The sequence below is a fragment of the Leiobunum rupestre genome, chromosome 2, assembly GCF_980474605.1.
Source record: "Leiobunum rupestre chromosome 2, qqLeiRupe1.1.hap1, whole genome shotgun sequence".
Lineage (NCBI taxonomy): Eukaryota > Metazoa > Arthropoda > Arachnida > Opiliones > Sclerosomatidae > Leiobunum > Leiobunum rupestre.
The window spans coordinates 61538464-62543889 of NC_143385.1; the positions used below are offsets into that span (position 1 = coordinate 61538464).

The window sequence follows — 1005426 nt, forward strand, 5'->3', positions numbered from 1 at the left end:
CAGTTTCAAAATTTGCTTTTGAACTTGTGCATGGTTTAGAAATCATGAGGAGCTGATTGAATGCTACTAATCCATTCCTCTTTCAAAGTCTTGTCCCTTGGAAACAAATGAAAGCTAGCTTTACTCTTGTAGCTGTTTTTCCCACAACCGATAACACAACATCTTGTTCGTCCCCTTTTGGGAGTTTCTTAAGAACTGTAAATAATATACTATCATTAAAAATTGAACATTCAATAAAATAGGCGAAATTATTTATTATAAATTACCTGTTTGTCTCTCGATCTCGTTTGAAAATCGTATTTTACACCTAAACTTATTAAGCCTTACCGATAACTTAAGTAGCAGACGATTTATACAGTCCTAGCTAAGCAGACAGAAATCGCGAAAATGTTGATACCCATAATACCTAGCGAATCCCCAGTAGATGGCACATTTCAAACGATAAAGAAATAAGGTTTACATTCGTTCGAATGACCTTGACGGCCCTGCAAATCGAGTACGGCCGACTATTTCAGCTAATACGAAGTAGGCCGCAAACGGACAGTGAGGGGGTACCTCTTTTAGGCTGCTTTTCCCGTCCGGTTAGAGATACAGTGTCCATGGTATAACATTAAAAATAACTCACGATACTTCATGACTAAATTTTTTTCCATTTTTTTAAAAGAAATTTAAAATTATTTTGGCGAGCTGTAGCCCCTTTTTCAATAAATAAATAAATTATTTGAAAATATTCCTTGACTTAATTATTAGGTGAAAATATTATATATATCTCATATTATGTTAGAAATCAACAGGGAAATTTTGAGGGAATTTCTAACATCAAAAAGGGAAAAAAGGGAATTTTATTGGTTACCTAATATAGAAAAAGGGAATTTCAAATTTCCCAGAGTGGAAGCACTGAGCTGGAGTAGTAGTATAACTGAAATCGTTAGGCCTACTAATCATGAGAAATATCGTTAATGGAGATAATAAAACTAATAAATAATAAATCTAATTAATAGCTGAACTAACGGTCATGGTATGTTCAAAATGTACAAATTGGCAGCGAAACAAAGTCTATTCTTCTGGTATTGATTGATATGATTAACTAACGATTTAAATTTCATTTTAGTGAGGAAAGCGATTCAATACGGGGCCGAAATAGTGGCCGATTTCACGTGCGAGGGCCTGCCCTCCTTGAGGTCACTGGCCCAACACGGCCAAATCCCGTACGTCCGCGTCAAGCCAGTTCTGGGCAGCTACGTCCAAGCGGCTGCCGACTTCTTGCGCGAGCTGAAAGCCACCAATGCCGTTTTCTTGTTTCACGATAAGTCCGGTAATTATTTGCCTGATTGACGCTTCGTATTTCAAAGCAAAGCCTTAGAAATAAGTTGTTTAAGTTGCAATCGCTTACGTTGCTAAGTGGCTACTTGTATAAATGTCTTCTTAATTTAAATTACATTAAGGTTTCTACGATTTTTAGCGTTGCTAACGGTAAACGTTGGTGTAGGGAGCTATTAGCTCGCGTGGCGTGAAGGGTTTGTCACCACATTCCTACGCATTGTAACCCGGTCACCTGTTTAAAGGCAATATAAGTCGCTAGATGACTTGGGTCTAAGGCGGTGCCAAAGGTATTATCATAATCATTATCCTTTAACTATACATAAATTCATATTAGATTTCACAATATGTATTATATGTGAAATATATTATACAGGGTGTTTTGAATTGCTCCGACTGGCATTATTTTCAGAAACTGCAAGATATAGAGTTGCGAAATTTTCAGGGTATTATTTATAGTGTGGGATCGCTTTAAGTACTTTTAAGGAATTTAATTTATTAACGTGATTTCTTTCATTTACGTACAAAAATGCGAAGGCTACAGGCCCCTATGGACAGCTTGTTTTTTTTTCATAAGCTCATATCTTCGTGAAAAAGTGTTCTTTTCCAATGAAACCAATTTCTTTGAACATTTTCGACAGCACTCTAAAACTTTCTCATTGAAACGTTTTTTCTAGCACCGACCGGTGAAAAAATATTTTTTTACAAAAACCCGAAATTACTTCCGATGTTTCTGAAATTTAGGATTTAAAGCGATCCCACGCTAGAAATAATACCCTAGGCCCCTATGGACAGCTTGTTTTTTTCATCAGCTCATATCTTCGTGAAAAAGTGTTCTTTTCCAATGAGACCAATTTCTTTGAACATTTTCGACAGCACTCTACAACTTTCTCATTGAAACGTTTTTTCTAGCACCTACCGGTGAAAAAATATTTTTTACAAAAACCCGAAATTACTTCCGCTTTTTCTGAAATTTAGGATTTAAAGCGATCCCACGCTAGAAATAATACCCTGAAAATTTCGCAACTCTATCTCTTGCAGTTTCTGAAAACAAATGCCCAGTCAGAGCAATTCAAAGCACCCTGTAGATTAAAGTCCATTATAGCATGCGTAAATATCATACTCAACTACTGTTATTGTACGTTGCCTAAGTTTTTTTTCGTTGATAGTCTGTATATTTTAGTGAGCATCGCCACCAACAGATGGCAGACGTCGTCCATACGAGCCCCTTTTCGCTTAGAGTTGATGGCAGATGCTTCCACCTAGAAGCACTTTCCGGAAACGATTCGTCACTTTTTGTTGCGCAGCAGACACAACCAAAAAAGGAAAAACCTCTTTGAGTTGCTCTAAGCGAAAGGCCATTCGTCTGGACGACGTGTGTCGTCTTCTTTGTGGTAATGCGTACTCAAATACAGAATTGCCAAATAACTAAAGCTCCAGATAATATTTTATTGAAATAAGAAATGTTGAGGTTAACGTTCACTGATGATCAATTTTAATTTTATAGTCATTTGTTTTAGTGTAGTCTACAATTATATTTCTTACATCGCGAGTTCTTCTGTAGCTAAAAGGTATTTATTTATAAACAATATCGTGACACTGGATTGTTTCAGATTCCAAATTTGGACCACCGTTTAACCTAATTAATCACCAATGTTATAGACACTTTGTATAATTTAGTTAAACTCGTGGTGGAGTCTTGTGGAACTTGTGGTTAACGATAATAGCTAGTGTAAGGAGCTGTTGGCTCGCGTGGCTTGAAGGGCTTGCCACCACCCTCCTACGCAATTTAACCCGGCCACCTGAAATAATGGCGTTAAAAGTCGCTTGATGACTTAGGCCTAAGCATTATAGCGCATCTGTATTCACCTTGAGGCCTAAGGTGGTGCCAAGGCTATTAGCCTAGCTGATTATTAATATTATTATTATGTTATTAGCCTAGTTGATTATTATTATTATTATTATGTTATTAGCCTAGTTGATTATTATTATTATTATGATGTTATTAGCCTAGTTGATTATTATTATTATTATGATGTTATTAGCCTAGTTGATTATTATTATTATTATTATTATTTTGATATTCTTATTTAATATTATGTTCTTCTTTAAATAATTTCTTAATTTTCAACCCACATTTCACTCCCCGACTGGTTAATGACTCGCGAAAAATAGACATGAGCGGGGGAACAGAGTTCTGAAACACCCCCTATTTGAAAGTCTGATCAAATTTTACCGATGGTCACTTTACACGTATGGCCGTTTACCAATATGGTCAAACGTTACTGTAATTTATGTGAACATGACAAAACTGTAACTTTACAATAAGCCAAACAGCAACAAGAGTACCCGATTTCACGAGCCACTATTGCTTGAGCCAGTGGGGACCAACACTTGGTGGATCTTAAAATTAATTTTGCGCGTGAAAATCGAGGGGCTGATTACTATCCGTAATCGATGTACAAGCCTGGAGCTTTGACTGTACTAAAGTGATTACGTAATCGATTATAAATTTAGTACTACCAAAGGCTGTAATCACTATAATCGGTGTACATAATAAAAAAAAGTGGTTATAAAAGCAAGTAAATACAGGAAACTATTCCATTGGGTATCTATAATGAAGATTTTACCCTAATTCGACGAAAACGCGTCATTAAGCCTAGTCATGGTTATTATATTATTAGCTTACCTGATTATCTCTTTTATAACCATACAAATACCCGAAATTAGGTATCACTACACTTCTCTCGCGAAGAACATTATAATTACTTCAAAATATTAAGTACGATAGCAAATTGAGGTTTTTAAATCCATTGTTTTATAAGCCTTTTTTCCCGGGAAGATCGCCTATTTGTTACCATGACGACGCATTCTTTTCGCGTCAAACCTCGAGCCAATGAATTAGAAATGTCGTGTTACGTCTTACACTTGACGTAGTTAAGCCCCGCCTTTTTCTCGACGCACTTTTGTATCACCGTCCCAATGGAACCTTAGACATTCCAAGTGTATACCTCTATAGTTTCCTGTTAAATATGCCTGCTATACCTCACAACGTAATTTTGAAATCGGTCAATAGGCACCTAAATAAATCATCCTCCCAGGAAATCGTCAAGAAATAATATTTCCGAGAGCCGCAGGACCCGCAAGGTATTGTTTATACACTGCTTGTGGAAATAATGGAAACTTTTCATCTGTAAACAGAACGTCGAGTTTTTGTCAAGCCTTATTATGTCAAAAAAGCTACCTGGTTGCTGCCGTAAAGGTGAAAAATTTCCATTATTTTAACAAGCACTATGTAAACAGTGACTTGCAGGTCCTGGCTCTCAGAAATATTACTTCTTGGCGATGTCCTTGAAGGATGATTTATGAAGCGTCTATAGCATGGTAACTCGTCTATGCTATAGTATATTTAGCTTTCCGTTGCAACGCGTTTTGAAATATTTAATGTTTAGGGTTAGCTTGTCTTTTCGGTTTAAAAAGTCGCAAGCCAGATCCCCTGCGCGGTACTGATGAGCTCCAACTAGGGCGAAACCGGTCTACCGCTGGTAATTCTGGCTATTTTAATTCATTTTTAATTGGTTTTTGACTCGAAGATCTATTTGGTTCGAGTTTCGCGTTTTAATTTAACCCTTGAAGACCTATTTGTTCTGAGTATTGTGTAAGTTTTATCATTACTTTAAATTTGTTAGGGTTTAGCTTTTTGGCCCCCTTTTAATTCTGGACTTTTCCACTTTTCCGCGTAAATCGTCTATGTTATAGTATTACCGTGGCAATTACAAAGACGAAATAGTAAGCCTTAATCGTAGTCTAGCTTTAGCGTCGTCCAAACAGAGTTTGGTTTCGTCGCGTACTCTACTTTACTCATATGTTTAACCAGTCAACTAAACTTCCACCAATAGTTCTGCTATAAGCAGACAACAAGAGAAGATAGTAAAGAACGTCATGTTATTCAAATCTAATAATTAGGGAGATTGGTTTGCTCATGGGGAACTAATTTTGAGGATGTTCTTTGTAATATTATTGTATCTAGTAGGATACAAGACGTCCAACATTTTGTCTAGATAATACTACATTCCAATTTTAAGCTGATTTTGATAAGAGTAATTTATTTTCCGTATCGGGGTTCGGGGGCACTCAAGCTAATCAAGGTTGAAATTGTGATTTGGTGCATAATAATTAGCGAAATGGTAAACATTCTAAATTACATTCTGATTTATTATATTCTCTTACATTTCAATGTAATATTATCCAGACCAAATTTGCGAAGTCGTGTTCCGAACTTCAGACTACTTCCAATAATATCTTGGACAGAAGTAAATCACAATCAATTTGGAATTTATAGGACTCTTATTATAACCTTTGGGGGTTGTTACTTTATATCGGTGATTCTCAAATGGGGCCCCATGGAACCCCGAAGCTCCATTTTAAATTCTATGGGCTCCTCGAGATTTTGAGCTGTGATAGAATTAGTTTCGGCAGAAATGTTTTTAATACCGAACGTTTTTCCAAGATAAATTTGAAACTGAAACGAGTTCTAACTCAAGTAGGCCGAAGCCTAGCTGGCATCGCTACTGGCTCGTGAAACTTGTTTCCAAAACTATTACAGTGCCTTGGATAGAACCAAAAATTGTTGTTATGAAAATAGAGCCACCTAACGGCCAGCTTGAGAAGTTCATAAAGTGATGGATTTTCGTATGCTAAGTAGGCGATAAATTAAGAAGAGTCTGCTTAACAGAAGATAAATCATAAATAGTCTGCTTAACGGAAGATGAATCAAAAAGATTCTGCTTAACAGAAGATAAATCATAAAGAGTCTGCTTAACAGAAGATCATTCAAAAAGAGTCTGCTTAACAGAAGATAAATCAAAAAGACTCTCCTTAACAGAAAATAAATCATAAAGAGTCTGCTTAACAGACGAAAACCCAGAAGATTATGAGCTTCTCGTTTTGGTCTCTACGTGGCTGTACGTAAACTGAAAGGATAATTCCTTGATTGTTTCCATCTGACTGCAGGATTTGAGCACGCGTTTTGTTACGTGATGGACAACATCGAAATAGAAATCCTTCTAGTGGAAGGGTTCACAATCAACAATTTGATGAAATTGAAACAATTGGAGCGACGCCATTCGCACTATGTCATTTTCGGGAACAAATTCCAAAGCGATCAAATACTGAAAAAAGTACGAATTACAATTTAAATACATTTCCGATGTAATAAAGTTCCTTTCGACAGGCCTTCGAACAAAAGATGATGCTCGGTGATACTCACTGGTTAGTTGCCTCTCAAGTAAGTCACAGTAATATACATATCCAGGTATCCATACTTCTACTTGGAATGCTTAACGCGGCAGATTTCCGTCTCGATGTGGCTGACGGTTTTGTTGACGTCACTATGTTAATTTAACAAACAACAACGTGAGAGGGGAGCGCGCGCAGAGGGGATTTTTTCTCTCGTAGGCGGGGCCAAAGCCGTCAGAGTGATCTTACCATACGCGATACGTCGGGATAAGCATTCCTAGTAGAGATATGGATTCCTGACTTATTATATTTATGTATTCACGTATATATTGTAATACATGTATATTATCAAGAATGTATTTATTTATAATTAGAGATAATGACTATGTTGGAGAAGATTTTGAGCGTTGCTCTGCAATCCCTCTCATTCTCTAACAGCAAGCTCCTCCCCCACCTAAAACAAATCTAATCAGCCCTGTATCTCATTGGTTCTCTAAAACTGACGTCCTCTGACGCGATTGAAGAGCACCCCGGTGACGTTTCCCCACCCCCTCTCTCGTGCCAGACGAAAATTCGACCATAATTCCAGCGTATCGTCTCACATAATCATTCTTCCTTAGTATAAATACATTCTTGATATACAAATGCATAACATAATTTAACGTTACGTTATATAACGTAACATAACGTAACTTAGCATAACATAACATAACAGAACGTAATACAACGTAACATAACAGAACGTAATATAACGTAACATAGCAGAACGTAATGTAACGTAACATAACAGAACGTAATGTAACGTAACATAACAGAACGTAATATAACGTAACATAACAGAACGTAATATAACGTAACATAACAGAACGTAATATAACGTAACATAACAGAACGTAATGTAACGTAACATAACAGAACGTAATATAACGTAACATATAGCATAACGTAACGTAATATAACGAAACTTAACAGAATGTAATGTAACGTAACATAACTGAACGTAATGTAACTTAACAGAATGTAATGTAACGTAACATAACTGAACGTAATGTAACGTAACATATAGCATAACGTAACGAAACATAACATAACGTAACGTAACATAATCTAACGTATAACTAACCATTACAAAATGACATTATTAACCGATAGGACGATCAAATAGTAGATTTTTCTGAAAATACGAACAAAATAACAGTGATGAAAGCATCGAAGCACCTAAGACGGAAACTGACGTACCTGAGGAACGACACTTGCCTGGCCTGCATCGAAAGCGACCGCTATCAGCTAATCAGCGTAAGACTGGCTCGCTTAAAGGGACACGGAATCATTTGAATTTCACCACTTTCCCGCTCAAGTTTTTGAAAATAGGCAGAGTTAATTTTTCAAATGATTCTGTGGCATTTCAACCATGGCCGATCAATGGCCTCAAATCTTTAATGATATTTTCCAACGTTCTTTCCGCAGTTGCGAGACAGCTACTACCAAATGGTGATTGGTTTCTTGGGTAAAGTCGCGGCGAAAACGTCGCTAGGAAGCCTCGACATCCGGATTCTCGAGAGGGTAAGGTGGAAATACGTTTCGTGGTAGACGGGCGTACGAAGCGCCATCTGTTGATATTATTGTTATAGTCATTGAAGATAGAGAGCACGCGCTCGAGTCGATAAAGTCCACGTGCGAAACGCGCGAGCCAATGAAGTACTCAAAAGCTTAAGCTCGTGACGTGGAAAAAACATTTTAGACTTTTAATTTTGTTTTGGTTTTATGGAAACACCTATTTATGCAATGTAACCGTTAATGTTCTTCAAATCAATTTCTTTTAAAATCTCATAGATCTGAAAAGAAACTGATTTGAAAAACTTCAACATATTTAATTATTTAAGATCTCGTAGAAAAACTTCATAATATCTATAGCTTCTATATAACTATAAGTCTTAAAGTTTGTCCTTTTATTTATTTATTTATTTATTTGTATTGCATGTTCCTAAAAACTCGAGAACGGTTAGCTCTAGAGCTTTGAAATTTTAACTCAATGTTCAGGGCCTGATTTCCAACTAAAAGCGCCTAATTCCAAATACCGGACATGTTTATTAATCTAATTCAATTTTACTCGACTTTGGACTTTCGCCTCTTTGCTTCCCTTATGTATTTTACTTATCTGGTTTCGGCTTTCAATTTTTAGTCTTACACGAGCCGGATATGCTCTTAGTAAGACTCCTGGTCTCGCTCCGTTGTCCGGCGTCCGCCGCCGCCGCCGTAGGCATGACACGGCACGGTAGAAATCATACTAAACTTAGAAGAATCCTCGCACGCGATTGCGAATAACAGCCACGCGAGGAAATCAGCCTCTAGAAGTAACAATCAAAAGCTAGAAGAATCTTCCTACAACTCTTAGAGAAAGAGACACGGGAGAGTCACGTGACACACAAGAGAGGACGCGGGAATCGTCACTACGTCTAGACTGGCGCTGGGGTAGAGTTGTACCGCGAAATGGCTGGGGAGAGGACGCGGGAATCGTCACTACGTTTAGACTGGCGCTGGGGAATAGTAGTTTAATAAATATATGTACACTCAAATAAATCGTCGTGCTTATTTATTTTTGGCTTAGTTTAACTCACAAACTCGATACAGTAAGCTCGTGTAAGACTATTATTTGGGTCACGTGACCCACTTGTTTTTCTCAACTTCCACCCCTTTGCTTCCGTTATCTCCTCTCTTGAGTTCCTTACGCCCGTCCCGACCTTTAAACTTTTTAACGGGTTAGTGTGAAATTCGTAGAAGGGGAGGTTTAGTTGGGATTTTTAAGTATTTCAGGACTTTTTGCTACGCGTGTTGCGTTTTTGCTACGCGTGTTACGTTTTTTCTACGCGTGTTACGTTTTTTCTACGCGTGTTGCGTTTTTGCTACGCGTGTTACGTTTTTGCTACTCGTATTGCGTTTTTGCTACAGCGTGTTGCGTTTTTGCTACGCGTGTTACGTTTTTGCTACGCGTGTTGCGTTTTTGCTACAGCGTTTACCTTTCTTACGTACAAATCAGATCTAATTCATTGAAACTAATACCCCGGGTGAAGCCAGGTATTCAAGCTAGTTTAATTATAAATAAAAACATTCTTGATACTTTGATTTAAATTTGATTTAATTTTAAAATCCAGGAACTCCGAGAATCCTACCTCCCGATGAGATTTGTGGACAATGATTTGATCGCGGATTTGGAAATCGACTACTTTGTCCAATACGGTTATAAAGTAATTATGAACGGGACGAGCACGTTTCCCTTAGAAATAACAATGACGTCAACTTTGTCCCGACTCTGCAGATTGGCCAATGGAACGAAAATGGGATCACATTCCTGCAAAGCAACTGGAAAGACAAAGTGCGTCGAAAGTTGAAAGTGGCCACGGTGCTTGTAAGTACCATCAAAAATACGCTTTGTTTCTCATAGATACGGGGCATGGCCAGGGCCGCAATCGCAGAAAGTGGGGCCCTAGGCACTAACAAGTAAGTTGGTGGGGGCCTATGTAAGGAAAGTGTTAAAACGCAAAACTCGCGTGTCCCGAAGCTGAGCTTATGTCACGAGAATAATGTTTTTTCAAATAATAAAGCAACAAGCCTGATTTGTTTTTCTCTTATACCGAATCAGTGAAAAATCCATTGATTTCATCAGTCAGTGAAATTTAACTGTAAATCCAGTAAACAGTAACGGGAAAACGACTGTACACACGGACAAAATTTACCGGATTTTACCGCCGAGAACGCTGCCGGTAAACAAGTGAATAGGTTAACGGGTGGCCCACACGCGTACCCATCTACACGCAATTTATTCGTCAGTCGAGTAGTTGTACTTGCATAGGTTTGAATAAAGTTTTCTTAAGCTTTGCATGTGACTTGATGATTTGTTACTACACCCATAGCTCAAATTGTCTTTTAGTGTGTCCCCCATTGAGTTTTTTCTGTATCCGCCACTGGGACAGGCGAAAAGAAACCATCTATTATCAATAACAGAAACACGCGAAGAATTCAAATATCCGTTTACTAACTTCCATTTAAATTCAAAATATTGATGACGGGTTTTTCGTCACGGAGTTGGAAGTAACGTAATTTTCGTCATATGCCATGAGCAAGGTCTCATTAACGAAAATATCTTCACGGCATACTTATGAGTGATTAGGCTACATATACCGTGAGAGATAAGTAGATTAAGTACTTGTAAAACCCGCTAATTACTTGCAGGAAAAACCATTCTTGTACGAAACGAGGAATGGTCCAGTGTGGGAGAAGACGTACGAGGGTTTCAACATGGACTTTCTCAAAGAGCTCCAGAAGGAAGTGAACTTCGACTACGAACTGGTCTTTCCAGAAGATGGCGCTTTTGGAGTTTACAACAACACGACAATTCCATATCCTCACTGGAACGGACTCATGGGGCTCGCTGTCAATAAGGTGAGGGGCTGATCATAGGGACAGGGGGTAAAGAATGAATCCAGGTACCTAAGAACATGCGTCTATTGTGGGCTGATGGAGTGGTTAGTACTTTCGCTTCACAGAAAGAGAAGTAAAGTTCGATCCCAGTTTGTGTCATCTAGGAGCAAGAAACACAAGGAGAACGCAGCTAGCCTTTAAACACGCTAACGAAGGGTTGTATACGAATTTCATTTGACGAGCGTCACGAGCCTTTACGCTGAACGTTTTACGGGCGGGGGGAAGACAATTTCCGAATTTTCCCCTCCCAAAGGCAGCAGGCGCTAAAGCGTCTAGCCAATGAAAAACGTACGCAAAAAAAATCCACGACTTTTGACGGGTTGCGTTCTCCTTGTGTGGGGTGTTGTGTTTGTTGCTCCGAGGTGGCAGAGGGGGAAAACTTGGAACAACTCCTTCTGTGTTGAGGTTAACGGTAATAGTAGGTGTAGGGAGCTGTTGGCTCGCGTGGCATGAAGGATTTTCCACTACCCTCCTAAGCAGTATAACCCGGCCACCTGAATTAATGTCATTAAAAGTCGCTCGATGACTTACGCCTAAGGTGGTGCCAAGGATATTAGCCTAGCTGGTTATTATCATTATTGTTATCTGGGGCGCGTCAAAATTCTAAGAATTCTTCCCTTGATGGTGAAAATTCTCACTTCTCAAAATTTTGACAGTCCTAACAGGAAGTGACGTAATCTCTTCTCACCAATTCTCCTGAGAAGAGTGAGAATGCTCGGAGGAATTTTCACTTGGTAAGATTTAAGATTTATTGGTAAACCCATACAAAGTACAACCCCTTGAAACCGGGGCGGCGTCACCAAATTAAAGGGAGCACGGTTTAAAAACAATACACAACATTAAACCAATGTCAATAAGGAGGGGGGGTTGCATTATAAATAACAATGGCAGCTAATATTCTAATCAGTTTACTTGATGCTGAAGAAAATAAACAGTATGACATTTTTGTGGACGAAAATGAATTTCACATAAAACCGAATGTTAAGTTAATTTTCGATGATATATTGCCTTTGAAATTATAAATAAAAGATTTTCTTCCTTCCGGCTTAAGAAGTCTGGGTCCCCGGGGCGGCGGCAGTGTTTTGTGACACCCCCAGGACCATGCAGAAGTTTTCACGTCCGTCTTCTTCAAGTTTAATCGTTCTGATTTGCACCACCCCCTCGAGCTTCTCCGATGGCACCCCTGGCTACCCTGGTACCCGGGGCGTACCGCCCCCCTCGCCCCCCTTACGCCGCCACTGCTTCCTTCATAAATTGTCGTGAAATCGTGTTAAAATAGCATTTATTGTCAAAGGCTTAGTTTACAACGTTCGTGGCCTTCTCGTAAGCCGCCATCCTTCGAAGAATCTTTTAAGCGAGTTCTCACGGGGAGAAAAATTATCACAAAGAACTCTTCTCAAGAGAAGAATTCCTTCTTAGAATTTTGACGCGCCTCTGGTATCACTATCGCATTCATCGCGGGTAACATTCGTCTGCTCTTCTAATCACGCAACGTAAACACGGCGATTGTCTTTGTGAAGAGTGTCACAAAAACTAGAAAGCAGACGAACTTCCGCAGTCCCATATTCTTAAGTACCTGTATGCGTTCATGATGGAATCTAATTGCAATTGACGACAGAGCGTGGACTTGATCTTGGCGCCTTTGTCCATGACGGCGGAGAGGGCGGAGGAATTGGATTTCGTGACGCCGTACTTCGGTCAAACCGGGATCGGCATCCTGGGACGGAAAATCAAAACCGAAGAATCCTTATTTAAATTCATGTCCGTACTAACACCGAAGGTAATTTTCATTTTAAGTCATAGCAAAGAACAATTACCAGTTCTAAAGACAACATTTTAGCGCAACTTTGTTGATCAACATTGTTGGCGATTCGAATAGGCCTTTCTATAAAGTAACATTGGCTTTCTTGTTTTGATGTTGCTGCTGCGTCACGGGTGACGTATCGATGACGTTTTACTACGAAAAGCCCTGGACATAAGAATAAATAGGCCTTCTATAAAGTAACATTGTTTTTTTTTTATGTTGCTGCTGCGTCACGGGTGACGTATCGATGACGTTTTACTACGAAAAGCCCTGGACATAAGAATAAATAGGTTTTCTATAAAGTAACATTGGTTTTTTTTATATGGTGCTGCTGCGTCACGGGTGACGTATCGAAGACGTTTTACTACGAAAAGCCCTGGACATAAGAATAAATAGGCCTTCTATAAAGTAACATTGGTTTTTTTTTATATGGTGCTGCTGCGTCACGGGTGACGTATCGATGACGTTTTACTACGAAAAGCCCTGGACATAAGAATAAATAGGAACCCTGTTTTTAACCTAAACTGAATTTGTCGGAATTTCTACGTGTTTCGTGACGAATGAGCTACATAAAAACCAGTTCAGCAAGCGTAGCTTATTTTGTATTGCGGGCAGTGCTGTTTTAAGACCTTAGGCCCTGGGCACTAAGACCTTTGTAGGCCCTATTTCTAAGAAGAAATTTATTAAATTGAATGTATTCATACTCAAAGACTTTCGTTGGCCCATTCGAACCTTCGTGGGCCCATTGTGCCCATTGAATAAAACAGCCTTGATTGCGGGTTGTGTAATGACACAAGTAGAAGGAAAATACATTTTCGTGGCATGAATAGAATTGTGGTTCCGGCTTAATTTAATTTAATGCTTTAGTAATTGAAATTAGCCAGAAATAATTTGAAATGCCACGAATCGGTCGGTGGTTTTATAATTTATCTACGATGAGTAGATCACTCGGAATGATGTAGTGTAAAATATGCTGTAGCTTCCTAATTTCCGATCTAAAACTCGGGTTAAAGGGAGTAGAACCCTCCTTGTTTGGTAGGGTGCGCCAAAGCTTCTCTCTTTTCTCGCTCATGGCGCTAGTCTAGAACGATAGTTGAAACCATTGAGTTGGGAATATTAATCTAGAGATCCAATCAAATCTGCTCCCCGCGAAACAGGTTTTTGAAAATTACGAATGTGTCGTCTCCTCTAAAATGACGAGAAAACGTTATCATATGACCCGTGGCGCCATCCATTATTTTTGAAAAACAAAATCTTTTTGCCGGAAAACGCGTCTTATTTGAACGAACCATCGAGAGATAGACGGCGCCACGGGTAGAATGATAACGTTTTCTCGTCATTTGGAAGCAGACGACGGTATTCTTATTTTTAAAAACTTGTTTCGCGAAATACTGAAATCCGACGTTTCGATTGGACCTCTAGATTAATATTCCCAACTCAATGGTTGAAACACCCAATTCTTTTATTAGAGTACCCGCCCTGAAGAAGTTTTCTCACTTGAAACCTTTATTGTTTTATATTTAGCGTTGTTTTAAATGCACCCTTAATTAACGTATGAACAACAATATTCGAAGCTATCAATTAATTATTTTCATTATAGCTTGGATATTTATTGAAATATTATTTCTTAATAATGAGGTACGTGGTTTTAGATTCACGAAAGGCGTTCTAGTAGATATGAGAAATTAAAGCACTACCAAAGCGGGGATACGTTTAGTAGGATAATTCCTCTAAAAACCACTGTAATTCACACTACGTATAACACGTGGTTAGAAAAATGAGGGGATGGAATTATGAAGTGCCCAAATTCCTGCAAAGGTTATACTCCCTTTAAGGTTCTCTTACTCTGATAAAGGAACAGGATAAAACCGAACACTCAAACCAGTACATGACCTGCTTATAAAGTAGGGTCAAAACCCAAAACCTACGTTGATCAGCAAAGTTGGTCAAAAATGTTGGCTAAAGTGCGATTAGATCTGAACAATTGCGTACCATCCACGCGAACCAGGTTTGGTGGTGCATACTGGCCTCCATCATCGCCGTCAGTCTGACCATGTGCATCGTGGACCGCTACAGCCCTTACAGTGGCTGCAACAGCGGTAACACCCACTGCAGACGCTTCACCTTCAAAGAAAGCCTCTGGTTCGCCCTGACCAGCTTCACACCGCAGGGTAAGTACTAGGGGCTGATCACTTACAGTTGGCCTGTACACCGATTACGTCATCAGGAAATACTCCAAGAATACCTGGAGTACTCTAAGATTTCTAGGGGTACGCCAAGATTACGATGAGAACGTCGAGACTATGAGGTGTACGCGTATTACGCAAAGTACACCTAGATTATTTAGTCCGCTGATAACGCAGAGTATGTCCAAATTACACGAAACCGGAGTACGTTAATTTGCGTGAAGAATACGTGTAGTACGAAATGTTACATGTAGTACTTAGTTATTACGTGCAGTACGCTAAAATTACGTGAAGAGTAATTACATGGAATAGGTTAGATTAGGCGTAATACGACCGTATTACGCGAAAATTACTCGTAGTTTCTTAAAATTACGCGGAGTACTCAAGATTATAAGGAGCACATACGATTACACAGATTACGTAGATTATGGCGAGATTTGGCAGTTTACGTAGATTATGGCGAGATTACGCAGAATATGGAAAAATGACGCAGATAACGTAGATTATGGCGAGATTACGCAGGTTACGTAGATTATGGCGAGATTTGGCAGTTTACGTAGATTATGGCGAGATTACGCAGAATATGGCAAAATGACGCAGATAACGTAGATTATGGCGATATTACTCAGGTTACGTAGATTGTGGTGAGATTACGCAGATTACGTAGATTATGGCGAGATTACGCAGGTTACGTAGATTATGGAGAGATTACGCATATATCGTATATTATGGCGAGATTACGCAGATAACGTAGATTATGGCGAGATTTCGCCGAGATGATGTTCTCAAGATTATAAGGAGCACATAAGATTACACAGATTACGTAGATTGTAGCGAGATTAAGCAGATTACGTAGATTATGGCGAGATTTCGCAGATTACGCCGAGATGACGTTCTCATAACGAACTGTGTGTTCACCGCCTAAGCGTAGTGATCAGCCCCTCGGGTAACTACAAGGACAAGTAGATAGGAATCAAGCTAATGGGTGGTTAACGCAGTTCTGTCCTCAGGCGGAGGAGAGATCCCGATGTCCTTGTCGGGACGGGTCCTGGTGGCTGTCTACTGGCTGTTCGTCGTACTGATCCTGGCCACCTTCTCGGCCAACCTGTCCGCCTTGTTGACGGTTGAAAGGATGGAATCGCAGATCAGCTCTTTGGACCAAATGGCCCGGGACACCAACTTCAACTACACGACGTTGGACAGTAGCAGTATGTTGCTGTACTTCAAAAATATGGCTGATGCCGAGGACGAAATTTACGAGTTGGTTAACTTTATGGGAGATAAAATAGACCTCGTACTCTAGATTCGAAATCACAGCGTGGTCAATAGCGACGGAACTCAGAAAACATTACCATGGCAACGAACTATAGATAGCGCCATACAGCAACCGATCACGTGGGTTATCGCTTCGTTACAAAATGCGTCGCTCGGAAAGCTCTCTGAATAGGGCACTCTGAATGTTTATAGGCTCTCTGAATTCGAATCTAGGTTAGGGAGTTCTAAAATATTATCTTTGATTTTTACTAGGCACTAATTTCGGTATAAATTCCAAAAAGTAAAATTTTACGAAATTTCTACTTATTTTCTGATAATTCAGGGTTGCCACAGTTTCGACCGATTCAAATTTACCTTATCGTCCCTGGCCTTTCCAGAGATGGGCATGTCTCTAGCATGATTATTAGGCCACCCTCCAAAGGTTAAATTTAGATTTGAATGATTATATTAAGAATAAAACGATTAAATCGTGATTGAAATGATGAAATCGTGATTGAAATGGTTAAATCAAGAATGAAATGATTAAATCAAGAATGAAATGATTAAATTAAGTTAAGTATGAAATGATTAAATCATGATTGAAATGATTAAATCATGATTAAAATGATTAAAATGATTAAATCGTGATTAAAATGATTAAATCATGATTAAATCAAGATTAAATTATTAAATCAAAATTCAAATGATTAAATCAAGATTAAATTATTAAATCAAAATTCAAATGATTAAATCAAGATTAAATTATTAAATCAAAATTCAAATGATTAAATCAAGATTTGAATGGCTAAATCAATATATGGATCATTAAATTAAGATTTGGATGATTAAATCATGACTGAAATGATGGAATGGTGATTTAAATGATTAAGTCGTGATTCCCGAAAGTTAGTTGCGCCAAAATGTTCCAAATGTTTCACCTACATTTTAGTAAACATTTTCAATTGGCACCCAAAATCAAAAATTCCCCTTATCTTCTCCCTGACCAAGAATGTATTTATTTATACATTCTTGCCCTGACTTTTAGAGAAATTCTCAAAAATAGGAAAAAGCTCTTGGAACCTGGTCCAATTTGTTTTTCACTTTTGTTCGATAATTTAAATATACCTAGAAGATGAAATTTTGCAACTTTACTTAGCTGATGGTGAGTTATCGAATGTCATCAAAAGTGACTTGTTACTCGCGCAAGAACTTTATAAAAAATCGTTTACGGGCTAGCGAAAGGCAGCCGATACAGCTTAAATGGGCCCGCGCAGCGTGATGGCCCAGGTTTTTACCCTTCTCATAAGTTTATACAAAAAAGTCTATTTATCTTTAATAATAAAGGCTCACTTATGGCATGGAAGTATTGAGTTTTTAGGGCCCTGGGCCCGAGGAGGGAAGCTGAGACGTATTAAAGGGGCCCGTGTACACCGGGGCCCGAGGAGGGAAGCCGACGCGGGTTAAAGGGGTCGTGCACCCCGGGGCCCGAGGAGGAAATCCGACGCGGGTTAAAGGGGCCCGTGTACCCCGGGGCCCGAGGAGGGAAGCCGATGCGGGTTAAAGGGGCCGTGCACCCCGGTGCCCATGTTTCTACAATTATCATAAGTATCACCAATATAAAGAATCTTTTTTGTGACCCAAAATTTTTTATTTAAATTATTGTATTTAAATTGTGTTAAAATTTCATCATGTTTTCCTCGTGGAATTTACGCCTACATTTCGTGCTAGTGTCTTAGCAAATCCCCAATGAATTGCCTCGAAATTAATTGATAAAACATTTGTATAAATGATAGAAAATGGAAATTAGCCACGCTAAAAGCCAACAACGACTACCGGAAGTACCGAGTGTGGGACTACCCGGTGAAAGAACGCTACCGGCTCATCTACAGCAAGATCATGGAGGTAGGACCCGTCAAGACGGTGTCCGAAGGCATCGACAGAGTGCTCGCCGACGAAAACGGCAAGTTCGCTTTCATCGCGGACATCAACACCGTCAAGTACACCGTCAACCAGAACTGCGCCTTCGTCCAGATCGGGGAGGTCTTCGGAGAACACCCGTACGCCATCGCCCTCACCAAGGGCTCTTCTCTACTGGAGGCTTTTAGCGACACGTAAGGAATCTTACTTTTAAAGACGGCTAGTAAAAATAATCAGCTAGGCTAATACCCAAGGCAGCACTTTGAGCCATAGCAACTTTTAAAGCAATTAATTCAGGTGGCCGGGCTAGCACTTTATCCTCGCAGAAAAAGGAGCCGGGTTCGATTCCAACTAGTGGCATTGGGTGAAAACTTGGAACCACTCCTTCCGCGTAGATTTCTCTCCTCACTGGTTGTTCGGTTTCCTCTTTCCATGAAAACTTGTAGAGGTTAACGGTAAAAGGTCAAAACGGAAGAACTCGGTGGCGGGGGACCCTTTTGACCTGTACGGAGATAACTCGCAAAGCACCACTGGTTCAGCACTTCGTAAAGTAATCCACAGTTAACTCTTTATAACTAAAATGAATTTATTGATACATAGATATGGACATCTAATACATTTTGTTTTGCACAATATTATTGAAATTTAGTGTTAATAATATTCGTTGCGCCTAGTTGAGATCACGAACATTAACATTGGATGGCTCACACAATTTTTGATAGAAAAAATAGAAAATATTTAGACATTTTAAAGTAAATTATTGGAGTAATTTTATGTAAATATCGGAAATTATAGGAACATTCAGGTGAATATATTGGAAGTTATAGGAATAATTTTAATAAAACAAATGCTTTTAAAGGAGCTTTGGTTGAATATAAATATTACATTTAAAGCTACTGTCGGCTTTATCATTGTCACCAGCTGTATTATACTAAGGCCCTGGTTATTAGAGATGGTAATGAATCTATCCGATTCTTCGAAAAAATGGCTTTACTGGAGAGCGTGGTGCCATCTATTAATGAAAAAGGAAACAAAAATTCCAAATAGTGAAACGATAACGTCGCCAGAGAACAATTTATAATTATCATAATTAGACAACTTATACTCTACTTAATGGACCTTAACCTAAATTATATATCCCATATAAAATATATTGGGACAAATTACTATAATTTACGTTATTGACAAATATACAAACGAACCAATCAACGCGAGGGGTACTTTAATGCCCCGCCTTTTGGGTCAAAATATAGCTTAAGCAACTTGTTTTGATTTCGACGCTAGCGACATCTGTTGAAAAAAGAGCTACTTCACGTCGAGCCGGCACTTGCTTTAATATGAAAATATCACAGACCTCATGACTAAGATAAATGTATTAAATTAATATTACATTTTCATTTTAAAACCCCAGCCAGCCGTAAAAGTCAATGAAAGGACATCGCACTTCTTCTATGGAATTTGGCTTTCGACAGATTTTTTTCAAATTGAAACATGTTGTTAAGCTTGATCAAAGGAGCAAAATTGTCCATTGCCATTTTTCCCTAGCTCCTATACGGGATTTACGAGAGCATTTCTGTGGGCTCCGTCATAAGATATCGGCACGCCTTTTTCATTGGCTGACATTCCTTGTCGGTGCATCGAAGCCGGTAGCTTCCACAGCACTAGCCTCCAAAAAGGGGGCGGTTACCTCGTAAATCGCGTATAGTTTGTCCTCTATCAGCGGTCAAAAGTGGACAAAACTTAGCATAGTCTATTTGTTAAAAGAAGTCACGGCCCATAGGTTAGCCCTCTACGTTCGCCCGTCGCTAGTCCGGGCTCACTATCAAAAGAGTTTTCTTGCCAAGATTTTTACACCTCTACTTCATTATTATTTCTTTTCTCGCAACTTATTATTCGATGAATTTTCGTACGTGGAATTATTTGATATTCAATATTTTATGAGCAATAATAAAATAAAATAAAACATAACATAAAAGAAATACTTAGGAAATCAGAAAATATATGATTAACCGTTTCCTTGAATCCCACATTCAACACTCGCTGATAGGATAGAAACAGTCACTCCACAACAGATCAAACACTTATTTATCGATACAGTCACATAGTCAGTCATAGTCACGGTCACACGACAGTTAAAACTCAATATTTAACTATTTATTTACTGTGTTCGTTTATCTTGCGATTAGAACGAAACCAAATCCGACGCTCTGTTTTGGTAGCACCCCGAATCTTGGTAAGAACACTCTTTTGATAGTGAGCCCGGACTAGCGACGGGCGAACGTAGAGGGCTAACCTATGGGCCGTGACTTCTTTTAACAAATAGACTATGCTAAGTTTTGTCCACTTTTGACCGCTGATACAGGACAAACTATAGGAGCTAGGGAAAAATGGCAATGGACAATTTTGCTCCTTTGATCAAGCTTAACAACATGTTTCAATTTGAAAAAAATCTGTCGAAAGCCAAATCCCATAGAAGAAGTGCGATGTCCTTAGTGCTTTAGTAAAAAGCTGGCTATTTTTGAGCCCCTTCTATCTAGAGCATAGCGCCGAACCAATTTTCAACGGCGGCGGCGGGAACGATAATTAGTTCGGCGGCGGCGTGGCGCGCCGATTTTCAGAAAATAATCGGCGGCGTTGAAAAAAATCGGCGGCGGCGGCGCCTAAGGGGAAAAACTGCCCCCCCCCTCAGAAATAGCGCCAGCCTTTTAAAGACCGCTAGAACTTAAATTGTTAAACACATTTAAAAAAATACATGTTTAATAGAATGTATTTTATTAAAATAGGAACCACTTGTTTCCAAAACAAAGAAGAGGTAACTTTGGTTACATACTATCAGATGTAACTTATTTAATCATAAGTGTGCCTGAAAGAATTTTTTCATAATGATACCTTGTTGCAAGGATATGACGTTATTGACGTCACTTCCCAGTCGATGACGGTTTTATCGTCATCAAAACTAGTTCTCGCGTAGGGGGGGAAGGAAGTTAAAACCAGTTTTACGCGACGTTAGTGCTGTATTTTCTTTGGTGGCTGTCAAAGACTATATAAAGTTACGCGTAGCTTTATAGTCTTTGATGGCTGTGAAACAAGGTCTCATTTAAATTTTTAATACAGATATGTTAAACAGAGGCACACTTATGAGTAACTATGTCACATCTGATACTATTAAACTAAAACATTTACGCTAGTAATAACAATACTGTACTAATTTACTACCATTTCACTAGTATTATTATCTATACACTCTTTTTAGAAACTTTTGCTGGGCGCCGCCATTATCGTACAGACAACCAACGAGCCAGCCCTCTACCGCATAAATTTCATCCCCCCAAATCCAGTTTTTCCCCGCGCATTTAAGTCTATTATCACAAATTATTTCATAAACCACTACTTCTACAAACCAAAACCACTATTTCTGCAAATAGAAGAACACCATTACTAGAAATCAAAAATCAAAGGAATTTTTAAAATGTAATAGAATAGTTATTGCTGAATGCAGCCAATGCAGCTGATACGTTTCTGTACTTATTACAAAATACGAGACGAGGCAACTCCAAAGCCGTTTTCGTTTCTCTCTCTCCTATCCCAGCTATTTGCTGCAGAAAATCTTGTTGCGCGCTGTGCAGTGGTGCCAGATCTTTTGGAAATTATTAATTATTTTTAATTTTATAACGCTAGTACGATGCACCCAACAGCCTAGCACTACCAAAAGAAAAATCTATCTAGTTTAGATCTCAAAACGTAATTATTATACTTTAATAATGAAAATTAATTCGGCGGCGAAATGAAAATGTTTCGGCGGCGGCGGCGGCGGCGGCGCCGCCGAAATTAAATTTATCGGCGGCGGCGTTTCGGCATTATCTAAATAATCGGCGGCGGCGGCGTTTGATCGGCGGCGCTATCCTCTACTTCTATCGAACTTTAAAACTAAATTGAAATCAAAGCGCAAAAAATACATCTAAAAATAGGAAAAATGATTAATTATAGGAAATTATAGGAAAAAAATCGAAATATAGGAAAAATGACAAATTATAGGAAATTATAGAAAAAAAATCGAAATATGGGAAAATGAAAAATTATAGGAAATTATAGGGAAAAAATCGAAATATAGGGGAAAATGACAAATTATAGGAAATTATAGGAAAAAATCGAAATATAGGAAAAATGACAAATTATAGGAAAAAATCTAAATATATGAAAAATGAGAAATTATAGGAAATTATTTAAAAAAATCGAAATATAGGAAAAATGACAAATTAGAGGAAATTATAGGGAAAATCGAAATATAGGAAAAATGACAAGTTAAAGGAAATTATAGGGAAAAATCGAAATATAGGAAAAATGACAAATTAAAGGAAATTATAGGAAAAAATCGAAATATAGGAAAAATGACAAATTAAAGGAAATTATAAGGAAAAATCGAAATATAGGAAAAATGACAAATTAAAGGAAATTATAGGGAAAAATCGAAATATAGTAAAAATGACAAATTAAAGGAAATTATAGGGAAAAAATCGAAATATAGGAAAAATGACAAATTAAAGGAAATTATAGGGAAAAATCGAAATATAGTAAAAATGACAAATTAAAGGAAATTATAGGGAAAAATCGAAATATAGGAAAAATGACAAATTAAAGGAAATTATAGGGAAAAAATCGATATGTAGGAAAAATGACAAATTATAGGAAATTATAGGAAAAAATCGAAATATAGGAAAAATGACAAATTAAAGGAAATTATAAGGAAAAATCGAAATATAGTAAAAATGACAAATTAAAGGAAATTATAGGGAAAAAATCGAAATATAGGAAAAATGACAAATTAAAGGAAATTATAGGGAAAAAATCGAAATATAGGACAAATGACAAATTAAAGGAAATTATAGGGAAAAAATCGAAATATAAGAAAAATGACAAATTAAAGGAAATTATAGGGAAAAAAATCGATATGTAGGAAAAATGACAAATTAAAGGAAATTATAGGGAAAAAATCGAAATATAGGAAAAATGACAAATTAAAGGAAATTATAGGGAAAAAATCGAAATATAGGAAAAATGACAAATTAAAGGAAATTATAGGGAAAAAATCGAAATATAAGAAAAATGACAAATTAAAGGAAATTATAGGGAAAAAAATCGATATGTAGGAAAAATGACAAATTAAAGGAAATTATAGGGAAAAAATCGAAATATAGGAAAAATGACAAATTAAAGGAAATTATAGGGAAAAAATCGAAATATAGGAAAAATGACAAATTAAAGGAAATTATAGGGAAAAAATCGATATGTAGGAAAAATGACAAAATATAGGAAATTATAATGAATGAAAATTGAACTTACAGAGTGATGAGTTTGCAACGGCAAAGATTCTTCGAAGACAAGATGGCTCATTACTGGAATTCCAGCAGACGCCACGAATGCAACGCCGACGCTGATAACTTGGGAATCTACGACCTCGGTGGCGTCTTCATCGCGATGGCGGTCGGGATGACCTTAGCATTGGCCGCTTTGTTCGTGGAGGTCAAACTGCTGGCGCCCAAAAAGGTTGTGGTACATCCTCTGAGACCGATCTCCTCACCGGCAACGAGAGTTGGCAACTTAATAGTCGATGGAAAGCCAATCGAAAACGACGTGCACGTTTGCAGACCCGAACCAGGTTGTCTCGGATTCCGAAACAACGCGAAAATTAGTATTATTAATTGGTGATGATTTGAGCTAAAGTAGAACACGCGAAACACGATAAAAAATCTACTACTGTTTAAATTTATTTCGACAAAAGCTTATATAAACCATAACTAAGTTCTCACACTGGACGTTGTGTGCAACTGTAAGATAACGTCTACGATGAATGTATTTGTCAGCTTATTTTAACTTAAGACCAAGGCTTATTGAGAATTCAAAAGCTTTCAAAAATAAAATAAGGCTTACTTATTGGACAATAATACAGAACATATAGAACTATAGTCCATTCTTACTATTTCTTCGTCGTGTACTCTGCTGTACCAAAAGATAGTTCACCTTTAAGAATATCAGTTGTTTCCTAATGGTCGCGTGACGTACTGTCAATAAACTAACGTTTAAATCGTTGTCAACAGTTAGGTTTAAACACGATAAACTTTGTAGCTGTCCGTGTGACCAGGGTTTTTCAACTTCAGGAGGTGAGATTAAATAAGCTTTTGTAGAACGCCTAAAAGTCGGACTAACGTTTCCAAAATGTATACTTTTTAAAGATATTGATAGAGAGCGCCATCTATGTAACATATTTTTTAGCTGTGTTTACTATATTGAATAAAGATAGCCATAATTTTAAATAAATTATTACGGAAAATATGTATTTATATTCTAAGTCATAAAAGTAAATAAAGTGTATTATATTTTATATTTTTGCGAGCTTCTATTTATCTGCAATAGAGGGTGCTGTTGTCAAATCAACATAAAATACACCAACTTCACCCAGATGGAGGGGGGGGGGGGTTAAGAAACTTATTGTGTGACACACGCTTCTATTACCAGTGTAGCTTCATAGTCCAACCTCCTAAAAGTTGAATAGCCCTGGCGTTAGTATAGAGTTATGGCACTCCGTAGCTTTGTCCATGGACGCCATTTTGGTCGCGATTTTTTATCTATAGGAGAAAGCATGGGTGACGTGCCGTGACGTCACACTGCCATTACTCAATAATAAATCACGTTTCCTTCGCGTTTTTTAGCTCTGTCTTAATCTATCTAGAAGCAATAACGCTAATCTTCTTACCACATTACTAAGTAAACGTACAATAAAATAAAGTTTTTTTCTACTTCTTTACTAAATCGTTACTTAACTTCGCTTTTAAATTAAAAATAAAAATATTATCGTAAAACTGTGCGTTTCTTTACTTAACTCATACCTCATAGCGTTGTTGCTATTGGATAGAACAGGATACGCGACTGCTTAATATTGCAGAATATTTCAGACCATACTAAATTTTAAATTTAAAATTTTTATTTATTTATCTTACATTAAAAGGGAAAATAACAACGGCATACTGGGTTTATAAATACATGTATGTTTTTATTACTTAAAAACCAACATTTCCAATAAATATCGCCAAAAATTTTACAATTTGTTTTCTCATAAGTTTACAACGCAAATTAAAAATCACTCATAACTATCTAGTCATCTTCATTAGACACCCGAAAAATTCATTTACAGTTATACATTATTAAAAACCTTGAAAAATCAAAAATCTGCATTGATTTATGTAGTTTTTATATATTTTTTTATTTTCACAAAAGGAGAAACGATTTTGAATAGTTAAGGGAATGTATATTACAATGAAAAGTAAATACAATTTTACGTAAAACGAAATGAAATAGTAAAAAGTATAGAAGCGTTTTCCCCCTGTAAATTTCATCTAAGTCTAAATATACATATTGTTTGATATGAGAAAAATTGTGTTTTTTAGTGAATTATGATTTCTTTAGTTGATTAAACTAAATCTATATTTTTTTACATAATTTCAAATTTTCTTAAATAGCTAAAATATGAAGTTACGTAGAACCAACGACGAATGAAGCGATATATTAAGACTAAAGATTTTAGCAACTAGATGGCGGGATTCAGACTGCACAGGGGAGGTCTACGTCACTTTTACGTCATTTCTACGTCACTTTCTATTAAATGTACCCCGTCCAACCCGCCTAAAACTAAATACGATTAGAATTAACTACGGCTTCGAATCGTCATCAGATGAGGGTAACTTCATTTATAAAAATGTTTTTCTTCAGCGACGTGGGATTTCGATTTTTTTTACATGTTTATTTAATTTCTTTTAATATATATTAAAAACCAACATTTTAATTAATTTGCCTACCCCTTTGGTACATAGCTAAACACAAATTTTACGATACAATTGCATCATACATACATTTCGCATTAATTTAAGATTAATTTTTAAAATTAATTCGCCAACTAACATTAAACCTACCGATAGATGGCCTTCACCATCTACGGTTTTATTTTCTATTTTTTATATATATTCTTGAGATCATCGTAAGCTGGAATGTATTGTGTACGGAGATGGTGATTTGAAATATTTTTGAAAAACTTTGATTTTAATTTATAATTTTCTCTCAAAAACTACGCTAACATTTTTTTAAGACATACATGTGTTTTGGAACTAAAATATTTTTATTTTGTAAAGCTTTAATTTGAACTGGGATTTTTTTTTCTCGATTATTTTTTTTTGTTGAAATTTTCTACATTTTTTTATTTTTCGTGTTTGAATCCTTGTTTTATCCATTACCTGGTACTGAGTTCCATGATTGGTGTGTACGTGTTAATATTTAACCGGTACAGATAGTTAATTTCGGGGTCTGACCTTGACCTTCTAACTTTAGCGACGTTGAAGGAATTGAAATTGGTGAGAATTCCTGCTCACAATATTGGCTTTGTTAGCACATTTTACAGATAGTAAAACTTCATTAATTTGAATTTCCAGTTCTTGGATTCATAATGAAAACCGTCAATTTCAAACCTTATGCCTTCCTTTTCAAAGCTTACGCCACTTCAAACCTCAGACAACGTTTGTCAAATCTCAGACCACTTTTTTCAGATCTCAGACCTTAATTATTTTAACTCTTACACGATTTGAAACCTTCTTTTATTTTTTTACCTACCTCATGTTAAAACAGTCAATCTAAATCACATACATATTTTCCTGATCACAGCCAATTATATTCGAAGAAGGGTTCCAAACGAAAGTTTAGTCTGGTCCAGATGAATTTACCTCACTAGTTCAAGTTCACTTCTCAACTCTGCTGGTCTATCAAATAAGAAGATGTTTTCTTTCTAGCTATATCCAATCAGGAATCGCTTCATTCTAATTCTATCCAATCAGGAATCGCTTCATTCTAGTTCTATCCAATCCGGAATCGCTTCATTCCCGTTTTATCCAATCACGAATCGCTTCATTCTAGCTCTATCCAATCAGGAATGATTTCGTTCTAGCTCTATCCAATCAGGAATGATTTCGTTCTAGCTCTATCCAATCAGGAATGATTTCGTTCTAGCTCTATCCAATCAGGAATGATTTCGTTCTAGCTCTATCCAATCAGGAATGATTTCGTTCTAGCTCTATCCAATCAGGAATGATTTCGTTCTAGCTCTATCCAATCAGGAATGATTTCATTCTAGCTCTATCCAATCAGGAATGATTTCATTCTAGCTCTATCCAATCAGGAATGATTTCGTTCTAGCTCTATCCAATCAGGAATGATTTCGTTCTAGCTCTATCCAAACAGGAATGATTTCGTTATAGCTCTATCCAATCAGGAATGATTTCATTCTAGCTCTATCCAATCAGGAATGATTTCATTCTAGCTCTATCCAATCAAGAATGATTTCGTTCTAGCTCTATCCATACAGGAATTATTTAGTTCTAGTTCTATCCAATCAGTAACCGTTGCTTTCTAATTCTATCCAATCAATAGTTCGTTATTTTCTAGGCCTATCCAATCAGGAATCGTTTTTTCTAGGTCTATCCAATCAGTAGTCGTTTATCTTTCTTGCCAATTAATTGGAATTTCTTTCTATGACTTTAACCAAACAGAATTTAATCACCCTAACTCTATCAAATAATTTTTCCCTTATCCAATCACTAGTCGTTCTTCGCTAGCTATAACGAATCCTTAGATTTATCCAATAAGGTGTAATTTCTCTTTAGTTCTATCCAATTAGAAGCAGTTTACCGCTGGCACATTTCAAGGTCATTCCGACAAGGTCAACGCCGTATTTATCCGATATATCCAATTTCGATTTCGATCAAGGTCAGCCTGACACACCAATCATTTCAAAGATCACGCGCGCTCGCCTTCAGAAATATCTAGTCCTCCTTTAAATTGAAGGTCAACTCTTCCTAGTTCAAGGTCAACAACGGTTATTTCCAACGTTCATTCTCTCTGAATGTTTCAACCATTTTAAATATCCCTCCCAGAAAGGTGAGAGTAACGCGTTATTTGTTTTTCACCAAAATCGTCTTTCATCCCAGATTGTTCCCGTAAAACAACTAGAAACCCTACCTGGCCACGAGTATATAAATTCAAGAAGTTATATTGAGATATTAGATCAAGAAATGGTATACCTTCTCCTTCCATCAGCAGTAGGTCAGGTGAAGAAACTAACTAAGATACTGACCACAACTTAATAAAGACTGGCCTCTCCCGCGCCCTTCTTCAGAGGTCAAGCTAGAATTTCCTTGTCACAAACAGGCCCGTACCAGGGTGAAATGTCCGCGGTAGGCGTGAGGTTCCGCGCGTCACAATTACCCAATCAACGGAACCTTCTTTCAGAGCCCAGCGGCCATCGTCGGTCGGCACCAAAACCACACAATCCCCGAGCGTTTATCGAGCATGACGAACAGGGATTCAGGGGGACCACTACCGGCGACGTCCGCGGCCATGAGCAGGCCCTCACGATCTTCGTTCGAACCGAGGCGGCTCCGGACACGCCTCCTTCTTTCTCCTACGCCACGCCCACTCTCCACGACGCCCGCCTCGATTCGTGAGGTCACGCGGGAACCCTACCGCGGTAGCATTTCCGAACTTATCAGCTTCGTCTTTTCCTCAACCTATGGACAAATTAAATTCTTTCTCCACCAATTAAAATTCATCGCCATGAGCGATTGGAAGCCTTTTAGAGAATGACGTAATAGCGTCGGTCTCGTTGCTGTAACACACTTTTACACTCATTATTTTCTTACAGAATTTTCCACCAATCGTATTGCACTCCCGGCTTAGAATTTAGTAGCCACACTTTCCGTCATTATCCAATCACGTACCCTTTCGCGTTCCAATTTATTTTCTTAACCAATCACGTTAACCATACATACTCCACCCACTCTTTATTAGCCAATCGTTTAAACCATTTTCCTTTTCATTATTTATATATCTTAATATTTTCTCAATCAACCCAATTCTTCCCCTTCATTCCCTTAATCAATCATATTTGATTTACTTTGATCTAAGCAATCAGTTTCTTTCTTAACACATAAGCGCGCGTTTAATTTTTTAATACATTAGTGTGCTAATCACGTCTCAATCGTATCATTTTTATCCTGTATGATCACGCATATTTTTTCTCAAAATCATTCTCTTTCTCATTGAAATACATACTACCAGATGATAGGATCTTACTAAACAAACTTGTATGTTACTTCCCCATCTCCATCCCTTTAAATCGCGAGACACACCTCCAATTTAATCCAACCAACCACATTTCTAGATGACATACACCCTTATTAACTCGACCAATCACATTACGAGCTAAAACCTTAAGCAAACAATCACAGTACTCCGTTAGGCAACCTTTATTCAAACGTACCAATCACAATCCTCGTTGACAAAAGGTCATCCATAACTATTCCAATCACTCTCCGAACTGAAAAACATTCCACCCCTAAACAACCAATCATAGTACTCCACCAGGTAACTCCCACTCAAACGCGCCAATCACGATACTCCACCAGGTAACGCCCTTTCAAACGCGCCAATCACGATACTCTCCCAGGCAACTCCCACTCAAACGCGCCAATCACGATACTCCACCAGGCAACTCCCTTTCAAAAGCGCCAATCATAGTACTCCACCAAGTAACTTCCACTCAAACGCGCCAATCATAGTACTCCACCAGATAACTCCCACCCAAACGCGCCAAACACAATATTCCACCAAGTAACTCCCACTCAAACGAACCAATGGCGTACATACACACCCACCAAAACGGGCCAATCGAAAGTACAGCAACGAAATCAACACCATTACGTAATCTTAATTGCCTCCCTGATTGGACCAGTTAAATAATCTAACTCTAATTCATAGTGTGGGTGTGTTTTGTTACGAAACTACGTTTTGTACATACTCTAAAAACTACATTAATTTTTTTCTGTGTTGGTGTGTATGTGTGTGTCTTAAGGGGGGCGTGGTTATAGTTATGCCAAAATCGCAATTAATGTTTTTCTTTTTGGTAATCGCGTGTTATTTTTTTTCCAAAAAGCTCAAACATCTCTTTCGTAAATTAACAAACATTAGGATAGTTACTTTAAATTCATCAAAATTAATTAACAGTACTTAAGCGATTATTGTGATTTTTTTACAATAAAATTCCAAACACTTGATACCCGTGCGTAGTACGTCTAAAGATTCACAGTGCTATAAATGGCACGTATGAAGAATTAACTCACGGTATTTCAGGATTTTTAATTTAAGATTTTAAATTTCCAATCCTGCATTTGTTATATTCTTCGGGGGGAGGTTTCATTTTGTTTCATTTTGTTTTTTTTTTGCAAAAATGCTACGAGTACTTTTTCTTATATATAAGTCCACGATTAAACTACTGCGTTATTTACACGTTCGTGCAAAATTTTCTATATTCCCAAACGAGGTGCTGCCACCTACTAACAACGCAAAAAATCACTATAGATGGCAGCACCGCGTTATACATATAACGGATATTTATTTCTTTATATTTATCATTCGTACGTAATCTCCGTGCAACATTTATACTACGATACACAAATATATATTTTTATATTGTTTTTTTTTAGGGTAGGTAATTTTTTTTCCAAATTTTTACCACGTTGAAATTACGTTAACTATTTTTTTCGGTATCTGGCATTTTATACTGCACCGCGATTATACATTGAACTACGTCGCATGCTTTGAATTTTAGGGGTTGTTTATATTTACTGTGATTCTTGTAAATAGAACGATATAGTATGGATTTTTCTGGTACCCAAATACTACAAGGTCCTACATACAATGTAATATTTTTACATTTTTTTTATAATTATATATATAATATTTCATTAAATTATAATTATATCGATCGTTTATAAACAATAAAAGTTATATGATGACAGGAAAATTTGCTGTAAAAATTAAAATGAGTAATTTTTCGGGGTGGAGTTTTGGTAACATTTTAACACTCGAAAGCCTTTCATGCTTACGTTAACATCAACGTGCATTTTATATATTTTTTTATTCCATCAGATGGCTCCACACAACGGTTTCGAGGGGTTCAAACGTATACGTAAACGAAAAAAGTATATATATATATATATAACATTTATGACAATTTTTTTAATAAGACGATTTTTTTTAAACACACTATATTATCGAGATGTTACGTATCGCAACATAAAAGCCATTTTTTTCACACGATTTCAGTCACATTTCTACGAAAAACGTTGTATACGAAAATTTCGCCGATGTACATATTCAAAGGGGGCGTGGCTTTTGTTGGGTTCACGTTATGACGTCACGTCTACGCGTCATAGGACGTATCCTCCCCTGCGCTAAGCCTTTTACGCACGCCCCTTTTTTGATTTTTCGCGAATTTTATAGCGATTTTTCAACCAAAAATTTTATTTTAAGATATAAAAAATTTGTGACTATTTTTTTGATTTCTACTCGTACGATTTATTTACTAATTTTTGATTCTAGTTATTTTTAGGCTTAATGTTGCGATAGTAAGCTCAAATGCAGAAAATGGTAAGATGGGGGTAATATTTTCTTTTTAAATATTTAACAGTTCAGATTTTTTGCACTGGGTGGGGGGTTAACACTTCGGGGACAACTAAGTTAAGCCTTGGGCATTATTTTCACCACATCTGTAATGGGGAACTTTCCGCCTATAAAGACACATTCGTGGGAAGGGGAGGAGTCAATGACGTCATTCAATTTTCCAACCAATAGCAAATCGTGCGACAAACACACAATGTGCACTGACATTTACGTGCTTAAAGGGAGCCTGTTTTTTTCCTAAATTTAAAATTTAATTCCAAAAGATTTCGTAAGAAACCTACATAAATTCTATGAAGTAGAATTGAAATCAAGTACATATGTGAACTTTTTTTAAATCTTTGAAAGTACACGATAAAACAATGTCTACAATCCTCCGAGTATCACCTACTCGTTTTTAAGAGGGTGTCTTAAACACAGGGTTGTCATTTTTTTTAAATAAAAATCAATTTATTTTTTTCAGTAAAATCTTTTTTTAATTTAAATCGGTTTTTTTTAATTTAAATCCATTTTTTTAAATTTAAATCCGATTTTTTAAATTTAAATCCGATATTTTAATTTAAATCGGATTTTTTAAATTAAATCAGATTTTTTTTATTTGAATCGATTTTTTTAATTAAATCGGATTTTTTTATTTAAATCGAATTTTTTTATTTTATTAATTTCTATACAATTAATGGCTATTTTCCTGTTTAATTAACGGATATTTTACCTTTATCAGTTAGCTAGTCTTGAATTATGTGAAATCTTAATTAAATTTAATTGCCATTTAAGAACGTATTTTTTGGCATTTTTATTCCTCTATTGAACTAATTTGTGATTTAAATCAAAAAATTTTAAATCAAAATTTATTTAAATCAGCCAACCCTGCTTAACCAGTCAAAAATCGCGTTACTGAATTTTGCAAAATAGTAATTTAATTTTTGGAAATTAGAATTTTGTTTTAAGCAAAGGCCCAAAATGAAGAAAGAGGGAGTGAGAGTCCCTTTAAGCACGAGGAAGGAGGAATAAGGACCCGACGATATTGTAGAGAAATGTGGTTGCCGATGGCGACTTACCTCAAGGACTCGTCTTTAGCTAAGTGTTTGACCGCGCCCGTGGCTACTGCTGTTGTCGCTGTTAGTTCTCCTGTCCGTCCTGGGGGTCTTTCAACGAATGCCACTGCGCAATCGGCCTCCGAGGGGAGGCCAGCATGTCCATCCAGTGGCGCAGTTCCGTTCCCGTCGCGTTGCAGCCCAAGAGAACCTTTCCGATTGGTTCGGACGTTCCAATTCTATCGTAGTCGACTACTGTTACCACCAAGTTTACTTTCTATAGCGTACCAAAGATAAAATGATGATAAAATATACTATCGGATACTTCTGCGATGACTCGGACGGACGGACGGACGGAATGCCTTCATCGAAATTATAAAAGAGGAATAGAAACTAAGTCGAATTATTTTCTGGGGTGTTTTAGGCCTTCAACTTCCGTTATGTATTGTTAATAGAAAAAATAGATTTAGTTTTTTCATTAATCATAGACGATGAGTTATCTCTATAAAAAAGTATTCCCGAGATAACGATTGTATATATATTTTGACGCATTTTATTGTACCATAGCAGTATGAGTTCCATGATCACGTAATAAACTTAGTTATGATTTTAACGAGTGTTTTCCATCAACCAACTAATAAGTAGGTAGAGTAGGGTTCGGATATGTTAACGTCATATGCTAAGCTTTGTTTTTTCAACATACATTAACCGGAAGTATCCCAAACGTTAGTCCCTTGAGATAAATTCTATATTAACTGGAATTACCCCAAACGCTAGCTCCTAGAGATACATTCTATATTAACCGGAAATACCCCAAACGTTAGAATCTAGATATATACCATATGTTGACTGGAAATACCCCAACCGTTAGAATCTAGATATATACCATATGTTGACTGGAAATACCCCAACCGTTAGAATCTAGATATATACCATACGTTGACTGGAAATACCTTAACCGTTAGAATCTAGATATATACCATATATATGTTGACTGGAAATACCTTAACCGTTAGAATCTAGATATATACCATATGTTGACTGGAAATACCCCAACCGTTAGAATCTAGATATATACCGTATGTTGACTGGAAATACCCCAACCGTTAGAATCTAGATATATACCATACGTTGACTGGAAATACCTTAACCGTTAGAATCTAGATATATACCATATGTTGACTGGAAATACCTTAACCGTTAAAATCTAGATATATACCATATGTTGACTGGAAATACCCCAAAAAATCTAGATATATACCATATGTTGACCGGAAATACCCCAACCGTTAGAATCTAGATATATACCATATGTTGACTGGAAATACCCCAACCGTTAGAATCCAGATATATACCATATATATGTTGACTGGAAATACCTTAACCGTTAGAATCTAGATATATATCATATATATGTTGACTGGAAATACCTTAACCGTTAGAATCTAGATATATACCATATGTTGACTGGAAATACCCCAACCGTTAGAATCTAGATATATACCATACGTTGACTGGAAATACCTTAACCGTTAGAATCTAGATATATACCATATATATGTTGACTGGAAATACCTTAACCGTTAGAATCTAGATATATACCATATATATGTTGACTGGAAATACCCCAACCGTTAGAATCTAGATATATACCATACGTTGACTGGAAATACCTTAACCGTTAGAATCTAGATATATACCATATATATGTTGACTGGAAATACCTTAACCGTTAGAATCTAGATATATACCATATGTTGACTGGAAATACCCCAACCGTTAGAATCTAGATATATACCATACGTTGACTGGAAATACCTTAACCGTTAGAATCTAGATATATACCATATTTATGTTGACTGGAAATACCCCAATCGTTAGAATCTAGATATATACCATATATATGTTGACTGGAAATACCTTAACCGTTAGAATCTAGATATATACCATATGTTGACTGGAAATACCTTAACCGTTAAAATCTAGATATATACCATATGTTGACTGGAAATACCCCAAAAAATCTAGATATATACCATATGTTGACTGGAAATACCTTAACCGTTAGAATCTAGATATATACCATATGTTGACTGGAAATACCTTAACCGTTAAAATCTAGATATATACCATATGTTGACTGGAAATACCCCAAAAAATCTAGATATATACCATATGTTGACCGGAAATACCCCAACCGTTAGAATCTAGATATATACCATATGTTGACTGGAAATACCCCAACCGTTAGAATCCAGATATATACCATATATATGTTGACTGGAAATACCCCAACCGTTAGAATCTAGATATATACCATATGTTGACTGGAAATACCTTAACCGTTAGAATCTAGATATATACCATATGTTGACTGGAAATACCCCAAACGTTAGAATCTAGATATATAACATATGTTGACTGGAAATACCCCAACCGTTAGAATCTAGATATATACCGTATGTTGACTGGAAATACCCCAACCGTTAGAATCTAGATATATACCATACGTTGACTGGAAATACCTTAACCGTTAGAATCTAGATATATACCATATGTTGACTGGAAATACCTTAACCGTTAAAATCTAGATATATACCATATGTTGACTGGAAATACCCCAAAAAATCTAGATATATACCATATGTTGACCGGAAATACCCCAACCGTTAGAATCTAGATATATACCATATGTTGACTGGAAATACCCCAACCGTTAGAATCCAGATATATACCATATATATGTTGACTGGAAATACCCCAACCGTTAGAATCTAGATATATACCATATGTTGACTGGAAATACCTTAACCGTTAGAATCTAGATATATACCATATGTTGACTGGAAATACCCCAAACGTTAGAATCTAGATATATAACATATGTTGACTGGAAATACCCCAACCGTTAGAATCTAGATATATACCGTATGTTGACTGGAAATACCCCAACCGTTAGAATCTAGATATATACCATACGTTGACTGGAAATACCTTAACCGTTAGAATCTAGATATATACCATATATATGTTGACTGGAAATACCTTAACCGTTAGAATCTAGATATATACCATATGTTGACTGGAAATACCTTAACCGTTAAAATCTAGATATATACCATATGTTGACTGGAAATACCCCAACCGATAGAATCTAGATATATACCATATGTTGACTGGAAATACCCCAACCGTTAGAATCTAGATATATACCATATATATGTTGACTGGAAATACCCCAACCGTTAGAATCTAGATATATACCATATGTTGACTGGAAATACCTTAACCGTTAGAATCTAGATATATACCATATGTTGACTGGAAATACCCCAAACGTTAGAATCTAGATATATAACATATGTTGACTGGAAATACCCCAACCGTTAGAATCTAGATATATACCGTATGTTGACTGGAAATACCCCAACCGTTAGAATCTAGATATATACCATATGTTGACTGGAAATACCTTAACCGTTAGAATCTAGATATATACCATATGTTGACTGGAAATACCCCAAACGTTAGAATCTAGATATATAACATATGTTGACTGGAAATACCCCAACCGTTAGAATCTAGATATATACTATACAATAACCAGAAATACCCCAAACTTTATAATCTAGAGATATATCCTATATTAACCGGAAAAACCCACAACGTTTGCTCCTTGAGATACATTCTATATTAACCGGAAATACCCCAAACGTTAGAATCTAGATATATACCATATGTTGACTGGAAATACCCCAACCGTTAGAATCTAGATATATACCATATATATGTTGACTGGAAATACCTTAACCGTTAGAATCTAGATATATACCATATGTTGACTGGAAATACCTTAACCGTTAAAATCTAGATATATACCATATGTTGACTGGAAATACCCCAAAAAATCTAGATATATACCATATGTTGACTGGAAATACCCCAACCGTTAGAATCTAGATATATACCATATGTTGACTGGAAATACCCCAACCGTTAGAATCTAGATATATACCATATGTTGACTGGAAATACCTTAACCGTTAGAATCTAGATATATACCATATGTTGACTGGAAATACCCCAAAAAATCTAGATGTATACCATATGTTGACCGGAAATACCCCAAACGTTAGAATCTAGATATATAACATATGTTGACTGGAAATACCCCAACCGTTAGAATCTAGATATATACTATACAATAACCAGAAATACCCCAAACTTTATAATCTAGAGATATATCCTATATTAACCAGAAATACCCCAAACTTTATCATCTAGAGATATATCCTATATTAACCGGAAAAACCCACAACGTTTGATCCTTGAGATACATTATATATTAACCGGAAATACCCCAAACGATAGAATCTAGATATATACCATATTTTAACCGGGAATATCCCAAACGTTAGCTCCTAGAGATACATTCTATAGTAACCGGAATAACTGCAAAAAGTATCATCTAGAGTTACATTCTAAAGCATTGTCAAAGTGAGAGTTGCTATTCCTCTTGTACAATTTATCTGGCGTCAACCCAGCGTTTCCCTCCTTACCTGTATTTGCTCGAAAGGTACTTCGAAAGTAAAAGATTCATTATAATATGGATTCAAGGTGCATTTTTTAATAGAAGTCTTCTTCTTTTTTATTCTCTTGCCGTTCATCATGAGCGCAATTTTGACGTATGGATCTGCAAGCAACGTATAGTCACATATCAATATATCGGACAATGTATGTTTTACTAACATTATTGTCGAAACTAAGACCTAAAAATGGTTTAACTAGTTGCCTCCAATTAAAAATTATAGAAAATTTTCTCGCAGGCTTTAATTTGATATACGACCAGCCAATACTTAAAAACGAAATATAAAACTTGACTAGTGGTCAATTCGAACATAATTGACCAAAAGGACGCCCAAAATTAATTATGTCATATTTTAAGTCAACGGCAACGTATTCCTAAAGTTTTAGTGGTGCTTGACCAGTGGTCAATACAAACATAATTGATCAAGAGGGCGCCCAACCTTAATTATTTCACATTTAATGCAACGGCAACGTATTATTAACCGTTTAATGATGCTTGACCGGTGGTCAATACAAACATAATTGACCAAAAGGACGCAAAAAGTTAATGATGTCATATTTTAAGACAACGGCAACGTATTCCTAACGTTTTAATGGCGCTTGACCAGTGGTCAATACAAACATAATTGCCAAAAAGACGCCCAAAGTTAATTATGTCTTATTTTAAGACAACGGTCACGTATTAGTAATGGTTTAACGGCGCTTGACCAGTGATCAAGCGAAAACCTTTAGGAGTAACATAAAAACTGATTAACTCACCCGAAAGACCCCCGACATCCATTTTTTTAAGGTTTTTAGCCTCCAGAATGACCACGGTCAGTTTCCCAGCGGTAGGGACGTATCGCAAAGAAAAGCAAATGTCACCCAGCTTGTTTTCCTACAAGATCGTGAAGAACACACCGAGAAGAGAAAAGGGGTTAATGGTTATCTCAGCAACCCTGGCGCCATCTAGCGCAAAAGCTGTTCGTTTCCACTCGACATAAATATACAACGTCAAAGCAGCGACGACGACGTACGGTGGCGGCGGAAGATAAGAGTAAAGCAAGAAACGAAAAGCTTCATCGGTCAGTTTTGAAGTTAGGGTGCATCTCAAAACGCGATGATATATAGCTCACCCTTCGTTAAGTAATATTAACAAGCTAGCCAACGCGTAAGGATAGATTCACACTACTTCAGAAACTGACTATTTCATTATTTGTGTTTGTTCATTGTAGTTCATTATTATATATTCATTGTATAATATTAATATTAAATATCTTAAATAAGGGGTGGAAATTTGAAAAGGGGGTGTTACATTTTGGCCTCTTTATTGTAAATAATATCGTACTCAAATGTAAAAATAAATTAACTTCATACGACTAAATATTGGTACAGATAAATGTCAATATTTGCACCATCTAGCGACGTATTTGGAAACCAATTTGGTCCTAAAAAGATTACTAGCGTTACAATGGTCAAACATAAATAATAAAATGGATCAACAAATATACCTGGATACACTGAATAATGAATCCTACGGTAGATTCTTTCGTTTTTTGAACACTAGATTAGAAAACACTTAAACAATGTCTAAATGGAGCTGTCGTGCAAATACTGAAAGTGCCGTTGCCTAATGCACCGATATAATATAGTCACAATATTTAATGTCTACGATACAAATTCAACTATGGAAATAACACGGATAATAATAGATTAAATCAACAAGATGCCATGGTGTGCAAAAAGAGAATTACTCTACACAATTTCCCTACCCCTCCAATAAGCGCGCGGAATTTGGTCGTGTGGGCGTGGCTACCTGAAATACTGGAGCGTGATTGGTTTGGCGTTGGGGGTTATGACGTAACAAAATTTCTTAGCGTATGGGTTATAGAGAGATGTACGGATAAAAAAAAAGATTGGGATGAATATATGATACTCTACGTCTAGGCAAAACGAAAATGTGATTTGTCGGAGCGGGTGACGTCAAAAATGAGGGCGGGGACACTTAGCCCTGATTGGTGGAAATTAAGCATAGCGACACCAATTAAAAATAAAATAAAATAAAAACGCAAAAAAGCAATTTTTGTTTTGTTTTAGCAAACAACTGCACGCAGATATTTCGTGTTGACGTGGCCGGTCTTAGGCTTACCGGTTCGAATGTCGAATCTTTAAATTTACTAAATAGACTATCCCAAGTCTAATAACCGGTTCCTCTAACCGGTTCGAAAGTTAAATTTTACAAATAAACCGGTAAGTTCCAAAACCGGTTACACCGCACACATCGAAAAAAATATATATATACCGACTACTAAAAAAAACACAAACACAAATATAATAACACACAATCTAAATACATCGATTTCAAATCGTTATGGATATAAACAAATATCCAAAAATAAAAAGGAAATAATCTTGCTCAGACATTTAATGATAGCACGCCAATTAAAATTTTGGTCTATCGATATCGAGAGGGCGGGTCTGTGAAGGCGTAGTTGCGTCTGAAGACGTTCATACTTACAAAGTGGCCGCGTCATGAGCCCGGCGGCAGGTTTAGATAGAGGCCAAAGGTAGCAGATGCCGACGATTCAACGCCGAGCAGATAAATCAGAGTATGGTGATTTTTCAAACCAAAGTCAGAAGATCATAAAAATGACATTTTTCGGGCATAATTTTAAATCAATCAAAAAAATGAAAAGAAAGAAATATTTTTCATCAGCAATAAACTTTTTGCCAGGCCAAAATGTAAACAAACAAAAAATTATAAGTCGATTTTTGGAATTAATTAAAATATATTTTTAATAGATCAAACTGGTTTTCTTTGTCACTAGGGAATTTCACGAATCCACATATAATGCGTGTTTGTAATACTTTTAAAATATAATTTACTTTTATTAATAATTAATCGTGGATTAACTAAATTAATCGCAGTTTTTTTATTAAGATGAAAGAATGTATTTCGACAATTGGTATTTTCTATTAAATTCAATTAATTGGGTGTAACTTTTATTTAAATTAATTTTCCTATAGAATAATATATATATATATATTTACATCCATTTCATCAAAATGAATAGAAGAGTTACCTTCGAGTAAAGGGTCATAAAAAGGTCATTTAAGAGTATTCAGTTATTCTCTATAGCGTTGTCATGGCTAGGCTTAAAACAAAAACCTTATAAAACAACTTAAATTATTTAAATAACTAATAAATTTTTAGGGTTATTATGGTACAAATGTTGTCCAACTCCGTTGTTTACCAATAGTTCTTTTTTACATTAGGGTTATTAGCTGCTACTAGACGGCGTTGGCGTGCCCAACGAATACAATATTTGGTTCGATTCCTCGCTTCGGCAGTCAAAAGTTTTATTAGTTTAAACCCGTTAAAAAAATTGATAAATAATATTTTGTCACTTTTAAAAAAGCGTTAAATTATTTATGTATAATTTTTAATATATATATTTAAATTTATAAAAAAATAAAAAATTTATGTTCAAAAGATGATTCTACATATTTTAACCATTTTTAAAAAATATTATTTAGAAAATATTGACTGCCAGCACCGACAATCAAACCCGAGTTAACAATAGTAATTTTAGTTAAAATTTCGACCACACGGTGGCCATAATTTTGGTAGGGAGTTGACTAAAACAATTGTACCCTAATACCACTGACCGAAATCAATTCGTTCAAATTTCAATACCTTAATTACGCATTTAAAGTCGTTTTATATTCTAAATCAAAATAGTGTTTTTAAACTTTTAAATAGAGCTAAACTTAAAATTTACATTAATCAGCCTTCTTACAAAAATGTATTATGACACGAAAATAAAAATCAGCCAACCTTCCAGCCGAAATATCACACCAATACGTTTTGGCCAAAAATTTCACAAAAGTAAAAAAGACACGGATTCAGTTTTAAAAAAAAATACCGTTTCTTAACGACAAATAAAATATTTTACGATTTCGTAAGAAAAATAAATGTACAGGTTTTCAAAAATATAACAACATCAATTAGACTTGGCTAAATGATAGAGAATAATTAAATACCCTTAATAAAGTTGATTGGTATTCGTGTATTTTTTTGGGAAAATATTTTAATTTTACTATATAAGCTAAATTTAAAATAGAAAAGAGTGACGTGCAATTTGGCATGCCATCTATGAGAAGCATTTGTAAATGTTTTATTTTTTGTAAATTACCATGCATCGTTCAAAGCGTTTAAAATAAATAAAATACTTCAGAAGCGGAAATTAAAAATAAGGCAAGAATCTAAAGAGATGACCTAAAGAATTTCGCGAAGAAATATTTCTTCATAAAGAGTGAACTACGAATCTACTTTCCGTACGGTGAACAAACATGAATAGCCTAGTTTGCTGTTAAAATATAAATATTTAAATGCCATTTTTTTCACAATGTAAAAAAATGATTCGTCATATGATACCAGAAGCGTATAATCCTTCTAGGTCGTTAAAATGAAACTCGTTCCTTCGCAAGCTCGTCGCAGAGTACGTTGGCAGCTAATTTCCAGAAGGGTTGTTCGAAATTGGGATATGGCACTCCCAATGTATATCATCATAAGACTATCAAGTTTGAAACGAATGGGATTGTAATGTTAGGCTAATGACTGTCAAACTAGCTACATGAATCCATCTGGTGGTTAAAAACTGAAACTTATGCACAAATCCCCCAATTCATGCTACCAAATGGCAAGAGGTAATAGGTGGTTTCTTTTCATCTGTTCTCGGACTAAATGTGTACTCTTTTTACCCCAAAACGTTTTATTCACCTGTTCTCGGACTAAAAGTGTACTCTTTTTACCCCAAAACGTTTTATTCGCCTGTTCTCGGACTAAATGTGTACTCTTTTCACCCCAAAACGTTTTATTCGCCTGTTCTCGGACTAAAAGTGTACTCTTTTTACCCCAAAACGTTTTATTCGCCTGTTCTCGGACTAAATGTGTACTCTTTTTACCCCAAAACGTTTTATTCACCTGTTCTCGGACTAAAAGTGTACTCTTTTTACCCCAAAACGTTTTATTCACCTGTTATCGGACTAAAAGTGTACTCTTTTTACCCCAAAACGTTTTATTCGCCTGTTCTCGGACTAAAAGTGTACTCTTTTCACCCCAAAACGTTTTATTCGCCTGTTCTCGGACTAAAAGTGTACTCTTTTTACCCCAAAACGTTTTATTCGCCTGTTCTCGGACTAAAAGTGTACTCTTTTCACCCCAAAACGTTTTATTCACCTGTTCTCGGACTAAATGTGTACTCTTTTTACCCCAAAACGTTTTATTCACCTGTTCTCGGACTAAAAGTGTACTCTTTTCACCCCAAAACGTTTTATTCGCCTGTTCTCGGACTAAAAGTGTACTCTTTTTACCCCAAAACGTTTTATTCGCCTGTTCTCGGACTAAATGTGTACTCTTTTTACCCCAAAACGTTTTATTCGCCTGTTCTCGGACTAAAAGTGTACTCTTTTCACCCCAAAACGTTTTATTCGCCTGTTCTCGGACTAAAAGTGTACTCTTTTTACCCCAAAACGTTTTATTCGCCTGTTCTCGGACTAAAAGTGTACTCTTTTCACCCCAAAACGTTTTATTCACCTGTTCTCGGACTAAAAGTGTACTCTTTTTAACCCAAAACGTTTTATTCGCCTGTTCTCGGACTAAAAGTGTACTCTTTTTACCCCAAAACGTTTTATTCGCCTGTTCTCGGACTAAAAGTGTACTCTTTTTACCCCAAAACGTTTTATTCACCTGTTCTCGGACTAAAAGTGTACTCTTTTCACCCCAAAACGTTTTATTCACCTGTTCTCGGACTAAATGTGTACTCTTTTCACCCCAAAACGTTTTATTCGCCTGTTCTCGGACTAATAGTGTACTCTTTTTACCCCAAAACGTTTTATTCGCCTGTTCTCGGACTAAAAGTGTACTCTTTTTACCCCAAAACGTTTTATTCGCCTGTTCTCGGACTAAATGTGTACTCTTTTCACCCCAAAACGTTTTATTCGCCTGTTCTCGGACTAAAAGTGTACTCTTTTCACCCCAAAACGTTTTATTCGCCTGTTCTCGGACTAAAAGTGTACTCTTTTCACCCCAAAACGTTTTATTCGCCTGTTCTCGGACTAAAAGTGTACTCTTTTTACCCCAAAACGTTTTCTTCGCCTGTTCTCGGACTAAATGTGTACTCTTTTCACCCCAAAACGTTTTATTCCCCTGTTCCGGGGATGAGAATTACTCCGGCCAATAAACTATTCGCTTGTTCCGGAGTATTAGGGCTACTCTAGTTACTCCTTATGGAAAGGAGGTGTAAAGGAGTAAATCGGATTTTGTCGTCTGCTAGCCAGAGTTTATCTGCTAAAAAGGCCAAAGGCAGACATTACCTTACTCATCTTACCCTACTCCGAAATCCTGGAACAAGCGAAAAGCTATGAGCAACAAACACAGCATCCCACACAAGGAGAACGCAACCCGTCAAAAGTCGTATATTATCTTGCGTACAGTTTTCATTGGTTAGACGTTTTAGCGCCTGCTGCCGTCGGAAGGGGAAAACTCGGAAATTGTCTTCCCCCTTTCCGTAAAATGTTCACCGTAAAGGTTCGTCCAATCAAATTTGTGCGCAACACTGCGTTAACGTGTTTAAAGGCTAGCTGCGTTCTCCTTGTGTTTGTTGCTCCTAGTGCTCGGAATTGTTTATTCATTATCCACAAAGTTTCCGATTTATTTAAAAAACGTTGGTAAAAAGAATATCATTTTAACTTATTTAATTATGTTTTTTACGCAACCAAGAATTTATTTGAATAAAAGTGGTATTTATTTAAATAATTGTTTGTTTTATTTAAATAATAGGCTTATTCACTTTCGATTATTTAAACATTTTACAATTTTTATTAAACTATTGGTTATTTAAATAAATATTATTTAAATATCGCCGAGCTTATTTTATTCATGGATAAAAATTAATCGAATGCCGAGCACTAGTTGCTCCTAGGCGAAAAGTTTGTAGGGCTGAGGAGGGTTGAGTGGTTTGGCGTAGATTCTAATATTAGTTTATCCCACGTCCGTCTAGTACTGAATACATGCGCCTTTATGCCCAATTGAAACTGAGGGGGCCGTTGATAGTCTTATGATATCATTAATCAAATAAATTAGGAATAAATTTTCATGCATTACGACGAAATCCAGACGAGTTCGTCCTAATCAGTGTTCTGTCATTAACAACGTTTAAAACTAAATTCTACGCGCGCAATAATTCGAAACGTCAAACGCATCTAAAGAATCTTTAGGAACATTTGAATATAAGTCACGTATGTAGTTGGAATAATTTTGAGCCTTATAATAATAATAAAAATAATCAGCTAGGCTAATACCCAAGACACCACCTTTAGCCCAAGTCATCTTGCGACTTTTGAAGCCATTAATTCAGGTGGCCGGGTTACTACGCGTAGTCGGGTAGCGGCAATCCGTTCATGCCATGCGAGCCAACAGCTCCCTACACTCACTATTACCGTTAACCTCTACAAGTTTTTGTGGAAAGGGGGAAACCGAAGAACTCGAGGGAGAGTGGTTCCGAGTTTTCGCCCAGTGTCACAATCTGCGATCGAACCCGGCTACTCTTGTTGCGAGGCGAAAGTGTTAACATGCCCCCCTCCAAGCCCTACCGGTACGCCTCTGAGGGATAATTACCTATTGATAAAGCATATTTTCACCATGAAATAATATTATAAAATCAATATAGTTTCTTCCTAAACTTTTTTTTGAAAAATCAACGGGAGCCTGCGTAGGTCGACGAATACTTCTTTCTTAAGAAAATATTATATACTTCTGAATATACATATCCTTTGGGAAAATCGCCAGTTTCAATAATGTAAAGGAAATTTCAAATACCACAAGTACAGCCAACTTCAATAGTTTCGACACGCGCTTTCATTTTATTGAAATTGTCCAAGATGGTATACTTTAGCGCGAGACTAATTTTAAGAACGAGCTGCCGTATTCAGTGCTAAGTTTTTTAAACCGATAGATGGCGGTTATGTTATTGAAACTAGTAAATTATCCCTTTAACTGAAACAGTTGACACCTTAAAGGGAGTACGAACTAGGGGTGATCGGCGCTTGCTACGTTAAACCCAACCCGAGGCGCGTGTTAACAGACAATTGTTCCTTTGAGACAATTAATTTTAATTAATTAAATTTAAATTTAATTGTCATTAAATTATATTTAAATACGTTCATTGTTTAACAGCAAAAACGTCGCAAGAAGGGAATTAAAAATTCATGATGAATTAAATATTTTCGCCTAAGAAATAAAATTTAAAAAAAGTTATATTTGGCGCAAAAACTCCGTATGTCTAACACAATGTAATCAATATACAGGGTGTTTTAAAACGATAGGCAAAAATTTGAAGGAGTTGAGAAGTATGCCTGTTTTTTCCCCATTTTCCTACGATGAGTTAAAAGAGCGCCAGAGAGCTTCAAAGTGTAGCCTACTAGCTTCTGGAAGTAGGCTGCAACGAGCGCAAAACCAAGCAGCAGGGAAACGCGAACATTAAGGTTTGGGTTCGTGTGATAGGGGAAAAAGGACTTTGTAAACAAATCGAGGTAACTAGCATAAAAAAGTAAACTTTAACAGTATTTAAAGTCCCTGCTGCTTGGTTTTGCGCTCGTTGCAGCCTACTTCCAGGGGCTAGTAGGCCACAGCGTGTTGTAGGGGCTAGTAGGCCACACTTTGAAGCTCTCTGGCGCTCTTTTAACTCATCGTAGGAAAATGGGGAAAAACAGGCGTACTTCTCAACTCACCCCCTACAACTCCTTCAAATTTTGGCATAACCTTTTGAAACACCCTGTATAAACGTTGCAAAATATTTGGATATTTTAGTTCGATAAATAAAACATAAATAAACCTTCTTGCAAACGTTAAGGCAGACATGTTGTTGCATTTCCTATGAAATCTACCTATTAAGTCGACTATTAACATGAAGAGAGCTAAGACTATTTTTTTTTCTATAGAAAATCTTGCGTTTGCTAGGTCTATATTTGTCTAATAGAAAGGAATACATGGAGAAATAGGACTGAGTGAGTTGGTCGAACAGGTCATTATGAAACAATGAGCCTCAAATCGCTTTCTCTAGGAGCAATAAATGCTATTATTTATAGACACGGTTATTCTTTCGTCAACAGATCATCGTATCTTAGAGAGAACACTCGTATTTGAAAAATGAATTCCATAGTTCATATTTTAGCCGATAGATGGGGCTGATGTATGTGGGCGTGTCTACGGACGATCAAAATGTACCATTTTTTATTTTAAAAACCTTTTTATATTGCATTTAGCTTGGGTTTTAGCTAAATAAATGTACTTTGATTTTTCTATTAGCGAGATTATGACTATGCAATGTAGCTAATAATAATTTATTATTTAATAATAATATTTTTTATTTGATATTAATAATTTGTTATTAATAATTTATTATTTAGTATTAATAATTTATTATTTAAGATTAAAAATTTATTATTTAATATTTAATATTTCAATAATGAATATTAATATTTCAATAACGAATTTTAATATTTCAATAACAAATATTAATATTTCAATAACGAATTTTAATATTTCAATAAAAAATATTAATATTTCAATAAAAAATATTAATATTTCAATAACAAATATTAATGTTTCAATAACAAATATTAATATTTCAATAACAAATCTTAATATTTCAATAACAAATCTTAATACTTCAATAACAAATCTTAATACTTCCATAACAAATCTTAATATTTCAATAACCAATCTTAATATTTCAATAACAAATATTAATATTTCAATGACAAATATTAATATTTCAATAACAAATATTAATATTTCAATAACAAATATTAATATTTCAATAATAAATATTAATATCTCAATAATTAATATAAAATATTAATATCTCAAAAATTAATATAAAATATTAATATCTCAATAATTAATATAAAATATTAATATCTCAAAAATTAATATAAAATATTAATATCTCAATAATTAATATAAAATATTAATATCTCAAAAATTAATATAAAATATTAATATCTCAATAATTAATATAAAATTTTAATCAATAATAAGATTTTAATTATAAATAAAAATAAGTTATATAAATATTTCAATTTAATTAATTGGGCATAAAAATTTCAAATTTGAAATAGCATTAATACAAATATCGAAATATTTAGTTTTGTTGGGTTGATAATTTTCAAAGAAGAAGTGTTCTCCCAAGATATGATGATAAATTTCTACTAAAATTGTGATTTTGTTTTGGCCATAGTACTACGTTAAGTAATGACGGGCTCTACAGTGCTTTTAGGTGATGGTAAAAAATACACTGTAAGTGTGAATTGAGTCTAAACACTAATCCTATTTCCGAGAAATTGAGTTATCAAAAAAATAGGTTCAGTAATAAAACTCGAAAACATGATTCTGTAATAACAGTAGATTATAAATGGTCAAAATGAACGTAAAACGTCACATAATCGGTTATGCCATTTCTAAGATCGTTGGTTACACCATGAAGGGAATACAACCTTTTGAACCAAACCGGGGAAATTACAATTACGTTTGCCCTTCCCTCTTCATAGTCAATCCCCTGATAATAATAAAAATTTGGTTCTTTTATTGATTTTAAATCAATTAAATTAATCGGTTAGAATAGTTGATTTTATAATTTAAAAGTGGTCTTGCTCAGCTTGTTAAAATGTTGCTCTTACGTCACAAGACAGGGTTGGACAAAAGGATATTTGTTTTAGTAGTCAGCCTGACTAGTGAGCCTCCTATCTTAATTTATTTTAGAAGTCCCTGACTAGTGGGGGTAAAAAGGGGGTATAAAAACAAGAAGGACAGCCAACATTTTGCTTTACCCGTCAGAATTAAGATAGGAGTTTATTATCACTTGTTTATATAATGTGATTTTTTAAAAATAAAATGGGATTAATTAATGATGAATTTTCGATACGCTCGCCATTATTTATTAACATTTAGCTGAATTTTTCACTAGTCAAATAAACCCCAGATTTCGATTAATATTAGTTATCAAATGCCGTGACTAGTGCCTTATGTCCAACCCTGTATATTAGTGTATTCTTCGCACGAGTGATTTGCACGCGCGCTAGAAAAACCTATATTCCTCTGACGACTGTAGCGCGCGCTCGTAGACTTGTCAAAGTAAGAGACTGACGTAAGCGCAACATTAAAACAAGAAGGCCGCGTTACTTTATAAATAAACTATAGAAGTTTGAAAATTGTTTAGCTGATTTACAAAAATATTACCGCTTACTTACAACACTTTAAAATGAACCTTACAGTCAAGTCTAAAGCTAGTTTGACCTCGTGAGGAGTCCCGCTTTATCAAAAAATGTAGCTTTTCCGTATTTGTATAATCAGGTAGCCTTATACGCGTCAGCGCCACGAGTGGGTGAAAAAGAAAGTGTTTTTATTTCACACGCAATACATGAGGTTATATTCCCTTTAATTAGGCAGACATACATTTCAAATATGTTATCGACCAACAACTGTCACGATGTAAACAATAGTTTCAAGAGATGGCGCTAATATCGAGTTAAGATATTCCAGACACTATAACAGTATACGGCATCGGGTTATTATGTGACGTAATACTTGATTTGAAGACGAACGATTTTGGAAGTATGGAATTGCTGATTAAACGTAACAACGGGGCCCCAAGTTATTTTTCGTGCGAAATTAGTAGTATTCATATAGTAACCTAATCTCATCTCCCCTAAATTCAACTACCCTAATCGTCATCTAACCTAATCGTAACCTACCGAAATTAACCTACCTAACCTTAATCTAATCGTAACCTTACCTAAATTAACCTACCCTAATCAGAAACTTACCCACATTAACCTTCCCTAATCGTAATCTTACCTAAATTAACCTACCCTAGTCGTAAACTTACCCACATTAACCTTCCCTAATCGTAACCTTACCTAAATTAACCTAACCTAATTTAATCTAACGTAATCGTAACCTAAGCTAATCTTAATCTATCTTATCACAACCCAATCTTAAACTTACTTATCCCTACCCGACCTTAACTTTACCTAAACTAGACTAACTCTAAATTAACCTAGCCTAATCGTAATATTATATAACTTAACTTAACCTAACCGAACGTTACCTTAACCTTACTATAACCCAAACACCGCGCAAAACAGGCCTCTTGAATTTTAGATACAACCGGAAAAGAAACAAGATGGCGTAATCCCGCAGCCAGTGAAATTTGGAACCGTTGCTGCGTTTAATCGCTTCTAGTAAGGTGGTATTGTAGGGAGTGGTAACTAAGATGGGAATGAAGGATCTGGGAGAGATGTCGGGGTTGAGGAGGTCGGCGCGTACGTACCTGTCCCTGTTCCCCTTCAACCGAGGTCAGATCTCGCCACTCTTCTATGGTCTGTGCCAAGTCCACTGTATTCAAGGGCACCTTTACCTCGCCAATTTGGTCGTGTTTGGAGAATCGATCGAAATCGTATATGGCAAAGACAAGGGTCTTGGAAGCAATGTCCGCGTAGGGCACCTGCCAAATAAAAACCACCGGATCTAATCAAATCGAACCAGACAAACGCGAATTAAGCAAATGGGAACTAATAGCGGAATTAGTCAAATGAGGTTGTAACTGAATGACCGATTTTCAGATCGACGAGAGAGAAGAGCTTTTACAGGCAAAACGCCATTAGAGGTCGATTTCTACAAATCACAAATCTTACCAGATGGCGCCAACAGTCTGACACGAAAAATATTAATTTTTCCACGAATTGTTTTATATCGAATATTTATGTTTCATTCAGGCCTAATTTTTCTTGTTCTTTTCATGACTAATTTTTATGTGTTTCTTTTCATGACTAATTTTTATGTGTTTCTTTTCATGACTAATTTTTATGTGTTTCTTTTCATGACTAATTTTTATGTGTTTCTTTTCATGACTAATTTTTATGTGTTTCTTTTCATGACTAATTTTTATGTGTTTCTTTTCATGACTAATTTTTATGTGTTTCTTTTCATGTCTAATTTTTAAGTTTCTTCTTTTCATTTCTATTTTTAAGTTTCTTCTTTTCATTTCTATTTTTTATGTGTTTCTTTTCATGTCTAATTTTTAAGTTTCTTCTTTTCATTTCTATTTTTATGTGTTTCTTTTCATTTCTATTTTTTATGTGTTTCTTTTCATTTCTATTTTTTATGTGTTTCTTTTCATTTCTATTTTTTATGTGTTTCTTTTCATTTCTATTTTTTGTGTGGTTCTGTTCCTGTGTAAATTTTGTTTCTTTTAATTTCTATTTTTGTGTGGTTCTGTTCCTGTGTAAATTTTGTGTTTCTTTTCATTTTTATTTTTTGTGTGGTTCTATTCCTGTGTAAATTTTATGTGTTTCTTTTCATTTCTATTTTTTGTGTGGTTCTGTTCCTGTGTAAATTTTATGTGTTTCTTAATTTCATTTCTATTTTTTGTGTGTTCCTGTCTAATGTGTTTTTCTTTTCATGCCGAATGTTTGTGTTTCTGGTCACTCCTTATAAATATTTATCGACTAATGATATAACTATGTTAGTTTTTTGTAAATCACGGCTGCATTTTTCAAACACGCCATTAGCAAAAGCACTTCTCAATTGCCTCTGCAGAGTCTGCAATATTTTCTTAAGCCCTATTAAGAATTTCGTCTAGTCAGCGCCGAACTTCAAATAAGAAAACGCAGGCTTCATACAACTTTTGAAAACTGATTTCCCTGATTTTTCCAGTTTATTCACAAATAGTTCCCTGACATTTACAGGTTCAAATATTTAAAGAATTTTGTTATTGAACCAACCCTTTTAGGGCAAACTTACTCAATCCCCACAAAGTTCCCTGAAATCCCAGAATTTTGCTAATTTTTTTTAAATATCACAGACTTTTTCCTTAGTTTTTAACCAACAATTTGTTTCCCTAATATTTCCAGGTTTTCCAGATTTGTAAGAACCTTGGAATATCAATTGAACTCCCCGAAGCCGGCGCAGATATTACTAACATAAGTACGTAAGTGTGTTAGTTTAAAATCCACCGCAGCCGGTTCAGATCACAATAACATAAGTATATAATTATCTTTTATGTAAGTGAGATAGTTTCCTATATTCCCCACAGATAATAGTAACATAAGTATATAATTATCTTTCATGTAAGTGAGGTAGTTTCCTATATTCCCCACAGATAATAGTAACATAAGTATATAATTATCTTTCATGTGTGTTAGATAGTTTCCTATATTCCACATTTTCAATTTTAACTACGAGCCACATGTAGAATGACCAGACATTTTTAGGTCATCAATACTAATATTTGTTCTTTGCTTTTTCGTCATAGTGAGAACAGGAATTATGTCTCACTAGAGGGGCTTTTATCGTTATTGGTATGACGTCAATTCTACGTCACACTTATATCTATCAATAATTACAGACTTAGGATGGCGGAATTTGAGGCTCACCTTGAAGTTGAAGGTCTCGTTGAAGACGGGGTTTAACGTTTTACGGTGAACTTTCGTCTCGTACTTCTTTTTCTTATCCGGAAGGAGGTAGACCTTCACGTAGGGATCTGACGTCCCGGACATATCCATGCCGGGCAACTCTTCCGCTTGAATTACCGTGACTGCTAGCTGAAAGGTCATTATGGATGATTAGTCAAGGTCATTATGGATGATTAGTCAAGGTCATGATGGATGATTAGTCAAGGTCATGATGGATGATTAGTCTAGGTCATGATGGATGATTAGTCAAGGTCATGATGGATGATTAGTCAAGGTCATGATGGATGATTAGTCAAGGTCATGAAGGAGGAGATTCAAGCTCATGATGGGTGAGAGTCAAGGTCATAATGGATGAGAGTCAAGGTCATGATGGGTGAGAGTCAAGGTCATAATGGATGAGAGTCAAGGTCATGATGGGTGAGAGTCAAGGTCATGATGGGTGAGAGTCAAGGTCATGATGGGTGAGAGTCAAGGTCATATGATGGATTTGAGTCAAGGTCATGATGAATTAGAGTCAAGGTCATGATGGATTAGAGTCAAGGCCATTATGGATTAGAGTCAAGGTCATGCTGGATGAGAGTCAAGGTCAAGGTACAAATGTACTCACGTTGTTGCTGTTGAAGTCGTAATCAAGCTTATACTGCAGCCTGCCTAGTTTCACTTCTGATTTAGCACTTTCTTGGTCACCTTCCCCACCCTCCATATTGTCTTGTAGTTCCTCCATATCCGGCTGCACCTATCATGATCATTACCATGTAACAAAATAAGCTCTAGGTTAGGGTTTCACGGGAAGACTAACGTATGAGTGCTTAGGGTCTCTAAAGATCTTATTTTGACCCTGACCATAAATAGAGGATTTCCACTTCAGAATAGTTTACATGGTAAGAGTTTCACGATATTTTGTGGTCTTAATCTCACTTATAAGAACTTAAGATAAGTTGGCAAAATATGAACTTTCAAGGTAAAGAGATACCAGGATTATCTAATTTAACTCAATTTTATTTTATTCTTTTTGCTTTAAATCACCATTTAAACTAAAATGTATTTTTTAAATCATAATTTAAAATCTCTTCTGATACCTCGACGTATTTATGAAATTGTAGAAAAATGTTTGTGTATAAAAAAGGTTTTCTGCCGCAAAATCAATTAAGAGAAAAATAAATTAAATTTCATGAAGATTAACTTAAATTTTATTTATTTTACAAGCAAATTACTAACTAATTTTCCGAGAAAAAGAGGAATAAAATGTTTCAAAATCAATAAAATCAAATCTAGAAGAATCAAAAATCTTTTAAGTTCCTAACATAAAAAAATTGTGTTAAAAAATAAAAATCTATTAAAATTAAAAAATCAGATTAAATGTATTAAATGAAAAAAATGTCTTAAATCAAAAAATGTCTTAAATCAAAAATGTCTTAAATCAAAAAATGTATTAAATCAAAAAATGTATTAAATCAAAAAATGTATTAAATCAAAAAATGTCTCAAATCAAAAAATGTCTTAAATCAAATATGTCTTAAATCAAAAATGTATTAAATCAAAAAATGTATTAAATCAAAAAATGTATTAAATCAAAAAATGTATTAAATCAAAAAATGTATTAAATCCAAAAATGTATTAAATCCAAAAATGTATTAAATCAAAAAATGTATTAAACCAAAAAATGCATTAAATCCAAAAATGTATTAAATCCAAAAATGTATTAAATCCAAAAATGTTTTAAACCAAAAATGTATTAAATCAAAAATGTATCAAATCCAAAAATTTCTTAAATCAAAAAATGTATTAAATCAAAAAATGTATTAATTCAAAAAATGTATTAAATCAAAAAAAGTATTACACCAAAAAATGCATTACATCAAAAAATGTCTTAAATCAAAAAATGTATTAAATCAAAAAATGTATTAAATCAAAAAATGTATTAAATCAAAAAATGTATTAAACCGAAAAATGGATTAAATCGAAAAATGTATTAAATCAAAAATGTATTAAATCAAAAATGTATTAAATCAAAAAATGTATTAAACCAAAAAATGTTTTAAACCAAAAATGTATTAAATCCAAAAATGTATTAAATCAAAAATGTATTAAATCCAAAAATGTATTAAATCCAAAAATGTATTAAATCCAAAAATGTATTAAATCAAAAAATTAATTTAAATTACCAAAATCCAATTTAAATTAATCAAAAAATCAAAGCAAAATAAACATCTCAGGAAACCTAAAATATCAGACTAAAATCTAGAAAAAAGTGTTTGTTCCGAGGGGTAGGTCACTTCCATTTTGGGTGCGTCTTATTAAAATGATTAAATCAGGGTAATCGTGATTAAATCAGGGTAATCAAGATTAAAAAATCTAATAAAGATTAGAAAATCTAATAACGATTTAAACGAGATTTAATCATTCTAATCATGATCTAATCTTTTTAATACGATTTAATCATTTAAATTAGATTTAATCATTTTAATCACGATTTAATCAATATAATCGGTCGAATCGAGAATTTATCATTAAAATCAAAACTAAAGTACGATTTAATCATACTAATCACGACATAATTTTTTTAATCAGAATTTAATCATTTTAAACAGATTTAATCATTTTAAACAGATTTAATCATTTTAAACAGATTTAATCATTTTAAACAGATTTAATCATTTTAAACAGATTTAATCATTTAATCATGATTAAATCATACTTAAACATTCTAATCATGATTAAACGTGATTTAATCAACTTCATCGTGATTAAATTGAATTTAATCAAAATAATCACGATTAAATCGGATTTAATCTTTTGAGGGGTGCGTCGTTAATCAAGGAAGTGACCTGCCCCTCGGTTTGTTCATCGATTTGCAAATCGTTTTAACGATTTCATTTACAGGTTGTTGTTTAAATGACGTTAAATATTTGATAAGCGTGTTTGACTGCCAAAAAAAGTGGGCTAGAATTTTATTACCAGAAAGGAAAAATTAAATTTAAATGAGGCTTTAAACTGTTGCAAATACGGGCACGCCATGTTATGTTAATGCATTCTGGAATCCAGATAAGCGGCGTACGCCAACCTTTGAAGATTAAAGACTGCTTTCTGAAGCGAAGGATTATAATTAACGCACTAGCCAATCACGAATAACATTTCACGCCTCTTGGAGATATTCCCAATTCCGAAGCCAACAGGAGTACAGGACCCCATCTTCTGCCGCCTGTATAATTGCACCCTTTATTAACCGGATTGCCACAGTTTTTTCAGATTCAAATTCCCGGACTTTTCCAGGTTTTTCTCCTCGGGAGATTTTCCCTAACTTATATTGTGATATTTTTTTATTTTTTTATATGTCTTTAGTAAAAGTTTCCTATTTGCCACCGAAATTGAATTCCCTGACATTTCCCTGATTTTTAGACTATTTTTTCAAATTTCCGGACTTTCCCTGAGATTTAGACTAATTTTTCAAATTCCCGGACTTTTCCCTGATTTTTAGATTAATTTTTCAAATTCCCGGACTTTCCCTGACATTTAGAGTAATTTTTCAAATTCCCGGACTTTCCCTGACATTTAGAGTAATTTTTAAAAGCCCAGTCTTTTCCCTGAGATTTAGACTAATTTTTTTAATTCCTGGACTTTCCCTGGGATTGAGACTAATTTTTCAAATTCCCTGAGATTTAGACCCATATTAAAATTCCAGGACTTATCCCTGAGATTTAGACCCTTATTAAAATTACAGGACTTATCCCTGAAATTTAGACCCTTATTAAAATTCCCTGACTTTTCCATGAATTCCAGTAGTGTGGCAACCCTTTTGTAACATTGCTCGTATTAGCTTTCCGGTCGCGAATAAGGTGTTCAAATTGTTTCAATGAGGTTCTTGAAATTATTTTAGATAAAAGGGGCCCTGCGCAACATTAGGGGACTAAATAAGTCCTTGGTTTTGTATGCCACTCACGCGCACAAGACAGCGCGTGTAGTAAAAAAAATCGGCGCGCGAAGTCTCGTGCGGCTTATACAAACTCGAAGGCAGATTCTGACAACTAATGTTGCGCAGCACCCCCTTTTATCGATAAATATATCAGGAACTTCATGATCAGGCTTTTGAAAATATTGAGGATCTAATTTAGGGCGTTTGAATATTAGCATAAGTAACATATTTGTGCACAAGTATATCGTTGCTGTTAATTGAGTTACACGACATTAAAATACCTATATGGTAGACTATATCAACTAATATTGAATCTACCTACTATCATAAGTAACCTAATAAATAGAAGTTTGACAGATAGTGATTGTCTGTCATTTTCAATAGGCCTTACACGTTTGCAGTTCTTAGCCACTTAAGGATTTATGTTGTCATTAGCGAAACAGATTATTATTAACGTTGATATAATACAACTGAGTTATTCTAAGCGTTAATATGTTACTGATGGTACTACCCAACAACTTCTAACTGCCATTTGTATATTGTAAACATTTTCAAATTCCCCGACTTCTCCAGGTTTTTCAGGTCGTGTACGAACCCTAACAACAGCGGTATTTTTTTTATAAATACAGGCCTTTAGCCGTCATACGTTTCAATGCGTTACTTATGGTATCACTTTCTAAACCTTAGCCTATTGTAAATTAAATTTATAATTATTTGAACGTATAATTATGTAAATATACACCAATAAAATGTTAATAGATAAATTATCAATTCCGTTAAGTATAAATTGGTTAATTTGAAACCGTTACAATAGATGGCATTGAAAAGAAAATTATCTATTTTTGCAGAGTCAAAGCTATAGAGAAAGACCTATTAAGGTCTAGCTAGCGGGCCTTTTGTCCCTAGGGACCAGAGGGTCGGTCGGTCGCTGAGACAATTGATTTAGAAGGAGGAATTCCGAGAGTTGCTAAGATACACTAGGGACCCGTAAGAGGGTCAATATTGTGTGTATTAGAATCTGGGCTGAGGATTCTAAGTAATTGGATGGCACCTAGGAGGAGCAAACACAAGGAGCTTTAAACACGCAGTGTTAAATTTTATTGGACGAGCCTTTACGCTGAACGTTTTACGGGCGGGGGGGGGGGGATTTCTGAATTTTCCCCTTCCAACGGCAGCAGACGCTAAACCGTATAGCCAATGAAAACTGTACACAAGAAAATGCACGACTTTTGACGGGTTGCGTTCTCCTTGTGTGGGCTGCTGTGTTTGTTGCTCCTAGATGGCACGGACAAGAGTTTATTCGGGTAAATAGAGAATATGTGGACGATATTTAGGCATTCCTCAAAATTAAAAATCAACTCAATATAATAAATGTATATATATTTTAAATTGTTGTTTTAAGTTGTATCCGAAAATATAAATTATATTTCGCTACCTGCCACCAGAGGACCAAACGTTCCCTACATGGAATTCTATAGAATTTCTTTTTGCAAAGCGTATATAGAATTATGTTATACATAAATTTAAAATTTGGTAAAATTCGGTTGAACAGATCTTCTGTAAAATGCAATCAAAGGGCCAATTTGGACCAAAATACGGCTTTTTCAAAAGGCTTTTTAACCAAAAGTTGCAGGTTGTTGCAAAATATTTCATCACAGTCTGGTAGAACCGTTCCCGTAGGATAACTTACAAAAAACCCGAGCACCAATCCCCTCCAAGTTTTATCACGTTTAAAAATATTTCTTGGTGTCTCTGAACCTCTTGTTTGCCTTTTCGTTACTATAAAACCTACTACGAAGGAGACATCCCTAGTTAGTTCGAACCTATTTGAAGCCAGGCACGACAAAATCCTACTAATATAAGAATAAGCTAGGGATGTCTAATTCGTAGTAGGTTTTATAGTAACGAAAAAGCAAACAAGATGTTCAGAGACACCATGAATTAGCTATTTCAAGAAATATTTTTAAACGTGATAAAACATGATATATCTTAAACACTTGGAGGGGATTGGTGCTCGGGTTTTTTGTAAGTTATCCTACGGGAACGGTTCTACCAGACTGTGATGAAATATTTTGCAACAACTTGCAACTTTTGGATAAAAAGCCTTTAGAAAAAGCAGTATTTTGGTCCAAATTGGCCCTTTGATTGCATTTTACAGAAGATCTGTTCAACCGAATTTTACCAAATTTTAAATTTATGTATAACATAATTCTATACACGCTTTGCAAAAAGAAATTCTATAGAATTATATGTAGGGAACGTTTGGCCCTCTGGTGGCAGGTAGCGAAATATAATTTATATTTTCGGATACAACTTAAAACAACAATTTAAAATATTTATACATTTATTATATTGAGTTGATTTTTAATTTTGTCACTAAAAAGTCGATTTCGAAACACTGTGCGTACAATCGTCTTCCCCTCTTACCACTAGAAAGAGGGCAAGATTACGAGGGTAAAGGTAGAGGGGCGTGGTTTTTCTGTCGGGAATCACGAGACGAATAGGGTATTCTCCGTTCAGCCGCGTGTATTCTTGGTATATACGGAATAGGAGTTTACCTTTTCTTTGTAAGCATTTCCCAATAGCTGGGCACCTTTGAGGTCAACGACACCCTTGAGGCCTTTCTTTCCATCCTTCTTCCTCCTTCTGCACCAGCGCTTGATGCAGCAGAAGCAAATGCACAGGAAGAGCAGACCAACGCCTACCAATATGGCGATGATACCGTATTTCGGTACTGTGAACGGGCAACAGAAATAAATACACATCATTAGAAAATTATTATTTTCAAGTTGTTGGCCTAACTTTATTACTGTTATCCAGGGGCGAATTAATCCCTTTTTCTGCCCTAAGCACTTTAAACATTTTGATTCCCCCTGGGCCCTTATGAAATAATGAAAACAATAATAAGCAGTAAAATTAAATTATAGTTTGGGAAATTACTAACGCAGGGCCCCCACTCAAATCTTCAATTTTTTTATAAGAAAAATAGGATTATTTTTCTAAAAATATAGGACTTTATAGGACTATTTTTACAAAATTATAGGATTTTATGGGACTATAAATGCTATTTAATTTACTAACTTTATGCATTTAAAAACAAAATCTATATTTATAGAAATAAATCTTCGATTTTCACTTAAAAATAGGAACTATTTAACCATTTTATCACAAAAATATACTAGTAGCTAACCATGTTAACAATAACAAAAGTATAGACTAGAATGACTTGGTATAGGAATTTACCCTAAAGTTAAATCTAGCAATTTAACTGACTTGTGAGTGGCTGGATTTGAAATTGGAAAAATATCAAAATTATAGGATTTTATAGGACTTTTGGGGGATTTTGCTAAAAATATAGGATGTTATATAGGACATTTTTGAAAATATAGGATTTTAAAGGAATTATAGGACCTCTGGGGGCTTTGCTAACCCTGTATTGGATTTTTGTCAGTCACTCGCAAAAGTTGATATTTAAATCGAACTTCAACCTCGAAGACTGAATGTTGCCAATGTTTGAGAATAGAAATTTCCTCTATTTTCTTAAAATTTGACTATTTAAGTTGGGAATTGTGTTTAATAGAAACTTATTTGTTGCCCCCAATTCTCTTGTTGCCCTAAGCAATTACTTATCTCGTTTAATGGTTAATCCAGCCCTGCTGTTATCATAAGTGATATAGCAAACATAAGTATGGCACAGAACGAATTTGGTTTAAGGCTTAGGTTTTCTTCGGCATGTCACCCTTTAATTTTGCTTTCCTTCCAAACAAATACCCTGGTGGTAGGTCAAGGAGTTCTGCTGTTGGCCTACCACCAGGGGATTTGTTTGGAAGGAAAGTAAACTTAAAGGGTGACAGGCAGAAGAAAACCTAGGCCTTTAATGATAGCAGAAGAAAATAGGGGAAGTACGTATCTGTAGCTTTGAGCCGTAGAAGTCGTCGTGTGACCCACGAAAACGCCTTTTAACGCAAAATAAACCAAACTGAAAAAGTAGTTCCACTTTGGTTTTATTTCAACACGGCGATAAACGTCGAAAGCAAAGACACCTTAGCTCATTTAGCAGAAAATGAAAAGGAAAATATGTTACAATTGTTCGATTTAAGAAAAATTGTTTTTTTAAACGATGTATTCATCCGCGATTTCCCGGCAAACCGTTATGGCGCGAAAATTCGTGAAAAGTGACGCCTTGCTAAAGCTGACTAGAAGCGTACTTCCCCCTATTTTCTTCTGATGATAGTCTGTCGTGGAGTGAAATAGGAAGTTCCTCAACACGTCCCTTCCTACTCTTTCCGTTGGCAATATAGTTGGTTAGTTTGATGGTGAGAAATACGCTCGTTTAGGTTTGAAATTCGAAAAAAAACGAACTTCTGAAATGGAGCCATTGTTTAAAATAGTTATTTTTATCTTCCGATTCAATAGTTCATCATTATTTTTAAAAAGTAAGCGTTATATACACTTATGAAAGCATTTTAATTTCCAATAGGCCTTGGCTGGTCCGACGAAAAGGCTGCCGGCGGACCGTCACCGATTTTCCGGGAATCCTCCAAATACTAAGAGCAGTTCATTAAAAAAAAATGTATTTGGTGTATTGGAAGTGCCATACTTATTTTTATTATGTTACTTTTGCTTTTATGCATTTTTTGGTTCACTATACCTTTATGCATTTTTAGGTTCACTATACCTTTATGCATTTTTAGGTTCACTATACCTTTAGGCATTTTTAGGTTCACTATACCTTTAGGAATTTTAATATTTCCAAAACGCGAATATAATTCACCGGTCTTGTATTTTTGTACCCATTAAACGCTCAATACGCTTTAAGAATTTTAACTTTAAAAAACCTTTTTTATTCAGTATTCCTGTAAGAATTCTAATATAATAGTATTCATTATTTTTAACAACATTTTTGCCCATTCTTGTAGAAAGAATATAGTTTTTTTTAAGTGTAGGCTAATGCCCAAGTCGCCTAGCGATTTCTACTGCCTTTAATTCAGGTAACCAGGTTACAATGCGTAGGAGGGTGGTAGCAAGCCCTTCATGCCAACAGCTCCATACATTAACTATTACCGTTAACCTCCTAAGCTTTCATGGAATAGGGAAACCGAAGAACTTGGGGGAAAACTAATTTGAACAGTGAGGAGAGAACTTCGAAACTCAACGCCGAAGAAGTTATCGGTCCCAAATTAAAAGCCAACCAGGATATGAAAAATACTCTAAAGGTTATGATTCTGAGTTGCGTCCATGGTGCTATGGTAATACTAGAGCTCGGCGAAACAGATAAATTAACCGCTTAAGTTTTGATTAACCATAAAAATTATGATTAACTGTTTATCCATGGATATTATCCACGGCTATATAGCAATTTAACATGTAAAATAATCGTTTTTTCCCGGATATTTTTCGTTTGTGGATAAAAATAAATAAAGTTATTATTTCTTATCCAAACGTCGAGCTCTAGGTAATACAGATTACCATTAAATGGTCTAATTTGTTATCAAAGCTAGCTAACTCTTATACATATTTTAGGAATTTTTATTAGAAACAGGGACCAAATTAGAAATAATGATGAGCCAAAAATGTTATAGACTTTGTTTCGGGATAAAATGTTGGCGCCCCCATTTCGAACAAACCATGATGGTTATAAATTTTTAAATTTTGTTCCATGGTTATTTTGAAATTATTAAGGGGGAAGACTACAGTGGCCGTTGTCTACTTTCGCGCTATTTCAAGCTGAACTCTTTTAATTTTGTATTTTAAATAATAAAGTTAATATTTCAGTGTAGAACAACCTCTTGTTTAGTGCCTAAAATAATTTTTACAATTTTAAATTTAAAAGTAATTAAGTTATTACGTTTTAATTCGGACCCCCGGATCTAAACAAGTTGGGCAAGCACACCAACTACCCTTTAGTTAGGACCTTATATCTCGTTAACTATTAATATTATAATTATCAAAATTATTTTAAGCACTAGAGGAAGGTTCAGCCTAATAAGAAAAATATAATTCAATTATGTAATTGTTAAAACAGAAACGTTCAGCTTGAACGAAAAAGAGGCTTTTACGGTATTGTTCCCCCTTAAACGTTTTATAAAAGACTGATACTTCATGGAGTTAAGAACACATTATTTACTTCCTCAGCTAGTCAATATTACCATGTGAAATTTTATTACATTTTTTACAATGCTACCGTTGTGTCCAACGTATATTATATTTTTTATTTAAAACCTCCTCACCGACCCCTTATCTAAATTGAAACCCCCTCTAATTTTAATATAGACCGTCTCCTTAAAACATCTGTTATGTCAACCCCCCTCTTGACACAAAACCCTTGTTGAATCCCAATCTATTTCATGGTTTGTTTCGTTATTTAAATGTGCTAGCCTAGCTGATTATTATTATTATTAGCACTAGTGACGGTTATAATATTGTGGCCATATTTGCCACACGTACCATGCGTCTTAGCAGCGATGGTCTCTAGGACAACTTCCGCGATGTTTTCGACGGGCGGGCCCTCGGTGCCTTCTGGGCCGGCGGCCTCCGTGGCCCCCGCGATGGCTGTGACGGCCGCATTGCCCACCTCGGCGATCGCGGCGCCTCCCGCAGTGGGCGACAGCGGGACGGCCACCGAGGGTTTGAGCGGGGCGTCGCTGGCCCCTCCTCCGGCCGCCGTCTCCACGTCCGCCGCGTTCTTGCGCAGGCGCTGGATGACGTCATCGAGGGTGATGTGAGGTGGCATGCTGAGTTCTTATTGGCGGGAGCCGGCTGGGCGACGACGGGGCGCGTCGGCTGCTACTGCTGCGAAGGCGCGAGAAATTTTCTCACTGGCGCTGATCTTGCTTGCTACAGAAACGAAAAGAAATAAAGAAATACCATCAGAATATATATCTCTTAGTTTGAGCGCGTGATCGAGTCGCGAGGAATTTTCTAAAATTCTACCAATAGGTGGTTTATTTTCGCTTGTTTCGGGATTTCGGAGAAGGGTAAGAAGATTTCTGAGGATAGCCAGAGTTCCTACACAGTGTGTCAGAATTTAGAGCCCGGTGTACCTAGTAACAAAGACCATACCACCGGAGGCCTATCATCATAGTGCCCTACGCCAGCGTCCACCTAGCCCGGACAGGTGACAAATCCAGCATGGGTAGAAGAACCCTACTACTGATGGTCTCACCTTTGACGCAAGCCACTCTACCCAGCAGAAGCTGCAGCAATGGGTTGACCAATCCCCACTTCGCACACAGCAGTGGGATTTAGAATGGATGCTCTTGCAACTCCAGCCGACACCCTACCTACGTAGGTAAGGAGCCAAGCCCTTTGGAGAGAGCTCCTAAAGGGGAACGACGAGCACACAGCAGCCCAAGTAACCCGGCACAGCTGGCACCGGAGATCCCGGTGGGCCCCAAAAAGCCGGGAAACAGGACCGCCGTGCCCGCATATGGAAGCCCGCCGCCCCACAGCAGGCTACCCAATCCACCGAGGCGGCCCGCTTGCCTGGACCCTCTCCGTTAGCCTGAACCGAAGTTCAGTATCCAGCCCAAACCTGACCGAAGTCGGAGGTGGAGATAGGACCATTTGATCAGAGCTAACATCTCCCAGTGCGCCACCGCCCTTATGGGTTACAAGAGCCGGACCCCGACTCCCCGGTAAAGCCACCAGTTATTGCACACTAACCCATTTAGGGCCAGAGTTCCTACGCAGTACTGATGAGCCCCAAAAGGTCGAAACCGGTCTACTGTTGGAATCTCTGGCTTAAATTTTGACTTTTGAACACTTCCAGTATTGGCCACTCATTATATGAGGTGGTTTCTTTTCGCTTGTTCCGGGATTTCGGAGAAGGGTAAGAAGAGTAACACTATGACGTCATTTTACTCCGATTCTGTCCTGGCGAATAGTTTGAGTCGGAGGAAAAACGTTTTTCTAAAATGGCTGCCTGTGGCCTTTTAGCTGATAAATTCTGGGTAGAAGACGACAAAATCAGATTAAGGGCCCGGTGCAGAGACATTGTTAAGAATCGCCAAATTGCGATTCATCGCCAAATTGCGATTCATCGCCAAATTAACAGAAAACGCGCGTGCTATCGAACTTCGCGCCGAATCGGTGTGCAGAGACATCTCGCTCGCAAAAATAACAGGAAGTCGCTCTGTTTATTTTGCGAGTGGTCTTGGGCAGTCGCTAGCCGCCGAAAAGCTCGCAAAAATAATGGCAGATTGTGTTACATAAAGAGCTCGGGAAATAAATTGAGAAGTAAACGCTTTTTACCTACTTTAATAAGATAAATTTTACAACACGATAGGTCAGAATCTTTTAAATTATTAAAATTTGAGTTTCTAGCTCATTATCGCTTCCCGAAAAATGTTTTTGTCGAATTATTGTCAGAGCCAAGGCCTAACCACAATCACGATTTACGAAACACTAAAATAAGCCAGCCACTCTTACAAATTTTACAGGTAAGAATAAATTATAATAGGGAATCTTATACACTACTACTTTGGGTGTATTCAAAGCCTTGGTTTATTTATAGATCCTTATTTGCTGGTACTGTATGCAGTGGGTTTTAACTAATGAGTCGGTAATGACATGGTGAATTGGTTCAGTGTATCAAGGATCTTAAGCTATCAACCAGCGTTTATACCAATTCATATACCGAGAAGAAACCTTTCCTCAGGTAGACTAGGGAGTTGCGATAAAAGATGTATTGGAATATTCAAGTTTATTTGGCATGCATCAAGAGCTTACCGAGCCAATAATTTGATGTATTACCTTAAAAGTGTTCGTCAGTTAATTCTACACGCTTATATCATTTGTTACAATTTATACCTGGATTAGGCTATGTAAATGCCAGATAATTAGGTAGAACAACAACTTTTATCAAATACTAGGACCATTGTTTTACGTGTGATCAATATAGGATATTTCGCTAGAAATTGCTTTAGACAATTACCATTTTTTGTAACCTCGTGAAATTGCCGTTTTTTTATTTATTGATTTATGTTATAACTAGTTTTATTTTAATTGCTATCAGCTAAGTTTTTAAATAAATATTTTCCTAAAAACCAAATGATACGGCTCATTTTCTAACAGAGAATCATTTTCGGAAAATGTTGGCTTATAATAGTAATGAATCTTTTTTTTTAATTCGTTATTTTATTGATGTACCAACCATATTATAAAAATATATCTTTAAAATAACAAAACCATTAAACTGTGTAATAAATGCAACCAATCTAATAAATAATAAGAGTAAGAAAATGATATAATCAGAAGAAACTAATTTTCATGCACTATTTAAGGCTTTAAAAAAGATTTTGGATAACCTCTCATTCTTCAGAAACTGTTTTGCTTTCCCTTCGTGGCTATATTATATAAATTTATTTTAATAAAATAACGGATTTAACTATAAAAATTATAAAACCTAATAATATAATTAGAGTTAGGAAATTATTAATTAGAAGAGCCAGGATTTCATCGTCAAAATACAAACCAAACATAACCACGTGATAGCTTTTTGCGTCAGAAATGGAGCTCTCCCATTGGTCCGTTACTTGGTTAAAAAAATTTGGAAAAATAACAGCGTCGCCGATTAACAGGAATCGCTAAAACGTCTCTGCACCGCGATTTCGATTGCGAGGATCGCCAAATAAACAGCTCGCCAAATCTGAATCGCTAAATTGCGATCCTGTTAAAATTAACAGGAATCGCTAAAACGTCTCTGCACCGCGATTTCGATTGCGAGGATCGCCAAATAAACAGCTCGCCAAATCTGAATCGCTAAATTGCGATCCTGTTAAAATTAACAGGAATCGCTAAAACGTCTCTGCACCGCGATTTCGATTGCGAGGATCGCCAAATAAACAGCTCGCCAAATCTGAATCGCTAAATTGCGATCGTGTTAAAATTAACAGGAATCGCAAAACGTCTCTGCACCAGGCCCTTACTCCTTTCTAGAAGGAGTAAAAATAGTAGCCCTGATACTCCGAAACAAGCGAATAGTTTATGGGCCGAAGTAATTCTCATCCCCGGAACAGGCGAATAAAACGTTTTGGGGTAAAAAGAGTACACTTTTAGTCCGAGAACAGGCTAAAAGAAACCACCCAATAAAGCGTAACAGCAACATGTTTTATTTCTTTGTTTTGGTTTTTTTTTTTGCATTTTATTTTATAGAAGGATTAGATTAATTAAATTGATGAGCAATATTGATTATATTTAAGCGATTACAGATGGTGCCAGCATCTCTACTCTGAGAAATTATCTTGATTTAACTTTAGTAACCCGTAACGGTGCTGGTTTTGCGGTAACAGCTTTTCCCTTTATCAATATGAGCGTGTAAAGGTTAGCCAAATTAAATGTTAATACCCTTTCTCAATATGGGCATATGTAACATAATCACTCATAAGTATGCCATAAAAGCATTTTCGTTAATGAAACCTTGTTCACGGGATATGATGTAAATTACGTCACTTACAACTCCGTGACGAAATATGCGTCTTCAACTTTACTGATGGGAAACGAAGTTAGTGAGAATTCCTCGCGCGTTTCTGGCTTTGCCCATGTCAAGTTTAGCTCGTGCCTCACGTCACTATCACATGATTTCATTTCCACGGTAACCTTTTCAATAGCGCAAGGATTATAAGCATTTTTGCATTTTTGGGTCCGCTCAATGTATGTTCCGCGTGAAACAAGGTCTCATTGAATTTTTTTCAATGGAAATATTATACAGAGGCATACTTATGAGTAATTATGTTACATATGATATTATTTAATAGAAAGAGCTATTGTAGGTTATCTTAATTAAATGTTAATCTGTTAAATAGAAGACCCTTTTATTAGTTAAGTTTAGTTACGCTTGGTCACTAGAAATAAACTTCTTACGGTATAATCAAGTATATTAGTTTAGAACAGAGATTTTTCTCGGCAATATAACGTGTTTTAGAAATAATAATGAATTTTCTCTTGAAAGATATATGGGATTACATGTTTGACAATATCAACTCTATATTATTGATTAAAAAGTAGCTGGAATATTTCACCCCCCCCCCCTCCCCGGTATTCTGGTTATCTTGGAAATTATCTAATAATTTGTGATTACGGAGGTTGCGTGGTATGTTGCAATTAGCATCAATTGCGATAACCTAGCATTGATGTTGCACAAAGTGCTGGTTGTTTTTCCCGCGTGATAGTTTCAAAATGTCCGACGAGGAAGTAAGCAAGTTTCTTAAAAGTAGACTTAAAAATATTGACGATTCAACTATTAAAAAGTTAAAGTCAATTTTGAATCAAAATGGTTGCTGGGAAAGAGTAGTGTTTTCTATTCCACGTTCATTTAGCAATAAAATATCTGGAGCAATGATTAACGAAAAGGTTCGGTTGCATAATGAAACTCCAGCAGATGTGTTGTTTAATGAATTGAAAAAAAGAAACACCCGTGTGATGGATGTTATTCCCTGGCTTGAAAGCGCTTTTTTGGATCAAGCTCTTATGCTACTGAAACCAGATGAGCCTTTAGAAATAATCCAACAACCTCCTAAAGCATGCCATATCCTGAATGAGCTTAACTTGACTTGTCAAGCAAAAGGTTTTCCAACTCCTAAATATCAATGGTACAAAGATGATATTGAGCCGGCGACAGGACCAACTACCTGGTTATCACCATTGGTCATTGTGCCGAAACCAAACAAACCAGAAGAAATACGTATGTGTGTCGACATGCGTGAACCTAATCGCGCAATACTTCGTGAGCTACACACCTCGCCTAAAATCGAAGACATCATCTATACCATGAACGGGATGAAAGTTTTCAGCCGACTGGATTTGAATAAAGGATATCACCAGCTGGAACTAGATGAAGCTTCAAGAAAGATTACAACTTTTTCGTCACACATGGGGTTATTCCGTTACAGAAGACTTAATTTTGGTGTGAAAAGCGCAGCCGAAATTTTCCAAAAGGCGATCGAGAATGTAATCAGTGGAATACCTAATACCATGAACACCAGCGATGACATACTAACAGGCGGAGTGGATGTTAATGACCACAACATGAAACTTAGAATGATCTTACACCGACTTTATGAGAGTGGTTTGACGTTGAACAGTGACAAATGCGAGTTTCAGAAACAATCCCTTACGTTTTTTGGCCATATATTTTCGGATGAGGGGATTCGCCCTGATAAAAAAAAAATTGAAGCGTTGCAATCTCTACCAGCACCAAAGAATATACAAGAAGTTCGTAGCTTTCTAGGGTTAGCGAATTATTGTGCACGGTTTATACCGGGTTTTGCTACTCACACTGCACCGCTTAGGGCTTTACTACACAAGAATACTGAGTGGGTGTGGACTGAACAACAGGAACGAGCTTTGCAGACCATAAAAGATCATATGGCAACGGCAGCGACGTTACATTATTTTAACCCAGACAAGTTGACTGTTATACATGTCGATGCAAGTCCATTTGGATTGGCAGCTATGCTTACTCAGGTTGATTCGAAGGGACAGGAAACAGTCGTGGCGTTTTCTAGCAGAGCACTTAATCCCCCGGAGAACAGATATTCGCAAATTGAACGGGAAGCTTTGGCCATCGTGTTCGGATGTGAACACTTTCATTTGTACGTTTCTGGTTCTAGATTTATTGTCCTCACAGACCACAAGCCCTTAGTTACGATTTTTAACAACCCGCGATCGTTAACCTCCGTACGCATACAACGATGGATCCTACGGCTTCAACAATATGATTTTGAAGTCAAATATCAACCCGGGAAAGCCAACCCTGTTGATTATCTATCCCGACACCCACAGTTGAGTTGGGAAGATGAACAACAGGACGATATACAGTTAGTAGCCCTGTTGGAACCATTCCTGGAGGCTATAACATTGCAGGAAGTCAAAGAAGAGCTTGCAAAAGACAGCTTTCTAACTATCATTCAGGAAGCCGTACGAGACAATTCAAAATGGGATACATACAAACCAAATGATGAGGATTTACAACGCTGGCAAATAATTAAAAAAATACGACATGAACTGTCCCAAGTGGATGGCTTACTTTTGAGAGGTACTCAAATACTGCTACCCAGATCTCTAGAATCCAGAGCCGTTGCTATCGCTCACGACGGACACCCAGGGATAGTTCGGACAAAGCAGACTTTAAGGGATAAATTGTGGTTTCCACACATCAATGAAAAAGTGAAGCAGTTAGTTGACGCGTGTATTTCGTGTCAAGCAACCACGCCTAACCATCAGTTTCAGCCAATTAAAATGACAACACTGCCGAATTACCCGTGGCACTCAGTTGCGATGGATTATTTTGGACCAACCCCTTCCAATGACTATATTTTAATCATGGCAGATGAATATAGCAGGTATCCTATTACAACGATCATGGCATCCACGAACGCTTCAGTAGCCATCCATGCTATCAAGAACATATTTTCACTCTTTGGGATACCGTTGAAAGTCAAAACGGATAACGGGCCTCCATTCCATGCCCATGAATTTTCAAATTTTTCCAAAGAATATGGATTTCTTCATCATCGCGTAACACCTAGGTGGCCTCAAGCCAACGGGCTGATAGAGCGACAAATGCCAATTCTGGCGAAAACTATACGAACAGCGTTGTTAGATGGAACATCTTGGAAAACCATCCTACCAAAGTACCTTCTTAATTTTCGCGCAACAACACATCCAACCACTGGAAGAACACCGGCGTTCCTTTTTTTCAATAGGAACATAAACACGCGCCTACCGACAATTTCCACTCCGCCTCCGTGTGATACCGAGGTTAGAACACAAGACGGCGTCAAGAAAGCTGCAATGAAAGAATATGCGGACGCAAGACACAATGCCCAAACTCATGACATTAAAATTGGGGATCGAGTCCTACCCAAAGTGATCCAGAAAAACAAGTTTGACCCTACTTTTGATCCAAACCCGTGGGAGGTCATTGCTGTTAAAGGGGCACATATCACAATCCGTAATTCAGATGGGAAGGTTCTCCATCGGAATTCGTCTAATGTAAGAGCCGGTTCTCTCAAGGCCTTCCGCCGTAATGCGGCAGAGATGCACGTTTTGATTAGGTGGCCCAAGATTTCCTTGTTCAAATCATGAAAGTCACAGGAGACAGCGAGTGTTTTTAGGCGAATGGTATACTCATCAATTGTCTCATAATGAAACTGTGTAGCTTGTCGGAATTTAAACTCTTCGACCACAGTATTTCGGCGAGGTAAGAAATAAGTGTTAAGTGACCTTGTAGCGATGGCATATTCGTCAAGTTGGGGTGCTCCTTGAGCTGCTGGTAGAAGGGCTGGTAACTGGATCGTGTCAAAAAGGTCCTGGACTTCAGGTCCCGCGTAGTATAGGAGCATCGACTTCTTCCTATGGGGATCGGCGATATCAAAAGCATCCAAGAAAATATCAAACCGCTTAAGCCACTTTTCCCAGCGAAGACCGACGTCATCTCGGGATTCTTGTATGGAAAACGGTGGAATATTTGGTGTTGGGAAAGCCATAATTTGTGGAAGAGTTCCCCAATCTCCGTCGCCAATTTCGTATTTTCTAAAGGCTCCATTAAGTTGGCCCCCCCTCTCTACAATTTTAAAAACTTTCATTTGCGATCCAATGCGACCTCGATGCGACGTTATGCGAAACTAAAAAAAAAGATGCGACATAATTGTTAAGTTGGAATAATTAAAACAAAAGGGGGGGCTAACTTAATGACAGCCCCCCCACTTTCAACTATCAACCCGGAAACACAACCAATAGAATGCGACCTCAATGCGACGTTATGCGACACCCTTACTTTCGAATGCGACATCTTAGTTAACGAGATAATCGCTTTCGTAAGTGGGGGGGCTAACTTAACGCGAGCCCCCCCTATAACAGTTGAGGCCTCCAAACACCTTTATTCGATTGCGACCTCAATGCGACGTTATGCGACACCCTTACTTTCGAATGCGACATCTTAGTTAACGAGATAATCGCTTTCGTAAGTGGGGGGGCTAACTTAACGTGAGCCCCCCCCTATAACAGTTGAGGCCTCCAAACACCTTTATTCGATTGCGACCTCAATGCGACGTTATGCGACACCCTTACTTTCGAATGCGACATCTTAGTTAACGAGATAATCGCTTTCGTAAGTGGGGGGGCTAACTTAACGTGAGCCCCCCCTATAACAGTTGAGGCCTCCAAACACCTTTATTCGATTGCGACCTCAATGCGACGTTATGCGACACCCTTACTTTCGAATGCGACATCCTTACTTTCGAATGCGACATCTTAGTTAACGAGATAATCGCTTTCGTAAGTGGGGGGGCTAACTTAACGCGAGCCCCCCCCCTATAACAGTTGAGGCCTCCAAACACCTTTATTCGATTGCGACCTCAATGCGACGTTATGCGACACCCTTACTTTCGAATGCGACATCCTTACTTTCGAATGCGACATCTTAGTTAACGAGATAATCACTATCGTAAGTGGGCAGGGCTAACTTAACGCAAATGAATGGGCCGCCATGTTAAATGAATGCAAATGAATGCGACCTCATTTTAAATGAATGCAAATGAATGCGACGCCATTTTAAATGAATGCGACGCCATTTTAAATGAATGCAAATGAATGCGACGTCAATGCGAAGCAATGCGACACCATAATTATCGAAATAATCACCGCTATTCGAATGCGACAGCCGTGTTAACGAGATAAACGATTGAACCAGATCGAGAATCATCAAATATAAATACGGAAACACAGGTCGATTAAGTTGGCCCCCCCTTTTTTGATTTCCCAGAAAATTTCTCTATCAATTTTATGCACCCACAATGCGACAGCAAGTGAAAGAGAGGTGACTTAACCATTATCGAGATATAATTAAAATTAAAAGGGGGCTAAATTAACGTCAGCCCCCATAATTTCGTTATTCAACCAGAACAGAATATCATAGCCACTACATGGCAATGCGAAGAAATGCGACAGATATAATTTTGATTGCGAAAAATAGTTTATGAGAAAATTAATAGAGAAAGTGGGGGGGGGGCTAACTTAACAGTAACCCCCCATATTAATTCATAATTTTAATTAACCTTAATATAAAGAGACGTCAATGCGAATTAATGCGACACTATTTTTAACGAATGCGACAAATTAGGTTATGAGATAATAGACAAATGAAAAAAGGGGGCTAATTTAATGGCAGCCCCCCCCCCGAAATATAAAAAATAAGTTCTATAAAAAAAATGAAGTCGTCAACGCGGACCAAAGCGACAACCATTTATCCAAATGCGACATCAATAAAAATAGTTCTTCCTAACCAGATTGGAATATGACCAATAATAGATAAAAAAAGGGGGCTAGTTAAACGGCAGCCCCCAAAATATAATGAAAAATTAAAAAAAAAATAATTTGCGAGTGTAACGCTAATTAACACGACAATCGTTTTTTCAAATGCGACATCCATAGAAAGAGTATTTCCTAACCAGATTTTTTTTATCAGATTTAGAAGAAAAAAAACAATCTAAGGAGACGGCGATCAATTTAATGCAACACTGTTTTACACGAATTCAACAAATTAGGTAAAGTAAAAAGCTAATTTATTGGTAGCCTCAAAATATTAAAAATTTAAAAAAAAAATAATTATGTTTTTAACGTGGACTAATGCGACAACACCTTTATTAATTGTGACAATATTTCATACCTGCGAAACTGACTACTAAATGCACTCCATTTATGTTTTAAAAGCGATAGTTTTATTCAAGAAAACTGATAGTAGCGACTGCGTATGATTACGAATCATCTCTTTTTGATAGCGACATCTGGGTGACTGCTTGAGACATAATTTTAATGAATGGGACATCATTTTAAGTGAATGCGACATCAATATAAATGAATGCGACATCAATATAAATGAATGCGACATCAATATAAATGAATGCGACATCAATATTAATGAATGTGACATCAATATTAATGAATGCGACATCAATATATATGAATGCGACCTCATTTTAAATGAATGCGACCTCATTTTAAATGAATGTGACCCTATTTTAAATGAATGCGACCTCATTTTAAATGAATGTGAATGAGTTTTTCATTTAAGCCTGGTTCATTTTTTAAATAGCGATTTAATTAAAGGCATTGTAAAGTTACAACATTATTGTGGCTAACGGAATAAATTTGTTTGTCACAAAAAACGGGCAACCAGAGGTGGTGCTAGTATTTTAAAATGTTTCAAGTATTTTTATATACAAATTTGGCCCAACTTCCAGGGGGGTTGGGGCTTCACCATATCAACTTTCTGGGCCTTCTAACAGTTAATAACTGGGCCCCAATTTAAATTTAAAGTAATATCCACTATTTTATTTTAGATCGTTCTTTATAATCTCGTAATATTGCAGGGGAATCGTCAAGCGAAAACCACGCTAAAAACATAAAGCGGTCGTTTTTTAATTATTTTTTATAGTTTTCTTATTTTCACTTCTGAGCGACTGCAGCGTCTTAGTTTGATTTTGTGATGAACAACCATTTGATCTTTGAGAGGGTCTCTGCAAGGAGTAGAGGTCGGCGTTTGAATAAGAAATTATACGATTGTTAATATTTATCCATAACCGAGAATTATTCAGAAATATTCGAAAAAAATTATAAATTGTGCATGTTAAATCGTTGTTTATTCGTATAAAACAGATAATACTAATTTTAATGATTAATTGAAATTGTTGCGGTTAATTTATTTGTTCCGCCGACCTCTAGCAAGGAGGCGGTACAAAATGACTTGAGGGATTACAAAATGGCGGTGATTTTATAGCCATTCAAATTGACATCGAAACGGAAATAACTATTTTGGAGCGTTTAATTTTAAAAAACATGAATCCCTCTTCAGAATTACATTACTTCTAAAGGTACAATAATGATTTTTTGCCACATATTAAAGTATTTCATTTCACTGATAAAAAATATCTAATCACTTTATGAAATCAAAATTGGTTTAAGGAAGAATACCGATTATCAGTATTAAGGCTGTGTTGGGTTTTCCAAGTAATTTTTTAGGAAGCCAAATCTCTGAAACAAAGCACTTTACAACTCATGTTCATTAGACAAGTTCAACTCATTAGGATCCATAGAAAACAGCTCCTTATCTGTGACGTAGCCGGAAATACGTCAAAGGTGTCGACGAGTGTCAATGTTAAGAAGGAGTTGATATATAAAACAGAAAAAGGTTGGCTGAAAAGGGGTGGGGCGTTGGACACAGAAACCCCTTGTCTACGCCACTCCTCTTAATATTTGACAAACTTATCTTTAACACCCTCAATAGAATTTATTTACGTCGTACAATTGCGGTTTGATGACATAAATATGGTCCCGCGTTCAATTAAATTAAAGTCACATTATTTAAAAATTATATCGCATTCAATTCAAATTATATCGCATTCAATGCTAATTATATTGCAATTATTTCAATAATGTCGCATTCATTTGAAATGAGGTCGCATTCATTTAAAATGAGGTCGCATTCATTTAAAATGAGGTCACATTAATTTAAAATGAGGTCTAATTCATTTATATTGATGTCGGAATCATTTATATTGATGTCGCATTAATTTTAAGGTTTCACATTAAAATTGTCGCATTAATTTAAAATAAGGTCGCAGTCCATTTAAATGAGGTCGCATTCATATATATTGATGTCGCATTCATTTATATTGATGTCGCATTCATTTATATTGATGTCGCATTCATTTATATTGATGTCGCATTCACTTAAAATGATGTCCCATTCATTAAAATTATGTCTCAAGCAGTCACCCAGATGTCGCTATCAAAAAGAGATGATTCGTAATCATACGCAGTCGCTACTATCAGTTTTCTTGAATAAAACTATCGCTTTGAAAACATAAATGGAGTGCATTTAGTAGTCAGTTTCGCAGGTATGAAATATTGTCACAATTAATAAAGGTGTTGTCGCATTAGTCCACGTTAAAAACATAATTAATTTTTTTTTAATTTTTAATATTCTGAGGCTACCAATAAATTAGCTTTTTACTTTACCTAATTTGTTGAATTCGTGTAAAACAGTGTTGCATTAAATTGATCGCCGTCTCCTTAGATTGTTTTTTTTTCTAAATCTGATAAAAAAAATTCTGGATAGGAAATACTCTTTCTATGGATGTCGCATTTGAAAAAACGATTGTCGTGTTAATTAGCGTTACACTCGCAAATTATTTTTTTTTTAATTTTTCATTATATTTTGGGGGCTGCCGTTTAACTAGCCCCCTTTTTTATCTATTATTGGTCATATTCCAATCTGGTTAGGAAGAACTATTTCTATTGATGTCGCATTTGGAAAAATGATTGTCGCATTGGTTGGCGTTAACGACGTAATTTATTTTTAATTACAAATTATAAATATAAAATTTGGGGGCTGCCATTAAATTAGCCCCCTTTTTTATCTATTATTGGTCACATAACAATCTGGTTAGGAAGAACTATTTTTATTGATGTCGCATTTGGATAAATGGTTGTCGCTTTGGTCCGCGTTGACGACTTCATTTTTTTATAGAACTTATTTTTTATATTTCGGGGGGGGGGGGCTGCCATTAAATTAGCCCCCTTTTTTCATTTGTCTATTATCTCATAACCTAATTTGTCGCATTCGTTAAAAATAGTGTCGCATTAATTCGCATTGACGTCTCTTTATATTAAGGTTAATTAAAATTATGAATTAATATGGGGGGTTACTGTTAAGTTAGCCCCCCCCCACTTTCTCTATTAATTTTCTCATAAACTATTTTTCGCAATCAAAATTATATCGGTCGCATTTCTTCGCATTGCCATGTAGTGGCTATGATATTCTGTTCTGGTTGAATAACGAAATTATGGGGGCTGACGTTAATTTAGCCCCCTTTTAATTTTAATTATATCTCGATAATGGTTAAGTCACATCTCTTTCACTTGCTGTCGCATTGTGGGTGCATAAAATTCATAGATAAATTTTCTGGGAAATCAAAAAAGGGGGGGCCAACTTAATCGACCTGTGTTTCCGTATTTATATTTGATGATTCTCGATCTGGTTCAATCGATTATCTCGTTAACACGGCTGTCGCATTCGAATAGCGGTGATTATTTCGATAATTATGGTGTCGCATTGCTTCGCATTGACGTCGCATTCATTTGCATTCATTTAAAATGGCGTCGCATTCATTTGCATTCATTTAAAATGGCGTCGCATTCATTTGCATTCATTTAAAATGGCGTCGCATTCATTTGCATTCATTTAAAATGAGGTCGCATTCATTTGCATTCATTTAAAATGAGGTCGCATTCATTTGCATTCATTTAACATGAGGTCGCATTCATTTAAAATGAGGTCGCATTCATTTGCATTCATTTAACATGGCGGCCCATTCATTTGCGTTAAGTTAGCCCTGCCCACTTACGATAGTGATTATCTCGTTAACTAAGATGTCGCATTCGAAAGTAAGGATGTCGCATTCGAAAGTAAGGATGTCGCATAACGTCGCATTGAGGTCGCAATCGAATAAAGGTGTTTGGAGGCCTCAACTGTTATAGGGGGGGCTCACGTTAAGTTAGCCCCCCACTTACGAAAGCGATTATCTCGTTAACTAAGATGTCGCATTCGAAAGTAAGGGTGTCGCATAACGTCGCATTGAGGTCGCAATCGAATAAAGGTGTTTGGAGGCCTCAACTGTTATAGGGGGGGCTCGCGTTAAGTTAGCCCCCCCACTTACGAAAGCGATTATCTCGTTAACTAAGATGTCGCATTCGAAAGTAAGGGTGTCGCATAACGTCGCATTGAGGTCGCAATCGAATAAAGGTGTTTGGAGGCCTCAACTGTTATAGGGGGGGCTCACGTTAAGTTAGCCCCCCCACTTACGAAAGCGATTATCTCGTTAACTAAGATGTCGCATTCGAAAGTAAGGGTGTCGCATAACGTCGCATTGAGGTCGCAATCGAATAAAGGTGTTTGGAGGCCTCAACTGTTATAGGGGGGGCTCGCGTTAAGTTAGCCCCCCCACTTACGAAAGCGATTATCTCGTTAACTAAGATGTCGCATTCGAAAGTAAGGGTGTCGCATAACGTCGCATTGAGGTCGCAATCGAATAAAGGTGTTTGGAGGCCTCAACTGTTATAGGGGGGGCTCACGTTAAGTTAGCCCCCCCACTTACGAAAGCGATTATCTCGTTAACTAAGATGTCGCATTCGAAAGTAAGGGTGTCGCATAACGTCGCATTGAGGTCGCAATCGAATAAAGGTGTTTGGAGGCCTCAACTGTTATAGGGGGGGCTCGCGTTAAGTTAGCCCCCCACTTACGATAGTGATTATCTCGTTAAATAAGCTGTCGCATTCGAAAGTAAGGGTGTCGCATAACGTCGCATTGAGGTCGCAATCGAATAAAGGTGTTTGGAGGCCTCAACTGTTATAGGGGGGGCTCGCGTTAAGTTAGCCCCCCCACTTACGAAAGCGATTATCTCGTTAACTAAGATGTCGCATTCGAAAGTAAGGGTGTCGCATAACGTCGCATTGAGGTCGCATTCTATTGGTTGTGTTTCCGGGTTGATAGTTGAAAGTGGGGGGGCTGTCATTAAGTTAGCCCCCCCTTTTGTTTTAATTATTCCAACTTAACAATTATGTCGCATCTTTTTTTTTTAGTTTCGCATAACGTCGCATCGAGGTCGCATTCGATCGCAAATGAAAGTTTTTAAAATTGTAGAGAGGGGGGGCCAACTTAATGGAGCTTTTTCGGCTGTAGGGTTAGCTAGGTTTTATTTACTATTTCAAATAAAATGCATCCGTTCGGTTTAATTCTTTAATAACGACTAAATCTTTTAATTTTCCCAACGCGCGCTCGTGATCTTTCACGTTTTTTTAAGCGCGCGCGTAATTCGAATCTTTACAAGGTTTTGAACACTGAATATTAAAGATAGTATGTGTATGCATGTATATGTATATATATAGGACACTACAGTTATCTTAATTAAATGTTAATCTGTTAAATAGAAGACCCTTTTATTAGTTAAGTTTAGTTACGCTTGGTCACTAGAAATAAACTTCTTACGGTATAATCAAGTATATTAGTTTAGAACAGAGATTTTTCATATTCTATATTAACCTAAGTATATTCTTGATAAGGTCTTTTACATAAATCTAATGAAATTAATAAAAAAGCCATCTCCCACGAAATAAAGTGACGTCATAGCTGCCGCCATTACTGTGATCCTCCATCGAACCCTCCGCTAAAGCCACATGCATATTATCGCTTGAAACCTGGTTTCATGGTTAATTTATCTCAATTTTATTGTTCAAAAGGGGTTTTGAGCTCTAGGATGACCGTGGCTTGACAAGGGTCCATCGTAAGTCGCCGTACAAACTTGTACAAATACAGAGAGTCAAAAGGTTTATTCCTCTCAAAGGCAGTGTTACCAGACGAAAGCATTTACTTTATCATCAAAATTATCCCTTCCCAATAAGTTCAAATAAAGGTGTATTATACAAAAACCAGTTCTACGAACTGAAAAAACAATGTTTATTCTTGTAAGTGTTACGGCTAAGAAGGGACAGACATTAAAATAAATTTAGAATTCATGTTTTTACGAAACATCATAACAAAAAAATGTACGCAAAGTTTATCCAGAATAAACTCTATAAACGTTACTGAGATTATATACAAAATTAAAGAGTGGAAAAATAATTATGATGTGCGATTCGAAAATCGCTCTTGTCTGCGTCACTTCGTAGTCGAAGTCGACCAAAAAGAATGGTCTAAAACTAGAAAGGTTTATTTTTCGGTGTTGATCCATTTGATCGAAAAATATGTGATCGACAGTCGATCATTATACGTTGCAATTGATCGAAATTCCATTTGATCGAATCCCATTTGTCATTTGTTTCATAAGATCGAACCTTCAAATGATCAAATACTATTTGATCGAATTCAAAAGTATTTATAGTACCAGTTGGTATGTTTTTATTTTACCGAATGTCAATATGAAGTGCAGAAGGAATAATGATGGAATAATTCATTGCTTAAGTGCAGAAGGAATAATGATGTAATAATTCATTGCTTTAACTGTATTAAGCCACAAAGATGAAGAGATTTTTACTTTATACACTATATGATGGAATTTTTTATGACATCGACGATAACGGCCCGTTGTTTTTGATATATATAAATAGGGTCAGGTTAGGTTAGGTTAGGTTGATGTACGGGCGCCGTAGGCGCGTATGCACCGTTGTATACGAGGGGTCTGACCATGTTCACGGCCCTTCTATTGCTAAAAATTAGGTACAGAGTTCGTTTTTTTAATAGGTCTTTCTATTAATTATGTCCGAGATAATATTTTGTTTTCTACGTCACTGCGCTCAGGTTTAAATTAAATTTGAATATGCATATTTCTGTTGTTTGTTTTAGTTTCTTATTATGGAGAAGTACTATGGTTATTTTTCTTTAGTACAGTTTAAAGAAATAATTATTATTCATAAGTCTACTGTATCTCATTCTGACTAGATGTTGCCTTTTCGATTTACTCCCAAAAACTAGTAGTTTTACCCTACAGTAGCTTTCGATCAAATTTCGTTCGATCAAATGGGACCCGTTCGATCATTTGGGAATCGATCAAATAGACTCAAACCTATTTTTCATAATTTTCGAAGAGTTTCCGTGACAATTTTCTGAATTTCTCACAATGTAAGAATGAAAATAGGCTTTCTAGGCCCCGTCAAAAATAACACGCTTCATTGGGGCCCGATTAGAAAACTTTGACGAGGGCCCGGAAAAATAATAACTTGGCCCAGGGGCCCGCACTTTCGAAGGGCCCGGATTCAAACAATAGCTTTCCTTACAGTTAAATCAGGAAAAAATATTTAATGTTGCATTTGGGGCCCGTTTAGAAAACTTTGACAAGGGCCCGCACTTTCGAAGGGCCCGGATTCAAACGATAGCTTTCCTTACAGTTATTTTATAAAAAAAAATACTTAATTGGGGCCAGTTAGAAGATTTTGACAAAGGGTCCGGAAAACTGATAACGCGGTCCTAGGGCCCGGATTCAAAAGGTAGCTATCCTTACAGTTATTTTAGTAAAAAAATAAAATAGTACCCTTTTCGACATATTACGAGGAAGAAGGAACAAGATGTCACGGACATATAAGTATACTCATATCCCCCCCCCCCCGATGTATTAAATATATTTTGAATATTAAATTAAATTTGAATACATTTTCAATCATCTTGTACATTAGCTTAATAAAAATTAAACCCAAGACAGGAATCCATACTTCTACTTGGAATGCTTATCCTGCCGTATCGCGTATGGTAAGATCACTCTGCCGGCCTTAGCACCGCCTACGAGATAAAAAATCCCCCCTGCGCGCGCTCCCCTCTCACGTTGTTGTTTGTTAAGTTAAAATAGTGACGTCAAAAAAACCGCCAGCCACATCGAGACGAAAATCTGCCGCGAATTTATTAATTTCTCGAGTTTCCTGGTTTTGGACGTAAGGTAGCGAAACCCGAACACGTGAATTTAAACTAATTTTTAGGCAAACCGAATTTTTCGAGCTACCTGGTTTTTGGATATAAGGTAGCGAAACCCGAACGCGTGAATTTAAATTAATTTTTAGACAAACCGAATTTTTCGAGCTACCTGGTTTTTGGATATTAGGTAGCGAAACCCGAACGCGTGAATTTAAATTAATTTTTAGACAAACCGAATTTTTCGAGCTACCTGGTTTTTGGATATTAGGTAGCGAAACCCGAACGCGTGAATTTAAATTAATTTTTAGACAAACCGAATTTTTCGAGCTACCTGGTTTTTGGATATTAGGTAGCGAAACCCGAACGCGTGAATTTAAATTAATTTTTAGACAAACCGAATTTTTCGAGCTACCTGGTTTTTGGATATTAGGTAGCGAAACCCGAACGCGTGAATTTAAATTAATTTTTAGACAAACCGAATTTTTCGAGCTACCTGGTTTTTGGATATTAGGTAGCGAAACCCGAACGCGTGAATTTAAATTAATTTTTAGACAAACCGAATTTTTCGAGCTACCTGGTTTTTGGATATTAGGTAGCGAAACCCGAACGCGTGAATTTAAATTAATTTTTAGACAAACCGAATTTTTCGAGCTACCTGGTTTTTGGATATAAGGTAGCGAAACCCGAACGCGTGAATTTAAATTAATTTTTAGACAAACCGAATTTTTCGAGCTACCTGGTTTTTGGATATTAGGTAGCGAAACCCGAACGCGTGAATTTAAATTAATTTTTAGACAAACCGAATTTTTCGAGCTACCTGGTTTTTGGATATTAGGTAGCGAAACCCGAACGCGTGAATTTAAATTAATTTTTAGACAAACCGAATTTTTCGAGCTACCTGGTTTTTGGATATTAGGTAGCGAAACCCGAACGCGTGAATTTAAATTAATTTTTAGACAAACCGAATTTTTCGAGCTACCTGGTTTTTGGATATTAGGTAGCGAAACCCGAACGCGTGAATTTAAATTAATTTTTAGACAAACCGAATTTTTCGAGCTACCTGGTTTTTGGATATTAGGTAGCGAAACCCGAACGCGTGAATTTAAATTAATTTTTAGACAAACCGAATTTTTCGAGCTACCTGGTTTTTGGATATAAGGTAGCGAAACCCGAACGCGTGAATTTAAATTAATTTTTAGACAAACCGAATTTTTCGAGCTACCTGGTTTTTGGATATTAGGTAGCGAAACCCGAACGCGTGAATTTAAATTAATTTTTAGACAAACCGAATTTTTCGAGCTACCTGGTTTTTGGATATTAGGTAGCGAAACCCGAACGCGTGAATTTAAATTAATTTTTAGACAAACCGAATTTTTCGAGCTACCTGGTTTTTGGATATTAGGTAGCGAAACCCGAACGCGTGAATTTAAATTAATTTTTAGACAAACCGAATTTTTCGAGCTACCTGGTTTTTGGATATTAGGTAGCGAAACCCGAACGCGTGAATTTAAATTAATTTTTAGACAAACCGAATTTTTCGAGCTACCTGGTTTTTGGATATTAGGTAGCGAAACCCGAACGCGTGAATTTAAATTAATTTTTAGACAAACCGAATTTTTCGAGCTACCTGGTTTTTGGATATTAGGTAGCGAAACCCGAACGCGTGAATTTAAATTAATTTTTAGACAAACCGAATTTTTCGAGCTACCTGCTTTTTGGATATTAGGTAGCGAAACCCGAACGCGTGAATTTAAATTAATTTTTAGACAAACCGAATTTTTCGAGCTACCTGCTTTTTGGATATTAGGTAGCGAAACCCGAACGCGTGAATTTAAATTAATTTTTAGACAAACCGAATTTTTCGAGCTACCTGCTTTTTGGATATTAGGTAGCGAAACCCGAACGCGTGAATTTAAATTAATTTTTAGACAAACCGAATTTTTCGAGCTACCTGGTTTTTGGATATTAGGTAGCGAAACCCGAACGCGTGAATTTAAATTAATTTTTAGACAAACCGAATTTTTCGAGCTACCTGGTTTTTGGATATTAGGTAGCGAAACCCGAACGCGTGAATTTAAATTAATTTTTAGACAAACCGAATTTTTCGAGCTACCTGCTTTTTGGAAATTAGGTAGCGAAACCCGGAAACGTGAATTTAAACTAATTTTTAGACGAACCGAATTTTTCGAGCTACCTGGTTTTTGGATATTAGGTAGCGAAACCCGAACGCGTGAATTTAAATTAATTTTTAGACAAACCGAATTTTTCGAGCTAACTGCTTTGTGGAAATTAGGTAGCGAAACCCGAACGCGTGAATTTAAATTAATTTTTAGACAAACCGAATTTTTCGAGCTAACTGCTTTTTGGAAATTAGGTAGCGAAACCCGGAAACGTGAATTTAAACTAATTTTTAGACAAACCGAATTTTTCGAGCTACCTGGTTTTTGGATATTAGGTAGCGAAACCCGAACACGTGAATTTAAATTAATTTTTAGACAAACCGAATTTTTCGAGCTACCTGCTTTGTGGAAATTAGGTAGCGAAACACAAACGAGTTAGATGGCGCCTGTTACAATTGGCACGAAATTGAAATATGACCATAGTGCGTATACGCGGGTTGTGGGCTCCCGCGAATTGGCCAGAAATCTCACTTAAAATTAAAATTTCTTTATGAAACCGAGAGCGTAGTTCGAAAATGATCAGTACAAACTAAAAATATAATTTTCAACCAAGTTGATCCTAATTTAAAAAAAGTATGTAGATTTAAAGTCGGATATCGCCAAAAAAAACACTAAAAGATCAAATTATCAACTTGTGGGCCCCCGATTCATAGCGGGCTACCGAGGGCATGCTATTTCCTTTCGATTAAGATATTCCAGGTCCTTCTAATCCTAATAGTTAGTTTTATAAAATTAAAAGTGGTCTTGCCCAACTTGTTAAAATGTTGCTCTTACGTCACAAGACACAGCTTTATTAGTATGTTCTTCCCACAAGTGATTGGCACGCGCGCTAGAAAAAGCTATATTCCTCTGGCGACCGTAGCTCGCGCTCGTAGACTTGTAAAAGCAAGAGACTGTGACGTAAGAGCAACATTAAAACAAGAAGGCCACGTTACTTTATAAAAAAAATTACTATTCTCGGAGAGTTATGTGGAATACGGCGGCATCGGCGGCATCGGCTACACTATACGTGGATCTAGTACACGCCAATCCTTTAGGGGCTATGGGTAAAAACCGACAGCAACTGGCGAAAACTTGATAAAACTATTCGCGCAATTTGCATGGCAGCTTCCACCAGACTAAATCAATTAGAGGCACGATAACAGGGAGCGCTCGCGGCGGCTAATAGCGTTACGCTACAACGACTCCGAGAAGCGCCCCCTATAATGTGTTTTTGAAAGCGAGGGGGTAATTAAGTTAAGGCACCCCGTGTTCCTCTTCCTAATTCTTTCGGTCCTGATTTCATTCCCTTTTTTTGTTCGAGTTTCTTAGTGGGTTTGAAGATTCAGTTGGTAGCGTTAGCCTGTACTGCGAAGTTAGGTTGGTTTTAGGGCAGATGGATTGCTCCTAATTTGATGGTCTTTTTTGGACTACGGATAATAGGCTGGGATATGGTATTTGCTAAATGTCGGGACATTATATTATCGTCTTTTAAATTTCTTAATGGTTTAGCCATTTTAAGCATTATGTTTTCTTCGTGAAACTTTGAAAAATGGGTCCTTAAATTTGAAGCGGAATGATACGTTTTTAAAAAAAATTATTCTAATTTTACTCTTTGCGATTTTTTCGATTGTTTTTCACGATTATTCTTGATAACATTTCACGATTATTATTCCCGATATTTCTTAATTATTCTTCACGATATTTCATTTTTAGTCTTCACGATACTTACGGTGTACTCTTCGCGATATTTCCAGTTTATTCTTTACTATATTTCTCGATTATTCTTTATGATATTTCCTTTTCAGCCTTCTAGATATTTAATTTTTAGTAATATTTATTTTTTAGCCCTGGTTTAAGGGGTTTTCCCCGAGCTCTTCGGTTTCCCCTTCCATAAAAACTTGTTCAGGTTAACGGTAATAGTTAGTCTAGGGAGCTCTTGGCTCGATCGCGTGGCATGCAGGGCTTGCCACCACCCTCCTACGCATTGTAACCCGGCCACCTGAATTAAAGGCTTCAAAAGTCGCTTGATGACTTAGGCCTAAGGTGGTGCCTTGGGTATTAGCCTAGCTGATTATTATTATTATTATTATTATTATTATTATTATTATTATTATTATTATTATTATTATTATTATTATTATTTTATATTTTTATATTTTTATAATTTTATATTTTTATAATTTTATATTTTTATAATTTTATATTTTTATAATTTTATATTTTTATATTTTTATATTATTATTATTTTTATATTTTTATATTTTTATAATTTTATATTTTATATTTTTAAAATTTTATATTTTTATAATTTTATATTTTTATTATTTTATATTTTTATTATTTTATATTTTTATAATTTTATATTATTATAATTTTATATTATTATTTTATATTATTTTTTATATTATTATTATTTTATATTATTTTTTTATATTATTATTATTTTATATTATTTTTTTATATTATTATTATTTTATATTATTAACATTCCAAATACACACTCGACCATCAATCAAAAAAAAACTGCTCAATCAGACCTACTATAATGAAAATGCCATCTGTAATCCTACATTTCAAAGACGTTTAAATTGCGAGTAAAAAACACCTTATTTATCTTCAAAATCCCACGTAATCCGCCCATGACGTCATATCCGACGTAATAAATTTAATCCCGTCATCGCCGACAGCGTGGGCATCACGAACTTTGACCTCCGGGCGAAGAACGTTTCCCATAATCTTAATGGATTGTTGATACTTTGCGGGACACCGGTGTCATCTAACCTAACCTGACTGAACGGTGTCAGCCGACATTTTCCACTCGTACGAGACGGTTCAAACTATACCCATCCCTCGCCTCTCGAAAGCGCTAGAAGCTAAACTCGGCAACCGGGACAGTAAACAATTTGCAAGAAGAGAGGGCTTTTACGCGCGTAACTGCGGAGTAGCCGCGTAGACGGAAAGATGGTTGCTATGGAAACCACTTTCTCCGGAGAGGGTCGGCTGGAAAGTCGGGTTTGCCTTGGACGTCTTCCATTCTCTTCTTGCTGGTAGAGGTTTCCAAGACTGGCCAACTACATTCAAGAACCCAAAAGAATCCCCCATTTGAAGTAGGCAACAGGCTCCTTTGGGAAATTTCGGCCAATTTAAATTACAAGTTTATTTTTTAACATTTTAGCAAAAGCACGGTTCAATTACTCTCTAAGCCTAGTTTGGTTTTGATTATTTCGCCACCAGGGAATTATATTCGTTGCGTTAACAGAGTGTGTATGTATTTAGCTGTAGCTCGGAGTTTTAATTCAAGTTTAAAGGTGGTAATCTAAGCTTGTATATAACGAAATGAGTAGTCTTATAGGGGCTTAAGACAAAATCAAATAAATTTATGTCTTAGTTGCTCATAAGCTGTAGTTCAAAAACTAAATCAAAGAAATATTTGGTTTCAGTGGCTCAAAAGCTATTTTTCGAAAAACTAAATCAAGAAATATTCGGTTTTAGTTGCTCATAGGCTTTAGTTCAAAAACTTAATCAAAGAAATATTTGGTTTTAGTGGCTCAAATGCTATTTTTTGAAAACTAAATCAAGAAATATTTGGTTTTAGTTGCTCATAGGCTGTAGTTCAAAAACTAAATCAAAGAAATATTTGGTTTTAGTAACTCATAGGCTGTAGTTCAAAAACTAAATCAAAGAAATATTTGGTTTTAGTGGCTCAAAAGCAATTTTTTGAAAACTAAATCAAGAAATATTCGGTTTTAGGTGCTCATAGGTTGTAGTTCTAAAACTAAATCATATTTGTTTCTTAGTTGCTCATAGGCTGTATAGTTCAAAAACTAAATCAAAGAAATATTTGGTTTTAGTAACTCATAGGCTGTAGTTCAAAAACTAAATCAAAGAAATATTTGGTTTTAGTGGCTCAAAAGCTATTTTTCGAAAAACTAAATCAAGAAATATTCGGTTTTAGTTGCTCATAGGCTATAGTTCAAAAACTAAATCAAAGAAACATTTGGTTTTAGTGGCTCAAAAGCTATTTTTCGAAAAACTAAATCAAGAAATATTCGGTTTTAGTTGCTCATAGGCTTTAGTTCAAAAACTTAATCCAAGAAATATTTGGTTTTAGTGGCTCAAATGCTATTTTTTTAAAACTAAATCAAAGAAATATTTGGTTTTAGTGGCTCAAAAGCTATTCTTTGAAAACTAAATCAAGAAATATTGGGTTATATAGGAGTTTATAAGAAATTTGGAATAAGCAAGTTTTCAAATAGAGGGAATTCTAAATTGATCACGCGTTACGCCTTGTCATTAACGTCAGTTACCCGTAGCTTCTATTAGGCTAGCAGACGACAAAATCCGATTTACTCTCTTTACACCTCCTTTCTAGAAGGAGTAAAAAGAGTAGCCCTGATACTCCGGAACAAGCGAATAGTTTCTGGGCCGGAGTAATTCTCATCCCCGGAACAGGCGAATAAAACGTTTTGGGGTAAAGGAAATAAACTTTTAGTCAGAGAACAGGCGAAAAACAAGACGTACGACGGTCGGAATACACACAATCCTTCTAATGTGTTAAGTTTGTTTGAGCTATTCACAGCAACCTGCAACGCTGGTATCGCAACCAAAATATATCTTCGGTCACACATATAAACATATTTACACTTATTTGTTACTTTGAAAGCATCGAAAATTTCTTCGATCAGTGTCACTTTTATTTTTTACTTCTGATCACACTTATTTGTTACTACTAGTCAGCCGTTGAGTGTCACACTTATTTCTTCTAGTAACTTATTAGTTACTTCTGATCACACTTATTTTTTCTAGTAACTTATTAGTTACTTCTGATCACATTTATTAGTTACTTTTGATCACACTTATTTGTTACTTCTGGTCATACGCCGAAGACTAGGCCGATCAGTGTCATACTTAATTGTTACTTCTGCTCATACGTTGAAAGCGCGGCCCACTTTGAACGGCCTTGAAAAACGCCAGAGGGAAACGGGCGCGTAGACCTCTATAACAATGTTGGAAATTGCGGGGGTCCGTATACGCTGCCCAAAAAACCTTACTTAGAATTAAATTTAAGGAACGTATTTGCAATTCTAGGTTAAGTGTAAACCACAGCTATTCAAAAATAGAACTTTCATGAAAATCGGACTTAAATTAAGGAACGTTATGTCGACTTTCAGGCGGAAATATAAAACCACGAACATTGGGGTCCGGTAAATAACCCCGAAAACTATACTTAAATTTAATATTTACTGATATAACCGAAGTTGTATTTCAAGTGAATCCTAACCTATCCAATAATATTTTTTTTAACGTTATCGGACTTAATTTTAAAGAAAATATCTACCACATAAAGGAAATCACCGAAAATAGTAAATTGGGCAAATGACCAACTTCTTGGGCTCCGATTTGAAAACTTTATGAAAGGCTATCAATGGCGATGTTTGTACATTCGAACGAGATATCATTGACTCTTCTAGCCCTAACCGTTGAAGAGGTATGAGCGACACGGCGCCATCGGCATAGGCAACGGCTACACTGTACGCGAGACTAATACACACAAATCCTTTGTGTGTAAAAACCATCTAGTATTAAAAATATCTTCAGACGTCACATTAATTCCATAATATTTAAATGCGATCAGCATATAATGTATCTCCTACGAAATCTTAACAAGCTCGATTCAGTTTTCAAATCGCGGATGTGAAGTTTAAAAATTACCCTTGATATGGACATTTACATATTTATAAAACCATTTTTCTCGATGAAAACTAAGTGTTGGTTGTACGAAAAATCGATAGTAATACAAACGACTGAATGCGGGCTTGTTTTGAAGCCCAGGACGTTCTCTTTCCAAAAATGTCATTGTCGAAACCAATTTCCAAGCCTAAGTGTATTAACTTTGAGTCCGAAACTGACCTTTTTCGCTCCTCAAAATCCTGACATTTTCGGCGAATTTCTCTCCTCCGTAGCACGAGCAATTTGGGGCAAATCAAAGCTGTAGTTTTATTTCTAAAATAGAAGGAACTGAAGTGGAGGGATTCTGTTTACTTGTAGAAGTTTTCAAACCAGAGGTTTATAATCATAATATTAGGCTTTTTATCGAAATAAAAAATATTTTTTTTACGCGCGCGCTACGCGGCGTTTTAAGAAGAATTTAGAAGGAGCCTTCGGTTTCATATCGTTTTCTACTACGTAGCCTTGTGTATGACTATTTCAATTACTACTGCGTAGGACTTTTTCCTGGGTGTTAAATCAACCCGCTTTTAATCCCAGATGTAAAGAAATGTATTACAGACAATTAGCCAATGATACGCTTCGCATTTCCTGACGTCATGGCTGCCGAGAAGAATTTTAGAAGTCTGGAAATTCGCCGAAAAACTCGATTTCCACCATTTAGACTTCTTTTTATAATAATTCAAAGACCACTTAACCGATTTTGATGAAATTTTCTGTACTTGCTATAAAATGTTTGCTCTTTCTAATGAATCATTAATTAGCCATAGCTAAAATTCCATGCAACCAACACTTTAAATTCATAATAATAATAATTATTATATTAAATTCATAATAATAATAATTATATTAAATTCATAATAATAATAATTATTATATTAAATTCATAATAATAATAATAATTATATTAAATTCATAATAATAATAATAATAATTATTATATTAAATTCATAATAATAATAATAATTATATTAAATTCATAATAATAATAATTATATTAAATTCATAATAACAATAATAATTATATTAAATTCATAATAATAATAATCATTATATTAAATTCATTATGATTTTAATATAATAATAATAATTATATTAAAATCATAATAATAATTATATTAAATTCATAATAATAATTATATTAAATTCATAATAATTATATTAAATTCATAATTATATTAAATTCATAATTATATTAAATTCATAATAATTATATTAAATTCATAATAATTATATTAAATTCATAATAATTATATTAAATTCATAATAATTATATTAAATTCATAATAATTATATTAAATTCATAATAATTATATTAAATTCATAATAATTATATTAAATTCATAATAATTATATTAAATTCATAATAATAATTATATGAAATTCATAATAATAATTATATGAAATTCATAATAATAATTATATTAAATTCATAATAATTATATTAAATTCATAATAATAATTATATGAAATTCATAATAATAATTATATGAAATTCATAATAATAATTATATTAAATTCATAATAATAATAATTATATTAAATTCATAATAATAATAATTATATTAAATTCATAATAATAATAATTATATTAAATTCATAATAATAATAATTATATTAAATTCATAATAATAATAATTATATTAAATTCATAATAATAATAATTATATTAAATTCATAATAATAAACGCATAATAATAAATTAATAATAATAAACGCATAATAATAAATTAATAATAATAAACGCATAATAATAAATTAATAATAATAAACGCATAATAATAAATTAATAATAATAAACGCATAATAATAAATTAATAATAATAAACGCATAATAATAAATTAATAATAATAAACGCATAATAATAAATTAATAATAATAAACGCATAATAATAAATTAATAATAATAAACGCATAATAATAAATTAATAATAATAAACGCATAATAATAAATTAATAATAATAAACGCATAATAATAAATTAATAATAATAATAATAAATTAATAATAATAATAAACGCATAATAATAATAATATTAAAATATATTATATAGTAACATACTTTTGCAAGAACAGATATCTCTGTGTTAATTAAAATACGTAAAGTTCTTAAGGGAAGTCCTTTATTAGCAAATACAATCGCGAAATTTCATTACGTAAATGGCAAAAAGGCAAAATAAAAATGACCACAGCTACTACTTTAGGAATGATCCATCTGGGATCCCAGCGTCGCAATCGCGTAAAAGAATTTCGTGGAGCGTCCGGTTAATCTTGTAAACACCAGGGGGCTAGAAGACACTAGGGCCAATGAGCTCCCAATTTAAAAAAGCCGAGGCTTAGGATCCCCCCAGATTAATGAAAACGACCGGATTAGCAATCAGGAAAATCGGCACGCAGGCAGCCGAATTGAAAGTGCCAAATTGACGCGCGCCTTTAGAAGTGTTCTACCGGCACTACACCGGTGATCGCGGTCAAGTTAATAATCAGGGGTTGAGACTACTATCGCCATCTGTACGGAGATAGTCGCACTAAGCTGGGCGAAAACGTAAAAAAATACTAGGCACTTAAGGAGGATGAAAACGAAACTTTATTAGACGTAAGGCGGTGTTTCCGCCGATAAAAAGGCAATTTAAGACTTAAAAGTGGTAAATCTAATAAAGTTTAGTTGGTTTTTTTTAACATTTTCAGTTGGCTTAAAGCAAGTGGCGGCTCTATCATTGCCACCCTTATTTTGAAAAGGCCCCTGTTATTAGAGATGGCCATGAATCTATCCCATTCTTCGAAAATTGCGACTTTACTGGAGAGCGTGGTGCCATCTATTTATGGCACAGGAAGGTAAAATTAGCCAAATGATAACGTCGTCAAAGAGCCATTGTAGAGTTGTATAGTTAAACAACTTATACTCTATTTGGTGGACTTTAAACTTAATTTTATATCCCGTGTAAAAATATTGTTTATAATGGCTGTAATTTATGTTATTGACCAAGTTAAAAAACGATCCAATCAACGCGAGGGGTACCTATAAGTACCGTCTTTTTGATTTCGACGCCAGCGACATCTATTGAAAAAAGAGCTACTTCACGTTGAACCGCCACTTGTTTTGATGCTTTAATATTGAACCCCAACCGATTTAAATTTTACGAAACGGTAGTTTTAAATTTAATGATTTTAAAATTAAATTTGGTAACGCAAAAATCAAATATGAATTTTTCAAAAGACTCAAAAGTATACAAAATGTTGTGGTACCAGAAGTAAGTAAAATATCTTTTAGTGCAATATGGCTCAAACGTTTTGCGTATATTACCATACCTAACGATGGAAAAAGGAAAAATTACAATTCATCAGGATATTTAGTGATTTATAAACCATATTTTGAGTATCTAGTATTTCTTTTAGTGACTAAAAGTGGAAAATTGGCAAAAAGTGGATAATAGTTGCTAATATTTGTTTTTCTTCTTTTATGTTTAAATATTACTTCTCTGTAAAAATTCGACCTGCTAGTTGTATATTTGCTTATTTAAATCTTTTTAACTTTTTTTTTGTAAAACAGATCTATGCAATTTGCGATAACATTTTTAAACCCCATCGGCGTGGCGTAAAAGTATTATTGTTAAAATTGCATTAAAAAGATAGAACTAATTATATCGAAGTTCCTAATAAATTGTATTTTGAATATTACTTAGTTAACACTGAACAATTTTAGTATGAATATAATAATAATATTAATAATAATAATAATCAGCTAGGTTAATACCCAAAGGCACCACCTTAGGCCTAAGTCATCGAGTGACTTTTAAAGCCTTTAATTCAGGTGGCCGGGTTACAATGCGTAGGAGGGTGGTGGCAAGTCCTTCACGGCACGCGAGCCAACAGCTCCCTACACTAACTATTACCGTTAGCCTCAACAAGTTTTTATGGAAGGGGAAACCGAAGAGCAAAGAACAAATCTAAATCTGACCATCCCTGCAGGAAAAACCAATTTTGGTCTCTTTGACCAAATTTGCCACTAAATACACTTTTGCCCGGGTCGAAATTTTCCACTATTTTACCAATTTCAATTCGAAACACTGAGTTTTAGAAAAATCAAAGCAAGCCTGTGTTTCAACTGAGGGAATACTTCTATCTAAGAAAAATATTATATACTTCTGGGGGTACTAAATTATGCTAATTTCAGAGTATTTAACAAAAAACGGTTTTTCCTGCCTTGATCAAACTTTTTTTTTATAAAAGTGTTTAAAGTGACGAATTTTTCTGAATAAAAATTTTAAAATTACAATTTGGATAAAATTTCTGCAGTGCTTAAGTTTCCAAATTTCCCGATTTTTCCAATAAACCTTTTAATTTGCGAATGGGAATAAAATATAAACTAGCACACACGTTTTTAAGAAATAACTATCAAATTGTAAACTTATAACAGCTGTTACGAATTTAGGGCCAAAAATAGATTTAATTTTAGACAAAATAGTGGATTTATTAAATGGTGAAAAATACTATAAAAACCATTAGATAAAAATATATAACCCAAAATTGATTAAATGAGAGGGATTAAGCTCTAGAACTCTTAGTAAATTTTCAATAGAAGGATGATTTGACCAAGGATGATTCGAACCTCACCAATTAAAGATCTTAGAAATAATCAAAATATAACCAATATGTTCATAAATAAGACCAAATCTACACGTTCTCCGTACACGTTTAACTGTAAGAGCCTCATCTCAATAACGTCGCACTTATATATCCTTTCACAATTCAATAAAATAAACCATCGCTACCATCAAATGGGGCTAATTACAAAAATCGAAAAATTGTCTCCGCGTACAACGTACTTTCAAACCATCACAATCTATCCGCACACGTACAAGTTTCACTTAAAGAGACCTCAACTCACGAACGTCGTACTTCTAAAAATTCTTGTGTAAATTAATAAAATAATGAAACCATAGTAACCATCTTAACCTGTCTTTAGACGTAAACGTTTCACTAACGTCGCACTGATAAAAATTATTTTGTAAATAAATAAAATAACAATAAAGTAACCAACAAGCTAATAATAAACATCAAATCATCAAAATAGATCCGTTAAATCCAAAAGCATCACAACGACAACACCAGACATTAAAACTTAGAACAGTGAAAAAGCAATATACCTCCAGTATGGTCAATTCGTAGAAACCACCATTTATCAAAATATGGTAGAAAAGCCGGCTCCAAAAGGAAAGCTCAGTAACGGCGAACTCTCAATGGAGGCCCTACGTCAACACATCCCGTACCAAATTTCAGTCGCGCAGCACTAGCGCCCCTAGCGACGAACGGCGAAAGCTTTCGCATTATCGATTTTCTAGACTGCTAGAGTACCGTATATTGAAGCAAAGGCTTAAAGGAAGTAGACGGTATTACCCGACACCCTTGAAGGGAAAATACTTCCATAGCGAAACAGGGCGACGTACGCCTTCGATCGCGGTGCCAGATAAACCAGGAAATAGGTCGACCGAAATGGGCCTTAGCTTGGAAGAAATTCCTAGGCTGTTCTCGGCCATTTTTGGCGGAGGGTGGGTGATGCCCGGTACTATTTGCATACGATCAATTTGGTGGGTTTTTTGGGTTCAATTTTCCTTTTTGGTTAGGAACTGGTACCATTTTTTTATTTTAATTAAATGGTGGATTTTTCCCGTTCTTATATTTATGGTCTCGAAATGTAGATGAACGTTTGAATATTATTTGAATGAAATTTCCTCAGTCCCGTTACCGGATAAGGGTCAAAGGTTAAAAGACGGGGGAATTGATAAAAGAGAGCTGGCGTTCACACTTTACAACTTTGGTTTTGGTCAACTTGTCAGTGCTGTAAAGGTCGCACGAGTCAATATTTTTAAACGCGAATCTTTCGATTTGGATATGTTGAGATTTAAGGAGTTAATAGACGAAAAAATTACTCGTAATTTTAATTCTGAACTGGAGTACGAATTTAAATCTAAAAATCATCATTTAGTGTTCGCTAACGTAACTAGCCCCAACTACCCCTAATTTATTTTAAAGCAACTACCGGCTCCATCATTGCCACCTGTATTGTGATAAGACCCTAGTTATTAGAGTGGTAATGAATCTAACGGATTCTTAAAAAAAAACGGCTTTAATGGAGAGCGAGGTGCCATCTATTAATGGAAAAGAAAGATAAAATTCAGAAGCGAAACGATAACGTCGTCAGAGAACCATTTATAATTATTATTATTAGACAACTTATACTCTACTTAATGTATTTTTACCTCGAGGGGCTGATCACTCCGCGTAATCGGTGTACAGAGCCGTACCTTTGACTGTACTAATGGGATTACGCGTAATCTTTGAAGTCCCTGCCTTCGCAGTGCTAATCTAAGCGTAATCCGGTGTACCGATTTTCTAAGAGTGGTTAGCCCCTCGTTTTACCTATATTATATATCCCATATAAAATATATTGTAAAAAATTATTATAATTTAAGTTATTGCCAAATTTACAAACGAACCAATCCAACGCGAGATGTATTTTTATGTCCCGCCTTTTGGGTCAAAATGTAGCTTAAGCAACTTGTTGTGATTAAAACGCTAGCGACATCTGTTGAAAAAAGAGCTACTTAACGTAGAGCGCACACTTGCTTTAAACCTGATGGCAATAATAAGAAATTCGTTGATCGAACCAAAGATAATATACTCTAGATTCAAATTGTGAGAGCTTTCCGATTGACGGTTGTAATAATTTATTTTTAGGACTACAAGTGAGGCATACCTAAAACAAAATTCCGTTTGGCGAGTCCAGGGTATGCATAGAACGGGTAATGCCGAGATTACCACGTTGACGTAAATAGGCCTTTATTAAAAGGTGGGTAAAAATGACGACCCTCCTAGCAAAATTTGAATTTATGTGAAAGACCAATAAGAAACTGCTATTTCGTTACAAGACGTCTGAAACGCAAACGATTTTAAACCGAAAACACGAAACTACGCGAGACAGGAATTTCGTTTTCATATAATTTCAAATATTGCTGCGAGGGTCGACATTTTTAACCACCTTTTAATAAAGGCCTAAACGTGCGATTTGATGATTGTTTAGGAGCATAGTACTAAAAGAAAGTACGCTAAAATGAAGCTTTAAAATAACTATCTACATTAAATATGTATTGATCAATTTGAAATTTACGCAAAAGGTATTTCTAAAATGGACTAATATAACACGCGCAGGAACCTTTTGGGAATTCAACAGAAAATAGGCGAAATCTTTCCGCCAAATGTCCTAGAAATTTTGCCTATTTTAACCTGCAACTAAGTATAAGCGCGAGGCAGTTATTTCGAATCTAGGGTACGATATTTATATTATCTTTGATTGAACTACAAATCCCTGTACTACAAGAAAAAGGAGAGGTTAAGCTACCCCTCGAAAACGTTAACGGCGGAACTTGTAGGAATGTAGGTTTGTACAGAAAAAGGCTACGTCCACACTCAAATACAAGTTTCCCCGTTCACGTATTAAACAAGGGGGCTTAACCTGATTAATTATTGCTCTATCCGAATTTTTCCTGAGTTGAACTCATAAAACATCACTTAAAATAGCCTTAGAATCAATTGTTTATTCCGTGTTCAATAAAAAATGCTTAAATTGGCGCCATCTAGTATAGTAAAAAGCATTAAAAACCTCTGTGGTCTTCGCTCTAAATCCATGGTTCTTAACCTTTGTCACCTTGTGGAACCCCATTTCAGAATTTAATTTATCGTGGAACCCTCGCTTGAAAAAAAGTTCGGTATTTAGATTTTTTCCAACGAAACTAATTCGATCATAGCATTGCTCAAACTGTTGTGGAGCCCCTAGAATTTTAAATGGAGCCCTGAGGTTCCATGGAGCCACATTTGACAATCACGGCTCTAAATGTTTCCTACACATTTAGTATTATTATTATTATTATTATTATGTCAATTTACATAAAGAAATATAATATTAATACATTCATTTGGTTTTCCATAATCCAAAGGATGCGATCATGCGTTCTAAAATTATTTGATTGAAATATTTGAAGATAAGACTCAATCACAAAACTCGGCTAAAATATTTTTTTTAAATAATAGGTGAATTATGGGACAAAATTACAAAGGCGTTTTATAGAGATAAAATATGGAAATGCGTAAGTTTAATAGCGAGTATATAAATTCCAAATCATTTCAAGATTTCGATTTTCGCGAGGATCATTGCTTGGTATGTTAATCTTTTAAAATTTGATCAGCTACGTTCTAACCGAATATGCTACAAATATAGGAAATATAGGTACCAAAATGGAATTATAGGATTTTAAAGGACCATTTCACAAATATTGGAATTTTAGGATTGTAGAGGACCATTTCAGAAATATTGGAATTTTAGGATTGTAGAGGACCATTTCAGAAATATTGGAATTTTGGCCTTGTAGAGGACCATTTCAGAAATATTGGAATTTTAGCATTGTAGAGGACCATTTCAGAAATATTGGAATTTTAGGATTTTATAGGATCATTTCAGAAATATAGGAATTATAGGATTTTATAGGATAATTTCATAAATATTGGAATTTTAGGATTTTATAGGATCATTTCATAAATATTGGAATTATAGGATTTTATAGGATCATTTCATAAATATTGGAATTTTAGGAGTGTAGGAGACCATTTCAGAAATATTGGAATTTTAGGATTGTAGAGGGCCATTTCAGAAGTATTGGAATTTTAGGATTTTATAGGATCATTTCAGAAATATTGGAATTTTAGGATTTTATAGGATCATTTCAGAAATATTGGAATTTTAGGATTTTATAGGATCATTTCAGAAATATAGGAATTATAGGATTTTATAGGATAATTTCAGAAATATTGGAATTTTAGGATTGTAGAGGACCATTTAAGGAATATATAAATTATAGGATTGTATAGGACCGTTTAAGGAATATAGGAATTATATCATTGTTTAGTATCATTTCAGAAATATTGGAATTATAGGATTTTATAGGACCATTTAAGAAATATAGTAATTATAGGATTGTGTAGGACCATTTCAGAAATATTAAAGTTATAGGATTGTAGAGGAGCAGTTAAAGATTATAGGAATTATAGGATTGTGTAGGACCATTTCAGAAATATTAAAGTTATAGGATTGTAGAGGAGCATTTAAAGATTATAGGAATTATAGGATTGTATAGGACCATTTCAGAAATATAGTAACTATAGGATTGTGTAGGACCATTTCAGAAATATTAAAGTTATAGGATTGTAAAGGAGCAGTTAAAGATTATAGGAATTATAGGATTGTATAGGACCATTTAAGAAATATAGTAACTATAGGATTGTGTAGGACCATTTCAGAAATATTAAAGTTATAGGATTGTAGAGGAGCATTTAAAGGTTATAGGAATTATAGGATTGTGTAGGACCATTTCAGAAATATTAAAGTTATAGTATTGTAGAGGAGCATTTAAAGATTATAGTAATTATAGGATTGTGTAGGACCATTTCAGAAATATTAAAGTTATAGGATTGTAGAGGAGCATTTAAAGATTATAGGAATTATAGGATTGTATAGGACCATTTCAGAAATATTAAAGTTATAGGATTGTAGAGGAGCATTTAAAGATTATAGGAATTATAGGATTGTATAGGACCATTTCAGAAATATAAAAATTATAGGATTGTATATTCGCACGGAGCAACGATTCTTTTTTACTTACCAACGAAAGTTGGCCGAATAAAATGAACTTGGGCAGCACAAGTGCGAACGAAGCTTCAGGGGCGGTTTCCTTTGATTGGTGATGAGGGATTTTCTGGACTGACTAATGGCTAGTTACTGGTCCTCTATTCCAAGTAGGTTTCTTTAAAAGGTTTTGGGGTTATTTTTAAAATGACTTTTAGGTTACGCTCTTTTACATTGTTATGGGATTTTGGGTTACTTAAGAGGTTGGGGCTAATGTCATTTTGTTAAATTGTAGTGAAATTTCACTTAAATTCCCAAAATGTTTAAGATATTATATTTTGGTGCAAGGGATTTTAAACCTCAGGCAGAAAAATCTAAGGCAAGCCTTATTTCCAAAATTTGAAACGAATTTTAACTTTTACAATACGATTTAGCTTCTGATGTCAGATAATAAAAACCGTTTTCAATATTTTCATATTTCATTTCGATATTTTGAATTAAAATTTTGATGTTTTCATATTTGATTTCGATATTTTGAATTAAAATTTTGATGTTTTCATATTTGATTTCGATATTTTGAATTAAAATTTTGATGTTTTCATATTTGATTTCGATATTTTTAATTTTCATTTCGATGTTTTCATATTTGATTTCGATGTTTTCATAATTTATTTCGATGTTTTCATATTTGATTTTGTGTTTTCATATTTGATTTCAAGATGGTCATACTTAAGTTTGAGGTTTTTATAGTTAATTTCGATAATTTTATACTAGATTTAGAGGTTTTTATAGTTGATTTCGATAATTTTATATTAGATTTCGAGGTTTTTATATTAGATTTCGAGGTTTTTATATTTGATTCCGATAATTTTATACTAGATTTCGAGGTTTTTATAGTTGATTCCGATAATTTTATACTAGATTTCGAGGTTTTTATAGTTGATTTCGATAATTTTTAACTTGATTTCGAGGTTTTTATAGTTGATTTCGAGGTTTTTATAGTTGATTTCGATAATTTTATACTAGATTTCGAGGTTTTTATAGTTGATTTCGATAATTTTTAACTTGATTTCGAAGTTTTTATAGTTGATATAATTTTTTTTTAATTTGATTTTGAGATTTCTTGGCACATTTTTCGTTGATTTCCAAAATGTTTATATTTGCTTGCGAAGAGGGTCAGCTCAATAAGAGAGGGGAAGTCGATATATACTTGGCGGGCCCGTTTCTTATGGTTCGGAATAATTGTTGTACCGGTGGCCGGACAAGGCATGGTCTCCGTTACGAAGCAAAGGCTTGTGGAAGCTAGGACGGAGACGTTACGAAGAGCAGTGAGCGCTTGGCTTAAGACATTTACGTTAAACCTCTTGGCTTGGAAGGAGGATGAAGTTCCATATTTCTGGTAGATGACCTAATTTGCCATTTCTGCCACCAGGTGCGAACAGAAGCTAGGGGTGATTGGCGCTAGTTACGTTAACAACAAGAAATATCTCGTGTTAGCAGACTATTAATCGATACTCCCTTTCAGAGCTATAGGCTTGGAGCGTAGAAAATACAGCGCCATCTGTTGCAATATTTTTAATTTAAATTTGAAGGGAAAAAATATCAGATGACTTTTGGATTTTAAATTAAAAATTTAAAGAAAGACATAGCATATGAACTTCGGACTTTAAACTAATAGTTTAAACTACGCACGAAGCCTGCTCATAAAAATAAAACGAACTCAACTTTAATTTTTGTTGACAGTCTGAATGTACAAAAGCAATAACTTCCATTAGTTAAAACCAAACTAATTTTAGCGGTTCTTGACGAGGCTTAAGTGTTCAAAACAAATGGGCATTTTTTATTTACGCTCGTAGTTTTATTTTTAATTTAACATCAAAATGGTAAAAACTAACTTCAATAATACTGTTCATGGTGAACCACGTCTTAACAATGGCCGCGGTTTGTTTACATCTAACTCCCCGTGAATATGAAGACGTTTAAAATCAAATTCCCCCCCCCTGCTTTCTCGTCCCTGTATCTACTGTCCTTGTAAAGACGTGGGACTCTTATTTTTAAGCATAAACCGAACAGAACTTCTACGTATTTCGTGACGAATGAGCTACATAAAAACAAGCCTATTAAACCTACAAAAATCACCGTTTGGGTTAAATAAATAAAACTATAAAGACAAACGATGTTTCTTTTGCCTTTGCGAGTGGTAGCGGGTAAGGTTGATTTTCATTTACACACGTACTAGGAATTTATACTACGTTTAGTTGTTAAAGGTTAATTATCTTGATAAGAATCGCGATAGCGCTTAGAAAAAGAACCATTATCGGTGTTTCAAAACGATCCAAGCTTTAGGCTATTGGAATTGGGATGATTGGAATCGAAGATTTATTGAGCGGGTTTCGAAATGTAGGGGGCGCTGTGGCCGATATCGATTTCGCGTAGAAATGGAATCAATTGCGCTCTGATAATCTCATTCTGTCACCCGCACAACTCAACGGAGCATTGTGAAGCTACCTTCATTATTACAATTAGCAGCTTTGACCCACTTAAATCGTTAAAACTTACATGGAACCCAATAAATATTTTAAATTCCTTTGGGGAAAATAAAATTATATTATTAAATATATAGGATTATACAGGACAGAACATTTTATTATATAGAATAACACGGGATTAAAATTTATCATAACCTTAATAATATATTGGCTTCTAGCGTATAAAACTAATTATTAATATTATTATTAATTATATTTTCCAATATATAGGATAATCTTAATAATCTTAATAATCAGCTAGGCTAATACCCAAGGCACCACCTTAGGCCTAAGTCATCATGTGACTTTTGAAGCCCTTAATTCAGGTGGCCTGGTTACAATGCGTAGGAGGGTGGTGGCAAGCCCTGCATGCCACGAGATCGAGCCAACATAACCTTTTTATTATTAAGATATGGGATTAAAATTTATCATAAACTTCATATTACATTGCTTTCAGTTTATAAAACTAATTATTATTATTAATATTAATTTTTGATTTTATTTTCCAATATGTAGGATAATAAGGGACATAACCTTTTTATTATAAAGATATGGGATTAAAATTTATCATAAACTTAATATTATATGGCTTCTAGCGTATAAAACTAATTATTATTATTAATATTAATATTAATTTTTGATTATATTTTCCAATATGTAGGATAATAAGTGACATAACCTTTTTATTATAAAGATATGGGATTAAAATTTGTCATATACTAAATATTATATTGCTTTCATCATATGAAACTAAATATTACTATTATTAATATTAATTATATTTTTCAATACATAGGGTTATACAGGACACAACATTTTATTATACAGGTAAATATGGCATTAAAATTCCTCATATATTTAATATTATATTACTTTTAGCGTATGAAACTAATTATTATTATTAATATTAATTATGGGACTTTATATTACAGGATAATAAACTAAAATAATGCCGCGAGTCAAAAACATTTAAAATATTTTCAGATTCTGATACGAACTTTCTGATATTGTCAAAGTTTAATACGCTTCATAATCAACGAGTACATAGATATTTTTCTTTTCATATGTAAAAAGCTAAATTTAAAAAAAAACAAGACTAAATATCAAACGCGAAATTAGAAATAACACAAAACTAAATATCAAACGCGAAATTAGAAATAACACAAAACTAAATATCAAACGCGAAATTAACCAATTAAAAGTTCAAGATATTAAATATTAGACCCGAGTGATCAATATTAGACCGAAATATCAAAAACCAGTTATTAAATATGAAATATTAGGCCCGAAATATCAAAAACCAGTTATTAAATATGAAATATAAGACCCGAAATATCAAATATCAGGTTTTAAATATCAAATATCAGACCTAAGGTATCAAAATATGAGACCTAAAATATCAAATATCACTTCTTAAATATCAAATATCACTTTTTAAATATCAAATACCACTTTTTAAATATCAAATATCACTTTTTAAATCTCAAATATCACTTTTTAAATCTCAAATATCACTTTTTAAATATCAAATATCACTTTTTAAATATCAAATATCACTTTTTAAATATCAAATATCACTTTTTAAATATCAAATATCACTTTTTAAATATCAAATATCACTTTTTAAATATCAAATATCACTTTTTAAATATCAAATATCACTTTTTAAATATCAATTATCAAACATGAAATATCAATTATCAATTAACAAATATCAAATATCACATATCGGCAGATTTCCGAGTAAAGCCAGAGTTCCTATACAGTACTGATGAGCCACAAAATGTCGAAACCGGTCTACGGTTGGAATCTCTGGCTGAAATTTTGACTTTTGATATAATTATCTTAACGTTGGATTTCATAAAATATCAAATATCAGATCATAAATATCAAATACTAAATACAAACTATTGAATATCAAATAGCAGACAGAAAATTTCAAATATGAAAGGCAAAATATTTCAGTTAATTTCTTTATTATCCCGTACCCCAAAAAACCCCTAAATCCGACCACTGTTTGAAAGTCCCCAAAAACGGACCCACATTTAATGAAATTAATCATTAAGAAAAAACATTTTTAACATTTATCTCTCCGGATAATATTTATAGTTATTTTGTTTGATTGTATATCATTGGACCGAATCCCATTGGTCCGAATGTACCATTGAACCGAATTCCAATCGACCGAAAACCGCGCAAAACGCAGTTTTCATTTAATATAATGTTAGGGAAACATTTTTATATAAATATATAAAAGATACAAAACATACAACTACTATAAATTCGGTCAAATGGGAATTCGGTCGTATGTTAAAACTCATACAAGTTAATTCCCATTCGGCCGAATCATACGATTTTGAGGGATTTTAACCTATCCTAACCTAACCTTACCTAAGCTCAACCAGAACTATAGCCTATACGTGCAATCAGGAATCCATAACGCTACTTGGAATGAATAACGGCTTCGATTCCCCGCCGTTGAGGCGGAACATAGTAGGCGGAGCTTATAAGCCTTTGTTTGTCACGGAATTTGACGTCATTTAAGGCGGTATAAGCGTTTTAGCCATTCCCACAATGTTCCGCCACAAAATACCACAGGGGATATGGGGATATACTCATTCCAAGTAGCGTTATGGATTCCTGGTGCAATGTATTCTAGGTATTAGCGTCTGACGGCGCGGCGCCACCCCAACCCCATTCTTGCTATTCCGATGGGCCGTCTATAACGCAACCTAGAGGACAGTACCTAGCCAACGCACCTAGTATAGTCAAATCCGATATTAATCCAACTTAACCTATCCTAACCTACCAAATCAGATATGACTTAATTCGGTTGAATGGGACACCGCCAACTTCGTGCTATTTTTATAAATATATTGGCTATATATTGATTCGGTCGAATAGGAATTCGGTTGTAAGGGATATCACAATTTTGTTTTCACCAATAAATGGATGTAGGGGTAACGGTTAATACAGGGTTGCCACAGTTTTTTCTCATTCAAATTGCCTGACTTTTCCAGGTTTTCCCTGACTTATTTTGTGGCTAAATTTTGTATTTGTTTACCCAAAATTTTAGTAAAGGTTTCCTATTATCAACCAAATTAAATTCCCTGACATTTCCCTGATTTTTAGACTAATTTTGGAAATTCCCCGACTTTTCCAGGAATTCCAGGTTTTCCAGGTACCGTGGCAACCCTGTAATAAGCAAAAATATCCTTTCATTAAAATTCCCGTCGCGTCCCTAATACCCCACGCTCCAATAAAATAAAAAAGTCGAGAGTAATTGCTGTAGAGAGTGAGTGTAAACAGCTAAGCCCAATGGCCAATATAAATGCGACGACAAATCAAAAAGCCTATTTTTAGAAAATGTCTCAACCTTATTCTTAACGGATTTTCCAGCCTATGACTCGTTGTAGCCCCGTAATGTATTCCGCTCTGTATGGTACGGACAGCCTTCGAACTAGCCATTAAAAGCGTCAACAAATCAATATTTACACGATTTAGGTCCGGTTCGTAGTTGGCGACGAAATATTGGCGTGTAGAAATCGTAATTTCAATCTAAATTGAAAGATTTAAAAATAACGTTTTTACCTGTAACGAAATCTCTACCTTATGATATCTAAGTTCCGGCATTAATTGGGTAAACGCTAACTAATAATATCAGTTAATAATAATAATAATCAGCTAGGCTAATACCTTTGGCACCACCTTTGGCCCAAGTCAGCTAGCGACTTTTAATGACTTCAATTCAGGTGGCCGGGTTACAATTCGTAGGAGGGTGGTGGCAAGCCCGTCATGCCACGCAGGCCAACAGCTCCCTACACTCACTATTACCGTTAACCTCTACAAGCGAATAATTTTGGGCCTTAATAATAATAATAATCAGCTAGGCTAATACCCAAGGCACCATCTTAGGCCTAAGTCATCTAGCGATTTATAATGCCTTAAATAGGTGGCCGGGTTACAATGCGTAGGAGGGTGGTGACAAGTCCTGCATGCCACGCGATCGAGCCAATAGCTCCCTACACTCACTATTACCGTTAACCTCTACAAGGGAATAATTTTGGGCCTTAATAATAATAATAATCAGCTAGGCTAATACCCAAGGCACCATCTTAGGCCTAAGTCATCTAGCGATTTATAATGCCTTAAATAGGTGGCCGGGTTACAATGCGTAGGAGGGTGGTGGAAAGCCCACATGCCACGCGAGCCAACAGCTCCCTACTCTCACTATTATCGTTAACCACAAGTTCCACAATACTCCACAACGCGTTTAACTAATTTATACATAGTGTCTATAACATTGGTGATTAATTAAGTTAAACGGTGGTCCAAATTTGGAATCTAAAACAATCCAGTGTCACGATATTGTTTATAAATAAATACCTTTTAGCTACAGAAGAACTCGCGATGTAAGAAATATAATTGTAGACTATACTAAAACAAATGACTATACAATTAAAATTGAAAATCAGTGGACGTCCCGATAATTGCGTAGTTATGAAGCGGGATGATTTAGTTTCGATTTACACCGCCAGATGACAGCCTTATAACGTGTGATGAGGTAAGATTTCTAAATAAATGTTCGGTTGGTCAAAAACCCAAATCTGGTATAACAAATTCCTAAACGTCTTTTTCAAACAGAAATAATTTAGCTCGACGTTTTGGTGTATCACCTCATTAGGCTTAATATCTAAAGTTATTTTAAACCTCATTTTTCTTACGAACACCATTTCATATTTGTAAGAAAATAACCCCATCTAGGTCCATAAAAATGCAAATTAAATATCATTTTTATACATCCTACGATTAATAAATCTTAGATTTAAATTTAATCCGCAGTTTTCCGAGTTATAACATTTAAATATGGCAAATATATATATTTTATTTTATCTAATTGATATTAGTTTTATCAGAAATGTATATTATAATAATATTTCGCTGGAATTTGGCTCGCTATGCAAGCAGACCAGCTTCCAGTGAAAAACAGAGTAAACCGAATAACTATGTAGTTGGCCTTTAGGAAGATTACTTATGTGACTACATACTCTAAAATAATTAAATGTCCCTGCCTTAAGCCTGCGAAGGTGCATTCATCTTTGTAACCAAAATGGAAACTTATCTCTCTAAGAAATATATTATCTACTTCTGGTTTTAGATATTTACTTTACTTAGACTAATAAGCCACACATGGTGATTATTATTGTACTAAAATAAGATAATTAACTTCTCCTAGAACAGCGGTGTATTGCAAACGGAACACTACTACAGGGGTAAATAGTTCAAAATTAGATCAAATATGTTGGATTTCACTAAATGTTTTATTACCATTTTAAACTTAAATGAAATTAACAGGGTTCGTACGAAATTCCCGGAATTAATTTCCCTGACATTTCCAGGTTTTTCCCAACCAATTTGTAAAATTTTTATTTTTATAGAATAAGAGAATGGTTTGAGATACATACATCGTACAAAACTTTCCCCGATTTTTTGGGGGCATTTTCAGATTCCCCGACTTTTTCCTGAATTTTTGGGGGCATTTTCAGATTCCCCGACTTTTTCCTGAATTTTTGGGGTCATTTTCAGATTCCCTGACTTTTTGGGGTCATTTTCAGATTCCTCGACTTTTCCCCGACTTTTTGGGGTCATTTTCAAATTCCTCGACTTTTCCCCGACTTTTTGGGGTCATTTTCAAATTCCTCGACTTTTCCCCGACTTTTTGGGGTCATTTTTAGATTCCTCGACTTTTCCCTGACTTTTTGGGGTCATTTTCAAATTCCTCGACTTTTCCCTGACTTTGTGGGGTCATTTTTAGATTACTCGACTTTTCCCTGACTTTTTGGGGTCATTTTCAGATTCCTCGACTTTTCCCTGACTTTTTGGGGTCATTTTCAAATTCCTCGACTTTTCCCTGACTTTTTGGGGTCATTTTCAAATTCCTCGACTTTTCCCCGACTTTTTGGGGTCATTTTCAAATTCCTCGACTTTTCCCTGACTTTTTGGGGTCATTTTTAGATTTCTCGACTTTTCCCTGACTTTTTGGGGTAATTTTCAGATTCCTCGACTTTTCCCTGACCTTTTGGGGTCATTTTCAGATTCCTCGACTTTTCCCCGACTTTTTGGGGTCATTTTCAAATCCCTCGACTTTTCCCTGACCTTTTGGGGTCATTTTCAGATTCGTCGAATCTTCCCTGACTTTTTGGGTCATTTTCAAATTCCTCGACTTTTTCCTGACTTTTCGGGGTCATTTTCAGATTCCTCGAATCTTCCCTGACTTTTTAGGTCATTTTCAAATTCCTCGACTTTTTCCTGACTTTTTGGGGTCATTTTCAGATTCCTCGACTTTTTCCTGACTTTTTGGGGTCATTTTCAGATTCCTCGAATCTTCCCTGACTTTTTAGGTCATTTTCAAATTCCTCGACTTTTCCCCGACTTTTTGGGGTCATTTTCAGATTCCTCGACTTTTCCCTGACTTTTTGGGGTCATTTTCAGATTCCTCGACTTTTCCCCGACTTTTTGGGGTCATTTTCAAATTCCTCGACTTTTCCCTGACCTTTTGGGGTCATTTTCAGATTCCTCGAATCTTCCCTGACTTTTTGGGTCATTTTCAAATTCCTCGACTTTTTCCTGACTTTTCGGGGTCATTTTCAGATTCCTCGAATCTTCCCTGACTTTTTAGGTCATTTTCAAATTCCTCGACTTTTTCCTGACTTTTTGGGGTCATTTTCAGATTCCTCGAATCTTCCCTGACTTTTTGGGGTCATTTTCAGATTCATCGAATCTTCCCTAACTTTTGGGAACCATTTTAAAATTCCCTGACTTTTGCAAGTCGTGTACGACCTATGATTAATAAAGACAACTTATAAAATTACACGTAATAAAAGCAGTTTAAGGTTATTGATTCTTGAGTTGACATATTTGAATGGGACCATTCTGAATGCATTTAGAACGACCTGAACGTTGTATTATCGTTCCTATTGTTAACACGATCGCTATATATAAAACGATATTTTTTCTATTAAAACAACAGATCGATGCCGGTTCATTGCTTTTAATAGTATGTAAATATATTCCATAGCTATAAGTTGTTCCTCTAAAAGCTTTTTTAGGCCTCATAAACTTAACGATGTATACTTAATGTTTTACTTTAGAGTTGAAGAATTGTACGTCATAACATATGAAAAAATAGGAATTTATACGTACAATTATGAAAAAATAGGAAATTATAGTAGTATATTGAAATTATAAGAATTTATAGGAACTCTGGGAGCCCAACCGTAGATGTTTTCGGGAACACCGGACCTACGCCAGAGCTTTTCTAATACATTATTTTTAAAATTATAGGAATTTCTGGATATAGCTATAGAAAAACTAGAAAATTTCTAAAAAATAGGAATTTATAGGAACAATTTTGAGAAAATAGGAAATTATAGTAGTATATTGAAATTATAGGAATTTATAGGAATTATAGGAACTTTGGGAGCCCTGTAATAGTGTATATTCTAAAATTATTAAATCCGCAAACATGGTTAATAAATAATTGAATAACCATATAAAATTTTGATATTGTACATCGTCAAGAAGAGAAATACATGCTTTAATGTGCTCACGGTTTATCGGAAATGTACAATAATGCATTTATTTGTACTTAGGGATAATGACTATGTTGAAACGATCCTGGGGCATCATGGCCTTATTTTAATTTATTCTGAGGGGGAAGTAGCTTACGGCTAGAGCGTGAGGGGAATAGGTAGCCACGCTAACAAGATGTCACGGACATATAAGTACACACAATTCCCCGGATGTATTAACTATATTTCAAATATTACATTTAAATTTAAACCAATTTACAATCATTTTGTACATAAATTTAATAAACCCAACACGAATTTTATCGAAAAAGAAATTTTTAGAGTTAGAGGGTTTTGAAAATAAAGTAGCTAAACGCGAACACGTTTGTTGAAATTAATTTTTAGACAAAACTAATTTTCCAAGTTATCACAACTTTTGTTGGTGATTTAGTCGTTCAAATTTATGTTAACTTTACTTGCGAATTTCATTTATTCGAATAATCGTTTGTCCATTTTTTCGAACATTAGGAATTTGTTTTTTTTTAAATATTGTTAATATATGAAAATAGTAACATTAACATGAACCTAACCTAACCCAACCTAAAATATCCACAACATTCAACGCAATTCCCACTTACAATATCGGCCAAAGGAAAAATGGACATAATAGGATAAAATATATAACATTATAAAAAAACAGCAATAAGAAATACTAATTTAGCGACAAAATTCGGACAAGTGATGCTACCGATTCGGACGAATGAAACACACAAGTTACCCAATTCGAACAATTGAAACATTTGTTATTTCGGCGGTTCGGACGAATGAAATTCGAACATTTGTTCCACCGTTAGGACGATTGAAATTTCTGCCTCAACGTATTCTTTTATGGAAGAACCCTAACAATTTGAGCCAAAATTCACTTACTAGTGCCAGAAATATCTAAAGCCATAGATGGTTCCTTTTCGCCGGTTCTCGGACTAAAAGTGTACTCTTTTTAACCTAAAACCTTTTATTCGACTATTCCGGGGATAAGAACTACTCCGTCCCATCAACAAACACAGCACCCCACACCAAGAGCACGGAACCAGTCGAAAGTCGTGGATTTTCTCGCGTACATTTTTCATTGGTTAGACGCTTTAGCGCCTGCTGCCGTCGGAAGGGGAAAAATTCGGAAATTGTCTTCCCCCTTTCCGTAAAACGTTCAGCGTAAAGGCTCGTCCAATCAAATTTGTACGCAACACTGCGTTAGCGTGTTTAAAGGTTAGCTGCGTTCTCCTTGTGTTTGTTGCTCCTAGGTCCCATAAACTATTTGCTCGTCTGCTAGCCAGAATGTATCTGCTAAATTGGCAGGGCCGTCACCAGCCCAAAAAATTAGGTAGGGCCATGGTAGGGCACATTTTGAGGTCTATAGTAACCGAGCTCGCTTCGCTCGCTCCGCCGCTACACAGAGTAAAGACGACTTTTATTAGTATTCACAATAACTTAATTCATATGTCGTGTATTTCCTCTATAAAAAAACGCAAATTAGCAATGACACTTTAAATTACAATATTTTAATTTTCCTATATGTAGAATAATTATACAATTAGTTTTCGAGATAGATAGATCAATCGTTTCATTAGTTTAATTATAAACCAACGACTACCGAGCTACCTTTCACGAGCTGTACTTACTTACTCCGATCCCTGGAACTAATCTATGCCTGAATTTCTCTAATTCTCCGGTAGAAGTCGGAGCTCTGCTGATATATTACTAAATATGCCTAGGCGGATATACGGGCCTGGTTCTCGGATCGTACTTTCGATCGTATATCGTACTGACCGCCTAAATATCGTACTGACCACCTAAATATCGTACCAATACGATCCAGATCGTACATCTGGCAACTCTGGAAGAGGGAATGGGGGTTATATGCGTCTGTGTTCAGCGATATCTAGATACACGATATCTAGATACGGATCTAGCTACGGTTTTAGGTACTTTTTTTAGGTACAAGATACTATTGTGGGTAAAAGATACTAACTTTTTTCACGCGAACACAGATATATAAAAATCTCTTACACATACCTTTTTTTTCGTATCTGTTTGCAAAGAATGTATCTAAATTATTGCCCTTTGGTATCTATCTTTTTTTGAGGGGGCTATATCCGCGACGTTCCTTATCTGTATCTTTCTTGTTTTGGTAGTTCTATTTTAATACATCGATAAAAAAATATACCAGGTACAAAGAGTGAAAACGAACGTAATTATGTTTTTAGTTTGAATAAGCATTATCTGGGTTTCTATCAGGTATCTCTTCGGGGGGAATGTCTACCTCCCGGGCGTTAAGAGCTGGCCAATGGACATCACACACACGTTTGTCTGGTAAACACCACCCTGAGCCTAGTTACCTTCCCCCGAGGAAACGTTTCTGAGAGAAACACTGAGCATTATTCACGTTTTTAGCGCGAGAGTCAGACTCAGGGGTGGACAGGCGCCTTTTTCGTGAAGTGGGTACTGTAGGCTTGCGCCCCCCAAAAATCACTTTTCAAGCGGTCCCCAGTCGAACTCAAGGGTAATTTTGGTCGCGGCCCGGTGAGATAACGCTCACCAGTCCACCTGCCCAACCCACCCCTGGTCAGACTTTAAAAGAAACACCTACTCTTAACATGACGGACATCGTCGTTTGCCGTCATGAATGTAATTTAATTAGTATTTCGCATAAATGTGTCGGTACTTTACTATACGGAAAGTATGGTGACTACCGCTGAGTTCAGTGTTTCTCCATCTTTCCGCTACTATCCTATCATAAAGGAAGACGACGAAGCAGTCGACGATATGATGTAGGTCAAGTAAGGTCAGCGCTAGGGCATGGCGACAAAGGCGACCGCCTAGAGCACCGCACTCAGTGGAACTTATTGGGGGCCTGCATAAATCCGTCAAGGGGGGGGGTGGCCGATGTCTGGACCCGGAACCCCCCCTGGTCTACGCCACTTGCCCGCACTTAGCGACATGTTTTGAGATCCCGCAGTTAGCTACACTTACTGGTATCCCGCACTTAGCGAGGGTTTTTGGTTCCCCCCGTACTTAGCGGCACTTATTGGTGCGCCCCCTCTTTTTTCCTTCAATTGCGTTGAGAGAAGGGGCCCCTTCTCACTACTTAGGGCCCGCACTCTCTAATCCCGAGCCTGAGGGGGGAAGTTGGACTTCACTTCACGCAAATTCTCACCCATTGGCTTTCTGAACCTACCTATCGGCCGATTTAACGTCTTGAGTTAGCTTCGTTGATATTCGGTCTATGTCTGCTCTTCTTTGAAATGTTCTGTTAAATTTCGTGTAGCTACTCACAGGCCCGGACTGGCACGGGCGGCTAACCGGCGATCGCCGGTCAGATCGGCGCCTACTCAAATTGGGGGCCAAATAGGAAAAACTTGGAATTAATGGGAAATGGGGCCAACACGACTGCGTAGCCGGTGGGGCCAACTACTAGCCGGATAAGATTCGTTATAAACTTATAATACCTATAGGTATTATTTTCGAAAATTTTAGGTAGGGCCAAGGGCTTTAATTTTTTTTCTCGCGAATTTCTAGGTAGGGCCAAACCAATTCTAGGCAGGGCCGGGCCCTACCACCCCCTCCCCTGGTGACGGCCCTGTAAATAGGCCACGGGCAGCCATTTTGGAACAACGTTTTTTTCTCCGACTCAAACTATTCGCCAGCACAGAATCGGAGTGAAATGACGTCATAGCCTTACTCTTCATACCCTACTCCGAAATCCCGGAACAAGCCAAAAGAAACCACCTCATATAATGGTGTGGCCGATATTGGAAGTTTTGGTGTGACACGCCAAATACCCAAGATTCTATTCCCTTTAAGATGACTGATTATCCCATTGTTATAATTATAGTGATGGCAATGGAAAACCTTTTAACGAAATCTGTTTTAAAGGATCATAAAACCATATCGTCAGCACAAATGAAACGCCGCCGCTGGTAGAAGTTTCAAATCTTATCTCAATTACAACCCTACGCGGATGTGATTTAACGTTCTCATAACCGACGTTATAAAAACATTCATTTCCGGTACATAGTTGTACGTTTCCTTAATTCGCTTTGATTGTTCGGTTCTCAAACAAGAGAAGTAAAACTGCTGCTTTAAAACATAATTCAATATAATGATAATAATAATAATAATAATTAGCTAGGCTAATACCCAAGGCACCACCTTAGGCCCAAGTCATCTATACAGGGGGTTTCAAAATGTTATGCAAAAATTTGAAGGAGTTGTAGGGGGTGAGTTAAGAAGTATGCCTGTTTTTCCCCCATTTTCCTACGTTGAGTTAAAAGAGCGCCATAGAGCTTCAAAGTGTGGCCTATTATCCCCTGGAAGTAGGCTGCAAGAAGCGCAAAACCAAGCAGCAGGGACTTTAAATACTGTTTAAGTTTACTTTTTTACGCTGGTTACCTCGATTTGTTTACAAAGTCATTTTTCACGTATCACACGAACCCAAACCTTTATGTTCGCATTTCCCTGCTGCTTGGTTTGACGTCTAATGCCTTTAATTCAAGTGGCCGGGTTACAATGGTGGCAAGTCCTTCATGCCACCCTGACAACAGCTCCCTACACTCACTATCAGGGCTTTCACCAAAAATGTGACGAACGATTAGAGGATAACCATACGAAAATGATTGATCGACTTTCATTTGAAAATCATATCCAAATTGGGTAATATTTCATTTAATTACAATTTATATTAAATTTAACGAAATCTGCTAAATGATACAATAAATTTTGAAATACCAAATCAAGGTAATTAAAATAAAAATAATATTTAACTATAATGTACGAAATTAAACTTTTATTCCGATTTTATAAAAATTAGTTGATAAAAACATAATTGTATTTATCTTGATTACAGCTGGATCGAAATTTATACATAAGATCAAGTCATTTTTATAAAGATATTTGAAGCAGATGTTTCTATTTCTCAGGGTGAAAATTTAAATGGGAACCTAAAAATACTTGAATAAAATGTTACCATAGAACGTAGACGTTAGGGTTAAAATGTACGCAGCTTCATCTCCCTATCAACTTTTGTCAGCATGAATTTAAGCGCAGTCAAATAAACGCGAAGAAATAGCTAGCATATTTATAATTCGTGAAAGATGAAATTTAATGTTTCCGTTCTGGCTTAAGCAGAAAGGTATCTTTACGAAAACCCATAAAAATGAGCATCAATATTTCATATCGAGAGATACAAGTTCATCGTCCTACCACCTGATTAATTCACGAGTGGCAATTTATATTTATGAAGATTTAGTGTGCCGGTTTGATTCGTGTCAAAATAAACGATTGTCACACGCGACCACGGATTAAACCAAACAATGCGGCTTGCATTACATCACTAAATGTGAGATCACACACGCCCTAATATTTAAACTGATTAAATTTAACTTTGAAAAATTTATACTAAAGTTCTAAAACCAATTTCAATGTCTGTTGCTTTTAATGCGTTAATATTTATATAAAGCCTAGACACATTTGGTCTATTTAAAATAAATGTAAAATAAAATAAAATAAAATAAAGTAATTAAAATTATTAAATAATTAAATAAATATAAAAATATTGCATATTCAGTTATATTTTAGTATTATACTATAAGTTAAATATAAGTTAAAAATATTATGCTAAAAATATAGGGTCAATGGAGGTAAGTGTGACCAAAATTTATTTTGGGATCATTTTGGGAATTTACTTGAAATTACTCCTAAACTAAAAATAGCACCCTCTTAAGAATTGGTACCATTAATATGGCCACTTTATCCTACACAACTACGCAATCCAATTTAACATCAAATAAATAGTTATTTAAATATTAATTACTTAACTTAACTCTGTTACTGATCACACTTACCCCCAAAATACGGGGCAATGAAATTACACATAGAGGGTAAATATAGTGTCCCAATAAAGTTATTTTTTTGTACTAGGTCATAATAATGAAACATGTAACTTCGCCTACATTTAGGCTGTAACTTTTACCGTAATTATAGTAAACGAAATATTACTTAATAAATTGATTTATGAATAAACACCTTTAGGTTTTTAAATTAAATAAACTTCCTATTCTGGTGAATTCCTATTTGCATATGGAAGAAATTAGAAGTTATTGTGAGTTAAGTAAAATTTGGGAGGAATACCTACTTGGAAAGCCTTACAATTAGTTGCTTGAATGACAATTAAATAAAATAGAACACAAAATTTCATCCTAATTGGAAGACTTAAACTGCTTTTCCTTAATGTATTTGACCGAAAATATTAGGGTGAATTTCGGAAGTATTAACATTCTTAATTGGCAATAAGCTGTCATTTTCAGTAAATTGTTTTTAAGGGTTTTGCATTCTAGATTTGAAGAAATAATTAAGTTTGAGTTGGTTTCTAAAGGTTTAATTTGTATAGCGTTGTAGACTTATCTAGAGTTGTAGACTTGTTTAGGCTTGTAGGGTTGTAGACTTGTTTAGGCTTGTAGGGTTGTAGACTTGTTTAGGCTTGTAGGGTTGTAGACTTGTTTAGGCTTGTAGGGTTGTAGACTTGTTTAGGCTTGTAGGGTTGTAGACTTGTTTAGGCTTGTAGGGTTGTAGACTTATTTAGCCTTGTAGACATATTAAGACTTGTAGGGTTGTAGATTTCTTTAGGTTTGTAGGGTTGTAGACTTATTTAGGGTTGTAGACATATTAAGACTTGTAGGGTTGTAGATTTGTTTAGGCTTGTAGGGTTGTAGACTTATTTAGGCTTGTAGGGTTGTAGACTTATTTAGGCTTGTAGGGTTGTAGACTTATTTAGGCTTGTAAACATATTAAGACTTGTAGGGTTGTAGATTTGCTTAGGCTTGTTGGGTTGTAGACTTATTTAGGCTTGTAGGGTTGTAGACTTATTTAGGCTTGTAGGGTTGTAGACTTATTTAGGCTTGTAGACATATTAAGACTTGTAGGGTTTTAGATTTGTTTAGGTTTGTAGGGTTGTAGACTTATTTAGACTTGTAGGGCTTTAGATTTATTTAGGCTTGCAGATTTTTTTAGTTTTGTTTAGGTTTCTAGGTGATATTTGCAGATTAAGTGGAGTTTGGGTTTGATAGGTTATATTACTTTAGGTAAGGTAAGGATTAGTTTAGGTTTGGTGAAAATGAGATAGGTTACACACTTTCAGACGAAACCTATAAAATCAAGTTTAAACTAAGTTTAGTGAATGATTTTTACTGAATTATAAATTAAAATAAACTTTGGTTTGAACCCGGTTTTGTATTCCTCGTGTTAGCTTGAATTAAATTAGGTAATGGTTAAGTTCAGCTATTTATATTTAGGTGAATTCGATTTCTCGGTTAGGTTACGTTTGCCGGTTTGATCCGGATAGTTTTAATTGCTTTTATTTAGGTTTGCAGGTTTAGTCGGGTCCTTGCACGATAAGTTGGTGGGTTTTATCAGATCCTTGCAGGATAGCTTTGTGAGTTTGATCAGGTCCTTGCAGGATTGGTTTGTGGGATTAATTATGTCCTTCCGGATAGGTTTGTGGGTTTAATTAGGTTCTTCCAGGATAGGTTTGGGGGTTTAATTAGGTTCTTCCAGGATAGGTTTGTGGGTTTAATTAGGTTCTTCCAGGATAGGTTTGTGGGTTTAATTAGGTCCTTGCAGGATAGATTTGTGGGTTTAATTAGGTCCTTGCAGGATAGGTTTGTGGGTTTAATTAGGTCCTTGCAGGATAGGTTTGTGGGTTTAATAAATTATTCCAAGATTGGTTTGTGGCTTTAATAAATTCCTTTTAGGATAGGTTTGCGGGTTTAATGAAGTCCTTTCAGAATAGGTTTGTGGCTTTAATACACTCCTTCCACAATAGGTTTGTGCGTTTCATATGGTCCTTGCAAGATAGGTTTGTGGAATAAAACAGGTTTTCAAGATAGTTTTTGGCGTTAAAATTTCGTTTGTAGGTTTAACCTGCTTTTCAGCCTTGAATTGTATTTTAAATTTGGTTTACAAGTTTGTAAATTCCACAAGTAATATACTATTAACTAGGTTGCGTTCAATGAGGTTAAAAATGCTGTGAATTTAAGAAACTAACTACAAAACCAAGCTAATTTATTACCTTAAAGGTTCAAGCTGAAAAGAATGAATTTGTAACACAAAACAAACAACAATAAACATTGAACTAGATTACGTAAAAAACAGCAATTGTTGAGTTAAATAAATCTTCGCCAGTCAACGAGCGCATATGGTCTTGTCAAATAGGCTGATAAATTAGCCCTACACGTTTCGATAAAACCTACGCAAAGAAAACGCGTCATTCGATTTAAATATATATATATATATATACATATTACTATATGTAAAATTTACGCACCTAGTATTAAACGAAAAGACCAAAGCTATAAACATTAAAATATTCCTAAAGCAATCAATAATTTGCAGTGAGTGCAAGGTCTAGGATAAAACGCTAAAAAAGACAGCGGAGGTACGGTATGGTAAATATGAACGAAAATAAGGCTTAGCGCTGTAACCGGCGCGGACGCAAAAATTTGACCGGATGGGGCAAAAAAAATACCAAAAATAGGCCTAACATCATTATAATAACAAACGAACGTACCTTTTTGAGTTTCTCGAAGCAATTGCTCGCAAACCACCTCCGTCTTAGTTTCAACCCACCATTTTTGGGACAATTTTAAACTCCGTACGAGCTTAATTTTGTAAGAACTAATAAAACGCGTTAGACGTAACTAAAAGGTAAAAATGGCGTCCCTTCTCGAATCGCTCTGAAGACGATCGATCGCGCTATTGAAGAACGCGCTACAACCACCGAAGCGCTACCTGGCGGACGACGGACGAACGAGTCGCGAAAGACGGGGCGGGTTGTGAGGGGGTTGAGTTCATTTCTACGTAAGCGGGTGTCGTCATGACGACGGCGGCGCAAGCGCGCGGAGAGTTTATCGAATTTAATAGCGGCGGCGTAAAATCCTCCCCCTCCGCTCTCCCACGCACGCCCCCACAAGAGATAGCGACCAAGGCTTAAGTAAAGTGACAAAAAAGCAGGTCTAAGTTGTAGAACGGAAGGAAATGGAGCTAAAATATGGGATTTTCACGAAGGGCCCTTTCGGAAATAGCGACTTTAACTTAAGCTCGGGTTCTTTATGCCATTTTTATAAGAATTATTTTATAACGGCAGTTTTTAGACTATCGATGGGCTGATCTTTTTGAAGCTACTTTGGGAAAGGAAAATTGTTTTAAAATTGATATTTTTATATGCAGCGATCCTAGTGGCGGATATCGGCAGTTTATGCCGATATTGTGTAGAGATTAGATTTTTCCAATAATACGACACTGCGATATCACAAAATCCAAATAGTATTAAAATTTATTACAAAGAATGTTAGAAACGTGCACATTAGTGCAACACCAGAATTGCATTTTTGTACCAAAATGATGCTTCGGTATCACAAATAGTGTAAATATAAATTTTTTAGATTTTAAAGGTAGAAACCTGCGAAAATTTGTCGTTCCAGATTTGCACCAGAGCCAAAGTATGGCACTGAGTGTGCAACAGAACTGTTCTAAAGCATTATCTACTGTAGTTAATGCACACAAAATATATACCTGTCAGTCCCAGCGTAGTTATCAGTATTCCCATTTCACTTCAAACCGATTCTAAAATGTAATCAAGTGCTAAAACTGCACATGCTGAACAATTACTTACACTAACATCCACTAGGGTACACTAAATAGTCCCAGTGTAGCATTTATAATTCCCAGTTAACTTCAAAGTTAGTTTAAAATTTAATATGTTATTAAATGATTAAACTGGATATGCTTAATAATTACTTACACTAACATACACTAGGGTACACTAAATAGTCCCAGTGTAGTATTCATAATTCCAACTTAACTTCAAAGTTTAAAGTTTATATGCTTTAAATGATTTAACTGCATATATTCTCAAAAAAAATTACGTAATCTACGCTAGGGTACAACAATATACACTACACAGTCCCGGTGCAGCACTTACACTCCTACAAGCTAGTCGTAGACCTAAATACAATTAATTTTCTTCCAATAATCGTACATTTCGGTACCAGCCAGCCGTTTTTCAATTAGTTCGTCCATTTCGGCGTTCATTTCAGAAGTCAGAGTGACTTTTCCGTCACCAACCACTCCTTTTCGAACCAGTCCAACTTTTCCGCCGTCAGTCATGGGCCTTCCCTTAAGCTTTTGCAAAGAGTACTTGAGTCCGCATGGTAAGTCCATCGAGTCCAAATTGGCCCCGGAAAACCCTAATTCTCGATAAACAGAGTCCATTTTGTCGCTAAAATGATCCTTCATGTATTCTACGCTGCTGTAATGGACGATGTCTTCGAGTATTTTGTCATCTCGCACCAATTCGACGGATTCCTCACCCAGAAAGCGGGCTATTTTCCGGATATTTCCTCTGATGTCTTCTTTCATGTTCTCGTAATAGAGAAATAACACGTTGTCATCGTTGCGGTGGTCGTACCATGAGAGGACAAAGTCAAAATAGCAACCATAGGAAATATTACCGTTGATGTAGGATTCGAAGAACGACTCCAACTTACCGCTTTGGTAAGCGTGGACGTCGTTGTTAAGAAAGTAGTACATTGAGATTAGACAGTCTTTGGGGTTACGCACCACTGCTATGTACTTGGCTTTCGGGTTGTGGTCCACGGTGTGGTAGTCGAAGTGGACTTTGTAAAATCTCGGAGGTTTCTGCTTGGATTTTTCTAGGGCGTCGGCACCAATCATTTCGAGAAAGGGACAGGCGTAAATGAGGTTGAGGCCACCCGTTATAGGCTGACCTTGGTTGCGAAGCAAGCTCACAATTTGTTGCGTCCAGTTGGTTCCCGCTTTGGGGAAGGTACAGAGCACGATGTCGTCGTCTTGAACTTTGTGATCCAAGGCGGATTTGATGGCCTCCGCAGAGAAGGAGGCTGGCATTTTGTGTCCGTTGATGACTTGGTAGTACAGTCTCGGTTGTCCATTCTGTTGCGAGGTCATCGTATACGGTTATGGTTCTGGAAAAATAAAAATTATATTTCACCTGAACATTGCGATTTCTTTGGTTCGGTAGTTCTCGGAATTACTCGCGTAACAGCTAACAGGGCAAAGACAATTTGGGTCTAATTAAAGTCTCCAAAGAAGAGATATTCTTTAAGGGCCAGGCGCTGGGCCCCCATCCAGTGTCGGGTTAAGGACTAGGCCTAGTAGGCACTGGCCTATGGGGCCCCACCAACTGACGAAATCAATGGATTTTTCTTCGGGACACGCGAGTTTTGCGTTTTTATGCTTTTCTTACATAAGCCCCCATCAAAATCTGCCTAGGGCCCCACCTTCAGTAAATCCGGTACTGCTCCCATCGTACCGGCCCATAAAATGCATTCCTATGGGCTGTTTTCCATGGAGCAGCGGGGATTCCTGACAGCCACTAACTATAACTGCAACATAAGGATCTTGTCATTGATATTTCAGAGCACTCGCAGTATCTTTGTGCGACTCGTTCGTCAGTTTCTCGTGAAGATAAAATATCACTGTGCTGCTTAGCCCCATCTATACTGGTACCCAAACTAAATAGGGTGTTTTAAAGAGATCGATAAAGTACCATAAACTAATTACTTATACATAGATTGGTGTGTCTGTATAGATGGCACCAAATAATGCAATGAGATTTTTTAAGTTTGGTTTTAATAGTAAGGTATTATTAGAAATAATTAAGACAAAACTATGATTTTGTTGCCATAATTTCTGTTTAATAATTTTTTTTATATACAGGATGTTTGAAATTGATCGATACTTGCGTTTTACGCAAAAACTATGTATTGCAGTATTACGAAATTTTCAGGGGGTATTCGATGACTAGCAATCGTTTTAAATTTTTATTTTCACGAAAATCGGAGAATTTTTCATGGTTTTCGAATAAATTATTTTTCACCGGTAGGTTGCAGACAAAGTTTAATGGGAAATAGAAAGAGCACGCTGAAAGGTTGGAATAAACTTGTTGTGGTAAAAATCCGCCTATTTCTCACTGAAATATCAGGTCATGAAAAAAACAATTTGGTCGTAAGAGGTAAAATCTTTTTATTCCATTTAATTTAATCTAAAATTGACAAAAATGTTGGAATTAACCACTTGGAATTTCCAAAAACAAAATTAGTTTAGAAATGTGCTTCAATGATACCACCGTCAGCTGAGATTTCGAACAGTCTTTTTCTGGAGTGACTCTTGAACGGTGGCCACAGGCGGTACTCTTCAATATCACGGTGCTGGGGAGCTGGCGCTCCGTCATGCTGAAACCAAAGCCATCATAACCATGATGTTAACCCAGTTGCAGAAAACGTATCGCCGCTGCATGTCTCCATCGGTAAGGATGATCAAGGTGACTGTTTAGAAACTCCAGCAATTCTGACGCTCGATCGAGGATATGCAATGTCTCCATCGGTAAGGATGATCAAGGTGACTGTTTAGAAACTCCAGCAATTCTGACGCTCGATCGAGGATATGCAATGTCTCCATCGGTAAGGATGATCAAGGTGACTGTTTAGAAACTCCAGCAATTCTGACGCTCGATCGAGGATATGCAATGTCTCCATCGGTAAGGATGATCAAGGTGACTGTTTAGAAACTCCAGACGTAGCTATTAGCAATTCTGAGGATATGCAACGAATTACGCAAGGACCACGTCTTCTAAGTCAAAGTTGTTTTTGTCTTATCCGCGGAACCTCGGATTGATTTTGCCAAAATTGTTTAAGTCTCTTTTGACTCTGAGAACAGTTGTGTTACTAGAGCTAGAGTTGGGAAAACGATGTCTAAATAACTGGCTTACTGTACGGGTGTACCGATCACCTACAAGCACTAGAAATAGTTCAAACATATGGGTGCGCTGCTCCTAATTATAACGAGGCATACTTAACTTGAATTGATAATTTCGAATCATGATTTGCTTTCGTAGTGGTGCAGCTTTAAATACTAAATGGCAGTTTTTTTAAGACTAAACGTAAGTAAAAAAAACCGATGCCTTTAGGTCTACGCTTAATTATTCTTCATTTCATTTAAAAATGTCAAATGTAATTTTTTTTCGCCAATTTTTGATTAAAATAAATGAAATGGAATAAAAAGCTATTGCCTCCAACGACCAACTTAATTTTTTTCATTGCCTCATTTCAGTTAAAAACCGGCGGATTTTTACCACACCAAATTTATTTTAACCTTTCAGAGCCTACTCTTTCACTTTCAAAATTTTGTCTGCAACCTACTGGTGAAAAATAATGTTGGGCAAAACCATGAAAAATTCCCCGATTTACGTGAAAATTAAAATTTAAAACGATTACTAGTCATTAAATACGCCCTTGAAATTTCGTACTTCTACAATACACAGTTTTTGCGTAAAACGCTTGTATCGATCAATTTCAAACACTTTGTATATAAGATATTATATTAACCAGAAACTATGGCAACAAAATCATTATTTTGTCTTCTAAATTATTTCTAATAATACCTTACTATTAAAATCGAATTTAAAAATCTCGTGGCATTAATTGGCACCATCTATACAGGTACACGAAACTATGTATAAGAAATTGTATAATTTTTTTCATTTATGAGAAACATTTTATTCATAATAATATTCTTGTATTAAAAACCAAATTAAATTATATCATTGCGATGTTCGACGCCATCTATGAGAGTACACCAAAATATGCAAAAGAAATTGAATAAAATAAATAAACTTAAGGTAAATATTTCATTATTTTGTCTGGTAAATTATTTCTAATAACTTATTATTATAAATAACGCTATAGATATCAATTTTTTATTTCCACTAGCGGTAAATAGATGGCGCGATGAGACATGGGATATTTTCCTCTATTTGTACTTGCTTTGCCCCAGCAAGAACAGACTACACTTATGACGAACTGGTTGCGCTAGCCTCTCCTTAAAAAGATTCTGGCAACACTATTCCATAAGTATGACTTCCTGGCAGTGGCGGCGCTAGGGGGTAGGCCACTGCCTACCTTAAAATTTTGAGGAGCCCCAAAATCAGCCTATAAGGGGCCCCAAATTGATTTAGAAAGGGTCTCAAAATTGTCCCAAGAAATAAAATTATTTATAAATAACAATGATCTCCTAGTAAATAAAACCGGTTCTGTTATATTTGGACTTGTTTTACTGTTGTTAGAACTTTTTTGTTCGTCATGTACATCACTACTTTATTTTATTGAAGTATTTCGTTGAGAAAAGGGGGGTCCCGGGTCGGGGGCCCATTTATTTGGTTTGCCTACCGTCGCGAAAATTCCTGGCACCGCCACTGCTTCCTGGTTCCTACACCTTAGATGCAATTTTTTATCTGGTAGGCACTTACATGTAGCTATGCGGAGCTTTTTTCGTCTAATGGCGTCACTTCCTGAATAGCTATCAGTAGAATGATTCCCTAAGAGACATACATACTTGAACCCTCCTTGTGAGTTGCAGATTTCGAATGCAATTAATTTCGAATATAAAGTTACGTTGTTACTAGAACTAAAATCCCGTGAAGACTGTTTCAGCCGGGCCCCAGCTAGAACTAAAATCCCGTGAAGACTGTTTCGGCCGCGGGACCCAGCTAGAACTAAAATCCCGTGAAGACTGTTTCGGCCGCGGGACCCAGCTAGAACTAAAATCCCGTGAAGACTGTTTCGGCCGCGGGACCCAGCTAGAACTAAAATCCCGTGAAGACTGTTTCGGCCGCGGGACCCAGCTAGAACTAAAATCCCGTGAAGACTGTTACGGCCGCGGGCCCCAGCTAGAACTAAAATCCCGTGAAGACTGTTTCAGCCGGGCCCCAGCTAGAACTAAAATCCCGTGAAGACTGTTTCGGCCGGGCCCCAGCTAGAACTAAAATCCCGTGAAGACTGTTTCGACCGAACCCCAGCTAGAACTAAAATCCCGTGAAGACTGTTTCGGCCGCGGGACCCAGCTAGAACTAAAATCCCGTGAAGACTGTTTCGGCGGGGCCCCAGCTAGAACTAAAATCCCGTGAAGACTGTTACGGCTGCGGGACCCAGCTAGAACTAAAATCCCGTGAAGACTGTTTCGGCCGCGGGACCCAGCTAGAACTAAAATCCCGTGAAGACTGTTACGGCCGCGGGACCCAGCTAGAACTAAAATCCCGTGAAGACTGTTACGGCCGCGGGCCCCAGCTAGAACTAAAATCCCGTGAAGACTGTTTCGGCCGGGCCCCAGCTAGAACTAAAATCCCGTGAAGACTGTTTCGGCCGCGGGCCCCAGCTAGAACTAAAATCCCGTGAAGACTGTTTCGGCCGCGGGCCCCAGCTAGAACTAAAATCCCGTGAAGACTGTTTCGGCCGGGCCCCAGCTAGAACTAAAATCCCGTGAAGACTGTTTCGGCCGCGGGACCCAGCTAGAACTAAAATCCCGTGAAGACTGTTTCGGCCGCGGGACCCAGCTAGAACTAAAATCCCGTGAAGACTGTTACGGCCGCGGGACCCAGCTAGAACTAAAATCCCGTGAAGACTGTTTCGGCCGCGGGCCCCAGCTAGAACTAAAATCCCGTGAAGACTGAGTCATAAATAAAACCCTATTTCCAATACTCTTACTGAAAGAGGGCGATAATGTTCCATAAATAAAATTTTGGTAAATATTAAATAATTATTATAAATTATCTATGGGAACCTATTGCCATCTGTTGGTACATATCAGAACTATTAATAATAAATATAATAATCTAGAATTACACTTTGGAACATAGAAATATCTATTACCAGGTGCCATGACAGTAATTAATTGAAAACCTAACCAACGAGCAGCCAAAATCGTTTTACCTCATTTGAGTTGTAACTGAGTTTACCGCTAGGTGCCGCGTCAGTCTTTGGCGAACGCGAAAAGAAGCGTGCCCGCTCTGAAGAGGATTCTTCACTTGAAACCTTTATTGTTTCATATTTAGTGTTTATTTTTTAAATACACCCTTAACGAACATATAAACAACAATATTCGAGTTATCAATTAATAATTTTCATTATAGTTTGGATATTTATTCAAATATAATTTATTAATAATGAGGTACGTGGTTTGAGATTCACGAAAGGCTTTCTAGTAGATATGATAAATTAACGCACTACCAAAGCTTGGATACTATTAGTGGGATAATACCAAAAAAACACTAATTCACACTACGTAAAACAGGTGGTTAGAAAAACGTGGGGAGGGAATTATGTATCGCCCCAAATTCCTGAAAAGATTATACTCCCTTTAAGAAACAATATTGTAGACTTTCAATAATTGTTTTGAAGGACTGGCTTAGAGCCGAAATCTATTCGCGACCAAAACGAGTCTAGGTGGCGTAACGGCGCTAGTTTATTAGAGGTAGCGCCTATGATCTAACGTCTGCTACAGTTAAATTAAAAAGGCATAAGAACGTTTTTTCTTAAATAAACAAAATATAAGCAAACGATGCAAAATTCCAGTCTCATTATTTATAAAGTCAAATTTACCGATAACGATGAGGGGAAACCAATACCGTTTGCCTTAGCCGTTACCAGGGGTACCATATTAGGCTGGAAAGCAGCCAATTGGGTTTATTTTCTAGAAAATTGGCTGGATATAAAAGAGTTGGCTGTTGGCGGGAAATTGGGCTTTTCCTGCTTGTGTTTTTTTTTTGGGCTTTTTGGATTGAAAATACCGCCATTAAAAATTGAAATAAAGAAATAAAATAATCCGCTCGTCTTCGTCAAGCAAGGCTCCTGCCATTTTCGAATAATCATTCAATAAATAAAATAATAAACAATCTAAGCCAGCGCAAGAAAACGTGTTAAGGGTGCAGGCTGTACACAAAAAGCTACGTCGACACTTCTACACGTTTTCGGGCGATGGCTTAACCTCTTAATTCAATATATCGAATGAAAGGGCTGCTACAATCGACAGGTTAAGCTAGCGATAAAAACTTGTAGACGTAGCTTTGTTGCGTACAATCTACGCTCCTACAAGTATTCCCGTTCGCATTTTTAAGGGGAAGCTTCAACTGTCTGTCTACTACCTTTCAAGATTGAAAAAATTATGAAATTTTAATACAGCCTAAAAGCTCAGTAAAAAGTCAGAAACTTTAGAGAAACCTTAAAAAAGGTTAAAATTTCAGGAAAGGATATAAGAAAAATCAGAAAAAATATTTCATCAGAATAATAAATCTCAATTAAAATTAAAAATACGATGTTATAATAAATGAAATAGGTCACTATTTTCAATTAAACTTTAAATTTAAAGCAATTGCCGGCTCTATCATTGCCACGTGCATTATGATAAGTCCCTCGTTATTAGAAACTGATAACTGGGAACAAAAGACTTTACAGGAGAGCCCACTAATAATGGCAAAGGAATCTAAAATTCAAAATAGATAAAAAATAAGGTCGTCAGGTAACCATTGTTGAGTATGATAATTAGACAACTTATACTCTACATAGTGGACTTTAAACCTAAATTATATATCCCATATAAAATATTTTGTAAAAAATTACTGTATTTAAAGTTATTTGCAAACAAATGTAGATGTCTCTGGTTTTGATTTCGACGTTATCAGCATATGTCGAAAAGCCAACACTTGCTTTAAATAAAAATGACCACTTTGAATAATTGTAGAATTCATAATTTTGCTATCGATAATTTTAATAAAAATTAATAAAATGGGAAGATATTTAAATATGAAAATGTAAAGATATTTAAATATGAAAATGTAAAGATATTTAAATATGAAAATGTAAAGATATTTAAATATGAAAATGTAAAGATATTTAAATATGAAAATGTAAAGATATTTAAATATGAAAATGTAAAGATATTTAAATATCAAAATGTAAAGATATTTAAATATCAAAATGTAAAGATATTTAAATATCCAAATGGGAAGGTATTTAAATATCCAAATGGGAAGGTATTTAAATATTAAAATGGGAAGGTATTTAAATATTAAAATGGGAAGATATTTAAATATTAAAATGGGAAGATATTTAAATATTAAAATGGGAAGATATTTAAATATGAAAATGTAAAGATATTTAAATATCAAAATGTAAATATATTTAAATATCAAAATGTAAAGATATCTAAATATCAAAATGTAAAGATATCTAAATATCAAAATGGAAAGGTATTTAAATATGAAAATGGAAAGGTATTTAAATATGAAAATGGAAAGGTATTTAAATATGAAAATGGAAAGGTATTTAAATATGAAAATGGAAAGGTATTTAAATATGAAAATGGGAAAGTATTTAAATATTTAAATGAGACGATATTTAAATATTAAAATGGGACGATATTTAAATATTAAAATGGGAAGATATTTAAATATTTAAATGGGAAGATATTTTAATACTTAAATGGGAAGATATTTAAATACTTAAATGGGAAGATATTTAAATATTAAAAACGTCCATTTAATAAAAAAAATATTAATAATAATAATAATAAGAATAATAATAATAAGAATAATAATAATAGTAATAATCAGCTGAGCTAAAACTTTAGGCACCAGGGTAATAATTCATACCTTAAAAATATATCTATATAATTTCGCATTAACATAATAAAAATGAAACTTTATCAATTTGTAGTTACTGTATTTAGACTCTTAACGATATAAAGACTTACTTTAAAAGGCGAAGCTAAGCTTATTTTGGAGGCCTCTCGAAAACGACAACTATATCCAGCGGCAGTTTACCAGGGAATGCTGTTATCAAGGCCCCCGTCTTTAAAAAATGTTGAATATCCAATAAACAGCCGGACTGTTCTAGGGTTTCCCGATTACGAAAAACCACTACCTCTTTTCACGTATCAAGTATGGAAAGTAACTCAACGGGAACGTTGCCAAGATTAGTACACAAATCGTGTAAATATTTAAATATTTCGACGCGGCCAAAGATCGCTGAATCGATTTCATTGGCACGATCAGTGGCGCCGCTAAGATTTATTCCCACATAGGCTTGGAAATGGGAGGCCCCCCATGTCTTATTGAAGCCTCTTTTTTGGGGGTTTTACGGGTAGTTTGAGGCCTCATTTTTGGGTACATTGAGGCATTTTTTGGGTGTTTAGAGGCCTTTAAGTATTTTCAGGAATTCTTTTTTTGGGTATTTTCATGCTTTCTTTTTTTTGGTATTTTCATGCTTTCTTTTTTTTGGTATTTCGATGCCTTATTTTTAGGTGGTTTTGGACCTTTTTTGGGTATTTCGAATTGGATATTTTTAGGCCTCCTTTTTCGGAATTTTGAGACCTTTTTTGTGTATTTTGAGGCCCCTCGAATTCTCAACATAGGCTACAGCCTATGCCAGCCTACCTGTAGCAAAGACTATAAAAACTACGTAACCTAGAGATATAATGACGGCCGAAAGCAGTAAAGGAAGTTGTAGCAACCGGGGGGAAGGCACTCAGTGAATTTGCACTTCAAATTTCGGTACCGCAGCGCCACTACGGCAGTTTTAAGTGGCAATCATTTTGATTTAGTTCAACATTCTTGAAAATTCCTTAAGGACTTGGCTACCTTTAGAACTTGGCTACCTTTAGGACTTGGCAAGGTTAGAAAACAAACGCCTTATTCTTCAATTTTTGAAAATAAACACCGAAACAACGAATCCACAAATTCTAACTAAAAAAATCACGAAACAGTAACCAATTACTGTCACTTTTTTGAATTGACAGATATTAGACAATTAAATATCCAAAATGCCAAATTTTGCACCTCCGCAACACCGTAACTGCCATTTTTCTCCGGTATTATTATTTATTGTACTAAAAACTGCCGTAGTGGCGCTGCGGTACCGAAATTTGAAGTGCAAATTCACTGAGTGCCTTCCCCCCCGGTTGCTACAACTTCCTTTACTGCTTTCGACCGTCATTATATCTCTAGGTTACGTATTTTTTATACTCTTTGCCTGTAGCGGCGCCACTGGGCACGATCCACTGAAGATGGCGTTTCTTAATATTGGGAGGGGGATTTTCGCTACCTGATAACCAAAGTCAACTAAGTCGAGAGATACGTAAGAATCCTAAGTGTAGATTTTTCTTATGTTACAAAAAGCAAAAAAAAAGTAAAAAAAGGTTTACAAAAATGCTTATAAAAGCGCTTCTAGGTGGCAGCACCTTCCGGGGACTTAAAAGAAAGGTGGGTTGTTTGATATCTTTTGGCTTCCCGAAACCACGTGTTTAATAAATTAATAACCACGTGATTCCGAAACCCAATCAACGCGAGAAGCACCCAATTTGCCACACCTTATAAGCTAGATTTTGATGCTTACTCACAAGGGGTGCTCACGTTTGATTTGAAAGTCGCCTTAATTAAGGGGCCTCTAAAAGTCGCCTTAATTAAGGGGCCTCTAAAAGTCGCCTTAATTAAGGGGCCTCCAAAATTTAATATATGGGCCTCCAAATTATTTAATATAAAAAAATTCTGTAATTTATTTATTTATTAATTTTCCAATATTCAACGCGGGTGATTGGCTTAACGACACTGCGGTTTTTATTCCTTTCAAAGGTACGAGTCACTTTTCTTTGACAGTTGTTTATTTTTTAGTTTTAATTTTTCACGAGCGCTACTATATCCAAATTGTATCTTTAATTTTATCTTTACAAATTAATGGTTCTTAAACTTACTTAACGTACATTCATTTTCGTAAAATTGTAAGTTCTGGTGTAAGGGATGTACAGGCGAAGTACCGAAGGAATGAATGTATTTTGATAGACTGGAATTCAGTGGTAGAAATAAGTAAATAACCACTCATCTGTTAAGTGTTATCGGTACACAAAAAAAGGATAAACACACACTCAGTTTTTAGTAATGTTTAAATTCATAATTAACTCTAATTTTTCGTGGCGTACCCAATTAAACCCAAACATTTCACCACTTGCTTCAAAAAAATTAAATAATCCACGTGGACGGATTTGAAAAAATTGTTGGGGGGGGGTCCATAATTTTGGTGGGGCCTTCAAATGGTTGGCCTACCTCCCCAAAAATCCTGGTGCCGCTACTGATTGAATCGATTGACAGGTATTAAAGAATGATTATAACACTAATAATAATTTAAACCAAAGAAATATCAAAACTTACTTACCTAATATAAAAATTGATGTTGTGATATACTGAATTCTCGGTCTCCATTCGCCAAAGGGTACAAAGCTCCAATAAGAGAGGCCTCTTTCCAACGTATTCAAGGCTATTTACTAGAAACCCAGAGCCTGCTTCTGCAATTGAAGGATAGCGAAGGAACGCGACTAGTAAGAGGAAATCGAAAAACTGGCCCTTTAGGGTTGGCAACATCGATTTCAAGTATTCTTGAAATTACCAAGAAATACCTTCTCGTGCCAAATCGTCCTATGAAGTAAGTTCCAAATGAAAATTTAAATTAAAACCAATTAACATTAATTTCTCAATTTCAAAGGTACTTACTGACATATAAATTTTCCCAAGACCATGAGGAGTTGTATTTCAACACTATCCGGAGGAAAGGCGGTTGGAATAACAACCCCACAACTAGGCAATTTACAACTGCGTATCGTAAATCATTGGTGGCTCGTCTCACTCCTTCATCAACTGGCAATGTAACATCTCAAGACGAGACAGTCATTCCTAATATTTGTAGCAGCAGTCGATACTCTGTCAACCAAGATGTATCAGAATATGAAGCTCCTAATGAAATTATATCCATTGAAGAAATTTCGGAATTTTCAATAACTCAAGAACAATCCTCAATATCTAATGAAAATGCAGTTTACTATATTTCAGGCTTTGTAATTTCAAAGCTGTATGGTAAATTAAATTGTGATATTTGTGAAGCTTCCTTTGGAGCACGGCCAAATGATCGCGATGATGCATTCAGGAGGAATTCCAGATTTACCCAGCTGAAATATAATGGTGGGTTACGCCATCCATCCCAAAGTGTTTTGCAAGTTTGCAATTTGACAGAATCTTGCATTCGGCAAAATGTATCAGTAGACATGAAATGTCAAAACATTAATTTGGCTATCGAAACAGCCGTCATGCGAAAATTAGTCGATACTAACATTTTCAGTGAACTTCAAGACCATATGTTTGACTTTGAGTTGGGAATGGGCCATCACCGCAACAGTCTAATTAGAAAACTAATAATGTTATATGCCAGTGACAAAAACCTGGAAATGAAAAGCACAGTAATAAGGCACAAGCTTTCTAAGCTTATTTTATTTCAAGGGCAGTAAATGTTCTAAAAAGTGGCTTACCTGTAGTTTACGTGTATATAGTAGATTCTTGAAATTTTGATGATTTTCCTAAAGCTGTTTAAATAACTTAATATAATGTCAGTTGCCTACGATCTGTTTTATGTTATTCCACGGGACCATATTTACTTATTTAGTTTAAATTGTTTCTATGAGATGGCGCTACTATTGCAATTCCACTCTGATGGCAGCCTTCTAGCTGGTACGTCCCCGCCCAATCCAATCGTGCTTCTAGTCTGATTTCTATTTCTATGGGTATGCTCTCTTCATTTCGTGGATGGGAGACCAACGAAGACTCATCCGTATCCTAGCATTAACCTAGGTCACAATTTCAAATGTGCTCCGGGTAGACGGTTACTCAAAAGAAAAGCAGCTGTCTTATCCTTAAGCATGTCCGAATGTACTAGCAAATCAACTTCAGATGTGGTTTTGAATTATACTTTCAAAGAGAATGAAAGTGGCCAACTTAATTTAAGTTGTCAGGGGGAACTCAGTTTTAATTCAAGTCAGTCAGAAGAAACTAGTTTCAATACCAGTCCTGAAGTGCAAATTTAAGTAGTATGGATGTATCTGAAGAAATATTAACGAACGTGTTTTGCTCACAAAGCGCTGAAAGTGTTACGAAGAAGAGCAATACTAATGAATTAAAACCATGTAGCTGTAAGGATAGAGTAGAGACTTCTAGTATTGGAACACAATGGGAAGACTTGACTTTGTTAGATCATAGCTACCCCTGTAGCAAATTTGAGTCGGGCCGACGTCGGCAAATGGTACTAAACACTAAAGTCGGCCGACCTTTGGATTAAGGGTCGAAATGTGATAGGGGTAAAAGGGTCGGCCGACAACAGAACGTCGACTCTTTATCGCCTTTTAATAGACCTAAGAACCGACTCCAAAACGACGTCGGGCCGACTTTATATCAATGCTTATTTCCGACCCAAATCTGATCTAATTATTAGTGGCCACGTTTTTCGAATACAAATAAGTTTGAAGAAAAAATAAAATTCAATAAACAATTTTCTCAGAAAATCATCAAATAGTCAGAAAATAATTAAAATATCCCCTTTTCCTATATAAATACATATGGTCTGTTTCATAAAGTTAATGCCGAATCCAATAATTAAATGTAAGGTATATTTTAAGTCGGTAACCATAAATAGACCCAAAAAAGGATTTACGGCTTTTAGTGTCGAAAACGTTCGGACGTGTTTAGGTCGGCATTTGGTTTTGGTCGTCGACTATAAAGCGACTTTTCGACCGTACCCCGACCCTAAAATTACTTCATGTGCTGCAGGGGTATATGAAGCAAAAAGACCCAAGTTTTTTCACTTCGAAACACAGCTTTGGAACACAGCTGGATATGCACGACTGCGAAGAAAGGTTAACTAATAAGGATTGTAAATTCTTTACGGGTTTAGATATTCTGAAGTTCAACTATTTAGTAGCTATGATAACGAATTTTAATTTAGAATTAACGTGTGGTTTAAAAATAGCGGATCAGTTACTTCTCGTTTTAATGAAGTTAAGGCTTAATTTGCTCTTCCAAGCTTTAGGGCGATGGTTCCATATTTCGGGATCACTCGCTGGACGTATTTTTAAATTTTGGCTTGATGTCCTATATGAACATATTACTTATGTGGTATGTTGGCTCCCTAGGGAAACTATTAGAGGTACACTTCCACACGCATTTAAAGTCAACTATCCTAACACTACTTGCATTATCGACTGCACTGAAATATTTACCCAAAGACTGAGAAAGTTAAGACCAATGGCAATTACCTACAGTAACTATAAGAGCCAGCATACTGCAAATAAACTTATTACAATAGCTCCATCAGGTTACATATTGCATGTATCACGATGCTACGGTGGGCGAGCTAGTGATAATTTCATTACCCTGGACAGTGGATTATATAGCTTTCTCCGGCCAGGGGATGAGGTCAAGGCGGACTGAGGTTTTACTATTCAAGATAATCTAGATTTCTTGCAAGTTGTAACAGAAGAAACTTTTTACCCTTAGTTAGCAACAGAGCTAGGCCTGAGGTAAGTGTGATAACAAGCTTTATCCACTTGACAACCTGACACATCTTACTTTTCCTACTTATATTATATTTTTGTATAACTGTTAAGACTACTGTTATATTACTTTTTATTGTTTAACTTACGTCGTTATGTTCCTAGTGTTAATTCACGATACTAGTGCAGGCGCCTGAAGGGCAGGACATAAGGCAAGGGTACTATTTTAAAGAATATTAAAGACGAGCGAGGCTTACGGAAATCTTTTTAAACGGTGTGCTCCCTGACGGTGGCAAGTTTAAAAATGGTTTTTCATAGAAAATGCTGTTTTAACGAATGTGAAAGTAATTCTAGATACGACAGTGAACGTTTCATGAGTGGTATTAAATTTGTGCCTTTTCCTAAACCGAAGAGATATCTAGAAACGTGTCAAAAATGGATTACCCCTTTACCCTTTTAACGGAACTACAATGATGACGTTACAAGCATGCGCATTTATGATTTCCGTCCCTATACCAGAAAAACGGGGGAAGAGAATTTGGGGATGCAAGAGGTAACTTCCTATCGCCGGTTTCACAGCAATTCTACCCCACAGGACCTCTCCAGGGTTTAGTGCTCCCTGCTATTACCTAGACGTACAGAGGTTAGTTTTAGGGCCTGTTTTTCCGGTCGGTCGCCATGGCTCTAAACGCATTGGTAAGTGTACTTTGCCATTATGGTTTCTCGTCGCTATTTAATTATTAATTAACTAAATACTACGTTAAATTTATATGTAATTGCTTAAACTTGTATTATTTAAATAGGTTTAAGCCTTAGCGCGTTGTAAATTAATCGACGTTGAACGATAAACAGTAAACCACCATTTCTAGTCGTTCTTATTGTCTTTTTGTCATTACTTAGTACGTAGTTAATACTTTTTGGCTCGATCCCAGGTCTACTGGAATCCATATCGGTTTTACAAAGTGAAATTAAATTTTCCAGCTTTCACCCGCAATGAACAACAATTACATAACACGAACAAGAAGAATAGCCACCGTTAGAATAGAAGCAGAAAGGGTCATAAACAAACTAAAATGTTACAGAATACTGCAAGGTGTTTTACCTTTGCATTTTTCAAAAAAAATAGACCAAATTGTATTAGTTTGCGCTGCACTCTGTAATTTACAACCATCGATAAGTGGTAAATAAACCGAATATTTAAATAAAAGCAAAGCATAACTGTACCTTCAATCAGATTTATTACGATTAATTAAAAGAAAATTTAAACTATGTAATGTTAATTTCCCTTTAGCAAATGTATCTACCAAGTAAGGTAACATATCATTAAAATAAATCCTACGCATTCTCATTAATAATTCTATAATAAATGTTTCGTTGTAATTAACGAGCACCCGAACAGATTCATTAGTAGTGTAAACAAAGAAATGACACACTTTTCGTTTTGTACAAAATAATTGAGTTTGTACTTGAATGTAGTATCAATTTTTTCCCGTAGGATGCAAATACAGATCTCCCTTGGGTTTTTTCCTAACATCATAGTTATTGCTATCAAAGAGGTTGTTTAATTCGTGCGTGGTAGGGCATTTGGTTTCGAAGATTTCATTTTCGCCAATTAAACCATCAGGACTAGCCGACAACCATGGATCTTCTCCGGATATCACCGTTCCAACTAGATCAATTTTAAGACCATAAACGTCCTGATAAATGTTTCTCGCTATCGGTTCCAAGGCACTGCCATTCCTGGTAGCCTTGTTTCCATGAAAGTTTGAAAAAACCTGGTTTTATAGAAGGTTTTCGGTAGATGTAGTACTGCGCTTGGGAATGTTTTTTGCAGTTGAAGCGGTAATCCTAATTTTTCTGCATTATTTCCATAGAAAGCTTGAGCTTTGGTAAACTGTTTCATTTTCTAACATCATAGCTTGTGCATCATCTAGCTCAACATATTTTTTATAAAATTCTCTGCAAGGCTCACAACTGATTGCGGATAAAATAATTGGTTTATCACAGTTAACTTTATGACATCCGTGTTTAATATTTTGACTAGAACAATTTAAGCAATTTCGGTTTTCCCTCAAGCCAGAAACAGTGGGTGAAGAAATAGTGACATTGAACGTATCACAAATAATACAGCCAGGAGAGTAAAACAAATCTCTTAATGGGGAAGCTAGAAATTTGGCTTTAAATCTTTCGTGACTTTCAAAATATGTGGGTTTTTTAAATATCTGTTTTAGTTGTGAGTTTGAATTTTCATTTTTAAAAGCTATCTCCGAAAACCTTTCATGCTCAATTTTTCTTTTAGTAGTGTTGTTCCATGAATTCGGTAAACTCGTGCATGAAGGTCCTTTCAGTCGTTCACTGTTCCAAAATTCTACCTTAAACATAAGGGCAGCAACATGACTCCAGACTCGGGCTAAGCCTGCCATGCAGGGACATTTTCCAGTTATAATTTCACCAGCGCTGGTACTAACAAACCAAGCCTTATGGTCACTTTTTGAACGACTTTGGGAGCGATCAACTTCTCCACGACAAACAACGAAATCATTGCTTAGCTTCACAGAAAATATTATTCCAACAAGCTCACTCTCAAAATTGTTTTAGCATCCACACTTTTTCTGGCATTAGCTGGTTGATTATCACAGGCTACGCTTTCTAATAGATATTTTCTAATGCCAGGAATTGAAACATTTGGCCAGTGATCAGTTGATTCCACCCAGTCTTTATCCAATATCCTTTCTGGATTCTTAAAAGTCACAAATCCTGTTAAAAATAATTATTAAATGTCTAGTTTAAGAGTGACAAAAAATGTGGTCTTATCATCCTATCTGGGATTAATAACATATTAATCCATCATCCTATGGACAGTTAGATATAAGCCTCGGACAAGGCTTAGAGAATAAACTATTTTTAAAAAAGTATTTACAAAGTTATAAAGATAATTCATTAATGTTAAAAAGAATAGGAACGTATTTTATGAACGACTAAAATTGCCCGGCTATATTAAAAATGCATGATGAGAGAGAACCCCCCCTCCCCCTGTGGGCAGCCACGACTGGAGACCATAAGGGAGTCACCCAGCATGGAGGATGTCACTTTCCGGTCCGTCAGCATAGATTTGATCCAAAGGCACAATATGTGTCATTGATACCAAATCTTTTAGCAGCCTTCAGTATGACCGCACTGGAGACCTTATCAAAGGCTCCCTCTATATCAAGAAAAACCGCTAGCGCAATTTCCTTGAACTCAATTGCCTTTTCCAGGCAGCCCATGTAGGGCGGTCTCAGTAGACCTGCCTTTCTGATAGGCATGTTGAGCAGCCGACAGGGGAGAGTTACGAATAACCTCCTCTCTAATTTAATTGTCCACCATTTTCTCCAGAATTTTTAGGAGAAAAGAAGTAAGACTAATTGGCCTAAATGCCTTAGCTTCCAGGTAATCAGACTTACCAGGCTTAGGTATGAAAATTGCCTGAGACAGCTTCCAGGTACTAGGTATATGCCCAAGAGCAATACAAGTCCTGTAGATTCTCAGCAGCAGAGGGCAGAGAATATCACTGCCCTCCTGTAAAAGGATAGGAAAAATCCCGCCCGGTCCCGGTTTAAATGACTTTATCGCCCATATAAGCCTAGAATGCGTGACGACCTTATTCGCCACAGCCCAATCTTCCCTTTTGGTTCGTTTGATCATCAAAGGGAGAGTGTCAGTGCCACCATTGTTGGTGACCTTAAAGTCTGGAAAGTGTACATCTAACATATGTGTCAGAGTGTCCTTACCAGACGTGGCAAAACTACCATCTTTCAACCTAATTGTGTCAAGATGCTTAGTATTATCGTATGCCAAAATTTTCATTATTTTGGTCGTACTGGGAAAATCTGCTATGTTCCCAAAGAAATTCCTCCACGAAGCCTTCTTAGCATCGCGGATAGCCTTGTGATAGGTGGTGAGGGTGCATTTATGGGCATCCCAATCACCACCCTTTTTTGCCCTATTAAAGAGCCTACGAGTTTCTTTGCGCAGCCTGCCAATCTCGTTGCTCCACCAAGGAACTAACCTTGGCCGGTTGGCAGGCTTTGCCAGACAATTGCGGTGATAAGAGTCGATAATGGACTGTTGCACGCGATCAACAGCCAAATCGAAATCCAACACCGATGACAGCCGTGGCTTATCACCCTTAAGGAAGAAGCTCAAGTCTTCCCTGTAACCGGACCAATCTGTGCCCCTAGGGTTACGAATAGCGGTACAAGCCCATACAGATACCGGTTTGACCAGTATATTAAAGCTAATTTGTCTATGATCCGACAAAGACGGTTCGTTGGACACATGCCAGTTCTTAATTTTGTCTGCGACATTCGCTGTACACAATATAAGATCAATGACCTCACTTCTGTTAGAAGTAACAAAAGTTGGTACATTGTTCCTTTTCAGAATGTGAAGTCTGGTACTAAACAGATACTCCGTTAAGTCATTACCACGCTGGTTGCAGTCTGAGCTGCCTTAGATTTCCCTAGCTCTCACAGTAGTTGACCAAACTCACCAACCCCTGCGAGGGGGGGGAGCATCGTCGTACGGTAGGTATGCAGATGCCATAGTAACCTCCCCACCACCATCCGTGGGTGAAATAATGAGTTTTACCCTTGCGTATCAGTGCACAAGCCCTGGGTATAGTAGAGTTATAATCAAAGAATATATTACCTGCATTTTGGAGGCCAAGTATCTTGCCATTGACAGTCCATGGCTCCTGTATGAGAGCGACATCAAAGCCCTCTTTTGCAAACCTTCTGCAGAGTACAGCAGAGGCTGCCTTGCAGTGATACAGGTTAATCTGCAGCACCTTCAAACTCATATTTAGGTAGGGCAAACTTGGTTGCTGGCCAGTTGTGCCAAGCCGTACCCAGTAGTGGATGTGGAGGCCACATCGCTCTCACCGGCCCGACTAGTGTCCCCAGCCTGCCCCCCTGTTGCTCCCTCCTTATGAGCAACCTCCTTGATCTCGTCGATATCCGATAAGTCAATAGCCTTAAGGTCCTCTAAGAGGGTTTCCTCCCCAGAGTGCCCAGTGGCTAGAGTCTCGTCTTCCATCCCCGAGATCTCAGATTGTTCCATATCCGGAATATTGTTGGATGTCGATGGGCCATCCAGGTTGGTCGGGTCCTTCGAGTTGTCCGTGCTAGGATCAAAGAGTATCTTAAAGAAACCCCTGTCCAAGCCGGTTTCAGCTCTACGACCCACCTCTTTGATGGCCTTGACCGACTCTCCATCCATTTGAAAAATCCAGCGGATGGCAGTCGGAACCTCAGACTTGTTGACGATCTTCCAGCATTGCGTATTAAGCGCGCTGTTGAAGGTCTTGAGTCTGCGTAGAAGGACGTTAGCGTCCCTCGTGTACACATCTTTGGTGCGGAAAGCAACCTCGAATGGTTTTGGCAGGTCTGTTACCTACATTACTGAAAGTAATGACGCCCCTGGAACCAACTCCTTCTGGTCGAACTCCTTCCCCAAACAGTCGTACTCATCCTTACACAGGTATTGAACTGCGCCTCCTTCCAACTTGAAATTCCAGAATCGAGGTAAAGGGTCACCCGAGAGTATCTCATCTATCCTCTCCAGAATCCCTCGCTGGATGGTGCCCATCTCTTCTTCAGAGACGGTCTTCATTGCATAGCCATCAATAGTGATGGCCATCTTTGTGGAACTTAAAGTCTCACTATACTTCTGTTCATGGACCTTAGTCCTCTTGGAGACCTGAGACTGGGAGTCCGAGGTTTCGTTCCCCCTTAGTCTCTTACCTTGCAGAGGAGGGGGTCTTCCTTATTGGAGATCACCTCCAACCTTTGCTTTTCTCGGCGGCGTCGATTCCGCCTTTGGTTTTTATTTAGTGACGTTTCCCCATCGATCCCTTGCTTGGCGAACTGGGTCTTGCCAGAGGCAGACCCTTGTTTGGGGTCAGTCCCCCTTGATTAAGGGTGGGTCCTTTCGAACCCTTCCCTTGCTTTGGGCCGGGTCCTTTCGAACCCTTGCCCGGTTTGTTTGGATTTTTTTTTCATTTTGGTCCCACGAGAAAAGATGAAAGTAAAAGGTCACCGCCCTTAATCCTCTATCCAGGTGGAAGGCTAGTTACAACGGGATTTCGCCTGGATCCCCGAGGGGATCGTTCATGATACCGTATTTTCGCTTCCCCGGTACCATTCAGCCCTCAGCATGATACCTTACACCTTGGCTTAAGGAATAAGCAGAGCCTTAGTTGGCCAGCATGAAGGGTTGCCCCCCCCCCCCACCTGTTACTCCCTTCCACCACGAAGAGGTACATGGTTGCAGTTTATGGAAGGGCTCCCTACTCTTACTATTACCATTAACCTAGATGTTTTTATGGCAGACCACTTCACACTGTTAATACTTCTTATCATAAATTCCTCGCCGACTGTCTTGCCCCCTTGCTGAACGTTGCAGCCAGACCTTTGACAATAGCTTTGGCAGTACAATGAAAATATGGTTTTCAGTACTGTAGCGGTACCACAAACTCTATATTTGACTTTGATGGTGAGTTTATGGAAACATCTAAACAGGGTGTTTCAAAAGGTTATGCAAAAATTTGAAGGAGTTGTAGGGGGTGAGTTGAGAAAGGGGGTGAGTTGAGAAAGGGGGTGAGTTGAGAAAGGGGGTGAGTTGAGAAAGGGGGTGAGTTGAGAAAAGGGGTGAGTTGAGAAAGAAGTATACCTGTTTTTCCCTCATTATCCTACGATGAGTTTTCTTCTGCCTGTTTTCCTTTAAGTTTACTTCCCGCCGCGCAAATATCCTGGTGGTAGGACAACCGCAGAACACGTTAGCCTACCACCAGGATATTTGCGCGGCAGGGAGTAAACTTAAATGAAAACAGGCAGAAGAAAACCTAGGCCTTTAAAAGAGCGACAGAGAGCTTCAAAGTGTGGTCTACTGGCCCCTGGAAGTAGGCTGCAACGAGTGCAAAGCCAAAAACTCATCGTAGGAAAATGGCGGGAATAACTCACCCCCATCAACTCCTTAAAATTTTTGCATAACCTTTTGAAACACGCCGGCCATTCTTATTTAAGGGGTCAGCGCGATTTGCTATGGCTAAAATTAATACAGCCAAGCGCAGGAGAATCAATAGTCGGGTCGCTAAAAATTTTAAGACTTTATTTTAAGCGATTTTCATGCCCAAGATTCAGTATTGTGGATGCCTAGCGGCATTATTCTTACTGTCAACAATTATTGTCTGCCAGTACTACAATTAATATTAATGTATCAGCGTTGGTGTACAGTGCAGAGATAGCCATACGGATTTGTTGCTACTGGCAACTTCAGCGAGAATCGTATTAGAATCCCATCATTTAACGAAAGTTAGTCGACTGTAGATAAGAAGCTTCGTACTGTTATGAGTAAGTGTACCATTTTTGACATGGAAGGCCAACTGATCAGCTCGTAGCCAGTTTCCCGGAAAAATCCAAAAATTAAATTTTGTCCGTCTTCGAGTCAACGTTGATTTTCGCACTTTACTCAAGAAATAATAAACCATTTCTTATGGGAACTTTATTTAAATCTCATTATTTATGCGTAATTAAGTATTTTTTAAATAAAAATAATCATTATCGTAATTAATTTAATTGCAGTTTAATAGTACTTAATATTTAACCGTTAAGCCTTTGCTTCGTAGGGAAAATTAGCCTGTAGAACCCGATCATATATTCTAGGTTAAAACTAACGTATTTAGTAGTACCAGAAAGAATTTTGTGGAAAGTGAAATTTAGTTTGAAGTTAATTTTGTTTTATCTCTTCCATAAGTTTTTTTTACCCAGCTGATTTTATACAGAGTTAAAAAAAAATGAATAATTGAATTTTGATTTAGGTGTATCCATTTAGCATTGTGAAAATAATTTTGAGAATTTTAATTACAGTAATGAAGTATGGTAAATATTTGAATAATTTTTCATAACAATAATCGTTTTGGGATTCAAACTTAATCCTCTATGTAAAGGCGTCTTAATTATTTAAAAGCTTAAAGAGTGAGTAGACTGAAATTATTGTTATTTGAGGATCAGTAGTGTACGAGCCATACCGTTGTAAGGTATTAGTAGTTAGTACAGCCCGAATAGGGCTGGAGACCCACCATTCAAGTACTGTTGATAAATGTGCTTACTTACACTAAGCGCGTTAGAATTTTTTTAGTTTTTTAATATAACATATATTCATATTAATTGCCTTTGTATCGTTTCTGTAGTATGTTTTGACGTTGAGTCGAATGAGACACGCCGCGGATCGCTGGGACTAATAGTTTCGGAGGTATGACCAAAAGTACACTAAACAAAGGTTGTTTTTCGGAATTTAACTAAATGTGGAAAAGGTATATCAACCATTTGGCCAGGACCAACCATACTTTCGGATCGTACGTATTATTTTGTGCCGAATCGAATGAGACCAACGCAATTGCGTAGGATGAATAGTTTCCGAGCTATAACGAAATATGTGCGAACCATAAATGGTGTTTTTTTCAAAAAGTTCGAAAATATTCATTTAAATCCCACCCGTGTCTACAAATTTCTCTCCGGACGATCATCTTACATACTACTAACAGAGAGTGTAAAGATTATGAGAGTCGTCTCTTCCTATTCCCGTAACGTTAAAATTTCGTACAAGATTTTGAGAGCGCGCGCCCATAGGAGAGGTTACGATACTATCCGACACACGATGTCGCTACTGGAATTTTTTTAAATTTTGTAAACATCCGGAAAGTATTTTTCATCAGTCATGACTGTTAAACATAGTTGAATTATGCTAATTTTAATTTAAAATTAATAAAATTCAATTCCATTAAAAATAAAGAAACGTAAGTACAAGAAAGCGGACTATTTATAATATTTTGATACTAAAAGAATTAATTTGTTTGATTAACCAAGGAAATTCATTGGAAATTTTATGAAATGGCCGAGGCTTAACGAGAACAGAGCGGTATAAATTAAAATAATACGAGGAAACATTGAAGTTGGTAAAATGAGATTAATGTTGTATTTTTAACAGTTTCCTATCTATCTTTTCTGGGTTTTCATGTATTCATGGTTGATATCTTGTTTTTTAAGGGAACTATGTATGCAGAATTCTATGAAAAAAGATATCATGTAATTGGATTGTCTTTTTTGAGTTGACTTATGCAAGAAGAGCATTGAAGGTTTGAGTAGCAGCGGTGAATTAGATATCCTGAAATGTAACTAAGAACATTTTGTTTTAGCAGGTTTGGACTTTCAATAGAATTACAAAATTCTAAGTCTTCATCGGAACATTGCCCCTGGCTTTGCGAGACTACAAGATTTTCAAAATTGGAGAAATCTTCATCCGGTTCTGGAGCTGCAGTTTTAAAAGTGTCAATGTTTAAAATCATCAATGCAATTAGAATCCGGTGGTTTCAAGAGATTATTCACAGAGGTAGCCTGGTATGCAGCTCGAAATTGTTGTGGATTCGGATGATCACGGTTGCCTCCTTTCTGTCTTATAGATCCAAGAAAATTATCTATAAAAGCTTGGCTAATCCTGTCCGTTAATAAAAACTTAAAACCAAAATTATCCTTTAGATCTTCCCAGAGGAGTAGCAAGGCTTGAATTGAAATTACCATTTTCTGAAATTTCCAATGGTGTAGAGTCTTTAAAACTGAAAATTGTTGGCACAGCGGATGGTGTGAGCCTATTTTTAGTTCTAATATTCATGAAACTGTCATCAATGAAATGATTCGCGCAAATTCTATGGTTAACGTGTAAATATTCCGTAGTTTTATTTGTAAGCCTTTCATTATTTACATTTTTCAGCCACAAAATAGAACTAAAATTTATATTAAGTTAATATGCAAATAAGCCTATCTAATGAAAATGCGAATTTACCAGTCTTTTTCCTTTGGAAACTTAAAAAAATATAAACAAGGATTTCTTGTTTTCGATATTTTACAATTTAAAACGGAACAATATACCCCAGACATACTAAATTATTTAAAAACCTTGTAAAACTAGCATTAAAAATCTGGAAAGTTTTTGCGTCTCTTTTAAACCTAACATCGAAACGCACGCGCTGTGAGAACGGCGCCACTGGTGGCGCCATCGCTCTTACGGTAGTAGTGGACATTATTGGGAAAAAAAAGTTAGTACGCTTTTTTGAAAGAGAGACGCCTCTCATAATCTTTACACTCTCTGCTACTAAGTGCTGAATCGAATGAGACCAACCGCAGCGCCGTGGAATGAATAGATAACGAGTGATGACGGAATTTACATTAGATAATTGACATTTAATCCTCAAACAGGTTCTGAAAATGTTTTTCTCTTTTTTTTTATTTATTTATAATTTATTTTTAAACATGATGGTATTCGATTTATGATTACTACCAAAAGCATGTGTGACGTTGCAAGACGTCATATTGATATTCTTTAGTCGCGCCATCTTCGTTTTAAACGTTTCTACTTGAATTTTTTATTGCCCCAAAAAATGCCATAGAAATTTCAGACACACAACAATGATGTTAAAATTTAACTTAAAAAAAAGAAAAAAAAAACATTTTCAGAACCTGTTTGAGGATTTAATGTCAACTATCTAATGTAAATTCCGTCATCACTCGTTATCTATTCATTCCACGGCGTTGTTGTTGGTCTCATTCGATTCAGCACTTAGTAGTATGTAAGATGAATACATTGTGGTCGTCCGGGGAGAAATTTGTAGACACGGGTGGTGGTTTAAATGAATATTTTCGAACTTTTTAAAAAAACACCATTTATGGTTCGCACATATTTCGTTATAGCTCGGAAACTATTCATCCTACGGAATAGCTGTTGGTCTCATTCGATTCGGCACAAAATAATACGTACGATCCGAAAGTATGGTTGGTCCTGGCCAAATGGTTGATATACCTTTTCAACATTTAGTGAGATTCCGAAAAACAACCTTTGTTTAGTGTACTTTTGGTCATACCTCCGAAACTATTAGTCCCAGCGATCCGCGGCGTGTCTCATTCGACTCAACGTTAAAACATACTACAGAAACGAAACCCAACTTGACCGGATTGCTAAATGTAACATTTGGGGCTTTTTTTTTCATATTAGAGAAAAAACCACGCGATTCAGTACAAATTCGGCCATAACTCGGAAACGGTTCATCTTACGGTTGGTCGCATTCGACTCAGGGTGAAATGTACCATCGGGAACAACACCAAACACGGCTCAATTCGGGGAAACCAAATTTAGGAGGCAACTGCCCCCTCCTGCCCCCCCCAATAACTGTTTTGTCCACCCCGCATCGCTGCGGACTCATCGGATCCTCAAAGTAGACACAAAATAGAATTTTTCGGCCACATTGCAAGTTAGGACGAATTTTGCCGGTGAGCCACCCTCTTTTACCCGTACTATTACCAAAATTAGCATATTTCACTTGCTCACTAGAACCAGTTATACACTTATTATCTTGTTATCTAAGTCTTAATGGCAAATTAAAACTCAATTTGACATAACCAATTATCATCTTTATTTCCCAATGTTAAGACAAATATTTAAAATAATATTCAATATGTTAAATTACATTCAATAATATTAAAATGTCTGTACAAAATATTTTTAAAAATAAAACCTATTTAATTTCTAACTTATGGGTTTTATTTTCAATAATAAATTTTAGCCAAAATATGCCCTGTGAGGCAGGGACAGCTATTAAATAAAAAATGCTTTTATCAAAGCAGTTGGAAGGTTGATTTAAAGGTTAGTTCGGATCTATAAAGGCACAGATATTGGAAATGTTTTAGAATTAAAGAGTTATTTTTTGGAATTATTTTAAAAAGCAAAATATATTTCTAAAATAATTTCAATCAATTTTCCCTCACCTTTTATATATTTTAAAACCCTTTCCTTAAATTTGTGCCTTGAAACTGTAACAGTAAACTGAGAAAATTTTAAATTGTAAAGGACTACGTGTAAAATTACATCATTTAAATTGCTGAAACTCATTATAGAAAATAGACTAGTAAAAAAGTCATCAATAAAAGAGATTTGCAATCAATTTAATCAAACAAGTTATTAAAGTTAACAGAATAGGTGCAGTTATAGCCTCTATTTTCACAATAATAGCCGCCTAGAGTTAAATCTAGGCGGCTATGTCACAATCAACAGATGATATTATCTACCTATAGAGAGAGCCGGCAAGTGCAGGGAGAACAATGTGTCTTGTCGTTTAGCTTAGAAAAGATAAGTCATGAATTTTCTTTTATTAAAGAGACTTTCAAGAGACCTAGCCCTAGTTAATTTAAAATACGTAATTCAGTTGCCGTAAATTGTGAACCTAAAGTTACGACTGAATGACTTATTTCAATTCGACTAGGTCTTTCTTGAAAGTCCCTTTAACAATTCAAACAGGCTACTGCAGTGTAACTGCACACATTTCATCAGGCCTTTCTAGAAAGAAATGTGGTCATTTTAATGCAACTCTAATGTCACTCTTTTTTACTACCAGCGAGTAATTGACTTGTGAGGAGCTTCAGTTTTTCATGATGCATGCCAAATTTAAATGCTGATGTATAATTCTACTTTAAACCAGAAAATTAAAATAATAAGTGCAGACTTGAATAGATAGAATTTAGTACATGTCTGTTTTATAAATTCATTAAGATAATTAGCTTACATAGTAAGTTGCAAATTCCTTTGACCGTTTAATTTCATATGTATTTATACAAAATTTTAATTCAACATATAAAACAGCATATTTATTAAAGTTATAATATTTTGCGAGTAGTAGTTTGAAACACAAAACTGCAGATGTTTCAAACTACAGAATCCAGTTACGACAGCATAACAGACGTCTAAACAGGGCTTCCACATTTGATATCTAAAATTTTCCTCTTGCGATAATTTCATTAAATGAAAAATCCCGTTTTTCGCGTTTTTGACCTAGAAATTTCCATTTTGTATCCCTCACTCTTAATACTAATTTATATAGATATTCAGATTAAATCTGATAATGAATCCAAATTTAAGGTTTTATTTAGGCCGTGTCTATTTTGGCCCGTTTTTCGGGCTAAATTAGCTTGAAGTCCAATGCTTAGCTATTTTAGCCTGAAAAACGGGCCAAAATAGTCTTCACCGCGCGGCCAACACTATTTCGGGTCCGGTCGGGTCGGGTCGGGTAAAAAATGAGATTTTTACGGGTCGGGTCGGGTAGGGTAGGGTAAAACTCATTTTCTATAATTTTACGAATTGACATTTGAATGAACTAATTAATAAAAAAATAAAAACAAAAAAGATACAATCGAGATTTAACAAAGCGCTATAAAACGAGCCCCAACTCAATAGATCGAACGATATGATTCTTGAAGTGTGAAAGGGCACTTTTGAAAAGGGGGGTGACGCGAAAATTATATAAAGCAACACTCCGACTCCTGGGCTTACCCGCGCAACTGATTATCTTACGGACATAACCAATATAGAAAATTAGGGTGTTCTAACTGGAAAGGGCCCAGTGAAAACAATAAAATTCAATTAACACAATACCCCTGTAAGCAACTTAACTAAAATTAAAGTAATTTCACGGCGACGGAATAATTCGTGGATAAAATTTGGTTTAGTAAATGAATGTTTGGAGAAGTGACTGAATACACGAGGGCATGGGAAAATGAGCCCAGCTAATCTGTGTATAGGCAAGTCTTAAAGGGATAAGATAAGCCAGGTACATGTAGTTCAATCATTTCAAAAATCGTCCACTTTGGCACTTAATCTATTCAGCGCCAAATTTAGGGAGCGGGAAAACTGTGAAATAAAGCAGAGACTGCATGCAACGTTTTTGAAAAAATCCCTTTCCAGGAAAAGTTGCTTATGAGTATTTGAGCAGATAAAAATGCCCAAAGAAATTGACCCAATAAAGTTACGAAGAGTGAACGGAATTTTCGTCTAAAAATTTTAAATGAATTAATAATTTAATGTTTAAACACATCACACTAAAAATTTATTGCTTTCTTTGCTCGCTCGATAACAACTATATACTTATGAAGTAAACAACTGAATATCGTTAAAACATAAATTATAAATGTTGTGGTTCTAACTAAAATATGGCTATAACAATTCTGCAAATGATTTTGAAATTGGCAAAGCTTTGCCTAAGACCCGAAATTTAACTAACGAGGTCCTGAGTATAAACAACTTAAATTTGTAAAACAGCTTTGTGTTAATTGTTTCCTTAAATCCCTGTATTTCGAGTATTTTATCACAAAAATATTCACCAAATTCATTCATCGCAAGCGGACTTTGCAAGGGGCGTCGCAAACTCTAAGGTCGGCACTCGTCGCCCTTTACGTTTACTTCCCGCCGAACGAGTACCCTGGTGGCTGGCCAACCGCAGAACACGTTGGCCTACCACCAGGATATTCGCAGGAAAGTAAATTTAAAGGGTGACAGGTGGAAAGAAATCTAGGCCTTTGAAATGAATTTGATGTCTAACCCCACCTACTTTTATGAGATATATTGGAAATTGTGGACGACGACGACAACGACAACACCACTTTACGGCCTTTAAACCATAAAAAAGGTCTCACTTCATATCTTTTACCTTCATTAGCAACTCTAGTGGTGTTCAATGAACACAATTCCCCCGCCCCCGCCACCGAGTGTGCCACTGGAGAAATTAAAGTACTCGTTGAACTAATTAACGACATTCCGTCCATAGCAATAGTCCCACTTTTATATATATCGATGTGGAACTAAAAATGAGATAAATTACCTAAGAAAAAAGATAAACGACTTCACCACATAAGCGGTTCGAACCTGTCGGAAAATTAGCAGCTCGTGTTAGGTCCACCCACGCTCTATAGGTTAGGTTGTTTAACAAGATGTTTGACGTTATTTGTAGAAAACCCGCAACAAAAGAACAGCTATGAATAAAAAAGTAGCAGGGGGGGGGGGATAGTCACGGCCGCGCGGCAAGCACTATTTTAGCCTGTTTTGGTTTTCGCCGTTTTTGCAGGGCAAAATAGTGAATCCACTCTATAAGAACTAAATAAGCCATGAAATTCATTGCCGCGAAAAACAGGCTAAAATAGGGTTCGCCGCGCTGTCAGGACTGAAAAAAATCGAAGCCCGAAAAACAGGCCAAAATAGTGGTAACTCAGTCACACACTATTTTCACCCGATTTGAGAAACAGGCCAAAATAGTGTTGGCCGCGCAGTGAAGACTATTTTGGCCCGTTTTTCGGGCTAAAATAGCTAAGAATTGGACGGCAAGCTAATTTAGCCCGAAAAACGGGCCAAAATAGTTCCCGGCTAATTTGGCCCGAAAAACGGGCCAAAATAGTTCCCGGCTAATTTGGCCCGAAAAACCGGCCAAAATAGACGCTCCATTTTAGGCCTTACAAAATTACTTACCTTTGAATAATTTTGCATAAACATATCCTCAAAAGCTGCTTTAGATATTTAGATCGTGACTTTCATTACTTTTATTATGAGCTTTTATTTAATTTCAATCGTTTTTCCCATTTTCCCACTTAAATTACATTATTCCCTTTTAGCGTTTTTAAAGGTTGAAAATTCCGGAAAAAGGAAAAATTCCCCGCATATGGAAGCACTGCGTCTATAGCATTGAAAATCAATGCCAGAAATAAGCGTTTCAAAAATATGGTGCCTTATCAACATAATTCAGCTCGTGGTATATGTCTTTTTCTTTCGAATTTTTTTATCCCACAGCCCTATTTTATATCCATGGCGGCCGATTTTAAAATTCATTTTAAATATTTCCATTAGAATATACATAATTCTTAACTAAACACGCGTACTCCTTTACAATTTAAAATTTTCTCAGTTTGCTGTTACAGTTTCAAGGCTCAAATTTAAGGAATGGGTTTTAAAATATATAAAAGGTGAGGAAAAATTTATTGAAATTAATTTAGAAATATATTTTGCTTTTTAAAATAATTCCAAAAAATAACTCTTTAATTCTAAAACATTTCCAATATCTGTGCCTTTATAGCTCCGAACTACCCTTTAAATCAACTTTCCAACTGCTTTGATAAAAGCATTTTTTATTTAATTTGTGACAGACCTGAAATGACGTAAACACTTTGCTATTTCATTGACACGCTCCACCAAAAGTTGTCGAATTTCTACTACAAAATATACAATCGTATATTTTTATAATAAATTTTTACACCGTGATGTAAATATTGTGGCGTTATCGTGTACATCCTTGTACAGGGGCGGATCCATAGGGGGGCGATGGGGGCGATCGCCCCCCCCTTAGAATACTTGAAAAACCATAAAAAAATTTGAAGTTATTGAAATATATTTATTTGGTGAAAGACAATTTATAACACAAATTCTAGTTGTAGAAAGTACTTCGTTTAAGCTAGGAGCAACAAACACAAGGAGAACGCAGCTAGCCTTTAAACACGCTAACGAAGGGTTGTGTACGAATTTCATTGGACGAGCGTCACGAGCCTTTACGCTGAACGTTTCACGGGCGGGGGAAAGACAATTTCCGAATTTTCCCCTTCCGACGGCAGCAGGCGCTAAAGCGTCTAGCCAATGAAAAACGTACGCAAGAAAATCCACGACTTTTGACGGGTTGCGTTCTCCTTGTGTGGGGTGTTCTGTTTGTTGCTCCTAGGTTTAAGCAAACGAAAATGAGAGCTCCACGTTACATTTTCACGCTCCATATAGGCTTCGAGCTTAGAAACGATAGCGCCATCTACTTTAATACCTGCCAAATAAATTTGTGAAGAAATAGCTGATAACTTTTGAATGCCCATGATCGCCCCTCCTTACTAGATGGCCTGGATCCGCTCCTGTCCTTGTAGGTATTTATTAACTGTTCACGTTTAATAAAGCATTTCATTTCATTTCAAGTTTAGTTTAAGAAAAAACGATGTGTACCAAAATCGGTTTATTTAAATATGTATACCCAAGCCTGGTTGTATACTATTGAACCGAATCCCGTTTGACCGAATCCCATTGAACCGAAAAGTATTTTCGTTTATAGCCCAACATGGCGGGATTCAGTTGAATGGGAAATTTAAATCTGGTTCGTTTTCACTTCGGGTAGGTTAGTTCAGGTTGGGTTAGGTTAGGTTAGGTTAGTTCAGGTTGGGTTAGGTTAGGTTAGGTTGGGTTGGGTTAGGTTAGGTTAGGTTAGTTCGGGTTGGGTTGGGTAAGGTTAGGTTAGGTTAGGTTAGGTTAGGTTAGGTTAGGTTGGGTTAGGTTAGATATGGTAGGCAACTATTTCACGTCGGGTCTTATCAAGGTTATTTTCCAAAATTAAACCCGGAAAATATCAAATTTCAAGGGAAAAAGGTCTAAAAATACACGTCGGTACGAAATAATAAATATTTAAGACAAAGTTTAGTCCAAATAGATATACTATCGTCACGTAACCTACGATATATAAATATGTATCACTAACGGTATATTGAATGAAAACCGAGCAAAACGCGGTTTTCGGTCGATTGGAATTCGGTTGAATGGAACATTCGGACAAATGGGATTTCGTTCCAATGGTCTACAATCCCCAAGCCTTGGCCAGAAAAATCGTCTGTTTTTCAAAACTTGTTCAACAAAATGGTTTGTGTGGCCAACACTTTTTGTGGAAATATTTTAAAGTTTCTGAGCTTTCAAGAGCACGAAAATAAGAAAGTTGAAAGCTGAAATGGAAAATTATCTTTCGCTTCAATTGTGTTTTCTCCGCTAGAAATCGACCATGAAAAATAGGATTTAGGCTCTAGACCGTGACCTTGACCAATGACCTTTCAATTGAACCCGCAAACTAACGGGAGAGAACCGAAACAAGTTGGTCGCAACTACAAGTTTGACTAGCTTTAGTTAACTTTTATTTTTAACGATAACGTCTTGCGTAGGCTGCTTTAAAGTTTAATACCAATTTAATCAATTGACTCTCAAATTTCATTAAAATGTTGTATATCACATCTATTAATTATTCGCACCCGAAAACTATCGCTACGCCCCCCTTGGTTCGTTATTAAAACGCAATTAGGTAGCAGCTAAAGCAGACGCTATTAGTATTTCTTCATCGTTATTCGTAAATTTTACTTTATAAATAATGATATTTTAATTTTAATATAACCTTTTGCATCGTTTGCTTATATTTTGATAAAAACGTTCTTATGACTTTTAAATTTGTCTGTAGCAGATGCTACATTATAGGTGCTACCTTGGAGAAGCTAGCGCAGATACGCCATCTAGACTCGTTTCGGTTGCGAATAGTATATTTATATATAACTTTAATAAATTTATAATTAATATTTTATTATTTTCAAAAGATACTGTATAAAATTTAAAGTTTACTTTATTAATTTAGGTTGTATTGTGTGAAATTAGCGGTATTAATATTTGTCACTGTTACAAAAGCTAGATAATATTTATTTTACTAATAAAAGTTTTGGAATGATTGTTTGAACACGATAACGAATAGTAAAGATACCACAATATATATATTTCGGTAAAACATTAATATCGAAATTGTAAAATATAAGCATTCATATTACATAGGTAGTTTTTAATGACTTTATTTTTTGAAGCAGTAGCAACACGAATTGACCATCACCTGTTTTAAATTTCAATTTTATTTTCCACAAAACAAAAATAACAACCAATCGACCAGCATGCACGGATCAAACCGTAACTTTGCGTTTCGAAAATCGGTTCCTAAAGTAACAATTTTTATAAATCGATTTCAAAAGTGAAAACGATTATAAATAACCGCCTTCTTTCCAAAACGCGTACATATCAGTGCCTTTTAATTTGGCTTCAATTTTTTCATTCATCCTTTTGTTCTGCTCTTCGGAGAAAGTGTTCCTCCAGTCACCGACGATACCCTTCCGGATGAACTGCCGGTTTTCGTTTGTTTTTTCTTCCTCAGGCAACTCGTAAGGATTATCGCGCAGATATTCCAAGAAGTGAATCCGGCCCTTAGGAAAGGGTAATTTGGACAAATCTGTGTCTTTGCCTCTGAACTGTTCCCAAGGATCACTCATGCCCTCGTTAAATCGCTTCATGTTCGATACGCTGGAGTTCTCAACAATGCGTTCCATGATGTCCGGATTCTCTTCGATTTTCTGACCCATGTGTGGGTCGATGAAGTTGGCCAGTCGTAGGATCTCTTTACGGATGTCCTTCTTCATGTCCTCGAAGTACACGAAGAGGACATTGGCGTCGTGGCGGTGTTCGTACCAGGACAGGACGAAATCGAAATACTCGCCGAAATCGTTCTTGCCATTCATAAAGATGTCGAAATAAGTGTCAAAGTCTCCGTTTTCGAAGCAGTAGCCGTGCTGACGAGTGAAGTGGAAAAAAGACACCAACGCGTCCTTCGGGTTGCGCACCACGAAGATGTATTTGGCCTTGTCCGATCTCGGCGTTAAGTGGTACGGAAGGTGAACTGGAACGAATATGACATGTTATATTTATACGACTTTTATTTCCTTAGATAAAGTTCCTTTTTGAAGAGGGCAGGCCCCCCATTGTAAATAATCTGAAAGTGCCCCATCATAAAAATCATTGTGCCCCTAGAAAAATATCAAAGTAAACAAAATCAATAAAAAATATCCTTTTCACATATTATATTAAGTTAAGTCCAACTGTCCAAACTATTTAAAATCAAATAAATTTAATAACGTTTTTCAATGCACTATAAAATGTAAATAAACTTTAAGTGCACTCAAAAAAGCTGTAAATTTAGTTGTTTATAAATGTGATCTTGCACTAGTAAATGGTTTTTTGTAATGTCCAAACTATATTATTTACCACCATTTAAATTTGAAAGTGTTAGCAGAAACAATAATGTGGCACGTAATGAAATACAAATATTGATTGGACTACTCTAACTAAGATTCATTTTCCTTAGTTTAGTCTATATGCTATTTTCCGGTGTCGTCGTTTTTTCACCTTTACCCAAGTATACTAACTGAGGCTTAATTCACTTTTTTCCCTTCTTGTAGTGACGTTCTATGTTTCAGAATAATAGAACGTTCTCAATATGTTCTCAATTTATCGGCTTCTGATTGGTCAAATTTGATCAAATCAAAGTTATTTGAACTAGTAATATAGCAACTAGTAATAGCAACATCTTTCTAATTGGAACCAAATCCGTAAACCCAACGGTCCTCGAGATAGTTTTTGGAATGACCTTGAAGACATGGTTCAAAATCATTCAATTTTACACCAGTACATGTCCCCCGGCACGAGGAATGTCCCATAGAAATTTGAAATTTAAAAAAAAACCCGTTTTCCAGTTATTCATCATTTTTCGTTTTTAGTGGACATCCTGTATATCTATTAAAAGCACGTCAGTGCACGTGTTCCAATTTCAAACGCCAGTGTGGACCATGTGGACCTTTAAACTCATTTTAAAATAATCATAGGCTCATAGGTCTTTAGAGATAAATAGACTTTTAAGGGGGCTCCCTTAGGATTTTGTTCGGCCCCCTCAACTGAAAAATCCTGGCTACGGGCCTGCAAGAGGGAGCTACTGCCTTGGAAGCTTAACTTAATGGAGTATAAAGAAAAATCTGGTACAAATAAATTAGTGGATGCCAATTTCAAACATATCTCATTAACTGTTACTTGGGATAGTCCAACCCTTTAATTTTACCCTTCAAACTGATTTGTGAAGAATCATGTTTTAATAATAAACTAATGCACCCGAATCTTAAACAAAAATGCCATTCACAAAAATCCAGCGCTCCTACCGAGAGAATTGCGAAAAGTTTCCACCCAAATAGAAACCACGTGCGCAAAAACGTTCAATAATGAACTAAAGATATTAGTCCTAACATCAATTAAATTAAATTTGAGTGTAAATATTACCAATATCGGACACTGCAGCGCTACAAGCGGCTCTGCACAAGCACACTATCTAGATTCGGGTCCACTAGTTTATTGGTCCAATATAGGATTTGGGGAACAACTTCTAACGTTCTTCACCGGAGTTAAGATTTGGTTGAGTGTGAAAAGGGGATTTTAAATTCAGTCATAATTTCTTAACCCTAAATTTTCAAAACAACAGGTATTATAATATTAAAGTGTTCGTCTCCAACAGTAAACTAATCTGTTCCTCAAACCGTACAAGCGCAAATTATAAGCCACGATAAGCCGTAACGTATTTTGAACCTTTATCGGAATAACGTTTTTGGAGCATAAAGATAACTTTCATACCCCCATTATCCATTACGTTAATTAAAAATAAAGATTAAATTTGTCAGAATGGAGTGATAACCTTGGTGCATCACCTGACACGATAATGTAAGCCAATAAGTGTTAAAACGCCTTCAACATTGACATGAAAACCATGTGACAAAGAATGAGGTAAAGCGAAAAATAAGAAATGAGGTAAAGCGTAATCTAAGCATTATCAAATGATGTAAAGCGTAATCTAAGCATTATCAAATGATGTAAAGCGTCATTGAAGCATTAGCCAATAATGTAAAGCGTCATCGAAGCATTAGCCAATAATGTTAAGAGTCATCGAAGCATTAGCCAATGATGTTAAGCGTCATCGAAGCATTAGCCAATGATGTTAAGCGTCATCGAAGCATTAGCCAATGATGTTAAGCGTCATCGACGCATTAGCCAATGATGTAAAGCGTCATCGAAGCATTAGCCAATGATGTAAAGCGTCATCGAAGCATTAGCCAATGATGTAAAGCGTCATCGAAGTATTAGCCAATGATGTAAAGCGTCATCGAAGCATTAGCCAATGATGTAAAGCGTCATCGAAGCATTAGCCAATAATGTAAAGCGTCATCGAAGCATTAGCCAATGATGTCAAGCGTCATCGAAGCATTATCCAATGATGTAAAGCGTCATCGAAGCATAAGCCAATGATTTTAAGCGTCATGGAAGCATTAGCCAATGATGTAAAGCGTCATCGAAGCATTATCCAATGATGTAAAGCGTCATCGAAGCATAAGCCAATGATTTTAAGCGTCATGGAAGCATTAGCCAATGAGGTAAAGCGTCATCTAAGCATTAACAAATAAGGTAAAGCGTCATCTAAGCATTAACAAACAAGGTAAAAGGTCAACTACGAATTGGCAATAGCAGAAGGCGTTAAAAAAGCCATATTACTATTATTTACCAATAGGATAAAACGTCATTATGCGTAACCAATAAGAGATGAAGGCATTATCTATTGATGAGGTAAAGTGTCATATAAGCATTAGCCAATGAGGTAAAGCGCAATCTAAGCATCATACAATGAGGTAAAGCGTCATCTAAGCATTATACAATGAGATAAAGCGTCATCTAAGCATCATACAATGAGGTAAAGCGTCATCTAAGCATTATACAATGAGATAAAGCGTCCTCTAAGCATTGGCCAATGACGTAAAGCGTCATCTAAGCATTATACAATGAGGTAAAGCGTCATCTACGCATTAAAATTTAAGGTAAATATCAACTACGCATTGGCAATAGCAGAAGGCGATAAAAAGCCATATTACTATTATTTACCAATAGTGCCTTGGTTATTAGCCTAGCTGATTATTATTATTATGTCATTATGCGTAACCAATAAGAGATGAAGGCATTATCTACGGATGACCCAATAGGAGAACGCGTCACCTCTATATACTAACCAATGAGTGATGACCTCAAATTAACGGTATACCTTTGATGGTGCCGGGTTTGACCCTCGTTTCGACGCTTTCTCTGCCGTACATCTCCAAGAAGGGACTGGTGGCGAAGACTTCGTTCATTTGTCCAGGTGGCTGTCCATCTCGGTAAATCAGGTAGATCAGCATTTGCGTCCACGTTGTCCCGTTTTTAGGGAATGTGGCGATGAAGACGTCATCATCCTTCGGTTCGTACTTCAATGCGTCTCTGTAAATCTCCCCGGAAAACGATTCCGGTATAGTTAACCCATCCACAACCTGGTATCTCGGGTACTTCCGGTCTTCCGTCATCTTGAAATAACACGGTTTTTGATACGAAAACTTTAAGGTTATTTTCCAAATAAAACTATGAAACCCAAAGTTTAAAGGAATCTATAACTATAAGTCTTAAAGTTTGTCCTTTTATTTATTTATTTATTTGTTTGTTATGTTCCTAAAGCTTTGAAATTTTAACTCAATGTTCAGGGCCTGATTTCCAACTAAACGCGCCAAATACCTCACATGGTTATTAATCTAATTAAATTTTACTCATAATTCAATTTTATTTTACTCGACTTTGGACTTTCGGCACTTTGTTTCCCTTATCTATTTCACGGCTGGTCTCGGCCCGGGGGGAGGGGGTGTTAGAGGTGGAGAAGGAGGCGATTGTGGCTCCCCCTGTCTCCGGGACCAACCCTTGCGCCAGTCCCGACCTTTAAACTTTTTAACGGGTTAGTGTGAAATTCGTAGAAGGGGAGTTAGTGTGAAAGAAAGGGACTTCCTAGAAGGGGAGGTAACCCGGCCACCTGAATTAAGGGCTTCAAAAGTCGCATGATGACTTAGGCCTAAGGTGGTGCCTTGGGTATTAGCCTAGCTGATTATTATTATTATTATTTGGGGGTTTTAAGTAAATCAGGACTATTTCTATGGACGGAGTGTCGTTAAGTGTTGTTTGTTTGTTTGTCGTGGAAAGCGACGACACGGTAGATGGAGCTGCGAAAAATAAATTATATAATAATTTATATTAATGGCGACGCCTGGATTTGAACCCAGATTTCTGGCCGCGTAGTTTCCAAAATGACGCCTTTACCAAGTGAGTCACGCCGTCCGCTGCAAATTACTTGCTTGAACTTTTAGCCTTGAACACTTTTATAGCTTGTATTTAGCTAGTTACTTTGTCGCAATTGTCGTTCCTTTTTCCGCGTTATTTTACGTATATTTTCGGCGTTAAAGGTCAAGTGAACCTCAAACTTCGCCTCCCCCCCAGTGGATTTTTCACGAAGGGTGACACGGGCGTGGCGGGAAGGTTGAATTACAGTGTGGGGCTACACAACTTTTAACGATGGCTAGTTTCAGGTCTGTCAGGTAAACAGGGGGCACAATTTCGACCCCCTTTTACAAACCATACGTTAAAGTCCCTCAGGAGGGGTTATACAATCACCGTGTCTGTGTGTCTGTCTGTCTGTCCTACGAACGCGTTCGCATTTTCCGTGCAAAGCTTAATCATTGCGTACGCAGTTTTTAGAAATCTCGGCGTTCGCAGTCGCTATGAATTAGAGAACGAAGTCGAAGGGTTTGCAAAACCACCGTGCGATGGTGAGCGTTAACGGATTAATTTGCGGATGGTTTGTTTTTCGTTTTCGATTGGATATTTCGTTATCGTAATGTTTATGTGTAGGGTGTGAATGTTGAGTTTGTGTTATGACGGTTAATTTTTTAATTTTTTTTTAATAATCAGCTAGGCTAATACCCAAGGCACCACCCTAGGTCTAAGTCATCGAGCGACGTTGAGTTTGTTGTGTTAGTATTATGACGGTTGTGGGTGTTGAGTCCGTTGTGTTTGTTGTGTTTGTACGGGCGCACAGTGGGGCAAACTGAGCCCAAACCTGGTCAAAATTAATTAATTAACGGCACCGCGTACGCGTCAAAGAGTTACTATACAAACAATAAAAGTGTTCAAGGCTAAAAGTTTAAGCGAGGTTACCGAAGGTGGCGGCGTTGCTCAATTGGTTAAGGCGTCGGTTTTGGAGACTACGCGTCCAGAAATCTCGGTTCGATTCCCGGTATCGTCTAATTTAAAAGTTTTTTTCGCAGCTCCATCTACCGTCAAGTCGCTTTCCACGACCAACAAACAACAAACATACATCACTTAATTCAGTCCATAGCAATAGTATCACTATACTAGGCTCGTGTAAAACTAACAAGTTGGCAAGCCAAAATATACCTCTCCTCGGAAGAATTGTCCCTAGTTGTATTAATTTATCGAGATGACCCTTAATGATATATCTCCGCAATTCAGAGTTATTTACTGAAAACGTAATCCTGGTTCGATCCCAGCCGGTATAAAATTTTAATTATAATAAAAATAATTGAGACGAAACAACCGAAATTAATTTATTCAGAATATTATGAATTAAATAGTTACAACAGTGAGTTAGACGTACTAAAACAATGTACAATTGAGTTTAACCCTCTTATCAGTACATGTTTATCAATTAATACGAAGCCAATTTCAATGAAAGAAATATCTACAGAGGGTACTTGTTATTGGTTTTCTCACTTACGCAATACTTGACGCATCTTTAACGCTCATTTTTTTATGTCAACACTCGCCCATGATAAAGATAACCTGGGTAAAACCGATACTCTTTCTTAGTTCTTCTTTAGATAAACCCTCGTCTCCTGCCATCTAATATTCAAAATTTACTAACTCTTATTTAAAAAGCACTACACCAAATTCAATAAAACAAACCTCGTGGCATAAAACAATTCCTTAATAACAAAAAAACCTACTTTAAACCATTTCACACAAAGATCAATAGTGTAATGCTAACAATACCACCCAAAAGCTCAACACAATCAACAAATTAAAATACAAAAGCCCAATCGACCAAATTCCGGAGCCAAAATTACCAATAGAAAAATATATGATAACAACCCAATCAATCAGACTTCAGAGCCAGGGGCGTATTAACCATTAGGCAAAGTAGGCACGTGCCTAGGGCGCCATTTTTCTAGGGGTGCCAAAACTCTGATAAAGCCCCACGGTCCATGTACCTGGCTTGCCCCGACTCAAAATAACGCCGAAAAGGTTTGGGGAAACTAAAATATATTTATTTATTTATTATAAACCGATACGCCCCTTCTTAGCTGACCAATTCCAAGGGGCGCCAAATTTTTCTGTGCCTAAAGGCGCCGAAAGGGTTAATCCGCCCCTGTTCAGAGCAAAAATAACCAATAGAAAAATATAAAATAACTCAATCGATCAGGCTTCAGAGCAAAAATACTTAATAGAAAATATATAATATTAAATCATGCATCGAACAGGCTTCAAAGAAAAAATAACCGGAAGAAAAATATAACGCAATCAAGCAACAAATTCTTTCAAAAATTTAGAAACCAAACAATAGAAAATTTAATTATAGCAAGAAGTGCGACACCTTACCATTAACAAACAGGAATTTTCGACGTTATTATTATGAAACCGGATAAGCTAAATAACACGACGTACACACTGTAAAGGTTCCTCCAAAACTGGACGTTTTCGTGGGAAAAAAAAACCTCAAACAAGATTTGACCTTTAAATTTTCATACGTAAAATATAAAGACTTTAACAAGTTCACAAAAATTAAAAAACAAAGTTCAATAAGAAATATCCACAGATATTGTATTCATCCGTTTGGTAAAAACGCCGCCTTGTCATAATGGTTCATTTACTTTAAAATTTTCCCTAAGGAAGTCAATGGCTCGGCGGTGAACTATCCTCATGGTAACAATGCGACCCGAGTTCAATTCCTGATCACGATCAAATTTTACGTTAAAATACTAAAATATTTAATTAAATATAAGATTAATATAATTTATAAATATTTAATTAAATATAAGATTAATATAATTTATAAATATTTAATTAAATATAAGATTAATATAATTTATAAATATTTAATTAAATATAAGATTAATATAATTTATAAATATTTAATTAAATATAAGATTAATATAATTTATAAATATTTAATTAAATATAAGATTAATATAATTTATAAATATTTAATTAAATATAAGATTAATATAATTTATATTTAATTAAATATAAGATTAATATAATTTATAAATATTTAATTAAATATAAGATTAATATAATTTATAAATATTTAACTAAATATAAGATTAATATAATTTATAAATATTTAATTAAATATAAGATTAATATAATTTATAAATATTTAATTAAATATAAGATTAATATAATTTATAAATATTTAATTAAATATAAGATAAATATAATTTATATTTAATTAAATATAAGATTAATATAATTTATAAATATTTAATTAAATATAAGATTAATATAATTTATAAATATTTAATTAAATATAAGATTAATATAATTTATAAATATTTAATTAAATATAAGATTAATATAATTTATAAATATTTAATTAAATATAAGATTAATATAATTTATAAATATTTAATTAAATATAAGATTAATATAATTTATAAATATTTAATTAAATATAAGATTAATATAATTTATAAATATTTAATTAAATATAAGATTAATATAATTTATAAATATTTAATTAAATATAAGATTAATATAATTTATAAATATTTAATTAAATATAATATTAATATAATTTATAAATATTTAATTAAATATAATATTAATATAATTTATAAATATTTAATTAAATATAATATTAATATAATTTATAAATATTTAATTAAATATAAGATTAATATAATTTATATTTAATTAAATATAAGATTAATATAATTTATATTTAATTAAATATAAGATTAATATAATTTATAAATATTTAATTAAATATAAGATTAATATAATTTATAAATATTTAATTAAATATAAGATTAATATAATTTATAAATATTTAATTAAATATAAGATTAATATAATTTATAAATATTTAATTAAATATAAGATTAATATAATTTATAAATATTTAATTAAATATAAGATAAATATAATTTATAAATATTTAATTAAATATAAGATTAATATAATTTATAAATATTTAATTAAATATAAGATTAATATAATTTATATTTAATTAAATATAAGATTAATATAATTTATATTTAATTAAATATAAGATTAATATAATTTATAAATATTTAATTAAATATAAGATTAATATAATTTATAAATATTTAATTAAATATAAGATTAATATAATTTATAAATATTTAATTAAATATAAGATTAATATAATTTATAAATATTTAATTAAATATAAGATTAATATAATTTATAAATATTTAATTAAATATAAGATTAATATAATTTATAAATATTTAATTAAATATAATATTAATATAATTTATAAATATTTAATTAAATATAATATTAATATAATTTATAAATATTTAATTAAATATAAGACTAATATAATTTATAAATATTTAATTAAATATAAGATTAATATAATTTATAAATATTTAATTAAATATAAGATTAATATAATTTATAAATATTTAATTAAATATAAGATTAATATAATTTATAAATATTTAATTAAATATAAGATTTATAATTTATAATTATTTAATTAAATATAAGATTAATATAATTTATAAATATTTAATTAAATATAAGATTAATATAATTTATAAATATTTAATTAAATATAAGATTAATATAATTTATAAATATTTAATTAAATATAAGATTAATATAATTTATAAATATTTAATTAAATATAAGATTAATATAATTTATAAATATTTAATTAAATATAAGATTAATATAATTTATAAATATTTAATTAAATATAAGATTAATATAATTTATAAATATTTAATTAAATATAAGATTAATATAATTTATAAATATTTAATTAAATATAAGATTAATATAATTTATAAATATATAATTAAATATAAGATTAATATAATTTATAAATATTTAATTAAATATAAGATTAATATAATTTATAAATATTTAATTAAATATAAGATTAATATAATTTATAAATATTTAATTAAATATAAGATTAATATAATTTATAAATATTTAATTAAATATAAGATTAATATAATTTATAAATATTTAATTAAATATAAGATTAATATAATTTATAAATATTTAATTAAATATAAGATTAATATAATTTATAAATATTTAATTAAATATAAGACTAATATAATTTATAAATATTTAATTAAATATAATATTAATATAATTTATAAATATTTAATTAAATATAAGATTAATATAATTTATAAATATTTAATTAAATATAAGATTAATATAATTTATAAATATTTAATTAAATATAAGATTAATATAATTTATAAATATTTAATTAAATATAAGACTAATATAATTTATAAATATTTAATTAAATATAAGATTAATATAATTTATAAATATTTAATTAAATATAAGATTAATATAATTTATAAATATTTAATTAAATATAAGATTAATATAATTTATAAATATTTAATTAAATATAAGATTAATATAATTTATAAATATTTAATTAAATATAAGATTAATATAATTTATAAATATTTAATTAAATATAAGATTAATATAATTTATAAATATTTAATTAAATATAAGACTAATATAATTTATAAATATTTAATTAAATATAATATTAATATAATTTATAAATATTTAATTAAATATAAGATTAATATAATTTATAAATATTTAATTAAATATAAGATTAATATAATTTATAAATATTTAATTAAATATAAGATTAATATAATTTATAAATATTTAATTAAATATAAGACTAATATAATTTATAAATATTTAATTAAATATAATATTAATATAATTTATAAATATTTAATTAAATATAAGATTAATATAATTTATAAATATTTAATTAAATATAAGATTAATATAATTTATAAATATTTAATTAAATATAAGATTAATATAATTTATAAATATTTAATTAAATATAAGATTAATATAATTTATAAATATTTAATTAAATATAAGACTAATATAATTTATAAATATTTAATTAAATATAATATTAATATAATTTATAAATATTTAATTAAATATAAGATTAATATAATTTATAAATATTTAATTAAATATAAGATTAATATAATTTATAAATATTTAATTAAATATAAGATTAATATAATTTATAAATATTTAATTAAATATAAGATTAATATAATTTATAAATATTTAATTAAATATAAGATTAATATAATTTATAAATATTTAATTAAATATAAGATTAATATAATTTATAAATATTTAATTAAATATAAGACTAATATAATTTATAAATATTTAATTAAATATAATATTAATATAATTTATAAATATTTAATTAAATATAAGATTAATATAATTTATAAATATTTAATTAAATATAAGATTAATATAATTTATAAATATTTAATTAAATATAAGATTAATATAATTTATAAATATTTAATTAAATATAAGATTAATATAATTTATAAATATTTAATTAAATATAAGACTAATATAATTTATAAATATTTAATTAAATATAATATTAATATAATTTATAAATATTTAATTAAATATAAGATTAATATAATTTATAAATATTTAATTAAATATAAGATTAATATAATTTATAAATATTTAATTAAATATAAGATTAATATAATTTATAAATATTTAATTAAATATAAGATTAATATAATTTATAAATATTTAATTAAATATAATATTAATATAATTTATAAATATTTAATTAAATATAAGATTAATATAATTTATAAATATTTAATTAAATATAAGATTAATATAATTTATAAATATTTAATTAAATATAAGATTAATATAATTTATAAATATTTAATTAAATATAAGACTAATATAATTTATAAATATTTAATTAAATATAATATTAATATAATTTATAAATATTTAATTAAATATAAGATTAATATAATTTATAAATATTTAATTAAATATAAGATTAATATAATTTATAAATATTTAATTAAATATAAGATTAATATAATTTATAAATATTTAATTAAATATAAGATTAATATAATTTATAAATATTTAATTAAATATAAGACTAATATAATTTATAAATATTTAATTAAATATAATATTAATATAATTTATAAATATTTAATTAAATATAAGATTAATATAATTTATAAATATTTAATTAAATATAAGATTAATATAATTTATAAATATTTAATTAAATATAAGATTAATATAATTTATAAATATTTAATTAAATATAAGATTAATATAATTTATAAATATTTAATTAAATATAAGATTAATATAATTTATAAATATTTAATTAAATATAAGATTAATATAATTTATAAATATTTAATTAAATATAAGACTAATATAATTTATAAATATTTAATTAAATATAATATTAATATAATTTATAAATATTTAATTAAATATAAGATTAATATAATTTATAAATATTTAATTAAATATAAGATTAATATAATTTATAAATATTTAATTAAATATAAGATTAATATAATTTATAAATATTTAATTAAATATAAGATTAATATAATTTATAAATATTTAATTAAATATAAGACTAATATAATTTATAAATATTTAATTAAATATAATATTAATATAATTTATAAATATTTAATTAAATATAAGATTAATATAATTTATAAATATTTAATTAAATATAAGATTAATATAATTTATAAATATTTAATTAAATATAAGATTAATATAATTTATAAATATTTAATTAAATATAAGATTAATATAATTTATAAATATTTAATTAAATATAAGATTAATATAATTTATAAATATTTAAGCAAAGGTCTAGGCCAAATAATCGACGATCACATACCCGTTATTAAGAGGAAGGTATTCAAAATCTGCACCCCCTAGTGGCTACGTCCTCAACTATGCATTTCTGAAATAAATTTAGCGAAATGGATTATGAATGCGCGCAAGCCGTGCGCGAACGTTTTAAACTTAGAACCACGTGGGAGAAATCTCCGCCGCGAACCCTTAGCACCGTAGCCAAGGCTTATTCGCAATTTTATCGCTTAAAAACTTAAAATTAACGCTTATCTTTTGCCAAATGATTCATTAGAACCTAAAAATGGCTATTAGAAATAGGATAACTTGTTTCTGAAGGTATTTATTTTTCAAATTTGAGATTTAGACGCGTTTTGTGCGGCATATATCAACCCGAGCGTGGCTGCTCTACCAAGTAAGATAATAATTTAGGCGTAGAAATTTTGAAAAGAAGATGTCGCTACTGCCCTATCGTCGTACGTTCATTTTCTTCTCACTTGGACAATGCCGTAAACATGGGGCTCTACGCTAGACCTTTACTTTTGGGGACCTTATGATAGGCTTATGGTCTTACGTAAAAAACGCTTTACTGCAACCTTGGATAAATAATAGTAGTGCCTACCTGGATATAACACTCTATCGTTCCGCGTGCATTTGCTAAGTGTTTGTTACGAATTCTGCCTTGTAGAAGGCGACGTGTTACGGGAGTTTCGGAGATTCTCCGTTAAGGGGGAAGACTACTTTGGCCATTGTCTACTTTCGCGCTATTTCAAGCTGAGCTCTTTTAATTTTGTATTTTTACTTAAAAAGGCTGTTTGAAAAAAGTAAAAATAGCCTTAAAAGGCTGTTTGAAAAAAGTAAAAATAGCCTTAAAAAGGCTGTTTGAAAAAAAGTAAAAATAGCCTTAAAAAGGCTGTTTGAAAAAAAGTAAAAATAGCCTTAAAAAGTCTGTTTGAAAAAAGTAAAAATAGTCTTAAAAAGCCTGTTTGAAAAAAGTAAAAATAGTCTTAAAAAGCCTGTTTGAAAATGTAGCTAGTCTCTACTAATGGCCTTGAAAAGGGCCGTTTCAAAAGGTAGCTATTAATAGTCTTCAAAAAGACTGTTTAAAATAATAACTAATTAGCCTTCAAAAAGGCTTTTGGTTTGAGGTAAATTATCCAAGTGTTTAAATTTGAGCCAAGCGCATTAAGGCTTCTTTAAACCTCGAGGAGATAGAAGACCGCTCTTGCCAAAATTTTAAACAGACTAGTAGAAAATAACTCGACTGGAGAGACACTAACTATAACAATTATCCAGAAGTATGTCAGTTGGTCCACATAATTACTGATAACATAAGTAACATAATATAATTAAATATGACACTTATTATTATTATTTAATGCTAATTTTTGACACTGACACTCTAGATTTGGTCAGAAAACTATCGCAACGCCACCTTTGGTTCGCCATTGAAACCTAGATAGGTAGCGGCTAAGCCAGACGCTATTAGTTTTTCCTCATCATAATTCGTAAATTTGACTTTATAAATTATGATACTTCCATTTTAATATAATTTTTGCATTGTTTGCTTATATTTTGATCAGTTTATTGCATACGCTAGATCATAGGCGCAACCTCGGAGAAGCAAGCGTCATCTAGATTCATTTCGGTCAAGAATTAAACGGCGTATTATACCATCGTGCTTGCTAGTAGTACATATTTTCGACTTTGAATTTAAAGCAACTGTCGGCTCTATCATTGCCACCTGCATTATGATAAGGCCCTTGTTATTAGAAATTGATGTAAAAACTATAATGAATAATAAAATGGAAGGCGACAAAATGGAAAAGCGGCGAAACGGGACCAAACCTGTTTTCTAATTATTATACTCAACAATGGGTTCCTGATGACGTTATTGTTTAGCTATTTTGAATTTTAGCTTTTTTTGCCATTAGAGTATTCTTTTTCAAAGAATCGATTAAATTAATTGGTTTTTGCTATTAATTCTACATAGTGGACTTTAACCCTTAATTATATATCTCATATAAAATATATTGATAAAATGTATGTATTGGGTCATTCCATGTCAATTCGACTAGCGGAAAATTTGCCTAATTTATAATTTCAATAGTATTTTTCTACGAGTATAGTAGCTTAAGAAAACTCGTTTCACAAAGTTTTAGACTTGTAATTAAATTATTTGCAAATTTATAAATAAAATTTTAATTTTGGGTTATTTTCGATTTTAAATCTTTAAAATGTGTTTTTCTCGAATATTTTGGTATCTAATAGACATATACCAAAGATAATATGCAAATTAAGTATAAATTTAGTGCTGAATCCGAATATGGGAGTCAAATTTCGCTAAAAATTACGAAACGAAATAATTGACTACTTGAGGGGTCCAATAGACTCCCAGATTTAGACTTGTACTCCACCTTGAAAAAAATTCAAAATTTTAAATTTTGGGCCCAACAGGCTAGTTACTTTAAATTATGAATGGCATCAATGAGAAATTATTTTAAAGCAGAAAAAAATAATTATTATATTGTTAAAAAAACACGAAATGAAATACTTTTCATTTTTTACTAAATATTTCCAGACTTTCCGGAGATATAGAAAATTTCAAATTGTCCGTGGGAAGTAATGTAAAGAAATGGGAACATCCGCACTCACAGAATGAACACCAGGGAAATTTGTTGCCTGCGTTTACGATGGAAAGATATACTTCGGTGTTTTGGTTGAAATTTCAGATGAAAATGACGAAACTTTCGTAAAATTTTTGCACCCTCCTGGTTTAGTAACATCATACCACTGGCCAAGAAGAGAACTTAGAGAATACTTGTGTTGGATTCCTGAATCCAATGTTCTTTGTGAAGTGCAAAGTCCATCAACTTCAAATGGGCTTCAATCAAAAAGAAAGTTGAAATAATTTGGTTTCCTACTTTCCTTTTAAATATTTGATTCTTTTTTGGAATAATAAAATAAACATTCCGGTTTAAAATAATTTCTCATTGATGCCATTCATAATTTAAAGTATCTAGCCTGTTGGGCCCAAAATATAAAATTTTGAAAAAAAATTGAGATGGAGTACAAGTCGAAATTTGGGAGTCTATTGAACCCCGCAAATAGTAAAGTATTTCGTTTCGTGTTTTTTTTTAACATTATAATAATTTTTTTCTGCTTTAAAATAATTTATCATTGATGCCATTCATAATTTAAAGTAACTAGCCTGTTGGGCCCAAAATAAAATAAAAAAAATTGAAGTTGGAGTACAAGTCGAAATCTGGGAGTCTATTGGTCCCCTCAAGTAGTCAATTATTTCGTTTCGTAATTTTTTTAGCGAAATTTGACTCCCATATTCGGATACAGCACTAAATTTTACTTAAATTGCATATTATCTTTGGTATATGTCTATTAGGTACCAAAATATTCGAGAAAAACTCATTTTAAAATATTTTAAATCGAAAATAACCCAAAATTTAAAAAAAATTATAACTTTGCAAATAATTTAATTACAAGTCTAAAACTTTGGGAAACGAGTTTTCTTAAGCTACTATACTCGTAGAATAAATATGATTAAAATTAGAAATTAGGCAAATTTTCCGCTAGTCGAATTGACATGGAATGACCCTATTGTAATTTATTTTAAGTTATTTGCAAATTTACAAACGAGTAAAAAAATTGGGAAGATATTTATATATTAAAATGGGGAAGATATTTAAATATTAAAATGGGAAGATGTTTAAATAATAAAATAGGAAAAGGTTTAAATATTAAAATGGGAAGATGGTTAAATATTAAAATGGGGAAGATATTTAAATATTAAAATGGGAAGATGTTTAAATAATAAAATAGGAAAAGGTTTAAATATTAAAATGGGAAGATGTTTAAATATTAAAATGGGAAGATGTTTAAATATTAAAATGGGGAGATCTTAAAATGGGGAGATATTAAAATATTAAAATGGGGAGATATTAAAATATTAAAATGGGGAGATATTAAAATATTAAAATGGTAAAATATTAAAATATTAAAATGGGAAGATATTAAAATATTAAAATGGGAAGGTACTAAAATATTAAAATGGGAGGATACTAAAATATTAAAATGGGAAGATGTTTAAATATTAAAATGGGAAAATATTTAAATATTAAAATTTGAAAATATTAAAATGGGAAGATGTTAAAATATTAAAATGGGAAAAGGTTTAAATATTAAAATGGGAAGATGTTTAAATATTAAAATGAGAAGATGTTTAAATATTAAAATGGGAAGATGTTTAAATATTAAAATGGAAAGATACTAAAATATTAAAATGGGAAGATATTTAAATATTAAAATGGGAAGATGTTTAAATATTAAAATGGGAAAAGGTTTAAATATTAAAATGGGAAGATGTTTAAATATTAAAATGGGAAGATGTTTAAATATTAAAATGGGGAAGATATTTAAATATTAAAATGGGAAGATGTTTAAATAATAAAATAGGAAAAGGTTTAAATATTAAAATGGGAAGATGTTTAAATATTAAAATGGGAAGATGTTTAAATATTAAAATGGGGAGATATTAAAATATTAAAATGGGGAGATATTAAAATATTAAAATGGGGAGATATTAAAATATTAAAATGGTAAAATATTAAAATATTAAAATGGGAAGATATTAAAATATTAAAATGGGAAGGTACTAAAATATTAAAATGGGAGGATACTAAAATATTAAAATGGGAAGATGTTTAAATATTAAAATGGGAAAATATTTAAATATTAAAATTTGAAAATATTAAAATGGGAAGATGTTTAAATATTAAAATATTAAAATGGGGAGATATTAAAATATTAAAATGGTAAAATATTAAAATATTAAAATGGGAAGATATTAAAATATTAAAATGGGAAGGTACTAAAATATTAAAATGGGAGGATACTAAAATATTAAAATGGGAAGATGTTTAAATATTAAAATGGGAAAATATTTAAATATTAAAATTTGAAAATATTAAAATGGGAAGATGTTTAAATATTAAAATTGGAAAAGGTTTAAATATTAAAATGGGAAGATGTTTAAATATTAAAATGAGAAGATGTTTAAATATTAAAATGGGAAGATGTTTAAATATTAAAATGGAAAGATACTAAAATATTAAAATGGGAAGATATTTAAATATTAAAATGGGAAGATGTTTAAATATTAAAATGGGAAGATGTTTAAATATTAAAATGGGAAGATGTTTAAATATTAAAATGGGAAGATATTTAAATATTAAAATGGGATGATGTTTAAATATTAAAATGGGGAGATATTAAAATATTAAAATGGGAAGAGGTTTAAATATTAAAATGGGAAGATATTAAAATATTAAAATGGGAAGATATTAAAATATTAAAATGGGAAGATATTAAAATATTAAAATGGGAGGATACTAAAATATTAAAATGGGAAGATGTTTAAATATTAAAATGGGAAGATTTTTAAATATTAAAATGGGAAGATTTTTAAATATTAAAATGGGAAGAGGTTTAAATATTAAAATGGGAAGATATTTAAACAATAAAAATGTGCATTTATTAAAAAGTTAATAATAATAATCAGCTGAGCTAAAACTTTAGGCACCAGGGTAATAATTCATACCTTCAAAATATATCTATATAACTTCGCATTAAAACAATAAAAATTAAACTTTATTAATTTGTAGTTATTAATATTTAGACTCTTAACGCTATAAACTCCTACAACATAAAGTAACTCTAAAAATAGTGTTATCGACGAAGTCCAAATTTCAGACTTACTTATTTTGGAGGCCTCTCGAAAACGACAACTATATCCAGCGGCAGTTTACCAGATAATGCTGTTATCAAGGCCCCCGTCTTTAAAAACTCTTGACTATCCAATAAACAGCCGGACTGTTCTAGCAGGGAGGAAGCACGTGACTGATACTGTCTTCAGTCAATAGGAGCGTCGCCTACGTTATTATAATAATTATTGGTGGCAAATACAAGTGTGACTAGCTTTTGATATGCAACTGTCTTATTTAGTTAATTTTAATTTTTAATAACGTCTTGCATAGGCTGCTTTAAAGTTTATTACCAATTTAAAAGTTGACTCTCAAATTTCATTAAAATGTCACATCTATTAATTATTTGCGACCGAAAACTATCGCTACGCCCCCCCCCCCTTGGTTCGTTATTAAAATGTAATTAGGTAGCAGCTAAAGCAGACGCTATTATAGTTAGAGGTCGGCGGAACAAATAAATTAACCGCAAAAATTTCAATTAATCATTAAAATTAGTATTATTTGTTTTATACGAATAAATTATACGATTAAACAACGATTTAACATGCAAAATTAATCATTCTCGGTTATGGATAAATATAAACAATCGTATAATTTCTTATTCAAACGCCGACCTCTAATTATAGTATTTCTTCATCGTTATTGGTAAATTTTACTTTGTAAATAATGATATTTGAATTTTAATATAATATTTTGCATCGTGTGCTTATATTTTGATAAGTTTATTTCAGAAAAAACGTTCTTATGACTTTTTAATTTGTTTGTAGCAGACGCTAGATCATAGGTGCTACCTGGAAGAAGCTAGCATCGTTACGCCACCTAGACTCGTTTCGGTCGCGAATAGTTTATATATTTATATATATATAAAGATTTTTCAACTTTAGTAAATTTATAAATAATATTTTATAATTTTCTAAAGACACTATATAAAGATTAAAGTTTACTTCATTGATTTAAGTTTTATTGTGTGAAATTAGTTGTAATAATAGTAGTCACTCTTTTACAAAAGCTAGAAAATATTTATTTTAATAATAAAAGTTTTGGAATGATTGTTTGAACACGATAACGAATATACCACAATATATATATTTGGGCAAAACCGTAATATCAAAATTGTAAAATCTAAGCAATAATATTACATAAGTAGTTTTTAATTACTTGATTTTTTACCATCGCCAGTTTTAAATTTAAATTTTATTTTACTCGTCGTAAATCACAAAAACAAAAGAACAACCAACCGACCAGCAAGCACGGATCAAACCGTAACTTTGTGTTTCAAAAATCGATTCCTAAAGTAACAATTATTATGAATCGATTTCAAAAGTAAAAACGATTATAAATAACCGCCTTCTTTCCAAAACGTGTACATATCAGTGCCTTTTAATTTGGCTTCAATTTTTTCATTCATCCTTTTGTTCTGCTCTTCGGAGAAAGTGTTCCTCCAGTCACCGACGATACCCTTCCGGATGAACTGCCGGTTTTCGTTTGTTTTTTCTTCCTCAGGCAACTCGTAAGGATTATCGCGCAGATATTCCAAGAAGTGAATCAGACCCTTGGGAATGGGTAATTTGGACAAATCGGTGTCTTTGCCTCCGAACTGTTCCCAAGGGTCACTCATGCCCTCGTTCAATCGCTTCATGTTCGATACGCTGGAGTTCTCAACAATGCGTTCCATGATGTCCGGATTCTCTTCGATTTTCTGAGCAATCTGTGGGTCGATGAAGTTGGCCAGTCGTAGGATCTCTTTGCGGATGTCCTTCTTCATGTCCTCGTAGTACACGAAGAGGACATTGGCGTCGTGGCGGTGTTCGTACCAGGACAGGACGAAATCGAAGTACTCGCCGAAATCGTTCTTGCCATTCATAAAGATGTCGAAATAAGTGTCAAAGTCTCCGTTTTCGAAGCAGTAGCCGAGAAGACGAGTGTGGTGGAAGAAAGACACCAACGCGTCCTTCGGGTTGCGCACCACGAAGATGTATTTGGCCTTGTCCGATCTCGGCGTTAAGTGGTACGGAAGGTGAACTGGAACGGATATGACATGTTATATTTAAATGACTTTATTTAAGTTAAATTTCCTGAAAGTGCCCCATCGTTCCCTCTCAAAAATATCGTTGTGCCCCTAGAAAAATATCAAAGTAAACAAAATCAATAAAAAATATCCTATTCACATATTATATTAAGTTAAGTTTAACTGTCCAAACTATTTAAAAACAAATAAATTTAATAACGTTTTTGAGTGCACTATAAAGTTTATTTAAAATGTAAATAAAACTTTATAGTGCGCCCAAAAACGTTAGAAAATTTATTTTGTTTTTAAATGTGACCTTGCACTAGTGAATGGTTTTTTGTAATGTCCAAACTTTGTTATTTACTGTCGTGTACCTTGCTTTACTATATTCGTACCACTTCCACCATTTCAAGTTGAAGGTTTTAGCTGTAGCAGAAACAATAATGTAATCAAGTACTACACTAACTAGGATTTCATTTTTCTTGTTAGTGTCGTCATTTATTCAGCTTTATCCAAGTATACTAACTGAGGCTTAATTATTTTATTCCCTCCGTGTAGTGACGTTCTATGTTTCAGAATAATAGAACGTTCTCTATTTGTTCTCAGTTTACACCATTTTAGATTCGCTATCGGCTCGCGTGAGATTAATCAAGTCATTATAAGTCCAAGTATGGATAAATTTGTGGTAAAAACTGTTTTGTATATTTCGTATAAAAAACCAACTTCTTATCATGCTTATCGTATCACGTGACAATCTAGCTGTATATAAACACCGGCAACCTATTGACAGGCACGCAGTGTGTAACCTTTCTCAATATGATATTTTATCAATAAATATGTTTTAGTTACAATGTGTACTTCTTATGAGATCGTACACAACAAATTGGCGACGGAGATCGGATCGGAGTTCCAATAACTTTCCAGCGGCAAACCGGACCGGGAGCGACAAGCATTGGTGAAAGCCATGTCGACCACGAGTCATTTCAGTCAGTTCGATGAGCAAACGGAGGCGTGGACATTCTATGCTGAAAGGATGAAGCAGTACTTCGTGGCGAACGACATCACGGATGAGCCCAAGAAGAAGGCGGTGTTGTTAACAGTCATTGGACCCACCACATACGCCACGTTACGGAATATTGTTGGACCCGATAAACCCACCGATAGAACTTTTGACGAACTGGTTGCAGCACTGGCTGGATACTTCAATCCAGTACCCTCCGAGCGTTTTAAGTTCAATTCGAGAAGCCGAAAAACCGGGGAAACCATCGCTAAGTACCTATCTGAGCTACGTCGCATGTCAGAATTCTGCAACTACGGAACGACATTAGACAACATGTTGAGGGACCGTATAGTTTGCGGATGCATGGACGACTCGCTACAGAAACGATTACTGGCTGAGGACAGGGACGTACCTTTGGGGGGGACAGGGGGGAGGCTCCCCCCCCAAAGTTTTGTAGAGTTGGTAAATCGAAGTGGACTTGGCAAAATGAAAATTATGAAACATGTTAGTTAATTTAAAAAAATTCCTAAATCGATAGTAAACGATATGGCAACAAATCATTTAGAATTTCCCAGCATGTTTGAGATTGCTATGTAGTTGCTTCTCCTTATGTATAACTTACAAGACCTGATTTCTACGATAGGCAGCTAGTGTGTCGGAACTTTAGTTCAGCCTTGTGGTAAAAGCTTTTTAAATAGTCATTTTTCCTACAGCACCTTATAAAATTGAAAGGCAGATAGACGCGTGATAGAGAATATCGGTTGTTCGTTATTATTTCAGTGTTCATTTTCTACGTTAAATTTGGCAATCTGTATAAAATTTACAAAAATAGTTTTAATTTCTATAGGCGATGTTACAGTTTTTTTTACTTAGGGAAAATTAGGTAAGTAGTGAATATTATAGTGATATTCTTTAGGAAAGTGAAAATTTCACAAGCCAATATTCCTAAAGTAGCGTTGGGTAAAGATAACGTGTGATCATATGGTGTGATACAGTGTCGGTTGTTCTTACGTTAATATTTCAGTAATAAGTGTTTGAATTGTTTATGTTATATTTGGGTATGAATAATTCCAGTTATTCAAAGCAGTTCAGTTAAACAAAATCTAGTATTCGTCAGGATGAAATGTATCTATTTTTTACTACAGCAGGATACACGACGAGAAAATAGTAGGCGCGTTTGATGGGATTTTTAAATTGCTGTACATCGTTCAATCTCTGTTTTCTTCTTCGTGTATCTCACTTTATATATAAAGAGAGTACGCAAATGCTTCACTCAATATAACCATTGAATTGGGAATAATACTGCTAGAATTAAAATTACGATTTCGGTTGCCATGGTTACGCAGGACCTGTTCTGATAAGACTGTACGATATCATCTTTATAATTAGGCGGTAGCGCCATCTATATTTTGTAAAGTTACATGGCTGAAAATAAATAATTATTAGCTAACTCACCGTAACTTGAGTTAAAAAGGATCGTGTTGACAGAATAAAATTATTTTTAAACAACTTCAAAGGTTTGTTTGTTACGAGTAATCATTCATTTCAATTTCACATCAGATTCGCGAAAAAATTCAAATGCAATATAGTTTCCACCACTAGATACAGATGCCGCCACGGTAGAACGATAAAGTTGAATAAGTTTCCTTATTGAACGAAATTGGTCCCGCGCCAGCCAGATTTAGTTGTACCTCTATTTATTCCCAACTCAATGAATATAACTAGACGCCGAGCCGTTTTCGCCATTGAATTGGGAATAGTACTGCTAGAATGACATAGGCGCGTTCTTTAGTCGTGGTTTCGCAAAACAAATTCTGAAATTTCCAGTCGGCGCACTCAGGCTGAGTGACTCAGCCGTCAACTCTATCATTATACGGGTGGCGCCATCTATAACTTCCAAAGTACATTAGTACCATTAATTCAATTGTATAGTATATAGTTCCCACCGCTAACAGCGGATGGCGCCACCGATTATAATTTTAATGTAACATTTAAATTGAAATCTACCGTAACAATCCAAACTTAGACGACTTGACAAACTTAGGTTTTTACTTGGCAAATTTCACTTACCTCCCCCCCCCCCCCAAACGTACTCTCTTCGGTACGCCCCTGGCTGAGGACAACCTAACATTGCAGAAGGCTATGAGCATAGCGCAGGCCATGGAACAGGCATCCACGAACGTCGGCATTATGAAGAGCCAGTCGAATACCAACCCCTCGGAGCAAGTTCAGCTACTCTCGGAGTTATCAAAGAAAAAGCACCCAAAACAAGCGAGACACCGACGATCTAGACCATCTCAACCGTCTCATCAGGATCGCGAAAGAAAATGCACAAGGTACAATGATTCTGACCATACCCAGGACTCGTGTAGATTTAAAAATTCAACTTGTCACCTATGTAAAAAGAAGGGACACATTGCGAGAGCATGTCGCAGTGCAACGGCTAGGAAGGAGCCTCGAACGAATCATATAGCGGATAGAACGAGCGTGGAGAATGAATACGACGTTTTCGACTTAACCACGATCCGGAACCCACAAGAGAACAATCTCAATCACTTACCACATCAACCCAAGGGAGTGGTTCCTGGCCCGTATAAATTAACATGCAAGATTAACGGTACTGATGTCACCATGGAGATCGACACGGCATCAGCTTTCTCACTAATTTCCAGTGGAAATGCAGAAGGAATCATCTCACCAAATATGTTAAAAGAAACTGATATCTCACTAAAATCTTTTTCCGGTCATCAGGTCAACGTTCTCGGCATTTGTGCTGTAAAGGTCGAATATCGTGCCCGAGAAGAGACTCTTCCGATAATAATCTACAAGGGTAAGGGACCCACTCTATGCGGAAGATCATGGTTGTCCACCACGCTTCAAATCCTGGAAAAGAATGTCCGGTCGCAGACCAGTACGGTACAGTGGCTCCCCGATTCAGACGAAGCGTTAAAGAAAGTACTTAAAAAGGACGAAAAGGTGTTCGATCTTAAGACGAGGGGCGATCTTGTCGGCGTCCAAGTACATCTCCATCGAAAATCAGACACGGCTCCGAAGTTCTGCAAGGCACGGACAGTACCTTAAGCCTACAAAGAGAAAGTAGACGCCGAACTCCAAAGATTAGAAAGAGATGGCATAATATCACCGATACCTTTCGCACAGTCAGCAGCACCCATCGTACCAATATTAAAGTCGAGCGGAGGTATCAGAATATGAGGCGATTTCAAGCTGACGGCTAACCAACAAATCGAAACTGAAAACTATCCACTTCCTAAGGCAGAAGATATATTTGCCAAGCTGGGTCGTTGCAAGGTGTTCTCTCGCCTTGGCATGCGCGAAGCATGTAGTCAACTGGCGTTGGATGAGGAACCCAAGGATCTGGTCGTAATCAACACGCAGAAGGGCTTATATCAATACAAGTACATGCCGTACGGGATATCATCGGCGTCTGCTGTCTTTCAGAAGCATATGGAGGCGTTGCTAAGAAACGAGCCTGGTGTAATACCGTTTCAGGATGACATCTTGCTCGGAGCACTCGATGATCACGACCATATCAGAAGACTGGATTCGCTTTAGCAAAAATTCAACGATGCTAACTTGAGACTCAGGCGAGAGAAATGCCAGTTTGCCAAAACTTCACTGGATTTCCTGGGATATCACCTGGACGGTGAAGGACTTCACCCGCAAGCTGCCAAGACGTCAGCCATAGCAGACGCCCCTGAGCCAAAATCCGTTGAAGAATTGAGGTCATTCTTGGGACTTATCAATTATTAGGCCAAGCTCATTCCAAATTACGCTACAGAATTGAAGCCGCTATATCGACTCCTAGAGAAAGCGTCATTGTGGAATTGGACGAAGGAGCACTCCAGTACTTTCGTGAAGGCAAAACAGCTGCTATTAGACTCTTCGATCCTGGTTCACTTCAACCCGAATGCAGATATCATGCTGGCCTGCGACGCATCACCTGTGGGCATTGGAGTCGTCATCTCACACTACATCAACGGGGAGGAACGGCCAATATCATTCGCATCACGGACGCTTACACCGGCCGAGAAAAACTATTCCCAACTTGAAAAGGAGGCCTTATCTCTGGTATACGGAGTGGTAAAATTTCGCGATTACTTGCTCGGAAGACGACTTAAACTATTGACGGATCACCAGCGACTGGTCAGTCTGCTTTCGGAAAAGAAACCTGTGCCACAAACAGCGGCCGCACGAATACAGAGATGGGCATTTCTGCTGGCGGCGTATGATAATCAAATCGTATACAAACGATGAATGAATGGCGTTTTCATGTCTGGTCAGAGAGTCGTTGTACCCGAAACGTTAAGACAGGATATACTTCACCAGCTACATGATCCGCATCAAGGTATCGTGAGAATGAAGTCTTTAGGAAGATCCACGTTCTGGTGGCCAGGAATGGACAATGACATCTCCCATTTTTGCGCACAATGCAACTCTTGTCAGTCCACAGCAGCCGAACCAGCCAAGAAATTATCACCATGGCCCGCAGCCACGAAACCATGGACTAGAGTGCATTGCGATTTCGCCTGTTGAAGGAAAGCTGATATTCATCGTCGTAGACGCGTACTCAAAATGGATGGAGGTGGATATCGTTTCCACCACGTCAACCGAGTGTGCCATTCTTTCACTTAGACCCATGATGGCTCGATTCGGAATACCAAGAACTCTCGTATCTGACAACGCAACTTGCTTCACCAGCGAAAAGTTCGGGGAGTTCGTTCGGAGAAATGGAATACGCCACATCACGATAGCGCCGTATCACCCTCAATCAAACGGCCAAGCAGAGCGGACAGTGAGGACGGTAAAACAGCAAATAAGAAAACTGTCGGGCGGAAGTGGTGAAGAAACCGACATCCTGAACGTGGGAATTGCTTTTTAAATGTGACCTTGCACTATGAATGGTTTTTTGTAATGTCCAAACTTTGTTATTTACTGTCATGTACCTTGCTTTACTATATTCGTACCACTTCCACCATTTGAAGTTGAAGGTTTTAGCTGTAGCAGAAACAATAATGTAATCAAGTACTACACTAACTAGGATTTCATTTTTCTTGTTAGTGTCGTCGTTTATTCAGCTTTATCCAAGTATACTAACTGAGGCTTAATTATTTTTATTCCCTCCGTGTAGTGACGTTCTATGTTTCAGAATAATAGAACGTTCTCGATTTGTTCTCAGTTTACACCGTTTTAGATTCGCTATCGGCTCGCATGAGATTTATCAAGTCATCGTAAGTCCAGGTATGGATAAATTTGTGCTAAAAACACAAAGAAATTAAGACCCAACTAATCTGATTGGTAATTCAACTTCAATTTATGTGTTAAAAAATTTAATACGTGTCTATTTAAAACACGTGTTCCAATTTCAAACGCCAGTGTGGTGTGGACCATGTGATCCTTTAAACTCATTTTAAAGTAATCATAGCCTCAGTTCTTTAGAAAGAAATAGATTTTTAAGGGGACCCTCTTAGGAATTTGTTGGGCCCCCTCAACTCAAAAATACTGCCTACGGGCCTGCAAGAGGGAGCCACTGTCTTGGAAGCTTAACTTAATGGAGTATAAAGAAAAATCTGGGTCCCAATTTCAAACATATCTCATTATCTGTTACTTGGGAGAGTCGAACCCTTTAATGTTACCCTTCAAACTGATTTGTGAAGAAACATGTATTATTCATAAACTAATGCACGATATCCTTAAACAAAAACGTCATTCATAAAATTCCAGCGCTCCTACCGAGAGAATTGCGAAACGTTTCCACCCAAATAGAAACCACGTGCGCAAAAACGTTCGATAATGAACTAAAGATATTAGACCTAACATCAATTCAATTAAATTTGAGTGGAAATATTTCCAATATCGGACACTGCAGCGCTACAATTCGAAGCGGCTCTGCACAAGCACACTATCTAGATTCGGATCCACTAGTTTATTGGTCCAATATAGGATTTGGGAAACACCTTCTATCGTACTTCACCGGAGTGTGAAGAGGGGATTTTAAATTCAGTCATAATTTCAAAACCCTAAATTTTCAAAACAAGAGGTATTATAATATTAAAATGTTCGTCTCCAACAGTAATCTAATCTGTTCCTCAAAGCATTATCCAATGAGGTAAAGCGTCAACGAAGCATTAGCCAATGATGTAAAGCGTCATCTAAGCATTATCCAATGAGGTAAAGCGTCATCGAAGCATTAGCCAATGATGTAAAGCGTCATCTAAGCATTAGCCAATGATGTAAAGCGTCATCTAAGCATTAGCCAATGATGTAAAGCGCCATCAAAGCACTAGCCAATGACGTAAAGCGTCATCTAAGCATTATCCAATGAGGTAAAGCGTCATCTAAGCATTAACAAATAAGGTAAAAAGTCAACTACGCATTGGCAATAGCAGAAGGCGTTAAAAAAGCCATATTACTATTATTTACCAATAGGATAAAACGTCATTATGCGTAACCAATAAGAGATGAAGGCATTATCTACGGTGAATTAAGATTACTTTCATACCCCCATTATCCATTAAGTTAATTAAAAATAAAGATTAAAATTTGTCAGAATGGAGTGATAACCTGACACGATAATGTAAGACAATAAGTGTTAAAACGCCTTCAACCTTGACATAAAAACCATGTGACAAAGAATGAGGTGAAGCGTCAACTAAGCATTAAACAATGAGGTAAAGCGTCAACTAAGCATTAAACAATGAGGTAAAGCGTCATCTAAGCATTATACCATGAGGTAAGGCGTCATCTAAGCATTATACCATGAGGTAAGGCGCCATCTAAGCATTATACAATGAGGTAAAGCGTCATCTAAGCATTAGCCAATGTGGTAAAGCGTCATCTAAGCATTATCCAATGAGGTGAAGCGTCATCTAAGCATTATACAATTAGATAAAGCGTCATCTAAGCATTATACAATTAGATAAAGCGTCATCTTAGCATTATCCAATGAGGTAAAGCGTCATCTTAGCATTATCCAATGAGGTAAAGCGTCATCTAAGAATTATCCAATGTGGTAAAGCGTCATCTAAGCATTAGCCAAGGAGTTAAAACGTCATCTAAGCTTTAGCCAAGGAGGTAAAGCGTCATCTAAGCTTTAGCCAATGAGGTAAAGCGTCATCTAAGCATTATCCAATGTGGTAAAGCCCCATCTAAGCATTATTCAATGAGGTAAAGTGTCATCTAAGCATTATACAATGAGGTAAGGCGTCATCTAAGCATTACACAATGAAGTAAGGCGTCATCTAAGCAGTATACATTGAGGTAAAGCGCAATCTACGCATTATACAATTAGATAAAGTGTCATCTAAGCATTATACAATGAGGTATTTTGTCATCTAAGCATTATCCAATGAGGTAAAGCGTCATCTAAGCATTATACAATGAGGTATTTTGTCATCTAAGCATTATCCAATGAGGTAAATTGTCATCTAAGCAATATACAATGAGGTAAAGCGTCATCTAAGCATTGGCCAATGAGGGTGTTGAAACTTATATTGGAATGTATTAACCCTTTAAAATTATGAAGTATTATGTGTATAAAATATTAGAATTTAAGCGCGATTGTACGTGAATAATATATAAAACGCGATCTGCCTGAAAAATATCGCGCGCCGTGTAAGCCGTTTTTATGTTTTGAGAAATTTAAAAACAAAAAGTCAGTTAGATTTGTATTGTGAAGGAGAACAAGACGTATAGCGATTTTGTGCCTGTCTCCGCCCGTTATAACCAAAGTTTATAACCAGAAATAAACCTTAGCAGTTTAATTTTAATCGCCATTGTCCACTCGTCGATTCTTTCCGCGATTTTTTCCAGTCATTTAGAGTCTCGCCCACGCCGAAATCGAACCATTTAATTCTAAGTGTTTCAGTCCGCTTGGAATCTTCAAAAATAGCTCTCCCAATCTTCAAGGGTTATTCCCAGCTCTACATAGGTAAAGCGCAATCTAAGCATTATACAATGAGGTAAAGCGTCATCTAAGCATTAGCCAAGGAGTTAAAGCGTCATCTAAGCATTATCCAATGTGGTAAAGCGCAATCTAAGCATTATACCATGAGGTAAAGCGTCAACTAAGCATTAAACAATGAGGTAAAGCGTCAACTAAGCATTAAACAATGAGGTAAAGCGTCAACTAAGCATTAAACAATGAGGTAAAGCGTCATCTAAGCATTATACTTAGAGGTAAGGCGTCATCTAAGCATTATACAATGAGGTAAGGCGCCATCTAAGCATTATACAATGATCTAAAGCGTCATCTAAGCATTATTCAATGAGGTAAAGCGCAATCTAAGCATTATACAATGAGGTAAAGCGTCATCTAAGCATTATCCAATGAGGTGAAGTGTCATCTAAGCATTATCCAATGAGGTGAAGGGTCATCTAAGCATTATACCAAGAGGTAAGGCGTCATCTAAGCATTATACAATGAGGTAAGGCGCTATCTAAGCATTATACTATGAGGTAAGGCGTCATCTAAGCATTATACAATGAGGTAAGGCGCCATCTAAGCATTATACAATGATGTAAAGCGTCATCTAAGCATTATTCAATGAGGTAAAGTGTCATCTAAGCATTATCCAATGAGGTGAAGTGTCATCTAAGCATTATCCAATGAGGTAAAGCGTCAATTAAGTATAGCCAATGAGTTAAAGCGTCAACTAAGCATTATCCAATGAGGTAAAGCGCAATCTAAGCATTATACAATGAGGTAAACTACGCATTGGCAATACCAGAGGTCGTTTAAACAGCAATATTACTATTATTTACCAATAGGATAAAACGTCATTATGCGTAACCAATAACAGATGAAGGCATTATCTACGGATGACCCAATAGGAGAACGCGTCACCTCTATATACTAACCAATGAGTGATGACCTCAAATTAACGGTATACCTTTGATGGTGCCGGGTTTGACCCTCGTTACGGCGCTTTCTCTGCCGAACATCTCCAAGAAGGGACTGGTGGCGAAGACTTCGTTCATTTGTCCAGGCGGCTGTCCATCTCGGTAAATCAGGTAGATCAGCATTTGTGTCCACGTTGTCCCGTTTTTAGGGAATGTGGCGATGAAGATGTCATCATCCTTCGGTTCGTACTTCAACGCGTCTCTGAAAATCTCCCCGGAGAACGATTCCGGTATAGTGAACCCATCCACAACCTGGTAGCTCGGGTACTTCCGGTCTTCTGTCATCTTGAAATAACACTGTATTTGACACGAAATTTTTTATGTTATAAACCATAGAAAATATTAGTGTTGTTAATTTTCCGGAAAAATAAAACATTTAAACATAAATTACTTTTTAGGGGTTTTTAATGTTTTAACTATTTATCGATATAAAATGTCTAGTATCAGTAAACATACTACAAAACATTAATAGTGTTACATTGTTAATCAGTTTAAACTAGTCTAGAAGTTTAGGTTTACTTTTAGATTCGAAAAAGTAAGGCGAAAATGCCGCTTTATTTCAATTTGCAAACAGTATTTTAGACAAATCATGGAATGATTTTATTTACGGAAAAATACGGAACATTTCCGGAAAAAAAGCCTCGGTCATTTTCCGGAAAATTTTCCGCTACAACACTAGAAACTATAGAAAACAAATTGCAACTCTAGCTTTGACCAGTTTCTAAAACTAAAGATTTGCGCGGGATACTTCCAGGTGCTATACCTCTTCCATGTATGTACAAACCGGATGTTCCGCCATATTGAATATAAAATTTCCGGTATAAACATACTAGAAAAGCACCTGATGACGCGGTTGGATTTCAAAGTTTAAGGGAATTTTGCACAAAATAGTACCATCGAATACAAAATAACTGAATAAATTTTGTGCTAAATTAAAGTAATTATTTAAATTAAACATTAAATTTCAACAGCAAAGACAGTTTGTTTGCAATTCTATATGATGTTAATCATTATTACCATCGAATACAAAATAATTGAATAAATTTTAGGCTAAGTTAAAATAATTAATTAAATTAACTATTAAATTTCATTCTCAAAAAAAAGTGAAGTTGCAATAAGCTCTTCAATAAAGGTCGCTCTCCTTTTCTTCCCTTCCCTTCACGCATGCGCGTGTGTCCCTGAATGGTCACGTGTTTATATTAGTTTTATTTGTAAGGCTAAAGTTGATAGCCGCGCGCATTTTTTTCTTTTCAAAGAAGCGCGTGCGAAATTGAACGAGCACTTCAATATCGTAATATTTAGCAGCGCGCGATTTCAAATATCACGCATTTACGAGTATGCCCTGGCTCTCTGTATTACTACTTCTAGGCGAATCGCTGAACCGGTTTTGTTATAGCATCTATTAAGAATTTAAGGGGTCAGCGCGATTTCCTATGGCTAAAATTAATACAGCCAAGCGCAGGAGAATCAATAGTCGGGTCGCTAAAAAATTTTAAGACTTTATTTTAAGCGATTTTCATGCCCAAGATTCAGTATTGTAGATGCCTAGCGGCATTATTCTTACTGTCAACAATTATTGTCTGCCAGTACTACAATTAATATTAATGTAACAGCATTGGTGTACAGTACAGAGATACTCATACGGATTTGTTGCTACTGTCAACTTCAGCGAGAAACGTATTAGAATCCCGTTATTTAACGAAAGTTAGTCGACTGTAGATAAGAAGCTTCGTACTGTTATGAGTAAGTGTACCATTTTTGACATGGAAGGCCAACTGATCAGCTCGTAGCCAGTTTCCCGGAAAAATGGAAAAATAAAATTTTGTCCGTCTTCGAGTTAACGTTGATTTTCGCACTTTACTCAAGAAATAATAAACCATTTCGTATGGGAACTTTATTTAAATCTCATTATTTATACGTAATTAAGTATTTTTTAAGTAACAATTATCATTTTCGTAATTCATTTAATTGCAATTTAATAGTAGTTACATGGAGGAAGCTCGTGACTGATACTGCGTTCAGTCAATAGGAGCGGACATCTCCATAGAAGAGGGGTTCAAAAATCAAGTGGCTCTGCCGAACGGCGGAGACACGAACTGAGTCTAAGCGGACGATTTTCGTGAAAATTGTTTTTTCTCCCTAATGCTTTTCCTACGGCAATTTGTTTTCCTAACTGTGTTGCAATTCGGAGACTTTTTAATAATATTATTTCGCTCGTAATCTACTTTTAAAATCGACGAAAATTTTAAGGCGAGGAAATGAATTCCCCGCCTTTGGGACCTATATTTGTGCTAGGCCTCGGTTTTAATGTTTGGAATTTAAAAATCATTGCGCAATACCGAGGCCTAGCACAAATATAGGTCCCAAAGGCGGGGAATTCATTTCCTCGCCTTAAAATTTTCGTCGATTTTAAAAGTAGATTACGAGCGAAATAATTAAGGGAAAATTATGAAAGTAGTTTTAAATAAAACCTGGAAACTTACTAAAAATCATATTAAAAATTCAAAGTTGAGTACAAACACTAATATTATTAAAAAGTCTCCGAATTGCAACACAGTTAGGAAAACAAATTGCCGTAGGAAAAGCATTAGGAAGAAAAACCAATTTTCACGAAAATCGTCCGCTTAGACTCAGTTCGTGTCTCCGCCGTTCGGCAGAGCCACTTGATTTTTGAACCCCTCCTCTTCTATGGAGATGTCCGCTCCTATTGACTGAACGCAGTATCAGTCACGTGCTTCCTCCATGGTAGTTATAAGTTAACATTTAACCGTTAAGCCTTTGCTTCGTAGGGAAAATTATCCTGTAGAACCCGATCATATCTTGGATTAAAAACGTTTTTAATCCAAGATCATATATTCTAGGTTAAAACTAACGTATTTAGTAGTACCAGAAATAATTTTGTGGAAAGTGAAATTTAGTTTGAAGTTAAATTTGTTTTAACTCTTACAATTTTTTCAGAGTTAAAAAAAATAATAATTGAATTTTGATTTAGGTGTATCCATTTAGCATTGTGAAAATAATTTTGAGAATTTTAATTACAGTAATGAAGTATGGTAAATATTTGAATAATTTTTCATAACAATAAACGTTTTGTAAAGGCGTCTTAATTATTCAAAAACTTAAAAAGAAATTATTGTTATTTGAGGATCAGTAGTGTACGAGCCATACCGTTGTAAGGTAGTACAGCCAGAACAGGACTGGAGCCCCCCATTCAATTACTGTTGATAAATGTGCTTACTTACACCAAACGCCTTAGAATTTTTTTTAGATTTTTAATATAATATATATTCATATTAATTGCCTTTGTGGCTATTTTCATTTACAATGTCTGTGCACCCCATTCTATTATAATATAAATTACACATGGTTGGTTTTTTATTTGAAAGCTCGGCAGAGTTGGAAAACTCTTGATACATGATTGAGATAAAAGTAAACGATTAGAAGCTCTTCACAAATCACGCTATGCTACCCATAAACACTATCTCATCAAAGGTCTGTTTTTGATTGAAAGTTTTACTAAAATTAGCATATTTCACTTGCTTACTAGAACCAGTTATACACCTATTATCTTGTTATCTAAGTCTTAATGGCAAATTGAACCTCAATTTGACATAACCAATTATCATCTTTATTTCCCAATTTTAAGTAAAATATTTAAAATAATATTCAATATATTAAATTACATTCAATAATATTAAAATGTCTGTACAAAATATTTTGAAAAATAAAACCTATTTATTTTCTAACTTATGGATTTTATTTTCAATTATAAATTTGTCAAAATTTGCCCTGTGATGCAGAGCAAAGGGACAGCTATTAAATAAAAAATGCTTTTATCAAAGCAGTTGGAAGGTTGATTTAAGGGGTAGTTCGGATCTATGAAGGCACAGATATTTGAAATGTTTTAGATTAAAGAGTTATTTTTGGAATTATTTTAAAAAGCAAAATATATTTCTAAAATAATTTTCATAAATTTTCCCTCACCTTTTATATATTTTAAAACCATTTCCTTAAATTTGAGCCTTGAAACTGTAACAGTAAACTGAGAAAATTTTAAATTGTAAAGGATTACGTGTAAAATTACAGCATTTAAATTGCTGAAACTCATTATAGAAACTAAACTAGTAAAGAAGTCATCAATAAAAGAGATTTGTAATCAATTTAATCAAGAAAGTTATTAAAGTTAACATGCCGTACATTGTAAACCCAAAGTTACGACTGAATGACTTATTTAAATTTGACTTAAGTCTTTCTTGAAAGTCCCTTTAACAATTCAAACAAGCTACTGCAGTGTAACTGCACACATTTCATCAGGCCTTTCTAGAAAGAAATGTGGTCATTTTAATGTAACTCTATTGTCAATTTTTTTACTACTACTTGACTTGGATCTTCAGTTTTTCATGATGTATGCCAAATTTAAATACTGTTGCATAGTTCTACTTTAAACCAGCAGTTTAAAATAATAAGTGCAGACTTGGATAGATATAATTTAGTACATGTCTGTTTTATAAATTCATTATGAGAATTAGCTTACATAGAAAGTTGCAAACTCCCTTAACCGTTTAATTTCTTATGTATTTAAACAAAATTTTTATTTAACATATAAAACAGCATATTAATTAAGGTTATAATATTTTGCGAGTAGTCGTTTAGTTGGAAACACAAAACTGCAGAATCTAATTACGACAGCATAGCAGACGTCTATAAAGGGCTTCCACATTTGATATCTAAAATTTTCCTCTTGCGATAATTTCATTTTCGCGTTTTCGACCTAGTAATTCCCATTTTTTATCCCTCGCTCTTCATACTAATTTATATAGATATTAAGATTAATTCTTAAAATTATTGAAAATTTAAGGTTTTATTTATTACAAAATTACTTACATTTTAATAATTTTGCAAAAACATATCCTCAAAAGTTGCTTTGAATATTTAGATTGTGACTTTCATTACTTTTATAATGACCCTTTATTAAATTTCCATCGCTTTTCCCGTTTTCCCTTTTAAATTGCATTATTCCCCTTCAGCGTTTTTAAACGTTGAAAAATTCTGGAAAAAGGAAAAATTCCCCGAATATGGAAGCACTGCGTCTATAGCATTGAAAATCAATGCCAGAAATAAGCGTTTCAAAAATATGGTGCCTTATCAAGCAAAATAACTCAGCTCGTAGTATGTCTTCTCTTTCGAATTTTTTATCCCACAGCCTTATTTTATATCCATGGCGGCCGATTTTAAAATTCATTTTAAATATTTCCATTAGAATATACATAATTCTGAACTAAACACGCGAACTCCTTTACAATTTAAAATTTTCTCAGTTTACTGTTAGAGTTTCAAGGCTCAAATTTAAGGAAATGGTTTTAAAATATATAAAAGGTGAGGGAAAATTTATGGAAATTATTTTAGAAATATATTTTGCTTTTTAAAGTAATTCCAAAAAATAACTCTTTAATCTAAAACATTTCAAATATCTGTGCCTTCGTAGATCCGAACTACCCCTTAAATCAACCTTCCAACTGCTTTGATAAAAGCATTTTTTATTTAATTCTATATGCCGTTAGTCATTAAAAGAATAAAATTACTGAGTGAAATTGGCGTATATATGTTTTATTTGAAGTGTATTTAAATTTAATCATAGGTAACAATTAACATAAGTATGACACTTCCTAAGATGTAACAATTTCCCGGCTTCGAAAATGATTACGCAATCACTCCGTGACCAACAATCTTGTCACACTTAAAGGGAATATAACCTCAGGTACTTGGTGTGGAACACCAACGTTTGCAGCTCTGGCCACTCTTAAAAAATATTTGGCGGCATTCATTGTACAGGGAAATTTTAAAAATAGGCGAAACTATAAAGTAAATTTGGTCTTAACCAACTTGTTAAAATGCGAAAACAAAATCACGTGACTACCATTTTACAGCCAACTTCGATATGGTAACTTGTGTTCATAGATGGCCGTGCGACGGTAAAGAAAAAAATATTCCTTCCAGATACGGTAGACTTACACCCTTCTATTACAAAATGTTTTAAATAATAATAATAATTATATAATTTAGATGAATCGATCCAAATTTAAGCCATTGTTAGCAAAAAAAATGAATAATAGTTCTTATTTCTTAGGATAGATGGCGCTGCAGTTCTCCACAAAAACACGTGACTATCATATTTTTAGCCCCCCTGGACTTTATAGTTTCGCCTATTGAAGAGGTCTTCCATAAAAATTGCTTTGCAGGTTATATTCCATATAACCATACTTATTTGTTTTATGTTACTTATGATTAAAATAACATTTTAATTTCAATTAAGAGAAACTGAGTCGAAGAATATCCAATGTTTTAAGCAGCAACCGAGATAATAATAGTTGATTTTATAAAATAAAAAGTGGTCTTGCCCAACTTGTTAAAATGTTGCTATTACGTCACGAGATACACAAATTATTAGTATCGTCTTCGCACGAGCGATTTGCACGAGCGATTTGCACGAGCGGGAGAAAAAGCTATATTCCCCTGGCCACTGTAAGCTCGCGCTCGTACTCCTCGTAGACTTGTAAAAGTAAGAGATCGTGACGTAAGAGCCACATTTAAACAAGAAGGCCACGTTACTCTATCAAAAGAACTATTAAATCAGATTCAAAACCCAAAATTACCATCTTTATCAATAAATATTAAATATAACGATTTTTTTTTAAATAAGCAGCAAGTAGCTCTTAAACTAAAAAAATAAAAATCAGCCTTACCCCTGTAGAGTTAACACAAGACAAAAACGTCGGTCTTATCAAGACAGCTTTAGCGCTTTGAATGCCGTTGAAGTTATTGTAGGATAAATTTTCGAAAGTCTTTCACAATGCTTCGAAGTAGGATGGGGAAAACACGCCGCACAAAGTGTTCGTCTCCTGAACCAAAATGTGGCGTCTTATCAAATCGTTTCTGTCGTCTAGCCTTCTAATAATGCCAAGAATGTGTTTATTTCGCCTAGCGCCGCTGATCCAACGCCGCCGTCGCCGATATTGTCTCTGGCACCGAGCCACCGCCACCGATAAATTTTGTTCCCGCCGCCGAAATTGTTTGAGTTTTCCTACGTATTCGGTTTTTTTTTCCAAAAATATTTTGGAATTTTTTTTTGGAAGTTTCCAAAAGGAGGAGACATTTTTCCCCTTCACTCCACCGCCACCGAAAAAATCAACGTCGCCGGGTGTTTTCCGCCAAACGCCGCTGTATATAATAATAATGATATTAATATAATGATATCATTTTATCAGAAATACATGAACCGAAATTATCAGCGTCCTATTCCTCTAACACGGGAGGCAAGTTCCCCGTTTTACTCCACCTTAGTGGCCGCGTGCTACCTTCCCCTCCTCGGAAAGAGAATCTCCCCACCTCCGCGGCGAAGGTTTGAATACGCTACCTGGCGACGGCCGAGCGAAACTTTCTCGAAAAACAAATAAATGAAATATGCTGCTGGGGAAAAATTACAAGTGCATCATGTGTCAGTGGAAGAAAGGCTGTCACTATTAGAAGCAACGTCCGAGGAAAGAATAGCTCAAACAAATATCATCGTAATCAGTTGTTATTAATTAATGAAGCCCAGTTAACGACTAATAAAAACTAGACTAACTTGACTACGTTAAGAATTATAAACAATAAATATTTGTATTATTTTGTTAAAATAATTGTACTTGTTTTATTTGAAATATAAAACTGAATAGCAACGTAAATGTAGCCTTACTCGTAAACGAAATCATCATTTTTATTTCTTATTTCTACTAGCTCTTTTCTCGTGGTTTATTTCAGTTTCTTCTTCTTCCGTAGCCTTCTGTTTCTTTGGTCTTCCCATATTCTTTACTACTGCAGGCCTAAATATTTTTATCTGGGTTTCATATATCATAAGTAGCTCCATTAAGTAATTTGTATATTTTCTAATTCTAATAAAACTTAAGTATTTCTCTGTTCTTTCATACATAAATGGTCTGGTAAGAATAGTTAAAAAGGTTTTAATTTATTTACTTTTAGCTGCAGCTACCGCGTTCCACAGTTCCACTGACCTCTATCAAAAACAAAACACGGCTAAGCCTAGGTTTGCAGACCACGTTGCTCACGATTTTCTTCGATGAAATAATTTATCTTAGCCTCACTAGATGGCGGTCTAGTTACCCGTGGTGCATTCGAAATTTTCTCTGTAGTCGCGGGAGGCGGAAAATTAACAAGGCCTCAATATTTAACCCTCCCCTGTCACACGAGGAAATTGCCGCCCGAGAAAAATTTGTTCGCTGATAATTTCGGTTCATGTATTTCTGATTTTATATTATAAATAAATATAATATAATATAATATATTAATAACGATAAAAATATAATTATATCATTTTATATTATAATGAAATATAATATAATATAATATAATATAATATAATATAATAATAACGATAAAAATATAATGATATCATTTTATATTATAAATAAATATAATAATAACGATATAAATATAACGATATCATTTTATATTATAAATAAATATAATAATAACGATATAAAATATAACGATATCATTTTATATTATAAATAAATATAATAATAACGATATAAATATAATGATATCATTTTATATTATAAATAAATATAATAATAACGATATAAATATAATGATATCATTGTGAGAGATAATTACTATGTTGAGACGATCGATGGGCAATAGGGCCGAATTCCCCCCCCCCCTGGCACGAGAGGGCGTCACCAGCGTGCGCTTCAATCGCGTCGGAAGAAGTTTTCAAGAAACACATAAATAATGATATTATCAATTATTTAAGGGTGGTTATTTTGAAGACAATCTACGCGACCACTTGTTCTCTAGAGTGACGAATGGAATCAACCTTGAGTTAATAAGGGCACTTGTATTCCACAGAATTGGTTTTATCATAAGTATATAACAATTAACCAGAAGTATGTCAGATAGTCCACATTATTAGTAATAGCATAAGTAACATAATATCATTAAGTATGACACTTATTATTATTATTTTCATGCTAATTTTTTACACTGACACTCTAGATTTGGTCCGAAAACTATCGCTACGCCCTCTTTTCTTCGCCATTGAAAGCTAGATAGGTAGCGGCTAAAGCAGACGCTATTAGTTTTTCCTCATCGTTATTCGTAAATTTTACTTTATAAATAATGATATTTCAATTTTACGATAATTTTTGCATCGTTGACTTATATTTTGATAACTTTTTTAAATTGTCTGTAGTACATAATTTAGACACTAGGGGGCTCAATAACTATTCTTGTTGTCATTCTTTATGTCTGATATGTAAAGTGTCGTGCATCTGACGTTATAAATGAAAAGATAAGAGCCTCTAGTGATAAAAATTGGTAACTCATTTTCTTAATTCACACAATAATGTAACTGTGACATTTTTTACACCATATTTATTACTAAAATCAAGTAATCAACTTGTACCATTTTTATTCGCTAAATTTTGAATAAATTTGAAAAGACGTTGCTTACATTTTTATCTCTAAAATCAGGAAATCCATGGCATGTTCACTTGTGCCATTTTTATTCGCTAAATTTTGAATAAAGAGCTTCAAAAAAATTTCACAAGAGACACACTTATGGAAATGATTATATACTTATGGTATGGTCCTACGTTAAAACTGGTTTGTTCAATAGTTGACGTACTGTAATGAAATAACTCGTTCAAAATTATTATTTTTTCTTCCTCGAAATAATTTATTTGATATTAATTATTTTATAGAAAAATATTGGTTTGGAGTGTACGCGGCTTATTTTTCCCGCCTTTCCCAGCGCAGATTTTACCCGTTTATTATTTTGAGAGATACTCGCGATAAAATTGAGAAAATGCTCGCTCGTGGAGACTCTATCGCCATCTAGTAGCCATAAACACAACTATATATTTTTTGTATTTAAAACAATTTTACTCAACCTAGGCCAGAAATTCACCATTTTCATAATAGGTTCTCGGAAAAAGGCAGCTAATGTACTACCACCCTTTTAAATACAATCTCAGCAAAAGTGTAGCTTGAAATTGGCTATAATCCGCTCGGAGGGGCTGGATAACATAATTATCCTAGTAATATGTTTTCTTTTTTTTTTAAATAAAAACTTTGTTATTGGTCCGTAATTGGAGCGTATGACAAACCGGGTCTACACACCATACACTCCAACATTATTACAATCAAAGTAAAAACATATAAGAGCCATTAACAGCAACCTCAGTTCCTGTAAACAGCAATTAGACACATTTCTCGAATCTACGCAACGTCCTTCGTAGATGGCGATAGTCGCCTGCTGGAAATTTAGTGACGCTTTTTACACATAATCCCATGGCGTTTTGCGTGCACTATTTTCACGTGGTACGTAGCCGCCGCCGCCGCTGCCATTAAGTTAAATGACACGTATGGACAGTGTTGATTTACGTTTTCACACCATTGCTTTTTGATTTCACATCGATGTCCACATCTCTTCAAACAATATGGGTCGTACATACATCAATCGATAGGGAATTACATGATTCATAAAGGGTTGTTATGGATTTTCCTTTGTTGTAAAATTACTCTTAAGTTGTTAATGATTATGTGGTAATTATGTAAACGACAAGGTTCTTAATATACATGGTAGTTAAGAAAGCGCTAATTTTTTACAAAAATTATCTTGGGTTAAAATAGTGCGCTAATTAAGTTAATGTACAGGTGGATGTACAAGTACTGTATGTACTCAAATGTCCGTGAGATCTTGTTTTATCTTGCAGCTTTCACTCAAGCTCACCGAGACAAATTATCGCTTTTATCTCCATAGAAAAATCAAGTGTTTTCTGCCCAATCGTTAGGCTTTGGTTACATAATATTTTCAATCAGAGTTTTAATTGGAGAAACGATATTTCGTTTGAAATGTATCAGAAAAATATACTTCGTTTGAAATGTTCCAGAAAATGATACTTCGTTTAAAATGTTTCAGAAAATTATATTTCGTTTAACATGTTTCAGAAAATGATATTTCGTTTAAAATGTTTCAGAAAATGATATTTCCAGTGGCGGCGCCAGGATATTACTATGGGTAGGCTACTTAATTCTTTAATTTGGGGGCCCCCCTTTCCATACACTAACTAAACAAAACTGTGACAAAACCGGTTTATTTTTAATAATTTACAAAAGAAATGTACATGACTGTTTAAATGTACTCGGAAGTTATTTTTTTTAGTCGATGAGCGTAACAATGCACATATGGGCAACATCCTCCAACAGAATTCTCCATTTTCACTTACAATTGTTGCAAAAACACTTGCCAGTTGCCACGCTTTATTTTATCTTTATTTTGGAAATTGGGACTCGGAGAGTCGGAAAACCGCGCAATTTATCATCTGTCTAACGATGCCTTTAAATTGCTACCGAAAAAAACCTTGTAAATATTTAAATACTTGTTTCTTTTTTTATTGTTCTTTTTATTATTACTTCATGATTGTTGACCTAGACTCAAGTGACCTTTTCCCTCAAATTTCGGATATAACAACTTGTGTCAACATAATTAATGCAAATGAAGGCTATAAAATATTTCACCTTCATGTTAGAAGTTTTGTTAAAAATTTTGTCGAGCTCTCTTTACTATACTTGAAAATCTATCGATTAATTTTGATGTGATAATACTTACCGAATGTTTTTTAATGGATATAGACACTAATTTAATAAATTTAAATTATTAAAATGGTTATTACACAACAAATTATTTAAATCGTAACGACGGTGTGGTGGCCTTTGTAAAGGAAATTTTTCATGTTGAATATAAGCAGATTCATATTGGTGACGCTAACTGTCTTCTACTTGACGTCATGATTGATAATTCTATTGAATTTTGCATATTGGCAATATATCGCTCACCGAATACATCTAAAGTACGATTTCTATATGACCTTGAAGAACTTTTTAATTCGCTAAGCAGAAGGAACTTGTTAAACTACATTGTCATTGGCGATATAAATATAAATATAATTGAATCTATTCCGCAAAAAATGCAATTTGTTACCGAATATTTAGATATAATGGCGATGTATGGATTTAAAACTTATATAAATAATTGTACAAGAGTAACAAGTGGCACCTGTGTCGATCATATTTTTATAAAAACCAGATCCTCAAATAGAACAATAACTTGGTGCATTTTGGACAGTGATTTAACTGACCATTATCCAATAATGGTCAATATTGAGCATCTTTCTAATTCGGAGCACATCAATGAGTCTCTGAACAAAGTAAACAACATTACTCCATCTGATAGTTTTGTTAATATTGAAAAATTGAAAATGTTACTTAGTTTTGAAAATTGGATAAGTATTACCAAAGAAAATGATGTTGATAAAGCTTTTACCTCCTTTGCTGCCACCTTAAAATTTTATATAGATTTAGCAACTGAAAATGTTAACAACAAACCTGTTAAAAAGTCTAGATACAAGATTAAAAAACCATAGATGTCTAATTCCATTTTGATATCCATAAATAATCGAAATAATATGAGAAAACTTCTATTAAAAGAACCATTTAACCAACAATTAAAAAGTTGTTACTTAAAGTATCGAAATAATCTAACAATGATTGTTAAAAATGCAAAAACGCAATATTTTAAAAAACGTTTAGACAAATGTGATAATAATATTTAAAAAATATGGCAGGTTATTAATGACGTAAGGTCTAAAAAATGCTCAAGATACGATATAAAAAACGTGTTTGATGAATCAAAAAATATAATGATAGATGCGAATACACAACCAAAGGAATGTGCCCATATTTTTAATGAAAATTTCTCGAGGGTAGGCTAGGATATGGCCAAGGAAATATTGAACAGTAATAGCGCAGTCACCCTAAACTCAATTGATACTCAAGATTACACAAATAGGAAATTTGTGAAATCGTTTTTTCTTACTCCCACTGATGAAACTGAGATTAAATTAATTATTAAATCATTAAATATTAAATCAGCGGCAGGGCATGATGGCTTAAGTGCATCTCTGTTATTCTCGATAAGCGATTTTATAAGTTACCCCCTACAATATTTGGTGAACCTTAGCTTTATGAAGGGAATATTTCCTGATTATTGTAAAGTGGCTATAATTGTTCCTATATTTAAATCTGGAAATAAGTCTATCCCGGGAAATTATCGACCAATATCAATGTTATGCCACCTCTCAAAAATATTTGAAAAATGTATTAAAACCAGAATGCTATCGTATCTTACTAAAAATTCTATTATATCCAAAAATCAATATGGGTTCCAGCAGGGATTAAGCACTGATGATGCACTCTACGAGTTTTCTCGTAATATTACCACGAACATTGATAATGGAAATAAGGTTATTGCGATCTTCATGGATCTAGCTAAGGCTTTTGACTCAATAAGTCATCAGAAACTATTATTGAAACTTGAAAAATTGGGTTTTAGAGGTGTTACTTTGTCATGGTTTCGTAGCTACTTAAACATGAGAAAATCTCGAGTGATAATTAATGAAATGTTGAGTGATGACGTCATAATAAGTTACGGAGTTCCACAAGGAACAATACTAGGCCCAATTTTATTTTTGTTGTCTATTAATCCATTGTGTGAACAAAATTGGTCCTGCTTTATCACGTCTTTTGCTGACGATATTAGTGTTTTCTGACCCAGATTGGAATTCTGTTTTTTATAAAGCTGAAAATTGTATTAATAAGGTTAAATCCTGGTTAGATAGTAATTTGTTGAGTCTGAATGTGAAAAAGACTAATTACATAACCTTTTCTATTCGCTCGAGTAATATACCATTAGACAAAACTATAATAATTCTCTCGCCTAGTTGCGTGTTGAGAAATTCTTGCGATTGCCCTAAATTAACCAATGTTAAATTCCAAAAGTATTTGGGTATTTACATTGATGATAAATTACGATGGAATATACATATTGGTCATATTGTTAAAAAAACTTAGATACATGTGCTATAGTTTATATTTTTTTAGGAATATTCTATCATACGCAACACTAAGGAATGTTTATTTTGGATTGGTATACTCTTATATAAAATATGGCATTACCTGTTGGGGTAGTGCTTTTAAAACAAATTTACAGCAAAATCGTATTATCAGAATTTGTTTTAAAAAAACCCTTTGAATACCCCATTTTCTTACTGTATAAAGATTTTAAAACTTTGTCTGTTGACCAGGTATATAAACTTGTAAGTTTAATTTATGTATTTAAAAACCTGAATAAGTATAAAAAAAAGTAGCCATGATTATCTAACAAGATTTATATATGAAAGAGAAAATTGTTCCACCAAAAACTTCAAGTTGTATCGCTCATAATCACGCGTTCACGTATGGTGTATATTTATATAACAATCTTCCAGGAAATATAAGAAATGAAACTTCGATCATTATATACAAAAAACTTATTCGTAAATGGGTAACGGATGCTGATTTGAAGTGTGTCCGTGAGGCTATCATACTTTGTTAAAAAAAAATTATTGTTATTGTTTTTTTTTTTGACTTGATGAATTATTTAAATTCAAATTACTAGAAGTAGGAGTAATAACACCCCACAAACAAGTAATCTTATGTAAATCAATCAATGTATTATAGTGTGACAAAAAAAAACAAAAAAAACACACACACACTTTTTGAAGTAGCTAGTTTAGCAACTACAACGAATCAAGGCTGCGTTCGAAACAATATTAGAAATCACTGTTCAGTGTTCGCAACTTAAAAACAGCAGGCTTTTAATTCGGATTTTGATATTTCTAGTTTCGAAAATCATTTTACGGGGCTGTTCGGGGCCCCTTCATCTAGATTTGGGGCCCCTACAAGCGAAATAAATGTAGGCTGTAGCCTGCGTAGCCTACCTCTGGCGCCGCCACTGGATATTTCGTTTGAAATGTTTCAGAAAATGATATTTCATTCGATAAGATTAAGAAAAATATATTTCATTCGATAAGATTAAGAAAAATATATTTCGTTTGAAATATTTCGGAAAAATATATTTCGTTTAAAATGTTTCGGAAAAATATATTTCGTTTAAAATGTTTCAGAAAATGATATTTCATTCGATAAGATTAAGAAAAATATATTTCGTTTGAAATGTTTCGGAAAAATATATTTCGTTTGAAATGTTTCGGAAAAATATATTTCGTTTGAAATGTTTCAGAAGATATATTTGCTTTGAAATGTTTCGGGAAAATATATTTCGTTTGAAATGTTTCGGAAAAATATATTTCGTTTGAAATGTTTCGGAAAAATATATTTCGTTTGAAATGTTTCAGAAGATATATTTGCTTTGAAATGTTTCGGGAAAATATATTTCGTTTGAAATGTTTCGGAAAAATATATTTCGTTTGAAATGTTTCAGAAGATATATTTGCTTTGAAATGTTTCGGGAAAATATATTTCGTTTGAAATGTTTCGGAAAAATATATTTCGTTTGAAATGTTTCAGAAGATATATTTGCTTTGAAATGTTTCGGGAAAATATATTTCGTTTGAAATGTTTCGGAAAAATATATTTCGTTTGAAATGTTTCAGAAGATATATTTGCTTTGAAATGTTTCGGGAAAATATATTTCGTTTGAAATGTTTCGGAAAAATATATTTCGTTTGAAATGTTTCAGAAGATATATTTGCTTTGAAATGTTTCGGGAAAATATATTTCGTTTGAAATGTTTCAGAAGATATATTTGCTTTGAAATGTTTCGGGAAAATATATTTCGTTTGAAATGTTTCGGAAAAATATATTTCGTTTGAAATGTTTCGGAAAAATATACTTCGTTTGAAATGTACTAAACACCCTTCTTAGTTTGTAATAAATAAAAATAAAGATACGATATTCGCCCTTGAATCTAAATCGTATCGTAAAAAAGCTAGTTTATGGAGTTGGATAACAGTTAGCCTACTTTCATCAATAACAAGCTGACCACTCCGTAATATTAGTTCCACATCTGCATATAAATATCTTTAACGACAAAATACCTTTGGGTCCTATTGGCCTAAATGGAAATTGTAACCGCGAATGCTTTTCATTTCCTATCCACTGATGTAACATTTAATTTTATCACCTTAACCGTTTCAGAGATATGTAATGCAGGGGCGGATCCATAGGGGGGGGGGCGATGGGGGCGATGTAATGCCTAAATTTATGGGCCCCCGAGTGCCAAAAATTTTGGGTATCGCGATTGGTAGAGATTTTTATACCCAATGTATCGTTTACATTTTCCACCTTAACCGTTTCGGAGATACGCAATGCCCAAATTTATGGACCCTCGAGTGCCCGTCATAGATTTTCATACCCAATGTATCCACGTATCATTTACATTTGCCATTTCAGTGGTTGCTGAGACACCAAGGACATGAAACGAAAAATATAGTGATGCCACTGTTATGGGCTGTATAAAAATGCAACTCTAATATTAATCCTTTGTTACGGCAATTTCGCGGAGACTCTTACGCAAAATAGGACAAACACTTAACAGCAACTACTACAACACATTGAGTAAAGCAATAGTCCCACATAAAAATATATTTCGATATGGAACTAAAAATTAGTCAAAAAAGTAAAACGTCCTTGAAACTTTTACCGCGGATTTCTCTAGTATATATATAAAAAATTGGCATTATAGCTTTTTAGTCATATACAGGCGTTTTAGTGAACTTGCCCAAAAGATTAAACTGTTTTCTGATACCGCAGATACTGTTCAATGGATTTTATTTATAAATGCGTTGAGTAACTAATACTAGTTATCCGGTTACGACAGTGACTTTCCCTTGGAAGTAATCAAGTGTAAAGGTATTTATAGTATTACTGCACTACCACGATCAAACGGCAATTAAAACCCTATCATTAACTAGTTATATTCCGTATTTTAGTCACCGTGTTATCAAAACCCCGGTTCGGCAACGTGAAGAGAGTTTGGCGGTCAGTAATAACAAAATATTTTCTAGCTATTTTAGCGGTAAACCAGAGTTCACGAAGAAGTTAGTGATCAGACGATATTACAGTAGTGGGTAAAATACAAACATAATGCCAGTTTAAAGTTGTTTTCTAAGATATGTGTGACATAATTTTAATAAATTAACATTAAAACTAACTATTGAAAACGGTTTCAAACACGGTATTAAACGGATTTAGCCTGTCGTGTGACCGTGGTTCTTGATAGATTCTTGCATTTCGTTGCGTTATTTAAACGCAGGTTATGTGTTTTGTTGTGTATTCGCTGTAAGTTGCAAGTGGCAGGAATTCATACCTTTACTTGGAACGTGAGAGGGGAGCGCGCGCAGACGGGATTTTTTCTCTCGTAGGCGGGGCCAAAGCCGTCAGAGTTATCTTAACATACGCTATACGCCAGGATAGGCATTCCAAGTAGAGGTATGAATAGTCTTAGTCGATAGCTACGCCGCAAAATTTTCGTTTTGAAAACGAAAACATTTGAGAGTTGGCCGTTTTCGGTCTATCGAAATCTGGCAGCCTTGCCTGCCTTCCGGCATGTATCTCCATACCGAAAATGGCCGACGATTACGCCGCCGAAAATATTTTTCTAAACTGATCGGTGGCGTTTTTTACCGTTATTTTGAACGGTGGGGATACTGACAAGGCCTAATATTTGGTCGACCGTTTGTCGTTTATAAAATAAAACAGGTGCTCCTATGAAAGCGTAGAAGTATTAGCGGGGAAAAACTGTACTTTGTGGAAGTACTTTTACCAGCTCAAATTTGTATTGCGCGTGTTATCATCAGGTATCGCGTAGCTTTTTTATTGTGGTTATTAGTCGATTTTGCAAATATGTTAAACAAGTCTTAAAATTGGCGTTTTAACGATGTTTATTCTGAGATATTATCGTTGAAAGTTACTTTTAGTGTCAAAAGCTGCGGTCACACGACAAATAAAACCCACTAACCAACTAGTTAAATACCTAATTGAGTCGTCATCTGATCAAAACAAGTAGCAACGATACCTGTTGTGAACTCACGAGGAGACTACCCGAGGTGATAATCACCGATTTTGTTGAAACTACGTGGGTACGTAGACCTTATGGTAACAAGGAATTTCACCAAGGGAAAAGTTGCAATGGGCATTAGTTTTGCCATGGCAAACGAAAATGTTTTTGACAACACAGTATGTATATTTTCCCATTGAAAATGACATGGGAATCTGAGCACTTCAAAAAAATAATAATAATAATTCTAATTAAAATTATTAATTTTGATCAAATTCAAACAACTAAATTCTATTTTATTAATTTTGATCAAATTCATTTATTACCGTCGATTTGGCGATTAGCTGGTAAATACAACTTTTTATATTTCGCTTTTCTCCATTTTTACTGATTCTGATCAAATTGACCAAAATTCATCAAAATATCATAAAATTAATTTAATTTGTCAATTTTGTTAATTTTTTGGTTTTGAAAATTTTTACAGGGGGGGACCGGGCACCCTTAGAAGCGCTCAGATTCCCATGCTATTTTCAATGAGATAATATACGTACTGTGTTGTCAAAAACATTTTCGGTTGCCATGGCAAAACTAATGCCCATTGCAAATTTTCCCTTGGCGGTATAGCTATGATATGAAGGATAAAGCATTTTGTGGCTATATTTTTGCGATAAACCAGGGTACATGAAGTGATTGGACGATACTAAAACCATGGTAAAAGGCGCATTGTACTGCAGTCTAAGCTTTAATACTTCGTCGTCGTGTATCCTGCTTTTTTTTTAAAATAAAGCACGCAATAAAGATAAATACTAGTTGCTACGTAAGTGCCGAGTAAACTTCTTCGAATAAAGTCGCATCATAATCCTAATATAAGGTCCCCATAAGCAAAGGTCTACCATAGGGGCCCCTCTTAACGGCATTGTCTCGGAGAGAAAAAAATTAACGTACGACGATAGGGCAGTAAAGCCATCTAAGTTAGTTTTTAAAATTTCTACATCTAAGTTTGTAAACGTTCGCGCACGCCTTCTGCGCATTCATCACGAAACGCGCGAAATTCATTTGGGAAAATGCCTAGTTGATAATATAACCACTAGGAGGTGCAGATTTTGAATACCTACCTCTTAATAACGGGTATGTGATCGTCGAAAATTTGGCCTAGACCTTTGCTTATGGGGACCTTATTTAGCCTATTTAGTCCGTGTGACCGTGGCTAAAGAGTCATTTTCACTAGTCATTGTTAATGGGCGACAGAATTGTTTGAATTAAGCAACTTAAAACTTTCTTCAAGGAAGACCCCAAACTTTTTATGGATTACCAAAAATGCAGAGGCGTAGTGAGGGGCAGGGGGGGGGGCATACGCCCCGGGCGCCGACGGTCACGGGGGCGCCAAAGAGGCGCCTAAAGTATTAAAGCGGATATTGGAAACTTGAAATTTTTTTAATATATCAATTAACTTGTAAAATATTAATATTTATTTTGTTATTGATAATGATTAGGTTTCGTTTAAAAACAAGGAATTTTATGGCGAAAATTGGGCCGGCGTAGGTGGGGGGGGGGGGGGGGCAAACTTTGGAGTTGGGCCCTGGGCGCCAAATAACTCACTAGGCCACTGCAAAAATGCCAACCGCCATAGGAGGAAGCGGTCAATATTGGAACCCTTTTGGCAGGGCTATGGAAATACTAAAGGTTATTATTCCCTTTAACAAACGTGTAACTTGATATTTAAACAGCATGGTGCTATTTCCGACCTACGTCGAAGTTGATGGCATGCATTTCCCTGGATCCTTCCAGGCCGCAAACGTCAGAGCAGCCATGAAGTACAAGGCCGCCAAAGATGACCTCTTCCTGGTCACGTACCCTAAGTGCGGTACCACATGGTTCGTTGTAAATAATAAAAATAACAAGATTTGATTGACATTTTCAGCGTGTACAAGAGCAACAGCTGGGTTTTACAGTGGCGGCGTCACGTGGTATGCAAATGAGAACAGCAATCCGATCAAACGGGCGCTAAAAATGTAAAATAAACGAAAGAATCTGGGGGTTAACTTCTAAATTCCTTAATATTTCACCCAAAAAATATGATTGTGGACCATTGGACCGAAATCCCATTCGTCCGAATGTACCATTCAACCGAATTCCAATCGACCGAAAACCGCGACCATAAATTTAAACTAATTTTAATTTTCATTGTTTGAGCAACAATTTTTGTACATTTTCGTAAATATATGCAAGTTGATTTGAGGATTTTTAAAATCATTTTTTCTAGAGCGTACGGGATTTCTTTATATGTCAAACCACTCGAAAATCGATGAATCAGTTACAAACACATTTCCTTAGACATTCCAAGCAAGAATCCTATTTTGGTATTTAAGGAAAATTACTAGTCAATTTTAAGAAACGAGTAAGATAACAGGCTGATTTAGAAAAAAGATTCTTACTTAGTCCATGTTAAAAAGATTGTAGACCATTGGACCGAAATCCCATTCGTCCGAATTCCAATCGACCGAAAACCGCGTTTTGCGCCGTTTTCATTCAATATACCGTTAGTGATACATATTTCTATATCGTAGGTTACGTGACGATAGTATATCTAATTTGGACTAAACTATGTCTTAAATATTTATTATTTCGTACCGACGTGTTTTTTTAGACTTTTTTCCCTAACCTAACCTAACCTAACCCAACCTGAACTAACCTACCCGAAGTGAAAACGAACCAGATTTAAATTTCCCATTCAACTGAATCCCGCCATGTTGGGCTATAAACGAAAATACTTTTCGGTTCAATGGGATTCGGTCGAACGGGATTCGGTTCAATGGTATACAACCAAAAAATATTACAATGAGTATAAAATGTAAAAGTACGAATCACCATATTTTGCTTGCTTTAGGCACGGCCAACTTTGACACTCTCGCGATAGCGGCCAACCCATTGGCCATTCGTTGAAGTTTATATGTTAACCTACGAACAAAAATATCTCTTGGCGTTGAGTGCCCCTAGCGGAAAATTATTTTTATAATAGTTTTTGCATTGAAGCCAATATAAGAACGAGCGTGGCGCTGAACGCCGATAGTTTATAGCATGGTTTATAGCGGAAAAATCCTTGTTTATGGAATTTCGGCAAATGGGCTGGCCGCTATTGCGCGAGTGTCAAAGTTGGGCGTGCTTTAGGAAACTAAAAGGGGCCCTTAATTCTTTCCAAGGGGCTCCTAAAAATAAATATGGGGCTCTTCCTATATTTGGCCAACCTACCCCGAAAAACCTGGCGCCGTCACTGGGATTTTCGTCTGCTAAGCAAACGCATTGTGATTTATCGCTTGCTTAGCAGTTTATGAACTTCTTGAACTGAAAAGGCTAATTCCGGTACCTAGTAACATACTGTATAGTATTAGCAGCACCCGGCAGCTCGTCTGCCTTTTATTCAAAAAACGTAAACATAGATGGCGATACCTACGATAAAATCTATTTTAATCATCCCTTTCTTTTCTAAAGGTAATTGTTTTTTAATCGGAGACCTAAACTCGGTATTTCACAGCATGCCAGCAAAAGCGACATAATTTTCAAAAGTGTGCCACTTTCCAATGTTGAAGATCTACCAACATTCTGGTTTTCTCTTACGGGTTTTGTATTAAAACGTAGATAGATGGCGGTAGCGTTTCCGTCAAGCTGCAAGAAATCAATAAGCCCGCTAGTGTTTCCTTATTTTTCGACGCTCTCACCTGGCGACGCTATTTAATACGTTTGAACTTCATTCCCTTACTCCTCTCCTCTCAAATTTAATTGTCAAGTTAAATTCATTTCAAAAACATACTTTTGATAATAGACCCTTCAATAAAACATCCTTCAAGGAAATTTCCAAGAAGTAATATTCCCGAGAGGTACGACCTGCAAGTCACTGTTTATATAGTGCTTGTTGAAATAATGGAAACTTTTCATCTTTACGGTACGCAACAAGTGTTTCCTTTTAACCAGGTAGCTTTTTTTTTTTACTTATTAAGGCTTAGCAAAAACACGGCGTTCTATTTACAGGTGAAAAGTTTCTATTATTTCAACAAGCACTGTATAAACAGTAACTTGCAGGTCCTAGCTCTCGGAAATATTACTTCTTGGCAATTTTCATGAAGATGTTTTATGTAAGCGCCTATTGTCACTTTTGGCGACCGAACTCTTTAAGTACCATACTTTTATTTAATATTTTACTTATATTAATAATAATGCTATTTTGGAGATTTGACACATTTTTTTCTACAGGTTGCACCAAATCGTGTATTTGGCACTGAAAAGGGGGCAGCCCCCCGAGAACCCTAAGGATTATCACCACCGAGTGCCTTTCATGGAGATGATGGGACAGGAAAGTTTCGATAACTTCGTACGACCCGGAGCTTTCAAGACGCATCTGACAGTGGACACCATACCCCTTTCGACGGAGGCTAAGTAAGTAGTCCCAATGGATATTTTATCCTTTAATGGGTGGTTTCTTTACGGTTGACCTGGGAATAGGCACTTAAATAAATCCCTCTCTGACTGTCTTGCGCCCCCTGTTGAAAAATGCTGCCAGATCTATGCATAGAAATTTCTCAGCTTTGGCAGTATAAAGAGAAACTATAGAAAAACCCGTTATATGTCCAGTCCAGGCAGCACAAACTCTATATTCGGCTATGAATGATTTTTTTATTTAAAGGACTATTCGGAGTAGAGTAATAAGTTCTGGATAGAAGCAGGGTTGGACATAATGATATTGTTTAGTAGTCAGCCTGACTAGTGAGCCTCCTATCTTAGTATTTTAGTAGTCACTGACTAGGGGGGATATAAAAACAATAAGGACAGGCAACATTTTGCTTTACCCACCAGAATTAAAATGGGAATTTATTATCACTCGAGTTACATGACTATAACTTAGGCCGATCACAATTTTGTTTTCAAATAAAATGGGATTTGATGAATGATGAATTTATGATAACGCCATATTCGCCATCATTTATGAATATTTAGAAAAAATTTATCACTAGTGAGCCCCCAGATTTATTTTAGTAGTCAGATCATTAATTTAGTACTTAAATGCCGTGACTAGTGCCTTATGTCCAACCCTGGATAGAAGACGATTATATCAGTTTATTCTCTTTACTTCCACTTTTGGGGAAGAGTAAAAAGTGTAGCCCCAATTTTCAGAACTTGGCGAATAGTTCACGGTGCAACCGTGCAGAACAAGCGAATATTTTAATTGATCTTAAAGACAGATGGTTTTATTGAAACGTCTATTTACAAGTACTTAAGATACTGAAGAAATCATTTGTTACAGATATGTATACTTATCACGAAACCCGAAGGACGCCGTAATTTCTTTCTTCGAGCACACCAAAGCGGTGCCTGCCTACAAATTCAAAGACGGCCAATTCGACGACTATTTTGAAATCTTCATGAAAGGTCAAGTTAATTACCACGATTACTTCGAACATGTCCGGGCGTGGTACGACCTGAGTCTTCGCCAACCCAATGTCCTCTTCCTCAGCTTCGAGGAACTGAAGGCGAAACCCAAAGAAAACATTCGAAAAATAGTCGAGTTCATGGGTCCCCAGTACAAGGCCATGATACAAAAAGAGCCGCGAATCCTAGAAGATATCGTGCATTTCAGTAGCTTCGACGTCATGAAAGAAACTACCAATGAACTCATGAGGTACATGGTTCCCAAAGGATCCTCGCCCAGAATCGCCGTCGATTTTGTACGAAAGGGGGTCACTGGTACCTGGAGGGAAAACATGACCCCTGAACAGAGTCGGAGGATGGATATGAAAGTTGACCAGGAATTGGGGGATACCATGTTGCCAGAATTGTGGCGACGGTTGAATTGTATATGAAATACGTTTGTTATAGTTTATTTAGTTTACCTTGGAACTTAAGTATTAATAAACCTTGTTAAAACATACCTAAAATCATTTTTAGCCTGTTCCATCGTCTTCCTAGTAGTAATTAACATCTTTATTTAAACTCTAAATAAAAACCCGTTTGACGTCATGGATTTAAATACCCCTTGGGCAGTAACGGCCATCTTAACATCTTAATCTTCAAAAAAGCGTCTTTTGCTGACTTAAATAAACTTATAAAACATCAATAAATTTTAACACTTGCCCGTAATCGATCTGTAACTTTGACTGTACTAAAGTGATAAGCAATTTAGAATTACCGAAGGCTGTACTCGGGGCCATTTTATCCAATGGGCATTGTGCCCAGGGTTTACGAAAGTTTGATGGGACCATCTGAGGTTCGAAAGGACCTACTAAGATTTGAAGGGACGTGCTAAGGTTCGAAATGGCCTACTAAGATTTGAAGGGACCTTCTAAAGTTCGAAAGGGCCTACTAAGATTTGAAGGGACCTTCTAAAGTTCGAAAGGGCCTACGATGGTTTGAAGGGACCTTTCAACGTTTGAAAGGGCCTACGAACTATTGAAGCCACCTTCCAAGGTTGGAAAGGGCCTAAGAAGGTTCGAAAGGCACTACGAAGGTTTGAAGGGGCCTGCGAATGTTTGAAGGGACTTTCCTAGGTTCGAAAGATCTTACGAATTGAGGTTTGAAGGGGCCGGCGAATGTTTTAAGGGACTTTCCTAGGTTCGAAAGATCTTACGAAGTTTTGAAGGGGCCGGCGAATGTTTTAAGGGACTTTCCTAGGTTCGAAAGATCCAACGAAGGTTTGAAGGGGCCGGCGAATGTTTGAAGGGACTTTCCTAGGTTCGAAAGATCCTACGACGGTTTGAAGGGGCCTGCGAACGTTTGATGGGACTTTCCTAGGTTCGAAAGATCCTACGAAAGTTTGAAGCAAAGACTATATATACGCTTTGCTTAATAGACGGGTGTGTCCAATTACGCAACTTGCATACAATAGCAGACGCTGGCCCAAATTCCCCCCCCCCCGCTTCAGCAGTGCTACTAATGGCGCCTCTAACGGCTGGTCAAAAGCCTTCTTGCGTGTTTTGCAAGTGTTAACAAGTTCTTTGAATGGACACGCCTGTCTTGTAAACGAAGCGAATATATAGTCCTCGGTTTGAAGGGACCTTCCTAGGTTCGAAGGAGCCTACGAAAGTTTATGAATATTAAAAAATTCAATTGAAACGGCACTGGATGTACTCAGTTCCATATTCCTAATCCGTAACCAGTGGCGCACCCAGGGTTGTTTATGGAGGGGACCCGGATTGATCTAATGAACTAAGTTGAGAACATTTTAAGACTTTTAATGAAACATAAATCCTAAACGTTCATTTCGTTTTGGGGGTGACCCAGTCCCCGAGCCCCCCCCCCCCTCTTAGGTGCGCCAATGTCAGTAACCAACATCTTACTAAACGGAATGGGCTTCCAGTGACGTCAACATTTATTTACATGAACTTTGGCCATCCTAACAAACAACCTACGGATTTTGGTTATATTACGACAAGGTAAACATTAGTTTAAATCGCCAAATGTCAACGGCCGATTGGTTTCAAATTACCGAGAAACATATTTCCACTTTATAAGAACTTCAGAATGTTTTAATTCCGTATAACGCCCGATTTCGAGCTTCATAAGCTGAGTACACAATAATATCGCAATGGGGCGTACAAGTACCCGAGTATTTGTTCAGCCGTATTTTAGGCAGATTCGCGCAACCCCGCGCCGAAAACCTCGTCCATTTTGAACTTCTCGAATCGCGCGATCTTGCCAGCAACCGGCCACCATGGGCGTGGGAGATTTGAAAGTGAAACATTCGCCTACTTATAGGACTTCGGACGTCGAGAAGGTGTTTGACCAGCCAGATTCCGGACCCAATATATGGAACATCACGCAAACCCCAGACCCACTGGGGATGGACGCCGGGTTACCCGAGATACTGGTCAACAAAACCCTGACTGCCGCCGCCAACCCGTCCCACGTGACCAGGGACGTCCTGTTGGTTTCCTTCTTCGTCCTCGCTGTAGTTGCTGGCTTAGTCATCTTTAAATTTAGAGCCGTACGTATACTTGTACCAAAAGTGCTTGTATTTATACAAGGTGTTATCTTCAATATCTATTTCCAGTGTTTTTTGGGGTGTCCAAAACTGTCATCCAAAAGGTTAATAAACTTACAAAAGCTTGGTAGCTAAATTATATCTATATGACCTTAAAATAAATGTTTGTTAAACTAAGAATTTTCAAGTTCTGGGATTGTCTGTACTGTTGTTACATTTCAAAAGCATTCTATGAAAACGTAGTTAAGTTAACAAGAAACCCTGTTGAGTTTACACATTTCCTCATGCAATTTCAATTTTTTATTAATATTTTTTAGGTTTTTTTAACATGGTTTTTCGGGTTAAGTCAATATTGACTTGTAAAAGGGCATTAAAAATGTACTCAATTTTAACTCATTTTTAATTTTTCAGCAAATAAAGAACATGATCCCAGCCAACTGGACATTGTTGCGATACAGATTACGGACTTAGAAACTTCCAATTTCTTTATTATTAACAGTTTATTACTTTTCAAATATACATAAAATGAAATTAAAATTTACATACCCAATTGAGCATTGATTATTTAACTTTACAAAATAAATACAATAGCATTAACAAGCATAGCATCTTTTAAATTGCAACCAACACATCATTGGCTCTTTCGATCTTGTATTTTGGCAACAAGATCCGTCTTCCACCTGTCTTCTGGAATAGAACTAGCCCAGCCTGGAATGGCAGAGGTTGGTAAGCTAATGTTAGCCATGGCTTCTTTTATCTTCGCGATATGTTCGTCGTCCATGGTGATTGATTCCATAGGTGGTTGTTCTTCTGTTTCCAAAACTGGTTCCTCTGACATGGGATTGTTCAATACCTCGTGGAACATTGCGGTAACATAACCCAAACCTGGGTAGATTGGTTGATTGTCATTGTCTTCTTGATGATGGTCTGCTAAGACTTGGCCATTGTCGTTGACTGGTAGAGCACCATCGGGGTCTTGGGGTAATAATTGATAACCCCCACCTGGACCCTCCTCATCTTCACTGTTATTGGAACTATCAGACTCTACTTCGGCCTCATGATAGACGAAATCAGGAATATCTTCATCTGATGGATGGAAATCGTTGTCATCTTCATTAGGATGATCGCCAGAGATGGGAACTATGGGTGCCATTTTAGATTCGATTTATCTAGTTCCGCTACTTGAGCGCGATCTGTGGTTTATTTTATTCACTTTAATATATAAATAAATAAAAATTTTATGAAATCAAATGATAAATAACTTAATATTATAATGTATTTTATATTACATTTAAATTATAAATTAAATGGAAATCAACGTAAAATTAAAATAAATTCCTCGCTAGGGATGCAATAATTACGTAACAGGAGGACGTGAAAATTTGAAGTTTCCACATGGCCTCGATAGAGGTATTTCGCGCATTCTGGTTTTAACATTATCCGCTCAATTATAGTTAGAACTTAGAAATAATTACTTAAATTAATTTATACTTAATGTCTTCGTTATTATTTAAAAAATTGTTAAAATCAACATTTAAGGCTGCTGGATACGGACTTAAATGCGCCTGTGTGCTATACTGCACCATGGAATACATTGGAGACGTTGTTATTGTGAGAATTGACATAATTTAATCATTAAATTAATTAATATTAACTTAATTTTTTTATAGTGTACTGGACCTTCCATGGAACCCACCATACAGTCAAAAGATCTAATAATAACAGAACACATAACAATATTTAAGAATAACTTTAAACGGTAATAATTATTATGTTACAAAATAATTTCATGATGGGTTATAATAATTGTGTTAAAATTATTAGCGGTGACGTAGTAATTTCAAGATCTCCTTCGGACCCGAAGCAATTTATTTGCAAGAGAGTCATCGGGCTTCCGGGTGATAAGCTGAAATGGGGCTTTTCAAGTAAAATTGTAAGTAATTCAGCTAAATAGATTTTAATTATAAGTATTCATGATTAATTTAATTTAGGTTCCTGTGGGGCACGTATGGCTTGAAGGAGATAATAAAGAAAATTCTTCAGATTCAAGATCTTATGGTGCAGTTCCTATTGGATTGCTAAGAAGTCGCGTTGTATGCAAGGTAAATAAACATCAATGAAATAATTAGCAATTAATAATGTATAATATATTTTGCAGGTATGGCCCAACGTACAGTCTCTCTGTGTAGAAGAAACGTAACTTAAGTTCCCTATTAGGTGCACTAACAAATTTAAACTATTACCGAATAGTTTTATTAATTTTAAATTAAAGTACAAATTTAATTTTTACTGCTACAAAACTTTTATTAACATTTTTAATTGTTTTGTTCAAAAATAAAACATGGACTGATTAAATATTCTTTTATAATTTTTTTAATTACATTTAAAACAAATTTTATGTACAAATAAAACGCCCACTAAACAAAGTTTTGGATGGATTTTTAGGCCTATTTTAAAGATAATTAATTAATTATTGTATTATAAGCCTATCAGCGTGAGGTTCTTCTTCAGATTGTGTTTGGGACATTCCAGTGTTAAAATGTTGTAGGTTACGAAACTCTGAATATAAAGTAAACAACACATGCAAGGACTGCACTTTTGATTTGTAAATTGGAATATCCAACAAGGAACAAACTAATTGTACATATTCGTCCAAGGTACAATCCATATGCCCAGACGGTAGCCCATTCTGCTTTAACATTTCTTCAAACTCTGGGTCCCACTCTTGCATTAATGACTCAATATCGGGCATATTTCTTGTGTAATGAACTGTTGGTGGTGGTTTTGAACGGTGCAGATTGCCCATATTCTTTACCCAAGCTTCAATCTCTTTGGGGCGTTTGTCAGCATTGTCTAGACTCTTTACGACTGTCGTTTTAGTAGTTGATTCTTTCAAAATGGCCCTCAATTGCAAATCAAGGACAGTTGGATCGGACTGTTTCGCCGTTGGTTCGTCTAAGACTTGCAATCCTAGCTTATCAGTTTCTCCCTTTGGAGGAGGAACTTTAATAAATGCATCAATGTCACCAACAGCGGGGATGAAATCGGGTATAAAGGGTCGTAGTTTGTGTTCCAGGTCAATGTTTTGCGGAGTATAATGCATAATGAATTGAAAAAGCTCTTTAATTTCAGCTGTTGTGTTCAAGTGTTCGTAGTCTGAGGGATTGTACGATCCTTCAATGTGCTGGATAGTTTCATCCTCATCATCATCTTCTTCATCTTGGCTATTTTCATCCGAATCTGGTTTAATGGGCTTAATGGGGATTTGAAGTGGCAGCAGTTCAGTTGGTGGATTTTCACTCTCAAGTTTGGGTAGTTCTTCCATTTCAATTTATTTAAATTAGTTAAATTAAATGTAATCTTTACAAAATTATGGGAAATACTCGCCCTCGCACGTTCTCCTGGTAACGTTGTTTGTTTGTGAAGGGTTGCTATGGAAACACAGCTGATTTTTGGTTCAGGAGTAGCAGTCGAAATGGCGCCTCTAGTTCAGAGATAAACAGTTTTTGACGACTTTCATTCAAAGAAAATGTAAAAGAGGAATAGCAGCTCGGACGATTTATTGTCGCGGAATAGGCGAAACTATAAAGTCTAGGGGGGCTGAAAAGATGGTAGTCACGTGACTTTTTGTGGAGAACTGAAGCGCCATCTATCCTACGAAATACGAACCACTATTCATTTTATTTTGCTAATGGCGGTTTAAATTTTGAGTAATAAAATCTAAATTATCTAATTTAAAGTATTATTACTATTATTTAAACCATCTTAATAGAAAGGTTAAAATTAATTTGCTGTCTGCAGTATCTGAAAGGAATATTTTTTTATTTTCCGTCGCACGGCCAACTATGAACAGGAGTTACCAAATGCATGTTGGCTGTGAGATGGTTGTCACGTGATTTCGTTTTCCCATTTTAACAAGTTGGTTATGACCAAATTTACTTTATAGTTTCGCCTATTTCTAATGGACGCTTCAATAAAAGATACTCGGTTTCTACTCCCGTCTCCAAATTCTACTGGGAAGGAACTATTTCCGGTCGGTCGGTTAACGGTTAGAATGGCTAGCCAAAAGTCATATTTAAGCCAATTGGAGACGCGTTTTTGCCCTCATAGAATTTTGCGTCAGATAAGAAACGCGTCGGCTCACGTGTATAAGGAACATACTAATGTTAATTTTCGATAATATATTTTAAGGTAAAATATATAACGTTACTAAAACTAAGTATAAGAAGATAATAATATTATTATTATCATCCTCTTATGGTATAAATAATTAAAATTATACGGAATATTTTTATATTACCGGGCAATTTTAAGGCTTCTCATGGAGGCAGAGTTAATTCATTTCGTATAAAAGTATCTTTCGGGAAACGATGAAAACTAATTCCTTAGAACTAAACGTATTACTTTTGCAGTACGGTATGAAACAAGTGTTTCCTTTTAACCGGGTAACTTTTTTTGACATGTTAAGGCTTAGCAAAAAACCAATGTTATGTTCGAGAAAAGTTTCCAGCTTCTAATATTTCAACAAGCACTATATAAATAGTAACTTATGAGTCCTGGCTGTCGGAAATATTACTTCTTGGAAATTTCTGGGAAGATGTTTTATTTAAGCGCCTATTAGCCAGTTTCAATAAATAAATGTAAAGGTATTTTCAAACACCGCTAATACCATTAACTTCAATAGTTTCGACACGCGCTATTATTTTATCGAAATTGGCCACGATTATTCTTATTATCTTTTTTTTGTTCGTCATCATGCAATTAATTGAATTGACCAAGAAAATGGCTTTGCGCCTGGAAATTGTTTTCCTGGACCGCAGGAAAGCTTACGACAGCGTCGATAGGTCCAAGCTGTGGGAATATACTTTCCTCCAAGGCTGTACCTATAGCTCTGATATCAGAAATTGATAGTCTGTACAAGGAATGTAACTACACATTCTATCTGGAGGGGATTGCGACGAATGATTTAGCATCGAGTAGGGTTTTATTTACGCCAAGGCAGCCCGTTATACCCCACTCAATCGTCACTCCAAGTTCCTATACTTCAAAGAATTAGGACCTGTGTGTCTGGCCTTTTTCATGCGGACGACATTGTACTCTTGGCAAATCAACCTGACGACTTACAGATTACAGAAGCTACTTGACATTTGTTCGGCCTTTGCCAATCGTAGGAACTTACTATTTAGCATGGATAAGTGAAATACAATGTAATTTTCTACACAGCCTGGTGATGAGCGGTCGTAGCTTCTCGGCGGGAAGCAAATCGAGAAGGTTGACCAGTACAAGTACCTGGGAATTACTATTAATATATTTTGAGTACCATGGAAAAGATAGTAGCTGGGAAAGGAAACACGATGCGGTGGGTAGTTCGTAACCTAGCTTAGGAGTCCTACAATAAATACTCGGTCAGCGTACACTTTGGAAGAGCACAGCCGTACCAACCGTAACGTATGCAAACGAGGTAGTTTGTTACTCAGCCATGACAAGGGAAAGATGTCAAGAGCTGTGGGCAGAATGGCGTTCCCGGAACCTAGGAGCAACAAACACAACACCCCACACAAGGAGAACGCAACCCGTCAAAAGCCGTGGATTTTATTGCGTACATTTTTATTGGTTAGACGCTTTAGCGCCTGCTGCCGTCGGAAGGGGAAAATTCGGAAATTGTCTTCCCCCCCGCCCGTAAAACGTTCATCATAAAGGCTCGTGACGCTCGTCCAATGAAATTCGTACATAACCCTTCGTTAGCGTGTTTAAAGGCTAGCTGCGTTCTCCTTGTGTTTGTTGCTCCTAGCCGGAACAGTCAGACCTTGGACGAATATTACTGGACTCGAAACCAAATAGCGCGCGCGGTTCTTTTATGGCAGTGGCTCCTCCAGCGTAATAGTGGCATTTATCGGAAAAATTTCCAACCAAATAATAAAAACGTGCGCGAAATCAAGCAGACGACGTTAGACATTTGTCCATGTCACTCGTAGCGGGATAGAAAACACATTTAAAAGTAAGTTAATTTCATTTTTAATAATAACTTTTAGATTTATCTATCAGTAAAAATAACTTAGAACGGTAATAATTTATAAATATTATAAAACAGGTAATTCAGTATAAAGAAACTGTATTAAAACGTCAAAAAAGAACGACTGCAAAGGCAACTAACTTTAAAAGCTTAAATCGACACCTAGAAGCAACAAACAGATGGATAATGCAGCTAGCCTTTAAACATGCTAATGCCGTGTTGTGTACAAATTTCATTGGACGAACCTTTACAATTTCCGAATTTTACCCTTCCGACGGCAGCAGGCGCTAAAGCGTCTAACCAAGGATCCTATATGTTAGAAGGATGGGTAGCCCTCCGGCCAGCCCGTGTTTTCAAAACGCCGGCAGCGCCGTCGATATTAAGAGAGCCTCTAAACGTGGGACGCCTTGTTTCTATTTCCTCAAGGACAAATTTTGGCGGTGCTTCCTCCATGTTTTGTCCTTGACGGAATCTAAAGACGGATTCTCTAACGCGCATGACCCACCGACGGCGCTGCCATTTTTCATTCCTCGCCTCATATCCTTCTAACGTATAGGATCCTTGGTCCAACCAATGAAAAATGTACGCAAGAAAATTGTGTTCTCCTCGTGAAAGGTGCTGTGTTTGTTGCCGCCAAAACTCAGAGGCGCTCAAATGTTTTAGGGGGGTGCCAATGCCTTGATACTAAAAATCGTAAATTTGAACTCCCACTCCTGAAATAAGTAAATATAACGAAATTGGCTTTATTTTGATATTTTTTAAATTATGAATTTCGATGTTTTATAATATTAGTTGGTATTACTTTTTAAAATAATTAAAGGATTCGTTTTTTCATTGAATTTAAAACAATTAATCTTTAAGACGATTAGCTAATAGTTTTCTATAATATAGTAGGATACACGTCTATGAAATAGTAAGCATGAGCTGCAGTCCTATGAACATTTTACCGTTGTTGTAGTATAGTATTGTCCAATCACTTTTCTCTATTTCGTGTATCCTGTTGTAGCCCAAAAATACCAAGGCAATGTTATATAAGTCGAAACCAGGGTTGGAAATAAAGTTTATTTCTAAACTGGTCTATTTGGCCATTGACTCCCAACTCTTGAATTATTTAAGTGGTCACGTAGACCAGTTGGTTATTAATACGGTAGATAATTTTAAATAAATAAACTGGACACTGGACCAGTGAACCCCTAGCTTTTGAATAAAAAAACTGGTCCGAGCAATTAATAAACTGGTCTTTGACCCAGTGACCACCACTTATTTCCAAGCCTGGTCGAAACTCTTTTGATTGGCTAGTTCCGTATTTTTTCAACTGAAATATTTCATCTTTTGGTGTAGTGAAACGCGCGAAAACCAATTTTTAAAACTATAGTAAAAAAACCCTTTTCAATAATTACTGAAATTAAATTGTGATGTAGCTCTCCTTTTTGATTAATATACAAATATTTTAGATCATATCTTTTGGTAGTTGACCAATCAATTTTTTTTGGTCGGTCGGGTAGGGATGCTCAAGTATACATTTGGGGGCGCTGAGCATCCCCTGGCGCCCCCCCCCCCCCCATGCATGGGCCCCTTAGCGTATTAATATTGACAAGCATTCATTTCTACTGTGGGATAATGACTATTTTTTCCTTGGTAGGACTGACGCTGTGTGCTCATATACCACCGAATGAGCCCAAAACAAGTCTGCCTTATGGGCCCTATCATAATACAAACTCCTAAAGCTGAATGATACAACTATAAGTTTATAACTATTTTTAATGATATCTTGTGAAATTATTAGGGCATAGTTCAATCTAGGAGCAACAACCACAACACCCCACACAAGGAGAACGCAACCCGTCAAAAGTCGTGCATTTCCTTGTGTACAGTTTTCATTGGACGCTTTAGCTGGGGAAAAGGTTCAGCGTAATGGTTCGTCCAATGAAATTTTTACACAACACTGCGTTAGCGTGTTTAAAATACTAGCATGGCATACCTCTCAGTAAAATACTAGCATGGCATAACTCTCAGTAAAATACTAGCATGGCATAACTCTCAGTAAAATACTAGCATGGCATAACTCTCAGTAAAATACTAGCATGGCATACCTCTCAGTAAAATACTAGCATGGCATAACTCTCAGTAAAATACTAGCATGGCATAACTCTCAGTAAAATACTAGCATGGCATAACTCTCAGTAAAATACTAGCATGGCATACCTCTCAGTAAAATACTAGCATGGCATACCTCTCAGTAAAATACTAGCATGGCATACCTCTCAGTAAAATACTAGCATGGCATACCTCTCAGTAAAATACTAGCATGGCATACCACTCAGTAAAATACTAGCATGGCATAACTCTCAGTAAAATACTAGCATGGCATAACTCTCAGTAAAATACTAGCATGGCATACCTCTCAGTAAAATACTAGCATGCCATACCTCTCAGTAAAATACTAGCATGGCATACCTCTCAGTAAAATACTAGCATGGCATACCTCTCAGTAAAATACTAGCATGGCATACCACTCAGTAAAATACTAGCATGGCATAACTCTCAGTAAAATACTAGCATGGCATAACTCTCAGTAAAATACTAGCATGGCATACCTCTCAGTAAAATACTAGCATGCCATACCTCTCAGTAAAATACTAGCATGGCATAACTCAGTAAAATACTAGCATGGCATAACTCAGTAAAATACTAGCATGGCATACCTCTCATTATGTCATACTTATATCAAAAATTTTAGTCAGAGATTCCAACTGTAGACCGGTTTCACCCTTTGGAGCTCAACTTAGTCAATTGTATTATGTAGGAACTCAGGCTTTTTTCGGAAATCTGCGATATCAGTAAAACTAATTTGCATGCCACAATGATCATTAAAATATTAGCATGCCCTTCTTATCATTAATATATTAGCATGTCATTCTTATCATTAATATATTTGCATGTCATACCCATCATGAAAATATACTTATTTTTAAAATATTAGCATGTCATACTTATTATTATGTACTCGAGATTATTATGTTACTTATGGTAAAACCCTTTCTACGTTGGCCCCATTTGTTTGTATGGGCCTATTGACCCCCTGAATTAATCGACGCTCTTCCGAAAACCAATAAACTTTAATTTCCGCATTTTACAAGTTTTTATCTACCCTAGAAGTTATATTTAACGATAATCTTGATCTTTGAGGTGTATATTACTTTAATCCCTTATAATCCGACAGATTATAGCTAAACAGAGTCACGTAATCTCTTACGTAATTGAGCGCAGCTCTCACTTGCTAAAAACATAGAAAATACAGAATAGGAATAGCAACTCGAGCTTTACGAGGCTTAAAGAAGTTTAAAGCCACTTACCAAAGATAATTTAAACTCGTACCCTAGATTCGAATACTGAGAGCTTTCCCATTGACGGTTGTGTTACGAAGTGTTTACCCTTTTCCGGCACGTGACCTCAGAATAATCGGGCTCCATCGGTTGTGGTAAGGCGCAAACCATGGAGCGAATTTATTCTGAGTTCCAGCGGGAAGTGGGTAAACGCTATCGGCAACGCGCGAGAGAGTGATTTCGAATCTAGGGTACGAGTTTAAATTATCTTTGCACTTACTAAAGTTTGCGTTGGGTACTTCCGTTTATTATATATTGCAACAGACAAGGGCATAAGTGGATCATTCTCTCTAAGTATACAAATTCCGGGTCTCGGTTGGGTATCTTATTCTGGGTTTCGTGATGTCAGAGCTTGTATAGAGAGCAAACGCCAGAGATAAATATTTTGAAAATATTTCGGCAGAGGTGCCACCGAGTGGTCAAGACGGCACCTAAAGGGGCGTTTATTGAACAAAACTCTACCCACGGAATTTGAAACTGACCTTGAACAAATATGGTATAGGTTTTGGGGGGGGGAATTCGAGGAGCCAACCCCCAAAATTTCTCTCTCTCGGGCTCTCGAAACACGTTTCAGACGTGAAACGTACCATAAGAGATGTAAGAAACATTAGATTCGGCAGTATAAATTCAGAGTGAAGTTGAGGTGATACACAGTATAGGGCAGTTGTAAAGGGCTGCCAGACCGACCCCGACAAAGACTCTAGTCATAGGTAGCATAGCGTTTTGTCTACTTAGAGAGAATGATCCACTTATGACAACGCTAAGTCATAGCATTGCTGAAAGTCAATAAGCCTATATAACCTGAAACTGCTATTCCTCTTATATATTTTCTAACGCTTCAATAAAAGGTACTCGGTTTCTACTCCCCTCTCCAAATTCTACTGGGAAGGAACTATTTCCGGTCGTTCGGTTAAAGGTTAGAATGGCTAGCCAAAAGTCATATTTAAGCCAATTGGAGACGCGTTTTTGCCCTCATAGAATTTTGCGTCAGATAAGGAACATACTAATGTTAATTTTCGATAATATATTTTAAGGTAAAATATATAATGTTACTAAAACTAAGTATAAGAAGATAATATTATTATTATTATCATCCTCTTATGGTATAAATAATTAAAATTATACGGAATATTTTTATATTACCGGGCAATTTTAAGGCTTCTCGTGGAGGCAGAGTTAATTCATTTCGTATAAAATTATCTTTCGGGAAAAGATGAAAACTAATTCCTTAGAACTAAACGTATTACTTTTGCAGTACGGTATGAAACAAGTGTTTCCTTTTAACCAGGTAACTTTTTTTGACATGTTAAGGCTTAGCAAAAAACCAATGTTATGTTCGAAAAAAGTTTCCAGCTTCTAAAGTTCTAATATTTCAACAAGCACTATATCAATAGTAACTTATGAGTCTTGGCTGTCGGAAATATTACTTCTTGCCAATTTCTGGGAAGATGTTTTATTTAAGCGCCTAATAACCGTCCTAAAAATAGTGTTCAAATAACACTTAAGCTCATGATACCGAGTTTATAGTTATAAAATTTTATTATTTTATTTGAAGGAATAGACGCTTAAATTAAACCTGTCCAGCGATTGCCTAGAAGTAGTAATACAGAGAGCCAGGACATAGTCTTGTAAAAGCGTTATATTTTAAAGCACGCGTGGTTAATATTATTTCGATATTCGCGACCGAAACGAGTCTAGGTGGCGTAACGGCGCTAGCTTCTCCGAGGTTTCGCCCAGGCTTGGAAATAAGGTTTTTTTTAAATGGCCCTTGTGACTTTCGGACCCTTTTATCAAAGAGTATAAAAACTACGTAACCTAGAGATATAATGACGGTCGAAAGCAGTAAAGGAAGTTGTAGCAACCGGGGGGGAAGGCACTCAGTGAATTTGCACTTCAAATTTCGGTACCGCAGCGCCACTACGGCAGTTTTAAGTGGCAATCATTTTGATTTAGTTCAACATTCTTGAAAATTCCTTAAGGACTTGGCTACCTTTAGGACTTGGCAAGGTTAGAAAACAAACGCCTTATTCTTCAATTTTTGAAAATAAACACCGAAACAACGAATCCACAAATTCTAACTAAAAAAATCACGAAACAGTAACCAATTACTGTCACTTTTTTGAATTGACAGATATTAGACAATTAAATATCCAAAATGCCAAATTTAGCACCTCCGCAACACCGTAACTGCCATTTTTCTCCGGTATTATTATTTATTGTACTAAAAACTGCCGTAGTGGCGCTGCGGTACCGAAATTTGAAGTGCAAATTCACTGAGTGCCTTCCCCCCGGTTGCTACAGCTTCCTTTACTGCTTTCGACCGTCATTATATCTCTAGGTTACGTAGTTTTTATACTCTTTGCTTTTATTTACCATTATTTAAATGGTCCTTGGGCCAGTGATCCCTTGCTCCTATTTTTTTACTAGTCCAATGTGTTTGTCCCAATATTAGAAGAAATTGTTTACACAGTAACACAAGGCCCTCTCAGGCTTAATCTAACATCGTAAGTATTAGTAAATATTTTTTTCTAAATTGTTAAAAATAGTTAACTTTAATTTAACATCACAAAAATATCACAGTTCAATCAGATTTGATTTGAACTTTCAGGTCGATAAGTTGCTGAACTTCCAGTCTCCGATTGACTAGCAATTATCCAAGTTGAATTTTCATAATTAGGTGAAATTAATAAATTGGTCCTAAGGACCAGTGAACCCCTAGTTTTGAATAAAAAGAGTGGTCCGAGCAATTAATAAACTGGTCTTTGACCCAGTGACCACCACTTATTTCCAAGCCTGGTTTCGCCTATGATCTAGCCAGTGTTTCCACTTTGCGGCGAAAAAGGGCGTTTTCGGCGAAAACTGTCTCGGTGGGCACCATAAATTTTAAAACCGGCGAAAAGGCGAAAAAGCGGCGAAAACCATTTAAACGGCGCAAATTGCGGCGAAAATATTTTTCGATATTTTCAGTCAGAAAAACTAAAAAATCGTCGTCTCTGTAGTCCCTCTATTTTGCCCCCTATGTCCACCCATTCAATTTTTATATATACCAATAAAAAATTTATAACATTTGAAGAAATAAAATGTATTTTTTTATATAAAAAAATATTGCACAAATCTAAGATTGGAAATAAAGATAAGTAAAATATGCAGTGACACTCACTAAAAAAATAAGGAAAATGTATGGGGGGAAATTGCGGCGAAAATCGACTATAGAACCGGCGAAAACTGGTAAAATTGCCCCTAAAATAGGCGAAAATCTCTACCGCAGAGTGGAAACACTGGATCTAGCGTCTGCTACAGACAAATTAAAAAGTCATAAGAACGTTTTTTTCTTAAATAAACTTATCAAAATATAAGCAAACGATGCAAAGATTACATCGGTATTTATAAAGTCCAATTTACGAATAACGATCAGGAAAAACTATAGCGTCTGCATAAGCCGCTACCTATCTAGGTTTTAATAACGAACCAAAGTAGGCGTAGATATAGTTTTCGGTCGCGAATATAGTGCTTGTTGAAATAATGGAAACTTTTTACCTGTACGATATTCAACAATTAAGTGTTTCGTTTTAACCAGGTAGCTTTTTTGGCATATTAAGGCTTAACAAAAACACGACGTTCTGTTTACAGGTGAAAAGTTTCCATTATTTCAAAAAGCACCAAACTAATTTACGAATAACGATGAGGAAAACCTAAAAAACCCTTAAAATCCTTCAGATTCCCATGTTATTTTCAATGGAAAAATCCCAAATCCTGTTGTCAAAAACGTTTTCGGTTCCCATGGCAAAACGAAAGCCCGTCGCAACTTTTCCCTTGCAGGTTTTTTAAGGTACATGGAGGTGTACACTATACCCGAGTTTGAACCAAATCGGTGATTATCACCTCGGGTCGTCTCCTTGTTAGTCTTGAAGTTTCAATATATTACACTCTAAAGGATAAGTGTAACAAAGACTGTTTAGAGCATGCTCAGTGGCACGTTCCATATTAACACGTGACACCGAGCGTGCGTCGCGCGCCCTTATTAAATGTGTAGCGCCATCTTTAGCCATGGACCAATAACCTAAGGGGACTCGCTATTCAGGCTTTAAAAAGCACCCGTTGATAGTGGGAATAGAAAAATCACGGACCTTGCATTTCTAAGCGTTTAGCAGGAGTTTCCACCGAGAGCTCAGCTAACAATTTGTGTTAGGTCCAACTGAAGGGCGGTGTGGTCCGGGTAGAGCAACATCATCAGCATAGATCAAAAGTCGTAAGACAACGCCGTGACGACATCGTTGACGTCGACCATTGAATTGGGAATAATACTGCTAGAATTACAATTACCATTTCGGTTGCCATGGTTACGCGGGACCTGTTCTGAGAAGACTGTACGATATTCATCTTTATAATTGGGCGGTAGCGCCATCTATATTTTGTAAAGTTATATGATTCGCGCAAAAATTCAATTGCAATATAGTTGCCACCACTAGAGACAGATGCCGCCACGGTTGAACGATATAGTTTAAAAAGTCTCCATATTGAACGAAATTGGTCCCGCGCTAGCCAGATTTATTTGTACCTCTATTTATTCCCAACTCAATGACGTCGACCGTGGATAGCTAGGAGCAAGAAACACAGTACCCCACACAAGGAGAACGCAACCCGTCAAAAGTCGTGCATTTTCTTGCGTACATTTTTCATTGGTTAGACGCTTTAGTGCCTGCTGCCGTCGGAAGGGGAAAATTCGGAAATTGTCTGCCCCCCCCCCCCCGCCCGTAAAACGTGCAGCATAAAGGTTCGTCCAATGAAATTTGTACAGTGGTGTAGTCCTAAAATAAAAAGAACCGGGGCGCTACCTGGGTACAGCCAACTTCGATTTCGCGCATAATCGAAGTTGGCTGTACCAGCCGCTATAAATGTGCATCCAACTTCGATTTTTAGCATGATCGAAGCTGGCCGTACCTAAGTATCGATTTGAAATTGTTATGGTATTTTTCTACGGGCAAAATTTATCATAAATTCACACACCCTTTATTCCAGAAAAATGATATACGAAATAGAAGCAAGGCGCGCCCTGGCAAGTTGAAAAAAAGAGGCAGGGCCCGCCCTGGCAAAATGGAAAAACCAAGGCGGGGCGGCGCCCTGCCTTTGAAAAAAGCACCTTGGCGACGCCCTGCCCCGCCCTGGCCCGACTACACCACTGAATTTGTACACAACAGTGACAACACTACGTTAGTGTATTTAAAGGCTAGCTGCGTTCTCCTGTGTTTATTGCTCCTAGGTGAACAGTAGTGGACCAAGGACCGAGCCCTGAGGAACGCCAGAGGTGACAGGATACCATTCGGACTCGGCGCCAGGCAACACCAAGCGAAATTCACGGTCCTCCAAGTAGACAGCGAGCTAAGACCAAGTAGCACCACGGACACCGTAGCTGCGGAGTTTAGGTGAGTTACGGTGTCGGAAGCTTTCCGGAAGTCCACGAATATTACGTCCACTTGGGGTGCAATGTTCAAGCCGAAGGAACAGGAACCAACACTCGCAAGGAGTTGAGTTTTGGTGCTATAGCCGCAACGGAATCTCAAGGTGCGTGGTGATATTGGGGGCAACCAGGTGGCTTAGCCAACAATTTATCAATGGGCGTTGGACACTTAAGCTCCCCGGGTCTACGCCACTGTCTTCTACTATAACAAATACAGTTTTCTGTTTAAAGGGAATATAGCCTGCAAACAATCTTTAAAGTGTTGGTTGCACGAAAAATCGATAGTAATAAAAACGAATGAATGCGGGCTTGTTTTGAAGCCCAGGACGTTCTCTTTCCAAAAATGTCATTGTCGAAACCAATTTCCAAGCCTAAGTGTATTAACTTTGAGTCCGAAACTGACCTTTTTCGCTCCTCAAAATCCTGACATTTTCGTCGAATTTCTCTCCTCCGTAGCACGAGCAATTTGGGGCAAATCAAAGCTGTAGTTTTATTCCTAAAATAGAAGGAACTGAAGTGGAGGGAGTCTGTTTACTTGTAGAAGTTTTCAAACCAGAGGTTTTTAATCATAATATTAGGCTTATTATCGAAATAAAAAATATTTTTTTACGCGCGCGCTAAGCCCGACGTTTAACAAAAAATTTACAAGGAGCCTTCGGTTTCATATCGTTTTCCCACTACGTAGGCTTGTGTATGCCTATTTCAATTACTACTGCGTAAGACTTTTTCCTGGGTGTTAAATCAACCTGCTTTAAATCCCAGATGTAAAGAAATGTATTACAGACAATTAGCCAAAGATACGCTTCGCATTTTCTGACGTCATGGGTGCCGAGAAGAATTTTAGAAGTCTGGAAATTCGCCGAAAAACTCGATTTCCGCCATTTCGACTTCTTTTTATAATAATTCAAAGACCACTTAACCGATTTTAATGAAATTTTCTGTACTTGCTATAAAATGTTTGCTCTTTCTAATGAATCATTAATTAGCCATAGCTAAAATTTCGTGCAACCAACACTTTAAGGAAGACCCCTTCAATTTTTCAAATTACCCTGTACAGTGGCGGCGAACATTTCTAAAGCCAAAGGCAAGAGCGGACAGAGCTACAAACGTTGGTGTTCCACACCAAATACCTGAGGTTATATTCCCTTTAATAAGGTTTTTGACACTGTTATTTCACCTTGAACTTTGCGTTATTATTGTTACCAAGAATGTATTGAAGTTACTAAGAATATTTCAGCATAGCATTAACCCCTGGTACCATCCTCACAGCTTTTGTGGATAAAGTTCGTCTGCATTTAAGGGGCATTCAAGGTCATACCATATAGCAAACTTGAATGGGAAAGCAGACGAATTTAAGCTACAAAGGCTGCGAGGATGGGAATCAGAATCCTGTTGTCCAATATTCTTAGTAACTTCAATACATTCTGGTTGTTACTGAGTATAAATTAAGTGATAAAAACTACTTTACGTCAAACGTGGAAAAAAGTGAGGTTAAGCGAACATATTGTGGACGTTTCAACGGAATATTAGCTTATGGATACTTAAGCAAAAGCCCAGCTCAAACCTAGCCGTTCGCGTTCGTAACGTCGAAAGGTTAGCCTCCGTATTAAATTGACCCCCAACTGTATGTAGCACTTCAATTCAAATCTGTTTACTATAGAGCGCTAAATGAGACAAGGTAAGCTTCTCTAATCCTTAAGTACAACGCGTCGCAGACTTAACCGGGCCAGCGCCTTCTATCGCGGTAGTTCATTTAATTGAAGTATCTGAGTACATTCCAGAAGCCATCATAAAGGGGCCTTATCATTTTCACGTGTTTCAGTCGCAGCCCCGAAAACCAATCGAGCTTATCGCCTGTCTCATAAAACTACAATATAAAGTAATTTATTAAAGGATTTTGACACGGCCTCGGAGCTCTTTTCCGGGGATATTTAGTACGCAGCGCCTCTGGTGGGATTACCATTCGGAAATAAATATTTCGAAATTGTTTATAAAAGCTTTTGTATTTTTCTTACGATATTTGTTGTTTTGAAGAAATGTGATGATTTAAAGTTTATAAGAATACGATTTTGTTTAGAATTTAAAACCTTTTTTCGATAATTTTATATTGGTTTTAAAACTGATTTATCTATTGCTAGCCCTGATTTCTAGTTTTTAGTCATATTTTACAGTTTCCAAACGGATTTATCTATTGCTAGCCCTGATTTCTAGTTTTTCGCTATATTTTGCAGTTTCAAAACTGACTTATTTATTGGTAGCCCTGATTGCTAGTTTTTGGCAATATTTTACAGGTTCAAAACGAATTTATCTATTGCTAGCCCTGATTTCTAGTTTTCCGCCATATTTTACAGTTTCAAAACTGATTTATCTATTGCTAGCCCTGATTTCTAGTTTTTGGCAATATTTTACAGTTTTAAAACGAATTTATCTATTGCTAGCCCTGATTTCTAATTTTACGCCATATTTTGCAGTTTCAAAACGGACTTATTTATTGGTAGCTCTGATTGCTAGTTTTTTTTTGGTCTTTTTGCTGTTTTAAAACTGTTTTATCTATTGCTAGCTCTGATTTCTATTTTTTTTGTCATATTTTACAGTTTCAAAACTGATTTATCTATTGCTAGCCCTGATTTCTAGTTTTTGGCAATATTTTACAGTTTTAAAACGAATTTATCTATTGCTAGCCCTGATTTCTAATTTTACGCCATATTTTGCAGTTTCAAAACGGACTTATTTATTGGTAGCTCTGATTGCTAGTTTTTTTTGGTCTTTTTTACAGTTTCAAAACTGATTTATCTATTGCTAGCAAAGATTTATAGTATTTGGTAATTTTACGTCGAATTTCAAGATTTCCAATTTAATTTTAAGATTTCTGAAATTTGTTTTCAAAGTGATCTAGGTTTTAAATTCCAAAGTGAGAAAATCTTAGGCTGATTTCAAGATTTTAAGAACTATTTTGATCCGGATTTGATATATTCAAACCAGATATTTTTATGTGTTATTTATTTCACGATTTTAGGAACAAATTTGCTTTGCATTTTCTTAGATATTTTAATACGGGTTTCAAAAGTTTAAGAAGAATTTAAAAAATAAACGATTTCATACATTGTTTCAAATCTGATTTCAACATTTAGAAAATGTAATAGGTTTTTTATTTGAATTTTCCAATTGTTTTCTAGGAAGCGAATGGAATATACCCATAGTTTATAAGTCATTCCCGCTCGGTCATTCGTGATTGCGTTTAATCCCGCGGGGTGTCACTACAATCTTCCACCCCCCCCCCCCTACCTCAATAGCGCCCACCAACTCCCTCTCTCTAACCTTGCAACTTTGACAGACATACGATAATATTCGTACACGTCGATAATTGTCCCGTATGAAACTAGTACACTTTTTTTGTTAATTCTGTCGCCGCTTACGATAATGTACGATAATTTTCAATTTTAGCGTTAAACCGATAAAAAGTGTGAAATTTAATGTTTGTTTTTGTTTTAGTCGAGAGTTTTTAAACGGGCCCAACTTGATTAAATGGTTTTATCTTCAATACAATTTCGACTAAGATTAAAGCGAATATTACGATAAAATTACAAATTTGCCGCGAATTTTTAAACGCACGATCGTGTTTTTCTACCTACTTCGATAATTTTTAGACCTTGGTACGGTAATTTTCTTTTCCACAATCCGGCAACGCTGTTGATCCTTTACGCACCTTCTCAATCTCCCCCCTCCAATCCCTCGTAAAACACAATGACGCTCATCGCGTCGAGATAATACGAGTGGGATTCAGATTAGGATTAAGGTTTAGACCGAATTGTATAATCCTTTTTTCTCTAAAACGAATCATGGATATCACCGCTCAAGCAGTAGCGTATACGTATTTATTCCCGGTAATTTGCACGGCGGGAATTACCGGTAACTTAATGCTATTAATTACCTTAAAATTAGGCTCTTTACGCGAGTCTCCGTATATTTATTTGGCAACGCTGGCCGCGGCCGACTTGGTAGCCCTGATTTCCGTTAGCGGTATCTGCTTCGTACGGTGTGAGTCCTGCTCGACCGCGGTATGGAGTCAGTACGGCGGCAAGATATACGAAGCTTACTTCTACTGGCCGCTCAGTAACATGGCCGCTTGTTTGGTGTCCTTCACGACATTAATGATGACCATAGAACGATTCATCTACGTCCGTCATCCCATGATGTCGCACAACATCATCACCACGGGCAAAACTAAATTAATCGTGACGTTCTTAGTGTTCACGGCAGTGACGATCAACGTACCGAGATTTTTCCTTTACGATATTCAGTTCAAATACGGACCTCTGCAAACTGAACAGTCCAGAAACTTCACCACGCCGGATTACCTGACTTTGAATTGCGTTCCACCGACTAGCTATCTAATGGATCGACAAATGGACTGCAATATATCCGTACCCGAATACGTCTCCAACGCCACCACCTACAAAAACGATAATTTATCAACTTTAAACGGAGAGAAATGCGTCATTAACGTTGTGGAAATCATAAACGACAAAGACGTCTCCAAAATGGACAGTATTTTTCATTACGAAAGTCAGAACGAAGACAAAGTCAGCTATAACATGACCGACGTCAAAGAAATAGAAAAATTGTTATTCAACTTCCCGTGCAAAATTAACGCGGAGTCCCCGTATTGGAATATGCATATTTTTAAGCCTCGGCAAGCTCTGAACGTCGTTATGAATCAGACGCGTTTTTACGACGCGGTCGGTGATAAGTATTTCATCTGTTTATCAGCCTTGTACATGCTGCCTTATTTGGCAGTAGCCGTATTTAATTGTTACATTATAACGATAGTACGTAAGTCCGCCACCCGAAGGCGTTCTAAACTGATGGAGCGTAACTATTCCTTCAAAACTACGGCCAAATTAGCCGAACAAGATCACCTAACCATTACCCTGTTGTGTTTAACGGGTATACAAATATTGGCCAATTTAGTTTACCTTAGCAGCATCGGCCCTCTAGCCAAGTTGATATATGAGGGTGACTTACGTGACAATTGCTCGTACAAGATTCACATTGTGGCCTCGAATATGTGCATTTTAATACAATATTCCAGTAACTTTCTGTTTTTCGCGTTTTTCAACGGTCGCTTTCGGCGGGAATTTAAGAAAGTTCTAGTTTTGAGAATTTCTAATAAATTTAAAAACGTCACCAGTACGTTAAGACGCAAAAATACGGATGATACCCTCCCAAATAGCCAAAAGCAATCACGAATGTCTACCTCAACCGTAGTTAGCTTATGTACCGACTAGTCAAGGAATTTCTTGAACTTATTCAGCTGTTTGATTAATTTTAAATGTCGCAAAATACGCAAACTAAATTGAATTTAAAACCGGAAGTTAATTCAATTTCTTTGTTAAAATGGTACGTAATGTACGATGACGTCAACGTAGAAGGTCGACCATGATTGGTTCAGAGTAAACGTCGGGGAGTTAAAAATGTAACGCTTAAATTGAAATTTACGAAAAGAAGAACATTATAAAATGTAATTTATGTAAATATTTATTAATATATAATGTTCTTAATTAAAAGTCTGTTTTTTATAAATTACTTATACCATGAATTCATTATTATTTCACGTAAGTGTGTCAATAACTTTTATCATTTTTCCTGAGGTAAATTTTCAGAATGACCATGTGATTTTAAAGGTATTATTTTGTAAAGAATTGTCAATATAATGCAAATAAATTGTAATGTACGCCACATTACGAAGACTTAAAAAATTCTGTTGATTTCATTTTAGTGGTTAAAATCTAAATTTCCTTATAAATTTTTGGAATTTTAAATATAAATTTAAGAAATTAAAAAAATTAAGGACTTTAAAAATGAAATTTAAGGACTTTGAAAATGAAATTTAATTAATTTAAAAATGAAAATTAAGGACTTTAAAAATGAAATTTAAGGAATTTAAAAATTGTAATTTCAATAAAATTTTATTTTAAAAAGTTCGTTTTACAAAAATGTTTTCCGTTGTGTTTTCGTTGGGGGCGGGGCTAAATAGGAGTGGGAATTCATGGGAAATTTTTCCACGAATTTGGAATTTCGACTTTCGACCATTGGCAACACTGTTTCGCAGTGGTGGCGATCCCGTTAGGTCTCCAGGGCACAAGTCCCCATAGGGAAAAACATGCGGGGACAGAGCCCCCCCCCTAATTAAAATTGAGGGTAAATAGCAATCAGTCTTTTTACAGAATTTATTTTGATATTCAATAAGTAGAAATAAGCATAACATGGATTTCAATAGATTCGTCCAAACATAAAATCGCGTCGTCGTGTACCCTGTTTCGCCGAATTATCTCGATAGCCTAAAATAGTAAAATACCTTCGTAGTCTAGATTATCTTTGGTAAACCGTAATGCATCATATGCATGTGGCCAAGAAAGGCTTTATAATCTAGCCTTGATCCATGAACGCAGATATTTTTCTGAAATGTTGTTATCTATGAATTCATAGATGTATGAGGTATTAGAAAGAACAACTAAATATAGTATTAAATATTTAGACCAGAACATTTTCGGCTCTATCATGGGCACCTGCATTATGAAAAGGCCCCTGCTATTACAGATGGCCATGACTCTCTCCGATTCTTCGAAAAAAAGCGACTTTACTGGGGAGCGTGGTGCCATCTGTTTATGGCAAAGGAAGCTAAAATCTAAAATAGCCAAATGATATATATAGAGTAATGGCACTCCGTAGCCTTGGACGAATAAATACGGGACGGCTCACCGGTAGCTTTGTTCAAGCTTTTCTCTGTAGTATCAACTTTGAGGCGACTGGACGGTTTTAGGGGGGGCCAAAAAAAGGGGGTTTACTGGGGCGTACAGGTAGCGCCATCTACCAAAACTTTTGGATGTTTTATTTTGACTATTGCGGGGAAAGGAGCGTTTGTATTTACGTCTAAACTGCGCAGTTAAGGCCTCGGTTATTTGTCAGTCTTCCTTTTAATACTCAGATCAAGTGGATCAGTGTCACCAATGTTTGTTGTTTTATTTTTCTACGAAAGTTAAATTTATTCTATTTATTATGTTACGAAAATATATTTGTAAAAGTAATATTTACCACAGGCTTACGTTTAGGAGGCATCTAAAACTATAACCTGAACTTTAAGCAGACTACGGAAAGGCTTCACTCTAGCATGTGACCGAAACAGCCTATCACGAACTTGCCCCGTTTTTCCCGCGCGCCACCAATTGAGAGAAAGAGTAACCAAGCGGTCACATCAAACTTCGTAGCGTAAAATCGTACACTTGAGCCGTCCCGTATTTATTCGTCCAAGCCGTAGCTTTGTCCATGATCGCCATTTTGGTCGCGATTTTTTATCTATAGGAGAAAGCATGGGTGACGTGCCGTGACGTCACACTGCCATTACTCTATAGTATTATAGTCAGACAACTTATACTTTAGTTAGTGGGCTTTAACCTAAATTATATATCCGATGTAAAAATATTGTTTATAATTTTTATAATTTATTTTATTGACCAATTTACAAACGATCCAATCAACGCGAAGGGTACCTATAAGTATCGCCTTTTTGATTTCGACGCTAGCGACATCTATTCAAATAAAAGTTACTACACGTCGAGCTGACACTTGCTTTAAGTTTTAAGTAAATACATATTTGAATTAAAAATAATGGCCTAGGCTCCACAGGAATTGTTTCCGATAGCCGCCGCTGAACGACAGCCTAGAGCCTCAAGTGATATTATTTTAGCATTTTAAGGGCATAGTTAAATATTTTAAACTTTGAAGACAGAGACCTGGATTTTCAGGTGCGTATTATTTCTAATATTTAAAAAAAGGATGTTAAAGAATAACTTAACTACATTGGTTAAATTTCAAATAGTTGAATATCTCAAAGAAATTTTTCACCCAAAAATCGGTCCACCAAAAAGTGGCCAAACTAATAGGCGCTTCAATAAAACATCTTCAAGGAAATTGCCAAGAAGTAATATTTCCGAGAGCCATATTTCGTTGCATACCGTACAAGTGAAAAGTTTCCATTATTTCAACAAGCACTATATAAACATTGACTTGCAGGTCGTGCCTCTCGGAAATATTACTTCTTGGCAATTTCCTTGAAGATGTTTTATTTGAGCGTTTATTAATTGGCCTTTAACAGTTTTATAGTCTGAACGCCCCTTAAGATTTAAATGGAAAATTCGTCTGCTAAATCGCGCTACGACTTCTTTTTAACTCAACTAGCACCATAAGTGTATAATATTTTGACACTGCCTATTCTTCACATGCAAATGTTTTACTGAGAGCCATTCACAAGACAGACTGCATTACGGGCTTCGTCACTGTTTTGCGTCCGCTTTCTAACGCGTCACACGTAGCTTTTGACAGCGTCTCGCTAGGCGGAGACTTTCTTCTTGTGATGACGTTACTAGCTCTCAGTAAAATATTCCCCAAAGTGACCAACATATGGAACAATATTATAGACTTATGCTAGCACCAATAACCTCTACTTCCTGTTAAATTTAGTGTCATAAATGTTAAAGTCGTTGAAGTTCATACTCCCTTTAAGGTTCTTAGGGATCTGAACACGTACTTGACGCAACTGTAATTTTTCTGAAAAAATAGTTGCATATGTTATTATAAAGGCCCGTGCATGCCTCTCGACTAGGCGAGTTGCTTACAACGCGCTTCTTTCGCTAATAAGGGGTTTTCTAAATATTGTTGTTAACCTTTTCCATTGAGACAAAAAATATTTATACAAAAACTATTTATATTACTGAAATATTTGTAAGTTTGGGTGTAAAACTTCTTTAAAGAAGCTCAAAATTGTAATTAACCACCCAAAATAGTTAAAATGCAAAATTTTGCACTTTGCAACGCCATATTTTTTGTGGATTTTGACTCACTTTGCTGATTTTGCGTGAGGCGGACCTTCCACCAAAATCCTTACTTGATTGCTTCTACAGTATGCTTTATTCCGCCAAGGTTAAAACTAATGATACGATGAGTTTAATATTCTGGCCACCAGGTGTAACAGGTGCTAGGAGTGTACGGCTCTATATTACTGTAACAGTTAAAACCCACATGTAGCGCGTGTTAGCAGACGAGCTTTAAAAATAGCCAAACACATTCGGTGTTAATCCTTGGGGGAATTCAGCCTGTAGGAGTAGAGAACGGCGAGGAGTTCGGTTTCATAAGTAGCTGAAGTCCCGCCCCACCCTCGCAACGCCCCCTTTGGTTCGCCATTGAAACCTAGATAGGTAGCGGCTAAAGCAGACGCTATTAGTATAAGTAATGATATTTAAATTTTAATATAATCTTTGCATCGTTTGCTTATATTTTGATAATTTTATTTAAGAAAAAACATTCTTTTGACTTTATAATTTGTCTGTAGCAGATGCGAGATCATAGGCGCTATCTCGGAGAAGCTACGCCACCTAGATTCGTTTCGGTCGCGAATAGATGGCGCACCACGACAACCGATGAAGCAAATCATGAAAATTAAGTTTACCCGAACGTCTACGAATCTCAAATACGTTGTTAGACGTTCGCCTAAACCAAGGTTCGTAAATGTGCCATCCAAAACCTCTGCCTCCCAGACGCTTGGGATTACAGGAGTACGCCACTACTCCCGGCCTAACTTGTTTTTCTTCCTATTGATAGAAAAAAATGTTCGAGCATGGCCCTCTGACGCCATCTAGAGAGGAGTTTAGGGAACCAAACCTAGGGATAAGAAACCCTGGTGTGAAGCTGCTAGCTATGTACACCAACCCCTCCCCCACTTATGTTTAATGTTGTTCCCTCCTTGATTCTGTACGTGAATGCTTTGTAGCCCTCTTTACTGATAATACCAAAATGTATCGTTCTATACTTTCGGTGCTTGACTGTCAAAAGCTACAGTCTGACCTAAATGCTGTTGTTGCATGGGCAACTTCAAAGGGTCTCACTTTCAATGCTCGCCAACGTTCAGTTTTACATTTAGTCAAAAATAACATAAATTGTGATTATGCTCTATCTGGTTCAAAACCACTCTCTCTAAGCGAGATTTGGGGGTCATGGGTGTCTAAATTCTAAGAATTCTTCCCTTGATAGTGGAATTCTCACTTCTCAAAATTTTGACGGTCCTCCTCGAAAAACTCTTCTCAAGAGTAGAATTCCTTCTTAGAATTTTGACACGCCCCTGGTCGATCCCGGGGTAACGTTTTCCAGTCATGCTCATAAAGTCACTAAGAAAATTCGCTCCACCACTGGTATTATTCGTCGTAATCTCCTCTTTCGTAACTTCTCCTTAATTAATTCAAACCCTATATAATTACCTTATTATCCCGTACATAGATTTCAATTTTTTTCTGATTTGCTGTATTTGTTTCTGATAACTCATGCCAATCCGTTGCAATTCCCTTAAATTAAATAAACCGCGTGCACTCACCCCCCACGTCTCAAATATTTTGCATATAGGCTCCGAGCTTAGGAAATATAGCATCATCTGGCTTAATCATTGAATTGAGAATAGTACCGCTAGAATGACAAAGGCGCGTTCGGGAGCCGTGGTTTCGCCAAACAAATTCTGAAATTTCGAGTCGGCACATTCAGCCGTCAACTCTATCATTATACGGGTGGCGCCATCTATCACTTTCAAAGTACACTAGTACTATTAATTCAATTGTATGAGATATAGTTCCCAAAGCTAACAGCGGATGGCGCCACCAACAAATGATAGAGTTCTCAATTTGGCCAAAATTGTTTTCCGGAAGGCAGATTGAAATTGCCATTCTAGCGGTACTATTCCCAATTCAATGGGCTTAATATCACTCAACTAATTATGTAAAGAAACAGCAGACGCCTTTTCAATTACTTAGTTTTTTGGTTGATACTTTCAGCTGTTGTGCAGAGGTAATTTTGAACGAGCAGACAGCTTTCATATATTCAATTTAAAATTGGGTCTGTAGGCGGCGATACTTATGACCAAAATTTAAACTACGCACGTAGCCTATGAAGTTATCACTGACTGGAATTAGTAGTCACAGTGTCTAATAGAAATGCTTTTTGGGAATAAAGCTTCCAGTTATTTACGTGGCAAACACTTGGGGCCCTCTAATCTCTAATTTCAATTCCGTTTTAATTTTAATTTCACATTAAAATTTTTTGCTCTTGTTTTTAAGTATTCAAATGTAATTACTCCACATTTGTTCACTCATTGCTTTTATTTCTGTATTTTGTACCTGTTCATACCATTCTGTAATGATGTTCAAACATTAACCATACCATGTCTTTTTGAGCAGCTACATCGGAGACAATGTAGTCTCCACTCTCTACATCTTCGCCGATGATGTAGCCCTCTCCCGGGCGATTATTTCATACCAGGACAGCGTGCTTCTACAGGGGGACCTTGACAACATCCAGGCGTGGAGTCTGCAATGGAAGCTACCCCTAAACACTGCCAAATGTGCTGCGCTGTCCCTCCGCCGCTCCGGTCAACCACCGGTCGCGACAGCTTATCGCATTGATGGCGTCGCCCTAAAAGTCGTCACCTCCCACCAAAGATAATTTAAACTCGTACCCTAGATTCGAAATCACTCTCTTACCCACTTCCCGTCAGAACTCAGAAAAAATTCGCTCCATGGTTTGCGCCTTACCGCAACCACGGCCAACTTCGATCACGACCTGCCGCGCTATATAGCGCGGCAGCGCGTGATCACAGTTGGCCGTGCCACAACCGATGGAGCCCGATTTTTCTGAGGTCACGTGCCGGAAAAGGTTAAACGCTTCGTAACAAAACCGTCAATGGGAAAGATCTCAGTATTCGAATCTAGGGTACGAGTTTAAATTATCTTTGCTCCCACAAATATCTAGGAGTTACCATCACCGACACGCTTGAGTGGTCTACACACATTGCCTAGAGGACAGCACCAAGCCTTACGCACCAAGTAAAGTCGGGCGTGGAATGTATTCTATCCCTATGAATCTCGAAAAAAAGATACAAAACAACAATGCCTTATAAATAGTGATTCCACTCCTTGGTTTACTTGCTATAGTAGCAATGTTTACGGTAGGAAATCGACCTATGCCGGAACTATGCCACCTATGCATTTTAGGGAGTATCCAAAAGGACAAAAAGTACGTTTCCGTATTCTATAAAGGTACATTCAGAAAATACCTAGCGGCAACACTGGTGGGATTCATTCGATTGAAACTGTGCACCGGCGTGGTCTCCGGTTCGCGGCAAGCATCGGTTTCTCCTGGAGCACCTGTATGACCAATGTCCTCACCCACTTCAAGTGGAACACGCTTGCCTCTCGGCGCCGGTTCAAGCGCCTCGTTATCGTGAACCAAGGTTGGTAAAAATACTGTAAACACCGTCGCTCACCGCCACGGGGGAGCTCTTGCTCCGCGAACAGCGACAGCCTCCCATTAGTTCCGCCAAGGATCCTATATGTTAGAAGGATATGAGGCGAGGGACAAAAAATGGCAGCGCCGTCGGTGGGTCATGCGCGATAGAGAATCCGTCTTTAGATTCCGTCAAGGACCAAACATGGAGGAAGCACCGACAAAATTGGTCCTTGAGGGAATAGAAACAAGACGTCCCACGTTTAGAGGCTCTCTTAATATCGACGGCACTGCCGGCGTTTTGAAAACACGAGCTGGCCGGAGGGCTACCTATCCTGCTAACATATAGGATCCTTGGTTCCGCCGACCACGTGGAAATCACAATTCACACAGCCTCAGTGGTGTTTCCGGGTTTCCGTCTCGCATGCCGAAAGCACTCTTTCCTCCGTTCGTCCATACGCGACTGGAACTCCCTGCCGGACCACCTAAAGGGACTCCCCAACCAAGCTCAGTTTCGGAAGGAGCTGTCAAACTATCTCGAATTATATGATTTATTTTCTGCCTTTCTGCCTCCCGTTAGTCGAATATGGACCATTTACTTTTGCATATAGTGCACTAAACTCTCTAATTCCTGTATATAATTTATCTCCATTTGTCTTGACGTGATGGGTCCTAGATCTTTTGTTGAGTTAATAAAGAACTATCTTGCAAATAAATAAATAAATAAATATTATGACCGCCCCCATTGATGAGGCAAAGTCTACATAGTAGGTTTCAGCTTAGCCCAGGCCCAAGGTTCCCATAAGTAAAAACGCTTAGCCCTGCCCCTACCTACGTAGGTTGTATTAAGTTACCATGAATGGACTTGACAGTGATCTTGCATTAACACGCAGTGTGCAACTGTGCATGCTAGATGCTAGTTCTTGGATATAATATTATTATTGGGTTGACGTTTTGAGATGGAAAAAAATATTATAGATAGACGTATTATAACTCAACTTTATTTCTAATATGAAATTATTAATAGTTAATAAGAAAAGCTAAGGCATCATTAATTTGATAAAATCGGCACTCAATTGTTTATTACGAAATAAATCTATTGCAGCACATATATTTCAAAATACAATTTTTCAAAAAAAAACTGATACATTAACATAGTAAATATATATGAAAGTTTTAAAATAAACTGACCAAAAGTTAAAAATCTTCCAAAACTTGCACAACAATTTTCCTCCTGCCACCATTCCCGCAAGAATTTGAACTTCTGCAGTTGTCTTCATTACCAGCAATTGGCAAATTGCGTTCCAATTGAAAGTTAGCGTCAGTCATGTTCAAAGCATCACCGATATTTAGAATCTCCGCATTCTCCTTCAAAGGGTTGTTCTTTGGTGTAAATTGATCAACTGGATCACTCGTGTGAAGCAGATTTCTGCCCATTTGTGGGGCAATTTTTGCAACTCCTCCGTCTTGTGACATTCCCCATGATGAGGGTTTGATATTTGGCATTATAAGCAATGCAAATGATAACAACAATACCATAACGCAAGTACTGGTTTTCGCTGGTTTCGCAGTGACTGTGATTAATGCTTGGAATTGTTTCAGTTGCGCCAGTAACGACACATTCTGCTTCTCCAAAATTTGCACCCTCTTTCGTAGTGCAGCATTCTGCACTGTGCAATGTCGAACCCTGGATTCAAGCCCATCAACGTACTGCTTTTTACGTTTCCGGCTGTCTTGGGCAGATTGTTTGTTGCGGAGTTTGCGACGTATCATCTTCAAATCTTTTTCTTCTTGCTTGGTCAATGGTAAATGACGCGGTAGGCTCAAGCCTTCCTTTTGAAACATGCGTGTCTCTTCCTCCGTCAGACATATTACATCATTGTCCATAGCCTCATCGTCTGATATTTCTGCAAAATTCTCCCCTTCACTTGTAAATACAATTTCTTGCGCAGCAATTTGTAATGGATCTTCTTCATAGGCATCAGATGAACTTGTGTTGACTGGTTGAACGAAGGAATCGTTCGTACTAGGGCATCGTTCGGATGAATTGCTGCTCTGCGGACTCAGTTGTTCCAGGCTTTCAGGACTACTGGCATTGAAGGAGTTTTCAATATTTGTTTCGGATAGATTTAGGAAAGACTTCCAAAAATCATCATTGTATTGAACGATGTTGTTTTCTTCTATGACCTGAATTGCTGGCTCCTTTAGATTTAAACTATCTTCCATGAAGCCAAAACCCAAATCATTCTTCAGGAACTCATCATCTTCAGCAGAAAGTATTGAATCAAGGAAATCAGTCTGACCAAATAACGTATTTGCCATGTTTAAAGCTTTTGTAAAACATTTAGCGATAAAGATACTTAACTAATCATTAGCTAATTTTATAATTTTAAGATATTTACTCCCTAAAATAAATTATTTTTTTTTATCATACTCTTGCTTCCTTATCTCTATATATGATATAATATTTCATATAGTTACTTCAATTTACTTGAACTTTGATCTAGAAAAGTATAAAAACAGTACTTTTCATTGGTTGTTAAGCCGGAATTTCGTTCGTTATGGAAACGCCGCGTTGCATGACGTCACTTAATTCCGAACGGCCAATCAGAAAGATTGTCCACATCACTCTAAAATATAAACATTGAGTGCTTGGCTCCATCTATGATAGTCTAATGTATTTGTTGAATGTGTGTAGATGGCGTAAGTAGGTCAATTTTGAATTTCACGAAGAAAATAAGTAGAAATTGTATAGATATGGTTGCGATGCCATGAGCCTCCGTGGCGCAAATGGTTAGCGCGTTCGGCTGTTAACCGAAAGGTTGGTGGTTCGAGCCCACCCGGGGGCGTAATTAGTTTTTGTTATGTTATCATTGGTTTTTTACAGATTCAAGTTATTTTCCAACCGTTTGGAGGACACCACTGTGTAACGATAAGCTGTGTTCTATTTTAGTACTCTTTTTGTATAAATTGTTTTTTGTAGTTCCATTTGAATTTGACAGTACAAGGCTTAGTTCAAAAATCCACGTGCAGCTTATATGAACAAGCTAAACAGGGAAGCTCCTTCCAAAATATTAGAAAACAAATCAAAAAGAAATGGACTTAGAAGTGCTATTTATGACCTGAATGGTGATTACTATGTGGGGGAGTGGAAAAATGATCAAAAGCATGGTATTAACATATCTTGATACCTTATTCGTATGATATTCAACTGTATTTGAAATTTAACATAATTACAGGTAAAGGTGTGCATTATTGGATTAGGTCTGGCTACATGTACAGTGGAGATTGGAGAAATGGTTCTAGAAATGGACACGGCATTCTGAGCTGTCAAAATGAGAGCAAAGTGACAAGAGTTTATGTTGGGTATTGGGAAAATGATCGCAGAAACGTAAGTACGAAGTTATAAGAAATTAATGTAAGTTATACCCCGCACCTGAGGAAAATTACTATTTCTAATTTCATTTCATTAGGGGTTCGGTGTTAATTTCTACCAAAATGGTGGAGTTTACGAGGGCCATTGGGTCAAAGGTCGAAGAGATGGTGAAGGAAAGATGTTGTACAGTGATGGCAGTGTTTATCATGGGCAATGGAAAGCCGATCTGAGATGTGGATTTGGAAGAATTAATTATGGTAACGTAGGCTTTTATTTTGTGAAACTGCCCAATAAATCATAATTTTCCCATTTTTGGGTAGTATTAGATGTAAGTACCCAGAATTTGAGATCGGTGTTAACCGTGAGTAACTTAAGGATGATACTTCGATCTGTTTTAGTATTAATTTTCTTACCAAATCTTTTTTTATTTCAACACTGACAGTGCTCTCACTTGAATTTGAAAACGAATGAGTAGTATATTATCGTCATTGATAGTACAACCAATTTAGACACTAGAGGGCGCTGTGCTGAATTAAGTCTTGACTGTTTGCTGATTCTCGTTAGGTTACTTATTCGCAACATTCAATTTGGAAATTAAGGGGACAATAGATTTTAGAAACTATGATAAACCATTTTTTTAATTTAGTAAATAGTGTGATATAAATTCAATTTTAAATAGGAAATGGCTTAACGTACGAAGGCAACTGGTACAATAACCAGCGAAATGGCCCAGGAAAATTAGAAAACGCCGAAGGTGGGACAGTAACGGAGGGAATATGGCATGATGACGCTATAAATAATAGTTGTTGAGAACATTGTGAGTATATTTTATTTTTCGTAATATATTACACATACAGAGATCAGATAGGTTAATGGCCCGTGACAATACGACCCAGTTAAGAGAGCCTGAAAAACCTTTTTGGCATGAAAAATATAAAATGAATTATTGCTCGGTACAATATGAGAACAGGGGAATATGATAATTGTAACATTAACGCGAGAAAACCTATCTAGGAAGACCTAAGAAATAGTCGGTGGTAAATGAGAAAGCTCTACTAGGATAAAGTCAATATGATTTGTTTTAAGTCGCTTTTACAATTCAACATGATTTTTAAATGCATTTTTTTCATTCTTGTTTTTTCTCCTTCAAGCTTATAACACGAAATTGTAAAATACACTAAACACTATGTGGATAAAAATACTATTTACATCATTCTTTTATCATTTTTGAGAAAATATATTAAACTTTGCCATTTTTTTTTTACAATGTTTAAATTAAGTTTGTACATTTCTCTCTCTTCTTCGCTTTGGCAGTTTTTTTACATAATTTAGGCGTAATTTCGTTTCTTTTTGAGAATAAACTTTGGTGTCTAAGGCCTTTGGCTAACACTATAACGTTTTAAATATTTAAAAATAATTAAATTAATTAGAAATTAAGATTGCTTTGCTACCTTGGCTTGTTGTATATTAAAATTATATATTGTTTAAATCCAGTAAAGAATTTCAAGTTAATTTATGAAATTCATGTTGCTTTGCGAGAAATAAAACACAGTTGAATTTAATAACATTTCACTTTACGAACTAGAACAGGCAACACCAGCCTAGGAAAAGTTAGAGTGAAAGTTGATTAGCTTCAATACCTTGATATAAACAACCCAATTAATCGTATTCTAGGATTTGTTCAACCCTATTACCCTGGTAAAGTAGTAAAATTCAGATGCCAATATGGCCCTTTAATTGGATAATTTTTCTAAATTGATAACATTATATTAAAGAGGAAATAATAGGTAACAATAGAAATATTTACTTCTGAGAACACCATTTTAACATTGCAGTAAAAAGTAAAAAATTTAATGGAAATTCAAGGAACTTCATTATGGCGAGACAACTTTCCGTCATTTACGTTCAGTTTCGTAACTACGATCCAAAGCCCTAGCAGAGTTATTCATCAAACAATTCTTTTTTAAATAGTTTTAACGAAAGAAATTTAGCCTAAATACTGTGCAAATTAAAAATTCTTTAACTTTCTCAACCCTAGTCTTTTAGTAAACGAAACGAATTGAACATTTTTTTAAATAAACAAAATTGGTATATTTTACAACTTAAAACTACGTATTTGGTAAGGAAATGTTTAAGGCATCCGAACATTTGCCTTTAATTAAATCTGTCAACCTCAATGTGAGGTTTTATCAAAAAAAAATGAAAGTATATAACAATAAGAAGTTAATCTCGGTGAAATAATCACACTTCTTGAATTCCAGGAAGCCCGTTTGAATTCTGAGCCATTCTTAATTCCCCATCTACGTTATGAATATGATTGACCATGCTCTCTAACTCTTGAATGCGTTTCTCAGAACTTTGGTATTGGTGGGCAACTAGTTTGCGATAAAAATGAATTGCGAATCCAATAAACACAAACAGCAATGGAACTAATATGGCCGTAGATGCTATGGCGGCTTCCTGACTATATTCGTAGAATTTAACCCAAGAAAGAATGGCAATTTCGGATAAAAATAGCAATATTCCAAAAACAGTTGAGCAAGCCCAGGCTGTCTCTATGTAGATGTGCATTTTTTCGTGCGGAGATTCCAATATGGCGGAACTGGGGTGCACGCTTGCAACAGATTCAATGTTGGGCAGAATACACGTTGATATCATTAGGGCTAACATGTGAATCGCAACTAGCAGGGTGGTACATATGCTGAAGGCTATCAGTAAACCTTTTGGTACTGCAGATGTCAGTTGAACTTCCACCATAGCCACCTGATAATGGTATAAGAAAATTTCAACATCTCGAAAATATGTAAAAAGTCAACCTAGTTAGCAATCCTTTAATTTTAAATGGACAATGAAATACTAAATGTAATATTTTTACTATTTCAGAGTAGTCTTAATTTAATATTTTCCAAAAATAATAAATTTTAAATTTATACTACAAAAACTTAAATTTTAATTTTTAACCAAAAATTACATTCAAATATTGAATATTTGTGTATAAAATTACAAAACTTGGTGGAATATACAATAAAAATACTTTTTATAAATGTAAGAATTAGCTGTATAGTTAAACAGCTGTAGCAAACGCTCAAACAGCTTTAACAAGAGTAAGTCTAAGAGATATTTTAACCACACTAATCAGAAGTATCGTAAATCAAAATTTAACATAAACATACCATTGCAAATCCAGATAGCAGTGCTGAAGTCCGACTAGATGCCTTAAGTTTAGCCCTACTTAGGTGCAATTTCCGCCAAAATAGATTTTTGGCTGTATTTTCTGGTTTATCCATTTCCTTAACAAGTGACTGTATCAATAGATCCGATATCACATGTGAATCTCCGTTAAGGGAGTCAGATTCGTATTCAGGTTGATTATACGAGTACATGTGTATGTTTGGAAAACCCTACAAGATAAGACAATGGATACATATTACCGTTTCTTAAGATAGGAAGAACTTAAATCAACTGAAAATAAAAAACTTATAATAACACTTAGCCAAGGCTTAACAATTAATCATAAATTCGTAATTGTTAAACAAAACGCTTAATAATAACAATTAAATGACGCAATTAATTTATGATATAAAAATGTAAGAACAAGATCCAAACCTTCAAAAAGACGAAAACAGAGAATATAAAATTACGTATAATTATAATATCATCCCTACCTTTGGATAAAATCTTTCTAATGAGAGCAATTTTTAAATAGAAAAGTTGATAAATTAGCGAAATAATTTAAGTAAGAACCGGTTAATTAAGATTAATAAGCGTTAATAACTTAAAAAAACCTATGTCTATGTTAAATGAGCCTTAATTAATATTCTGGCCCATTAAGCGTTTGCTCGCGCCGCTTTATTACATAATCATACAAAAAATAAACCACAAATTTTATTGGTCGCTCCATACCTCGGCCCGCAGCTGATGAACCAGCGGAAGTCCCCGTGTTTGACATATCTTTATAATTCAAAAGAAATGTTAGCTGATCGTATGGCGTATCGAACATCGGTGAATACTTTGGGATTTTAAACAATTTTAACCGATTTTTGGATTGTAGTGAAAGGTCGACCGTTCTTGGCGAAAGCCCAGTATTCAATGGGGAAAGTTTGGGGTCCCCTGGTGAAGCGCTCAAAGAAGCCGAATTCACGATCGAAATCTCGGCGCAGGTATTGGACTCTCCTAGTCACGTGATCGCCCCAATTGTGCCCATTTAAATCTATCGGGGGAAAAATTGAAATACTCATTCCGACATTCTACCCGTCGTTTTCCGAGTTTTCGATAGATGTTTTTCGTTCATTGTTTCATACTTTCTTGCTCGAAAATTGAAGGACGCTGTGTCACTACGTAGCTAAACATTTTTGTGCCTCTACTTGAATTTTTCACGCCTTCTGAGCTACGGTTTTAAGTAGTTTGATTTTGGCACCGATATAAAAAATAAAATTTCCATTTTAAGTTGAACATTATATTGAAATTTCCCAAAATATTTTATTGAGGTAAAATTTGTTTTATGTAATTATAATGGTACCCCAATCATCATGTAGGGAATTTGTTGCCCATCTGGACTACCCCACACGAACAAAATCTGTCTAAGTTGCCCATCTGGACCCCTGAATTTAGTGACTGACCAATTAACAGTTAAAAAAGACCAAAACTTACGTCCAAATTTGCAAAACTTCCAGCACCATTTTGGCTAACATCTCTCAAAAGACGCAATACCTATTTCTTGTACCGTTGTACGTCATAATTAAAGTACACTGTAAATAGTTTGGGTCCTGTACCTCTGGACTTCCAACATTTAGAGACTGACCAATTAGTAGTCCAAAAATTCCAAAAACAAATTTATAAAACTTGCATCCAAATTTGCAAAACTTCCAGCATTTAATCTTTAAAGAATATATCCTGTGTTTAGCGCACGCGTAATTTCATGATTAATTCTCGATAAATGCGATGTGTTGTCCAGTGGTCATTCCCTTCAATACTTCCACCAGACTCAACTCTATTCCTGAAAGTATTTTGCTTTTATTGATTCTATTTTGATGTTGAGTTTGTATGCTTGTACCTGTTTAGATATACATGTATGGGCACCATCCAGTAAAGGAAATTTTTACAACCTGTGTTTAATATAGTAAAATATATATACCCATACAATTTCTGTTTACATGTACCACAAAACGTGTACGATTGTAGATGTACACTCTGTTTGAAAAGTCTTCGACAGCTGAAATTTTTGCCCTCTTTTTAATTCTGCTAGAAAACTATAATAGATAGTTTAATGAAACCAATTGCAACTTTTATTTATTTTCCAATATCTTTCGTTATTTATTGGTTTCGTCCACCAAAAATTAATAGTTTGGCGGGAACCGTCAAAACTCATTTTTTACAACTTTTTAAATATTGGTTCTACGGCACTGACTCTCCCGTTTTTGAATTCACAATGGTCGGTTCATATTTAGAAAGTGGAAAAATTATCCCTCTACAACCAACGGTTGAGAAGTTATAGCGTTTCCAAACTTTCCTCGAAACTAGGAAACACCTAAAATTCATCAAGCGATTATAAATAACGCAACTTCGACGACAATTTGGAAACGCGATAACTTCTCAACCGTTGGTTGTAGAGGGATAATTTTTCCACTTTCTAAATATGAACCGACCATTGTGAATTCAAAAACGCGCGAGTCAGTGCCGTAGAACCAATATTTAAACAGTTGCCAAAAATGAGTTTTGACGGTTCCTGCCAAACTATTAATTTTTGGCGGACGAAACCGATAAATAACGAAAGATATTGGAAAATAAATAAAAATTGCAATTGGTTTCATCGAGCTATCTATTATAGTTTTCTAGCAGAATTAAAAAGAAGGCAAAAATTTCAGCTGTCGAAGACTTTTCAAACAGAGTGTACTAGTTCTCCATACATGTGTTCTGTTATGGGCTTAACCTATCTAGTTTTTCACATTTTCCCAGGACGAAGTCAAGGATGACAAGTCATCCCTACCACCTTTTTTCGTGAATTAACGAAATGAGATCAAGTTGGAATTTTTATGACTTTTTATAGGCACTGATTATGCTTTAAGTATTTATACTCGCAAGGCTCCCAACAAGTCCTCAGAGTCCCAACATTTCGCTAAAATCAAAATCTGCTAAAATTGAACGATTTCCAAATTAAGTTTTTGCTCGTGACAGTACCTTTACGTTGGGAGGTACATCAGGGTTATTTACCTGCTTTTATACCCCAACATAGCTGCTTATTTTCACTTTAAAAATTAATTTTAAGATCCACACAGGCGTTTGAAAGAATTCGGCAAGGATTTACCAAATGGTAGCAGATCTGATACGACCAATCATCTTCTTGAAACAAGCTCGTGAAACTGGTTAAATTCAAACGCCGGTGTGTCACTTTAAACACAATTATAATATATATAATATAGGACAAAAAAAATTAAAAATTTCCCACCAAACCGCGGATGTACACACCGCATCACGGCCCTATTACTTAACCCCACGTATTACTTTCCCTAACCACGTAAAATGTTAAAATTACACTGCGTAGGAATATGTACTAATTAGTCAATCATTTTCCGCCATGTAATAGTTTTAGAAACTAGATATATGATGAACTTTGCCCCGCACTAGGATTTCTCCTAAAAAGCGTTTAGAAAAATCATCAGCGTTAGCCTGCGTATGTTTCAAACAATTAAATACTATAGGACTGTTATTGGGATAATTAAATACTATACGGCTGTTATTGTGACAATTAAATACTATAGGAATGTTATTGTGACAATTAAATACTATAGGACTGTTATTGTGACAATTAAATACTATAGGACTGTTATTGTGACAATTAAATACTATAGGACTGTTATTGTGACAATTAAATACTATAGGACTTTTATTGTGATAATTAAATACTATAGGACTGTTATTGTGATAATTAAATACTGATACAATTTTTGTGACAATTAAATACTATAGGACTGTTATTGTGATAATTAAATACTGATACAATTTTTGTGACAATTAAATACTATAGGACTGTTATTGTGACAATTAAATACTATAGGACTGTTATTGTGACAATTAAATACTATAGGACTGTTATTGTCATAATTTAATACTGAGACAGTTTTGCGCTGTATTGAATACTGAGACAATGTTTGTAATAATTACATACTGAGGCAGTGTTTGTGATAATTACATACTGAGGCAGTGTTTGTGATAATTAAATACTGAGGCAGTGTTTGTGATAATTAAATACTGAGACAATTGTGATAATTAAATTCTGATACAGTTTTGTGATAATTGAATACGGAGACACTCATTGAAACTTTTAAGATTGTCCTTTTCACTCAACGTATTATTAACCACTGGAATGAGCTCCCCTCTGCCGTCAAAACTAAATCCTCGGTTGGTTCTTTTAAATCACGTTTGTAAATATCAGAATTAGTTTTATATTATTGTATAGTGTGTAGTACTATTTACCGCTTAATCTCTTTAGCTTCCCCAATTCACCTGTTCTTGTCTGTACATAATTTTTATACTGTTCCGCTTAGTTTTCTTATTATCCGTATTATTTCCAGTCTCATCAACCCCTTACCCACTTTGTTTCTTTTTACACACAATCCTAAGGATTTGTGTGTATTAGTCTCACGTACAGTGTAGCCGTTGCCGCCGATGGCGCCGTGTCACGCATACCTCTTCAACGGTTATAACTAGAAGAGTCAATGATATCTCGTTCAAAAGTACATATATTACCATTGATAGCCTTTCATAAAGGTTTCAAATCGGAGCCCAAGAAGTTGGGAATTTGCCCAATTTACTATTTTCGGTGATTTCCTTTATGTGGTAGATATTTTGTTTAAAATTAAGTCCGATAACGTTAAAAAAAATATCATTGGATAGGTTAGGATTCAGCGGACCTACAACTTCGGTCATATCAGTAAATATTAAATTTAAGAATAATTTTCAGGGTAATTTACGGGACCCCAATTTTCGTGGTTTTATATTTCCGCCTAAAAATCTACATATTTAAGTCCGATTTTCATGAAAGTTATATTTTTGAATAGCTGTGGTTTACATATAACCTAGAATTGTAAAAACATTCCTTAAATTTAATTCTAAGTAAGGTTTTTTGGGCAGCGTATACGAACCCCCGCAATTTCCAACATTGTAAAACCGCGTGTTTATAAAGGTCTACGCGCCCGTTTCCCTCTGGCGTTTTTCAAGGCCGTTCAGAGTGGGCCGCGCTTTCAACGTATGACCAGAAGTAACAATTAAGTATGACACTGATCTACCTAGTCTTCGGCGTATGACCAGAAGTAATAAGTGTGACACTCAACGTAACAAATAAGTGTGATCAGAAGTAAGAAATAAGTGTGATCCGAAGTAACAAATAAGTGTGATAAGAAGTAACAAATAAGTATGAAACTAATCGAACTAGTCTTTGTCGTATAACCAGAAGAAATAAGTGTGACACTCAACGGCTGACTAGTAGTAACAAATAAGTGTTATCAGAAGTAAAAAATAAGAGTTACACTGATCGAAGGAATCTTCGATGCTTTCAAAGTATGACTAGAAGTAACAAATAAGTGTAAATTTGTATATATGTGTGACCGTGGATATATTTTGGTTGTGATAACGGCGCTGCAGGTTGCTGTGAATAGCTCAAACAAACTTAACACATTAGGAGGATTGTGTGTATTCTGACCGTCGTACGTCTTGTTTATCTCTGTCTTGTGTTGGTAATCTTGTTTTGTATTATTTGTTTTATCTTAATATTGTTTTTGAATGCTTGGTGTACGTAATATAAGTGCGTACTCAGGAGCCCCATAAGTGTATTTCACTTTCTCTATCCTGACAATAAAGTATTATCAATTAAATTCTGATACAGTTTTGTGATAATTGAATACGGAGACAGTTTTGAGATAATTTAATACGGAGACTGTTTTGTGATAATTAAATACTGAGACAGTTTTGTGATAATTAAATACTGAGTCACTTGTGATAATTAAATACTGAGACACTTGTTATAATTAAATACTGAGACACTTGTGATAATTAAATACTGAGACAATTGTCACAATTGTGATAATTAAATACTGAGACAATTGTCACAATTGTGATAATTAAATACTGAGACAATTGTCACAATTGTGATAATTAAATACTGAGACAATTGTCACAATTGTGATAATTAAATACTGAGACAATTGTCACAATTGTGATAATTAAATACTGAGACAATTGTCACAATTGTGATAATTAAATACTGAGACACTTGTGATAAATAAATACTGAGACAATTGTCACAATTGTGATAATTAAATACTGAGACACTTGTGATAAATAAATACTGAGACACTTGTGATAAATAAATACTGAGACACTTGTGATAAATAAATACTGAGACACTTGTGATAATTGTTTTGTGGTAATTAAATACTGATACAGTTTTGCGCTGTATTAAATACTAAGACAGTTTTGTGGTACTTAAATACTGATACAGTTGTGATAATTAAATCTTGAGATAGTGTTTGTGATAATTAAATATTGAGATAGTGTTTGTGATAATTAAATATTGAGATAGTGTTTGTGATAATTAAATATTGAGATAGTGTTTGTGATAATTAAATATTGAGATAGTGTTTGTGATAATTAAATATTGAGATAGTGTTTGTGATAATTAAATATTGAGATATTGTTTGTGATAATTAAATATTGAGATAGTGTTTGTGATAATTAAATATTGAGATAGTGTTTGTGATAATTAAATATTGAGATAGTGTTTGTGATAATTAAATATTGAGATAGTGTTTTTGATAATTAAATATTGAGATAGTGTCTGTGATAATTATATATTTAGATAGTGTATGTGATAATTAAATACTGAGACACTTGTGATAATTGTTTTGTGGTAATTAAATACTGATACAGTTTTGCGCTGTATTAAATACTAAGACAGGTCTGTGATAATTAAATACTGAGACAATTGTGATAATTAAATACTGAGACACTTGTGATAATTAAATACTGAGACAATTGTGATAATTAAATACTGAGACACTTGTGATAATTGTTTTGTGGTAATTAAATACTGATACAGTTTGGCGCTGTATTAAATACTAAGACAGGTCTGTGATAATTAAATACTGAGACATTGTGATAAATAAATACTGAGACAGCTAGTTGTGATAAATAAATACTGAGACTCTTGTGATAATTAAATACTGAGACAGTTGTGATAATTAAATACTGAGACAATTGTGATAATTAAATACTGAGACACTTGTGATAATTAAATACTGAGACACTTGTGATAATTAAATACTGAGACACTTGTGATAATTAAATACTGAGACAATTGTGATAATTAAATACTGAGACAATTGTGATAATTAAATACTGAGACACTTGTGATAATTAAATACTGAGACAATTGTGATAATTAAATACTGAGACACTTGTGATAATTGTTTTGTGGTAATTAAATACTGATACAGTTTGGCGCTGTATTAAATACTAAGACAGGTCTGTGATAATTAAATACTGAGACATTGTGATAAATAAATACTGAGACAGCTATAGTTGTGATAAATAAATACTGAGACAGCTAGTTGTGATAAATAAATACTGAGACTCTTGTGGTAATTAAATACTGAGACAGTTGTGATAAATAAATACTGATACACTTGTGATAATTAAATACTGAGACACTTGTGATAATTAAATACTGAGACACTTGTGATAATTAAATACTGAGACACTTGTGATAAATAAATACTGAGACAGCTAGTTGTGATAAATAAATACTGAGACTCTTGTGATAATTAAATACTGAGACAGTTGTGATAAATAAATACGGAGACACTTGTGATAATTAAATACTGAGACAATTGTTATAATTAAATACTGAGACACTTGTGATAATTAAATACTGAGACACTTGTGATAATTAAATACTGAGACAATTGTGATAATTAAATACTGAGACAATTGTGATAATTAAATACTGAGACACTTGTGATAATTGTTTTGTGGTAATTAAATACTGATACAGTTTGGCGCTGTATTAAATACTAAGACAGGTCTGTGATAATTAAATACTGAGACATTGTGATAAATAAATACTGAGACACTTGGGATAATTAAATACTGAGACACTTGTGATAATTAAATACTGAGACAATTGTGATAATTAAATACTGAGACACTCGTGATAAATAAATACTGAGACACTTGTGGTAATTAAATACTGATACACTTGTGATAATTAAATATTGAGATAGTATTTGTGAAAATTAAATATTGATATAGTGTTTGTGATAATTAAATGCTGAGACAGTGTTTGTGTTAATTAAATACTGAGACAATTGTGATAATTAAATGCTGAGACAGTGTTTGTGATAATTAAATACTGAGACAATTGTGATAATTAAATACTGATACACTTGTGATAATTAAATACTGAGACACTTGTGATAATTAAATACTGAGACACTTGTGATAATTAAATACTGATACAATTGTGATAATTAAATACTGAGACACCTGTGATAATTGTTTTGTGGTAATTAAATACTGATACAGTTTGTCGCTGTATTAAATACTAAGACAGGTCTGTGATAATTAAATATTGAGACATTGTGATAATTAAATATTGATACATTGTGATAATTAAATATTGAGACATTGTGATAATTAAATACTGAGACAGCTAGTTGTGATAAATAAATACTGAGACAGCTAGTTGTGATAAATAAATACTGAGACAATTGTGATAATTAAATACTGAGACAATTGTGATAATTAAATACTGAGACACTTGTGATAATTAAATACTGAGACACTTGTGATAATTAAATACTGATACAATTGTGATAATTAAATACTGAAACACCTGTGATAATTGTTTTGTGGTAATTAAATACTGATACAGTTTGGCGCTGTATTAAATACTAAGACAGGTCTGTGATAATTAAATACTGAGACATTGTGATAAATAAATACTGAGACACTTGTGATAATTAAATACTGAGACAATTGTGATAATTAAATACTGAGACACTTGTGATAATTAAATACTGAGACACTTGTGATAATTAAATACTGAGACACTTGTGATAATTAAATACTGATACAATTGTGATAATTAAATACTGATACAATTGTGATAATTAAATACTGAGACACCTGTGATAATTGTTTTGTGGTAATTAAATACTGATACAGTTTGTCGCTGTATTAAATACTAAGACAGGTCTGTGATAATTAAATATTGAGACATTGTGATAATTAAATATTGAGACATTGTGATAATTAAATACTGAGACAGCTAGTTGTGATAATTAAATACTGAGACAATTGTGATAATTAAATACTGAGACACTTGTGATAATTAAATACTGAGACACTTGTGATAATTAAATACTGATACAATTGTGATAATTAAATACTGAGACACCTGTGATAATTGTTTTGTGGTAATTAAATACTGATATAGTTTGGCGCTGTATTAAATACTAAGACAGGTCTGTGATAATTAAATATTGAGACATTGTGATAATTAAATACTGAGACAGCTAGTTGTGATAAATAAATACTGAGACAGCTAGTTGTGATAAATAAATACTGAGACAGCTAGTTGTGATAAATAAATACTGAGACAGCTAGTTGTGATAAATAAATACTGAGACAGCTAGTTGTGATAAATAAATACTGAGACAGCTAGTTGTGATAAATAAATACTGAGACAGCTAGTTGTGATAAATAAATACTGAGACAGCTAGTTGTGATAAATAAATACTGAGACAGCTAGTTGTGATAAATAAATACTGAGACAGCTAGTTGTGATAAATAAATACTGAGACAGCTAGTTGTGATAAATAAATACTGAGACAGCTAGTTGTGATAAATAAATACTGAGACAGCTAGTTGTGATAAATAAATACTGAGACAGCTAGTTGTGATAAATAAATACTGAGACAGCTAGTTGTGATAAATAAATACTGAGACAGCTAGTTGTGATAAATAAATACTGAGACAGCTAGTTGTGATAAATAAATACAGAGACTCTTGTGATAATTAAATACTGAGACAGTTGTGATAAATAAATACTGAGACACTTGTGATAATTAAATACTGAGACACTTGTGATAATTAAATACTGAGACACTTGTGATAATTAAATACTGAGACATTTGTGATAATTAAATGCTGAGACATTTGTGATAATTAAATAGTGAGACATTTGTGATAATTAAATAGTGAGACAGTTTGTGGCGATTAAATACTATAGGACAGTTATTGTGACAATTAAATACTATAGGACAGTTAATGTGACAATTAAATACTAGAGGACAGTTATTTTGATAATTAAATATTAAGACAGTGTTTGTGATAATTAAATGCTGATTCAGTGTTGTGATAAATAAATACTGAGACAGTGTTTGTGATAATTAAATACTGAGACAGTTTTGTGGTAATTAAATACTAAGACAGTTTTGTGGTAATTAAATACTAAGATTGTTTTGTGGTAATTAAATACTGATACATTGTGATAATTAAATACTGATACATTGTGATAATTAAATACTGATACATTGTGATAATTAAATACTGATACATTGTGATAATTAAATACTGAGACACCTGTGATAATTAAATACTGAGACATTTTTGATAATTAAATACTGAGACATTTGTGATAATTAAATAGTGAGACAGCTTTTGTGACGATTAAATACTATTGGACAGTTATTGTGACAATTAAACACTATAGGACAGTTAATGTGACAATTAAATACTATAGGACAGTTATTTTGATAATTAAATATTAAGACAGTGTTTGTGATAATTAAATGCTGATTCAGTGTTTGTGATAATTAAATGCTGAGACAGTGTTGTGATAATGAAATACTGAGACAGTGTTGTGATAATTAAATACGAAGACAGTTTGTGATAGTTAAATACTGAGACAGTCTTGTGATAATTAAATACTGACAGTTTTATGATAATTAAAAACTGAGACACTTGTGATAATTAAATACTGAGACAATTTTTGTGATAATTAAATACTGAAACAGTGTTTGTGATAATTAAATACTGAAACAGTGTTTGTGATAATTAAATCTGAAACATTCTGATAATTAAATACTGAGGCATTGTTATATTTAAATACTGAGACAGTTTTTCACTGTATTAAATACTGATACAATGTTTTATGATAATTAAATACTGATATAGTTCTTCTCTGTATTAAATACCGAGACACTTGTGATATTTAAATATTGAAACAGTTTTGTGATAATTAAATACTGAAACAGTTTTGTAATAATTAAATATTGAGACAGTTTTTGTGATTATTAAATACCAAGGTAGTTTTGGGATATATTAAAGACAGTTTTTGTGATAAATATAAACTAAGCCAGTTTTTGCATAATTTTGTTTAAATTATTTATTTATTAGGTTTCCATAATTTAATATGGTTCCTATTTTAACTTTTTTGTATCGTGAAAATCCTAAATGTGTTTCGGTTTTGACCAGATCCTTTTAATCTCTTCTCCATTGCCTAAATTAGGTTTGACAATTTTAAATTAAATAGTTGATTAATTTTAAAGTATTATAATTAAAAAAAAGCTGGATTCCCAATAAAACGGAGTATAAAGTTCCATAATATTTATGATGGATCATCTAATTTCCGCTTTTATTTATCATATTTAAATTTATTCCCTCATATAATAAAACTCACCTAAACTATTTTAAGCACTAGAGTACACAAATACTATTTCTGTAGTTTTAAATGTACTTTATCAACATTTACGAAAATGTACAAGTCAACTGATTGAGATACCTGATTTTACAAGTAAGGATATACCTGATTTTACAACTAAGGATATACCTGATTTTACAAGTAAGGATATACCTGATTTTACAACTAAGGATATACCTGATTTTACAACTAAGGATATACATGATTTTACAACTCAGGATATACCTAATTTTACAACTAAGGATATACCTAATTTTACAACTAAGGATATACCTGATTTTACAACTAAGGATATACCTGATTTTACAACTAAGGATATACCTGATTTTACAACTAAGGATATACCTGATTTTACAACTAAGGATATACCTGATTTTACAACTAAGGATATACCTGATTTTACAACTAAGTATTTTATTTTAAATAATTTGTCCGTGATGAATATAGGATATTTAGTATTTTAAATACTTTGCCCATGAAGAATATAGTGTATTTAGTATTTTAAATACTTTTATGAAGTTTTTATTATTTTATTTAAAAAACTCTTTTCCGTGAAGTATTTAGTATTTTATTTTAAAATACTTCTTCCATGAAGTATTTAGTATTTTATTCTAAAGTTCCTTTTTTTCATGAAGTACTTATTATTTGAAGTACTTATTATTTTATTTTAATTAAGTTACTTTTAGCCAACACCCAAGTTATTTTATATTCTACTGCATTACAGGAAAAATATCGCGAACTGTTCAGTTGGCGAAAAACTATAGTTTATTAATCCATGTAAAAAGTCTTCTTTACATTCAAACATGTTTATATATTTAAAAATTATATATAATCGGTAATTATAATATTAATTTAATTACTTACGTTCGTATAAATATCAAAAACATTTCGTAGTTCCTTAACAAATATTTCGATGGATTAAAATGTTTGATTTTAGTCGTTTTATTACCCATTTACCCTTTTATTTAACATATAGCCATTTATTTCCCATTACCCCTTTACTTACCCTGTAGCCCTTTATTTCAGTGGCGTAGCTAGCATGGGTGACACCCGGGGCGGATATCATGGTGTACTACTTATTAGTCTCTAGTTTGTGTAAATTTTTATTTTTTTCACGGTCGGATGTGACCCCCAAATCACGCCCAAACGGGTAGTACCCGGGGCGTCCACCCCCGCCGCCCCTAGCTTCGCCACTGCTTTATTTTTTTTACATTTATCCTATTATTTCGAATTTAGCCCTTATTCCACATTCAGCCCTATATTTCACATTTAGCCTTTTATTTTAAAATGGGTTCACATTTAGACACGCATACCGTTAAAAATTGGTCTATTTTTTCCAAAATGGCTTTTTAAGCTTCTTAGTTTAAAAACGTTCTCAAAATATAAAATAGATGACCTTTCAATTTACCATTGAAACTAGACTTAATAAATGATAGGATTTTCTTTTGGGCAATAATTCAGACGAAACCCTAAAGGTCCCCCCCCCCCGAAGGCTGACTTGTCAAGTTGTATGGCATCTATAATTTCCGAATGACGCCAGAGATTTTGGTATTTTTTCTTACTATGTACATTTCTTTTGCCTCACGTAATATTTAAAATTCTATAAATACGCTTAAACAAACGTTTATTTAGATTATGTCTAAACATATTGATCTGAGGTATATTACTATATTTTAAAATTAGAAGCTAATGCAAATTAACTAACTAATTTTCAACGTTTTTTCACAATGTGGGAGAAGTTTCTAAAATCATGTGAAAACCCGAAATTATTTTATGCATTTTATTATTGTATAGTTATTAAAAGACATGTATACCATTATTGAAATACGTTATTGATCAACGTATGGTATTATGCAAATGAAACAATTTTTATATTTCAGAGTGTAAGAATTTTTTTTAAATAATAATGTATTTTATTATTATTATTATTTTGTATATCTTAATAACTGAATAATTTATATTAACTTAAACCATGCAATAATTGGTTTACTGTATTATTTCATTTTCAGTACCGCCAAGGCCAAATCCAAATAGACTGGAGATCTTTATCATCTTTGAACTTTTCACACCATATATTTTAACACCACTCAACTAATTTAGGGTGGTTTTTGGCATATAAGCTTATAAACGAGCGATAATAAGTAAAAGATGATTTGAAATTGTTCTATACAGATACTATACCCCCTGTTACCACTAAATATATCACATTCAACGTTAAATCAAAAAATAGACAACGTTTGATATCCACTTTTGGTGAAAATCGTTCCAAAATGGCCTGTAAATATCGTTGTAAATGTGTTAAATTTGGATAAGAATGTTTTGAAAAAGATGTTTGCACCTGTCTTAATAAAGACAATTTGTGGGAACACTTTTGGTAGGAAGCGTTTTTACACTATTTATAATATTAATTCATGATTAAAAGTTCAATAAGTGTATCAAATATGTTATTTCATTGAATAAATGTAATGTTATTTTGTTGCCACCATAAATAGTCAGCCTTTATAAAATTAGAAGTGTAAAATAATTTAATGACATTTTTAATGAAAACATTAAAATAACGCCAAGGTCATTAAAATACACCATGAAACACAGACTAGTAACACGGCCGTTATTCGGTATCTCACGTAATCCACATCTTGATCTACCAATCAAGTGGCTTCAAACCCAGTTTCCTTGTTACTGATTGGTTCCGCCTCGACGGGTAATTTGCATATCGGGAAAATGGCTGACGAGAGTCCGAAAGATGTAGGAATTTGCCAAACAACAACATCTAAAGTAAGCCCAGACATTTTTTATAAATTCACGCAAAAAACGCTTTACTTTGCAGCTTTAATATACGGGTCAAGTTTTGGCGGTCTTTGCATGGTTTACGCGGTGTTAATTTAGTATTAAATTGGCCGTCTGCGTGTTCCTAATGTCTAGCTAAGCCATGGCCATTTATTTTCTTCCTTGAAGTGATAGACCATGGCATAAGTACCACTAATTTTCACATATTAAATGTTTTTCATATCAATTTAACGAGTGTAAACGGCGCCAAACATAATTACTGGCCGATTTAACCTAACATTTATTTCTCTTACTCATGTAAGAGAAGACAAACATGGTTTTTAGTTTAGTATGTCAGTGTTTTCTATTAGTGCTAATCCTTTGTTTTCTGAGGCCATTTTTAAAAGGCGCAGAAACGTGGCGCCATCTAAGCTATGTTTATGTGATGTTTTCCAGCGTGTCAAGGAAAGAAGGCAGTACACAGAAGACTGCCTTCAAGATGACGAGATTGAAGGACGGCGCATGTTTTCTGTCGACGACAAACTTGCGTCTGACAAATTTCAACTATTTTTTGTCAAAGAAATGAAAGGAACAGGTAAGGTTGTCCCATGATTATTTTACTCACAGTGTGCAATGTTTAATTTCTCTTTTAGAGTTTACATTGCGCTACATTCAAGAACAGGGCTTTGACACTCCAGTTATTGTTAAAGAGAAAACAGGTCTGGGAATGCGTATGCCAAGCGCAAATTTCACTGTCAACGATGTTAGGCAGTGTGTCGGGAGTCGTCGACTATTGGATGTGATGGACGTGACAACCCAAAAGGATATTGAAATGACAATGAAGGATTGGTGCCGATATTTTGAGAACACAAATCGTGACAAACTGCTTAATGTGATAAGTTTGGAGTTCAGCCATACAAAACTGGAAAACTACGTGGAATCACCCACTTTGGTACATTTGATCTATTAGTTTATGATGATACGATTTTACCTATGGATTCATTTAGGTCCGGCAAGTGGATTGGGTTGATTTGGTTTGGCCACGTCATTTGAAAGAAAGCCAAACTGAAGGAACTAATGTTATTGAAGAGATGAAATACCCTAAAGTACAAAAGTAAGTTCAATAAATTATTAGTTGTTGAGATTGGGTGTATTTTATATTTTCCGGTATATACCAGTCCAAACATACCTTGGTTCAGCTACATACATTTTAATGATTTAACCATAATTTATTGGTTAGATACTGCCTCATGAGTGTCAAAGGATGCTACACGGATTTTCACATTGATTTTGGTGGGACTTCTGTTTGGTATCACATAATGAGAGGGCAAAAAGTAAGAAAACTTTTTTATTCAATTATATATACAGGATTGCCACACGTCAGGTAATTTATAAATAGGCCTGAAAAGTCTGGGAATTTTAAGAATTTGTAAAAAGTCAGGGGATTCGATTTAATATAGACACTTTTTGAAGGTAATTTTACTCCAGATCCACGGCAAATTCTGCTATTATTATTTAGATCCTTGAAGGGTTTTTTTTAACTTTTGTACTGAAATATAAGTTGATTATTTTATTAACTTCTGATAAATGTTAAGTTAAAATCTGTCTAATTGGGCCTTAAAAAGTCAGGAAAAATAACTTAAAATGGTCCGGGAAAACATAGAATTTGACCCTGATAAAATTTTTAACTTTTTATAAAATTTACTTTTAAGGTTTTCTGGTTGATACCTCCCACTGAACGAAACCTGCAACTTTACGAACAGTGGGTTTTATCAGGAAAACAAGGGGACGTTTTCTTTGGCGACACTGTTGAAAAGTGTGCTAAAGTGCATCTGTATGCTGGAAATACATTTTTCATCCCAACTGGTATGATTTCAAAGAATTAAATATCGACTAGACAGAATTTACATTATGTTGTTATATTTTAGGATGGATTCACGCCGTCTTCACCCCTGAAGATTCCCTTGTTTTTGGTGGAAATTTTCTGCATAGTTTTGGAATGGAAAAACAAATTAGGATTTTTGGTGTTGAAGATATAACACATGTAAGAAATCGACTTCATATTTGAACACCTGTATCTCTATAAGCTTTAACGAATTAAGTTCCTACTAGGCATGTGCGAGTAGTACTCTATTTCATTCGAGTACTCAAGTACTCAGCTTGAAAAGCACAAAAATGGTTAGAGCCTCAAATCGCACTATTCGCAAGCTTTTAAAAATGGTGGGAAAACCTACTAAAAAATTCCCTTCGGTCCCGCCTTAAGATATCTTATACATAATGTATACATAATGTAGGGTGCCCTAGCTGTTTATTGTTAGTTGTTTGACGTTTCATCAGTCCTCTTTTTTATTGTTGTAATCCCTTGTATGGCCAGTTATTAATTTTGACCACAAATATGGCTTCAAATAAACGTAAAAGTTCTGGCAGTAAATATTCTCTTAATGAAGAAATAGTAGAACCTAGTGATAGAGCTAACCCTAATTATTCGAGTACTAGAAACTCTTTTTAAGCTAAGCGTAATTATTCGAGTACTAGAAACCCTCTTTTTAGCTAAGCCTAATAATCGTGTACACGAAACCACTTTTTAAGCTCTATTAAATTTTAAAGCTTAGCTCTATGCTCAAAAAGTGAAATTTTTCATACTCGAAGCTCGGCTCAAAACCCAAAAATCAAGGCTCGCACATGCCTAGTTTCAACCTAATTTGATATCTGTTAATTACTGCACACCAATTACTTCAATTGTACTCTGTGCTGACCTATTTTGGGCATTGTTCTATTTTCAGGTACCACCTAAATTTCGATACCCATTTTATGTGGAAATGATCTGGTATGTCCTCCAGCGATATATCTTTTGCTTACTGGGTAAAAATCATTTAATCTGCAATGAAAATGGAGACCCAATCAGTCCAAATGAAGCTGCTGCTGGGAAAGGAAACATGGTTCCGCCACCAATGCGAGATCCTAACCAAAGCATAGCTGCTAGTGTTTTAGCCAATGGCTTCATGATCAAAGACCCTCTTGATATTTCTATGTCCAATGACATATCATTGCCCAACAACGGAATTGATGGAGTAGACTGTGGAAAGACCTCTTTCCCAGGAGGAATTCGTCCGTACACTCATCTAACTAAAATGGAGTATAATGGTCTCAAAGCTCTGTACAAATGGCTACAGTCATTGCCAAACAATAAGAAAGGAGTACCTGAACTTTTAAGAAGCCACGAAGCACTACTTGCCGATGTTAAAGTAAGATTCTTAGATTTGGTTTTTATTCAGTTCAACGATTTCGGGTATTTTCAATATTTTAACTTTCATCTCAACTTCAGGTTATGCTACATGAGCACAAAAGCGACGACTTACAACTCGCCTTAACAGGGCAGCCCTCTTTATTCTGGTCAATTCCACCCAAGGTTAATTGATTCAAATAAGCTGATTAATGTGATAAGTTGTTAATTTCATTTTTTGATTCAGAAGCGTTCGAAACAACCAAGACCCAGTGGAGGAGGACCATCCTCAGGATCATCAAAGTCCAAATCTGGCAGTGGCAAAGGCTCAAACAATAATGCTCGCAGGCGACGAACTAGGTGTAAGAAATGTGAAGCTTGTCTTAGAGCCGATTGTGGTGAATGCCATTTTTGCAAAGATATGAAGAAGTTTGGTGGTCCTGGTCGTATGAAGCAATCATGTATTAGTCGACAGTGTATGGCGGTGAGTTGTTTTCAGTATTGTGGGTCAAACACTGGATGAACAAGGTTATTTTATAACCTATTCCACCAAGGCTAGGCAGAAATTAACAATAATTATTTCCCTCAATGATGTTTTTAAAAATATTACAGCCAGTTTTACCTCATACCGCTTGTTGTATGCTCTGTGGTCGTGATGGTTGGGAAAAAGTGAACAACCCACAAGAAAATGAAATTTCCAGTCTCATGGAGTGTTCTCAGTGTTGGGAAATAGTCCACCCCGCCTGTCTTCACGACAAAAATCCTGATTTACCCATGGAGGGATTGGCCAGTGACGATCTGCCAAATAGTTGGGAATGCCCCAAATGTTGCCGAGATGGCAAACCTGATCAAATTAAAGTAACCCTTTTCTTTCTCTTTGGTTTGGGAGCAGTCTTTTCTTTTAACCCTTGTTTTCATAGCCTCGAAATGCTAAACAGGGTAAAACAGCTGCCCAATTGACAACGCCGATTCAAGCTCCTGTCGCTGTGGGTGTTGATTTAACAACTAATCCCCTCAACTTGCAAATTGAACCTCCAGTTGTGGCACTACCACTACCTGGGGAAGATAAATTTTTACCTCTCAACTTAAAAGGCGAAATACATTACTTAGAGGGCCAAGATGTCATCGAGCCATTGAGAAAAAAGGTATACTTTCCTTTTTATTAGCTGAGGCTAGAGAACTTAAAAATTATGAAACAAAATTATTTCAGCATAATTTTAACTTCATAATTTTAATCTATTTAATCTATTTTAATTGATTAATATTTTGAAGTTTTAAATTTGGTTGAGAGCCAAATCAAATATTTTCGAATTAGTAAAACAAACCCCAATTTCAGGTGAAGTTGGAAGACGCAGCAAAAATCAAACAAGAATATTCTGAAAGTCAGCCCTCATCTGGAGACGAAAATAATCCCTCAGATCTGTCTGCTCTTCAGCGAATTTCCAATAGATCTCCGTCACTCTCTTCATTGGCCGATGCCGAAGTGAGTACTAACAATATACTTAAGTACTTCTTCCCAGAACTGGGTATATCGGAGGGTGACTTAGAAGAAGTAGCAAATTCTTTATTACGTTAGTTCAAAGTTGAAGTTCCTGGTAAAAAATTTACCTCAAATTATTTTTTTTGCAATAAGTCCTTGCATTGTATTCTACCTCAGTGAAGTTTTAACATAACATTTATACTATAGAATAAAATGTTTTTTTTCTTCTGCTTTTGATATTTCTTGGTTTTGCCATTTGCACTTTATTTGGTATTTTGCATGATATTTAGTTTGATTATTTGTTGTTTATTTGTATGTGCAAGTTTTTTTTGTTTTTCCAAATTTTGCTATTATATAGCTTTAGTAGTGCTACTTGGTGGTGGTAGCTAATATTAAAATATCACGCTTTCAAAGCAGTTTGTGGAACTGGGTTTGGCACTGGTTTTCTATTCAACTTTTGGCTTATTGCTTTCCAAATCGACTACGTAATAAATGGTGGAACGTGAAGTAAAATAGTTTACAATGGCTTGTTTATTAAAATTATTTCAACACGGCTTTCATAAATTCCGTTAAGTTTTATAAGTGAATTTATATTCTATGAATCTAGGATAAATTATCAGGGCTTTCGTAACAACTTCCTATTATAGTTTAGTTTTTTTTATGTGGAATAGGTTATTGTGATATTCAAGCCTTTTTTAAACTGAGGAAGAAACTCATAACATTTTTAACATTTTAAAATCTAGGATGAGCTGAATGAAACTACAGAGGACAAGGTGCTCTTACAGGAAATAGCCAAGAAATCCAATTCAACGGCCCACGTCAGATCTTGCGCGCGTTTCACGCTAAACCCCAATAAAACCATGGTTAAGGAGGAGAAGGATAGAATTTCTCCCATTCCTGCTAAGAGCGCATCCCCAACAAAACTTACCCTGAAATATTCAAAACAAGTCATGGGTCTTGATCTTTGCAAACGACCAAACGCATCACGCCCACTGTTGGGTGTTAATGGCCGTAAACATGGTGAGACAGCCCGTGAAAGACTTTTTCGTAACCTTAAGGGTTTGAAAAAGAATTCTGAACTACTGCGACACAATGTCCTTCGTGTCAAAACCAAAAATCTAGTTAGTGAGACCGTTACTGGCTTGCAAAAGGAACCATCAGACATTAAGGTTGTTAAGTTGGAAAAGGAAGAAAATGTTGAAACTCGCACATGTGTGGAAAATAGTGGGGATGAAGAAAACAGTGACACTAACAAATCTAACGGGGTTACCGAGAGCTCAACTGAACGTAAGGACCGTAAAAATGGTGATAAAACTCCCACTAACCCTGCTAAGCGTTTTAGCATGACCCTGCGTGAAAAGGCAAACTTACGCAAACCCAAGTATGTAGTTCGTCCTGCCCCCATCTTGGAGGACAGCATCAAAGAGAAACAATCGAAAAACAACAAAGTCAATGATGAAAATAACTTGGCTTTGGAAAAGGAGGTTATGCTACCTGTGTTTCAATACCTCCCATTTAGTGACTTGATCAACTGTCAGCTCGTTTGCAAAGCCTGGAATCGTTGGTGTATCGATCCGAGGCTCTGGACTTACATGGATGTCAGTCGCAAGAAAATTAGTCCTAGTTTGTTGATGGGCATCATAAGACGGCAACCTGTATCACTCAACCTTAGCTGGACCAATATTAACCGCAGACAATTGTCGTGGTTAATTTCCCGGCTGCCACAGATGAAGGACTTGGTTCTTAGCGGTTGCGCTGCTGTTTCCATTCTTGCTTTATGCACAAGCAGTTGCCCCTTACTTCGTTCCTTGGACCTGTGCTGGGCTGAAGGTCTTACTGACTCTGTAATCCGAGACCTCTTGTCTGCACCAACTGATTCACGTCCAGGTTTCATAGAAGCAAAAACACGCTTGCGTCAGTTGATGGAAGTTCGTGTCGCTGGGGCTGATATATCTGACGTAGCTGTACGTCTTCTAGCCCATCACCTACCATTACTTTCTAGAATGGACCTGAGTCACTGTCATAAAGTTACTGATATGGGTATTGCTGTTTTGGGAGCGGCGAAATCAGTTCGTTTGACCCATTTGGACGTGTCGTCTTGCTCAAATATTTCAGATACCAGCTTGGAGGCCCTAAAACGGTGCAACAATTTAATGTTACTGGACATGCGCGAATGCCCTCAGGTTACTGAACCTGCTTGCCAGAAGTTTGTGTCTCATGGACGTCATGTTCTTACATTGAAAGAAGGTAGACTTATGGAGCGCATTTACAGTTAACCTGAATTAAAAACACACCGTAGTAGTGTATTTTGCGATCTGAACATCTGGAATACTCGTTTTTAAAATTTTGACGCGGTATAGGTTATTTTTTAAGATTTGTCCAATTATGTGTATAATTAGTTAAAGAATGTTGTGGATGTTTCAAATCCTTTTTTAAAAAAGAGGTCCATGTTCCATTATCCCTTTTGTAATATGGGACTGAAGTTATCCGTATAGTTAGTTCTCCATAGGCTGAAATAAGTTGTTAAGATTATCCAGTCATTTGACTATGGAAAAAGTGGGTTGGCGGTTCATCCTTCCGCCCCACGCCCTAGTAACAAGAGTCCTAGCAACTGTATTTAAAATTTATGAGCAGATAGGAAAGGAACAATTCTAAGCAAAAATTGTGATCTAAAAGCGTAAGTTTATAATTATAATTGTCAGTTAGTCAGTTCCGTGTCTTCTGTAAGTTAAATGTTTACTGAGAGCCATTTGTAGAATGATGGGACATTTTTGTGGACTTCAGATTAAGTCAATCATTCTAATACATGATCATTAATTCATTGTCATAGCAAGAATGTTCAGGGAACTGTGCTAGAGAGAAAAACCAGCTTGTGATAGTTTGTTTTTGCTAGAAGTGTTAATTTTTTAATCTATAATGTTAATTTAACATCATTCCACACATAGCTATTATTTGGACTAACTGACACACTTCATGATGATAATCATAGACTTATGGTAAAAGCCATTGATAGAATGAACTTATCTCACCCTAGGAGAACCCCTAAATGGAACATCCTTACTCTTAAGTTTTATGATTTTTCAACCTCATTACTTTTTGTTAAAAAATTATCAAGTATTTTAAATATTAAATTAAATTCTTCTGAACATAAAATTTTAGCCGTGCTTTGAAACACTCCACAACATCAAATTTGTCAAAGAATATGATATACAAAATTAGAAGTTAACTGCCTTTCATTATTACTAATGACTCATGAAATGTAAGATTATTTGATTTTAAGTAGTTAATTTGATTTTAAGTAGTTAATTAACATTTTAATCATTAATATTTTTGGTAAGCTGTGTTTTAGGTACATTACTTAAATTTTTTAATACTTGAACATTCGGAATTTATTAGGCCACTCAATCCACTGAAAACTTTGATCAGTGTAATTGAATGGAACATTTTTGTATATTTGTGCAGTATATTGTGTATATTATTATGTTTTGTATTTTAGTTATCAAATGCGTAAAGTATAATCGTATAAATTTTCAATTCCATTCATACAAACAATAATTGAAAGCTGAATACGAGATCTCTGTATTCTTAAAATGAAGAACTAGTCACTATATTTCAGTTTAATCTTTGTAAAAAAACGCGATCTTAGCCAGCAACTGCAACAGAACTTTGAATCATTTAAACACATACGTGTAAATAAGTCATAAATTTTTTACTGAAACTTCAGTATATTTGGTGAAGGGTGTAATTATTTTATCATAGATATTATCAGGCCTTATTTAAATATATTCCTTTCCATGTACTAAATTGGGTTAACGGATTGTTATCTTACTAACTTGTTTGTGAAGTTAACGAACTCCTTCGTCTTTAGTGTATTTGTTAATTTTATCTTGAATTTTATTTAAATTCAAGTTAATAACTTTATTATGCACCGATATTAATACATTTTGAAACATTTTGTGCTCATGAAAGTTTAGAAAAAGTAATAAAAACCATGTATCAGGATGAAAATTAAGCTTTTGATTAATTTCAACCAATCAAATGGTTTTAAAAGCAGACTACAAACGTTGAACCAATCGGGTCACGCGTCTACTACGGTTTCAAAAAAGGCGCCGGTGGAGATTACCCTTAAGTTTCGGTTCGTGTTGTGTTTATAACTACATAGTTAATAAACAATAGTTGCTTCATAAACAATCGAAACAGTTTTTATGGGATACTCAATGGCGGTATTGTTTTCGTGTTTTATTTCATAAAAAAATTGAGGCATTTAGTTAAAAAGTTGCAAGTGACTTTTGAGACAAGGCCTACTGAACTGCGTCATCTTACGTTTTGGGATTAAAATCACCGAATAGCCGGCCGGCTCTACTTCGTAATAATGTAAGTGTATAAACTTATTAACACATTTCATCTTAGAGACCTTATTTTTAGTTTTTTTTGCATGCTTTAAATGTTTTTCAATACACCGGGGTGGCGGGGGGGGGGGAGGTAAGGGGGGTTGAAAATTGCACCCGGTCTTTAAAACATTTTCAAAGATCAAAAACCCAATAAAATTTTCTACCTCCCGTTTTTTTACAAGACTCCATAGAGTAAAACAAAGCCGAAACTCATTTTACAACTTAATTATATTGGAAAGGTTTTATTGAATATTTATTTGGCAAATTAGGAAGATAAACTTTAACCAAAAGTGAACCGCAAGGCCTTCTGGGTAACGTATTGCGTCAAAAATTGTACACCCGCATTTTACCTTCATCCAACTGCTCTATTTCAAGCTTTTTCTGTAAAGTACTATAATAAAGTTCCAGCTGTCGAAAAGCACTACTCCTAATGTTTACTTGATAGTTTAATCTAGGAGCAACAAACACAGCACCCCACACAAGGAGAAGGCAACCCGTCAAAAGTCGTGCATTTTCTTCTGTACAATTTTCATTGGTTAAGACGCTTTAGCGCCTGCTGCCGTCGGAAGGAAAAAATTATGGAATTGTCTTCCTCAAGCCCGCAAAACGTTGAGCTCGTCCAATGAAATTTGTACACAACACTGCGTTTGCGTGTTTAAAGGCTAGCTGCGTCTCTCCTTGTGTTTGTTGCTCCTAGGTTTAATTAAATTGCCTTGTCTATAATGGGAGTGGAGGATCTTAGTTCACTACGCCTTATACTAAACGCATTAGTTATAAATACTTTTTCATAAAGTTCAAAGACTGAAAGCGGTCAGAAGCGTGCTAATTTTCATGCTTTACCTAAGTTAGATCGACCATGAAAGATAATCTAACCAGTAACCATAGACGCTGGATTTTAGATTACTACACCCTTTTCGTTGGGTTAAAAATTGAACCTCTGGAGTTTACCGCTTATTCGGTAGATGGCAGTAGCGTTACCACTTATTCAAAAAATAGTAATTTGCGGCTAGTACCATTTTAAAATTGTAGGTGGCGACAGCATTCATAATCTATGGTATAAAATGTTTTTCTTTAGTTCTTTAGTTCTTTTATTGCTCAACAAGAGGTCTAAGACCCATCACGTTAAGACAGTGGACAATACAATTTATACATATACAGAGGAGATATGCGGGTTCTACGTGTCTATTAAGATTTTCTAGTGGTTTTAGACACCTTTTTTAAAAATAAAGGTGAATTGTGCTGCATCTAGACATATGGTTTTGGCTAAAAGCTCATGGTTAGGCTACACCATAAGTGTATAATATTATTACATAAGTGTGGCACTTCCTATTCTTAACATGCAAAAGTTGTACTGAGAGCTATTCACAAGACAGACTACATTACGGGCTTCGTCGCCGTTTTGCGTCCGCTGGCTAACGCGCCGCGCGTAGCCTTTGTCAGCGCCTCGCTTGGGGTATTTTTTCTTTTGATGACGTCACTTCGTTACTAGCTCTCAGTAAAATATTCCCCAAAGTGACAAACTTATGGTTACACTAAATAATTCGATCGATTACCAAATCGTTGAAAATGTTCACTAATATTCGATTTTCCTTATCAAATAGTCGAATATTTGTAAAGGGAGGTTTTTTCTTGATCATAAGAATATTCGATCAAGTTATCATGGATAAATCAGACCATGATGGCTATTTCCTATTCTTCGTAGCGCAAAGAGGGCAAAGATATTTTCCAGAGATAACGTCAGAGTGCAATCTAAGTGTTGTATTTTGTTGAATTGTCCAACGAAATTCGAAACAGGAGCCGAATTTATGAAGCAGACTACAATTATTTTTTTCGCAAAGGAGAACTTTAATATAATAATATTTGTGCATATGACAGCGTGGTCTTTTCACCATACACGCAGAAAATACAGAATACATTTTTCACAATAACACAATTAAAAATGAAATCAAATATAATTAAGAACTAAAAATTGTAAATTAAAATGAGGAAAATTCTAAGAGATGTTTCCATAAAATCCCCATCAAAGTCAAATATAGTGTGTGTGTGCTACCACAAATGGACATACAACCGTTTTGTCTTTATACTGCCAAAGCTATTGTCAAAGTTCTGGCAGCAATGTTCGGCAGTGGGGCAAGACAATTGGCGGGGAATTTATGGAAAGAAGTATTACCACAATGCTGAAGTTGGCGCTACACAACAAAAGGGGGGCTTCCTCATTACTATTTTATAACTGCGCGCGACGCCTGTGTTAATTGGAACGGGCTTTGAGCCGTTATATTATAAATATGGGAAATACTCCCCTATTATCGAGCAGGAGTAAAAAGTAAAGGTCAAAAATAAACAGAAGCTCTGCCAACTGTTTATTGTGTTGTGTGGTTAGTTTAAAATTAGCCAGTGAATCATTTAGAATTCTGTAAAATGTGTAAGCGAATGATTATCGCCTATAAACTGTTGAATAAAACCTGTTCAATAATACTCGGAACAACTCCTTCCGCGTTGGGTTTGCTAGTTATCCCAACACTGGTTAACAGGGAATTTTCCCCGAGCACTTCGGTTTCCCCTTCCATAAAACGTTGGCTCGCGTGGCATGAAGGGCTTGCCACCAACCTCCTACGCATTGTAACCGGGCCACATGTTTAATAGGCATTATAAGACGCTAGATGACTTGGGACTAGGGTGGTGCCTTGGGTATTAGCCTATCTGATTATTTGAAAACAGACGTTTCGAAACAGAAACGAAAAAAAAAGTTAACTTTTCGGTTCCGATTCCTGAATGTCGTTTCCGTGACATTGTTTCCGCGTGTAGTATAGTCTAAAATTATATTTCGTTACTCGCCAAGTCTGCAGTCCTACTTTAGGTCAAATGTATTATTGGACCGACAGATTCAGATTTTGACCCACCATTCTAATTTCTAACCATTGGTTTAAGCACAGACCATCTACCCCAAGAGGGACATGTATCGGTGGTAGTAATTTCAATTTTTTTGTCTCCAATATGATGCGTCTTTTTTAAAGTAGAGGCAGTTTTGTACACAGACGAACACGAGACGTTTATGTTTGTAAATTTCCCGCGAGATTCTAATGATCAAATTGTCTAATATTTGTCGGAAATATTAAAATAAATAATAAAAGGTCAAATAAACAGCTATATAAACTAGACAACAAAAAATAACAATAATTTTGTAAAAAATAAAATAATTCTGTAAAAATCTTAATAATTCTGTAAAAATATAATAATTCTGTAAAAATCTTAATTATTCTGTAAAAATATGAATAATTCTGTAAAAATATTAATAATTCTGTAAAAATATGAATAATAATTCTTTAAATATATTAATAAATCTGTAAAAAATATAATCATTCCGTTAAAATATTACTAAAATATCAACAAATCCATACAGAACCCATATATATATTTTTTCATTGCAGTACGTAATAGCAGAGTTTTGGTTAAATTACCCACTTCTGCCGCTTAGTGGTGCTGCGGAAAGGCCTGCATTGAAAATGTCGACTATTTTTAGCAACTTGAGCGCGACTCCGGGATTCGCGACAAAGAAGTCTCCAAACCCCTAAAATTTTAAACGGAGTACTTTTGCCGTTTTAAAGTGATGACGTATAGATTATATACAATCAAATAAAAAGCGTAGAGAGAGATATATTTTTTAACATATGGGGTTACGGCGAGAGAGGGTGCTTTTTTTGGGTTGACGTGAGTCGCGCGCCAACCCTAAAAAGCCCCATCTGTGGGGATTTTTTTGAGCCCGCTCTACCTCTTTAGGATATTATGGGGAAAAAATGAAAGGATGTGACCAAGTCTTTCATAGAAGCTTTTTATTAAATCTTTAGCTTACACAGGTGATAAAATAGGGAAATTTTTAAACTTTTTTTTTGACAAACCTTATTTTTTCCTTCAACTTTCGTAAAAATAAAATATGCAGGGAAAAAAATCTCATAACGATTTTTAGATGCTAAAAATAGATGTTTTGTGTAACCGTAAACAGGCAGTAGGCTTTTAGGCTGAACAAATTTGATTTTTTTTTACCTTATTATTACTTTTTATTCGAAATATATAACCCATATGCCTACTTTCTCCAAGGTGTGGTTTTTATAATATAATAATAATATTTATATTTAATAAAAAAATATATATTTTTGTAATTAACTGATTGACTTTTTTGGGTTTATGATTCCTCTGTTAGTTAAGAAATTTCATTTCAACAAATTACTTATTTTAGAGTACATTTCACAGTTCGAGAAATATTTGTATGGATGTTTTTAGAAGTGAAGAGAAGCACATTGTGAAAAACTAAATGAAAAGAGACTTAAAACGGTTTTAAAATTCACAATTTATTTATTTAAAAATAAAATAAAATCCCTGAAGAAGGAGGAACAGTTCCTCCGAAACGTTGGATTTTTTAAATAAATAAATTGTGAATTTTAAAACCGTTTTAAGTCTCTTTTCATTTGGATGTTTTTAAATATTTTACCCAGTTGGCAACAATTACGAAACTTTATAAATGAAAATAAATACAAGCAAATTAGTAATTAATTCAGTTTTTTGTCAAAATTAACTCATTTTAAAAAAATAACTTTAGGGGCAGTTTATATAAGTTTTATAACTTAGTTTTATAAATCATTTTGAAATAGCTTTAATTATATTTAAAAGTACTTTAGAATTATATTTCAATTTATAATTTTTTTCAAGTTAATTCTTGTTTTTAAAAATTTAAACCAACTTAACTCACAGTTTTATAAAATATTAGCAACTTAACTCACAGTTTCAAAAGATATTACCAACTTAACTCACAGTTTCAAAAAATATTACCAACTCAACTCACAGTTTAAAAATATTTTATCACCAAATTAACTCACAGTTTAAAAATTTTATCACCAAATTAACTCAGTTTTAAAAAATATTACTAACCTAACTCACAGTTTAAAAAAATATTACCAACTTAACTCAGTTTTATAAAATATTACCAACTTAACTCACAGTTTAAAAAAATATTACCAACTTAACTCACAGTTTAAAAACATATTACCAACTTAACTCAGTTTTAAAAAATATTACCAACTTAACTCACAGTTTCAAAAAATATTACCAACTCAACTCACAGTTTAAAAATATTTTATCACCAAATTAACTCACAGTTTCAAAAAATATTACCAACTCAACTCACAGTTTAAAAATATTTTATCACCAAATTAACTCACAGTTTAAAAATTTTATCACCAAATTAACTCAGTCATAAAAAATATTACTAACCTAACTCACAGTTTAAAAAAATATTACCAACTTAACTAACAGTTGTATAAAATATTACCAACTTAACTAACAGTTGTATAAAATATTACCAACTTAACTAACAGTTTTATAAAATATTACCAACTTAACTCACAGTTTTAAAAAATATTACCAACTTAACTCACAGTTTAAAAACATATTACCAACTTAACTCAGTTTTAAAAAATATTACCAACTTAACTCACAGTTTAAAAAAATATTACCAACTTAACTCAGTTTTAAAAAATATTACCAACTTAACTAACAGTTGTATAAAATATTACCAACTTAACTTACAGTTTTAAAAAATATTACCAACTTAACTAACAGTTGTATAAAATATTACCAACTTAACTCACAGTTTTAAAAAATATTACCAACTTAACTAACAGTTGTATAAAATATTACCAACTTAACTCACAGTTTTAAAAACCACCAAATTAACTCCCAGGTTTAAAAAAATTGACCAACTTTAGAATTTGAATAAAAAATTCCATAAATGTTTAGTTTAATACATGTAAAAAAAAGAATTTGAAAATCTCGAACTGTACAAAAATTATTGACCTCTAACAAAAGCGAATTTTTAACGAATATTTCGTACGCCAGGAGGGGGAAAAAATCGGAAGTAAAGAATTTGGTTCCCATAGTTACAACGGGGAAAAGTAGTAAAAACTTCCTATAAAGTAGTAAAAAAGTTGGGGTGTCTCTTTCGGTTCGCGACAGCCAGGAGCAGTTGTCTTTTGACCACTGACATTTACGACTCTTAAATTTTGAGTCCGAATTCACTTTTTCTACGGATATTTTTTTATATTTATATTAAAATAGACGAAAAAAAGTAAGAGTTCTACGACGTAGCCATTACATTTTCCCCCAAATCGTGGGAAGTGCGCGATATTACGAAGATCTTTTTCAAGCTTTTCCGTGGGAATTTTTGACACTTTATTATTTTTATCTTTTACGAAAATTCCAGAGAATTACTCTCTCGATACTCTGATTGGTTTCACCAAGAAGGTATTCAACTTAACAGAGAATATGTAAGTGTTTCCCCCCTCGCCTTTACCGTGATAAAGGAGGAAATATTACATGATGAAAGGCGGAGGGGCGTGGTTTTGCTTCCGGGAATCATGGTTGGTACTTTTTTTTTAATGAAAATCACATGAATCGATTTTTTTATTTAAATCAATTTTTTATTTTAATCAGATTTGGTTTATTTTAACTAGATTTTGTTTATTTTAATCAGATTTTGTTTATTTTAACTAGATTTTGTTTATTTTAATCAGATTTTGTTTATTTTAACTAGATTTTGTTTATTTTAATCAGATTTTGTTTATTTTAATCAGATTTTGTTTATTTTAATCAGATTTTGTTTATTTTAATTATATTTTGTTTATTTTAATTAGATTTTGTTTATTTTAATTAGATTTCTTATTTTAATCACATTTTTTATTTTAATTAGATTTTTTATTTTAATCCGATTTTTATTTTAATCCGATTTTTATTTTAATCCGATTTTTATTTTAATCAGATTTTTTAATTTAATCAGAATTTTATTTTAATGAGATTTTTTATTTTAATCAGAATTTTATTTTAATGAGATTTTTCATTTTAATCAGAATTTTATTTTAATAAGATTTTTTTATGTTAATCAGAATTTTATTTTAATGAGATTTTTTATTTTAATCAGAATTTTATTTTAATGAGATTTTTTATTTTAATCAGAATTTTATTTTAATAATTTTTTTTATTTTAATCAGAATTTTATTTTAATAAGATTTTTTATTTTAATCAGAATTTTATTTTAATAAGATTTTTTATTTTAATCAGAATTTTATTTTAATAAGATTTTTTATTTTAATCAGAATTTTATTTTAATAAGATTTTTTATTTTAATCAGAATTTTATTTTAATAAGATTTTTTATTTTAATCAGAATTTTATTTTAATAAGATTTTTTATTTTAATCAGAATTTTATTTTAATTAATTTTTTGGTTTTTATCGGATTTTTTATCAGATTTTTGGAATATTTATTGATTTTTATACCATTAATTCCTGTTTTCTGTATAATAAACTTATATTTTTTTTATCAGTTAGCTAATCTTGAATTAAATAAGATATTAATTATATTTAAGGGAGAAAAGTCAGGGATTTAAATAATATCGTAAGAAGTCAGGGATTTTCTTAGTCAAACTTGGCATCGTAGAGAAAAATGAAGTAGTTTCTCTCGCGCGCTCATGTCTGGCACCTATATCCCGAGAGACGCTCTGAGTATGCTGTTATTAAATATAATTCAGTTTGTGATATTTAAAACTAAACTGTTTCACTTTGAATTTTTACCTATGAAAAATTAGCAGGAATAATACCAAAAAGGTCAGAGATATTGCCAAAAAATGGTAAGGGATAACCTGGATAAGTCAGGGATTTTAAATCCGAAAATTTCGTACGAACCCTGAAATTGGGATCGAATCCTATTTTACCATATAAGTAATAGATAATTTCATCTACCTATTTCTAGGCGTAAACGCGAACGTCTACGCCAGATCCGAGAAATTTTACTGACTTTGGGAACGTTGGCAAATAGCAGACGATGAGATCAAATAACAATAAAAATAAGGTCCATTTATTTTAACTAGCTAGGTCGTACAACAAACAAAATATTGTGTCACTTTTTGTTTCTTAATGAAGCAAGGTTGGCATAGAACCAGCCATACCGGTTATAGCCTCCTGGTTAAATCCGGATATAGCCACTTGAAAAAATCCAGATTTTTGTGGCTTTTTTAAAAAAAAATGAATATTTTAGTAAATTAATAGTTTTTATTTAGAAATTTAGTTTATTTTGTTTCATATTTAGAAGCCGGTTTACTTTTACTAGTTTTTCGGTAGGTTTAAAGCTCCAAAGTTCGCTGCCTCGCTTCTGTCGGTGCGTCATACACAAAAACTAGGGGGAATTTCCCGAGGAAATCAAAAGAATTCAGTTATTTTATAAAGTTATTTCGCTTTCTTTGTTTAGTTTCTTATTTACGACAATAACTGCAGACAATTTCTACTTACATAAGTAAAAGGTACTGTTTATATTTTAGCCGGTTATAACCGAAAAAAACGGTTATAGCCAATTAAAACCACTGGTCTGGATTTTTTCAAAAATAGCCGGCTTTTTTCCAACCCTGAAATGAAGTTTTATTGTGTGCATGTGGAAACGTGGCCTCCTCAGTTTCCTATTTGAATCTTAGATGGCGCTGTATTTCACTTCGCTAGACCAGTGGCGGCGCTAGGGGGTAGGCCAGGTAGGCCACTGCCTACCTTAAAATTTTGAGGGGCCCAAAAATCATCCTATAAGGGGCCCCAAATTGTCCCAAGAGATAAAATTATCTATAAATAACAATGAAACAATTGTCGATAATGTATTTAGAAATTTTTGAGTTATCTCCTAGTAAATAAAACCAGTTCTGTTATATTTGAACTCGTTTTACTGTTGTTAGAACTTTTTTGTTCGTCATGTACATCACTACTTTATTTTATTGAAGCATTTCGTTGAGAAAAGGGGGGTCCCGGGTCGGGGGCCCATTTATTTGGTTTGCCTACCCTCGCGAAAATTCCTGGGGCCGCCACTGCGCTAGACGTAAAACATTTGAAACAATTTTTGCAGAACGAAATTTTTACACGTTGGGAAGAGACGTAGACGTTCGCGTTTACATCTAGAAATGGGTTGCTGAAACTCTCTAATAGTCAGCTAGGCTATAATACTCAAGGCTCCGCCCTAAGCTCAAGTCATCCAGCGACTTTTAATGCGTTTTAAATCAGGTGGTTGAGTTACAATGCGTAACACTACGAGTATTTAAACTCAACGTATCTTATTTTAATTTCTGCGTAACAGATGGCGCCAATAGTCACTCACAAGGAGACGACCCGAAGTGTAACGCACGGATTTGGTTCAAACTCGGGGGTTTGGTAGACCTTCATGTAACTTGAAAAACCCTAAAGGGAAATGTCTCCATAGGCAAGCAAAAATGTTTTTGACAACACAAAAATGGAAATTTTCCCATTGAAAATAACATGGGAATCTCACCAATTTTAAGGGTACCCCTGTAAAAATTTAAATTTTTGAACATGCTAAAAATAGAAAATATAAATAAATAAATAATGAAAAAGTTCGAAATTAATTAAACTTTTTACAGGGTAAAAATTTCCATTTTGTGTTGTCATAAACATTTTTAGTTACAATGGCCAAACGGTTGCATATATGGAGACATTTCCCTTTAGGGTTTTTCAAGTTACATGAAGGTCTACCAAACCCCCGAGTTGGAATAAATTCGAGTCGTCTCTTTGTAAGTCCCGTTAGTCGCAACGTCCACTACCCTCCCACTCCGCTACCGCCATCCTTCGGGACCAACGACAAACTTGGCCGACTAGAATAATCCACTTAACAACGGAAAGACAAATTGTCCACTTGCAAGAAGCCGAAAACTGACGTCTTCTACGTCAAAGGAGCGACCCCCACTGCCCCCCCCCCCGGACTGTTTGGTTGTCGGAATCTTGTAAGAAAATGTAGCCCCCCCCAAACCATCTTCGGCTCTCCAAGAGTCGCTCTCAAAGAACTCCGGTTTTGATATAAAGTAGTAGAGAACGAAGCTAAGAAGGTCTGGTTGGGGGCAAGTCTCGGATTGGGGTGCATTATAGCATTGTGGTCGGGGTCCACGGAAGGTCAAGGTCATCGGCGCCGTTGACAATGGCCGGGGTGCAGCGGGGTAGGGGGCTTTCTCGCTTTGATTTATTTCTTAAATATCATTTGACGGACAAAAAATTGGAAGATTTTTAGACCATTGATCATATCTACGTTGGTTTACTGTCGCCCCGTTGCTATGGGCTCCGTGTTTAATCGCTTGATAGGTCTTTGTAGTTTTATTTAAACGCCGGATGAACCACGTTGGCTGATTTAAATCAAGTTGATTTAAATCCTGATTTCATTTTCATGTGTTTAGGTTTTAGAATCGTTGATTTAAATAACGTATTGTATAGATTCTGATTTGATTTTCAAGTGCCTGTGTTTTAGTATCGTTGATTTAAATAACGTATTGCATAGATCGTCATTCAATTAAATCAATTTGATTTAAATCATGATTCAATTCAAAGAAATACAAAGAATAAGCTCAAAACCAATTTAATTAAATAAATATGATTGAATTATAATTTAATTTAACAATTTTTTAAAGTTCATTTATTTATATAACGTAATGTATTTCAATTCAATATTTAAAAATGTTAGAAATGTCGATTTTAAATCAATTCAATTACAAATCAAATCTGAACAAACTAGTTCATTACATTGCCGATAGAAGAATACAATAATTTGACTTCAAAATAACCATTAATTTGAATTTAAATTCAATAAAATAAAAAACAATTGATTTGATATTGATAAATATTAAGGGGAAGAGCTCTTTAAAAGAGTGTCAAGATAGTTTCCTTATTGTAGAAATATCCAGGGCCCCCAGAGGTCCTATAATTCCTATAAAATCCTATATTTCCAAAAATGTCCTATAACATCCTATATTTTTAGCAAAATCCCTCAAAAGTCCTATAAAATCTTATAATTTTGATATTTTGCCAATTTCAAATCCAGCCACTCTGTTAAATTGCTAGATTTAGCTATAGGATAAATTCCTATACCAAGTCATTCTAGTCTATACTATTGTTATTGTTAACATGGTTAGCCCACTAGTAAATTTTTGTGATAAAATGGTTAAATAGTTTCAATTTTTTAAGTGAAAATCAAAGACTTATTTCTCTAAATAAAGATTTTGTTTTTAAATGCATTAAGTTAGTTAATTAAATAACATATATAGTCCTATAAAATCCTATAATTTTGTAAAAATAGTCCTATAAAGTCCTATATTTTTAGAAAAATAATCCTATTTTTCGTATAAAAAAATTAAAGATTTGAATGGGAGCCCTGAATGCAGCTAATTTTATCTAGGATGTAGTTGAATCTGCGATGCGTTGTTTATGGCTAGATGGCGTTTAGGGGAAAGAACTTGCTCGAAGTCAACATTATCCTTAAATATAAATAAAAATTAAATACAATAAATACGTGACTCCGTGAGATATCAAATGAAAAACTAAGCCAGTTATTAGACCAAAATTTCACCGGAAATGCACTGATGTTCACCAAATTTCAGGCGTCTCGTCTCCATCTCGCTCAGAAACTACGTTGAAAATTTCACAACAGTTATTGCGGACCCTGATTTTGAGACCAAAATATTTTCGACGCGCTTTATAAGCCCATAACTAATTAAGTTAATTCATATAAACATTCCCTTTTTAATATAAATTATCTTCATTTTACCCAGAAAGGTGATTTTTATTACTTGTGTAAATCGTATAATGCAATCTTACATTTTTTGCAAGAAATCTTGTCAACTTGACGTACTACAGGTTTCTTAATCTAGGACCATGTGATCACATTTACTCGCGATTTTAAAACTTGTCCCTGACTACAAATTTCATCGTAGAATTTCATAACGGTTCCTGATATCAAATTTCACCTTAAAATTAAGTTTTTTTTTAAAATATTAACACTGGTTTACAAATTTCATAATTTAAAAATTGTTCCTGATTTTCATTTTCATATTTTTCAAATTGTCACTGATTTTAAATTTCAAATTTCAAAAATTGTCCCTGATTTTCATTTTCATATTTTTCAAATTGTCCCTGAATTTAAGTTTCATATTTTGAAAATTGTCCCTGGTTTCAAATTTCATATTTTAAAAATTTTCCCTCGTTTCATATTTCATATTTTAAAATTTAAAATTTTAAAATTTCACCTTTTAAAATTTTTTCTCGTTTCATATTTCATATTTTAAAATTTCGCATTTTAAAATTTCACCCTTTAAAATTTCACCTTTTAAAATTTCACCTTTTAAAATTTCATATTTTAAATATTTCGAATTTCATATTTTTTAAATATTCCAAATTTCATATTTTTAAATATTTCGAATTTCATATTTTTTAAATATTTCGAATTTCATATTTTTTAAATATTTCAAATTTCATATTTTTGAAATATTTCAAATTTCATATTTTTTAAATATTTCAAATTTCATATTTTTTAAATATTTCAAATTTCATATTTTTTAAATATTTCAAATTTCATATTTTTTTAATATTTAAAATTACATATTTTCGAAATATTTCAAATTTTATATTTTCGAAATATTTCAAATTTCATATTTTTTAAATATTTAAAATTTCATATTTTTTAAATATTTAAAATTTCATATTTTTTTAATATTTAAAATTTCATATTTTTTTAATATTTAAAATTACATATTTTCTAAATATTTCAAATTTCATATTTTTGAAATATTTCAAATTTCATATTTTCTAAATATTTCAAATTGCATATTTTTAAATATTTAAAATTTCATATTTTTTAAATATTTAAAATTTAATATTTTTTAAATATTTAAAATTTCATATTTTTAAATATTTAAAATTTCATATTTTTTTAATATTTAAAATTACATATTTTCTAAATATTTCAAATTTCATATTTTTGAAATATTTCAAATTTCATATTTTCTAAATATTTCAAATTTCATATTTTTTAAATATTTCAAATTTCATATTTTTTAAATATTTCAAATTGCATATTTTTAAATATTTCAAATTTCATATTTTTTAAATATTTCAAATTTTATATTTTAAATTTTTTTCAAATATAACTAAATATTTTCGATAACAGTTAACGATTTGTGCTCTACACGGTCTTCCAGGCACAAGCGGACAAAGCCATTCTTACCCATTGACCGTGTCCGTCCAAAGTGGCTCAGACTTGCCCAATGGCAACGCTAACACCCAACAACAACATTGGGTAAATTAAAAAAAACCAAAACCAAACCGATTAAAAGTCGCAGTTTAAGCCGATTATCAGCTAAATTCAGTAGCGAACAACACCCCCTTGGGTCTACCTTTGACTGTCTGAAATTTCCACCCCATTCTCGACCCCCTTGAAGAATTTCTGGCTACCCCAGAATTAATTAAATTAAAATAATTAATTAAAATAATAATAGTACATAATCGTACGAAAAATGCGTACAATATCAAGTATGCCATTGAAATTATCGTACGATGCAGAAATGATCCCAAATTTATCGACGTGTACGTCTGTAAACGCTGACTGGTTATAACATCGTCCCGGGCATCGCTGTAGTCCACAGCAAAGCCTCGTGTCCACCATATGGAGGCTCTCCTAGCTCAGGTGGCATTAAAAAAACCTGACTATTCAGGGTTACGGTCACTCTTTTATCGCGAGAAAGGAAGTCTTGGAGATTCGGATGGGTGTTCCTACCTCCAGGGGGGTCCTGGGGGCCCCTCCACCCTCCCCATATCGTAAGGGGTTAAGTGGGTCAAAGGGAATCCAGATCCATTGTGAATGCTTTCAATTGACCTCATTTTCCGAGCGAATACGCTCCCAACTTAACTGGTCCCGACGACAGTGTCTCGAAGCGCCCCGAGATCCGTTTTAACTTGCCAATGGATAGCCTACTTTCCTTCCGTTATTATGGAGAGGTATGGAATTCATCTTTGTCTCGGCGAAGTTTATGCTTTGGCTCAGGATGTCTGTCTGTGTTCTGTGCCCGATTTTTATTTTTATTTCCAATTTTCAACGTTTGGTCGTGAGGGTTGCCACATTACCTGGGAAAACTGCAATTCAAGGAAAAGTTGGGGAATTTGAATATGGGTCTAAAACTAAGGGAATTTGAATATGGGTCTAAAACTAAGGGAATTTGAATATGGGTCTAAAACTAAGGGAATTTGAATATGGGTTTAAAACTAAGGGAATTTGAATATGCATATGTCTAAAACTCATGGAAAAGTCAGGGAATTTGAATATGCATATGTCTAAAACTCATGGAAAAGTCAGGGAATTTGAATATGCATATGTCTAAAACTCATGGAAAAGTCAGGGAATCTGAATATGGGTCTAAAACTCAGGGAAGAGCCAGGGAATTTGAATATGGGTCTAAAATTTAATGAAAAGTCAGGGAATTAAAATATGGGTCTAAAATTTAATGAAAAGTCAGGGAATTTAAATATGGGTCTAAAACTCAGGGAAAAGTCAGGGAATTTGAATATGGGTCTAAAATTTAATGAAAAGTCAGGGAATTTGAATATGGGTCTAAAACTCACGGAAAAGTCTGGGAATTTTATAAATTAGTCTAAAAATCAGGGAATTATTAGGGAAATTAATTTCTGTTGCAAATAGGAAAAACTAAAATATAAGCTAAAAAAAACAAAATTTTGTCACAAAATAAGTTACGGAAAATCTCCGTAGATAGTCAGGGAAAACCTGGAAAAATCAGGAAATTTGAATCTGAACAAACTGTGGCAACCCTGGAGCTTTACCGAGTTGGTTTTCCTTAATCACAGGGTTTCCACGGTAACTGGAAAACAACACGGAGAACCTTGAAAAGTCAGGGAATTTTAATATGGGTCTAAAACTCAGGGAAAAGTCATGGAATTTAAAAATAGGTCTAAAATTCCCGGAAAAGTCAGGGAATTTTAAAATAGGTCTAAAATTCAGGGAAAAGTCAGGGAATTTTAATATGGATCTAAAACTCAGGGAAAAGTCATGGAATTTAAAAATAGGTCTAAAATTCCGGGAAAAGTCAGGGAATTTTAAAATAGGTCTAAAATTCAGGGAAAAGTCATGGAATTTTAATATGGGTCTAAAACTCATGGACAAGTCATGGAATTTAAAAATAGGTCTAAAATTCCGGGAAAAGTCAGGGAATTTTAAAATAGGTCTAAAATTCAGGGAAAAGTCAGGGAATTTTAATATGGGTCTAAAACTCAGGGAAAAGTCATGGAATTTAAAAATAGGTCTAAAATTCCGGGAAAAGTCAGGAATTTTAAAATAGGTCTAAAATTCAGGGAAAAGTCATGGAATTTTAAAATAGGTCTAAAATTCAGGGAAAAGTCAAGGAATTTTAAAAACTAGTTAAAAGGTCATTTAATTTTTGTTGCAAATGGAATACGTTTACTAAAATGTATATGTTAAAAGTTGCAAATTTTGGCTGAAAATAAGTCAGGGAACATTTCTGGATAAGGTCAGGGAATAGCTGAGAAAATCAGGGAATTTTAATTTTTAAAAATCTGGGGCAGTCCTGAATTATGTTCGATTTTTGGTGCTGGATGAAACGTTGCTGTTGGTTATAATTCTTGCGACGTCATTGGCGTGTAAAGCTAATAAGAATTCTTTCAATTTAACAGTTCGCTCTGTATTTTCGCTTTTCCATCGCAAAGGAAGTTCTTCCAAGATTTGTGGGTTTTTTCGCATGATTTATAAAAGTGTTCTTGGACGATTTGTAAAATATCATTGCAAGATTTATAAAATATCTTTGCAAGATTTGTAACATATTCTCGCAAGAGTGGTAAAATGCTAATCCAAGCTTCTTAAAAACGTTCCTGCAAGATTTATCTAATATTCTTGCAAGATATATAACATATTCTTGTAAAATGTGTAACATTTTATTGTAAGATTTGTAACTTATTGCAGTAAGATTTATAGTATTCTTGCTAGATTTATAAAATGTTATCTCAAGATATGTAAAATGTTCTTGCAAGATTTGTATAATTGTTTTGCTAGATTTGTAACATATTCTTGTAATATTTGCAAAATTTTCTTGAAAGATTTTTAACATTTTATTGCAAGACTTGTCCCATATTGGAGTAAGATTTATATATTTCTTGCAAGATTCATAAAATGTTATCTCATGATATGAAAAAATGTGCTTGCATGATTTGTAAAAATGTGTTTGCATTATTTGTAAAAATGTTCTTGTATTATTTGTAAAAATGTGCTTGCATGATTTGTAAAAATGTGCTATTGGGATTTTGTAAAAAAGTGCTATTAGGATTTGTAAAAATGTGCTTGCAAGATTTGTAAAAATGTACTTGCATTATTTGGAGAAAAAATGTGCTTGCATTATTTGTAAAAATGTGCTTGTAAGATTTACAAAATTTGTAAAAATGTGCTATCAGGATTTGTAAAATGTGCTAGTATTATTTATAAAAATGTGCTATCAGGATTTGTAAAAATGTGCTAGCATTATTTGTAAAAATGTGAGGATTTGTAAAAATGTGCTTGTAAGATTTGCAAAATTTGTAAAAATGTGCTATCAGGATTTGTAAAATGTGCTAGTATTATTTGTAAAAATGTGCTATCATGATTTGTAAAAATATGCTATCAGGATTTGTAAAAATGTGCTATCAGGGTTTGTAAAAATGTGCTTGTGTTATTTGTAAAAATGTGCTATCAGGATTTGTAAAAATGCGCTTGTATTATTTGTAAAAATGTGCTATCAGGATTTGTAAAAATGTGCTTGTATTATTTGTAAAAATGTGAGGATTTGTAAAAATGTGCTTGTATAATTTGTAAAAATGTGCTTGTATAATTTGTAAAAATGTGCTTGTATAATTTGTAAAAATGTGCTTGTATAATTTGTAAAAATGTGCTTGTAAGATTTGCAAAATTTGTAAAAATGTGCTATCAGGATTTGTAAAATGTGCTAGTATTATTTGTAAAAATGTGCTATCATGATTTGTAAAAATATGCTATCAGGATTTGTAAAAATGTGCTATCAGGATTTGTAAAAATGTGCTTGCATTATTTGTAAAAATGTGCTATCAGGATTTGTAAAAATGTGCTTGTATTATTTGCAAAAATGTGCTATCAGGATTTGTAAAAATGTGCTTGTATTATTTGTAAAAATGTGCTTGTATTATTTGTAAAAATGTGCTTGTATTATTTGTAAAAATGTGCTATCAGGATTTGTAAAAATGTGCTTGTATTATTTGTAAAAATGTGCTTGTATTATTTGTAAAAATGTGCTATCAGGATTTGTAAAAATGTGCTTGTATTATTTGTAAAAATGTGCTATCAGGATTTGTAAAAATGTGCTTGTATTATTTGTAAAAATGTGCTATCAGGATTTGTAAAAATGTGCTTGTATTATTTGTAAAAATGTGCTTGCATTATTTGTAAAAATGTGCTTGTGAGATTAAAAAAAAATGTTCTTTTTATTCCACAATTAATCACGAAGTAGTGTTTTTTTTGTTAAGTACCCATAGTTCCCCTCACATCCTTCGAGATATTCTTCCTTGAAGTGTCCCAAATGACATTGCAGTCTCGTCCCACTTGTTTCGCTTTTTTCGGCGTGGACCTATATTTGGTATAAACCGAAACGTAGATTTAGGACATTTTGTTAGCTGTCCCGTCCCGCCCCCCGTTGGCGCGCCCCCCTCCTTTACGTAAAAGATCCATCATTGTGGAAACTCGTCCGATTAGCCTTCGGGAAGGTGCTGCTCCGCCTTTGGCCTTTTCATCTCTAAATTTAGAGTTTTTCGCACTCTCTCTCTCTTTGGTCGCTTTTAATGTGAAGAGGGTCACGCTTAGTGCCATTCAAGACAGTTTTCGTATAAAATATACAAGGTGTGGCTCACATCAGTGACTTATATTCCCCTCAGCTATCCCCAACTCCTTAGCGACATTTTATACAAATTTCCAATTGTTAGACTGAAATTTTTTTACGTCTTTTCTTATTGAAAAAATTCGATATTTTCTATTCGTAAAATATATAAAAATTATATATTTTCTATTTATAAAATATATAAAATGATATCTTTTCTATTTATTAATTTTATATATATATTAAAATACATAAAAATTATATTTTTTATAGTAAAAAATACGTAAAAATTATATATTTTCTATTTATAAATTTTTATTTTAAAGTATATAAAAATTATACATTATCTTTTTATAAAGTTTATACATATTAAAATACATAAAAAATTTTTCTTTTATAGTTATAAAAATATGTAAAAATTCAATATTTATTTTCTATTTGTAAAATATATAAAAATTCAATATTTATTTTCTATTTGTAAAATATGTAAAAATTATATCTTTTCTATTTATAAATTTTATATATATTAAAATACCTAAAAATGCTATCTTTTATAGTCATAAAAAATAGGTAAAAATTCAATATTTATTTTCTATTTGAAATATATGTAAATATTATATCTTTTCTATTTATAAATTTATATCTTAAAATATATAAAAATTATATCTTTTCTATTTATAAATTTTATATATATTAAAATACCTAAAAATTCTATCTTTTATAGTCATAAAAAATAGGTAAAAATTCAATATTTATTTTCTATTTGAAATATATGTAAATATTATATCTTTTCTATTTATAAATTTATATCTTAAAATATATAAAAATTATATCTTTTATAGTTACAAAACAATATTTAAAAATTCAATATTTTCCATTTGAAAATATATAAAAATTAAATCTTTTGTAGTTATAAAAATATGTGAAAATTCAATATTTTCTATTTGTAAAATATATAAAAATTATATATTTTCTATTTATAAATTTTATATATATTAAAATACATAAAAATTATCTTTTATAGTTATAAAAAATATGTAAAAATTCAATATTTATTTTCTATTCGTAAAATATGTAAAAATTATATATTTTCTATTTATAAATTTTATATTTTCAAATATATAAAAATTATATATTTTCTATTTATAAATTTTATATTTTCAAATATATAAAAATTATATCTTTTATAGTTACAAAACAATATTTAAAAATTCAATATTTTCTATTTGTAAAATATATAAAAATTATATATTTTCTATTTATAAATTTTATATTTAAAAATAGATTAAAATTATATCTTTTCTATTTATAAATTTTATATTTTAAAATATATAAAAAATTATATCTTTTATAGTTATAAAAAATATGTAAAAATTCAATATTTTCTATTTGTAAAATATATAAAAATTGTATCTTTTCTATTTATAAATTTTATATTTTGAAATATATAAAAATTATGATGTATAATTCTTATTAAAATAAATTTATAATTGTTTTTATAATTTATATTTAAAAAAATACAAATAAAAATTCTATATTTTATATTTAAAATAAATATTAAAAATTAATATTTAGGCTTATTTTTTGTGGTAAGTCCAATATGCTAATGATAATTATTAAAAAATGTTAAATTCGTTATATTTGCAAATCGGTTAGACAAATCATTGTAAATATCATTGATTTTAATTAAAAATGCAAATAGTTTACCTTTTTTTAATAATCAGTGTTAATATTTATAAAAATATATAAAAATTCTATATTTCATATTTTTAAAAATAATATATTTTATATTTTTAAAAATAATATATTTTATATTTTTTAAAATAATATATTTTATATTTTTAAAAATAATATGTAAAAATTTCGATAATTTATCTTTTAAAAAAATAATATTAAAAATTCAGTATAATTTTTTATAATATATAAATTCAATATTTTACATTTAAAAAATGTACAGAGGTCAATATTTTATATTTTTAAAAGTGTATATTTTATACATATAAAAAAAATTGGAAAAAATTAAATATTTAATATTTGAAAATGTACATGGTTTTTCAAGTTCTTAAACGAACTTAAGTATAAAAACATTGTTGATCAAACTTTCTACAAAGCTTAAAATTGTTTAAAACTCCGTTTTTATACTGTTTTTAAATCGCACAGTAAATACGGAATTTTAATTACAATATTCTTACAATAAAAACATGTTTAAAGTTTCTTAATACTGTGTAAAACGTTTTTAAAAAATTGATGTTTTTTAAATGGTAGTTTCAAACATGTTTTTTATAACTCTTGAATTTTAAATGACCTAAACTCTTTTAAGTACTAAAAATGTGGCATTGAAACTGGTATTTTCTCTTTCGTATAACCATAAATCTATAATTATGTTCCATAAGTGTAGCAGTTAGTCGAAATAGTTACTGATAGCTTTGTGGGCGGTGAAGAATCGAGAAATTAAGGCAAGGAATTTTAACACTTTGTAAAATAATAATAATAAACATTCAGAGTTCCGAGGGTAGCCAGAGTTCCTACACAGTACTATGATGAGCCCCAAAAGGGCGAAACCGGTCTACTGTTGGAATCTCTGGCCTATATTTTGACTTTTGATAATTATATTTTATATTGAAAATACTTTGAAAGGAATATTCCTTATGTTCTGTGTAAAATTATGTGATTGTAATACAAAAGTTCTGGTTATTTTTTCAAAGGTTGCACTAATTAGGGTTTTTTATATTGAGAATTTAATTAGAAAGATTGAACATTTTAAATACTATTTATTTCAAATAAAAAATGCGGAATATCATAATCCGAATTTTTTATTCCAAAACGAAGCTAAAACTTAACCTTCACTTTTTGTCCTCTTACGAAGTAATGAGGGCTAGATATAAGCAATTGGGGGATCTTAGAATTCATTTTGCGCGTGAAAATACGCCGCCATGTTAGGGTATAAAAGCGGGTAAATAAGCCTGCTATACCTCACAATGTAAAGGTACTGTCACTCGCAAAAACTTAATTTTGAAATCGGGCAATTTGAGCTTTTTAGAAGTAATGAAAGCTAGAACTTAGACCAAGAAACACAGGGACGTCTCGCTCATAGAATAACCAACGCTTTATTTTTCGGTGGGGCTTTGTTGCGGCTGCGGTAGGGAGAGGGGGGTTAGGTGATACAGATAGTCAATAGGCGCCATCCATGAGAGATAAAAATAACGTTTTTGAAAGAACACGAAAAAAAATAATCAGCTAAGAGTTACGTATTTTTAAATTATTTTATATTTTTTTAACATGTTAGGGACACAAATATTAAAAAACATACAAGAAATTTCGTTTTTGGGAGCCACGCTGTTGCAGGCCACGTGCTGACAGATTGTAGGGCTGTGCACGTGACCCAAATAGCCAATAAAAATTGACTCACCTTCGCTACTAGCGACACAGCGCGAGATAAATACTAAATAGGCAGCCGCAACGAAGCTTCGGGCGCGAAATATCTACCGTGCGACGTTCCTGTGTTTCGTGGTCTAAGGCTAGATATAAGCAATTTGAAAAAAATTGTATTAGTCGTTTTAACCGGTTTAAACCACCGGTTACAACGGTTTTTAATCATACTGGATTTTTTAATTTTTAAAAAAGTCGGTTTTTTTAAAACCCTGCGGGCTGATTTGATTTGTGTACAGGGGGGCGGAGCTTACTGTTAGAGCGTGAGGAACATTGCAGGAGCCACGCTCCAAATCCTTTCAACAGTTTCCAGAAGTATATTCATACGCTTTTGTGATGCAACAACGGTAAACGTCTATTTTGTTTGAGAGATGAAAGCTGTCCTAATCGCCCTAAAAAATCTCCGACAATAAAGAAAAAAGTCAAGGTTGCATTTCGCAATGAAGATTCCTATTTAATGAGACAATCCCAGGGGTCGTATTTATTAGTTTCACGCGCAGTGTCGCCGATGCCGCCGTACTCTACTTCATTACTCTGCAACCGATATGGTTAGAAGGGTAATAAAGAGTGCGTTTATGAATGTAATACTGATTACGTTTATTATTTTGTTTCTTTTCGCTTGTTCCGGGTAAGAAGAGTAAGGCTATGACGTCATTTTACTCCGATTCTGCGCAGTGGCGAATGGTTTGAGTCGGAGTAAAAATGTTTTTCCAAAATGGATTCATGTGGCCTTTTAGCAGATAAATTCGGGCTAGCAGACGACAAAATCCGATTAACTTCTTTACACCTCTTTTTCAGAGTAGCCCTGATACTCCGGAACAAGCTAGTAGTTTATGGGGCGGAGTAATTCTCATCCCCGGAACAGGTGAATAAAACGTTTTAGAATAAAAAGAGTACACTTTTAGTCCGAGAACTGGTGAAAAGAAAACAACTATTAATAATAATCAGCTAAACACAAGCTTAGGCCTAAGTCATCGAGCGACTTTTAAAGCCTTTAATTCACGTGGCGGGGTACAATGCGCAGGAGGGTGGCGGCAAGTCCTTCACGTCACGCGAGACAACAACTCCCTACACTGACTATTACCGTTAAACTCAACAAGTTTTTATGGAAGGGGAAACCGAAGAACTCGGCGGAAAAACCCTTTAACCAGGGGGCAACGAAACTCAAAGCAGTAGCAGTTGTTCCGAGTTTTCACCTACCCACGAGAAAAAGGTTTAATCAGACATCAATAGACAAAAAATTGATATGAAAATCGTTGAACCTATTATATTGTTTTTCTCTATTTCCGAATTAAAATCTACATTTTAGATTCAAATAGTTTGCAAGTTCTCTCTCCCACTGGTTAAAGGGGTTTTCCACCGAGTTCTTCGGTTTCCCCTTTCCATAAAAACTTGTAGAATTTTACGGTAATAGTGAGTGTAGGGAGCTGTTGGCTCGCGTAGCATGAAGGGCTTGCCACCACCCTCCTTCGCATTGTAACCCGGCCACCTGGATTAAAAAAGGCTTCAAAAGTCGCTTGATGACTTAGGCCTAAGGTGGTGCCAAGGGTATTAGCCTAGCTGATTATTATTATTATTATTATTATTATTATAATTCTCAGCATTGTAATGGATTGTTTCTTTGTGGCAAAATAATTCTTATTGAGCCAATTATGTTAAAATTTATAAATTTTGACCTTTAAAACGCAAGGCGTACTTAACACTGAAGATTGTGCGCACTCAAAGGTCTGTGACATCTTGTTTTACTCAGATGCCTTTCTGTCCACAAGCGTTACCCGACAGTGTATCCAATTATGGGTAGAGCTTCGTGTTCTTTGCAAATGAGTGTCAAGTAACTCGATTAAATATATCTTAATTTTGTTTTATCAGCTCAAAATTCTTTTGGTTTTTTCCTCGCAAGGCTAGTTTCTCAATTTGCATAGCGTATTTCACTTCCTGATTGATACTGGCTACACCCTCAAGAGTCTTACGGCAAAACACAAAAAATGCTCAATTTTAAACGTTGATTTCGTAACTTATGAATTTCGAATAAGATGAGCGAAATCGCTGTATTTTACCAAGAATTTAAATAGTTCTTAATCGTTTCTAATAATTGACAAGGTTAGTTCGTGAAATTATCTCCTGGAAATTCTCAACTGAAATTTAGCTTCATGTCGTCGATAGTTCTACTGCACCGTTAATTTTCTTTAAAAATAAAATAAGCCCATGTTATCGCTATGGTTCGACTCTTTCGAGTTCTTAACACCGCGTTGGTAATGAATAAATTTTATTGTAGAAAAATATAATACATATATTATATAGTAAAATATAGTATAATATAATACGAATATAATATAATATAATACCAATATAATATAATACGAATATAATATAATACGAATATAATGTAATATAATATAATATAATAAGAATATAATATAATATAATATAATATAATATAATACGAATATAATATAATATAATATAATATAAAACGAAAATAAAATAATGATAATATAATATAATACGAATATAATATAATATAATGAAATGAAATGAAATGTTTATTTAACGTGTTCAACCACAGTTACAAATTGAACGGTTTGAACCTGCAAGGTTGGACACGGGAAGCGTGTTTATTGGAAACACATTTTGATAAAATCAGGAATATATTTTTATAAGTTTATAATTTTTGGAATACTGTTTTATAAGTTTTTGGTAAATTGGTTTAACAGGTTTGATACTGAAAACGTGTATAGTAGGGATATGTATTTCAAGTTTTTAATATAATATAATATAATATAATATAATATAATATAATATAATATAATATAATATAATATAATATAATACGAATATAATATAATATAATATAATATAATAATAATAAATACGAATATAATATAATATAATATAATATAATATAATGTAATACGAATATAATATAATATAATACGAATGTAATATAATATAATATGAATATAATATAATATAATATAATATAATACGAATATTCGGATATGCACTTGCAAGCTTCTTTTCATGAAAAATGAGAATAAAATGGATTGACAGTGCACTGAACCGTCTTTTATCATATACACTACTGTTATGGTAGATAACTTTGTTAATATCGGCCATTAAATCGTCCGATATTACCGCCGATATATCGGCTGTACCCAGATAGATGCATCCCTACTAAAAAGTCAGGGAAATTTTAAGGAATTTTAAAAATTTGTAAAAGTAAGGGAATTCCATTTTATCAGGACACTTTTTGAAGGTAATTTTACTCTTGTTATCTGACAAATTCTATGATTATTATTTAGTTCCTTTAAAGTTTCGCTAATTGTTTTTTAACTTCGCAATAATACCTTTGTACTAAAATATAGGTTGATATCAATTTATAAACTTCGGATAAAAGTAAAATTTAAAGCTAAAAATTGTCTAATTTTGGCTTTAAAAAGTCAGGGAAAAACTCTTAGAAAGGTCCGGGAAACAGGGAATTTGAATCTGAAAATATTGTGGCAACCCGGCATGAAATGGCGACAAGAAGTTGATAATTATCGCAGCCTCGCCTTGTGTCTTTGGTCGGGGACGGTTAATCATTATCCATGATTAAATTGATTTTTTTCGGGGAAAAAATGTAAACAAAGAAATTTACCAGTTAATATTTCGGAAAATGATTAAATAACATGTATAATTCGTAAAATTTGAGCTTTTTATCGAAAAAAACGTCGTTTTTCCGTTTAATTTTTCAAATTTATCAAAAAATTAATCGGATAATACAGAAATATAAATTACTTGATCAAAAAGTTTTACGAATAATTTTCAGAGATTTATCTATTGAATAAAAGTTAACCATCCCCGACCTCGCCTTATATCTTTGGAGATATTCCGGAATGTACCATTTGCGGCGCGTCGCCAGAAGATATCGATTATATATGTTCTCGTCGTTCGCGAATGTGAGAAAAGATTATATTATAAATATTAAATACTTTAAATATTTTGTAATTCAATAGTAAATTTATCTTTATCTGTATATACTATATGTTTATTTCGATATCTGAGAAGGTGTAGTATTTTTATTTTTTATTTATCCAGTAATAGGTGTTTCCATAAAATAGAACAATAAAAAATTAAAATTATAAAAGGTTTTTTCCGCGTCACGAGCGTAAGCTTTATAGTACTTTATTGGCGTTTCGCACGTGGACTTCGAATTCCAAAATCTAGCTAGTGACGTAGAAAAAAACATTTACACGTGATCTCCTTGAATTAAAAGGGATTTGTATAAAAAAACATAGACCAAATAAATATTAATTCATTCAGAGCGTGTGCAACATTTATACAGGCGCTGGTAGGCAAAAAATAGATCGTATTTCATTACAGATTAAAATTTAATTTTAATTAAGTAATCGTTATCTTGTACAGAATAGTTTCTTTTGATAATTCAAAGCCAATTATTTTTTAGTATTAACTTATAGTTAACGTTATATATACAAGCAAAATAGCAATTTGTTCTTCAGAAACAAAAATAAAATGTTAAATGCAATAAATTAACTAATTTTTTTCATGTAATTAAAAGAAACTGAGTTTAATACATAACCAAATTAAATTTTAATTTTAACATCTTAATTTTCGTCATGCTGTGCGAAGGTCACAAGGCCATATACTAAAAAAACTGTCTTTGGTTTCAATTGAACGTCCTTAATGCTGCGTAGCGACATCTTTAGCGTAGTCGGAGTAATTAATGAATTAATTCGACGTAAAAAAATTAATTAAATGTTAAAAATCAATAAAATAAAATCAATTAAAATCGGCAATCAAATAAATTACTTTTTATACTTTAAACCAAGGGATTTTTATATAAGTTGGTTTTTATAAACCTTTGATTTTTTTTTAATTTCGCTACGATTTCCTCAAACTTTTTCTCGGTTATTTGTATATTTTCTGACAAAAACACTCCTAAACTAAAACAAAATCGTCTTTGTGGCCAAAATATTTGTACTGAATTGAAACTAAAAAACTAAAACTTCGTTTCTAGCAAGACCTTTGTAATATTGAAAACCGAAAATAAAACTACAAAAACCCATTTTAAAGAGATACTGCTGTTTATAGTTAATTATTGGCTAATAATAATCTACTACGCACAGATAAAGCATTGAAACTTGTGTTTTTGTTTAAAGTCTTTAACAAAGATGTTAAAGAGAGTCAAAGAAGCAGTGTTGGCAAAAAACCGGCTATTATAAAAATTAGAGGTCGGGGATGGTTAACTTTTATTCAATAGATAAAGCTCTCAAAATTATTCGTAAAACGTTTTGATCAAGTAATTTATATTTCTGTATTATCCGAATAATTTTTTGATAAATTTGTAAAATTAATCGGAAAAACGACGTTTTTTCGATAGAAAGCTAAAATGTTCCGAATAATACATGTTTTTTAATCATTTTCCGAAATATTAACCGGTAAATTTCTTTGTTTACATTTATTCCCGAAAAAAATCAATTTAAACATGGATAATGATTAACCGTCCCCGACCTCTAATAAAAATTAAAAATTTTTAAAATCCAGTATGTTTAAAACCGGATGTAACCGGTGGCTTAAACCGGTTAAAACATTTCATAAAAAATGCTCAAATTGCTTATATCTAGCCCTCATTGCACAAATTTGCCCGATTTCAAAATTACGTTTTTGTGAGTGACAGTACCTTTACATTGTGAGGTATAGCAGACTTATTTACCCGCTTTTATACCCTAACACGGCGGCGTATTTTCACGCGCAAAATGAATTTTAAGATCCCCTAATTGCTTATATCTAGCTCTCATTACTTGCGACAAATATTTTTAATATTCAATATTTCTAATTAATTTCTAAATTTAAAAAAAGTGGATTTAATCATGATTCTGTGGTTTAAACCAGTCTGGCTGGCTCTTGCCAACCTTGCAAAGAAGTGTAAACTCTTTAAGTGTAGTCCCAGAAAATTAAAGTTTAATTTGGGTACTTAATTTTTTTAATTCAAATTAAATTTTAGTTAATAAATAATAGTATGTACAATTAATAAGAATTAAAACCAGGGGAAAAATAGCTTTAAAGTAATATAAACCAGTGTTTAAAAAAACGAGGTTTAAACAAAAAATAAAATAACGCAACTAAATTAAAAGTTATTTATCATGGTAAGGTTTTTGGGAGGTCGATGACTTGGACCTAAGGTGGTGCCTTGGGTGACATCGATGTTACAAGCGGAAAACGATAAACCTCCTTATAAGAATAACCCTTCGAGTCGAAGTCTCTCGGCCGAAACCACTTGAAACAGATATATTTTTTAGAAAGAATGCTTGCTACGCTATCGGTTATGTATTTAGACCGGTTCGCACCAACAGGATTTCTACGATCTGCGTATATTTTTTAAATTTGCGAGTGCTATTTTCTTAAATTTTCGAATCTGATAATTTTATAAATTTTCAAGTGATAATTTTTAAGATTTTCAAGTGATAAATTTTTTAAGTTTCAAGTGATAATTTTTAAGATTTTCAAGTGATAAATTTTTTAATTTTCAAGTGATAATTTTTTTAATTTTCAAGTTATAATTTTTTTAATTTTCAAGTTATAAATTTTTAAATTTTCAAGTTATAAATTTTTAAATTTTAAAGTGATAGTTTTGCAAAATATCAAATGATAATTTTTCGAATTTTCAAGTATTAATTTTTCGAATTTTCAAGCAATAATTTTTAAAATTTTCAACTGATAGTTTTTCAAATTTTCAACTGATAGTTTGTCAAATTTTCAACTGATATTTTAAAAAAATTTAAAAATATATTTAAAAAAATTTCAAGTTATATTTAAAAAAAATAAAGTTATATTGCTTAAGTTAATTTTTTAAATTTACGAACCTGATATTTTTTAATTTCCCATATAAATAAATTTAGCAAAAGTTTCGAGTAGTGATAAATTTTACAAATTATCGCGGTTGTGATAACGTTTAAAATTTTGGGTAAAGACCGATAAATGTGGTCAAGACCGCCCAGCCCCTGAATATTCCAACATGGAGACGATGACGACTATATCTTTTATAGTTACAAAACAATATGTAAAAATTCAATATTTTCTATTTGTAAAATATATAAAAATTATATTATTTTATGCTGTATTCCCGGGAACGCATTGAAGTAACTAAAAACAATGTACGATAACCGAATCTTTCACTGCCATCATCTTTTATTTATCAGAATGGAAACGCCATAGAAATCTGTCTGCAGCTCCATCTGGGAAATATAGAAGTGGGATATATTTGGAGATTCAAAAAATGGGAAGATGATTTTTTAATTTGTATTTGCTGACTGAAGTATTCTAATTTATAATTTATAATAATAAATAATAACAATAATAATTAATAACAAATAATAATTTTCCTTTTCCCCCCTCTTAAACGTTTAAAATTTTCAAATTAGTTCTTTCTTGAATCTTAACATAATAGGCTTCAAAATCTGCTATAATTCAATGCAGGGTGGCCACAGTACCGGGAAAACCTGGAAACGTCAAGGAATTGGAATATGGATCTAAAAGTCAGGGGAATTTTGAAATAAGTCTAATAGTCAGGGGAGTTTTAAATTAAGTCTAAACATCAGGGACAAGTCAGGGAATTTTTAAAATAAGTCTAAAAATCAGGGAAAAGTCAGGGAATTTTTTTTAAAGTAAACAAAAAAAAGGGAAAAGTCAGAGAATTTTTTTAAAAGTCAAAAAATCAGGGAAAAGTCAGGGGATTTTAAAAATAAGTCGAAAAATCAGGGAAAAGTAAGGGAATTTTTAAAATAAGTTTAAAAATCAGGGAAAAGTCAGGGAATATTTAAAATAAGTCTAAAAATCAGGGAAATGTCAGGGAATTTTTTAAATAAGTCTAAAAATCAGGCAAAAGTCAGGGAATCTTTAGAATAAGTCTAAAAATCAGGGAGAAAGTCAGCAATTTTTAAAATAAGTCTAAAAATCAGGGAAAAGTCAGATAATTTTTAAAATAAGTCTAAAATCAGGGAAAAGTTAGGGAGTATAATTTCGTTTGCAAATAGGAATATTTTACTAAAATATAAATAAAAAATACAAAATGTTGTCACAAAATGAAGCAGGGGAAACTAGGAAATGTCAGGGAATATAAATTGAAATCGCTGTCAATGTGATGGACGTTATATTCAGATATAGGGCAATTACCACTTCGCTTATAATGCAGTTGTAATCCGTCTCTATAACAAATAAAAACTAGAATATTTATTTGTCAATGAAAAACATGTTGATTTCATTGAAATGCAGATCTCTGTCGAAAATAGTTTTAATTTACATTTTGTTTTTTAAAATACGAAAATACCATATTTTTCCACATTTCGCTATTCTAATTTTGAAAGGCGAAAATTGCCTACACGTGGAAACGCTGTAATCTTGATTTCGGTGACATTGAAAATGGCCATTCTCTAATAACACTAAAAGAAAGCAGCTCGATGGAAACCGGAAAAAAAATAGGCCAAATTAAAAAGGCGAAAAAAAAAGATGTAATGGTGATTCTTTTCCCTTGTGTCGCGAGGGAGCTGACCTTGAAAAGTCCGAAATTTTTCGTGTCCCTCACTGCGTAGGCTCTGTCAACTTGCCGGCCTACTGCAATCGTTTGGTATGCGCGCCTTGTTATGGATCTGCCTTTTTTATAATCTCCGCATCATGGACGAACAATATTTGGGAGGGACTACCTCAGAGCGTCGACTCCCCCGGAAATACACCTTTTTTTTACGCGTAACATCTGTGTCATCTAGGAGCAACAAACGCGAGGAGAACGCGGCTAACCCTTAAACACGCTAACGCAGTGTTGCGTACAAATTTCATTGGACGAGCCTTTACGGGCGGGGGGGGGGGGAGACAATAGGCGCTTAAATAAAACATCTTCCCAGAAATTGCCAAGAAGTAATATTTCCGACAGCCAGGACTCATAAGTTTCTATTTATATAGTGCTTGTTGAAATATTAGAAAGCTGGAAACTTTCTCGAACGTAACATCGGTTTTTTGCTAAGCCTTAACACGTCAAAAAAAGTTACCTGGTTAAAAGGAAACACTTTTTGCATACCGCACTGCAAAAGTAATACGTTTAGTTCTAAAGGAATGAGTTTTCATCTTTTTCCAAAAGATAATTTTATACGAAATGAATTAACTCTGCCTCCACGAGAAGCACGAGAAGCCTTAAAATTGCCCGGTAATATAAAAATATTCCGTATAATTTTAATTATTTATACCATAAGAGGATGATAATAATAATAATATTATCTTCTTATACTTAGTTTTAGTAACATTACATATTTTACCTTAAAATATATGATCGAAAATTAACATTAGTATGTTCCTTATACACGTGAGCCGACGCGTTTCTTATCTGACGCAAAATTCTATGAGGGCAAAAACGCGTCTCCAATTGGCTTAAAGATGACTTTTTGGCTAGCCATTGTAACCGTTTAACCGACCGACCGGAAATAGCTCCTTCCCAGATGAATTTGGAGAGGGGAGTAGAAACCGAGTATCTTTTATTGAAGCGTCCATTTCCGAATTTTCCCCTCCCAACGGCAGCAGGCGCTAAAGCGTCTAACCAATGAAAAATGTACGCGAGAAAATGCACGACTTTTGACGGGTTGCGTTCTCCTTGTATGTTTGTCGCTCCTAGGTGACATCAACTCCGGTAGCGCTACGCAATAGAGTTTTCAAGTTCTCTCCACACTGGTCAAAGGGGGCTTTTCCCGAGTTCTTCGGTTTCCCCTCTCCATTAAAACTTGTTGAGATTTCCGAGAATAGTGAGTGTAGGGAGCTGTGGCAAGAAGGTCATACGCGCTATAATCCGGCCATCTGAATTAATGGCATTAAAAGTCAGTCGATGGCTTGGGCCTAAGGTTGTGTCCTGGGTATTAGCATAGCTTATTATTAAAAAAAATTATTAAAAAAAAACCATTAAGGGTGGCCACAAGTCAGGGAAACAATAAAGATATTTAAAAAATGCGTGACATTTTTTTTTGAAAGATTAGAGATTATTATTGAAGTGGCAGATAATATTTGGAAAAATTCATAAAACTTTAACTTGAAAAATATTATGGCCATCTGGTGGCGAAATACAGCACCTATATTCCATTTAACCGCGATGGAGAGCACCGTTGCTATGTCTCCTCTATTGCCGCGCACCTCCATATTTATCCCGGGGGGGAGGCAATAAAGGGGGCATGTAATCGAGGGAATCACGGCCGCCATAGACGTCTGCCGAAATCAGAAACGAATCTCGAGACGTCCCTCGCGCGTATCGTTGGTCCGCGCGCGCAGTCAAAGAGTGCGTGCGTGAGTAGTTGAAAGGGGCCTCCGCCGTACGAGTCATCGAGGGCCCGCTTTCATGAACCCGTTCGCTCGGGATGCCTCCCATGCCGGGGCCCCCGACCACGTAGGAGTGGACGTCAAGAGAATGAGGTACCCGGTCGGGGACGAGACCTTATCGATGTTTGCGAATCAACATCTTTATTGCCATTGTCAACAGACGCTTCGCTTTCGTATAACTGGTTCCTCCTTTGACCCCCAAAATGCGCTGTCCGCGGGGGTATTTAGGTCACCTTTCGCGGTCGTACCATAATCCCAGGTTTTAAAAGTGACCTGTAAAGGGATTACGCTCGGGGATTGTCACTTCGGTTATCAGAACTAAAAATCGTCGGTACTTACGAAAAATCGCTTAAAGGGAACGGAAACTGTATCGAGAAATCGTCTGATTACATGTTCGTAAATTTATATTACCTTTAAATATTTAAAATATTTCTAAATTGTAGGGATGCACCGATATGGGTACAGCCGATATATTGGCTATTCGTGGCTGATATATCGGCGGTAATATTGGCCGATATTAACGAAGTAATATATCAAAACCTTAGTGTATATGATAAAATCATTGTAAAAGACGGTTCAGTACACTGTCATACCATTTTATTATCTTTTTTTATGAAAAAAGTTTGCAAGAGTATATCCGAATTCATTTTACATGATACATATTTTCTATCACAAATCGAATATCGTTGTTTTTTATTTGTTTACACTCGTAACCCCCTGTCCGAAAAAGAAATGATCTAGCTTCTGAAGTCTGGTGTACGTGGCGCGGCCAATCAAATAAAAATCAATAGTTTGTTCATCGAGAATTTTCTTATTTTTAAATGTTTTTCTGAAAATATTTTCAAATACAGGTATCGGCCAATATCGGCCGATACCGGTATTAGAAATATAGGCCGATGTATCGGTGCATCCCTACTAAATTGTAACATAACTAACGCCAATTACCACTAGCTTCTGGTGGCAGAAATGTTATATTAGGTGATCCACCATAAATATGGAGATGCATAGTCCCTTTAAATATTTAAAACTTTTTTCTAAATATAACAAATCAATTTGGGTGAATGGGGACCCATAAAATTGGGCACTTCATTCCTATGAAATCGTTTGGTCAAAATTTGTAAATGCTACATTAATCTCTAGGATATGTCGAGCAATTACGATAATTTGGGTAATCAGGGCCCCGTAAAAATTGGGAATTTTCTTGCTCTCAAACAATTTAGGCCAAATTTGTAAATGCTACATTAATCTCTAGGATATATCGAGCAATTACGATAATTTGGGTAATCAGGGCCCCGTAAAAATTGGGAATTTTCTTGCTCTCAAACAATTTAGGCCAAATTTGTAAATGCTACATTAATCTCTAGGATATATCGAGCAATTACGATAATTTGGGTAATCAGGGCCCCGTAAAAATTGGGAATTTTCTTGCTCTCAAACAATTTAGGCCAAATTTGTAAATGCTACATTAATCTCTAGGATATATCGAGCAATTACGATAATTTGGGTAATCAGGGCCCCGTAAAAATTGGGAATTTTCTTGCTCTCAAACAATTTAGGCCAAATTTGTAAATGCTACATTAATCTCTAGGATATATCGAGCAATTACGATAATTTGGGTAATCAGGGCCCCGTAAAAATTGGGAATTTTCTTGCTCTCAAACAATTTAGGCCAAAATTGTAAATGATACATGAATCGATATGAAATAATAAAATAAAGGTACAATATCAATTTGATAATTTCATTTATTTGAATTCCTTTGTTGAAGCAGGGTTAAAATCGCGATTTAAATTAAGTTATTTTTTTAAATTATTGATTTAAATCGAGTTAGTTTTTAAAAAAAATATTGATTTAAATAACGTGTTTATGAAAATATACGAAAGTAGGTCATCTAAAAATTTCAATTCACAAAACTGTAATTAAATTTTATTATTAATTCATAATTAAATTCAATAAAGATTAATTTAAATTATAGTTTACGTTATCGTCACACTCAAATTATTTTCAATTTGTCAAGAAAAACAGTCATAAATCCTTAAAAAATCAATAAAAATCCGATTTAAATCAAATAAATCGATTTAAGAGAAAAAATCAACAACCTGGGTGGCGCATTTGTTTTTAATCAATAGAGAAACGCTAAATTAGAATTTCTTCGATGCAATAATTTCAATTTCAATTCTATTTCAATTAAACCAAAATTTCGTACTCTATTAAATACGCTTCCGATAAAGCTGAAGGTCTAATTTTCAATAAGGCGTAACAAGTGTCGGTGGTTCTGTGGTAGAACGTCCGCCTGTCAATCAGGAGGTCTCGGGTTCAAATCCCGCCCGATGCGATCGCAAATTGATACTAAGACGAATACCGTGTACAACTGGTGGAAACCCTGCCATTGGACGTTGAGAGGTAGCATTACACTCAGCACTCGGTCCGTCCCAAAGTCATTAAGAAGAAGTTGGAGAGAAAACGCCCATATAAACACAACAGACTCAACATGCACATCCATCAGAACACAAACACAACAAATTCAACACTCACAACCTACGCATAAACATTACAAAAACCGTAATACACCAAACCGTCACGACGGTGAGCGAAAAAACACCATCCAAACCAAACCGCAAATGCATCCGTTAACGCTCACCGTCACACGGTGGTTTTGCCAACCGTTTGAGAAACTGCGTACGCAGTGATTACACTTTGCACCGAAAATGCGAACGCGTTCGCAGTCCTGACAGACAGACACACCCACAGACCCACCCACAGACAGACAGACACGGTCGTTGTATAACCTCTCCGAGGGGACAAAGTCCCCTCGGAGGGGTAAAAATCAACAACCCTGTGTTCAAGTAGTGTAAGTGATCCTAACTTGTTGCTCTTGGCGGGCAACGGGACCTTAGGCTGGCCCATCCAGTGCGATCATGGGCCAAATAATGATAAATCATTATTGATTATTAATGATTTATCATTATTTGGCCCATGGTGCGATGAAGCTCTCTTGTTCCAGATTTTAAAATATCATTTATCGGTTAATATTTCTAAAACAATTTTTGTTCGCTGTGAAATAACGATACCTCAATATTGTGTTAATATTCTGTTAATAGCGCTAAAAGTCTTAGAAGTATAAATAAAGAAATTTCTGGTTTAAATAATTGATTAAAAAGACGATTTTTTTCTCAAACGTAAATTGATTTATTTTAACATGCCAACAATTGAAAACAATTCTACAGGTTAACATTGTACAATTTAGTTCATTTATTGTACTACTCATCACCACTTCGAAGTTTTGTAAAATCCAACGAAGTTTTAATTTTTGTTATAAATATATAATATTATATAAAAATATTTTAAAAATAGTTCATCACAGATTCGTTTTTTAGGGTGCTAATAGAATATTTATATTATAATTATTAAAAAAATAAAATCACAAAGTTTGGTGTTTTGAAATAACGAATTTTTTTTGCAGTGCGAAAATATTATTGGTGGGTTGCAATATACGGCGCTCATATTTTCCACACTTTTTTCAGATTAAATTTCGGTTAAATTTCTAATTTTATTTTGTACTTTAGCTATCAAAGTTAAAAATCAAATTTGATGCTCAAAAATCACGATCTGTGACTTAAATTTTTTAAACAATCTAATTTTAAGTCATTGTGTGTTCAGCGTTTGGTGCGAACACTTCAACGCAATAACGGTATATTTAAGGCATTTCTCGCGAGTGTTTGGTGCTGGAATTTTTTATATTCAGTGCCAATTTAGTGCCAATGCGACAAACATTTGGTTAATAATTTAACACGACTCTTTCTTTTTTGGCGGTGCAAATGTTTAAGTAATTTAGTACCAATATTCGTGTTAAAATTTTCAATATATTAGTGTCACTTAATTTAATCGTGCCTTCAAACCGGGGTCGACCCTAAATTCGTAAAAAAAAATTTGAACCATGCCAAAATAATTTTAACCACGGTGCAATTAAAATCGCACTTATTATTAATATCCAATATATTAAGATTAAATTTAATATTAATAGACCTTCTCTAGTTTTTAATTTATATAAAATCCGGTAACGAAATATCTTCCATAAATAGTAGAAAATTGGGGATTTATTTTAATAATTAATTAATCTATTACTCAGTCCAAAAATTTTATATTTTGAACATTTGCAGGCATGTGTTATCTTTTTCCAACATATATATATTTTGGGAAATCTTCATTTGTACAATAAATAAGTGTTAAATTCATTCAAATATTTACAAGATATAATAAATCAATCAATGTGCGCTAGTTAATTTTCATTTTCGGTGCTAGGTGGCACTAGTAGTATTTATAAGCTCGTATTATTAGTTAGTCCAAATTATGGCATCGTCATTAGGAACTAGTATTGCGGTTAGCCAATTAAAAGGCTTATGTTTTTTTAACTTAAAACGACCAATCAGAGTTCGTGCTTTCGCGCGACATCACCTTCTCCGTCATGGGAGAGCTCTCTCATTGGATAGATCATCTCGTGTTTCGACCAATCAAGGCCCGAATCTCTCTTCAATCACGTGCGAGGCGTCATGCGCAGAGAGATTGGCTCGCTGGGTGTCGTGATCATTCGCAACGCGATGTCGACGTCCTTGGTAGCTTCAAAGTCAAATTTCTGGACGATCTGTCGAGTAAAAAGTGCATTGGTTAGATCAGTGGATACATTCTATTAACGATTATTTATTTCTTATAGAGGTAACATTTAGAACCAATCGTTTTAAAAAAATAACGTTTTATATCATTTAAGTTTATTTTAAAGTAATTTCATATAGTATAGTCTAACATGATTTTTGTAATTCGCGAGTCCTACTTTAACTACAAAATATTTGTTTATATAAATCGATAGTATTGTCTCAGGCATTCAAACTAATTGTCCATTACTATTCTATAACGAATAATTTCGATAGAGAAGTCGAATATTTTGGAAGGGAAATCGTTGATTACTCTAACAAGGAGACATCCCGAAATGTAACCCACCGATTTTGTTCAAACTCGGGGGATTGGTAGACCTTCGTGTAACTTGAAAAATCCTAAAGGGAATTTATTCAATGGGCAACCGTTTTGCCATGGCAACGAAAAATGTTTTTGACAACAACAAATTGAAATTTTCCCATTGAAAATAACATAGGATTCTGACCGATTCCTAGGACCCCCCTGTGAAAAATTTTAACAAATTTAAAAATTTCGAAAATGCCAAAAATTTTAAAAATAGATAAAAATTAATAAAAAAAACATCAAAATTGATCAACTTTTGATCAATTTGAGGTCAAAATCCCATGTTATTTTCAATGGGAAAATTTAATATTTTGTGTTGTGAAAAACATTTTTCGTTGCCATGGCAAAACGGTTGCCCATTGAATAAATTCCCTTTAGGATTTTTCATGATACACGAAGGTACCAATCACCCGAGTTTGAACAAAATCGGTGGGTTACACTTCGGGATGTCTCCTTTTAACTAGGAAACGTGAATTGAACTGGGACACTTACTCTGGCAATCAAGAATTGCATCTGCACTTCGGCGACCCTTCTGCCAACGCATGACCTGGCTCCCAGGCCGAAGGGCAGACAGGCGTGCGTGTTGATGACTGTCTTCGAGTCTTTGTTGCGAATCCACCTTTCTGGTTTGAATTCGTTGGGTTTTTCGAAGTACTCGGGGTTGCGGCCAGTCGTGTACAGAGACATCAACACCAATTTCTATTAAAGGATAAAATATTGATCAGCAATTGAATATAATATAAATTTAATCTTTAATTTTGTATTTTATTTTTTTATTTTATTGTTTATTTAATTATTAATATATTTTTATTTAATTTAATTTTTATTTTTTTATTTAATTTTGTATTTAATTATTAATATATTTTTAATTAATTTAATTTTTAATTTAATTTAATTTTTATTTTTAATTTAATTTTTTATTTATTTTTTTTATTTAATTTAATTTTTAATTTAATTTTATTTTATTTTATTTTATTTTATTTTTAATTTAATTTTTAATTTAATTTTTAATTTATTTTTATTAATTTTTATATTTTTGTTAATTTATTTTTTATTAATTTTTATATTTTTGTTAATTTATTTTTTATTAATTTTCATATTTTTGTTATTTTATTTTTTATTAATTTTTATATTTTGTTATTTTATTTTTTATTAAATTTTATATTTTTGTTATTTTATTTTTTATTAATTTTTATATTTTTGTTAATTTATTTTTTATTAATTTTCATATTTTTGTTATTTTATTTTTTATTAATTTCTATATTTTGTTATTCTATTTTTTATTAATTTTTATATTTTTGTTATTTTATTTTTTATTAATTTTTATATTTTTGTTAATTTATTTTTTATTAATTTTTATATTTTTGTTAATTTATTTTTTGTTAATTTATATTTTTGTTAATTTATTTTTTGTTAATTTATATTTTTGTTAATTTACTTTGATATTAGTTGAATAGTATCTAATTGAATGGAAACGTAGCTTACATTTTTTGGTATGTTGAATTCTCCAAGGGTAATATCTTTATTGAGTATCCTGGTGAGGAACGGCGCAACCGGGTAGAGCCTCAGGGCCTCCTTGATGACTGCTTTGACGTAGGGCAGGCTGGCGAGGTGCTCCTCTTGGATGAGTTCCCCCTCAGGGACGACACTCTTCACTTCTGACAGCAATTTCTCTTGACACTTCTTGTTCTTCGCCAACATGTACAGGGTCCATTGCGTGGCGTGCGACGTCTGCGGGGAAACAAAAACATGCTTTTCTTAAGTACTTGTTTCACGAATTTCTCTGCTTTGGGAAGTATCATTAAGTCGTCAAAAGTATCGTTCAAATGCGTAAAGTATCATTGTGAGGAGTAAATATAATGCGACATAACTGAAATAATTAAAGTGTTGTAAACGTAACTAATTTAGGGGTAAAAGTAAAATTAAGCGTAATTAAGGCGCTAATCATAACGATAACAGTATAATTGAGGCGCTAAATCTCACGAAAAAAAGAAAAATTAAGGTATCAAATCTCACGAAAAGAGTATAATTAATACGCTAAATCTTACGAGGGAAGTATAATTAAGGCGCTAAATCTCACGTTAAAAGTATAATTAAGGTGCTAAATCTCACGTAAAACGTATAATTAAGGTGCTAAATCTCACGTAAAAAGTATAATTAAGGTGCTAAATCTCACGTAAAACGTATAATTAAGGTGCTAAATCTCAAATTAATGTGATAAATGTATAATTAAGGGGCTAAATCTCAAATTAATGTGAGAAATGTATAATTAAGGTGCTAAGTCTCACGTAAAAAGTATAATTAAGGTGCTAAATCTCACGTAAAACGTATAATTAAGGTGCTAAATCTCACGTAAAACGTATAATTAAGGTGCTAAATCTCACGTAAAACGTATAATTAAGGTGCTAAATCTCAAATTAAAGTGAGAAATGTATAATTAAGGGGCTAAATCTTAAATGAATGCGAGAAAAGGTGAATGTAATATGGAGCGTTCGTCTTACCGTGTCGGCGGCGGCCACGAAAAGATCGGTGATGATGGTGACAATCTCTTCCGTCGAAATATCTTCCTTCATCAGCTGCTGTAAAATGCCGTCGGAATCCTTCGAGTTGGGTACGTTCTCTTCCACGTAACCCTTGGCTGCAAATCACGGAAATATTCGTTAGAACCGTTATAAGGGAAACAAACATTTAGAGCGAAGTCATTTAAGGTTCGATTTTCACCTTTTTAGCTATACTAGATGGCGTTAGCTTAAACGTTTTGGCCGTAAAGTTAATAAATTATTTTTATTTATAAAAAAAAAATAATTCTAACACTATTTTATTTGAGGGATCCGACATTTGCGAATTTTGCGAACGGGATTTTGAATCTCAAAGTGATTTCAGAAATCAGAAACTGATTTTGAGATTTCAGAGCACGATTTTCGTGTGGATTTCTGGTTTTTAAGGCTGATATTGAGATTTCAGAGCACGATTTTCGTGTGGATTTCTGGTTTTTAAGGCTGATATTGAGATTTCAGAGCACGATTTTCGTGTGGATTTCTGGTTTTTAAGGCTGATATTGAGATTTCAGAGCACGATTTTCGTGTGGATTTCTGGTTTTTAAGGCTGATTTTGATGATTTTCGTGTTGATTTCTGGTTTTTAAGGCTGATATTGAAATTTTGGAACTGATTTTCGTCCAGATTTCTAAAATCATTTATCTCAAGAGGGTACGGGATTTGTACGAATGTCGGATTCCTCGATTTTATTGTAATTACGATTTATTACGTAAAACAAATTAAATTTGAAAATGTGTACGTTTCTACGCCCTCTGGTTAGAATTCGGGTTTTTAATGTCGGCCTAATAATGGCGTGTTACCCCTGTGAAAAGATCTCTCCCCTACGACAGCTCGTAAAACAATGCCTACCTAGTCTGATGGCTTCGGCGGCTGCCTTGGCGAACCGTCTCCAGACGGGCAAGTTAAGTTTGTAGGCTAACCTCGGAGGGATCATGGTCATCTTGGCCGATTCGGCGAAGATCTGTTGAACGCATTGGACGAATTCGTGCATGCCGACGTCCAGCGCTTCGTTAGATTTGATGCAACCCAATCGGCGGCCGAATATCATGGCTCCCAACGCTACACGCAACGACAGAAAAGGGAAATTTCATTTGATGCCCTTTTTTAATTTACGTATAATAAAAACGTTTATTTTTTTTTAAATTATCAAATTCCCACCAAAAATCTCGACATGAATAAGAGTAAATTTTCGTCGTAAATAAACTAACTATATAAAATGACTAACATTTTCGTTATAAATAGACTAACTACTTTATAAAAGGACTAACATTTTCGTTATAAATAGACTAACTACTTTATAAAAGGACTAACATTTTCGTTATAAATAGACTAACTACTTTATAAAAGGACTAACATTTTCGTTATAAATAGACTAACTACTTTATAAAAGGACTAACATTTTCGTTATAAATAGACTAACTGCTTTATAAAAGGACTAACATTTTCGTTATAAATAGACTAACTACTTTATAAAAGGACTAACATTTTCGTTATAAATAGACTAACTACTTTATAAAAGGACTAACATTTTCGTTATAAATAGACTAACTACTTTATAAAAGGACTAACATTTTCTTTATAAATAGAATTACTTCTTTATAAAAGGACTAAAATTTTCGTTATAAATAGACTAACTACTTTATAAAAGGACTAACATTTTCTTTATAAATAGAATTACTTCTTTATAAAAGGACTAAAATTTTAGTTATAAATAGACTAACTAATTTATAAAAGGACTAACATTTTCGTTATAAATAGAATTACTTCTTTATAAAAGGACTAAATTTTCGTTAAAAATAAGCTAACTACTTTATAAAAGGATTAAAATTTTCGTTATAAATAAGCTAACTTCTTTATAAAAGGACTAAAATTTTCGTTATAAATAAGCTAACTACTTTATAAAAGGATTAAAATGTTCGTTATAAATAAACTAACTATATAAATGGACTAAAATTTTCGTTTTAAATAGACTAACTACTTTATAAAAGGACTAAATTTTTTGTTATAAATAGACTAATTACTTTATAAAAGGACTAACAGTTTCGTTATAAATAGCTGTAATTAATCCGTTTATAACGAAAATTTATTTATAAGAGGACTTAATTTTTCGTTATAAATACTCTCAATTTTCGTTATAAACGGACTAATTACTGTATAAAAGGACTAAAGTTTCGTGTTTTACGGCAATTTCGGTGGCACTTACATTCGATAGACCAGTTGTAAAGTTCTTTCTCTAGATTTGGCAGAGTGTTCTGTTGGTCCAGTGTGATCTCCCATCTGGCCAATACATCGGTGATGACGTCGTTGAACATCCCCGTGTGCGCCGAGATGGTTTGTGGTCGAAGGAACACTTTGTTTAAACTTTTGCGCATTTTCCCCCAACCCTCTCCGTCTCTGCAGGATTCAAAGATAATAGGACATTAGGATAATGAACATTAGGATCGCGTTCATTGAATTTCATCATTTATAAGGATTGTCAAATTTATAAAAAATATTGTTACATTTTATTCAATTATTTTAACTGTTTGAAATATCTTTAAAGTTACGAATTTTAATCCGAGAACACTAATATCAATGAAGTTACTTTTAATAATTAATTTTTTTAATTAAATTTTACTTAAAATCCCCCAAAAGTTAAACTAAATCAATAAATTCTGTACGCAAAAAATCGGTGGTTCTTGTAAAGAAAATATGTCTAGGATATTTTTAAAAATTGAAGAGCTCAGTTTTATCAATCATACAACGAAAATAAGAATATTTAAAATATAGCACTGTCACGAACTTAATTTAAAAAAAAGGGTTTAATTTAGGGAAATATCTCAAATGGTTTAAAAAAAATCCCGCAGAAAGAGATTGGAAATAATTTTCATTAATCCTATAATTCCTATAAAATCCTATATTTAAAAAAATGTCCTATAACATCCTATATTTTTAGCAAAATCCCCAAAAAGTCCTATAAAATCCTATAATTTGGATATTTTGCCAATTTCAAATCCAGCCACTCAGTGAAATTGCTAGATTTAGCTATAGGATAAATTCCTATACCAAGTCATTCTAGTCTATACTTTTGTTATTGTTAACATGGTTAGCTACTAGTAAATTTTTGTGATAAAATGGTTAAATAGTTTCAATTTTTTAAGTGAAAATCAAAGACTTATTTCTCTAAATATAGATTTGGTTTTTAAATGCATTAAGTTAGTTAATTAAATAGCATATATAGTCCTATAAAATCCTATAATTTTGTAAAAATAGTCCTATATGTTTAGAAAAATAATCCTATTTTTCCTATAAAAAATGAAAGATTTGAGTGGGGGCCCTGTTAACGTTAGTTTGTTTGAAGGATCGAAAGCGCACGATCCCGGAAGAGCCTCGAAACAAAAAAGGAGTACTTACAGGAAGAAGAGTCCTCTTTTGATGCCGTTAATTTCGTTGTAAATGGTCCACGGCTCGGGTACCATGTGCTTGGGATGTTTGCCGTCGTTTTGGTACACTTTCTGGATCATCTTGCTATCGGCGACAAAGACCGCTTCGACCGTGCCCAACTTCTCCTTGTAAATGGGTCCCAATTGGCCGTGTCGTTGGTCGCAATACTCGTGGATCTTGGGCGCTCCGCCGGCCTTAATGACGTCCAAGGTCGTGCCGATCAGCGGCAACCCTTTGGGCGTCGGAATGGCCTCGTAGGGTTTGACCGCCGACGTCCTCGTCGCCGCCGAGGACACTGGCTCGTTCTTCTTAGTGGCGAAAGGACAAAGGGACGTCGTCGGCAACTCTACGACGGTGGAGCGGCGCCTGGTCACTATATTGGACAAATTGACCAAGGCCACCAAGTCGCGGCGCGAACACACGAATCGGTTTAATCGGGACATGGCGAATTGAAGAAGCTAGAGGATCGTGATAGTGCGCGTGTATTGGAGATTCGAAGAGGCGCTAATGCCTTCGCAACTCCAATTGAACCGCTGCGCGATCTGAAGGCATCTAGTCTTCAGGTCCGTCTTTTATACCCTCCTCGGTCAGGTAGGGCGCCCCTCCGCCGAGTTGCCGTCCCCACCTGGCTCGCCGACGACGCCCGTAACTCCTCCTCTTCGTCATCGTCGGCCAAGATGAACCAATAAGTGGTTAGGGGCGCTGTTCCGGGACACCCGAGGCGACGTTTCTTCGCGCGCTCGCAGCTCGCACCTCTCCCGCGGGCTTCACCTCCGCCGTCTCCTCATCCCGGGCATCTTCGTCTATAGACGTCGCATGGGTGATGGCGAAATAGCGGCTCTCTCTGTGGCGCTCTTTCCCTGGCAGCCGCGAAGTGTGCCGCTTAAACGATTCTCCGCGAACACGCGCCCCTCGCTTTTTTACGTGTTGCTCGGGGTAATTTGCGTCTGTGTTGAGCGATTTCGGACGCTGATGGCTCCTACGAGAGCTTCTTTAATGAGGGTGTGATCTTTGATTAATAGCGACCATTTTGACAACGGGGGGAAACTAGCGTGCTTTATGCCGATATTCATTTAGTTCAATCTGAAGTAAAATACTGCACTTTTTTTGGATATCTTAATTCAGGAAATTATTGCACTTTTTTAAGATATTTAAATGAAGGAAACTACTGCACTTTTTGGATATTTAAATTAAGGATACTAATGCACTTTTTTGGATATTGAAATTAAGGAACTAATGCACTTTTTTGGATATTGAAATTAAGGAAACTAATGCACTTTTTTGGATATTTAAATGAAGGAAACTACTGCAATTGTTTTCGATATTTAAATTAAAGAAACTACTGCACTTTTTTGGATATTCAAATTAAGGAAACTACTGCACTTTTTGGGATTTTTAAATTCAGGAAACTATTGCACTTTTTTGGATATTTAAATTCAGGAAACTACTGCACTTTTTTGGATATTTAAATTCAGGAAACTACTGCACTTTTTGGATATTTAAATTAAGGAAACTAATGCACTTTTTTGGATATTTAAATTAAGGAAACTACTGCACTTTTTTTGGATATTTAAATGAAGGAAACTACTGCAATTGTTTTCGATATTTAAATTAAAGAAACTACTGCACTTTTTTGGATATTCAAATTAAGGAAACTACTACAAACGTTTTTGATATTTAAATTAAAGAAACTACTGCGATTGTTTTCGATATTTAAATTTAAGAAACTACTGCACTTTTTGGGATTTTTAAATTCAGGAAACTATTGCACTTTTTTGGATATTTAAATTCAGGAAACTACTGTACTTTTTTGGTTATTTAAATTCAGGAAACTATTGCACTTTTTTGGATATTTAAATTCAGGAAACTATTGCACTTTTTTGGATATTTAAATTCAGGAAACTACTGCTTTTTTGGATATTAAAATTAAGGAAACTACTGCACTTTTTTGGATATTTAAATGAAGGAAACTACTGCACTTTTTTGGATATTTAAATGAAGGAAACTACTGCAATTGTTTTCTATATTTAAATTAAAGAAACTACTGCACTTTTTTGGATATTTAAATGAAGGAAACTACTGCACTTTTTTCGATATTTAAATTAAGGAAACTACTGCACTTTTTTTGGATATTTAAATGAAGGAAACTACTGCAAATGTTTTTGATATTTAAATTAAAGAAACTACTGCGATTGTTTTCGATATTTAAATTAAAGAAACTACTGTACTTTTTGGATATTTAAATTAAAGAAACTACTGCACTTTTTTGGATTTTTAAATTAATGAAACTACTGCTTTTTTGGGATATTTAAATTAAGGAAACTACTTCACATTTTCTCGATATTTAAATTAAGGAAACTACTGCACCTTTTGGAAATTTAAATTAAAGAAACTACTACACTTTTTTGGATAATTAATTAAGGAAACTACTGCACTTTTTTGGATATTTAAGTTAAGGAAAATACTTCACTTTTATGGATTTTTAAATTAAGAAAACTACTGCACCTTTTAGGATATTTAAATTAAAGAAACTTCTGCACTTTTTGGTACATTTAAATGATTAAAATCTGAAGGAAACGTCTGCCCTTTTTTTGTTTCATTTATTGAAATCTGAAATAAACTTTATATCGATATTAATTTAGAAAATATCGAAAATAAACTACTGCACTTTTTTAGGTATTTATTTATTGAAATCTGAAGTAGCCTCCCTCCTGTTTTTGAATATTTAATTTATTAATATCTGAAATAACCTCCTGCACATTTTTGGATATTTAATTTCTTAAAATCTGAAGTATGTATTATAATAATTAATTGCGATATTTATTTAATAATATATAATATATATATAATATAATATAACTACAAAAACTCAGGAAAACGTTTTTATTCATTACGAGCAATAATACGAAGTTGAATTTTATTTGAAACATTCAAATATTGGTGGACGAACATTCGTGTAGAGAACCAATGCATAGAAAAATTCAATTATTCTCCCTTTAAACTAGAATTTTTGAACATAAATTGAGATTAACTATTGTTTGATAAAAATAAAGCCAATAGTCATAAGTAATTATCTAATAAATTAATTAATTAATTATTAATAATTTATAAAATAACTACAAAATTATTGAAATAACCTAAAAATATTTTCATTAAATAAATTTTAATTAAACTTAATTTAAAGTTTAATGAATTTTTTTACATACCCTAATAACGCTAGTAATCTAAAATAAATATTTAATATTATTAATTATTGCAATCCCGTATAGTCGCTAAATCAACTTGTATTAAATTTAATGAAACGTTTATCCATGATCTCCACATAGCCAAATAACGCTAATAATCAAAAGTAATAATTTAATATTGTTAGTTATTTCTAAATCAAATTTTATTAAATTTAACACAAAATTTATCCAGTACGTCTGCATAGAGGTCGGCGTTTGAATAAGAAATTATACGATTGTTTATATTTATCCATAACCGAGAATTATTCAGAAATATTCGAAAAAAATGATTAATTTTGCATGTTAAATCGTTGTTTATTCGTATAATTTATTCGTATAAAACAAATAATACTAATTTTAATGATTAATTGAAATTTTTGCGGTTAATTTATTTGCTCCGCCGACCTCTACTTCTGCATATGAATATAATGTAAAAAAAACTCCCAAAATATATCAGAAGCCATACAGATCCAGTGGAAGTGGAAAAAAAACCCAAAAAATTTGCACATCTAAAAAAATGAAGGTTCTGTACTGTTTCTATGGGCTTTCCTGACGAGATGACAAGACGCGCGTTCTTGCCGGGCGAAGGCTGTTGCCTTATGACGGACTGGGAAGCCAGCTTGGATTGGCGTGATTGAAAACTCCGAATCAAAATTGGCGACTCGCTCCGATCCGAGCATTTTTCGTGGCGCTCGCTGCATCCCGATATCAGCCGTGATTAATTGACGAAAAGGGGGCCATTTTTCTTAAAAAGGTCAAGGTCAAGGTCAAGATCTTCGCGATTTCAAGGGCAACGTGTACTTGGAAATAATGTCCATGTTATAACGTATATCTTCGACGACCAGCGCACTTGAGAGCGACTCCTTGATACGCGACTAACGCCATAAGTAACCTAACAACCGGGGGAAGTATAACCCCTCTTTTTCCAACCGATTTTATTTGATTCGCGCGCAAATTATTCCTAAGGCAATGAAAAATTTTATTTTTTAACTGAAATATATATCAAAAATAAACTTCATTTTATTAAGCCCGGTTTTATTTAACCTTACCTAGTGCTCGGCATTCGATTAATTTTTATCCATGAATAAAATAAGCTCGGCGATATTTAAATAATATTTATTTAAATAACTAATAGTTGAATAAAAATTGTAAAATGTTTAAATAATCGAAAGTGAATAAGCCTATTATTTAAATAAAACAAACAATTATTTAAATAAATACCACTTTTATTCAAATAAATGCTTGGTTTCGTAAAAAAACATAATTAAATAAGTTAAAATGATATTCTTTTTACCAACGTTTTTTAAATAAATCGGAAAATTTGTGGATAATGAATAAACAATTCCGAACACTAACCTTACCTGTTGCTATCATCAAAGGCTAGAGACCTCAAATCTTTAAAAATCTCACGTAACATTGACTCCTAATTTATTTAACTCTAGAGCAAATATCAAGTGACTTTAAAAATCCTTATTTGAAATTAAAGAGTATCTAGCCTTTTTTGAATTTTGCTCTGATATAGTATTTTTGGTAATATTGCAGGGCTATTCCTATATTTTCCTATCATAACGAAATGGTCCTGTGAAATCCTACAATTGCATTTTTTATCCATTTGATAAAATTTTATAAAGATTTACACATCAAGAAGAAATATATTTAATTGTTAATTTTTATCGTTAAGCAATTGAAATCACGAATGAGCAGATTTATAAAGATTTTGAATGTTCGTTTCTGATCTGTTTTACATTTTTAAGACTCCTTTTAAATGCAAGCGTATTTTTTACCTTATAAAACTGTTTTAAATTGTTAATTTAGTTAAATAATTATACTAGGGCTCGGCATTCGGATAAGAAATTTTCCGTTCAGTTCGTTTATATCCATATCCAAAAATTATCCGAATAAAAACTGATTTGTTGCGTATTAATTAATAGTCGTGAATAATATCCATAAATAAACAGTTAATCGAATTTTTTATTGTTAATTGAAATTTTGGCGGTTAATTGTACTAAAATTTTGTAATTTTTATCCTATAATTCCTATATTTTTTAACACTATATTTTCCTTAATTTTTCAAAAATCATTTCTTCAAATCATTCACAAATTGATTACAAAATACCCTTTAATTTCAATTGTTCTATATTTTATTTTTATTTTTTAAAAACCAATATCTTTTTAAAACCTTATAAATTGACTACAAATTGTTCTATATTTTCCTTTAATTCCCAAAAAATATTTTTTCAAAATCTTATAAATTGACTACAAATTGTTCTATATTTTCCTTTAATTCCCAAAAAATATTTTTTCAAAATCTTATAAATTGACTACAAATTGTTCTATATTTTCCTTTAATTCCCAAAAAATATTTTTTCAAAATCTTATAAATTGACTACAAATTGTTCTATATTTTATTATTATTTTTTAAAAACCAATATCTTTTTAAAATCTTAAAAATTTACTACAAATTGTTCTATATTTTCCTTTAATTTTTAAAAACAAATATCTTTTAAAATCTTTAAATCGATTGCCAATTATCTAATATTTTCCTTTACTTTCCAAAAAATATCTTTTAAAAATCGTGTAGATCGACTACAAATTATGATACATTTTCATTTATTTTCCAATCAAATATCTTTTAAACATACTACCAATCATCATAAACATACTACAAATTATCCTAAACATACTACCAATTATCCTAAACATACTTCCAATTATCCTAAACATACTACCAATTATCCTAAACATACTTCCAATTATCCTTAACATACTACCAATTATCCTAAACATACTACCAATTATCCTAAACATACTACCAGTTATCCTAAACATATTACCAATTATCCTAAACATACTACCAATTATCCTAAACATACTTCCTATTATCCTAAACATATTACCAATTATCCTAAACATACTTCCAATTATCCTAAACATATTACCAATTATCCTAAACATACTACCAATTATCCTAAACATATTACCAATTATCCTAAACATACTACCAATTATCCTAAACATACTACCAATTATCCTAAACATACTACCAATTATCCTAAACATACTACCAGTTATCCTAAACATACTACCAATTATCCTAACATACCTTGAATTATCCTAAACATACTACCAGTTATCCTAAACATATTACCAATTATCCTAAACATACTTCCAATTATCCTAAACATATTACAAATTATCCTAAACATACTACCAATTATCCTAAACATATTACCAATTATCCTAAACATACTACCAATTATCCTAACATACTTTGAATTATCCTAAACATACTACCAATTATCCTAAACATATTACCAATTATCCTAAACATACTACCAATTATCCTAACATACTTTGAATTATCCTAAACATACTACCAGTTATCCTTAAAGGCCGACTACATGAATATTCGGTTTACTCTGTCTTTGACTGGAAGTAGGCTGACTGCAAAACACGTGTGCTAAAAATTCATGTAGTTGGCCTTTAACATACTACCAGTTAACCTAAACATACTACCAGTTAACCTAAACATACTACCAATTACCCTATATTTCCCTTAATGTTTAGAAAATTATCTTTACAAAATCCTACATATCGACTACAAATTTGGAATTTTTGTGATAAACGTGTTTGAGCTTTTCCAAGGTTAGTAGTTTCTAAAATGACACACTTCTGGCGGTAGTAGTTTACTTTGGCGATCGTTCCGGCACGCAGCCCGCGCTTTCGCTGTCACCTCCCATTTTATCCGGGGTGTAGATCTGTTCTAAGTTGAGATGCCGTTTGGTCAGCGTGAAAGGCGAGGACTGTCGCCGCTTAAGTCGCCAGTGGACGCGAAGGCTGAAAGTGGGTGAAAGTTGGCAGCGCTCAAACCCGGTAATTTAGCGCGTCTAATCGCGAAAGCATCGCTAATACGCGCCCCATCCGAGCAAGTGTCTTTCACCAAAATCCCTTTTTCCCGCTTTTTTTTACTTTCGATATTATTGATGTGTCGACTTGGACATGGTAATTATTTTTTTCACTCATTTTACCATAATGTTCCACTAGATGGAGTCAGAGGAGCGTCGACAGATTTGTGCCGCGTTTATTTATAGCGCTTCGAATTTCCATTTATACGAAGACGCTACTGAAATTCGTCTTGTTGTAAATGTCGTCTGGGAGAGGTTTGCGCGATTCCAATAGTTCATTGAAAATATAGAAAAGGAATATAAACTTTTCGGAGTACTTTAGACCTATTGACTTCCGGTAACGTATCTTTTTAAATGTATTATAACCGGATACGGATGCACCGATATATCAATCTATTTTTCTAATATCGGTATCGGCCAATATCGGCTTAATAATAATAATAATCAGCTAGGCTAATACCCAAGGCACCGCCTTAGGCCTAAGTCATCGAGCGACTTTTAAAGCCTTTAATTTAGGTGGCCGAGTTACAATGCGTAGGAGGGTGGTGGCAAGCCACGCGAGCCAACAGCTCCCTACACTCACTATTACCGTTAAGCGAAGCTGATATTGGCCGACACCTGAATTAAATTAAATATTTAATTAATATATTCAGAAAAACATTTAAAAATAGGAAAATTCTCGATTAACTAACTATTGATAATTATTAATATATTATTGGATTGGCCGCGCCACGTACACCAGACTTCAGAAGCTAGATCATACCTTTTATAAACAGGGGTTTACGAGTGTAAACAAATAAAAAACAACGATATTCGATTTGTGATAGGAAATATGTATCACGTAAAATGAATTCGGATATGCTCTTACAAATTTTTATCATGAAAAATTAGAATAAAATGGTACGACGTTGCACTGAAACGTTTTTTACAATGATTTTTATCATATACACTACTATTGTGATAGATAACTTTGTTACTATCGGCTGTACCCATATCGGTGCATTCCTATAACCGGAAGTAACTTTAGGACCTCGAGATAAATTTACATACCTTGCGAAAGTAGTAATAATCAACCCATCTTAGGGCCCAAGTCAGCTAGCGACTTTTAATGGCTTTTAAATCAGGTGGCAGGCTTATACCGCGTAGGAGGGTATTGGATAGCCCTTCGTGCTACTCGAATCAACCCCAACTAATCCCGTCACCCTCAACAAGTTTTTATTGGAGAGGAAAACCCGAAGTGGGGTGGAGGAGTGGTTAGCACTTTCGCCTCGCAGCAAGAGGAGCCCGGTTCGGTCCCAGCTTGTGGCACGAGGTGAAAATTCGGAAATACTCCTTCCGCGTTGAGTTTGCAAGTTCTCTCCCCACTGGTTAAAGGGGTTTCCCCCGAGCTCTTCGGTTTCCCCTTCCATAAAAACTTGTTGAGGTTAACGGTAATAGTTAGTGTTGGTTCGCGTGACAGGAAGTCACCAACCTCCTATGCAATGTAACCGACCACGTGTTTAAAAGACATTAGCTGAAAACTATTCGTGAGTTCTGAACCGTTAAGAGAACGGCCTAGGACTGAGCTGTAACGTTGTGATTCGTACGATTTGACGTACGCAGCCCGATGTGCAGACGAATTTTAGAGATTTCAACCTTGAGTTCCGGCCAGTACTTGCTCTTGAGCAGGTACCATTTAGAACGGTTCCGAACGGTTCAACAAGAGGTTCTTGTCTGCGAATAGTTTGCATTTGGGTAGTTCTAGAATTTTTTTGCCGAATAGTTGGCATGGGGACTGGTTGAACGGTTCAGAACTCACGAATAGTTTTCAGCTATTATAAATCTAAATGGGTATGTAGTTAGTGTGAAATAAGCCAGCGAATCATTTAGAATTCTGTAAAATGTGTAAGCGAATGATTATCGCCTATAAACTTTTAAATAAAACCTGTCCAACGATTGGCCTAGAAGCAAGTTCTCTCCCCACTGGTTTAAGGGGTTTTCCCCCGGGCACTTCGGCATGAAGGGCTTGCCACCACCCTCCTAGGCATTCTAAACCGGCCACCTGAATTAAAGGCATTAAAAGTCGCTCGATGACTTGGGTGTTAGCCTAGCTGATTATTTGAAAACATTGACGTTTCAAAACATGAAACGAAAAATAAAGTTAACTTTTCGGTTCGGATTTCTGAATGTCGTTTCCGTGACAAATTGTTTCCGCGCGTAGTATAGTCTAAACTTATATTTCGTTACTCGGCAGTCCTACTTTAGTTCAAATGTATTATTGGACCGACAGATTCAGATTTTGACCCACCATTCTAATTGCACAGACCATCTACTAATTTCAATTTTTTTTTGCCTCAAATATAATGCGGTCTTTTTTAAAAGCCCGCCATCTCCCGGCCAGTAGAGACAGTTTTGACGGTACAAAGACGAACACGCGCGATAATAAAAAATGTATTCTAGAAGCTGGCTCGCGCACGACTTTTTAATTTTAGGTCTAAGGTGCTGCCTTGGGTATTAGCCTAGCTGATTATTATTATTAATTCGGTGGAAAATCCCTTTAACGAGTGTGGAGATATCTCGCAAACTCAACGCGGAAGGAGTGGTTCCGGGTTTTGAGCCAGTGCCACAAGCGGGGAGCAGCTCACCACTAAAAGTAGAGTTGCCATTCCTCATCTATATTTTCTATGAATCAAACCTAAGAATTTTCGTGACGTCACTTAATGTCTGCCTTTGAGAAAAATATACCTATTAAATTGTTAATTTACGGATAAAAAATTCATAATGTTCCTTCCAATTTTATAAATCGTAAAATTGAGTAATACCAGAAGTAAATAAAGTATATAATATGAGATAAGTACTTGTTTGACTCTTCTGCTAAAGTTATTTGCTTAAAATTTTTACTTTTGCAGGATACCTCTGATGGCATATACTCATTTTCTAAAACTATTTCATTTGGAAAACATTTTTTATAAATCAGTAAATAGGTGGCTTGTGGAGTGGATAAAAAAAACTAATTTCTTATACATATATATATTGTCCAACCATTATTATTGTATCCCATGTTAACCGAAAAATAACTAGAATATTGTTCAAACAATAGTGTCTATATTGGGTACAATCAATGTATTTGTGCCCCCCAGATTGCCCTTCCAAACATTTCATAACGAACATTTTGGTCGGTATTTTCCAAAATCTCCAGAAATAATAATTATATTATACATAATATAAATTAAGAAAATGATTTATTTAAATACTGAATTAGACTTTCTATTTGCTAAACACTGTTCCATTGTGTTGAAAATCACTAGCAAATATGGATAAATTTAGAAAAACAAACCAATAACCAAACTCATCAGCGTTTTTGGATTAACAAAAAAAAATTAACTTTATCGAAGTGCTGTGGGGTTGTGGGCTGCCTCTCATTTTTTATTTTGTACCCCAAAAAATATTTTCCTTTCACCGCCACTGATTTTGAAAACTGACGCGTTGTATAGTTTCGCGGTTTGGCAGAAAATTCGCTCTCCTAAATATGAATACGAATCAGAGCCATCTGCTGCCCAAAACTCTTTCCCTTGATTTATCTTTCGAATAGTAAAACCACTTTGTCCATCTCACGACCATCTTGTTTGATGAATATTTAATATATTTTCACTCTTTAACCCCCAATTTAATTATAATTTAGCAATGGTGGCGGCGCGGTTAGAGTACTTAGCACGAGATTGAAAGGCAGACACGAGTTCAAACCCTTCATTTAGTGCATAGCCACTAAATATTTATACATTTTTTGGAAAATTCTTGACTACTTTTAAATCGTTATTTTCAACGCAAATGTTTTAGTGAATGTTAATTTTTGAATTCTTGTTTCAAACCAAGAACGTATTTATGTTGTACATAGGTAGATACGATTTTTTGAGTGTTTCCCGCAATACTCAACTTATTATCAACGTATTATCTAAATATAAATTAGGGATGCACCGTTATCGGTACAGCCGATATATCGGATATTCGTTGCCGATATTAACAAAGTTATCTATCATAACAGTATAAAATCATTGTAAAAGACGGTTCAGTGCACTGATTTAAAATTCATTAAAAGTCGCTAGCTGACTTGGGCCCTAAGATGGGTTGATTATTATTACTTTCGCAAGGTATGCAAATTTATCTCCAGGTTCTAAAGTTACTTCCGGTTATAGCGATGCACCGATATGGGTACAGCCGATATATCAACCGATATTAACAATGTTATCTATCATAACAGTAGTGTATATGATAAAAATCATTGTAAAAGACGGTTCACTACACTGTCATACCATTTTATTCTAATGTTTCATGAAAAAAGTTTGCAAGAGCATATCCGAATTCATTTTACGTGATACATATTTCCTATCACAAATCGAATATCGTTGTTTTTTATTTGTTTACACTCGTAAACCCCTGTTTATAAAAGGTATGATCTACCTTCTGAAGTCTGGTGTACGTGGCGCGGCCAATCCAATAATATATTAATAATTATCAATAGTTAGTTAATCGAGAATTTTCTTATTTTTAAATGTTTTTGTGAAAATATTTTTCAAATATCCGTATCGGCCAAAATCGGCTAGAAAAATAGGTATCGGTGCATCCCTAACATAAATACATACTGAAGCATTTTTTTGAAAATCTCACCAACAAAGTCGTTCTTATTTCCGGTCGCAAAATGCGTCAAGTTGGATAGAAGAAAAATCTCGGCAGAATAATTAGAAAATGTCAATGTCGTGAATTACGTAAAATAGTACGCCGTGTTGTTCTCGAGAAAGAAATTGAAACATTATGTAAAGACAATCAGGTCAATTTTTACCAAAACTTCGATTTCGAAATGACGTAATTATATTCCCGGGCTATTGTTAACATTTTAAATTGAAAATAGCGTCATTCGTAATAATGTATTTAATGCAAGGACATCTTTTTGGGTTTGTTTAACCTTGTTTTGTCATCTGTTTTATCCCAGAATTTCGTACCTCAATCTGTTCTCTGCTATGTATTATGTAATTTCGGATCGCTTAAATGCTTGTGATTAAAGGGGAATTGTTATATCCCCCCCCCCCGACCCGAGAATCTCAGAACCGCTCGGTTGAACCTACCTGCAGCGCCATCTCGTGAGCGAAATATAATTTTTTCCGGTTTTATCATTATTCGGTCGGAACTGTCGTCTGTTACGACATTCTCCTTGGATTTTTACCCGATTAATATTCGTAGATTGTAGTTTATCGTGTTTTAAAAATGCCTTACAATAAAAAATGTTCGCGAATTTTTGCCGTTTCACTCTTATGGCGCTGCACGTAGGTTCAAACGCGATTTTGGAAATTTTTGGAGCCGCTTGATGTAGGTTGCGGCAAAAGTAGCGTAACTTTTTAAATACTTTTTCAATAACTCTAAAATTTCAGGGACATAATCATTGATATATTTTCTATCATTCTTTTAAAAAAACCTCGTAAATTTTGGTTTTGGTGACAATGTTAGTAATAATTATAGCGTTGCTCCAGCAATCCCTCTCACGCTCTAACAGTGAGCTCCGCCCCCCAAAATATCAATCAAATCAGCTCGGCATCTCATTGGTTGAGATCGCCTCAATACAGATTGTAATCATTTCAATGTCAATTTCCTATATGACCTTTGGGAAAAAAATCACCCTTTCATAAAACAATCAAAACCAAGCAATAGATTGCGTTCCGTTTTTCATAAAGGTACAAATCCGTTTAACTCACTATAAATAGACCACATAAAAACTCAAGCAAGCCTTAAAGGGAAATTGTCACCAAAACCAAAATTGGCGAGGTTTTTTTAAAAGAATGATATAAAGTATATTAATGATTATGTCCCTGAAGTTATTGGAAAAGTATTTAAAAAGTTACGCAACCTACATCAAACGGCTCCAAAAATTACAGTATCCTTATTTTGTGTTAAATAGTCTTAAGACTTAGCCCTGCACCACAATTATGTGTAGGTTAAGGGTAATAGTGTGTAGGGTAAGGGTACTAGTCTGTAGGTTAAGGGTAATTTTGTGTAGGGTACGGGTACTAGTCTGTAGGTTAAGGGTAATAGTGTGTAGCGTACGGGTACTAGTCTGTAGGTTAAGGGTAATAGTGTGTAGGGTACGGGTACTAGTCTGTAGGTTAAGGGTAATAGTGTGTAGGTTAAGGGTATTAGTGTGAAGGTTAAGGGTACTAGTGTATAGGTTAAGGTTAATAGTATGTAGGTTAAGGGTAATAGTGTGTAAGTTAAGGGTACTAGTGTTTAGGTCAATTGTACTAGTGTGTAGGTTAAGGGTACTAGTGTGTAGGTTAAGGGTACTAGTATGTAGGTTAAGGGTACTAGTGTGTAGGTTAAGGGTACTAGTGTGTAGGTTAAGGGTACTAGTGTGTAGGTTAAGGGTACTAGTGTGTAGGTTAAGGGTACTAGTGTGTAGGTTAAGGGTACTAGTGTGTAGGTTAAGGGTACTAGTGTGTAGGTTAAGGGTACTAGTGTGTAGGTTAAGGGTACTAGTGTGTAGGTTAAGGGTACTATTGTGTAGGTTAAGGGTAATAGTGTGTAGGTTAAGGGTAATAGTGTGTAGGTTAAGGGTAATAGTGTGTAGGTTAGGGGTAATAGTGTGTAGGTTAAGGGTATTAATGAGTAAATCACAAAGATTTAAAGAGCACACTGGAAATCACAAAGATATAAAGAACTCACTGGAGATCACAAAGATATAAAGAACACACTGGAAATCACAAAGATATAAAGAACACACTGGAAATCACAAAGATATAAAGAACACACTGGAAATCACAAAGATATAAAGAACTCACTGGAAATCACAAAGATATAAAGAACACACTGGAAATCACAAAGATATAAAGAACACACTGGAAATCACAAAGATATAAAGAACACACTGGAAATCACAAAGATATAAAGAACACACTGGAAATCACAAAGATATAAAGAACACACTGGAAATCACAAAGATATAAAGAACACACTGGAAATCACAAAGATATAAAGAACTCACTGGAAATCACAAAGATATAAAGAACACACTGGAAATCACAAAGATATAAAGAACACACTGGAAATCACAAAGATATAAAGAACACACTGGAAATCACAAAGATATAAAGAACACACTGGAAATCACAAAGATATAAAGAACACACTGGAAATCACAAAGATATAAAGAACACACTGGAAATCACAATGATTTAAAGAACACACTGGAAATTGTGAAAAATAACTTAAATGACAGGAAATTGTGAAAAATAACTTAAATGACAGGAAATTGTGAAAAATAACTTAAATGACAGGAAATTGTGAAAAATAACTTAAATGACAGGAAATTGTGAAAAATAACTTAAATGACAGGAAATTGTGAAAAATAACTTAAATGGCAGGTAAATGTGAGAAACTGCAACTAGTAACTCACAAATTGTGGAAAATCACAATGATTTAAAGAACACACTGGAAATCACAATGATTTAAAGAACACACTGGAAATTGTGAAAAATAACTTAAATGACAGGAAATTGTGAAAAATAACTTAAATGACAGGAAATTGTGAAAAATAACTTAAATGACAGGAAATTGTGAAAAATAACTTAAATGACAGGAAATTGTGAAAAATAACTTAAATGACAGGAAATTGTGAAAAATAACTTAAATGGCAGGTAAATGTGAGAAACTGCAACTAGTAACTCACAAATTGTGGAAAATCACAATGATTTAAAGAACACACTGGAAATCACAATGATTTAAAGAACACACTGGAAATCACAATGATTTAAAGAACACACTGGAAATTGTGAAAACTAACTTAAATGACAGGAAAATGTGAGAAACTGCAACTAATAACTCACAAATTGTGGAAAATCACTAGAAATCACCGAAACAATTAGAAAACACAGAAAAAAATTAGAAATCACAGAAGAGTTGTAATAAATTCCTTAAAAATAACTGTAAACCACAAAGATTGTAAAGAAGCACGGATCCAGTTGATAGAAATTCTCGAATGTAATCAGCAATCGCCTGTTTAAAATATCCCTTGTTAGTGGATTGTCCCATTTCTGCCTGGCTTGACTTACTGGGATTCAAAACGAGCTGCTATCAAGCGAGGTTCTTGGTAAATAAAACATCTTCAAGGAAATCGCCAAGAAGTAATATTTCCGAGAGCCAGGACCTGGAAGTTACTTTATACAGTGCTTGTGGAAATACTGGAAACATTTCCCCTGTAAGCAGAACGTCGTGTTTTTCCTAAGAATTAAAAATTAAAAAAAAAAAATGCTACCTGGTTAAAAGGGAAAACTTGTGGTATACCGCACAGTTGAAAAGTTTCCATAATTTCAACAAGCACTATATAAACAGTAACTTGCAGGTGTTGTTTCTTGGAAATATTACTTATTTACGATTTCCTTGAAGATGTTTTATTGAAACGTCTATTAAAATATAATGTTACTAAATTTCAATCCAACTAGATGTTTTTATCTTTTTACGAACAATATTCTTTAATAGCCCATTCCATAAAATTGAATCTAAACTGGCCAAACATTTCACAAACACTATTCGACCAAGTTTGTGGGACTAGGAACTCTCGCTATTCTTTGGTTTCAAAACTTGAGCTTATTTTCGGTCTTTGTGTGGGCCAGACATATTATATTTTTGGAGGTATTTCTAGAAATAATTTTTCAAAACCGAGCACAAGTTTTCCAGATAAATAATTTTATCTCCTTCGAAAATATGTCCAAACTTTGAAACCCTTCATACTATGAAAGCACTCGTAGCTGATTTTATTGAACCGTTTATTATCCATTATTAGCCATTTTACTCTTTAACTCTGACCTCATCCGCGAAATATTTACCGCGAAGCGATTGTGTTGTTTTAGGTTAGTAGTGTTTCTCCCCATTTCGGTGCCTCTTTTGCGCGGGTTAAAGTGATACGTTTCGCTGACCCCGCTGAGCTCCCCGCGTCTATTAAGATCGAGAAAATAAACTGCTGACGTTGGTTGGATCTTATTTATCCTTTTTTTTATGGCGAAATTGCGCCTCGTGCAGTTCAAACCCGAACGCCGCACACGCGGAAACAATGTCACGGAAACGACATTCAGAAATCCGAAACGATAAGTTCACTTTATTTTTTGTTTCATGTTTTGAAACGTTAATGTTTTCAAATAATCAGCTAAGCTAATACCCAAGGCACCAGCCCCGATCCAAGTCATCGAGCGACTTTTAATTCCTTTAAATGAGGTGGACGTGTTACAACGCGTAGGAGGCTGGTGGCAAGCCTTTCATGCCACGCGAGCCAACAGCTCCCCACACTCACTATTAACGTTAAACTCTGTCATTTGAAATTCTACCGCAACGCCATCTCGAAGAATATTAATGGAAAAAAAAATGTGGCGTCAAACTGCCTATCGGCTGACGGTCCTTTTTGCATCACTTCCAGTCTTTATTGTAGAAATTCCTATTTCATAAATTCTAAATTTCATCTAGAATTCCCACCTCGACACCCACTCCAAATTCCCAAAATAAAAATTTTGATTTCGTATTCTCGATTGAAAATTATTCTCATTTAATTTTTAACGTTTTTAATTTTAATTTACTTTCCTCACAACGAATTTTCTCCTTCCTAAAAAGCACTAATCCTAACCTTCTGCTAAAAATTAATTTTACACTCTTAAAATTGAGGTTTTTCACACTGCTAAAAATATAGTGTTTCACACTTTAAACATTTAGTGTTTCACACTCCAAAAATTCATTTTTCACATTCTTAAAATTTACTTTTCACATTCTTAAAATTTACTTTTCACACTGCTAAAATTTGGTTTTTCACCCTTTTAAAACTTACTTTTGACACTGCTAAAATTTGGTTTTAACACTATTAAAATGTATTTTTCACACCGCTAAAATGTAGTTTTCCACACTGCTAAAATGTAGTTTTTCACACTGATAAAATGTAGTTTTTAACACTGATAAAATGTAGTTTTCCACATTGCTAAAATGTAGTTTTTCACACTGATAAAATGTAGTTTTTCACACTTATAAAATTTAGTTTTTCACACTGATAAAATGTAGTTTTTCACACTGATAAAATTTAGTTTTTCACACAGCTAAAATGAAGTTTTTCACACGGATAAAATGTAGTTTTTCACACAGCTAAAATGAAGTTTTTCACACAAAGAAAACACAAAATTACCTTTCCGTACCCCAGAAATAAACGCACACCGATTGACTTGTGTCATGAAAAACGATTTTATAAAAACTAAAAAAATGAAGAAATTATTTTTTTATGGTTTAATAAATATTCATTTTCCACGTAAAGATATATTTATATATGCCTTTTTTTTTAAGCTCTTTTCAAACTAGACCATGTTCCGAGGCAACAAGATGAATCGCCCTGGACTGCTTCGTACCCCAGTAGGGGCTTCGGCTCGTCCCAAGTACCCGGGGACTCTCAACTCGGCTCCGTACCCGATGCAAAGCCCTCGTGCGATTGGTGCCGGTGCCCTTAACCGTGGCGCGGGTGCAAGTGCACTTAACCGTGGCGCGGGTGCAGGCGCACTTAATCGCGGTTCTTCTTCCTCGTACTTCGGCCGCGCCGCACGTGGTGCCAGTCAATTTAATTACCAAATGAACGCTGGTCAAGGTGATGTCCAGAAATCTAGCTTCGCTTCCTCCTATGGTATGTGACACACTTTATATTTTTAGACGGCTTAGAGCAACTCAAATTAAAAATGACACTCTTGGCCAGACATTCTACTAGTGATTAAAATAGTTTTTAGCAAAAGTTCATAATTGAGAGGTTAAGCGATGGCCCGAAATCTTGTAGGAAGAACTACTAGGAGTGTTAACGTACCTTTGTTTGTACAACTTGCACTTTACCTGGTCTGGTTTAACCTGTCTATTCTACAGGGTGACCACACTTCCTATATTTTATAATCAATATAATTATAAATTCATATAATTGGTCAATTTTCCTTTATTTTCCTATTTTTCGGTAAATTTTTCGGACTTCGCGCTTTGATTTCAATATAGTTTTAAAGTTTGATAGAAGGCGCTCAAAACAGCCAGCCTTTTACGAAATCACTTATACAGGGTGTTTCAAAAGATGATGCAAAAATTTGAAGGAGTTGTAGGGGGTGAGTTGAGAAGTATGCCTGTTTTTCCCCCATTTTCCTACGATGAGTGAAAAGAGCGCCAGAGAGCTTCAAAGTGTGGCCTACTAGCCCCTGGAAGTAGGCTGCAACGAGCGCAAAACTTAGCAGCAGGGACTTTAAATACTGTTTAAGTTTACTTTTTTTACGCTGGTTACCTCGATTTGTTTTCAAAGTCCTTTTTTACCTATCACGCGAACCCAAACCTTAATGTTCGCATTTCCCTGCTGTTTGGTTTAGCGCTTGTTGCAGCCTACTACCAGGGGCTAGTAGGCTACACTTTGAAGCTCTCTGGCACTCTTTCAACTCATCATAGGAAAATGGGCATACTTCGCAACTCACCCCCTACACCTTTTGAAACACCCTGTATTTCCTTGACTTTTACGGCTGGCTGGTATTTTAAAATGTAATATTACATTAATACAATTATCTAGTCACGAGGTCTGTGATGTTTTCATATTAAGGGGGAAGAATACAGTAAAAACCTCTTTTTCGTTCAAGCTGAACGTTTCTGTTTTAACAATTACATAATTGAATTATATTTTTCATATTAGGCTGTACCTTCCTCTAGTGCTTAAAATAATTTTTATAATTCTAATATTAATAGTTAACGAGATATAAGGTCCTAACTAAAGGGTAGTTTGGGCGCTTGCCCAACTTGTTTAGCTTCGGGGGTCCGAATTAAAACGTAATAACTTAATTATTTTTAAATTTAAAATTGTCAAAATTATTTTAAGAACTAAACAAGAGGCGGTTCTACACTTAAATATTAATTTTATAAGTTAAAATACAAAATTACAAGAGTTCAGCTTGAAATAGAGCGAAAGTAGACAATGGCCCCCTTAAATGTAAAATTTGAATTCAACCAAAGATCCTTTAAAAGCATTCGTTTTCTCTTAGTTACTCCTATAATTTAATTATATATTGACTGACAATTTCCTATTTTCCCCGTAAAACATTTGAGGGTTTCTATTTGTTACCTGAGAAGTATCCATTATGGCAGCCTTTCACGAGGGCAAACAACGCCACGCAAAAAATCCCTGTTAGGCATAGTACAATTTGTTTTGGGTCGACGCTCACAAGCGATTTAAAATCTTGGATTTAGTTGAATCTACGATACAGATATTGGGCTGAGTGATTACGTATAGTACCGAGAAAGTATTTATGTATTCTTATTGAGAATGACTAACTCGGGGGATTGGTAGACGTTCATGTATGATGAAAAATCGTAAAGGGAATTTATTCAATGGGCAACCGTTTTGCCATGGCAACGAAAAATGTTTTTGACAACAAAAAATGGAAATTTTCCCATTGAAAATAACATGGGATTCTGATCGATTCCTAGCCCCCCCCCCCCCCCCTGTGAAAAATTTAAACAAATTTAAAAATTTCGAAAATGCCAAAAAAGTAAAAAATAAATAAAACTTGACAATAAAAACATCAAAATTTATCAACTTTTGATCAATTTGAGGTCAAAATTCCATGTTATTTTCAATGGGAAAATTTAATATTTTGTATTGTCAAAACGGTTGCCCATTGAATAAATACCCTTAAGGATTTTTCATGATTCATGAACGTCTACCAATCCCCCGAGTTTTAACAAAATCGATGGGTTTCACTTCGGGATGCCTCCTTGTAAGTTGAGAGGGGGGAAGGCGAAACGTCACCGACGAGCGCTTCAATCGCGTCGGAAGACGTCAGTTGTAGTTTCTCAAAGTATTCATTCTCCTTTAATATAAATAAATTAGTTCTTGATCGTGTTAATATATTAGTTTAATAAAATTAACAATATTCGAAAATGTATAAATTTATTAGTGTTAAAAATTTCGCAATTTTCGAAAAAATGTTCATTTATTAGACTCAAACATTTCGAAAATGATTTATTAAGCGGGAATATTTCACAATATTCGAAAATGAGTTAATTTATAATTTAAAAAAATTTACAATATCTCAAAATGTGTTAATTTATTAAATTGAAATATTTCACAATATTCGAAAATGTGTTAATTTATTAGTGTAAAAAATTATCAATGTTCGAAAATTTGTAAATTTATTAGTGTACAAATTAACAATATTCGAAAATGTGTTAATTTATCAGGCTCAAAAGGTTATTTCCCATCTCAATAGACGGGTGCTTAACCCGTCACTCACTCTCTTACTCCGAAGCCTATTTTCCAAGTGTCTTTAAACTTTCAACGTACTTCGCTTAACCTCCCGTTCTATCAGTAACACGAATATTTTACTATTTAAGCCTATTACCGAATTTACCAATATTTCCTAAACTTCGCCCATTTGCCAAAAAATGGAATTTCCATAAATGTGTAAGCGGAAGTCTAAATTTAAATCTCAACCCTTTTCATACGTAAAAAAGTTGTTAAAGTTACAATATTTTCATGTAATTCTTCGGTTCGAATACGTTGAATGCACGTCAAAACTGAGGCACGGAGACCACAACGTGCGAGGATCTGATTTGAACTCGCAAATCTTCGTTTTACGAGGGCTGATGGTAAAGTCAAAGAACCAGCCATTGTCCCATATTCCGCCCGACTCCGAACGGTAAATAGCCGCGGGACCATTTAGGTCGCCGAACACGCGCACGTTGCGATTGCAAATTTAGGGAAGGAAATATTAGAAATCGACCGTCTCCCCCCCTTCCCCTCCCCCGCATCGCGGGATATCGCTCGTTCTAATGGGCTGATTTAAACATTTGTCGACTGTTTGTTTAAAACAACACAACAGATGTTGAGTCGCCTGGGACGTTCACTTTCTTCATATTAAACCTTTATCAGATTTCATTTCATTTAAAATCTATTTATTTTTATAATTTCAATTATTAATTGAAATTCAAAGAACGTAATTTGTAGTTAAATTTATGTTTTAATGTTAATTATAATTTTGGGAACTTAATTTCGTAATTAATTTTAATTATTTGGATATTAATTATAATTTAGAACATTTTAAAGGTAATTTTTATTTTGGATTATTAATTATAATTTTGGGAACTTAAATTCGTACTCAATTTAAAGTATTTGATTACTAATTATAATTTTGGGAACTTAAATTCGTACTCAATTTAAAGTATTTGATTACTAATTATAATTTAGGGAACGTAATTTCGTAATCAATTTAAAGTATTTGATTATTAATTATAATTTAGGGAACTTAATTTCGTAATCAATTTTAATTATTTTGATATTAATTATAATTTAGAACATTTTAAAGGTAATTTTATGTTATGGATTATTAATTATAATTTTGGGAACTTAAATTCGTAATCAATTTTAATTATTTTGATATTAATTATAATTTAGAACATTTTAAAGGTAATTTTATGTTATGGATTATTAATTATAATTTTGGGAACTTAAATTCGTACTCAATTTAAAGTATTTGATTATTAATTATATTATAGGAAAATTTCTAGTTGATTTTAAATATTTGAAAATTAATTAGAATTTAGAAAATTTCCATTATGTATTTAAATATTATTTGTTATTTTGGGTTATTAATTTAGTGATTAATTTTGGGCATTTAAATATTATTTTTAAATTAGGAAATTTAATTTTGTAATAAACTTCATACATTTTAACATTTATTACAATTTAGGGAACGTAACTTTGAAATTAATTTCATATATTAGAATATTAATCGAAATTTAGGCATAAAGCGGACATAATTTTGAAAATAAATTAAATATTACTATTAATTATATTTTGGTTTAAATAACTTTAAATAAATTTCGCTTTTATTAATAAATTAAGGAACGATTTTGGTATAAATTAAAAAAATTCGTTACCAATTATTATTTAAAAAACATAATAAAACGTTTAACTCTGAACAAAACTGACAGAATTGAACTCTGTGATCTTTTCTGGATTCAATTTGCGTACAGAATTAAGCCTGGTTTTCACTTGGCGGTTTTTGGGCGAAAAAGCCCGGCGTCGACGGAAAATGGGCGAAAATTTCCGTCGACGCCGGGCGGAAATTCCGTCGGTTTTCGGTTTTGTGTGGCGATTTTCATTTCTATTTTTTTCGCTCAGTTGGGCGATTTCGCTCTTTTTCAACCAATCAAAAACCATTTTCGAAAGGTGACTGTGACGTCAGGGGGGATGGTTAATGCTTTTCTGTGAATTTTTTTAACGTGTTTTTTTTTCATGATACCCTTGTTGCCTTCTTTTCCAGTATGTTTCTTTCACACAAACCGATCTTTCATAACTCATATTTCTTTGAACACGATAGATCATGTAAAATAACATTAAATTTAAAATGCTTACATGAGCTTTAATCAATAGTTCACTATTATGATCAGATAAATCATCCATTTTTAGGCCTAGGCTTAAATCTCCACAATCAGACGAAAACCGACGAACTCGCTGGAACAAAATCGCTTTATTTCCGCCCAAAAAAAACGCCAAGTGAAAATGCTTAAACGCCGACAGTGAGCGAAACGTCGAAAACCATATCGCCGACGTCGAACTTTCTGTCGGTGATTTTCCGCCAAGTGAAAACCAGGCTTAACCCCAAAAAACGAATAATTCTCGGAATGGTTCGAAAGAAACTTCTGCGAATTTCGACTGAACTTTTCAATGTACGCGGTCTAAAATATGCCTGTATCCTAATGGTACAAGTTAAGCTTAAACTTTCAATTTTTGAAGCAAATCCTCGCTCAAAAACATGTAGCCGCGGTGACATTGTATAAATCATATTCTAAAGTATGAAAAACTACTTTCGTTTTAAACTCAACTCTTTGCTTAGAAATTCTCGGTTTTAAGTTTGTCCATAATTATGGATCGATAGACAAAAAATTAAACATTCCTAATGCTATATTTGTTTCGCCTAAAACAAATTTTAAACATGGATTACACTTTTATTATTGAAATTTAAAAAAAAACAATACATTTTAGTCTAAAATAACTAGATTTCGTATTGCAAGTGGTAGAATTTCATTATTAACTATCAAATTCAAAAAATAGCAAATGAAATTACAAAAAATAACTAAATGAAATTACAAAAATAACTAAATGAAGTTTCATAAAAATCAAATGCCTAAATTACAAAAATCAGCAAATTAAAATTTAAAAAAAATGAAGTTATAAATTTTTAAAAAAAAAGGTAATCAAATTTCAAAAAAATAAGGTAATCTAATTTAAAAAAAGTAAGGTAATCTAATTTCAAAAAAATCCAAACTAAGGTGATCAAATTTAATATAAATCAAAAACAATTAATCAAATAAAAAAGGTAATCTTATTTCAGAAATAAAGTAATATAATTTCAAAAAATAAGGTAATCTAATTTTAAAAAATAAGGTAATCTAATTTCAAAAAATAAGGTAATCTAATTTCAAAAAATCAAAGCTAAGATGAACAAATTTTAAATAAATCAAACATAAGTTAATCAAATAAAAAAGGTAATTAAATTGAACCTAATTGAATTTAAAAAATGTAATTAAGAGATAGTGACAAAATTTTCTTGGTGTATTAGATTAAATAGATTATTATAATAATAGTAGTTATGACGATTTTACTAGTTTTTAAATTGAAGGGTAGGCTTCTCTGCATTTCTTGTGTACTTATTGCTGACGTCATTAAATCAATGTTTAGAGGGAAACCAGGTAAAATAGTAGGACAAAAATGTATCAAGCCCTAACTTTGATATTTTTAAAAATCATTTTAGCACTGATGGAGAACATTAATACGACATCGGAATAGAAATTCTACCTTGAATTAAATCATATAATTGTTCTACGTATCAGGAATTTAATTCTCAATAGACAGAAATCAATACCTTTGTTTTGCAAAACAAACGATATATAAGCTTTCGAAAAATATCGGTGGTTTTCGCTATTTCCTGATGCACGGTTAAAGTTATTGAGTGCACGCGTTTTCATTTTTCCTTTTTGAAGGGAGCGCACAAAATCACGCGAGCCACACCTCTCTGAAATTTTTAAATTGAAGCCAATTAAATTTTAAAAAATGAAGCCAATTAAATTTTAAAAAATGAAGCCAATTAAATTTTAAAAAATTAAGCCAATTAAATTTTAAAAAATGAAGCCAATTAAATTTTAAAAAATTAAGCCAATTAAATTTTAAAAAATTAAGCCAATTCAAATTCAAAAATTAAGACAATGAAATTAAAAAAATTAAGCCAATGAAAATTTAAAAAATTAAGCCAATTAAATTTTAAAAAATGAAGCCAATTAAATTTACAAAATTAAGCCAATTAAATTTTAAAAAATTAAGCCAATTAAATTTTAAAAAATGAAGCCAATTAAATTTTAAAAAATTAAGCCAATTAAATTTTAAAAAATTAAGCCAATTCAAATTCAAAAATTAAGACAATGAAATTTAAAAAATTAAGCCAATGAAAATTTAAAAAATTAAGCCAATTAAATTTTAAAAAATGAAGCCAATTAAATTTTAAAAAGTGAAGCCAATGAAATTTACAAAATTAAGCCAATTAAATTTACAAAATTAAGCCAATTAAATTTACAAAATTAAGCCAATTAAATTTACAAAATGAAGCCAATGAAATTTCAAAACATAAAGCTATCAAATTTACCGCATCAGTTTAGGGCGAAATAAAAAAGTTCCTCCCCTGACGTATTTACCCATTGTATATTTGATAAAGGACTGTAAGTAATCCAAGAGTGCTTTAATTTCCGATTTACTTCGATGCTTTTTTTCTGTTGCTACATTGGAGATTGCAGGCTATCTCAATCACTCTTTCGATGTGTGCAATTCGGATTGGACTCAATCCTGTTTTTTTACTGCCTTCTTTTTGAGTTTATTATGAAAAAAAATAAAACGTTACTTTCGTGTCAATAACTCCGGCGATTCGTTTACGAAAACGTGCCTTAAAGGTTGATGTATTTTAACGTGAGCTGTAACTCCAAAAATTAAATTTTAACGTGTTTAATTTTTTCGAACCTCTTTATTAATTAATTACTTATTTAAAATAAGTGTTATATTTTTATATACTTAGGATATGGTTCATCAACGATTTCTCAAGGTGGAGGTGACAGAATTAATCAAACTTATAACATGACAGAGCAATTTTTGAGAACTAGGTTAGTAAATTATTTTAAATATTAAAATTATTTTTCAGTGGATCTCTTTTGGTAATGTAAATGAAAATTTTGGCGTGCGTTTTTTCATTTGACTCTTTGGAATTAGGTTTTTGTTGATTTAAATCAATTTGATTTCAGCAAGGAAATATTCATTTCTTTTTAGGGATAATAATGTTAATAATAATCACGATTAAAATGTAAAAATTGAACTTCGTAAAAAAATGTTTCTTTAGGAGTTCTAATACAAAGCAAGTCTGATAGTTAAAAATACCATCGTGCAGTTTCGTAGCTAGCTTGGGTGACACCAGGGGCGGATATCATGGTGTGCTACTTACTATAGTCTCTAGTTTGTGGAAGTTTTATTTTTTTCACGGTCAGGTGTCACCCCCAAATCACGCCCAAACGGGTGGCACCCGGGGTGACCCCCCCTTAGCTACGCCACTGCCATGGTGCCCGTAGATTGTCTCTACATAGCCATTAAAAGTCGCTAGATGAATTGTGCCTAAGGTGGCGCCGTGGGTATTAGCCTTGCTGATTATTATTAATATTATTATGGCTAAGTAGACATTAATATTTTCTTGCTTAAATCAAATTGATTTAAATCAGCAAAAATTTAATTTCAAAGAGTCAAATGAAAAAACGCACGCCAAAATTTTCATTTAATTATAATATTAATTTGCTTATATCTCTTATATATATTGTATATGTTTCGACCCACTTGGCAAGCCATCACTATAGAATTTTTTTTATTTTTAATGATAACTAGCACATAGAACTGTATCAACGTCTTTTAAATTAATTGTTTAAAAATCAATAACATCAGCGATTTAAAAAATTATCGTTTTTGAAATGAAACGATTTAAATAAAAATAATCGATTTTAAAATTAAAACGATTTAAATAAAGCTAATAGATTTTAAAATAAAACGATTTAAATAAAATTAGTCGATGTATTTCTTTTCTTAACTTTAAAAACGAAATAAAACCGATTTAAAAGAACATAATCGATTTAATTTCGATTTTAAAAAAAATAAAATTAAATTAAATAAAAACGATTTAAATATAAATTATCGATAAATTTAGTTAAAAAAATAAATAAAACCGATTTAAATGAATAGAATCGATTAATTTCGTACGATTTAAATGAACCAAATTGATTAATTTCGTTTAAAAAAATAAGAATTAAACAAAAACGATTTAAATGAACCAAATCGATTAATTTCGTTTAAAAAAATAAGAATTAAACAAAAACGATTTAAATGAACCAAATCGATTAATTTCGTTTAAAAAAATAAGAATTAAACAAAAACGATTTAAATAAATATTATCGATTAATTTCGTTTTAAAAAAACTGTCAACCTTGATTTTTGTTCTGTGGCAGGAACCCGGCACCGGGACCCAGTCAGGGACTGACTCTGCGCAGTCAGTACTTTGACTCGCACCCTAGAGCTGTTCCCGATGGCAGAAACCACTCTTTCGACGGTGTAGAAGGGGATGACTGGTCCAACGGCGAATTTGACCCGAAAGAAAGGTCACCGCGGTCAAATCAAACCATTCCCGGACTACCCAAACCCGCCACCAAAGATACAATTGAGGTAGGCTCCATTACGTCGTTTATTCCCATTCGACCGAAAGAAAGGTCACCGCGGTCAAATCAAACCATTCCCGGACTACCCAAACCCGCCACCAAAGATACAATTGAGGTAGGCTCCATTACGTCGTTTATTCCCATTCGACCGAAAGAAAGGTCACCGCGGTCAAATCAAACCATTCCCGGACTACCCAAACCCGCCACCAAAGATACAATTGAGGTAGGCTCCATTACGTCGTTTATTCCCATTCGACCGAAAGAAAGGTCACCGCGGTCAAATCAAACCATTCCCGGACTACCCAAACCCGCCACCAAAGATACAATTGAGGTAGGCTCCATTACGTCGTTTATTCCCATTCGACCGAAAGAAAGGTCACCGCGGTCAAATCAAACCATTCCCGGACTACCCAAACCCGCCACCAAAGATACAATTGAGGTAGGCTCCATTACGTCGTTTATTCCCATTCGACCGAAAGAATTTTAAAATGTAGCCCAATTGGCGGGGTGATTTGGTATTTTATTTATAAGGTATGTACTATCGAAGATCCATGTTTAGGTTAGGTTAGGTTAGGTTAGAGTTGGTTAAGTTTACTATTTCAGTTTTGGTTCAGTTACTTTTCTTGACTAGGTGAAGATAAAAATATAATTCATGCTCATTCCAAAAGCCAATTTATATAGCAGCGTTCGGTCGAATGGGACACATAAAAGCGTTCGGTCGAATGGGACACATAAAAACCGCACGTTTCGGCGGAATTCGGTCGAATGGGACACCTCAAAAACCACCTTCGGTCGAATGGGATTTCGGTCGAATGGGACTAAAGCCCATTACGTAGGTAGTGGTAGGCTAATATTCTTTATTACTGTTTAATATCTCTTACTAATATGGAGTTCTGAAGTGGTCCGGAAGGTGTCAAATATTGTGACAAATAGTGATAAGTACCGACATAAGCAATAAAAACTTGTAGAGGTTAACGGTATTAGTGAGTGTACGGAGCTGTTGGCTCGCGTGGCATGCAGGGCTTGCCACCAGCCTCCTACGCATTGTAACCCGGCCACCTGAATTAATGGCCTTAAAAGTCGCTTGATGACTTGGTCCTAAGGGTATTAACATAGCTGATTATTAATATTACTTTAATAGGCGAAACTATAAAATGAATTTGGTCTTAACCAACTTTTTAAAATGGGAAAACAAAATCACGTGACTACCATTTCACAGCCAACTTCGATTCGGTAACTCGTGTAAATAGTTGGCCGTGCGACGGTAAAGAAAAAAAATATTCCTTCCAGATACTGCAGACAGCTAACTAACTTCCACTTTTCTATTACAGTGTTTTAAATAATAATAATAAATAGATAATCGATCAAAATTTAAACCACCCTTAGCAAAATAAAATGAATAATAGTTCTTAGGATAGATGGCGCTGCAGTTCTCTACAAAGTCACGTGACTACCATCTTTTCAGCCCCTCTGGACTTTATAGTTTCGCCTATTTTTCCGCTAAAAAGGCCTCAGGCAGCCATTTTGGAAAAACAGTTTTTACTGCGAGGTAGACTATTCGCCAGCACAGAATCGGAGTAAAATGGCGTCGTAGCCGTACCCTTCTTACCCTACTGCGAAATCCCGGAACAAGCGAAAAGAAACCACCTAGTGATCGAGTGGAGGGAGCTGTTGGCTCGCGGGGCATGAAGGACTTGCCACCACCCTCCTACGCATTGTAACCCGGCCACTTGAATTTAGGGCTTTTAAAGTCGCTTGATGACTTGGGCCTAAGGTGGTGCTTTGGATAAATAATAGTAGTTCCTACCTGGATATATCACTCTATCGTTCCGCGTGCATTTGCTAAGTGTTTGTTACGGGTTCTGCCTTGTAGAAGGCTACGTGTTACGGGAGTTTCGGAGATTATCCGTTAACTTCGACGAAGCGGCGCTACGGTCGCAAAATCCATTTGCTTGTCAGATTTTTTCCAAGTGATATATCCAGGTAGGCACTATTATTATTAATCCAAGGTGGTGCCAAGGGAATAGTTGATTTTATAAAATAAAAAGTGGTCTTGCCCAACTTGTTAAAATGTTGCTCTTACGTCAAAAGACCCAGCTTTATTTGTGTATTCTTCGCACGAGCGATTTGCACGCGCTCTAGAAAAAGCTATATTCCTCGCGACTGTAGCGCGCGCTCGTAGGCTTGTCAAAGTAAGAGACTGTGACGTAAGAGCAACATTTCAACAAGAAGGCCACGTTACTTTATAAAAAGAACTATCAGCTGATTATTAAGTGGCCGCTAATGGCTCTACTTAAACTGAACTGTCTAATAATTGTACTACTATATTTGAATTAACAGGGGAACGACGAACCGTCGCTGCGAGTGGTTGCGGTGACGCCAAACACTTTGAAGTCGATGAATTACAAGCAACACTGCGCCAAGACTCTCTTCGAACTATTCGGTACGTATTCGTCTTTGAGTGTATATTTATTGCTGGGGAAGAACTAATTTCAGATTTTTGCCACCAAGAAGTGATTGGCGCTAGTTCCGTTAAAAAACTACTCAACCGTGTATTAGCAGACGATTTTTATTTATTTCAAACTTCCTTTAAGTGAAACCGCTGTGTGTTGCTCTGCCGAGGGGTCGGAAGAAATCCGAAATCAAGCCTAGATTTCTTCAAAATACGGGGATTTTGAAAAAATCTCGAAATACGACCAGAAATCGAGAAGTCGCAAAATCCCCAAATCCCGAAATCCGAGAAGAAATCGCGAAATCCCGAAATCTGACGAGAAATCGAGAAATCTAGCCAGAAGCCGAGAAAACCCGAAAGGCGAAAAGAAATCTCGAAATCTGACGATAAATCCGAAATCCGGGACAAAAGTTAAGAAATCCGAAATCCGGGACAAAAGTTAAGAAATCCGAAATCCAATACGAAATCTTGAAATATTGTACACATTGTTTGGTGAATGTCCGACCCCTCACCGGCGGCGAAAAGTAAATGACTCAGTGGCGGCGAAAAGCAAATGACTCGGTGGCGGCGAAAAAGTAAATGACTCGGTGGCGGCGAAAAGTAAATGACTCGGTGGCGGCGAAAAGCAAATGACTCGGTGGCGGCGAAAAGTAAATGACTCGTTGGCGGTGAAATGTAAATGACTCGGTGGCGGCGAAAAGTAAATGACTCGGTGGCGGCGAAAAAGTAAATGACTCGGTGGCGGCGAAAAGTAAATGACTCGGTGGCGGCGAAAAAGTAAATGACTCGGTGGCGGCGAAAAAGTAAATGACTCGGTGGCGGCGAAAAAGTAAATGACTCGGGGGCGGCGAAAAGTAAATGACTCGGTGGCGGCGAAAAAGTAAATGACTCGGTGGCGGCGAAAAAGTAAATGACTCGGTGGCGGCGAAAAGCAAATGACTCGGTGGCGGCGAAAAGCAAATGACTCGGTGGCGGTGAAAAGTAAATGACTCGGTGGCGGCGAAAAAGTAAATGACTCGATGGCGGCGAAAAGTAAATGACTCGGTGGCGGCGAAAAGTAAATGACTCGGTGGCGGCGAAAAAGTAAATGACTCGGGGGCGGCGAAAAGTAAATGACTCGGTGGCGGCGAAAAGCAAATGACTCGGTGGCGGTGAAAAGTAAATGACTCGGTGGCGGCGAAAAAGCAAATGACTCGGTGGCGGCGAAAAGTAAATGACTCGGTGGCGGCGAAAAGTAAATGACTCGGTGGCGGCGAAAAGTAAATGACTCGGTGGCGGCGAAAAAGTAAATGACTCGGTGGCGGCGAAAAAGTAAATGACTCGGTGGCGGCGAAAAAGTAAATGACTCGGTGGCAGCGAAAAAGTAAATGACTCGGTGGCGGCGAAAAGTAAATGACTCGGTGGCGGCGGAAAAGTAAATGACTCGGTGGCGGCGAAAAGCAAATGACTCGGTGGCGGCGAAAAGCAAATGACTCGGTGGCGGTGAAAAGTAAATGACTCGGTGGCGGCGAAAAAGTAAATGACTCGGTGGCGGCGAAAAGTAAATGACTCGGTGGCGGCGAAAAAGTAAATGACTCGGTGGCGGCGAAAAGCAAATGACTCGGTGGCGGCGAAAAAGTAAATGACTCGTTGGCGGCGAAAAGTAAATGACTCGTTGGCGGTAAAATGTAAATGACTCGGTGGCGGCGAAAAATCAAATGACTCGTTGGCGGTGAAATGTAAATGACTCGGTGGCGGCGAAAAGTAAATGACTCGTTGGTGGCGAAAATTAAATGACTCGGTGGCGGCGAAAAGTAAATGACTCGTTGGTGGCGAAAAGTAAATGACTCGTTGGCGGTGAAATGTAAATGACTCGGTGGCGGCGAAAAAGTAAATGACTCGTTGGCGGTGAAATGTAAATGACTCGGTGGCGGCGAAAAGTAAATGACTCGTTGGCGGTGAAAAGTAAATGACTCGGTGGCGGCGAAAAGTAAATGACTCGGTGGCGGCGAAAAGTAAATGACTCGTTGGCGGTGAAATGTAAATGACTCGGTGGCGGCGAAAAAGTAAATGACTCGTTGGCGGTGAAATGTAAATGACTCGGTGGCGGCGAAAAGTAAATGACTCGTTGGCGGTGAAAAGTAAATGACTCGGTGGCGGCGAAAAGTAAATGACTCGGTGGCGGCGAAAAGTAAATGACTCGTTGGCGGTGAAATGTAAATGACTCGGTGGCGGCGAAAAAGTAAATGACTCGGTGGCGGCGAAAAGTAAATGACTCGGTGGCGGCGAAAAAGCAAATGACTCGGTGGCGGCGAAAAGTAAATGACTCGGTGGAGGCGAAAAAGTAAATGACTCGGTGGCGGCGAAAAAGTAAATGACTCGGTGGCGGCGAAAAAGTAAATGACTCGGTGGCAGCGAAAAAGTAAATGACTCGGTGGCGGCGAAAAGTAAATGACTCGGTGGCGGCGGAAAAGTAAATGACTCGGTGGCGGCGAAAAGCAAATGACTCGGTGGCGGCGAAAAGCAAATGACTCGGTGGCGGTGAAAAGTAAATGACTCGGTGGCGGCGAAAAAGTAAATGACTCGGTGGCGGCGAAAAGTAAATGACTCGGTGGCGGCGAAAAAGTAAATGACTCGGTGGCGGCGAAAAGCAAATGACTCGGTGGCGGCGAAAAAGTAAATGACTCGTTGGCGGCGAAAAGTAAATGACTCGTTGGCGGTAAAATGTAAATGACTCGGTGGCGGCGAAAAATCAAATGACTCGTTGGCGGTGAAATGTAAATGACTCGGTGGCGGCGAAAAGTAAATGACTCGTTGGTGGCGAAAATTAAATGACTCGGTGGCGGCGAAAAGTAAATGACTCGTTGGTGGCGAAAAGTAAATGACTCGTTGGCGGTGAAATGTAAATGACTCGGTGGCGGCGAAAAAGTAAATGACTCGTTGGCGGTGAAATGTAAATGACTCGGTGGCGGCGAAAAGTAAATGACTCGTTGACGGTGAAAAGTAAATGACTCGGTGGCGGCGAAAAGTAAATGACTCGGTGGCGGCGAAAAGTAAATGACTCGTTGGCGGTGAAATGTAAATGACTCGGTGGCGGCGAAAAAGTAAATGACTCGGTGGCGGCGAAAAGTAAATGACTCGGTGGAGGCGAAAAAGTAAATGACTCGGTGGCGGCGAAAAGTAAATGACTCGGTGGCGGCGAAAAAGCAAATGACTCGGTGGCGGCGAAAAGTAAATGACTCGTTGGAGGCGAAAAAGTAAATGACTCGGTGGCGGCGAAAAGTAAATGACTCGGTGGCGGCGAAAAGTAAATGACTCGTTGGCGGTGAAATGTAAATGACTCGGTGGCGGCGAAAAGTAAATGACTCGTTGGCGGTGAAATGTAAATGACTCGGTGGCGGCGAAAAAGTAAATGACTCGGTGGCGGCGAAAAGTAAATGACTCGTTGGCGGCGAAATGTAAATGAATCGGTGGCGGCGAAAAGTAAATGACTCGGTGGCGGCGAAAAAGTAAATGACTCGGGGGCGGCGAAAAGTAAATGACTCGGTGGCGGCGAAAAAGTAAATGACTCGGTGGCGGCGAAAAAGTAAATGACTCGGTGGCGGCGAAAAGCAAATGACTCGGTGGCGGCGAAAAGTAAATGACTCGGTGGCGGCGAAAAGTAAATGACTCGGTGGCGGCGAAAAGTAAATGACTCGGTGGCGGCGAAAAAGTAAATGACTCGGTGGCGGCGAAAAAGTAAATGACTCGGTGGCGGCGAAAAAGTAAATGACTCGGTGGCAGCGAAAAAGTAAATGACTCGGTGGCGGCGAAAAGTAAATGACTCGGTGGCGGCGGAAAAGTAAATGACTCGGTGGCGGCGAAAAGCAAATGACTCGGTGGCGGCGAAAAGCAAATGACTCGGTGGCGGTGAAAAGTAAATGACTCGGTGGCGGCGAAAAAGTAAATGACTCGGTGGCGGCGAAAAGTAAATGACTCGGTGGCGGCGAAAAAGTAAATGACTCGGTGGCGGCGAAAAGCAAATGACTCGGTGGCGGCGAAAAAGTAAATGACTCGTTGGCGGCGAAAAGTAAATGACTCGTTGGCGGTAAAATGTAAATGACTCGGTGGCGGCGAAAAATCAAATGACTCGTTGGCGGTGAAATGTAAATGACTCGGTGGCGGCGAAAAGTAAATGACTCGTTGGTGGCGAAAATTAAATGACTCGGTGGCGGCGAAAAGTAAATGACTCGTTGGTGGCGAAAAGTAAATGACTCGTTGGCGGTGAAATGTAAATGACTCGGTGGCGGCGAAAAAGTAAATGACTCGTTGGCGGTGAAATGTAAATGACTCGGTGGCGGCGAAAAGTAAATGACTCGTTGGCGGTGAAAAGTAAATGACTCGGTGGCGGCGAAAAGTAAATGACTCGGTGGCGGCGAAAAGTAAATGACTCGTTGGCGGTGAAATGTAAATGACTCGGTGGCGGCGAAAAAGTAAATGACTCGTTGGCGGTGAAATGTAAATGACTCGGTGGCGGCGAAAAGTAAATGACTCGTTGGCGGTGAAAAGTAAATGACTCGGTGGCGGCGAAAAGTAAATGACTCGGTGGCGGCGAAAAGTAAATGACTCGTTGGCGGTGAAATGTAAATGACTCGGTGGCGGCGAAAAAGTAAATGACTCGGTGGCGGCGAAAAGTAAATGACTCGGTGGCGGCGAAAAAGCAAATGACTCGGTGGCGGCGAAAAGTAAATGACTCGGTGGAGGCGAAAAAGTAAATGACTCGGTGGCGGCGAAAAAGTAAATGACTCGGTGGCGGCGAAAAAGTAAATGACTCGGTGGCAGCGAAAAAGTAAATGACTCGGTGGCGGCGAAAAGTAAATGACTCGGTGGCGGCGGAAAAGTAAATGACTCGGTGGCGGCGAAAAGCAAATGACTCGGTGGTGGCGAAAAGCAAATGACTCGGTGGCGGTGAAAAGTAAATGACTCGGTGGCGGCGAAAAAGTAAATGACTCGGTGGCGGCGAAAAGTAAATGACTCGGTGGCGGCGAAAAAGTAAATGACTCGGTGGCGGCGAAAAGCAAATGACTCGGTGGCGGCGAAAAAGTAAATGACTCGTTGGCGGCGAAAAGTAAATGACTCGTTGGCGGTAAAATGTAAATGACTCGGTGGCGGCGAAAAATCAAATGACTCGTTGGCGGTGAAATGTAAATGACTCGGTGGCGGCGAAAAGTAAATGACTCGTTGGTGGCGAAAATTAAATGACTCGGTGGCGGCGAAAAGTAAATGACTCGTTGGTGGCGAAAAGTAAATGACTCGTTGGCGGTGAAATGTAAATGACTCGGTGGCGGCGAAAAAGTAAATGACTCGTTGGCGGTGAAATGTAAATGACTCGGTGGCGGCGAAAAGTAAATGACTCGTTGGCGGTGAAAAGTAAATGACTCGGTGGCGGCGAAAAGTAAATGACTCGGTGGCGGCGAAAAGTAAATGACTCGTTGGCGGTGAAATGTAAATGACTCGGTGGCGGCGAAAAAGTAAATGACTCGGTGGCGGCGAAAAGTAAATGACTCGGTGGAGGCGAAAAAGTAAATGACTCGGTGGCGGCGAAAAGTAAATGACTCGGTGGCGGCGAAAAAGCAAATGACTCGGTGGCGGCGAAAAGTAAATGACTCGTTGGAGGCGAAAAAGTAAATGACTCGGTGGCGGCGAAAAGTAAATGACTCGGTGGCGGCGAAAAGTAAATGACTCGTTGGCGGTGAAATGTAAATGACTCGGTGGCGGCGAAAAGTAAATGACTCGTTGGCGGTGAAATGTAAATGACTCGGTGGCGGCGAAAAAGTAAATGACTCGGTGGCGGCGAAAAGTAAATGACTCGTTGGCGGCGAAATGTAAATGAATCGGTGGCGGCGAAAAGTAAATGACTCGGTGGCGGCGAAAAAGTAAATGACTCGGTGCCGGCGAAAAATAAATGACTCGGCGGCGGCGAAAAGTAAATGACTCGGTGGCGGCGAAAAGTAACACTAAAAATTAGGCCTTTTTTCCGGAAAATATTCCGTATTTTTTCGCAAAAAATAAAAAAGATTTAATTCCATGATTTGTCTAATATATTGTTTGCAAATTGAAATAAAGCGGTATTTTCTCCTCATTTTTTCGAATCTGAAAGTAAAACTAAACCTCTAGACTAGCTTTAAACTGATTAACAATGTAACACTATTAATTTTTTTGTAGTATGTTTACTGATATTAGACATTTTATAACGATAAACCCTTAAAAAGTAATTTATGTTTAAATTTTTTATTTTTCCGATTTGCGGAAAATTTTCCGCATTTTATTTTTCCGTAAAATTAACAACACTATTAAAAATCGTACCTGGTCCATTTAAAGAGGCTTCAGTGACGTAGCTAGGGGGTGGACCGCCACGGGTTCCACCCGTTTGGGCGTGATTTGGGGTTGACACCCGACCGTGAAAAAAATTAAAACTTACACAAACTAGAGACTAGTAAGTAGCACGCCATGATATCCGCCCAGGGTGTCACCCATGCTAGCTACGCCACTGGCCAGGCTTGCTAGAATATATCTATCGGCACCTGCATCCAGTGTTGATAGTGAAATGCTGAGATACTTAGAATAGTATTTATTTTGAACCTTCTTTTACTTAGGAACTCTGTCTTCAGCCGTGAGCAAGGGAGCCCAATCAGCCGTGCATTTCTGCCTCAACAGCAAAACTGACATAGTTCCGTGCGTCTTTTACGAAATTGATCGTCCTTTGGGGTACATGATACGCAATCAACTCTATCGGTGAGTTTTTCAACCTTTTTTATATGGATATACCCAGGAATCTATATACGTATACACTAGGAATGGCTAAAGAATACTATGGTGGCTCAGAAGGCTCTCTTACAAATGGGCGTAGTTTAAAGCAGGGGAGTTTTGTAATTTGGCTATAGTTCTGTGATCAATTATGTGATTATATATATATATATATATATTATTTTATGGAAACTTGCGCAGGAGTATTCCTTTGTTAAAGAAACTTCTATAATAGTTTCTTTACGTTCTGGTATTTTTTAATAGTTGCAATTAAAGCTTTGGTCCCATTCGACCGAAATCCCATTCGTTCGAAAACGATTTAACATTGAGTCCCAATTGATCGAAAATACCCCAATTGTGCGGTTTACAGCCCAATTTTGCACGTTTATATTATTTTTTATAGTACATCAAATTTCGTTTTTATGAGACGTTTTTTTAAATAGGTTTACTTCTTATATAAATAAGTGTTGATAGTCTTATTGGAGCCAGTTAGCTAAAATGGAGAAAATAGCTCACAAAGGAGGGTTTTTGTACATTAAGAATGATTATTTGTTTCGCTTAAACAAAACGGTAAATAAGAAGTGAGAGACTAACCTAACCTAACCGTACCGTACCTGTAGCAATTTTGTTTAGGTATAACGTTTTTTCCGTACCCTGCTATATCTCGGGGCAGAAGTAAAAAACAAAACAAAAGGTCCCAATGAACCGAATCCGCCTTTTGGGCTATATTTCGGAAACATATTGAATTCGGTCGAATGGGAATATACCCAGTTGAACATTTTCAGTTAAAATATAACCTTTGTACTAACCTATAAGTAAGTTCATTAAATTTTGATAAAAGTAGAAATATAAAATTTTGACCCCTAGAACCTAGAAGGTCAGAGAAAATCTCTAGAAATGTCACCACCCAAATCATATAGCGACTTTTAATGCCTTTAATTCAGGTGGCCGGGATAAATCGCGTCAGAGATTGTCTCGCCACGCGAGCCAACAGCTCCCTACACTTGCTATATATTACCATTTACCTCCACAAGTGTTTATGGAACCAGAGGGGGAGATACCTCGTAAATTCTACGCGAAAGGAGTAGTTCCGAGTTTTCACCCAGTGCTACAATTTAGGATCGAACCCGGCTCCTCTTGCTCAAAAGTAAATATTGAGGAGAAAGTCTTGCACTGCCCACTTCTTGTAGCTTCCACTGTGGTTGCTATGCTTTTAAACGCACTGGAGAACATTTGAATCAGAGAGCCAATAGGATTGCTAGAAATTCGCGCCTTTTTCTCAAAAATAATAGTAAAAAAAAAGCCCAGAAAGAACGGAACTATTTTTTCGGAGGCGGAGTACAAAGTTTCAATCAAAATCCCTGTAAACACGACTGGGGAAGGAAGCAAATTCTTGAAAATATTTTTGCCCCTCAAATAAGTCGTCGCGCTAAACGACCCAAGTCCAAGACTTTCTCCCCTATATTTACTTTTGTCTTGCTGCCAAGCGAAAGTGCTAACCACTCCGCCACCCCAACTACAGTGGCGGCGCCAGGAATTTTCGCGAGGGTAGGCACACCAAATAAATGGGCCCCCGACCCGGGACCCCCCTTTTCTCAACGAAATGCTTCAATAAAATAAAGTAGTGATGTACATGACGAACAAAAAGTTCTAACAACAGTAAAACGAGTTCCAATATAACAGAACTGGTTTTATTTACTCAAAAATTTCTAAATACATTATCGACAATTGTTTCATTGTTATTTATAAATAATTTTATCTCTTGGGACAATTTGGGGCCCCTTATAGGATGATATTTGGGCCCCTCAAAATTTTAAGGTAGGCAGTGGCCTACCTGGCCTACCCCCTAGCGCCGCCACTGCCCAACTACAAATTCGAGTCTAAAAATATTGTGGCAATGAATCGTTACACATTCCAAGTTTATACCTAATCTAACTAGCATGGTCTATTATTAAATAGTTCGGTTTTAAAGGCCAACTGGTCAGGAGGGCAAAACTCCAAGGCACTCTGGTATTTCTGTCGCCCTCGAAGGGTTCCAATATTGTCCGCTGCCTCCCATGGCTTTTCACACCTGCGGCGCTGATAATCGCTGATTGTGAAGGGAATAAAGGAAATTGATGGGGTCTTCCATAAAGAACGCGTTGGAGGTTCTATTCCCTTTAAGGGGCCATTAGTTTGAATATTTATTTCGGTGGTGTGTCTAGACTACAATGACTATGTTTTCATGGAGGTAGGAAATGCGGATTTGATTAAATCCCGATTTTGTTCTCAGCGGGGAGCTTTTTAAGAAACTCGTATTTGGACGTTTTCATGGAAGTCCACTCTCGACTTTCAATCGGGTTTAAACCCCCCAGAAACCTCTACACTTGGAATGTTCTGACTACTCTCTCGACTTCCTTCGGTTAAGGGCAGCTGGCCGGTCGTTTCATTTTGCAGTAACGCGTGATTAGTGTAAACTCCAAGCAAATGGATGCCAGTTTAATGCTAAAAACCGCTTTAGCTTTAATTTCCCAATTTATTAGCTTAGGAAAATTAATATGTCAACGAGCAACAAATTCAATCCTAAGAAGGAGAAGAATTGTTTCGTTGGCCATTACTAAAATTAAGCTATATTCAGAATTCGGTTCCACTAACTTCTTCAAATGAGCCCAATCCTACTTTAGAGTTCTTATCTGTAGTTTACGTCACTGGGAATTTACCAGGTTACCACCCCCTCTTCCGCGGCTTCTTCGGTTATTTTATATAAAAATTAAAAATGTAAAAATTGAATTGTTCGCGTACGATTACAAAAAACCTATTTGCAAAATTTACTAATTTAATCACGTCAACAATTAAATGTATTGTTTATATCTTTATATTTACGCTTACATTTATTTTTTATTTTAAAAAAGTGTCGTTAAAACCTAGGTTAAAACATGTGAAACCACAACTTTTTAGTAGTGCTCGGAATTATTTATTCATTTTCATAAATTGCGATATTTTTTTTCGTCATTTTTGTGAAGAAATAAACTTCTTATGTAACCAACGATTTCGTTAATCTACTACTCATTCAACTTATTCAAATAAATAATTGTTTTTATTAAGTTTTAGGTGTATCCACTTTCGTTTATTCAGCTATTTCATCTTAAAATATTACTATATAAATTAAGGCTAAAAGTATTTATTCGCGAATAAAAAAAAACAAAGTCCGAGCACTACTTATTAGTTACTACATTTCCAACTAAATAAACCCCCAGTGTGTCAAACACGTGTTCGTGCGTTTTCATTCGTAGAAAATCCGAATTTACCAAGGAAATACGGGTGCGTTTCCCGTATTTCAGAAAATACGTATTTTCTCAAATACGAGCGTTTTCATTCAGTGTAGCACGGATTTAGAAATACGGATTGAGGAAATCCGTATTTCCTACCTCCATGAAAACATAGTGATTAATGTCCGTTTTAGTGGCTGGGACAGCATCGCTATTGTTTTTATTCATTATAATATAATATTATATAATATAATAATAATCTTACATTCTATTTGTTATATTATGACTTCTTATAAAATAATTTTTGTTGGAAAATTTATAATAAGCTTATTTAGCGTTTGACTTAGATGAAAGTGTTGTATCTTTTGGCACCGACAAAAAGTTGACGTCGTATATAATAATATTTTTGAAATTGAATAAAAAGCTTCTGCTTTGTTTGACTAAGACCAAAGATCTTTTCGCTGATCTCGCTACGTGCACCATTAAAATTGCACCCATTTATGATTTACATAATCTCTTAGTTAATTCGTAGATTCAACTCACTCTTACCAAGTTAACAAATGGCCACTCTGTCAGTTGCAAAACAGTGGAAAATGTAGAAAAAAGTGGCTAATAAAGGAATATTATACCTATCTCCGAGGGTTGTATACTATTGGACCGAATCTAATTGAACCGAAAAGTATTTTCGTTTATAGCCCAACATGGCGGGATTCAGTTGAATGGGAAATTTAAATCTGGTTCGTTTTCACTTCGGTAGGTTAGTTCAGGTTGGGTTAGGTTAGGTTAGGTTAGTTCAGGTTGGGTTGGGTTGGGTTAGGTTAGGTTAGGTTAGGTTGGGTTAGGTTAGATATGGTAGGCAACTATTTCACGTCGGGTCTTATCAAGGTTATTTTCCGGAAAATATCAAATTTCAAGGGAAAAAGGTCTAAAAATACACGTCGGTACGAAATAATAAATATTTAAGACATAGTTTAGTCCAAATTAGATATACTATCGTCACGTAACCTACGATATATAAATATGTAACACTAACGGTATATTGAATGAAAACTGCGCAAAACGCGGTTTTCGGTCGATTGGAATTCGGTTGAATGGTACATTCGGACGAATGGGATTTCGGTCCAATGGTCTACAATCATATCCGAGGGGCAGATCACTTGGTTAAAAATGTAATCATGATTTAATCATTTTCAATCTTTGTACAGTCAGAGCTAGAGATTTAATTCTCATCTAATCATGATTTATACAAACGAGGGTGTCCTAATAATCATGGGAGTAAGTTACACCTCGCCTACAACAACCTAAAACCAACTAGTTTGATGAAAGGTCCTGAACTATTTATATCAGTGGCGTAACTAAGGACCGCGGACGACCCACGTCCGCGGGAAGGCCCATGACATTTTCACCAAATAGGGGGCACTTTCGTTTTAAGTATTGATTTTTAAATATATTTAAATTTTTAAATAATTTAAAAAATTACGCTTTAGCTATTGGTAAAAATGTAGAAATCTGGCAAATATCCCCAATATTTTCAGAGAACTTGAAAAATGGGGGAAATAAAAAAAATTGTTTTTTTATAAAGGGCACTTTTGATACCCTGCGGGGGAGCCCAAATTTTGTCGTTACGCCACTGATTTATATTAAAGAAGTAACTATTACATTAAATAATATTAAAAATATTAAAAATGCAGAGGCTGCGATACAATTACTGTACTCTAAATCATTGTAATTTATAATATTGTTCGCTATTTTCCACATTGTTCAGCAAACTCGTAATTATCCAGGCCAAATAAAATCCATGACTATTTTCCAAACTATTTGCTACCTGTATTTCTGCACTGATTCAACTAAATCGCGGTTTAAATTTCGTACACTTCCTTAGTGATGTTTACATTTTATTTGGTTCTCGGAATTATTTCTTGAATGAGTGCAAAAAGGAAACCTGAATGTTGTTTCTGGCGAAAAATCAATATGAGCCCAGTAGCATAGTTCGACGGAACACGTTTTGCGGGGACCAACAGACCAAGTTGTCGCTCTAACATATATAAAAGACGGCCTAATCGAAACCAGCCCGGATACTAAAAATAGATTTTTACTTTTGCGAAAAAAATACAGTCGTGCGAGAGAAGAGCGGTTTGATAGATGGAACTTACGTCCTGCTCATTTATCAGCCGCGTTTCGGGGCTTTCCAAAACCTCCGTTGGAATGTCTCTTTCAATCGAAAAATTCATGATAAGATTAATTTTACGCAGTTGAAGTTGATTTTAAAAGAAACGTGACTTTAGTAAATTAATTTTGAGTCTTTGAACGTGTTTAATTAATTTTTGACTTTAATTTGGGTTTATTTGGGTTTAAAGTTTTATTCTGTGTTTATTTTGTCAATAAATTGAACGCACCATTTCATTATGTCTTTCCATTTAAAATTGATGATAAGATTAATTTTATGCAGTTGAAGTTGATTTTAAAAGAAACGTGACTTTAGTAAATTAATTTTGAGTCTTTGAACGTGTTTAATTAATTTTTGACTTTAATTTGGGTTTATTTGGGTTTAAAGTTTTATTCTGTCTTTATTTTGTCAATAAATTGAACGCACCATTTCATTATGTCTTTCCATTTAAAATTTATGATAAGATTAATTTTACGCAGTTGAAGTTGATTTTAAAAGAAACGTGACTTTAGTAAATTAATTTTGAGTCTTTGAGCGTGTTTAATTAATTTTTGACTTTATTTTGGGTTTATTTGGGTTTAAAGTTTTATTCTGTGTTTATTTTGTCAATAAATTGAACGCACCATTTCATTATGTCTTTCCATTTAAAATTTATGATAAGATTAATTTTACGCAGTGTAGTGGTTTTTAAAAAGAATTCTAAGACGTGGTTTTGGTAATTTAATTTGAGTCTTTGTTTAATTAATTTTTGACTTTAAAATTGGTTTATTTGGGTTTCAAATTTTACACCCAATGTTTTATTCTGTAGTTTAGGTTGTCAATAAATTAGACGTAAAAAGCGGTTTGGATCAAACACTCGGAGTTCTGTCCGTATATTACGTGTTCTGTCCGTATATTACGTGTTCTGTCCTTATATTACGTGTTCTGTACTTATATTAAGTGTTCTGTATGTAGTTTGAGAAATTATCCGTCTAAAAGTATTCAAAAATTGCCAGACTTGAAAATTTTAAAAAGTTAGTCGAAAATAAAATGAAAATTATCACGGTTGAAAAGATCCAAAGTTATCAGACACAAATACCTGTCAAAATTATCAGCGTGTAAAAGTTGAAAAATTATCAGGGTGTAAAAGTTTAAAAATTATCAGCGTGTAAAAGTTTAAAAATGATCAGGGTGTAAAAGTTTAAAAATTATCAGCGTGTAACAGTTTGATAATTATCAGATGTTAATATTTTCAAATTATCTTACGAGAAAACTTGTAAAAATTATTTAAACAAATTTACGAATAATCAGGTGCTAATACTTGTCAAAATTATCAAACGTGCAGATTTTCGAAATTATCAGACGCGAATTCTTGTCAAAATTATCAAATGTGACACTTGATGGGAAAAGTATATTTTCCAGTGAAATAATGTATTAAGTATTTTAATCTTAATAAAATGTGTACATCCCCTTTAAGCGTTGGAGCAAACCCGGACGTAGCAGGGCGCTGAAAGAGGAAATATAATCTCGTCGTTAATCCCTTCGAAAATTAAATACGCCTTTTTTCCTGACCGTGACAGATCTTGCGAAATTTTCTTCCTCTTGACAAAATTCGACCACAAAAAATCTGTTTACAGGCTAGTTGAGAATTTAAAAAAAAACTTGTGGAATCCAAAATTGATCATTTCGGGTTTTTTGGAATAATTATTTAAAAAAAAAATGTGTTTACCCCTTTAAATTTAATCGCTACTTCCGCGCAAAAATTAAGTAACTCAAAAATTATACTTTTGGAAAAATTTTGTTTCTTATTGCATTGGGATAAATTTAGTTAGCATTTTTTACTTTAAAGTGTTTTTTTTTTTAAACGAAGATGTCTTAGTTTTCTTGTACGCGTGCGTTGAAAACTCTAAATTATTTTACTTCAATAATACTTTGAAGTTACAAGAATCTTACACGGAGATTATTTTTTTAATTTAAAATTTAGACTATAGTTTTCAAAAATATTTTCCGAAGTATTTTGTGATAATATTTGTAGTTTTATTAAACTTTTCCTAGAACACGTTGGCCTTCCACCAGGATATTTGTTTGGGAGGAAAGTAAATTTAAAGGGTGACAGGCAGAAGAAAACCTAGGCCTTTAAGGTAGCCTACGTGAAGATAGTATATTTTCAAATATAGCAGTATTACACAATCAATGAGATTTAACATATTGCAAATATCCGGTTTTTAACATTTTTCAATTATCCAGTTTTCAACATTTTTCAATTATCCAATTTTTACCTTTTTCAATTACCCGGTTTTTAACATTTTTCAATTATCCAGTTTTCAACATTTTTCAATTATCCAATTTTTACCTTTTTCCATTACCCGGTTTTTAACATTTTTCAATTATCCAGTTTTTAAAGTATTTCAATTATACAGTTTTTAAAGTATTTCAATTATCAAGTTTTTAATGTATTTGAATTATCCGGTTTTCATATTTGAGTTATCCAAATTTAACATAACTATTTAGTTTTTAACGAATTTTAACTATCAAGTTTTAATATTACAACTATCACGTTTATAACATATTTCAATTATCCAACTTTTTACATATTTAAATTATCCGGTATTTAACATATATCAATTATCCGGTATGTAACATATTTAAATTATCCGGTATTTAACATATATCAATTATCCGGTATTTTACATATTTCAATTATCCAGTTTTAAACAATGGCACAATATCCAGTTTTAAACATTGGTATACTATCCAGTTTTAAACAATGGCACAATATCCAGTTTTAAACATTGGTACAATATCCAGTTTTAAACATTGCTATTATATCCAGTTTTAAACATGGTTTAATATTCAGTTTTCAAAATTTTTGAATTATCCCATTTTAAACATGGTTCAATATTCAGTTTTCAAAATTTTTGAATTATCCAGTTAGTGTTATCTTTCAATTATCCAGTCAGTACTATCTTTCGATTATCCAGTTTCTAACATTTAATTTATCCAGTTTCTAACATTTAATTTATCCAGTTTCTAACATTTAATTTATCCAGTTTCTAACATTTAATTTATCCAGTTTCTAACATTTAATTTATCCAGTTTCTATCATTTAATTTATCCAGTTTCTAACATTTAATTTATCCAGTTTCTAACATTTAATTTATCCAGTTTCTAACATTTAATTTATCCAGTTTCTAACATTTAATTTATCCAGTTTCTAACATTTAATTTATCCAGTTTCTAACATTTAATTTATCCAGTTTCTAACATTTAATTTATCCAGTTTCTAACATTTAATTTATCCAGTTTCTAACATTTAATTTATCCAGTTTCTAACATTTAATTTATCCAGTTTCTAACATTTAATTTATCCAGTTTGTACCTTATTTCAATTAGCCAATTTGCTTCTAATTTTGTATATTAAGCAAACGAGCATTAATTTCTGAATTATAAAACCGTGTGGCTAAATTCCTGTCGATTTTTAACTGTCTTCAATTTCCCCCGAAATCAGAGATAGTGCATTTTGCGAGTGGAATGGAGGCGAACGAGGTCGTAAACGAAAGTTAGCGGCAGAGATTCTCGCTTTTTCTGTTGATTTCTGGATCAAGGGCGGGAAGACACCAGTCACCTTCTCTCTCAGCTCGAGCCGGTCTGCCACTTTCTCATCCGCGACTTCCTTGTTTTGGGAGGCGCGGCAGACGGAGCCTGTTGCATAATTAACGACCTTCGACGCGAAACGTGTGAGCGTCGACGCGGTCCAAGTCGTAGTTGACAACCACCCCTCGCAGACGCGACTTTGCCTGCGCTGCAAACGTTTTTAAACGGACTCACAAGGAGACGACCCGAGGTGATAATCACCGATTTGGTTCAAACTCGGGTATAGTGTACACCTCCATGTACCTTAAAAAACCTGCATGGGAAAAGTTGCGACGGTCTTTCGTTTTGTCATGGCAACCGAAAACGTTTTTGACAACATGATTTGGGATTTTTTCCATTGAAAATAACATGGAAATCTGAAGGATTTTAAGGATCCCCCCTGTGAAACCTTTTAAAAAATGAAAAATTTTGAAAATTTCAAAAACGTTAAAAAAAATTAAATTGATTTTAAAAATAAATTTAATCAAGTTTAAATGCAATTTGGTCAATTGGGGGACCCTTAAAATCCTGGTGTATAGCTAAGGTTATGTGTTGGTAATATTTCTGTAAATATATCAATACTATAATTGTAATATTTACAGCATCTAAAGACATAACGTTGTTTCAATGTATGCAATCGTTTGTTTAACAATAAATAAGTAATGTTTAAAATATTTATTTTAAATCTTTAAAATCTGTCTAAAAGGAAAAACGCCCTAGCAGAAGTATGTAGGAAGACTGTAATAGGAATTCCATATTAACCACCTACAATCGGACATTTTAATATAGCTAATAATTGAAAATAATAATCACTTTAGGCCTAAGTCATCAAGCGACTTTTAAAGCCATTAATTCAGGTGGCCGGGTTACAATGCGTAGGAGGGTGGTGGCCAGCCATTCGTGCTACGCGAGCCAACAACACTAACTAGTTGGTTTCTTTTCTCTTGATCCGGAATTTCGGAGTAGGTTAAGAGGGGTAAGGCTAGGACTAGAGCATAGCGCCGAACCAATTTTCAACGGCGGCGGCGGGAACGATAATTAGTTCGGCGGCGGCGTGGCGCGCCGATTTTCAGAAAATAAACGGCGGCGTTGAAAAAAATCGGCGGCGGCGGCGCCTAAGGGGAAAAACTGCCCCCCCTCAGAAATAGCGCCAGCCTTTTAATAGACCGCTAAAACTTAAATTGTTAAACACATTTAAAAAAATACATGTTTAATAGAATGTTTTTTATTAAAATAGGAACCACTTGTTTCCAAAACAAAGAAGAGGTAACTTTGGTTACATACTATCAGATGTAACTTATTTAATCATAAGTGTGCCTGAAAGAATTTTTTCATAATGATACCTGGTTGCAAGGATATGACGTTATTGAAGTCACTTCCCAGTCGATGACGGTTTTATCGTCATCAAAACTAGTTCTCGCGTAGGGGGGAAGGAAGTTAAAACCAGTTTTACGCGACGTTAGTGCTGTATTTTCTTTGGTGGCTGTCAAAGACTATATAAAGTTACGCGTAGCTTTATATAGTCTTTGGTGGCTGTGAAACAAGGTCTCATTTAAATTTTTAATACAGATATGTTAAACAGAGGCACACTTATGAGTAACTATGTCACATATGATACTATTAAACTAAAACATTTACGCTAGTAATAACAATACTGTACTAATTTACTACCATTTCACTAGTATTATTATCTATACACTCTTTTTAGAAACTTTTGCTGGGCGCCGCCATTATCGTACAGACAACCAACGAGCCAGCCCTCTACCGCATAAATTTCATCCCCCCAAATCCGGTTTTCCCCCGCGCATTTAAGTCTATTATCACAAATTATTTTATCTTTGTATCAAAGGAATTTTTAAAATGTAATAGAATAGTTATTGCTGAATGCAGCCAATGCAGCTGATACGTTTCTGTACTTATTACAAAATACGAGGCGAGGCAACTCCAAAGCCGTTTTCATTTCTCTCTCTCCTATCCCAGCTATCTGCTGCAGAAAATCTTGGTGCGCGCGGTGCAGTGGTGCCAGATCTTTTGGAAATTATTAATTATTTTTAATTTTATAACGCTAGTACGGTGCACCCAACAGCCTAGGAATCGTAGCACTACCGAAAGAAAAATCTACGTAGTTTAGATCTCAAAACGTAATTATTATACTTTAATAATGGAAATTAATTCGGCGGCGAAATGAAAATGTTTCGGCGGCGGCGGCGTTTCGGCGTTATCTAAATAATCGGCGGCGGCGGGGTTTGATCGGCGGCGCTATCCTCTAGCTAGGACGTCATTTTACTCCGATTCTGTGCTGGCGAATAGTTTGAGTTGGAGTAAAATCGTTTTTCCAAAATGGCTGCCTACTAATTACTTCTAACATAAGTAACATAATAACAATAAGTATGACAATTAACGAGATTTACAACCAAACTGATTTTCATAGTTATTGCGTAATCAAGAAGTTTTCTCAGCACAGAGTGTCTAAAATACGCGAGACTTCCGCTAAGCCGAAATATCTGGTTTCCGGTAGATAGGCGGAATATTAGGCTTCGAAACAAAGCCAAAGCCCCTCGCGACTCCAGAACGTGCTCTCGGATATTAGGCTTAAATTTTTCTCAAAAAGTAGTCATCCAAAACGGTATGTCACAGCTACAAGAGAGTATCAGTGCCGAAAAAAGGTTCGGCTAGAAAATTAGCATTAAAGCAATAGGAAGTGTCATACTTATTGTTATTATGTTACTTATGCTTCTAATTAACTACGAAACGGAAAGCAACGAAACTTTATATTTGGGTAATTTAAACGTACGCGCTTCGTTTAATAACCAAATTGAGGCGGTAACGAATAATTTGCAACTTACTCTTTAAGAACTTTAAAAATTATATTCTACGCGCGCATAAATTCGAAACGTCAAACGAAATTAACTATTACCGTTAACCTCTACAAGTTTTATTGGAAGAGGGGAAACTCGGGGAAACCCCTTGAAACAGCGGGGAGAGAACTAGAATTGTTTTGTCGGCCCATAAAAACAAGTTCGGCAAACTAAGCGGACTTTCAACTTTCGCCTGTATTGAAAATCAAAATATTTTTAAAAATATGTTTTCGATTAGGGGTTTTAACCTCAATCGCGTCGGGGGGGAGGGGAGCTTACTGACGAGGACAATAAAACCAATTAAGCACTGAAGAAGCTGTAGGGGGTTACTATTCGATTAACTTTAAGTTAACGTTTGGGACGGACCGAGTGCTGAGGGTTACGGTAAACGTCTCAACATCCAAATGGCAGGGTTTCCACCAATTGTTCACGGTATTCGTCTTAGTATCAATTTGCGATTGCATCGGGCGGGATTCGAACCCGAGTCCTCCTGTATGACAGACGGACGTTCTACCAGAACCACCGATACATGTTACAATTCATTGAAGCGTAAGCGTATGAAATTATAAAGGTCAACTCTTGTTTTAGCATGGTCAGCAGAGATAAGGGGGTTAAAGGGTAGGACCCGTGGGTGGTCCACTTTGTTAGTTTTTTGTCTATCGGTACTTTTGAACCGTTAAGGGTCATTTATGAATTCAATTTCAAGTGGTATACAACGCGCTTTTTCCGGTTTGCTTACTTTACTCGTATCTTCGTAATTTATTTTACGTGTTTTCTTATCGGCTTTAAATGTGCGATACATTTTCATTAATGTGGTTACGTTGGTTTTATTTATTTTGAGGCAAATTCTTCCGAGGAGAGGTATATTTTGGCCAACTTGTTAAATTTTGTATTTTCTATTTCTCATTTTGTTGCTTTGGTAATTTAATAACGTTTTGGGTCTAAAGTTGGTTTTTTGTTCTCTTGATATTGGAAATTTGTTCAACATTTGTAATATTTATTATAATTAAAAGTATTCTACTGGTTGGGATAACGTTTTTTTGGAGGACGCTTTGACCATGGTGAAATATCGTTGATGGCCGTGTCCAGTAGTTAATACGCCCAAGGGCAAATTCTTCCGAGGAGAGGTATATTTTGGCAAGTTTGCCAACTTGTTAATTTAAAAAGCCGAACAAATTTAATGTGATCTGGATATTCCTTCACAGTAAACTGCGCTGTGTTATAATTTTGAAAAATGCAAGACCTGAAAAATTAGAATCTGTTCCATTGCGCCGAATCCCATTCGACCGAACCCAATCCCATTTGACCGAAAAACCCGCACTTTGGCGGACTTAGGATTCGGTCTAGTGGGACTGTCCCATTAGACCGAAAAACCCGCACTTCTCCGGGTTTAGGATTCGGTTTTATCCGTTTCAGCATCTGTCAGAATAGCATGCAGTGTTACCTAACCTAACCTCAAATCACCTCACCTAACCTAACCTATTCTAACCTAACAGACTTAAAAATATATTAAAACGCTTCCATAAAAAATCAAAAGGAGTAGAAAGAAATTTTTTTTTTTTTTTGCGGTCGCTCAATTGTGAATAAACCCGCCTTTGGGCTAATTTCATCAAAAACATTGGCGGAATTCGGTCGAATGGGAATTCGGTCTAATGGGAATCCGGTCGAATGGGATTCGGCGCAATGGGAAGATATCAAAAATAATACTAGTCTTAAATTCTGACCTTAATTATAATTTGGGATGCACCGATATTGGCCTATTTTTCTAACATCAATATCGGCTTAAGTGAAGCCGATATTGGCCGATATCGATATTAAAATAAAAACATTTTCAGAAAAACATTTAAAATAAGAAAATTCTCGATTAACAAATGATAATATATTATTGGATTGGCCGCGCCACGTACGCCAGACTTCAGAAGCTAGATCATACCTTTTTTTGGACAGGGGGTTACGAGTGTAAACAAATAAAAAAACAACGATATTAGATTTGTGATAGAAAATATGTATCTCGTAAAATGGAAAGAAATGTATTCGGATATGCTCTGGCAAACTTTTATCGTGAAAAATTAGAATAAAATGGTATGGCAGTGTACTGAACTGTCTTTTACAATGATTTTATGATATACACTACTGTTATGATAGAAAACTTTCTTAATATCGGCCGATATTATCGGCCATGAATAGCCGATATATTGGCTGTACCCATATCGGTGCATCCCTAATTCTAATTCTCTAAATCGTTTATAATTATAAGAAAAAATGAACCGCAAGTATTTAATATTTTTTTAATTTTAATTTTATTTTGTGAAGTTTGTAAATGAATTTTAATTAAATTATTTATACTTTGAAAATGTCTAAATCCCATCTTTTACGCATTAAAAAAATAATCATCCTTTAAATAAGTTTTCCAAAAAAAGTAATTTTAGTTTTATTTTGTTACGAACTTAACTATAATGCAATAATTTGAACAAACCATTTCCGGCAACACTGCTGTAATAGTTGTTTAAAAATTGAGCAATATACATAGTACAACATTAACAGAATCATCATAAGTTTATAATATACTATCTCCCTATAAGTTAGAATCGTACATACGTAGCTACGCGTTAACAGTGATTTCTCAAATGATGGCGAATATGAGCTTCCCTGTGAAATCCGAATTCGTTTCAACGATGGGATTTTTTCAACATTGCAACAACCTTTTTACTGAAATATAAGTCTATTTAAATTTATTAACTTCTAATCAAAGTAAAATATAATATAATATAAAATAAAAATTTGGCCTTAAAAAAGTCAGGGAAAATCTCTTAAAATAGTCAGGGAAAACAGGGAAAAGTCAGGGAATTCAATTTTCTATGACACTTTTTGAAGGTAATTTTAGTCTAGATCTATGACAAATTCTATGATTATCATTTATTTCCTTGAAACTTTGGCTAATTTTTTCAACATTTTTATTAAATTTATTAACTTCTAGTAAAATATAATATAATATAATATAAAATAAAAAATTTTGGCCTTAAAAAGTCAGGGAAAAATCTCTTAAAATGGTCAGGGAAAACAGGGAATTTGAATCTGAAAATGATGTCGCAACCCTGTTCGCAAAATTAACCGATAAATGACTGAGCTTTCGCAATTATATCTACATGGAAGTAATTTAACCAACAATGTCTATTTATAGAAAATGTTTAAATCCTATATTTTTATAAATTTTGAGGAACAAACAGTATAAAGTCTATTTTTATCCCTCCTTTGATGGATCAACTCAGAGCGTATATAAATTACAGTTGATCTCCTTAACCCATTGGTCCTATTTCAAAATTCAAATAAACATGAAAAGAGAAAAGATTCCCAAATCGGTCGATAAACCCGATATTTTTGAATTTCCATTAAGTAGTTTCCTGAACAGAACTTAAGGATATCGGAATCGATGCTCCCTTTTTCATTTTGTTTATCCCAAAAAATGGAGCATTGTGAAATCCGTTATACACTCGTTTTAATATAGTAATCGATTAATTTATTTTTCTAAAATGAAGTTGAGGCGCTTGAACTAAACAATAACGAAACAGAGTTCACGTTTTCTCCAACGGGATTCTCTCCTCATAAATATAGGAGATTTCCAGCTCCGCAGTTTACTGAACTTTATATTTCGGTTAATAACTTGCTGCCAGCTAGGAGCAACCAACACAACACCCCACACAAGGAGAACGCAACCCGTCAAAAGTCGTGCATTTTCTCGCGTACAGTTTTCATTGGTTAGACGCTTTAGCGCCTGCTGACGTCGGAAGGGGAAAATTCGGAAATTGTCTTCCCCCTTTCCGTAAAACGTTCAGCGTAAAGGCTCGTCCAATGAAATTTGTACGCAGCACTGCGTTAGCGTGTTTAAAGGCTAGCTGCGTTCTCCTTGTGTTTGTTACTCCTAGCTGCCAGCATAAACGATCAAACGTTGAAAGTGTTATCGTTGCATTTCGATTTCATTTTCTTTCTTACGTCTATTGTTTAGAACTCTTATGATTGCTCAAAACTGTCTACTGTTAATTTATTCCCCTAATTGTTGAAAATGGCTTTTTAAACGAAGTTTAATCAGTTTTCACTCATATTCAACAAATTTCCCCGATTAATAAATTAATGATCATATTTCACCTTTAATTTTCCATATTCAATAAATTTCCCCGATTATAAATTAATGATCATATTTTCCCAATTAACAAATTAAGGACCATATTTTTGTATAATTCCCGATATTACTACATTTCCCCGATTAACAAATTAATGATCATATTTCATTGGTTTCACCTTTAATTTCCAATAAATTAATCACGATATTTAACTTTAATTACCCATATTCAATACATTTCCCCGATTAACAAATTAATCACCATATTTATCTTTAATTCCCCATATTCAATACATTTCCCCGATTAACAAATTAATTACGATATTTCTCTTTAATTGCCCATATTAAATAAATTTATCTTATTAACAAATTAATTTCATGTTTCACTTTAATTCCCCATATTCAATACATTTCCCCGATTAACAAATTAATTACCATATTTCTCTTTAATTGCCCATATTATATAAATTTATTCTAGTAAAAAAATAATTTCCATGTTTCACTTCAATATCCCCAATTTTACTTATTTCCCCTATTTCATTGATTAATTCCATTAATTTATATGTTTGTTGTACAGTTGTTTCCATAAAAATAGTAATCTATTCTTTAATATAAATCGTTCATTTCCAAAGCACGACTTTGTAAATTAAAAAAATTATATAAACCATAAACTGCCTACCTTTTCCTGGTTTATATCTGAAAATTAATTCCTATATTACAAAATAATGCTCATTTCTTCTATCTCAAGTTCTATAGCTCTAATACGTTACAAAAACTAGAAGTTAGAAAGTTTCACTATTTCACAAATTATTTTCAGTGATAACAGGAATTTCATTTTCTGATATTGAAAATTAATTTTCCATATATTATAAATTAATTATCCTGATATTATGAATAAATTATCCTGATATTATGAATAAATTATCCTGATATTATGAATAAATTATCCTGATATTATGAATAAATTATCCTGATATTATGAATAAATTATCCTGATATTATGAATAAATTATCCTGATATTATGAATAAATTATCCTGATATTATGAATCAATTATCCTGTTATTATGAATCAATTATCCTGATATTATGAATAAATTATCCTGATATTATGAATCAATTATCCTGATATTATGAATCAATTATCCTGATATTATGAATCAATTATCCTGATATTATGAATCAATTATCCTGATATTGTGAATCAATTATTCTGATATTATGAATCAATTATCCTGATATTAATAATAATAATAAATAATAATAATAATCAGCTAGGCTAATACCCTTATATTACGAATTAATTATCCTGGTATTAGTAATTGATTATCCTTATATTATGAATAATTTAACCTTATATTATGAATTATTTATCCTTATATAAAGAAATAATTATCCTGATATTCGGAATTAATTATCCTTATATTTGGAATTATTTATCAGGAATTAATTATCTTGACATACATTTGAAATTAATTTTATATTATTTTTCCTGATATTAGGAATTATTTATCAGGAATTACCTATCTTGATATTAGAAATTAATATTCCTTACATTAGGAATTAATTATCCTGATATTAAAATAATTATATTTAATTAATTTTTAAAACCTGTAAATTGCCTTTATTTCCGTCACAAATTTCTTGAGAAAAGCATCAAATTTCCAAATCTATATAGCAAAATATTTTCTCTTATCTGTGACGCGAATATTCCAGCCAAATGTAGTTAAAGAGAGCGAGTCAAAATACTGAGTAAGCAAAAACAAGCTGGGCACGACCACAACATCGCATCACCAAAAATATAAGAAGGTTTATTAATGAGAATCCTCGCGGGGATCACTCGTAGGGCCAATGATCCACTTCCAATGTTTCCTGTTATTGCACCAAAATGGCGGGTTTTTTCCTAGAAATTCCCGTGACTAATGTTCGGCACCAATACGTCACGACCGGGAAAGGGTGACATTGAATATTTGTCGACCCATTTAATTAAACGCAGTGACCAGCGCGCTCTAGACTACATAAGCGAATGATTTGTTTTCCCGCCGTTTGGTTCGGTTTCATTACCTGGTTTCAATTGCCGAGATGAAAAAAGGGGGAGAATTTCAGGTATTGGTCATGCGGAGTCATTTTGACCCAGTATGCGGATTGACCCTTCTGCCAGATGACACTCCTTTCGCAAGTATCCCTTTTTTGTCCTTTTCTGTCTCGTTTTTCGTTTCCCCGATTGTCAACATGGGATTGAGGTCGTGGGAACGGTTCGCGCACCGCCGCTTACTCGCCGATATGGCTAAATTGGAATTAGTCGAATGTTATGTTTTACCCGGATTAAATCATATTTAGGAATTTGTGTACGGTAGTCGAATTCTCTAACCGATTTTCCCGATAATGTCAATTTTACCGATAGTAAACCGGTACCGATAGTGGCGAATTCATCGATATTAAACTGGAACCGATAATAGTGATTTCACCGATATTAACCCGGTACCGATAATGGCGATTGTACCTATATTTAACCGATATCCATATCATGGTTTTACCGATATTTAATCGATATTTATTTCATGATTTTACCCATATTGAACCGGTACCGATAATGGCGATTTCACCGATATTAAACCGGAACCGATAATGGCGATTTCACCGATATTAAACCGATATCGATATCCCAATTTTACCGATATTAAACCGGTACCGATAATGGCGATTTCACCGATATTAAACCGGTACCTATAATGGCGATTTCACCGATATTAAACTAGAATCGATAATGGAGATTTTATCGATATTTAACCGATATATATATATCACGATTTTACCGATGTTAAACCGGTACTGATAATGGATATTTCACCGATATTAAACCGGTACCGATAATGGCGATTTCACCGATATTAAACTGGAATCGATAATGGAGATTTTATCGATATTTAACCGATATATATATATATATCACGATTTTACCGATGTTAAACCGGTACTGATAATGGATATTTCACCGATATTAAGCTGGTACCTATAATGGATATTTCATCTATATTAATCTGAAACTGATAATAGTTATTTCACCGATACCGATAATGGCGATTTCACCGATATTAAACTGGAATCGATAATGGAGATTTTATCGATATTCAACCGATATATATATATATCACGATTTTACCGATGTTAAACCGGTACTGATAATGGATATTTCACCGATATTAAGCCGGTACCTATAATGGATATTTCATCTATATTAATCTGAAACTGATAATAGTTATTTCACCGATACCGATAATGGCGATTTCACCGATATTAAACTGGAATCGATAATGGAGATTTTATCGATATTTAACCGATATATATATATATCACGATTTTACCGATGTTAAACCGGTACTGATAATGGATATTTCACCGATATTAAGCCGGTACCTATAATGGATATTTCATCTATATTAATCTGAAACTGATAATAGTTATTTCACCGATACCGATAATGGCGATTTCACCGATATTAAACTGGAATCGATAATGGAGATTTTATCGATATTTAACCGATATATATATATATCACGATTTTACCGATGTTAAACCGGTACTGATAATGGATATTTCACCGATATTAAGCCGGTACCTATAATGGATATTTCATCTATATTAATCTGAAACTGATAATAGTTATTTCACCGATACCGATAATGGCGATTTCACCGATATTAAACTGGAATCGATAATGGAGATTTTATCGATATTTAACCGATATATATATATATATCACGATTTTACCGATGTTAAACCGGTACTGATAATGGATATTTCACCGATATTAAGCCGGTACCTATAATGGATATTTCATCTATATTAATCTGAAACTGATAATAGTTATTTCACCGATACCGATAATGGCGATTTCACCGATAATGGAGATTTTACTTATATTAAACCCATATCCATATCATGATTTTATCGATGTTCAAGAGTTACATATAATGACGATTGTACATATATCACGATTTTTCCGATATTTAATCGATATTGATATCATGCTTTTACCAATATTGTTATGGTATGAGGATTTTATCGATATTACACTGATATCAATATTTAAACCATAATTCTACCCATACCAATATATGCATCTCATCATTTCACAAATACCGTAATTTGGACCACCAACGCCGATATTTGCCCCAAAATCATACTTTCACCAACACCGATATTTGACCCAAAATCATACTTTCCCCAACACCAATAAAATAATTTCAACAACACCGATATTTGCACCAATACAATAATTTCACCAACACTGATATTTTCACCAACATCATAATTTCACCAACACCGATATTTGCCCCAAAATCATACTTTCCCCAACACCAATAAAATAATGTCAACAACACCGATATTTGCACCAATACAATAATTTCACCAACACTGATATTTTCACCGACATCATAATTTCAACAACACCGATATTTGCACCAAATCATACTTTCACCAACACCAATAAAATAATTTCAACAACACCGATATTTTCACCAACATCATAATTTCACAACACCGATATTTGCACAAAATCATAATTTCACCAACAACGATATTTGCACCAAATCATACTTTCACCAACACCAATAAAATAATTTCAACAACACCGATATTTGCACAAAATCATAATTTCACCAACAACGATATTTTCACCCACATCAGAATTTCTCCAACACCGATATTTGAACCAATACAATAATTTCACCAACACTGATATTTTCACCGACATCATAATTTCAACAACACCGATATTTGCACCAACATCATAATTTCACCAACACCGATATTTGCACCAAATCATACTTTCATCAACACCAATAAAATAATTTCAACAACACCGATATTTTCACCAACATCATAATTTCACAACACCGATATTTGCACAAAATCATAATTTCACCAACAACGATATTTTCACCCACATCAGAATTTCTCCAACACCGATATTTGAACCAATACAATAATTTCACCAACACTGATATTTTCACCGACATCATAATTTCAACAACACCAATATTTTCACTAATACCGATATTTGCACCAACATAATAATTTCCCCAACACCGATATTTTCACCAACATCATAATTTCACTAACACCGATATTTAAACCTCTATAAACATTTTACTGATAATTGGGTTTACCGATATTTCAACCGATAAATAAAATATAAGTTTTTGAAATAACATCTAGTTAAATATAAAAAAATCCTATTACTAATAGAAATATATGCAAATTAAACATTCGAATTCCGAGTCCTTGGCTAAGTTTGCTTGATAATTTGAATCAGACATTCGTTTTTTGTCGCAATCCCTCTGTTTATGCCAGTGCTGTATTAAAGAAAACAGCCCTTAGGCTTCGGATAATACGACGAAAAAAAACCCCTAGAAAAAAAAGGACCAGTTTAACTACCCCCTAAGCATCTTTCCAAAACCTGATTGCGTGACTTCGGATGGAAACGTTTTTACTTTCTCGAAACCCGGAAGATCCTTAAATTGAGATTCTTGGGCTGCCCGCAAATATCTCTCGTCCGAGAAACCTTGAAAAATGACTAGCGACATGAGTTCCATTATTTTTATGTCTTCGGGCTGTTTCTATTCCGCGTCTATTGGGATAGTGAGATCATGCCATGTTGTACGCGTCCAATTTTCATTTTTATCAAATAGTTTGTTATTGGAATTTGATGATTTCATTCCGACAAATATTTTGGGATGCATCGATATATCGACCTATTTTTCTAATATCAGTATCGGCCAATATCGATTTAAACGGAGCCGATATTGACCGATACCGGTATCAAAGAAAACATTTTCTGACAAACTTTTAAGACAAAATTCTTGATTAACTAACTAATGATAATATCATAAGTAACTTAATAACAATAAGTATGACAATTAACGAGATTTACAACCAAACTGATTTTCATAGTTATTGCACAATCAAGATGTTTTCTCAGCACAGAGCCCTCTAGTGTCGAAAAAACGCGAGACTTCCGCTAAGCCGAAATATCTGGTATCCTATCACGTAAAATGAAAAGAAACATATTCGGATATGCTCTTGCAAACTTCTTTTCGTGAAAAATGAGAATTAAATGGTACGACAGTGTACTGAACCGTCTTTTAAAATGATTTTATCATATACACTACTGTTATGGTAGATAACTTTGTTAATATCGTCCGATATTACCGCCGATATATCGTCTGTACCCATATCGGTGCATCCCTGATTAACATTGTCGATTTTCTATTCCCGGATATTGTTTGTCGATTTTCTATTCCCGGATATTGTTTGTAGATTTTAGAATAATTCGGTTTTGGAATTTTTTCGGGTCGCTTAGAATCGCTTTCAAAACGACAAGGCGGGGAAGTAAAATTACTCGTTTTTTCAGAAAAATAATTGGAATAATATTCTAAATAATGTTAATAATATTACTTTATGTATAGTAAACATGAATAATTAATGGTTTTGTGATACATTTTAGTATTTTCAAAATTCTGGTCATAATTTGAAATGACGTTAAGCTTTGGCTATATAGCGAACCGGGGTGAACCAAGAATTATCGTCGGCGGTCGAAACTGGCATTCAAACCGACATAAACTGAGTTTTAAATCTAGTGTGACCATGGGTTTAGTTATTTGTGAAGTTTAACGTTAATAGTGAGTTTAGGGAGCTGTTGGCTCGCGTGGCATGAAGGGCTTGCCACCACCCTCCTACGCGTTGTAACCAGGCCGCCTGTTTAAGGCATTAAAAGCCGCAAGATGACTTGGGCCAAAGGTGGTGCCTTGGGTATTAGCCTAGCTGATTATTATTAGATATATTTAAAACCTCGCTTGTTCTGGTGGAGAGAATTACACTACACCGTGAACAGGCCCCTCTTTCCCATTGGGCACTCTGGGCACGTGCCCAGGGCCCCGCGATCGATAGGGGCCCCCTAGTTCCTGCCAGATCATCAAACGATAACCGTTATTTATTACCGAAAAACATATTTATTTCGAAAAAAACAAACGATAATGACTGACTACAATACCAACTTGCTTAATAGCTTTTTGCATGCGCGAAGCTGCTATACTCTCGCCCGAAAATCAGGCTTTCCGATTTAAGTTTAAGTGATCTTTCAAGGTCATAGGGGCCCCATTATCCTTATGTGCCCAGGGCCCCCAATAGGTTAAAGACGGCCCTGACCGTGAACTATTCGTCAAGGCCAGAGTATTGTGGCTACCCTTTTTATTCCTTTTTAAAAGGGTTCATACAGACATGGAAAATCTGGAAATATTAGGGATTAAGATTGTTGACAAAAATATCTGGGAAATTCCAATTTGGTTGGGAAAAATCAGTGAAATTTAAGATGGTTTAGAAAGTTTCCCTTAAAGGGCGACTACATAAATCTTCGGTTTACTCTGTCTTTCACTGGAAGTAGGCTGACTGCATGGCACTCGTGTATTGCAGTAAGCCTACTTCCAATGAAAGACAGAGTAAACCGAAGATTTATGTAGCCGGCCTTTAAAGAGTAAGTTGCGTATAGATTTTCGGAATAGAAACTTCACTGCTTTATATTTTTCTTGTTCATTTGATCACGGGCTTTCCGAAATTGTAACTCATTTGATGGCATGAAGGGCTTGCCACCACCCTCCTACGCATTGTAACCCGGCCACCTGTTTAAAGGCATTATAAGTCGCTAGATGACTGGGGCCTAAGGTGGTGCCAAAGGTATTAGCCTAGCTGATTATTATTATTATTAAATACCGTCGTTAAGTTTATTTTATATTATAATTAAATTTAACTGCAGCGCCCCTCTACGTCTTTATTTTGAACGATAATTTTATCGCGCCTAGTTTGTGACGTCATTGACTACGGTTTTTTCGGAATTTTTCCCACTGCATCTGGTAGATTACATAGTTCCCACTATCCTACCATGGTCATTCTCGTAATATCCTAGGTAGATATGGCGATGCAAATTTAGCGCGCGCTCTAAAGAATAAAGTGTGAGCGCGTGTTTTTAAAACCACGTAAGCACTCGCGTACAAAATTCAGTAGTAGAATCCCATGGTTCTACAGTAGATTTTTCGGATTCTGCCACGGAATCAGCAGCATCTACATTTTGTGTCCAAGTCTAAACTATCTGTTGCGGCCAATGATAAATAACGTGTAGTCAATGACGTCAATCACCACACTAAAATTCAAATTGTTTGCCTGCTTCTAATTAACTATTAAACGTACGCGCTTCGTTTAATCACAAAATTGAGGCGGTAACGAATAATTTGCAACTTACTCTTTAAAGAGTACAACTTTACAGCAATAATCTTTCTTATTTTAGAACCAATTAAATTTAAGCGTCGATTATGAAATGAGTAACTCTGTCCCTCTAAGTTTTAATTGAGGTTATCTGAGAAATCGGTTTTACAATAGTTTTATGAATCCTGTAACCAGGGGCGGATTAACCCTTTCGGCGCCTTTAGGCACAGTAAAATTTGGCGCCCCTTGGCATTGGTCAGCTAAGGAGGGGTGTATCGGTTTTTAATAAATAAATATATTTTAGCTTCCCCAAACCTTTTCGGCGTTATTTTGAGTAGGGGCAAGCCAAGTTCGTGGACCGTGGGGTTTTATCTGAGTTTTGGCGCCCCTAGAAAAATGGCGCCCTAGGCACGTGACTACTTTGCCTAATGGTAGTAGTTTCGACTTGTTTAGTTGTGAAAGCCACGGTCACACTAGAGCTTAAGACCCAGTTTAGGTCGGTTTGAATGCCAAATTTGACCGCCGACAGGAATCCATACCTCTACTTGGAATGTTTATCCTGGCGTATCGCGTATGGTAAGATCACTCTGCCGGCCTTAGCACCGCCTACGAGATAAAAAATCCCCTCTGCGCGCGCTCCCCTCTCACGTTGTTGCTGGTTAAGTTAACATAGTGACGTCAAAAAACCGTCAGCCACATCGAGACGGAAATCTGTCGCGATAAGCATTCCAAGTAGAGGTCTGAATTCCTGCCGCCGAATATAATTCTTGGTTCACACGTGCGAAATCGCTTCACCCGGTTCGGTTATAGCCAAGGCTTAACTTTATTTCAAATTATGACCAGGATTTTGAAAATACTAAAATTTATCCCAAAACAATTAGTTAATCATGTTTACTATACATACGGTAATATTATTTGACATTATTTAGAATTTTATTCCCATTATTTTGGAAAATATGAGCAATTTGACTTCCTCGCCTTGCAGTTTGAAAGCGATTCTAAGCGAACCGACTTGGACGAGTTGCTTCCCGAACCAACACGAAGCGAATTTGCTGCCATTGTTTTGAGGAGGGAAAATCCCACCTAGTCCATGCAGTTACCAAATTTTCAGCCAAACCCCCAAACCGTTTTTAGTCACGCCGACTCCCAAATCTCAGCGGAAAACATACCAAATATTTTCTACTTTCGTAGGCTAGCCCGGAATAAAAATATATATAAAAAAAATATTTTAAAATACAAAAATTTGAAGGCGATATGAAATACACAAATAGGTAAAATTGATATTTTTTGCGAAAATAGTGCTTTTTCTAAAAAAATTAAAAAAAATATTTTAATGTCAAAAATCCCACAAAATCAATGCTTTTCACTTAAAAATCCCTTTATCCCACAAAGCCCAATAAATCGCCATAAATCCCACAACGTGGGATTTATCCAACACATGGGCAACACCAGAAGCAATTTCTAACGCTGGTTTTGAAAAATAGTTATCTTAAACGAGGCGATTTTAGGAGTAAGTGCGAACTTGGCTGTTAAGAACCACCTAGTTTACTTGGTACCAAGACAACGTGAAACCGTGGTTATAATGTATTTTATTGTAAAAATATCTGAGAAATAATTGAGATGTACAGGGTATTGCAGTGGCGTGGTGTTTCTCAACGGTTGCAGGCGCAGACGAAGCTGGCGGACCCGGCGTGGCACAGAGCCGGGTTGGAGAGGGCGCACTTGCAGTCGATGCCTCTGGGACCGCATGTCAGGAACCCAGGGTCGTAGCACGGTTCGTCCGCCGAGCACACTGACAAAGATCGTTTTCTGTTTTAATTTTAATTTATTTTCCGTAAAATATAATAGGCCTATCAAGAATGTAAATTTATTCGGTGCTGGCTCGTAGTGTCGCGAGCGTACGTCGTAGCTAAGCCTCGCCCCGAAACGGCCGCTATGACGTCATAGATTACGAGTAGAAACGCCACACGGTCGTACGAAATAGTCCAGGGCCCCCTGAGGTCCTATAATTCCTATAAAATCCTAATTTAAAAAAAATGTCCTATAAAATCCTATATTTTCAAAAAATGTCCTATAAAATCCTATATTTTAAAAAATGTCCTATAAAATCCTATATTTTAAAAAATGTCCTATAAAATCCTATATTTTAAAAAATGTCCTATAAAATCCTGTATTTTAAAAAATGTCCTATAAAATCCTAGATTTTTAGAAAAATCCCAAAAATGTCCTATAAAATTATAGATTTTTAACAAAATCCCAAAAATGTCCTATAAAATCCTAGATTAAAAAAATCTCCTATAAAGTCATATATTTAAAAAATCTATAAAATCCTATGTTTTTAGCAAATTCCCCAAAAAGTCCATAAAATCCTATATTTAAAAAAATGTCCTATAACATCCTATATTTTTAGAAAAATCCCCAAAAAGTCCTATAAAATCCTATAATTTTGATATCTTGCCCATTTCAAATCCCGCCACTCAGTTAAATTGCTAAATTTAGCTATAGGATAAATTCCTATACAAAGTCATTCTAGACTATACTTTTTTATTGTTAACATGGTTAGCTAACAGTATATTTTTGTGATCAAAGATTTTTTTACGAAATATAGTTAGTAAATGAAATAGCACAAGCACATATAGTCCTATAAAATACTATAATTTGGAAAAAATAGTCCTATAAAGTGTTATAATTTTGAAAAAATAGTCCTATAAAGTCCTATAATTTTGAAAAAATAGTCCTATAAAGTCCTATAATTTTGAAAAAATAGTCCTATAAAGTCCTATAATTTTGAAAAAATAGTCCTATAAAGTCCTATAATTTTGAAAAAATAGTCCTATAAAGTCCTATAATTTTGAAAAAATAGTCCTATAAAGTCCTATAATTTTGAAAAAATAGTCCTATAAAGTCCTATAATTTTGAATAAATAGTCCTATAAATTCCTATAATTTTGAATAAATATTCCTATAAATTCCTATAATTTTGAAAAAATAGTCCTATAAAATCCTGTATTTTAAAAAATTTCCCACAAAATCCTAGATTTTTAGCAAAATCCCAAAAATGTCCTATAAAATCCCTAAAATGTCCTATAAAATCCTAGATTAAAAAAATCTCATATAAAGTCCTATATTTAAAAAATCTATAAAATCCTATGTTTTTAGCAAATTCCCCAAAAAGTCCATAAAATCCTATATTTTTAAAAATGTCCTATAAAATCCTAGATTTTTAGCAAAATCCCAAAAATGTCCTATAAAATCTTAGATTAAAAAAATCTCATATAAAGTCCTATATTTAAAAAATCTATAAAATCCTATGTTTTTAGCAAATTCCCCAAAAAGTCCTATAAAATCCTATAATTTTGATATCTTACCCATTTCAAATCCCGCCACTCAGTTAAATTGCTAAATTTAGCTATAGGATAAATTCCTATACAAAGTCATTCTAGACTATACTTTTTTATTGTTAACATGGTTAGCTAACAGTATATTTTTGTGATCAAAGATTTTTTTACGAAATATAGTTAGTAAATGAAATAGCACAAGCACATATAGTCCTATAAAATACTCTAATTTGGAAAAAATAGTCCTATAAAGTCCTATAATTTTGAAAAAATAGTCCTATAAAGTCCTATAATTTTGAATAAATAGTCCTATAAATTCCTATAATTTTGAATAAATATTCCTATAAATTCCTATAATTTTGAATAAATATTCCTATAAATTCCTATAATTTTGAAAAAATTATAATGTCCTATAATTTTGAAAAAATAGTCCTATAATGTCCTATAATTTTGAAAAAATAGTCCTGTAAATTCCTATAATTTTGAAAAAATAGTCCTGTAAATTCCTGAAATTTTGAAAAAATAGTCCTATAAATTCCTATAATTTTGAAAAAATAGTCCTGTAAATTCCTATAATTTTGAAAAAATAGTCCTATAATTTCCTATAATTTTGAAAAATAGTCTTATAAAGTCCTATAGTTTTAGAAATGTAATCCTATTTTTCCTACAAAAATTTAAGATTTGAATGGGGGCCGTAAATAATCTCGCGAGCACCTAATGGCGCGACCATGGCGACGAATATAGGATACGATGGGCGAGCATCATGAGATACCGGACTGATTTGATTGGTGTTTAGGGGGGCGGAGCTTACTGTTAGAGCATCAGGCCCGTAGCCAGAAAAATTTCGTTAAGAGGCAGTAGTGTTTTGTGAGGGGGCACATTGGTTTCGTTACCTAATTTCGAAAATTGACATAAGTGGCGCCGTGAAATGTTTTTGGTTTTCAACAAATAGAAAAACCGTTGCTTTCTGAAGCAGACCATTCTACAACTTGTATTTTATTAAGAAATAGTGAAATATAAATAACGATCTAAACCTTAGACAAAGACAAGTGGTCCAAAAGGAAAATTTCCACGAATAGAAGTTTAAAAAACTAATAAAGATGAAGGGGCAGAGAATATTCTTTGAGGGGGAATGGATTAAATTGAGGGGGCAGGTGGGGGCAAAGAAAAATTTCATTTTGTGGTTACGGGCCTGTAGAGAATTAGGGTGATTGGCATAATCGTCTCCACATAGTCATAATAATAAATAAATGCATTCTTGAATAATAAGGATAATAAATATTTGTATTTAAAAACGTATGTCCTACCATCTCCAAAACGTCCCGCCGAGTTGGCCCTCTTCAGATGCATCGAAACCATCAACACAGACAACATCATCGTGGTTATCCACACTTTACACATTTTATCCTCCCTAAAAAAATATTTTTGGCACAAGTTGAATGAAATTACGCAGTGTCTACGAAATAGTTAGGTTAAATAATAACATAATAATTTAAAAAATTATTATATTTTGGCAATTTTAGTCCTATTTGCAATTTTTAATTTACAGAAATTTAGGAATGGAGCTAAATTTAGTAGGATGTAATTTTATTTTCAATCCGTGCGTATAAGAAATAATAATGATAATTATGATGATCTAGGCACAACCTTAGGTTAAAGTCATCCTGCGACTTTTAATTCCATTAATTCAGGGGCAGGGTTGACACACGTTAAGGAAAACCGGGAAAAGTCAGGGAGTTTAAAAATGGGAATAAAAATTCCGGGGAAAGTCAGGGAATTTTAAGAATTTGCAAAAAGGCAGGGAAATCAGTTTTATTTTGACAATTTTTCAAGGTAGATCTATGGCAAATCCTGCTATTATTATTTAGATCCTTGAAAGATTTTTTAACGTTGAAATAACTTTGTTACTGAAATATAAGTTGATTGAATTTATTAACTTCTGATAAATGTAAAAGTTAAAAACTCTCTAATTTTGTAATTAAAAAGTCAGGGAAAATAATTTAAAATGGTCAGGGAAAACATAGAATTTGAATCCGAGAATATTGTGGCAACCCGGCAGGTGTCCGGGTTAGAATTCGTAGGAGGGTGGTGGCAAGCCCTTGCCACGCGAGCAAACACCTCCCTACACTCATTATTAACGTTAACCTCCATACATTTTTCTGGAATTGGAAAACCCCTTTAACCAGCAAACTCAACGGGGATGGAGAACATTATTTGGATTTTGTGTTACTTAAAAATAGCGATAATCCAAAAATTTAGTTCCCAGAAAAAAAAATTAGTATTGCCTTGGAAATTTGACTTTGTTTGTTTCCTTCGCGGGTCCTGTTTCACTTTACCCAATATTAAAGAATCTAGGCCCGTTAAAATTATATAGTCCTAGATCGTCTAATGATCTAAAATAAAGTAAAGATGAACTGCTTAAGAGCACAGATAAACACCACTGATATTACTCACTTTTGAAAACCTTGATATTCAGCAATTTCTCACACTTTTTCAGTAATTTCCCCTTATTTCCTCACACTTTTCAGTGATTTTGCTAGTAGTAGTAACCTACGATTAGTAAGCCGATTTTACTTAATATTGACTCTCTTGTTACATTCAACTGCGCCTTTATGATTTCTCGCAAAAATGAAATTACCTGATGTGAGATAGCTTGTTGTCCAAAGCTTCGACTGAGCCCCCGTCGGGTTGATGACATTGTTCTTAAATAGATTTCCGTGTCCGTACCACCGCGTCACTATGACAAGTCAATTTAATCGTCCATTCGCGGTGACAAGCAACTTTACATTCAACTGTCCTCCAGAATATGTGATTTTATATACTACAAAAAAGTGTTGATTTTGATAAGAATTGGATTTTATAAAAAATAATGGTTATTATAATTTGTATCTATCGTTTGACATCCTGTTTAAGTTCGTACGGTTTTTTCGCTGCGCTAACCCTAATTTGGCATCGTCATTTTGAGGTCGCGAATTCCCATTTTGTTCTCAGGCAACAAAGCTCTCCAAAAATTCCGATGAAATACAATATTTTTTAACTCTATCCTATATTATCCTTTAATTTCTTGAAAGGTCCTATTAGTAAGTCTGTAAGTTTGAGTGAGTATAGGGGGCACTGACCCCCCCCCCGCCAAAATCTCTATGGGCCCCCCTTTCTAATTTTTTTTTATGTTTAGCGCCCCGCGCCTCGGGCCCTGCGGACCATCAGCTACGCCACTTCATAATTCTGAGCTCGTTTTGGTGCCAAAAATCGTTTATAAAATTTATATTTTGTAATTTTTTAAAGCATTATTGTACTTTTTCGACCAGAAATTTGCATGTATTTTCCTATATTTGATAAATTTTAGTTCAATATTACCCTAAATTTGAGAGATTTTAGTTCAATATTACCCTACATTTGAGAAATTTTAGTTCAATATTACCATACATTTGAGAGATTTTAGTTCAATATTACCCTGCATTTGAGAAATTTTAGTTCAATATTACCCTGCATTTGAGAATTTTTAGTTCAATATCACCCTGCATTTGAGAATTTTTAGTTCAATATTACCCTGCATTTGAGAAAATTTAGTTCAATATTACCCTGCATTTTAGAATTTTTAGTTCAATATTACCCTACATTTGAGAATTTTTAGTTCAATATTTTCCTATATTTGATAAATTTTAGTTCAATATTACCCTACATTTGAGGGGGTTTAGTTCAATATTACCCTGCATTTGACAAATTTTAGTTAAATATTACCCTACATTTGACAAATTTTAGTTCAATATTACCCTACATTTGACAAAGTTTAGTTCAATATTACCCTACATTTGAGAAATGTTTGTTCTATATTATCTTACATTTGATAATTTTTAGCTCTATATTATCCTATATTCTAGATATTTTGCTTCTATATTATCCTATATTTGTGATATTTTGCTTCTATTATCCTATATTTTAGATATTTTGCTTCTATTATCCTATATTTTAGATATTTTGCTTTTATATTATACTTTGTTTGATAAATTGTGTCCTGTATAATCCTATATCATCAATTTTGAGTCCTGTATAATCCTATATAAACAATAAATTCATAAAAATAATAAATTTTATCCTATAAGAAATTTAAATTTAAGCTGGGCTCGCTGTGTGCTAGGTTGTGAATTTACATGTCGAGCGCAAATACACGAAACTTCATATTTATTTCAAACAGAATCCTCTAACCACAAATTCTAGAATTAGTCTTTTTTCATTTCTCATCAAACTGTAAATTTTAGTAAATTAGTAAAATTCAATTTCCGTAAACTAATTTAATCGCATTTAATTGAATACTACTGTCACAGATTTTTGGGGTCAGCCATTCGTGATGCTTCTAGATTTTGACTATAAATAACTGAAGGTTCTTTCCAGATTTTAATAGTTGATTTTATAAAATAAAAAGTGATCTTGCCCCCAAGGTTAGTAAATTTTAGGCTATAAAAGGTTGCCTCGATGCGCTGTGGTTGCTAAGGGCTAAGGTTGGTAACTTCGTTGCTAACGAACATCGTGATGTCACTGAGATGAGATCCTATTGAAAATCAATGGGATCTCATCTGGGTGACGTCAGCAACAGACGAATTTTGTAGGCAATCCAAAAATTCTTTCAAACCGTTTCTCGATCGAGACCCCGTTGGTCTTGCCCAACTTGTTAACATGTTGCTCTTACGTCACAAGACACAGCTTTATTAGTATATTTTGCGCACGAGCGATTTGCACGCGCGCTAAAGAAACCTATATTCCTCGCGACTGTAGCGCGCGCTCGTAGGCTTGTCAAAGTAAGAGACTGTGACGTAAGAGCAACATTTCAACAAGAAGGCCACGTTAGTTTATAAAAAGAACTATTACACGGATACAATATCGAAACCCTACTCATTTATCGGTTAAACTTTCTAAAATAATTCATATTCAGTTAAATAACTATTTATCAAAAATAGTAAAATAATTACTGTCCATGGTTAAAATGTCTACTTGTTTAAATTTAAATAGAAAAATTACCAATGTTTTTCAATTATTAAAACCTTTTAATATTTAAAAGTGTTTAAAATAATAATATATGGCAAAATGACGACCACATTTTGCCACGAAACAAAAATCTATCTCTTTATCTTCTTTTTTATTGTTCTATTTGTTAATATGTTATTGAAAGTTTGAAATAGTGTTGTTAATTTTCCGGAAGAATAAAATGCGAAAAATTTGAAACATAAATTACTTTTTAAAGGTTTTTCATGTTTTTAACTTTTTATCGATATAAAATGTCTAATATCAGTAAACATACTACAAAACATTAATAGGATAGTGACCAGACTTCCTATATTTCCTATATTTTCCTAAATTTTTAATGCCTTCCTATAATTTCCTTTATTCTTACCTATTTTCCTATATTTTCCTATAATTTCACGGTCTTTTGAACCTTTTGTACGTGTCATCATCTACTGTAAATACTGCCATTTTCGAACAAATTCTTGAAATATACGAGCTTTGTAAATCCACTAAGTGATCCAATAATGCAAGAAAGCAGTGTAAAAATCATTATCTATATTCTAGGTGATTCGAATCACAGTATACCGATATGCAATAATTACCTTATTATTTTTCCCATATTTTTCTTAGCCTATTTAGTTTCCTATAATTCACCTATTTTATATTTAGCCTATTTACTTTCTAATATTTTCCTATAATTTGCCTATTTAGTTTCCTGTATTTTCCTATAATTCGCCTCTAAAATTCCTATTTTTCCTATAAAATTTTCAAAGCTTTTCCCTGGTCACCATGTAAATAGTGTTACATTGTTAATCAGTTTAAACTAGTCTAGAGATTTAGTTTTACTTTTAGATTCGAAAAAATGAGGCGAAAATGCCACTTTATTAAAATTTGCAAACAATATATCAGACTAATCATGGAATGAAAACCTTTTTTATTTTTTTCGGAAAAATACAGAAATTTTTCCGACTTACAACACTAGTTTCAAATAATATTCGCTTAATGTCATTAAATTTATTTAGTTCGTTTAAATTTTGTCCAATTTCCTAAACATAGATATCATATTTATTGGCTCAATATTTTAATTTTAATTGTTTCTTACTCTCTAAAAATATATTTTAGTAAGTTTCTTTTTTAAAATTCGAAAAATATTATAAAAATAAATGGGCTATTATATTGTTAAACTACGTCATCAAAATCGAGCGGCTCCAGAAGAAACGTCGGCTTTACAGAAATCTAAATCCAGTTTCCCCAAAAACCTTCTAATACCCTCGAAATCTCATTATAAATCAAGTTTAGCTGTTCCGTATGTCGGCAAAGTAAATTTAAAATTTCTTATTCCCGTCTTCGGCGATTCCCGAACTTCAGCGTCGCCCTGGTCTGACGCCGGTGTTTCCTCGGCGTACGCGAACGGGCGAATCCAATCCGGAGTGGCGTCGAACGGCTGGCTTAACCCTTCGGGCCCGACAAACGACGTTTCCGTAACTTTTCCAACTGGTCGTGAACTTGTACGGAATCTCCGCCGGGGAACCGCGTTTTTCACTTCATTTTCACCTTGCGCCTTCCGCATTTGCTTGAAGAAAGTGATGGAATTGGAATTGCGTGATGTCGTAGCTGTAGCATGTCGCCGGAAGTTTGGGCCATTTTCAAACGTTTTCGATATCATATTTAAATTTAGGTAGAAACGATCCACCAGTGATGCTTCAAATAGGTGTTTCTATAAATTACGGGAGGTCACGTGTAAATGTTTTTTCTACGTCACTAGCTATATTAATAATTATTAAAAACAAAAGATCTGCTACTTCATGGTTTATTGATTTTAATTAAAATAAACCATGAAGTAGCAGATCTTTTGTTTGTATTAATTATTAATTTAGTCAACCATGGTCATAAAAGAAAATATTTATAATTATAATCACTAGCTATAGTTATTGAAGATAGAAAGCACGCGCTCCAGTCGATCAAGATTTTGGAGTTCGAAGACCACGTGCGAAACGCGCGTGCCGATAAAATTCTAAAAAGCTCACGCTCGTGACGCGGATAAAAACATTTTTATACTTTTAATTTTTTATCGTTTTATTCTATGGAAATACCTATTAACAAGAATGTTAGCAAAGTCTCGCATAAAATTCTCTTGTAGTAAGAATACTTTTAAACTAGAGTTTAGTTGGATCTATTTTGCTAAATGTTACTAGGCGAGGTTTCCTGGTCCCATGAGAGCCGTTATTAGTCTACATTTTCGAGGAGAAACCCGGAGTTTGTTCGAATTGGGCCAGACACGGTGTTCGGGTCCCGTTAATTTGTACTGGCTTCATACGGCTTAATGTTGAAGAACAGGCCTGACAAGAAGGAGGAAGCCAGTACAAATTAACGGGGCCCGAGCACCGTGGCGGGCCCAGGTTAGCAACCCTTCTTCCAAGTTACTCAACTAAAAACGTATGCTATTATCAATAATAATGCCTCTGTTATTGTCTTAACGGGGCCCTGGGCCAGCTCTCAGTGGCCCTACTTTGGTTATAATTCAAACCAACGTAAAATCCAAAATAGTTTGACCGAAAATAAAATTGTCGTCAAATCAGTAAAAGCAGAAAACGGGTAATAGCACGGTGAAACTACAATGGTCCGTACTCGACCGTCTTGTTTCCTCGCAAGTGTCCCTGACCAGAAGAAATGAGTGGGTACTTGTTCTCCAATTATACTTGACTTTGAGACTTAAGACATGAGTCACGCGGTTCGATGCCCTACCTACACTCACTGTCAGTGTATCTAGTCAAAATGGCTTGCCACAGAGAGAGATAGAAAATTGAAAAATAAAAGTTAAATAGAAAGTTTGTGTTACAAGAGTAAATTTTCACAATTTTTACACTTTTTATGAGGGAAAACTACATCCTAAGGAAAATCGAGAGTTTTTTCATGGTTTTAGAAAGTTTTAATTTTATTCGCCAATTATTCAACTAAACGAAAAATGACATTGCCTGTTAGTTAGTTAGGTAGGTAGTTAGTAATCTAAACGTTCTTGCAACAATAACTGCCGTGATTTTAAGCCAATAAGGATTATATTTTTGGTTTTGTGAGGTAACAACGAGTAGTTTAAACTTCAAAGTGTTCTCCGTGAAACTCCGACGCCATTTTGGAAAATGGCGGATAAAAATATCTAAACGTTCTTGTCGCGATAACTGTCGTAATTTTTAACCGATTTGGCTGACATTTTCGGTATTAGATGGTCATACCGAATAATTGGAACTTAGTGTTCTGGATTTATTTCCGACGCCATCTTGGAAAATGGTGGACAAAACCACTAAACGTTCCTGACCCGATAACCGTGGTAATGTTTATACGATTTGGCTGCAATTATCTGCGTTGGTTGGTCGTTTGTAGGTACCTCTATTCACAACTCTATCGCTGAGCAGAGAAAATAATTTTTATATATCAGATTATCGGCATTAACTCTCAGATATCATCAGATCCATTGATATGGGTTTGAATCCAAAGCAGACAGTTTAAACACGAAACTTATTTGAATTAATTTTAAAGCGACAGATAGATCTCAGGTGCCTCACAGTTATTGATTTTAAGAATTCCTCTATTAAATTAATTACGGTTTTAATTTAATTCGCACCCACAAAAGTATATAGGTACTGAACGTATAATTAAACAAAAACTGGTTTAGCTAGCTTAATCTTGCGAGATTAATTCAAGCAGATCAGTTCAGATCTGTTACTTGGATCAGTTCAGATCTGTTACTTAGATCAGATCAGATCTGTTACTTGGATCAGTTCAGGTCGGTTACTTGGAGCCGTACTGATCTGTTACTTGGATCAGTTCAGATCGGTTACTTGGATCAGTTCAGATCTGTTCCTTGGAGCCGTTCGGATCTGTGTTACTTGGATCAGTTCAGATCTGACATATTGTTTTAAAATGTACGATATCAAATGTCTATTAAAAAACAGGACGATTTCGACCTTAATAATGGTTATCTCGACCTTCGAAATGGCGACCTTATATGAGGGCAGATCACTGGGGTGCCTTTCTAATCAAAATTAAAAATTTAATCATGATTTAATCATTTTAATATTTTTACAAATACAACCAAAACTACAGATTTGATTTCAATTGGATTTAATCGTACGAGGGTGTCTACTATTCTGGATATTTTGAATTGAAAATAGAGAAATTATCCCTGGCTTACAGAGTGCGTTTTTCGAGGGGCCCAACATTTGCAAATTTTGCGTACGTGATTCGGAATCTCAAAGTGATTTCAGAAATCGGAAACTGATTTTGAGATTAATCTAAATTCATGATTATTCATTGAAGATTCATCCACATTTATGAGTATTCATTGAAGATTAATCTACATTCATGAGTATTCATTGAAGATTAATCTACATTCAGGATTATTCATTGAAGATTCATCCTCATTCATGAGTATTCATTGAAGATTCATCCACATTCATGAGTATTCATTTAAGATTAATCTACATTCAGGATTATTCATTGAAGATTCATCCTCATTCATGAGTATTCATTGAAGATTCATCCACATTCACGAGTATTCATTGAAGATTAATCTACATTCAGGATTATTCATTGAAGATTAATCTACATTCAGGATTATTCATTGAAGATTCATCCTCATTCATGAGTATTCATTGAAGATTCATCCACATTCACGAGTATTCATTGAAGATTAATCTACATTCAGGATTATTCATTGAAGATTAATCTACATTCAGGATTATTCATTGAAGATTCATCCTCATTCATGAGTATTCATTGAAGATTCATCCACATTCATGAGTATTCATTTAAGATTAATCTACATTCAGGATTATTCATTGAAGATTCATCCTCATTCATGAGTATTCATTGAAGATTCATCCACATTCACGAGTATTCATTGAAGATTAATCTACATTCAGGATTATTCATTGAAGATTAATCTACATTCAGGATTATTCATTGAAGATTAATCTACATTCAGGATTATTCATTGAAGATTAATCTACATTCAGGATTATTCATTGAAGATTCATCCTCATTCATGAGTATTCATTGAAGATTCATCCACATTCATGAATATTCATTGAAGATTAATCCACTTTCATGAGTATTCATTGAAGATTAATCTACATTCAGGATTATTCATTGAAGATTAATCCACATTCATGAGTACTCATTGAACATCAATCTACATTCATGAGTATTCATTGAACATCAATCTACATTCATGAGTATTCATTGAACATCAATCTACATTCATGAGTATTCATTGAACATCAATCTACATTCATGAGTATTCATTGAACATCAATCTACATTCATGAGTATTCATTGAACATCAATCTACATTCATGAGTATTCATTGAACATCAATCTACATTCATGAGTATTCATTGAACATCAATCTACATTCATGAGTATTCTTAATTGATGATTATTATCGAAAATTTTCTGTTCGTACGAATAGCCCCTAAAGGGGTCGGAGTGTGCGATAACCGAGCTCTATACATTCATAAGTTATTTAATTCTAATTAATTAAATTAATATTTAACGCTTGCTCCAGAATATATTACGATCAACTATAAGAAATATTTAAAATAAAATATCTTCCCCATATTGACTAATATCGCTTGTATCATCGCAGAAGGGAGGTTTTTGCGGATGTCGCAGCCAGGGTCCCCCGAATAACATCCTCCGAATCGAGGAAGCCAAATCTCCAGGTGTGGTCACCCAATGGTCCACCCTGTCCCGTGCGCCCCCTGGGGAGTTTTTAGGGCTCGACCAGGCACGTCCATTCATCCGAATATAGCCACTTTCACCCGTCAATGCAACATTGGCGGGGGAAAAGGAAAGTGCCCACTTCATTTCCGCATCGGATGTTTACTTTCCTTCCGACCAGGAACGGAAACATCCCTTTTCTCTCGGATGCTCAACCACAAATAATGCGTCAATAATGCGAGAGGTCCGCTGTGTATTCGACTCAATTGAGGGAACACTCGCAAACGTTTTCTTACGGGATCTTAACCACGATCACAGGGCTTCCAGCGATCCTATAAATCCTATATTTTCCTATCATTTTGAAATGGTCCAATAAAATCATCTCATTCTGAAAAGGTCCTATAAACTCCTATCATTCTGAAATGGTCCTAGAAAATCCTATCATTCTGAAATGGTCCTATAAATTCCTATCATTCTGAAATGGTCCTATAAATTCCTATCATTCTGAAATGGTCCTATAAAATAATCTCATTCTGAAAAGGTCCTATAAAATCCTCGAATTCTGAAAAGGTCCTATTAAATCCTCTCATTCTGAAATGGTCCTATAAAATCATCTCATTCTGAAATGGTCCTATAAAATCATCTCATTCTGAAATGGTCCTATAAACTCCTATCATTCTGAAATGGTCCTATAAATTCCTATCATTCTGAAATGGTCCTATAAAATCCTCTCATTCAAAAATGGTCCTAACAATCCTATCAATCCATTTTCTAGCCTATATTTCCTATATTTTTTAACATATTCAGTTAAAACTCAACCGATCAAACTTTTAAAGATTTACACACCAACATGAAATATCTTCAATTTGCTATTTTTATCGTTTCAAAAATTTAAATAATTTGTTTTTAATATCTCGTACATTTAAAAATACACGCTATAAAACTTGCTTATTTCTATATTTTAACTTAATGAAACTCCTTTAAATTGGAAATTTATTCCTTTAATTATCCCATAACATTATAAAGTAACGTACTAAAATTTCTTCATCAAGAAAATATGGTCTACGAATAAGTATAAATTAGTTGATAGTACAGCTGCTGTTGGGCGGGAAATTCGTAGTCATCGGGATCTGTTTCGATCCGGCGAAGGTAGATGTTTAATTTTTAAGCACTAAATGGATACTTCTGGCGTAAAATATGGGTTATATACTTCTGGTTTGACGTCTAGCTTGCGTACCTCAATAGCGCTTTAAATTCAATATTTAATTATTTCATCGAGCAGTTTAAACAATTTCCAGCTGAACAGGTAAATTGTAATCTCGACCTTCAAAGTGTTTATCACCGAAAAGTATTAAAATAAAAAATAAATAAATAAACCTTATAAAATATTAAAATCTTATAATAAAAAATCAGTACTACTAACAGGGTGACCTTGACCCTCAAAATGACGATATTTTAATTGTGAATTGTGTTACACCTGTTGTAAGTCATTTTTTTTGTATTTCATTAACTACCTCAACTTCAAGGTTCCTAGACTTATTTTGACTAATTTTATGCCTCAACTTCAAATCGTCAAAACAATCTCAAGAACTAGACAGAATAAATGGTCGATTTAAAATATATATTTATTTGGATAGAAATCGAATTTTTAGTTAAATTTATTTATTTTTATTTTATAGATTTTTAAAAAGGCCTGTAAACTAAATTTTAATTAAATGTAATTGATATTTGCCATTTATTTTGCTCTGAATTGAAATTGCTACAAACTGTGTTTTGTGGCCTAAGCAAAACCCAAAAAGAAAATAATTTATGATATTTCTGTAACCAAACTACTTATGTTGAAAACCATGACATATGGTACAATTAGTAAGTGGAAAAAAAGGAGTTTACTGTAGATGAAGTGCAAAGTGTATACACTTATTGGACGCTGTGTCTTGTGCAACAATAAAATTAAATGGAAAACCATAAGGTTAAGAGAGAATTTCATGGAAATTTTGAACTCCACTTAACAATTAGGAGGAACAATCAATTTTGAAAGAATTGCACTTTTATTTTAGAGAAACAATCAAAATTGGAAGAACTGCACTTATATTTTAAAGAAACAAATTTGAAAGCACTGCACTTATATTTAAAAAATCAAATTTGAAAGAACAGCACTTTTATTTTAGAGAAACAATCAAAATTGGAAGAACTGCACTTATATTTTAAAGAAACAAATTTGAAAGCACTGCACTTATATTTTAAAGAAATCAAATTTGAAAGAACTACATTTATATTTTAGAGAAACAATCAAATTTGAAAGAACAGCACTTATATTTTAAAGAAATCAAATTTGAAAGAACTACATTTATATTTTAGAGAAACAATCAAATTTGAAAGAACAGCACTTATATTTTAAAGAAATCAAATTTGAAAGAACTGCACTTATATTTTAGAGAAACAATCAAATTTGAAAGAACTGCACTTATATTTTAAAGAAATCAAATTTGAAAGAACTGCACTTATATTTTAGAGAAACAATCAAATTTGAAAGAACTGCACTTATATTTTAGAGAAACAATCAAATTTGAAAGAACTGCACTTATATTTTAGAGAAACAATCAAATTTGAAAGAACTGCACTTATATTTTAAAGAAATCAAATTTGAAAGAACTGCACTTATATTTTAGAGAAACAATCAAATTTGAAAGAACTGCACTTATATTTTAGAGAAACAATCAAATTTGAAAGAACTGCACTTATATTTTAGAGAAACAATCAAATTTGAAAGAACTGCACTTATATTTTAGAGAAACAATCAAATTTGAAAGAACTGCACTTATATTTTAAAGAAATCAAATTTGAAAGAACTGCACTTATATTTTAGAGAAACAATCAAATTTGAAAGAACTGCACTTATATTTTAGAGAAACAATCAAATTTGAAAGAACTGCACTTATATTTTAGAGAAACAATCAAATTTGAAAGAACTGCACTTATATTTTAGAGAAACAATCAAATTTGAAAGAACTGCACTTATATTTTAAAGAAATCAAATTTGAAAGAACTGCACTTATATTTTAGAGAAACAATCAAATTTGAAAGAACTGCACTTATATTTTAAAGAAATCAAATTTGAAAGAACTGCACTTATATTTTAGAGAAACAATCAAATTTGAAAGAACTGCACTTATATTTTAGAGAAACAATCAAATTTGAAAGAACTGCACTTATATTTTAGAGAAACAATCAAATTTGAAAGAACTGCACTTATATTTTAGAGAAACAATCAAATTTGAAAGAACTGCACTTATATTTTAGAGAAACAATCAAATTTGAAAGAACTGCACTTATATTTTAGAGAAACAATCAAATTTGAAAGAACTGCACTTATATTTTAAAGAAATAATCAAATTTGAAAGTAACAAAAGCCATACCCACGAGCAAGCTACGAAAACATTTGGGAATAATTAAATTTAAATTTCTGTATTTCAAGTTAGTGGAAAATAGAGCTTTCAGACTTTCCGTCTTGTCTAGTCAGTAAAATACCCCAACCATAACCCCAGTTTACGTGTAAATAAATACAGTCAACAGACCATAATTACCATCTACATAATGGCTATGGTACTTCTTTCTCACACTTGGGACATCCGTAAACAAATTTTTTCCACGAAAAACCCCTGCATTTGGTGTATCCAAGCAAGAAGTACAATACATCAAATCCTTACAGCTGCACCTTTGGTCACAAATCAACATTCCCCCCCACAAAAAAACACTAGTCACAAAGTTAACAAACGGTAACCCTTCTCTTTACCTAACACCACAACGCCAGCCTAAACATTCGCAAACCGTACCCGTCTCTAATCCTTCACCCGAAATACCCGGTTTCCCGTTGACCGCGCCATATGTTTTGTCGCTCGTATAAATGGGTTATAGAATCAGCGCAATGGGTTAAGCCTTTGCGTCGTAGACTTATAACAGGAACTTTCCATTTTTTTTCCTCCCCTACGAAATCCCCAGACCACCATCCGCGGCCTGACAGTGGATGCTGAAATGTTTTGAAAGATCATGGGAAAATGCATTTTCGTCTAGGACTGGTAGACTATTATGCTGAGTACCGGCGAAATGCCCCCCCTGGCGGTGACCTCCGCTAACCCCCTTCCCTGGTAGGGTTATTTAGACTCTCTCCACGAAGGGTTATACGCCTTGGACACCCAAACCTTTTTTTTTACTTGTTATCGGTCGAAACCGAAAGTTCAGAGGGTGGGGGGAGGGGTTTCCCGAGCTACCTTATGCCAGGGGTCAAATTTCTATGACCTGTACGGGAATACGTCATAGGGTTGAGGATTTTCGGTTACAAATAATAAATCCAAGAGGTGTTATTTCAGAAATATTACCCGCATATTAAGAAATATTACAATAGTATTTTGTAATTTGTGGCGTTTTAACATATTATTTTTTATAGTTTTTCGTAATATCAAGAGTAAACCAAGTTTGCCGAAGTGTTTATTAAAAGATAAATTTTACCGAGTGGGTTGAGAGGGATTAAAAATTTCCTGAAAATTTAAATATTCTATTGCGTGCTTGCGTCACAGAGGCATAACGCCACACGACCCCGCGAAATAATCACGTGACCGCACATGGGCGTCTTAATGTCATTTCCGACCGAGAAGCGTTACCGTGGCAACGAACTCCAGCAACACCCACGAGCATGCTACAAATAGCTAAAAATGTCCTTTTGAAATAAGAAATAATTGATTCCGAAAGTCAGTGGTTTGGAAATTTACTTTAACCTATCTTGTTTTAGACTAACTTCCCCTACGTCACAACGTCACCCGTTACGTCGTGTTCCCTTTAAGCTTGGGAAAGTGAGAGAGCAGACGACGGAAGTGAGTCTAACACAAGACAGGTTGAGTACCTTTCCAAATCACGGACTTACGGAATTGACCTATTTCTAATATATTCACATATATTCTTAATACCATAAGTCTATAATAATTTCCCACAAGTATGCCTCTTTGGGAAATATTTTACTTGGAGCATGGGCCAAATAATGATAAATCCAGGACATGACTCTGGTACCTTCACACGTACTTAATCGGTCGTCCACCAAAAGTAACAGGCGGCCATTTTAGTAGGTGCGGAAAAGGAGCAAATAAAAAAAAATTGGGAGCAAAATCAAGCAGAAATTTCCGGCTTCCGGAACGCCATCTTGTGTTGACTAAATCGGAATTCGGAAATAAGTGGCGGTTGTTATTCAAAAATCCTGCCATATTGGCCCCTCATTTTTAGATTAATTTTAACTATTCTAGGAAAGTATATGTTTAATATTATATAATTATATATATTATACTAATTATGAACTTAGTACGTATAAAAATAAGTACTTACACTTATAACCATACTAGATATGATAATCGTGAATAAATATTCCGGGATATTTACTACGACGACCACGTGAATTATTTTTGAAAACTGCCCCTAAAAATATGCCCCCAAATGACGTAGGTCCGCGATCGCGCGTTTTTCCCAATAGGGGGCAATAGTGGTCGGGTGTTAGCGCTGTTGGACGGGTTTTTCGCATAGAGTCATGTCCTGGATTTATCATTATTTGGCCCATGCTTGAAGCGACCACATCCCAGCGAGTTGCTGTAAAAGTCAACGTGAGATACCTCAGTGCTTCTATTTTGAATAGCTCTCACAATGTCAGTAAAATCTTTTCACGTGAAAAGAGCTCATTATCAAATATTGATTTTGAAGAATTCAATAGTCTTAGTCGATAGCTACGCCGCAAAATTTTCGTTTTGAAAACGAAAACATTTGAGAGAGTTGGCCGTTTTCGGTCTATCGAAATCTGGCAGCCTTGCTGGCCTGTATCTACCATAGATATAAAAATGTATATAAAGGTCTAGATAAATTTCGGGGCGTCTAAGCCTAACATAAAATACGGAATTGACACCGAGCAGACACCGAGGAAGGCACGTGACCAAGAGCGCGAGCTCTCTTAGCATTTTAGTTCTAAGTGCTTGACCTTTCCGCAGGCCGTAGTCTTTAGACACCATCTGTTGGTGACTTTAAGTATAATTTTTAAGCGGGAGACAATGGCTCTCGCGACGATAGTACGAGCTTTCTTACCGATAGATAGCGCCTTATAAGGATAGCCTGCAGAAATTACGCGTTTCTGCTAGCTGTCACCTCCGTATTCACTCCCTTTGAAATATTTTATCTAGACCTTTATATACGTTTCCTATATCTATGGTATCTCCATACCGAAAATGGCCGACGATTACGCTGCCGAAAATATTTTACTAAACTGATCGGCGGCGTTTTTGATCGTTACTTTGAATTATCGACTAAGACTATAGAGTCCTTACCAAAGTTTCCGTCACCAGTCGAATATTGATGGGAAGAATTAAATTATTAAAATTAATTATGCATTAATCAGTAACATAATTTTAACGAGTAATATTAAACTAGTTTAAGAAAAAAATGTTGATTGAATGTGGTGCATGTTAGATATATTTTACTTTCTTATGAATGTTTCAAACGTACATACCGTGTCGTCAACAAAAATGCAATTTTTCTTCTTACTTAAATTGCTAAAAACTAATTGAAAATCCCTATAATATTTTCTATCAAAAGGCTAAATATTTTCATTAAGGTGAGTTAAAGCTATTAAACTTGAAAAATCAAACTTGGAAAATTTTCCCAAGTAAAAAAGAATGTCATACTTAAAGAAAAAATTATAAACTTATTATACTACTACTCTCGAATATTAACCCCGTTTAATTAATATTTAAATTTAATTTCAGATGCGTCGGAAGCTACGACGAAAGAGGCAACATGAGGTGCTTTTCGGTTCGTTTGGCCACAGCAGCTGAGAAGCAATTCCTAGACAAACTTCTCAACATAGCCCATGAACCGTGAAACGTAATCCCAATAGGCCATCTTTACATATATTTAACCTGTTCAAAAGTTGTTCTCTTATTTCTATAAAACTCATATTACTAACGTCGTAAGTTCATAAATTAATAAACCAAATTGGTGATTTTAAAAGTTTTAAATAGTTATTTTATTAAACTTATTTAGTTTTTGTATTTATGGGTGAAAACCTACGGTTTTCCTACTACGGTATTTCATCAGTTGCTGATGCGCTTTTATACCATTTAAGGCCCTCGGCGCTGTGTGATTTTGGGGCCCATTTAACACCCCCTCAAGACCTAACACTAATTGTTACTATGTTGGGCTTTGCACTATCTTAAAAACTACTACTTCTACTACTACGATGTTTCACGGAATTAAACATGTTTTCCTACTACTATGATTTTTCACGGAATAAAACATGCCATGTTTTCCTACTACTATGATGTTTCACGGAATAAAACATATCATGTTTTCCTACTACTATGATGTTTCACACAATTAAACATGTTTTCCTACTACTATGATGTTTCACGGAATTAAACATGTTTTCCTACTACTATGATGTTTCATGGAAAAAACATGTTTTCCTACTACTATGATGTTTCACGGAATAAAACATGTTTCCTACTACTATGATGTTTCACGGAATAAAACATACCATGTTTTCCTACTACTATGATTTTTCACGGAATAAAACATACCATGTTTTCCTACTACTATGATGTTTCACGCAATTAAACATGTTTTCCTACTACTATGATGTTTCACGGAATTAAACATGTTTTCCTACTACTATGATGTTTCACGGAAAAAACATGTTTTCCTACTACTATGATGTTTCACGGAATAAAACATGTTTCCTACTACTCTGATGTTCCACGGAATAAAACATGTTTTTCTACTACTATGATGTTTCACGGAATAAAACATACCATGTTTTCCTACTACTATGATTTTTCACGGAATAAAACATACCATGTTTTCCTACTACTATGATGTTTCACGGAATTAAACATGTTTTCCTACTACTATGATTTTTCACGGAAAAAACATGTTTTCCTACTACTATGATGTTTCACGGAATAAAACATACCAGGTTTTCCTACTACTATGATGTATCACGGAAAAAACATACCATGTTTTCCTACTACTATATTTTTCACGGAATAAAACACGTTTTCCTACTTATTTGAGTAAATATATGGAAAATTTATTAATTATGGTTAATTTTAATTAGGAAACTGTAAAATTTTGCTAATAAGTGACAACCAAGACAAAATTTATTTCAAAAATATACACACAGCATTAAATAAAATCTTAAAAATGGCGGACAATTCGGTATAGTTCAGTTCAGCTTGTGCTAGTATCCCTGGACTTGTAATGAACTCCCCTACTCTTCAACTCCTGAATAACTCCATTCGGTAATCTCCCAGATACAGAAACCGCGTAGATTCCTTTGTTCATTCTACCTAAAAGTTAAAAAAAATTTGAGCATTTTAAGTGCGAACAAAACCAAAATAAGACGCGTTTATAATCCTCTAAGCCTATTTCGCAATCACTCGTACCCGGAAGTGACTTTGATTGAAGTCCCGGTTTCGTTTTCAATAACCACCCACAGCCGTAGGCGTTATATTGCCTTTTCACATCCTACGTTGACAGTATTCTACCTTATCGTTAAAGGGTCTTCCCTATTCTTTACGCAGTGTCAACTGGCTTGGTATTTCCATAGCGGGGAAACTTTAATAGCGACCCTGCCGCCATCTATGTAGATTATAGCGAACTAGGGATATTTTTTTTTAACTTTTTACGTTTCTCTTCGGTTTAATTAATTTATTATTAGTTTTTATTAAAATGAACGCTTTAAAATTAATATTTTATTATATTTAACGGGCTATTTAAAGATTAATCCAGTTTAGAACTAACTTTCCAATTTGATATTGAATAATTACAATAATTATGACAATTTTAATAATTACAATTAATATTTATAAGTGCACTTACTGACTCTTTGCCACTTTGCCACCCAGCTATCTTCCGGTCCCATTAGTGCGATAAGTCTGTAAATGTAAAAATGATTGAGATTAATTGTCTTAATTTTTATAGGTCAATTTTCTTAATTATAATTAATAATTATTATATAATGGTTATAAATGAAATTTCGGACACTTCAAACTAATAATAAATATGATGAATACATTTTTAATATAATAAGGAAACAAAATTTGTCGTGTTCAAATACCGTGCATTTTAGATCCCGCAGTAAAAAACCCTTTATGACGGACGCTCGTTTCGATGTAATTACCGCTTTTCGGGATGTAAAATCGTAGAATTTCGGCCAATCGCTAAATTCAACCCGATCCCAGCTGCAAGTAACAGAAACGCCGGTGCCATTTATATTTCTTTTACGTCATTTTGACATGCGACATTCTGCATAGATTGGGACATAATATTATCATGAACTAAAATCCTACAAAACTGACCCAATTCTAAGGGATTCCGGGAACTTTACAGGCAAAGATCATACGTCTTGGCTTAGCAGCATGATTCGATGAGAAATATAACTATATTACTTTTATCATGAGTATATCCATATGTATTTACCCCGACTCAGTGGCGAATTAACCAATAGGCTAAGTAGGCTAAGTAGGCTAGGGGCCCGCAACTTATGAAACAGTAATAGGGCCCCAAATTAATCTCAAGCCTAGGGCCGGGGATGTAGTTATAACGCCACTGCTCAAAATATGCTGAAGATGCCGCCAAACTTTCTATTTCGTAACGGCGCGCGAAGCCCGCTTGGTCGCATGTGTTGTCGCGCGCCGTTATTAAATATAGAGTAGTATCGCTTTGTAGCTTTGGGCTTTGTCCGCCATTTAGATGGCAGTTTTTTATCTATAGGAAAAAGCATGGACGACGTCGACGTACGTCACGCCGATATTACTTTGTTTTAATGCTAGTTTTCGGAAACGTTTTTCGATATTGACACTCTCGATCGTCTCCGACTTGGACTGGCAACCCAACTGAGTTGTATCATATTATTATAGTTGGTAGTAGTATATTTTGCCTTATACTTATCGGTGTTCCGTTACTTATGGTTTTATCCAATTGCTAACCCAAAATAAACTATTTTATTACGACAACTAAATTTTGTTCATTCCTTCGAAATCAGGACTGAAACAGGTACAAATTACCGGGACCCTTGAAGCCTGTAGTGGACCCTAGTAGGGACCAAGAAAACGTATAGTTTTCTTTAGTAATAATGGTTATTTCAAGGTCCAGAAATTATGGTTTTCCCGCTGTCCAACTAACCAAACATACAAAAAGGTAAAACTATCTAGAAAAATTCCTTGTTCGATATTAGAAAACTCAGTTGCGTTGTACCTTAGTAATTAAATTTAAATTATATAGAATTAAGTTAGTCAAAAATAGTAAAAACATTTTCCCTTAATTCCTTAAAAACTCAATTATAAGCATTTAGAAGAAACGCGTTCAAACCAAAACTTACACTAGACATGACGATAAGATTGAATTATTCCAAAGATTTTGCACAAAATTTTCCAAAGTAAGCGCGGGTTTCTTGACAGCCTGAACCCGGTAAGACCAAAATATTATTTGAAATAATTTCTAGCTTATATACTTTTATTTGTAAGGGGTACGCCTAACACCCCCCAAAAAACACAACTTGAAATACTATTGGTCCAAATTTATAAAAAAAAGGCTTCTTTTGCGTGGCTTATGGCGAAATTTAAAGGTGGAAATATTAAGGTTATAAAGCTTTTTTATTCAAATCATTTGACGGGGTTTGAAAATTCATGACGATGACCTTGAGATATGAATGGACCATGACAGAAGCCTTATTTATGTTTTGACATCCCCCAAATTTTGAAGGTCGTGGTATTTCATTTTTAAATCTTTTCGAGTTAGAACACGTGCGTTGAAAACTTTCTACCGACGCATTTGCAACCACGGAGTCCATTTCTCAAATTTAATACCCCTTTTTTGAATATATCCATATTATTATACAATCTTTTATAAAAATCTATTGTTGAAATATTTTTAACGTCCATTTCGTATAGGAATGACATTTGTACATATTTTTTCTCTTGGTTAAGTTCTTTTTTTTAAGCTTTTATATATTTTGTTTTATATTTTAACCACACTTTTATAATTACTCGGTATAATAAAACCTTATTTCTTTAAAGACAGTTTGAAAACTAAAGTAGGCTTCTTATTCTTGTGAAAAATTGATAAATAATTTACGTTCAGCGTTAATTAAATTTAATTATTACTACTAATACTGAATTGGCATTACTATAGAAACTAGTTTTGTACTTTTCAATAATTACATTAAAGTATCAGAAGCGATTAAAAAAATTTAAATATACAAACATTTGTGCCTTTAAAGCCAAAAAAACAACGTTATAGCGTCTGATTAGTCAAAAATTTAATTAGCTACAAATCTTGTACCAAGTATAATTTTTGTTGTTGTTTATAAGTGTAACGTTTCTTTGCTCGTAGTTACAGCGATAACAGTACCATTTAATTAAAACTTTACTAATCTCCACCTAAAGATAAATAAATATAGCTAAGGTGACCTACTTCAACAGAGTAGATTTAAAAATATAGCAATGTTATAACTGAACTATTCATGAAAATAATTAATGGTTATTGCAATGAATACGATATTTTGTTTAAAATTTTAACCGATGAATGAGTAGGGTTTCTAACTCAAATGTCCAATCTGGCCAAACTTTCGCCCCTAAAAAGGGGGAAAACATACAATAAGTGCCGGTGGGCTAGAATGGCGGCTAGCCATTTCAGTAGTCAAGGAATAATTATTAAAAAAAATTAAATATTATCCTCGGAAAACCTAATAACACTATTTAATTTAAATGCCCAGAGCTAATAATTTCCGCAAGCTTAGTATTAAAAAAAACTACACTTTGGTCATCTTAAACTGCAGTAAGGAACTGCCCTAAACAATGTATCGTAAACTAGAAAAGTCGTTTCTAAGGATTACATTAAAATAGTCTAGACGAGACAACACCGAAAAAAGTTAGGCCTTGGAAAATAAATCACACTGATAATGCTATACCGAAACGACAACCTTGTCGGATAGAAACTGAACGATTCAAAGGCTGTGCGAGTAGTGGTTTTAGTATCAATTTTTTTTTCACCGAGTATTCGAGTCGAGTAATATAGTACTGGATTAAGGGGAAACTTTCTCTTATTCGAGTCGAGTAACTGAAAAAAACCTCGAGTAATAATTTTAACTAGTCGGGTTATCGAGTACTTGATTAGGAGCTGGTTTTATTCAAGTCATTATGAAATTAAATTTAAAAAGAGTGTAAAATAATGCCGATTTTACCGCTCATAAAAGAGCGGAAAGAGAGGAGCGCCGATTTTACCGCTCAAACAAGAGCGGAAAGAGAGGAGCGCCGATTTTACCGCTCAAACAAGAGCGGAAAGAGAGGAGCGCCGATTTTACCGCTCAAACAAGAGCGGAAAGAGAGGAGCGCCGATTTTACCGCTCAAACAAGAGCGGAAAGAGAGGAGCGCCGATTTTACCGCTCAAACAAGAGCGGAAAGAGAGGAGCGCCGATTTTACCGCTCAAACAAGAGCGGAAAGACAGGAGCGAAAATTTTACCGCTCAAAAAGACGTGAGCGTGAGCGGCTCTTTGACGAAAATGCCCAACACTGACTATGCAAATGTTTGATTTTAAGTGAGTTACAAGCAGCGGGTTGGAATGCTTTTTCGTTTTTAGACAAGAGAGGGGGAGGTCGGTACAAATTATCGGGGCCCGTGCAGACTCGGGAGCGTATTTGGAACAAACGAGGTATTCTTCTGACGTAAAATGTTTCGTATATTCGATAGTTACGGCTTTATCAACGGTGATAGTGAGTGTAGGGAGCCGTTGGCTCGCGTGGCATGAAGGGCTTGCCACCACCCTCCTACGCGTTGTAACCCGAACACCTGAATTAATGCCTAGCTGATTATTATATTTTCCCGGGGCCACTCTCAGCGGCCCTGGTGGCGTGAAGAATAACTACTTGGCATTTTTAGTTAAAAAAAGTTATTTATTTTCTTAAAAATCTTTTAAAATATGGCAGCTAGGACTAGGAGCAACAAACACAAGGAGAACGCAGCTAACTTTTAAACACGCTAACGCAGTGTTGTGTACAAATTTCATTGGATGAGCCTTTACGCTGAGCGTTTTACTGAAAGGGGGAAGTCAATTTCCGAATTTTCCCCTTCCGATGGCAGCAGGCGCTAAACCGCCTAACCAATGAAAAATGTACGCGAGAAAATCCACGACTTTTGACGGGTTCCGTTCTCATTGTCTGGGGTGCTGTGTTTGTTGCTCCTAGATGGCATAATTGTGCGCTCGGAGAGCAAGTGCTTTAAATACCTTAATTTCTAAAAATTCCTTAATTTTCCCTCTCGTCCAAAATAAAATCCTGTGAGCCCGAGCTCAATTTGAGACCGAGCTGAGGTATTTTAAATAAATATTGTGAGCCTAAAACGAGACTGATTGAGCCCGAGCCCGATACCGATTTGAATGAGCTCGATTTCCTTCCAATTCGCGATATCGTTAAGCCCTAAGCCCACGCTCGAAATTTATTTTGGCAAACAAAATCGTTCCCGGGATCAGGGCTGCCTCGCCACCTCCGACTCCCTTCCAGATGTGCCAGTGATGCCGGAATGGAACTCGAAAACACTAATTGGTCTATTTGATATATAAATTGCGCGATGAATCATCGAGTTCGGGCTTGAGCCTTAAGTAGTTTTAAAACATAGTGAGACCGAGGTCGAGGCCACCATTTTATTTGGAAATACCTATAGTGAGCCTGAGCCCGAAATCACATGTCGAATTGTAATTGTTGCGAGCCCGAGCACGAACCCGAGACCAACCGTCGATTTGTAAATATAGTGAGCCCGAGTCGGTTTGTAGACCTCACATCAGCTGGGAAATTTAGATTGCGAGGTCAATCCCGAGACCCGGCCAATAATTGGTGAGATCATAGACAGTATATATCCCTAAGGGGACGAGAATACGCTCTGATTTTTAGACCCCATCACAGTCGCTTTGCGGCCAGCTGCAAGAGTTCGTGTCGATGCTAGGGCCCCAACTGAATAAAGACGGCCGTACGGGAACTTTCAAGGTCATTTGAGGCGGCTCTTGGCGTTGACATATGCACGTGAACATTGGTTCCCTACAGATGAAGTCCTCCACCGCGATTGAAAAGCCTAAAACTAATTGGACCATGATTCAACATAGTCAGCTAAACTATGCTGAGCTAATACCCAAGGAACCGGACAGGCTTCAACTAGTGACTTGTGAATCCAATTACCGGTGGCCGGGATCAAGTACCTTTAATCGTACAAGTAGAATCAAGTACCCTTAACGGTACAAGTACCTTTAACAGTACAAGTAGAATCAAGTACCTTTAACAGTACAATTAGGATCAAGTACCTTTAACCGTACAATTAGGATCAAGTACCTTTAACCGTACAATTAGGATCAAGTACCTTTAACCGTACAAGTACAATCAAGTACCTTTAACCGTACAAGTACGATCAAGTACCTTTAACCGTACAAGTACGATCAAGTACCTTTAACCGTACAAGTACGATCAAGTATCTTTAACAAGTACGACCAAGTACCTTTAACCGTACAAGTACGATCAAGTACCTTTAACCGTACAAGTACAATCAAGTACCTTTAACAGTACAAGTAGAATCAAGTACCTTTAACAGTACAATTAGGATCAAGTACCTTTAACCGTACAATTAGGATCAAGTACCTTTAACCGTACAATTAGGATCAAGTACCTTTAACCGTACAATTAGGATCAAGTACCTTTAACCGTACAAGTACAATCAAGTACCTTTAACCGTACAAGTACGATCAAGTACCTTTAACCGTACAAGTACAATCAAGTACCTTTAACCGTACAAGTACGATCAAGTACCTTTAACCGTACAAGTACGATCAAGTACCTTTAACCGTACAAGTACGATCAAGTACCTTTAACCGTACAAGTACGATCAAGTACCTTTAACCGTACAAGTACGATCAAGTACCTTTAACCGTACAAGAACGATCAAGTACCTTTAACCGTACAAGTACGATCAAGTACCTTTAACCGTACAAGTACGATCAAGTACCTTTAACCGTACAAGTACGATCAAGTACCTTTAACCGTACAAGTACGATCAAGTATCTTTAACAAGTACGATCAAGTACCTTTAACAAGTACGATCAAAAACGCTAACCGTTACGCGACTTCTTGTTTTCGTAGATTCGCGAAATAGACTAGGCGCCCACTGGCTCTCTGTTTCGTATCCGTCCTGCCTTCCACAAGGCATTGTCTCCGTTACGAAGCAAAGGCTTGTGGAAGCTAGGACGGAGACGTTACGGGGAGCAGTGAGCGCTTGGCCATAGAATGACGACGAAAATTAAGTGTAGGCCTAACTGACGAGCTACTAACTGGGGGGAATCTGGGTGAATGGTAACAAATATAAAACCACCAGATCCATGTAAGCCTGGTTAACAAAGCATGCGGCTAGTAGGTGCTGTCTGTAAAACCCCAAAACGTCAAATTCGGTGACGCCATTTTCTGTAAGACGGAAAAGGTACAAAATAGGCCAGGATAAAAATTACATAATAATAATAATAATCAGCTAGGCTAATACCCAAGGCCTAAGTCATCAAGCGACTTTTGAAGCCTTTAATTCAGGTGGCCGGGTTACAATGCGTAGGAGGGTGGTGGCAAGCCCTGCATGCCACGCGAGCCACTTCAGCCTTGAGAATTTTAATTAATAATTTATTGCCCATTTTTTTTGGTAACTGTTTTGGTACTATTACATAGTCTTCAGTAATGAAATTCCCCCGTTGCGTGTTTGCCAGTTTTGAAATTGTCGGACAAGTCGCGTGAGACGCCGCTCGAGCGCTCATGATCTAGCTTTGAATTCTCAATTTTCCCGCGCCAGTTTTCGCGTCTCATAATTCAAATAACGTTTGTGGCGTCCTCACGTGGTACAAAATTGAGGACAAACATGAACTTGAAATATTTTAAAACGTTGGAGGGATGTGTGAAATGGTTTTTTAGTTTTGTAAAAAGGTAGATAATTGTTGGAAGTATTTCGTAACTCGTCTGGCATCACGTACAGCTAAAACGGTTACCAAATGATTAGAGCTTGAAAAACATGGAATATTATATTTTTCTAAGGTTGTACAATTTTAAATCGGGAAATTAATTGGGAATAGTTTGGCAAATTAAAATTATGGCTTAGGTTTAATTTTTTACATATAATGAATGTGGTTAAACTTTAATTGTTCATTAGACTAATTTTATAACTTTAATACTATATTTATATTTGTTTAATATTATGATGATCGTTCTCTGTGGGAATTTTATGACGTCATGCTTTAGCACAGGGAAATTAAAAATACTCCTGATGCTCGAAAATATGACTTCTTTTCAATGATAAATTATATTTTGACACTAGGACTAAATCTGGGGCAATGTTAATTTTACGTAATTTATCGTGTATTAGGTACCTTGTTTTACCCACTTTTACTAGGAACCAATCAGAACAGTTTTTCTAAGGAAAAACCAAAAAATATTTAAGACCATCAGTGGGAATACATGGCATTCAAAATGTTTCGTTATATTTCATTGTAAATAGTAAAAATACTATGACCCTGAACATGCGTTCTTCCTTTACCCCATGGGCAGCTTTTGGGGTGTATTACTGATGGCTTGGGGTACTTCAATTTATAACCCAGACCAGCAATAAAAAAATACAATACTGGTAATGATAATTTTTTACTTAGATCACCAATAACTGAATTAAATCAGTTTTTCTCCCAGGTTTTTTTACTTGATTAGCGAAAGACAATACTGAATAAATCTAAAAATTTGACCGTACGCTTATTAAATGTTATGTAATTAACAATAACATATTGAGTACAAGACAAATCTACACATCCAATAATCCAATTTTGCCCTCATAATCGCATTTGATAATATTTAAAATGAGGCACGATAATAGTTAACTCTGATCAAGAATAATTGATTCTGTCATGCCCCACTTTAAAAACAAGAGAAAAATGTTTAAATGACATATTTCAAATTAATAAAAATGTAACATAAACGCAAAATTATTAGAAAAAAATTAGGCTCGTATAATTGAGTAAAACAGTATGAAGTAAAATATATTTTTCCTTTGTGATCCCTTCACGAGAGGCGACCAAGAAATTTCTGATTAAAACGATTTTTAATACCTTCAGAAAAATGAAACGTCTCCTGTACTTTTGATTTTACTAAAATATTGAATTAAATGGTCTAGTTTAGAAAAAAAAAATCCTATTTTGCATAAGGCTATTATTTTTATTTAGATGGACCTTCAATAAACTGTCAAAAATGACGAAAAAATATCAAAACGTTTCCATTGACTCATTGAGTAGCAACGTGATTCTATGTTTTCCCTTCCATTGCAACACAAATGGGCATTAATATCCCGCTAACGCAAATTTTATACATTCCTAAAAACCTTCTGACCTTCATATGGAATATTTTTAACTTTTTAAAGTTTATTAAGCTTTTTTAAATCAAATGGTTTTTTTTTGTTACTAAACATTATAAAAAGACTTTACGGAATTAATTCAAAGATTTAAAGCATTTGTTAAACATGCCAAATCTATTTATAACTTGAATTTCAAAAAATGTATATTATTACCCATCAAAATTTGAGCTGGTGCAATCATAAACCATATCACGGTTGTTTTTCAGGGCCAAATAGTCGTCACAGTTATCGCAACCGTCATTTTCAAACTTCTCGAACGTCTATTAAAAAGTTTTCAGTAAGAATTTTAAATTGCCTGGATAAGGGTTACTATATTTCTAAGGTTTTAACTTAGTTGGGATTCTAATGTAACTTTTTTACCCATCTTAATCTATCTCTTCTTTCACTGGAAAACCCAAAAACTGACCAAGGCTTAGTTAACAAATTATAAACACAAAAATATATATTACCTTAACCATTGAACATAGTAAACAAGCTCGAAGGTTTTTCAAATCTGGAGGAATGCTTTCCAGTGACATTTTGAAGTTACTGGTTAAAATAAAACACTTTGAAACTGATTTTTAATCGCAGTCTTCACATCAACATATCAGCCATTATTATTTTTATGCCGGGTTGCCAGTAACCGGGATAATATTCACTCAGAGATTTCCATTTTACCGCATAGATGGCGACACAATATTCAAACAGCTGTCAAATTTTAAAGGGAATGCGAGGGTGGGACTGGGGGAGGAAGACGACGCATTAATTTTCACAGTAGGCGTGAGAAAGCACGATTATATACTCGTTTTGAATGAGTTTTGATACGCCGTATCGTAGTTGCTTCGCGTTTTATCGTGTCTAATTCGCTAGTTCTACGATCTTTTACGAAGCACATTAATTATTAAGGTAATAACCGTCAGGAATCTTCTGAAGGAGGCTAAACTTGGAACAGGTGTTGCTCTGGCCAGCGTTTTTCGGTAAAGTAATAAATATACTAGGCTGCATAAACAAGTTTTGCTATGGTTCATTTGATTGTACTGTATAATCTCAAGATAAACCAAATACAAGCGAGTGAAAAAATATTTACTCAAACCCAAGGAGCGTTCGTCTCCAGGTCTTGGCTAGAGTTCCTTAAAAAGGATCTTATACATGCGGTCTCGAACAAATTTTCTGTGGGTGTATGAACTTGTAGGAGTATTTAGTCATTTTATGGAGACCGGTATATAGGTGTTGTCAAAAAATATAATTCAAAATGGTATCTTTTTGTGGTGGATATATTTTTCCACTGGGAAACGAAACTTTAGAAATACTACCTCAATATAAAGAATGTGTGACTGATTTAGCAAATTTATTACTGAATATTGTGCTGTGTTTATTAATACTTTGTTTGCTCTTATGGCTACAGTTTATAAAGAAAGTTACTGTTGACAAAGACATTGCTCAATATTACTACGAACATTCTTCCCGGTGGATTTTAAGTATGTGTTTAATATTTTGCCACTTGTTCAGTGTTGCGGAGGGAATTTTAAGTTCCCAGCTTGTCTCCAAGCCTTCAGAACAGCTTCATTTCATAATTACCCCGGTTGTATCATTTACATCCGCGGTTTTAGCCTTAATATATTACCATAAAGTCGAGGCTAAAAACTGCCCAAAGTATTTATTACTACTTTTAATATACTGGCCATTGGCTTCATTCGTAAAAATTGCAAAGTTATTAGTGCTTTATGAAAGTGGAATCAATATTTATTATCTGCGACTGAAACTAACATGGGCCGATGTGGTGCTTTACTCATTGCTCGGAGGGATTGAGCTCACCGTTCTACTACAACAGGTAATATATTTTTATATAACTTATCGTTTTGTTTCAATGTAGTAGTAAGTTATTAACTCCTTGGTTAGCTAAGCATCTAGTTAAAATTTTTAAACGCGAACGTTTGTAAGTTCTAAAAGCTTCATTACCAAAATTGACCATATTTTATATAACCAAAACGCAAAATTTGTTTACGTGCTTACTATAATAAATACTAGTTTCGGCTAATTTTAGAGGACTAGATCCAGATGCCAGGGAATTTTGCGTAGACGTTCCCATTGACACATTTCTATAGGTATATTAAAACGGTGCAGTAGAACTAACGGTGGAGTAAATTTAGGAATTAAGCTAATAAGTAGAAGAGAACTCGCGAAGCATTTATTCAATTTCATCTCGTGCTACCCGCATATAAAGTGGTTATATCTATATAATGGGTGTACATTCAATCGAAAATAACATGTAAATATGTTTTGGTAGTGGTTTTTTTAATTGACAATGTCTTTGGTCAATAGACCAAAGAAGTCTATGATCTAAGGTGCAATAACACTTACGACGAATATATGCTGCACCAAATACTTTTAATACGTCATTAATCAGGGCTGCGACTGTACCTGGAAAAATCAGGGAATTTCAAAATGGGTTTAAAGACTGGGAATTGTAAAACCTATTAAAAAAATCAGTTTTTTTAATAGTTGGTATTGAAATTTTTATTATTTATATTTTATTAGTTTTCTCAGTTATTACAAGAATGTATTTATTTATACCCAGTATTTATTTATACCCTGAATATAAATAAATACATTCTTGGTTATTATAATACGTTAAGTAGTATCTGCGCGTTATGGGTAGCCTTGCAGAAGATTTTTTTTATTTTGTTGTTTATGAATTGGTCAGGGGAAATCTGTGGCAGCCCTGTTAATGTTAAAAAGTAATGAAACGCAAATATATTATCGAACCATCGATGCTCGAACTAAAGACATCTTTTATTTGGTCTTAGAAATATTTTGGAAAACATGGTCTATCTCTCAGGAGCAAAAGTATCGCAGGTGTCAAATATCTTCACAACTACGTGACACTTCTATCCAAAGCCACGTTCTTCTGGTTGGTACCTCTTCTCAAACTTGGCTACCAACGGCCTTTGGAGTTCGAAGATTTAGGGAAATTACCAGAAGTAAGTGCGTGCATGCCATGAGGAGGATATTTACTCCCAATCAGTGGCGGATTAACCAATAGGCTAAGTAGGCTTAAGCGTAGGGGACCGCAACTTGTGAAACGGTAATAGGGCGCTAAATTAATCTCAAGCGCGATATGTAGTTAAAACGCCACTGCTCCAAATATGCTGAAGATGGCGCCACACAAAACTTTCCCGCTTCTATTTCGTAACGGCGCGCAACGTACGCTCAGTGACACGTGTTTATTATAACGCTACCCGGAGCATGTGTCGCGCGCCGTTATTAAATATAGAGTAGCTTTGGGCTATGGCCGCCGTTTTAAGGGCAGTTTTTTACTATGGGAAAAACCATGGGTGACGTCGTCGTACGTCACGCCGATATTACTCTATAAGCGGGAAAGTTTGTTGTTGCGCCATCTTAATCATATTTGGATTAAAATCTACCTCATTAGCCTTTTCATTTAACATAGAGACATCTAGTGGAAAAAGCGATAAGCTCACATAACCACTGGATTTTAATCTGCCAAAAAAACGCTTTGTTTATTAAAATGACAAATTGTGTGCTTAGCCACGGCCAACTTTGACACTCGCACAATAGCGGCCATCCCATTCGCCGAAATTCCATGAACAAGGATTTTCCCGCTATAAACTATCGGCGTTCAGCGCCACGATCGTTTTATATTGGCTTCAATGCAAAAACTATTCTAGAATTTATTTTCCGCAAGGAGCGCTCGACACCGAGATATATTTTTGTTCGTATGTTAAAATAGAAACTTCAACGAACGGTTGGCCGCTATGGCGCGAGTTGGCCGTGGCCTAGCAGACGAAAATCCAGCACTTATAAGGTTAGGAACTTATGTGCCTTTTTCTAAAGTGAAAAGGCTGATTCAGTGGCGTAGCTGAGAACTCAGAGCCCCCCCCCGCAAAAATCTTGATTCCCCCCCCATTTTAATTTTTTTATGGTGTGTAGGGCTACTGGGCTGATTATTTGGAAGTTCTTTACATCTGTCCCAGTAAATATTGAGATACAACTGGGTACCCGAATGAGAAAAATGCGTGTTTGGACAGTAATAATTCTTAGGTCTGAAAATTGTGAACGACCTTGGCAGTAACGGATTTACTGAAGGTAGAGCCCTAGGCACTAACAAGGAGACATCCCGAGGTATTTCTCCCCGATTTTGTTCAAACTCGGGGGTTAAAGGGGCTCCAAAGTAGTTCGGTGGCAAAAAAAAAAAAGAAAATTAGCATGCTTTTCATTCCCCCCAACCCCTCAGTCGGCATTGGCAGAGGCGGGCAGAGTCAACCGTAAATTTCGCTCTTTACTGACTTTACACACAACTCAAGTTTAAACTTTCTCTACCTAAGAGACGTCTGCTACGAATAAAACCGGCCAGATAATCAGATATTTATGATTCTATTTTTTTTATTCATGTACGCCAAAATAATTTGTCGTTGGTGGGGGCCCGTAGACCTAGTCTTTAATCCGGCACTGGACCTAAGATAGCAATAATGAATCCGAACCTACTGAATAGTACATCGTATTGTCTAAACCCATATAGTGCCTTTTTCTTTTACGAACCTTGGTCTAAACCCAAATATTTCTTAATCGGGTAACCGGTTTTATCTCAAAATACATTGAGGCAGATGGAATTATTGTACAACAATATTATTTACGAATGAAAGTTGTGACGATTGCCTAATATTTGTAATTTAACCTTCCGTTCGTTGTCTATTATCAGGAGGAACGGTCGGAACGACAATTTGAACGTTTCTTCGAGATCTACCAACGGGAAAAAGTAAATACGTCATTTTATTGCTACCGTCATTTACCGTTAGCAAATATTTGTTGGGTATTTTTTTTTTGGAATTTATGGGCCACTTGAAACAAGGATAAAGATTTGTAAATAGGGTTCTTTATGACTATTTTAGTTCATATTGTGGTTTTAAATTTTAGTGAGTGAGGTGAACGGTTTGGCTAGCTGGTGGGCATTATGGTATCGACCATATCGTAGCCATTGAGTTGGGAATATTAATCTAGAGATCCAATCAAATCTGCTCCCCGCGAAACAAGTTCTTGAAAATTACGAATGTGTCGTCTCCTCTAAATGTCGAGAAAACGTTATCATATGACCCGTGGCGCCATCCATTATTTTTGAAAAACAAAATATTTTTGGCGGAAAACGCGTCTTATTTGAACGAACCATCGAGAGATAGACGGCGCCACGGGTAGAATGATAACGTTTTCTCGTCATTTGGAAGCAGACGACGGTATTCTTATTTTTAAAAACTTGTTTCGCGAAATACTGAAATCCGACGTTTCGATTGGACCTCTAGATTAATATTCCCAACTCAATGATCGTAGCTATACTTTCCATTTTCAACAATTTTTTTCTTAAACTCGATATTACTGTTAACCGCAACCATTAAGTAATAAGCTAATATGACGTTAATTACGTCACTTCCAACTCCGTGACGAAAAACGCGACATATCCACCTTTATAAATGGGAAATAGAAGTTAGAGAAGTTGATTTGGCAAACGCTTTGACAATTTAGTTTAGCTCGTGCTTCGCGATATTATGTTGCCATGGTAACCTTTCTAATAGCGCGAGGAATATTGAAATTTATCATTTAGTATCCACTAATTTTATGTTTCGTGTGAACAAGGTCTGAGATAATTTATTTCTTTAGAAATGTTTTACTGAGGTATACTTATGAGTAATTATGTTACATATGCTAATGATACGTAGAAAATAAATATTTTTAGAATAAAACCTTGTCTTATAATTTGAATTTCGAATTTAAAGTAACACAGTGAAACGAGTCTAGGTGGTGCTGCGCTAGCTTCTCCGAGGTAGCCCCTATGATCTAGCGTCTGCTACAGACAAATGAAAAAGTCATAAGAACGTTTATTCTTAAATTAAAATATAAGCACACGATGCAAAAAATATATTAAAATCGAAGTATCATTATTTATAAATTCAAATTTAATCATTCCTTAAAATCTGTTGAAAGTAAAATATAGTAAAATAAATTATAATGTTAAGCGTAAAAAAGTCGGGGGAAATCTCAAAAATGATCAGGAAATTTTAATCTGAAAATATTGTGGCAACTGAGTATATTTCGGTGTACGAGGCTTAAGCAACTGTCGGCTCTATCATTGCCACCTGTATTACAAAGGCCCCTGTTATTAGAGATGGCCATGAATCTATCCGATTCTAAGAAAAAAACGCCTTTACTGGAGAGCGTGGTGCCATCTATTTATGGCGAAGGAAGCTAAAATTTAAAAAAGCCAAATTATACCGTCGTCAGTAAGCCATTGTAGAGTATTATATTTAGACGTCTTATACTATATTTAGTGGACTTTAACCTAAATTATATATCCCATGTAAAATATATTGTTTAAAATTTCGGTAATTTATGTTATTGATCAATTTACAAACGAGCCAATCAACGCGAGGTGTGCATTTAAGTATTCGCCTATTGGGTAAAAATGTAGCTTATCTATCTTGGTTTTATTTCGACGCTAGCGACATCTGTTGAGCTACTTTACGTCGACTTGCTTTAAGTCCTATTGTCCTAACATAAACTAAGCCTAAAGTACCACCGAAGCGCGTTATAATATAATTGACTGACAATAATAGCATTCTAATAAACCTTACTCGTAAGTGGCATAGCATTCTTGAAAAAACAAATTACGCAATTAATAATTCCAAGGGTTTTTTCGAGCGCTTCATAATAGCATTATTCGCGTCTAGAAGTCGAGTGCCAAAAAAAAACTTGAAAAAGAAAGGAGTGTGTGACTTCCTTATTAATTTAACAAATTGGTTCATTGCTTGCAGTCGACACTCAGTCTTGCTATTTTGATATCTCAATCGGCAGAGACAGTACTATAACTTTATCAATTACGCATAAGGGAATTCCGTTGCTCGATTATCTTCGCTCTGTGTTCATAAATCTATTGAAAGAAATCTCATTTCTAGTCGTCTTGTAATCGAATAGCTATTTTATCCAGATTACGTCCAAACACTTATAAATTATACGAATGAAGTGTTAAGTGATTGTTTTATATTTCCGCCTTTATTGCGAAACTTGTGCCCAACTGCACAATTTTAATTTTATTGGTTTTATTTAAATAAGGAGAAACTGTTATTATAATTTTTGCAGGAAAGCATATATTGACAACAAGGACTTGTTATTCGCTCACAGACAGTGACAGACACTTAACAACCAATTGAAATGTATCAACATTTGTAACCCACGAAACCGACCCTATGAAATTTAAATATATATGGAGATCAGAATTTCGTGACTTTCGTAGTTTTCGGTTTCAGACGACATGTAACGAAATAGCAGTTTCTCATGGTCTTTCATATAAATTTAAATTTTGCTGGCTGGGTCGCAGGCTGGGAAATAATGATTTTTTTTTTAAATTGGACCTGTGGCCAGTAGAGCCTAGGTAGTTTAATTAAAAAACTGGCCACTTACCATTTTTAACCTTCAAAATCCGGCTTTCATAATTTATGGTCAAATTATCTATTCTTGACAATATGTGCTAGGGCATAGGCTTAGTAGGTTAGTGCTTGGCAAGCACACAGCATAGAAGCAAAGACCAAACAATTTTAGGGATTAATATAGAATTTTTTCATGAACTAAAATCTTGAGGGGAAAAAACTATGATTTAATTAAGTGGTCAACTGGGCCACTAACATCCCAAGCATTTAATTTTTAAACTGGCCCAGCTAATTTACCAACCTTTTAATATACGCGTATAGCAGACGTTCGTATGAAACATTTGGGCAAAATATTTAGTTTTTTAGATAAAAAGGGGTACGCGACGACTAAAGTTCGTGTTTGGACTCAACTAAATCAGATTGTCTGAATATAGCCTACGTGTTGATCTTTTCGCCGTCGTGTGCCCTGCGTTATCAAAATAATATTACAGTGTAGCGACTATTTCGCCTAGCATAGTTGGTAAATAATCGAAAATTTTAAAAATCATAAAAATTATTTATTAAAATTATTTTTATAATCAGAAAAATTAAATTAGCTTTTTAAATTGTAGATTCAATTTAAATTATCCTATTTTAGTCTTTGTCACTTAAGCTAATGTATGATTTCTAATATTCAATCAGGCCAAAGCTGAGGGCAGAGGAAAATCAGTGTCTTTATGGAGATGTTACTTCCGGTGTTTCTGGCACACTTTGGCCCTGGGCGGCGTCATCAAAATCGTGGGCGACCTTGTCGGACTCATCGGCCCAATGTCCATCTCGGTCATTCTCGCCTACGTGGAAAAAGTTCGCGCCGACAAAGAACACGACGAAATGCAGGTAATGTACCCTATTTTAAAAGTACTGTCAGGTTTTTCAATAAAGTGTTGTGCTCTCTTGGGTTTAATGTAGCTCCTATGTCACTGGCACCTAGGAGCAACAGCCACAGCACCCCTCACAAGCAGGGACGGATTAGCCCTTTCAGCGCCTTTAGGCACAGAAATTTTTTCAGCCCCTGGGCATTGTCTAACGGGCTGGTCAGCTGAGTAAGGGCAAGCCAAGCACTTGAACCGTGGGGTTTTATCAGAGTTTTTGCGCCCCTAGAAAAATGGCGCCCTAGGCACGTGCCTACTCTGCCTAATGGTTAATACGCCCCTGCACACAAGGAAAACGCAACCCGTCAAAAGTCGTGCATTTTCTTGCGTACAGTTGTCATTGGTTAGATGCTTTAGCACCTGCTGCCATCGGATGGGGAAAATTCGGAAATTGTCTTTCCCCTTTCCGTAAAACGTTCGTCCAATAGAATTTGTACGCAACACTGCGTTAGCGTGTTTAAAGGCTAGCTGCGTTCTCCTTGTGTTTGTTGCTCCTAGCTGTCGCTGATTTTACGAGTCTATGAGCGCGTGCTTGGCAACTCTGTATGCTAAGCACTTGAAAACAGGGTTGCCATACATTTTCGATGAAAACAGGGTTGCGAATGAAATAAATTATAACGGAAAATGCATGGCAACCTTGTTATGATAGCGTTTGCTTCGCCGTTTGATTTTTTGTCTTTTTCAATCGAAAAAACTATTTTATTTGAATAAGGCTTAAAACGAATAAATTAATTGAAATCAATAAAGATTTTAATTAAATTTTAATTGATTTTTTAACGGTTTAAGCCTTATTGTAATGACAAATTAATAATGTGAGTGCAGCGGTAACTTAAATTGATTAGCCTACCTGATTAGTAAATCAATCGGACAACCCTGTGTCGAATACACCCGTTTTCAATTCTGGCATTGAAATTTTTCAAATAAATTGTATCTAATTGTTAGTCAAAACTCGTTTTCTAAGCCACGGAACTTGTCTGTTCGGGGAGGGGTTAACTGTCTGTAAATGCCAACCATTTCCTTTCTGTAATTTGTCCATTTCATTCATTTGATACAATAACGCAATATTGTGTAATCATCGATGCGGTAACATTCGTTTCGCTTCTGTCAGCTTTTCAATAGTTGCCACTCTTTACATTTCAGTCATTTCTACCACTTACACAATGGACCCAGAAAATAAGAGTATTTTGACCTTTTGCTAAACAATTCAAGGATTAATTCATTTCTATTTTTTTACTATTAATCGGTAAAATTTTACCCATACCGATTTCACTCGAATAATCGGTAAAAATTTGCCGATACCGATTTCACTCGAATAATCGGTAAAATTTTGCCTATACCGATTTCACTCGAATAATCGGTAAAAATTTGCCGATACCGATTTAACCTGAATGATCGGTTAAAATTTGCCGATACCGATTTCACTCGAATAATCGGTAAAATTTTACCCATACCGATTTCACTCGAATACTCGGTAAAAATTTGCCGATACCGATTTAACCTGAATGATCGGTTAAAATTTGCCGATACCGATTTCACTCGAATAATCGGTAAAATTTTACCCATACCGATTTCACTCGAATAATCGGTAAAAATTTGCCGATACCGATTTAACCTGAATGATCGGTTAAAATTTGCCGATACCGATTTCACTCGAATAATCGGTAAAATTTTGCCTATACCGATTTCACTCGAATAATCTGTAAAAATTGGCCAATACCGATTTCGCTCAAATAATCGGTAAAAATTTACCGCTACCGATTTAACGTGGTAAATCGGTAAAATATTACCGGTACCCGTTTTACCCGATCAATAGGTATAAGCTACCGAAACCGATTTCACCAGGTAATTTTATAAAAACCAATGGGTTTTTAATAATTTAGTTTTTTTAATTAAAAATTATTCGAAAATGTTTGTACATTTTCTTACAGAAATGATTACATTTCTAAAACCTTTACAAGGTGACCACATTTCTTATATTTTCAATACCTTCCTATAAATTCCTTAGCTTTTCTCATGTAGTATAGCCCGAAAACAATCCGTCGTCGTGTACCCTTCTTCATCCAATATCTCACTTTATTTAATTTACAGTTTTTCCATAAGAATCCTTATTTTTGCTTATGGACTTTCCTATATTTTCTTTTAATAGTTCTTTTTTATAAACTAACGTGGCCTTCTTGTTGAAATGTTGCTCTTACGTCACAGTCTCTTACTTTCACAAGCCTACTAGCGCGCGCTACAGTCGCGAGGAATATAGGTTTCTTTAGCGCGCGTGCAAATCGCTCGTGCGCAAAATATACTAATAAAGCTGTGTCTTGTGACGTAAGAGCAACATGTTAACAAGTTGGGCAAGACCACTTTTTATTTTATAAAATCAACTATTCACTTGAAAATTTGGGGCATTTTCATGGTCACAAAATCAAAAATTAAACTAAAACTTTGTTCTGGTCACGTGAGACTTGTAATAATACTCGTATTAATTTTCAGCTGATTGGTAACATGTTATGCACGGTTAAACAACAGCGAAATATAGATTAAAAGTAAAATAAATTAGTGTTTAAAAAAACCTGATTTAAACAAAAAACTTTTTTTTGGGTTTTTATTATAAAAACCGTGTTTTTCCCCAACCCGCGTCAACAGCGATCCTAGTGGCAAAATGGTGCATTGCGTTGACGCACTATCGAATGTCCTACTTAATTATCCTTTTAATCGTTAATTTTATTAAATGTTTGCGGGTTAAATAATAAAAATTCGAAATATTTTAAGATACGTCAACAGCGCCTTAGATTAAAAAACAATAATTTATTTAAAATTAACGTTTAAAGGGAGAAGCAGGGTTGGGGAAAAACACACTTTAAAAAAAAAAACTTTTTTTGTTTAAACCAGGCTCATTTTTAAACACTGCTTTATTTTACTTTTAATCTATATTTCGCTTTTGCTTAACCGTGCATATACACTCTTTTATATCCTTATTTGTGAGAGCTGCCATTTTATTACAGGTCTGATTTCAAAAAGTGCATGCAAGGCTGCTTCACGCGGTCAAGTGCACGCGACGTCTCGAGCTGATGAGCACGTACAGGCGCCCTTGCCTGTACTATTTTAAATTAGGCCTGTAATGAAATGGCCGACTATCTAAAAAGAGTGTATATATTAAGAATCAACTAAAAATTAATATGAGTAATAAACAAATTCCTAGATTGAACCATGCACAATTTGTTTGGTATAAATGCAGGGTGACCATGAAAAAGTCTCCAAACATTTATTGAATAAATGGGAAATTTTCAAGCGAATTTAAGGAAAATATAGGTAAAACCATAATAAAAAATAAGGATTCTGATCGAAAAACCGTAATTAAAATAAAGTGAAATATAGGATGAAGAAGGGTACACGACGACGGAATGTTTCGGGCTATACTACACAAGAAAACCTAAAGAATTTTTTCGGGTTATATACTACATGAAAAAACGTAAGGAATTTATAGGAAGATATTGAAAATAAAGGAAATGTGGTCACCTTGTAAATGATTTAGAAATTTAATCATTTCGGTAAGAAAATGTACAAACATTTTGGAATAATTTTTAGTTAAAAAAACCATTTTTTTTTAATCACTTGGTTTAAACAAGAATGTATTTATTTATACTCAGGGAGAATGAATATGTCGAGATTATTTTTAGCGTTACTCCAATTTCACCCGTTGGGGCCCCCGGTATGCTCCTCCGCTTTAATAAAATCAAATAATACTGCAATCTCATTGGTTCTTAAAAATTACGTTTTTCGACGCGATTAACGCTGCTGCGAGGACGCAAAAAATAAGACCGTCTTTATTTCCCCTCCCCCCCCCCCCCCTTAGCGTGACGGGGTTAGGGCCTCAACGTGTCCGTCGATAGTCTCGACATATTCATTATCCCTGAGTATAAATAAATACATTCTTGGTTTAAACAAAGATTTAAACCCTGGTTAGCCAACCCTGGGGAGAAGAGATTAGGACCACTCTATATTCCCTTTAAGCGTTAATTTTAATAAAACATTTTTGTGGGAGAATTAAATGGAAAAAAATCCAAAATATTTGGAGATAGGTTTTTCTGTTAATTGCGGAAATTGTTTATATTTTGTCAGGCTGTTTCAACTTGGTATTTTCTGCAAAACGGCTACATAATGGCGTGCATTGTTCTTTTGGCGACTTTCCTGCAGAGTACATTCTCGAACAACTTCAACCACTTAGCCATCATGGAGGGTATCCATCTCAAATCAGCCTTGCAGGTTTTTATTCTTTTCTTTTTCGCGAAGGGTACTTGAAGACCAGTCGCAATTGATTGACGGCGTTTTGTTCGGTTGCTGATTTTAATATCTTAGACACAAACGTCCAAAATATTGACTTAAATCGGTACATTTCTTAAGCCTAAAGAAAATAACTTTATTCGCAATTGATTGACGGCATTTTGTTCGCTCGCCGACGCTTTTGAGCTAATTTTAATACAGAGTTTCAGCAAACCCATTTCTGGGCGTTTACGCGAACGTCTGCAACGTTCAGGAGATTGGTAGACGTTCGCGTAAACCGTAACGCCTAGAAATTGGTTTGCTGAAACTCTCTATTATCGTAGATCCGAGAAAAACGTCAGAAATATTGTCTTTAATCAGTACATTCCTTAAGCCTAAAGAAAATCCACTTTATTTTTGATTTAAGTAAAGAAATCAATTGATTGAAGTTAATATTTTACGCTTATTTTCGGTACTTACGAAAATTTCCACTATCTATATAATTTAGCCACCCATCGGTAGCTTTATTATCTACAATCTACACTCCTACACGTTTTCAATGGGTGGCTTAACTTCATTATTGGGGGCCAGAATTCTTGCCTGAACTTCATTTTAAAAGCCGAAGAGTAAGACGAAGGAAATTCTTCAAGAAAACCTAAGATTTGTTAGTTTTTTTAAACTGGACTACGACTTCTTATTTATCACCCAACTACGCTTATCAAAATCGCGGCTTTGAAGTTCAACCGGCGTTTTATCGGGCTCAATAATTTATCTACGGTTTTTTTTTCGATACGAACCAAATTTTACTTTTTAATTTTACGCGTATACGAAAGTAATGGTTTGATAATTTTTGGCTGGCTGGATGGGATGGTCGATTGGTTTTATTTTTTAAATTAAAATTTTATTCATTCGAAGTTCAAGTTAATTCCTTATATTTTGTCATTATTAGAGCTTGGTGTATCGAAAATCACTGCGCATGACGTCGGCGACTGGGCTTGACGCTGGAGCCATTGTCAACCATATGTCCGTCGATTCCATTAACATGATGATGCTCTTCACAATGGGCCATTATATCTGGGCTGTTCCTTTCAAAGTACGTTGAATTAAACTTTGTTGGACCACCAAGAAGCGATCTTAAGGGGGAAGAATACAGTAAAAGATTCTTTTTCGTTCAAGCTGAACGTTTCTGTTTTAACTATTACATAATTGAATTATATTTTTCTTATTGGCCTAGGGTGGTGCCTTGGGTATTAGCCTAGCTGATTATTTATTTTATTTTATTTATTTTACTAGGCTGAACCTCCCTCTAGTGCTTAAAATAATTTTGATAATTCTAATATTAATAGTTAACGAGATATAAGGTCCTAACTAAAGGGTAGTTTGGGCTCTTGCCCAACTTGTTTAGCTCCGGGGATCCGAATTAAAACGTAATTACTTTAAAGTTTTAAATTGACAAAATTGTTTTAGTCACTAAACAAGAGGCTGTTCTACACTTAAATATTAATTTTATAAGTTAAAATACCAAATTAAAGAGTTCAGCTTGAAATAGCGCGAAAGTAGACAATTGCCACTGTAGTCTTCCCCTTTAAAGAAATTTACAGAGAGCGCGCCAGCTCTGTAGAACATAGGCTTCGAGCTTAGAGCCATCTGTGGAATTTGTTTTAAACTAAATCTTTTTTTATATAGTTTAATGTTTTGAGGCTGAAATTTTTAGCTGTTGTACACAGCGAATTTTGAATAACCAGATGACTTACAAATAATAATAAGAAACACAATACTTATGTATGACACTTGTAATCTTGACCACCCATTTTTACCTTTTATATGTTATCCTAACTTCGCCACTTACAAATAAATATAAGCATATATAGCAAACAGGGTTGCCACACGTCAGGGAAAAGTCAGGGAATTATAAGCATTTGTTAAAATTCGGGGAAAAGTCAGGGAATTATAAGAATTTGTTAAAATTCGGGGAAAAGTCAGGGAATTATAAGAATTTGTAATTCAGGGAAAAGTCAGGGAATTATAAGAATTTGTAATTCAGGGAAAAGTCAAGGAATTATAAGAATTTGTTAAAATTCGGGGAAAAGTCAGGGAATTATAAGAATTTGTAATTCAGGGAAAAGTCAAGGAATTATAAGAATTTGTTAAAATTCGGGGAAAAGTCAGGGAATTATAAGAATTTGTAATTCAGGGAAAAGTCAAGGAATTATAAGAATTTGTTAAAATTCGGGGAAAAGTCAGGGAATTATAAGAATTTGTAATTCAGGGAAAAGTCAGGGAATTATAAGAATTTGTTAAAATTCGGAGAAAAGTCAGGGAATTATAAGAATTTGTTAAAATTCGGAGAAAAGTCAGGGAATTATAAGAATTTGTAATTCAGGGAAAAGTCAAGGAATTATAAGAATTTGTTAAAATTCGGGTAAAAGTCAGGGAATTATAAGAATTTGTAATTCAGGGAAAAGTCAAGGAATTATAAGAATTTGTTAAAATTCGGGGAAAAGTCAGGGAATTATAAGAATTTGTAATTCAGGGAAAAGTCAAGGAATTATAAGAATTTGTTAAAATTCGGGGAAAAGTCAGGGAATTATAAGAATTTGTAATTCAGGGAAAAGTCAAGGAATTATAAGAATTTGTTAAAATTCGGGGAAAAGTCAGGGAATTATAAGAATTTGTAATTCAGGGAAAAGTCAGGGAATTATAAGAATTTGTTAAAATTCGGGGAAAAGTCAGGGAATTATAAGAATTTGTAATTCAGGGAAAAGTCAAGGAATTATAAGAATTTGTTAAAATTCGGGGAAAAGTCAGGGAATTATAAGAATTTGTAATTCAGCGAAAAGTCAAGGAATTATAAGAATTTGTTAAAATTCGGGGAAAAGTCAGGGAATTATAAGAATTTGTAATTCAGGGAAAAGTCAGGGAATTATAAGAATTTGTTAAAATTCGGGGAAAAGTCAGGGAATTATAAGAATTTGTTAAAATTCGGGGAAAAGTCAGGGAATTATAAGAATTTGTAATTCAGGGAAAAGTCAAGGAATTATAAGAATTTGTTAAAATTCGGGGAAAAGTCAGGGAATTATAAGAATTTGTAATTCAGGGAAAAGTCAAGGAATTATAAGAATTTGTTAAAATTCGGGGAAAAGTCAGGGAATTATAAGAATTTGTAATTCAGGGAAAAGTCAGGGAATTATAAGAATTTGTTAAAATTCGGGGAAAAGTCAGGGAATTATAAGAATTTGTAATTCAGGGAAAAGTCAAGGAATTATAAGAATTTGTTAAAATTCGGGGAAAAGTCAAGGAATTATAAGAATTTGTAATTCAGGGAAAAGTCAGGGAATTATAAGAATTTGTTAAAATTCGGGGAAAAGTCAGGGAATTATAAGAATTTGTAGTTCAGGGAAAAGTCAAGGAATTATAAGAATTTGTTAAAATTCGGGGAAAAGTCAGGGAATTATAAGAATTTGTAATTCAGGGAAAAGTCAAGGAATTATAAGAATTTGTTAAAATTCGGGGAAAAGTCAGGGAATTATAAGAATTTGTAATTCAGGGAAAAGTCAGGGAATTATAAGAATTTGTTAAAATTCGGAGAAAAGTCAGGGAATTATAAGAATTTGTTAAAATTCGGAGAAAAGTCAGGGAATTATAAGAATTTGTAATTCAGGGAAAAGTCAAGGAATTATAAGAATTTGTTAAAATTCGGGTAAAAGTCAGGGAATTATAAGAATTTGTAATTCAGGGAAAAGTCAAGGAATTATAAGAATTTGTTAAAATTCGGGGAAAAGTCAGGGAATTATAAGAATTTGTAATTCAGGGAAAAGTCAAGGAATTATAAGAATTTGTTAAAATTCGGGGAAAAGTCAGGGAATTATAAGAATTTGTAATTCAGGGAAAAGTCAAGGAATTATAAGAATTTGTTAAAATTCGGGGAAAAGTCAGGGAATTATAAGAATTTGTAATTCAGGGAAAAGTCAGGGAATTATAAGAATTTGTTAAAATTCGGGGAAAAGTCAGGGAATTATAAGAATTTGTAATTCAGGGAAAAGTCAAGGAATTATAAGAATTTGTTAAAATTCGGGGAAAAGTCAGGGAATTATAAGAATTTGTAATTCAGGGAAAAGTCAAGGAATTATAAGAATTTGTTAAAATTCGGGGAAAAGTCAGGGAATTATAAGAATTTGTAATTCAGGGAAAAGTCAGGGAATTATAAGAATTTGTTAAAATTCGGGGAAAAGTCAGGGAATTATAAGAATTTGTTAAAATTCGGGGAAAAGTCAGGGAATTATAAGAATTTGTAATTCAGGGAAAAGTCAAGGAATTATAAGAATTTGTTAAAATTCGGGGAAAAGTCAAGGAATTATAAGAATTTGTTAAAATTCGGGGAAAAGTCAGGGAATTATAAGAATTTGTAATTCAGGGAAAAGTCAGGGAATTATAAGAATTTGTTAAAATTCGGGGAAAAGTCAGGGAATTATAAGAATTTGTAATTCAGGGAAAAGTCAAGGAATTATAAGAATTTGTTAAAATTCGGGGAAAAGTCAGGGAATTATAAGAATTTGTAATTCAGGGAAAAGTCAGGGAATTATAAGAATTTGTTAAAATTCGGGGAAAAGTCAGGGAATTATAAGAATTTGTAGTTCAGGGAAAAGTCAAGGAATTATAAGAATTTGTTAAAATTCGGGGAAAAGTCAGGGAATTATAAGAATTTGTAATTCAGGGAAAAGTCAAGGAATTATAAGAATTTGTTAAAATTCGGGTAAAAGTCAGGGAATTATAAGAATTTGTTAAAATTCGGGGAAAAAATTCTGATAAAAGTAAAATATAAAATCAAAATTTTAGCCTTAAAAAGTCATGGAAAACTAATTAAAATGGTGAGGAAAATAGGAAGTAGTCAAGGAATTTGAATCTCAAATTTTGGTGGCAACCCAGTTATTGAAAACGCGGAAATATGTGTTTTTTTTTTATTTTTTCAGCCTTAATTAAATGAAATTATTAAAAAACAAACTATGTTGATGTTGATAAAATGCGCGATGACTCCGCACAAAACACGTTTGGAGATCCAATTCGAAAAATATACTCCCGAGACGAATTGACTGTTTTAAATCAGCATTTTTATGTTCCGATTCAGTAATTCATTATTATTTTGACAAAGTAGCGATTAGATTTCATTTTTGTAAGTGTTGTAAATTTCGCCAAACCTTTGTCTCCCATTGTTTACAACCGAACAGATTCTATTACACTGAAAGTATAGTTAACAAAATCGCTATCGGGTTGCGGTTTTTATATATTTTTCCTTTCACTGGATGTGGTGAAGAATTTCACCCAAGTGTCATACTTAGGTGCGTAAATAACAACTTCCCACGTTATTGATAAAACGGCCAGCAGGCGGCGACACTGCTCGCCAAACTCCAAACTACGCACGAAGCCTATAACCCTTACGCTTCTTCCTAAAATAGACCATTCTATAAATTCCTTTGCTAAAACTATACGCTTTACGTCAATAGGATTTGCAACTCCAACTATTATTGGGTTTTAAAAATTCAGGCTTACGTCCGGTCTTTTGTTGTTATTTTTTAATGCTTCAGGCCGAAGGTCGACTAAAAAGTATTACTTCAATAGGACTTGCCATTTATTCTTGGATTTTAAAAATTCAGGCTTATATCCAATCTTTTTGGTTGTTATTTTTTGGTTTTAAAACTCCAGGCCGACATTTTGGCAATAGTCACCGTTGCCTGCGTAAATTCAGTATTTTTCAAAATGTAGCCATATTATAAAAGCAATATTTACACAATTAGTAAGATATCGTTATTGCATCGTTTACAAAGATTTGTTTAAAAATTTTACTGTTAAATCTACATATTTAACCAAGAAACTAAATTTTCGGGCTTAAACGACATAATTATGCCTCCCTGGTTCATTTAAAAATGTTGGCAAATATTCGTTCCCTAGGGGGTAAGCACTAGCAGAGAAATTTAAAGAATGGTCCTAGTGAAGAATATCTAGCTAAAGGACTTTCGAATTTATTCTTCTTTTCCGCGCCTTTAACTATTAATTTGGGAGAGCTACTTTATCTTCTAAACCGACTGAAAAATCTAGAAGATAGGTTATTATTTTGACTATCTTAATTTAGAAAGTACAAGATTTTGTATAAAACTTTGATTTATTTACTACGTGGTTACGGTGGTTAAAGGTTGACCCATTCACTTGAGTCCCGATTAGAATTCTACCTTAAAGGCGTCATGAAGACTACCATGAAACATTTTTTCCCTGGTGGCCAACATTTTACAGAAGAGGGTATGGAAAGTTTTGGGGATTAGCGGGCGAGTACATATTAGCGCCAGAGAGGCTGGAGTATTTTTCGATGGGTTTTACTTTACATGTAGAAAGGGTCAGAGAATAGACCCATAACAAAAGAAGGGCCGCAGACGAGGCTTAAGTGAGACCTCTGGACGGAACATCCTGTTTGTGACGGTTTGAACCACGTGACCGCCATTGAAATATACAGGCGGAAGTAAGGAAACGGATGTTCCGTCCAAATGCTGAGTTGCCAGGTAAAAATGTTAATTTTCGGCCCCCCAACTTTCATCATGGGTCTATAGAATATATCAATTTTTGCCGCTTCAAATCAGGAATTTTTAGGAAAATGTTTGTTAGCAGCCATTTACAAATAATGGTTATAAAATAAAATGTACACACAAACATTAATACATACAATGAAACAAATTATACAATGAAACAAATTATACAATGAAACAAATTATACACTGAAACAAATTATACACTGAAACAAATTATACACTGAAACAAATTATACACTGAAACAAATTATACACTGAAACAAATTATACACTGAAACAAATTATACACTGAAACAAATTATACACCTAGTATCATAATAAAAAAAATTCTGACAAGCTATCAATTTACTGTAGATCATCCTGCTATTAGTCCTTCTGTATTTGCAACTCGGATTTAGCGCCATCATAGGCGCGGCGACCATTTACGTCCTGGGTCCGCTGCAGTACCGCATTTGTACCAAACTGTCGGACATTCAAAAGGAGTCCTTGGTGAGTCGAAACTCTTAATTATAATTTCACCAAAAGTTAATAGTACTAGAGAAAGTCTGGAATTCTAGTTTCCACTATGGCTGGTTCCTGTTCACCAATTACGTATTATAGTTTTGTTTTTCGGCCCCTACTTGGAGTCTCAAATAGAAAAGACCACCTCAATCCTAAATTAATTCACAAATAAACAAATCCCCTTAATAGACGGTAAAATAAATGGGGGTGGAATTTTAAACCGTCATTGCCACTTGAAAACTGGACACTAGCCAGGGAGGGAACACCGGATTGGTTGGTATTGGAGCATGCGCAGAGACCAATTTTTAACTGTCGCCGAGTAACAATTATCTAAATCGTGATTCTTCGTAGAGCACGTGGTGCCATCTAAGTAAACTGACCGTTATATTTCGGGAATAAAGCTAGACAAAATGGTTGTTTAACTGTAAATTTACCTATAACTTGAATTCTTTAAATTAAAATACAAATAATTAATTGATATCAATCGTAATAGACGTGAAAAACGGTTGAAATGACTTCAGTGACAATTAAAGTCGCGAAGTGGGGAGGCTGGCAGCCATGCTGTCACGAAACTTTCCCCCTTTTTTCCTACCCCCAAATTCAAAAACCCTTCAGAGGCTGGGAGCCGTTTGAATTTATTTTACCGTCTATTATAATGCCATAAACCTTAAAATTATCATATTATAAAAGATAATATTATGCAACCATGTTTAAATTCTGTCACTAAAATAACTTTTTAAAAATTAGTAACTTTTTATCACTTCATAATTTTTAATATTATTTGTCTTTAAACAATCTCTTCTAAACTAAAAACCAAACTGAAATCTAGGAGCAACAAACACAAGGAGAACGCTGCTAGCCTTTAAACACGCTAACGCATTGCTGTGTACAAATGTCATTGGACGAACCTTTACGCTGAAGACAATTTCTAAAGCGTCTAACCAATGAAAAATGTACGCGAGAAAATTCACGACTTTTGACGGGTTGCGTTCTCCTTGTGTGGGGTGCTGTGTTTGTTGCTCCTAGCTGAAGTGAAATCTTGCCAGTTATTAATTCTAAACTTGTTCATTTTGGAGCTTGGAAAGAGTTTGAGCATTTGAATAGGTGAAACTATAAAGTCCAGGGGGGCTGAAAAGATGATAGTTACGTGACTTTGCAGCGTCATCTATCCTAAGAAATACGAATTATTATTCATTTTCTTTTGGCAATGGTAGTTTAAATATTAATCGGATTAATCTAAATTATCTAATTATTATTATGCAGTATCTTTCTTTATCGTCGAACGGCCAACTATGAACACGAGTTACGGAATCGAAGTTGGCTGTGATTTTTGTTTTCCCATTTTAACAAGTTGGCTAAGACCAAATTTACTTCGTTGCAAAGACTATGAAATGTTTCAGATTCATAGTCATTTTTGAACTTTTAAAACCTTGGTTTTTCTTCTTTTATAGTCACTATTTTTAAAATTGTTAGTCACTTAAATCACTAAATTTTGGTGTGTGTGTGTGTGTAATGATGAAAACAGTTGCAGCCATTGAGTTGGGAATATTAATCTAGAGATCCAATCAAATCTGCTCCTCGCGAAACAGGTTTTTGAAAATTACGAATGTGCCGTCTCCTCTAAAATGACGAGAAAACGTTATCATATGTCCCGTGGCGCCATCCATTATTTTTGAGAAAAAAATATTTTTGCCGGAAAACGCGTCTTATTTGAACGAACCATTGAGAGATAGACGGCGCCACGGGTAGAATGATAAAGTTTTCTCATCATTTGGGAGCAGACGGTAGTATTCTTATTTTTAAAAACTTGTTTCGCGAAATACTGAAATCCGACGTTTTGATTGGACCTCTAGATTAATATTCCCAACTCAATGGTTGCGGCTACCCGAATACATGCGTATTATAAATAAATGTATTCTTAATTTAAGCGATTAATAAATCACAATAATGATACATTGTAACACCCCAGGACGTATCGGACGAACGGCTCAGAAAAACGACTGAATTGTTGCAAGGAATCAAACTGCTGAAGCTGTACGGCTGGGAAATCATGTATGGCCGTCTAATAGGCAACGTTCGCGAGAAGGAACTCAAACTACTCAGAAGGGACGCCATTTACGTCGCGTTGAACAGTAGGTACTCTTAAGCCACGCTCACACTAGAGCTTAAAACCCAGTTTAGGTCGGTTTGAATGCCAGTTTGACCGCCGACGATAATTGTCGGTTCACACCTTAGAAATAGAACTGAGACTTGAACCACCGTGCTATCCGGTAATCTCAAGGAAAACGGGCAAGCTAGAAGGCTGCCATGAGAGTGGAATCGGCAGTATTCTTTGTGGAAGCACGCCATCTATTTCTAAAAATTAAAAGTTAATTTTTTTTAATAGATGGAGCTGCTGCACTCCTGCGTGGATTAGTAGGTATTCCACTCTCATGGCAGCCTTCTAGCTTGCCCGTTTTCCTTGAGATTACCGGATTGCGCGGTGGTTCTAGTCTCATTTTCATTTATATTTCTACGGTTCACACGTGCGAAATCGCTTCACCCGGTTCGGTTATAGCCAAGGCTTAACGTCATTTCAAATTATGACCAGAATTTTGAAAATACTCAAATGTATCCCAAAACGATTAGTTAATCATGTTTACTATACATACAGTAATATTATTTGACATTATTTAGAATTTTATTCCCATTATTTTTGAAAATACGCGCAATTTTACTTCCCCGCCTTGTCGTTTTGAAAGCGTTGGACGAGTTGCTTCGCGAACTACGGCCAACTTTGACACTCGCGCAATAGCGGCCAACCCATTCGTTGAAGTTTCAATGTTAAAGGCCGACTACATAAATCTTCGGTTTACTCCGTCTTTCACTGGAAGTAGGCTTACTGCAATACACGAGTGCCATGACGTCAGCCTACTTCCAGTGAAAGACAGAGTAAACCGAAGATTTATGTAGTCGGCCTTTAACCTACGAATAGAGTGTTGTCGTCTGATACGATTTTGAAAACTTGTAACGTCACAGCTGTAGTGTTAATAGTGGCCGCCATGACAGTTACCGTTTTTTATCAATAGGCAAATTACAATGGTGACGTCGCAGGGTTTCAGTCGACAACACTCTATAAAAATTTATCTCGGCGTTGAGCGCCCCTAGCGGAAAATAATTTTTATAATAGTTTTTGCATTGAAGCCAATTTAAAAACGAGCATGGCGCTGAACGCCGATAGTTTATAGCGGAAAAATCCTTGTTTATGGAATTTCGGCGAATGGGTTGGCCGCTATTGCGCGAGTGTCAAAGTTGGCCGTGCCCGAACCAACATGAAGCCGAATAGCGATTTCTCACGCTGGTTTTGAAAACTAGTTATCTTAAACGAAGCCATTTTAGGGGTAAGTGTGAACGTGGCTTTACTTTCAATGTACAAGGTGCTGCGTACCCCTTGGATCACTCTGCCTATAGCGACGATAACGTCAAGGGCTAAGGAATTGTTTTAAATAGGGCTTGTGTTTTTCAAATGATTCTGTCAACCTTTAAGCACGATCCCCCTGAACTGGAATAAATTTTGAAATCTCATAATTTAAAAAAATTATAAACCTTAGAAGGAATTTTTTAACTTTTTAAAACTTATAAATTAAAAAAAAATCAATTTCCAAGCTTAATATTTTTTAACGAATAGTTTAACAAATTATCCAATTTGGGAATTTTCTAGTGTTAATTTACTTAAATTTTCTAACGGGTTAACGATTGTTCAAATTATTACTGTTGTTAATTTTCCGGAAAAATAAAATGCGGAAAAATTTCCAGAGAAATAAATTGAAACATAAATTACTTTTTAAGGGTTTTTAATGTTTTTAACTTTTTATCGATATAAAATGTCTAATGTCAGTTAACATACTACAAAACATTAATAGTGTTACATTGTTTATCAGTTTAAACTAGTCTAGAGGTTTAATTTTACTTTTAGATTCGAAAAAATTTGGCGAAAATGCCACTTTAATTAAATTTGCAAACAAGATATTATACTAATCATGGAATGAAAACTCTTATTTTTTTCGGAAAAATACGAAACATTTTCCGACTTACAACACTACAAATTATCGAAAATTTTACAGTTAGATAATTTTCAAAGTAAACACATATTACCCAGAAGAACTGATCCAAGGGTTTATGGCGTAGCGCTTGGTTTTTGAACAGGATTCGTTTCCTTAAATCCTAATCTATGAATCATATATTCGTTTGCAGCCTTCATAACGCAAGCTTCCTCCATATTGGTGACCCTGGTTACCTTCGCAATTTATTCGGAGATTGAAGGCAAGAGCCTGACCCCCGCTGAAGTGTTCACGGGATTGGCGCTGTTCAACCAACTGACCGTGCCTCTTTACATCATTCCCTTCGTCATTCCCATCGTTATCAACTCATTCGTAAGTTTCTTAATACGCACCGATTTGCACTTCAGGGACTGTTCATAAATTACGTTTTGCCAAAAATCGAATACCTCCTCATAACAAAGTACGTTACAAAGACACGAACCCCCACTCCCTAAATTACGTTACAAAGACACGAACCCCCACTCCCTAAATTACGTTACAAAGACACGAACCCCCACTCCCTAAATTGCTTTACAAAGACTCGAACCCCCACCCTCTAAATTGCGTTACAAAGACTCGAACCCCCACTCCCTAAATTGCTTTACAAAGACACGAACCCCCACTCCCTAAATTGCTTTACAAAGACTCGAACCCCCACCCTCTAAATTGCGTTACAAAGACTCGAACCCCCACCCCCTAAATTGCGTTACAAAGACTCGAACCCCCACCCCCTAAATTACGTTACAAAGACACGAACCCCCACTCCCTAAATTACGTTACAAAGACACGAACCCCCACTCCCTAAATTGCTTTACAAAGACTCGAACCCCCACCCTCTAAATTGCGTTACAAAGACTCGAACCCCCACTCCCTAAATTGCTTTACAAAGACACGAACCCCCACTCCCTAAATTGCTTTACAAAGACTCGAACCCCCACCCTCTAAATTGCGTTACAAAGACTCGAACCCCCACCCCCTAAATTGCGTTACAAAGACTCGAACCCCCACCCCCTAAATTGCGTTACAAAGACTCGAACCCCCACCCTCTAAATTGCGTTACAAAGACTCGAACCCCCACCCCCTAAATTGCGTTACAAAGACACGAACCCCCACTCCCTAAATTACGTTACCAAGACACGAACCCAAACTCCCTAAATTGCCTACAAAGACACGAACCCCCACTCCCTAAATTACGTTACAAAGACACGAACCCCCACTCCCTAAATTATGTTACAAAGACACGAACCCCCGCCCCCTAAGTTACGTTACTAAGACATGAACCCCCGCCCCCTAAATTACGTTACAAAGGCTCGAACCCCCACCCCCTAAATTGCGTTATAAAGACTCGAACCCCCACCCCCTAAATTGCGTTACAAAGACTCTAACCCCACCCCCTAAATTGCGTTACAAAGACTCTAACCCCACCCCCTAAATTGCGTTACAAAGACTCTAACCACACCCCCTAAATTGCGTTACAAAGATACGAACCCCCACTCCCTAAATAACGTTACAAAGACACGAACCCCCACTCCCTAAATTACGTTACAATGACACGAACCCCCACTCCCTAAATTACGTTACAAAGATTCGAACTCTCTTGAAGACGAGCGTTACATATGAAATTGATCCATTTTGCAGGTCAGTACATCGCGGCTTCAGAAATTCCTAAGCCTGCCGGAAGTCGAATCCAACGTTCCATGGCGAAATTTGGCTGACGAGGAAAGAGCTACCGTCGAATACAAACCAGAAAGCGGCAGTGTCTGTGTAAATATACAATTTTTATAATTAGCAAGAAAACTAACTTTGCCCCCCCCCCAGCAACGCCACTGCATTTAATTCACGGTTGGTAATTTGCAAGTACTGAGGTGCAGCCTAATTTATAGGAGATAGCGGGAAATTTAAATTTTACAAGCTAACTGGGATGGCTTAAATTTCTGGTTCGTTTTTATACGTGTGAATTTTAAAGAAATTTATTTTTTTAATATTTATAATTAGCGAACATTAAATTTCAGTTTCCTAGATATTTTTCTGAACTGAAATACAAATTTTGTACTAGAAATAAACACTGACCGTAGTTTTGACTTTTGGCTCTTAATTAGCTTAGGTTTGCTTAGATTGATCGCAATTTTCAAAAATTTTATAATTATGAATTTATAACAAAGCGACAATTATCTAATTTAGAGATTATAAAGAACCGAGGTCGATCGACACGAAAACTAGGTAATGTTCCCTTTCCGTAGGTACTCCAGTGTAATGAGGTAAAGCCCACAAAATATATGTAGGGGCTACTTAGCGTAACTAGCGCCATTCGTGGTAGAAAAATATTTCGCCAAATAAAAAATCTAAGTGATCGAACCATCTCTATACAACCCTGTTACTGATAATTACTACTACTTTTTCGGTTGCATAAAGAAATAGTAATTGGGATTTTTGGCCAATTCGAGGACCCTCATAGCCCGCGTACCAATTGATACAGGCGACATCTAACTTCAAAGAACATTTTCGTTTCGCTACCCTATTTCCGAAACCAGGTAACTCGAGAAATTCGGTTTGTTTAAAAATTAGTTAAAATTAATGTGTTCGCGTTTCGCTATCTTATTTCCAAAACAAGATAACTCGAAAAGTTAATTTTTGATAAAATTAACTCTTGGGTCTGTTAAATTTACGTACAAGATGATTGGAAATTTGTTCAAATTCAAATTTAATATTTAAAATATAGTTAATACCATTAAATTGGGAATAGGACCGCTAGAGTTACAAAGGCGCGTTCGGGAGTCGTTGATTCACGAATCAAATTCTGAAATTTCGAGTCAGCGCCCTCAGTCGTCAACTCTATCATTACACGTTGGTACCATCTATCACTTTCAAGGTGGAATATTTGAAAAAGTCTTTTTCATATGATATAGTTCCCGCCGTTAACAACGGATGGCGCCACCGATAAATGATAGAGTTCTCAATTTTGAAATATTTGTTTCGCGGAAGGCAGATTGAAACTGTCATTCTAGTGGTACTATTCCCAATTCAATGGTTAATACATCAGTGGGATTCAGGGTTGGACATAAGGATATTTTTTTAAGTAGTCAGCCTGACTATTGAGCTTCCTATCTTAATTTATTTTAGTAGTCACTGACTAGTGGGGATAAAAATGGGGGTATACAAACAAGAAGGTCAGCCAACATTTTGCTTTACCCGTCAGAATTCAAATATGATATTATTATCACTAGAGTAACATGACTTTGGCCGATCACAATTTTTTTAAATAAAATGGTATTGATGAATTCATGATACGCCGTATTCGCCATTACTTATTAATATTTTGGTAAATTTTTAACTAGTCAAATTGACTGAGCCGCCAGATTTCGATTAATATTAGTAGTCCGGGAATTTATTTTAGTAGTCAAATGTCGTGATTAGTGCCTTATGTCCAACCCTGGTGAACATATTGTTCTTACGGCAATCACGAGGCTAACGGGGTGACACCCACATAATCATATAACGTTGGCTTGGTTTAATAAAGTCGGAACTCTAACTGAGTCGTAATTCTACTGACGACATTTTCTAATGTAAAAACGGACGATCTTTCCCCTAATTCTGTTAAAAATTAAATATAATTTAAAGTTATGGAGATATTACAATTTGAAAATACCGTATCTTGGTTACGATATTATTAATCCAGAAAAATGTTTAAAATTAATTTAGTAACTTCAAGTTACGATATTATTGATCTACAAAACTGGGTTGAAAAATGTAGTAACTTCAAGTTACGATATTATTGATCTACACAACTGGGTTGAAAAATGTAGTAACTTCAAGTTACGATATTATTGATCTACACAACTGGGTTGAAAAATGTAGTAACTTCAAGTTACGATATTATTGATCTACACAACTGGGTTGAAAAATGTAGTAACTTCAAGTTACGATATTATTGATCTAAACAACTGGGTTGAAAAATGTAGTAACTTCAAGTTACGATATTATTGATCTACACAACTGGGTTGAAAAATGTAGTAACTTCAAGTTACGATATTATTGATCTAAACAACTGGGTTGAAAAATGTAGTAACTTCAAGTTACGATATTATTGATCTACAAAACTGGGTTGAAAAATGTAGTAACTTCAAGTTACGATATTATTGATCTACACAACTGGGTTGAAAAATGTAGTAACTTCAAGTTACGATATTATTGATCTACACAACTGGGTTGAAAAATGTAGTAACTTCAAGTTACGATATTATTGATCTAAACAACTGGGTTTAAAAAAGTAGTAACTTCAAGTTCCGATATTATTGATCTACACAACTGGGTTTAAAAATGTAGTAACTTAAAGTTCCGATATTATTGATCTAAACAACTGGGTTTAAAAAAGTAGTAACTTCAAGTTACGATTTTATTGATCTAAACAACTGGGTTGAAAAATGTAGTAACTTGATATTTTCTATTTCAACATTAGATTTTAGTTTTTTAACTCATTGCAACTTGCTTTTCATATATATTATACCAAGAACCCATAGACGTACTAAGAACACGTAATCATAGCTTTAGCCCGTCGTTGAGCCTCCTAATATATATTTTCAAAATAAGCCCCGCCTTTTTATATTAAGTAACCAAAAAAATAAGCGGTCTAAGAACTACTTAAACCTAGGAGCAACAAACACAAGGAGAACGCAGCTAGCCTTTAAACACGCTAACGAAGGGGGTGTGTACGAATTTCATGGGACGAGCGTCACGAGCCTTTACGCTGAACGTTTCACGGGCGGAGGGGAAGACAATTTCCGAATTTTCCCCTCCCAACGGCAGCAGGCGCTAAAGCGTCTAGCCAATGAAAAACGTACACAAGAAAATCCACGACTTTTGACGGGTTGCGTTCTCCTTGTGTGGGGTGTTGAGTTTGTTGCTCCTAGCTTAAACTAACTAAAAACCTACTTAAAACCACTTAAAACCAACTCTAATTTCGCTTAATGGAGGACACTTAAAGCCAACTTAGAGCCAACTTGAAACTTGATAACGACAACTTAAAGCCAACTTGAATCCAGCTTAAAAATAATATGTAATTTTCTGTATATGTAAGGGTTCGCGCCTTCTTCTTAGAAGTAACAATAGTGGAAGAAGACTCAATAGCTCCGCCTCTTTAAAAACAATTGATTGGGAGGCGATCCAGCAAAATTTCCTTTCCTCTGTTGTTGGTACCGAGGGGTTGGTCACTCCACGAACTCGGTGTACACTGTCGTACCTCTGACTGTGCTAATAAGAGTTCTTTAAAATCCGTACCTTTAACAGTACTAAGTACGCGAACTCTGTGTACAGGTCATCCGAGAGTGACTTACCCATCGGTTGGTACAAAGAATATAAAGCCCCACGAATGGAAGGTGTAGCTCCGTCTAGTGGAACTTTTGCGCCTCTCTTTTTTAAAGAGAGACCGGGTTGCGTTAACCGTTTCCGAATACTCTGATTTGCTTTGCCGGAAGTTTCTAGCTCGGCCAAAACACGCGGCCAAAAATATCAATCCTTCCATTCCTGGGGCTTTATATTCTTTGGTTGGTACGTCTATGCGTTTTTGATTATACTCTAAAATAGTTTCTATTTTATACTTCTCTAAAATACCTGATTTAGTGTAAGGTTCTAAAACTTTAAAGTTACGACTTAATTAAACCTAGGAGCAACAAACACAACACCCCACACAAGGAGAACGCAACCCGTCAAAAGTCGTGCATTTTCTTGCGTACGTTTTTCATTGGCTAGAGGCCTGCTGCCGTCGGAATAGGGAAATTCGGAAATTGTCTTCTCCCCCGCCCGTAAAACGTTCAGCGTAAAGGCTCGTGACGCTCGTCCAATGAAATTCGTACACAACCCTTCGTTAGCGTGTTTAAAGGCTAGCTGCGTTCTCCTTGTGTTTGTTGCTCCTAGATTAAACCAAGCCAACGATAAATTGTTGTTGAAATTAGCTTATTGTAAAGTGAAGTGAACTCCCCTAACCGCAACTTTTCCTTTCAATTCGCAGCTGTACATTCACGAGAAAGAAGAATTGTCCAATCTGTCCAACAACCAATTCGTGTTCGACGATTCGGACGTGGTGTTTCTGCCCGAAATCCAAAATCACCTCCCACCGGAAGGTCCCGTTTCGATCTCCGTGCAAGACGCCAGTTTCACTTGGAGCTTGGACGAACGGGTTCCGGTGCTCAGGAATGTAGATCTTCAAATACCCAATGGTACGTGTCACGGTATCATTTATCCCAAAGAAAACCTACTATATCCGGGCATTTGAACCGTAGGTAAGCTAACTTGTCTAGTGGGACAAGTTGGTAGTGGTAAATCGTCACTACTCTGCGCCATGTTGGGGGAACTTACGGTGACGCGCGGTTGCGTTAAATGGTCCAGGTAAGAATGACTTTTACCGGGAAATTATATATTTATATACTAGGAATGTTTAATTCTCCATTACATTGTGTGCTACTTTCTAGTCTCTAGTTGATGTTATTTTTTATTTTTTTTTCACGACCGGGTGTCACCCCAAATCACGCCCAAACGGGTGGCACCCGGAGCGCCCACCCCCCACTAGCTACGCCACTGTCTCCTAGTAGAGCCAAAGCTTAATTTGTCAAATCAACGCGGAACGAAACCGATTTCTACGAGATATTGCTTCTATATCGCAATTTTCAGATATTTTAAGATAATTAGACAGATTAGGTTAACCTTTAATATTCCTTCGCCTAACAATCTGATTTTAAATTTTAGCTGATCCAGCATGCCAAGTAACCAATCTTAAAAGCAAATCAAAATAAACAGTTAATTAAATAATCTATTAGTTTACTATGAATTAAAATTAATTTCGGGTTTAAACTGTCTGGTTTGATCTCGTATCTGAGCTTAAATGTAGATCTGATATAGGTCTGATGATTTTCTCGGTTCAGATAACTGTTATCTGAGAATCGATTAGAACATGGATCAAGAATTTAAGGGGGCAGAAAGTTCGGTGTCAGTTTAGAAATGAAATGGATTCTAGTTAATTTGATTAAAAAAACCTTACTAGTTATTTTACTGAACACAATGGTTAATTGCCTCTACTTAAATTTTTAAAGAACAAATTTAAAAAATAAAAGGTCTAAATATTACTCAGCCTAATCATTTAACCGACAACAACGGCGCCATTTTGTCAAAATTGAACGTGAACGCTCCAGCTAGGAGCAACAAACACAACACCCCACACAAGGGGAACGCAACCCGTCAAAAGTCGTGGATTTTCTTGCGTACGTTTTTCATTGGCTAGACGGAAATTGTCTTCCCCCGCCCGTAAAACGTTCAACGTAAAGGCTCGTGACGCTCGTCCAATTAAATTCGTACACAACCCTTTGCTAGCGTGTTTAAAGGCTAGCTGCGTTCTCCTTGTGTTTGTTGCTCCTAGGCTCCAGCTTCGCAACGAAACTACGCCGAAAATCGACTTCAGCGACGTCAAGTTTGTCCACATTGAACTAAAATTAACCGTGATTTTCATATTCCCAGTATCAAACTATCAACGCGTGCTTTTTAAAACCTGAACAGTGAGTCCTCTTAGATTCTTGGTCCATGGTTAGTCCAGTCTTACTTAGACAATTCCAAGTGTATACGTATATAATTTCACACTGATACCAATTTAAAAGCTAAACATTGCTAATTACTAAATATGGTTTAGTTCTACACCAGCAGTAGCTTACGTGCCGCAAAAACCGTGGCTGTTAAACGCTACTTTTAAAGAAAATATTTTGTTCGGTCAACCTTATGACGGACGAAGGTCAGTTTTATGATTGTTTTCTGTTAAAGGCTTAGGTTTTCTTCTGCCTGTCACCCTTTAAATTAACTTTCCCTTCAAACAAATCCCCTGGCGGTAGGCCAACGTGTTCTACTGTTGGCCTACCACCAGGGTATTTGTTTGGAAGGGAAGTAAATTTAAAGGGTGACAGGCAGAAGAAAACCTAAGCCTAACCTGTGTTTTAACCGTACTAACAAGTTAAGTTTAGGTACCATCAAATCATTCAGGCTTGCGCCTTGCAACCTGATATCGATATTTTGCCTGGCAAGGATATGACTGAGATTGGAGAGCGAGGGGTCAATTTGAGCGGAGGTCAAAGGCAAAGAATTGCCCTGGCCAGGGCTTTCTATTCGCAAGCGAAAACTGTGCTTTTGGTAAGTATTAATATTATATTTTAAAAAATCACAAGGTCCCTAGAGGTCCTATAATTCCTATAAAAAACTATATTTTCAAAAATGTCTTATAACATCCTATATTTTTAGCAAAATTTCCAAAAAGTCCTATAAAATCCTATAATTTTGATATTTTGCCCATTGCAAACCCCGCCACTCATATCAATTGCTAGATCTAGCTATAGGATAAATTCCTATACAAAGTCATTCTAGTCTATACTTTTGTTATTGGTAACATGGTTAGAATATTTTGGTGAGGAAATGGTTAAATAGTTCATATTTTTTAAGTGAAAATCAAAGGTTTATTTCCCTAAATATAGATTTTGTTTTTAAATGCATAAAGTTAGTAAACGAAATAGCATATATAATCCTATAAAGTTATATAATTTTGAAAAAATAGTCCTATAACGTTTTAGAAATTTAATCCTATTTCTCCTTTTAAGGAATTGAAGATTTAAGACATAAATGCTATTTTCATTTACTCTTTTAGCATTTATATATTCATTTACTATTTCAACATTTATATATTCATTTACTATTTCAACATTTATATATTCATTTACTATTTCAACATTTATATATTCATTTACTATTTCAACATTTATATATTCATTTACTATTTCAACATTTATATATTCATTTACTATTTCAACATTTATATATTCATTTACTATTTCAACATTTATATATTCATTTACTATTTCAACATTTATATATTCATTTACTATTTCAACATTTATATATTCATTTACTATTTCAACATTTATGTATGTTTTTATAATAATTTACTATTTTAACATTTACAAATTTTTATAATAATTTACTATTTTAACATTTACAAATTTTTATAATAATTTACTATTTTAACTTTTACAAATTATTTTTATAATAATTTACTATTTTAACTTTTACAAATTATTTTATAATAATTTACTATTTTCAAATTTAACATTTATAAATAATTTTTATAATAATTTACTATTTTCAAATTTAATTTTTTCAAATTATTTTTATAATAATTTACTATTTTCAAATTTAATTTTTTCAAATTATTTTTATAATAATTTACTATTTTCAAATTAAACATTTATAAATAATAATTGACTATTTTCATGTCATTAAAACAATAATTAGGATGATCCATTATCCGCGTTGGACACTCACGTGGGCAGCCACGTGTTCGAGCAGGGCATAAAAACGATGCTGCTACGTCGTGGGCGCACTGTGGTGATGGTCACCAACAAGGTTGAATATCTTCCTCAGGCAACTAAGGTAAATTATTCACGTTCCGCTAACTTTTAACATGAATATTTCCCGAGTCTAATGGGGAAACTCGTGTTGATATCATCAGATCGTGGTGTTGGAAAACGGTCGCGTGAAGTACCAAGGCACGTTCACCGAGATTGAAGCGATGGACAAGGATCTGGCCTCGACTTGGAAGGCTTCGATGAGCGTCAAGGACAGAGTCAAGAAACCGCCCGACGAAGTGACGGTGCGCGAACGACACAAGCTGAACCGTATTCTTTCCCGACAAGTGCTCTATCGCAGTGGATCCACCAACGTAAGCCTAGCTCTTTCATTACGCGCCGTCACTGGGTCCGTTAAATCCAGGGTTGCCATTTTTTTGATTTTTTTTTAAAAAAATCAAATAAATCGATTTTTTTGACTTAAATCGGATTTTTATTGATTATTTTGATTTATTTGATTTTAATTAAAATTTCAAAGTTTTATATAATTTAGTATAATTATTTTACCTAAATCATATGTTTTAATTTTTAAAGACTAATATGAATAATTAATTTGTAAAATTTAAGCTAATAATCATATAGAAGTTTTTATTTTTTAAAACCTATCTTGGTACTTTACAAAACAAATTCGGCGTAGTCCCCAGCCACTGGTAGAATCCAATGCAACATTAGGGGGGAAATACAAGAAAGATTATAATTAAACCTAAATTATAGCAATTGGCCAGGTTTTTCTTTTTCAAAAATACTACATAAAAATTGATTTAAATCGTGATTAAAATCAAGTTGATTTAAATCAGCTAACCCTGGTTAGATCCAGGAATTACTAGTAGCTGTGTGTGGGCTACTTGAAAAACAATTATCACGCGGTGGTTCTACGCTTCGCCTATTATTAGTAGCGGATTAACAACCATCCGAGCCCCCGTCCCCTTTTGGCAAGTTCCGGGCCTCTAAGGTTTGAGAATTATTGGGACTTCGTCTCGGGCCGCCTTACCTTTTGGTAAGTTCCGGGCCTCTAAGGTTTGAGAATTATTGGGACTTCGTCTCGGGCACCCTTAACTTTTGGTAAGTTCCGGGCCTCTAAGGTTTGAGAATTATTGGGACTTCGTCTCGGGCACCCTTAACTTTTGGTAAGTTCCGGGCCTCTAAGGTTTGAGAATTATTGGGACTTCGTCTCGGGCCGCCTTACCTTTTGGTAAGTTCCGGGCCTCTAAGGTTTGAGAATTATTGGGACTTCGTCTCGGGTCGCCTTACCGTTTGGTAAGTTCCGGGCCTCTAAGGTTTGAGAATTATTGGGACTTCGTCTCGGGTCGCCTTACCTTTTGGTAAGTTCCGGGCCTCTAAGGTTTGAGAATTATTGGGACTTCGTCTCGGGCACCCTTAACTTTTGGTAAGTTCCGGGCCTCTAAGGTTTGAGAATTATTGGGACTTCGTCTCGGGCACCCTTAACTTTTGGTAAGTTCCGGGCCTCTAAGGTTTGAGAATTATTGGGACTTCGTCTCGGGCACCCTTAACTTTTGGTAAGTTCCGGGCCTCTAAGGTTTGAGAATTATTGGGACTTCGTCTCGGGTCGCCTTACCTTTTGGTAAGTTCCGGGCCTCTAAGGTTTGATAATTATTGGGACTTCGTCTCGGGACGCCTTACCTTTTGGTAAGTTCCGGGCCTCTAAGGTTTGAGAATTATTAGGACTTCGTCTCGGGACGCCTTACCTTTTGGTAAGTTCCGGGCCTCTAAGGTTTGAGAATTATTGGGACTTCGTCTCGGGCACCCTTAACTTTTGGTAAGTTCCGGGCCTCTAAGGTTTGAGAATTATTGGGACTTCGTCTCGGGCACCCTTAACTTTTGGTAAGTTCCGGGCCTCTAAGGTTTGAGAATTATTGGGACTTCGTCTCGGGTCGCCTTACCTTTTGGTAAGTTCCGGGCCTCTAAGGTTTGAGAATTATTGGGACTTCGTCTCGGGCACCCTTAACTTTTGGTAAGTTCCGGGCCTCTAAGGTTTGAGAATTATTGGGACTTCGTCTCGGGTCGCCTTAACTTTTGGTAAGTTCCGGGCCTCTAAGGTTTGAGAATTATTGGGACTTCGTCTCGGGCACCCTTAACTTTTGGTAAGTTCCGGGCCTCTAAGGTTTGAGAATTATTGGGACTTCGTCTCGGGCACCCTTAACTTTTGGTAAGTTCCGGGCCTCTAAGGTTTGAGAATTATTGGGACTTCGTCTCGGGCACCCTTAACTTTTGGTAAGTTCCGGGCCTCTAAGGTTTGAGAATTATTGGGACTTCGTCTCGGGTCGCCTTACCTTTTGGTAAGTTCCGGGCCTCTAAGGTTTGATAATTATTGGGACTTCGTCTCGGGACGCCTTACCTTTTGGTAAGTTCCGGGCCTCTAAGGTTTGAGAATTATTGGGACTTCGTCTCGGGTCGCCTTACCTTTTGGTAAGTTCCGGGCCTCTAAGGTTTGAGAATTATTGGGACTTCGTCTCGGGTCGCCTTACCTTTTGGTAAGTTCCGGGCCTCTAAGGTTTGAGAATTATTGGGACTTCGTCTCGGGCACCCTTAACTTTTGGTAAGTTCCGGGCCTCTAAGGTTTGAGAATTATTGGGACTTCGTCTCGGGTCGCCTTACCTTTTGGTAAGTTCCGGGCCTCTAAGGTTTGAGAATTATTGGGACTTCGTCTCGGGCACCCTTAACTTTTGGTAAGTTCCGGGCCTCTAAGGTTTGAGAATTATTGGGACTTCGTCTCGGGTCGCCTTACCTTTTGGTAAGTTCCGGGCCTCTAAGGTTTGAGAATTATTGGGACTTCGTCTCGGGCACCCTTAACTTTTGGTAAGTTCCGGGCCTCTAAGGTTTGAGAATTATTGGGACTTCGTCTCGGGTCGCCTTACCTTTTGGTAAGTTCCGGGCCTCTAAGGTTTGAGAATTATTGGGACTTCGTCTCGGGCACCCTTAACTTTTGGTAAGTTCCGGGCCTCTAAGGTTTGAGAATTATTGGGACTTCGTCTCGGGCACCCTTAACTTTTGGTAAGTTCCGGGCCTCTAAGGTTTGAGAATTATTGGGACTTCGTCTCGGGACGCCTTACCTTTTGGTAAGTTCCGGGCCTCTAAGGTTTGAGAATTATTGGGACTTCGTCTCGGGCACCCTTAACTTTTGGTAAGTTCCGGGCCTCTAAGGTTTGAGAATTATTGGGACTTCGTCTCGGGTCGCCTTACCTTTTGGTAAGTTCCGGGCCTCTAAGGTTTGATAATTATTGGGACTTCGTCTCGGGACGCCTTACCTTTTGGTAAGTTCCGGGCCTCTAAGGTTTGAGAATTATTAGGACTTCGTCTCGGGACGCCTTACCTTTTGGTAAGTTCCGGGCCTCTAAGGTTTGAGAATTATTGGGACTTCGTCTCGGGCACCCTTAACTTTTGGTAAGTTCCGGGCCTCTAAGGTTTGAGAATTATTGGGACTTCGTCTCGGGTCGCCTTAACTTTTGGTAAGTTCCGGGCCTCTAAGGTTTGAGAATTATTGGGACTTCGTCTCGGGCACCCTTAACTTTTGGTAAGTTCCGGGCCTCTAAGGTTTGAGAATTATTGGGACTTCGTCTCGGGCACCCTTAACTTTTGGTAAGTTCCGGGCCTCTAAGGTTTGAGAATTATTGGGACTTCGTCTCGGGCACCCTTAACTTTTGGTAAGTTCCGGGCCTCTAAGGTTTGAGAATTATTGGGACTTCGTCTCGGGCACCCTTAACTTTTGGTAAGTTCCGGGCCTCTAAGGTTTGAGAATTATTGGGACTTCGTCTCGGGTCGCCTTACCTTTTGGTAAGTTCCGGGCCTCTAAGGTTTGAGAATTATTGGGACTTCGTCTCGGGCACCCTTAACTTTTGGTAAGTTCCGGGCCTCTAAGGTTTGAGAATTATTGGGACTTCGTCTCGGGTCGCCTTAACTTTTGGTAAGTTCCGGGCCTCTAAGGTTTGAGAATTATTGGGACTTCGTCTCGGGCACCCTTAACTTTTGGTAAGTTCCGGGCCTCTAAGGTTTGAGAATTATTGGGACTTCGTCTCGGGCACCCTTAACTTTTGGTAAGTTCCGGGCCTCTAAGGTTTGAGAATTATTGGGACTTCGTCTCGGGTCGCCTTACCTTTTGGTAAGTTCCGGGCCTCTAAGGTTTGAGAATTATTGGGACTTCGTCTCGGGCACCCTTAACTTTTGGTAAGTTCCGGGCCTCTAAGGTTTGAGAATTATTGGGACTTCGTCTCGGGCACCCTTAACTTTTGGTAAGTTCCGGGCCTCTAAGGTTTGAGAATTATTGGGACTTCGTCTCGGGTCGCCTTACCTTTTGGTAAGTTCCGGGCCTCTAAGGTTTGAGAATTATTGGGACTTCGTCTCGGGCACCCTTAACTTTTGGTAAGTTCCGGGCCTCTAAGGTTTGAGAATTATTGGGACTTCGTCTCGGGCACCCTTAACTTTTGGTAAGTTCCGGGCCTCTAAGGTTTGAGAATTATTGGGACTTCGTCTCGGGTCGCCTTACCTTTTGGTAAGTTCCGGGCCTCTAAGGTTTGATAATTATTGGGACTTCGTCTCGGGACGCCTTACCTTTTGGTAAGTTCCGGGCCTCTAAGGTTTGAGAATTATTAGGACTTCGTCTCGGGACGCCTTACCTTTTGGTAAGTTCCGGGCCTCTAAGGTTTGAGAATTATTGGGACTTCGTCTCGGGCACCCTTAACTTTTGGTAAGTTCCGGGCCTCTAAGGTTTGAGAATTATTGGGACTTCGTCTCGGGCACCCTTAACTTTTGGTAAGTTCCGGGCCTCTAAGGTTTGAGAATTATTGGGACTTCGTCTCGGGTCGCCTTACCTTTTGGTAAGTTCCGGGCCTCTAAGGTTTGAGAATTATTGGGACTTCGTCTCGGGCACCCTTAACTTTTGGTAAGTTCCGGGCCTCTAAGGTTTGAGAATTATTGGGACTTCGTCTCGGGCACCCTTAACTTTTGGTAAGTTCCGGGCCTCTAAGGTTTGAGAATTATTGGGACTTCGTCTCGGGCACCCTTAACTTTTGGTAAGTTCCGGGCCTCTAAGGTTTGAGAATTATTGGGACTTCGTCTCGGGTCGCCTTACCTTTTGGTAAGTTCCGGGCCTCTAAGGTTTGATAATTATTGGGACTTCGTCTCGGGACGCCTTACCTTTTGGTAAGTTCCGGGCCTCTAAGGTTTGAGAATTATTAGGACTTCGTCTCGGGACGCCTTACCTTTTGGTAAGTTCCGGGCCTCTAAGGTTTGAGAATTATTGGGACTTCGTCTCGGGCACCCTTAACTTTTGGTAAGTTCCGGGCCTCTAAGGTTTGAGAATTATTGGGACTTCGTCTCGGGCACCCTTAACTTTTGGTAAGTTCCGGGCCTCTAAGGTTTGAGAATTATTGGGACTTCGTCTCGGGTCGCCTTACCTTTTGGTAAGTTCCGGGCCTCTAAGGTTTGAGAATTATTGGGACTTCGTCTCGGGCACCCTTAACTTTTGGTAAGTTCCGGGCCTCTAAGGTTTGAGAATTATTGGGACTTCGTCTCGGGCACCCTTAACTTTTGGTAAGTTCCGGGCCTCTAAGGTTTGAGAATTATTGGGACTTCGTCTCGGGCACCCTTAACTTTTGGTAAGTTCCGGGCCTCTAAGGTTTGAGAATTATTGGGACTTCTTCTCGGGTCGTCTTACCTTTTGGTAAGTTCCGGGCCTCTAAGGTTTGAGAATTATTGGGACTTCGTCTCGGGCACCCTTACCTTTTGGTAAGTTCCGGGCCTCTAAGGTTTGATAATTATTGGGACTTCGTCTCGGGACGCCTTACCTTTTGGTAAGTTCCGGGCCTCTAAGGTTTGAGAATTATTAGGACTTCGTCTCGGGACGCCTTACCTTTTGGTAAGTTCCGGGCCTCTAAGGTTTGAGAATTATTGGGACTTCGTCTCGGGCACCCTTAACTTTTGGTAAGTTCCGGGCCTCTAAGGTTTGAGAATTATTGGGACTTCGTCTCGGGCACCCTTAACTTTTGGTAAGTTCCGGGCCTCTAAGGTTTGAGAATTATTGGGACTTCGTCTCGGGTCGCCTTACCTTTTGGTAAGTTCCGGGCCTCTAAGGTTTGAGAATTATTGGGACTTCGTCTCGGGCACCCTTAACTTTTGGTAAGTTCCGGGCCTCTAAGGTTTGAGAATTATTGGGACTTCGTCTCGGGCACCCTTAACTTTTGGTAAGTTCCGGGCCTCTAAGGTTTGAGAATTATTGGGACTTCGTCTCGGGCACCCTTAACTTTTGGTAAGTTCCGGGCCTCTAAGGTTTGAGAATTATTGGGACTTCTTCTCGGGTCGTCTTACCTTTTGGTAAGTTCCGGGCCTCTAAGGTTTGAGAATTATTGGGACTTCGTCTCGGGCACCCTTAACTTTTGGTAAGTTCCGGGCCTCTAAGGTTTGAGAATTATTGGGACTTCGTCTCGGGTCGCCTTACCTTTTGGTAAGTTCCGGGCCTCTAAGGTTTGATAATTATTGGGACTTCGTCTCGGGACGCCTTACCTTTTGGTAAGTTCCGGGCCTCTAAGGTTTGAGAATTATTAGGACTTCGTCTCGGGACGCCTTACCTTTTGGTAAGTTCCGGGCCTCTAAGGTTTGAGAATTATTGGGACTTCGTCTCGGGCACCCTTAACTTTTGGTAAGTTCCGGGCCTCTAAGGTTTGAGAATTATTGGGACTTCGTCTCGGGCACCCTTAACTTTTGGTAAGTTCCGGGCCTCTAAGGTTTGAGAATTATTGGGACTTCGTCTCGGGCACCCTTAACTTTTGGTAAGTTCCGGGCCTCTAAGGTTTGAGAATTATTGGGACTTCGTCTCGGGTCGCCTTACCTTTTGGTAAGTTCCGGGCCTCTAAGGTTTGAGAATTATTGGGACTTCGTCTCGGGCACCCTTAACTTTTGGTAAGTTCCGGGCCTCTAAGGTTTGAGAATTATTGGGACTTCGTCTCGGGTCGCCTTAACTTTTGGTAAGTTCCGGGCCTCTAAGGTTTGAGAATTATTGGGACTTCGTCTCGGGCACCCTTAACTTTTGGTAAGTTCCGGGCCTCTAAGGTTTGAGAATTATTGGGACTTCGTCTCGGGCACCCTTAACTTTTGGTAAGTTCCGGGCCTCTAAGGTTTGAGAATTATTGGGACTTCGTCTCGGGCACCCTTAACTTTTGGTAAGTTCCGGGCCTCTAAGGTTTGAGAATTATTGGGACTTCGTCTCGGGTCGCCTTACCTTTTGGTAAGTTCCGGGCCTCTAAGGTTTGAGAATTATTGGGACTTCGTCTCGGGCACCCTTAACTTTTGGTAAGTTCCGGGCCTCTAAGGTTTGAGAATTATTGGGACTTCGTCTCGGGTCGCCTTACCTTTTGGTAAGTTCCGGGCCTCTAAGGTTTGATAATTATTGGGACTTCGTCTCGGGACGCCTTACCTTTTGGTAAGTTCCGGGCCTCTAAGGTTTGAGAATTATTAGGACTTCGTCTCGGGACGCCTTACCTTTTGGTAAGTTCCGGGCCTCTAAGGTTTGAGAATTATTGGGACTTCGTCTCGGGCACCCTTAACTTTTGGTAAGTTCCGGGCCTCTAAGGTTTGAGAATTATTGGGACTTCGTCTCGGGCACCCTTAACTTTTGGTAAGTTCCGGGCCTCTAAGGTTTGAGAATTATTGGGACTTCGTCTCGGGTCGCCTTACCTTTTGGTAAGTTCCGGGCCTCTAAGGTTTGAGAATTATTGGGACTTCGTCTCGGGCACCCTTAACTTTTGGTAAGTTCCGGGCCTCTAAGGTTTGAGAATTATTGGGACTTCGTCTCGGGCACCCTTAACTTTTGGTAAGTTCCGGGCCTCTAAGGTTTGAGAATTATTGGGACTTCGTCTCGGGCACCCTTAACTTTTGGTAAGTTCCGGGCCTCTAAGGTTTGAGAATTATTGGGACTTCGTCTCGGGTCGCCTTACCTTTTGGTAAGTTCCGGGCCTCTAAGGTTTGATAATTATTGGGACTTCGTCTCGGGACGCCTTACCTTTTGGTAAGTTCCGGGCCTCTAAGGTTTGAGAATTATTAGGACTTCGTCTCGGGACGCCTTACCTTTTGGTAAGTTCCGGGCCTCTAAGGTTTGAGAATTATTGGGACTTCGTCTCGGGCACCCTTAACTTTTGGTAAGTTCCGGGCCTCTAAGGTTTGAGAATTATTGGGACTTCGTCTCGGGCACCCTTAACTTTTGGTAAGTTCCGGGCCTCTAAGGTTTGAGAATTATTGGGACTTCGTCTCGGGTCGCCTTACCTTTTGGTAAGTTCCGGGCCTCTAAGGTTTGAGAATTATTGGGACTTCGTCTCGGGCACCCTTAACTTTTGGTAAGTTCCGGGCCTCTAAGGTTTGAGAATTATTGGGACTTCGTCTCGGGCACCCTTAACTTTTGGTAAGTTCCGGGCCTCTAAGGTTTGAGAATTATTGGGACTTCGTCTCGGGCACCCTTAACTTTTGGTAAGTTCCGGGCCTCTAAGGTTTGAGAATTATTGGGACTTCTTCTCGGGTCGTCTTACCTTTTGGTAAGTTCCGGGCCTCTAAGGTTTGAGAATTATTGGGACTTCGTCTCGGGCACCCTTAACTTTTGGTAAGTTCCGGGCCTCTAAGGTTTGAGAATTATTGGGACTTCGTCTCGGGTCGCCTTACCTTTTGGTAAGTTCCGGGCCTCTAAGGTTTGATAATTATTGGGACTTCGTCTCGGGACGCCTTACCTTTTGGTAAGTTCCGGGCCTCTAAGGTTTGAGAATTATTAGGACTTCGTCTCGGGACGCCTTACCTTTTGGTAAGTTCCGGGCCTCTAAGGTTTGAGAATTATTGGGACTTCGTCTCGGGCACCCTTAACTTTTGGTAAGTTCCGGGCCTCTAAGGTTTGAGAATTATTGGGACTTCGTCTCGGGCACCCTTAACTTTTGGTAAGTTCCGGGCCTCTAAGGTTTGAGAATTATTGGGACTTCGTCTCGGGTCGCCTTACCTTTTGGTAAGTTCCGGGCCTCTAAGGTTTGAGAATTATTGGGACTTCGTCTCGGGCACCCTTAACTTTTGGTAAGTTCCGGGCCTCTAAGGTTTGAGAATTATTGGGACTTCGTCTCGGGCACCCTTAACTTTTGGTAAGTTCCGGGCCTCTAAGGTTTGAGAATTATTGGGACTTCGTCTCGGGTCGCCTTACCTTTTGGTAAGTTCCGGGCCTCTAAGGTTTGAGAATTATTGGGACTTCGTCTCGGGTCGCCTTACCTTTTGGTAAGTTCCGGGCCTCTAAGGTTTGAGAATTATTGGGACTTCGTCTCGGGCACCCTTAACTTTTGGTAAGTTCCGGGCCTCTAAGGTTTGAGAATTATTGGGACTTCGTCTCGGGTCGCCTTACCTTTTGGTAAGTTCCGGGCCTCTAAGGTTTGAGAATTATTGGGACTTCGTCTCGGGTCGCCTTACCTTTTGGTAAGTTCCGGGCCTCTAAGGTTTGAGAATTATTGGGACTTCGTCTCGGGCACCCTTAACTTTTGGTAAGTTCCGGGCCTCTAAGGTTTGAGAATTATTGGGACTTCGTCTCGGGTCGCCTTACCTTTTGGTAAGTTCCGGGCCTCTAAGGTTTGAGAATTATTGGGACTTCGTCTCGGGTCGCCTTACCTTTTGGTAAGTTCCGGGCCTCTAAGGTTTGAGAATTATTGGGACTTCGTCTCGGGCACCCTTAACTTTTGGTAAGTTCCGGGCCTCTAAGGTTTGAGAATTATTGGGACTTCGTCTCGGGTCGCCTTACCTTTTGGTAAGTTCCGGGCCTCTAAGGTTTGAGAATTATTGGGACTTCGTCTCGGGTCGCCTTAACTTTTGGTAAGTTCCGGGCCTCTAAGGTTTGAGAATTATTGGGACTTCGTCTCGGGCACCCTTAACTTTTGGTAAGTTCCGGGCCTCTAAGGTTTGAGAATTATTGGGACTTCGTCTCGGGTCGCCTTACCTTTTGGTAAGTTCCGGGCCTCTAAGGTTTGAGAATTATTGGGACTTCGTCTAGGGCACCCTTAACTTTTGGTAAGTTCCGGGCCTCTAAGGTTTGAGAATTATTGGGACTTCGTCTCGGGCACCCTTAACTTTTGGTAAGTTCCGGGCCTCTAAGGTTTGATAATTATTGGGACTTCGTCTCGGGACGCCTTACCTTTTGGTAAGTTCCGGGCCTCTAAGGTTTGAGAATTATTAGGACTTCGTCTCGGGACGCCTTACCTTTTGGTAAGTTCCGGGCCTCTAAGGTTTGAGAATTATTGGGACTTCGTCTAGGGCACCCTTAACTTTTGGTAAGTTCCGGGCCTCTAAGGTTTGAGAATTATTGGGACTTCGTCTCGGGCACCCTTAACTTTTGGTAAGTTCCGGGCCTCTAAGGTTTGATAATTATTGGGACTTCGTCTCGGGACGCCTTACCTTTTGGTAAGTTCCGGGCCTCTAAGGTTTGAGAATTATTAGGACTTCGTCTCGGGACGCCTTACCTTTTGGTAAGTTCCGGGCCTCTAAGGTTTGAGAATTATTGGGACTTCGTCTCGGGCACCCTTAACTTTTGGTAAGTTCCGGGCCTCTAAGGTTTGAGAATTATTGGGACTTCGTCTCGGGCACCCTTAACTTTTGGTAAGTTCCGGGCCTCTAAGGTTTGAGAATTATTGGGACTTCGTCTCGGGTCGCCTTACCTTTTGGTAAGTTCCGGGCCTCTAAGGTTTGAGAATTATTGGGACTTCGTCTCGGGCACCCTTAACTTTTGGTAAGTTCCGGGCCTCTAAGGTTTGAGAATTATTGGGACTTCGTCTCGGGCACCCTTAACTTTTGGTAAGTTCCGGGCCTCTAAGGTTTGAGAATTATTGGGACTTCGTCTCGGGTCGCCTTACCTTTTGGTAAGTTCCGGGCCTCTAAGGTTTGATAATTATTGGGACTTCGTCTCGGGACGCCTTACCTTTTGGTAAGTTCCGGGCCTCTAAGGTTTGAGAATTATTAGGACTTCGTCTCGGGACGCCTTACCTTTTGGTAAGTTCCGGGCCTCTAAGGTTTGAGAATTATTGGGACTTCGTCTCGGGCACCCTTAACTTTTGGTAAGTTCCGGGCCTCTAAGGTTTGAGAATTATTGGGACTTCGTCTCGGGCACCCTTAACTTTTGGTAAGTTCCGGGCCTCTAAGGTTTGAGAATTATTGGGACTTCGTCTCGGGTCGCCTTACCTTTTGGTAAGTTCCGGGCCTCTAAGGTTTGAGAATTATTGGGACTTCGTCTCGGGCACCCTTAACTTTTGGTAAGTTCCGGGCCTCTAAGGTTTGAGAATTATTGGGACTTCGTCTCGGGCACCCTTAACTTTTGGTAAGTTCCGGGCCTCTAAGGTTTGAGAATTATTGGGACTTCGTCTCGGGTCGCCTTACCTTTTGGTAAGTTCCGGGCCTCTAAGGTTTGAGAATTATTGGGACTTCGTCTCGGGCACCCTTAACTTTTGGTAAGTTCCGGGCCTCTAAGGTTTGAGAATTATTGGGACTTCGTCTCGGGCACCCTTAACTTTTGGTAAGTTCCGGGCCTCTAAGGTTTGAGAATTATTGGGACTTCGTCTCGGGTCGCCTTACCTTTTGGTAAGTTCCGGGCCTCTAAGGTTTGAGAATTATTGGGACTTCGTCTAGGGCACCCTTAACTTTTGGTAAGTTCCGGGCCTCTAAGGTTTGAGAATTATTGGGACTTCGTCTCGGGCACCCTTAACTTTTGGTAAGTTCCGGGCCTCTAAGGTTTGAGAATTATTGGGACTTCGTCTCGGGCACCCTTAACTTTTGGTAAGTTCCGGGCCTCTAAGGTTTGAGAATTATTGGGACTTCGTCTCGGGTCGCCTTACCTTTTGGTAAGTTCCGGGCCTCTAAGGTTTGAGAATTATTGGGACTTCGTCTCGGGCACCCTTAACTTTTGGTAAGTTCCGGGCCTCTAAGGTTTGAGAATTATTGGGACTTCGTCTCGGGCACCCTTAACTTTTGGTAAGTTCCGGGCCTCTAAGGTTTGAGAATTATTGGGACTTCGTCTCGGGCACCCTTAACTTTTGGTAAGTTCCGGGCCTCTAAGGTTTGAGAATTATTGGGACTTCTTCTCGGGTCGTCTTACCTTTTGGTAAGTTCCGGGCCTCTAAGGTTTGAGAATTATTGGGACTTCGTCTCGGGCACCCTTAACTTTTGGTAAGTTCCGGGCCTCTAAGGTTTGAGAATTATTGGGACTTCGTCTCGGGCACCCTTAACTTTTGGTAAGTTCCGGGCCTCTAAGGTTTGAGAATTATTGGGACTTCGTCTCGGGCACCCTTAACTTTTGGTAAGTTCCGGGCCTCTAAGGTTTGAGAATTATTGGGACTTCGTCTCGGGTCGCCTTACCTTTTGGTAAGTTCCGGGCCTCTAAGGTTTGAGAATTATTGGGACTTCGTCTCGGGCACCCTTAACTTTTGGTAAGTTCCGGGCCTCTAAGGTTTGAGAATTATTGGGACTTCTTCTCGGGTCGTCTTACCTTTTGGTAAGTTCCGGGCCTCTAAGGTTTGAGAATTATTGGGACTTCTTCTCGGGTCGTCTTACCTTTTGGTAAGTTCCGGGCCTCTAAGGTTTGATAATTATTGGGACTTCGTCTCGGGACGCCTTACCTTTTGGTAAGTTCCGGGCCTCTAAGGTTTGAGAATTATTAGGACTTCGTCTCGGGACGCCTTACCTTTTGGTAAGTTCCGGGCCTCTAAGGTTTGAGAATTATTGGGACTTCGTCTCGGGCACCCTTAACTTTTGGTAAGTTCCGGGCCTCTAAGGTTTGAGAATTATTGGGACTTCGTCTCGGGCACCCTTAACTTTTGGTAAGTTCCGGGCCTCTAAGGTTTGAGAATTATTGGGACTTCGTCTCGGGTCGCCTTACCTTTTGGTAAGTTCCGGGCCTCTAAGGTTTGAGAATTATTGGGACTTCGTCTCGGGCACCCTTAACTTTTGGTAAGTTCCGGGCCTCTAAGGTTTGAGAATTATTGGGACTTCGTCTCGGGCACCCTTAACTTTTGGTAAGTTCCGGGCCTCTAAGGTTTGAGAATTATTGGGACTTCGTCTCGGGCACCCTTAACTTTTGGTAAGTTCCGGGCCTCTAAGGTTTGAGAATTATTGGGACTTCGTCTCGGGTCGCCTTACCTTTTGGTAAGTTCCGGGCCTCTAAGGTTTGAGAATTATTGGGACTTCGTCTCGGGCACCCTTAACTTTTGGTAAGTTCCGGGCCTCTAAGGTTTGAGAATTATTGGGACTTCGTCTCGGGCACCCTTAACTTTTGGTAAGTTCCGGGCCTCTAAGGTTTGAGAATTATTGGGACTTCGTCTTGGGCACCCTTAACTTTTGGTAAGTTCCGGGCCTCTAAGGTTTGAGAATTATTGGGACTTCTTCTCGGGTCGTCTTACCTTTTGGTAAGTTCCGGGCCTCTAAGGTTTGATAATTATTGGGACTTCGTCTCGGGACGCCTTACCTTTTGGTAAGTTCCGGGCCTCTAAGGTTTGAGAATTATTGGGACTTCTTCTCGGGTCGTCTTACCTTTTGGTAAGTTCCGGGCCTCTAAGGTTTGATAATTATTGGGACTTCGTCTCGGGACGCCTTACCTTTTGGTAAGTTCCGGGCCTCTAAGGTTTGAGAATTATTAGGACTTCGTCTCGGGACGCCTTACCTTTTGGTAAGTTCCGGGCCTCTAAGGTTTGAGAATTATTGGGACTTCTTCTCGGGTCGTCTTACCTTTTGGTAAGTTCCGGGCCTCTAAGGTTTGAGAATTATTGGGACTTCGTCTCGGGCACCCTTAACTTTTGGTAAGTTCCGGGCCTCTAAGGTTTGAGAATTATTGGGACTTCGTCTCGGGCACCCTTAACTTTTGGTAAGTTCCGGGCCTCTAAGGTTTGAGAATTATTGGGACTTCGTCTCGGGCACCCTTAACTTTTGGTAAGTTCCGGGCCTCTAAGGTTTGAGAATTATTGGGACTTCGTCTCGGGTCGCCTTACCTTTTGGTAAGTTCCGGGCCTCTAAGGTTTGAGAATTATTGGGACTTCGTCTCGGGCACCCTTAACTTTTGGTAAGTTCCGGGCCTCTAAGGTTTGAGAATTATTGGGACTTCGTCTCGGGCACCCTTAACTTTTGGTAAGTTCCGGGCCTCTAAGGTTTGAGAATTATTGGGACTTCGTCTCGGGCACCCTTAACTTTTGGTAAGTTCCGGGCCTCTAAGGTTTGAGAATTATTGGGACTTCTTCTCGGGTCGTCTTACCTTTTGGTAAGTTCCGGGCCTCTAAGGTTTGATAATTATTGGGACTTCGTCTCGGGACGCCTTACCTTTTGGTAAGTTCCGGGCCTCTAAGGTTTGAGAATTATTAGGACTTCGTCTCGGGACGCCTTACCTTTTGGTAAGTTCCGGGCCTCTAAGGTTTGAGAATTATTGGGACTTCGTCTCGGGCACCCTTAACTTTTGGTAAGTTCCGGGCCTCTAAGGTTTGAGAATTATTGGGACTTCGTCTCGGGCCGCCTTACCTTTTGGTAAGTTCCGGGCCTCTAAGGTTTGAGAATTATTGGAACTTCGTCTTGGCCCCCTACCTTTTGGCTAGTTCGGGCCCCTTGGCTTAAGCCTACTCAGCCTATTGGTTAAGCCACCACTGCTAGACACAAGCGACTAAACGTAACAACGATATCAGTTGCAATGGCTACATATCAGGGTTGCGTTAGTTTTTTTTTCGGGCTCTAGTCGGTCTTCTAACCGGGCCCCAAAGTAGCATTTTATATTTTCCCTAAAAAACTGTAAGGAAACCAACTTACATTGCCTAATAAATAACACGGCCCTGCTACAGATTATCCGTGGCCAGTGGGAGATTAATTACCTCTAGGGCCCGTAGGCTCGAGATTTTTTATGTAACCTGACTTCGGTTAGGCCTCGTCTCGGGTGGGCCCGAACCTTTTTGTAAGCGCCCGGCCGTAGCCTACTCATTGGTTAATCCACCATAGCTAGAAAGTTGGCAAGGTATGCTATGGCCTATCTTGAAACCTATCAAGGAGGGGGCCAACCGCCGGAAACCTATCAAAAATTTCCCCATCAATTTTAAGTAAACTAATGTATGATAATTAATTTTTGAATTCCTCAAAATCCTTTCAGAAAATTTTAATTTTGATTAAAATATAACTAGTGTCATCTAGGAGCAACAAACACAACACCCCACACAAGGAGAACGCAAAGTCGTGGATTTTCTCGCGTACATTTTTCATTGGCTAGACGCTTTAGCACCTGCTGCCGTCGGAAGGGGGAAATTCGGAAATTGTCTTCCCCCCGCCCGTAAACCGTTCAGCGTAAAGGCTCGTGACGCTCGTCCAATGAAATTTGTACACAACCCTTCGTTAGCGTGTTTAAAGGCTAGCCGCGTTCTCCTTGCGTTTTTTGCTCCTAGGTGTCATAATATAAAATAAGGGTCCAAAAATCCTTCTAAGAGACCAAAATTGGCTAGTTCTGACGTATGCCGTCTTGGTTTAACGCAGGAAATGAAGCTAGCGAAGAAACCTCGGATGGTGTCGCTAACCCGTCAAATGTCGCACGACCCGTCGAGTCCCCTGCCGTGCCACGACATGGAGAGCCACGACAACCCGTGGACGTTCTCGATGAGCTCCGACTTCTCCGAGCGCGCCGCCAGCCAGATGCGCGGCATGAACGAAGCGGTGCAGTCCTTCGACAGCCTGCACTCCAAGTCCAGCGGCAGCTCCGGGGTCTTCATGCGCCACTCGTGGCGGAAACCTCCTTCCCGACTCAACTCGCGGATCTCGGCGCCCACTTCGGACATGATCGAGGAGGAGAACGAGGAGGAAGAGCAGGACGAAAAGGACGAGAAGGACGAAAAGACGTCCGTCACCGCCACCATCGCTTCCTGCGATGACGTCAAGGACAAGGAGCACTGTAAGTTACCACCATTGAATTGGGAATAGCTAGGCTAGGCTAATCAAAGAGTATGGAGGTAATAGAGATAAAACAACCGGGAGAGGTCTGCATCCCGAAATGGCGCTGCGGTAGCTATTTTGAAGCTCGGTTTCCAGAGGTTTTCTCCCATTGTCAACCCCCTTCGTTGCGGACCTCTCCCGGTTGTTTTATCTCTATTACCTCCATACTCTTTGGGCTAATACCCGAGTCACCACCTGGGTGACCAGACTTTCTTTATTTTCCTATGTTTTTAATGCCTTCCTATAATTTCCTTTATTGTCCACCCATTTTCCTATAATTTCAAAGTCTTTTGAAAAGAAAGTACTTTTTTGTACGTGTCATAGAACATCTAGTGAAACCCCTTGCCACTTTCGAACAATATCTTGAAATGTACGGGCTTTTGTAAATATTATTTTCATTTTTTTTAATAATCAGCTAGGCTAATACCCAAGGCACCACCATAGGCCTAAGTCATCAAGCGACTTTTAAATTCGCTAAGTGATCCAATAATGCAAGAAAGCAGTGTACAAAGAATTATCAATATTCTAAGTTATTTGAGTCAAAGTATACCGATATTCAATAATTACCTTATTATTTTCCTATAATTCGTCCCTAAAATTCCTATTTTTTCTGTAAAATTTCCAAAGCTTTTCCCTAGTCACCCTGGGCACCTAAGTCATCAAGCGACTTTTAAATCCGCTAAGTGATCCAATAATGCAAGAAAGCAGTGTACAAAAAATTATCAATATTCCAGGTGATTCGAGTCAAAGTACACCGATATTCAATAATTACCTAATTATTTTCCTATATTTAGCCTTATAGTTTCCTATAATTCGTCCCTAAAATTCCTATTTTTTCTGTAAAATTTCCAAAGCTTTTCCCTGGTCACCCTGGGCACCTAAGTCATCAAGCGACTTTTAAAGCCATTAATTCGGGTGGCCGGGTTACAACGCGTAGGAGGGTGGTCGCAAGCCCGGCATGCCACGCGAGCCAACAGCTCCCTGCACTCACTATTACCGCTAGAATGAAATAGGCGCGTTCGGGAGTCATGGTTTCGAGAGACAAATTCTGAAATTTCGAGTCGTCGCACTCAGCCGTCAACCAGGGTTGGACATAAGGCACTAGTCACGGCATTTGACTACTAAAATAAATGCCCTAACTACTAAAAAACCTGGGGGCTCACTAGTTAATTTGACTAGGGAAAAATGTACCTAAATATTCATAAATGATAGGTAGATTTTTTTTCACCTGTTCTGGGTTTTTTGAGCAGGTTAAAAAAGTGTAGCCCTATGACGTCATTTAACTCCAATTCGGTCTTGACGAAAAAAACGAGTTGGAGTAAGAAGGGAGTAGTTAAAGGTTAAAGGTTATTTATAAAAAGCTTGCCCGTCATGTTTTCGTGAAACGAAATTTAAGCAGACGACAAAGCTAGATTACTCCTTTCGAGGAGGAGGAGTAAAAAGTGTAACCTTAAAGCTCTGGAACCAGCGAACAAAATTCGGGACAGGGTAAATCTTACCCCGAGAACAGGCGAATATAACGTCTTAGGGTAAAAAGTTTACACTTTTGGTCCTCGGACAAGCGAAAAATTCTCGGGACCTCATAACCCGCGTACGCACATTTGTCATAATTTAATTTCGTACCAATTGTTGATTTTATAAAATGTCTTTACGCTTGCCCAACTTGTTGAAATGTTGCCCTGGAATAGTTCAGCCACGGCCAACTTTGATCTCTCGCGCTACAGGCGCCATCTCATTCGTTGACGTTTCTGTGTTAACTTATGAGCAAAAGATGTGTATGACGTGAGCGCCCCTAGCGGATTATTTTTTTTTAGAATAGTTTTTACATTGAAGCCAATATAACAACCGAGCGTGGTGCTGAACTCCTACACGTTATAGTACAGTTTATAGGGGGAAAATCCTTGCTCGCGGAATTTTGACGAATGTGTTGGCCGCTGTAGCGCGAACAGCGCGTGATCAAAGTTGGCCGTGGTTCAGCCAATGCCTAAGAATGAGTTCATTAACTCTTTAGTGGGAGAGAAAACGGGTCCACAGCTGAAGCGGGGGGGGGTGGGGGGGGGGGCAATATTTCAACAAGATGGCCAAGGCTATTTTATAAAAAGAACTATTGATACAGGCACCATCTAACTCTATCTTATTTCCAAAACCAGGGAACTCGAAAAATTCATTTCCGATAAAATTCCTCTTGAGTTTATTAATTTGAATTTATTTCAAAATTTGTTCAAATTGAAATTTAATGGTTAAAATTTAGTTAGAACATCGGGGTGGGGGGGGGGGATTGTGTGTACTTAAATGTCCGTGAAATCTTGTTTTGGCCATTACCAATTTTGGGTAATTATTTTACAATTTTACGCCACCTAGACTCGTTTCGGTCGCGAATAATGGTACCCAGAAGTTTTTTTAATTTTTTATATGTAATTTGGTGTACCAATATAGATGGCGCTAAACATCAGTGTGAAATTTTTCCACGAACTGAAACTAACGAACGATTTTCGCGTAAAAAGATCCTGAAGTTTTTGTGTCTCAGAATTGGCTGGTTTAAACCACACAAACCATAGTTTAAATCATAGTTTAATACAAGTGATTTTTTAAAAACTAATTGTATTCCTTAATAGTGCGAGCGCATGGTGATAAATTGTTAAATAGACCTTTCTATAAAATGTTCGTTACGGTAAGAGAGGGAAGGAAATCTGTTTTTGCAAGGATGATTTAGATCAACGTTATACATATTACTCCTTTTTTTAACCCTCGCTCGACTCTTGAGCTCGGTATGTCATCTGCTACCGAGTGTAAGTATTTACAAAACACGGCGGATTAAAATTAATCCAAGTAATATTGTTAAATTTGTTATATCAAATGTTTAAAGTATAAAATTATATCGTTTACTTAACTAGTCATAAGAGAAGAGGATTTAATTATTTAAAATAACGAAAAATGTAGTACGGTTTTGATAATGTTAAACAGTTTATAGCCTCCTGAGTCGTGAACTAAGGCATAACATTTCATTGACAGTCACAGTAGCTAGTGTATCAGGTAAAGATTGTAGTTTATCATAAAATACTAGCTAATAAATATCTAAGTATTAACAATACTTTCACATAGTTGATATGGGTATTGCAATAATACTTCATTTAATTAAAATTGGTGAACTAAGGCATAACATTTCATTGACAGTCACAGTAGCTAGTGTATCAGGTAAAGATTGTAGTTTATCATAAAATACTAGCTAATAAATATCTAAGTATTAACAATACTTTCACATACTTGATATGGGTATTGCAATAATACTTCATTTAATTAAAATTAGTGAACTAAGGCATAACATTTCATTGACAGTCACAGTAGCTAGTGTATCAGGTAAAGATTGTAGTTTATCATAAAATACTAGCTAATAAATATATAAGTATTAACAATACTTTCACATAGTTGATATGGGTATTGCAATAATACTTCATTTAATTAAAATTAGTTAGAACTCCGATGTCACTAAGCCTAACACGAACTCCGTGTAAAATGTTTGGGGAAATCTTACCGGAAAATGCAAAAAGTACAGCCAACATATTGTTTAGTTTTAGCGAAATTGGTGGTGTGTGACGTAGGCAAAACAGTGAAAGCACGTAGAAATATTTTATGGAAAGGCCTATCGGTGTACAGCCCTGAAAATTGATATACACGTGCCTTGAACTATACTCTCTTAAAACCTGATATGGAACCACATCGAGATATTTTTTACTTTACTTTCTTCTTAAATTTCTAGGTTTTTTTTAATATTTGAGTAATATGTCTACCCAATAAATAGAAAATTTTCAAATTCAACTGAAATTGTCTACGTTTATTACGTAAAGGTGGGGTGGCGGAGTGGTTAGCGCTTTCGCCTGGCAGCAAGAGGAGCCGGGTTTCATCCCAACTTGTGGCACTGGGTGAAAACTCGGAACAACTCCTTCCGCGTTGAGTTGGCAAGTTCTCTCCCCACTGGTTAAAGGGGTTTTCCCACCGAGTTCTTCGGTTTCCCCTTCCATGAAAACTTGTCGAGGTTAACGGTAATAGTGAGTGTAGGGCGCTGTTGGCTCGCGTGGCATGAAGGGCTTTCCACCACCCTCCTACGCTTTGTAACCAGGCCACCTGATTTCAAGGAATTAAAAGTCGCTCGATGACTTAGGCCTAAAGTGATGCCTTGGGTATTAGCCTAGCTGATTATTATAAAACAATATGATTTTTTAAATAAACAAATTACAATTATTATAAATTTATAATTATAAAACAGAAATATGAAAATATTGAAATAATTATTTTGCATTAAGTAAACTGCATTACTTGAACATATTCTACGGCTAAGACATAGAATGTGAAATCTTCTTAACTATCACAATTTTCTTCACACGTGCACATAACGGTACATTTGAGGTTAGCCTTCGCGCCAGCGCCGTAACCAGCCTTAAAATTTGAGTAGGGCACTAGTAGGGCACTGTTTTCAGTGGCGTAGTATGAGCGAGCGAGGCGCTCCGCAATGCATATTTTTAAATAGACCTTTCCTAATGTTCGTTACGGGGAAGGAAAACTGTTTTTGCAAGGATATATTTTAGATCAACGTTATATATATTATTTACAAAACAGGGCGGATTAAAATTAATCCCAGTAATTTTAATAAATTTGTTTTATCAAATGTTTAAAGTATAAAATATTTCGTTTACTTCACTAGTCATAATAGGAGGGGATTTAAATATTTAAAATAACGAAAAAATTTACATGGTTTCGATGATGTTTAACAATTATGTTTATAGTCTTGTGAACTAAGGCTTAACATTTCATTGACAGCCACAGTAGTGTATCGGGTTAAGATTAATTGTTGTTTATCATAAAATATTAGCTAATAAATATATTAACAATACTTTCACAGAGTTGATATAAGTATTGCAATAATAATTCATTCAATTAGTATCAAAAATAAATTAAAATCAGTTTGAATTCCGAAGTCACTAAGCCTAACCCGAGCTCCGCGTAAAATGTTTGGGGAAATTTTTACCGGAAAATGCAAAAAGTACAGCCAACTTTTTGTTTGGTTTGAGCGAAATTGGTGGTGGGTGACGTAGAAAAAACAGTGAAAGCACGTAGAAAAAATTGATGGAAAGGCCTATTGATGAAAATTATAATGTTTTAACTGTCATCCAATGTGCGATGGGCAGTCAATCAGAGACTGTAACCAAAGCTGAACGGGCTCGTCTCACACTAAGAGCCCGAGCTCGATTTGAGACTGAGCCCAAGCTTTATTAAGAAAATGATTCGAGCCCGAGAAGAGACCAAAACGTTTTGTTCATTTAATGTGAGACCGAGATGAGACCATTTTAATATAGCGCATTTTTGTGATCTCGAGATGAGACCATTCAAATATAGTAAATTGCTGTGAGCCTGAGCAGAGTAATATTATAAAGTCCAACTGATAGCATATTTTTGTAACGAGCCCGATATGAGACCTTCTAATTTTTAAGAGACGCTTATGTGGCCGTTTTTCCACGATTATGTTTCCCTTGGCCACTAGGGAGTGCTGCGGCGCATAGCAACACGTGCCGTAACCGTACCACTTTTGTTCTCTCCGATACGACCAACTTTGATTACGTGCTGTTTGCGCTATAGTTTGGCGTGACATTTTATAGCTAAAGCTCGAACAGCGCGTGAGCACAGTTGGCCGTGTGAAGAGAGCTCTGGCCTACAGGGTTAATTCGGAGTTTACGTAAAAGACGCTTCAATAAATCATCCTCCCAGGAAATCACCTAGAAGGAATATTTCGGAATATTTCTGAGAGCCAGGACCTGCAAGTCACTATTTATATAGTGCTTGTTAAAAAAAAATTGACACTTTTTACCTTTACAAGCCACAAGCGTTCCCCATGGCGTTATATTTTAACCCGTTAGCTTTTTCGACTTAATAAGGCTTGGCAAAAACACGACGTTCTGTTTACAGGTGAAAACTTTCCATTATTTCCACAAGCACTATATAAACAAAAAACTTGCGGGTCCTGGCTCTCGGAAATATATCTTCTTGGCGATTTCCTAGGAGGATGATTTATTTAAGCGCCTATTGGCTATTTCGGATAACGTGACTTAGCCCAGTCGTTTTCTGATTGGTCCAAAGTAGTATACCTTCTGGTATTTTCGAAGATTGTTGTAGTGAAAAGAGTACCAAGCCTGGTCGCCCGGCGGTTTCGTTTGACTTCCTATTTTTCATATTGATAAATAAATCATAAGAATTAAAAGAGATATTAAGAGACTGGAATGAGAACCGCGAGTTATGCAAATTCTTATTAACTTGACTGATACGAGCCCTTGTTAGTAACAGAAATAAGTATGAGCCCGATACAAAGCACTAATGTTTATGGAGAGGAATGAGTTCGAGACGAGCTCTTGTGTTTGGGAAAAAATAATATGAAACCGAGACGAGCTCTCGTGTTTTAAAAAATTCAAGAGTTCGAGACGAGCTCTCGTAGTTAAGAAAAAACTATGATCCCGAGACGAGCTCTCGTAGTTAGGAAAAAAAACTATGAGCCCGAGACGAGCTCTTGTAGTTAGGTAAATATCTATGGGCCCGAGACGAGCTCTCGTGTTTTTGAGGAAATTCTTATGAGACCGAGACGAGACTAAGGCCAAACAAAACGTTTGGTGACACTGAGCGCGAGACCAAGTCTTGGTGTGCAGCTATGCCTGTAACGAGTGACGGGCGCCCCGTTTGTATTAGATTTACTGCAAGTTCATAATCTTAACTTTTCGAGTGGGGTAGGTACACACCGTTTAACTCGCACGATAGAAATATCTTTGTATATCAGGTGTAATGACGAAGAGATATATAGACTATGGAAAATTTTAGTTTATATTTTTTTTATAATTTTATTTGTTTATATTAATAATTATAATAATAAATAAAAGAAAAAAAGAAAAAGAAAAATGCGTACAACTGAAAAACTTTAATGATCTCCAAAATATCTGGGTAGGGCACTTTCCTCAGATTTCAATTACATCTCAAAATTCTAGGTAGGGCACTTCAAATTCCAGGTAGGGCACGGCCCGTGTGGCACCCCCCCTGGTTACGGCCCTGCTTCGCGCATTCCCAGGTTGGTGCAGTTAAATATTTTGCAAATCAGAAGAAAGCGAGATTTGTTTTTTAAATATCTCGATGTGGTTCCATATCAGGTTTTAAGTAGTACTATGACACGTATCACCGAAAAAAGTTCATAACTTTTCCACCCGAGCTACACACGATTTACCATTTTTTATTCGTAAAGTTGTTGAGTTGCGGTGCAACTTAGTATTCTAATTTTAAAAAACACATAAACGAAAATTCGCGCGTCCTCGGGTATTTTGCTTATAAACATTTTTAAAGTAGGGTGAGTGAGGGTAAGAATGGACACTTTTTGTAAAATTCGATTTAAAAACACAAATTGAGAGTAGACCATTTTAAAACGATTTGAAATACAAATAATGAATATTCATTTTTAATATATTCTGGTTTTTGGTATTTAAATTTGTGAATTTTTAAAACAATAATTATTTTAAGAAATGAAGTGAGTAAGTCAAACATTGGACAAAATAGTTTTGAATTAGTGTCCAAAGTTAGCACCCCCCCAGGCTATTAGGAAAACTATGGACAAGAAGGGTAGATATTGTAATATTACAATATTAATATATAAAAATATTAAGATATTACATATTATACTTCTGGTGTCCAGTTATCACAGAAATAGTTTACGGTATCTTTGGAAATTTCTCCTTCGGGGTTTTTTTTGTAAATTTTGAAGATTTCTTAAATTTCCCGTAGAAATTTATGAATTTTCTCAAGATTTGCTAAAATTTCAATTCAAATTTCATAAAAATTTTGCGGAAAACCATCAAATTTCATAAGATTTATTAAATTTGAGAAATTTGTTGGAATCGATAAAAAAAATTAAAATTTTCCAAAACATTTGAGAAATTTGAAAAGATTTTCTAAAATTTAATACGTAATTTGAAATTTGGAATTTTTCAAATCACTGGCGTGTACGAAATTTGAAAAGTGTCGTACCCCTCGACTCTCCTTCACTAGCAATGTAAGCGAGGCATAGCTACGTGTTTCGTAGAGCTCCAACCTCACAGCCGTACGCAGTCAGCCGTCTGCTTTCCCGGGAAATTTGAATATGAAAACTTGTTTTTAAAGTTTCCTTTCAAGGAAAGACTTTAAATTAAATCCTACCTCGTTTAAAATTGAATACAATCGACATGTGATTGATCACAATGTAGGCTGTCCAATCTTAAACTTTGCACTAGTTAATTTAAATGCTTATAAAAAAGGCAAAACCTTCATTAAATTATAAATTTCGTGTACTAGAAAAACGCCAAATTGCTTAAAATAATACTTAAACAATTTATTTTTATCTCACCATTTCATGTTTGCATGCTATATCTTATTTCGTAAGCCACAAAACGAAATTTCCAATGAAATTTCAAGACATTTTTTTCGATAATTTTAGTTGTTTTATTTCAAGACTTGCTGAATAATCTGTAGCGGTGTAAATATTTAGTAATAAATTGCATGTTTTAGGGTATGTTTAAGGCTTCAAAATGAGACCAATTTTGCGCTTTGGCATCAAAGAATAAATTTTCAATTAAATATTTTTCAAAAGTGTCCAAACTTCGCCATGTCCATTCTTACCCTCACTCACCATAGTTATTTTTGAAAAATAAAAATTAGGTAGTCGAGTGTATAGTTCAAGGCACGTGTATATCAATTTTCAGAGCTGTATACGAATTCCGAACAATTAACGTGTTTTTGTAACTATAATAATTTGTTTTTTTTAATTAACTAAAAATTATTACAAAATGTTTGTGCATTTTCTTACCGAAATGATTACATTTCTAAATCATTTACAAGGTGTCCACATTTCCTTTATTTTCAACACCTTCCTATAAATTCCTTACGTTTTCTCATGTAGTATTCCGTCGTCGTGTACCCTTCTTTATCCTATATTTCACTTTATTTTAGCTACGGTTTTTCGATAAGAATCCTTATTTTTGCATATGGTTTTTCCTTTAATTCACTTGAAAATTTCCTATTTTTTCTATAAAATTTTCGAGGCATTAGTAATGATTAAAAAATTAATGTGCAAAGAAAATAAAACAATTTTTTTTAAGAGATTGTGCATGGTTTAATCTAGTAATATTGTTAGTGTTTATTTTTTAAATGCACCCTTAATTAACATATCCGAGCTATAAATTAATTATTTTCATTATAGCTTGGATATTTATTCAAATATAATTTCGCAATAATGAGGTACGTGGTTTTAGATTCACGAAAGGCGTTGTAGTAGATATGAGAAATTAAAGCTATACCCAAGCGGGGATACTTTTAGTGGAATAATTCCTGAAAAACCACTGTATTTCACACTAAGTATAACACGTGGGAGGGAATTATGTATTGCCCCAAATTCCTGAAAAGGTTATACTCCCTTTAAAAAATTCCTGGTTTTTCCCCAAACCTGAGTCAGTCATTTATCCCTACAATCTCCTGATATTCTGTAATATTTTTCCAACAGCTTCTCTGATGAGCGTCAGCGCCAATAATTTACCGATGGGCAAGTTGGTGGTTGCCGAAGACAGAGAGAGGGGGCAGATTTCGAGACGCGTCTACTTGTCCTACATGAGGGCCTGTTCGCTTCCGCTCGCTTGCGGCGTCATCTTCTTCATTGTCGCCACGCAAGCCGTCAAAGTCTCCACCGATTTCTGGCTCTCCGAGTGGTCTAACGTGGCCAATAACACCGATATTGACGAAGCTGATGTTAGACTCATTCTTTAAAATCCTATTATTATATAGTGCTTCCTTTTTTAGGGATTTTATCCCTTTTTAAGGATTCCATTTTGGAAAAGAGAGCAAAAGGAAAAATTATGGGGTTTTTCGAAAATGTGGACGGGGGTTTTTCGAAAATGTGGACGGGGTTTTGGCAATTTTCCTAATTTCGCCAGAAATGTTTTTTCTAGTACTTCAAATACCGCGCCTCGACCTTTATTGGACCCCACAAATGAAATTAACTGGGATTTGGAATCCCAGACGGAGGCTCACTAGCATTTGCTCTCCGAGCGCACAATTCTGCCAGTGTCAGTGTGTCAAAAAAAATTTCAAATATTTTTAAGAACAAAATTTTCTTTATATAAGTCCTAAAAATTATAAATCTTATTGTTTTAATTAAAAAAAATATTTATTTGTAAAAGGGATAAAGATGGATTTATTAGAACCGACAGAGGGGATAATGAGATTGTCCAAGTGAAAGCACTGGTCCTATACACTCTTTTCGCGGTCTTTTCGACCCCTCTTTTTGGCCGCCCGCTAGTCGGCCATTACCTGGAACCACCGGTGGGGGGTCTAGGCTCGGGTCTTTGGTCCCAGGATATGGAGAATGGGGGTTAAGGGGGGTAAACTCAAGATGAACGCGCCCAGCAAAATTCCAAAAAAAAAAGAGTCTATAGCCTAAGTCTGGGGGGGGGATTATTTTTCCCCTAGCTTGCGAAGGTTCACTTCCCCTACGTCATAACTTCGTCTATCACGTCGTTTTCCTCAAAGGGAGTATGAACTAAATGAAAAAATCGTTAGCTAACACGCGCTACGGCCCGTTTTTAACGTGTAACTAGCGCCAGCTTCGGTTGAAACCTGGTCATAAAGGGGTTTTCCCTCTAGCTCTTCGGTTTCCCCTTCCATAAAATCTTATCGAGGTTAACGGTAATAGTGAGTGTAGGGAGCTGTTTTAATCGCGTGGCACGAAGGGCTTGCCACCACCCTCCTACGCTTTGTAACCTGGCCACCTGTTTAAAGGCATAATAAGTCGCTAGATGACTTAGGCTGGTGTGGTTCCTTTGGGTATTAGCTTAGGTTATTATTTTTTAAACATGAGAGTTCATACTATCTTTAAAGGGAATATAACCTCAGAAATTTGGTGGTGGAACACCAACGTTTGCCGCTCTTGCCTATGCCGTTAGAAATGTTTGGCGCCACTGTACAGGGTAATTTGAAAAATGGAAGCGGTTTTCCATACGGATTGCTTTGCAGGTTATATTCCCTTTAAGCTTGGCAAGTTGGGATAGAAGACACCGGAACAGACGAGGCTGTGACGTATGGGAAGTGTGTCTTCACAAGGGGGAAGGAATGTTTTCCGCCATGATTTTGAAAGCGACCATTTCTGCGTTTAAAAATGTGGTCATACCTTGGACGAATAATTACTGGACTCGAAACCTAAGAAAAATCCCCGGTTCCGCAATTTGCATCGTCAGTCAGCGCTCCTACCGAGAGAATCGCGAAATATGTCTATCCAAATACAAAACACGTGCGTCAAAATGTCGGATGACCCGCATTCCGTCGTCTGCTCTGCTGTTTTTAAAAGAAGTGAGGCTTTTGGAATTTTAATAGGCTTTAGACTATTCAGAAATAATTGTATTGGAATGAAAATGAAAGGGTAATTATTTAATTTATTTAAATAGGAAGATCGCTTTAATGTTTTGGCATATATAGTTTGTTCGAAGGTTTAAAAAGATTATAAATTTAAAAATGCCTAGTCAAAACGGAAATAAATTTGTAAGCTTTGGCGACAGGGACGAGCTAAGAACGCACATGTTTATTATTTGGATTAGTGTTGTTAATTTTCCGGAAAAATAAAATGCGGAAAATTTTCCGCAAATCGGAAAAATAAAAAAAAAGAAACATAAATTACTTTTTGAGGGTTTTTAATGTTTTTAACTTTTTATCGATATAAAATGTCTAATATCAGTAAACATACTAAAAAACATTAATAGTGTTACATTGTTAATCAGTTTAAACTAGTCTAGAGGTTTAGTTTTACTTGTAGATTCGAAAAAATGAGGCGAAAATGCCGCTTTATTTAAATTTGCAAACAATATATTATAGACTAATCATGGATTGAAAACTTTTTTTCGGAAAATTTTACGACTTACAACACTAATTGGGATATAAATCTTTCCAATACATGACACTAGCCGTAAAAGCACCAAGCGCCATTTGGTTACGGGTCCAGTAATTATTCGTCCAAGGGCATACCTTCTTCATTTGTTTTCGTGGCTCGAGTGCATAAGCAAATCCTTTCCGCAGGCTCCTGAAATGAGGCAATACATGATTGGCTACGCCGTGTTTTCGGCTGCCAGTATCGTCCTGTCCCTCGTGACGAACCTCTTCTCGCAGCTGACCAGTTTGAAAGCGGTCAGGGCCCTTCACGAACGCATGCTACAAAATATCATTCACTGCCCTATGAAGTGAGTTATTCCACATTTTCTCATTTACTTCTGTTCGTAGAAAAAAATTAATATAAGTTCCAAATTGAACAGATTCTTCGATACCACCCCAGTTGGACGTATCATCAATCGATTCTCAAATGATATAAACGTTATTGATAAAGTAATTATAAACTCCGTTTTATCAGGGTTATTTAAGTTTTTTGGAGGTTGGATTACTATGCTATACCAGTAATAAAGACGCGTGTCAAACAATAATTCTGGCTTTATTCGCCCTTCCTGGTGAAGGAGATAAATTAAGTGGATTTTGAAACTGCGCCCCCTATTGCGGATAAATAGAACCTCATGAAAATATAACTAAACAGTGATGGATTCGATTAATTATGGAAATAATTTGATTAATTTTTTAATATGGATTCAAAATTATCTTTAACTCAATTTAATTAACCTAAATGCATCTACGATAAAAGAGGGATAATTTGGGGAAAGCGAGTCTGATTCATGGGCACTATCTGAAAGCTTTAGTAAACCAACCTCCTGAATCCAAATAACCTTGGTTTTACCCTCAAATAAGCCGATCCAACCCTGGTTGCTAAAATACGCTAGACAGTCAACCTACTGTAAATTCCTGCCACCGCAGATAAAATTTTGTAACTACACTACCGTCATCTCTAGAGTAGTTGCTAAATCACAATTTGTTCAGAAATTAATCTAGAGATGACGCCACGTTTTCAACCTAGTCGCTTTGGCAGGACGGGATCGGTTTATTGCCCTATTTGAGTTGAATTAACCTTTGTGCGTTGGCGTTTTTTTTAAACTAATTTGCACATTAGAAACTTCCCGTCACTTTGCCTGTTTTGCTGCGTTTTATTTTGCTGTGTGTATCAGCCATAATTGTGGACATTGTGGTCACACCTTATTTTAGTTTTGCCGTTATTCCAATCATGGCTGTGTATTATTTTTTGCAGTATTTTTTCCGTTTTTCATCCAGGTATTTTTAATGTTATTTCGCGTGTAATTTTTACACAATTTTATTAACTTGAATCTTTTTATTTGCACTCAGGGAGCTTCAAAGATTGGATAGCATAACGAAATCTCCCATATTTTCTCATTTTTCCGAGACCCTGAATGGTCTAACGACGATACGGGCTTTTCAGTAAGTCTTTCTGATGTCGTGGAGTCATAACTCGTAAGACTATTAAGGCCCCCTAAGTTTGAATTGGGCATAAAGGCGCGTGTATTCAGAACTAGACCGGCGCGGGTGAAATAAAATTAGAATCTACGCTAGCTGGCGGAGAAAAAGTACAAATCCTCCCAATGCCCCTTACCCCTAACACCTATACTGCCACTTGCCATCCGGTAGCATGCATTGTTTCAGTTTTTTTAGCAAAATCCCTCCGGCAAATTTTGTCCGTGTGTACAGTTGTGTTCCTGCGCGCCAGAACCACGGGAAAAGGCGGTAAAACTAGAAAATATAGAAAACCAGGAAAATTCTGCTCGTGTGAACCAGGCTTTAGTTGTGGGAATACATTTTAAAGCATAAATCCACTAATTTTCGTATGATTTCCCCCAAATAGAGAGAAGTGACCACGCAGTTGCGATTGTAAAGCTGATTAATTCTTATGTTTAAAGTTTCTAAACACTCTCGAAAACGTCCAATTTGTTTAGATTTTGAAAAAGATGTGGCTACCTAGGAGTAACAAACACAAGGAGAACGCAGCTAGCTTTTAAACAAGCTATTGCAGTGTTGTGTACAAATTTCATTGGACGAACCTCTACGTTGAGCGTTTTACGGGCGGGAGGGGGGGGACAATTTCCGAATTTTCCCCTTCCGACGGCAGCAGGCGCTAAAACGTCTAACCAATGAAAACTGTACGCGAGAAAATGCACGATTTTTCACGGGTTGCTTTCTCCTTGTGTGGGGTGCTGTGTTTGTTGCTGCTAGTCGCTACTGCCCTATCGTCGTACGTTAATTTTCTTCTCTCCAGGACAACGCCGTTAACATGGGCCCCTATTGCAGCGTTGCCAGATAGCCAAAATCAAATTATAGGCCCAAGGACTAAAAATTATAGATTTCCAGTTCAAATTGTAGGACACATTGTATTTGGTGGTAATTTCAATTTTGCATCGGATATACCACTGATGTTTGATAAAATTTCACTTTCAAATAAAAACATTGACGTATGGTAAAATAAAACCTTTTAAATAAAAACAAATAAAATATTAAAAATAATAAAAATACATTTATTCATCGCATTTGTCGGCTGCGATCCGATAAATTCTTCGACGGTTAACGCTTACAGTAAGAGATTTTCAGATTATAGGATTTAAACGTCATCAATATCGAAAAATCGGAAAAATGCCCTATATAGTACACTGTTAAAATTATAGGACACCGAAAATTTTGTGTCAAAATTATAGATTTTTCCTAAAATTATAGGACGTCTGGCAACGCTGCCCTATGGTAGACCTTTTCTTATGGGGACCTTATGATAGGTTTATGGTTTACTCAATTGCCACTCCATGTTTTGCGCTAGTTTAAATAAATTAACACTATTTAATGGTTATTTAACGCTGATGTTTTTCTTTTTGCAGTGATGAACGAAGGTTTACCGAAAAGTTGAGTAACTACATCAATTGCAATAATATATCCTTTACAATGGCTAGCTGCGCTAATTGTTGGCTTGGAATTTCCTTAGTAAGTTTTAATTGGACATCCTGGATGCGATAGGATTTATAGGAACTTGATAGCATGACGTATATAATACGTCACCTTGGATTAATAATGTACATTATTAATCTAAGACGTCACCCATGCTTCTTGAAGGTACGGCGTGACGTCATGCTTCCAAGTCCCTACACACTGCACAAAAATGTGGTTGAGATCTGGCACGCTAATCTGCGTCACAATTACAAATAGCATAAGTATGTCAATTGGTAAAAATTATCACCGAAATTATTTTCAGAGCTATTGTACAATCTAGGTTTAGTTACTAGTACAGAGTCCTCTAGTGTCTTAATATGCCGTAGGTGAAATATACTATTACCAAGGACGATTCGCGAACGGAAAACTATCGCTACGCCCTCTTTGGTTCGCCATTGAAAGCTAGATAGGTAGCGGCTAAAGCAGGCGCTATTAGGTTTTCCTCGTCGTTATTCGTAAATTTGACTTACGTCGTTAGTGTCGGAAACATGGCAGCCATATTGGTGGTCCATAGAATAACTTATTGCAAATAATTCTAAAAAGAGCTAGACATTGACTAAGCTCGCAAAGGCTTGGGAAATAAACATAAATTTACTTTACTCGGTTAAATTACCCAAAATGACGCTAAGGTAGAACGGTAATGATATGGTCTGAATTATCTTCTGCTTTCTTAAGCTGTGACAAGGCAGTCTTTACTGTTGTTCAAATAATACGATCCCCTTACATCATAATGTCCAGGGTAGGACATAAGGCACTAGTCACGGCATTTGACTACTAAAATAAACAGTGGCGTCGCTAGGCTGTTTTAGGCGGCGCTTGAGCCACCTGTAACATTTCTGAAGCGCCAACTAAAAGTTCCGAAAAGCTCCTCCTAAAATTTAGAATGTTTCCAATTAACTTGGCGAAAAGTTTCTTTGAAATGCTTCCTCAAAAATGCTCATCAAAAACTTCATTTTTCCTAGTCAGCCTCGATGTTTCAACTTTCCAAACCCTTTAGGGAGGGCCCCCCTACCCCATATCACTTAATGGGACGCCCCTGACGAGTGCTTATCGCTTAAAGGGATCCATCACTCACAACAGGTTGAGGCATAGGGGTAACATAAAATCCAGACTTTCAGTGTGCTTCAAAACCAGTTTTTTTGTGACCCCTATGCCTTCCCCGGTTGTGAGTGGGGGATACCTTTAAAGGGAATATAACCTGCAAAGCCATCTTTATGGAAGACCCCTTCAATTTTTCAAATGTCCCTGTACAGTGGCGCCAAACATTTTTAAAGCCAAAGGCATGAGCGGCCAGAGCTGCAAGCGTTGGTGTTCCACACCAAATACCTGAGGTTATATTCCCTTTAAGCGCCGCCAGTTTTGAAATCCTGGTGATCAGGGGCGTAGGAACCAGGGGGGGCAAGGGGGGCAATGCCCCTCCCTAGAATTTTGCTGGGAGGGGCAACTAATGTTATTGCCCCCTCCAACTTTTTGGTCAGTTGAAATCTTCACAAGTCTCAAATTCTCATTTTAAAAGCATAAAAAGCTTATAGAACCTCAACTGTGTTTAAATTTCAGTCTTTTCCCGCCAATTTACATAGTAGTACAGTACACATGCATTCGGAGAAGCTACACTCGATTAAAAATTCAAAAACATTCTCCAGACCCCTTTTGGTTTCTCTTTGCCCCCTCCAACTTCTAGAGCGTTCCTACGCCCCTGCTGGTGATGCCACTGAAAATAAATGCTCTGACTACTAAAATTAATCGAAATCTGGGGGCTTACTAGTCAATTTGACTAGCGCAAAAATTTACCTAAATATTTATAAATAATGGCGAATATGGCGTATCATAAATTCATCAATCCCATTTAAAAAAATTGTGATCGGCCAAAGTCATGTTACTCTAGTGATAATAATATCATATTTGAATTCTGACGGGTAAAGCAAAATGTTGGCTGACCTTATGGTTTTTATACCCCCATTTTTACCCCCCCCCTTGTCAGTGACTACTAAAATAAATTAAGATGGAAGGCTCACTAGTCAGGCTGACTACTAAAACAAATATCCTTATGTCCAACCCTGATAATGTCGTCTATTCCCTTGTCTTTCCTTAAAGAGAATAGGAACTAAATCTAAAAATCGTCTGCTAACTCGTCTGGTTTATAACGTTATTATTGCCAATCACACCTAACTACCGTTAAACCTAGTGGCAGGAATGTGAAATTCGTTGATCCACCGTACACCGTTCATACTCCCTTATAACTTGGGAGGGTGGGAAAGAAGATGTTATGACGAAGGGGAAGTGAGTCTTCACAAGATAAAGGAAACAAGATAATATAGACCTCCGTATCCTAGATTGGAATTCTGAGAGCTTTCTAATTGCGGGTTTGGTAACGAAGCGTTTATCTACTTCCGGCACGTGACCTCCGAAAAATAGTTCTATGACGGCCAACTTTAGTGACGCGCTGTTGGTTACCATGGTAATTATGGCGTTATTTTTTCGGAGCTTGGGAGGGAAAGTCGGTTAACATTATAGGCTTCGTGGGTAGTTTAAATATTAGTCAATGGTCACAAGTATCGCCGCCTACCGACCGAATTTTAAATTTTAAAATTCTCTCTGCGCAACAGCTGGAAGTTCAACCGAAAACCAAGAAATTGAAAAGGCGTCTGCTATTTTTTCACATATTAAGGCAGATGGCGCTATATACCCTAAGCTCCAATCCTATTGGCTACGCGCGAGGCAGTTATTTCGAATCTATGGTACGAGGTGTATATTATCTTTGCTGAAATTCGTTATCAACCTATTTGATGTACACTCTGTTAAATAAGTCTTCGGCCGTTGGGATTTTGGCACTTATTTGCGATTATCTCAAAAACTATGAAAGATAGCAAGTTGAAACCATTTTTATTTTTAATATTTTACTAATATCTTTCACGTGTAGCATTTCCATATCCGCCGGAAACGCCAAATATCGTTTTTGACAACTTTTTTAATAATGATGTTACGCCCCTGAAACCTGCATTTTTGGATTCACAAGGGTCGATTCATATATAGAAAGTGCCATTGTTATCCGGCTACGTCGAACGGCTGCTAAGATATGGCCTATCGAACATTCGGGTCTCATTCGGAAAATTCTAAAATGCCTAATTAATCAATATTATTAATCCGGCATATAACCACACCGTTCCAACAACTCGTTAAATCAATATATATGCTTATTGATGAAACGACGAAAGTGGTTTTTTTCCTCAACAATAAGATATTGTTTATTTCTCGGTCGCCTCGAGCATTTTAGAATTTTCCGAATGAGACCCGAATGTTCGATAGGCCATATCTTAGCAGCCGTTCGACGTAGCCGGATAACAATGGCATTTTCTATATATGAATCGACCCTTGTGAATCCAACAATGCAGGTTTCATGGGCGTAACATCATTATTAAAAAAGTTGTCAAAAACGATATTTGGCGTTTCCGGCGGATATGGAAATGCTACACGTGAATCAAGACATAGGTATGAAAGATATTAGTAAAATATTAAAAATAAAATTGGTTTCAACTTGCTATCTTTCATGGTTTTTGAGATAATCGCAAATAAGTGCCAAAATCCCAACGGCCGAAGACTTATTTAACAGAGTGTACATTTGAAGCTAAGCCTTTATCATAAAAAGGCCGTTCTTCAAAACTATACCAACAAAAGCGTGTCCAACAGATTGTGAATTCCTTTTCAAAATTCAAACGGGCCATACTTTGCGACTCTTGTTCAACAAAAATGTTGACTGGTTTTACCATAAGTGTATAATATTATTACGTAAGTGTGACACTTGCTATTCTTCACGTGCAAAAGAATTACTGAGAACTAATTACAAGACAGGCTGCAATACGGGCTTCGTCGCCGTTTTGCGTCCGCTCGCCTTTGCCAGCGCATCGCTAGGGGGAGCTTTCGTTCTTTTGATGACGTCACTCCATAACTAGCTCAGAGTAAAATATTCCCCAAAGTGACAAACTTATGGTTTTACTTTAAAAGCAAAATATAAAATCTAACAATTTCGACAGGATTATCTCGGAGGTATAATTCTCTTTATCGCAACCCTGGCGGCCATGACGGCTGGAATTTTGGGTCACGTATCGCCCGGTTTCGTCGGCATGTCAATGACGTACACTCTTCTGGTTCCGATCTACCTGAACTGGGTTGTGAGGAATGTGGCGAACGTCGAAATGTACATGAACGCTGTGGAACGCGTCGACAATTACACTCGGCTACCGGTTGAAAATTACGCCGGCATAGACACTCAAGGTATTATTAATTCGTCATGTTCTCTCACTCGTAATTAACGTTAAATATTTTCCAGTATTACCACTTAACTGGCCCGCGAATGGCGAAATTAAATTTGAAGGAGTAACGTTGAAGTACGATACGGTGAAGGATCCTGTACTTAGGAATGTGTCTTTAACCATAAAAGCTGGTGAAAAGGTAAAATTCAAAGGAGTTCATCATAATTTCTGTTAGTGAAGCCTAGGAACAACAAACACAACACCCCACACAAGGAGAACGCAACCCGTCAAAAGTCGTGGATTTTCTTGCGTACGTTTTTCATTGGCTAGACGCTTTAGCGCCTGCTGACGTCGGAAGGGGAAAATTCGGAAATTGTCTTTCCCCCGCCCGTGAAACGTTCAACGTAAAGGCTCGTGACGCTCGTCCAATGAAATTCGTACACAACCCTTCGTTAGCGAGTTTAAAGGCTAGCTGCGTTCTCCTTGTGTTTGTTGCTCCTAGGTGTAACCTTGGACAAATAAATTAATGGACCCAAATCGTAAACCAAAAACCCCATTCTTCAAATTGAATCGCCCGCCAGCGCATCTACCGAGATAATTGCCAAACTTTTCCACCCAAATACTAAATGCGTAAAAAGCGTTGTTACGACCAGAAAGTAATTTTCTCTAAATAGAAAACTGTAAATAAATACCATCTCATTGGTTGCCTTATGGACCAAGAAGCTAATACTGGGAATAGGGAAATCGCGGTTAATTTTAGTTCAACGTGGACAAACTTGGGTCGCTGAAGTCGATTTCCCGCGTAGTTTCGTAGATAAGCGTTCACCATAGAGAAATAAAAGAAATAGAGGGAAGATTAACGCGTTAAGGCACCCCTGTTTTTGACCGGGAAAATTCATCCCCCCCTCGTGCATGTATGAAAGTGGAGATGGGCAGAATTTGCAACGCCATCTATCCTTCCTTTGTTTCATCTAATGACAGTTGATTTTCAAAAAGGCATAATGTATTTCATTTCACCGCGCATCGATGGCGCCACGTAATCTGCCCATCTGATGGCTTCCTACATTGGCGAAAAGGGGGTCGGCACCCGCGGTCAACTTCGCCAGATACAATAGTGCCTCTATTTCTTTTCTATCTCTATGGCGTTCACGTTCAATTTTGACAAAATGGCGCCGTTGTTGTCGTTTAAATGATTAGGCTTAGTAAGTTTTAGACCTTTTATTTGGAAATTGGGCTTTTGAAAGTTTAAGTAATGGTAATTAACCATAGTGTTAAGTAAAAATAATAACCAGTAAGCCGCATATAGCTTAGGTTTTTAAACTAATTAACTGGAATCCATTTCATTTCTAATCTTAATGAACTAAGCCTAACCTAACTTTCTCGCACGATCGGTTGTCTAAGCCCCGACTAAGATTATCGTTGTGATAGTTGAACAGAATTCTTGAGGCGCTTCAAAGCGGCTGATGTAAGCCTTCCGATTTAGGCCACTCTTACCGTGTCAAAATATCGGGAACAGTGAGTCCCCTTAAATTCTTGGGCCACGGTTGCCTAAACCACCTGACGGCCTATTTTCACGCGTAAAATGAATTTTAAGATCCACCAATTGAAGCCATAGATATATGAAAAAGCATAGATACCCTACGCTGGACACGGGCCCGTGAGAAGAACACCCAAGAGACAGCTAGCATAAGACCCATATTTTCTGGATGCGCCATCTATCAGTGGCAAAAATTAAAATTTGAAAAAAGAACGCGGTAATTTAGGCCTAATAAATTGTTGTCAATATCCCTAATTATAAATAAATACATTTCTATTAAGAGGCAAACGAACGCGCAATGTTAATTCCAGTACAGTAGCTTATTTGTCCAAGGTTTATCCAAGACAGGGTTCATACAAACATGGAAATCAGTGGAAACTTGGAAATATCAGTGAAATTTATTTAAAGCCAAAAAGTCAGGGAAAATGAAAATTTTCCTGAAAAATCAGGGAAATAATTACGAGAACTCAAAATTATGTGCAATTTGTTTTAGTATTATTGAAATTATTACTTAGTATTGAATTCATACGTTCAATCTTGACTATATTATATTATAAAGTGTAACAGTAATGCTTTTAACATTTTAGAGACCCCTATTGTTTTCAAAAGTACACCTGGAAAATATTCAAAACTACTCTGGAAAACCTGGATATATCAGGGAAAATGGTTTTTGAAATATTGTATGAACCCTGCAAAAGCGAATTCAGTTACCTAAGAATATGTGACAGCAGAGATAAACTCGCATACATTGTTGCAAAAGTTCGTCTGCTTTAGAGATCAAGGGTGGTACCACACCTAAACCCCCTCATATTCTTAGGTACAAAAAACATGTATCGTCTGCTGAGAGAACCTCTAGCTCGGTCACGCCACTAGTGACGAAATTTCCTTCTTGCATTCCCATTGGCGCAGTTGGCAGAATAAAAATGCTCTCATTCGAAACTTTTTGCATCCCTACGTCATCAATGACGCAGTTTCAAGTATAGATATAAGAACCAAGAATAAATATTTAATTTGAGCAAGAATGAACGGTTCTTTGCCGCCATTTTTCTGGTGTAGATTTCTTAGTAAAACGGGAGGGTTAACAGTTTCAATCGTCTGTTTGCGGATTTTAATTATTTTCAAATGATTAAGAAATTATTTTCACGTTAAAAATGGTTATCTGCCTGGTTAAAAATTGTTCGAGTAGGTCAATTACCAAGGGCGAGCGAAAATTGTTTATTTTATTCGTAGATATTTCTGTCGTAATTTGATATTTTATTTAAATAACCCGGCCTTAGAATCTTATCTGGCTTTGTTTAGGGCCCATTTAAAATTTTAAAGCATAAATCTAATACGTTTTGTAGCTTTGACAAGATTACCAACAAAATGGCTACCTATTTAGTAGCTACGCGCGAAATGGTTTGAATTTTTGATCGCCCTCCCAGTTTCCTTGGAGACCATAGGCCCCTCCCTTCGGTGCAAACTATGTATAGCCTGATGAGGTTGTAAATGCAATGTGTATTTATGGCAGGTGGGGATTTGTGGCCGTACTGGTAGTGGAAAGTCATCTCTAGTCCTTGCCCTTTTTCGTCTGATCTCAATCACCGAAGGCAAAATTGTCGTAGATGACATTAACATAACCGCCTTGCCCCTCGAAACACTACGTTCTCGATTGTCCATCATACCCCAGGACACTGTGCTATTTTCTGGAACGATTCGTGAAAACTTGGACCCAGGTGGGTTGTATTCCGATGAGGAGTTGTGGAATGCCTTGGAAATTTCCCAACTTAAAGACATCGTGGAAGCTAATAAAGAAGCTTTAGGTACTGAGTCGGTAAGCTTCTTTTTACCAAATAAATTTACAATTTATACGTTGCGTCGTTAGATTTTGAAGTTGCCGAAGAAGGGGCCAACTTTAGTGCTGGTCAACGCCAGTTGTTCTGTTTGGCAAGGGCTGTGCTACGCAAGTCTAGTATTTTAGTCATGGACGAAGCCACAGCGTCATTGGATGGAGAAACAGATCTGATTCTTCAAGAAGTTGTGGCGAAACATTGGAAAAGTTCCACCATTTTAACTATAGCGGTAATTATAATTGTGTGGTTGTCATTCTAACACCACTAGAGCCAAGAACTTATGTAGGTACCTAAGTACCCATAACTGAGGTAATGCAGTGGCAAATGCTGTTATACTTCTGCATGTAGCACCATCTGAAGTTTTTTTTCCATAATAAAAACCTAATTATTGGTGCTTATGACAAACGGGAGTTTACTATCTAGTTTTTGAACCTCTAGATGGCGCTAAGAGCAGATATTAAGGCTTGGTTATTCCATAAAGTGGAAAAGCATGGCAGTGGTAGCCAATGCAGGGTTGCCACGGTACCTCGAAAAACTGTAATTCCTGGAAAAGTCAGGGAATTTTGATATGGGTCTAAAAATCAGGGAAAAGTCGGGGAATTTTATAATTTGGTGTAAGAATCAGGGAAAAGTTGGGGAATTTTATAAATTGGTGTAAAAATTAGGGAAAAGTTGGGGAATTTAATTTCTGTTGTAAATTGGAAACCATATTACTAAAATATATTCAAAAAAATACAAAATAAATCAGGAAAAATCTCAGGAGATGATCAGGGTAAACCTGGAAAAGTCACGGAATTTGAAAGTGAAAAAACTGTGGCAATCTTTCAATGCTTCCTTTCAAAGTTCTTAGTTACATAAATATGTTCTTGCTTGAGGAATGGTTCCCCCTAAACCTGTGATGATTTGAACTTGTTTCATGGTTTTAAATACGAATATATTGTTTTTTATAGCACCGAATATCTAGTATATTAAACTACGACAGAGTGATCGTCTTGGACGCCGGGAAGGTCGCCGAAGTCGGTATACCTGCCGAGCTTTTGGAACAGCGAGGAAGCATCTTTGCCTCTCTTGCCAAAACGGCGTAGCAGCTAACCATACCCCTTCTTTTGTTGTCATAATTAACTTAAAATATTTTGCACATTTTGTGGTATTTTTTACCTTTTAATGATTCATTATCACATTAACATTATAGTCGGGATATCGTATTAGAGTAGTTATTTGTAGCACGCTTTAAGTTCGTGTAGTTTTGAATCTCATTATTACATCTAGTAAACTAGAAGATCAGAAAATGGGGGAGAGATATCGCTTATGAGCAGATCATTAAATTGTGCAGTAAGTGTCTGCATTATAAACCTAATGGAAGGGGGGGGGCTCTAATCCAACCTACAAATCTGCTTTTATTAAGGTTAACTATTCAGAATTAACTACCCCAACGTGCTTAACTATTGAGAATTAACTACCCCAACGTTATATGCTTTACAGGTTTTATTAACGTAAACTATTAACTACCCCAACATGCATACATGCTTTACAGGATAACAAAATTAACTAGCAGCTCGTAAAAAGAAATATCATGATACTATCATTATTTAATGTTCCATGAAAACAAAACTAGTTTGTATTTTTAATATTTAGAAAATTATTTTTATATTAGTTAGGTGTATTAGTGTTCTGAATATTGCCAGTGCAATAAATTTTACGCATTTTTTGATACAACACAAATAAATTTTTTAATCTGTAAACAACCTACAAAATTGATACAATCATGGTAAAAAAGCCTCGACGGTTCGAGCAATATTTGTTCTACAAATAGGACAAGATCGCACTTGTTCGGCGCAATCTATGCATAGACAAACGTGATTGCAGTCCATTACCATAACTTCTACAGGATTATTTAAGCAAACTACGCAAATAGGGCTAGAAATGGGACTTGTTAAATCTTCCTGAGTTGAAGAACGAGCCATTTTACGTCTCTGTTTACGCAATTCTTCATTCCGTTTACGGTCCTTTTTCTTACAGTAATCAGCGTATAATTGACGTGCGCAAAGACTCAATAAGTATGCTCCTAATATACCAAATATAATAGTTAATGCCCGATAAATATGACTTTCATGCTCTAGTTTTTTAATGAGACCTTCTTTAGTTAAAGTGGTTAAATAGTAGTCTAAATTGTGATTAGACGGAGGATATAATTTTAATTTACTATTTTCTAATGTTAGTTCTCCTATAGCTGTTACAAATGTACCCTCTGTTAGCATCAGTTCCGTTACTTGGAAGCCCTTGGATCGTTCCCCTTTAACCCAACCCCAGATTAATTCCCCTATTGAGTCGTTTTTTGGCGTAAATTTGTCGTAAACTGATGATAGCGCAAGTTGGTTGGCTGTAGCCTGTAGAGGATCACTTATTTCAACCCTCACTTTATTCCAAACTGCGTCATTTGCAATATGAAATGGCACACTGTTGCGAAAATTTTGTATTTCATGTTGAGCTACTGACCTGCAAGATAAACTAGAACTTAAAATAATTTCTTTTTACGTTATTTTGATTGCAAAACTAACCAGAAACGTGAAAAAGGATTCCATTGATATTTGTGTTCTATGATTTTGGATTCCTGGATAACGCCAATGACACCAGGTATGTATTGACTCGGAATAGGTTCATAAGTGGCACGAACCACCCCTTTCAAAACAACATAAGGCAACATACATTGCGTACTGTTTTGAACTATTGTGCGCAGGTTTTTATCAAGTTTAAATTCTTGGGCATCCTATTTCCCAAAGAAGAATATTTAGTTTTACTTTTATTATTGCTTCAATAACCCTACAAGTAAAACAAAATAAACCTTACTGAGATAGCCTTTACGCTATTTGAGTTTTTTTTATAAAGGCGATAGAAAACTGCAAGGCATAAAGAGTCGATTCCAAGGCAAACTAATTCTACGATCATTGATTCCATATTTGGTTTAGTGTAGTTCAAACCGGTATTTTTTAATGCAAATTTTAATAGTATTCATTAACTTTCAAACGTTACTGGTCGCATTTTCTTAACCCGCCGCCATTATAATTATATTAGTAAAATTTTTTGACACTAGAGGCACGTCCTGCTAAAGGTCACTCGCATCGCCTGCTGCTGAAGGGGACAACCAAGATGTTTTTTTGCGCAAAATTTAAACCAAAGTTATACCCACAAAATATTTTTAATTTAGTCGAAGCCAATGTTTTTCAATGCGAATTTGAATGGTAATTCGATAAGTGGTCTGTGGCATAAGTTCGTATTCAATGAATGGGTGCACCTTTACAATTTAAGAAAACCAATCAAAATATAAATATGGGTTTTACATTGCTTGGCATCATAAGCGTATGATATTACTGTAAATTAACTCCCTATTTTTGTAGTTCGTGTTCTAATTAAAGATAATATAGACTTCATACCATAGATTTACTGCCTTGAGCATGGTCAATAGCGTTTACCTACTTACTGCTCGAACTACGAAAAATTAGCTCCACAGTTATTTAAGTAACCAGCTCGACAGGGGCGTAGGAACGTTCTAGAAGTTGGAGGGGGCAAAGATAAACGAAAAGGGGTCTGGAGAATGGTTTTTAATTTTTAATGGAGTGTAGCTTCTCCGAATGCGTGTGTACTTGTTACTACTATGTAAATTGGCGGGAAAAGACTGAAATTTAAACACAGTTGAGGTTCTATAAACTGATGATAATTTGAGCCTTTTGAAGATTTCAACTGACCAAAGGTTGGAGGGGGCAATAACATTAGTTGCCCCTCCCAGCAAAATTCTAGGGAGGGGCATTGCCCCCCCCTGCCCCTCCCGGTGTAGCTGGTCAGTGGTTCTCCAGCTACACATTTTTTTTTATTGAAAGAAGAAAGGGCTGATTTGAGTCTGAGAAGACCGCGAGCCCGGCGAAGACACCATCTGATTAATCAGGGCGAGATATGTGTAACGGAAACGCCAACGGGGGGATACGTGGGGACAGGGGTGGGGACACCCGTGGCGGAAGTATTCCGACCACCCGTTGGGGGACTGGTGGTCGTCCTCACACGACCATCCACAAACTCTGCCTCCCGGACGCCTGGGATTACAGGAGTGAGCCACTACTCCCGGCGACCAGCTACACATAGCGCTGAAATCTGTTTTACCAAAGGAAACTTATGAATACAGTAGGACTCGCGACGGACCAAATAACATGGACTATACTAAAAACCGAATAAAATACAATGGCAGAGCTAGCGCCATCTATGTTAACAGTAAATTAGTATTTTTATTAATATTATTAAAAAAACAATATACTTAAAATAACTTAATTAATTAACGAGTTTATTATGGGGGGAAATTTTAATAACTGGAAAATATTCTAATTTCGGCATAACGCGATAAAATATGTGGAACTATTAAATTCAAAATGTCCATTTTAATTTTTTCGTATCTACATAAACAGCAACCGATCGTGACCGATTTTTCGAAGGTCACGCGCCGAAAGCGGGTTATCGCTTCTTTAGAAAACTGTCGATCGGAAAGCTATTTGTATCTATAGGGTACTGAGTTCTACAGGGTGTTAACTAAAAAACGATACAAGGCTAATAACTCAAAATTTATTTTAGCTGGGAATTTCAAACTTTCATTACTTGACAACCGAAATTTCCATGACCTTGAACCATGTCCTCAAGGTCATTTAAACTTTATCTCGAGAGCCATTACTACCATTAGAGATACAAATTAGTTTCAACTATAAAAGTGTTCCCCTTCACATTTAAGGTGTAAATAATGTTTATCATGGTTCAAGGTCATTAAAAATTTATCTCGAAAACCAGTGGATTTAGAGAAACGATTCCAATTTGAAAGGTTTTCATCGTGGTGGTCTACACACTTTTGGTTGAAAAATATGTACTTAAGAGCTCGCGAAAAACGGAATAAAAGTTGAGACTAAACTTAAAACGCAGAAGTTTCCTTCAAAATATAAGAAATTTTATGCACAAAATAATGTATATAATTAATTATATATTTTTTCAAAATAATTGTTTCACAGTACACTCTTTTGGAACCACTGCTTAATAAAAATTTACGAACATTTAAGTCAAATTTTTTTGCGGAAATGAAAATTCGCGGCGATATTAATTTGGTAAAATTAACGTTTTATAGCGTTACCTTTCGCCAAAATTCAGCTCACTTAATTGTTGTAGGTGAAGTAGGTTACACGATGGGCTAATAATAAATAATATTCAATAAAAGTAAAGCATTGTAAAATTTTTATTTGCGGAAATGGATGAACTTGCGTGAGTTAAATGTTAGAAAACTTCTTACATGGTCAAGAAGCAAGCGAGTGCAAGGTAGCTGCTGCCTTCAAAAATGCCAAAAAAAAACAATTTTCCCCTTGAAATTTGGTAAAGCACTTATCTCCGAACACAAGACGAGTGTAAAAAAGGTATAGTCTACAAATACCAAAATATAATCATAAACTAACAAGGAGAGTACCCGAGGTGTTTATTGCCGATTTTTTTTAGTCGGGCGTAAATATGAGATATGAAATTTCCCAAAAGGAGACGTTGCACTACCCAAACTGAGAAAATCCCATGCTTTTTAAAATGGAGATTTTTTTTTGTTTTAAGTGATTTAAAACATTTTCGGTTGCCATGGCAAATCGAACGACTCCTTTTGGGAAATTTCATACCTCATATAGGTCTACATTACGCCCGACTTTGAACAAAATCGGCAATAAACACCTCGGGTACTCTCCTTGTAAGTGTTGGACCTTGACGGCAGAGCCATCCCAACCCCCTTCTTTCTAATCACGGTGGACCGTCTAGCATCGGGACCTAGAGGATATATTACCAAGAAAAAATAGAATATACTTTGTCTCACCCAATAATATTTCACAAACGGAAAATTTCGTGTATCCTACAATACCACAAACGGAAATATGACTCTAGAAAACGTTAATTTTGGTTAATTTTCAAAACTTAATATCTCCGCGAATTTTCATTTCCGCGAAATAATTTTGACACAGAAATGTTCAGTATCGTATACACCATTGAAATTATCATACAGCCCAAAAATTGGCTCGAAATAATTTTACACTGTTAACAAGATAATTTAATTATATTGCACTTCCACTCTAATTTCCAGCCTCTCTGCAGTTAGCTAGCCATAAGCTTTGAGACACATTGGCCAGACTAATCAATTTTAATCAAACCAATGAAATGAAATAAAATCAGGGTGTGATTGATCAATCACATCACATTATATTATTTTTAAACGCGTATTTTTGAAATTTAATTTTACTACTTTTAAATTAAAAAACTTCCTAAGTATTATGTAACAGAATAGATGCGTTTATAAAATAAATTTAACAAAAAGTAGAAATGGAAAATTTTGTTCTTATGTCACAAGATAGAGCTTTATTAAAATCATCCTTTGCACGTGCACTAGAAAATCCAAAGCTTAATGGGACTTGGGATTGCGGTCATATATTTGTAAAACTAAGAGGCAGTGATGTACTAGCTATATTAAAACAATAAAGCCATTGTCACTTTATAGTTTATAGAATGTCCTATTCAGTCAAACATTTATGTATTTATCCAAATACTCTAGGTTATATGAAATTTGCATTTTCATTATATTATTGGTTATACTATGAAATATCCATGGTTGAAATTCTGTATTAGGAGGAAACTCCATGTACTCAGCTATTTGTTGTCGTAACTCTTTCCAGGTTTGAGTGTTCGGCCTGTTTAAATAGTCTTTGATGATTGGTACAAGCTTGTCAAGTTTCTCCACAGACCTTGTGCCAATTTCTTTATTAGAGTTGGAGTTTAGCTGGTCAAGTTTAGTTTGTGTAGAACATTTTGGGAAAAGGTTTAAATACTCCAAACATCTTTCCAAGCAACGTTCTAATATGTAAAGTAGCACAGTGGAATCTGGTGCCGAGTTTAAAATCCGTCTTAAATGTTTTGATGATTCAGAAGATTGTAGCAAAGCTAGGCAACGCCTCTGTGAAAAACTAGCGTATAAATGTTTATAATTAGTCTCGGGAATCTCCTCCCAAAATTGCTTTTTAATATCTTCTGGACAAGCTTCAGTATCAACAGTAAGTGCAATATATGGCATATCACTTTCATCAATGAAATTCCACGTAATCCGGAGTGTTGGCATAAACAAATGCTGATACCCATACCTTAGGAATTTCTCTAGGAAAAAGCCAGGCAAATAACTTAAAATTTCTACTTGATTTTGGAAGTCCATTTTTGATAAAACGAAGCACAAAAGTCCAGGACTGCGCATTTCATCACAATGACTTTTAAAAATACCGATCAAATAGTCTTCTTGGACAAGAGTCAACTTTGTCCATAAGAACTTGATAGCATATTCATTTAGTGGTAGGTTTTCTTCAAACATATCCTCAATGACATACTGAAATGGTGAATTATTATCCGAAGAAAATCTTAAGGAGTCAATTTTATTGTTTATTAAAAAAGACCATAATATAGTTATTGGTTCTTCATTAGAGTCTGTATGCTTCAAATATTCTGAATGTTCACGGTGTATTTGAGTCCATATCTTACGAATATCTTCTTCTAAACAGAAGTAACATGCTAATCTATACTGTAATTTTATTGGGAGTAGCTGACTTAATTCGCAAATTACTAGATTTGCTATTTCTCTATGATCCATTCTGTTATAACTAGCCCATGGGAGATAGTTAAATATTTTACAAATTACAAGTTTTTCAACTTCATTTGAAACTCCAGAAAATTTATCCAGTATTTCCATAAATGTAACAACTGATTCATTAATTTCATACCAAGTGAGGTCAATGTATTGATGAAGATCTTTCAGAAAATGTACTGGAATTGGTAGTTCACTAGCTTTAACTTTGTCTTTGAGAGTTCTGCATGCTTCATCTAGATTATCATCAGTAATTAAATGATGTTGTAAACCTCTTTTCCACTCGATTAAATTGACAGCATCTTCACTGTAGGCTTGCCAAAGAATTCTAGATAATTTGGCCAAAGATAATTCTTCTAAAGTGAAAATTTCAGGTGAAAAATTTAGGGGCTGGTCCATTTTCTGTAGACTGTTTTCCCAAGACAAAGGCTTACGGGTTAAATAGCCGGCTAGTGATAATACAAGGAATACATATTTCTATCCTAAGCGTTACTAGAGAGTAGAGATTTATCATTTACGCTAATCACGGACTGTAAATTTTAGAGGACCGGTATTCCCGATCAGGCTGACGGGAGTCGCTCAAGGTCATAAAAAAAACTAAAGCGCGTGTCATTCGGTCGGCCAGATTTCCAGATAACATGCGGGGGGGTGGGGGTCTATCTCTATGCGTGGTACAAATGACCTTGACGGACTCTCTCTCTCTCTAGTTCGAAGTGATTGATGCTCGGGGAAACCAAAATTCTACAGGGGAAGGCTACGCTTTACTCGTCCTCTAAAATTTACAGTCCATGCGCTAATCGAAGGCAACGTGTCAGAAACTACAGCTACAAGATTCTTGTACATATTTAGTCATGTGGTTTGGCAGATACAATTTTTAAACCAATAAGAGGTTCGAATCGAATCAGCCAATCAGCTTGCTATAATAAAATCACAGGATCGCCAGATTCGTATTTGGGAAATTACATGGTTTTTATGAGGGAAAAATACTGAAAAGTAATACACTCTTTTACGAGCGACCCCCCCCTTTACAATCTCCTTCAGTCTTGCCTCTCCTCACTTCATCAGGCAGAGGGTTGCGATCATTCTCCTCTTTGCTGACGACTCAAAGCTCTCTCATCGCCTTCGGACTATTTCTGATTGTCACGACCTTCAGTCGGACCTTGATAGGGTTGCCCTCTGGGCTAGGTCGCGCGGCCTCTCCTTTAATGAGGCAAAGTGCTCTGTCCTCCACCTGGGCCACAAGAACCTTAATTTTGTTTACACCTTAAATGGTACCCCACTTAATACTACTCTTTCGGAGCGGGATCTGGGTGTGCAGGTCGACCCTACCCTAAAATTCTCCAGTCATGCTAACAAAGTTGCCAAACGTGTCCGGACGATCTCTGGTTTAGTGCGGCGGAATCTATATTTTCGGTCGCCCCTTCTCGTTAAATCGCTTCCAATTTTTGACTATTTGGACCCGCATCTGACCACCGACCAGTTGGCACTGGAAAAGGCTCAAAATAAATTCACTAAATTAGCTACCAAATTTTCATCGCGACCTGCTCCTGCCCGATTAAAAGCCCTTAAATTACAACCTGTTTCAGCGCGTCACAAACTTAATAATCTGTGTCTGCTCCATAAATTTTTTAACAACAAATTAGATCTAGGTTTCTCTGATTATTTTTCGCTAGACACAGATAACCGCACTAGAGGTCATTCCCTTAAACTTAAGAAACCTCGTGCCAACACAGCTTTACGCCTTAATTGTTTTGCCCACTCAGTAATTAACGATTGGAATAAGCTCCCGCAGGATATTGTTGCAATAAACGACTATCATAAATTTAGAACTGCTGTAACAGACCACCTCGCATACCATCCCTAGTCTGTATGTCTGACGTACCTGTAATTTTTTTTTTTTATTATTTCATTTTTTATATAATTGTATGTATTTTCTTTTTTTATTTTGTTACTTTATTGGTAATTTACTATACTGTTTCTTTCTGTCAATGCCTGTGCCGGATTCGGCTTGGTTGGCAAAGTTCCTTTCTAAATAAATAAATAAACTACTTTCTTTAATTTTTAATGTTTGTTTTTATCTCTTTTTTTTTAATTTACTTCTGTTAATGATTGTGCTCCCACATTTTATTGTAGGTGATGCCGCTCCGTTTTTGAAGGAGTGTGTGGTACGTTTGTACAATCGAAAAATAAACCTTTAACCATGTGGCGGCCACCACCGCCTTACTACCTCTGCCTCCACTATTGAATTTTTTTCGCCTAACGGGTCCCCTCCCCATGTAGTCAAGACTGTCAAGCTATGGATTGCCCAAGGAATATTATCCGTAAAAGAATCTATACCTTACCAAGATAAAAAAATAAAAAATTCTAGACAACAGATTTTAAAGTAAAAATAATTTTAATCATTATAAACAATTATTTACAGAGGGACTAGCTATGATTAATCATCACCATCGTTTGTATCTTTACGTAAATTAAAATAATCTATCATTTCGTCATTTTCTTCTTCATCAGCATCAAAATCCTGAAAAATAAAAAGTTAGGTATTGTTAATATGCATTTTTTTTTTAAATTACCTTAACTTTAACATCAGCATCTTCACCAAACTGAATAGCATTATCTATAGTCATTAAAACATCTCCAATATTTTCTTCATCTTTAAGATTGAATGGTACAAATTGAACTAAACTATAGTCATCAATCTGAAAGGAAAATAAAGCATAAAAACAAAATCAAATTCCTTAACGCTATAAATCTTACAACTCTGGCAATAGCTTCGGTCAATCTTCGATGTTTATCACCCCATTTATCTCCTTCCAAATCTTCCGTTAGTAACAAATCGGTTTCTAATTCTGTAAAACTATTGTACAATTGTTAATCTCCTTAACATGTAGACTAAAATGTCTACTGTTACCGTGTTATGTTACTATGAGCTGCTGGATTTAGTAAATCCATTTTAGACAATAGGTTAATATGGGGTGTTTCTAAATTAACCATTGTTGCTAAAGCCGTCATTACTCCTGACATAAATTTAGACGCTTCCACCATAAATTGCGAATCCAATAGAAATACTGTGACGATTCGGAAATCAATATTTTGTAGAAATGTAATCAACTCTTTGATTACGTTTAAATGTGTGTAAAGTTCAATTTGGCCTTTAAATGATTAAATGAATTAATAAAGTTATAGAATTAGCTATGTTAGACTATGTAACTACCTGGGCAATCAAACAAAATATAATCATCGTCATCATAGCCTAATTGTTCTTGTAACCAGTCAGGATTTTGCATTAAAAATCTATAAAATGTCCATTAATTTATCAATAAATTATGTATTTTTCAAAATACAGTAGAAAATTACTCCAAACAAAATACAAGTCCTCCATTTGGGCCATATTTTAAATCCTCATCTTCCATGACATCATCGAGATGTATAAGCTCCCTTATATCTTGTTTTAAATAAATTATCTAAGTACCAATATAAATCAAATTATATGAGGTTGTTGAATTACCTGCTATGGGCTGGTAGTCAAATTCTTCAGCAGCTGGATCTAAATTAACAACTCGAATGACTCGGTTTTCAGCTTCAGCATGCCGAACAATAGCACTGCAGTATGTAGACTAATCATTAAATATTATGTTAATATAAGCCATATTAAGTTACAAGTTTACTATTACCTTTCCTGATCCTGCCGGACCAATTACAACTTGGCCGTATCTCATATTTGGCAAATAAATTCCAAATTTTATACAAAACCGAAATACAACATGTGCATTTACAGATAAGCAGTCTAAACACGTTTTATATTTAAGCAGACGAAATAATTTAAAGATGTGTCACAGCGTTGCCAGACGTATGATAATTATCGTAGATGTCGATAATTTCGATTTAGTTTGTGGGGCGTACGATATTTTGAATGGCGTACTCAGCTTGCGCGTTTAAAACTGTGAATTTTCAATCGGTCGAATTTTAAGTGGAATTAAAAAATTTATTTCACAGGTTTAACGTCAATATTTCACAGAAAATTATAATTTACTGCCAGCTAGGAGCAACAAACACCGGGAGAACGCAGTTAGCCTTTAAACACGCTAACGAAGGGTTGTGTATGAATTTCATTGGACGAGCGTCACGAGGCTTTACGCTGAACGTTTTACGGGCGGTGGGGAAGACAATTTCCAAATTTTCCCTTTCCGACGGCAGCAGGCGCTAAAGCGTCTAGCCAATGAAAAATGTACACAAGAAAATCAACGAATTTTGACGGGTTGCGTTCTCCTTGTGTGGGGTGTTGTGTTTGTTGCTCCTAGCTGCCAGGTTTCAGGCGAACGATAATGTTTTTCTGAAATCAATTAAGTAAACTATATTGGCTGTAGTACGATAATTTGATTTTCAGGAACTGGCAACGCTGCCAAGTGACCAACTAATCAGCGTACGTTTCTAAATTCGCACTTCCGTTTCAAAATCAAAATGGCCGAATGTCCAGTTGACACTTTGAGCGTACGTTAAATTTTTTAAACCTTTCAACTTTAATGAAAATTATAAATACATTTTAAAGGAATAATAAGTAATGCAAGGTATTGTAAACTCAATCTATTATCCTTATTTTAATTGTAGTTTGATCAATAATATTCACTCTAGGTGAAAGTGGCTCTAGCCCGTTTTTAAGCCTTGGCTTATTATGTGTTACCGGAACTGACGTAACAAATTACCCAATCTTATGGGCCGAACATAAGCCCCGGAAATGATTGAAATGTGTTCTTTTCGTCGAATGTTATTTTTAATTTTAGCTCTTCTAGTTTTGTGTATAGTTATTGTAGTTGTAGAGAATTATTTAACACCTAAAAGGGCTATTTCACATAGTGAAAGAAACGTTAGTGACAGTGAAGATAATAAAGAAATGATTGTAAAACCTTCTGCTGCACCAAAGATTGACAATGATTCCACATCAATTACTGAAAATTGCTGGAACAAAGAAGACTATTACGTCAAACAGGAATGTGTACCTTGTTCTCAGTTTGAAAAGAAAAGTGGTCATATAAATGCTTGTTCTTCAACTGGTTTTAAGGAAATTATTTCCTGTGCCAAAACTGGTGAAGTTCATCGAAGTTGCAATAAAATTCCCCATTTGGAGGAAAGGAAATTTTGGATTTTTGAAGGAACCATGTTTGGCCTTGGCATTTTAAGCGCCCTGTCTGTTATATTTCGCCAGAAAACTTTGGAAAAAAGAACTATCAACAAAATACACCAACAGATTGCTGCCGGAGTTTAATTTTCATAACGAATGTTAATATATTTACATAACCTATAATTTGCCTAATAAAATATTGCGTTAACATCGTCGTTTGTACTAAAGTCTAAAAGTTATTTCCTTATTTTGAATTTTGCGCTCGCCCTTTATTAGTGATGTCATCAGTTGAATTGTCTGCTCTATTAGAGAAATTTGCGTTTCGTTTCGATTTCTTCATTTTCGCCGCCTATGAAGTTTACTTTTAATTAACAAATAAAAATAGTATTAACTGTTATTAAAAGGAAAATAAATACAATGCCGGTAATTATTTTTATTTATCCTTACGAGTAGTAAATACTTTATAAAATTTATACGTTTAAATAAACCCTTCGATTAATGATAAGCCTTGGTTTTTCTTTTTAAAAAAAACCTTGAATAGTTAATATTTTTATATTAAAAGGATTGAAATAAAATTATCCTTATTGTTTTTCAGGCGTATCACTCTCAATTTACAAACCCTCCACAATTAGTGGGTAATATGGCTTTACTACCAATTCGAACACAGTTTCGTGGTCCCGCCCCTAAACAGGAAAGTACAGAAATGGATATCATAGATGAAGCCATTTACTTCTTCAAAGCAAATGTATTTTTTCGTACATACGAAATTAAGGTATTGGAACGTTGTTATAACTTTCAGTTAAATGGAAAAATTAAGAAGAAAAATAAATTAAATATTTTTAACAGAGTGAAGCGGACAGAGTTTTAATATATTTAATCTTGTATATAACAGAGTGTCTTAAAAGGCTGCAAAAGGTAGGCATTGCCATTTATGTTAAATTCTGCGGTGTGAAAACTTGTTGTTTTGATTTATAGTATCAAAGTATACAAGAAATGTACACTCTTGCAATCAGTCGATTTGAAATTCCCGGCGAACCTGGGTTTCCTTTAAACGCTGTTTATTCCAAGCCGAGTTCTACACAAGAAGCGGATACAATGAGGCAATATATTCAACAACTTCGTCAGGAGTGTGGAGTTAGAATATATGAAAAGGTTTTTGATGGTGAATCAGGAAAGCCTAATAAGGTAGGAATTTCTTTAGTTCGACTTACTGTGAAAAGCTTATAGAACTTCTGTTGGTTTGTTTTTAAAATTTAGCGTTATTTGGCATGAACAATTCTTATAAGTACCTGATAAATTTCAAAAACTAAAATTTTCAACTTGCGCTGGCTTAAGTATCTTTTTTATTTGCTACAGAATCATTAAAATTTCAAATTATATTAGGCATTTCAATAAACGCTTGCACTTAACCTTGATTGTGCAATAGCTCTGAAAATCAGTTCGGTGATAATTTTTCCTAATTGACATACATGGTAATCAGTAGCGTAGCCAGGATTTGGTTTCTGGGAGGGCACACAATGAAAAAAAAAAGAAATGTACATACAACCATACGTTTTGGGGGGGGGGGCATGTGCCCCCCCTGGCTACGCCACTGATAGTAATTATATTACTTATCAGTGGCGTAGACAAGGGGAGGGTTTCAGTGTCCAAATCCCCCCTTTGGTGTAACTAGCTGTACTATAATTTAACCCCCTTCTTGACCCCTATCAGATATTCTACATATGGCGTTTTCCATTGGAGTCCTCTGAGCGCTCCTAAATATAAAACGTGTTCCATTGGGACAAAAAGGGCAACTCCAAAAAGGAGGCACGTCTTCCATTGGCACTGTTGCTCCCTCGCGGATTGATCCGAGCTGCCCCAACTCGAGGAACGGGGCAACCAAAAAAGAGCAATTTTTAAGCAAAGTGACTCCGAGAAAAATTCGTATTCCATTGGGAGGGCTGGAAGTCTAGTCCTCCGAGCACCTAGCGGAGTTCTCCGTGGTAGAGCGATGACGTAGAAGGCAAATCCGGATCACGCTCGGAGCAGTCCCAATGGAAAACGCCAATAGTGTGAATTCCTCCCTTGAAGGATTTCTGGCTATGCAACTGTTACTTATGATGATATGCAACAAGTGTTTGCTTTTAACCAGGTACTTTTTTGACACATTAAGGCTTAGCAAAAACACTTAGTTCTGTGTCCAGGCGAACAGTTTCCATTATCTGAACAAGCATTATATCAACAGTATCTTGCAGGTCCTGGCTTTTATAAATATTACTTCTTGGGGATTTCCTTGAAGATGTTTTATTGAAGGGCCTATTATTACTCCTTACCAAACTGAAAGAGTGTATGGAAGTGGGAATCTGGGAGATAACCTTATCTAAAGATCAGTTGTCACCGCAATATTTAGAGATTTAGTTTTGAATATCTTTAATTTTTGTTACACGTTTAACTTTGAACCTAAAAAAAAATTGCAACTTCAGCTTGAATGCTGCTTGATTATAGTTCCAATAACCCAATTTACAACATAATTTTAAATCTTATTTTTCATAGTGGTGGCTGTGTTTCGCTAAGAGGAAATTCATGGATAAGAGTTTGGTTTAAAACACCAACCAAACCAAGAAAAAAGTCAAACATTTTATTTCAAAGTTTATTTCAGCAGTAAAATTTTTCTTACAATTTATTTGACCAATAAAATATAACACCATTTTTTTCTATCTCAAAAAGGTGTGATAAAATATCTCTTTCGCGCGTTATATATACTTACGAGAGTTTAGAAGAGAACTTTTATTTAAAATTTACAATTTACGAAAAAACCCTTTAGTTCTTTTTTTTGCAATACCAAAATAGTGTTCTTAACCACTTTTTTTTACAAATTTTAGTGGTAAATTTATATAATATTCACTATTTGGGAAAATTGTTGTTTAAAATAGTGGAATGATAAAAAAAAAGTTTTTTCGTAATTATTAATCTTTATATAAAACAATTGGGGTGAATTTTGTACAAAGGCTGTGAAAGTATTGAAACTTAAAACTAAAATTACAAATGAAAAATGTATTCGATTACAATTATGAGATTATATCAGTTTTTCTGCCCCATACAGGAATATTTCCTACTTGAAATAAATAAGCAGATAATTACAATTTTGTTTGCCATAATAAATTGGCTCGTTTAAATAAGTTGTTTCTATGTTTTGAGTTTATAGCAACTCTAAAACAAACTAATTAAAATGAACATTAAAAAAACTACAATAAAACAAGAAAATCATTTCAGTGGAGAAAAGAATTATTACTATTTAAATAAATATAATTGATAAAATTTTTCTGTTCAGTGGGGGGGAGGGAAAAACTGCTTATAAATCTCAAATATCGCATAGATATGTATTTAGCGTTAATCTTTAATTTTACCAGTCCGTAACCTCGAGCGTGTGTTAAAGCTTCGCGTGACAGCGGCGCGACAACTCGACACATCTGTCCAACTATGAGGTTTTAGTTGCTTAACTGGGTTTGGCTGTGTATTTGGGCTAGTATCGTCACTCCATTTGCGTTTGGTAACCCCACCCGGTTTGGTTACTAGCACATTCTCGCAAGTTTCTTTTGCATGCTCAACATTGGCATTATTCGCCTCTCTTTGACTGCTGCGTAAAATCTTTGTTGTAACAACATCGACTTTTTCCTCATTCAAAACTTTAGTGTTATTTTCATCGCTAATTGGGTCGGCTTTAGCTTGCGTAGTGGTGTTTAAGGATTGAGCTATATCTTTTTGCGGAGACACAACATTGTTAAGTTCAACTTTGGGCTCTTGCGGTTTCGGGGTTTCCGCAAAGGGAGAAAGGCTGATAACTTTCCGCAATGTTGCGCATTTGAAATGTGAACAATTCGTATCTTTACATGGTTTAAATGGATTTTCAGGGTTTAACAAAGGAAACTCCGGCGGACGGCCTGAATCGCACGAGGGATAACTTTCCTTATCCGGAACTTTGCCACTAGTTCGGTTTAGAACAATGCGTTTTGGGGTTAGCACCACTGGTTTGGGCAGTATTAGATTGCGAACATCTGTCGGACTTGGTGTAAAGCGCTTCTTATCCTTGATTTGAGCATCTTCGGGTTTGGTAGCTGAGTTCGAGGTTGTTTTTTTCAAACTGCGGTCTTCTTCTATTTCAGGAACAACTAGTAATTAAATTTTTCCTCAATTAGCTTCAAATATTATAATAATAAAAGACTAAGCTACTACTCGAGACACCATAATAAGCCCAAGACAGCTACTGACTTTTAATGCCATTAATCTATAAGAAATCAGGAAAAGTAGAGTTTTTACCAGTTGTATTGGCATCATCAGGATCCTCCCGTGGCCTCAACTTTTGCATAACTCGTTGTCGCATTAGAACTTCACGCTTTGGAGGTCCTGGTGGGTCCAGTAAAACAGTCACAACACTGGTATTATCGGCTCTCATTTTGAAGCCATACCACAGTTCTAAGGCACGATCTACTAATAACTTGGATGGATTGCTCGCAGGTTTATTCTATCGAGAAGGAAAAGTAGGTTAGATTTAACCATTGTTTAACTACGTTTTAATCTTACAATTGACAACTGGTCTGTTTCTAAAATTAACTTCTCATTGGCCAGCTCTGTATCTTGTACAATATTCACCGCATCTTGAGGCGAAAGCATGTTCCATAAACCATCAGAAGCTAGTATGATACATCTGTCTCGTTTTGGGTCTAATGTTATCATACTAACATCGGGCTCAGGGCTGACTACAAACTCTCCCTCTGAATAATTGTAACTCCACAAATCGCCTAACGATCTCGCAACAGCCAAAAATGGGATATGATCTACTCGAGTACTTCTCCGGATTGGACCTTGATGTCCAATACGTGGTCGGTACCACACCACACGATCAACACCAGCTTTATTCATCACTTGACCTCCTGCATTGTATATTCTTGCTCTCTCGGCGGGTGTTTCAGGCTTGTGATCTTTGGTTAATGGCCGAGCTTGCCATGTCTGTTTATCTAAAATTAATACAATAATTATAATTAAACCTTTAAGTGCATAATTATTTTGGGTCACATACCTGGACAGTGTGTTCCCAAAACTATTTTAGAATCTCCAACATGTCCTATGTACATTTTACCTCTACGGATAAAAGCTACGCTCGATGTTGTTCCAGATGTACTAGGTAAACCCGACATCGTTTTGGGCCATTTCGCTGGAAATAATAATTATAAATGCGATGACGCAATCGTTTGTTTACATTTCAGTGTGAGTCAATGACCAAAAGCTGCTTTAAAATTGAACTTTATCCATAAATAAGTAAATTTGGTTTTTGGGTGTGAAAATTGTGTTTTTGAATATATAAGGTAAAAAAAAACTTAAACCGTGTATAATTAAGTAAATTATGTCTGTAAATAAAAATCTGGGTAACGTTAGGCTTAAGCAAAATGGGAACGCGCAAGGCATGACGGGAAAGGCAGACCCCGCGATGTCGACGTTTCCTTAAACGAGAATTTAGGCCTAGCAACAAGGGTATGTATACGTTTTGAAACTTGATTACGTGCTTTTAAACTTACAAACTTCTTTCCACATGGCCAAATGGGTAGCCAAGAAGCCTTCCCTGATGGCTCGTAACACCAATTCGTCATCATCTGACCAAAATATCTTTTGGCTGACGATATTGTCCATCAAATGCTCTTTGGCAAATTGGGCCGCCTCTCGACCTCCATGGCCGTCGAATATCCCAAAATAGGCATATTCCAAATCTTTCTCGTCTTCCGTTTGTTGATAAGCCACCACAAAAGCATCTTCCATGTACTTACGACCTCCTTGATTGCAATGTCCAGTAACTCGTAAATTAATTCCAATCGTGGACGCCATCGCGAAATTAATTTAACTTGGGAAATTACACTAAGTTTTCCGCCCTCGGTCCTCCTCGTTCCGCGTTCAATTTTGGATAGACGTAAGCAGTCCAATCCAGCGACGTGATTGGCTCAGAGCCCGTTGTGACGTAACTCCGATTAAGGGATCTAACGAACGGGCCCTAGCACGCTACTTGCGTTCCAAAATCAAATAAGTCAAAAAGTTGAATTTAAAAAAATATTTAAATATATAGTTAAGTAATTTACAGTAAAAAATGTTATTGTTTCATAATTTTTAAAACTGGTAAAAAAACGGCAATTTTGAAACTATATGGGCACTATTTTTGAAGGATGTAATTCCTTCCGAAAAGCGCCAAAACATCAAACGCCAGTGAGTCATTTTACTTGGTTATGGAACTAAGGAAGTCAAATCGCAAACAGAAATGGCGCCAAATTCTCGGCGTGTTTTTATTTTGTTACGTTTCTTCTATATTCTATTTCAAATTTCGAATATTTCGCGCTAGTCAGTCGTATTTTACTGACATAAGCCAATTGGTTGAGTCGTAAACAGAAATATAATATTTATTATTTAATGATGTGCTTGCATTTTCGTTTGTATTTGGATATAAAAATTTTGCAATATTTGCGATATTCACAAGTTCAAGACTAATAAACAATCAGTTCAAGACTGTTTTGTATATTTTTCAAGATTTTTATCTTCTGATTTGTCCATTTATCCAATTCGTAACTTGTATATATTTCTTATCGGTATAAAATTGTAATCTAAATATAATCAGAAATTAAATGAAATTGTAATCTAAATATAATCAGAAATTAAATGAAATTGTAATCTAAATATAATCAGAAATTAAATGAAATTGTAATCTAAATATAATCAGAAATTAAATGATATTGTAATCTAAATATAATCAGAAATTAAATGAAATTGTAATCTAAATATAATCAGAAATTAAATGAAATTGTAATCTAAATATAATCAGAAATTAAATGAAATTGTAATCTAAATATAATCAGAAATTAAATGAAATTAAATTTGTAAAGAAACGAAATGCAAATTTAAGTCTCAAAGAAAATCGAGCCCTTATTAGTTAATAGGTTTGCTAGATCGTTGATCGTGTTGTATTAATTTTCCCGCTAAGCTGGCTCTGCTTTGAAATATTTTGATAATTATCAACGGTTTTGGGAAGGGAAAGGGAATGTCTGAGTCACGTGATAGAAGGGGAGGAGTTACCTGAAATTCGACCCGAATTTTTGAAACTATTCTCTGAAATTATAGTATAAAAGCCCAAAAATTATATAAAATGAATTTTCTAGAAAATTACAGTATACAAGTACGGCCAACTTTGATTACTAGCTTTAGCAAGGTAGTACTTGATCATAGTTGGCCGTAGAACTAGGAAGTAAGTAATTATTATATATCAGCATATGTAACATAATTACTCATAAGTATGCCACTAGCTCTATTTCTAATTCACTAACGGTTTGTTTCACAGATATTGCGTCATCCGTACCCTACGTAATATTTGACGTCATATTCGACGTCATCGAATCTCAAATTTTGCAAAATAAAATCGCGGAAAGTAGTTTGAAATTGCCATTCTAGCGGTACTATTCCCAATTCAATGATACGTACGGTATTACCAAAAGTTCATTTGCGACCGAAAAGAGTCCAGGGGGGCGATTCTGTAAAAAACGATTGGGAATTCGATCTCGATACCCTATACCATGTCGAAATCGACTTCGACAATTTGCATTGATTTATGCTTATTCGAAATCTTTACCGAATACCATTCGTCGAGATCTCGAAGTTCGAAATCTAGTTTTCGATCGAAAATTGGATTTCGAATGTTTACAGAATAGGCCCCTAGGTGGCGTAACTGCGCTAGCTTCTCCGCACACCAACGTAGCGATAGTTTTCGGTCGCGAATAATACTACATATCTTACAGGCAACATGTAGATTCCGTTCCGGCCAAACCGCGGATGTGGACACAGCAGCACGGCACAAAATTTTACGCGTGTATTTCTTTTCCGAACCATGTAAAATCTAGGTAAAATGTTAACATTGCTCTGCATGGGAATATGTTCTAATTAATAAATAATTTTTGTGACATTTTTAGAAACTCGCTACATGTTTTCTTCCATTTGGAAAAATCAGCGGAAGCCTGAAAAGTTACATAATATGATAATAATAATAGTTTTATTCATCAGGTAAAGAAAGCTATACACTTATTGAGCCCTGACCACGCGAATACAATCGAATGGAAATAAGCACTGTTATAAATTGTTTTTTTTTCAACCTATGAGACCGTGTTAGCACCAACCACGACACTTGTCCAAACGCTTTAGTCCCATTCGACCGAAATCAGATTCGACCGAAGGCGGTTTTTGAGGTGTCCCATTCGACCGAATTCCGCCGAAACGTGCGGTTTTTATGTGTCCCATTCGACCGAACGCTGCTATATAAATTGGCTTTTGCTATGTTTTCAATTTAGTTACTGAAGTCGTTTGCAATGGAGCGGATAGCTAATAAAGGAGGGTATTTATACATCAATAATAATTATTTATTCCGTCTTAATCTCAAAATGAAGTAGCACTCTCCCTACTAGATGCAGTAGCTATGAATTTAGCTATGCCATTTTAATATCTTTGTACTATGCATTTATTTGAAAATAAAATGGAATGAGCATGAATTATATTTTTATCTTCACCTAGTCAAGAAAAGTAACTGAACCAAAACTGAAATAGTAAACTTAACCAACTCTAACCTAACCTAACCTAACCTAACCTAACCTAAACATGGATCTTCGATAGTACATACCTTATAAATAAAATACCAAATCACCCCGCCGATTGGGCTACATTTTAAAATTCTTTCGGTCGAATGGGATTTCGGTCGAATGGGAATAAACGGTCCAAACGGGCCTTAAAGGCAGACACGGAAGAATTTATTTTCAGTCGTTAATCACCCGTTGGGTAAAGAAGGTACGCCGAACCGTACTAAGGCAACGCCGTTTAACAATGGTGGGGGCTTTGCGCCCGCTCCATTTAATATAAAAAAAATGCCAAGCAGGTACATCATATGGGGAACAAATAAGTTTGAAGGTCTCCACAAGGTCCGTGTGAAGACGCCTATTTTGAAGAGTCAGGAGGTGAAGGCGCTTGAGGCGATCAGGGTACGGGACGTTACGCAGCCTAGCAACAAGTTTTGTGGGCTTACACTGCACACGTTTCAAGTTCTCAATATCTTTCACCATAAGGGGTGACCAAATACTAGAGCAATAGTCTAGGTGGGGCCTAACGTACGTACGGTATAAAATTTTGAACGACTTTTCACTGAAGTGAGAGAATGAACGTCGTAGCATGTATAGTGCACGTATGCCGCGAGCCGGAGCCACCTTGCTACGCGCAGCCCCAAGCAACTGGCCCGAGAGCATGACCCCGAGGTCACGAACCACCGCATGAGCCTCAATTGCCCTGCCGGCCAACTGATACTGAAAGTTGGGGTTCTTCGCACCACAGTGGAGTACCATCGGTTTAGTGGAGTTGAATCCATTGGAGGAAACCCAGGAATCCAAGGCAGTAATATCTCTCTGGAGGGCTTGTGCATCAGGAAGGGAAGCGATCCTGTGTCCAACCTTATTGTCCTCCGCGAAAGGTTTCAAGAGAGACTCCTGATCAGCTCGGGAGACGTCATTGATGAAAATGACGAATAGAGTGGGGCCAAGAACAGAGCCCTGAGGGACGCCACTATTAACCTCAGACCAGGCGGAGTAGACTCCCCCAAGTACTACCCGTTGGAGCCGACCGTCAGAAAGTCGGCAATCCAGTTGACTATCATATATGGTACTTCGATAATTTCCAATTTGCGGATAAGCAGTGAATGAGGGACAGTGTCAAAGGCTTTTCTGAGGTCGAGATAAACGAGGTCAACCGAGTCCCCACTGTCAAGCCATTGAGTAACATCTTCCAAAGTGGCCAGGAGGTTCGTGAAGCGAGACCGTTGTAATAGAAAGCCATGTTGGTCATTGGAGAAGAATGAGCGCTTAGTAAGGAAGGAAACCACCGTATCACGAACGTTAGCAGGATAGGTAAATGAATACTTCCCTCGTAAGTAAGAAATATGTTGTTCACTTCTGGTACTACGCGAATCACCGTTTGTAATGCGTCTTTCCCAAATAAAACTTAGTTTATCCCAAAAATGTTGACCTTTTTCACCTTGCTTTTTCCTTTTTGCTGATAAGCCTACTTGATCCGAAAATCTTCTTCGACTTCACCTCCCCGAAGGGCTGACCACTTTCTTAAATTTGTGTACACCGATTACAGCGAGTTTAGCCTTCGGCTGTGCTAAATCTGTAATCACAGTCAAAGCTATGGGCTGCTCCCGGAGTGCTCCAAAAACCGTTGCTCCTCGATTTGCTTTTTGCGTTTTAGGGGCGTGCCAATGTTTTTACGAGAGCGGGGGCAAAAACAATAAGCATATCAAAGGGGGCGTAGGGATAGTTCTCGGTCGCGAATAAATATTTCCGATTCGTGGCGACAATGCACTCTTTTTTGCGGTTTAATCCAATGCCTCCCGTCTCCCTTAACAATTTCCCTATCATTATACCACGACAGAATAATTATGTTTTTTTAATACATTTCTTTTGTATTAAGGATCCGATTTGTCGGTAAGCTCGGAAACTTTCTTCGGCCATTTTCGCGACTAAAGAATGCATGGATTTTGCATAAATACCACGATAGGCGCATTTATACAAAATAAATTCAGCAAATATTGTGTCTGCTTTTTCAGAGGGAAAGGCTATGGCAGATAGCGCATGCGCAGTCGTCCTTTTTATCTATAAGATAATTTACCCCCCTGCATGGTCACTTGCGTTGCCCTTTAATAAAAATGCGTACAAGATTCGGAATCTTAGAGTTGATTCTCGTTGATTCGAAAAATCATTTATTCCATTTGATTCCGCCTTGATTCCATGATTCCACTCTGATTCTTTCGTAATCCAAATTGATTTTTCTGATTTTACCTTCGATTCCGTGGATTCCTTCAAAAAACCGTTGATTCTGCTTGATTTCAAGATTCTGCTAAGATCCCAAATAGTCACAATTTTGCATAAATTCCGCATTTATCCCTCATTCTGATTAAGGTTATTTCTTTGTTTATATTTAAAGGGAACAGGACAGGAAATGCAATATTTTGCATTTTAAGGGATCCGCAACCTACGTACGTTGCAGCATTTGAAATTATCGGTCTGATAATGATGTTTTGTATCCCTCCACCAGCATCAGCGTTCACTACGTATTCCCACTACACCATATTTTAGCATTTTTCTGCAAATAGTTGATTTTATAAAATGTATTTACGCTTGCCCAGCTTGTTGAAATGTTGCCCTGGAATAGTTCAGCCAATCCTTAAGAATGAGTTCATACATAGTTTGCATCCCTACGTCATCAATGACGCAGTTCCAAGTATAGATATAAGAACCAAGAATAAATATTTAATTTGAGCAAGAATGAACGATTCTTTGCCGCCATTTTGAAGGTGTAGATTTCTTAGTAAAACGGGAGGGTTAACAGTTTCAATCATCTGTTTGCGGATTTTAATTATTTTCAAATGATTAAGGAATTATTTTCACGTTAAAAATGGTTATCTGCCTGGTTAAAAATTGTTCGAGTAGTTCAATTACCAAGGGAGAGCGAAAATTGTTTATTTTATTCGATAGTGAAGGTAATTGTAAAAAGGATGACCGCAAAGGCCTAACTTTGAGAAGCTTTGTTAACTTCTTTTCGTAGATATTTCTGTCGTAATTTGATATTTTATTTAAATAACCCGGCCTTGGAATCTTATCTGGCTTTGTTTAGGGCCCATTTAAAATTTTAAAGCATAAATCTAATACGTTTTGTAGCTTTGACGAGATTACCAACAAAATGGCTACCTATTTAGTAGCTACGCGCGAAATGGTTTGAATTTTTGATCGCCCTCCCAGTTTCCTTGGAGACCATAGGCCCCTCCCTTCGGTGCAAACTCTTTAGTGGGAGAGAAAACGGATCCACAGCTGAAGCGGGGAGGCAACATTTCAACAATATGGCCAAGGTTATTTTATAAAAAGAACTATTAGGTTGCAAATCTCTTTAAAACCATGATGATACTACCTAAAATAAAACGTGGGGTCAAACTTCACCTCTCTCGAAAGACATACGAGCCCCCCACCATCGCCAGCGTCCTTGGAAGGCTTACACCCCATCCCCTCACCGACCTCGTTATGGATTTGTAAACTACGTAGCAAACAAAAGAAAAAATAGACGAAGAAGCAAAGATTCAGTGGCGCCATCAAGCGGGCGCGATTCCGATTCATATTCTCCGTGAATCCGTGATTCACCGAAAAAGATTCCATCACTAGAGTTTGATTCCCGAGGTGATTCCATGATTCTGGTATGATCCCAGGTTCCTGAGATGATTCAATGATTAAAATTTGATACCACATAAGATTCCATGATGATTCCAGATCCGAAGATGATTCTTTGATTCCGGAAAAATTGAAGGTTCCCGCGATTCGGAATAGGCGAATCTGGGCCTGTACATGATTCCTTGAAGTGGGTCCCGGACCCCTCGTAGATTAGCCAAGGATCCTTGGATTAGTAAATGCCTTCTACAGAACAGCATATCTCAGTGCACGTAGCAAAGTCCGTATTCCGTAAAACGCGATTCTTTTTGGAATCTGCTATCGATAACACCACGAATTTCGGAGTACTTCGGGAAGTTCAGGAGCAGCACAAAGATAAACTCTTTAATTTTCGTCACGCAACAAGCTTGAACAGTTACATTAATTTTCCTTATGCTATTTATCAAAGTAACTCGTAATGAAAATTCCTTCTCCATAAAAAATTTTATTCGCCCCCGGGTGGGCTCGAACCACCAACCTTTCGGTTAACAGCCGAACGCGCTAACCAATTGCGCCACGGAGGCTCTGCCTCACGGCTTCGCTATAAGCGAAGATAAACCAATTAATCAATTTCTGTCACTAAAACTGACCGCTCTTATTGGCTAACCAATACCACATGACGAATGATGGAAACTATGTCAAATATTCAAATAAAAAAGCGCCATCTTTTAAGAAGCGTATGAATTATGCATTTCACGTCAAGAAAGAACGTTTTTCCAACCGGTACGATTTTGTTTTCGCTTTTTTACACAAACGTAACCGATAAAACCGTTAGAAAGCTTCATTTTTGGGCAGATCAGCAGTTCGCCTAACTTTCATAAAACTCGAGTATAAGTTTCGCGTCTGAGAATAGTATTGTTACGTAAACCAGTTTGAAGGTGTATTCTTTTTCGTTGAAGTTTGACCCGCGTGTTCTCGAGGTTTTATAACAATGGCTTTGGGCAAGAATTATAATTTATAAGTGGTTTTTATAGTATAAAAAATATTTAGTAGCTACCAGTCGCTGGGAGCTTCAATTTTTTTTCCAACCAGCCTGTTTTTCGCGTCGCCTCGCATGATTGGCTAAAATCCGGATTTTAAGTTTAATGCGTGCTTTACAAATTTCTGGACAGATTGATAATGTAGTGAACCGTTCCCTTCTCAAATGCTGTTCCGCGCCGAGATTTTCGTGATAGTTCCGGAGTTCGTGATAACGTTTTTGCTGAATAAATTTTGGGAATGAAATTTTGGTGAGTACAGAATAATTTTCTTCTTTATGCTGCCCATTTAATTTGTTTAATATGCATTTTTCTACGCTATTTTAGAGTAGTTGTTAGCTGTAAACGTCACTTTGCTATTAGTAAATTCCACTTTAAGGATCTAGCTGGTATTTACTCGATATATTATATAGTTTTACTTACATATTATTGGACTGAAAGTGATTTATAAATTAATTTTAGATTGTTTCTATTTAAATTAACGAAATCTTAATATTAGAAGTGTATAGTTATGACTCTTGAGACTTGTATGAATGGTTTTAAATACCGTCTAGTGAAAATTAAGCGTGTAAAATAAATAGCAGGCTTATTTTAAGGGGCCAGTAAATAATATTTTGTAATCAAAATGTATTAACATTATTTTCAAAAGCCACTTTTTATACTGTATATCAATTTCCAATTTATTAGTTTCATAATATTATGAAATTCCCAATTCCGAAACCACCCATAACAATCCGAAACTCTAGTTCTATTCATAATTCATTTAATTTTTTAATATAATGTATATAATTATGAATTATATACTTTTCGTATTATAATTACTATAATTTTGGTGTACGTTTGCGATCCCCAAAGGTAAACCATTGTTAACTAGCTTAAAATACAAAACGTTGGACCGAGCCCCTTTTCACAAAAATTGTAATTTCTAATTACCCTTAGCTAATTACCAGAGAGCTTGAAGGCAGTAATTAACGTAAGGTTAATCGCATTAGGTTTTTTTGCTTTGCAACTTATCTTTTAAAAATCTAAAACTTCGAGCTCTAAATACTAACTAGGCGACCAATGCTATTTCGCGGCGTACTTTTCCTGCCTTCACAACGCTTTCTAACGTTCGCTTCAAAGCCTTGTAAAAAGGAAGCTCCGGCATTTTACGAAGTCGCTTGTAACGTGTGCCGATTTTTCGCGCCCTATTTTAATTAAATTCGTGTTTTTTTAATTAGCAATTTTTGTCAACCTTATGAAACTTCAAGGATCGAATTACATTTAAGGTTGAGACTCGTTACAGCATTTAGACTTTTTAAAAGTTTAAATTCAAATGAATTTAGGCCAAGTTGACGCTTGTTTTATTTTTTTTTAAAGTTTCATTGCCACTTAAATTGAAAATAAGTTATTTGGTTTTGTTTAAGAATTAAAAATTATTTCCGTTTATCTTTAAATAATAAAGTGGAAATATGTATTTAGTAATCGCAATTAAAATAATTTTAAATTGGATTAAAAAATAATAATTTAAAATTGGCAATAGTTATTAACAATTTTAAATTTCATTTAACTTAGCTTGTAAAGTTGTACACTATCCCATACTATACGAATTAGTACTTTAATTAATTATAAATTAAAATTTAGTATGGTAACCAGTATATAGCTTAACTGGCCATGTAAAAATAATTTTATAATTTTACATTGTTCTATCCCATATAATTTGTCATTACGAATTAGGGCTTAGATTAATTATAAAATAAAATTTAGGGTAATTTATATCCGTTTTTAATTGTGAGTTAGACAACGAATTTAATTAAAAACAACATAAATTAGAGAGCCCCTGGCCCGCTGTGAGATTGTTTCGGCTAAAAGGCGTTCCGTCCAAAAATAAATTAACGTTTTCTAGAGAAAACCCACACAAAAACTACGGTTTCATCCGCCCCTAAAATTGTAAAGAAGAACTTACCAAACGAAATAATTCTACTTTAAAGTTTTCTGTTTTTACAAGTGTGGGAGCAGTTAGCCTAAATAATCTATCACAATTAAATTTCTTTTTTTTCACGTATTGTTAATTATATTTCAGAATACCCACTACTTCGAAAAAATACCAAATTTGGCGCGAAAATAAATATTTTGCTATTGTAATCCCAAATCAAGCCAGCAGATGGCGATGGCGTTTCCGTAAAGACTTTATAGACCTTTTCGTATTTTTTTCCCACCTTTATTTCCCAAATTTCGAACCAGTTAACGGTTTTAATTTTTTTTATCCGTATTATTTTTTCAATAATTAGCTATTCGTCCTCCTTTTTATAAACTCAATTAGCGCTGTTTTGATCGTTAATTTTTCTATGCATAATTTATTATTCTAAAAACCAGAAATATAGGGAAACAATTCCCCGGGAAATTTATCGGATGTATAATTGTTTTTAACCCGCTGATATTTTTATAACTATTCTAGTTACTAGAAAAAAAAATTATGGTGTTTTCTTTGACTTCGAAAGTTGTTGCGTGACCCATTGGGCTCTTGATAGTAGATTTTTAGAGAATCACGTGACGTTGCTCCCTGTTGCTCCCAGGTCAATGATGGAGAAATGGAATTCGGAGCAAGTTTCTATGAAAAAATTTAAGGGATTTTTTTATTATTAAAGGGAATAGATCAATAGAACCTCCAACGCGTTCTTTATGGAAGACCCTATCAATTTCCTTTATTCCCTTCACAATCAGCGATTATCAGCGCCGCAAGTGTGAAAAGCCATGGGAGGCAGCGGACAATATTGGAACCCTCGGCCTCGGAGGGCGACAGAAATACCAGAGGTTATATTCCCTTTAAAATATTCATCGGCATAGTGTCATTAGTTTTCGTAACTTTAGAGCAAATTAGTTCTTTGTCTACACAAAAAAAATATGTTCTGCTTAATTTTAATTTTCTTAACTAATTACCGAACCTTTTCACACACCAAAAAATAAAATATCAACGTATTAGGCAGTTTCAACCCATGAAAGTTACTCTTACGCGAAAGAGTCTTCTTAAAATAGTTTTCCCGCTAAAACAACTATTTAAAAGCGCCATCTATGGGCGCTAACTTAAGCAACCAATGAAAAGCAACGACGCAGTTACGACTCGCTCTGATTGGTTGACCAGCCTACAACCCAGAACCGATATCGCCATTATTTTGACCTCAGCCGCCGCTTTCGGCTTAAAAACCCGTATCGAATTTCGCGTTTTTTGGGCAGTTAAAACTACCGTTACTGTTATCTAAACCGCAAAGTTTGGGGGGCAGTTTTTTTAATTTATCGAAGGCGATTAACCAGAGCGTCTCGTTTTAAAGAAACTTTAGCTTTTAAATTGGTGACGAATAGGCCAAGGCTTAAGAATACACGGTTCCCAATGTTTACGCGTTCGTTTTGCGGCGACAAATGTCGGGCTTTGCGGCAGAGATCCATTTTCCGCGTTTCCCCTAGTTTTCTAAACTAGTTCGTTTTTCCATGTCAAACGTTCCGAAAAGTCGCGTTTTTGCGTCCGGTTTATTGGAACTGCAATGAAATGTTATACAAAAACCATTTGATTTGCTCCAAGATGAAGTTTTGTGAGTAGCGATTTTAATTTACTTTTAGTAGGCATAGTGACATAATTCAACTGGAATATGGCCTATTTCTAACATGACAGTAATGACAGGTGGTAGCGGTAGAGGTTTCAGGTATTTAGCATATTTTTTAACTTGTCCTGATTACTGTTTTTTTATTTCGTGAAGCGGTTAACTATAAACTTCGTGTGCTACGAATTTTAAACCAGAATTAATCTTGGGTATATTAAATTTAAAAGTTTTATTTTTGGCGCTTGATTAAGCTCAATTCAAGTTAAGTGAATAGTCTATTTTCTGTTAATTTAACTTTGATACATTTATTTTGCTAACATAAGTTTTAATTTTAAGACTAAATACTTAAAACACTATTAAGCAATCTAAAATCAACTTTTAACTTTGGAAACGAGTTAAAAAGGACCAATTTGTTACTATCAAAAGTAAAATAGAAAGGTATATTATCGGTCTAACCCGTTAAAATTTTTTGGGTTCGCACTATTCCTTCCTCATCTTATAAAATGATAAATTTCAACCCACGCTTTTTACGAAATTTACGACCGGGATACCATTGATAAATTCTAAATACGCAAAAATTCGGAGAATTTAAAACGCCGAAAGCGTTTTATCTTCAATCAAGTTATGTTTTAAAAATATTAAACCCGGGGGTAGACAACTATGTAGAATATTTTAAATTTTAAAGTTTTTTTTTAACTCCACTCGATGTCTTAAAGATTAATATTTTTGTAAGCCACTGAATATAAATTATTAAATTATCAAGCTCTTCATCCTAATTTAATTATTAAATTATGGTAAGACGATTAAATTCTTCGAAAGATTAGGTTTGACGTTAAACAAAAGATTTAGTTTGACGTTAAACAATGTTAAATTTATAACAATTTATTAGGATTTTTCAGAACCTAAAAAATGTCAGGATAAAGTCAGGTAATTTTAAGATCTAGTAATAAAGTCAGCGAAAAGGCAGGTAATTTTAAGAACTAGTTAAAACGTCAGGGTAAAGTCAGAAAAATTTAAGAACTAATAGAAACGATAGAGAAAAGTCAGGGAAGTTTAAGGACTGATAAAAACGTCAGGAAAGTTTAAGGACTATTAGAAACGTCAGGAAAAAGTCAGGGAATTTAATTTACTAAAATATAGGTTTCAAATTGATAAATTTTGGCATAAACTGAGACAGGGAAAACCTCTGGAAAATAGCCAGTGAAAAGTTGAATCTATAAAATCTATGGCAACAACGTTATTTAGTTTACTTTAAACCCTTTTTTTGGTGAAAAAGAGCTTAAATGAGCGTTCATTTCAGGAAAGATTTTTTTGTTAACTGGGTGGATACTTAATTGGCTTTTAATGAGTTATTTTGCGCAATCCCCCCACTTAAAGATACTCGAGAACAGCGAGTCAAAGTCGTGCTTAGCTTTTTAAATTTCTTTTTTGGCGGTGTAAAGGTATAGCAATTTTCTCTGTCAACTCTCAAACTGCTCTTTGGAAGGGATTCCAAAGAATCGCTGGAAGTTAAAATGAAGTAGCACTTTTAAATAGCTCGGAAATTGACTGTGATTGCCGCGTGCGCTGATCGCTGCAATGATACACCGTTTTCTTTTTGTTGTTGATTATAATTGGTCTTCATGCTATTTATTTGACTGTATGATGACTTAATGCTATTGCCTTATCGATGCTTTGCAACCAAACGCAATCTTAATATTTCTAAAATTTATTTTTACGCAAACCCTTATGTCCCTAAATTTGATTTTTACGCAAATTTTTTTTTCACAAACCTTAAATAATTTATCTAAATATAATTTTAACACTAACCTTAAATAATTTATCTAAATATAATTTTAAGACTAACCTTAAATAATTTATCTAAATATAATTTTAAGACTAACCTTAAATAATTTATCTAAATATAATTTTAAGACTAACCTTAAATAATTTATCTAAATATAATTTTAACACTAACCTTAATTGTGTCTAAATTTACTTTTTACGCAAAACTTTATATTTCAGAATTTGATTTTTGCAAAAACCATATCTCTGAATTTGATTTATACACAAACCTAATTAATACCTCTTAATTCTATTTTAACACAAACCTAATTAGCACCCCTGAATTCTATTTTCAAACAAACCTAATTAGCACCCCTGAATTCTATTTTCACACAAACCTAATTAGCACCTCTGAATTCTATTTTAACACAAACCTAATTAACACCTCTGAATTCTATTTTTACACAAACCTAATTAACATCTCTGAATTCTATTTTTACACAAACCTAATTAACACCTCTGAATTCTATTTTCACACAAACCTAATTAACACCTCTGAATTCTATTTTACACAAACCTAATTAACACCTCTGAATTCTATTTTTACACAAACCTAATTAACACCTCTGAATTCTATTTTTACACAAACCTAATTAACACCTCTGAATTCTATTTTTACACAAACCTAATTAACACCTCTGAATTCTATTTTTACACAAACCTAATTAACACCTCTGAATTCTATTTTTACACAAACCTAATTAACACCCCTGAATTCTATTTTTACACAAACCTAATTAACACCTCTGAATTCTATTTTTACACAAACCTAATTAACACCTCTGAATTCTATTTTCACACAAACCTAATTAACACCTCTGAATTCTATTTTTACACAAACCTAATTATCACCTCTGAATTCTACAGTGCAAACAAATAAAAAACAACGATATTCGATTTGTGAAAGAAAATATACATGACGTAAAATGAAAAGAATATTCGTATATGCTCTTGCAAACTTCTTTTCATGAAAAATTAGAATAAAATGGTATGACGGTGCACTACTGTTATGGTAGATAACTTTGTTAATATCGGCTGATATTATAGCCCACGAATAACCGATATATCGGCTGTACCCATCTCGGTGCATCCCTACTTACTATCACAAAATTTAAATGAATTAAATAGCAAAGTAATTAAAAATCTTAATCTTTAAATATTTCAAATCCTTAATTAAAATAAAATTAAAAGATGGCGGTTACTATTCGAATCGTAACCGCCATCTTTTAGAAGAATGCAACCTACATTCGACTACACTTTTTAGAAAATATTTCCGTTTTAATAAAAAAAAAACCCAAACGGCCGCGTATAAATATTTTTCTATTATGTCTTGTCTTATGCTTTGCCAGGCATCAAGTTTATTTCATTGCGGATAACCGGTTTGAAATCGCTTCCGTAGAAACTATCTATTTGACTAAAAGTTTATCGGGTTACTCAGTTCAGCTTCACGGTTCAAGTTAAGACTATTTTTCAATTTTCTTTTCTATGTTAGTAGTACTTAAGATTACAAAGTTGAACGAACTGGTATGAAAACACAATTAGGCCTATAAGAGTTTATATTAGCATAAATGTTCTGCGAAACCCACAAACCGTATCTTTGATTTTGTTACAAAATTTGCCTTTCAAAAATTAAGAATGTGTGTATATTTCTTCGCCTGAGATTACCTCAGGAATTTGGCGGTTTTTTATTTATTTTCGTTTTAGATTTTAATTTTATCGGTGGAAAACCTCGCTTCTCTATCAGCTGACGAATGTTTTTAACCTCTATTCGTTTTGGTTCGGTGGTTCTGTAAAATCATGAGTTTAAACGGCTTAAAACTAGACGGCTACTAGTGTAGTCCAGTTAAGTTCTACTTTTTCGCGTATTTTATCATCCTTTATCACTACTGTAGTCCAACTATTTAAGATTTGCCTACTCGTCACGTGTTCTCCTACACCTCAAAAAATCAGTACAACCGCCAAAAATAACAATAACCCCCTGCTGCGAGGGACCCCTCAATGTTATCTTCTATGATAGGGCAAAAAGTCAGATCGCGTCCAATCAAAAGGTTCGAAAACTTTTGAAACGTCGTTAAGCCCAAAATGGCGGCGGAATGTTTATTTTAAAAGTTATCACTGGGATTCTATTTTTGGTTCCAAGGTTTTTCACGCACCCCACACGTCGATCTTTTTAATTTTCATCGTACATTTCTTTATTTCATTGTGCAACATCATTTCCGTCGCTGTAAACCGTACGTCATCCCATTCATAATTTGCTTTATCGCCTATAATTTTTATCGTGCCTTTAGCTGTCATAAATTTTGCTTACTAAGCCTTGGCTTAATGTCAGTTTGGTTTTAAAAATCAATGGCTTCTATTTTTCAGGGCGTAACGCTTCGTTGAAACTTAGGCCGAATGAGCGAGTTCACGATGATGAAAAACAGCAAGCAAACTCCGGCCATCGTCCGACCCTCTTCATCTGCTAGTAACGCTAGCTCTTCCTCAAATTGTAAAACTCATCATCTCAACTGCCGTACCCCGTCGGAAGTTAAAACACAGAAAATTAAACCAACTACAACTAAAACCATAAATAACAATTTAATAAAAAATCAAGTTTTATCCGGAAGCAGCAACAGTATTGATTCCAATAATGGGAGCAAGGTTAAAAAGGGTGTTCAACTAGGAACAAACAAACCTATACGGCTTAAACAAGAAGCAATTATTTCTAATAAAACCCAAACCAAGAGTAAGCCTATATCGGCTTTGAAAAGAGTCGGAGTAAAAGTTGGAGCCGTCATGCGTAGATCTTTGAGTAAGGACAGTTTGGATTCGAATCGTGAAAAAGAGAAAGAGAACTTTGCTAAACCAACTACTCAGTCTACTCGCTTGACCAATAAAGGAACGGTTGCAGCAGCTGGGATTACAATCATGCAGCTTGAGAAGGACAAATCTTCCATGGAGCAGCAAATATCGGAGCTGGTTCGTAATGCCGAATGTAAAAAGGCCGAAATTGCGACCTTAAAGATGGAAATTAAAAGACTTAAAGTGAGTAAAACTTTATTTTGTTTTTTAAGTAAAAACATCTGTATTTGTTTAAAAAAAATTGAGTTAATGGAGGAATTATAAATTCATAACCATTCAAATTCAAAGTAAACCAAACAAAACCATATCTTCTAATAAAATTTTTATAAAACTTGTATTACAAAAATCCCATTACTTTCATATGTAGAAGTGGCATTAAGTTTTTTAAAAATATATATTTAATATGGTTTTTTAATCCCTAAAAATGCCAAAAATTTAACCCATAACTTACTAAGGCAATTATGCCATTGAACAAATTAGCTTATGCCATACACGTATTATCATATTAAACTTATTAGTGACATATAATTGTTCTGCATATATAATAAAAAACCATTCATTTGGAATCACATTATTACACCGAACTACCCTTATTTCTATAACAGCATTGCCTTAACAGTTTAAAAACTTTAGCAGTCTGACCCTAATTACTGACTAAAAACTCCAATATCAAACGGTGTCTCATTATAAACCCCCTTTTTTCATAACTTGAAATGGTGCCAATTTTTTTAAAATCCCGGTTATAATCTCCAATAAAACAAGTCTTACAACTGGGAGTTATATGATAGTATGGTTGTAGTTGTGGGGTGGGTACAGTTTGATACCCCCTTCTTTGATAAAGGTGCCAGTTGAGACTAGGCACTAAAACACCCTAATTAAAAATTCCAAGGCAAGCAGGGTAGTTTTCCAAAATTGAATTTAACGTAGTAATACTGGGTAGGTTGGGTCCGTGGGACTGGCGAGTTTTTCATTCCAAGAGTATTGTTTCACGCGTCTGAATGTGACTGGAGAATATGATTTAACCGTCATGCCTATTTTGTTTTGTTGCATGCAGGAAAAGCCCAACGAGGAGGAACGCGATCAGCTCAGGCAAGAAATGGAGTTGTTGCAAGCTGAAAATCGTTCTTTGAAAGAAAGGCTATTGGATTTGGGTGTTCCATTGGAACATACATCACTCTCTGATAGTGAAAAAGAACAATTATTGCTGCGGAGATCCGCTAGTGGCTCCATGGCTAGCTTGGACAGCGAACGCAAGGATAACTGTCAGGTTCGTTTTGTTTAACTGTATTGAATGGGTCCTTAATTAAGAAGTTGGTATATTGTGTTAATTCGTTAAAACAATTTTGCCGTGTCTCATTTTTAAAAGTTTGATTTTTATGTTATAATTTAATGGATTAGCTTGAATTTCAAGCGTTAGTCATGTATTTTAATTTGAAATAAATTAAAAAAAATGGATTTGGCAGTGTCGTAAATCTGAGGGTCATAGTCCCGAACGTGCTGCTTCGGAACTGGGAGAAGCATCTGGCGGCTTACCCGATAATTCTGAAAGACCATGCCAAGAATGGGATAAAGCTAGCAGTAGTAGCCAAAGTGAGATGTCCGTTGCGTGCTTACAAGACCGAATTATGCAAATGGAGGAAACTCACTATAGGTATATCCATTTCTCTTGGCCTCATTGTCAAAAAATTTATGCGATTTTGTATACATAGCACTAATGAAGAACTGCAAGCAACCCTACAAGAGCTGACAGACCTTCAAGATCAATTAACAGACTTACAAATGGATAATGATCGTATGGGCGAAGATAAAACCGTTTTACTCGAGTCATTGTGTTCTCAGACAGAAAAGCTAGAAGAGTGTCGTTCTCAGCTGATTCAGTTAAAACAACTCCTTTTTCAACAGTTCGAAGATGGAACTGAATGCGCGTTATCTTCCTCGGAAAAAGAAAGACATTATGTCGATCTTCTTAAGGTAATTTGAAACTCTGGCTGAAGTATTTATACAGTCAAGTTTGAATTTTGCCAATTTTTTTATAGAGTTCTCATGATGAACAAGAGCTACTGCATCTTAAACTGGAAGAATCAACGGCAGCCTTAAAGGGATTAAAAGATGAATCTCACTCTAAAGAAATCGAACTTGGAATGACGCAAGATAGAGTTAAACTATTGGAATCCATGATTGAGAGTGTTAATGCTGATAAAAGGCTCCTCGAGAATGAACTGTCGGAGTCGCAAGAGAAAATTGCGGCTAGTGGGATTGAAATTGCCCAGTTAAAACTACAATTGGAGAAAGAAGCGCAAAAAGTTATTATTTTTTTATTTACTAATACTTTAAAATCAGTTGTTTGGTTGTTATTTTGGTGTTCTTAGTTTAAGGTTTGAAATTTTGAATAAAACATGTCTAACTATAATTATTTTTCCAGGTTACAGAGCTTGTCAAGGAAAGAGATGCAAATGCAACCTCAGAACTGGAATCTTTGTTAAGAGAAACTCGCGCTGAGAAAGAACGTGTTGAGGAACATTCTCTTCATCTTCAAGAACAGCTGTCATTATCTCAACGTGAAGTTGTAAGGTTTAAAGAACAGTTATCAGTTCTTCAAGAAGAAACTAAAGTTTCCAAGAACAATGCGCGCAAACAGTTGTCTGATTTGGAATACCAGGTTGAGCAAATGTCTGTTGAAAAGAAGGCTGTGCAGAAAGAAACGGAACTATTAAGTGAAGCCTTGCATGAAGCTGAATTAAAGTGCCAAAGACATTTGGAGGATAAACGCGAACTTAAAGCAACTGTTGGTGAATTACAGAAAAGTGTCGGGGATAAGACAACTTCAATTAAAAATCTACAGAAAGAAATTGATGAATGGAAGGATAAATTCATGAGCGATGTAAATTATATTTTTTTTAAGGCCTTTTGATATTTTTTAGGGCTGTGTGAGTCCTCTTTTTTGGATTTCAAGTAGTCAGTCCCAAAAAATTGGACTCGCCAATTTTTGAGTGCCATTTTAAAGTCTTCGCGTCCTTAAGAATTAGCCAAGAGTCTTATTCTAGTCTTAAATTTTCAATAGTCCAGAATGAGTCCCGGAAATTTTCAGAGTCCAATTAGAGTTCTAACTCTTGTCTTCTCTCCACGGCTGAAAGTAAAAGTAACACCAGAGCTAAAATCTGCTCAAACGAGCCATCTGAGTCACGTGACCTTTGACTAATAAATAGAGAAACTGCATGAATGCTACCGCAGCGCCAATACGGGACTTTAAATGAAAAAATAAATGAAAGATATTAAAAAACATAAAAGAAGTTCGTTGATCCCATAAATTAGAGCGTTACAACTCGTTGGAAAATAAAGGACTAGTCTAAAAAAATGAAGTAGTTTAAGCCTCGCAAGTCCATTCAAGTAATAAAATAACAATATTTAAGTCCCAAGTACTCGACTCTTTAGACTTGAGACTGAGTACTCGCAATTTTCGAGTACTTGCACAGTCCTGATATTTTTAAGCAAAAATTATCTAATTGGCACTTTTACATTTTCTTGTTTTTAGTCTGAGGAATGGAAAAAATTCCAGGCTGATCTTCTTACGACAGTTCGTGTAGCCAATGACTTCAAAACAGAAGCCCAAAATGATTTAGAACGACTTGTTTTGGAGAATAAACAACTTATGGAGAAAATAACTAATCTATTGGCCGAGCTTGAAAAACTCAAAGTATGAAACGTTATTACGATAATTCGTCTTCCCTACATAAATTTCAATGCATTATTCACAGAACCAAAAAGTTCCTTCACCAACTCATATTCAACAACGTAGTAGCCCTATGAGAACTTCAAATACCTCTGTCTCGGAAGCTGCGACTGTTTTGAGCACCGTTGAGCGAGACTTGGCAGCCTCTGCCAGAAGACCTATGGTAAACCGTGGAGTGTCCCAGCTCTCGGTCAAAAGCCTGATTGAATCCATCGAGAATGTGACCAAACAAGTGAAAGGCCAAGGTACGATGCCATTTCAGCCGTTTGTGAGAAGTTATAGCTGTAGATACTAACTCTGTACTCTGGTATTTTGCATGAAATTACTTATGAGCTTGACATAATTACTTTAAATGCATGATTGTATCTTAAAATTTATTCATATTTCTGATTTTATATTTTTTTATATACAAATTTGATTATTGCTCTGAAATAAATATTTAATAGCATGCATGGTGTTTTAGATTTGGTGGTGGGTGAAAGAGAAATAAGATGTGATACAATGAATGAATTTTTCTATTCAAATTATTATTATTATTAAGTTCACAACCTCAGAGAAAGAGTTTACTCTCCCTTCCATAGTTGTTGCGGGTCAGGGAATTTGATAGCTTTTTCCATTTGATTGCTTGAGATTCCATTAGAATAATCGCACGCTTAGTTGTTTTTCGTCTTCTAGTAATTTGAATTTTCGCGTCTTGGTCTGCCATTTTGACAAAAAATATAAAAGGAACATTGTAAATTTGCTCCGATCTCAATCCGTTGATCTGTCAAAACTGGCAGATCAGTTTTAAAGTTAAATCACCCCCTCAACCGTAAAATTGGAGTTAAATCACCCCCTCAACCGTAAAATTGGAGTTAAATCACCTCCTCAACCGTAAAATTTTAGTTATATAACCCCCTCATCCCAAAAAGAGTAAAATTTTATTGGTGGAGAGGGGGTTATTTAACTCAAATTGTAGGGATGAGAGGGTTATTTAACTTCAATTTTATTGGTGGAGAGGGGGGTTATTTAACTTAAATAACCCCCCTCTCCACCAATAAAATTGAAGTTAAATAACCCTCTCATCCCTACAATTTGAGTTAAATAACCCTCTCTCCACCAATAAAATTTGAATTTGCTAAACTGGAGAATAATAGAATTTACTCACCCTAATTTAATTGGGACTGTGTAACCTAAATAGGTCTCAGCAGCAGCCGTAGTTCCTCTACTAGTAGCATAAGCAGCATTGCATCTGAATCTCGAACTGCCAGTCTTCTGTCAAATAATGGAGATCTCTTTGGGAAGGTAAAATATCTCTCCATCATTTGACGTATTCAATAGCATTTTTGAAATAAATTTTAAATTATGTAGTCAATGCAGAGGCAGTCTTCATCTGACAGCGCAAACCCTGCTAAATCTTCAAACAACCAAACTGGCCATCGGGTCTCCCGTGGCTCTATTTCTGAGTCAAACTCCTTATACAGCAAACCTGGTTCCCTCCCATTAAACTCCGATGGAAGCAACAAAACAAATTCCGATGACTCTAAACCCCATCCTGTTTCTATTTTGGCCAATAAATTGGATCCTATACGAAGAAATAGCTATGGATTTATGTAAATATTCCAAAAACTATGTGAGTTTTGCGTTTATAACTAATCTGTTTTCCAATTTTCAGGGATATCGTGGAGAAGAAAGACCCCCTAGCCTCTTTAGTGAAAGGCGGTGGTTCGAAACGCAATGCGCTGTTGAAATGGTGTCAAAACAAAACTGTTGGATACAAAGGAATTGATATTACCAATTTCAGTAGCAGCTGGAATGATGGACTAGCCTTTTGCGCTTTGATTCACAGTTATTTGCCAGATCTGATACCCTATGATCAATTGGACAATAAAGATAAGGTAGTTTCTTTAAATAAAAGTGTTGCAGTTAATAATGTAATCTATTTATTAAGTAACGTCTATTTAAATTTGACAGAGGCGTAATTTCACAAAGGCTTTTGAAGCTGCCGAGTCTGTTGGTATTCCTACGATTCTCGTAAGTATTTATACAAAAACTCTAGGCATGTGCAAGTATTCTATTTCTTATGGGTACTCAGCTTGAAATTCGAAAAGCCTTAGTTGAGAAGTTCGAAAATGGTTTGTGCCTCAAATCGGGGCCTAGGCTTAATTTTCAAGTACTCGAAACCACTTCTTAAGCTAATCCTACAAGCTCAATAAAATTTTAAAGCTCGGCTCGATACTCTATTTTTCATACTCTAAGTTCGGCTCGAAACCCAAAGTCAAGGCTTGCACATGCCTAATTTTAAAAATCTTTAGCTAAGCTATATATATCATTTTAAATATCATTTCAGAACATAAACGACTTGATATCACAAGAGCGTCCTGATTGGAACTCTATCATGGCTTACATTACGTCAATCTACAAACACTTTGAGACGTAAAATTGCTCCTTGTTTTTCTCAAAATAACGAATGAACTGCCGCAGTTTTTTTTGTTTCTAGTCAGGATACATACATATTGAGTAAATATTTAGCGCTTAACAACTCAAATTTGTTACGTACATAAACGACTTAGTTCCTTTTTCCAATATTTACCTGACAAAATTCAGTTTTAAAAATGGTCCAATATCCATTTTTATGCCCCCCAAAACCCAAAAAATAGATATTGTAAATAATATATATATATATTACGCTTCACGAGGTTTTAGTTTTCGGTATACGCGTCATTTCAATACTCATTGTTTTGTGTTTTAAAGTACTTAGTATTTAGAAACCTTTTGGTTACGGTCATTAAAAGAAAAAATATTCCAAAGTTTTTCACTAATTTTGGTGACTAATTTTGTACTTTTTTAATATTAGTGTCTTTTTAACTACAAATTTCTAAAGTACGCGTGTAATATAATTTTTTATATAAGTATTATGCATACACCAAAGATGCTGAGATGTGGTTTGTGTTAGCGTAACTAATGTTAATTTGGACCATTTGAGTACAAAAATGTTTGTATATGTAGTAATTACATACGTTTGACCCAATAGTAGGATTTATACTGTATTTTGTAGAAATCAATCCATATTTGGGAAACGTTATACCATAAATGGAAGATTCCTATTAACCTTCATTTTTATTGGCATACTTAGTAGTGAAACTACGACAAATTTTACTAATATTTCTCTAAATGGCCAAAAATTTGTTTTGGGTCCAATTTTATGTGCAACGTAACACAGATATAAATATTTTAAGATATTTTTATTTCTAATTAAAATTTGCATAATATTGAACGTAACAGAGTGCATTTATTCAAGATCCGCAATCATTAGGCTAACAGTTTCATCTGAATAGAAAGCCTCTTTATTTTTTCCCATTACTGTACTAAGTCTCGTTGCTAGTACATGTTTGCACTGAAAATGTAAAAGTTTTATCTTTATCCATTTACATTTTAAAGTGGAATAACATACCATAGGGCTTTGGTTTCCTATTAATACCGAATATTTATAAAATTGGCAAGAACAGTAGTTAGAAGTGGGTAAGACGGTTAGATGTTGTCCTGAACTCCCTATAACTTGAAAAACCTCTCGTCCACTGGCGCAAGATATACAAGTTATCACATTACGATCAAGAATTGTCAAAGCACCCATTAATGCGGTTTGAAAAACTATTTTTAAACTGATATACGTATTAATTTTATAAATCATTGGTGGGTCTATTTCGCTATCAGTTCCACCAATATTTTCGAAATACTTTACAGGTACAATTTACCTTAAGTTTTCCAAATATCAGTGGGTTTCGTATTTAAATTTGTGTTATAACAATTACCTTGATAATATAGCATCTCTTACTAGAAATAAAAAAACCTTAAAATTAGCCTTCGTTAAAGATATAAGACTTAACTTAAGCTTTAAGATAACTTACATCTCCCATATTCTCTATATTCATTTTTGATTTCTTCAAAAAGTTGAGAAATTATTTCATCAGTTACAGACATTTTATGGATGTTTTTCTTTCTTAAACATACATAAGAACTGTACAACAACAGGGAAGATTTTAAACATATTTCCCGCGTTTTTCAGGTTCATCTTAGACATAGAGATAGAAAAGAAATAGAGGCACTATATTGTATCTGGCGAAGTTGACCGCGTGTGCCGAACCGACAACCCCCTTTTCGCGAATGTAGGAAGCCATGAGATGTGCAGATTACGTGGCGCCATCGACGCGCGGTGAAATTAAATATATTATGCCTTTTTGAAAAACAAGTAAACAACTGTCATTTATGTAAATAAATGAAGGATAGATGGCGTTACAAATTCTGCCCATCTCCACTTTCATACATGTGCGAGGGGGGGGAAGAATTTTCCCGGTCAAAAACAGAGGTGCCTTAACGCGGTAATCTTCCCTCTATTTCTTTTCTATCTCTATGATCTTAGATTCTGAAATTTGATTGGTTCTAGCCGCTCTAGCAGGCCACCTGACCAAATTTTATGAAACTAATTTGCAGCCACCTTGATTTGCAGCTAGATGGCTCGCGTTGTCAGATCATGGATTAAACACTAAGTGTTTAATCCATGGTCAGATAGTTAAGATTTAAGATTTATTGGTAAACCCATACAAAGTACAACCCCTTGAAATTGGGGCGTCGTCACCAAATTAAAGGGAGCACGGTTTAAAAAGATAATGGTAAGTCACCGCCAACTTAGATCCGCTCGCTTCTTCTATGCGAGAAAGCGACCGGATCTAAGTTGGCCGTGGGTCAGTGCTTGTAAGCAGCGTTGCCAGACGTCTTATAATTATAGGACTTTTCGATAATTTCAAGAAACGTTTTTCAAGGGCATACTATATAGTACCCTTTTTTTAATAATTCGTTATTGGCGTACTATAAAATCAATAATTTGGTGGCCGGAGGGCCGATATCATTTTTCACGTTTATTTAAAAAATGCAGCAAATAAGATTACTACATTAATTTTGGAATTACTTTGTTAGAATTTCTGGCAAACATGCAGACACTTCGATGTCATTCGAGTTAGTGAGTTAGTTAGTTAGTTTTTCCAAGAAGGATAATCCTTCTTGGTTTTTCCAAAGATAATTTAAACTCGTACCCTATATTCGAAATCACTCTTACGCGCGTTTCCGATAGCGTTTACCCACTTCCCGCTGGAACTCAGAACAAATTCGCTCCATGGTTTGCGCCTTACCGCAACCGATGGAGCCAGATTTTTCTGAGGTCACGTGCCGGAAAAGGGTAAACGCATTGAGTTGGGAATAAATAGAGGTACAACTAAATCTGGCGTTCAATATGGAGACTTTTTCAACTATATCGTTCAACCGTGGCGGCATCTGTCTCTAGTGGTGGCAACTATAGGGGGCAGAATAACAATAGTAGCGGGGATTGGTGTATATAGCCGTTTCGTTGCCTGGCACTCCCACGTGAGCTGGGCACCAAAGGAAAGTGACGGAGCGGGGATAATTGTCACATAGATCATGGATTATTGAAACAACCGGATCAGAAGAGCGCGTCAGCAGTTGGGTGAGGGCACTCTGAGAGTCTGAGCAAATAACCAGCTCACCAGGCACATTTGTCACTGCGTATGAAAGAGCCATCTGGATAGCGAGGAGCTCAACCCGGTTGATAGGATGCCCGGAGTCCACGAAGGACCTCGCGCCGACGCCGAGGGCCGGAATCGCGAAAGCCGCACCAGCAACACCCGAGTCCGAGGAGAGCGAGCCGTCCGTATAGATGACCGTAGCATCTCTGGCGTAAGGTGAGAGGGTCGCAAAAAGAGCTGCCGAAGCGCTTCAGATGGCAGGTCTCCCTTGGTAGAAGAGAGCCAGCGAGGAATGATCGTGGCCGCTGGTGGTTCCCACTCCGGTGTTCGCAGACGAGGGAGATGGGCCCTGGAGTAGTTGAAAAGCCAAGTGAGATTGTACTCCTGTGCAAGTCGCCACGCTCGAAGAGGGAAAGGAAGTCGGCCCGGTGGGAAACGGTCCTCGATGAGTTCCAGAGAAGGTAGGGTAGATCGCAATAGGGAAGGATAGAAATCGGGTGTGTCAGACGCTCCGCATGGAGCGATGTTAAAGAGATCCAGAAGGTCTCTCCGAAAACGCAAAGGAGGAATGGCTGCTTCGGATTCCATGAGCCGGATGGGAGTGGACTGTGGAACTCCAAGGATGACTCTGAGAGCGGCATTTTGGACCTTGTCGAGTTTGCCGAGCGTGGTAGCTGTGGCCGAGGCGTAGAGAGAACTAGTGTAGTCCAGCCGAGAGCGAAGGAGATGCGTGTAGAGAAGGCGAAGGACCTTTCTTCCCGCCCCCCAACGAGTCGCGGAGACGGCTCTCAGAAGGTTAAGCCGCTTCAGCGAAGAAGCGACGAGGACCTCGATGTGTGGGGACCAGGACAGCTTGTAATCAATCAGGGCTCCGAGATACCGATAGGACGAGACCCGAGAAAGGGCAGTGCGCCCGAGCGTGAGGTGAAAGCCGGCCTGGATCTGCTTTGATTTGGTGATGATCATGAATTGGCATTTCAGCGGTTGGAAATTTAGACCCCAGGCTCTCGATGTCGATCTCGAAGGCGATCACTTCGATCGAGAAGTCATTTCTCGATAAAAGCTATTCTATATTTCATCGAAATCGACTTCGAAGTGATACATCTCGACTCTCGACAAGCGAGTAGACCACGTGGGTTCTACATATTTCCGGTTGTAATCGCGCATAGGCTTTCTATTTTCCGACCAATAAGAATACACCATCACAAAAACAGCTGATTACAAACGCCCATGTTTTATAGTTTAGAGAAAGGATATTTATTTTCATTGTAATACTGCAGTATATATTTAAAGTCCAAATAGAGCTCGGCGAAACAGCTAAATTAACAGCTAAAGTTTTGATTAACCATAAAAAGTACGATTAACTGTTTATCCATGGATATTATCCACGGCTATATAGCAATTTAACATGTAAAATAATCGGGTTGTTTTCGGATAATTTTCGTTTGTGGATAAAAATGAATAAAGTTATTATTTCTTATCCAAACGCCGAGCTCTAAGTCCAAAGGATTTATTGTTTGATCTCTTATAACTCTTTATCTTTGAAAATTACGCATATTATCGATTTCTAAGGCTATATTTAACAATACAAGCCGAGCTATAGCAAGCGCCATTGCTTTTTTCCCTAAGAAAGACGGTTTGGGTAGTGGTAGCTTTTTGGCAACACGGGAGAAGGGGGGGGGAGGTAGTTAAAAAGAACTACTAGCTCGATGATTGGTTGAAACCTCTGTCGAAAGCGATCTCGTAAGCTTCGGACCAAAGAATATAAAGCTCCAGGAATGGAAGGATTGATATTTTTGGCCGCGTGTTTTGGCCGAGCTAGAAACTTCCGGCAAAGCCAATCAGAGTAACCGGAAACGGTTATCGCAACCCGGGGGGGGGGGGGGCAGAATAACAATAGTAGCGGGGATTGGTGTATATAGCAACGAGGCCTGCACACCAGGCGCACAGGGAGAAAAGTCCGCGAACAAACGCGCTGAAAGTTATGCACATCAGAAAAATAAATACAAAAAGAACAATAATCATAATCATCGCGGAAAAGCTTTACGAAGAAGTTTCCGGTCTCTCTTTAAAAACGAGAGGCGCAAAAGTTCCACTAGAAGGAGCTACACCTTCCATTCCTGGGGCTTTATATTCTTTGTTCGGACACGACGAAATCGACTTCGAGAAGTCCATCGAATTCGAGTAGCATTTTTCGACAAATATTTTATAGAATAGCGTTTTTCGACATCTCGTGAGAGCGATTCGAGATCGAGAGAGATCTCGATCGAGAAGTGCTTACAGACTGGTTCCGCGTAACCATGGCAACCGAAATCGTAATTGTAATTCTAGCAGTATTATTCCCAATCATAAAGGTTTAAAATTTTTACCATGGTTAATATAATTTAAAAGTAATAAAATTTTCACGACGACGGATACTTCATGGTACTATTCTTATTTAAAAATATTTAAAAACTACGCAAGCTTATACAATTAATAGCGATTTCCACTGGGGGATTTCGGGCGCTCCGGGAGCGCTCGTGATGAGATTTCGTCCTCCACTGGGAAATCGAGAGCAGCGCGTGACGAGATCTGTGTTTTCCACTGGCAAACTCGCTCTGAGAGCGAAAATTTTGATCCGAGAAATTCGACGGATCGACAGATTTCGAGCGGTTTTCGTGATTTTTAAAAATGGCGGAACTAGATAGGACAATAAATATTCGGGCTGCTTATTTGTTTATAGAATCGTCTTCGGATAGTTCCGACGAAGAAATAGAGGCAATTCTTTTAAGGCAAACGCCGGAAATAGTATAAAGGCCTAAAATAATATGATAAATAGAGGATGTGGTTTATTCCTACTCTGAAAATGAAGTAAGTTCTTCTTTACGCCTAGGCCTAACCATGGATGATTAATAAAGTTTATGGAATACAATATTATTGTCCGCCATGACTTTCCGCGTATTTCGCTGGAAAATACTCGCCCCGAGAGTTGCTCTTAAAACGAGGTTGTATTTCACTGGGAGACTCGCTCGACCACGATCCTTGGAAATCTCGACACGAGCTGTGACGTAGAAATCGATTTCGGAGCGCTCTCGGAGCTTCCCAGTGGAAATCGCTGTAAGTTTCGACAAGACGCTTGAAAAGGGGCTACGGCCCGAAAGCTCGCGTAGTTTTTAAATATTTTTAAATAAAAATAGTACCATGAAGTATCCATCGTCGTGAAAATTTTATTACTTTTAAAGTATTATTCCCAATTCAATGGGTAAACGCTTCGTAACAAAACCGTCAATGGGAAAGCTCTCAGTATTCGAATCTAGGGTACGAGTTTAAATTATCTTTGGTTTTTCACTCGAAGATCTATTTGGTGCGAGTTTCGCGTCATTTTGTTTGCTCGAAGGCCTATAGGTACGAGCTATTTGTAAGTTTTTAAATTTCTTCAAATTTGTTTAGGGTTTAGCTTTTTTATCCCTTTTCATAATGGACTAATCTACTTTTTCGCTAAATTTATCATCCTTTGCATTGCAGTTCATAGGTGGTTCCTTTTAACATTCACACGAGTCAACTTGACTTAAGGTCGCGTAACCATAGATATAGGAAACGTATATAAAGGTCTAGATAAAATATTTCAAAGGGAGTGAATACGGAGGTGACAGCTAGCAGAAACGCCTAATTTCTGCAGGCTATCCTTATAAGGCGCTATCTATCGGTAAGAGAGCTCGTGCTATCGTCGCGAGAGAAATTGTTTCCTGCTTAAAAATTATACTAAAAGTCACCAACAGATGGTGTCTAAAGACTACGGCCTGCGGAAAGGTCAAGCACTTAGTACTAAAATGCTAAGAGAGCTCGTGCTCTTGGTCACGTGCCTTCACGGGGTCTGCTAGGTGTCAATTCCGTATTTTATGTTAGGCTTAGACGCCCCGAAATTTATCTAGACCTTTATATACATTTCTTATATCTATGCGCGTAACTCACAGACTATGGCTACGTTCAACAACTCTAAAAAAGCTCAGCGCTGAGCTCAACGGTCAGCGGTTTTTTGCTGAACGGGTTTTTTGATTTCCGGTTTTGACGTCACGTTGATCATCGGAGACTCAGCGGAAACATCGGCTGAGCGAGATGGTTTTTCCGTTGCTCATCGGTATCGTGACGTCATTCGACAAAGTTAAAGGAGGGGTAGCAGACGATATTTTGTTCGTTAATAGCGTTTTCCATTGGGAACCTCCGAGCACTCCCGGAGTGCTCCAAAATCAAAATCGTATTCCATTGGAAAAAAAGGGGCAACTCCGAGAGGGAGGATCGTCTTCCATTGACCAAGGTACTCCCTCCCGGAGTGCTCCCGGCTGCCCCAACTCAAGAGTCGGAGGGAAACAAAAGAGTGCTCCGAAAACGTTTCGTATTTCATTGGGAGCTACCAGGGCGAATCCTCCGAGCGCCTCCTACAGAGAGCAGTGACGTCATTCAACAAATCCGGATCACACTCGGAGGTTCCCAATGGAAAACGCGAGCTATAAATCGTACAACAATATCTAGAGTTATTTAGCGACTTATTGTATAATTTATATCGTACAACAACTTTTAGATTTTTGTGACGTAGCTTTCACTAAAAGAACTCAACGATATTAACTCAACAGTTTTTCTCCGTTGATAGTTGTTGAACGCAGCCATATATTCATTTGGTTACGCTGGGTTTTTGGATTCAAATTTGAATTTCCCGCTAAATGTTTTAGTCTGTGAAACGATAATTTGACTTTGGCGTTCTGGCAACGCCGTTTGGAAGTTGGAGAAAATATTCTGAAGTGTACACAAATGTCTACTCGATGGTAATAAATTAATTATTTATCTATAATAAGTGATGATAAATAACTAATTTAGTCTAAAAGCTTTAAGCACAATGTTTTCTCTTTAGGTATCCCATTTGGTCGAAGGGTAATCCTCAATTAAGAATATTTTTACCCAATTTTTGGGTGAAATTAATAAAGCCCAAGGAGAAATGTCCACCTAATTTGGTACAGTTTAAAGTGTCAATGGAGTTAGTACCAAATCCTATTAATTACTTGATGGAAAATGGTTTAAATAAGTCAAGATATATAAAAATTGCCACTTTTCCATTTAGAATGACAAAATTTGATGTTAAGAATTACCTAGAGAAAATATATAAGATTCCCGTAATTAATGTCACTACACACGTTTTCACTGGGGATTTTAAGAAATCTGCCAAACAATATTTAATCAAGGAAGATGATTACCGTATTGCATATGTTATATTGGTACGCTACTTTTTATATTTAATAATAAAAAAAAGTGTTTTTAACTTACGTAATTTCCTATTCAGCCAAAAGACTGCAAGTTTGAATTCCCTAATTTATTTCCGGAGGATGAGAAAAAAGAAAAATTGTTTAAAGATCAAGAAGAAATGGAAAAAGATTTTAAACTTCAACGAAATAGAAATTTGGAACGTTGTGATGTGCCTACTTGGTTTGATGTTTGATTAGAAAAATTTCATTAAAAAAAGTAGAATATTTTATTTAAAAAAATCATTTGTAAGTATATTTTCATGACATTAGATTAAAACATGTTATTCAAATTAAGTTTATTTTCCATAAACACACTTTCCTATCTCCTCCCGCTGCTATTATTGATAGCTTTGAATGCCACGAAATACCAGAACCAGATATGAAACTGGCGCTTAATAATTCCTGTTTGAAATTAAATGAGGTTAAATAACAGATTTTATAGCTAAATAATAATTTTAACCTATAATTTGAGGTTTAAATAGACATTTTGCACAAAATTTTCATTTATTTATGAGAAAATTGGTATCAGTACTTTTAAAATTGGTAATTAAGACGTGATATCTGTAACCAATATCATATCTGTTTTGGTCCCTCATTATTAATGACCTATTGCCACTCAAATATAGGTTAAAGTGAGACATCTATTCCTAATAACCTGATTCGTCTTGACATTTTCGACTTTGAGACAGTTAGGGTTGCCCCTTGTAGCTATCAAGTTTTGATTAGTCTTTGCAATTGTAAAACTCATGCCACCCTCACTGTGGCAATTTACTTTCTGAATTGAAGGACGACTAAAAAAAAAGAACCAATTGAGAATTACCTTTAAAAAATAAAATAACAAATAATACCTGGATGATGATGTATTCCATAAATACCAATCGCTGCCTGCAACGCAACCAACACGTAAACTATCCATTGAACACCAGTCCGCTTGCAACAAAGGTAAGTTACGGCAATCTAACGACATAACTGGGTTTCTTGTTGCAACATTGTAGAACCTAATAATGCCCTTCTTCTCAGCTATCATTATCTGCAATGGAAATTAATATTAATATGGATTAAGATTAAACTATAACTGAACATACTTTTCCTGGGTCATCTCTATGCCAAGCGACACTCATTCCAGGTGATAAAAGCCTTATTTGTGAAACACAAGAACCTTCAGAATTCCATATTATGCATGTATGATCATCGCTAACACTTGCTAGGTCTCCCGATTCAGGATCAAATGCAATATCGTTTATATAGTTGGTATGATTTTCTAAAAGCTGAAGAAAAGTTTTATTTTGGTGGATTTTCATACTGCAAAACGTACCAATACTTACCATCATGTTATCATCCATTTTTAAATCGGAGGTGAATACCCGTATCTTTTTGTCACCACCAGCAGTTGCAAACCTAACACATTTTGGAAGCATAACTAGATTTGTTTTAGGACTCCAGCTTAGAACTGTTACATAAGAACTGTGATGAAATTCCCGTAATTTTTCAATGGTTATTTCATTTTCCCCTGGTTCTTCACCCTATAAATAGAAATAATATTATTTTACTCAAAACCTGCTTCGTTTTCTCTTACAGGTAGTTTCATGTTGAATATTGAGACTCTGGAGTACGTTCCGATAGCCAGTAAAGAATTACACCAGTTATATGGAGAAAATTCAACAGCATGAACTACTTCATGTACTGGAATGATGTGATTTGGTTCTCGCTCATTATCCATTTGAGTTTTGGTTAGTTTTTAATGAATACGATGGAAAATGCAGCACTAATATTTACATATGAAGGCAAGAAAATTTGAAGTAATACTTCTCAAACTTGGGAAATTGACTGATGCCCTCTAGTGCTTACATTTTCATATAGTCTTGGAAAATTGAGTCTATAAATTATAATTTATTATTTTTATAATTATAAATTTTAATAAAAAAATATGTTATCTTTTTTGAATTTTAAATCAGAGAAAGGGGAAAATTACCCACTTTTTCATTTTCCAGATGGCGCTGTAGACAGATCTTTAGGAAGTTTCCATTCTGAGATCATGGCAGCATATACTTGTTTTATTCCTCCAAGCATGGAGTAAAGATAATTTAAACTCGTACCCTAGATTCGAAATCACTCTCTCGCGCGCTTTGCCGATAGTGTTTACCCACTTCCCGCCGGAACTCAGAAAAAATTAGCTCCATGGTTTACGCCTTACCGCAACCGATGGAGCCCGATTTTTCTGAGGTCACCTGCCGGAAAAGGGTAAACACTTCGTAACACAACCGTCAATGGGAAAGCTCTCAGTATTCGAATCTAGGGTACGAGTTAAAATTTAATACTCTATGATGGCAGCTGGGAGCAATGTTATCACTACCGACATTAAATATGGTCCGTGATCGTACGTAGTTCCTAGTTACTTCTTTGCGTTTTTGATGAAGGTCGATTCTAAAGTTCTTTTTAGCTCTTTTATACATATTCACCATATAATACGTATAACAATAGGTGGCGCCCTGTTTTTTATAGCAAAAGTACTGTCAATAAGTACGTTTCCGTATTCTATAAAGGTACATTCAGAAAATACCTAGCGGCAAAAAGAGGCATTAGCAGCTAGAGACCAAAATAAAAGTACCGCTAAAATTTAAATTTTAAGCCTCGTTCTGTCATTTTCTAGTAAAATAAAGTGTACCGTCATAGGTCATAGCCTTTTGAATACATGTATTCAGACGGCTATGAGGTGAAAGTTATAAAATTTACAAATAACATTAAATTTTAAAACAAGCTAGTTTAACTTGTTATATAAGTTTACAACATGTGCTGCTGCTGTGCATGCTATTAATGCCAAGGCTTATGTATTCCCTAAAAATATTTTAGTTGAAGAAAAATTCCAAACTTTTTTTATTCACAAAGAAACTATTGACATAGGTTCATAGGTTTTAAATTAACTAAACTACAAAAATATCACAAAACAGCCATTAATTTTGGAATTGTAAACACGATAATTTTAAATTTGGAATAGTTATCTTAAATGTTCTTTAACCTAATCCTAACAAATCCGTGCAAATTGGTGCGAAACACTTTAAAATTTTTTCTAAATTTTATTTTCTCACAACCTATTTGAAAGCTGCTTCTTCTAAAATTTTTCCCTCAAGCTAATCAGCTCAAATAACCAGATCTGAGGTTTATGTTTCATTGTACTGTTTAACCATTCATACAGAATTTCTTCTGTAAGAATGCAATAATTCCTATCCTGTAACCATTTGAAATGGTTCCAGGCGGGAATCTTCGGGAAGAAGGTTATTTAGGGTATCCATTGACTCCAAAAGTTCGGTTAACATCATTTGGCAACTTTTTAAAGTATTAGAAATCTCGTGTACACGTCCCAATTGCTCCGCATACTTTGCAAACTTCTTCTGACGCTCAGTCAGCATGCTTGCTAATGTTGCTATAGCAAAATCCATCTAAAACAAAATAAATATTAAATATCGTAAACATTAACACATTAACAATTATAATACCTCGCGAATTCTCCCTGCAAGAAAATTCTGTTCAATGCTAACAGTTTCCGCACAGTGACGCAAATGATCCTGATATCTTTGGCACAACTGAAGTAAACTTTGGTAGTCAAGTTTGTCCAAGACCTCAGGGTCTTGTACAGTGGGTACATTTAAAGCCCCTCGCATTATTGGTAAAAATGTTGGAATGGTTTGAAGTTTCATCAACTCCGGATCATTATCAATCGACTCATTGTTCGATGTTCCCTCTTTAACAACTATTATTTCATGAGCAGTTGATGAGCTTCCAGCAAATGATTTTGGTCGCGGTTTCGGTGAGGGTCTGGGAGATGGGGTGGCAGTTCGTAAACTGTGAGCCGGACTTTTAGAAGAAAGTTTTGGAGAATCTAAGGAGTATTTTACTGTTAGGATAAATATTTAATTGGAATTTTAATATTCATACCGCCTATGGGTCGGTTTACTGTATATGATACGTATGGAATGTCTGAATCAGAGCTAATTGACGGCCTTGGCGAAGAGCTACGGGGTATTTTATGCGTTTCACCACTTACGGTAGTTGATTTTTGACTAACTGATAAGTTTACAGAGCTTGCCTGGGTGCTATTTTCAGACCCCATTATGTTTTATTTAAAATGAAATTGATTTTAATGGTCGTTAAGGGGCAAGGAAATGACTTTAAGCCTACTTCAATATTTAAGGGATATTTTTAGGTCAATCTGTCTGGCAAGCGTGTATTGAGAACGGGCAGTACGGCCATAGAAATAGAAATGAAACTAGAAGGGTAGACGCACGATAAGATTGTGGTGATATTTACGAGTTAGAAGGCTACCATGAGAGTGGAATCAAAAATATTCTTTGTGGGAGCTCGATATCTATTTGAAAAAAAATTAAGTTTAAATTTTTTTAATAGATGGCGCACTCCGGCGTGGATTAGTAGGTATTCCACTCTCATCATCTCATGGCAGCCTTCTAGTTTGCCCGTTTTCAACGAGATTACTGGATTCTGCTGGATTATAGCGCAGTGGTTCTCATTGAGTTGGGAATAAATAGAGGTACAACTAAAGCTGGCTGGCGCGGGACCAATTTCGTTCCATAAGGAGATTTTATCAACATTATCGTTCTACCGTGGCAGCATCTGTCTCTAGTGGTGGCAACTATATTGCAATTGAATTTTTTCGCGAATCTGATGCGAAATTGAAATGAATGATTACTCGTAACAAACAAACCTTTGAAGTTGTTTAAAAATAATTTTATTCTGTCAACACGATCCTTTTTAACTCAAGTTACGGTGAGTTAGCGAATAATTATTTATTTTTAACCATATAACTTTACAAAATATAGATGGCGCTACCGCCTAATTATAAAGATGAATTTCGTACAGTTTTATCAGAACAGGTAACCATGGCAACCGAAATCGTAATTGTAATTCTAGCAGTATTATTCCCAATAGGCGCTTAAATAAAACATCTTCCCAGAAATTGCCAAGAAGTAAAATTTTCGACAGCCAGGACTCATAAGTTATTATTTATATAGTGCTTGTTGAAATATTAGAAAGCTGGAAACTTTCTCGAACGTAACATCGGTTTTTACCTCTCCGAGGGGACTTTGTACCCTAGGAGGGGTTATACAACCACCGTGTCTGTCTGTGGGTCTGTCGCATTTTCGGGGCAAAGGGTAATCGCTGCGTACGCAGTTTCTTAGAATTAGGGAAAAGGTTTTTCCAAAAGGGCCCGTTTTTTGTTGTCATTGGGTGTAGTATACATATTTTTCAATTTGCGTTAGTACCGGGCGGGATTCGAACCCGAGCCCTCCTGCACGTCAGGTGAGCATTCTACCACAGAACCCCGGATACATTGTACACTTCACTGAAAATTAGAAACTCTTCCGAGGAGAGGTATATTTTGGCTTGCCAACTTGTTTGCTAAGCCTTAAAGGGAATATAACCTGCAAAGCAATCTTTATGGAAGACCCCTTCAATTTTTAAAATTTCCCTGTACAGTGGCGCCAAAAACTTTTGTAGTCAAAGGCTAGAGCGGCCAAAGCTGCAAACGTTGGTGTTCCACACCAAATACCTGAGGTTATATTCCCTTTAAAATATATTATCGAAAATGAACATTAGTATGTTCCTTATACACGTGAGCCGACGCGTTTCTTATCTGACGCAAAATTCTCATGAGGGCAAAAACGCGTCTGCCTTGGCTTCAATATGACATTTGGCTAGCCGCTAGCCATTTAACCGTTTAACCGACCGACCGGAAATAGCTCCTTCCCAGATGAATTTCGAGAGGGGAGTAAAAACCGAGTATCTTTTATTGAAGCGTCCATTCAATGGTGGTTCTATCCCGCTACAGCGGCCATCTCATTCGTTGACGTTTCTGTGTTAACCTATGAGCAAAAGATGTGTATGACGCGAGTGCCCCTAGCGGATTATTATTTTTAGAATATAAAAAGTTAGAAGAAACCACCTATGGACTGTGAGAAGGATGATAAAATACGCGAAAAAGTAAATTAATCCATAATTAAAAGGGATAATATAGCTAAATCCTAAACAAATTTGACAGTCGCCAGCCAGATTTCCCGCACGGTACTGATGAGTTCCAAATAGAACGAAACCGGTCTACCGTTGGAATTTCTGGCTATTTTATTTAGTTTTTATGTAGTTTATTACTCGAAGATCTATTTGATCCGAGATTCGCGTTTTCTGTTTGCTTGAAGACCTATTGGTACGAGTTATTCGTGAGTTTTTTAATGTCTTCAAATTTGTTTAGGATTTAGCTATATTATCCCTTTTAATTATGGACTAATCTACTTTTTCGCGTATTTTATCATCCTTTAGAATATAAAAATCGAGCGTGGCGCTGAACTCCTACACGTTATAGTACAGTATTAACTTTAAAACAAGCAAGTATATTATAATATCACACATAATCATTTGTAACGCTAGATCCCGCTCTCGTATAGGGTAGGAAAACATAGTTTCAAAAACGGCGTACAAATCATCATGGAAGAAAAAAGCTTTCTTCTTCCATGAAATCATGTTCCAGAAATTTCCGTAAAATGTTTAATAAATATTTTTTAATTAAATTGAGAGCTCCGGTGGCCCGCAACCCCCGTTCGAATGATTTATTTTAAGAGCCCACTGATTTTTATTAAGAGCCATTGGCCCCAAGACTCCCGCTAATTCCAAGTCTGGTACAGTTTATAGGGGGAAAATCCTTGCTCGACGAATATGTTGGCCGCTGTAGCGTGAACAGCGCGTGATTATAGTTGGCCGTGCTAGGACTCGGAGCAACAACCCATTGAATTGGGAATAAATAGAGGTACAACTAAATCTGGCTGGCGCGGGACCAATTTCGTTCCATAAGGAGACTTTATCAACTTTATCGCTCTACCGTGGCGGCATCTGTCTCTAGTGGTGGCAACTATATTGCAATTGAATTTTTTCGCGAATCTGATGCGAAATTGAAATGAATGATTACTCGTAACAAACAAACCTTTGAAGTTGTTTAAAAATAATTTTATTCTGTCAACACGATCCTTTTTAACTCAAGTTACGGTGAGTTAGCTATATAATTATTTATTTTTAGCCATATAACTTTACAAAATATAGATGGCGCTACCGCATAATTATAAAGATGTCTTATCAGAGTCCCGCGTAACCATGGCAACCGAAATCTTAATTGTAATTCTAGCAGTATTCCCAATTCAATGCATCAACCAGTAAGCAGCGGCAGTAATTTACAATTTCCGTTCAAGAACTTCAAGTGCGTTTAATGCTTAGGGCCTATAACCGATTTTGTTCGCTTTCTTCAGTTTTATTAGTAGGCCAAAACTATTCGCTCGCTTTGGGACGAAAAGAGTACACCTTTTACCCCAAACTACCAACTTCTTCCATACAATAACAGCCAAACTGTATTTTGAAGTTGCTCGCTGTTTCCTAAAAATTACTCCAAAACTAGCGAATAGTTTTCACCTATTAATATTACAGGTATATCACTACATTATGCAATAAAAAAATTGTTAAATAGCCGTGTTTCCTTACTAAATTGTTATTGTTACATATGCAATTTATTGTGGTGTTATTTTCATGTACGTTTATCCTAAGCCTTTGTTATCAATAATGTTTTCTGTTTAGCTATGCTTTTCAAGTTTTCATCTCCGAAGACTTGTTCATACAAATTTTTTTTTGCAGGAAGTAATAATGAAATGGTGACAACTAAAGCGGCTGTGGGTTCCCAAAGACCACCAACGCGGCTGGCACACCCATACTTTAATCATTTTTACATTTTTTTCGTCTTAATTCTTTGTGGTTTTCTGGGTGCTGCTGTATTCTTCCTCTGGCCAACCAGCATTCAAAAGAAGTCTGAATCGTTCATAATTCACAATTTGGACACTGCTCCAGAGCACCAGATATCTTTAAATAGCCCCATAGCTCCTAAACGTGAAGAAACTTGCAACTATTATAACTGTTTTGATGTTTATAAATGCGGACATCATAATAACACCATATCAGTCTATATATACCCCATATACAGGTTAAATGATCACATTCTCCCTAAATATTATGGAACAAAAACCGAAGTATTTAAAAAAATGTATAATTATAGGTATGAAGATTATCGCGGACTCCCCATATCTATTCCATTATCTCAGGAATTCATAGAGATACTTGAAGTCATTCAAAAGAGTCCTTACTATACCACAGACCCAAAAAAGGCTTGTTTATTCATTCCAACCTTGGATCTTTTGAATCAGAATAATATTAGACTTAAAGAAACTTCACAAGTACTAAATTCATTGCCCTAGTAAGTTTAAATTTTTATTTCCTCAACATGAAGGGCTATTTTGCACGCATGGTTAAAGGTACTTGATTTTCAATGTAGCTGGGATGATGGAAGAAATCACATTCTGTTCAACATGCTGCCAGGCAGTGCGCCAGATTACAACGCTGTACTTGAAGTTGACATGAACCAAGCGATGGTTGCTGGGGCAGGATTTTCAGAATGGACATATCGTCGGGGGTTTGACATAAGCATTCCAGTCTTTAGCTATTTTACCCGAAGTTCTGGAAAAGAAATCAAACCAGAGTAAGCTACTAATCTTATATTTAATTATACTTGCCATAGACTAAAAGTGCCATACGTTCTTAGAACCCCCAGAAGTTGGTTGGTACTTTCATCTCAAACTAACATTCATCAAGAATACATTCATGAACTTGAGCTCCTAGCTGAGGAACATTCCGAACTCTTAATAATGGGAAAATGCGCTGTTAATGGGGAGCCTAACAAGTACCACCATCATTATAACGCTACGGAACGCTGCCGAGGATCTCAAGTCTACCCTTACCCTGAAATACTCAAATCTGCAACTTTTTGTCTTGTTATAAGAGGAGCTAGACTTGGCCAGACTGTTCTCTCTGAAGCGATGATGATGGGTTGTATCCCAGTAATAGTAGCGGATACGTACATATTACCATTTGAAGATGTGATTGATTGGAAGAAGGCTGCTGTAGTTATCTATGAAGACAACTTATCAGAAATAATGAACATTCTTAAATCCTACTCAGATGAAAAAATTATTGAAATGAGGCGACAAGTACTGTACCTCTGGGATAATTACTTCAGTTCGATGGGAAAAATAACAGAAACAGCTCTGCAGATCATAAATGACAGGGTGTACCGACACACCAAGAAAAGCTATCAGGAATGGAACGATCCTCCACAAAAGGTTATATCCACGCCTCCCTTGTTTTTGCCAGTTATTTCACCCAAGGTACAAGGCTTTACCGCTGTCATTTTGACTTACGATCGTGTGGAGACTCTCTATAAGGTAATTCTGAGAGTTGTACAAGCACCTAGTCTTTCTAAGGTTGTCGTTGTTTGGAATAATCAAAAGAAATCTCCGCCTCCTGGTAAGTTATGACGATGTTTTTGAGGGTGATGGTGTATCTAATTATTAATGGTTGATTTTCAGCTGCTAATTGGCCCAAAATAAACAAACCTATCAAAGTTATTCAGACCAGAGAAAACAAATTGAGTAATCGGTAGGTTGTCTGTCTCATGGTAACTTGGGAAATTGACTCATGATAAAATTGAATTTAAAACTCTTTTTATTATATTTTTAACCCGTAATCTCTTCTTAATATAATGAAATCAAGTATATTGTATTATACGCGTGCCGTCGATGGGAAAACGTGTTTACGTGTTCGGTGTATGAGATCGTATTATACGCGTGCCGTCGATTGGAAAACGTGTTTACGTGTTCGGTGGATGAGATCGTATTATACGCGTGCCGTCGATTGGAAAACGTGTTTACGCGATCGGTGGATGAGATCGTATTATACGCGTGCCGTCGATGGGAAAACGTGTTTACGCGATCGGTGGATGAGATCGTATTATACGCGTGCCGTCGATGGGAAAACGTTTTTACGCGATCGGTGGATGAGATCGTATTATACGCGTGCCGTCGATGGGAAAACGTTTTTACGCGATCGGTGGATGAGATCGTATTATACGCGTGCCATCGATGGGACAACGTTTTTACGTGTTCGGTGGATGAGATCTTATTATACGCGTGCCGTCGATGGGAAAACGTTTTTACGCTATCGGTGGATGAGATCGTATTATACGCGTGCCATCGATGGGACAACGTTTTTACGTGTTCGGTGGATGAGATCTTATTATACGCGTGCCGTCGATGGGAAAACGTTTTTACGCGATCGGTGGATGAGATCGTATTATACGCGTGCCATCGATGGGACAACGTTTTTACGTGTTCGGTGGATGAGATCTTATTATACGCGTGCCGTCGATGGGAAAACTTGTATACGCGATCGGGGTATGGGGATGTTATTAGAGCGATTAAGCAAAGTACTCTAGAATTTTTAACAAAAACGTGGGAGAAAATTGAGTTCGCGAATTTTTCTTCATAAATCGGTAGTGTGTTCCATTACATGACGATAATACAAATAGTGTTTGTACAATATTCAAACGATTCTTAGCATTACTGAAAAATATTCAACACCTTAATATAAATATGAAAATAAAACTGAAAAATTATCACGTTCTAGAGCGCTTTGCTGATCTTCTATTTTCTGTGACTCACCTGTGAGTGCCATCGACGTAATAACATGTTTACACGATCGGCAATAAGTCACGTTTTCCGCGTACCATCGACGTTAGTGACCTGGCGGTGGAGGCCACATTTCCCTTGGGCTATAGTCCAATGCTGTGTACCTATTAATAATAACATGAATTTATTCATTCTTCTTCTTTATTTATTCAAAATGAATAAATTCATGATAATAATAATTAATATCTGTTTTTGGGGCGCGACCTATCTACCCGAAATAACTCAACATTTGTCTTAACTTTGGATAGATGTGATACATGTTTTATAAAATTCATATCGAAGTTATCCTTTCAGTTTCTATCCATATGACGAAATTGAAACAGAAGCGGTTTTAGCCATAGACGACGACATTGTTATGTTAACCGCCGATGAACTTGAGTTTGGCTATGAGGCATGTATTATAGATCAATTTGTTCAAAGATAATTGTACCTCTAAGTATGCTATCTACCTTACCTCTTGAAAAAATAGGTGTGGCGCGAATTTCCTGATCGCATTGTAGGTTTTCCAAGTCGCATTCACCTGTGGGACAATTCTACTAGTCGTTGGAAGTATGAATCAGAATGGACCAATGAAATATCCATGGTACTAACAGGAGCTGCTTTCTATCATAAGGTTTGTCAACCGTTTTGTTTTACCCCGAAATTTTGATTTTATTCTTATAATTACCTTTTTCTTCTCTAATAGTATTACAGTTATTTGTATACCACATCCATGCCTGGCGATCTGAAAGCCTGGGTTGATGATCGTATGAACTGTGAAGATATCGCAATGAACTTTTTAGTCGCTAATGTCACTGGTAAAGGACCTATCAAAGTGACTCCTCGTAAGAAATTTAAATGCCCCGAATGCACTAATGTTGAGATGTTATCAGCTGATGTAGTGCATATGGCAGAAAGAAATGACTGCATTAATCGATTTACTAAAATCTACGGATTAAACCCATTAAAAACTGTTGAATTTCGGGCAGACCCTGTCTTGTTTAAGGATAATTTCCCTGAGAAATTGAAACGTTTTAATAACGTTGGTAGCTTGTAGGCTTACATTAAAATATAAGTCTTAAAATCTCATTTATAGGAACTGGCGAGTGGTTTTATAATTTTAAAGAGATTTTATGAACGTATCCACAAACAAAATTTTAAAAACGAGTCATTGTGTGATATGTAATTAAGCATACTCAATTACACAGGAAAAGCAAAATTTTAGTCCTCGTAAATATTTTTTAAGAAATTCCTAGCCAGTTTTTTTATGCCTAGTGTGTCTTTGAAAATACATTTTTATGCATTATACCATAATTTAACAATACTAATAGCTAAATATATTTTAATTACGTTGATTTATTTATTGTAAAGTTTATGATCATAAAAAGTATCATAGAAAATACATCCTAGTATCAAAATCGTTTATTATATAATATATGAATATGGTATAAGCATTTATGAGTTCTTGATTACATTGTACAAATGAAAAAACTGTACTAATTACATCTTTTCAGGGCCCCTTTGCGATTTGCAATGATTAGTTTAGTTTGTTTTACAATTATTTTATTAGTATTAAAATTTTTATATAATATTTTTAGTCCGTTTTTTAATAGAATGAAAATATTTAGGGCATATTTTGAACTTGCACTTTTGTTTAAAGTTTTCAAGGGGTACTAAGTTTTGCATAAAACGTTTAAATTTGTAAGTATTTGAAATTTGTTCGTTTTGACTCTTAAACAGCTATAGCTAGTTGAAAACTCAGGATATATTCCGTATTAAATCTGGCAACACTGAGGTTCAATATTTGAAAATGAAAGAGTGAATAGACGCTTCAATAGAACATCTTCAACGAAATCGCCAAGAAGTAATTTTTCCGAGAGCTAGGACCTGCAAGTCACTGTTTATGTAGTGTTTATTAAAATAATGGAAACTTTTCACCTGTGTGGTATGCAACAAGTGTTCCCTTTTAACCACTAACTTTTTTTTTTGGCATATTAAGGCTTAGAAAAAACCCGACGGTCTGTTTACAGGTGAAAAGTTTCCATTATTTCAACAAGCACTATATAAACGTGTTAGGTTCTGGCTCTCTGAAATATTACTTCTTGGCGATTTCTTTGAAGGGCATTTTATTTAAGCGCCTATAGCGCGCTTTTTCTTCCCAAATTTGGGTATTAAGTGAAAAATAATAATAAATTCATAGTTAAATTATAATAGTATACTTTTGATCGTTTTCAAGTTTAAAATATGTTAGGGCCAAGCTCAAAGTCTTCCAGTAAGGAATCTGCTAATTTGTTTTGACACTTCGACTGGAATTCAGAAGTTGGAGTTTTCTCGCCATTAGATAGCGCAGGCGTAAGAGAAGCGTCTGGCAAATTTTTGAGACCCATCGACTTGTAATTTGGCGTTTTACAATACTCGGTGGCCAAGGCGAGGATCTCATCTATTTGTCAAATATCAATTGCCATTAATCCATTAACTTCGTTATTTCCCATTGCATTCAAGTGTGACAGTGTTGGTGAAAAATTTTTTTCATCATCAACGCGATGGTAAGTGGACATGTAACCCATCATCTTCTCAACCCGCAACCGCTGCACGTAATCCAACAACATCCAACAGTTTTTCTTATGGACATTCTCGCATTGAACTACCAAAATGTACATGAACATGTTTGTCCCTTTGGGCACCGTTCTACGATAGAAGGAGACTTGACTGAGACCCAACTCATCTGGAAGATTCAGGTAAATAGAACGTGCTCCGGTCCAATCTTTCCACATTTCCTCCAAAGTTTCGTTAAATGTACTTTCTAGTGTTTTAAAACCAATGACAATATACGCTCTGGATGCATTATCGTCGTCTTCCAGTAATTCATTTTCAGGGAAGGGTCTAAATTGTTTTATCTCGGTGTAGATTCCTGGAAATACACATTTAAAGACAATTTGTATTATAACGCTGTCATTCAAATTCAAAAAACGCGTCTTATACGCGATTGGCTGGTTACGACCAATCAGAAATTTTCCATTTAGGAGCTGAAATATTAATGGGTAGGTGGCGGTAAAGTCTCAATTTTCGATTCACTTCGCTTGAGATTTAATATTTTTCTTTTCTGGAAAATTTAAATTTTACCAAGATTCAGAGTTAATTACCGTACACGTTGATAATATCGACTCAATTTTTGCACCGTACGATAAAACGGCATACTATCAAAGATGGTTTCTTTTCGCTTGTTCCGGGATTTCGGAGTAGGGTAAAAAGAGCAAGTCTATGACGTCATTTTACTCAGATTCTGTGGTAGCGAAATATTTTAGTCGGAGTAAAAAAATGGCTGCCGGTGGCCTTTTTAGCAGATAAATTCTGGCTAGCAGACGACCAAATCCGATTTACTCCTTTACACCTCCTTTTCAGAATGAGTAAAAAGAGTAGCCCTAATACTCCGGAACAGGCGAATAGTTTATGGGCCGGAATAATTCTCATCCCCGGAACAGGCGAATAAAACGTTTTAGGGTAAAAAGAGCACACTTTTAGTCCGAGAACAGGCGAAAAGCAACCACTAATTATAAACCTCGTACCCTAGATTCGAAATAACTACCTGGGTCGTAGTCAATTATAGTGTTTACCCACTTGCTGCCGGAACTCTGAAAAAAAACTAGCTCCTTAGTTGAAATGGTAACTAACTATAGATAAAACCAAGAACGTATATATGTATAAGAACGTTGAACAAAAGGCATCGCTTGGGCCATGATTTAATCGGTTTCAGAATAACTTCGCCCTAAAATCCGCGTGCAGCGCGCGCTTGAACTAGAAACGGTTTTAGCCTTTAGCGCGCGCCGCACGCGGTTTTTAGGGCGAAGTTATTCTGAAACCGATTAAATCATGGCACCAGGCGCCAATTAGATCGTTCAACGTTCTTATACATATATACGTTCTTGATAAAACCACGACCAAGTTTAAGAAAGCGCTGTGCGCGAACAGCGCGTCTTCAAAGTTGGTCCTGATAGGATAATGGCAGCGACCGATGGAGGCCGTTTTTTCGGAAGTCACGTGCCGGAAGTGGGTAAGCGCTTCGATAGAAAACCGTCAATCAGAAAGCTCTCGGAATAGTTCTTTTTGTAAAGTAACACGGCGTTCTAGTTTTAATCTGACTCTTACGTCACAGTCTCTTACTTTTAAATGTTAAGAGCGCGCGCTACAGTCGAGAGGATATATTGTTCTAGCGCGCGTGCAAATCGCGCGTGCGAAGAATATACTAAATGAAATAAAGCTGTGTCTTGTGATGTAAGAGCAACATTTTATAGAGTGCTAGCTGCAGTTGGTGCGTTTTTAAAAGTTAATGACGTCACAGCCGTAGCTTCCGTAATAGTTGTCATGAAAACTCACGTTTTTTCTCAATAGACGTTTAACCTTACTGGACTCGAAACTTAATAGCGCGAGCGGTTCTTTTATGGCAGCGGCTCCTCCAGCGCCATAGTGGCATTTATTGGAAAAATTTCCAACCAAATAACAAAAATGTGCGCGAAATTAAGCAGACGACGGTAGACATTCGTCTATATCGCTCGTAGAAAGTAAGTTCATTTCATTTTTAATAATAACTTTCAGGTTTACTAAATTATAAAACAGGTAATTCAGTATAAATAAACTGTATTAAAACTTCAAAAAGAGAACGACTGCAAAAAGGCCGTGAAAAACGCAACTAACTCTAGTTAGTCGACAGAGAGAGTGAGAGAGAGAAGACGACGTAATGAAAATATAATTTTCTATTTTCGTGGAAATGTTTCGCGATTCTCTCGGTAGGAGCGCTGCGGGCCGATGCCAAATGAAGAACGCGGTTTGTTGATTAAGTTCCGAGTCCAGTGCCGGGAGTAGTGGCTCACTCCTGTAATCCCAGGCGTCCGGGAGGCAGAGTTTGTGGATGGCCGTGTGAGGACGACCACCAATCCCTCAACGGGTGGTCGGCATACTTCCGCCACGGGTGTCCCCACCCCTGTCCCCACGTATCCCCCCGTTGGCGTGGCCGTTACACATATCTCGCCCTGATTAATCAGTTATTGAGTGCTGGTGTCTAAGGCCTTGGGTCGACACCGATGTGTGGATGTCAAAAAAAAAAAAAAGTTCCGAGTCCAGTAATATTCGTCCAAGGTTTAACATTGGTGACGACGCAGGGTTTCAAGCTGCTGGTACTCTATTTTATGGAAACATCTATTCGAATCTCGATAAATTATGAATTTAATGGAAAATCGGTTAAAATTGTAATAATTTATTTTAGTTTTTTGTTTATGAGAAGATTTTTTCAATACGCCTAACTTGACATAAGCATTAATAATTTTTGTTGGCCTCTCATATAATAACTTCGACTAGTTTAACGTAAATATTCCTACAAAATGTAAGTTTACCTCCAATTTTCAACCGTACGATAGTGTTTTCTGGCCTTATTATAATTTGAATATCCGAATCTGGACATAATGCAAGGTTCCTACAAGCGCTCGAACGCACTATGGACATAATGGTCAGGTTTTTAATGGCAGATAAAAATCCTCGTGGAAAGAAACATTAATACTACCTAGAAACTCCGTAGCGTATCGGTTTCGGAGTACTTCCCCATACTAAATCGATGCAAAAATAAGGTTCATTTAAACTCTACATATTTTCCACACGCTATACGACGTCTAATGTTATCATATATAACGTAATCACTCATAAGTAAGCCATTAAAGTATTTTCTTTAATGAAACGGAATTTGAGGTTAGTGAAGCCTAAGAGCAACAAACACAAGGAGAACGCAGCTAGCCTTTAAACACGCTAACCGAAGGGGTGTGTACGAATTTCATTGGACGAGCGTCACGAGCCTTTACGGGACGCTGAACGTAAGATAATTTCCGAATTTTCCCCTTCCGCCGGCAGCTGACGCTAAAACGTCTAGCCAATGAAAAATGTACACAAGAAAATCCACGACTTTTGACGGGTTGCGTTCTCCTTGTGTGGGGTGTTGTGTTTGTTGCTCCTAGGTGAAGCGGACTTACAAGGAGAGTACCCGAGGTGTTTATTGCCGATTTTGTTCAAAGTCGGGCGTAATGTAGACCTATATGAAATATGAAATTTCCCAAAAGGAGACGTTGCACTACCCATTCGATTTGCTATGGCAACCGAAAATGTTTTTGATCACTTAAAACAATAAAATCTCCATTTAAAAAAGCATGGGATTTTCTCGGTTTCACAGGGTCCTCGCTACGAAAATTTTGAAAATCACGAAATGTGTAATTTGGACCACATTTAGGTAAATTTCATCAAGTTTGGGTAAATTAAAACATTTTTAGGGTAAATTTGTTACAAATTTTGGGTAAAATAAGGAAAAAATCTTATTTTGGTTGTAAGTGGTCAAAAACATTTTCGGTGGCAAATCGAAAGGGTAGTGCAACGTCTCCTTTTGGGAAATTTCATATCTCATATAGGTCTACATTACGCCCGACTTTGAACTAAATCGGCAATAAACACCTCGGGTACTCTCCTTGTTAGTGCACGCGCAGAATTCCTCGCGCGTTTCTAACGTTAAAAATCTATAAATTAAAGTAGAGGTTAAAGTTTAAAAAAAAACCACCTTTGGACTATAATGTAGTGAAATTAGGCGAAAAGGTAGAAAAGTCCATAATGAAAAGGGGGGAAAAAAGCTAAACCCTAACCAATTCAAAGTGATGATAAAACTTACGAAATACTAGGACCAATAGGTCATCGATAATTGACGGATTTTAAAATGACGTTTTAGCGCGCGACACTACAGGTACATGTCTTGGGCACACAGCCTTCTTTGCGTGCTTTGTTGACCATAACATGTAGAGGTATTTTCACGCGCAAAATTAATTTTAAAAGCCGTCAATTAGATTAAAACGCGAAACTCGGACCAAATAGATCTTAGAGTCGAAAACCAATTAAAATTGAATTTAAATAGCCAGAATATCAAGCGGTAGACCGGTTTCACCCTACTTGGAGCTCATCAGTACCACCTTGGATTAATAATATGTAACATATTATTAATCCAAGGTACCACGCAGGGAAACTGGCTTGGAAATAAACCGAAAAGATAAACTAAGCCTAATCATTAAAAATTTCAAAACGCGTTGCGTAGCAACGGAAATCCGAATATGGGGATATCCAGGAGCAATAAACACAGCAACTCACACAAGGAGAACGCAGCCCGTCAAAAGTTGGGCATTTTCTTAGTTTTCAGCGGCCTTCGGAAGGGGGAAATTCGGAAATTGTCTTCCCCCCGCCCGTAAAACGCTCAGCATAAAGGCTCGTCGAATGAAATTTGTACACAACACTGCGTTAGCGTGTTTAAAGGCTAGCTGCGTTCTCCTTGTGTTTGTTGCTCCTAGGGGGATATAGACGCTTCAATAAATCATCGCCAAGAAGTAATATTTCCGAGAGCCAGGACCTGCAAGTCACTGTTTATGTAGTGCTTGTTAAAATAATGGAAATTTTCCACCTTTACAGTAGCAACAAGCGTTCCCCATTGCGTTCCCTTTTAACCAGGTAGCTTTTTATGACATATTAAGGCTTGGCAAAAACACGACGTTCTGTTTACAGGTGAAAAGGTACCATTATTTCCACAAGCACTATATAAACAATACCTGGCGGGTCCTGGCTCTCGGAAATATTACTTCTTGGCGATTTCCTGTTAGGATGATTTATTTAAGCGCCTATTGGTGGATAATGAAATGTGCGATAAGATAATAAAAACAATTTTAATTCCATTTTATTTAATTTTTGACTCTAAGATCTATTTGGTCGGAGTTTCGCGTTTTAATTTAATTCTCGGATGACCTATTGGTCCGAGTGATAATTTCATAAGTTTTATCATTACTTTAAATTGGTTAGGGTTTAGTTTTTTTTTGCCCCCTTTTTATTATGGACTTTTCTACTTTTTCGCGTAATTTAACTCAACAATTATCTATAGTTTAGCTCGTACCTCGCGATCACGTGATTTGACTGATTTCGTTTCCATGGTGACCTTTTCAATAGCGCTAGGATTATAAGAGTGTTTGCATTTTTGGGTCCGCTTATTGTGTGTTCAGCGTGAAACAAGGTCTCATTGAAATATTTTCTATTCAAACTTATGAGTGTATATGTAACATATGATGCCACTGTATTGATTCACGCGCCGACTAACTCTTTTGTCTTTTACCTTGTTGAAGTATGTAATTACTCCCCAAACTTGTCGAATTCAACAGTTGGGTGGTAGAATCCTGTTGATTGGAGGGCGCTGTGACAAAGTGCATGACAGGATACATTACTGGAAAATGAAAAGCAAATCAGATTTTCAATGATGTTTACATACATATACAACATATAAAGTGCTAAAAAGTGTAGCATTCTGGGATTTCAGTCATCGACTTTCGCTAAGCCTTGGCTATTTACAATTGTACACAGACTTTGGCTATACAGGGTGTTAACTAAAAAACGATACAAGGCCAATAACTTCAAATGTATTTCAGCTAGGAATTTGAAACTTTCAGGGCACAGAACGTGCAGGACATTTTCAAATTTTGCGAACGGGATTTTGAATCTCGAACGGTTTTCAGAGCACGATTTTCGTGTTGATTTCTGGTTTTTAAGGCTGATTTTAAGATTTTGGAACTGATTTTCGTCCAGATTTCGGGATTTTCCTGTTGATTTCAAAATCATTTTTCTCTAGAGAGTACGGGATTTTTACGAATGTCGGACCCATCGGCAGGAAGTCACTTGACAACGGAAATTTCCATGACCTTGAATCATGTTTTCAAGGTCATTTAAAAATTTATCTCGAGAACCATTAGAGCTGGTTTCAATTAAAAAAGTGTTCCCCTTCACATTTTAGGTGTAAATAACTTTGATCCTTCCTTATTTGACCAATAACAAGTCGAAAAAATTTAGACAAAGGTCGTGATGAAAATTATGTACCAGAGACCTGGTTGAAGGGCTAATAACTCGAACAATACTCATGTTGGAGTATCAAAATTTGAAAGGTTCGTGTTTTGCATCGGGTTAAAGACATTTAGACTTAAAATTTCAATTTACACATTTTTTTAATTCGAACTATTTCTCTAAATCCATTGGTTCTCGAGATAAATTTTAAATGACCTTGAAGACATGGTTCAAGGTCATGGAAATTTCCGTTTTCAAGGGACCCGTGGGCCTCTGCACGGTCAATGTGTCCTGAAAATTTCAAATTCCTAGTCAAAACACATTTTGAATTATTGGCCCTGTATCGTTTTATAGTGAACACCCGGTATATAATATGTATGCATAGCGTGGCAGCCCATAAACTTGAGCAATAACGGTTTCCGGCCCTTTTGGAATACGGAGACTTCGTGGAAAGTAATAAACACGTTTCCGTTCTTATAACGAGACCATTTTAGGGATTTAAAAGACAATTTCAAGCTTAATTCTCCATAAAGCATATTTTGATAGAGAAGCAATAATATTATACTAAAAGCGATCGAAATAACGCAGTGCATTGCAGAATGTGCTTTTTAACAAGCATTTTTACGTGCTTTAACTTACTCGCCCTGGCTGAGCATTCGCCATCCATGAAAAATACATCCCTTACTCCTATAAAATTAATTTGCCGTTTAATTATAATTATATTATTACAATTCTTCTGAGCAATACACAAATATGTTAATTTTTCTTAATATTTTACCAGAAGTAAATGAAACGTTGTTATTATAAATCATAAGTATGCGATTACGTTCCAAAAGTGTGTCAGCTAGTCACAATAAATACGCAAAGCCCCCCGCGTTTGGAAAAACCATTTTTGAAAACCAAAACGCCTGAATTAATGGCTTTAAAAGTCGCTTGACGACTTAGGTCTAAGGTGGTGCCTTGGGTATTAGTCTAGCTGATTATTATTATTATTTCAAAATTATCATTTTTTATTTAAAAAATAAATTAATAATAATAATAATAATAATATTTATAATTATTTATAAACAAAACTGCAGATTTATCGATTTAATCATTAAAACAACACAAATATGATGTAGAAAATGCTAAATTAGAAATTTGTTATTTGGGTTTTTAACATTTTGATATATTTTTTGAGATGTACACAGGTTGAAAACCACTGGCTTAACCGACTTAAATCCCGCAGTTTATAAGTTTCTTGCGTTGCCCGCTACGTGACGCTATGTAAAATGAAAAGGCTAATTAGTGATATGTATGGAGTGACGTAGAATCATGGTAGAATTGATGTAATACCCTCTAGCGGAAAAAGTACGGAACTTAAATACCAATAATTTGGGAAATAATTCTAGACTTGTGCAGAAAGTTCTTACTTTTCTGGTCAATTTAACTAACTTGGGTTCATTTTACATAGCGCCACGTAGCGGGCAACGCAAGAAACTTATAAACTGCGGGATTTAAGTCTGTTAAGCCAGTGGTTTTCAACCTGTGTACATCTCAAAAGAATATATCAAAAGGTTAAAAACCCAAATAACAAATTTCTAATTTAGCATTTTCTACATCATATTTGTGTTGTTTTGATGATTAAATCGATAATTCTGCAGTTTTGTTTATAAATAATTATAAATATTATTATTATTATTAATTTATTTTTTAAATAATAATTTTGAAATAATAATAATCAGCTAGGCTAATACCCAAGGCACCACCTTAGGCCTAAGTCATCAAGCGACTTTTAAAGCCGTCAGCTTAATTTGACATTGAAAGTAATTACTACTCCAAGTAAAGCCGAATTACCTCCTCCCATAACCTCTTTAGTGCCACGTTATATAGACCGATATTTATTAATTTTAATAATCTTAGCACGTAAACATAATTGAAGTCCTTAATTTTTATTGCTTCGACTCTAGTCAGTCGGTCTTATGGGTTGCTTCTGTGCGCCATGGACCAAGAATATAAAATAAAACCCACACTGTGACAACGGGAAATTGGGAATGTTAATTTATTTCATGACAATGGGAAATTGGGAATGTTAATTTATTTCATGACAATGGGAAATTGGGAATGTTAATTTATTTCATGACAATGGGAAATTGGGAATGTTAATTTATTTCAACAAACTTGGTGTCGTTGCAGCTTGGATTAACAATAGTAGTGCCTACCTGGATATACCACTTGGAAAAAATCTGACCAGCAAATGGATTTTGCGACAGCAGCGCCGCTTCGGCGAGGTTAACGGAGAATTTCCGAAACTCCCGTAACACGTAGCCTTCTACAAGGTAGAACCCGTAACAAACACTTAGCAAACGCACGCGGAACGATAGAGTGTTATATCCAGGTAGGCACTACTATTATTTATCCAAGGTTGCAGTAAAGCGTTTTTTACGTAAGACCATAAGCCTATCATAAGGTCCCCAAAAGTAAAGGTCTAGCATAGAGCCCCATGTTTACGGCATTGTCCATGCGAGAAGAAAATGAACGTACGACGATAGGGCAGTAGCGACATCTTCTTTTCAAAATTTCTACGCCTAAATTATTATCTTACTTGGTAGAGCAGCCACGCTCGGGTTGATATATGCCGCACAAAACGCGTCTAAATCTCAAATTTGAAAAATAAATACCTTCAGAAACAAGTTATCCTATTTCTAATAGCCAGTTTTAGGTTCTGATGAATCATTTTGCAAAAGATAAGCGTTAATTTTAAGTTTTAAAGCGATAAAATTGTGAATAAGCCTTATCCCACGTGGTTCTAAGTTTAAAACGTTCGCGCACGGCTTGCGCGCATTCATAATTCATTTCACTAAATTTATTTCAGAAATGCCTAGTTGAGGATGTAGCCACTAGGAGGTGCAGATTTTGAATACCTACCTCTTAATAACGGATATGTATGTAGTCTAGATTATCTTTGATGTGATCGTCAAAACTTTGGCCTAGACCTTTGCTTATGGGGACCTGATGATAGGCTTATGGCATGGATTAAATAACCTGACAGGGATAGTTCTCTCTAATACATTTTACTATACTACGAGTTGAAGATGTTTGTTTCAAACGAGGCTGCCAGATATTTTTGCCGTCCCCTCAATTTTACCCCCTTTACCGATACAAATCCGAAACAAGATTTTTTGATACGTCGCCATCTCGCGGCGGCTTTTGGCGGATTTAATATTTTTCCAACGGTTTGTTTTAGTACATTTGAAATTGAGATATTCAATCGTGGTCAGTACCTCAGTGGCTCTGGATTTTCCTGGTTAAATGTGAGAAATAATAAGTACCTTTTTCATATTGTTTTTTAGCCATTTATGTATATCACTTAATTTTTCGTTAAATTGTTTATAGGCTTTCAAACTGTAAACAAGTTTTCAATAGATAGGCCTTGGCCTACAAAAATAATAATTTCATCAATCGCGATTGCACCCCCTTTGCAATTTTTCCCCCGTGTATCGGTAAAATCGCGACTTCCGGTCGTTGACAATTCTGGCCACCAGGGTACGTCTGGAGCAAATATTGTGCCTCAGAGAACTATCCCTGTAAGGTTATTTAATCCATGCTTATGGTAAGACCCAAACAATTTTGGGATTACCTTTTCCACAAACCACAAAACAACGCCGAAATTGCCAAAAGTCATAATTTTTCGCTAGCCCTACACATCGACAAGATTCAAACAATCCGGACTCAAAGTGTGGTTTTTATTTTTCATTTTTGTTCGCGTTTTTAAACCAGCTGGTCAATTTGCCAGAGCTTCGAAAGATCGGAAAGATCAATATGACGATAAAGTAGATTACGCGACAAACGAGAATTGATCTATGAACTTAACTAATGCGTAAAACAAATATTTTCCATTGTGAAATTTATCGTATTTAAAGCATTTTATTAAATAAAGGTAAATATATAATATCATATAACCAAACAAATCGAAAGGTAGCTTAAATAATTAAAAGGTAATAAATAAAAAGAATAATAATTTAAAATTGATTTTTTTTAAAAATAGACCAAAGGAAAATAGGGTATCGAATAGTATTACTTGTGACTGTGCCAAAAATTACACAGTCCAAAGAAAATGGACGTTTAAAATTAAAAAAATAACCATAAAGAAACTTAAATGCATACGGCACAGCTAAACACGTTTGGTATGGATTTATGGGGGCATAATATGAAATCTAGGAATTATTAAATGTATTCACTATTTAAAAAATTTATGTACAACGATATTTCAGGTGCACAAGGAATTTTATTTAAAATAAATAAAAATATTTACAACCCGACTAGTTTCGGACAAACTATTGGTCCTGAAATATCGTTGTACATAAATTTTTTAAATAGTATATTTGCGCAAGCTAAAGCTTAAAACCATTTTAATAAATGTATTCAAACAAATGTAGATTTAAGTAAAAATTATCAATAGAAAATACTATGATCACGTTTGTGTGTTATAAGGTCAACAGGTAAAGATTATAGAAATCAATTTAATAATATCTATTATTATGAAAAGTTTTCACCTTTTCAACAAGCGTAATAGAAACAGTAACTTGCAGGTCCTGGCTCTCGGAAATATTATTTCTGGGCGATTTCCTTGAAGACGTTTTATTTAAGCACCTATTGGGCCACGCCTACCGTGTTCAGGGTTGCCACACTTCAGAAATAACAGGGAAATTTAAATGTGCTGATTTTACGATTCGTGACCGAAAACTATCGCAACGCCCCCTTTCGTTCGCCATTGAAACCTAATTAGGTAGCGGCTAAAGCAGAAGATATTAGTTTTTCGTTATCGTTATTCGTAAATTTGACTTTATAAATAACGATACTTGCATTTATATAATTTTTGCATAGTTTGCTTATATTTTAAAAAGTTTCTATTAAAAAAAGTACTTATGACTTTTTAATTTGCCTGTAGCAGACGCTACCTCGGAGAAGCTAGCGCCACCTAGACTCGTTTCGGTTGCGACAAGGTTGCGAATAGAAAAAATCATTCTTGGAGCGCTGCAAATCAGAAAAACCGGGGTGGTTTTCCCGGCGTCTGACGATCGTACGCCACGTCTTGTTTCCCGGCCGTAACCAAAGAGATAAACGACTGCTCTGCATACGAATCCAAAGTAAGTAACGCGTAACAGGCTTCGATTAATCTCCCAGGATGATAATATTTCCAAAATGACGCGTTTAATATTCTGGGACTGACACACCCTTGGTCAGACAGATAAATACGTCTACATTTATACGTTTTTACATAATAACCGTAAAATTTTGGGCTGTTTCGACGCGGTTTAAAACTTTTAATATCGATGATATTTATACGGGGATCTGGTTTTCTCTTATGAGATTTTGAATAAATTAAATTTGCATTCTTAAAGAAATTCCAAAATGGGAAAATGAACACAGGCGCATTTGAGAAGCAATTTAAAAATTTAAATATTTGTTAAGTAACTTTAATAATGCTTAATTTATATCGTTAGTTTAATTTATAATAGATCTGTTTTAAATGAATTTTTTATTAAATTAATTCTAAAATGGAAAGTAAACAAAAGTAAATTTGAAAGGTAATTTAAGTTTTCGTACGCTCTCAAGCTCGTAGCATTTAATTTAAATATTTATATGGTTAGATTAATAATACTAAATTTATATGGTTAGATTAATAATACTTAATTTATATGGTTAGATTAATAATACTTAATTTATATGGTTAGATTAATAATACTTAATTTATATGGTTAGATTAATAATACTTAATTTATATGGTTAGATTAATAATACTTAATTTATATGGTTAGATTAATAATACCTAATTTATATTGTTAGATTAATAATACCTAATTTATATTGTTATATTAATAATACTTAATTTATATTGTTAGATTAATAATACTTAATTTATATTGTTATATTAATAATACTTAATTTATATTGTTAGATTAATAATACTTAATTTATATTGTTAGATTAATAATACTTAATTTATATTGTTAGATTAATAATACTTAATTTATATTGTTAGATTAATAATACTTAATTTATATTTTTAGATTAATAATATTTCATTTATAATGTTCAAATAGTTATACTTAATAATGTTCAAATAGTTATACTTAATAATGTTCAAATAGTTATACTTAATAATGTTCAAATAGTTATACTTAATAATGTTCAAATAGTTATACTTAATAATGTTCATTTAGTTATACTTAATAATGTTCATTTAGTTATACTTAATAATGTTCATTTAGTTATACTTAATTTAAGGATAATTAAACTAACACTATAGTTTTATAATGTTGGTTTATTATTAATATTAATATTATTTAAAAATATTTAATTAATATCGTTAATTTAAAAATATTTAATTAATATCGTTAATTTAAAAATATTTAATTCATATCGTTAATTTAAAAATATTTAATTCATATCGTTAATTTAAAAATATTTAATTTACATCGTTAATTTAAAAATATTTCATTTATACCGTTAATTTAAAAATATTTCATTTATATCGTTAATTTAATTTTTTTTTATTATATCATTAATTTAAAAAAATTTAATTTATATCGTTAATTTAATTATTTTTATATCGTTAATTTAAAAATATTTAATTTATATAATTAATTTAAAAATATTTACTTTATATCATTAATTTAAAAATATTTAATTTATACCGTTAATTTAAAAATATTTAATTTATACCGTTAATTTAAAAATATTTAATTTATACCGTTAATTTAAAAATATTTAATTTATACCGTTAATTTAAAAATATTTAATTTATACCGTTAATTTAAAATATTTAATTTATACCGTTAATTTAAAAATATTTAATTTATACCGTTAATTTATATCATTAATTTAAAAATATTTACTTTATATCATTAATTTAAAAATATTTACTTTATATCATTAATTTAAAAATATTTACTTTATATCATTAATTTAAAAATATTTACTTTATATCATTAATTTAAAAATATTTAATTTATACCGTTAATTTAAAAATATTTAATTTATGCAGTTAATTTATATCGTTAATTTAAAAAAATTAATTTATAACGTTAGTTTAAAAAATTAAATTTATATCGTTAATTTAAAAAAATTAAATTTATATTGTTAATTTCAAAATATGTAAATTATATTGTTAATTTAAAAACTTATTATATATCATAAATTCAATTATACTTAATTTGCCAGTAGTTATTTTTTAATCAAATAAATTTAATTAACATAAGCTTAGTAAATTTGGTATATTGTTACACGCATTGTTTTAAGCGCAAAGAGCACTTTTTTATATAAAAAATTATAAATTCGCTGTGGTAATTAATTTATTAACGTGTAAGTTATTAGACATAATTAGCCAATTATAAAATTGTAGATAATGACTATTATTAACTTCCCTGAGTTAATAAACAATTAGTTGTATGGGGAGAGTTTTTAATTAGACTATCTGATCTTACCTCCTTTTTCCATGGTTTTAATAACGACTCCGTTGCGAAACCAGGGATGTTTTTGTAAGGCACTGACCAAATGTTGTTGGTTTAATGTGTATGATATTTTCTCGGTTTCCGCTGGCGTCGCGAATGAAAAAATGACCTTGTGAGGCTTAGGTGAACCCAGAATACCGTTCAGTTTCAAAGCCGACATCTTGATTAACTTAATTTGAATCCAAAATGAGATAATCTACGTGGTTCTAGGTCGCATATTAGTTGCTGTAAAAACAAAATAAAAGTTAAATTTAATTTGAATTAGGCTTTGGAACCATATGGACCATGGTCAATTTCGAAGCTAAATAATTTTATCACAGAATAAGCCTAACATTAGGTTAATTTTATTACAAAATAAGCTTAAGATAAGGGTAATTTTATCACTAAAATAAGTCTTACATAAGGGTAATTTTATCACTAAAATAAGTCTTACATAAGGGTAATTTTATCACTAAAATAAGTCTTACATAAGGGTAATTTTATCACTAAAATAAGTCTTACATAAGGGTAATTTTATCACTAAAATAAGTCTTACATAAGGGTAATTTTATCACTAAAATAAGTCTTACATAAGGGTAATTTTATCACTAAAATAAGTCTTACATAAGGGTAATTTTATCACTAAAATAAGTCTTACATAAGGATAACATAATCACAAAATATTTTACCATGGAGAAAACGTACGGAGCCGTATTGTACAACAATTTTCATGCGTCAATGTGAAGCGTATTAGATAAAGCATGGACACTGTATCTCTAACCGGACGGGAAAAGCAGCCTAAAAGAGGTACCCCTTCACTGTCCGTTTGCGTCCTACTTCGTATTAGCTGAAATAGTCGGCCGTACTCGATTCGCAGGGCCGTCAAGGTCATTCGGAAGAATGTAAACCCCCATTTCAAACGGAACGTTTTGTCGACCACGTGACGAATTATATGGCCTTGACAGCCCGAAACTTTCAAAATTCTTGAACCTCCCCCCTTTACAGAGAGAAGGTAGCGGCGGCAGGTGATTTTGTATGGTGGAAGCTACAGCTTTTCCCGTCCGGTTAGAGGTACAGTGTCCATGGATAAAGCGACTGACAAACAAGGGGATAAACACCGGATCTTTATCCCTCGCGTGAATCAGGGTGTTGACGGCAATGAGAGAGCGCCAGTAGGATAATCTAAGGCTTTGATGTCACGAGGACGCTTCACGTGCTAAAAAGATCCGGTGTTGACCCCCCTTTTGGTCAACCCCCATTTTCCAGCTGACGTCCCAGTGACATTTTAAAATTGTACCGCAACAATACGACGGTTAACTTTTAACTCGTTTTCAAGCCTAGGCTTAAATATGGTTCTTCGATTAGACAAAGCTCTAGATTTCAAAAAGTAGCATTTAAATAATATAATTGAAGGAAAAATATGAATAAAAGTTTCTTAGCCCTCATTAGCTAATTAAGTATTAAGTAGGCTGGTCACTATTTTTTATCGCGCCATCTTTCGTCAAAATGCCATAATTAGCTGGAAGAATAAAGTTGTAACTCCAAAATCGGAGTAGAACCCTCCTTGTTTGGTAGGGTGCATCATGGACTAATTAACGAAGCAAAGAGTATAAAAACTACGTAACCTAGAGATATAATGACGGTCGATACATGGAGAAAGCAGTAAAGGAAGTTGTAGCAACCGGGGGGGAAGGCACTCAGTGAATTTGTACTTCAAATTTCGGTACCGCAGCGCCACTACGGCAGTATTTAGTACAATAAATAATAAAACCGGAGAAAAATGGCAGTTACGGTGTTGCGGAGGTGCTAAATTTGGCATTTTGGATATTTAATTGTCTAATATCTGTCAATTCAAAAAAGTGACAGTAATTGGTTACTGTTTCGTGATTTTTTTAGTTAGAATTTGTGGATTCGTTGTTTCGGTGTTTATTTTCAAAAAGTGAAGAATAAGGCGTTTGTTCTCTAACGTTGCCAAGTCCTAAAGGTAACCAATTCCTTAAGGAATTTTCAAGAATGTTGAACTAAATCAAAATGATTGCCACTTAAAACTGCCGTAGTGGCGCTGCGGTACCGAAATTTGAAGTGCAAATTCACTGAGTGCCTTCCCCCCCGGTTGCTACAACTTCCTTTACTGCTTTCGACCGTCATTATATCTCTAGGTTACGTAGTTTTTATACTCTTTGAACGAAGGGACACCCCGTTCCCATGTTATTCCTATAGGGAGCTTCGAAAGACCCTGGTTAAATGCTCTTCCTCTTTTTATCCCCAACCCCCCCGACAGAAATTTACTCGGGTCAAAACGTCACAAAAAGGGAACGGCTACCGCCATCTAGTAGACTAGTAGTTTTCAATATCACTTCTGAATTTTATGTGTTTTTTTATTCCATTCCCTAAAACAAAATTCTGAAATTGATAGCGATAAAAAGGCTGTTTATTAAGCCTTGGTAAACACTTACCAGAAACAAAATCGACATCCCATTCTTTTTTCCCCTTTTTTTAAGTGTAGAAATGAATATCGTTTCATAAGTTAATGAAGAAAAATTCATTTTCTATTTACTTCAAATTAAGAAGGACAATTCTAGGTAATTTAAATCCAAAAAACGAAACTTAACGCGCCACAACATGGCAGCCACATGGACTAGCTTTTCTCATCCCCGTTTAACTCTAGTTTTCCGTTAGTTCTTAACTATAGCGCCAGAGCGCACATTTAACAATCGCCCGAAGCAAATATAAGGAAACGGGGTGTCCCTGTGTTAATTAGTCAATGGGTGCAGCTTCTCTCTTTTCTCGCTCATGGCGCTAGTCTAGAACGATAGCAGAAACACCCAATTCTTCTATTAGAGGAAGCGTGCCCGCCCTGAAGAAGTTTTCTCACTTGAAACCTTTATTGTTTCATATTTAGCGTTTAATTTTTAAATGGACCCTTAATTAACGTATAAACAACAATATCCGAGCTATAAATTAATTATTTTCATTTTAGTTTGGATATTTATTCAAATATAATTTCTTAATTATGAGGTACGTGGTTTTAGATTCACGAAAGGCGTTCTAGTAGATATGAGAAATTAAAGCACTACCAAAGCGGGGATACTTTTAGTCGAATAATTCCTCAAAAACGACTGTATTTCACACTGCGTATTACACGTGGTTAGAAATATGAGGGGAGGGAATTATGTATTGCCCCAAATTCCTGAAAAGGTTATACCAGAGAGTGTAAAGTCGCTTCGCTACAGAGAGGCGCCTCTTCCTATCCCCGTAATGTTAAAATTTCGTGGTACGTTTTTTCCCCATGAGAGCGTTGAAGAAGCAGACGACAGTGTTTGGAATTCCCGGACACACGATGGCACTGTAAAATTGCTTATCAAAGAAAAATAAATTTTGCTCTCAGTAGGTTAAAGTTGAATTCAGCTCAGTCAGCTGTGATGTTGAATTATTTTAACTATTTAAGTAAAACAGTTGATTTCGTAAGAAATATAAAAAGTAAGTACAAGAAAAATCCCTCCCTATTTCATTTCAATATTAACAACTATACTTTTTTAATATATCAAAAGAAATTCGTGGAATCTAAAGTGGAATATTTTATGGGCTGGCCAAGTCTTAATTAAATATACCAAAACCATGGTAGAACATTGGTGTTTTGAATAGCAGCGGTGAATTAAATATTCTGAAATATAATTAAGAACATTTTCTTTTAGAAGGTTTGGACTTTCAATGGCTTTGAAAATTTCTAAATATCGTCAGTGAATTGTCCTTATACCTACAGTTCTGAAGCTACCATATATTAAACCTTTCCAATTTTTCTTTCAGCATTGGTATGTGGATGTATTGATCAGTCATTGCTCTCTTACAGTGTGTTTCATTGTTTAATGTCCTGCTATTGCAGCAATCAAAAAGGCCGTTCATGTGTAAGAGGAACTCTGCTGTGTATGTGCTTTCAATTGTTAACTCTCCTAATCCCAGTGAACAGGCCATTTGAATTAGAAACACTTTGACTGCAAATTTGGGCAGCTAAAGTGACTTTCATGTTAGAAAATGCTGGTAACTTGATATGTTTACGTTTCAGCTTATGTGTGCTTTGAAACTTACCAATTTCTTAGTCTATTTTGAAAAAATGTTCTAGGACTGCCCAAGAAACTCGATTGCCTTCCACTATTATGGGATACCGTTTGAAATTGTTCCTCACACTTTTCAAGAGATGTGGAGGATCAATTTCAATGAATGGCTTTTCCACTGATATCCCCATACTTTTGAACAAATTTTGATTGCCTGTTCCTTGGTCACAGACTACAGCTTTGACAATAAGGCCAATACGTTTTAGGTGAGTTACGCAATCATGAAGCAATATCTTCAAAGTCTGTTCGGGACAAGTATCTTTTGTGAGGAAGTAACCAATTGGTGGTTTGAATTTCAGTTTTATGTCATTCACCATGTACACTAGGGCCTGATTTGCGTACTATTTTGACCTTCCATATGGACCGAAGTCTACGAAACTTTCAATGTTATTGTTTTCATTATTGTCAAAATGTTTAGTTGAATGGCTATAATTATGTTCAGTACAAATATATTTAAATGGAATAGAATTGAATAGATAGTTCTGGGTTTAAATTCATAGGAATTGACTTTATCCACTGTAAAAAAAATTTCATTTAAAGCTAGTGTTCATCATTGTGAATATTTTATATAAATTATCATTTTCTTCGTTGAATTGATTTTTGAGGGCATAATTTGGCATTTGTAGTGCTGCGTTTACCTTACACCAGATTGTAGTTGTAACATGATCTTCAGGTGCATTTTCATTTGCTACTATTTGAATTAATTATAAATGAACATTAGGCAGTAAGAGACCATGGCGGGATATGTTTTTGCCTTCAGTTTACCTAGGGAAAACCGTGGTTTCATTGGAATTTCCCAAAATAAAAATAGGTGTAGCTAATGGTGTAAGCCTGTTTTGGGTTTTGATATTCATAAAACAATCGTCAGTGAAATGAAGACCGCAAAATACGTGGTTAAAGTGTAAGTAATCTGTAGTTTTATTTTGGAGGTTTTCACTGTTAACATTTTGCAGGTGGCTGCAAAATGTTAAGTTTTAAGAAATGTTAATGTATTAGAATAGGCTTAGTAAATTAAAACGCGTATTCACCGGTCTTTATCCCTTGGAAACTTGAAAAAAAAAAGACTGACGCGTGGTTACCTTTTTATTCGATTTACAATTTTTAGCCGAACAAGACATTTCAAAAAAAATTAAACTCGCAAAAATACCAAAAACACTCTTCCTGTTTTGCGTCTTCTCAAACTCTAATCTAGCGCGTGCCGGAGATACTACTAGCGCCATCAAACGCCCGGGAATTGTGGACATTCTCGGCGAATAAAATCGTACCACGGATTTTTTAAAGAGAGGCGCCTCTCTGTAGCGAAGCGACTTTACACTCTCTGGTTATACTCCCTTTAAGCTAGGAGCAACAAACACAACACCCCACACAAGGAGAACGCAACCCGTCAAAAGTCGTGGATTTTCTTGTGTACATTTTTCATTGGCTAGACGCTTTAGCGCCTGCTGCCGCCGGAAGGGGAAAATTTGGAAATTGTCTCCCCCCCCCCGCCCGTAAAACGTTCAGCGTAAAGGCTCGTGACGCTCGTCCAATGAAATTCGTACACAACCCTTCGTTAGCGTGTTTAAAGGCTAGCTGCGTTCTCCTTGTGTTTGTTGCTCCTAGCTTTAAGTATAAATAAAGATATTGTGGGTACACAAAGATAATAATGACAATTCGTGAATTCCCCCGGCACAAGAAGGGGGGGGGGGCAAAAAACGTCACAGGTGAGCTCTTCAATCGCCTGATAAGACGTCAGTTATTAGGAAACCAATGAGATAACGGGAGTTAGCTGTTAGAGTGATCTACCTCGTAACCAATATGGTTTCTTGAAAACACACTTTTAAAAAGCATTTGCAAGTCTTCGCCTAAAGTAACTTTAACGTGTGACTCATCGTACGTACGTCTATACTGAAACCTTAATAAAAATTTAAATTAAATTTTCTCTCTCTATTTATATCCGCGTGAGTGTTCTTATACGCTGCATTTTCGTATTGAAATTCCCGCCTTCATTCTAAGTCGAATTCAATTTGATTCTTCACTTTTTAGAAAGGCTCTTTACACTTTCATAAATGCGAATTGAAAAAGAAAATATTTTTCGGACTATTAACCGAACTCCCACACGTTTTTGATTGTTGGATTTTTGTGGGTGGACCGACTTTACTTTATCTAATATTTCTGTAATATATTATTCGCTGAGAAGGCTTACGTATCGTACATTTTGACCAAGGCATGATATTCGGTTGTTTTTTTTATAATTAAGTATGCTTTGTTTAATTTGATTAATAAATGTTTAGTTTTGTTAGTCTTAATTTTTCTTTTGAAACGTAATAACTTATGGAGGTTTAATATTTAGTTTTAAATCCATTAAATTAATTTTTAATTTTTCAATTAAAAGTAAATAAAACTACTTAAAAATTATTAAAAAGTAAAAGTAAATAAAACTACTTAAAAATTATTAAAAAGTAAAAGTAAATAAAACTACTTAAAATTATTAAAAAGTAAAAGTAAATAAAACTACTTAAAAATTATTAAAAAGTAAAACTAAATAAAACTACTTAAAATTATTAATAAAAACTAAATTAAAAGTATAAAAAAATATTATTAAAAATACTTCAAAATTATTAATAAAAACTAAATAAAACTACTTCAAAATTATTAATAAAAACTAAATAAAACTACTTCAAAATTAATAATAAAACTAAATAAAACCCCTTCAAAATTATTAATAAAACCTAATTAAAACTACTTCAAAATTAATAATAAAACTAAATAAAACCCCTTCAAAATTATTAATAAAACCTAATTAAAAATGTTAAAAATATTAATAAAAACTAAATATTAATAAAATGGAATATTTTTTTAAATATTAATAAAAACTAATTTAATTTTTTAAATATTAATAAAAACAAAAATATTAAAATTATTAAAAATACTTCAAAATTAATAATAAAGTTTAAATTAAAAACATTAATAAAAAACTAAATTAAGAATTTTAATAAAAACTAAATTAAGAATATAATTAAAAACTAATTTAAAAACCTTAAAAATTATTAATAAAAACTAAATTGAAAACATTAAAAAATATTAATAAAAACTAAATTAAAAATATCAAAAAAATATTATTAAAAATATTTAAAAATTATTAATAAAAAGTAAATTAAAAATACTTTAAAATTATTAATTTAAAACTAATAAAAATATTTTAAAAATATTAATTAAAAATAACACTTCCATATAAATTCTATATTATTCTTGGATTAATAATAGTGTATTAATTAACACTTTTATTAATCCAAGATTTGACCAGCAGTGATTATAATATGATTTTTTTTTATTTATTGTTTTTAGACAATTCGGTTAACTAAATTCTTACTTTATGTCACTGACAAGGAGACATCCCGAATTGTAACCCACTGATTTTGTTCAAATTCGGGGGATTGGTAGACCTTCATGTATCATGAAAAATCCTAAAGGGAATTTATTCAATGGACAACCGTTTTGCCATGGCAAAGAAAAAAGTTTTTGACAACACAAAATATTAAATTTTCCCATTGAAAATAACATGGGATTTTGACCTCAAATTGATCAAAAGTTGATCAGGTTTGATGTCTTTTTGTCAATTTATATCTATTTTTTCTATTTTTGTCATTTTTGAAATTTTGAAATTTGTTCAACTTTTTCCCAGGGGGGGGGGGCTAGGAATCGTTCAGAATCCCATGTTATTTTCAATGGGAAAATTTAAATTTGTTGTTGTCAAAAACATTTTTCGTTGCCATGGCCAAACGGTTGCCCATTGAATAAATTCCCTTTAGGATTTTTCAAGTTACATGAAGTTCTACCAATCCCCCGAGTTTGAACAAAATCGGTTTGTTACACTTCGGGATGTTTCCTTGTGAGTAAAAAACAAAATTGGTTTCACCTCAAAATATATTTTAAGGAGAGAAATTGGATGAAATATGACTTTAATAATACTTAAATTATTTGAACGCTATAGCAATGTAATTCATATTTTAAGTCAATTTGTAATAAATGTCAAACGATGTAATTTCCGAAGACCTCCATTTAAATAAGGTCTGTTTATACATCGTTTCCATAACAACGACACATTGTACCGGCACTTGTGGGTAAATAATTAATAAGTAGGCCTATAGTTGTTTTTGTGAATAAAATCTCGTGTCTTGCCTGGAAACGGTGTAGACGGAGTGCAGGTCGAAAAATTTAAATATTAAATATTTGAATTTCAACACATTTTAGCAAAAAATTAAAAAAACTTGATAAATTTGGGGTTATGTCACGACTTTTCGTAAAAGTTGTATAAAATAACATCTAAATTGCCATGGCATAATATATACAGGCCTTTGCGCCACTATCAAGATAACCGGTCTTAATAACCGCCTTTTGTACCTTAATCTGCCCGGGTTTAAGAGGCAGTGTTGTTAAAGGCGCGCTAACTTAAGCTTTAGTATTTTTCTACGTTGGAAGAGATTCATGACTCATTTCATTGCACGATTTGTAAAAGTCACGGATTTATATATTTTTTTGTGCCAAAATGATCTGGTCGTGATTAAAATGGGTTAGATTTTATTAAAATTTTTGGTTTCCACTTTCTCTGTAACGAATTTAAAATGATTCAGAATTTATGTGGATTTTTCCAGTATTGTTCTTTGATTTTAATTTTAACACGAAATGAAACTAAAAGTTTAAAACTTAAGATAGAATGATAATTCAATTGCATGAACGAAAACGTCAGTAGAGGGACTAATTATTTTTCCTCAGAAATGTAGGGAGTATTGTCACTATCACGTGACAATTTGAGCTGCGCGAGTATTCGAACATAATCGAGTACTCGGCCTTTTCGAGTAGCTGAAATTTCAAATTCCTGCCAAATAAGTAATTGGAGCATACTCGTCGATTACCGAGTACCAAAAAATTGCGTACTCGGGCACCCGGTTACTCGAATAAGCTAATCTCTAAACTCGTCGAGTATTCGTTTTTTCTATCCTCGTTGCTGCAAAGTTCAAAGAGGCGTTGTTACAACTTTGTGGGAGGCAATAAACGGTACGTAGAAAGTTAAGGGAAACTGTGGTTCATTTAAATTAAAGGAATATTTTTCAGCATTGCAAGTTACTTTATACTCCATTTAAATTTAATTTAATACTTCCTTGAATAAAACCAGCTTCTAATCAAGTACCCGATAACCCGACTCGTTAAATATATTTTTAGTTACTCGACTCGAATAAGAGAAAATTTCCCATTAATCCAGTACTCGAATACTCGACTCGACTCGAATACTCGATGAAAGAAATTTGACCAGTCATATTGTAGATAAAATATTTGCCATAAAATGGTAGTTTTGGGTAAGGTTAAGGAGTGCTACTTTGCAAGGTCAACGGAAAATCTAGTCGTGGTTGAGGGAAACTTTCCAGTCTGATAATATTTCGACATTCTCGAATTTGATAATGTTTCTAAATTTTCAGTTTCATAATTTTTAAGATTTTTAGGTCTGGGAATTTTTTTTACATTTTCGATTCCGTTAATGTTTCGATATTTTTCAGTTTGATTACTTTCGACACTCTCACGTCTGCTAATGTTTCGATATTTTTCAATTTGATAATTTTTAAGATTTTTGAATCTGACCATTTTTCGACATTCTCGATTCTTATGTTTCGATTTTTTTCAGTTTGGAAATTGTTCCAAATTTTCCGGTGTGCTAATGCTTCTTAATCAGATCAAAAATTTTAATCCGATCTATATATTGTTTTTGAAATTTACAATTCTAATAATGTTTCGAAACTTTTACTCGGATCTGTAGTTATTCGAGATTTTTAGTCAGATCTGTAGTTATTCGAGATTTTTAGTCAGATCTATAGTTTTTTAATTTTTAGTCAGATCTATAGTTTTTTAATTTTTAGTCAGATCTATAGTTTTTTAATTTTTAGTCAGATATAGTTTTTTAATTTTTAGTCAGATCTATAGTTTTTTAATTTTTAGTCAGATCTATAGTTTTTTAATTTTTAGTCAGATCTATAGTTTTTTTAATTTTTAGTCAGATCTATAGTTTTTTAATTTTTAGTCAGATCTATAGTTTTTTAATTTTTAGTCAGATCTATAGTTTTTTAATTTTTAGTCAGATCTATAGTTTTTTAATTTTTAGTCAGATCTATAGTTTTTTAATTTTTAGTCAGATCTATAGTTTTTTAATTTTTAGTCAGATCTATAGTTTTTTAATTTTTATTCAAATCTATAGTTTTTTAATTTTTATTCAAATCTATAGTTTTTTAATTTTTATTCAAATCTATAGTTTTTTAATTTTTAGTCAGATCTATAGTTTTTTAATTTTTAGTCAGATCTATAGTTTTTTAATTTTTAGTCAGATCTATAGTTTTTTAATTTTTAGTCAGATCTATAGTTTTTTAATTTTTAGTCAGATCTATAGTTTTTTAATTTTTAGTCAGATCTATAGTTTTTTAATTTTTAGTCAGATCTATAGTTTTTTAATTTTTAGTCAGATCTATAGTTTTTTAATTTTTAGTCAGATCTATAGTTTTTTAATTTTTATTAAAATTTATAGTTTTTTTTAATTTTTAGTCAGATCTATAGTTTTTTAATTTTTAGTCGGATCTATAGTTTTCTAAATATTTAGTCAGATCTATAGTTTTTTAATTTTTAGTCAGATCTATAGTTTTTTAATTTTTAGTCAGATCTATAGTTTTTTAATTTTTAGTCAGATCTATAGTTTTTTAATTTTTAGTCAGATCTATAGTTTTTTAATTTTTAGTCAGATCTATAGTTTTTTAATTTTTAGTCAGATCTATAGTTTTTTAATTTTTAGTCAGATCTATAGTTTTTTAATTTTTAGTCAGATCTATAGTTTTTTAATTTTTATTCAAATCTATAGTTTTTTAATTTTTAGTCAGATCTATAGTTTTTTAATTTTTAGTCAGATCTATAGTTTTTTAATTTTTAGTCAGATCTATAGTTTTTTAATTTTTAGTCAGATCTATAGTTTTTTAATTTTTAGTCAGATCTATAGTTTTTTAATTTTTAGTCAGATCTATAGTTTTTTAATTTTTAGTCAGATCTATAGTTTTTTAATTTTTAGTCAGATCTATAGTTTTTTAATTTTTAGTCAGATCTATAGTTTTTTAATTTTTAGTCAGATCTATAGTTTTTTAATTTTTATTCAAATTTATAGTTTTTTTTAATTTTTAGTCAGATCTATAGTTTTTTAATTTTTAGTCAGATCTATAGTTTTCTAAATATTTAGTCAGATCTATAGTTTTTTAATTTTTAGTCAGATCTATAGTTTTTTAATTTTTAGTCAGATCTATAGTTTTTTAATTTTTAGTCAGATCTATAGTTTTTTAATTTTTAGTCAGATCTATAGTTTTTTAATTTTTAGTCAGATCTATAGTTTTTTAATTTTTAGTCAGATCTATAGTTTTTTAATTTTTAGTCAGATCTATAGTTTTTTAATTTTTAGTCAGATCTATAGTTTTTTAATTTTTAGTCAGATCTATAGTTTTTTAATTTTTAGTCAGATCTATAGTTTTTTAATTTTTATTCAAATCTATAGTTTTTTTAATTTTTAGTCAAATCTATAGTTTAATTTTTAGTCAGATCTATAGTTTTTTAATTTTTAGTCAGATCTATAGTTTTTTAATTTTTAGTCAGATCTATAGTTTTTTAATTTTTAGTCAGATCTATAGTTTTTTAATTTTTAGTCAGATCTATAGTTTTTCGAAATTTTCTAGTCTCAATAGACAGGCGCCGCAAACAGCCCATACGTCTCACTTCATTTACTTCAGTGATTACTTTATCCATACAAAGATAAAATATTCAAGAGGCGCATAATCTGGAAATCCATGTAAAACGCGTACCTGACATCAAAACAAAAGGGGTATTTTGGTCTCGGGGAAAGGCGTCTACTGGCGCTGCGAAAATTAAATTAAGCGACACGCCATGCGTGAAGTTGTTTCAAACTTCGCTTTGTATTCACCTCTTTCTTCACGAATTAATGTTCTCTTTCATAGTTATTGAAGATTTTCTAGGGTGAAAATTCTCTCGAATTCGCCGATTCACGGCAAACTAATTCTGATTTTCCTCGAGTTACCCGTCTCTTTCGACATTTTCGTATTTTCTATTTTAGACTATTTCTTTACGTGGGTGAAATTAATTTGTTTATCCCATATAACAAGAATTTATTTAAACTTGGGGCGAATTACTATGTTGAGACGCTTTTTAGCGTTGCTATAAATCCACCTCAGGCTCTAACCGTAAGCTCCGCCCCCCCCCCCCCCTGAACCAAAGCTAATCAGCCCGGTCTCTCATTGGTTGTCTAAAAACTGATGTCTCCCGAAGCCAGGGTTCGATAAAACCCGGGTTTTTCCAAAAATCTCAACCCAAGGTTCGATAAAACCCGGGTTTTTCCAAAAATCTCAACCGAAGGTTCGATAAAACCCGGGTTTTTCCAAAAATATCAACCCAAGGTTCGATAAAACCCGGGTTTTTCCAAAAATATCAACCCAAGGTTCGATAAAACCCGGGGTTTTCCAAAAATCTCAACCGAAGGTTCGATAAAACCCGGGTTTTTCCAAAAATCTCAACCGAAGGTTCGATAAAACCCGGGTTTTTCCAAAAATATCAACCCAAGGTTCGATAAAACCCGGGTTTTTTCAAAAATCTCAACCCAAGGTTCGATAAAACCCGGGTTTTTCCAAAAATCTCAACCCAAGGTTCGATAAAACCCGGGTTTTTCCAAAAATCTCAACCCACGGTTCGATAAAACCCGGGGTTTTCCAAAAATCTCAACCCACGGTTCGATAAAACCCGGGTTTTTCCAAAAATCTCAGCCGAAGGTTCGATAAAACCCGGGCTTTTCCAAAAAATCTCAACCCAAGGTTCGATAAAACCCGGGTTTTTCCAAAAAATCTCAACCCAAGGTTCGATAAAACCCGGGTTTTTTTCAAAAATCTCAACCCAAGGTTCGATAAAACCCGGGTTTTTCCAAAAATCTCAACCCAAGGTTCGATAAAACCCGGGTTTTTTTCAAAAATCTCAACCCAAGGTTCGATAAAACCCGGGTTTTTCCAAAAATCTCAACCCAAGGTTCGATAAAACCCGGGTTTTTCCAAAAAATCTCAACCCAAGGTTCGATAAAACCCGGGTTTTTTTCAAAAATCTCAACCCAAGGTTCGATAAAACCCGGGTTTTTCCAAAAATCTCAACCCAAGGTTCGATAAAACCCGGGTTTTTTTCAAAAATCTCAACCCAAGGTTCGATAAAACCCGGGTTTTTCCAAAAATCTCAACCCAAGGTTCGATAAAACCCGGGTTTTTCCAAAAATCTCAACCCACGGTTCGATAAAACCCTGGGTTTTCCACAAATCTCAACCCAAGGTTCGATAAAACCCGGGTTTTTCCAAAAATCTCAACCGAAGGTTCGATAAAACCCGGGCTTTTCCAAAAAATCTCAACCCAAGGTTCGATAAAACCCGGGTTTTTCCAAAAATCTCAACCCACGGTTCGATAAAACCCGGGGTTTTCCAAAAATCTCAACCCACGGTTCGATAAAACCCGGGGTTTTCCAAAAATCTCAACCCACGGTTCGATAAAACCCGGGGTTTTCCAAAAATCTCAACCGAAGGTTCGATAAAACCCGGGGTTTTCCAAAAATCTCAACCGAAGGTTCGATAAAACCCGGGTTTTTCCAAAAATCTCAACCCAAGGTTCGATAAAACCCGGGTTTTTCCAAAAATCTCAACCCACGGTTCGATAAAACCCGGGGTTTTCCAAAAATCTCAACCCACGGTTCGATAAAACCCGGGTTTTTCCAAAAATCTCAACCCAAGGTTCGATAAAACCCGGGTTTTTCCACAAATCTCAACCCAAGGTTCGATAAAACCCGGGTTTTTCCACAAATCTCAACCCAAGGTTCGATAAAACCCGGGCTTTTCCAAAAAATCTCAACCCAAGGTTCGATAAAACCCGGGTTTTTCCAAAAATCTCAACCCAAGGTTCGATAAAACCCGGGTTTTTCCAAAAATCCCAACCCAAGGTTCGATAAAACCCGGGCTTTGAAACCGGTCAGGTCTCGATTAATAAAAATAAATATGCAAATTTAACGTAGTTTTATTCATCATCAAATATATCATTTCTATATTTGTATTAGACGACATGTAAAAGTATACATATACTGCAAAGCTGAACCAAAGGACTGGCTGAAGTACCAAGTTATAAGTTTCAAGGTAACAAGCCAGTTCCTCTTCCTAAGTAGAATTAAACGCATTATTGTTTATACTTATACAAAATGAGTTTTTTAAGACGATCTAGATGGTCTAGTTTCTTAGGGCACGAAAAGAGGGAAGCAAACACGACACTGGCGAGTCCTTCAAACGCGTAGAACCATAAGTGTATAATATTCTAACACAAGTGTGACACTTCCTATTCTTCACATGCAAAAGTTTTACTGAGAGCTATTCACAAGACAGATTGCATTACGGTCATCGTCGCCGGTTTGCTTCCGCTTGCTCCCGCGTCACACGTAGCCTTTGACAGCGCCTCGCTAGGGGAAGATTTTCCTCTTGCGATGACGTCACTCTGTTGCTAGTTCTCAGTAAAATATTTACCAAAGTGAAAAACTTATGTTTATTGTCAACTTATGGCTCTACCATAAGTTTTTCACTTCCTATTGGACCAATACAAATTTTATAATGACAACGCAAACCATTACGTACCGACGGACTGACAACTTTTCGCGAACTGCTCCTAGTATTTGGAGTATGACCGGAAAATCTCAGAGGGTCCGCCGGCAGCCTTTTCGTCGGACCAGCCAAGGCCTAATGAAAATTGAAATGCTTTTAAAAGTGTAAATAACGCTTACTTTTGGAAAAAAAATGATGAATTATTGAATTGTAAGATAAAAATAACTATTATAAACACAAAGATAGTTTGTTTCGAATTTCAAACCTTAACGCGCGTACGCTCGTATTTATCGCCATCAAACTAACCAACTATTTTGCCAACGGAAAGAGTAGGAAGGGACGAGTTGAGGAAACTTCCTATTTCGCAATCACTCCACGACAGACTATCATTAACCGAATTCATTCTGTGTCATACTTATGTTTATTATCCACTTATGCGGAGAAGGATATTAGCACTGCGTAACTGGTGGATTGGCAGGAACGTTAAAAGTCGATAGAGAACAGTTTGAATCGGTTTGAAACAATTTATTCTGGTTCACAACGCCTTCGAAACCTTTTGAATCGAGATCAAGGCATAGTGTGAACGCGGCTATATACATTCTCCCTAATTATAAATAAATTTATTCTTCATTGAATTGCATATTTTTAATAATATATATAATTTAGAAAGTTTCTTGGACTGGAATTTTGTCATTTTTACAGCGTTTTGACGTTGAGTAGAAATCGACAGAAGAATCTTTAGCCTGACCAAGTATACGTATCTGGGTTACTGAGAATTAGGCCCACTAGCGTATCATATCTCAATATCGGTTGTGATATTGATAACATTTCGTAATTAATTAAGGAAAAGTTCGATTTAACTCTTAATTTGGTAAGCGCAACTTTTGTCAAAGATTAATTTAATGAATTAATTAATTAATTTAATTCATCAAACAGCAAAAACTTATATAGATACTTAATTATCATGTCAAGAAAAAATATTTCAAAACAAGTCCCCAACAGATGGCGTTTTTCAGTCTGTAAAAGACAGTATTCTCGCACGTTCTCCGTAAACGAAATGGGTTATCAGCGGTACTATAACGATTGGCGTTTATTGTTTGAGCTAAAAACCTTGTAGTCAAAACAAATCCATGGCTCTTCCTGGGTGACCACTTATTTTTGTTTCAAATTATTTATGCTTGCCAGAATATTTTCTATACATTACGTAGTTTGAAAGGTCTGTGACGTTGTGTTTTTTTACATAATTAAATAAATATATCTTACAATTATATAGTTTAAAACGCCTAGATCGGTTAATTTTATTAAACAAATGATTACGATCATTTCACTGTCTAACAAAGAAAAATACTTTAAAGTTATTAATTTAAAATAAATTCATATAATATTCTTGGATTCATAATAGTGTATTAATTAACATTATTATTAATCAAAGATTTGACCAGCAGTGATTATAATATGAATTTTTTTATTTATTGTTTTTAGACAATTAAGATAACCAAAATTCTAACTTTATGTCACTGACGAGGAGACTACCCGAGGTGATAATCACCGATTTGGTTGAAACTAGGTGGGTATGTAGACCTTATGCTAACATGAAATTTCACCAAGGGAAAAGTTGCAATGGACATTAGTTTTGCCATGGCAACCGAAAATCTTTTTGACAACACAGTATGTATATTTTCCCATTGACAATAACATGGGAATCTGAGAACAAACCAAAAAAAATTGATCAAAATTGACAAATGAAATTAATTTGATGATATTTTGATGAATTTTGGTCAATTTGATCAAAATATGTAAAAATTGATCAGAATCGGTAAAAATGGAGAAAAGCGAAATGTAAAGATAAAAAAGTTGTATTTGTCAACTAATCGCCAAATCGAAGATAATAAATGAATTTTATCAAAATTATTATCAAAATTAATAAAATGGAATTTAGTTGTTTGAACTTGATCAAAATTAATAATTTTTATTAGAATTATTATTATTTTTTCCAGGGGCGGACCCCGAGGGGCAGATCACTTTTTTACCAGGTGTCCTAATAATCATGATTAAAAATTTAATCATGATTTAATCATTTTTAATCTTTGTACTGCCAAAGCTACAGATTTAATTTTAATCATGATTTAATTATACGAGGGTGTCCTAATAATCATTGGAGTGAGCTGCCCCTCGGGGGACCCTCAGATGTGCTCAGATTCCCACGTTATAATATACATAACAAAAACATTTTCGGTTGTCATGGCAAAACTAATGCCCATTGCAACTTTTCCCTTGGTGAAATTTCATGTTACCATAAGGTCTACATACCCACCTAGTTTCAACGAAATCGGTGATTATCACCTCGGGTAGTCTCCTCGTGAGTAAAAAACTAAATTTGGTTTAGCCTCAAAATATATTTTAAAGGGAATATAACCTGCAAAGCAATCTTTACGGAAGATCCCTTCATTTTTTCAAATTTCCCTGTACAGTGGCTCCAAACATTTTTAAAGCCAAAGGCAAGAGCGGTCAGAGCTGCAAACGTTGGTGTTCCACACCAAATACCTGAGGTTATATTCCCTTTAAGAAAAGGAATTGGTTGAAAAGTGACTGGGTGAAAACTCGGAACCACCTCTAAGCTTCCGCGTTGAATTTGTACGTTATCTCCGCCACAGGTCGAAGGGCTTTTCCCCCGAGTTCTTCGTTTGCCCCTTTCCATTAAAACTTGCTGAGTTTTACGGTAATAATGAGGCGTTGGCTTGCCACCACCCTCCTACGCATTGTAATCCGGCCACCTGAATTAATGACTGTAAAAGTCGCTAGCTGACTTGGTCCTAAGGTGGTGCCTGGGGTTTGTAAATGCTAATAGCCAGTAGTGTAAGGTCTTAATATGGTACGCGATTAACCTTTTCGAATTGAACTTCTCACTTTGGCCGCTACGTCAGTCTCTTTAAGTAGAAATAAGTTTGCCTACATTTTATAAAATCAACTATTAATGATTTCGCTTCAATTTATGTATAAAAATCAAAATAAGCGTAAGTCGAATTACTTGGTTTTGGAACTAAGGTAGCGAAATATGTTTGAATAACTATTAACACCAATAAACGTAAGTCGAGTTATTTGGTTTTGGAACTAAGGTAACGAAATATAATTGAATAATCATAAACACCAATAAGTGTAAGTCGAGATATTTGGTTTTCGAACTAAGGTAGTGAAATATGTTTGAATAATTAAAAACACAAATAAGCGTGAGTTGAATTACTTGGTTTTGAAACTCAGGCAGCGAAATATGTTTGAATAATTATTAACACCAAAGTCGAGTTACTGGGTTTTGGAACTAAGGTAACGAAATATAATTGAATAATCATAAACACCAATAAGCGTAAGTCGAGTTATTTGGGTTTGGAACTCAGAAATATGTTACAATAATTAAAAACAAAAAAGTCGTATTATTAGAATATTTTTCATCGCGAAAATACGACAACATTTAAACCAGTTTTATCCATTCAGAAAATGAAGTTTCCTTTTCAAAACGCGAAATATTCGTCAAACATTTTTTGACATCTTTATGACTTTTAAACGGTTACGTGTGAATACCGCAAATGACACCGCAACGACCTCTGGCGAAATTTAATTTGAAATTTATTATTTAATTAATGCCCGCTCGAATACGCCCACGTGAAGATGTAGGCTAAGAACTACCGCAAAAATGCGGAAAAACGTTGTGGTTGCCAAAATATTCTGACATAATGAAATTTATCAAAAAAATATAAGTTAAAACATTTCTTGGCAACCGAAATATTTCTATGCTTATTTGGAAATTAAACTGGCTTCAGTCTCAACCGTAGATAAAATAATAATTACAATGAATTATGGCCTAATAATTTCGATGAATTATGGCCTAATAATTTCGATGAATTATGGCCTAATAATTTCGATGAATTATGGCCTAATAATTTCGATGAATTATGGCCTAATAATTTCGATGAATTATGGCCTAATAATTTCGATGAATTATGGCCTAATAATTTCGATGAATTATGGCCTAATAATTTAAATGAATTATGGTCTAATAAATTCGATGAATTATGGCCTAATAAATTCGATGAATTATGGCCTAATAATTTAAATGAATTATGGCCTAATAATTTAAATGAATTATACACATTTCCTAAAAATGACAATTTTAAAATTGATTAAATATTTAAATGAATAGTAAAAAACTCAATTATTAAATGGTTCTTCGCGTTTTTGGAAATTTTAAAATTACGGAAACGTTTTACAAAAATATCATAAATTTCCAAACCAATATCAGAAAAAAGTTGGACGAAACATTTTAAAAATTCCTAAAAAATTCGGAATTTTAAAATTTTAGAAAATAATTTTGAGATTCTTGGCATTAAAATAAAATATTGGGGAAATTTCAAAAAACAAATTACCCAAAAGGCTGTAGAAACATAATAATTTTAGTTCTATTCTTGATATTTTAATCGTTTTTTCTTCAGAGATTAACTTTCCTCGTCTCTTTAAATAGTAATTTAAAAATTAATATATGACGTCACTTTGAAAACATTCTACGTCTATCTTCGAAAATTGAAAGTTATTTTCTAAAAGGAAATATTTTCACAAACTGACATCGATACATATATACTAGCTCGTAAAAAAAAATGTTGTAACCTTAAGTTCAAATTGCCAAAGTAAAAAAAAAGGCTTTATGTTTTAAACCAGTTTTACGAAACTTACTATATTACGTTGGTTTAAAAAAGTTAATATTTTTTTACGTTAAAGGTTGTCTTTATTTTCTCCCAAGTGAATCACTATAGAACTTGGGAAGAAAAACTCATTTTAAAAATAATCCAGTCCTAAAGCGACGGAAAGTAATTAAAAAATGTCATAATTAACATAATTTTTATATTGAGGGCTTTAGAATATAGAAATATTTTTTTTCATACCTGGGGCTAATGTGCAAAGTAATATTTTACTGACGAAATCGCCATGAGAATTTATTCAGGAAAGTTTCGAGGTTAAAAAATACATGTATTTCATTTATTGTTATTTAAATAGTATAAATATATAATGAAAATTAGGGTTATGGGATGAAGGCAAACGTTTTTTTGGTCCGTCCTGAAGTCTACTGTATCTTAAATTGCATATGAATTAAATTCATATTTACATATTTTTTTGGGTTGGTAGAACACGCGACGCAACGGAAATTACATACTTCGTGAGTTGGTTAAGACTACTTTTTTTTCGTTTCGAATTTAATACCTAATTATTTTGTAATTATATTAAAAATCGATTAAGATTTTTCTTTATTTTTAAATGGTTAATTAGTATTTAAGAATATATTTTTACCCGTTTAATTATCGCTATGAAATCGTTGTAATATTATTTTCAATAAGAAGAATAATTCGTAAACACACTCCTGACTAACCCATCCCTAAAAAGAAGGCTATATCAACAACATTTTAAGGATTTCTTAAAAGAAAAAATTCAAGAAAAACAATGACGAAAATATTTTGCCAAGTGTATAACTATGGAAGTCTCGACCTGCTTAAGGACTAGATTTCGCAGAATGTCAGTTTAAGACAGTAAAACATTTTAACGCATTTTGAAAGAGAATCTTATGCAATGTTAGATACCTTTCGGCAAAGATAAGTTCGTAAAGAATCCAAAATTTAAGGTAGATGTTTTAAAGGAAATATGACGTTATGAGGACGTTGCGTTTTTCGCATTGCGAGTGTTCGGGGGTTGCCACATTTTTTTCTTATTAAAATTTCCTGCCTTTTTCAGGGTTTTCCGGACCATCTCTTATTTTGTGCCAATTTTTCAACCTATATTTTAGTAAATGTTTCATATAGGCATTCGAAATTAAATTCCCTGACATTTCACAGATTTTTAGTAATTTGTTTTAAATTCCCCGAGTTTTAGATCCATATTCAAATTCCATGACGTTTCCAGGAATTTCAGGTTTTACAGGTACTGTGGCAAACTAGTTGGCGGTACGGCATTTTAGTATCAGGGGTGGCGTTAGGGGTAGGTGAGACAGGCTGTAGCCTATGTTTGTTTTAACTTAGGAGCCCATAAATCCACTTGTTGAGGGAACAAGGGGGCCCACGGTTGAGGGAACAAGGGGGCCCACGGTTGAGGGAACAAGGGGGCCCACGGTTGAGGGAACAAGGGGGCCCACGGTTGAGGGAACAAGGGGGCCCACGGTTGAGGGAACAAGGGGACCCACGGTTGAGGGAACAAGGGGGCCCACGGTTGAGGGAACAAGGGGGCCCACGGTTGAGGGAACAAGGGGGCCCACGGTTGAGGGAACAAGGGGGCCCACGGTTGAGGGAACAAGGGGGCCCACGGTTGAGGGAACAAGGGGGCCCACGGTTGAGGGAACAAGGGGGCCCACGGTTGAGGGAACAAGGGGGCCCACGGTTGAGGGAACAAGGGGGCCCACGGTTGAGGGAACAAGGGGGCCCACGGTTGAGGGAACAAGGGGGCCCACGGTTGAGGGAACAAGGGGGCCCACGGTTGAGGGAACAAGGGGGCCCACGGTTGAGGGAACAAGGGGGCCCACGGTTGAGGGAACAAGGGGGCCCACGGTTGAGGGAACAAGGGGGCCCACGGTTGAGGGAACAAGGGGGCCCACGGTTGAGGGAACAAGGGGGCCCACGGTTGAGGGAACAAGGGGGCCCACGGTTGAGGGAACAAGGGGGCCCACGGTTGAGGGAACAAGGGGGCCCACGGTTGAGGGAACAAGGGGGCCCACGGTTGAGGGAACAAGGGGGCCCACGGTTGAGGGAACAAGGGGGCCCACGGTTGAGGGAACAAGGGGGCCCACGGTTGAGGGAACAAGGGGGCCCACGGTTGAGGGAACAAGGGGGCCCACGGTTGAGGGAACAAGGGGGCCCACGGTTGAGGGAACAAGGGGGCCCACGGTTGAGGGAACAAGGGGGCCCACGGTTGAGGGAACAAGGGGGCCCACGGTTGAGGGAACAAGGGGGCCCACGGTTGAGGGAACAAGGGGGCCCACGGTTGAGGGAACAAGGGGGCCCACGGTTGAGGGAACAAGGGGGCCCACGGTTGAGGGAACAAGGGGGCCCACGGTTGAGGGAACAAGGGGGCCCACGGTTGAGGGAACAAGGGGGCCCACGGTTGAGGGAACAAGGGGGCCCACGGTTGAGGGAATAGGAGCCCCACGGTTGAGGAAATAGGAGCCCCACGGTTGAGGGAATAGGAGCCCCACGGTTGAGGAAATAGGAGCCCCACGGTTGAGGAAATAGGAGCCCCACGGTTGAGGAAATAGGAGCCCCACGGTTGAGGAAATAGGAGCCCCACGGTTGAGGAAATAGGAGCCCCACGGTTGAGGAAATAGGAGCCCCACGGTTGAGGAAATAGGAGCCCCACGGTTGAGGAAATAGGGGCCCCACGGTTGAGGAAATAGGGGCCCCACGGTTGAGGAAATAGGGGCCCCACGGTTGAGGAAATAGGGGCCCAACGGTTGAGGAAAACCACCTGACGCCGCCCCTGTGTACTAAGGTATAGGCTTCATGCGTAGTTAAAGTTTTGGCCACCAGTATCGCCGCCTACCGATCGAGTTTTAAATTGAATATTTGATAGCTGTCTGCTGGTTCAAAATTTTCTCGGCACAACAGCTGAAAGTTGCAACCTAAAAACATAGAAATTGAAAAGTCGTCTGCTATTTCTTCACATATTTAGTTGGAGGATAATAAGGCAGATGGCGCTGTATTTCCTAGGCTTGAAGCCTATTATATTCGACGCGGGTTCTACTTTTAGGCAAGAATTACCCGCCAAAACGCGGAGCGGCGGAAGCAGCGTTGCCAAACGTACTATAATTATCGCACACGTCGATAATTTCAAGCTAGTTTTCGAGGTGTACTATAATTTTAACTGCGTACTATATAGTACGCTATTTTCGATAATTCCGCCGAGATGTACTATAATTGTACTATAATTTCTGTATTTAGCGGGACACCAGCTAACCAATCCATCGTGGCCGCTCTTGGAAGATTAAAGATTTATTTATCTCACTTTTTCCTCCAAGATCCGCTACGCTGAGCCCTCGGCCCCTCACTCTGCTCTCTCTACAAGATCTTTTCATTTCGATATTGTTGGTAATTTTGCTATGGCTGTACTATCTCTTCCACGTTCAAATGCTGACTGTGAGCGAGTTTTTAGTAAAGTTAATTTAACTAAAACCAAGACTAGAAATAAATTAATAACTTCTACGATTAATGGTAGAGTCCCGGACAAAAGTGGTTCCGATAATATTGAGAAAACACCAAAACCAAAAATCGAGCTTATTAAGCCTAATCGAAATTCTTTCTTTAAGTCAGTTTTAGTTTGGCAGCGAGGAATTGGCCGATGCCCCGGTATACGACTATTTTGAGTTGTTGGTGGTGTTTTATGATATCTCTTCGTAGTTTTTTCGGTAATTGAGGATCTTATATCATATCTTAAAGCTTTGTCAGTGTTTTAAGATCCTAAATTACCGAAAAAACTACGAAGAAATATCATAAAACACTGTCAACAACTCAAAATAGTCGTATGCCGGGGCGTCGGCCAATTCCTCGCTGAATTTCGATTAGGCTTAATAAGCTCGATTTTTGGTTTTGTCTTTTCCTCAATATTATCGGAACCACTTGTCCGATTTTGAAACTGGATCCGGTTTTGGAAAGGCAACAATTCCGTGCGTCGATCGGTGTTTGTCACGTGCAAGAGTGTCACGAATTTCTGTTGGTTGAAAAGGCGATGTTTCGGTTTATTAGGCCTCGGTCGAATACTTACTTAATATTTAAAAATTTAAAATAGCAGAATGTTTCTCCGTTTTTTAAACTTTCCAAAAAGGTATCATTCTACTTTCTACTGTGAACGGTTTATGAAACATTTGAAAAACCAAGTGTCCAGAAACTTTTGTCCGGGACTGTACATTGCTAAGTAGCCAATGTGTAGGTGAAGCGGGAAGCTGTGTTATTTTTGAGCCAACCAAAGATATGCTCCGTCGTTTTAACATTGAAATGTACAAATTAAATGATTCAAAACAAATTGATTACACTGAAGATCTAGAAGTGACATTTGATATTTAATTGAGATTTTTTAAGTCATTTTTAAAGCTTAGTGAAATTTTTATAGTGATTTTTAAACCAAGTGAGATTTTTGGTTCACAGTTCCTAATTTAAAAGTAACAAATAAAATACTTTATTAATTTCTTGTTTAATGCAAGATCGTTTATTGCAATAGGCCGAACTTTACTTCTCTTGAAAAAAAAGCACTAAACCCGATACTCGCTATTAATTAATAAAAAATTAAAATTTACCGCCAATTCTCATTACGTTGGGAAAGTGCGATAATTTTTAGGGCTAATCGATAATTTTCTCGACCCAGTACGATAATTTTACTTTGAGGACCTGGCAACGCTGGGCGGAAGCTTACGCCTCATTTCGCTGCGTAAGAATATTTACTTATTTATGAAGCAGTACCGATTTTATATGATGTATTTCACCGTGCACTATTTTTCCTCCCAAAAAGGTATTTTGAAAAATTAGAAGGAACCTGCAAATTTACATGTTTCGAACGAATAACATTAACAATATGCGTAGGCGGATCTTTAAATCTGCCACTCCAAGATCGATTCGACCACCATATTTATGTTCAATTTTCGCGTTTCGATCAGCTTAAATTGCATACGAATGAAGTTTTGGTTTCCAACTATAAATATATTTTCGGTTGGGTAGAACACGCGACGTGAAGGAAATTACTTTCTCGGCTAGTGGGCTATGATCATAAGTTTTGTTTCCAACTATAAATATGGATATATTTTCGGTTGGGTAGAACACGTGACGTGACGGAAATTACTTTCTCGGCTAGTGGGCTATGATCATAAGTAATATAAAAAAGATAAGAATGGTTTTGTAATGAAAATTTCCTTAACGAAACGTTTTTCGTCAATGGCACAGTAGCGTATTCAGCGGGTTACGTTTCTTTATGGTTATATGTAAATCGTGTTAAGCTTTTTCAATAATTTTAATAATTAAATAATATAAATTCGTAGCAAATGTCAGGCAGTCAAATACTTTAGGATATTATTGACTTCCGCCTTTACCTATTTAGCCGGTTTTAATACAAGTGGTGTGATTCAATGCAGACAGCTAATAAATAATATGTTTAGAAGTTTGCTTATTCATGGTAAAAAAATCCCAACTCATAATATATTATTTATTATTTTGGCTTAAATATGAGTTGGCAAGTTTTTATTTACGAAATGTTTGTGGTTTACAAGCGTGGTCTTTTGTTTAATTTAAATTTCTAATGGTGTTTTGATGCTACTTTGTTTTTCCTTATTCCGATTTAGGTCTGATGAGGCGGAGATATAACTCAATAACGTCTACGTCTACGTCTACGTGTACGTCTAGAATTGATTAAAAGTTAAACTCTGAAAACGATTTATACATTTTGAAATTTTGTTCGAAACGATACAGGTTTTCAATTGATTAAAGCGCAGGTAACGTAATTAATCAGGGTAATTTTAGCCAAGGCTTAATATATAATTTCGTATAATTTATGTTATTAGAATTTAAAGCTATTTACGTTAATTGCGTTTTAGAGTTCTCCACTAGTCGAGATTTTATAGTTTAAAATGTAAAACTTTTTGAAACCGAGAAATGTTGCTTTTTAAAGTCGTCAATTTGCGTTAAAGAAACGCGTCAATTATCCGATTTCAAAATTACGTTTTTTTGCGCGTGACAATACCTTTACGTCATGAGGTATAACAGGCTTATTTCCCTGCTTTTATACCCTAACATGGCGGCGTATTATCACGTGTAAAATGAATTTTAAGATCCACCAATTAGCCTTTTCAGTTTACATAGAGCCACGTAGTGGCAAATGCAAGAAGCTCATAAACTGCTGGATTTTCGTCCAATATAGTGTCTAATATATTGTTTGCAAATTTAATAAAGCGGAATTTTCGCCTCTAAAAGTAAAACTAAACCTTTAGACTAGCTTGAAACTGCTTAAAAATGTAACATTATTATTGATTAGTATTAAACTTGGCTAGTTTTCATTGCATAAAATTTTAATAAACATCTTTTCGTATCAAGGAAAATAGGTAACAAAATTACAGAAAATAACTATATTGACCAATTTCGAAATTACGTTTTGGCGCGTGACAGTACCTTTACATTGTGAGGTATAGCAGGCATATTTACCTGCGGCGTATTATCACGTGTAAAATGAATTTTAAGATCCACCAATTGGGTCATAAAGAAAAGTGTACCACTAACGTTACACCATAAGTTTATTATAAACTTATGGTTACACTTAAAAACACTGACCTATAGTTTCCACTATACTATATCACTATCTTTCCAAATTCCAAAAATTTTATCTAAAGCTTTTAAACTTTCAAAATTCCGCATTTCGAAGCCTTATTCGCACTAGCCAACATTTTTCTCCAACTTGGTTTCTGATCATAAGCTTCGCGCGTAGTTTAATATTTGGTCACAAGTATCGCCGCCTACCGACCGAGTGTTAAACTGCATATATGAAAGCTGTCGGCTCGTTCAACATTCTCTCTGCGCAAAAGCTGAAAGTTTCAAAAGAAAAACATTGAAATTCCAAAATCACATTTTTAGTTGACGGAAATTAAGGCAGATGGCGCTATATTTCCTAATCCTCCAAAATATTACTTACAGGCGATTTCCTGGGAGGATGATTTTTGAAGCGTCTATAGGCGATAGATGGCGGTGTGGTTATTGAGGAGACGACAATTTTAGTTATATATATTTATGTCCATGGATCTCGATTTCCGTTTACATTATCTACAAAATATTTTCCGACATTTCTAGGGATAACAGAGGGAAACAATTACTGTATATTTCTTTAAGAAATACTGGTATTAAAATTAATTTTACAATAAAGTTTATTTCATATTAATATAATAATTAATAATATTGAAATAATGCTTCATATAAGTGCACTGTAAGTGTGCGCATTTCCTAGTTAGAGCTAATTTTACTATAACCTTACATCTTATTTTTTGGTGAACTTCACTCTTAACTCCTAACACGAGAGTGATAATGGATTTTAAGTTGCGTATTTTTAACGTTAGAGGGTCTTATCGTTTTAATAACCAATAATAATTTCGACAAACTCACACGCTTTGGGAATGGAAAATTATTCGATTGAAATATATGTAGCTAGGCCTCGGTCATAAAAACTGATCGTTCTACCTAACAAAAACGTTTGCGTGTCCAAAGCGTTATTGGATGTTTTCCAAGTCGATACTACGTCGCTAAAATTTGTTTCCTAGCTACTCATTTGGCGGGGGGGGGGGGGGGAAATTGGTCTATTTTCGGGGTATTTCAAACAAAATCTGAATCTGCCAATAAAACATCTTCAAGGAAATCGCCAAGAAGTAATATTTACCAGAGAAAAGACCTGCAAGTGACCGTTTATTAGAACAAAGGACACTTTTCACCTGTAAAAAGAACGTTGTGTTTTAGCTAATCCTTAAAATGTAAAAAAGGCTACCTGGTTAAAAGGAAACACTTGTTGCATAACGTACAAGTGAAAAGTTTCCATTATTTCAACAAACACTCTACAGGGTGTTACCATTTGTAACATAATCACACATAAGTATGCCATAAAAGCATTTTCGTTAATGAAACCTTGTTCACGGGATATGACGTGTACGCCGGCGTCCACCTAGCCCGGACAAGTGACAAATCCAGCATGGGTAGTAGTACCCTACTACTGATGGTCGCACCTTTGACGCGAGCCACTCAACCCAGAAGAAGGTGCAGCAATGGGTGGACCAATTCCCACTTCGCACACAGCAGTGGGAGTAAGAGTGGATGCTGTAGCAACTCCAGCCGACACCCTACCTACGGAGGTAAAGAGTCAAACCCTTTGGAGAGAGCTCCTAAAAGGGAACGACGGGTACACAGTGCTCCACATAACCCCCCACAGCTGGCACCGGAGATCCCAGTGTGACTCCAAAAGGCCGGGAAACAGGACTGCCGTGCCCTCATACGGAGGCCCGCCGCCCCACAACAGGCGACCCAATCCGCCGAGGCGGTCAGTTTGCACGGACCCTCTCCGGAAGCTCAGTATCCAGCCCAAGCCTGACTGAAGTCGGAGGGGGAGATAGGACCATTTGATCAGAGCTAACATCTCCCAGTGCGCCACCGCCCTTATGGGTTACAAGAGCCGGACCCCGACTCCTCGGTAAAGCCACCAGTTATTGCACACTCTGACCCATTTAGGGCCACGCCATGAGAGGTGTGTCAGAATTTATAGCCCGGTGTACCTAGTAACAGAGACCATACCTGCGGAGGCCTATCATGGTATCGGAATTTTATCAAATTAACCTGTTCTAAGAGCAGGTTTTTCTGATATGTAAATGTAACTCGCACGTAGAAGATTTCTGCTTGCCGCCATTTTGATTTCGTTCATTTGAAACAGATTTTGAGAGTTTGGGCGTTCAACAACCATTTACGCCACGATAAGCAATCTAACCGAACGGCAATCAGAACTATTTTTACGATTTTAGTTGTTCAAAGCAGCCATTACTTCTTGGTGATTTCCTTGAAGATGTTTTATTTAAGCGCCTATTTCATGCCATGATAACTAGTCAAGTTTCTAAGCGTTGCCCATGAAAATAACTTTAAGTCCCTCCCATCCTAGTGACTGAAGCCAGACTGAGTGTCAGAATTTATAGCCCGGTGTACCTAGTAACAGAGACATTTTATATCGATCAAAAGTTAAAAACATTAAAAACCCTTAAAAAGTAATTTCAAATTTTTATTTTTCCGCAATTCGGAAAATTTTCTGGAAATGTTTTCCGCATTTTATTTTTCCGGAAAATTAACAACACATAACAGTAAACATACTACTAAATATTAATAGTGTTACATTTTTTGTTAACCAGTTTAAACTAGTCTAAAGGTTTAGTTTTACTTTTAGATTCGAATAAATTAGGCGAAAATGCCGCTTTATTTAAATTTTCAAACAATATATTATAGACTAATCATGGAATGAAAACTTTATTTTTTTCTTACAAAAGACCTCGGTCATTTTCCGGAAAATTTCCCGACTTACAACACTAGTTTGCACTCTTTGCAACGCCATATCGTCGCCGTTAAAACAAAACCTAGTATCTTTTCGGTGGCCTTTTTGAGAAAAATGGATTTTTAATTTTGCAGGGACTTGTGAAATCGCGTGTTAGGTTTTTACATGCGAGTTAATTTTATAGTTAAATAATTTCGTTTCAATATTGAATTTATGAGGATTTTAATTTAAAAATATTTTGCTAAAGGGGAATTTTTAGAGATACGTGGTTTCGCGTCATGAAGTGAAATAGGAGCTGAAAAAAAGCGAGATACGTGCTTTTGCGCGAAATGCGTTGTGAATATCAAAGATACGTTTAAATGTTTTCTCGATTTAAAAAAAGAAATTCAATTGCAACCTATTAATGTTTTTAAAGTTATATACGTAAATTGGGGTGTAGAATCTAAATATGTCAATTTTTACAAAACCACGTATCTCAAGTTACGTGGTTTTGTTCTAACGGCGACGATATATTTGTGATTCTTGAAAGTTAAAACCTTGGCATTGCCTTGGCAACGGGATCCAGATACGAGAGAACCTAATGACCGGAATTGTCCAACTAAAATGGCAGATATTAATTGAAGAAATTTCCGGTGCACGGGCCTTTATAATAACGTAGGCAACGACCCAATGCAGTTCGATATTCTTGATTGAAACGAACACATTCGTTTAAAGACTATGTTTTCAAAACTGCTGTCTCGTGCGAATAAGCTTTGCATTTCCCCGAGTGTATTTCTAGCCCTTAGTCTCGCCCTTAGTAGATAATAAGTGCACCCTTTTAAACAGCAAGCCGGTAAAGGACTAAATTTACACCCCAGCGCATCTGGTTTGTCTCGAAGAGCTGTCAGGCCGAACGCGACTCGAGTAGGCCGGCCTCTTCACTCTCTCAATTCGCGGATGACATTTTATTACCGCGGCATAAGTGGATAAAAAAACATAAGTATGACACTTCCTATTCACCCAATGCAAATTTTGAAATGATAGTCTGTTTCGCCAATGACAACGAAATCCATTACGTACCGACGGACTGACAACTCTCCGCGAACTGCTCCTACTATAGGTGGGTTTACAGTAAGCCTGGAAAGAAACTTCCTTTACAGGGGTACAAAATATTTGGATATTTTTAAGCACCTATCCGTAGATAGATGGCGCCAACGGTCGCGGAAATCTTTCCTCCCCCCCTGCCCAAAAGTTTTTTTTAGTTCGTTTAACTTCGTTAGCTCATGCAAGGTTATATTTTTATGAATTACACTTGTTTAATTTAATTAACATTTATGTGAGGGTTGTCTAGTCATTGTAATTTATTAAGGCAAGTTATTTTCGATTAAAGATTATCTTAAAGTGTTTTTAAATTAATTATACCTATTTCAATTTACTTAAACCTATAAGCCTTTGCTAGCCATGGGTAGGTTTTGTTGCGTACTGAATTGTAAACAGAGAGGTTCTGAAGAAAATGTAAGAAAATTTAGAATGCTTCCAAAAATAATGATGAAATATTGAATCGTAAGATAAAAATAACTATTATAAACACTGGCTCCATTTCAGAAGTTCGTTATTTCCGAATTTCAAACCTGAACGCGTGTACGCTCGTATTTCTCGCCATCGAACCAACCAACTATTTTGTCAACGGAAAGAGTAAGAAGGGACGAGTTCCACGACAGTCTATCATTAACCGAATTCGTTCTGTGCCATACTTATATGTTTATTATCCACTTACGCGGCCGCTCTTACTCTTCGACTCGTAACAGCGCGAGCAAAGTGTTATAAATATGAATAGAGACTCCAGCTGAGCGTCAGGAAGTTGACGAATTTATTATGTGCCTCTGTAATTGACCCCAAATGACCTCTACGAACAGAGTTGTAGGGGGTGTTAGCTCGTGAAGATTCTATTAAGAGCTTTAGCTAACCAAGTCATGGAAATATGCCAAGCCTAGGCTTTAAAAATGTTTCAGTGAACTGTCAAAATTAGGATTTCATCTGCCTTATCTTTTAAGAAAATTTTGTATAGTAGTTGTTATGGTTAAGTTGATTTCATTTTAGTTGTGAACATTATTATTGACCCTAAATAAGAACTATCACGGTTGGTAAAGAATATACTAGAGTTTCAATATACTGTAAATTCTTGATACAGCAGACGAAATTTTGTAACTACACTACCTCCATCTCTAAATTAGTTACTAAACCACCCCTTTAAGACTACAGTTGCTACAATACCGATGAAATTAATTCCAATTTTAAATTTAACATCAGTCTTGAAACATCTGGATGAAAATAGAGTACCTACTCTAGGGCTGGTCGAGTAGTTGTTTTAGGCAATCGAGTATTCGAGTCGAGTAATATTGAAGTCGAGTCGAGTATTCGAGTACTTGATTAATGGGAAATTTTCTCTTATTCGAGTCGAGTAATATTGAAGTCGAGTCGAGTATTCGAGTACTTGATTAATGGGAAATTTTCTCTTATTCGAGTCGAGTAACTAAAAAAACCTCGAGTAATAATTTTAACTAGTCGGATTATCGAGTACTTGATTAGGAGCTGGTTTTTTTCCCAAGTAAATATGAAATTAAATTTCAAAGGAGTATAAAGTAACTTTCAATGCTGAAAAATATCCCTTTAATTTAAGTGAACCACAGTTTCCACAACTTTGTAGGTACCATTTATTGCCCTCGAAAAAGTTGTAAAAACTCCTCTTTGAACTTTAAAGCAACGAGGATAGAAAAAAAACAAATACTCGACGAGTTTAGAGAGCAGCTTATTCGAGTAATCGGGTGCCCGAATACGCAATTTTTTGGTACTCGGTAATCGACGAGTATTCTCCAATTAATTATTCGAGGTCGAGTTCGAGTAATCGACTTCAAAAAAGGCCGAGTTCTCGATGATGCGTAGCATCCGACAACGGCTTTATCCGATGATTGAATACAGACAGTTAAAATTGCCGTTGAACTGTTTCAGCAGCTACTTCGAGCAAAACCAGGTCTGCTCTTGGAACAAATTATCTAGTCCTTGTCTTTTGACATTAAATTCAGTAATTAATAATTAAAATTGGACATTTGGCAATTCATTAATTCAAACATAATGGTCGAAAAATGTATTTTGTCGTTTGTACCATGATAACAATTTTTCAAGCCAAAATAAACCTCTCCTCAGAAGAGCTTTTAATTTTCAATAAATTGTGACTGTATCCGTGGTAGAAGTGGCAGGAGTGCTCGGGTTCGAATCCCGCCCGATGCTAACGCATATTGAAAAAATTTATACTACACCCAAGAAACTGCGACGCAGTGATTGCAGTGATTTCACTTTGCCCCGAAAATGCATACGCGTTCGCAGCCCAGACGCACAGACAGACACGATAATTGTAAAACCCCTCGGAAAGGTAAGAATTAGTAATTTCAGTCCGTAATTACTTTGCTCTCAATTGTTCTTTAGATGATCAATAATATAAATATAATATTGCGTTGAGAAAAAATAATTAATACGCGTTCAAACAAAATTTCAGAATAAATATATTTGGTCGTTTGCTTAGTAAGAAAATAATACTAATTTAGGTTTTTAATGTAGGCGCTTAATTACTTTGTTTTTAATTGTGGGCAGCACTGAATTTGGCTAAAACACAGTATTTACAAAGGGAATACCGCCAAATTTAGAAGTTGCCAAAAAACCGTGAAACAAAACAACTGGCCGCTGTCATGAAGACAAAAAAAAAGCTTTTAATTGACTTATATAATTGCTATGCGTCTTAACTAATGGTATTTTAACTGGGATAATTATTATATTCTGTAAATTTTTTAAAGTTTATAACTTGAACAAAATGACAGCTACTGGAAACCATAACTTATAACCAAAGCATATTACTAAATTATTTAGTAGAAACCATCGTATATTACTATATACATGTAATTTAGTAGAAACCATCGTATAATGCTTTATAATTTAGTAGAAACCATCGTATATTCCTTTATAATTAAGTAGAAACGATAGCATATTCCTTTATAATTAAGTGGAAACTATAGCATATTCCTTTATAATTAAGTGGAAACTATAGCATATTACTTTATAATTAAGTGGAAACTATAGCATATTACTTTATAATTAAGTGGAAACCATAGCATATTACTTTATAATTAAGTGGAAAATATAACGTGATACTTTATAATTAAATGGAAACCATCGTATATTACGTTATAATGAAGTGAAAAATATAGCATATTCTTTATAATTAATGGGAAACCATAGCATATTAATTTCTTTTTTGAATGAAAACCAATGCTAAACATGTTAATTTATAATTAAGTGAAAACCAATGCAACATTATATTAATTAATAATTGAGTGGAAACCGACGCTACGTTAACTTAATTGTTATTAAGTAAAAACCCATACAACATTATATTAATTTAAAATTAAGTGGAAACCGATGCTACATCATATTAATTTACTAATATATAGGTACTAATAATTCATAAATAAGCAGAGCCGATACGACGTACTATTAAACCGGTCCCAATTTTATTTATAATATCTGATATATTAAATGCAATTTAATAAACCAAAATTAACCTGAAATAAAACGCGTTAATTATTTATTAGAAATAGCATTTATAAGACTCACGTTATTGCTTAGTAAAGTAGCGGTAGTTCATCTAATATTAACAAAAGCACCCTTTTTGGCGATCTTTGATAAGTGCACTTCTAACACACACTAATTAAAGCCCTCGCTTTCGGAGCGAAACATCCAAATCAACAACGCGTTCGTTCCGCTTTCTAACTCGATACTGCTTTCACAAGCGCTCATTTTACTGGCTTTATAGGAAAACTTACAAAATCTATAATGTATAACCCGGGGCTGTAGAATTTTACATGTAAATTATGGATTTGAGCCACGTGCTCTAAAGTAGCCAATCATGGCAGTCAACTGTCAGTGACTTTTCAACTAGAACGCTATCTGTAACTCGTGGATGTATATACTTTTTACATTCGTAAAAACTACTTCTTCCTTAGCTTTTGTTGTTTTCGTAGTTTTAAGGATGGATTTTGGGCTTAATCTCTGCGTTTTTATTTATCTTTTTAAGTTTGAATATTTTTGCGCCAGTGCAATGTTATAGCGTTCAATTTTTGTCCATAGTACCAAAATTAGAACAGGTGGCTCCATCTGTAAATAATTATAGTATTTTTTTTAATTTATTAATTTTCACAATATACTAGACTTTTAAAAAAAATTTAAAACTTTTTCTTAAATTAATTTTTGCCAACTTAAACCTTTCTCAACCAGCTATTTAAATTATTTTTAAATTAATCGCTAGAAGGCGCTAATTTTCAATTGTTTTGCAGACGACGAAGTCTTAGCAGACGGAGACGGTGTATTTGAAATTTTGCAAATTTCAACAATGTTACTGCAATTTATATTTATTAAAATTAATTAATTTTTAATATTAATTCATTTGACATATAGCGGAATCAATGGCATCGAATATATTAGTGTTAGATAATGGTGCATATACAGCAAAAGCCGGTTATACCACCTCGAACGAACCCAGGTTTGCTTGAATTTGGTATTTCAAAAACATTGCTATTGTTCTTCCTCGAGTTCCTCCTCAAATAATAAACTTAATTTTGTATTTTTTTGTAGAATCATTCCAAATTGCATAATTAAAGCCAAAAGCGAACGCAGAAGACAGTTTATTGGTGATCAAATTGAAGACTGTAAAGATGTTTCAGGATTGTTTTACATATTAGCATTTCAAAAGGTGCGTTGCTTACCACTTAAGAATTTGGTAATTTTTCAAAGTCTGTTTTAACAAATTAATGTTGACTTAGGGTTATTTAGTCAATTGGGAAGTTGAAAAACAAGTGTGGGACTATATTTTTGGCAAGGAAGTTTTTAACGTTGATTACAATGAAACATGCCTTATCGTTTCCGAACCCTATTTTAATTTTACTTCAATTCAAGAAAATATGACTGAAATATTGTTTGAGGAATATCAATTCCATTCCCTTTTAAGAATAAATGGTGAGTCACTTTTATTTAATTTTAAATGTATTCAAAATATAGTACCAATTATAAATAAATTATTGGTTTATTTTAGCTGGAACATTATCAGCGTATAAATACCAGCGTGAACATTCTTCGGAGCTATGCTGCCTATTGATCGATAGTAGCTATTCCTTCTCACATATATCGCCGTACGTTAAAGGCAAAAAGCTGAAAAATGCCATCCGAAGGATAAATGTGGGAGGGAAAGCTTTAACGAATCATTTGAAGGATATCATATCCTACCGCCAATTACACGTAATGGATGAAACGTTTGTAATGAATCAGGTTAAGGAGGATGTTTGCTTCGTTTCGCCTCAGTTCTATAAAGATATGGACATTGCTAAGTAAGTAAGGTGGTGCCTTGGGTATTAGCTTAGCTGATTATGATGATTATTATTATTATTAGTATTTCAGCTTTTTTTTTGATAAGTAAATATTTTTATATTAATTTGCTTTTTGTTTTGATAGGAAACGTGGAGCTGAAAATACAATTGCTCGTGATTATGTGCTTCCTGATTACACTGTTATTAAAAGGGGTTATGCTCGGCCGCTAGATCAAACTACTGGAAAATCTACTGATAATGAACAAGTAATTTGTTTTTTAATGACTAAAATATATTAATAAAATATTAATTAAAGAAAAAGGTATAAATAAAATATTTTGAAAAGGTTTTTCTATAATAATAATTCAGGGTTGCCACACATCAGGGAATTTAAAAATGGGCCTAAAAAGTCAGGGAATTTTAAGAATTTGTAAAAAGTCGGGGAAAAGTCAGGGAATTCAATTTTATCTTGACACTTTTTGAAGGTAATTTCAATCTAGTTATATGCAAAATTCTATGATTATTTAGTTACTTTAAAGTTTGCTAATGTTTTTTAACGTTGCAATAATACTTTTTTACAACTTCTGACAAAAGTAAAATATTAAGCTAAACATTGTCTGATTTTGGTTTTAAAAAGTCAGGGAAAATCTCTTAAAATGGTCAGGGAATTTAAATCTGAAAATATTATGGCAACCCTGTAATGTTAATAATTAATAATGAAAATAAGCAAGTCAATCTGGGGCCAATTAATTTATAAATACAGGTTGATTAATTAAGACAAATTAATAAATTATTATTATGGGACGGATAATTTTTCCAATTATAAAGTTTAATTTCCCATATATCTCTGTTCTTTCATTTTAGGTAATTCGAATGAATAATGAACGTTTTATGGTACCTGAAATCTTATTTCACCCCTCTGATGTTGGCATTCGCGAAATGGGAATTTCGGAAGCCATAGTTCATGCAATCGAGGCTACCCCAGATGGTAAATTACCCACAATTACAGAAAAGAACTAATTCAGCCATGAATAATTGAAAATTTTATTTCAAAATTGACAGAAATCCAGCCTCATATGTTTAAAAACATCTATTTGACGGGCGGAAATGCTTGCTTCCCTGGATTCAAGGAAAGAGTGTAAGCCTCATTTGAATATCTTTTTTTTTTTTAAATTGCCTTCCACAGTGATAAATAATTCATTTGTTAAGCTATAATGATGTGCGCTCACTGGCCCCTGAACTCTATGATGTCAGCGTTAGTGTCCCAAAAAAGTGAGTAACACAAATATTTAAAATATTTTGTTTCTTTGGGTGCGAAAATTGTCTTAGTCTAGTTCCCAAGCCTTGGTGCATGACGTAAGCCTTTGCATTATTTATAAATAAGCCTTCGTATTGTGTTATTTTTTGTGTATTATTTAGACAAGCTGCACATTTTTTTTGTAGTAAATGCAATACTGTTTTAGATGATTCTAAGCCTTAGTGAATTGTTAATCGACCTCACTTAGGCTTTGTTGAGCCGATAGAAATAGAAATGAGACTAGAGGAACGATTAGATTGTGGTGATATGTATGATTTATAAGGCTGCCATGAGCATGGAACTAATAAACTAGTTTTTAGTTCCATGCCATGAGAGTGGAATCGCCAGTTTCAATCTTTTTTAATAGATTGCGCACTCCTGCTTGGATTAGTAGCGATTCCATTCTCATGACAGCTTTCCTTGAAATTGCTGGATAGAGCAGTGCAGTGGCGTAGCCAGGGGGGGCACAGGGGCACATGCCCCCCCCCAAAACGTATGGTCTTGTGTACAAATATGTTTATTTTTTTACTTTTTTTTAATGGTGTGTCCCCCCCCCCCCCGCCCCGCCCCGCCCCGAATCAAATTCCTGGCTATGCTATTTGGAGCAGTGGTTCTAGTCACATTTATAGAACAGACTCACAACACCCAGTCACCTACCTTGGATTAATTTACGCATAGGGATATTCCGGTCTCGTTGAAATTCCCTTCCCTGGCGGAAAATCCTGTGCTAACGGCGCTTTATCAGTAAAAATAGAGTGCAAACGTCTGCGCATGCGCGAAAAACGGGGTACGTTTTTTGTTCTTAAATTACGCCACCCGTTACAATATCTACTTTCAAATTAAACGCCAAAACTAGTTTGAAAAATGAACGCCAGGTGACCCTACTTTCTGAATATATTTGTGCGAAATTGTGCCCCGTTTTTTGCGCTTGCACAGATATAGCTTGGCATTTTCTCGCCGCTAGAGCGCCTTTAGCATAGGTTTCCAGGTTTTTGCTAAACCGGAATAATTAATCCAAGCACCCACCCATACACACAATTGACACAAGCATAGAAGCAAAGACCAAACAATTTTAGGGATTAATATAGTATTTATTTAATGAACTAAAATCTTGAAGGGAAAAAACTTTGAATTAATTAAGTGGTCACCAGGGCAACACCCCAAGCATTACATTTTTAAACTGGCCCAGCTAATTTTTAAATTGGCGATTGGCCTGTGATAGTGCCTTATTACTCACACTGTAGTCAACTAAATGTGCGAGGTAATAGCAGACAGCTTTTGGATTTATATGTCTCTAGGCAGAAACGTAACGTTGTTGTACAAAGACAATTTTGAATAAGCAGACAGCTTTCACAAATTTAATTTTGTGAGGTAATTAAATTAACCACGAAGCCATTAAAATGTTGTGAGTGATGGCATGGATGTATTCATTTCAACCATGAACATCGAACATTACCCTTTCTGCCATCTGGGGCTAAGATAGACGGTGCCTTTCTGCGCTTTACATAATAACTTAAGCCAATCAGGAGACATGCGTTTGTTGTTGACTCGATCCACAAATCGTTTCGGATTTAACAGCTTATGCAGACACTATTAGTTTTTTCTCGTCCTTTTTCGTAAATTTGACTTTATAAAAAACGATACTTGCATTTTAATATATTTTTTGCATCGTTTGCTTATATTTTGATAAGTTTATTTAAGAAACAACGTTCTTATGACTTTTCAATTTGTCTGTAGCAGACGCTAGATCACAGGTGCTACCTCGGACACGGCCAACTTTGACACTCGCGCTACAGCGGCCAACCCATTGGCCAAAATTCCATGAACAAAGATTTCCCCGCTATAACTATCGGCGCTCAGCGCCACGCTCTTTTTATATTGGCTTCAATGCAAAAACTATTCTAAAAACAATTTTCCGCTAGAGGCGCTCAACATTCGTAGGTTAACATTGAAACCATTGAAATCTCATAGGTAACTAGAATGCTGCCGCCTACGGCCGAGCTTGTCGCCAGTTCGTTTTGAACCTTCAGCCAATGAGAGGCCGTAGAGTGGTTCCGACAAAGAGGATAATAATCCTCCTTGGTTCCGCTACTATCGCGGGAGCTAGGGGACGTCATTCTCTCTGGTGACATTAAATTCTTGGCAGAACCACTCTTTGAGCTCTGATTGGCTGAGATCTGGCTATCGTCTGCCACGGTGTTTGGTCCATTTGCCAGTTACACGGCAGCATTCTAGTTACCCATGAGATTTCTATGATTGAAACTTCAACGAATGGGTTGGCCGCCATTGCGCGATTGTCAAAGTTGGCTGTGCCTCGGAAAAGCTAGCGCCGTTACGCCACCTAGACTCGTTTCGGTCGAGATTCGAGAATAGAAAATTGATATTTTGGCACCCTGTCCCCTAGACCCTAACGCGCCCCTGACTATCTACCGTCCTGTAGTAAAATACCTGTACTTTAACAAAATAACTTGATAATTATAAATAAAGAAATTTGTTTTTAATATTCTCACCTATTTTCGTTCAATCAAAAAGATGTGTATTAAAATTTTAATAACTAAATTTTGCGCTAAGCCTTGGCACTGAAAGCTAGTCAAGTTTCAAAACGTTGCTCTTCCATACAATTTTTGAGCGGGGGCGCGTGAAAAACCTCATAATAACATATCCTCTCCCATCCTAGGAATGAGTCTAGACTATGTAATGCAGTTCGATAATCATGGTGGAAATGAATACTTTCATGGTGATGGTGAATTTTAAATTAAATGCATAAAGGTTTTGTGTGTTTTATAATCAGCCTGAAACAAACCCAAAAATTATCTGCTATTTCCCCCGCACTTTTTGACAAATATTAAAGTAGTTAGCGCTTTATTCTATACACAAACTTATTCCTCTTCCTATCTCCATCGAAAGACCGCATGAATTTTCCCATTTAAAAGTCCCGCCGAATTTTTTAACATTAAAGGCTGGTTTTCACTAATGCCAAAACGCCACAGCGGTGAGAGTCGACGCAAAACTTAAGCTTGTTTACCACTAGCGCGCGTCATAATGCTATTTTCTTTACGCGCGTAAAAACGTTTGAACGCTTCAAAGCTGAGAAACGCGTCGTTGCGCGCGCCAGTAAAAAACAAGCTTTAAGCTTGTTTTCCACTAGCGCGCGTCATAATGTTATTTTCTTTACGCGCGTAAAAACTTTTGAACGTTTCAAAGCTGAGAAACGCGTCGTTGCGCGCGCCAGTGGAAAACAAGCTTTAGACCTAACGGCAATTTTTCGCGTCGACGTACACCGTCGTGGCGTTTTTGCTCTAATGAAAACCAACCTTAAGACAGACGCCATCTATGGGCTCTCGGAGTAAATGTAAAATTAACACAAAACGTTTGCAGCGCCGTCACTGAAGCGTGGCAAGGAGGTGTACTACTTTCAAAAGATCCTGAATTCCACAAGCTAGTTGTTACCAAAAAACAATATGAGGAACAGGGAATGAGTTACTGTCTAGACAAAATTGATGTTTAAAATTAAAAAAAAACTTTATATAAAATTCTTTCCATTTGTGCTTTTATTTTCTATGTCTTCAAATAATAACAAATAGTTGAAAAAAAAAAGTCTTAAAGATAAGTTTTAAGGGCTGTGTTAATTTATTTTGGTACATGTAGATGATGGTATGGTTGGCTACGAGGTAAGTGTCTTTTATTGCAAACGCGAAGATAGGATATTTATAAGACCATCTTTTAAGCATAGTACACTTAGCTTCAACCTATTGTTATTTCAGGCAAAGTATAGGTTCAATTCAAACACATTTATTACAACCATCACCTTAAACAATAGTAGAAAACAGAGAAAAATGTGAGCATTGTATCACGTGTAGTTTAAGATTTATCTTATAAACAAGAGTTCGCGTTACATTCAAATGTAAAGACTCCCCCTTCTAAAGTCCTCGAATTAAACTCTATTTTTTAAAACGTTAGTAAAATATAATTCAGTAACTAATTATAATTAGGCATAAATTTAATACTGTTTACGTTTAATCTCCTTAAGTTTAAAAAATAATTAAATTACCAGTATCACAAGCGCTGGCATAAGCCACCCATTTTTTGCGTTTCTGACTTTTTGCCGGGGCTGTGACGTATTAGGGAAATAGAAAAGGGGGCTTGAAATAAGAGGTAAAAAATGTACACCGTAAACAGGTGGGTGTGCCGTGGGAGGAAAACCGGCAACCCTGCTAAGATTTGGCCAGGGGAAATTTCCAAGGTCGTTTTTGCGTTCACTTTTCCGAAACTCGCGCATCGAGAGCGCGCGAATATTCGCAGGTGGTAAATAATTTCCAAAGACGTGTTTTTATGGTGAACGCGTTTAGATTTATCAGTTGAATGATTGGAAGTGTGCAAGAAAACTACGGGTTGGAGGATTTTTGACAAGATATCTGTCAGGTATTGTTGATTAATGCTTTTTTTATTTTCCAAGTTCAAAATATACGGTTTTTTTTTCGATTTCAATATTAGTGAAATAGTCATAAAACTTGTAGCCTTAATACCGCTAACTCCCGGTTGTTATTTAAGCTTAATTTTTTATTCAAATAATAGACCATTTTGCGTTCTAACCGTAAATTTTTCTCTAAATATTAATTGCCTTGGAAAAGTTTTCCGTTTTTGGGGATTCATGAAATGTACAATCGTAATATTTATTAAAATTTCATCTATCAGTTTAAACTTAGCTTATAGATTTATTCAGCGCTACGGTGTATTTTAATCTTTTATTATCCCAAAAATGCAATGTTATCTATAGTTCTACAAATATATTCGTTTTCTGTAGAACATTTTATATATTTTATTTCATCTGTTTGTGGACCAAACTTTATACTTTTTTAGTTATATCCGGTTAAAGTTCCGATTTTTTTTTTAATATTTACATTTTAGTAAGTGTTGTACAATACGATATCGTTATATTAATTATACGCTAGTCCTAGATACAATTATGCCATAAAAATTTCTTAAAACAACTGAGCCATGTAATAGCGTGAATTCCAAAATCTTGCACGGCTTTTTGAACAAATAGTTTTTAGCCTTAAGGGTTGATTTCACGTTCTCCATAATTTTACATGTATTAATTTTAAGTACGTTTAGATAAGAATAAAAAAATATAACAGTAATGTGACAAATAATCCGTTTTTATAAGTTAAATCTTTCAATAGGAATTAAATTTATTCCCGGGGGTCGGTGGGCAAAGCCCCCAGTGTTTGAAAAAAAAACAATTTTTGAAAGTTAAAACGCCCCAGATTTCAAATACATCAGTTTTTAATTTTAAAGAAATAAATTATTAATTATAATAATAATTATGCCAACAAATAGTTTTTCATCTTTAGGATTCCCATAACGTTCTCCATAATTCTACGCGAATTAATTTTAAATACGCTTAATTAAAATTAAATAAAAATAACAATAATATGGCAAATAATCCCTTTTCAAGTTTAATAACGCGAAACATTTTCATGACAGTTGAGATATGATTTAGTACATTGATTAAATTTAAATACGCTTAATTAAAATTAAATAAAAATAACAATAATATGGCAAATAATCCCTTTTCAAGCTTAATCACGCAATATATTTCATGATTTTCACGAATTAATTTTAAATACGATTAATTAGAATTACATGAAAATTACTAATAACAATAATTTGTGAATTTATACCTTTTTAATCTTGAAATTAATTTGAATGACTTACACGAATTAATTTTAAATACAAATAATTAAAATTTAACTTAAAAAATAACTAATAACAATAATATCGCCAATAATCCTTTTTCAAGTTTAATCTTGCAACACATTTTCCCGATTATTGTCAAAAATACATACATCTACATATAGATTGTCGTATCGAAAAACAAAGTCTCCCTACTATAGTCGGCTATCATTAAGATTGAAGCACACGCTACTTATATTTAGATTAGGTCCGTGATGAAGTTAGGTTTGGATAGAGTACAAAAGCCAATCATGCGAAAATTCCGGTTTTGCAGCTTAACGTTTTTAAAAAAGAAAAATAAAATAACTAAGAGATTTTTTTTGTGAAAGCACCAGGGCCCCTGTAGTGTCATGGCCTCGGGGCTTCGAAGATAAAAACATAAGTTACTGAACTTTCCTCTTCAAATTATACATATTTCAAACCCTCGGTTTCCATGGAAACGCCGCTAAAAGCCGAAATTAGGTATGTCTCTTTTTTTGAAATTGACATTTTTAATCCATCTGGTTTTTACGCGTAAACCTTTCGCCTGCCCTGTGCTGTCCCGAGCTACACTACGAACAATCTTTTACATTAATAGTATCAGTCAAAAATTGAACTCGAAAACCTGCTCGGGGCATGCTAAAAGTATTTGCTTCTTGATTGATGGTTTGAGGAATCCTAAATTAAACATAAATCTTGTTTGCTAGTCTGCTTCCGATTGGTTGAATTGAGACAGTATTCTATTGCTATTGGTTGAATTTAGACGGTATTCCATTGCTATTGGTTGAATTGAAACGCTATTCTATTGCTATTGGTTGAATTGAAACGCTATTCTATTGCTATTGGTTGAATTGAAACGCTATTCTATTGCTATTGGTTGAATTGAAACGCTATTCTATTGCTATTGGTTGAATTGAAACGCTATTCTATTGCTATTGGTTGAATTGAAACGCTATTCTATTGCTATTGGTTGAATTGAGACGGTATTCTATTGCTATTGGTTGAATAGAAACTCTATTCTATTGCTATTGGTTGAATAGAAACTCTATTATATTGCTATTGGTTGAATAGAAACTCTATTATATTGCTATTGGTTGAATAGAAACACTATTCTATTGCTATTGGTTGAATTGCGACAGTGTTCTTTTGCTATTGGTTGAATTGAGACAGTGTTCTTTTGCTATTGGTTGAATTGAGACAGTGTTCTTTTGCTATTGGTTGAATTGCGACAGTGTTCTTTTGCTATTGGTTGAATTGAGACAGTAATCTTTTGCTATTGGTGGAATTGAAACGATGCCCTATTCCCATTGGTGGAATTGAATCGATGCCCTATTCCCATTTTTGGAATTGAAACAATGTTCTAGCTTTATTGGTTCTTCTGATCGGTCTGTGATTTTTAAAGTGATTTTATCATTGGATAGCGTTCAGATTATCGCCACTTTTAATTAAGACAATAGGAAGTGGTTTTGACTATTACCTTCCTGAGAATAAAAGTTCAGCCAATTCGTTTTAGTTAGTGTTGTAAGTCGGAAAATTTTCCGGAAAATGACCGAGGCCTTTTTTCCGGAAAATGTTCCGTATTTTTCCGAAAAAAATAAAAAAAGTTTTCATTCCATGATTAGTCTAATATATTGTTTGCAAATTGAAATAAAGCTGTATTTTCGCCTCATTTTTTCGAATCTGAAAGTAAAACTAAACCTCTAGACTAGTTTAAACTGATTAACAATGTAACGCTATTAATGTTTTGTAGTATGCTTACTGATATTAGACATTTTATATCGATAAAAAGTTAAAAACATTTAAAACCCTTAAAAGGTAATTTATGTTTCAAATTTTTATTTTTCCGATTTGCGGAAAATTTTCCGGAAACTTTTCTGAAAAATTTTCCGCATTTTTCCGGAAAATTAAAACACTAGTTTTAGTGTTAACGTTGTAATTATTCTAGGCGAAAAAATCAGTTTCCTAACAATTAGGTTTTTAGATTAGCCTGACTTTGGATTAGACCTTTCTACAGATACACGTACCCGTTTTCCATCACCATCTTAACCTCGCAAATATTTCAATGTTTACAGCTTTCAGTAGAGTCATTAAAACGCCACCATTCGGCGTAAACAGTAACTTAATAAATGCGCCAATGCTGGGTTTAATTATGATTTGGTTGGTAATTGATGGTTAAATACACCAACCTTGATCCCTTTTTCCCCCGCCGGCGTACGCGTTCTGTATGCCACAACTAATGATATGATCCTAATGAATGTAATTTGGATTTCTGGTCATTTTCCCACTTTTTTCCGTATGTCGAAATCTAACACAGTTGCCTGTACGATTTACTATCTGATCAAATAAAACCATACACACATACTAATATTTTATCAAGAATACATTCGTCCGAGAATGTGTTAACCCGGAAGACAAACCACGCCCCTCCGCCTTTTGCTATATGATATTTACTCCTTTCTCACCGTAGGGAGGGGGAAGGCACTCTGGTACGACGCAGGCAGTGATGCCAGATCGAGGGAAATTCAGACCTCTGAAATTTGGAAATGGTAAAATAGAAATTATATTGAAAATTGGCGAAATCTTGGGAAAGTCGAGGTGGGGAAGATGTGAAAAAATTGATTAAATTTGAAAAAAAAATGAAATAGGCGAAACTATAAAGTAAATTTTCTCTTAATCAACTCGTTAAAATGGGAAAACAAAATCACGTGACTACTATATCACAGCCAACTTCGATTCGGTAACTCGTTTTCATAGTTGGCCGTTCAAAGGTAAAGAAAGATACTGCAGACAGCTAATTAATTTACCCCTTTCTATTACAAAAGGTTTTAAATAATAATTTAGATGAATAGATCAAAATTTAAACCGCCATTAGCAAAATATAATTAATAATAGTTCGTATTTCTTAAGATAAATAGCGCTGCAGACAAAGTCAAGTGACTACCATCTTTTCAGCCCCTCTGGACTTCATAGCTTCGCCTATTAGCAACTGATAGTAATGCAATTTGGTTGAGTTGGCAACCCTGCAATCTTGCTTTTATATTTTATTTTCGTTAAAGAACTACACTGAAAAATTATTCAATATTAGAGATTAATTATGGGTATGTATTTCGATTATGAATTTTAATTTAATTTATTTATTTAATTTCAATATTAGAGGCATACAGAGAGAATTATTTGGAAAACAATGGAATCCAATTAAAATTTCAGAATTATTGTTTGGAAAAGGGATATTTCAACGCCATGAAAGGGAAATTTAATTTCCGTGATCTGGCATCACTTATCGCAGGCTCTCTCTCTCTCTCTCTCCGTGTAGGAGGAGTCTATCTTCAGATAATCATGAAAACAGAGGATTTAGTTACAGCTGCGTATTCTCTGTCACTCTGTTTACATTCTTATAATATAATATTCGATTGTGAAATAGGCCTAAATTTTTTATATTTAAAATTACGCATTGTTTTGGCGGTTTTAATTTAAGGTTAATCTTGGCCCAAAGCGTCCATTGTTGTCGTTTTGAGTGCAATTAAAAGTCGAACAATAGCATGGTGAAACCGGCAAAATATTTTATTTTGAATGTATGAATTCTGATAATTTTAAAAATAGCCTTATGAGCGGAAAAAAATTAAATATAATTTAAAACAATTTAATAATTTATTTTTAAATATCAATCCTATTTGAATAATTGTATTTAAAAGTTACTAATATTAATTTATTATTTAAGCCTTTTTAAGGAACCACCTTAGGTTTAAGGCTTTGAATTAAAATGCCATTATTGGATATATTTCACTATTTTAGTCTTTTATGAGATTGGAAATCACATTTTTACTAACAATATTACAAATAAAAATAATGAACTAACAATATGAAAATTAAAATTTCTGCAATTGTCTATTTTTTTGTGATATAAGATAGTTAATATTGTAGCCTTTTCATGAGATTGAAAATCACACAATATAAATTTTATTTTACGATTTTCGAAATTTCAATAATTTAGTACCAAAATTATCAAACCATTATCTTTTATAATTTTATTTAAAACGTCACTATTAATTATTTTAACTTATTGATTGATTTTTATATTGTAGTCTTTTTTTGTGATATTATAAATCTTAGTTTAATATAATGGCTATTAACAGTTTTCCCAATTAAAATAACTTAATATATATCAAACTATTATCGTTATTTAAATTAAATTCTACAAAATACGTAATATTTCATAGTTATTAAAAAATATATATTTTTAAAATGGAATTTTGTAATATCAGAAATGTACAACCATGGGCCAAATAATGATAAATGCTTATTTGGCCCATGGTACAACCGTATCCAATATGATAATAACCTTATAAGCTTAAAGGGTAAATCTTACGCCATTCAAAATTGATCATTCTGTATACAACCGAATAAATAAACGTTAATTTTAATAACTTTTCTTCTCAAGCGAACCCCAAAGAAATGGCGATTTATTCCAACGCGTTTCATTATACGAGTGACCTTATTTTGAGCTAATTTTTGCAAAGATGTGACACTTTTATTTGATGTCAATACAAGCGTGTCGAGATTCGCATTCTGAATGAGAGAGCTTTCCCACGTAACTCAAGTTCAGAGTGTCAAAATAATCTCTCGATACAATCGTGCTTAGAACTCGTTTTCTAAGTAACCTAAATATCCATTATTTACCATTTCCTTTTATTGTTCCGCATTTTTGGCGTGTTTTTATCCTTCCAGTTAGACCCGAAAATATTTACTAGTTTTAATGTTGTTTTTATTTGTCTAAAATATGAAATTGTTTCGGAATTTTGATTTTGGGTGGCGTTTTATGGAAAATGTCGCGTGAAATTCCCAATTCGTTTCGATTATTGGTTTCGGATATTGGTTTTTAACGATGTTACTTCCTTTCGTGCAGTGCTGCCGTCTTGCTTTTGTGTTAATCAGGGTTATTACAGTACTTGGGAAACCTGGAATTTTTAAGAACTAGAAAAAATGTTTATTTGGAAAATATTAGCACGTTTTGGTACGAAAAATTCCACTAAATGGTCAGGGAAATTTTTTGGAAATGATGGAATTTGAATATGAAAATAATAAAACCACAATAATAATAATAATAATAATAATAATAATAATAATAATAATAATAATAATACTCAGCTAGGCTAATACCTTAGGCCTAAGTCATCAAGCGACTTTTTAATTCAGGTGGCCGGGTTACAATACGTAGGATGGTGGTGGCAAGCCCAGCATGTCACGCGAGCCAACAGCTCCCTACAACCTAGGAGCAACAAACACAACACCCCACACAAGGAGAACGCAACCCGTCAAAAGTAGTAGATTTTCTTGTGTACATTTTTCATTGGCTAGACGCTTTAGCGCCTGCTGCCGTCGGAAGGGGAAAATTCTGAAATTGTCTTCCCCCCGCCCGTAAAACGTTCAGCGTAAAGGCTCGTGACGCTCGTCCAATGAAATTCGTACACAACCCTTCGTTAGCGTGTTTAAAGGCTAGCTGCGTTCTCCTTGTGTTTGTTGCTCCTAGCTACAACCTTGTAAATTACCCAGCTTGCAAAATCATTTTTCGTAATGTCTCTGATTTCTTCAAAATCTTCTATTCCGTTTAGCAATGACCTTACAATTGACGTACCGTCCACTCGGCTCGTGAGACAAACCACCTAATCTTATATTTCGTTTAGCAATGACCTCACAATTGACGTACTGTTCACCCGGCTCTCGAGACAAACCACCTAATCTTATATTTCGTTTAGCAATGACCTCACAATTGACATACCGGCTAGTGAGACAAACCCACTTAATCCAGGGCCCCCAGAGGTCCTATAATTCCTATAAAATCCTATATTTTCAAAAATGTCCTATAACATCCTATATGTTTAGCAAAATCACCCAAAAGTCCTATAAAATCCTATAATTTTGATATTTTGCCAATTTCAAATCCAGCCACTCGGTTAAATTGTTAGATTTAGCTACAGGATAAATTGCTATACCAAGTCATTCTAGTCTATACTTTTGTTATTGTTAACATGGTTAGCTACTAGTATATTTTGGTGATAAAAATGGTTAAATAGTTTCTTTTTTTAAGTGAAAATCAAAGATTTATTTCACTAAATATATATTTTGTTATAAATGCACAAAGTTAGTAAATCAAATAGCATATATAGTTCTATAAAATCCTATAATTTTGTATAAATAGTCCTATAAAGTCCTATATTTTTTGAAAATAATCCTATTTTCCTATAAAAAAAATTGAAGATAATAATAATAATAATAATAATAATAATCAGCTAGGCTAATACCCAAGGCACCACCTTAGGCCTAAGTCATCATGCGACTTTTAAAGCCCTTAATTCAGGTGGCCGGGTTACAATGCGTAGGAGGGTGGTGGCAAGATTTGAGTGGGGGCCCTGCTTATCTTATATTTCCATTAACAATGACCTCACAATTGACGTACTGCCCACCCGGCTCGTGAGACAAACCACCTAATCTTATATTTCGTTAAGAAATTATCATACAGTTAGCCTTACTGTCCACTCAAGCTCCTGAGAAAAACCACCGTGTTAATTGCGAGGTTCATTGGCATAGATAAATCAAGAGTTGTCGGTCCAATTATAAAGTCGTTGTTATCTATTTAGGATGTAGAATGTAAATTATGTAAGTTGCCAATCCTGTTCTTATAATTCTAAAATTGCATCGAAATTACGTAATTATTCGATGAATATCTATTTATGTCTTGTAGTAGCCAGAAATTCGTCCAGTGGGATACAGAGTTAAAAATGTAGTACAGTCAAAACTACGTCGAAAAGGGGGTGTTGATACGGAACCCCCTCTTTGTATACGACACTGAGTTAGATATTCAGCTGTGTAACCCGAACACGTTAATTTCAATTAATTTTTAGATAAACCGAATTTTTTTAGTCATATGGTTTTGGAAATAAGGTAGTTAAACGTGAAAATGTATTTATATTTTTAGACAAACCGAATTTTTCGTGTTACCTGGTTTTGGAAATAAGGTAGCGAAAAGCGAAAACGTGTATTTAAATTAATTTTTATACGAATTATTAACCGATGCCAGGAAATCTAAATTTATCGATAACATAAAGGTGCCAATATTAAGGTATTACCGATCACTATTTTAGGAGTAAAATTAAACGATTTTAGAGTGGTGCTTGATTTTTGGATTAGGCGAAATCGAAATTTACCGATATCTCGATTTTATCTAATCAATAATTATCGTACAATTTAACTTTCCAAATTATCAGTTACCTAATAATCAACTAATAACCGATAGAATCGTGATAATATTTTTAAGGTATTACCTATAACCGAATTATTATGAAAATTAACCGATATCAATAACCAATATTATTATTTTATTATTTTATTATTTTATTATTTTAACATTTTTTATTTCAATTTGAGGTTATAATACAGTATATTATAGAAATTGAGGTGAAAATACCGTAGATTATATAAATTGATTAAAATTGAGGTACAAAAGGAATTCTTATGAAAATAGGTCAATTATCATTAGGTTAATTATTAAACTTTGAAATTTTATTTCAAATTTAGGCTATTTATCACACTTTTTTTCATGAAATTTTGGTGGTTTAACACATGGTCTCGTATAAATTGACCGGGATCAATTTCCGAGAAGTTAATTGTGTTAATTTCATTAAAGGGATTTTTAAAATTAATTTTTTTCTTTTGTTTTTCAACTCTCGGTCTAAAAGTTAAATTTTTTTATATCAGTTTCCCGTCTTAAAATTAAGACTAAAAATTAATTTGCTATTTAAATAACACTATTAATATGGATTAGTTATCGGTAATTCTTTTATATTGGTACAACTTTGTTATCGGCCATCAGCCGATTTTACCCGTAAAAATGTTCAAATTTCTATATCAAACCGCAATATCGTATTTTTCTACTTTGCACATAATTTATTACTAAATATTTAAAAATATCGGGAGAAAAATAGGATAACTCAAGTCGTGATGTAACGCTCCATAGAATACCGATTCGATGGAGATATAAAAAAACCAAGTTGAAATAAATTTGGAGACTCACCCCAAAATTATTGATGAGCGTACAAAAAACACTCGCAGACAAGAGTATAATAAATTAAGAATAATAGATTATCAACGCGAAGAAATTATTGTATTTTTGTAACGTGTTGTGGACTTGTGGTTAAGGTCCTGTAATTTTTGGGTTTTTGCTCAATCAATAACCACGCCGTAGAGCACGTTGAACTTTATCGAATTGTTCGTCCAACGTGTGTCAGGTACATTTTTGTAATTTACATTCACGAGTTATTTAAAGTTGCTCTTTTTTTGCTAATCGATTAAATGTGATACTATAAATTCCATACAATATTTTTATATCCATTAATTTATAACAATGTTTGATACATTTTTTTTATTGATATAGCCAAGAATTTATTTATATTGTCGAGAGAATGACTATTTTGGGCTTAAAATCCAATTCAGTATCCTTCCTCCTGAATACAAATCAAGGCAGCACAGAATATCTTTGTTTGCTATAATCCTTTGGCTTATTTTTAAACTTTGCTACGATTCACTCTAAATTATTCCCAATTATTTGTAAATTTTCTTACCAAAACACTACTAAAACGTCTTGGCCAAAATATTTCTACATAATCGAAACTAAAAAACTAATTTTGTAATATTCAAAACCAGAACTAAACCAACAATTTAAATCGATATAGTTGTTTATTGACTAGCCACAGAGAAAGTATTTAAACTTGTGTTTCGCAGCAAGAGGAGCCGGGTTTGATCCCAGCTTGTGGCACTGGGTGAAAACTCGGAACAACTCCTTTCGCGTTGAGTTTGCAAGTTATCTCCTCGCTGGTTTAAGGGGTTTTCCACCGAGCTCTTCGGTTTCCCCTTTTCATAAAAACTTGTTGAGGTTAACGGCAATAGTTAGTGTTGGCTCACGTGGTACGAAGCGCTTGCTACCACCTTCCTACGCATTGTAACCAGGCCACCTGAATTAATGGCTTTAGAAGTCGCTGGATGACTTAGGCCTAAGGTGGTGCCTTCGGTATTAGCCTAGCTGATTATTATTATTATAGTCCCAGAAAATGAAAAAGGTAATTTTTTTAATTTTTACATATAATTTTGGTAATTCAACTTTTTTAACACAGATTAAATTTTAGTAAATAAAGCACAGTATGTACAGTTAAAAAGAATTTACACAAGTGAAAAATTGTTTAAAAGTAATATAAACCAGTGTTTTAAATAAGCCTGGTTTAAACAAAAAAAAACTGGTTTAAAAAAGAAAATGGTAATAAAAAAAAACTTTTCAAAACCCTGCACCGCATAAAACTGGCGATAAGTTTGAAATTTGTGTAAAATATTGATGTTAAACTTAAAGTTCGACCAATTGAAAACTTGTTTAAAAATCAGTTTTTAACTGGTTTTCAGCCAACTTAAAAATCGGAAATTGCTTACTATATAGTACAACACAAAAATTTGTTAGAAATTATTGACGTTTACGATAATTATCGTACGTCTGGCAACGCTGGTTCGATCCCACTTGAAAACTCCGAACCACTCCTTCCGCATTGAGTTTGGAAGTTCGCTCACTACCGGATAGACGGGTTTTACCTTTCCATAAACACATGAGTGTAAGGAGCTGTTGGTTCACTCTTGGAGAAGGGAAGTATTCTGGAGTGGAAAAGTCGGGCGCCACCTGCGGCTTTGTAAAATTCCCATCATGCTCTTTTTGGTCGGACGTCATCAAGCCAGAATGATGGCAGATAAAGCTGACTCCCGACGAAAAACCGGGTAGTCTGGGTAATTCTAACAGCAATAGGCGGGAAAGGACGTTCTTATTACCGCTATGGGATTTGCCACTCCAGAATACTTCCCTCTTCCAAGGTTCACTCATGGTTCACTCGACACCTTGTAAAAAGCATTAAAAGCATGGTTGCCACCTTTTTTGATTTTTTTTAATAAAAATCAAATTAATCGATTTTTAATTTTTTATTTTAATCGAATTTTTTGATTTTATGGAATTAATTGACTATCAGTTAGCTCATCTTGAATTAAATTAAATCCTAATTAAATTTAATTATTTTTTAATATTTTAGTTTGCTCAGATCACTTGATTTAAATCAAAATTTATCAGCCAACCCTGAATATTGGTAAATATTGGTAGTTAAGATCAAGGCACTAAATTATAAATAGTTGATAAAGTTTATAAAAACAGGATCATCCTGTGACGTCACTCCTAGGCCCTTGCTATATTTAAATTTTAAATAATTGATGCTAATTTTTTATTATTATTACCATCTAAAAAATTACAACTTTTATGAATTTAAAACACTATTCACAACCTGCTAAAAATAACTTCTGAACACATTGCTACAGGTTGTGAAAAATCTTAGTAGCTTTGGCTATGGCAGCCATTTTAGGAAAGGAGCACAGTTGACGTCACAGTGCTGTAATTCTTCAAGATTCATTGATAGCACGAACCCTCATTAAATGGTTACCTTCCAAGCGCAAAAGAATACCTAATAGCTGTATTATTAATCAAATAATATCCGTATTTCCGGAAAATCAGTGGCTGTTTTGTAAATTGTTCCGTTTTTAAAGGCGATTCGCGTTCAAGGAAACGTTTCTTAAACGATTAGAAAGTTTCTGTCATTTTTTTCTTCGCACGAATTCACAGAAAAACCGCTTAAGCATTAAGCTTACTTTATTACATATTGATTTCACGTGGAAATTATTAGACGATACGCCTGTTATCTGTATTATTATACTTATTTTCCGCTTCAATGGGTTTCGATGAATTGAAATATTATGGAAAAATCTTGGAAATGTTTTTCGTACCATTATTACAAATTTTTCAGAACCATTTTTCCCGATAAGAGAATTTTTTAAATAGGATTAACTTTAGTTTTTAAATTTTGTATTTTTAATATTATTGTATATTAAATATTTAGGCAATGTATTAATATCTTAAATATTATGTATTTTCTATGTACTTTCATTAAAACGTGTCGTTAGTTAGTTCGTTTGCCGAAACGGCGCTGCGGTGCTTTTATTTTCTAACCACCTTATTAGGCCCGAAAATTTCATTTTGCGCCTTGTTCGAAATTTAGAATCAAGTGTGTCGGCTCGTATTTAAGGTGTTTATTCAATTTATAATAGGTTTTAAAGGGAAAAAATCGTAGACATATTATTATTACAATATATTTTCATTACATTTAAAGTTATTTTACCGTTACTAACATTTGTGATTTTATTTTTGTCTGTTTAGCCCTTGGTGGTTTCACTTTTGGATTTTTATTTACATGATTTTAACGTTTTAGGACGAATGAAAAATGGACAGCATTGATTCTGTAGTAGAAAGTGAACCAAACTCCTCAACTGACACTAGTCTTGACCAAAACGAAGACGATGTTGATGAACAACAAAACGAGAAAGCTTTCATTGGCTTTGGTGAAGATGGTCATTTGGAGAAAAACTACCTGCAATCCATCGCAACCAAATTAAAAAAGCCGAATACAGACATCAATGAATATGAAGTATTTTATTTTGTTCTATTTATTGGCAAACGCTTCCTTCAATGATAGAACCATGTTTATAAATAACATTTTCCCAATCAAGGCTCTTGCTGAAGTCAAATATTTATCAAAATTAGCTCACAAGCTTGTTATCCAGGACTACTCACCGTTCAAGCCCTCAGATTTTGAAGATCCAGAGTCGATAGTCCATGTGTTAAATCTGTTGTTATCTATCCGACGAGACGAGTACGTTATGTTTTGTTTAATACTAGTGTAACATTTTAAAATCCTCGTAACACCGATAAGGATATCTGCTGATTAGTCAATTTATGATGTTTATTTTTTAATAGCCGTTTGAGGGAATATATCGAGAATTCTAGTCATTTTATTGGGTTTGCTGATTCATTTAACGATTTAAACCAAAGCCAAAGCTATAAAAATGTCAGTTCACCACGTGAAAGCGTAGAGTCGTCATTAGGTAGTGGTATTTAAAAAAAAAGCTTTAATTATTGTGAATTTATTTTTAACAGTGATATTTATAGGAGTTTTTAGTTTCTCCGAGTTGTCTTCGTTCAGCAGTAATGAAGCTCTTAAAATAGACAATTTTGACATTGATGAGAGGAGTCCAAATTCAAAGAATTCGTTTGACTTTCTCAGTGAAATTGAAGATTTACAACACCAAAATAAGAGGTTAAATGAAGAAAAGAGTCACTTGATGCTGCAAATTTCCCAGACTGAAGAAATGAATACCAATTTGTTTTACGAAAATCAGGAGTTGCAGAAAAAATATGAAACGTTAGTTTTTTTTGGTTCAACATTTTTCCTTATGTTAAAGCAAGTGTCGGCTCTATCATTGCCATCTGTATTATGAAAAGTGGCTGTTATTAGCCATGAATCTATCCTATTCTTCGAAAATTGCGACTTTACTGGAGAGTGTGGTGCCATCTATTAATGACAAAGAAAGCTAAAATTCAAAATAGCCAAATGATACCATCGTCAGAGAGCCATTGTAGAGTATTATAGTTAGACAACTTATACTCTATTTAGTGGGCTTTAACTTAAATTATATAAACCATGTTAAAATATTGTTTATAATGGCTGTAATTTATGTTATTGACCAATTTACAAAAGATCCAATCAACGCGAGGGTTAGCTATAAGTACCACGTTTTTGATTTCGACGCTAGTGCCATCTATTGAAAAAAGAGCTACTTCACGTCGTGCCCCCACTTGATTTAAGCTTTAGCAGAATCTCAGATTTGGCTGTAGTTACTTTTTTAGTTTTTTTTTTACTTAAAGGCCGACTACATAGTTATGTGGCTTACCCCGTCTTTCACTGGAAGTTGGCTGTTTGTATAGCATGTGTCTTGCAGCGAGCCAACTTCCAGTGTAAGACAGAGTACACCGAATAACTAAGTAGTACAGACGAGTCGGGCCGTCCATTTTTTAGGCACGGCACGGCCCGGCCCGAAAAGAAATAAATTAAATTTTGCACGATCCGACCCAACCCGATTAAATCTAAATATATTTTACCCGTCCCGACCGAAAAAAACCTAAATAAATATTTACCCGACCCGAAAAAACCTTAAATAAATTTTACCCGGCCCGACCCGGCCCGACCCAACCCAACCCAACCCGAAAACATCTAAATTAATTTTACCCGGCCCGACCCGAAATAAACTAAATACATTTTACCGACCCGACCCGACCCGACCCGATAAAAACTAAATACATTTTACCGGCCCGACCCAACCCGAAAAAAACTAAATACATTTTACCGGCCCGACCCGACCCGAAAAAACTAAATACATTTTACCAAGCCCGGCCCGACCCGAAAGAAAACTAAATTAATTTTACGCGGCTGACCCGATTTAAAGTAGCCTGACTAAATCAGGTACACGACTCCTCTCTACTATGTAGTTGGCTTTTAAGACTGAAATTGTTGTGCTAACCATATTTCCCAATGCCTGTTTTCTTTTCGCTTTGAGCTCATTTGTCCATCTTAAACCTTTGCTATTTTAAATTTTAATTATTATTCCCTAAATTAAAGTTGGCAAATTTGGCACGAAAAATGGAAAGATACGGAAAAGGACAATGCTCGACTAAAATTAACGTTATCAAACTATGAAGAGGCAAACCATATGCTGCAGGAGAGGCTTACAAACTTCAATAAAGAACGTATGTCTCTGGATGCCAGGATAAGAGACTTGAATGAAGAGGTAATGACGTTAATTTCTATGCTCCTTTGTTAACACTAATTTTTTTAACTTTTACAGTTAAATCTAGTCAATCAGGAGGTTGATACATTGCGATCTACGGTAGATGATCTGAAAGAAACGTTGGCTTTGGTGAACATAGAAAATAATTTATTGAACAAAGCCAATGAGATTCTGAACCAAGATCTTCAAGAAGTAAGTTTCTTTTTTGCTCTTTCATCGTTGCTGAAGATAATTAAATAGAAATTTTCCATTCTAGAAAACCGAGTTAGTGGAGAAAAGGACTCAAGCCTTGACTGAAATGGCTGAATCTTCCGAGTGTCTTAGAGCACAGAAAAGTGAATTGGAACTTCTCTATTGCAGAGCGGAAGAAGAAGTTGCTGCGTCAGTTTTATTTTTAGCATTTTCGAAAAAAATTACTGCTAAGGCTTTGTTAAAATACGCGCCCTTTAAAACTCATTTAAAATTTGTCTCTCAATCCTTGGTCAATAACTCAATCTTCTTTGTCATGTGCTAAGCCTTGGCGAACCCTGATTACTTGCCCTCGCTAAGCCTTGGCGAACCCTGATTACTTGCCCTCGCTAAGCCTTGGCGAACCCTGATTACTTGCCCTCGCTAAGCCTTGGCGAACCCTGATTACTTGCCCTCGCTAAGCCTTGGCGAACCCTGATTACTTGCCCTCGCTAAGCCTTGGCGAACCCTGATTACTTGCCCTCGCTAAGCCTTGGCGAACCCTGATTACTTGCCCTCGCTAAGCCTTGGCGAACCCTGATTACTTGCCCTCGCTAAGCCTTGGCGAACCCTGATTACTTGCCCTCGCTAAGCCTTGGCGAACCCTGATTACTTGCCCTCGCTAAGCCTTGGCGAACCCTGATTACTTGCCCTCGCTAAGCCTTGGCGAACCCTGATTACTTGCCCTCGCTAAGCCTTGGCGAACCCTGATTACTTGCCCTCGCTAAGCACTTGGCGAACCCTGATTACTTGCCCTCGCTAAGCACTTGGCGAACCCTGATTACTTGCCCTCGCTAAGCACTTGGCGAACCCTGATTACTTGCCCTCGCTAAGCACTTGGCGAACCCTGATTACTTGCCCTCGCTAAGCCCTGGCGAACTCTAATTACTTGCCCTCGCTATGCCCTGGCGAACTCTAATTACTTGCCCTCGCTATGCCCTGGCGAACTCTAATTACTTGCCCTCGCTAAGCTTTGGCGAACTCTAATTACTTGCCCTCGCTAAGCTTTGGTTGACCCTGATGACTTGCCCTTGCTAAGCTTTGGTTGACCCTGATGACTTGCCCTCGCTAAGCTTTGGTTGACCCTGATGACTTGCCCTCGCTAAGCTTTGGTTGACCCTGATGACTTGCCCTCGCTAAGCTTTGGTTGACCCTGATGACTTGCCCTCGCTAAGGTTTGGTTGACCCTGATGACTTGCCCTCGCTAAACCTTTTTTTCTTCTTTTACATCAGGCTTCATTATGCAACTCAGAACCTTGAAATCATTGAAGAACGAGAATCTGAAACTAATGCTGCTTTCAGTTGTTCGTGCAGTCACGACCTTTCCATGTCCTCCTCAAACTGTGCCAATTGTACCGAAATCTCTAATCTCAAATTAATCCTGCCAAAGGGTAGTTTTGCAATATCGCCAATTAAAAAAGACTTAAATGGATTGAAAGCCAGTACACCTACAAAACGAAAAGCTATTCCAGTCACTAAGCCATCGTTGTGTGCTGAAATGAAAGATGTAGTCAGATCCAAAGGTACGCCATTACCGTCGCCATTCTGTGGAAAACACATTTTGCCCGCTGCTCTCTATAGTGGTACACAAACAGGCCTCTTTGATGAAAATTCTGAAACCGTATGTTAACTTGATAAAGTTAATTTTTTTAAATTTAAAGTTATTAAAAATCATAATTTTGGACAATTATTTTTTTGTAGAGAAGAGGTTTGGAAAGTTTTGACGAAACTGACTCTGCCATTAGCGCCTCCAAAGTTCCTAAATTATCGCAATAGTAAGTTTGATATTTAAATTTAAGTGTTAAGTTTGCTGCTAATTTAAAATATATTTTTTAAGTAGTTTTGATCCTGATTCCTTGGAAATATCCAGTTCCGTTGATCTAAATAAATGTAAGATGGTTTTCGTAAAATTTTTCTTCTATTAAATTATTTATTAATGTTAATATTTTTTTAAATGCTGTGTGTGGTATAATATTTTTCTATTTTAGGCAAAAAGAATTAGTTAAGTTAAAAAAAAACTTTTGAGTTGACTTATTTAAGCTTTTCCTTGTACCATTCAAAAATATAATTTAACTGAATTTTAATTATTTTTAGCCTTTGAATCGGTGGGAAATAAAGCCAACAGAGCCATCAACTACTTCAGAGATGTTAAACCGGAGAAGTTGTTCACAGAATCACTGACATTTCTTGAGCAGGTTCTGAATCAATTGGAGGAAATCAATACTTCCTTAATAAGGTAGGAATTTATTTTAAATTTCAGTTGGATTAGCATTTTTGGGCTAGAAATCTGTTTACAATCATAATAGTTTGCAGTGAACGTAGTTTTACACGTTTAAATTCCGCGGCTAGAAAATAGTTTCTTACAAAAGTCCTAACTACTGTCGCCATCTATTTTAATTTCTTTGGCTTGCGTTAATGGTTCACCGCCATCTGGTAGCGGATAGAAAAGTTTTGGAATTCTAAATTGGCGATTTGGCGGGAAAACTTGTTACCTTTGCATAGCTCACCCTTTTTCCAACTATAACTAATACAGGGTGTCCACTAAAAAATTTACCAGGGCGAATATCTAAAAATCTGTTTTAGGTACGATTTTGAAATTTTCAAGTCTTATACAAGATGTAGGGGGAAACCTACTGCGAAAATGTCGATGACCTTGAACCATGTCTTCAAGGTCATCCAAAAACTAACTCGAGAACCGTAAGTGTTATAAAGTTGGTTCCAATTAGACACGTGTTCCACGTGACTTTTTAAGTACAAGTAGGTTTGACCTGATCGGATTTGACCAATAGCAAGCCGAGAAATGCTATATGAAAAACAAGAAGTTCGTTAAGTTGATAACGATAAGGTGTGAAAACATTATCTCGCGATCCATTGGGTTTAGAAACTAGGTTTCAATAGGAAATTTGCTAATCACCACTTTATCGTCAAAGTAGTTTTGAACCAGGTCTTCCAAGACATTCAAAAATGACCTTGAGAAATAACTTGAAACTGAATCAGCTTAAACCACGTCTTCAAGGTCATCCAATTTTACAAACTTGAAAAACTCCCACCATAATGAGTTTGTCTAGCAAATTTCGATGTAACACGAATTGGTTTCGAGTTATGTGCGTTTTCTTTCAATTTTCATTTTAACGACCTTTGTGATTTTGAAAAACAGTTCCTCGACTTCCTTTTGGTCAAATTCGATCTAATCAAAGCTAATTAGACCTACAATGTGACATGGAAACACGTTTCTAATTGGAACCAACTTTCTAACACTTACGGTTCTCGCGTTAGTTTTTGGATGACCTTGAAGACATGGTTCAAGCTCATTGAAATTTTTAACCTAAAAACCCTCAATCTTGATGAGGATGTATAGCAAGTTTCAGTACTCTAACACGAGTATCTTTAGAGTTATCAGCTATCGAACCTCGCTTTCGACACGTTATCAACTTAACGACCTTCTTGTTTTTCATCTAGCATTTCTCAGCTTCCTATTGGTCAAATCCGATCAGGTCAAACCTACTTGTACTTAAAAAGTCACGTTGAACACTTTTCTAATTGGAACCAACTTTCTAACACTTACGGTTCTCGAGTTAGTTTTTGGATGACCTTGAAGACATAGTTCAAGGTCATCGACATTTTCGCATTAGGTTTCCCCATACATCTTGTATACGACTTGAAAATTTCAAAATCTTACGTAAAACAGATTTTGAGATATTCGCCCAGGTTCATTTTATAGTGGACACCCTGTATATTTAAAAAAAAAATAGTATGACGACGTGGTCATTTTTCTCTTAATGATACCTTTTTATCTGCTAATAAATTAAGTAATTAAAAACGTTAAAACAATAACTTCGTTATATTGCTCATATATATCAATAAACAATGGCTTGACAAGTTAATGTAGTAGGCTCAACTAGTGGCCGGATAAATTTATGAAGTAGGCTTTATTAGTGGCCGGATAAATTAGACTAGTTTGTAAAGTAGGTTTAACTAACGGTCTGACTATTTGATAAAGTAGGTTCAACTAGCGGTCTGACTATTTGATAAAGTAGGTTTAACTAGCGGTCTGACTATTTGATAAAGTAGGTTCAACTAGCGGTCTGACTATTTGATAAAGTAGGTTCAACTAGCGGTCTGACTATTTGATAAAGTAGGTTTAACTAGCGGTCTGACTATTTGATAAAGTAGGCTTATTTATTTTCAGACGGTCCTTAGAAACATTTGTAGTTTACTGAACGTAGTCTTAGCCCCGTTTTTAAGCATCATTTGAAAAGGATAAGTCGATATAATTTGGACAATTTAAAGACGTTGTCCGAGATATTTTGGGCTATTTTAAGCCGTAAGCCAAAATATTTTGGACTATTTTAAGCCGTGAGCCGAAGTGGGGTGGCGGAGTGGTTAGCACTTTCGCCTCGCAGCAAGAGGAGCCGGGTTCGATCCCAGCTTGTGGCACTGGGTGAAAACTCGGAACAACTCATTCTGCGTTGAGTTTACAAGTTATCTCCCCCACTGGTTTAAGGGGTTTTCCCCCGAGATCTTCGGTTTCCCCTTCCTTAAAAACTTGTTGAGGTTAACGGCAATAGTTTGTGTAGGGAGCTGTTGGCTCGCGTGGCTTGCAGGGCTTGCCACCACCCTCCTACGCATTGTAACCCGGCCACCTGAATTCAAGGCTTTAAAAGTCGCAAGATGACTTAGGCCTAAGGTGGTGCCTTGGGTATTAGCCTAGCTGATTATTATTATATTTTGTCCAAGATAATTGAATATCTTTCACCTATTACAAGATAATTTTGATTATTTTTTGAACGTAGATAATTTGAACTATTATAATTCATAGACCCAGTTAATTTGGACTATTGTAATCCATAGACCGAGTTAATTCTGACTTTTGGAAGATTTTCCTTGTCGAAGATAATTTGAACTAGTTCAAGCCTTTAGCTAAGACAATTCGACTATTTTTAAGCCGTGACCAAGATAATTTAGATTTTTTTAAAGCATTGACTGCGTTCATCAACCAAACCTTTATCTTACACTGAGTCAATTTTTTGGCCACAGTTTTTAAATTTCGCCAGTAGTTACTCTTGATAATAAACTTAATACAAGGTTGCCACACGTCAAGGAAAACAGGGAAATCAGGATAAAGTCAGGGAATTTAAACATGGGCTTTTAAAGCTAGGGAAATCTAAGACTTAATTGAATTCCCTGAATTTCTACTTCATCTTGATACTTCTTGAAGGTAATTTTACTCTAGACCTATGGCAAATTCGGCTATTTTTATTTAGTTCACGCACTCTAGCCAGCTGAATTTTCTCACAAAGGTAGCTTTTAGTTCTTTTATTAAAAAGAGATGGCGATGGAGTCTATCGCGACGCAGGATATGAGCTATTCCAATCTCACTTCAGTCTTTATTGTGAAAGTCGTACCTTAGAGTAAAAGTATATGTGGGAAGGAATTAACTATATGCCCCAAAGAGTTAGAAATCAGTCACTCCAGGGGATGAAAATCCTCTCTCCGCTACCTTTGGCTGTACAGCATAGTTAGAGAAACCTCCGCTACTCTCATTGCCGCTACTATCTAATGGGGAAAAATGAAAGAAAATAAGTAGTCCCGAACTCGACGCTAACATAAATTTTGAGCTTGCGAGAGTGCGTTTAAAAGTTTCCAATTTTTTACCGTTCAATAATTTTTGTACGGAAATATAATTGGTTCAAATTTATTATCTTCTGATAATAAGTAAAACAAAGAGTTAAAAATTGTCTAATTTTCGCCCTAAAAAGTCCGGGAAAATCTCTTAAAATGGTCATGGGCTAGTCAGGAAATGGAAACTGAAAATATTATGGCAACCCTGTAATGACAAACGTCACAAACCCAAATAATGATACCAAAAGTTAAAAATATTATACCGTAGTAAGATTTGAAATTTTTTTCCATTTAAAGTAGTCCAACTCGAACCCTCAAAAATTCAATTTTATGTTTTATACGGGTACACCGAAACTACAAACAACTTTCGCCTCAAAATCACAGGCCCATCTTCCGCGTTATAAATTAGCATAAATGTTCGAACCACGATTCCTTTGACTAAAACGGAAAGTGTTATGAAACTAGAAATGCCTCTACACTGCTCAAAATTCGAAATGGTGGCGCCACTGTGCGCTCCGATTTTAATAAGACGAGACTGAATAGCTCCGGAGGAGGTTAAGGAACCGGCGTTACGAACGGGAACGGTTAGGCTTTCGTATTATAACGCTACGTTAGTTTCGTAGTTCTGGCGAACGTGGAAAATATTAAAGAGGAATAGCATCTCTACTCAGTTGCAGGTTAAGAAAGGCAAAATATCTACAGTGCATTTGGCGGAAAGATACTGGTACTAATTTCCGGTTAAGCGCCGGCGATAATATCAGGGTGACCACACTATAATTTTTCCTATATTTCGATTGTCTTCCTATAACTTCCTGTAATTTGTAAATTTTCCTGTTTTTCGATATCTTTTACTAAAGCACTAAATTTATTGGCTTTTACGGCTTACTGCTGTTTTAAAATGAAATTGTAATATTATCTTCATACATATATCTAGTCACAAAGTCTGTGATGTTTTCATATTAAATGCAATATTATTATTAAACCAAAGAGTCTTTAAAAGCATTTTTTATATCTGTATTAAAATGATTCGTATATTTTCCTATAACTTCACTGAACGTTCCTATAATTACCTAAAAATGACTCCTATAATGTCCTATAAAATAACTATAAATTTCCTATTTTTCCTATAAAAAACGAGGGTTTCCAGTGGTCACCCTGTAATATAGAATTTCACCTGTTTACGGTTGAATTTCTAAGTATACCCGCGCGCGGTACATAATTTTGGAAAATTCTTTCTATTGCGTTATAATTCAAAGTGATAATTATCAAATTAACATAGATATGATTTAAAACCAATTGTAAAAATTTAATTTTAGTACTACAAGTGTGTCATACATATAAATTCCGTTTGGCGAGTCCAGGGTAAGTATAGAACGGGTAATGCCGTAATTACCACGTTGACGTATTTAAACAAGCGATTTGATGATTGTTTAGGAGCGTAATACTAAAATTATGCTGTAATGAAACTTAAAAATAATCTACATGAAATATTATTGCTAACTTTGAAATTTACGCAATAGACATCTATAACACGCGTAGGAACCTTAGAAGTTCAGCAGAAAATAGGAGAAATTCGAGATTTCCGCCGGCGATTAACCGGCAATTCGTGCTAGTATTTTTCCGCTAAATGTACTAGATATTTTGCCTTTCTTAACCTACAAGTTGCAACTGAGTATAGATTTAAAATTTATCTCGGTATGCTAAAAGATAAGTTTACTTCTGGGTTATTATATGTTGCAGTAGACGAAGCCTAAGTCTATTAAGTTCTATATTATCTTCGTTTTATGTAGGTGATCTAAATAAAACTAAAGGTTTGTAAACGCTGCAATTATTTTAGTTAAAACATAACAAGGAAATATAAAACACAAAACTAAGCTGAAGTGGTCTAAATTTGGCCTTAAAATGGGCTTAAAAAAGGGTTCGTACACGACCTGGAAAAGTCAGGGAATTTTAAAATGTTTTCAAAATGTCAGGGAATTTTAAAATGATTCCAAACTGTCCGGGAAATCTCAAGGAATTTATAGGATGATAAAATTGGCGAATAAGTAGATAAGTCCATAATGAAAAGGGATAATAAAGCTAAGACCTAAACAAATTTGAAGAAATTTAAAAACTTACTAATAGCTCGTACCGATAGGTCTTTGAGCAAACAAAAACGCGAAGGAATTTATAAATGACCTCAAAAAAATCGGGCAAATAAATTTTTGAAAGAATTTATTTTTCAAGATTTTTACCTCGAACCATTATTTTATTCTTCAAAAACGGTCAGGGAAAAATTTGGAAATTTGGTCAGGAAAAACCTGGAAATATCAGAATTTAATTCCGGAAATTTTGTACGAACTATGTTAAATTTTGATAAAGTAAAATTGAATTATGCGGAAAATGGCACTACACAACCTTGGTTAATATTCCTCATCGTTGAAAGCGGGGAAGTCGTAATTTTCGACCGCACCTTACCGGAAGTTAATAGTTTTAAAGTGGCTATTCCTCTGGTATATTTTCTACGTATCGGAAGTTTCACTAGTGGGAAGGTAAAGATCTAAAAGCAATTTTATCGAACGGCCCTTACCGGAAGTGAGTAGGCGTAAAGTACCCCGTGACAAAAAAATCGTTAGAGTTGCCATTCCTGTTGTATATTTTCAACGAGTCGGTGACGCGTGTACGCGGAGGGCTCGCTTAACCTCAGTCATATTTGTTTTGGAGACGTCGAATGCAAACAAGAGTGCCCGCAGCTGCGGAGATTTCCCGGTTTCCAATCTAGCGGGATTTAAAAGCATTCGCCTCTTTTGAAGGCCCGGAACCCGGAGAGTACTGTGTCCCTCTCAACAGCTCAAATGGCGAAATCTCTGTCGTCATGGTTCTTAAATGTTGCCCGATTCCAATTAAATTATTTTTAACGTAGCCAAATCGAACGATGGATTTCGTAGTAGGGTCATTTTACACCAATTCCGTGGTGGCGAATAGTTAGTCAGAGTAAAAACGTTCTTCCAAAATGGCTGCCTGTGGCCTTTTTTAGCAGAATAAACAGATACATTCTGGCTAGCAGACAACAAAATCCGATTTACTCCTTTACACCTACTTTCCAGAAGGGGTTAAAATATTAGCCCTAATACTCCGGAACAAGCGAATAGTTTATTGGCCGAAGTAATTATCATCCCCGGAACAGGCGAATAAAACGTTTTGGGGTAAAAAGAGTACACTTTTAGTCCGAGAACAGGCGAAAAGAATCCACGTAGTGTTGTCGTTAAGGGGACCAGATTTTAAATGTCCATTTGTACTCTTGAGATATTCCAAGTTTTTAGAATCTATGGGAACCTACCACACCTATATTTAATAATTTTAACTATATTTTTAATGTCTTTCTATAACTATAATTGCACCAAGAGCGTATGTATTTCGACTGTTCTGAAAATTACTACAGGACTCGTACACAAGCTGGAAAACCTGATCAGGGTTTAGTTGAACGGAACTTACTGTTAGGGCGTGAGAGGATTGCGGGCAGTGTTGCCCAGGTTCGAAAGTCGAAATTCCCACACCCCTATTTAGCCCCGCCCCAAACTAAAACCCAACGGAAAACATGCAATAATTTTTAAAAAAATTGGAAAAGAACATTTTTTGAAATTAAATTTTATTGAAAAAATTACAATTTTTAAACATTTTGGTTGTTAGGCCTCTGCATTGATTGATTTTAGTATTCGGAGGCGCCTCCGTTTTATTATTTATAAAATCCCAAGATGCACAAAAATACACAGCTCTAGATAATTTTGAGCTTTCTATTGATAGTCAAATTAAAACAAAAACCTATTATAAATACCCGCAAACGTGAAAATTCCCACAAAATCAACGTTTTTGAAAAAAAATTACCTTTTCCCCCACAGAGCAAAAATGGTCCCCAAAAATTCCCACAATATGGGAAATTTCCCACAATCTGGCAACACCGAATGCAAGAGCGTCGCTATAAATCGTCTCACCCTAGTTATCTTCAAGCTGAAACTAGGCAATTTTGACTAATAAAAAATTGTTGGCCAACAAGAATTACAAACTGAGTTGTTTCGTGCAGGGTGACCACAGTTCCTATATTTCCTATTTTTTCCTCTAATTTAACGTCCTAATTTTTTTCTTATAATTTCATTAAATTTCCTATAATACCCTATATCTTAACTCAATAGTCTGAAGAAATTTAATTAGTTGATATTTTTTCCTTACATATTTTATTTTTTCGAAAAAGTTATATTTTTTAATCAATTAATAATTTATTATTAAATTATAAGAAAGGTGGTTCTTACGTTTATTTAATTTTTTTTCGGTTATAAACTTTATTTTGAAGGTTATACACCCTTTAAGCAATTTTGACAACTGTTTTCTCTTATTATATAATTATTTTATCCTACTTTTTCCTTCCCTTCCCCCAATTTTTTTCCTATATTTAACTGATAAATTTTCTATAATTCATTTAAAGGATTTAAGTATTCTGTGGTCACCCTGTCCGTGTGAATGGATAAAAAACATTTAGAATTCCTTTTGGTTTGAGCAGATAATTCTGACCTAAATATTTAAATTTAATAATCTTAGTACACATTCGTTTGATTGAAAATATTAATAATTATAATCAATATTAATTATTTAATATTAATAATTATAATTAATATTATTTAATTATAATTGTTTATTAATATCAATGAAAATGTTAATCTTGCCCACCTTCATTACGCTTGTAATCAATTTTCTGAATTCCTGTACGTTCTATATTAATACCTGGTTTGTACTCTGAAGACTAAGACACACAGTGTCCCCACACCACACTGTCCCCGCTATAAGTAACAAAATTCGACCAGTAAGCTAGCTAGTCTTGATTCAAAGCTCGACCTACTGCTTATATCGTGTAAATTTTGTAGTAAAGATTCGTTTTATACTTTTATATCTAAGAGGCAGTCTATCCCGGCACCCTACAGGGTTGCCACGCGTCAGGGATTTTTAAAATGGGTCTAAAAAGTCAGGAATTCAATTTCATCTTAACACTGTTTGAAGGTAATTTTACTCTAGGCCTATGACAAATTCTATGATTATTATTTAGTTCCTTTAAAGTTTTGCTTATTTTTAACGTTGCAATAATACTTTTGTACTGAAATTTAGTTCGATTTCAATTTAAAATCTTCTGATAAAAGTAAAATATAAAGCGGAACATTGTCTAATTTTGGTTTAAAAAAAGTCCGGGAAAATCTCTTAAAATGATCAGGGAAAATAGGGAATAGTCAGGGAATTTGAATCTGAAAATAGTGTGGATACCCTGTCCTAGCTTTCTTCTTCGTTGGAATTTTCAGACTAGAAGACTAATCGTAATAATAAATAGTCTAAGTTGCTGATGCTTTGTACATTGTATCGTCCATGCGCTCCAAATATTATAGTGTTTAAGAAGCACAGTATGTAGGCATCCCTCTTCCCTCCCCGTTTCTCATCCCTAGAATCGCCCTATTTAAGACCAAGCTGGCCTAAGTTGCTGATATTGTGGACATCTTATATGTATAAGAAGCACAGTATGTAGACACACTTCTAACCTCCCCATTTCTCATCCGTTGAATCGCTGGCCTAAGTTGCTGATATTGTCGACCTTTTAGGTGTCTTGTGCTTTGCATACACTTTATCTAAGAAGGACAGTATGTAGACACCCCGGTTCTCATCCTTGGAATCTCCTTATTTTAGAAGCTGGTCTAAGTTGCTGATATTGTGGACATCTAAGGCGTAATTGCGCTTTTCATACCCTTTAACTAAGACGCACCGCATCCCCTCACTCGCTTCCCGCCCCGTTTGGCGAACCCGCATCTTGAGCCTCCCACTTTCCATCGAGAGAGGATCGAGCGTAACGCGCCGCCGCATCCGATTCGGTCGCTTCGGCCGACTGCAGCCGTCCTTCTCGATTCGTTTCTGTGCCGCAGTCGACGCGTTATCAGCTATTTCGCACACCTATTCAAATTAATATCCGCTTTTCGCGAAATAGTCCGTTTCCTCTTTTAATTGTTCTACGCGAAGCCCTCGATCACGGAAGTAAGGAGACGATATCTCCCGCGACTCTCGATCATTTCTGCCGCTATTATTGATCCCCAATCGCTTCGGAAATTTGTGTGCCAAGAAGCGCTTCCCGCGTATCCGGATGTATTTGTTTTAACGCCGGGGAATCGGACTTTTCGGATGTGTGTCTCTGGTATTGCTTTATAAGCGTTTCTATCAATTCTCTCAAATATATATCCATATTTTCCCGAACAAGGCTTAGTGATTTCTAGTTTTTTTTATTTACTTATTTTTTGAATACTCGGCGGTTTTGTTTTGGTGCGGTTATTTGGTTTGGTTATTCTAATGTCATTAGTTTTTTTGGCCAAATTTCGAACTGGTAGGTTTGTGTTTATTGCCAGTTAAATTTATTTATTAAAGTTCTAATTTTTTAGGTAAAATATTTTTTGTTTTAAATTATGATTTATGGCGAAATTTTTTTGACATTCAATTCTTGTTTTTTTCTTTGTTTTTAATTTAAAGAAGAATATTTCCGACCAAATGTTGACAAGTGGTTAAGAAATCATATTTATTCAGAAATGCCCGTTTCGAATATATGATCTTCACCAATCTACCAAGATAATATAGTAGATAAACCTTTACTTTTAAAATTTTCTGTTTTTTCGCGAATAGATAATAATTACACAATTTGGTCTAAATAGTTAGACAATTTATCGATTTTTTATGGATTTTTAGTTAAAATAAAGTAAATTGAAGTTTATTTATTTAAGTAAACTAAATTAATAATTAATTGGGTGTCTTATCAATTATATTAGAAAGATTGACTGGTCGGAAATTATGAATTATTTTAGATAATCTCTTAACTTAAAATTGACGATTATTATGGCATTGTCGATTTCTAGAAATGTTAGATTGACGTATTAAAATTGGTCCAAAAAATTTAATCCTAAATAGTAATCTGGTTGACGTTGACGAGCCAATTAAATGTCTATTTATAATGATTGGCTTCGTAGTCCTAATTGGAAATGTCCTTAATTATCAACTAGCCCGTCGCCTTAATTGAGCCAGTGTCCCCGCTATGCGAAGGATTCCTGCACGCGATACCAACCGCGCCAAGCCGCTAATTTGCCACCTGTGTCCGCTGGGAGTGACACGCTCGAGATGTAGCGCCCGAAATGACTCGAAACGTGACTTTCGTGTTGGGGTCGTGCCCGGTCACGTGACGTCACGGCTACGTCAGTCGTTTTCCGCTATGTGATTGGTCGGTACGGAGCGACTCGACCTTCTTTCGACCCCAAAATGGGCAGTTGCGTCTCTCTGTGTTCTAAACATAACCGCATTAAGAATCAAACTGTCAGGTAATTGCGATTGTCTGAGCTGTTGTTGCTATTAGTATCTTAGTACCCTGATTTTTCTTTTATTGGTCTGAAGGTGTTTCCCTGGTTTTAGACTTCAGTCTGAAGGTGTTTCCCTTGTTTTAGACTTCAGTCTGAAGGTGTTTCCCTTGTTTTAGACTTTAGTCTGAAGGTGTTTCCCTTGTTTTAGACTTTAGTCTGAAGGTGTTTCCCTTGTTTTAGACTTTAGTCTGAAGGTGTTTCCCTTGTTTTAGACTTTAGTCTGAAGGTGTTTCCCTTGTTTTAGACTTTAGTCTGAAGGTGTTTCCCTTGTTTTAGACTTTAGTCTGAAGGTGTTTCCCTTGTTTTAGACTTTAGTCTGAAGGTGTTTCCCTTGTTTTAGACTTTAGTCTGAAGGTGTTTCCCTTGTTTTAGACTTTAGTCTGAAGGTGTTTCCCTTGTTTTAGACTTTAGTCTGAAGGTGTTTCCCTTGTTTTAATAATCAGCTTAGGCCCAAGTCATCTAGTGACTTCTATTGCCTTAAACAGGTGGCCGGGTTACTTCAGTCTGAAAGTGACAATTTTGACATTTTACTTCGAAATTTAGTTGCCTTTTCGCTTTCCTCTGATAATCGACTTTACAATTTGCTCTTGAAATGATTTTATCTTTACACTGATGTCACTTACACTTCTGAAAATGACCCCTTCAGACCTTACCCTATTTAACACTTAACGCTGATAACGACTCGTATTACTTTACCCTTATAAACGACGTTTTAGATTTTTCTTTTACACTTTACTGTGATAACGACATTTTGACTTAACCCTCCTAATGGCACATTTTTGACTTAACCCTCCTAATGGCACATTTTTGACTTAACCCTCCTAATGGCACATTTTTGACTTAACCCTCCTAATGGCACATTTTTGACTTAACCCTCCTAATGGCACATTTTTGACTTAACCCTCCTCATGGCACATTTTTGACTGAACCCTCTTCATGGCACCTTTTTGACTTAACCCTCTTCATGGCACCTTTTTGACTGAACCCTCTTCATGGCACCTTTTTGACTGAACCCTCTTCATGGCACCTTTTTGACTGAACCCTCTTCATGGCACCTTTTTGACTGAACCCTCTTCATGGCACCTTTTTGACTTAACCCTCTTCGTGGCACCTTTTTGACTGAACCCTCTTCGTGGCACCTTTTTGACTGAACCCTCTTCGTGGCACCTTTTTGACTGAACCCTCTTCGTGGCACCTTTTTGACTGAACCCTCTTCGTGGCACCTTTTTGACTGAACCCTCTTCGTGGCACCTTTTTGACTGAACCCTCTTCATGGCACCTTTTTGACTGAACCCTCTTCATGGCACCTTTTTGACTGAACCCTCATAATGTCCTTTTTCAAATCCTAGAAATACTCATTCAAATATTTTGACCTATAAAGTGATAAAAATTCCATCCTAAACCGCAGTGGCTCTCCAAATAGGCTGCACCTCCCTTTTAACAACCCCCCCTCCCTTTGAAGAATGGGAACCCCCTCACCTGTGCTCTTTATCGCGGTTGGCACCTTGAGTTTCGAATTTTTCCCTTTGAAAAAAAAAGACAAAATAACAGTACGTGGAGTTTAATACCGTGATCGCGACGGGAAAAAACTATGCCCTAAAGCGGTCTTGCTAGCTTGTGTTCGTACCTGCAGGCAGTGGTGGGCATTCTACTCTAAGAGATGCTCAGCTCACGAACCACCTCGCTTGTTATCGACTCACGCTCATTTGAGAGGCATAACTGGCGTTCCTCTCTTTTCGCGTTCATTTGAGAGGTTAAAATGGACGCTTAATTTACACGCTCCTTTGAGCTTCTCTTATTGAGCTCGTTTGAGATTGGGAAATTAGAGTGCCTTTATTTTGATGCTCATTTGAGATTCGGAAGTAAGCGCTCCATTTAGACACTCATTTTTTATTTTATAATAATCGCTCCTCTATTTTAGCGCTTTTTTTGAGATTGGTAAATAAGCGCTACACTTTTGGCGCATATTTGAAATTGGAAAAAAAGCGCTACTCTTTTGGCGCATGTTTGAGATTGGTAAATAAGCGCTGTTCTTTTGGCGCATATTTGAGAGTGGAAAAAAGCGCTGCTCTTTTGTGAATCTTCGACGCTCTCTTTTGACCCTCATGTTAAGAGATAAGGGGTGTTCGTTTGGAAGGTGCCAATCCAGGGTTGCCACAGGCTAGGGAAATCAGGAAAAGTCGAGTGGAGGGGAAATCAGGGAATTCAATTTTATCTTGGGAAGGTTTGTAAAGTATTACTTTAGTTCTGCGACAAATTTGTTAAACGTTGCAATAAGAAAGGTTGTTTTCTGTTAAAAAGTAACCTATATAATAAAATAAAGTTAAAAAAAATTATTAACTTCGGTTAAAAGTTGAAATATAAAGTTTAAAAATGGTCCAATTTTGGCCTTAAAAAGAACATTAAAAATCTCAAAAAAATGGTCACGGTAAAATTAGTGAATTTTAATCTGAAAATATTATGCCAACCAAGGGAAAACCTGGAAAAGTCAGGTAATTTTATAATTGTTCCGTAACGTCGGGTAATTTTATAATTGTTCCGTAACGTCGGGTAATTTTATAATTGTTCCGTAACGTCGGGTAATTTTATAATTGTTCCGAAACGTCGGGTAATTTTATAATTGTTCCGAAACGTCGGGTAATTTTATAATTGTTCCGAAACGTCGGGTAATTTTATAATTGTTCCGAAACGTCGGGTAATTTTATAATGGTTCCCAAACGTCGGGTAATTTTATAATGGTTCCCAAACGTCGGGTAATTTTATAATGGTTCCCAAACGTCGGGTAATTTTATAATGGTTCCCAGAAGTCGGGTAATTTTATAATGGTTCCCAGAAGTCGGGTAATTTTATAATGGTTCCCAGAAGTCGGGTAATTTTATAATGGTTCCCAGAAGTCGGGTAATTTTATAATTGTTCCGAAACGTCGGGTAATTTTATAATGGTTTCGAAACGTCGGGTAATTTTATAATGGTTTCGAAACGTCGGGTAATTTTATAATGGTTTCGAAACGTCGGGTAATTTTATAATTGTTCCGAAACGTCGGGTAATTTTATAATTGTTCCGAAACGTCGGGTAATTTTATAATGGTTTCGAAACGTCGGGTAATTTTATAATGGTTTCGAAACGTCGGGTAATTTTATAATGGTTTCGAAACGTCGGGTAATTTTATAATGGTTTCGAAACGTCGGGAAATTTTATAATGGTTTCGAAACGTCGGGTAATTTTATAATGGTTTCGAAACGTCGGGTAATTTTATAATGGTTTCGAACCGTCGGGTAATTTTATAATGGTTTCGAAACGTCGGGTAATTTTATAATGGTTCCCAAACGTCGGGTAATTTTATAATGGTTCCCAAAGGTCGGGTAATTTTATAATGGTTCCCAAAGGTCGGGTAATTTTATAATTGTTCCGAAAAGTCGGGTAATTTTATAATTGTTCCGAAACGTCGGGTAATTTTATAATGGTTTCGAAACGTCGGGTAATTTTATAATGGTTTCGAAACGTCGGGTAATTTTATAATTGTTCCGAAACGTCGGGTAATTTTATAATTGTTCCGAAACGTCGGGTAATTTTATAATTGTTCCGAAACGTCGGGTAATTTTATAATTGTTCCGAAACGTCGGGTAATTTTATAATTGTTCCGAAACGTCGGGTAATTTTATAATGGTTCCCAAACGTCGGGTAATTTTATAATGGTTCCCAAACGTCGGGTAATTTTATAATGGTTCCCAAACGTCGGGTAATTTTATAATGGTTCCCAAACGTCGGGTAATTTTATAATGGTTTCGAAACGTCGGGTAATTTTATAATGGTTTCGAAACGTCGGGTAATTTTATAATTGTTCCGAAACGTCGGGTAATTTTATAATTGTTCCGAAACGTCGGGTAATTTTATAATTGTTCCGAAACGTCGGGTAATTTTATAATGGTTTCGAAACGTCGGGTAATTTTATAATGGTTTCGAAACGTCGGGTAATTTTATAATGGTTTCGAAACGTCGGGTAATTTTATAATGGTTTCGAAACGTCGGGAAATTTTATAATGGTTTCGAAACGTCGGGAAATTTTATAATTGTTCCCAAATGTCGGGTAATTTTATAATGGTTTCGAAACGTCGGGAAATTTTATAATTGTTCCCAAATGTCGGGTAATTTTATAATGGTTTCGAAACGTCGGGAAATTTTATAATGGTTTCGAAACGTCGGGAAATTTTATAATTGTTCCCAAATGTCGGGTAATTTTATAATGGTTCCCAAAGGTCGGGTAATTTTATGTTTCCCAAAAGTCGGGTATTTTATAATGGTTCCCAAACGTCGGGTAATTTTATAATGGTTCCCAGAAGTCGGGTAATTTTATAATGGTTCCCAGAAGTCGGGTAATTTTATAATGGTTCCCAGAAGTCGGGTAATTTTATAATGGTTCCCAGAAGTCGGGTAATTTTATAATGGTTCCCAGAAGTCGGGTAATTTTATAATGGTTCCCAAAAATCAGGCAAATAAATTTTTTGAAAGATGAAACATGTTGCAAGTTTTACCTCAAAACATTCATTTATTCAACAAAAATGGTCAGAGAAAACCTGTTAGAGTCCCGAAAATTTTCTACGAACCTTACAACCACAAAATTGGCGCTCTGAGCTCTCTTTTAAGAAAACAATTTACCGCTCAGTTCCGCTCACTATTCCTAACATATCGCAATGAGGCTCAGGCGTTGCCCATCGGCGCTCCTTCGGGGCGAATGGCGTGAAACGGGAACGACCTCCGCCATCGTCGAATAGCGGTATTGGGTCCGTTCCAGCCGGTTGAAGGCGAGATTACGTAAAAAGAACATTATTAGGCGTAATAGAATTCAGCGAAGCGCGTCGCCGTCGTGATATCTCAGATGCCGAGATTTGAGAGCCAAAGGATTGAGACACTCTCGTTTCTTTCAGTATCACCACCGAATCCACGCCGACCTACCAGCCGTACCCGGACGCCAACGGGATCATCAACGAACCTCCGCCAGCCAGCCATGCCGTAAGTCTCTCTTTCGTATTTTGACGCTTAAAGGGAAAGTGAAACCCTAGCACGGTAGGTCGCGCGATAGTATAGAAAGTCGTCACGTGATTAGCAAGGTAGTAGTCACGTGATTAGCAAGGTAGTAGTCACGTGATTAGCAAGGTAGTAGTCACGTGATTAGCAAGGTAGTAGTCACGTGATTAGCAAGGTAGTAGTCACGTGATTAGCAAGGTAGTAGTCACGTGATTAGCAAGGTAGTAGTCACGTGATTAGCAAGGTAGTAGTCACGTGATTAGCAAGGTAGTAGTCACGTGATTAGCAAGGTAGTAGTCACGTGATTAGCAAGGTAGTAGTCACGTGATTAGCAAGGTAGTAGTCACGTGATTAGCAAGGTAGTAGTCACGTGATTAGCAAGGTAGTAGTCACGTGATTAGCAAGGTAGTAGTCACGTGATTAGCAAGGTAGTAGTCCAGGGTTCGTACAGAACCTGGATATCCTGGAAAACCTGGATAAGTCAGGGATCTGTAAAATGAAGGAAAAATGTCAGGGATAAGTCAGGGATTTAAATAATTTCGTGGAAAGTCAGGGATAAGTCAGGGATTTAAATAATTTCGTGGAAAGTCAGGGATAAGTCAGGGATTTAAATAATTTCGTGGAAAGTCAGGGATAAGTCAGGGATTTTAGTTGGTCAACCAAACTACACATTAACAAAGAATTTTTACCTAAAATAGTAAAGAAAAATATAACCAAAAAGGTCAGGAATATAGTCAAAAATTGGTCAGGGAGTTTAGATCAGAAATTATCGTACAAACCCTGTAGTCACGTATTTGTTTTAATTTCCACCGTGGATATCGAACTGTATTAGGTGGTTTCTTTTCGCCTGTTCTCGGACTAAAAGTGTGCTCTTTTTACCCTGAAACGTTTTATTCGCCTGTTCCGGGGATGATAATTACTCCGGCCCATAAACTATTCGCTTGTTCCGGAGCATTAGGGCTACTATTTTAACCCCTTCTGAAAAGGAGGTGTAAAGGAGTAAATCGGATTTTGTTGTCTGCTAGCCAGAAATTATCTTCTAGAATACCACAGGCAGCCATTTTGGAAGAACGTTTTTACTCCGACTCAAACTAATCGCCAGCACAGAATCGGAGTAAAACAACGTCATAACCTTACTCTTCTACCCTACTCCGAAATCCCGGAACAAGCGAAAAGATACAACCTATTAGGTAGTTTGCGAAGATGACACTTTCGTCTCGCACTAGGGGAAAACTCGGAACAGCTCCTTCCGCGTTGAGTTTGCGAGCTAGCTCCCCACAGATCGGTTTACCCTTTCCATGAAAACTTGTAGCAATGAACGGTAATAGTGAGTGCGGGGAGCTGTTGGCTGGCCACCACCCTCCTAGGTATTTTACCTGAATTAAGGGCATTGTTGCTAGCTGACTTGGGCCGAAGGTTGTGCTTTGGGTATTAGTCTACTTGATTATTATTATTATTATTATATTTTTATTATTATTACTATTTATTATAATTATAATAATTATTATTATTACTATTTATTATAATTATAATAATTATTATTATTACTATTTATTATAATTATAATAATTATTATTATTACTATATATTATTATTAAAGATTGGGCAGCTAGTAACTAGAGGAGTGGTAATTTGATTTAAAAATCTGCACTTCTACCAAAAAATGTGTTCATTTATTGAGAGGAAGAGCGTTACAAATACATGTGCATGAGCATGAAATGTTATAATCCACCATAGTACGTCCTAATTGGTACTCACTATCAAATTCTATATTTTGAGACAAATCCCCAAAATGTCCTGTAAAATCGTTCAATTTGGATATTTTGCCCATTTCACTCGCAATTTTCAGTGAAATTGCTAGATTTAGTTAAGGGATAAATTCCTATACCAAGTCGTTCTAGTCTATACTTTTGTTATTGTTAACATGGTTAGCTACTAGTTTATTTTGGTGATTAAATGGTTAAATAGTTTCTATTTTTAAGTGAAAATCATTTTTAGAAATATAATCGTATTTTTTCTATAATAAATTTCGAGATTTGAGTGGGGGCCGGGGCCCTGGATAGAGGTCGGCGGAACAAATAAATTAACCGCAAAAATTTCAATTAATCATTAAAATTGTATTATTTGTTTTATACGAATAAATTATACGATTAAACAACGATTTAACATGTAAAATTAATCATTTTTTTCGAATATCTCTGAATAATTATCGGTTATGGATAAATATAAACAATCGTATAATTTCTTATTCAAACGCCGACCTCTAGCCCTGGAATAGGCACCAATTAATAATTTTCCTGATGTTATAACTTTAGGAATTTCACCAAGTACTAACGACGCGTAAGTTTTTGAAAAATCATTATGAATACGTATAGTTTTACTTTTCATCGGAGGCTTCTGTTAGCTCTTGGGATAAAGTTAAATAACTTGGAATTTATTCAGTATTGTTCCAAACACATTTTTGCTTCAATACTAGTAAACATTGCTTTCTTTTTAAATGGATTTAAAAAAGTTGAAAATTCATTCGATCAATTTCTGAAAGTATGCCATCCCAATTGCGCAAGACTGGGTTTTTTTTCCAAAGATATTTTTAAATTGAAGTATCAATCTGCATCGGCACAAAAAAAAACTATTTTAAGGCTTTACGGCTGACCCCAATTCCAAGAATCCATCCCTGAATTTTATATAACCTTCTTATCCGGGCTTTAAACCCTCGTCCGATGACGTCACCCACTTTATTTGGTCATTGCAGCAGACGTAGAAACAAAATGGCGTTGGACTGACCATTTTTCTATTGGTTCTTTTCCTATTCTGTCGAAAAGCTGATTTAAATGAAAGGGAGTGGGGTAAACATTTACGGGCCCGCTAAAGGGGGGGGGGGGTACAAATTACCAGGGCCCGTGTTTTCACGAGCTAGGTGACCTTTTCCTTAAAACGTATGGCTGTCTACAGTAATAATACCTCTATTGTGGGGCCTCTAACCAATAATTACATCCTACAATAATGAATCTCTTGTTGGGCCCGCTCCTGTTCAGCTTGGTATCCATCTCCCGAGTTTCTCCCTGAAAGCCTATTGCTGTCTCAAGTATTAATGCAGAGTTGCCACGGTACCTGGAAAACCTGGAATTCCTGGAAAAGTCGGGGAGTTTGAATATGGGTATACTATAAAAATCAGGGAAGTGTCAGGGAATTTAAAAAATTAATCTAAATGTCAGGGAATTTGAAAAATTTATCTAAAAATCAGGGAAATGTCAGGGAATTAAAAAAATTAATCTAAAAATCAGGGAAATGTCAGGGAATTTGAAAAATTAATCTAAAAATCAGGGAAATGTCAGGGAATTAAAAAAATTAATCTAAAAATCAGGGAAATGTCAGGGAATTTGAAAAATTAATCTAAAAATCTGGGAAATGTCGGGGAATTTGAAAAATTAATCTAAAAATCTGGGAAATTTCGGAATTTAATTTCGGTTGCAAATAGGAACTTTTTCTAAAATATAGGTTAAAAAAATACAAAATCTTCGCACAAAATAAGTCAGGGAAAATCTCCGGAGATGTCCAGGATAAACCTGGAAAAATCAGGGAATTTGATTGTGTAAAATCTGTGGCAGCCCTGTTAAAGGCCTACTTGTGGGGTCCTAATTAGTTTTACTGTGGCGCGGGCCCGCTTGTGTTCAGCTTGGTATCCAACTCCCGAGGTTTTTCCTGAAAGCTGTCTCCAGCATTAATGGCCTACTTGAGGGGCTAGAATTGGTTTTTACTGGGGCCCCGGGCCCGTTCTCGACGAGCCTAAAAAGGTACGCAACGCAACTACCGAAATTAGAGGTTAAGCAACTAATAATAATAATTATCATATTCAGCTAAGCTAACACAAGTCAACAAGCGACTTTTAAAGCCATTAATTCAGGTGTCCGGGTTACAATGCGTAGGGGGGTGGTGGCCAAGCCCTTCACGCCACGCGAGCCAACAGCTCCTTACATATGTACGGGCACGTCTTGGTTTTAGCAGTATTTTGACGTTTTGACGACCTAACTTTGTCAGCGTTGTCGTAGCTTCCTGAAGTTCCCTTTTAAACGTCTAACTCGAGGACTAAACCTCTCGATTAGCTTTTTCCTTAATTTCGACAGCGTCCATTTACTCCTCGTAAAGACGATTAATAATAATTATCATTTCCTCCGCAGGGTGGCGTGGACGAATCCTTAAAGGAGCGAATAAATGGGGAATTGAAAGTGCTGCGTTCCCAAATACGCAAAACGCAAGCCATCGTATCGTATCTGGTAAGCGCAGCAACCTCCAACGCGTAGCGTAGGCTCTGTTTTATAAGTTGTTACTAACACTTCGCGGCCTACTCAATCCATTCTAGTCCCGAGGTCAGAAACTACCAGCCGGCATCGCGTCGCTCAACTCGTTCATTATCGAGAAAGACGGCGAACAACGGGCCAAAAGTGAGCGCTGTCATCTGGTGGACAAATCGAGAACTTTTTATTATTTCTTTCCTTCCTTCCAAAAACTGGTCAGGATTTATTTTTTGATTCTCGTTCTCTTAACGTAATAGGCGAACTGGCCGGTAGTTTTCAACGCTTGAGTGGCGATTTACTGACCAGCAGCGAGACCGGACACAATAAATCGTTTTGGTCAAGGGAACACGTTCGGTAAGTGATTGACCGTCGGTTTTTTTACTTTTATTTTAGGGCTTCCATGCCTATTTCGACTCGGGTTTCGTTACCGTGTAGTTATACATTATACAGGGTGTTAACTCAAAACCGATACAGAGGCCAATATCTCAAGAATTTTCAGGACACACAGAACGTGCAAGGGTCGCTTGACAACAAATTTCCATGACCTTGAACCATGTCTTCAAGGTCATTTAAAATTTATCTCGAGAACCATTATAGATACAAAGTTGGTTTCAATTAAAAAAGTGTTCATCGTCACAGTTTAGGACTAAATAGCTTTGGGCCCACCTGATTTGACCAATAACAAGTAGAGGGATGTAAATAATGTACCAGAGACCAGGTTGAAGGGCTAATGACTCGAAGTTTATTCATGCTAGTGTATCAAAATTGGTATCAAGGGTCTAGGACTCGAATGTGGGTTGGGGTCTAGGACTCGAATGTGGGTTGGGGTCTAGGACTCGAATGTGGGTTGGGGTCTAGGACTCGAATGTGGGTTGGGGTCTAGGACTCGAATGTGGGTTGGGGTCTAGGACTCGAATGTGGGTTGGGGTCTAGGACTCGAATGTGGGTTGGGGTCTAGGACTCGAATGTGGGTTGGGGTCTAGGACTCGAATGTGGGTTGGGGTTTAGGACTCGAATGTGGGTTGGGGTTTAGGACTCGAATGTGGGTTGGGGTTTAGGACTCGAATGTGGATTGGGGTCTGTGAATTGTTATTTAGTCTTTGAAAATTAGTGGTTTTGATTAGTAGAAATAGCTGAGTAGGTACTATTTGAAAGTAAACATTGGTTTTCTTTTGAAATCCAATCGTTTTCGATTTGCACATTGAATTTCGTAAATAGTTTTTTGGTTTAGTAACTGGACATACTTTTTGATTATTTGTAGCCATCCCAGCTACTCTCCAAGCCAAAGGTCAACTCCTCTGCACAAGGCTCGCTGGCTAACGAAATCGTGCCCGAACTTGCCCAGCCATTGGTCAGTCATTAACCGCTCGACGCAAACGGAGAACTCGCGAATGGCCAGCGAAGAACTGTCGCGAACGCCGGTCAGCGAACTCGGAACCAAGTTGTCGCTCACGCCCTTGAAGACCACGCCCACCGCCGAGAGCCCGGGCTCGTGCGACGTCGCTAGTCCCCCGACCAATCGCGAGGACGATCTCGCCATCACAGTGTCGCCATTGGCCCTTCGCAATCGCAGTTTGAGTTACGTCACCGCCATCAAGAAAGGCAATTTCGACGATAGTCCCAGCCCCAACTTGGCTCCCGAAGATGTGGTGATCGTCCACGACCAGACGCCCGATTTCAAGTCGCCGCTGGAATTTCCCGAAGATGACAACAAAAAGTGAGTTGATTTTCTTGTTTTATAATTCTTAATAATTCGATACGTGGAATTTCTCAAGCTATCCTTTCTTAACATGTTGGTTGGGGCTTGTCGTGAACAACTGATTTTTAAGTATGGGCGTCAGTGGCGTAGCTAGCGTGTGTGACATCCGGGTCGGATATCATGGTGTGCTACTTACTATTCTCTAGTTTGTGTAAGTTTTTATTTTTACACGGTCTGGTGTCACGCCCAAACGGGTGACAACCCGGGGTGGCTCGCCTCGCCTTAGCTACGCCACTGCGTGTCGTGAACAACTGATTTTTTTGAATGGGCGTGGTCATCGTGATCGACTGATTTTTTTGAATGGGCGTGGTCATCGTGATCGACTGATTTTTTTTGAATGGGCGTGGTCATCGTGATCGACTTATTTTTTTGAATGGGCGTGGTCATCGTGATCGACTTATTTTTTTGAATGGGCGTGGTCATCGTGATCGACTTATTTTTTTGAATGGGCGTGGTCATCGTGATCGACTGATTTTTTTGAATGGGCGTGGTCATCGTGATCGACTTATTTTTTTGAATGGGCGTGGTCATCGTGATCGACTTATTTTTTTGAATGGGCGTGGTCATCGTGATCGACTTATTTTTTTGAATGGGCGTGGTCATCGTGAACGACTTATTTTTTTTTAAAGCGGTTCGTGAACTAACTAATAAACTGAGTTTTTTCGGACGCGTCTCTGCGAAATTATTTGTGGGCGAGCCCCGAAACTAGGTGTAACTTCAGATGGCGTGACTTGAGATGCAACTCTTTATTTTAAAAATAGGTTTGTAATAAAGGTGAGGGTAGTATTCAATACTATTTCAAAGCAGGGAACCACTCGGGGTTTTTGGTAAAGTAGGCCAAATTTATTTTTGGGGTCGCTTCCAAAATAGTGTTTTGAACCCCAGTTTCGTAAGGGGTCTTAAAACAGGGTTCGTGCGTAACCTGGATAAGTCACGTATTTAAATAGTATCGTAAAAAGTCAGGTATTTAAATAATATCGTAAAAAGGCAGGTATTTAAATAATATCGTAAAAAGTCAGGTATTTAAATAATATCGTAAAAAGTCAGGTATTTTATTAGACAAACTTTGCATCGCAGAGAATATTCCGAGGGGTTGCACATTTACCAAAAATGTGCACGGGATTTTGAAATACAGGATTTCTTAACTTTTGTCCCGTATTTCGGGATTTCGCGTTGCATTTCTGGATTTCTTGCCGGATTTCAAGATTTTGATTTTGAAGAAATCCAGGCTGAATTTCGGATTTCTTTGAATGTTCGGCCCCTCGGAAAATGCCCATTATATAGTTGACGAAAAATGAAGTATTTTATCTCGCGCGCTTATGACTGGCACCTTTTCCCGAGAGCGCTCTCAGTATGCTGTTTTAAAATATAACTAACAAGGAGACGACCCGAGATGTTACACACTGATTTTGTTCAAACTCGAGGGATTGGTAGACCTTCATGTAACTTGAAAAATCCTAAAGGGAATTTATTCAATTAGCAACGGTTTTGCCATGGCAACGAAAAATGTTTTTGACAACATAAATGGAAATTTTCCCATTGAAAATAACATGGGATTTAGATCGATTCCAAGGGGGTGGTCCCCCCTGTGAAAAATTTTTAAAAATTGAAAAAAATTTAAAATTCCAAAATTATAAAAAATTTGTTAAAAATTGACGAAGAAAATCAAAATTGATCACATTTTGATCAATTTGAATCAAATGGGTGAAAATGAACCGATATGGCTTAAATAGGAAAAATTTCCATTTTATGTTGTCAAAAACATTTTTCGTTGCCATGGCAAAACCGTCGCCCATTGAATAAATTCCCTTTAGGATTTTTCAAGTTAAAGGGAATATAACCTCAGGTATTTGGTGTGGAACACCAACGTTTTCAGCACCGGCCACTCTTGCCTTTGGCTTTAAAAATGTTTGCCGCCACTGTACAGGAAAATTTAAAAATTGAAGGGGTCTTCCATTAAGATTGCTTTGCAGGTTATATTCCCTTTAAATGAAGGTCTACCAATCCCTCGAGTTTGAACGAAATCGGTGTGTAACACCTCGGGTCGTCTCCTTGTAAGTTTGTGATATTTAAAAAAAAATTGTTTCACTATGAAAAGATGAAAATTACCAGGAATTTTACCTGGATAAGTCGGGGATTTTAAATCCGAAAATTCGCACGAACCCTGTTAAACGTCCACCCGGCGCTGACGCTGCTTCAGAAACGCCACATTTCTGTCGAGAAAAACTTGAATTCCTATTAGGCCGCCTAAGTCATCCCGGTCGAGGTTTGCAGCGTGAATTCCCAAGCCGGTGCAGGGTACACGGAGTATCTATATCTTTGACGTCATTACCTATTGATACCAAAGAGGGGGGCTTTATGGTCCCACCCGGGCGGGTTCCCGCGTCAACACCGTCCATTATTCATGCCTCCAAAAACCAGGAGCCTCAATATTTACCCTATTCAGTGTCCTCCGAAGGGAATCCAAATTAAACAAACTGTTTTCCCGCCCCTTTCCAATCACGCGCAGCATCATCAGCGCCACTCCGTCGCTGCGGCAACTGTCCGTACTACCCGAGGAGGACTTCGACGAAGACAGGCCGCGTTTCACCCACCACAAGAACTGCGCCACGAGGCGACTTAGCCGTAGTTTCGACGAAACGAACAACGAAACATTACCGGAAGTGACGACCGGAAGCGTTCGCGATCTGAACCGGAACTACATCAACTCTCTGAGCCTACCGTTGGTCAGTTTCGCCGACCCGCGCTTAAGCCGCTCCGTCGAGGCTACCTTTACCAAGTTGCACTTAAACCGAGTACACGTCGTCAGCTCCAAGCCTTTGCTGACCAGCGGGCCCCACGAGAGCCAGCGGTCACGCCCTCCCCCCTATCGATACCCGCCGCCCGCGTCTTCCAAAAGCGCCGAGTCGCTGACCACCTTCGCCAGCACCACCACACCGCTGACCAAGAAGAAAATGTTGCAAAATCGCTTCTCGTCCAGCCACGATTTGGACGGCAGAGCGGCGCCGCCTAGCGCCCTCCTGGAGAAGCAGAGCTCTTTGCCCAGCTCCTTCCGGTACCCGATGGCCGCCACCACGTATCGGGATCGCAGCAGCGGAGAACAGTACGTCATTCGCACCCTGAGTGGCGGAAGCTCTTCTGGCCCAGGTGGAACGACGGCCAAACAAACCGGAAGCCGCGCCATTTTGATTCCCCGCTCGGGGTTGAGCCGCGCCAATCATAGGTTGGTTCGATTCATTTTTGAGGAATGTGGCATGTCCGTTGTTCTGAATCCTTCAAACCTCAGTTTGGTTCTTCCCAATTCGTTTAACTTTAGTTAAGTTTCTAACCTTACCGTTTTATCAATTTTAGTGGGATTATTTTGGAATGATTTTTGCCTGTACCAGTATTTTTTACTTGTTTTGCACAAATTTGATGGCAATAATTTTTGGTAGCTTAAAATTTAACCAGTACAGATAAATTTAATAGTTGTTTAAAGCATGACTGATACTTCATGGTATTTTTGATTTTATTAAAAACAGTTAAAATTTACATGTTTCCGAAGCTTTCGGGTTCGAGACCCCTCGTCAAGCGGTATTTTGAAAACTTAATATTTTAAACCATGGTAAATAAAAATTTTAACTTATACGATTAACCAGTACAGGATTTACCGAAGGTGGGGACCTAGGCGCATTTTGATGGAGGGCTTATGTAAGGAAAGCGTACATGACCTGGAAACGTCAGGGAATTTTAAAAGGTTTCCAAAAGGTCTTGGAATTTGAAAATGATTCCAAAATGTCAGGGAAAAGTCAAGGAATTTTAAAATGGCCCCAAGAAATAAGGGCATTTTTAAATGACCCCTAAAAACTCACCCAAATAAATTTTTAAAAGAAAATATTCTTACCTCCCACCATTCATTTATTCTACAAAAATGGTGAGATAAAATTTGGCAATTTGGTCAGGGAAAACCTGGAAATGTCACGGAATTTAATCCGGAAATTTTGTACGAACCCTGCGTGTCTCGAAGCTGAGCTTATGTCACGAGAGTAATGATTTTTCAAATAATAAAGCAACAAGCCTGATAAGTTTTTCTCTTAAACCAAATCAGAGAAAAATCCATTAATTTCATCAGTGGTGGAGGTCCTTAATCCGGCACTGAATTGAACTAATATATTCAAGGTTATAGTTGACCAATCCCTGACTTATTTAGAATAATCTTCTGGTACAACGTTGATCCCAAATATTTTAATCGAAAGTCTGTTTGACGTTTGCCCTACAACTTCATATTTTGTCAAACGACATTATCAAGTCGATTTAAAGTCACGCATCGTTTTTACCGAAGGGTTTATATGGCCCCCACATACAAGTATAATCTTCGGGCCCTAGCAACCAAAAACCATTAGCGTCTGTCTAGCCTAGCCTAGGCTAAATTTTATTTTTTCCTTCACCGGTTCGTGATCTGCATATTAAATTTATATTTATATCCTTTACGCGGGCTCATCTCGTACCAATCCTCATATCAGCGAAATATTTTATCCAACTCAGAAAACTAGTTTTGGCCCAGAAATACGCTAAAAAAATAAACGAGTCTTATAAAACCACATTAATCCGGTTTATGTCTGTCCTTTTACAACGTCGGAGACGAATTTCTCGCGAAAGTCAAACAATATTAAAGATTTATCACCGCCTGTTTAACGCTTTCGTCTGGAAATCCCTTGAATTTAAATTTCCTTACGTTTTCGACATTTATTTGAAAGGTTATTCTTTCTCATAAATTTACTATGCCTGTATAAATCGATGGATTTAGTGAACAATCGAATTTTAAACAGGGCTGGTGGCCACAGGTCAGGAAATTTTCAGAACTGCTTAAAAATTCAGGGAAGTTTAATTTGTTTAATAACTTGTTGAAGACTTTCGGGGAACTTTAAGAACTCGTATAAAAATTCGTGGAACTTTTAAAAGTTATGCCAATTCGGCGAACTCATAGAACCGGCTCGCGGGTATAAGGAACATACTAATGTTAATGTTCGATAATATATTTTAAGGTAAAATATATAATGTTACTAAAACTAAGTATAAGAAGATAATATTATTATTATTATCATCCTCTTATGGTATAAATAATTAAAATTATACGGAATATTTTTATATTACCGGGCAATTTTAAGGCTTCTCGTGGAGGCAGAGTTAATTCATTTCGTATAAAATTATCTTTCGGAAAAAGATGAAAACTAATTCCTTTAGAACTAAACGTATTACTTTTCCAGTACGGTATGCAACGAGTGTTTCCTTTTAACCAGGTAACTTTTTTTGGCATGTTAAGGCTTAGTAAAAAACCGATGTTAAGGAACATACTAATGTTAATGTTCGATAATATATTTTAAGGTAAAATATATAATGTTACTAAAACTAAGTATAAGAAGATAATATTATTATTATTATCATCCTCTTATGGTATAAATAATTAAAATTATACGGAATATTTTTATATTACCGGGCAATTTTAAGGCTTCTCGTGGAGGCAGAGTTAATTCATTTCGTATAAAATTATCTTTCGGAAAAAGATGAAAACTAATTCCTTTAGAACTAAACGTATTACTTTTCCAGTACGGTATGCAACGAGTGTTTCCTTTTAACCAGGTAACTTTTTTTGGCATGTTAAGGCTTAGTAAAAAACCGATGTTAAGGAACATACTAATGTTAATGTTCGATAATATATTTTAAGGTAAAATATATAATGTTACTAAAACTAAGTATAAGAAGATAATAATATTATTATTATCATCCTCTTATGGTATAAATAATTAAAATTATACGGAATATTTTTATATTACCGGGCAATTTTAAGGCTTCTCGTGGAGGCAGAGTTAATTCATTTCGTATAAAATTATCTTTCGGAAAAAGATGAAAACTAATTCCTTTAGAACTAAACGTATTACTTTTCCAGTACGGTATGCAACAAGTGTTTCCTTTTAACCAGGTAACTTTTTTTGGCATGTTAAGGCTTAGTAAAAAACCGATGTTAAGGAACATACTAATGTTAATTTTCGATAATATATTTTAAGGTAAAATATATAATGTTACTAAAACTAAGTATAAGAAGATAATAATATTATTATTATCATCCTCTTATGGTATAAATAATTAAAATTATACGGAATATTTTTATATTACCGGGCAATTTTAAGGCTTCTCATGGAGGCAGAGTTAATTCATTTCATATCAAATTATCTTTCGGAAAAAGATGAAAACTAATTCCTTTAGAACTAAACGTATTACTTTTGCAGTACGGTATGCAACAAGTGTTTCCTTTTAACCAGGTAACTTTTTTTGGCATGTTAAGGCTTAGCAAAAAACCGATGTTATGTTCGAGAAAAGTTCCCAGCTTTCTAATATTTCAACAAGCACTATATAAATAGTAACTTATGAGTCCTGGCTGTCGGAAATATTACTTCTTGGCAATTTCTGGGAAGATGTTTTATTTAAGCGCCTATTGTCGCCCAGTTTTAAGATGCGATTCTATTGTCACCCAGTTTTAAGATCTGGGACATATTTCAAAACAATTTTAAGATCTGGGACAAATTTCACAACAATTTTATGATCTGGGAGAAATTTCACAACAATTTTAAGATCTGGGACCAATTTCACAACAATTTTAAGATCTGGGACCAATTTCTCAACAATTTTAAGATCTGGGGCAAATGTCATCCAATTGTCACGTGCCGAATGTGGCAACCCTGTTAAACAATCTTTTTAGTAATTTTCTAAACCTAACTAGAGATTTCTGGGTGTGTACTCAAACGTTTTTCACACCTATTCTGTAAATATAAGATTATAGATAAGAAAATAATTGCATTTTGAGGCGAAATTCTTTGAATTGAAATTAAGCGTATTTATACGTAAATTTCCCGCTGATTGTAGACGATGAGCACTCTTAATTGTGATGAGAAGAGCGTGTTTAGATTTCGGGGAAAGTTTAATTTTAGTCAGTGGCAGGAAAACTTCTTCGCAAAATGGTTTATTTTCATTGATAACGTGTTTAGGAGGGGCGAAAGTGGCCTCGATTTGAGACCCTCTCTCCATTTTCTGCTTTTTAAATAGAAGTAGTTGCCCTTAGAAACACTAGGTGGCGCTAGTTACGCGCAGGCAATAAGTCGATGGCGAACCTACTCCTTTAGCCCTCTAACATTTTCGCGTTCTTTTATTTTCCCTTTTATTGTAGCGGTTCACTTTGAATATTCTTCTTTAACTTGAAGAAGTTTTAATTAATTTAACTAAAGAACTTTGTTTTCATAGCTTAAGTTTTATAATGAAGCACTCTTAATGATCAAAATAAGATTTTCGGTTAAATTTGTGCCCTAAACGTTTGTCTTGTGTCAATTTCCACTCAAATCGTTACATGTTTAATTTTAAATTTATTGTCATTGAAATGTCGAACGTGAAATATTCAGATGAAGTATCTATTCGAACCCGAAATATTAAGATGAAATATCTATTCGAACCCGAAATATTAAGATGAAATATCTATTCGAACCCGAAATATTAAGATGAAATATCTATTCGAACCCGAAATATTAAGATGAAATATCTATTCGAACCCGAAATATTAAGATTAAATATCTATTCGAACCCGAAATATTAAGATGAAATATCTATTCGAACCCGAAATATTAAGATGAAATATCTATTCGAACCCGAAATATTAAGATGAAATATCTATTCGAACCCGAAATATTAAGATGAAATATCTATTCGAACCCGAAATATTTAAATGAAATATCTATTCGAACCCGAAATATTTAGATGAAATATCTATTTGAACCCGAAATATTTAGATGAAATATCTATTCGAACCCGAAATATTAAGATGAAATATCTATTCGAACCCGAAATATTAAGATGAAATATCTATTCGAACCCGAAATATTAAGATGAAATATCTATTCGAACCCGAAATATTAAGATGAAATATCTATTCGAACCCGAAATATTAAGATGAAATATCTATTCGAACCCGAAATATTAAGATGAAATATCTATTCGAACCCGAAATATTAAGATGAAATATCTATTCGAACCCGAAATATTTAGATGAAATATCTATTCGAACCCGAAATATTTAGATGAAATATCTATTCGAACCCGAAATATTTAGATGAAATATCTATTCGAACCCGAAATATTAAGATGAAATATCTATTCGAACCCGAAATATTAAGATGAAATATCTATTCGAACCCGAAATATTAAGATGAAATATCTATTCGAACCCGAAATATTAAGATGAAATATCTATTCGAACCCGAAATATTAAGATGAAATATCTATTCGAACCCGAAATATTAAGATGAAATATCTATTCGAACCCGAAATATTAAGATGAAATATCTATTCGAACGTGAAATATGAAAATCGAATATTTCGAACCTATATCAATTTAAACCCAAAATCAAGTATACGAAGTCTATTTGAACCCCAAAAATATATATTTTTTGGAAGCCGCAAGAACCCGCTAATTTCGAGCCGAGATATTCGTTGTCCCCAAACGTCAAAATAAATCCCTGATATATTACACGCTAATTAAAACAACCGTACAATTAGAAAACAGTTTGGGGAAATTTCGTCATAAATAATATTTCAACATTGTACCGCCACTTGGCAACGGCGCACGACTACGAGTAACGAAAACTAGCTAACTCAACAAAACGTATGTCAACTTAATTTCAAAGCAAGCCCATTGGGTAACGCTAACCCTCCTTTCCAAAACGCGTTTAAATTGACAAATTACTACGAATTTGAACGATACGTCAACGTAACTTGGAAGTAACCCGCAAACGCCAACGTAAAATCCGGCTTCGGAATCAAGCTCGACCACGTACAAGGACAAATTCATAAGCTACCCCGGTGGCACCAGCCAGAAAAACCCGCTATTGGCTTGGCGTAGCAGTTCTGGCAGCCACAGTCGACCAGCCACATCTTCGAAAAACACTTGGCAGATACATTTTTCCAATTTAATTGTTCTGTCCATGTATTTGTTTAAGGATATCTCGGCTTCCATTTCTGGATTATTATTTTTTCATCGCGTGATTTTTTTATAAATTTATTTCGTTTTGCGCGCGTGATACTTTTACGCTGTTTACCGATTTGGATACTTGTGATTTAGTGTTATTTTGGTATGGGCTGTGCAGTTTTGTGATCTTTTGATTTTCTTACCAGTTAACGTTTGTTATTTCATTCGTTCGTCGACTAAATTTCGTTTTGTTTTGTTGTTCCACAGTTTAAAAGATACTTCTTCATTGGATGATGAAATAGACGCAAAGTTTCAAGTAAGTTGATTTTTGTTTTTAATTCCTAATTAATACTAATTAGGTAATTTAAGTTTTTTTGGCTTAAAAATATTGCGAAGTTAATGACGACTATTAGATTTAGTGGGTCGCGTTATCTTGCTACCAAAACATTAACGATTTACCGTTAAGTTATATTTAATTTGCTTATCTAACTAAGTATAACCACGATTTGGTTTTACTTGGTAACTAAGTTGTTTTTCAGTTTTTGGTTTTTAATTGGTCAATTTTTTTATTGGTTTAAAAAATAAAAAATGCGAACTTGGTAACCAAAAATTAATAATAGCTTAATTATTTAACTAAACCTTAGTTAATATCAGAATTTAGTCTTCTATTCGCGCCCGAAACGAGTGTAGGTGGCGTAACGGCTTTAGCTTCTCCGAGGTAGCGCCTATGATCTACCGTCTGCTACAGTCTACAGACAGTTCAAAACTCATCAGAACGTTTTTTCTTAAATAAACAAAATATAAGAAAACGATGCAAAATTATATTAAAATGCAAGTATCAGTATTTATAAAATAAAATTTACGAATAATGATGAGGAAAAACTAAAAGCGCTACGTATCTAGCTTTCCATGGCGAACAAAAGGGGGCGTTGCTATAGTTTTCGGTCGCGAATAGCAACTGAACTATCAAATATTAAGATATTTATTCGATTTTATATAGTATGTTTTTAATAATATTTATATAGTAAACCATTGTTCGATATAACAAAAAATATGAGCTAAATATCGTTTTGGGGTAATTCTGATCTTTAAGGGGGAAGAATACAGTAAAAGCCTCTTTATCGTTCAAGCTGAACGTTTCTGTTTTAACAATTACACAATTGAATTATATTTTTCTTATTAGGCTGAACTTTCCTCTAGTGCTTAAAATAATTTTGATAATTCTAATATTAATAGTTTACGAGATATAAGGTCCTAACTAAAGGGTAGTTTGGGTGCTTGCCCAACTTGTTTAGCTCCGGGGGTTCGAATTAAAACGTAATAACTTAATTACTTTTAAATTTAAAATTGTCAAAATTATTTCAATCACTAAACAAGAGGCTGTTTTACACGTAAATATTAATTTTATAAGTCAAAATAGAAAATTAAAAGAGTTCAGCTTGAAATAGCGCGAAAGTAGACAATGGCCACTGTAGTCCTCCCCCTTAAGAGATCACTTGAAGCCCCACGTTGCTGGGCTCATTTTTGACCCCAGTTGACCCAAAGAGCACCCAATTAGTCGCTAGACGTACCAAAACCCGAGAGTGTTAATTTATCCCAAATCTATCTATTTTGACAGACCAATCTGTATCAATTTATAAATTATAAATTATAAGATTGTTTATCTTGTAAAAAATCCCCGACCGAATAAACGGTATAACCATTTATTTTGCCCCCAAAAACTAGTAACAGATTTACATAAATTATTTCTCGTTATAGAAATAAAAAGTTTTTCCCGTTGAAGTTTTTTTTAGTACTCCCGGTGGCCTACTCAACGTGGGTTAGGAAATTTAATATGATTTTCGGTTCGTAATCAATATTACGTTGCCTTTCTTGGCCCTCGGGGTTTTACGCTAAGAAAAGTACATATTTTCTACCGAAAATTTATTCTCTAATCATTGACCTCGATATTTAAGAGGAATTGTACAGACCTGTTCTTGAATATTTTCTCTGAGCGGTTGGGGAAATTTTTTGGGGGAACTTTAAATTGTGTTTCTCTGTGACTCGGTACTTGTAAAATTATACGTTTGATTTCTTGTTTGTCTAAGAATTTTTGGGTTCCCCTTAATGGTTAGGGTTTTGTCGTTTATCGGAAATGCATTTTTAAATTATTTTAATAGTACTTGATTTGTCTTGATTGCTTATTTCTAATGAGGTCATATTTGATAGGTATGTAATGCTTAACCGTGGTTATACGATGTTTTATGCTTTGGGGCCCGAGTTTTGGGACTTTTGTCCTGATATTATTCTTGTTTCGTGTAGGGCTATGGCATCTTGTTTTTTCTTTACAAAGACGTTAGTTTTTGATCTACTGAAACTTTGGATTTGATCTGAGATTGTTTTTACGTGTGAAGTTTAGTTTTGATTTGCCGCTTGTGGGAATTTTAGTTTTTAAGTTTTGATATTCAATAAGTTTTGATTTTATTTCGTTTAAATTTTGGTTTTTGATACAACGGAGATATTTTCTGTGTAGAGCTTAGTTTTTTGTATTGTGTAGAGCTTAGTTTTTTGATAATAGTGTAGGGCTTACCTTTTTAATCTGTGTAGGGCTTACCTTTTTAATCTGTGTAGAGCTTAGGTTTTTAATCTGTGTAGAGCTTAGGTTTTTAATCTGTGTAGAGCTTAGGTTTTTAATCTGTGTAGAGCTTAGGTTTTTAATCTGTGTAGAGCTTAGGTTTTTAATCTGTGTAGAGCTTAGGTTTTTAATCTGTGTAGAGCTTAGGTTTTTAATCTGTGTAGAGCTTAGGTTTTTAATCTGTGTAGAGCTTAGGTTTTTAATCTGTGTAGAGCTTAGGTTTTGATCTGTGTAGAGCTTAGTTTTTGATCTGTGTAGAGCTTAGTTTTTGATCTGTGTAGAGCTTAGTTTTTGATCTGTGTAGAGCTTAGTTTTTGATCTGTGTAGAGCTTAGTTTTTGATCTGTGTAGAGCTTAGTTTTTGATCTGTGTAGAGCTTAGTCTTTGATCTCTGTAAATATAATGATCGACTATTTAATTTTAGCTTATAAAACAAGTTGTATTAATTACTAATTGTTTATAGATTCATTTACGTTGATTTTATAACTACCGCTCCGACAATTTTGTATCAAAATCAATGTCGACTTGTGTCCAAGATCATGATGTATTTTATACTCTGTGAACCGATATTGAAATTTTTAAAATTTCGAAATTTATATTGCCTTATATTTTTTACAATACCTAATTAAACCTTATTTATAATCTATCCACTACTTAATTAAATCCACCCAAATAATTAAACACAAACTAAATTAAAAAATATATAAAAAATAAATCCTTAAAAGTAATGAATTCGTACGTGAAACCTCAATGGCGTCAGAATGACAAATTGTACTTTCCCCGAGGAGCCTTGGATGTAACCGGTAGGGTAAAAACCCAATCAAAAGGACGATTAAGACCCGTAATTAGTCGCCAATAATACTCTGGAACGTTTCATTAATTAAACGGATCCTTGGAACAGCTCTCTGACACTGAGATCTAAATCTTTATAATGGCCTATTACGAGAGATTAACCTGCCTAGCAATGAAACGGGTACGGGGAACGCCTAGAGCTGATGAATTTCCGTTACACGAATTATTTTATTATCAGAAGTCTATCTCATCAAACATTTTAGAGGTTAACAGTATTAGTGAGTGTAGTGAGCTGTTGGCTCGCGTAGCATGAAGGGCTTGCCACCACCCTCCTACGCGTTGTAACCCGGCCACCTGAATTAGGGCATTAAAAGTCTTGGGTATTCGGGCTTCATACAGACCTTGAAAACCTGGTAAAATCAAGGAAATAGATTATCGATAGAAATGTCAATTAAATTTTTTTGGGAAAAATCAGGGAAATCGGGGAATTTTCTGAGAGTTGAGAAAGTTTTCCCTAATGAGTACCAATTTACATTAACCTTTCTTGTAAAAATGTAGTAATAATAATAAAATAATCAGCTAGGCTAATACCCAAGGCACCACCTTAGGCCCAAGTCACCAAGCGACTTATAATGCCTTTTTGCATAAATAATACTAATAATACACCTTTTATATGATAATATGAAACCAATTTAACTTGAATTACAATCATGAAATGAGTTACTCTGTAAATCTTAGTTTTAATTGTGGATAAATCAGGGAAATATCCGTTTGAAAACCTGGAAATATCAGGGAAATTGGGTTGTATGAGACCTGAAAATTGAAATTCACGCGATAAGACTAGTTTTTTACGTAACTAGTGCCAGCTAGTTGAACCTGGTGGCAAAACTTTTAAATTAGTTGATTTTGGTAATTTTCAACTTTTCATTGGGTTTTGTTCCACCAAAATGAACAGTATGAAAATGATTAAATTTAAATATTTGGCTTTAAATCTTGTTCATAAAACGGCTTTTGTTTAAAAGTAGGTCCAACCAGTGTTTGTGTTTATCCCAACACGATTAACTTAATTGTAATTGAATGTTTTTAAATTTTAATTTTTTACATGCCTTTTTTAAGCTAATTTATTAATAATTTGCGCGTAATTATGTAAACTAAAGTTTAAATTACTCATATTAAATTTATTACTTCTTGCAATTTATTTTGATGCATAACCTACTTAAGTACGGTTACTTAAATGCATTCAAATATAATAGGTGATTTAAATAATTAAAATCAACGATTTATTTAAGTCAACTGATTTAAACCATTTTGATTGGTCAACAATATTTTTTGGATTTTATTGAATTTATTGATTTTTATACAATTAATGGCTCTTTCCCTGTATAATTAACGGGCATTTTACTTTTATGAGAGATTTTCCCTGTATTTTAATTTTTTAAGAAGCTATTTTGGCAAAAGTAAACTACAGCAACCTCATCTTGTTTTATATTTATTTTCGGCGTATACGATAGAGTTTGACGCGGAGATTACGATGGTATTTTTATTTTGAGCCGCAAATTAAGATTTAATGTTTTAATTTAATTAAAGTTTTGACAATTTTTGCAAGTTCCTAGATTTTGGGTTGAAATTCTTTTTTGTCGTGTGTTCGCCGACACCAGACTGTTTTAAAAAATTGCTTAAGAACAGTTTTTCGTGTTAGTATAAGTATTGGCGCCGGACGTTCGCTACGCTCTCGTGCTGGGGGCGCGCGGCGCCGCCGCAGCCCCGTACTAAAAAAAGCGATGGGCCTTCTATAACGCAACCTACAGGACAGTACCTAGGCATACCCTACCAAGTATTGTCGGGCGTGGGAAAAATTTTAGCGTATATCGCAAGACCAAGGGCAAAGTGGGGTACGCGACTGGAAAAACTCTAGTAATTGTTGGATTACACGGTACTCATTTTCGTGTATAAGTATTGGAGCCGCACGTTGGTTACGCTCTTACACGACGAAAATAATAACAAAAATCGTGAAAAGGCCCAAAAAAGTGTTTTTTAAATTAAATTAAAAATTAAATAAGCGTTTGCGGCCAAAAAAAGGCAAAACACCTAGAAATTTCCCAAAATTCCCAAAATTAAGAAAACTTGTAATTTATTTCACAAACTACCCGAATACCACGTGGAAATTATTAGGTCTGAAAAGCACGTGGTGTCGGCGAACACACGACGAAAATAATAACCACCAAAAACTTTAAAATACCCAAAGAAAATCAATTTTTTTAAATTAAATAAAAAAATTAAAAAATTATTTTTTGCGGCCAAAATAAAAAATACCCACGCTATCTAAGTGACAAGGTCTATCAGGCGCAAACAAAATAACAATTTAAATCAATGAGGTTGCTGTAGTTAACTTCACCCGCTATTTTTGTAAATTTTTATTCCTACATTAAATTACATTGTATGATTCAAATCATTTGATTTAAATCAAAAGGATTTAAATCAGCCAACCCTGCTAATCAATCATAAGTATGACTTTGCAATACTTGTTTCACACGAATCATACAAATCCGTGCGCTATGGAAAAGGTTACCATGGAAACGAAACGTCGTGATCGCGACGCACGAGGAATTCTGCGCGTGCTCAAAATACGCTCCATTAACTTTAGTTTCCCTTCTATAATGTTTGATGACACGTATTTATCCACGGATTGGGGTAAAGCAGGTTGGCGGAGCGTTAACTTTTGGGGGCCCCGGACCAACACTGTTTGGGGCATACCCAACTTTGGGTTAGTTGTGGCGAGTCTTTTGCCATTGTGTCAAAAATCTATTTTTTACCCCTTCTTAAATCTTCATTTAAAGGGAATATAACCTCAGGTATTTGGTGTGGAACACCAACGCTTGCAGCTCTGGCCGCTCATGCCTTTGGCTTTAAAAATGTTTGGCGCCACTGTACAGGGACATTTGAAAAATTGAAGGGGTCTTCCATAAAGATTGCTTTGCAGGTTATATTCCCTTTAAGTTGGTTTTATCTTTTAACCACGAAGGGGCCCTCGGATCGAACCGGGGCCCTTAGACCACGCGTAAATCCACCCCTAGGAGTAGTGTCACCATTTACGTCACATCCCGAGAACTAAGATTTTGAAAAAGTAGAAAAACAAAAAAATATACGTTCTCGTGGTTGGTTTCATAAAAGAAAATTATTTGATGGCATACTTATGGATGATTGTTACTTATGGTGAAACTGTACGCAGTCTTTGAATTAACCCTTCACGTAATTATGGAGAGGTTAAGCTCGGCGCGTCTGAACGTATAGGCTGGAACGCGCGAAAGGTTGTTTATTGGCGAGGCAGTTATCTCGAAAGTAGGGCATCGTATAATCTGTAGGACGATTAACCCATTAAATCCCACGAATCTACTTTCACTCTCCTATAGTCTACGCGAGTGTTAATAATTGGCTTTTGGATTAATCATTTTACTCGTGATTTTTATGAACTATTTTGTTGCGCGTTAGGGTGTGTTTTTACCGCGGGCTTGGCCAATTCGGGTTAAGGTTGCGTAGGTGGGGTTAATATGATGCTATATTGCCTATCCTTTGTGTCATGTATTTTCGAAATTTCCCTATTTCTCTCATCGGGTTTGTTTTTTTCGTTTTTGTATTGGTTTTTCCACGTTGTCAGGGCTGGAAAAAACCTGGTTTAAAAAAACTAAACTAGTTTTTTTGGTTTATACCAGGTTTTATTTGGGTTTTAACTAGGTGTTTTTAAAACACTGTTTTATATTACTTTTAAACTGTTTTTCGCTTGTGTTAATTCTTTTTAACTGTACATACTGTCCTTAATTAAGTACCAAAATTATGAGCAAGGATTAAACAAGTTGGCAAGCCAAAATATACCTCTCCTCGGAAGAGTTTTTAATTTTCCGTGAAGCGTAACTGTATCCGTGGTTCTGCGGTAGAACGCTCACCTGTCGTGCAAGAGGGCTCGGGTTCGAATCCCGGCCGATTAAAAAATTATACTACACCCAATGACAAAAAGAGGGCGCTTTTGGAAAAACCTTTTCCCTGATTCTAAGAAACTGGTACACAGTGATTACCCTTTGCCCCGAAAATGCGAACGCGTTCGCAGGCCAGACAGACCCACCCACCCACAGACAGACAGACAGACAGACACGGTGGTTGTATCACCCCTCCTAGGGTACAAAGTCCCCTCGGAGAGGTAAAAATTCTTTATTTTCTGGGACTATATTTAAAGGGATTACACTTTTTGATTCTCTTTAACGTCAAAACACAAGTTTAGATACTTTATCTGTGCCTAGTCGATTATTATCGCCTTAAAATGCGTAGTTGTAGATTTTTTTCGGTTACAAAAGTCTCGCCAGAAACGAAGTTTTAGTTTCGATTATGTACAAATATTTTTGCAAGAAGGCGTTTTGTTTTAGTAATTAGTTTCGTTGTGTTTTGGTCAGAAAATGTACAAATAATTGGGAAATATTTTAAGTGAGTCGTAGCAAATTTAAAAAAACCAAAGGATCTGAAAATCAACGGTTTAAACCAGCCAACCCCGCACGTTAAACTTGTCTGTATGAAAATACTAGTAGATAAATATTATATTTTGGGTGTGCAGGGTTGGCACTTTTGGGGTTTTTTAATGAAAAATCAAATCAATAATTACTTTGATTTAAATCGAATTTATTGACTTTTATATAATGTATGGCTATTTCATTGTATAATTAACGGATATTTTACTTTTATCGGTTAGCTAATCTTGAATTAAATAAAATCTTAATTAACCTTAATAACTAATTTATATTTTAGTTTGCTCAGATTTTCTGTATTTTATTTTTTTAAAAATCTATTTTTTGCAATTTTTTATTCGTCCATTGAAATGTATTGTGTGATTTTAATGAACGATGTTTAATAAAATCACTTGATTAAAAAATACTTTAATTCAACGTGGTTTGGCTAGGATCAAAGTGTAGTACCCCCACAAAATAGATGATTTATTATTAAATTAAAAAATATATACTGAGATACAACGTGGTTTGGTTAAGATGAAAGTGTAGTATCCCCCCCAAAATAGTTAATTTATAATTAACATAAAAAATATATACACTATAATTCAACGTGGTTTGACTAAGATCAAAGTGTAGTATACCTCCACGAAAGAGTTTATTTATGATTAACCTAAAAAATAAATACTTTAATTCAACGTGGCTTGGCTAAGATCAAAGTGTAGTATCCCCCACAAAATATATGATTTATTATTAACCTAAAAAATATATATACTTTAATTCAACGTGGTTTGGCTAAGATCAAAGTGTAGTATCCCCTACAAAATATATGATTTATTATTAACCTAAAAAATATATACTTTAATTCAACGTGGTTTGGCTAAGATCAAAGTGTAGTATCCCCCACAAAATATATGATTTATTATTAACCTAAAAAATATATACTTTAATTCAACGTGGTTTGGCTAAGATCAAAGTGTAGTATCCCCCCACAAAATATATGATTTATTATTAACCTAAAAAATATATACTTTAATTCAACGTGGTTTGGCTAAGATCAAAGTGTAGTATCCCCTACAAAATATATGATTTATTATTAACCTAAAAAATATATACTTTAATTCAACGTGGTTTGGCTAAGATCAAAGTGTAGTATCCCCCACAAAATATATGATTTATTATTAACCTAAAAAATATATACTTTAATTCAACGTGGTTTGGCTAAGATCAAAGTGTAGTATCCCCCACAAAATATATGATTTATTATTAACCTAAAAAATATATACTTTAATTCAACGTGGTTTGGCTAAGATCAAAGTGTAGTATCCCCCACAAAATATATGATTTATTATTAAATTAAAAAATCTAAGATTCAACGTGGTTTGGCTAAGACAAAATTGTAGTATCATGGTAGCGTTACGTACCAACTCGTAGACTCAATTCCATCATCATGTATTTGAATGTCAAAGTGTTTTATTGTCCAATATTGAATGGTGTTTGTGTCTTGACAGGAGCCGCAGCGTGGCCGTCTGAGCTCGTCCAAGTCGGAGAACGGCGACGCGCAGATCTCGTCCGAGCCCTCCCCCCCGCAGTTGCCTCTTGAGAAAGCCAAGAAAAGACGTCGCAGCTTCTCAGGTATGCCGCGCTTCTTAAATAATAATCATAATAATCAGCTAGGCTAATACCCAAGGCACCACCGGAACGTAATCGAAAATTATGATTTCTCATCTTATTAAGATGTGTGGTTAGCGCTTTCGCCTCGCAGCAAGAGGAGCCGGGTTCGATCCAGGCTTGTGGCACTGGGTGCAAAACTCGGAACTACTCCTTCCGCGTTGAGTTTGCAAGTTTTCTCCCCACTGGTTAAAGGGGTTTCCCCCGAGCTCTTCCCCATAAAAACTTGTTGAATTTAACGGTAATAGTTAGTGTAGGGAGCTGTTGGCTCCCGTGGCACGAAGGGCTTGCCACCACCCTCCTACGCGTTGTAACCCAGCCACCCGTTTAAAGGCATTATAAGTCGCTAGATGACTTGGGCCTAAGGTGGTGCTAAGGGTATTAGCCTAGCTGATTATTATCTTTTACTACTATCTAGACTGTCGCGCCACTAGTGAGTATTTGCGGAAGTTTGACCTTTCCACTGCTAGGGTTATATTCCCTTTAAACTATTCAAACGATCCTACATTTTCGAAAAAATATTGCTTATATTTTAATAACGTTGTTGGACACACAAACGCTTTTGATAGACAAGATTTAAGGACAGTCGGTAGGGTGACCACAGTTCCTATTTTTCCTATAATTTAACGTCCTTTTTTCTCCTATAATTTCATTAAATTTCCTATGCTACCCTATATTTGAACTCAAAAGTTGGAAGAAATTAAAATAATTGATATTTTACCCTTGGAAGTCTTTTAAACGTCCTAGTTTTTATAGATGCTTATTTCCGACCCTGTTCGACGATAGTTTTCGACTATTTCTATCCGTTGCCAACTTTATTTTGAATGTTATCCCTCTTTTAATCAATTCTGACAACCGTTTTCTCTTGTATAATTAATTTTCTCCTATTTTTACCCTTTTCCCCCCTATTTCCTTCCTATATTTCACTGATAAATTTCCTATAATTCCTTTAAAGGGTTTTAAAATATTCTGTGGTCACCTCTGAGTCTGCTTCATATGACTGAGGCTTAGAGACCAATTTTTTAATCTAATACTTTTCGTACACGTCCTCTTGATTACGCAAAAACTAAATAACAATATTAAAATTAAATGACCTTTATTAATATAAATATATATATTTATATATATTTTAAAGAATTCTAGACACCATTTTTATTACGCAAAATCTAAATAATATTAAAATTCAATAACTTATATTAATATTCATTGACATATTTTGTAGTAGATATATTTTTAAGATTTATCAGACCCATCATTTTGATTAAGCGAAAACTAAATAATAATTTTAAAATCAAACCTTTATTAATTGACATATATTTTTAAGATCTACATCATTTTAATTACACAAAATCTAAATAATATTAAAATCCAATAACTGTTATTAATATGATCAGGAAACTATAGAGGTATACACTTGAAATGTCTAAGGTTCCATTGGGACGGTGATACGAAAGCGCGTCGAGAAAAAGGCGGGGCTTAACCACGTCAAGTGTAAGACGTAACACGACATTTCAAATTCATTGGCTCGAGGTTTGACGCGAAAAGAATGCGTCGTCATGGTAACAAATAGGCGATCTTCCCGCGCAAAATAGGCTTATAAAACAATGGATTTAAAAACCTCAATTTGTTATCGTACTTAATATTTTGAAGTAATTATAATGTCCTTCGCGAAAGAAGTGTAGTGATACCTAATTTCAGGTATTTGTATGGTTAAAAAAGAGATAATCAGGTAAGCTAATAATAAAATAGCAATGACTAGGCTTAATGACGAGTTTTCGTCGAATGAGGGTAGCAAGGCGCGAAAGTTTTCTCGTGAGTTTTCCCGCTTTAAGACACGACCATTTCTACGAGCTTCATCACGGCCGTAAAAATCTTCCTTAGACATTCCAAGTGTATACCTATATAGTTTCCTGATATTATTTGATATATTATGTAGTCGATGTTGTACGAATAATTGTTTTCACCAGTTAATGCTTGAAGTCTCGCAACTACAGTCGGAACCTACGCTCACCGACATAGTTGTTTAAAATGTTGGCTAGTGTGAATTGGCCTGTTAATAAACTTATTTCCACTCAACCTGTCGCTGAGAGACGCGTGTTTACACTTCGAAAATTCAAATCTCCACAAATAGAATCGTTTCGAAATATGCTTAATCCGTCTAAGAGAGTGTGCGTTGTATCCGTCATCCGGTAGTTTCATATCTTTGTCCTCTGTTAAGAGTCTCGACCGTGATATGGTGGAGTAAATATTTTGAAGTTCTCGAAAGTAATTTTTAATTATATGACGTACATTTTCCGGACAGCCCGGTTATATTGGAAATATATTTAACATGTTTATTTTTTTAAAGTGAAGCTTATGTGAAATATTCTGAATTTTTAAAGTGAAGCTAATGTGAAATATTCTGGATTTTTAAAGTGCTTTTAATAAAGTCTTAAATTTTGTGAGGGTTAACACAGTTATAACACTGTATCTACCAGTTTTTTTTTTCTATTTTTAGAAAGCTTATATACATTATCAGTTTCGTACCAAAATTATTCATAGGTTCTTCTAAACCAATGTTCTTTATTTTCTTCTAAATCAGTTTTAATAATAATTTAAAGTTACCAAGCTAATTTTCAAAATGAGAACTTATTCAGTCCTTTTACAAAATTATTTTAATAAGCTAATTTTTAAAATGCCTTTTTGAAAAATTGTTTTAATAAGTTAATTTTAAAAATGAGAACTTATTTAAGGCCTTTTGCAAAATAGTTTTAGTAAGTTAATTTTCAAAATGAGAACTTACTAATGCAAAATTGTTTTAATAAGTTAGTAAATTATTTAAAAAAATGACAGAGTAAAACAATTTTCTTAATTAAATTTCCAAAAGTGCTTGGTAAGCTACCCTTTTTTGGAGAATTTAAAAAAAAACAAAGCTTTCTAAATAGACTTTTTAACTTATGATATTTCTTTGAATTATAGGCAGCTATTTTATATTTGATTATTTTAATTCCAACAATTTTATGCTAATAAAATAAATTCAATAAACGAAGCTAAATATTTAACAAATTTGTTGGGGCGGCGTTAAAATAAAACAGTTAATTTTCCTCAATATTCAAAACGAAGCGCTATTTAATTAAATTCCACCCACACTGTTCACCTGTACGTACAACGTCTGCTGTAAAATTGGAAAATTATTACTTCTTTGCGGAAATAAACCATACATTTTATTTTCCGTTACGAAATTTTATATGGTTAATTTCCCCAATGTAACGCTATAAAATATTATACTACGTGAGATCGAAAGTCAAGCAAATGGAGATACGTGACTTTTGAAAGAAATTCGATATAAGTATCCCCTTAGGTGTTTTAATATTAGACTTAATTTATATTTATTTAATTTTTAACTTTGGTTTAACATTGTCTCACGAAATTTCAATTATTTAATTAGTTTTTTTTTGTAAAAATCGAAAAAAATCTAGTTGATTTAAATTGATTTTTATTGCTTTTAATTGATTTCATATGTTTTACGCCTCTTTCTTGACAAATTTATTAATTATTTGAGTGGTAACGTAAACTAAAATTTAAATTAAAGTACTATTTAAAAAACCAAATTTAATTTTCATAAATCAGGTAGCGAACTAGCCTTTAAGTCTAATTAATTTGAAGGAAAACTTTGAATTTGTTGCAGAACACAACTCGAGCTACAGTGGCACGATCGATTTAGACGAACGCGAACCCGATTTTGTAGACGCCGAACAAATGGTAAGTTTCGATTTTACACGCTCGTAAGGGGTGGAAAATTTAATATTGGTTGCACGATTTTTGTCGAAAGAAGGACCCTAGAAAACGCCCTGGGTTCTATTTGGGTTATTTCACTTTTAATCCGGCCTTTATAAATGCAAATTGTCCCCCATTAACCTTCCGAGAAAAAACTTACCCTGTTGCTACTGATCATAATTTGCTTTTTCTTACTTTTGTGATACCATTTTGATCCGTACGTTATGGTATGGTTCGTCGCAGCTGGCTGGCTGGATGTCGGAATATTTTCGTTAAATCTTAACTTTCTCCATATTTAATTTAAGTTTATCTGTAGATACATACGACGTTGATAAAATGCTACAAAAGTCCTTTTTACACAGTCCCTAAGGGATTTGTGTGTACTAAAATCACGTACAGTATAGCCGATGCCGATGTTAGGCTTAGATAGGTCAGGGAAGACTCAATCGAAAGTAAATATCATGCCCTCGGTAGCCCGCTATGAATTGTGGAGATCGGGGGCCCACAATAAAATTCCTCTTGGGTTTATTAAGTTAATTTACAAGTTGATTGAAAATTGGTTCAAATTTAAGTTTAATATTTAAAATGTATTAATACATCGGGGGGGGGGGGATTGTGTGTACTTCAATGTCCGTGACAACTTGTTTCGGTCTGCGTTCTCTGTTATTTAAAAACGTCTAATATAGGACAAAATATTTTGGTTAACGTTTTCTATAGTTAGCGACGTAGTGTGGTGATAAAATGCTACAAAAGGCCGTTCGTCTGCTTTCTCTGGTGATTTCCATAGACTTAACAAATGATCCACACTAATCTGCTGGAAAGTCAGATAATTTGGAAATAAATCTTAAAACTCAAGGAAGTGTCATGGAATTTTAGAATTTTGTAAAACGTCTGGGAATTTATGTAGAAAATTTTACGAAGGTGATCAGAAAAAACTAAGGTTTGTAAACGTAGCAATAAAACTTTTAAGATAACGCGTAACCTAAAGAGTCACTTTTATTGTAAATTCAACCAACTTCTGATAAAAATGAAATTTGTTAAGTTAGAAATTGTCCTTGAAAGGTCAGGGAAAATCTCTTAAAATGGTGTAAGAAAATTGATTCGGAAAATATTGTGGCAATACTAGCTAGTCAAGCGGACGAATTAACAGCCTAAAGTTCGATTTTTTTTTCAAGATCATTATATTTAATCGATGAAATTGTGTATATTGCAGCAAGGACCATTTGTAACAACAGCGGGTCAGGTGCTAAGCGGCTCTACGTCGCCCGTGCTGACGATGGACAAATTACCCGCCGCTCTGCCGGTGTCGCTGTCTCCGCCGTCGGTAGATGTCTCCGTAGTCAAATTCCCCAAGGCGTCGGCTGCCTACACCGCCAGGGCCGCTCTCAGCGTGAGTCTACTCAATTTCATTTTATTACGACTCTTCAAGGGTACTTCGGAAGAAGCATATTTTAGCTATTGAGGTCCCTTTGCTTTCCTGACCTTATCATCTTATGGCGGATTATTTTTACTGTTTTTTAATGGGGTATTTTGTATCTGTAATCGTGAGTTGGTTTTAACGGGCTCTTCGCCATTGGTTGGTTTTCGCGGCTAATATTGTCTCTCAATCGGGTAGTTTTCAGTGTTACCTAAATTCGACTTTTTAAGGAGCGGTTAATATTGGCTAGCAAGAAGTTGCAAATATTAGGTAAGTGTGGCCAGGGTTGGCGGGCTTAAACGGAAGCGAAAATTAGATCAAAAGTAAAATAAAGCATTGTTTAACAAAACCTGATTTAAACCAAAAACCTGATTTTTTCCTCAACAGCGTGGCAAATATTGGGTAATTTAGAATTAGGTTTGACATTTAGAATCTGTCCACTGTTATGATTAGCTATTTAGAATCTTATTAAATGTTACAACTGGTTATTTAGAATCCACAAATTGCTGGGATTGGCTATTTAGAATCTATCAATTATTATGATTGGCTATTTAGAATCTATCAATTATTATGATTGGCTATTTAGAATCTATCAACTATTATGATTGGCTATTTAGAATCTATCAATTATTATGATTGGCTATTTAGAATCTATCAATTATTATGATTGGCTATTTAGAATCTATCAATTATTATGATTGGCTATTTAGAATCTATCAACTATTATGATTGGCTATTTAGAATCTATCAATTATTATGATTGGCTATTTAGAATCTATCAATTATTATGATTGGCTATTTAGAATCTATCAACTATTATGATTGGCTATTTAGAATCTATCAACTATGATTGGCTATTTAGAATCTATCAATTATTATGATTGGCTATTTAGAATCTATCAATTATTATGATTGGCTATTTAGAATCTATCAATTATTATGATTGGCTATTTAGAATCTATCAATTATTATGATTGGCTATTTAGAATCTATCAATTATTATGATTGGCTATTTAGAATCTATCAATTATTATGATTGGCTATTTAGAATCTATCAATTATTATGATTGGCTATTTAGAATGTATCAACTATTATGATTGGCTATTTAGAATGTATCAACTATTATGATTGGCTATTTAGAATCTATCAACTATTATGATTGGCTATTTAGAATCTATCAACTATTATGATTGGCTATTTAGAATCTATCAACTATTATGATTGGCTATTTAGAATCTATCAACTATTATGATTGGCTATTTAGAATCTACCAACTATTATGATTGGAAATTTAGAATCTATCAACTATTATGATTGGCTATTTAGAATCTATCAATTATTATGATTGGCTATTTAGAATGTATCAACTATTATGATTGGCTATTTAGAATGTATCAACTATTATGATTGGCTATTTAGAATCTATCAACTATTATGATTGGATATTTAGAATCTATCAATTATTATGATTGGCTATTTAGAATCTATCAACTATTATGATTGGCTATTTAGAATCTACCAACTATTATGATTGGAAATTTAGAATCTATCAATCATTATGATTGGCTATTTAGAATCTATCAACTATTATGATTGGCTATTTAGAATCTACCAACTATTATGATTGGAAATTTAGAATCTATCAATCATTATGATTGGCTATTTAGAATCTATCAACTATTATGATTGGCTATTTAGTTATCTACCAACTATTATGATTGGAAATTTAGAATCTATCACACCTAGGACCCTGTGATTTGTTATTTCGAATCTGCGAATGTTCTAGTTAGCCTAACACCCTCCGACATGGCGTGTAGCTGGTGTTAGCCGCACAAGTGGCGCCATCTCTAGATTCATTGTTGAACTACTGGACTAGAACTCTATAAACTGTCGTCTGAAATACCAATGCTTGCTCTTTTGACTCAAATCAGTGAGTCCTATTAGATTATGGTTCCATGGTTGAATATTTAGTCCATTTCGACCAATCGCGAAAGTGTGGATCGGCTTATTGGTCATTTGAGAATCTTATCAACGTGATTAAATTTAATTCCGATACGTTTAGTAAATTGAATAGAACATCGACCGTATCTAAATTCAACGCTCCTCAAACAGTTTCCATTGAAGAGCCCTAGATGGCGCAAGTGGCGTTTCCTAAATCGTCGAATATGGGAAACAATATAGAACGTCTGACGTCGAATAAACAAAGCTGATCTACGGGGAGATAACATTATATAACTTTCTACCGCGCCATCTGTACTTAATTAACGATTACAAGTTTTGAAATTCATCTTCGAATCTTTGACGCGCCTTTGAGGCTTCGAATCGTTTTACAAAACGCGTTGTTGGGATTTACTTAAGCCTTAGTCGATCTTTAGCTCGGTACTGGTTTGACCTTGAGACGATTATAACAATGGAGGAAGGGTATATTGTAACCCCATTATGTTCAGCTCGAATTCGTACAAAGAACGGTTTTGAAAGCGAAAGTTTTCCGGTAATATAATATTGCCCGCGGTTAAAATATCCAAGGCAATCAACACGTCTTTTGTCTTGGACGGGGAGGTTTTAAATTCTCGCTTAATTGCCCTACTTTATTGTGTTTTCTTTTCTAGTCTTCTGTTTTTAAAAATTGATGGTTTTCCGTGAAACCCGCTTAGTTATGCTTTTAGTTAAAAAAATTTATTATTTCATATATGAAATTTAAGTTTTGGAAATTAATTTTTTTTCGTGAATGTTCATTAAATTTAACATATAAAATTTTTGTCTTGAAAATTAAAATTGGTTTATGAATGTTTAAATAATTTATTAAATTTAACTTCAAATTTAGTCATGGAATTTTTTTTTGAATGATTAAATATTGTATTAAATTTAAATTTAGTCTTGGAAATTCAATTGTTTTTTTCTTGAATGGTTATAAATGTATTAAATTTGATTTATGAATGTTCAAATTTATTCAATTTAATACATTACACGATTTTTTTTTATTTATAACCAGTTAGTCTTTCAATTTTATCGATTAATATTACCGTATCGGTGATTTTATCGATTAATATTACCGTATCGGTGATTTTATCGATTAATATTACCGTATCGGTGATTTTATCGATTAATATTACCGTATCGGTGATTTTATCGATTAATATTACCGTATCGGTGATTTTATCGATTAATGTTACCGTATCCGTGATTTTATCGATTAATATTACCGTATCGATGATTTTATCGGTTAATATTACCGTATCGATGATTTTATCGGTTAATATTACCGTATCGATGATTTTATCGGTTAATATTACCGTATCGATGATTTTATCGGTTAATATTACCGTATCGATGATTTTATCGATTAAGATTACCGTATCGATGATTTTATCGATTAGGATTACCGTATCGGTTATTTTATCGATTAAGATTACCGTATCGGTTATTTTATCGATTAAGATTACCGTATCGGTTATTTTTTCGATTAGGATTACCGTATCGGGTATTTTTTCGATTAAGATTACCGTATCGGGTATCTCATCGATTAAGATTACCGTATCGGTTATTTCATCGATTAAGATTCCAGTATGGGTTATTTCATCGATTAATATTCCAGTATCGGTTATTTCATCGATTAATATTCCAGTATCGGTTATTTCATCGATTAATATTCCAGTATTGGTTATTTCATCGATTAATATTCCAGTATGGGTTATTTCATCGATTAATATTCCAGTATGGATTAATTTCGGGCTATTTTCGCGTTCAATGTTCCCAAGTCGGTTATTTTATCGATTAATATTACCGTATCGATGATTTTATCGATTAATATTACCGTAACGATGATTTTATCGATTAAGATTATTAATCGATAAAATCACCGATACGATAATGTCGTATCGTTGATTTTATCGATTAAGATTGTCGTATCGGTGATTTTATCGATTAAGATGGTCGTATCGGTGATTTTATCGATTAAGATTGTCGTATCGGTGATTTTATCGATTAAGATTCCAGTATCGGTTATTTTATCGATTAATATTCCAGTATCGGTTATTTCAACGATTAATATTCCAGTATGTGTTACTTTCGGGCTATTTTCGCGTTCAATGTTCCCAAGTCGGTTATTTTATCAATTAATATTCCCTTGTCGGTTATTTTATCAATTAATATTCCCTTGTCGGTTATTTTCGCCATTTCAATCTGATATATCCCTTAAATAAAATTACGCATAATTCTTATAACTAAATAAGACCAATTTCAAGTGTATTCTAATATTATATAAATTAACTTTTTAATTGTCATCGTGCGTAAATTTCGACTTTGATTATTCCGTAACTTGCAATAAAACTGGGCCTTAAAACTATAAAGGAAAGAAATCGCTATCTGCTTTCTTTAAGCAGTTTATTTAAAACACTTTATCGAAGCAGGCTTCTGCCACATTTAATACCCTGCATCTCAAGATTGCCTCTAGAGACCCGGCTATCTGTAACAATTGTTATCTGTCAACAAAAAAAATCTAGATTACAAAATATCTAGCGTTGGAAGGCTTACGACGAGAGGCTTAACAAATTTACGATAGTAATTGTTTAAATCCTTGGCTAATGTAGCTGTAGAGTTTCTCGATTTGTCCCATAGGTGGCGTGAATTTTAAACTAAGCACATGGCTCCGCTTTCGTATATGCGTTGAAAAAATATATTTTTCGTCTCGGCTTCTATGCTCGATTGAAATATTTGTTAGTTCCGCGTTTTGCCGGCAGAGGCACCCCCGCTACAAAATTCGGCGGACGTCAAAAATATAGGACTTTTTTTTAATTCATTGAAAAACCAATTTCGCTTTTCCGAAAGTGTTACTTATTTAACATTCGGCTGAAGTTTTGTTAACACTAGTTTCGTTGTTCTATTTCCGGTAAAATTGTGCTTGAAATATTGGGATTGTAACGGTTTCTAATTTGTTGGTAAGTTTTTATTAGTTTGGATATTTTAAGTTTTCCGTAATTATTTGGACTTAACTTAGAGTATTATTAACCCTTAATAATTTGTTAAACTAAAACATTTTGGTAATAAATTTAAATTAAATTTATAAATTTGAATAAAACAAAAATTCAAATAGTTTTGGTTTTTTAGATTCGGTTAATTTTTGAAATTTACTATAACCATTAAAGTTAAATTAAATATTATTTTTCGCTAAATATTTTTTACTCTTTTAAAATTAAGTTTATTTTTGTTATGTTAGAAATGCTTAGTATTTAATTAAATCCTTTAATTTTTGCTCAATTGAATTTGTCTTGAACAAAAATAATTAAAATACATCTCGAAACCTCGCCTAGAAACAACGTTTCTGTAAAATATCGAATTACTCAATTTTGTCACTATTCAAAACCTTTACAACGTAATTCGATTGTTTGAAAAATTGCTTAAATTGAAATAGTGAAAAAAAAAACCTTTTCCTAGTTACTAAGGCATTTTCGTTTTTGATCTTTGCGTCAAACGTGCCGTTGCCATGGCAACCGCGTCAACTACCTAATTTTTCAAACCAATACCTGTCAATGGAAAGGTTTTTCTCTCTTAGAATAAATTTTTTAATTTTTATTTTTTTAAATTGTAGTAATTTATATTGAACATTTCAAAAAATCGCCTTTGGACATTATTTAAAAGATTAAATTTATGGCGATCGTTATTGAAGAAATTGCGCTGTGGTTTTGAAAAATTATAATAATTTTCTTAAACTCTCGATTTTTACCTGGTGTTATCATAAATTTTTAAATTTCATATGATTTATTTTAAATAATTTAAGTTTAGTTTGTAGTTTTAGGGCGTAGTGTTAGGTGTTTAATTACGCAATCAAAGATAAACAATTTTAATATTAATTTAATTTTTAAATATCAATTTAATGGTTTTAAAATATTGATTTCATGATTTTCAATCTCGATTTAATCATCTTTAATATAGATTTAATCACTTAATCTACAGCTAATATTTTTTAGGTTTTGTATTTTATTTAGATTTAATCATTTTATTGATATATTTAATCTCTTATTCTACAGTTAATTTACTTTTTATTGGTTTAATCGTTTGGGTATTAAATTAGTCGTTTGGGTATTAAATTAGTCGTTTGGGTATTAAATTTGACGTTTGGGTATTAAATTTGACGTTTGGGTATTAAATTAATTGATTTATTAATTTAATTGTTTAATAATCGTGGTTAAATAATTCGTACACTTCCGTTCAATATAAATTCCGCATTTTACCATTTACTACCACAATAAAATCCCCAAAATATTTTGTATTTCTTATTCCAACAAAGGCTTTGCCAATCTATATTAACTAGTACTTATGTTTTCGAAATGAACCTCCAGAATTGAATATTACGAGCGTATTTGAAAGGAGATCCTTTTCATGGCCTGCATCCGGATCAAAATATTTGTAGGGAAATTTGATTCTCAGACACGAAATATTTGCGCCAGTGAAACGGCAAAAAAATAAAGCATTATGTTGGTCAAGGCTTGTTGTGCCGTTGTAGTCGAAAGTCACGCTAAAATCGCCATTTTTCCTAAAAACCTACCATTTATAGAGGCGTGTGGGTAAGAACTTAGAACCTATTTGAATAATGACAAATAAGCAATTGCGCTTTAATTAATGAATTTTATTTGAATTAAAATTAAAAAAAAATTAGTTTTAGTTTAATTTTGTCTCATAAAAAGCCTTATAAATGGTTATCAAATTTATCTTGGTGATAGCTGATCAATCTTTCTATCATCTATTTACTATCGGTAAAATATTAGACGTTAACTTCAATTTATTGATTTAAAAAAGTTTTAGTTCATATTATTCATTTTAATTACTTAAAATCTATTAACTTGATGCATTGGTTTTAAAATTTATTTTATATAATTTTAAGAATTCATTTTCATCTATTCAAACCAATATTCTAGTTACATTAGAATTTTTAACATTCATCTATTCAAACCAATATTCTAGTTACATTATAATTTTTAACATTCATCTATTCAAACCAATATTCTAGTTACATTAGAATTTTTAACATTCATCTATTCAAACCAATATTCTAGTTACATAAGAATTTTTAATTTTCATCTATTCAAACCGATATTTTAGTTACATTAGAATTTTTAATTTTCATCTATTTAAACCAATATTCTAGTTACATTAGAATTATAATTTTCATTAGGTCCAATATCATTATTTAATATTAAAAATTTCTATAGTTGAAGTAACTACATGTATGTAGCGAATTAACCAATAGTTAGATTTCGAAAAACAGAACAGACAACGTTATGACGTAGGGGAAGTGAGTCTTCACAAGATAGGGGGATCTGGTTCGAATGAAACGTTCACCCATGGATTAACAATTGTTAATCCATGGTTCACCAACTGTCTTTCGAAAGCCATCTTTTAATTGAATGAAAATTTTTGGCTTTAAAAAATCCCATTTAATTTTTTTAATAAAATACTAAATATATTGCCACTAATTTATGTACGAAAATAATGTCGTCGTAGAAAAAAATATTCTACATTTTATGTTTATTACGTTTTATAGCTCAAACTTAAAATTTCCCAACTGGTGTCTTAAAAAAACCATTTAATTCTTCTCAATTTTGTTTTCTATAACAAGGTTTTTAACCTCAATTTTTTTAGGGGTGGTACTTGTTTAATTGACGCGTATTTACGTAACTTTCCAGGGCGTTTTTAACAGCTTACTCGATCAAAGCTACTTTTTGAAAGCTAGTCGGCGAGTCGCTAAGTGCTGGCGAAAAACACGTAGTTTGACACGAGTGTAATGGGCCCTCGTTCTGTCTATCGTATCTCTTTAAACGCTTCACGTTAAAGATTAAAATTTCATTAATTTATAACGGCTTATAAGCGCCGATAAAAACGTGTGTTTCTTAAGTATTAGGACTACCACGTAAGTTGATAAGATATCGTTGACGCGAGGCGTGTTAAATGAGGAAAAGGTGTTGAATGTCTTGAATAATCTGGACACTTTTAGCCCCGATGACATCATTTTCGGGCTAAGTTTTATCGCGCCTCTTATTCAAACCCTATTAGGAAAAGCGCTTTTTGCGAGATGTTTTTCAACCTTAACGAATATTGTTGTAGGAAACGTACTATTTTTATAAGTTTTTAAACTATTGTGGTAGGAATAGTATTTTTGTAGGATTTTTAACTTTTCTGGTAGGAATGGTATTTTTGTAGTGATTTCTTACTATTCTGACAGGAAGGTATTTTTATAGATTTATTTTACTATTCTAGTAGGGATATTTTGGTATTCTAGTAGAAATAGTATTTTTTGTAGGGATATTTTGATATTCTGGTAGAAAAAGTATTTTTTGTAGGGATTTTTTTACTATTCTGGTAGGAAAAGTATTTTTGTAGGGATTTTTTTTACTATTCTGGTAGGAAAAGTATTTTTTGTAGGGATTTTTTTACTATTCTGGTAGGAAAAGTATTTTTGTATGGATTTTTTACTATTCTGGTAGTAATTTTTTAAACTATGGTAGTAGGAAACTTACTTATTGGGATTTTTAAACTATTGTATTAGGAACGAATGTTTCATAAACTATTGTGTTAGGAAACTTACTACTTGAGTTTTTTCTGGTAGGAAAAGTATTTTTGTAGGGATTTTTTTTACTATTCTGGTAGATAAAGTATTTTTGTAGGGATTTTTTTACTATTCTGGTAGAAAAAGTATTTTTGTATGGATTTTTTACTATTCTGGTAGAAATTTTTTAAACTATGGTAGTAGGAAACTTACTGATTGGGGTTTTTTAAACTATGGTAGTAGGAAACTTACTGATTGGGGTTTTTTAAACTATGGTAGTAGGAAACTTACTGATTGGGGTTTTTTAAACTATGGTAGTAGGAAACTTACTTATTAGGATTTTTTAAACTATGGTAGTAGGAAACTTACTTATTGGGATTTTTTAAACTATGGTAGTAAGAAACTTACTTATTGGGATTTTTAAACTATGGTAGTAGGAAACTTACTTATTGGGATTTTTAAACTATTGTATTAGGAACGAATGTTTCATAAACTATTGTGTTAGGAAACTTACTACTTGAGTTTTTAAACTATTGTGTTATTAACGAAAGTTTCGTAAACTATTGTGTTAGGAAACGTATTAGATGTGGGAGTGTTTTGCATAATTTTCAATCATTGGGGTAGAATCTATTTTAATTAGGTCGAGGGGTCGGACATTCACCAAAAATGTATTTGGGATTTCACGCTGGATATCAAGATTTCTTATTTGATTTCGTATTTCTTATCTTTTGTCGCGGATTTCGAGATTTTTTCCCTCCGTCGGATTTCTTTTGAATGTCCAACCCTTCGAATTCTGTGTTATAGCTAATTATCACTAATGTAATTTTTTGTAACTTAAAGTTTTTCACGGAAAAAAATACCTTCATTACAGGGTAATTTATATTCTAATAACGCTAGAAACTGAAAATAAAAAGTTTTATAGTTGAAAAACTACTACTACTTGCTAATTTTAGTATTTTTACCGAAAAATTGCCTAATTTTGGGGTATTTTCTATTCTATTAACAGTAGATCGTTGCTTTAAAATTAACTCTACGATCCGAAACTAAAGTGGTTTTGGTAGTTTTGTTGTTGGAAACATAATGTCGGTGGTAGGTAGTTGGAAAGCTACAGTACTGATGTCTGTGATTTTAGTGGTTGGTAGTAGGAAACCTACTAATTGTCGGTGTTTTTCTCCCCAAACCAGGATAAGCCTAAACGGCTGGGTCGCAACCCTCGCTTTTTGATGCCCGACGTGATGGAAACGTCGGAAACGGAATCCGCCAAAGATTCGGCCAATGGCAGCATGGAAAGCGAAACCACCGAACCAGTGACCACCACGACCACAGTCCTGTCCACAGCGTCGGCCTCGGTGACCATCACGACGGTGGCCACGGCCGGCCCAGTCACGGAGCCCACCGGCGTCGAAGTCCTCAAGCCTCCTCCCCCCGGAGTGGCGCCCAGCTTTCCTAGTCTGCCCGACGACTTCTTGAGAAAACTCAATCTGGAAAAGGGATCTCTGCTGAAGTAAGTTCCTCCTTTTTCTCTTTTCCCTTTTGAAGACCATTTTCGCGGTTAACGATGTGGACGGAGTATAATATTTTCCCTGTGGTATGGGGCATAAATGTGGTCTTTTCCTGTGGTATGGGGCATAAATGTGGACTTTTCCTGTGGTATGGGGCATAAATGTGGACTTTTCATGTGGTATGGGGCATAAATGTGGTCTTTTCCTGTGGTATGGGGCATAAATGTGGTCTTTTCCTGTGGTATGGGGCATAAATGTGGTATTTTCCTGTGGTATGGGGCATAAATGTGGTCTTTTCCTGTGGTATGGGGCATAAATGTGGTCTTTTCCTGTGGTATGGGGCATAAATGTTATTTTTTTCCTGTGGTATGGGGCATAAATGTGGTCTTTTCCTGTGGTATGGGGCACACATGTGGTCTTTTCCTGTGGTATAGGGCATACATGTGGTTGTTTCCTTTGGTATAGGGCATAAATGTGGTTTTTCCTGTGTTATGGGGCAAAATGTGGTATTTTCCTGTGGTATGGGGCAAAATGTAGGATATTTAGTATTGTGGTGAAGAAGGTGGTCTTTTAGTTTTTGGTGGGGGAAAAATGTACTTTTCCTGTTCTAAGGTAAATGTGGTTCTTTTAGTTTTGTGGGTCAAAATGTGGTCTTTTTCCTATTCTTGGAGAAATATGGTCTTTTCATTTGTGCTGGGCTATGGTTTGGGCATTTCTGTGTTTGGAACTATGGATTAAATGGGAATCGTGAAAGGCAAGGCTCCAGTCGCGGCTTCTCCTTGAAACAATCTCGCTAACACTAACGCTGTTTCTATTGTACGTAATATTTGGCTCGAAATTAGGGGTAAATAAAGCCGGTACCTATCCTCACTGAACTCGCGAAGAAATGTGCTTTTTGAAATATTTTGTTATTTGTAGAGTGAACCTTTTCAAGTATCTCCGTAAAATTTGGGAATATTACGCGCCGCCCTGGTATTTGAGGCTCATGTTTCTGCCTTCGAGAATTTTACTTCGGATTATTCAGAAACTTTGCGAATTGTGATCAGATCTTTTTGGAACATTGTGCTCTCTTGGAGGTCATATTTTAAAATTTAGCGGTTTCGAGTGTCATATGTGAAATTTAGATTTTTCGAGTGTCATATTCGAAATTGAGCGGTTGCGATTGTCATATTTCAAATTGAGCACTTCTCCAGTTAATATTTGAAATTGAGCGCTTTAGAGTGTCATTTTTGAAGTTGAGCGGTTTAGTTTCATTTTTTAAATTGAGCGGTTTCGAGTGTCATATTTGAAATTGAGCGGTTTCGAGTGTCATATTTGAAATTGAGCGGTTTCGAGTGTCATATTTGAAATTGAGCGGTTTCGAGTGTCATTTTTGAAATTGAGCGGTTTTCTAAATTATATTTGAGAAAATATTTGAAATTCGGATTTTTTCGGAAGGTCTAATTAGTTTTTGGAAGGTTAATATTTCAAAAAATGAGCCTTACGATTTATTTTAACATTTTGGATTTGAGGCATCTTTAAATGAAATTATTTGTTTGATAATTTTTATATTTCGGCAAATTATTTAGAACACAATATTTGGCAATCATCGAGCAATGTTTTAAAATTGACCCCTATAGAAATTATTTTTGTGAAACAAATTTTTTACATTGAACTAATGTAACCTTTTAACACTTAACAAAAAAATTTGGATATTAAAATCCGTTTAATATTTTAACAAAATTGGCGAGTTCTCAATTTAACACCTTTCTATCCATCTCATCCCCATTCCATTTTAGATCTAACTCAAAGAAAACCATGTTAAAATCAACACGCTCAAAATAATATTTACTATATAGCACCCGTATGAAAATTCGCCATCTTTCAAAACCGTTTTATGCAAATTTTCACTGAACAAACATTATTCAAATTACGAGCTAGTTGCATCCTCTAAAAATACCCCGAAATAGCCGCTGCTCCGTGCGTGAAGAACTAAAGGAATATTGTAAAGATAAACAACGTTACTTCGCGGTATAATCGAACCTACTAAAAGAGGTACGGTCTGCATCGTCTCTGGTAACTTAAGAACCGAGTCGCTGGTCGAAAGCGTCCTTATAAACGGAAACTCAACACGCTAACGCCATCTAGCGAAAACGTTATCAAACAAAGGCCTACGATATAAATTCAATTGATCGACGGCCAATCGATAAACGTCTCGCTACAAGAACTATCTCATTTATCGCGTTGACAGAAAACTGATTTTGAGCGAATCACGTCGGGTTCCAGATAGGCGAGCCTGCGAATGATAGATTTTTTCCCCGCCAGTTTTGTTGGTCTAAGCCTGGTCTATTTTGGCACCTTTGACGTGCATTTGGTGAATCCCCGCCCGTAATAAGAGGGATATAGGATCTGGACAGAAATAACATCTTTGGATTTATTTCTACGGCTTTGCTAGTTAAGCCCGAGGCTTAGTGTTTTTCTTAGTAAAGATAGCGCTTTCCATGTTAAGCCTTGTTCAGTTGTTGCCAAGGCTTAGGGTAGAGATGTTGTTGGATGGATTTGTCTCGTCCGTCTATATTATTAGAGCAGTGATTCTCCTACGGAGCTCCACGCGATTTTGAGCCGTGCTATGATAGTATTAGCTTCGGCGGAAAAAATTAAAATACCGAACTTTTTTTCAAGCGAGGTTTCTACGATAAATTAGAAACTAAAATGGGGTTTTATTGTAATAGATTATGACTGTTCGTGACGGTGATGTGATAGTTTGAGGGCTATTTAGCTTAATTTTAAAGTTGGGATATTTAATTTTTTATGGTTTCAGGTTCGGTTTATTAGTTGTTAGTGTGTTGACAATTTTTGTCGTTTACAGAATTTCCACAGTACCTGGAAAACCTGGATTTCCTTTAAAAGTCGGGGAATTTGAATATGGCTCTCAAAGTCGGGGAATTTGAATATGGCTCTCAAAGTCGGGGAATTTGAATATGGCTCTCAAAGTCGGGGAATTTGAATATGGCTCTCAAAGTCGGGGAATTTGAATATGGCTCTTAAAGTCGGGGAGTTAAATTTCGATGAAAAATAGGAAAACTTCACTAAAATGTAGGTTGAAATTTGACAAAGTTTGACGTAAAATAATTCTAGGAAATGTCTGGAATTAGCCAGAGAAAAATTGAATCAAAAAAGCGGCTAGTATTGCAATACGGGATTCAAAAGTAACATAGTGACCTTGTATAACTTGTTTAAACTCAATTTCTAAATCCTTGTAGTTCCGTGATAAATGCACATTTTTGGACGATATTTTTAGGTTTTCGATGGGTGTTTCTTCGACTTCCCCATTGACAAATGATCCATCACCCACCGTTCTCATATTTATTTGCGGCTGCGGAAAACAAATTTCTCTATTCAGACTTGCTTTGAATTATCTTCGCAATATTCTGAGCAATGTTAGCAAAAATAACAATCGTTATATTTAGAAAATCACAAAAATATCCCTGCATTTTCCCATCTTAAAAAAACCCCATTTAAAATTCCCCCTTTTAAAATTATTTTACAGTCGGCTATTAATTTTTATTAGTGTCTCATCAGCGATAAATTTTCGGTCTTTTAAAAAGCTTTTAATTGCGGAAAACGGCCACAGATGGCGACAGCGTCATCGCCATATATTTTATTTACGCGTCAGATGGAATGCGCCGAGTTATTTATCGTGGCGATCAATATGTGGACGCGAGCGAGACTAGAGAAAAAGTGCTTCCGTTTCAGTGACAACTTAAGATAACCAAAGTCGGCTAGATCATAAGACGCCTATTTCGTCGCCCGACATCCAAAAACACGCAACGCGAATTATTCGGTTTTTGCTTTAAGCATCAACTTAAATGTCACGACGAATTCTGATATTTGTGTCGTAAAACATAAACCTATTCTGTCACATATATACATTTTTCTATAACTATTTAATATTCTTCCAAAATTTTAAATGAGTGTTGTTAATTTTCCGGAAAAATAAAATTCGGAAAAGTTTCCAGAAAATTTTCAGCAAATCGGAAAATTAAAAAAATTGAAACATAAATTACTTTTTAAGGGTTTTTAACTTTTTATCGATATAAAATGTCTAAATATCAGTAAACATACTACAAAACATTAATAGCGTTACATTGTTTATCAGTTTAAACTAGTCTAGAGGTTTAGTTTACTTTTAAATTCGAAAAATGAGGTGAAAATGCCGCTTTATTTCAATTAATATATTAGACTAATCATGGAATTAAAACTTTTTTTAATTTTTTTCTGAAAAATATGGAAAATTTTCCGGAAAAAGGCCTCGGTCATTTTCCACGGAATATTTTCCGACTTACAACACTAATTTAAATCAATATTTCTCAAAATGCTTCTCTGAAATGTTACGAGATTTTTGCTTTTAGGCGACTGATTTAGGTTTTTTTCCGACGGTAGAAGAGTAATATTTTTTCTTTCTGAGGGGGGGGGGGGCGAAATTGATGGGATTTTCGTAATATTTGTCTTTTATTTACAGGGGAGGAAATGTTTTATAGGCTTACGGTGTAGTTCGCGTTTATATAGGGAAAGGGGATATACTCTACGCTTCTATAACCGACTGAACTTTAAACTTAGACTTTTTGCGACAGTACCGAGTAGTTTAGTTCGATTTTCCCCCCTCCATTTTCTGCTGATAAGATTTTGGGATTTTTATGAGCGGTTTTTTTCCCCTGAAACCTGAATATTAGGTAATTTCTCTCGTAATTTCGCCGACTCTTTTGTAGACTTGACATAAGGATAAATATGGTTGTTCTTTAGATAAATAGTTAAATCCGTTTTGTTTTTAGTTTGGGGAAATACCAGGAAATAATATTGGATTCGTTGTTTTCCCCCGCAGTCAGTCTGAAAGACGAATAGTTATTGATTTTACGTCTTCTTTAGGTCCGTAACTTGGGTTTAAAAATAACGTTAAAAGGAACCACCTATGGACTGCGTTACAAAAGGATGAAAAAATTTGCGAATAAGTAGATATTTTCCCTAGTGCTCGGAATTGTTTATTCATTATCCACAAATTTTCCGATTTATTTAAAAAACGTTGATAAAAAGAATATCATTTTAACTTATTTAATTATTTTTTTACGCAACGAAGCATTTATTTGAATAAAAGTGGCATTTATTTAAATAATTGTTTGTTTTATTTAAATAATAGGATTATTCACTTTCGATTATTTAAACATTTTCAATTTTTATTTAACTATTGGTTATATCGCCGAGCTTATTTTATTCATGGATAAAAATTAATCGAAATCCGAGCACTAATTTTCCCGAACGGTACTGACCAGTCCCAAATAGGAAACGGGTCTACCGTTGGAATTTCTGGCTAATTTATTTAATTTAATTTAGTTTTTCACTCGAAGATCTATTTGGTCCGAGTTTCGCGTCTTTTGGTTTGCTCGAAAACCTATCGGTACGAGCTATTAGTAAGTTTTTAAATTTCTTCTAATTTGTTTAGGGTTTAGCTTTTTTATCTCTTTTCTTAATGGACTTATCTACTTATTCGCAAATTTTTTCATCCTTTAAAAGTAACCCCAATGTACAATATAATTTTTATTTGTTAGGTTTTTTTATTTCTATATTACCCAAGTTGCATCAATAATGTATTAATTTTTACTGAACGCAAAAATCAAATCAGCCTGGCATCCTATTGGTTCCCTAAAACGCGATCGACGCGCGTGCCGGTGACGTGTTCCCTTCCCCCCCTCTCGTGATGAGGGCTGTGTCTCGTGACGTAAGAGCGACATTTTAACAAGTTGGGCAAGACCACTTTTTATTTTATAAAATCACTTAATTGTATATTTCATTCATTTTGTATGTTTCATCGTCTGCTAAGGGAGCGTCCATAAATAACGTGAGGCCACGGTTTATATATTTACACAGGTTAGACTACTTCGGCTCGGAGATGGACGCTTATGAGCTACTACCGCGTTTAGAGAATTTGAAAAATTCTACTTCGCGCCTACAGCGCCGGCTTGTGTAAAGTTTCTGAACTATAATCAACTATTGTTAAAATAATATTTATACTTAAAAATGGAGCGCCACCTATATTTTAAATTTAAATGTATCGTAGATAATTAATAAATTTTTAAAATCTCAAATACTAGTCTTAACTAGTCTTAAATATAAATAATTAAGCAAATTGTTTTTTTTAAATAAATTCAACGCAATCAAACACAGATTAACGTATTTACACTAAAAATACGCATTTTGAAAAATCTCACGTGATATTAGGGGGGAGGGGGGGGGAGGGAGGGAGGGGGTCGAGCCAAAAATCACGACATCTCACCAAGGGGGGAGGGGGGTCGAAAAACCGCCAAAATGGCCTCACGTAATTAATGGACGGCTCCCTAACTAAGGCTACTACATTCAAGATGCGTTGGCTTCTGTTAAACCTAGTGGCAGAAATGTAATATTAGTTTATATACTTCATACAGGGAAATCAGGGAATTTAACAATTCGGCCAAGGCCGTAATAACAGTTCCACATCGGGCATGTAGATATTGGGCATATTGAAATTAAACATAACCATTGTAAAAATGAAACTGAATTTAAAAGTCAATAGGATCCAAAAACGCGCGAATGTGCAGTTTCTATTATTCCTTGGACCGAATTATTTCCTTTCACTAAGCATTTGGTTTTTTATCGAAAAAGATAAGAAAACGATCACTAGTATCAAAAGTTAGTTATTAATTGAAAGAAAGTTACTTAATTTCGGTTTTTTTCTTCGAATGCTATAAGTACAAATTTAACTGAATTTCAAAAAAATGTACAAAATGATCACCTGGGGCACACGCAAATCATTCTTGAATCCGTTCGAAGATTCGAGGCGTGTTACGAATTCGCGACCAAAAACTATGGTTGCGCTCCCTAACGGCGGCGGGCGAAACTACTCCTCGGAGGTCAAATAATAAATAATAATAATAATAATCAGCTAGGTTAATACCCAAGGCACCACCTTAGGCCTAAGTCATCAAGCGACTTTTAAAGCCATTAATTCAGGTGACCGGGTTACAACGCGTAGGAGGGTGGTGCCACGCGAGCCAACAGCTCCCTACACTAACTATTTCCGTTAACCTCGACAACTTTTTATAGAAGGGGAAACCGAAGAGCTAGAGGTAAAACCCCTTAAACCAAATTTAATGCACTGTCGAAGCTAGCAAGTGAGAAACTTAAGCAGGCCCCTTATACGGCTCGACACCATTGCGTCATCTAGACCCGTTTCGGTCGCGAATAGTTTCACAGCGATCAATAATGCTTTGTGGTAGCCTCGTAGGTCGTCAATGTTGCGGACTTCAGTCTTGTGTACCCATTTTTCAAGATGTCCTTAGAACTAAAAGTTGGATATGGGTAGAAATTCGTGTTCTTTGAGTAACAAGGACTAAAAACTTCTTATGAGATAAGTGAATAAAAATGTCTATTAGCAAAAGCTTATCAAGCGTTCGCATCTAGAAGTATGCTATCGTTACGATTTGAAATAATGACAGTCATTTAAATTACAAAGAAACATAGTAAAAACTTCATTTCGTCGTCTTATGGTTTCTCAGAGGTTACATAACATTACAATGATCATTGTAATTACAAAAGCGGTTCGAAATGGCCCCTATTGGCGTGTAGGCAAGCTTGGACGCGTCTTCGGAAAGATTCTCGAACACGACGTAGGTCTTCAACGTCTCGAACTTCATTCTTGTATACCAAGTCCTTGATGTAGCCTCAAAGAGAGAAATCACATGGGTTCAAATCGGGAGATCTTGCTGGCCATGCGACAGTTCCACGTCGACCTATCCACCTCTGAGGATATGCGGCATTAAGATGAGTTCTAGCCCGAACGCTAAAATGAGGGGGTGCTACGTCGTGCATAAACCACATTCTTACTGCTAGTGGTACGTCTTCAAGTAGCTCTGGTAAAGCGTCTTGTAGACGTCGAGACTAAACTGCACTTGATGTGACCTAACGGTAGTCGCGTGCGGATTTTCTGGCTGCTACTCGTGACGATTATGTAAATTGAAGATTCTGTCACGGGAAAAATTAGCCTCGTCAGAAACTAGGAGCGTACTTAACCAATTGAAGTCGTTAGTCTGCTCCCGAAACCACTGACAAAATTCGACTCGTCTCGGATAATCGACCTCATTTAAAGATTGAACTTTTTGTAAATGGAATGGGTGGTACTATGGTCCTCGAATGACAAGTACATGGTTGACTCGCAATTGACGTCCAAGTTACTTCGTACTTGTCGTAGGATCATCCTCGAAAATAGATAGTACTTGTTCCTCCACGTCTTCTGGAACGTCTCCTTCCGCAGTAGCAGGTCCCGTGGGTTGTATTTTTCCAGTTTCTCTTGAGCGTATATCAACCGCCGTGAACGTTTGTCGATTTGGAAGCTGTCTTGAGGAAAGTTCTCCTGTTACAAACGCCGCGCTTCCAACGCATTTCCCTGAGCGAGTCGTTTCTTAAGATGCATATCGGCATATTCTGCATTCGTGAAGTACGCCATAGCATAGCAGGTTTAAGATACGAAATTTTAATATAATTATTGAAGACCTTTAATTTATTGCAAAACAAACTAACTATTAGAACATGTGTTGTAGACTAAAAACATTTTTGTGGATGACTATTTAATGAGACTATAATTACATTCAGTTAACCCGTGGCCCGTTTTCGAGGGCTGATTTGCCTATTAACGGTAATAGTGAGTGTAGGGAGCTGTTGGCTCGCGTGGCACCACCCTCCAACGCGTTGTACCCCGGCCACCTGAACTAATGTCTTTAAAAGTCGCTCGATGACTTAGGCCTATGGTGGTGCCAAGGGTATTAGCCTAGCTGATTATTAATACGTATCATGTTTGTATCTCCGAAAAAAATAACTATTCGCGACCGAAAACTATCGCTTCGCCCCCTTTGGTTCGCCGTTGAAACCTAGCTAGGTAGCAACTAAAGCAGACTTTATAAATAATTATACCTGCATTGTACTATAATTTTGGCATCGTTTGCTTATATTTTGATAAATTTATTTAAGACTTTTTAATTTGTCGGTAGCAGACGCTAGATCATAGGCGCCACCTCGGAGAAGCTAGCGCCTTTACGCCACCTAGACTCGTTTCTGTCGCGAATTATCCTAAAAAACAAACCTAAAATATTACGCGGACAGGTAGCTTTGAAAAAATCGTGATAATTATCAAATCTAAAAAAAAGCGAATTTTCGCCCGATTTCACTAAAAATGTAAGTTTAATGGCTAAATGAAGTAAGCCACACAGGCTGAGTTGGATTTGGCAGTACGAGTTTATTCAAAGCAATATTAATACTCCTTGGCATCGGCGAATCATTGAACAGGTTTTATTGAAAGGCCTATTCTGGTTACGGAAATATTTGTAGGACAATTTCGTATATAAATGCGGTTAAAAAGACACCGGTTTTGAAAGAAATCGGATAATTATAAAAAATCGGATAATTATAAAAATAATCGGATAATTATAAAAATAATCGGATAATTATAAAAATAATCGGATAATTATAAAAATAATCGGATAATTATAAAAATAATCGGATAATTATAAAAATAATCGGATAATTATAAAAATAATCGGATAATTATAAAAATAATCGGATAATTATAAAAATAATCGGATAATTATAAAAATAATCGGATAATTATAAAAATAATCGGATAATTATAAAAATAATCGGATAATTATAAAAATAATCGGATAATTATTTAAATAATCGGATACTTATTTAAATAATCGGATACTTATTTAAATAATAGGATAATTAAATAATAGGATAATTATTTAAATAATAGGATAATTTTTTAAATATTAGGATAATTTTTTAAATATTAGGATAATTTTTTAAATATTAGGATAATTTTTTAAATATTAGGATAATTTTTTAAATATTAGGATAATTTTTTAAATATTAGGATAATTTTTTAAATATTAGGATAATTATTTAAATATTAGGATAATTATTTAAATATTAGGATAATTATTTAAATATTAGGATAATTATTTAAATATTAGGATAATTATTTAAATATTAGGATAATTATTTAAATATTAGGATAATTATTTAAATATTAGGATAATTATTTAAATATTAGGATAATTATTTAAATATTAGGATAATTATTTAAATAATCGGATAATTATTTAAATAATCGGATACTTATTTAAATAATCGGATACTTATTTAAATAATAGGATAATTATTTAAATAATAGGATAATTTTTTAAATATTAGGATAATTTTTTAAATATTAGGATAATTATTTAAATATTAGGATAATTATTTAAATATTAGGATAATTATTTAAATATTAGGATAATTATTTAAATATTAGGATAATTATTTAAATATTAGGATAATTATTTAAATATTAGGATAATTATTTAAATATTAGGATAATTATTTAAATAATCGGATAATTATTTAAATAATCGGATACTTATTTAAATAATAGGATAATTATTTAAATAATAGGATAATTTTTTAAATATTAGGATAATTTTTTAAATATCAGGATAATTTTTTAAATATTAGGATAATTTTTTAAATATTAGGATAATTTTTTAAATATTAGGATAATTTTTTAAATATTAGGATAATTATTTAAATATTAGGATAATTTTTTAAATATTAGGATAATTTTTTAAATATTAGGATAATTTTTTAAATATTAGGATAATTTTTTAAATATTAGGATAATTTTTTAAATATTAGGATAATTTTTTAAATATTAGGATAATTTTTTAAATATTAGGATAATTTTTTAAATATTAGGATAATTTTTTAAATATTAGGATAATTTTTTAAATATTAGGATAATTATTTAAATATTAGGATAATTATTTAAATATTAGGATAATTATTTAAATATTAGGATAATTATTTAAATATTAGGATAATTATTTAAATATTAGGATAATTATTTAAATAATCGGATAATTATTTAAATAATCGGATACTTATTTAAATAATCGGATACTTATTTAAATAATAGGATAATTAAATAATAGGATAATTATTTAAATATTAGGATAATTATTTAAATATTAGGATAATTATTTAAATATTAGGATAATTATTTAAATATTAGGATAATTATTTAAATATTAGGATAATTATTTAAATATTAGGATAATTATTTAAATATTAGGATAATTATTTAAATATTAGGATAATTATTTAAATATTAGGATAATTATTTAAATATTAGGATAATTATTTAAATATTAGGATAATTATTTAAATATTAGGATAATTATTTAAATATTAGGATAATTATTTAAATATTAGGATAATTATTTAAATATTAGGATAATTATTTAAATATTAGGATAATTATTTAAATATTAGGATAATTATTTAAATATTAGGATAATTATTTAAATATTAGGATAATTATTTAAATATTAGGATAATTATTTAAATATTAGGATAATTATTTAAATATTAGGATAATTATTTAAATATTAGGATAATTATTTAAATATTAGGATAATTATTTAAACATTAGGATAATTATTTAAACATTAGGATAATTATTTAAATATTAGGATAATTATTTAAATATTAGGATAATTATTTAAACAATAGGATAATTATTTAAACAATAGGATAATTATTTAAACAATAGGATAATTATCATGAAAATCGGCTAATTATCATGAAAATCGGCTAATTATCAAAAGAAATGTATTTTTGGCAAGCCTGCACGCGGAAGACTCATCCTAATACCACCGTCATAAACCTTCTTCTAACCCGACTCCGGAATCGATCAGAGCTCGCGGTGTCTAGGAAAGTCCGAGATCTGCGTGCTGGAAAATATGCAAAAGCAGCAAAATGAGGGGAAAGGTAGTTAGAAACACGCGGTTTCGCGGGGGGATAATACCTGTTCTTCATATCTGGCAGACTCTCATTTCAATTCAATTTCTGTTGAATAGACATTTACAACAACGTTACACCCCTCCCGTTCTCGAGGTGGCGTCAAAAATGAAGCTGCGAGGAACGCGATAACGGACGTTTTGCGGGATTTCATTCGCGTCGTTGAAATTAGCGATTTTTTGGCAGTCGGTTCTTTTTTGTTTGGTGGGAAAGGGAACCTTCCAGGGGTCGTTCACTAAATGTTACGTCACGTTTCGTTATTCTATATCCGGTGTTCATACAGACTTGGAAAGTCGGTGAAATTCCCATTTTTTTTGGAAAAAACAGGGAAATCGGGGAAATTTTGTGAATATCAGGGAAATATATGAGGGTTCATAAAGTTTGCCCTAATGAATACAAATTTACATCAATAAGTTTTTCGTATTAAAAATTTGACTATTTCTTTTATCAAGAATGTATGTATTTATACAATATTATAATATTGAACCAATTTAATTTAAATAACAATTAACAATCATGAAATGACATTACTCTTTAAATTTTTATTTATTTTATCTTGAACCTGGGAAAATATATGAAATATTCGTGGGAAATATCAAGGAAATCTGATAACCCTGATATCGTAAACCTCAATTATAAATTATTTTAAGGTACAAAAGTAATTTAGTACTTTTCTTTATAACGGTACGATTAGTTTTCTAGAAGTAAAACAATAACTTTATTTATTTATATAATGGATTTTTCTGGACTCTAATAAGTTTACTGGCCAAAGTGACAAATAGTGGACAATATAATTTAATTAATTTATAATTTAATTATATAAAATCGCTAGAACACTATTTTCTGTCACAATATTGCTAATTTAAGTATCAGGGTTGCCACGGTACCTAGACAGAGTTGCCACACGTCAGGGAAATCAGGGAAATGTCAGGGAATTTTAATAATTGGTAAAAATTCAGTGAAAAGTCAGGTAATTCAATATTATCTGGGCACTTTTTGAAGGTAATTTAACTCTAGATGTATGACAAATTCCACGATTATCATTTATTTCCTTGAATGTTTGGCTAATTTTTTCAACATTGCAATAACCTTTTTACTGAAATATAAGTCTATATAAATTTATTAACTTCTGATAAAAGTAAAATATAAATGAAAAATTTTGGCCTTAATTAGTCAGGGTAAATCTCTTAAAATAGTCAGGAAAAACAGGGAATAGTCAAGGAATTTGAATCGGAAAATTTTGTGGCGACCCTGCTAGAAAACCTGGAATTCCTGGAAAAGTCAGGGAATTTGAATATGGGTCTAAAAATCGGGGAATTTTAAAAACTTGTCTAAAATCAGGGAAATGTCAGGGAATTTAATTTAGGTTGCAAATAAAAAACCTTTACTAAAATTTAGGGTAAAAAATTCGACATTGTCGCTCAAAATAAGTCAGGGAAAATGTCCGGAGATTGTTAGGGAAAACGTGGAAAAGTCAGGGAATTTGATTGTGAAATAACGGTCGCAACCCTGAGTATAATGTTACTACTATAAATTAAATAGTTTGAAAATCGCAATGAAACTAGTTGCGTTTAGCTTTTTACAAGCAACTATTAGCCACTTTTAGTGACTGGCCTGGATTTTTATGAAAAAAAGTGGTCTTCTGATAACACTGCTACAAGTAATTTGTGAAAAATCCCTTCGCATCGTATTTAGGTTATTCGCGAAAAATATATTCCTTGCCATATTAATCAAATGGTCATTTTAAATTTTATTGCGTTTATTTGAATGTAGGATAATCCCGGATGACGTTTGATGCCGGAAAGCCCCATTTCAAATAAACTTCTTTAGGCGTGAAAATAACCTTTTCACGGCTTTACAAAAAAATTCAAATATTTTTGTCTCAAATGTCCACTAGAATTATACTACCATTGTATGTCTGTTGGGAATTTATTTGAAGGAAGTATGTTAGCTTAGAGAAATAAAATAATAATTGAAACTTGATCATAAGTATTTTAATAAATTTCTACTTGGAATGCTTATCCTGGCGTATCGCGTATGGTAAGATCACTCTGACGGCTTTGGCCCCGCCTACGAGTTAAAAATATACCCTCAGCGCGCGCTCCCCTCTCACGTTGTTCGTTAAGTTAACATAGTGACGTCAAAAAAACAGTTGGCCACATCGAGACGAAAATCTGCCCCGTTAAGCATTCCAAGTAGAGGTATGGATTCCTGTTTAAAGTTAGTGACAGCGCCAACATTGTTAGGTTAGGTAGGCCTAGTTTATTTCTCTTTTTATTACCCAAAGCTAACAAAATAGGTTTTTCAGGCTCAAAATAACAATTTTTCTGCTCCCTGTAATCCATTTGTTGCATTTTAAATGTTAATTCACGAAAGATTTTGCTTATTTTAATTTTTTTCTATCCCCTTTGGTAGGATTTGAGTACCTTTCCTACCCCTAAGTGCCGCCACTGTGTAAAGTATCTTTCTCGTGACGTTATGCGTTTCAAAAAGTGTAATGCTTGTTTTCCACTGGCGCGCGCAACGACGCGTTTCTCAGCTTTGAAACGTTCAAACGTAAAGAAAATAACATTATGACGCACGCTAGTGGAAAACAAGCTTTACATATCACCATGCGATCTTCGCAAAGACGCTAGTCCAGTTGGAGATCAGTCAATTTAACCCAGCCACCAGTAATTAGCTTTACAAGTCACTAGTTGACTTAGGCCGGTGTGGTTCCTTGTGTGTTAGCTTAGCTGATAATTATTAGATTACATATTGGTAGCTTACGTATTGATTTGTCGGGGATATGTTAACAGAGTAAATATTTTGCCGTGGCTACGTCGTCGGGTCTATAGCCAGGGGCAGATTTAGGCGTCTAAAAACAATTTAAATTAAAAAGGGGTAAAACGGAACAGTGTTAGTACAGGACCCCCAAAGTTAACTATAGCTGTGGAATTGTTTAAATACAAACACTTTATAAGTGAGCGAACATACCGTTATGTCATAGAGATGATGACGTCAAGTGAAGCTTAAATATATTACGATTCGTTTAAGTAATTCAGTTCAGTTTTTAAACACTAGAAAAATCAAACCTCTTGTTAAGTGTATCGCTTAAAATAATTTAACAAATAACTTTAAAATCCTCTTAAATAATTAAATAAATAACTTTAAAATCCTCTTAAATAATTAAATAAATAACTTTAAAATCCTCTTAAATAATTAAATAAATAACTTCAAAATCCCCTTAAAATAATTTAATAAATAACTTTAAAATCCCCTTAAATTAATTTAATAAAAAACTTTAAATGAAATCCCCATAAAGTAATTTAAAAAATAATTTAAAAAAATCCCCTTTAATAATTGAATAAACAACTTTAAATAAAACCCCTTTAAAATATTTTTATGACTTTAAAATAATGTCTTCCTTAGACAATTTACTTAAATAAAATCTTCTTCAAAATAACAGGGTTGCCATAGTACCTGAAATACCTGGAAAAATTGTGTAATTATAAGAACTAGTAAAAACATCATTGAAAAGTCGGGGAATTTAATATTGGCGGCAAATGGGGAATAGTCGAAACTTGGAAATTTTTATCTGCAAAATCTGTGGCAACCCCGAATAATTAAATATAACCATTTAAAAACCCAGTCTTTAAAATAATTAATCAATCGCTTAAAATAAAATCTTCATTAAAATAATTTGATAAGTAAATAGCTTTAAAACAAAATCTACCTTGAAATAATTAAAGGAAAAGTCCAGGTTGGGTAAAACTTGAGTCTATTTGAAAGATCATGTTTAAATATACTAAAAAATATCAGTCGCAAAATTGTATCTTTTTTTAATGACGAGAAATTAATTTTTAAACGAGCGAAATTTACCGCCAAGCGAGCTGCCATTTTCTTTCACTTTCCCTCCGCAGACCGCACGCGGAGCAAGCGCGCGCGGGGAACAGAGCGCTGTTAAAGCCTGTTATAGCGCGAACAGCGCGTGATTAAAGTCCTAAAACGTCACCCCGAAACAAAAAAAGGCAGATCGCTTGGCGGTAAATTTCGCTCGTTTAAAAATTAATTTCTCGTCATTAAAAAAAGATACAATTTTACGACTGATATTTTTGAGTTTATTTAAACATGATCTTTCAAATAGACCCAAGTTTTACCCAACCTGGACTTTTCCTTTAAATAAATCACTTAAAAGTAAAACTTTCCCTAAAATACTTTGATATGAAAATCGCTTTAAAATAAAACCTACCTTGAAACAATTTAATAAATCTCTGTAAAAAAAATCTTCCTTGAAACAATATAATAAAACACTTACAAAATAAAATCTTATTTAACATAATTTGATAAGTAAATCTCTTAAAAATAAAAATATCCCTTGAAACAATTTAATAAATCACTTTCAAAATAAAAAGATTTAACGTCTTTCCTTCGTGGCCAAAAGCATTCCGGGTAACGGAAGTCCTGGCAAATGTGTCCCAATAACACTCGACTGGAAAACAATAAAACATTAAAACTTCTAAGACCAAAGTATCGCGTTTAACGTTACACCTTGTTGAGTAACTTCGCGTTTCCCTCGCGAGTTTCCCCCACTCGTCACTGGAAAGTATGGCGCTGCTCTCGTCTAGCCAATGACGAAACGAAGGGGGGAAGGCGTCCGTTTCTCTTCGCCCCCTTTTGGCCCTTCCAGCCCAATCCTTTCAGAATGCGGCGACCGGTTTGCTCGGAGTCGAGATGCTGCTCCGGTGAATTCGGGCTCTTCGCGTAACTACACGTTTTCAACAATCACAAAAGATTTCGCCGACAAATTCAGCTGGAATTTCGAATAACTTTTCATAAATTCTTATCAAGTTTACAGTCTTTTCTCGTTCTTGTCGTAATTATGACGGGGTTAACGAATTTAGATCGAAAATTTTAAATTCTAAAATCTATTTGGGATTTACCGCGATTTCATTTATCTTTCGATGATGGTTCGTCTTTAATTTTTATTACGAAGCGAGAGTTAAAATTAATTAATTTTAAGTTTTAATTAAATAATTAAGGAGGTGGACGATATGAGTCGAGCGTTGACCAAACATTCGGGGGAACCCATTAGTTCCATCTATGATTTGGTTTTGTTATTGCAAAATCAAAATAAACGGTATTTTATTTTTTTAAGTTTTTTTTTATGTATTTTATTTAATGTGTTTTTTTTTTCTTTTTCAGTACGGAGGAGATGACTTCGCAGGAGGTTGAGGTAGGATTCTTTTTATATTTTTAATCAAGGAGCGTAAGAATCGCGAAATAGTATAAAACACGTTTGAAATAAAAACTTCAATCAATATATTTCATAAGCCTAACGAAAAAGAATTACTTTTCGTTAAATTTGGAGGTTTTTTAGATATTTTTTATGCCTTTTTGCAAGGCTTAAATTCTTCATTCGTTTTTCTTTTCTTCCTGTATGCAATGTTTAAAGATTTTTACGTTTTCGGTTAATTATCGGTTATCGGTTATTTGTTCGATATTATTTATTTTACTATATTATTTAACTATAAAAATAAATATAATTCGAGAAGGTTCTAAACCTATTGAATATTAATCGAATAACCGATTATTATTCGGAGGAATCTAAACCGATTGAAAATAAACTAATCGAATAACCGATAAGTCGTTTAATAGCTCATAATAATAATAATGAACTTTATAATTATAACTTAATGAATTATTTATAAATATTGCTAGCATAATAATAAAATTAAGTTAAATTAGTTTTAGTGGGATGCTTGTAAGATCTACGATACCGGTATTGTTCTGCGTAAATTACCCTCGGTGCATTGCTCAATCGGTAATTAACAAAAGTAATTAGTTGGGAAGTTATTAACAAAAATAAAAATTCAATTAGTGTTTTTACAGCGCTGAAAAATTTCGCGTTCCTTTGTCGATAGGTTTTTTTAATTGAATTAAATAATAAAAAGACTTACTTTAAATACTGGAATGGTTTCACGGATCAAAAAATAGATTTTAATTTATATTTTAACTTCAGTGTAAACCGAATGTCTTATTTTATAATAAATATATATAGATTATTTTATAAATATATATAGATTATTTTTAAATATATATAGATTATTTTTAAATATATATAGATTATTTTTAAATATATATAGATTATTTTATGATACATATATATAGCTAAGTTCAAATTATTTTATATTAAATATATATAGCTAATTTCAAATTATTTTATAATAAATATAGTTAATTTCTAATTATTTTAAATTAAATATTCCAAATTTCATATTGTATTAAATATAACTTATAGTTTATTTTCGTAGTTATATTTTAAACTTGGCCAGACTTGGCCACCACGTTTTTCCAATTTCTATTTTGCAAATTTCAGAACCTAGACAGTGCGATTTTGATCAACCGAGGCTTAGAGCTTAATCCCCCCCCCCCCCCCCCCCGGTACCGTCTGCAATCTGTTCGGGTTATTTGAGATTTATCAGATTTGGGATAAGCGGCTATCTTATCTATTTGGCAACATTATCTATTAACCAACGTTTATGGTGTGAGTTTTACCACATTAACTTTTCCCGATCGATTTATCGATATATCCGATAACGAAATCGAGTAAATTAAATCGTGGTTTGAAAGATTAAGTGTTTTTTGATATTCTTATCTCCATCTAAAGAATTAAATTTGGATTACCGATTAACATTCGAGTAGGGTTTGAAACCTATTGAATATTAATTAATCGAATAACCGATTAATATTCTGGTGAATTTAGAGCTATTGAAAATTAACTAATCGAATAACCGATAATCCGTTCAATAGCTCATAACTGCGTATGATTATATGAAGTGACGAATCGAATAACCGATTATTCGGTAGGATATTAAAGCTATTGAATATTAACTAATCGTATAACCGATAATTCGTTTAAAAGGTCATTATTGCGCTTGACTATACGAAATGAAGAATCGAATAACCGATATGACGGAACCGACATCTGTTAACGGGTACTATAATTAATTGTAATAATCACATAGTTGAAGATCGATAAAAATCCAATAACCGATAAATTAGCGATTCCGTTTATTACAGCCGCACCAATTAATCGCTATTAAATTAGCTTATAATACTTTAAATATCAAAGCACTATAAAATAACAAATCGATTAACCGATAATTTCTGTATCTTATACCCCATAATCGATTACTGTTGAAGTAATCGTTCAGGAACTTCATAATACGCTAATTACCCCATATTTCGTGATCTTAATTAATAACCGTACGTAATCGAATAGCTGCTAATTTAATTAACCCATAATAAACCCTGTAACCGATTAGTCCATTTTAATCCAGCTACAGTCAGTCTAACCGAGTAGTCACTCCGTCTAAGCGATACAGCTAGCAAGACAACTTGTGTATTGCCAATAAATAATCGAATAACCGGTTAATCTGTCCGCTCAGAATTGCCAATAAATAATCGAATAACCGGTTAATCTGTCCGCTCAGAATTATTATAATAACGATAAGTAATCGAACAACCGATTAATTTGTCCGCTCAGAATTATTATAATAACGATAAGTAATCGAACAACCGATTAATTTGTCAACCCATAATTATTATAATACCGATAAGCAATCGAATAACCGATTAATTTGTCAACCCATAATTATTATAATACCGATAAGCAATCGAATAACCGATTAATTTGTCAACCCATAATTATTATAATACCGATAAGCAATCGAATAACCGATTAATTTGTCAACCCATAATTATTATAATACCGATAAGCAATCGAATAACCGATTAATTTGTCAACCCATAATTATTATAATACCGATAAGCAATCGAATAACCGATTAATTTGTCAACCCATAATTATTATAATACCGATAAGCAATCGAATAACCGATTAATTTGTCAACCCATAATTATTATAATACCGATAAGCAATCGAATAACCGATTAATTTGTCAACCCATAATTATTATAATACCGATAAGCAATCGAATAACCGATTAATTTGTCAACCCATAATTATTATAATACCGATAAGCAATCGAATAACCGATTAATTTGTCAACCCATAATTATTATAATACCGATAAGCAATCGAATAACCGATTAATTTGTCAACCCATAATTATTATAATACCGATAAGCAATCGAATAACCGATTAATTTGTCAACCCATAATTATTATAATACCGATAAGCAATCGAATAACCGATTAATTTGTCAACCCATAATTATTATAATACCGATAAGCAATCGAATAACCGATTAATTTGTCAACCCATAATTATTATAATACCGATAAGCAATCGAATAACCGATTAATTTGTCAACCCATAATTATTATAATACCGATAAGCAATCGAATAACCGATTAATTTGTCAACCCATAATTATTATAATACCGATAAGCAATCGAATAACCGATTAATTTGTCAACCCATAATTATTATAATACCGATAAGCAATCGAATAACCGATTAATTTGTCAACCCATAATTATTATAATACCGATAAGCAATCGAATAACCGATTAATTTGTCAACCCATAATTATTATAATACCGATAAGCAATCGAATAACCGATTAATTTGTCAACCCATAATTATTATAATACCGATAAGCAATCGAATAACCGATTAATTTGTCAACCCATAATTATTATAATACCGATAAGCAATCGAATAACCGATTAATTTGTCAACCCATAATTATTATAATACCGATAAGCAATCGAATAACCGATTAATTTGTCAACCCATAATTATTATAATACCGATAAGCAATCGAATAACCGATTAATTTGTCAACCCATAATTATTATAATACCGATAAGCAATCGAATAACCGATTAATTTGTCAACCCATAATTATTATAATACCGATAAGCAATCGAATAACCGATTAATTTGTCAACCCATAATTATTATAATACCGATAAGCAATCGAATAACCGATTAATTTGTCAACCCATAATTATTATAATACCGATAAGCAATCGAATAACCGATTAATTTGTCAACCCATAATTATTATAATACCGATAAGCAATCGAATAACCGATTAATTTGTCAACCCATAATTATTATAATACCGATAAGCAATCGAATAACCGATTAATTTGTCAACCCATAATTATTATAATACCGATAAGCAATCGAATAACCGATTAATTTGTCAACCCATAATTATTATAATACCGATAAGCAATCGAATAACCGATTAATTTGTCAACCCATAATTATTATAATACCGATAAGCAATCGAATAACCGATTAATTTGTCAACCCATAATTATTATAATACCGATAAGCAATCGAATAACCGATTAATTTGTCAACCCATAATTATTATAATACCGATAAGCAATCGAATAACCGATTAATTTGTCAACCCATAATTATTATAATACCGATAAGCAATCGAATAACCGATTAATTTGTCAACCCATAATTATTATAATACCGATAAGCAATCGAATAACCGATTAATTTGTCAACCCATAATTATTATAATACCGATAAGCAATCGAATAACCGATTAATTTGTCAACCCATAATTATTATAATACCGATAAGCAATCGAATAACCGATTAATTTGTCAACCCATAATTATTATAATACCGATAAGCAATCGAATAACCGATTAATTTGTCAACCCATAATTATTATAATACCGATAAGCAATCGAATAACCGATTAATTTGTCAACCCATAATTATTATAATACCGATAAGCAATCGAATAACCGATTAATTTGTCAACCCATAATTATTATAATACCGATAAGCAATCGAATAACCGATTAATTTGTCAACCCATAATTATTATAATACCGATAAGCAATCGAATAACCGATTAATTTGTCAACCCATAATTATTATAATACCGATAAGCAATCGAATAACCGATTAATTTGTCAACCCATAATTATTATAATACCGATAAGCAATCGAATAACCGATTAATTTGTCAACCCATAATTATTATAATACCGATAAGCAATCGAATAACCGATTAATTTGTCAACCCATAATTATTATAATACCGATAAGCAATCGAATAACCGATTAATTTGTCAACCCATAATTATTATAATACCGATAAGCAATCGAATAACCGATTAATTTGTCAACCCATAATTATTATAATACCGATAAGCAATCGAATAACCGATTAATTTGTCAACCCATAATTATTATAATACCGATAAGCAATCGAATAACCGATTAATTTGTCAACCCATAATTATTATAATACCGATAAGCAATCGAATAACCGATTAATTTGTCAACCCATAATTATTATAATACCGATAAGCAATCGAATAACCGATTAATTTGTCAACCCATAATTATTATAATACCGATAAGCAATCGAATAACCGATTAATTTGTCAACCCATAATTATTATAATACCGATAAGCAATCGAATAACCGATTAATTTGTCAACCCATAATTATTATAATACCGATAAGCAATCGAATAACCGATTAATTTGTCAACCCATAATTATTATAATACCGATAAGCAATCGAATAACCGATTAATTTGTCAACCCATAATTATTATAATACCGATAAGCAATCGAATAACCGATTAATTTGTCAACCCATAATTATTATAATACCGATAAGCAATCGAATAACCGATTAATTTGTCAACCCATAATTATTATAATACCGATAAGCAATCGAATAACCGATTAATTTGTCAACCCATAATTATTATAATACCGATAAGCAATCGAATAACCGATTAATTTGTCAACCCATAATTATTATAATACCGATAAGCAATCGAATAACCGATTAATTTGTCAACCCATAATTATTATAATACCGATAAGCAATCGAATAACCGATTAATTTGTCAACCCATAATTATTATAATACCGATAAGCAATCGAATAACCGATTAATTTGTCAACCCATAATTATTATAATACCGATAAGCAATCGAATAACCGATTAATTTGTCAACCCATAATTATTATAATACCGATAAGCAATCGAATAACCGATTAATTTGTCAACCCATAATTATTATAATACCGATAAGCAATCGAATAACCGATTAATTTGTCAACCCATAATTATTATAATACCGATAAGCAATCGAATAACCGATTAATTTGTCAACCCATAATTATTATAATACCGATAAGCAATCGAATAACCGATTAATTTGTCAACCCATAATTATTATAATACCGATAAGCAATCGAATAACCGATTAATTTGTCAACCCATAATTATTATAATACCGATAAGCAATCGAATAACCGATTAATTTGTCAACCCATAATTATTATAATACCGATAAGCAATCGAATAACCGATTAATTTGTCAACCCATAATTATTATAATACCGATAAGCAATCGAATAACCGATTAATTTGTCAACCCATAATTATTATAATACCGATAAGCAATCGAATAACCGATTAATTTGTCAACCCATAATTATTATAATACCGATAAGCAATCGAATAACCGATTAATTTGTCAACCCATAATTATTATAATACCGATAAGCAATCGAATAACCGATTAATTTGTCAACCCATAATTATTATAATACCGATAAGCAATCGAATAACCGATTAATTTGTCAACCCATAATTATTATAATACCGATAAGCAATCGAATAACCGATTAATTTGTCAACCCATAATTATTATAATACCGATAAGCAATCGAATAACCGATTAATTTGTCAACCCATAATTATTATAATACCGATAAGCAATCGAATAACCGATTAATTTGTCAACCCATAATTATTATAATACCGATAAGCAATCGAATAACCGATTAATTTGTCAACCCATAATTATTATAATACCGATAAGCAATCGAATAACCGATTAATTTGTCAACCCATAATTATTATAATACCGATAAGCAATCGAATAACCGATTAATTTGTCAACCCATAATTATTATAATACCGATAAGCAATCGAATAACCGATTAATTTGTCAACCCATAATTATTATAATACCGATAAGCAATCGAATAACCGATTAATTTGTCAACCCATAATTATTATAATACCGATAAGCAATCGAATAACCGATTAATTTGTCAACCCATAATTATTATAATACCGATAAGCAATCGAATAACCGATTAATTTGTCAACCCATAATTATTATAATACCGATAAGCAATCGAATAACCGATTAATTTGTCAACCCATAATTATTATAATACCGATAAGCAATCGAATAACCTATTAATTTGTCAACCCATAATTATTATAATACCGATAAGCAATCGAATAACCTATTAATTTGTCAACCCATAATTATTATAATACCGATAAGCAATCGAATAACCGATTAATTTGTCAACCCATAATTATTATAATACCGATAAGCAATCGAATAACCGATTAATTTGTCAACCCATAATTATTATAATACCGATAAGCAATCGAATAACCTATTTAAATCCGAATAATGGTGCGAGTTACGAATATTCACTTAATACCCAACTGAAAAGTAATAAAATAATAATACAAATTAACACCATTTTAATCGTATCCGAGGTTTAACCTTCATTAGCTTTCATTTTTCCACTAAATAACAGGATTTAATTTTAACTTAGTAAGGAGGAAATCGAACTGTATCAGCTCTTTGACTCGAATTATGCCCTTGATTTTCGCGCAATTCCTAGCCAAAGAGCGAAAATTATATTCTTAAACTTTAAACTGGAATATATTACAACGAGAAAAGGGTTTTTCGTTCAATGTAAATAAGCTTAGGAAATTCCGAGAAAGACGGATGCGAATAAGAGGAAGAAAGTACGTCTATGCCAATTTCCAAACCCGCTAATTTGTAACCGAAACTCGAGACACCGCAATTATTTTAGCCTTTGAATTTTAACCGATAAATCAAATCCGAGACTCGCGCGAGGTTAATCGTTATAAATAATATTCATTTTCCGAAAAAGGAATCTTTTCATTTCGCCGTGCTAGGAGAGGACTTGACATTTGTTTTTAGTCCGGCGCCGTCGTAGGTGCCGCCGGATCGATACTCTGAGAAAAATGACAAATTTAGTTTTAATTGACGGCGTTTCCAAAGCTAGAGCGGTCCTTGGATATGTACAAAATTGGCTCAGGGTATATAGTGAGAGTATTTAAAAGGCTACGTCGCTGTCTGTTCTAGGAATATATAGCCCTATATCTTGTCGGGCTGGAGGTTAAACTTAAAAACGTAATTTTTGAATTAAATTTATAATTGAAATTGATAATTCAATTATTAATTTATTGAAATTGGGAATTAAGTTATTAATTTATTGAAATTGGGAATTAAATTATTGATTTATTGAAATTGAGAATTATATTAATATTTAATTGAAATTGAGAATTATATTAATTGAAATTGAAATTGAGAATTATATTAATTGAAATTGAAATTGAGAATTATATTAATTGAAATTGAAATTGAGAATTAAATTAATAATTAATTGCACTTGAAAATTAAATTAATAATTAATGGAAATTGAGGATTAAATGATTAATTAATTGTAATTGAGGATTATATTAATAATTAATTGAAAATGAGAATTAAATTATTAATTAACTGTAATTGAGGATTAAATTATTAATTAATTGTAATTGAGGATTAAATTATTAATTAATTGTAATTGAGGATTAAATTATTAATTTATTGAAATTGAGGATTAAATTATTAATTTATTGAAATTGAGGATTAAATTATTAATTTATTGAAATTGAGGATTAAATTATTAATTAATTGAAATTGAGGATTAAATTATTAATTAATTGAAATTGAGGATTAAATTAATATTTAAATATGGCGACTTAAACGGCGCAGTATATTTTTCCCTTTTGGCAACTTGATTGTTTTTTGCATTTATATTTTGCCATTCGTTATCCTCGTAGACCTTTTAGTCTTTTTCGCTGAAACAAGTTTTTGGAAGTTTCCAACCTGATATTGCTGGCTTAAGTTTTGAATCTTTCTTAAGAGATTACGTCGAAAGTCTGGTTCGAATGAAAAATATTTTATTGGGTTTAATGCTATTTCGACGGTTATCGGTTATTTGGCTTTATTATCGGTTTTTCTTTCGCCTCGCTCGGGTGGTTTTATTATCGGCTATTGGGTTTTTGTTGAGAGGGAAATCTTCAACCAAATTGCCCATTTATTTCTATGCCCTAATTTCATATTTATTAATTACCTCATCCTGATTTACAATTAACCAAGCTCCATATCCTACTACTTGAAAGGATTCCTCTATTATTATCCTTCTATTCGATTAATTTCCCATTTATCAATTTACCCCTTTAATTTCCCATTAATTAATTTCCCCCTTTAATTTCTGTTTTACTAATTAATTTTCTGACCCTAATTTCCTATTAAATAATTCAGTACAATCAATTCCCTCATCTAGCATTTCATATTTCTAATATTTCATATTCAATCTTGATTATGGTAAACGAATTTTCATCTTGTATTCCAAAAATATTATTAGATAGTTTAATTTAATTTCGAATAAGTTATCAAAAATATAATATATCGTTAGTTTAAATGAATTACTATTGAATTTTTATTTAGTTATTTATTTAATTACCATCTAATTTAATTTCGATCTAATTATTTGATTAATTTCAGTCTAATTATTTAATTAATTTCCGTCTAATTGTTATTCAATTAATTTGTCTAATTGTTATTTGATTAATTTCCGCCTAATTGTTAATTAATTAATTTACGTCTAATTGTTAATTAATTAATTTCCATCTAATTGTTATTTAATTAATTTCCGTCTAATTGTTATTTAATTAATTTCCATTTAATATTTAATTGTTATTTAATTAAATACCATTTAAATATTTTACATTAAATACCATTTAACCATTTTACATTGAATACCATTTAACTATTTTACATTGAATACCATTTAACTATTTTACATTGAATACCATTTAACTATTTTACATTAAATACCATTTAACTATTTTACATTAAATACCATTTAACTATTTTACATTAAATACCATTTAACTATTTTACATTAAATACCGTTTAACTATTTTACATTAAATACCGTTTAACTATTTTACATTAAATACCGTTTAACTATTTTACATTAAATACCGTTTAACTATTTTACATTAAATACCGTTTAACTATTTTACATTAAATACCGTTTAACTATTTTACATTAAATACCGTTTAACTATTTTACATTAATTTCCGTTTAACTATTTTACATTAATTTCCATTTAACTATTTTACATTAATTTCCATTTAACTATTTTACATTAAATACCATTTAACTATTTTACATTAAATACCATTTAACTATTTTACATTAAATACCATTTAACTAATTTATATTAATAATTCTTATTTAATTTGAAAGCGGCCGCACTCATTAACCCGCGTTGAAAACAACGTCCTCAAAAAGTAACCTTCAACCGTTTTTGTCATTTTTATTATCGAGCGAAATATTCAAAATTGGTAATTACTCGATGCCTTCGAAAACGCATCTCCGGTTTCAGTTCCTTTCGGTGTATAATATGATCGTCATGGCAAAACGGATCTCTCGTTTCAGAGCAAATTCGGCACCCTTTCACTGGCTTTCAAGACTGACAAATTCACGCTCAGCAAACGGCTCGAGCTGCAGAAGAGACAGAGGGACATGGCTGAGGGAAACATTGACAAGGAGGTCGCCGCGATGAAGGAAGCCCTCAATGTGAGACACCCTTCTTCTTTTCATTCCTAAAGAAAGGGGCTCAGTAGCCCTCTGGTCAACGCGTACGTCTACTTCTAGTCTTAACTCAAACAGAGATAGTGACCCGAAGTATCCTTAAAAGGATGGTAAATTGAAAGAATCTTAAAGGGATTGTTAAAATGATTCTTAAAGGGAATATAACCCGCAAAGCAATCTCTATGGAAGACCCCTTCAATTTTTAAAATTTCCCTGTACAGTGGCGCCAAACATTTCTTAAGTCAAAGGCAAGAGCGGCCAGAGCTGCAAACTTTGGTGTTCCACACCAAATACCTGAGGTTATATTCCCTTTAAAGGGATTGTTAAAATGATTCTTAAAGGGATTGTTAAAATGATTCTTAAAGGGATTGTTTAAATGATTCTTAAGGGGATTGGTAATTGAAGACTATTAAGGGAATTGGTAATTGAAGACTATTAAGGGGATTGGTAATTGAAGACTATTAAGGGGATTGGTAATTGAAGACTATTAAGGGAATTGGTAATTGAAGACTATTAAGGGAATTGGTAATTGAAGACTATTAAGGGAATTGGTAATTGAAGACTATTAAGGGAATTGGTAATTGAAGACTATTAAGGGAATTGGTAATTGAAGACTATTAAGGGAATTGGTAATTGAAGACTATTAAGGGGATTGGTAATTGAAGACTATTAAGGGAATTGGTAATTGAAGACTATTAAGGGAATTGGTAATTGAAGACTATTAAGGGGATTGGTAATTGAAGACTATTAAGGGAATTGGTAATTGAAGACTATTAAGGGAATTGGTAATTGAAGACTATTAAGGGAATTGGTAATTGAAGACTATTAAGGGAATTGGTAATTGAAGACTATTAAGGGAATTGGTAATTGAAGACTATTAAGGGAATTGGTAATTGAAGACTATTAAGGGAATTGGTAATTGAAGACTATTAAGGGGATTGGTAATTGAAGACTATTAAGGGAATTGGTAATTGAAGACTATTAAGGGAATTGGTAATTGAAGACTATTAAGGGGATTGGTAATTGAAGACTATTAAGGGAATTGGTAATTGAAGACTATTAAGGGAATTGGTAATTGAAGACTATTAAGGGAATTGGTAATTGAAGACTATTAAGGGAATTGGTAATTGAAGACTATTAAGGGAATTGGTAATTAAAGATTATTAAGGGCATAGATCACTCAAAAACACTTAGGTAGTTTGTGAATTAGTTTAATAAGGGACTTGGAAGATTCTTGAAGGGAAAGTTAATTTGAAGACTATTAGATAATTCTGTCCCTGTTGGTTTCCTATTTTAAACAATTTGGGTCCTATTTTTTTGTGAAAATTCCTTTTTTCCCTTAATATTTTTCCAGATTTCGCTTGGAGCCATGTAAGGGTTTTCTACATAGACGTAGGCGTTTTTGAATGCATTCTGTACCCCTTTAATAATTTTCCCCTAATCCTTTTGGCGCGATTGAAAATGTACATATTTGGGTATGGCATTGTTAGGTAGGTCAGCCACCATTTTGGATCCGTTGGTTCTCAGCGCCGTGGTGGTCCTTACTTATGCTAATAGAAAATGTCTTTTTCGGCGTCGAAGGTTGACGCTACGCAGATGTTATCTTAGCTTACTCTTTGTCAAAATAAATTTGTTCGAAAGGCTTTAACGTAAACTGCAATATTTTTAAAAGCAGTCCTTACGGTACGGGTATCATTTTAAACTTGAAAGGGTTTTCAATCAATTTTTGTTGTTAAGTTGAGACCGGGTTTTGGAGCCAAAATCGCCCAAACGCTCATATATTATTTTGAAAACAGCTGCAACGTGTTAAAATTCCGTGTAAAAATTTCTGAAAATCTTAAAAACAGTTCTAAGAATAATAGTGGGGTGGCGGAGTGGTTAGCACTTTCGATTCCAGCTTGTGGCACTAGGTGAAAAATTAGAAACAACTCCTTCTGCGTTGAGTTTGCAAGTTCTCTCACCTCTGGTTAGGAGGGTTTGCCTCCGAGTCCTTCGATTTCTCCTTTCCGTAAAACCTTGTAGAGGTCAGGGCCGGCGTTAGGGGGGGGGATAAGCGGGGCAAAGGTACCCCGGGCCCGGGTGCCTAACTTAAATTTTCTGACTATTTCCAAAAAACCATATTTTGTAGTAAAAATACTTGGGGGGGGGGGGGGCGAAAATCCTAGCGCCGGCACTGGTAGAGGTTAACGGTAATAGTGAGTGTAGGAAGCTGTTGGTTCGTGTGGCATGTGGGCATTTTAACCCGGACACCTGAATTAAAGGCATTATAAGGTGCTAGATGACTTGGGCCTTAGGTGGTTCCTTGGGTATTAGTTTAGGTGATTGTTAACTACAACCAAATTTAAAAATCCATTATAATATCGTGAAAAATTAGTTCATATTTTGAAAAACATGAAATCCGATATCTAATTCGGTGATAAAAGTTTTACAAATCAGCACTTAAAACATAAAATTAATTTTTAGAATCAAAAAGCTACAACCGAATCAGTTTAAATTTAAAAATCTTGAAAAAAATCTATTCTTTAAACTTGAATCAATTTGAAAATCCGGAAATCCCATGCCAAGTTAGCCCAATAATTTCAAAATCAATCGAAAATTTACAATAAAATAAAATTAAATCTTGAAAATTCCGTCTTAAATTTTCAAACACTTGAATCTACTTGAAAATCTCTATAAATAAATGTTTACAAAAACCATTTTAAACACTGTGAATAGGGTTGCCACGCGTCAGGGAACTTAAAAATGGTCGTAAAAAGTCGGGGAATTCAATTTTATCTTGACACTTTTTTAAGGTTATTTTACTCTAGTTATCTGACAGATTCAATGATTATTATTACAGGGCTGCCACGGTATCTGGAAATCCTGGAAAAGTCAGGGAATTTAAATTCGGTGGCAAATAGGTCACTTTTATTAAATATTTGTTAAAAAATACCAAATCTTGACATAAGTCAGGGAAAATCTCCGGGTATGGTCAGGGAAAACCTGGAAAAGCCAGGGAATTTGATTGTGAAAAAACTGTGGCAACCATGTATTTACTTCCTTTAAAGTGTTGCTAATTTTTTTAACGTCGCAACAATACTTTTGTACTGAAATACTGGTTGATTTCAATTTATAAACTTCGGATAAAAGTAAAATTTAAAGTTATAATTTGTCTAATTTTGGCTTTAAAAAGTCGGGAAAATCTCTTAAAATGGTCAGGGACAACAGGGAATATTGTGGCAACCCTGTTAAAAATTTAGTTTGAAATTCAAGTTCCCGTACACAAAACGGTGGGGAGTATAGTTACCAGAAGTAAATGAAACCTTTCTGTTTTTTTGTTCGTAGGCTCTGAACCACATGTGCACGGACTCTCAAATGCGCGAGCTAATCGTCAAAGTGCAGCACCACATCGACATTGTCCACCAATCCACCTCTCGCATGTCCAGTCGCGCCGAGGTCTACGGGGCGGTGCAACAGGTAACCATTTCGTCGAGGACCAAAAATCCCGTGGTACAATCATTTGTTCGCGGAAAAGGTTTAGAGAACATATTTATTTACGACTACGTTGAGACGATAATCGTGGTCGAGTTTGCGACGCTCAAAAGCCTCTCAAAATAGTCATTCTCCCTACAGTAGTCATAAATGCATTCGGGGTAAGAGATATGTCGATTACCCTTGACCCCCTTCGTCGGTGAAATGGTAATTACGACGTAATGGACTGTTTATGCGCGTCTCAATGCTGGGCGTTTCGAAGAATTTCGAAACCTGAACGACAATTCTACGGTCGCTAACTTTACGATTTCCGCTCGTGGGATTTTATTAGCGAAAGCAACACCAATATTAGGAAGTCTTTATAATAGTCGGATATCGTAATGATAATTGCTCGAGTCACTGTCTGCCGTTTGAAAAGGGATACAATTTCATTAGAACCGCGTTTTTATAGATTTAGGAAATATTGCTTATAGTGTCGATATAAATAAGCTATCGTTATGGTCCAGTTAAACGTTTAGCTTAAAAAAGATAATTGAAATTATAAATTAACGCTATAGTCGAATACGTGTAAGCAGTAAAACAAAAGAGAGTAGATTAGAGGAATGGAATTTTTTTCTCCTGGAGTCCTGGTTAGGGTTACCCACTTCCGATAATGTTATGGCAAAAGCCTGGTCTATTACTTTAATCGGAGTAGTCCATTACGTTTTATAATTAGATTAATCGGAGTAGTCCATTACGTTTTATAATTACATTAATCGGAGTAGTCCATTAAGTTTTATAATTACATTAATCGGAGTAGTCCATTACGTTTTATAATTAGATTAATCGGAGTAGTCCATTACGTTTTATAATTAGATTAATCGGAGTAGTCCATTAAGTTTTATAATTACATTAATCGGAGTAGTCCATTAAGTTTTATAATTACATTAATCGGGGTAGTTCATTACGTTTTATAATTACATTAATCGGAGTAGTCCATTACGTTTTATATTTACACTAATCGGAATAATCATTTAAGTCTCAATTACTTAAATTATAATAGTCCATTATGTTACCATAAACTATCACAAATTATTTTAATTATAAAATATCATTACGTTTCACATAAACGGTATTACTTAATCGGAAGAGTCCATTCTAGTCGCGTGTCATCTTGTAATTACCCAATCATTATCATAAATGATCGTCAAGAATTAGTCGTGAAACGCATGCTCCCCGAGCTACACGGCCCCTTCGTTGCCCTTGGCTGACCTCTCCTGTCTCACACCGATGAAATCGCGTAGGAGGAGCGTATGAATCACGCCTACGAGATCATGGTGACGTACGTCGAGAACTTGAAGCGCCTGTACCAGCGAGAACACCACGAGCTGGAGGACACGCGCCGAGTTCTCATTGAGAATCGGCTGATGCCCGAGGCCAACGGGCCCGGAAGTGGCTCCGGGGGCCCCAGTGATCTCTTCGGGTCGCACTCGGACGACCCCAAAAGACCAACTAGGACGTCCATCGCTTCCGGCTCTTACAAACCCGTAAGTCTTGGCGACCTTTGACCCACACCCCTCCTGGCTTTTGGAACACTCCCTCTGTCGCGGTGGAGGGCGCACTAGACCTCGTTGTTATTCCATGTCGGATATTAGATGGCGCTGTTGAATCTTTAACGCTTTATTGGCGCGTAAGCGTGAGGGGTTTGACATTCGAACAAATTCCACCTCTAGAGAAAAACGATTTTAGAAATCTGAAATCAACACGAAAATCGTGGTCTGAAATCTCAAAACCAGTTTCTGATTTCTGAAAACATTTTGAGATTCAAAATTGGCCAATGTCGGACCCCTCGGTTAAGCCTAATACCCTGTCACCTAGGAGCAACAAACACAACACCCCACACAAGGAGAACGCAACCCGTCAAAAGTCGTGGATTTTCTTGTGTACGTTTTTCATTGGCTAAACGCTTTAGCGCCTGCTGCCGACGGAAGGGGAAAATTCGGAAATTGTCTTCCCCCCGCCCGTAAAACGTTCAGCGTAAAGGCTCGTGACGCTCGTCCAATGAAATTCGTACACAACCCTTCGTTAGCGTGTTTAAAGGCTAGCTGCGTTCTCCTTGTGTTTGTTGCTCCTAGCTGTCACTGATTGGAGGTATTGGCGGCGCATATATTGAAGCTTTTGCGAACCTTTCTCTTATAAGCGCTCTTAGCGAACATTTGAACCGAACTGTCTTCGCTCTCGGTTTCTGGTGTTGTTGCTTTATTAACGCTGTAGTCTTTAGACACTAACCACGTACAAGCTGTTAGTTACTTACAAAACTGTTTTTCGCTTATTCTTAAAAACCTCTTTCTTAAGTTATTTGGGCGGAAAATCTATGAGATTAAACATTGCTTTTTGTTCGAGTGGCAAAACTCTACTTAATTCTAACGTCGTTTTGCTTTTCGAAGACTTAACTAGTCGTAGCAACGGTTCCAAATTTCCATTGGTCCAAACTCATCTCGCTACCCAGTGTAACTTTTTCCAACTCAAGACAATAGTTACTATCATATTAACGTTATTTAACCTAAATTAACCAATAATGTGGAATACTAGGATCTAGGAATAGTATTTGTTTAGTAAATGTTATAGAAAATGAACCGATGACGTAATCCGCGACCAATGAAATTGAACTGTTTCTACGTTTAGTCGCTTACCTTTTGAAGATTCTGTTTATGTGGGAAAGCTATAGAGGTTTACAACGGCTGCTTAAGTTTTTGGCGGGAAAGCTACGTAGGATTTCAGTATCGTTTCGGGTTGGGGTGACGTAGGATCTCAGGTTAGGCTTGGGCGGGAAAGCTAAGGAGTATTTTAGTGTCAGGTCGGGAAAGCTATGTAGGATTTCAGCGTTGGTTATAGCAAAGCTACGCAGGATCTCAGGTTGGGTTTGGGCGGGAAAGCTAAGGAGTATTTCAGGGTCAGGTCGTTAGAGCTATGTAGGATTTCACGAAATTGAACTGTTTCTACGTTTAGTCGCTTACCTTTTGAAGATTCTGTTTATGTGGGAAAGCTATAGAGGTTTACAACGGCTGCTTAAGTTTTTGGCGGGAAAGCTACGTAGGATTTCAGTATCGTTTCGGGTTGGGGTGACGTAGGATCTCAGGTTAGGCTTGGGCGGGAAAGCTAAGGAGTATTTTAGTGTCAGGTCGGGAAAGCTATGTAGGATTTCAGCGTTGGTTATAGCAAAGCTACGCAGGATCTCAGGTTGGGTTTGGGCGGGAAAGCTAAGGAGTATTTCAGGGTCAGGTCGTTAGAGCTATGTAGGATTTCAGCGTTGGTTATAGCAAAGCTACGCAGGATCTCAGGTTAGGCTTGGGTGGGAAAGCTAAGGAGTATTTCAGGGTCAGGTCGTTAGAGCTATATAGGATTTCACGGTTGGTTATAGCAAAGCTACGCAGGATCTCAGGTTGGGTTTGGGTGGGAAAGCTAAGGAGTATTTCAGTGTCAGGTCGGGAAAGCTATGTAGGATTTCACGGTTGGTTTTGGCACGAAAGCTACGTAGGATCTCAGGTTAGGCTTGGGTGGGAAAGCTAAGGAGTATTTCAGGGTCAGGTCGTTAGAGCTATGTAGGATTTCACGGTTGGTTTTGGCACGAAAGCTACGTAGGATCTCAGGTTAGGCTTGGGCGGGAAAGCTAAGGAGTATTTCCGTGTCAGGATGGGAAAGCTATGTAGGATTTCAGCGTTGGTTTTGGCAAGAAAGCTACGTAGGATCTCAGGTTAGGCTTGGGCGGGAAAGCTAAGGAGTATTTCCGTGTCAGGTCGGGAAAGCTATTTAGGATTTTAGCGTTGGTTTTGGCACGAAAGCTACGTAGGATCTCAGGTTAGGCTTGGGCGGGAAAGCTAAGGAGTATTTCAGGGTCAGGTCGTTAGAGCTATGTAGGATTTCAGCGTTGGTTATAGCAAAGCTACGTAGGATCTCAGGTTGGGTTTGGGTGGGAAAGCTAAGGAGTATTTCAGTGTCAGGTCGGGAAAGCTATGTAGGATTTCACGGTTGGTTTTGGCACGAAAGCTACGTAGGATCTCAGGTTAGGCTTGGGTGGGAAAGCTAAGGAGTATTTCAGGGTCAGGTCGTTAGAGCTATGTAGGATTTCACGGTTGGTTTTGGCACGAAAGCTACGTAGGATCTCAGGTTAGGCTTGGGCGGGAAAGCTAAGGAGTATTTCCGTGTCAGGTTGGGAAAGCTATGTAGGATTTCAGCGTTGGTTTTGGCAAGAAAGCTACGTAGGATCTCAGGTTAGGCTTGGGCGGGAAAGCTAAGGAGTATTTCCGTGTCAGGTCGGGAAAGCTATGTAGAATTTTAGCGTTGGTTTTGGCACGAAAGCTACGTAGGATCTCAGGTTAGGCTTGGGCGGGAAAGCTAAGGAGTATTTCCGTGTCAGGTCGGGAAAGCTTTGTAGGATTTCAGCGTTGGTTTTGGCAAGAAAGCTACGTAGGATCTCAGGTTAGGCTTGGGCGGGAAAGCTAAGGAGTATTTCCGTGTCAGGTCGGGAAAGCTATGTAGAATTTTAGCGTTGGTTTTGGCACGAAAGCTACGTAGGATCTCAGGTTAGGCTTGGGCGGGAAAGCTAAGGAGTATTTCCGTGTCAGGTCGGGAAAGCTTTGTAGGATTTCAGCGTTGGTTTTGGCAAGAAAGCTACGTAGGATCTCAGGTTAGGCTTGGGCGGGAAAGCTAAGGAGTATTTCCGTGTCAGGTCGGGAAAGCTATGTAGAATTTTAGCGTTGGTTTTGGCACGAAAGCTACGTAGGATCTCAGGTTAGGCTTGGGCGGGAAAGCTAAGGAGTATTTCCGTGTCAGGTTGGGAAAGCTATGTAGGATTTCAGCGTTGGTTTTGGCAAGAAAGCTACGTAGGATCTCAGGTTAGGCTTGGGCGGGAAAGCTAAGGAGTATTTCCGTGTCAGGTCGGGAAAGCTATGTAGAATTTTAGCGTTGGTTTTAGCACGAAAGCTACGTAGGATCTCAGGTTAGGCTTGGGCGGGAAAGCTAAGGAGTATTTCCGTGTCAGGTCGGGAAAGCTATGTAGAATTTTAGCGTTGGTTTTGGCAAGAAAGCTACGTAGGATCTCAGGTTAGGCTTGGGCGGGAAAGCTAAGGAGTATTTCCGTGTCAGGTCGGGAAAGCTATGTAGAATTTTAGCGTTGGTTTTGGCACGAAAGCTACGTAGGATCTCAGGTTAGGCTTCGGCGGGAAAGCTAAGGAGTATTTCCGTGTCAGGTTGGGAAAGCTATGTAGGATTTCAGCGTTGGTTTTGGCAAGAAAGCTACGTAGGATCTCAGGTTAGGCTTGGGCGGGAAAGCTAAGGAGTATTTCCGTGTCAGGTCGGGAAAGCTATGTAGAATTTTAGCGTTGGTTTTGGCACGAAAGCTACGTAGGATCTCAGGTTAGGCTTGGGCGGGAAAGCTAAGGAGTATTTCCGTGTCAGGTCGGGAAAGCTATGTAGAATTTTAGCGTTGGTTTTGGCAAGAAAGCTACGTAGGATCTCAGGTTAGGCTTCGGCGGGAAAGCTAAGGAGTATTTCCGTGTCAGGTCGGGAAAGCTATGTAGGATTTCAGCGTTGGTTTTGGCAAGAAAGCTACGTAGGATCTCAGGTTGGGCTGGGGCAGGAAAGTATTTCAGTGTGTTGGCTTTGACGAGAATACTGTTTAGGATGTAAGCAATCGGTTTGGTTTTGATCCTAAAAGGATTTAAGATCCACTTCGGGGTTTGGGTGGAAAATTCAGTAGGATTTAATCTAAAGTAGATTTAGACGGGAAAAAACTCAAATACAATTTAAGGTTCGCGTTTGGCCAGGTAAAACTACTTCCGCTGGCTTCCGGTAGTTGGTTTCGAGCTAAGATCTTCCTTGGCTCATAAACGCCGTCACAGTAGACGCTTCTGCGCTTGTAGAAACTAACAGGCACTTACTCTAAACCCGACGAAACCGCGTACGGCATAATAAGTACTTAAAACGTTTGGTTGCACCCGAATTAAAGCAACAACAGCAGCAACAGAGTACCAGACGTCGGGCCAGTGTCGCTGTGTTCCACCGACCCATCCTCGAAGCCGCCAAATCCTGCATCGGGACACTCAGCAACTTCGGCGCTTCCGCATCGAACGGGGTAAGCACACGCTCATTTTCATTCAACGCCGCGCTCGATCGACAACCATATTATGTCGTTTAAAATTTAGATTAATCCTGTAATCCTTTAATTGCATTTAATTACTACTTTTAATTTTGTTTACTCGGTATTGGCATGGTTACTTAAATATTATAGTATTAATTCAATATTTTTTTTAATTACCTATTAGAAACGCAATTTTAAAGGAGAACTGTCACCACCCTAAAATTGGTTAAAAAAAACCATTTAAATGGATAGAGGCCGTCCGAAAATGGTTATACAAAAAATTTCATGTTAATATTTCCAGTATTTGATTTATTATAAGCAACCAAATTTCGTGTTTTATCCCCCCGACTCGAGAATCTCAGAACCGCTTGGTTGAACCTACCTGCAGCGCCATCTCGTGAACGAAATATTATTTTCCCCGGTTTTATCGTTTTTCGGCCGGAACTGTCGTCTGCTACGACATTATCCTTGGCTTTTTAAACTAGTTATATTGGTGGATTGTAGTTAATCGTGTTTTTAATATTCCTTTCACGCCACCCTTTCTCAAATTTTTGCCGCTTCATTCTTTTGGCGCTGCACGTAGGTTCAACCGCGATTTCTAAATATTTGGGAGCCGTTTGATGTAAGATGCGGAAAAAGTAGCGTAACTTTTCAAATACTTTTCCAATAACTATAAAATTTCAGGGACATAATTATTAATATATTTTCTATCTTTCTGTAAAACAACCTCGTAAATTTTGGTTTTGGTGACAGTTCTCATTTAATCTGATTAAAAAAATTATATTCAAATCAGTGATTTTAAAAAATATATTCAAATCAGTGATTTTAAAAAATATATTCAAATCAGTGATTTTAAAAAATATATTCAAATCATTAAAAAATATATTAAAATTAGTTATTTTAAAAATATATTAAAATTAGTTATTTTAAAAACTTATTAAAATTAGTAATTTTAAAAATTATTCAAATTAGTAATTTTTAAAAAAACTATTCAAATCGGTAATTTTGAAAAATCTATTCAAATCGGTAATTTTGAAAAATCTATTCAAATCGGTAATTTAAACAACTTTTAATCAATAAAATCCAAAAGAATAAACCACATTTACGACCAAAATTGAAGTTCAAACTATTTCCAGCCATATTAGAAATCCTCGCCAATTATTAAACCAAATAGGCGCTTAAATAAAACATCTTCCCAGAAATTGCCAAGAAGTAATATTTCCGACAGCCAAGACTCATAAGTTACTATTTATATAGTGCTTGTTGAAATATTAGAAAGTTGGAAACTTTTCTCGAACATTACATCGGTTTTTTGCTAAGCCTTAACATTCCAAAAGAAGGTTACCTTGATAAAACTAAAAGGAAACACTTGTTGCAAAAGTAATACGTTTAGTTCTAAAGGAATTCGTTTTGATCTTTTTCCGAAAGATAATTTTATACGAAATGAATTAACTCTGCCTCCACGAGAAGCACGAGAAGCCTTAAAATTGCCTGGTAATATAAAAATATTCCGTATAATTTTAATTATTTATACCATAAGATGATGATAATAATAATATCTTCTTATACTTAGTTTTAGTAACAATATATATTTTACCTTAAAATATATGATCGAAAATTAACATTAGTATGTTCCTTATAGGCCTACACGTGAGCCGACGCGTTTCTTATCTGACGCAAAATTCTCATGACGGCAAAAACGCGTCTCAACTGGCTTAAATATGACTTTTTGGCTAGCCATTCTAACCGTTTAACCGACCGACCGGAAATAGTTCCTTCCCAGATGAATTTGGAGAGGGGAGTAAAAACCGAGTGTCTTTTATTGAAGCGTCCATTCCCTTTAGAAACCTCGTGGTTTTCTGTAATTTTAACATTAAACCTCAATTTAGTTTCCCAAAATACCTCCTATAAATCTATTAGAAATGTCCTATGGAATTTGTAGGGCTTTCCCGAGGTCAGCGCGCTTCCAAATAGACCAGTAAAATTATATAATTTCGAAGGTAAACCGTTCTCCGTAACAAATTGATATCGTTACAAATAGTGGCAACCTATTAGGGACACCCTCCGATAATTTGGCCCAGACAAAGTTCCACGGCGTACGTCGCGCCGTCCTAACGTATCAATAATGTCCTTCCCTAGTCATTACCGGCTCGTTGAAACAAAGACTTAACCTTGGCGTTAGACGGCCGCAACGTCCTCTCAGACCCGGTTTGATTTACCGCCTTAAGTAGCGACTCTGGTAGGCAACTCCATTAGGAGCTTCTGTTGACGGCAAAGTCCGTATAATGAGGCTTTATGTCCCAACTTGCTTCTTAATCAATTTATCTCGTAGAGTATCGATTAAGTTTTGTTCCGTTACCGGCCCATTTCACCCCTATCCATTTTAGGCCGTTACGGAAGCTACCATCGCCGTTACGACGCTGCCAAAGCTACGGGTCTGCCGATGGCGCTGACCTCGGTAGTTTCCCAGTGAAATAGGTCGGTTTTCGTAGGAAACGAAATTTTGGGGGTTCTTTTTCGGCGATTTCGGCTAAATTGCAAAACGCGAAGCTTGCCAGAAATAACAGGGGAAAAACAGGCTGACGTAATGGATTTGAAACAAAAGTCATTGTCTGCCAGCGTCGAAAATCGATGTTTGTGAAAGGGGTTTATTCCCTTCCCGTTTTCAGGCCACCTGGCGACTGATACTCGAACCAACTCGGGTTTGCGAAGAGCAGATTAATTACTCCGGATTTTTAAGAGTAGAAAAGTCGATACGCCGAATTTCGGCTCCGAAAATTTGTACTCAAATTATTCGCACTTAAAAACCTAAGTAGGCTAAATTACACCTGCAGAATTAACAAAACTTAAATAACTAAAATTTTAAATCTTTAATTATTGTTAATTTTGAAAAATAAAATAGTAGAATTTCTAAACGGTAAATGAAACGAATTTGAAGCCTGTAATACTAGAGTTTCAAGTTCTTAAATCAAATTCAATTTCAAAGCCCAAAATAGTCGAATTTCAAAGCTGTTGGCTCGCGTGGCATGAAAGGCTTGCCACCACCCTCCCACGCATTGTAACCCGACCTCTTGAATTAATGGCATTAAAAGTAGCTAGCGGACTTGGGCCTACGGTGGTGCCTTGGGTAGTAGCCTAACTGATGATAATAATTATTATTATTAGCCCAAAATACTCGAGCTTCAAAAGTGCGAATCAAATATACCTTCAAACCGCAAAAAACTATAAATAAATTATTTTAATTTAATAGCTCCAAAATACTCGAGTGTCAAACCTACTAATCAAATCTAACTTGAAACCGCAAAAATCATCTAACAAAAATTAATTACTGTTAACTTCAAAACGACAAAATACTCGAGTTTCGAAAGTGTTAAGTAATCGAATTTGAAATCCCAAGTTACAGATCCGAAATTATGCTTTTTGCAAGCAACCTTTTGAGTGGTTTGTCTAGGAAAGTGTACTTCGCAAAAGCTTCGAATCAATGAAATATCATTTGAACATTTCCCTACATTGTAATTGCTCCGGAGGGGTGGTTAAATTTGGCGCTATGTAACTGGTTATTTTCCTTTCACGCTGTCATTTACGTACAGTCAAACTGGAATCCGCTATCAGCAAAGTTCTGATAGTTAGGTAAGAATACATACTGTTGTTTTCACGCTCATTTCGAAATCCCTGCACGGTTTGAACACACTTTTTTGAGTTTCCCCCCATCACTTTATCGTGTTTTTTCGCATAGCATTCACTTGTTTTCGTTTGTAGTAGTATTTAGCACGTTAGGTGGTTATGTAGATACCACTTTTCATCGAAATTGAACCATGGAGAAAATGTAAGGAGTCACGCTGTGAAACAATTCTAAAGCGTTACTAAGAAAATAACGTAAGAAGGAGGGTTGACACGTGGTCCTGCTGGCCCTCTCACCTTCTCCTGTTGGTATCTTAAGGTCGTAGTTTCGCCCCCTTTTCTGTCAGCCCCCATTCTCCTGCCAGTATAGTAGTGACGTGTTACCACCCCCTTTATTTGCAGCCCCCATTCTCCTTCCAGTATCGTAGTGACGCGGTACCACCCTCTTTATTGTCAGCCCCCCTTCTCCTGCCAGAATAGTAGTGACGCAGTACCACCCTCTTTATTGTCAGCCCCCCTTCTCCTTTAAGTATCGTAGTGACGCAGTACCACCCTCTTTATTGTCAGCCCCCCTTCTCCTGCCAGTATAGTAGTGACGCGGTACCACCCTCTTTATTGTCAGCCCCCCTTCTCCTGCCAGTATCGTAGTGAAGCGGTACCACCCTCTTTATTATCAGCCCCCCTTCTCCTTCCAGTATCGTAGTGACGCAGTACCACCCTCTTTATTGTCAGCCCCCCTTTCCTTCCAGTATCGTAGTGACGCGGTACCATCCTCTTTATTATCAGCCCCCCTTCTCCTTCCAGTATCGTAGTGACGCGGTACCACCCTCTTTATTATCAGCCCCCCTTCTCCTTCCAGTATCGTAGTGACGCGGTACCACCCTCTTTATTGTCAGCCCCCCTCTCCTTCCAGTATCGTAGTGACGCGGTACCACCCTCCCTTCTCCTTCCAGTATCGTAGTGACGCAGTACCACCCTCTTTATTATCAGCCCCCCTTCTCCTTCCAGTATCGTAGTGAAGCGGTACCACCCTCTTTATTATCAGCCCCCCTTCTCCTTCCAGTATCGTAGTGACGCAGTACCACCCTCTTTATTGTCAGCCCCCCTTTCCTTCCAGTATCGTAGTGACGCGGTACCATCCTCTTTATTATCAGCCCCCCTTCTCCTTCCAGTATCGTAGTGACGCGGTACCACCCTCTTTATTATCAGCCCCCCTTCTCCTTCCAGTATCGTAGTGACGCGGTACCACCCTCTTTATTGTCAGCCCCCCTCTCCTTCCTTAAAATTTGATAACAAACCGACTCCTAACAGTTTCTCCACGTCTAAAACTGAAACACCGGATTAAAAATGGCGGGGATTCTTCGCAGGAATTCCGTGCCAGATTGTACAGCGCCGTGACGCCCTTGTCTTCGAGCCTCAGCCCAGCAAAATTGGAGAAACTCAACGCGGTGTCCGTGGCCTCGTCGACCAGTTCCCCGCCGGCCGTCGCGCCTGCGCAACTTAGTCTGACCAACAATCAAAGGTTCCCCTTCCCTTCTCCGTCGTCCTCCCCGGGACCTGGTCAAGGCGGCCCTCTGAGGAAGCTGACCATCGGAAGCACCGCCACTGGACCCCTGAACTCGCTGACGGGCAACGAAGAGCTTTTGGCGGCCCTGGAAAGAGTGGAAAGCAACAGCGAAGACAAAACGTAAATTGACTTTCTTTTATTCTCATCAGGGTTAGTTGGTCTTAGAAAGGTAGAAAATATCTCTAACTGAAGTGGTACATGTTGAGGTATCTCTAGCCCGATTCAGGAATCCATACCTCTACTTGGAATGCTTATCGCGGCAGATTTTAGTCTCGATGTGGCTGACGGATTTTTGGTATGGATTCCTGCCGGATTTAAATTGTAAATTCATTCATACTATAAAGAGGCAGTTTGGTGGGATTCGTACTATAATGGTAAAGTTTATGGTGGGATTCCTACTGTAAAGGGACAGTTTTGTGGAATGCCTATTGTAGCGGAAAGATTTATGGTGGGATTCCTACTGTAAAGGGACAGTTTGTGGGGTGGCGGAGTGGTTAGCACTCTCGCCTCGCAGCAAGAGGAGCCAGGTTCGATCCCAGCTTGTGGCACTGGATGAAAATTTGGAACAACTCCTGCGATGAGTTTGCAAGTTTTATCCCCACTGGTTTAAGGGGTTTTCAGCAAAGGCACAGCTTAGTTGTATTCGTTCTGCAAAGGGACAATTTCAGGGTGACCACAGTTCCTATATTTCCTATAATTTAACGTCCTTCCTTTTTTCTCCTATAATTTCCTTAAATTTCCTATACTACCCTATATTTGAACTCAAACGTCTGAAGAAATTAAAATAGTTGATATTTTACCCTTAGAAGTCTTCATATTGTCCTAGTTTTTAAAGATGCTTATTTCCAACACTGTTCCACGATAGTTTTCGACTATTGCTATCGGTTATCAACTTTATTTTGTATGTTATGCCCCCTTTAAATAATATTGACAACCGTTTTCTCTCTTTGTATAATTAATTTTCTCCTATTTCTTCCTTTTTTAGTTTTACACGAGCCTAGTATAGGCTAGAGTAAAACTCCCGTAGCCGCTACAGTCCCCGCCGCCGCCGCCGCCGTTGGCAAACACGCCGGTTTCTAACGCCACGGTAGAATCCTCCTGCGCTCGCGTTTTAAATCAGAGAGGGAAAGGCTGTAGAAAGCTAGCCATATTCTCATATAGTTATACCAGATTTTCGTCCCTAAAAGGGTTAAGGAGGATTATGCCTACGAGGGACACCTCCTTCGCTAAAAAAGGACCTAGATTCCTACCTCACGGAGGTGGTGTGGAAACGGAATTATCCTACGTACTTTAATCAGTTTATACTACTATTCGTTGTGTTCGTAAAGCTTGGCTCGTGTGAAACTATTATTTGGGACTGCCGGGCCCACTTATTTCCCCAATTTTCTTCGTATATTTTCCTTTTTCCCCTCAATTTTCTTCCTATATATTTTCCTATATGTCACTGATAAATTTCCTATAATTCCTTTAAATGAATTAAAAATATTCTGTGGTCACCCTGCAATTTGGTCCCGGTGCATTTGATTGACTCTTAAGGGGAGGCGCATACTGTTAGAGCGTGAGGTAGATGGTGAGAAAAGCTAGAAATCGTTTCGACGTAGTCATTCCCTGCTATCGGTTTTCGAAAACCTACTTAATAAATACAGAAGTGTAAATGAGCAATTTGGTGTCGGGATCCGCAACAAATGTTTTATGTCCGTTCTTCTCAGTGCATCTGAAACGGAAGTAGCCGTATCGAGCCCAGAAAGCAATAACAACGAACTCCGGAACGAAGTCGACCCGAAGGACGAATCCAACTGCAGCACCCTCACCAACTACAGCCAGACCGATTCCCCGAAACCAATCACTCACAGAAGCGTCATCAGAGACGATAGGAGGAACACGCCGTAAGAAAAAACACTTTTCCCTACCAAATTTTAGCCCGGCGCCATCGTAGGTTACCTCCAGAATTATACCGCGATTAAAGGGACTATTCTAGTAAATTTCGTTTTGGTTGACGCCACTGACAATGGTCCTTTGATTTCTTCTAATTAGAGGGCTTCGTGGTTGTCTCTTCTAAGAATTTTGAACCCTCTTGAACATAAGAGCTTGATTTTATTGTTTAATTTGAAATGAAGAATTAAATGAATGTTAAATTTAAATTAAGAATTCAATTTATGAAATTTAAATTAAGAATTCAATATATTTATAAATTAAAATTGAGAACTCAGTGAATATTAAATTAAAATTGAGAACTCGGTGAATATTAAATTAAAATTGAGAACTCGGTGAATATTAAATTAAAATTTAGATCGAATATTACATTAAAATTGATCGATTATTACATTAAAATTTAGATCGATTATTACATTAAAATTGATCGATTATTACATTAAAATTGATCGATTATTACATTAATAAAATTAGGTTATTATTACATTAATAAAATTAGGTTATTATTACATTAATAAATGAGGTTAATATTTAATTAATAAATTTAGGTTAATATTGAATAAAATTCGGTTAATATTTAATAAATAAAATTAGGTTAACATAAAAATATTATTTTATCTCGCCCATGTTCGGTTGAACGAATATAGACTTAAGCGCCGAACTATATTACCACCTTTTAGGCAACTTGTTCCCTTTCATAATGGCGAGGTTTTTCCCCGTATCCATTGATTGATGAATCTTTTCCCGGCAGAGACAGTGATCGAAGCCAAACTCCGACGCCGGCCTCTTCTCACCCTTACGGCCGTCAACTCTCGAGGATTCTTTTCAGACGTGACCCTATCAGGTAATTTGCTTATTTAGACGCTAGAAGTACGTGGCCGTACCGTGGCCTTTTTCCAACAGAAAATATAAAGGAATTGTAACTAGATGATTCATCTTCTCGCCCTTAATTAGGCTTAGTAACTTCCGGTAATGACGTGACATAAGCTTCCTATATTGTAGTGTATATTAACCGGAATTAGCCTAAGCTAATCCCTAACTTCAGGTCCTTGAGATACTTTATAATTTTGTCAAAGGTACAGCTTCTATTCCTCTTGTATATTTTCTACGCTTCTTCTCTTGGAGGTAATTAGATGCTCGTTTTTAGAAGTGCGACCTTTAGTTTTTGCCTTTTAGTGGGAAGTATTAGTTTTTTGTAGTTTTTACTTTTAAGCTGGAGTTTTGCTGGGAATATTTTTTAAAAAGAATGTATTAAGGTGTACAGAGAATATGCACTATAACCTCTATGATTCCCGGCCTACACGTAGAGATAATTTGATGGTATTCCACCCCCTTAAAGGCCTAGGTTTTCTTCTGCCTGTCACCCTTTTTATTTACTTTCCTTCCAAACAAATACCGAATAATTTAATAGGACTCATAGTACGGTAGTTAGGAAAGTCTACAACATCATTTATCGCGATGGTATATTTCTGCTTATAGTAGGATTCAAACTACAGACAGTTATTGGAAAGACTACGTCATTTATATAGTAGGGTTTATACTACGGTAGTTGGAAAGTCTACAACCTTTATTGCGATGGTATATTTCAGGTTATAGTAAGATTCATACTACAGTAGTTAGGAAGGTCACGTCGTTAATCGTGAAGGTATATTTCTGCTTATAGTAGGATTCGTAATATATAGGTTAATTTTGTAGCAAAATTAAGTTGTTTATTATGAACTTAAAGACCCGAATCATAAGCAAAACTTTATTTTTCAAATTGAATTGCCCGCCTGCACTCCTACCGAAAGAATCGCGAAACGTTTCCAACCAAATTCAAAGCGCATACTTGAAAACGGTTTCTTACTAACTACTGTAAAGCATTGTTTTTCCTACCAAGGTTTCTTACTAACTACTGTAAAGCATTGTTTTTCCTACCAAGGTTTCTTACTAACTACTGTAAAGCATTGTTTTTCCTACCAAGGTTTCTTACTAACTACTGTAAAGCATTGTTTTTCCTACAAAGGTTTCTTACTAACTACTGTAAAGCATTGTTTTTCCTACAAAGGTTTCCTACTAACTACTGTAAAGCATTGTTTTTCCTACAAAGGTTTCTTACTAACTACTGTAAAGCATTGTTTTTCCTACCAAGGTTTCTTACTAACCTATTACAATCTACTGTTTTTTTATCCTTACCAGGCCCAACAATAGCTGGCTGGCAAGCTGGGCACCGGACGACGGTTGGTGGTCGCGTTGGGATTTTCGCACCATTAGTCGCAATTTTAGGTACGGTTTAGGTATAATTCTTCTATTAGGAGCCCTGTTTAGCATAATCTTCACGTTTTTACCCAACGAATCTACCGCTTGCAACTCTTCGGCGTCGTACACGTCCAGGTCCGTGCAAGAATTCTTCCAGTATTACGTCAACATGCGTAAAAACAACCCCACAGTGTGAAACGACCTTTCTTTCGGTTTCTTGTCTCTCTCTTCGCGAAACTGAAAGTTAAGGTCAAAGTGGATTAAAAGTTTCTCCAAATTTTGCTGACGCGCGGTAAAGAAAATCAACGTATCTTCAAAATTAGTTTTTTAGATTTATCGAGAAGAAAAAAAGATTTTTGCCAAAACGAGAAAATATTTTATATATATATTAGAAATTATAGAAGTTTCAACGATGTACTTAAAAGTATTCACGCGAAGTGTGCGCGAACTTACAACTTTAACAGTTCTTTGTATATAGTTTTAAAACTTAACTTTTCAAAAAAAAATTAACATTGCCTATAAATGAAGACTTTTTAAAATGAATTTCAAAAGGCCTAAATTTTGTGCCAAAAGTTTTTCCTTTTTCTCAACAAAATATTAAAGTGTTATTTAAAAAAAATATACTTTTATGGACTAAAGTCTTAGGCATATTTAATGAAAGTGTGAATACTTTTTGCCGTGTGTAAAAAATGAAAAATATTACAACGTTACTAACAAAGATAAAAAATGCATTTGGGCTTAAATTTTTAGTAGCTGGAATTTTTTCCCCGGGGGAGGAGTTAGTAAAAGGTTCTACTAATATTTGAAAAATTTCCTACCAAGTTTGGTAAATAATAATAAATAAAACTATTAGTAACGAAGTAGTATCCAATTTTCTTTTTCAGCTATTGTACTTTCTCAGAATTGATCTATATATTTAATATTCCAAACCTCTTCTAAACTAACTACCCTTTAAATCTCTTCAATACATTGATCATATCAAATTTTTTAAAGTGTGCCAAATATATGGGTGTAGTTAAAGAATATAGTAGAAAAACTAAGTATAGTAGGAATGTCTTTAAAAACAAAATTTTGGATATGAATTAAATTTAAGCCATAAATGCATTATAAGTTCAAAATTTTTAAGTGAGAGTTGAATAGAATTATTTAATTGTTGATAGTCAAAATTTTGTGCTCTGTAACATATTTCTTGAGATGTGATATCTTACAACCTCCAAAATACAGAAATAGTAGATTAAATATTAAAGAATTTAAAAACATGAGTTAATTTAATTTATTTTAATAGTCTATTTTAGTATTTACTTAAAAAATACATTTCTTTGTAAAAGTTTACAAAAACAGTCAAATACTTGCGGAGTGAAAAAATGTCTTCAAAATTAAGTGTGCAAAAAAAACCATTAGAAAATCTTGGAATTATATTTAAAAAATATGGCAAGGAAAAACCTTTAAAAGAAAAATTATGTTGACGTGTTTATGGTCTCTGGAACTTATACAGAAATTAATGCGTTAAAAATTATAGCCAAAAACAAAAGAATATTTGTTGGTGGGCCACTAATTATAACAATGTGTAAAACTGTTTTCGTAATTTAGGTAATATCTAAAAATACATATTTACATCTAGTTATAAAAAGTTAAATCATCTAAAAGTTGGTCACACTATGACTTCTATTAACTTTCTTGCCTATTAGCCTAGTTAGCCGACTGTCATTGTTAGTAGACTTAATCGGAACTGATAAGCATTTAGCAGCTTCTTGAAGTTTCCTGCAAAAACATTTAATTGTTTAGTTTTAAGAATATCAAAAATCCCTCATTTATTCAGGTTTGCCACAGGTCAAGGAATTTGAAAGTAGGCTTACCAAGTCAGGGAATTTAAACTGACCTCAAGAAAAATAAAAATAAAATCTGATCAAAGTAAAACTATAAGTGTGACACTTGCAAAAGTTTTACTGAATTCTTCACTCTGTTACTAGCTCTCAGTAAAATATTCCCCAAAGTGACAAACTTATGGAATAATATTATAGACTATGGTAAAACCTTAAGTTCCAAATTGATATATTTTTTCTTAGCCTTTTAAGTGGTCAGGAAATATGAAAAAAAATATGGCAACCCTGTTTTTTGTCCACAAACATTTTTTAACAACAACAAGGGTTAAGAAAACTGTGTTTAGCCTTTCTTTTCATTCGAACTTACCTGCTACGATTACCAGTGATGGGCGCGCTCGTATCTTTGGATACTTTTAGGATACGAGATGATACTTTATCCGAAAAATAAAAATTAAAATATACGATTTTGATATGATCTTCTACATTGCAAAATGATCGCGATAGAATTTTGAAGAAATAAATTCGGGAGCGAACTATATTTGAAAAGATTCTTCTCTTACCTAGCCTAGCGAAAAAAAGAGCGGAATAGAGCTAGTGCTTCCATTTTTTATATTAGAAATTACACGATAGATTTTTTCTGGTTTCTCTTCAATTTTGTTTGTATTTGAGAGGAAATATTTTAGTGTATATCGGCATATCTAGATGGCGCTATTTGAGCGGCGAACGTATCTCACGTGATACCGAAATATAGCCAAACCCGAAACAATGTTAAGTGATAGAAGGGAGAGGAGCGGTCAAAGGTCGCGCCGTTTTTTGGCTGTTTTTTAACGGGGGGGGGGGGATAATTCCCTCTATCCCTAGGCAGACAGAGGAGGGAAAGCAAAGACTGATTCTAGCGATAAAAAGCTGCGCCGCGTAGACTGAAAGGCGATTTCAAAACTAAAACCAAAACTTCCAAAAGTTATTTTTCCCACCGTCCCAACTCCCACGCAGTTAGAGTGTCACGTGTGTTGCAAACTGGCAGCGTGGGCTGTGGCGATGCAATAGCTTTATTTATTTTCCATAATTTAGTTTTTGAAAATACGAAAATTAAGATCGATTCTAATCCATAAAATCAAAATCAAATATTGGAAGGTTTACTACTGAATTAATAATCAAAAGATAAAAATTGAAATATTCATTTTAATACTTCGAACTTTTGATATGAAAAAATTTGATTCTACTTTCTCGTGAAACGTACTTGAAATATTTTTAAATATACTTTTCAAAATAATGAAAACTAAAGAAGTATTTGAAATGATACTTATCTAAATCTTTAAAGATTTCTTCTGAAATTTTTCAGGCAAGGGCAAAAAAGAATTGAAAATAATTGAAACTCTCATATCTTAAAGAAATTTGAAAGATCGTGAAAAAATCAAAGGGCCAAAACTGAATAAAATGAAAGATTGTGAATGATTTTGTCGCCATCTATGCTCAAAAATATCAAAAATAAAATGATATTTACAGAAATTTCAGAGGGAAAAAATTGAAAGTATAGTATAGCTGCTGCCATCTATGTAAAAAGATACGAAAAAGATAGATAGAAATTTTATTGTGCATCACTGACGATTACTGGTACTACTTTTTCTCCACGAATATAAACTACTCGACTTTTCATAACCCTTGGTTGTTTACTACTTAAAAGAATAAAATAAATGGAATTACTTGGACAAGAGTTCATTCTTGAACTTCTCAGCATTTAATTCTTTGCGAAGTTGAGCTTTCGTTTTATTGGCGTAAGGAACTAAGACGGGGTTTTGCGTCAAAGCTGTTGCGGATGGCCTTAGAACTGGATCCTTCACTATCAGTTGCTAGAAAAGGTAACAAAAATCAACATTTTATAATTACTTCTTAAGCCTTGGATGTTATTAATTTTCATGAAGCGAAAAAGTAAGGAGTAACTTTGTAAAGCAATTTTAACACGTCACGACAATGTAGAGGGTACATAGGGGTCTTTTTCCCAAAGCAGCCTGATGACGGCAAATAACGTCACCTGGGGTACATCAAGTGGATAAGATATTCTTTATTATAAGATTTCGCGATTTTTGCGTCAAGTTGAAAAGATCGCGAAGTTCCAAACAAAATGGCGGCTGTGTCAGAGAATGTAAATCAACGAAAACGTAAAGAGTTGTTTGATTCTTTCGTTGAGCCGGGAGTAGTGGCTCACTCCTGTAATCCCAGGCGTCCGAGTTTGTGGAAGGCCGTGTGAGGACGACTACCAATCCCCCAACGGGCGGTCGGGATACTTCCGCCACGGGTGTCCCCACCACTGTCCCCACGTATCCCCCCGTTGGCGTGCCCGTTACACATCTCACCCTGATTAATCAGTTATTGTGTGTGTGCTGGTGTCTAAGGCCTCGAAGTGACACCGAGGTTTGTGTATCTCAAAAAAAAAGATTCTTTCGTTGAAATATTATTTCAATAGTACCGACATTTTTAACGAATTTATTCGTGAAAAGTTTAAGTCAAACAAGAGTGTTTTTAATGTGCTACTGATAATGCATGTTGCAGTTCAGAATAAGGCCAAGGCTTTCTAATGACATTAGAGTACAAATATAAAAATCATTAAGCATTGTCATCAAATGCTATTTCATAAATAGTACGCCGAAATGTTGCTTTAATGTTGTAAAAGTATGGGGCGCCAAACCGGAAAAAACTGAATATAAACGCAAATATATGGTTGGGAACCCAAATACAGAACGAGATTTTTTCGCATATATAGAACGAATATAGCTGGCGTTACGTGTCAGCTAGTTTTACGAATCATATAATTTGCATTTAATCAAAATTAAATTAACGTACATTTAGATGATTAAACTGCGATAATAATTATTTAAATCTACATTTTATTCAAACGATTGCATTGTTTAAATCGTGATTACAATGATTAGACGGCTATTTGAATTATTTACATCGTAATTAGAATAATCTGATCACGATTATGATTAAATCTTGTTTAAATCATGATTAAATCGTGATTAGATAGATTTGATCACGACTATGATTAAATCTTGTTTAAATCGTGATTAGATTGATTTGATCACGACTATGATTAAATCTTGTTTAAATTGATTAAATCGTGATTAGATTGATTAAATTAATTTAATAATTTTACTTTTATTATAACGCAACCAAACGAGTGAGCTGCCCCTCGATTTAGCACTTATACAAACCAAACTCTAAACGAACACCTGAAACATGCATGACTCATCCAAAATTTTCCATCGCCCGATGTAAATTATTACGTGTTTATTTTTCTTTGTTTTTCTTTTTGGTGAGATTTTAATGAAAAAAAGTCCTAAGCTTTTTTATACAGGGTGTTAACTAAAATGATACAGGGCCAAACACTCCAAATGTGTTTTAACTAGGAATTTGAATTTATTCAGGACGCTTAGAATATGTAGCGGCACTTGATAATAGAAATTTCCATTTCAATTAGATAAGTGTTCACGTTTTAGGACTAAATAACTTTTGGTCAAACTAATTTGATCAATAACGTAAAAATTTCGTTCTATATTTGCGTTTATATTCAGTTTTTTTCCGGTTTGGCGCCCCATATAAAAGCCTCGAAAAACAAAGATATATTTATTTATCACTATACAAAAAATACCCTATGTCAACTCCCTTTATTATCGGCCCCCACTTTACCGCTGGCCAGTAAGATCTGGCATGGATTAAATAATCTGACAGGGATAGTTCTCTCTAATACATTTTACTATACTACGAGTTGAAGATGTTTGTTTCAAACGAGGCTGCCAGATATTTTTGCCGTCCCCTCAATTTTACCCCCTTTACCGATACAAATCCGGAACAAAATTTTTTGATACGTCGCCATCTCGCGGCGGCTTTTGGCGAATTTAATATTTTTCCAACGGTTTGTTTTATTACATTTGAAATTGAGATATTCAATCGTGGTCAGTACCTCAGTGGCTCTGGATTTTCCTGGTTAAATGTGAGAAATAATAAGTACCTTTTTCATATTGTTTTTTAGCCATTTATGTATATCACTTAATTTTTCGTTAAATTGTTTATAGGCTTTCAAACTGTAAACAAGTTTTCAATAGATAGGCCTTGGCCTACAAAAATAATAATTTCATCAATCGCGATTGCACACCCTTTGCAATTTTTCCCCCGTGTATCGGTAAAATCGCAACTTCCGGTCGTTGACAATTCTGGCCACCAGGGTACGTCTGGAGCAAATATTGTGCCTCAGAGAACTATCCCTGTAAGGTTATTTAATCCATGGATCTGATGACTATCCCCTTTCTACCGCTTGAAGTTTCTATGTTAACTTTTTCACCCTCAATTTTAAATCCACTACTCGAGGTCATACCCTACAGCTGTCCAAACTTAGGGCCCGTGTAACAACCCGACAAAACCATTTTTCCCACAGCGTCATTAAAGGGAATTTAACCTGCAAAGCAATCTTTACGGAAGACCCCTTCAATTTTTCAAATGTCCCTGTACAGTGGCGCCAAACATTTTTAAAGCCAAAGGCAAGAGCGGCCAGAGCTGCAAGCGTTGGTGTTCCACACCAAATAGCTGAGGTTATATTCCCTTTAATGACTGGAATAGCCTGTCGGATGATATGGTCACGCAAAAATCTTACCCGGTTTTTAAAAATTGGTTACGGACATACCTAGCTAGTGTCTCCCTATCTGTATTAGTGTATTTCTTAGAATTTTTATTTTTTCTTTGTATTCTAGTAATTTTTGTATATATATATATTATATTATTGTAGGTTTTGTTTCTACTCCCTGTATTCCGATGCTTGGGCATAAGCCCCTGAGGCTTTCCAAGTAAATAAATAAATAACCTACGAACAATAATATCTCTCGGCCTTGAGCGCCCCTAGCGGAAAATAATTTTTATGTTAGTTTTTGCATTGAAGCCAATAGAAAAACGAGCGTGGCGCTGAACGCCGAAAGTTTATAGCGGAAAATATTTGTTAGTGGAATTTCGGCGAATGGGTTCGCCGCTATAGGCGCTTAAATAAAACATCTTACCAGAAATTGCCAAGAAGTAATATTTCCGACAGCCAGGACTCATAAGCTATTATTTATATAGTGCTTGTTGAAATATTAGAAAGCTGGAAACTTTCTCGAACGTAACATCGGTTTTTTGCTAAGCCTTAACATGCCAAAAAAGTTACCTGGTTAAAAGGAAACACTCGTTGCATACCGTACTGCAAAAGTAATACGTTTAGTTCTAAAGGAATTAGTTTTCATCTTTTTCCGAAAGATAATTTTATACGAAATGAATTAACTCTGCTTTAAAATTGCCTGGTATTATAAAAATATTACATATAATTTTAATTATTTATAACATAAGAGGATGATTATAAAGATGGTTGTAGTAACATTATATATTTTACCTTAAAATATATTATCGAAAATTACCATTAGTATGTTCCTTATACACGTGAGCCGACGTGTTTCTTATCTGACGCAAAATTCTCATGGGGGAAAAAAACGCGTCTTAAATCGGCTTAAATTTGACTTTTTGGCTAGCCATTTTAACCGTTTAACCGACCGACCGGAAATCGCTCCTTCCCAGATGAATTTGGAGAGGGGAGTAGAAACCGAGTATCTTTTATTGAAGCGTCCATTGCGCGAGTGTCAAAGTTGGCCGTGGCTGGACTATAAGACCCGGTGTCGACCCCAATTCTACTGCTGAACAAAAAGACCCGGTGTTGTCCCCTTTCATTCCCTGGCATAATGGTTAGAACTTAAAATTGTCTTACAACAGGACTCCTTACCTGGCTCCATGGTGAACTATGGTGATAAATGTATTTTCCAAAAGTAAAAACTTACTTTAAGTAGTGAGTTTAGATCATTCGAGTAGGCTTCTAAGTAAGGCAACTTTCCACCCCTAATTTCGTGCCATTGGTCACCATTTTTAGGTAATGGGCCTCCACCACCCTGTTAATTATTGTCACATTTTATTAAACAATTTGTATAAAATTTTAAATCCCTGAGATGTATTTACCAGTTCGAAAATTGTTAATCCTAATGCAAATATATCAGCTTTCGTCAAATGGCTGTAGTTTTCGTGTAAAATTTCTAAAGGCAAGTATCGACAATCTCCCTCCTCCACTTGCGGGTTTAACACTGACGTAACGTGTCCCAAATCACCTAGAATATCAAAATGAAATATTATAATTGCCTAATGTTACGTGTATGACATGGTAGCATGGAGAAAAATAATTAGGGTAAAATAGAAAACAATCAAACTAAATTATACCAAAAACTGACTTAATTTTTAATTATCACAAACAGACTTAGCTTGAACAATTTTGAGCAGAAGTATATAAATATTTTAAAAACTTTTCTCTGGATTTATTGAAAATAATGGCTACTTCAGGGACAAAATGCGTATATTAGGGTGGTTTACGGACCTTGAATACAAATTGGTACTCTCTAGGAGTCATTCAAATATAGGGTAATAATAATTATCATTAACTGAGGTACAGTTATTAAATGAGCAAGAAGCAACCATTCATTTTGGTTTGTGGTTTTGTCCTAACACGATACCGATCGCTATATTTCTTCATAAAGGTTGAAATTTAAGCAATGCATCAATTCTTTGCTTTAATTATGTGTAATTCTATGACATTCTTTTCGAAAAACTTAATTTGTGTAAATAGGCACTGCGAAAATATTTGTTTTGCCGAAAAGATGACTTCGTATAATAAAATAATTGATTTCAAATCTAATAATCTTTTTCATCGTAAGATCAAAGTGTAGTATCTATTCGCATTTTATCAGGTCCACCATTAAAATTGCATTGATCTATGCTAGCCATACATTCATAGAATCAACTGAAATCTGAAAATTAGAACAACTTCCGCCATTTGCATTTTGAACGCCATCTAGCGTTGGTTATGCCAGATAAAAAAACAATACTTTTATCGCCTAAACTAAGGAAGTTCTGAAAGTATTTAAACCTTTCTCTAACATAACAACCTTCACGCTCTAACAAATTATCTCACACGTGAAATGAAAGGAATAAGCAGCTGGAAAAAGTCACTTTCATTTTTTTAAATTGTTCATCGTCAAAAACATTCACTTTCAACCGACATTTTATAGAAAATTATCAGCAAACACCTGCCACCATGTTGTTGATATAATACCCACCGATTTTATACGTGACTTCCTCCTCAGTGTCATCGTCTTCGAAACCATCGTCCGGGTCTCGATGGGGCAGAATTGGTGCCGCGCCAGTGATGGCTTTTCTTTCGTTGGATATGAAAATGTTGCCTATTTAAAAAACAAACATTAGTTAATAATTTGAACTAAAATATTAATTGAAGCGAAGCTCCATTTATCACAGATTCAAATGGCGAATTTTATTTATGGTAGTAGCATAAGTCTATAATATTGGTACATCTTTGGGATTTATTTAACGGCATGACGTCATCACAAGAAAATCGCCCGCTACCGAGGCGCTGTGAGACGTGGGAGCGAACGGACGCAAAACGGTAACGAAGCTCGTTTATAATATTTCTTGCGAATAGCTCTCAGTAAAGCGTTCGCTTGGGAAGAAGTATCATACTTATAGACTCGTGGTAGTAGGCATGATAAAAGTCAACCGATTTAAATGACATTGGTGAAACTAGATTTGTACTCTGTCGTAATAATGCCAAAATTTTAAATTTCATCACGCGACTCGATGGGAATCTACGACTGCCTCAAACGTGGCGTGGTTTCCACTAAATGGCATAATCTGCTCAAACAGCATTGGTGAAAGTGGGAAATGTGGCATGATCTAGTTCAAAGAAAGACCACCTGTGGCGTTGGCGTACAGAGCCAACGGTACTACGAAATATAATATAGAACTTCTTACCCTAGATTCGAATTCTGAGAGTTTTCTGATTGACGGTTTTGTAACGAAACGTTTCCTCATTTCGGCCTCCATAGGTCGCTGCCATCTAGGAGCAACAAACACAAGGAGAACGCAGATAGCATTTAAACACGCTGACGCAGTGTTGCGTACAAATTTCATTGGACGAGCCTTTACGCTGAGCGTTTTACGGGCGGGGGGAAGACAATTTCCGCATTTCCCCTTCTGACGAAAGCCGGCGCTAAAGCGTCTATCCAATGAAAAATGTACACAAGAAAATGCACGACTTTTGATGGGTTGCGTTCTCCTTGTATGGGGTGCTGTGTTTGTTGCTCCTAGTTGTCATTGACCTATCATGGCCAAATTTGATGACGCTCTGTTACGCGAACAGCACGTCATCAAACTTGGCCGTGGTCTTATCTATAGTTAGTGGTTACCATGGTAACTACGGAGCTAATTCTTCGGAGTTCTGGTGGGAAAGTGGGTTAACGCTATTGACTACGCGCGGGGCAGTTACTTCGAATCTAGGGTACGAGGTTTATATTAACTTTGGTACTACAGTAACTAGCCCCTCTCTTCTGCATGGTGTCACCTTGGATTAATAATAATATTACTACGGTAACGCGTGGATTTCACCGCGTCTGCCGATGCGCATTTGCGACGGGGAAGAGATGAGCACGCGACAATGTGTTTTCGACGGAAGTCGTTTGAAATACGTTTCCGTTTGTTACGGTTTCTGCTCTTGTGATCAGAATCTTGAAAATAACGGTGGTTAGGCTTATCGACTTGGATCTTTCCACATTATCAATACAAGTCAATTTACTTGATTAAAAAGGAAAGTTTAATACTTTAAGATTAATTACCTGTATGTAAAAGAAACCAATCTAAGATCGAAGTTGCAAATCGCGCTTGTAGTAAAACGCGTTTTAAGGCCTAGTGTAAAAAGCACGAGGTTTCCTGTTTGCTACGGGAGTTTCAAGAATTTCCAGCTACGCGGTGCGGGGGTCGTAAAAGCTTTTTATGGTCAGAAACATGTTGAAGGGATATATAAAGGTAACACTATTATTAATCTAAGGTGTCACGGGGTACAGTTTGAGCAGGTTCTGCCACGTAGTTTTCCCCACACCATTTTGGTTGACGTCAATTACCTCGCGTGAAATAAGTACATTAATTTATCGATATATTTTACGTAAATATATTGCAGGCGTACAATTTTTTTGGAATATCAGTCAGATCACTTTAAATGGAGTATGAACTAGATAAAATAGTCTGCTAACAAGCGCCATTTGATTTCAACGCAGGGTTGCCATAATATTTTAATATTGAAATTCCCTGGTCATGTCAGACAATTTTTAACTTAATATTTTACTTTTTCCAGAATTAACTTCCACTTAAATACAGTTTAATACAGAGGTTTTCTTTTAACTAAAAAAAAATTTTATTGCAACGATTAAAAATTAAGAGAACATTTAAGGAACTAAATAACAGTAAAAGTATTTATTACAAAACTATAGTAAAATTACAATCATAAAACTTAATTGACACATTTAAATTCCCTGATTTTTCCACAACTTTCAAAATTCCCTGACATTTTGGGATTATTTTCAAATTTCCTGACTTTTCCCCGACCTGTTAACGAAACTAGCACCAATCATCCCTAGGTTCTGTTAAACCTGGTGGCGGAAAAGTGAAAATAAATCATCCACCATAATCATGGAAGTGTTTACTCCCTTTAACTGATGCGACTGATATTTTTGGTCACTAGGGCCATACCTAGTTAGAAATGCAAATACCTGGTTTTATGTCCATATGTACTAAATGCAAGGAATGAATGTACTTGAGACCCTCGGCCACATGCAACAAGATCAATTTTAGCTCAGGTTCGCTAAATTTATTTCCTGATCTAGCATTCATTTCAATAACATCGGCTAAACTGCCTCCTATTAGTGGTAAATTTAGATTAGTTGATAGATAAATTATATGCAAATTAACATTTTTTTTAACAATATAGTTCCGTACCATTGCAATACTCATTTTGTATTAACATGTGGTTGTTTTCGGCCCATGCTGAATAGTAGCGTACTACGTGAGGATGAATTCCCAATACTGCATGTGCGTAGACTTCGTTTAGGGCAGTACGCCTAATTTTAATGAAAGTAAAAAATAATTTAAAAAAATCAGAATACTTCATACTTTCTCAGTGTAATTTTATAATTAATCCAATAAATTTAATTATAAAATAATTAAGCTTAACATATTTTAACGATACACTACTAAGATCATGTAAAGTTAAATTTCTGTCCATGATCAATATAAATTTCACAATATTTTATTATCATGTGAAATTAGTAATTTAAACATCTCCAAGTTATGAACAAGCAAGAGGGGCCGGGTTCGATCTTAGCTTGTGATGGGTTTGAAAGTTCTCTCCCCACTGATTAGAGAGGTTAGCCCTCAAGTTCTTTGGTTTCCCCTTCTATAAAAACCTGTTGAGTTTAAAGGTAATAGCAAGTGTAGAGAGCTGTTGGTACAAAGGGCTTGCCACCACCCTCCTACGCATTGTAACCCGACCACCTGAATTCATGGCATTAACAGTCGCTCGATGACTTGGGCCTAAGGTGGTGGGTATTAACTTGGCTGATAATTAATTAATTACTAATTATTTGTTCATAAATTAGAGACGTTTAAATTTGACGTGCCTGTTAGTATGAAAATTAAGAAGAAATATACTAACTACTACCATAAGTGTATAATATTTTTACATAAGTGTGACACTTTCTATTCTTCACATGCAAGTTTTACTGAGAGCTATCAAGACAGACTGCATTACGGGCTTCGTCACAGGCTTGCTAACGCGTCACACGTAGCCGTTGACAGCGCCTCGCTAGGGGGAGATTTTCTTCTTGTGATGATGTCACTCTGTGACTAGCTCTCAATAAAATATTCCCCAAAGTGACAAACTTATGGAATAATATTATAGACTTATGCTACTACTATTAAGACTAGTCATTTTAGTAGTAGTAGCAGTAGTAGTATGTTTTATATACAGGGTGTTTCAAAAGGTTATGCAAACATGTTAAGGAGTTGTAGGGGGTGAGTTGAGAAGTATGCCTGTTTTTTCCCCATTTTCCCACGATGAGTGAAAAGAGCGCCAGAGAGCTTCAAAGTGTGACCTACTAGCCCCTGGAAGTAGGCTGCAAGAAACGCAAAACCAAGCAGCAGGGACTTTAAATACTGTTTAAGTTACTTTTTTACGCTGGTTACCTCGATTTTAGGGATGCCCCGATATATCGGTCTGTTTTTCTTATATCGGTATCGGCCAATATCGGCTTAAGCGAACCCGCTATTGGCCGATACCGGTATTCGAAAAATATTTTCAGGAAAAACATTTAAAAATAATAAAATACTCCATTAACTACCTAATGATAATATTTCATTTCCACAACCTTACATTTAGTCTATTTAGTAACTTTCCGGTTAGTCTTTCACTATCAACACTGGATGCAGGTGCCGATAGATATATTCTATACACTAATGTTATGATAGATGACTTTGTTAATATCGGCCGTACCCATATCGATGCATCCCTACTCGATTTGTTTACAGAGTACTTTTTTTCCTATCGCACGATCCCAAACCTTTATTTGTGTTCGCATTTCCCTGCTGCTTGTTTTCGCGCTTGTTGCAGCCTACTTCCAGGGGCTAGTAGGCCACACTTTGAAGCTCTCTGGCGCTATTTTCCCTCATCGTAGGAAACAGGGGAAAACAGGCACACTTCTCAACTCACCCCCTAAAACGCCTTAAATTTTTTGCATAACCTTTTGAAGCACCCTGTATAGCAGGAACACGAATACTAAATTACTAGGTACTATGAAACAATTAGTAAACAAACTATAAAAATGTTAGTGTTAGTATAAATTATAGTAGAAAAACTACTAAATAAAGTAGGATAATAGATCTTACTCGTTAGCCGTGCCCCTCAGTGGTTTTCGAGATTTTTTGAGGGCGTAAATGCAACCGTCGAGTCTGTTGACGCATTTGTAGACGCTGCCAAATTCTCCGGAGCCAATCTGGCACAGTTCGAGGAACTCCGTGCTGTAACGAGAGATATTGGCATCCTTCAAGTGAATTCTCTGCGGGGAAATAATTAAGATCAACCCATTAGATCAGATCGGACGACATTCGCGATTGAATGATCAAGTTTAATTACTTTTGGCGGCTGGATATCGTCTTCGTCGTCGTCGAAGTCGGCTTCCATCACCTCGTCTATGCTGTTGCTCAACAGGCTCCTACAACGAACGTCATCAATTTAAATTGACTCAAATTAAAACTTTTGCTTAAAGGGCTAGTCACTCTACATTTATTCAGGGTTCGTACAAAATTTCCGGAATTAAATTCCAGGGCTCCCAGCGATTTTTTTTTAAATATAGGAATTTTAGGAAATTTCATAGAAAATATAGGAATTTATAGGAACATTTTTAGCCAAAAAATAGGAATTTATAGGAACATTTTTAGCCAAAAAATAGGAATTTATAGGAACATCTTAGCTAAAAATAGGAATTTATAGGAACATCTTAGCTAAAAATAGGAAATTATACGAACAATTTTGAAAAAATAGGAAATTATAGTAGTATATTGAAATTATAGGAATTTATAGGAACTCTGGGAGCCCAACCGTTGAGTGTTTCGGGAACACCGGACCTAAGCCAGAGCTAAGCTCTATTTAGAAGGCTATATTTTAGAAAAGATTTCCCATTTGCAATTATATTCCAGGTTTTTCCCAAACTAGTTTCGTCCATTTTCCTTGTATTATTTTTTAGCAAAATTAGGCAATTTTTAGAAACTGACTTTTATACTGAATTTTAAAATTTCCCGACTTTTCCGGGAATTCCAGGTATGTAGTACTACACGTAGCTGGTTTCCTAAATTTCTTTATTTCTAAAAATCGATTACCAATTCGCGCTAGGACTGGTTTTTAACGTAACTAGCACCGATCATCCCTTAACCTCTGATATAGCTGTTACAGAAATGTCAAATTCATTAGTTCACCATAAATCTGTTTTGAAAATTCATGTAGTAATTGTGGGGACAGAAACTTTCAAATCCCCATTTCACACTCAGACAAATCTGCATTTCAGTATAGTATGATAGGAGATATCCCCAAGCGTACGCAGTCAGTTGTTTAGTAGAAACTTCTTTGAACGAATCATATTGGCAAGTAATATGGGAGGAAAGGCACACTCGTCCGAATTTATCATAAGACGGTAGGAATAGAGGCTACTACACACTTTTTACCTACCAACAAAAATTATAAATCCTTGATCCACCATTAAACATCCTACTTTAAAAGATATTTTTATCTTCAATTTATTTAACCTTAAATTTAAGATTGGATTATTTACATTAACCATGGTAACAAAAAACATTTGATACTTAAAATGTATTATATTAGAATGTAGAAGATAATATTTAATAATATTTAACGTTATATTATCATATTCTTAAAATTAAGTTTAGTTACTTTACGGTTTGATAATTATTTCATTATTAAAGGTAAAACAAGTTTAAAAAGTTATTAGTTTTAAAACATAGACTAAGAATCTACTACTATGCCTAAAAAAGTAAGCACACGGGAAATTTGGAAATTACGGAAAATGTTAGTACTTTTCGGACAAACTTGGTGTCGCTGCAATAATTTCTGACCATATCACGTTACGAAAATTAAATGTAATGCAACATTAAATAATAAGTTCATCGTCATCTACTATCAGAAAAGAACTTGGCATGTAATTTTTCCTTTTCTACCGTTTCCTCAAAATTTAAATTGTAATTGCTTTCGAGAAACCACCATAGATGGCGCCATACTAAATCCTAAAGCGGTGTATTCTTAAAACGCTTATTGATTTCACTCGAAGTCGCTAAAATACATAAGCAAGCTTTCCGATTTAAGCCACGCCTACAGTGAGTCTCCCTAAAGATGGTCTATGCCCTAATCGTAAAAAACAATCACGTTTTAAAATATTACAATGGTATATTTTTACAATCCCCCCCAAATAGGAAAAAAAACGCCAGATACAAAGCCCATTTTTGTTCCAAAATTACCCCCAAACGCATGAGTAAACACGAAAAAACACGCAGCGTCATCAAAAAATTCGTTATAGTTTCCCATATGTCATCTCTCTCTAGAAAACGCTTCAAATTCTATAATGCGTTACAGGTGTCTATTATCAACTTTTAGAAGCCGAGATAGTTTAGCCAAAAACAGGTGTTTTTATTTATTCTAATGAGGTTGATGCACTTGTTTTCGGTAATACACACCACTTTATAATAAAGTTCTGGAGCATAATTTCTAACGGTTTTTTTCGTTAAGCCTTAAAGGCGAATTTATGTGAAAAAAAAAGGGTTTTTTATCAATATTTTTATCGTTTTTACTGGATTTTTACCAGAATCGGAACTTTTTGGATATAAAAACGGGGTTTTTGATGTATAAATTGTTTACCCGGCTTATTTAGGTTGATTTATCTGGTAGAGTTTTAGGTTTCCCCAAGACTTTTTATCGTAATTCGAGGATTAATATTTGTTTCCGCGTTTTTTGGATTTTAACTCGTGACCTTATGGCTTTTAAATTTCCCGGCGGTTTTAGAGTGGCATTTAGTAGGTCTCATTATGGGCCAAGAAGGATTTATCGTTTCTTGGCCCATGGTCTCATACTGCGTATCGGGGATTTAACGAATCAGGTAGTCAGATTAGTTGTTTTTTATGGTATGAAAAATACCAAATGAGATTATTTTATAGGGGACAATGAACTTAAAATGAAATTTAATTCTTTAAACACGCATTGGGAGGTTTTTTTAACTGTATAGCAAATTTTAAGTATACTGTAATATAGTAAAATAGTTAAATATACGAATCTAAAAAAGCATTTTAAATACTAATTAAAGATCCTATAAGCCACGTTGACAGACTGTGCTATACTTTAGCTTCCGAAGAAGCTACCCGTTTATCTCTTCGTTGGCAGAATCTATACCAGCCTACCAGGTTCTTTTGATGGCGATAAATACCACTGAACACGCGTTTTTTAGATCAAAATTCAAGGTAATTACCTTCAGGAATGAAACTAGGGTTTATAATAGTCAATTTTAAGTTCCCGATTCAATAATTGGTCATTATTTATACAAAATAAGCACCAGGTTTCATTTTAAAAGCGTTATAATTATCACTAGGCCGTAACCTGGAGCAACAATTAGCAGGGTGGCCAGTTTTTTTGGATTCAAATTCCCTGACTTACAGACTTGGAAATAGCGGGAGTTCTGGGGACAATGACTCTTAAAAAAATCAGTGGCACTTAAAATAAATCATTCGAACTGGGGTTGCGAGCCACCTGGGCCCCAAATTAAATAAAAATATTTAAATATTTTACGGAAATTCCAGAAAAATATTTTTTTACGCTTTTGCTGAAAGCTGTATTCCTACCCTAGTCGAGAGCGAAATCTAGCGTTTTAAAGTAATAAATGTTAACTAATTCTTATTCTTGTATTTTTTTCTCCCTATTTTAAAAGGTTTTCCCCCATTTCACCTCCCCTGGGCCACTGGCCTTCAATAAAAATAAACTTAAAGGGGTCGGGAGCCCGAAGGACCCCCGTTAAAAATTTCACTATTTTCCAAGTCTGCTGACTTATCAAGATTTTTCCTGTCTTATTTAAGCCAAATTTGTCTATTTTGAACTTTTTCTATTTGCAACCCAAATTAAATTCCCTGAATGAATTTTATGCTAATTTTGGATATTCCCTGAGACTTTTCCAGAAATTCGAGTACTATGTCAACCCTAATTAGCTGTCAAAGGAGATTCCTCGCTTTCGTTAATAAAGTTACATACAGCGACAAGTTCGGTTGCGGCGTATGTATGAACTTCATAAACAGGTCGATAATCATTTTAAGTATCAACAATGTTACAAAACCTTTTATACTAAAAACGGTTAGAACAAAAAACACTTGGCAAAGTACAACCAACTTTAATTATCAGTAAAAAAAATAGCTCGTATTTTGAAAATACTGAAAAATGTGCGTGACTTAACTTTATTTTTCGCGCGAAATGCTTTGAAATGAGCGTCTATTATCAACGGTCGATTTCCCATCAACGCTATGCTTCGTCACCTGTTGAGAGGTTATTTTTTTCTCCACCAAGAAGAGCCGGGGTTGGTTTTCACTAGAGCAAAAACGCCGAGACGACGCAAAAATTGTATTAGGCCTAACGGAGATTTTTCGCGTCGCTTCGTTTTTGCCCTAGTGGAAATTAGCCTTTAGATATATTTCAAACTGCCACGCGTCGTCTGCTATTCAAAGCGGGGCCGACTGCTGTAGTTTCGCGTTACAATGGGCCCTTGCCGTCATAGCAGGGGGTCTTTGAATAGGATCAGATCTAAGTAAGAAGGGAGCGGGAGTCGCCAGGCACAAAAGAAAATCAGACAGCGAACGCGTGCCGACAGAGCAGATGTTCGCGCCGACGAAATGTTTGTAACGCCATTTTGGACTATAAGCCGTAGCTATTATCGGAATGTTTACTAACCATACTTGAGTTTTCGAAATTTCAATAGTTACCAGCTCGGGAATTGTGAAAATGGAGCAATTTTAAGCCTTGTCGTAAATTCAAAATTGTTAAAAAAACAACTAGAAATATTGAAATTTACAGACAATTTAAGGAAATATTATTTTTTGGTTTTTATAAGTGCTGTTCATAAAGGGTCAATGGTGAAGCAGACTCTATTTTAACATGGTTGCCATGCACTTTTGGTTCTAATTTATTGCAACCCTGTTATTGGGGACTAGACTGCACGTGCAAAATTGTAAACGAGAGATTTTCAAGACTTCAACAACGCCTCGCTAGACTGATGGCTATTTCTTTTTCAATTATTATGTCACTAAATAGCTCTGTAAAATATTTCCTAGAGAGGCATACTTATGCAGGGTTGCCACCGTAATTCGGAAAATAATTGGGGAAAATTGGTCTTTTCGTAAAATGTTGACCAAATAGGGACCAATGTTTAATAAAATGAAATCTTTATTTAAACTTAAAGCTGACTTAATATTTAATTCAAGTCCCAAAAATTTAATAACCTATTAACTGTTCCAAAAACTGGCTTTGATATTTTGTCAAATGTCAAACAAGTAAGTAAAAAATATTTTAAGCAGATGGTGATTTAGCCCGTATTTTGTCACTACTTTAGTGACAAAATACCAACGATAGCGTGGTTTACGGACGTTATATAAAAATAGGGACTTTAAGGTATTCCAGGGACAAAGTGGGTTTTCAAAAGATATGAATTTGAAGAGCGACGCGTTGTTTACAGTCGGAAATAGAAGATAGCAGATCTAGGTCTCGTGTTTTGTTATCGCGATGCAGTCATGCGCTATAGACGCATTAACGAGTCTACGGGACGCGTTTTCAAACAATAGGCCTTGGCCTTACGAGACGCGTTTTCAAACAATGGGCCTTGGCCAACCCGCGGAAGTGATTTAGTTTGACCGTTTCCCCGTGTCGGAATGTACAAGCGCGTGTGGAAAATACCAACGGTCGTTTCCTCGCCCCATTTGTACTGGTCAGGCATTTCGGACCAGCTGTTTCCTGCAGCCGACACCAGGTGGACTAGTTTCGCCGCGCCAAGGTGCTTTATGGGGAACTGCAGCCTGGCTGCTGGCTTCTCTATTGTTAGCAATTCAAGCGTGGCTATGATCTGATTTATCAACGATGTCAACAGGGAGAGCTGCTACGCAAAACGCGATCCTACCTTGTCATACGACGCGTAATAAAACTAGATTTGTTAAGTTAATTTAGATCTAACGTACACAAATATTGCGTAAATTTTATAAGGTTGGATTAACTTAAATTTATTTATATTGAGTGATTGGCAGCGTAAGTCTATAATATTATTCTTTAAGTATGACACTTTCTATTACACATTATTAAAGACCACAGAAAAAAGCCATCATAAGTCTATAATATTGTATCCTTTGAGAAATATTTTATAAGTTTAAGATGCCAGTTTTTATTGCTGTGTTTGATTGAATTAAATTAACGTGAAATCTAAGATAAAGAGTTCCATATTTATTGTGGAAATAACAAATTTCTATCATCAATTCTAACATAATCTTTGGGTAACTAGCGCTAGTTACGTATTCTCTTAATTAAACATTAATTTTCCACCAAAACGAATTGACTGGCAGTCCTGTTTTGCAATGAATCGTGAATCATTTTAAAACCGGAAGTTGCCAAAACAAACTGGCGTTATTAAAAAAACATTTGTTATTGAAGTAGGCCAGTAGTAAATATTAATGTATAGTTTTACGTGTGTTTCCGTAAAACCGGAAATTTATTTTATAATTTCTTTAACAATATAAACACTCCCTAAAACTTATATCCGTCTTGGCCCGCCACCTGGTGACGGTGTTTGTCAACCAACGGAAGAAATCCGAAAAAAAAAACTAGGCGCGCTCTAACAAAGCTATTTCCTTTAGATATATATTGATGACTTTCCGATCGCGGTGGGCCCCCTGGGGTCGTCAATGCAAGTGGAAATCGGTTGTGAAAGTTCCCAGGGAACAAGTTAGTTCCTCACAGGATATCAATTTGAATTTTTTTACCCAATATTTGGGGGTTTAGGCCCAATATAAGAAGTTATGAGAACGCAGTTCCTTGAAGAGGAAATGCCTTTCAAGGCTAAATTTCCTGTTCGTAAAACTTGTGCCCTAGATAAAGAGTGCAGTGAGTAATTTAGTATGCTGGGGATACTAAATTGCATAAAATAACGAAATTGACATTGACGATATTTCAAGAATTAAAGGATAAAAAATACAAAATAATAGGTTTATATGGAAAAATCCAAATTCGATAATAGAATAAAAAATCCAAATTCGATAATAGGATAAAAAATCCAAATTTGATAATAGAATAAAAAATCCAAAATAATAGGTTTATATGGAAAAATCAAAATTCGATAATAGGATAAAAAATCCAAATTCGATAATAGAATAAAAAATCCAAATTAAATTATGATTTCCATATTTTAAAGCTATAAAAATCCTATAAGTTTTCTGTTAGAAAAAATTGTACGTGGCCCAGTTAAAGAGTAATTTTGGAAAATGCTAAATGGTAGAAAATAACGTAATCTATAATAGGCTATTAGCGATATTTTCTGCAGACAATAGCTACCAAAAATCGTCAAAAATATATATCAATTATAGGATAAAATTCCAAAATTATAGGACCATAATTAACGATTTATATAATTTTATAGGATGAAAATATCGAAATCATACTATTTTTTATAATATATTTGAAAATGGAAAAGCTAAAATCTTCGCATATGTCTAGATATCAGAAATCTAGAGCAGACTTATCGAGAAATATCAAGCTAACAGTTCTACGTCACACGACGTCCCCCGTGCTGTTTCCTATGAAACAAAATCTACCCAACATGGCGGCCACAGCCAAAGCTACGGTGTGTTAGTCAAAAAGAAATATATTTACTGTTTGGTGTGTTAACTTTTTCGAATTTTTTTAATTCATTTCGCGCGTGAAAATTTAATCTAAAAACATGTAGTGGCTGTGTCAGGTGTTAAGTTTTTGAATTTGTGATACGTCACCGCTGTACCTTTAATAGTGGACGCCATGACAATTTATTATAATATAGCACCGATTTGTACACAGGGTTGCCACAGTTTTTCACAATCAAATTCCCTGACTTTTCCAGGTTTTCCCTGACCATCTACGGAGATTTTCCCCGACTTATTTTGTGTCAAGATTGTATTTTTTAACCTATAGTTTAGTAATTTTCCTGATTTTTAGACTAATTTTTTAAATTCCCTGATTTTTATACCCATATTCAAATTCCCGGACTTTTCCAGGAATTCCAGATACCGTGGCAACCCTGGTAGATATGACGTAACGTGAAACGATATTTTTTTTTAATTAAAGGCAGTATATTCAAAATCGAAAAATGTACTGCTAAGACGTGATATTATTTGTTACCAACGTAACTAGCGCCATTTATCCCCAAGCTGCTGTTAAACCTAGTGGCAGAAATACGAACTACGATCATCTACTACAAACTTGCCACTTTATACTCCCTTTAAAGAAAGCTTATGAATAAGATTTCTAGCTTATTTAGTAAACAAGCCCTATATCGCGTTGAAATTACGTAATAGTCCATATCAGAGCTGCAAACTTAACCTGTCGAAGTCCCCCATATTTTCTTAGTAAACAAGACGGTTTTAGCTTGAAAGCGCGCGTATCCCGTGGGAAAGTCAGGGAGCAGGCCTGCCATATGGCCGGGCTGAAAGAACCTTAGATAATAATAATGGAAGAAGAGGTATCACCTGGTCCTCCGCTGGCCTTTAAAGGGACAGCCGCGCCAACCGTCAACCCCGAGGGGATCTCACGTTCGCCGACGTCTTCAAGACGATACACATAAGGGAGCACCACACTTCCGGTTTCGGGGTTGGGGACCCGACCGTGTCTCGAGGGTACCCAACAGCTGGAAATCAGCTGCTTCAACTTTCCCAAACCCCCAAAGAAAAGAAGCGGATTTTAAAACCGTCTTGGGCTCTTGGCGCACCCTGTGTTTTGAACCGTTTGTGAATGGTCGATTTTGGAGTAAAAATTATAGCTATTAGCATAAGTTTATAATTAAGTGTGGCGGTTTCTTTTTCCGCCATTTTAGATTTTTCTTGAAAGCTATTTCTAGAACGGCCATTTATTTTTGGTGCACTTTAAACTAACAAGGAGACGACCCGAGGTGTAACGCACCGATTTGGTTCTAACTCGGGGGTTTGGTAGACCTTCATCTTACTTGAAATTGAAAAACCCTAAAGGGTAATTAATGTCTCCATAGGCAACCAAAAATGTTTTTGACAACACAAAATGGAAATTTTCCCATTGAAAATAACATGGGAATCTGTCCAGTATAATGTTTAATCAATTTCGAACTTTTTCATTATTTTTTTATTTATATTTTCTATTTTTAGCATTTTCAAAAATTTAAATTGGTCAGATTCCCATGTAATTTTCCATTTTGTGTTGCCAAAAACATTTTTGGTTGCCTATGGAGACATTTCCCTTTAGGATTTTTCAAGTTACATGAAGGTCTACCAAACCCCCGAGTTAGAACAAAATCGGTGGGTTACACACCTTGGGTTGTCTCCTTGTAAGTTATTAGGCCTAATAGTGACTTGGCATTATGACGTCATAGAACGTCACCTATGCTTTATCCTATATATAAGAATTGTATACCAACATGGCGGCAGGCATCGCAAAGCTACGAAGTGTTATTTTCCTTGATGTCGTAGGTAGGACCTGTGCTTGATTTTGTTGCTTATTTTTGTCGCTAGAGGCGCCTATGTTTTACGGTATGCCGTTGATTTTTCGTCACTACACTGATACTGGAACAATATTATAGACTTACGCTACCATTAATTATTTAGAATAACTGGCACACTTATTTATTAATTCTATACTTATGCTATAGGCTAAAAAGGTTACTAAAATAAAAAGTAAATAAATTTACACAAATTTCGAAAAGAATCACGAACAGGCTTGGAAGACTTGTCTAGGGAGTAGAGTAGTATCAGTGTGCCGTTCACCCATGCTTTTTTCCATAAAGAAAAAACTCTCCTAATATGGCAAGGTATTACTCTGCACGTCAAATAAAAGCATTTAATAAAAAAAAATTATCAATTCTTTTACGAATTTATTTTAGTAACCTTGAGTACAACAGTTGTGATCATTTCCTTAGTTTATAAACGTTGTAACTTGGGCTACATTAAAGCACGAGTTACGGCTTTTTTAAATTAAGGTAACAAAGTTTTTCTTTGTGAACCGACAATGGCCGTATTTAAATATTTTAAGCAGATCTGCCAGGTTGTGATAATAGGCTTTTATAAACGCTTGAAATTTTTTTGTTGATTTTAAAATTGACTGAGATTTAAAGTACTACCAACTTTGATGTCTCTAGAATCGAAATTGGCCGCATTTGACATCAACATACAACTTACAGAAAAGCCAAAAAAAATGCGTCATATTTTTAAGATAAAGCTATATCCATGGTCAGGTATTGATCATGGCGTCTAAACGCGTCACGGCGTCGTTTTTTATTTCCACTCAGATGAAACGCGTCTAGAATGTGTCATAAGAGATAATATATTACGCATGTCTCTTTTTCAAGTGGCGAACATACTTGAAATTCTTTCAGCAAGTAACAATTAACTGCCAAGGCTTAAAGGTACTGGTTACTAATGGCAACTTCTTAACTTAGTTTCCATTGGTTCTAAATTAAATGCGCTAAATTCAAATTGTTTTCGACAGCGTTAACAGGAGATATTGATAAATTATCGTTTAATCTACAACCCGAGTATTAAATTTCGATAGTATTTTCCAATAGTTAACCCATTTTAAAAGTTGTAAAATGGCTACAGTACTTTATCACTTTGCGTAAAATTATCAAAGGTTGTGACCCAGGTTGACAAATTTCACTATCCCCTCATAAAGAATTTAGGGGTTAATTTTTAACCTCTCAATCTAGGCTGTATTTAAACAGAAATACAGACATTTTATTGGGAAGATTGCCTTTCAGTCCACGACCCCATGTTTTGTTAATGATAAGCTTAGTAACGTTAAAAATGATTCCTTTAAAATAACAGCATATCACATTGTGAGTTTTGTGTTGCAGATATTTTATGACAAATTTGAACTTTGCGCATAGAGTAACCTTTTTGAGGTTGTTTAGAAATCACCATATTAACTATACTTTGATCAGGAGTAAATATTATCTCCTGCTTTGACAAAATGATTCATTTCTAGATAAGTCATTCTTTTGTTACTTTGAGTTTCGAAATCCCAGTACCATTTCTGTAGGGATTACATTTGACAATAGCTCTCTTTCAAATAAGGTAAATTCAAAAGGAACTTGTATTGTTTACTATAAATCTTAGGATTTCCACACTAAATTCTTGGTATTTTATATAAACTTGGAAATCTAAGCCAATACCCGGTTGCCACCAAATTTTGAGATTCAAAATTTCTTCACCATTTTCAGAAATTTTCCCTGACTTTTTAAGGTCAAAATTTTTATTTTAAATTTTACTTTTATCAGAAGTTATTAAGTTAATAAATTTAAATGGACTTACATTTCAGTAAAAGGTTATTGCAGTGTTGAAAAAATAGCCAAACTTTCAAGGAGAATTTGTTATAGATCTTGAGTAAAATTACATTCCCTGAATTTTTACAAAATCTTAAAATTCCGGGACCCTTCCTCAACTTTTAACGTTACATAGATCATATTCATAAAAGTTTTAAGCTAAATTTAAATTCTTTTATTATATAACATATTATGTATAAAAATTCCCTGAACTATATTTTAAATATAATTTTGGCATATGTACTTTTGCATTGTCCTATTATATGCTTATATTATAAGCAACTACAAAATAATAAAATTTATTATTTACTATTTTAATTTTGATCGCACTATTTCTGCATAAGTTTGTAATTATTCAGTATTGTCTATAAGATAAAACTAATTTTCTAAGTCAATTCAAAATTTAAATTTAGCTTTCAGTTCGGGTACATTAACCATTTTAATATTCTATATTTTACTATACATGTAATTAATAAACAATTTTAAATATTCCCATTTTTGATTATATATGAAACATCTGCCTAATTCCTGGCCACATAAAAACCTTGACACGCTTAACCATATACGCCTTTCTGTCACTAGATTGAACCCCAAAACAAATTTTTACCCAGACAAACTTCTGATTATATGGACAATTTGTAACCGTAAAGCGTGACATTTTTATATAACCCCCAAATTCTCAGGTACCAGAAACAAAAAGGACCTTCATATCGTAACGGTCGAGTGACTAGTCCACCGTTTAAAAATTAACAGTTACAAAAATTCAAAAACAAGCGCTTTCCCACCACCCACGGTTAAAATTTAAAAATTACATACCCATTCAAAACGTAGACTTTTCTACGTTTCATCAGCCTATTTTGAAGTAACATTGCAGAGGGTGTGAAAGGATTAACATTAGCTTCGCAGTCAGTGTTTTTAGTAGAATCTGCATTGCGTTTTTCAGTGGTTTCAGGGGTGTTTTTGCCAAATTTAGCATCGCTGAATAGTCTACTACGGTTAGCCGTTAGTTTGGCATCACTTGTATTCGCGCACTGAGCAATTTGTAGTAGTGTTTTGGGGGTTTGTGGCGATTCAAATAGTCTTAATGCTCTGACCCGTTTGTATGGTGGGGTATCACCCTTAGTTTTAACCAATTCCCGAGTTGAAGGCCTTGAAAACTTGAAATCCGCAGTTGATGTAATGTTATTAGTTTCTCTATTAGATAGGCCCATTGGTCTAGATCGAATAAACATATCTTCATCTTCCATGTCATCGGAACTCTGGTAATTGGTACCACTGCACCCACTTGAATTTAAAGCATGGTCCATGCGTTGGTCAGTTCTTTCATCCAGAGTGTCCAGTCCTTCACCTCCGGAGTCGATGTCGTCAGATTCGTTGAAATTTAAAAGTTTAGCGATCGCTACGCCTTCCTTGCCGTTGATACGAGACATGACAACTTGTGTCAGGTAGCTGTCACACTTCGGGACCGAATGATACACGAGATGTCACCAAAACTTGATCTAAAACTTTAAAAATAAAGAGCGCTAAAATATGAACAGCCGACATGAACCCTGACGTAATCTACACTACATGGATTTACGAGAAAATGGCGCAGTTTTCCCTGGTCGTTTCACGTGTTTGAGGCCAGGATAGCCAATTGGAGGCCCTAATTTCCCTCCACGTAAAGCTCGTATCCGTCCCACTTCGGCATCATTGGTCCATTATCTCCCGCCAAAATTGTGAGGAGCTGGACACAAGTTAACTTAAAAGTACGAAAGCTCTGGCAATACCCGGCTTCTAGTGGTTGGACGTGCTATCAGATGAAATTGTTATATTTTCCCTGGTCACGGCTCCACGCGGATATTACAGAAATTCCACTTTTACTACATAGATGGCGTTTTGCCGAATGTTATGTTAGGAATTTAGTGGAATGTTTTAAAGGAATTTGAGATAGTTTTTTGCCGAATTTCCTGGTTAATAATTTATAAAATATTTATATTCGTATACTACTTAGCGGCAGTTTATTATGTCATTATTAATCTAATACTAGATAGATGGCGCTTAAACATAAGCTGGACGAAAGCCGATAAATTCATAGAGTATATATTAAATACTCTATGATAAATTGATTTGTTTGGGATCGGGGAATTTCAATTATTACTGGCTGTTACAGGGGCGTAAGTGTGACGTAGTAAGCGGGAAAATAATCCCATCGACGCAATATTACGACAGTTGGGAAGTCCTGTGGCCCGCGATAACACGTAAACGTGATACGATACTATTTACTCCTTTCCGGAAGCTGAATTTCCACCTTTTAGGTTTCTTATTGGATAATTTAAAAACGCGTGGTTTCAGACGCCAATCGATCACCCTGATTGGTCCATATTTTCGCGTTCTCTCTCAAAAATTGCACTATCATTTTCGATTTAGGCCAAGGAGAAATTTCCCGGAAGCTGGGAAAAAGGCTAGCAGCTGATTTTTCTTTTTTTAGGGAGAGAGCTCAAAGACATCGGTTGGAGAAAATTGTTGATGCTGGTAAGCTAATTAATTTTAATTGTATTTAAAGAATCTATTAACTTTGTATGACAATATATAATGGTATAATTACAAAGTACCTTAATTATTTCGTAAATTAGGCTACTGTCAGAGGTGGGAATTAAATTTTTGAAGATGGACAAATCTAAAGGAAGTTATGGAAAGTTTGAAAATCCATTTGGAAGATCAACCATGGTTGAAAACGGGGCTGCGTTATCAGCTAGTTCATTTTTACCCAGTCAGAAAACATTAAAAGGAATCATAGCAGGTAGTTAATATATTTTATTTTTAATTATTTTGACGTACATGTACAAACTTAACAACCAATTTATTTTTGTCCCGACAAACATTTTTTAAAACAAGTTTTCCTTGTAGTTTCTTTACAAACTTACTATCCTTGAATGTCTTTCAAATTAAATGGTGCTCTTGATTTTATCTTAGGTCTATTTTTATCCTATTGGCTTTGTTGGATTGCCAAATGCAGTGCTATTAGTGTTTTTTAGGGATTGATGGGTATTTTTAAATATCTACAGGTGGTATCACTGGTGGTATTGAAATCTGTATAACATTTCCGACGGAATATGTGAAAACGCAATTGCAACTTGATGAACGTGCTGCCAAGCCTAAATATAATGGCATTGCGGATGTTGTCAGGCAAACTGTTCGGAGTCATGGTGTTCCAGGCTTATATCGAGGGCTCAGTGTTTTGGTTTATGGTTCAGTTCCTAAATCTGCAGTCAGGTAAAGCAGTTTAGGTCTATTTTGAAATTCCACTGTTGGTTTACTTTATAGAACCAATTTTTAGGTTTGGTGCATTTGAAGAGTTTAAGAAACGTTGCGTCGATGAAAGAGGAAACTTAGCTCCTCATCATCGGTTACTCTGTGGTCTTGGAGCTGGTGTTGCGGAAGCAATACTTGCCGTTACTCCAATGGAAACTGTTAAAGTTAAATTCATCAATGATCAAGCTAGTGTTATTCCAAAGTACAAGGGTTTCTTCCATGGTGTTCGAGAAATTGTCAGGACTGAAGGTTTGTGTATTCAGCAGAGGCTGATTAATTATGGTTTAAATGTAACTAAAGATCACTCTTTAGTATAATCACCAGTTTGATTGGACCAAAGCCTCAAGTAGACTTAAAGGGCCACAGAATCATTTAAAATTTCCGCCCAAATTTAAAGTAGCTCCTCCCCTTTCGAACATAGTGGTAGCAGAGAATGCCAATAACATTATGCCCTTTTCCCGGAATCTAGTGAAATTCAAAGGATTTTGTGTTCCCTAAAGTTTAGACCAAGGCCCCAATCAGTATTAGGTTTGATTTCTACCAAGCCTTTAATATTTTTTGTACTATCAAGGCTTAAGAGGAACATATCAAGGTGTCACAGCAACAATATTAAAGCAAGGTAGTAACCAAGCTATGCGTTTTGGGGTGATGGAAACATTAAAAGACTGGTACAGAGGAGGCGATCCAACTAAGCCAGTGAACAAACTCCTCATTGGAATGTTTGGAGCTCTAGCTGGTGCTGTTTCTGTCTTTGGAAATACTCCCATCGATGTGGTGAAAACTAGAATGCAGGTAATGTTACTGTAAACCCAATGGTTGTTATTCCTTTTTCCCTCTAGCGTCACATTTTGGAAGTTTCATAAATAGTCTATGGTGAAGTAAACCCTATTTTAACAGAGTTGCCATACTTTTTTTAAGTTTTATTTTATTTATTTTACATAGAAAATGTATGGCAATCCGGTTTTATAGTCATTGGAAAGTTGGCACTGCTTTGTCATTGTCTACTTACAAAGCTTCGAGAAACTGCTGCTTTGTGGCAATAGGAATAACTCAAAATTAACAATGGTCATTGCTCGAAATGGACTTATTCACGAACTGGAACGTGTTTCCTTTCAAAGCTTCTGATTATTCTGTAAAACAGGAGCTGTGCAATAAAAAATAATCTTAATGAACCAGAAGGATATGAGGAAAAACTTTTACTAAACAGAACAGCGTTTCAGTACATTCTGGTCCATTTCAAGCACTGACAATAGTGAACTGACTACTTAAATTTAAAAAAATGCAGGGTCTTGATGCTCACAAGTACAAAAATACCTGGGATTGCACAGTACAAATTGCCAAGAAAGAAGGTTTCAAAGCGTAAGTACTTTTTAAGGTAGAATTTTGGTTTGCATTTGTGTTCTTGGTGGTCGTTGGTGTTTGCAGAAAGGAATTTATCTTTTTCTACTTTAAAGGGCCACGGAATTATTAGTTTACCCACGCTGGGCTCCAGAAATAGGGTTGGAAAATTGCCAAAATATGATTGGTTGGATATGGTATCACGAGTTATAGAAGTAGAGGAGCTACAAGAAATCTGGGCTGAATTTTTCAAATGATTCTGTGGCCCGTTAAGATTAAATGATAATTTTCCAACTGTTTTCTTCCAATGTCTTTACAATTTCAGTCATTTGCTAACAGAATAGTAGAGTTATTCAACTTGAGCAGGTTGGATTACTGAAGCATTCATAAGTCAAGTTTGCTTTCCCCAAAATTTCCCCTCTGAGCGCCATCTATGTTATTTAGCCTTAATTTTAAATAGTTTTTTAATTCTTAAAGTAAATAAGTTTTATTTATCTGCAATAGAGGGAGCTGTTGACAAATCCACATAAAATTACCCTTCTTCACATGGGTGGGGAAGTCTCTTACTTATTGTGGGACAAGAATTTCTGTTATAGAGTAATGGCACTGTGAAGTCCTAGTACGTCACCCATGCACTTTCCTATAGATAAAAAATTTGCGACCAAAATGGCGGCCATGGCTACTACTCTATTGTTACTACAGCATCAATCCAACCTGCTGAAATTGAATAACTATGGTTTGCACATTGGTTTTAGCCCCTAACACTCCTGGTTTGTTATTTGCTAGTATGAAATTAGAAGTAAGACTTCAGCAGGGTTCTTTTAATTAATTGTACCATAATTAATACACCAGCCACTTAAGTAAAAATTGTACACCAGATTTCTTTAGAATCCCAGTAATTTTATGATCTTGAAAATAATCTTGGATTTTTTTAAGATTTTCGTTAAAAATATCTCAATTTTTTCTGACATGATTTCCAGTATTTTTTACTGATTAACAAAGAATTCACCGATTTCTAAAGATTAACTTTTCTAAAATCTTTGATTTTTAAGATAATCTTAAATATTTCATAATTTTTCTGATTATTTTTAACTTTCTAGGATTAATTTTAATTTTTTTGGCTTACTAAGATTATTTTCAATTATTTTTGACTTACTTAGATTATTTTCAATTATTTTTGACTTACTAAGATTATTTTCAATTATTTTTGACTTACTGGCCCCTTGTATGCCATATACTTAACATACACTTAGGCCTGAAAATATTGTTTAATGCACTAAATAATAGTTATCCTGCTTTTTGTTGAAATGGTTTTTTTCTACTAGCATAGTAGTTTTCCACCCAACTTTATAATGCAGATTACTGGACAAAGCAATAATTATAAATTTAAATCCAATACCGTACAGATTCTATAAAGGGACAGTTCCACGTCTAAGCCGAGTGTGTCTCGATGTCGGCATTACCTTTATGATCTACGATTCTTTCATGGAGTTTTTTAACAAAGTTTGGATATAGATTTCGCCATATGTACAAAGCCAAATCCCACATATTTAGGAATTAACAAATTTCATAGTTGTTTGTTACCGTATGTATGTATGTCAAATTAGCTATGGAAGGTAATACTGTGTCTACAATTAAACTAACTGTTTGAATGTTAAACTGTTTTGGAACTTCCAAAAACGAAATTGCTGCCTCAAAAATTGACAATCAAATTTAAGAGTAGTTAAAAAAAGCTTTTCTAGCATTTGCGAAGAATTTTACAAGTCTGTTTAAAAAATTGATTATGTTAGTGACGTTTCATGAGATTCAGCCATTTATTGGGTGGGTTGAGGTTGCATTTACGCATATCGTAGAATTTCCAGAAGACTTAGATTGGTTGTGAAAAATGTTAGAAAAAAACTAAACTATTTATATAAGTCCACCATAGAGTGTGATAAAGCTTTGAAATTGCGCCGTTAGTAATAGATGGCGCTTATAGCCTGTTTTTAAACATGGCAGACTAATAAATTTTAAAAAGCCCCATATTTCTAATATATGTTATATAATTTTAAATAAGTCTTAAGTCACATTTATGGTGGTAAATTTATCGTTGCTTGTTAAATGTGTAAATTTAGAATGGCTGAATCTTTAAATTTATTTTCCGTTGTGAGTTTCAAAATATTTTAGCAGCCAAAAATAGGCCTAGTTGGTCGTACTTAAGAAAGATAAAATGTTTAAAGATAGATGCTTATATTTTCATTTACGCATGTTATGTGCAGATTTTTTAGAAAAATTAATTTTTATATTAAAGCCCCCACCGCCTTGTTAATTTTTTATAATTTTCAAATTCTGTTTTATAACTAATTGTATTTTTGGAAAAAAATTACTAATTTTTTGTAGATACGTCTTATTTGTAAATGTTTGTAAATATTATTTTGGGATTTGTGAAGAAAAATATAATAAATTGGGTTTAAATGAAAACGACGCCATTTTGTTTATTAGGTCATCAGAGCCATCCAATGTCGTTTTTGTTGTAGCCTTTTCTTATTTAAAAAAAAAGGTTAACCAGGGCTGCAGTAGTAAGTGTTAAGCCTAATGAAAACCTATTGCTTTAAAGATACTCCAACAGTTGTTAGTCTATATCCAATTTTAAAATAAAAATTGCAATACTGATTTCTTACCGATCCCTAATTAGCCTTTTCAGTTTACATAGAGCCACGTAACGGCCAACACGAGAAGCTCAAACTGTTTGATTTATATCTGCTAAGCAGATGAGCAGGCTCATTGCAATTTATCGTATCCTAAGTTTCCATTTAATTTTGCGATACCAATCGATATCTGTAGCAACATAAGTTTATAATATACTAGCTCCCTATAAGTTAGAATCGTGTATAGGCTGTGCGTTAACAGCGATTTCTCATAAGACGTCGAAGTCGCCATTTGATGGCGAAAAATCGACATATGAGCTTTCCTGTGGAAAACAGTGGAATCCGTTTTCGTTTCATCGACGGGATCGAAGCTCGTTAAGTGAACTTAAAGAGATTATAAGCCTTTGAGGCATACCTTGTTGTTGAAACAATATGAATCCCTCCTTTTGTCTTTGAAAAGAGCTAAATGAACCTAAAAGGTTTATTCGCGTGGCATTTTTTTCTTTAACTAACCGTTTTTTTTTCTATCTTTAATTTGATCGAAATTAAGCGAATTTTTCTATGCCCGAGAGCGTGCTTGTTGCAATAACTTAGCAGCCATTTCTTAAAGTAAACCAGCCTGACTGAAAAAAACGTGATCAAAAAGGAATACTACTGTGGGTCCTTTTTCTACGCATCGGTAACCACTATCTTCCGCAGGTTTCCCTCATAATTTTTACTGAAGTGCCACAAGTGGCAAAAAAGGGAAATTAGGTGATCCACCCTAAAACAAAACTTTATACTCCCTTTAAGCCTAACGTGAGTTGTCGAGAAGAGATAAGCTAAGAATATTGACGACAGTACATGTTCATATTGAAATGAATAAAATATTCTTCCAAAATGTTTAAACTTCCTCCAAATCAAGAATTTCGCCAGCCAACAAACCCATCGCCATTCGCCGCCCGTGCAAAATTTAAAAAAAAGCATCGTTAATTTCGCGGGCTTCTGTTCGTCTCGTATCCATGGAGATAGGCGACGGAAGTTGAAGAAGCTAAAAAGATAGGGCAAAAATTCGCCGCAGGGAGTCCGATTTTTTATGGGAGAAATCGCTGTTAACGTTAGATCTAAGGTGGATTCTAACTTACAAACTTATGGTACTAATTTTAAATCTCAGCTTTTGCCGAAAATTAACACGATATAGCAGCCGACGTTATCCCTCTAAAGCTCCATCTAGCACCTTTTTTGATAAAATATGTAAACGAGTTAAATACACATATATAGATTCTCCTATATATCGGTTATTTGGAATTTTAGACTCGACCCGGTTAATCTGTAAAATCAGGATATCCGTTTTTTATTACAGTAAATAATTTTATTTTTTACAATTTTTAACTATTTGACACTTATACAAGCTTTTCTTAGAAAAGAAATCTATTTCTTACAAATGTTAAACAAGAATATATAAAGCCCTGAACAGGATATGTCAACTCACAACGTTTAACTACGGTAGTTTTACATTGGCACATTGTTTATATTTTTGCACTAGTTTTTTTAGGGGTTTTCACGAAGCGATTCTACGGGTAAATACGACTATTTTTGGGCTTTCTAAGGTTACATTTATATTACAAAAATTATAAAGGCACAAAAAACTCTCATATTTGAGAGTACACGGTTTATAGTTTTAAAAATAGTAAAATTAACAGTGAAGTACATTTACCATTCGAATGTTAAGAAACACGGAATTTACAAATATTACTACACCAATTTAACGTTATCTTGGTAGTAATTTGTAAATGCTAAAATTTTAGTAACTAATTCCATGCTGCATTACCATATTTGTCTACTAATTTTAAGGCAATGAGTAGGTTTAATTTTATCATTATCCGAAATATTTTCAATTCTAAGTTAACAACCAATCTGCCAGCCAGCCCGGCGACAACCGTCGAACAGTAACGTTCGCGTTTACTGAAAGTTCAATAATTTCAAAACGATAGGAAGAATTTCCTTACTTTAAAAAATCATTAAATTAAGCTTTATGAGCCAAGGCCAAAGTAGATTTTATTTATAAATGATGAAAAATGATTGGAAGTGGCTGATGATTTCATCGCTTGATTAACTATATTCAGAGACTTACATTATGATGAAAATTTATGGGCTGCTAGTATACAGAAAAAAAATCATAATTATAGTTTCATTTAATTGACGCTAATACATGTTTAAAGGCGAGTCTCTCTCTCTTTTTTATCGAAATCAATTACAATTTAATTCATAAAATACTTTTATATCACAAACGAGCTCATTACCTAGTTCCATAAGTCTATAAAATCTCTTTATAAAGTTTGTCACTTTGAGGAATAATTTACTGAGAGCTAGTAACGAAGTTACGTCATCACAAGAAGAAAATCTCCCCCTAGTGAGGCGCTGTCAAAGGCTACGTGTGACGCGGGAGCGAGCGGACGCAAAACGGTGACGAAGCCCGTAATGCAGTCTGACTTGTGAATAGCTCTCAGTAAAACCTTTGCGTGTGTTAAAATAGGAAGTGTCACACTTATGTTAAATATTATACACTTATGCAAGCCATTCTCCATATACTCCGGTCCTTGACTCTCGGAGATAATGGCGAACGCAGTAGGGGAGGGTAATAGGGTTAAAGAACGACGCGAAAAAGAGACTTTTAATTGTTCGTTTAGCGATTCATTTGTTAAAATTCACCTTCGTTAAGCCTTGGCTCTTAATATTAAATAGTAAAAACCGTTTGACACCAACACGCGTATGAAAGCTGAATAAGAGGGCATTAACTAGAACTGACAGCCGGAGTTGGATTTGATAAGTAACCTAACTTAACTACAGTCCTGTATTGGTCGGGTACTTCCATGAGAGCGTTGAGGGCCAGGGCCGCCTCTGGGTTTCTGGTAGCCCGGATAACTTGATGGTAACTAACGAATTGAAAATTGTCAAAGGCCCGTTCCGTCAGGCGGTCGTCCCACTCTTCCAAGGTGGGCCAAGGCCCGTCTCCAACTGCAACCGCAACGACGCTAAGGGCCGAACGCGAGGCTCTAATGAGTGCTTGTTGTGATGCGTACTCGTTTTCACTAATTTGGCCGTCCGTAACTATTAACAATACGTGGAAAGCTCTCGAACGTTGTACGATCTCAGCAGCTCTCCATATGATTGGTGCTAAACTAGTTGGACCACTTAGTTGTATCTAAATTAGATAAATATAGTTATTTTCGACTGAAAATAGACATTTTGAAGTGGGGTGAAAATAGACATTTTAAATTGGAGGTGAAAATAGACATTTTGAATTGGGCTTCAAATAGACATTTTGAATTGGGCTTAAAATAGACATTTTGTTATGAGATGAAAATAAACATTTTGGATTTGGTGTGAAAATAGACATTTTGGTTTGAGGTGAAAATATCTAATGTACTAGCGTTTTCATAGGGCCTTGATAATTAAGGTCTACACCGTCATATGAAAAATCTTGTTGAAAATATACTAGCTACTGGTATTCCTTACCTGCCTCATGATAGCAGATTCGAAATGTCACTGTCGCCTAGAAACAAAACCCACGTAGCATAAATTAAGTGATTTTTGTTCTAAAGAGTTATTTAAATTCTATGCTGAATTCCTATACCATTGAATCATGGGCTTTCACTATTCCTCACTCTTTCAAGTATTTACATAAATATTTTTCAAAATGCCCGCTGAAAAGGTACACGGATTTCGCTTTTAGACGACGGCATATTCTGGAATTTTTCTAGTCCTAGTGAAATTCAAATGCCAGTTACGGGTAGAAATAGACCTTAATTTGGAGGTTAAATAGTCTGAGTTTGACAAAAGTGTCACCTACTCTCTGCGCTACGTGATTGTACGTTTCCAGCAACTCGATGAAGTCCAGACAAGGGGCTCCTGATTCCTTGAGGGGAAACACGTCGGAGTTCTTGGACTTGAAGTCGCCGAACCCAAAAGCGGGTATTGGAAACCCTTGGAGCAACGGTTGTAGAGTTTGCCCTAGAGCTTGTAACACCCGTTGGTATGGATTGAATACTGCAGCGCCACGTAGGGCGTGCAGACACTCCCCTCGAAAAGATCTGCGAAATTAATTTGATTTCATATTAATATCTTGTTAAATTAAAATTAGTCTGCGCCATCTGGTTTAATATCGGTCAACTAAATGTATGAGGATATATCAGACGGTTTTTGCACATTTGATTTAAAACTGGGTCAGTAGGCGGCGCTGCATATGACTTAATTTTAAATTAAGCACGGAGCCTAAGTGCTACGGAGTGACCAAATCGAAAAGTTAATAAACTGCGGGATATTAGTATACTAAGTAGATGATTGGCTTTTATAAAATACAAAGCGTCTGCTTAACAAACTAAATACAAGCAGTTCACGAGTTTCTCGCGTTGGCCGCTAAGTGGCCCTACGTAAGCTGGGATGAGTGAGTGACCCAGGCCGATAGGACCAGTCGGGAAAAATTATTAAAAATTTTACAAAATATGGATCTTGACCTATAATTTGGCTAAATATGACCCTATACGAACCTTAGCTTTGGAAGGTTCTCGACTAAACCTTGATATAGACTTCGTCTATTGTCTACTTATTACCTTTCACAGACTATGGGCAACCGGAGGGTCTTTAAGATCTCGTTAGTAGTCCATTACGAATGCCTTAATTAAGTACTCGTATGTCCCTTGTAGCGTCATATTTACCTTCTTCCCTGCCACTCATTACTGGCTGTAAAGTCGACCCCGACAATGAGACGGACATTTTCCAGGCCCGCCTGCTTCAGGGCGGCGCTAACTTCGTTATAACTGCGAAATCGGTCCCTAAAGGCCGAGAATGTCCGTACTTCTTCGCGCGAAATTCCCAAAACGGCAAATAAACTTGTGTTGTAATAATCTTCGTTACGGGCCTCGGTGCAGTTTTCTTTTGGCTGAGTCTTTTCCGTTACTTCTCTCTCGTATTGGTCGAATAAGAATAAACCAATCAGCATCGCCACAACGAATAACAGAAGCTCCACCATTCTATGCGTAAAAAAAACCTGTGTAAACTACCAGCCAACCAGTTTCCAAACACGATGAGAGTATTACTTTTGCACGTTCTAAATTGTAAAAACGTAAAATTTAAGTGAAATTGTATTTCAATTTGTGGATGGTTTTGCCTTACTCGTTTGAAATTTTCTGACGCTTAAAAGAAATTTTAACAAAAAGTCGAGATTTAGTTTAGAGTTAAGGCTCTTATCATACTTTTTAACGAAGGCGGTTTGTCCTTGTATTTATGACTCTTTTGGGAAATATTTTCCTCGTAGATTTTGGAATATTATTTCCTTTAACGTTAAATTCAATTATATATGAAACGTTGTTTAACATAGTTAATTTGGTAATATTATTTTATGAACTTTAAGTTTATAAAACCAAATAAAAATTTACTGTTAATTATTCTATAAATTAAAGACATCGATTTTGAGATTTAATAAAATTTAAATAAAATTATTTTTTTTACCAAAAACATGTTAGGTTGAATTTATGATATAATATAAAGATATTATTTAAAATATACCATACGTTATTGATAATATAATCGTATTACTCCTCGCTAAACGCCTACTTTTTAACAGTCAACAAAATGAACATTCTAATAATTTTCTAAATTAAACAACCCACATTATTTAACCCTTGGAAATAATCAATTTCTACTGTAAAATCTGGGAAACCTTACCTCAAAGTCCTATTCTGTAAACACAACCCGGTTGTTCATCTTCCCTGCAGGGACTTGTGGCACCGGCATAGTTCTTTTAACTCCATATTGCTGGCTTTTCTGCCATTTATAATTGGCCAGTGGACCTTATGATTCGCCTCATTAGGGTTATTTTCGGTCCCCCTTTAGGCCCCCGGGGTCCTCAAAAGGCTGAAAGACCTCAATAGATGTCCATAAAGACCCCGCGGTTCCCCGAGAGTTCTACTCTTAGCACTCGAACAATTATTCCATCTCTTTGCGGGTCTATCGATCGATTTTGACACCATTTTCTAGCCCCCACTCCCCATTGGACCAATTTCGTGACGTAATACCTAGATTGATTCGTTTTAGATTACAGGAGGGGGGCAGCCAGAAACACATTGTTGTCACGTGGACGTACAAATTGGTCTCAGACCAATGATGTTATTAGGACGCGCAATAAGCGTAAGTGGGTAGTCCTGTTTTAGAGCCTTTAGACTCTTTTTTTTTGCGTCTTCCAAGGTAATTTTAGCCCCTTGGATATAATTGACAATTGAATTTTCCCGTAGCCTTGTATTGTACATAATATCGTTTTAAAAGCCGTGCTTATATTTAAACACTATATGTATAGCGCAACAGGTTGGATAATGGTTGATAACACGGAAAGTTTTATCATAAAAATACACCTGTACTTTTATGAGGGTTTCTCAGATTCGGTGTCATCGAGGGGGACGTTATGACAGCCATGTGCACATGCCATAATTTGTGTGAATAAAACTTGTGTACGGGACTTAAATGACGTTGTTTTCGCTTTTGAAATGCCAGATGTTTATCTTTTTTATTTTCTTACCTAATAACAAAGAATGAACAGATATCAGTACACTCTCTCATTCTGTAATTAAATTATACGGGTTCTTATAATTTGCAGTAATTAGAATTAATTTATATATTGTCGACTTTGCAGTTAGAATAGGTGATTAAAAAACATCTCCAATGAAATAGCCAAGAAGTAATATATCCGAGAGCCAGGACCGGCAAGTTACGGCTTGTTGAAATAATGGAAACTTTCACCTGTTTTTGTTAAGGTTTAAAAAGTCAAAATAAAGCTACCTGGTTCTCGGAAATATTAGTCCTTGGCGATTTTTTAAAGATGTTTTATTGAAGCGTCTATTGAAACGGAACATACGTTATTAAAGGGGAACGGCCAAGCTTTTCCAAATATCGCCTTATTTGCATATCAAAAGATCAACAAGACGTTCAACATACTTACACGTATCTTATTTTGTCTTGAAAAAATAGTTTTTGGCCAAAAGTTTGAAACGCAAAATAACGCCAAGTATTTGGGTTTGAATTTTCGCCGCCATCTTAAGGTGTATCTCCAGCGCCAGCACGACCTTAGTGAGTGATTTACGAACTAGCCTAAGTGTTGAAATCGCGCAATATAGGCTTAGGTCTCGTATAACTGGAACTTGCTGCGTGTGCAAAATAAAAAAAATCTTTCGCGTCTTCAGCAGCGCGCACTTCTATTATAGTTTTTCAATTTCAATTAAGCAAGGAGTGTCTCACCGATTTCTCAGCAGGTGTCGCAGCGGACGCCCGCTTTTAAATTTCCCTAAATTTCTTTATTTTATCAAAAATTAACCAATTAATATTTTTTGATGCGGGTTTCGCCATAAATTTTAGTTTTTAACGGGCTATAGGGCTATCTAACTGGTTAAAGCTTGATCTTTCCCCTTTAATAACGTAGGCACCGATTGAAATTACCCAAAAAATATCGTTGATTAGCGGTAAAATATAAGAGATTTGTCTTTCCGATCACGCAGACCTGAACCATATAATTTTGTACAAAAATTAAAATAGCTTATATTAGAAGTTAAAATATAATTATTTCAATAAAATCTTAATTTAACTTCTGGAAAACAGTGGCACATATCAGTTTGGGCCCTTAGACGCAGTGTGATTTTGGGGCCCGTTTTGTAACCCATCACAAACCCAAAATATTTTGCAAGCCCCGTTAAGTCGCTAAAAAGGGGCCCCTTAAAATCAAGAGCCCTATAGGAGTAAAATTACTCCTGTTGGAAAGCGCCTTGGATTAAAAAAAAAGTGTTTTTAATTATCAGTTTTAACTACAAATATATAACGGGAAATTTTTATCTCGTCGACTGGCAAACCAGTTTAGGCGGGAAGCTGCAAAAATAATCGCAACTCGTTGATAATCGTAACAACAAATGTGTTAAAGATTTCAGTATTAATTTTACAAAGTTTCGTGTGGAGTTTAAATATGTTGTTTTGAGTACATTTCATAGCTTTTAAAAATGGTAAGTTTCCATTTTAGCTTACTTTTGTTACGGAAATTCAGAATGCAAAAAATTGTTATCCATTATGTTCATTAACCAATTAATTTTTGATAGTCCAAGAAGGGCCTTAGTGTAGAAGAGAAACGTCAACGTATGATGAAGCTATTTTATGAAAAGGTAGTTATTATTATTATGATAATATTCTTAATTATAAAGTAATATTTTGTATTGTTTTTATTCATTAGAAAGATGTCTTCCAACTAAAAGAACTTGAAAAAATTGCGCCGAAGGAGAAAGGCATAGTTGCCCAGTCAGTCAAAGATGTTTTGCAGTCACTCGTTGATGATGGCATGGTGGATACTGAAAAAATTGGTACTTCCGTTTACTTTTGGGCCTTTCCAAGCAAAGCGACTAACAATGTAGAACATTTTCTATATTTTTTAGTCAATACAGTGAACTAATTTTTCTTAAAATATGTAGCGCAAACGTAAGATATCAGATCTCAAGGATCGTGAAGATGCGCTTAATAAGAAATTAAAGACAGTTAAAGACCAAATTAGTAAGGCTCAAGTTGGAAGAGATGATAATGTAATAAACTAAATCATGGCTTTAAAATCTTTAAATATTTCAATATTTTACTAATTTTTAGGATGACCGTAACAAACTACTTGCGGAATTACAAAAACTTGAAGAGCAGAATGCTTCGTTACTATCAGATCTTCAGAAATATTGTGACTGTGACCCGGAGGTTCTAAAAGGCATTGAAAAGCAGACAGTTGTAGCGAAGGAGGCAGCCAACAGATGGACTGGTAAGCCTAAAGGTTTTATTACATTGGTGTCATATTGCTTAGTTGCGTGCCTGGCAATTTGTATAAGCCATTAAGTGATAAAATGATGGTTTTAAAACTAAATCAGCCCACATTATCTTTGTAGATAACATTTTTGCCATAAAAGGTTGGTGTAAACGCAAATTTTTTCTGGAAGAAAACGTTTTGAATAAACAATTTGGAGTTCCTGAAGAACTAGACTATCTTCTTTAAAGTGTGCGTTTCAAGTTTGTTTCCATGGTTTTAAGGATAAATATTTCCCCTTCTTTTTCATGATGAAATAGCCTCTTTACATTACATTCCTCTCTTAAATGGTTCAATAACCCAAAAAGTTACCAACTTGGGGCAAATTGGTGTCATTGCACACCCCCCCACTTTCCCTTGAGAATTTTTACAAGAAACCAGTTTTTGTTTATTTCATTCAATGTTGAAACCATAGTTATGCATTAAAAAAAGTTGTTATTTTAGCTAATCCATGTTGAATTTATAAGGCGTATTTTTTGTTCAGAAAATTTTATCTTATTAATGAAGAACTTGAATACTTAATAATTGAGTCACCAGACGCTGTTATATAAATAATCGGCCATTAAATTTTAAAAACTAAGGCTTAAGAGATAAGGATTTTTCCGGAAAAAGCGAATACAGCAATATAAAGTGATGAAACTCAGTTTTATTCTTGCCACTGCCAGTTGGGAAAATGGAAAATGATTTCCCCTCTTCTTCGGCCTCCCGGACACGAACTACCGGAAATTGTTTGGATTTTAATATTGAAAATGACGTCATAGTAGCTTGACTAATCAGACGTCGTTTCCATCAAGGTCTCATTCGGTGTCGCCCAATGAAAATCTGACACGACTTCAGAAATTTCGTCATTCGAGTTATGGATCTCACACCGGGAGGTTTTGCGTTCAGTTTGTCCGTAGATTTGATCGGAGTTAAGACCTGTGATTTTTAGCGTTTTTCGGGCGATATTCGCCTTTTTAATCTTAAATTATTACAATGTCAGCGCCCAAAACGTATATTTTAACAACAGTACCCAATCGGATGGGAAATTTAGAGATTCAAGAGTTACAACAAAGTCCGGCCTTTCGCAAAACTATCGTGCCCGGGGGACCCGGTAAATCGTTGCTAGGCATTCGTCCTGCCTTGACGACGACAAGTATAAATCGCGAACCGGTTTCCATCGAAATCAAAGTTGAAAATCAGCTTATCGGTTCCGAAAACGAATCTCAGAACATACGTAAAAGACAGAGGCTTGACCATTTAACCATGGAGGAAAAGTTAATGCGCAGGTAATTTTTTGGTTATAATTGTTACGTGCAAGGCCCAAGTTGATTGCCGTATGCAATACGCCTACTTTGCCACGCTGGCAGCCTCGTGAGGTTATATAGATTTTGACAACTGTTTTTGAGGCCGAGAAGGGGGGTGGAAAGAAGGAGGAAGTGTCGTAGGTGTTGCTCACTCCACGCGTCTCAGGCGTGCAGCTCCAGCAGGGCGTCCTATTGTTATCTTTTAAGTAGAAAACAGTTTGGAGGCGTGGTTTATTAAAGCGGACATTTTGTTAAGAAGACAAGAAGTCTTGGAGTTCTTTAAATGTCAGTGCTGCCATTTTAAAATTTACGCATTTAATGTTTTTATTTATTCACAGTTTACCCTAACTTGGAGAGCTTAGATTCGATAAATATGAGTTTTTAATTATTATTCAATAGTTATTTTTATAACATATTTGGGTTTGTACTATTGATTTTTGCTAATTGGGTATTGTGAAAGTTATATTTACCCATTTTTTGTGTTGTTGCTTTACTTGGAGGTCATTAGCTTATATCAACACCTGTAAAACCAGAAACTTAAGTCTTACGTAAAATTAAATTAAATATTCGATTTCAGAAAACTAAAAAACAGAGTCGCAGCACAAACAGCGAGAGATAGAAAAAAGGCTCGCATGGATGAATTGGAAGATATGGTTTTAGCTTTGGAGAAAGATGTACGTAAAGAGACTTAAGTTTCTCACCAACAAAATTGATTGAATATTATCTAAAATTGAATTGTGCTTTTTAGGTTGAACACCTTAAAAGCGAGAATTCTAGGCTGCAAAACGTAACAATGTTACTAGAAACAGAAAACAAGTTCTTAAAAGAGAGAGTGGAACAGAATGAAGAGTCTAAAAAAGAAGTTCTAGTAGTACCATCAGTAGTGATCAAACAAGAAATTGAAGAAGTCCCGAAGAGTAGTAAAGTCGATTCCATTGAGCAAGCATGGCCCATTAGTGCACCTCAGCCGAAGGAGCAGGAATTGACAACACTACGTTCTCTCTGGACGACGCCTTCAAATCCATCCTTGAATCTACTTCTGATGACACTGATGATCTACTGGACTTCTTACAACAGTGCAGCGCAGACCTGTTCAGTAGCGGACTTGAAGAAAACACTACAAAGTCTGACACCAACACAAATCAAGAACCTCCTAGCGTAAGTATTAAATAATACCCACATTGTTTTTTTAGACGGGTTAGAAAAAATTTAGTTTCTTAAGATTAACAGGAAATATTAATCTGGTAGATATGTTAGAATTATTAAATTGGAAATTAGTGATGCACCGATATATCGGCCTATTTTTCTAATATTGATATCGGCTGATACTGATATTAGAAAAAAAATTCAGAGAAACATTTAATAATAAGAAAATTATCGATTAACTAATGATAATATTTTGTTTGATTGGCCGTGCCACGTACACCAGACTTCAGAAGCTAGATCGGACTGTTATGATAGATAACTTTGTTAATATCGTCTGTACTATATGGGTGCATCCCTATTGGAAATATTACATTGCTCTTCCAACAATATTATTTAACTAATATTTTTTTTTGTATTACAGAAACGTAGAAAGTCTGAGGAAATTTCCCCAGTGGTGGGGCCCACAGCAGAAGAGTTGGAATCCATCAAAGAACTAATACGCTTTGATCACATTTACGTTAAAGAATGCAAAGATGAAGCCATGGTTCCAATTGAGGAAGCTATGGTTGAAATAGTCTATTCTGATTCTCTAGAGGAAGATTCGGATTCCTCTAACCTGGGGACAATTTCTACAGTTGGTCACGAAATTCCAACCATTCTTCTCACTGATAATGACAACGTCATTTCATCACCAAATATGGACACTGACTGTGAAATTATTAAAGAAAAAATGCATTTGAATCCTAAATTGGACGGCAATATTTTTCTAAACAGCCCCTGTGGCTCCAGCTGTAACGAATCTGGTTACGATTCCCCTAAATCACCTTACTCGGACAGTTTATTAGATGACAATGAATGGGAAGATTCCTTCACAGATTTATTTCCTGATTTATCACTAATTTAAATTCATTCAATAAAAATATATCGACTTTGTAAATACATTAATATATGCCCTTTCGTTTTATTTTTGTTAATTTGCACCCAACTGTAGTTATTTTCTCATGGTCTGAGAAATTAAAAGTTATTATTCATATTTTCTGCGTTTAATTGGTTGAAAACATTTTTTAATGAACCACTCAACAGCACAGTGCCACCTAAGAAATTCGAAAATAAATTAAAAATCCTCTATGGAGCGAAAACTATCGCTACTAGAGCTGTGCAAGTGGTGGTTTATGCAATCGAGTCGAGTTTAGAGTATTAATAATTTAATCGATTATTTCAAAATTTTCCTGGTTTGAGTAGTCAAGTAGTCAGAAAAACCCCTTCAAGTACTTGAGTTAGAAAAATCGTTAGGGTACTTGATTAATTCGACGATTTCTATTCGGGTAGTCGAGTAATTAAGAAAAATTTAAAATAGCCTACTAGTTACTTCTTAAATCGATGTTAGGTAACAACTAACAAGTTAAAAAAGATAAAAATAATTAACCAGCCAGCCAATCACTCAAGGTCATTGAAATGGATGTTCATTTGGATTTTTTTCAACGGTTTGTCTACCTAAGCGATTGGCTATGACAAAGAGATTATCGTCGAGTACCCGACGAGTGGTCGATTACCGGAATATTGTCGGTGGGAAAAACAATTAGGCGAGTTTAACAGGTGGCTTATAAGAGTACCCGATTAAGGCAAATTTCTATACCATGTCGAAATCGACTTCGACAATTTGCATTGATTGATGCTTATTCTAAATCTTTACCGAATACCATTCGTCGAGATCTCGAAGTTCAAAATCTAGTTTTCGATCGAAAATTGGATTTCGAATATTTACAGAATAGGCCCCCTGATCGAGTACTCGCACAGCCGTAATCACTACGATTCCTTTGATTCGCCCTTGAAACCTAGATGAGTAGCAGCTAAAGGAAACGCTACTTGTTTTTCCTCATCGTTATTCGATATTTTGACTTTATAAATAATGATATTTCAATTTTAATATAATTTTTGTATCATTTATTTATATTTTGATAAGATTATTTAAGAAAAAACTTTCTTATGACTTAATTGGGCGGTAGCAGACGCTAGATCATATTCGCTACCTCGGAGAATCTAGCGCCTTTACGCCACCTAGACTCGTTTCGGCCGCGAATACGTTTAATTGAATTGTAAGTTAATTTTATCATTTAACATTTTCTTAACGTCAGTGGCGTAACTAAGAACTCCGGGGGCCCCCCGCGAAAAACGACTCGGGGCCCTTTTAAATAGCACCGATTTTAATCATAAACGTTTGGGGGCTCCCTAGTTCTCGCCCCCCCCCTGCGGGGGCGCTATTTACGCCACTGCTTTAACGTATCTTTATGGTATTAGATTGCTCTTGTACTAATTAATATAGGAAAGTTTTGGTGCCAGTTAATTTATTTAGGAATAATTAACAACAGGGACCATGGTAGACGCTTCAATAAATCATCATCCATGGAAATCGCCAAGAAGTAATATTTCGAAGAGCCAGGACCTGCAAGTCACTCTTTATATAGTGCTTGTTAAAATAAGCAACAAGCGTTCCCTTTTTTGACATATTAAGACTTGGCCAAAACACGACGTTCTGTGTCAACTGAAAAGTTTCCATTATTTCAACAAGCACTATATAAACAATACCTTTCCGGTCCTGACTCTCGGAAATATTTACTTCTTGTCGATTTCCTTGGAGGATGCTTTATTTAAGCGCTTGTTAGGGGTATAACCAAATAACTCTGATTGCCTAGAGCCTGTAAGTAGGCAACCCGTCCTAGCTTGGAATAGAAGTCCACTACTCCCGTTAAAGTCTTCCTTTCGTGGTTTGGTTTTAACATCAACGCGCCATTTGTTACCGGCATGGCCAATGCCATTAGCTTCCCTTGTGATTAACTGTTTCAAAGCCTTTCTCTCGTTGTACCAATTCCGAAAACACGGTCTAACTGAGCTACTCGTGTGGTTCAACTTGTATTAAGGCAATTTTTACTAATATATTTGAAAACCTTATGTGAGGGGCAAATTTCAGATGGCCAAGATAAGATAGTTTGCTTCGGGCCTCTCCTGCTACCACTGAGGACCATCCTATTTTACCTTGAACCGAAGCCCGCCCCCCTGGCTACGCCACTGACGAGGAGACTACCCGAGGTGATAATCACCGATTTTGTTGAAACTAGGTGGGTATGTAGACCTTATGGTAACATATGATATTTGCAATGGGCACTAGTTTTGCCATGGCAACCGAAAAATTTTTGACAACACAGTATGTATATTTTCCCATTGAAAATAACATGGGAATCTGAGCACTTCTAAAAAATAATAATTATAATTCTAATTAAAATTATTAATTTTGATAAAATTGAAACATAAAAATTCATTTATTACCGTCGATTTGGCGATTAGTTGGTAAATACAACTTTTTATTTTTATATTTCGCTTTTCTCCATTTTTACCGATTCTGATCAATTTTTACATATTTTGATCAAATTGACCAAAATTCATCAAAATATCATAAAATTAATTTTATTTGTCAATTTTGATCTATTTTTTTTTGGTTTTGAAATTTTTTTCACAGGGGACCCTTAGAAGCGCTCAGATTCCCATGTTATTTTCAATGGGAAAATATACTGTGTTGTCAAAAACATTTTCGGTTGCCATGGCAAAACTAATGCCCATTGCAACTTTTTCCTTGGTGAAATTTCATGTTACCATAAGGTCTACATACCCACCTAGTTTCAACAAAATCGGTGATTATCACCTCGGGTAGTCTCCTCGTGAGTGTGATCAGCAATCACTTTCCATGACAGCTACAGCCTTCCCACATAATATTTATTATAAGACTTCTCCGCAAGTTTCCTGACTAACCTAATTTATTGCAACGTTTAATTAACATATCCTCCATCAGCGATATCTATAGTGTCTACTTGCAGAGAAAATAACCCCTAGGTATTGAAATCTATCCACATAATCAAGCCTGGAGCTTTGTAACATCAAATTAGTGCTGGATGGGGGCCACTAAAAACCATCAGTACAGATTTTGGGACACTGAAGGAAAGACCCGTCTGCCTGGCGTAGCTCGTGCAGATATCTAATAGCCTTTGAATTTAACGGCATTTTTAGCAAAGAGAGCGATGTCATCCGCGTACATTAAACACGAGATTAATAGTTTAGAGTTCTCGTCCCCAATGGTTGCCCCTATCTCGGTGTTGGTAAGGCTTTTCGCTAAGCTATCCAAAAAAATGATAAATAACCCATAGAAATCGGATAACAAACTAGAACGCTTAATCGAATGGCTGGCAGCCCACCGATTAAATTCTTGGCTAAAACGACAGTAACACCATCTACGCCGCGCGCACGAAGCTTATTTTATCTAGTGATCAGGTCTACTTTGTGAATAACGTAGTAATAACCATTTACAGGTGTTGTTATAATAATGTTTTAATTCAGGATAAAAAAGCTGTACACTTATTAATAATAATAATAATAAATAATAATAATCAGCTAGGCCCTGATACGCGATACAAAAGATACTATAACGCTCGAAACAAAAGAAACTATTTACATTAATATTAATTGATACAATGATAGTCCCCGAAAAACGAAAATAAAAAAACAGAATTTCCCAAAAAAAAAAGATACATATGAAGGCTAATTGTAAGTAATGCTGAAATGAACAACAGTTCAGCCCCAGTTTTTATATGTATCTAATCGACACTTGAATGCCGATGCGGAGGATTTGGACTTAAGGGAGATCATTCCAAAATTTAACAACCCGCTGGGTGAAGAAAACCCGCCTAGCTACCCCGTTGCACCACTTTTTACGGATTGTGGGAGCCTATCGGCCCTCCCACTTGATGTCGAAGAAGTCAACTGCAGTAACATCATACAGGCCATAAATTATTTTGAAGGTGTCAACTAAGTCAGCGCGAAGACGTCTGTCCTTAAGGGACAGAAGACCCAACCTTTTTAACCTTTCATCATATGGTAAGGTTCTGAACCCTGAAACTAGCTTCGTGGCCTTTCTTTGCACCCTTTCCAGCTTCTCAATGTCTTTGACCAGGTGGGGGCACCAAATGCTGGAGGGCGAATGTAGACACTGTACAGGATTTTGAAAGATTTGACACTAAAATGAGAGAATGATCTCCGCAGCGGCTTTGCTATGGGTATCCCCGAACATATGGCCGGAAAGCATGACCCCAAGGTCCCGAACCACAGCATGCGCCTCTATCGCTTTACCCCCCAAACTGAACTGATAGCGAGGGTTATTAGCCCCGCAATGGAGAACAACCGATTTAGTAGTGTTGAAGCTCATACCGTTCGAGGTGACCCAATGGGCCAAAGCATCAATGTCCCGTTGAAGTAATAGCGAATCAGTCGGTGAAGCTATTTTATGACCAATCTTATTGTCATCGGCAAACAATTTGAGAAAAGACTCCTTGATTACCAGAGGAAGGTCATTAATAAATATAAAAAAAAGAGTTGGGCCTAACACAGATCCCTGAGGCACCCCACTGGTCACCTCACACCATTCCGAACAGACCCCACGCGGGACCACTCGCTACGTTCGACCACTCAAAAAATCCGCGATCCAATTGACAATCAAAGGTGGAACCCCTAAATACTCAAGTTTCCGAATAAGCAGCGAATGCGGGACCGTATCGAAAGCCTCGCGTAGGTCCAGATAGACCAAATCAACGGAATGCCCCAATTCTAGGCACATAGTGACTTCCCCAAGGGTTGAGAGGAGGTTCGTAAAACACGAACGTCTTAAGAGAAACCCATGTTGGTCTCTCGATAAAAAAGATCGGCTAGTAAGGAACGCCACCAAGGAATCGGCAGACAGGTTAGACTTATACCCCTAAAAGTGTCAACCGCGTTGGAGTTAGGAAATTTTGATCGCGGTTACATTAGCCCGCTTCCATAAAAGTGGAAGACGACCAGACGAAATAGAGGAATTGAAAATGGCTAATAGAGGGGAAGCTAAGATGGCTGAACCTTCTGAAAGTAATCGCGGATGAAGGTCATCAGGCCCCGGGGATTTAAAAGTGGGCAGTCGCTTTAAATATTGTCGGACTGTGGAATACGATTAATTAGTGGTCTTTTCCATTTTCTTTAACGGTTTTAGCTAGGAGCAACAAACACAAGGAGAACGCAGCTAGCCTTTAAACACGCTAACGAAGGGTTGTGTACGAATTTCATTGGACGAGCGTCACCAGCCTTTACGCTGAACGTTTTACGGGCGGGGGGAAGACAATTTCCGAATTTTCCCCTTCCGACGGCAGCAGACGCTAAAGCGTCTAGCCAATGAAAAACGTACGCAAGAAAATCCACGACTTTTGACGGGTTGCGTTCTCCTTGTGTGGGGTGTTGTGTTTGTTGCTCCTTGGTTTTAGCAGCTGCTGTAAGTACAAAACGAGAGAAGGCTGCAACTATCCAGAATGTGGTTTTCGGATTCATTAAAACCCATATCAAGCCTAGAAGAGTTAGGCCTAGGCTCAAAAGAATCTGCAAAGACTCCAAACTTGTAGATGCGCCAGAAAATCTCAACCTGAATTTCAACTATTTTTTCCAATAAACTTGCTTCTTTTATTTGACAATGCAAATTTATTTTAGAACGTGAGTCTCCGATAATTTCATTAATTTGCAAGTTAATTACATTAACAGAATTTGACACTATATTGTAGTTCATATTAGCTCCTAAGCCTTGGTTGTTCAAACCAGTTTTTTACTAAAAGTAAAATAATGGCCGTCGGTTTATCAGACGTAGAGCTAATTATACGACGGCATTAGGTGGTTTTTTTTCGCTTGTCCGGGGACAAAAAGTGTAAAGTGTTTACCCTAAAACGTTTTATTCGCCTGTTCTCGGGGTAAGATTTACCCTGTCCCGAATAGGTGTTTCCATAAAATAAAACGATAAAAAATTAAAAGTATAAAATGTTTTTATCAGCGTCACGAGCTTAAGCTTTTTAGTACTTTATCGGCACGCGCCTTTCGCACGTGGACTTTCAAATTCCAAAATCTTTATCGATTGGAGCGCGTGCTCTCTATCTTCAATAATTATAGCTAGTGACGTAGTAAAAACATTTAGGCCTACACGTAACCTCCCATATTTTATAGAAACATCTATTTTGTTCGCTTGTTCCGGAGTATTAGGGTTACACTTTTTACTCCTCCTCGAAAGGAGGTGTAGAGGGAGTAATCTAGTTTTGTCGTCTGCTTAAATTTTGTTTCACGAAAATATGATGGGAAACTTTTTATAAATAACCTTTAACTACTCCCTTTCTACTCCAACTCGTTTTTTTCGTCAATACATAATTGTAGTAAAATGACGTCATATGGCTACACTTTTTAACCTGCTCAAAAAACTCAGAACAAGCGAAAAAAAACCACCTATTATCGGCATTTGAGATTCGATGACGTCAAATATGACATCAAATATTACGTAGGGTACGGATGACGCAATATCTGTGAAACAAACCGTTAGTGAAGAAATAGAGCTAGTGGCATACTTATGAGTAATTATGTTACATATGCTCATAGTGGTTTCCTAGTATCTGAAAATCATTCCCCCTTCGGTCCACCGAAATTGATATCCCTGTAATCGGAACTGGAAATCTTGGACAGACAACATTTTCGCTAATAAGTTAAGGCATGGCTTTGGTGTCCGACAAAGTGGTTGGCTTTTTATTTTTCCCGTCGTTTTCTGGAAATATTCGTCTGAAAAAACTGGCAGTCTTCGCAGCAGCGTTGCCAGACATACGATAATTATCGCACAGTGCTATAATTTCATCGAAATTTTTAATGCGTACTATAATTTTCATGGCGTACGATATCGTACCATTATTTCGATAATTCTGCCTCAACGCACGATAATGTACAAGAATTTTTAGATTTTTTGAAATACCTACGAATGATTTAAATTTTATTATTAATTTATATAACTTCTACTTAAAAAGGAATGATATACATTTTCTGCTGAACCTGCTGGGTAGTCCTAAGTATGAGTTTATTACTCCTAGCTGTTCCCGCTTTTGTTTATACATTTTTAAACAGATTAAGTTAAGTTAATAATGATAATATGCATTTTGTTTATTTCCCTGAAATAATTAAAACTCCTGTAGTGCTTTCAAAAAATGATCTAAATTCAACGCATTTATGTAGGAATTCAAATTTTGCGCCAAAAAGAAATGTGCAATAGTTTTCCAGGAAAATCGATAATTTTTTGGCCTAGATACGATAATTTCAGATTTTCCATCTGGCAACGCTGCTTCGCAGATTCCCAATTAAAAAATGGCGTCCCCCTATGTTCGTATGATTAACACATGGTCTGCCCATTCCGCAATTTTAACTAGTTAAAGTTAAAAGTATTTTATTTAAATTAAGAAGTGATATTCTTTGGTCCTTTTACAAATATTTTTTATTATTAATTTTATAGCGTATTTATGTAATATACGCACCTTAACTTTCATATTTCCTTGAATTAATTTGAGCCTTTGTTGAATCCAATGCAAAGCAACGGTAAAGTTCATGAAGAAGCCAAAACGTTACCCCTTTCCAATAGAAAATTAAAAAGAATGGAATCGAAGAAAAGTAAAATAACGGCTTTTCTAAATATCGTCACGTCTAAAAACAAAACAACTAAATCTGCCAAAAAACGTAAATTCACTGTTGAATTAAATGAAGATCTAAATGCTGTTATTGAAGAAACTAATTCATTGCCTGAAACGGCACCTGAAAAACTTGATAAATCATTAGAGGCATTACGGGAGAAGATGAGGGACTACCAAAACTCAGTCCTAAAGAAGCCTAAAATATTTTTGACAAACTTGGGACTTCTTGGAAGGCACAGCATCGAACCAGGAACATCTAATGAAGAACCTATCATGTGTCTTAATTTGGTTGACATTCAAGATGTTATTTTACTGGCAACATTAGGCAGAGACTCTTTTGTCCAGACCCGTTTCTGCAGACTTTTCAATTTTACGGAGATACAATCTGTGTCGTTACTTGTTTTTGAAGGATTGAGTTGTGACGAATATATCCCAAATAAGGATAAGTTCCCAAAAATAGGCAAAATTTTCAAAGAAGGCGTTCAAATTTCAGTTTTGGATAATTTTTATCAAGAATTACTATGGAATTCTACAACCACCAACAATGAAACCAATACCGATGACTTTGAAGATCAAAATTGCAATAGAGTAGAGTTATTATTAAGTCCAGTTCAAATGATGATCGAAGGATACCCATTACCCAACATGGAAGTTTACAAAGATTTCAGAAACTCTAAAGATTTTTACGATCCTGTTACAGTTAACTCTCCAATTTACGCTTTAGACTGTGAAATGGTGCAAACAGAAGGTGATCCAAGAGCTCTAGCTCGTGTTGCGATAGTTGATGAAAATTGCAAAGTTGTCTACGATAGTTACGTAATACCCCCAACTAGAATAACAAACTATTTAACAGAGTATAGTGGAATTACTGAAAAATTATTAAAAGGGGTAACTAAGACTTTGGATCGGGTTCAACAAGATATTAAAAATTTGTTAGCAAATGATGCAATTCTATGTGGACAGTCTTTAAACTTTGATTTGATTTGCTTAAAGTTATTTCATCCTTACATAATTGACACCAGTAATATTTTTAATCTATCGGGATTTCGTGGTCAAAAACAACGTTTAAAATACCTCGCGAGCTACTTTTTGCAAAGTGATATTCAAAGTGATGAAAATGGGCACAACCCATGTGAAGATAGTTTCGCTGTTATGAAATTAGTAAATATGAAATTACAAAATAATCTTGCTTTTGGTGACACTACATTGGGCTGGGAAATGCCACAAGAAAATAAAAAAGTTGTTGGGCCCATAACTTCCAATTTATTTGGAAAAATTTTAACCAAAGAAAAGAAAATTTGCGTAACGGCCAAACGGAAGTTTTTGAAGAAGTATGAAAAACAGTGTCCAACATTTTGGAAAGAAATCGAGAAGATAAAAGTGAAATCTAGTGAAGAAGTATTCGATAATGTCAAAAATTGCATCTCTCAATATGATTTAGTTTTGGGACACCTGAGAGCTAGCATAGAAGAGTGTGATACAGTTGATGAAACTATAAATGACATTTTTAACACCACTCCTACCAAATCTTTACTTATTGTAATTTTCGCTGGGAAATTTGATGGTACTGAAGATAAGGGTTTTTGTATGTGCAAAATTAAAGATTAATTAAATAATTGTTATTAGAATAATAAGTCGCAACTGAATCTAAGCCTATCAATTATATCATCCCTGACTGCTAATTTATTTGCAATACCAAAATATTTAATGAATGATATTATGGTGGTAATGGAAATATTTGGAAGTTTTTACATCAGTTTTTTGTCTACTAGAACTATTTTTAACTTTCTAGGTATATAGTTATGTGGCGTGTTTTTTATAACATTGCCATTGGTTTACCAACATTGTGTTCCATCACAGCTCCTAAATTTTAGGTCTTTGGTGGTATATTAAGTTTTGGCACTCTTCAAGAGTTTTTCCTAGGTACTTTTTGTGACATAATGCATGGAGAAAATATTAAAAAAAGGCCTAGGTAAACTGAATAAAATTCAAAATAAGGAATTTATCGAATTTCTTGACTTAAACTTTCCTATTTACAAACTGATATTTCATCTCTTCAATAAATTTTAAAACTCTTTTTCTAAACTTACATATAAACTCTCCAAGCTCCCATGCTCCCTACCCTGAATGTTTAGGACAACTTCATATGGACCCTGTTGGCCCATGGTTGACCTCTGTCACCTATAAATAACTTCTGCTTGCTACAATGACTTGCTTTGACCATAGCTTACTACAATGACTTGCTTTGACAATAGCTTAATTCTTATAGCGATTTCCACTGGGAAGCTCCAAGAGCGCCCCGAAATCGATTTTGACGTCACAGCTCGTGTCGAGATTTCCAAGGATCGCGGTCGAGCGAGTCTCCCAGTGAAATACAACCTCGTTTTAAGAGCAACTCTCGGGGCGAGCATTTTCCAGTGAAATACGCGGAAAGTAATGGCGGACAGTAATATTGTATTCGATAAACCAAGGATAAACTTTATTAATCATCCATGGTTAAGCCTAGGCGTAAAGGAGAACTTACTTAATTTTCGGAGTACGAATATACCTCATCCTCTATATATCTTATTATTTTAGGCCTTTATACTATTTCCGGTGTTTGCCTTAAAAGAATTGCCTCTATTTCTTCGTCGGAACTATCCGAAGACGATTCTATAAACAAATAAGCAGCCGGAATATTTATTGTCCTATCTAGTTCCGCCATTTTTAAAAATCACGAAAACCGCTCGAAATCTGTCGATCCGTCGAATTTCTCGGATCAAAATTTTCGCTCTCAGAGCGCTCGCTGTGAGAGCGAGATTGTCAGTAGAAGACACGGATCTCGTCACGAGCTGCTCTCGATTTCCCAGTGGAGGGCGAAATCTCATCACGAGCGCTCCCGGAGCGCCCGAAATCCCCCAGTGGAAATCGCTATTAACTATAAGGATTTTTATCTCTTATAGCGATTTCCACTGGGGGATTTCGGGCGCTCCGGGAGCGCTCGTGATGAGATTTCGCCCTCAACTGGGAAATCGAGAGCAGCTCGAGCAGTAGCGGCGCTAAGGTTTTTTCACGGGTGGGCTAAATATTTTGTGGCCCCTAAGAATTTTGTGGCCCTTACCATTTTAGTTACCCCGTATAATTTGGTGGCAGCTGTGGCTTGCCCTCCAATATGTCTCTTATAGCTTCTACATATTTAAAAATTTGAAAATTTAACTCAAAGTATAAATTGCAGTCTTCTCTTTTTTTTACTAAACTCGTCAACAACCAACAAAGGATTGTCTCTTAACCTATTATATAAATCTCTATTTATAGAGAGCAAGGCTAAATTTGTTAATCGATTTTCAGACATTGTTGTTCTTAAAAATGATTCGAGTCTATTAAGTGTACTAAAACTACGCTCTGAAATAGTATAGACGCTAAAAGAAATTATTCGCTCCAAAATAAAAACCGTCAAAAGGAAGGGTTTTTAAATTAAAAACGCGTGAATCTCGATGATATCGCCCATTTTTTCGTCGCACGTGTAATTATTTATTCTGATAATAAAATAGAATCACGTGGGCTTAGCAATATTTATCCGCATTTGTCTTAGCCAATAAGATTATCCCTTCCGAGCAAGCACGCGCCAATTTACACAATATAACCGTTGAATTTTTCAAATCAATTTCTTTTAAGATCTATTAGCAACAGGTATGCATAATACAATTTGGAAATATTTTACGAGATCTGGGAATGCCTGCTCGTATGTCAATAAATATTTATAGCAATCGGAAACATTTTGCAAATTTTGAGGTTTAAGATATTCATTGGTTTCAAGCTGCGTTTGCAAACTTTCTGTGTTTATGTTTTCACCGCTTTTGGTACTAAATAACATTTTAGCAACGTTGACCTGATTTTTCAGAGACTCCATTTCAAAATTAAATCTTTTGTAGTTTTGACAAAACGCAGTAATTTTTTCGACGTTCAAAAACTCGCTCGAATTTGGGTCTGATGCGCAAAGTTCTTCATAAATAGAACAATTTTCTAACAATCTTTTTTCATTTCTAATACGAATCTATCTAAAATTTCAAAATAAGTTGCTTTAAGTTGGTCGCCAATAGTTTTGAACTCCGTTTCCCGACTTCCTATAGTACCCGTTATGGTACCTTTTAACCTTTTGTTTTGAATAATTTTTCTTTTCATGGGTACTTTGACGGAACTATTCTTTTCTGGTACTGGAATTGAGGCTGAGAGAGCTAATTGTTTCGCAACATCCCAAATTTGATCGAATCTTTCAGAATTTCGGTCTGTTTCTAACTTTTTTATTGTGGCACCGCAAATTGCTACGGCTTGAGTTATAACTACTTTTGGATTTTGCAAATATTCAGACAACACATTTGTTACGCCTAAAATCTCATCTAATGCTACGACCATTAATAAAATGCTGAAATTTTGAAGCTGGGAATGGTACCCTCTACATTCGGCTGCTTCCTCAGATTTGCCACTTTCAATTAAGTTTTCTAAAGCTAAAACTACAGCATTATATCTAGTTCTAAAAAATGTATACATTTTTTTTACTGGACCATCTAGTGTCACAACTCGGGGGTAATTTTAATATTACATCGTACTTATTCAAGCTCTTTTTGGGCCTCTTGAAAATACTCACTTCGAAGTGACGAATTACTTTGAAATGTATAAATTGCCTGTAACAAACCAAGTGTTTCACGAATTATTGGTACATTCTTACAGGTATCCACCAAAACTAAATTTAGGCGATGCGCGTAACAGTGCACATATGGACACATCCCACCCACAGCATCCTTAATCATAATGTTCACTCCCGACTTACTTCCACTAATTACACTCGCTCCGTCATATGTTTGCGCTTCACAGTTTGATATTTTTAACCCATTTGATAAAAGAATATTAATAATCGCGGAAGATAAAGATTCAGCGGCCAATTTATGTAAATCAACAAAAGACAAAAACCTTTCAAGAACCTCTCCCTTAGTGGTGGTAAATCGAACACAAACACTTAGTTGTTCTACACCGCCTTTGTCCCTAGTTTCGTCAGCAATTATTGCGTAAAAACCACCCGAATCATTAATATCCTGAATAATCATTCTTTGAACAAGTGCACCACTAGTGTTAATTGATCCGTGGGTATGTTTTGCTACATTGGGCATGCTATCTACTTTTTTCTTTAAGTCAGGTGAAATGCGCTTTAACAATTCTAGGATTTCAATGAAATTTCCACGATTTTGCTGATCGTCGTTCTCTCGATGCCCTCTTATAACGCGATATCCTGTTGAGCGCATGTTAAAACAATTTGCACATGGGCGGATAAAACTTCTCTGTTTCGAATAGTATCTAAACGGTGTTGCTTATTTATCTGCGAAGTTATAGCTCCTCGTTTCTTAGACTGTAAAAAATGTATGTACTTCGTTTCCGCTAATTGGTGGGTCGATTTCTCGGAAGTAAAATGTTCGTGAAATTTCTCATTCATATTTTTCCAATTTTTAAAACCAGTTGTGAAATATGTTTTTTTTACCACTGCTTGGAAAATGACGGCAGCAAAAACAGTATACCATGTCATTTTCTACAGAATATTCCAAAAAGGGATATTTTACATAATAAATACTATTGAAACTTCGTTTTTGACCCCTAATAATCGTTTGGGGAAATGATAAGAGCCTTGGTTGAGCGAGTGGAGAATCCATGTCGATACTAATGTCAGGAATAATTTGAGTTGCATTTAAATCAGATAGAGCAGGAGTTAAATGGTGCACGATACTGCTATTCTCATGGAGTTCTCGGGAATTCCTGGAAGCGACAAATGAAAGTGCAATGTCATTTGAATTGTTTGATTCACTTTCACTAGGAGCTCCTATTAAGATATTATCAATAACTGATTCTTCAATGCCTTCTACAACTTTATCGAAAACATTTTGACTCGTTTGCAACATAGAATGTTTATTTATAACATCGTTCGATTTATTAGTTGAAAGATTACTTTCAACATGAACCCCTATAGCGTCCTTCAATAAACTTATTTTATTGTCAGTACTATTTTGTTTTGGTTCGGATTCTAGCGATTTGTTTTCGTTGTGGCAAAGTTGATTTTTTAAAGATTCAGTAGTGGTTGGTAAGTCAAGTTTGTTCGCAATTGCATTTAATTGAGTTTGTTCTAAGACTGGAATTGATGTTTTGAAGTACTTATTTAGAGCCCCTTTTTGAGAATTTAAAAATTCTTGACTGGCTTTTCGCTTTTTGCGACTTTGGCTTCCGGACGGAAATTTTCTCCCACTCATTTCTACAATTTTTTTTAATTTGTCAATACTTAAATAGTTAAATTTACCGGATATAATTATCTAAAATGTATCTCTAAAGTCCTTCTAATTCTCGAGGAATATTTATCTTAGTAAATAATAAGATTAAGTTTCTAAGATATTAGAAAAATAACTAATAATAGTAATTTGCCTTGACAAAGGCGGTTTGGAAAATATATATCTACTAATAGTTAGCTAGCCCTGAAAAATGCTTTTTGGAAAAATTAACTATTAATAGTTAATTAGCCTTTAAAAGGCTGTTGAAATAATTTGAAATAAAATCAAACTATCAACTAGTCCTTTAGCTAAGTGTTTATATTTTAAACAAGCGCATTAGGGCTTCTTTAAACCTCGAGGAGGTAGAAGTCCGCTCTTGCTAAAATATTAGAACAGAAAAGACTAAACTACTTATAATTCGAGAAAGACTTTCAAAATATATATCTACTAATAGTTAGCTAGCCTTGAAAAGGCTGTTTGGAAAAATTAATTATTAATAGTTAATTAGCCTTTAAAAGGCTGTTGAAATAATTTGAAAAAAAATTAAACTATCAACTAGTCATTTAGCTAAGTGTTTATATTTTAAACAAGCGCATTAGGGCTTCTTTAAACCTCGAGGAGGTAGAAGTCCGCTCTTGCTAAAATATTAGAACAGAAAAGACTAAACTACTTATAATTCGAGAAAGACTTTCAAAATATATATCTACTAATAGTTAGCTAGCCTTGAAAAAGGCTGTTTGGAAAAATTAATTATTAATAGTTAATTAGCCTTTAAAAGGCTGTTGAAATAATTTGAAATAAAACTAAACTATCAACTAGTCATTTAGCTAAGTGTTTATATTTTAAACAAGCGCATTAGGGCTTCTTTAAACCTCGAGGAGGTAGAAGTCCGCTCTTGCCAAAATAATAGAACAGAAAGACTAAAGACTTAAAATTCGAGGAAGACTTTCAAAATAGACCTGACTCGTTCTGGAGCTCAAGACGAAATGGAAAGAATTGTTTAAAAAAAAGCAGCTTAGCGGTCGAGCCTGGCTTTGACCATATTTCGCAAAAGTGGTGAAATCGAAAAACCGCAGAATTTTCCAGGAAGCGAGAAGAGCAAGGTCGTTTTATTGTTGTGGCTATCGTCGCGTTTACTGGACCCACTTCTGAGCTTGTATCCGAGCGTCGGATTCCGAGCATTGACGTGCATGCCCGCTGGGGTATTTCCCGAAATTCCCTCAAGCCCCTTTCTTTTCTTTCAGTTGTTCATTAAACTTTCTCTCCATTTCCGCTCCCTTCGCCTCCCGAATCTATCTGTTATGGTCTACTATCTTTTTGAGTAAACGAATTGATTTTTAAAGATTTTTTCCCCCGAAAAACTTTACTTGGCAATAAAAACAAAGAAATTTCAAATATGTGGCCTCTTAAATATAAATATGTGGCCCTTTAAATATAAATATGTGGCCCCTCTCAGAAATGCAGGGGGGCTAAAGCCCACTTCAGCCCACCCTTAGCGCCGCTACTGAACTCGAGACGAGATCCGTGTCTTCTACTGGCAATCTCGCTCTCACAGCGAGCGCTCTGAGAGCGAAAATTTTGATCCGAGAAATTCGACGGATCGACAGATTTCGAGCGGTTTTCGTGATTTTTAAAAATGGCGGAGCTAGATAGGACAATAAATATTCCGGCTGCTTATTTGTTTATAGAATCGTCTTCGGATAGTTCCGACGAAGAAATAGAGGCAATTCTTTTAAGGCAAACGCCGGAAATAGTATAAAGGCCTAAAATAATAAGATATATAGAGGATGAGGTATATTCGTACTCCGAAAATGAAGTAAGTTCTCCTTTACGCGTAGGCTTAACCATGGATGATTAATAAAGTTTATCGAATACAATATTACTGACTTACTGTCCGCCATTACTTTCCGCGTATTTCACTGGAAAATGCTCGCCCCGAGAGTTGCTCTTAAAACGAGGTTGTATTTCACTGGGAGACTCGCTCGACCGCGATCCTTGGAAATCTCGACACGAGCTGTGACGTCGAAATCGATTTCGGGGCGCTCTCCGAGCTTCCCAGTGGAAATCGCTATAAATATTTCTTCGACCACCCGCTTTCATAACCACAAAGTGTTGTATATGGAGCCACCAGGTGGGGATAAATGATGTAACAAACAATATATATATAAAAATCTGGCACTGGCAGACAGACCAGAATAAAATGTAAGAATACCATGTATTAAGGTATTCATGTGATACTATTAAAGTAACAGTATTAAATATAATCTTGTATAGTTAATTAAGACAAGTATAGTTTAAGAATATAACTATAACAACTATTATAACATGGTGGCAGCTGCGAAGAACCATTTTTCGAACGCCAATTGGAAGTATTAAAACCTTATCACCTTAAGCAAAAGTGACATAAGACCCAAAAGTGTGTCAACTCTACCTTTGCGCCCGTTAAAATATTTACTGAGAGCTAGTCTCACAATAGACTACATAACCTACTATTTGGAATAGTACTATCAACGGTATATTTAGTCTATGCTCTGGCGCGATTTTCTCTCTTCGATTTATTTTCCCGAAGACATACGTTCTAAAACGCCTCACTCGGCGGCGCTGGAGTGGAGAAAATTACAAATTTTGATGACGTTTTTTCAACCCCCTCTCCCACTCCCTCTTTTTACTTCGCGACAAGCTCCCATTAAACATTATACCCTACTGACACACTTTTGGGTCTTATGTCGCTTTTGCCTTAAGCCTTGTTTCCCGCGTAAAATTCCCATTGTTATTATGTCGCAATCACATTCAACAACTACCTCCATTAGGGGTCTTGATCATTTCAAACCGGGTGCAGACCCTGCTACAGCTTGGGAAGATTATAAATGCAGTTTCAACATATATTATACTGCTATGAAACTTAATAAAGATCCCATTGATGTTCAAGTTGCTCATTTTCTCCACGTACTGGGTCCAGCTGGTCAGAAAATATATAAAACACTTACCATTCCTGAAACTGGAAATGATCGCACTGTACAAGTTATACTTACAGCCTTTGATACTTTGTACGCTCCACAGAAAAATTTACTGTACCTTCGATATATTTTCCTTACTGCAAGACAAACTGCTTCTCAGTCTTTCAATGATTTCATACTTGATCTGAAAACTAAAGCTCAAGACTGTGATTTTGGAACTTTGAATGACTCCCTTGTATGCCTTATGATTGTTTGTGGCATTAAAAATGACAAGCTTCGCAAAGATCTCTTGGCCAAACCTAACTTATCACTTGACGCTGCAACCCTACTGTGCCTTTCGGAAGAAATGGCAACAAATCAGGCATCCGCTATGGTCACTTCTTCTCCAACTACCTCTACTTCTGATGAGTCTCAGCCTCTCAGGTTAATGCACTTATAACTACAACACTCGTCCTTCCACACCATATAACAACTCTTCCTCCTCATCACAAATATCGCACCAACGTCCTTCTTATGGAACACCCTTTACTCGCAATATCTCCCCACGACAATACTCTGGAACTGTAAATCCTCCACCAGCTCATTCCCGTTTTCCACTTTATCAACACCAACCTCAATCTCGTCAAACTAAATCATGTCATAATTGCGGAAAATCACACCTACCAAACAAATGTCGTGCAAAGAAGTCTCGTTGTCTACGCTGTGGTTCATTTGGACATTGGGCAAGTAAGCGCGAAGCATTTTCTCTTGATACTGACACTTCCAATCCACAAGATCTTTCAACCTCTTATGGACACCCTAACGAATCCTATTATTTTGATTGTGATCAATCTGACCAAGACCTTTTAGAAGAAGATTTTGATGACTTTCACCTACACAGTCTTACTCTTGAACTAAATGAAGTCAATACTCCAAACAGACTCAACTCCTTTCCTCACGATATCTCTATTTCCCACCTCATGATGGACAGACTTTATATTTATAAACAACTAATAACCCTTAAACTGGATACGGGCTCCCAGATTAACCTTCTACCTGAATACATCTACCGTTCTTTTCCAACTCAACCACCACTTTAACAACCGACTCATCGTGTCCTCGCTTATTCTGGACATACCGTTCCAATATTGGGCATTGTCACTATTCCATGTGCTTCCAATACATACCAAGCCGACTGTGATTTTTATATAACAACTTGCTCCTCCCAGCCTATTCTTGGAACATTGGCTTCCATCAAATATGGCTATATCAAACGTTTAAACAATTCTTTGAGGGATTCGCAAACCAAATATTCCTACTCTTTGGACCCTGCTTCTACACTATCTCGTTCTTCCCGACAATTGCCAAGTGTTGACCTCACTCATATCTCTCCTACCGAAATAATTGAACAATACCACCCAATATCCGACACAATCGGAGCACTTCCTGGTCTCCATGACATAAAACTCCGACCCGATGCAATACCTAGAGTTCTTAAATTACGGTAATTTAATAAATCAGTAAATTACGCGGTTATTTACCGCGTAATTTACCGTGTTGCGGTAAATTACCAAATTTTTTTTTAAAAAGGTTTTTTTTACAATTAAAAAAAGGAATACAAAGAAGAAACCGTTTATTGCTCAAAATATTTCTGAATAACTAGGTCTATTTTCTTTTTTTTTAACAATTTTACCAAATAAAACTTTATTTACTTATTTAAATGATATGAAATTATAGAAAGAATACTATATTCTTTCGCTAGACTACATCGAAGTAACGCTAAACCAACGCAGATGCTCAGAATAACCACGGCCAACTTTGATCATGCGGTGTTCGCGCTACAGCGGCCCACACATTCGTCTAAATTCCGCGAGCAAGGATTTTCCCCCTATAAACTGTACTTTAATGTGTAGGAGTTCAGCGCCACGCTCGGTTTTTATATTGACTTCAATGTAAAAACTATTCTAAAAATAATAATCCGCTAGGGGCGTTCACGTCGTACACATCTTTTGCTCATAGGTTAACACAGAAACGTCAACGAATGAGATGGCTGCTGTAGCGCGAGAGATCAAAGTTGGCCGTGAGAATAAAACTAACATTTTAGCAGACGACAGATGAATCATGAATGTGATTTTTCTTAAACAGGGCTAGACATAAGTATTCTTCCTATTAAACCTATCAAACTATTCTAACACGGCCTTCGATTTCTTGGAAATTCGCAACCAAAACGAATCTAGGTGGCGCAGCGGTGCCTAGCTCTTCGAGTTAGTGCGTTACGCCTATGACCTAGTGTTTGCTGGAGTGAAATTACATTATTAAACGATGCAAAAATACACTAAAACGCGAATAACGTTAGGTTTTGAGTTTTGTAATCTTGCGCGACGTATTTTAGGTACATTTTAGCCCGAAAGATCAAAGAAAATTGAGAAACAGTGAAACACGAATACGATGGTAAATTACCATGGTAATATTTACCACAGTAAATTTTCGTAATTTACCTGAGCAAATTGTAAATTACTGTTACCAGGGTAATTTACCGCGTAAATTACCAGGGTAAATTACCGATTCGTATCTCTAGCAATACCTAGTATTTCTTCAGCAAGAAAACTTCCTCACGCACTCTCTGCTAAGGTCCGAGCAGAACTTCACAAGATGGTCGAAGCTGATATTATCACCCCTGTCTCTGGACCATCGGAATGGGTGCATCCCATGGTGATTGTTACCAAACCTGATGGCTCTCTTAGGATATGTCTTGATCCGCGCAATTTAAATGGGGCCATTAAACGGGAATTTTACCCTAGGCCCACCAACCAGGAAATTTATGCCCAGTTACACGGGTCCACAGTATTCACCGTTTTAGACGCAAAAAGTGCTTTCTGGCAAATACGATTGACTGATAAAAGCTCGAATCTATGCACTTTTGCCACCCCTTTCGGACTGTACAAATTTCTACGACTACCCTATGGAATCACTACCGCTTCGGAAATTTTTCAACGCACTATGAAAGAACTTTTTCCTCCTTCTCTTTTTCCCAATCTCCATATTTCTACTGACGATTTCCTCATCCCCTCCTCTACACTTGATGACCATAAACAAGACCTTCTTGATGTCCTCAATACTGCAAAAGATAAAAACCTTACTTTCTCTACTCGTAAGATGCAACGGGCGGTTACAAAGATCACATATTTAGGTAATGAAATTACACCATCTGGTGTCACCATTGACAATAAAAAGATAATTGCAATTACCTCTATGTCTCCTCCAGTTGACAGGAACGCCCTTCAGAGATTCCTGGGAATGATTAATTATCTTGTGCGTTACATTTCCGATGCGGCGCACCATACCTCTACATTACGTCAGCTTCTAAAGAAGGACTCTGCCTTTACGTGGAATGATACCTATCAATCGCATTTTGACACACTCAAACACCGGTTAACTACCTCTCCGGTCCTTGCCTTTTTTCAACCTACTGTCCCAATCATTATATCTGTTGATGCTAGCCCAACTGGTGCCGGAGCCGTCTTGCTTCAAGATAGTCATCCAGTGGAATATACTTCCATATCATGGACCACCACTCAATCCAGATATGCACATATAGAAAAGGAACTTCTGGCCATCGTGTACTCATGTGAACATTTTAGTTACTATATCACCGCCACCAAATCACTGTCCATACCGACCACAAGCCACTCCTAGCCATAATCCATAAACCTTTGCACTTACTATCTCCTCGACTTCAACGCCTAGTGTTGAGACTCTCCCGATATGACATTCACCTTGTGTACGTTCCAGGTTCTACTCTTCACATTACTGATACACTATCAAGGGCTCATCAGTCTATCTCTCCTTTTAAATCGGATCATTTAGATGGCCCTACCACTGCTCTCCATGCACTTACCACTCTTTCTGATGAAAAATATCAAGCATTTAAGTCTGAATTCCTTCAAGATCAAAGCATGGTTACCTAACGTCGACTCATTGCAGATGGTTGGCCCTCTTCTCGACAATCCCTTCCTAAAGCATTGTACCCATATTGGCAATACCAAAATGAACTACACACCTCAGAAGACTTACTTTATCGAGGCTCAACTTTACTAGTACCACCCACACTACGTAATGATGTTCTAGCGCAACTTCATGTTACCCACCAAGGTATATCTGCATGTATTGCTAAAGCAAAGCTGAATGTGTTTTGGCCCAATATGGTCATGGATATCACCCAGATGATCCGCTCTTGTTCTCTGTGTCAATCCCGCTCTGTTTCTAACTCTTCTCAACCACTACAACTGCACCCCGTACCAAGTCTACCGTGGGAAATTATTTTCACTGATCTTTTTCACGTCGACTCCAAACCCCTGATTTTGCTGGTAGATTACTTTTCTAAATTTATTGAGGCACAGGAGCTCCACCACACCACAGCCAAAGATGTGATTGCATTTATGACACCTCATTTTGCCCGCCATGGCGCCCCAACTACGTTAATCTCCGACAATGGTCCTCCGTTTACCTCTGCACAATTTAAAGATTTCCTCAAACAATGGGGAGTACGTCACATTACCACAAGTCCCTATTATCCAAAATCAAATGGATTAACTTAACGCTCCGTCCAGACGATCAAGAACGCTCATATTAAAGCTAAAGCTTCTGGCAAATCCTTGAGCTACGTACTACTTGAATATCGGAGCACTCCATTAATTAATTCGTCTAGCCCTGCTAAACTTCTCATGGGCCGTCGACTTCGGACACCATTGACGACCACCAAAGAAATTCTTCATCCACATTATCCCACTCTTGCCACTCGTCAACAACTACAGCACAAACAAGAACTTATGACATCCTATCATGACCGTCACTCTCGTGTAAAACCTTTGGCTCCTTTATCCAATGGTCAAAGAGTATTGCTACAATTAGGTAACCGTTCTTGGGTTCCTGCGATTGTAACACAGATTGGACCGGAGCCGCAATCTTATATTGTCACAGATTCTCAAGGCCGCTCTTATCGGCGCAACCGAATTTTCCTCCGTCCGGATCTGAGTCGCTCCACTCTCACACGTGTTTTCTACCGCAAAACACCTGACACCCATACTACACCGCCCATATCCTCACCACCAAAACCCTCTTCACCGACTCTATACCATACCGTCACGAGCTCTGACTCCACGCAAACTACCTCCTCTTCTATACCCATCACTACAAATACCTCAGTAACTTTCTCTCAACCGTCATCGTACCACTCACCAACTCCCATACCATCAACTACTCAATCAACAATGACACACCAACCTCTCACCACTTCTACTTCAACTCCTCCTAGACCATTTACTCTTCATCATCGCCCTCATGATGTCCTCCCACGGAATCCACCCATTTTCCCCACACGTCCTTTGGATTCTGTTGTTCCCGGTAATTCTCCCCACCCTACGACACATACTTACCGGAAGGTCCCATCACCTTCGTATTCTGATGTTCAACGTTCTCCAATAATCGAATCTGCCCATAACCCTCCTACCTCCACTCGCTCTGGGCGTGTTATTCGTCCTCCACAACGTTTCTCTGATTAACTATTACTAACTTGTTAAAAAAAAGTTGTTGTATATGGAGCCACCAGGTGCGGCTAAATGATGTAACAAACAATATATATAAAAATCTGGCACTGGCAGACAGACCAGAATAAAATGTAAGAATACCATGTATTAAGGTATTCATGTGATACTGTTAAAGTAACAGTATTAAATATAATCTTGTATAGTTAATTAAGACAAGTATAGTTTAAGAATATAACTATAACAACTATTATAACACAAAGTACTTAAACTCCATAGTATCAACGTCAAAATCAATTATCTTATAATGTTATTAATGCCTGGAATGCTTTATTCCAGGATCTAGTTTCCATTTTTATTCGTACTACTTTCAAGCCACCTTTGGCCTCCAAATTAATTATTGGTTAATTTTTCTTTCTTTCTCGTGTTCAATGTATGGTTTTGTACATCGATGCTCAAAATACAAGCTCAATTGCGATTTGCTGAGCAGCAATTCTTATAATAAACTCGAATCTTTTTAAATTAGGCAACGCTTAAAAAAACCGCCATAATGAAAAAGGCTTTCCCACACTGCCTCGCCAGCTCTTATAACCCTGTTTGCTGTTGTTTATAGGTCCAATAATCCACAATATTTTAACCATGAGCTGCTGACCACTCTTATCTCTCGTGTTGTCCTCTACTGTACAAGACAGGGTTATCGCTTGGTCATTGTCGGCGACTTTAATTACCCCAGTATTGATTGGGTTTCCCAACTGCCGACCCCCTTGGCCTGTCAACCCACCAAAGCCTTCTTAGACTGCATTACCGACAACGGTCTTTACCAGCTTATTGACTTCCTCACTCGTAATGGTGGCCTCTACCAGGCAGACAATGTTCTCCCCCTAAACCCGACTCACGTACTATTCGTAGTCGGGCATTCAAAAATTCCGTGTGGACTAAACTCATGTTAGCTAAAAAGTGTTCTGTCCCCCTTCCAGCTCTGTCCTCGGTCCACGAACGCTATCGCCAGGCTAGAAACGCCCACACTAATCACTGCCGGAACGTTCGGCGTAAATTTGAGCAGACCTTGACTTCCAATATCAAGAATAACCCGAAGGCTTTTTGGTCTCACATTAATAGGTTCCGTTCAACTAGAGTGGGTATCATCGATTTTTAAGCGGCCTGATGGAACTTTCACTGGAGAAGCTGCATCCTTCCTGAATGATTTCTTTTCTAGTACTGTCAGCACCCCGGACCCTGGTATCTTACCTGCATTCCGTATGACTACAGCTGAACTTCCACCCCTCCCTGCTTCTCAAGCGAGACTAACTCGATTCTCCTGTGAACCTTGGGACTTATACAGACTCCTCTCTACTTCAAAAGTTACTAAGTCGCCTGGTCCGGATGGCCTTCACCCTTTCTTAATAAAATCGCTTGTGGATGTTCTTGCCTTTCCCTTTTACCTAATAATTTCTCGCTCTTTCTCCCATTGTAAACTACTAACCTCCGGGAAGGAAGCGAACATCACGCCAATTCACAAGTCCGGCTCCCGTATCGACCGTACTAAATACCGTCCGATTAGCAACCTTAATCATACCCCCAAATTGAATGAACGCCTTGGGTACGATCAGGTTGCTAACCACTTGGCTAAAACCGACTTCTTCTCTCGGCGCCAGCACGATTTTCTGCCCAATCGGTCATGTCTTACCAATCTCCTGGAGGCCACTAACTTGTGGTCTATGTGGATCAATGAGGGTTATAGCGTAGATGTTATCTACTTAGACTTTTCAAAAGCCTTCGACTCGATTCCTCATGCGCGTCTCCTTGAATCCCTTCATGCTGCGGGAATTACTGATGATGCCCTGGCTTGGTTAGCGGATTAATTAAGTGGCCGGCGGCAACGGGTCGTCCTCAATGGGGTCTCATCTGCATGGCGTGATGTGGGTAAAGGGGTTCCCCAAGGGTCAGTCCTGGGTCCCCTACTCTTCAATGTCTTCATTAATTATCTGCCTGATGCAATTACCATTGCTCTCATACTCCTTTTTGTGGACGACTCCAAACTCTTCCATAAACTTCGGAACGTGTCCCACTGTCAGGAGCTCCAGGCTGATTTGGACAGGGCTTACCACTGGGCAAAATCACGTGGACTCGCCTTCAATGAGACTAAATGCTCTGTCCTGCACCTAGGGGCTATGGCATAAGAACCCCCACCATAGATATAGGAAACGTATATAAAGGTCTAGATAAAATATTTCAAAGGGAGTGAATACGGAGGTGACAGCTAGCAGAAACGCGTAATTTCTGCAGGCTATCCTTATAAGGCGCTATCTATCGGTAAGAAAGCTCGTGCTATCGTCGCGAGAGCCATTGTCTCCTGCTTAAAAAATTATACTAAAAGTCACCAACAGATGGTATCTAAAGACTACGGCCTGTGGAAAGATCAAGTACATAGTACTAAAATGCTAAGAGAGCTCGCGCTCTTGGTCACGTGCCTTCCTCGGTGTCTGCTAGGTGTCAATTCCGTATTTTATGTTAGGCTTAGACGCACCGAAATTTATCTAGACCTTTATATACATTTCTTATATCTATGACCCCCACTTTGTTTACCATATCAATGGCACACCCCTCAATACCACTCTGTCTGAACGGGACCTAGGTATTCAAGTTGACCCCTCATTGAAATTTTCCATCCACACTAACAAGGTTGCCTAACGTGTCCGAGCTGTGGTTGGGCTGGTCCGCCGTAATTTGTGCTTCCGCTCTCCTGTATTGGTCAAATCCCTTTACAACTCCCTAGCACTTCCCATGTACTTCCCATTTTCGATTATTGTTCTCCATCGTACTTTTGTCCCGGCCTGGTTAGTTTCGTAGGCCGCTGTAGTGCTTAGGCGGAGCAGCGGGGTACAAAAAACAAAGACTTATGTCCCTCATTCACTGCTTATCCGCAAATTGGAAATTCTCGAAGTACCACATATGATAGTCGACTGGATTGCCGAATTTCCCAATAAATCGCAAAAAATCCTACAACGTGGGATTTATCCCACACATTGGCAACACATTCTGACTTATTTCGCTGGTTTAGCCAGTTTCTATACAAAAATTTGAACGGGAGGAATTCTTGTTCCTAATCCCAACTGATGCTTCGTAACATGGAGAAAAGCAGTTGAGTCTTTACTCCCGCTGCGTTTCTCATCGCTTCTTCGCTTTACAATATCCGTTAGCTTACATTCCTTAGGAGTGTCCTTTACGGATATTACGGCTGTTGAAATACACCTTTCGACCAAAACAAAATATACAATACAAACATTTCCGTTACAAATTGAAATACACATTTAGTTTACAATAAAATGGATTTTTACCCTTTACATTTTAGTTTTGTTACATTTAAATTTTATTGATACACTTAATTTTAATTTTTATTGAACTTAAATTCTACACTTAATATATGTTATCTACAAAGGGATAAAAATAGCTGTACCTCGCTCTACCCTAGTCTCGGGCCTACCTTTTCGGAAGTTCCAAGGCCCAGATCGATTTACAATTGTTAACGGGCAAAGACGACTTTAAAGGGGTAAAATTCATCCTAGGTAACGTTAAACGTGGTGATGGCGTTATTTGTTAGTAGATGGCGCTCTGATAGCAGCATGACGTCATAATTTTGATTTTCAACGATTAGTTGAAAATTTTCAGTTTTTAGTGGAGAACAGTTTTTTCGAGATTTTAAAAACAAAATTATCTTCACTGATTGGATAGTTTAAAATCGTATTATTGTGCCATCTATGGCGGAGAGTGTTAACTACTGTTAAAATATTAATTGTTAATTTAAATTACAAAAATTATATATTTCTAATAAGAATTTAAAGTACTATAATTTAGTAATTAATTAATAACTTTTTAAAAGTTTATTTTTTATAAACTTTATAGTGTTGCCATCTACCTCAAACATTATTAAATAGGAAGGTACCTTGGGTGGATTTCGCCCCTTTTTGCATATTTCCCTGTAGGCAATATGAGAATGCGTCTATTGGTCAGTATTATTGGCCAAGAATACCGACCGCTTCGAACTACTGTCGACGAACGCGGCACCTCTGAGGATGATGGATTCTGGAACGCTGATGTTTTATCAAAATGGGCTTATATTTTCGAAAGCACCGTGAAAATTATTATAAAGAACAGTAGTTCGTGTTCGTGACTGTTCGTCCATGGGCAAACAATTTCTTCATACACGTTTTTAGTTTGTAGGGGCATAATCTCTATAAAATAGGACATAAATTATAACACTTTCAACTTTGAAAAAAAAAATCATTTATTCAATATATTAACATAATACAATCAAGATTTTTTTAATATAAACATACATTTATTTTGAATGGTAATTATATTAAAATAAAAAGATTATGGAATCGCATTTAAAGACCGAAAGAGAGTGGATTTCCACCCCTCTTATGATGTTCTAATTTTTTTGACGAGTGACAACTGATTGACTTTTCTGACAACTTTCTTGAAAAAAAGTACTTAGGGCCGGAGGGGAGGGATAAAAGGACTTCCTCGCGAAGAGAAATGAGAGAGAGTTGCGAGGGGGAACGTGACGTCACCGGCGAACACAGCGAACTGTTCTTTATCGTTTTTCTGCTAGGCTCGATCTAACAACAGAACCGCATCCCCGCGAAGAGAACTGGGGAAGCGCGAGTCAGGGACGGATTGTAGTTTTTCGTATTCTTGATTTCTCTCTACATGTTTCGGCGAGGCTCAACAAACAATTTCAACCGAAGTTGGAGAGATAATGGATTTTGAAAAAATAAATTAAAAGTTTACAATTCAAATTCAAAAATTTTAGATACGCTATGAAATAAAATATTAACAATTCGTTATTTCTCCGCTCAATGAACGAGCGTTTTCAATCTTGACTGCAAAACCTAATGTCCCCTCTAATAAAATTAAACCTCTAATTAGATTCCATTTTATTTAAAAATTTATTATAATCAATAACAAATTACCTCACTATGATTTTAACAAATTCATACTGAAATGTCCGGTGGTAAAAGTGGCACGATGCCTTCGAGGAATTCGTCGATGGCCGGCACTGGAATGGGAGCAAATATTTGCTCTTCCCGGCAGATGGGGCATTCGGCCCTAAATTCCCTGTTTTTGCAAATACACTTGTGGCAAAACAAGTGAGAGCATTTGTGCAAGACGCGGGCCTTCGCGACAATGCAAAGGCAGATGGGGCATTTGAAGGCGTCCATCAGTTTTTGGCTAATTCGGGCTATGATGTTTTCGTAATCGCCCCGTTCAGATTTCGAGTTTTCAATTTCGTCCGAGCGTTTCTGTCTCGTCTCTTTGCCTAAATCGCGTTTGAGAGGGGTTTTTGGACTTAATGGGTCCTTGGTAGAAAATATGTCTTCCATAATCCAAACAGCGATCTTTCAAAGAACTGTCGGAATATTTTATATCAATTAAAATTAAATTATTTAATCTAATTGATCGCCGTTCTAATACTGAATTATTCGAAAAAGAATATCAATGTTGTGAAAATGAGTTTTAAGAGCGCCTACCGATTACAACCTGACAAAGAGGAAGCTGTCGTATCGAATAGAGAACTGGGCGCGTGGACGCCTTATAAAGGCTGTCAACTGAGCAGCCACTGAAAATTATTTTACTTTTGAAATTATTTTATTGATAAGAAAGACAATATATAATTTCATATCGTGTCTTGCCATTTAGCCACAAGAGCAAAAATGCTCGTGCGTGGCTGGGAATACTAGTTAGGAAAAATTATTCTTTCGTCAGTAAATCAATTAAATATATAATTTTACACAATTTTATCGGAGCGAAATTAACGAAAAATCATGAACTTAGAAGGTTATACAAATCATAGACTCCTAAATTAATTAACCACGCGGTTAATATTTTCACAAAAGGTGTTATACAGTCTCACATTTTTCTTTATTTTTATCAATTTTGTTATAGAGTTTTGGCCCCCAATATAAAGCATGTTTCTTTCCAAGGCTTTTTTGCATTTTTGTTTGAGAGATAAGAAACTGCGCTTTGTCAGGACGCTAAAATGGCGTTTAGTACTGATTTGGTTAAAAGACGCGAGTGAGTTAGAACTTCGTCTTAATTTGTACGAGGGCTGGGACATTTCGATATGGAATCTCCACGATTTGCAAATCTAGTTCACTTTTCGGATTTGTCGACTTTTAAAGATCTAACTGTATCTACGAGAGACGCGACGGATGGTTCGTTCGTTCGTCGACGTCATTCTGAAACGACGTTTTCTGCGATTTGAAATTCTTCGCGTCCGACATTTCGGCTTTAATGATTTTGTGAGTAAAAGTACGGTATGAGATCTCCAAGTTTTCGGATTAACCCGTTAGTAAATTTAATAATAGAATCGTTTTGATTTGTGTATCGGAAACTACGATATTGATTCTCGGACATTGCATCTCTGATTTTTAATTCAGCCTTTTATTATTTATTTTACAAACAAATCTTAAACATTTGCGAAAATTGTATTTTTGCAAATAGCGGTAAAGCTTCCTCCCGCGTAGAAATAGGAGGGACATTCAGTAGAACGGCCGTATTATCCCCCGTGATATTTTTTAAAATCAGTCAAAGATAGCTGCGTTGAGAAAAAATATTTTGTGTTGAGAATAAATATTTTGTGTTGAGAAAAAATATTTGTGTTGAGAAAAAATATTTTGTGTTGAGAATAAATATTTTGTGTTGAGAAAAAATATTTGTGTTGAGAAAAAATATTTTGTGTTGAGAAAAAATATTTTGTTTTGAAAAAATATTTTGTGTTGAGAAAAAATATTTTGTGTTGAAAAAATATTTTGTGTTGAAAAAATATTTTGTGTTGAAAAAATATTTTGTGTTGAGAAAAAATATTTTGTGTTGAGAAAAAATATTTTGTGTTGAGAAAAAATATTTTGTGTTGAGAAAAAATATTTTGTGTTGAGAAAAAATATTTTGTGTTGAGAAAAAATATTTTGTGTTGAGAATAAATATTTTGTGTTGAGAAAAAATATTTGTGTTGAGAAAAAATATTTTGTGTTGAAAAAATATTTTGTGTTGAAAAAATATTTTGTGTTGAGAAAATATTTTGTGTTGAAAAAATATTTTGTTTTGAAAAAATATTTTGTTTTGAAAAAATATTTTGTATTGAAAAAATATTTTGTGTTGAGAAAAAATATTTTGTGTTGAGAAAATATTTTGTGTTGAAAAAATATTTTGTGTTGAAAAAATATTTTGTGTTGAGAAAAAATATTTTGTGTTGAAAAAATATTTTGTGTTGAAAAAATATTTTGTGTTGAGAAAAAATATTTTGTGTTGAAAAAATATTTTGTGTTGAGAAAAAATATTTTGTGTTGAGAAAAAATATTTTGTTTTGAAAAAATATTTTGTGTTGAGAAAAAATATTTTGTGTTGAGAAAAAATATTTTGTTTTGAAAAAATATTTTGTGTTGAGAAAAAATATTTTGTGTTGAAAAAATATTTTGTGTTGAAAAAATATTTTGTGTTGAAAAAATATTTTGTGTTGAGAAAAAATATTTTGTGTTGAGAAAAAATATTTTGTGTTGAGAAAAAATATTTTGTGTTGAGAAAAAATATTTTGTGTTGAGAAAAAATATTTTGTGTTGAGAAAAAATATTTTGTGTTGAGAATAAATATTTTGTGTTGAGAAAAAATATTTGTGTTGAGAAAAAATATTTTGTGTTGAGAATAAATATTTTGTGTTGAGAAAAAATATTTGTGTTGAGAAAAAATATTTTGTGTTGAGGAAATATATGAATTGGGCAATACTCGGTACGATATGACTAGGTACTGTCCTTTAGGTTGTAGCACTCCGTAGCTTTGACCATGGCCGCCATTCTAGGCGCGAATTTTTTACGAATAGGAAAAAGCGTGGGTGATGTCGTGTGTCGTACCCGCTCACAACTCTCTTTCCTCTTCGCGAGGAAATCCTCTTATCAATCCCCTCCGAAAGACCAGAGAGAATTTCTAAGTCTCTCTAATCTTCGCTAGGAAGTTGTTTTATCGGGTCTCACCGACAATCGAGAATACGAAACAGTTCGCGCCGTTTGCGTGTTGGGCGGCGACTCCCTCTCAAGAGGCCTTATACCCAAACGAGTCGCCTGAAAGCTGCCTCGCCGAAACGCGACAAAGAAATTGTAAAACTACAATTCGCGGCTCTCTCTCTTCACCCTGAAACGACTGGTTTCCACCTAGGAGCCACAAACAGAAGGAGAACGCAGCTAGCCTTTTAACACGCTAACGAAGGGTTGTCTACAAATTCCATTGGACGAACCTCTACGCTGAACGTTTTACGGAAAGGGGGAACACAATTTCCGAATTTTCCCCTTCCGACGGCAACAGGCGCTAAAGCGTCTAACCAATGGAAAATGTACGACTTTTGACGGGTTGCGTTCTCCTTGTGTGGGGTGCTGTGTATGTTGCTCGGATTTGCTCCTAGGTTTCCACTAGCGCGCGTCATAATGCATTTTCTTTACGGAGTTTACGCGCTAGTGGAAAACAAGGCAAAGTTTATTACACATCACAAGACAATCAGTGTCAAGAATATGAGTAATCTACAAATGAATTCCAATGAAGCCGAACACTTTCTAACCGACGGCAGCTAGTCGTTTCATCCGCGACCGCCCTCGCAACGGAGCAACGGGCTTATAACCAGCGGAAAGGCGGCGAACTGTTAAGACTTGGTGGTACCAAATTTGTACTCTTTCATTTAATGTTGAGTGTTTTACTAAAAGAATCCCCGTACAGAAGTTTCAAGTTTGAATCATAATCGCGAATTAAATCTATTTTCGCCAATGTTTATTCGTTATTTTAAATTATCCCGCGAAGAGTGACTGTCGGTTTAGGTTTTGCGTCAAATATTAAATTTTGAAAATTTATTTTCACGTCGCGAAACTGATTTTTACATATTCTTAAAAATTAAACGAAATAACGAAGTAAGCTTATAATAAATACATTATTCTTTTCCATATATCTATGAGAAACGAGATAAATGAAATGGAAAACCTTAAGCCGTCAGAAAACACTTCGGCGTCTTCGCGGGAGGATTTAAAATTTATAATGAAAACACTTCGGCGAAAATAGATTACAAACAGTCTTATTTTATTTGATATATTTCTTCAAATTTGAAGTAGGTTAGCTGCCGTCGGTGAGATAGTGTTTGGCTTCATTGGAATTTACTCGTAGATTACTCATATTCGTGACACTGATTGCAGTTCTTGCTATTACCGCGGTTCGTCGACGAGCCTAAATGTTCATCGAACTATTGGAAGAGAGAGAACCGCGAATTATCCAGGGCTGGTAGGGATAACGTCGCGCAGCGGACGAACGAAGCGAACTGTTCCGAAGTCTAGTTCCATCTACGCTTTACCGCGAGCCAGTGATTTCAAACTTACTCGAAAGAAAATGAATTCGAGGCGAAAATACATAGAGAGAGAGAGCTGGAAATTTCATTGCGATAATTCTAAATTCTCTCTGGTTTAGGCGGCGAGTCGAAGGCCAGGATGTGAATAAATTCGAGGCCTCCCCTTCGAGTATTCAACGCAGCTATCTTTGACTGATTTTAAAAAATATCACGGGGGATAATACGGCCGTTCTACTGAATGTCCCTCCTATTTCTACCCGGGAGGAAGCTTTACCGCTATTTGCAAAAATACAATTTTCGCAAATGTTTAAGATTTGTTTGTAAAATAAATAATAAAAGGCTGAATTAAAAATCAGAGATGCAATGTCCGAGAATCAATATCGTAGTTTCCGATACGCAAATCAAAACAATTCTATTATTAAATAACTAACGGGTTAATCCGAAAACTTGGAGATCTCATACCGTACTTTTACTCACAAAATCATTAAAGCCGAAATGTCGGACGCGAAGAATTTCAAATCGCAGAAAACGTCGTTTCAGAATGACGTCGACGAACGAACGAACCACCCGTCGCGTCTCTCGTAGATACAATAAGATCTTTAAAAGTCGACAAATCCGAAAAGTGAACTAGATTTGCAAATCGTGGAGATTCCATATCGAAATGTGCCAGCCCTCGTACAAATTAAGACGAAGTTCTAACTTACTCGCGTCTTTTAACCAAATCAGTACTAAACGCCATTTTAGCGTCCTGACAAAGCGCAGGCTCTTATCTCTCAAACAAAAATGCAAAAAAGCCTTGGAAAGAAACATGCTTTATATTGGGGGCCAAAACTCTATAACAAAATTGATAAAAATAAAGAAAAATGTGAGACTGTATAACACCTTTTGTGAAAATATTAACCGCATGGTTAATTAATTTAGGAGTCTATGATTTGTATAACCTTCTAAGTTTATGATTTTTCGTTAATTTCGCTCCGATAAAATTGTGTAAAATTATATATTTAATTGATTTACTGACGAAATAATAATTTTTCCTAACTAGTATTCCCAGCCACGCACGAGTATTTTTGCTCTTGTGGCTAAATGGCAAGACACGATATGAAATTATATATTGTCTTTCTTATCAATAAAATAAATTCAAAAATAAAATAATTTTCAGTGGCTGCTCAGTTGACAGCCTTTATAAGGCGTCCACGCGCCCAGTTCTCTATTCGATACAACAGCTTCCTCTTTGTCAGGTTGTAATCGGTAGGCGCTCTTAAAACTCATTTTCACAACATTTATATTCTTTTTAGAATAATTCAGTATTAGAGCGGCGATCAATTAGATTAAATAATTTATTTTTAATTGATCTAAAATATTCCGACAGTTCTTTGAAAGATCGCTGTTTGGATTATGGAAGACATATTTTCTACCAAGGACCCATTAAGTCCAAAAACCCCTCTCAAACGCGATTTAGGCAAAGAGACGGAACTCAGACAGAAACGCTCGGACGAAATTGAAAACTCGAAATCTGAACGGGGCGATTACGAAAACATCATAGCCCGAATTAGCCAAAAACTGATGGACGCCTTCAAATGCCCCATCTGCCTTTGCATTGTCGCGAAGGCCCGCGTCTTGCACAAATGCTCTCACTTGTTTTGCCACAAGTGTATTTGCAAAAACAGGGAATTTAGGGCCGAATGCCCCATCTGCCGGGAAGAGCAAATGTTTGCCCCCATTCCAAGTTGTAGTTGTTTGACCACTATGGACATCATTATCTTTTCCCATTGTACTGGGAACTTAGTCATTGCCAGTTTCTTTTCCAATCCTTACTTCAGTTCCTTTTACCATCAAGGTAGGATCCACTTCTTCCACTTTATCTTTTCCTGTACCACTTACCAGGAAACGAATTTTCACTGCACAACGTTACTCGGACTCACTCCTACAATCGGGCGAAGAAGAAGGTGGGGGAAAACCGGGAAAGCGGTTCTTCTCTCAGTGACGAATTTTTAATTGTGGCCGATACAACGAAGACCATTAAATACGATCCCGTTTATGAACTAACTTATTCAAGGAGGGGTTAGGAAAAATAAATAGTTCCGGGAAAATTGTGCAAATTATTTTGTAGACGGCATAGCTCTATTATTCTTTGTACAACCTTTCCGAGGAGAGTGGAAACCTAGCTATTCTGTGACAATGGCCGTGGCTCTATCCCCACAGTACCGACTTTGATGACATCAATTCCGGGTGGGTAAAATACCCACCCGGAATTTGCCGGGTGGGTACTTATACCCACCCCACCCACATTATCCGCCGGCCCTGTATCTGCTGACTGCGATAAAACAAGTTTTGACCTTTAAATTTTCATACGTATAAAATTTTGACTTTAACAAGTTCACAAAAATTAAAAAACAAAGTTCTATAAACAATATCATCCGTTTAGTAAAAGAACCCGCCTTATCATAATGGTTCCTTTACTTTAATATTTCCCTGAGGAAGTCAATGGCTCGCCGGTTAACTATCCGCGTGGTAACAATGCCTGATCACGATCAAATTTTACATTAAAATACTTAAATATGTAAATAAAATATAAGATTAATATAATTTATAATATTTAATTAAATATAAGATTAATATAATTTATAATATTTAATTAAATATAAGATTAATATAATTTATAATATTTAATTAAATATAAGATTAATATAATTTATAATATTTAATTAAATATAAGATTAATATAATTTATAATATTTAATTAAATATAAGATTAATATAATTTATAATATTTAATTAAATATAAGATTAATATAATTTATAATATTTAATTAAATATAAGATTAATATAATTTATAATATTTAATTAAATATAAGATTAATTTAATTTATAAATATTTAATTAAATATAAGATTAATTTAATTTATAAATATTTAATTAAATATAAGATTAATTTAATTTATAAATATTTAATTAAATATAAGATTAATTTAATTTATAAATATTTAATTAAATATAAGATTAATTTAATTTATAAATATTTAATTAAATATAAGATTAATATAATTTATAATATTTAATTAAATATAAGATTAATTTAATTTATAAATATTTAATTAAATATAAGATTAATTTAATTTATAAATATTTAATTAAATATAAGATTAATTTAATTTATAAATATTTAATTAAATATAAGATTAATTTAATTTATAAATATTTAATTAAATATAAGATTTATTTAATTTATAAATATTTAATTAAATATAAGATTTATTTAATTTATAAATATTTAATTAAATATAAGATTAATTTAATTTATAAATATTTAATTAAATATAAGATTAATTTAATTTATAAATATTTAATTAAATATAAGATTAATTTAATTTATAAATATTTAATTAAATATAAGATTAATTTAATTTATAAATATTTAATTAAATATAAGATTAATTTAATTTATAAATATTTAATTAAATATAAGATTAATTTAATTTATAAATATTTAATTAAATATAAGATTAATTTAATTTATAAATATTTAAAATGATATAGAATAAATTATAGTACCTAACGTTATAACTTCGTAAAGGACATTCGCCAAAGCTGTTTTAGAAAAACACCGTAGCTTAACAAGCGTCGGTGGCTCAGTGGTTAGCGTAAATCTCTTGCACGCAGCAGAACCGGGTTTGATTATCAGCCGGCGCATATAAATCGCAAATTGATACTAAGAGGAATACCATGAACAATCGGCGGAAACACTGCCATTTGACGTTGAGAAGTTGACATAACACTCAGCACGTCCCTAAAGTCAATAAGAAAAAGTTGAAGAGAGCGCGCGTACAAACATAATAAACACAAACACAGCAGACTCAACCAACACAAACGCAACAAACTCAACACCCACAACCGTCATAGCACAAACTCAACATTCACACCCTTCACGTAAACATTACAATAACGAAATATCCAATCAAACAGAGTTAAAACTGTCGCGACGGTGAGCGTTAGCGAAAGAAAAACCATCTAAACCAAACCTAACCGTAAATTAATCCGTTAACGCTTACCGTCGCGCGGTGGTTTTGCCAACCCTTCGACAGTCCTAGCAACTGCGAACGCAGAGATTTCGAGAAACGCAATGATTAACCTTGGCACGGAAAATGCGAACGCGTTCGCAGGACAGACAGACACGGTGATTGTATAACCCCTCCGAGGGGACAAAGTTTCTATCAAAGACCGAGAATATCTACTGTCATGGAGAAAGAAGGGAAGGAGGTGTTTTGAAAAGGGAAACTCTCCCAGGCTCGTGATGTGAGCCTCCCACAAACGGGAGAATGGGGAGGGTTGAAAACGTGGGGAGCGAATCCTGGTAAAATCTCAACAGGCGGCCGATTTCGTCAGCTCGCGCCATCTAGTGCATCTAGCTGGAATTGTAAAACAAAAAATCGAGTGTAAACAAACATGGAGGATGGCGTAGTAGGATTTTATTAGGTATAATTTAATTAAAATATCTTTATAATGGGAAAATATTGTGTGTATAGAAGATGTAGGAATTACAAAACCGCTCATCAATCTCAAAGTCAGGAAATAAAATATTATCCTGTACCTAAACCAAAGAAAAACTTTGAAAAATGTATGTTATGGGTTAAAGCGATTAACAGAGTGGATATAAACACTCATTACGATGTTCTATCTTTCGTTGCATTGCTTTAGTATTTTTCTTACGAATACCAATTTTGAAATAATTTTGATCATTTGGCTCCATCGTTGTTATTATTTTAAAACGCGCTTTGTTTAGAAACCGAGGAGTCCGAGGACCGCGTGGAAAAAGCGTTAACACGAAATTCAAAAAAAAATTCGTTAAATAATTCTTCGGTAGGTGAAGAGAGGGCGCGAACAAATGTTTTCAATATGCTCACGTGATTTATTTTTACCAGGCTTCCCTCTTTTTTTTATCCCCCTGCTCTCCCGCCTGTGGGAGTTATTTATTACGGGTAGGGAGCTAAAAGGACCGTACAAAACACCTCCTTCCCTTCTTTCTCCATGCTACTGTTGACGGAGGCACCACTGAGAATGATGGACTCTGGAACGCCAGGGAGCGTCCGCTGATGATTTTATCAACATTTTATCCAGTACTATAGTGAGTTGCAGGCTAAGAAAGACAAAATATATAGTACAATCGGCACAAGGATACCTCAGATCGTTTCCGGTCATTCCACCGCGCGAAATTTGAATTTGGCCATTTTACGGTCAAATTCGAATTTTGCTCTTTTTGTCGCCTTTTAGCGCCATCTAGAGACCGAAATTGGAATCTTTATTTGTAAATTTCATAATTGTGGTGGTGAGAAAATTTAAAAGATAAGGCATTCCTATCATTCTTAAATTTGAAATAGTATTTATAATTATTTAATTTTGTTAATTTATTTCTACGTCTTACCAGTTAAATCGGCAGTTTCTTTTAAAATAGTTACCACGCTTTCTTTGGGGTAACGTTGTCTTAATGAGCTATAGACGTTTAAAATTATGTTTTTATCTTTACTTTTTAACAATAAACCTTTATCGCGCTTTTTATAGTAACCTCTTGGGCTATTTAAAATATTTGGAGCTTCAATTATCGAACCTTCTTTAGCTGCATTCAGTAATTAAACTCATGACAACATGAAATTAAAAAATAGATTCCAATATCGGTTCCTAGATGGCGCGAAAAAACGATGAAACTCACGAAATTTGAAATTGACCGTAAAGTGGTCAAATTTAAATTACGCGCGGTCGACTGGCCGGAAATGGTCTGAGGTATCCTTGCGCCGACTGTACTATATATTTTGTCTTTCTTAGCCTGAAACTGACTATAGTAAAAAAAGTATTGGAAGGTAGCAGTGGTTGTACTGGTCACAAAATCTCGTCCATGGACCCACTGGGGCTTCGTAACCGTTTTATCAGATTTTAAGTACTAGTTTCGTAAAGATTGTAACACTTTATTCAATAATTTAACAGCGTACAATCTTCATTTATATTCAATAACAATTACATGAAAAAGAAAAACAATCCTTATTTTAAATGAAACTTGGTTCCGTAGAAGACTTCGGTGTGGACCACCGAGAAACGAGGGAAGTCGCATTTATGGAGGTGGTACCAAACGGAACACCGCAACCAATGAACAACAATGGGGCGCTGTCGTTGCAAAGGAAGTCATCGAATTGCCAGAGATGATCTGGCGGAGTGTAGTAAATTCGAAGGTTAGCCTCTCCCTGTATAAGTTAAAACCCAACCCCCAACTGGAAGATTGTTACGATGGCTCTTGGGCTAGTGGCCTACTCTTTGATGCCAGGTCTGGAGCTTTACTGACTGGGGAAAGACAGAGTCGTCTCCTGGGTACTTTACCTATGTGCAGGTTATGCAATGCTCCACTGGAAGACCTCTCTCATGTTATATTGTATTGTCCTCACATGGAAATAGATGAGGACGTCTTCATGTGGCGTGTAACTAACCAGAAAACAGAATTCAGGGGCGACCAAACTGATCTCCCAATGCTCAAACACATATTGACTATTTGGAAGAAAGAGAATGATATAAATAATCATAATTGATTGCCCAGTATTATTTTAAGTGCTTTTAGCTAGTCGCGTCTCCCTCAGTCTGCGTCTCCCTCAGTCTGCGTCTCCCTCAGTCTGCGTCTCCCTCAGTCTGCCTCTCCTCACTTTACCACTTTACTACTTTCTTTAATTTTTAATGTTTGTTTTTGTTTTTATCTCTTTTTTTTAAAGAAAAATTAGTGTACTTGTAGCAAACGTATTTTTGGCTGGCAATGTTAGTTCTATGTAAGAGAACTATCCCTGTGAGTTGTTAATCCATGGTTGGCTGTTAGACCCTGTTTTCGGAGGGAAAATTTGGAGGTGTTAGTCGGGAGGGTAAAGAGTGGGCTCCCCTCCTAAGTGACGTTTGCCATTGGTTTTCACACTTCATGAGCACAGCGTGATTTCGGGAAATATTTTCGGAGTCAATCCAAATTGAATTGCTGTTTGTGCGGCCGATTACGACGCGGTTAAAGTTGACAAAGAATATTGGTACACCTCGACCATTATCATTGACTTTTGTAAGGCAGTCTAGGCTAAACTGTTAAATTAATTGATGCGTTCGAATGCGAATTATTTGGCATTGAAATTGCAGCAGGCTTATTATGGCAATGTTAGCAGTTCTGGGTGAATATTAAACTAATAGCGTTTTCCATTGGCCTGGTCCGAGCATAGAAATCTCATAGGTAACTAGAATGCTGCCGCCTACGGCCGAGCTTGTCGCCAGTTCGTTTTGAACCTTCAGCCAATGAGAGGCCGTAGAGTGGTTCCGCCAAGGAGGATAAAAAACTTCCTTTGTTCAGCTACTATCGTGGGAGCTAGGTGACGTCATTCTCTCTGGTGACATTAAATTCTTGACAGAACCACTCTTTGAGTTCTGATTGGCTGAGATCTGGCTGGACATGTGTCAGATTTATAGCCCGGTGTACCCGGTAAGATTGAAACCACACCACCGGAGGTCTGTAATCATTATGCCTTACGCCAGCGTCCACAGACCCGGACAGGTGACAAAACCAGCATGGGTAGCAGAACCCCACTACTGAAGGTCGCACCCTCGACGAAAGCCACTCAACCCAGCAGAAGGTGCAGCAATGGGACGACCAGCCCCCACTTCGCACACAGCAGTGGGAATAAGAGCGGATGCTCTGGCAACGCCAGCCGACACCCTACCTAGAAAGGTAGAGAGCCAAGCCCTTTGAAAGGGGAACGGCGGGCACACAACAGCCCGCATAACCCGGCACAGCTGGCACCGGATATCCCGGTGGAACTCCAAAAGGCCGGGAGATGGGTCCACCATGCCCTCATACGGAGGCCCGCAGCCCCACAGCAGGCCACTCCATCCGCCGAAGCAGCCAGTTTGCCCGGCCCCTCTCCGTTAGCCTGGGCCGAAGCCCAGTTACCAGCCCACACCGGACCGAAGTCGGAGGGGGAGATAGGACCATTTGGACGGAGCTAACATCTCCCAGTGCGCTACCGCCTGTGGTGGGTTACAAGAGCCGGACCCCGACTCCCCGGTATAGCCACCAGTCATTGCACACTCCGACCCCTCGTGTGTCCACTGAGATCTGGCTATCGTCTGCCACGGCGTTTGGTCCATTTGCCAGTTACACGGCAGCATTCTAGTTACCTATGAGATTTCTATGGGTCCGAGCGATCGCGGACTGCTCGTAATTTATTTTCGTTTTTTATTCGGTAGAAAAAACCTGCTCCGAGGGTGAGTTACGTCCTTCATTGGCGGAATCACTCGCTCGCGGACCACTCAAAACTGGTCTGTCTTCAGTTACAAGGATTTTGCGTCGGTCCGAGTAAGAGTCCTGACGTCATCGTAAAATCTCGAGCGGTCTCCGAGCGATCCCAATGGAAAACGCTATAAAATTCACGGAAATATTAATGAAAAACCTTTAAATTTTTGTCAAGGGTGCCTGATTAAACAATAAATATTACCCTTGGGTTAGATAAAGGGCCAAAAATAAAGTAAGCAAAATAGCCAAAAAAAAACCCGATAACGCGCTAGATTCTTAAAAGCATATGTAACATAATTACTCATAAGTATGCCACTGTACCTTCATTCCATTCAAAAATCTTCACTAACGGTTTGTTTCACCACGAACAGTAAAAAGGTGGATTACGTTAGATTTTAACCCTTTTATTCATTCTAGTAATTTTGGGAGTCACACTATTAGCTACTAACATATGTATTTAAGCCAATGGAAAACCTCTAAATTGAGAAGGAATTTTTTGTCTCGCTCGGTTTGTTTATTTATCTATTTATTCAAGAAAACACTTGGAAAGCCTCAGGGGCTTATGTCCAAGCTTCAGAATACAGGGAGTAGGAACATAACATCAGGGCCGTGCAGAGGGGGGGGGCAAAATCCCCGGCCCCGGATGAAAAGGGCCCATGAGGGGGCCCGTCGCTGTAAGGCCCATCCAAGAAGCTCAAGGGGGAGGGGGTGCAAATTAAGGTAACTTGGGGAAAAGATTTAAGGCTCAAGGGGGGGGGGTGCAAATCGAAGGGGCCCGCAAGTAAGTTTGACCCCGGGCCCCAGGATACCTCTGCATATCGAATATCGAACTGCATTAGGTAGTCTGACCTCAGTTGCTAGGATGGGAGGGGCTTAGCTTTCATGACGTCGGTCACCCGCCGCCGCTCAAAAATTGAATTGAAGGGCAACGTTTTGAAACTTTAAGTGCCAAGGCTTAGCGTTAAATTTAGTTTATAAAATTTTAAAACACATTTGATTGAACGAAAATAGGTAAGAATATGAATAACACATTCCTTTATTTATGACTATCAATTGATTTTGTAGTAGTAGAGGTATTTTTCTAAGCATCAAGACTCATTTTATTCTATGGTTAAATCGCGTAATCCCGTGTAGAATTTTAATTAGCGGGATCCTACCAGACCGCGGAGAGTTTTTATTTCTAGCTCGCTATAGACTGACTATATATAGTTTTAAAGTTTTATTGGGAACTCTAAAGCTCTCACACACCATACTATGACTACGCTTTCGTACTATATTAAAATGATTACGATTTTCTATATTTGCAAAAAGTATTATTTTATTTGAAGAAAAATTGACGGATTTTGAAATGACGTTTTAGCGCGCGACACTACAGGTACATGTCTTGGGCACACAGCCTTCTTTGCGTGCTTTTTTGACCATAACATGTAGAGGTATTTTCACGCGCAAAATGAATTTTAAAAGCCGTCAATTGATGACTGGTTTCTTTCAACCCTAATTTAAGGTTGGGACTTTTCATGTGTGCCCTACAAGTTCTACAAGCTATCTCACGTATTTCGCTAGAAATCTAGCCTTTATACACAAAAAATTTGAATGTGAGGGAATTAGTGGTCAGGTGACCCCTAATCTCAACCGTCGTTTCGAAGTATCTTGAAAGGCAGCAACGTCGAAGTGGCACCACGACTCTTTACTCCCGCTGTGTTTTCCGACTCTTCTTTTCTACACAATACATCCATGGACTAATTAATGTATACACAGGGACGGTCCGCATAGGAAATTTAGCGGCTAGCGATTGCTAAATGTGCCCTCGAGCGGCGATTGTGCGAACTAACGACAAACTGAGTCAAGGGGGATGGAAACGGGAGGAAAGGTTTAAGGGTACAAAAAAAGCAGTCGCCTTGCCGGCGATGTTGTAAGCTCCACGTGCGTTTGGTAAATGAATTCATTTATATTAACAATTAAATTGATTGATATTAATTTTTCGGCCCATACATTCGAGACGTTATTCTCAATTTGTCCAGACAAAAAGAAAATTAAAAAAGTGGATTTAAGTGATTCCGATAATGGTAAATCAAAGATTTTTTTGGACAAGGCTTAGAAAAAGATGAACAGGAAAGGTATAAAGAAATCTTTCGTGTGTTCTTTATGACAATACTTCGAATCACTTTTACACGAAGGGTAAACACACAGCTTTTTCCTCATAATTAATTTGTAAAACTACTTAAATAAATTAAAGCTCTTAAATCATACACCTTATTCAAATGAACGAAAAAAACCGTTTGTTTTTCAAATCATAAGCAGACGCCAACATCGATAGACTCCAAGACTTGCAGATAGAGGGCAGCATCGTTTTTCCGTTTGATGACGTTTTGACTCGGCAACTTTGCTTAAGGGGGGAGGAAAAGAGGGAACAGCATTAACAAGACTTAGTCGCCGATTTTATGAGAGAGTGGCGTTGTGCGGACCGTCCCTGTGTATACATTAATTAGTCCATGATACATCCATTAGTTTAATCGAATCTCGAGGAGTGGGGTTTTTACACAAAAATAACAAGAAATATATACAATACAGAGTGGGAATTCCGTCCGAAATTTGGTTACACTTAATTTTATTTATACTAAATTCTAATTTTAACTTATCTTATATCATACACTTAAATCCTATAATTAATCTATATTTTCTACATCCCGGAAGCGTTTTGTGGATCGAGTCAACGACAAATGTCTGTCTCCTGATTGGCTCAAATGATGACGTAAAACGCAGAAAGGCACCGCCCATCTCAGCCCCAGATGGTAGAACGGATAATGATATAGTTCGATATTCATGGTTGAAATGAATACATTAATGACATAACCAACAATAATATTAGTACACTACAAAAGAACCGGGAAGAGGCAGGTTTTTATTCCAAACAAGTGACTAACTTTGAAAATTTATTTTGAGCTTTTTGCAAAGAAGAGAGATCAGTAACTAGGTGTGGAGTCCAAATTGGGAAACAGTAATCGATAAGTGGTAAAGCCGGGGAGTTAAAAAATTGTTTAAAGGGATACCTCACTCACACAAAAACTGGTTTTGAAGAACACTGCAAGTCTGGATTTTATGTTACCCCTATGCCTCCCCCTGTTGTGAGTGATGGATCCCTTTAATAAGGGGTGGGGATCGAAAATTTAATCTGAGGTATCACCTCCTTTGTCCCTTGCTAATGAGCTGTTTTTCCCCTTGTACATACTCATTTCTCGCTCATTGGCTCTTTGTGAACTCCCACTACCTTGGAAAGAGGCCCACATAACCCCCATCCATAAAAAAGGTTCTAGATCTGACCCCACAACTAACCGCCCAACAGGGGCGTATTAACGATTAGGCCTAGTAAGCACGTGCCTAGGGCGCCATTTTTCTAGGGGCGCCAAAACTGTGATAAAGCCCCACGGTCGAAGTACATGGGTTGCCCCTACTTAGCTGACCAACCCGTTAGACAATGCAAAGGGGTGGAAAATTATTCTGTGCCTAAAGGCGCTGAAAGGGTTAATCCGCCCCTGCCACCCAATTAGCAATCTCAATCAGGTTCCAAAATTTTCTGAACACCTAGCCCATGACCAAATTACTTCTTTTCTGCACAGTACAAATTTTTTCTCCCCCTCACAACACGGTTTTCTTTCCAAGCGGTCTTGCCTGACGAACCTGCTACATGCCGCTAATACTTGGTCTCGTTGGCTTGATGAGGACTATAGTGTAGAAATTATTTTCCTAGATTTTTCCAAGGCTTTCGATTCGATTCCGCACAACATTCTTCTCGAGGCGCTTCAGGTGGCTGGTATTGAGGGGTCCGCCTTGTGTTGGTTAAAGAATTACCTCGTATACCGTAAGCAAAGGGTTGTCCTGCAAGGTCAGGCTTCAGCTCGGAGTACTGTGAACCAGGGTCCCCTGCTCTTTAACGTTTTAATTAATTATCTGTCTGCTGTTGTGTATGTTGCCTTGATTTTACTATTCGCTGATGACACAAAACTGTCTCACAAAATTAAACTACATTTCGACAATTGGGCACTCCAGGCTGACTTCGACGTGGTAGTTACCTGGGCTAACTCTCATGGCGTATCATTCAACACAGCGAAGTGTTTGGTGCTACATCTCGGGCGTAAAACCTAAACTATGTTTACACTATCATGGGCTCCGCTATTTCATCGACTCTTTCTGAACGTGACCTCGGTATCACAATGGATCCCAGCTAGTCTTAAATTTTCGACTCATACTCACAAAATTACTAATTGCATATGCTCCATTGCTGGTCTAATTCGACGCAACTTAAATTTTCGATCCCCACCCCTTCCCCTGTAGCACATGAAAACGTTTTAGGGTCGGGGTACGGTCGAAAAGTCGCTTAGTCGACGACCAAATGCCGACCTAAAAAAGTCCGAACTTTTTTCGACACTAAAACCGTAAATCATTTTTTGGGACTATTTATGGTCGGTATGCCGACCATTATCCGACTTAAAATAGACCTTACATTTAATTATTACCCCTGTAGCACAAAGAGTCGATTTAAGGTCGTGCTTTGCCAATTAATCGCTCAAAACTGTGAAACTTTGGCGATTTAATAAAACAAATTGAAATATTTTTAAAATAACTTCCTTTCTGTATTATATTTTTTCGAAAAAGATTATATATTCAATCTAAGAATGTTTAATTATTAAAAATCTCTCAGCTCAAGTAGGTTACATTCGTATAGCTAAATATGTTAGGCTAAGATATTATTAATGAAGATTCATCCGTTACTTTTACTATGCCCTAAGAAACCCTAGAACTCTGTACTCTAGATTTAAGAGCTTTCCGATTGACGGAAATAAACTCATTGTTTCACTCCCGTGAGTCCCGTTCATGGAACTTGACCAACTACATACACGTATATAGCTATTTATATAGCTATATTTACGGTTTTATTTGGTCATTTTCAGTCTCATCAAATATCAAAAAGTAAGTCGTTTCGACGTAATGATACAATACATTCTAAGTCGGGATGACGTCGTTTCGGAGTCGGTTCTTAGGTCTATTAAAAGGCGGTAAAGAGTCGACGTTTTGTAGGCGGCCGACCCTTTTACCCCTAGGACATTTCGACCCTAAATCCCAAGGTCGGCCGACTTTAGTGTTTAGTACCTTTTGCCGACGTCGGCCCGACTCTAATTTGCTACAGGGGTTAATATTAAACAATTATTTAACTCCCTGGCTTTACGACTTATCGACTAATTTACTGTTCCCCAATTTTACTCCACACCTAGTTACTGATCTCTCTTCTTTGCAAAAAGCTCAAAATAAATTTTCAGAGTTAGTCACTTGTTCGGAAAAAAAAACCTGTCCCTTCCAGGTTGAAAACCCTAGGATTTCAGCCCATCTCCATAAGTTTTTCTATAACGGCCTCGATCTCAATTTCTCTGACTTTTTCACCCTCAATTCTGAATCCACTACTCGAGGTCATACCCAAAAGCTGTACAAGCCCGTGTAACAACCCGGCAAAACCATTTTCCCACAGCATCATTGTTTAGCCTGCCGGATGATATGGTCACACAAAAATAACACCTAGCTGAGAAAACCTAGCGTCTCCCTATCTGCAGTATTAGGGTATTTCGTAGTATTATTTTTTCTTTGTATTGTTCTAATCATTTTGTATCTCTCTTTTCTAGTGTACTAATATTATTGTTGGTTATGTCATGAATGTATTCATTTCAACTATGAATATCGAACTATATCATTATCCTTTCTACCATCTGGGGCTGAGATGGGCGGCGCGTGACCGACGTCATGAAAGCTAAGCCCCTCCCATCCTAGCGACTGAGGTCAGACTACCTAATGCAGTTCGATATTCATGGTTGAAATGAATACATTCATGTTATGTACCTACTCCCTGTATTCTGAAGCTTGGACATAAGCCCCTGAGGCTTTCCAAGTGTTTTCTTGAATAAATAAAGAAACCGAGCGAGTTTATGAATTTCAATAAAGCTACATTGGGCTGACTAAAATTCCGACACAAAAAATTCCTTCTCAATTTAGAGGTTTTCCATTGGCTTAAATACATATGTTAGTAGCTAATAGTGTGTCTCCCAAAATTACTAGGATGAATAAAAGGGTTAAAATCTAACGTAATCCACCTTTTTACTGTTCGTGGTGAAACAAACCGTTAGTGAAGAATTTTGAATGGAATGAAGGTACAGTGGCATACTTAGGCTTAGGAGGTTTGCAAGTTCAATATGCGTAGTTGATGATTAATGAAATTAAAAACGACTTCGTTATATTTGCATATTTAATAAAATATTTATGATATTTACAATGAAAGTCCGACTAGTTTCGTCGTGCCTAGCATGACATCTTCAGGGACTGATCATACTGATAATTGTCTTATTTTTCAAAACTTTACCTTCTATTTAATAATATGCTTTTTCTCTTAGAAGCTTAGCCAAGATAAATGTCTCGCACTCTGCTTAAATTCAACATTCCACTGTTAAACAACATAAGAGATAGTACTCAACGAAGACCGATATTTACAATGTTAAATAAAGTGTTTTTAAAAAACGGATATAGGTGGTTTTTTTTTTTCGCTTGTCCGGGGACAAAAAGTGTAAAGTTTTTACCCTAAAACGTTTTATTCGCCTGTTCTTGGGGTAAGATTTACCCTGTCCCGAATTTTGTTCGCTTGTTCCGGAGTATTAGGGTTACACTTTTTACTCCTCCTCGAAAGGAGGTGTAGAGGGAGTAATCTAGTTTTGTCGTCTGCTTAAATTTCGTTTCACGAAAATATGATGGGAAACTTTTTATAAATAACCTTTAACCTTTAACTACTCCCTTTCTACTCCAACTCGTTTTTTTCGTCAAGACAGAATTGTAGTAAAATGACGTCATATGGCTACACTTTTTAACCTTCTCAAAAAACCCAGAACAGGCGAAAAAAAACCACCTATTGTAGTAATTATAGTCCTGAGTTGTTTTTCCACTAGGCTCACTGAACTTCCTGAAGTAATTTTTACCAAATCATCAATTTGAAAGCCCACCGTTTGTTAACATTTCAAATTGCCCGAGGCTTAAGAAAACCCAAACTTTTAGCTGTACAACGACACATTATCGTCCACCGCAAATCGTTTTCTACATGTGGAAAGGAAGCATCGAGGAGCCATAACAACAAACAACGCAATAGTTATCCAAAACGTTTGCATATAAGAGAAAAATCTTTACGAGTAAAGAAACAGTCTACCATGTTTAAAAACTACATTAAACTCGACTCAATTGACGTGGGCCAATCAAATGCGGATTCTTAAGGTGACGTAATCCATAATCGAATTATTATTTTCAGTAACTCAAACTAGATGGCAACGAGTCGTTGCTGTAGTCACTCTTTGAATCGTGATTGGCTGATAATGACGAAACCTCCGAAAATGTAATTGGCCCATTTTGTATTTATACGGAATCATTCTATGTTATTAGATTTCTATGGTTTTGGCTCTTTTGCTTACTTTATTTTTGGCCCTTTATCTAACCCAAGGGTAATATTTATTGTTTAATCGGGCACCCTTGCCAAAAATTTAAAAGGTTTTTCATTAACGGCTGCGTTCAACAACTATCAACGGAGAAAATCCGCTACGTCAAAAAATCTAAAAGTTGTTGTACGATTTATAGTTCGCTGACTTAACGAACAAAATATCGTCTGCTACCCCTCCTTTAACTTTGTTGAATGACGTCACGACACCGATGAGCAACGGAAAAACCATCTCGCTCAGCCGATGTTTCCGCTGAGTCTCCGATGATCAACGTGACGTCAAAACCGGAAGTCAAAAACCCGTTCAGCAAAAAACCGCTGACCGTTGAGCTCAGCGCTGAGCTTTTTAAGAGTTGTTGAACGCAGCCAATATTTCCGTGAATTTGTGTTTAATATTCACCCAGAACTGGTAACATTGCCATAATAAGCCTGTTGTCATAGAGTATATACTCTATGCTGTTGTCATTTCTTATTCCGTCGATTGCCAGTTACAATCTGTTTTGACTGTGTAAACTACATAAATTTTATTTTATGTACTAGAATTTTAAATTAGCAATAAAATGGCTACTGCTGCAATGTCAATGCCAAATAATTCGCATTCGAACACATCAATTTCAATTAATAAACAGTTTAGCCTAGACTGTCTTACAAAAGTCAATGATAATGGTCGAGGTGTACCAATATTCTTTGTCAACTTTAACCGCGTCGTAATCGGGCGCTCAAACACCAATTCAATTTGGATTGACTCAGAAAACGTTTCCCGAAATCACGCTGTACTCATGAAGTGTGAAAACCAATGGCAAATCAAAGATACGAACAGCACGAATGGTGTTTACATTAACAACAACCAAATTACACCAAAGGTTTACTACAAGCTAGTTAAAGGGGATGTAATCTGTCTTGGTCCACCCAACATCTGCAATTTTAAGTTCGTTCTAAACAGTCATGATGCTTTATCACTTCCAACTGAGTACCACAAAGTCCCTTGCTGTATATCTTCTAATGGCTGTATCAAAAATGTTTCAGCAATGGAGGTAGACCCACCGAGTCAATTGGATGTGCTTAAAGCTCATGCAGATCAATATGATACATTAATTTTGCAAAAGAGTAAACCGAAAGTTCCCAAAATAGCAGATGATATTCTAATGGAGAATGATGAAGATTCGGAAGCCCAGCTTTTGGAAAGCAACTTCAACTTAGCTGAATTGATATCAAAAAATGAACAGCTTTTAAATGAGAAGGATGGTGTCGATCATTCCCTTGAAGCAACCAATGCTGTTGATAAAATAAAAGAATTGGAAGATAAACTACGCGAAACTACAGATGTTGCTAAAATAACTCAGAAATTGCAAGAACAATGTGAATCATTGACTAAAGAAAAAGCAGCTATTGAAGAGCAATTAGTTACAGAACGAATAAAAAATGTTTCCCTAATGCAACAAGTACAGAGTTTGGAAAGAGACAAAGGACGTCTGGAGCAAAATAATGAGGAAATACGTTTCACATTGTTACGCAAGAATGAAAAATTGGTGCAGGAGAAAATGGACGCCGAGATGAGGGCTAAACAACAAATCGCTGATGCTTTAAATACCCAAATTGAGATACAAAAAGAATTTGACATTGAAAAAGAAAAACTGAATGAAGAACGCATTGAAGGGGAGAAAAACCTTTTACAACAGTTGGAAGATATGCGTAAAGAGCTGCGCAAAAAATGTCGAGACGCCGATAATTTAAGTTCGGAATTGTTAGCGTACAATATGTCCAATGACCAAGCTTTCTCCAACGCTCATCGTCAAATAACGGCTGTCATGGATGTAGAATTGGTTTGCTCAGTTTGTTCAGAATTCTTCATCAATACAGTCACCTTGGGATGCACTCACAGTTTTTGTTATCAGTGTATTAATGCGTGGAAGAAAGAGAAACGTGGTTGCCCCATTTGTAGAGCTGATATCCAGATAGAAGTTAATTGCGTCATCATTGACAATTTCATAGAAAATATGGTTCTTAATTATTCCCCTGATGAGAAAAAGCACAGAGAAAAAATTAAAGAGTCCCGTGCCCAATCACAATAATCATAGCATCCAAATTCCCCAATATTCTTTTTAAGGTATATTCCAGTTCAAATTTGTTATGTAATCATTAAATAAATAAATTTTATATTCACTCAAATCATTTTTTGCAAACAAAGTTTTGGAAGGAAAAATACTACTAGCTAAAACAAACTATTACACCAGGAAAAATGGCTTATATAAGTAATTTTTACATTTTACTTCAAGTGGAGTAAAATACACCCTAATTTAGAACCCTGAAGTAGTTTGGCAGGTAAATAATTAAAAAATGACTCAAGCCTATGAAGTTCTATGTATGTTTTTCCTATAAGTATAAGGATACATCTTTCGATAGAGATATTATATACTTTTGGTTATATCAAGAATGTATCAATTCATTATTAATAGTAACAGGGTAAAATTAAATTTGAGCTCTATTTGTAGGATTTTTTTTTTAAATATAGGATAATTTAATTTCCAGGAAAACAAAGTTTCAGATACTTATGATGGGAGTTTTGTTCAAAATGCTTGTTACTTTTTTCAAAAAATTCCTAGTAAAATAGGAAGGCATTGGAAATACAGGAAAAATTATAAAGTCTAAGAGGCGTGGTCACAATGTAGTAAGACTAACTTTGGTTCAATAATGAGTAAATAGTAAAAATTTTATTTGTTTCTATAGTCTATTTTTATTTTTAATCCCATATTTAAATTATAAAAGAAAATTATATTCTTTAAACATCTTTAATCATGTAATTTTACAAAAAATTTATTTACTATTTGCATTTTTATTCAAAACCTTTCAGAAACTCTACTCGCAATTTGTTTCATATTTCCATAAACTTTAGACGGGGGACTTCCCAAAATTAAACTACAAATAGCTGTTCTGGCAGCTCTGATATTCTGATATGAACCCATAATATGAACTTTCTTATCAGCTAATACGATTCTAGTTTTCGTGACATTTTCAATAGTAAATTTGGTTTTTCCCCCTTTGCCGGCTAGCCTTCCAATGGCCCTAGCTAGATGGTCTCCCTTCAAGGGTTTGACATCCGTGACCTCAAAAGATTCTAGAAATAGTTCATCAAGTCTTAGTAGTGCAACAGCATCATCCACATCAAAGCCTAGAGTAAATGCACGAACAAAATCAGCTGCTTTTTGTAGGTTTGCAATATCATCTGTATCTTTGCTCATTCTGATTTCCACCGTACGATTTTTAAGATTGAATCTGATTTGTAAATGTAAATGTTCAACGATGGGTGTGAAGATTTTCATCCAGTTTTCTTTGAGAGGTGTGTATCTGTTAGCAGGAACTGGAATTTTTCTCATTTCAATGTTTCCATCCAAATGTCGAGCTTGTTTCGCATGGCTGTTTTGTTTGGAATCAGTATCCATGTCACGTAACTTCCTTTTCATGCCTTTCTTCCGAGTGATCTTTTTAAAACCTTGATCTTGGTTATCAGGAACAGAATTTATGTTTTCCATTTTTGGTAAGCTATGAAAGAAAAGGTTACCTTAGACTCCATACCATAAATAAGTGTTCAGCTGCTCAGCATGCAAATATAGCAAAGGCTTAAAATCTAAGCTACTACATTCTTAATTTAATGGGTTATTAAACCGTTGTACAGATTACGATTGAATGTAACATAGCAATGTGCGAGTAATACCTTGAAATATTTCGATCCGTATTAAAACGCTTTAAACTTTAAAGCTTAAATTTATTTCTAAACCACGTGTAAAAAACTAAAAATGATCACTCAATGATCTGTTTGGAAAGGAAATTTTTATCTGTAAAGGATGGCAGTACTGCGAATATTTTTAGACAATTTCCCAAAATTTCTGGAAGAAAATCGGAAATTTTTACTTTTCTGTTTGACATTCATACAAGCCTTACAAGGCCGATTTGTTGTCGTTAGTAGCAGCTGTTTCTATGACGCAATTTTTTTTAAAAACGTGATAACCCGTTACCCGGGGCCCATCCCCAAGCGAAAGTAAAAGTAATCTTTATTGTTATCTGTTGTGGAAATCATAATTTTAAAAACTTAAAATCATTTTTTTTTAGAGTTTCTTTCTTCAATCGCCAAAATGGCTGAAGAATACTGCTTTAAAGTTGTCGAAGGTAATAGAGATTGGGAGACCTTAGACACAAAGTACTTACTACTAAATAAAGAACGAATGTTAATAGGCAATGCCACTCATTGTGATATTAAAGTTGAATCTAATGCTCCAGAACATGCTGTTGTATTCCAGGGCTTCTCACGTTGGTTTCTTAAGAATATCTCTAAGAATCATGAAATATTTGTAAATCATAAAGCTATGAGTGACTCAAATGGATATCATCTGAAAGTAGGAGATGTAATTTTACTCGGAAGTGTTACGTTAAAATTCACAAAGTTTAAGCGACATGAAATTGAAGTGTCAAATTCTAAGATAAACAAAGAGGTAGTTTATTTTAATAGTGACAACCATAAAAACTTAGACCAAGAGTTATCACAGCAACCACCTTTGAAAGAATATTATGGGGAAAATTTAAAAAAATTATCATTAACAAAATCAGATTTTGAAGATCCGCAACATAGCTTTTTCCAGAATCCAAATAGAGATGTTATCCATGACAAAAGTACAAAAAATTCAGAATTGCCGGAAAAGTACCTTAAACTTTTAAAAGATTACCACCTAAGTCAACGATACATTTCCAGCTTGGAATCGGACATAGAAGAATTACATAAATGTTACAAAAGTGCCTTTGATGAAGAAACTAAAAATTTTATCTCAAAATTAAAGAAATTGGAAGAGGATAATGACATGAGTCTAAGTTATGTTGCTAGCCTCGAGTCCGATTATGAAGAATTAAAGAATTTCTATCAGACACAAAATGTAAAGAAAATTGAAGAGCTGGAAATTGAATTGCGAGCAGTTAAAGTTAACCATGATAACTTCCGAACTGAAGTCATGGTGGAACGTAGCAAATTAACTTTAGAAATATGGCAAAAAGATATGGAACTACTAGCTGAGAAGGAATTAACCTGCCAACTCCAAATTCAGCTAGAAGACATGAATAAAACCCACGAGTGGACTTCATATCAGAAGAGTTACCTAGAAACCAAGCTTAGTGATTTGGAAAAGAGTTACTCGCAAGTCGACAAGGTTAGTTCGAAAAATCAAATAGTTTCCAAATCTCTTGATAAAATGCGTGCCAAATGTTGCGACTTGCGTAATCAAAACTATCAGCATAGTAAAATGATGCAAGATTTAAAGCAGCAGTTAGTGGAGAAGGACAAACTAAATGTTGACTTTAGCACCCGAGAGGAAAAATACAAGAAAGAAGCTATAGACCTACAAAAAGAAATTGACCATCTGCTGAGTGTCAACCATCTCGAAAAGGATTCCTTAGAGAAGAATCTTAAAAAAGTACACGAATTGAATGGCAAATTGAGTCTTAAAGAGCAAGAGTTATTAGAGAAAATTTTAGAATTTGAAGATCTCCGTAAAAAATACGACAACCATTTAGTCAATTCCAGAACCAAAATCAGCACTCTTGAATCTGACAAATTACAACTTACGCGGGAAACTGATTCAAAATTGGAAAAGCTCGAAGATACTTTGAAAGAACGCAATTTGGAGGTGGAACGAAAAATGAATGTAATTTCCAAATTGTGTACTCAGATAAAGGATTTGCGTCAATCTAACTCGCACATTTTAAAAGATGTAAAAGATTTGTTGGATAAAAATACTGGGTTGAAGAATGAAGTTGTGGCTTTCCAAAAAGAAAAGATGGAATTAGTTAAAGATTATACCAGTAAATTAGTTTTAAAAGATGAACAAATTGGGGATTTGAAGTTAAATTTAATGGTACCTGAAACCCAACAGTATGGAACCAAAAAACTGTGCCAAGAAGATAAAGAAATTCAGCGTTTGAAGGATAATGAGCTGGTGTATATATCAAAATTATCTAACTATGAGAAACAAGTTCGTAATTTGGAATCTGAAATGTTGAAAAAGGAAACCACCTTAGATGCCTTCCGTTTCAGCGTGACGAGTCTGGAAGCTGATTTCAACATGCAAAAACGAGCGAGTGAAGAGGTGTTATCCAAAGAAACAGCCCAGCATTTGGAAACAAAGGACAAATTGAGAGAGAAACAGCAAGAAGTGATAGAACTATATCACGTTTTCCAGAATTTGCAGATGGAATACCAGGAGAGTTTCATGAAACATATGGAGAGTGAGCTGAATTGCGCTGTCTGCTCAGATTTGTTGAATGAAGCCATAACGTTAAACTGCACCCATACATTTTGTTCGGATTGCATCTCAACATGGAGACGTAATAAGAACGAGTGCCCCATTTGTCGCGGTAACATTTTGCATGAGGTTAAAGTTCCTGCTATTAATAAATTTATTGAAAAAGCCAAAGTTTATATGAAAGAGAAGTCACTAATTAGTTACCATGAAAAAAAAACAGTTTATGCAACAGCTTCCCCATCCTACACCCCAACCTCTCCCTCATATTCCCCAACCTCTCCATCCTTTGCCCCAACCTCTCCATCCTATGCCCCAACCTCTCCCTCTTCAACTAATTACTTCTCCTTTCCTCATGGATAAACATGAAAGTGAACATTCCCTCATAAATTGCAAACCTAAAAGGTAACCAAAAAAGTTTTTGAAATAATATATTTTCTTAATTTTGATAGATTTAAAAAATTAAAACTATAAACTTTTAAATGTTAAAAATAATTAGATGCTTAAGCCTTTCAAAGGCTTATAGTCTTTATATATTTTGTATATTCCAACCAAAATAAACGATGTTGATATTATTTATATGCTATAAATTTTTTAAAGTATATTTTTGTTGATTCTAACTTTATTGGGCCTATTATATGTTTAATACTTTCATAATTAAAGTTAATCATACTTCTAAACTAGTTAGTATATTGATTACTAGATGGCGGTTGGAGCTCGTTCTTAACCTTAATTCCCCCCCCCCCCCCAATCTGATATTTGTCCGCATTAGGTGACTATTACGTAATTAAAAAAGGAAATAATTGAAGATTAAGTCATATTTTTTTAAAGAGTCCATTTTTAAGATTCTATTTATTAAAATATCAGCAAAAGTTAGATTTTAATACGCTAAAGACTTATTGGAATATTTCAATCATTGTAATCTAGATTCAATTAGTCTAATGTGACCGTAAATTAAAAGTAAAACCGTAACCATTCCTCTATGCCGTAACCGCCCGGAGAGTTTTCGAATAACGACATTGACATTTTTATCTAGGCCATCATATCATCACATTGTAGTCGCGTGTTGCAGTGTTGTGCTAAGCAGTACATTTGTACTTTTTTAATACGTTTTGTAATTTGTAATACGAAAATACGTTTTGGTTTTTTATATTCGTATTTAGTACGTTTTGAAAATTTATGATATAAAAATACGTTTTGTTAGTTTTTGGCATATATTTAGTACTTTTTTACCACTTCAGTATCCCTTTAATTTATTTTTTTTTAAATTTAAAAAACATCGAAAATTGGTTACATAGATGGCAACCTAAGCGGAAAATCGAAAAGTACGTTTTTCCAAAAAAAAAACTTGGAAAGTACGTTTTGTGATTGGAGAAAGTACGTTCCCGAAAACGGCCGGAACAACACTGGCGTGTTGTCCGTGACGGTCATTGATACTGTTAGCTCCCGTTAGTTTTTCCTCTCGTTTTACCACTCGATTTCTAATCGTAAAAACGATTTTAGACAAGCGCGTTGTTTTATCGCTATTTATTTTTAAATACGTAAAATACAAATATATTTTAAAAGATTTTTTTGGAGATCGGATAAATTACCCAATAAATTATGGAAAGAGAAATTGAAAGTGCAATTTGTCCCGACGAAAATATAGGCTTACATAAACCTACATGTTTAAGTAGAAACTTCGAGTCAATTCGAACGATTAGAGGTAATGAAAACGACGAAATTAATCGACTTCGGATGGAAAATAGTCGAATTTTGGAAGAAAATCGAACTCAAAAGGAAGAAATCTCAACCTTGAAATCGCAGAGAGAAACTTTGACGCGTAACATCGCGCAATATTTGGAGGACGCCTTTAAATGCCCGATTTGTCTGAAAACACCGACTGACGCTCAAGATTATCGCGTTTTAGAGCGCTGCTCCCATCTCTTCTGCGGAGACTGCATTTCCCGAAATGAGGCGTATAGTAGAAGATGCCCTCTTTGTCGTAAAAGGCAATTCTTCGATCACGTTAAGGTTCCTCAAATTAAGGAATTCATTGGTAGTGTCAAATTTCATCTACAACCGGAAGTAAATGTAGATTTATGAAGTACAAACCGTGGCGGATTATCCAATAGTGGGCGCCTAGGGCTTCGTGGTCTTTGGAGGCCTCGCAAATTAAATAGCAGTTAAAAGACACACACTTTTACTTAAGAGCGCCTAAAATGAGAAATTTGCACCCTAGGGCCTCAAAGAAACATAAACCGCCACTGAGTACAAAAAATGTGCCAAATTATATTTGACATTTCATTGGTATTGGCAATAATTTCTTAATTTATAACGCTTTAAAGGCATTGTTGTATGTAATATAAAGAATGATGAATTGCGTTGAAGTATTGTATAACGTGGAAATAAATATTTATTTTTTTGAGTTGTGTGCGTTAATTTACTTGGCCGAATTCCGTTAAGACCAGTGGCGTAGACAAGGGGGGTTCCGTGTCCAAACCCCCCCACCTTGAGCCTACCTTTGACTGCACTAAATTTCCACCCCCTTCTCGACCCCCTCTTAACATTCACATACTTCGACCCCCCTTAAAGAATTTCTGGCTACGCCACTGGTTAAGCCTATCGTCAATTTTAGCCAATTTTTAAGTAAAAGGTTAGGAATTCTAATTATCAATTTATTTAATCAGATAATTTTAAAATGTTCGAGCTACACAGTTATAATATACACTGTCTACTGAGAAAGCATTCCCCCATCCATCTGCCACTGTTGAATGAGAGTAACCTGACAGCGAGTCAACTTTTTAACCTACTTTTAGTTTCATCTTCAGATAATTTTGCCAATTTAATAAATAATGCAAATGTACGTAATCTTTGTAAACACTGTGTCTTATTTGAATTGCGGTAGATACGATTTTCTTCCGTAAAAATTAAGATGTCACTTTCAAACGTGTATTTTGCAAAATGAAAGTTGACAGTGGTTGCGGTGTTACGGTTCTTGTGACCTTGAACATATTGTGGGGTAGACGGGCGGCAAAATTAGCATTGCGTCATATTGTCGGAGGACATAAAGCGTTAAGGTTAGTTAACGATCAGCTCCCGCGTTAGATCTATCTTTATCTTCCCATTTGGTTTTGACAAGTTTAGACACGCCTTTTGAGAGACGCTTGGTTGATTTTTATTGAGCGGGATTTTGATGAATGTTGATAACCCTTTGTAACGGCATTTATTATTGTTTATAAATATAATAATTGGTATTATATTTTTTCAATTGATTTATACGGCGTTCAATATTTTCAGGTGGTGCCTGAATTTTAGCCTACCTGATTATTAGTATTATTTATTATTAAATTCCTGCTATCAATTTAATATATAAATCAGATTATGGAAAATACAATATCTACGGACGATAATTTAGGCACATTGCAACATCTCAATCGGGACTTAGATGAAATTTACGCCAGCCAAGAAGCCCAAGATCGTCGCAGTGACAAAATAAATAAAAAACTTTCGGAAGAAATTGAGAAACTGAAATCTGGACTGGAAAATAAAGAAAACGTGATCGCCCAAATTGTGCAAAATTTGCGGGACGCCTTCAAATGCGCCATTTGCCATGGCATTGTTGCGGGGGCCCGCGTCTTGAACAAGTGTTCTCACTTGTTTTGCCACAAGTGCATTTCTAAAAACAGGGAATTTAGAGGCGAATGCCCAATCTGCAAGGAATGGCAGATGTTTGCCCCCTTTCCCGTGCCTGCAATTGACGAATTCCTCGAAGGCATCGTGGCACATTTACCACCGGATATTTTAGAATGAATTTGAATAAATCTCAATCCGGAAAATTCATTATAATTATTATAATTATTTTTTATGCAATAGAGGATCGACCGATTTCTGCTGTTGGAAAATAATTCACGTTTTCTGGAGGCTTCCAATTTATAAATATTATTATTTAAATATAAATATCATTATTTATTTTATTACGTTTTAATTATAAATTTAAAATATTTTGGAAAAGTCTAAAATAGAAAATGTAAAATTATAAATGTCTTGATTACGTTCCGATAAATTAACGAATAAATGATGTTTTTCTTAAATGGTGGATGTGTTAATTAATAAACTAAACTGAACGTTTATGCCAGAACGTATTTTGCGTTATGAGTCTTTGCGTACGGGAAATAATTTTTTTCAGATGCCATGAAGAATTAAGAATACGAAAAACCCGAGGGGCAGGTCACTTCCTTGATTCACGACGCACCCCTCAAAAGACTAAATCCGATTTAATCGTGATTATTTTGATTAAATTCAATTTAAACACGATTAAATTAATTAAATCACGTTTAATCATTATTAGAATGTTTAAATCTGATTTAATCACGATTAAATGATTAAATCTGATTAAAATGATTAAATCAGTTTAAAATGATTAAATCCTGATTAAAAAATTTATATCGTGATTAGTATGATTAAATCGTACTTTAGTTTTGATTTTAATGATAAATTCTCTATTCGACCGATTATATTGATTAAATCGTGATTAAAATGATTAAATCGTGATTAAAATGATTAAATCGTGATTAAAATGATTAAATCGTGATTAAAATGATTAAATCTAATTAAAATGATTAAATCGTGATTAAAATGATTAAATCGTGATTAAAATGATTAAATCTAATTAAAATGATTAAATCGTGATTAAAATGATTAAATCTAATTAAAATGATTAAATCTAATTAAAATGAGTAAATCTAATTAAAAAGATTAGATCATGATTAGAATGATTAAATCATGATTAAATAGATTAGATCATGATTAGTATGATTAAATCTCGTTTAAATCGTGATTAGATTTTTTAATCTTGATTACCCTGATTTAATCACGATTACCCTGATTTAATCACGATTACCCTGATTTAATCATTTTACTATGATTAAGACGCACCCAAAATGGAAGTGACCTGCCCCTCGGAAAAACCGCACAGTGTGCTATCTACTCTTCTCGAGTGCGCCAAAAATCACTTCCTAAAAATATGCGCACTGATTACAGGTAATGCAAAATTCTCGCCTTAATCTGTAATCAGTGACGTAATTACTTCCACCAAAAGTGACATAATTAAAAAATGGTCATTATACGTCACTTTTGCTTCTACACAGTCAAAGCTAGTCTTGAGCACATCGATTTAAAAAAATCGGAAGCAAAGTAAAACTTGGAACCGAACAAGTTATAGCATAATAATACTTATGAAATAATGTTTCGTTTTTTAAGATGGCACCCTAGACCTAAACTAAGATAGTCTAAACTGGGACGGAGCATCGGTATAAGTGTAACACCATGAATTTGTTAATTTATTTCACTCGCATTCTATTATCAATTAAATTACTATTTTATTTAAATAAATCTTCTAAACACAGCCTTGGCACAGGGGGCACATGTCCGCCCCCCCCCCCGAAACGTATGGTCGTACGTACAAATATTTTTATTTTTTTTCAACGGTGTGACTCCCCCCCCCAAACAAAATCCTGTACTGCCCGCGCCGGCCAGTACACTTTTTAGGGGGGTAAAAATGATTACGCGACGACTTTTTTTTACGGAAATACTCTATAAATTCCGGTTCCTTTTACTCTCGCGTCGTCAGCTCGACATTTTTTACCTCTCCGAGGGGACAAAGTCCCCTAGGAGGGGTTATACAACGACCGTGTCTGTCTGTCTGTGGGTTCGTCTGTGGGTGTGTCTGTCTGTCAGGACTGCGAACGCGTTCGCATTTTCGGTGCAAAGTGTAATCACTGCGTACGCAGTTTCTCAAAGGGTTGGCAAAACCACCGTGTGACGGTGAGCGTTAACGGATGCATTTGCGGTTTGGTTTGGATGGTGTTTTTTCGCTCACCGTCGTGACGGTTTGGTGTATTACGGTTTTTGTAATGTTTATGCGTAGGTTGTGAGTGTTGAATTTGTTGTGTTTGTGTTCTGATGGATGTGCATGTTGAGTCTGTTGTGTTTATATGGGCGTTTTCTCTCCAACTTCTTATTAACGACTTTGGGACGGACCCAAGGTTTGTAGAGAAGAAATGCTGAGTGTAATGCTACCTCTCAACGTCCAATGGCAGGGTTTCCACCAGTTGTACACGGTATTCGTCTTTGTATCAATTTGCGATCGCATCGGGCGGGATTTGAACCCGAGACCTCCTGATTGACAGGCGGACGTTCTACCACAGAACCACCGACACTTGTTACGCCTTATTGAAAATTAGACCTTCAGCTTTATCGGAAGCGTATTTAATAGAGTACGAAATTTTGGTTTAATTGAAATAGAATTGAAATTGAAATTATTGCATCGAAGAAATTCTAATTTAGCGTTTCTCTATTGATTAAAAACAAATGCGCCACCCAGGTTTCGAACCCAGACCATTCGGCTTGGCAGTCGAGCGCTGTACCACAGAACCACCGATATCTGCTTAGATTCACTGAAATTAAGACAGGCATCGTAAGCATAATAGGTAATAAAGTCTTTTTTTATTAATGAATTTATGAAGGCCTAATCTGGTATTTTTTAAAGGTTAAATCTTGTTTTCGCGCAGTCAGCCGAGATTAGAGGGTTAAAGGGTAGACCCTGTGGGTGGTCCACTTTCTTAACGACCTATATATAGTTCTGTTAATTCAAAGGAGATAATTTAACGTTAATTGCTTTAAAAGCTGGCGGTTAGTCAAGTGGCTCTCTGTGCTTTGTTGATGGTAAGGTTTTTGCTTCTTGTAAATACATTTGGTGTGGATATTTGGATATCTACGATTTCTAACGCAGTCAATGATTTCTTGGGTGTGCGAGTCATTATATGATATTGGAAATTGGACGGCATTGGTCTTTTTCATGTGGTATGCGTCACAACGTCAACAGGAAGTGAACGAGTCGTCCACTACCAGATATCTACGGTATCTTCATCAAGGGCGAGTGTTGAAATGAAATGAGCGTTAAAGATGCGGCAAGTATTTCGTAAGCGAGTAATTCCAAAAAGCCTCTGTAGATATTTCATTAAAATTTGCTTCGTATTATATTTAACTGATAAACTTGTTCTGTAAAAGGGTTTAATTCAATTGTGCATTGTTATAGTACGTCTAACTTACTGTTGTAACTACTTAACTTATGATATTCTGAATAAATTAAAATTGGTCGTTTCGTCTCAATTATTTTAATTATAATTAAAATTTTATACCGGGCGGGATAGAAATGGGTTAATAATTTAACAAATAACTCTAAATTGCGGAGATATATCTTTAAGGGTTATCTCGAGAAATTAATACCACTAGGGACAATTCTTCCGAGGAGAGGTATATTTTGGCTTGCCAACTTGTTATATTTACGGTTGGTGTCTTGGTTGTGGTTGTTAGGGTCAGAACAAAGCTGATTTGATTAATAGGAACTACTGTTATTAATCCAAATTATGATTTTAGTTTGGATGTTTTTAAATTATTAATGACTTGTGAGAGTTTTTAATCGAAAATGGGTGTTAAAAGGTGCGCGTATCCGCGCTGTAAAAGTGACTCAAGATATTCTCAACGAGACTATATGTCAGGGGTAAGATTTTCCCCATTCCCGAAACCGATTTCAAAGCCCATTCTATGTAAGAAGTGGCTTGCATGGCTAAAAGAAGCCAGGGAGGATTTCAATTTGTCTAAAATAAATGAAAACACCTACATCTGCAGTAAACATTTTGTTGATGGTAATCCAAACCCGATTCATGACCAGGTAAGCTCTTACTGATCGAATGATAAGTAATTTTGCAAGTAGACTAATATTGTTTACCGCTTATTAAGCTATTTCTACGTGGAGTGGATTTGGAACCAGGAAATTTAACGCGTACTGTCCAGAAAAGTATAATAAAACCCAAGAAACGGATGTCCCCAATAGGGAAACAAACTTCAAGGACAATTGCAGTTAATGTAATAAATAATTATAATTTTTATTAAGACCTTAATAATTAAATAAAGTTTTGCATGTTCTCTTAGCAAAGCATGGTATCGATATTGAAGCCTATTCCTGAAATGGGTCCACAAATTGAAGATGTTGGTTTACATTATGATACACCACTTACTTATTCTGTTATAGAATCAGACATCGTGAGTATTTGTTACCTTTAGCTCTTTGAATGACTAAAACCATCAATAATTCATCATTACAGCACAACGTTCACCTAAGTACCAACACCCTTGACTTAAGTGGTATTAAAGCCCATGAAGAACAAGAAAGTATTGTTGAAGCTACACAGTACACCTCAGTGGAACAAACGTTAAAAGCAAAAGGCACCGAAACTTCATTTACCTCAAAGTTTAAAGATTTCTTAAACACGGAAGAATGGATTGCATTAGAAAAAATGGGTTGGTTTTGGAGCTTAACCGACAAAAGGCTGGAACTACTTACCATTAGTGATAAAACGAATAATATTTTGATTCGTTTAACGGTTAAGCCCGATGGTAGTTATTTGTTAAATGTTTTAAACCAAAGAATAGAACAACATAATTTGATCACTTTACCAGAAAAAATAGTAGACTCTGTCACGATATTATCAGTTTTAAATGACCTTAAGAAACTAAATGTCTGCAATGGAAATGGTGAAGATGAAGTAGTACAACTGCTTAAAGAAAGGCAACGCGGGCATTTTCTGTGGAACACTGCGAGTCAACATGACGATAGTTGTACAAGATTAACAGAGAAGAAAATCTGTGTCAGCTGTTCTCGCTTAAGGAATTACGCATTGCAGTCGTTATCAAGAAGAAAGAAAAACAAAGGGCTGAAGTATAAAAGCCATTCGAAAGAAGTCCTCATTGTAATGTTAAGACAATCAAAAGAAAGCGAAAAAAATACCTCAAAGAAACTTAAACGTTTATCACAAAAAGTGAAAAATTTTATTAAAAACCAGGAGATTACGTAATAGGAAGTGACCATGAATGTTTGAAGGAAATTCATGGTTTCTAAGGAATTATTAATTAGTATCTTACAAGATGATTTTCTTTCTGGTCACTTTCCTAACCGTCTTTTTCTTTGTAGTTTCTTCCTCAGCCTGCTTCAATTAACATATACTACAAATATTAAATACCTTTCTGTTAGATATCACCTTAAGACTATCAAGGCCCCCCTAAATTGGAAACGAATGGGATTTTAACGTTATCTAATGACTGGCCAAACTGGTGACATGAAAATCTTAAACTTATGCACAAATCCCCCAATGCATGCTACTGGATGGTAAGAGTAAGAGGTAGTATAAGTGGTAGAGGTGAGAGGGGGTGGGGTATTTGCTTCCTCCAGCGCCTGTCTAGTGCTGAATACATGCGCCTTTATGCCCAATTCAAACTTAGGGGGGCCTTGATAGTGGAATGATATCATTTATAACATTTTTACAAAAATCACCTGGTGTTGGTAATAACAGATAATGCTCTGGAAGGGCTTTGTTCTTTTTTTTTGGAGAGCAAACTTATGGTGACGCCAAAAAGGGCTTTAATTAGCATAGTTTGTTCTCCTATGCATATATCTCATTTTATGGTTACACTAATTATGACTTTAATATAACATACTAAAATTATTTGAAACACTTCTTAGGAGGGTTTTCATCATTTCATATAAGTTATTTATATTAATAATTTTTATATATTTCAGCTAATTCTAAGGGATCATTAAAATTGTTTTTATCAGAAAGGAACTGTTTTAAATCAAGAGAATTTGATGAGCTTTCCTCATCCTGATATGCTTTAATGATAGGCTTAGCCTCTGTTGATTTTGACAGTACATTTCCATTAAATATTAAATGTAATGAATTTTACCACATAATTTTTATAAAATATTAAATTGTTTATTTGAACCAATATTTAAATCACGAATGTTTTTATTTATACTTGGGGATAATTAATTTTCAAATACGTCGTAATACAAAGAACCAATGAAAAGCGCCCACGGTTTTTGAACTGTAGCAGAATGATCTATGGGTTCAATGAGAATTGGAAAACTTCCCCGGAGGAGTTTATAGAGTAATATCGGCGTGACGTATGTCGACGTCACCCATGCTTTTTCCTATAGATAAAAAACTGCCCTCAAAATGGCGGCCATAGCCCAAAGCTACAGAGCGATACTATATTATGAGCCTCTTAGCGAGATTTACGAAAACGAGACTTCCCCCATATCTCGACCATAACTACGCGGGCCACCCGTTAAACAAAATTCCATTTCTAAAATTTCTTTATCTTAAATACTAATAACGCGTTTTAATAACCCAATGAGTATGTTCCCCAATAGTTCTTCCTATAAAGTAACACGGCCTTCGGGTTTTAATGTAGCTCTTACGTCACTATATTTAACTTTTCCGACACTAGGAGCGCGCGCTCCAATCACGAGGACCTTCCTATTTTCTAACGCTCTTGCAATTCATTCTAGCGAAGCTCAGTCTCGCGACGTAAGAGCAATATGTTTACTTCACCTTTAAAGGGAATATAACCTCAGGTATTTGGTGTGGAACACCAAAGCTTGCAGCTCTGGCCGCTCTTGCCTTTCGCTTTAAAAATGTTTGGCGCCACTGTACAGGGAAATTTGAAAAATTGAAGGGGTCTTCCATAAAGATTGCTTTGCAGGTTATATTCCCTTTAACAAATTGGATAAGCGTAAGAAATTTATAGAAAGAATTATTAAAAGCTTCCAAAATTTTACTAATTATGAAATTATATAATGTTGCGAAACCACACCCAGCAAGGCGCAACTAAAAAGCTGGAAAGTTTATCTACCATCTAGCGAGTCAAGTATTCATTAAGTAAATTGTGTCTATGTTATTTGCCCCTGTAAAGTAAGCTTTCCCCGTAAACCATTGTAAATCCGAATAGAATCTGATGTGTCTATAAAATACGGGAGGTCACGTGAAAATGTTTTCCTACGTCACTAGCTAAAGCATACGTCTATAATATTGTTCCATAAGTTGGTCACTTTGGGGATTATTTTACTGAGAGCTAGTAACGGAGTGACGTCATTACAAGAAAATCTCCCCCTAGCGAGGCGCTGTCAAAGGCTACGTGTGACGCGGGAGCAAGCGGACGCAAAACGGCGACGAAGCCCGTAATGCAGTCTGTTTTGTGAATTGCCATGGGCGCCCGCAAGGGGGCAAACGCCCCCCCGCCCCACGTACCTTTTATGAGCTATAAATGCACTAATTAAGGTATGAAGTTCCTTCCCCCCCCCTTTTGACTTGCCGCCCCTTTGAAAACTTTCTGCGGGTGCCCCTGAGAATAGCTCTCAGTAAACCTTTTCATGTGAAGAATAGGAAGTGTCACACTTATGTAACAATAGCTATAGTTAATTATTGAAGATAGAGAGCACGCCAATAAAGTATTAAAAAGATTAAGATCATGACCATAGATGTATTATTTATTTATTGCAATGATCTGCAACAAAAATAAAATAATAATAATAATAACAAATTTTAAAGGTTACATTTAAGAAAGACGTACTTTGCCGCAATACACGCTTATATCTCTGGCGTCCCCCAAAACGGGTGAAAAGGGGGGAAAAACGGCGCTTGGTGCGCTGACGTCAAAAAAGGGAATTCCTCTCTCTATCAGGCTCCGTCACAGCGATCGTCTACGGTACTTCCGCGCTTTAGCCTTTTAGGGCCTTACTTTGAGTTAACTCTTGCCTAATTTTTATTGTTATTTTTTAATATTCTAGTACTTAAATTAAATAAAGTATAGACTATGGTGGTTTACTGCAGTGCGTACGGTTGTAATTCGGCTTATAGCAAGGGAAAGAATAGTTTTTTCAAGTTTCCTCTGGATAACTCATCGCTATTAAAAATATGGGTGTCTAAAGTAAAAAGAAAGAACTTTAAACCCACGAAGTACTCGAGATTATGTCAAAAACATTTCGAAACTAGTTGTTTTGAAACAAATACAAACGCTGAATTTCTTCAAAGTCTTGGTGTTGAAAGCACTTTTTGGCCTAAACGGATGTTAGTTAAAGGAGCAATTCCGACTATCTTTGCATACCAAAAAGAAAAGGAAACCAAACGTCCAAGGAGTCTTATATCAAAAAGGCAAAAGAAACTAGTAAGAATTATCCAGGGTTATATTATTTTAAAAGATTTAAAAACATGGTTCAATAATTTAGGAAATAGAAAACATTCTGGGTGAGGCTGAGACCGAGGCTAAGACAATTGGAGTGGTGTCAAATGCAGAGATGTCAGTTGAGGAAGTTTTAACTTTGAACCCTACTCCAAATCCTATATCAATCCAGACTGATATGCAAGATGCTTTTACTATGATGGATCTACAGCTCAAATCCAGAAAAGTACAAACGGTTAAGATTAATAAGCATTTCCGTTCAAAAAGTACACAAACTATCGAGAAAAGTCAATCTGAAAACAAGCTACCTATGCCAGAGGAATTGAAGCCCTCTTGCAGTTGTCAATCTAAGGATTATGCTGATTCTAGTACTCAATACTACTCAAGTGATATTAAAAATGAAGATTGCAACCCAGATGACCTTAATACCTCATTTTACGAACCCTCTTCGGAATCAGAGTAATGGAAAATATTTTTATATCTCCTTTCATTTAATTGTGTCTTAAATAATGCTTTATTTAAAAACAGGAGTGATTCTGACTTTGATATTGAGGAAGAGTTACCCGAAGGTCCGGCTGGAGGAAAAAAGTTCATAGTGTTTATGAGTAACCTCATGCAACTCTTCACATTCTGTCGACACTGCTTTGGGGCCACTGCTGCGAAAATTAAATATATTAAGGGGTCAATGGTGTGCATCGAATCTCTTTGTGTGAATGGACACTCTCAATGCTGGTATAGTCAACCTCTCGATGGAAAACAGACTGGATCCAAAGTATAACCAACCATCTGTATTTCTGCGCTGCGAGTAACACTAAAGAGGAGAAACGAGATAAATGGCTCAGTCTTCCAAATCACATTTCAAATTTACATAAAAATCACCCAGGGAGCTCGTTTAAAAAATGTTTGCATGGACTTTTGGATAAAAAAAACAAAGAAAAAAAACTTGGTAAGACAGGGAACCTTGGCTCACCTTCAAGTTGAAAAAATTGTCGAAGCGAAAAGGCTATTGAAAGACGTTGAATTAACTTCCGGATATGGAGGGACAAGTTCGCTTGAGGGGTACCACGCTACTTTGTTGTCCAATGCCCCTAAAAATACACATTTTTTTTACGAAGGAATGCAATCAAGGTCAGTATTAAATTTTGATATGTATTATAAATCGATTTACTATTCACTTCATTTAAATAGGCTAGCTTTATCCGCTCTCCATCACAATGAAAATTGTCAAAAAGATATAAAGAAATTTGGTGATGTAGACCAGTGTACGTATCGATTCTCCAAAGCCAAAAAAGGGAAACCTACTTTGGTATTTCGAAAGGAGGATTGTACGTATGGTGAGATTATTAAATTTATTTGTGATATTTTGAGAAAAAAAATTAAAATATTTTAATTTTAGGTTATGTCGAAACGCTATACCAAAAGGTTCTAGAAATGAGAAAGATTTATCCCACTTACGAAGAAGCTAATAAGTCTTTGGGAAAAGATATTGTACCACCTCCCCTTTCATATTCATATGATCACCCACCGAAAGAAGAATTACTTACAAAATTTACAAGTAGATTTTGCCAAAAAAAGTAGTTTAATGATTCTTTAACAGTCTGACTGATTAAAAAATTCTAATTTTATTTTAAATTTGTAAAAAGTTTTAAAAATGACAACCCTTGTAAATTATTTTAAAAATGAGACCAGTTTATTAAACTCCTGGAGCATTTACTTTTTCATGACAAATATAACTGAACCTTTTCTAAAGAATTTGACTATATCTCAATCACTAAAATTTAAACATGTAGATATCCTTGGTAAGTGTCATCTGGTGAGGGAAATCTTGCACGAATGCGAGAGATAACACATGATGGAATCACTACTCTCAATCGCTCACCCAGATTTTTGTAAATCATGCCAACAAATTGCCTGTAGGCTGTATATCTGAATCGTCTAAAAACAAAAATAATAATGAAATAATTTTTATAATATAATAATGAAAACCAAACTTATACATTGACAAATTATTTGTCAATGGTTATACATACGCATTTGGATCATTGTTAGGTAACCCAAGCCTTCTTATAAAGTTCCGGGCATATAATCGGTACGCTGTGTTTAAAACATAAATGTTTAGGCACACTGCCTCAAATCCAGGGTGTAGAGTAATGCACGAGACTTCTTAAATTTTATTTCTAACTTCTCTCTGCTCTACACAGCACGTACACTCATCCTCCGTTGCCATAACTTTACAATTTGTACATCTACACCTAATTGGCATTCATTTAAAATTAATCACATGGTTGAAACCAATTAAATAATTGAATAATTGAAAATAAATACACTCACCAGGTATTCACATCTGCATCTAAGCGGTGGCCATAATCATCTGATTCATCAGAATCATTTGATTCATTATAACTATAATTTTCCGATATATCAGACTCACTAGAACTACTACTATTTCTTTCTGGCTCAAATCTATATGGTTCTATTTGTTGCATCGCTAAAATGTAAAATTAAATCACTCGAAATTTAGGACTACCGACTACGAGGTTTAAATTGCCGCTTAGGCGCTTATGCAGTTTCCCGCCTGTGACGTCGGCCTTAATATAAACACGTGACCACTAGCGTTTTCCCGTTTTGGAGTGAATCGCGTCATCTGCTTAAATATCCACTTTCTAATGCGAATTAAAAATTAATTACGGTCACAAAATAATAAATGAACTGTTTTTAGGATATATTATACTGTAAGCTTCACGAAAAAATAGGTTTTTATTTTTATTAAATGTAACCTTTAAAATTTTAAATATTAGATGTGTGGGGTTAAATAAATATAAATATGTATACCTTTGTGGACCAAACGTGACTAAAAATATTGTGTTCAAAATGGAGGAGCAGTGAACCGTGATTTGAAAGGCTGAATGGCATCATTGTTGGTCGCAGAAATATACTTAAATACAATTTTAATTATCTTGACATATAAATTGAAAATTAATTAATTAATAATATAAATAATGCCCCTTCAAGGCCGCACCTATAACAATAAAAAATAATAAATGTCCCTTTAAGACTGCACCTATAACAATAAACATTAATATATGACCCTTTAAGGCGGCACCTATAACAATAAAAAATAATATATGACCCTTTAAGGCGCCAGCAACCAGGGCCGTGCTTAGAGGTCTCGCGGCCCCGGGCGAAATGCATGGGCGAAACTGACAATTGTGAGTGTAGCGGCCCTCAGGTATATACATCCCTATTGGAACATTTTAGCGGCCCTGGGCGACCGCCCGGCTCGCCCCCCCCCCCCCCCCTTAAGCACGGCCCGGCCAGCAACAGGCCGGGGTAGGCCTGGGCCTACTTGAAATTTTGGTAAGGGCCTCCAAAATTTAATATCAGAAAATTCTGTAATTTGTTTGCGAAATAATTTATTTATTTATTAATTTTTCAATATTCAATGCGAGTGATTAGCTTAACGACACTGCTGTTTTTATTCCTTTCAAAGGTACGAGTCACTTTTCTGCGACTGTAGTTTATTTTTTAGTTTTAATTTTTCGCGAGCGCTACTATATCCAAATTGTATCTTTAATTTTATCTTTACAAATAAATGATTCTTAAACTTACTTTACTTACAATTGTTAGTGTACCTACGAACATTCATTTTCGTTAAGTTGTAGGTTTATTTTCGAAATAGGCGGGCTCAAAGTTCATGCGTACGCCTAGATATACATCTAGGGAGAGAGCGGTGATTCCCGGTGAATTTTAAATACTTCTATTTTGTACAACCTAGAGTAATATTTTATAGAAATTATATGACAATTAAAATTAAATTACTTACATTAATTGTTATATCGTAGAATTTTTAGTCACCGACGTCTTTCGTATGCATTGCCATTGAACTACTGAGCTGTCTTCGCTAACTGTTTCCCTAACGTTAAATATACGATTGCCTACCTTTTATATACGTAGATTCTCTAAAATATTTAGTTCATTAAGTCCATTTAATGCCAAAAATCCCACATATTTCGTTATTTGTTGAAATTGTTTCGTATTACAATTAGCGTTTGGCCATCATTTAACGATAGTAATCGGGTTTTTCAGTTTCAAAATACGCGGTAGATTAAACCAAGGCTTAAGACTGGGCAAGAGTCAGTGAGTCACCGCCTTAAAATTTTCGTCTACTTTAAAGCAAGGATAATAGCTATTATCCTTGTTTAAATATACATTGTGAACGAACCAATGGATGGAAAGTTATGAAACTAGCTTTTAAATAAACCTTGAAACTTATTTCAAGTCATATTTATAATACTCTGATGACAAAATTGGCGAAAAGTATTAATATCGTTCCGAATTACAACCTACTTTCCAAAATCTCATTTTGCTTTCTAATACGCGCGTTGACAACGCAAACTTTACCTAGACGAGCAGCTGTTCGATTATCTACATGGCGCGTTAAAATATTATTTTGGAATGTTATAAAGCAATAAACGATTTTTCAAGACGATTTTATATTACATTTAAGTTCATATAAACGGGAAAAATTGTCAGTGGAATATTTTTTATAGCATTTGGTAGGTTAATTAACGTGTAATTATCAATATGGTATGTCCTACCAGAAATATGGAAAATATGGTACGGTCTGTTACAATTATTGAAAAAGGCGTACCATATACTGTCTATGATGGCACACTGGTGAAATTATGGTACGTTTCAAATTCCTAGCTAGAATTATTGAATTATACTAAAATTTTGGTACGTCTGGCAACGCTGCGTAGGCTGGAACCAAGGTTCCTTTAAGTACAAACGGGGTTTCTTTTAAATTCATTTATTTTGGAAAAATGTTAATCACATATTTTTTCTAAAATCGATTTGTTAATTTACTTTAAATCATCGCTACATTTACATTAGCGTCAACGGGAATTGTAGTTCATTTTTAACCAAGTTACGCGCGAGCTCGCCCCTAGAGGCGCTGCGCGTCAATCGCTCCACGGCCAACTTCGATCACGCGTACCGCGCTTTAGCGGCCCCGTAAATCGCCTGAATTTACCGTGTATATATTTTCCCACCAGGGTTTCGCTACGTCCAAAATTTAACGTTAGTCAGATAGGAAAAATCCACAAAAAACAATTATTTTTAAATAAATTAAAAAAAACATTGAATTAAACCGAATGTAGGTTAATATCATAGACATAATAAAGAAATAGACACCTTACGCGGAGTTTGATTTGCCAAAAATATACGGGAGCGATAACTAGCAGACAACCGGTATATGTTCCGTATTCCTGTGGTACCACGTTTAAGCGACGCCTGTAATCTTTTAAGTACTCTGACGTGACTCGCGAATATTTTGGCTGTGAGAATTTAAAAAAAGGTTAATTTTTATTATAATTTTTAAATAAGTAAATTAATTATTTCAAAACCCAAATAAAAAGCAGCAGATGATCTTTTAATTAAAAACAAAAGAATTCTAATTGCGAAATGATATTTTGTCAAAGGCTTAAGTAACTCGTGTACTATCCGGTGTGTTGTGGTTATGGCTTGTTATGGGAATATTCTGAGATTCTAAATTGTAAAAGTGATCATTACAAATTAAATCATGATTTGAATGTGTCGCGATTTACAGCAATTGTCCATTGAGAGAGTTTTGTAGGTTTAGTTATAAAAAGATTTTAAATAAGAATGAATATTCATCGAAATAATATGATAGCAGAGAGTGTAAAGATTATGAGAGGCGTCTCTTCCTATTCCCGTAACGTTAAAATTTCGTACAAGATTTTGAGAGCGCGCGCCCATAGGAGAGGTAACGCTACTATCCGACCTCCGATCCGACACACGATGTCGCTACTGGAATTTTTTTTAATTTTGTAAACATCCGGAAAGTATTTTTCATCAGTCATGACTGTTAAACATAATTATGCTAATTTTAATTTAAAATTAATAAAATTCAATTCCATGAAAAATAAAGAAACGTAAGTACAAGAAAGCGGACTATTTATAATATTTTGATACTAAAAGAATTAATTTGTTTGATTAACCAAGGAAATTCATTGGAAATTTTATGAAATGGCCGAGGCTTAACGAGAACAGAGCGGTATAAATTAAAATAATACGAGGAAACATTGAAGTTGGTAAAATGAGATTAATGTTGTATTTTTAACAGTTTCCTATCTATCTTTTCTGGGTTTTCATGTATTCATGGTTGATATCTTGTTTTTTAAGGGAACTATGTATGCAGAATTCTATGAAAAAAGATATCATGTTTTGGTATGCAGTTGCACATGGAGAATCTTCATTAGCTTTAAAATATTTCTTGTCAATTCTTTGAATGATGAATCTCTCCAAACGTCCTTTAATATTTGTCATGTGCGATAAAAGTTTAAAACTGGTGTCAAATACTTCATTTGTCTCCATTACAAATTTGAAGAAACTATCAGTTGGTACGATGAGGCTGCCGAAAGAAGAATTCTTTGCTGTTTTGAAAGCTTTAAAGTAAAAGAGCAGATTTGTTGGGTCAACAATTGGATTGTCTTTTTTGAGTTGACTTATGCAAGAAGAGCATTGAAGGTTTGAGTAGCAGCGGTGAATTAGATATCCTGAAATGTAACTAAGAACATTTTGTTTTAGCAGGTTTGGACTTTCAATAGAATTACAAAATTCTAAGTCTTCATCGGAACATTGCCCCTGGCTTTGCGAGACTACAAGATTTTCAAAATTGGAGAAATCTTCATCCGGTTCTGGAGCTGCAGTTTTAAAAGTGTCAATGTTTAAAATCATCAATGCAATTAGAATCCGGTGGTTTCAAGAGATTATTCACAGAGGTAGCCCGGTATGCAGCTCGAAATTGTTGTGGATTCGGATGATCACGGTTGCCTTTTGTCTTATAGATCCAAGAAAATTATCTACAAAAGCTTGGCTAATCCTGTCCGTTAATAAAAACTTAAAACCAAAATTATCCTTTAGATCTTCCCAGAGGAGTAGCAAGGCTTGAATTGAAATTACCATTTTCTGAAATTTCCAATGGTGTAGAGTCTTTAAAACTGAAAATTGTTGGCACAGCGGATGGTGTGAGCCTATTTTTAGTTCTAATATTCATGAAACTGGCATCAATGAAATGATTCGCGCAAATTCTATGGTTAACGTGTAAATATTCCGTAGATTTATTTGTAAGCCCATCATTATTTACATTTTTCAGCCACAAAATAGAACTAAAATTTATATTAAGTTAATATGCCAATAAGCCTATCTAATGAAAATGCGAATTTACCAGTCTTTTTCCTTTGGAAACTTAAAAAAATATAAACAAGGATTTCTTGTTTTCGATATTTTACAATTTTAAAACGGAACAATATACCCCAGACATACTAAATTATTTAAAAACCTTGTAAAACTAGCATTAAAAATCTGGAAAGTTTTTGCGTCTCTTTTAAACCTAACATCGAAACGCACGCGCTGTGAGAACCATAGACATAATAAAGAAATAGACACCTTACGCGGAGTTTGATTTGCCAAAAATATACGGGAGCGATAACTAGCAGACAACCGGTATTTGTTCCGTATTCCTGTGGTACCACGTTTAAGCGACGCCTGTCGATTAGGCGAGAAAATACAAAATCATCACGTGATACGTCACACATGTTCGTGTTTGTTATCTTTTAGGTACTCTGACGTGATTCGCGAATATTTTGGCTGTGAGAATTTAAAATAAGGTAAATTTTTATTATAATTTTTAAATAAGTCAATTAATTCTTTCAAAACCCAAATAAAAAGCAGCAGATTATCTTATAGTTAAAAACAAAAAATTCTATTTGCGAAATGATATTTTGTCAAAGGCTTAAGTAACTATCCGGTTTGTTGTGGAACTTGTGGTTATGGCTTGTTATGGGAATATTCTGAGATTCTAAATTGTAAACAAAAGTAAATGGAATTTTGATGAAAAGGATGATTCTACCTTGAATTAAGAATGATTCTACTAAAGGTATGTAGCTATTGTTCTTGAAATGAAATTACCTTTGACAATTTAAGTCTGATGGCTTGACCCTTCATTTCTAGATTTTTGTCCTTCTCTAATTTGTGGAGTCTGAGCTTGCAATATAAATTAATAACTTTCTTAATGATGATGTTCGATTCCAACTTCAGGATCAAACATGTTCATGGTGATCTGGTAAGATGTCCATGCCAACAATATTTCATAATACAGCAAGTTCTAGTTCTTAGACTACATTTCTTTTATAGATAGAGGAATATCTCTTCATAACAACTAAACAAAATTGGCTAAAAACCAAGGAGATCTTACTCAAATTATAATAACATAATTAAACCTACACGAAATGATCCTTGGTCAAAATTTAACGGTGAGAAGTTAGCATCACCGGTTTTTTCTATTTCATTTTCAACTGGATGTAATTTCTTTAAATTAAATAAAAAAATTATTTTGACTATTTTTACTTGTTTTAATTCTATGGAAACCAAACCAGAGTTGGAATGGCTTTTGGTGTGACCCACCTTTTGTCATTTACAATTTGTATATCCCGTTTTAAAAAGTGATCATTACAAATTAAATCATGATTTGAATGTGTCGCGATTTACAGCAATTGTCCATTGAGAAAGTATTATAGGTTTCGTTATAAAAAGATTTTAAATAAGAATGAATATTCATCGAAATAATATGATAATTTAATCCTACTTATGGAATGAAACCTTTTCCGGTATTGTTTTACTTGTTATTGCAATGCGTAAAAACACTGAAATTAACCTTTTTTTACCAAATAAAAACCAGATTTTTAGTAGAAAACACTTTTTCTATAACTTTTTAATAAAAAAATCACCAAAACAAATTATGAAACATGTTAGCTAACATAAAAGTACTACCCGTTTATCAAATTCACCCCTAAAGTTTTTGCGTCTGATTTTAAACCGGATAAATATTCCTAAGCGTTAGGTACTACATGGCCTAGGCCAAGCGCTCACTACTCCTCGTAACGTCTCTGTCATGGCTTCCACGAGCCTTTGCTTCGTAACGGAGACAATTCCTTGTGGAAGGCAGGACAGATACGAAACAGAGAGCCAGTGGGCGCCTAGTCCAAAGCGCCACTTAAGTTTAGTGGCGCTTTATAAGTAGGAATAAACTATCATATTATTTCAATGAATATTCATTCTTATTTAAAAATCTTTTTATAACTATAGGCAGGATCGAACATCATCATTCAGAAAATTATTAATTTATATTGCAAGCTCAGACTCCACAAATTAGCGAAGGACAAAAATCTAGAAATGAAGGGTCAAGCCATCAGACTTAAATTGTCAAAGCTAATTTTTTTTCAAGGACAATAGCTACATACCTTTAGTAGAATCATCCTTTTCATCGAAATTCCATTTACTTTTGTTTACAATTTAGAATCTCAGAATATTCCCATAACAAACCATAACCACAAGTTCCACAACAAACCGGATAGTTACTTAAGCCTTTGACAAAATATCATTTCGCAAATATAATTTTTTGTTTTTAATTATAAGATCATCTGCTGCTTTTTATTTGGGTTTTGAAAGAATTAATTGACTTATTTAAAAATTATAAAAAAAATTTACCTTATTTTAAATTTTCACAGCCAAAATATTCGCGAATCACGTCAGAGTACCTAAAAGATTACAAACACGAACATCTGTGACGTGTCACGTGATGATTTTGTATTTTCTCACCTAATCGACAGGCGTCGCTTAAACGTGGTACCACAGGAATACGGAACAAATACTGGTTGTCTGCTCGTTATCGCTCCCGTATTTAACCCCCGTAGAATCTTGGGTCTATTTCTTTATTATGTCTATGGTGAGAACGGCGCCACTGGTGGCGCCATCGCTCTTACGGTAGTAGTGGACATTATTGGGAAAAAAAAGTTAGTACGCTTTTTTGAAAGAGAGACGCCTCTCATAATCTTTACACTCTCTGATGATAGTTTAATCCTACTTATAAAGCGCCACTAAACTTAAGTGGCGCTTTAGACTAGGCGCCCACTGGCTCTCTGTTTCGTATCCGTCCTGCCTTCCACTAGGCAATGTCTCCGTTACGAAGCAAAGGCTTGTGGAAGCTAGGACGGAGACGTTACGAGGAGCAGTGAGCGCTTGGCCTAGGCGCCTACGTAGTACCTAACGCTTAAGAATATTTATCCGGTTTAAAATCAGACGCAAAAACTTTAGGGGTGAATTTGATAAACGGGTAGTACTTTTATGTTAGCTAACATGTGTTAATCAAATATTTTATCTAAAAACGATTTGTTAAATTACTTTAAATCATCGCTACATTTACATTAGCGATTTAGCGTCAACGGGAATTGTAGTTTATTTTTAACCAAGTTACACGTGAGCTCGCCCCTAGAGGCGCTGCGCCTCAATCGCTCGTACTTTAAAGCGATTTCGCGCAAGCGCATCGAGTAATCAATGGAGAGAAGAGGAGAACTAGCAGAGACGACAAGAAGTTTCAAGTCTCAAATGTAACCTCTCGGTGGCCGTGTGCGTAAAACTTTTGTCTGTCGCGCGGAGAGGCCGGAGATCGAATCCCAGTGAAGCCAGTTTAAAACAAGTTGGCAAGCCAAAATATACCTCTCCTCGGAAGAATTGTCCCTAGTGGTATTAATTTCTCGAGATAACCCTTAAAGATATATCTCCGCAATTTAGAGTTATTTGTTAAAAATATTAACCCATTTCTATCCCGCCCGGTATAAAATTTTTATTATAATTAAAATAATTGAGACGAAACGACCAATTTTAATTTATTCAGAATATCATAAGTTAAGTAGTTACAACAGTAAGTTAGACGTACTATAACAATGCACAATTGAATTAAACCCTTTTACAGAACAAGTTTATCAGTTAAATATAATACGAAGCAAATTTTAATGAAAGAAATATCTACAGAGGCTTTTTGGAATTACTCGCTTACGAAATACTTGCCGCATCTTTAACGCTCATTTTATTTCAACACTCGCCATTGATGAAGATACCGTAGATATCTGGTAGTGGACGACTCGTTCACTTCCTGTTGACGTTGTGACGCATACCACATGAAAAAGACCAATGCCGTCCAATTTCCAATATCATATAATGACTCGCACACCCAAGAAATCATTGACTGCGTTAGAAATCGTAGATATCCAAATATCCACACCAAATGTATTTACAAGAAGCAAAAACCTTACCATCAACAAAGCACAGAGAGCCACTTGACAAACCGCCAGCTCTTAAAGCAATTAACGTTAAATTATCTCCTTTGAATTAACAGAACTATATATAGGTCGTTAAGAAAGTGGACCACCCACAGGGTCTACCCTTTAACCCTCTAATCTCGGCTGACTGCGCTAAAACAAGATTTAACCTTTAAAAAATACCAGATTAGGCCTTCATAAATTCATTAATAAAAAAAGACTTTATTACCTATTATGCTTACGATGCCTGTCTTAATTTCAGTGAATCTAAGCAGCTATCGGTGGTTCTGTGGTAGAGCGCTCGACTGCCAAGCCGAATGGTCTGGGTTCGAAACCTGGGTGGCGCATTTGTTTTTAATCAATAGAGAAACGCTAAATTAGAATTTCTTCGATGCAATAATTTCAATTTCAATTCTATTTCAATTAAACCAAAATTTCGTACTCTATTAAATACGCTTCCGATAAAGCTGAAGGTCTAATTTTCAATAAGGCGTAACAAGTGTCGGTGGTTCTGTGGTAGAACGTCCGCCTGTCAATCAGGAGGTCTCGGGTTCAAATCCCGCCCGATGCGATCGCAAATTGATACTAAGACGAATACCGTGTACAACTGGTGGAAACCCTGCCATTGGACGTTGAGAGGTAGCATTACACTCAGCACTCGGTCCGTCCCAAAGTCATTAAGAAGAAGAAGAAGTTGGAGAGAAAACGCCCATATAAACACAACAGACTCAACATGCACAACCATCAGAACTAAAACACAACAAATTCAACACTCACAACCTACGCATAAACATTACAAAAACGTAATACACCAAACCGTCACGACGGTGAGCGAAAAAACACCATCCAAACCAAACCGCAAATGCATCCGTTAACGCTCACCGTCACACGGTGGTTTTGCCAACCCTTTGAGAAACTGCGTACGCAGTGATTACACTTTGCACCGAAAATGCGAACGCGTTCGCAGTCCTGACAGACAGACAGACCCACCCACAGACCCACCCACAGACCCACCCACAGACCCACCCACAGACAGACACGGTCGTTGTATAACCCCTCCTAGGGGACTTTGTCCCCTCGGAGAGGTAAAAAATATAAAAAGTAGGAGGCCACCAACGGTCAATATATAAGAATTAAACGACAAAACTGGTAAAAAAGACCGTATATTTAATAAAAATAAATCGCAGTACTTCGGCAAAATATGCCTTCAAGGCGGTACAAGATTTGAAAGAAGACTAAGATTTGAAAAATAATAATAATAATATTAAAAAAAATATATATTTATTCGACGCTTGCGCCATCTCTCATGCTTTCTACATTTCGGTCTAAATTAGCGAAACGAATGTTCATTCCCGATGGGTGTACAGTCTTGAAATGAGAAATAAATCGATTTTCTTCCGCGACCCTACTAGTACCTTGGAGGAATAAAACAAGTATACTTGTTTTATTCCTCCAAGCTAGTACGATCGCAATTGAGTGATTTCAGGACGAGGATCGAGAGGTTGTGTGCATCGTGAACGTTGAAATGGCGCGTAACGTGATTCTTGTACGGTTTGATTTGGATATCACGCAAATGTTCTCGGAAGCGGTCCGCCAGGCGGCGACCAGTTTCCCCAATGTAGACTAGCCGGCAAACTTCGCACCGCAAGGCGTAAATGACGTTGGAAGTCGTACAAGTGTAGGAGCCGTTGATAGCATAATTGGACCCGCGCGTTGTAAATATCGAGTCGGAATTTACGTGGGCGCAAGTATTGCAGTGTCGGCGGCCGCATTGAGAGGTGCCCGTGGGAGCTCTTGGCGTTACAATTGGCTCCAAGTTTCTACTTAAACGCGCAAGTTCGTGTAGGCCTACGTTCTCTTGGGGAGAAATTGAAATTTCCATCATGATATTTATATTATTTATTTATATTATACTACTATATCCGAGTGAAATAAAATTATCCTCGAACGAAAACTGTCTCCAACTACATAGCTAGCGCGACGACTAATCTCCATAGATTATAGTAATGAAAATTAAAGTCACCCAAGACCATAATAATAGTTCAACATTGGGTATTTAGATATTTGGGCAAATTGAAAATAAACAAACCATTGTAAAAATGAAACGGAATTTAAAAGTCAATCGGATCCAAAATTATAAGTGTGCGTGTTTATGGCCAGGAGTAACAAATAAGTGTGACACTTACTTATCGAAGCCGTGTATGGCCAGAAGTACCAAATAAGTGTGACACTTACTTATCGAAACCGTGTATTGCCAGAAGTAACTAATAAGTGTGACACTTACTTATCGAAGCCGTGTATGGCCAGAAATAACTAATAAGTGTGACACTTACTTAACGGAGCCGTGTATGGCCAACGCTATTCACGTGCGATTGGAGGTATAACTTTGAAACTGGATGTAGTTATTAGGATGGGCATCGCGGATATTTTACCAGACTTAATTGTAATTTAACCAAGGCTTAGCTTGTTTTGGTCTAATTTTAACGCTATTCGGGTGCGATTTGAGATATAACTTTGAAACTGGATGTAGTTATTAGGATGGGCATTGAGGATATTTTACCAGACTTAATTTTAATTTAACCAAGGCTTAGCTTGTTTTGGTCTAATTTTAAAGCTATTCGCGTGTGATTTGAGGAATAACTTTGAAACTGGATGTAGTTATTAGGATGGGCATTGCGGATATTTTACCAGACTTAATTGTAATTTAACCAAGGCTTAGCTTGTTTTGGTCTAATTTTAAAGCTATTCGCGTGTGATTTGAGGAATAACTTTGAAACTGGATGTAGTTATTAGGATGGGCATTGCGGATATTTTACCAGACTTAATGTTAATTTAACCAAGGCTTAGCTTGTTTTGGTCTAATTTTAAAGCTATTCGCGTGTGATTTGAGGAATAACTTTGAAACTGGATGTAGCTATTAGGATGGGCATTGCGGATATTTTACCAGACTTAATTTTAATTTAACCAAGGCTTAGTTTGTTTTGGTCTAATTTTAACGCTATTCGCGTGCGATTTGAGGTATAACTTTGAAACTGGATGTAGTTATTAGGATGGGCATTGTGGATATTTTACCAGACTTATTTTAATTTAACCAAGGCTTAGCTTGTTTTGGTCTAATTTTAACGCTATTCGCGTGCGATTTGAGATATAACTTTGAAACTGGATGTAGTTATTAGGATGGGCATTGCGGATATTTTACCAGACTTAATTTTAATTTAACCAAGGCTTAGCTTGTTTTGGTCTAATTTTAACGCTATTCGCGTGCGATTTGAGATATAACTTTGAAACTGGATGTAGTTATTAGGATGGGCATTGCGGATATTTTACCAGACTTAATTTTAATTTAACCAAGGCTTAGCTTGTTTTGGTCTAATTGACGGCTTTTAAAATTCATTTTGCGCGTGAAAATACCTCTACATGTTATGGTCAAAAAAGCACGCAAAGAAGGCTGTGTGCCCAAGACATGTACCTGTAGTGTCGCGCGCTAAAACGTCATTTCAAAATCCGTCAATTTTAAAGCTATTCGCGTGTGATTTGAGGAATAACTTTGAAACTGGATGTAGTTATTAGGATGGACATTGCGGATATTTTACCAGACTTAATTTTAATTTAACCAAGGCTTAGCTTGTTTTGGTCTAATTTTAAAGCTATTCGCGTGTGATTTGAGGAATAACTTTGAAACTGGATGTAGTTATTAGGATGGGCATTGCGGATATTTTACCAGACTTAATTGTAATTTAACCAAGGCTTAGCTTGTTTTGGTCTAATTTTAAAGCTATTCGCGTGTGATTTGAGGAATAACTTTGAAACTGGATGTAGTTATTAGGATGGGCATTGCGGATATTTTACCAGACTTAATTTTAATTTAACCAAGGCTTAGCTTGTTTTGGTCTAATTTTAAAGCTATTCGCGTGTGATTTGAGGAATAACTTTGAAACTGGATGTAGTTATTAGGATGGGCATTGCGGATATTTTACCAGACTTAATTTTAATATAACCAAGGCTTAGCTTGTTTTGGTCTAATTTTAACGCTATTCGCGTGCGATTTGAATTATAACTTTGAAACTGGATGTAGTTATTAGGATGGGCATTGCGGATATTTTACCAGACTTAATTTTAATTTAACCAAGGCTTAGCTTGTTTTGGTCTAATTGACGGCTTTTAAAATTCATTTTGCGCGTGAAAATACCTCTACATGTTATGGTCAAAAAAGCACGCAAAGAAGGCTGTGTGCCCAAGACATGTACCTGTAGTGTCGCGCGCTAAAACGTCATTTCAAAATCCGTCAATTTTAAAGCTATTCGCGTGTGATTTGAGGAATAACTTTGAAACTGGATGTAGTTATTAGGATGGACATTGCGGATATTTTACCAGACTTAATTTTAATTTAACCAAGGCTTAGCTTGTTTTGGTCTAATTTTAAAGCTATTCGCGTGTGATTTGAGGAATAACTTTGAAACTGGATGTAGTTATTAGGATGGGCATTGCGGATATTTTACCAGACTTAATTGTAATTTAACCAAGGCTTAGCTTGTTTTGGTCTAATTTTAAAGCTATTCGCGTGTGATTTGAGGAATAACTTTGAAACTGGATGTAGTTATTAGGATGGGCATTGCGGATATTTTACCAGACTTAATGTTAACTTAACCAAGGCTTAGCTTGTTTTGGTCTAATTTTAAAGCTATTCGCGTGTGATTTGAGGAATAACTTTGAAACTGGATGTAGCTATTAGGATGGGCATTGCGGATATTTTACCAGACTTAATTTTAATTTAACCAAGGCTTAGTTTGTTTTGGTCTAATTTTAACGCTATTCGCGTGCGATTTGAGGTATAACTTTGAAACTGGATGTAGTTATTAGGATGGGCATTGTGGATATTTTACCAGACTTATTTTAATTTAACCAAGGCTTAGCTTGTTTTGGTCTAATTTTAACGCTATTCGCGTGCGATTTGAGGTATAACTTTGAAACTGGATGTAGTTATTAGGATGGGCATGTTGATATTTTTTTATCTAAAAGTAAATAAGCCGCGCGTACAATTGAAAGGAATCTAAAAATATATATTTTCTAAAAATATTAAAATCGAATTTATAAGTAAAAATTGTAAAAGATAAAAATCGGTATCGCAAAAAACATTATAATTTGTGTATATAAATCGTAGTCCGGTTATGAATATGTATCTTTTTCTTGAGTTCAGCCATGTAACGTTCTATAATTGTAAATAAATATTTGTTGATTTTATACTCCTGCTGTCGTCCCTTCAAGTGACTAGAATAGTGTATTAATTAAGTGAGTTAGTTAGCCCACAGTGACCTGTCCTTACGGAGGTGTTTCAGTCCGCCTCTACTACGTTAAACCCTTGCAAGCTCTCCCATCCTACGAGTTTTTTATTCGACATTTTTGTGCCGAAACCCGGGAACTGTGCTGAGCTGATCAATACACCGTTCAAGTTCCTACTAGCCATCGAGACGACAGTAGCAGAAATGACCAAGAAGCTAATCCGAAAACGTGGGGGTCTGAGAACACTGGCGACCAAGCTTCTTAACGCCATAGAACACGAATTGGAAAATCGTGACACAGACGTTGCCGTCCTACAAGACCTTCTAAAGCGTTTAACACCTAGAGAGGAAGAGATTCTGAAGCTAGACCAGGAGATTGAAGCAGCTTTAGAAGATGACGCTGAGTTCGAGGAAGAGTTTCAAGCCAACCAAACTTATTTGGACAGGATGCTCTCTGTCCGAGGTAAAGCCGAGCGAAAAATACTCGAGAAACAAGCAATTCATTTGAACAGTCACGTGAGAAGTCAAAGATCCGAGAAAGATGAGAGAGAGACACACGACAGCGATTCAGTTTCCGGTAACGATGAAGAGGATGCAATATCTACGAGCAGTGCTGTTTGTAACAGCACTCGCAGACAAACTGTACGATCACCCATGCTTGAGATACGGAAGTTTAGAGGAGACCCTTCAGATTGGCCTAGATTCTGGAGTCACTTTAAAAGCACTATTCACGATGCAGTACTTGACAGAACAGATAAGTTAAACTATTTATTATCCTACCTGGATGGAGATGCCGCTGCAGCCGTTGCTGGTATGCCTTTTAGCGCAGAATCCTACGGTATTACGGTGGAACTATTAGAACAGAGATTTGGCAATACATCTGCAATTATTGATGCTCGTATGAGAATGTTTTCTAAGCTAGTTCCCGTAAAAAGGTCAAGTGACGTTGTAGCGCTAAGGAAACTTTATGATTCTTGCGAGCTACAAATACGTAGTCTTGGGGCTTTGGGTTTATCAAGTTGTCAAGATTCCGGTTTATTGGGGCATATGATACTAGGCCTAATACCTGAAGATATAGCCCTTGCATATCACCGCCAAAATAATGCAAATGCTGTTCAAATAGATGATCTCTTGAGTTTCCTTCAAAGAGAAATATCTTGTAGAGAACGAACGTACGCCATCTCCAGATCTGACCAAGAAATCCGCCATCCAAGAGACAGCAACGTTGTACCGAAGCGATACTTACCATCAAAATTTTCAAGTGCAGCGGCCCTCAACACTAATGTCCAGAGCAAATCGGACAAGTCATGCCTTTTCTGCAACCAAAAAACGCACTGGTCAAGTTCCTGTACTAACCTTACCGTCAACGAGAGAAAGGAGATTGCGATCAAAAAGCGCTGTTGTGTCATATGCCTTCGAACCAATCACCAAGCCAAAGACTGCAGAGCTAAACGAAAATCCTGCAGGGTCTGCTCGAAGCGTCACAACACTGCACTTTGCGACTCCGGTTCTTCGAATGAAAACAAATCTGAGCACTCCGAATCCAAAGATGAAGTCGAAGATGTTACTATCGGAATCGTTCGGTCATCGACGAAAGACGTCAGAAGAAGGGGTGCTGTGTTACTACAGACCGCCGAAGCCATAGCAACGAATGACAAAGGCAACAAAATTGCTCGAGTTCGATGCCTTCTGGATACGGGAAGTCAACAGTCGTTTATTAAAGAAGATTTATCCAGACGTCTTCAACTTCCTGTTATACGACAAGAAACTATCAATGTCCATCCATTCGGCAGCAAGCGACCGATTCAAACGAAGCGTAACAGAGTCCACTTGGAGCTTCGTAACAAGCGAGACGGGGATCGCAAGGTCGTAATTGAAGCTCTGGAGACACCCGAAGTCTGTGGAGCAATTTTTATGGTCCCCGATGAAGAAGTCATTCGTCAAATGGAAGATAGAGGTTTACCTTTGGCCGATTTACCTGTAGAATTCGAGAGAGGTTCCGCTTCGAAGCTCGATGTCCTTATTGGCTCCGACCACTACTGGGAAATAGTATCTGGCAAAATTGAAAGACTTGAAGACTCGCTGGTCGCAATGGAGACCACGTTCGATTGGACGGTTCAAGGTCCCACAACTGTACCTCTAAGCAGCATTGGAATTAACAGCGTTGCCGTCATGACTACATGTGGTAATAGCCGAGAAGACGATTTATTATCAGATCAGCTGCGATGTTTTTGGGAGCTGGACGCCATCGGCATATGTGACGCCGGATTGCAAGGCCCAGAAGAAAGCAACCTCCGGAAGCAGTTCGAAGAGAATATCACGTTCCGAAATGGCCGATACGAGACTCCATTTCCTTGGAATACGAACAAACAAGAACTTGGCGACAACCATGCTGTAGCCCTTCGGAGAACTACTCTTTTACTTAATCGGCTAAAGACTAACCTACCACTGCTTGAAGAATATAATCAAATATTCAGAGATCAACTTGACCAAGGTATCATCGAGAAGGTAGACCTTAAGAAGGAAAGACAAGCAAAAACTGAATATTATCTACCACATCGAGCTGTTGTCAAGGAATCAAGTGATACCACGAAAATCCGAATCGTCTACGATGCGTCGTCGCATGCTAGCAAGAAACCATCGCTAAATGATTGCCTTGATACTGGCCCGAACATTAATCCCGAGTTATTGGACGTGTTGTTGAGGTTCCGAGAAAAAAGGGTGGCTTTTACGGGCGACCTGGAAAAAGCGTTTTTACAAATCTCTATTGTCAAGGAAGACCGAGATTCGTTACGATTTATTTGGACTGACGTGAGTAATTCCGATTCCTCAAAAACTGACATTTTATGTACTTATAGAATCACTCGAGTACCATTTGGAGTTAAGTCGAGTCCGTTTATATTGGCTGCCATAATACGATTCCACGTCCGCAAATACGAAGCTGAATTTCCAGATGTCTGCCAGCTCATTAATGATTCACTGTACGTCGATGACCTCGTAGCTGGAGCGGATACCGTCAAGCAATCTCACACCATGTGTTCAGACGTAATTAAAATATTTCAAGAAGCAAACATGACGATGAGGAAGTGGAAGACGAATTCCTCGGAGCTAAGGAGCCTACTGCTATCCGAAGCAGGACCTACCTCTAAACACAACGAAGGACCAATCGATTCAATTCCAGTCAAAGTCCTTGGTTTATTCTGGGATACCACAAACGACTACTTGATTTATGATTACAGTTCGCTACTGAAATTCATTATCGGAAGAGATAATACGAAAAGAGGAGTCTTGACGGCCGTCGCTAAAATATTTGATCCGCTTGGTATGATTTCACCATTTGTAGTACGAGCTAAAATCTTATTTCAGCAACTATGGGAAAGAGGGATCTCATGGGATGAGGTCCTTCCGAAGGACTTGTCAAAACAATTTGATCAATGGTGTGAGGAGCTGGCAGACCTACGACTTATAAAGATTTCAAGGTTCTATTACCTAGAAGCTGGAGAAAATTCCATCGAGAACGTTCAGCTCCATTGCTTCGTAGATGAAAGTGAAAAAGCTTACTCAGCCGTTGCCTACCTGCGGTATCAAAATAACGCCGGAAAAACTGGAACAACGCTCGTCACCACGAAATCGAGAATAGCTCCTCTCAAAAAAACTTACACTCCCTCGACTCGAACTTATGGGTGCCGTGCTCGGAGCACGATTAGTTCAACACTTGATTAAAACTCTCTTTATTTCTCCTACCAGTATATTCTTATGGACTGATTCTACAATTACCTTACACTGGATTAAAGGATCGTCATCGCTTTGGAAGCCTTTCGTCTCGAACAGAGTCAGAGAAATTCAGTCGCTCACGAATCCTCAGTCGTGGTACCACTGCAAAGGAAAAGAAAATCCGGCCGATTTACCCACAAGGGGCAAATCGCTCAAGGAGTTATCCACGTCGGATTTCTGGTGGCATGGTCCGCATTGGTTGATCGGCGACCTCAAAGCACAACTATCCGTCCCAAACGTCGACGAGCACAACGATCAGCTCAATTCCAAACCACTGCACGACGAGATAAGGTCCAAATCCCGAGACGTCATTCAAGTCCTTAACGGAGTCGAATCTTTAAGCGAGCCCTTACTCGATCTAGATAGATATAGTCGTTTAATCAGAGTCTACAGAACGACTGCTTGGATGTTGCGTTTCATTGGGAATTCACATAGGCCCGGGACCAAAAATCTGTCACTAGAACTTACAGCCGAAGAAATTGCCAATGCCGAAAAATACTGGATACTGAGAGTCCAATCCGAAGAATATCAGCAAGAATTAGAGTCCTTATCCAATAAAGAATCGTTCCCGAAGACGTCGAAGATTCTCACTCTGAACCCAATCCTTGACGAAGATAGAATCTTACGAGTTGGAGGGAGACTGGACCACGCCAACGTATCTTACAACGAACGACATCCTATAATATTACCAACCACGCATCGTTTCGTAGAACTAATTATACAATTTCATCACGACAGACTTCAACATGCCGGAGTCAACGAAACTATTGTGGACATCCGTGAGAGATTCTGGATTCCGAGGGTCAGACAGGTCGTAAAGAAAGAAATCAATCGATGTTATGGGTGTAAAAGATTTCGTGTAAAGGCATCGTTAGAGACTATGGCTTCCCTACCTCCAACTCGTATAACGCCGTCACTGCCTTTCGAGACAACTGGATTAGATTTTGCCGGTCCTCTGTATACCAAGAAGAAGGAGAAAGCCTATATAGCCTTGTTTACCTGCGCCACTACCCGTGCCGTACATTTGGAATTGGTTTCAAGTATGACAACTAACGATTTTCTATTAGCATTTCGAAGATTCATTGCCCGACGCGGTATGGTTCGAAAAATCATATCAGACAACGCCAAGACGTTTAAAAGGGCGAATATAGATCTGAAGGAAATCTATGACACTGCGAAGAATCCAGAGATCCAAAAGTATGCTGCAAATCACCAAATAATCTGGAGTTTTATTGCTGACAGAGCCCCCGTGGTGGGGGGGTTTCTGGGAACGTTTAGTACGGAGTGTCAAGATGTCGCCGAAGAAGGTTCTTGGACAAGCACTCTTGTCCCACGAAGAGCTCGAAACGCTGTTAGCCGAAGTAGAAGCCACCATCAACTCCCGACCTATCTCTTTCATATATCAAGACGTTGGAGAACCAGTACCAATGACGCCATCGCATTTTTTACTTGGAGAAAGAACCACTGCTTTGCCATCCAGATCATTTCCTGTCAACATAGACCATTCAGCTACTAGAGAGCAACTAACTAAACGGCTGAAGTATCGACAATCCCTTATCGAGCGGTTCTGGTATCGATGGAAGACTGAATACCTTCTCGAACTACGTTCAGCACATCATCGACCGCCAACAAACCCGACTCCACCCCTCAAACCAGACGATGTGGTACTTATCGAAGAGCGCAAAATGCCCCGACTCAGCTGGAAAATGGCCGTGGTGAAAGAAGTTCATGCCAGTCGTGATGGAAAAATCAGATCCTGCCTTCTACGCCTATCTGACGGAACTACGCTACGTCGTCCAATTCAGTTACTGTACCACTTGGAACTGTCTGACCAGAATTGTTGAACTACAATGTTCAACGGCGGGGAGTAATGTTGATATTTTTTTATCTAAAAGTAAATAAGCCGCGCGTACAATTGAAAGGAATCTAAAAATATATATTTTCTAAAAATATTAAAATCGAATTTATAAGTAAAAATTGTAAAAGATAAAAATCGGTATCGCAAAAAACATTATAATTTGTGTATATAAATCGTAGTCCGGTTATGAATATGTATCTTTTTCTTGAGTTCAGCCATGTAACGTTCTATAATTGTAAATAAATATTTGTTGATTTTATACTCCTGCTGTCGTCCCTTCAAGTGACTAGAATAGTGTATTAATTGAGTTAGTTAGCCCACAGTGACCTGTCCTTACGGAGGTGTTTCAGTCCGCCTCTACTACGTTAAACCCTTGCAAGCTCTCCCATCCTACGAGTTTTTTATTCGACAGGGCATTGCGGATATTTTACCGGCTTTAAGTGCTATACAGGGTGGAAGCCCCAGCCGTGGTCCAGCCTCGGTACTTCTCCTAGTACACCAGAGTGCTGCGGTTGGAACACTTCTACAGGCGCTGGAAGGCCAAAAATAAACCAATGGAAGAATTTTTAGCCTCTGTCGTGGTCCAGCCTCGGTACTTTTCTTATTCTAAAAATAGACCATGGGGAATTAGAAGCGCATCTTCCAAATGCTTTTTCGGGTGATTTCATAAAGATGCGCTTCTAATTATCACATTTTTCTATTTGTGGAATACCATCGCCTGTAGAAGTGTTCGACCCGCAGCACTCTGATGTACTAGGAGAAGTACCGAGGCTGGACCACGGCTGAGGCTTCCACCCTGTATAGTCTATGCCTATAAGTTTGATGGAAGTGGCCATTCCTCCGCTAAGTTCTAAGCCAGACCTAGTAGACCTTAGCTCTCCCGGGACGCGTTGCTCCCCATGGCGGTATTAGAGCACCGCTTCCTTCCTGGCAGGCTCCCTTTCGTTCTCCGGTCACGGTGTGCAAGGACTGGCGGCTTTACCGGTGGCCGGGATCCGGCTCTTGTAACCTGTAACTGTAAGGGCAATGGCGCACTGGGTAATGTTAGTCGTTATCAAATGGTTCTATCTCCACCTCTTCGTTCAGTTAGGGGCCCGGAAACTTGTTTTTGGCTTAGGCTAACGGAGAGGGTCCACGCTACATTTGGTGCTTGGGGGGCGGAGGGTCTCCGTATGAGGCAATGTCACCCTGTTTCCCGGCCTTTTGGAGTCACACCGGGATCTCCAGTGCAAGATGTGCCGGGTTACGTGGGTTGCAGTGTGCCCTTCGTTTCCCTTTAGGAGCTATTTCTGAAGAGCTCGGCTCTCTACCAACGTAGCTAGAGGTGCTGGAGCATCCATTGTCTCTCCCACAGCTGTGTGAGAAGTGGAAGCTGGTCTCCCCATCGCTGCGCCTTTGGCCGGGATGAGTGGCTCGAGTCGAGGGTGAGATTGTCAGTAGGGTTCTGCTATACCCATGGCTGTTTTGTCACCTCTCCGGGCTTGTGGACGCTGGCGTAGGGCAGACATGATGAGACCACCGGTGTAGGAGGCCTTTTGTTTCGCTTGGAGCACCGGGATATCAATTTCTGACCACATGTCCCTTTCCTTCTCAATTTTGAAAAATTTGTTTCGCGGAAGGCAGATCGAAACTGTAATTCTAGCGGTACTATTCCCAATTCAGTGTCTCCATACCTCCAAGCAGGGCTGGATATAAGGCACTAGTCACGGCATTTGACTACTAAAATAAATGCTCTGACTAGTAAAATTAATCGATATCTGGGTGCTCAGTAGTCAAATTGTCTAGTGAAAAATTGACCTAAATATTCATAAATAATGGCGAATATGGCGTATCAGAAGTTCATCATTCATCAATCCCATTATATTAAAAAACAATCACAAAACGCTTGTAGTTCTTGCAGAAAATCAAAAGTTCAGAGAGTCCACTGCACCTATACAAGTTCTGCTTCAGAATCTCGATCGCAAATTAACGCGTCATTTGATGATATTATCGATGAAAATATTAGTCGTGAAAAAATTGTAATCGGCCCAAGTCACGTAACTCAAGTGATAATAAACTCCTATTTTAATTCTGACGGGTAAAGCGAAATGTTGGCGGTCCTTCTGGTTTTTATACCCCCCTATTTACAACCACTAGTCAGTGTCTACTAAAAATAAATTAAGATAAGAGGCTCACTAGTCAGGCTGACTACTAAAATAAATTAAGATAGGAGGCTCACTAGTCAGGCTGACTACTAAAATAAATTAAGATAGGAGGCTCACTAGTCAGGCTGACTACTAAAATAAATTAAGATAGGAGGCTCACTAGTCAGGCTGACTACTAAAATAAATTAAGATAGGAGGCTCACTAGTCAGGCTGACTACTAAAATAAATTAAGATAGGAGGCTCACTAGTCAGGCTGACTACTAAAATAAATTAAGATAAGAGGCTCACTAGTCAGGCTGACTACTAAAATAAATTAAGATAGGAGGCTCACTAGTCAGGCTGACTACTAAAATAAATTAAGATAGGAGGCTCACTAGTCAGGCTGACTACTAAAATAAATTAAGATAGGAGGCTCACTAGTCAGGCTGACTACTAAAATAAATTAAGATAGGAGGCTCACTAGTCAGGCTGACTACTAAAATAAATTAAGATAGGAGGCTCACTAGTCAGGCTGACTACTAAAATAAATTAAGATAAGAGGCTCACTAGTCAGGCTGACTACTAAAATAAATTAAGATAGGAGGCTCACTAGTCAGGCTGACTACTAAAATAAATTAAGATAGGAGGCTCACTAGTCAGGCTGACTACTAAAATAAATTAAGATAGGAGGCTCACTAGTCAGGCTGACTACTAAAATAAATTAAGATAGGAGGCTCACTAGTCAGGCTGACTACTAAAATAAATTAAGATAGGAGGCTCACTAGTCAGGCTGACTACTAAAATAAATTAAGATAGGAGGCTCACTAGTCAGGCTGACTACTAAAATAAATTAAGATAGGAGGCTCACTAGTCAGGCTGACTACTAAAATAAATTAAGATAGGAGGCTCACTAGTCAGGCTGACTACTAAAATAAATTAAGATAGGAGGCTCACTAGTCAGGCTGACTACTAAAATAAATTAAGATAGGAGGCTCACTAGTCAGGCTGACTACTAAAATAAATTAAGATAGGAGGCTCACTAGTCAGGCTGACTACTAAAATAAATTAAGATAAGAGGCTCACTAGTCAGGCTGACTACTAAAATAAATTAAGATAGGAGGCTCACTAGTCAGGCTGACTACTAAAATAAATTAAGATAGGAGGCTCACTAGTCAGGCTGACTACTAAAATAAATTAAGATAGGAGGCTCACTAGTCAGGCTGACTACTAAAATAAATTAAGATAGGAGGCTCACTAGTCAGGCTGACTACTAAAATAAATTAAGATAGGAGGCTCACTAGTCAGGCTGACTACTAAAATAAATTAAGATAGGAGGCTCACTAGTCAGGCTGACTACTAAAATAAATTAAGATAGGAGGCTCACTAGTCAGGCTGACTACTAAAATAAATTAAGATAGGAGGCTCACTAGTCAGGCTGACTACTAAAATAAATTAAGATAGGAGGCTCACTAGTCAGGCTGACTACTAAAATAAATTAAGATAGGAGGCTCACTAGTCAGGCTGACTACTAAAATAAATTAAGATAGGAGGCTCACTAGTCAGGCTGACTACTAAAATAAATTAAGATAGGAGGCTCACTAGTCAGGCTGACTACTAAAATAAATTAAGATAGGAGGCTCACTAGTCAGGCTGACTACTAAAATAAATTAAGATAGGAGGCTCACTAGTCAGGCTGACTACTAAAATAAATTAAGATAGGAGGCTCACTAGTCAGGCTGACTACTAAAATAAATTAAGATAGGAGGCTCACTAGTCAGGCTGACTACTAAAATAAATTAAGATAGGAGGCTCACTAGTCAGGCTGACTACTAAAATAAATTAAGATAGGAGGCTCACTAGTCAGGCTGACTACTAAAATAAATTAAGATAGGAGGCTCACTAGTCAGGCTGACTACTAAAATAAATTAAGATAGGAGGCTCACTAGTCAGGCTGACTACTAAAATAAATTAAGATAGGAGGCTCACTAGTCAGGCTGACTACTAAAATAAATTAAGATAGGAGGCTCACTAGTCAGGCTGACTACTAAAATAAATTAAGATAGGAGGCTCACTAGTCAGGCTGACTACTAAAATAAATTAAGATAGGAGGCTCACTAGTCAGGCTGACTACTAAAATAAATTAAGATAGGAGGCTCACTAGTCAGGCTGACTACTAAAATAAATTAAGATAGGAGGCTCACTAGTCAGGCTGACTACTAAAATAAATTAAGATAGGAGGCTCACTAGTCAGGCTGACTACTAAAATAAATTAAGATAAGAGGCTCACTAGTCAGGCTGACTACTAAAATAAATTAAGATAGGAGGCTCACTAGTCAGGCTGACTACTAAAATAAATTAAGATAGGAGGCTCACTAGTCAGGCTGACTACTAAAATAAATTAAGATAGGAGGCTCACTAGTCAGGCTGACTACTAAAATAAATTAAGATAAGAGGCTCACTAGTCAGGCTGACTACTAAAATAAATTAAGATAGGAGGCTCACTAGTCAGGCTGACTACTAAAATAAATTAAGATAGGAGGCTCACTAGTCAGGCTGACTACTAAAATAAATTAAGATAGGAGGCTCACTAGTCAGGCTGACTACTAAAATAAATTAAGATAGGAGGCTCACTAGTCAGGCTGACTACTAAAATAAATTAAGATAGGAGGCTCACTAGTCAGGCTGACTACTAAAATAAATTAAGATAGGAGGCTCACTAGTCAGGCTGACTACTAAAATAAATTAAGATAGGAGGCTCACTAGTCAGGCTGACTACTAAAATAAATTAAGATAGGAGGCTCACTAGTCAGGCTGACTACTAAAATAAATTAAGATAGGAGGCTCACTAGTCAGGCTGACTACTAAAATAAATTAAGATAGGAGGCTCACTAGTCAGGCTGACTACTAAAATAAATTAAGATAGGAGGCTCACTAGTCAGGCTGACTACTAAAATAAATTAAGATAGGAGGCTCACTAGTCAGGCTGACTACTAAAATAAATTAAGATAAGAGGCTCACTAGTCAGGCTGACTACTAAAATAAATTAAGATAGGAGGCTCACTAGTCAGGCTGACTACTAAAATAAATTAAGATAGGAGGCTCACTAGTCAGGCTGACTACTAAAATAAATTAAGATAGGAGGCTCACTAGTCAGGCTGACTACTAAAATAAATTAAGATAAGAGGCTCACTAGTCAGGCTGACTACTAAAATAAATTAAGATAGGAGGCTCACTAGTCAGGCTGACTACTAAAATAAATTAAGATAGGAGGCTCACTAGTCAGGCTGACTACTAAAATAAATTAAGATAGGAGGCTCACTAGTCAGGCTGACTACTAAAATAAATTAAGATAGGAGGCTCACTAGTCAGGCTGACTACTAAAATAAATTAAGATAGGAGGCTCACTAGTCAGGCTGACTACTAAAATAAATTAAGATAGGAGGCTCACTAGTCAGGCTGACTACTAAAATAAATTAAGATAGGAGGCTCACTAGTCAGGCTGACTACTAAAATAAATTAAGATAGGAGGCTCACTAGTCAGGCTGACTACTAAAATAAATTAAGATAGGAGGCTCACTAGTCAGGCTGACTACTAAAATAAATTAAGATAGGAGGCTCACTAGTCAGGCTGACTACTAAAATAAATTAAGATAGGAGGCTCACTAGTCAGGCTGACTACTAAAATAAATTAAGATAGGAGGCTCACTAGTCAGGCTGACTACTAAAATAAATTAAGATAGGAGGCTCACTAGTCAGGCTGACTACTAAAATAAATTAAGATAAGAGGCTCACTAGTCAGGCTGACTACTAAAATAAATTAAGATAGGAGGCTCACTAGTCAGGCTGACTACTAAAATAAATTAAGATAGGAGGCTCACTAGTCAGGCTGACTACTAAAATAAATTAAGATAGGAGGCTCACTAGTCAGGCTGACTACTAAAATAAATTAAGATAGGAGGCTCACTAGTCAGGCTGACTACTAAAATAAATTAAGATAGGAGGCTCACTAGTCAGGCTGACTACTAAAATAAATTAAGATAAGAGGCTCACTAGTCAGGCTGACTACTAAAATAAATTAAGATAGGAGGCTCACTAGTCAGGCTGACTACTAAAATAAATTAAGATAGGAGGCTCACTAGTCAGGCTGACTACTAAAATAAATTAAGATAGGAGGCTCACTAGTCAGGCTGACTACTAAAATAAATTAAGATAGGAGGCTCACTAGTCAGGCTGACTACTAAAATAAATTAAGATAGGAGGCTCACTAGTCAGGCTGACTACTAAAATAAATTAAGATAAGAGGCTCACTAGTCAGGCTGACTACTAAAATAAATTAAGATAGGAGGCTCACTAGTCAGGCTGACTACTAAAATAAATTAAGATAGGAGGCTCACTAGTCAGGCTGACTACTAAAATAAATTAAGATAGGAGGCTCACTAGTCAGGCTGACTACTAAAATAAATTAAGATAGGAGGCTCACTAGTCAGGCTGACTACTAAAATAAATTAAGATAGGAGGCTCACTAGTCAGGCTGACTACTAAAATAAATTAAGATAGGAGGCTCACTAGTCAGGCTGACTACTAAAATAAATTAAGATAGGAGGCTCACTAGTCAGGCTGACTACTAAAATAAATTAAGATAGGAGGCTCACTAGTCAGGCTGACTACTAAAATAAATTAAGATAGGAGGCTCACTAGTCAGGCTGACTACTAAAATAAATTAAGATAGGAGGCTCACTAGTCAGGCTGACTACTAAAATAAATTAAGATAGGAGGCTCACTAGTCAGGCTGACTACTAAAATAAATTAAGATAAGAGGCTCACTAGTCAGGCTGACTACTAAAATAAATTAAGATAGGAGGCTCACTAGTCAGGCTGACTACTAAAATAAATTAAGATAGGAGGCTCACTAGTCAGGCTGACTACTAAAATAAATTAAGATAGGAGGCTCACTAGTCAGGCTGACTACTAAAATAAATTAAGATAGGAGGCTCACTAGTCAGGCTGACTACTAAAATAAATTAAGATAGGAGGCTCACTAGTCAGGCTGACTACTAAAATAAATTAAGATAGGAGGCTCACTAGTCAGGCTGACTACTAAAATAAATTAAGATAGGAGGCTCACTAGTCAGGCTGACTACTAAAATAAATTAAGATAGGAGGCTCACTAGTCAGGCTGACTACTAAAATAAATTAAGATAGGAGGCTCACTAGTCAGGCTGACTACTAAAATAAATTAAGATAGGAGGCTCACTAGTCAGGCTGACTACTAAAATAAATTAAGATAGGAGGCTCACTAGTCAGGCTGACTACTAAAATAAATTAAGATAGGAGGCTCACTAGTCAGGCTGACTACTAAAATAAATTAAGATAGGAGGCTCACTAGTCAGGCTGACTACTAAAATAAATTAAGATAGGAGGCTCACTAGTCAGGCTGACTACTAAAATAAATTAAGATAGGAGGCTCACTAGTCAGGCTGACTACTAAAATAAATTAAGATAGGAGGCTCACTAGTCAGGCTGACTACTAAAATAAATTAAGATAGGAGGCTCACTAGTCAGGCTGACTACTAAAATAAATTAAGATAGGAGGCTCACTAGTCAGGCTGACTACTAAAATAAATTAAGATAGGAGGCTCACTAGTCAGGCTGACTACTAAAATAAATTAAGATAGGAGGCTCACTAGTCAGGCTGACTACTAAAATAAATTAAGATAGGAGGCTCACTAGTCAGGCTGACTACTAAAATAAATTAAGATAGGAGGCTCACTAGTCAGGCTGACTACTAAAATAAATTAAGATAGGAGGCTCACTAGTCAGGCTGACTACTAAAATAAATTAAGATAGGAGGCTCACTAGTCAGGCTGACTACTAAAATAAATTAAGATAGGAGGCTCACTAGTCAGGCTGACTACTAAAATAAATTAAGATAGGAGGCTCACTAGTCAGGCTGACTACTAAAATAAATTAAGATAGGAGGCTCACTAGTCAGGCTGACTACTAAAATAAATTAAGATAGGAGGCTCACTAGTCAGGCTGACTACTAAAATAAATTAAGATAAGAGGCTCACTAGTCAGGCTGACTACTAAAATAAATTAAGATAGGAGGCTCACTAGTCAGGCTGACTACTAAAATAAATTAAGATAGGAGGCTCACTAGTCAGGCTGACTACTAAAATAAATTAAGATAGGAGGCTCACTAGTCAGGCTGACTACTAAAATAAATTAAGATAAGAGGCTCACTAGTCAGGCTGACTACTAAAATAAATTAAGATAGGAGGCTCACTAGTCAGGCTGACTACTAAAATAAATTAAGATAGGAGGCTCACTAGTCAGGCTGACTACTAAAATAAATTAAGATAGGAGGCTCACTAGTCAGGCTGACTACTAAAATAAATTAAGATAGGAGGCTCACTAGTCAGGCTGACTACTAAAATAAATTAAGATAGGAGGCTCACTAGTCAGGCTGACTACTAAAATAAATTAAGATAGGAGGCTCACTAGTCAGGCTGACTACTAAAATAAATTAAGATAGGAGGCTCACTAGTCAGGCTGACTACTAAAATAAATTAAGATAGGAGGCTCACTAGTCAGGCTGACTACTAAAATAAATTAAGATAGGAGGCTCACTAGTCAGGCTGACTACTAAAATAAATTAAGATAGGAGGCTCACTAGTCAGGCTGACTACTAAAATAAATTAAGATAGGAGGCTCACTAGTCAGGCTGACTACTAAAATAAATTAAGATAGGAGGCTCACTAGTCAGGCTGACTACTAAAATAAATTAAGATAGGAGGCTCACTAGTCAGGCTGACTACTAAAATAAATTAAGATAAGAGGCTCACTAGTCAGGCTGACTACTAAAATAAATTAAGATAGGAGGCTCACTAGTCAGGCTGACTACTAAAATAAATTAAGATAGGAGGCTCACTAGTCAGGCTGACTACTAAAATAAATTAAGATAGGAGGCTCACTAGTCAGGCTGACTACTAAAATAAATTAAGATAAGAGGCTCACTAGTCAGGCTGACTACTAAAATAAATTAAGATAGGAGGCTCACTAGTCAGGCTGACTACTAAAATAAATTAAGATAGGAGGCTCACTAGTCAGGCTGACTACTAAAATAAATTAAGATAGGAGGCTCACTAGTCAGGCTGACTACTAAAATAAATTAAGATAGGAGGCTCACTAGTCAGGCTGACTACTAAAATAAATTAAGATAGGAGGCTCACTAGTCAGGCTGACTACTAAAATAAATTAAGATAGGAGGCTCACTAGTCAGGCTGACTACTAAAATAAATTAAGATAGGAGGCTCACTAGTCAGGCTGACTACTAAAATAAATTAAGATAGGAGGCTCACTAGTCAGGCTGACTACTAAAATAAATTAAGATAGGAGGCTCACTAGTCAGGCTGACTACTAAAATAAATTAAGATAGGAGGCTCACTAGTCAGGCTGACTACTAAAATAAATTAAGATAGGAGGCTCACTAGTCAGGCTGACTACTAAAATAAATTAAGATAGGAGGCTCACTAGTCAGGCTGACTACTAAAATAAATTAAGATAGGAGGCTCACTAGTCAGGCTGACTACTAAAATAAATTAAGATAAGAGGCTCACTAGTCAGGCTGACTACTAAAATAAATTAAGATAGGAGGCTCACTAGTCAGGCTGACTACTAAAATAAATTAAGATAGGAGGCTCACTAGTCAGGCTGACTACTAAAATAAATTAAGATAGGAGGCTCACTAGTCAGGCTGACTACTAAAATAAATTAAGATAAGAGGCTCACTAGTCAGGCTGACTACTAAAATAAATTAAGATAGGAGGCTCACTAGTCAGGCTGACTACTAAAATAAATTAAGATAGGAGGCTCACTAGTCAGGCTGACTACTAAAATAAATTAAGATAGGAGGCTCACTAGTCAGGCTGACTACTAAAATAAATTAAGATAGGAGGCTCACTAGTCAGGCTGACTACTAAAATAAATTAAGATAGGAGGCTCACTAGTCAGGCTGACTACTAAAATAAATTAAGATAGGAGGCTCACTAGTCAGGCTGACTACTAAAATAAATTAAGATAGGAGGCTCACTAGTCAGGCTGACTACTAAAATAAATTAAGATAGGAGGCTCACTAGTCAGGCTGACTACTAAAATAAATTAAGATAGGAGGCTCACTAGTCAGGCTGACTACTAAAATAAATTAAGATAGGAGGCTCACTAGTCAGGCTGACTACTAAAATAAATTAAGATAGGAGGCTCACTAGTCAGGCTGACTACTAAAATAAATTAAGATAGGAGGCTCACTAGTCAGGCTGACTACTAAAATAAATTAAGATAAGAGGCTCACTAGTCAGGCTGACTACTAAAATAAATTAAGATAGGAGGCTCACTAGTCAGGCTGACTACTAAAATAAATTAAGATAGGAGGCTCACTAGTCAGGCTGACTACTAAAATAAATTAAGATAGGAGGCTCACTAGTCAGGCTGACTACTAAAATAAATTAAGATAAGAGGCTCACTAGTCAGGCTGACTACTAAAATAAATTAAGATAGGAGGCTCACTAGTCAGGCTGACTACTAAAATAAATTAAGATAGGAGGCTCACTAGTCAGGCTGACTACTAAAATAAATTAAGATAGGAGGCTCACTAGTCAGGCTGACTACTAAAATAAATTAAGATAGGAGGCTCACTAGTCAGGCTGACTACTAAAATAAATTAAGATAGGAGGCTCACTAGTCAGGCTGACTACTAAAATAAATTAAGATAGGAGGCTCACTAGTCAGGCTGACTACTAAAATAAATTAAGATAGGAGGCTCACTAGTCAGGCTGACTACTAAAATAAATTAAGATAGGAGGCTCACTAGTCAGGCTGACTACTAAAATAAATTAAGATAGGAGGCTCACTAGTCAGGCTGACTACTAAAATAAATTAAGATAGGAGGCTCACTAGTCAGGCTGACTACTAAAATAAATTAAGATAAGAGGCTCACTAGTCAGGCTGACTACTAAAATAAATTAAGATAGGAGGCTCACTAGTCAGGCTGACTACTAAAATAAATTAAGATAGGAGGCTCACTAGTCAGGCTGACTACTAAAATAAATTAAGATAGGAGGCTCACTAGTCAGGCTGACTACTAAAATAAATTAAGATAAGAGGCTCACTAGTCAGGCTGACTACTAAAATAAATTAAGATAGGAGGCTCACTAGTCAGGCTGACTACTAAAATAAATTAAGATAGGAGGCTCACTAGTCAGGCTGACTACTAAAATAAATTAAGATAGGAGGCTCACTAGTCAGGCTGACTACTAAAATAAATTAAGATAGGAGGCTCACTAGTCAGGCTGACTACTAAAATAAATTAAGATAGGAGGCTCACTAGTCAGGCTGACTACTAAAATAAATTAAGATAGGAGGCTCACTAGTCAGGCTGACTACTAAAATAAATTAAGATAGGAGGCTCACTAGTCAGGCTGACTACTAAAATAAATTAAGATAGGAGGCTCACTAGTCAGGCTGACTACTAAAATAAATTAAGATAGGAGGCTCACTAGTCAGGCTGACTACTAAAATAAATTAAGATAGGAGGCTCACTAGTCAGGCTGACTACTAAAATAAATTAAGATAGGAGGCTCACTAGTCAGGCTGACTACTAAAATAAATTAAGATAGGAGGCTCACTAGTCAGGCTGACTACTAAAATAAATTAAGATAGGAGGCTCACTAGTCAGGCTGACTACTAAAATAAATTAAGATAGGAGGCTCACTAGTCAGGCTGACTACTAAAATAAATTAAGATAGGAGGCTCACTAGTCAGGCTGACTACTAAAATAAATTAAGATAGGAGGCTCACTAGTCAGGCTGACTACTAAAATAAATTAAGATAGGAGGCTCACTAGTCAGGCTGACTACTAAAATAAATTAAGATAGGAGGCTCACTAGTCAGGCTGACTACTAAAATAAATTAAGATAGGAGGCTCACTAGTCAGGCTGACTACTAAAATAAATTAAGATAGGAGGCTCACTAGTCAGGCTGACTACTAAAATAAATTAAGATAGGAGGCTCACTAGTCAGGCTGACTACTAAAATAAATTAAGATAAGAGGCTCACTAGTCAGGCTGACTACTAAAATAAATTAAGATAGGAGGCTCACTAGTCAGGCTGACTACTAAAATAAATTAAGATAGGAGGCTCACTAGTCAGGCTGACTACTAAAATAAATTAAGATAGGAGGCTCACTAGTCAGGCTGACTACTAAAATAAATTAAGATAAGAGGCTCACTAGTCAGGCTGACTACTAAAATAAATTAAGATAGGAGGCTCACTAGTCAGGCTGACTACTAAAATAAATTAAGATAAGAGGCTCACTAGTCAGGCTGACTACTAAAATAAATTAAGATAGGAGGCTCACTAGTCAGGCTGACTACTAAAATAAATTAAGATAGGAGGCTCACTAGTCAGGCTGACTACTAAAATAAATTAAGATAGGAGGCTCACTAGTCAGGCTGACTACTAAAATAAATTAAGATAGGAGGCTCACTAGTCAGGCTGACTACTAAAATAAATTAAGATAGGAGGCTCACTAGTCAGGCTGACTACTAAAATAAATTAAGATAGGAGGCTCACTAGTCAGGCTGACTACTAAAATAAATTAAGATAGGAGGCTCACTAGTCAGGCTGACTACTAAAATAAATTAAGATAGGAGGCTCACTAGTCAGGCTGACTACTAAAATAAATTAAGATAGGAGGCTCACTAGTCAGGCTGACTACTAAAATAAATTAAGATAGGAGGCTCACTAGTCAGGCTGACTACTAAAATAAATTAAGATAGGAGGCTCACTAGTCAGGCTGACTACTAAAATAAATTAAGATAGGAGGCTCACTAGTCAGGCTGACTACTAAAATAAATTAAGATAGGAGGCTCACTAGTCAGGCTGACTACTAAAATAAATTAAGATAGGAGGCTCACTAGTCAGGCTGACTACTAAAATAAATTAAGATAGGAGGCTCACTAGTCAGGCTGACTACTAAAATAAATTAAGATAGGAGGCTCACTAGTCAGGCTGACTACTAAAATAAATTAAGATAGGAGGCTCACTAGTCAGGCTGACTACTAAAATAAATTAAGATAGGAGGCTCACTAGTCAGGCTGACTACTAAAATAAATTAAGATAGGAGGCTCACTAGTCAGGCTGACTACTAAAATAAATTAAGATAGGAGGCTCACTAGTCAGGCTGACTACTAAAATAAATTAAGATAGGAGGCTCACTAGTCAGGCTGACTACTAAAATAAATTAAGATAGGAGGCTCACTAGTCAGGCTGACTACTAAAATAAATTAAGATAGGAGGCTCACTAGTCAGGCTGACTACTAAAATAAATTAAGATAGGAGGCTCACTAGTCAGGCTGACTACTAAAATAAATTAAGATAGGAGGCTCACTAGTCAGGCTGACTACTAAAATAAATTAAGATAGGAGGCTCACTAGTCAGGCTGACTACTAAAATAAATTAAGATAGGAGGCTCACTAGTCAGGCTGACTACTAAAATAAATTAAGATAGGAGGCTCACTAGTCAGGCTGACTACTAAAATAAATTAAGATAGGAGGCTCACTAGTCAGGCTGACTACTAAAATAAATTAAGATAGGAGGCTCACTAGTCAGGCTGACTACTAAAATAAATTAAGATAGGAGGCTCACTAGTCAGGCTGACTACTAAAATAAATTAAGATAGGAGGCTCACTAGTCAGGCTGACTACTAAAATAAATTAAGATAGGAGGCTCACTAGTCAGGCTGACTACTAAAATAAATTAAGATAGGAGGCTCACTAGTCAGGCTGACTACTAAAATAAATTAAGATAGGAGGCTCACTAGTCAGGCTGACTACTAAAATAAATTAAGATAGGAGGCTCACTAGTCAGGCTGACTACTAAAATAAATTAAGATAGGAGGCTCACTAGTCAGGCTGACTACTAAAATAAATTAAGATAGGAGGCTCACTAGTCAGGCTGACTACTAAAATAAATTAAGATAGGAGGCTCACTAGTCAGGCTGACTACTAAAATAAATTAAGATAGGAGGCTCACTAGTCAGGCTGACTACTAAAATAAATTAAGATAGGAGGCTCACTAGTCAGGCTGACTACTAAAATAAATTAAGATAGGAGGCTCACTAGTCAGGCTGACTACTAAAATAAATTAAGATAGGAGGCTCACTAGTCAGGCTGACTACTAAAATAAATTAAGATAGGAGGCTCACTAGTCAGGCTGACTACTAAAATAAATTAAGATAGGAGGCTCACTAGTCAGGCTGACTACTAAAATAAATTAAGATAGGAGGCTCACTAGTCAGGCTGACTACTAAAATAAATTAAGATAGGAGGCTCACTAGTCAGGCTGACTACTAAAATAAATTAAGATAGGAGGCTCACTAGTCAGGCTGACTACTAAAATAAATTAAGATAGGAGGCTCACTAGTCAGGCTGACTACTAAAATAAATTAAGATAGGAGGCTCACTAGTCAGGCTGACTACTAAAATAAATTAAGATAGGAGGCTCACTAGTCAGGCTGACTACTAAAATAAATTAAGATAGGAGGCTCACTAGTCAGGCTGACTACTAAAATAAATTAAGATAGGAGGCTCACTAGTCAGGCTGACTACTAAAATAAATTAAGATAGGAGGCTCACTAGTCAGGCTGACTACTAAAATAAATTAAGATAGGAGGCTCACTAGTCAGGCTGACTACTAAAATAAATTAAGATAGGAGGCTCACTAGTCAGGCTGACTACTAAAATAAATTAAGATAGGAGGCTCACTAGTCAGGCTGACTACTAAAATAAATTAAGATAGGAGGCTCACTAGTCAGGCTGACTACTAAAATAAATTAAGATAGGAGGCTCACTAGTCAGGCTGACTACTAAAATAAATTAAGATAGGAGGCTCACTAGTCAGGCTGACTACTAAAATAAATTAAGATAGGAGGCTCACTAGTCAGGCTGACTACTAAAATAAATTAAGATAGGAGGCTCACTAGTCAGGCTGACTACTAAAATAAATTAAGATAGGAGGCTCACTAGTCAGGCTGACTACTAAAATAAATTAAGATAGGAGGCTCACTAGTCAGGCTGACTACTAAAATAAATTAAGATAGGAGGCTCACTAGTCAGGCTGACTACTAAAATAAATTAAGATAGGAGGCTCACTAGTCAGGCTGACTACTAAAATAAATTAAGATAGGAGGCTCACTAGTCAGGCTGACTACTAAAATAAATTAAGATAGGAGGCTCACTAGTCAGGCTGACTACTAAAATAAATTAAGATAGGAGGCTCACTAGTCAGGCTGACTACTAAAATAAATTAAGATAGGAGGCTCACTAGTCAGGCTGACTACTAAAATAAATTAAGATAGGAGGCTCACTAGTCAGGCTGACTACTAAAATAAATTAAGATAGGAGGCTCACTAGTCAGGCTGACTACTAAAATAAATTAAGATAGGAGGCTCACTAGTCAGGCTGACTACTAAAATAAATTAAGATAGGAGGCTCACTAGTCAGGCTGACTACTAAAATAAATTAAGATAGGAGGCTCACTAGTCAGGCTGACTACTAAAATAAATTAAGATAGGAGGCTCACTAGTCAGGCTGACTACTAAAATAAATTAAGATAGGAGGCTCACTAGTCAGGCTGACTACTAAAATAAATTAAGATAGGAGGCTCACTAGTCAGGCTGACTACTAAAATAAATTAAGATAGGAGGCTCACTAGTCAGGCTGACTACTAAAATAAATTAAGATAGGAGGCTCACTAGTCAGGCTGACTACTAAAATAAATTAAGATAGGAGGCTCACTAGTCAGGCTGACTACTAAAATAAATTAAGATAGGAGGCTCACTAGTCAGGCTGACTACTAAAATAAATTAAGATAGGAGGCTCACTAGTCAGGCTGACTACTAAAATAAATTAAGATAGGAGGCTCACTAGTCAGGCTGACTACTAAAATAAATTAAGATAGGAGGCTCACTAGTCAGGCTGACTACTAAAATAAATTAAGATAGGAGGCTCACTAGTCAGGCTGACTACTAAAATAAATTAAGATAGGAGGCTCACTAGTCAGGCTGACTACTAAAATAAATTAAGATAGGAGGCTCACTAGTCAGGCTGACTACTAAAATAAATTAAGATAGGAGGCTCACTAGTCAGGCTGACTACTAAAATAAATTAAGATAGGAGGCTCACTAGTCAGGCTGACTACTAAAATAAATTAAGATAGGAGGCTCACTAGTCAGGCTGACTACTAAAATAAATTAAGATAGGAGGCTCACTAGTCAGGCTGACTACTAAAATAAATTAAGATAGGAGGCTCACTAGTCAGGCTGACTACTAAAATAAATTAAGATAGGAGGCTCACTAGTCAGGCTGACTACTAAAATAAATTAAGATAGGAGGCTCACTAGTCAGGCTGACTACTAAAATAAATTAAGATAGGAGGCTCACTAGTCAGGCTGACTACTAAAATAAATTAAGATAGGAGGCTCACTAGTCAGGCTGACTACTAAAATAAATTAAGATAGGAGGCTCACTAGTCAGGCTGACTACTAAAATAAATTAAGATAGGAGGCTCACTAGTCAGGCTGACTACTAAAATAAATTAAGATAGGAGGCTCACTAGTCAGGCTGACTACTAAAATAAATTAAGATAGGAGGCTCACTAGTCAGGCTGACTACTAAAATAAATTAAGATAGGAGGCTCACTAGTCAGGCTGACTACTAAAATAAATTAAGATAGGAGGCTCACTAGTCAGGCTGACTACTAAAATAAATTAAGATAGGAGGCTCACTAGTCAGGCTGACTACTAAAATAAATTAAGATAGGAGGCTCACTAGTCAGGCTGACTACTAAAATAAATTAAGATAGGAGGCTCACTAGTCAGGCTGACTACTAAAATAAATTAAGATAGGAGGCTCACTAGTCAGGCTGACTACTAAAATAAATTAAGATAGGAGGCTCACTAGTCAGGCTGACTACTAAAATAAATTAAGATAGGAGGCTCACTAGTCAGGCTGACTACTAAAATAAATTAAGATAGGAGGCTCACTAGTCAGGCTGACTACTAAAATAAATTAAGATAGGAGGCTCACTAGTCAGGCTGACTACTAAAATAAATTAAGATAGGAGGCTCACTAGTCAGGCTGACTACTAAAATAAATTAAGATAGGAGGCTCACTAGTCAGGCTGACTACTAAAATAAATTAAGATAGGAGGCTCACTAGTCAGGCTGACTACTAAAATAAATTAAGATAGGAGGCTCACTAGTCAGGCTGACTACTAAAATAAATTAAGATAGGAGGCTCACTAGTCAGGCTGACTACTAAAATAAATTAAGATAGGAGGCTCACTAGTCAGGCTGACTACTAAAATAAATTAAGATAGGAGGCTCACTAGTCAGGCTGACTACTAAAATAAATTAAGATAGGAGGCTCACTAGTCAGGCTGACTACTAAAATAAATTAAGATAGGAGGCTCACTAGTCAGGCTGACTACTAAAATAAATTAAGATAGGAGGCTCACTAGTCAGGCTGACTACTAAAATAAATTAAGATAGGAGGCTCACTAGTCAGGCTGACTACTAAAATAAATTAAGATAGGAGGCTCACTAGTCAGGCTGACTACTAAAATAAATTAAGATAGGAGGCTCACTAGTCAGGCTGACTACTAAAATAAATTAAGATAGGAGGCTCACTAGTCAGGCTGACTACTAAAATAAATTAAGATAGGAGGCTCACTAGTCAGGCTGACTACTAAAATAAATTAAGATAGGAGGCTCACTAGTCAGGCTGACTACTAAAATAAATTAAGATAGGAGGCTCACTAGTCAGGCTGACTACTAAAATAAATTAAGATAGGAGGCTCACTAGTCAGGCTGACTACTAAAATAAATTAAGATAGGAGGCTCACTAGTCAGGCTGACTACTAAAATAAATTAAGATAGGAGGCTCACTAGTCAGGCTGACTACTAAAATAAATTAAGATAGGAGGCTCACTAGTCAGGCTGACTACTAAAATAAATTAAGATAGGAGGCTCACTAGTCAGGCTGACTACTAAAATAAATTAAGATAGGAGGCTCACTAGTCAGGCTGACTACTAAAATAAATTAAGATAGGAGGCTCACTAGTCAGGCTGACTACTAAAATAAATTAAGATAGGAGGCTCACTAGTCAGGCTGACTACTAAAATAAATTAAGATAGGAGGCTCACTAGTCAGGCTGACTACTAAAATAAATTAAGATAGGAGGCTCACTAGTCAGGCTGACTACTAAAATAAATTAAGATAGGAGGCTCACTAGTCAGGCTGACTACTAAAATAAATTAAGATAGGAGGCTCACTAGTCAGGCTGACTTCTAAAATAAATTAAGATAGGAGGCTCACTAGTCAGGCTGACTTCTAAAATAAATTAAGATAGGAGGCTCACTAGTCAGGCTGACTACTAAAATAAATTAAGATAGGAGGCTCACTAGTCAGGCTGACTTCTAAAATAAATTAAGATAGGAGGCTCACTAGTCAGGCTGACTTCTAAAATAAATTAAGATAGGAGGCTCACTAGTCAGGCTGACTACTAAAATAAATTAAGATAGGAGGCTCACTAGTCAGGCTGACTTCTAAAATAAATTAAGATAGGAGGCTCACTAGTCAGGCTGACTACTAAAATAAATTAAGATAGGAGGCTCACTAGTCAGGCTGACTACTAAAATAAATTAAGATAGGAGGCTCACTAGTCAGGCTGACTACTAAAATAAATTAAGATAGGAGGCTCACTAGTCAGGCTGACTACTAAAATAAATTAAGATAGGAGGCTCACTAGTCAGGCTGACTACTAAAATAAATTAAGATAGGAGGCTCACTAGTCAGGCTGACTACTAAAATAAATTAAGATAGGAGGCTCACTAGTCAGGCTGACTACTAAAATAAATTAAGATAGGAGGCTCACTAGTCAGGCTGACTACTAAAATAAATTAAGATAGGAGGCTCACTAGTCAGGCTGACTACTAAAATAAATTAAGATAGGAGGCTCACTAGTCAGGCTGACTACTAAAATAAATTAAGATAGGAGGCTCACTAGTCAGGCTGACTACTAAAATAAATTAAGATAGGAGGCTCACTAGTCAGGCTGACTACTAAAATAAATTAAGATAGGAGGCTCACTAGTCAGGCTGACTACTAAAATAAATTAAGATAGGAGGCTCACTAGTCAGGCTGACTACTAAAATAAATTAAGATAGGAGGCTCACTAGTCAGGCTGACTACTAAAATAAATTAAGATAGGAGGCTCACTAGTCAGGCTGACTACTAAAATAAATTAAGATAGGAGGCTCACTAGTCAGGCTGACTACTAAAATAAATTAAGATAGGAGGCTCACTAGTCAGGCTGACTACTAAAATAAATTAAGATAGGAGGCTCACTAGTCAGGCTGACTACTAAAATAAATTAAGATAGGAGGCTCACTAGTCAGGCTGACTTCTAAAATAAATTAAGATAGGAGGCTCACTAGTCAGGCTGACTACTAAAATAAATTAAGATAGGAGGCTCACTAGTCAGGCTGACTACTAAAATAAATTAAGATAGGAGGCTCACTAGTCAGGCTGACTTCTAAAATAAATTAAGATAGGAGGCTCACTAGTCAGGCTGACTTCTAAAATAAATTAAGATAGGAGGCTCACTAGTCAGGCTGACTACTAAAATAAATTAAGATAGGAGGCTCACTAGTCAGGCTGACTTCTAAAATAAATTAAGATAGGAGGCTCACTAGTCAGGCTGACTACTAAAATAAATTAAGATAGGAGGCTCACTAGTCAGGCTGACTACTAAAATAAATTAAGATAGGAGGCTCACTAGTCAGGCTGACTACTAAAATAAATTAAGATAGGAGGCTCACTAGTCAGGCTGACTTCTAAAATAAATTAAGATAGGAGGCTCACTAGTCAGGCTGACTACTAAAATAAATTAAGATAGGAGGCTCACTAGTCAGGCTGACTACTAAAATAAATTAAGATAGGAGGCTCACTAGTCAGGCTGACTTCTAAAATAAATTAAGATAGGAGGCTCACTAGTCAGGCTGACTACTAAAATAAATTAAGATAGGAGGCTCACTAGTCAGGCTGACTACTAAAATAAATTAAGATAGGAGGCTCACTAGTCAGGCTGACTACTAAAATAAATTAAGATAGGAGGCTCACTAGTCAGGCTGACTACTAAAATAAATTAAGATAGGAGGCTCACTAGTCAGGCTGACTACTAAAATAAATTAAGATAGGAGGCTCACTAGTCAGGCTGACTACTAAAATAAATTAAGATAGGAGGCTCACTAGTCAGGCTGACTACTAAAATAAATTAAGATAGGAGGCTCACTAGTCAGGCTGACTACTAAAATAAATTAAGATAGGAGGCTCACTAGTCAGGCTGACTACTAAAATAAATTAAGATAGGAGGCTCACTAGTCAGGCTGACTACTAAAATAAATTAAGATAGGAGGCTCACTAGTCAGGCTGACTACTAAAATAAATTAAGATAGGAGGCTCACTAGTCAGGCTGACTACTAAAATAAATTAAGATAGGAGGCTCACTAGTCAGGCTGACTACTAAAATAAATTAAGATAGGAGGCTCACTAGTCAGGCTGACTACTAAAATAAATTAAGATAGGAGGCTCACTAGTCAGGCTGACTTCTAAAATAAATTAAGATAGGAGGCTCACTAGTCAGGCTGACTTCTAAAATAAATTAAGATAGGAGGCTCACTAGTCAGGCTGACTACTAAAATAAATTAAGATAGGAGGCTCACTAGTCAGGCTGACTTCTAAAATAAATTAAGATAGGAGGCTCACTAGTCAGGCTGACTACTAAAATAAATTAAGATAGGAGGCTCACTAGTCAGGCTGACTACTAAAATAAATTAAGATAGGAGGCTCACTAGTCAGGCTGACTACTAAAATAAATTAAGATAGGAGGCTCACTAGTCAGGCTGACTACTAAAATAAATTAAGATAGGAGGCTCACTAGTCAGGCTGACTACTAAAATAAATTAAGATAGGAGGCTCACTAGTCAGGCTGACTACTAAAATAAATTAAGATAGGAGGCTCACTAGTCAGGCTGACTACTAAAATAAATTAAGATAGGAGGCTCACTAGTCAGGCTGACTACTAAAATAAATTAAGATAGGAGGCTCACTAGTCAGGCTGACTACTAAAATAAATTAAGATAGGAGGCTCACTAGTCAGGCTGACTTCTAAAATAAATTAAGATAGGAGGCTCACTAGTCAGGCTGACTACTAAAATAAATTAAGATAGGAGGCTCACTAGTCAGGCTGACTTCTAAAATAAATTAAGATAGGAGGCTCACTAGTCAGGCTGACTACTAAAATAAATTAAGATAGGAGGCTCACTAGTCAGGCTGACTACTAAAATAAATTAAGATAGGAGGCTCACTAGTCAGGCTGACTACTAAAATAAATTAAGATAGGAGGCTCACTAGTCAGGCTGACTACTAAAATAAATTAAGATAGGAGGCTCACTAGTCAGGCTGACTACTAAAATAAATTAAGATAGGAGGCTCACTAGTCAGGCTGACTACTAAAATAAATTAAGATAGGAGGCTCACTAGTCAGGCTGACTACTAAAATAAATTAAGATAGGAGGCTCACTAGTCAGGCTGACTACTAAAATAAATTAAGATAGGAGGCTCACTAGTCAGGCTGACTACTAAAATAAATTAAGATAGGAGGCTCACTAGTCAGGCTGACTTCTAAAATAAATTAAGATAGGAGGCTCACTAGTCAGGCTGACTTCTAAAATAAATTAAGATAGGAGGCTCACTAGTCAGGCTGACTACTAAAATAAATTAAGATAGGAGGCTCACTAGTCAGGCTGACTACTAAAATAAATTAAGATAGGAGGCTCACTAGTCAGGCTGACTACTAAAATAAATTAAGATAGGAGGCTCACTAGTCAGGCTGACTACTAAAATAAATTAAGATAGGAGGCTCACTAGTCAGGCTGACTACTAAAATAAATTAAGATAGGAGGCTCACTAGTCAGGCTGACTACTAAAATAAATTAAGATAGGAGGCTCACTAGTCAGGCTGACTACTAAAATAAATTAAGATAGGAGGCTCACTAGTCAGGCTGACTACTAAAATAAATTAAGATAGGAGGCTCACTAGTCAGGCTGACTACTAAAATAAATTAAGATAGGAGGCTCACTAGTCAGGCTGACTACTAAAATAAATTAAGATAGGAGGCTCACTAGTCAGGCTGACTTCTAAAATAAATTAAGATAGGAGGCTCACTAGTCAGGCTGACTACTAAAATAAATTAAGATAGGAGGCTCACTAGTCAGGCTGACTACTAAAATAAATTAAGATAGGAGGCTCACTAGTCAGGCTGACTTCTAAAATAAATTAAGATAGGAGGCTCACTAGTCAGGCTGACTTCTAAAATAAATTAAGATAGGAGGCTCACTAGTCAGGCTGACTACTAAAATAAATTAAGATAGGAGGCTCACTAGTCAGGCTGACTTCTAAAATAAATTAAGATAGGAGGCTCACTAGTCAGGCTGACTACTAAAATAAATTAAGATAGGAGGCTCACTAGTCAGGCTGACTACTAAAATAAATTAAGATAGGAGGCTCACTAGTCAGGCTGACTACTAAAATAAATTAAGATAGGAGGCTCACTAGTCAGGCTGACTTCTAAAATAAATTAAGATAGGAGGCTCACTAGTCAGGCTGACTACTAAAATAAATTAAGATAGGAGGCTCACTAGTCAGGCTGACTACTAAAATAAATTAAGATAGGAGGCTCACTAGTCAGGCTGACTTCTAAAATAAATTAAGATAGGAGGCTCACTAGTCAGGCTGACTTCTAAAATAAATTAAGATAGGAGGCTCACTAGTCAGGCTGACTACTAAAATAAATTAAGATAGGAGGCTCACTAGTCAGGCTGACTTCTAAAATAAATTAAGATAGGAGGCTCACTAGTCAGGCTGACTACTAAAATAAATTAAGATAGGAGGCTCACTAGTCAGGCTGACTTCTAAAATAAATTAAGATAGGAGGCTCACTAGTCAGGCTGACTTCTAAAATAAATTAAGATAGGAGGCTCACTAGTCAGGCTGACTACTAAAATAAATTAAGATAGGAGGCTCACTAGTCAGGCTGACTTCTAAAATAAATTAAGATAGGAGGCTCACTAGTCAGGCTGACTACTAAAATAAATTAAGATAGGAGGCTCACTAGTCAGGCTGACTACTAAAATAAATTAAGATAGGAGGCTCACTAGTCAGGCTGACTACTAAAATAAATTAAGATAGGAGGCTCACTAGTCAGGCTGACTACTAAAATAAATTAAGATAGGAGGCTCACTAGTCAGGCTGACTACTAAAATAAATTAAGATAGGAGGCTCACTAGTCAGGCTGACTACTAAAATAAATTAAGATAGGAGGCTCACTAGTCAGGCTGACTACTAAAATAAATTAAGATAGGAGGCTCACTAGTCAGGCTGACTTCTAAAATAAATTAAGATAGGAGGCTCACTAGTCAGGCTGACTACTAAAATAAATTAAGATAGGAGGCTCACTAGTCAGGCTGACTACTAAAATAAATTAAGATAGGAGGCTCACTAGTCAGGCTGACTACTAAAATAAATTAAGATAGGAGGCTCACTAGTCAGGCTGACTACTAAAATAAATTAAGATAGGAGGCTCACTAGTCAGGCTGACTACTAAAATAAATTAAGATAGGAGGCTCACTAGTCAGGCTGACTACTAAAATAAATTAAGATAGGAGGCTCACTAGTCAGGCTGACTACTAAAATAAATTAAGATAGGAGGCTCACTAGTCAGGCTGACTACTAAAATAAATTAAGATAGGAGGCTCACTAGTCAGGCTGACTACTAAAATAAATTAAGATAGGAGGCTCACTAGTCAGGCTGACTACTAAAATAAATTAAGATAGGAGGCTCACTAGTCAGGCTGACTACTAAAATAAATTAAGATAGGAGGCTCACTAGTCAGGCTGACTACTAAAATAAATTAAGATAGGAGGCTCACTAGTCAGGCTGACTACTAAAATAAATTAAGATAGGAGGCTCACTAGTCAGGCTGACTACTAAAATAAATTAAGATAGGAGGCTCACTAGTCAGGCTGACTACTAAAATAAATTAAGATAGGAGGCTCACTAGTCAGGCTGACTACTAAAATAAATTAAGATAGGAGGCTCACTAGTCAGGCTGACTTCTAAAATAAATTAAGATAGGAGGCTCACTAGTCAGGCTGACTACTAAAATAAATTAAGATAGGAGGCTTACTAGTCAGGCTGACTTCTAAAATAAATTAAGATAGGAGGCTCACTAGTCAGGCTGACTACTAAAATAAATTAAGATAGGAGGCTCACTAGTCAGGCTGACTACTAAAATAAATTAAGATAGGAGGCTCACTAGTCAGGCTGACTACTAAAATAAATTAAGATAGGAGGCTCACTAGTCAGGCTGACTACTAAAATAAATTAAGATAGGAGGCTCACTAGTCAGGCTGACTACTAAAATAAATTAAGATAGGAGGCTCACTAGTCAGGCTGACTACTAAAATAAATTAAGATAGGAGGCTCACTAGTCAGGCTGACTACTAAAATAAATTAAGATAGGAGGCTCACTAGTCAGGCTGACTACTAAAATAAATTAAGATAGGAGGCTCACTAGTCAGGCTGACTACTAAAATAAATTAAGATAGGAGGCTCACTAGTCAGGCTGACTACTAAAATAAATTAAGATAGGAGGCTCACTAGTCAGGCTGACTACTAAAATAAATTAAGATAGGAGGCTCACTAGTCAGGCTGACTACTAAAATAAATTAAGATAGGAGGCTCACTAGTCAGGCTGACTACTAAAATAAATTAAGATAGGAGGCTCACTAGTCAGGCTGACTACTAAAATAAATTAAGATAGGAGGCTCACTAGTCAGGCTGACTTCTAAAATAAATTAAGATAGGAGGCTCACTAGTCAGGCTGACTTCTAAAATAAATTAAGATAGGAGGCTCACTAGTCAGGCTGACTACTAAAATAAATTAAGATAGGAGGCTCACTAGTCAGGCTGACTTCTAAAATAAATTAAGATAGGAGGCTCACTAGTCAGGCTGACTACTAAAATAAATTAAGATAGGAGGCTCACTAGTCAGGCTGACTACTAAAATAAATTAAGATAGGAGGCTCACTAGTCAGGCTGACTACTAAAATAAATTAAGATAGGAGGCTCACTAGTCAGGCTGACTACTAAAATAAATTAAGATAGGAGGCTCACTAGTCAGGCTGACTACTAAAATAAATTAAGATAGGAGGCTCACTAGTCAGGCTGACTACTAAAATAAATTAAGATAGGAGGCTCACTAGTCAGGCTGACTACTAAAATAAATTAAGATAGGAGGCTCACTAGTCAGGCTGACTACTAAAATAAATTAAGATAGGAGGCTCACTAGTCAGGCTGACTACTAAAATAAATTAAGATAGGAGGCTCACTAGTCAGGCTGACTACTAAAATAAATTAAGATAGGAGGCTCACTAGTCAGGCTGACTACTAAAATAAATTAAGATAGGAGGCTCACTAGTCAGGCTGACTACTAAAATAAATTAAGATAGGAGGCTCACTAGTCAGGCTGACTACTAAAATAAATTAAGATAGGAGGCTCACTAGTCAGGCTGACTACTAAAATAAATTAAGATAGGAGGCTCACTAGTCAGGCTGACTACTAAAATAAATTAAGATAGGAGGCTCACTAGTCAGGCTGACTTCTAAAATAAATTAAGATAGGAGGCTCACTAGTCAGGCTGACTTCTAAAATAAATTAAGATAGGAGGCTCACTAGTCAGGCTGACTACTAAAATAAATTAAGATAGGAGGCTCACTAGTCAGGCTGACTACTAAAATAAATTAAGATAGGAGGCTCACTAGTCAGGCTGACTTCTAAAATAAATTAAGATAGGAGGCTCACTAGTCAGGCTGACTACTAAAATAAATTAAGATAGGAGGCTCACTAGTCAGGCTGACTACTAAAATAAATTAAGATAGGAGGCTCACTAGTCAGGCTGACTACTAAAATAAATTAAGATAGGAGGCTCACTAGTCAGGCTGACTTCTAAAATAAATTAAGATAGGAGGCTCACTAGTCAGGCTGACTACTAAAATAAATTAAGATAGGAGGCTCACTAGTCAGGCTGACTACTAAAATAAATTAAGATAGGAGGCTCACTAGTCAGGCTGACTTCTAAAATAAATTAAGATAGGAGGCTCACTAGTCAGGCTGACTACTAAAATAAATTAAGATAGGAGGCTCACTAGTCAGGCTGACTACTAAAATAAATTAAGATAGGAGGCTCACTAGTCAGGCTGACTTCTAAAATAAATTAAGATAGGAGGCTCACTAGTCAGGCTGACTTCTAAAATAAATTAAGATAGGAGGCTCACTAGTCAGGCTGACTACTAAAATAAATTAAGATAGGAGGCTCACTAGTCAGGCTGACTTCTAAAATAAATTAAGATAGGAGGCTCACTAGTCAGGCTGACTACTAAAATAAATTAAGATAGGAGGCTCACTAGTCAGGCTGACTACTAAAATAAATTAAGATAGGAGGCTCACTAGTCAGGCTGACTTCTAAAATAAATTAAGATAGGAGGCTCACTAGTCAGGCTGACTATTAAAAATAATATCCTTATGTCCAACCCTGCCTCCAAGTGGCACAATCTTCTGACTTCGACTCCGCCATGGAACAGCGACGAATGTTCCTCATTGTATCTCTACTCCGAATAAGGACCACAGTTCGGATGCACTATCGAACCTTACGCCAAGGACGCGACCTTGATACATACTGATGGCTTACTCGGCCCGGGTTCTGGAGTGGCGGGTGTGACCTTCACGATCCGAGTTCTAAAGGTCGCGGCGTCGTATTGTTTGGATTCCGGGCACCACGTCAAAAGGATAGAGCTGTTCGTTATTCAAATGGTACATTCCTACGCGTCAAACCATCTGCACGGGTCGTTAGTTACCTGTTCGGATTCGAAATGGGGCCTTACCTAGCTTTACTCGCGTTCTACCCATCCGATGGTTACCGTAATCCATGACATCCGCGATGGGTATCCGAGCCCCGTGACTTTGGCATTGGTCTTATCTATCGTTGGGTACCATTTTTAACTATGTAGCAAATTTTTCGGAGTTCCGGTAGGAAGTGGGTAAACACTATATTGACTACGCGCGAGGCAGTTATTTAGAATCTAGGGTACGAGGTTGATATTAGCTTTGCTAATACACCGCGTCCCTGCACGTGTTACTTTCTCCTTCGTTCTACACTCGCTGAGTTAAATGGTGCCCGCGGGCAGTCTATCACTTCGGCGTTCTGGTTGTCTCTCGTGGATTCGGGTTCTGTTTGTGAAGCAAAGCTCAATCCTGGATCATGGTCGTGAAACTTCCGCGTCGGGATGACACGCTGTTTGCGTAACTTGGTTGTGGTAGACTTCCTACTAAAAGGAATTTACATAGTTTTCGGCTGAGTCGGTGGGAGGTTTTCCCACATACCCTCTTCAGTTGACCCTCCTATAGGCGCTTAAATAAAACATATTCAAGGAAATCACCAAGAAGTAATATTTACGAGAGCCAGGACGTGAAAGTTACTGTTTATATAGTGCTTGTTGAAATAATGGAAGTTTTCACCTGTAAGGTATGCTTTTTTTTGACCAAAACGCTTTCTGTTTACAGGGGAATAGTTTCCATTATTTCAACAAGCAGTAACTTGCCGGTCCTGGCGCTACTTACTGTAAGCCGGGGCTAGAAAAAAGCAAAGAACGAAACGGTGGCAGACTAGCTAACGGCACACAAACAATGAAGGCACAATAAATATTTCTTAATCTAAACAAAGTATTTTACTGTTTTATACCGACAATCAGGGTCGGCTTGGTGTTTTGCGGGGCCTGGTGCGAAAGCCAATATCGGGGCCCATCTTTTTAGACGATTTTTAATGAATACTATTTTTTAGTTAAAGAAACTACACAAACAATATTTATTAACATATGAAATCAATGAAATTTTGAATTGTTTTAACGTGCGTACTATAATTCCAATTTCACGGGGGCCCCAATTTTTTTGGGAACCGCGCGGCCTTGTGCACTATATGCACACCCATCCAAGCCGGCCCTGCCGACAATAACTAGCATAACATGATGTCAGAAGTCTGAGTTCATCGATCTCTTTGGTAATATTATTCCGTGTGCTGCCGTTTTTCTTGGTTTGCTTCGCCTTTTACTTCTCCCCGTCGCTAAACCTCGTCCCGCACCTCATGGCGACTACTACTACTGCTTTTGCTGGGCCCGACGGTTTCACAGCCGACCCTCTCAATCCTGCCGCTTTCTGGACGGCGTATGAAAAGAAATTCCGCAACTACGCCATCGCCACTCACCTCATTGATTCTTCCCACGTTATTCAGGTAGCTACATTTTTGCATTTTGTGGGTACTGAAGCTCACTCTCTTTATGAAACGTTTGACATCATAGTGCCCAACAAAGATGAACTTACGCTTGATTTGGTGTTCAATGCATTCACTGCCCACTATGCACCGGATACACATCTCATTACGACGCAAGTTGACTTCTTGACAACCAAACAATTACCCCCCACAATCCTTTGATGACACTTAACCATTATTAAGACTAAGTTAATTCGGCCTGGCCACCAACTCAATTTTATGCACTTTGACAGCCATGGGCATCTAATAATTAATTAATTAATTAATTAAGGCTTCTTCTATGAAGGGATATCCTCTTCAGCTCAGAGCTGATTTTCAAGAGGGTCCCTTTAAACTGCGTGGGAGGGTGGTGGCTACTGACTAGCTCTCATGCCACTGCTAACCACAAGCGCCCCTACACTAACTATTACCGATGATGACCTCCGTAAGCGCATCATAGCCAAAGGCAATCTTACGCTCACTTATGTGGTTGCTCTGTGCCAAGCCGACGAAGTCTCATCCATTCACGCCAAAACTTTTGCGCCCGCAAAAACTGCTACTTCCCCTAACTACTCTGTCAATCTCGACGCCCTAAACAATTCTGCACATCGAGGTCACTTTCCCCGTCATGGAGGTTTTCGTGGCCGCATCTCCGACCAGCTGGCTAACCGCCCCGCTTTCTAGGATTCACGGCAGCCTACTGGATTTTCCCGGACTTTGCCTTCTCCGGTCTCACACACCGCACTCTCCCGGCATATGGCCTTTCCCCAACCACCCCTTCGGATTGACTGGTTGTCGCAACTGTGGCACTGGTCACCAATCTTTTCACCACTGCCCTGCCACCAACGCCGCGGCCATTGGGCTAGTCATTGCCACTCCGTCAATCGCTCCACCAATGCCATCACAACTGATCTCACGAGTCAGTACTTCCTTCAACCTGGGTTCCAATCCTCTGATGTCGATCAACTTTACCTCGAGCCTTGACCCAACTAACCGCACCCTGATTCGGGGTTCCCCTCCTGAGCTGAACTCGGATACCCATCCTACTATGGTGATTTATGACTGGACTCTCTGACGTCCACCTTGTACTGTAATACCACTCACACTTGCCTTGTCGACGATGAAGAATGGTTTGATACCGTTTACCTGATGAATGCAATGTGCACATTCTTTGTAACAACACAAGCAACTACTCCCATCCTGAATGCAGCTGCGACTGTGAAACTGGGCTTCATTATTCGCAGCAATTCGAAACCCCGTTCCATGTTGCCACCCACATCGACAACATCCACGCCGTTGACTGCCTACCTGGTCCAGAAGCCGCCCACCACAACAACAGACCTATCACCGACGCGGATTGCTTTGATGAAATAGGAAAACTACCGGGCATGCATCATATCACACTCAAGGTCAATGCAGTTACATTCATCGCTGCAGCCCGCCAGATACCCCAAGCGTATCAAAACAAGGTATATGCAGAGCTGACATGCAGGAGCAGAAAATAATCACTTCGGTGACAGAACCGACAGATTGAGTAAACGGAATGGTTCTCGTATCGAAACCAGATGGCTCAATAATAATCTGTCTCGATCCTCGGGAATTAAATAAATATATAAAATCAAAGCCACACCGCACAGATACAGCGCCTTTATATCGAAGTCATGTAGGTGGAATAACTATATTACCTAAATATTACAAATATACTTTATATTGACTGCCTTATTGATAAAACTTTAACTTTGTTAATAAGTAAATGGTTACTACTCTTATTTCTACTCCAAAACAAAATTTATGAATAAATTATATTAAAATAAACTTTAGTGACCCCACTTTTTCAGATTATTTTTCCTCCATTTTGGAGTTCGTTTTTATCATTTTTTTGTGTGTTAAATCGGATAAAATATATTTCAGATATTGGACGCTTCAATCGGAGGCATGTCATTATTTTAACGTATTGAACGTAGAGTAAGAGGCTTTTGTAGTATTTACTACCTATATTTGCATTTCAGAAATCTATTTTAACATATTGAACGCCAAGAAAAGAGGTTTTTGCAGTATTTTTCCTCCTATATTTACATATTGGAATGTAATTTAACATATTGAAGGCACAGTATTGAGATTTTGTAGTATTTTACTACCTATATTGACATTTCGGAGATATATTTTAACGTGTTGAATGTAGAGTATAGAGATTGTTGTAGTATTTTTCTTCCTACGTGACTGCACCGGAAACGTCTGTGTTATTCTCTTTAGTAATCAAGCCGACTCTGAACATATGTTTTACTCTTTATTCTACGACGTTTTAACATACACCATTTCAATACATTCTTAACTTATTCCATACGCTATTTAAAACACATGAGATAAAGATAACGAGGAAACAAGTTAACTCTGAATTTATATGTTTTACTCGACGTGAAGGATGTTGTAAGCTTAAATTCATAATGTTTAATGTGACGTAATTTCTACCTTTTTACATTTTGTAGTATTTCTTTATCTATATTTGTGTATCGGAAATGTATTTTAACGTATCGAACGTAGAGTATTTTTTTTTTAGTATTTTCTGTATATATTTGCGTATCTGAGTTGTGTTTTGCCGTATTAAAAGTAGAAAAGGGAATTTTTATAGTGTTATTCTACCTATTTACACATCGGAAATGTATTTTATCAAATTTAAAAGGGGATTTAAGTAGTATCTTTCTACCTATATTTGCGTAGATTAATATCGGAAAAGTATTTTAACGTATTGAACGCCAAGTTAAGGTGTTTTTGTAGTATTTTTCCACCTATATTTGCGTATTGAAATCTATTTCTAACGTCAAGTATATATATTTGTATATCGGAATGTAATTTAACGTATTCGTATACCCATTTGAAATGAGCTAGTCGAGAGATTCTTCATTTTCAATAACCCCTCACACGTCTTATACAGGGTGTCCACTAAAAAAATGAACCAGGGCGAATATCTCAAAATATGTTTTAGGCACGATTTGGAAATTTTCAAGTCGTATACAAGACATAGGGGGAAACCTACTGCGAAAATATCGATGACCTTGAACCATGTCTTCAAGGTCATCCAAAAACTAACGCGAGAAACGTAAGTGTTAGAAAAATTTCCGCTGCTAAGCGCGCATTTCTCCCATTTTCATAAAATAAGCGAACCATTTCGCCCTTTTCTCGAATAGTATACATAACTTTATTATTTCTAAAGAAACAACTAACTTTGTACTTAAAAAAATAAACTTCGAATGAATATTAGGCTTAGCGTAAAATAAAATGACTTTGGGAATATTTTTAAATGTTGTTGTCATGACGACCACCATAATGAGTTTGTCTAGCAAATTTCGATGTAACACGAATTGGTTTCGAGTTATGTGCGTTTTCTTTCAATTTTCATTTTAACGACCTTTGTGATTTTGAAAAACAGTTCATCGACTTCCTATTGGTAAAATTCGATCGAATCAAAACTAATTAGACCTACAATGTGACGTGGAACACTTTTCTAATTGGAATCAACTTTCTAACACTTACGGTTCTCGCGTTAGTTTTTGGATGAACTTGAAGACATGGTTCAAGGTCATTGAAATTTTTAAACTAAAGACCCTCAATCCTGGTGAGGCTGTGTAGCAAATTTCAGTACTCTAACACGAGTATCTTTAGAGTTATCACCTCCCGAACCTCGCTTTCGACACGTTATCAATTTAACGACCTTCTTGTTTTTCATCTAGCATTTATCGGCTTCCTATTGGTCAAATCCGATCAGGTCAAAGCTATCTGTACTTAAAACGTCACGTGGAACACGTGTCTAATTGGAACCAACTTTCTAACCCTTACGGTTCTCGAGTTAGATTTTAGATGACCTTGAAGACATGGTTCAAGGTCATCAACATTTTCGCAGTAGGTTTCCCCCAACATCTTGTATACGACTTGAAAATTTCAAAATCGTATCTAAAACAGATTTTTAAATATTCGCCCTGGTTAATTTTTTAGTGGACACTCTGTATAACAGTTTATATCTGAAACACTTGAGAAAAAGATACGCAGAGATAAAGATAACGGAAAACAAGCCGGTCCTGACTCTCCTGAGTAACCATAATTGGACCAAAAGTACCCTAAAAGCGACCAAAGTTACCATTACCGGCCTTATGCACCCTATTTCGGACCATAAGTACCCTAAACTGGACCTATTAGCTTTATTGTAATGTTAAACTCCCATAGAGATTCACCTAAAAGAAAAAATACTTGCGGTCCAATTTTGGGTACATGTAGTATTTCGGAGAGGGAACCCCCACTACCACGATAGGCGTGAATACGTGTGTTGATTTATCCGGTCCTCATAAGGTATCACATGTACCGCCAAACAAGCCGTTTAAACTCTTTACAACTTACACCATTTCAATACATTCTCAACTTATTCCGTACGCTATTTAAAACACGAGATAAAGAGAAACAATTAGCCGAACCATTTGAGAAAGACACTTTTCCCATTGTGAAAGTGGAATCTAAAAAAGGTCCAATTTTAAATTATAATTAACCGCGTCCCGGGTAATCCGCGCACGCGCAAGGGTATCGCGCGCGCGCAGTATCTCCCACCTAGGTTATTAAGAACATATCACTCTTTACAACACTATTTCAATACATTCTCAACTTATTCCATACGATATTTAAAACGCGAGATAAAGAGAAACAAGCCGAACCTGAACTTATGTGCTTTACTTAGGTTCAAGTACCATATAAGTGTCTCGTGACGTCACTCTTTAAAACAATCGAGATAAGCAGAGATAAAGATAACGTGAAACAAGCTGGTCCTGAACACATTATTTCGATATGAGAAAAAACACATCGTCGCGATAAATATACTTAATACATTGACTTTTCAACGACTTTACCCCCATTTCACATCTAAAATCCCTAAACCCGTACCCGGGTTTGATGTGTCGAGCTTACTTTCCTTCTACTCAAGACTGTGCAGAGTGATCTGCGCACCCTACAAAGGCTGGCTTGTGTCAGCATCACGGGAGCTATGAGAACAGCCCCAAGTGCACTTTTCTAGAAATTCTCCTGAACATTCTTCCGCTTCATCTTTTTATAGAGGAAGCTGCAGCTGCTATGGGAGCCTATAGGCTCAACCAGAATGGTTGGTGGAAGGCGAATATTTGGGATAATAGCCACACCAAGATCTACCGGGACATTTCAAGTCAACTACCTGTCTACCTAATGGGTTCTGATATGATGGCTACGAAGTTACATTTTAGTAAGTCTTTCAATACTTATTTTCCAAGCCGTACGGAGTGGGCCAATCATGGTACCCTCGGGGCCAGAGGAGAAATCGTCTGGTTTACCGATGGGTCTAAGACCCACTCTGGCTCAGGTTCGGGGATGTATTGTCTTACTAGCAATCTCGGCTTCTCTGAAAGCCTTGGTGTTTATGCTAGTGTTTTCAGGCGGAAATTGCCGCTATCTGCTTCTGTGTTGACCTTGGTCTTAAAAAGAAGCTTCATTGCAAGGTTATCCACATTTATTCGGATAGTCAGGCAGCCCTTGAATCTCCTCTCGGAGCTAGGAAGCAACAATAAAGTTCAGCTATATTGGGTTCCTGGGCATCGGGGGTACTATGGTAATGAGAAAGCCGATGTCTTAGCCAAGAAGGGGGCAGAGGCTGGGTTCTTTGGTCCTGAACCTGCCATTCCTATCCCCTCTAGCATAGTTCGCGGCCTTATCTCTATCTCCATGACTGACCGTCAACTCAAGCTTTGGCTTGAGATGGATGGCCAAAGGCAGGCTAAAGAGTTTATCTCGGGCCCCTCCAGGCAGAGAGCTAAGGAGCTGCTCTCGCTTTCCAAATCTAATACCAGGCTGGTCGTTGGCCTACCAACAGGTCACTGTCTCCTTAACAGACATCTTTACCTGATTGGAATCAATGAGGGTCCAATCTTTAGGGCATGTCAGACTGAGGAGGAAACCGCCTCGCATGTGCTTTGTAGGTGCGATTACTACGCGGCCCAAAGATTCGAGCATCTTGGTATGCATCAGCTGGAAACTTCTGATTTCTATTATATGCCGGCCAAGAAGATTCTCCGTTTTGTGTCGGATATCGGGCTTTTTAAGTCTTAAGGTTCGGGGTTGCACAATGGACTTCTGGTCAAAGTGCGCGAACGGGCATGTCCTTAGCCCTTCACCCCTTTCACTAATAATAATAATAATAATCAGAGGCGTAGTGAGGGGGGCAGGAGGTCATACGCCCCGGGCGCCGACGGTCAGGGGGACGCCAAAGAAGCGCCTAAAGTATTAAAGCGGTTATTGGAAACTTGAAATTTTTTTAATATCAATTAAATTAATATTAATTTTGTTATTGATAATGATTAGGTTTCGTTTAAAAACGAGGAATTTTATGGCGGAAATTGGGGCCGGCGTAGGAGGGGGGGGCGAACATTTTGGAGTTTGGCCCTGGCCGCCAAATAACCTCACTACGCCACTGATAATAATAAACCAACATCTTCAATTTGTGGACCCGTTTCCGAAATTGGCTTCAATATCGATACCATGCTTTGCTAAGAGAACATGCAAAGCGTTATTTAATTATTAAGGTCTTAAGAAAAATTATAATTATTTATTACATTAATTGCAATTGTCCTTGAAGTTTGTTTCCCTATTGGGGTTTGGGGACATCCGTTTCTTGGGTCTCATTATACTTTTCTGGACAGTACGCGTTAAATTTCCTGGCTCCAAATCCACTCCACGTAGAAATAGCTTAATAAACAGTAAACAATATTAGTCTACTTGCAAAATTACTTATCATTCGATCAGTAAGAGCTTACCTGGTCATGAATCGGGTTTGGATTACCATCAACAAAATGTTTACTGCAGATGTAGGTGTTTTCATTTATTTTAGACAAATTGAAATCCTCCCTGTCTTCTTTTAGCCATGCAAGCCACTTCTTACATAGAATGGGCTTTGAAATCGGTTTCGGGAATGGGTAAAATCTTACCCCTGACATATATTCTCGTTGAGAATATCTTGAGTCACTTTTACAGCGCGCATACGCGCACCTTTTAACACCCATTTTCGATTAAAAACACTCAAGTCATTAATAATTTGAAAACATCCAAACTAAAATTAAAATTTTGATTAAAAACAGTAGTTAAAATGTTTTGTTACCATGGTTGAATTTTCAATTATAATGAGTATTAAATCGTATTAATCAAACCAGCTTTGTTCTGACCCTAACAACCGTAAATATAAAAAATGTCGAGCAGACGACGCGAGAGTCAAAGGAAACGGAAAAAAGAATGAACGGAAAAAAATTACGGAATTTATAAAGTATTTCCGTCAAAAACAAGTCGTCGCGTAATCATTTTTACCCCCTAAAATGTGCACCGGTCGGCGCGGGCAAACGCCTGCCTTCTTAGCGAGTGATATCATATATGACAGTTCCTCTATGGTGATATATCGACAGGCGTGCAAGAAATGACCTCATTGAGACGTTCAAAATTATTCATGGTCTCTACAATGTCCAATATAACGGGTTTTTTTAGGTCAAATGGTCTGGGCTCAAAGCCCCCACAATTGTCAAAAAGCGCTGTAATAGCGCGCAACACCGTGTGTTTTTCACTCAACGGGTTGTAAATGATTGGATTAATCAGCTCCCGACAATTGTGAAGGTTAAATCCTCAGCGTTCAAGACCCGCCTTGATAAGTTTTGTAGCTGGTAAAAAACTAAATGAAAAAAAACTAAAATGTATATATATATATCTATATAGTTTTATATCTGCTGTATACCCATGTTGTACGTAACTTTTGTCTTATTGTTTTCTTTTGTTTGTCTATTTCGTGTTTCAGGGCTCAATAAGTGTATTTCACTTTCTTTTCCTGACTAATAAAATTATTATTATTTTATTATTATCATTATAGAACTATTATTATTCCAAGATCCGATCCCCAGCTTCCGGCGTGATGAGCGAGCATGCTACCATCACGCCACGCAAACCATTCCAAGGGTAAAATTGCCAAGGCCATTTTTTTATTAAATAAAATTGTAATTTAATTGATAATAGAATGCGAGTGAAATAAATTAACAAATTCATGGTGTTACACTGTTAAACCGACGCTCCGTCCCATTTTAGACTATCTTGGCTTACGTCTAGAGCGCCATCTTAAAAAACGAAACATTATTTCATAAGTATTATTATGCTATAACTTTTTCGGTTACTTTGCTTCCGATTTTTTTTAAATCGATGTGCTCAAGACAGTAGCTTTGACTGTGTAGAAGCAAAAGGGGCATATAATAACCATTTTTTTAATTATGTAACTTTTGGTGGAAATAATTACGTCACTGATTACAGATTTAGGCGAGGATTTAGCATTACCTGTAATCAGTGTACTGTACATATTTTTAGGAAGTGATTATTGGCGCACTCGAGAAGAGTAGATAGCTCACTGTTGTGCGGTTTTTCGTATTCTTAATTTTTCATGGCACCTGAAAAGAATTGTTTCCCCGTACGCAAAGACTCATAACGCAAAAAAAACGTTCTGGCATAAACGTTCAGTTTCGTTTATTAACACACCCACCATTTAAGAAAAACATCATTTATTCGTTAATTTATCGGAGCGTAATCAAGAAATTTATAATATTACATTTTCTATTTTAGACTTTTACAAAAAATTAAAACGTAATAAAATAAATAATGGAATTTATATTTAAATAATAATATTTATAAATTGGAAGTCTCCAGAAAACGTGAATTATTTTCCAACTGCAGAAATCGGCCGATCCTCTATTGCATAAAAAATAAAGGTGTAATTCATAATAATTATAATGAATGCAGTCCTTAGTTGGTTCCTTTTAACTTAGCAAAAATTTAAAAGCTGATTTCTTTACTCAACTATTTACAAAATATAATATACATTTTTCCGATATTTATTTTAACCAAATAATATATTATAATATAAACTTACCAAAATTATTATAATTCGCCCAATGGTAAATGAACTTACACTATATAAATTGGATTTAGTGAAAATTAATAGACTGTAAACAAAATTATGTGAATTGCACAATATTATTGGAATTTTCTCAATATATTCAAATATGCACAATATTATTTCAATTTGCCCACTATTATTTCAATTAACCAAATATTATTGGAATTTACTCAAAATTGTTCCAATGTAATCAAAATTATTTGAAGTTACTCAATATTATTAAAAACACAAAATAAAGTTTGAATTTCTCCCAATTTATGTGTCGACAATGTAATTTGAACTAATTTAATGTAATTCCATTTTACCCAAATTACAGAATTTTCCTAAATGTATTCCTTTCCTAATTCAATGTGAAATTAACCTTAATTATTTCAGTTAACCCAGCGATATAAGAACTTATCCAATGTTATTTGAATTTGCCGAAATATACCCATTTGAAAAAAAAATTCCAATAATTTTTCAAATAACAATCAAGAGATACATTTTTATGCGTTATTTTGCATACGGCAGATTTCAAATTATGCGTTATTTTGCATACGGCAGATTTCAAATTAACTATCACAGTGTAAGGGGCTCATTTATTCGGTCAGATAATGTAATGAAGAAAATTTAACGTAAATAGACAAATAATTTCGGCAGTTATCGCATCATAAGTTATATTTATATCCACCAAATTTCAAAATGGCGTCGGATCATTATTGGAAAACCCATAGGTCTAACTAACTCGGGCAGATAATGTAACATAGAAAATCTCAGGTTAATCGGATACAAATTACCTAACTTATTGTACCATGATTTATATTTGTATCGGCCATTTTATAAAATGGCGTCGTTTTTCTATCGAAATCTAAAAAACTGTTTACATCGTTCAGATAATGTAATGTAGAAATTTTAAGATATTGAAAATATATGGCAGTTATACGGCATAAGTTTTACAAATATTTTGTATTATACCTACAATGTCGACCTATTTATTCAAATTAGCTTGAGTTCACCCCTATTTGTCCAAAGTAATCCAAAAATGTAAAATTTACAATTTTTTTAATTTTTTAAAAAATAATTTTTTTTGATTTATTGAAGTTTGGCACAGAATTTGTCATTTTCACATGTTATTTTACATAGACTTTTTCTCATTTTATGTTGTCAAAAACATTTTTGGTTGCCATGGCAAAACGGAAGCCCAGCGTAACTTTTTCCTTTAACTGGTTTCATGTTACATCTAGGTCTAACAATCCCCCAACTTTGAACCAAATCGGTGAGAACCACCTCGGGTCGTCTCCTTGTAAGTGGGATACTTGGCGAATACTTTCGAATTTAAGTTTCTTTCAATGGACCAATCTCTAATTAAATATTTCGCTACCTCAACAAATTCCCCAAATGGTAGTCTTCTACCAATTGTACCTTCTTTTATTATAACATTGTTTGTTGCTTCTAACGAGTTATTTGTACTTGGTGAACCTAATGCTCGAAAACCAACCATCAAACTTTTCTAAATATTCCGATTTCAAATACGTTACAAACTATTTTACAAAAAAGGAGTTTGCCCGCCAAAAATTCCCCTTCGGATGCGCAAATATCCTTTCGAATTTCAATGCGCGTATTTTCGTCGTTGACTAGGCTAAGCTTTTTATCAACGTTCTCAATTAACTTAAACTTGCAAGTTTAAAAACACAATTAATTTAATATAAATTTTATGTTTTATGATACAAAAATAGTTAAATTTACTTTTTAACATTAAGTCCTACCATGATCCACTTATGATCCTACAATAGAAAAACTCGTAGCCGGGAGTAGTCAGGGGCGTACCGAAGAGAGTACGTTTGGGGGGGGAGGTAAGTGAAATTTGCCAAGTAAAAAACAAAGTTTGTCAAGTCGTCTAAGTTTGGATTGTTACGGTAGATTTCAATTTAAAAGATTCATTAAAATCATAATCGGTGGCGCCATCCGCTGTTAGCGGCGGGAACTATACAGGGCCGTAACCAGGGGGGGGGGGGGCGGTCGGACCGTGTCCACCCTGAAACGTATGGTTGTATGTACAACTTTTTATTTTATTTTTTTTTCCATTGCGTGCCCCCCCCCCCCATGAAATCAAATCCTGGTTACGGTGCTGGAACTATATACTATACAACTGAATTAATAGTACTAATGTACCTTGAAAGTTATAGATGGCGCCACCCGTTTAATGATAGAGTTGATGTCTGAGTGCGCCGACTGGAAATTTCAGAATTTGTTTCGCGAAACCACGACTACCGGACGCGCCTATGTCATTCTAGCGGTACTATTCCCAATTCAATGGCAAAAACGGCTCGGCGCGGCGTCTAGTTTTTTTTTTTTCAAAAATAATAAACTTTATTTTGGTGCACATGACAACTAGGTCTTCGCACCATACACACCCTGATACAGACACTCAAAAACAAAAGAAAAATAAAAAATATATATACAGAAAGATAAAAGTTGGCAGTCCTTTCTACTGTTTTCTCTTCTGTGTTTTTAACAAACAAAAAAAAATGACTATTTATGTCTGCTTTGTGTTCTACTTGCGCTTTAAAAAATACTGGCCGCGCGAAAAATAGCACAGATATCAGAAATGATTGCCATGTCTCCGTTTTGGACCGCGGTTTTCACCCCTTGTAGATTTGTATCATATCTGCCTGTGTTTAGGGCATGAAAAAGTCTTGGCCTAACTGGTTGACCACGAACACAGGAGAACAGAATATGCTCCACTGTCTGGACCTCCTGAGTGTTACAAATTTCCCATTCGCCGCTCGGGTGGATGCATGTTCAGAAAACACTTAGAAATCTGGAAAAAGTTCGCCTCGGCCGAGACTTTTAAAGCGTACGATAATTTTAGCGCAAATACGATAATTTCGATCCCCTGGTACGATAAACACTACTTAAAAGGTTGGCAACGCTCAGTCACCTTGGGCAACGCTGGGTGGCGCGTCGGTCGCTCCAAGATGGCGCGATCTAAAGGAAACAAACCAGACGACATAATAGTGTAGATTCAGGATTTCGTACGTTAAGGTTTATTTTGTTCGTAACAATCTACTATTAAATCAAATTAAGGTTGTTTTAACAGACCTTTTATCTTAAAAATTGTTACTTTGTATGGTTGTAATAACAACGGTACCATGGAAAGTATGCGGTTTCATCGTTTTCATTCAAAGCTACCAAAATTAGCTAAGGCTTGGGAAGTTTCATTGAAAATGGGAAAGACACATATAGTAAAAAGATAGTTGTTTGATATTCGCATTTTAGAAAGGAAAATCGCAAAGCTATTCCTGATTCCTGAAGCCTATAAAGGTAAGACAATGTTACGCTAGAGTATTTAATAAAAATGTAGTAGTTTTTTTAATCTTGAAATTATCAACAGATCAGTTCAAGCAGTATCCACATTGTTTAAGACCTTTGGAAATTCCTTCCAAGAACCTGCCTATTCGTATGCATGACAGGAAATCAACCAAAGCATCATAAAACAGAACTAGTAGATACAATGAAATTGTTAAATAGACAAACCTCTCTGAATAATGTTAGGAGAAAAAAAAAGAGTATTTATAATGAGGAGAAGAGATTAGAGGAACATTTGCTTACGGATCATCTTGTAGAACTTCAACCTGGTGGAAAAATTCAAGCTGAATGCATTGAAAATGCTAATGTCATTCGTACTTTGGAAAAAGGAATTACAGTAAATGCGCATGAAGAACATAAATGTGAAGTAACTGCTAGCTGCGGCATATTGAAACCACAAACTGTTGCGTGTTTGACTGGACTTCAGTCAATGGAACTTTTTAATGAAATAGTTAAAATAGTTAGAGAATAACTTCGATATTTTTAGATAAAAATATAGAATCCTTGATAAAACGATGTGCCGAGACAGTGCCGCTTCTTTACTGCATCTGAACTCCTCGAAACCCAAAGTCAAACATTTACTCATCTCAAAGCTTATTCTTATAAGAAGGGTGACTTTGGAGGTTTAATATCTCCGTCTGACGTAGTTACGGCATTTATGCTACAAATTGAGAAAATTTTTATCAAAGTATTTAATGAAAAGATGCATGAACCTGGTATTTTAAAAAAATTAGTAAAAGAATCCGAAGGTATTGAAGCTGAGAACATTTGTCCTGGCTTTAAAAGAAAAATTATTAGAGTATATTTCAAAATGCGAATATATTACGCAGTAATATTCATAAATTTGGATATTGCTGAAGAGAGGGAAAAAAATAAGCAGAAGAAGAAAACTGGGAAAAAACCAGATTCCAAACTGTTAAAAGTGACGCATCTAGGATGCTAGTTAGCCCTAAACCCCATTAATAGTTCTTCGCTATTTGTAAATAGTATATAAGTGATATAAGATAGATAAATTTTCTGTATGTAATAAAATAACAACATTTAAAATCATTCGGAAGTATTACTTTATCTATCGCTATTATGATTTGGATTTGAAAATGCTCAAATTTATAATAAAATTAAAATTACGAGCTACTCATGTATTTTATTTACGAATACTTGTTCGTCCCCACTTTTTAATCACTTAAAACATTTTTAGAATTTGAAAGCCAGTAGGTGGGACGAAAATATACGATAAAAATAAGTTTTGCAACCAAATCAATTGAAAATAACTGCCCATTTAAAGTATTATAACCCATTGATAGATGGCAGTGAAGTGCACCTTTTCTAGTTCCTGCCGCGAATACTACGTGGCGTTAGGTGTTAAATTGTCAACCTTTCTACGATAAATAAACGCCAGTCTATATAGCGATAGCATGGCGATAGCTTACACCAAGCGTCAAGATTAGTTAGCGATCAGCTCCCGCGTTAGAACTATCTTTATCTTCCCATTTATTTTTGACTAGTTTAGATACGCTTGGTTGATTTTCATTGAGCGGGATTTTGCAGAATGTTGATAACCCTTTATATTATTATTATTATTATTTATTATTAAATTCCTGCTATCAATTTAATATATAAATCCGATTATGGAAAATACAATATCTACGGACGATAATTTAGGCACATTGCGACATCTCAATCGGGACTTAGATGAAATTAACGCCAGCCAAGAAGCCCAAGATCGTCGCAGTGACAAAATAAATAAAAAACTTTCGGAAGAAATTGAGAAACTGAAATCTGGACTGGAAAATAAAGAAAACGTAATCGCCCAAATTGGGCAAAAATTGCGGGACGCCTTCAAATGCGCCATTTGTCATGCCATTGTTGCGGGGGCCCGCGTCTTGAACAAGTGCTCTCACTTGTTTTGCCACAAGTGCATTTCTAAAAACAGGGAATTTAGAGGCGAATGCCCCATTTGCAAGGAATGGCAGATGTTTGCTCCCTTTCCCGTGCCTGCAATTGACGAATTCCTCGAAGGCATCGTGCCACTTTTCCCAACGGATATTTTAGAATGAATTTGAATAAATCTCAATCCGGAAAATTCATCATAATTATAATGAATTACACATTTATTTTTTATGCAATAGAGGATCGGCCGATTTCTGCAGTTGGAAAATAATTCACGTTTTCTGGAGGCTTCCAATTCATAAATATTATTATTTAAATATAAATACCATTATTTATTTTATTACGTTTTAATTATAAATTTAATTTTTTTTGGAAAAGTCTAAAATAGAAAATGTAAAATTATAAATGTCTTGATAACGTTCCGATAAATAACCGAATAAATGAGGTTTTACGTAAATGGTGGCTGTGTTAATAAACGAAACTGAACGTTTATGCCAGAACTTATGAAATAATGTTTCGTTTCTTAAGATGGCGCCATAAGGCGTGAAGGTTTATTTTTTTTACTTTTTTTTTGTTTAAATTCCCTCCATCGAGGATGAAAATTTTGTTTTAGATTATGGTCTTTTTTGCCATTTAATATTTTTGTTTTAATACTAAATAAACACCGAGCCCCCGAGAAGTAAAAACCCCTACAAAGCCTACACTTGCGACACCAAGAAACAGGGCCAGCGGAAAGAAGACAACATCCCCTGACAGCGAAACCGTAACGTTGAAAATCTCGTTAAAACACCAACTTACTATTCCCTGAGACGGAAAACTACGTTTAAGCATACACGCCAATCTCCGACAAGTTAAATATTGAGTCTAGAGCCCCTAAAATCATGTTAAATCGATACTCCCCAATAATTCCTCCAATACCAAGTTAGTGTTTTGTTAATTTCCTGTCCCGAGAGCGAGAAAAGCCCCGTGTCGCGAGTCCCGAACAAAACCCCTTTATTCCGACCAGTATAAAAACCGAGCCCCCAACCCATAACGGTATCTTAACCGATTTTTACCTTCGCCACGCCAGTATTAATTTAGAGCTACTCCCCCTATAAAATTGTATTAAATCTCCCAGTAAATTTAAGCGCCTAACGCAAGTTCTATCTTTTTCTTTATTATTTTATTTTACCGCCCCAATTCACGAGGATACGCCAGATTTTTAAATTATCTGTTGTTTTGCATTTTTCTGTTTTGTGTTATCAAATATATCAATAAAAGCATTTCAAGAGTTTCATTGAGTATCCTAATCACTGTCCGATATTATCATCTTTCTTTTACTTATTATCAACGTCACTGCTATATCGTCGTAATAAACCAGTGGCGCCCCAACTAGAGGGGGCCCCAAATTTATTAAAAAAGGGGTCCTATTTTTTCATATTGGTAAATTTTCAATATCCGAATTAATAGAGAAATTGCGGAAAAATATCAAATTTGTGACTATCAACTAATGCACATATTTTATGGGTTTATATTTACTCCATTTAAAAACGATAATACCCATTGTATAATACCAGGGGGTAAGGGCGTAAGCAAAAACGCAAAGGGTGCCTTACGCGGCCGTCACTTCTCCTCCCGCTGAGGGGGAGTTACGCGCGTGGCTAGACGAAACAGGAAATCGCACAGGTGCGACAGAGAGAAAAATAAACCAACAACAAGCAATCTTGTGACTAGATTTAAGGCTTGTATATAGTTCTCTTCGCTATATTTGGACGAATATTTTGAAATGACCGTCAGTGGCAGAGATGTAGACATGTAGTGTATTATTTCAAAGAAAAAAGGGTGACTCACTTTCTCTTTTTAGTTAAGTCTGTTTTTAGGTTTGTACTTTGTAGAGCCTATTTCAAAAATCTTTTACCATTTTCATACATCTTCATTTTCCAGTCTGTTTTCGTACGATAAAGCAGCAATTTAGAACTCGCGATCATAGTTGAACTATATGCATATAAATAATGTAAAATAGTGTAGGAGTAAATTAATGTTGAGACCACCTAGTTTAAAATGAGTTTGAGAAAAACCCCGTCTGGTTTCCAAAAGCGGAGAAAACGCAAAATGGAAGACTCTAATTAAGAGCCAGTCTGGATCTATTAAACGATATTTTGACTAGCGATGCCGTTCAATATCGTGATAGTTTCGAATGGGTAGGTAATAAGCCCTGAAATAGTTTTTTCCCTGCTTCGTGGGTGCGAGCTTACAGCAGCCTACTTCCAGGGGGTAGTAGGTCAAACTTTGAAGCCCTCTAGCGCTCTTTAAACTCGTCGCGGAGAAACGCGACAAAAACCCGCAAACTTCTCAGCTCATCCCTTACAACCACCAGAAATTTCTGTACTGACTATTGAATCACCCTGTATATAAGTTGACAAAGAAACGAATCGCTGCGTCCCCAGAATCGTCGGTAAACGAAACCGAAAACCCGAGGGGTCGGACATTTACCAAAATCCCGTACACTTTGTCTAAAATCGCAAAATCTTTTAACTCTCTCTATGGTAAACTAACATTGAAATCCCAAAATCACTTCAAAAAGTAATGATAAAATCACCAAAATCTCTACGAAATCCCGAAATCCCGTACACAATAATGGCCAGTGTCCGACCCCTCGCGAAAACCCGAGCCGAAGAGTCCAATCGGCCACTTTATCAGTAAAATCTCCCGAACCAGAGTTAGTTCAATATCTCCGAGATTTAGCCCGTCAAAATGACGAGAACATAGCGCAGTTAGGCCAACAATTATCCCAGCAAAATACCGCCGTTTTACAAGAAGTAGAGAGAAAGTTCGCCCGAATAGAGTCGATCGGTGAAACCCAGTGCGGGACGCATATTTACGAACCTTGGGTGAAACCCTCGTTAAATCCATCGGAAAGAACAACCCTACCGTCCCGTATCAAACGTCCACCCCAGACGGCGCGGCGACCCGCGATCCGTCCAATTTCATCCCCAAAATAATAGGATAGCTGACCCGCAAGAAACCATCCCGAAAGGCGCGTACGACCCATTCTCCGAAGAGAGAAACCGCAACCGTAACGAGATAGAACGCGGGTTAAGAGAATTAGGCAAAGAACTCCCTTAAGAAATGCGAGTTTCAACGGCCCGCCTCCGCCCGCGTCAGAAAGAATTTCCCAACGAGAAGACCCCGGTTAATTTAGACGGCAGAGCTCCCTAAAACTCCCCGCGATAAAAGTCCGATTTAACGGCAGTGACGGAAGCGACCCCATAGATTTCTTAAAAACCCTATATGAATACGCGATCGCGGCCAAAGCTTCGGCCGATGAGTTATTAACCCACCTCCCCATAGTGTTAGAAGGGAAAGCGAAATTATGGTATCGGGAAAGCTATAGCCGATTCCAAACCTGGGAACAGTTCGAAACTCTTTTTAAAGAAACCTTTATGGATGAAACCTATGCCCGTAAAATTGGTAGGGACAGTGGCGTACCTAGGGGGGGGCGGTCCGCCCCGGGCGGCACTTTCTAGGGGCGAACTATATTTGATAAGATTCTTCTCTTACCTAGCCTAGCTAAAAAAAGAGCGGAATAGAGCTAGTGCTTCCATTTGTTGTATTAGAAATTACACGATAGATTTTTTCTGGTTTCTCTTCAATTTTGTTTGTATTTGAGAGGAAATATTTTAGCGCCATCTATATGCCGATATACACTATTTGAGCGTCGAAACCCGAAACTCTTTTAAGTGATAGAAGGGAGAGGAGCGGTCAAAGGTCGCACCGTTTTTCTCGCTGTTTTTTAACGGGGGAGGGGGGAGAATTGGCGAAGGTAGGGGGGACGGAAATCGAAGACTTTGATTCTGCGCCGCGCAGCCTGAAGGCAATTTCAAAACTAAAACCAAAACTACCAAAATTATTTTTTCCACCGTCCCACGCAGACGCAGTTAGAGAGTCATGTATTTATGATATTTTCAAACAAAAACAAATCACGTATATATAGCCAAAACGTTAGGATAGGCAACACCGTTCTCAAAGAGGTCAATATATTTATAAATACCTGGGATTATGGTACAACCCATATCTTGATTGGAATGAGCATATAGATATTATCTCCAAAAAGATAACCTATGGTATATATTTAATTAAACAAAACCGATAATTCTTGGAAATAAAACTAGCTTGAATTTATACTATAGTTTAATCTATCCATACCTAATATTTTGCGTCTCCATCTGGGGAAACGCCGCGGAAAAAATTTAAACAGATTATTTTTACTACAAAAAAGAATAGCGAGAATAATAGACAATAAAACGTATTTTGCACCTTCATCCCCTATATTTAAACACTACAAAATTTTAACTATCCATCAGATCTATGACTATTTTTGTATAATTAGTTCCACATCGAGATATATATATATCGAAGTGGGACTATTGCTATGGACGGATTGTCGTTAAGTGTTGTGTGTGTGTTTGTTTGTTTGTTTGGTGTGGAAAGCAACGACACGGCAGATGGCGCTGCGAAAATAATTTGCAGTTTTGGCGAAACCGGGATTCGAACTCACAGTCAAAAACTCCGATTACTGACGCCTTTACGCTCTCGGCCACTGGAAGTTTACCAAATTTTGTTCGGAACTTCTACTGTATTCTCGTTAGTTTTAGCGACGCGGGGGGAGTTGGCTAGTTAAGTTGTCGAAATTCTCGTCCGTTTTTACGCCTTATTTTACGTATATTTTCGGATTTTAAGGTCAAGTGAACCTCAAACTTCGCGTCGGGTGGTGGGTGGTGGGTGGTGGGCACACTCGCTTAAGATGCCTCACTCGAAAGTGAGTACTCGAATAAACGAGCTCGAAAAATTTAAATGTTCGGGTGGTGAGCAGTGGTAGGTGGGCACACTCGCTTAAGATGCCTCGCTCGAAAGTGAGTACTCGAATAAACGAGCTTGGAAATTTTAAATGTTCGGGTGGTGAGCAGTGGTAGGTGGGCACGCTCGCTTAAGATGCCTCGCTCGAAAGTGAGTACTCGAATAAACGAGCTCGAAAATTTTAAATGCCCTCTTCCCCATATGTACTTATAAATGCTCTAAAAGCCCCCCAATGAGATACTTATTTTCTTATTTAAATAAATCAACAAGAGACATTAAAAAACTTCATCACTCGTTACACCAAACAAAAGGTTCAAGACAAACTACGAGTTCAATCCACACTGACGAACTTCCTTTTGGGTAATAAAAGCAATAGAACCATAGAGAAACAATTATAAATTGAAGTCACTATCGGGAGAAGGTATTATATTATTAAGAACACGCGTACGCTTAAAAAGTTAAAGCATTGAAGACTCTATTTCCCTTCACACACTTACGTACCGCCATTATTAATTATTGGACTCCCATACTCATCCAAAAACTAGGGGCATTCGGGCATATGTAGTTTTATATCTATGAAGGTAAATTTTTATTTCGATAATCTTTGCCGTATACCATTCGCAAAACTTAGGTATATTAACTTACAAGTTCACGTAAAGACTACCCGTTTATAGCTCTACCACAAATAGGTCGAAATTTAAAATATAGCTTTTTGTCAAATTACCTTGCAAGTTAAGTCAATAAATGTCCTCAACAGCTTATGAATTGGTTTGCCCACCCGTGTATCCTGAGGGTGGGCGGTGGCCTCTCTTTAACATAGGATGGTAAATAGTATATCTAACTATAGGAAATCACATGGGCTCAACAGTTTTTATATTAGTTTGCCCACCCGGGTCTCCTGATGGTGGGCGGCATCCACCCTTTCACTTAGGGTGGCAATTTATATATCCAACGATAAGAAATCACAAAGCCTCAAAAGCTTTGTATTAGTTTGCCTACCTGTGTCTACTAAGGGTGTATGGCTTTGCCCATTCGAATACACTGATGTGGAACTAATATTACGGCCTGGGCCGACTTGTTTTTATATTAAAGTCCCTAGTTTCTGAAATTTATAACCCCTTTAACTATAAAAAGTTAATCAGCTGCTGGACCCGTCAACAATGTATTTTACAAGTCCCATTCGCAAGAACTAATCTTAAATTAAGCTCAATATTCTGTAACGGCGCGAAACTATATCTATCTATAATATTAATCCATCAGGGCTAAAAAATGTGAAAAATCATACATATTAAATAAAACGGTATAAATTAACTTATCTTGCTGTAAAAAAACTCTTTTGTATTTTATCCCCCTTGTGTCACAACTTTTTTGTAATTTATTATGTAAGCATTGATATGTGACCTTTCGTCGAAAACTTGAAAAAACATCTTTCCTAACAAATGTTAATATAAATACACATAAAGAGGCATAAAAGTCGTTTTTGACTTACGAGGAGACTACCCGAGGTGATAATCATCGACTTTATTGAAACTAGGTGGGTATGTAGACCTTATGGTAACATGAAATTTCACCAAGGGAAAAATTGCAATGGGCATTAGTTTTGCCCTGGCAACCGAAAATGTTTTTGACAACACAGTATGTATATTTTGAAAATAACATGGGAATCTGAGCACTTCCCCCTGTGAAAAATTTTAAAAAAATTTCAAATTTCAAAACCAAAAAAATAGATCAAAATTGACAAATGAAATGAATTTTATGATATTTTGATGAATTTTGGTCAATTTGATCAAAATATGTAAAAATTTATCAATTGTTATTTTAAATGGGACAATATACAGACTGCATTGTCAAAAACATTTTCGGTTGCCATGACAAAACTAATGCCCATTGCAACTTTTCCCTTGGTGAAATTTCATGTTACCATAAGGTCTACATACCCACCTAGTTTTAACAAAATCGGTGATTATCACCTAGGGTAGTCTCCTTGTTAGCCCCCCCCCCCCAAACAAAATGTAATTATTAACGTTGTTAAATAAAAATATATTATTATTATTTATTATTATTATTATGTATGTTGCAAACTGGCGGTGTGGGCTGTGGCGATGCAATAGCTTTATTTATTTTCCATAATTTAGTTTTGGAAAATACTAAAATTAAAATCGATTCTAATCCATAAAATCAAAATCAAATGTTGAAGGATTTACTACTGAATCAATAATCAAAAGATAAAAATTGAAATATTCATTTTAATACTTAGAACTTTTGATATGAAAAAATTTGATTCTACTTTCTCGTGAAACGTATTTGAAATATTTTTAAATATACTTTTCATAATAATGAAAACTAAAGAAGTATTTGAAATGATACTTATCCAAATCTTTAAAGATTTCTATTGATATTTTTCAGGCAAGGGCAAAAAAGAATTGAAATTAATTGAAACTCTCATATCTTTAAAGAAATTTGAAAGATCGGGAAAAAATCAAAGGGCCAATAGAGTAGTATCACTCTGTAGCTTTGGGCTATGGCCGCCATTTTAAGGGCAGTTTTTTATCTATAGGAAAAATCATGGGTGACGTCGACATACGTCACGCCGATATTACTCTATACTAAATAAAATGAAAGATTGTGAATGATTTTGTCGCCATCTTTGCTCAAAAATATCAAAAATTAAATGATATTATATAGAAATTTCAGAGGGAAAAATTGATAGTATAGTATAGCTGTTGCCATCTATGTAAAAAGATACGAAAAAGATAGATAGAAATTTTTTGTGCATCACTGACATCTACAAGGTTGGAGTCTTTGCAGATTCTTTTGAGCTTAGGCCTAACTCTTCTAGGCTTGGTATGGGTTTTAATAACGCTGGTGGAATATCCCACTTCGACGACTGGTCAGGGGCGGATTAACCCTTTCGGCGCCTTTAGGCACAGAAAAATTTGGCGCCCCTTGGCATTGGTCAGCTAAGGAGGGGCGTATCGGTTTTTAATAAATAAATAAATATATTTTAGTTTCCTCAAACATTTTCAGCGTTATTTTGAGAAGGGGCAAGCCAAGTACATGGACCGTGGGGCTTTATCAGAGTTTTGGCGCCCCTAGAAAAAAGGCGCCCTAGGCACGTGCCTACTTTGCCTAATGGTTAATACGCCCCTGCGACTGGTTCCATTTTCGGAAAGCGATCACTTATTGGCCATTTTCCCCAACCTTTTATTTTTCTAAATTACTCATAATTTAACTTCATCCGCACAAACCGAGCGCGTTTATAAATTTCAATAAAGCTACAGTGGGCTGACTAAAATTCCGACGCAAAAAATTCCTTCTCAATTTAGAGGTTTTCCATTGGCTTAAATAAATATGTTACTAGCCAATGGACGCTTCAATAAAAGATACTCGGTTTCTACTCCCCTCTCCAAATTCTTCTGGGAAGGAGCTATTTCCGGTCGGTCGGTTAAACGGTTAGAATGGGTAGCCACAAAGTCATATTTAAGCCAATTGGAGACGCGCTTTTGCCCTCATGAGAATTTTGCGTCAGATAAGAAACACGTCGGCTCACGTGTATAAGGAACATGCTTATGTTTATTTTCAATAATATATTTTAAGGTAACATTTATACTTAGTTTTAAAAACATTTTATGAAGATAATATTATTATTATCATCCTCTTATGGTATAAATAATTAAAATTATATGTAATATTTTTATAATACCAGGCAATTTTAAAGCTTCTCATGGAGGCAGAGTTAATTCATTTCGCATAAAATTATCTTTTGGAAAAAGATGAAAACTCATTCCTTTAGAATAAACATATAACTTTTGCAGTACGGTATGCAACAAGTGTTTCCTTTTAACCAGGTAACTTTTTTGGCATGTTAAGGCTTAGCAAAAAACTGATGTTACGTTCGAGAAAGTTTCCAGCTTTCTAATATTTTACCAAGCACCATATAAATAATAACTTATGAGTCCTGGCTGTCGGAAATATTACTTCTTGGCAATTTCTGGGAAGATGTTTTATTTAAGCGCCTATAGCGTGACTCCCAAAATTGCTAGGATGAATAAAAAGGTTAAAATTTAACGTAGTCCACCTTTTTACTGGTTCGTGGTGAAACAAACCGTTAGTGAAGATTTTTGAATGGAATAAAGGTACAGTGGAATACTTATGAGTAATTATGTTACATATGCTTGGAGGAATAAAACAAGTATACAGGAGTTGCGAAATCGGTTTCGTCAGTGACCGTGAACTAGCGCGAGACAGAGGGGTTCAAACGCGACTAGCGCCAACTGCATACGGAATTTTGCAACTATTATCATTTTATAGCATTGTTTTCGCGTCGTCTGGTTTGTTTTATTCCTCCAAACAAATACGAGTCATTTTGAAAAAGGCGCAAATAATTTAGAAATATTTCAAAACAAACCAGACGAAACGAAAACAATGATATAAAATGAGAATAGTTGCAAAATTCCGTATGCAGCTGGCGCTAGTCGCGTTTGAACCCCTCCGTCTCGTGCGAGTTCACGGTCACTGACGAAACCAATTTCGAAGCTCTCCGCAACTCCTGTATACTTGTTTTATTCCTCCAAGATGCCGTCGCACAAATAGCTCTACGTCTGATAAACCAACGGCTTGCCACCACCCTCCTACGCATTGTAACCCGGCATTATAAGACGCTAGATGACTTGGCCCTAAGGTGGTGCCTTGGGTATTAGCCTAGCTGATATTATTATTATTATTATTTTAAGTTTTGCGTTTGTAGAGTGTTTATTGTATGATGACTTAATAGTTTAAATGTTGTTATAATTTTCGTAACTTTTCATAACTTTAAAACGCTAAAATTGTAGGCTGAGCTCCGGCCCTGTGTTGGAGCTGCCCTGTTTTAACTACGGCAACTAATAACCTGTAAACAAACCGGTTTGAACAACCAAGGCTTAGGAGCTAAAATGAACTACAATATAGTGTCAAGTTGTTGTTAATGTAATTAATTTGCAAATTAATAAAGTTCTCGGAGACTCAGATTCTAAAATAAATTTGCATTGTCAAATAAAAGAAGCAGGTTTATTGGAAAAAATAGTTGAAATTCAGGTTGAGCTTTTCTGGCGCACCTATAAGGTTGGAGTCTTTGCAGATTCTTTTGAGCCTAGGCCTAACTCTTCTAAGCTTGGTATGTTTTTTAATAACGCTGGTGGAATATCCCACTTCGACTTATTGGTCATTTTCGGAAAGCGATCACTTATTCGTCATTTTCCCCAACCTTTTATTTTTCTAAATTACTCACTATTTAACTTCATCCGTACAAACCGAGCGAGTTTATAAATTTCAATAAAGCTACATTGGGCTGACTAAAATTCCGACACCGAAAATTCCTTCTCAATTTAGAGGTTTTCCATTGGCTTAAATATATACGTTGGTAGCCAATAGTGTGACTCCCAAAATTATTAGGATGAATAAAAAGGTTAAAACTTAAAATCTAACGTAGTCCACCTTTTTACTGGTTCGTGGTGAAACAAACCGTTAGTGAAGATTTTTGAATGGAATAAAGGTACAGTGGCATACTTATAAGCAATTATGTTACATATAGTATAAGTATTATCCAAGTTTTTAAATACGAATTTTACTTTCCTGAGTCCGGCGGCTACTAACGTAGTACTAACCGTAGATAAATGTTCGGCGAAGTTTTAGCCGATCGTGCAGGGGCGTAGGAACCAGGGGGGCAATGCTCCTCCCTAGAATTTTGCTGGGAGGGGCACCTAATGTTATTGCCCCCTCCAACTTTTTGGTCAGTTGAAATCTTCAAAAGGCTAAAAATTCTCATTTCAAAAGCATATAAACCTTATAGAACCTCAAACTATGTTTAGATTTCAGTCTTTTCCCGCCAATTTTCACAGTAGTAAAAGGTAAACATGCATTCGTAGAAGCTACACCATTGAGTTGGGAATATTAATCTAGAGGTCCAATCAAAACGTCGGATTTCAGTATTTCGCGAAACAAGTTGTTATAAAATAAGAATACTGCCGTCTGCTCCCAAATGACGAGAAAACTTTATCATTCTACCCGTGGCGCCGTCTATATCGCAATGGTTCGTTCAAATAAGACGCGTTTTCCGGCAAAAAAAATAATGGATGGCGCCACGGGTCATATGATAACGTTTTAGAGGAGACGGCACATTCGTTATTTTCAAAAACTTGTTTCGCGGGGAGTATATTTGATTGGATCTCTAAATTAATATTTCCAACTCAATGAGCTACACTCCATTAAAAATTCAAAACCATGCTCCAGACCCCCTTTCGTTTCACTTTGCCTCCTCCAACTTCTAGAACTTCCCTACGCCCCTGCGATCATGTTCAGTTTTTGGATTAACGGATTATACGGATAGTTGAAATATATCTGTGCTGTGTAGTGTAGATTACTCATTTCACATTGGCAACGACTACATAAGACGACAACAATGTTTAGGTAATACTAATATACCGTTATATATAATCCGTTAAAATTCTTACTAAATACTAATTATACGTAGACACGTATAATACGTGTCTACATACAGTCTGTCTGAAAAGTTTGTTCGTCCTATAATTTAAAATTTTAAATGGGGATAATTTATTTTCTAGAAATGCTAGTAACATAAGGAAACGCATAGGTTTTGACCTATTTTCGTCTAAATTTTACAATATGTGGAATAGTAACTTTTTTGCCACTTAGAAATTTGATGTTTAATTGTGATTTTCATATTCCTCGGAGTCGATTTGCATAGGAAAAGTGTTTGAATTTTTAAATTTCGCGAGCTACGGCCTTTTAAATATTAGGAGAGAATACGTATTTAACTAATTGGCGCACTACGCAAAACTAACATATCAAGAAGTCGATGAATAAAAGTGCGACGCCGAAACAACCTTCCGTAAAGCCGGGTTTTCATGGACGCTTGTAGCTTGAAAAAATTTGGCTTGAGCTAGAAATAGTTTAAAGTTCGCGCTCACGCTGCGATCGCTTCTGTTTTCAAGAACACGTGTATTTTGCGCTTGGAGTGTGCGCTTGTGAAAATAGATTGGAACACGCTTCTAGCGCCGATCAAATCCAACTAGGTATTTTTACGCCCAAGCGAAAATTTCGCGCGTGACGTCGGTCCATGTGACTTCAGCCAGCCAATGGGTATGTAGTATCAGAAGAAAATAGGGGGAAGTACGCTTCTAGTCAGCATTGGAAAGGCGTCACTTTTCACGAATTTTCGCGCCAGAACGGTTTGGCGGGAAATCGCGGATGAATACATCGTTTAAATAATAAATTTTTATCAAATTGAACAATCGTAACATATTGTCCTTTTCATTATCTGCTAAATGAGCTAAGGCGTCTTTACTCTCGTCGTTTATCGCCGTGTTGAAACAAAACAAAAGTGGAACTACTTTTTCATTTTGGTTAATTATGCGTAAAAAGGTGTTTTCGTGGGTCACACGACGCCTTCTACAGCTCAAAGCTACAGATACGTACTTCCCCTATTTTCTTCTGGTAGTATGTTAGTACCGAGGCTTATCACACTATAGTACGCTGTTCGAAACAAATAACAATGAGTTCAACCACAACCAAATTAACGAAAAAGCAACAAAATTAAATAGAAAGAAAAGGGAAAGAAGAGAAAAAACAGTGAAAAACAATTTTACTAGGACGTTGCAAAAACCGAAAACGGAATTTTCAACAAATACTTGAGCGGAGCGAGATGCAAATCCGGTGGTTAATTAGGCTTAGATTAATTAAACTCAAGTAGAGAAAGAAAAGCGAGATAAATAATTTAGTTTTTAAAGATTACTCTTTATTTCAATTCGTTTGCATTAATGAGTGGAGAAACAGTTATAAGATGCGGGGAACGACTTGCCGGTGTGGAATCTGAGGTCGACGTCGACGTGGCCCATTGTTTAAATGTTCTTTTACGTAAAATTTCAAAATAAATTTTTAAACGTGTTGTTTTTTTTAAATAAAAATATAAATTTCAAAACTCATTTAAACGTTTTGTTTTTTTCGGTCAATAAAAATATAAATTTAAAAATTCATTTAAACGTTTTGTGTTTTTCGGTCATTGTCAGCTGTTGAGTCTTTTTAGTTTTACACGGGCCTAGTATAGGCTAGAGTAAAACTCCCGTAGCCGCTACGGTCCCCGCCGCCGCCGTTCGCAAACACGCCGTTTTCGAACGCCACGGTAGGATTCCCACCGTCCGCAATAACGTCGTTCTCTTACGCCACGGTAGAATCCTCCTACGCTCGCGCTTTAAACCAGAGAGGGAAAGGCCGTAGAAAGCTAGCCATATGCTGCTATAGTTACACCAGCTTTTCATCCCTAAAATTCACGCGGTTTAGACAACCAACAACCTTGCAAGTCAGGCGATCTTCTGGCGTTTCCGTCTCAGGCGTTTTGGCGTTTTCGTTCGCACACGGTTTCCGCAACAGCGCTTGCCTCTCGCTTCCATTCGGGTGGGGGAGGGTAAGATATGGCGACTCTCCCACCGAGCGCTCCTATCTATTGTTGGCGACTCTTCGGAGCCCAGCCATTCTGTGGAATTTGGGAACTATGCTATCACCTTCCCTGAGCCCCTAGGTGTGAAGGGAGGGGAGGGGGTGGCATGGGTTTTCGTAAGTGCATCTCTAAACGTGGTGAAATCGCTTCTGTTGGTTTTTTAACCCATTAGCCCAACCACTCTGGGTAATTTTTGAAATTGTCACCCCTATATTTCCCACAAACATATTTCGAGCGGTTCCCATATTACCCACAAAAATATTTCGAGCGGTTTTTCTCGACCGTTTATTTTATTTGTTCATGTTTCCGTTACCGGTTATACTACTATTCGTGTGTTCGTAAAGCTTGGCTCGTGTGAAACTATTATTTGGGACTGCCGGGCCCACTTGTTTCCCCTCTCGTGGCTCCGTCAGACAGCAATTTTCTGGCGCCGGCTCTTCTGGAGTCGTTTTCCCCCCAACACGACCGATTAACCACTCTTTCCCTTTCGACTCGTTTTCCGAAACCCCACTTTTTTTCCCCCCAATTCATCGCAGTGAGAGAATACCAATTTTTTTTAAAGCGCGGAACAATCACCCGTTTTTCCCTCTCGAGTCGTTTTCCGAAACGCCCCTTTTCGTTTCATCCAATAGCTTCTCTAGGACCGGACAGCCACTTTTTCTGCCAGTTTCCACAGTGAGAGCTACGCTCAATAAGCCATGTAAAGGATAACCCAAAAATTTGGAACCGAAAATGAAATACAAAAGCAGTAAATGTTGCATGGATAGAGTTGAGCAAAATTATGCAAATAGGGTGCACCCACCATCGTTTGTTTTGTACCTTCTTTTATTGTTTTTGGCTTTGGTAATTACTAAAAGTTTAAGTAATAACATTTTTTTCTTAATCAAAAGACGTCTGCGATTCGGAACCGCCGTATTTATTTCGGCAAAAAATAAACGCGGCAGCCGCCAGCTCACGCGGCCCGCTAGAAATATCTTGCATCGTGAAAACGCGAACCGCTTTCCTTGCAGCTTGAGCGCGAAATATAAAATAAAGTATACGCTTCCCGTAAAATGGAAAAATCTCAATCTTTTCTTTTTCAAGCTACAAGCGTCCATGAAAACCCGGCTTAACGTATAAAAATAAACGTCATAGAAACAGACTCGAAGCGCGCGATATACACTCGAAGCGCGCGAAACAGACTCGAAGCGCGCGATATACACTCGAAAACCGTGAAACAGACTCGAAGCGCGCGATATACACTCGAAAACCGTGAAACAGACTCGAAGCGCGCGATATACACTCGAAAACCGTGAAACAGACTCGAAGCGCGCGATATACACTCGAAAACCGTGAAACAGACTCGAAGCGCGCGAAATAGACTCGAAAACCGTGAAACAGACTCGAAGCGCGCGATATACACTCGAAACGCGCGAAACAGACTTGAAAACCGCGAAACAGACTCGAAGCGCGCGAAACAGACTCGAAAACCGCGAAACAGACTCGAAGCGCGCGAAACAGACTCGAAGCGCGCGAAACAGACTCGAAAACCGCGAAACAGACTCGAAAACCGCGAAAGAGACTCGAAGCGCGCGAAATAGACTAGAAGCGCGCGAAACAGACTCGAAAAGCGCGAAACAGACTCGAAGCGCGCGAAACAGACTCGAAGCGCGCGAAATAGACTCGAAGCGCGCGAAATAGACTCGAAGCGCGCGAAATAGACTCGAAGCGCGCGAAATAGACTCGAAGCGCGCGAAACAGACTCGAAAACCGCGAAACAGACTCGAAGCGCGCGATATACACTCGAAGCGCGCGAAATAGACTCGAAGCGCGCGAAACAGACTCGAAGCGCGCGAAACAGACTCGAAGCGCGCGAAACAGACTCGAAAACCGCGAAACAGACTCGAAGCGCGCGATATACACTCGAAGCGCGCGAAATAGACTCGAAGCGCGCGAAACAGACCCGAAGCGCGTGAAATAGACTCGAAAACCGCGAAATAGACTCGAAGCGCGCGAAACAGACTCGAAGCGTGCGAAATAGACTCGAAGCGCACGAAATAGACTCGAAGCGCGCGAAACAGACCCGAAGCGCGTGAAATAGACTCGAAAACCGCGAAATAGACTCGAAGCGCGCGAAACAGACTCGAAGCGCGCGATATACACTCGAAGCGCGCGAAATAGACTCGAAGCGCGCGAAACAGACTCGAAGCGCGCGAAATAGACTCGAAGCGCACGAAACAGACTCGAAGCGCGCGAAATAGACTCGAAGCGCGAGAAACAGACTCGAAGCGCGCGAAACAGACTCGAAGCGCGCGAAACAGACTCGAAGCGCGCGAAACAGACTCGAAAACCGCGAAACAGACTCGAAAACCGCGAAACAGACTCGAAGCGCGCGAAACAGACTCGAAAACCGCGAAACAGACTCGAAAACCGCGAAACAGACTCGAAGCGCGCGAAACAGACTCGAAGCGCGCGAAACAGACTCGAAAACCGCGAAACAGACTCGAAGCGCGCGAAATAGACTCGAAAACCGTGAAACAGACTCGAAGCGCGCGATATACACTCGAAACGCGCGAAACAGACTCGAAAACCGCGAAACAGACTCGAAGCGTGCGAAACAGACTCGAAGCGCGCGAAACAGACTCGAAGCGCGCGAAACAGACTCGAAAACCGCGAAACAGACTCGAAAACCGTGAAACAGACTCGAAGCGCGCGATATACACTCGAAACGCGCGAAACAGACTCGAAAACCGCGAAACAGACTCGAAGCTCGCGAAACAGACTCGAAGCGCGCGAAACAGACTCGAAGCGCGCGAAACAGACTCGAAAACCGCGAAACAGACTCGAAGCGCGCGAAACAGACTCGAAAACCGCGAAACAGACTCGAAGCGCGCGAAATAGACTCGAAAACCGTGAAACAGACTCGAAGCGCGCGATATACACTCGAAACGCGCGAAACAGACTCGAAAACCGTGAAACAGACTCGAAGCGCGCGAAATAGACTCGAAAACCGTGAAACAGACTCGAAGCGCGCGATATACACTCGAAACGCGCGAAACAGACTCTAAGCGCGCGAAACAGACTCGAAAACCGCGAAACAGACTCGAAGCGCGCGAAACAGGCTCGAAGCGCGCGAAACAGACTCGAAAACCGCGAAACAGACTCGAAAACCGTGAAACAGACTCGAAGCGCGCGAAACAGACTCGAAAACCGCGAAACAGACTCGAAGCGCGCGAAACAGACTCGAAGCGCGCGAAATAGACTCGAAAACCGCGAAATAGACTCGAAAACCGTGAAACAGACTCGAAGCGCGCGAAACAGACTCGAAAACCGTGAAACAGACTCGAAGCGCGCGAAACAGACTCGAAGCGCGCGAAACAGACTCGAAAACCGCGAAACAGACTCGAAGCGCGCGAAACACACTCGAAGCGCACGAAATAGACTCGAAAACCGCGAAACAGACTCGAAGCGCGCGAAACAGACTCGAAGCGCGCGAAACAGACTCGAAAACCGCGAAACAGACTCGAAGCGCGCGAAATAGACTCGAAGCGCGCGAAACAGACTCGAAGCGCGCGAAATAGACTCGAAAACCGCGAAACAGACTCGAAAACCGTGAAACAGACTCGAAGCGCGCGAAACAGACTCGAAAACCGCGAAACAGACTCGAAGCGCGCGAAACAGACTCGAAGCGCGCGAAACAGACTCGAAAACCGCGAAACAGACTCGAAGCGCGCGAAACAGACTCGAAAACCGCGAAACAGACTCGAAGCGCGCGAAATAGACTCGAAAACCGTGAAACAGACTCGAAGCGCGCGAAACAGACTCAAAGCGCGCGAAACAGACTCGAAGCGCGCGAAACAGACTCGAAAACCGTGAAATAGACTCGAAGCGCGCGATATACACTCGAAACGCGCGAAACAGACTCGAAAACCGCGAAACAGACTCGAAGCGCCCGAAATAGACTCGAAAACCGTGAAACAGACTCGAAGCGCGCGATATACACTCGAAACGCGCGAAACAGACTCGAAAACCGCGAAACAGACTCGAAGCGCGCGATATACACTCGAAAACCGTGAAACAGACTCGAAGCGCGCGATATACACTCGAAAACCGTGAAACAGACTCGAAGCGCGCGAAATAGACTCGAAAACCATGAAACAGACTCGAAGCGCGCGATATACACTCGAAACGCGCGAAACAGACTTGAAAACCGCGAAACAGACTCGAAGCGCGCGAAACAGACTCGAAAACCGCGAAACAGACTCGAAGCGCGCGAAACAGACTCGAAAACCGCGAAACAGACTCGAAAACCGCGAAACAGACTCGAAGCGCGCGAAATAGACTCGAAGCGCGCGAAACAGACTCGAAAAGCGCGAAACAGACTCGAAGCGCGCGAAACAGACTCGAAGCGCGCGAAATAGACTCGAAGCGCGCGAAATAGACTCGAAGCGCGCGAAATAGACTCGAAGCGCGCGAAATAGACTCGAAGCGCGCGAAACAGACTCGAAAACCGCGATATACACTCGAAGCGCGCGAAATAGACTCGAAGCGCGCGAAACAGACCCGAAGCGCGTGAAATAGACTCGAAAACCGCGAAATAGACTCGAAGCGCGCGAAACAGACTCGAAGCGCGCGAAATAGACTCGAAGCGCACGAAATAGACTCGAAGCGCGCGAAACAGACCCGAAGCGCGTGAAATAGACTCGAAAACCGCGAAATAGACTCGAAGCGCGCGAAACAGACTCGAAGCGCGCGATATACACTCGAAAACCGCGAAACAGACTCGAAGCGCGCGAAACAGACTCGAAAACCGCGAAACAGACTCGAAGCGCGCGAAACAGACTCGAAGCGCGCGAAACAGACTCGAAGTGCGCGAAACAGACTCGAAAACCGCGAAAGAGACTCGAAGCGCGCGAAATAGACTCGAAAACCGTGAAACAGACTCGAAGCGCGCGATATACACTCGAAACGCGCGAAACAGACTCGAAAACCGCGAAACAGACTCGAAGCGTGCGAAACAGACTCGAAGCGCGCGAAACAGACTCGAAGCGCGCGAAACAGACTCGAAGCGCGCGAAACAGACTCGAAAACCGCGAAACAGACTCGAAAACCGTGAAACAGACTCGAAGCGCGCGATATACACTCGAAACGCGCGAAACAGACTCGAAAACCGCGAAACAGACTCGAAGCGCGCGAAACAGACTCGAAGCGCGCGAAACAGACTCGAAGCGCGCGAAACAGACTCGAAAACCGCGAAACAGACTCGAAGCGCGCGAAATAGACTCGAAGCGCGCGAAACAGACTCGAAGCGCGCGAAATAGACTCGAAAACCGCGAAATAGACTCGAAAACCGTGAAACAGACTCGAAGCGCGCGAAACAGACTCGAAAACCGTGAAACAGACTCGAAGCGCGCGAAACAGACTCGAAGCGCGCGAAACAGACTCGAAAACCGCGAAACAGACTCGAAGCGCGCGAAACACACTCGAAGCGCGCGAAACAGACTTGAAAACCGCGAAACAGACTCGAAAACCGTGAAACAGACTCGAAGCGCGCGAAACAGACTCGAAAACCGCGAAACAGACTCGAAGCGCGCGAAACAGACTCGAAGCGCGCGAAACAGACTCGAAAACCGCGAAACAGACTCGAAGCGCGCGAAACAGACTCGAAAACCGCGAAACAGACTCGAAGCGCGCGAAATAGACTCGAAAACCGCGAAACAGACTCGAAGCGCGCGAAACAGACTCAAAGCGCGCGAAACAGACTCGAAGCGCGCGAAACAGACTCGAAAACCGTGAAACAGACTCGAAGCGCGCGATATACACTCGAAACGCGCGAAACAGACTCGAAAACCGCGAAACAGACTCGAAGCGCGCGAAACAGACTCGAAAACCGCGAAACAGACTCGAAGCGCGCGAAACAGACTCGAAAACCGCGAAACAGACTCGAAGCGCCCGAAATAGACTCGAAAACCGTGAAACAGACTCGAAGCGCGCGATATACACTCGAAACGCGCGAAACAGACTCGAAAACCGCGAAACAGACTCGAAGCGCGCGAAACAGACTTGAAAACCGCGAAACAGACTCGAAAACCGTGAAACAGACTCGAAGCGCGCGAAACAGACTCGAAAACCGCGAAACAGACTCGAAGCGCGCGAAACAGACTCGAAGCGCGCGAAACAGACTCGAAAACCGTGAAACAGACTCGAAGCGCGCGATATACACTCGAAACGCGCGAAACAGACTCGAAGCGCGCGAAACAGACTCGAAGCGCGCGAAACAGACTCGAAAACCGCGAAACAGACTCGAAGCGCGCGAAACAGACTCGAAGCGCGCGAAACAGACTCGAAGCGCGCGAAACAGACTCGAAAACCGCGAAATAGACTCGAAAACCGTGAAACAGACTCGAAGCGCGCGAAACAGACTCAAAGCGCGCGAAACAGACTCGAAGCGCGCGAAACAGACTCGAAAACCGTGAAACAGACTCGAAGCGCGCGATATACACTCGAAACGCGCGAAACAGACTCGAAAACCGCGAAACAGACTCGAAGCGCGCGAAACAGACTCGAAAACCGCGAAACAGACTCGAAGCGCGCGAAACAGACTCGAAAACCGCGAAACAGACTCGAAGCGCCCGAAATAGACTCGAAAACCGTGAAACAGACTCGAAGCGCGCGATATACACTCGAAACGCGCGAAACAGACTCGAAAACCGCGAAACAGACTCGAAGCGCGCGAAACAGACTTGAAAACCGCGAAACAGACTCGAAAACCGTGAAACAGACTCGAAGCGCGCGAAACAGACTCGAAAACCGCGAAACAGACTCGAAGCGCGCGAAACAGACTCGAAGCGCGCGAAACAGACTCGAAAACCGCGAAACAGACTCGAAGCGCGCGAAACAGACTCGAAGCGCGCGAAACAGACTCGAAAACCGCGAAACAGACTCGAAGCGCGCGAAATAGACTCGAAAACCGTGAAACAGACTCGAAGCGCGCGATATACACTCGAAACGCGCGAAACAGACTCGAAAACCGTGAAACAGACTCGAAGCGCGCGAAATAGACTCGAAAACCGTGAAACAGACGCGAAGCGCGCGATATACACTCGAAAACCGCGAAACAGACTCGAAGCGCGCGAAACAGACTCGAAAACCGCGAAACAGACTCGAAGCGCCCGAAATAGACTCGAAACGCGCGAAACAGACTCGAAAACCGCGAAACAGACTCGAAGCGCGCGAAACAGACTCGAAAACCGCGAAACAGACTCGAAGCGCGCGAAACAGACTCGAAAACCGCGAAACAGACTCGAAAACCGCGAAACAGACTCGAAGTGCCCGAAATAGACTCGAAAACCGTGAAACAGACTCGAAGCGCGCGAAACAGACTCGAAGCGCGCGAAACAGACTCGAAAACCGTGAAACAGACTCGAAGCGCGCGAAACAGACTCGAAAACCGCGAAACAGACTCGAAGCGCGCGAAACAGACTCGAAAACCGCGAAACAGACTCGAAGCGCCCGAAATAGACTCGAAACGCGCGAAACAGACTCGAAAACCGCGAAACAGACTCGAAGCGCGCGAAACAGACTCGAAAACCGCGAAACAGACTCGAAGCGCGCGAAACAGACTCGAAGCGCGCGAAACAGACTCGAAAACCGCGAAACAGACTCGAAGCGCGCGAAACAGACTCGAAGCGCGCGAAACAGACTCGAAAACCGCGAAACAGACTCGAAGCGCGCGAAATAGACTCGAAAACCGTGAAACAGACTCGAAGCGCGCGATATACACTCGAAACGCGCGAAACAGACTCGAAAACCGTGAAACAGACTCGAAGCGCGCGAAATAGACTCGAAAACCGTGAAACAGACGCGAAAACCGCGAAACAGACTCGAAGTGCCCGAAATAGACTCGAAAACCGTGAAACAGACTCGAAGCGCGCGAAACAGACTCGAAGCGCGCGAAACAGACTCGAAAACCGTGAAACAGACTCGAAGCGCGCGAAACAGACTCGAAAACCGCGAAACAGACTCGAAGCGCGCGAAACAGACTCGAAAACCGCGAAACAGACTCGAAGCGCCCGAAATAGACTCGAAACGCGCGAAACAGACTCGAAAACCGCGAAACAGACTCGAAGCGCGCGAAACAGACTCGAAAACCGCGAAACAGACTCGAAGCGCGCGAAACAGACTCGAAAACCGCGAAACAGACTCGAAAACCGCGAAACAGACTCGAAGTGCCCGAAATAGACTCGAAAACCGTGAAACAGACTCGAAGCGCCTGATATACACTCGAAACGCGCGAAAAAGACTCGAAAACCGCGAAACAGACTCGAAGCGCGCGAAACAGACTCGAAGCGCGCGAAACAGACTCGAAAACCGCGAAACAGACTCGAAGCGCGCGAAATAGACTCGAAGCGCGCGAAACAGACTAGAAGCGCGCGAAATAGACTCGAAAACCGCGAAACAGACTCGAAGCGCGCGAAATAGACTCGAAAACCGTGAAACAGACTCGAAAACCGCGAAACAGACTCGAAGCGCGCGAAACAGACTCGAAGCGCGCGAAACAGACTCGAAAACCGCGAAACAGACTCGAAGCGCGCGAAACAGACTCGAAGCGCGCGAAACAGACTCGAAAACCGCGAAACAGACTCGAAGCGCGCGAAATAGACTCGAAAACCATGAAACAGACTCGAAGCGCGCGATATACACTCGAAACGCGCGAAACAGACTCGAAAACCGTGAAACAGACTCGAAGCGCGCGAAACAGACTCGAAGCGCGCGAAACAGACTCGAAAACCGCGAAACAGACTCGAAAACCGTGAAACAGACTCGAAGCGCGCGATATACACTCGAAACGCGCGAAACATACTCGAAAACCGCGAAACAGACTCGAAGCGCGCGAAACAGACTCGAAGCGCGCGAAACAGACTCGAAAATCGCGAAACAGACTCGAAGCGCGCGAAACAGACTCGAAAACCGCGAAACAGACTCGAAAACCGTGAAACAGACTCGAAGCGCGCGATATACACTCGAAACGCGCGAAACAGACTCGAAAACCGCGAAACAGACTCGAAGCGCGCGAAACAGACTCGAAAACCGCGAAACAGACTCGAAGCGCGCGAAACAGACTCGAAAACCGCGAAACAGACTCGAAGCGCCCGAAATAGACTCGAAAACCGTGAAACAGACTCGAAAACCGCGAAACAGACTCGAAGCGCGCGAAACAGACTCGAAGCGCGCGAAACAGACTCGAAAACCGCGAAACAGACTCGAAGCGCGCGAAACACACTCGAAGCGCACGAAATAGACTCGAAAACCGTGAAACAGACTCGAAGCGTGCGAAACAGACTCGAAAACCACGAAACATACTCGAAGCGCGCGAAACAGACTCGAAGCGCGCGAAACAGACTCGAAAACCGCGAAACAGACTCGAAGCGCGCGATATACACCCGAAACGCGCGAAACAGACTCGAAAACCGCGAAACAGACTCGAAGCGCGCGAAATAGACTCGAAAACCGTGAAACAGACTCGAAGCGTGCGATATACACTCGAAACGCGCGAAACAGACTCGAAAACCGTGAAACAGACTCGAAGCGCGCGATATACACTCGAAACGCGCGAAACAGACTCGAAAACCGCGAAACAGACTCGAAGCGCGCGAAACAGACTCGAAAACCGCGAAACAGACTCGAAAACCGTGAAACAGACTCGAAGCGCGCGAAACAGACTCGAAAACCGCGAAACAGACTCGAAGCGCGCGAAACAGACTCGAAGCGCGCGAAACAGACTCGAAAACCGCGAAACAGACTCGAAGCGCGCGAAATAGACTCGAAAACCGTGAAACAGACTCGAAGCGCGCGATATACACTCGAAACGCGCGAAACAGACTCGAAAACCGTGAAACAGACTCGAAGCGCGCGAAATAGACTCGAAAACCGTGAAACAGACTCGAAGCGCGCGATATACACTCGAAACGCGCGAAACAGACTCGAAAACCGCGAAACAGACTCGAAGCGCGCGAAACAGACTCGAAAACCGCGAAACAGACTCGAAGCGCGCGAAACAGACTCGAAAACCGCGAAACAGACTCGAAGCGCCCGAAATAGACTCGAAAACCGTGAAACAGACTCGAAGCGCGCGATATACACTCGAAAACCGTGAAACAGACTCGAAGCGCGCGAAACAGACTCGAAGCGCGCGAAACAGACTCGAAACGCGCGAAACAGACTCGAAAACCGCGAAACAGACTCGAAGCGCGCGAAATAGACTCGAAAACCGTGAAACAGACTCGAAGCGCGCGATATACACTCGAAACGCGCGAAACAGACTCGAAAACCGTGAAACAGACTCGAAGCGCGCGATATACACTCGAAACGCGCGAAACAGACTCGAAAACCGCGAAACAGACTCGAAGCGCGCGAAACAGACTCGAAGCGCGCGAAACAGACTCGAAAACCGCGAAACAGACTCGAAAACCGTGAAACAGACTCGAAGCGCGCGAAACAGACTCGAAAACCGCGAAACAGACTCGAAGCGCGCGAAACAGACTCGAAGCGCGCGAAACAGACTCGAAAACCGCGAAACAGACTCGAAGCGCGCGAAACAGACTCGAAGCGCGCGAAATAGACTCGAAAACCGTGAAACAGACTCGAAGCGCGCGATATACACTCGAAACGCGCGAAACAGACTCGAAAACCGTGAAACAGACTCGAAGCGCGCGAAATAGACTCGAAAACTGTGAAACAGACTCGAAGCGCGCGATATACACTCGAAACGCGCGAAACAGACTCGAAAACCGCGAAACAGACTCGAAGCGTGCGAAACAGACTCGAAAACCGCGAAACAGACTCGAAGCGCGCGAAACACACTCGAAGCGCACGAAATAGACTCGAAAACCGTGAAACAGACTCGAAGCGCGCGAAACAGACTCGAAAACCGCGAAACAGACTCGAAGCGCGCGAAACAGACTCGAAGCGCGCGAAACAGACTCGAAAACCGCGAAACAGACTCGAAGCGCGCGAAATAGACTCGAAGCGCGCGAAACAGACTCGAAGCGCGCGAAATAGACTCGAAAACCGTGAAACAGACTCGAAAACCGCGAAACAGACTCGAAGCGTGCGAAACAGACTCGAAGCGCGCGAAACAGACTCGAAAACCGCGAAACAGACTCGAAGCGCGCGAAACACACTCGAAGCGCACGAAATAGACTCGAAAACCGTGAAACAGACTCGAAGCGCGCGAAACAGACTCGAAAACCGCGAAACAGACTCGAAGCGCGCGAAACAGACTCGAAGCGCACGAAATAGACTCGAAACCCGTGAAACAGACTCGAAGCGCGCGAAATAGACTCGAAAACCGCGAAACAGACTCGAAGCGCGCGAAATAGACTCGAAGCGCGCGAAATAGACTCGAAGCGCGCGAAACAGACTCGAAAACCGCGAAACAGACTCGAAGCGCGCGAAACAGACTCGAAGCGCGCGAAACAGACTCGAAGCGCACAAAATAGACTCGAAAACCGTGAAACAGACTCGAAGCGCGCGAAACAGACTCGAAGCGCGCGAAATAGACTCGAAAACCGCGAAACAGACTCGAAGCGCGCGAAATAGACTCGAAAACCGTGAAACAGACTCGAAGCGCGCGAAACAGACTCGAAGCGCGCGAAACAGACTCGAAAACCGCGAAACAGACTCGAAGCGCCCGAAATAGACTCGAAACGCGCGAAACAGACTCGAAAACCGCGAAACAGACTCGAAGCGCGCGAAACAGACTCGAAAACCGCGAAACAGACTCGAAGCGCGCGAAACAGACTCGAAAACCGCGAAACAGACTCGAAAACCGCGAAACAGACTCGAAGTGCCCGAAATAGACTCGAAAACCGTGAAACAGACTCGAAGCGCCTGATATACACTCGAAACGCGCGAAAAAGACTCGAAAACCGCGAAACAGACTCGAAGCGCGCGAAACAGACTCGAAGCGCGCGAAACAGACTCGAAAACCGCGAAACAGACTCGAAGCGCGCGAAATAGACTCGAAGCGCGCGAAACAGACTAGAAGCGCGCGAAATAGACTCGAAAACCGCGAAACAGACTCGAAGCGCGCGAAATAGACTCGAAAACCGTGAAACAGACTCGAAAACCGCGAAACAGACTCGAAGCGCGCGAAACAGACTCGAAGCGCGCGAAACAGACTCGAAAACCGCGAAACAGACTCGAAGCGCGCGAAACAGACTCGAAGCGCGCGAAACAGACTCGAAAACCGCGAAACAGACTCGAAGCGCGCGAAATAGACTCGAAAACCATGAAACAGACTCGAAGCGCGCGATATACACTCGAAACGCGCGAAACAGACTCGAAAACCGTGAAACAGACTCGAAGCGCGCGAAACAGACTCGAAGCGCGCGAAACAGACTCGAAAACCGCGAAACAGACTCGAAAACCGTGAAACAGACTCGAAGCGCGCGATATACACTCGAAACGCGCGAAACATACTCGAAAACCGCGAAACAGACTCGAAGCGCGCGAAACAGACTCGAAGCGCGCGAAACAGACTCGAAAATCGCGAAACAGACTCGAAGCGCGCGAAACAGACTCGAAAACCGCGAAACAGACTCGAAAACCGTGAAACAGACTCGAAGCGCGCGATATACACTCGAAACGCGCGAAACAGACTCGAAAACCGCGAAACAGACTCGAAGCGCGCGAAACAGACTCGAAAACCGCGAAACAGACTCGAAGCGCGCGAAACAGACTCGAAAACCGCGAAACAGACTCGAAGCGCCCGAAATAGACTCGAAAACCGTGAAACAGACTCGAAAACCGCGAAACAGACTCGAAGCGCGCGAAACAGACTCGAAGCGCGCGAAACAGACTCGAAAACCGCGAAACAGACTCGAAGCGCGCGAAACACACTCGAAGCGCACGAAATAGACTCGAAAACCGTGAAACAGACTCGAAGCGTGCGAAACAGACTCGAAAACCACGAAACATACTCGAAGCGCGCGAAACAGACTCGAAGCGCGCGAAACAGACTCGAAAACCGCGAAACAGACTCGAAGCGCGCGATATACACCCGAAACGCGCGAAACAGACTCGAAAACCGCGAAACAGACTCGAAGCGCGCGAAATAGACTCGAAAACCGTGAAACAGACTCGAAGCGTGCGATATACACTCGAAACGCGCGAAACAGACTCGAAAACCGTGAAACAGACTCGAAGCGCGCGATATACACTCGAAACGCGCGAAACAGACTCGAAAACCGCGAAACAGACTCGAAGCGCGCGAAACAGACTCGAAAACCGCGAAACAGACTCGAAAACCGTGAAACAGACTCGAAGCGCGCGAAACAGACTCGAAAACCGCGAAACAGACTCGAAGCGCGCGAAACAGACTCGAAGCGCGCGAAACAGACTCGAAAACCGCGAAACAGACTCGAAGCGCGCGAAATAGACTCGAAAACCGTGAAACAGACTCGAAGCGCGCGATATACACTCGAAACGCGCGAAACAGACTCGAAAACCGTGAAACAGACTCGAAGCGCGCGAAATAGACTCGAAAACCGTGAAACAGACTCGAAGCGCGCGATATACACTCGAAACGCGCGAAACAGACTCGAAAACCGCGAAACAGACTCGAAGCGCGCGAAACAGACTCGAAAACCGCGAAACAGACTCGAAGCGCGCGAAACAGACTCGAAAACCGCGAAACAGACTCGAAGCGCCCGAAATAGACTCGAAAACCGTGAAACAGACTCGAAGCGCGCGATATACACTCGAAAACCGTGAAACAGACTCGAAGCGCGCGAAACAGACTCGAAGCGCGCGAAACAGACTCGAAACGCGCGAAACAGACTCGAAAACCGCGAAACAGACTCGAAGCGCGCGAAATAGACTCGAAAACCGTGAAACAGACTCGAAGCGCGCGATATACACTCGAAACGCGCGAAACAGACTCGAAAACCGTGAAACAGACTCGAAGCGCGCGATATACACTCGAAACGCGCGAAACAGACTCGAAAACCGCGAAACAGACTCGAAGCGCGCGAAACAGACTCGAAGCGCGCGAAACAGACTCGAAAACCGCGAAACAGACTCGAAAACCGTGAAACAGACTCGAAGCGCGCGAAACAGACTCGAAAACCGCGAAACAGACTCGAAGCGCGCGAAACAGACTCGAAGCGCGCGAAACAGACTCGAAAACCGCGAAACAGACTCGAAGCGCGCGAAACAGACTCGAAGCGCGCGAAATAGACTCGAAAACCGTGAAACAGACTCGAAGCGCGCGATATACACTCGAAACGCGCGAAACAGACTCGAAAACCGTGAAACAGACTCGAAGCGCGCGAAATAGACTCGAAAACTGTGAAACAGACTCGAAGCGCGCGATATACACTCGAAACGCGCGAAACAGACTCGAAAACCGCGAAACAGACTCGAAGCGTGCGAAACAGACTCGAAAACCGCGAAACAGACTCGAAGCGCGCGAAACACACTCGAAGCGCACGAAATAGACTCGAAAACCGTGAAACAGACTCGAAGCGCGCGAAACAGACTCGAAAACCGCGAAACAGACTCGAAGCGCGCGAAACAGACTCGAAGCGCGCGAAACAGACTCGAAAACCGCGAAACAGACTCGAAGCGCGCGAAATAGACTCGAAGCGCGCGAAACAGACTCGAAGCGCGCGAAATAGACTCGAAAACCGTGAAACAGACTCGAAAACCGCGAAACAGACTCGAAGCGTGCGAAACAGACTCGAAGCGCGCGAAACAGACTCGAAAACCGCGAAACAGACTCGAAGCGCGCGAAACACACTCGAAGCGCACGAAATAGACTCGAAAACCGTGAAACAGACTCGAAGCGCGCGAAACAGACTCGAAAACCGCGAAACAGACTCGAAGCGCGCGAAACAGACTCGAAGCGCACGAAATAGACTCGAAACCCGTGAAACAGACTCGAAGCGCGCGAAATAGACTCGAAAACCGCGAAACAGACTCGAAGCGCGCGAAATAGACTCGAAGCGCGCGAAATAGACTCGAAGCGCGCGAAACAGACTCGAAAACCGCGAAACAGACTCGAAGCGCGCGAAACAGACTCGAAGCGCGCGAAACAGACTCGAAGCGCACAAAATAGACTCGAAAACCGTGAAACAGACTCGAAGCGCGCGAAACAGACTCGAAGCGCGCGAAATAGACTCGAAAACCGCGAAACAGACTCGAAGCGCGCGAAATAGACTCGAAAACCGTGAAACAGACTCGAAGCGCGCGAAACAGACTCGAAGCGCGCGAAACAGACTCGAAGCGCGCGAAACAGACTCGAAAACCGTGAAACAGACTCGAAGCGCGCGAAATAGACTCGAAAACCGTGAAACAGACTCGAAGCGCGCGAAACAGACTCGAAGCGCGCGAAACAGACTCGAAAACCGTGAAACAGACTCGAAGCGCGCGAAATAGACTCGAAAACCGTGAAACAGACTCGAAGCGCGCGAAACAGACTCGAAGCGCGCGAAACAGACTCGAAAACCGTGAAACAGACTCGAAGCGCGCGAAATAGACTCGAAAACCGTGAAACAGACTCGAAGCGCGCGAAACAGACTCGAAGCGCGCGAAACAGACTCGAAGTGCGCGAAACAGACTCGAAAACCGTGAAACAGACTCGAAGCGCGCGAAATAGACTCGAAAACCGTGAAACAGACTCGAAGCGCGCGAAACAGACTCGAAGCGCGCGAAACAGACTCGAAGCGCGCGAAACAGACTCGAAGCGCGCGAAACAGACTCGAAGCGCGCGAAACAGACTCGAAGCGCGCGAAATAGACTCGAAAACCGTGAAACAGACTCGAAGCTCGCAAAATAGACTCGAAGCGCGCGAAATAGACTCGAAGCGCGCGAAACAGACTCGAAGCGCGCGAAACAGACTCGAAGCGCGCGAAACATACTCGAAAACCGCGAAATAGACTCGAAGCGCGCGAAATAGACTCGAAAACCGTGAAACAGACTCGAAGCGCGCGAAACAGACTCGAAGCGCGCGAAACAGACTCGAAGCGCGCGAAATAGACTCGAAAACCGTGAAACAGACTCGAAGCTCGCAAAATAGACTCGAAGCTCGCAAAATAGACTCGAAGCGCGCGAAATAGACTCGAAGCGCGCGAAACAGACTCGAAAACCGCGAAATAGACTCGAAGCGCGCGAAATAGACTCGAAAACCGTGAAACAGACTCGAAGCGCGCGAAACAGACTCGAAGCGCGCGAAACAGACTCGAAGCGCGCGAAACAGACTCGAAGCGCGCGAAACAGACTCGAAGCGCGCGAAACAGACTCGAAGCGCGCGAAATAGACTCGAAAACCGTGAAACAGACTCGAAGCTCGCAAAATAGACTCGAAGCGCGCGAAATAGACTCGAAGCGCGCGACAGAGCTTCGAAGCGCGAAAGAGAAAATTGAAGCGCGCAAACGAAATTCAATTTTGTCCGGTTTGGCGTTCGATACAAATCAGCTTGTGGAGAATGCAAAGGTGTTAGCTGTTACAATGCCGAAAGTGAATCCATTTGTGATATTGGTGATTTTTGTAATTTAACATTGCTCAATAAAGATTTTTCTACATATTGCTTAAGCAGATTTATAGTTCTTTATTTAACACTCCCAAATTTCGAAATAGATAATTTGACCTTAAATTATGAAAGCCTGATTTTTAAAGTTAATAATGGTAAGTGGCCAGTTTTTTAATTAAACTACCTAGGCTCTACTACTGGCCACAGGTCCAGTTTAAAAAAATTCGATATTTCTCAGCATGGAGAGCGCCCATCACAATGACTGAAGACAGTACACTACGATGCGCCATCTATTGAATGATAAAATTTTATTATATACAGTTTCTGTTTAAATTAAATAATATTATTAGAAATAATTAACAAATCGAATTAATTATATTGATAAAATAATTTATGTTATATAACTTATTTTATTTCGTGGATATAGGTATAGATGGCGCTAATTTCGTCCCTGAAACTGAAGAACTAGAGTTGCACAGTAAAACCTGTAAGCGCTGACGTGTTGGAAATAAGATCTTGATTTAATTATTCAGTTTTACAAATACAATAAATGCGTTTTTTTATTACTTTTAGGTGAATGTAGAGACACTTGGTGGTAAAAAAAATCCAAAAATAAAAATACAATGGAGTGAAAATAAGTTTATAATCTAAAAGTAAAAGTAAAGCCGTTTGAGTTTGACCTAGAACAATTTGAAATAGAATTTTCTTTCGGAATGTATTCTTAAAAAGGGTCCCATAAATTCCCTCATAGAAAAAAGGTCAAAACTGGTTAAACTTGGTCACAACTAGCCATTTTGAAACCAACATTTAATTTCACAAATAGAGTAAAGGCATTTAGGCAAAGGGGAAAATTGAAAGTGAGTATTTCGTCTCCTAAAATCAAAATCCTCGTAACATGAATTACTTGGTTTTTTTTTTTAATTCAAGCCAAAATTCACGACAGTATTAACTTTTATAAAGGTTAACTACACCCAACTCTTTGAAATATTTAAATTTATATTTTTTTAAAAATGCCCGCCAAAACGTTGCAAGATATTTGCTTTCAGACGACGATTTTGACCTCTAGGAGAAAGTGGCCACATCTGGCGGTAAAGTGAGGAGTTAAAATATCTTTTTTCGGAACCGAAACGAGTCTAGATGGCACTGCCGTATGCCTACAACCGTGCGTAGTTAATATTTTGGTCACAATTATCGCCGCCTACCACCCCTTTGCCCTTTCTAGTCTATGCTACCACCATGGACTAATTATAGTACTTCGTACGCTACCACCCGAGTTTCAAATAGAATATGAACACTGTCTGCCCCAGCCGCCCAGTCCTAGCTACGGCGCTGACTGTCTGCTCGTTCGTAATTCCTTCTGCACAACAGCTGAAAGTTTCAACCGAAAATCATTGAAATTCAAAAGTTACCTGCTATTTCTTCACATATTTAGTTGGTGGATAGTATGGCAGATGGCGCTATATTTCCTAAGCTTGAAGTCTATTGTGGGATTTGAGAGAAATGCATCAATCTGAGAGTCATAAATGTTAGCATTTAGGTTAACAAATCGGTGTAAAATTATCCTATCTAGTTTTCGACCGCAACCAAAAGAGGACGTAGTGATAGCTTTTGGTTGCGAATAGTCAAGGTAAACATGCAGTTTAGAAGTAAAGTCGATTACTAGTAAATTAAAATTATTCAGAACCGTGAAAAGTTTCAATGATTGAGAATATATTTAGGGTAACTGAGAACGTGCGGGCATTGCACGTTTGCTAAGGACAAGGTCGGTTTTAAATAAGTGCTAGAAATAAGATTTTTTTCAACCGGTCCTAGATAATTATTACCAACAAATGATGTTCCCAATAAGGAATAAAGAACATATTTAGAGCTTCTGAGAACATTCGCGCATTGCACGTTTGCCAAGGACAAGGTGGGTTTTGAATAAGTGCTAGAAATAAGGGTTTTTTCAACTGGTCCTCGATAATTAATACAAACCAATGACGCCCCCAAAAAATTCACTTAAATCAATAAACGAAAATAAACTTTGATATTAATTTATTCAACAACAATATATGCATTGATAATTAACTTAAGGCACTTGAATAATTATTTGCATTGATCAACTGCATAATGATTACACAATATAGTGAACGAGAGACTCGCGTGATGAATAAAAACAATAAAAACAGTGATATATTGAGGGGCAATTTAAAACGAGCCCTCATAAATTCTTTTACTTTTTGCTGGATTCGGATCGCGTTAAGCCTTTGTTGCCCAACATACGATCCAAGAGAGATTGCTTTGAGCGCCGCCTGTAGGCGTGGACTTCGCGGCATAGCTCGCAAAAGGCGTCGGCCACTTGAGCCACGTGTTCGGAAGCTGCCAATTCCATGAAACCGTCGTCCCAATCTTTGGCTAAAATTTCACCTTGAAAACAGACATTATGTTACAAGGAGTATTTACTTTAATTTCGAGTATATAGGCCGCATCGGATTATAAGCCGCACATCTAAAAAAATGGGTCTATAAAAACATTGCGAGATAAGCCTCACCTTGAAAAAAACATTGCGAGATAAGCCTCACCTTGAAAAAAACATTGCGAGATAAACCTCACCTTAAAAAAAATTGCGAGATAAGCCTCACCTTAAAACAAAATTGCGAGATAAGCCTCACCTTAAAAAAATTGCGAGATAAGCCTCACCTTGAAAAAAAACATTGCGAGATAAGCCTCACCTAGAAAAAACACATTGCGAGATAGGTCGATTCTTTGAAAAAAAAAAACATCGCGAGATACGCAGCAACCCTCAAAAACATCGCGAGATAGGCAGCAAACCTCAAAAACATCGCGAGATAGGCAGCAAACCTCAAAAACATCGCGAGATAGGCAGCAACCCTCAAAAACATTGCGAGATAAGCCGCATCCCTGAAATATTTTTGGGAGATAAGCCGCACTTTTCAAAAACAGTGCGATATAGGTCGCACCCCTAAAAAATAGTCCCTTGAAACGACTTGTAGTGTTCTCACAAGAAAAATATTCAACAAATCCAGGCCCCTTTTTAATTTGTTTTGTGGTTCCTAAAAATCTTTATCGTATCTTAGTCTACCTTTAAAATTAATACCATAGTATGGAAACTACCACTATATATTCTATTATAGTATCTACTACAGATTATACAGTACTTTTTCGACATTTGTTTGGTAGAATGGTTTCAATGGTGATTCGATTCCATTGTCACTTGTACATTAGGGGTGTATTACCGTTGGCATACTAAAAAAGTCTCGAGATAGATCGCATCGGAAGATAAGCCCCGTTTTTTACGTTTAGTACCGTATAAGCCTCGGAAATGACGATGCACCAGCGTTCGAAGGGCTGGAAACCATGGTGTCGTCAGACTTACCTTCTTCGGCACTGACTTGCCTCAGATGCACCAAGTCGGCCTTATTGGCTAGCACCATAACTGGAGAGCCGTTGGTGCACGTTGAGCCTCCGTTGCCACCATTGGCTGATGGACGGAGATTACGTATGTACTGACGTAATTCTCGAGTATAGTTGAAACTATTGCGGTCGGTTATGGAGTACACCAGGACGAAACCATCCGCCCACAGGATTGTATCCTCCTTGGGAAGTTTACCATCCTCCTTCAATGGAAAAATAAACAAAGATATATTCACCTGAGAAAGAGAATGGAAATCTGAGAAGAAATAGTGCCGTGACAGAGCTAGCGGTCCTCTAAGCAGACGTTTTGAAAACACAAAATACTCGATGTTAAGACAACCAATGAATAAATTCTCGTTGTGAAGACAACCAATGGAATAAATACTCGTTGTCAAGAAAACCGGTGGAATAAATACTCGTTGTCAAGATTTCCAATGGTATAAATAGTTGTTGTCAACTAAAACTAAAATTATTGCACAATAAAGAAAATAATAATAATAATAATAACCGGTGGAATAATTAATCTTTGTCAAGATTTCCAATGGCGTGGGTCTTTGGGCAGAGGGTATGGAGAATGGGGGTTAAGGGGGGAAACTAAAGGTTTCCCAGCAAAATACCGGAGAAAAGAGTCTTTACTACAGGTTTGTAAATAAGGTTTATTTCTAAACTGGTCTATTTGGCCAGTGACTCCCAACTCTTGAATTATTTAAGTGGTCACGTAGACCAGTTGGTTAATAATACGATATATAATTTTGAATTAATAAACTGGACACTGGACCAGTGAGCCCCTAGCTTTTGAATAAAAAAACTGGTCCGAGCAATTAATAAACTGGTCTTTGACCCAGTGACCACCGCTTATTTCCAAGCCTGCTTTACTACAACAGAATAATCGTCTGCTTAGAGGACAGTAGCTCGGTCACGCCACTAGCGGCGAAAGTGTCTTCTTAGAGCCGCATAATATGTGAAAGGGAAAAGAGTATTTTTACCTTAGGACAGGTATCGAGAATTTCAAATATGACTGGATCACCATCTACTAGTACTTCGCTTTTGTACCTGTTTTCTGAATAAACAACACTTAGAATTACAATCTGACCAATAATTGAGGTGGTTTGCTGATTAACTAGAATCTTTTTAGTGGAGAAAGTTTAACTGTTTCGTCGCGCCATCTGACTTGATACTTTCTTATATTATATAATTATATACAATATTAATTAATGATTTATATTGGTAACATAAAATGATTTGATTTATTTAATTTCTTATAGTTAGTTTGGGGGGACCAGTGTAGATGGCGCCTAACAAACGAGTTGCAGCCTCGCCATAAAGAGATCCTGGTTAGACGCTCTAACTGGCAACTTTGCAGGTGGCAGAAAACAGAATCACACTATGGCTGCGTTCAGTAACTATAAAAAAGCTCAGCGGTTTTTTACTGAAAATGTTTTTTTGACTTCCGGTTTTGACGTCACGTTGCCCGTCCGTTGAGTAACGAAGTCATCGGCTTTAAGAGCAGGTTTTTCTGTTGTTGAACGGTCACGTGACGTCGCAACACGGAGGAAGGCTAGCTGCAGACGCCGCTACAGGCGATATTTTACAAAAAGCGCCAAAAGCGTTCAACAAGATCCTACGTCACGTTAGCAACGGTCTCAACCAAAATAATTTTTCGGACACTTCGTTGAGAGTTACTGAACGCAGCCCAGATAAGCCTTAAATGCTAACCCATTTAAATATGCCGATATTAATTTGACCAGGGAGAAGATCCTTTCGCAGGAGTAACGTCATTAGAGACTGATTTTTAAACACATTAAGTCTTACCAGATGGCGCCAGACAGTCTGATACGCAGATTTTTAAATTAACGTTTGCAGATTTCTCTGCAAATAATGTTTTGTAGTATGTTTACTGATATCAGACATTTTATATCGATAAAAAGTTAAAAACATTAAAAACCCTTAAAAAGTAATTTATGTTTCAATTTTTTATTTTTCCGGAAAATTAACAACACTAATCAATACATTCATGAGCATAATTTATAGTATATTATAGGCTTATGTTTAAATTAAATCAATCAATTAATACTAGAATATTTATAGTCTATATTTCTACCACCACAAACCAGACGGCGCTGACAAGCGTAAGGAGAGTACCACCAACCTGTTTGATGATCATATTCCCCGATGTACCTCTTAGTTAAAAATCGAACAGTTAGAGCTGCAAATAGACAATGGGAGATCAGGCCATTTTTAGTTTACTAAAAATAACGGTCGACCTGTCAATAAGATAACTCAGAGGCGCCATCTACAAGTAACCTATGGAAGCCTCCCAGCCAATTATCGCCCACGTTAAAAGCTTTTCCGTTTCCTTGGCAAAGCCGCGAACGCTTATTCAAGAACGCGGTAGCAGCGAATGACTAAACCTTTTCAAAACAGAGCTAATTAAAAAAACCAACTACGCTAGCGTAAAATAAGATTGATTTAGAGCTCTTGACACAGAAAATACTTTTCCCTCCGTTCTGCCTGTAATATTTGGGTAACGTCGAGACTGTATTTACTGTTGAGAGAATGGCTACGTTGAGACGTTCCTAGGGAGTCATGGTCTAGTTTTCCCCTTGCCACGAGAGGGGGGCTAGGAATAAGTCACTAGAGTCTATTTGAATGCTTCGGAAGACGTAAGTCTTAGGGAACCAATGAGATACCGCGTTGATTTGATTGACTTTTAAGGGGAGGAGCGTACTGGTAGAGAGTGAGGCGGATTGGTGGAGAAAATCTGAAAATCGTTTCAACCAGGGTTGCCAGACGCACGATCATTATCGTACTCGTCGATAATTTAGAGCTAATTTATGGGACGTACGATATTTTCATTAGAGTACGCATTTTCGATAATTCATCTTGCGCGTACGATAATGTACGATATTTTTTTAATTTGTTGAAAACAAGTTAAAACTGTGACGTTTAAACGTAAATTTTTAGACGGAAGGTTTTTTGAATTTGGGGGTAGGAAAAAAGGGAACGGTTCGCGACTTTAATTGTCACTGAAGTCATTTTTACTGTTTTTCACGTTTATTACGATTCATCTCAATTATTAATTTATATTATAATTTAACGAATTCCAAGTTATAGGTAAATTTACAGTTAAACAACCATTTTGTCCAGCTTTTACTTCCGAAATATAACGGTCACTTTACATAGATGGCGCCACGTGCTCCACGAGTAATCATGATTTAGTTATTTGTTAGTTTTGTTACTCGATGACAGTAAAAAATCGGTCGTGGGAAATTTCCCATATTGTGGGAAAATGTTTAAAATCTCACCCATATTTTTTATCATAAGTAACATAATAAACTAAAGTGTGACACTTCCTATTCACTCAATGCAAATTTTTTAATGATAGTCAGTTTCGCCAATGACAACGTAAACCATTACGTACAGACGGACTGACAACTCTCCGCGAACTGTTCCTATAGTCTTTTCGACGGAGCAGCCGAGGCCTATTGAAAATTGAAATGCTTTCAAAAGTGAAAATAACGCTTACTTTTGGGAATCAATGATGAATTATTGAATCGGAAGATGAAAATAACTATTATAAACACTGGCTCCATTTCAGAAGTCCGTTTTTTTTCGAATTTCAAACCTAAACTGGCTTGTATTTTTCGCCATCAAATTAACCAACTATTTTGCCGACGGAAAGAGTTGGAAGAGACGAGTTGAGGAAACTTCCTATTTCGCAATCACTCCACGACAGACTATCATTAACCGAATTCGTTCTGTGCATACGTTTATGATGTTACTTATGGTGTTATTAAAAATTTAGATTTAACAAGTTTAAAGTGGAACAAAATTCTAATTTCCCGCCACTTTTCAGGCGTAAGATAATTTATTTCAGAAATCGATAATTTTTGGCTTTGGTTATCGTACCAAAGCATTTGGGTTTTAGGAACTGGCAACACTGATCTCAGTATAGTCACTCTCCAAACGAGTATAAATAAATTCTTTGTACGTGTAGAAAAACTGTGGGATGATTTCATAGGGTGAGGTTTTTAAGCGGCTTTAGAGCGGGTTATTTTTTTTTCTCGAAAGAAAATCAGTACATTCTTAGCATTCTAGTTTAGTTTTGTTTTTTCTAGGTTTGTAATCAATACGGCGATGAAATATTGCCAATAAAGAGGGGCATTGTTTTGGGTTGAGGGTAATTTCGTCGACACTTAAGAAAGTCACCTATAGGGTTTTACCGCCATATGGTTGTCGGGAAATTACGTAATTCCAATTTTAATGGTTTTTCGGACTGAATTAGAACTGTTGATTTGGCTAAAGACTCAGTTAACTAATGCGCTGCCTAAATACCTAAATATAGTTTGCCAGATGTTGGACTAATTATTTAAATCGTTAAGCTAAGTATTAAAATTATATCCGAAATATATAAAATAAATTAATTTAAATTGACTAAATCTTAAATGTACACCGACTGAAGTTAAAAAAATAGAACAGAGTATCAAGGATTTCGTCTGAAGTTAAATAAGTACTAGAGGTATCAGGTACTTCGTCTGCATTGAATTAAATAGTAGAGGTATCAGGTACTTCGTCTGAATTAAATTAAATAGTAGATGTATCAGGTACTTCGTCTGAATTTAATTAAATAGTAGGGGTATCAGGTACTTCGTCTGAATTTAATTAAATAGTAGGGGTATTAGGTACTTCGACTGAATTGATTTAAATAGTAGGGGTATCAGGTACTTCGCCTGAATTTAATTAAATAGTAGGGGTATCAGGTACTTCGTCTGAATTGAATTAAATACTAGAGATATCAGGTACTTCGACTGAATTTATTTAAATAGTAGGGGTATCGGGTACTTCGGCTGAATTTAATTAAATAGTAGAGGTATCAGGTACTTCGTCTGAATTGAATTAAATAGTAGGGGTATTAGGTACTTCGTCTGAATTTAATTAAATACTAGAGGTATCAGGTACTTCGACTGAATTGATTTAAATAGTAGGGGTATCAGGTACTTCGTCTGAATTAAATTAAATAGTAGATGTATCAGGTACTTCATCTGAATTGAATTATATAGTAGAGGTATCAGGTACTTCGCCTGAATTGAATTAAATAGTAGGGGTATAAGGTACTTCGTCTGAATTGAATTAAATAGTAGAGATATCAGGTACTTCGCCTGAATTGAATTAAATAGTAGGGGTATATGGTACTTCGTCTGAATTGAATTAAATAGTAGAGATATCAGCTAACCCATCTTAATTTAAATAAATAGTAGAGGTCCGTTACGTAAGTTAACTAAAATCTATATCTACCTTGTCGGAAATTTATTAATTTCTAAAATTGGCGTGTTAAATATTTCTTAAGTACTACTGCGAAAATAATGTAATTCGTTTGTAGTAAATAGACTGATATTAAAGTTAACTAAAAATTCAAAAAATATCGAACGTAAGCTTTAATACTATAAGCAAGATTAATCTAATATTCTTAAAGATTAAGTAAAAAGCTAGCATTAATCCTATAAGTTCTCTAAATTTAAATCCTTAATTTGTAACCCTTAGGAATAAATCACTGGAATCCTGGAGATTCTGTATTTAGAACGAGGTAATCCCTGATAGCTGAGATTGTGGATAAACAAATTCCTATATATTTACCCACGTGACAAGACGCCAAAAACAAAATCAGTTCTAACCCGCCCGAAAAACCCACCATAGTGGCCTGGAAAAAAGCAATATTTCTAAGTTATCTAACAACGTAAACAAAGAAGGTTATTTATTCGCAACGGGCCCACAGATTCAACTTGTCACAATAAGTCGACGAAAAGGCCAAATAAAATATCAGCCAATCCCCGCTAAAAATAATTTATTCCCTTTCGAGTCTTAAAGTATTTTTAAACCGCTAATACTTCTCAGCTGCCGGATTTTCTGGACACAAGCCCAAAAACCTTTATAATTGGAGCTACACAAAATCCTATTGTAATTAAAATCAATTTAAGAGCGAGATACGTAGTATTTTCCAACACGTAACGTTACAATTTGCTTGACGAAAATCTTCCAGACCTACTAAGAGTACTAAGCCTAAATATTCTTACGACAGCCAGCTGAACGATTATGACAGCCCATTTTACGTTCGAAATACAGGCCTAACCGCTTAAGCGTAGAAAGGAATTTTAGGCTTAATTTAAAAGGGAGTATATCACTTACCGGTTTTACCAACTTCCGGTGCACCCAAAACCGCAATTTTTACCTCGGAAAGGGAAGATTTTTTCTTACGAATACCTCGTATTGGGTTAGTACTCATAATAAGTACTAAATAATGTAGTACACATGGCTCGGATGTTAGTACTAATTACGAATTAATTTAATATATTCAACTACGGGGGATTTAGAAAATTAACACGTAAGGAACGCAAAAATTAATCGGTAGCATAAGCGAGACAGGAGATTTTCATTGCGGCAAACGTGAAAGACGCGTTTCCGCCGTTACTGCTATTTCGATCGTCTAGATGGGAGCGTGGGAAGAATGTTCCTGTTGATAGAGGAAAACAAACTACATACACATATTGTGTGGTTCTTTCATACTAAGCTTTGGATTTTTTTTTAAAAGAACGGGGGTATATAATAGTCTAAACGATTACTACTACGTTTAGGGTTATTACTACTCGAATGAAAATAATGGTAGATTATTCAGTATGTATTTTTCCAACGGTTTATTTTGGTGACAAACTGAGCAGTTTTAATTTAATTTGAAGGAATTTCTCGGGTTTTTTTCCCGCCGTAAAATGCTTGAAATTTTTGAGAGATGAATTTCTAGCTGTAATATTTTTAAGGAATTCCTAAAAAATGAAGTCTGATACTAGAAACCAAATACGTATAATTTTGCACATCGTATAAATCTTAGGGAAATTTAAAATTAATTAATTAAAAAGGGCCTTTTAAATAATAATTAAAGTACAAGGTTTATTTATGGAACTTACGCGTAAAATTTATCGCAGTAAAATGGAAAACTTGTTACTGACAGTTTTAAGTACATTCAAATTGATATTTACAAACTCATTAAAAACACTTAAAAACTATCCATCCGTTAACGACCCCAAAAACCTTATGTTTATTTCTTTTAAAATAAACCGAAAACTCAAAAAAAAAACCAAACGCAAAAACTGTAAAAATAAACGATTCGGAAAACCGATAGAAAACAAAAATCCAATAACGCGTCGAAACCGGGACACTATCGCCATCTATGACGACAACTAGGAACTAACTATTCAATCCCGACTCCTATGGGAAAATTAACGTAACCACGCCCCTGGGGCAACCAGACGTCACGAAAAGCAACCAATCGCGAAGCATATTAGATTTAAAACCGTTTGGACATCAATTTAGAAGGTAAACTGTTTAAATAAGGTATAAAGGAGTTACTTCTTAGGATTTCAAGGGACTAGGGTATTGTTCAGGTCAAAAACCAACGCAAGTTCGGTTGTGACAAGTCGTAGCCGTTCGAGATCTCAAAATGAATTTGATACGTCAGTTTGCGAGTCGCCTTAATTAAGGAAATAAAAATCAGGTATTTAATTTTTTTATCATATTTCCATCACGTCTTTTTTAAAAATTCATATTAAATTAGAAGCAGTACGTTTTTTAAACTATTTAACGCTTGATAAGCGACTTCACCCTAAACACCGGTGCACTGCGTGTTGAACACTTCTACAGGCGTTATGACCTATTTTTAACTTTAGCTTATACATAATAGGTTAATTTAAAAAATGCTATTGAAATAGTAAATATTAAAGAGTTAATAATTTCAATTTAGTATATTAATGTTAAATCTATTAGACCATTATAAAATAATTATATTTTAAAGTAATAGCTATTTTTATTAGCTTAGCGATAAAATTGGTTTAATTTTAATGTTATTGTTAAAATTCTAATGATGTATAGTAAAGTTAGGTATATAGGCCCCAAAATAGACTGAAGGTACCTAAATATAATCTTTTTTTTTCAAAATTAGGTACACGATTGGTAATATTTAACTTGTAATGTTAAACAAAAACTAGCAACTACGTTCACCTTACAACTTAATTAGTTTAGAGTAAACCTTGTGAACGCAAACAAAACCACTTCCTAAGAGTAAAAATTCAATTAAGCGAAGCTAAAATATTTGATTTAACTTTAACTAACGAATAGTTAGTTACGAAAGTTCGCTTTTGACGACCCTTTAGAACGCCAACATTTAAAGATTATTATTATATCGGGAAAAATACCGATACCGGAATTCAACGATTATACGATAATAAAATACTGACACCGATTTTACCCTGTTATTCGTTAGAAATACCGATAACGATTTAACCCGATTATTCGCTTAACATCACCGATACCGATTTTTACCTAATTGTTCGTTATAAAATACCGATACCGATTTTACCGGATTATTCGATAAAAATCACCGATACCGATGTTTACTTACTTATTCGTTATAAAATACCGATACCGATTTTACCCGATTATTCGTTCAAAATTACCGATACCGATTTTTAACTAATTATTCGTTATAATATACCGATACCGATTTTACACAATTATTCGTTCAAAATTACCGATACTGATTATTAACTTAAAATTACCGATACCAATTTTTACTTACTTATTCGTTATAAAATACCGATACCAATTGTTACTTACTTATTCGTTATAAAATACCGTTACCGATTTTACCCGATTATTCGTTCAAAATTACCGATACCTATTTTACCCGATTAGTCACTTAAAATTACCGATACCGATTTTTAACTAATTATTCGTTATAATATACCGATACCGATTTTACACAATTATTCGTTCAAAATTACCGATACTGATTATTAACTTAAAATTACCGATACCAATTTTTACTTACTTATTCGTTATAAAATACCGATACCAATTGTTACTTACTTATTCGTTATAAAATACCGATACCGATTTTACCCGATTATTCGTTCAAAATTACCGATAGAGATTTTACCCGATTATTCGTTCTAAATTACCGATACCAATTTTTACCTAATTATTTATTATAAAATACAGATACCGATTTTACCTGATTTTTCGTTCAAAATTATCAATACCAATTTTACCCGATTATTCGTTCTAAATTACCGATACCAATTTTTACCTAATTATTTATTATAAAATACAGATACCGATTTTACCTGATTTTTCGTTCAAAATTATCAATACCAATTTTACCCGATTATGCGTTCTAAATTACCGATACCAATTTTTACATAATTTATTATAAAATACCGATACCGATTTTACCTGATTTTTCGTTCAAAATCACCAATGCCGGTTTTACCCAATCAATCGTTAAAAAAATACCGTTACTGTTTTTTTACGATTATTAGGCAAAAACACGAATAATTTTTTTTACCGTTTACTTATTAAAAATTACCGATAGCGATTTAACTAATGTTTCGGTAAAAAATACTTAAGTCTTACAACTTAATTGATTTAGAGTAAACATAGAGAATGCAAACCGAAGCGCTTACTAAGAATAAAAATTCAATTAAGCTACAATATTTAATTTATCTTTGCATTATAAACGTCAGCCCGGTTCCAGATCTCTTAGAAAGCCATAATTTTGAAGATAAAAATAGGGTTAATTCAATTTCAAATAGCGTTAATACTCGTAATCAGTGCTAGTTCGGATATTGCATAATCATAAATGAATAAATTTGCGTTATCAGAAGCGTATCGCAAAATGGAAGTGATGGGCTTTCTTGGAGTCAGGGATTGTTGTTAAGGTTCTTCCCCCACTCACGCCCCCGTCCGCCTACGCGATTTCACGCTACTTCCCGTTGATAGGTGTCGCTGAATACCAGGCGCTTCTAATCTTCAACAATTTCAAACAGGCATTTTTGTTTATGAATGAAATCAAACTTTGACCTCAAAACATCAAATCAAAACCTAAAAGTACTGAAACTCCGATTAATCGAGAAAAAATCCCTATATCGATTATAAGAACTATACCAATTTTAAACGATTAATCGTTAAAAAATTCGTTTACCGATTAAAAGTTAAAAAATGCGTATACTCGATTATTCGTTAAAAAATCCCGATACTGATATTAACCGATTAACGGTAAAAAATACCTATATCGATATTAAATGATTATTCGTTAAGAAATACCGATACCGAATTTAGACGATTAACGTTTTGAAATGCATATACCGATTTACTGGATTATTCGTCAAAAAATACCGATACCAATTTAACCCGGTTATGTAAAAGACGATGGTTCACTTGTGAAAGCTATAGCGGCCTAGCTTCATCTTACTCGTAGCAGTTGCTTTGCCAGCTTTTTAAATGAAAAAGTGGTATTGAATTTATACTCGGGCTGCCAAATCCGAAAAGTAATCGATATTGTTATCAGCTAAACCGAGTTAAACCTCAAAAACCGTAACTGGAGTTGTTCTCAGCTAAGCTTAAAAAACAGGAATTGTTCTCAATTAAGCCTAAAAAACAGAAATGTTCTCAGTTGAGCCTCAAAAACATTAATTGTTCTCAGTTGAGCCTCAGAAATAGGAATTGTACTCAGTTGAGCCTCAAAAACCGGAATTGTACTCAATTAAGCCTCAAAAACATTAATTGTTCTCAGTTGAGCCTCAGAAATAGGAATTGTACTTAATTAAGCCTCAGAAACATGAATTGTTTTCAGTTGAGCCTCAAAAACAGGAACTGTACTCAATTGAGTCTCAAAAACATTAATTGTACTCAATTAAGCCTCAAAAACAGGAATTGTTCTCAGTTGAGCCTTAACAACGGTAATTGTACTCAGTTGAGCCTCAAAAACAGGAATTGTACTCAATTAAGCGTCAAAAACATTAATTGTTCTCAGTGGAGCCTCAAAAACAGGAATTGTTCTCAGATGAGCCTCAAAAACATTAATTGTTCTCAGTTGAGCCTCAAAAATAGGAATTGTACCCAGTTAAGCCTCAAAACCAGGAATTTCTCTCAGTTGAGCCCCAAAAACAGGAATTTCTCTCAGTTGAGCCTAAAAAAACGGGTACTGATATCGGTTGAGCCTGAAAAAACCGGTACTGTTAATAGATAATCTTCGGTATCGGTATCGGTAAAATTACGATATCGGCCAACACTACCTAAAAACGTAATCCAAAAATACCAATTTCGAGGTAAAAATGTGTCTAAAAACGCGTTAATTACATCTCGAACGCGTTAATTATCAGCTAAAAAAAGTCCCCACGAGTGGGTGTAGGGATTATTTTAAGATCGCCACCTCTACTTTCCGCAGGATGGCGTTAGCGTAGTAACTTGTACTATCAAATTGCAAATGTCACGAAAGACGCGGCGTAGAGAGTCATAGACAATTAACCATCTTAATAATCGCTCGAAAAGCTGAAAGAAAACTATTAATCAAGAGCTTTTATAAGTGTCGCTCTCGAGAGACCAGTAACTATTAAGAAAGCAACACCCCGAAAATGATTCTCCTCTTTCAGGTGAAGACATTCGGAAGGGGACATCGGAGAAATGAATCTCTGGAAGAGCTTCAACGAACGGCTTCTAAATTTGGAAACGGAATTGCTGTGCGTCGTTTTAATATTTGCCATTGGAATGCCCCAAACTGGTAAGTGCAGAAAGTCTTACTATCAGAAGTGTATAATATCTCTAGAACGAGTGAAGAGCGTCGATTTAGGACGTAAAAACATAGTTAGAACCATATATATATATATGAAATAGCATAGATACCTTACGCTGCATACGGGCCCGTATTAAGAACACGGAAGAGACAGCTAGTAATAGTAATAGTGCCATCTGTAGGTGTCCAAAATTAGCATTTGGAAAATATTTTCTGGGTGCGCTACGTAATAATGCCATCTGTCGGTGACCAAAATTAGTATTAGGAAATTATATTTTGGATATGCTACGTAATAGTTCCATCTATCGGTGAACAAAATTAGTATTTGGAAAATATTTTCTTGATGCTCTACGTAATAGTGCCATCTGTCGGTGACCAAAATTAGTATTAGGAAATTATTTTCTGGATGCGCTACGTAATAGTGCCATCTGTCGGTGACCAAAATTAGTATTAGGAAATTATTTTCTGGATGCGCTACGTAATAGTGCCATCTATCGGTGACCAAAATTAGTATTAGGAAATTATTTTCTGGATGCGCTACGTAATAGTTCCATTTATCGGTGACCAAAAATAGTATAAGGAAATTATGTTTTGGATATGCTACGTAATAGTGCCATTTATCGGTGACCAAAAATAGTATTTGGAAATTATTTTCTGGATGCGCTACGTAATAGTGCCATCGGTCGGTGACCAAAATTAGTATTTGGAAAATATTATCTGTATGCGCTACGTAATTGTTTCATCTATCGGTGACCAAAATTAGTATTTGGAAAATATTATCTGTATGCGCTACGTAATTGTTCCATCTATCGGTGACCAAAATTAGTATTTGGAAAATATTATCTGTATGCGCTACGTAATAGTTCCATCTATCGGTGACCAAAATTAGTATTTGGAAAATATTATCTGTATGTGCTACGTAATAGTTCCATCTATTGGTGACCAAAATTAGTATTAGGAAATTATTTTCTGGATGCGCTACGTAATAGTTCCATCTATCGGTGACCAAAATTAGTATTTGGAAAATATTTTCTGGATGCGCTACGTAATAGTGCCATCTGTCGGTGACCAAAATTAGTATTAGGAAATTATTTTCTGGATGCGCTACGTAATAGTGCCATCTATCGGTGACCAAAATTAGTATTAGGAAATTATTTTCTGGATGCGCTACGTAATAGTGCCATCTATCGGTGACCAAAATTAGTATTAGGAAATTATATTTTGGATATGCTACGTAATAGTTCCATTTATCGGTGACCAAAAATAGTATTTGGAAATTATTTTCTGGATGCGCTACGTAATAGTGCCATCGGTCGGTGACCAAAATTAGTATTTGGAAAATATTATCTGTATGCGCTACGTAATTGTTCCATCTATCGGTGGCCAAAATTAGTATTTGGAAAATATTATCTGTATGCGCTACGTAATTGTTCCATCTATCGGTGACCAAAATTAGTATTTGGAAAATATTATCTGTATGCGCTACGTAATAGTTCCATCTATTGGTGACCAAAATTAGTATTAGGAAATTATTTTCTGGATGCGCTACGTAATAGTTCCATCTATCGGTGACCAAAATTAGTATTTGGAAAATATTTTCTGGATGCGCTACGTAATAGTGCCATCTGTCGGTGACCAAAATTAGTATTAGGAAATTATTTTCTGGATGCGCTACGTAATAGTGCCATCTATCGGTGACCAAAATTAGTATTAGGAAATTATTTTCTGGATGCGCTACGTAATAGTGCCATCTATCGGTGACCAAAATTAGTATTAGGAAATTATTTTCTGGATGCGCTACGTAATAGTGCCATCTATCGGTGACCAAAATTAGTATTAGGAAATTATATTTTGGATATGCTACGTAATAGTTCCATCTATCGGTGACCAAAATTAGTATTTGGAAAATATTATCTGTATGCGCTACGTAATAGTTCCATCTATCGGTGACCAAAATTAGTATTTGGAAAATATTATCTGTATGCGCTACGTAATAGTTCCATCTATTGGTGACCAAAATTAGTATTAGGAAATTATTTTTTGGATGCGCTACGTAATAGTTCCATCTATCGTTGACCAAAATTAGTATTTGGAAAATATTATCTGTATGCGCTACGTAATTGTTCCATCTATCGGTGACCAAAATTAGTATTTGGAAAATATTATCTGTATGCGCTACGTAATAGTTCCATCTATCGGTGACCAAAATTAGTATTTGGAAAATATTATCTGTATGTGCTACGTAATAGTTCCATCTATTGGTGACCAAAATTAGTATTAGGAAATTATTTTCTGGATGCGCTACGTAATAGTTCCATCTATCGGTGACCAAAATTAGTATTTGGAAAATATTATCTGTATGCGCTACGTAATAGTTCCATCTATCGGTGACCAAAATTAGTATTTGGAAAATATTATCTGTATGCGCTACGTAATAGTTCCATCTATCGGTGACCAAAATTAGTATTTGGAAAATATTATCTGTATGCGCTACGTAATAGTGCCATCTATCGGTGACCAAAATTAGTATTAGGAAATTATATTTTGGATATGCTACGTAATAGTTCCATTTATCGGTGACCAAAAATAGTATTTGGAAATTATTTTCTGGATGCGCTACGTAATAGTGCCATCGGTCGGTGACCAAAATTAGTATTTGGAAAATATTATCTGTATGCGCTACGTAATTGTTCCATCTATCGGTGGCCAAAATTAGTATTTGGAAAATATTATCTGTATGCGCTACGTAATTGTTCCATCTATCGGTGACCAAAATTAGTATTTGGAAAATATTATCTGTATGCGCTACGTAATAGTTCCATCTATTGGTGACCAAAATTAGTATTAGGAAATTATTTTCTGGATGCGCTACGTAATAGTTCCATCTATCGGTGACCAAAATTAGTATTTGGAAAATATTTTCTGGATGCGCTACGTAATAGTGCCATCTGTCGGTGACCAAAATTAGTATTAGGAAATTATTTTCTGGATGCGCTACGTAATAGTGCCATCTATCGGTGACCAAAATTAGTATTAGGAAATTATTTTCTGGATGCGCTACGTAATAGTGCCATCTATCGGTGACCAAAATTAGTATTAGGAAATTATTTTCTGGATGCGCTACGTAATAGTGCCATCTATCGGTGACCAAAATTAGTATTAGGAAATTATATTTTGGATATGCTACGTAATAGTTCCATCTATCGGTGACCAAAATTAGTATTTGGAAAATATTATCTGTATGCGCTACGTAATAGTTCCATCTATTGGTGACCAAAATTAGTATTAGGAAATTATTTTCTGGATGCGCTACGTAATAGTTCCATTTATCGGTGACCAAAAATAGTAATAGGCAATTATTTTCTGGATGCGCTACGTAATAGTTCCATCTATCGGTGACCAAAATTAGTATTTGGAAAATATTATCTGTATGCGCTACGTAATAGTTCCATCTATTGGTGACCAAAATTAGTATTAGGAAATTATTTTCTGGATGCGCTACGTAATAGTTCCATCTATCGGTGACCAAAATTAGTATTTGGAAAATATTATCTGTATGCGCTACGTAATAGTTCCATCTATCGGTGACCAAAATTAGTATTTGGAAAATATTATCTGTATGCGCTACGTAATAGTTCCATCTATTGGTGACCAAAATTAGTATTAGGAAATTATTTTTTGGATGCGCTACGTAATAGTTCCATCTATCGTTGACCAAAATTAGTATTTGGAAAATATTATCTGTATGCGCTACGTAATTGTTCCATCTATCGGTGACCAAAATTAGTATTTGGAAAATATTATCTGTATGCGCTACGTAATAGTTCCATCTATCGGTGACCAAAATTAGTATTTGGAAAATATTATCTGTATGTGCTACGTAATAGTTCCATCTATTGGTGACCAAAATTAGTATTAGGAAATTATTTTCTGGATGCGCTACGTAATAGTTCCATCTATCGGTGACCAAAATTAGTATTTGGAAAATATTATCTGTATGCGCTACGTAATAGTTCCATCTATCGGTGACCAAAATTAGTATTTGGAAAATATTATCTGTATGTGCTACGTAATAGTTCCATCTATTGGTGACCAAAATTAGTATTAGGAAATTATTTTCTGGATGCGCTACGTAATAGTTCCATCTATCGGTGACCAAAATTAGTATTTGGAAAATATTTTCTGGATGCGCTACGTAATAGTGCCATCTGTCGGTGACCAAAATTAGTATTAGGAAATTATTATCTGTATGCGCTACGTAATAGTTCCATCTATTGGTGACCAAAATTAGTATTAGGAAAATATTATCTGTATGCGCTACGTAATTGTTCCATCTATCGGTGACCAAAATTAGTATTTGGAAAATATTATCTGTATGCGCTACGTAATAGTTCCATCTATCGGTGACCAAAATTAGTATTTGGAAAATATTATCTGTATGTGCTACGTAATAGTTCCATCTATTGGTGACCAAAATTAGTATTAGGAAATTATTTTCTGGATGCGCTACGTAATAGTTCCATCTATCGGTGACCAAAATTAGTATTTGGAAAATATTATCTGTATGCGCTACGTAATAGTTCCATCTATCGGTGACCAAAATTAGTATTTGGAAAATATTATCTGTATGCGCTACGTAATAGTTCCATCTATTGGTGACCAAAATTAGTATTAGGAAATTATTTTCTGGATGCGCTACGTAATAGTTCCATCTATCGGTGACCAAAATTAGTATTTGGAAAATATTATCTGTATGCGCTACGTAATAGTTCCATCTATCGTTGACCAAAATTAGTATTTGGAAAATATTATCTGTATGCGCTACGTAATAGTTCCATTTATCGGTGACCAAAAATAGTATTAGGCAATTATTTTCTGGATGCGCTACGTAATAGTGCCATTTATCGGTGACCAAAAATAGTATTTGGAAATTATTTTCTGGGTGCGCTACGTAATAGTTCCATTTATCGGTGACCAAAAATAGTAATAGGCAATTATATTCTGGATGCGCTACGTAATAGTTCCATCTATCGGTGACCAAAATTAGTATTTGGAAAATATTATCTGTATGCGCTACGTAATAGTTCCATCTATTGGTGACCAAAATTAGTATTAGGAAATTATTTTCTGGATGCGCTACGTAATAGTTCCATCTATCGGTGACCAAAATTAGTATTTGGAAAATATTATCTGTATGCGCTACGTAATAGTTCCATCTATCGGTGACCAAAATTAGTATTTGGAAAATATTATCTGTATGCGCTACGTAATAGTTCCATCTATTGGTGACCAAAATAAGTATTAGGAAATTATTTTTTGGATGCGCTACGTAATAGTTCCATCTATCGTTGACCAAAATTAGTATTTGGAAAATATTATCTGTATGCGCTACGTAATTGTTCCACCTATCGGTGACCAAAATTAGTATTTGGAAAATATTATCTGTATGCGCTACGTAATAGTTCCATCTATCGGTGACCAAAATTAGTATTTGGAAAATATTATCTGTATGTGCTACGTAATAGTTCCATCTATTGGTGACCAAAATTAGTATTAGGAAATTATTTTCTGGATGCGCTACGTAATAGTTCCATCTATCGGTGACCAAAATTAGTATTTGGAAAATATTTTCTGGATGCGCTACGTAATAGTGCCATCTGTCGGTGACCAAAATTAGTATTAGGAAATTATTTTCTGGATGCGCTACGTAATAGTGCCATCTATCGGTGACCAAAATTAGTATTAGGAAATTATTTTCTGGATGCGCTACGTAATAGTGCCATCTATCGGTGACCAAAATTAGTATTAGGAAATTATATTTTGGATATGCTACGTAATAGTTCCATTTATCGGTGACCAAAAATAGTATTTGGAAATTATTTTCTGGATGCGCTACGTAATAGTGCCATCGGTCGGTGACCAAAATTAGTATTTGGAAAATATTATCTGTATGCGCTACGTAATTGTTCCATCTATCGGTGGCCAAAATTAGTATTTGGAAAATATTATCTGTATGCGCTACGTAATTGTTCCATCTATCGGTGACCAAAATTAGTATTTGGAAAATATTATCTGTATGCGCTACGTAATAGTTCCATCTATCGGTGACCAAAATTAGTATTTGGAAAATATTATCTGTATGTGCTACGTAATAGTTCCATCTATTGGTGACCAAAATTAGTATTAGGAAATTATTTTCTGGATGCGCTACGTAATAGTTCCATCTATCGGTGACCAAAATTAGTATTTGGAAAATATTATCTGTATGCGCTACGTAATAGTTCCATCTATCGGTGACCAAAATTAGTATTTGGAAAATATTATCTGTATGCGCTACGTAATAGTTCCATCTATTGGTGACCAAAATTAGTATTAGGAAATTATTTTCTGGATGCGCTACGTAATAGTTCCATCTATCGGTGACCAAAATTAGTATTTGGAAAATATTATCTGTATGCGCTACGTAATAGTTCCATCTATCGTTGACCAAAATTAGTATTTGGAAAATATTATCTGTATGCGCTACGTAATAGTTCCATTTATCGGTGACCAAAAATAGTAATAGGCAATTATTTTCTGGATGCGCTACGTAATAGTTCCATCTATCGGTGACCAAAATTAGTATTTGGAAAATATTATCTGTATGCGCTACGTAATAGTTCCATCTATTGGTGACCAAAATTAGTATTAGGAAATTATTTTCTGGATGCGCTACGTAATAGTTCCATCTATCGGTGACCAAAATTAGTATTTGGAAAATATTATCTGTATGCGCTACGTAATAGTTCCATCTATCGTTGACCAAAATTCGTATTTGGAAAATATTATCTGTATGCGCTACGTAATAGTTCCATTTATCGGTGACCAAAAATAGTATTAGGCAATTATTTTCTGGATGCGCTACGTAATAGTGCCATTTATCGGTGACCAAAAATAGTATTTGGAAAATATTTTCTGGATGCGCTACGTAATAGTTCCATCTATCGGTGACCAAAATTAGTATTTGGAATTTATTTTCTGGATGCGCTACGTAATTGTTCCATCTATCGGTGACCAAAATTAGTATTTGGAAAATATTATCTGTATGTGCTACGTAATAGTTCCATCTATTGGTGATCAAAATTAGTATTAGGAAATTATTTTCTGGATGCGCTACGTAATAGTTCCATCTATCGGTGACCAAAATTAGTATTTGGAAAATATTATCTGTATGCGCTACGTAATAGTTCCATCTATCGGTGACCAAAATTAGTATTTGGAAAATATTATCTGTATGCGCTACGTAATAGTTCCATCTATTGGTGACCAAAATTAGTATTAGGAAATTATTTTTTGGATGCGCTACGTAATAGTTCCATCTATCGTTGACCAAAATTGGTATTTGGAAAATATTATCTGTATGCGCTACGTAATAGTTCCATTTATCGGTGACCAAAAATAGTATTAGGCAATTATTTTCTGGATGTGCTACGTAATAGTGCCATTTATCGGTGACCAAAAATAGTATTTGGAAATTATTTTCTGGATGCGCTACGTAATAGTTCCATTTATCGGTGACCAAAAATAGTAATAGGCAATTATTTTCTGGATGCGCTACGTAATAGTGCCATTTATCGGTGACCAAAAATAGTAATAGGCAATTATTTACTGGATGCGCTACGTAATAGTGCCATTTATCGGTGACCAAAAATAGTAATAGGCAATTATTTTCTGGATGCGCTACGTAATAGTTCCATTTATCGGTGACCAAAAATAGTAATAGGAAATTATATTTTGGATATGCTACGTAATAGTTCCATCTATCGGTGAACAAAATTAGTATTTGGAAAATATTTTCTTGATGCTCTACGTAATAGTGCCATCTGTCGGTGACCAAAATTAGTATTAGGAAATTATTTTCTGGATGCGCTACGTAATAGTGCCATCTGTCGGTGACCAAAAATAGTATTAGGAAATTATGTTTTGGATATGCTACGTAATAGTGCCATTTATCGGTGACCAAAAATAGTATTTGGAAATTATTTTCTGGATGCGCTACGTAATAGTGCCATCGGTCGGTGACCAAAATTAGTATTTGGAAAATATTATCTGTATGCGCTACGTAATTGTTTCATCTATCGGTGACCAAAATTAGTATTTGGAAAATATTATCTGTATGCGCTACGTAATTGTTCCATCTATCGGTGACCAAAATTAGTATTTGGAAAATATTATCTGTATGCGCTACGTAATAGTTCCATCTATCGGTGACCAAAATTAGTATTTGGAAAATATTATCTGTATGTGCTACGTAATAGTTCCATCTATTGGTGACCAAAATTAGTATTAGGAAATTATTTTCTGGATGCGCTACGTAATAGTTCCATCTATCGGTGACCAAAATTAGTATTTGGAAAATATTTTCTGGATGCGCTACGTAATAGTGCCATCTGTCGGTGACCAAAATTAGTATTAGGAAATTATTTTCTGTATGCGCTACGTAATAGTGCCATCTATCGGTGACCAAAATTAGTATTAGGAAATTATTTTCTGGATGCGCTACGTAATAGTGCCATCTATCGGTGACCAAAATTAGTATTAGGAAATTATATTTTGGATATGCTACGTAATAGTTCCATTTATCGGTGACCAAAAATAGTATTTGGAAATTATTTTCTGGATGCGCTACGTAATAGTGCCATCGGTCGGTGACCAAAATTAGTATTTGGAAAATATTATCTGTATGCGCTACGTAATTGTTCCATCTATCGGTGGCCAAAATTAGTATTTGGAAAATATTATCTGTATGCGCTACGTAATTGTTCCATCTATCGGTGACCAAAATTAGTATTTGGAAAATATTATCTGTATGCGCTACGTAATAGTTCCATCTATCGGTGACCAAAATTAGTATTTGGAAAATATTATCTGTATGTGCTACGTAATAGTTCCATCTATTGGTGACCAAAATTAGTATTAGGAAATTATTTTCTGGATGCGCTACGTAATAGTTCCATCTATCGGTGACCAAAATTAGTATTTGGAAAATATTTTCTGGATGCGCTACGTAATAGTGCCATCTGTCGGTGACCAAAATTAGTATTAGGAAATTATTTTCTGGATGCGCTACGTAATAGTGCCATCTATCGGTGACCAAAATTAGTATTAGGAAATTATTTTCTGGATGCGCTACGTAATAGTGCCATCTATCGGTGACCAAAATTAGTATTAGGAAATTATATTTTGGATATGCTACGTAATAGTTCCATCTATCGGTGACCAAAATTAGTATTTGGAAAATATTATCTGTATGCGCTACGTAATAGTTCCATCTATTGGTGACCAAAATTAGTATTAGGAAATTATTTTCTGGATGCGCTACGTAATAGTTCCATTTATCGGTGACCAAAAATAGTAATAGGCAATTATTTTCTGGATGCGCTACGTAATAGTTCCATCTATCGGTGACCAAAATTAGTATTTGGAAAATATTATCTGTATGCGCTACGTAATAGTTCCATCTATTGGTGACCAAAATTAGTATTAGGAAATTATTTTCTGGATGCGCTACGTAATAGTTCCATCTATCGGTGACCAAAATTAGTATTTGGAAAATATTATCTGTATGCGCTACGTAATAGTTCCATCTATCGGTGACCAAAATTAGTATTTGGAAAATATTATCTGTATGCGCTACGTAATAGTTCCATCTATTGGTGACCAAAATTAGTATTAGGAAATTATTTTTTGGATGCGCTACGTAATAGTTCCATCTATCGTTGACCAAAATTAGTATTTGGAAAATATTATCTGTATGCGCTACGTAATTGTTCCATCTATCGGTGACCAAAATTAGTATTTGGAAAATATTATCTGTATGCGCTACGTAATAGTTCCATCTATCGGTGACCAAAATTAGTATTTGGAAAATATTATCTGTATGTGCTACGTAATAGTTCCATCTATTGGTGACCAAAATTAGTATTAGGAAATTATTTTCTGGATGCGCTACGTAATAGTTCCATCTATCGGTGACCAAAATTAGTATTTGGAAAATATTATCTGTATGCGCTACGTAATAGTTCCATCTATCGGTGACCAAAATTAGTATTTGGAAAATATTATCTGTATGTGCTACGTAATAGTTCCATCTATTGGTGACCAAAATTAGTATTAGGAAATTATTTTCTGGATGCGCTACGTAATAGTTCCATCTATCGGTGACCAAAATTAGTATTTGGAAAATATTTTCTGGATGCGCTACGTAATAGTGCCATCTGTCGGTGACCAAAATTAGTATTAGGAAATTATTATCTGTATGCGCTACGTAATAGTTCCATCTATTGGTGACCAAAATTAGTATTAGGAAAATATTATCTGTATGCGCTACGTAATTGTTCCATCTATCGGTGACCAAAATTAGTATTTGGAAAATATTATCTGTATGCGCTACGTAATAGTTCCATCTATCGGTGACCAAAATTAGTATTTGGAAAATATTATCTGTATGTGCTACGTAATAGTTCCATCTATTGGTGACCAAAATTAGTATTAGGAAATTATTTTCTGGATGCGCTACGTAATAGTTCCATCTATCGGTGACCAAAATTAGTATTTGGAAAATATTATCTGTATGCGCTACGTAATAGTTCCATCTATCGGTGACCAAAATTAGTATTTGGAAAATATTATCTGTATGCGCTACGTAATAGTTCCATCTATTGGTGACCAAAATTAGTATTAGGAAATTATTTTCTGGATGCGCTACGTAATAGTTCCATCTATCGGTGACCAAAATTAGTATTTGGAAAATATTATCTGTATGCGCTACGTAATAGTTCCATCTATCGTTGACCAAAATTAGTATTTGGAAAATATTATCTGTATGCGCTACGTAATAGTTCCATTTATCGGTGACCAAAAATAGTATTAGGCAATTATTTTCTGGATGCGCTACGTAATAGTGCCATTTATCGGTGACCAAAAATAGTATTTGGAAAATATTTTCTGGATGCGCTACGTAATAGTTCCATCTATCGGTGACCAAAATTAGTATTTGGAAATTATTTTCTGGATGCGCTACGTAATTGTTCCATCTATCGGTGACCAAAATTAGTATTTGGAAAATATTATCTGTATGTGCTACGTAATAGTTCCATCTATTGGTGATCAAAATTAGTATTAGGAAATTATTTTCTGGATGCGCTACGTAATAGTTCCATCTATCGGTGACCAAAATTAGTATTTGGAAAATATTATCTGTATGCGCTACGTAATAGTTCCATCTATCGGTGACCAAAATTAGTATTTGGAAAATATTATCTGTATGCGCTACGTAATAGTTCCATCTATTGGTGACCAAAATTAGTATTAGGAAATTATTTTTTGGATGCGCTACGTAATAGTTCCATCTATCGTTGACCAAAATTAGTATTTGGAAAATATTATCTGTATGCGCTACGTAATAGTTCCATTTATCGGTGACCAAAAATAGTATTAGGCAATTATTTTCTGGATGTGCTACGTAATAGTGCCATTTATCGGTGACCAAAAATAGTATTTGGAAATTATTTTCTGGATGCGCTACGTAATAGTTCCATTTATCGGTGACCAAAAATAGTAATAGGCAATTATTTTCTGGATGCGCTACGTAATAGTGCCATTTATCGGTGACCAAAAATAGTAATAGGCAATTATTTACTGGATGCGCTACGTAATAGTGCCATTTATCGGTGACCAAAAATAGTAATAGGCAATTATTTTCTGGATGCGCTACGTAATAGTTCCATTTATCGGTGACCAAAAATAGTAATAGGAAATTATATTTTGGATATGCTACGTAATAGTTCCATCTATCGGTGAACAAAATTAGTATTTGGAAAATATTTTCTTGATGCTCTACGTAATAGTGCCATCTGTCGGTGACCAAAATTAGTATTAGGAAATTATTTTCTGGATGCGCTACGTAATAGTGCCATCTGTCGGTGACCAAAATTAGTATTAGGAAATTATTTTCTGGATGCGCTACGTAATAGTGCCATCTATCGGTGACCAAAATTAGTATTAGGAAATTATTTTCTGGATGCGCTACGTAATAGTTCCATTTATCGGTGACCAAAAATAGTATTAGGAAATTATGTTTTGGATATGCTACGTAATAGTGCCATTTATCGGTGACCAAAAATAGTATTTGGAAATTATTTTCTGGATGCGCTACGTAATAGTGCCATCGGTCGGTGACCAAAATTAGTATTTGGAAAATATTATCTGTATGCGCTACGTAATTGTTTCATCTATCGGTGACCAAAATTAGTATTTGGAAAATATTATCTGTATGCGCTACGTAATTGTTCCATCTATCGGTGACCAAAATTAGTATTTGGAAAATATTATCTGTATGCGCTACGTAATAGTTCCATCTATCGGTGACCAAAATTAGTATTTGGAAAATATTATCTGTATGTGCTACGTAATAGTTCCATCTATTGGTGACCAAAATTAGTATTAGGAAATTATTTTCTGGATGCGCTACGTAATAGTTCCATCTATCGGTGACCAAAATTAGTATTTGGAAAATATTTTCTGGATGCGCTACGTAATAGTGCCATCTGTCGGTGACCAAAATTAGTATTAGGAAATTATTTTCTGTATGCGCTACGTAATAGTGCCATCTATCGGTGACCAAAATTAGTATTAGGAAATTATTTTCTGGATGCGCTACGTAATAGTGCCATCTATCGGTGACCAAAATTAGTATTAGGAAATTATATTTTGGATATGCTACGTAATAGTTCCATTTATCGGTGACCAAAAATAGTATTTGGAAATTATTTTCTGGATGCGCTACGTAATAGTGCCATCGGTCGGTGACCAAAATTAGTATTTGGAAAATATTATCTGTATGCGCTACGTAATTGTTCCATCTATCGGTGGCCAAAATTAGTATTTGGAAAATATTATCTGTATGCGCTACGTAATTGTTCCATCTATCGGTGACCAAAATTAGTATTTGGAAAATATTATCTGTATGCGCTACGTAATAGTTCCATCTATCGGTGACCAAAATTAGTATTTGGAAAATATTATCTGTATGTGCTACGTAATAGTTCCATCTATTGGTGACCAAAATTAGTATTAGGAAATTATTTTCTGGATGCGCTACGTAATAGTTCCATCTATCGGTGACCAAAATTATTATTTGGAAAATATTTTCTGGATGCGCTACGTAATAGTGCCATCTGTCGGTGACCAAAATTAGTATTAGGAAATTATTTTCTGGATGCGCTACGTAATAGTGCCATCTATCGGTGACCAAAATTAGTATTAGGAAATTATTTTCTGGATGCGCTACGTAATAGTGCCATCTATCGGTGACCAAAATTAGTATTAGGAAATTATATTTTGGATATGCTACGTAATAGTTCCATCTATCGGTGACCAAAATTAGTATTTGGAAAATATTATCTGTATGCGCTACGTAATAGTTCCATCTATTGGTGACCAAAATTAGTATTAGGAAATTATTTTCTGGATGCGCTACGTAATAGTTCCATTTATCGGTGACCAAAAATAGTAATAGGCAATTATTTTCTGGATGCGCTACGTAATAGTTCCATCTATCGGTGACCAAAATTAGTATTTGGAAAATATTATCTGTATGCGCTACGTAATAGTTCCATCTATTGGTGACCAAAATTAGTATTAGGAAATTATTTTCTGGATGCGCTACGTAATAGTTCCATCTATCGGTGACCAAAATTAGTATTTGGAAAATATTATCTGTATGCGCTACGTAATAGTTCCATCTATCGGTGACCAAAATTAGTATTTGGAAAATATTATCTGTATGCGCTACGTAATAGTTCCATCTATTGGTGACCAAAATTAGTATTAGGAAATTATTTTTTGGATGCGCTACGTAATAGTTCCATCTATCGTTGACCAAAATTAGTATTTGGAAAATATTATCTGTATGCGCTACGTAATTGTTCCATCTATCGGTGACCAAAATTAGTATTTGGAAAATATTATCTGTATGCGCTACGTAATAGTTCCATCTATCGGTGACCAAAATTAGTATTTGGAAAATATTATCTGTATGTGCTACGTAATAGTTCCATCTATTGGTGACCAAAATTAGTATTAGGAAATTATTTTCTGGATGCGCTACGTAATAGTTCCATCTATCGGTGACCAAAATTAGTATTTGGAAAATATTATATGTATGCGCTACGTAATAGTTCCATCTATCGGTGACCAAAATTAGTATTTGGAAAATATTATCTGTATGTGCTACGTAATAGTTCCATCTATTGGTGACCAAAATTAGTATTAGGAAATTATTTTCTGGATGCGCTACGTAATAGTTCCATCTATCGGTGACCAAAATTAGTATTTGGAAAATATTTTCTGGATGCGCTACGTAATAGTGCCATCTGTCGGTGACCAAAATTAGTATTAGGAAATTATTATCTGTATGCGCTACGTAATAGTTCCATCTATTGGTGACCAAAATTAGTATTAGGAAAATATTATCTGTATGCGCTACGTAATTGTTCCATCTATCGGTGACCAAAATTAGTATTTGGAAAATATTATCTGTATGCGCTACGTAATAGTTCCATCTATCGGTGACCAAAATTAGTATTTGGAAAATATTATCTGTATGTGCTACGTAATAGTTCCATCTATTGGTGACCAAAATTAGTATTAGGAAATTATTTTCTGGATGCGCTACGTAATAGTTCCATCTATCGGTGACCAAAATTAGTATTTGGAAAATATTATCTGTATGCGCTACGTAATAGTTCCATCTATCGGTGACCAAAATTAGTATTTGGAAAATATTATCTGTATGCGCTACGTAATAGTTCCATCTATTGGTGACCAAAATTAGTATTAGGAAATTATTTTCTGGATGCGCTACGTAATAGTTCCATCTATCGGTGACCAAAATTAGTATTTGGAAAATATTATCTGTATGCGCTACGTAATAGTTCCATCTATCGTTGACCAAAATTAGTATTTGGAAAATATTATCTGTATGCGCTACGTAATAGTTCCATTTATCGGTGACCAAAAATAGTATTAGGCAATTATTTTCTGGATGCGCTACGTAATAGTGCCATTTATCGGTGACCAAAAATAGTATTTGGAAATTATTTTCTGGGTGCGCTACGTAATAGTTCCATTTATCGGTGACCAAAAATAGTAATAGGCAATTATATTCTGGATGCGCTACGTAATAGTTCCATCTATCGGTGACCAAAATTAGTATTTGGAAAATATTATCTGTATGCGCTACGTAATTGTTCCATCTATCGGTGGCCAAAATTAGTATTTGGAAAATATTATCTGTATGCGCTACGTAATTGTTCCATCTATCGGTGACCAAAATTAGTATTTGGAAAATATTATCTGTATGCGCTACGTAATAGTTCCATCTATCGGTGACCAAAATTAGTATTTGGAAAATATTATCTGTATGTGCTACGTAATAGTTCCATCTATTGGTGACCAAAATTAGTATTAGGAAATTATTTTCTGGATGCGCTACGTAATAGTTCCATCTATCGGTGACCAAAATTAGTATTTGGAAAATATTATCTGTATGCGCTACGTAATAGTTCCATCTATCGGTGACCAAAATTAGTATTTGGAAAATATTATCTGTATGCGCTACGTAATAGTTCCATCTATTGGTGACCAAAATTAGTATTAGGAAATTATTTTCTGGATGCGCTACGTAATAGTTCCATCTATCGGTGACCAAAATTAGTATTTGGAAAATATTATCTGTATGCGCTACGTAATAGTTCCATCTATCGTTGACCAAAATTAGTATTTGGAAAATATTATCTGTATGCGCTACGTAATAGTTCCATTTATCGGTGACCAAAAATAGTATTAGGCAATTATTTTCTGGATGCGCTACGTAATAGTGCCATTTATCGGTGACCAAAAATAGTATTTGGAAATTATTTTCTGGGTGCGCTACGTAATAGTTCCATTTATCGGTGACCAAAAATAGTAATAGGCAATTATTTTCTGGATGCGCTACGTAATAGTTCCATCTATCGGTGACCAAAATTAGTATTTGGAAAATATTATCTGTATGCGCTTCGTAATAGTTCCATCTATTGGTGACCAAAATTAGTATTAGGAAATTATTTTCTGGATGCGCTACGTAATAGTTCCATCTATCGGTGACCAAAATTAGTATTTGGAAAATATTATCTGTATGCGCTACGTAATAGTTCCATCTATCGTTGACCAAAATTAGTATTTGGAAAATATTATCTGTTTGCGCTACGTAATAGTTCCATTTATCGGTGACCAAAAATAGTATTAGGCAATTATTTTCTGGATGCGCTACGTAATAGTGCCATTTATCGGTGACCAAAAATAGTATTTGGAAAATATTTTCTGGATGCGCTACGTAATAGTTCCATCTATCGGTGACCAAAATTAGTATTTGGAAATTATTTTCTGGATGCGCTACGTAATTGTTCCATCTATCGGTGACCAAAATTAGTATTTGGAAAATATTATCTGTATGTGCTACTTAATAGTTCCATCTATTGGTGATCAAAATTAGTATTAGGAAATTATTTTCTGGATGCGCTACGTAATAGTTCCATCTATCGGTGACCAAAATTAGTATTTGGAAAATATTATCTGTATGCGCTACGTAATAGTTCCATCTATCGGTGACCAAAATTAGTATTTGGAAAATATTATCTGTATGCGCTACGTAATAGTTCCATCTATTGGTGACCAAAATTAGTATTAGGAAATTATTTTTTGGATGCGCTACGTAATAGTTCCATCTATCGTTGACCAAAATTAGTATTTGGAAAATATTATCTGTATGCGCTACGTAATAGTTCCATTTATCGGTGACCAAAAATAGTATTAGGCAATTATTTTCTGGATGTGCTACGTAATAGTGCCATTTATCGGTGACCAAAAATAGTATTTGGAAATTATTTTCTGGATGCGCTACGTAATAGTTCCATTTATCGGTGACCAAAAATAGTAATAGGCAATTATTTTCTGGATGCGCTACGTAATAGTGCCATTTATCGGTGACCAAAAATAGTAATAGGCAATTATTTACTGGATGCGCTACGTAATAGTGCCATTTATCGGTGACCAAAAATAGTAATAGGCAATTATTTTCTGGATGCGCTACGTAATAGTTCCATTTATCGGTGACCAAAAATAGTAATAGGCAATTATTTTCTGGATGTGCTACGTAATAGTGCCATTTATCGGTGACCAAAAATAGTATTTGGAAATTATTTTCTGGATGCGCTACGTAATAGTTCCATTTATCGGTGACCAAAATTGGTATTTGAAAAATATTATCTGTATGCGCTACGTAATAGTTCCATTTATCGGTGACCAAAAATAGTATTAGGCAATTATTTTCTGGATGCGCTACGTAATAGTGCCATCGGTCGGTGACCAAAAATAGTATTTGGAAAATATTTTCTGTATGCGCTACGTAATTGTTCCATCTATCGGTGACCAAAATTAGTATTTGGAAAATATTATCTGTATGCGCTACGTAATTGTTCCATCTATCGGTGACCAAAATTAGTATTTGGAAAATATTATCTGTATGCGCTACGTAATAGTGCCATCGGTCGGTGGCCAAAAATAGTATTTGGAAAATATTTTCTGTATGCGCTTCGTAATTGTTCCATCTATCGGTGACCAAAAATAGTATTAGGCAATTATTTTCTGGATGCGCTACGTAATAGTGCCATCGGTCGGTGACCAAAATTAGTATTTGGAAAATATTTTCTGGATGCGCTACGTAATAGTGCCATCGGTCGGTGGCCAAAAATAGTATTTGGAAAATATTTTCTGTATGCGCTTCGTAATTGTTCCATCTATCGGTGACCAAAATTAGTATTTGAAAAATATTATCTGTATGCGCTACGTAATAGTTCCATTTATCGGTGACCAAAAATAGTATTAGGCAATTATTTTCTGGATGCGCTACGTAATAGTGCCATTTATCGGTGACCAAAAATAGTATTTGGAAAATATTTTCTGGATGCGCTACGTAATAGTGCCATCGGTCGGTGACCAAAATTAGTATTTGGAAAATATTTTCTGGATGCGCTACGTAATAGTGCCATCGGTCGGTGGCCAAAAATAGTATTTGGAAAATATTTTCTGTATGCGCTTCGTAATTGTTCCATCTATCGGTGACCAAAATTAGTATTTGGAAAATATTATCTGTATGCGCTACGTAATTGTTCCATCTATCGGTGACCAAAATTAGTATTTGGAAAATATTATCTGTATGCGCTACGTAATTGTTCCATCTATCGGTGACCAAAATTAGTATTAGGCAATTATTTTCTGGATGCGCTACGTAATAGTTCCATCTATCGGTGACCAAAATTAGTATTTGGAAATTATTTTCTGGATGCGCTACGTAATTGTTCCATCTATCGGTGACCAAAATTATTATTTGGAAAATATTATCTGTATGCGCTACGTAATAGCTCCATCTATCGGTGACCAAAATTAGTATTTGGAAAATATTATCTGTATGTGCTACGTAATAGTTCCATCTATTGGTGACGAAAATTAGTATTAGGAAATTATTTTCTGGATGCGCTACGTAATAGTTCCATCTATCGGTGACCAAAATTAGTATTTGGAAAATATTATCTGTATGCGCTACGTAATAGTTCCATCTATTGGTGACCAAAATTAGTATTAGGAAATTATTTTCTGGATGCGCTACGTAATAGTTCCATCTATCGTTGACCAAAATTAGTATTTGGAAAATATTATCTGTATGCGCTACGTAATAGTTCCATTTATCGGTGACCAAAAATAGTATTAGGCAATTATTTTCTGGATGCGCTACGTAATAGTGCCATTTATCGGTGACCAAAAATAGTATTTGGAAATTATTTTCTGGATGCGCTACGTAATAGTTCCATTTATCGGTGACCAAAAATAGTAATAGGCAATTATTTTCTGGATGCGCTACGTAATAGTGCCATTTATCGGTGACCAAAAATAGTAATAGGCAATTATTTTCTGGATGCGCTACGTAATAGTGCCATTTATCGGTGACCAAAAATAGTAATAGGCAATTATTTTCTGGATGCGCTACGTAATAGTTCCATTTATCGGTGACCAAAAATAGTAATAGACAATTATTTTCTGGATGTGCTACGTAATAGTGCCATTTATCGGTGACCAAAAATAGTATTTGGAAATTATTTTCTGGATGCGCTACGTAATAGTTCCATTTATCGGTGACCGAAATTGGTATTTGAAAAATATTATCTGTATGCGCTACGTAATAGTTCCATTTATCGGTGACCAAAAATAGTATTAGGCAATTATTTTCTGGATGCGCTACGTAATAGTGCCATCGGTCGGTGACCAAAAATAATATTTGGAAAATATTTTCTGTATGCGCTACGTAATTGTTCCATCTATCGGTGACCAAAATTAGTATTTGGAAAATATTATCTGTATGCGCTACGTAATTGTTCCATCTATCGGTGACCAAAATTAGTATTTGGAAAATATTATCTGTATGCGCTACGTAATTGTTCCATCTATCGGTGACCAAAATTAGTATTTGGAAATTATTTTCTGGATGCGCTACGTAATAGTTCCATTTATCGGTGACCAAAATTAGTATTTGAAAAATATTATCTGTATGCGCTACGTAATAGTTCCATTTATCGGTGACCAAAAATAGTATTAGGCAATTATTTTCTGGATGCGCTACGTAATAGTGCCATTTATCGGTGACCAAAAATAGTATTTGGAAAATATTTTCTGGATGCGCTACGTAATAGTGCCATCGGTCGGTGACCAAAATTTGTATTTGGAAAATATTTTCTGGATGCGCTACGTAATAGTGCCATCGGTCGGTGGCCAAAAATAGTATTTGGAAAATATTTTCTGTATGCGCTTCGTAATTGTTCCATCTATCGGTGACCAAAATTAGTATTTGGAAAATATTATCTGTATGCGCTACGTAATTGTTCCATCTATCGGTGACCAAAATTAGTATTTGGAAAATATTATCTGTATGCGCTACGTAATTGTTCCATTTATCGGTGACCAAAAATAGTATTAGGCAATTATTTTCTGGATGCGCTACGTAATAGTGCCATTTATCGGTGACCAAAAATAGTATTTGGAAAATATTTTCTGGATGCGCTACGTAATAGTGCCATCGGTCGGTGACCAAAATTAGTATTTGGAAAATATTTTCTGGATGCGCTACGGAATAGTGCCATCGGTCGGTGGCCAAAAATAGTATTTGGAAAATATTTTCTGTATGCGCTTCGTAATTGTTCCATCTATCGGTGACCAAAATTAGTATTTGGAAAATATTATCTGTATGCGCTACGTAATTGTTCCATCTATCGGTGACCAAAATTAGTATTTGGAAAATATTATCTGTATGCGCTACGTAATTGTTCCATCTATCGGTGACCAAAATTAGTATTAGGCAATTATTTTCTGGATGCGCTACGTAATAGTTCCATCTATCGGTGACCAAAATTAGTATTTGGAAAATATTATCTGTATGCGCTACGTAATAGTTCCATCTATCGGTGACCAAAATTAGTATTTGGAAAATATTATCTGTATGCGCTACGTAATAGTTCCATCTATTGGTGACCAAAATTAGTATTAGGAAATTATTTTCTGGATGCGCTACGTAATAGTTCCATCTATCGTTGACCAAAATTAGTATTTGGAAAATATTATCTGTATGCGCTACGTAATAGTTCCATTTATCGGTGACCAAAAATAGTATTAGGCAATTATTTTCTGGATGCGCTACGTAATAGTGCCATTTATCGGTGACCAAAAATAGTATTTGGAAATTATTTTCTGGATGCGCTACGTAATAGTTCCATTTATCGGTGACCAAAAATAGTAATAGGCAATTATTTTCTGGATGCGCTACGTAATAGTGCCATTTATCGGTGACCAAAAATAGTAATAGGCAATTATTTTCTGGATGCGCTACGTAATAGTGCCATTTATCGGTGACCAAAAATAGTAATAGGCAATTATTTTCTGGATGCGCTACGTAATAGTTCCATTTATCGGTGACCAAAAATAGTAATAGACAATTATTTTCTGGATGTGCTACGTAATAGTGCCATTTATCGGTGACCAAAAATAGTATTTGGAAATTATTTTCTGGATGCGCTACGTAATAGTTCCATTTATCGGTGACCGAAATTGGTATTTGAAAAATATTATCTGTATGCGCTACGTAATAGTTCCATTTATCGGTGACCGAAAATAGTATTAGGCAATTATTTTCTGGATGCGCTACGTAATAGTGCCATCGGTCGGTGACCAAAAATAGTATTTGAAAAATATTTTCTGTATGCGCTACGTAATTGTTCCATCTATCGGTGACCAAAATTAGTATTTGGAAAATATTATCTGTATGCGCTACGTAATTGTTCCATCTATCGGTGACCAAAATTAGTATTTGGAAAATATTATCTGTATGCGCTACGTAATTGTTCCATCTATCGGTGACCAAAATTAGTATTTGGAAATTATTTTCTGGATGCGCTACGTAATAGTTCCATTTATCGGTGACCAAAATTAGTATTTGAAAAATATTATCTGTATGCGCTACGTAATAGTTCCATTTATCGGTGACCAAAAATAGTATTAGGCAATTATTTTCTGGATGCGCTACGTAATAGTGCCATTTATCGGTGACCAAAAATAGTATTTGGAAAATATTTTCTGGATGCGCTACGTAATAGTGCCATCGGTCGGTGACCAAAATTTGTATTTGGAAAATATTTTCTGGATGCGCTACGTAATAGTGCCATCGGTCGGTGGCCAAAAATAGTATTTGGAAAATATTTTCTGTATGCGCTTCGTAATTGTTCCATCTATCGGTGACCAAAATTAGTATTTGGAAAATATTATCTGTATGCGCTACGTAATTGTTCCATCTATCGGTGACCAAAATTAGTATTTGGAAAATATTATCTGTATGCGCTACGTAATTGTTCCATCTATCGGTGACCAAAAATAGTATTAGGCAATTATTTTCTGGATGCGCTACGTAATAGTGCCATTTATCGGTGACCAAAAATAGTATTTGGAAAATATTTTCTGGATGCGCTACGTAATAGTTCCATCTATCGGTGACCAAAATTAGTATTTGGAAATTATTTTCTGGATGCGCTACGTAATTGTTCCATCTATCGGTGACCAAAATTAGTATTTGGAAAATATTATCTGTATGCGCTACGTAATAGTTCCATCTATCGGTGACCAAAATTAGTATTTGGAGAATATTATCTGTATGCGCTACGTAATTGTTCCATCTATCGGTGACCAAAATTAGTATTTGGAAAATATTTTCTGGATGCGCTACGTAATTGTTCCATCTATCGGTGACCAAAATTAGTATTTGGAGAATATTATCTGTATGCGCTACGTAATTGTTCCATCTATCGGTGACCAAAATTAGTATTTGGAAATTATTTTCTGGATGCGCTACGTAATTGTTCCATCTATCGGTGACCAAAATTAGTATTTGGAAAATATTATCTGTATGCGCTACGTAATAGTTCCATCTATTGGTGACCAAAATTAGTATTAGGAAATTATTTTCTGGATGCGCTACGTAATAGTTCCATTTATCGGTGACCAAAAATAGTAATAGGCAATTATTTTCTGGATGCGCTACGTAATAGTGCCATTTATCGGTGACCAAAAATAGTAATAGGCAATTATTTTCTGGATGCGCTACGTAATAGTGCCATTTATCGGTGACCAAAAATAGTAATAGGCAATTATTTCCTGGATGCGCTACGTAATAGTTCCATTTATCGGTGACCAAAAATAGTAATAGACAATTATTTTCTGGATGTGCTACGTAATAGTGCCATTTATCGGTGACCAAAAATAGTATTTGGAAATTATTTTCTGGATGCGCTACGTAATAGTTCCATTTATCGGTGACCGAAATTGGTATTTGAAAAATATTATCTGTATGCGCTACGTAATAGTTCCATTTATCGGTGACCAAAAATAGTATTAGGCAATTATTTTCTGGATGCGCTACGTAATAGTGCCATCGGTCGGTGACCAAAAATAGTATTTGGAAAATATTTTCTGTATGCGCTACGTAATTGTTCCATCTATCGGTGACCAAAATTAGTATTTGGAAAATATTATCTGTATGCGCTACGTAATTGTTCCATCTATCGGTGACCAAAATTAGTATTTGGAAAATATTATCTGTATGCGCTACGTAATTGTTCCATCTATCGGTGACCAAAATTAGTATTTGGAAATTATTTTCTGGATGCGCTACGTAATAGTTCCATTTATCGGTGACCAAAATTAGTATTTGAAAAATATAATCTGTATGCGCTACGTAATAGTTCCATTTATCGGTGACCAAAAATAGTATTAGGCAATTATTTTCTGGATGCGCTACGTAATAGTGCCATTTATCGGTGACCAAAAATAGTATTTGGAAAATATTTTCTGGATGCGCTACGTAATAGTGCCATCGGTCGGTGACCAAAATTTGTATTTGGAAAATATTTTCTGGATGCGCTACGTAATAGTGCCATCGGTCGGTGGCCAAAAATAGTATTTGGAAAATATTTTCTGTATGCGCTTCGTAATTGTTCCATCTATCGGTGACCAAAATTAGTATTTGGAAAATATTATCTGTATGCGCTACGTAATTGTTCCATCTATCGGTGACCAAAATTAGTATTTGGAAAATATTATCTGTATGCGCTACGTAATTGTTCCATCTATCGGTGACCAAAAATAGTATTAGGCAATTATTTTCTGGATGCGCTACGTAATAGTGCCATTTATCGGTGACCAAAAATAGTATTTGGAAAATATTTTCTGGATGCGCTACGTAATAGTTCCATCTATCGGTGACCAAAATTAGTATTTGGAAATTATTTTCTGGATGCGCTACGTAATTGTTCCATCTATCGGTGACCAAAATTAGTATTTGGAAAATATTATCTGTATGCGCTACGTAATAGTTCCATCTATCGGTGACCAAAATTAGTATTTGGAGAATATTATCTGTATGCGCTACGTAATTGTTCCATCTATCGGTGACCAAAATTAGTATTTGGAAAATATTTTCTGGATGCGCTACGTAATTGTTCCATCTATCGGTGACCAAAATTAGTATTTGGAGAATATTATCTGTATGCGCTACGTAATTGTTCCATCTATCGGTGACCAAAATTAGTATTTGGAAATTATTTTCTGGATGCGCTACGTAATTGTTCCATCTATCGGTGACCAAAATTAGTATTTGAAAAATATTATCTGTATGCGCTACGTAATAGTTCCATTTATCGGTGACCAAAAATAGTATTAGGCAATTATTTTCTGGATGCGCTACGTAATAGTGCCATTTATCGGTGACCAAAAATAGTATTTGGAAATTATTTTCTGGATGCGCTACGTAATAGTTCCATCTATCGGTGACCAAAATTAGTATTTGGAAAATATTATCTGTATGCGCTACGTAATAGTTCCATCTATCGTTGACCAAAATTAGTATTTGGAAAATATTATCTGTATGCGCTACGTAATAGTTCCATTTATCGGTGACCAAAAATAGTATTTGGAAAATATTTTCTGGATGCGCTACGTAATAGTGCCATCTATCGATGTTTAAAATTACTATTTGGAAAAAAGAACGCGGTAGATTAGGCCTAATGATGTTGATAGACCTAGAGTAACGTGGAGAAGTCACGTGTAATTATTTTTGCTTTTGGTGGAAAGATGGCGCTATAACATAACGTATCCAGAAAATACGCGGTGTCTGCTATCAGTCCCTCGTAGAATTATGGATCTATACTATTTCATACATCTATGGTTAGAACAGACTCAAGTACCATTAAGACTATTCAATTGGTATTTCAATAAAACGAAACCATAAAAATTAGAAGTATAAAATGTTTTTATCAGCGTCACGAGCGCCAGTTATTTCAGTGCTTTACTTGCACGAGAGGTTTGCACGCGGGTTTCAGATTCCAAAGGGTCTCGCGACTGCAGCGCGTGCTCTTTAGCTACAGCTAAGTGAAGTAGACAAAACATTGTCACAAGACCTCCCGTATTTTATAGAAACCCCTATTATATTGGTATCAAAGTAATTTGCCAAGAAGTAATATATACGAGAGTCGGGACTTGCAAGTTACTGTTTATTTGGTGCTTGTTGAAGTAATGGAAACTTTTAACCTGTACGGTATGCGACAAAAATGTTTTTTTTTTAACCAGGTAGCTCTTTTTGTCATAATAAGACTTAGCAAAAACCAGACATTCTGTTTACTTGTAGGTCCTGGTTTTCGGAAATATTACTTCTTGGCCATTTCCTTGAAAATTTTTTAGTGAAGGCCCTTTTATTTGTTCATAATTATTCGATGCACCAATTAATTGAACTTCCTACGCTGCTAAAACTTTTCCATAAAACAGTTAAGTTAGTTGCGGGTTGGAATAAACGGCAATTGTCCACACAGGGCCGCCGAAAGCGGGCCCGGGTCCCGGGAAAATATAAATTCCGGTAATTTGTACCGGTTTTTCTCCCCTCTCTTCTCAGGCCTGTGTCCCCACGAGAACTTACGATAATAATAATCAGCTAAGCTAATATCCAAGGAACCACACAGGTCTAAATCATAAAGCGACGTTTGAAGCCATTAATTCAGGTGGCCGGGTTACAACGCGTAGGAGGGTGGTGGCAAGCCCTGCATGCCACGCGATACAACAGCTCCTTACACTAACTATTACCGTTAACCTCTAAAGTCCTTATGGAAAGGGAAAATCGAATAGATTCGTGAGAAAACCCGTCTAATCAGCAGGGAGATAATTTACAAACTCAATGCGGGATAAGTGTTTCAAGCTTTGGCTGCGAGAGCTCTAACCACTTCTGGCTAAGCTATACTGTTTCTTGTTTGAAATTTAGCTTTTCAAAATTATTTATGTCTGCTATTTCGATAATAACAATATTAGAAAGTCAAATTTTTCCAAATTCCAAGCGTTAGTGACGTCCCGAAATAGCTTAATTTCAATGGTTGAAATTCAAATAGTTGTATATCTCAAACAAATTATACACCCACAAATCGGTCACCTGCCCGTAAACTTTTGCGCGTTGATCCACCAAGAAGTTGTACCAAAGTTCACACTTAGGCCTAAGTCATCGAGATACTTTTAAAGGCATTAATTCAGGTGTCCGGGTTAAAATGCGTAGGAGGGTGGTGGCAAGTCCTTCACGGCCAACAGCTCGCTACACTAACTATTGCCGTTAACCTCCACAAGTTTTTATGGAAGGTGAAACCGAAGAGCTCGCGGGAAAACCCCTTAAACCAGTGGGGAGTAAACTTGCAAACCCAATGCGGGAGGAGTTGTTCCGAGTTTTCACCCAGTACCACAAGTTGGGATCGAACACGGCTCCTCTTGCTGCGAGGTGAATATGCTAACCACTCCGCCACCCCACTACAGCCAATAGACGCTTCAATAAATCACCCTCCCAGGAAATCGCCAGGACCCGCAAGTTATTGTTTATATAGTGCTTGTTAAAAATAAGGGAATTTTTTCTCCTTTACGGCAGCAACAAGCTTTCCCCATGGCGTTCCCTTTTAACCAGTTAGCTTTTTTGACATATTAAGGCTTGGCAAAACACGACGTTCTGTTTACAGGTGAAAAGTTTCCATTATTTCAACAAGTACTATATAAAAAATTAATTGCGGGTCCTGGCCATAGATATAGGAAACGAATATAAAGGTCTAGATAAAATATTTCAAAGGGAGGTAATACGGAGGTGACAGCTAGCAGAAACGCGTAATTTCTGCAGGCTATCGTTATAAGGCGCTATCTATCGGTAAGAAAGCTCGTGCTATCGTCGCGAGAGCCATTGTGACCTGTTTAAAAATTATACTAAAAGTCACCAACAGATGGTGTCTAAAGACTACGGCCTGCGGAAAGGTCAAGTGCTTAGTACTAAAATGCTAAGAGAGCTCGCGCTATTGGTCACGTGCCTTCCTCGGTGTCTGCTAGGTGTCAATTCCGTATTTTATGTTAGGCTTAGACGCCCCGAAATTTATCTAGACCTTTATATACATTTCTTATATCTATGGTCCTGGCTCTTGGAAATATTTCTTCTTGGCGATTTCCTTGGACGATGATTTATTTAAGCGCCTATTATAATTTAACGAATTCCAAACTAATTGGCCCTTAAAGTTCTAAAGTGATATACTTTTCATTTCTAAGTTATTTTACCAGTTTAACATGCTGCCACCTATTTAGCGAAATCGAAACTATTAATAATTTAAACTTTCACAAATAATATTTTTTTCTAATTTTAAACTAATGCTAAATATACTTTTGGGAAATATTGTAACGAGAATGATATTAATCAGTAAAATTAAATTACATATAAAATTAAAGTAAAAAATAATAATTAAATATAATTAATATAACAAAATATAACGTATTTATAAAAATAACATTTATTTACAATAATTAATTAATATAAGAATACTTTTTAATTTTTCGTATTACTTTCAAGATACAGTTACCAAAAAATAACATTACACTTTCAAATTATTTTCATTGCTTGCAAGAGCACGAAATTGGTAAAGCTATATTTCACCTGTATTGGCAAATCTTGTAGTTATTTATTTAGTCCTTACCGTAAATTCGCGACCGAAAGCTATCGTTACGCCCTCTTTGGTTCGCCATTGAAATATAGATAGGTAATGACTAAAGCAGACGGTAATAATCTTTCCTCATCGTTATTCGTAAATTTGACTTGATAAATTATGATACTTGCATTTTAATATATTTTTGCATCATTTGCTCATATTTTGATGAGTTTATTGAAGAAAAAACGTTCTTATGAATTTTTAATTTGTCTGTAGCAGACTCTACATCATAGGCGCTACCTCAGAGAAGTTAGCACCGTTACGCCACCTAGACTCGTTTCGGTCGCGAATAGGTAACATATTAGTAATTTTTCTCAAATTTGACAATATCAGACGCTAGGTCATCTTAGGCGCTACCTCGGAATAGATTGGCACCGCAGCGCCACCTAGAATCGTTTTGATAGAAAAACTTATTTGATTTGATTTTTTTGGTAACATGATTTCCAAATAGAATCTAAAATCTACGTATTTTTCCGATTGAAATTTGGATAAATATAATGAAGTGCTTCTTTTTGAAAAGATCAAGATCACTTAGTTTCACCCCCACAAATTGAAAAAATTCCGTTGTTAATAGTTTTCTAGAAAATAATGACAAATAAATTGAAGATCCTAAAGTTAGGCCTCGACGAAATTCATTTTAAGTATCTAACTCTCACCTCGAAAGTCTATCAAGGAACGCCAAAAATACAATCAAAAGTTAACAGGTTTTTAATGGTATTAAAACACCTTGGTCGAAGGTAGAAAAGACCACGATATCGGACAGTCAATTACGTCACCAAATCTTTCGCTAAAAACTGACCATCCCAAACACGGCGACGCATTTAGAAATGAAACAAAACGTTAAGGTCTTATTTTATGGCGTCCAATTCATGGATTGAAGAGGTTTTTTACCCTTATTCTCATTTCTCAATCTAAAAATAGCGAAAACTTCGAAAAAGCGTGGGTGGGTAATGACACTTTTAGTTACACCGTCCTAAGATAGATGGCGGTAGCGTCGTGGTGAAACCGACAAACACTTTGGCGCCGTCTGAAAGAAAAAACCAGGTAACACGAATAACGTGGTTTTTAGCTTAAAAAGAGTTATTTAAATTCTATGGTGAATGCACGTTGAAAAGTTACGTGGATTTTGCCTTCAAGCAAGCAGAGCGAGCACGCGCGCTCAATTCTTTTCTAAAGAAATATACAAAAGTGCCGCCCTGTTTTTTACAATTTCGCGGGAATCCGCGTCTGTTTTTTGCGTCGTCAAATTTAGGCTTAAATTGATATTGATGTTTTGATTGTTTCTTCCGCTATTTTCGATCGTGATCTAATGAAGATTTATGTATCATGCGCGTATAAACAATTTATTTATTGCAGTTACATCCATATTGGCCCGTGAACAAAGGAATTTGAGACAATTGGACATTCCCGAGGATGTAAGTGTGTTTTCATGTCTTAATTTAAAAAAGCTTTTTTCCAAAGGGCTAATAATAAACCAAGAATTGTTACGTTTTTCCAAACATAGAATGAGCTAACTCTCGTGGATGCCTGCACTACCGAGTACAATTTTGAAAAACTGTCGTCTGCTGTTAATGATAACTTAGAATTAGTAGAAGTCGCGCCTGAAACCTGGGTTTACGTCACTAGATGTCGCCACGTTGGTCGAAAATGCATCGGCGTTAGCGGTGAGTTCAAATTAGACCGGGATGATTTTAAATCTAAATGTATTCATTTCTACTATGAATTTCGAACTATGATATCATCAACATTTTATTTCATCTAGAGTTAGGATGGGCAGTGCCTGTCGTAATCACTTAAGCCAATCAGGAGACCGGTGTTGGTTGTTTTGAACCACGTAGTGGTCAAAACGATAAGCTGATAAATTGCTGGATTTTGGTCTGCTAAACAGGCACTTTGTTTTAAAATAAGAAATCGTCTGCTTAGCAGACCAAAATCCAGAAATTTATGAGCTTCTCATTTGTTCCACTACTTGGCTCTATGTAAACTGTAGTGTTGCCAGACGTCCTATAATTATAGAACTTTTCGATAATTTCGGTAATTTTTTTGGGATATACTATAATTTTTAGAACGTAATATAATAATAGTAACCCTTTTTTCGATAATCCATTATTGGCGTGCTATAAAATCGATAATTTGTTGATCGAAGGGCCTATCTCAATTATTTCACGTTTTTTATCTTTACAAAAAATGCGCCAAGAAACTAAATTTGGAATTCCTTCTTTAGAATTTCTGGCAAACAAACTTCAACGTTATCTCGTCACACTGTCAGACGTCTAGTCGATTTGACTCACACATTATGTCATTATAGCGCTCAGCGTTGGTTACGCTGGATTTTGAGAATTCAAATTTAAATTTCCCACCGAATGTTTTGGGTATAATTGTTAGTCTTTGGAACGATAATTGTACTTTGGTAATCTGACAAAGCTAAATTTTTAGCGGCAAAGCGTGAACAGCGTCATAATAACGAAGCCACTCCCATCCCCGCGATTTGTGACAGACTAGCTATTGCAGTTCGATATTCTCGGTAGAAATGAATAAATTCTTGCTAAAATAAACCAATGAAATTGCTACATTTACAATAGACACGATATACTCCGTCTGCCGACCTAAGAAAGCATGGATACAAGTATACGGAAGGACGCACGACGGGCCTTGGAAACCTCAGTGGGTCGCTGTGGATTCCGCCTGCGCATGCGCGGTGGAAAAACAAAATGGCTACGTCAGAGTTACCGAGACTAAAGGCTATCCCGTCTATATATTGTGATTTCTGAGAAAAAAAACACTTCGTTTTAAATTATGAATGATAATCGTTCAAAAAAGTTAAATTTTTGAAAATATTATCCTTTTTAATTTTCGAGTATTACTTTTAAGACCTTAACAATATTATTTGTATTTAACATATATTATTTTTTAAGAAAAATAAAAGTTGACGTCATTATATTTTTGCGTTTTTAGTTGGACAGATGGCAATATGGTAGTTATTAAGGTGTTCGTTCGGGCGTTTCAATATAGATGGCGCGGCGGTGGCGTGTTAAGTGGCCTAGCTATACATTTTTAAATTGGAACATTCATGGATTAAAAAATCCATGGAACATTCAAGCTCAGTTGGCTGGTATTTAAAGGCTTTACACCAAGTCGTAAAGTAACGTAATTCTTAATATACACTTACGGAAAATAATTATACACCGACGGAACATAATTATACACTTACGGAACATATTTATACACTTACGGAACATAATTATACACTTTCGGAACATAAATATATACCTACGGAACATAAATATACACTTACAGAACATAATTATACACTTACGGAACATAATCAAATTAATTATACACTTACGGAACAGAATTAAATTAATTATACACTTACGGAATATAATTAAATTAATTATACACTTACGGAATATAATTTAATTAAGTATACACTTACGGAATATAATTCAATTAATTATATACTTAGGGAAAATAATCAAATTAATTATATGCTTACGGAATATAATTTAAATAATTATATAATTCCGTAATTGTATACACTTACGGAATATAATTCAATTAATTATACACTTACGGAATATAATTCAATTAATTATACACTTACGGAATATAATTCAATTAATTATACACTTACGGAATATAATTCAATTAATTATACACTTACGGAATATAATTCAATTAATTATACACTTACGGAGTATAATTCAATTAATTATACACTTACGGAATATAATTCAATTAATTATACACTTACGGAATATAATTCAATTAATTATACACTTACGGAATATAATTCAATTAATTATACACTTACGGAACATGATTATACGCTTACGAAATGTAATTAAACACCGACGGAAAATAATTTACATTACTGAAAATAATTTAAACTTACAGAAAATAATTTATACTTACAGAAAATAATTTACCCTCACGTACCATAATTAAAAGCTTACGGAATCTAAGTAAACACTGAGGGAACATAATTGTAGACCTATGGAACATATTTATACACTTATGACACTTCAATATCAAACTAAATTATAAACTAAACTAAAAGCGATCGACTAAAACTTATACTAAAACAAAATAAAGCTAAACATTTACCGCCATTTTGGAACATCACATAAAGAACAACGAATCTTGGATTAAGAATATGTAGCATATTCTTAATCCAAAAACGAATTAAGAAGTCTTCTAACTTAAGCCTTTGCCACAGATACCCCCGCTAAACCTGAAAGACGCAAAAACCATCCCCACTTTTAAACTTTTTTTAAAAGAAAAAGTCAAAACACTTTTTTTTCCGCCGGGCCTTGGCATTCTCAACTGAAGAATGTTTCCTAGCAATATAAATCTCGCCCGCTTACTAGTCTAGCTTCCCCAGTATTTTCTCTTCTTATTGCGGAACAGTTAAGCCTCGGCTAATTCGAGGGGCGGAGTTAAACCTCGGCTTCTAACAAATTAACGTGACAAAAATTAGAGTCTTTCTTTTTGTCCCCGCGTGCCTCCCCTGGCCAGGACGTTAGAGACAGAAGTGGCATAACTTTTAGGGCCGGAAATAAACTTTCCTCCGCCTTTCCCCGAAAACGAAGAGGTGGGGTTTAGGGAACCCTAAATCTTTTGGCAAAGCGAGGTGCCACAGTTCTTCCCGTTCTTCTCGGAACATGTTGAGAATGCACGCCGTCGACTGCTCAGGGTCCGAGTCAGGCTGGGATCTCCAACGATTGTTGTAATTGAGATGTAGGCATGTTCAGGAGCAGTAATACAACCCGGCCTGCTATTGCGACACTCGTCAATTAAGGAATTGATTAATTATTGCGGGCTAAACGTTTAAAGAGTCATTTAAACACTACAAAGGATAATTTGAATAGTTAGGTAAGTACTTGAACTTCTTGACGTTCGGGTTTTACATTTTACTTCTGGAATTTGATCATGGCACGATTAGTATATAAGGCATGTCTCTTACGAAAGAAGTATCCGGGTTATTCGTTGACTAAAAATTAAAATAAAAAAAAACAAATGGTGCTGAACGAAATATTTTATTTCAATTATTTAATTGATTTTCTAAAATTATTTTTGCCGGAAAAATATGGTTTATAAATATGCGCATCTAACAAATTTACTGTAATTTTAAAATTTTTAGAAGGTAAATTTTGTGTCGCGGTATGGCGGGAAAATTTACGATCATTCGAGCCTTCGAAGGTACATGTTTCGTTTTCATGACTTAGACGGATACTTCTTTCGTGAGTGATTATATACTTTTGGTTATAGGGTTTTTATAAAATGGGAAATTTTAGTGTTTAAAGGGCCACGGAATCATTTGAAAAATTCGACCCGAATTTTAAGCGGTCGCTTCGCGTGATGGCAGATTCGAACAATTAAATTCTGGGTCCTAACGAAGCAGATCCAACAAATCAAATTCTGGAGACTAAATTTCTTAATCGATGCCCTGTTTCTTTAATAAAAATTTCTTAATCGATGCACTGTTTCTTTAATCAAAATTTCTTAATCGATGCACTGTTTCTTTAATCAAAATTTCTTAATCGATGCACTGTTTCTTTAATCAAAATTTCTTAATCAACCCACTGTCCCTTTAATCTAAATTTCTTAATCAACCCACTGTCCCCTGTAATCGAATTTTTTAATCGTTACACTATATGTCCCTTTAATCGAAATTTCTTAATTCGTTCCACTATATGTCCCCTTTAATCGAAATTTCTTAATCGTTACACTATATGTCCCTTTAATCGAAAATTCTTAATCGTTACACTATATGTCCCCTGTAATCGAAATTTCTTAATCGTTACACTATATGTCCCCTGTAATCGAAATTTTTTAATCGTTACACTATACGTCCCTTTAATCAAAATTTCTTTATCGTTACACTACATGTCATTTTAATCGAAATTTCTTTATCGTTACACTATATGTCCCTTTAATCGAAATTTCTTAATCGTTACACTATATGTCCCTTTAATCGAAATTTCTTAATTGAGAAAACATCAATTTGATTTTAAATTAAATATATTTATTTTATTTATATAATGTTTTATCGTATTGATATACATTAATTAGAAATTAAATTAGTTTTAATTAAAGAAATAGTGCATTTAGGACCCAAATACCTTATTGATTCGACGACGTTCATCAAACGTGTACGGATAACAAGTAAGATATCTGATACACCCTTTAACGTCTGCTAGCAAGTTCTTAACGTAACTAGCACCAATCAGCCCTATAGCTTCTGTTAAAGAAAGTATCAAGTTCCATTAAAATTTCACAATCTTGTCACCAGGTTGAACGGAAGCTAGTGGTAACTGGCGCTATTTCGGTTAGGACCTGAGCAAGGCCCTGAGTTTGAAAGTCACCCATTCTAATCTACCCATGGCACTGCAGCTGATTTAAGGCTGGTTTTCAGTAGAGCAAAACGCCAGCCGGGGGTAGTGGCGTACTCCTGTAATCCCAAGCGTCTGGGAGGCAGAGTTTGTGGATGGCCGTGTGAGGACGACCACCACTCCGACAACGGGTGGTTGGAATACTTCCGCCACGGGTGTCCCCACCCATGTCCCCACGTATCCCCCCGTTGGCGTGGCCGTTACACATATCTCGCCCTGATTAATCAGTTATTGTGTGCTGGTGTTTAAAGCCTTGGGTCGACACCGATTTGTGTATCTAAAAAAAAAGAGCAAAACGCCACGACGGTGATCGTTGACGCAAAAAAGTGTACAAGGCCTAACGGTGATTTTTACGTCGACCCAACAGAATAGACCCATGTTGAAAGTTGGTGGGCCGAAAATTAACATTTTTACCTGGCAACTCTGAATTTGGACGGAACATCCGTTTCCTTACTTCCGCCTGTATATTTCAATGGCGGTCACGTGGTTCAAAACGTCACAAACAGGATGTTCCGTCCACAGGTCTCACTTAAGCCTCGTCTGCGGCCCCTCTTTTGTTATGGGTCTATTGTACTAGTCTTAACTGAGATTTTGGCGTCATGAAACTAGTTCCATGTTGGGGTCGACGCTAGAAATAAGTGTACAAGGCCTAACGGTGATTTTTACATCGACCCAACAGAATTGTACTAGTCTTAACTGGGATTTTGGGGTCATGAAACTAGTTCCATGTTGGGGTCGACGCTAGAAATAAGTGTACAAGGCCTAACGGTGATATTTTGCGTCGACGCTAGCCACCGTGGCGTATTTGTTCTAGTGAAAACTCGTGAAAATGTGCATACGACAACCTAACAATTGCAATTGAACGCCTTTGCAGAAACCGTAAACGGAACAGAATATGAAAAGTTGTCGCTACTCGAACGAACTGGCACCGGCGCAAGTCAAACAGGACGGGCTTTTTTGTACGGCGGGTCCTCAAAACGCGGCGGCGTTACCCTACGCGAACTACGGCGGCGGTTACCCAGTCGCTCCGTCCAACGCGGATCTACCTTACGCCAGCGGAAATCGTCTGGTTTTCGACGGTGCCATGACGCGAAACAGCACCAACGGCGGCGCCGTCAACGTCAACGCGTCGCCGGCGCAAGAGACGCGCCTCAACTGCCGCCAGTCGCCGGACAGCGCGGTCTTCTGCAGTTCACCCGAGTCCACCTGGTCCAGCGACTCTTCGGCGGCCAAGTTGGAAATTGACTCTTTCGGCCTGCGCCAGTGTCCCGAGCCGGGCCGAGTGAAGGATTGCAAAGTCGGTGAATACGGAGGAACGCAGTGTCAGCAGCAGCTCCAGCGCGAATCGCCATTGGAGCGCCGGGATAACGGGCCCAAATGTACCGAACTTAATCGAGCGAATCACTACGAAATCGAATGTAGAAGCGTCAAGAAATTCAGAGGCCCAGGTGAGACGCTTGCTTTATTTGCGGGGTTGTTACTGGTCCTTTATTAAAGGGGAACGACCAAGCTTTTCCAAATATGGCCTTATTTCCGTATCAAAAGATTAACAAGACGTTCAATATACTAACACGTACCTTTTTTTTGTCTTGAAAAATAGCTTTTAGCCCAAAAAGCTGAAACGAAAAATAACGCCAGGTGTTTGGGTTTGAATTTTCGCCGCCATCTTAGGGGCTGCCGCCAGCGCCCCTAACCCCGTATGAACGATTTGCGAACTATCCTAACTTTTAATATCGCACAATTTACGCTTAAGTCTCTTATAACTGGAACGCGCCGCGCGTGTGAAACAAATTTTTCGCGTCTTCAGCAGCGCGCGCTTTCACGTTGTTTTTCTGTCTCACCGACTTCTCACCAGGTGTCGCGGCGGACGCCCGCTTTTCAATTTCCCGAAATTTCTTTATTTTATTAAAAATAAATTACTCAATATTTTTTGATGTGGTTTTCGCCATAAATTTTAGTTTCCCATTTTGCTTAGTTTTGAGCTCGTTGCAGCCTACTTCCATTGGCTACTAGGCCACACTTCGAAGCTCTCTGGCGCTCTTTTCACTCATCGTAGGAAAATGGGGAAAAACAGGCATACTTCACAACTCACCCCCTACAACTCCTTCAAATTCTTGCATAACCTTTTGAAACACCCTGTATATAGATGGTAGCTTATCTAGAGCTAAGTGCCTAGGGCCTACGAACACCTAAATCCGGCACTGAATATGACCTTCAAAATCCGTAAAATTACACCCAAAAAGAGGTCATTTAAATAATTCTATCCAGCATCACAGAGTACACAAACCGTCCCAGTTCGACCCTGAAAAGGTCACCAAAAGCTTAAAAATGATCCCTTCCTGAAAACGATATTAGTGGTATCATAAGTAACGTAATAACAATTAGTATGACAATTAACGAGATTTACAACCAAAATGATTTTCATAGTTATTACGTAATCAAGATGTTTTCTCAGCACAGAGCCCTCTAGTGTCTAAAATACGCGAGACTTCCGCTAAGCCGAAATATCTGGTTTCCGGTAGATAGGCGGAATATTAGGCTAAAATGATAAAAATTAAAAACGTTTTTCTCGGCGCCACGAGCTCGTGTTTTTTTATCACGCGTGATTCGCACGCGTGCTTCGAAACAAAGCCAAAGCCCCTCGCGACTCCAGAACGTGCTCTCCGGTATTAGGCTTAAATTTTTTCCAAAAATTAGTCATCCAAAACGGTAAGTCACAGCTACAAGAGAGTATCAGTGCCGAAAAAAGGTTCGGTTAGAAAATTAGCAATAAAGCAAAAGGTAGTGTCATACTTACTTTTATTATGTTACTTATGGTGGTATCTCTAGGTTGTAAAGCTTTAATTGATTACACATTTTTAACTTTTCAAAATTTAAAAAAAAGAGGCTTTTTAAAAATTTAGCTTTCTTCCTTTTCAAACGATTATTGGATGTCTTCCTTTACAAAACGTTAGTAGAGGTTTTACCTTTTTCAAAACGTTAATAGAGGTTTTTCAACTTTCTGAATGCTAATAGATGCTTTTCCTTTACAAAAGGGTAGCGGTTTTACCTTTATCAAAAGATTTAATAAAGCTCTCTCCACCGAGGGGCAGGTCACTTCCTTGATTAACGACGCACCCCTCAAAAGACTAAATCCGATTTAATCGTGATTATTTTGATTAAATTCAAGTTAATCACGATTAAGTTGATTAAATCACGTTTAATCATGATTAGAATCTTTAAATCTGATTTAATCATGATTAAATGACTAAATCTGTTTAAAATGATTAAATCCTTATTAAAAACTATATCGTGATTAGTATGATTAAAGCGTACTTTAGTTTTGATTTTAATGATAAATTTTCGATTCGACCGATTATATTGATTAAATCGTGATTAAAATGATTAAATTTAATTAAAATGATTAAATATAATTAAAAAGATTAGATCATGATTAGAATGATTAAATCTCGTTTAAATCATGATTAGATTTTCTAATCTTGATTAGATTTTTTAATCTTGATTACCCTGATTTAATCACGTTAACCCTGATTTAATATTTTTACAATAATTAAGACGCACCCAAAATGGAAGTGACCTGCCCCTCGCTCTCCACTTACAAAACGCTGGGGGGCTTTATTTTTAAAAAAGGTTTAATGAGTCCTCTCAACTTATAAATAGACAGTAGAAGTTCAATATTGTTATTAATACGAGTTGACTTTTTTATATCTTATGATAAAAATCTAACTACCCTTGAACTAATTTGAAAATTTTACGACAAATGACGCTTGAATTATGGTAATGCAACCGTTTTAACTAGTAAATGTTCAAAAAACTAAAACAATTTTAAATAATTATCGAAAAAATTGCTTCCAAAGATAAAAAAAACAAGCCAACCAAAGCCATAATAAGAGCTTCTCAACGCAAAACGCTGCGATTATGATACGATGAAACCTTTTTCCATTAGTTGGTCAAAGTGTGAAAGTGTCCAGCCAACACGAGGAAGACAGCGATTTGGAGGACAGTGACGACAGCTCGTCCGAGCAGCACGTCTTCGCCCCGGCCACATACGCCACTTGCAGCAACGCCGCGCCACCCTTGGAATCCAACAACGGAACGTCGACGCCAGGGGTCGTCTCGGCGGATCCGTCTAATGGCCACAGCGCGGCCAGGCGCTGTCTCTTGTGGGCTTGCAAGGCTTGCAAGAGGAAGACAGTCACCGTCGACCGAAGAAAAGCGGCCACTCTCAGAGAGAGGCGGAGACTCAGAAAGGTACGCCCCTTAATTACCCTACACCCTTCGTCTACAGTTTGTGAGAAACTACTACATTGGAGCTTTCTAGAGTCGTAGTTGTATTTCGTGTGTACTTAAAGGAAGTGCCAAGTTTTTGAAAGTAGTAATTTAATTTCACAATCCCCATTTCACACTCTGTCAAAATTGCTTTTTTTCAAAGTTTACTTATCTCGTTAGAGTCTATTAATTACTTCTGCTACAATATTTGGTATCTAAATCAATGTTGCTTTTGAAAGTGTAGGCATATAAATATTTATCCCTCACAGATACACTTAAGCCCCATTTTCATGCTCGCTGGTAGCGGGTAAAAATCGACAAAATCCGCTTCCGCTACACACTTTTTCACTTTCCGCGTCGATCTGTTTCCAACAGATATTTTAGCTTTATTTTCACGCTTGCGAGTAGCGGATGCGAATTTTGACAATTTTTATCCGCTACCAGCGAGCATGAAAATGGGGCTTTAAAGCTTGTTTTCCACTAGCGCGCGTCATAATGCTATTTTGTTTACGCGCGTAAAAACGTTTGAACGTTTCTAAGCTGAGAAACGCGTCGTTGAGCGCGCTAGTGGAAAACAAGCTTTATGCTTTTGCTAAAATGTATTTATTAACTCAATCAGACATGAAATTTCCAAAGAACATTTTCTCTAAAAAAAACCCTTATAGGCCAAGTTTTGGTTTCTCAGGAAATGAATATTTCTGTTTAAAAAAGAGACTATATAATATACTTCTGGTAAAGTTTATTTATTTTCTCAATTTTCCGTGAAATGTAATAAAAGAACAATTTTTATACATCGGTCCCTAATAAGGCAAAATTTTCGTTCTAAGGAGTAGAGTTCGGGGAAATGGATAAATTAACCGAAACAATTTCGATTATTCATAAAAATTAGTAAATAGTAAGTAATATACTATAGAGACAGATACTTCATGGTTTAAAATAAACTTTTATTAAAAAAGAATATTCTATATATATATGTATATATATATATATATATATATATATATATATATATATCTATAGTATATTGCTTACTATTTACTAGTTTAAATTAACCATGGTTAAATTTTGTGTTTATGATTCATAAAAATGTCTGTTAACTGTTTATTTATGGATATTATTCGCGGCTATTAAACGATTTAATATGCAAAAAATATGATTTTATTTGGATAATTTTCGGTTAAGGATAAAACCAAATAAAACGGATATTTATGAGCTCTACTCAGGAGTAGGATTATAAAATACATACGATTTACCGAAAGAACATTTTTGACATCGATACAACCAGAAGTAAATGAACCGAAGTTATCGAAATAGCGCCCAGAATCGGAGGGCGTTTTCCTTATGAAAATGATGAGAAAATCGAGTCAAATAAAAGCTGATTTCCATCCCCGTCTTTTGACACGATAATTGGCACTTGAGAATTGTATCTATATAAAATAGTTTCATAAAAACCAAAACGTTTTTTTTTTCGGCCTAGGAGCGAGCAAAAATTTCAAATTCGAGGTCAAAATGTAACTTCATAAGGAAAACGCCTCCAACATGGGAAATATAGTAGTCTGATAATTTTGGTTCATTTACTTTTGGTACAACTAAATAATAATAATAATAATAATCAGCTAGGCTAATACCCAAGGCATCAGCTTAGGCCTAAGTCATCAAGCGACTTTTAAAGCCATTAATTCGGTGGCCGGGTTTCAATGCGTAGGAGGGTGGTGGCAAGCCCTGCATGCCACGCGAGCCAACAACTCCCCACACCTAGGAGCAACAAACGCAGAACCGCACATAAGGAGAACGCAACCCGTCAAAAGTCGTGGATTTTCTCGCGTACGTTTTTCATTGGCTAGACGCTTTAGCGCCCGCTGCCGTCGGAAGGGGGAAATTCGAAAATTGTCTTCCCCCCTGCCCGTAAAACGCTCAGCGTAAAGGCTCGTCCAATTGAATTTGTACACAACACTGCCTTAGCGTGTTTAAAGGCTGGCTGCGTTCTCCTTGCGTTTGTTGCTCCTAGCCCACACTAACTATAATAATAATAATCAGCTAGGCTAATACCCAAGGCACCACCTTAGGCCTAAGTCATCAAGCGACTTTTGAAGCCATTAATTCAGGTGGCCGGGTTACAATGCGTAGGAGGGTGGTGGCAAGCCCTTCATGCCACGCTAGCCAACAGCTCCCTACACTCACTATTAGCGTGAACTTTCCGTTTGAAGGTGAACGAGGCCTTTGAAACGCTGAAGCGCCGAACCTGCGCCAACCCCAACCAGAGGCTGCCCAAAGTGGAGATCCTGCGCAACGCCATCGACTACATCGAGAGCCTGGAGGCGCTGCTGCACGGCACCAGGAACTACCAGGCCTCGACGCCCCTGTTCCTGCACCACCAGAGGGAGCACGCCGACCATTCGGACGCCGAGCCGAGGAACTATCGCGGCCGCCTGTTGACCAACAGACTGCCCAACGGTCAAGAATGCTCGAGGAACCACCCGAATGGGACGACTCACCTGGATTCCTTGGACGACAGGGTAAGTGCCGTGGACAACTATTATTATAACCATTGTGCTTTTAATTACAAATTAGTATATTATATTATATTATATTGTATTGTATTTATAAGTATAAGATTTTAAGAATTTGCCGAAATATTACAAAAATACAAAATTTTACAAACATATTAAATTTGAATTTTTTTTAGAAAAATTTAATTCTTTAACAAATTATCAGATTTAAAAATTTAATAAAAAATCCGATTTAAAAATTTAATAAAAATACAATTTCAAAATTTAATAAAAATACAATTTAAAAATTTTATAAAAATTCCGATTTCCAAGTTTAATAAAAAATCCGATTTCAAAATTAAAAAAAAAAACGATTTCAAAATATAATATCAAATCCGATTTCCAAATTTAATAAAAAGTCCGATTTCAAAATTTAATACAAATTCCAACATCAAAATTTAATAAAAAATCCAATTTCAAAATTTAATACAAATTCCGATTTCAAAGTATAATGTCAAATCCGATTTCAAAATTTAATAAAAAATCCGATTTCAAAATTTAATAAAAATTCCAATTTGAAAATTCCAACTTGAAAGTTTAATAAAAAATCCGATTTCAAAATTTAATGAAAAATCCGATTTCAAAATTTAATACAAATTCCGATTTCAAAGTTTAATAAAAAATCCGATTTCAAAATATAATATGAAATCCAATTTCAAAATTTAATACAAATTCGATTTCAAAGTTTAATAAAAAATCCGATTTCAAAATATAATATCAAATCCGATTTCAAAATTTAATAAATTATATAAGATTTGAAAATTTAACAAATTTGATAATTTTACCAATTATGAGATTTGCAAATTTTACAAAACTATCAGAAATGTGGACGTCACGTGAAATCTACCTCCATTGGTCGTTTTTTAATTTTGGTAAAATAGTCGCTTATCAAATTACGTTTCAATTAGAAAGGTCACTGAAAACGATCAAGGTTTTTTGCGTGTGAACTTCGCGAACCCAAATTTGAACCCGAAAAAAAACAGCGTCGTGGGAGAGGTTTCCCGTGACAGGGCTACCAGTTCTACCCTCTCGTGAAATACCCCGAAAAAAATATATACTTATTTGACAACCGAAAAAAATCGAATGGTCCTACTTCGCTTATAAAAAATTGTTATTTTTTATAAGTGATAATATTTGTTGTGGGTTCTTAGAAAAAAATTATATTTAGGGGGAGCTTATGTGCTTTGAGTTCACGGATAAGTTTTTTCATGAATTTCGTATATCAAAATTACAAGGCAAAGTTTTAAATTACAAATTATTAAAAACCGCTTAGTGAATATAAATTGAAACAGAGTCTATATTTTAGTTAAGCTTATTAATCGATTTTACCTATAAAAAGCGCTACTGATATTTGAAGTGATAGCTATATTTCAACCAGTATCACGATTTAACCTAATAATATTTAAATGTGATTTTACGTATAATAAAGAGCTGCCGATATCACGATTGTGCTTATAATAAATCGATACCGATATTTGAGCTGATACCGCGATTTGACTTATAATAAATAGCTGCCGATAACACGGGATTGCTTATAGTAAAATGATACCGATATTTGAGCTGATATCGTGATTTTACCTATAATAAATAGCTGCCGATATCACGGGATTGTTTATAGTAAAATGATACCGATATTTGTGCTGATATCGTGATTTTACCTATAATAAATAGCTGCCGATATCACGGGATTGCTTATAATAAAACGATACCGATATTTGAGCCGATATTACGATTTTACCTTTAATAAATAGCTGCCGATATCACGGGATTGCTTATAATAAATCGATACCAATATTTGAGCTGATACCGCGATTTGACTTATAATAAATAGCTGCCGATAACACGGGATTGCTTATAGTAAAATGATACCGATATTTGAGCTGATATCGTGATTTTACCTATAATAAATAGCTGCCGATATCACGGGATTGTTTATAGTAAAATGATACCGATATTTGAGCCGATATTACGATTTTACCGTTAATTAATAGCTGCCAATATCACGGGATTGTTTATAGTAAAATGATACCGTTATTTGAGCTGATATCGTGATTTTACCTATAATAAATAGCTGCCGATATCACGGGATTGTTTATAGTAAAATGATACCGATATTTGAGCTGATATCGTGATTTTACCTATAATAAATAGCTGCCGATATCACGGGATTGTTTATAGTAAAATGATACCGTTATTTGAGCTGATATCGTGATTTTACCTATAATAAATAGCTGCCGATATCACGGGATTGTTTATAGTAAAATGATACCGATATTTGAGCTGATATCGTGATTTTACCTATAATAAATAGCTGCCGATATCACGGAATTGCTTATAGTAAAACGATACCGATATTTGAGCTGATATCGTCATTTTACCTATAATAAATAGCTGCCGATATCCCGGGATTGCTTATAGTAAAATGATGCCGATATTTGAGCCGATATTACGATTTTACCTTTAATAAATAGCTGCTGATATCACGCTTTTGTTCATAATAAAACGATACCGATATTTGAGCCGATATCGCGATTTGACCTATACTGAGATATGATCGAAATTCGAACGCGACCACTTGTTTCTTAAGTGTCGGTCCGGAGTTTATTTTGGTAGAGGGGGGAGGAGAGAGGGGTCTGCGGGTCTTGTTTTGATTTCCGAATGAGAGAGAGAGATGGCTTTGTTGGCTTGTCAAACAACGTGAGAACGGATTTATTGTACGGATTCGCGTTCATCGTCAACTCTCCACTTCTTCGTTTCAAATTTATTCTCCCCCAACGGCCAAGACTCGCCTGTTTTCCTAGCTAATTGGCCGTATATTCTCCTTCGCGTTTCAAAACGTACGGAAAGCCATTCAACCTATCAATAACTTGTTAAATGTTTACAATTTGCGCCTAAATGATAAAGGGTTTAATTGATATATCGTAATGGGATCTCATTTGTTACGAGGGTATTGAGGAAAGGGTAAAACTGATATTTAGAGGAGTTCATTGATAAACGGGAACTTTTTAGGGTTCATTGATAAATGATAACTTTTTAGGGTTCATTGATAATTGATATATTCTTAGGGCTCATTGATAATTAATAAATTCTTAGGGCTCATTGATAATTGATAACTTTTCAGGGCTCATTGATAATTGATAACTTTTCAGGGCTCATTGATAATTGATAACTTTTCAGGGCTCATTGATAATTGATAACTTTTCAGGGCTCATTGATAATTGATAACTTTTCAGGGCTCATTGATAATTGATAACTTTTCAGGGCTCGATGATAATTGTGAACTTTCTAGAACTAATTGATAATTGTGAACTTTCTAGAATTAATTGGTAATTGTGAAAATTGTAGGACTAAATGATAAGGTTGTATACTATTGGACCGAATCCCGTTTGACCGAATCCCATTGAACCGAAAAGTATTTTCGTTTATAGCCCAACATGGCGGGATTCAGTTGTATGGGAAATTTAAATCTGGTTCGTTTTCACTTCGGGTAGGTTAGTTCAGGTTGGGTTAGGTTAGGTTAGTTCAGGTTGGGTTAGGTTAGGTTAGGTTGGGTTGGGTTGGGTTAGGTTAGGTTAGTTCAGGTTGGGTTGGGTTGGGTTAGGTTAGATTAGGTTAGGTTGGGTTACGTTAGATATGGTAGGCAACTATTTAACGTCGGGTCTTATCAAGGATTTCGGTCCAATGGTCTACAATCAATGATAATGTTGACGTTTTATAGGCAACCTTTTGAGCTCATTGATCAATTATCACTTTTTTGGGCTCATTGATCAATGTGAACTTTTCAGGGCTCATTGATAATTGTGAACATTTTAAGACTAATTGATAATGTTGACATTTTGGAGCTCACTTTCAATGTTGAAGTTTTGGAGATTATTGATAATGTGACGTTTTTGAACTCATTGGTAATGTTGACGTTTTGGAGCTCGGAATTAAATGTGAAGTTGAATGGGAAATTTAAATCTGGTTCGTTTTAACTTCGGGTAGGTTAGTTCAGGCTGGGTTAGGTTAGGTTAGTTCAGGTTGGGTTAGGTTAGGTTGGGTTGGGTTGGGTTAGGTTAGGTTAGTTCAGGTTGGGTTGGGTTGGGTTGGGTTAGGTTAGATTAGGTTAGGTTGGGTTACGTTAGATATGGTAGGCAACTATTTCACGTCGGGTCTTATCAAGGATTTCGGTCCAATGGTCTACAATCAATGATAATGTTGACGTTTTATAGTCAACCTTTTGAGCTCATTGATCAATTATCACTTTTTTGGGCTCATTGATCAATGTGAACTTTTCAGGGCTCATTGATAATTGTGAACATTTTAAGACTAATTGATAATGTTGACATTTTGGAGCTCACTTTCAATGTTGAAGTTTTGGAGATTATTGATAATGTGACGTTTTTGAACTCATTGGTAATGTTGACGTTTTGGAGCTCGGAATTAAATGTGAAGTTTATCGAAGGGTTCATTCATTGATAAATATGATATTTAGAGGGGTTCATTGATAAATATGATATTTAGAGGGGTTCATTGATAAATATGATATTTAGAGAGGTTCATTGATAAATGTGATATTTAGAGGGGTTCATTGATAAATGTGATATTTAGAGGGGTTCATTGGTAAATATGATGTTTAGAGGGGTTCATTGATTAAAGGGTATTTTTTAAGGGTTCATTCATTGATATATGGGTATTTTTGAAGTGTTCATTTATGGATAAATATGATATTTAGAGGGGATCATTGATAAATGGATTTTTTTAAGAGTTAATTCATTGATAAATATGATATTTAGAGGGGTTCATTGATAAATGTGTTATTTAGAGGGGTTCATTGATAAATATGATATTTAGAGGGGTTCATTGATAAATATGATATTTAGAGGGGTTCATTGATAAATATGATATTTAGAGGGGTTCATTGATAAATATGATATTTAGAGGGGTTCATTGATAAATATGATATTTAGAGGGGTTCATTGATAAATATGATATTTAGAGGGGTTCATTGATAAATATGATATTTAGAGGGGTTCATTGATAAATATGATATTTAGAGGGGTTCATTGATTAAAGAGTATTTTTGAAGGGTTCATTCATTGATAAATATGATATTTAGAGGGGTTCATTGATTAAAGAGTATTTTTGAAGGGTTCATTCATTGATAAATATGATATTTAGAGGGGTTCATTGATTAAAGAGTATTTTTGAAGGGTTCATTCATTGATAAATATGATATTTAGAGGGGTTCATTGATTAAAGAGTATTTTTGAAGGGTTCATTCTTTGATAAATATGATATTTATAGGGGATCATTGGATTTTTGGAAATGTTCATCATTCGTTGATAAATATGGTATTTAGAGGTGCTCATTGGTAAATGGTTTTTTAAGGGTTCATTCGGTGATAAAAATTATATTTAGAGGCGCTCTTTGATAAATATGACATTTAGAGTGGCTCGTCGATAAATGGGGTTTTTGGAAGGGTTCATTCGTTGAAAAATATGATATTTAGAGGGGATCATTGATAAATGGGATTTTTGGAGCGTTCACTCATTGATTTATTGGTAAATTCGAGAATTACAGGGTTTCTTTGATAATTGGGTTATTTTGAGGACTTCATTGATTGATGATAAATGGGATATTCCAGGGCTTATTTATATCAACGACCTCTTACATTTCATAAGAAAGTAGACTATTTTGATGGGGTCAATGATAAATGACTTTCTTTTGAAAATATAAATTTAGACTCTTTTAAAAGACCGAAATCCGAATAATCCGAATTATCGTTCATCTAAACAAGATAGCGTACCGCGATTTAAAGTTAGTTTTCACGAGTCAATAGAAAAAAATCTTTCGAAATCTGGCGAACCCAAAAAAAGCCGAACGATGCAAAAATAAAAAGTGTAAATAGCGAGCTTTCCCATAGTTCCGTATGAGGGCGTAGTCATCGGAGCAAATAAAACTGATTCATTTAAAGCTGGAATCTCCGGGCGCTCGTCTCAAGCAGATAAAACTTAAAAGATGCGTATCTGAAAGGAAGTCTCTAAATTCTGCAATCTTCCCCTTCGCCACTCAGAGGGAAGCTCAGGATACGTTACGCGACCGCCGCTGGTTCGCCGACTCCAACAGAGATGGCGCTGTAGGCCTAGACGGCGGAGGACTCTCTTGATATAAAAGTTGAAACCGCGAAGAGCCGAAGCGTCGCTAAGCCTTGGCTAATCGCGTCTTCCACGCTGTAATTGCGCACATCTGCCACCAGGGGAGATACGAGGCACCCAACCCTCGAAGCCCCCCTGGCGGGCAGCGGGGGAGTCGCTTTTACTACGTTATGAGTAATATCAGTAGCGACGCAAAAATGTCGGAACCAAAAAAATGCGTTGCGTGAAATATTATATTCAGTTTCATTTTCGTTTTTTTTTAAGATGTGGCATTGATAAAAGAGTTGTTCCTTGAGAAATTTAATTATAAATTTATGTTCGAGGGTACAATTATAAACAGAGTTTTTTTATGGTACGAATTATACTTCGTGACAAAAGTAAATAAGCTTGATTTACGGAGATAAGTGTGTGTGTGTATATTTTGGATTGGTGATTTTTATCACTTATCCTTGTTTGGTAGGGTGCGCCATAGCTTCTCTCTTTTCTTGCTCATGGCGCTGTCCCTAAATGGGCTAGAATGTGCAATAAATGGTGGCTTTACCGAGGAGTCGGGGTCCGGCCAGTGGCGTAGCTGATGGTCCGCAGGGCCCACGGTACGGGGGGGGGGCGCTAATCATAACAGATGTCAAAAAAAAATATTTATTTCTACTTTGCGAGAATGATTATGTTCCTCGGGTATTGGTTTCATTTTCCCATGAGGGGGGGGGGGGAGGAAAATCGTCACAGGCGCGTGCTTCATTCGCGACGGAAGGCGTCAATGAGATATCGACCTGATTTGATTTGTGTTTAGGGGAAGGCGCTTATAGTTATACTCAGTTGCAGGTTAAGAAGGCAAAATATCTAGTACATTTGGCGGAAAGATACTTGCACCTAGGAGCAACAAACACAACACCCCACACAAGGAGAACGCAACCCGTCCAAAGTCGTGGATTTTCTCGCGTACATTTTTCATTGGCTAGACGCTTTAGCGCCTGCTGCCGTCGGAAGGGGAATATTCGGAAATTGTCTCCCCCCCCCGCCCGTAAAACGTTCAGCGTAAAGGCTCGTGACGCTCGTCCAATGAAATTCGTACACAACCCTTCGTTAGCGTGTTTACAGGCTAGCTGCGTTCTCCTTGTGTTTGTTGCTCCTAGCTTGCACGAATTTCCGGTAAAAATGACCTCCATAGTTACCATGGTAACTAATTACAGATAACACCACGGCTAACGTTGATGACGCGCTGATCGTGAAACAGGGCGTCACCAAAGTTGTTCGTGATAGGACTATGGCAGCTAGGAGCAATATACGCCAGGAGAACGCAGCTAGCCTTTAAACACGCTAAACAGTGTTGTGTACAAATTTCATTGGACGAGCCTTTACGCTGAGCGTTTTACGGAAAGGGGGAAGACAATTTCCGAATTTTCCCCTTCCGGCGGCAGCAGGCGCTAAAGCGTCTAACCAATGAAAAATGTGCGCGAGAAAATCCAAGACTTTTGACGGGTTACGTTCTCCTTGCGAAGTCCGATTTTCCGGAGGTCACGTGCCGGAAGTGGGTAAACGCTTCGTTACTAAATCGTCAATCAGAAAGCTCTCAGAATTCGAATCGAGGGTACGGATTTATATGTTATCTTTGGCCAAATGTATGTATGTAGTCAAATTTACGAATAAGGATGAGGAAAAACTAATAGCGTCTGCTTTAGCCGCTACCTATCTAGCTTTCAATGGCAAACCAAAGGGGGCGTTGCGATAGTTTCGGTCACGAATAGTGCCAAATTTTAAGTTGGTAGATTTTTCTCAATAAATTTTTAACTAAACCCGACTGTTTAAGGCATTAAAAATTCGCTAGATAACTTGGGCCTAAGGTGGTGCCTAGCTGATTATTATTATTTTTATACTTCAGCTATTAGCTTGTCCACAGTAGCTGATGTCCCTTTGTTGACAGAATGACGACCAGGTCACGTTGCTTTCCCCCTTTTGAGTTCGGAGGAGGTGAATGTTTGGCCGGTTTTTCGTGTGACAGAAAAATATTTATCTGGCAAACCCGTAAGAAATTGAGAGCAGTCGATTTTTAGGATTAGCGTATATAGTTGCTAGCCTAGGCTTCACTAATTTCCGGCTTCCCACGCCGTTTTTCTTTTTTTAAATGATTTTTGTAATAAATGTATGATGGCAAATAAGCAAAATACTAGTCCCAAATCCACGGGTTTACAAAGAAACTTAGATCATGAAAATATTCTTAACCCCAAACATACTTCAACACCTAGGGTCCCTCCTACAACTCCTAAAAGGTACGTCTCTAAATTATGCGTATAAAGACAGGACATAAGCCGAATTCTCTTAAACCAAATAATAACAAAAGTGGTTGTTAGTCCTGCTGAACTAGCTCTATAGTTTGTATGAAAAGTTTGGCCGGTTTTGGGCCGATTTTATAGAACGCTCAATTTGGTACCTGGTATCGGTAATATCAAATACGCTGGTCCATCATAAATAAGTAGGGAAAAATACTTATTATAATAACTTTGATTTATTTACTTTTGATTGCAGCATACAAATGTGTAGCTTTTGAAATGGTTAAAATTTGTTTGAATCTTTTTTAATATATTTCCACTATTTAATTATTATTTTTATGACGCTATATCTCAGATCACTTACAAACAACGAGGACTCGTAACTACGTGGAAATTATGGGTTTAAGTTTTTCAAAGACACTTTTATCTGCACTGGAATAACGATACGTTAATGTTATATTATTTTTTAATTTATAATAGTCTTATATTTAAAAATATATTCTACTCATGTATGCTATCTTAACTATATACAAAAACTTTAGGCCTGGCTGGTGACTTCATAAAAATATGACATGAAATTCCGTACGATTTGAAAAGTTAGATTTGTTAATTATTTAACGAAGTTATTATTAGTAAAGGCTCTTAAATAAACCCCCCTTTGACTGTCTTACCTCCCTCCCCCCCCCCGTTGCTAACTGCTGCCAGATTTATGCATAGAAAATTCTCAGCTTTTTCAGCATAAAGAGTCATCTTATCGATAATTGGTTACCATGGCAACTATGGAGATATTTTTATCTGAGTTCCGGCAGGAATTTTTAAACGCTATATACTACGCCCCCCGTTGGTTAAAATCAACGTACACGTCGATAATTTTTAGCCAAGTTTTGAAACGTACGATAATTTCTACGGCGTACTATATCACTGTACGCTGTTTTCAATAATTCAGCCTGAGCGTACGATAATGTTATGATTTTGTAGAAAACCGGTTTAAACTGCCACTTTTGATTATTTGGTTTTAGTTTTCGAACTTCATTTGAATAATATTAAAAATTTTGATTTCTCAATATTCATACAAAATTCAAATTTAATGACTATAGATATTTTTTTGGCCTTGATACGATAATTTGATTTACAGAACAACTGAATTGTACTATTCTTAAAGGGAATATACACTCAAGTCTTTTTTAAGGTTTTTTTATGTTTTTATGTTAACAATTTTAGGGGGAAATCACTAACCAGCGCCAAAAATATCTGAAACGGTAGGAGGGAGCGGGAAATGGCCGAAGTGTTGGTGTTCCACACCAAAAAACCTGTGGTTATATTCCCTTTAATGTACCATACAAACCAGCGTGATAAAGGTGTTAAAAGAAATGGTTTGTACAAAATGGTGCACGGTTTGCCGCGAAACAAAATCTATAGAAGTTGGTAACAAATTAATGTCAATAAAATAATTAATTAATTAAGTTCTATTTAAGGACTATAAAAACTATCGCTGCTTGCACTTTTGGTTGCCGTCAAAAAAATGCGTAGGTGACGCTATTAGCGTATTGTAGTCAGTAGCGTAAAGATTTAAGCCTGTTCTACCTATTTTTGTAATATCAGACGCTGGATCGTAAGGGCTACTTGGGAAGAGCGTAGCGCCATCTAGACTCGTTTCGATCGCGAATAGCGGTTAGTTTGAGATTCATTCGGTTTTGGCTCTCGGCTAAATGTCGTATAAAATACCAATTCTTTCGCATATTCTCTTAAAGGGAGTATAACCCTCCTTGTTTGGTAGGCGCTAGTCTAGAACGATAGTTGAAACACCCAATTCTTCTATTAGAGGAAGCGTACCCGCCCTGAAGAGGTTTTCTCACTTGAAACCTTTATTGTTTCATATTAAGTGTGTATTTTTTAAATGCACCCTTAATTAACATCTAAACAACAATATCCGAGTTATAAATGAACTATTTTCATTATAGTTTGGATATTTATTCAAATATAATTTCTTAATAATGAGGTACGTGGTTTTAGATTCACGAAAGGGGTTCTAGTAGATATGAGAAATTAAAGCATTATCAAAGCGGGGATACTTTTAGTCGAATAATTCCTCAAAAACGACTGTATTTAACACTGCGTATTACACGTGGTTATAAATATGAGGGGAGGGAATTATGTATTGCCCCAAATTCCAGAAAAGGTTATACTCCCTTTAAACTATAAAATCCAGAATTTCGAACCGTAGTCTCGAATGTTTTTAGGGAATTTAAAATATTAACTTCTTAAGACTTTGCCAAATTCAAATGGCGGGAACGTATTAAGTTTCAAAAGAAAAATTTCCCAAGATCTTCAGCAGAGAAGGTTTAAAGCTTTTTTTGGGGTTTAAAAAAATGTGAGTGTCAGTAAGCGGAAACTATTCGCTACCACACTGCCAACTTATCTCGTTGAGTGTCCCGGCAAAAAGTAACGGTCGAAATTGGCCCCGTAAAACCGCACCTTCTGACTAGTGACATTCTCTGCCGGGGTTTGGGTTTCTATCCGGGAAATGTTTGTCATACTCAAAGACATCGCGACAGAAGAGAGAGAGAAAAAAACGCTGAAAACTTCGCGGTGAAAATGGATGACGGTTTAAATGCTAGGATCAAAGGCTACACTGTACCATCGCCAGGGCCTACGCTGATACCCCAGGAAGATTCATGCTTTATATGAGATATTTCTTTCAAAGAAAAAATAATAATAACTATTTAGGGTTCTTAGCCAACTTGTTGTTCAATTGACAAATTTAAATCCTCGCGTCTTATTAGAGTTGTTGATTTTCCGGAAAAATAAAATCCCATTCGTTCGAAAACGATTTAACATTGAGTCCCAATCGATCGAAAATACCCCAATTGCGCGGTTTACAGCAGAATTTTGCACGTTTATATTATTTTTTATAGTACATCAAATTTCGTCGCGTTAGCCTTACTCGACGCAATTGCTACAAACTTAACCATTCACATTAAAAAATGAAATTGTTCGAATTATTTTATTCTTGATATAAATAAAAAGTTCAAAGCATAAATATATTTATAAAAGCGCGCCACCCTAGGGAAGTGAGAGACTAACCTAACCTAACCTAACCTAACCTAACCTAACCTAACCTTACCGTTAGTACACCTGTAGCAATTTTGTTTAGGTATAACGTTTTTTGCGTACCCTGCTATATCTCGGGGCAGAAGTAAAAAACAAAACAAAAGGTCCCAATGAACCGAATCCGCCTTTTGGGCTATATTTCGGAAACATATTGAATTCGGTCGATTGAGATTTCGATCGAATGGGAATATACCAAATTTTCCGCAAATCAGAAAAATAAAAAATTGAAACATAAATTACTTTTTAAGGGTTTTTAATGTTTTCATCTACTTATCGATATAAAATGTATAATAACAGTAAACATACTACAAAACATTAATAGCGTTACATTGTTAATCAGTTTAAACTAGTCTAGAGGTTTAGTTTTACTTTTAGATTCGAAAAAATTAGGCGAAAATGCCGCTTTATTTAAATTTTCAAACAATATATCAGACTAATCGTGGAATGAAACCTTTTTTTTATTTTTTTTTAACTAAAATGGTTTTAATTTTCGGGATTCATCTTTTTCAGAATTCATCAAGTCCCCTTTTAAACGACAGGCTGAGACACTACGGAGATGACTACGCTGTCAACTCAACGGGTGAGTACAATTATATTACCTTTCATGAAATAAAATTAAATATTACAACTAAACTACATTACGTAATATTATGATTACATTAAATGTGTCCGTTGGTAATCAGTCTAATCGTTTTTGGTTCATATCCGACGCCATCTTGGAAAATGGCGAAACATTAACTGGCAACCGTTTTAATCTATTTGGATAAATTTGGTGCTTTTCTTTGTCAGAATTGGTTAATAAATCCAATTATTTTTTATTTATATTCGACGCCATCTTGTAACATGGCGGATACATGTCTATTCCTGAACCTATAACAGGCAAACGATTTAATCTATTTGACTGAAATTTGGTGCGTTTCTTTGTCAGACTCAGTAAATTACTCCAATTATGTTTGATTATACACTTATGGTTTGATATATATTCGACGCCATCTTGGAAAATGGCAAATACTTTTATCCGTGAGGTGTAGTATCGTAGAAGTTTTTTAACGTTTATTTCTAATAGGGCTTTTTTAATTAACTACTTAATTATTAATAACCAAGGAAGCGATATAGTTTTTGGAAAAAAAAATATTTGTAAGATCAAATGTAATCGTAGATTCAACTAAATCCTATGCATAATAATTTATGATTATACATAAAAATATTTTAATACATTTTCATTTAAAAAAAACTACTTTGGCAGAACTGTTTTAACAAAAGCCAGCTTATCGGTGTAATTACATTTGGTAATGACCATAAAATAATGGGCTGTAATTCAAAACTAATAATAAGTAGCTTTTTTCCCAACCACATCGCTGACGTTTCTGCTTAGTGTTACATTCTGGCAGAACTAAGGTCCCAAATAAATCAAGTAGTCCGTATCGTCAAAACTAAAACCTTCCAAATAATCTAAACTCTTTCATCGAGATAACTTATAGAAATATTACGGGATTTTCTCTAAAGGCCTAGGATTTTTTCTGCATGTTTTCCTTTAAGTTTACTTCCCGCCGCGCAAATATCCTGGTGGTAGGCCAACCGCAGAACACGTTGGCCTACCACCAGGATATTTGCGCGGCGGGAAGTAAACTTAAAGGAAAACAGGCAGAAGAAATCCTTGGCTTGTAAAACAAATTTCGTGGCACCTAGGAGCGGCCCTCAAGGGGTCGGAGTGTGCAATAACTGGTGGCTTTACCGGGGAGTCGGGGTCCGGCTCTTGTAACCCGTAAGGGCGGTGGCGCACTGGGAGATGTTAGCTCCGTCCAAAGGGTCCTATCTCCGACCTCCGACTTCGGTCAGGTGTGGGCTGGATACTGGGCTTCGGCCCAGGCTAATGGAGAGGGGCCGGGCAAACTGGCCGCCTCGGCGGATTGAGTAGCCTGCTGTGGGGCTGCGGGCCTCCGTATGAGGGCACGGCGGACCCATCTCCTGGCCTTTTGGGCTCCCACCGGGATCTCCGGTGCCAGCTGTGCCGGGTTATGCGGGCTGCTGTGTGCCCGCCGTTCCCCTTTAGGAGCTCTCTCCTAAGGGCTTGGCTCCCTGCCTTTGTAGGTGGGGTGTCGGCCGGAGTTGCTAGAGCATCCGTTCTCTATCCCACTGCTGTGTGCGAAGTGGCGGGCTGGTCGTCCCATTGTTGCACCTTCTGCTGGGTTGAGCGGCTTGCGTCGAGGGTGCGACCATCAGTAGTGGGGTTCTGCTACCCATGCTGGTTTTGTCACCTGTCCGGGCTTGTGGACGCTGGCGTAGGGCATTCTGATGATAGGCCTCCGGTGGTGTGGTTCTTTTCTTACCGGTACACCGGGCTATAAATTCTGACAACATGGCACCTAGGAGCAACAAACACAACACCCCACACAAGGAGAACGCAACCCGTCAAAAGTCGTGGATTTTCTCGCGTACATTTTTCATTGGCTAGACGCTTTAGCGCCGGCTGCCGTCGGAAGGGGAAAATTCGGAAATTGTCTTCCCCCCCGCCCGTAAAACGTTCAGCGTAAAGGCTCGTGACGCTCATCCAATGAAATTCGTACACAACCCTTCGTTAGCGTGTTTAAAGGCTAGCTAAGTTCTCCTTGTGTTTGTTGCTCCTAGGTGGAACTCACCGAAATCTGAAAAAATAATTAGGGTTTAAAAATGATTTTTCACGATTGAAAAATAATCTCAGAGATCACATCGAAATTTGGAAAATAATTTTTGGTTAAAAGGGACGTTTCACGATATTATAAATATAATAATTTCCAGGCCCCAACAGATATCTGAAAACTAATTAGGGTTAATAGGGATTTTACACTATAAAAATAAAATAATTTCAAGGCTACAACCGAAATCTGAAAAATAATTAGGAAAATAGGTTAAATAAGAACAACATTTTTAACATAGAAAACCAATTGGAAACAATGTAAAACAAAAACAAAAAACATTTTTATTCGAAATAAAGTAACTCAAAAACTTCCTTAAATTTGAATGATCACTAACAAAGTAACAATTTCAAGAGTTTATAATTATCACTTACTATTTTTATAATATTTATTTGTCACTTACTATTTTTAGAATATTACTTGTCACTTACTATTTTTAGAATATTACTTGTCACTTACTATTTTTAAAATATTTATTTGTTACTTACTAATTCTATAATTTTGAATTATCACTTACTATTTTTAGAATTTTGAATTATCACTTACTATTTTTAGAATTTTGAATTATCACTTACTATTTTTAGAATTTTGAATTATCACTTACTATTTTTAGAATTTTGAATTATCACTTACTATTTCTAGAATTTTTAATTATCACTTACATTTTCTAGAATTTTTAATTATCACTTACATTTTCTAGAATTTTTAATTATCACGTACTATTTCTAAAATTTTTAATTATCACGTACTATATCTAAAATTTTTAATTATCACGTACTATATCTAAAATTTTTAATTATCACGTACTATATCTAAAATTTTTAATTATCACTTACTATTTTTAGAACATTAAATTATCACTTATCATCACTTACTATTTTTAGAACATTAAATTATCACTTATCATCACTTACTATTTTTAGAACATTAAATTATCACTTATCATCACTTACTATTTCTAGAATTTTTAATATAATTATTGTGTATCAGTTCATCTTAGCTTGAACCAATTTGTAAACTTAATTGGAAAAATATTTTTCAGCCGATGGGGCTATTCTCCAAATTGAGTGATAATAGGGCACTTTAGGGACCGAATCCCGATGGGGGACCTTGAACGGAAAAAAATAGGGACAGTTGGTTATTTTAGGGACACGCAATGCAATCTTTGAAGATGTATAGAAGCGTATTTGACTTGGCGAATGTTTTCCCTGATAATATGAAAAGTGGTGTTTTTATTGCGGTGGAGAACGGTGTCGTCACGCGTTCCGTCTTGGGCTGACCAGCACGTGGCACCGAGTATCGTTGGCGCCGATAAAAGAAAAAGTGCCTTCCATGAATCATCTCAGAAATAGAACATATTTGTCTTTTTTTCGCGATCCCCTCCGCGACTTTCAACGAGCTTGTAAACGGAGGAAATGAGAGCAGCATTTGGGTCGGCTTACGAGAAACGACGCACTTTGTCTGTCGGCCATAGATGGCCAGGTTTGTTGGTTCTCTCAAAAGTAAATAGGCATAAACAGGAAGTCTCACATTTGAATCTTGTTCCTCCAGATATTCAAGCCCCCCCCCCGTTTCCTCCTCCACCCTAAGAAATCCAACCAATCAGTAGACTACCGAAAGCTTGGGAATTTGGGAAAGTAGTGACAGATGATACTAGGTGGTTTCTTTTCGCCTGTTCTCGGACTAAAAATGTACTCTTTTTACCCTAAAACGTTTTATTCGCCTGTTCCGGGGATGATAATTACTCCGCCCCATAAACTATTCGCTTGTTCCGGTGTATCATTTTACTCCTTCTGAAAAGGAGGTGTAAAGGAGTAAATCGGATTTTGTCGTCTACTAGCCGGAATTTATCTACTGAAAGGGCCACAGGCAGCCATTTTGGAAAAACGTTTTTACTCCGACTCGAAATATTATCCACCACAGAATCGGAGTAAAATGACGTCATAGCCTTACTCTTCTTACCCTACTCCGAAATCCCGGAACAAGCTAAAAGAAACCACCTACTAGCGGCTCTGGCTAGTAAATAAAGAGAAAACTATAATAAAAACTAGAAATATGAAACCACGACGTGTGACTAAATGTAGCAACGGTTCCCAAATTGCATTTGTCGAAAATCCTTGTACAATGCAAAATGAGTTTTCAAGAAATCACAACCCCGAGAATCAAATTGGGAATCATTGCTTTGTCGTTTCTAAGTCACGTTTTCAAGTGAATTAAGTCAGAATTCTTACAAACACTTTTAAATGAAAATAACACTATTATTATAACTGTAAAAAACTATTCCTCTAAATATCCAAAACGGTTTGAGTCTATTTGATCGATTCCCAAATGATCGAACGGGTCCCATTTGATCGAATTTCCATTTGATCGAATTGCATTTGATCGAATGGCATTTGATCGAACGAAATTTGATCGAACGCTACTGTAGGATAAAACTACTAGTTTTTGGGAGTAAATCGAAAAGGCAACGGTGCATTCGCGCCTACGGCGCGCGTACATCAACCTAACCTAACCTGACCCTATTTATATATATCAAAAACAACGGGCCGTTATCGTCGATGTCATAAAAAATTCCATCATAGAGTGTATAAAGTAAAAATCTCTTCATCTTTGTGGCTTAATACAGTTAAAGCAATTAATTATTCCATCATTATTCCTTCTGCACTTAAGCAATGAATTATTCCATCATTATTCCTTCTGCACTTAAGCAATGAATTATTCCATCATTATTCCTTCTGCACTTCATATTGACATTCGGTAAAATAAAAACATACCAACTGGTACTATAAATACTTTTGAATTCGATCAAATAGTATTCGATCATTTGAAGGTTCGATCTTATGAAACAAATGACTAATGGGATTCGATCAAATGGAATTTCGATCAATTTCAAAGTATAATGATCGACTGTCGATCACATATTTTTCGATCAAATGGACCAACACCGTCAAAACTACTATTAAAACCCTACTTTAAATAGAATCTGAACTTCGGTCGATATATTCAAAACTACTACCAAACCACGCCTCTAAATAGAGCCCAAATTACTACCAGTCTACGCCTCTAAATAGAGCCAAAACGTCTAACAAAACACACCTCTTCATAGAGCCAAAACTAATACCAAACCAAGCCTCTAAATAGAGCCCAAATTACTACCAGTCTACGCCTCTAAATAGAGCCAAAACTTCTACCAAAACACACCTCTTAATAGAGCCAAAACTAATACCAAACCAAGCCTCTAAATAGAGCCAAAACTAATACCAAGCCAGGTCTCTAAGTGGAGCAAAAACTACTACTAAACCAAGCATCTAAATAGAGGCAAAACTATTACCAAACGACGCGTCTAAATAGAGCCCAAATTAGTACCAGTCTACGCCTCTAAATAGAGCCAAAACTCCTACAAGCCCAAGCCTCTAAATAGAGGCAAAACTACTACCAAGCCAGGTCTCTAAATAGAGCCAAAAATACTACCAAACGACGCATCTAAATAGAACCCAAACTACTGTCAGCCCACGCCTCTCAATAGAGCTAAAACTACTGTCAAGCCAGGTCTCTAAATAGAGCCAAAAATACTACCAAACGACGCATCTAAATAGAACCCAAACTACTACCAGCCCACGCCTCTCAATAGAGCCAAAATTACTACCAGCCCACGCGTCTGAATAGAGGCAAAACTACTACTAAGCCAGGTTTCTAAATAGAGCAAAAACTACTACCAGACCACGCCTCTAAATGGGCGCCAAAAAACCCACTAATCGAACTAAAAACGGTAAAATCAACTAATATGAAAAACAAGCCGGTTTAGCGACATCCCGAGGAACCCCACTTGAGCAAAATACAGTCTTACAGCTCGTTAAAAACTGGCGCTAAAACTGAACAAACAACGCGGCGAAACCCTTGAAAACTCCGCGGAGGTACGGCTCGCCTAAAATTGAAACAATTCGAAGAATGAAGATACACGTCTGCATGTGTAAATTCGACAAGAATGCCGCGTGTGTTTCGGGGCCGAGAGCGGGAACAGATCATAATCAATCTTTCACTTAAATAGACGCGAGGCGTAACCAAGGCTTAAGGCGACTGCTCTACCGCCGTAATCGCGCGGGACAATCTTCAGTCGCAAAAAATAGATAAATCCATCTTACCCCTCTCTCCCCCCCACTTTAATTCTCTAGAGTAATAACGGCTAATGAGTGCCAGGTATGCAGCGCCAATTTCCCCCTAGTGGCGGGCTTGGAATAAGCTACATACTCGGCCGTCGGTATTGCTGACGTAAGGGAAAATATTAGTTCAAAGGAAAATGTTATTTAAGAAAATGAATGCGCTCGTGTGTGTCTGTGTGTATGGGTGTTCGCGGTGGCTCCCTCTATACATCCAATTAGTGAAAAAAAAGTTGGTAGCCAAAAAATTATCACAATCTGCGTTACGGGGAGATTTTTAGATCGTAGATTTGGGCAATGGTTGTTTCGAGTGACTAGGGTCCTATTTTGGCCCCGGTTCCCTGAGGTACTTTGTTTTAGAATAGTGTTGTAAGTCGGAACATTTTTCGTATTTTTCATTCCATGATTAGTTTAATATTGTTTGCCAATTTAAATAAAGCGGCATTTTCGCCTCATTTTTTCGAATCTAAAAGTAAAACTAAACCTCTAGTCTATTTAAACTGATTAACAATGTAACGCTATTAATGTTTTGTAGTATGTTTACTGATATTAGACATTTTATATCGATAAAGAGTTAAAAACCCTTAAAAAGTAATTTATGTTATTTTTTTTATATTTTATATTTTTCCGATTTGCGGAAATTTTTCCCGCATTTTAATTTTCCGGAAAATTACCAACACTATTTTAAAATAAAGCCCAATTTTTTTCTGGTGTGGTTCTTTTTGGAGTAATATTTTATACTTATTTAAATCTAGGAGCAACAGACACAAGGAGAACGCAGCTGGCCTTTAAACACGCTAACGAAGGGTTGTGTACGAATTTCATTGGACGAGCGTCACGAGCCTTTACGCTGAACGTTTTACGGGCGGGGGGAAGACAATTTCCGAATTTTCCCCTTCCGACGGCAGCAGGCCTCTAGCCAATGAAAAACGTACACAAGAAAATCCACGACTTTTGACGGATTGCATTCTCCTTGTGTGGGGTGTTGTGTTTGTTGCTCCTAGTTTAAATGATGTAAAAGTTGGTGATAAAATTAGCGAATAAGTAGATTAGTCCATTATGAAAACGGATAAAAAAGCTAAACCCTAAACAAATTTGAAGAAATTTAAAAACTTACAAGTAGCTCGTACCGATAGGTCTTCATAATGGACTAATCTACTTAATTCGCTAATTTTATCATCCTTTGCATTGCAGTCCATAGGTGGTTCCTTTTAATGTGACATAAAGGTTGGTGAGCTTTCCTTGAGGTTTGGCCCGATTTTTCACGAACCAGGGCGGCTCAAAAGAGGATTCTCTGGCAAACCTGCCAACCTAGTTGTCTGGCTAAATAGTGAATTATTGATCAATATCCTACTCATTTAATGGTTATAGTTTCATACAAACCGTTATAAATAGTTAATTGACTATATCTCATTGATTTTGTAAATAGTTCAGTTATGGACTTACTATATTTTGAAATATACTATCTTAACGTAGGCTACCTTAGCTATATTTTGAAAATTGACTTTATGAGTGAGCCTTCAGTAAATACCAATTAAATAGGAATAAACAAAATTATTAAAATTAATGAATAATTAAGTTTTCAAATCCTACCGAAGTAGCGCTATCTTCTCTTTGTGAAAATTGTAGGCCTGTTTAGCTTGGAATTTATAGAAAAGTCTATTGTGATAGGTAGTTTTCAAAAGGTTTTGTAAACTTTTTTTTTGAAAACTTAGGTGACTATTTAAACCAGGGAATTTGCTAATTATAATTACTGTGTTAATATCAATAATGTTTTTCTTTATTTATAGTAAATGTAGACAAAACCATTACAATATTAAGAATTTATTAATATTAACGATATTTAGCATCCGTCACCCTAAAACAAATCAAGTCAGCACAATATCTCATTTGTTCCCTGAAACTAACACCTGAAGATGGTTAAAGGCAGTATAACCCTACGTGTTTGGTAGGGTGCACTAAGCTTACTCAAAAATCCACACGAGGCGCTACGGTGAAATAGTTTGGATGATTTCCAGATAAAACCTCTATAGCACGCTGCTAATGACCTATACTTTATACTAGAAATCTACTTCTAGTAGTATATTTGGGTTTAAGGTCATAACCCTACTGATTTCCCCGTTATATTTTTAAACAAAAGCATTGTAAGTAGTGAATTAACTATATCTCAATGATTACGTAAAAAGTTAAGTCATAAACGTGCTATATTTTGAAATATATTTTGTTCTTGTAGTTTTCCCTAATTATCTATTAAATATCGACTTGATCCGCATTCTTATTTATCATCCCCAAAACACTCCTACGATTTTTTAACTTAGGCGCTGGGAGGAATGGAAAACTTTTCCCCCTAAATTCCGATAAAGGTTTACTCCCTTAAGATTCAAATATGGTATAACCCCTTTCACAAATTGTTTACAGGGAAACAAATAACTAAAGGGAAACCCTTAGAGTTTCGTTTTTAACACTTTTATTTGCACTAGATGGCTCTTATTTAAACGTCCTGGTGGACAGGGAATTCATTGTAATTAATAACAAGAACTTCTTAAGTTATTTTAGTGGATTTTTATTGCGAAATTCAACTTTGGAGAATTTGCGATTCAATAAAAAATATTTTTATTTAGACATAATTTAAAGAAATTTACTCTTCAGACTGTTGGCGTCATCTGGTGAGACTTCGGGTGTTTAAAAATCGTCCTCTAATGGGGTGGGGTTACTCTTATGAAGGATCAATCAATTTTTTTTCTGGCCCTATGATAAAAAAATAAATGTTTTTGATAAGCAACTTCAGGACATAGAAACTTAACAACAAGTTTGTTTTGCAATGAGAATCTGGCTTAAAATCAAAGCAATTTTGTTGCTGATATAACTTAATAACAAGTTAGTTTTGCAATGAGAATAAGGCTTAAAATCAAAGCAATTTTGTTGCTGATATAACTTAACAACAAGTTTGTTTTGCAATGAAAATAAGGCTTAAAATCAAAGCAATTTTGTTGCTGATATAACTTAACAACAAGTTAGTTTTGCAATGAGAATAAGGCTTAAAATCAAACCAATTTTGTTGCTGATATAACTTAACAACAAGTTAGTTTTGCAATGAGAATATGGCTTAAAATCAAAGCAATTTTGTTGCTGATATAACTTAACAACAAGTTAGTTTTGCAATGAGAATAAGGCTTAAAATCAAAGCAATTTTGTTGCTGATATAACTTAATAACAAGTTAGTTTTGCAATGAGAATAAGGCTTAAAATTAAAGCAATTTTGTTGCTGATATAACTTAACAACAAGTTAGTTTTGCAATGAGAATAAGGCTTAAAATCAAAGCAATTTTGTTGCTGATATAACTTAATAACAAGTTTGTTTTGCAATGAAAATAAGGCTTAAAATCAAAGCAATTTTGTTGCTGATATAACTTGTTGTTGCTCCTAGTTTAAATGATGTAAAAGTTGGTGATAAAATTAGCGAATAAGTAGATTAGTCCATTATGAAAACGGATAAAAAAGCTAAACCCTAAACAAATTTGAAGAAATTTAAAAACTTACAAGTAGCTCGTACCGATAGGTCTTCATAATGGACTAATCTACTTAATTCGCTAATTTTATCATCCTTTGCATTGCAGTCCATAGGTGGTTCCTTTTAATGTGACATAAAGGTTGGTGAGCTTTCCTTGAGGTTTGGCCCGATTTTTCACGAACCAGGGCGGCTCAAAAGAGGATTCTCTGGCAAACCTGCCAACCTAGTTGTCTGGCTAAATAGTGAATTATTGATCAATATCCTACTCATTTAATGGTTATAGTTTCATACAAACCGTTATAAATAGTTAATTGACTATATCTCATTGATTTTGTAAATAGTTCAGTTATGGACTTACTATATTTTGAAATATACTATCTTCACGTAGGCTACCTTAGCTATATTTTGAAAATTGACTTTATGAGTGAGCCTTCAGTAAATACCAATTAAATAGGAATAAACAAAATTATTAAAATTAATGAATAATTAAGTTTTCAAATCCTACCGAAGTAGCGCTATCTTCTCTTTGTGAAAATTGTAGGCCTGTTTAGCTTGGAATTTATAGAAAAGTCTATTGTGATAGGTAGTTTTCAAAAGGTTTTGTAAACTTTTTTTTTGAAAACTTAGGTGACTATTTAAACCAGGGAATTTGCTAATTATAATTACTGTGTTAATATCAATAATGTTTTTCTTTATTTATAGTAAATGTAGACAAAACCATTACAATATTAAGAATTTATTAATATTAACGATATTTAGCATCCGTCACCCTAAAACAAATCAAGTCAGCACAATATCTCATTTGTTCCCTGAAACTAACACCTGAAGATGGTTAAAGGCAGTATAACCCTACGTGTTTGGTAGGGTGCACTAAGCTTACTCAAAAATCCACACGAGGCGCTACGGTGAAATAGTTTGGATGATTTCCAGATAAAACCTCTATAGCACGCTGCTAATGACCTATACTTTATACTAGAAATCTACTTCTAGTAGTATATTTGGGTTTAAGGTCATAACCCTACTGATTTCCCCGTTATATTTTTAAACAAAAGCATTGTAAGTAGTGAATTAACTATATCTCAATGATTACGTAAAAAGTTAAGTCATAAACGTGCTATATTGTGAAATATATTTTGTTCTTGTAGTTTTCCCTAATTATCTATTAAATATCGACTTGATCCGCATTCTTATTTATCATCCCCAAAACACTCCTACGATTTTTTAACTTAGGCGCTGGGAGGAATGGAAAACTTTTCCCCCTAAATTCCGATAAAGGTTTACTCCCTTAAGATTCAAATATGGTATAACCCCTTTCACAAATTGTTTACAGGGAAACAAATAACTAAAGGGAAACCCTTAGAGTTTCGTTTTTAACACTTTTATTTGCACTAGATGGCTCTTATTTAAACGTCCTGGTGGACAGGGAATTCATTGTAATTAATAACAAGAACTTCTTAAGTTATTTTAGTGGATTTTTATTGCGAAATTCAACTTTGGAGAATTTGCGATTCAATAAAAAATATTTTTATTTAGACATAATTTAAAGAAATTTACTCTTCAGACTGTTGGCGTCATCTGGTGAGACTTCGGGTGTTTAAAAATCGTCCTCTAATGGGGTGGGGTTACTCTTATGAAGGATCAATCAATTTTTTTTCTGGCCCTATGATAAAAAAATAAATGTTTTTGATAAGCAACTTCAGGGCATAGAAACTTAACAACAAGTTTGTTTTGCAATGAGAATCTGGCTTAAAATCAAAGCAATTTTGTTGCTGATATAACTTAATAACAAGTTAGTTTTGCAATGAGAATAAGGCTTAAAATCAAAGCAATTTTGTTGCTGATATAACTTAACAACAAGTTTGTTTTGCAATGAAAATAAGGCTTAAAATCAAAGCAATTTTGTTGCTGATATAACTTAACAACAAGTTAGTTTTGCAATGAGAATAAGGCTTAAAATCAAACCAATTTTGTTGCTGATATAACTTAACAACAAGTTAGTTTTGCAATGAGAATATGGCTTAAAATCAAAGCAATTTTGTTGCTGATATAACTTAACAACAAGTTAGTTTTGCAATGAGAATAAGGCTTAAAATCAAAGCAATTTTGTTGCTGATATAACTTAATAACAAGTTAGTTTTGCAATGAGAATAAGGCTTAAAATTAAAGCAATTTTGTTGCTGATATAACTTAACAACAAGTTAGTTTTGCAATGAGAATAAGGCTTAAAATCAAAGCAATTTTGTTGCTGATATAACTTAATAACAAGTTTGTTTTGCAATGAAAATAAGGCTTAAAATCAAAGCAATTTTGTTGCTGATATAACTTAACAACAAGTTAGTTTTGCAATGAGAATAAGGCTTAAAATCAAACCAATTTTGTTGCTGATATAACTTAACAACAAGTTAGTTTTGCAATGAGAATATGGCTTAAAATCAAAGCAATTTTGTTGCTGATATAACTTAACAACAAGTTAGTTTTGCAATGAGAATAAGGCTTAAAATCAAAGCAATTTTGTTGCTGATATAACTTAACAACAAGTTAGTTTTGCAATGAGAATAAGGCTTAAAATCAAACCAATTTTGTTGCTGATATAACTTAACAACAAGTTAGTTTTGCAATGAGAATATGGCTTAAAATCAAAGCAATTTTGTTGCTGATATAACTTAACAACAAGTTAGTTTTGCAATGAGAATAAGGCTTAAAATCAAAGCAATTTTGTTGCTGATATAACTTAACAACAAGTTAGTTTTGCAATGAGAATCTGGCTTAAAATCAAAGCAATTTTGTTGCTGATATAACTTAATAACAAGTTAGTTTTGCAATGAGAATAAGGCTTAAAATCAAAGCAATTTTGTTGCTGATATAACTTAACAACAAGTTTGTTTTGCAATGAAAATAAGGCTTAAAATCAAAGCAATTTTGTTGCTGATATAACTTAACAACAAGTTAGTTTTGCAATGAGAATAAGGCTTAAAATCAAACCAATTTTGTTGCTGATATAACTTAACAACAAGTTAGTTTTGCAATGAGAATATGGCTTAAAATCAAAGCAATTTTGTTGCTGATATAACTTAACAACAAGTTAGTTTTGCAATGAGAATAAGGCTTAAAATCAAAGCAATTTTGTTGCTGATATAACTTAATAACAAGTTAGTTTTGCAATGAGAATAAGGCTTAAAATCAAAGCAATTTTGTTGCTGATATAACTTAACAACAAGTTAGTTTTGCAATGAGAATAAGGCTTAAAATCAAATTAGATTTGAAGGCGTTACAACTGAAAAACAAGTTAGTTATGGAACGGCAAAACAATTTAAAATGAAAGAAGTTTTAAAAGTCTAAGCTTTAAAGATCCACCATATTTATTTTACATTTCTGCCACCATGTTTAACAGAAGCCACGGGAATTTGGCGCTATAGCTACCTTAAACACAAACCGTAGCGTGTTTAAGCAGACGATTTTTTCGATTTAGTTCATACACTCTTTAAGAATGAAGTTTTCATTACCGCTCAAGGCAAGCATAATTTTTAAGGGCAAAGTAATTTTTGTGAAGAGCAAATTAGTTTATTCAGGGACACTAAATAAAAATTTGGTACGCAGACTAAAACAGGGTTGATTTCACACTAGACATTAGCGTAAAAGATGCATTGCGCTATAAATCTCAGGTAATAAACCTTATTTATCACGCAACAACATCCAACTCTTCAGGCTCCAAGCTTTGAAGGGTAGAAAAAACTGCCCAAAAATATATTGTTAATAATAGAACTAGAGCTTCCGAATGTAAGTCGCGCCAACTCGATGGCCTGACTTGACTAATTGCCGGACCACGTCCCCCAAACTAAATCGCGCCACCATCTGAAGACAAATTAGTCAATCAGAAAAACACTTTATCTCTCTGTCGCTGAGTCAGCCTTTGATGGAAAGGTTCCCCCCCGACTTCCTACGTGCTACGCACAATACAAACGAGGTTTGCGAAGGGGATTCTGTTATTTCTAGAGGAATTTTCATACATTACGTTCTGTCACCCAAGTACCTGTAAGTACCCCTTTCATCAACTTGTTCATAAAACAATATAAAAGAAATTTCCAGCTAAAACTTAAAATCTTTTGCGAATATTTTGCGTGTCAAAATATATTTTATATTTCTTATAGCGCTTATTCGGATGAATTGTCTAAATTTAGACCTATTTGGATAAATTGTCTACATTTAGATGCATTTGGATAAATTGTCTAAATTTTAATAAAAAGCCTCAATTTGGATGTATTTGGATAAATTGTCTAAATTTTTATAAATAGCCTCAATTTGTATGTATTTGAATAAATTGTCTAAATTTTGATAAATAGCCTCAATTTTTATGTAATTGGATAAATTGTCTAAATTTTGATAAATGGTCTCAATTTGGATGTATTTGGATAAATTTCCTAATAGTTTGTCGTATTTGAATATTAAATAGGCCTTTCTATAAATTAAAGTGGCCTTCTTGTTTACTGCTTTTTCTAACTTCTACAATGCTTACCCCGTTCTCCCACTAAAGAGAGCTAATGAATTCGTCTATAAGTTTGACTGCACAATTTCAAGAACAAGCTGGGCAGTCGTAGCGAATTTATGGAAAGGTCTATTGTCTATAACGTCGACGTATTGGAGAAAGTGGTATACACGTTTTACGTATTTGGACAAATTGTCAAAAAGTTTGATTTATTTGGATAAAATAGTCAAAATTTGGATTTATTTTGATAAAATAGTCTAAATTTGGGTGTATTTGGATAAAATAGTCTAAATTTGGGTTTATTTGGATAAAATAGTCTAAATTTTGGTGTATTTGGATAAATCAGTCTAAATTTGGATAAAACAGTCTAAATTTGGATGTATTTGGATAAAATAGTCTAAATTTGGGTGTATTTGGATAAAATAGTCTAAATTTGGGTGTATTTGGATAAAATAGTCTAAATTTGGATAAAACAGTCAAAATTTGGATGTATTTGGATAAAATAGTCTAAATCTGGGTGTATTTGGATAAATCAGTCTAAATTTGGATGTATTTGCATAAATCAGTACAAATTTGAATGTATTTGGATAAAATAGTCTAAATTTGGATAAAACAGTCTAAATTTGGATGTATTGGGATAAAATAGTCTACATTTGGATGTATTTGGATAAAATAGTCTAAATTTGGGTGTATTTGGATAAAATAGTCTAAATTTGGATGTATTTGGATAAAATAGTCTAAATTTGGATGTATTTGGATAAAATGGTCTAAATTTGGATGTATTTGGATAAAATTGTCTAAATTTTGATGTATTTGTATACATATTTTACTTAAATGTTGCCTACACTTTCAGACAATTTAGATAAATTACCTAATAGCTAGTCGTATTTGTATAAATTGTCTAAAACGTCGATGTATTTGTACGAACTGTCTAAAATTTCGAAGAATTTGGATAAATTGTCTAAAACTTCGATGTATTGGTTGTCTAAACTTTCGACGTATTTAGATAAATTACATAAAATCCAAACAATTTTGGTTAAATTGACTAAATGTTTGACTAAAAACAGTAAGAGTTAGGATAAATTGTATAAAGTCTTGACACTTTCAAACATACTGCCAAAAATCTGAAGGTATATTTGCATGAACTACGACTAAATTAACGACAAATTTTATGGATTTAGATAAATTATAAAAGAATTAAGGATATTTAATCTAAAACCAGCTAGTGAAATGAGAAAACATTTCTGAATATACGCGACCGAAACGAGTCTAGGTGGCGTAACGGCGCTAGCTTCTCCGAGGTTGCGCCTATGATCTGGCGTCTGCTACCGACAAATTCAAAAGTCATAAGCAAACGATGCCAAAATTATATTAAAATGACAGTATCATTATTTGTAAGTTTCCTTGGCGAACCAAAGGGGGCGTAGCGATAGTTTTCAGTCGCGAATATAGTTTTCGACAGCAAACAAAGACGGCGTAGCGATAGTTTTTCGGTCGCGAATAGTGCCAAATTTTAAGTTGGTAGATTTTTCTCCATAAATTTTTAACTAAATTAGTTCACATTCCTAAAATTTCCTAAAATACCGTAAACAAAAATGCCTGAAAATAAAAGGTAGCTAAAAACATTCGAAAACCAACTTTGTTGAAAAAAAAATGTTTAAAATACACCGGGTTGTTTTATAAATACAGAAACCCTTAAAAATTCTGAACCTCGACTTAGGCCTTGGTTGATTTTAATTTTTCATAAAGAAGAGCATTGGCAAAATGCGGTTCGCGAAATTTAGGCTTAGCGCCAGGACGGGTTTTTTTACGTCGAAGGCAATCGCTCATGTGACGCTCTGTCAGTTTTTATTAGAGTAAGTCTTTTAACTAGAAAACTGAGAACATTTTGCCAGCTAAAGAGGCGAGCCTCTTAATTCGGACACGCTTTAATGGCGGAATCCATCAAGCCGGAACGGAGCGGCACTTTGCGAATCAGCGACCGTGGCGACATCTCGATTCGCCGGGACCGACTAAAATGCGCGAGACTATTTTTAATATCGCCGGATTCGCGAACTTCGCGCCTTTGTCACAATGCTACTACCGCAGAAATGAGACCCAAAAATTCGAATTCATGTTTTTTTCTCGCGACCGTTTTATTTTCGGTATTGTCATTTGTCAAAGGCTTAGCGCCCTGAGACCCATTTTATACGCTTACGAGAAGTATGAACTTTTCAGACACTTGGTGACTTGGGATACCTGGCGCTAGTTACATTAAAAGGAAGTTCAAAGTGGCATATTTATGTAGAATCAATGAATTTAACATTTCTGCCACCAGGTTTAAGCAGACGCCAGGCGCTGAATGGCGCTAGATACGTTAAAGTAAGATCAAAGTGGCCTGATGATAGAAATGTGAAACTAAAGTGGTACAACTGAAATAATATGTAACATTGTTCTGCCTTTAAGATCACGACAAATATTTTCTAGCTCATGAGATGAACCCAATGAATTGGAATTCATATGGCCCCCAAAGAGGTCCTATAATTCCTATAAAATCCTATATTTTCTCAAGAATATCCTATAAGTTAATGAGGAAATAAGATTTAAACCACTTAGTGTACAATAAAAGTTTTTATTAGAAAAACGACGACTAGTTTAGACCTGATGAAGTTCCCGAATGGGAAACGAAACTAGTCGTCGTTTTTCTAATAAAAACTTTTATTGTACACTAAGTGGTTTAAATCTTATTTCCTCATTATTTAAATGTACAAGTGCCGTTTAATTTTTTAATTCATTTTAATTCATTTTAATAAATTTTAAAATATTCAATCCTATAAGTTACTAAATTTTTAGCATAAATTCTCAAAAAATCTTTTAAAATCCTATAATTTGTATATTTTGCCCATTTTAAATCCCGCCACTCAGTTAAATTGCTAGATTTAGCTATAGGATAAATTCCTATACCAAGTCATTCTAGTCTATACTTTTGTTATTGTTAACATGGTTATCTACTAGTATATTTTGGTGAGGAAATGGCTAAATAGTTTCTATTTTTAAGTGAAAATCAAAGATTTATTTAAAGGAAAAGTCCAGGTTGGGTAAGATTTGGATTTATTTGAAAGATCATGTTTAAATAATCTCAAAAATATCAGTCGTAAAATTGTATCTTTTTTTAATGACGAGAAATTAATTTTTAAACGAGCGAAATTTACCCGCCAAGCGAGCTGCCATTTTCTTTCGCCTTCCCTCCGCAGACCGCACGCGGAGCAAGCGAGCGCGGGGAACAGAGCGCTGTTATAGCGCGAACAGCGCGTGATTAAAGTCCTAAAACGTCACCGCGAAACAAAATGGCAGATCGCTTGGCGGGGAAATTTGGCTCGTTTAAAAATTAATTTCTCGTCATTAAAAAAAAGATGCAATTTTACGACTGATATTTTTGAGTTTATTGAAACATGATCTTTCAAATAAATCCAAATCTTACCCAACCTGAACTTTTCCTTTAACTAAATATAGATTTTGTTTTAAATGCCTAAAGTTCGTAAATTAAATAGCATATATAGTTCTATAAAATCCTATAATTTTTAAAATATGGTCCTAAAAGGTCCTATAGTTTTTCTATTCCTATTTTTCCTATAAACAAGTTGGCAAGCTTGCCAAAATATACCTCTCCTCGGAAGAATTTGCCCATGGGTGTTTTAACTACTGGACACGGTACTCAATGATAACTCGCCATCAAAAGCGTCCTCCAAAAAAATTTTTTCCCGGTGCTATCCCAAGCAGTAGATTATTTTTTATTTTAATTATAAATATTACAAATGTTATTGCATTAAACAAATTTCCAATATCAATAGAACAAAAAACCAACTATAGACTCAAAACGTTATTAAATTACCAAAGCAACAAAATGAGAAATAGAAAATACAAAATTTAAAATTATTAGAACGCTCACGAAACGTAAAATATACGTGCAAGAAACTATTTTATAGAGAAAAATCAACCCATTGTATTATAGGTCTTAAACAATCAAATTTATATGGAAAAACAAAAGTTAAAGCGAAAACCAAAACTATAAGTGAAAGCACTAATAAAAACTGCGTGGGCTCATGACGACAACCCAACGAAGCCGATAACAATCAATGCAAATAAAAAATCGTAGACATTATCCCCCACATTATCTACAAACAAGAAAAATAACCAATAGAAAAATATATAATAATAACCCAACTAAGTAACAAGTTAATTAAAATACTTAGGAATCAAGAAAAAATCAATCTAAATACCCACAGTAATAAACATTGTATTAACAGAAATATGCAATAAAAAATATATAATAATAACCCAAGCAAACAACAAGGTAATTAAAATACTTACAAATCCAGAAAATGTCAATCCATATACCCACGGTAATGAAAATTGTAACCCGTGCGATGTGATCGCAAAATGATACTATAAAGTATACCGTGAACATTTGGTGAGAACCATGCCATTTGGACGTTGAGACGTTTACCGTAACCCTCAGCACTCGGTCCGTCACAAACGTCGTACAATCACAATTCACAAAAGAAAATTATAATACACCCAATGACAAAAAGAGGGCGCTTTTGGAAAAACCTTTTCCCTAATTCTAAGAAACTGCGTACGCAGCGATTACACTTTGCTCCGAAAATGCAGCCCAGACAGACCCACACACACACACACCGACAGACACGGTGATTGTAATACCCCACCTAGGGGACTATGTCAGCTTTTTTTTTATAAATTTGTCGTGAAAAGTAACAATTTTTATAGACGTCAATAGATGTCGCTTTATATAGTACCGGCACTCGCTTGGACACCATTTTGAGGGGCTTTTTTGTACAATGTTTTTGTAAATAGGAGCCAAATAAGGACCAATGTGTTAATTATGTTTATCGCCATAAATAACATAATAACTCATAAGTATGCCAGAACGTTATGTTCTTTAATGAAACCTTGTTCACGTGATAAGACGAAAAACGCGTCTTCAATCTTCGGAAACTGAAATCAGTGAAGTTGATTTTGAAAATGCGCAGAATTCAGTGATCTATTCGCGACCGAAACGAGTCTAGGTGGCGTAAATCCTTACGATTTTACCCAATTGTTTTTCCAAAATTTAAATTTTTTGAAAATGGAAAAGGGGGGACCCTTACAATCCGTGATTTCCCCATGCTATTTTACGTAGAGAAAGTTAAACTTGAGTTGGGAAAAACATTTTTGGTTGCCATGGCAAAACGAATGACCATTGAACTTTTTCCCTTTAGGAGCTTTCAAGGTACATGAAGGTCTACTTAAAGGAACTGTCGGCTCTATCTAAAATTGAAAATACCGAAACAATAACGTCGTCAGAGAGCCATTATAGAGTATTATATTTAGACCACTTTTACTCTACTTACAAGGAGAGTACCGGAGGTGTTTATTGCCGATTTTGTTCAAAGTCGGGCGTAATGTAGACCTATATGACGTATGATATTTCCCTAAAGGAGACGTTGCACTACCCATTCGATTTCCCATGGCAACCGAAAATGTTTTTGATAACTTAAAATAAAAAAATCTCCATTTAAAAAAGCATGGGATTTTCTCGGTTTCACAGGGTCCTAGCTAAGAATTTTTTTTTTTAATTTTAAAATAACAAAATGGGTAATTTGTACCACATTTAGATAAATTTCATCATTTTTGGGTAAATTGGAACAATTTTGGGGTAAAATCCTCGGTAAAATCAGGAAGTGATTTTAAGTGATCAAAGACATTTTCGGTTGCTATGGCAAATCGAATGGGTAGTGCAACGTCTCCTTTTGGGAAATTTCACATCTCATATAGGTCTACATTACGCCCGACTTTGAACAAAATCGGCAATAAACACCTCGGGTACTCTCCTTGTTAGTAAACTTTAACCTAAATTATATATCCCATATAAAATATATTGTAAACAATTACTATAATTGAAGTTATTGACAAATTTACAAACGAGCCAATCAACGCGAAGCATACTTTCATGTCCCGCCTTTTGGGTCAAAATGTAGCTTCAGCATCTTGTTTTGATTTCGACGCTAGTGACATCTGTTGAAAAAAGAGCTGCTTCACCTAGAGCCGACACTTGCTTTAACCCCCCCCCCCCCACACCGCTCCTTGTAAGTCACAATTTCAGCCATTTTCTAAAATGTCCTTGAACAGTAGTATAAAAATGTAAGCCTTTTCCTTCGGATTTAGGAACCAAATTCCAATTACAGGGTGGTTTAGGGACCTTTAGGTATTCGAGGGATCCGCGCTAACCCCTCCAATTAATAAAGGGGAAGAAATGTGTCCAAAGGTTTCGTCAACGGAATGATCACTAGGCCTAAGTCAGGCACCAACCTTTAAGAGATAGAAAGTACAACGACTCCTTTCAGATTTCTAAATATTGAAGATCCAAGGTATTTTACGGTGGCCGCGTTCTCAAGGCGAAATATCCGATCGTCCCACTAGCGCCATCTGCCAGCAACCACGTACCCTACCGACTAGAGGTACAGTCCGCACTAACAATACGGCTGATGTTAGATATATTTTGAACTAAAGCGTCTATCTCCCATTTCTACGCTAGAAGGAGTTTCGCGTCGCGAGATGTCGCTCTGGTTTCCCGCCAAATGACAAAGCGGCTTTTGTGTCGGCCGCCCCGAAAAGTAGTCCCCTTTCATCTTGCCAACAATCCGTCCTTTCTTCGAGGATGGCTGTATCTTCGCTTTTTGTTTAGTATACCTCTCGAAATTCTCGCCCTTATCTGATAAATGCTTTCGGTATTGTCTGAAGAAATTATTTTGTTGGGCCGAAACAAGTTTGCCAAAAAGGCACAAAATTTGTAGTCCGGCGCTTAAGTCGCCATCTACATCATTGAATTGGGAATAATATTGCTAGAATTACAATTACAATTTAGGTTGCCATGGTTACGCCGGACCTTTTCTGATCAGACTGTACGAAATTCATCTTTATAATTAGGCGGTAGCGCCATCTATATTTTGTAAAGTTATATGGCTAAAAATAAATAATTATTAGCTAACTCACCGTATCTTGAGTTAAAAAGGATCGTGTTGACAGAATAAAATTATCTTTAAACAACTTCAAAGGTTTGTTTCTTACGATAAATCATACATTTCAATTTCACATCAGATTCGCGAAAATATTCAATTGCAATATAGTTGCCACCACTAGAGACAGATGCCGCCACGGTAGAACGATAAAATTGATAAAGTTTCTTTATGGAACGAAATTGGTCCCGCGCCAGCCAGATTTAGTTGTACCTCTATTTATTCCCAACTCAATGATCTACATTCGTCAAACGGAATATTTAGCGAAACCGAATATTTAGCGTCGTAATACATTCATATTAATTTAATTTATCGGTTACGTCACTTAAGTGAGCTCGCTAACTGTGATAGTAGTTGCTTTGAGGTCATACCACTAGAATTGCGGTGACGTGTAAAATTTAATATACAGGTATGCCATATTTTTTTATATTCAATTTCCCTGATTATCTTAGGGTTTTCCTGACTATTTCCAGATATTTTCCCTATAATTAACCAATTTTTAAATAGTGGTTAAAATTCTCCAATTTTTAAATAATGGTTAAAATTCCGAAATTTTTAAAGTGTTTAAAATACCTCAATTTTTAAAAAGTGGTTAAAATTCTGCAATTTTTAAATAGTGGTTAATATTCCGCAAATTTTAAATAGTGTTTAAAATACTGCAATTTTTAAATAGTGGTTAAAATTCTGCAATTTTTAAATAGTGGCTAAAATTCCCCGATTTTCTAAATAATTGTTAAAATTCCCCGATTTTTTAAATAGTTTTTAAAATTTCCCGTTTTCTTAAATAGTTTTTAAAATTTCCCGTTTTCTTAAATAGTTTTTAAAATTCCCCAAATTTTTAAATAGTTTTTAAAATCTCCCGATTTTTTAAATAGTTTTTAAAATTTCCCGTTTTCTTAAATAGTTTTTAAAATTCCCCAAATTTTTAAATAGTTTTTAAAATCTCCCGATTTTTTAAATAGTTTTTAAAATTTCCCGTTTTCTTAAATAGTTTTTAAAATTCCCCAAATTTTTAAATAGTTTTTAAAATCTCCCGATATTTTAAATAGTTGTTAAAATCCCCCAATTTCTTAAATATACTACACTTTGATCTTAGTCAAATTTCTTTTCGCCTGTTCTCGGACTAAAAGTGTACTGTTTTCACCCTAAAACGTGTTATTCGCCTGTTTCGGAGATGAGAATTACTCCGCTCCGTAAACTACTCGCTTGTTCCGGAGTATTAAAGCTACTCTTTTTACTACTTCTGGAAAGGAGGTGTAAAGGAGTATATCGGATTTGGTCGTCTGCTAGCCAGAATTTATCCGCTAAAAAGGCCACAGGCAGCCATTTTGGAAAATCGTTTTTACTCCGACTCAAACTATTCGCCACCACAGAATCGGAATGAAATGACGTCATAGCCTTACTCTTTTATAAAATTTCACATGTTTTATTTATGTTTTCCAAAAAGTATGACACTTAATTATCCCAAAAACTATACAACGATACAAGGTACATTAATTAGCCTATTCAGAGAAGCTCATAAACTGCCGAATTTTCGTCCGATCAAACAACTATTCGCTATTAGAAAATTAAAAGTGACAAATTGCTAAAATTTTTACTTTTTCTTGGAGAACTATTACGTTGGTAGTTGTAAGTAAAATTACCGAAGCCTTTTTTCCGGAAACTTTTTCGTATTTTTCCGAAAAAAAAAATAAAAAAAGGTTTTTAGTTCCATGATTGGCCTAATATTCTTCGAAAATTTAAATTTCGCGGCATTTTTTCCTCATTTTTTCGAATACAAAAGTAAAACTAAACTTCTAGACGAGTCTAGAATATTTACCCTTAAATAATTAAATTTTTTATTTTTCCGATTGGCGGAAAATTTTCTGGAAATTTATTCGCATTTTATATTTCCGGAAAATTAACAACACTATTAATAATATAAATATTGACAGCACTTATACATGTAAATAGAGTGAAATAATAAGTCCACATATTGTATAATAATTACTTTTATTAAAAGGAGACGACTAGTTTCGCCATACCCGTTCGGGGGCTTCGTCAGGTCTGATTCGAGCGTACACAATAATTATTACAAGAAACTTCCGTTGGGGGGACATTTCTACGTTGTTTATGATAACTGGTTCAAACTTTTTTTTAAGTTTTTAAAATTTTTGTAATTTGTAAATTCTTTTATATTTTTTATTTTTATCTTTCTTGTAATAATTATTGTGTACGCTCGAATCAGACCTGACGAAGCCCCCGAACGGGTATGGCGAAACTAATCGTCTCCTTTTAATAAAAGTAATTATTATACAATATGTGGACTTATTATTTTACTCTATTAACAACACTAATATTTTTATACTACTGTTCAAAATGGGTCTCATTGTAAATGTTATACAGAGGCATACTTACGTTTGATAATGTTACGTATGATAGCAGGCAGTCGCGTTCATACAAACTCGACGAGTTCCAAATCAATGATAAGTGTATTTGTAATTTTGCAGATAGCGAGGTTCATCTGAACTCCGTGTCCAGTCTGGACTGCCTGACGCTCATCGTGGAGAGCATCAACCCTTCGATCAGCATGGACCACTGCAGCCCTCACAACCTGCCCCAATCGCCCGACCAACGACGCTCAGAACAATAATGAGACCCCTCCTCCCTGTAAAATAAAAATATACCAAAAAAATAAACACTACAAAAAAGCTGATACGATGGTGCTCAATTTTTAGTTTTCATCTCAATTATTTCAAGATTCAATATTATCAATAAATTTTAAAAAACCTTCCACGACTTTTTATTTCAAATTTAATTTTAAAAATTAAAAATTAATTTATTTATTAATTTAAAATTTTATTACAGAAAACATTTTAAGCTGACTTAAAGGCCGACTAAATAAAACTTCGGTTTACTCTGTCTTTCACCGGAAGTAAGCTTACTGCAATACACCTGTGCCATGCAGTCAGCCTACTTCCAGTGAAAGACAGAGTGAACCGAAGATTTATGTAGTCGACCTTTAAGGCAATTTTATTCGTCAACTAGGTTTTAAAGTCTACGAGTATATAATATTTAACTTCCGTCAGAAGTATATAGTGTGTAAGTCTGTAATATGACTCTGACTTCCGAAGTATGTAATATACCATTTACGGCCGAAGTATATAACATATCTTTAACGTCAGAAGTATATAATAAATTCCTAACGTCAGGAGTGTATAACATAACTCGAACGTCAGAAGTATATAATTAATCCCTAACGTCAGGAGTGTATAACATATCTTTAACGTCAAAAGTTAATTTTTGAGCGTAAGCCCTTTAAGAAACTGATTTTTGAGCGTAAGCCCTTTAAGAAACTGATTTTTGAGCGTAAGCTATTTAAGAAATTTATTTTTGAGCGTAAGCCCTTTAAGGAACTGATTTTTGAGCGTAAGCCCTTTAAGAAACTGATTTTTGAGCGTAAGCCCTTTAAGGAACTGATTTTTTAGCGTAAGCCCTTTAAGAAACTTATTTTTGAGAGTAAGCCCTTTAAGAAACTGATTTTTGAGAGTAAGCCCTTTAAGAAACTGATTTTTGAGAGTAAGCCCTTTAAGAAACTGATTTTTGAGCGTAAGCCCTTTAATAAACTGATTTTTGAGCGTAAGCCCTTTAATAAACCGATTTTTGAGCGTAAGCCCTTTAAGAAACTGATTTTTGAGCATAAGCCCTTTAAGGAACGTAGGACGTTAAAAATATAGGAAAATACGGTAATTATAGGAACTCGTTGAAAATTTAGGAAAACAGGGTAATTATAGGAAGACTTTGAACCGTGGCTAATTTTAAAAATGACTATCGTTGAAAAATTCCCATAAAATGCAAATACTGTCGCAAATTTGGTTAGTACCGCTGTTAAAATAAAAAGCTTGGAAAATTTG

At 35.8% G+C, this 1005426-nt stretch overlaps 50 protein-coding genes, 4 long non-coding RNA genes and 2 other non-coding genes across 91 annotated transcripts; 32 read left to right on the forward strand and 24 right to left on the reverse strand.

Moving 5' to 3' along the window:
- Window positions 1-1015: 1015 nt before the first annotated feature.
- On the forward strand, window positions 1016-23938 carry LOC149958617 (ionotropic receptor coreceptor Ir8a-like). The gene is made up of 14 exons (XM_090167231.1): window positions 1016-1031; window positions 1112-1315; window positions 6334-6500; window positions 6554-6607; window positions 7711-7854; window positions 8026-8121; window positions 9711-9803; window positions 9875-9964; window positions 10789-10998; window positions 12656-12817; window positions 14850-15012; window positions 16038-16287; window positions 18075-18392; window positions 23541-23938. Exons 1-14 carry the CDS (start codon window positions 1016-1018, stop codon window positions 23902-23904), a joined length of 2331 nt encoding a protein of 776 aa, XP_090023357.1. The 3' UTR covers window positions 23905-23938.
- A 4859-nt stretch (window positions 23939-28797) lies between these two features.
- LOC149958618 (synaptotagmin 1-like) lies at window positions 28798-116738 on the reverse strand. Of its 4 annotated transcripts, none has more exons than XM_090165957.1 (10): window positions 116546-116736; window positions 62251-62640; window positions 58362-58537; window positions 52498-52626; window positions 51852-52019; window positions 49748-49921; window positions 38133-38250; window positions 37346-37479; window positions 32811-33063; window positions 28798-31100 (listed from the first exon to the last, which is right to left on the reverse strand). In XM_090165957.1, exons 2-9 carry the CDS (start codon window positions 62534-62536, stop codon window positions 32872-32874), a joined length of 1377 nt encoding a protein of 458 aa, XP_090022083.1. In that variant the 5' UTR covers window positions 62537-62640; window positions 116546-116736; the 3' UTR covers window positions 28798-31100; window positions 32811-32871. The 4 variants fall into 4 exon arrangements, with proteins under 4 accessions (XP_090022083.1, XP_090022084.1, XP_090022081.1 ...); XM_090165958.1 differs by lacking the exon at window positions 28798-31100 and adding an exon at window positions 31107-31862 and having other exon boundaries at window positions 38133-38241; window positions 116546-116738; XM_090165955.1 differs by lacking the exon at window positions 28798-31100 and adding an exon at window positions 31107-31862.
- A 554-nt stretch (window positions 116739-117292) lies between these two features.
- On the reverse strand, window positions 117293-126775 carry LOC149958619 (sulfotransferase 2A1-like). Of its 2 annotated transcripts, XR_016478320.1 has the most exons (3): window positions 126598-126775; window positions 117755-118979; window positions 117293-117624 (listed from the first exon to the last, which is right to left on the reverse strand). XR_016478320.1 is itself a non-coding variant. In XM_090164984.1 (2 exons), the coding sequence occupies exon 2, from the start codon at window positions 118960-118962 to the stop codon at window positions 117982-117984; it is 981 nt and encodes a 326-aa protein (XP_090021110.1). In that variant the 5' UTR covers window positions 118963-118979; window positions 126598-126775; the 3' UTR covers window positions 117293-117981. The 2 variants fall into 2 exon arrangements, 1 of the variants encoding a protein (XP_090021110.1); XM_090164984.1 differs by having other exon boundaries at window positions 117293-118979.
- A 23998-nt stretch (window positions 126776-150773) lies between these two features.
- Window positions 150774-164304, reverse strand: LOC149958620 (amine sulfotransferase-like). Its single transcript, XM_090164985.1, has 3 exons — window positions 164246-164304; window positions 154835-155129; window positions 150774-151606 (listed from the first exon to the last, which is right to left on the reverse strand). Exons 2-3 carry the CDS (start codon window positions 155127-155129, stop codon window positions 150918-150920), a joined length of 984 nt encoding a protein of 327 aa, XP_090021111.1. The 5' UTR covers window positions 164246-164304; the 3' UTR covers window positions 150774-150917.
- A 6094-nt stretch (window positions 164305-170398) lies between these two features.
- On the reverse strand, window positions 170399-188173 carry LOC149958621 (amine sulfotransferase-like). Of its 2 annotated transcripts, none has more exons than XM_090165961.1 (3): window positions 188071-188173; window positions 181318-181624; window positions 170399-171422 (listed from the first exon to the last, which is right to left on the reverse strand). In XM_090165961.1, the coding sequence occupies exons 2-3, from the start codon at window positions 181610-181612 to the stop codon at window positions 170734-170736; spliced, it is 984 nt and encodes a 327-aa protein (XP_090022087.1). In that variant the 5' UTR covers window positions 181613-181624; window positions 188071-188173; the 3' UTR covers window positions 170399-170733. The 2 variants fall into 2 exon arrangements, with proteins under 2 accessions (XP_090022087.1, XP_090022086.1); XM_090165960.1 differs by having other exon boundaries at window positions 181318-181612; window positions 188071-188131.
- A 9818-nt stretch (window positions 188174-197991) lies between these two features.
- LOC149958622 (sulfotransferase ssu-1-like) lies at window positions 197992-205213 on the forward strand. Its single transcript, XM_090165962.1, has 4 exons — window positions 197992-198139; window positions 201014-201160; window positions 203535-203717; window positions 204583-205213. Exons 2-4 carry the CDS (start codon window positions 201015-201017, stop codon window positions 205136-205138), a joined length of 885 nt encoding a protein of 294 aa, XP_090022088.1. The 5' UTR covers window positions 197992-198139; window position 201014; the 3' UTR covers window positions 205139-205213.
- A 1643-nt stretch (window positions 205214-206856) lies between these two features.
- Window positions 206857-207798, forward strand: LOC149958623 (uncharacterized). Its single transcript, XM_090165968.1, has 2 exons — window positions 206857-207258; window positions 207667-207798. Exons 1-2 carry the CDS (start codon window positions 206986-206988, stop codon window positions 207724-207726), a joined length of 333 nt encoding a protein of 110 aa, XP_090022094.1. The 5' UTR covers window positions 206857-206985; the 3' UTR covers window positions 207727-207798.
- Window positions 207709-208464, reverse strand: LOC149958624 (uncharacterized). The gene has a single exon (XM_090165964.1). It carries the CDS (start codon window positions 208406-208408, stop codon window positions 207887-207889), a length of 522 nt encoding a protein of 173 aa, XP_090022090.1. The 5' UTR covers window positions 208409-208464; the 3' UTR covers window positions 207709-207886.
- Window positions 208465-208575: 111 nt separating this feature from the next.
- LOC149958625 (mitochondrial inner membrane protease subunit 1) lies at window positions 208576-209610 on the forward strand. 2 transcript variants are annotated; one of them, XM_090165966.1, is made up of 6 exons: window positions 208576-208665; window positions 208795-208866; window positions 208926-209014; window positions 209080-209188; window positions 209247-209357; window positions 209414-209610. In XM_090165966.1, exons 1-6 carry the CDS (start codon window positions 208651-208653, stop codon window positions 209453-209455), a joined length of 438 nt encoding a protein of 145 aa, XP_090022092.1. In that variant the 5' UTR covers window positions 208576-208650; the 3' UTR covers window positions 209456-209610. The 2 variants fall into 2 exon arrangements, with proteins under 2 accessions (XP_090022092.1, XP_090022091.1); XM_090165965.1 differs by lacking the exon at window positions 208576-208665 and having other exon boundaries at window positions 208674-208866.
- IFT46 (intraflagellar transport 46) lies at window positions 209569-210725 on the reverse strand. Its single transcript, XM_090165963.1, has one exon. It carries the CDS (start codon window positions 210578-210580, stop codon window positions 209726-209728), a length of 855 nt encoding a protein of 284 aa, XP_090022089.1. The 5' UTR covers window positions 210581-210725; the 3' UTR covers window positions 209569-209725.
- A 24759-nt stretch (window positions 210726-235484) lies between these two features.
- LOC149958627 (uncharacterized) lies at window positions 235485-236915 on the reverse strand. The gene has a single exon (XM_090165969.1). It carries the CDS (start codon window positions 236753-236755, stop codon window positions 235631-235633), a length of 1125 nt encoding a protein of 374 aa, XP_090022095.1. The 5' UTR covers window positions 236756-236915; the 3' UTR covers window positions 235485-235630.
- Window positions 236916-237208: 293 nt separating this feature from the next.
- TRNAN-GUU (transfer RNA asparagine (anticodon GUU)) lies at window positions 237209-237282 on the forward strand. The gene has a single exon. It is a non-coding gene; the product is annotated as a tRNA-Asn (tRNA).
- LOC149958629 (uncharacterized) lies at window positions 237230-254793 on the forward strand. 4 transcript variants are annotated; one of them, XM_090165975.1, is made up of 6 exons: window positions 237230-237254; window positions 237321-237604; window positions 237673-237824; window positions 237907-238066; window positions 238489-238626; window positions 243765-243779. In XM_090165975.1, exons 2-5 carry the CDS (start codon window positions 237472-237474, stop codon window positions 238617-238619), a joined length of 576 nt encoding a protein of 191 aa, XP_090022101.1. In that variant the 5' UTR covers window positions 237230-237254; window positions 237321-237471; the 3' UTR covers window positions 238620-238626; window positions 243765-243779. The 4 variants fall into 4 exon arrangements, with proteins under 4 accessions (XP_090022101.1, XP_090022100.1, XP_090022097.1 ...); XM_090165974.1 differs by lacking the exon at window positions 243765-243779 and adding an exon at window positions 254577-254793 and having other exon boundaries at window positions 237231-237254; XM_090165971.1 differs by lacking the exon at window positions 243765-243779 and adding an exon at window positions 238961-239042 and having other exon boundaries at window positions 237233-237254.
- Orai (calcium release-activated calcium channel protein orai) lies at window positions 238621-241972 on the reverse strand. The gene is made up of 3 exons (XM_090165970.1): window positions 241713-241972; window positions 240983-241210; window positions 238621-240572 (listed from the first exon to the last, which is right to left on the reverse strand). Exons 2-3 carry the CDS (start codon window positions 241190-241192, stop codon window positions 240051-240053), a joined length of 732 nt encoding a protein of 243 aa, XP_090022096.1. The 5' UTR covers window positions 241193-241210; window positions 241713-241972; the 3' UTR covers window positions 238621-240050.
- A 447-nt stretch (window positions 254794-255240) lies between the features above and the next one.
- LOC149958631 (lysine-specific demethylase 2B-like) lies at window positions 255241-263305 on the forward strand. 2 transcript variants are annotated; one of them, XM_090165977.1, is made up of 14 exons: window positions 255241-255342; window positions 255790-255928; window positions 255987-256285; window positions 256341-256447; window positions 256574-256667; window positions 257046-257199; window positions 257262-257377; window positions 258117-258578; window positions 258659-258742; window positions 258807-259040; window positions 259169-259414; window positions 259477-259701; window positions 259893-260039; window positions 260780-263305. In XM_090165977.1, the coding sequence occupies exons 1-14, from the start codon at window positions 255289-255291 to the stop codon at window positions 262310-262312; spliced, it is 3894 nt and encodes a 1297-aa protein (XP_090022103.1). In that variant the 5' UTR covers window positions 255241-255288; the 3' UTR covers window positions 262313-263305. The 2 variants fall into 2 exon arrangements, with proteins under 2 accessions (XP_090022103.1, XP_090022102.1); XM_090165976.1 differs by having other exon boundaries at window positions 258804-259040; window positions 260780-263304.
- Window positions 263306-263323: 18 nt separating this feature from the next.
- On the forward strand, window positions 263324-388393 carry LOC149958632 (uncharacterized). The gene is made up of 7 exons (XM_090165978.1): window positions 263324-264410; window positions 324412-324742; window positions 332196-332280; window positions 333661-333874; window positions 336208-336310; window positions 342934-343072; window positions 388195-388393. The coding sequence occupies exons 2-7, from the start codon at window positions 324430-324432 to the stop codon at window positions 388307-388309; spliced, it is 969 nt and encodes a 322-aa protein (XP_090022104.1). The 5' UTR covers window positions 263324-264410; window positions 324412-324429; the 3' UTR covers window positions 388310-388393.
- Window positions 300489-307390, reverse strand: sad (Cytochrome P450 family protein sad). Its single transcript, XM_090167232.1, has 7 exons — window positions 306918-307390; window positions 305728-305918; window positions 304374-304583; window positions 303469-303605; window positions 302453-302698; window positions 301460-301666; window positions 300489-300596 (listed from the first exon to the last, which is right to left on the reverse strand). Exons 1-7 carry the CDS (start codon window positions 307388-307390, stop codon window positions 300489-300491), a joined length of 1572 nt encoding a protein of 523 aa, XP_090023358.1.
- LOC149958634 (uncharacterized) lies at window positions 368919-373352 on the reverse strand. 2 transcript variants are annotated; one of them, XR_016478321.1, is made up of 4 exons: window positions 373323-373352; window positions 373139-373234; window positions 371992-372095; window positions 368919-369139 (listed from the first exon to the last, which is right to left on the reverse strand). It is a non-coding gene; the product is annotated as an uncharacterized LOC149958634 (long non-coding RNA). The 2 variants fall into 2 exon arrangements; XR_016478323.1 differs by lacking the exon at window positions 373323-373352 and having other exon boundaries at window positions 373139-373293.
- Window positions 388394-389568: 1175 nt separating the features above from the next.
- spt4 (Transcription elongation factor subunit spt4) lies at window positions 389569-399551 on the reverse strand. The gene is made up of 4 exons (XM_090165982.1): window positions 399348-399551; window positions 399052-399158; window positions 390308-390363; window positions 389569-389775 (listed from the first exon to the last, which is right to left on the reverse strand). The coding sequence occupies exons 1-4, from the start codon at window positions 399414-399416 to the stop codon at window positions 389657-389659; spliced, it is 351 nt and encodes a 116-aa protein (XP_090022108.1). The 5' UTR covers window positions 399417-399551; the 3' UTR covers window positions 389569-389656.
- Window positions 399552-399662: 111 nt separating this feature from the next.
- LOC149958636 (ATP-binding cassette sub-family C member 9-like) lies at window positions 399663-472263 on the forward strand. Its single transcript, XM_090165979.1, has 28 exons — window positions 399663-400708; window positions 401685-401858; window positions 403598-403654; window positions 406992-407186; window positions 411335-411478; window positions 412425-412568; window positions 418405-418539; window positions 420521-420683; window positions 422785-422963; window positions 424269-424394; window positions 428635-428842; window positions 428906-429011; window positions 430303-430401; window positions 430628-430793; window positions 431946-432083; window positions 432163-432372; window positions 447563-447974; window positions 457572-457813; window positions 460130-460290; window positions 460363-460432; window positions 461103-461260; window positions 461333-461425; window positions 462865-462967; window positions 467005-467245; window positions 467301-467422; window positions 470271-470562; window positions 470625-470821; window positions 471543-472263. The coding sequence occupies exons 1-28, from the start codon at window positions 400130-400132 to the stop codon at window positions 471675-471677; spliced, it is 5049 nt and encodes a 1682-aa protein (XP_090022105.1). The 5' UTR covers window positions 399663-400129; the 3' UTR covers window positions 471678-472263.
- A 32-nt stretch (window positions 472264-472295) lies between these two features.
- On the reverse strand, window positions 472296-473690 carry LOC149958637 (mitochondrial E3 ubiquitin protein ligase 1-like). Its single transcript, XM_090165980.1, has 3 exons — window positions 473440-473690; window positions 473151-473359; window positions 472296-473088 (listed from the first exon to the last, which is right to left on the reverse strand). The coding sequence occupies exons 1-3, from the start codon at window positions 473545-473547 to the stop codon at window positions 472356-472358; spliced, it is 1050 nt and encodes a 349-aa protein (XP_090022106.1). The 5' UTR covers window positions 473548-473690; the 3' UTR covers window positions 472296-472355.
- Window positions 473691-480649: 6959 nt separating this feature from the next.
- LOC149958638 (GPN-loop GTPase 3) lies at window positions 480650-482048 on the reverse strand. Its single transcript, XM_090164986.1, has 8 exons — window positions 481942-482048; window positions 481776-481884; window positions 481625-481712; window positions 481482-481561; window positions 481179-481419; window positions 481025-481124; window positions 480841-480966; window positions 480650-480788 (listed from the first exon to the last, which is right to left on the reverse strand). Exons 1-8 carry the CDS (start codon window positions 481984-481986, stop codon window positions 480705-480707), a joined length of 873 nt encoding a protein of 290 aa, XP_090021112.1. The 5' UTR covers window positions 481987-482048; the 3' UTR covers window positions 480650-480704.
- Window positions 482049-482679: 631 nt separating this feature from the next.
- JTBR (jumping translocation breakpoint protein JTBR) lies at window positions 482680-483594 on the forward strand. The gene is made up of 2 exons (XM_090165984.1): window positions 482680-482835; window positions 482900-483594. The coding sequence occupies exon 2, from the start codon at window positions 483003-483005 to the stop codon at window positions 483528-483530; it is 528 nt and encodes a 175-aa protein (XP_090022110.1). The 5' UTR covers window positions 482680-482835; window positions 482900-483002; the 3' UTR covers window positions 483531-483594.
- A 102-nt stretch (window positions 483595-483696) lies between these two features.
- Window positions 483697-486090, forward strand: Arpc3A (Actin-related protein 2/3 complex, subunit 3A). Its single transcript, XM_090165985.1, has 5 exons — window positions 483697-483809; window positions 483982-484158; window positions 484233-484301; window positions 484362-484571; window positions 485919-486090. Exons 1-5 carry the CDS (start codon window positions 483804-483806, stop codon window positions 485967-485969), a joined length of 513 nt encoding a protein of 170 aa, XP_090022111.1. The 5' UTR covers window positions 483697-483803; the 3' UTR covers window positions 485970-486090.
- Pp2C1 (protein phosphatase 2C) lies at window positions 486073-489424 on the reverse strand. Its single transcript, XM_090165983.1, has 5 exons — window positions 488939-489424; window positions 488443-488577; window positions 487947-488380; window positions 487683-487887; window positions 486073-487534 (listed from the first exon to the last, which is right to left on the reverse strand). The coding sequence occupies exons 1-5, from the start codon at window positions 489240-489242 to the stop codon at window positions 486756-486758; spliced, it is 1857 nt and encodes a 618-aa protein (XP_090022109.1). The 5' UTR covers window positions 489243-489424; the 3' UTR covers window positions 486073-486755.
- Window positions 489425-496132: 6708 nt separating this feature from the next.
- TRNAN-GUU (transfer RNA asparagine (anticodon GUU)) lies at window positions 496133-496206 on the reverse strand. The gene has a single exon. It is a non-coding gene; the product is annotated as a tRNA-Asn (tRNA).
- A 253-nt stretch (window positions 496207-496459) lies between these two features.
- Window positions 496460-511890, forward strand: LOC149958643 (cytospin-A-like). Of its 4 annotated transcripts, none has more exons than XM_090165987.1 (14): window positions 496460-496911; window positions 504423-505082; window positions 505954-506166; window positions 506363-506550; window positions 506609-506870; window positions 506936-507202; window positions 507322-507780; window positions 508432-508593; window positions 508655-508874; window positions 509810-509913; window positions 509980-510221; window positions 510284-510506; window positions 510583-510642; window positions 510959-511890. In XM_090165987.1, the coding sequence occupies exons 2-14, from the start codon at window positions 504453-504455 to the stop codon at window positions 511046-511048; spliced, it is 3120 nt and encodes a 1039-aa protein (XP_090022113.1). In that variant the 5' UTR covers window positions 496460-496911; window positions 504423-504452; the 3' UTR covers window positions 511049-511890. The 4 variants fall into 4 exon arrangements, with proteins under 4 accessions (XP_090022113.1, XP_090022114.1, XP_090022115.1 ...); XM_090165988.1 differs by lacking the exon at window positions 496460-496911 and adding an exon at window positions 499826-500225; XM_090165989.1 differs by lacking the exon at window positions 496460-496911 and adding an exon at window positions 504099-504289 and having other exon boundaries at window positions 509989-510221.
- Window positions 511866-512700, reverse strand: LOC149958644 (zinc finger SWIM domain-containing protein 7-like). Of its 2 annotated transcripts, none has more exons than XM_090165991.1 (4): window positions 512517-512700; window positions 512421-512442; window positions 512063-512186; window positions 511866-512005 (listed from the first exon to the last, which is right to left on the reverse strand). In XM_090165991.1, the coding sequence occupies exons 1-4, from the start codon at window positions 512587-512589 to the stop codon at window positions 511901-511903; spliced, it is 324 nt and encodes a 107-aa protein (XP_090022117.1). In that variant the 5' UTR covers window positions 512590-512700; the 3' UTR covers window positions 511866-511900. The 2 variants fall into 2 exon arrangements, with proteins under 2 accessions (XP_090022117.1, XP_090022116.1); XM_090165990.1 differs by having other exon boundaries at window positions 512063-512270; window positions 512517-512694.
- Window positions 512701-518845: 6145 nt separating this feature from the next.
- Window positions 518846-519699, forward strand: mRpL23 (mitochondrial ribosomal protein L23). The gene is made up of 4 exons (XM_090164989.1): window positions 518846-518944; window positions 519031-519153; window positions 519238-519391; window positions 519457-519699. The coding sequence occupies exons 1-4, from the start codon at window positions 518931-518933 to the stop codon at window positions 519610-519612; spliced, it is 447 nt and encodes a 148-aa protein (XP_090021115.1). The 5' UTR covers window positions 518846-518930; the 3' UTR covers window positions 519613-519699.
- On the reverse strand, window positions 519622-521203 carry Nup37 (nuclear pore complex protein Nup37). Of its 2 annotated transcripts, XM_090164987.1 has the most exons (6): window positions 520995-521203; window positions 520744-520941; window positions 520504-520686; window positions 520267-520448; window positions 520074-520209; window positions 519622-519820 (listed from the first exon to the last, which is right to left on the reverse strand). In XM_090164987.1, exons 1-6 carry the CDS (start codon window positions 521136-521138, stop codon window positions 519704-519706), a joined length of 960 nt encoding a protein of 319 aa, XP_090021113.1. In that variant the 5' UTR covers window positions 521139-521203; the 3' UTR covers window positions 519622-519703. The 2 variants fall into 2 exon arrangements, with proteins under 2 accessions (XP_090021113.1, XP_090021114.1); XM_090164988.1 differs by lacking the exon at window positions 519622-519820 and having other exon boundaries at window positions 520073-520193.
- Window positions 521204-522274: 1071 nt separating this feature from the next.
- BORCS5 (BLOC-1 related complex subunit 5) lies at window positions 522275-523652 on the reverse strand. The gene is made up of 3 exons (XM_090164990.1): window positions 523352-523652; window positions 522913-523295; window positions 522275-522855 (listed from the first exon to the last, which is right to left on the reverse strand). The coding sequence occupies exons 1-3, from the start codon at window positions 523524-523526 to the stop codon at window positions 522640-522642; spliced, it is 774 nt and encodes a 257-aa protein (XP_090021116.1). The 5' UTR covers window positions 523527-523652; the 3' UTR covers window positions 522275-522639.
- Window positions 523653-526814: 3162 nt separating this feature from the next.
- On the forward strand, window positions 526815-531518 carry sotv (exostosin glycosyltransferase sotv). Of its 2 annotated transcripts, none has more exons than XM_090165993.1 (9): window positions 526815-526897; window positions 527102-527444; window positions 527517-527714; window positions 527793-527996; window positions 528060-528820; window positions 528883-528952; window positions 530335-530431; window positions 530510-530653; window positions 530726-531518. In XM_090165993.1, exons 2-9 carry the CDS (start codon window positions 527116-527118, stop codon window positions 531074-531076), a joined length of 2154 nt encoding a protein of 717 aa, XP_090022119.1. In that variant the 5' UTR covers window positions 526815-526897; window positions 527102-527115; the 3' UTR covers window positions 531077-531518. The 2 variants fall into 2 exon arrangements, with proteins under 2 accessions (XP_090022119.1, XP_090022118.1); XM_090165992.1 differs by lacking the exon at window positions 526815-526897 and adding an exon at window positions 526906-526998.
- On the reverse strand, window positions 531427-580041 carry LOC149958649 (uncharacterized protein C01C4.2-like). Of its 3 annotated transcripts, XM_090165998.1 has the most exons (6): window positions 579891-580041; window positions 561213-561314; window positions 546381-546632; window positions 539551-539598; window positions 538193-538300; window positions 531427-532930 (listed from the first exon to the last, which is right to left on the reverse strand). In XM_090165998.1, exons 3-6 carry the CDS (start codon window positions 546565-546567, stop codon window positions 532467-532469), a joined length of 807 nt encoding a protein of 268 aa, XP_090022124.1. In that variant the 5' UTR covers window positions 546568-546632; window positions 561213-561314; window positions 579891-580041; the 3' UTR covers window positions 531427-532466. The 3 variants fall into 3 exon arrangements, with proteins under 3 accessions (XP_090022124.1, XP_090022125.1, XP_090022126.1); XM_090165999.1 differs by lacking the exon at window positions 561213-561314; XM_090166000.1 differs by lacking the exon at window positions 539551-539598.
- Arp6 (Actin-related protein 6) lies at window positions 532740-586465 on the forward strand. 4 transcript variants are annotated; one of them, XM_090165994.1, is made up of 10 exons: window positions 532740-532757; window positions 580731-580815; window positions 580908-581025; window positions 581096-581288; window positions 581365-581656; window positions 581781-581901; window positions 582500-582623; window positions 582698-582773; window positions 582845-582907; window positions 586311-586465. In XM_090165994.1, exons 2-10 carry the CDS (start codon window positions 580739-580741, stop codon window positions 586438-586440), a joined length of 1194 nt encoding a protein of 397 aa, XP_090022120.1. In that variant the 5' UTR covers window positions 532740-532757; window positions 580731-580738; the 3' UTR covers window positions 586441-586465. The 4 variants fall into 4 exon arrangements, with proteins under 4 accessions (XP_090022120.1, XP_090022122.1, XP_090022123.1 ...); XM_090165996.1 differs by lacking the exon at window positions 532740-532757 and adding an exon at window positions 544023-544040; XM_090165997.1 differs by lacking the exon at window positions 532740-532757 and adding an exon at window positions 580218-580232.
- Window positions 586466-587218: 753 nt separating this feature from the next.
- Window positions 587219-708290, forward strand: LOC149958651 (uncharacterized). 10 transcript variants are annotated; one of them, XM_090166006.1, is made up of 33 exons: window positions 599678-599800; window positions 599984-600199; window positions 600282-600424; window positions 600529-600656; window positions 600721-600973; window positions 602228-602396; window positions 602454-602588; window positions 602653-602777; window positions 603858-604245; window positions 604326-604399; window positions 604462-604514; window positions 604719-604860; window positions 620575-620659; window positions 624853-624948; window positions 625035-625116; window positions 625227-625323; window positions 626231-626686; window positions 629238-629951; window positions 635985-636033; window positions 645121-645244; window positions 648948-649021; window positions 650250-650426; window positions 660181-660500; window positions 677584-677614; window positions 687972-688112; window positions 691452-691583; window positions 692882-693124; window positions 697585-697710; window positions 702705-703024; window positions 704614-704790; window positions 705588-705680; window positions 707015-707101; window positions 707210-708290. In XM_090166006.1, exons 2-33 carry the CDS (start codon window positions 599996-599998, stop codon window positions 707268-707270), a joined length of 5499 nt encoding a protein of 1832 aa, XP_090022132.1. In that variant the 5' UTR covers window positions 599678-599800; window positions 599984-599995; the 3' UTR covers window positions 707271-708290. The 10 variants fall into 10 exon arrangements, with proteins under 10 accessions (XP_090022128.1, XP_090022130.1, XP_090022132.1 ...); XM_090166002.1 differs by lacking the exon at window positions 599678-599800 and adding an exon at window positions 587219-587354 and having other exon boundaries at window positions 707015-708289; XM_090166004.1 differs by lacking the exon at window positions 599678-599800 and adding an exon at window positions 598791-598813 and having other exon boundaries at window positions 707015-708289.
- A 115-nt stretch (window positions 708291-708405) lies between these two features.
- On the reverse strand, window positions 708406-733720 carry Wee1 (Wee1 kinase). The gene is made up of 10 exons (XM_090166012.1): window positions 732783-733720; window positions 720989-721067; window positions 720742-720911; window positions 718798-718919; window positions 718572-718718; window positions 716073-716195; window positions 714925-715070; window positions 714750-714857; window positions 710602-710747; window positions 708406-708835 (listed from the first exon to the last, which is right to left on the reverse strand). The coding sequence occupies exons 1-10, from the start codon at window positions 733394-733396 to the stop codon at window positions 708715-708717; spliced, it is 1776 nt and encodes a 591-aa protein (XP_090022138.1). The 5' UTR covers window positions 733397-733720; the 3' UTR covers window positions 708406-708714.
- On the forward strand, window positions 730995-739058 carry sea (mitochondrial citrate transporter scheggia). Of its 3 annotated transcripts, none has more exons than XM_090166014.1 (8): window positions 730995-731051; window positions 734376-734480; window positions 734582-734748; window positions 735014-735221; window positions 735286-735509; window positions 735832-736052; window positions 736546-736619; window positions 738005-739058. In XM_090166014.1, the coding sequence occupies exons 3-8, from the start codon at window positions 734616-734618 to the stop codon at window positions 738111-738113; spliced, it is 969 nt and encodes a 322-aa protein (XP_090022140.1). In that variant the 5' UTR covers window positions 730995-731051; window positions 734376-734480; window positions 734582-734615; the 3' UTR covers window positions 738114-739058. The 3 variants fall into 3 exon arrangements, with proteins under 3 accessions (XP_090022140.1, XP_090022141.1, XP_090022139.1); XM_090166015.1 differs by lacking the exon at window positions 730995-731051 and adding an exon at window positions 731700-731718; XM_090166013.1 differs by lacking the exon at window positions 730995-731051 and having other exon boundaries at window positions 734330-734480.
- Window positions 739059-740609: 1551 nt separating this feature from the next.
- LOC149958654 (uncharacterized) lies at window positions 740610-745765 on the reverse strand. Its single transcript, XM_090166016.1, has 4 exons — window positions 744932-745765; window positions 743923-744237; window positions 743058-743298; window positions 740610-742409 (listed from the first exon to the last, which is right to left on the reverse strand). Exons 2-4 carry the CDS (start codon window positions 744234-744236, stop codon window positions 741999-742001), a joined length of 966 nt encoding a protein of 321 aa, XP_090022142.1. The 5' UTR covers window position 744237; window positions 744932-745765; the 3' UTR covers window positions 740610-741998.
- Window positions 745766-747071: 1306 nt separating this feature from the next.
- LOC149958655 (meiotic nuclear division protein 1 homolog) lies at window positions 747072-748543 on the forward strand. Its single transcript, XM_090164991.1, has 6 exons — window positions 747072-747246; window positions 747340-747402; window positions 747471-747644; window positions 747706-747813; window positions 747875-748034; window positions 748159-748543. The coding sequence occupies exons 1-6, from the start codon at window positions 747244-747246 to the stop codon at window positions 748263-748265; spliced, it is 615 nt and encodes a 204-aa protein (XP_090021117.1). The 5' UTR covers window positions 747072-747243; the 3' UTR covers window positions 748266-748543.
- A 369-nt stretch (window positions 748544-748912) lies between these two features.
- On the forward strand, window positions 748913-751137 carry Xbp1 (X box binding protein 1). The gene is made up of 4 exons (XM_090166017.1): window positions 748913-749344; window positions 749940-750036; window positions 750111-750520; window positions 750930-751137. The coding sequence occupies exons 1-4, from the start codon at window positions 749052-749054 to the stop codon at window positions 751003-751005; spliced, it is 876 nt and encodes a 291-aa protein (XP_090022143.1). The 5' UTR covers window positions 748913-749051; the 3' UTR covers window positions 751006-751137.
- Window positions 751138-758850: 7713 nt separating this feature from the next.
- Rexo5 (RNA exonuclease 5) lies at window positions 758851-760698 on the forward strand. The gene has a single exon (XM_090164992.1). The coding sequence runs from the start codon at window positions 758953-758955 to the stop codon at window positions 760663-760665; it is 1713 nt and encodes a 570-aa protein (XP_090021118.1). The 5' UTR covers window positions 758851-758952; the 3' UTR covers window positions 760666-760698.
- Window positions 760699-799572: 38874 nt separating this feature from the next.
- Window positions 799573-801084, forward strand: LOC149958658 (E3 ubiquitin-protein ligase RNF8-like). The gene has a single exon (XM_090167233.1). It carries the CDS (start codon window positions 799573-799575, stop codon window positions 801082-801084), a length of 1512 nt encoding a protein of 503 aa, XP_090023359.1.
- A 758-nt stretch (window positions 801085-801842) lies between these two features.
- l(1)G0004 (RNA-binding protein pno1) lies at window positions 801843-802829 on the reverse strand. The gene is made up of 2 exons (XM_090164993.1): window positions 802725-802829; window positions 801843-802552 (listed from the first exon to the last, which is right to left on the reverse strand). Exon 2 carries the CDS (start codon window positions 802540-802542, stop codon window positions 801850-801852), a length of 693 nt encoding a protein of 230 aa, XP_090021119.1. The 5' UTR covers window positions 802543-802552; window positions 802725-802829; the 3' UTR covers window positions 801843-801849.
- Window positions 802830-802978: 149 nt separating this feature from the next.
- Window positions 802979-805868, forward strand: LOC149958660 (uncharacterized). 3 transcript variants are annotated; one of them, XM_090166020.1, is made up of 3 exons: window positions 802979-803054; window positions 803120-805550; window positions 805614-805868. In XM_090166020.1, exons 2-3 carry the CDS (start codon window positions 803143-803145, stop codon window positions 805654-805656), a joined length of 2451 nt encoding a protein of 816 aa, XP_090022146.1. In that variant the 5' UTR covers window positions 802979-803054; window positions 803120-803142; the 3' UTR covers window positions 805657-805868. The 3 variants fall into 3 exon arrangements, with proteins under 3 accessions (XP_090022146.1, XP_090022144.1, XP_090022145.1); XM_090166018.1 differs by having other exon boundaries at window positions 803120-805868; XM_090166019.1 differs by having other exon boundaries at window positions 802991-803048; window positions 803120-805868.
- Window positions 805869-812655: 6787 nt separating this feature from the next.
- Window positions 812656-814920, forward strand: LOC149958661 (uncharacterized). The gene is made up of 4 exons (XM_090164994.1): window positions 812656-813007; window positions 813076-813201; window positions 813268-813378; window positions 813441-814920. The coding sequence occupies exons 1-4, from the start codon at window positions 812762-812764 to the stop codon at window positions 814188-814190; spliced, it is 1233 nt and encodes a 410-aa protein (XP_090021120.1). The 5' UTR covers window positions 812656-812761; the 3' UTR covers window positions 814191-814920.
- Window positions 814921-816805: 1885 nt separating this feature from the next.
- LOC149958662 (uncharacterized) lies at window positions 816806-818232 on the forward strand. The gene is made up of 4 exons (XM_090164995.1): window positions 816806-816879; window positions 816962-817338; window positions 817400-817812; window positions 817882-818232. The coding sequence occupies exons 2-4, from the start codon at window positions 816988-816990 to the stop codon at window positions 818129-818131; spliced, it is 1014 nt and encodes a 337-aa protein (XP_090021121.1). The 5' UTR covers window positions 816806-816879; window positions 816962-816987; the 3' UTR covers window positions 818132-818232.
- A 122-nt stretch (window positions 818233-818354) lies between these two features.
- LOC149958663 (uncharacterized) lies at window positions 818355-818931 on the forward strand. Its single transcript, XM_090167235.1, has 3 exons — window positions 818355-818481; window positions 818542-818687; window positions 818750-818931. Exons 1-3 carry the CDS (start codon window positions 818471-818473, stop codon window positions 818929-818931), a joined length of 339 nt encoding a protein of 112 aa, XP_090023361.1. The 5' UTR covers window positions 818355-818470.
- A 4287-nt stretch (window positions 818932-823218) lies between these two features.
- On the forward strand, window positions 823219-824601 carry LOC149958664 (uncharacterized). Its single transcript, XR_016478553.1, has 4 exons — window positions 823219-823307; window positions 823378-823466; window positions 823558-823902; window positions 823966-824601. It is a non-coding gene; the product is annotated as an uncharacterized LOC149958664 (long non-coding RNA).
- Window positions 824602-825103: 502 nt separating this feature from the next.
- LOC149958665 (uncharacterized) lies at window positions 825104-825933 on the forward strand. The gene is made up of 3 exons (XR_016478326.1): window positions 825104-825313; window positions 825388-825499; window positions 825571-825933. It is a non-coding gene; the product is annotated as an uncharacterized LOC149958665 (long non-coding RNA).
- Window positions 825934-834016: 8083 nt separating this feature from the next.
- On the forward strand, window positions 834017-838737 carry LOC149958666 (uncharacterized). The gene is made up of 3 exons (XM_090167236.1): window positions 834017-837495; window positions 837560-838604; window positions 838654-838737. The coding sequence occupies exons 1-3, from the start codon at window positions 834017-834019 to the stop codon at window positions 838735-838737; spliced, it is 4608 nt and encodes a 1535-aa protein (XP_090023362.1).
- A 141-nt stretch (window positions 838738-838878) lies between these two features.
- On the forward strand, window positions 838879-839430 carry LOC149958667 (uncharacterized). The gene has a single exon (XM_090167237.1). It carries the CDS (start codon window positions 838879-838881, stop codon window positions 839428-839430), a length of 552 nt encoding a protein of 183 aa, XP_090023363.1.
- A 35168-nt stretch (window positions 839431-874598) lies between these two features.
- On the reverse strand, window positions 874599-875169 carry LOC149958668 (uncharacterized). The gene is made up of 3 exons (XR_016478327.1): window positions 874932-875169; window positions 874731-874863; window positions 874599-874664 (listed from the first exon to the last, which is right to left on the reverse strand). It is a non-coding gene; the product is annotated as an uncharacterized LOC149958668 (long non-coding RNA).
- Window positions 875170-880325: 5156 nt separating this feature from the next.
- Window positions 880326-881471, forward strand: LOC149958669 (uncharacterized). Its single transcript, XM_090164997.1, has 2 exons — window positions 880326-880399; window positions 880470-881471. Exon 2 carries the CDS (start codon window positions 880542-880544, stop codon window positions 880914-880916), a length of 375 nt encoding a protein of 124 aa, XP_090021123.1. The 5' UTR covers window positions 880326-880399; window positions 880470-880541; the 3' UTR covers window positions 880917-881471.
- A 32720-nt stretch (window positions 881472-914191) lies between these two features.
- On the reverse strand, window positions 914192-922023 carry LOC149958670 (ras-related and estrogen-regulated growth inhibitor-like). The gene is made up of 5 exons (XM_090164998.1): window positions 921772-922023; window positions 917738-917794; window positions 916575-916648; window positions 915551-915791; window positions 914192-914580 (listed from the first exon to the last, which is right to left on the reverse strand). Exons 1-5 carry the CDS (start codon window positions 921866-921868, stop codon window positions 914387-914389), a joined length of 663 nt encoding a protein of 220 aa, XP_090021124.1. The 5' UTR covers window positions 921869-922023; the 3' UTR covers window positions 914192-914386.
- A 34183-nt stretch (window positions 922024-956206) lies between these two features.
- Window positions 956207-957771, forward strand: LOC149958671 (uncharacterized). Its single transcript, XM_090164999.1, has 3 exons — window positions 956207-956339; window positions 956429-956588; window positions 957507-957771. Exons 1-3 carry the CDS (start codon window positions 956244-956246, stop codon window positions 957686-957688), a joined length of 438 nt encoding a protein of 145 aa, XP_090021125.1. The 5' UTR covers window positions 956207-956243; the 3' UTR covers window positions 957689-957771.
- Window positions 957772-959544: 1773 nt separating this feature from the next.
- Window positions 959545-1004303, forward strand: nau (myogenic-determination protein nautilus). The gene is made up of 6 exons (XM_090165000.1): window positions 959545-959799; window positions 962194-962767; window positions 965266-965570; window positions 967796-968104; window positions 980163-980232; window positions 1004023-1004303. Exons 2-6 carry the CDS (start codon window positions 962215-962217, stop codon window positions 1004163-1004165), a joined length of 1380 nt encoding a protein of 459 aa, XP_090021126.1. The 5' UTR covers window positions 959545-959799; window positions 962194-962214; the 3' UTR covers window positions 1004166-1004303.
- The last annotated feature ends 1123 nt before the right edge of the window (window positions 1004304-1005426 follow it).

Bases quoted from the DNA above. Each gene is read 5' to 3' on its own strand.
- LOC149958617 (XM_090167231.1), top strand. The intron at 6,608-7,710 runs GTAAGTCACAGT...ATTAACCGATAG, and splicing joins ACTGGTTAGTTGCCTCTCAA to GACGATCAAATAGTAGATTT. The intron at 7,855-8,025 runs GTAAGACTGGCT...TTCTTTCCGCAG, and splicing joins ACCGCTATCAGCTAATCAGC to TTGCGAGACAGCTACTACCA.
- LOC149958618 (XM_090165957.1), bottom strand. From the start codon at position 62,536: ATGCCACCTCACATCACCCTCGATGACGTCATCCAGCGCCTGCGCAAG. The intron at 52,020-52,497 runs GTGAGTACATTT...ATGACCTTTCAG, and splicing joins ACGACTTCAACAGCAACAAC to CTAGCAGTCACGGTAATTCA. The intron at 33,064-37,345 runs GTAAGGAGGGAA...GGTACGCTATAG, and splicing joins TACCTTTCGAGCAAATACAG to AAAGTAAACTTGGTGGTAAC.
- LOC149958619 (XM_090164984.1), bottom strand. From the start codon at position 118,962: ATGACCTCGCAACAGAATGGACAACCGAGACTGTACTACCAAGTCATC.
- LOC149958620 (XM_090164985.1), bottom strand. From the start codon at position 155,129: ATGACGGAAGACCGGAAGTACCCGAGATACCAGGTTGTGGATGGGTTA. The intron at 151,607-154,834 runs GTATACCGTTAA...TATTCGTTCCAG, and splicing joins CAAACCCGGCACCATCAAAG to TTCACCTTCCGTACCACTTA.
- LOC149958621 (XM_090165961.1), bottom strand. From the start codon at position 181,612: ATGACAGAAGACCGGAAGTACCCGAGCTACCAGGTTGTGGATGGGTTC. The intron at 171,423-181,317 runs GTATACCGTTAA...TATCCGTTCCAG, and splicing joins CAAACCCGGCACCATCAAAG to TTCACCTTCCGTACCACTTA.
- LOC149958622 (XM_090165962.1), top strand. From the start codon at position 201,015: ATGGTGCTATTTCCGACCTACGTCGAAGTTGATGGCATGCATTTCCCT. The intron at 201,161-203,534 runs GTTCGTTGTAAA...TTTTTTCTACAG, and splicing joins CCTAAGTGCGGTACCACATG to GTTGCACCAAATCGTGTATT. The intron at 203,718-204,582 runs GTAAGTAGTCCC...CATTTGTTACAG, and splicing joins CCCCTTTCGACGGAGGCTAA to ATATGTATACTTATCACGAA.
- LOC149958623 (XM_090165968.1), top strand. From the start codon at position 206,986: ATGGGCGTGGGAGATTTGAAAGTGAAACATTCGCCTACTTATAGGACT. The intron at 207,259-207,666 runs GTACGTATACTT...TTAATTTTTCAG, and splicing joins TCATCTTTAAATTTAGAGCC to CAAATAAAGAACATGATCCC.
- LOC149958624 (XM_090165964.1), bottom strand. From the start codon at position 208,408: ATGGCACCCATAGTTCCCATCTCTGGCGATCATCCTAATGAAGATGAC.
- LOC149958625 (XM_090165965.1), top strand. From the start codon at position 208,750: ATGTCTTCGTTATTATTTAAAAAATTGTTAAAATCAACATTTAAGGCT. The intron at 208,867-208,925 runs GTGAGAATTGAC...ATTTTTTTATAG, and splicing joins ACATTGGAGACGTTGTTATT to TGTACTGGACCTTCCATGGA. The intron at 209,358-209,413 runs GTAAATAAACAT...TATATTTTGCAG, and splicing joins GAAGTCGCGTTGTATGCAAG to GTATGGCCCAACGTACAGTC.
- IFT46 (XM_090165963.1), bottom strand. From the start codon at position 210,580: ATGGAAGAACTACCCAAACTTGAGAGTGAAAATCCACCAACTGAACTG.
- LOC149958627 (XM_090165969.1), bottom strand. From the start codon at position 236,755: ATGGCAAATACGTTATTTGGTCAGACTGATTTCCTTGATTCAATACTT.
- LOC149958629 (XM_090165975.1), top strand. From the start codon at position 237,472: ATGAACAAGCTAAACAGGGAAGCTCCTTCCAAAATATTAGAAAACAAA. The intron at 237,825-237,906 runs GTAAGTACGAAG...TCATTTCATTAG, and splicing joins GGGAAAATGATCGCAGAAAC to GGGTTCGGTGTTAATTTCTA. The intron at 238,067-238,488 runs GTAACGTAGGCT...AATTTTAAATAG, and splicing joins ATTTGGAAGAATTAATTATG to GAAATGGCTTAACGTACGAA.
- Orai (XM_090165970.1), bottom strand. From the start codon at position 241,192: ATGTACTCGTATAATCAACCTGAATACGAATCTGACTCCCTTAACGGA. The intron at 240,573-240,982 runs GTATGTTTATGT...TACCATTATCAG, and splicing joins TGCTATCTGGATTTGCAATG to GTGGCTATGGTGGAAGTTCA.
- LOC149958631 (XM_090165976.1), top strand. From the start codon at position 255,289: ATGGCTGACGAGAGTCCGAAAGATGTAGGAATTTGCCAAACAACAACA. The intron at 259,702-259,892 runs GTATACTTTCCT...CCCCAATTTCAG, and splicing joins TCGAGCCATTGAGAAAAAAG to GTGAAGTTGGAAGACGCAGC. The intron at 260,040-260,779 runs GTGAGTACTAAC...TTTAAAATCTAG, and splicing joins CTTCATTGGCCGATGCCGAA to GATGAGCTGAATGAAACTAC.
- sad (XM_090167232.1), bottom strand. From the start codon at position 307,390: ATGTCCCGATTAAACCGATTCGTGTGTTCGCGCCGCGACTTGGTGGCC. The intron at 305,919-306,917 runs GTAAGTACTCCT...TGAATCCTGCAG, and splicing joins AAAAGAGGACTCTTCTTCCT to AGACGGAGAGGGTTGGGGGA. The intron at 302,699-303,468 runs GTAAGACGAACG...GTTTCCCCGCAG, and splicing joins TCGTGGCCGCCGCCGACACG to ACGTCGCACGCCACGCAATG.
- LOC149958632 (XM_090165978.1), top strand. From the start codon at position 324,430: ATGTTCCGAGGCAACAAGATGAATCGCCCTGGACTGCTTCGTACCCCA. The intron at 332,281-333,660 runs GTTAGTAAATTA...GTTCTGTGGCAG, and splicing joins GAGCAATTTTTGAGAACTAG to GAACCCGGCACCGGGACCCA. The intron at 333,875-336,207 runs GTAGGCTCCATT...TTGAATTAACAG, and splicing joins CCACCAAAGATACAATTGAG to GGGAACGACGAACCGTCGCT.
- spt4 (XM_090165982.1), bottom strand. From the start codon at position 399,416: ATGTCACTGGAAAGCATTCCTCCAGATTTGAAAAACCTTCGAGCTTGT. The intron at 399,159-399,347 runs GTAATATATATT...ACTTTTTAATAG, and splicing joins TACTATGTTCAATGGTTAAG to ACGTTCGAGAAGTTTGAAAA. The intron at 389,776-390,307 runs GTAAGTGCACTT...TTTAACTTTTAG, and splicing joins GGCAAAGTGGCAAAGAGTCA to GTAGAATGAACAAAGGAATC.
- LOC149958636 (XM_090165979.1), top strand. From the start codon at position 400,130: ATGGTATCTTTTTGTGGTGGATATATTTTTCCACTGGGAAACGAAACT. The intron at 429,012-430,302 runs GTAAGAATGACT...AATATGGTTTAG, and splicing joins GGTTGCGTTAAATGGTCCAG to TTCTACACCAGCAGTAGCTT. The intron at 430,794-431,945 runs GTAAGTATTAAT...AACAATAATTAG, and splicing joins AAGCGAAAACTGTGCTTTTG to GATGATCCATTATCCGCGTT.
- LOC149958637 (XM_090165980.1), bottom strand. From the start codon at position 473,547: ATGGAATCAATGATCGTAGAATTAGTTTGCCTTGGAATCGACTCTTTA. The intron at 473,360-473,439 runs GTAAGGTTTATT...TTTGGGAAATAG, and splicing joins ATAGCGTAAAGGCTATCTCA to GATGCCCAAGAATTTAAACT. The intron at 473,089-473,150 runs GTTAGTTTTGCA...TTTATCTTGCAG, and splicing joins AATCCTTTTTCACGTTTCTG to GTCAGTAGCTCAACATGAAA.
- LOC149958638 (XM_090164986.1), bottom strand. From the start codon at position 481,986: ATGAGATACGGCCAAGTTGTAATTGGTCCGGCAGGATCAGGAAAG. The intron at 481,713-481,775 runs GTAATTCAACAA...ATTTAAAACAAG, and splicing joins TGACTACCAGCCCATAGCAG to ATATAAGGGAGCTTATACAT. The intron at 480,789-480,840 runs GTAATTTAAAAA...TTTATTTTTCAG, and splicing joins ATGCTGATGTTAAAGTTAAG to GATTTTGATGCTGATGAAGA.
- JTBR (XM_090165984.1), top strand. From the start codon at position 483,003: ATGATTGAAATGTGTTCTTTTCGTCGAATGTTATTTTTAATTTTAGCT.
- Arpc3A (XM_090165985.1), top strand. The intron at 484,159-484,232 runs GTATTGGAACGT...TATTTTTAACAG, and splicing joins TTCGTACATACGAAATTAAG to AGTGAAGCGGACAGAGTTTT. The intron at 484,572-485,918 runs GTAGGAATTTCT...TATTTTTCATAG, and splicing joins AATCAGGAAAGCCTAATAAG to TGGTGGCTGTGTTTCGCTAA.
- Pp2C1 (XM_090165983.1), bottom strand. From the start codon at position 489,242: ATGGCGTCCACGATTGGAATTAATTTACGAGTTACTGGACATTGCAAT. The intron at 488,381-488,442 runs GTATGTGACCCA...TATTAATTTTAG, and splicing joins TTTGGGAACACACTGTCCAG to ATAAACAGACATGGCAAGCT. The intron at 487,888-487,946 runs GTAAGATTAAAA...CCTTCTCGATAG, and splicing joins AAACAGACCAGTTGTCAATT to AATAAACCTGCGAGCAATCC.
- LOC149958643 (XM_090165987.1), top strand. From the start codon at position 504,453: ATGAGCGAGTTCACGATGATGAAAAACAGCAAGCAAACTCCGGCCATC. The intron at 506,551-506,608 runs GTATATCCATTT...TTGTATACATAG, and splicing joins ATGGAGGAAACTCACTATAG to CACTAATGAAGAACTGCAAG. The intron at 508,594-508,654 runs GTATGAAACGTT...CATTATTCACAG, and splicing joins CCGAGCTTGAAAAACTCAAA to AACCAAAAAGTTCCTTCACC.
- LOC149958644 (XM_090165990.1), bottom strand. From the start codon at position 512,589: ATGTCTGTAACTGATGAAATAATTTCTCAACTTTTTGAAGAAATCAAA. The intron at 512,443-512,516 runs GTAAGTTATCTT...TTTTATTTCTAG, and splicing joins ATATAGAGAATATGGGAGAT to TAAGAGATGCTATATTATCA. The intron at 512,006-512,062 runs GTATGTTATTCC...TTACATTTTCAG, and splicing joins TAGGAAACCAAAGCCCTATG to TGCAAACATGTACTAGCAAC.
- mRpL23 (XM_090164989.1), top strand. The intron at 519,154-519,237 runs GTTAGTACCAAA...TTTTCCATTTAG, and splicing joins CAGTTTAAAGTGTCAATGGA to AATGACAAAATTTGATGTTA. The intron at 519,392-519,456 runs GTACGCTACTTT...TTTCCTATTCAG, and splicing joins GTATTGCATATGTTATATTG to CCAAAAGACTGCAAGTTTGA.
- Nup37 (XM_090164987.1), bottom strand. From the start codon at position 521,138: ATGGATAATGAGCGAGAACCAAATCACATCATTCCAGTACATGAAGTA. The intron at 520,942-520,994 runs GTAAGAGAAAAC...TTCTATTTATAG, and splicing joins TATTCAACATGAAACTACCT to GGTGAAGAACCAGGGGAAAA. The intron at 520,210-520,266 runs GTATTATTTGTT...CTTTTTTTTTAG, and splicing joins TGGAATACATCATCATCCAG to TCGTCCTTCAATTCAGAAAG.
- BORCS5 (XM_090164990.1), bottom strand. From the start codon at position 523,526: ATGGGGTCTGAAAATAGCACCCAGGCAAGCTCTGTAAACTTATCAGTT. The intron at 523,296-523,351 runs GTATGAATATTA...AATACTCCTTAG, and splicing joins AGTAAACCGACCCATAGGCG to ATTCTCCAAAACTTTCTTCT. The intron at 522,856-522,912 runs GTATTATAATTG...ATTTTGTTTTAG, and splicing joins TTGCAGGGAGAATTCGCGAG to ATGGATTTTGCTATAGCAAC.
- sotv (XM_090165993.1), top strand. From the start codon at position 527,116: ATGGTGACAACTAAAGCGGCTGTGGGTTCCCAAAGACCACCAACGCGG. The intron at 527,997-528,059 runs GTAAGCTACTAA...ATACGTTCTTAG, and splicing joins GGAAAAGAAATCAAACCAGA to AACCCCCAGAAGTTGGTTGG. The intron at 528,821-528,882 runs GTAAGTTATGAC...GTTGATTTTCAG, and splicing joins AAAGAAATCTCCGCCTCCTG to CTGCTAATTGGCCCAAAATA.
- LOC149958649 (XM_090165999.1), bottom strand. From the start codon at position 546,567: ATGTCGGCTTTGAAACTGAACGGTATTCTGGGTTCACCTAAGCCTCAC. The intron at 539,599-546,380 runs GTAAGATCAGAT...TTAATTTTATAG, and splicing joins TAAAACCATGGAAAAAGGAG to GAGTAAGGGATGTATTTTTC. The intron at 532,931-538,192 runs GTAAAAGACAAA...GTGTATTTCCAG, and splicing joins TAATTACATACTTCAACAAG to GAATCTACACCGAGATAAAA.
- Arp6 (XM_090165994.1), top strand. From the start codon at position 580,739: ATGGCATCGAATATATTAGTGTTAGATAATGGTGCATATACAGCAAAA. The intron at 581,289-581,364 runs GTGAGTCACTTT...GGTTTATTTTAG, and splicing joins TTCCCTTTTAAGAATAAATG to CTGGAACATTATCAGCGTAT. The intron at 581,657-581,780 runs GTAAGTAAGGTG...TTGTTTTGATAG, and splicing joins AAAGATATGGACATTGCTAA to GAAACGTGGAGCTGAAAATA.
- LOC149958651 (XM_090166002.1), top strand. From the start codon at position 599,996: ATGGACAGCATTGATTCTGTAGTAGAAAGTGAACCAAACTCCTCAACT. The intron at 677,615-687,971 runs GTAGGATTCTTT...CTCTCGTTTCAG, and splicing joins TGACTTCGCAGGAGGTTGAG to AGCAAATTCGGCACCCTTTC. The intron at 691,584-692,881 runs GTAACCATTTCG...GAAATCGCGTAG, and splicing joins TCTACGGGGCGGTGCAACAG to GAGGAGCGTATGAATCACGC.
- Wee1 (XM_090166012.1), bottom strand. From the start codon at position 733,396: ATGTCTCGTATCAACGGCAAGGAAGGCGTAGCGATCGCTAAACTTTTA. The intron at 721,068-732,782 runs GTATGTAATTTT...CGTTCGTTGTAG, and splicing joins AAAGTCTACGTTTTGAATGG to GAGCCTGTTGAGCAACAGCA. The intron at 716,196-718,571 runs GTATTTGCATTT...TTTTTTAAATAG, and splicing joins ACATATGGACATAAAACCAG to GCAACATTTTCATATCCAAC.
- sea (XM_090166014.1), top strand. From the start codon at position 734,616: ATGGACAAATCTAAAGGAAGTTATGGAAAGTTTGAAAATCCATTTGGA. The intron at 736,053-736,545 runs GTAATGTTACTG...AAAAAAATGCAG, and splicing joins TGGTGAAAACTAGAATGCAG to GGTCTTGATGCTCACAAGTA. The intron at 736,620-738,004 runs GTAAGTACTTTT...AATACCGTACAG, and splicing joins AAGAAAGAAGGTTTCAAAGC to ATTCTATAAAGGGACAGTTC.
- LOC149958654 (XM_090166016.1), bottom strand. From the start codon at position 744,236: ATGGTGGAGCTTCTGTTATTCGTTGTGGCGATGCTGATTGGTTTATTC. The intron at 743,299-743,922 runs GTAAATATGACG...TTAATTTCGCAG, and splicing joins AATGAGTGGCAGGGAAGAAG to ATCTTTTCGAGGGGAGTGTC. The intron at 742,410-743,057 runs GTAGGTGACACT...TATCTAATTTAG, and splicing joins ACAATCACGTAGCGCAGAGA to ATACAACTAAGTGGTCCAAC.
- LOC149958655 (XM_090164991.1), top strand. The intron at 747,645-747,705 runs GTAGAACATTTT...TAAAATATGTAG, and splicing joins CAAGCAAAGCGACTAACAAT to CGCAAACGTAAGATATCAGA. The intron at 747,814-747,874 runs GTAATAAACTAA...ACTAATTTTTAG, and splicing joins AAGTTGGAAGAGATGATAAT to GATGACCGTAACAAACTACT.
- Xbp1 (XM_090166017.1), top strand. From the start codon at position 749,052: ATGTCAGCGCCCAAAACGTATATTTTAACAACAGTACCCAATCGGATG. The intron at 749,345-749,939 runs GTAATTTTTTGG...ATTCGATTTCAG, and splicing joins GAGGAAAAGTTAATGCGCAG to AAAACTAAAAAACAGAGTCG. The intron at 750,521-750,929 runs GTAAGTATTAAA...TTTGTATTACAG, and splicing joins CAAATCAAGAACCTCCTAGC to AAACGTAGAAAGTCTGAGGA.
- Rexo5 (XM_090164992.1), top strand. From the start codon at position 758,953: ATGCAAAGCAACGGTAAAGTTCATGAAGAAGCCAAAACGTTACCCCTT.
- LOC149958658 (XM_090167233.1), top strand. From the start codon at position 799,573: ATGGCTACTGCTGCAATGTCAATGCCAAATAATTCGCATTCGAACACA.
- LOC149958660 (XM_090166018.1), top strand. From the start codon at position 803,143: ATGGCTGAAGAATACTGCTTTAAAGTTGTCGAAGGTAATAGAGATTGG.
- LOC149958661 (XM_090164994.1), top strand. From the start codon at position 812,762: ATGGGTGTTAAAAGGTGCGCGTATCCGCGCTGTAAAAGTGACTCAAGA. The intron at 813,202-813,267 runs GTAATAAATAAT...ATGTTCTCTTAG, and splicing joins CAAGGACAATTGCAGTTAAT to CAAAGCATGGTATCGATATT. The intron at 813,379-813,440 runs GTGAGTATTTGT...TCATCATTACAG, and splicing joins CTGTTATAGAATCAGACATC to CACAACGTTCACCTAAGTAC.
- LOC149958662 (XM_090164995.1), top strand. From the start codon at position 816,988: ATGGTGGTTTACTGCAGTGCGTACGGTTGTAATTCGGCTTATAGCAAG. The intron at 817,339-817,399 runs GTAAGAATTATC...TCAATAATTTAG, and splicing joins CAAAAAGGCAAAAGAAACTA to GAAATAGAAAACATTCTGGG. The intron at 817,813-817,881 runs GTAATGGAAAAT...ATTTAAAAACAG, and splicing joins GAACCCTCTTCGGAATCAGA to GAGTGATTCTGACTTTGATA.
- LOC149958663 (XM_090167235.1), top strand. The intron at 818,688-818,749 runs GTGAGATTATTA...TTTTAATTTTAG, and splicing joins AAAGGAGGATTGTACGTATG to GTTATGTCGAAACGCTATAC.
- LOC149958666 (XM_090167236.1), top strand. From the start codon at position 834,017: ATGACCAAGAAGCTAATCCGAAAACGTGGGGGTCTGAGAACACTGGCG. The intron at 837,496-837,559 runs GTGCCGTGCTCG...TTCTCCTACCAG, and splicing joins CCCTCGACTCGAACTTATGG to TATATTCTTATGGACTGATT. The intron at 838,605-838,653 runs GTACATTTGGAA...ATTTTCTATTAG, and splicing joins CCTGCGCCACTACCCGTGCC to CATTTCGAAGATTCATTGCC.
- LOC149958667 (XM_090167237.1), top strand. From the start codon at position 838,879: ATGTCGCCGAAGAAGGTTCTTGGACAAGCACTCTTGTCCCACGAAGAG.
- LOC149958669 (XM_090164997.1), top strand. From the start codon at position 880,542: ATGACAGGAAATCAACCAAAGCATCATAAAACAGAACTAGTAGATACA.
- LOC149958670 (XM_090164998.1), bottom strand. From the start codon at position 921,868: ATGAGTACTAACCCAATACGAGGTATTCGTAAGAAAAAATCTTCCCTT. The intron at 916,649-917,737 runs GTTGGTGGTACT...TTGTTTATTCAG, and splicing joins GGAATATGATCATCAAACAG to AAAACAGGTACAAAAGCGAA. The intron at 915,792-916,574 runs GTAAAAATACTC...TTTCCATTGAAG, and splicing joins TTCTCGATACCTGTCCTAAG to GAGGATGGTAAACTTCCCAA.
- LOC149958671 (XM_090164999.1), top strand. From the start codon at position 956,244: ATGTATCATGCGCGTATAAACAATTTATTTATTGCAGTTACATCCATA. The intron at 956,340-956,428 runs GTAAGTGTGTTT...TTCCAAACATAG, and splicing joins AATTGGACATTCCCGAGGAT to AATGAGCTAACTCTCGTGGA. The intron at 956,589-957,506 runs GTGAGTTCAAAT...CATTTACAATAG, and splicing joins AAAATGCATCGGCGTTAGCG to ACACGATATACTCCGTCTGC.
- nau (XM_090165000.1), top strand. From the start codon at position 962,215: ATGAAAAGTTGTCGCTACTCGAACGAACTGGCACCGGCGCAAGTCAAA. The intron at 962,768-965,265 runs GTGAGACGCTTG...TTTTTCCATTAG, and splicing joins CAAGAAATTCAGAGGCCCAG to TTGGTCAAAGTGTGAAAGTG. The intron at 968,105-980,162 runs GTAAGTGCCGTG...CATCTTTTTCAG, and splicing joins TGGATTCCTTGGACGACAGG to AATTCATCAAGTCCCCTTTT.